Source organism: Lepidochelys olivacea, assembly GCF_965140295.1.
Source record: "Lepidochelys olivacea isolate rLepOli2 genome assembly, chromosome: 10".
In the NCBI taxonomy this organism is placed as follows: Eukaryota; Metazoa; Chordata; order Testudines; family Cheloniidae; genus Lepidochelys; species Lepidochelys olivacea.
Window position 1 is genome coordinate 60,826,775 of NC_140420.1, and position 1,153,433 is coordinate 61,980,207.

Sequence of the window (1,153,433 nt, forward strand, 5' to 3'; positions counted from 1 at the left end):
CTACTTCCAAGCAAAATGGATTTCAGGATCAAGCTTGGAAATCCACGTATCAGCGCATCTCATGGGCCCAATCGTACAATCGCTTATTCATTATGAGTAGGAACCATGCGAGTGAGAGGGGTTTGCAGGATCAGGCCTGATATTTTAAATATTAAAAACCCAAGGAACCTTGGGATCTGATTTTATATATTACACAGTACTTTTTGCAAACTAAGATCTATATGTGTCTGTTTAGATAAATCCTCTTTATTGGGTATGATATATGGAAAAATTAACGTGATTTATACTTTGAGAATATTGAGTCTATTGAAAACCTGAAAGCTTTTTTTGTGGAGTTTATCCTCAATACAGCATAAACAAATAGCAAAACTTACAACTTGTCAAATAAATTTGGTCAAGGGCTGTTGGCCCATAAACTTGGAATACTCACAAGACTCTGAGTACTGTTGCAGTAAATGAAGTCCTTCAGAATAATAAATTTCAGTCATTTGTACATTTCTGTATTCTGATGTAATACAACTGGATTCCAGAGGGGGAAAAAGGTAAATTAGGTTTGCTTAGATAAAATCATCAAGAACAGAATCTACTATGAGAAATTGAGAGTTCTTAAGAGAAGTGGTGAAACTCCTATCATGTATTTTTTTCTCCTAGAGCAACACTTCATGCAAACTAAAGAAAGTGGCAAATATTAAATGTGTATTTTATTGTTACTAGCAGCATTACTGTGCAATTTTAAATTACGAGTCATTGTAACATGATCCTTTTTTGTCTTTTGTTGCAACCAATTGAAAGTAATAACAAACCAAGTCCTTACAATAATGCCAAAATTCCATCAGAACTTAATTATTGGCAGGGGCCAGAAGGAAGAAAACAGACTGTCAGATGAATGACCCCCTCCCCAAAGATTTTGTTTAATTACAGGTTAAAAAAAGCCTTTGAAGAGTTCTTTAAGATCAGTATGAGGTACAGATCATTAATCAACACTGCAGTGCACTAGTGGTGTGGATATTATTCATTTTCTTTTAAATATTAATAGGCAGTCCTTATTGTCTGAAGACAATTATTTCGAGTTATGTGAATGTTATATGCTGTGACGCATTCCAGCCCATGTTATGTGTCCAAGTTATGTAATTTAAGAATATACTGAATTAATATGATGTAATATGTTGTGTATATTCATCATGACTGAATATTACCCAAAGTTTACTTTCTCTGTGTTTTTAACCAATGTGGTAACAAACTGCATTCTTACAGAAGGATGTTTTTGAATTGCAAAGTGTCTCCGTGACATGCCCAAGAAAGTGGTTCACTGCAGTGAATGACTGCTGAACTTTTTTTAGAGTTACTGTAGGTATTTTGAGGTTTTCATTTTATTATACTGAAAATTAGCTTATGAGATAATGACTTTTCTGCTTTGATTTGCTAAGTGACTTTTATAATATACCAGTCAACAAAACCTTCTGTTCCATGTGGACAAGCGAAATCAAATTGTTTTAATTTAACAGAGCCTTTTAATTCATTTAGTCTATTTCAGGGGTTCTCAAACTTCATTGCACTGTGACCCCTTTCTGACAAAATTACTACAGAACTCCAGGAGGGCAGACCAAAGCCTGAGCCCACCTGAGCCACTCTGCCCTGGTGTGTGTGTGTGTGTGGGGGGGGGGGCAAAGCCTGAGCCCCACCGCCGCAGGCAGGGGGACCGAAGCCGAAGTTCAAGGGCTTCAGCCCCATTCAGGGGGCCTGTAACCTGATCCCCGCTACCCAGGGCTGAAGCCCATGGACTTGGGCTCTGGCCCCAGGACCCAGCAAGTCTAACACCAGCCCTAGTGACCCCATTAAAATGGGATTGCAACCCACTTTGGGGTCCTGTCCCACAGTTTGAGAACCGCTGGTCTATCTGAGCATTGGAAAAGGTGTATTAATTTAAATTTCATATATAGGTGGTAGTAATGTTTCAGTTTTGTCTTAGCTGCTCTTATTTTGATCTACTGTAATAGTTTTGCTGAAAGTTTTCTGAGATGAATTGAAGCGAAGACTCAAAGGAAGACGAGATTGTGGATCCTGCTCTATAGATGCATGGTTGAATGGTCTAGCTCTTTGTGGGCCCTGCTCAGATAAAGAGAGCTCTTTGAAGTTTTGCTGTTTCTTCACTCTGTGCTGAAAACCAGGTGTGTGTGTGTTAAACTTCTGGTGATGCTGGGCTGGGGCAAGGAGGTTGTGTTTACCGTGCCTTAATGGGCTCACATGTCCTGATCTAGGACTTTCTTGATGTTGCCCATCTGTAAAAACATGTGAATCACACTTTGATCCTAAACCTACCCCTGGATGCACATCCCCACCCCTCACTTAACACGGTGAGGATCTGAGTATCAGCCTTCTGGGTTTGGAAGACAGCCAGGACCAGATTATCATTCATACTTCAATAGTGCCCAGAGGGCCCAATCCTGGAGCTGAGCCCTGTTGTGCTAGATGCTGTACAAATGAGTAAAATGGAGTTTCTTTATCAGAGAGCTCACAGTCTAGAATTCTGATAAAATGTAACCTGGATAAACAGATAATGTCATAACAGTAAAGATGTGTGAATTTTGTATAAAGTAGTAGTTTTGGCAGGTTACAGTTGTCACAGGATTAGTACAGTTCAGAGTTCCTTCTTCTAGACTGGGCTTTTGGGGCATGTGTCAGAACCAGTGCCAGAATTAGGACTAAGGTGGGCATTTGAAATTATTTTATAGCATTTTTTTCCATGTCTTTTTTTGGATTATGCTTAATTGGGTGAAATGATCATTTCATTAAATTGGGGGTGGGGGAAGGAATAACATTAACTTCTGTTTCAGCATTTTCCATGTGTTATCAATGATGCTTTACTGTGCAGTTCAAGAGGGAAAAAAAATAGTGGATGCATCACATGACACTAACGATATCTGAGAGACTGCACCTTTTGTAGAGAGACATTATATAGGGTGAGCTTTTGTATCTGATTTAATGGGGGTCTGACACACTTGATTTTGCAGTATATTCTCTACATATACATACTCCCACCCAGAAAAAGTTAGTATTTATTTTGTACTGTGGTGTTCCTTTTCCATTTTATCTTTGATATTAGTATATTTGTTTTAACAGGGCCAAAGGAGAGTAAGATTGTACTGAAAGGATGAGGATTTCAAAGTGCAGAAGTTGGTTGTCTGGAAACGTGCAATGATAGTTGAGGGAGTTTTATTGAACCTGAACTTGGAGGTATCTAATGCAGAGCGTAGTGGTTGCATTGCAATAATATTTAAGGATCAGGTTAAACAAGAGTACCTTGAAGCCTTTTGAGGTTCACGCATCACTGTTCCAGTCAGATCTGAGTGCAACTATTCTTGTGTTTCTTAATGTTGATCTACAAAAAAGACCGCCCCACGATGAAGTCTGAGAAGTTATTGTGTAGTTGCCAAGTAAAACAGCAGGCCTGCCAGACTTTCTAGTAACCAATGACACTCCTCTCTCTTGGGCCTTCCTTTGTCCCTCCCAGTTCTGTCATTTAGGAAAGCAGTCCTACTTCACCTACTCTCTTTCACAAGCCCTGAAATTCTAATCCCATGTTACATAGAGTATATTCCCTAGGTGAGGGTGTGATGGGTTCCCTGGGGTGCAGCCTGGGACTGTGGGACCACTGTTCCCTCTAAACTCTCTCCAGCCAGGGCTGTCTCTCACAATGCCTTGAAGTGATGAGCAGTGCAAATTTATTAATTGGTTCACCACTTCATCAATGGAAAGTAGACATACACCAACCTTTGTAAAACCTGAGCATATTTACCATTCAGTTCAGGCAAACTCACTGGTAAAGATAAACAGCAAAACAAATTTGTCTAAAAAAGATAGATTTTAAGTGATTGTAAGTGACAGGCAAAAAGTCAGTTAGTTACTAAAATGAAATATAAGCATGCAGTTTGAACTTTCAACCCTATTAGACTAGGAAACATCTAGATTAAGCAGTTTTTCTCACCCCACTGGGTATTTCAGTTCACAGTACAGATTTCACCCTTGAAATCTGGGCCAGTCTCCTCTGTTTAAGTCTTCTCAGTGTCCTTGTTGCTTGCAGCATGGGTGGGGGCAGGAGAAAGGCCAAGCATGAGCCTGCTCTGCTCTGCTCTGTTTTATACCCTCCGTCCCATGTGCTTGGGGAACACCCAAGTCCAGGCATGTCTGTGGGGCATTCCTGTGTCTCCAGGCAAGGTTGACCAATTCCCCTGGTGTGGCCTCATGCAGGTGAGTCATTGCATTGCAGCTCCCTTGACAGACAATGGCTGTTGATAGGGTATTTGACCCCCATCTGGGTGTTGGTTACTTTCCTTGCTGTTGCCTCTGGGGAGCTAATATCTGGCCAGTTCCCCAATTTACCAAATATTTTAGTGACAACCATAAAACACAATCTCATAACTTCATATGCACTAAAGATATACATATTTAGATAGAACAGTGACTTTCAGCCTATCATAACTTTTACCCTGATACATCACATGACATGCTTTTATATGCAATATCACAATTATATACAGATGAGGAATATGGGGGTTACAAGACACTCCCCCAAGGTATAGTATGTCACAGAGGGTAATGATGTTTTCCTCAGTTTTTTTTTTTTAAATTAAAAATACTGCAGAAGTATAACCTTCAGCTTTGTCTGGATTAATGTAATATCTAAGGCTGAAATGAGCTGATGAATAAGTCTGTCTCCATCTCCTTTTACATTCTGCTAAGTTCAAAATAATTATAGAAGCGCTTGCCAATCTAAATAAGGCCACAGTAGAAAGTAGCTTCTGGTGACAACGCTCCTCTGGTGAAATTCTCTTCACCTGCAGACAGCCTAAGTAATCAGCCTACTTTATTTAGCCACCATTACAGCCTGTTGGTTGGGGTAGCAACTGCAGCTCCTCTGTCACTTTTTATGCAGGTTCATTGGTCCCTTCCTGGCCTACTCTATCTATGCTTTCCCTACCAATCTGTGTAGGCCAACTCCGAGACCCCTGCCATGGTGTATGGTATCCCTGCTCCTCACCAATACCCCCACTTTTAAACCTTAAGCAAACTTTTTTTGGGAGCCTTGCTGTCTCTTCTGTAAATTCCATTCCTGTTTCTAGGGTTGACACAAGACTAGGTCCAATACTGTATTTGCCCAACCAAACAAAATAGAATAAACATACAATAGTGTTGTTTTTTTTTCAGTATATTTTGACATGGCAAAAGAAAGGCTAAGGTTTTTGTTTTTAGTTGTTTGCCACATTCTGAAACACAAAACAATGTGGCAATGAGAATAGAACAGCACATCCTATCTTAGATGCATGTTAGCAATTAGTTACTTTTTGGAAAGAGTTTCAAAAATGTCTAAAGACGTATTTTCATGATAGCCTTGGAGCTGTTAGTCCTTAGATAACTGAGCTACATTTTAAAAATATGTCCCTGACCATTTATATTTAGCCAATACTTTGTCTTTGTAAGAGTAATAATCTACTGTTAGCTTTGGAATATTTCCATGGAAATGCTTTTAAAATAAAGATATTACAGAAGGAGGAGGAAATGAAGACTTATTTTGAAATGTCATTTAGAATGTGAAATTAGCCAGTAAACCAAATCAGATTAACTGTTACTTCTTCCTACACGTGGGCAAGTGTTTGAATAAAAAAATAAAATGTTTGGGCTGCTTTTGTGCCCCTTGTGCATTTGCTTTCTGTGCATATTATAGCATATGAGTTTAGTGATATGAAGATTAAAGTGATTTAGATAATTGTAAAGAAATATTAGGAATATTTACAGAAAGCAAATTTGGAACTTCAGAACAGAAGATTTTGCTATGCTTACCTAATCAGGAAACAGAAAGACCACATGTGGTATATATGCCCAATGAAAATTTTTCTAGTTTTGGATAGTAAACAACTCAAGAACCAAAAATTATTCCACTATTAAGGAAGAATTACTTTTTTCAAGAATAATCCTGAATAATAAATATGAGAAAACATTTCATTGAGGAGGACAATTAGACAGACACTCCTGAATCACATACAATAAACAGACTAACCCTGTGGGTTTGTTCTTGGCTTTTGTGAGGGTTATACATATATAGTGTAAGTGTTATAGATTTCAGTTCCTTTGATCAAATGAGCTTTTCAGAGTACAATGTTCTATGAATATAGCAATGATACAGTGCTGCTTTATAATTATAAATAGCTTTATTGCTCCCAACTCCAGTCTCCCATATAAATGGCTTCTTTCCGATACCTGGCTTTAATACGCATTTTGTATGTGTTTTGTGAATAACATTATAGAAACCATTATCACTGTGTATTTTTATGGGTGTTCTTTAGTAGCCCAGAAATGAACGTACTGTGACAATATTTTTAAAATGCTTCCAAAGCTTTACATGTAATAATGGGATGAAGCATAGTCTGGAGGTTAAAGTACAGGACTCAGCCAGGACAGTGGGGCTGTATTCTCCGCTCTGTCACAGACCCCTTGTGTGACCTTGGCCAGTCACCTAGGGCCAGATTCTGACTCAGATTGTTGTTCACTGTGGGAGTAGTCCTGTTGACTTAAAAATGGGACTATTCATCTTAAGTAATGGTGGCAGAATCTGGCCTTTAACCTCTCCGTACCCTAAGCTTGTGTGTAAAATAGGGACAGCACATTAGCTCACACGGGTGTTTTGGGACTTAATTAAAGCACCTTGTATTAATCAAAGAGAAGGGATGATAGAAGTGCATTGTGTTATTGGTACAACATGCTGAATACCCAAGGTCTCATCAGAATGGTTTCAAGTACCTCCAAGTGTCTGGCTACTTATGAATGTAACTGTAACAGGGTGGGCAGTCCTTTTAAATGGTCAAAGAGCCTAGGTAGGGTTGCCAACTTTCTAATCGCAAAAAACTGAACACCCTTGTCTTGCCCTGCCCCACCCCGCCCCTTCTCCAAGGCCTTGCTCCTGCTCACTCCATTCCCCCTCTCTCTGTCACATGCTCTCCTCCACCCTCCCTCACTCTCTCATTTTCACCAGACTGTGGCGGGGGTTTGGGTGCGGGAGGGAGTGAGAGCTCCAGCTGGGGGTGCAGGCTCCAGGTGGGGCCAGAAATGAGGGGTTTGGGTGCAGGAGGGGGCTCTGGGCTGGGGCTGAGGGGTTCGGAGTGTGGGTGGGGACTCTGCGCTGAGGCAGGGGATTGGGGTGCAGGAGGAGGTGAGGGCTCCAGCTGGGGGTACAGGCTGTGGGGTGAGGCTGGGAATTAGGGGTTTGAGGTGAAGGAGGGGGTTCTGAGCTGGGGCAGGGTGTTGGGGCATGGGAGGGGGCCTAGGGCTGGGGCAGGGGGTTGGGGTTCAGGCTCTGGGAAGGAGTTTGGGTGTGGGAGAGGGCTGAGGCAGGGGGTTGGGGTGTTAGCTCTGGGTGGTGCTTACCTCGGGGGGGCTCCCTGGAAGTAACTGCATGTCCCTCAGCTCCTAGGCGGAGGTGTGGCCAGGTGGCTCTGTGCACTGCCTCTGCCCGCAGGCGCCATTCCCGCAGCTCCCATTGGCCATAGTTCCCAGCCAATGGGAGCTGCGGAGCTGTCTCTCGGGGTGGGGGAAATCATGGAGCCACCCTGGCCACGTCTCTGCCTAGTGGCCACAGGGACATGCCTGTGTGGAGCCAGGTAGGGAGCCTGCCAGCCGCACACCAAGCCGGACTTTTAACGGTCCAGTCAGTGGTGCTGACCGGAGCCGACAGGGTCCCTTTTCAAGCGGGTGTTCCAGTTGAAAACTGGACACCTGGCAACTCTAGGCCTTGGACAGCCAGCCCTTTTTGACTATCAGACCTAGCTGGGAAAGGGTCAAGGTGTTCTGTGTAAAGTGCTGAGAGGGATCAGTTGAAGAGGGGGCTGAAAGAGAGGGCTCCTGTGACTAATCTTGGAGCATAAAGAGAGCGGGAGAGCAGAGTGAAAGATTCTGGGCCTCAGCAGCCTACTTTGCTGGTAAGTTTTTGTTTGAATTAATAAAACAGTGCTCTGGCAGAAGGGCCTGAAAGAGTCTGGCTGTGGCAATGAGTCCTTTATGGGCTGGGGAGACAGGCCAGCACCTCGCAGTGAGAAATGACATTTCCAGTTACACCCAATGCAAATTAAAATTTTTCAATCAATTCCAGAGGCACATGTGGATGATCTGTTATTAAAAATGAACTATTGTACTGTCTGAAGTCAGTATAGCTGGGATTTCACCCCGGGTGTTCCCGCACATGCTCAAGTGAAGTAATAGAGGAGAGGTGTTCCACCCGGGGTGCCACATGGAACTGGGGTACCACTGAGCCTTCCTGACCCACCAGCCTGGGATTCCTTTTATACTGTACTGCTGTGACAAGCTGCTAAGTCCTTTCCAGGCTCCAGCCTGCACTTTCACCAGAACACATACAGGTAGGTACATACCCAGCTGCAGTTACATGCAGATGCTCTGACCAGCTACTGCATGGGAAGGCTCCAGCTAGGGAAGTTCCCAGCTACTTAGGCACACACTCCCTCTGAAGTGTGAACCCAGAATTATACCGTCTTGTGCTGCACAGGGAACTGTACAGCATAAGCTCATGAAATTCACTGCCTCTCTCAATGTGGAGAGGATTATACAACAGCTTTCTGCCCCGAGTTATGACTCTCACACACTGGTTTTAGATAAAGCAAAAACAAGTTTATAATCTCTCTGTGGTAGTTAATAAAGGATAGCAAGCAGATCAAAGCAGATCACCTAGCAAATAAACAAAACTTGCAAACTGAGCTTAATATATGACACCGATCAGATATGAATAGCAAATTCTCACCCTAAGTGATGATGCAAGCAGGCTGCAGATTCCTAAGAGGCAAGCTGCACTTGCTTACAGCTTGGAATCTCCAGGTGTTCCATTCACAGGCTAAAAATCCCTTTAGCCTGGGTTCAGCACTTCCCCCAGTTCAGTCTTTGTTCCTCAGGTGTTTCCAGGAGTGTCTTGGGTGGGGGAGTCAGTGAAGAACCAAGATGATGTGTCTCCCCTGTCATATATAGCTTTTGCATATGGCAGGAATCCTTTGTTTCAAAGCTTGGTTCTCATGCCAGGCAGTGGAAAAATACTGACATCCCAAGTTTGAGTTCAGCATCCGGTGACCTGGTCACATGTCTCTGTAGTGTCACAGCAGCCATTACTTGGAGGCTGTCTCTAGCTTACCCAGGAAGGCTTCCCAGGTGGGAGATAAGCTTCTCCTAAGGCCTGTTGTTCTCTCTAATGGCTCATTAACTTGAATGGGCCCTTCCTAGCCAGCCTTCTAGACTGAGAGCATTTTGCCGAGTGGGCATTGCCCAGGAATAGCAACATGTGAAATAGATACATAGTCAATATTCATAACTTTGGATACAAAAATGATACATGCATACAAATAGGATAATCATAATAAGCAAATCATAACCTTTCCTTCGCATGGCTTATCTTGCATAAAATACATCATAACTATGTCCTAATCATATAATGATATCACTGTGAAAAATATGGGGTGCAGTGTCTCAAGGAGTTCTTATTTTGTATTGTTTTATACCAAGAACATTAAGTCTAACCATCTTCCTTTTTAAAGAGAGGTGGTCTGATCTAGACAGCAACTAGCAAAGTAAGATTTTTTTTTTTCTGTTAAAGTAGGTGCTTAGGAATAGAACTGACCAGTGCAATCTCCAAGATAGATTCTAAGAACGTTCAAGCATCCATGCTCCAGTGCATAAACTGATTGACTAGAGTTGACCAGGATTGACTAGTTAGGCTAGGTATAGTATGAACAGTTGGCAAAGAGCTTTAGAGTGTCACTTTTTCAGAATACTTATGTAAGTGGTTAGGCCATGAATTGGCCATGGAGGCAGGCTGCTGGACTAAATGGACGATTCTCATAAGGCAGTTGTTTTTCTGTGTGTCTGATGCTTGTCAGGGAAACATAACCCCACAATTTGGGTTTTTCCAGGTAAGTAAATGTGGAATTGATTTTCAAATACTTTTACATTTGAAAACAAAAAAGTACAGTACCTTGCCATTTTTAATGCATATGTTCCATATACCCTGAAATAACAGAGGTTTACAATTTGCCTATAGTCTTGCTGAGTTTTGGAGAAAAAAAAGTTTTAAAAAGTTTTTCAGTTTACCTTTAAGCTACATTGATCATTATATCGGCCACCTGGGAAATAAAACCAAAGAGGAATAAACCTAAATTTCCCGGAGTCTTTTCCACAGATAATTTGGTTTATAATATAATTGTAAAATGTGCATCAACCAAAAAACTGCATGGTATTGGGGGGGAAAAATTGCTGCCGGTGGAGTGCTAAAAGGTCTTTAAAGGAGTTGGGAGTGGATTAGACAGACCTTCCAACTAAGTGAGGGACTTGGTGGGAAAATAAGTAACTGTTTTATAAAAAAGCAAAAACAACCCAAACACAGAACTTAGGACCAAATTATGCGCTCTGTTATGCAGATGCCAATTGTATTGCACTTGATGTAACCAAGAGGAGAATATGACTTTGAATTTTTAAATTTTTGTGTTATAGGGACTTTTCCTTTGTTTAAAACCAGGTCTTAAAAATTGAAGTGTGTTTACTGGGCAAATACAGTGATCATCAATGCAACCAGGGAATCACTAGGTAAGATGTCATTCAACCTTTGCAACCTAAAACCATTTCAGTTTCTCCACTTTACCTCACTTGGGTCCAATATAGTTACCTCCACAAAGGGCCATGACTATTTGGAGTGGTTAGAAACAGCTGTGTTTTGACATTCTGAATTTTGAATTGGCTCTATGTTGAAGTAGATGGTTAGTGTATATGGTGTAGATTCACCATATGATGGTGATGGTTATGTTTAAATGTGGTGTGTGGGATTATTGCTGTCATATACATTCTCAAACACCTTTACTCCTGTCAAGGTTCCTCCCCCACTCTGAACTCTAGGGTACAGATGTGGGGACCTGCATGAAAAACCTCCTAAGCTTATCTTTACCAGCTTAGGTCAAAACTTCTCCAAGGTATAAAATATTCCACCCGTTGTCCTTGGACTGGCTGCTACCACCACCAAACTAATACTGGTTACTGGGGAAGAGCTGTTTGGATGCATCTTTCCCCCCAAAATACTTCCCAAAACCTTGCACCCCACTTCCTGGACAAGGTTTGGTAAAAAGCCTCACCAATTTGCCTAGGTGACTACAGACCCAGACCCTTGGATCTTAAGAACAATGAACAATCCTCCCAACACTTGCACCCCCCCTTTCCTGGGAAATGTTGGATAAAAAAGCCTCACCAATTTGCATAGGTGACCACAGACCCAAACCCTTGGATCTGAGAACAATGAAAAAGCATTCAGTTTCTTACAAGAAGACTTTTAATAAAAATAGAAGTAAATAGAAATGAAGAAATCCCCCCTGTAAAATCAGGATGGTAGATATCTTACAGGGTAATTAGATTCAAAAACATAGAGAACCCCTCTAGGCAAAACCTTAAGTTACAAAAAAGATACACAGATAGAAATAGTTATTCTATTCAGCACAATTCTTTTCTCAGCCATTTAAAGAAATCATAATCTAACACATACCTAGCTAGATTACGTACTAAAAGTTCTAAGACTCCATTCCTGGTCTATCCCCGACAAAGACAGACTATAGACAGACACACAGACCCTTTGTTTCTCTTCCTCCTCCCAGCTTTTGAAAGTATCTTGTCTCCTCATTGGTCATTTTGGTCAGGTGCCAGCAAGGTTACCTTTAGCTTCTTAACCCTTTACAGGTGAGAGGAGCTTTCCCCTGGCCAGGAGGGATTTCAAAGGGATTTACCCTTTCCTTTATATTTATGACAACTCCTCACTTATTTTTTAGTTTGATTGCCCACAGTTACATTACTGATGAAAATGCACTGTATGTAAACTCCTTACTGCTTACCAAGTGCCTTTTCTGTAAACACATAATGCATTACTTCACCCACTTTCATGTACTTTTTTTCCTGCCTTCAGCACAAATTAGTAAACCAATGAGATCCAATATTGAATCAGACTATAGCAATGTCATTCAAACATATTATTTTTTCAAAAAGGCAAAGGGAACTTTCAGCTAAGAAATCATTGAGGGCCAAATTTAGTTAATAAAATCTGTCTGGCTTTGTCCTACAGAAGTCCCACCTACATCATGCTAAATCTCCCAAAACTGATTTTTAATGTGGCTGTTATTTCTCTTAAGTTGAAAAGAATACCCCATTGTTCCAAAACAAACAGCTTTCCTTCTTTGCAGCTTGACCCTAAGGCTTCCTGTGTATTGCCTTCCCTAAAAATCCAGGAAGTGGCTTGGTTCTGCCATTGCATACATCTGACTCCTTGGTCTGAGAACACCATACCGATTATGTAGCTATATAGTCACACTCGTATCTACCCAAGGAATGGGCTATAGTAAATCAGTTGTATGCTTCTAAATTAGGTGGTTGCACACTTCATAGCTTCAGTAGCCTGAGCTCACTGCAGCAAGGGGCTTCTTGCATTCCCAGTCCATTTTTGCCCCCCACCCCCACTTTACAAGCTCTCTGTCTGCTGTCTGACCCATCTCCTCTATTTTAAGGACTCCCAGCACCTTCCCCACCCTCTTCTTTCATGCCAGCGGCTCTGTGTGCCCCTCACTCCCCCTGGTGATTGGCTGACACATGCTCAGGGTCTAACTGATTGCCGTATCTGGGGTTGGGAAGGAATTTTCTTCTAGGTCAGATTGGCAGTGACCACAGGTTTTTTTTCCACCTTTCTCTGGCTCTGCAGCATGTGGGTGCAGATCACTTGCTAGCATTATCTGGGTATATCTCATGTAATCGTTTCCCTGCCATTGCAGGGGCCCCATGGTCTCTCCTATTCTCTGCCTGTGACACATAGTACTCTAGTCTCCTGTGGGCTGTACTATTTAGTCTAATTTAGATTGTTGGGTTCGTGTGTGGGTGCTGGCTCTTGTTGGCCGTCTGTGATGTACAGGATGTCAGACTTGATCATCTGGTGGTTCCTTCTAGCCTTAAACTCTCTAACTCTATCACTGTCCACCCCATGTTCCTCTCCTCCATTCCACTGTCCACTATTTCCCCCCTGTGTAAAAGTCTCTGTGTGTCCCCATGCCCCTTATCCCCTACACTAGGGTCCCCCATTCTCCCTTACCAGGAGTTCTGTAGCCCCTATTCCCCTTATCCTCATAACATTCTTATTTTCTTCCTTTCTGTTCGGGAGATAAGTCATGGCAGGATCAGCAGAGCTGAGATAGGGCCCAGGGATTGTTATGCTGTAATGTGTTAATGGCTGCCATCAGCTGGTTCTTTATAGACAATGACAGAGGTGGCTGAAACTGCCCAGTCTGCCAACTAGATGTCCTGGTCTTCAGGTGTCCCCTGTTTATCATTTCCAGTTTTTCAGATTTTCACCAAAAACCAATAGGGTTCTGCCCCTTCATACCTAGAACATTCTTTTAAATCTTCCCCCCTCCCCCCAAAAAAAGAAGGGTGTAAAACTACTGAGGGGAGGCCCCGGAGGGAGTGGAAGAAGCCCAGCATTCACCTTACAGCTGCTGCTCTTGTCCCACGGGGCAGGGCCTGGCTCCCTGCTTCAGGTGTTGAGACCTGGCACGTGGTGTCGCAGTGCCAAACCTGAGTGATGCTGTGATCCTGTACACCAGATCACGATGTCACTCACTCAGATTTGGCCTGGGTGCCCCTCTGTCATGATGATGGGGCGGCTGGGTTAAACCTGCGTGGTGCTGTGACCCTGTGTGCCGGGTCGCAACACCATTCAGTTTCGGGGGCTGGGGTAAACTGCCTGCCCCCCTAGTAGGTCAGATATGAATGAAAATGGCCCCTTTCATAATTTTGACCTTCTTTAAGACATCCAATGTGTAATGATACATGATCCTAGCAAGAGAACCGATATGATATATATATATATATATATATATATATGTTAACAAAAGTTCATTTTTTAATTATATATGAGTTGCATTACACTTCTCCTATGTATATCAGATATGCACATTTACTGAGCATATATTGTATATGTAGCACATATACTATCATAATTATCATCAAACGTGCATCATCTACTGAGGACCATTGTGCTGACCAGAGTGACTGTTTGGTGGCCATGTACTAGGCACCATAGAGTGAAGATTACAGATCTGGCTCAATTGTAGGATGTGCTATCTAAATATATGTGTATCCTTTCCTTATGGGATATTATCCATTTTCTCAGCTTGCTTCCCATTGCAGAACCTGCACCAAGATCTGGAATGGTTGTGAATTTCTCTTTATATCCCTGTGCCAGGGTGGACTAGGTCCAAAGGCCCCCTGCCTGAGGCCTTGTGGCCTTGCATTACCCTTCCCCAGTATAGAGCAGTAAGAAGTCCTCCAAGCAGCCTAGAGTGGCTGCAGAGCAGCAGCCAATCAGAGGGGCTGATGGAGCAGCCAATCTGGGGCCAGAAGGGCCCTATATAAAACAAGCAACAGAGCAGAGAAGTCAGTTGCTGTGTGGAGTGAAGACTGGCAGGCAGAGCAGCAGTACCATGGAGAGTTCACTGCAGGCAGGACTGAAGCCCAGGGAAGGCTGCTGAAGGCTGGTTGCCTGGCTGGTGGGAAGAGTACCAGGATCAGGGGAACATCAATGCAGGCAGGCTGAAGCCCAGGGGGACTGAGCATAGAACTTGGCCATACCAGCAAGGGTACCGAGATGGGCTCCACTGGTCTGGTTGAAGACTGAGCCCAGGGAGGCCTGCTGAAACACCACTAGCTGCAGGTACCGAAATGAGCCCCTGCTGGGTGGTTGAAGAAGGCAGAGCCTCTGGGAGAAGCTTTAGAGCTATAGCCCCATACAAGGGACTAGATAAGAACTTGGACTGTATACCCCGGAAGAGGGGACAGTGTGTGGGGCTCAGCTAGAGGGCTGAGCTGCTGAAGACCTGTGGAGAGAACCATCAGCCGGGGGTGTTCACGAGAGGTGGGTGCTACCCTGATGTATGACCAAAAAACAAAAGCAGGCTGATATCCAACTGAGAAAAGGGAGCTGTCTATGAGAGTTGGGTGCCGCCCCATGAAAAAGAACTGTGTTTGAAGGCGCTATTGGTCAGAGAAAGGGGGTGCACGTGCGAGGTGGGTGCTGACCCCTTACAATCCCACACATTCCAACACTGTGCAACCAGTCCCGGGTTTACAATGGCGCTAGTGGTGCCATGGAGCCAGACCCATGCTCAGGCCCTGCTCCACTTGCACTGCGCCCTAAGACCCCACCAGCCTGCTGGCTCCCCCTGCCCAGGCAAAGGCTCCTCTCTGCCCCCTGGCCTCACCCGCCGGCTCCTCTCTGCCCCGTGGCTGGACCCCAGTGCACCTCTGGCTCTGGGAAGTCTCTGCTTCCCACCATCCGTGGGGCCCTGTCTGTCTCCCTGGAGCTGAGCCGCCTGGGACTGGTGCAGAAGCCTGGCCAGTCTTGGCCAGTTGGGGTGGGGATGAGGGGCTTGGCTGGATCCCTCCAGGCAAGTGGGTCCTGAGGGAGCCTGGCCTGGCTGATTGTGCCACTCCCAAGGGGCTGGAGCGATTTTCCCCACCCCAAGACCAGCCCTGGCAGATACAGTCCCCTCCCAAGAGGGCTGGTGAGTACGGCCAGGAGGCTGGGTGTGGAGGAGTGGGGTTCTGTGGGGGGGTTGCTGGGCTGTGAGGGGGTGGGGAAGATCTGTGTGTGTTGGGGCACAAGGGAGTGGAGGTTCTGTGTGGGGCACTGGGCAGGGGTGGTGGTGTGCAGGGCGCTGTGCATTTTTGGGGAGGCCTGGGGGGGTCTCTGGGCATAGGGAGTCAGGCAAGAGTGTTGGGTGGGGGCGCTGTGTGACACAGCATGAGCCCACACCTGAGGGGAAGGGGCAAGCTGGCAGCACAGGGCCGGGTGGGCCACTGTGTGTCTGGCAACTACCAGTTTGTAAATAGTGCCTTTGGACTGGGTGGGGCGGAGCGGGGAGGCCCCTGGCATGCCATACCATGCCCAATTGCCCCGGGCTGGCCCCTCACTCTGGGGACTGACCTCTGCACGCCATGCTCCATTGCCTCCATGGGGGCCCAAAAATGTGTTTGGAGCTGGGCCCACAAAAGGTTAATCTGTCCTTGTGTGCAACATAATTCTAACTTTTGGAGCTTTTTGTTATATATTAAAAAAAAAAAACAAAAACAAAAAAACCCACCTAAATGGGGATCAGTTTAAACAGATCAATATGCTTTTCAACATAATTAAGGAAAAGTGAAATTGAATACTAGACTGGAGACAGGGTTGGAAAGAACATAAGAAATGAGAGGTGAAGTAGGAAGAAATAAGGGTAGAGATGAGGGACTAGCTAAGATTATGTACAGTAGGTGTAGGCTGTAATTTAGGATGCAGAATCTGAATATGGTGAGGTGGTATTTGGTTAACGAGACAAACTGGCTGGTATCTGACTTTGTCAGGATAGGTTACAGGGATTCACTGCCACAGGACGGGAGAAGAATATAAATGAGAAGAAATTGTCTGAAGAACCTAATGATTGTAATTTGGCTACCATGGTTGAGATAACAGGGATCATATTGAATAACAAAGAAAGCAATGGAAGAATTATTAAAAGCTGTTTAGAAGTACCACTGCATACCTCCTAGATGTTTTAGTGTATGAAAATACAATATAAACGGGAGATGTTAGTGCAGGTGAAGGAGTAAGAAGATGCTCATTATAGGGAATTTAATGAATGACATTGACTGAGACTCGGTGGAATTGTTAAAAAAGAAAAAAAAATCCTTTTTGCCAGTGGGTCATAGTCGTGAGACAGCTGTGTATGACACATACAGAAAAGGGTTGTTCTGACAAAGACACTATTGCTTAAAAAAAAAAAAAGAGAGAAATCATCCTTAGTTAATATTTTGAAAAGTTTTGGAGATAAAACAGCCATAACAAAAAAAGGGTTGTAGGTCAATACAATACTACAGATCAGGATTTTCTGAAAGCATTCCCTGTGTTTTCCAACTAGAGGTTAATATCTGTGATGCAGAATTATAAGATAAGAATGATGCTGAAGAATCTAGGTTGAAAGTATGGCCAAGGGGCATGAAACAAATGGTGGTTATAAATGCAAGCTCCTCAGGCTGAAGTTAGTAGAGGTTACGTTAATGAGTGCAACAATCTAACTTTTTTGGTGGTTCTCAGAGGTCATAAAAATTGCCTTACAAATTGACATAGAGTTTGGAGTGAGAGGTTTAGACTGAGCAATGTGGCAACAGTCCCTCTTCTGTCAAGGTTGCTTCCTTTTTTGGGCTGTGCTGGCTGTCTGTGGGCTCTGTGACAGAGCAGTACTTTGCAAAGGCGTGACTGTTGATTGGATACTATTAATTTAGGCTTAAATAGAGACTTGGAGTGGCTAAGTCATTATGCAAGGTAGCCTGTTTCCTCTTGTTTTTTCCTACCCCCCCCCCCCCAGATGTTCTGGTTTAACTTGGATTTTAACTTGAAGAGTGGTCAGTTTGGATGAGCTATTACCAGCAGGAGAGTGAATTTGTGTGTGTATGGGGGTGGGGGGATGTGAGAACCTGGATTTATGCAGGAAATAGCCCAGCTTGATTGTCATGCACATTGTGTAAAGAGTTGTCACTTTGGATGGGCTATCACCAGCAGGAGAGTGAATTTGTGTGGGGGGGTGGAGGGTGAGAAAACCTGGATTTGTGCTGGAAATCACTTTAGATAAGCTATTACCAGCAGGACAGTGGGGTGGGAATAGGTATTGTTTCATATTCTCTGTGTATATATAAAGCCTGCTGCAGTTTCCACGATATGCATCTGAGGAAGTGAGCTGTAGCTCACGAAAGCTTATGCTCTAATAAATTGGTTAGTCTCTAAGGTGCCACAAGTCCTCCTTTTCTGTCTGGATGAGTGTGTGTTCTGGGGTCACTAATACAGTCCTTGTGTGCAGAAGTCTGTGCAGATTCTAGATGAATCAAGCCTTCAGTTTCCATTATCACTGTGATTCTCCACCATTTAGGCCGTAGCTCAGAGTCCCTAAACCCTAAAATAGCATTGCTTTGCTCACTTCTCCCAACTATTTAGATTGTCTGTTTCCAGAATGTACCAAGACCCATTATTATTCATTGCAACAAAAAACTTTTTTTTTTAAAAAAAAAGGCACAGAGATAATACGGAGCTCTTGACTAATCTAACCATAAACAGAATTAATCTCCTCATGCTGAACCTTTTCTGTTACAGCTGTCAGTACAGCCAAACAATCACTAATGGCAAAGAGATTATTACTATACCTATTTCTTGTGGACATCTAATCTTCAAATTACCTACAAGCAATTTAGGTCAGGGACCTTATCATAAATATAAAGGGAAGGGTAAACACCTTTAAATCCCTCCTGGCCAGAGGAAAACTCCTCTCACCTGTAAAGGGTTAAGAAGCTAAGATAACTTCGCTGGCACCTGACCAAAATGACCAATGAGGAGACAAGATACTTTCAAAAGCTGGGAGGAGGGAGAGAAACAAAGGGTCTGTGGGTCTGTCTTTATGCTGCCTTTGCTGGGGATAGACCAGGAATGGAGTCTTAGAACTTTTAGTAAGTAATCTAGCTAGGTACGTGTTAGATTATGATTTCTTTAAATGGCTGAGAAAAGAATTGTGCTGAATAGAATAACTATTTCTGTCTGTGTATCTTTTTTGTAACTTAAATTTTTGCCTAGAGGGATTCTCTATATTTTGAATCTAATTACCCTGTAAGGTATCTACTATCCTGATTTTACAGAGGGGATTTCTTTACTTCTATTTACTCCTATTTCTATTAAAAGTGGTCTTGTAAGAAAACTGAATGCTTTTTCATTGGTCTCAGATCCAAGGGTTTGGGTCTGTGGTCACCTATGCAAATTGGTGAGGCTTTTTATCCAACATTTCCCAGGAAAGGGGGGGTGTGCAAGTGTTGGAAGGATTGTTCATTGTTCTTAAGATCCAAGGGTCTGGGTCTGTAGTCACCTAGGCAAATTGGTGAGGCTTTTTACCAAACCTTGTCCAGGAAGTGGGGTGCAAGGTTTTGGGAAGTATTTTGGGGGGAAGACGTTTCCAAACAGCTCTTCCCCAGTAACCAGTATTTGTTTGGTGGTAGCAGCCAATCCAAGGACAAAGGGTGGAATATTTTGTACCTTGGGGAACTTTTTGATCTAAGCTAGTAAAGATAAGCTTAGGAGGTTTTCATGCAGGTCCCCACATCTGTACCCTAACGTTCAGAGTGGGGGAGGAACCTTGACAGCGTTAGATTCTGTTTTGTTTAAATGGCTGATAAAATAAGTTGTGCTGAATGGGATGTATATTCCTGTTTTCGTGCCTTTTTGTAACTTAAGGTTTTGCCTAGAGGGATTCTCTGTTTTGAATCTGATTACCCTGTAAGGTATTTACCATCCTGATTTTACAGAGGGGATTCTTTTACTTTAATTAAAATTCTCTTTTAAGAACCTGATCGCTTTTTCATTGTTCTTAAGATCCAAGGTTTTGGGTCTGTGTTCACCTATGCAAATTGGTGAGGATTTTTATCAAGCCTTCCCCAGGAAAGGGGGTGTAGTGCTTGGGGGGGATATTTTTTGGGGAAGACGTTTCCAAGTGGGCATTTCCCCTGTTCTTTGTGTAACACTTTGGTGGTGGCAGCGTTTAACCTAAGCTGGTAAGAATAAGCTTAGGGGGTCTTTCATGCAGGTCCCCAACCTGTACCCTAGAGTTCAGAGTGGGGAAGGAACCTTGACAGACCCTGTGTTTGATTTTTTTTTTTAATTGCTCTCTCAGCAGGGTTTTAAAACACTAAGAGCTGAACTGGAAGATCTCAGTAGAATTTAGAAGTAACAGCTTAAGGCATTTTAACTTTTCATTTTTTTTAGTTAAGATTTCCATTTGTGTCCATATGATGTGACTGTGGAGCACATTTAATAGAGGAAATGTTAAAAAGGAATAGAGAAGAGATGTGTTTTTAGATAGGAATTTTTTTTGGGTGTGGAATTTGGAGCCGCCAATAATGGGAAGCGTCTCCCCTGAAAAACCGTTTGCATGCCTTGTTCAGTTGATATTACAATGTAGATAGTGTGCGGTGAACAGAGCGGTACAAAATCTTTGTGGTGAAAATGGGAATTTTTATGAGTGTCACACTAAGTGGTAGCACTATTGCTGGCCGGGTCTTATACTTCCCTTTCTCCACGGTATGACTGGGCCTGCTGTAGGTTCCATCTGCCTGCATGTCAGCTCAGCTTTTCATGATACGTTTTAAGGTTTCAGGCTGCCATATGTCAGTTGGGGTTTTATTCCTAGGGGAATAATAATCCTACCTTAGGGCTCCCACCCCTACCTCGGGGTGGGAGGGATAGCTCAGTGGTTTGAGCATTGGCCTGCTAAACCCAGGGTTGTGAGTGCAATCCTTGAGGGGGCCATTTAGGGATCTGGGGCAAAAATTGGGGATTGTCCCTGCTTTGAGCAGGGGGTTGGACTAGATGACCTCCTGAGGTCCCTTCCAACCCTGATATTCTCTTGTGTGTAAAAAAGAAAAAAAAAGTCTTATGATATAAAGTTCATATCCATCTTGAGTATTATATTTCCAGTTAGATAATCAGATTTGTATATGCCTCCATGGGAGATGGACACTTGACTTGTGTTTAATACTTCCCAAGTTTTAATTTGTAATGCAGCCTGAACAATCACAAAACCAAGTGATCTCAGAGTTGTTATGCATGTACCACTCTTCATAGTTGATATCCCTATTATTCATAATTTCTCTTCGCTGTTGATTTTACTTTTAGATTTTCTTCTGTCTCAGATATCTTCCTGACCTTTTGTTGTTCTTTCTCTGGCAGTACTTTGGGTTGGTCCCTTAAAACTATAACAGGGTTTCCATTTGGTTCCATAATTTACTTTCCAACCTTTATTTTCTTCAAATGGGTCACAGGTCTCATAAATAGGTACTTTTGTGTTGCACTTCCATCACAAAGTTTTGTGACTGCACATTATATTTTATGCACGGTTGCAAAATGGTTTGTTCTGTTTAAGTTTCTACAAACATTCCAATATGCAGGATACTTACTGTGGAAGGAGGTGGATTAGTACTGTACCTCTCACAACCCTGATTTTATCTTAGCTTGTTAGTTCTGTTAACTTTCTGAAATCCTCTTTTCTGAAGAGTGCGACCTCACCTGGAATACTGTGTGCAGTTCTGGTCTCCCATGTTTAAGAAGGATGAGTTCAAACTGGAACAGGTACAGAGAAGGGCTACTAGGATGATCCAAGGAATGGAAAACCTGTCTTATGAAAGGAGACTCAAGGAGCTTGGCTTGTTTTAACCTAACTAAAAGAAGGTTGAGGGGGGATATGATTGCTCTCTATAAATATATCAGAGGGATAAAAACAGGAGAGGAAGAGGAATTATTTTAGCTCAGTACCAATGTGGACACAAGAACAAAAGGATATAAACTGGCCATTGAGAAGTTTAGCCTAATTTCAAGTCTAAAAGTTTCTAACCATCAGAGGAGTGAAGTTTTGGAATAGCCTTCCAAGGGAAGCAGTGGGGGGCAAAAGGCTTATCTGGCTTTAAGATTAGACTTGATAAGTTTATGGAGGAGATGGTATGATGGGATAACATGATTTTGGCAATTAACTGATCTTTAAATATTCATGATAAATAGGCCCAATGGCCTGTGATAGGATGTTAGATGGGGTGGGATCTGAGTTACTACAGAGAATTCTGTCCTGGGTATCTGGCTGGTGAATCTTGCCCATATGCTCAGGGTTTAGCTGATTGCCATATATGGGGTCGGGAAGGAATTTTCCTCCAGGGCAGATTGGAAGAGGCCCTGGAGGTTTTTTGCCTTGCTCTGTAGCATGAGGCACGGGTCACTTGCTGGAGGATTCTCTACTCCTTGAAGTCTTTAAACCATGATATGAGGACTTCAATAGCTCAGACATAGGGGTGAGGTTTTTCGCAGGAGTGGGTGGGTGAGATTCTGTGGCCTGCGTTGTGCAGGAGGTCAGACTAGATGATCATAATGGTCCCTTCTGACCTTAATATCTATGAAAACTTTTTTTAATGACATTTACAGCAGCTGCCTCTTTATTTTCTTCCTTGTGGTTTCTGCAACTGTGAGGATACTAAATTTTGCCTTAGTTATTGCGAGACTTGCATCTCTTAAACTGCATCTTTCATGATAAGAAGGATTATTAATACATAGAGTCTGGCCGAGTGTTAGTCCTCCAAGTTTCCAGGCCCACATTTTCAGAAGTAGCTGTACAGTTTTATACATATACTTTTAAAAAAATTGGGCACCAGTTTTACTTTTGAGAACTGTCACAAATTTACTTATGGTTTCTGTTTGTTATGGCTAGGGTTGGCAATTTTGATTGGGTGTTTTCCTGGAGGTTTTATCACATGGCATCATCTAATTCCTGGAAACTCCAGGACAATCCTGGAGGGTTGGCAACCCTAGTTATGGCAAATGAAGTAGTGATGTCTTTCACTGGTTTTTATCTTTCTTAGGTACTGTACTGATGAAACTAACATCAAGATTAATTTTAACCTCATTTTTTAGGTGAATGTGTTACAATCTTTCAGGGCTGTATCTCTCACCATATACAGAAATAAGTCTTTAAATGTGCAAGGCTTCTTTTCTGACTTTGTAGCCAATTTACAGAAATGAGTAGGTATTTCCTTTAATTTTCTAGCTGTGACATTTAACTCTGCAGTAATTAAAATTAAAATAATAAAATGGAAAATCTGAATCCCAATTTAATGCCAAAACTGTATTCAGGAGGCAGCCATGTTGGGTTATTTATTATGCATCATTTGAGTGCAGTAACAAGTAAAGTAACCTTGTGTCTAAAGATGGAGCTCTTGTACTAACATAATAAAAAACATTATTTTATGTTGCTTATTAAAAACCTTTCCCCATCTCCCAAAGATCTCCAGATTTTTGGCTTTGTTTGACCATCAGAGGAAACAGGTTCCAGACACAAGGGACCCTTGTTGAGTGAACTGTCCTGTGGGTTCTGAAATCATTAGTTCTATAGCTGGTGGAAACCTGGCTGGTTTTCTTGTTTAAAAATTTTCTGTTAAGAAATTCCTGTTTTCCCACCGGAAATTTTGAAAATGTTGGAAAATGCGTGTCTTCCCCTTCCCCCAGCTTCTCCCCACTCTTTGGGTAGTCTACACAGCAGAAGCAGTACATTTGCTTACCAGCTGAGGTAGCTTGAATCTAGCTACTGTGAATAACAGCTGTGAAGATAAAGCATTGTGGGCTTCAGTGCAGACTAGTGAATGGAGTATGTACCCAGGGCACCTGCCAAACTTGTGCCATCTATGCTGAAGCCCGCACTCTGCTGTCTTCACTGCTGTTACCCATATTCGCTTGGATTCAGGCTAAGCCGTGCACAGTTCTTGCTGTGTAGATGTAAGCAGTGGTGAGCTGGAGCCGGTTTTAGAACAGGTTGCTCCATGAGGGACAACCGGTTCTAAAAGGGCTTCTAAATTTAACCAGCCAAAAGTGGCGCCTTAGGCACAGACTCCATGGGTGCTCCGGCCCTGGAGCACCAAAGGGGAAAATTTGGTGTGTGCAGAGCACCCGCCAGCAGCTCCCCGCCTGGCCCCAGCTCACCTCCACTCTGCCTCCACCTCCTCCCCGGAACGTACCGCCCCGTTCTGCTTCTCCGCGCCCCCCCGGCTTCCCGTGAATCCGCTGTTTGCGCGGGAAGCCGGGTGGGCGGAGAAGCAAGCGGTGGCTTCGCACTCAGGCCCAGGGAGGCGGAGGTGAGCTGGAGCAGGGGGCGCAAGGAGGGCCGCCCGCGCTGCAGCAGGTAACCCAGGGAGGGGGCGCAGGGGAACCACTCCCCGCCCCAGCTCACCTCCGCCACCCTCCGCCTGAGCAGGAAGCTGCCGCCTGCTTCTCAGCCCTCCCCGGCTTCCTGCCAAACAGCTGATTTACGGGAAGCCGGGGAGGGGGGCGTGATGTGCAGAGAAGCAGAGCGGGGCGGTGCATTCAGGGGTGGAGGCGGAGTGGAGGTGAGGTGAGCTGGGGCCGGGTGTGGGGCAGGGAGCTGCCGGTGGGTGCTCTGGGTGCACGGAGTCAGCGCCCTAAGGTGCCACTTTTGATGTGATCAGTGGGGGGGACTGGCTGCTCCCCTTGCTCCCCCTCCCCAGCTACGCTAACACACCCTTAGGGGCCATAGGGACCTGCCGGATGCTTTCTGGGAGCTGCCCCAGGTGAGCACCGCTGGGACTCCCCAACTTATCCTCCAGCAGGTGCCTCTGGCTCTTCAGGGTGGGGTGGGCACCCACTATGGTGGCCCATTTTTTTTTCCAAACTAGCAAAAGTTGGAAGACAAAAGTGAGGGAAACCCTCAATTTGTAAACCAAAATTTCTGGAAAATGAATTTCTTTGAAACCCTATTTTCTGATGAAAAATATTCTCATTAGAAATTTTTGACCAGCTGTAGTCAGATGCACTGACTACTAGAATGCCCTTGCAGACCATAATATTATATTATTATTGTAATCTTTATATTACATCACACTTAACAAAAACTGGATTTTGCTCCTGTCCATTGCCTTTTGCCATTATGGAAGCTCAACAGTTCCTGTGTACATCAAAAGGGCCAAGTTCACCATATGTTTCTTTAATGTTGATATTTTTGTATGCAGGAAAATATTTTGCATCCTGCTGGTTGGTGAAGGTGCAGCTGCCCTAATACTCCCAGCACCCGCTAGCCAACTGCACTCATGTGGCATGAATACCCCTGATAGTCTGCTCTGGAAACACTCCCTTTTCACTTTTGCTTTCAGTAGTTGTAGGGCTTGGATCTTCTTATAAGTCAGCAACTCAAGGGGATATGCTATTGAGGTCTGATATTTCATAAAGTAGAGAGCAGTGATTACACAAACTATACAGTACATACAACAAAGTACAATGCAATACGCTTAATAGGGAGTTAAGTTTATAGAGAGAGAGCATTGGCCAGCATTGGAGTCAGAGGGCGTACCTGAGCTTCAGGGCTGTCCCTACCCATATGCAAAGTATGCAGCTGCGTAGGGCACCAGGAAATTTTGGGGCACCACTGCACTGTGCAATTGCGTGCTGCTCCAGCCCCTGGCCTCTTCCCGCCCCTGCTCTGCCCCTTCCCCAAAGCCCCTGCCCTGTCCCGCCTCTTTCTGCCCCTGAGGACTGCGGCAGGGGTCGGGCCTGCACTCCCCGGCTGCAGGAAGTGCAGCGACCCAGCCCCAGCTGCCCCCCCCGCCCCCCCCCGCGGGGGCGTGGGGGGGCTGTATAGGACCCCAGAATAGCTACGGACGGCCCTGTTGAGGCTCATTCCTTTCTCTTTAAATGCTACCAGAACAATGCTGGAAATGGACAGAAGAGGCATTGGCTCACTGGGCTTCCTACGGTATCTGTTTTAAGATCTCTTCTTTCCACGTGTGAGAGGAAAAAAATGTAGATTTAGTAGCTTGTTGGGATTTTAACAATTGACTAATAGGGTCGGATTCACTCAATTTAATTGATTTGACTCAAAACTTTTGCATTTGTAGGCATAGGAAGTAATAAATATTTAACAGGATAAGCATGGGAGGGAGTGATAGGACATGTTTGTGACAGCAAATAAGAATATACATATACAGCATATCTGCTGGGTTCCTGAGCCCATGATTTCCCCCTTCGTTCAACTCCACTCATGCATCCATTTCTCAATTGGCCTTCTAAAACTCTCTTCAGAAACTTCTTGATCTGTTTTTTCTTTCCGTTTCCTATAATTTGCAAGGGAGTTCATCGGATTCTTAAAACTCCACTAACCTATCTATTTTTGGACAGGTCACAATGGTGAAACATTGCCAGAAACAATAAAGTAAAACAAATACAATGCTAACACACCAATATAATATCAAATAAACTTTCAAAAATGTGAAATGAGTTTTTGCAGCATCTAGACTGAAGCTAAAATCTACCTGAATTGTTTGTTAAAACAAACAACAAAAATAGATAATCATCATTGTTATGATCTGATTTAATTTTATTTTTTTGCTGTATTGCAATTCAAGAAGCACTCTTCAGACCTGAAATGCCTTGTGTGTTGTGCTGGAAGGTATTTTTTGTAAAGTTAGTAGGAGTTGGTGATTATTAATTCTGTGAATCCACATTATTTTGCTTGCATCCGCTTTTGGTCTGTTGCACATAAAAAATAAAATTAAGATATATATGTCCACACAACTAGTGAAACAAACAGTGTTGCTAGCAGGCACTTCTTTCTATACTTCTCTGCAATATATTGTAGTTTCTGACTGCCATTGCCATTATATTGGCACCTCTCTTTCAAAATGGGCTTTGATTTATTGGGGAAAGACATGTCTGATATATTAATGCCTTGGTGGCTTTACTGGAGTTAGACAAACTAGGCAGATACCACTTTCACTGATGTGCTATCTTCCAGTATAGGAACTTTAGTGCTACTGCATGTCATTATCTTCCAGTATTGGGAGCTTGCAACCAAACTAGCACATTATTGAAGGTGATATCTGCCAAGTTTATCTTGAGCTTCCTTGATACCACTGGCCAGTTTTCCCACTTTCTTTTGTTCCAGGAATCTGAGCCCTATAAGTAAATAACTGGAATGTTCTACTCTTTGTTGCATTGTTACAATATGTTGACCCACCAGAGCTGATTCAATAACATTTTTTTTGTTTTTGCTGTGAATGGCAAATGTTGACATTGAGTTTTATCGGCATCTTGGTACTACTTATTTGACTGCAGCAGTTCCTATGTGGGAAGCCACAGGTAATCATACATAACAGTGATGCAAAGCATTTTATAATACATGTGAGAGAAATTCATGATGCATACACGTTTTGGACCATTGTCTTCGATAATAAAACTCTCTCACAGGAGCTAAGAGTTTTGACGTAATGATGTATCTGAAATTTGGTACTTTTGAAGAGCTCAGAAAAGGGTACTGCAGTTCCAGCAGAATAGATCACATTTACATTCTCCTTAAAAAACAAAACACTTGAGCTTTTTATTGGCAGGCTGTTGTGAGAAACCATTTTATCTCACTATTTTTCGCTTTCTGTAAAAGTTTCCTCCTCCCAATGCCATAGTGCCATATGGTGGAATTGGTAGAGTGTGTTTAAAAACAAAAACAAAGAAAACACCTCACTCAGGTAGGAATGATTTTCTACAGTATACCCTTATATTAGTAAAAGCAAACTTACGTATTGGAGGTGGTCAGTAGGGTTACCAACTTCCTATTTGCAGAAAACCAAACACCCTTACCCCACCCCTTTTCTGAGGCCATGCCTCTTGCTCACTCCACCCCCCTCCCTCCATCTCTCATTTACACTGGGCTGGGGCTGGGGGCAGTAATGGTGAGGGCTCCGGTTGTAGGTATGGGCTCTGGGGTGGGTCTGGAGATGAAGAGTTTAGGGTGCAGGAGAGGGCTCTGGGCTGGGGCAGGGGATGGGGGTGTGGGCTCTGGGGTAGGGCTGCAGATGAGGGGTTTGTGTGTGTGTGACTCTGGGCTGGGGCAAGGAATTGGGCTGTGTGAGGGGCAGAGTGAGGGGTGTAGGAGGGGGTGCGGGCTCTGGGCAGTGCTTACCTCAGGTGGCTCCCAGGAAGCTGCTATCATCTCCCTTGGGCTCCTAAGTGGAGGCACCACTACGTGGCTCTCCTTGTCTGTGCTGCCTGCACCTGCAGGCACTGCCTTCTCAGCTCCCCTTGGCCATGGTTCCTGGCCAATGGGAGTTGCGTGGAGCTGGATAGGGAGCCTGCCTGTGCCCTTGACTGGACTTTTAATGGCCCAGTCAGCAATGCTGACTGGAGCTGCCAGGGTCCCTTTTCAACCGGGTGTTCGATTGAAAACAGGACACCTGGCAACCCTAGTAGTGTTGGCTGAAACTTCCAGCACTGCAGGAGGACTGAGGCCCACATAGGAGTTATCAAGAGTAGCAGAGCACAGTAAGTTATTGGAAGGGCACAAGAGGAGGAAGGATACAAAGAATGTTGCACACGTTTTGTTTATATTTTTCATTTAAACCGATTGGGCTGTATGCAGCGCAGACATCTTGGTAACTTCAGTCTAATTTCATTGAATATTTATGAAAATTGTCACAAACCTGACAGCGGTTTAAAGTTGATTGCAGAAAATGTCCCAGACTGAAGAACAGATGTTCCAGTTCTCTATAGCATTTCCAAAAGTATCTACCAGTCTTGTGAGCTTGATGAGTGGCTAGGAGGTGGTGACAGAGTGAGAAATTTCCCAGAACCCTTTTTTTATTGGTGAACTGTGAACTTCTTGATCTATACAATGTGAATATTGAAATGCATGCTGTGACAGGGTCGGGCCAGATGGCTACAGGAGAGTAATAGAAGGCAGATAGATTAGCCCCAGGTTAAGTAGGTCTCTTTTCCCTGGGTAAGGTAACAGGGAAGGTTTGTTTTTTTTTTTTTTTTTTTTTTTTGAAACAGAAAGGAAATTTATTTGTAACAATTACAGAGAATACAAAAGAATAAAGAAAAACTTAGCAACAAAACAACGCAATCAAAAGGTATAACACAACAGCTTTCAGGAGGGAGAGGTGTTCAGGTTAGCCCGGGCCCAGAGCGGGGGGGCTTCCTCGACACTCGTGGTCTTCCACCCTCCTGAGTTACCTGGTGGCCTAGAGCGGGGGGGCTTCCTCGACACTCGTGGTCTTCCACCCTCTCGAGTTACCTAGTGCCGCGCCCAGGGTCACCGACCCTCCCTCTCCTGAGAGTGCCCGACAAGATGGGCACGGCTGCGGGGTGGGTGGTTGGGAGGGAGGGGGGTACACCCATGTATTATAGGACCCCTCCTAGAAGACAGTAATGATGGTATTCACAGCAACTAACGGCTGTGGCTGGCGGCTCTCGCTCTTTCCCTCAATCAGAGGGTCAGACGGAGGGAACCGGACGGGGTCACCGAGCAGAGAACCCCGGACAGCGCCCACCGCTCCTCGAAGGTGTCAAGGGAGTCGGTGGACGCTGCCCAGAGGAACTCCGCCCGGATACGTGAATGTACTGAGAGCCGGAAAACGGCCTCACAATCGCAGGACGCCTCATGAGCCAACCTCCGCTCTCTGGTCTTATAAATGGCTGTTTTAGCCAAGGCTAGGAGGAGGCTAACCAGGAGATCCCGCGACTTGGTGGGGCCACGGATGAGGAGTGTATAGATGAAGAGGTGGGGGGAGAAATGAAGCCAAAAGCGCAAAAGAATATTTGTGAGGAGCCGAAAAAGAGGCTGCAATCTGGCACACTCTAAATAGACGTGCGCCAGGGTTTCCCTCACATTGCAAAAAGGGCAAGTCTCCGGAAGGGAGGTAAAACGTGTCAAAAACACGCCCGTGCTCACAGCCCCGTGAAGGAGCCGCCAACTGATGTCCCCGACGGGCCTCGGGACCAAGGTGGAGTACAGGCTGGCCCACCGAGGTTGCTCACCCTCCAAAGGTGGTAAGAGATCTCGCCACTTTGTATCGGGGCGGGACACCAGGGTGCGGGCATGAAGGGTATGGAGCGTGAGTGTATATAAATATTTCCGTGATGCAACTTGAAAACCGACCGGTTGCAGTTCATGCAGCCGGCTCGCAGTGAAAGGATGAGGGGTGTGTTGGGATCGGCAGGGTAGGGGCCCGATGGAAAGGTCCGGCGGGCCTGGGGTAAGGGATGGGCGGGGTGCGCCCTCGCACAAGGCTCGGCTAACATAAGCCCGAGCGGCGGGGGTCAGAGCGGCCTCCACCTCCTGAAGCATGCGCCGGGGGGTGCGAAGGCTGGAGAGCCCCATGCGTCGAGCGAGCGTCAGGGGATCCAGCCAGTCCCCCCGGTCGTAGTCCAGGAGGTCCCCGACCCTCGTAACTCCCGCCAGGACCAACCTCTGGCGCACCGTGCGGGACTCCGCCGCCTGCACACAAAGTTGGGGGTTGTGTAGCAGGGGCTCCGTGAGGAGATCTGCCCCCACGATGGCCGCCACGGACCTGGTCGTTGAAAACAGTTTCCAGGCCCGGAGGAGGTCCTGGTAGAAATCCGGCAGCCCGGAGAGGTCTCGCGGAAAACCTCTCAGACAAAGATAAAAGAGCTGTCGGTCATACCGGAGCCCATGGAAGCGGCGTAAAAAGGCATGCGCCAATATGCTCCACGTCGAACTACCTGCACTATAAAGGAGCCTCTGCAGGGCCTGGAGGCGGAAAACGCGGACCTGAGTGTACAGACACTTCAGGTCCTGCCCTCCTTCCTTCAGGGGCAAGTGGAGAACTCCAACAGGGGCCCAGTGCAATCCTGACCAAAAGAACTCCAGAATCAATCTCCGGAGGTGGGACAGGAAACCCGGGGCCGGGGCTAGGGTGTTGAGCCGGTACCAGAGCGTGGACAGGACCAGTTGGTTAAGCACCAGTGCTCTCCCCCGAAGGGAGAGACATCGGAGTAGCCTCGTCCATTTCCTGATCCGCTCAATCACGCCGCCTTCCAAATTTTGCCAGTTCTCCGGCGGAGAAGGGTGCGTGGCAGAAAGATAAACGCCGAGATAGAGCAGAGGGCCAGCACTCCACCGGATGGTCTGAAGCGCGGGTGGGAGGGAGCTTACCTGCCGCCAGCCCCCCACCGCCAAGCCAGAGCTCTTGACCCAGTTGACTCGGGCGGAGGAGGCTGCCGAAAAGATGGCTTGGCATGCCTCCACTCGCGCCAAGTCGCCCGGGTCCTGGACCACGAGGAGGACGTCATCGGCGTACGCCGACAGGACCAGCCGCAGCTCCGGCTCCCGCAGCACCAACCCCGTCAACCTCCTGCGGAGGAGACAGAGGAAAGGCTCGATCGCCAGAGCGTACAGCTGGCCTGAGAGGGGACACCCCTGCCGCACCCCTCGCCCGAAGCTGACCGGTTCGGTCAGGGTCCAGTTGAGCCTAACCAGACACTCCGCGGAGGCGTACAGCACCCGGAGAAAACTCACAAACTGAGGTCCGAATCCAAACGCTCGCAGGGTGCTCAGGAGGTACCCATGATCTACCCTATCGAACGCCTTCTCCTGATCGAGAGACAGGAGGGCGAACGACAGACCGTCTCTCCGCCCGAGTTCCAAAAGGTCTCGGACTAAAAAGAGGTTGTCAAAAATGCTGTGACCCGGGACAGTATAGGTCTGGTCTGGGTGAATCACGTCCGCCATCACGGACCCTAGCCGCAGCGAAATTGCTTTCGCTACGATTTTGTAATCCGTGCTGAGGAGTGAGAGGGGACGCCAGTTTCGTAAGTCGCGGAGGTCCCCCTTCTTCGGCAGCAAGGCGAGCACCGCTCGTCTGCACGAGAGAGGGAGGACCCCGCCCTGCAAGGACTCAGCCCAGACAGTAACTAGGTCCGGGCCAAGGATGTCCCAGAACGCGCGGTAAAACTCCACGGTCAGCCCGTCCATGCCCGGAGATTTATTGGTGGGCATGCGACGGAGGGCTTCCGAGAACTTGGCCAGGGTGAGAGGCAGCTCTAGCCGGTCTCGGTCGCCCACGCTGACCGTGGGGAGTTCCTCCCAGAGCACCCCGCAAGCGCCAGGATCGGTCGGATCCGGGGAGAAAAGGTTTGCGTAGAAGTCACGGGCCCTCCCACACATCTCCTCCGGATCCGTGAGGGGGGTGCCGTCTTCCGCTAGAAGGCAGGTGACGTGTTTTTTGGCCCCCCTCGTTTTCTCCAGGGCGTAGAAGAAGCGGGAGCCGCGATCCATCTCCTGAAGGAGGCGGATGCGGGACCGGACAAAGGCACCTCGGGCCCGGTGGTCCTCGAGGGCTCGAAGTTCCTCCCGCTTCTCCCGGCACGCTCCGCAGAGGGACGGGTCCCCGGGGCTGGCGGCCAGGCGCCTCTCCAGCTCTAAGACCTCCCGTTCCAACTGCTCTATCGCCGCATTTCTCCGTCGGCTGGTGCCCCGAGTGTAGTTGCGGCAGAAGAGCTTGGCGCGCACCTTCCCTAAATCCCACCAGCGCCGCACCGAGGGAAAGGCACGCCACTGCTCCCGCCAGGCCAGCCAAAACTCCCGGAAGGACATCACAAAGCTCTCGTCCTCCAACAGGCTGTTGTTAAAATGCCAGTAAGCCGGCCCCGGTCCCTCCGCACGGAGGGAGACCGTGACGGCAACCAAATGATGGTCGGAAAAAGGGGCCGGCCGAATGGTGGAGGAGTGGGCCTGTGAAAGATGGAGACGGGATAAATAAATACGGTCTAACCGAGAGCGGTGTGACCGACGGGCCTCCACCCGAACGAAGGTAAACGTGGAAGTATCATCTGGGTGATGGTCACGCCAGACGTCCACTAGGGAGTGATAGTCGACTATGTCTCGGAGAATGGTCGCGGCGGCCGGGCTCGGCTCGGCCCCCGAGCGGTCCCGTTCCTCGAGGGTGGTGTTAAAGTCCCCTCCCAGGATCAAGCACTCGTGTGGATCTAGGGTGTCGAGAAATTCGGACACCTGCTGGTAAAATTGCGGCCGCTGTGAACTCACTTGCGGGGCATAGATATTAACAAAATTGACCACGAGCCCCTCCAGACGAACTCGGAGGTGCAACAAGTGGCCCGGCACGGCCTCAGTGACTCCTAGCACCTCGGGCCGCAGGGTGGGGGAGAACAGGGTCGCCACTCCAGCTTGCCAAGCCGTGCAGTGGCTGAAGTATACCCCGTCCCCCCACTCCAGCCGCCACCTATCCTCGGCGGTTGGGTCCGTGTGGGTCTCCTGCAGGAAAACCACAGAGTACCCCCCCTCCCGAAGGTAGGAGAGCACCTGGGACCTGCGGAGAGCCATCCTACAGCCCCTGGTGTTCAAGGTTACAATGATGAGAGGTGTCATGCGGAGGGCTGGGGGGGTGGGGAGTTCTCAGTGGTGGGGGTACTCATGGCCCCCGGCGGGTCGCGTAGCAACCCGTGTCCCATCCCGTGAGTAAGTAAATCTTTCCGGAAGCTGCGGGCCCGCTCGTAGGCCGCGGCACCGCCCTTCCCTTGCCCTCTACCCTCCCTCATAAGGGCTCTCACGGCCCGAAGGAGTCGATCAAAGTCCCCCCATTGCTGGAGAGCCAGCTGTGCCCTATCGCGGGCACCACGGCATCGTTTCAAGAACTCCCGTAGTGCATGCTGCAGCTCATGGGGGGGTAGGGTTACAATTCCCAGAGCAGTCCCTGGTGGGGCTTTTGATACAGCTTCGTGGTCCGCTAAGGCGGGTAGGCAGGGTGCGGACCGCCGACGGGGTGTCTGACAGGCTGGGGTTATTAACTCCATCTCGTGCCTTGGGGCGGACGGGGATGGCAGGGGGAAAGGTGCAACTCCTGGGGAGTCGCAACTAGAAAACGTAAAGACTGCTCCCTGGGGGGAATCTGCAAAAGGCGGAAAAGAAATAACCCCAGGGGCGGCGGTAGCCTTGCAAGAGGAGGGAAACTGAACCGGAATAGGGGTGGGGGCAGGGGCAGAGGGAAGGCCCTGGGCTTCAGGAGGCGAGCAGCGAAAAGAAGGTGCCTCCTGAGCAGGGTCGGGGGTTAAGGGGCAAGGGAGGGGGCTCCGAGGAATGCTAGGTACTGGCTCCGGGGTGGTCGTGGCAGCCATGGCCTCAGGCGGTAAACCACTTTCCGTGGGGTGCTCACCCGGAAAGGCAGTCAGGGGGAAAGGACATGGGGAGAGGGGGCCTGGGGTGAGATTGCCCAAATCGAGGCCGGCCGGCAGTAAGTCATCCCCTCCCTGGGTGACCGGGGTCAAATCTAGGGCTTCAATCTCTGCGTACACAGAGGAGAGGCCAACTCCCGCCACCCCAGGGGCCTCTCCGCTAGGGCCTGCCTCGGCGGTCACGTCGGGGTTCGTTGGGAGTTCAGGTGGTATCTGGTTAGAAGGGGCTTCCCCCGGGGCTTCGGAGGGGAGGGTCCCCCGCGGAGGGGGGATTCCACCCTCCAATGCTGGTCTATCTTCACCTCCCGACACCAGCGAATGGATCTCACTCGTGGCCGAGGCGGGAGGCTCAAGGTCGGTACCTCCCTTCCTGGTCTTCCGGGGGGCTTCCGCGTCAGATGAATGCAGCGGAGCTCGAGCCCTCCGCTTGCCTCGCTTCCCCTGGACTACAGTCCAGCCCTCCATGGCGTCGTCCGGGGGTTGAGTAGCAGGGGACGGAGCGGGGCGCGGAGGCAAAGGTTCAGGGGTTTGGGGGGGTAGCGGTAAGGCAGCATTAGGGGCGGGGGGTTCTCCTTGGGGCGAGCCCTCTCCTGCACCCGGTAAAAGCTTTGCCACACCCCCCTCCATAGGCTCTGCCGAGGTGGTTACGGCAAGAGTGGGACTCCCGTGGTCGCCCGGGCGTTGTTGGAGGGGTGCCTCTTGGGCCCGGACGGGGGCAGCGGTGGGTCGGGTGGGAGGGGGGGTGGTGTCGGGTGCCGGGTGGCCAGGGGTGTCGGCAACAACAGGGCCGATATCCCGCCGGGTCTCAGGGGTCTCAGGTGCCCCTCTCCCCCGGGCCAAAGGGCAGTCCCTGCGGACATGCCCTGCCGAGCGGCAGAGGTAGCACCGGGCCTCTCCGGTGGAATAAAAGACCCTATAGCGGGCTCCCTGGTAGGGAACTAGGAAGGACCCCTCGAGCGCCTCTCCGTCACGCACCCCCGCCGGCAGTAAAATCTGCACTTGCCGGCGGAACGAAAGGACGTGACGGAGGGCGGGGTCCTTGCAGCCTAACGGGAGAGGGCTGATAACAGAAACAAGCTTCCCCAGGGCAGAAAGAGCAGGTAACAGGGCAACATTAGGTAAAAAGGGAGGAACGGAGGTGAGGACGAAGCGAACGCCCAGATCTTCTAGCGGTTCTAGGGGGAGAAACACCCCTCCCACCACTAGGCCCTTCTCCACCGCCTCCTGGGCGGCAGTCTCCGAGGCCAGAAAGAGAACTACCTTCCCATACATCTTGGAGGCCGCCACAATGGCCATGGGTCCTACCACTTTCGCCAACGCCTGCACGTATGCCTCCACGTGGGGCGAGGCGGGCACTAGGAGGCAACGGACACCGTGCTTCCTGGTCAGGGCAGGAAGAGGGCCCCGATTGCTAGTAATGGCAGCGGAGGCAGTGGGTGGGCGAGATGAGGAGGCGGCAGGTGAGGGGGGGCCTGTCGCCACCCGGGCATACGTCCTGGGGGCCGGGGGAGGGATGGTCGCAGAGCTGGTGGAGGGAACAGCTGGGAGGGGTGCCGCGATCGATGACGAGGCCACTGTGGTGGGGGCGGCCTCTGCCACGGAGGGTCCAGCGGCATTAGCGGGGCCCTTCCCTTTTGGCCCGCTTCGATTTTTCCGTCTAACTGGGGGGGGGGTTCCTAGAATCTAGTGGGGCAAGAACCAAAGCAGCAGTAGTAATCGCCCCGGTGCCTCCCACTGCCGATGCCCCAGCGGGGGCGGTGGCAGGGGTTCTAACAATGGAGGCGGTGGGGAAAACTTGAGGGGTGGGCAGGAGGGTAGATGGGGAAGGGGCAACCAATCTCGGTGGAGGGGCCTTGCGTCCCTCCTTCTCTGCCATTGTAAGCAGGGAGAGACAGGGAGACACTGGGAGGGGGGGGGGGCAAAAATCGGGGTCCGGTAGTAGGGGTAGGCTATGGGGTAAACAATCCGGGGGGGGGGGGTGGGGGGAGGACAACCCACCACAAGTGTCCAAAGAGTCTCGCTTGGTTGGTTGTTATGCCTGGTCCAAAAGGCAAAGTCCAAAGCAAACAGCTGGATCCGAAGGCAGATGGCAGATTGCCAGCAGGGACGAAGCAGCGGGGGCCGTGATAGTTGTAATAGTGGTGGGGGGGTTGGGGGCACCGATGGATCTGGGGGTAGCTCCCTGCTACACCCCTGTGCCGCCGCAGGCGCAGCTGAAATGCAGTCAGCTCCCCCCCCCGAGGGTAGAAATTCAAAAGAAATCCCTCAGTCTTACGGCCTCTCTCCACGATGATTCATAGCCGCCCGGGAGTTCTCCGGCCTCTGGCGTCTGCTACAGCTGTTGGCTCTGTCCCAAGGCTCTCGGAAAAAGTCCAGGCAAAAAACAAAACAGCTGGGTCTGGGGGGGTCCACTCCCCTCTCCGGACAGCAGGTCGGCAGTCCTCCCCCCCTCCTCCGGGGGTTTCAAGTAAGCAAGGAGCAAAGTCCAAAAGCAGGCATCGGGGGGGGGGGGGGTGCTGGCGACCGGCCAGCACACTGACGCAGCTCAAAAAAACGGGAAAAAACGAAACCAAAAAAACAAAGCGTCCGGCCCAAGCGCGGGGGGGGAAACTAAGCAAAAGGAAAAGTGTGAAAAATCCGGGCCGGGGGGCTTTAGGAAAGAAAGGAAAGCAAATAGCTCAGGAGCGAGTGAAGAACGATTCCGGCTCCTTAACAGGGAAGGTTCCAGAACAATCAAGAACCTTCTGGAGATGATTAAGACAGGCTGATTAGAACACCTGCAACCAATCAAGAAGCTGCTAGAATCAATTAAGGCAGGCTAATCAGGGCACCTGGGCTTAAAAAGGAGCTCACTTCAGTTTGGTGTGTGAGTGAGGAGCTGGGAGCACGAGGCACTGGAGCTGAGAGTGAGAACACAGACTGTTGGAGGACTGAGGAGTACAAGCATTATCAGACACCAGGAGTAAGGTCCTATGGTGAGGATAAAGAAGGTGTTGGGAGGAGGCCATGGGGAAGTAGCCCAGGGAGTTGTAGCTGTTGCACAGCTGTTCCAGGAGGCACTCTAGACAGCTGCTTTCCACAGGGCCCTGGGCAGGAACCCGGAGTAGAGGGCAGGCCCGGGTTCCCCCCAAACCTCCCAACTCCTGGTCAGACACAGGAGTTGTCGACCTGGACTGAGGGTTCAGAAAAACAGCCAAGCTGAGGGCTGCCATGAAGCTCCACGGTGAGCAAATCCACCAATAAGCGCAAGACCCACCAAGGTAGAGCAGGAACTTTTTCACAATGCATATGGGCCAATGAATTGTACAGAAGATTTTTTTCATGTTCTGTTTTCCCTTCTGCACCATCATCAGGACACTGATCCAGTGCAGGACTGTATTATAGCTTTGAGGGATCCTGTAATTTTGTTCTGTACAACAGATAAATGATTGTAAAATATGCAACATGTATTATATCTTTGCGTATATGCTGGTTACAGCACTTTACACAGGAAGACTGAAGAATCTCATGCTTTCCTGTGAACTGGCTCATCAACTGTATTTTTATTTTGTTAATTTCCTCCTACCTTTCCTCCTTCCTTTTTTGTTATGGCAGTGTGATCCTTAGAATATTTGGCCAAAAGACCCTAAAGCCTATTGGAAATGAAAAATGCTAAATACATCTTTAATTCATTGTGTTGCATTCATGAAGGTGACAACAATTCAAGTACAGACACAAACATGACATCCAAACCTTTGTGAGTAGCAAGCCAAGCAGGCTAATAAAAAAAAACCCCAGGTATTATTTCTGTACATATTGGTAAATGTAAGTGAAAGTTTAGTTCATATTGGAACACTTTCTATTTAACATCTACCATCCTTGCAACAGAAGGCTGCTAATTGTAAAATTGGCTAAGCAGTCATGACCAAGCTGTGTATTTGTCATTGTGCTGTCAACCTGCATAAACGGAAAAGGTTATCTGGAACCAACTGGAATGACCATGAAAAGATTTGGTGTGACTCTGAAATCTCTGATGGTCCATCTTTTATTGTGACCTAAAATTAGGCAGAGTTTCATCAGCTGAGTTATATGTACAGGATGGCATTAGTTGGGGGAAGCAATAATATGGTCTGAAGCTGCCAGTAACTGCCATAAGAACTAATAATTTTTTTGCAAGTGTAATGTTAATAAATAACTTATTTGCCAAGGTATTCAGGAAAATATTAATGTTCCCCAGTATATTTAAACTATTGAACAGAATTTGGACTTTTTATATAAAAGAAACTGGTACAATCTGTATTCCATGTTGATTTTGCATACAGTACCATGTGCTATACAGTAATTAGAAGGTCTAATTACCGTGAAAGCTCAGAGCTGAATCTGAGGGCTTAAAGGTAGAAATTTAGCCACTGACTCCTTCACTGTTTCAACCTTTTTTGTTTTTCTTCTTTTTTACTCCTTGAGCCTGTTCCTGCATTACTTGTGTGTCACAAACTTCTCTGAAGGTTAGGGCACAAAGAAAGCCTTTTCTTGTACTTATTAAGGCAAAAGGAAAACCTTTTAGCTGAATCAGTTTGGATTATTTCAAAAACATGCAACACTATATGTACAGAAAGAGCAGATCTGGCAATTCTTTGCACACATTGAGTGTAGTTTCTTTGTACAGAATGAGTGCAAAACTGATCAGGAAACAAAATCTACCTCTTTCTTCTCTGTACCCCCTCCTCTTGCAAGTTATTGCCTAAGTAGTTGTCAAAACTAACAATGTCTCCCTCTCTCAACTTCTGTGATGCAATTGTGTGTTGTCAATACACAAATCTTTGGCATAAACAGTACTGTACTTGCATTTGTCATCCAGGGGTTGGGTCTTGGGAGACCTGTGTTTTATTCCTGGCTCTGCTACTGATCTACTGCGTGACCTTAGGCATGCCACTTCACCTTGCTATGCCACTGTCTCCCGTTCCAGCTTTCATCAAGCTTGGAAGCTCTCTCTGGCAGGATTGTCTTTTTCTGTGTGTATGTACAGTGCCTAGCACCATGTGGCCCCAATTCTGGTTGGGGTCTAAGATGTTGCTGTAATACAAATAATAGTAATGTGTCCTATTTGAAAGAGAAATTTTGCTCTTTTTATCATGCTTTGCTGTGTGTGTGACTGAGGGACTGAATCTTTTCTGTCATAGAATTTTTTTTATCAGCCAAAGATTACAATTGTGTGGTGTGTGGCCCGTGGTGATTTACCTTAGCAAGAACAGCCAGAATGTGTGTTGGTTATTCAGAACTACTGTTATCACCATGAGAATCCAAGAGGAGCTCGCTGCTACGAGTTGCTCTGAAAATATGAGAGTTTTCAAAATACCTTGTGTGAGAATTGTAGCTGCCTGTCATAACAAAATAGACTTTCATATTTAGTGTCCTATGGAGCACTGCAACTGTGAACGCTGTCCTCTAAGTGATTCCTTACTATGACTAAGAGTTTAGTTCTTGAGAGTGTCTTTTGTATTATAACCTCTCAATAAAATTACAAGTCTGTGACACTTTGGCCGTTGTTTCCAAGATTCATTTGCTCCATAATGCAAATAAGAACTGGAAATATGTTTCATGTCTATAACTAGGATATTATTGAGGCAAATAGCATAGGAAGCTTCAGTGAAGGATTAGACATGTATAGGGACAAGAACAGCAACTGAATTAATACTAGCTAGTATAAAATTATAAGGACATTCCATACTCATACTTCAGGATATATGCTTTCCATCTACCCTACCCCATTAAGATTAGGGAGGAAAAAAATCCATTGCATATTGCACAGTTAGATGGCTTAGTGGGGATTGCATGCTGACTTCTGGGATTGATCACCCTTCAAAGATCAGGTACTTCTATGGGTAACAGCCAGTCAGTTTCTCTCATATGACAAGTGAGGAGTACTTCTAGAACAGACCAAATCATAGAAGAGACATAAATATACAAATTTCAGAGTAACAGCTATGTTAATCTGTATTCGCAAAAAGAAAAGGAGTACTTGTGGCACCTTAGAGACTAACCAATGTATTTGAACATAAGCTTTCGTGAGCTACTTCATCGGATGCATACTGTGGAAAGTACAGAAGATCTTTTTATACACACAAACCATGAAAAAATAGGTGTTTACCACTACAAAAGGCTTTCTCTCCCCCCACCCCACTCTCCTGCTGGTAATACTTATCTAAAGTGATCACTCTCCTTACAATGTGTATGATAATCAAGGTGGGCCATTTCCAGCACAAATCCAGGGTTTAACAAGAATGTCTGAGGAGGGTGTGTGTGTGTGTGGGTGTGTGTGTGTGGGAAAGAACAAGGGGAAATAGGTTACCTTGCATAATGACTTAGCCACTCCCAGTCTCTATTCAAGCCTAAGTTAATTGTATCCAATTTGCAAATGAATTCCAATTCAACAATCTCTCGCTGGAGTCTGGTTTTGAAGTTTTTCTGTTGTAATATCGCAACTTTCATGTCTGTAATCGCGTGACCAGAGAGATTGAAGTGTTCTCCGAGTGGCTTATGAATGTTATAATTCTTGACATCTGATTTGTGTCCATTTATTCTTTTATGTAGAGACTGTTCAGTTTGACCAATGTACATGGCAGAGGGGCATTGCTGGCACATGATGGCATATATCACATTGGTGGATGTGCCGGTGAATGAGCCTCTGATAGTGTGGCTGATGTTATTAGGCCCTGTGATGTTGTCCCCTGAATAGATATGTGGGCACAGTTGGCAACGGGCTTTGTTGCAAGGATAGGTTCCTGGGTTAGTGGTGACTTTGTCCTTACCCATAACTGTTTTACATTTGGGGACAAATGTATACCTTCAAATCAGCGGCACTGCTATGGGTACCCACATGGCCCCACAGTATGCCAACATTTTTATGGCTGACTTAGAACAACGCTTCCTCAGCTCTCGTCCCCTAATGCCCCTACTCTACTTGTGCTATATTGAGGACATCTTCATCTGGACCCATGGAAAAGAAGCACTTGAGGAATTCCACCATGATTTCAACAATTTCCATCCCACCATCAACCTCAGCCTGGTCCAGTCCACACAAGAGATCCACTTCCTGGACACTACAGTGCTAATAAACGATGATCACATAAACACCACCCTATACCGGAAACCTACTGACCGCTATTCCTACCTACATGCCTCCAGCTTTCACCCTGACCACACCACACAATCCACGGTAGGATTCCATGCTACTAGAGCAAGCAAAAAGATTGCAGAAGGCTCCGAGGATTAATCAAGTGTGTGTGTGTGTGTGTGTCTCTTGTGAAGAGCAGCAGCCCCAGAACCTGTTGCAATAACTGTGTAAGAGTCCAGGAGCAAGCAATTCAGCCTCTACATCCCCCTTATTGTGATCTCGTTGTTTTATTTTAGTAGAGGAAATTGCTGCATGTAATTATGGCATACAGTGCTGGATTACTTACCCATGTATTACATAATTGAAATATTTCTCTAGCCTTTTATGAAATATATAAATTAAAAACAAATGACAACAGACCAAATTTTCTGCAGGGATGTGTGTGTATGTGTAATATTTGGGCTCTGTTAATATGGCAGGGAAATCCAACATGGTTTTCATTAGTTCTGGAAACCCAGAAAGCCTTCTATTGGATATATTGTAGTATTTAAAAATCAGCTTTACTTGATGAAATTGTAATAAATCCAGAGCCCAGTGACGCCAACGGGAATCTTTCCAGTGGGCTTGGATGCGGCCTGCAATGTGAAGACGTTATAAAAAGGTGTAAACCCTACTTCACGATAACCCCATAGGCAACAGCGACGTTATGTTCTTGCATCTTGGTCAGTGTTCAAACTGAATAATTTTCATATGGGGCATAAAAGTCTTGTAGGGGGTCAACGGGTTACCCTAGAAAATATTATCTACCCTTTTGGGTAGTCTAGTGCGTTCCAGAGAAGAAAGTTTTGCTCTTAAGCAGTATCTGGGCTGGGGTCCTCTCTGAGGAGAGAGGGAGGAATGCTATCAGGAGCATCGAAATCCCTGTCCCTCCTACCTCATTTCATCCCGATGATAAACATTAACAGAAATGCATGAGAGTTATGTACGAAACAGAAGAGGATAAAGATGTAAAAAAATGTCTTTGTGGCCGCTTGAATGTTGTACTTTGCACATGTGAGTTATGAGGGGGACATTTTTTATGAGCTGGCAAAGTGAAGCCCAGATTAAAATGCTACTGATCTTAAGTTTACAGCCAAGTAACATAAGAGAAAGCTAAATCAAACAGCATGTGGAATTACAAGTGACAATGTGAGGGAGTTTATTAAGGAGCCTGATGCAGCCATAGGAAAAGCTTTGGACATTTGTAGAGCAGCACAGAGAGAACATATTCTCAAATGTAGTCAGCACAGGGTGAATCCATTTTTTTTAAAAAAAACAAAAAACAAAAACCAACAGTAACAAGGGGAAAATAAAAATTCACACTTGAGTGGTTGCTTCTTGTCATTCCCAGTCTGAACGTATTGTTGCGAGAGAGATGCAGAATCCACTACCAGCTAAGGTTACCTGTAATTGGCCAGAAATGCTTCCAGTGGTGGATGAGCTAAAAATAAGCCAAAAGGCTAAGAAGCCTTCAAAAATGAAGTTCAGGTGACAAAATACACGTGAACGTGTTGAAAAGGAGACAGAGAAGCAGAAACAACAAGGTCTAGAAAATGCCAGGGTATTATGAAACATTGCAACTCTTGTCAGAATCACTCTAGGAAATCTAGAAGATAACTGAGATAAGTGAACATTCTACATGGGCACCCACAGCACTACACAGAGGATGTACTGTTCACTTTGAAGCCAATATTTGAAGCCAGAGAGCTCTCTCAAGGTTACTGTTAACAGTCTACCCTGATGCAATGCTGAAATTGTTTAGCTAAGAACTTTTAAACTGGCGATTGGAGTAAAAGGCATGACTCTTCTAGGGCCTCTGTTTAGAAAGGTGCATTATGTAGTCCTGTGGTGTTATGCCATTGTGTCTCCCTGATGCATTCAGCTGACTAGGAGAAATCCTGTGGATACTAGCTGTATTCTAATGCATGTGATAGTTTTTAGTGTTCGGAAATATATACATGCTTATGAGAAGCAGTGCACTGTTGGCAGCAGCTGTACATGGGGAGAGGGTGAGACAGGATTAAATTTTGTAAGGAACCAGACTATTTTATGTGTAAATTTCAGGTAAGCTTTAGGCCTGATTAGCTGGTTTTGTGGTGTGTGTGGTTGTGGGGTTTTTTTTGTTTTAAATGGCAGTTTATTAATGTCATGCGCCAAAAATGAGAGAACGCATTGTGGATTAGCAGATACAGATAACCATCGTCATCTGAGAGGAACAGGTAGTGCCTCTGGGACTATTGAAAATGGTACATTTCTTCTTGGCCACAGGTGCAAACAGGCAGACTAGGTGCAGTTAGGACTCTGAGCTTCATATTTATGCGGTGCTCAAGAGTTTGATGTCCTCTGTCAAGGTGAGGTCAGTGTTCCAGCAAGCTCTTGTCTTCCTCAAATTATGCCCTCCCCTTTTCCTTGCAATTTCACTTCTGCCTTTCTCAGAGCCGTTCTGGTCCAGCTGCTTATCATTCACTCACTCCCTCCTAGTTAGACTACTTGAATTAAGCATCAAATGCAAACCCTATCCTTTCACAGGTAAATGTTCCTCATGGGATGTGAGCCTAATTGTATAGGTGATTCTTTCATTTGAGATTCCTATCTTGTAAGGATTTTATATGATGATAGTACATGATTTGAGCTTTCATCTGAGGCTGTCAAAGTGCTTTCAAATAATTAACAATCATAAATCTACTGAGAAGTAGATAAGCAGTATTACACCCATTTCACAGCTGCATTAACTGAAGCTCTTAGTGGTGGTTACTTGTCCACTGGCATATAGCAAAGCAGTGGCAGGATTGGAAATAAAACCCAGGAGTCCTGACACCTTCAACTTAATATCTGTTTCTCAGGGCCAGGCTGTCTCAAACCATGAATTGCCGTATTCAAAAATTGAAAACCAAGAGTGGCAATCACTGTTTCTACACTTAATTTTGTGGGTGTTTGTGAATATAAATGCAGACCCTTAAATAGAACATGGGATGCACCTTGTTGCTTAGCGATACAAATGAGTACATGCTGAGAATGACAAATAGTCACCCAAGGTAACATTTGCATCTGCAGGAGAAAGAAATCCATTTAGGTGCTCAACATGTTAAAGTTGCATTAATGAAGACCATACAAAATCTTCGACGTGCAGCTTTTGGTTTCCAGAAGGAAAAATCTCCTGCAAGATAGGAACTAGCTATGTGATGTGAATTGCTTCTGCCCTCTTCAATAGAGAAGATGTTCAGTGTATTTTCACTCAATTACTCTAAACTCTCCTATTTTAACATCTGTTTTTGTGTGTATCTTTTCTTGCAGAACTATAATAGGCCATTACAAGATTATGTATACATATTTTATATCAATTTCTATGTGGTTTACTCTGTGGTGCAGAGGAGCTGGAAAGCTGCCCTAAGTGGGGAGTGAAATCCCTGGCTGGCACATAGCCAGTGAAGCCAGTTCTATACCATCTCTTTTCAGTCCTCCTCTGTAGGGAAACATTATTGGAAATATTGGGGAGCTCATCAAGGGTGGGATTAGATGTTGTCTAAGCATCTTATGTTCTGATGATCAAGGGCTAGCGGAATGGGCCAGCGGGTGAAGTAGAAGCTAGTGTAGGTAGGAGCAGCCTTGAGGGGGCAAACCATCCCTGGCTGTCCTCAGGATGAGGGAACATTAGAACAGCCATACTGGGTCAGACCAATGGTCCATCTAGCCTAGTATCCTGTCTGCTGACAGTAGCGAATGCCAGGTGTTTCAGGGGGAATGAACAGAACAGCAATCATTAAGTGAGCCATCCCCTGTCTCACTTTCTGGCAGTCAAAGGCTAGGGATACCCAGAACATGGGGTTGCATCCCTGAGCATCTTGGCTAATAGTGTGAAAATGGCTGTAAGGCACCTGTATCCCCTGCTGCCTTGGGTTAAATGCTAAGCTCAAATCAGCAGAACTGAAGATATGTCCTCTGACTTGAGGCTGCTGAAATCAATTCCATGTTACAGTACATTTAATGTTGTTTGCTCTTGTTAAATCAAATCTGACCCAAAACTGTAAGAAAACACTAATATTAAACACTTTGAAAATGAAGTGTGCTTTGTAAGTGCTCTGTAAACATACATTAATCAAAAAAAGTGAGGAACATACTAAATGACAATTTAAATACAATTAAAAATATAATACATATACTTTGCTTTGACACTTTCCAGAATGTTGCTTTTAATTTATCATTCCTTTTTCTTTTCATATGAATGGGAATCGGCAGGGAGTCTGTGTGTTGCCATTTGTGCTATGGAAGTCATGGAATCATGGAAATGTAGGGCTGGAAGGGACCTCAAGATATCATTTAGTCAAGCCCCCGCACTGAGACAGGTCCAAGTATACCTAGACAGTCCCTCACACAAGTTTTGTCTAATCTGTTTTTTAAAACCTCCACTGATGGGAATTCCAGAAACTCCCTTTTCAGATATTTGGAATAGGCTTCTAAGCCTAACTTCTCTATCAACTTGGCTAACTCCTTCAGATTTATTATAAACACGTATAAAACTGGTATTGGTATCAAGTTGAATTTATTCTAGTAGGTTCTAGAATGCATCAGAAACCCACGCATTGTGTAGGAGAAATATCTGGGATGAAATCCTGGCTCTGTTGAAGTAAATGGTAGACCAGACATCGACTTTAATAGGGTCAGGATTTTACCCCAATGGTAATTTGTATGTAGCCCAGAGCAAAGTTGAGCATTTTCTGTCCTTTCACTAACTGAAAACTAAATTGAACTGAAGACTAAACTACCTAACAATGGTGGTGCTTAACACCAGTATTTAATAATTTATGTAGTTTAAAGAGGTCTATGAGGGTTATAATATTTGCCCACTGGAACTGGGTTATGATGAACAAATTTAATCACTGGTGAAATCTTCTAAATGTTTCAACGGGCTTACAAAAAAGCAACCAATTTTTGACACTGATTGGAATAAAGGAAAAGCAGCTTCTTCAAGCAGGGTCAAAAAGGTGCTTTACCAGGAAAAAATGATGAATTCACACCTGAAACAAATTTATTCGGCAGGTATAGGAAGGGCATGGGCTCATCTCCCACGAGGGAGATTCTGGTAATTTCTTGACCCTCCCTTAGAAGACACTGGAGAATGAGAGGCAGGGGCTGTTACTTATCAGCTCGTGTTCTTGGGGAACTAGGGCACAGTATCCAGCCTGTCTGACTCATGAAAGACCTTCCCTCTGCAGCCTCTGCTTGAACCAAAGTCAATCAGAAGACAGACTTACGAAAAGCAATGAAAAGGTGGTGGAAGACCCACCTAAACCCCTCTGAACAAGGGTGACAAGATTAAGGAAACTCCCCTAACCTCATTTGCATCAAAGATGGGACAGGGAGGCATCTCCATTAGCATACAGAATGGAGAACAGAGATTCCAAGGTGGTAACCACACTGAACTCTGGGACCAGAAAAGTAGGGAAGCACTGCATGATGGGGGAATCTCTGCTCCAGATGTTAATGAACCCGCACCTGCATACACCCAGCTCAGTAGTTATCAGACCAATTCTAGTAATAAATAAATAAAAAGTAATTCTAGTAATAAATCCTTTATTGGTATCCAAAATACTGAAGCTCCCCAATTGCATTATGAACTCCTTCGAAGGAACACTGCCCATAGCCAGGAATGATCAGTTCCTGTTGTCTAGCCTGAACAAAAAAACTCTGGTATACTCCCTTGGGCCATCAGTTTATCCATAAACAAATCTAGTGTTCTCCCTGGAACCACTGTTCTTTCCCTACAGAAACCCCTACCCATGTTCAAGTAAGTGTTCTGATGCCTGTATCCAACTTCTGCATCAGTTCCATTGGGACTTCATCTTCTCCTGACTGATCATGCTGTTGGCTATGCCTGTCCCCAGCACTCCGGACCCTCAGCTACCACCACTACCTAGGAACCCCAATTGATTCAAGCTTCACGGAGTGGTGAGAACTCAGCGCGCACACTCTCTCACTCTCAGTATAGCCTTCTGACCCTGACTTGTGTGATCAGTTATAATTTTCTAAACCTGACTTTTATCATTAAATTCAAGTTAGATTTAATATTATCATTGCTTTGTTTGATTCCCCTTGTATGGTTATTACCTTACAATAACTTTCATGGTTAAACTGGTTGGTGTTTTTTCCTCTCTCTCGCAACACTCCTCGTACCGAAGCTAATGAACCCTGTAGCGCCCAAAAATCCTCTGGGGTTCGCTCATCAAGTGGGTTACTACCAGAACAATTGTAATGTGAAAGTGGGGATAGAGATGTGCTGAACCTGTGGCATAGGAGGGTGGCAGCTTGGAAGTGCTGCTCGACCCAGCTTGCTGAGTCCAGGGACATATAAGGGGTTAGCTTGGGAGTGCTGATGAACCTGGTCCACTCAGAGGCGTGCTGTGTGTGTGTGAGAGAGAGAGAGATTCTGGGGCTGGAAGAACCCAGCCCTGGGGAACCCAGGTCCTGCAGGATAGCTCCACTGGGAGAGAACTTGCAGAAGAGAGAAGTAGAGCTCATTGATAGAATTACAGAACCCCCCCCGAAACGTAACCCTAATAAATTTGTGTACCCCAAAGTAATGGGCAAATCTGGTAACAGGGCTGGACACTACCTGAGATTAGCAGATCCCACAATGAAAGGAGGACAGGTCAGCTGTTTGGCCCCAAACAACAGTATTGGGATTGAAGATGGGTTTTGAAGATGAGAGATGATCTGGACTACAGTGTTCAACAGCAAGTCCGGATTGTGTTTCTTTCTGTAGGAAGAAATTCTGTGCATTCTCCTTTAGGTTAATCACAGCTTTGCCCTTCATTCTGCATTGCATATTAATGTGAGCCTAATAATACATTGAAGTTCCAGCAGACTTCAATATGGAATAAGGAATTTGCCAGCATGATCTGCAAGACAGGACTGTTAATTAGCTGTACTCTCAAGAGGAATTTGTGCATCCTCATGCTGTGTAGTGTATCAGTCAATGTTTATACATATTCAAAAAATGTAAGAATGTTTGTTTTTTGAAAATGTATTTCTTGTGGTGTTTCATCTCATTTCAATAGTTTAAAGAAAAGTATTTGGATCCATAATATTTCAACTTGCAAGCTTATCTTTGCCATGTTAAATTTAATTTAGCTTAAAGCAATTTGTAACACTCTGTGCACCATCATTTTTCAAGATATGTTTTTAAATTGCAGCTAATTATATATTGGAGATGTCATGGCATAACAATAGTTTTTTTTTTTGTTTTTTCTCCTTGCAAAACTGAAAAAAATGCAAGGGATGCGAAAAAGAGACAAGGCTATAATGACACTAGTGCTCACTAGCTCTTTCATTTTGTCTTCCTTAGAAAATCTTCAAAAAGATGGAAGGTACCAAGCACTTTGTGGGTGGTACTAGAAATAAATCAAGAAATTAATAATACTGTCAGGAAGCTTATTTTAATCACAGGTATGAGCCAACCCCCCTATCCCTCCTACCACATTGTATTCTTAAAAATAGTGGACTGATTAAAGATCATTAGACAGAAGAGCAAAGGTAGATTCAGAGATTAAACATCTTTCTTTTTAGTTACAACTACCTGAGTAAGTACAGAGTACAGCAAATTAGGAGGAGGTGAAACAAAGAGTTGTTTCAAAGTCTGACAGTGCCTGTCATCTTAGAAATTGCCAAAATCGGAAAGGGGGAATTAATTGAGCTATTTAATGTAAGTGCCTCTTTCAAGTCTATTAAACAGGATTCCTTAATTCCTTATAGCCTTATAATATTTATGGGTTGGTATTATCAATGATATCTTAAACTTCAGTGACCTGTGCCAAGGGTTCCCACTCTCTAATGGCTACAGTATCAGAATTAGCAGGGTGAGTACCAATGTTAAAAATATCTTTAGGTTTGGAGACTCTAGGAGCACACCAGGAGCGATAGAAATGACAACAACATCATTCAAAAGTTATCAGTCAGCCTTTTATTAACAATTTCATTAAGCAGATGAACAAAGCCACAACTACTGAGACACATGAAGAGACAAACCATAGGACAGCAAGCATCAGTGACTTCATACTCTCATCCCCAAAGGTACCATAGAGATGGGTGTATTTTTTTCAACAGGTGATAATTTGTGGAGGGTCTCCTGATGGACTCTTTCTTTCTTATTCATGCTGGGGGAATTCCTTTTATCCTATGGTACACTCACGCTCATTACCCTTATATTTATGTATTAGGGTTCAACCTATTTTTCCTTATTGGAATTTCCACACCTCATAAATGTTGGGCTGCCCTGCTTTTCATAGGCTAGCGTCTTAGCTCCCCTTATCTTCAGTAACATTTACATCAACAAGTCCCCATGTTAACTTGTGGTCACTGCAGAATTTCCCATGATGTTACAATCTGGCACTTTCCAGTAGTGACTGGCACATTGTGGTATATTTTCCTGAACACAACCCATTAACACATCTTTTACAATAATCCTGCAATTTTACTAGCTGACCCAGGGTTAACCCTGAACTAGTTATGTCAACTTCTTTCAGATTTAAGACTTGATATGGCTAAGCTGAACTGGACAGGCCTCAGGCCTGTGGGCCTTGATTTACAGACTTATCTGATCTACACTACAGCCTGGTCTACACTACAACGTTAGATCCACATAAGGCAACTTGCATTGACCTCATTATGTCAGTGTACATGCCACAGCCTTGCTCCCACTGATGTAAGTGCCCTAATACACCGACAGCATAATTCCATGAGAGGCGTAGGGCTTATGTCAGTATAGTTAGGGTGGCGCAGTGTCCCTGTGGACACTGCATGACTTACATCTATTGGCTGTCATTCTTGTCAATTTCATGGCTCCGCTGGAGCTGTGAAGTTGACAAAGCTGGCTCCCAGCTCCTCAGCTGGGCTGCTGCCTGGTCTCTGCCCCAAGCCAGGCTGCCACCAAGGTCCCCACTCCCAGCCAGGCTGCCATCTGGGTTCTCAGCTCCCTGCTGGGAGCATGGCTTTCCCACACAGACTCTTAGCTCCCACTGGGAGCAAGGCACCGAGAGCTTGAGTGGGCAGCCAGACTCCCAGCAGGAAGATCTGTACTCGGTGGCCAGCTGGCTTCCCTGTTCCCAGTGGGGAGCCAGGCTACTGGCAGGGAGCTGTGCGCAGAGCTAAGAGCCCTGGCTCTCAGCCTCCAACACTGCCCCTCTTAAGTTGGTGGAAGCACTCCTGGTGAGGAAGCGCACTACCGACAGAAGAAGGGCAGTGTGGACATGAACCACCACAGTAATTACTGTGGTGGCTGTAAAATTGACCTAACATAGGTCTTAAGTTTATGGTGTAGACATGCTGTCACTTTATGCACTCTTAACAATAATATATGCTTATCAATTCTGTACCCCTATAATACTATCCTAGGTAGTCCCACACTTTATACCTACAACTTAAATCTATTAATCACCCATTGATTACATGTAGAATAACCACACTAGATAACTCAATTAAATGATTATGTAAGATGGTTAGCTACATCCTGAATTTTCTCTAGGATGTTCGAGACCTCCCTAACTGATGCTAAAACTTCATTTAGTGTTGGATGTAGTGTTGTGGTTAAATTAGAGAAAATGTGGCCAATATGATCATATTGACAGCTAAACTGAATGGGTTAGTTTTTGGAATGAAGTATTGAAGTGCAGTTACAATTAGAGTCCAGCAAATAGTGGAATTTCTGTTTAGAAACTTTATTTGAACTGGAAGCAAATTTAATTTGAATGTCTAACTTTTTTCTGTTCACTTCCACAAACATTCTAGTATTGAGTTTTTTTCTAGGGCAGATACTTGCAACAAGGACACTTTTACCGTGAATGTTTTAGTATTTGCTGAATGCTCATTTTGATTGATTATATTAAGTTGCAAAATTTGGATTTGCATTACATGCTAACTGCAATTTAAGAATTTTATAAAACTGGCTAGATGATTCCTGCTGTGTTGGTTAGTTACATAAGTCATCCAGTCAGGGAACATTATACCATATGACTTACGTAATTAATAGAGCTGGTCTGACAATCGTCTTAATAAATACTTCCAGTGAAAAAAGACATTTTTGGGTGCAAAATATTAGTGGAAAATGTCCTATTTTCTTCTACCTGTAGTAACTAAAGGTATACAATACAAACTGAATATCCAGTGGTAGAATTCACAATTGGAACAGTTTTCAGGTTAATTGTTTTCCTGGGAAAATCATGAGTAATTCTGAGGGTGAAAAAAATAGGATCTTTTTTGTTGAATATATTTCCCTTGTTCTGATTATGATTCACTCTGTGTATGTGGTGCAGGATATTCAGTTCCGCTAGGTCTCTTGTGCCAGATTTGAGAAATGAGTTTACATTTAAAGCATGTCCAAATAACTGAGGATTTACTGTGTGATAGCGACACTGTCCAGTTTGCCATTGCTGATGGCTGTTTCTGTGCTGGGTTGCTGAGAGCTGTTGCCTCAAACTATGCCCCTTCCTAAAAGTCTTTTAGGAATAAATAACACAATTTGAATAAGATTATAAGCCCCACAGATGTAACCTCTATGCAGTAGGGACAGAAACATATTGTTTCTCTGAAAACAGCAATCCAGTAGCGCAAAGAAAGGGAATTTGAAGGCTGCAATGAGGAGTGTGCTGCATCTGAAAAACTAGAACATAAGGAATCCCATCTGCCCTGTACAAGTATGCCATTGAAACAAGTCGGGTAAATAAGGGAAGTAGTCCACATGCATTTAATGGTTCAGAGGATATATTGCCATCACTTTATAAGGGTGGCAGACCCTGAGAACCCTGCATCAAAAGGGCTGCAAAATTCTACTACCTCACTTACGGCCTGCAGTCACCATTTTAAGTAACTCCTGAGCTGAAACAAGTCCCTGTGGCAATTTCAAGTCTGTGTTCAGTGGGAAAGATTTATTTCATCACCACCTATGATGAAATGTGTATCTGCCATTGAAAATGGTAAAGCCTCCTACAGCTTTTGAATGATCTGTCCCTTCTGAGATAGCTGGGATTTCTCAGTGCGCTCACAGAATCCTGTGCTTATCCTCTGAGGTCCCAAAATGTTAAATGTGACCGCATTGTGTGGATTGCAAGGTGTGCAATGTGAGTTCAGGTCAAATTATCAGTATAGCCTTGTCCCTTATCTTTGTGATCATTTTTCAAGAACTGGGACATGTTTGTGTTTCAAGTGAGAACATGAAATAATGTAGTGGAGTTATTAGACAGTAACAGGGCAGACCTGGTAGCTTCTTATTCAGCCTGTTCAATGTGCATCTGCACTTGGTACGTCTTTCAGTAATAGCCACTAAGCTTTACTAAGCAAAACAAGCTGTTAGTATTACTGTTGCCCAGGCACTGCGCTGGCAGGTATGGACCTGGATTCTACTCTGCCTCATGCACCACCAGAAAAACAATCAATTCAGCCGGCTCTGATTGGAGAATCTCTGGTTGTCACTTAGGAACTGTTCCGAGCTCCAACACAAACTTGTTGATTTTTGGGGCAAATCACTGAGGCTCACATTTTCAAAAGTGGCCTCTAATTTTTGTTGTCTAATGTTGGTTACCCAACAGCCTTCCCCTCTCTCCCCCACCCCTTTAAAATTTTCTGATTTCAGGGGTGGTGAAAACCCTTATTACAATCACAATTAACCTCTGCAATCCCCATTGCTTCCGCCTAAAAATCAGACTGTAGGTTTCTAAAAATGGGTGTCCAAAAACTGAGGAAACCATTTAAGACTGCTTTTGAAAATATGGCCCTTAACCTCCCAGTGTCTGTGTCCCCATCTGAAAATGGGGATACTAGTACTTACCAATCTCGCCTGATAATTGAGGCTCATTTGATTAGCTTAGACATACTTGGATGGAAGATGTTTCAGCAATGCAAAGTATTCTTCAGCTGCTCCCAGATTGCCCCCACCCACTATAAAACCCATGGGCGGGTGAGGAAAACTCCATGTAGATTTCCTCATGGAGCTGCTTCTGCATTGTTCAGTTGGGCCTGCGTGGTGGAGGCTGGGTTCCTTCCTCCCACCTTCCACAGACTACACCACAGGATCTGTCCCTAAATCGAACAGATGTTTGGGGCTCCATGCAGAGGCTCTGAGCCTCTCTCACAATTCTGTGCCCTTTGTGGCTCTGGCTCCTGTCCCAGACAGCACAGCTCTGATAGATCCTCATTGTCAGGGACTCCTCTGTCCATGACTGTCCCAGGGACACCTCAAGGCGGGTTCAGCAGGAATTGTATGTGTCCTCCTCTTCCTTGCACTCAAAAAATCCTTGTCTCTTTCCCAGGGCCCATTCCTAGACCATCAGAGTCGAGTGGAGATGAAGGAGCCTCCTCATGATGGTTCCACTCAATGCACATCATGGGGGAAGGAGGTGAGTACTGCAGGATGGTTATGATGCCAGAGGCAGAAAAAGCACTGGTAATTGTGGAGACCCAGATGCAGTTTGTAATGCTGGCAATTAGAAAAAAGTTAATCTTTTTGATCTCTTTCACCGCTATGCACATTTATGCTCCTCCTCAGCTGTTAAGAGATTCCCCCTCCTCCATTGACCATTCCAGACTGCATCATGTAGCTCTGTTTAAGGGCTTTAAAATTACAAAGAGGCACGTTTGTAAAGTAACTTTTTTGTAATATGAACAGATTTCTTTTAATATTAAACTCCTGGAGCCTTACTTGCCCCTGCAAGCAAGATCCGAGTAACTCCCATTGAAGTTAGTGAAGAATAAGGATGCTGAATTTCCTAGGGGTATTGCTTGGCGCCAGCACTGATTTCTCTGTTAAATGGAGTGACTCCTAGTTTTAAGTTTTACCTTTTTATGTGACGACAATTCAAATAATTTGTAGAGTCTCAGACAGGGATTTAATTTCAAATGATTTTCTCTGTTGGCTGTAATGCTGTATTGATCCTGCAGTAAAGTGCAGCTGTTGTTTAGCTGCCTCTGCTTGCCCAGCACAGATTTACAGTCTCTCCTACTTCTTCTCCCTCTTGTCCTCCTTAGTAGGCACACTTGGAAATCTTGGGTGACGGTGGAATAATGCTCCCTTTTGGGTCACCAATTCAAACCCAGCCCCAAAGTTCTGGGCTGTTCTGGTAATCTGTATGTATGGGATCTTGTGTTCACATCACAAAAATGGCCATCCTTTTTTTAGCAATGTCAGCTATGCAGGTCAAAATGGAGGCAGCCTGTTGGGAAATTTGCAGTGCCATTTCCTGTGCTCTACCTGTTCTGTAGCTAGTTGGGCACCCAAATTCTTTGCTAGTGTAACCCCCATTGATTTATATGGAATTACACCACGAAGAATTTGGCCTTCAGCCCTGCAGGTGTCTGTCTGATTTTTTTTTTAAAAAAAAGTTATGGAAGAGGTGTGGTTTTTTTTCTTTATGCTAGTTAGATCACTAATCACTTCTGAATGAAAGGGATTGAGTTTAGGTGGCTAGAATAGTCTGAACAGCTTTGGCTTTCCGTGTGATGCCATGGAATGCATCTGTTAAAAGCAACACCACCACCCACAGCACACCACAACAAACAACCTGAAGTACCTTCCATTTCTAAAAAGAAGGTCCACATGTAAAAGACTAAAACAAACCTAAAACCAGCCTGGCCTTTATCCTGGTGCTGTGGATGATGTATTTGATCACCCTCTTACCCATTTTGTTTGAAAGAAAAATGTGCTACTTTGCTGTTCCCTTTAAATTCAGATGTTTTGTTGACCAATCTTATTTTTATAGCAGCTCTCCATGACTTTATTGCCTGGAAAGACACAGCAATAGCACAAAGATTGTAGAATATTTCAAGAGTAGCTTAATACCAGCTGACCCTCTTACATACAGTACGAAGTTTACTTATATATAGTATATCTTTCTATCTCACAAGAGTACCCAAGATACAATAACCACTTTTTACAGGGGACTGAGATCAGTTCCTTCTAAAATCCAATGTTTAGTTATTACCAGTGATCATTATTCATGTCCTATAGAACTCTATACATGAGTTCACTGGAGTTTCACTACTGCTAAGAGATCCGAACCAGGTCCTTCACAATTTGGAGTAGGTCAAGGATGTCTTGCGTTTTAAGATGCATGTACCGTAACGGGGTCATGTGGGCTATTAGAGCAGAGGACTGGGGAAAACAGGATCCTGGTGCTGTGACTGGGACAAGTCCCTTGTCTTCCTTGTGTGCTTAATGTAGCCCATTAAAGCTTGTGTAGCCCATAAAAATTGGAGCTGGGCAAAATCTACAGGCTTAGACCAATGAGTTTGTGAAGTCAGTGAGATTTCTCCTGTGTAGGGCTGCACATTTGTCACAACATTCTTTTTTGGGGGTGGGGGGAGGACAGGGAGGTTGCGCAAAATTCACAAAGCGGTCTCAGTAAATTTACTAAGTCACTGGTTTAGGGGACAATGGTGTGTAAAGTCACGGGAACACTATTTAAAATGGGGGGAGGGTCCTGAAGTAGTTGGGTCCTGCCCTTGAAGGGTTGGAGGCCTGGGAGTTGGGGAGGGTAGCTGGAGAGCCTGCCCTGAACTTACCCCGCAGGCGTGGCAGCAGCTCTTGCCCATGGGGCTGGGACTGGCACCAGCTTGCAATGCCACTCACTCAAATTTGGCCTGGCCCCCACACCCCTTCCCTCCCAGTCATGACACAGCAACAGCCAGGCCAAATCTGAGCTGCACTGTGACCCTATGTGCCAGGTTGAAAATGCCTGGAGCAGGTAGCTGGGCCCAGAGCTGCTGGGAGAGCAACTGCAGGAACGGTCACCTTGGGTTGAGTTCATTAAAATCACAGACACAAAAGGAAAGTCATGGACACAGAAAAATCACGAATTTATTTGGGTATAAGCTTTAGTGGATTAGAACCCACTTCATCAGATGCATCTGATGGAGTGGGTTCTAACCCACAAAAGCTTATACCCAAATAAATTTGTTAGCCTCTAAGGTGCCACAAAGTCTCCTAGTTATTTTTGCTGATACAGACTAACACGGCTACCCCTCTAAAATCTGTTACTAAGGTTAAGTAGTATTATCTCCATTTTGCAGAGGAGGAAACGGAGAGGTTTAGTGACTTGCTGTAAGTTAGACAGCAAGTTGGTACCAAACCTGGGAGTCCTGGCAGTCCATTGCTCTAAGCATTATAAACATAGTATCCTTCAAAAGTTGGAAGGGTTTTTTGCTTTGGTTTTGTGCAGATTTTTCACTTAAAAGTGAGTCTCAAAATGGCATTTGAGGTCCATATTTATGGTCTTAATGACTTCCAGGCAAATTTGCTCATTTCACAAATGAAGAAATGATTTTCCAAATTGGTAGTCCAGCAAAATCAACCCAAGACCTGAAAATCCAAATTTTCTTTTCCCCCCTGAGTCATGCCTCATCACCATTACTAAAGATTCTGCAGGCCTAATTATGCCGCCACACTTCTTCAACCCCATTGTCTTCATACAATGGCCTCATCTTCAACTGTATAACCTCGTTGCCTCCAATTTGCCTTTAAAGCTTTAAGCAATGTTGGAGAGAACTTAGTGAATATTTCTGTTGCTATACAAACTGGGATAGAATCCAGCTCATGCTCAAAGGGCTTGTCTATATGGTGGGATAATGTGCTCTACAGAGGTGTGATTTTTAAAGTGCACTAGCTGCTTGTACATTAACTTAGTCTGTGTAGCACCAAGCCAGTGTGCACTAAAGATTCTCTATTGTGTTTTAATGTAGCACTGTTTCAAACAGCGCATTGTTAAAGCACACTAGCAGGGTCTACATCAACCAATTAGTGCACAGCATGTTAGCGCACTTTAGCAATCTCATCCCTGTAGAATGGGGTAGACAAGCCCTTAGTTGTGTTACCTCTGCAGGGTAACAAGACTAAAAAGCACTTAATGCTTCGATCATTGAAGTCAGCAGATAGTCAGCATCAGTGCTCCTTGACATATGACCAGCCCTCTTGAGATGTATATAGATCTTAAGGAATCCATGTGCTGAGTCCCTAAGTGTCCTTGTGGGGACAAATCCTGTTCCCTTGGCAGAAGAATTCCATGGAAACCCCACAACTGGAAGATTAAATTATTTCATGGAGATAATTTGTAATGGAAGATTCTTGGGACACAGACCTTGTCGTCTTCCTTGTCTGCAAAGCACAGTGCTCATCAATGGCATTGTATTAATAGTAGAACAGAGCTGGGGTGAAATTGTTTGGCCTAGAAGCAGGGTGGTACCTACAAATAATAGTGGCTTTAAATCTGTTGGCATTGTTATTGTTCGCTCCCTTCATGCTGTTTTCATACTCTAGGATCCATCTCTACATACAAACTCAGAGGAGGTATAAGGCAGGAAGGTTAGGTCACTGACCGCCTGATGTGCATTTTTACTTTCAGCCTGATATCTGTGCATCACCACTGTCAGAGATGCCAAACTCTAAAGATGGTGCAGTGTGTCCCAGGACTGTGACTGATATGCCATTATTCCTATAAATTCAGCCTTTTCAAGTAACTGCTGTTTCCCAGAATACCAAAATTACTAAATAAATAAATATAATTTTAATGGCATTAACTAGTGGTATGAAGGATAGTTGGGGGATGCATATGGGGTACCCAGTCAGACTTAGTTCTCATTCATATTATGAGAGGGCAACTTCCTGCAGTATCTTTGTGAAATCATATTGTGTATAATTGTGGGCTAGGAATTATATGCACTCCATGGAGGGAGGGCTACCACAGCTCCTCCAGGAAGTGAAAGCAGTAAGCGATGATCAAGGCAAATCACTCAGGTTATAACACCTCCGGGGAGGCTCTCCTATTCTGGTTCTGAGTGGAGTCTCCAGAGACCAACAGACCAAGAAAGGATTTTTGGATAAATAGCCTGAGCTTGAACTGAGTAGGGGCTTTTGTTCTGGTTCCTGATCTAAAGACTGATGTGAATGTGTAACCACAGGGAAAACTCAGTAGTGGGGGTTGAAGGACTGACATTTACTAGAGCCCAATGTTGGAGCTGGGGGTGACCTCTAATAAGCTTAGCATGTGTATAGGTTTCTTTATTGTTTTGATAGTTTTTCTCAGTAATGCTTTTACTTTAGGAATAACTGTGCTTGCTTAGAACCACATCTCCTTAGAAGGAGCTGTGTGATGACTTGTAACTGTGGGAAATACACTGGTGGTAGCCCTTGGAGAGAAAGCAAAGCACAGACACTAGCTTGCTGGAGATATCACAGTGTAGATCAGGGAGCTTTGCAGCCTTAAACCCCAGTCAGAAGGGAGTGAGATGTGGGTCCCTGCCCCGCTGGAAGACAGAAACCTTTAAGTGGGGGCCCTCGAAGGACCACAGAGTGGGAAATATAGGCACATGTACCCAGAAACTGAGAGATACAGCTTTAATTTGGACGGGCTATTACCAGCAGGAGAGTGAGTTTGTGTGTGTGTGTGTGTGGGGGGGGGGAGGGTGAGAACCTGGATTTGTGCTGGAAATGGCCCAACTTGATGATCACTTTAGATAAGCTATTACCAGCAGGAGAGTGGGGTGGGAGGAGGTATTGTTTCATGGTCTCTGTGTATATAATGTCTTCTGCAGTTTCCACAGTATGCATCCGATGAAGTGAGCTGTAGCTCACGAAAGCTCATGCTCAAATAAATTGGTTAGTCTCTAAGGTGCCACAAGTACTCCTTTTCTTTTTGTGAATACAGACTAACATGGCTGTTACTCTGAAACCTATATACAAGTTGTAACTCTACAAAACTGCTTTATTTGGTGGAATCAATATTTGATTTTTTTCAGCTTTGAGATTTGTACTGAACATGATAGATCAATTTCTAGCATCTGTCTGAAAGCAAAGGCCATAAATCATCTTCTGTAAACCTATGGGATTCCAGTGGCTGGTTTTAAAATTCAATTGGGCTAATTTTATACCAGGAGAGTATTTCCTTATTCTGCTTTAAAATGTTACCCCCTTTGACCAAAGTGACTAGACAAAAATTTGGGGTCTAGTAAATTATTACAGTTAGGAGGAGAAATTGAAAGTCACATATTCATTTGATGCAGTTCTGTATATTTACACAGAATGTACAGTCTTGCGTTTCTGAATGCAGAAGAAATGAAATTGCAGGAAGCCACTACTTCTGCTCACAACACCAAGAACACACTTTTCAGCCTACATCCCTGACCCAAAAACCTCCCCTCCCCTGTTTCTTCTGGGGTAGTTAATAGGCTTTCAGTTTTTCCTTCAGGCTGTCTTGTTCTTTCCCAGTATTTTCTCCCTCCTTCCCATACTCACCTATCTGTAACCATGCTCAGCAACCCTGCCTGGGTGGGGTCACATTTCTATTGTCTTAAGTGGAGGTTTCTGCTTACTCTTGAAAGAAAATGCCTCAGAAAAATACTAAGTATTAAACTGAATTTCTAACCAGTGCCAAGATCCATCAGAGTTCACTAACCCTGATTTCTAAAATCATCTAGAAAAAATGGAAGTACCTGGGACATGTGTTAAGAGTAAAGATGCCATGGCAGGTGTGTTATTGGGCAGCTGGAAGAACATGCCGAAGGGGCCAACCGAAGGAATACATTTGAGACCGAAAACATACGGGACTTAACAAAAAAGAGGACATGCAAAGAATATCTCAGGATAGACTGAAAAGTGCAGCCTTGTTCATGCCCTAAGCGATGTTTAATTGGACAGGAAGGATTTAGATTGTAATAGAAGAGACCTTGATAATTGGTTTGACATGAGCTGTAAATATGGACATACTCTTTGTAAGTTGTCATATAAATTGATCTTCTCCTGCGACCCACGTGTTAATCACTCCATGGAGACAAAGTCAGTCACAGATTTTTGTAGCCCATCTGTAAATCTGGATGTCTCTTGGCCTTCCACTTTCTCGGAATTGTGCATTTGGCTGCAATATAAGCCAGTATCAGCTGTTACCTACCAGGCCATGATGTACAGTGGGCTACTTAGATTTTTGTTTTGCCATCTAAATGCTCTTTTCCAATTTTAATCTTGCATACCAGTATTGCATATGACATGGGTTTCTGTATGCACCTGGCACCACAGTACAAAATATAAAGTGACAATTTGTATAAAATTGCATTGGCAGAATCTGATTGAAGATAATTACCCCACAGGAATGATTCTAAATCTGTTAATTATAGCATAACTCAACTTCAATTTTATGCTACTCCAAAATTCAGAGAAGTCACTATTTACATTTTCTCATTTAGTACATTTTTCCCATTTTTGTTTACTGTTGTTCATATCTTACATAGAATCGTAGAATATCAGGATTGGAAGGGACCTCAGGAGATCATCTAGTCCAACCCCCTGCTCAAAGCAGGACCAATCCCCAGTTTTTGGCCCAGATCCCTAAATGGCCCCCTCAAGGATTGAACTCACAACCCTGGATTTAGCAGGCCAATGCACATCAAGACAAACAACATCCTGGCAATTAAAACAGTCTTAAAATTAAAGACATAGCTAAGTCTGTTTGCTTGAACAATGTGCACCTTGCTGCAGCATTGCTCAGCAATGCTTGTTCAGTCATTGGGTGAAATTCAGTCAATGGGATCAAATTTTGACTCCATTCAAGTCAATGAGAGTTAGGATTTCACCCTATGTGTTCTGAGGACACGTATGATCCAAATGTTCAGTTTCATCTATCTCTCCCATAGGGAGAAAAGTGCATAAAGAAGTTGAAAATAATCCATAAAAAGTATATTTGTTAAAATTCAAAGAGCTTTGAACTTTCCAGCATAAGCTCTGTGAAGGGTTGTAAATTGGTCAACATCCCATCAGTCTACATTATAGAGCAACAGTATGTGTTTAGATCCACACACTAATATTATTTTTTATATATATATATATATATATACATACACACATACATACATAGTACGCTCGTTAGACTGACCTCACACTTTGTAAGGCAACTCACATCTTTTCAGGAATTTATACCTGCTCCTGTATTTTCCACTCCATGCATCTGATGAAGTGGGTTCTAGCCCACGAAAGCTTATACCCAAATAAATTTGTTAGGCTCTAAGGTGCCACAAGGACTCCTTGTTTTTTTACTACAGTATATATTAGTGTATATGTTATATATAATATACATATAAAAGTGTGTGTGTATATTTATATATATATAAATAAAAATAAAGTTGGGTGAATAATGCAAACAAATTACAAATATCAGTGGTAATTTTTGTATGAATTCATGCTCCTTTTGTATTTACTTTCTGCAAACATGTTTAAATTTTTACAGCACACAATTTTCAGAATAATATTTCAAGTTACATGTGTGAGTAATCACAGAAACCAAATTTTAAAATTGCATATGTAAGCATTTTCAGTGGACAAACTTGCATGCTCATGCAATCCAAGGATAAATCATATAGTATTTGTTTCTGTGCGCCCAAAAACTAATAAGCATACCTCTTATTCAAGAAATTCGTTTGAAAATTAATTTATTGAATAAATTAATCTGAAGTGTATATTTGGGGAATTTGCTATCTGCTTGCAGAGAGGGGCTGAATTAGTTGAGTGAGTAATTAGTTATGAATTCATTCAGCTCTAATGCAGGTTCAGCTCTATAATAAGGGTCTAATCTTTATTGATTTTAATGGGAGTTGTGAGGAGGATCTTAAATTTTTCAAGACAAATACACTGACAATTAAAACAGTTTAGAATTTAAGACACAACTAAGTCTGAAAGATTCCCTCAGAATCAGGTCCTAAGTTACTGCAATGGCTATGTATTATCTTAAAAATCCAGTTAATTCATTTTACATCTTAAAAACTACATTAATCCCACTGGACTCTTGTAAAATATACTTTCATTGAGCAGAGTTTTTTACCTGTCACTTTGGTTTGAAAAGTTATTAATTGAAAACAAGTGTTCTTGAGTACTATTTTTTTTCCATATCCTCAGAATTTGTGCTGAGAGAGTCTTCTAGTTTCAGAGTGGTGCATTTATTTTTCTTCTATACATATAAATCTTTCTCTTCTTCTGAAATAGGACCAGTACAGTGTAGAGCATAGTGTTGGACTTAAAACTTCAGTATCTGAGCATCTCAGTGTTTTCACTCAACCTCCTTCTGAAGTAGGGTTATACTGTTCCACCTCCACCATTTTAAAGATGGGGAACTGAAGCACAGAGACAGTGACTTACACAGGGTCACACAGAATTGAACCTGGTATCCTGAGTCCCACTCTGGGTCTCTAACCACTGGAGCCTGCTCCTGTTTGTGTTCACAAGTTGTTTAAAGGAGAGTGTGTGTGTGCAAATGCAAGTGCCCTCGCTCTTTCTGGAGACTCTTGAATGGATTGAGGCTTCTGTTCACCAGCTAATTTCTAATTAAAATCACATATGCTGGGAAAAGTGACGTTTCCTCTGTCCAGTGTCGTCCTGTCCAATTTTACATTAATTTAGACTAGCTCTTGGTATGACGGCATTGCTTTCACAATTGCCAGACAAGCTGCACCTTAGACACTACTTTGATATCCTTGAGTATACTCTCTGGTGGCAGACCTGGCTTCCTGCACTCCACTCTGGTTTGGAAGCAACTCTTTGAGTGGATCTCTGGGCTGCAGTCTCTCTCTTTCCCAATCATGTTTACCCAACAGGCCCAGCTGACTTTGGTACCTGTAAGCCCCTTTTCTCTAAGAGTCTGTGGCAGTGGTTGATTAATGACTCAATACCAGCTTCTGTCTTCTTCAAAACAAAGCATTATTTATTCATTCACCCCGAGGCACATACCGTGCAGAGCAAAGAATAAACAATAATGGGGTATCCATATATTTCCTTTCCTGACCCCTAATTTTAATTTGAAAGCTTTTCTAAGTGTCCATCACCCAGCTATCTCTAGGCCTGGCTGGGAAAAGCAGACTGTCCTGTTTGCAGCCTGCTCTCTATCTCTGTATGTCTCCTTGTATACATGTCAGTCAGCTCTCATTGACACTCCTCCCTGAGCAGTCCCCCTTGTTCTTTAGGCAAGCATTTTAAAGGGTTTGGTATTCCCTTTCATCAGGGGGTTTTGGTCTGGGAAAAATACATCTCACTAGATTAGCTGCAGCCAGGAAAGAGGTAATCCCACAATGAATGGCTTCCCCACTTTCTCCTCAAGGACTCTTGGTATACCTTATTGTAGTCCCTTATCTCTGCCATTGTTCTGTTTCCTGTTGGTTTCTGCCGTACAATCTCCTTTGGTTTAACTCCATGAATTCAGGCAGGATATCATCACACAGATAACCCAAGAGGCATGAAATATTTCTAGAAAATACTATATACAACTCCCTCATTCTCCATGTATGCAGCCCTATTGTATTCAGTGGGTTGTGTCATTTTAACTGGAAACACAACTTGAACCTTATTTTTCAAAGACAAACTGCATACCGAGTGAATCCTAGATTTATGTTCTGAATGTTCTCACTAACCAGGCTACAGTGCTGAAATACATTTTAGCTCGCTTTTTAACTCAAACCTCTTCCTCCTCTGTGAAATTCTGGGCCATGGTGTTTGCAGAAGGTACGCCATCATTCTGTGACGTCGCAGGCACCAGAAGCTCAGTGCTTGTTATTAGACACAGTTATACTAGTTCAAATATCGTAGCAGCTTCCTGCTACCTGAATTCTGCTTCTAACAGAAACAGCCCCACTACATTGTTCTTGTAGGACCAAATAAATGTAGCTGAAATTAATGTGCTTATACTTCTTGTATCAAGTAGGGCTGTCAAGCAATTAAATCAATCACAATTATCACACGATTAATTGCGCTCTTAAAAAATAGAATAACATTTACTTAAATATTTTTGGATGTTTTCTACATTTTAAAATATATTTTCAATTACAACACAGAATACAAAGTGTACAGTGCTCACTTTATAGTTATTTTTGATTACAAATATTCACAGTAAAAAAATAATTTAAATTCACTTAATACGTACTGTAGTGCAATCTCTTTATCATGAAAGTTGAACTTACAAATGTAGAATTATGTACAAAAGAAACTGTTTTATTTTTGAATGCAATATAAAACTGTAGAGCCTACAAGTCCTCCCGGTCCTACTTCAGCCAATCACTCAGACAAACAAGTTTGGTTACAATTTGCCTGCTTCTTGTTTACAATGTCACCTGAAAGTGAGAACAGGAGTTCACATGGCGCTGTTGTAGCCAGCATTTAATTAACTCACTATTTTTTTTTAACGAGCATTATCAGCATGGAAGCATGTCCTCTGGAATGGTGGCCGAAGCATGAAGGGGCATACAAATGTTTAGCATATCTGGCACATAAATACCTTGCAACGCTGGCTAGAAAAGTGCCATGTGAACACCTGTTCTTATTTATAATGTCATCTGAAAGTGAGAAGCAGGCAGCATTGTCTCCCATATATGTAAACAAACTTGTTTGTCTTAGTGATTGGCTGAACAAGAAGTAGGACTAAGTGAACTTGTAGGCTCTAAAGTTTTACATTGCTACATAACTGCACTCTAAAAACAAAACAAAAATCTGCATTTGTAAGTTATACTTTTACAATAAAGAGATTGCACTACAGTACTAGTATGAGGTGAATTGAAAAATATTATTTCTTTTATCATTTTTACAATGCAAATATTTGTAATAAAAATATAAAGTGAGTACTAGGCACTTTGTATTCTGTATTATAGAAATCAATATATTTGAAAATGTAGACATATCAAAACATATTTAATAAGTTTCAATTGGTATTCTATTGTTTAACAGTGTAATCACAATTTTTTTTAATCGCAATCAATTTGAGTTAATTGCATGAGTTAACTGACTAATCACCAGCCCTAGTATCAAGCAAATTATTCAATTCCTTGTTGACCAAATGGGCCCCATGCAATGCCCTGAATTATGATATTTAGCTGTACAGACAACAGCCAGGCAGACAAAATTTAATTTGTAAACTCAGGTGCTTTAAAGGTTAGTCACTTAATGCCATATTTAGGTACCTAAATAAAAGTTGTTTAGTTTTCTGAATGTTGAAGATCCAAGATGATCATGAGGGTCCTTTCTGGCCTTAAAGTCTAAGTAACTGGATCTCTGGATCTAGCACATCTGAAAATCAAACCACTTTTGCTTAGGTACCTTCAATGTAGAGAAAAGTGTCGAACTTTGCTCACCTATGTTTGATCTCAGTTGAAAATTTTGGCAAAATTTTCAGTGCCCCAGACCTGTGGCTATTGAAAAATCTTAAGCTTGGCTGAATTCAGTTGGAAGGGTTGCGGAAGAGAAAGTTCAGCCATATTGAGGCGGGGAAGAGAGAAAGTGGGGAGAAGAGAAAAAGTAGTAAAACTTCAAAAAGGTTTTAGTTCAAGTGATTGATATTTCAGCCAGGTATTTTCTGAAGCGCAGAAGCTATAATTTCAATACCATATGACAACTGCCATTGGACTGTGATGTCCAAATAGATATAGGCACGTTGATTTCAGTTACAGTTACTTAGTCTTGCAAGAGCAGTGTAGTATGGCCTGTTTCTGCTAAGACCAGAATTTATCTTTAGATAGCATACGTATAACTTAAAATCAAATATCTGCCCAAAGAATGCAGCATTTGAAACTTCAATTTTCATTATAAAATAGGGAAAATAAGAATAATTTGCAGTGATGAAATTCCATGTAAAGTTATTTGAATGCCTCTTTCACCTTGAACTATACCATGTTTTGTGAGTGGAAAAAAGACTTCGTGTCTGAGCTTCAGAAAAGAGTCCGCTTTTAATTTCCTGAAGTCACACCAGAATACAACACAGCCTGTTTGAACCAATTTTCAGCTTCTCGCTTTCTTCAGTTCCCTGTACTTCTTACAGTCTGCCGATCTTGACTTCTCCCTCTGCCCCAACCAAGGGCTAGTTCATAGCTTCTGAATGCAAATAAAAGCATTTCCACTGCTGACTCTGACTAGTTTCTGAACAGTTTCTTCTTCTTCCCTTTACTGGTTTCCTGCTGTGATTCTTCTGCCTTCAAAATTACATAGGAAGTGGTGTTTTCCCTTTAAATATAAGTTATCCAAACTTTTAAACAGACACAGCCAACCCAGTAACTCAAGCTACATTAGGTTAAAAACGTATAACTTGTGTGTAAGCAGAACCTTAAATGTTATCCAATATTACTTTTTACTGATTCAGAAGTGAGCTATAGCCATATAAAACCCGACAGATTTAGAGCCAAGCTCCGAGAGCTTCCATGTTTAACACGGTTACAAATAGCCTTTTGTTGTAACTATGTTTATTAAAAAATGAATGCTCAACATCTGGTGAAATGAGGGAGTATTGTAAGAAGAATCTGTCTAACAAATTAGTGCATTTGTTATTTTCCATTTGTGAATCTTATTAAAAAAAATAGAACAAATCAAATTTTACCCTAGAATGGCGATCCTGCAGCTCCTGTCCCATAGGGCTGGGCCTGGCTTCCCTCTCCGGGCATTGGGACCTAGTGCACAGGGTTGCAGTGTGGTTCAAGTTTGGCCCAGCCCCCATTGTCATGAGAGGGGTGCAGCCAGGCTAAATTTGAGTGGCGTTGTGACCTGGTGCATGGGACTGTGATGCCAGTCAAACCTGAGTGGCACAGCGAATCCATGCACCAGGATGCAACATCCAGAGCAGGGAGCCAGGCCCAGCCCTATAGGTTAGGAGCTGCTGCTCTGCAGTCCGTGCAAGAGCCAGCCTTTTCTGCCCCTCCCTTCCACCCTCAGGACCTCACTGCCCCCCTTGGGGCAGGACCTAACATCCCAAATCAAGACCTTCCACTGCCCTGGGGTCAGGGCCTGACTCCAGGACCTTCCACACCTGTCCCCTGGGGGGCAGGATCTGAACCCCCCCCATCACCTCCCTTTCCACGTTAAAATGAAATAAAATTGTCACTAAGCTCTAGCCATTGAACATGGTATCATTTTGCTCTGATCACAAGGTAACCTTGTACCTAAGACGGGGTGTCATTGTTTTTTTTATAAACAAAAAATCAATGAGTGGTGTATATTGAATATTTTCTTAACATTTGAACCTATTTTTTCTTGATCCAAACCTGAATATGAGTGGGGAAAACAAAAATTATCAACCCCTCCCGTCACCAGAAGCTATAATAGCCTTTGAGCACTTTAAAAAAAGTTAGCAGTGTCAGTGACTGGAACCCATACACTAGATAATTTCCCCTTGGAGTTATTAAAATAATTCACTTAAAGATATTCCAGAAACTGTCCAATCATTTTACAAGGTATTTCATAATATATAGGGCACCATGAGATTTACTCTAATCCAATATATTGAATGTTTCACCCAGTTGAAAACTGTTTTTGAACTCATCTGGGAATAGTTTGAATGATGGAAGAAACGTTAAATGGTTTCTCAATTCTAGATTATTTTAACTATGCAAAAAAGAGGAAATGGGAAAGTAAGACCATATTTTTTGTGGGAGAAAAAGGTAATCTTTGCTCTTATTCAAAATCAAGTAAAAAGCAAATTGTATTTATAGTTAGATAGCATGGGATGTTAGTACTGGTTTATGCTGAGTTCGTATATCAGAAGATACCATATAGTTTTACTGTGTGCTGTAAAACTTATGGACAAGAATCTCTTATTGCTATTGTGGTTATTAAAGGTTTTATGACCCTACCGCATCAACCAAACTGAGAATGTATTGTCCCTAATTGTGATACACTGTGGTATCTTTTAATAAAATCCCCAAATATTAAAAAAAGTACTAAAAGATAAAGGAAGAAATAAAGCTTGACATCTGAAAACTGCCTTCACAAGCTTCTAAAGCTATTGGCCAGGTCATTCTTGACAAAGGCTTCATTATAGATGGGCCAGCCACCTTGAAAGGAAAGGTGGTGCACACAGCACCGCTGACATGCAGTGGCATTGTTGGAGCATCCAGCAGAGTAGCCTTTAACTGTATTAGAATAATTTTTTTTTATGATGAGTCCTCTGTTACACAGGCATGGATAGAGAAGTTTATTGTAATAGGATTGATTCTTTCACTTACTACAGCAAGTCAGATAAAGTACTCTTTCTAGGCGTAGACTGAATCCGAATATGTAATTGCATCCTCCCTTGCAGGATGAGTACACAGCTCTGTATTTCATAAAGCACTGAAGTCCTTTCTTAAGCACTTAAATGCTTTGGATTGTATGATAGGAATTCAGTCTCAGGCATATTCAGTGAGAACATCTCCACTCTTCATGTAGAAATTGAAGCTGGAAAACACTGAATAGGTCTCCTACTCCCAACCTCTGCCAGTGAAAAATTGTTCCCTGCCATGTGTTTTCCAGTGCTTAGTCCACCGTGAAATGATTTAAGTGATGGTATCTCCACCACTTCCCTTTGGAGACTATGCCATTGTTGAAGAAGCTTCATGGTCAAAAAGCCTTAACCATTCAGCCTATATTTTCCTTCTCTTAGTACACGCTAATATAGTTAGGGCTATCATCTCTTCACCTGCTAACTTGCTATGTGCACACATCATATACTTATAGATGGCTGTTAACTTCCACTCCTAGTTATTTTAGTCAAACTATATAGCACATTTGATAAATTTATCATCACAAATTAATCTTTTCAGGCTCTTCATCAGCCTATTCATATATATTAAATTAAATGATTAATGTGTGCATTTGTTACAAAGAAAGGGTAGAATAAAATTATGCAGCTGTTTAGGCTGGTAATTAAAATATAGCTGCTTGAATTTAGTCCAAAATACTACATGAAAAACTTTTGTCTTCCTGTTTTCCACTAGCAGCTAGCTTGGCCATCATCAAGGGATAAATCAATTTGCAGAAACTGTGAATAACTATTTGCATCCAAGCCCAAAGTTACTTACTTGGGAAAGTGCTGTTAAAAAACCCAAAAAAAACCCCAAAGGGGGCTGGAGTCATATTTGGTACTTTAGGTTTTGTTTAGGAGAAAAACCGATACTGCTGCCACCCAAGACTGTCTTGGTCTTCATGGGTGAATTAAATATTTTTCATCTCCTCCAGTTGCACACAAGTTACAAAGTTACTTTGTTCAATACTAGGACTTAGGTGTACAGCAAAAATGATTGTGCAAATAGAATGTTCAACAGTCATGAGGTGCAGATGGAAATTCAGAACATTCTCACTGTACGAAATATAAAACAGGCTGGTGTCAGCTACCAAGGCTTCTGGTATGGTCCTAAAAGCCAGAAATGGATTAGTTCCTGCAACTGTAAGGAGTATTGGGTTGAACTTCATGGCATGATGATTCTTTAAATTCTCTCACAAAAAGTTTGACTTCTGGAAGAAGTCAGTGAATCAGCAGAGGGCAAGTTGAGAAGAATAAATTTGAAGATAATGGAAGTTCCAAGATATCTGATGGGCCTCTAACGCAGCTATTTGAATGGCTGGGATATTTTTAGTCCCGCCTAATATAGTATGTTCTGAGGATTAATAATGAGGACAGTAAACACCAATTCATTTTGTACACCTTTTCTGGTTTTTGGAAAACCTCCCTGCACCACAAATCTACTTCCTAGATCTAGTGGGTGATGATACTCTAGTTACTCCTGCTGAATCCCATTTACTTCTCTGGGTATGTAAAGGTATATCTTGATAGCAGAAGTTGACTCAGGGGCTTTGATTCTGCTGCTGTAGGAAATGGAGTAATGTAAATCCAGACCACTATTCTGCTTAGAAACTAAAAATATCTTTTCAGCTAGTCTTAACTGCCAGATGGTATAAGGTGAGGGGTGAGTACCTGTTAACTAGGTCCTGTTTCATTGCAGTTACTATTGTGTGGCAAATATTGACTTTCTAATGGTGACCACAGTGTGTGTGCTCAAAACTGTTCACTTTGCTCAAGAGACATGTATCTGCATTCAGAATGGATAGAGTATTTACATGTAGACTTTTAGTTGAGTTCATTTTATTGATTTTTTTATGTGCCATTCACTATGGCATATGTACATATATTGAGCAGGGACCATAAGTATCTGCCCATGTTAGATAGCATAACAGTCTCCTTCCATCCCACATACATACAATCCCACTCTACTATAAGAAATACCTTCTTGCTAATGATCAGTAGGCAGATATCTGACCAAAATATATTTATTGCACTATGCTGTGAAGGTCAGTAAGACTGGGCTCTGACCGATACAGCAGTGATGGCTGCTACAGAAAAATCTAAGATAGCAACTTATGAGGAGTTTCACAGTTAGGGGTCCCAAATGACTCATTTGCACTTACAAAGAGTTAGGGTGTGTCATAAATATAAAGGGAAGGGTAACCACCTTTCTGTATACAGTGCTATAAAATCCCTCCTGGCCAGAGGCAACATCCTGTTACCTGTAAAGGGTTAAGAAGCTCAGCTAACCTGGCTGGCACCTGACCCAAAGGACCAATAAGGGGACAAGATACTTTCAAATCTTGGGGGGGGGGGAAGAGAGGGCTTTTGTTTGTTTACATGGTGGTTCTCTCTTGGGACTGAGAGAGGCCAGACAGAAATCCATCTTCTCCAACCCATCCTAATCCAAGTCTCCAATATTGCAACCAGTAGAGGTAAGCCAGGCAAGGCAGATTAATTTCTCTTTTGTTTTTTATGACTTTTCCCTGTGTTAAGTGGGAGGTTTATTCCTGTTTTCTGTAACTTTAAGGTTTTGCCCAGAGGGGGATACTCTGTGTTTTGAATCTGAATACCCTGTAAAGTATTTTCCATCCTGATTTTACAGAGATGATTTTTACCTTTTTTTTTTTTTTTTTTTAAATAAAACCCTTCTATTAAGAACCGGACTGATTTTTCCATTGTTCCAAGATCCAGGGGTTTGGGTCTTTGATGATTTTGTAACAAATTGGCTCGGATATTATTCTCGGGCTTCCCCAGGAAAGGGGGTGTGTAGGGCTTGGGGGGATATTTTGGGGGAAGACGTCTCGAAGTGGTCTCTTTCCCTGTTCTTTGTTTAAAACGCTTGGTGGTGGCAGCAAGGACAATGCAAAGTTTGTACCTTGGGGAAGTTTTTAACCTAAGCTGGTTAGAATAAGCTTAGGGGGTCTTAATAAGCTGTACCCTTAATACTCTGTACCCTAGAGTTCAGAATGGGGAAGGAACCCTGACAGGGTGTGTGAGTGAAAAATGAGGGCATGTACACTCAGTTTCATGCGCAAGGAAAGAAATCCAAAAATGGAGATGGGGACTGGAAAAAGAGCCTTAAACAACCAGAACAAAGATCACCTGCTGCAAAAACTACTTAATTGTCATGGTGTCAATCCGCCATTCATAACCTAGCTTTCATAAATCAAGAGCGATCATGCAAACAATCATTCTTGTAAGCAACTTAAATTCCAATTTCTTTCAAATGATAGCAATAGGAAGATTTGCAATAGTTATTCTGCCTGAAGGTATAAATAACCATCATTTTCTTAATTGTCACCATGGAATTCAGAATTCTGTGTATTGTTATATCTAAGCAACCTCTTTCATTTGGGCTCCCATGTTTAAGTGATGCATCACAAAAGATAACTGCAGCAGAAGCACTTCCTTGTGCTTTGTCTACTGTGGTTGCTGCCATAGTGGCCACTGTCTCTAGGGTCATTGTTCAGGTTTTTGAAAGTTGAGGAATGGAAGATGCTCTGAATCTTAAATTGAGGTGACAGTTTGAAAAGAGCTCTCTATTCATTTCCTCTCTGAATTACTTGAGCCGCTCTAGAATGCTTCATGAGCCTAAGAATTACAACCCTGAGGCAATTCCAATCTTTTATCAATTCTTTGCCCCTGTAGAGTAGAACAGAAACATTTAAAAGGCAACATTTGCCTTGCAGACTTAAGATTTTTCTGTAAGTTTTTTGAGAACTCCAAGGCTTACAATTAAATGAGGAGCTTTTATTGCTCGGGTATCTGTGATTTTCTGTCTTTTGTAGATTTATGTGCAGTGTAAACTTATCCCTGATGAAATGCGAAGCTAAGGAGAAAAGGCTTTTGTTCTGACCGCTTTAATAGAATAGCTGTGGAGAGTAACAGTTTAGTGGGCACAATAATTCAACAGGTGAAATTTACATGCTCAGTTTTGCTCTCAGACCAGAGGAACCACAGTAAGGCCAGGTAAAAGATTCTGGTGCACTACGAATACATATCTAATTATATTAAAAACATTTGGAAACTGCCCTTACAAGTTCCTGATTAAGTTTAACCCCATTCCCACAGGTTAGGAGGAAATGAAATCTCGAAGCTGTAATTTAATTTCCATGAGCTCTTATGCTCAAATTAAGTGAGTTTTTTCCTATCTATATTGCCTAAAACATTTTAAATGGGGAAACCTATTCTCCCTATGTGCTATGAGTTCTGCATGCAGAGAGGAGGAAGCTTGGGCAGCAATGGGAATTCTTTACTAGTTTTCATGCATTAATCAGGAGATGGATGGAACACATTTTACACAGTGTGTTACATTTTCTTTGATTTTGCTTTGGCATTTGCTGCATTTTTTTGTTGTAGTCACTGTTTCCTACAAGTTGTGAAATAAATATGGTAAGGATTGAATCCATCATAAGAAGCCAAGAATCTAATATTAAGAGAATAGGGTTTATTCTATTATTGTTACAGACCAGCCATGTGGTTATATAGTATGGTCATCACTTAAGGCACTGATTCTTCTTTGAGACTCAGTAATAAAATTTGTGCAGCTGGACTCTGTCATGTGTTCAGAATAGGATTTACATCTTTGACATTTATGCAACCTTGCATGCTAGTTGAGTCGTAGCTGAAGCTACTCTCTGTTTTTATAGTTTATCTGGGGAAGATTAAAAACCTGTAGTTCCTATCCCAACAATTTTTGTTGTATTTTTTTCATGTATGGCTTAAAGAAAAAAAAAAGTTGGTCCAAAGTTAGTTTTTGTCAGCAGTAACATTAGGGCAACCCCACTAAGTTTCAGGGATAACATGGTTGTAGCTCAGAGCAGAATTTGTATAAAGTAACTGAAGCCAAGTGGTCTCCAGGAAAATGGTAGCATGTGTGTATTCTTTGCAAATAAAATGGGCTCTGGCAGGTATACACCATGGGGAACGTGGAGTAAATCTTTTATTTCTCTAAGAGATTTACTCCACGTTCCCCATGGTGTATACCTGCCAGAGCCCATTTTAAGAGATTATTCTCTTAAATTCTAAGAGATTATTCTCCACCTCTGTGCCTTGTTCTTCCCAGCTGCTACTTGGTAACTGCTTTGGCACTTGGTAATTGCATAGAAGCAGGTATTAATTCATTTTAATGATGGCCAGCCTCTTTTGCCTGTGGACAGGCATGTATTTCTGTTGGTTGCTATAGCACTTGCCATGCTAAAAAGCTGCTTGGAATAAATGCTTGCGGAGGGTAGCCTGAGTGTTGTGCAGCTGTGTGAAACAAGGTCAGAAATCCCTCTTGAGCTGCCAGTGCAGTAAAGAGTCTGTACTAGCAGACACAGCAATATCCATGAACCATCTGTGTCAGCCCAGCATCAGCAGAGTTCTCCAGCAGCTCGGGCATTGCTGATGAGCCCTAAGCTCTGAAGGCTATCCGACAGAGAGCTCTTTTATTGCCGTGCTTCTGTGCATCTCTGTGAGCAGCATGATTCTGCCTTGTGCTTCAGTAAAGGCCCCGTGGAATGCGCTCAGCCACCATGTCAATTGGTCTTTGTGTTTTGTGTGTTTCTCTTCCTCAAGGAGGAGGAAAGAAGCCATTGTGTTTTAAATCTGAGCACCATGTACTTGGACATGGTGACATTGCTTGCCAGAATGTGCAGTGTTTTGTTTTTTTTTTTGTTTTCCTGCCAGTGCGCTATGCTTTTGTTGTTGTTTCTCTTGTAGCACCACTCAAACCAGTGAGGGTTTCCCTTTCCAGTAACAAAATCAATGGAATAATTTGGCTGATGACAGGAATCCTCACTGAAGAGGTTGAGGGCATTGCTGATGGATGCTGCACAGACCCTTTGTGGCCACAGCAAGTACAGGCAGCTCTCTCTTTGGGCCTGAGTGGAGCCATATGAAATTCTGAATTGTTGTATGCTGTTCATAGAGCTGTTCATGTGGGGTTTTACCACCACCGTCTTCATCTGGTGACAGGGAGTTGCTTATTCAGCAAGAACGCCAGCTAATTTTACGTCTTTCACAACCCTTCTTTAAACTCCCTTTTTTTGGTGATCCCCACAAAAAAATTGACGAAGGTTAAGAGGCTGGTGTGCCATGTCCACTCCCTGTCATGTTGACCAACATTGTCTCATTGTTCCCTTGTATACCTCTGTCTGGAATCCATTTGTAGTCTCTTATTTTGTACACAGTAAGCTGTTTCGGACAGAGACTGTGTCCTTTTTGTGTGTGTTTGTACAGCGCCTAGCACAATGAGGGTGTGGTCTATGACTAGGGCTCTTAGGACTACAGTAATACAAATAATAAAAATAATACTTTTGAATCTAGAGTCCACGTAATGCTCTTTCTTGTGCAAAAGAGGGAGATCATTTTAAATGCTGTAAACTTGTCTCCTGAAAGTTCTGTCTTTTGAAAGTGCTTCCTTCCCCAAGTTCATTTTCTCCTGGAGAGAATCCAGGCCCCTAGTGATTTCCTCAGGTACTTCTGCTCATAAAGATGAGGTTATCTAATTGGAATAGAAATAATACAGTGTGACTTAGGTGACTGGTCGAATAACAAATCACAAAACCAAGTGGTGACCAGTTCTCAAAAAACTCGTAAGACTGTAATTTGTTAGCAAAAATGATTAACAGAACATTTATGAATAGTGAGCAAATGTAACGAAATTCATGGCTTGTTTGCAGATAATTCACAAATGTAAAAAAGGGGCTAAACTCGCCAGATGAACTATGAATTGTGTGCCTAGCTCTCTGTATGAACAAGAGTTTTGAGGGCAGATAAACTACAGGGTAACAATGTGCTCAGGAGATAACTTTTAATGTGGAGGAATGAACACTCACAAGAAGCAAAGATGTCAGATAATGTTAAAGCTAAATGGATACATTTGGCTCTGTGTGAAAAAAACTCTGGATTTCAGAACTTTGATTGCGGAGAATGTTTTTAGCGTTACAAGAGAAATATTCTTCAGGACACTAATCTTCCACCACCAGCAGAGCAGGACAGATGTCAAATGATGGATAAATACTTGTAAGCTGCAAAACAACATTAATATTCCAGGTTATTGCTGATTCAGCATTGCCAAAGCTTCCACTGCTTTGATAACTGACATGTTGTTCATATTAAACTGATAGTGTAATCAATCTAAAAAATTATCACTGCTGGCAGAAATGGGTGGATTTTGCTGTTTTCACTCTTGCCATGGTGGTGATGCAAAATACAGTGTGTGTGAGTAAGCATGTACAGTGGACACACTTCAGAGTAGCAGCCGTGTGAGACTGTATTCGCAAAAAGAAAAGGAGGACTTGTGGCACCTTAGAGACTAACCAATTTATTTGAACATAAGCTTATCCGATGAAGTGAGCTGTAGCTCACGAAAGCTTATGCTCAAATAAATCGGTTAGTCTCTAAGGTGCCACAAGTCCTCCTTTTCTTTTTAATGGACACACTGAAAACATCGTTCTGTTTCCAGAGCAAACATGGTGGCTTCTCACTGTATGCAATTGATTCTCTGAATGAGGCTATGTCTACACTGGCAAGTGAAAGACAAAACTTTTGTCATTCAGAGGTGTTAAAAAAAAAACAAAAAAAACAACAACAAACCACCCCCCCACTGAAAGACAGAAGTTTTGTTGACAACAAGCACTGGCGTGAACAGCTCTTTGTAGGCAGGAGCGCTTTCCTGCTGACAACGCTAACGCTGCTCATTGGGAGTGGCAGTTTTTTTTGTTGGTGGGAGAGCTCTCTCCTGCCGACAAACAGCGGCTTCACTGCGCACCTTTCAGCAGCATGGGTGTAAGTTGCGTAGTGTAGACATACCATTAGTAACCATATCCTCGTTCAGCATAGAGCAGCTGATATCTTTCAGGAGACGCTCTGTAGGAAGTAGAGGAAGCATGATCACCAACTACACTTCATAGAAAGATTAGAAGAATAAAGGGATGTATTGAATAGACTTGGATCATGAAGTGGTCCTTTTGGCTTCTGTTAGAAATATCTCCACTGCAGTCTCTCTCATCTGTAAAATTCAAATATGGGAAAATTCTAGGTTGTTGCCAGTGTAAGTTAATGCAGTAATTATTGTAAACCACCTTGAATGCCTTGGTTGGAAGGTACTATATAAATGTATTTATTTATTTCACCATTTCTGCTTGTGGCCCAAACCTGTAAATGAGAGAAACAGAAAATGAATATGACAGTGCATAGTTGTCTTATATTATGATAATCATTAAAAATAATGAAGGGAAAATATTAAACCAAACTTTAAAAATAAATAAATCTTTGTTTGTTGTGAAGGGAGAATTCTTATTTTACGCAGACTAGTTTTCCCATTCCCAGAAAGAGAGATTTTATTCTGAATCTTGATAAATCTCTTTAATTAAACACATACCTAGGCTACTTCTCCATGGAATTTATTTAATTTATGGACCTTGCTGGAAATTACCCAATGTTCTGATATGCTGAATGCACCTTGTAAGAATTCTGTAATGAACCATAGCAATATTATATTAGTACAAACATTAAAGATTAAAAATATCTCTTCACAGATAGGAAAAAATGCGCTACTCTGGGCCTCCTGTAGGCAAAATGCCGAGCATCTCACAGAATCTGGCCTTTAGGTATTTTTTTCTTCAATGATTTTAAGAATCACTTGAATGAAAGCACTTTACAATGTAAATTGTCGACGTGCAGGTATTACCCTTATTAGCAGCTGTCCCAGTTTTATTAAAATTACATAAATACTGTACTAAAGTTTAAAGTAATCTGAGATGTGAGTCTCCATTGCATGTAATACAGCACAGTCAGGCTTAATTTGACGTTTTCTAATGTGTGTATTCGTTATGGAAGTGGTCCCCAATGGATAGCTTTGGAGGAGTTAATTGATAGCTCAGTTATCAGAAACGGTTGCCTTGAGCACAGCAGCTAGCTCTGCCTTGTGTATGCCATTAGAAATATTTGTGAAAGACCCCTTGTGTGACCATGGACAAGTCACTTTGTTCTCTGTGCCTCGGTTCTCCATCTGTTTAATGGGGACAGTAGCACTTCCCTACCTTACAGTCATAGGGATGTTGCGGATAAATATATTAAAGATCATGAGATGCTCCATATAACACAGTGATGGGGCCATGTAAATAGCTAAGATAGAGAGATAAGAGCACATGAAAGGGAAACCCTTTAATGTGTTTTGCTTGGGGCATATCTCTTAGAGGTTCATTATTGAATCCTATAGATACACGGAAGATATTTTTTGCCTGACTACTCACATTATAAAAAAAAATGTCCAGAAATTACAATTCTGGAGGAGCTATATCTGCAAAAAATCTATAAGGATCTTGAATTTATTACAGGAAACCACCCAAGACATCTCTGAAACTAAGGAAAATAAGAAAGCTCTATGATTTTTGTTGTAGCCATCTGTTTCAGAAAGAGATGTCTTAAAGGGCCAGTAAAAATCTTGAAATCAGTTTCTAGTATGGATGAATCTCTGCTAGTGATTTGACCTACTTTCTGACAACTGGCAAGTAATCATTATGCCAGACATAAATTTAGGGATAATTAACACAGAAATTGTAATACCTGTATCTGTAAATCTCTGGAGAAATGGTACACAAAGAAGTAATTGATGTTGAGGTTATTTCTAGACTGACTGGATATATTTTGAACTCCAAAACTATGTTAACCTTTTCTTGCTGTCATTTTGAGACAAAACTAGAGAAAAGAAAAAATGAAGAGAATAGCACAGACTTTCTTATTCCTTTTTATCTCCCAATCCAGCAGACAATGGGAAGGAAGAAACAGAATCACACATCCAAATGAAGAATTATTGAACAAAATAGTCTGTTTGAAAAACAGTAGCATAACGCAAATACACTGTATGGCCACTTAAAAATATTACTTACCTTTCAATGTTTGTCTTTGAGCCAGATCCTCCGCTGGTGAAAACCTTGATGTCAATGCAATTACGCTGATTTATCTGACTAGATTACAGATTAGAACAAATATTTCTCCCATCCCAGCCCTGAAGTGCTTTGAATTCATTGATGTTTGGATCCAGGATTTTTATTTAGCCCATAGAGATAGGAGGTGAGATGCAAAATTCCAAACCAGATTAGAACTGCCCAGAGTTTGAGGGTGTTTGGATCCAGGGTTTTGGTTAGGTCCTATCTCCAGTTTTAAAAGTCATCTGATTGACTTGCACTAAAGAGTGGACAGTAAGCAAACCAAATTTCTGTGCCCACCTGAAAATGATGGTTCTTGTGTCACCTTTTTGGGAAAAGCAGTTTAGATTTTGGAAATGCAGTCTGGGATTTGCTAGGACAACTGTCTCTCTAACTCGGCTTGTCTACGCTTAAAATGCTACAGTGGCATAGCTGCAGTGCTAAAGTGTTGACACTACCTACGCCGACAGGAGAGATTGTCTCGTTGGTGTATGTAATCCATCTCCCTGAGAAGGGGTAGCTAGGTCGACAGAAGAAGTCTTCCGTCAGCCTAGTGCTGTCTACATACAGATTTAGGTTGGTTTAACTATGCCATGCAGGAGTGTGGGATTTTTCCTACCCCGATTGGTGTAGTTAAATCAACTTAATTTTCTACTGTGGACCAGGCCTTTGATTTTCAAGTCTCAGCAATAGCATTTCCTCAAAGTCCATTAGGATTTCCTATTGGGAGGGAGAAGAGGTAAAGTCTCCAGGTGTAGATTAATGACAGATACAGACTAAAAGAGCTAAAGTATTCCTGAACAGGATAAAATTCAATGACACTCCAGAAAACAGAAAAAAGGTACCAATGAAGCAGGGCAGATGTTTGGGTTTTATGGCTGAGTGAGATGTATTTTACAAAGGAAAAATGAAAATAAATTGGAAAGGGAAAGTAAAGCACAAGAGTAAATTAGAAAACAGAAGAGAGTCTAGAATTTTGTATTGAATCTGAATGTTTGGTGTGATAAAGAAAGAAGGGCACTGCAGCAGGATCAGGATCCAAAGACAGAGGCCCAGATCCAAAGGGACTTAGGCACCTAAACCCTGGATTTATGTTTAAATCCCAGTGTAAATACCTAGATTCATTGGGCGCACGTGTGCGAGAGAGTGACCCTGTAGCATGGTGGGCAGGGCATCCACCTGTGAGATGGGAGACCCGGAGTCCAGTCCCCCTGCTCCAATGACTCTTTATTTATACAGCTTCAATTGGAGAGTCTGAGGGAGCACAACATCAGAATATCACAAGCTCACTGATGGGAGCACTCTCCTGAGAGGTGGGAGACCCTGTTCAAATCCTTTCTCCTCCTCTGCTGATGAGGAAGTTGAGCCTGGGCTAAAAGTTATAAGGTTATCATCACCACCATCTCATACTCCTGCTGTTTTGTGTCGAGTAAGGCAAGTGCCTAATTCACTCTCTCAAAAAACATCTTAGGTGGCTAAGCCACTTGACTCCAGGAGAGAGTTTCCATCTGTGCATCATTAGCAGAAATAGGTGCCTCCCTGCAGCCTGGACTTAGGCACCAATATCTGTGAGAAGGGTGATGCTTAGGACACACCCCTCTGGTCAGCATCTGGCTAGCTTTGGCAGTACATGGCTTGGGGTGCTGGGCTTTAAGGATCCCATTCTAAGGTGCTTATCTTTTCCCATTTCTTGTTTTGGGAGCCTAGGCACCTAACTTAGGCTTTGTGGGTTGCAGTGGTGTTCCTGTGATTTTACTAGGTGTCTAAATCTTTTTGGGAACCAGGGCAGAGATACTGAAGAGAGGAGATAAGAGATGGGGCAATGCAGATAAACTCTGATGGAATTCCGACAAATGTACACGTTCCTTAATCTAATGGAGACAGTCTTTCAGGGAAGTGCATTGATACAGGCCCTTGCTTTTAGGACCATATTGTGTGTATAATTGCACACCCAGAGAGAATGAAGTAAGCTGGAAGGGCTTAAAACAAGATTTTATGCAATATAGTTCATAGGTAGCAGGACATGGAGAACCTGTTCTGCAGTACTCTGTTAATTACCTCGTCTCAGCAATTAGTAGTAATTAACAATCCTTTTGATGCACCTTTACCAGTTCATTAATTGCCCATTCACAACAGCCACCGTGAATATCCAATATACTGATCTAGGAAATCTTTAGATTAAAGCCCTAACTACTTTCAGAGTTGCAGATGCTTTGGAGGATAGGATTAAAATTCAAAATGTTCTGGAGAAATGGTCTGAAGGAAACAGGATGAAATTCAATAAGCACAAATGCAAAGAACTCCGCGTAGGAAGGAAAAATCAGTTGCACACGTACAAAATGGGAAATGACTTTCTAGGGAGGAGTACTGCGGAAAGGGATCTGGGGGTCATAGTGGATCACAAGTTAAATATGGGTCAACAGTGTAACGCTGTTGCAAAAAACCAAACAACATTCTGGGATGTGTAAGCAGGAGTGTTGTAAGCAAGACACGAGAAGTAATTCTTGTGCTCTACTCCATGCTGATTTGGCCTCAATTGGAGTATTGTGTCACATTTCAGGAAAGATGTGGACAAATTGGAGAAAGTCCAGAGAAGAGCAACAAAAATGATTAAAGGTCTAGAAAACAACATAACTTCTGAGGGATGACTGAAAAAATTTGGGTTTGTTTAGTTTGGAGAAGAGAAGACTGAGAAGGGACATAAGTTTTCAAGTACATAAAAGGTTGTTACAAGGAGGAGGGAGAAAAAATGTTCTCCTTAACCTCTGAGGAGACCAGAAGCAATGGGCTTAAATTGCAGCCAGGGCAGTTTAGGTTGGACATTAGAAAAGACTTCCTAATGGTCAAGGTGCTTAAGCACTGGAATAAATTGCTCAGGGAGGTAGTGGACTCTCCATCATTGGAGATTCTTAAGAGCAGGCTAGACGAACACCTGTCAGGGATGGTCTAGGTAATACTTAGTCCTGTCATGAGTGCAGGAGACTGGACTAATTGACCTCTTGAGGTCCCTTCCAGTCCTATGATTCTATGATACTTTTCCAAAAGGTATTAAGTTACTTAAAAAAAAAACAAAACAGTTTACAGCTCACTTATAGGTATTCTTCCAAATCATGAATTTTTTGGGGGACGGGAGGGGGGGAGAGGAAGGGACATGTGGGGAAGGAGGACAAAGATAAAAATCTGTTGTTGCTACATATTTAGGGTTTCTGGTTTTTGAAGTTTGTTTTTAGCAATTTTTTTACTTTTATGTGGATGTCCTAAAATAGGGAATTACTCATTACACTACACATTACAATATATACAAAGAGAAAGCCCTGAAAATGTATATATTATACATTACTCATTACACTACACATTACAATATATACAAAGAGAGAGCCCTGAAAATGTATATATTATACATTACTCATTACACTACACATTACAATATATACAAAGAGAGAGCCCTGAAAATGTATATATTATACATTACTCATTACAGTAGTTTATACTGTAATGAGTAAATCTGTGTGTAATGTTCCTTTGTGCACTTTAAAGTAGTGCTGTTTCAAACAGCACTATGTTAAAGTGCGCTAGGGAATCTTTAGCGTGCACCATCAGGGTCTACACGGACCAATTAATGTACCACAACTTAGTGTGCTTTAAAAATCATGCCCCTGTAGTCCACGTTACTGCTCAGTGTAGACTTGTCCTTAGATACAAGTAACCATTTACAGGGTGGTTCTGGTGTTAATTGGATAAACACCAATAAAACACTGGTGGTTTAAAAAAAATATGAAATCAGTGTTTACTCGTCAAAACCAAAAATCAGAAGTCATATACATATTCAATGACTAATATTTCCTATTTAATTTTAAAGTTTAGTTACTAGCTTTTTATTAGAAGTTAAATAAGAGGGTGCGACATTGAAGGCAATGGGTTGTCCTAGCTTTGCTCGTTCATCAGATCTGTTTTGTTTAACTTGATAGCACAATGATGATCTATTTAAGATACCAGTGGACCCTGTTCCATGGAATAAAAAGCAAGCAACAGCATAGCTGGAAGTCCTTTTCATTCTTTTGCTTTCTGTTCTGTCTGGTCCTAATTTGCTTCTCTTTGGACTGTGGGCTAAGTTCAGCTCAAAGTTTATGTTACCTTTTCCCCAAGTTTTCCCAGTGGAGGAGAATGAAATGGTGAAAAGAAGCAACCTTCATGCTGGTTTGGGGTTGACAGTAGGGGACAGTCTTAGTCCAAAAAATAGGCCGTGCTAAATGGTGAGGCGTATGCTTAGGGTAACCAGGGAATGCACTGAATCTACGCATCCTCTCAGCAACCTCCACAAATGAGGCTTGTAGGTAGTCCTGGCTATAATCTAAATATGCAAGCCTCTAGTAGAAATCCTTGTGGCAGGAAAGAGATAGTAAAGCCACCTGCTTCCCCTTAATGTGAATACAGGATTGAGGGAAATTATCTGGTTGGCACAATGACAATGATAGCTGTATATTTTTTTCTTCCAGTGCCTCTTAGATAAATATTGTCAATTCTGTAAGAGTATCTCTTCCCTTGGCACAACAGAAAAATGATAAAATACAAATGGACTATTCACAAGCCACTAAGTAGCTAATAACCTCTGATACTACTTCCCATCACTCCACTATTGTAACAGGATACATTACAATTGAGTAAGAGTGTCTCCCTAATGTAATATAAAAAACTTCCAGAAAGCACAACTATTTTCTGCTTTGTGTTAAGTGGTAGAAATCAAAATGTTGGGAAGGATCCTGTCAATGCATCTTTTAAAAAGCTTTCATCAATTCTCTGTGGAAAACCAAAAATAAGCCATCAACATACTGTTTGAGAGCACATAATTTTGTATGACGCTCTATTAACTCCTTAAAGCAATCTTAAAACATACATAAATACAAGTTCTACATTTTAGCTTATCTGCTCCTTTTTTCTCATACTGGATTTTAATGCTGTTATTGAAAAGTAGGTGATGAGAAGTATTTTTATTTACCTAATTTCATTTCCATTTTGTTTTGGGATATCTGTGAAATCTTCATTCTTTATTGTTATTATTTATATTGTGATAGCACATAGAGGCGCCAACCAGGAATCAGGATACCATCCTACTAGGCACTATATTGTGTTTGTCCCATTTCCTTTAGAATTAAAGTAAAAGATTTAGGAACATTACAGGGTTACAATTATTATAATGATATATTCTATCAGTGAATCTAGAGATAACAGTTAAAGGTGGTGCAACTATTGCTATGTCTCTGGAAATGGCTTTAGGCTAATTGGATATCTTGTGATAATTGTAGCATGCTAGTAGATTGTCACAATACACTTGACACGGAGGTAATGCTCTGTTCTGCGGAAGAGTTGTACAGATGCTCCAATGTAAAGAGATATGCAAATGTATCACTGTGTGGACATTTGTTGCATTAGGAGGCACGTAGTGATCAATTTTACTGTGTAGCGCAAAGTAACAATCCAAATGTTCAGTAGCTCTCTCAAAATTACATTTTAAAAATTTTAGTTCAAAATTTTCCCCAGTTGAACTCCATAGATTGTTCCTCATCTGTGAATAGGGCAGAAAAAAGGACAGTGCACTCCACTATGGGCTGAGGAGGTGGATGTGATGTGTAAAGCTGCTGAAAATGTGGACAGAAAACTTACAGGATCCCTTGGATTTTGCTGGAATTTAACCCTATGCTTTCTCAAGTGTTTAATTTTAAAACTGCCAATATTTTCCTAGTTAAGAGTAGTTTGTGCTAGATATTAGGGTAGAAATAAATCCTTCAGCAGCTAGCACAAGTGGGAACCCTGCAAACTGTACAGGATGAATGCTTCCCCCCACCCCCTAATCAGACTATTTTTCTCCTTTTCTGCTGCTTGTTTCATAAACTAGTTTTTTTTCTCTCAGGCCTGTATTTTACTTAGTGAGTTCATGCTCTGTATCTGGCTTTGGGTGACCAACTGCTTGAGTTATGCATGCATATTAGCATTATATATAGAAAATATTTATATGAGAAGCTCTCCCGCCAACATAGTGCTGTGCACACGAGAGCTTATGTCAGTGTAACTTATGACACTCGGGGGTTGGTTTATTCACATCCCTGAGTGACATAAGTTATGCCAACATAGGCTGTAGTGTAGACATAGCCTTATTTTAACTCAGACCTAAGTTGTACTCTCCTACAGGAAAACTCTCCTCAAGGAGATTCCCTCCAAGTTCTTCTCTTAGGGAACTTTGCCCACTCACAGCTACTTAGAACTCCCTGCTTCTGAAATCCATAATTCTTGGAGCATCTGCAGTTTCTTCTCTTGCACAATTCATACTGGGAAACATTTCTCTCCAGAATAAGTGGGAAAACTGTAAGCAGTAGTGGGTGAACCACAGAAAGTTTGGTGGTAGTTTCAGATAACCTTGACTCTTTTGTTCAAAGTGATAGCTCCAACTGCACAATGGTTAATTCAAGCTATTGCCCATTTAGTGCATTAGCTGCTGATTTAGCAGCAGCTGATTCAAGCTTCATCATGAGTTGTCTATACAACAATTTTTTCCTTGTTAGTGGGTGAAATTAATTTCCAGACATTTTCTAGTAATTTTGCATTCCAGTGAGGTCAGAAATAGTATGAGAATTGTCTGTCTTCTGGTATTTTGGTACTTTTGCCCAAAGGTGCGCAAAATGGAGAAGGGGGGGGGGCGGAAGAGAAAGTTGAGTTTGATTCATGTCTTGTTTTGGGTGGAAGTTCAGCTTGTCTAGTCCCTGAGCATAAGAGGTAGAAAAGGCAGGTACTTGGGATGGAGAATGAGAAGAGTATGTTTCATTAGGTTAGCCTGTTCCCTCCCACCCAAATGAAGAAATATTTAGTAAAGTTGTGGAAATGAAAAGTCTTTGTGAGGCAACTTGCTTAATGAATTCCATTGGAATAAAGTTTTTTCAGCAGAAACCATAAAGACCATAATCTGACAGGCAAGTAAGTAAAAAAAACCCTTTACATTTTATTCTGTTCCTTAATTTGTATTTATCTTGTTTAGAGAGGATGGCATATCGGACTGATGCTTTATTTGGTTAAAGCCACTTTCCTTCATGTCTGGGGGAATGCCTGAAGGTGGTCAAATTCTGGCAGTATATCTTGGACTTAGTCTGAGTTCATTGGGTCTTGATATCCTGTTGCCTCTGATACCTTTGGGTCTCCTTTTGATAAGGGCCTGCCTGCTGAAAAACTCTAGACCAAGAAGTATCCCACTGGCAGAAAATATTGCTTGGCTGAATATCCCTCGGGTAGTCCATGGTTCAGAAGGATTTTTGTTACATTTCTTAGGAAAATGAGTTTCATATTAAAAGCTCATGCTTAATAAAGCAATATTGCTTGGCTGTCCAATGTAATTATATGAAATTAAAGTAGTATTACCAACCCCAAACTTGCCAAAATCGTAAATCAGGCACTCCAAAATCATGAGATTTTAAAATAAAATTTGGATTCTTTTAATTTGGTTTCTGGTGTTGGTGGTTTAGGGTATACATTTTTGAGATTTTTCTCCCCATCCATGAGACCAGAAACTTACATTTATTTTAAAATGAAAGATGAGATTCTCAGGCAATAAACTTAATTCCAGCACCTGAGGATTTAAGAAAAACACCAAATATCATGAGACTCAAGAAAATTCAGAGAATTGGCAGCACTGGAAAAACTTCTGCTCTTTGGATCTGAACCACCAGGCTTAGTTTCTTTACTAGAATTTACTTCTGTTTTAACTAGGGCTGTCAAGCTATTAAAAAAATGAATTGCGATTAATCGTGCTGTTAAACAATAAAACAATACAATTTATTTAAATATTTTTGGATGTTTTCTACATTTTCAAATGTATTGATTCGGGCTGTCGATTAATCACAGTTAACTCACACGACTAACAAAGAAATTAATCGCATTTAAAAAAATTAATCGCAATTAATTGCACTTTTAAACAATAGAACCCCAATTGAAATTTATTAAATATTTTTGGATGTTTTTCTACATTTTCAAATATATTAATATCAATTACACCACAGAATACAGTGTACAGTGCTCACATTATATTATTTTTATTACAAATATTTTCACTGTAAAAATGATAAAAGAAGTAGTATTTTTAATTCACCTCATACAAGTACTGTAGTGCGGTCTCTTTATTGTGAAAGTGTGACTTACAAAGATAGATTTTTTTTTTTGTTACATAACTACACTCAAAACCCAAAACAATGTAAAAGTGTAGAGCCTACAAGTTCACTCAGTCCTACTTCTTGTTCAGCTAAGTCAAACAAGTTTGTTTACGTAATGCTGCCCACTTCTTATTTACAATGTCACCTGATACTGAGAACAGGCATTTGCATGGCACTTTTGTAGCCAGCATTGCAAGGTATTTATGTTCCAGATGTGATAAAGATTCATTTCAGAGTAGCAGCCGTGTTAGTCTGTATCCGCAAAAAGAAAAGGAGTACTTGTGGCACCTTATAGCTCACAAAGCTTACGCTCAAATAAATTTGTTAGTCTCTAAGGTGCCACAAGTTCTCCTTTTCTTTTTTCTAAAGAGTCATATGTCCCTTCAAACTTGTTTGTCTTAGCGATTGGCTGAACAAGAAGTAGGACTGAGTGGACTTGTAGGCTCTAAGGGTTTACATTTTTTTTGTTTTTTGAGTGCAGTTAATATAACAAAAAATATATACATTTGTACATTACACTTTCATGATAAAGAGATTGCAGTACAGTACTTGTATGAGGTGAACTGAAAAATACTATCTTTTGTTTTTCATTTTTACAGTACAAATATTTGTAATAAAAATAATATAAAATGATCACTGTACAATTTGTATTCTGTGTTATAATTAAAATCAATATGTTTGAAAATGTAGAAAAACGTCAAAAATATTTAATACATTTCAATTAGCATTCTATTGTTTAACAGTGCAATTAATTGTGACTAATTTTTTCAATTGTGATTAATTTTTTTGAGTTAATCACATGAGTTAACTGTGATTAATCAACAGCCCTAGTTTTAACATAATTACAGAATGACTCGCTTGTTGCAGGTCAGTTTCATATGTTGGGGCAGATCCCCCCACCAACTCCAATGCAGTTCTTAGAACACCTTGGGAGGTCAAGGGTCATAGGTTGCTTTCTTGCCTGATCCATGATGTTACTAGGTACCAAACTAGCTTTCAGCACAAGTTAGAGCAGCTTCAGGGCTGCTCTGATTTTTGCCAATGGAGAGCAACTCCAGTGGAGCTTCTCTACTGGAGTACACTGTGTTCCCCATGCTTCTGACTTGTCCAGAAACATCCCCTAGTCTCGTGGGAGACATAGCAGATGGCGTAGCACTTCCCAGCAGGTGAATCTTCAGCTGCTGTCTTATAACGCAGCAGCAGTGAAAAGGGACCTTACCAGAGCTCGAGAATCTGGCCTATTTTATTTAACACATTGTATCTGCATACACAGAAAATCACCAGAGCAAAGGATGTGCATTGGTAGTAGGATATCTAGTTGGTTCACTGATTCATATTAAGGAAGTCCTTATTATGACACTTTCTAGGCAGCCAAATCTACGGTATGTTTCAATGTGACTGAAAATATTATTTGTACTGTGGTTTTAATAACAATGAACTTGCAAGTGCTTTATAAACATAAGAGAAGTCAAAATTTTGTAGGTTCTTGAAATCAGCTTTCAGTGCAATTTTAAGTAAAGATGAAATGTGGCTGGAGCCCAAGGCCCTTTAAATTGCCTCCAGAGCCCCAGAGCCCCGCTGCTGGAGCCCTGGGGTGGCGGCTGCAGGGCTCCGGTGGCTATTTGAAGGGCCTGGGGCTCCCCTGCTTCTACCGCCCCAGCCCTTTAAATAGCCGCCGGAGCCACACCGCCGCTACTCAGGGCTCTGGGGGCTATTTAAAGGGCTGGGGCGGTAGAAGCAGGGGAGCCCCGGGCCCTTTAAATAGCCCCCGGGGTCCCGGGCTGCTGCTGCTGCCCTGTGCTGCTGCTGCTATCCCGGTGTGGGGGCACTTACCTTACAGGGTGGGCTGGGGCTGGCTCTGACCCCCTCAACCCGACCCCTTCCGGGGGCCAGAGCTGGCCCCAGCGTACCAGTAAGTCACTCAACTTACTTTCACCCCTGTGTGACAGGCAATTTCAAAACGCCAGCCCTATCTGCCTGTCTGACAGACATGGTGTTATTTGTTAAAGTTCTTTTTATTAGTTTTTGCCTATCAGTGCAGTCAGGCAGACAGCATGACAGCTATACAGAGTATGTTTACAAATGGATCAGGTCTGTCAGGTTCAAAAGAGCGGGGAGACCATCAAGTCTTGACCAGGATAAAGATGCACTGTCATGCAGGTACTGATATCATTTGTATATTCCCTTGACATTATACAATGCGCTCCATTCTTAGAGGGTAAAATGTATAACACTCAAGCAAAGAAGGGGGTGACCCCACAGCAGTTCGGCTGTGCTGAGGGGGTGAATAATGCAACATATTATGATGGATCTGTAAATAGGATTTGGGAAAAGTTTAAAGTTAATTGGACATGACACTTTGTAGATACAAGGATTTTTTAAAAATTGTTTTTTCACCTTAGGAGCCAAATTTTTAAAAGAGAAGTACTGGGGAGAGGGGAGGGAAGGGAAGGAAGCTTTACTATGGGTTCAAGTTCCATCTGCAAAATTTGTATTATACCTGCAGTAAAACTGTGAATACAAATCTTAGTACTTGGGTTATTATAGCCACAATGTGGCCATAATCAACTGGTTAGAGGCACAAATATTCAGATTTGCGCACACAGTTCATTTGTGCAGGTGCATATTATGCTCCTAAAAGGGAAGACTGGACCTTCTGCCTTTTGAAAAGAGTCTTTTTTGCTTCTGCCATTTACAACAGACTCTAAAAGGGAGCAGAAATGGATGGAATGCTGCAACTGGAAACTTGAATCTAGTACAGTTTGTAATTTAATATAAAAAATTACAAGCATATTTAATTACTCAAATATTTGATTTCTGTCTTTAAGTAAAAAAGGCAAGACAAAACACTTACTATCTTTTAGAGTTGCAAAGTATATTTCTTTATATTCCTGTACTTTGCTTCTTCTACTTATATAATGCATCTATCTAACAAGGACTAGTTTTAATTACCCCATCATCAGGAATATAAACTGGGAGAGGAATTATTGGCTGCTTTTCAATCAAACTTTTCAATTCTTTTTCTGTGTCTGTTCTTCTGAGCTGTCATTTTTCCTTTTTTCTCACTTTTTTGGGCTTGGTAATTTAAAGCCCTGAAGAGGCAGAATAACTTTGTAACATCCAATTTTAAAATAGTGCTATATCTTTATTGCTGTGGGCTAGCAGGAAAATATGATATTCCCCCAGAGACAATATCAAACAATTCAGTGAGAAAAGACACACACAATGTTTCAGAAAACTGATTATCCCTGACAAATACATACAGCCGTCTAGCAGTGCAGCCTCCTCAGTCATCCCTGTCCATGTTATGGGATTTTTATGGTCTGTTTAATCTTCTTACTTTTAGAAAACCCAGTTTTGTATTCCATTAGTATGCATGTGTACATTTGAATAGACTATAAAACTGCTACATGACCTACTTATCAAGAACCCAGTTTTATATCCTATTAGTATGCATGTATTTTCCCGATAATACTCTTAAAAACACCATGTGACCCATTTGTTCAATGTCACCAGTAAACTCTCTGTTGTGGGTGTTTCTGTTCATTTTATTTGTATGCATAGTTTTGGGTGGTTTTCTTATAGCTTCCCAAATCATACCAGACTTCATAGGTGAGTGTTTGGACTTTCAGACATTATTTCTTATATTTAATCTGTTCAAAATTATCTGTAATATTTGATGGCCTTTTCAATGCAAGAAAACAGAATGAAGATAAAGCATCCTGTTCCATGATGAGGTTTAATATTACAATGTAGTCTGACCTATTACTTTTTTTAAAGGAATACTTTTACACACTTATGTTATATCTGATTGTTCCACTGCTGTACAATTAACATGTACAGTAAATCTCATAAATGAGCATAGATGGAATATATCATAATTAAAGCTTTTCAAGGGTAATGTTTTGAAAACTGGCAATTGTCGCACACAATCCTGCACCTGCTGAACATTGTTACATAACTGCACACTTCTAAACAGTCATGCCTTACTGCTTTAGAGACTGATAGTTAGACCTTTAACTCCTATTAATTTCAACAGCAATTGAGGGGACTCAGCACTTATCAATTTAGGACCATTAGTTATCTGTGGAGCTCCAGGTGATGGTGTTTCTCTTGTTGCACAATCCTCTCTGAAGCACCCCAGCTGCAGTATGGCTGTGGACCATGTGCAAGACAGGCCTGTCCCTTTCAAATAGAATGTGGCCCTTTATGTTTTTCATCCTTAACTAAAAACATATGAGATAATTTATAATAGCAGTGTTTGTCACACCAATGCATTGGAATCAAACTGCTGCGTCTGCTGGAGGAGAGTGCTTTGAGCACCATTGCATCTCTGAGATTCTGGGCTCATTGGGGCATGGTACAGCTGTATGGGTGGCTCCAAAACTCAGATTGGCTCAGGATTGTCCTGCCTTCCCCCCCCCACATGCTGGCACATCCCCTATGCCAGAGGATGTGAAGGGGGCAAGCCTACGGCAGTTTATATCTGTGCCATGGAAGAATTCTCCTCTGGCCTGCTATGGAGGTTTGGCCCCTCAATTCAGTGTAGAGAGGTGGTAGTGGGAGGGAGAATCCCTCTTTTGATTGATTTGATGTATTGATTGGTACCTTTTATTTTCCAAAAACAATTTTAATCTATCGTCTTAGAACAACTGTTTCACTGTTGGATAATTCTGATTCATAGAATTTTTTTTATTTTTATTTTTTTTTTATAACCTGGAACGTCAAAATGAATGAAGATTTTTTCATGCTTTTAGCCTCCATAAATTTATTTAGAATTTTATATTTTGTCTTAGTTATATTTTGAAAATGGATAGTTGGTAAGTACTGTATATACAGATACAAAGGAAGGTTAATAGATGATTTCTGAGTATGTCTATAAAAGTAATTTATAGTATTGTAGCTATTAACAGTTTTTAATCAATTAACGTGTATGATTCTCCCAGCACCTCTCTCTGTTCTTTCAAAAAGGTTTTTCTTTGGAAGAACTGGGAATGGCTGTTCATGTCAATGCTTATAATTTGAATGTAAACAGTTATTTTGTGCACAAAATAGTGTTCTTGATTAATCTTTTACATTTGTTCCTTATTTTTCTTCTTTTAACTGGAAGCCTCAATTATCCAGTCAGGAAACTGAAATTTATATCATGTGACTTAAGTGGCCAATCACATACCATAGTCAAACACTCAAGATGAATAGTTAATGAATAGAGCCCTATCAAATTCATGGTCCATTTTGGTCAATTTCATGGACGTTGGATTTTAAAAATAGTCAATTTCATAGTTTCAGATGTTTACATCTGAAATTTAATGGTGCTGTAACCGTGTGGGTCCTGACCCAAAAGTGGATTGTGGGGAGTCATGGGGTTGCCACCCTCACTTCTGTGCTGCCTTTGGAGCTGGTCCCTGAAGGCAGTGGCCAGGGGAGCTTCCTGGTGGTGGGTCTGATCTCCTTCCGCCCCCAAGAGTGGCCATGCAGGGGAAGAGGAAGTCCTGTCCCTCCCCAGCCCCACCTTGACTAGCAGTTGGGGCCTGGTGCATGGTAGGAGCCCCTGGCTGGGATGCTCCCAGCCCTGCCCTTCCCCAACCCCTACAATAGCTAGATTTCACAGGGAAAATCTGATTTCATGGTCCGTGATGCGTTTTTCGTGGCCATCAGTTTGGCCTATTCATGAATGACCCATATTTGTTTTTTAGTAGTAGGTATAGTTGTTTTTAGTCCAGACATCGAATGTACTGTAGTCTAGTGGGTTCTCTGTCTTTAGATCTTCCAAAGTTCCTTTTCTCCCAAATATATCGTGGTAGTTCATTTGACATTTGATCTACTTTTGCTTCTAGCAGAATAGCCAATCGGTTATCCATGGTACAATATCATCAAGTGCTTCTCAGTTATTTCAGCTTGATTCACAAGACTTACAGATCAGAAGAAAATGGGGAGAGGAGTTAGTGGACGCTTTTGCTGAGACTTGAAGGAACATTCTGTTGGACTTAGTACAACGGCGCAAATTGCTAGTCCAGGAAAAATACAAACTCTTTCAAGGCTAAAAAATTAAAAAAAAACAAAATTCCTGTAAGGCAGCTTTGAAAACAACAATAACCCAAAATGATACAAACAGCAGCAGCAGGAAGAAAGGAGTAGGAGCAGCTGGGGCGTGACAGGGTGCGCTCACCACTCTAGCTTCTCCTGCCGGCTGTCATGGGAATTAGCTCTGCGTGTTAGAGCGCTCTCTTCGGGTGGTGCCTTGCTGCCACCACTCCTGCTCTAGGACCCAGGTCTCTCCCTGGACCTCGGCGTCCTCTTCAGTGACACTGTCCTCTGGCTGTGCCACACTGTGTTCCCCCCCTTCCGGGCTGCAATATCTGTCCAGCCACTTCCCTCAGTGGCAGCTGCAGTCCATTATCCCAGGGCTGCTTCCCATGCAGCTCCAGCACCCTCTTCTGCCCTTACCTCAGGGCCCTGGCCTGCAGGCCCTAGCAGCCAGCTAGGAGCGAGCTCTCTCTAGTTTCCCTGGTCTCTGCTTGCAGCACTGCTCTGTCCAGTGTGCTGGCAGTTCTCTCAGCCCTCTTGAGACACAGTCCTTCTTCCCTGGGCTCCCAGCAGAGAACTGACTTCCTCGGCCCTGCAGCTCCCATTTTATATGGGCCTGCTTGGCTCTGATTGGCTGCTCCCTTCCGCCCTTCTCTGTTTGCCTGCCTCCTGCGCAGTCTCCCTAGCGCTGCTTTTAACCCCTTTTCTGCCATTGAGAGGAAGCCACCCCATCACATGGGGTCACAGGTGGGCAGGTTTTTCAGCTATAATTGATTAAATGTGAGAACAGAGGCACTGAATAGCCTCAAAGTGAATATGCAGTACAAATGCATTATCCAGGAAAAGGTGGTGTAAATTTCATACTTCCCAAAAGACTCCTACAAAAGCAAACATTTTATAATGAACTAGCATGAATTCATATAGCCTTCATGTAACAAAACCAAGCACCTCTGGGATATCATGGTGGCAATACAGGCAGTCCTTGACTTTACGACGTTCGAGTTACAACTAATAGCACTTACGTTGCTTCTACATTGACAACCTGATTTGACTTACGACTATGAGTTTTGAGTTTACAATGCTCGGTCCCGCAATGGAGTAAATTGCGGTTCTGAGTTACAATGTTACAAATTACGACGGAACTGTAAGGAACCAATTGTGTTGTAAGTCTGAGGACTGCTTGTATTGTGTTGATGTTCTGTTTTCCCAACAAACATCTTCACTTTCTCATCTTATGAAGTGATAACAGGATCTGAGAATTAGAACTGGTGATCAAGGCAAGATGGATGGGTGATATATGTTTCTTGAACAATTCCGGTGCCCCGAGTACCTCTAGCAGCAGCAGCAGACTGAATTCATAAATGTTTTGTAGACTCAGTCCTTAAATCAAAAAGGAAGTAAGTTCTTGACCAGAAGCATAGTATTTTCACCCAGGTCCTTTATTTTTGGCCTCCTAAAAGTAAGTCAAATGCAGATCTTTCAGAGATAAAATAAGGAATTCTGCTCCCATTCAGGTCAATGGGAGTTTTGCTGTTAATTTCAAAGGAAGCATGATCTCGGTTGTTTTAAATTCCTGCAGCACCTCAAGAGAAGCAGTTGTGGAGGGGTACTTGTAACATCCTCGGTCTCACGTGCTGGTTGCAAGCAGCTGAGAGAGACCACCTGTGCAGAAGACTGGAGATAGGGAATGCTAGCAATATCCTGACTTTTCAGAAAACAGCTGGTGAGTCTCTTCACATCTCAGCCCACAGGTTGAAAACTGCTCTTTGTAGCACAATTAAAGAGGATGGCGTTTTGGAACATATGTGTAATACAAATGATGACATAGTCTCCGGAGACCTGATCCTGGAAAATTGCACTAAACAGTTTAAATGCATAAAAATCTGCCAACTCTAAAGGGTTGTCATTCTGTATCAGTCAAAAAAAAGACCAGCTCTACTCAGATTGGAAAGGGAATGAAGTGACTCCCTATGGTACAAGTAAAGGTAAAAAGATGTGATTCAAGTATAAATCAACAGTTGCTAAAGGGTGAATTCCAGGGTAAAAACTAGAAAGGAGACAAAACCTTAATTACTGAAAATACATATTATTAGCATAAACGCAATCAGGACATAACCAGTCTCCCTGTTCCTCTTTCCTTTTGGATCATATGCTTTTGCTACCACATCTTTAGTAGATTTCAAAATGTTGAACCAGCAACATTCATAATCTGTGCACTCTTTATGGACTCATTTGGGAAATGTCAAGACATATCAGAGATGCATAAACCAGGGTCTTTCCAATCCGGTCACACCTACAGATGATGAAAATCGATTTAAATTAATCTCCCATTTGAGTTTTAAATCAGATGAAAGTAAAACTTTGTGCAGAAAAATAAATTCACATGCAACTCTTATTTTTACTGGCTATTCATAAAGTGGTTTACTTTATTTAAAAAAAAAGGGGGGGGGGCAAAATGAAACCAGCACTTAATCTTGTTAGAAATGTTATATTATACCTCTACAAAATAAACACTGAAAAACAAAGGTTTCATGCAGCATCTGGCAGGTCTAAAACTGTTTTGCTCAGCATGCATCTGACTCTGATGCCGCTTGACATTAATGTAAATTAGGAGTAACTTCACTGATGTCAATGGAATCACACTGTTTTGAGAGAGATGAGAATCTGGTCCAATGAACCAACTCTCCCTTTATATATACCAGTGGTTCTCAACCTTTCCAGACTACTGTACCCCTTTCAGGAGTCAGATTGTCTTGCGTACCTCAAGTTTCATCTTACTTAAAAACTACTTGCTTACAAAAATCAGACATAAAAATTCAAAAGTCACAGCACACTATTACTGAAAAATTGCTTACTTTCTCATTTTTACCTTATAATTATAAAATAAACCAATTGGAATGTATATGTGCGTATGTATATATACTTACATTTATAAGTGTGTGTGTGTGTGTGTGTGTGTGTATATATATATATATATATACACTTACATTTCAGTGTATAGTATACAGAGCAGTTTAAACAAGTCACTGTCTGTATGAAATTTTAGTTTGCACTGACTTCGCTAGTGCTTTTTATGTAGCCTGTTGTAAAACAAGGCACATATCTAGATGAGTTGATATATTCCCTAGAAGACCTCTGCATACCACCAGAGGTACGCGTACCGCTAGTTGAGAACTACTGATTTATACTGTACTTAGCAGTGACTTTTGTGTGTTGCAATGGAATGTGCTATAGTTTCCTTTCAGAATTCTAGAGAGCAGCTCTTTTGATAGGAGTTCTGCAAACTAATGTATGTGTCAAGGCACTTTTTGGCCAAAAAGGAGAAATGAAGAACTTTTTAGGCACTCATGAGAGTTTGTTTCCCTTTGGTTGATGTTAGAAAACATAGTGAGCCAAATTCATCCCTGGCATAATTTCATCCATTTAAGTGGCAGTACACTGGAGATTCATTTGGCCTAGTGTGGTGATGCAGCCCTTAGTTAAAATTCCACTACCGCATTGAAGGGAAGATTTGTGATTTTCTGGTTTCTGACAGAGCTCTCAGGATACAGTTAAATCACATCTGCTGGAGCTGACATATACATGGGGCTCAAAAATACTTTTGCAAAGCAGAAACATTCCTTTGTAATGTACCAGATTGTGGTGAATGGCAAGGATGTTAAATCAATATACATGTGTATTTATCTAGTTTCTGTGTCTGTCTGTCCATCCCAATGGAGGATTCTTCCTTTAAGGTGTTCATCCTGTTTCAGTCAGGTTGACTGAAACATAGAACTGTACTTTCACTAAGCATCTTTTTTCATGAACAAACACTTCCAGCAAAATGTAGCTTAATATGTTTGTTCTATGGCCTTATTTAAACACACAAGTTGTACCAATGTAACTAAAATCCAATTTTTAAATTGATCTAGTACAGTGGTTCTCAAACTGGGGTCTGCAGACCCCTGGGGGTCCACAAGGGTACTCTAGGGGGTCTGTGAGTCATGTCCAACTCTAGGGGGTCCATGAATCATGTCTGGGGCCACCAGCCCCACTGATCTACTCTTCCCTCTCCCTCCCAGTGCCTCCTGCATGCCATGGAACAGCTGTTTAGTAGCATGGAGGAGGCACTGGGACAGAGGGGGAGGAGTGGGGACAGGGTGTACTCAGGGGAGGGGTGGAAAAAGGCAGGGAAGAGGAGGGGCAGGGGTACAGCTGGGGCGGGAAGAGGTGGGGTCCTTAGATAAAGGGGTGATGTGGGGGTGGGGCCTGGGGCTGAGCTGGGGTTGAGCACCCCTGGGGAAAATTAGAAGCTGGCTTGGGGTCCACAAAAACTTTTAAATCAAAATGGGGGTCCTCGGGTTGCTGAAGTTTGAGAACCGCTGGTCTAGTATGAACCCCAGTGTGGACACACTTACATCAGTTTACAGCTGCTTACATCAATTTAGCTCTCTAAACTAAGAGGCAAGGTTAACAATTGCTAATGCTTTATTTTTTTATATTTTCTCTGGAGTCTGGACCTTGACAATAAATAATTGTCTGTCTCTTCTATAGAGACTAATGGATGAACTATAGGTGACTGGACAGTCAGTTGGCAAGTTTAGAAGGATGAAAGGAAGTGTGAAGAGGGCCTGGTAATGGACATTCTAACATTGTATTGTGAGAACCGGAAACTGTGTGATCCTCAAACAGCTGCAGAAATAACATGGGGACAAGCAGCAGAGCTGCTGATGACAAAGTTAGAGATTTGTGTGCTGTCAGTCATTTTAAAACAGCTGATTCTTTGATGTGATGACACAGTTGCAGGAAATGTAATTGTTATGATCAACATAAGGAAGAACATAGTAGTATATTTGAAAGCAGAAAAAACAGGCATAATACAAGATGGGAGGACAGAGCAATCTAGATCAGAGTGAAGACTGAAGATACAGAGGACTGTCTATTATTATAAGACATGGTCTGAACACTAATGACACAGGGTACCGTATTTCCCTGGAGATCCTGATATCTAATTGGAGTCAAATTCACCAACAATTGTGTTTTATGCTGATATATTGTATCATTGCTGCTGTTGAGGAGCAACTAGTAGCATAGGGAATATGCCAGCTGTTTATAGACTTAGGAACAGGTTGTTGTATCATATGCCTTATTATCACTATATGAATGGTTTCCCTTCCATTACATTGTAAGGTGTCTCTAACCTTATGTTGTGCTTAGGCTGTACTAACTTCTTTATTGGGGATGATGTCTGAGGATTCTAAGTTTAGCAAGGAAAAGCTGTCACTTCATCCATCGCATGATCCATCAAGTAGCCTTAAAAAACAGAGAAGGAGGCAGTTTTGCTGTGTAGTTAGCTAATGCTTGATCTGCCATTAATTGTTATTGGATAGTTGGAAACAACACTAGTTCGAATTGTTTCTCTACCAACTAGGAGTGATCTGAAAAAGAGATTAAAGCCAACATCCTCCCCCCTTGAAAAACCCTTCTGAAAACTGTCCTTTGTCATGAAGTCTACAAAAAACTTGGCAACAGTTAGGCTGCTGGTGTGCTGAGATTACGGCCTATCGTGCTGACCAATATTGTCTCATTGTATCCTTTGTGACAGGGTCAGGCCAGATAGCTACCAGAGAGTGGTTGAAGGTAGATACATTAGTCCCAGATTAAGCAGGTCCCTTTTCTCTGGGTAAAATAACAGGGACTATTCCAGAACACTCGGGAACTTGCTAGAACCAATTAAGGAAGGCAGGCTAATTAGGATACCTGGAGCCAATTGGGAAGCTGCTAGAATCAGTTAAGGCTAATCGGGGCACCTGGTTTAAAAAGGACCTCACTTCAGTCAGTGAGGCGTGCATGTGAGGAGCTGGGAGCAAGAGGCACTAGGAGCTGAGAGTGGGAAGGCGTACTGCTGGAGGACTGAGGAGTACGAGCGTTATCAGACACCAGGAGGAAGGTCCTGTGGTGAGGATGATGAAGGTGTTGGGAGGAGGCCATGGGGAAGTAGCCCAGGGAGTTGTAGCTGTCACACAGCTGTTACAGGAGACACTCTAGACAGCTGCAATCCACTCCCAGAAACCCAAACCTCCCAACTCCTGATCAGACACAGGAGGTGTTGACCTGGACTGTGGGTTCCACCAGAGGGGAATGTCTCTGGTCTGTTCCCCGACCCACTTGGTGGATCAGCAGAGACTGCGGGGATTGTTCTTCCTTTCCCCCATGCTGCCAGTGATGAGGTTAGCTGAGTGACTGGCAGATTTGAGCCATGAAAGTGGCCAAACTGAGGGCTGCCATGAATCTCTGAGGCGAGCAAATCTGCCAATAAGCGCAGGACCCACCAAGGCAGAGGAGGAACTTTGTCACACCTTGTACTCCCCAGTTGGTGTGTCAACTTTCATCTGTTGTCTCTTTTGTCTTACATTTAGGCCATATCTATGCTACAAAGTTAAGTTGACTTAAATTAAGTTTGATGTTCATCCACCGCTGTAATTAAACTGCTGTTGCTCCTTGTGTCAGCGGAGCACATCCACAATAGATGCTTTGCACTGACAGAGAGTACCCCATGGATAGCTATCCCACTGTGCAACTCATCGTCCTCTACTGCTGGGAGTTCTGGGAAGGAATCACAGTGCCTCGGGCTCACCATCCCATGGTGCAATTTTCTCTGTCCCATCATTCTGTGGGCTTCCAACTACGTTTTGTGCCACTTTTCAACAGCCCCTGTAAACTGTGCATCTGCCATCTCTGAAAGCATGGATCCTGAACTGCTAAACAGTCTTGTTATGAGCATTATGAACACAACACGGCTGATCCTACAGTATTTTATGAGCTGTGACTCTGATAATGACACCGTAGTGTCTGCCCTGCTGTATGCCATGGAAAGAAACAATTCAAGGTTGCTTTTGGCAATCACAGAGCAGTTGCACGTGGTGGACCATCGGTTCTGGGCTTGGGAAACAAGCATTAAGTGCTGGGATTGCGTTGTGATGCAGGTATGGGATGATGAGTAGTGGCTGAAGAACTTTCAGATGTGCAAAGCCACCTTCCTGGAACTGGGTGTAGAGTTCACACCCACCCTCCAGCGCAGGGACACCAAATTGAGAGCTGTCCTCATGGCGGAGAAGTGAGTGGCGGGCACTGTGTGGAAGCTTGCAACTACAGACTGCTACCACTCAGTCACAAATCAGTTTGGAATTGGGAAGTCCACCGTGGGGCTTGCAGTCCTGCAACTGTGCAGGGCCATTAATTGCCACCTGCTATAAGGACTGTGACTCTGGGCAATGTGCAGGAAATAGTGGATGGCTTTGCGGCAATGGATTCTCTGGCTGTGGCAGGGCGATAGATAGCACACACATCCCCATTTAGGCCCCAGATCACCTTGTGATACAGCACATCGACAGAAGGGGCTACTTTTCAATGGTATTGCAAATGCTAGTGGATCACTGGGGTCGTTTCACAGACATCAATGCAGGGTGGTCAGGAAAGGTGCATGACACACACATCTCCAGGAACACTGGCCTGTATAGAAAGCTGCAAGCAGGGACTTTGTTTCCAGACCAGAAGTTTACAATTGGCAATGTTGAAATGCCACTTGTAATCCTGGGAGACTCTGCCTACCCCTTGCTCCCATGGCTCATGAAGCTGTACACCAGAAACCTTAAGAGCAGCAAGGAGCACTTCAACAACGGGTTCAGCAGATGCAGGAGGACTGTTGAATATGCCATTGGCAGATTAAAGGGTCACTATTGCTGCCTTTTTGGCAGGTTAGACCTCAGTGAGGAAAATATTCCCATGGTCATAGCAGCCTGTTGTGCTTTGCATAACATTTGCATAATATTTGTGAAGCTAGGGGGAAAAGTTTCCCTGGGGGCATGGAGCGTTGAGGTGGATCAGCTAGTGGCTGCTTTTGAGCAGCCAGATACCAGGACAGTTAGAGGGGCACAGTGGGGAGCTATTTGAATCTGGGAGGCTTTGAAGGAGCGTTTTGACAGTGAGCTCCAGTAATGTGTGTTTCAGAGTAACAGCCGTGTTAGTCTGTATTCGCAAAAAGAAAAGGAGTACTTGTGGCACTTTAGAGACTAACCAATTTATTTGAGCATAAGCTTTCGTGAGCTACAGCTCACTTCATCGGATGCATGCTGTGGAAAGTACAGAAGATCTTTTTATACACACAAACCATGAATAAATGGGTGTTTACCACTACAAAAGGTTTTCTCTCCCCCCACCCCACTCTCCTGCTGGTAATAGCTTATCTAAAGTGATCACTCTCCTTACAATGTGTATGATAATCAAGATGGGCCATTTCCAGCACAAATCCAGGTCCCCCCCGCCCAACCCACTCTCCTGTTGGTAATAGCTTATGTAAAGTGATCACTCTCCTTACAATGTGTATGATAATCAAGGTGGGCCATTTCCAGCACAAATCCAGGTTTTCTCCCCCCCGCTTTCTTTCCCCCCCACAAAAAAAGGGGGGGGAGAAAACCTGGATTTGTGCTGGAAATGGCCCACCTTGATTATCATACACATTGTAAGGAGAGTGATCACTTTAGATAAGCTATTACCAGCAGGAGAGTGGGGTGGGGGGAGAGAAAACCTTTTGTAGTGGTAAACCACCCATTTCTTCATGGTTTGTGTGTATAAAAAGATCTTCTGTACTTTCCACAGTATGCATCCGATCAAATGAGCTGTAGCTCACGAAAGCTTATGCTCAAATAAATTGGTTAGTCTCTAAGGTGCCACAAGTACTCCTTTTCTTTTTTAGTAATGTGTGTTTCAGTAATGCTTTGAGACAGGTATTGCTTTCTTGCACCAGAGCCTGACTTTGTAATGATTGCTGTGTATTTCATTCACTGTACTCTGCAAATGCACTGATTGCCACGGTGTATGAATTTCAGCAGCAACCACCGTGATTTTTAGACAAATAAAAATTCATTTTTTCCATAAGTACGTTTTTATTAATCAGCAATACAAACGTTTCTGTTTTCTAAAAGGACATGACAGTTAAGAGCACATTTTGAAATGAGGCTCTCAGCTGGGTATATGTCCAGCTGTCCTTCTGAAACATGTCCCTAGCGGTGGAGTGCATGGGTTACTGGGACAGCCCTGGAACATGGAAGGACTGGGGGTGGGGGTGGGTTGGGGAGGACATGTAAGCCAGTTATGTATGGGCTGCAGGGGGATGTGAGCATGGATGTATTCTGCTTTCAGTGCAATCAGGGACCTCAGAATGTCTGTTTGGCCTTCCAGAAGCTGTATCATCCGCTCTTGCCCCTGTATCACCCCTGTTTTCTCTCCTGGCTATCCATTCTCATTTATAGTCTCTCTCCATGCTTTCTGTTGTTGTCAGCTGCATCAGTTGAATGTAACGCCTCCCTGAACATGTCTTCCTTATTCCTGCTGGTTTTTCTCCTTATCAATTGGAGCCGCTCATCCGGTATGCAGGAGCAAACCCTCAAGGGCTCATCTGCAGAAGCTAAAGAAACAATAGACAAAGACACTATTTGGAGTGCAGTCTCAGCCTTGGTTCAAACAAGTTTGATACACCACTTTCTAACTTTCCCTTTGCGCACACACAGCACTATGAGAGCCCTAACCATGGTGAGTTTGGCCTGGGGTGGGGAGGGCAAGATGGGAGAAAGGATGGGGGGGGTTTCACAGGGGTTTCAATACAAGTGCCCAGGGGCCACTAGTCTGAATACTGACACCGTTTTCCATAGGCGCGGGTGATAGCAGCTGATATCTTGCTCCTGAGGGTAACCAAGGATGCAAGGAGGCAGCTTCTGCATGTGTGTGGCTACAGACTGGGTCTGTATACTGCTCGCCTATGTGCTGCTATGGTGCCTGCAGATGTAATTGCTGATTGGTACGGCAAACTTTGCTACCATAGGGGGAAGGAACAAGGCAGCCCTCCCAAGGAACCTTCAGCAGAGAATTGCAGCATACCTCCAGGAAAGTTTCTTAGAGATCTCTATGAAGGATTCCCTGCACATCCTGGTTTGCATCAACAATGTTTTCTGCAGCGTTGCCTCTGCATAGCTGCACGGGGAATGAGACGCTGGTGCAATCAAGGGTTGTGTGCGTTATTTCTATTCCTCTCCTACCCTGGAACAAAAGAAAAAGCAGAGTTCTACCTCTTGTCTTCCTGCAATATTAAAGCATGAAAACTTACTGGAGCGCCCCTCTCATGCATCAGGTGTGCCAGGGCTGGAGTGCTGGGACTGGTTAGACCCCTCCATTGTTAAAAAGAGGTCCTGACTTGCCACCGGACATCCCTGTCACCTGTCCCCCATCCTCCTCCAGTTCCACTTCCTTGTCCCTGGGGTTCACTCTGCTGGCCGCTTCCTCCAGCCCCCTCCCCCAAATGTCCATGGGGCTCTTGTGGTGGAGGTGGGGTTGCAGCTCTTTGTAGAAGCGGTACGTCTTTGGCAATGCACAGAGTGACAATTGGCCTCCCTTGCCTTCTGGTACACCTGCCTCAGCTCCTTGATCTTGGCACAGCACTGCTGTGTGTCCCTTTCATGGCCTTTCTCCACTATGCCATGACCAATCAGCCTAGAGGTATCAAAGTTCGTATGGCTGGAGAAGAGCTGCAACTGCATGGCCTCCTCTCTCCACAGACCCAGCAGATCCAACAACTCCAGTGTACTCCAGGCTGGAGTGCATTTGCTGTGGGGAGCTTCCATGGTCAGCTAGGAAGATGCAATGTGAGTTGTACATGCCAAGTAAACAGGAAGTGGAATTTCAAAAATTCCTGGGCCTTTAAAGGAATGATGGACATTGTGAGACACCTCCTGGAGGTCTCTTAGGGCAAAATAAGTAACACAAGTGTTTACACTGGCACTGTGTCACTCTAATTTTGTTGCAAAAATTTCTGTGCCTCTTGTCCAGGTGGTTTTATTATGTCCGTGTCGCAGGAGAATTTAATCGGCGGAAGGAGCATTGCACATCTACTTGTTTTGTCAACGAAAGCTGACTTTGGTCGACAAAACTCTGCAGTATAGACATGCTCTTAGATTGTAAGCTCTTTGGGGGCAGAGACTGGCTTTTTGTTCCATGTTTGTACACTGCCTAGTACAATGGGATCCTGGTCTAGACTACAAAAAGAAAAGGAGTACTTGTGGCACCATAGAGACTAACAAATTTATTTGAGCATAAGCTTTCGTGAGCTGCAGCTCACTTCATCAGATGCATGCAGTGGAAAAGACGTCTCCAAGTGGTCTGTTTCCCTGTTCTTTGTTTAAAACGCTTGGTGGTGGCAGCATACTGTTCAAGGACAAGGCAAAGTTTGTACCTTGGAGAAGTTTTTAACCTAAGCTGGTAAGAATAAGCTGAAGGGATCTTTCATGCGGTTCCCCACATCTGTACCCTAGCTCACCAAAGCTTATGATCATATAAATTTGTTAGTCTCTAAGGTGCCACAAGTACTCCTTTTCTTTTTGCGGATACAGACTAACACGGCTGCTATTCTGAAACTGGTCTAGACTGGGGCTCAAAGGTGCTCTGATAATACAAATAGTAATAACATTTTCAAAAGTGGTTACAGGGTTTGGGTCCATCCAGTTAGGTACCCAGAATCTGAGACTCCCACAATCATTGATCTTTTTTTAAAATTTAAGTTTAAAAGGACTTGGTAAAGGCTGCACAGTGAGTCAACAGCACAGCTAGGAAAGAACTCAAGACAGCTTGCTTTCCCTTCCCATGCTCAGTCCAGCAGACCATGTTGCCGCTTCCCATGTGCTACTTATATTGCTGCCTCCTGCTCAAAATGATTCATGCTCCTCCTATAAAGCTGATGTGAGAGCTGGAGCAGAGACCGGGTCAGTTGATCAGGACACGCAGGTGAATGAGGACAGACACAGAGATGGATTTAAGCGGGAGGCCATAACTTAACTTAAGGCAGATAACACTGTGAAGGGGTGCTATCTCCCTGTACTAGGCATTTAAGTAGGCCCATTGCAGGGTTCCCATCATATAGCCCATAACTCAGGGTTGACTCTCCTCAGCTTACCCCTGGATTCAGCTCACTTTGCGGAATCCTCTCATCCTGCCACCTGTGAAGGGAACAGAACGTACCAAAGCGGGACCTTGGTCTGGGAAGACTTCAGATTTCCCGTTTCCAGAGGCTTGAGGTCCACCAATGAAATCCCAAGTCTCTTATTTCTGTACACTGGCCCTTTTGGCCTTGTATCCGCACTGGACACCAGCCACAAGATGCAGCAAAAGAAACATTCATATAAATTACTAATATTAAATTCTTCAGTTCTATTCCTGTTTAGCTTAACTCTGCCTTCATGATATTGTAAGGAAGGTGAAAATGTGTATGTACAAATATTGCTTTAAGGGATCTACTGGCATTAATTCTTGGCAGCTCTTAGCCTCCGGACACTATATCATTACAGTTACTATTTGAATATATTCTCATTTGCGTGCAACCTACAACTGAAATGAATTAATTAGTAATGGCTTCGTTACATAAATGTGAAATATATTTATTGTTTATTTTGGGGCTATCAACCATTTTTGCAACTCTTTCTGGTATACTGAACATTCTCCAACACAAGCCCAGTTTATGCAGAGCATGTGAAGTCTGAAGACATTTAAAAAGGGAGAGTGGGAAGTTGAGAATAGCGATAAGTATATAAAATATGAGATTTAACAATAAAATTACTTGATATGATAGATTTTCTGCATTTAAATGCCCTAATTGTCACCCAGAGGAGGTAGCTGTCTAGAGTGATTAGAAATTAGAGACCTGGTATCAAAGGAAGCTTAGTGTTAGTAATAGGATAACATGTCTCTGTGTTGACTGTATCCATCTACCTTTATACAAAAATATATTAGGAGATTCTCTGGTCAGACTTAGGTTTTATTTCCCCTGAATGTGCTTTCCTCCTCCCAGTCTCACTAATCTTCTTTTGTTCAAAAATAGTTGGGAGAAACTAATCCTACCACTGGAGACTCTGGGCACACTCCTGTACACAAACTAGTTATGAAGCCTCCAGTCCCATAGCATTTGTTGTTGCAAAACTCCCACCATATACCTTTAGGGTTAGATACACAGTAATGAAATAAACCAACTAAATGTATTAACTAACCTTCCCGCTTCATATACTCACTTGTTCTGCTGTCTGATGATAACACAGCAGGGCCTTTCTTATGCTCTCAGAATAAATATTTCTATAGGGCTCAGTGTTTGGCCAGAGTAAGGACTACACGGGTGAGCCCTCCAATAGTAATTGCCACTAAATTCTTCCGACAGTTTTTGCTCTCATAAAGCAGAATATGGAGGGAAACCACCAGTGGACAGATTCTCCCCTCCTTCAACTCTCTTACAATTCCTGATTCCCTCCTATCTGGCCTCGTGTCCTTCTGCAGCATAGGCACTGGAGCGGGGGGGCAAAGGGCCATTGCCCTACCCCTCTTTTTATATATGGGAGGCCGTGACCCTCCACTTTTTAAAACCTGGCTGGGATGGAGCGTGCCATGGCCTGGTCTGGCTGGCTGCCACTCACTCTGCATTGTGCCGGCAGCTGGGCCTTTACCTGCTTGCTTCTGAAAACATGGTGGTAGCTCCTCTCAGTGCCAGGGACTGGCCGGGTCTAGGAAGCAGGATGGACCCGCTACCCAAGGGCCCCAGGCTTACCAGCAGGGAGGGTAAAGTAAAGAGTGTGTTTGGGGGCTGGGGCTCCAAGAGGGCTGGGCTGGTGGGGCGGGGAGGCTCTTTTGAGGCCTGAGGGGGTGAGGAGGGTAGGAGTTGGGCTGGTGTTGGTGGTGAGGCGGCAGGGGCTCTGGGAGGATTGGGTTGTTGGTAGGGCACTCCCTCAAGGGCTTTGGGAGGATGGGGCTGGTGATGGGGGCTTGCCCCTCTCCCCCACTTTTGTAGTCCTTCCGATGTCCATCTTTAGAGCCCTTACAAATGTGTATCCGTGTCCGATCCATCCGCAAAAATCATCTGCGGATATCCGCAGATTTGCAGGGCTCTACGCTGGGGGCTGGGCTGAGGCTCCGCGGCACCCCCGCGTCCAGAGCTTGGTCAGGTAGAGACATGCTGGCAGATGTGGGGAGCCATGGTGGACCCTCTACCTGCCCTGGGCATGGGGCACGAGCAGCCCCTGTCCCTGCCTCCCAGGCCCTCTGCCTGAAGCAGGTGGAGGATCCAAGCCATGGTTCCTCACAGCTGCCCACCTGCTCTTACTGTCAGAGCCCTGCGCAGATACAAAATTTGTATCTGCATCCGTGCTGGTATCTGCAGAAATGGTCCACGGATATAAAGCAGATACCTGCAGATTTGCAGGATTCTACACATCTTCTGCAGCATGAGAGAGATTTCCCTACATCATCAGAAGTAAATGATGATAAATTGAACTGTATCAAGGTTCCTCCCCCACTCTGAACGCTAGGGTACAGATGTGGGGACCTGCATGAAAACCTCCTAAGCTTATCTTTACCAGCTTAGGTCAAAACTTCCCCAAGGTACAAAATATTCCACCCTTTGTCCTTGGATTGGCCGCTACCATCACCAAACAAATACTGGTTACTGGGGAAGAGCTGTTTGGAAACATCTTTCCCCCCAAATACTTCCCAAAACCTTGCACCCCACTTCCTGGACAAGGTTTGGTAAAAAGCCTCACCAATTTGCATAGGTGACCACAGACCCAAACCCTTGGATCTGAAAACAATGAAAAAGCATTCAGTTTTCTTACAAGAAGACTTTTAATAGAAAAAGGAGTAAATAGAAGTAAAGAAATCCCCTCTGTAAAATCAGGATGGTAGATACCTTACAGGGTAATTAGATTCCAAACACAGAGAATCCCTCTAGGCAAAACCTTAAGTTACAAAAAAGAGACACAGACAGAAATAGTTATTCTATTCAGCACAGTTCTTTTCTCAGCCATTTAAAGAAATCATAATCTAACACGTACCTAGCTAGATTACTTACTAAAAATTCTAAGACTCCATTCCTGGTCTATCCCTGGCCAAGACAGCATATAGACAGACACACAGACCCTTTGTTTCTCTCCCTCCTCCCAGCTTTTGAAAGTATCTTGTCTCCTCATTGGTCATTTTGGTCAGGTGCCAGTGAGGTTACCTTTAGCTTCTTAACCCTTTACAGGTGAGAGGAGTTTTCCTCTGGCCAGGAGGGATTTCAAAGGGGTTTACCCTTCCCTTTATATTTATGACAAACTGATTGACTTAAAATCATCTTATATAACAGTATATGGATGATGATCTGTTCACTTTTCATAGAATCATAGAATCCTAGAATATCAGGGTTGGAAGGGACCCCAGAAGGTCATCTAGTCCAACCCCCTGCTCAAAGCAGGACCAATTCCCAGTTAAATCATCCCAGCCAGGGCTTTGTCAAGCCTGACCTTAAAAACCTCTAAGGAAGGAGATTCTACCACCTCCCTAGGTAACGCATTCCAGTGTTTCACCACCCTCTTAGTGAAAAAGTTTTTCCTAATATCCAATCTAAACCTCCCCCACTGCAACTTGAGACCATTACTCCTCGTTCTGTCATCTGCTACCATTGAGAACAGTCTAGAGCCATCCTCTTTGGAACCCCCTTTCAGGTAGTTGAAAGCAGCTATCAAATCCCCCCTCATTCTTCTCTTCTGCAGGCTAAACAATCCCAGCTCCCTCAGCCTCTCCTCATAACTCATGTGTTCCAGTCCCCTAATCATTTTTGTTGCCCTTCGCTGGACTCTCTCCAATTTATCCACATCCTTCTTGAAGTGTGGGGCCCAAAACTGGACACAGTACTCCAGATGAGGCCTCACCAATGTCGAATAGAGGGGAACGATCACGTCCCTCGATCTGCTCGCTATGCCCCTACTTATACATCCCAAAATGCCATTGGCCTTCTTGGCAACAAGGGCACACTGCTGACTCATATCCAGCTTCTCGTCCACTGTCACCCCTAGGTCCTTTTCCGCAGAACTGCTGCCAAGCCATTCGGTCCCTAGTCTGTAGCTGTGCATTGGGTTCTTCCGTCCTAAGTGCAGGACCCTGCACTTATCCTTATTGAACCTCATCAGATTCCTTTTCACTTTCAACGGTCATGCATTTAAAAATGCTTGAACGTTTTTCATGCTTTCTTTGGAGGGAATTGTTCTTTTACAGAAGGCAGATGACCTCTAATGTGGGAATGCTCCCTTTGTCGGACATGAGGGAATATTATTGCTGAGAGTCCGAGAAAGACCCAGTTGTGTTATTGCTCAGCAGAATCAATTGGGATATAATGCAGGACAATTGGTTAATGTATTTTGTCTCTTGTATTAACTACTGTATATCTAAACCCAAGGCTGTTAATTTTTCCCTGCCCTAGGCAGACTCTGAAGTAGTCTGAATCTGCTGAGTTCATTTCGTACTCGAACAAAGGTGTTGCTAATATGCCTGCTGAATCTGCTGAGTTCATTTCGTACTCGAACAAAGGTGTTGCTAATATGCCTGCTGTTTAGTTATAATTGCTAAAACTTCTGCTTATGGTAATAATTTCAGAAATGGTTCCTTTCCTGATGTGAAAACAGACCAAATGAAATGTCCTTTCTCACCTGCCAAAATATTAGACACTGACTAATGATAGTTTATGATGCTCAAGACGAAACAGCCAAATTCCATTGCTGAAAAAATGATTATAGAACTTTAAAAGCTGTGAAACATGCATGGGCATCAATGACAGATTGCTTTATGGGAAAGATGGACCATTTAATGGTGAAAGTAAAAGGGCAAGTTTCAGCAAAAGCAATTAGTAACGAATTCATGGGACCGAGTTCCTAACTTAGATCATTAATCTTTTAAAATTTGTATTAGCCATACTGTAGTGATTTGTTGGTCCAAAATCATCCTTGGTATAAATCCACTGGCTGTAAGAGAAAATTACATACAACACTCTTAATGAAATCAGGAAATTTCAGTGTCCTTAATTTAAAAATAGAGAGCAGTCTTTAAAGACCCTTTAGTTAAATATAAAAATCTGACTCCAAAGAATTTGTCACAAGCTTAAGTCTTGCACTTGTACTGGTAGTTAAATAAAGATATGCAGACCTGATTAACTGTTGCCTGGAATTCTTTTGAGCTTATATGTCTTTAGTCAGAAGTAAAAAAATGAACTGCATTATAGCGATTTAAATTTATAATTGGAGGACAACCCACAGCTGTAAATAAAAGTCTGTTTGTAGAGAGAGAGAATTAGCAGGTGGCTGAGGAAAAACTTATGTTTCACAGAAGGGGGTTGGTAGTGATTAAAAACATTATATGGGTTTGAACTAAATGGCAAAACAATAGCAGTGTTGTTGTAGTTGGATTGGTCCCAGGATGTTAAAAAGACCAGGCGGGTGAGGTAATATCTTTTATTGGACCAACTTTTGTTGGTGAGAGAGACAAGCCTTCGAGCTTATACAGAGCTCTTCTTCAGAGCTTTTGAAATAATAGTATATTTGTCTGACCATTTGTGTTAATATCTCCAGTTGGTGTAGGCTGTTGATTTGCTACTGCTCAGCCAGTTTGTAATAAACTGAACCCAACAGCTAAAATTGGAAAGGCAGATCATTTCCCACCGTCCTGCAGCCACCCCTGTGCAGAGTGCAGAGATGGGCGAGTGAAGTCTTGGTGGTTTTTCATTCAGAAGAATAATAGGCACTTGGTCTCTCTGAAGAAGCATCCCCAGGAAGGGGCATGTGTTCACTTTCAGTGGTGTTCTGCTCTAAGCTATGGTGTGTCCCAACATTTCACTGACAATGTGTGTCTTTCAGGCACATTAGCCAGGTGCTGTTTAAGCCTGTTAGGAGCCCATATAAATTGTCATCAGTGATACAACAGATACCTGGGAGAAGCACAGTATGTGGCATTGTTATTGGCAATCTGCCCTATGATGCCTGGTGGCCATCTCCATTAGTGAGGCCACCAGAGCCCTAGTTAAATAAAACTGTGCTATTAACTGCACTTGCCAGGGTCTCCGGTGTCTGATGTAATTCACTGGCATGGGGGAGTGAAGAGCAGAGCAGCAGCAGCCCAGGGATTACTGACTGCAGATTGCTTCACTAGCTGTGTTGTCGGGAAGTTCAACATATCATCTTATTTGTGCTAACTTTCTTAAGTCCTCCTTCTGCTCTTGCACGATATCACACCACCTACCTCCCGGTTGCTGAGCAGGATGATCTCATATGGACTCCTCTTTTCTGCACACACTTCTGTGTGAAGTTCAGTAGGAAGTTTCATTCAATAGGATTGCTTGCATGAGGAAAGTGAACAGGATTTGACTTTATTCTTGGGAGAGACAAAGTGTTTATTGGAGTCCTAGGTATGTCTGGTCATCATCACAGCTTTGTTGGTATCATTTTTTTTATATGAGAGATCATTGGCAAAGAGTTTTGGGATTTAACTTCCTTTAAACTGCTTCTGTAGAAAGTGCTCTCTTGTTGTTTATTACCATGACTTTTTCAAAGCATTTAGTTCAGAAGACAACCTGTCATCTGATGATGGACATGCTCCTGCTCCTATTAAAGCCAGTAGGAGAGTTGTCATTGACTTTACTGGGAACATGACTAGACCCCCCAATAGGGACCATGCCAATTTACAGGAAAATAACTGCAAGGATGCTATGGTTGGTGCTCCTTATATGTTTCGTACAGTCACATAAATCTTGGGCTGGAATTACTCCATGTAACTCAGTGCAGCTCAAAACCGCTAAAAAAAAAGCTGTAATATTACATTGTCACCCGCTCAATTTAAGGTACCCTGCCTATACCCTACTGAGGGCTCTTGAGCGTGACCCAGTCAATGTAGGGCACCCCCACCCTTTCCCTTCCAAGGGCTCAGCGTGTAAGGCACCTATCCTTACCCAGGGGACTCAGAAAGAAACCTGGTCAATTTAAGTACCTGCCTTTTCCCTCGCGATTCAGGGCTCTATGCGTCTGTGGAACCTTTTTCCAGTGAAGGAGCCTTACACAGTTGTGCTCTAAACATCTATTTATTAGCAACCCACAGAGAATACGTATACCGAGCAAATCTCTTATGCACACCACTCCCAATATACAGACAAATTTCACCTGATAGCCAGTCAGGGTTAATTCATCTGGGGGTTCCCGGGGGTGCCTCTGCAAGTCACGATCATGCAGAGGGGTCAGAGTTCCAGCAGCTTGATGGTGAACTGCAGTCCGGAAGTGGTTCCCAAAGATCACTGTTTTTCATTTACATCATATAGGTAAAACTAGCTCCCTCCTTCAAATTTACTAAACCTATCACATTATCCCACACTCCTAAATAACAAAAAGTTGAACCAATTACGCACTGGCACCTATGTGTCCTCCTTGCTGCCCTAGTTCCTTACATTTTATCTTTCATGCCCAAATTGTAACTTAATTGTGACCTTCTCTATTTGTGCAGATGGTCAGGATAAAACGCTGGTCAGAGCTTATTTTACCATTTGTTGAGTCTCTTTCTGTATCCTCCCTAATTTTCCAGCGTCTTTACAACCTTGGTGGTTATGACTCTCGTGAGGGACATTCCTGAGGTGGGGGGGTGCTTTATCATCAGCAGAAAATTCCTTTTTTCAATTTTAGTGGTGAACTCCCTGAGTTTCACCCAAGGCTGGTTTAATAGCTGGTGGGGTGGGGGTTATGAGGTCTCAGGCCTACAACATGGTCACAGTGTCAGATTATTATTTGCTTTAGTTTATATTTACATAAAAAATCACACTTGTGCCAGGTTCCTAGCACCTTTAGCATATCGCTACCACGTGGCCCTTGCATAGAATATAGTTTTCTGTGTCATTATTTAATTACAAGGAGACCATAATGCAAAAAATGTACGAACTTGTCAGTAAGAACATTGTACTCTACACTAGCATCCTTTTTAGCAGGTCTTGAGAACATGCCAACATACTACTCAAAGGAGGCAATGTTGGAAAGAGTAAAATATAATTTGATGTTGTACTAATAGGGTAAGATCTGTAGAGATGTGCCTTAAGGGAAAGCAAAATGTCAAGTATAGCACCTTCAAATAAGAAAAGCACGTTGAACTGTGATTCTGTCAGATCTTAGGTTCAGTCCCGTCAGCTTTGATCTTGTACAGGTAATATGTATCTAATGGTGGAATGGAGGCTTCAAAGAAAATTTGGGTACTGCAGAAAAAAGGGGTTTCTGGCATTCTTTACTCCGTTGGTATTGAACCAATGTCACAAGGTTGCATTAATGGCACTGTGCTGCTGGAGACACTGTCTTAGATGAGACTCTAACTAATACCTTGGCTGGCCACTTGTCATTAGGGCTCCTTGGCACTTTTTGTAAGTTAATGTGTGGTGGCTGGCCAAATTCCAACTTGGGTATTTAGGGCCAGATTCTGGGCAGTACAGGCTGGAAGGGAGCAGGAGGAATAAGGGTGGCTTTAGGCCACCTTTGTGTCCTCCAAATTATGGGTCTGCCATGTGGTCTACCTAGCTCCCAGTGCAATTTAGAGCATCCTTAAGGATTGCTCTAAGTTACGGCATCCTTATGTGGGAATCAATGGGCAGTTCGATCATATATGCAGAATTTGGGTCAGTCCTGCAGTCAATGTAATGAAGAGTTCATGGGATCCAGCAGCTTTTGTTTTTTTTGGTAGGAGCTGGATCCTTGGTAAAGACCCATATAACTATTTAAAAGCTGGCATTCAATGATGGATAAAGAATAATGTAATCAAGGCACAGGAGGATAACATTTAGAGTAAAAGAGTCAGTGACAGTTGGAATTGCAGAAAACTCCAGAAGAGGAGAGGTAATATTGCTTCTAGGGAATAAATTAACCCTAGTCCTCTGCTCTGAGAAGCACCAACAAACTAGCCTGTGCTGTGGGGGAAATTAGACAGTCCCAAGGTTATTACCATTTTGTGCTGAAGTGTTTTTATTAAAAAGAAAAAAGCTACCACAAATCAAACAAATAGGACACCTTTTAAAGTCCTCTAAATGATTGTATCATAAATATGCTATTTTATTAGGGGAAAAAGCCTCTAGGGAATTAATGCCTGAGTAGGCAAAACTCCTGCTGGAATATGCTCTTGGGGAATACCTCTCTAGGCAAAATCCTGCTATCTCTGTCCTCTGAGCTTCCCTGGGGAGGCCTTTATGTGTGCAGAGATCAAACAGACCACAGGCAAGGTATTCTTATTATTCTAGCACAGTAATGACAGCTAGATCCCATGTAAAAGTGGACGCAGCTGTCTTCTCAGTTCCTCTGGCACATAACTGACTACTTTTCCACAAAGCTGTTTCATTTAGGAAGGATATAGGTTTTCATATGTATAGTTGGTAGAGTTTTTTTTGTTCCTGTATTCGAGAGATGAAAAAACATTGAGAGCCATCAGATTTTCACACAATATTGATTTGTATCCTGTACATACAGCACATTTGTTATTAAGCTGAGCAACAACATTATTTTTACACTGGTTTAGGATAAATCTGTTACATATACTAAACTGTTTACATAATGAAATTTAATTCTCCTTAGAACATGTTTCCAATATTACATATTTTTAGTCGTTAAAAGCCAATGCATACCCTTCCTTACAGCTAAGAGATTGAGGCTTTGAACATGTAGATGAACTCTCTAATTTACAGTGATATTATGTTTAGTGTTTAGAATATCAATGACAATCCCTAGAAAAGAATACTATTTAACTGTGGACAATGAAGGTATCTGCAGAATTTTGAGTGGTCATAGAACGTGCTACTACAGCTAAATGAGAAACATAGTGAATGTAAAAAACTAGCATGCTGAATTTTATTAACAAGTGAATTGTATTCTTAGAAATTAAGGGCAAAAAGGATCATTATGGTTATCTAATCTGACCTCCTGCATAACACCGGATTTTACCCACTAACTTTTGCTGCAAGCCTATTACCATGACCAATATGTATTTTGAAGGTTACTGTATAATTATAATGTAATTTACATGTTTATTTTTGAAGACTATTGCTATAGCCTATTTAGATTTTTTTCACAACTCACAAACTAATACGAATTGTTTGTATTGTGATAAGGTCCAGAGACCTGGGTTATAATCAGGGTCAATTGTTCTAAGTATTGTACAAATCAGAAAGAAAGAAATCCCGAGAAGTTTACAATGTAATTTAAAACCAGTCACAACAAGTGGGTGTAACAACAAACAGAGGGTGCAGCGAGAGAATGAGAATAACAATATTAAGAATAGGTAGCTAATCAAGCTCTGCAAGGTGAACTGATGGCTTCAAGACTTTGCTGCTTAGGTACGTGGAACATTACCTAGCACAATGGAGTGCTAGTCCAGGACTGCGACTTTTACGTGCTACCACAATACAAATAATAATTAATCATCAGTTTTTAAGAAACATAATTAAATAAGTAAACATCAGCACCTAGCAGTTCTGATTGAAATAGTCAGAAAAAGATAGCTGGGCCTATAATTGTAGGTTATAGACAGATACATAATTGGCTGCGAAAGATACGGACGATGCAAAACGTGTTGGGTGAGTAGAAGGGAGTCTAAGGTGGAATAACATATATGCTGAGCAGTTGGAAGAGAGAAGTAACATCTTACTAGAATATGGAAGTAGGTGTAAATTCAAGTAGGCCTCTGTCTACTTAACCTTGTACCTCTTTATACCTTCTTCCTGCTAATTGGCATGTCTCTAACACCAGTTCAGACTCCTGCACACTTCAACTCATACTATGACTGGGGCATCTTAATGTCAATTAGCTGAACACAGGTTATGTGTATGATGGTTCAAGTTACCCTTTGGTAAATGTGTAACTTAAGCCATCTTACTTATCACCTATGACTTTGGTTCATTAATACTGAGGACCCTGTGCTCCCCTGTGTGGGTTTGTATTTGCAGTTTCCTCCTAATTCCTCCATCAGCAGGATGGGTCATGGAAGTCACAATGAGTTTCACCCCTAAAGCCTGTGGATCATTCATTCGCTTTAAAATGCCTTATTTAAATAGCGATAGTATACAACCTGGATACAGAGCTCTTTATACTGTGATCTTATCAAGAGTTCAGACAAAGCAAGGATGGGCCTGACTAGGAATCACATGATTCCTTTGGGATGAATGAATTAAAAAAGGAACCAAGGCTGATGAAAAGGCTGCTGTGTCAAGAGAAAATTCACTTCTGGTGAATGCTGGGGGACACTTGAACTGCCACCCCCCCTGGGGGCTCTGCTTGGGGAAGACAGCTGGAACTTGTAGATAAGACTCTGTAAGCCGGCCCGTTGATGGAGACACTTGTGAAGATACACTGAAACATGTATCTGTGGCTGCAATGGATATCAATACTCCCTGGTCTCTTTTGGGTTCACTCTAGGTGGCTTCTGGTCCTCAGAAGAGTTTGGGTTATTGAATGCATTCACATAAAATATTAGTTACTGCTTTCTCTCCATGATGATTTTGTCATGCACAATATTAGGATTTGCTTTATATATATTTCTTTTCCTTTTTGATTTGCAACATTCTCCACTAATTTCCGTTGGTAGGCTCTGACAATGCCACATAGTATAAGAAGTAGCTTCAGACCATGGAACTGGGGCTGCATCAGTATTTTGGCCATTGATCTGCTTGGTGTCTGAGCTAACCCCATTCCTTACTCTTCATTCATCCCACAGGGATCAAGTGACCACCTTACCCAGACTCGGAAAATCTTTGTTTATATGACTTTTGTGAATTTCCATCCAATAATCAGGTAAGTACTGTCAACACCCCCGATTTGATGGGAGCAGTTAGATTAAAGAAATCACTGAACTCATGTTGTGGTTACAGTTGTCGACTCAGATGCCATCACTAGCAATGAAACAGAAAAGTTTTGAACACAGCAACACTACTCTGAATACTGACACATTACTTCTACTCTCCAGTTTGAAGGGATTAGGGGAAATTCGGCATTTTGTCATTAAAATCATTTTAAGGTGAAGTGTTTTTACTAAAACATAAATTTTAGTTGGTATACTTCTGTGAACCACAACTGGCTCTTTCAGCAGATAAGAGCAATAATCTTTGAATGTCTCTTGTTTCTTGATGGACTGGAAAATATAGAATATTGTGAAAATCTCAGTGTATCATGTTTAAAAATCCTCCCCATCTGTGAGTGAACTGAATCATTCTTAAGTTTCCCATCTGTCCCTTGTTTACATCTGAATCAGCTGTGAGCAAGTGAAACCTACAGTTGCTCAGTTCTTCTCTTTGGAAGAATTCCAAACAATAACAAAGTGAACACAATTAGGAACATTTTTTAATAAATGTATTGCACTTATTTTTATAACCAGATTTCTAATTTTAGAACCGGGGACTAAGTAGCTAATAGTTCTGTGTCTGATCCTTGAATATGAAGTAGGTTTTTCAAGACTTGTTTGTCTCTTGTGACAAGATTGACAGTAGGCCATGTTGTATTTATGTATTCAATACAAAGCAGCTGGGGGGATACTTTGGATTTCAATTAATCATTCTAACTGCTGCAAGAGGCGGTGTATTTTTTAGTCAGTTGGAGCATGGAAAAATAGTGCAGTGGAAGACAAAATAATTCAGTTTTTTACCTCCGTGTATATTACAGACCATTTCTTTAAATAATTGGTCTTAATGAGAGTGTTTTGCTTCCAAATCCCTCATCTGATTTACTCCTGCTAAGGGGATTCGCTTAAAGTAGAGATGCTCCTAAAACCAAACTGCCAAAACTGGGGGTTCAGCTACTTATAGTAATGAAGTGAGCTGTAGTTCACGAAAGCTTCTGCTCAGATAAATTTGTTAGTCTCTAAGGTGCCATAAGTACTCCTTTTCTATAGTAATTTAGTTTTTTTCACACGAGAGCCACTCCTTTCCCTTGCATTCTTCTTTGTATTCTTGTTTCACGTTTATGCAGTTACTCTGAAATATGTGGTCATTGAATTTTCAGATAAATCCTATGAATGAGAGAGGGAATTCTGAGTTTCCTCTCATGCGGTGTGATGTAAAACTAGTACCTAAATTCAGTGGAGTCACTCCTGAATTACACTGACTAGGGTAACTGGGAGGAGAATTAGTCCAGTTGCCCATTTGTTGTATAATTTGTCTATATAAAAATCAGCCTTCTTTCTGGGACATTTCTTTGGGCTTAGCACCTTTGAATTTGTTTTTGAGTCAGCTTACTTCCCTAATGGCTACATAATTATACTTTGACATTGCTCATCACTAATCTGTTTTAGCAGCTGAAGTACCATAATTATGGGGTAATGGAAAATTCCAATTCAGTAATTAAAAAAAATTATTTGAATCAACGCTCCGGGAATTGTTCATGGACCACATTTGGTCTATGAAGTTAATTTTTGGGGGTACTACATACAGGTGAATAATAAGAACACACATTGCATGTAGAACCTGGAATTCAACATGTGAAGATATCAGCAGATGCCAGTGGGATAGATGTCTCTCACAGATTTTCCGTGGCTTCTTGGAGACGTGTTCAATTTGTAAATGTTTAATCACAACTTTTGGAGGAATTGGCATACCAGTAGTCACTCAATAGAAAATTGTTTTTGGTGACTTTAGGAGTTTTGAAACACTTGTTACATATTATTATAGAAAAGAACTGTCCTTTATTACTAACAAATAAGCAGGTTCTAGAAGCTTTGATTTTTGTTGTCTTTTGAGCAAACCCTTTGAGAGTTTGAGAGTTGCCTGGTAGCAGTTGCAGTTTGGTATTGTAACACTCCTACCTATCTGGCCTTTCTGATTATTTCCCAGCCACCTGACATTAAACCATCATATGTATATAAAAATTCCAATAATCCAGTATAGCCATACAGTAACTATTCCAATAACCAGGTCACATACAGAATTCATAAATTATTACAGGTCAACCCCACATCGTTCACATGCTTCGCAAACTGCCAGGTGCTTCCAGAAGTATGGACAAATGGATTCAAACGGTATCTCATGGGGGATTATGCCTCTGACCTACATTCAATTCAGAATAATCAATTAAACAAGTAACTCTAGGCCAAATTCAGAGGTGAGTCTACAGGGAGTCTTAGTTGGTGTAATGTAAATTTTCTGCCAAACCAGCCCCCCCCAATATATTCACCACACAAACTTTGTGTATTTTAGACTTAGTTATGCTTATCTACTTACTTCATCCTGCACCAATTTAGCAGTGTGTAACATACAATTCCAGTCCATTTCTGAATTCAATCTTCAGATTCTAATGGAGGCTAAGTTGGAGTAACTACATGTTGAAGAGGAAACAGGAACTTTTAACAGGGGTGCGTACAAAGGTGTGAAGTTTAATAAAAAAAAAAAAAAGAAGCCAAGATCTAAGTCACCTTGAGCCTTCCTCCAGCTTCTCAGTTTAGAAAGTTTACAACAGTGCAAGATCTTTCTCTAACTCACATATTGGTAACTGTGGTTCCCTTAAACTACTCACATGCACTTACGCCATATTACACACCTCTGAATTTGACTGTGTTACATGAAAATTAACTTACGTTTTACCTTTTTCCTATCTGGATGACATTATGAGAAAGGCTAAAAGAGAATGCAGCATTTGTCCTACTGATAGGAGAACTATCCAAATTGAGACTGATTGTTGCTAATGCTGTCACTGAATGTTAGGGATTGTGGCTAGGAGATATTTGCTTTGTTGTAGTTGAGTCAAATATATATGGAACTTAACAGCTACAGATGTATTAAGTTAAAAGAATTCTTGGTAGCAATATGCTTTTTTACCTGAGTAGCCTGATTATTGTTCTTGCCAGTTTTTCTTGCATTTTATAAGTACTATGAATCTATCGTAAGCAACAGCACTGGACAGATGTTACTTCATAGAATCACCACGCAAGTCTCATAAAACGTGTATATGTGGTGAGTGGGAAAGGTGACCGTACTATAGGTATTGTTTTTCCAGGTATATTGTGGGCATACTCAGTGTTAACCCCCACTAAAAACAAAACAAAAGAAGCTTAGTTGGTCATGTTATCTTACAGTTTATTAGTAATTACATAAGAGAGATATTCTGATAAACTGATTTCCAGCTATTGGCTCTAAGTCTATTTGTCTCTTTATCAAATGCTGTCAACAATCATGATCAGCAAAACTTTCATTTCCATATTTTTACTTAAGGATGTTTTCAGCTATGTGGAAAGCTCTAAACTGTGCTGATAAATCATAGAAATGTAGGGTAGAAAGGGATCTTGAGAAGTCATCAAGTCCAGTCTCCTGCACTGTGGCAGAACCAAGTAAACCAAAACCATCACTGTCAGTTGTTTGTCCAATGTGTTTTTAAAAGCTTCCAATGATGGGACTCTATGACCTCCCTTGGAAGCCTATTCCAGTTCTTAACTACCCTTATAATTAGAAAGTTTTTCCTAACTCTAATCTAAATTTCTCTTGCTGCAGATTAAGTCCATTACTTCTTGTCCTACCTTCAGTGGACATGGAAAACAATTGATCACGGTCCTCTTTATAACCACCCTTAACATATTGGAAGACTGTTAGCAGGTCACCACTTCTTCTTTTCTGAAGACTAAATATGCCCAGATTTTTTTCAACCTTTCCTCATATTTCAGGTTTTCTAAACCTTTTATCATTTTCATTGCTCTTCTCTGGACTCTCTCCAATGTGTCCCTATCCTTCCTAAATTGTAGTGCCCAGAACTGGATGTAGTACTCCTGCTGGGGCCTCATCGGTATTGAGTAGAGCAGGGGTTTTCAACCTTTTTCTTCCTGAGGCCCCACCCCAACATGCTATATAAACTCCCTGGCCCCCCAGCTGTGACAACTGTTTTTCTGCATATAAAAGCCAGGGCCAGGGTTAGGAGTTAGCAAGCAGGGCAGTTGCCCAGAGCCCCACAGCACAGGGAGCCCCACAAAACGAAAGGCACGTCTTCACTGGCAATGTTAAAGTGCTGCGTGGCGCTCGGAGAGAGCTCTCCCAGCACTCTAAAAAACCCACCTCCGCCAGGGAAATAGTGACCAGTGCTGGGAACACGGCTGCCAGCGCTGGTGCACTGTCTACACTGGCACTTTACAGCGCTGAAACTTGCATCGCTCCGGGGTGTGTTTTTTTCACACCCCTGAGTGAGAAAGTTGCAGCGCTGTAAAGTGCCAGTGTAGACAAGCCCTAAGTTGTTCAGGATTTGGCTTCAGCTCTGCATGGTGGGGCTTTGGCTTTCTGCCCTGGGCCCCAGTGAATCTAATACTGGCCCTGCTTGGCGGCCCCCTAAAACCTGCTCATGGCGCCCCCCAGGGGGACCCAGACCCCTGGTTGAGAACTACTGGAGTGGAGCAGGATAATTACCTCCTGTATCTTACCCACAACATTTTTTATTAATACTCCCCAGAATCATATCAGCCTTTTCTTGCAGCTGCATCACATTGACGACTCATTCTTTTTGTGGCCCACTGTATCCCCCAGATCCTTTCTGTCAGTACTACCACCAAGACAGTTATTCCCCATTTTGTAGTTGAGCATTGGATTTTTTTCCTTCCTAAGTGAAGTACTTTACGCTTGTCTATATTGAATTTCATCTTGCTGAATTCAGACCAATTCTCCAATTTGTCAAGGTCATTTTGAATTTTAAACCTGCCCTCTAAAATGCTTGCAATCCCTCCCAGCTTGTTGTCAAATTTTATAAGCATGGTCTTTACTCCATTATCCAAGTCTTGAATGAAAATATTGAACAGTACCAAAGCAAGACTGACCCCCTGCAGGATCCCACTAGATACTCTCCCAATTTGACATAAACCCATAGATATGTATTCCCTGAGTACAGTCTTTCAAACCAGTACCTAAATTTATCCCGGTGGCGACTGAAAGCCAACCAAAGGTTGGTGATGGGGCTGTGATGTTGCTCCCTGATTTTTATAATACCTATCGCAAAATTGAACTTACATTTATAGTTTGTCTTGAAATAAACCTCAGTTCATCTTCTTTATATGGGTGAATAATTGCATGAGGTTACTAAACAAATCAGCTACATTTTGAAACCAGTTAATTGATTGGAAGAATTAAATATTATTGGAGTCCATCCTGTTATAGTATTCATTTTTAAAATATTATTAATGGTGCAAGTTATATTGATTAAAATACTTATAACACGCTTATAAGGTGTTGCAGAATGCAACTTATGTTAGGAATTTGGCAACTGAAACAGAGAGCAACATAGTCGCAAAACTATATAACTCAACTCCCTAAACCAGTGTTTCGCGGACTTGGGACGCTGCTTGTTCAGGGAAAGCCCCTGGCGGGCCGGGCCGGTTTGTTTACCTGCCGCGTTTGCAGGTTCAGCCGATTGCAGCTCCGACTGGCTGTGGTTCGCTGCTGCAGGCCAATGGGGGCTGCGGGAAGTGGCGCAGGCTGAGGGACATACCGGCCACTGCTTCCCGCAGTGGCTGAACCTGCGGACGCGGAAGGTAAACAAACCAGCCCAGCCCACCAGGGGCTTTCTCTGCACAAGCGGCGTCCCAAGTTTGGGAAACACTGAACTAATGGATTGAAACCCTCAATAAATCAAAAAGTCCAAGGGGAGAGTATTGGTAATTGACATAAGGGTCATTTTTAAATGAATGAGTTTGGATCATATTTATATTGACGTGGCTGGCTTCAGCCCAGTTTTGACATGATTGTTGCCTTAGTGACCTTGTTTTTAAATGAATTTGCTTATGGTTGCTGCTGCATAGGACAAAGGTGATATTTTGACCACAGAATGTACTTAAATTAGAGGAGAATGAATACACAAAATGTCCTGCCCAAAGCCAGTTAAAGGAAAAACAGGTCCCTAATATTGGGAAAAGGGTAAAAGTGGCCTGGTGAAAATTGCATCATCAGTGCATAATCAGTAGTAATAAACCAGTTAGAAAAGAAAAATATTACTCATGGAGTAAGGAATTAGTCATGACATGGCTGGCTCAGGCGCTAGGTGATTTCCACTAGTTGGGAGGAGAAACATCCAAATGACTGAAGGCCAAATCATATCCTCCCATGGAAAACCCGTGTGTGGAAAAGATGGAAGAGGTGTGGAAAAGAGGAAGAAAATGATTTGAGATTTCCTGTCACTCTTTAGTTCAGTTAATCCTCTGGACATCAGGTAGCGTCCCTCTTATGGAAGCAGCCAGGATTTTAGTCACTGTACTCATGAGGGGTTTGCAGGGTTTAAGACTGTCTTCAGAGACACTTGCTCCAGGAATGATGTGTACAACTTTTCTCAGCTCCCTGACTGCATGGTTGCAGTAGGGTTTCCCTGGCCCCACTCTCTCCCTCTAGGGCGTGTTTCCCAGAGCCAGGGGCCTCTGAGGAAAAGTTAATATTGCCTGAGGTGCTCTCTCTGCAGGATGCCAGGGGCAATACATGACCCCTGCCTGGCTCCCCATTTGGCTTGCCCATTGATCCTCTCATGATGCCATGGCTAACCCTTCCCCAGGGCCGCCCGGGGGGGGGGTGCAAGAGGAGCAATTTGTCCCGGACCCTGCAGGAGCCCCCACGAGAGTTTTTGGCGGCACTTTGGTGGCAGGTCCTTCAGTGCCGCCGAACACACCTGGAGTGAAGGACCCGCTGCCGCTTCTTCTGCTCCGGGTCTTTGGACGCAATTTGGCGAAGTGCCTCGAAGACCCGGAGCAGAAGGACCCCCGCTGCTGAAGACCCCAGGCCCCCTGAATCCTCTGGCAGCCCTGCCCTTCCCCACCATTTTCTGCTTGTTTGGGGACAAATCTGTTCAGAGTGCCTCTCCATATGTGGATCTTTCTAGGTCATGATCCATCTTGGAGTGTTCATTAGGCCTTGTCGGTCTAAAAATATAGCTGGAGATCTTTATACAATGCTGATGAAATTGTCAACTTAGTCTGTGCAGAGCCGGCAGATATCCATAATGGTCTTTCTGGGTTCTTCCAGAACTTAATTGTTTTGTTCATCAAAATCTTCTGTTTTTCTGGTTTTTGTATTCTCTTTTCAAAAAGAGAGGCCCATCAAGGATTTAATATAGCATGAATAAAGATGAATTTAAATAATTTTGGATTAAAAAAAGAGATTTTTCACAAAAAAAGTCCATGTTTTTTCAACTGGCTCCAGAGCTTACAGTAATGGAATAGCAATTTTTTAATAGCCATGGCACTGTCTTAATCATCTGAAAAGATTTTTCCAAACACCTTGTTGTTCAGATGTTTTTTATGCCCCCTTAAACAACAGCTGTATTCCTACTCTTTTTAAGCTGTGATGTTATAACATAAAACATCAGATCAAGTTTTGTCCATCATGTTATGTGATGTGACATCAGTTTCAAAAGGACATCCCAAGCCAGAAACTTCTCATGGGTCATTAATGCCATCAATGACATGATTGATTCTGCCTGAAGTGAGACACATGAAAACGTGACACAACAGCTGCAAAAACACTTAAATAGATGATTCCTTCAAAATATGAAAGTCTTATTGGAACGGGGTGGCACCCACCTCTTGTGAGTGCCCCCTGTCCAAGTTTATATGCTGTAAATAAGCTTCTTCTAAATATTGTGAAATCAATCACTTCTCTTGGTATAGTGTTTAAAATGTTACACATTTCATAAGGTGTCATGAAACACAGTGTACATTGTGTGACAGACCCAGATGAGTGGGTACAGGAGTCTGGCAGAAGACAAACATACTGGCCACTGGATGAATAGTTTTCTGTTCCCTGAGTGACCAGAGCAGGGGCTGTCCTAGAGCAATCAGGAACCTGCTAGAACCAATTAAGTCAGGCAAGTTAATCAAGCCACCTGGAGCCAATTAATAACTTTCTAGAATCAATTATGGCAGGCAGGCTAATCAGGACACCTGGTTTAAAAAGGACCTCCCATCAGTTAGTAGGGGGGTGCGTAAGGAGCTGGGAGTGAGAGGACGTGCTGCTGGAGGACTGAGGAGCACAAGCGTTATCAGACACCAGGAGGAAGGTCCTGTGGTGAGGATAAAGAAGGTGTTGGGAGGAGGCCATGGGGAAGTAGTCCAGGGAGTTGTAGGCTGTCATGTAGCTATTAAAGGAGGCACTCTAGACAGCTGCAGTCCACAGGCCCTGGGTTAGAACCCAGAGTAGAGGGCGGGCCTGGGTTCCCCCCAAACCTCCCAACTCCTGATCAGACGCAGGAGGGGTTGACTTGGACTGTGGGTTCCACCAGAGGGAAGGTATCTGGGCTGTTTCCCGCCCTACATGGTGGATCAGCAGAGACTGCAGGGGTTGTTCTTCTCTTTTTCTCTATGCTGGCCAGTGATGAGGTTATCTGAGTGACCGGCAGATTTGAGCCAGGCCAAACTGAGGGCTGCCATGAATCTCTGAGGCAAGCAAATCTTCCAATAAGCACAGGACCCACCAAGATAGAGGAGGAACTTTGTCACAATTGGTTACCCCCAAAAGTTGACAACAGTTACCATATGGCTACCAAGAGTTATTTCCTTTCTTACGTCTAAGGAAAATCTGAGCTTTCTTTAGACACCATTGTGTGTGGTAACTTGGCAAACTCTGACATTTTCAGCCACAGTCTCTAATTTTGTGTCTTAAATAATATTTCACTGGAGTCACTTCTGATTAACAGCAGAGTAAATGACAGGAGATTCAGGGCCTTTATTTTTCTCTATGAAAAGCAGTAGAGCGTCTTTTCCTGTTATGTCATTTGCACTCACCATGTGAGAACTGTAGCCTAAATGCCAATGAACCCCTCCCACCTTTTCTTGTACATTAAGAATCAGTCAGTCAATAAGAATATTGATGAAATTACTTATAGAGCTGAGCTGAAATGGTTTTTTTTTGCTCTGTGACAAATTCTTAGAATTTGAAAAAAAAATTCTGTAGAGTAATGAAAAAACCCCTCAATTTCTGCAGAACAGCTGCCTGGCTACCTTGTGATTCCTGGACCTATAGCTCCTGGGGAGTCCCAGCTCCCACCTGCTGGGTTGTCTGGGAGCCTGGATTGCCAAGGAGCCAGGAGCTTGGGAGTGGGGGCTCCCTGGGCTGCTAGGTCAAGCTCCCCAGTAACCCACCAAATGGGTTACCAAGGAGATGGTCAGATGAGTTACAGGCAGATTTCGATACCTGAGTGGCAGGCATGGTTCTGTTGGAAACCTGCCAAGTCAGATGGATTTCTGCTGAAATTGACATGGAACATTTTGATTTTGATAACTAAGTAGAGCTGATCAGAAAATGCTGAAAGTATCATGCTCTCCAGAGATACTGTCACAGGCTGGCAGGCCTTTGAGTCAACCTGAGCTGATTTAACAGCTATCCCTCAGCCTGATGGATGAGCTGGCAACATAACTGCTAGTTAGTGACCCCAGCTTGGTATACTGGGGCTTAATTAGAAAATGACCCCAGCTGTTGTGATGAACAGGGCTGGTGTTACAGGTAGCAAGCAGGGCAATTGCCCAGGGTGCCATGCCACAGGGGGCCCCAAATGGCGGGGCTCAAACATAGGTGCTGGAACTAGCGGTGCTCGGGGTGCTGCTGCACCCCTTGGCTTGAAGTGTCTACAGTTTTACAGGGTTTACAGTTTGGTTCAATGGCTCTCAGCACCCCCACCATACAAGTTGTTCTAGAACCCTTGGGCTTGAGCGTTGGCTTCAGAAACATTGCAGAAATCCAATGTGTGAGTAGGTAAGGGAGGCGGACTGGGAGCCCCCTCCTTAATTTCTGCCCTGATCCCCAGTGTGTCTAATGCCAGCCCTCATGTAAAACAGGGAGAGTACTACTTAAATAGAGCTGGTAACTTGATGAGGGGAGGTCCAGGGGAGAGGAGCTAGGGAGAGTTCCCTCTCCCTGGGAAGGGCCTAGAGTAAGGTCTGGTTGTTTAACTTGGCTTTCTGAACACAGGCAGTTCCAAAGGAGCAGGGCTAACTCCTGTGGTAGGGCCCTAGGATGGAGAGAAGCCCCAGCCTAGGGTCTGTGAACCAAGGAATGAGAGAGAAGCTCATGAGGAGTGAAACACCACTTAAAGTGGTACTTACCCTCCCCAACAGGGAAAAGCTTTTTTTGGGGGGGGTCAGTACCCCAACAAGGGGGAAGAATTGAAGTCGAGCCCCAGGAGGGGGACCTTTGGTAGGGCTGAATCTTGGAAGGGAACTGAACTGTTGTGTGACTTGGACGGAGGTCTGAGCCACAGAAGAGCCAGTGAGAGAATCTTAAGATAAGATCAGCTGGGATGGCAGAGAAAGTGACTACTAGAGGCAAAATCTCCTGCAATGCTGCATCCGGGCAGGAGGGGGAACCTTTAGAGGTAAAGATGTGCCCTTGGAGATACAGAAGCAGATTGCTTAGAATAAAGTAATTGGAAAAGGGGAGAACCCCTTAGCATCCATGAACTTTAGGGTATGTCTACACTACAGAATAAGTTCGAATTTATAGAAGTCGTTTTTTTAGAAATCGGTTTTATATATTCGAGTGTGTGTGTCCTCACAGAAAATGCTCTACGTGCATTAAGTGCATTAACTTGGCGGAGTGCTTCCACAGTACCGAGGCTAGAGTCGACTTACGGAGTGTTGCACTGTGGGTAGCTATCCCACAGTTCCCGCAGTGTCCGCTGCCCATTGGAATTCTGGGTTGAGATCCCAATGCCTGATGGGGCTAAAACATTGTCACGGGTGGTTCTGGGTACATATCGTCAGGCCCCCATTCCCTCCCTCCCTCCGTGAAAGCAAGGGCAGACAATCGTTTCGCGCCTTTCTTCCTGAGTTACCTGTGCAGACGCTGTCAAGGTTCCTCCCCCACTCTGAACACTAGGGTACAGATGTGGGGACCTGCATGAAAACCTCCTAAGCTTATCTTTACCAGCTTAGGTCAAAACTTCCCCAAGGTACAAAATATTCCACCTTTTGTCCTTGGATTGGCCGCTACCACCACCAAACTAATACTGGTTTCTGGGGAAGAGCTGTTTGGAAACGTCTTTTCCCCCCAAAATACTTCCCAAAACCTTGTAACCCACTTCCTGGACAAGGTTTGGTAAAAAGTCTCACCAATTTGCCTAGGTGACTACAGACCCAGACCCTTGGATCTTAAGAACAATGAACAATCCTCCCAACGCTTGCACACCCCCCCTTTCCTGGGAAATGTTGGATAAAAAGCCTCACCAATTTGCATAGGTGACCACAGACCCAAACCCTTGGATCTGAGAACAATGAAAAAGCATTCAGTTTTCTTACAAGAAGACTTTTAATAAAAATAGAAGTAAATAGAAATAAAGAAATCCCCCCTGTAAAATCAGGATGGTAGATACCTTACAGAGTAATTAGTTTCAAAACATAGAGAACCCCTCTAGGCAAAACCTTAAGTTACAAAAAAGATACACAGACAGAAATAGTTATTCTATTCAGCACAGTTCTTTTCTCAGCCATTTAAAGAAATCATAATCTAACACGTACCTAGCTAGATTACTTACTAAATGTTCTAAGACTCCATTCCTGGTCTATCCCTGGCAGAAACCAGCATACAGACAGACACAGACCCTTTGTTTCTCTCCCTCCTCCCAGCTTTTGAAAGTATCTTGTCTCCTCATTGGTCATTTTGGTCAGGTGCCAGCGAGGTTACCTTTAGCTTCTTAACCCTTTACAGGTGAGAGGAGCTTTCCCCTGGCCAGGAGGGATTTCAAAGGGGTTTACCCTTCCCTTTATATTTATGACAGACGCCATACCACGGCAAGCATGGAGCCCGCTCAGGTAACAGTCACCGTATGTCTCCTGGGTACTGGCAGACGCGGTACAGCATTGCTACACAGTAGCAGCAACCCATTGCCTTCTGGCAGCAGACGGTGCAATATGACTGGTAGCTGTCATCGTCGTGTCTGAGGTGCTCCTGGCCACGTCGGCTGGGAGCGCCTGGGCAGACATGGGCACAGGGACTAAATTTGGAGTGACTTGACCAGGTCATTCTCTTTAGTCCTGCAGTCAGTCCTATTGAACCATCTTATGGTGAGCAGGCAGGCGATATGGATGGCTAGCAGTCGTATTGTACCATCTTCTGCCGGGCAGGCAAGAGATGAGGATGGCTAGCAGTCGTACTGTACTATCTTCTGCCGAGCAGCCATGAGATGTGGATGGTATGCAGTCCTTCTGCACCGTCTGCTGCCAGCCAAAGATGTAAAAGATAGACGGAGTGGATCAAAACAAGAAATAGACCAGATTTGTTTTGTACTCATTTGCTTCCCCCCACCCCCCCCTGTTTAGGGGACTCATTCCTCTAGGTCACACTGCAGTCACTCACAGAGAACGTGCAGCAAAGTAAATCTAGCCATGTATCAATCAGAGGCCAGACTAACCTCATTGTTCCAATAAGAACAATAACTTAGGTGCACCATTTCTTATTGGAACCCTCCGTGAAGTCCTGCCTGAAATATTCCTTGATGTAAAGCCACACTCTTTGTTGATTTTAGCTCCCTGAAGCCAACCCTGTAAGCCATGTCATCAGTCGCCCCTTCCTCCGTCAGAGCAACGGCAGACAATCGTTCCGCACTTTTTTTCTGTGCGGACGCCATACCAAGGCAAGCATGGAGGCCGCTCTGCTCACTTTGGCAATTAGGAGCACATTAAACACTACATGCATTATCCAGCAGTATATGTAGCACCAGAACCTGGCAAAGCGATACCGGGCGAGGAGGTGACGTCAGCGCGGTCACGTGAGTGATTAGGACATGGACACAGATTTCTCTGAAAGCATGGGCCCTGCCAATGCATGCATCATGGTGCTAATGGGGCAGGTTCATGCTGTGGAACGCCGATTCTGGGCTCGGGAAACAAGCACAGACTGGTGGGACCGCATAGTGTTGCAGGTCTGGGACGATTCCCAGTGGCTGCGAAACTTTCGCATGCGTAGGGGCACTTTCATGGAACTTTGTGACTTGCTTTCCCCTGCCCTGAAGCGCATGAATACCAAGATGAGAGCAGCCCTCACAGTTGAGAAGCGAGTGGCAATAGCCCTGTGGAAGCTTGCAACGCCAGACAGCTACCGGTCAGTTGGGAATCAATTTGGAGTGGGCAAATCTACTGTTGGAGCTGCTGTGATGCAAGTAGCCCACGCAATCAAAGATCTGCTGATATCAAGGGTAGTGACCCTGGGAAATGTGCAGGTCATAGTGGATGGCTTTGCTGCAATGGGATTCCCTAACTGTGGTGGGGCCATAGACGGAACCCATATCCCTATCTTGGCACCAGAGCACCAAGCCGGCAAGTACATAAACCGCAAGGGGTACTTTTCAATAGTGCTGCAAGCTCTGGTGGATCACAAGGGGTGTTTCACCAACATCAATGTGGGATGGCCGGGAAAGATACATGACACTCGCATCTTCAGGAACTCTGGTCTGTTTCAAAAGCTGCAGGAAGGGACTTTATTCCCAGACCAGAAAATAACTGTTGGGGATGTTGAAATGCCTATATGTATCCTTGGGGACCCAGCCTACCCCTTAGTGCCATGGCTCACACAGGCAGCCTGGACAGTAGTCAGGAGCTGTTCAACTACAGGCTGAGCAAGTGCAGAATGGTGGTAGAATGTGCATTTGGACGTTTAAAGGTGCCCTGGCGCAGTTTACTGACTCGCTTAGACCTCAGCGAAACCAATATTCCCACTGTTATTACTGCTTGCTGTGTGCTCCACAATATCTGTGAGAGTAAGGGGGAGACATTTATGGCGGGGTGGGAGGTTGACACAAATCGCCTGGCTGCTGGTTACGCGCAGCCATACACCAAGGTGGTTAGAAGAGCACAGGAGGGCGCGGTACGCATCAGAGAAGCTTTGAAAACCAGTTTCATGACTGGCCAGGCTACGGTGTGAAAGTTCTGTTTGTTTCTCCTTGATGAAACCCCCCGCCCCTTGGTTCACTCTACTTCCCTGCAAGCTAACCACCGTCCCGTCGTCCCTTTAATCATTGCTTGCAGAGGCAATAAAGTCATTGTTGCTTCACATTCATGCATTCTTTATTCATTCATCACACAAATAGGGGGATGACTATCAAGGTAGCCCAGGAGGGGTGGTGGAGGAGGGAAGGAAAATGCCACACAGCACTTTAAAAGTTTACAACTTTAAAATGTATTGAATGACAGCCTTCTTTTTTTTGGGCAATCCTCTGTGGTGGAGTGGCTGGTTGGCCAGAGGCCCCCCCACCGCGTTCTTGGGCGTCTGGGTGTGGAGGCTATGGAACTTGGGGAGGAGGGCGGTTGGTTACAGAGGGGCAGCAGTGGCAGTCTGTGCTCCAGCTGCCTTTGCTGCAGCTCAACCATACACTGGAGCATACTGGTTTGATCCTCCAGCAGCCTCAGCATTGAATCCTGCCTCCTCTCATCACGCTGCCGCCACATTTGAGCTTCAGCCCTGTCTTCAGCCCACCACTTACTCTCTTCAGCCCGCCACCTCTCCTCCCGGTCATTTTGTGCTTTCCTGCACTCTGACATTATTTGCCTCCACACATTCGTCTGTGCTCTGTCAGTGTGGGAGGACAGCATGAGCTCAGAGAACATTTCATCACGAATGCGTTTTTTTTTCTTTCTAATCTTCACTAGCCTCTGGGAAGGAGAAGATCCTGTGATCATTGAAACACATGCAGCTGGTGGAGAAAAAAAAAGGGACAGCGGTATTTAAAAAGACACATTTTATAAAACAGTGGCTACACTCTTTCAGGGTAAACCTTGCTGTTAACATTACATACATAGCACATGTGCTTTCGTTACAAGGTCGCATTTTGCCTCCCCCCACCGCGTGGCTACCCCCTCAACCCTCCCCCCTCCCCGTGGCTAACAGTGGGGAACATTTCTGTTCAGCCACAGGTAAACAGCCCAGCAGGAACGGGCTCCTCTGAGTGTCCCCTGAAGAAAAGCACCCTATTTCAACCAGGTAACCATGAATGATATCTCACTCTCCTGAGGATAACACAGAGAGATAAAGAACGGATGTTGTTTGAATGCCAGCAAACATACACTGCAATGCTTTGTTGTACAATGATTCCCGAGTACGTGTTACTGGCCTGGAGTGGTAAAGTGTCCTACCATGGAGGACGCAATAAGGCTGCCCTCCCCAGAAACCTTTTGCAAAGGCTTTGGGAGTACATCCAGGAGAGCCGCGAATGCCAGGGCAAAGTAATCCTTTCACATGCTTGCTTTTAAACCATGTATAGTATTTTAAAAGGTACACTTACCGGAGGTCCCTTCTCAGCCTGCCGGGTCCAGGAAGCAGCCTTGGGTGGGTTCAGGGGGTACTGGCTCCAGGTCCAGGGTGAAAAACAGTTCCTGGCTGTCAGGAAAAGCAGTTTCTCCACTTGCTTGCTGTGAGCTATCTACAACCTCCTCCTCCTCCTCATCATCTTCTTCGTCCCCAAAACCTGCTTCCGTGTTGCCTCCATCTCCGTTGAAGGAGTCAAACAACACGGCTGGGGTAGTGGTGGCTGAACCCCCTAAAATGGCATGCAGCTCATCATAGAAGCGGCATGTTTGGGGCTCTGACCCGGAGAGGCCGTTCGCCTCTCTGGTTTTCTGGTAGGCTTGCCTCAGCTCCGTAAGTTTCATGCGGCACTGCTTCGGGTCCCTGTTATGGCCTCTGTCCTTCATGCCCTGGGAGATTTTGACAAAGGTTTTGGCATTTCGAAAACTGGAATGGAGTTCTGATAGCACGGATTCCTCTCCCCATACAGCGATCAGATCCCGTACCTCCCATTCAGTCCATGCTGGAGCTCTTTTGCGATTCTGGGACTCCATCATGGTCACCTCTGCTGATGAGCTCTGCATGGTCACCTGCAGCTTGCCACGCTGGCCAAACAGGAAATGAGATTAAAAAGTTTGCAGTTCTTTTCCTGTCTACCTGGCCCGTGCATCTGAGTTGAGAGTGCTGTCCAGAGCGGTCACAATGGAGCACTCTGGGATAGCTCCCGGAGGCCAATACCGTTGAATTGTGTCCACAGTACCCCAAATTTGACCCAGCAAGGCCGATTTAAGCGCTAATCCACTTGTCAGGGGTGGAGTAAGGAAATTGATTTTAAGAGCCCTTTAAGTCGAAATAAAGGGCTTCATCGTGTGGACGGGTGCAGGTTTACATCGATTTAACGCTGCTAAATTCGACCTAAAGTCCTAGTGTAGACCAGGGCTTAGACTCTTTTCCCATGTAAGTCTTTGAAATTGCTTATTGCAAAATGTGTATGACACAGATAAAAGTCAGCTGAATGGTTTTAGATTCAAGTCTACTTTGAAGGCCATAAGCTTCTCAAAGGACTTTTGGAGAAGCAAACAGTGACAGCCGAGACAAGTCCCAAGATTGATATGAAAAAGGCATTGGACATAGAACATAAGAATTTAGTGTCTGATTTCAGGGTCCAATACCTCTTACTGGATGATTAAAAGAAGGCAAAGATTTCAGAGTTTGTTGTCTGGATCTTTCTTAGAGGTGATATAGAAACTGTCATATTGGAAGCCAAAGATAGAGGACTATATCCTCGTACTTGTCAATATTAGCACTGTTCTGCATTTTGACTGAGTTATACAGTAGAATTTGGAGATGAATCTTATGTAAATCCAGCATGTGTTCAATATTTGTTAGGTTGTGTGCTCGTTTAAGATGGATAATAGCTTTTTCTACAGCACAAACTTTTGTTAAAAAAAATTGGTTTTGGTGAGAGCAGTTTCTACTACTGATAATCCAATATCTGTGAGAAACATGAACTTCACCTTTAAAAACATATTTAAAGGTAGTTCAATTTTGAGTTACATTTTTCTAGAGGGCATGTGTTATATGCACTACAGGATACCAATAGAATATTAATAACACCTTCTGGGTTTTTTTCAGTATGGGACGGTAATGCAGATGTGCCGTATATTTGGTATGAGTTTAAATTTGTGGGCAGAATAAATTATGTTGTGAATGTCTATTATGTATTAATGGAGAGTTAATATTCTTTTCTGACCTTTAAGCTGTGGTCTTAGTGCATCTTTACTCAATATTTTTTATTAATGAGACCTAATATAACCGTTAGCATACAGAGAATTCAAAACAGTGTAATTGCATGTAGAAGTTGCCCAGCTAATAGAAAACTACAAAGTAATGAGTCAGATGCTCTCAGAAGATCAACATTCTGTGGATTACTTTTAGTACAATTGGAGCTATTGTCCAAAAGAAGCATGAGAAAATTGGAATTTTGAAATATTTTGACAGAATGTTCATTTTGGTACAAAAGAGAAAGTGAAAGGGGTATTATGAGGTGGCTTTCAGAGAAAGCGATAGCGAGAGTTGAAGAAAGATCGGCAAACTATTGGAATAGTTAGTTATCCTCCCTGTCAAAAATGTATGCTTTATTTCCAGTCCAAATTTGTCTGGCTTCAACTTCCAGTCATTGGATTATATAATATTTTTCTCTGCTAGACTGAAGAGCCCATTATTAAGTATTTCTTCCCCATGGAGGTACTGTAATCACGTCACCCCTAACCTTCTCTTTGTTAAGCTAAATAGATTGAGCTCTTTTTCTCAAACACTATAAGGCTTGTTTTCTAGTCCTTTTAGTCATTCTCATGGCTCTTCTCTGAAACTTCTCCAGTTTGTCATCATCCTTCTTGAATTGTATATGTCAGAACTTCACACAGTATTCCACCATCAGTCGTATCAGTGCCAAATTCAGAGGTAAAATAGCCTCGCTACTCCTACTCGAGATTCCCGTTTATGCATTCCAGGATCACATTAACTCTTTTGGCTACAGCATAACATCAGAAGCTCATGTTCAGCTGATTATCCACCATGAACCCCAACTCTCTTGCAGAGTCACTGCTTCCCAGGATAAAGCCCCCCACATTCTTTGGACTACATTCTTTGCTTCTAGATGTATACATTTTACATTGTTTGCTTGTGCTGAATTTACCAAAGTGATCCGGATCTCTCTGTATCACTGACCTGTCCTTTTCATTATTTACCATTTTCTAATAGGGTGTTACATTGTAAGTTTAGAGCTTCAGATTCATGGACTGACAGAACTCTTATCCTGGGAACTTAAGAGCATTATTCTTTTGGTTTACACAACCCTATTTCTGAAATAATTGAATGACTTTGTGCAATCTGCAGTATCACTGAAGTGAAAGTATTTTGAAATGGGAATGACAACTTTATCTAATTTTATTTCTTCAAAAGACAGAAGCAGTTATCTAACATATCTCCTGGATAAGCTTCATCAGCAGGAGTAGCATAAACAGTTCTCTTTTGCTTGAAAATTGGTTGAATTAATTGCCTCCTGCCAATAACCAAAAAGCACAGTAGTCAGTTCAAATATCCTGTAGCTGAATGTTCTGGTCATTGTGAAGTCTACTTTGCCTATCTCTGATTAAAGACAGTAATTATTCTGAATATGTTGTAGACAATGAAAGATCAAATGTTATTCTGAGGTTTGGTATTTTTAGTATTTTTTAACATTATTCAGGGTACAGTATCTACTGAGTTTATTGTAATCAAGATTTTTATTCAAGATGAATCAAATAGCTTTTGGGGAAGGTATCTGGGTGGTTCAAATGAGTTGAACAGGTATTTTGTGTCCTTAGTTTTCCTCTGCTTTGACCTGTTTTACTCTTCTTCATTTTTGTATTTCCAAGGAGTATTGTTTTTGAAAGAAATTCTTTGGGGAATATCATTTGTGTCAGAAAATGGTAATGGTGATAGAGGGGCCTAGATGAGGCCTGCAAAATGTTTATGCCTGGTTTTATTTAGCATCCTCCCTGATGATTTGTGAAATTCTCTGAAGGTACTAAATTGGGAAGTATTGAAAACACTGTGGAGTTCAGGAAAAAAATAGTAAAACGAGCATAGGAAAGCTAAGAATAGGTCTGGGAAATACAAAATGAGATGTAGCTTGGAACAATTCAGCTAAAAAATCAGTGAAAAAGCAATATAAATACAGATCTACACTGGGAGAGAGACACCTGAATATCAATAATTCCAGAAGAGACCTAAGAGTGATGAAGAATTACACTTTAAGTAGATATTTGCAGTGTACAAAAAAATTGCAACAACAAAAAAGCCATTGTGATTTTTGCATGGACTGTGCAGAGGCATCCTGTCTGGGATCTAATCTCTTCCTCTGACTGGTAAAACTGTACCTGGCATATTGCATTAATCGCTGGTCATCTCGTTACCCAAATATAGAGAGGAATTGGGAGAGTTCTTGGAGAAGTCATAAAAATGACAAGGAGTCAGAGCTGACATGTGAGGAAATATTAAAGGAACTTAACACAGGTTTCAGAGTAGCAGTGTTCGTCTGTATTCGCAAAAAGAAAAGGAGTACTTGTGGCACCTTAGAGACTAACAAATTTATTTGAGCATAAGCTTTCGTGAGCTACAGCTCACTTCATCGGATGCATGCAGTGGAAAATACAGTGGGGAGATTTATATACACAGAGAACAGGAAACAATGGGTGTATATAAATTTCCCCACTGTATTTTCCACTGCATGCATCCGATGAAGTGAGCTGTAGCTCACGAAAGCTTATGCTCAAATAAATTTGTTAGTCTCTAAGGTGCCACAAGTACTCCTTTTCTTTTAACACTTACAGTTTGCCTGAGTGACAATATGTGGGGACATAATGGTGTACAAATTTCTGAAGGGTAATGATATAGTAGAAGATAACTGAGTTCTATAATGAAATCTAGGGAAGAAAAATTTAGCCTGAGTATCAAGAACCCTTAGTCAAAAGTGAGTTATAGAAGACTGAAGAGTTTTCTTATGGAAGTTTTATCACCTGGGACATTTTAAAAACTACAGACTAGATACATTTAAGGACTAGACTAGACTAGCTCTAGAATATAGAGTAGGAAACAACATCCATGGATAGATGGCTGGACTCGATGGCTTACTGCAATAGTTCCTGTCCATCTCTCATTTCTGTGAATATATAGTTTGATTGGCTACAATGTTGATGGGATTCTGAAGACCCCTTTTCTTGATCTGCTACTTAGGTAAGTGAAACTCGCTTTAAAAAAATGTCTTGTTTAAAATGAGAAACAGCTAATGTCTAATCTAAAGTGATTGGGATCCTTTCCATCAGTTGTGGTGGGCTTTGGAAGACGCCCCTAATGTATAGTATATACACAATAACTTGGTATTAATCATTTTGCAAAACAGTGTTGTTACAGTAAATGATTAGGGGGGAGGGATAGCTCAGTGGTTTGAGCATTGGCCTGCTAAATCCAGGGTTGTGAGTTCAATCCTTGAGGGGGCCATTTAGGGATCTGGGGCAAAAATTGGGGATTGGTCCTGCTTCAAGCAGGGGGGTTGGACTAGATGACCTCCTGAGGTCCCTTCCAACCCTAACCTTCTATGATTCTATGTTAATAACCTGCAATGGTAAAACGGAACAGATTCCATTTAGCGTTTATCAAGTGATTGAATGTAACTCTATGGGCATGCTCATCCAAACAGCAAACTTCAGAAGATTGACTATCAAAATGATACACCGTAACACAACTCTGACTTGAAAACAAACCCGCCTTAACATTTCTGGATGGTTGTATCCATGGAAACTATGCCAATCTAAATAAGCTTTTTTTCAAATGAACATGCCTTTGCTCACAGTGTTCTTTAAATTCTGGGTGAGATCCTATACAATGTATTATGGTGGTATTTTGGCAGATATGTTATCAGCTAATTAGTGCAACATTAGTATTTATGTTTACTTGTTGACTTCTTCTCATGTTGCAAAAATACATGAACCATGCATTTGCTATTAGTTTTTATCACATTCCTGATTGGTTTTAATAAAGTCTGCCTCACTTTAAATTTGGAAGGTAATCACACTAAAAATATTAACTACAAAACTGTGGTTTGCATTTTAAGAACGTGATTCTGTTGATAGAGTAAATTGTTACATAGCATTTATAGAGTGCCATGAAGGCATGCAGTGCTTTTCAGAATATAAGCATTTCAAAACAATGAAAGATCTCAATTGTTTTCTCAAGTTTATATAGTATGTATCTTGCATAATGTTCTCTTCTCTCCAGGGTAAATCTGTAACATGTTTTTTTGAAGGACAAGGGAAAATTGTATCTAGTGTAATTATGGAAGGATAATTGAGCAAATGTTGTTTTAGAAATTGTGTGTGTCCATAAGGGAATCTTAATGAGCTGTTATAAATCTGCCAATCCAGCAATAGAATTAAAAGCCGTGGTGGAAAACAGTGCATCAGAATTCAAAAAATCAAATTAAAAAAATGTTTTATTGATGTTGGTGCACTGGCATAACTAAAAGCACTTACTGTAATATAGCACATATATGTACCAACAGCTAGGGCACAAGGACCTGATCCAAAGCCTGTTGAAGTTATTGATTGAAAAATCATGACAACATTGAAGTCATAAGAATGGCCATACTGGGTAAGACCAATAGTCCATGTAGCCCAGTATCCTGTCTTCCGACAGTGGCCCATACCAGATGCTTCAGCATGAATGACAGAACAGGGCAATTATCGAGTGGTCCAGTCCCAGCTTCTGGCAGTCAGAGGTTTAGGGTTACACGGAGAATGGGGTTGTGTCCCTGACCATCTTGGCTAATAACCTCATGGACGTATCCTCCATGAACTTATCTAATTTGTTGGCAAAATACCTATTGACTTCAGTTGGGCCAGGATTTCATCCCATGGAAAGACTCCCATTGACTTCATTGGGCTTTGGATCATATGAGGATTATGGAAGTTTATGAATTATTTTCTTATTAATCTACTGCTAACATAATTAATATTCTTTGACTGGTAAACAGTCCTCACCATCTCAAATTTATGTGACTTTTTCTCCCCAATGTGAAAAAGTTTACAGTCCAAGTCAAATATGATACATGGAACAGTTCAAGCACAAGAAGGTAGGTCAACATTAATGTGCTGATTAGTGAATGAATGCTATACAAAGACTTTTTAAAAAACTTCCTTCTGTGCTTTTTTTAAAAATGACACATAACAGAGGCCTTATGTTTATTTTTTTCTTTCTAAGTATCAAAAATGAGAGGTCCAGTCTTCCCTGGTTTGCTGGTGGACTTCTTGGAGGTTTCTGAGAATGTGCATTTTGAGATCTCTCACCTTAACTGAAGGAGTGGCTTGCTGAACCCTTAGCAGAGATTTTCATAGGACTGGAAGGGACCTTGAGAGGTCATCTAGTCCAGTCCCCAGCACTCATTGCAGGACTAAGTATTATCTAGACCTGCCCTGACAGGTGTTTGTCCAACCTGCTCTTAAAAATCTCTAATGGTGTAGATTCCACAACCTCCCTGAGGCATTTATTCCAGTGCTTAAGCCTATTGCTTCTTGTCCTATCCTCAGAGGTTAAGAACAACAATTTTTCTCCCTCCTCCTTGTAACAACCTTTTACATACTTAAAACTGTTATCATGTCCCCTCTGTCTTCTCTTTTCCAGACTAAGCAATCCCAGTCTTTTCAATCTTCTCCAATTTGTCCACATCTTTCCTGAAATGTGGCATCCAGAACTGGACACAATACTCCAGTTGAGGGCTGACCAGCATGGAGTAGAGTGGAAGAATTACTTTTCGTGTCTTGCTTACAACACTCCTGCTAATACATCCCAGAATGATGCTTACTTTCTTTGCCACAGTGTTATACTGTTGACTCATATTTAGCTTGTGGTCCACTATGACCCCCAGATCCTTTTCCGCAGTACTCCTTCTGAGGCAGTCATTTCCCATTTTGTATGTGTGCAAGTGATTGTTCCTTCCTAAGTGGAGTACTTTGCATTTGTCCTTATTGAATTTCATCCTGTTTATGTCAGACTATTTCTCCAGTTTGTCCAGATCATTTTGAATTTTAATCCTATCCTCCAAAGCACTTGCAACCCCTCCTAACTTGGTATTGTCTGCAAACTTTATAAGGTGTACTCTCTATGCCAGTGGTTCCCAAACTTGTTCTGCCACTTGTGCAGGGAAAGCCCCTGGCAGGCCGGGCTGGTTTGTTTACCTGCTGCGTCCTCAGGTTTGGCCGATTGCGGCTCCCAGTGGTCGTGGTTTGCTGCTCCAGGCCAACAGGAGTTGCTGGAAGCAGCATGGGCCTGGAGCAGCGAACTGTGGCCACTGGGAGCTGCGATCGGCCGAACCTGCGGACACAGCAGGTAAACAAACCGGCCCGGCCCCCCGGGGCTTTCCCCGCACAAGCGGCAGAACAATTTTGGGAACCACTGCTCTATGCCATTATCTAAATCATTAATGAAGATATTGAACAGAACCAGATCCAGAACAGATCCCTGTGGGACCCCACTCGTTATTTCCTTCCAGCATGACTGTGAACCACTGATAACTACTCTCTGGGAATGGCTTTCCCACCAGTTATGTACCCCCCTTATAATAGCTCCATGTAGGTTGCATTTGCCTAGTTTGGTTAGCCCAAGTGTTTGGTAGGCATTGGAGTTATATGAGTGCTGACAAAAACGGTTGTAAATAGTCTGACTAAAAATTCCTTCCCCATGCCATTGCTTAGCTTAAAGTCTCTTGCAACACCGTAACTTTCATAGTTTTCCAGGTGCTATAGTGTCTTCAGGGTAGACGAGACCTGAATTTTTAATGTTTTCAGGATCTTTTTATACTTGTTAAATAAGCAAGTAAAAACACATCTATTTTTTCACATGTTCAGGTTTTCCTTGATGGGGATTTGAAAGAGTAGAGGGGGGAGGGTGTTTTGTATTCAGGAAGTTGGACAATGTGATGTATCACAGGTACCATCTTAGTTATTTTATTACTTACTGTGTGCTACTTACAAATGATACAATATGAACAAATGGCTTGAGAGGCATTATATTCTGTATTTAAAACTAGCACCTTGAAAGCCCTTTAATGTATTCACATTTCACTAAAAATTCAAAGCCATATATAATTAACAAGAAACACTGTAACTAAAAAGATTGCTATAAATTATGGATAGTGGGGACAGGGGGGAAGGATATATGGTTGTGTCTAAAAATAGATACTTGCTTCTGACCAGTTTTACTAGTGTGGCTATCTTCTGAATTTTAGCATTTGTTGTGGATAGGGTAAACCATTTTTGATATTCTAGCAGATGAGAGTGTGGAAGAAAAGAATTACTGCTACTGCTGTGCGACAAATCTGACAAGAATTTTGTGACAAGAAATGTGGATTCAACTATTAGAAGATAAAGCTAATATGGTGGAAAAATACATTGAGTTCAGTGTTAATACTGACAGACCCAGTCACTGAAATTAGAACAGACTTGTAACATTTTTGAATTTATATTAATCACTGGATTGCAGTAGACTGTAAAATACATCCACTGCAGTTTCGTCAGATGAGCATAGACAGCAAATCCTTTCTCACCAAACACATAAATAAATTAGAGTTTTGTCCTCATATTTTTAAAATGGCATTGTCTATAACATTATCTGTGGCCTTTCCCCTTTATCTTTAGTGCTTGATAATTGTACTGTAGATTTTTATGGTTCAAAGTGTGAAAGCTCAATATGATGCTCTGAACTGAGCTGAACGTAATGAACATAGTGAACATAATGAAGATAGTCTCTGTCTCAAGAGGACTACTCACCAAGATATTATGAGTGCTAAAGAAGAAAAGGCACAGAATGCTGTTGATGGGACCCTGCCTCTCCTTATACACCTGAGGACCAACCCACACTCAGGTCCTCCTGAGAACTCATTCCATCCACTAAGCCTTTCAGCAGTAATATTCCAAAAAGAGGGAGTATGGTAATGATTAGAGCAGGGTGGATTGATCTAAATCACCATGTGGAAAGTGTCAGTTTAAATAATCAATTTTAATCAACTTTTCCATTTGTACTTAGGTGCATTCTCACTGGTTGATATAACCATTAAAACGTCTTGATTTACAACTAAACAGAGCCATTACACTAGATTTGGTACATTTTTTTGCTGTAACTATGTACATTTATTTAAGCAGCAACAATGTTTAATATTTTCAGATTCTCATTAATTGTACATTTTTAGTATGTTAGAAAATGGTGAATGATCTATTGCTTATTTGCTAAATAATTAACTTTTTGGGTCATGACTTGTATAAGCTGCATTATGATGGTAAATGGAATTTAATTGAACACACAACACCATATATATTTTATTTTTTATTAAACTAAACAAGCTCTTAATACAGTACCTGATCTATTGTGCCATATTTATAAAGCTTGACTTCAAAAGTTGTATGTTTTTTCTCCTGATTATTTCTTTATATAAAAACCAGCCTTTACCTCAGTCACCAATAGAAGCTCATGGATTTGGCATATTTATTTTTATTGAAATGTTTTAAGAGATTATAATAAATGTAGGCTTTAACATATTTTGTATTAAATTCAGATCTCATTTTAAGCAGGTTTATTTTAAAAAGAGAAAAATATTGTAATTTAAATAAAATAAAATCCAATTTAAATGAAAAAAATCCAACTTTTTTTATCTCACCCCCATCCCCAAACAAACAACAAAATAATCAATTTTTATCCACTGTGGATTAGAGCTTGTCGAATAATGATTGTTTGGTTCAGTGACATAATTGAAAAATCCAGAAAAAAATTGTTTTGAGTCGACCTGAAATAACCTATTTGTTTGTTTGTTTTTTGTTTTTCAGGCCTTAGCAAAAAACTGGGGAAAAAATCCTGTTTTTGGTGTATTTTGCCCTTTTAAAAAGTTAAATCTGGCTAAATTTCTAATTGAGACATTGTTTTAAAAATTTTATTTTGGAAATCTTGAAACAAAACGTTTCATCTCTTTCAGATACCTCTCTCATTTTTACTTTGCTGAAACTATTTGATGAATTTGTGAACAGTTTTGGTTGACCTGAAATGGCATTTTTTGTCTCACAAAAATTCAACCAGCTCTAATCTGATGACATTAACACAGAATGAGGGCACAGTTCTGAAGTGCAATTTTAAGCAAAAGTCGTATTGCAATTAGTGGGAATTTTGACAGAGTAAAGACTTTCAAGAGTGTGTCTCCTACACTAAGTGATTGGTTCTTCAATCTGTCTATCATATGGCCTATGTCACAGAAAAGTGTTTGGTGCCATATTTTACTTTCTGTTTGAATAGGACCAGGCACTCTTTAAATGGCTAAAAAATAACAGTGATGGCAGTTTTTATGTTGTTAAATGACTATGGAATGCTTTACATTATAGACGGGCTGTAGTAGGGTCGTCACCTGCTCCTGCCTGGAAGGGCTTGAAACAGCCCTGGGAGAGGGCTGGGGCAGGGGACGAGCTGGGCTGATTGGGAGGCAGTCTTAGCTGTGCCCACGACCCAGCCAGACCCAGATGGTCCTATAAAAGCCAGTGAAGCCGGGAGCAGAGAGACTCTCTCTAGCCTGTTGAGAGGGAGGGACCTGGCTGCTGGGAGCATACCAAGGTACCTCAGGTGGAGCAGGGCTGGGGGAAGGCCAGAGGAGCTGGGGAGCTCTGGCCTGGAAATCCCCAGGCTGCAGGCCTAGTGGAAGGCCAAATAGGTACTGGGGTTGCAGAGGGCCGCCTAAGGGGTAGGCAGAGGCAGCAGGGCCAAACCCCGTTTGCCTATGAGTGGCGCTTATACTGCAGTTGGCCCTGGGGAATGGGGGCTAGGTGATGACTGGCAGTGGCCATAGACTGAGGCGAGGTGGTGGTAGAAGGTTGGGGGTTCCCCGGGGAGGGGAGACCCAGATCTGTGGGGGCTACTGTAGGTGGCAGCACCTCAGTGTGAAAAGGGGCACCGGGGTCCAGGAGGGACTCGGGGCCCAGCGGCAAGCAGGACACTGGCCTGCAGAGGGTGCTCCAGAGGCTGGAACGTTAACTCCCTGGACGACCAGCAGGAGGCGCTGCAGAGCTGAGTCCCACACCACCACACAGGCCAAACAGAAAGTGTTGGAAGGACTGCAGCTAGGTTATGAGAGAGACAAGGTCGGTGAGGTAATGTTTTACTAGACCAAATGCTGTTGGTAAAAGAGACAAGCTTTCGAGCTACACAGAGCTGCTCAGATCTGGGAAAGGTAGTGTCACAGCTAAACACACAAGGTTTACACCTCTGCAGTTGTTGGACAAAGAAGAGTTAGTGGGTTACAGATTGCTATAATCTATAATATGCCATAACAGAGGCAAAACCTGCAGACATATAACACCGCTGCTGCAATGATCAATATCCCCCCATAAGGCGCCTTTCAAGATCCGCAGGTCCTACACATGCATGTCACAACATGTAGTGTACCTCATCCAGTGCAGAAAATGCCCCAACTCCTTACTGTGTAGGTGAAACCCAGACAATCACTATCTCTCAAATGAATTTACACAGAAAAATAAGACAAAACAGACTCTTACCTGTGTGCGAACACTTTTCACAAAATGATGACTCCGTTTCTGACCTCTCAGTCCTCATCCTCAAAGGAAATATGCACATCATCTTCAGAAGAGGAGCCTGGGAGCTTAAATTCATAACTTCATTCATAACTCTGTTAGATCCAAAAATGATGTACACATTACAACAATCTGTAATTCACTCTTTGTTCTATAACCGCAGAAGTATTAATTGCCCACTTCATTTTGAATGTTTTCTTGCAACATAAGTTAACTCTTATGCTTAATCTTTGTATTTTGTTGTGACATGCTAATTACCTTTCCCAGACCTGAAGAATGGCTCTGTGGAGCTTGAAATCTTGTTCTTTCACCAACAGAAGTTGGTCCAATAAAAGATATTATCTGACCCACCCATCTCTCTCATATCCTGAGACCAACCAGCTGCAACATCTCTGCAGCAAGGTTAGGTGATGGCTCCCTGCCTATCTTTGAAATGTCTGACATTTGCTTGCCATAACATTTGATCATCTATAATTTCTGGTTTAGGACTCCTTCTGTGCTAGACATGGTTATAATGTTATTTAATTGGTCAGCGTGGATATGGTATTTCTAGCATTGTAACATAACATTCACGATCCCCAGTAACTCGGCAAAGGAATGGGTCATTGCTGCTGCTCTCTGCTTTATTTACACTTGTATTGCCATTAAGAAATTGACATTTGCTATACTGAGGTATTTATCTTTACAACACTGTTTGTGGCATTCTCTGATTTTAGAATGGAAAACAAACACCTCAAATATGGTATGGTGCCCATGGTGGCACACTTCATGCACTTGCACGTTGTGCTGTAGTTGAATGTATTCACTGGGTGCCCATCAGTTGCCTTACATAAAAGTATAGTTGTACTCCACCATTATTATAAGGTTTCTGTTAAATAGTGTCACTGTGTTAGGGGCACAGCCATCACTTGCATTGCACTATATGATAGCTTAGTGGCCTGTGCCTAAAGTTTGCAATATCTAAACTTCCTGGAACCTGCAAGGGATGATACACCCTCTATCAATCTGAAGTAGATACATTGAGTACCAAGAAGTTTAATGTGTAGGTTTCTGTCATCTGAGATCTTCAGAGCTGAAGTCTTGTTTGTTCTGCATAGGTACTAAAATTCCCAAGGAACTTTTCTGAAGATAAAGTTTCTCTCTACTGTCCTTTTTCCTTCCCCTCTCTGTTTGTTTGTAAATATGCCCCCTATATTGGTTTTTAAAGTGCCAGCATTTGTGGGGAGGGGGAGCAGAAAGGAGCAGTGTGTGTAAATGTTAAATTGTGATAATTGTTAGCCTCTAAGGTGCCACAAGTACTCCTTTTCTTTTTACGGATACAGACTAACACGGCTACTACTCTGAAATCTATAATATCAATATCCCTTCATAGCACTCAGGTCTTCTTGGAATTATGTTTGTATGATGAACCTGCAGCTTATTCATCTTGTCATGTAGCTGAGGCATATGACCAGATTAAGCTAACTGCTTTGTGCACACCAGTTTGCACAAAGGTATGCATCCAACAGTGATTTATTCTGTCTTTGCTAAATTGCTACAGAGAGCATTGTAAGGGTTTTATGAAGAGTTCAATGGCAAACCACAAAGCAAGTGGGAGAGGAGAGAGAATAAAGAGAGAGATGAACAAAGAAATACAGAAATGAAAGCATGGAGAGAAAAAAGAGACAACTACCTTCTGTGATGGAGAATGAGAAAGCGATAATCGCAGAATTACATAGTTGACAGCTTATCTCTCAGGGCCAACTTGTAGGTTATCCTGAAGGTAGCATTGTAAATCAGACCCTTGCAAATCATGTGGTGAGAGAGATAAATTCAATGAAGTAAACAGGCAGAATGCCCTTTGACCTTGGATTTGTAGATCTAATGGACAATGACAGCTGAGCAGTGTGTTCGATGCCAGCTCAGACCTGAGCAATCTACACACTCAACAATCTGCTGAGAAGCCGCAGATGTACTTGTGTAATTCCTTTTTAAGAATAACCACTGTAATATCTGCATTGAGCATTAAATATATTCACAGCAAGAAAAGGCTTTAGTTTTATTAACCATGAAGAAATCCTCATGAAGCTGCCGTTAATAATGTACAAATGCCATGATGCATCACATCATTCTGTGTTAACTTTCCTCCCAGAATAGCATCTGAAATGGAGAATGGGCCCAAGAGTGTCACAGTAGTGTAGGAGCCTGCACTATGTGCAGAGATTTTTTTTTTTTTTTTAGGAGTTTGTGGTTAAGATGAATATTTTGTTCTTAGCACCATCATTTTTTCTCCATTACCATTGCAGCCTGCCAGCATAAAATCCATTGTTTGCAGTTGTGCTGGTAGCGGTATTGGTCCCAGGATATTAGAGAGACAAGATGAGTGAGGTGGTAATTTTTTTTTATTGGGCCGACTTCTATCGGTGAAAGAGAAAAGCTTTCTAGCTACACAGAGCTCTTCTTCAGGTCTGGGAAAGGTATTCGGAGTGTCACAGCTAAATACAAGGTGGAACAGATTATGCAGCATAGGCCATTACACAAATAGCCTATATGGCAGACGAGGTTAAACAATCTCTTCCACCTTGTATTAGTAGCTCAAAAGTATGTCTTTCACCAATGAGAGTTGGTCCAATAAAAGAGATTACCTCACTCGACTTGTCTTTCTAATATAAAAACCTGCCTTTTGCAAGCTTAACTCAAAGCCTGCACAGGTATACACATGCGCACACACATGAAGTGCTGCATGGAAATGAGATTTTTGATCCAATGCAAACTGTTGTGGTGACTCTAGCACATGTATGAAAAATTGTTCATAATTGACTTCCCAAAGAAAATGGATGTAGATGGAACTAACTGGTAAACCCCTCAAAATAAACATTTGACACTTCTCCCTTAACCTGACTTATGTAGCATCAGTTTATTGTGGATCAGATTAGTGCAGCATATTTACAAACCATCTTTTACCCTGTAGTAATGCTGTTGACTTCCGTAGAATTACTCCTTATTTATACCAGGGTTAGTCAGAGAAGAGTTAGGTCCTGTACTGTACATAAAATATATGGACACAATAAGAGATGACTATTGGCCTCAGATTTGTATTTCCTGGCTTCAGTAAAGTGTTGCAACTTTGTTGTGTAAATATATTTTGTGTGTGTTAACACAGCACACAGAACATATGCCCAGCAGTGAGGAGGCAGCGCTCCCCCTGGCAGTGACACACTCCATGTGTTCATGCAGCGTGGGGAGGGAGGAAGCAGCAAGGCAGCTGGCTGCCCCCTGAGCTGCTGCTCCTTACCCACATGGGGCTGCTTTGCCTTCCTTGCTGCTGGAGTCCCACGCATTGCCTCTGCCTCCACCATGACTCACCTTGGTGGATGGTCTGCAAAGCAGGCAGCAACGCTGGGACTCCAGCAGCAGGGAAGGAGAAACGGAAGCTGTAGGGCTTGGGGGGAGGAGCTCAGCTGGCAGCCAGCTGCCCTGCGGCTTCCTCCCTCCCCAGGCTGCAGGGACACAGGTAGAGTGTGGCTGCCAGGGGGAGCACTGCTTCTTTGCTGCTGAATGTCCCAGACAGAGATGTCCAGAGAAATCTGGTGTGTGTGTGTGGGGGGGGGGGTGGGGCACATGACCCCGCATGCTCCCCATGCCTCTCCTCTGCTTCTAGCCCTACATTTCCATTATTCTGTTTATCTAGGTGTCCAAACATTTTGAGAGAGAACCATTTTTTAGTATGAATAGATCAATGATTTACTAATCTCACAAGTATGGGTGCTAATTGGGTGTGGGGCCAATGATTCTCAAATTTCCCATGACAGTTTAATGGGAGTCCCTGTGTAACATACTGTTACATGTGTCATGCTTACCCGGTGGTATGTTCATTGATCACATATTTTGCTTATGACCAAGCTCTTTGGAATCTTCCGGCAAAATATGTTCGAAATCAGTTTGCGCTCCGAGCCTCATGTTTTGAATGCACAAATGGTGAAGTAAGCATTTCCTTGGGCTGATGTGGGCTTTAGCATGGGCGAACAAATATGCTCACACTTATCGGGCCCACTGGAAATTTGGTCTCTTAATGTTAACTTTGTTTATTTAACAAAATTAGAGAAGAAATGGAAGTTTACAAAGTGTTTTGGATTGTGAAGTGCTATCTGTACTGAATGAACTCGTTGCTTCTAAAAGTCTCCTTTCCATGTAGAAAACTGTGAAAAGATAACACGATTTAATAATAAATGTTTACTAGGCTGGTCATATCAATATATTGGGTTGCACCACATTTTAAACTTTTTACCACCCAGTCCATAAGAGAAGCTAAACTATTCAACTCACATATTGCCCACAGGCCAAATAATTAAGACAAATGGCATGTGAAATTGTGTGATTTGATTATAGAAGAGCAGCTTTTTATGATGTTGACAGTTTCAATGAGCCTTCTGCAGAAACCTACACACCAATCATCTGATTAAGTATGCAGAATAAGATTAGGAAAATGGGGAAAAAATAGCATGTCTATTGAGATCTCTCTTCAGCAGGTGTGGATAACCTGGTGCCAAAAATCTATCACGCTCTTTGTGTACACATTTGTAGTGTGAAAGCCATACATAAGATATTTCAGACTGCATGGTAAAATTCTCAAATTGCAGTGAGTCTCAGTTGTCATCTCCTAATTTTAAATTGTTTCTCGTACCGTGTGTCTCCAGGAACACCTAATGCATTTAACAGTTGCAAACATTTGCAAGGAATATACAGTGAAGGAAAAGTAAAGCAAATCCAATCAGATTGGGTGAACTTCCAGACAGATCATAAATTAAGCAATGATAAGGTCAAGCAACAGGGTTATTAATTAGATTATTATGGTCATTTTAGATTGTGAGGTGACACTGCTTGAATAATTTTAATGTGTATCACTTTTGTACAAATGATTAGATTTAACACAGATTATATCACTACTGTTCATGAAGCCTTTTCTTCACAGGGGTAGGTGGCTAGTGCACATTGAGCTGATTAACTTTGTTTTGGAGGGAAATGAATGCCCTGGTCACTAGATACAGGATTATTTTTGTTTTTGGAAGTACAATTCCTACAGTTAGGCTCTGGATTTTAAAAAGTTAAAGCTTTGTATGTAGACCCAGCCAAGATTGTGTTCTCCGTTAGATGGCGTCTTTCTTCCCAATAGAACCTGAGCTCATCTCTATTTGTAATTGGCAGCTCCCAGCTCAGAGACTTCTACCTGCCCAAAATACTTCTGGCCTGATTCTGATCTCCCTTACATTGGTATAAAACAGGAGAAGTTCCACTGAACTTCATAATTACACCAGTATAAAATTGGTATAAATCACACATTGATGGAGTATTTTCCCCACCTTAGAGCATATGTTTTGAGATGGCCTGAAACTGCTGGGCTCTCTTGAGTCACTGGGCAGAACAGTTCTCTTCCTGAGTTGGACCCAGCGCTCCCTGGACTTGAAGTCAATTGTAAAGTAGGACAAAATTTGGCCTGTGGTGATTGGGGCCAACTTGCCAACCCAAAACGTAAGTCTGCCTGTTGTTCATTGTCTTCCTTAACTTCCTCATTACTGGCAAAAAGACCCATACTGTTAAAGACAATTCAACTTCTAATTTCGTAAACATACATATGCAATTTAAGTCAAACTAGTTGATAACTGTTGCTGGAATTACATTGTTTTCTAGTAGAAACTGACTTGGGAGAGAATAGTTTTCAACCTTACCAAAAGTGTCTTCCATTCTCTTGTGAAAAAAAAATAGTGGTCTGTGGTCTAGATTTACATTGAGGCAGCATAAACCAGATTCTGCCCCACCTTTTGTGGGGGTTTTTTCTTTACTGTTTTGGAATATTTTTCTCTCTCTCGTTGAACATAGAATCTCTGTTTTTAGGGTTAAGTTGCCTATAATACTTCATTTTCCTGTGTGCATTTTATTGCATATCTTCAAGGGTTAGGCAAGCTATTTAGCCTTAATTCATACCACCAAGTGTGGCAAAGAATTGGACCAGTATAGTAGTAGTCATACCTAGCTCATATGTAGCACTTCTTCCTCTGTAGATTTCAAAGTGCTTTACAAAGGAGGTCAGTATCATTAGCCTCATTTTACAGATGGGGAAACTGAGGCAAAGAGAGGCTCAAATTCACCCAGCAGGCCAGTGCAGAGCTGGGAATTGAAATGAAGTCTCCTGAGTCCCAATCCAATGCTCTATTCACTTGGCCAGTCAGCCTCCCACTAGCATGAAATGAAGGTGGATCTGTCAATGTTTATTTAAAATGCTTGTACGGTTCTTCCATCTATTTAAAGTCATTGTTTAAAGGTAAAATACGTTAGAATGATACCTAATATGTTGCATTACTGGGAGGCTCTCATATACTATGTTGATGAGGGCGGTATAAGAACCTATATAGACTAGCATAATATATGATGCATTTTTTACTATTATAAATCAAACCTCTGTCTTCTCATAGTAGAAACTGCTAGGAAGATAATTACATTGCCAGTATGGGCTGAGCTCACAGGTATTTTTAACTGCTAGTTTTTCGTATTACTACTATCCCTTTTTACAAAATCGCTAAGAATAACAACCCCTTCCATGTGCTTCTTACCAGGGTCATGGGGTGGGGTTGGAGGCTCAAGTGGCTCACGGTCAGCTTTCTAGGCCAAGGTCAGTACCAGAGGTCAGAACTTGTGTTGGGGTTCCATGTTCAGAGCCAAATCAATGCTGGGAGTTCAGGAGGAAAGAAGCAGAGTTGGTCGTGGTGCTGCTGTGTGGACACTTCCTGGTATGTCCTCTAGCCTTATACAGATTCAAGGGGCCAGTCAGGAGCCTCCAAGGTGGCTGCCAGTTGGGTGTCTTAGGCGGGATTTCCCGTAGTGTATGCTGGCTGTGGGTTTCAGGGAGCAGCTGGATTACAGTTGCTGTGGCGGCGCAGAGGTGTCCACTCTCTGGCCACTTTGCTGATCTGGGTTTGAGTCCCATTGCTCCTGATGTATTCCTGCAGCTACCAGGGCACTGGCTTTCCCAGTCAGTGGTTGCTTCATTTACAGACTTCACTTCGTTTACATACTTTGAATGAGAAGTCAGCGTCATTATATTAAAGAGTATCTATTTTCTGGCTTCTCATCTTTACCCCGTTTGAGTTCTGCACACCCATGCAGAAGAGGGTATCTTTCTCCTGGCCCTCTTGTGCCTCACAACTTTTTCTTTCTGCTTCCTCATTTACCTCTGCTCCTCCAAACTCTGTCTGTCCTGGTTCTCTGTCCCTTCCCTCTCCCCAACAAACAACAGGTTTGTGTGGGAGGTGCCATGGTTATAAGGGCCCCAGAGGCTAGGGTCGTAGTTGCCACCATTCTGGTCTGTGAGTGCAGGCAACAGTGATGAACTGACTATTTTCACTCCCTGTGAACCAGGCAAGTCCAACAGGACGCAATCAGTCACTTCTCATTCCCAGAGCAGTGGGGAGTGATTCATTGCTCAGACTCCTATAGCCTTTGTCTGATAGATGCTCAAGCTCCCTGTTGGGCATGGGAAACAAATTCCCTACAGACAGCTTTCATCCAGGTCCCTAGATCCAACCATGCCCAACACTTAGAGATGTTTGGATTCAGGCCTGGGACTTGGGACCATCTCTACTTAGAGGCTAATTCTATTTTTGCATTTTAAAATGGATTGTGAGTATTCCTCTGTGTAAGTTTCACATGCCTTGGCGTTTAGCAGTACTGAAAAATGAAGCATTGGAATAGCATGAGAGAAGCTGATCTTGCTGTGTCTCTGATCCAGTCAAAATCAGGGAGAATTATATGTCTCACTAGTCATGGGAGTGGTTAGCCGACATAGATAGGTATGCATCTCGCATTAATAGGTACTAATGTGCTAATGACATTAATACGGTATATAGGTGTTGGGAAGTTATGTTAACTGAGTGCATTATGCTCTTCTCACAATTCTGTTTACCCATGTCAAGTATCCCACAATAATTCGCTTAACTAAATCAGCTTGGCAAGATACATGAATATTCTACCTGTGTACAAACTTAGGAGGTGCCTTCATGCCTGTTGGTATCTGGAATGTAGGGTCCACAACGAGAGAGAAGGAAAGATACAGAACTGGTACGAACTGGTCAGTTAGAACTCAGTGATTTATGGAAAGCTCTCTAACTTGTAAACAGTCTGGTATAAACAGAGGTAGTTTGCGGGGCCGTATTTTAGAAGCACACCTTCTGTGTTAAGGGGAACTGCACGCTATGAGAAACAAGCTTCCCAGAAGCAAAGGTATGATATTAACTCTTTCTTTTCTGTATTCTACTGTTTTGTCTTTAGACAATAAATTTGGCAAAGCTTGATTATTTGGTCTCAAACATTTTTAATATCAAACAGCAAGTGTAGTCAAGCATTGGCCATACCTTTAACAAGAGTGTTTTCTCAGGAGATTTTCAGATCAGTGCACTTCAGAAGGTGCTTTGCTGAAATGAACATTTCCTCATCATAATGCATGGGGAAGAGCAGGATCACAACAAGTGACGAGATGTTTTTCTGGAACAACAATCAATCAGAGCTGTCTGTGCAGAGTACAAAATAAGGTTCTATCTTGCACAAATCAGTGGAAAGCTGAGAGTCAGGTGGTCTGAGGATAGTTCTCCCTTTCATCTACACTCAAAATTTCTATGAACATCAGGGAGCTTATATCCCAGTGCACTTTATGAAAGCTTGAATGCATCATCATGCAATGCCACAAAAGCCCAAATCAAATGACAAGATGTATTTGTTTGGCATTTATCTGCCAGAGGATCGCATTGTTTTCCAATATCTTTTTGTGACAAGGCAAAGAAATATTTTCTGGGTACTATTTTTGTCATTAGTACTGCTGCCGATCTGGCCTCCTCACTTATGTCCCAATTCATCAGCTCTGTGCTATTCTTCTGCATGTAACAGCAAAAGGCTCATGTGTTTCCTGTGCTGTGCAGAAGGAGAAGATATAATTCTGCAGACCTGAAGCCTTTTCTGGGGCCAGAGAGGCTCATGGGCCACATCTTAATTGTTTTTTATTTGCATCAGCCAGGGTTCAGCCCCCCCCCCCCATTGTGTTTAGTGCAGTGCAAATGTGTAGTAAAAAGACAGGTCTTGTCTTGAAGGTCTTATAGCCTACATAAAGGGGAAATGTAGCCACAGAAGAGGTTTTCTACCAGCCCCCATCCACATAACCTTGACTGTCTCCTTTGTGATCAGGGAATATAGAAAAAGACAGAGGCCCTCTAGCAGCCATTTTAATTGGATGTTCCTCTTCCTACACAACTACTGCCCATGTAATAAAATAAAATCAGTAGTTGATGACGATAAGAGTAGGAAGGTGGGAAAGAATCCAGCTGGCAGCTGCAGGGGATTTTGGTTGTTTCTATATATACCATTATATTAGGGTAAGGGGGGAGGGGGAGGTGTGGAACGGCACGCAAAGTAGTTTGAAGCTGACAATTGTGCACTCTGTGTATTTGCTTAAGTGTAAGGATGTGGTTTAGTCCCATTCGAATCAGTAGGACTGTGATAGGGCCTCCAGTGGCCGGGCAGCCTAGTGGCTAGATCGTTGGGTAGGGCAGCCATAGGGAGACCTGACCCCTCCTTTTCCCTCAGTTACTGGCCCAGGGTCCTGTGCTGCTCACATCTAAGAAGTGGAGCTGGATCTTTCTCCCAGCAGTGAGGGAGGGTTCAGGATGCTTTCCTGGGCTGCCCCCTATGCAAGTCCTTAAATTTGGGGTGTGGCCTTAATAGTCCAGTTTCCCTGCAGTTGGGGCTTAGCTGTAGGTTCCCCTTAGCAGGGAAAGACTTACTCATTCCCACGGCTGCATGGCTGACAGGGTGCTGGTCTGCGCCTTCAGACAGGCAAACAGAGAGCCCCTGACTGAGCCAGGCTCCCTTCTTTTTTCCCTCATCCAGGCCTGGCATTGGCTGCATGTATAACGGGATGGGGCTAGCTGAGCCCACAGGTTTTCTTTAACCCCTGTTGTGCCAGACAGCAGTCTCTCTGCTCCTTCAAACATGACCCCATTTGGGGTCTGACCCCCCCCACAACTGCCCTCCACCATCCCGGGAGAATAAGTCTACATTTAGATGGGCTCTCCCGGTCCGGTGCTGGATGTGGAAGCAGAAGGGTTGGAGGGAAAGGTGCCACCTCATGATTCTGGGGTTTGTGTCCTTCATAGCATGCAGCTAGTGGAGAGGGGCATAGTCAGTGACTAGGGTAAAGTGTGTAACTAGAAGATAACAGAGCGAGTCTGCAGCCCATTTTACCACCAAGGCTTCCTTCTCGATTATGAGTAGGCCTTCTCCCTCGGGAACAGCTTTCTACTAATGTAGAAGATGGGGTGTTCATTGCCTCCCACTACCTGGGATAGAACGGCTCCTAGTCCAATGTCCAAGGCATCGGTCTGTAATAAGAACTCCTTAGTGAAGTCAGGGCTATACAAGATGGGTTCCTGATAGAGCTGGGATTTCAGAGTTTGAAATGCCTCCTCACAGGCTCTGGTCCACTGGATCCTCTTAGGACTCTCATTCTTGAGGAGATTGGTAAGCAGGGCTGCAATGGAGTAGAACCCTGGAATAAAGCGGTGGTAGTAACCGGACAGTCCTAGAAACCGGTGTACTTCCTTTTTTGAGGAAGGAGGGGGGGCACAGCTGAAAGACTCCTCAATCACCCCCAACGCTAGCATTGACTGGAGTTCCTGTTTCATGGTCTGTCAGTTTCTGGGAAAGGGGCTGAGGGTTGGGTTGAAAAGACGGAAGAGAAGGCAGTGATCAGTTACTGCGCCAGACTTCTCTGCTCTGGGGTGAGATTGTCTCCAATCTTGACCCCTCCCAGAGTTGAAGCTTCGGCAACCTGGGGCCCTAGTTCAGGCTCTAGTGGGTAGGGAGCTATTAGTAAGCCTTCCTGGGCTTTCCACGGTTTTAAAAGGTTCACATGGTAGATTTGTTGTACCTTATGTTTGTCGGGTTGCTTGATCTCAAACTTCACCTGTCCTACATGCCGGATCACCACACCAGGGTCCTTGCCAGCGGGTGAGGAGCTTCAACTATGAGCTGGACAGCAACAAGAGTACATGATTACCAGGTTGAAACTCCCGGACACATGCCCGTTTATTGTAGGCTGCCTCTTGGGTTTCTTGGGCATGGAGGAGGTTCTCCCTGGCCTTCGAGTCTCTCCCGCAGGTTCAAGACATATTGTACCACATTGTTGGGCTTGGGATTGTTGTTCCTCCTACATTTCTCAAATTAGGTCCAAAAAACCCCAGGGTTGCCTCCCATATAAAAGCTCCAACAGTGGAAGACTGGGGAACCTCCCGGACCGCGAACAAAAGAGGAGGGAGTAGCTGATCCCAATGTCGAACATCTTTTAGGATGAATCCTCGGAGAATCGCTTTTAGGGTTCTGTTAAAGTGCTCTACCAGGCTGTCTATTTGGGGGTGGTATATGGATGTTCTTAGAGTCTTGATTTTTAGTAGCCAGCACAGTTGCTGGATTGTCTGGGATTTGTTAAGATTTCCCGGAGCGCCCCGACTCGGAAAAAGATATTCATAAGCTCCATTGCCACCCTTTTGGCATTCATAGAACATAGTGGCACGGCTTCAGGGAACCTGGTCACATAGTCTAGCATGACGAGAATGCCTTCTCCAGAGAGATGACTGTCAGCTCCAATCTGCTCAAAGGGTACACTTGTAAGCAGAAGGAGGATCAAAGGGGCTTTCTCAGCTGGCTGAGGTGTGGTGAGATGGCACTCTGGGCAGGCGGCACAGAAATCCACCACCTCTCTATAGAATCCTGGCCAAAAGAACGGGGCCAGAATCTGAGCCAGTGTCTTTTCTTTCCCGAGATGCCCAGTGGTGGGTGTGGCATGGGAGAGTTGCATGAGCTCTTTCCAGCAGAGCCGAGGCACCAAGAATTGGTGTCGAACCTCTCCGGTCTGTTGGTCCTTCTCTAAACAGTTGAGATGGTTGCCCTGAATCTCAAAATGGGGGAACCATCCCGTTTGATGGAGTTCAACAGTCTCCCCCTTCACCGCCGCCACCTGGGCATCTGCTTGAGTCAATGTGTTGTCCACCTGTTGTTCTCCCACAGTCAGAGAGGCGACTCAGAATCTCTGATTCAGGTAGTGGGGATGGCTCCCCTTCCGGCTGGCAGGGGGCCTGGTCTTGCTGGTCTGGTGCTGAAGACTGGGATGTCCCTTTACCAGGGTCTGCAACTTCCCCCACACCTGTGAGGGTTGGTGCTTCAGGTCAGTCTGTGTTTGGAGGTAGGGGCCATCACCCATCGGAAGGGTGTCCCATGAGCTTGGTTATCAATTCTCCAAAATAGCTCCAGTTCCTGCCTAAAAAAGCAGAGTAGGCAAATATCCGGGTCAGCCCAAACATCAGGGGCTCTTCATGTCTCCCCACCATTAGACACTTCCGTTCGAGGGTAGGATCTCATGTCCCCATGCATGCACTCTAACATGATGGTGCCTGGAGTTGGGCCGGGATTAGGCACCACTGTACATCATACCAGGGTCTAGGCACACTCTAAGTCAACTAGCCCCACTACTTCTCTCCCATTCATCCACAGTGGGATGGTCAGCTTTGCAAGGTCCCCAAGGTGTGCTCATGCTCACGGAGTCCAGATCTTCCCAAAGCTACATTCCATGTATGGACAGTCTCTGGAGCAGTGTCCACAATGGCCACACGTGAAACACTGGTCCTGATCTTGGGTGGTGTATGGGGTTTCCTGCCTGGGTATCCAGGTGGCCTGCTCATGACTGGTCTCCCCAAGTTCTGGGCTGAACGAGGGCCCTGCCTGGGCCTCCAGTGGCCTCCCAAATGGGGGTGCAGGTAAACAACTCTGGGCCTCTGAATTGGGGCAGCCTGGTACCCCTCTGGAGCCCAGGTAGTGGGGGAGGATGCTGACATTCCTCATGATCCTGGGGCCCGTGGGTAGCTCTGTCCTTTAGGGGCACAGGGCTCTTAGTTCCAGTTGACCCGGAAGGGGGTATCATCACAGGGGACTTGGTGGCTAGGCAGTTCTTCATTAGTTGAGTGGCATCCATCATGGTGTCAGGGTGATGCTGCACCACCCATTCTCTTCCCTTAGGGGGTAGAATCTGGACAAACTTCTCTAGCAGGACCCACTCAGTGACCTGCAACCCCATCTTTGCCTCTGGATTGAGCCACCTCCACCATGAGTCACGCAGCCTCTGGACAACCTGGCGGGGTTGGGCCCCCGACAGGTACCACTGCCCCCCCCCCCCAAACATTGCCAGAACGTTTCCTCCAAAATATCTAGGGCATCAAGGATTATTGCCTTGACCTGTGCATAGTCCTGAGCTGCCATTGGGTCTGTTAGAGAGCTTATTCCTTCACTCTCCCACTTCCCTGGTCCTTCTCGCATGAACAGAGAGCAACAATACCTGAAGTCCAAAGGTGCAAACAATTCAATGTTTATTGGGGTGAACTTCCAGCAAGCTTAAATCCAAGTTCCTTTTTCCTTATTGTCGAATCCCAACTTACTTCCTGTTTGCCCCTAATTTGTATAGTAATATTCTTAGCTGTACCTTAACCAATCATTCTACTGAAATTTAACTAACCAATCCTAACAGATAACATGATTAGCTAACCAAGTATATCCCACCACCTTAATTAGTTTACACCCAGCAAAATTAATTATGCAGCAGACAGAAACAATCACAGAACCAGACCGAGACCATGCAATAATAGCAAAGTGGGAACTATAATGACAAAACAATACAGAAGTGAGGATTTCACAACTACATCTATAAAGACATAAGGGTTTCCCAGCTGTGTCTATTGATAAGTGAGTTCTTACCAGACAGAAAACTATCAACCTGAATTTCCTTTTACATCTTCTAGGCTCTTCCCTTTCTCTGGAGGTGATAGTTCGGATCACCTTCCTAACAGCCCCATATTGACTAGTTTGGAATGTGAGGATGTGACCGCACGTTTCCCAGCTTATGGCTGCCTCTGCTGCTTAGCCAAAGGCACTGGCCTAAGAACAGGGCCTCAGACTGTCACAGTGAGAGAAGGCCCTTACACAGATTCTTTCTTGTATACCTCTATTACTAGCTAAATGATAAACATAGACCTACATTCTTAGAGTATAGGCCTTTACAGACAGGCCTGAATATCTATATCCTAACAGGGTCTAGAGCACGATATGTGGTCTGTGCTACCCTCGTTAGGTACAGGGCCAGCACTGCCGCCCATTGTTCTTGGGGTCACTGGGCTACTGTGGCTACCCACTCAAGTCTCTAAAAAAGCCTCCAGATCATCATCAGGCCCCACTTTGGGGAGACTGATAGGGGAGGGGCTAGGCAGCTCTGCTGGAGCAGCTAGTTGCAAAATGGAGGCCACCTGTTGGACCAGCTGTTGCTGCTGCTGTTGGGTTGCCAATTTGCAAATTAGCTGTTGCTGCTGCCTGGCCATCTGCTGCAAGAGTTGCTGCTATTGTTTTTGATGGTGGGTGTTTTGCTCAGCCATCCATTTCAGCAGCGGTTCCATCTTCATTCAAGGGTTTGCTCTCAGGGTTTTTGTTTTTTGTTTGTAATTCCCTTCAGCAGGGACTAGGGCTCATGCCTGCATTCTCCACCATTTGTGATAGGGCCTTCAGATAGATCGTTGGGTAGGGGGGCTATAGGGGGACCTGGCTCCTCCTTTTCCCTCAGTTCCTGGCCCAGGGTCCTGTGCCGCTCACATCTCTAAGTAGTGGAGCTGGATCTTTCTCCCAGCCGTGGGGGAGCGGGGAGGGTTCAGGACACTTTCCTGGGCTGCTCCCTGGGACAGGTTCAGTCACAGAGACCCCCTTGGGATTGTCACCTCATGTGCTGAAGTTACCTCTGAGCCCATTTCCCCTGCCAGCTTGGGACTCCAGAACTCTGCCTTGTTAAGCCAGACATGCTAGCCTGCTGCAACACAAACTCAGGGTCTGGGCCACGCCCCCAAAGCTACAGAATTTAACCAAAAACAGCTCAGCAGGTCACCTCTCTCCAGCACCCAGACACCCAATGGGATCCAAACCCCAAATAAATCAGTTTTGTATGCTGTATACAGCGTAAACTCATAAATTGTCCGCCCTCTGACACTGATAGAGAGATATGCACAGCTGTTTGCTCACCGAGGTATTAATCACTTATTCTGGGTTCATTGATAAACAAAAGTAATTTTATTAAGTATAAAAAGTAGGAATTAAGTGGTTTTAAGTGATAACAGACAGAACAAAGTAAGTCACCAAGCAAAAACAGGCAAGTCTCAGCCTAATACACTAAGAACTGATTACAGGTAATCTCTCACCCTTAGACATGTTCCAAAAAGCTTCTTTCACAGACTAGACTCCTTCCTAGTCTGGGCCCAATCCTTTCCCCTGGTACAGTCCTTGTTAGTTCCAGCAGACATCTAGGTGGTAACTAGGGGTTTTCTCATGACTGGCAGCCTCCTTTGTCCTGTTTCAGCCCCTTTTATGGCTTTGGCACAAGGCAGGAAACTTTTTTTCTCTGGGTCCCCACCCCTCCTTCTAAATGGAAAAGTACCAGATTTAAGATGGATTCCAGTATCATGTGACATGGTCATGTGTCCTGTGAGACTCCAGCCTCCAGTCTTCCTGGGCTGGCCCACAGGTACACAGGAAGGTTTGCAAGTAAACAGAGCCATTTGCAGGTAAACAGAGCCATTGATACCCTTAATGGCTTCCACTTAATATGTTTACATCAGCAATACAAGTTTATATCTTATTCTCCTAACTCCAGATATAGAAATAATACATGCAAACAAATAGCATGAACACACTCAGTAGGTAAGCTTTGTAATGATACCTTACAAGAGAACTTTTGCATAAAGCATATTCCAGTTACATCATATTCACATTCATAAGCATATTTTCATAAAGCACATGGAGTGCAACGTCACACTCCATATGCAAGTCCTTAAATTTGGGCGTGGCCCCAATGGTTTAGTTTCCGCACAGTTGGGGATTATCTGTAGGTTTCCCTTAGCAGGGAAAGACTTACTCGTTGCCCATGGCTGGCAGGGTGCTGGTCTGTGCCTTCAGGCAGGCAAACAGAGAGCTCCTGCCTCTTTGCCAGTCAGCCCCTGGCTGAGCCAGGTTCCCTTCTTTTCTCCCTCCTCCAGGCCTGGCATTGGCTGCAGGTATAAGGGGGTGGGGTAGCTGAACCCACAGGTTTTCTTTAACCCCTGATGTGCCAGGCAGCAGTCTCTCTCTGTTCCTTCACAAGGACATAAGCATGTGTTTAAGTGCATTGCTGAATCTGGGGCATGAATTGCATGAAACATTTAGAGAGGGTTGTTGTACAGGTGCTTCTATATATAGGAATGTCTACAATTTACTTTGTCAGGCTATTAGAATATTTTTAAAAATACACCAACCTGAAACTAATTATGTTTCCAGTGTACGTTTTCCTATATCTTTACTGGGGGGAGAAATTACATTTTATAACAACCCCAGGATATGTGATGTTAGTTCAGAACTGGTCCCTCATCATGTTCTCTGAAAGTGTTGGGACTGGAAAAATTGAGAGTTAGTGTGGCAGAAAGGAAACATACGTGTCATTTTATCAAGACTGGCAGAAAGATGATTATTATTAAGCTAGCTGATCCTACTGCCTCTATGCTGAGTGAGACAGAAGAAATGGCATTCACAGTAAATAGAAGAAATAGATGTCATCTTCATCCAGAAAAAACATGATGAGATTTTTGCATGCATTCCTGTAAAAGGAGACATAGCAATAATCCTCAAGGCACTTCGGTCGAGATAACGGTTGAAATTGTGAAAAGGAGTGTTGAAATGAAACCTTTGAAAATGTAAATGATAGGAAGGGAATATGGACAAGGAAGAAACATTTTTGAATTCAAAAAAGTCAGTGGTGATGATCACAGTGTCAACAACTTTTTTTTAAGAATACGTCAGACTACCTGTGGGAAAAAAAGGAAATGTATGGCGGCCAAAAAAGTCACCTGCTATCCAGGAAAGGCATCCCCTTTTTTAACAGCTGACATGTGCTGATGTGCCTTTCCTAGAGATACCCACATCTGAAAGTGATAGGAGCTTCTTAGGAAAAAGGTGTCCATGCTAGTGATTCCTGTAGTGCAACCTTAGCTTTTGGAAATGAAATGTATCACCTTACTTTCTAGAAGGGAGATCAGATTAGGGATATGAAGAGACTGTTTGAATTCTCTCTTACAGGTAATGGTGTATTTTCATTTTTGGCAGGGTTTCTTTGTCCTGTGTAATGCTGAATAGCCTCATCTCTGGAGACATCTACCTCTTTAATATTCATAGTAAATAGGCCCAATGGCCTGTGATGGGATGTTAGATGGGGTGGGATCTGAGTTACTACAGCGAATTCTTTCCTGGGTATCTGGCTGGTGAATCTTGCCCATATGCTCAGGGTTCAGCTGATTGCCATATTTGGGGTCAGGAATGAATTTTCTTCCAGGGCAGATTGGAAGAGGCCCTCAGGTTTTTTCGCTTTCCTCTGTAGCATGGGGCATGGGTCACTTGCTGGAGGATTCTCTGCACCTTGAAGTCTTTAAACCATGATTTGAGGACTTCAGTAGCTCAGACATAGGTGAGAGGTTTATTGCAGGAGTGGGTGGGTGAGAGTCTGTGGCCTGCATTGTGCAGGTCAGACTAGATGACCATAATGGTCCCTTCTGACCTTAATATCTATGAATCTTTGCAGGGTACTATACTCACATAATCTTATTTTCATAATTAGGAATCTATTTGTGTAAATGATTTCTTAATGGAAGGATTTAGCCTGAGAAGGAGCCTGTCCTAAATGTTAATGCAGTTCAGATAAGATACAAAAAATGAATTAAGCTTAAAGGATTAAACTGAAGCCAATGAAAGCAAGGAAATGTGGAGCTAAGGTTGCCCAAGTTCATTAATTCACACTGTTATGCTTCAGAATCTCAATTTAGTACGCAAAACAGTATGCTGCAACTGACCTTAAGGTAAGTATAGAGCAAAAGGGGTTCCCATTCTGGGAGGAAATCAGAAGGTCTATCTGATTTGTTTTAGGAACTTCAGGAATGCCAAGTCACCGTAGTATTTAGATAACCACAAAAATGATTTAAGGGCTGGATAAAGTGTCTTACTGTGAGAGACTCGGAGCTCAATCTCTTCAGTTTACTAAAAAGAATATTGGGAGGTGATTTGATTAGTGTCTTCACAGGGAGGAAATACTGGGTACTAACATGGACTCTTTAATCAGGAAAAAAGCAAAACAAAACTAATGGCTGAAGCCAGACCAGTTCAAATTGAAATTAGACACAATATTTAACAGGGGAGGCAGGGTTTAAATTCTCAGAGACTATTTCCAAGAGACCTCCTCCCCATTTGGGACTCTGGGCTTCAGCCCCGAGGTGGGGTGGGGTGCCGTGGTTTGGGGCTTCAGCCCTGCAGAGACGTGCTGGGGCTCCTGTGGGTTTGAAAATATTTACTGGAGATCTGCTTCAGATGGCTCCAACTGAATGTAAGCCCTGAGTCAAGGTTACTAACTATGGGAACAAATGACTAACTATGGGAACAAATGACCAACGGTTCCTTCCCCATTTTGAACTCTAGGGTACAGATGTGGGGACCCGCATGAAAGACCCCCTAAGCTTATTCTTACCAGCTTAGGTTAAAAACTTCCCCAAGGTACAAACTTTGCATTGTCCTTGAACAGTATGCTGCCACCCCCAAATGTTTTAAACAAAGAACAGGGCAAGAGACCACTTGGAGACGTCTTCCCCCAAAATATCCCCCCAAGCCCTACACACCCCCTTTCCTGGGGAGGCTTGAGAATAATATCCTAACCAATTGGTTACAAAAGCATCAAAGAGCCAAACCCCTAGATCTTGGAACAATGGAAAAATCAGTCAGGTTCTTAAAAGAAGGGTTTTATTAAAGAAAAAGAAAGGTAAAAATCATCTCTGTAAAATCAGGATGGAAAATACTTTATAGGGTATTCAGATTCAAAACACAGAGGATCCCCCTCTGGGCAAAACCGTAAAGTTACAGAAAACAGGAATAAACCTCCCTCTTAACACAGGGAAAATTCACATAAAACAAAAGATAAACTAAGCCTTGCCTGGCTTACCTATGCTGGTTGCAATATTGGAGACTTGGATTAGGATGGGTTGGAGAAGATGGATTTCTGTCTGCCCTCTCTCAATCCCAAGAGAGAACAACCACGTAAACAAAGAGCACAACAAAAGCCTTCCTCCCCCCCTAAGATTTGAAAGTATCTTGTCCCTTTATTGGTCCTTTGGGTCAGGTGCCAGCCAGGTTAGATGAGCTTCTTAACCCTTTACAGGTAACAAGAGGTTGCCCCTGGCCAGGAGGGATTTTATAGCACTATATACAGAAAGGTGGTTACCCTTCCCTTTATATTTATGACAGAAGTGGTGAATTCTCCATCTCTTGAGGTCTTCACATCAAGGCTGTATGCCATTCTGGAAGATGTGCTATAGCAATGCAAAAATTATTAGGCTCAGTACAGGGGTAACATAGTGAAATTGAACACTCTGTGAAATACAGGTCAGACTAGATGTTCTAATGGTTCCTTCTGGCCTTAGACTGAATGAATCTATGAATAGTGAAGCAAAGCAAAATAAGACAGGATGTTTCAAACATATATGAATCCCTTTTGCATTCCTGGGGCTCAGTTCTCTGTACTTGTGTGTGTTTTATAAATATATATATATAAAATCTATTTAATGTCTGTTGTACGTAGGGTGTCACAGTGGTCAGACTACAGCATGTTTTGAGCTCAAGGACATTCTCCACTTGTAGAATTTTCCACAGCCTGAGACCCATTACTGCAAATGCCCTGCCTCTGGCTCCCAATAGTCTGTCCGGGCATTTTTAGTTTCCATTTCTCTGAGAAGTACATTGGTCTCACAGGATCATGGATGGTGAGGCTAAAAATATAACTGGAAGATTCAATAAACAAGGTACATCTGTTGAAATGTTGTAAAACTGATGTACAGTATTTCTGCTTGCACAGCTCAATATACGAAACTGTTGAAAATCAAATTAATAGGATATTTCAGTGACTAGTTTGCTGACAGGCTACTGCTCGCGTTAATGATAGAATGCTACACTCTATAATGGCAAAACATTGCAGAGTAATACCCTTGTTGTGTACCTTGTGCAATTATTTATGCCAATGCAAATGAGAGTAAAGTGGCTGTAGAACTCTGAGCCAGAACAGGAGCCTTATACGCCCTCTTTGCAATGGTGCTAATGACGATCCCAAGTGCAAGGCAAAAGAGTTGGGCCCTGCCTGTGCTTGCAATTCTGGATGCAGTTTGACAGTTTCAGTGGTGTGGTCATCATATATGCTGTATATGATGACAATGCTAATAACTTTATTTTGGACCAAGACAGAGTGTGTATTTCTCCTACACCCCAGTGTGTGTGTGTGACTGAATCCATATTTTTTGGATCAGATCCAATTCTATAGAAATTGCCACCCCACTTCTCCATGGCCCTGATTCTGTGGGTAGACCCCTGTGTGGACTCCTACTGACTTACAGCACTGGGGTCCAAAGAAGCACTTGAGGCATTGAACAAAATACAATGAAACTGGAATCCAGTGTACACTTCTGTAATTAAACACTGCTGTCTGTGCACTTTAGCCAAGAAAGCAAGTGAAGAGGAGGAAAGGGAGTTCTAGGGCCTGTACGTCCAGGGCCGGCTCTAGGTACTAGCTTAGGAAGCTGGTGCCTGGGGCGGCAAAGCAGAAGGGGCGGCACTTCGGCCGTTCTTGGGGCAGCACTCCTCCCTCGGCAGCACTTTGGCGGCGGCACCTCGGTTTATTCTTTCTTCTTCGGCGGCCGCTTCTTCTTCTTCTTTTTTTTTTTTTGCTTCGCTGCTTGGGGCCGCAAAAAAGATAGAGCCGGCCCTCTCATCTGTATCCACCTCTCTTTCCTCTCATTTGCCTCTCTACAGACAGACTGAGAATGTACCCTTGTGGTTCAGAAAACTAGCACCCTGTTCCCTAAATGCTGTGTCTGTCTTTTGTCTCAATTCATAGGAGCTAAATCCAGAGAGAGGGAAACAAAGGAAATGTTTGTGCCAGGAGTGGAGGGTTTAAAGGGAGTACGTCTTCTAACTAGAGCTGACAGAAAAAGAAACGGTCTCGGATTACAAGTGTGAATACAAATATTCCATCATCTCTGAGTTTGGGGGAGTTCACAATGGACTTGGAGAATCTGTGATATATTACCAGGCGAGGGCAAGACTACTAGTACTCCAGAATTTCTACTCTTGCAGCCCAAAAGCAGACAATAGTAGCCAGGCATCCTCCTCTTAAGAATTGCATGAACATTGAGGTGGCATATGGTATTGAACCTTTAACAAGGTTTACTGCAGTCATTCATGCTCCTTAGATAATTGATATAGATGCATTCAAAATGAGGCTCTGGGTTGTATGGATTTGCCTATGCAAGTCCTTAGGGCTTTTTTTCTGGTGCAAAGTTGTATGTATTTGTAACTGAACTGAAGCATGGGCTTGCTCTGTTTGCACAGCTGTCAGTGAAAATCTGGCCTTCAATGTGTTTGTTCAATGTGTAACCTCTTAACAATAGCACATATAGGCCTTGTTTACACTAGGAAAAATATATGCAGATTTTTTTTTTTCAGTGGAGCTGATACCATGTTAGCAATAGTAAGAACATTTTGGAAAAAAAAAATTCCTGGCATAGATGGTGTCTTAATTAATATGGTTAAGTACAGTAAATTCAGAATGTCAATTGTCACATGCCATCCTTCTGTTTCTTACTTAAGAGATTGCCAGCATGCATTGGCTCATTATGTATGTTTTTTGGTACAGAAAGTGCTTTGTGCAACTGATCCTAAATCTAAACCCTTATGAAAACATTGGAATGCTGTGTTGTGATTAAAAGAAACCAATGTATGACCAAATAGCAGTTTATCTAATCAGAGGAAATGACAAGTGATTTTCTCAGTGCTCAGATCCAGAAGAAGAATTTCATGGTTAGATGCTGTGGTGATTGATGCCCTAACACCTAAAATAGATGGATATTGTAAGATAAACTTGTTTATCATTGAATATTTTGCAAAGTAAGGTCAGGAAAATAAATAAATTGTTTTCTCTAGTAACATTGTGACAAAATTCCTGCTCTACCTTGGTGGGTCTTGCGCTTATTGGCTGATTTGCTTGCCTTGGACACGAGTAGCCTCCTGCTGGGCAGCCGTGGCTTGTATCATTGCCCGCACTACCTCCTCCATTGTGGTGAAAAAAAAAATAAAAATAGACCCTCTTCCCCCCCTCCAAACACCCTCCTTCTTCCGCCGCACTGTGGACACCAGATCCCACTTCCGACACCAGTTGTGACAAAGTTCCTGCTCTGCCTTGGTGGGTCTTGCGCTTATTGGTGGATTTGCTCGCCTTGGAGCTTCACGGCAGCCCTCAGCTTGGCCGTTTTTCTGAACCCACAGTCCAGGTCGACTCCTCCTATGTCTGACCAGGAGTTGGGAGGATTTGGGGGGAACCCGGGCCTGCCCTCTACTCCGGGTTCCAGCCCAGGGCCCTGTGGAATGCAGCTGTCTAGAGTGCCTCCTGGAACAGTTGTGTGACAGCTACAACGCCCTGGGCTACTTCCCCATGGCCTCCTCTCAACACCTTCTTTATCCTCACCATAGGACCTTCCTCCTGGTGTCTGATAATGCTTGTACACCTCAGACCTCCAACAGTCTGCATTCTCACTCTCAGCTCCTAGTGCCTCTTGCTCCCAGCTCCTGACATGCACACCACAAACTGAAGTGAGCTCCTTTTTAAAACCCAGGTGCCCTGATTAGCCTGCCTTAATTGATTCTAGCAGCTTCTTGATTGGCTGCAGGTGTTTTAATCAGCCTGTCTTAATTGTCTCCAGAAGGTTCCTGATTGTTCTGGACCCTTCCCTGTTAAGGAGCCGGAATCGTTCTTCACTCGCTCCTGAGCTATTTGCTTTCCTTTCTTTCCTAAAGCCCCCCGGCCCGGATTTTTCACACTTTTCCTTTTGCTTAGTTTCCCCCCCCGCGTTTGGGCCGGACGCTTTGTTCTTTTGGTTTCGTTTTTTCCCGTTTTTTTGAGCTGCGTCAGTGTGCTGGCCGGTCGCCAGCACCCCCCCCCCCCCCCCCCGATGCCTGCTTTTGGACTTTGCTCCTTGCTTACTTGAAACCCCCGGAGGAGGGGGGGAGGACTGCCAACCTGCTGTCCGGAGAGGGGAGTGGACCCCCCCAGACCCAGCTGTTTTGTTTTTTGCCTGGACCTTTTCCGAGAGCCTTGGGACAGAGCCAACAGCTGTAGCAGACGCCAGAGGCCGGAGAACTCCCGGGCAGCTATGAATCATCGTGGAGAGAGGCCGTAAGACTGAGGGATTTCTTTTGAACTTCTACCCTCGGGGGGGGGAGTTGACTGCATTTCAGCTGCGCCTGCGGCGGCACAGGGGTGTAGCAGGGAGCTACCCCCAGATCCATCGGTGCCCCCAACCCCCCCCACCACTATTACAACTATCACGGCCCCCGCTGCTTCGTCCCTGCTGGCAATCTGCCATCTGCCTTCGGATCCAGCTGTTTGCTTTGGACTTTGCCTTTTGGCCCAGGCATAATAACCAACCAAGCGAGACTCTTTGGACACTTGTGGTGGGTTGTCCTCCCCCCACCCCACCCCCCGGATTGTTTACCCCATAGCCTACCCCTACTACCGGACCCCGATTTTTGCCCCCCCCCCCTCCCAGTGTCTCCCTGTCTCTCCCTGCTCACAATGGCAGAGAAGGAGGGACGCAAGGCCCCTCCACCGAAATTGGTTGCCCCTTCCCCATCTACCCTCCTGCCCACCCCTCGAGATTTCCCCACCGCCTCCATTGTTAGAACCCCTGCCACCGCCCCCGCTGGGGCTTCGGCAGTGGGAGGCACCGGGGCGATTACTACTGCTGCTCTGGTTCCTGCCCCACTAGATTCTAGGAACCCCCCCCCAGTTAGACGGAAAAATCGAAGCGGGCCAAAAGGGAAGGGCCCCGCTAATGCCGCGGGACCCTCCGTGGCAGAGGCCGCCCCCACCACAGTGGCCTCGTCATCGATCGCGGCACCCCTCCCGGCTGTTCCCTCCACCAGCTCTGCGACCATCCCTCCCCCGGCCCCCAGGACGTATGCCCGGGTGGCGACAGGCCCCCCCTCACCTGCCGCCTCCTCATCTCGCCCTCCCGCTGCCTCCGCTGCCATTACTAGTAGTCGGGGCCCTCTTCCCGCCCTGACCAGGAAGCACGGTGTCCGTTGCCTCCTAGTACCCGCCTCGCCCCACGTGGAGGCATACGTGCAGGCGTTGGCGAAAGTGGTAGGACCCATGGCCATTGTGGCGGCCTCCAAGATGTATGGGAAGGTCGTTCTTTTTCTGGCCTCGGAGACTGCCGCCCAGGAGGCGGTGGAGAAGGGCCTAGTGGTGGGGGGGGTGTTTCTCCCCCTAGAACCGCTAGAAGATCTGGGCGTTCGCTTCGTCCTCACCTCCGTTCCTCCCTTTTTACCTAATGTTGCCCTGTTACCTGCTCTTTCTGCCCTGGGGAAGCTTGTTTCTGTTATTAGCCCTCTCCCGTTAGGCTGCAAGGACCCCGCCCTCCGTCACGTCCTATCGTTCCGCCGGCAAGTGCAGATTTTACTGCCGGCGGGGGTGCGTGACGGAGAGGCGCTCGAGGGGTCCTTCCTAGTTCCCTACCAGGGAGCCCGCTATAGGGTCTTTTATTCCACCGGAGAGGCCCGGTGCTACCTCTGCCGCTCGGCAGGGCATGTCCGCAGGGACTGCCCTTTGGCCCGGGGGAGAGGGGCACCTGAGACCCCCGAGACCCGGCGGGATATCGGCCCTGTTGTTGCCGACACCCCTGGCCACCCGGCACCCGACACCACCCCCCCTCCCACCCGATCCACCGCTGCCCCCGTCCGGGCCCAAGAGGCACCCCTCCAACAATGCCCGGGCGACCACGGGAGTCCCACTCTTGCCGTAACCACCTCGGCAGAGCCTATGGAGGGGGGTGTGGCAAAGCTTTTACCGGGTGCAGGAGAGGGCTCGCCCCAAGGAGAACCCCCCGCCCCTAATGCTGCCTTACCGCTACCCCCCCAAACCCCTGAACCTCTGCCTCCGCGCCCCGCTCCGTCCCCTGCTACTCAACCCCCGGACGACGCCATGGAGGGCTGGACTGTAGTCCAGGGGAAGCGAGGCAAGCGGAGGGCTCGAGCTCCGCTGCATTCATCTGACGCGGAAGCCCCCCGGAAGACCAGGAAGGGAGGTACCGACCCTGAGCCTCCCGTCTCGGCCACGAGTGAGATCCATTCGCTGGTGTCGGGAGGTGAAGATAGACCAGCATTGGAGGGTGGAATCCCCCCTCCGCGGGGGACCCTCCCCTCCGAAGCCCCGGGGGAAGCCCCTTCTAACCAGATACCACCTGAACTCCCAACGAACCCCGATGTGACCGCCGAGGCGGGCCCTAGCGGAGAGGCCCCTGGGGTGGTGGGAGTTGGCCTCTCCTCTGTGTACGCGGAGATTGAAGCCCTGGATTTGACCCCGGTCACCCAGGGAGGGGATGATTTACTGCCGGCCGGCCTCGATTTGGGCAATTTCACCCCAGGCCCCCTCTCCCCATGCCCTTTCCCCCTGACTGCCTTTCCGGGTGAGCACCCCACGGAAAGTGGTTTACCGCCTGGGGCCATGGCTGCCACGACCACCCCAGAGCCAGTACCTAGCATTCCTCGGAGCCCCCTCCCTTGCCCCTTCACCCCCGACCCTGCTCGGGAGGCGCCTTCTTTTCGCTGTGCGCCTCCTGAAGCCCAGGGCCTTACCTCTGCCCCTGCCCCCACCCCTATTCCGGTTCAGTTTCCCTCCTCCTGCAAGGCTACCGCCGCCCCTGGGGTTATTTCTTTTCCGCCTTTTGCAGATTCCCCCCAGGGAGCAGTCTTTATGTTTTCTAGTTGCGACTCCCCAGGAGTTGCACCTTTCCCCCTGCCATCCCCGTCCGCCCCAAGGCACGAGATGGAGTTAATAACCCCAGCCTGTCAGACACCCCGTCGGCGGTCCGCACCCTGCCTACCCGCCTTAGCGGACCACGAAGCTGCATCAAAAGCCCCACCAGGGACTGCTCTGGGAGTTGTAACCCTACCCCCCCATGAGCTGCAGCATGCATTACGGGAGTTCTTGAAACAATGCCGTGGTGCCCGCGATAGGGCACAGCTGGCTCTCCAGCAATGGGGGGACTTTGATCGACTCCTTCGGGCCGCGAGAGCCCTTATGAGGGAGGGTAGAGGGCAAGGGAAGGGCGGTGCCGCGGCCTACGAGCGGGCCCGCAGCTTCCGGAAAGAGTTACTTACTCACGGGATGGGACACGGGTTGCTACGCGACCCGCCGGGGGCCATGAGTACCCCCACCCCTGAGAACTCCCCACCCCCCCAGCCCTCCGCATGACACCTCTCATCATTGTAACCCTGAACACCAGGGGCTGTAGGATGGCTCTCCGCAGGTCCCAGGTGCTCTCCTACCTTCGGGAGGGGAGGTACTCTGTGGTTTTCCTGCAGGAGACCCACACGGACCCAACCGCCGAGGATAGGTGGCGGCTGGAATGGGGGGACGGGGTATACTTTAGCCACTGCACGGCTTGGCAAGCTGGGGTGGCGACCCTGTTCTCCCCCACCCTGCGGCCCGAGGTGCTCGGAGTCACTGAGGCCGTGCCGGGCCACTTGTTGCACCTCCGAGTTCGTTTGGAGGGGCTCGTGGTCAATTTTGTTAATATCTATGCCCCGCAAGTGAGCTCACAGCGGCCGCAATTTTACCAGCAGGTGTCCGAATTTCTCGACACCCTGGATTCACACGAGTGCCTGATCCTGGGAGGGGACTTTAACACCACCCTCGAGGAACGGGACCGCTCGGGGGCCGAGCCGAGCCCGGCCGCCGCGACCATTCTTCGAGACATAGTCGACTATCACTCCCTAGTGGACGTCTGGCGTGACCATCACCCAGATGATACTTCCACGTTTACCTTCGTTCGGGTGGAGGCCCGTCGGTCGCACCGCTCTCGGTTAGACCGTATTTATCTATCCCGTCTCCATTTTTCACAGGCCCACTCCTCCACCATTCGGCCGGCCCCTTTTTCCGACCATCATTTGGTTGCCGTCACGGTCTCCCTCCGTGCAGAGGGACCGGGGCCGGCTTACTGGCACTTTAATAACAGCCTGTTGGAGGACGAGAGCTTTGTGATGTCCTTCCGGGAGTTTTGGCTGGCCTGGCGAGAGCAGTGGCGTGCCTTTCCCTCGGTGCGGCGATGGTGGGATTTAGGGAAGGTGCGCGCCAAGCTCTTCTGCCGCAACTACACTCGGGGCACCAGCCGACGGAGAAATGCGGCGATAGAGCAGTTGGAACGGGAGGTCTTAGAGCTGGAGAGGCGCCTGGCCGCCAGCCCCGAGGACCCGTCCCTCTGCGGAGCGTGCCGGGAGAAGCGGGAGGAACTTCGAGCCCTCGAGGACCACCGGGCCCGAGGTGCCTTTGTCCGGTCCCGCATCCGCCTCCTTCAGGAGATGGATCGCGGCTCCCGCTTCTTCTACGCCCTGGAGAAAACGAGGGGGGCCAAAAAACACGTCACCTGCCTTCTAGCGGAAGACGGCACCCCCCTCACGGATCCGGAGGAGATGTGTGGGAGGGCCCGTGACTTCTACGCAAACCTTTTCTCCCCGGATCCAACCGATCCTGGCGCTTGCGGGGTGCTCTGGGAGGAACTCCCCACGGTCAGCGTGGGCGACCGAGACCGGCTAGAGCTGCCTCTCACCCTGGCCGAGTTCTCGGAAGCCCTCCGTCGCATGCCCACCAATAAATCTCCGGGCATGGACGGGCTGACCGTGGAGTTTTACCGCGCGTTCTGGGACATCCTTGGCCCAGACCTAGTCACTGTCTGGGCTGAGTCCTTGCAGGGCGGGGTCCTCCCTCTCTCGTGCAGACGAGCGGTGCTCGCCTTGCTGCCGAAGAAGGGGGACCTCCGCGACTTACGAAACTGGCGTCCCCTCTCACTCCTTAGCACAGATTATAAAATCGTAGCGAAAGCAATCTCGCTGCGGCTAGGGTCCGTGATGGCGGACGTGATTCACCCAGACCAGACCTATACTGTCCCGGGTCGCAGCATTTTTGACAACCTCTTTTTAGTCCGAGACCTTTTGGAACTCGGGCGGAGAGACGGTCTGTCGTTCGCCCTCCTGTCTCTCGATCAAGAGAAGGCGTTCGATAGGGTAGATCATGGGTACCTCCTGAGCACCCTGCGAGCGTTTGGATTCGGACCTCAGTTTGTGAGTTTTCTCCGGGTGCTGTACGCCTCCGCAGAGTGTCTGGTTAGGCTCAACTGGACCCTGACCGAACCGGTCAGCTTCGGGCGAGGGGTGCGGCAGGGGTGTCCCCTCTCAGGCCAGCTGTACGCTCTGGCGATCGAGCCTTTCCTCTGTCTCCTCCGCAGGAGGTTGACGGGGTTGGTGCTGCGGGAGCCGGAGCTGCGGCTGGTCCTGTCGGCGTACGCCGATGACGTCCTCCTCGTGGTCCAGGACCCGGGCGACTTGGCGCGAGTGGAGGCATGCCAAGCCATCTTTTCGGCAGCCTCCTCCGCCCGAGTCAACTGGGTCAAGAGCTCTGGCTTGGCGGTGGGGGGCTGGCGGCAGGTAAGCCCCCTCCCACCCGCGCTTCAGACCATCCGGTGGAGTGCCGGCCCTTTGCTCTATCTCGGCGTTTACCTTTCTGCCACGCACCCTTCTCCGCCGGAGAACTGGCAAAATTTGGAAGGCGGCGTGATTGAGCGGATCAGGAAATGGACGAGGCTACTCCGATGTCTCTCCCTTCGGGGGAGAGCACTGGTGCTTAACCAACTAGTCCTGTCCACGCTCTGGTACCGGCTCAACACCCTAGCCCCGGCCCCGGGTTTCCTGTCCCACCTCCGGAGATTGATTCTGGAGTTCTTTTGGTCAGGATTGCACTGGGCCCCTGTTGGAGTTCTCCACTTGCCCCTGAAGGAAGGAGGGCAGGGCCTGAAGTGTCTGTACACTCAGGTCCGCGTTTTCCGCCTCCAGGCCCTGCAGAGGCTCCTTTATAGTGTAGGTAGTTCGCCGTGGAGCATATTGGCGCATGCCTTTTTACGCCGCTTCCATGGGCTCCGCTATGACCGACAGCTCTTTTATCTTTGTCCGAGAGGTTTTCCGCGAGACCTCTCCGGGCTGCCGGATTTCTACCAGGACCTCCTCCGGGCCTGGAAACTGTTTTCAACGACCAGGTCCGTGGCGGCCATCGTGGGGGCAGATCTCCTCACGGAGCCCCTGCTACACAACCCCCAACTTTGTGTGCAGGCGGCGGAGTCCCGCACGGTGCGCCAGAGGTTGGTCCTGGCGGGAGTTACGAGGGTCGGGGACCTCCTGGACTACGACCGGGGGGACTGGCTGGATCCCCTGACGCTCGCTCGACGCATGGGGCTCTCCAGCCTTCGCACCCCCCGGCGCGTGCTTCAGGAGGTGGAGGCCGCTTTGACCCCCGCCGCTCGGGCTTATGTTAGCCGAGCCTTGTGCGAGGGCGCGCCCCGCCCATCCCTTACCCCAGGCCCGCCGGACCTTTCCATCGGGCCCCTACTCTGTCGATCCCAACACACCCCTCATCCTTTCACTGCGAGCCGGCTGCATGAACTGCAACCGGTCGGTTTTCAAGTTGCATCACGGAAATATCTATATACACTCACGCTCCATACCCTTCATGCCCGCACCCTGGTGTCCCGCCCCGATACAAAGTGGCGAGATCTCTTACCACCTTTGGAGGGTGAGCAACCTCGGTGGGCCAGCCTGTACTCCACCTTGGTCCCGAGGCCCGTCGGGGACATCAGTTGGCGGCTCCTTCACGGGGCTGTGAGCACGGGCGTGTTTTTGACACGTTTTACCTCCCTTCCGGAGACTTGCCCTTTTTGCAACGTGAGGGAAACCCTGGCGCACGTCTATTTAGAGTGTGCCAGATTGCAGCCTCTTTTTCGGCTCCTCACAAATATTCTTTTGCGCTTTTGGCTTCATTTTTCTCCCCACCTCTTTATCTATACACTCCCCATCCGTGGCCCCACCAAGTCGCGGGATCTCCTGGTTAGCCTCCTCCTAGCCTTGGCTAAAACAGCCATTTATAAGACCAGAGAGCGGAGGTTGGCTCATGAGACGTCCTGCGATTGTGAGGCCGTTTTCCGACTCTCAGTACATTCACGTATCCGGGCGGAGTTCCTCTGGGCAGCGTCCACCGACTCCCTTGACACCTTCGAGGAGCGGTGGGCGCTGTCCGGGGTTCTCTGCTCGGTGACCCCGTCCGGTTCCCTCCGTCTGACCCTCTGATTGAGGGAAAGAGCGAGAGCCGCCAGTCACAGCCGTTAGTTGCTGTGAATACCATCATTACTGTCTTCTAGGAGGGGTCCTATAATACATGGGTGTACCCCCCTCCCTCCCACCCACCCACCCCGCAGCCGTGCCCATCTTGTCGGGCACTCTCAGGAGAGGGAGGGTCGGTGACCCTGGGCGCGGCACTAGGTAACTCGAGAGGGTGGAAGACCACGAGTGTCGAGGAAGCCCCCCCGCTCTAGGCCACCAGGTAACTCAGGAGGGTGGAAGACCACGAGTGTCGAGGAAGCCCCCCCGCTCTGGGCCTGGGCTAACCTGAACACCTCTCCCTCCTGAAAGCTGTTGTGTTATACCTTTTGATTGCGTTGTTTTGTTGCTAAGTTTTTTTTTTTATCCTTTTGTATTCTTTGTAATTGTTACAAATAAATTTCCTTTCTGTTTCAAAAAAAAAAAAAAAAAAAAACCTTCCCTGTTACCTTACACAGAGAAAAGGGACCTATTTAGCCTGAGGCTAATTTATCTGCCTTCTATTACTCTACTATAGCCATCTGGCCCGACCCTGTCACAATTTGTATTTAGTGAAAAATATAAAATAGGTGTTTTTAGAATGTGTAGTGTATGTTTATATGTGCAGACGTGACTGTGACTTTTGCTTTTAAAGTGTAATCACGTTGACCGTTTGATTTTTGACGTGAGATCCATTAGGTATCACCCAAATTGTTCATGTGAGCACAGTACGCTAACAAGCATGTGCTTGGCTCTCAGCATATATTACTACTTATAGTACACACTTCAGTAACGAATATATTTTGTTATGGTGGGAATTATCAAAGAGCACTGTTACACATTACAAGTGTGTATTGTGCATTTACAAGTCCTTTTTCTTAGTGTGCGAACACTGTTCATTCATTGAACAACTGCTGTATTGTTTTGTGGGAGAAGCTGTGGCAAACAGCAAGAGAGTTTGCTCCCTGCTTTAATTTCCCTAACTGGAGTCAATTTTGGGAACTGAGTTGTTTCCTGGGAACTGGACATTGTTGTCCTTTGTCTGAAATAGCCCTGGCTGTTGACTTTCAGTTGACTTGCCCATACAAATTGTGGATTAGGTGCATTTGCAACTTTGATTATTTTGGACACAAATTAAGCATGCAATTACATACACATTTTGTGTGTGCAGTTGCATGCCTAAATTATTTGAAAACCTGGTCCTGAATTTGCATTAAGTGAATGACAGGGCTCACAAGGCATGGCTGAAAGGGAAGCTATGGTGCAGTAGCTCCATGCAATCTGGAATAACAGCTTCTTAAAATGACATCGAAAGTCCTAATTATGGTCAGAGAGATTGTACAGTACCCAGTTATTTGAAAGAGTTTAACCTCATGATTTATAGATAAACCTTTGTTTGTTTGTTTTATCTCCTGTGTGGGAATGCAGTGGTTGACCTCAGAGACCAAAGAGCTCAAAACACCAAACAATTTAAAAAGCCTGTAATCACAGTGAAAGGGATTGTGACAAAGCCAGCAATTGTCATAAGAGATATTTGAGGATGCTCAGCTATAGAATTTAAAAACTACACTGTTGATCTGTCCTGAAACAGAGGGAAAGGAGAACCACAGTTTTAAAGCCAGAACGAAAAGTCTACCAATTGCACTTACTAGTCATATGAGGATCCATACTAGGTAGGATCTGCTGCTTCTACCCACAGCCAAGGTTTAAGAGTGAATTGTTGTCCCTTTCTCCTGGTGTAAATGGGGCAACTTAAGAGGTATCATAAATGCAAATTACGTGTCACTACTAAAGTCAGTGAGAGTTTTGCCATTGACTTCAATGAGCGCTATGCGAGTGAGTATGTGAATGTAAATGGGACATGTAGAGGGCTCGAGATCATGGTTGTAGCATGAGAAGCAACCAATATAAGTGTGAAATAAAGATGCACCTCATTTTCTTACAGTCTTCCGTTGAAATAGGTTGAACTGTACTGCTCTACTTTGGCATTTTAATTTAAGGTGTGGTAACAACCTGCAGTCACCAATTCTAGAGCTCTATGCTCCATGTAAACAGCTGTCTCACCTGCTAAACATAGTAGTTGATCAATTATAGAATAGAAGTAAAAATTATTGGTCCGAGTCCTGTCCCCAAGTACATTCCTTGCAACCTCATTGACTTCATTGGGAGTGTAGATCAGGGCAGGACTTGGCTTACTGCATTTCCTAACATTATCTGCTTAACCCAATCAGGTTTTCTATGATAAAATTCCTCATTTAAGTCCATCTGTTAATTTTCTGAAATAATCTGAGGTATTTTTATAAACTAGTCAGTTGTTTTTGTGATGATTCTATCAGTCTCAAATCCTTCTCTTCCTCTAATATATTCAGTAAATGCTTTTGTTTTAAAGGGCTTTCTTCAAATTATTTCAGTATCAGTTGCATGGTCATAGATTCCAAGGCCAGAAGGGAGCATTGAGAACATCTAGTCTGACCTCCTGAATAACACAGGCCATAGACCTTTGCACCAGATGTTTTGTTTTCCTGATGATCTCCATTGTTATAGCTAGTGTTCCTCTTAGCAGAGGTAATATTTACCCATCCTTAATTTTCTACTATTTATGTATGCAAACTGTGGATGCTTTGTCTCTAGCTCTATTTTATAGACATCTGGGTAATTCCTTTTGGTTTTTCCCCAGGTTGCCCCCTCTGTACTTATTTTTTGTCAGAGTGCTATAGAGGAAGATTTGTTGTCACACTGTCAGCATTTGTCTTTTCATTCTTTTTAGCTTATGTTTCCATTGAGAGTACACAGATTCATTTGGAATGATTGTTTTCTTTTATGGCCTTCATAATTTTCCCTAGTGTTGTGTCTTATTCATTATCTTCACATATATTTGGCTTCTTTGTTTTAGAAGGTATTTTACTTGGTGTCAAGACACTTTGCTGCATATTTTCCTCTGTACCTTTTATTGGTGCACACCTAAATTTCCTGTAAGCTGTGTGGCTGCGCAACAGTCTATCAAGGGCCACAGGGACCCGGACTGGACAGGCGCCTCTCCCCTGGCCCCGGCCTCAGCCTTGGAGCTGCTGCTGCCAGGGAGAGGCACCTCTCCCCCGGCCCCGGACTCGGTGCTGCTGCAGCTGGGGAGAGATGCCTCTCCCCCGGCTCCGGGCTGCTGCAGCGAGAGAGGGCTAGGGGGAATCCTTTCTCCCCCTCACAGCCCTGGGGCAGCCTGCATCCCAAGCCCCTCATCCCTGGCCACACCCCAGAGCTTGCACCCCCAGCTGGAGCCCTCACCCCCGCCCCACCTCAACCCTCTGCCCCAGCCCTGAGCCCTCTTCCACACCATGAACCCCTGATCCCCACCCCAGAGCCCTCACCCCTGCACTCCAACCCTCTGCCCCAACCCTGAGCCCCCTCGCACACTCCGAATCCCTCGGCCCCACCCTCATCACACATCACCTCCATACTGGTGTACATAACAAAATTCATTCCACACATGGAGGTAAAAAATTAGAGGGAACACTGGTGACACTTAGTTACTTCATAGCAGCACACTTAGGCTCTGGTTTTGTACTGTCTGTAGTATATTTTCCCACACAAGGCTAGGGCTTCCTGTCCCTTTGTGTTATTATGGAAACTGCATTAATTTTGGGAGATGAACTTTTATTCATTCCTGCTTTGTGTTTAGTTTTACACCCCAGCATCCTATGTCTTTTCCTGATATTTTTCCTGACCTGGAAGATGCCCTCAAAATTCAAGTGGCTGTTGTTGGTAGCATAGGTAGTGCACAAAGAATGGACCAGCTACTATGCATTTTATAATGCATAATACCTAGCACTTTCATGTAGTGCTTTTCTTCACTAGATCTGCAAATGCTTTACAAAAGAGGTCATTATCCCCATTTTATAGAGGGGAAACAGATACAAAGAGGTGAAGAAATTTGTCTAACGTTATCCAGCAGAGCAGTGGCACATTTTAGGCATCCCAGTCAAGTGTTCTATCCTCTAGACTTCCAGCTTTGCTTCCACTTTATGTACAAGTGATGAAGAAACCCGAAAAACTTCCCTGTGATAAGTATGATAAACCTTTTGTTTATTTCTTAAATGTCGAAATGGCAAACACCTTTATGAAGTGCATACTTGCAAATATGCTAGCTAAATGCAAACCTCCCAATATCATTGCTATGTAAGTAAAATACCAACCTGAAATCTAATAAACTTGCTAAACTAATTACTACTGTAAGAAACCATTGAAGAATAGAATATTTATGTTAATTGGAAATTAATCACTGGCTGTGCTCAAGTAACTCTCGCTATTCAAGAAGACAAGAAAATCATTTTTCCAAAATTATCATGTACAATCCACAATTTAAGCTAAAGGTCTTCTAAGAGTTGTTTAGTTTAAAAGACTGTTTGAAGAACTAAAATTTTTCATGTTAAGAGTAGGAGTGTGTGAATTTTTTGAAAACAGAATTTCACTACATGTTGAATTCTAATATAATTGAAGGGACCAGCTCAGGAAATGGACTGAGTAAAAAGAGAGAATCTCCTTGAAGTGAGAGTTTTGAGAATCTTCTGCCACAAAAACAAAGGAAATTTAACTGTTAAAGAATTACAATCATAATGCATATACACTTTAACAAATTACATTTCATAAGATGAAGAGGCTCCTAAGGTCAACCCATGAAGTTACTAAGCCAAAGAAAGAGAGATACCAACCAAGTTTGAATCTAAACAAACCTGAAAGACATCTGTTTTCCTATAATTTCATGGAAATAGAAAAGGGACGAGTATAAAAAACGGAAGTAAGCACCCCTTACACACTCATCCCTTCTGCCACCCTGCTTAACAGCAAGCACTCATCAACTCATCCTGTCAATCTCTGCAAACAAGCTTCTAAAGGCAGCTAAGAACACAGAAGAACTCAGAAGACTCCAGAAGAAACCAACCCAAGGAAAACCTCCCAAAGATTCAACATGGATTGGTGACAGAAAGTTAACTAAGACACTGCCAACAGATTACATTTAAACTTGTAAAGATTTTATAGGGATATGAAAATGCTGTTGTAACCTAAAATACTAACAGTTTCTCCTTATAAAACACCAAGTAGACCATGTATTCCTGAAGAGGAGACGAGGGCTAAACATTGTTAAAAAGAGAAACAGTAGGATTTAATTGGATTTAAAATGATTAATATTTGTAATTGGTCTGTCTTAAAACAGCTCCTTAAATGGCTTCTTTGAAGTAACTGATTTAAATATTTTATTTGATTTCATAGTGTTTAGTTAAGATTACTCACTGTGCCCAACTATAAATGGCTGGTTATTTATTAATAATCAACAGGATCCACCTGCTCTTAAACAAAATTATTTTGCACATTTATAAACATTCTTAATTAGCTAAATAGCTACTAAAGAATTGATTCACAATAATTTTGGGGAAACAATACCTTTGTCTCAATTTACCAAGAGAAAAGTGCTCCACCAAAGGGGGGTTCACTCTCCAGGGTGTAACCTCTGTTAGAAGCTCTCTACGAAGAGACATACAGAAGAGATGATAATGATGGATGGAACCAGGTTGTCATTTGTGTTTGATTGTTTGTGTTTTGTTTACAGCTTTCTTTTCTTTTCCTTTTAAACAATAAAATAGCCACGATGAGTGATTGTGATTATTTTGCCTGCTCTTGCTGGTGTCTCCTAAGGTATGTAAAAGAACCCCTGTGACCAAACTAGTGGGAGTCTTTTTTTTATTTGATTTCCCCGGATTTGGCAGCCAGAAGAACAATTAGTAAGAGCTAGTTTACCATTTCTTGTTTCTCTGGACTAAATATTTGTAGTAATTTTTAAAATAAAATTACTTGGAGTCCAACAATTTTACATTCGTTATTCAGAGTACTACAGACTGGCTAATAGAGGGATACTGTGGTTCATTCTGTCTTCCTCAATTTTTGCATGTGTAAAACAAGCACAGTAACATTTGCCTACCTGAGAAGGGGATGTGGGCTTTGAAACAGTGTGGGCGCTAAATATTATTACCATTCCTGAAATCGTGACTAGTAAACACTGGCTTACTGAATGTTTAGTCACAAATCTGTTGTTGCTGTCACTCCCAAGAGAAATATAAACTAAAAAACTGGCACCTCAAGTGCTGATGTCAGTGTGGACGCTGATGTTGTTACATCCCTTGAGTCGTGGGAGGATAGTTTGAGTAGCATTCCTGGGATGACACACATACCAATAGTGATGGTCAGATTATATGTAAAGGAACCTACTTGTAGTCTGCAAACTGTCCTTGTGTTCTGAGATACCTGCTTTTATTGTAATCATGTTTGTCTTATCTTTTCTTATAGGGGCTAATCAAAAGCCCATTTAAGTCAATGGATTCTGGATCAGGTCTATAACTGTTGGACAAAATACAGAAGGAAATGGCAAATTTTTAATTTAGCAAAGTTCAAGAGGGAAGTAAATGTTGCATAGGACATATATTCTCTCCCAGCATGGCGTAAATTTCACCCTAATTCCACATAGCTAGAAACAATGTAAAGAAAAAAATCCCAAGTGATTTCTAGCTCAATAAAAATGATCAATAACTCTTCTCTTCTCAGCTATTAAACCACTTTCAGATCCTGATTCTCTGGCAAAGGAAACCTGATTTTATTTTTATTTATTTATTTATATATATAGATATTACAAATGTGCAGAAAAATGTGGTCCAAATATGATTTAAAATTATATCATTTTAAAAGAGGGCAAAGGGGACTTTGACTCACCAGTCTTTGCCTTTATTTTTATGTTCTCTAATTCTTGTTTTAAGGCCTCTGAGTTTCTACCCATGTTCCTGCCTCAAGGACACTGGTTCACAGAGATCATCCCTCTATTGTACAGGTTATAAATCCCATTGTGAGTGTTTTCTTGCCTATAATTGGATGACAAAAGTAATCACATTGAGGAGTGAAATTACATTGGTCACTTATTCCTTTCAATAAGCCTTTTTTTCTTCATGGTCTACATATCGCAGGACATAAATCTGCTCTCACCAGACCGTTTCTAAAAGTAGATGCCTTCTAAAATCCATGTAGGAAATTCTTTCAAGACTGAGTTTAATTCAAGGTCAGTATCATTACTAGTCAAATAGCTGTTATCTGATTATACTTTTTAAAATGTATTTTAAGTACAGACTCGTTTTCAATGCACAAGGCAGAAATTTAACAAGGTTGGTGGGGTTTTTTTTGTTTTTTTAAATTTGTGCTTTAGAAACATTTGATTTTGAGTAACTTCTCTAGATTTCTCCAGAGCTGGTACTGTGTGTGTGTGTGTGTGTGTGTTTAGTTTGTAAAATATTTGAGTCAGGAACCATCTACTATTCTGTGTTTGAACAGTGCCTAGACCAGTGGGACCCTGATCATGATTGGTTCCTAGGTACTACTGTAATGAGCATTATCATTAACGTTTTAATCCCAGATAAATATCCCCCTTCCCCAACACAAAGCCTAAGTGTGGGGTGGGAGCACAGAATCCATCTCACCAACAACATAGGTCTGTGGTGTAACACTTTCACCGCTGCTCGTCTAACCTTGGAACTTGGTGTGATGTTGAACTCCATATGATTTTATGAAAATATGCTAATGAGTGTGAATATAATATAAGTGGAATATGCAAAAGGTCTCTTGTAAGGTATCATTACAAAGCGTCCGATGAAGTGAGCTGTAGCTGTAGCTCACAAAAGCTTATGCTTAAATGAATTTGTTAGTCTCTAAGGTGCCACAAGTACTCCTTTTCTTTTTGCGGATACAGACTAACATGGCTGCTACTCTGAAACAATACAAAGCTTATAATTTACTGAGTGTGGTCATCCTATTTGTATGAATGTATCATTCTTGTATCTGAAACTAGAAATATAAAATATAATGCTGTGGTCTTATTGTAATTATGCAAAGTGTGGGCCATTAGTGGTGGTTTGGAATCTTGATGGCTCCCATCAACTAAGACAATTGGTTGTAAATGGCTCTGTTTACTTGCAAGCCTTCCTGTGAGTCAGGCCAGGAAGAATGAAGACTTGGGGCCTCACAGGACATGTGACCATGTCACCCGGTACTGGAATCCATCTTAAACCTGATGCTTTTCCATTTAGAAGGAGGGGTGGGGACCCAGAGAGATACAAGATTCCCGCCTTGTGCCAAATCTATATAAGAGGGTGAAACAGAACAAAGGAGGCTCCAGTCATGAGAAATCCCCTAGTTACCACCTGAGCTGGAGCTAACAAGAACTGTACCAGATGAAAAGATTGGGCCCAGACTAGGAAGTAGTCTAGTCTGTGAAAGAAGCTTATTGGAACATCTCTGAGAGTGAGATTTACCTGCATTTAGTTCTCTACTGTATTAGGCTTAGACTTGCGTGTTTTTGTTTTATTTTGCTTGGTAATTCACTTTGTTCTGTCTGTTATTACTTGAAATCACTTAAATCTGACTTTTTACACCTAATAAAATAACTTTTGCTTATTAATTAACCCAGATTAAGTAATTCATACCTGAGGGAGCAAACAGCTGTGCATATCTCTCTATCAGTGTTATAGAGGGCAGACAATTTATGAGTTTACCTTGTATAAGCTTTATACAGAGTAAAATGGATTTATTTGGGGTTTGGACCCTATTGGGGTCTGGGTGCAGGAGACAGGAGTACCTGCTAAGTGGTTTTCAGTTAAAGCCTGCAGCTTTTGGGGACATGGTTTAGACCTGGGTCTGTGTTTGCAGCAGGCTAGCATGTCTGGCTCAACAAGACAGGGTTCTGAAGTCCCAAGCTGGCAGGGAAAACTGGCTCAGAGGTAGTTTTAGCACATCAGGTGGCAGTCCCAAGGGGGTCTCTGTGACCTAACCCATCACACTTGGATAGGGGTTGCTGCCCCTCCATGCCTTGTATGTGGGTTTCTCACCTTGCTGGAGTACTGAGGACTGGTGCAAAGCCTGGCTGTGGAGGGAATGTGGAGATGGCACCTAGTGGCTTCTCTACCCTTGTCGGCTATAGTGGGCTTTCCATGGAGCACTGGCTCCGTGAATTTAGGATAAACTAAGTTCATCTCAAGCAGGCACAGAACTAGAGAATAGATGTCTGGATCTCTGATGCATGGCTGGTGGAATGGGGAGATTCCAAGCTTCCCAAACATGCCCACTCTTAGACCACAAGCCTCCAAAGTTACCTTTTACTTTTCACTGGTGACAAGACAATGCCCTTGTGCTGAATTTGTTTGGGGATTTTTTGCTGGTCATTGAGCTTATTTCTTGGGTTGTTCTGATTATTCTATACTGTATGTAAAAATCAAATGGTACCCATGTTACCCAAGTACAATAGTATTTTGTAATTCCTAATTAACTGCTGCTCTGAAAGCAGACTTCTAGTTGAAAGCTTGTGGTGGTGGAAGAGAGAATGATAAAAGCCTCTGGAATTTCCTTACTTGCCTTGCTTTAGCTGTGGGAACACAAAGAGACATATTAAGGGCTTGATTTAGCATTAACTGAAAACAGTGGGAGGTTTCCATTAATTTCAGTGAGAGTAGGATCAGGCCTTAAATGCCACATCCTGATGGGTGCTGAACACCGAATCCATCTGACCTCTCAGGAGTTGGGCCAAACATTTTTGTTGTTGTTGTTTGTAGTTCTTCAATTCTCTCCCCCCCGCGCACCGTATTGTTAGCCATTGTATTGACCTATTCTAATTCTCCTCAGTCAATCACATCTTTCTGAGTAGTTTCCCGTTTTGCATGTGATGATTGTTTCAAATATCTCTTAACTGTCAAATTGAGTTTACGTGTGTGTAATTTCCTGGAGTCTGTTTTAAACAAGTAATGCCAGAATCTTTCCAAGTCAACCTTCCTCTTCTGTGTTGTTAAATATCCCTGTTTATGATTTCTAGGTCTCTCTCATGATTTTGGAGGAGTCTTGGCATTCAGTCGGGTTTCAGACATTGCTCTATAATCCATTCTGCTCCTTAATGTTCTACTTACAGAATTAATCCCATAGATTATTTGGCTAACTGTTGCAAATAACTGCATTTGCTGCAATTTCAGGATGTTTATAGTGTGACAGGGTCAGGCCAGATGGCTACAGGAGAGAGATAGAAGGCAGATATATTAGCCCCAGGTTAAGTAAGTCCCTTTTCCCTGGGTAAGGTAACAGGGAAGGTTCCAGGACAATCAGGAACATTTTGGAAACAATTAAGGCAGTCAGGCTGATTAGAACATCTGCAGCCAATCAAGAAGCAGCTAGAATCAATTAACACAGGCAGGCTAATCAGGGCACCTGGGTTTAAAAAGGAGCTCACTTCAGTTTGTGGTGTGCTTGCGAGGAGCTGGGAGCAAGAGGCGCAAGAAGCTGAGAGTGAGAAGACGTACTACTGGAAGACTGAGAAGTACAAGCATTATCAGACATCAGGAGGCAGGTCCTGTGGTGAGAATAAAGAAGGTGTTGGCAGGAGGCCATGGGGAAGTAGCCCAGGGAGTTGTAGCTGTCACGCAGCTGTTACAGGAGCCACTGGGCTGGAACCCAGAGTAGAGGGCGGGCCCGGGTTCCCCCCATCCCTCCAACTCCCTACTTGATACCGGAGGAGTTGAACTGGACTGTGGGTTCCACTAGAGAGGAAGGTCTCTGGCCTGTTTCCCAATCCACTAAGTGGATCAGCAGAGACTGCGGGATTGTTCTTCTTCCTTTCCCCATGCTGGCCAGCGATGAGGCTAATTGAGTGAATAGCAGATTTGAGCCACAAAAGTGGCCAAACTGAGGGCTGCCGTGAACCTCTGAGGTGAGAAAATCCTCCAATAAGCACAGGACCCACCAAGGCAGAGGAGGAACTTTGTCACAATAGATTATTTGAAGGAAAAAGAGACTGTTCATCTGGTAAATTATTCACTACAGATTATTCACTTAGCTCTACTTATAGAAACTTGTGTGACACTGACTTGTGTACATTCAAAGCTATAGCTTTCACCATATCCAGTTGATGGGAATATGAATGGATATTAAATGTAAACTAATTTTTTGTTCTAATTTCTTCCGCTTGTAGAATATCCCCTCATCAGAAATGAAATTCTCTGCAGCAGAGAGAGAATGCACTGCAATTATATGAGCTATTAAACATTATAGAGCATATTTGGTAGGAGTTAAGCTCACTTTTGCTACTGACTCTAATTCATTTTAGTGGCACCTGTAATATTGAGCCTCCAATGTCAGACTGGTTAGGGGGAGAATGAGACTTTTAAAAACTCAATTTTATATTGGTCCAGTTACCATGGAAGCTGAATGTGACACCGGGGTTTCTATCCACAAATTGCATAGGAAAAGAAGAGTGCTCTTAAGAGTGTATTGATTTAAGATTGTCATCTGGGTACAGATTAGCATGTTGGTGCCAATCACTGCTGTTTGTCCCAGCTCCCCAGCACAATGTTCCACCTGGTTAGTGCTGCTGCATCTTGGATAGACTTGTTATTTAGGGAAACCTGTTCAGCTGCAACCTGTTTCTGGGTTGACCCCATGTGATAAATTACTTACTTTTTTGTCACAATAAACCCAAAGCATACAAAATGCAGGATCTAAATATTCAAATTCAAACACTACTCCAGGACAAAGAGTGGGGAGGCCAACTAAAAATCACCCAGAGGACCAAATTAATCCTTGCTAGAATTCCCCTGAAGTAATTATTGAGAGAAGGAACATTTTGTCTTAACTCGGGGAGTAGAATAGGACAGGACAAGAAAATGAAAGTAGTTCTGCTTGCCAGTGAAATGCAGCACGTAGTGGTAACAGCTGGCTTGTGGCTTCGAGGCCTCAGCCCTGAGGAGCTTGCACCAACTCCAAGTAAAATATCTCCCAATTCTGTTCCTATCACGTGCAGGGAGCACAGTCTGATCACAGATTGTTCCCCACAGGCAGTGCATGACCTTGCTGACACATTCTCACCATAGGAAGCAGGAGCAGAGTCCTTGTGCTCCCCAGAGGCTGCTGCTGTGCAAGGGCCCTGTGCAAGTGGTGGGGAGCTTCTTGCTTCTCCCTACATGGCTGTACACGGACTGCTCACAATCTCGACCTAAGGACCTCGTTTATGCTGACAGTACTAGGAGCACCAAATCTTTAATCTGCCTTATTGAACAAGTGATGGCAGTGTTTTTCCAGCAGTGGATGTTGCCATATCTCCACATGGTGAGGGGTGACGGTGGGGAGTTTCATGTATTTTTTAATTATGCTTTTAGAGATTTTCTGTTCACGTGCACTGGCTCACTGGGTTGTCTCACTTGAGAAATCCATTGCTGTTGCAACTGTTCAATAGCTGATTTTTACAAGACACGTGTGCCTGTGTTTTTGCACAACAGGCTCCAAGCCCCTTAGTGTCATTTCTAAAACAAACAGGAAGAAAGAATATATTGATATAAAACGTGTGAGAGTTCACTTGATAAACTGTAATGGCTCTGAAAGATCTGTCACATAATGGGTATAGTGGATAATTTCTTTGGAGAAGGGTGTGAGTGTACAGGGTCAATAGCTACATTACAAGGAACTGAAAAATGTTACAGATTCTTTTCCAAGTTATTTTGTCAGCTATATTTTTTACATTCTCCAAGACTCATTCTAGTGCGGGGAAGGGGTGCGGGGGGACTATAGTTCAGGAGACCTGCTTTCTGTTTGTGGTTCTGCCACTGGCTGACTATGTGACCTTGGGCAGGACAAGTCATGTCACCTCTCTGTGCTTCCATTTCACCTCTCACCCTATTTAGACTGTAATCTCTTGGGTAGCAGAGACTGTTGCTTATCTACTGCAGCTATCAGTGGTCTCTGGGGCTTATAAATACTCCTGAGATACTACTAAATAAAGTGATGAAAGATGGATTAATTCATGGTGTTATCACTTGGTCCTACCAAAGGGGAGAAGCTTTGAGTTATGGTCAAGGCACCACTAGAAGCTCCCTGATGGAGGCTGCCCCTGTGTTCCCTGGCATTGCTCCTTCCGCAGTTTCTCTGCTACACTGGCCAGTTCTGGGAGACCCAAGGAGAATGTCTTACACCACGCTAACCCACCTGGAGACTTTCTTGTAACTCTCTTTTGGGAGCTTGTGATTTCTCCATTGTTTAAAGCACAATGTCTTCACCAGCTAACTTTATTCTTTTGCATTTGGCAAATGTGTGCATGTTCATTTCAGTCAGTGGACCAGATCCTTGGTCCCCATATGGTTTCTTTGTAAACTGCTCTAACTGGGCAGGCCTGAAGCTGCTCTGGTTTATATCAAAGGCACCTGGCAGCCATAGCTAGAGATTGGGTCCTGTGCCAAGCACAGCTTTTGCCATATCTGTTATTCTGGGCCACGATTTTGAGCCCTAAATCAAGTTAATAGTAAGACAGTATTTCAAACATAAATTAAAAAAAAGAAACATAGTTAATCTCTGGGCATTATATATAATAGGATCAAGATTTCTTTAACCTGTGTAAAACAGCACTTTGTAATAGATTATTTTACACATGAAACTTTTTAAAACACTTAATTATTTTTAAGCCATCAGACTGTGTTATTGGCTGAGGATCTGCATGCACTGAGCTGATCTCAGGACCAAGATATAGGGTCAGATTCTCCCGGCTGTAAATTAGCACAGTACCACTGAACATACATATTTAAATGGATTAAAAATAGGCTAATTGATAGGTCTCAAAATGTAATTGAAAATGGGGAATTGTCATTGAGCAGATGTGTCCTGTAGGGATAGATTCTTGGCCTTAGCGACTCTCAGAGTTCCCTCCCCACTCTGAACTCTGGGGTACAGATGTAGGGACCCGCATGAAAGACCCCCTAAGCTTATTTCTACCAGCTTAGGTTAAAAACTTCCCCAAGGCACAAATTCTTCCTTGTCCTTGGACAGTACTGTTGCCACCACCAAGTGAGTTAGACAAAGATTCAGAAACAGGACCACTTGAAGTTCCTGTTTCCCCAAAATATGCCCACAAGCCCCTTCACCCCCTTTCCTGGGGAGGCTTGAGAATAATATACCAACCAAATAGGTAAACAAGGTGAGCACAGACCAGACCCTTGGGTTTTTAGGACACTAAAAACTAATCAGGTTCTTAAAAGCAGAACTTTATTGTAAAGAAAAAAGTAAAAGAAACACCTCCGTAAAATCAGGATGGAAGGTAATTTTACAGGGTAATAACATTTAAAACACAGAGGATTCCCCTCTAGGCAAAACTTCAAAGTTAAAAAAACCAGAATAAACCTCCCTCTTAGCATAGGGAAAATTCACAAGCTAAAACAAAAGATAAGCTAATGCATTTCCTTACTATTATTTACAATTTGTAATCTTAGATTCTTATTTCAAGTAGGGTTTTAGGAGATGTGTTTTACCTTCCCTGGTCTCTCTCTGTCCCGGAGAGAACAACAAACAAAGACAGCATAAACAAAACCTCCCCCCACAGATTTGAAAGGATCTTCTTCCCTTATTGGTCCTTTTTGTCAGGTGCCAACCAGGTTATTTGAGCTTCTTAACCCCTTACAGGTAAAGGAGGGATTTTATGCTACCCTTAGCTGTATGGTTATGACAGTGACTAACATATTTATTTGGGCATAAGCTTTCTTCAGATGCATCTGATAAAGTGGGTTTTAGCCCATGAAAGCTTATGGCCAAATAAATTTGATAGTCTCTAAGATGCCACAAGTACTCCTCGTTCTTTTTGCTGATACAGACTAACACGGCTACCACTCTGAAACCTGATTCTTGGCCTTATTATTTAACATTTTTATCAATGACTTGGAAGAAAACAAAATCATCACTGATAAAGTTGGCAGATGACACAGAAATTGCGGGAGTAGTAAATAATGAAGAGGACATGTCACTGATGTTGAGTGATCTGAATCAATTGGTAAAATGGGCACAAGCAAACAATACACATTTTAATATGGTTAAATGTAAAGAGAAAAGAAGTAGGTTATGCTTACTGGATGGGGGACTCTTACCTGGGCAGCAGTGACTCTGAAAAAGATTTGGGGAATCATGGTGAATAATCAGCTGAACATAAGCTCCTAATGTGATGCTGGGATGCAAATACAGGGGAATCTTGAGTAAGAGTAGAAGAAGTTATTTTACCTTTGTATATGCCACTGGAGTGACTGCTGCTGTAATACAGTATGTGTCCACTTCTGGTGTCCACAATTCAGGAATAATGTTGATAAGTTGGAGAGGGTTCAGAGAAGAGCCACGAAAATGATTAAAGGATTGGAAAATATGTCTCTCAGTGACAGACTTAAAGAGTTCAATTTATTTATCTTAACAAAGAGAGGATTAAGGGATGACTTAATTACAGTCTATAAGTATCTATATGGGGAACAAATATTTAACAATGGGCTCTTCAGTCTATCAGAGAAAAGTATAACACAATCCAGTGGGTGGAAGTTGAAGCTAGACAAATTTAGAGAGGAAATAAGGTGTAATTTTTAACAGTGAGGGTAATTAATCATTGTAACAAATTACCAAGGGTTCTGGTTGATTCTCTATCACTGACCATTTTTAAATCTAGATTGGATGTTTTTCTAAAAGATCTGCTCTAGGAATCATTTTGGGAAGATCTATGGCCTGTGTTATGTAAGAGGTTAGACTAGTTGGTCCCTTCTGGCCTTGGTATCTATGAATCTATTAACTCAGTGGAGCTATGCAAATTTACGGCATCTGAGAATCTGGCCAATAATCCCTTGAAAAACCTTAAGATTTAACCAGCCCAGTATCAATACTATCCACTACTCTCACTTTGGGATGTCTACAAATTGTGGTTTAAAAGGCTGGGTTTAGGGAATAATTATATGGTCCTGTGAATCACAGTTTTCCCATTTTGGCCAGGAGAATGCTCAAGAGGCACCTGTAATTCAGTTAGAAGTGCCTACTGGAACCAAGTAATTATCATGGTTCACCCATCACAACAGAAACCAGGATGTTAAATGGTGCCAAGTGAAGCTAGAGAGAGTATCCAGAAGAGTTGGCAAGAATTAAGAAAAAGTTTCCAAACTTCAAAAAGTTAGCAATGTTTATTAGTTTTTATTGATTTCTTTCCCCCAGCAAGTAGGTACAAATATTTCTTGGGAGATGAGCAAGTCCAGACATTGCTGCAGACAAGCCTGAAAATGAAATGTCCCAGAAAAGACTTGCAGGATATTATTTTGGGTGGAAGCACTCCTTTATTCATGCAGTAGTTTATTACATAATATGGAATGAGCAAAGACTGAAAGGGTTAATCATATACTAAACACAGTAATTAGCACCTGTGTGAATAACACTGACTTGTACAAACAGGTGAATGCCTTGATATGTAATTTTTATGTACAATATCACAAAAAATATATTGGAGATTCTTCTGCCTTTGAAGGGCACAGCTGACTACATAATTTGGGAGAAGGGGTAGAGAACAGGGAAGTTTAAAGTTAATTTTAAACCTTTTAGTTCTCGCTAGTAACATAGGACTCCCCTCGCCTGGCTCCCATCCCAGCTCTACCATAGCTGTATGGAGCTATGTGCCTGGCTTGCAATCCCACTTTCCCTCCCCAGTCACACTGGGACCCTGCCCCCCCATGCCCCGCCCTGTGGTTTCAATCTGTCATCCCAGCCATACAGGAGAGCGTCAACTGGTTTCCATCCTGTTTTCTCTCTAGGTTCATAGGACCACCTAACACAGTGGCTCTCAACCTTTCCAGAATATGCCTTTCAGAAGTTTGATTTGTCTTGCATACTCCCAAGTTTCACCTCACTTAAAATCTACTTGAGGAAAATCAGACAAAAATACAGAAGTGCCACAGCACACTATTACTGAAAAAGTGCTGACTTTCTTATTTTTATCATGTAATTACAAAATAAATCAATTGGAATATAAATATTGGACTTACATTTCAGTATACCGTATATAGAGTAGTGTGAACCAGTCATCATCTGTATGAAATTTTAGTCTGTACTGACTTCGCTAATGTTTTTTATGATATAAAACCAGGCAAATATCTAGATGAGTTGATGTACCCCCGGAAGACCTCTGCGTACCCTCAGAGGCACGCATATCTCTGGTTGAGAATCACTGACCTAACACACTTGATTGCTGTACTTTTGATCTATGCAGTCACATAGCTGCCTCTCGTCTGCCTCCCCCAGTAAGATTTAAGCTTCTCCCCAGGGAGTCACTTCTTGTCCTCCAGGATATGGAAGCCTAGTGATTTGTGTTGGAAGTCTTGTTAGCTACCAGAGCTCCACCATGTAATCTTCTGTTTTGATGGACTCTACCCAGTCATTCTTTTCATGCTATTGTTATATGCAAATGATGTCCTCAGTTGTCCTTTCCTCAACCCCCAAAAGTGGAAGAAATCATGGCTTTTTCTTCCTCAAAAAAGGCAAAAGTTATAATTGTAAAAGCAAGGGAAAGTCATAGCACACAATATTTCAATCAAATTCATTTTCAATTGAACAAGTGTGAAATATCAGTAATCGTTTAAAAGCATATCATTTGAGCAAATACAGCGAAACACACATATATGTATATATATCGGTGTTTTATTGACCAGACTCTGCCATTTAGAAATTCATATTATCAACAACGATCCCTTTAAGAAGCCTTGTGTGTACACCACTCTCCCCTTCTGGACAAATATCCCCTTCCCCTGCGGTATATCTTTCCTCACAGACCAAATGCAGAAATATGTTTATCTCCAGGCATTTAATGGGTGCTCAAGACACAGTGGTTTTTCATTAGCACTTATTTGTTTGGTGGATACTTTAGCAAGCCCCTCTCATTTTTGATGCAACTATCCCATAACGGACATTTGATTTCCTATGTCACTACCTTAGGCTTGGAGGCTTAAAGATCAGCTATCAGACAGTTGCTTTTTGCAGCACAACACTTCCTATGTAAGTGGGAAAATATCATTTAACAGAATGCCTGGAACATCACAGAGTGCAAAGGGACAAAAGTTGGAGCAGCCTCCTCAAGTATCAGAGTAGCTGTGTTAGCATACTGCTTATAACGGTAAGCGAGTATATATTCATATGTTCATATGCTCACTTACCGTTATAGTCTTTAACCATTAGCTATGAGTGATGCATTACTATTCAGACAGATTCAATTTGTTTCTTTATAAGTGTAAGTATATCTTCTCTAGGATGAATCGTACATACTGTTGCTGTCAAGAAACACCCTTTCATGGCTTGGGAAGCCGGCCTGGAAATAACTGATGTTCTCCTCTTCAAGTATCCTCAGTCCAGCAGCAGGATTTAGTGAATGTTCAACAACATTCCATGCAAGTGCCAATGTCTGCCCACTTGAATCCAATTGTAGGATCAGGTTGCTAATGTGTATTCAGAGGGCCTGATTCTATTTTTGTTGATTCAACGGGAGCGGAATTGGGAATGGTGCTATAAAAACAGGACTACACATCAAATTTTCTATAGTATTATTGATGTTTTCCATTGCAGGTACAGGGAATACTGCAAACACCATTGTAGAAGGAAATACTGTGATACTTGATTTAAATTTTGTTATGGCACCCACTGTACATTCACTTCCACTGATAACTTGATGACAAACTGGAGAGCAGTTAAACATAGTGGGATTGATTCTCGCTGCTGTATGCTGCTTTAGCAGTATAAATGGGCCTTAAAGGGTGTGTAAAAATAATGTTTCCATTTTATGGTGCTCAGCTTTGACTTTACACCACTCGAGTGGTGTAAATTGGCCTAATTACAAATGAGAGTCAGGCCCAGTATATTTAGAGAGTTTTGGTGACCTTAAATAAGCCAACCTAAATATAGGACCCAATTCCACACATGCACCACTTTCTGAAGTTCTTCTGATTTTGCAGGCAGCTTTGCAGGTTCCAGGCTATATATTATTGTACCTTACAAGCCCAAAAGTCTGAATATTTTCAGAGTCATCCAAAACTGAGAAAAAGGGGTTACTTGGCCCAGTATGGTTGCACTAAGTGGTTTGCATTGCAAGCAGGAGACTGGCCTTCAGTTTAACCAGGCATTTCATTTAATGAAAAGCTGGATGATCTGGGTTACACTGGACCAACTAAAAACCATGCCAGTTAGCTGTAAGTGTGTGTCATAAAAATAGGTTAATAAGATGCTTTGATGGTCAGATTCTACACCTTATTACCATCAGTACAAAGTTTGCTTCTCCTTTTGTTTTCTATCCAGCAATATCTTTACTGATAGTTTCGGAGCTATTTAATCAAGTATACCCAGCAGAGTAAATGCTGAAATGTTCAACAGCGTGCAAAGGTAGGGAGTATGCTCCCCCTGATTATAAATGATGAGGTTTCTAGAACCTGTCTACGTAGCTAGACTGGGATCCTTGGCAAAGGTAATGATGTCTCCCTTTATTTCCATATTATGGAAGTGTCATCATGATGACTAGACATCTGTCTAGTTATGCAACAATACTTGTGGTCCTAAGTTTTAGTGGTGGCATATGACACTTTCATTTTGTTATAAAATTAAGTAGTTTAGCTCTGTGCTTTAATGTTGTGGGGAATGTGAGGCGGTGGTGATTCTTCTAAACTGCCTTTTATGAAGAATGATATAATGCAGAAATTATGTGAACGGAATAGTCTGTAAAAGTGTTTTGATTACTAGGAGGAACTTGGAGTGCCTTGTCAGATATTAGTAAACATAGCGAACCTGAATACAGAAAGTATAGCACTTAGATTGTAAACACTTCGGGACAGGGACTGTCTGTTTGGTTTGTGTTTATAATGTGCCTAGCACAGTGTGGCTAGGGCCTCTAGGTGCTTTCCCACAATACAAATAAATTAAATTAAATAAGAGGCCAAACATTTTACTTGATTTGACCAATTTCTAACTCTTCTTTTGCTGGAATTTTCCGATTAAAAAAAAATTAAAACCAAAATGATTGTCCAAAATTATTCTGTGACTGTTTGTTTAGTCTATGGCTTGTTGTTCAACCTTTGAGCTGTGCTAATTATTCGTGATTGACATAAGTACAATTGAAGTAAAAATTGGTTTAATATTTTCTCATATTTACTTGCATTTGAAATTATTTGCTCAATTCTCTTTCTGAAAAGATTGTTAGGCTTCAGGTCATTTGGAAGGAGTTTTGTTTTGAGTATTTGATAGCTTGTAATGTGAGCTGGGTTTTGATTGGACATGTAGGGGCTAGTCTACAGTGCTGCGCTACATTGACACAGCTGCCCTGGTGAAGATGCACTATGCCGACAGGAGAGCGCTCTCTCTCGTTGGCATAATTACTCCACCTCCATGAGAGGCAGAAGCTATGTCTGCGAGCGAGCGTCTCCCACCGACATAGTGCAGTGAGGACACTGCTTTAAGTTGATGTAACTTATGTCACTCAGGGGGGGTGGCTTTTTCACTCCCCTGAGAGACATAACTAACATCGACTTAAGTGGTAGTGTAGACAAGCCCTCGGTCACATGGTGTTATTTCTACTCTGAGTGGGTAAGTATATCTTTTTGAATCAGGTTTCCAGCATGAATCTGAGCACTTCTCATTTCAAATGTCACTTTCCATGAATGTTCTTTAAAATGTGCTGTTTGCGCATACATTTATGCCAGGAAACTCACTTGCTATAATGCACATGGAATCTGAACATATATTCACATTTTTTTGCATTATTTACCCAGCTACGTTGTAGGACTGAAGTTGAAGCTACCCACATTAATCAAATGTTCTTTAGTTGAGCACAGTAAATATGACAAAGTCATGTTTTCCACGTCTGTTCATGCTCCTCCCCTTAGGTCCCAACCAGTTTATAAGAAGTGGGTATTCAGTGCAGGGTGGTGTGGTTTGTGGTAAATTGTTACTGCGTTTTGAGTGTCTGTCTGCAAATTTTGTTTCCATAGCAACTAGCATGCACTGCTAGTATGAGAATCTGGTAATAGTCTGGAGAGAAACCAAAAAAATGAATAGTTTATTATTCTTTTCTGTGAACTCCTGATGTAATTTTGTTAATTTAATTGCGTTAAAGGCAGAGTCCCTCCAATAACATTTTATTTATGATTTTTAATAAATATCTCCTTTTTTCCTTGACTTTGCTCTTAATGATTAAGCAAAACAATTGACAGCACTCTGAGTACTTTTTCACTGGTTGACTTTTGATTTTAACTACCTGATCATATCCCTTTAAGTTTTGGGAAGACACTGTTCCAGTTTCCACTGTGTGACCTGAGTATTTTTAGCTATTAATATAATCTTTTAATAGTCTTCACACTTTTTTCTTGTTAAATTTATGGGTTTATTGAGTAGTTGTACATGAACAATTTCATGCCGTGTCTTTACTGGCCAGTTGAAAATAGTTTGGGGCCTAAACCAAATGGATAATGTGGTTCTGTTGCTATATATATGGAGGGGATTTTGTACCTTTAATTTTATCCCTGCTGTCGCTAATTAGTGCATTTTTCACAGAGAGATGTTCAGAAGTATTTTAAAACACAGGCTACTAAATATCACAGTCTTTACAAGTATTCCTCAAAAGTGTGGTATTAGTATGAGGAACTGTCTGTCTGCATAGCTTATTACTGCTTGCAGGCCTCTCACTTGAATTTTCTCATCTTTTCTGGAATAAATTGCCATTTTTGAGTTATTATTAACTTGTAAGTAAATCAGCATTGGAACAGATGAAACCTTTTGATTCTGGGAGCTTGTGTCGTTTGGAAGTTAGTTTATTTTTTAAAAAACTAGGTAATATTTGAAACAAAAGAATAAACTCTTTGACTGCAGCCCTACTTCATTGAGCAGTCATCTTGTTCAGTGTCCTACCACCAAACAGGGTTGATTCTGGTCAGTATTTAAATGGCAGAGCTTTCTTCTTCCTGCAGAAGAAAAATCTAGGGTATTGCATGACGTGATCTTGGTGATTCAGGTGGCACCCTCTCCTGTGAGTCATTGCTGAACCAGTGCCCTGGCAGAACGTTATGGAGTGCTGTGCTGTCAGAAACTTAGGTCAAGGTCTACTTTAGTCGTGTTTTGCCAGTATAGTTGTGCTGTTATACTGTCCAATCCTAGTGTAGAGGCAGCTGATGCCAGCAAATCTGTGCTTTTGTTGGCCTTGTTTATTTAAGCCCAGCCCCTACAAGTAAAATCACCTATGCCATCAAAAGCACAATTTTGTTGGTATAATTGTGTCTACAGTAGGGGTTTTTGCCAGCATAGCTATTTCAGTCAAGTCACACCTCATCACACCCATGACAAAAGTTGGTAGTGGGAACCTGGCCTTAATCTCTTAGGTGAAACATACATTTTAGGCCCTGATGTTTGCACATTTTAACTATGGGGACTGAATATTTTGTAATTATTATGTATCTTGCAATTTCCTTTTTTCAGTTTTGTTGTGTGCAATGCTTCGTATTCTAGAAAAGGTTTTTCCAGAGAATCTTATAAAGGAAAGGTTTAAAACAAGACACAGTCCAAAAAAACCCCCTGTCATTCAACTAACACACAAACTAGAGGTCACCAAACGAAATTAATAGGCAGCAGGTTTAAAACAAACTACAGGAAATATTTCTTCATGCAATGCACAGTCAACCTGTGGAACTCTTTGCCAGAGGATGTTGTGAAACCAAGACTATAACAGGGTTAAAAAAAGAACTAGATAAATTCATGGAGGATAGATCCATCAATGGCTGTTAGCCAGGATGGACAGGGATGGTGTCCCTAGCCTCTGTTCGCTAGAAGCTGGGAATGAGTGACACAGGGTGGATCACTTGATGATTACCTGGTTCTGTTCATTCTCTCTGGGGCACCTGGCAATGGCCACTGTTGGAAGACAGGCTACTGGGCTAGATGGACCTTCGGTCTGACCCAGTATGGTGGTTCTTATGTTCTTAAGATTCTCTTAGTACTTTTCAAAGGAATGGAAATGTTAGCTCTAGTATCCTTGCCAAATTCTAATTTAGATAATTGTATGTTTGTTTTGACTACCTGAATCCCTCTTCTGCTTTCAGTTGGATGCAGTATTCTTAATTTACTGTCTTGGATGAACTGTTTGCATATTGTTGCTATGTCCTGTTTAAACAACAAATGTGTTCTTCCCCTGAAGTGGCTGCATTTAAAGTAGTGTGGACAGGATTCCTATGTGTTTGTGTTTCTATAGTTTGCAAAACAGTTTGGGATCCTGTGGGGGAATAAAAGTTGATGCATAAATATAACATGTCATTTTAACTTTGTTTGACTATATACTTTTCCATGTAGAATTGTCCAGTATGCACAGTCTAAATCGCATAGTATCTGAACCTGATCCAAAGCCCGTGGGAGCCTTTTCATTGACTTGAGTAGAGTTTGGATTAGGCCCTCCTCTGATCAGGGAAAAAAACCCTCTTTTCCCGCATCTATGTATGCTTGACAGTTCCCTACTAAAATCAGTATAGTAACAAATATCCAACTTAGGGCCCTGTTCTGCTGTCATGCACATGTGACATGTAACTATAATGGTTTGCAATTTAAATGAGAGAAACATATAGACTGAAGCTGCTTCCTTTCACACATACAAATGCACTAGCCTTTCATCAGGATTATAACATGCAAATCAGTCTCATTTACTGATGGGGGGGCAGAATGGGCATCTGAGCAGGGAGCAAGCAAAAGGAATGGAGGGTCCCAAATAGCAAATTGTACAGTTTCTTCTTCCTATAAAAGAGTCAATGTTAAAAATTCAGATGCATGGGTTAGAGCTGTCTGTGGCCAGCTGTGATATTAGTGGAGAGCTTAAGACCACAATAATTATTGTATCTTTGATTAGTCATAACCATCACATCAAACCTCAGTCATGTTCTAGTTTATTACATCTGGTATTAATAAAGGAAGATCTTTTAATACAAGCCTCTTAAGGATTCTGTAATTACGTCAATTAAAAGGCAATGCTAACTTTGTGAAAGAATCATCTCAACTTAAAGGTAGCCAGAGATCTGGAAGGAAACTGCTATATGAACCAATTTGCCATATGTCGTTGTTATAGGGTGAGCTGACATTTAGACTCCTTTCAGTGTCTCTCAAGTGTACCCCCTCGTGTGATAGCTCACTCTGGAACAGTGACACCATGCTTGGGCCATTCTACAGTCTTAGGCCAGAACTCCATTTATTTTAGTGAGAGTAGACGCATGCACTTAGGTAGGTCCAATTAAGAGAAATAATAATGGACACTAAGATGAAGTCAATTTCCCCCCTTTAATATGCAGAGGATTTATGGTGCCAATCAGTTCCCATTAACACTAATGAAAATTAGCCATGTAAATCTCCTGTTTATTGATTGTTGGGGGAACAAATCCCTACAGTTTTTAAAAGTTCCTTTAAATTATTTTTAATGTTAAGTGTAGAATACAGGCATTGGGTAGAGTTGTGGAACTGATGCTCTCTTTAAATGGAAATCAGAACAGACTGTTCAACGGAAAACAAAAATTATGAATGCACTTAAATATGTATATGGGGAATATGGATACTGATAACACATGTTGTTGTTTCAGAGCAGAGGTGTTTGGATAAACTTTTGATCCTATGTATGAGTAAATGAAATGACTTTTTATTAAAATAAATGGTAAATGAATGGAGATGGGTATTTGAAGGCATTGATTTGTATAAATAAATACATTACATGCTGTGCTAGAAATCTGTTGTTTTGGCTGTACATCAGTTAGGCTGTGAATAGGCTGCTTCCTGTTTTTTGGTGCTCATCTGCACAACAAACCTTTCAGATCACAATTTAGTACAGTATCACTGCTGGAAGTACTAGGGGATTTTCAAGTGAAGTGCTATTGCCTTAAATGTAATTGAAATAGATATTATGTCTAACTTTATTTTTTGGTCATTTTGTTTTAACGAGAATGACACGAAGGAAAGAAAATATTTCTAAAGAGGTGCCGGCTGTGCTCTGGTCATTCCACTGTAGTGAGCGTGGGCCGGTAGTGGCCGTGCATATATGCACTTCATGCAGAACTAAGCCCAGGCTGTAATAATGTTCATTGAAATGGTGATCTCAAGTCAGTTCAGGAGATGTTATGTAATGTGGTTAGATGTAACAGAGAAAGCTAATGTGATCATAAGCACCAGCTTGATCCATTAATAAATAGGTTTATAAGAGGCCTCTTGGGTCCAACTTCTCCATAGTGTTATCACCAGCTGCAGGGGTCACTGGCTGCATAGATGATGCACCTTGGGGGGACTGAGCTCACTGCTATATAGAGAGCCCATTATCCAGGTGACACAGTGGTATGAGTGGGACTGAATATTCCCTAACAGCACACACTGTACGTTAAATCCTTTTGCGAAGGCAGGTGTGAAGGAAACTCTCAACACTATTGTAGTCAGTCGGTCCAGGAGTCTAGTCACGAGTGCATCACATGTCACATGGATTAAATCTACAGTGTCAGATCAGTTTAGGTCTGTTTAATTTGTACACACTTATGTGTCTGAAACAGGCCATGTGGGACTGTGAGGGGAGCAAGCAAACAAGCTGACAGCTGATTACACCAATGGTAATTGGTGCTTTCCAAGATTGGGAAAGCTAAGCACTATAGATAAAATCCAGTAATACAAAGTGCATGGTCTTAAGGGCTAAGAATAAGAACATCAGCTTAAAGCTGGGGGCTCATCCACTGGAAGTGACAGAGGAGATGAAACCTCTGAGCATGTGGGTCAGTCACAGGATGACTGTGAGCCACCAATGGGATGTGTCTGTGAACAAGGCAAATGTGATTCAAGGATGTATCAAATGAGGCATTTCCAGTAGAAAGAGAGAAGTATTAACACCATTGTACAAGACACTGGTAAGCCCATATTTGGAATGCTGTGTATAATTCGGGTCACTGATGATCAAGAAAGATGAATTCAAACTGGAACAGATACAAAGAAGACCTACTAGGGTGACCAGGGGAGCAAGGGCCTATTTTAAGAGAGGAGACTGGAAGAGCTTGACTTGTTTAGTGTAACAAAAAGAAGGCTGAGAGGGGATATTATTGTTCTCTGTAAATACATTGGGAGGGGGTAAGTACCAGGGAGGGTGAAGAGTTATGTAAGCTAAAGGACAAAGTTGGGACAAGAACAAATGGATAAAACTGGCCATGAAGAAATTGAGACTGGAAATTAGAAGACTTCTAACCATCAGAGAGGGGAAGTTCTGGTAGTGTCCCAGTAGGAGTAGTGGGGGCCAAACACTTAGTTTTAAGAGAGAGAGAGCAGGACAGAGGTACAAGTGGGATTGTATGATGGGGTTTCGTATGATAGTAGTGGGTGCAGGGCTCAGCAGCCCTAGGCCTCACTTCCAGTGTGTCATAAATATAAAGGGAAGGGTAACCACCTTTCTGTATACAGTGCTATAAAATCCCTCCTGGCCAGAGGCAACATCCTGTTACCTGTAAAGGGTTAAGAAGCTCAGGTAACCTGGCTGGCACCTGACCCAAAATAACCAATGAGGGGACAAGATACTTTCAAATCTGGAGGGGGGGGAAAAGGCTTTTGTCTGTCTGTGTGATACCTTCGCTGGGAACAGATCAAGGATGCAAGCCCTCCAACTCCTGTAAAGTTAGTAAGGAATCTAGCTAGAAAATGCATTAGGTTTTCTTTGTTTTGGCTTGTGAAATTCGCTGTGCTGGAGGAAATGTGTATTCCTGTTTTTGTGTCTTTCTGTAACTTAAGGTTTTGCCTAGAGGGATTCTCTCTGTTTTGAATCTGACTGCCTGTAAGATTATCTTCCATTCTGATCTTACAGAATTGTTCTCTTATCTTTTTTTGTTCTTCTAATGAAGTCCTGTTTTTTAAGAATCTGATTGGTTTTTTTGGGTCTTAAAAATCCAAGGCTGGTTTGTGCTCATCTTGTTTATTCTCAAGCCTCCCCAGGAAAGGGGGTTTAAGGGCTTAGGGGGATATTTTAGGGAAATAGGAACTTCAAGTGGTCCTTTCCCTGATTGTTTGTTAAATCAGTTGGTGGTGGCAGCGTTTACCTAATCCAAGGGCAAAGAGTTTGTGCTTTGGGGAAGTTTTAACCTAAGGTGGTAGAAATAAGCTTAGGGGGTCTTTCAAGCAGGTCCCCACATCTTTACCCTAGAGTTCAGAGTGGGGAGGGAACCCTGACACACTTCATGACCAATGTTACAAAAACTTGTGCTTCAGGGTTTCACCTGGCCAATGGCAGTATCAGGAAGGGCTTTTCCTCCCATCACCTTTCCCCAATATATTCTGCTTTTTTTTAATCTCCTTCCTCTGAAGCTCCAGGGCCAAATTCTACATTCGGTTATACAGTTGTAAATCAGAGTCACTTCAGAGCTAATTCCAGGTCAATGGAGTTTCTCTGACTTTGGCATAACCAAGAGTAGAATTTGGGGTTAATCTAGACTTACATATCCAAACTATTTCAGTTCTTGGGTTATGCATATGACAGAATGCAGAGGAAAGTTAGTTGAGAAAGCAAACATCCGCCCATTCCTTAGTACAAGTATGGCCTCTCAGAATCTTTATGGTTCACCACTCATTTGGTAGACAACTGTTTAAGGGCCATAGACGAGGGATGGGCAAACTTTTTGGCTCAAGGGCCACATCTGGGAATAGAAATTGTATTGGGCTATGAATGCTCACAAAATTGGGGTTGGGGTGCGGGCTCCGGGGTGGGGCCAGAAATGAGGAGTTCAGGGTGTGGGAGGGGGATCAGGGCTGGAGAAGGGGGTTGGGGTGCGGGAAGGGGTGCAGGCTGTGGCTGGGGGTGCAGGCTCTGGGGTGGAGCTGGGGATGAGGGGTTTGGGGTGTAGGAGGGTGCTCCTGGCTGGGATCAAGGGGTTTGGAGGGCAGGAGGGGGATCAGGGCTGGGGCAGGGGCCCAGGGGTGCAGGTTCCAGGTGGCGTTTACCTCAAGCGGCTCCCGGAAGCTGTGGCATGTCCCTTCTCCAGCTCCTATGTGAAGGCGTGGCCAGGCGGCTCTGCACGCTACCCTGCCCACGGGCACAACCCCTGCAGCTCCCAATGGAGCACCGGAGGGGGCCATTGGAGCACATAGGAGCTGGAGGGGGGGCCATGCCACGGCTTCCAGGAACCGCGTGGAATGGCCCCCGACCCTGCGCCCCAGCTGGAACACCAGAATGGAACAAGCCCCAGACCCCACTCCCCAGCAGGAGCTCGAGGGCTGGCTTAAAATGGCTGGCGGGCTGTAGTTTGCCCTCCCCTGCCTTTGACAGTTACTCCATAAAGTCCCACTGGAATCAGCTGAATTCACAGAGAAATTAGGTTGTGCAAGGAGTGCTTAAATAGCCTTATATTGAGTTGCCTTGATATGACTCTTACTTTAGATATGTCGTATCAAATAACACGTGTAATAACTAAAGCCTCAAAGCAGTAGAAATATTTTCACACACACACACATTGTGCACTGCATCCTTTAAACCAACAGTACCTATCATTTCATTTTACAAATACTGTCAGCAAATACAGATCCAGAGTGGTCTGCCAGAACTTTAAACATTTTTGAAATTCTTGAAAGCATAGCAGCTGCTACAAGACTAACACTAAATGGTCCTTGGTTTTACATCTCATTCAAATGAAAGCAACTTTTGACAGCATATTGCCGCCTAACACTGTGCCAGGTCACTAGGGCTGGCCTTACCATGAGGCGAACTGAGGCGGCCGCCTCAGGTGCCAGACTGTGGGGGTAGGGGGGGGCACCACTAGGACCCAGAGTGTAGAAAATTTTCTGCTGCTGGTGCATATGTATTCTCTCTGTTCTAGATGCACAGAGATGGTGGAGTGCTGTGCTGGAGGAAGGAGGGCACAAGAGACATAACAGGCAGGCAGGAGAAAAGGTGAGAGGGAATAACAGAAAGCAGCAGGAGTTGCAAGGAGAGAGAGGAGAAGGAGCTTCTTATGTACCTCTCTAGCACCCCCAGGAGCCTGACTGACTAACACCAGCTTCTCAGGGAGCTTCCTGTTTCCTGCTGCTTCCCTGAACCCACTTGAGGAGAACAGGCAGTCAACGGAAGTAGTAGGAGCCGGTTAGGCCCTTAAGACGCTGACATCTTCCCTTGCTCAGGCCCTGCTACCAGCCTGCTTATTTGTCCCCTTCAGTTGAGTGTTGAGAGTCAATATAGCTGGCACAGAACAGCAGTCATGAGTGAAAGAAGAAAATGCCCCTCTGGGACAGCAGTCGGAAAAAGAAAGAAAGCAAAGGAAGCTTTTATATCTAAGCAGGAAGGAGCTCTCCTGAGATACCTAGACACAAATGTTCACAGTGAGCCTTCCGGCCCCAGTGAGGATGTGAGTGGTGAAGAGATGCCTGATCTTCCAGTTAGTCAGAGTGCAGGTGACCTGGCAGCTACTGCAGCATCCATATCTCCATCTCAAATGGATGTAACCATGCACGCTCCTGAAGAAAAGTGTAGATCAGAGAAGAGTGGTGGAGGCGCAAGAAACAGCTGCTGCTGAGTTTAGTTCCTTAAGTCTAGATGATCCAGGACTGTGGACCCACTTGAACAGTAGCCTGAGGGACCTCCTTGTCCTGCATGGGCCACAGCAAGTGAAAAACTTCATGTTCCCCAAAGACAATGAAAATAGAAGTTTCCATCCAACACATTACTGGTGTGAAATCCCCAGTGGTGACACAGTGGAGAGGCCGTGCTTATGTACTCAAAAACCCAGAATGCTGCCTACTGTTTTTGTTGCAAACTCTTCCAGTCTAATAGTCTATCCCAGAGGTGAGCAAACTATGGCCTGCGGGCCACATCCAGCCCGCGGGACACTCCTGCCCAGCCCCTGAGCTCCTGCCCCGGGGGGCTCGGCTCTGGCCCCTCCCCTGCTGTTGCCCCTCCCTCGCAGCCTCAGTGTGCTCCGTCGCCGGCGCAATGCTCTGGGTGGCAGAGTTGTGAGCTCCTGGGGCAGCGCAGCTGCAGAACCCGGCCTGACCCGGTGTTCAGTGCTGTGCGGTGGCGGCGACGTGGCCCGGCTCCAGGCAGGTGGTGCGGCTGTAGTGTTGCCAGCCACCGGTGCTCCAGGCAGTGCAGTAAGGAGGCAGGAAGCGGGAAGGGGTGGGAGTTTGGGGTGGTGGTCAGAGGGCAGGGGTGTGGATAGGGGTTGGGGTAGGAACAGGAGGGTTGAATGGGGGCAGGGGTCCCAGTGAGTCAGTCAGGAAGGAGGGAGGGTTGGATGGGGCAGCAGGGGGCAGTCAGGGGCAGGGGTTCTGGGGGCAGTCAGGGGACACGGAGTGGGGTGGTGTCAATGGGGCAGGGGTCCCGGGGGGGCCGATAGGAAGTTGGGGCCGGGCCATGACCCCCCACCCCCCAACTGGCCCTCCATACAATTTCCAAAACCTGATGCGGCCCTCAGGCCAAAAAGTTTGCCCACCCCTATTCTAGCCACATTGGGTCGACAGGAACAAAGGCCTGGAAAAATCTGGCTAGAAATCTGACATGCCATGAGAAGGCAGCAAATCATCAGAGAGCATTCCATAGGTGGAAAGAACTTGAGATGAGACTAAGGTTAAAGGCCACCATAGATGATCAGCATCAAGAGAAGATTGCATCAGAGTCTCTTTGCTGGCAAAATGTTCTGAAAAGGCTCATTGTCATTGTGAGAATGCTTGCAACCCAAAACCTAGCACTGCGTGGCACTTCAGATCAGCTTTATGTGCCAAACAATGGAAACTTCCTTAAAATTGTGGAGCTGATGGCTAAGTTTGATGCTGTACTCCAGGAGCATCTAAGAAGAGTCGCCACCCAAGAAATGTACACACACCACTACCTTGGAAAAACAATTCAAAATGAGATCATACAGTTACTGGCAACAAAAGTCAAACAGGAGATTGTGGCAGATCTGAAGTCAGCAAAATATTACTCTGTTATTCTGGACTGCACACCTGACATCAGCCATACGGAACAAATGACTTTAATGGTGCGTTTTGTAACAACAACAGAACCCAGTGAAAATGTCCCTGCAATGGTGATTGTCAGAGAGCATTTTCTAGAATTTATTGACAGTGATGATACTACAGGAGCTGGTATGACAAATGTGCTTCTTAAAAAGCTGGAAGATATGGGAATTGCGATAGCTGACGTAAGAGACCAGGGCTACGATAATGGTGCCAACATGAGAGAAAAGAACAGAGGAGTGCAGCCATAGATCCAAGAGTTAAAGCTCGAGCTTTGTTTGTCTCATGCAGTTCTCATTCATTGAACTTGGTGGTCAGCAATGCAGCATCAGCTTCTAGTGAGTGTGCTGAATTTTTTAATGTAATCCAAAGCATCAGTATATTTTTTTTCTGCATCAACTCATCGATGGCAAATTTTGAAGCAACATCTGGGAACACTGGGAACATCTGACACTGAAACCACTGAGTGCCACACGATGGGAAAGTTGAGTGGAGGTGATAAAGCCTGTCAAACACCAAATTGGGAAGATAGATGATGCCATAGTTGCCATTATGGAGGATAATGCTATGACAGGAACTGTTCATGGGAGAACAGTGGCAGAGGGAAATGGAATCACCAGAAATATACATAACTTAAAATTTCTGTGTGGCTTAGTGTTGTGGCATGACATACTGTTTGAAATAAATGTTGTAAGCAAGAGACTCCAAGGTGTTGACCTTGATATATCTGGAGCAATGGAACAACTGGACAAAGCAAAGTCATACCTACAGTCTTACCGGTCAGATGAGGGATTTCAAAACGTTCTGAAGAGTGCACAGAAGTTGGCAGAGGAACTTCACACTGAAGCTATTTTCCCACCCATTCAAGAATACAAGAGTCAACAAAGAAGATGACATTTTGATTACGAGGCACTGGATAATCCCATAAGCAACCCCAAACAACAATTCAAAGTTGAATTTTTTAACCAGGTTCTAGATTGTGCAATACAATCAGTTGAATGTTTCATGCAACTCAAGGAACACAGCAATATATTTGGGACATGGTATGATATTCCAAAACTCCTCACTGTACTTGAAGACCTACAACAGCAATGCAGGGCACTAGAGACAGTGTTGACACATGATGACATGCGTGATATTGATGCAAGTGATTTAGGTGATGAACTGAAAGCCCTTTCAAGATACATTTCAGCAGGATCAACTCCAAAGGCTGTTCTGGAATATATGTGCACAAATAAGATGACCACCCTCTTTCCAAATGCTTTTGTTGCTCTGCGCATACTTCTAACACTTCCTGTAACAGTTGCCAGTGGAGAACGCAGCTTTTCCAAACTGGAGTTAATAAAAACACATCTATGCTCCACAATGACACAGGAAAGGCTGGTCGGCCTTGGAACCATCTCAGTAGAGCATGAGCTGGCCCAGACTGTGGACCTTCAGGAAACAGTGCAGATCTTTGCAACCAAGAAGGCACGGAAAGCACCACTTTGATTATTGAAACAGATAAAAATGCCAGTGTTTACTATGCAGACAAGAAAAGTTCCATTTGCTGTTCAGGAGTTTGAAAGTTAAGTGTTACTTAAAATTTTTGAACAAAGTATTTTAAGTTGTCAGTTCTCCTTTATTGGGGTAGGTAGCAGAGCAGTACCATGAGAGGAGTAGAACAGGAAGAAGGCAGAATTGAGACCTTTCAAAGTTTTGGCCCAAGTGAGGGGGAATGGGGGCGTCATTTGAGCTCCCCGCCTCAGGTGCCAAAATGTTGTGGGCCAGCCCTGTAGGTCACTGGTACAGTACTAACTCGGGGGAATAATGCCCCTTGGATTAACCATCATGGACCACAACAATAACAATTCTGTCCTTTAGTGAGTTTTCAAATAACTTATTTATGAGATGATAGACTTCTTTACAGCCAAACCTCCTTGGGCTGTCTGTATAGTTTTATCAACTTGCAAATGACTTATTTGAAAACTACTAAAAAGATGAAACCGTTGTGCCTTGGGTTACATAATTTATCTATACCATGGATGCGGAAAAATAAAGTTAAAATATATGGGGAAAGCATGCTCTCTGGTAAATCCCTGCCCTCAATTTCTCACCATCCTACAAAAATCAAGATACTGGTTTCCTTCTATGGGAAGATATTAATCATCTTTGTACACACTGGCCGTCCATCCATCAACAATGACAAGATACAAGTTGGCATTTGTTCATCATACTTAAACCTATTTAAAAATGTTTTATTTACAATTCACTGTACCAGCAAATATACTTAATAGACTTGAGCTGTCTCATGAGAGTAAAAGCAATAGTTAATTCAAATTGGAACTAATGGGAGTTCACTCTGGCATCATTAGTACTAATATTTGTTTTTATACTGTTGTCAATTGCTACTCTGAACATTCAGATGGGGGAACTTAATTTTCTATTATCTCCGTTATGAAAAGGCTGCAGAGCTACTACAGAAGTTAGAGCGAAAAGTGCCTGAAGCACAATATTTAGCTGTGGCAGGTGTTCCTTACATTTAGGGGAAAGCCATGGAGGTAGGGGCAAGGTGAATGACTTTCAATTACAGCACAGTCCATGCGTTAATCTCGCCATGAATAGTTACTTCAGTTGATAATTCATCACTCGCCTTTGAGAGCTAAAAATTGAGCTAAGGAGAGACTAGATGAGAGCTGGAGTGGCACACATCTTCCCACTTAAATGCTATGCCCATTACAGTCTAAAAAAGATGACCTCAGTAAATTTGCTGCAATGGAATGACAGGAAATCACAGAACTTGTTAAAATCCTGTCTGAGTCAAGGGTATGACTGAGCCCGAGAGAAAGAAAGTTCAGAAATTTTTCTTAAACTGTGTATCTTGATTTATGTATCACCTTTCTTAGTCAGTCAGTTAGCTCTCTATAGCAGTGAGCAAAGAGACAAAGGTAGATGCCACATATTTCCATAGTAATTCTATTTGGAGTTAATTTTCTCCTGCCTGTATGAAGAGGCCTGAGGGAGGAAACTATTAGTTAGCTGCATGATGAAATGTGTTATTAAACTGGAGTTATTTACTGATCTGCAGCTTAGCATCTACTCCCAGACTGAACTGAAATAGCTAGGCCCAGATTCTGTCCTTTGCTACCTGTACAGCCGCACTGAATCATTGGGGCTCCATGAGGGTAACTGAGGAAAGAATGTTATAGAATCATAGAAATGTAGGACTGGAATGGACCTTGAGAGGTCATCTAGTCCAGTCCCCACCACTCAAGGTAGGACTAGTATTATCTAGATCATCCCTGACCGGTGTTTGCGTACCCTGGTCTTACAAATCTCCAATGATGGAGATTCTACAACCTCCCTAGGCAATTTATTCCAGTGCTTAACTACCCCGACAAGAAATTTTTCTTACTGTCCAACCTAAACTGCTCTTGCTGCAATTTAAGCCCATTGCTTCTTGTCCAATCCTCAGAGGTTAACGAGAATATTTTTTCTCCATTCTCCTTGTAAAAACCTTTTATGTACTTGAAAATTATTATCATGTCCCATCTCAGTCTTCTCTTCTCCAGACTAAACAAACCCAATTTTTTTCTATCTATCTTCCCTCGTAGGTCATATTTTCTAGACCTTTAACCATTTTTGTTCCTCTTCTCTGGACTTTATTCAATTTGTCCACCTATTTCCTGAAATGTGGTGCCCAGACCTGGGCACAATACCCCAGTTGAGGCCTAATCAGTGCAGAGTTGAGTGGAAGAATTACTTCTCATGTCTTGTTTACAACACTCCTGCTAATACATCCCAGAATGATGTTTGCTTATTTATTTATTTTTTAATTTATTTTTTTAATTTTTTGCAACAGTGTTACACTGTTGACTCATATTTAGCTTGTGATCCACTATGACCCCCCAGATCCCGTTTTGCAGTACTCCTTCCTAGGCCCTCATTTTGTATGTCTGCAAACTGATTGTTCCTTCCTACATGGAGTACTTTGCATTTGTCCTCATTGAATTTCATCCTGTTTACTTCATTTCTCCAGTTTCTCCAGACCATTTTGAATTTTAATCCTAACCTGCTAAGACCATGCAATCCCCTCCCAGCTTGGAATCATGGGCAAACTTTGTAAGTGTACTCTCTATGCCATTATTTATACCATTGATAAAGATATTGAACAAAACCAGACTCAGAACTGATCCCTGCGGGGCCCCATTTGATACGCCTTTGCAGCTTTACTTTGACCCACTGATAACTACTCTTTGGGAACAGTTTTCCAACCAATTATGCACCCACCTTACAGTAGCTCAATCTAGGTTGTATTTCCCCCAGTTGGTTTATGAGAAGGTCATGCAAGACAGTATCAAAAGCCTTACTAAAGTCAAGATATACCACACCTACCACTTCCCCCCTCCCAATCCACAAGCCTTGTTACCTTGTCAAAGGAAGTTATTAGGTTGGTTTGATTTAATTTGTTCTTGACAAATCCATGCTGACTGTTACTCATCACCTTATTATCTTCTAGGTGTCTTCAAATTGATTGCTTAATTATTTGTTCCATTATCTTTCCATGTACTGAAGTTAAGCTCACAGGGCTGTAAATCCCCAAGTGGTCCTTAGTCTCCTTTTTATAGATTGGCACTATATTTGCCCTTTTCCAGTCCTCTGGAATCCCCCTGCCCTCTTCCATTAGGTTATAAAATGTTTAAATAGCACTGTGTATTTACTCAGTGCTTTACAAACACATTCCCTGCCCCATAAGCTTACAATCTTCTGGTCCATCCTGTAAACTCTTAATCATGAGGGTAGTCTCATTTACCTCAATGGAACTACTTGTGTGAGTAAAGGGTTTGTGAGTTTGTCCTAAATAAAACCAAACCAAACATTCCCAGGGGCACACAGACAACAGTTTGAAAGAGTTAGGGTGTGAGCATAATTGGAAAACAGTAGGCAGGAGGAATTACCACAACGACATGGCTCCAAAATTTCAAATCAAATTAAAATACAAATCAGTGCTCTCAGGCTTTAGCAAGCTTACAGTTTCATGATTTTTTTCCCCCTTTTGGAAGTGCAAAGATGTGGTATTGAATAAACATTTCAGTTTAACTGTATGAGAGTGCTTAATTTATGATCTAATATTAAATTTTGATGGAGTTCAGTTTTGAGACTGAAATAAACAACTCTGTGGACCAAATTTTGCTTTCAGTCTTTGTCTTCAGAGATGTGCAGGTGTGTCTGAGAGCCATGACTGTCCAGCTCTCCAGATTCCTGGTTAGATGGGTGTATCGTATTTTGTGTTTTCTGTCATTTCCCAGATACTCAGCAATTCAGGTAGTTATAGTAGTTCCAACACTATCCCCATTGGAGTACGTATAATTTCACAGAATGCGGTAGATATGTATGTGTGTGGGGGAGAGTATGGCTAGAATATGTACTGGTAATGATCATTCACCCGTAATTTTCCAACTTTTTAATCTCCAATGCACTGTCAAATTTATAATTCAATTCAGTTATTCAGTGCATCAGTTCCGGTTCAGCAAATTATGACCTTTACGAGCATTCCCTCTTTAGTTGCTTTACTAAAAGCCCTGCATATGAGGATACAGCATTCATGCATTAGGAGGGATTGTGATGTGTATTTTCAGAGAAGTTGTCTGATTTTCTTTCTATCAACCTTATAGCTGAACTGTTGCCTTAATATATATAAATATCTTTCTTCTCTAGCTGATCCACAACTGAACAAGATGCTACACAACAACTGACAAAGAGTTTTATGATAGGCGCAGATAACTTACTCCTGACTTGAATGGATACTGTGGGGGAGAGTAGGGGGAAAAGGGAGAAGAGACTATTTTCTGCAGTCTTCATAAAGGATTTATTGATTCTTCTGAGCCTCCAGAAGAATTCTCTGTAACTAAGATTCAACAAAACAGCTCTTAAAGTGTGCTTTTATTGTCTCTGATATTTTTGAAGGGACTTTTAATGCCATTGTGTGTGCTATATAGGAGATTCTAATCTCATAGGTGTAATTTCTGATTTTCACACACAAGACAACAAAATCAGACAACACATGGATATTAATGTCTAGGAGAATTAGAAATAAGTTTTCAGGTAATTTCAGAGTTAAATGCTGACAACTGCGTCTCTTGCTGCTGGCCCTATCCACGCATTTATTTTTGATGGAAATTCCATCATCCTAAAAGATTATACTAATAAGCCATAAGATCTATATGGTTCATTTGACAGATCTCTCTGTCAAGAGGCGTGGAAATCAGGGGTTCATAGTCCCACAGAAAGGACTGGCAGTGTAGTACGAGTGCTGCACTGTTAAAGGCGGTGTCATTTAGATGTGATATACTGAGATCCTTTCTGGTGTTTATCCAGGTGGAAGATGACACCCAGGGCACTTTTGAAAAAGCAGAGGTTAACCATGGTGTCTTTGGTCACATTTTCTCTCTCAATAAAATTGTGGTAGATTAGCAATTTCAGAGTCCATAATGGATGCTGGGTTTGGCTACACAGCTGGTTTTGTCAGTATTTAACCTATTGAATTATTACTACCTGTTTTGGCATATGGTAAATATAAAATGGATTTATTAAAACCAACTTCTATTATGTTATGTTTTGGGGCTCTGTTTTCTGTTGGTGAGCTGTATCGCTTTAGAAATATTACTTTATTATGACCTCTCTTGTCCCACTCAGGTAAAGTGTCTGTTCATGTGTTTGTGACCTCTGGACTAGAATATTACACTAACTTGTTCTGTGGTCTCTCCCTGGGGTTACAGTACAAAATGCAGATGCTATAGACATATATGGCAACAGCCATAGCTCATATTCATGCCAAACCACACTTGTCCAAAATTTTTCTTCAGTCTTGAAGGCTTTATGCTTGCATCCTATAAAATTCAATACAAAATTTAAAACCACTCTGTTTAACCCTTGAAGCACTTCTGTAACTCAGTCCAACATGTTTAAATATGCCATTAGCTCCTTAAGTGCTGTCACATTGCAGACCACTGTCAATGTGGATCTCCTGGCTACTCCAGATACATGTCATATGGGTTGAGAAATTTCCATAAAATGGTTATTTCTTGCAGCTTAGAAATTCTTTCCTTTCTTAAATTGGTGGTGGTGGTAATAGGGGGGGTCTCCTGCAAGTTTTAAATTAAATTATATTCAATCGATGCATATTGTAATATCTTAAAAACCAATATGAAATGAATACGGTTTAAATTGTTTTGCATTGGTTCTGCTATCAGTGAGAAATTAAACCAAAGAAACAGTTAATAGAAACCCATTCATCAATGGTGTTTTTTTCACAAGAGTCAGAAAAATGAACTAATATATAAATGCAAATTAGTTTTTTAAATAATGAAATGTTTACTTTTTGGAAACCAAATATATCAGTCTTTTAGCTTAGTCAGAATCGATAATTTATGCCACAGAAAATGTTTGACTTCAAGTTATATACACTGAGGAATAGCATTTTATTTTGCAGTTTGATCAATAGTTAAATATCATTTTTATAACAGAGCTCTGTAATGTACGGATAATACATTTTCCACCTCAATCCGTCATAAGACAAACCTTGATACAGTAAGTAAATATTTCTTTGTTAAAAATAAGGAAACATGAAGGTACATCATAAACTCTTCACACTTGTAGTTTACAAAGTTTGTGGTTTTGGTTACTACACTGTCAGATGATTTTTGGTGTGCAAAACTAACAAATTGCTCCTTGCGAGCAGCAGTGATATGTTTTTTGGAAACTTCAATACTTATCCCTTTATAGGTAGTTCTGAATTATAAACATTTACGTTATTTGATAACTTATTAATCCATTATACAGCAAAATGTACAACATTTTACAACATAATATACAACAATCAGAAAAAATACAACAAACACGCTTTAGGTAAACAAACAGGAAACCCATTTTCCCTGTAGAATCCAGCCTTTCCTGTTTAACTTCAGGAGCCATAGTGGAATGCAGTAAAAAATGTCAGTAGATGAATCGTGTATGGACCTCTGCCTTTTATCTAGAGGTAATGTCTCACTCTCTGATGTTCTCCTTTTCTATCTGAGATTGAGTCTATTCATGTCCTATCATATTAAATCTTGTTGATTGCTAATGGGTTTTGGGAGCACTACTGTAAGGCAATTTGACTTTCACCTTAACTGTATGAATCACTTAAGTGTCAGCCAGGGTTCCCACACTGAGCTATACCTTTTAAAAGAATAGCTATTTAAATACATAGAGAAATATGACTTATTATGTACTTCCAAAGGGCCACATGAATTATACTTCAACGGATGTATAATATGAGCTCAATTCACACCTGGTGTGTATCTTCGATGAAATTAATAGAGCTACTCCAGGGATCAGTTTGCTCCCAAACATTTAAGTGTAAGTACATTTAAAACACCAGTGAGATTAGTTTTAATGGGAATAGGGCATCCAAACCCCATAGGCAGCTTTGCAAATCTCAGCCAGGGTCTGCAACCTTCATTTAGTAGGCATTAATACTTGAATCCTCAGAAATGTCTGAAGTAGACTTCAATGACCGATCTAATTAAATACATTTGACATTCAATGGCTCCTTTAGCTAAAAGGGTTTCTGGCAAATGGCAAAAAATGGGATTTTTGTAACCAATGAAAACATCTTTCCTAAATAAATATTCTGCAAAGTATAGACACAAACAGGGTAACAGTTGATAAATGGTCAGCTCCTTTCCCCCCTCTCTGTGATCTTAGTTAAGTACAGCAAACTTTCTTGAGAGACTACACAATTTCTCTAAAATTCGAGCTCTGTTTCTTGCCTGAAAGAGTGTTTTCACCAAGAAGATTTAAAAATATTGCAACAATCCATGAAAATCTCTTGAAAGGAAATTCTGGAAAGATTTACCTACATGAGGTCACACATACCTCATCAGTAAACTGGAATCAAGTCCACCAATGTTGTTTCTGCCCCTAAACAATGAAAGTACCAAACCGATAGTTGAAACCAAAGCCAATGGAAAATGTGTGTGTGTGCGTGAGCCAGAACATTACATTAGATATAGTATGAGTGCATTAAGAGCCTGATTTATTATAATTTTGCATGTATTGTTCACATATGAAACCTTATTTTTACAAGAGATGCAAATGTTTAAGGAATGTTAGAGACACTAGTATCCATACTTTGACATAGTGTAATGCAACACTGCCCCCACTCAATTGGCTCACAGTGCAATTTAGGCCTACAGGCACATAAATAATGTCAATTGCAAAACTAGAAGCAGTTTCTTTCATACTTTATTTTACAATTTCTCACTAAATATTTACAGGACATGGATTTTGCTTCAGTGCAATACATAGTAATGTTGCATAAGTACAAACTGTTGAACTTTTCTAAAACAAAAGAAATAAAGCACTTAACTGATATTACAGCTAAGTATGTAAAGCAACATTTATAACTTTCAGAGTGAAAACGCTAACAGCATCATTACTTTTCATAAATGACTTCTAGAAACAAACCACACAGCAGCTTTACATCTTCCCAACGATTAACTCTTATACAGTACTGCATCATTTAAAAAAATGAATTTTTTGTAAAGCATGTATACTCTGCTGTCTTTTTCTACAGATATCAACTTACCTTTTTATACAAATATGATGTAGCCTTGGCAGTTTTGAAGAACAAAGTTATCTCAAGATATCTAACATCAGTAACAAACTCTGATAAGAGTAGCTTCTTGAGAACTTGCGTTAACAGTATTTCTTCACAGTGATATTTATGAAAGGTTGGAAAAAGGTCAGCATAAAATATTTCCACCCTTTTCAGTTTGTATGCAAAAATCATTACTTTATATCAGTAATTATAAAATTACAAACACTTTCTAGAAGTAACTGCATCTATAGTTATGATAGAAAAAGTTATTGGTAAGATACCTAAAATGAGGTTAGCATAAAATGATTATGAAATTGGATAAAATTCTTTATAATTATAAGGGAAGTAACTCAATTCAGACATGTAGAAGCAACTCACAGTAATTTAACAGAGACAACTAATTAATCAACTCAAAAGAATAACCATTCATTAATAAATGTGAAGGAGTTGCAATGAGATGAACTCAACTTTTTAAAATATAACATTAATAATTTACTCTTAATCTTGATTTTGGCACTTCATTGTAACAATTACTTTTCCAAAGACCAAAATATGTATAAAAGGTGTACAGCGCCTCAACATACCTTGCAAATATAGTACTTAAGTACTGGCAAACACTGAAACAGAGTTAATTAAACATTCCCACTGATTTGCACATGCATGCACTATTCAGACAACAACATTGTATCGATGTTCTTGACGGTGACACCTTTGCATTATTTGTGATTCAGGCAGTTTCTTCAACAGATCTTGTTTCTGATTTAAGTCTCACAAATTCTTTAGCAACTTCATCATTGGTCCTCTGAGAAAGTATTCTAAGGATTGTCAACCCAGTGTCATCCATAAAGATATTTTTCAGCAGAGGATACCAGGATGCGCAGCTACCTTTCTCTGCAGTATTCTGTAGCTGGATAACTGTCATTCCTACAATGCGATCTTCCCTGGCAAAGCAGTAATCTTTCACAGAGAGGTGAAGCTCATAGGCTCTCAGCCCTTCTTCGTTACTCAGAATGCTGTGTGGTTTAAAAGGATGAGTTTTGAAAAAGGATTTTAGTTTAATTCCCCCAAAGGGTTAACATGGCTTAGAAACCTTTTAAAAAAATTAATATTCACTTCAGAGATAGTTCTACATCTGCAAACAGAATATTATTGATATATAAACTGTATATTGATCCTGGAAGGTGCTGAGTGAGCGCCCTCCGTTTCCATTGACTTGAATGGAAGTTGACAGCATTCAGCAACTTCCTCAACATTTGGCATAATCAGACCCTCTGTTCCCTTTCTCCAGAAATATTGCAGATGATCAATATTTTAATCACAGTTGTTTAAGCATCGATTGACCAATTATGCTTTTTTTACCCCAAACAGAACTATTTAAACTGCTGTAAAACTACAATTCAGAGGAATGCAGAACAGTATCTCACATGTCTTTAAGGCACAACTAACCTTTATTTAGGCTCTTTCCCCTCTGTCCAGCTAAAAACTTTTTTGGAGTTCTAGTATATCTTTGATCTGTTTTCCCTACTCTATTAATTTTGAATTTAATGTTGGGGCAAATGGTTTTTATATGACAATTATAGGGGGCAAATGGTTTTTATATGACAATTATAGGGGAGGCGTTCCACTCCGAGGTGTCTGTTTTCTAAATGTTACTTCTATAGTAATGTGATATATCCTTGATGTATTCAGTATGAAATTGTGTATCAGTATTTGCTATTGAGCTTCTACCCCGATTGAAAATTTTATATATATCTGATTCAGTGTATGGGTGCCAGCTGTTTTCCAGGAGTAAAGAACTGACTAGCAATATTTAACAGTTACATACAAAAAACATGTAAGCCTGATGATGATCTACCTAGGACACTTTTTCAACACAACATAAACAACTGTGATGACCTTTTTCAATCAGAAAATGAAAAATGTTTCTTTAGTCTGAGTCACGTATTCATTTATAAACAAAATAATTCCTACAATTTACTATTCTTGTTATATTACATAATAGCACACTTGTTTCCTTTCTAGGAGCCAAGTTCTGGTCCCTTCCCTTCCACCCCAATAAATGGGCAATGGACAAAGCAGTGGGAATCAGTGAGGTTGGAATGTGTCACAAGCCATGGAGCAGTTTTGGAGCCTTTAGATGTTCCCTCACTATGCCCTTAAAACCTTCCTGTGGACTAGGATCAGGGAGAATCAATAAAGTTCTATGGTGACAAGTGGATCTATCCTCTATGTAGCTCTCTGCGTTCTGGTCCCTGCCCTGGCTTTGCTTCAAGGCCTTCCATGCCCCCCTAGCTGACTGAAGGATTTTGTCTTACAATACTTTTTTGCTATACTTTTACTCACAACTCTGTGAGGTGCAGCCTCTGAATAGAGCAGCTTTCTAACCAAAAAATATTTAGCTTCCAAGAACAGCATTATACCCTCAGAACACATAATTACTGTACTAACAAACCACCTTTTTATTTTAATGGTTGTATTATAATGGCTTTCATTTTTATGATCTAAGCGGAGATTGAATGCTGCATGGAAACCATTGGCAGAGACAGATTATAGCTTAGATATTACAGGCAGTGCCTAGAGCTAGAGCGTCCAGTATTTACGTCAGAATCTCAGATTTTGTTTATAATCGTGAGTTTCTAGTTCTTGTGGCCACAAAGAAAAGGATGAGAATGTGACCTGAGTGTAACAATACTGTGATATCCGCAGACAGTCTGGAACAATAGCTCTGAAAGGGATGAACGGTGTCCCATGCCTCTCTGTGGAGGGCTAGCCCCACAATCTACTGCCTGGGAGTCTTGCCAACACTGCCTCAGCCGAAGAGTTTCTGTGCGTGGCTGACACCACTCACCTGAACAGAGCCACCGTAGCTGTTGGGTTGAGTACTGGGAGCTCTTTCCTAGCACTCATGCCTCTCGAAGAAGAGTGAGTCCCCCACTGCTGCTCTTCGAATGGGGGTGGGAGAGAAGTGACCCCAACCCGCCATCCTTGCCTCTCTAGGAAGAGAGAGGCACCTCAGCGCTGGCACTCCAAATAGGCGTGGGCCCATGCTGGTGAGGGGGACATGCGGGCGGGCTCTGAATTGCCTTAATCCAGCCCTGCTGGTTGTTTTCGGTTTCCACAAGTGTGACAAACCAAGGGTAGGGGGATCAGTTGGCCAATGTTTGCTTGGGACGAACCTAAACCGTTGCAAAACCAGCTGGTTTTGTAATCATTGATCCCACTTCCCCAAACCCAGAACAGGCATTTTCCCTATTTGCACTGTGTGCGCTTGGGGACATCAGTCAAAAAAAAAATAGAGAAGGGGCTGGGTGGCCCAAAAAGGCTTTTGAAGCAGCAAAATGACAGAAAAATGTTTCCGTACTGACTGCTGCTGAATTTGCGTGTGGATAGGCATCCTGCTCTCCTGAAAATGTGTCCCATAGACACATGCTGGGGCAGTGGGCCTGTTGACTGGTCCCTCAAAGAAACAGGAGGGGTGGGGTGGACTAGCTCTCATCTCTGAAAGAAGGGAAGAGGCCAGCTGATTGTACCGCCATAGACAGTAGGAGGGCATGTCACTAGGCCTCACACAGATGTCAACCTAAAGAAAGAAGGGATCCTAGGGTCTGTTGCTGAAGGCGTGAGGGAGCCCCCTGCTTCCTGAGAGTTGAGGGGATTCTTAGACCTGCCTGGGTCTGATCAAAGTCTTCTATGAATTTCAACTTTGCATTGAAACTCAGTGTCAGTTAAGCCTGGTTTCAGGTCTCAATCTGAAAGGTTCACAGCAGCCCTAAGATTATGTGCTGTTTGATCATAATTTCCAGTCAAATGGCTGTATAGTTTGGTTTCCACTGTGTAAAAAACAAAACAAAAACGGGAGGGAGGGCATTTAGCTTGGGAAAGTAATGGCTAAAATGTCATCTATTGCTGTCATCATGATGCTAATTTATTTTTAAGCAGCTTTTCTTTCTGCAGCCTCGATTTGGTTGTCAGGCTTACATTCTGTTTTAGCTACTGTGACTGCAGTAGGTACTTTCCCCAGATAATGAAAAAGAAATTGGTAGGTTTGTAATTCTCATATAAATTTATAATAACAATGCATTTCTAGCACCTTTCATTTAAGGCATTTTACAAGTACTCATTAAGTTCCACAAAAGGCCCTTCAGAGTGTTAAGGGTGAAATTCATGCCGACGTAGGGGTCCAAACAAAGCCCTATGAACCACTTAAGAACTGCGTTGAATGGTGTGCAGCACCTGCAATGGGGTTAATTTCACTCCAAGTGCTGGTGGCTAGTTGCAGTCAAATATAAATATACTTATGGTTGGGCCAAACCAACTGGAGAAACCTGCCAGTTATGACACTGCACTGGCAAGAACAATAATGTGCATTGCTACTGTTCCTATAATACTGTCCTGGATGCTTTTACTGCAGGAAAGCATATCATTAGTATTCACCCTGCAGCACACAATAATCCCCTTGTAGGATAGGCAGAGCTGTAAGCCTCCAGGACTGTATATATGTGGAGCTTTGTTTCATGAAACTCATTGCATATTTTGAGTTATAGCTGCAAGATTTCACTCATTCTGAGGCACATAAAACAAGTACACAGGGCAGGTTATCACTGGAGGAAGAAGATTTACATGATGATTTCCTTTGATTTAAAAATGAAACATAGTGCTAGGCAGTCTAGAATCCTCTTGACTCTAATGATATGCTGCTATGCTGTAATCCAAATAGAACATAGTTTAGGCTTTAATCACTCAAAAAACCTGTATTATTCTAACAGTCTAGCATTAAAAAAGATTTAGAAAGAAGGCATAACTTGAAAATGTCTTTCAGCTCCATAAAAAAAATCCAGCCACCCACCTCTGGAAGAAGTTATTTGGTAAATAATTTTGTGGCATGAAACAGAATGGGAATACTTCTTAACATTGATTTCTGCTTTGCCACTATTTTATTATGAATGGTAGCAGCAGAGATATTAACTATGGGTTGAGCTATTCCATGTTGAAGTCAATGAAAAGGCTCAGTAAGACTTCAGAGGGCATTGGATCAGGGCTACGTTAGACTGGTGAATAGTTCAAAGGTTTTGCATGAATAGATTTTTACTACCAGAAAAATTATTGTAGATCCTTTCAATTTCTTTCATGCTTAAAGTTAACCTGCTGATTGCTATTGGATGTAGGAGACAGAGATGTGGAAAACATAGGCCCCTGTACTGCTCAGTATCCTGTACCTGACAGATCCATTTGTTACACTGCTGTTATTAAAGCAAAAGGCTTGTAAAGCGTGCGATTAAAAAGCAGCCTAAACTCACCTTCTCTAAAGTTACTGCAAGTGCTCCCTCTAGTAGTGATGATTTCCTCTTACTTATTATGTAACTAATCTTACAAAGTAAAGACAGATCCAGTGAAGATAGGTATTTGAGGGTGGATGGGTGTCTACCAATTTGGAGATTAAGCTACTTATAATGAATGAAAAACACTAAATATATTGACAGGTTTCAGAGTAACAGCCGTGTTAGTCTGTATTCGCAAAAAGAAAAGGAGTACTTGTGGCACCTTAGAGACTAACCAATTTATTTGAGCATGAGCTTTCGTGAGCTACAGCTCACTTCATCGGATGCATACCGTGGAATATATTGACTACTTGATGCTCATCCAGTCTGGTGCTAATTGTATTTAGTTGTTCCCATCTTACCCAGCTTTAGATCCTTAAGATTGTCCTACTGCATTATGTGATTCTCAGTAGTTGAAACAAAGATAGACACTGTGCTTTTAAAAATAAAATTTTAGGAAAATAATTGTTGGCAATTGCCATTAAGGATGTTTCAGTCTTCTAAAGGTATGCCTGTACTTCATGTGTCCCCATAACCCTGGAGTTGTAGGAAAAGGGAACATTTGTTCTGAATACATTTCTCTTGTAAACAGACCACTGCTTTTGTTCACATTTATCTCTGTGCAAACACATCAAATAAATGAGAAGAATAATTTCTCACAAAGGGACACATTATATATCCCTCTTTCTAAAGTGTGGCTTAACCTGTGAGGACACTTGCCAGTTCTAAGATGTTCACCACCATCAGATTGGTAGACTGTTAAGGGCTGTCTGAGGAGGTTATAGCGGTAGGAGGAGGGAAGGTTGCTGCCCTTGGAGTTGGGGTCAAGTAGGGATTCTTGCTAACAGAATGAATTCTGACTGGCTTTCCTCAGCCTGCCTTCCTAGCTGATATTTCTAAAATGGCCTTTGAAGCCAGGAACCAGCACTGATGAAGCAGTGGGGGCACAGGTGTAGTGGAGTCAGAATGCATTCCAGCACTTTTACACCGCATGCTGGAGGTCAAGTTGCATAGAGCACACCATTTTGTACAGCAAAATTGTGTCCTCACAGTGTGACCTTGCACATCTGCATGAGGTCACACCAGTGGGAGCACTCCAGTAGTGTACGGCCCATTCAGGACTATACCACTGAGCTGGGTCAGTGGGAATCACTGGCATAGAGCCTCAAGCAGCTTCATGGTCAGATGTAGGGCTGATGGTCAGCAGAAGCCAAGAAAGTGAAACTCCCAGCACATGGAGGCAGAGTGTGGTCTTTCAGCGCTTGGGAAATGGGCAGGCTATAAGAGAGGTCTTAATCTAGAAAAAGGAGGATGATGTAGAGAGCAGGTAAAAGGAATTTGGATAAGATAAGAAATTTAGATCCCTAAATCAAACATAAAGGTTCTTTAGCTTCTGGGGATTAAGTAAAAGTGGTTATTAATAGCAATTATCATTTTACATCTTCAGACTTTTACAAACATTTAAGGCCCAGATTTATAGAAATGTATGTACAACTGGCATTAGCAATTTAGGTAACTGCACATGCAAATGACCAATTAGGTATCTAACTTCTCATCTGTGCGTGCAAATGAATGTGCATTTCTAACTAATAATCCCCACAATTTCCAGAATGTCCTTAATTCCAAATCCACTTGTCTTCCATGTTTCAGAAACTGGAACTTCAAAAAGGAGTGTTACAGGCCCAAAACACAAAGATCAAAATTCATCCCTGCGTAAGACAAGGCTATAACCCAGACTTTCGAACAAGCTGTACATTGAAAGAACCCTAGTTTTGAAATCATGTCTATACTTATGGTCTGTGAAATATGCAGTCTTGGACTGTAGCATTTTCAGTTCTCACAGCTTTTGCTGAAAAATTAATTGTAACAATTTATATAAAATGGACAGCTAAAAGAAAAGAAGACTTACAATTGGAATGTTTCATTGTATTTTGGTGACCAGGTGTTGCTCTTTGTCTTGGTGCCATGTTTTCTCCTCTTGTCACTCAGGTTAGGACCCAATATACAGACTTCCACAAATGGCCGGAACATAGCTGTTGTTTGCCAGTTTAGGTTATTAATTGCTACAACTAAAGAGAACAACGGGAATTAGATATGCATTTAGAATCCCAATGCAAAATATTAGTAAATATCCTTGCTTAAATATGTAGTAAGGCTTAGTGTAGCCAATGAGAAGTCACAGGAGGACGACCTGAGATTTTCCTGGTAGAAAACCTACACTCCACAAACCAGCAATAGCTTGTCTGCTTCCCACTGAAGTTCCTGTTTGAACTAGAGTATGTAAAAACATCCAATCTTGATTTTAAAATTATCAGTGATGGAGAATCCACCACAACCCATGGTAAAGTGTCCCAGGGGTTAATTACCCTCACTGTTAAAAATGTACAGCATACTTCCATCCTGAATTTGTCTATCTTCTACTTCCAGCCATCAGATCTTGTTAGACTTTTGTGAGAGACCATCATTCAATATTTGTTCCCATTTCCAAATATTTGTTCCCCATATATGAACTTATAAACTGTGATCAAGTCAATTCTTAACCTTCTCTTTGTTAAGTTAAATAAATCGAGCATGTTTTCCAATCTTTTAATCATTCTCATGGCTCTTCTCTGAACCCTCTCCAATTTATTGACATCCTTCTTGAACTGTGGACACAAGACCGGGAAACAGTATTACAGTAGTGGTTGCATCAGTGCCAACTACAGAGGTAAAATAACTACCCTACTACTTAAGAGTCCCTATTTGAAACTTACCTTTTACAGTGACTCTATGTTCTCCAGTTCCAGGATGTGTAAAGACATCCACCTGCACAGATATCTCACCTACTGCATTATTGGTAGAATGACCTGCAGAAGCAAACAGTAGTTTAATACTGCTGACTCCTCAACAGCTCAGTGGAAAATAGACAGTACACGAATGTTACAACAAGAAGCAGGTGAACAAAGAACTTTATATTAATGTAAGGTGAATAGTATGTTTTCTCATATCTCACCATATTTTCTTTTCTTAACCATCTGGAATATATTTGATGCCTGGATAAGGTGAGGTGATAGCTTTATAAGTGATTTTACCACAGTTGCACCTTGTGACCACAAACATCTGCTTCCCGTGTATATTCTTAGTAGGACTGGGAGAACCTCTCATTAGGAACCTTAAATTCAGCCTGTGATTCAAAAAGTTGGTGCCAACATGAAACTTGGTTGTTTTGCTGAGTTCTGTATGTATATATTTGCAAAACTGCTCGTGTATTATTTAAGGTGCATCTTAATATGAAGTCAAATAAAGACAAATGTCTTTGTCTGTGGGCTGGATTGTAACAATACAATTTGCATAGGAAGGTGCACTGTACAGTTGCACTGCTCTAGGATTACACAAGGGAATGAATTGTGATTTAGGTAGTCATAATGTGACCCTTAGTTAATCTGGGGCAACCATTTACTACACACAGATTTGGTGGGGTTGAGGATGCAGAATTAAGACTCCATCTACTCCTTACTGGACCACCCCATCCCTGTTCAACCATTCCCCTTCCACCTGCATGAGCAGGGAAGCAACAGGCCCCCAGAAAAGCTGCTTTCCCACTGCCTGCGAGCCACAAACACAAGTAATCCATGCAGGGTTTAAGTGGATGCCTTACCCTCCTGCTCGGATTCATTGGGCAAGTGACAATCTTGCCCTAAATTAAAGATCTCAACCAATGTGTTTGCCCTGTTTTTCCTTTCCCCTACCCTAAAATGCTTTTCTAGACTTCTTCATCTCAATGGCTTCCTTGAAATGTGATTCTGCAGTGATGCTTATTGGTCGGGTTGGAATAATCCATAGTTACATTCTCTTCCCTGGCTCAGCATTGCAAGGACAATTAAATACCCTTATCCCATGGGTTACTGCGTCGAAGAACAAGCTTCTTTTCTGACATATTAAGATGTGGGAACTTGCTACTCAATTTACTTGATCGGAAACCTTGAGAAAACAGAACACTCTATTTGCCAGCTGCTAAGTGAGTTGGGCCACAATGCTGTCAAGAGTTCACTTGTTAAAAATCATAATCAGAAATCACAGAGTTTTAATTAAAAAAAATAACAAAAACTGTTTTAATGTCTTAAGCAGTAGAGACATAGCTGCCACTTCTGAATCTCAGGGTGCTCACACAAATGTTGCTTCTAGATATGGTCCAATATCAACCAGATGGTGTAGACCATTTTATGACATGTGTAAATAGGCAATTTGTTACTCAGCGGGTTTTAGTGACAAGAAGTTTAGCTTCAGTGGCAGCCATTACACATTGCAGTGCAGTTTGATAATTCCACAGAGAAATCTTTACTATCTTAAGTACCTAATTAAACTACTGACTTATCTAGTTCACAATAAATGAAAAGTAAATAATGCAAGTTACTTCATCTTTCATCAAGTAGTATTAATAACATGTTAGAGTAGTAATAAAATAGTTCAAGAACAAGTGAATATCCAAACTCAAAAAAATGACTAACCAGTTTCAACAGCTTCCACCACTACTGAGTTTCTCTATCGTATAAAACCAGCCTTTAGCAATAAGAAAGGAAACTGTTATATGCTAGAAGTGATGTATTTCAATCTGATTTTTCCTTCTGAGGGAAACAAAGTGTTCTCTAACCCATTCATCACTGTCCAGCCTTTATTTATTAGCAATGCCACTCAGTTTCTGCTTCCTGGAATAACAATTTTTAGCTGAACACAAAATTGTATGTAAAATATTCTGTCAAGAAAAATAACATTTAAAACACAGCTGCCATGACCACTACTCTTCGAGGACCAGATTCTGCCTATTTGCCTGTTTTGAGTAGTACATGTGTATTCCTCTTTATTTCAGTGGGGCTACTTAAAGACCTTGTCTTAATTATGAAAAAAGGTGCGTTCTTAACTCGTGTACTTAGGCTTTAACTTGACCTGCTAACTTTTGTGGAAACTAAAAACTACCTTAGCTTACTTGAGATAAAATCCTAGTGAAGATAACTTGTTAGCTAACTTGAGCTAAGAACATACCTATTTTTCTGTAGTGAAGACAAGTGCATAAAGTAAAGAACTATTCAAAAGGCAGAATCTGGCTAAGCATTACTATTGTCTAGTTAGTGAAGTTCTTCAGGTCAGAAAAGCTCTTCCACCAACAGAAGTAGGTCCAATTTCCAATTAAAGACATTACCGTACCCACCCGTGGCTCTCACATTTGCAGAAATCAGGAATGTTTGGTGCACAAGTCTCCAAAAAAAAAGGGGGGGGGAAGAGGGCTACATTAGCAACAGATATTATTTGCAAGGAAAAATTTGAAGTCTCTGCTAGACCTGATCAAGGTTTTTGCCTCATATAAGAGACAAAATGCATGTGACCCTAGTTCAAATTGGGACAAAATCTGCTCTCGGTTACTGAAGTGGAAACCCACACTAGCTCCATTGAATTTAACTCCAGTGAAGTTCTTCATAATTTACTTCAGCTAACCTGAGAGCAAAATGTGGCTTACAGTTTCTTACGGCTGTCAACCTAAGCAAGATATTCCTATCATGAATTACTCAATAGAGTACTTTTCCCTACAAGCTTTATTTGCCCTGTTTGTGGCCATTAATATAGAAGAGCCCTTTAAAGGGTACTGCAAGTTTTGCGTACACCTAGCACATTACCTATAATAGGGTGTGCTGTAGGCATAAAAGAAATCTCATACTATATTTAAAAATGCTCATGATGAGTATGTTCTGATTGTATCGCAACAAATAAAATGTAAAATCAGCACTCTGGGGCATGGGTAGATTCCACTGGTAGCTAAGCAACTATAAGGCTTTTCAATATGAAGTCCATTAGTATGTTTGTAGCGCTTTTGATGAGATGAATTGCAGTGTTAAAGAAGGGAAAATGCTATCATGCTCTGCAAGGCTATTTGCTGTCAGGAGAACTGATCTATTATATGGCTTAGGGTAAAAGCACCTTCCTCTAGACTAATCTGAATTGCTAAGAGTGTCGTACTGTGGAGGCTGTTTCTGATGTGACCAGTGGAATCTACCCAGGCCCCAGAGCTCTGATTTTACATTTTATTTGTTGAGATACAATCAGAACATTAAAAAGCACCTATCTGTTAAAAATGCAGTCACTCTATTGTAAAGCAACAAAAAATTCTCCACGAAACTGGAAAGGGACAAGGAAAAACTTACGCCCAGCCACAGATGCCAGACTGCTCCATGCACTCATCCCTTCTCAAAAGCCTGGGAAGAGAGATGCATGCTCTGCATGGCAGCAGATATGATGGCCACTTATGGAGAGTACCCTGCCAAGATCTTCCTTTTTTTTTTTTTAAAGTAAGGAATCTCCTGCTTTAGGAGTGTCTGTTGATTACATGTAGACTGTTGCACTGGGATAGAGGCACGGCAATCTCTGAAAGGTCCCACGCCCATCAGAGGTCAAAACTATGTGTTGCATTCCACCCTGAATCCAACTGGCAGCCAGCGGAGATCTCAAAACACTGGTGTCATGTGTTCACAATGAGAAACTCTACTTAACAAACAGGCCATCTCATTCTACTCCACTTTGAGTTTGAGTTGAATTAAGCATTGTAGAGCACACATTGCAATAATTTAATCTTGAGGGGACAACTGCATAGACCGCAGTAATTAGGTCTGCATCTGAAAGAAACAGTTGCAACCTCTTGGCTACGTGCAGATTAAAAAATAGGATTGCTGGTTGTTGCTGTTATATGACCATCTAGCAATGACTTGTATGAATGATGGCTGCACAACAGTGTCTTTTATAGAAGTTGGCAAGGTGACTCCTCTATAAGGGAGTCTCCATCAACAATGGACCCAATTCTTCTCCTGCTGACTTTCCCCAGTCAGGAAGGACATGTGTCCAAAGTGCCATGGGAAGGAGGGAAATGCAATGCAGACTTCCCAGCATCTGTAGTGCTTCAGTGACTGTCACTGGCATAAACTCCACCAGAGGAGACCTAGCACATGTACCCTCCAGAAATCACGCTGCATCCGTAGAAGCAGAGACTTAAGTCCATATTTCCTTAATTTTTTTTCTCCAAAGTAGAAATTTCAATATAATGGGCAAGACCTGTACCAGCCACTGACTGGAAAGCAGCTTGCTTTAACTAGATTGTCCACTACTCAAAACAATATCGCTGATTGATTGACACTATTCAGTGCTATGAAGGCAGCAAATCAATCCTCTCTGCCTCTTGCTTAGCTATGGTAGAAGCGTTTCAATAATCTTTAGGATGGAATTGATCAGATTTTGCACCCTACTTCATCCACCAGCACTCTAGTCATCTTTCCTCTCATTTCAGTTGTGACAGGTCTTTTACAAATCAAGGAGACCTGTCTTGACAAATCTAGGGGCTAGGATATCTAAGGGCACTTCATTGATAGCTGAATATAAAGGATCATTGCCAGTCCTACAAAGTCATTGATAGAGTTGGGGGAACAAGTATTCATCTTCAGAGCCCTCCGGAATGGGTTTCTATTAGGCTCTGGAAGTGGACGCTCAAAACAGATGCCATATTCCTATCTCGGATCATAGGAGCTAATGGTGTAACATTGCTAGTTGCCCCACCTCCCGTCACAATCCGATCACTGGATCAAGAAAGTGGCTAGCTGAGTTGAGCCAGCAACAGCCTGGGTTAGCCCCATAATCCTCGTGGTGGCCATGGAATTCTGAGGTGTCTCAAAAGTCCTCATCACCTCTGTCTAGATGCTTGTTGAAAACTAAAACAGAATTATCCAACTGTTAAGTGCAAAAGATGTTTAAGTCACTTAAATAAGTGCAGACGTGTGTATTAGTGCATTTGTATGGAAAAGGGTTCATTGTCTCAACTGAGTTACTTAATGCTGAAAAGCTCAGGTTTGTCACCTCAGGGGAGGTTTGGAAGCTAACAGCTAGGGCTGGATTGAAAAAAGTTTAGACTAGCAGAAATAAAAGGGACTCAGAGAAAATGAGGTAGCATAAATTACACCTGAATGTCAGACAGTTTCATATATTAGAAAATAACTTTTTTCCTAAAATTATTGGATTATTTCAGTTGTGGTAGTATTATGCTGTTTATAGCAGCTTCCCACTTATCTTCACCTATCTCCTCTTAAAATGTCCATGTATGTATGTATTTTATATATGTATGTCATAATGAAATTCAATGTTAGAAGAAAATGGAATTTCACTAATCTCCTGTATTTTTATTTTTGCACATGATAAATGTACATGTTGTCTTGGCTCCCTAGGGGAATACTTTCTGCATGAAGGCGACTGGGAGAGAACACTGAACCACAAAGGCGCAATTCCAGCTGAACACAAGGAGCGAGTTATACAGTATAGTTACCTTGAGAACTGACCGACCAATCAAGAGGACACATCCCTGACTGATCAGCACTACTGTGCACAGTTCTCTTTTATGTGATAAATAGACACATAGCTTGAACTGTCTGGTTCTCCTTGAAAATATCCCAGACCGTGCAAGACAATAATAAGAGCAAAGAGGACAGGTCAGACTGTATATCTCCCACCCATAGAGAGCACTTTAACACAAGTAAATTGGCACAATGGGTTGGCACCATCATAATCTAGAAGCTGTGAAGCAGGAGGAGCAAGTAATACATGGTGCAATATATTTATTTTTAAGAAGTCCTTTTAACACACAATTTCACTGGGGAGGCTGTCATAGATTAAAAAGAAGGGTTTTTAGAGAGGACATTACTCAATGATGCAGAGAGGCGGTTGATCATTTGAAATAGCAGGAGTGGCACATTTGAGAGAGAGCCATTCCCTTTGTGCTCTGGAAGCCTTGCCAGGCAATCTGAGAAATGGGAATAGTAGAATGACAATATTATTAAAATCCAAAAAATGGTGTCACTGAAAAGCTGGCAATGTCATGATACAGAAAGTTGGACAGCATGTTTAAAACATGTTTAAAAAAAAACCAAAAACACCTTCTCTAGTTCTGCGTGTGTGACTTTCAAGTAATTCGGCTTTAACTTTTTTTTTTTAAGATGATGTTTCAACTGCAGAGTCTACTTGTGGCCATGTGCTAAGAGTTGTGCGCTACTTCCCAGTCTCAGACATTGGCAAATATAATAGATATATGCCCCCCTTTTGACACTCTTTGCAGTAATGTATAAGTATATTCTATGCCACTCTAATGGACTACTGTGTACTACAGGTCCAGTATATAGAGGAATGATAGGTTTCAAATATTTCCAGGCAGATGCATGTTAAAAATTTCATTGATATGATTACTTATTTATAATGACATTGCATTTTTATGGAGGTGTATAATTACGGTTTGCAGTAAAAATTTCCAGATACACAGTGGTTACCCTTTAAAACTTGCCAATTTCCATATACATCTAGGTCTTATATTTCTAAAACTCCATGTAGACAAAAGCTCAGTCATCAGTTACATATACACAACGCCTAATCCATGCATTCAAGCTGGTGTTGTGTGTGTGTAAAGAGGTATGGACGTGCAAATCACTAGGGTTTCCAATCATGTAATTTCACACACCTGAGTCTGAAAAATTCCTGCCTAAATAACATTCCCTATTTGGGGTATTTTCAGCATAAACACAAGAAAATTCAGTTCCTGCTGCAATTCCTTAGGTAATCATATCTATTTGGCTAAGGCAAAACTTACAAGCTTTTGAGGGTTATTACGGTATCACTCAATTTATTTATAACGAATTTTTTTACCTTGAAATACATTTTTCAAGACCAATATTGTAGTGGTCCACCTTAGCTTGTTGTCTCTAAAAATCAATATAGCAGTATACAGCAAATTTTTAGCTACTAATAAAAATCCCCAAACTTGGAAATGGAACAGACATGGTCAAATTCTCTATTGGTGTAAATGGGTTAAATTCCATGGAAGTCAGTGGTGGTGCTCCCTTTTACACCGACAGAGAATCTGTCCTTGTCCTCAGCAGTGTAGGTCTTCCTCTCAAAAAGGCATGCATATTTTCATAGCTCTATGCCTATAGCACGGTGTTTCAATATGGTCATGTAATCAGTTGTTAAGATATCACTTCACATTATGGAATGCAGACTGTGACCATCCTACGTTTTGGTGGCCAGTCCTCCCCTTTGAAACTGCTTCAAGCTCATTAGTGTCATCATGTTATATTGCTGGTAATTCCAAGGGAAAATTCTTAAACCTTGAGGCTTTCCTCAAATTTCTACATCTCTGGCACTGTGAAAAATGAAAATGAGTAATAAAACTTGAGACTGAAAGAGACTGAGGATGCTGATTCCCTTTGTATTGTATAGGAGTCTGACGTTTTGCATGGGGGGGGGAAATAATGGAACATTTTTATTTTTCTTCTAGTGGAGACTTATCCTTGTCATTTCCTCCACAATAATTACAACCTTAATTAACAGCAGGTGTGATCATCCTAACTTTTGTTTTCTTTTTTTCATTTTTTATCCTGACTTTTTCATTCTGAATCCCAGAAAAAGTTGATGGGTTAATGATTTGTGTCTAATCTACATTATTGGTATGTCTAGACACTATTCTAACCATGTAGATGTGCAGCAACAGCAGGCCTCTTCTTATAGCTGCGCCTTTACAAGGTCAATGACAGAGATATTCCTGTTTTCCGGTTGTCCCTGGGAACCTTGCCACTTTTTCACAAACTTGCACTGCATTGGTAAGATTGCAGGACATGTTTGGAAGATCGTGACCTTTTGTTAAAAACGAATCATAGCAAGTGCCTAGGGTGGGACAAAATTTGCCTGGACCATACCCAAGTTGTAGAATGGCCACTGAGCGGTAGGGATATAATGATGTCCTATATAGAGATTTGTGCAGCACGCTTAAGGAGCGCAGAAAGGTCACAGAGCTCTTTAATATGCACAATGCCAAATATAAAGGCAGAACTGTCAAAGCATAAAGGTATGACGTTGCTCCAGAAGACATTTATAGGATTCCAACAGGGGCTTTTTTTGGTCTGTTGTGACCTTCATAACAAGTAGGGTTGCCAGAGCCAGCACCCCAAAGCCCCTCCTGCACCCCAACCACCTGCCCCAGCCCTGAGCCCCCTCCCCCACCCAAACTCCCTCCCAGAGCCTGCACTCCAACCCCCTGCCCCAGCCCAGTGAAAGTGAGTGAGTGAGTGTAGGGGGAGAGCAAAAGATGGAGGGAGGGGGGGCTGGAGTGAGCTGGGGGCAGGGCAAGGGTGTTTGGGTTTGTGCGATTAGCCAGTTGGCAATCCTAAGAACAAGACTCCCCTGGACCATCTTTTTCAAAATAATGTTTCACTATGAAACACAATAACTTTACACGTATCCAAAACTCATGTTAATGACACTTGTGGCACTAATTTACTGCTATGGCTCTATTTAGGTTCATCAAGAAGGGCTGGTGGGCCGCTACACATTCATCAGGAAACCGCTCACTTAGGTTCATTAGATTGACAAATGTACTTACATTCATTGGGGGAAAACCAGTGTTGGTTTGGTGGGGGGTAAGAGCAATAGTAAGATTTGAGGGTGAGGTTGCACCTAAGGCTTGCAAGGAATGAGCCTCATAATGCTCTGGGAAGGGTCCCTGATGAGTCCAGAAAAATCACAGGTGGTTTATGTTGAAGAGGTGGCGAAGGGGATTACCAATTGGTAATTTAAAGCTCACAAAGGGGGTCATTAGAGCCTTCATAGATTTTTAAGACCAGAAAAAAGACCAATTAAATCATCTAGTCTGACTGTATTACATAAGCTATAGCATTTCAACCAGTTACCCCCCACATATTGGGCTCAATAATGTATTTGACTAAAGTTTATCTTGCAGAAGGGCACCCAGTACTAGTATTTCATACAGTCTAATCTGAAACCTGCCAAATGATGGGACTTCCATCCTTCCCCAGGGAGGTTATTCACAGGTCTCACTGTTAGAAAGATACCCCCTACCCCAAATCTACCCTAAATTCTCCTTTTCTTAATTTCATCCTATTATTCCCAGTTACACCCTTCTAATTATGTTAAATAATTTCTTTTCTTCCTTGTTGTTTTCATCCGTAAAATATTTGTAGACTGTTATATTTCTTCCTCAGTCATGCTCAGTCAATACTTAACTCTTTTCTTCTTTCCTTGTAAATTAAGTCCCTGATGCCTCCTGTTTTTATCCCTCTTCACTAAACTCCCTCTGGTTTCTTAATAATTTCTTGGTGATGAGGTGACCAGCCCTGAAGAGAATATTTCAGGTGTGGTCACACCAGAGCTCCCAGTCCATTTCTCCTCTCCCTGAATCTCCATGGTTTGCATGATCATTCATGTGCATTTTTCGATGCTGAATGTCATTTTGTTGTTTTCTGCATTTACAGTTACATGTTAGCATTTAGTTTTAAGAAATTTAGTTCCAAGCAATTAAAAGACATGGCCTTTTTGAACTCAAGTTCAATTCTCTTGAACTCGGGGTCAAGAGAATTTATAAATAAAGAGCTTTCAGAGAAAACAAAACTATTCACGGGTGCGCCCACTCACATCTACAGAACGTATACATATCAATGGAGTGGAGAGCTGACCTGATTTTAGGAAGTTAGGATCCCCTGACCAGCCCACAAAATGTCTGAGAGAGCTACTGCAGTCTGCTCCCAGATATATGTTCTTGTTTGTGCCAGAGAGACTTCTGTACTACACATAATAACTTTATAATCTATTATTTGTTAGGAAGACTGTACAGTGATGGTCAAAGCCCACTGAAAGCTATGAATCTATTGTCAAAAGCCCTGCAATATAATTTACATTTTTTATCAGCCATCATTGAGAGTAGCAGGGTTGGTAAAGCACTCAGTTGAATTTTTCTGTTCATCCCATTATTCTTCTGTACATTTATCCACCCACCCACGCTTCATTAAAATTAGCTGTAGGGAAGGATGAATGGACAAAACAGGCCCTAGGACACAGAGGAAAAAAAATGAATTAGATATTATCATAGAATTGTAGGACTGGAAGGGACCTCAAGAGGTCTTCTAGTCCAATTCCTTGCACTCATGGAAGAACTAACTATTCTCTAGACCAGGGATCGGCAACGTTTGGCATGCGGCCCGCCAGGGAAAGCCTTAGAGATTATTGACTTGGCGTATCTGCTGGCTTCCTGTGCTGGGAGCCTTAGGCTACAGCCTGCTGCCAGTCCAGCCCTGCCTGAGGGCTAGAGCCCTAGACTGTTAATTGCTGTCAGCCCTACTGCGGGGCTGCAAGCTAGAGACTATGCAGGGTGCTGCGCCGCCCGGGGGGCGGGGACAAGGGCCCCAAATTGTTGTTGTGCATTTGTCTGTCAGACGGGCCCAGAGCTCTAGACTGCTTGACCCCATCAGTGCGACCTGAGGCCGAGGACTAAACCCCAAGACAATGAGGCAGAGTGGCCTCCCTCCCCACTGGAGAGCACGGGAGCACTAGAACTTGGTGGAGAATGCAGGCATCGTGCCCTCCCCTGAGGTAAGGGAATGAACCAATGCCAGTGTGAGACAGACCCACTCCACCCTTCATCAGTGAGAAGAGGAGGGAGGACAAGAAATTGATTAAATGGCTTGCCAAGAGCCAGCTGCACCAGCAACAACAGCTGCTGCAACATCTCGACAATCAGCAACAGCAACTGATTCGAGAATTGGGGCCCCAAAACTAGGAGCAGTAACAACAGTGCTTGCAGCAGTGTGCGGCACTTCTGCTGACCCCAGGGGTCTCCAACCCTAGGGGTGCGGCAGGACCTGCTGACCCCCAGTGCCGGTGCGCTTGACAAAGATGGGCCAAAAGGATGACCCTGAAACCTTCCTAATTACATTTGAGAGGGTCGCCTAAGTGGTCCCTGGAGCAATGGGCCACTCTATTAGCTCCGTATTTGATGGGCCCAGCCCAGGCCGCCTATAGGGTGCTCACAGTAGGGGAAGCCCAGGACTATGGGTGGTTGAAGGCTACAATCTTTGATGCCCTTGAGATCACACTGCAGAAGTTCTGGGAGAAGAGCTACCCTTACGGGTCCTGACTGACGGCGGTAGCCCAGCAGCTGAAGGAGGCGTGCTGGCAGTAGCTACAGCCCAAACAGCATAGGAGGCCCAAGTCGCTGAACAAGTCATGCTTGAACAGTTCATGCATATCCTTCCAGCCCGTGGAAGAACCCGGGTCCTTCGCCACCAGCCGGTGACCCTTCGTGCGGTCGTGTCCCTTATGGAAGACTTTTTGGCTGCAGAGACTACTGTAGGGCCAGGGACTCGCCCTGTGACCGTGATGACAGTCCACTCCTGGGAAGAGAAGACCCAGGACAAAAGGAGCAAACCCTGACCCGGCCCAAAACACTCTGAGGGATGGGAGGTCGGCAAGCCCCAATGGTTACGCCCTGGCACGGGGACTACCTGAGGACATATCTGGCATGGGGAAGCCCCAGGTTGCAGGCACGCCGCACCCTCGCCCACCTCTACGGACAGGCCCTGACACTCCGAAATCGGCCCTTGCTTCACCTGCAGCCAATTCAGGCATCTTCAATGAGAGTGTCCTGTTTTGGACTGCGGTTTTGGACAGATCTGTTCCAGGGAGGCCAGGGCCTGTAAACAGCCCTTGGGTAAGCTGACAGTCCCCCTTGCTGTGAACGGAGTTCCAGTCTCCACTCTCATTGATTTGAGGTGTGGGCAGACTCTTATCTGCCAGGATCTCGCACTGCCTCCCGATCTGCCACTGGTCAGGATTCAGATCCAGTGCATCCACGGAGATGTGAGTCCTTACCCCAAGGCCCAGGTCATCCTGACCATGAACGGGGAGAGACGGACCATGATGGTTGGGCTAGCACCAAGGCTGGCGTACCCCGTCATCTTGGTTTGTGACTGGAAGGGGTTCACGGAGGTCCTGTGGGCAACAACCGCACGGGGCCCACATTCTGAAATAGCCCTCAAGGGGAAACCCATTGAGGAAGCCAACTGGGTCTCAGAGGACCCTGACAGGGAGGACCGATGGGCCAGTGACCCTAACTCTGACCTCCTGGAAGAAGAAGTGGAGCCCAGACAACCCGATCAGGAAGAGACCCTAAATTAGCAGGCCAACTTCAGCTGGGACCAACAGGAGGATCCCTCCCTCAGTCGGGCCTCGAACAGCTGGCTTGCATTAATGGGACCTGGGCAGAGCCCCACTGGGCAATGGTGTACACCCATTTTGAGTTGACCAGTGATTGCCTTTACTGGATCACCCGTGACCCTCAAACCCATGAAATCCGAGCTCAGCTTCTGGTACTTTGGTGCCACCAATGTTCAGTTTGCATCATGGGCAAGTCTTGCAACTTGCCCAGGATGTCCCAGCGGCTGGACACTTGGGCCCTGAGAAAAGCCTAGCACGAGTTCTGGCCTGATTCTTCTGGCCCAGAGTGCACAGGGAAGTAAAAGACTTTTGTGACTCCTGCCCTGAGTGCCAATGAGCAGCCCCAAAGGGAGTACCAAGGGTGCCCCTTATTCCATTGCCAGTGGTTGGCACTCCATTTGAGAGGATTGCCATGAATCTTGAGGGGGCCGCTGCTGAAGAGTGTCACACGGTTCCAATACATCCTGGTGGTCCTAGATTATGCTATTCAGTTTCCAGAAGCGGTTCCACTTCGAAACATCACCGCCCAGATGATAGCCGCAGAGCTCTTGAAAATCTGTGTCCAGGTAGGCCTTCCCTGGGAAGTCCAAATGGACCAAGGCACCAACTTCACATCGAAGCTCCTTCGCCAAGTCTGTAGCTACTGGGAATAAAAAAGTTGCAGGTCTCCGTTTACCACCCAGAGATGGACAGGCTGGTGGAACACTTTAAGTGGACACTGAAGGAAAGGTTGCGGAAGTTCCTCCCGAAAGAACTTCGCCAGTGGGACCAACTTATCCCACCCCTGTTACTGGCCATCCGGGAAGTCTCCCAGTCTTTGACCAAGTTCTCCCCCTTTGAGCTATTATATGGCCAGCAACTGAGAGGGCTACTAGACCTTATGTGGGAGAACTGGCAGCAAACACTGTCTCCATCACAGGGCCTCCTACAATATCTCCTGCAGCTTCTGGAGCGGTTAACCCGGACGGAGGATCTGGCAAAGGAAAACCTACAGAGTGCGCAGAAGGCGCAAGAGTGAACTATAATAAGGGAGCCCAGGGCAGGACCTTTGCGCCCCGTGAAAGGGTCACCTATGAAATGTTCCAAGATGACCAAACCCCGCCCCCCCCCCCGACAGGTCTACCTTGTCAATTTGTTAAAGGCATGGCAGGAGCGTGAGGGGCTGTTAATCACTCCACCCCCACCACCCAGAGCCAGACCTCGGACCCGAACCTCCTAGCCCCACCAACTCAGAGGAGCCACAGCTGATCAAGGAACAACTGAGGCAGTCTAGAAGCCTGTTGGAAGTCCTTCCCTAAAACCTTCATGGCGAGGCCAGGGCAAACCATGCTTGTTCAACATAGGATATTGATGAACCTAGGAGAAGTCATCTGAGAGACCACGAGGCTGTTGCCACGCCACACCCATGAAGTAGTGGAGAAGGAGATCCAGACCATGCTGGAGCTCAGCATAATCGAGAAGTCACAAAGCAACTGGCGCAGCCCCATCGTCCTGGTCCCAAAGCCAGATGGGACCCTTAGGTTCTGCATTGATTTTTGGAGAGTCAAAAACATCTTGAAATTCGATGCATACCCAATGCCATGGATCAATGAGCTACTAGACCACCTAGGTGATGCCCAATACATCAGTACTCTGGCTCTCACAAAGGGGTACCGCCAAATTCCCCTGGACCCGAGTTCCCGGGAGAAGATCGCCTTTGCCACCCAACTGGATTGTACGAATTTACCTGGATGTCTTTTGGTTTCCATGGGCCCTGACTACCTTCCAGCATCTGATGGACTGGGTCCTACAGCCCCACAGTGCCTACACCACAGCTTACCTCGATGACGTGGTGATTTATAGCAGCCACTGGGAAGACCATCTCAACCAGGTGGCTGTCGTCCTCAGAGCCTTACGTGATGTTGGCCTGATTGCTAATCCCAAGAAGTGTAAAATTGGCTGGCAGGAAACCACCTATTTGGGGTACACCCTTGGGCGAGGCCAAGTACAACCCCTGGTAGGGAAGGTCCAGGCACTGCAGGCTACTCAACCCCTACCACAAAGAGGTGCGACAATTTCTTGGGCTAGCAGGCTACTATCGCTGCTTTGTCCCTGACTTTGCCTCAAGTGCAGCACCGCTGACAGAGCTCCTGAAGAAGGACAGCCCCCGACGTGTGTGTTGGACCGATGCATGCAGACAGGTCTTCCAAATCCTCAAAGACCACCTGTGCTGAGAGCCTGTGCTCTTAATCAGGAATTTCTGTTACAGACCGATGCATTGGCAGTGAGTCTGGGAGCTGTCCTCTCCCAGGAGGTAAATGGAGATGAGAACCACATATTATATATCAGCCACAAGTTGTTCCCCCCAAGAACGGAACTATTCGGTTGTCGAGAAGGAAGCTCTGATGGTCAAGTGGACCATGGACGCCCTGAGATACTATCATCTAGGGGCTCCCTTTGTACTGGTGACCGACTATGCCCCCCTGAAGTGGCTGAAGACTGTTAAGGAAATGAACCCCCGACTAATGTGCTGGTATCTGGCCCTGCAGCCCTACGCCTTCACAGTACGTGACCAAGCAGCTAAAGACCATACCAATGTGGACTTCTTCTCTTGGTTGGGGGAATGGGACGTTGCCATCTCCAGGTCCTTGGAGACGGACTTGAGGGGTGTATGTGTGTGTAGTGTGGCAGAGTGGCCTCCCTCCGGACTGGAGAGTGAAGGAGCACTACACTCGCATTGGTGGGTGGAGCCGAACCCACCCGGTCCCCCTCACCGGAAGTACTAGGGTGGGGGCAGGAAGTATAAAAGGAAGGATCTGCAGCTTAGTTGGGCAAGAGCCAGCAGAGGAGACAGATGCCTCTGCCCTGTGGCAGCACCTGGGAGCTGAACCTGTGCTCAGCTGCACCCTGCCCCCAGAGGAGATGGACCCAGAAGAGGAGTTACAGGGACTACTGTTTTCTGTGTATCCCGAGGAGCCTGAGGATGGGTGCAAACCCCGGGGAGGTAGGAAGTGGCCCGGGGCAGCCAACGACAGGCCTGCTACAGGGCTGACCACGTCTAAGTGGGCGTGTTGTGACTGGATCCCTGCCAACCCACTGGCAGACCACGCCGCCACTGTTAAGGCCCTGGGCTGGGACACAGCTGCCCTGCCCAAAGGGCTAGAGTTTATTGACTCGGCATATCTGCTGGCTGCCTTTGCTGGGAGGCTTAGGCTACAGCCTGCTGCCAGCCCAGCCCTGGAATAGTATAGCATGTAAAAGCTCCATATTGATGCTAGACATTTTTGAAATATAAAAAAGCTCAACTACATTTTACCATGGTATTTATCTTTGTCATTGTATCTGGTGTATTCTGTTTTCATGGAGGTACATATGCTCTGTTTACCAATTTAAATAAAGAAAAACACTGATTTTTAATGGGGGTATTCTGGATTTATGCTGCTGTTAACTTAGGGCAGAATTCTCTGAGTGGGGAATAGTGGAAATACTGTGATCAATTTGACAAAGTTTACATTTTAATAGCATCCACTGTAATGTAATTACTGATTATTATGGAAAGGGTCAGAAGACAGAATGAAATGTGCAAAATTGTTATAGAGGTAGTACACTAGATCAATCATAAGCTAGATTTTCAACTGACCTAGCCAATTTGGCCTTTGATTTCAAAGGCTTTATCTTGACTAGGAAAAGTGCTAGAGTTTAGGTGAACTTCAGCTATAACATGCGAGTCAAGCTTGAACCTAAACTCTCTATCTTTTTTCTACTATAGATGCAGGGTAACACCTTCTCGCTTGATTTAGCTGATCAAGTGTGTAGCCTAGGCTCCCACAGAAGCATGTATTAGCTAAGCCCAACCTAAACTTGCCCACTTTTCCTACTCAAGACAAAAGAAAAGGGAACAAAATTGGGACCTTTGTGAGTATATGGGGTCTTAATTTCCATGGACTTGCACTTTGGTAAAGGGATTGTAATATACTACAGGATTCTGATTTGCACAAATGGAAATGGTTACACAAGATGCAAGGCTGTGGCCACTCTGGTCTTAAAATCTGGATTTTTAAACTACGTTCAAGATTTTTCAAATGTTAGGTTTTTTTCTAGATGAATTTACACTTCTAAAGAATGCTAAAATCAGCCTGTTTGACAGCACTATTACAGCTGCTAACAGCTTTGAACTCTAATATATGGTTGATTAAAGATAAAGAGAGGCTTGTGTTCCAGAGGAATAATATTCCTATATGCTGCTGTATGGAAATATAAAGTAACTTAAACATTCTCAGGTTAAGCGTTGAATTTCAGCCTGGCACTAAAAGTAAAACTAACTTTCATTATCAGCTTATAATTACTTGTCTGTAAAATTCCAGTGTATTGCTTACTACCAGTGAAAGTGACTTTACATGTCTCAAACAATTGATTACCAGAATTAAATGTAATGGTGTTTTTTGTTTTGTTTTTGCAAAAGAGAATATTGCTCAACTAGTTTCAAATGCGTGGGTTGAAATAAACAGCTTAAATGCTTGTACGTTTTCTACTTGAAATAAAATCCCAGTATTTGTATTGCTGAGTGTCTTAAGAAAAGTACCTTTGCCCCTACCAGCATATAAACATAGGCTGGATATTTTCCTACATATTTTAAAGCAGAAATGACAACTCCAATAGCATTCAGCTTCCAAGCTGGTGGGAAAAGGGGCAAGGCTGGGACAGTACAGCGGCATGGTCAAAAAGAACTTCCCTGTCCCCTTGTATGAAACAGAAAAATAGTATTAAAGCTAGTGTTCACGCTGAGTTTGGCATGTCCATTCTGTGTGAACATTTTGATCCTGTCCACTAGTTACAGTATGATATTGCAGCCAGGATTCTTGGCTTAGCATTCACTTACACTGCTGGGCTTGTAGACTTGTTAGCAATATGCCTAGTGAACCAACGAATTGAACTTACAGTATCCACCACCATTTTAGTGGTAAAATTGTAAAACACATAAAATTGGCTTTTGTTTAAAAACACAGCTGGTTTATGCACATCATTCCGTCATTTAATTATTGCTTAAGCACTTGTCTGTTGGGAAAACAATCCTGGTGTGCTGCAGAGCCTTGAAGTAGAAAATCCATCATAAATTTATGGTACAGTTTATTAACTTTATCTATCTTGACTCTGTCATAATTTACTTTTAAAGTGCCTGTACTCAATTACATTTTTTCCTTGATTGTTATTTCAAATAAATCACAAAACCGATTAGCCTTTACATATTTATTATATAAAAACCTATTAAAATGTTAATGTTGCCTCCCATTAAGTCAAGCACTCAGAAAGTTAGGAACTGCTAGAATTAAGGTTACCTCTGTAACTTTCATTTGGTTTCATTGCACAATCTAGACTGTTAATGGTATACCGAAGAGGGCAAAATTAAGGCTCCAATTCAGGAAATCATCACTATTCAACACTGATACAATAGGCATCAATGAACTGGAATAAATAAATCTTTCTGATGTGGGTATTATGAAATTTAGGCAAAATGTAAATAGAACAAAATTCTGCCTTCAGTTCCTCCAGCATCATTCTAAACTAATTATAGTAAATGGGCAGAATTTCCCCTTAAACTGTTGGCTTCTAAAAAACATGTCTGATTTTTATTCACTTTTAGTTTTGTGATAATTTTTCTCTCTGATGTTACAAAGTGCATATTAAGTGGGCCGTGTTCTGATCTTAGACAAGCAGATACTGCTCCTGCTGAAGTCACAGGATCTGTCCCTAGGGGTAATTAGAGTGAGCCAAATGCCCCTTGCCATGTTTTACCAAAGATTTCCCAGCACCATGACACCTTAAAAATGATATTTAAAGCTGTACGCAGAACGACTAAGTAGGAACATTCTAAAAAACCCGCTTTCAACCAGATTTTGGACTGGTGTGATTTTGTTTTACTGATAGTGTTATAGCAGTACAGCCCCTGTATCAATACAGTTTTATACAGATGTAAAGATATAGCTTATTTCCCATCCTGTCAGGGAATAAGCTGTACCTGTATAAGCCCTTTCATACTGGTGGATCTGTATCCATGCTGTGGGGACTGTACCACAGTCACCGAGCTGGAATAGTTCTAACACTGTAACGTGTGCATGTAGGAACAGTCTAAGCCTTTTAAAATGAAGAAACAGGGAAGAAAAGATAGCTCTGGTCTGGCTGTGTCCAATTGTTTTTTAATTAAAATGACATTTAAACTGATTGTGCCTATGAAACAACAGCTTGTACAGCTTTGAGAGCCCTTCATTTTCCTATTTATCGAAATGGCAAATGAGTACATAGTGCCAGCCTTCTCTGCCCTTGTCTCACTCATTTTGACTCTGCAAGGTCTCTAGAGGAAACTGTAGACGTACTGCACTGTAACTAGAGATGGGGGGAAAAATGCTGGCTGCAGTGTCTAACTCCTTCTCTCTAATGTGTTGAGTTAATCTAACAATGAAATGCCAAAAGCCATTCCCAAGCCTGCACCTTTATTTCTCTCAGTAGAAAGAGGGTTTCACTGCTGTCTGACCTGCTCATTGTAAACAGTGACAGCATCTGACTAACAAACACGCAGTTTGTGTATAAACCAACATTAAAGCAAAAAAAAAAAAGAAGACTAAGGGAAAAATACTCCTTTAACCCAGGCTCTATAAGCAGATCTGGGCATGGGGAGCAGAACACCACTCAACATCGATGAAGAATTTTCCCTGCAGTGCCCCTCTCCATCCATGGAACTTCTGCAGCAGCTGAGAATCTTGGCTCAAAAGCTTTCCTCTCCTGTGTCAGAGAAGGAGAAAGGAACACGGCTTTGGAGACACTCTGGAGATCTTCTACAAGGAGGGGTCTGGAAGTCTGAAGCTGGAAAAAGGGTTGACTAGGCATTGGTGTCAAGGATTAAGAGTTGAACAGAGGGAAGTGAGATCCAGAGTTTAAACAGGGTCTGAAACTTAAATGATCATGGCAAGAGAGGACTTCCACATCTCTAATTTGAACAGTCACCTTCCCTCAAACATGGAGGTAGAACCAGGGATGAGTATTAGCACTATTTGACCTCTCCACTGAATAGCAGTCAGGTGGCACTGCTGTCCCTGAAAGCACGTTTTGCAAGTGATGTGACTGTCTCAGTCATGCTGCCTGGATCACATGGTTATAATGTCACAATCAGGAGTGCAGCTATGTAGTAACGTATTTCTGAGAGTAATAATGAATACAATTATTTTTTATGTTTTCTTGCTCTCTTCAGTTAAGCTTTGGCTCAGGCTCATAAGTTACTTTGCAAATTGTAGCTTGAACAATTTGAAGACCAGGACTCATTTGCTGAAGAAATTGGCAAATAATTACAAATAAGGCTCAAGTGAGTGAATTTTATAATCTATTTGCAGACAAGAGCCAAGAGAAAACAGACAAAATGTAAGGTTCTGTTATTGAGACATCCAGTTGCTTCTCATTTCTATCAATCTTTAGAATTCACAGGCAGGTCAGGTTTCTCATTGAACATACAGTCAAGGATCGACAACCTATCCTGAAGGACGACCCATCACTCTGACAAATCTTGGGAGACAGGCCAGTCCTTGCCTACAGACAGCCCCCCAACCTGAAGCAAATACTTACCAGCAACCACACAACAGAACCACTAACCCAGGAACCTATCCTTGCAACAAAGCCCGTTGCCAACTGTGCCCTCATATCTATTCAGGGGACACCATCACAGGGCCTAATCACATCAGCCACACTATCAGAGGCTCGTTCACCTGCACATCTACCAATGTGATATATGCCATCATGTGCCAGCAATGCCCCTCTGCCACGTACATTGGTCAAACTGGACAGTCTCTACGTAAAAGAATAAATGGACACAAATCAGATGTCAAGAATTTTAACATTCATAAACCAGTCGGAGAACACTTCAATCTCTCTGGTCACTCGATTGCTGACCTAAAAGTGGCTATTCTTCAACAAAAAACTCCAAAACCAGACTCCAACGAGAGACTGCTGAATTGGAATTAATTTGCAAATTGGATACAATTAACTTAGGCTTGAATAGAGACTGGGAGTGATTGAGTCATTACACAAAGTAAAACTATTTCCCCCCCCCCCCCCTTCCTCAGACGTTCTTGTTAACTGCTGGAAATGGCCCACCTTGATTATCACTACAAAAGGTTTTCTCCCCCTCCCCCACTCTCCTGCTGGTAATAGCTCATCTTAAGTGATCACTCTCCTTACAGTGTGCATGATAAACACCAATTTTTTCATGTTCTGTGTGTATATAAATCTCCTCACTGTATTTTCCACTGAATGCATCCGATGAAGTGAACTGTAGCTCACGAAAGCTTATGCTCAAATAAATTGGTTAGTCTCTAAGGTGCCACAAGTACTCCTTTTCTTTTTGCGAATATAGACTAACACGGCTTCTACTCTGAAACCAGTAAAATCATGTTAAGTTTAAGATTTTTTATAAAATCTGTGTATATTTTGCAAATATGAGTAATTTTATAGGTCTTTATGTCTCTATATACTTGAAATTTAATCCTGAAAAATCTATTCTGCATTCTTATTGTGTGTTTGGACAATTTGTAACTTTTAGTATGAAAAAGTTTGCAGAGGTTGATCTGCTCCATTGAAAATGATTTTGCAAAAGATTAGATACAAACAATTTGTTTTTTAATGTGGATTTTTTTTTTACTATATTTGGAACCTACACTCTCACTTTAAGTAAGAATGACCAAGGTAATAAAAATCACTAAAAGGGTAAGTCTCAAATTTTATAAGGGAAAACCAGATTTTATCAGCAAGAGTGAGCTTAAAAAAAATAAATCAATTTCAATTAAAACAACTGATGTAATCACTAAATTTACAAGTAGCTGCTCATTCATTTATTAGTAAAGAAAATAATATAGAGCATAAATTACAAAACTGGAGGTTGATATTTTAAAAAGTAGAACCCTATTGCTCATACAATTTGTGTGCACATTTGTCTTTATTTGCACATGTATTATCCTAATTGCTTAGTTATCTAATTATTTCTGAATGCAAATTCCTGATTTGCATAAACATTCATTATAACTGCATGCCAGCAGCACAGCCACAGTTGGGAGAGACCAGGAATGAGAATAAATGAGTCCTTGCTTTCTTAAGTAAGTGGGACATCAACAGTAAAACGTTAGGAGATATATTACCCTAGCCCTTATCCCCTGGTGGAACTTATGCTAACAAAAGTGTGCAACTACAGGCGAACTAATGTGTGCACAGCAATGCACACAGACCTCAAGCTTCTGTTCATGAAAATCAGGCCCTTCAGGTTTGTGGCTTGAAAACTGTAAATGATATTTATTTAATAACTACAACCTGTGTCATTTTCTCTCTTATGCACATTTTCATTATAACGTAGGGAAAAACAAAGCGTATATTAGAATTAGTAATTACTCATCTTCTGCCTAAATCTATATTGTATTATCTTATGAGAGGGGAAAATATCTTCCTTATATATGAGAGTTTTAAGCATTTTTTGAGGCATGAATTATTAATGAAGACCCTTAATGTAATGGAGTAGCTGCTCAAGAAAATCATGCCTTACAATGAATCTTGAGCGCAAGTTGCAAAATTCATGTTGCGTGCCAGGTTTTTAAATTGTAAGTAAAAATTGCACTTCAAAAGTAAAAGTAATTACCTTCCAGGTTAATGTTCAACTAAAACTCTTCTTACCCTCATGAGATGGAGCAAGATAATAATTATAGATCAGCAAATTGTATTTCTGCTCAAAGACAGTAAGTGATGGACAGAGCCATTGTTAAAAGGCCCCTCACATCTGGTGAAATCTAGCACTGATTTTCAGTTTGCAGAAGTAACTCTGTCATATGGAATTTTAATGTATGTTTTATAGCTTTCAGTACAATGGATTGTCAATTCCTAATAGGCGATAGCAGCCTTTGAAAGTAGCAGGAACTCTTGTGGAGCTCTTTCATTGTTTGAAAATGTCCTCTCAAGTACTTGCAAAAAGAACAGGAGTACTAGTGGCACCTTAGAGACTAACCAGTTTTTTGAGCATAAGCTTTCGTGAGCTACAGCTCACTTCATCGGATGCTTATGCTCAAATAAATTGGTTAGTCTCTAAGGTGCCACTAGTACTCCTTTTCTTTTTGCGAATACAGACTAACACGCTGCTACTCTGAAACCTCTCAAGTACTTGTTACTCTTCATTGGATAGAACCATACCTTAAACAGAGAGGGAGTGATTTTAATTTACACTAAGGTCACTTTATACTCCTGTAGCAGTGTAAAACAAAGTGCTAGAGCAGTGTAACCTAGCTCATAACATGCCTAAACTCTTACGCTGTTCTCTGACAGTCAGTATTAGAGATTTGACATGGAGATGTTTAAAAATGATCTGACATGATTTTAGCTTGTCATGGTTAAAAATCATCACAAGGGAAAGAAAAAATGCCTTTCTCTCTGAAAGCCACCCAGCTATTACGGGTGGTGGACGTGGCAGAAAAATCTACATAAAAATGGGGAACCACGTGTAAGCCTTGCCCTGCTCCTGTGTAAGTCAATCATAAATTCCCATTGTTTTCAGTGGGAGCCCATTTGGGCCAAAGACAGAGGCAGGCCCTGCCCACGCTCTTTACCTCTGGATCTGAAATTGCCCAGGTCCAAGGTTTTGGTTGAGGCGTCTTGCAAATGGTGGTAGATCCCTTTCAGTAGACGACTGCTCTTCTCAGGGGAGGCCAGGAACGGGGATAGTAGGGTACTGACTAGTCAGGGCTGAAGCGTGCACTCTATGGAAAAGTCAGCACGTGTGTCAGACTGTGAAATCACTAGGTTATGTGCAAGAGCAACCCTTTGTTATTCTCAGGTTCATAGAAAATAGTATGTAGCAGACCTATTTGAGAGGCGTTTAATCCTTAGCTCTTAGCGTTGTGAATCTCTATAGCTGCCAAAATAGGATGTATTGGGTCCCTCCCCCCAGTAATAGTATACACAATGGCAGGGGTTCCCAAACTGGGGGTTGGGACCCCTCAGGGGGTCACAAGGTTATTACATGGGGGTCACGAGCTGTCAACCTCCACCCCAAACTCCGCTTTGCCTCCAGCATTTATAATGGTGTTAAATTTAAAACACTTTTTAATATATTTATAAGGGGGGGGTCACACTCAGAGGCTTACTATGTGAAAAGGGTACACCAGTACAGAAGTTTCAGAACCATTGCACTATGGGCTAAGTTGTGTAGCCTTTACTTCTGCTGGTGAGCATTCAGAGTTTAAGGTCAGAAGGGACCACCAGATGATGTGGTTTAATTTCCTATATATCACAGGCCTCCAGGATCCACACATTAAACCCAACCACCAAAGTGAAACCAAAGTATTACAGCCCACAGGAGCCTAGACTATTATGTGCCACAGACAGAGACGAGGGAGAACTGAGGTGCACCACTGCCTGAGGCCCCTGCAATGGAAGGGAAATGAAATGAAATAGATATCCTGGCAACTGACCCTCACACACTCATTGCAGAGGAAGGCAACCCCTCTCCAAAGTCACTGCTGGTCGGACCTGGCAGAAAATTCCTTCCTGACCTCACACAGGGCAATCAGTTAGACCTTGAGCGTGTGAGCAAGAACCAGACAGCCAAGTACCTGCTGCCATCTCAGAGCACTGTCCCTTCCCCATCCTGTGTTCAGTCCCTAGCCATGGCCATCTCTGATGCTTCAGAGGAAAGAGACCATCTCCTCCAGGATACATAATGGGGAATCCCTGCCTCACCCCTACAGGGAGCTGGCTGATGCCCTGAAGCATGAGCTTTCAGGAACATAAAACAAACTGAAAGTGAGTCCCCACCTCCCCCCATCACAAGCAACCCCATCATCCAATTGCACCTACAAGTTTCTCCAGCTCTCTCTGAAAGCTAATTAAGTTGTTTGCTCCCACAACTCTTACTGGGAGGCTGTTCCAAAACCATACCCCTCTGATGACTGGAAACCTTCTTGTAATTTCCCGTGCAGGGTTACAGCATTTCTACCATGTAACTCATAACACCCTCCTCCCTGCAAGGAGAACAGAAGGTGCCTTCTCTTTGGCCAGTTCTTTAGCCACATTACAATTCTTGTAGTGATCCACAGACATCTTTGATGACACTGATTTCAATAGGACTATGCATGTGAGTAAGCACTTACCCACATGAGTCAAGGTTGAATACCTAGCTTTGTCAATGTGTATGCATAACTTTAGGGTCAGAGCTTCAGCTAGTGTAAATGAGTTACCTGCACTGACTTGCTGATGTATACCAGCTGAGGACTTGGCCCATAGTGTAATCTCACTATGCATATTACCAGGTCACAAGATCACAAGTGATCATTACAAGATCGCTTGAGTGTATACAGCTCCTTGTATTGTTTGCCTAGCTAGATATGTATGTACCATAGAATCTATTATCCACCTGGGTTTACCTATTGTTGAGATTGAATTTTTATTACCATTGCATAAACATGGCTTATATTAACATGGGCAGATTCTGCCAGCGTGACTTGCACGGAACAGTGCTTTACTCTGAATAGACAAACTGAAATTAGTTGGACTGTTTGGTGAGTAAGATACTTAACATGAAGTGCCGCCTTAAGACCATAATCATTACAACTTCATAATATGTTTTGACAGTTATAATTAGCATCTATCGATAGCAAAATATGTGTTTAAAATATTAAAATAATCTTTGCTACATTTCCAGCCCCACTGAACAAGTCACTTACTTTGAGAAGTCTGAGTCGCTATAAATTTCTTTATCAAGGCATCAGTAGTTTGCGTATAAAGGCTAAGAGCATATCTCAGAGACTGTAGATCTGGGCTCTTCTCCAAGAAATTCTTTTTCAGCCCATTTCCTCCAGCATGAAAGTATTGCTAAAAAAGAAAAACATAGGTAAGGCATTGAGAGAAGTAAATTATCTGATAAAAGTCTCTAGGTAAGACCTGATGTTTATATAGCAATATCTAAAATAAAACTGCTTAAAATTTACAATTTGTATCTTTGGGGATAGTTGTTATTGTCCACATTACAGTTTTTGTGTGGATTTCCCCCCTCTCAAACAAAACACTTAAGTGTTCTTTTAATCCCTCTTAAAATGTATATAACTCAAAAATAGTTAAATGTGTGGGGTTTTTATGTTCATGTAGTTACACCTCAAAACTAGGGTTTACAGTGCAACTACAGGAACACATTTCTTTTGACAGCATGTTTGGTGTGGTAGAAATCTGTCCAAGTGTAATACTAAGACACTGTTTGGCAGAAAGGTGTAATTTATGGTGGGAATCCTTGGATTGGATATGGTGACAAATTTAAAGAATAGCTAGAGCTCCAGTGGAGGATTAGGATTGCTTTCTAGTCTTCCAGTCTTATTCTACTCTGTAAAATTGGCATTGTGAGTTTCCATGGTTATTGTCTACAATGTCACAGCAAACCTGGTGTCTGAACTTTGTGACTTTGTCGTCACGCACAACTATTTCAGATTTCAGGACAATTTATACCTTCAAGTCAGCGGCACTGCTATGGGTACCCGCGTGGCCCCACAGTATGCCAACATTTTTATGGCTGACTTAGAACAACGCTTCCTCAGCTCTCGTCCCCTAGTGCCCCTACTCTACTTGTGCTATATTGATGACATCTTCATCATCTGGACCCATGGGAAGGAGGCCCTTGAGGAATTCCACCCGGATTTCAACAATTTCCACCCCACCATCAGCCTCAGCCTGGACCAGTCCACATAAGAGATCCACTTCCTGGACACTACAGTGCAAATAAGTGATGGTCACATAAACACCACCCTATACCAGAAACCTACTGACCGCTATACTTACCTACATGCCTCCAGCTTCCATCCAGATGACATCACACGATCCATTGTCTACCGCCAAAACCTCAGATACAACTGCATTTGCTCCAATCCCTCAGACAGAGACAAACACCTACAGGATCTCTATCAAGCATTCTTAAAACTACAATACCCACCTGGGAAAGTGAAAAAACAGATTGGCAGAGCCAGAAAGGTACCCAGAAGTCACCTACTACAGGACAGGCCCAACAAAGAAAGTAAAAGAACACCACTAGCCATCACCTACAAGTCAGATCTCTCCAGCGCATCGTTAAGGATCTACAACCTATCCTGAAGGACGATCCCTCACTCTCACAGACCTTGGGAGACAGGCCTGTCCTTGCTTAGAGACAGCCCCTCAACCTGAAGCAAATACTCGCCAGCAACTACACATTACACAACAAAAACACTAACCCAGGAACCTATCCCTGCAACAAACCCCGTTGCCAACTCTGTCCGCATATCTATTCAAGAGACACCTCCATAGGACCTAACGACATCAGCCACAGCATCAGGGGCTCATTCACCTGCACATGTACCAATGTGATATATGCCATCATGTGCCAGCAATGCCCCTCCGCCATATATATTGGCCAAACAGGACAGTCTCTATGCAAAAGAATAAATGGACTCAAATCAGACATCAAGAATTGTAACGTTCAAAAACCAGTAGGAGAGCACTTCAATCTCCCTGGACACTCAATAACAGACTTAAAAGTGGCCATTCTCCAACAAAAAAACTTTCAAAAACAGACTTCAATGAGAAACTGCAGAACTGGAATTAATTTGCAAACTTGACACCATCAAATTAGGCCTGAGTAAAGACTGGGAGTGGCTGGGTCACTACAAAAAGTAATTTTCCCTCTGTTGATACTCACACCTTCTTGTCAACTGTTGGGAATGGGTCACATCCACCCTCGTTAGCACTCTAAAAAGTAATTTTCCCTCTGTTGATATTCACCCCTTCTTGTCAGCTGTTGGGAATAGGCTACATCTACCCTATCTGAATTGGCCTCATTAGCACTGACTCCCCACTTGGTAAGGTAACTCTGATTTTTTCATACGCACTAATATATATACCTGCCTATGGTATTTTTCACTCCATGCATCTGATGAAGTGGGTTTTAGCCTACAAAAGCTTATGCCCAAATAAATTTGTTAGTCTCTAAGGTGCCACAAGGACTCCTCAATGTTTTTTGTCTCTTAGGGCTAGACTGTGACCAGCCCTAATGTGGCCATGCAGGGAAGTAAAACCCCACCCCTATGTACAGTGTTAGGGCTACCCATTACATCTGGGGTATGGAAAGAGGGGATAGGGGAGGAGGGGATGAGCACAGTAAAAATTCCCCCTAAAGTAGAGTAAGCTGCATCCCAAAAAGGGGAAATAACTTACTGTCACTTCCAGCTCAAAAGACAGGGACAGAAGATGAACTGTGACGCTGAGTCACAGTTCCTTTCTGATTCTCCTCCTGGGGTGGTGCAGCTTCGTGCCACCTCCAAGCAGGGCTGTGCCCAAAGGCTCAATCTTAAATCACTCTGAGTATATATCAAATATACCATTTGCAAGTAAAAAGATTTTCTTTCTTAATTGCCATCCTTGCTTTAATTCCAAAAAGCCTGGGTTTGAAAACTGAAGCAGGATTCTCTCCTCCTTGCACATAACACCAATACTGAAGGCCCTCTGTGATACCTCTGCTAATCAGTCTCATCCCCAGGGGTTCTTCTGATAGCTTCACAAAGGTTGGCGTGGGCGGGCCATAAGGGGACTATAAGGTAAGACATGAATGTTCTAGAGCAGTGACTCTCGATCTTTCCAGACTACTGTACCCCTTTCAGGAGTCTGATTTGTCTTGCGTACCCCCAAGTTTAATCTCACTTGAAAACTACTTGTTTACAAAATCAGACAAAAATACAGAAGTGTCACAACACACTATTACTACAATATTGCTTGCTTTCTCGTTTATACCAGATAAGAAAATTAATCGGAATATAAATATTGTACGTACATTTCAGTGTATAGTATATAGAGCAGTATAAACAAGCCATTGTATGAAACCTGTTGTGAAACTAGGCAAATACCTAGCTGAGTTAATGTACCCCCTGGTTGAGAACCACTTTTCTAGAGCTGAAGAAGGCCACCAAACAAGGAGCTGTCTCCAAAGTGTAACCCAGGACAATGATTTGCAGAGTAAAGGAAAGTTGGATGATGTTGGAAACCACCCTCAGCCTATGGAGAAGAGATGTAAATGCTGTACAACGTCAACACCAGTTTGCAGAAGCTTTTTGGCTTTCTTCATGTTCTAGGAATCAAGGTCCACATAGATAATTCTCATGCAACAGTTAATTAGAAGGAAAACAAAGAAGAAATTAGTGTTTAGGAGGATATTGGGGCTACTTGAAGGCAGCTTGAGACACCATATGCACTCTAGGATATAGATCTAGAGTTAGACATCCTTTCTGCACCAGTGGTGGTTGAGGAATACAGCCCATTGCTGTGTTCTAGTTCATATGGCTCAGCAGAACTGTAGTATCTATCTGTGGCAAAATAGAAAAGCAAACCGCAGCATGTTGGCTACCAGTTCATCCACACATCTGCTGAGGCTTAAGGTCAATGGAAAAGTTGCTTTATATGTGCTTTGATCATCTATGCTACTTTTTTCAACAGGGCAGTAGTTTCAAGTTAGCATTGCAGGTGAAGTTTGGCAATTATGCAGAAAATTTTCTTTCTGAGACCAAAAAGCAGAGGCTTGCTTGTATTTAGCCATGTTCAAAGGATGCAGCTGGAGCTACATGTATCATTCCATGATGGATGTAGGGGTAAACAGAAGAGTGGAGTGGCCAGGGGCCCTGGCTGGCAATTCTCTCAGATGCTCTCTGGGAATAACAGGCTTGGTTTCCTTGTAGTTTGTTTCATGGAATAGTATGGGACTGTCGACCTTATGAATCTGCTTTAAAAGTCAACCGACACCACGTGTTCCACTAACAGCGGTACACCCATGCTGTACCCAGGAGCAATGTAGTAATGCTACCTCCACTACCCTAATTTTATGAAGAATTCAATGGAAGTGTGTAATCATGTGAATTCCCAATTGTGACAGGGTCGGGCCAGATGACTAAAGGAGAGTAATAGAAGGCAGATAGATTAGCCCCAGGTTAAGTAGGTCCCTTTTCCCTGGGTAAGGAAACAGGGAAGGTTCCAGAACAATCAGGAACCTTCTGGAGACAATTAAGACAGACAGGCTGATTAAAACACCTGCAGCCAATCAAGAAGCTGCTAGAATCAATTAAGGCAGGCTAATCAGGGCACCTGGGTTTAAAAAGGAGCTCACGTCAGTTTGTGGTGCGCGTGTGAGGAGCTGGGAGCAAGAGGTACTAGGAGCTGAGAGTGAGAATGTGGACTGTTGGAGGACTGATGAGCACAAGCATTGTGAGACACCAGGAGGAAGATCCTATGGTGAGAATAAAGAAGTTATTGGGAGGAGGCCATGGGGAAGTAGCCCAGGGAGTTGTAGCTGTCGCACAGCTGTTCCAGGAGGCACTCTAGACAGCTGCATTCCACAGGGCCCTGGGCTGGAACCCGGAGTAGAGGGCGGGCCCGGGTTCCCCCCAAACCTCCCAACTCCTGGTCAGACACAGGAGGAGTTGACCTGGACTGTGGGTTCCAGGAAATGGCCAAATTGAGGGCTCCTGTGAAGCTCCGAGGTGAGCAAATTCACCAATAAGCGCAAGACACACCAAGGTAGAGGAGGAACTTTGTCACACAATACATTAGTTAGTAGCACACTTCTCAACTTCCTTTGTCTGGGATGTTTTAAAGTGTATGTATGTTTCCATCACACTTTTTAATCAATTTATCAATGAGCCCTAAAAATTGCTAATGATATTTCTTCATACCAAAATCACCCACTCTTCTTATCCTAGGTGCTAAAGCACAGCATTGAAACTTAGTTTAAGTAAAAAGCAAACAAAAGCATTCCTAGAAAGAACCCTACCCCATGTGATTCTGAACATGCATTTTTGCTTGTAAATGTTAGATTTGAATTTAGAAAGCAGACATGCAACAAAATGTAGCGAAGTAGTCAATATATGGGACATCTCTTTTCCTAGACCTTTACAAGAAACGTCACCAATTTTCCCTTTCACAAAGTTTATTAATCACAGAAAGGGGAGCGAGCAAGAAGAGGGCTACAAGAGGTATTATAAAAAACAATTCACAGAGTATTGGAATGGAAATACATATATAGGAAAAGAGAGATCTGTTGTAAAACTGCAGCTAGAGAAAAGTTATTGGGGGTGGTGGGACGGAGAACAAAACTCAGGGGGAAACTGCATCATGGGAGGAAAAGAACATAATAGAAAAGGGATGATAAAGGTAGCACTGGAGACAATCATTTATAACAAGGTTTTAGATGTGTTGGGAAATAGATATACAGTTGTTGCACTTAAAATGGTTCATCTCTTTGGAAAGCAATTCCAGGACAAAGGGCTTTCCTGGCCACCTCTTACCTCAGCTGCAGGAAGCAGTTTGGTGTAGGGGGCCACAACAATGGTTATACTCCCTCTGATGATCCCCTGATGCAGGGCCAGTCCTCCCAGGGCTGGCTATGCTGACTTTAGGGTAGCTTTGTTGTACTGGAGTAGCACAAAACTATCCTATCACAACAAAATAACTGGTCTCTCAACTAATGAAGCCTCACAGCACCCATCTGTAAAGTGTAAAAAACCTGCTTTACAGAGGCAGTGAGAAGTTACACGATTTGTCCTAGCTCACACAAAAAGCCAGGGCCAGAACTGAGACAATCACTTAGAATTTGACTCCCAGAACTGTTACCTGGCTTTGGGAGGTACAGCAGTTATCTTTTATCTATTGCAGACTTTACAGAAGTCCTATTCTGGGATCTAAACTCCTCCTAAATTGCAGTTACTATTTAGCTTTCCATTTTTATAGGAGACACAGTTGATTTGAAATAGCCTATAAACTGAAGTTTCATATTGACATAGAATGCAGAGTACATTCAGATTAAACCATGATCGCCACTAAATGCCTTCAAACCCGCCCCCGCAACATGAATAAATTTTGTTTGCTAGTGTTTCTGCATTGTAGATTGCCTACATTTTTTATATTGCTTGGGAGGACCAAAAACTAGAGCAGAATAAGGATTAGCAGTGAATAGATTTTCCAACCTGGTTCCACTGGCTTATTGAAACTGATTTTCTTATAATATTCCCAAGGTAGGCTTTTAAAAATGTTTCTCTCTATGCTACATTATTTTTAGAGACAGTAGATGATATGGTGCCAAACCAATCTGCAGCTGGCCATCAGTCTCTTCTAGGAATGAACAGGGCTTCACTGGCTCATATAAATCACAAGCTGTATGTCCAGCAAAGCATTTCCCCTGGATGGCATGAACATCTGGAAATCAAGCCCATCTTTATTTCCATAAGGTAAGTGTTTGGAATGCAAACCTGATTCTCATTGTGTGTGAGGAAGGCACAAATATGGATAATAAAGAACTATACAGTTTATTTGAACCAGGTGAGCCATTTTTCCTAATACTAAACATATCTGTCAAGGTTGCTACAGACAATACACCATATGGAGAGTGATAATATGCTATATTTAAGATGAATGGTCATTTTTCAGTGTGGTGTTCTTCCAAGTGGTAACACAAACATAATATATTAAATGCTAATTGCAGGTTGTTTGGTGAATTCATTTTTTAGCTCTAAAAAGAATCAATAAATGGGAGTGTGAGAATAGTCTGTATAAAAAATACCCCAATTGTTTTTAAAGTTATATAAATCCACACATGACTATTATCAACAAAACACAACAAACATGGGCAAACAGAAAAAAAATGACAAATGCCAATGAATTCCTGGACTTCTATGCTAACACCCCCCTCCCCCCAAATTGCATCAGCAATCTCAAGTTCCTCTCACTTGCACTTGTTTGCCTTTCAGTAAGGTATATATTCTCCCATGTCACCTGAAATTCTTCATTTTTGCTATTCATCTTATAAATTAGGTGTCTTAATGAAGCAATTTCTGCCATGTCATGTTTAAAAGTGGGACACAAGAGCTTTTCTATCTTCTAATGACAAATCTCTTGGCACAACCAAGGGCAATTGCATTCCATTTTGGAAAAGACATTGTGATTCTGTTGACAGAAAAATCATGTCCACAAATACAGTTTTGACTCAGTGGATAACTTAAGGTGCCATGCTATTTCAGTAACATCTGACACATGATCATGCAACAAGACCATTATTTTACTCCAGTTTATGAAATAAGTTCGCAATGATCAGAATACTGGATTAATACTTCCTAACTTTTGATAGCTACTGCAAGTTCCGTTGAATTAGCAGGATACTGAGGCAGAATTCATACAAGGGGAAGAACTTCACATGTTCTGCCAATTTATTATAGGTCCCAGGATCTTTGAAATGTCATTAATGACTTTCATCAAGTGAGATAAGGGTACCACTGGGTTACTTAGTATTAAAATATTATCCCCACAGCCTTTTGTAGTACTCCTCTTGCTACAATGCTAGAACCTTCCAAATATTTTGTGATTGTTTCCACAAGAGGTTCCAAATCCATTATAAACAATATAGATGACAATAGGCAGCACTGTCTGGCACCTCTTCCATGTGCGAAGAGGTGAGGCGTTAGTTTGTTAAACAAGATGAATACACTGGTCCTGAATATCTCTTCTTTGTTAAACCATTTAGTATATAAAATAGATGTAGCCATTCCATCCTCCCACAGGTCTTCTCTGCATCCAGAGATTTAGAACCTCAGCTGATGTAAATGGACTTCAGTGGAGCTTGGCAACTTACATCACTGAGAATCTGGCCCATGGTGACAATAGGGAGGAGTGAGTCATGAGTGCTCTGTGCTATATATAATAAAGTCCGAATGTTTCCAGTGACTTCCTTCCTTTCACAAGCCTACCTAGGAGGATTGTATAAAAGTGGCTAATGTCATCCCTGTGCTAAGATCGTGGTACAGCTATTTACTTCTGCATTTAAAAGTGATATAGGTTGTGGTGGATAGTTCAGACACGCTAGTACGTTCCTAGCCCACTAAGAAAATCACAGCTCTGGTGAGATGAGCTGTGCCCCTTTTTCTTAGCTTCTAAGAAAACAAACTTTACTATCAAGGCTCGCAGCTCTCAACCCATCCTCCCCTAGGGATTCAGGTGCATTTCAGTGCTTTACCGTCATTTAAATTTTTCACATTATCCCACTTTATATCTAGTAATATCTGAATACTGGGCTTGGTTAAAGACACACAAGAGAATGATACAGTGGATAAGATTCTATGTTGTGCCTCTTATTACTCGCAGCCCAGGTGGAAAGGTGGTTTAAGTCAGCTTTGTGCCCTCCAAGTCTTTGACTGTTCACAGGGCTGGGGAAATTTAGACTGGACCCGGGGCCTGTCTAAGTTAGGGCTGCCTTCCTGTGCAAAGCCACCAAGAATCTCCATATCATGCTGTTCCCTCTTACCCCCTGGCACACTCCTTACACTGGCGCTTGTGAAGGGGTCCTTAAAGGCAGCCTTACTTCTGTCTTGTGCAGTGCCTGCACCAGAAGCCATGGCACACAGGGGCTAGAGTACGGGGTGGTGGTCTCATCCAATATGTATTAAAGAGGAGGGTGAGTTGTAGCCCATAGGGCTAACCTGCTAGCTTGCTCTATCATATCCTGTCTTTATTTACTGGTTTGAATGATTTTATTCTCTTTGGCTTATATTTTTGTACTGAATAACTTAACTTCAGTAGACATTACTTCATTATATTTGGCTGTAACGCAAGGAACCTACAGGCTTGTAGCCTTAGCTAAAGCAAGTTAGCATGAGTGTTGGCATAGATAAAAGGCTTTCCAGTTACCCTTTAGGGAACTGAATGTGTTTACCAACAATTTTTGGGACCTGCTGGTAACCGCAAGGACAAGGAAGTAACAATTCAGGCCAAAGTAACAGGTTTTGAGAATGAGATAATTGGCATTAATATGAGTGAATATGCTATTGATATGTATGAATACACGAGCCTGTAGAGAAAGTGTATCCTAAGATTCTGTGGGTGAGAAAATTAAATTTGGGCATGGAAGGTTGGGCATGAGATGAATATTCAGGAGATTGCAAGACCTTATAGGAGGGCAAACCCACCATGTTGGGGGAGTGCTCTTTCTAACTAGTTCCCTTTTGTTCTTTTTGTCTAGCTTTTAGCTTAGCTTTTTCAGGGTAACTTAGCCACTCAACATTTGACCCTTCTCTCCATCATCAATCTCGGCAGTGAGGAACCTGGACCATCAGACTCCTTTAGCATGCCAGAGATGAGGCTGGTCTCTAATCACCAGATCCCCAAGGAAGGGTATGAGTATGCTAGTCTAAGCAGCTTTTGTAAGGAATGATACCGCACGTACCCCCTGACCTGCATTATTTCTTTTTGATTTTGTGGTCTGGAGCTTTGATAACTTTTCCCTTTATTTTAATAAAAATCTCTAAGCCTTGGCTTTGTTGTCCACATAACTGTTCTTGCCAGGGGTCCTTGCAAAATATTGAACTCTCTACATTTAATTCTGTGTAGCCTGATTTCAGGACAAGAACCTGATTATCTTCTGCTCAGATCATTGGTGAGCCTGTAATAATATACAACCCTCTAAAAATCAGGTTAACAGAGTCAAGAGTATTGGATATGAATGTGGAAGATCAAATAGGGCATTGGTAAGTTATCTAGATTCTCTTTTTAAAAACTGGAATAGAATAATTAATTTTCATGCAGTAGAGAGAGAATAATTAAACTGCAGCTGTACTCTGAATTGACTTGAAAAGTGGCATCATGGGGTTCAAAGATTATTGTGTCTCAGTCACTCCCAGATCAAATATGCTTAATTTACAAGATGTTTTCTCTAACTGCCAACTCTGAAAACTCAAATGAAAAGTCAAGCTGGCTTCTTTTTGGACTCTGACATCTTCAATAATCAAGATTCTGGCGGGACCACTTAGTTAATAATTATGCCAGTGATACAAGGGTAAGAACACAAACAGGTTCACTGCCTTATAGTTCTGTTAGCTCTGGGAGGGTAATAAAAGGAAGAGTAATACTAGAGGGTCACACACTTCATTGCTTCTGTAGGGTGAGCTCATTGCACACACTAAAAGCACCACATATTCCTCCATTCTCTCTGCATCACCTTCCCACCCCCCGCTATTTCAGACTCCCTACAATCCCCTCACTTGTGCCAGGGTATCCGTGTGCCCCCTCTACCACGTTCCAGGGGCTCTGTTTCTCCCCACTGTTCCCCTCCCTGCTTACCATTGTCTCCCATGTGAGGGGCTCCCCAGACCAGGGGGCTTTCACCTGCTCCCCTGACCATTCTTATTTCATTTCTTTCTATCTGGGAGATAAATCATTCAGTGCCATCATTTTAAACTGTATGAGGATGATAGGCAGACCTGAAATGGGGGTATTGTTATGTTGGAAGGCATTAATAGCTTTCATAACTTTTTTTGATCTACTGACAGTTGCAGAGGTAGCTGAAGCTGCTGGATCTGTTAACCAGATGTTGATGCGCTTTGTGTCCTCCATTTCTACCGTCTATTTTTCTGATTTTCACAAAAATTAATAGGGTTCGGCACCTTGATGCCTAGAACTTTAGTCCAATTCCGCTGATTCGGGCCCCGCCCCGGCGCCTTTTTAATTTTTACTCACCCGGCGGCGCTCCGGGTCTTCGGTGGCAGGTCCTTCAGTGCCGCCAAAGACCCGGGGCCAGTGAAGGACCCGCCGCCAAAGTGTCGCCGAAGACCAGGAGTGCCACTGAATCGGGCCCCACTCTTCCTAAAGCCGGCCCTGCCTAGACCGTTTCCTTAACGTTCCAGTTGATTGGATATGGCATTCAAACATCACCACATTATATACTGACAGACAGAAATACCATCAATTGAGTGTTAGGCCTTGCTTTGCTTGATCAACAAGATTTTTGTCACACAAGTCAGCAAATATACATGCAGAGGTCAGATCTGTTGAGAAAGACACTGCCATTTTACATAGAATAGTCTCTTTTCTGACCACAACCACATTTTAATCCAGCAGTTAACTCAGTTACCTGTTTGTAAAATAAAGATTACGGGTGAAAGTAGGCCAGTACGGGCGGGTATGGCATACCAGTAAGAAGTGGCTGCCGTACCAGCCCGTATGAAGCCAACGTTAAAGAACTACTGCGGCTGCACTTTAATGTAGTTGCCCCTTTTGCCCCCCTGGGCTGCCGACGTTGGGGGGCAAAGGGGCAGCTGCCCCAGGGCTGGCGATTTAAAAGGGCCCGGGGCTCCTGACCACCGCTGCTGCTACCATGGCAGCAGCTGGAGCCCCGGGCCCTTTAAATCACCGCCACAGCCTTGGGCAGTGCAGGCCAGGCAGCTTGGATGGGCTGGCTGGGGGAGGCTGAACCCCACAGCCCTGCCCCTTCCACCCATGGCCCCATCTCTTTCGCCTGAGGCCCCGCCCCTTCCTGGGGCCTGAAGCTGGGCCCCTGTACCAGTAAGTGCTTAATGTTACTTTCACCCCTGGATAACAATATTAGTTTCTACTTGGGAGGGGGTTGGGGGTCTTTAATGTTTGTAAAGCATTCTGAGACCCTCTTCTGGAAGGTATACTAAAAGTGCAAAGTACTCTGTCCTTTGCCAGTGAAATAAGTTCTACTTCTGTTAATATTGTGGTTGCTAAAATGTAGGGATTGGATAGAATCATTCTACAGGAAAAATAGCCTTTTTGTGCACAATATTTTGGTTACCATAAAAAACTCCACTTGTAAAGCATTTACTGTAACAGTCAGATTTTGCTAAAATAATTATCTTGTCGATTGTGGTGTTGGAGACACTGGGGCATGGCCACTAGGTAACTCGAGGGGATGGAAGACCACGAGTGTCAATGAAGCCCCCTCGCACTAGGCCCAGGTGTCCTTGGCCCCCCCCTCCTGCCTGGAGGCACTCGCAGAGCTCTGCGTACTAGGCCCAAGTGTCCTTGGCCCCCCCACCTGGAGGCACACACAGCACTTATGCTGAGAATCTGCAACAATATGTTGCAGAGTCAGACTGCCTGAAACTAAGCAAGGCCAAACGGGAGATATGGAAGAACAATGCTAAATAAAGCAGCTTTATGTATAGTTTAACAAATGATGCAGAGAACCAGGGAACTAGCTGGGAACTGGATTGGCTGGCTATATGGATACTTGGGGCAGCTTGCTATTGGATAAGTATGCTGGGAAAAAGGATGTATAAAAGCCTGTGTAACTTCCTGCTCTGTTGTGCAGGATTTGAGATTTTATTCTCCTTGTACCTTTTTGCAGCTGCAAATAAACTTTTCTGCTTCTCCACCCCGTTGTGATTATTGGGTGTAGCACACCGGGTAACGAACCAACTCAAGCTGTTGTTCAGCCTCTCGGCACTGGGTGCCGGCAACAGCGGAAACGCACAAAATTAATTGATTCAGTTGTGTTCTTAACAGCTGCCTGACAAATGTGATTGGTTTCACTGAAAAGGGGCCACTGTATAGAATAATTAAAAGGCATCTTTGAAAGAAATCCAATAATGTACAGGTGGCAGTTAATTAGAGGGTGAATACAAAAGTAGAGAGACAAATTTAATTGGACATTTGTGGATAAAATAGTACGTTGTACAACAGAAAAATGCCTTGACTTCCAACAGGCTGTGAAGTGTTTTCCTTTCTCATATACGTTTGCAGGACCGTGGGTAGACTGCGCCAGTGAGGCCCAACCTGGCTTTGAGGAAGATAGACGGGCCATGCTACAGCACACGGAGAGCTCAACCTATTTGACTCATCCAGACTAACTCCAGGCCTCCATGGGAAGATAATAAAGAGCTAAAGCTTGGCTACCACTTTAATGGATGCAGTGCATTCTCTGCCTGCAGTTGGCCAGCTCTGGGTGGGTGGGTGGGGCCTGGGAACCAAAGCTTTGTGTTCAGCCCACCTTGGAGAGCCTAGCACCACCCTGCATGATGTCTGTGCTCCCCAAGCACATTGTGACAGGAGGGCAAGGATCTTTATGACCCTGTCACACCATTGTACACTCACACAGGGCCAGCTCGAATCTAGCTCATACCGCGAACAATTCAATCATATATTTGCTCATTCAGACACACAATATAGGCTCACAGGACATATACAGCTGTACCTTAATTGTAGCTAGTGCTACCTCCATTGTTGCACATTGCCTCAATGTCAAACTTCTAGCTTCCTCTCGAGTGACATGGTCCTGAAAAACATGGTAATATCGTAGCTGTTATAAGGAAAAGCAAGTCTTGCTGCTTCTCTTGCCTTTTTAAAAAACATCTACATTTGGCAAGGATGCATTCACCCTTCGACTTGTTTTTTAAAATAAATTACAACGCAAAGCTATTCCATTGTTTGTTGAAAATGAGAATTGAAAAGAAAAACTGAAATTTAATGCTAGGGTATCTGTAAAGTGGTTTCCAATTATTTTGAAAAGACAAGTTGTTTCTCTGTTCTGTAAAGGAAATTGATTAAATGTTATAAATGTGATGAATACTCATGGATGCCATTAAAATTCCATGTTTTACTAATGAAATTTGACTGTAAATTGGTGTTTGGCAGAAGCCCAAACTTAAACAAAAGTCTGATTGGAAGGAAAGTTAAGTAAAGGCAAAAAGAGGTTTGTATTCTTGAAAAATATTTTGTGAAATCAACAGCTCATTATTTACTTAGGCTGTATTTTAATTGCTGTATCAGATTGGGCTGTTATTCAAAGAAACACAAATTGCCACATTTCTACAAAACTCAAATGCCAGTATTGGTATTGGCTAGAAACTGACTGGCATAAAAACCAAACTCAGAAGCTTTTTTATCATGTTAGCATTTCATGTCCTACACAGTTGAGAAACAGAAAACTGCTTCTTTCTTAAGCTGTTCAAAACTGGTGTAGAGAGGAAAAACAATCAACCTTTTGGCAACCATTGGCAAAAGTCTGCCCTTTTGCTTTATCCCACATAGAAAGATGTTTTATTTGTACTACAGCTGGCATGGCTGTAAAAGCTCATTGTCATTTTACATGTAATATTCCTGGAGGTAGCTGAATGTGTAAAGAATCAATCATTGGAATTCCTTTGGAAGAGGAAGATTTACCTGCATATTGAGAATACAAAGAATGGGTTCAGTGCTACATTCCTGTTCTTTTATCTCTGCTTTAACTTCTCTGATAAAGAGAATGTTTCTGTGCCCAAGAATACCACCATACCATGGCAAGTTGGTACAGAGTGGAGAACATCAATAAAACAAATGTAAAATCATGTAAAAAATGAAGAGTCTAGACGTTTTTAGATATTGTAGGCTAATTTGCTAATGTAATACACTGATTTGGGTGGAATCTGTGGCAGTACAGTAAGGGCTAGGTTATGTCTTTTGACTGGGATTTTCCCAACTTGCCAAAATGACTTAGGAATAGAAATCCCTTTGAAAGTGTTCACTGCTAGAGCTGGTTGATTTTTTTTTCATGGAAAATGCCATTATTGTGAAAACTGAAATATTTAATAAAACTATGTTAACAAAATTCCCATGAGAAAAAAATCTATTTCTGAAAATTTTGAAATTTAGTTTTAGATTCTCAATTTAATTTTGAATTTGATCTTTTTTCATTTTTAAATGATATTGTTTATGACATGTCAGTAATCCTAATATACATTACTTTTACTGACATGCCATAACATAACAATACAGTTGAAATAGGCTAATTTTATTTTTAAAATCCGTGGCAATCTGTTTCTTTGCAATGCAACAGGAGACACTTTGATCTAAAAAAGATGTTTCAATCAGTCCTAAAGTAGCAGCTGCCCTTAATCATTTTTAAAATACAGTAAAAATAGAACATCAACTATTATGCACTGCTCCTGCAGACAGATCATGAAATAACATAAGCATTAAAACATATACAAATGAAAAACCGTATAAAATAAAATTCAAAATTTCAAAATGAGAATTTTCCAAAACATACATTTTTCAGAATTTCCATTTTTCAGGAAATTTTGAAAATATTTATTTTCATTTTCAATCAGAACAAAAACAATTGTCAAAATTTTCCCACAAAAAGGAAATTCAGAGTTTCGACCAGCTCTACTCATGAGTCACTCAGTCCCTTTGTCCCTCAACAAGTACTATGGGGGTGAGGAAGGACAGTGCTGCAGCCTGGCAGCACACACCAGTGAGGCAGGTACAGCTTGCTCCCCCAACGGTCTGTACTGGGACCAGTGGTGTTCAACATATTCATAAATGATCTGGAAAATGGGGAAACAGTGAGGTGGCAAAGTTTGTAGCTGATACAAAATTAATCAAGATAGTTAAGTCCAAATCTGGCTGTGAGGAGTTACAAAGGGATCTCAGAAAACTGGGTCACTGGGCAACAAAATGGCAGATGAAATTCAATGGCGATAAATGCAAAGTGATGCACATTGGAAAACATAATCCCAACTATACATAGGACATGATGGGGGTCTAATCTAGGTGTTATCACTCAAGAAAGAGATCTTGGAATCATTGTGAAAAATTCTCTGAAAAGAGCTGCTCAATATGCAGTGGCTGTCAAAAAAAAGCTGACAGAAAATATCGTAGTACCACTATATAAATCCATGGATGGTTTGCCCACGTCTTGAATACTGTGTGGAACTCTGGTAACACCCTTCTCAAAAAAAGATACATTAGAATTGGAAAAAGTACAGAGAAGAGCAACAAAAATGATGAGGGCTATGGAACAGCTTCCATATGAAGGAATGATTAAAAAGGCTGGGACTGTTCAGCTTAAAAAAAAAGAGACAACTAAGGGGGGCTATGAGAGAGGTCTATAAAATCATGAATAGGGTGGAGAAAGTGAATACAGAAGTGTGATTTACACCCTTCACAGAACACATAAACTCAATGAAATTATTAGGCAGCAGGTTTAAAACAAAGAATGTGCGTTTTCACACAACACACAGTCAACCTGTGGAACTTGTTGCCAGGGGATGTTATGAAGGCCAAAACTATAACTGGGTTCAAACGTATAATTAGCTACATTCATGGAGAATAGCTATTAGCCAAGATGGTCAGGGATGCAATCCTAAGATGTGGGTGTCCCTAAACTTCTGACTGCCAGAAGCTGGGACTGGAGAACAGGACATGAATCTCTCTATAATTACTTTGTTCTGTTCATTCCCTCTGAAGCATCTGGCACTAGCCACTTTTGGAGGATACTGGGCTAGATGGGCCATTGGTTTGACCCAGTATGGCCGTTCTTATATTCTTTGAGTTGGCCAGATTTAGTGGCCAGCATAGAGGTGTATATGGGCCATGATGCTGGTATCAAGCACCTTGTATCCATGGGATCACTGTGAGGGAGTAGTGACTGAACTCCCAAGTCATATTCACAGAAGCACAAAAGGTGGGAAAAGGGTTTCTTGTGTCCTTTGCCCCTTGAGCATCCTTGCAGGGAGCAGTGTCACAATTTGACCTTGTGTTTTAAAAAAAAAAGGTCAATTTATTTTGCTTTGCATGTTTTTGTTGGGATGAAGCATCGCAGCTGCTGTGACAGCCTCTGTTTAATAACTACTTACAGGGAACTTTTTATTCTGTTTGTACTTGAGCAGGAGTAATAGCAAAGAATGTTGGGTACATTATATATTGTGCAGAGGGTACTATAAATACAAGTGAGACTAAAACTATAGGGTTTGGGACTATTTAGAAAAGCTGGATGAGCACAAGTTCTTGGGGCCAGATGCACTGCATCCGAGCATGCTAAAGGAGTTGGCGGATGTGATTGCAGAGCCATTGGCCATTATCTTTGAAAACTCGGGGAGGTCCCGGACAACTGGAAAAAGGCTAATGTAGTGCCCATCTTTAAAAAAGGGAAGGAGGAGCATCCGGGGAACTACAAGCCAGTCAGCCTCACTTCAGTCCCTGAAAAAATCATGGAGCAGGTCCTCAAGGAATCAATTCTGAAGCATTTAGAGGAAAGTGATCAGGAACAGTCAGCATGGATTCACCAAGGGCAAGCCTGTTTAATCTAATTGCCTTCTATGATGAGATAACTGGCTCTGTGGATGAGAAGAAAGCAGTGGATGTGTTGTTCCTTGACTTTAGCAAAGCTTTTGACATGGTCTCCCACAATATTCTTGCCAGCAAGTTAAAGAAGTATGGGCTGGATGAATGGACTATAAGGTGGATAGAAAGCTGGCTAGATTGTCGGGCTCAATGGGTAGTGATCAATGGCTTCATGTCTAGTTGGCAGCCGGTATCAAGTGAAGTGCCCCAAGGGTCGGTCCTGGGGCCAGTTTTGTTCAATATCTTCATAAATGATCTGGAGGATGGCGTGGATTGCACCCTCAGCAAGTTTGCAGATGACACTCTACTGGGAGGAGTGGTAGATACACTGGAGGGTAGGGATAGGATACAGAGGGCCCTAGACAAATTAGAGGATTGGGCCAAACGATATCTGATGAGGTTCAACAAGGGCAAGTGCAGAGTCCTGGACTTAGGACAGAAGAATCCCATGCACCACTACAAACTAGGGACCGAATGGCTCGGCAGCAGTTCTGCAGAAAAGGGGTTACAGTGGACGAGAAGCTGGATATGAGTCAACAGTTGCCAAGAAGGCCAATGGCATTTTGGGATGTATATGTAGGGGCATTGCCAGCAGATCGAGGGACGTGATCGTTCCCCTCTATTCGACATTGGTGAGGCTTCATCTGGAGTACTGTGTCCAGTTTTGGGCCCCACGCTACAAGAAGGATGTGGAAAAATTGGAAAGAGTCCAGCGGAGGGCAACAAAAATGATTAGGGGACTGGAACACATGACTTATGAGGAGAGGCTGAGGGAACTGGGATTGTTTAGTCTGCGGAAGAGAAGAATGAGGGGGGATTTGATAGCTGCTTTCAACTACCTGAAAGGGGGTTCCAAAGAGGATGGCTCTAGACTGTTCTCAGTGGTAGCAGATGACAGAACAAGGAGTAATGGTCTCAAGTTGCAGTGGGGGAGGTTTAGGTTGGATATTAGGAGAAACTTTTTCACTAGGAGGGTGGTGAAACACTGGAATGCGTTACCGAGGGAGGTGGTGGAATCTCCTTCCTTAGAAGTTTTTAAGGTCAGGCTTGACAAAGCCCTGGCTGGGATGATTTAGCTGGGGATTGGTCCTGCTTTGAGCAGGGGGTTGGACTAGATGACCTCCTGAGGTCCCTTCCAATCCTGATATTCTATGATTCTATGGTTCATTCCTGTGACACTATTTTCTACGTACGCTGTTATATGTGAGTACAATATTATGTATGTGGTAACACATACACATGTTTTTGTGCACATTTCAGGAGGGTTTATATGCTGATGTCAAAACTGTGCTGATTGTTTATAAATTAATTATTTTTTTTATATTCACTGCCAATGTTTGAGACCCAATCCTTTTTCCATTAGCCAGAGCTGCTTGTCAATACTAGAAATGAACCATGAAGACATAACACCAATTACTGCCGATGGAAGCAGAGTGCTGTAGAATTTTAATGTAGAAGAGAGTAAGCACAGAGCATACCATTATATTCTTTGTAGACAATCAGCTGGACAAATTTACAAGTGGTCATGTACTATTTTTATTTTCCCTGAAGCTGGTCCCAGGAGGAAGCCAGATGTTCTAATGTAATGGTCCACAATTTCTATTCAAGACTAATTCTGCAGCAAACCATGGAGTAGGATAATTTTATGTTAATAATAGACAGTTACAGTGAAGATCTGTGTATGATACACAGGAACATACACTAAGAATTGCCATGCTGGAATAGATCCATGTAGCCCTGTAACTTCAGGCCAATGCTGCACTGACAGAGGCCAATGATAAATGCTTCAGGAGAAGGTTTAAAATACCCATATTACACCTGGTAGCTTGTGCAATATGGAGATCGGAGGAATATTTTCCTGACAGCAACTAATGATCAGCGCAATGCATATGCAGAAACAGAATGTGAAACCATTACTCATTTTGCCGAGCAGTTACTCACACAAGCTGTCCCTTGATTTCAATGGGCCAGTTATGACAGTAAGCACAAGTGAGGAGAAGAGGGTAAGCACACCGTTTATCCACTCTTTCCTTACAGTAGGACATATGTAGATTTATTTAACCTACTTACCTTCAGCTTCGACAATTGTCCAAGATCTTTAGCGGCACTAAATATCATCTGGGGCCCCTATAAACAAACAAAATTGAAACTGAAGATACAGAATTTTCAACATCACTACAGAGCTTTTGCTTTTTATCTCAACATCATTACTATTGTTAAATAGCTGCCCATTTTTTGAAGAAAAGGCCTTTATCACATTGGTTATCTTCAGTATTCTGCAGATCAAAAGTTAAATAAAACCTTCAATTCCAATTAAGTCATATTTTGATGCAGTTGACAAAGCAAAATATTTGGAAATATATAGGTCAGTGTGGAGGAAAGTGGTCCCAATCCTGCAGAACCTGAGAAACACAACTCCGATTGACTTCTATGAAATATTCACTTGTGTAAAGTCCAAGCATCTCTATATTGAACCAGAAACATTGTGTTGAAATATATTTGAATGGCATATATGTAGACAAAACAATATTTTGTAATAATCAAATCCTGGCAAGATGCAGAAGGTTTATGTTACCCCTTTATGTTAAACAACCATCTGCTTCGAATCCTTCTATAATGCACTGTAAACATTTGTTGCAGCACAATTACCCCAAGAACTGTAATTACCAATGGTTTTTGGCAGCTTAACAAGGAGTGGTTCTAGATGACTGGCTTCCATTAAAGCCAACTGACAGAAATCAGCTAAACTTAAATGGGACAATAGAATGGTTTTTCATCAATCTTTCCAGAAGATCTCAATTTTCAAAACTGGTCTTTGTGTTTCTGTGTATCCCCACTAATGAAATTTTACTTTCAAATCTATAAACTTAGCGTAAATTCTCACTGCTTATTGGCAGCCAGAATGGTAAGAGAAAAATTCTGCATATTGTAAAACAAGTTCTGTTTCAGCGTGTCTGTGCTTGTACCCTCTGGCAAGGGAAGTGGTATTCACATCTCTGTAAAGGGAAGAAACTTCCTTGAAGTATCCTATTGTTGATGGGGGGTGGGAGAGGAGAGATAGCTCAGTGGTTTGAGCATTGGTCTGCTAAACCCAGGGTTGTGAGTTCAATCCTTGAGGGGGCCATTTAGGGATGTGGGGCAAAAATTGAGGATTGGTCCTGCTTTGAGCAGGGGGTTGGACTAGATGACCTCCTGAGGTCCCTTCCAATCCTGATATTCTATGATTTAATTACAAATAAGATTAGCAAAAAATGAAACCAGCCTGTGGCTATGCACCTTATCCATCATACTGTGTATCACTTTAGGGAAGTTACATTTTGGAAGTTAACAGATGGTGAGGCACTGTACACACCTGTTGTGCTGTGATCATATTTAAAAACTGGTCCATTGTTCTTTTGTAACTAATTTTTACCTCCCTTGACCACTACGGATCATATATGTTCTATTTTATCTCTCTGCTTCTATTATGCTCCTGCTAAACAAGGCTTGAAAAATATACTAGACAGCTACTAGTCAGGAGGCAATGTTAAAGGTGCGTGTGAGGGGTATTTCAAACCAATGAGGTTCTGGGGCCCAGCACAATCCAACCCTGCTGTTTAGAAGGACGCTGAAGTTGGACTTCTATCCAGGTCTGTCCCTGTCCATTTTGGCCTCTGGCTAGTTGATGATAAATGAGAAGCCTCCACACTCATCTGGCTCCTGGAAAGGAGAAGGTGCACACTCTCACTGGACCCTAACTGCCATCCAAAAGCCTCATGACAATTGGGTGGGAGATGAGGCAGAAGAGGGTCCTCAGGTTCTATCCCACCTCCTCCCATCCTGGCTTCTGCCTGAACTGGGCAGGTCTTTTCACCAGAGCTTAACCAAATAGCAATGTGACATGACTTTTGTCAGTTTTCCCACTGACTACAGGGTTACAATAAGCAGCTGTGAAATTGACCAGGCTCTTGTTGGCCTCATACAGTCTGTGATTAGACGTGGTCAAGGGTTTTCTGAGGGAACAGAATTTGCCCAAACTGAGATTTTCCAGGGGGTCAGTGGCTCTGGGACAGACCCACGATGTGGACTGCTCTACGGTCCAGTATTATTTAACTGCAGTCTCGTTTAATAATACTTTCACTGCATACGTACAAACCCCTTCTTTTATTTGTCTATAGTATGTCGCAATACTTTACAAAATTTTAATTGTTGCTATTGGAAAGTGATGATTAATTATGTCATCAGTGAGAGATTTGGACTTTGTTATATTTGCTAGCTGTGCAAGAGAAAAGGTTACATTTATTCAAGAGAATTTTTCATTAGGATTTGAGCTCGTCCCTGCTGCATAGTGTTCTAATAGATATAATTTACATTTGAAACCCAATAAATATTATAAATGTCATCTGCAGCTCTGTGATTGCAATTGCTTCAGTTCTTACTTTTGGCTCCCTGGCAGTGTTTTTAGCTGTTTTAATAACAAAACAATATATACAGTAACATCGTCTCCGGACACACTGTAACAATATAATGATTAACTTGTAACAAAAGACAGCAGACTCATTAAATGCAAGATTAACCCCCCTACGCGTACACCCCCCCACCAAACAAAAATAATATTTCTGTATTACACTACCTCTTCTCCCCCCGCAAAAATCTCACAAGTCTGAGGTCATTGTTTTACTGCTTTCTCATAAAGGTATACCCAGAATTTGACAGACCCCCCTACACCAGTACTGTAAGTACAGTATCCCTAGATGGCATCCCCAATTGAGGATCATGTCAGGCTACCCTCACTACTGCTTTAGGTAGCCCAACAACCTCCTCCAGCTGTACCATGTTCCCCGCTTCCTGTCATCCTGGTAATGCAACCCCTCCCCTGCCGTCAAAGAGGACTTCTCTATGTCTGGTTAACAAATCTAGAGCCAGACTGTGGCTTTGAGTCATTGGCTGGGAAGTGGCTGCATTTTGGGGTGGTGATGAGGCATCATATAGCAGGAGGCTTTTGGGGAAGGGCATGCAAGGCCTGCTCTCACTCTGCATCCCCATCTTTTAGCCTCCTGGGAAGGCTAGCATCTGTGCTGAAATAGTACAGTGATTGAATGCTCACTGTGGCTGGCTGCTTGTGTTCTCTCTTGTTCTTGCACACCTACAAAGGGCGAGCCATCATCTGGCTGTTAATTTTCACCACAGGCAATAAAGTCATCACAAATAACATTTTAAAACATGCTCTATGAAAGTGATCATAGAATCATAGAATCATAGAATATCAGGGTTGGAAGGGATCCCAGAAGGTCATCTAGTCCAACCCCCTGCTCAAAGCAGGACCAATTCCCAGTTAAATCATCCCAGCCAGGGCTTTGTCAAGCCTGACCTTAAAAACCTCTAAGGAAGGAGATTCTACCACCTCCCTAGGTAACGCATTCCAGTGTTTCACCACCCTCTTAGTGAAAAAGTTTTTCCTAATATCCAATCTAAACCTCCCCCACTGCAACTTGAGACCATTACTCCTCGTTCTGTCATCTGCTACCATTGAGAACAGTCTAGAGCCATCCTCTTTGGAACCCCCTTTCAGGTAGTTGAAAGCAGCTATCAAATCCCCCCTCATTCTTCTCTTCTGCAGGCTAAACAATCCCAGCGCCCTCAGCCTCTCCTCATAACTCATGTGTTCCAGTCCCCTAATCATTTTTGTTGCCCTTCGCTGGACTCTCTCCAATTTATCCACATCCTTCTTGAAGTGTGGGGCCCAAAACTGGACACAGTACTCCAGATGAGGCCTCACCAATGTCGAATAGAGGGGAACGATCACGTCCCTCGATCTGCTCGCTATGCCCCTACTTATACATCCCAAAATGCCATTGGCCTTCTTGGCAACAAGGGCACACTGCTGACTCATATCCAGCTTCTCGTCCACTGTCACCCCTAGGTCCTTTTCTGCAGAACTGCTGCCTAGCCATTCGGTCCCTAGTCTGTAGCTGTGCATTGGGTTCTTCCGTCCTAAGTGCAGGACCCTGCACTTATCCTTATTGAACCTCATCAGATTCCTTTTGGCCCAATCTTCCAATTGGTCTAGGTCCTTCTGTATCCTATCCCTCCCCTCCAGCGTATCTACCACTCCTCCCAGTTTAGTATCATCCGCAAATTTGCTGAGAGTGCAATCCACACCATCCTCCAGATCATTTATGAAGATATTGAATAAAACTGGCCCCAGGACCGACCCTTGGGGCACTCCACTTGATACCGGCTGCCAACTAGACATGGAGCCATTGATCACTACCCGTTGAGCCCGACAATTTAGCCAGCTTTCTACCCACCTTATAGTGCATTCATCCAGCCCATACTTCCTTAACTTGCTGACAAGAATACTATGGGAGACCGTGTCAAAAGCTTTGCTAAAGTCAAGAAACAATACATCCACTGCTTTCCCTTCATCCACAGAACCAGTAATCTCATCATAAAAGGCGATTAGATTAGTCAGGCATGACCTTCCCTTGGTGAATCCATGCTGGCTGTTCCTGATCACTTTCCTCTCATGCAAGTGCTTCAGGATTGATTCTTTGAGGACCTGCTCCATGATTTTTCCAGGGATCCTGCCTTTTACATTGCACCCCGCCTTGATGAAATGCACTGCAAGAATGCCCCAATCTAGGATGGGCAGGCAGTTCGCCCAATAGTGAGGACTTGCAAAACAGCTACTAAAGATCTGCTCCAGCTTTTCTGCTGAAAAAGTGCCCAGCAAGCTGCATGTAGTGACCAAGTTCCTCTTTGGGGGGAATTTTCTGGAAGGAAGTTTTAAAAAACTGCTACCAGGCGTCTGATTAAGCAAGGTGATTATTGCAAACGTTTTTAATGTGTGTGAATCATGGCTTGGACACTTACGGTTTGGTCTGTCAATGGTGGAAGCACGATTTGTTTTTCTATTTTGTTCAGGACTGATTTCCACAGCTCTTTCAAAACCCGTTTCAGAACTGTCTTCTCACAGAATTTTGCAGAGAGACTTAAACTGGAATAAAGTAAAACACAGGCTGGTCTCCAAATCTAGCATTAAAACATCAAAGGCTCTGAATTAACATAAATTCAGATTAACTGCTACCTTGTGTTAGAGTTTCTCTGAACCACTACACCAATAATGCCTTTTAGAGATCAGTGTTATTTCACAGCATTCTTCACATGGATTTTTGAACATTTCAAATCTTGTCTTCTAGATTAGGAACAAACGTTCCATGTAAACATCTAGCAACCCTTTTACCATGCTTCTGCTTAATGTATCCAACAGCACCGTATTTATTGAAAATGAAACATAACGTTTGAACTATAAAGTTATGCTCAAATGATTGGTATAGTTAAAAAACTTAAAGGGTTTTTGTGAAATTAGTTTCTGCTTAAAAAGAAAAAGCTCCTTTGTCATCCTATATTGCATCTGTGCAGTTAAAACTGCTTGTGATATGAGACACAAATGTAGAGCAGATGCCTTGAAACACTTACAGTTATGCATACACATTTCTTTTAAAGTCAATGGGACTACTGAGTAGTAGGAATAGGCTCCGTAATAAGTGTTTGGAGGACCACTTTCCCATCACATGTTTATTCGGATCTAAGAGGGTGTTCATGAAACATGCTATATGTGGAATTAAGCACCTTTTACTGCAGTACACACACGAGAAAATCTTCTGTTTATTCTTTAAAAAAACTGCAATTTGTAAATACGTATCTGGGGAGTCTTATAATATTATGTAAGTTTTGTTCATGTAAATGAGCATATAACAGAGGATGTACAAATCACATCATAGGTATGTATATGTACCGATTAATCTTTCTATTATCTATTATAAGTATGCATATGAAAAGTGATAGTAACAGAGAAATAATCACAGCAGAAGGCACATACATTTACAAGGCAGGTGATACTCCTTAGAAGCATTTTTATCTCAGTATGCAAATCAGGGTACTTGATCTTGCTGTTGCACAGGGTTAGAGCTTGGGAAATGTTGGGAGGATGATTAGTGGTCAGGATGCCATGTGTAGGAGATTGGGAAACTAAAACTGTCTGGGCCAGAAGGGGGCAATCAGGATGGCCGGTGCTCTGTCCTGACAGATTTTGCATAGAACTTGTGGCAGGAGTGGGAGCAGAGGGAAGGCATAGCTGAGCTGGTCCAACTAAGGAAGAGGCAGAGCATCACCCTGGGAGTGATGACCTAGGGCTCTTTTGGAGCAATATGTAGTTCATTTCTGTTTGCATGAGAAGTGAACGGATCCCTGATTGGGGTTCCCCAGAGACTGAAAATATTGTGCAGTACCCAAGCTCCCACTTGTGGTTGACTGAAAAATGTGTGCTGAGGGAGTCCGCAAGCACATTTTGCTTTCCCAGAAGATAGATGACCGATAGGGTGATTTGATTGTTGATACACCAGTTCCAGAGGCTGACTCCTACACACAAGGAGGCAGATCTCACTCCTCCCTGCTTGTAGGTGTAGAAGACAGTTGTAATGTTGTCTGATGTTATAAGGACACAGTGAGTGTGGATGAATGGAAGAAAGGACTCACATACTTTCCAAACTGCTCATAACTCCAGGATATTGACGTGCATTCTGGACCCTCAAGATATACAGGAACTTTTTGCTGTGTGGCTGTTAATGTGGGCTCCCCAAGCTAATAGGGATGTGTCTGTAATAATGGTCCTGTCCAGAGAGGTGGAGAGAAAAGGAGATGCCCATGCATACCTGACAAGGGTTTGTCCACCATAGCAGGGAAGACACTACCTTGGCCGAAACTGTTACCATGGAGTTCATGGAATGGTGGTTTGGGGAATATACTGACTGCAGTCACATTTAAAGGTTGGCATAGATGCATATGACCTAGGAGAGAGACAGACATATCTTGAAAGGTACTTGAGGGTTGCTTGTGATGCGAGCTATGATATTGTTCATGGTCTGGAATCTGTCCGTGGGCAGGTACACTCTTGCAGTGATAGAATTCAAGGTTGCCCTGATGAAGTCCAGAGATTATGTGGTGCGGGGGGTGAGAACAGATTTTTTGGCATTTACACTGACTCCCACTGAGGAGAGAAGGTGTAGCATTATGGAAGTTGATGCATAGGCATGCTGGCGGGATTTGGCAACAAGGAGCCAGTCATTGAGATAGGGAAAGACAATGAACCCACAACATCTGACATGGGCTGCTACTACTGAGACTATCTTGGTAAGGACTCTCTATTCTGAAGGGGAGTACTCTGTACTGAAAATGTTCGGTGCCTACCATGAATCCGAGGAATCATCTCTGAGTGGGATGAATGTCTATGTCATATTGAGAGCCATGAACCACGTGCCCTTTTCTAAAGACAGGATTATAGTGGCCAGCGTGACCATATGAAAACTGAGTTTGGGAATGAAGTGGTTGAGCTGGCAGAAGTTGGGACTGGTCTCCAACTGCCCTTCTTTTTGAGTAATAGGGGGTAAGCTGAATAAAGCCCTCTCCCTTGGTATTGAGGAAGGATGTGTTCTATCGCTCCTCACTGCAACAAGTAGTTCAACTCTTGTTTGAGAATACTCTTGTGAGAGTGGCCCCTGAAGGAGGATTTTAGAGGAGGTAGGGATGCAAACTGTATCCTATACCCAGAGTGGATGATGTTCAGCACTCACATGTCTGTTGTTATTCCATTCCAAGTGTTGAAAAAGAGTGCTAGACAACCCCCAAAAGGCTGGATGATGAGACCTTTCTCCCCAGCAAATCCAGGCATTTGCCTTATCAGTGGGAGTAGACCGGGGATATTGCTGTCTAGCACTTTCAGAAGTGGTCTGGATCAGCAGTGAGTTGCGGGTGGGGTGAGAAAACAAAAAATTCTGCTTCTTTCGCTGGCACATAATAGCCTTCTCTGACCTTTTAGGGGTATGAATGCAGCTGACAGAGGTGTGACGAACTGTCCTAGCTTGCTCCAGTATGACTTCATTAATGGGGAGTGATATTCTCCTGGATTCGGATGTGTGGAGGATATCTAAGAATTTGTTCTGGGAGTCCTGGACTTCTTCAAGAAGAATCTGAAGTTCTCCAGCAACTCTGTGAAAAAGGTCTGAGAACTGCCTGAAGTCATCGGGGTTGTGTGGGGAGAATAGGAGTTACTGCATCCTCTGAAGATGAAGATGGTAGTCTTACTGGTAACAGTGGAACTGCTGGATCCAGAGAGTAATGTTCCTCCTCTTCTTCTATCAGCTCTCATGGCAGATCTGAGCGTCCCCTTAGAGAGGAGACAAAGGGTGACTCCCTAGCAATTTGGATCAACTCTGCAGGGGGGTACTGATCCCCCCAGTATGGCCAGTAAGAAGGGGTCTGTAGGTGGTCATGGGGCCCCTATGGCATGGGGTACCAGCAGCTCAGAGTTAGATGAGGCAGAAGTTAGTCCTAAACAGGTGCAGATCTTTTGGGTGGTGGAGGATAGGTAGGATAAGAGAAGAAAGACTTCTCAGGTGGTCTGGAATCTCTGGATGAAGAGAAGGCTGATTCCAACTCCAGTGGTGGTATGCTTGATGTCACTGGAGGGGAGATGTATTCCGCCTATGGGATGGGTGATAAACTCCTTCCAGCAGTCTACTCCCTTGGTGGAGTTTTCTTCCTGGAGAAGGAGGGGATTCCAGATCCAGGAAAGCAAAAATGTCATGTAGGGTGGCAACGGATTCAGACGTCCCCAGTGAGAGGACCATCCACTTGTTTGAGTCACCAAAGCCAACGATGAGGGAGATGCCCGAAGTTAACAGTGATCAGATTTCATTGGTGCCAGTGGATCCTAGGGTTTGGGAGGTGCTGAGGATGATCGTACCAAAGGCATGTGGTCTGGTACTGATGCAGCCCAATACTTATGGGCTTTCTTATAATACCTCTGGTACCTAGGACATACTAAGCCCTCATGGGCCAAGGTGAATGGCTTACTTAGAGATGAATCAGACTTCTCTGAAGTGGATTTAGAGGAAGACTTAGTCACATGCTAATGAGAGTGCTTCCTGACGAGATCCCGCATGTGAGGGGTATATTCTCCCACACCAGAGTCAGAGCTTGCAGGCACACTCCTTACTGAATTAGGATGATGTATGGGGGAGTGCCCTGGCTTTGGTCCAATTGGGGTCTCATGGTATTCTCCATGAGGTATTTGCAGAGACAAAGTTCCCACCTTTCTCGTGCACAGCTGGGGAATGATTGGCAGATACTGCACCTTGCTGTGTTGTGATCTTCCCCAAAGCAGAACAGGCAGCACTGGTAGTTGTCGCTGACCGAGAAGGATTTCATGTAGAAAGCATAGAGTTTGAAGCCCAGAGTCCTGGGCATAGTCCGGTACCTGAATGGGTTGCATGGTGGAGGGGGTCCCCCCAGGAGAGTAATCTAAACATTGAAGAACTATTTTCAGAGTAACAGCCGTGTTAGTCTGTATTCTCAAAAAGAAAAGGAGTACTTGTGGCACCTTAGAGACTAACCAATTTATTTGAGCATGAGCTTTCGTGAGCTACAGCTCACTTCATTGGATGCATATCGTGGAAACTGCAGCAGACTTTATATACACACAGAGAATATGAAACAATACCTCCTCCCACCCCACTGTCCTGCTGGTAATAGCTTATCTAAGGTGATCATCAAGTTGGGCCATTTCCAGCACAAATCCAGGTTTTCTCACCCTCCACCCCCCCCCCCCACAAATTGTAAGCTATTACCAGCTGGACAGTGGGGTGGGAGGAGGTATTGTTTCATATTCTCTGTGTGTATATAAAGTCTGCTGCAGTTTCCACGATATGCATCCGATGAAGTGAGCTGTAGCTCACGAAAGCTCATGCTCAAATAAATTGGTTAGTCTCTAAGATGCCACAAGTACTCCTTTTCTTTTTAGTGAAGAACTATATAATTCTAACCGTTAAAACTGTTTACAAACTAGATAATTCTTATTTTGTAGGACAAAGCCCAAGCTACAGACCCTGAAGGTTCCAACCAGGACTATGTGGTGGTGAGGAGGAACTGGAAGAGATGCTCGATCCACACAACCCTTTATTCCTTCGGTCAGAGACACAAGATGAGCCAGGATGCATGTGTAGACCAGCAGACGCTACTTTCAAAATCTCTGGCTTCCAGGCACATGGTGTGCATGTGTAACCCACAATGGAATACACTGGGGACTATCACTCGAAGAAGAAAGTCAATTATGAATTAGCCTTTGCCTTTGAGCATTACAGTCATAACACCAGAAAACCTTTCCATCCATTGAGCAATATTTCACAATTATTACCCTCAAAGCCAGGCATTAACCATGAGCACATATTAAAGATCAACATGCTGGTTCAGCAAAGTGTCTTGTCTAAACCAGGACACCTCCGATTATATAAAATGCCAGTTTGGTACAAATCCTCACATCAAGAAAAAAAACATGTAAAAGATTCATGTCTTAGGAAAAGACCTGATTGTGAAAAGGAATGTAAGGGGTTGTGTTTCAGAGCAATAGATCTAGGTGGTAAAGTAGGCTATACCCTGTTTTTTCAAAGAAGAACCTCCTCTTGTATTCTTAAAACTTTTGAAATGACAAACACCTTTGTGAAATGCAGACTTTCAACAATGTTAGTTAACTGCAAAGCTCCTAATATAATTCCTAATATCATTGCTATGTAAATGGTAAAATGCTTTATATACCAACCTGAAATCTAAGGACCTTGCTAAACTAATTACTAATACAAAAAGCCATTTCAGTATAGAATATTTCTAATAACGGGGAATTAATTAAATTGGCATGATCAAACAACTCTCTCAACCAATTCAGGAAGAGAAGAATCATCTCTCCAAAAATTGTTATGAAGAATAAACAACTTCTTTAATAACTATTTAGACTAAATACACTAAGAATTCCTGAATCTTGAAAAGATTTTGTTGTTTTGAGAACTAAAAACTTTTAAGTTTAAATTTAAAATTAAGTACACTAAATTTTAACTATAATTAAAAGAAGTGTTCAGAATTTCTGAAATCAGAATTTCATTTCCTGTCAAACACCAATAAAATTTAATGACTATCTCACATAATGGACTAAATAAAAAGAAAGTTAAAACTAACATTATAAATGATCTGATGCTTTCTCCCCACAAAAACAACAACAAAAACAAAGGCAATTATAGAGTGTTGCATGCTTATTAGGCAGACTGCATGTTCAGGAGCTGAAGGTGTCACCTATGCCAACCCCCCAGGCCATGGAGCCAATGAAAGAATGGGAGCAACCAACTTTGAATCTATGCAAGTCTGAAAGAAGTGTGTTTTCATATAATTCCCCGGAAACAGGAAGGAGAAGGGTATTAAAAAACTCTGAAGTGAGCCCCCCCATTCCACCTCCTTCACCCAGCTGTCCTGCTCAAACAGCATGCCCTCCACAACACATTCTGCCCACCTGTACAAGCAAGCTACTACTGACAGATGAAAAAGAACAGAGAAGACTCAAGAGGAAACCAACCCAGGAAAAACCTCCCCAATACTTCAACATGGATTGGTGAGAGAAAGTGAACTAAAACACTACCAAGGGATTAGAGTTAAAAAATCTTGTAATAATTTTGTTGAGTCATGGAAATGCTGTTGTAATTTAGGACAAACAGATTCTCCTGTTAATCACCAAATGGTTAGACCAGGGGTCGGCAACGTTTGGCACACGACCCATCAGGGTAATCCACTGGTGGGCCATGAGACATTTTGTTTATGTCGACCATCTGCAGGCATGACGCCCTGCAGCTCCCAGTGGCTGCGATTCACCGTTCCTGGCCAATGGAAGCTGTGGGAAGCGGCGTGGGCCACAGGGACGTGCTGGCTGCTGCTTCCCGCTGCTCCCATTGGCCAGGAATGGTGAACCGTGGCCACTGGGAGCTGCAGGGGGCTGTGCCTGTGGACGGTCAATGTAAATAAAAATTCTTGCGCCCCACCAGTGAATTACCCTGATAGGCTGCGTGCCAAAGGTTGCTGATCCCTGGGTTAGACTATGTATTCCTGGAAAGGAGATAGGGAGTAAACATTGATAAACAAAGAAAGAGTGGGATTTCAATGGATTAAGGTTCTTAATATTGGTCAATTGTCCTGATTTAAAATAGCTCCTTAAATGGCTTATTATAAGTAACTGATTTCATAAGATTTAGATTGCTTACTTTGCCCAACTATAAACTTTTTAGCTTATCCATGATATGCCAAACAGGACCTAATATTTTTAGTAATTTTTAACATAAAATTCCTTGGCATCCAGCGATTTAAAATTACTCCTTTTTACCCCACACTTACATTTTGTCCAGAAAATCCATGAGAGGTCGCAGCACAATCTCAGCATCGATAGCAGCATTGTTCTTATTGGCTGATACGTTTCCATTTCCTCTCATCTGATTTAGCTCAAAGCTCATCTGTCTCACACACTCCTCAATAACAAGCTGGAAACTAAAGAGAAAAAAGAGAGCGGAGGAATTATAGGACAGAAGATGACTATTTACGTTCTGCTCCATCAACTTCATCAATGAACACAAAATTATTTGTGAGCAGATATGAAGCCCACATGCTTAAGGCACTGTATGCTTTAGAAATTGAAAATAACCATTTCTAAGGAGTTATAGTCCGTATAAGGCCAAACAATATACTTACCATTGCAGTTTGTGTTTTGCTTTCCTTTTACATTGTCCATATCCCTACAGGAGTCCTAGTAACTATTTTCTGATAGGAATTACACAATAAGAAGGTGAATCAGAGACTTTAACTGAGGTATTAAGATAGATATCAGTGTTAGCCAGCACAATTATTCCTGCTTTTAGTTTTGGTATGAGGGGATTACAGACACAAGTTCTATTTACATGTATTTTTAAAGGGGGTGTTGTCAAATATTCTCTCTTTTTGGTAAATTTTATATTCATTTGGTGTCAATATCCTCCTTGAAGATAGAAAATAACAAGACTTCTACCAATTTGTCCTAGTTGGCTAAACTGGACTTTTTCTTGTCATGAGTCATGTGCCAACACAGCAAAGTTTTGTTTACTATTTTGTAACTAGTTAAGAGAGTAAAAATATTTAGACTGCTTCATAAACCTTTTCGCCAGATGCATTTTATGGGAATATTTGGCATTTTAAATTCAAAAGTGGGGACAGATTTTCTATTCTGAAGAACTGACTTCCACACAGCTGAAAAACTAGAGGAGATCAGGGACTGATAGGTCTGTATAAATTAGTTCTGTTTACAAGTGTGGGAGTGGAAGTTGTTCTCAATTCCCGACAAATTGAGTTTACTGATTCAGCTCATTTCTTGTTTTCCTAGAGGTTCAATTCTCTTCTGATATAGCAACATCTGCCTGACAGAAAATCTAGGAGTGACACAGGGGCAGTATGGCCATAGTGAGGACTTCAACTGGTACATTTAAGCAGTGCAAAACTGAGTATTCAGAGTCTGCATCTGAGAAGTAAACGTACCACAAGAGAAGTAAACGTACCACAAGTACCACAGGGGCAATAAATATGATAATCAATTCTAAACCCATTCATAGTCAAGTTGAATAGATAAGCCTGTCGCTAAAGAATCTACAAAAAACAATTAATAAAAGACCAAACAAGCTAAGTGAAAACAGACTGAAAAATCCCAGCTATTGTGCTTCACCACAAAAACCCAACACAAAAACCCACATGAACACATCTGATAGCCAAGAAGACAGAAGGCTTTTCTAGTGACATCTACTCAGAAACCAACTTTGAAATGAATAAAGGGGAGCCCCAAAACCAATGCATGGACAGTTCCAGTTCCTCCTCAGAATTCTTCTGGCTGCCAGTGGTGCTCTCAAAGCCACCTCTTTTCTCATTCAGATTATGCAGGGAGTGGGTGTCCCCTAGCACCCAAACTGCTGCATCTTGTTCAACCACAGTTAGTTGAGGCAATGTTCGCTGCTTGGCGTTATGGATAACTCCATCCTGAGCAAACTGCTGCCACACTTATTAGCTCAGCATGGCCACGTGGGCGGCCTCTAAAAGAATGAGAAGAGACTCAGAGGTGGCAGAAAGCCTCCTAGAGAAGTTTTACTTGGTTTTCTTCAGAGTAAGGCTATGAAGCTATCTGGGTGCCCTTGTGCTGATTTTTGGTTAGAGGGTGTCACAGGCATAAACTGTGGACAAATTTAAGGGAGAAGAAAGCACATGAGAAATGCACAAAGCCAAATTGGGGAAATTTTGACCAACTTTGGCAATGGGAATGAAGGCTGTTGGATGACTTGTGCTAATTCTCCTGGCTTTTCTGCAGAAGAGTGAAAAATATAGGCCCCTATGACCACTCGTTCTTATCTTAACAAAGTGGTAGATATTTTCTTTAAATTAAAAAACTATTTCACCCAGAAGATTATATCAATTTTAGGAAAAGTCAAACATGGGGCTTCATCTAGTTAATGGTGACCTTTTAAGACAGGGAGAGAAGAGACCACAGGGAGCTAGTACAGGTATTATCCACCATTTAATTCTTGGCTGACATTTCCCCTTCTTACTAAGTCACTTAATTTTCCCTATTATTTGGATTGTCTCAGCCTATTAATGATCTAAGGCAGCCATGATTCTCTCTCAATTATATTTATTAAAACCAAGTGCAGCATCCTTTTCCATAGTTAATGAAGCCACACACCGAAAAGGATAACAGTCTACACAGATTGTATGTCTATGGCATTAACTGTTACTGAGCAACTAAAACTTTCACCTACCTCCCACCATTGCAGATTACTGAACAAGAATTCCTGAATTCTTATATTCCTTTCCCGAGCAAAAGCAAAAACAGTCCTATTGTTTTTGCTTCCAATAGCAAGATTCAGCTATGTTGCTGTTATAATGCAAGCCGCATTCTGGCCAGCCACATGCACACTGATTCAAGAGTAAAACTCACTAGCTGATTCCCGCAGAACAGATACTGGCAGAGCAAATGACTCAAGAGGGCTTCACAGTGACCATTTGAAGAAAGGTAAATTCAGACAGGCTACCTGAGTGGGGCAGGCCACTGGACAAAGCTGTCAGTCTCAGGGAATCAAAACACACACAGTAAAAGAGAGGTTGAACATTGTATTAGTTACGAAAAAATTGAACCATTTTTATCTTCCAGATGCAGAAAGTAAAGTTTCCAGCTGTGTTCCTATAACCCATTCATGCCCACACACTAGTTTTAGTGTTATTTGGAGGTGAGAATACTGCTGTATTTTCCCAGACAGACAGAGACACACACATATACATGCAATGGATCTGGCTACATTGGAGCAAGCTGTATGTGAAAAGACAATCACCCAATGTAGTCAATGGATTGGCTCTTTGGCTATGCACATCTGCCTGGTTTGAGGCACAGTGGAGTCTTTTTAATGGTTGCCATCACTGTAGCACAAATTCTTTAAGTACATTTATTACCTTGCGCCATAGGCGATGCTGAGCTCATCCAGTACACTACTGAGTTTCACCTGAAGTTCTTTGAGAACAGCACTAGCGTCAGGATCCAGCTGGAAAGAGATTATGAGTAATGTTATTCTTCTGCATTCTTCTCACATGCAGTCTATTTCTCTGTTACAACTAATGGATTAGGCATTCCGTACATTCATTGTACTACACTACTAGAAAACAAATATGGAAACACCAACTAGAATAGGAAATGTTCAGTTAGCCTTAATGTCCAATTATTGTAGCACTAACAGTGCAGAATAAATTGTTCAAACGAAATAAGAAAGAATTACCTTACAAGAAAACAAAAGAGTATCATTAATGGGACTGGTATAGAACAGTTTACAAGATTATTAGAATTTCAGAAATCCCCTCAGCAAAGGTGATATATGCTAGCGATAACAAGAGGATCACATATGAAAAGGCCGACGGTGCTTGTTTTAATAACCAATTGTTTTTATATTTTTTGTACATAATACTCTTTTGTAGGTGGCATTTTTAAAATTTACATTGAAGGTGTTTCCACAGTGTGTCCACTAATGCAGCTTGGAGTAGAACATCTGGCAATGAGGACGATGGCTTGAGGACCACCCATGCTGCTTCTATTTACAGGACAAGAGGAGGGGAAATCTATTAACCTTTATTCCTTCATTGTATTCCTTAAAGCCACTAAGACACACATTGGCCCAAAATAGCTTTCTCTCAAGCACAGAGCAATAAAACTCTGTGGGGGAATCAGGAAAAAGTGCTGTTGTATCTTTAATACAGGTTCTTTCTCACCTTAGGGTGAAGTGAGGGAGCAGGAAAGAGAATTAATTGTACATTTACATCTCTTCCCAGGTACAGGGCTAGGAATCCATGCACAGACATTTTACCTGTAATGCATTCTTTTTCAAATCTCTATCAGAAATCATTTTAAATAATACTCTGAGATTAAAGAAAAGAACACCTAGATTTTTGTCTCCTCGAATCTTGAAATTTAGAAGAAAAATAGTTTGTGACCATCATAGGATACGACTGATTAAAAGAATGTCAGCATAGTTCATTTTAATATGAATTAATAACTGACTTCCTCTTCTTTGGTTAGTCTACATTAGAATGTGATTGAATAGTCTTTAGTGATAATTGTCACATATTGCACCCAATCCTGAAGTAATTCCATATGCAGAAGTCCCAATGATTTCATAGGCAATGTTGCATTTGGAGGAAATACATATTCATGCTTGTCTGTATTTGTATTTATTTTTTGTTTTATTTATGAATGGGTTCGTTACTCTAGTTCCTGAGTGCTTCAGAACACCTTTGTAAAATAGGTAAGCATTATTATCTGTATTTTAGAGGTGGGGAACCTATGGTACAGTGCAGTTAGGTGTCTTAACCAAGATCACACAGGACAGCAGTGACAGAGCACAGACAACAACCCAGATTTGCTGACTCCTAGAACTGTGTTAACCAAAAGACTACTCACCCTCTTCTTATAGCGAACGGGTGCTCAAAGCCAATCAATCATGTTATCTCTATATTTATTTTTTACAAGCACAGAAAATCAGAGATAAAAAAAAATTGACAAAAATCTGAGATAGTGAAAGAGTGGGGTTACTATATAGGCCACAGTCCAGCAAAGTCTGCACTTAACTATGAACACCAATAGTCCCACTGAGTAGGGCCTCCGGGGGACTAATGTGCTTAAAGTTAAGAAATACATACATGGTATCAATTTGATAATACAGCCAAGGGAATGTAAACAACAAAGAAGTTTGTGAGCTCAAACCAAAACCCTAGAAGCAAACACCTCTGAAGCTTGGTGAAGTTCAAGTGGACCTAGATCCAAACTTTGCAGTTGGTCTTCCCTCTGTAATAGGCTGAGCCAAAAGTCTGGATGAGGAAACTTGGACTCAAACCTTGTGGCTTGAACCAATCTCAAACTTTTATAATCTGAGAAACTCATCAATGTTGCTCTGATATTTACCACTGGACTGTTCAGAGAGGTCTTTTACCTCTACTCTTCCTGTGGATGATGTTTTTCCCACAGTAAAACACAGTTTTACTGACAGTGCAAACTTCTTCCTTAATAAGTATGGCTGGTAAAAACAAACTAATCTTATTGAATAATTCATACTGGGAATCAATATTAGAGTTGGCTGAGTAATGCAAAGAATTTTCTGTGACTTGTTGCTCAATATATAGAAATGAACTTGATTAAGGCATTGCATCACCTTTGTTTTCACTTTTTACAAACATTTGAGTGATGGATCTATAACCACGGATAAAAGATTTTAAGCACTTGCAACTTGAATATTCACCTGGCCAATGGGAGCTGCGGGAAGCAGCGGCCAGCATGTCACTTCAGCCTGTGCTGCTTCCCACAGCTCCCATTGGCCAGGAAAGGAGAACTGCAGTCACTGGGAGCTGCGGGGGGTGGAGAGGCGGTGCCTGTGGACGGTCAACATAAACAAAATGTCTCTCGGCCTGCCAGTGGATTACCCTGATGGGCCGCGTGCCCAAGGTTGCCAACGCCTGTGACATATAGCAAATATTAAATCTGCATATGCATATAAGCATTCACATTGAATGTGGTATATTTTATATGGAACAGGATATACTAGGTAGGCAGGGTTTTGAAAACCCCTTGCCAGAACCCTGGTATGCAAACAAAAAAGTTAGAAAAACAGCTTATCCCCCTCTTTGCAGCTAAAATCACAAAGCCTAATGAAATTACTTTGAATGAGCGGTTGTTATGATAACCAATAATTACAGACAAATAAATGTAATGTACGTACTAAATTTATCTGGAACAGGACACTGGTTGGCCAAAATGGTTTTGCTGGTGCAACTGCTAACTTTTGACTCTGTACCAATCTTAGACTATTTAAAGAGTGTGTGCAAGTTTTAAAATTCTTAGCAGAAGTTCGTGCTTTCAAAGTGCAAGAAAAAGTTTGTGCAAAAACTTTGCAAAACTGGAGGTCATGGATAGAAAATCCAGCTTTCTGCATACTCACAGGCCATGCTTATCAGTGCAATGCCATTCAAAGGAGTGGAATATGAAGAGTTACACTCCTTGGTTGGATATATGTTATATATCTATAGGCATTTCAATGAGTTCAGGATTATAGGATTACTAAATTTGGAGGTACCATCAAATTATTTTAGTTTAATAACAGTGAATACTCCATGGGACAAAACAATAATCTAGGATGCAGCCAAGATGTGCATTTTTCACTCACTTTATCTCGGGCTCTTTGAATGACAGTCAGGTCCCCAACATAAATTAGAGCGGCCCTCAGACAGATGGGATGCAAAATGACCCAGCCATGCTGCATTTACCCCAACCATGTCTACTGTTGTGTTCATGGGATTGTTGTGGATGTGGCTGTGGCCGAGCAGCCTCTTTGGGTTTGTCTACACAGCAAAGAAAAACCCGCGGCTGGCCTGTGCCAGCTGATTTGGGCTTGCAGGCCTTGGGCTATTTCATTGCTGTTTAGACTTCCGGACTTGGGCTGGAGCCTGGACTCTAGGACCCTGTGGGATAGGAGGGTCCCAGAGTTTGGGCTCCAGTAGGAGGCGGCAGTCTACACAGCAGTGAAACAGCCCCACAAACTGAGCCCAGTGAGCCTGAGTTAGCTGGCATGGGCCAACCATGGGTTTTTCTTTGCTGTGTAGACAATACCCTATGGCGCCACACTTTCAAAGGCTCCTCCTATGCACAGGGCTGATCCAGTGGCTGGCTAAGATGACTTTCAGGAAGTTTTGTACTGGGGGAGTGGTGTACAGCAGCCCAAGGTATATCAGCGCATCAGGTCATTTATCTTTTATGGATATGTCAATCCATTTGTTTGTTAACATGCAAAGCATGTTTGTTAACATGCACAGCATCACTAAAAAACCAAAGTAACTTAAATAACAATGTTCAGTGGAAATGGGAAGCAATTACAGTGCATAACTGTCATTTCCTTAACTGTTCTAAAACACTCAAGTCCACAATGTGACTACATTTTGAGACAGTGGCACAATACTGACAATATAAAATCACAACAATCTTACAAGAGAGTTTTGTACTTATAAAAGGTCTATTATCTTTCCAGTACTTTCAACAAGTAGTACTGATGTGTGGTATATAACATTTGCTGTTTTTTAGGGAAGTTTTTATGTAGAGAATGTCCTCTAGCAAAGCCAGAGTGTTCTGAATTCATGGCATGGACAACCCGCAAAGCTCGTGCTGGTTTGGCATTATAGGACACTCTACACAATGTAATAATAATACCTGGTTCACACAGAGCACTTTTCATCAGTCAGTGTCAGAGCACTTCACAAAGCCTGTGTCTCATTCTACAGAAACTGAAACAGAGGCATGGAGAGATGAAGCGACTTAGCCAAGGTAACACTAGTGGAGTGGTAGAACCAGGAATAGAACCCACGTCTGCTTAGTCCTAGTCCAGTGTTCTATACCCTAAACCACACTGTCTCCTAACAGAGCAGTAACCAATCAGGCAACTTCTTTGCTCATACACACTGTTTTGCAGATGATCCCATAAATGCCCAGGCATAGGCACTAAGATACTATAGGGAGCGGTGTGGGATAAGAACACAGACAGAGTTTTATAAAACCCATGCAAGTTTTTCTTGTACTAATGTTACTTGTACTAACATTTTAAGAAGATTGACTCCTACACTTTCAGAGTTGCATAGACTTCAGCTGCTATCAAATGATTGATTTCAAGGGTCAAAGTCATCTCTGGAGTAACTTTGTTCACCCCTGATGTCATCCTCCCTTGAGTTCAACAATCTGAGTGTAAGAAAACAATCAGAACTAAACACTAAAGTGAGGGAAGTGAGTGACTGAATCCTGGGCAGTTCTGAAATTTACAAGTTTGAATGCAGACAGGACTATAACAGCAAAACCTGGTGGATCGAACACCTTTTGATATAGATCATCCACCACATTCAGAGGATATTGGATAAGGAGTGGTGGATATCCAAATATCAGGTATCTGGTGTAGGTTTTTATTCTTTATCAGATGATGAAGTGTGAAGTGTGGTCTGATGTGCTGCTGACAGTTTCATGGAGATGGAAATGAAGTCTAATGATTATCCCCCTTTTAAGGAAAAGAGTAAATTATTGGTAGAACAGACTGTCAGAGAGAGAAACAAAATGACCAGTGAGCCTTAACTTTTCAAATCCATTTAAAAAATGGAACATGAGTGCATGACCCATTCATTCCCCAACTGCTTGGTTCCATTCACAGTCCTATGCAGTGTGTGGGCTGGATCCTGAAAGAAATCTGTAATCTGATTACTTGTTAAGTGTCGTGGCGTCATTACCATACACATTTTGTATCAGCCATGGGAATGGCTGTTAACAGGTTAACTTCAAACACTTTTTTTCTACCAATTCTTAATTTACATAATAGTCCCATCTTGATAAATATTTCTGCCTTGTTAACGCCTTCTTAAATAATAGTTATTTTTTACCCAAAACAGAACACAGTTACTTAAAATTAGTTGGCACATTAATTCAAGATTATTAAATATATCATTAGTGGTTGGACTATTTCTGAATGTTAAATATAGGCAGAATAAATTTGCAGAACAACTAAAAAATTCAAGAAATATTTGTACATCTTTATTTGATTTCAAGATACTACCCGCCTAAAACTGATACAAAATTTTAAAATGTCCAAAGCTTGGAAATGTGTCAAAGAGCCTGTGAATTCTGCATGGCTGCTTTCTACATAATGGGTTAGCTATTCCCATCTGAAATTTAACCTGAACCAACATGTGCTAGTAAGGAGACAACACTGTTAATTGTAAATTTGCTAGAGTTTGCACAGGAAAGTGCAGGATGCAGACAAAAGAAACATCACTGAACTGGTCCTGACTGAAAGAAATCCAGCCAGACTGCTGTAAGCGTGTGGTGGGAGAAAGCTTTTTGCTTTAAATACACTGAGCTTGTTAAGTTAGGAATTAGCTTGCATTTTACCTTTTATTTCTTTGTAACCAATTTTGACCTTTATGCCTCATTACTTATAATCACTTAAAATCTAGATTTCTGTAGTTAATAAACTTGTTTTATCTAAGCCAGTGTCTTTGAATTGAAGTGTTTGGGGAACTCCATTTGAGATAACAAGGTTTGTGCTATACAAGACACAAACTTCTGAAGGAAAGTCTGGGACTGTGATTTTGCTGGTGTTGCTTTGTAGTATAATGCAAGGGTGGTAGGCTGGCTGGCTGAAGCACTCTTGCAGTATATCTGGGGGTAACTGACATGCTGAACACTGTGTGTGAACAGACCAGGAGTGGCTGCTCTCACAGTGGAGCAGTGTAAAAGGCACCCCAGGTTAGAGAACCGAAAGGACATAGCTATTTAATAGCCCAGATTGTACCCTGGATAACGTGACAAGGTGCTAAAACAAACTATCCTACATATGTGGTTTCTTACATCTGCCTATTGTATTGATAAAAAAATTTGTGCTTCTGTTCCCATTCTCCTACCCCTTTTTTCCCACTGTGACAGATTAATCTTGTTTTGATTAGGGAGCATCTTTTATTTTTCAATACCCAGCTCGGTAGGCTAATTTGTATTTCTGCAATACAGATATGTATATTGTTCTGACAATTTTATGTTAATGGCTAGTGGCTGAGTGCCTATTTGTCTTTGTTTATGGAGCTCCCTGCCCTGTCATTCCCAACAGTCCTGCTTTGAATGTGGAGATTGTTGTTTTATTATAGGGTTTTCATTGCACCATTTGACAGGCAAACTGTCAAGGTTGAACACTCTTTCATGATGTAGACTTGAAGAGGTTAACAGCTTTCAATTTTGTATAACATTAGTTTTGCTTTAACCAATACAAGGTTTTGTTTTCTGCTGAAAATTGTATCTGTCTTGTTGTGCCTTCCATGAGCTCAATAGGAAACTATTTTAACCTTGCTAGGAAACCACCGACAGGCTTCATTGCTTTGTTTCTTTGTATGTACTAGTTCAATAAGGCAAACTGGCCAGTAGAGTTTGTTCTTGGAATGTCTAGGGGATTCAGAATTCTAATTCGAGGGGAAACGTTTTAGTGACACTTCAAAAAGGAAAAAAGTTGAACATGAATGCACTTTCCTTCCAGAAATTCACTTGACAGGAAAACGTAACATTGAACACGGGCTATGCAGGCGAAGTATTTTATGCTTCACTTCATCACTGAGGGCAAAATCTTGAGTTCTTTATTCATTCCTTACTCCGGGTAAACTCCCTAAACTGAACAAGGACTTGACCTGAAATTCACCCCAAGGCCTAATTTAAGACCTTAATTCAGGATTTAAAGGTGACCTGCAAAGGGTTGTGTGAAAATTGGGCTTGTGCCCTTTCTTACTACTTTATGGTATATAAGGAGAACAGAACTGTTTAAAGTTGTTGGTTTTTTTTAATTGTTTGTGTTTTCTCTTAGAGATAATAGGAATGTCAAATCTGGTCTTCCCTGATTTTGCTAGAGAACCTGTAGGAGGTTTCAGTGATGTCTATAAGCTTAATACCGTTAATTGATGGGCTGAGCATGTGGACTCTCTAATAAACCCTTCCTTTATCCAAAACATTAATTAGTCTTTTAGGCTGAGTAGGTCTTATGAAAAACATTTTAAACAGATACTAAAAATCCTCTCCCCTCTCAATTGCTCAACTTTCTTTCTATTGGCTCTTGCAATGGCACCATTTCATTAGTTCTACAGTCATGAAGAATAATAATCTAATAATGTTCAGTCTTAATGGCATGTTTAGCATGTTTTTAGACATGAGAATGACTTGGCCATTTACAAGATTTGAAATGGACTGGTGACCATTTATCTAATAACCCTTGTGCATGGAAATCAACCTAACTTCTCCTAACATATAGCTATGGATACTAATAATTAGTTGCTTTTCACAATCTAGCTTTGAATGTTTAACAACATTACTGTTTAAATAATCTTTATCCCTAAGGAAAACACTCCAGTAGCAAATTACAGTACTTGAAGAATGTGCAACTAATAATCTACAGTGGAGATGCTCATTGTTGTTATTATTTGTAGTGCAGTACTGCCCAAAGGCCCCATTAATGGAAACTGCTAAGAGCACAGTTCCTAAATGTTATCATCTCAGGAGACAGCATCCATTTAAGCATGCACTTTGTGCATCACCACCATAGTTGTTTCATTTTCCCTCTTACTGGGTATGTCTATATATTCTGTCTCCCAGGAGAATCTCCTTGGCCTATTTCCCGCCACACTTGGATGTAGCTCCACTTCAAAAATCTCAAGCATTCTAAGGGAGAACCATAAAAGTTAGAGGCCACATCAACCATTCCTGCAAGAAACTCATGAAAAAGGGACACAGGAGTCAGGAAAAGCTGTGGGTTTCCCATCACTTAGTTTTCAGAGAATCATTTCCGTCAGGTGAGAAGGTCTTTAAGGGGCACTGACTGGTTACTGGGAGGCCAAACAGGATCTGTAGCAAGACCTGATAACTTTAGAATCAGGGAGGGGCAAAAGAGGAGCTGGTACATCTGTACTAACCCCATCCAGAGGGTCATCTGCATGAGTTAATGCCTCTTTAGGTAATATGGACGCTGTAGGGGTGGGTGCTGTGGATGATCATAGAATCATAGAATATCAGGGTTGGAAGGGACCTCAGGAGGTCATCTAGTCCAACCCCCTGCTCAAAGCAGGACCAATCCCCAATTAAATCATCCCAGCCAGGGCTTTGTCAAGCCTGACCTTAAAAACTTCTAAGGAAGGAGATTCTACCACCTCCCTAGGTAACGCATTCCAGTGTTTCACCACCCTCCTAGTGAAAAAGTTTTTCCTAATATCCAACCTAAACCTCCCCCACTGCAACTTGAGACCATTACTCCTCATTCTGTCATCTGCTACCATTGAGAACAGTCTAGAGCCATCCTCTTTGGAACCCCCTTTCAGGTAGTTGAAAGCAGCTATCAAATCCCCCCTCATTCTTCTCTTCTGCAGACTAAACAATCCCAGTTCCCTCAGCCTCAGCTCATAAGTCATGTGTTCCAGACCCCTAATCATTTTTGTTGCCCTTCGCTGGACTCTCTCCAATTTATCCACATCCTTCTTGTAGTGTGGGGCCCAAAACTGGACACAGTACTCCAGATGAGGCCTCACCAACGTCGAATAGAGGGGAACGATCATGTCCCTCGATCTGCTCGCTAAGCCTCTACTTATACATCCCAAAATGCCATTGGCCTTCTTGGCAACAAGGGCACACTGTTGACTCATATCCAGCTTCTCGTCCACTGTCACCCCTAGGTCCTTTTCCGCAGAACTGCTGCCTAGCCATTCGGTCCCTAGTCTGTAGCTGTGCATTGGGTTCTTCCGTCCTAAGTGCAGGACCCTGCACTTATCCTTATTGAACCTCATCAGATTTCTTTTGGCCCAATCCTCCAATTTGTCTAGGTCCCTCTGTATCCTATCCCTGCCCTCCAGCGTATCTACCACTCCTCCCAGTTTAGTATCATCTGCAAATTTGCTGAGAGTGCAATCCACACCATCCTCCAGATCATTTATGAAGACATTGAACAAAACCGGCCCCAGGACCAACCCCTGGGGCACTCCACTTGACACCGGCTGCCAACTAGACACGGAGCCATTGATCACTACCTGTTGAGCCCGACAATCTAGCCAACTTTCTACCCACCTTATAGTGCATTCATCCAGCCCATACTTTAACTTGCTGACAAGAATACTGTGGGAGACCGTGTCAAAAGCTTTGCTAAAGTCAAGAAACAATACATCCACTGCTTTCCCTTCATCCACAGAACCAGTAATCTCATCATAGAAGGCGATTAGATTAGTCAGGCATGACCTTCCCTTGGTGAATCCATGCTGACTGTTCCTGATCACTTTCCTCTCATGTAAGTGCTTCAGGATTGATTTCTTGAGGACCTGCTCCATGATTTTTCCGGGGACTGAGGTGAGGCTGACTGGCCTGTAGTTTCCAGGATCCTCCTTCTTCCCTTTTTTAAAGATTGGCACTACATTAGCCCTTTTCCAGTCATCTGGGACTTCCCCCGTTCGCCATGAGTTTTCAAAGATAATGGCCAATGGCTCTGCAATCACAGCCGCCAATTCCTTTAGCACTCTCGGATGCAACTCGTCCGGCCCCATGGACTTGTGCACGTCCAGCTTTTCTAAATAGTCCCTAACCACCTCTTTCTCCACAGAGGGCTGGCCATCTACTCCCCATGTTGTGATGCCCAGTGCAGCAGTCTGGGAGCTGTCCTTGTTAGTGAAGACAGAGGCAAAAAAAGCATTGAGCACATTAGCTTTTTCCACTTCCTCTGTCACTAGGTTGCCTCCCTCATTCAGTAAGGGGCCCACACTTTCCTTGGCTTTCTTCTTGTTGCCAACATAGCTGAAGAAACCCTTCTTGTTACTCTTGACATCTCTCGCTAGCTGCAACTCCAGGTGCGATTTGGCCTTCCTGATTTCATTCCTACATGCCCGAGCAATATTTTTATACTCTTCCCTGGTCATATGTCCAACCTTCCACTTCTTGTGAGCTTCTTTTTTATGTTTAAGATCCGCTAGGATTTCACCGTTAAGCCAAGCTGGTCGCCTGCCATATTTACTATTCTTTTGACTCATCGGGATGGTTTGTCCCTGTAACCTCAATAGGGATTCCTTGAAATACAGCCAGCTCTCCTGGACTCCTTTCCCCTTCATGTTAGTCCCCTAGGGGATCCTACCCATCCGTTCCCTGAGGGAGTCGAAGTCTGCTTTCCTGAAGTCCAGGGTCCGTATCCTGCTGCTTACCTTTCTTCCCTGTGTCAGGATCCTGAACTCAACCAACTCATGGTCACTGCCTCCCAGATTCCCATCCACTTTTGCTTCCCCCACTAATTCTTCCCTGTTTGTGAGCAGCAGGTCAAGAAAAGCTCCCCCCCAGTTGGCTCGTCTAGCACTTGCACCAGGAAATTGTCCCCTACGCTTTCCAAAAACTTCCTGGATTGTCTATGCACCGCTGTATTGCTCTCCCAGCAGATATCAGGAAAATTAAAGTCACCCATGAGAACCAGGGAATGCGATCTAGTAGCTTCTGCGAGTTGCCGGAAGAAAGCCTCATCCACCTCATCCCCCTGGTCCGGAGGTCTACAGCAGACTCCCACCACTACATCACTCTTGTTGCTCACACTTCTAAACTTAATCCAGAGACACTCAGGTTTTTCTGCAGTTTTGTACCAGAGCTCTGAGCAGTCATACTGCTCCCTTACATACAGTGCTACTCCCCCACCTTTTCTGCCCTGCCTGTCCTTCCTGAACAGTTTATAACCATCCATGACAGTACTCCAGTCATGTGAGTTATCCCACCAAGTCTCTGTTATTCCAATCACGTCATAATTCCTTGATGGCTGGTCTCCTGTTCCACTCCCTTCCATATTAGCCCTGCCCCTAAAACAGCTCTAATGGAGGGAATTCTGTGGGGCTCCACAGAGAAGAGAATGATTCCTTGGAGACATGCGCCTTCCCTCTCTCCTCCAGGAGAGATCAGTTGAATCTCAGTTCCTTCTGTTCACAGTCTGGGCCAGAATTAATTATTATTATGGAGTCCATACTAAGTCAACACCCAAACCTTAGTGTGATCTACCACCATCACTCAGGGGTGTGAAAAAAAGATGTGTGCTAGACGGTTATAAATGTCTTCAAAACATATGTTTTTTTAGAACAGAACATATTTTTTAGGTAAACAGTTCTCTTGGGGCAGATCTAACCAGGCAAACTGAACAATGAAAGAATCCTGCTATACTGAAAGTGAAAACCATTTACTGTGCTGGCAAATGTAAACTCAGTTGTGGCTGTTTCTGCCCAAATTGCTGTTCCCGTTCCACCTTGCCCACATGTACTGAGAATGCATCTCAGTGCTTTCTTACAGACCAAAAGCTCTGAGCAGATAATAAACGTGTGACTTTTGAAAAGGTGAATTTGGACACATTCCCAGTACATGCAGTACATCTGCCTGTCTAATTTATGCCTCAGAAGATGAGCCTGAATAAGGCAGCAGTGAAGATGATGATTAAACAACTTGAGAGGAAGTTACTCTCCCCTTCTCTGAAAGAACTGTGGGTAAATTCTGGCCAGCCTTGAAAATACTAAATTAAACCAGTGAGCCAAAAATGCACATCTACATATTCCATTCCACAGCCCATATCAGCACCCAGTGACTCAGAAGACTTATTCTAACTGCTCTCTCTTCCTGCCGTCTTAGCAGATGGTCCCTTGGCAGTGGAACTAGCGTGGTTTCCAGTATATATGAATGGAGCCAGAAGGGCCCATGGTGCTTGCGCCTTCATGGGGAGGAATGCATGGATTCTTTGGTGCTTGCTTTTTTTGGGCAGAGGCCAGCATATTGAACATGGAGCACTTCTTCAGCCATTTCTCCTCTGCCCACCTGCTTATTTATTTGGATTGTTACTGGGCTGAGAACCTTGCCTGGGAAAATCTGTACATGCTTTTCTGCACTGGTGGAGCCACATCAGTGGTAGGAGCAGTGAAGGGCATAGCGTAGACAGGGCATTGCCATTATCAGCACCATGCGACATGGGCTACCACAACTTCTACCATGACTGGTACAGAAACATGTTTATGAAGTTACCCATGGATGGAAGACACATCCTAATAATTTGGCTCCCTTTTTCATATAATTGCAGTTTACATATGAACTAAACTAAGAGCAGTTCCATGAGGCCACTGCTGAACCCACACTTTGTATAGCCAGTGGACTCAACTAGCCATTTAATACTAGCCTGACTCTATTACTTGTTCTGCATAAACTGAACGTTTGGGTAGTAAATGCAAACATTCTCCATTCCCAAACCCAGACTCTCTCATTCAGTACAGAAGGACGTACCTGAACACCATTACAGGGGCAGTAGGATAACAAACTTGCTTCACAAATGGGCAGGTTTTTTCCAAGCTATATTTGATAACACTGTGTACAGCTCAGCTGAGCTGAAGCTGTCTGGCAGTTCATTGCATTCATAATGAGCAACAAAAACATCTTGTTTCTCTAACGCAAATACAGCTGACTTATAAAATAAATTGTTAGGCCCCTGAGCTAGGCACCATTATTTGAATCAGCTCTCTCAGATAAAATATTTTTCTTTTCTAAAAGATTGCTTGATTTAAAAGCAATGATGGAAGAAAAACCTATTTTGATCACCTACCAAACGTACTTGTTCCCCTTACTTTGCGCGCACACGAGTATTTAGAGCAGGAATTAGGAACGTTATTAGGTTCTGAGAGTTACCTTGGTAAAGCCATTTTCTTTCTCTGGTAATTAGTGGACCAGCTAGTCTAAGCCCATAGAGACACAACATCATCAGTCAACGTATTAAAATTCTTGCACGGAACAACAACTTCAAAAAGCTTAGTGTTCCACTCTGACTATAATATGGGCCCAACCCTGCATGCCCTCTCTTGTAAGCATAACTCTTATTTACTTTAGTGGGTGCAGTACATGTGGAACATGAGTAATTTGTCACAGGCAGGGAAAAGTATATCATATTAAGTAGAAGTATAAACAGAAACATTTAGTTCTAGAGTCTTTAATTCCACTTGTCCTGGAAGGAAGTTTTTTTTTTTAAAAAACAAGAAGGCAGTGAACTTTAATGGAATTCACCCCACAAGGCAGTGGTCATTTTAAAGCTGCAGCATTGAGTTTAGTAAATTGAATTTGGGCTGTCTGAATGTTGGCACCATAAAAACATATCCCATTTCAATGTACAATTCTGGATTTATTTCAGTGCAGCCATCTCCTCTAGGGATACCATTTTAAAAGCTCCAAATGAAGTGTGAGTAACACGACTCACTTTGTGCAGCTGAAATCTCCTGTGGATATGTCGATCCTGCAATTGGAGGTGTGACTGCAGCTAGTTTAGGCACACTCATGCTAGCTTTAGCTAGCATGGCTGAAAATAGCAGTAAAGATGCAGCAGGGCAGGCTTCCACATGGGCTGTGCAAGCCCACCTGGAACCCAGGGTACACACTCACATCCACAGCCGACAACAGGGTCTGTGCCACATCATCACTCCAATTTTTAGCTATGCTAGTTAGAGTCAAGCTCACAATCATGCCTCCAATTACAGTGTATTCAGGTTGAAATTCGCCCCTGTGCAGAGGGCTAGCATATGTGTATAGGCTATCCACTTGGTGCTGAGGGCACTTTTTGGGCCTTGGCATGGACTGGATTTCACACACAATGAACTGAAAATATACCTCAAAGGTAAATCTCCTAAAGGTTGCCCTTACTGAGTATAAGAGGTTTATATAAATAGACATCTCTTCCACAAACTTCCAAAATAGGATTTTTAATGTGTTAAAGAACTTTAGTTCTCTAGCTTATAGAAATTTTAATTTTCTCCTCCTCAGCTGTGGAATCTATTTACAACTCTACAGTAATAAACATTCCTTTAAATGCCCTATGTATTCTAGTTTCTGTACTTAGCAGGTTAATTGGAGCATTACTGAATGCCTCACTCTATTTTGGACTTGCCAATGTGGGAAAAGCCTTTGTGTCCACAGAACTTTCAGTGCTATAGTCTCATTAGGCATTTTCTTTTTGTTTATTACATTTATACTTTACTTCCTTTCTGTGTTTTTCTTTAATGCGGCTCCAACTGCAGAAAATCATACTAGTAACGTGAACAGTAGTGTTTCTTTTTGTTAATATCACTGACAGAAGCGGTTTGGGGTAGCGCAAATCTAAATTTGTTTCTTTCAGAGATTACAGCTCTCACCATTCACTATATTTAACAGGTCCATCCATCTTTATAGTGAGGAAGGAACACATGCTCCATGCCAGTATCACCCAACAATAGCCAAACTAGTCCCCTTCATTCTTCATCCAAATGAGTAATACAACATAAACAGAGAGGAGTACACTATAATTTTTCTATTCTTATCAATTTCTTTTCTCTCTTTGGATGAAATGCACCTATGCACATTCTTAGCCCCCAGCTGTGCAAGGAGAGCCAACCATGCGGGCAGGTGTCTATCTGCATGGTTTTCTTTGCATGTTCAGGTCCCACTTACATCCTCAAAATGGATGTTAAGTGGGACTTAGTGGTGCATGGGGTTTGAGGTGACAAAGGGGTGAGTTCTGGAATACAGAGCAGTGTTTCTGAACTGGTAGGTAATGACCCATGGGGGGTTACAAACTAATCAGGGACTGGGGTTTGCTAGGCATTGGACATTTTATTACAATTTAAAGCAAAGAAAATCTCACTACCCCGGTGCCCTTACCCTTCAAGGTCAAGTACTCTCTATCATCCACTGGAAACACAGACACAAATAAATTATATAGGGTTATTTTTACTCTTATGTTTATAGTTGCACTTTTTTTTTAACTTCAGCTGAGGCAATGCCAACCCAAAAATATGAAAAATACAGACATAGAGTACATCCCTCCATCTTAACACTCACATCTTATATGTGGGAAGTGGGAAACTGAATCTGAATCCCCCTGGACTTTGTGGAAGTTCAGATCAGTGTCCAAACTTCTTAGCAATGAGGGATGTAAGTTGTACAGATAGTAAACAATACATGGCAGATGTTAGTCACTTCACTCAATGTACTACAGGATAAGTACAAGAAAGAATCCGAATAGAACAGAACAGAATGACAAGTCATTATTAATCTTGTTTTGCATTTACTTCAGTGGGAGTTTTCCTGATTAAGCACTGAATAAAAACTGAGTAAGGGATATTTGTCCTATTTTATTTAAATATGTTAAAAATAAAGAATAAATATCACTGTAACACTCAGTGCCGTAACTAGGCATTCTAGTGCCCAGGGCAAGCAAATATATTTGCGCCCCCTAGTTTTTTCTCCCGCCACCATGGCTTTGCGCCCTGGTAACACTATGAACGTATTTTAAGCCATCTTCTCTTGCACATTAAGTTGTATGCAAAATAATACAAGACAAGTATATTTTTAAGGACTGTCATCATGTTTATTTCATTCATGCAGTATCACAGGTAAATCTACACATGTTCCTATAAAAGAGTAACCCCCAGGCAATTCCTTAGCCAAAACTTGGCCCAAACAATTTACTTTTAATAATGAAAACACCACAGTTCTAAGTCGAATGATGATTAATGGTTTACCATTGAATGTGTTATGTTCCTGTCTGATATGTGTTTTGTCTAACAGTCTGTATTTTCCTTTGTGATATAACATTAATGATAACTCATTTTATCCCAAATCAGGGCTTGCAGATCCTTGCTGAGTTTCAAGGAAACAAGATTTAGAAGCAGCACTGTAACTTAAATTGGACTTTTCTGCTCTATTCAAATATTTATCTAGGCTATGAGAGCATTGATACGGCAATTAATTTCTCAGTGTGTCAACCCTCATTTCTCATTTACTATATAACTTAATATTCAAGTAATAGAGATGGGGGTTCATAACTTACACAGACTATTTTCAGTGTTTTATGGTGTTTGAGACTAGTAACGCTATCAGAAACATAGAGGAGTTCTATAGAGAAATAATCTTACTGGTGCAATTCAAACACGAGTAAAATGGATGAATCCTATATAAAGTAGTGTAATAGGAAATAAACATGGTTAGGTGGGCGAGCGTACTTTGTGAGTGCATTTGTTTTCAAGATGAGTAGTACAGGATGACTTAGGAGACCAGTAATAGAATTTTGGAGTCTTTCGGATTTAGGTCACTGGGTCAGAATGGGAACTAGATTGCGATTGTTGTTACAACACTGTAAATCTGCAGTAACTCTAGATTTTAGGCTGCGATCAGAATCTGACGATGGGTTATTAGTTACAGAAAGTCACTGAGGTTCGAAGGCAATTTGGTGCCTGATATGAAATATGCTGTTAGTCTCAGTTCTTAGAGAAGAAATGCCAGACTGGATCAGACCTGAGGTCCATTTAGTCCAGTATTCTGTCTCTGATAGTGGCTAGAACCAGCTATTTCACAGAGTGGCTAGGACCAGGTATTTCACAGGAAGATGTAAGAATCTTACAATACATCTTCCCCACACATTAGGTCTCCTAATCCACTATCGTTAGCAACTGGTTTAGGCCCTGAAACATGAGGTTTAATATCCTGTTAATAATTTTGTTAGCATTAACTATTATAGCTCTGGATATTCTTCTTAGCCATATAAATATCCAATCCCCTTTGGAATCTTGCTAAATTCTTGGCCACAACACCACCAGGAGGCAATGAGCAGCATCGTCTAATTATGCATTATATAAAAATGTATATCCTTTTATTAGTTTGGATTTGCTACCTTTTAATTTCATTGACTGTCCTCTTGCTATTGTGGGAGAATAGAAGTTTCCTATCTACCTTCTCCAGACCATTCATTATTGAATATATTTTTATCATGATTTGTATAGTTTCTACGGTAACAATTTCAGTTTTTCCAACCTCCCTTCATATGCTTCCAATCATTCTGGCACTAATATGCATCCTTACTGGGCATCATGGACACCAGAGATTGAATGGCCATGGTGGTTCTCATCCACAGAGACAGGTTAGAGTCAAGGAATATCGGTGCAGCAGTATGGAGAAATTTATGCTAGTACTGTGGGTGTCCTGGGAATAGAGAACTTTGGAGTCCTGAAAGACTTTCACAAGTATTAAGTTCACTTAAAAATATAGTAAGTGAAATAAAATACTGTTATTTTATATATTATTTATTATTTGTATTACCACAATGCCTAAGAGACCTAGTCATGGATCAGCACCCTATTGTGTTAGGCACCTTGTAAATGGAACAAAATGACAGTTCTGTTCCAGATAGCTTAGAGGATAAGAGACAACAGATTGGCACAGACAGACCAACAGGGAACACATGCTGTACACACCTCTTGCATATCCATCTACTCCTGTAATGCAGTTTTTGATCTTTTTTAAAATCACATGAAACTTTCCGAGAAAAAGATAATATAATTTCTTAGGGAGTTCCCCCCCCCCCATTTCAGACATGAGCCAATTTTGGAGGGAAAACAGGATAACTCTTAAGTCATAAAGGAATGAGGTTTAAAAAAATCCAGTTAGAAACATTTCAGCAATTGCTGTCTACAAACATTAATTATCAGGAGAAAAGAATGTAGCTCTCTGCCACTACTTACACTTCTCTACCCTTTTGTCCTCAACAGCTCCTCGTTCCCCTTCCAAATTCTTAGTCCCCTCTTACCAACACAAATCCATTCCACTTTTTCTTGTCCTCCTTCCCCTTCCCTCTGGTGATTTCTGCCCTCCCTTTTTGGACCATCCTTTTCATTTCTTGCAACTTTCCTTGTTACCACCTCCAGCCCTTCCATCCAAACCTGACACTCCATCCTACCCTCTTCCCGCTGGAATTCACACACTATCTCAAAAAAGATCATTGCCATCCACTACCTTTCCATATCTTGCTGTATCTATCTCCTGGCACAATGATTAGGTAAAGGGCTAGCGGGAATAGTTGGGATTGTTTTTTTTTTTAAATAAACTGATTGTATGCTTATCTCCTTTATAAGATACTTCTCCCCTGAGATTTTTCTTTGGGGCAAGGACTGTGTCTAATGTCTCATTTGGAAACCATCTACCCCATTCCGGGGAGCATCCTCATGCAGATGATAATAATGAACATCTGAGTGAACAGTGGATCCTGTGCATCTGATTTTTAATGTCAACACAGAGCTGCACAGTTAACCTATGGCTGCGTAATGAAGCAACAATACACAAATTAAACAATAATAATTCAGATAACACCCAGCAGATTTTTGTTTTCTAGTAAGAATCTGGCTGATACACTTTTAGCACCCCTTATAATGAAGCATTGACAAAAATATTGCAGCTCTTCATTTCCAACTCCTTAAATAGAGAGAAAAATCTCTTAAAATACGTAGAGATATGTAGAATCAGTAACAGCTATGAAATATGTAGAATTAGTAACAGCTATAAAGAGGTTGCTGCTTTAGGAGGAATATTAGAGATGTACTTGAGTGGGAACAGAACATTCACCATCCCTATTTGTTCATGGGAAATCGGAAGAGTTCCACTTTTACACAGCTGAGCTGATTACATTTTACTGCCCATTTAACAAAAAAGATACCAACAATAAATCCACAGTATTTCTATAAATGTTTGATGTGCCTCCCCGTCCTTCAGTTTTAGCCGGTACATCAGCCTACCATTGCTACTGTACATTGACTCTGATTTTATCAGATGCAAAAATTTGCAGAAATGTTTTTGGTGCGGGACCCCTCAAAGCGCTAAATGAATGAATGGCAAATAATGTACTTTGGGCCTAATTCTAAAAGGTGATGAGTTTTCTTAATTATCACTGACTTCAGTATCATGGGACGTACTCTGAAACTGGCAAGATTGGCTCCTTAAAATATTATGATTTATACAGTTCCTAAAGAGATGAAGTATTAATATACAGCTGGAAATTGATAAAAAAAACCCTGCATTTCATTCCAATTATGTATATGTAATTACCAATAACATGATCATTGCTAAGGCAATTGGATTTTGAGTACCTCACTCAAATCTTGAGGTCGTCTTTATTCAAGGAAGAAAACAAGTTTTACAAAGCAACTTCATTTTCACAGAGCAAATCATTATTTGAAGCTTGATTATTCGATCTGTAGCTTGGGATATGTCACATCATATTGTGTTAGTAACACCTTAAACAGATATGAAGCTTTTAAAGATAGCCTGCATGTTGCACAAAAGTTGCACATTTATACTGTAAATCATTTCTTTAGTGTTCTTTAAGAAGAATTAGATTTATGTCTTCAGACCTTTGTTTTAGCTAAAGAAACATATCACAATAAAATTAGAAGTGAAGAGCATTTTAAGGTTCACATTTGTCCGGGGTGGGTGGTGGGCATTGACTTCCCCTTTCATGTTATTCTAGCTAATAAAAATCAGGCTTTAAAATGTTTCTTGTATCAGTGTATAGTGATTCACACTGAACATAACGGTTTGAAAAAGAATACATTAATATCTATTTAATTAGTAACATCAACACTTTCCAGATGGAAGGTCTGTTCTGGGTGGAAGATCTGTAAACCTTACTTGTGTGACTAATCATTTACTTCAAAGGAGCTACTTGACAACCTGTTTCACCAAAGCACCTCTGTATGTGGTTATGTCCCATTAAAGTCAATGGGACTTAAAGACATGCTTAAAATTAAGCACATGCTTTTCTGCGTACGAATGATTGCTGGAATGCTGCTTGAAGGGATTAGAATTACTCATTTGAATGAGATTTGCAAGTTTGGGACTTTAGGTATTGAAAGTGCATTGAAAAGAATATATTTTACAACCTTCTTGTGATTTATGGAATACTTTACACTATTTGCATATTGAAAGATTTAATGCAGAGTGTAAACTGAGTGCCAAAGCATAGTAGTTAGCATTATAGGGAATTATTAAATGCAAACATGGAAATTAGTCGGAAACTGTTCTTAGCCTTAGGAAACATAGTCAGGTATAATAAAAGATGTTTACTATCACAAACCTCATAAGAGAATCGCTCTCCTTCTTTCTTCTGCTCAGTGGATTGCAAGTCAAAGGCATTGGACAAAGACATGACACATTACAGACAAAGCACAAGGCACATTTTCTACAGAATGTTGTAGATGCAAACAAAACAAACTGGTACATAAAAAAACAAAACAAAATATATACCAGTACGAACATTCAAATCAAGCGGGCACTACAGAATGCAATATAAAACATCCAATATTGGTTGAACTTTACAGATCATTAGCATGTTTCTATGAAAATGCATTACTTGTTTCCCCAGACATTCCCAGTGCATTATATAGTTCTCACATGGCATTGCTTTTAAATAAAATATTATATTTTTTCAAACTCTGTAATATGTCTTATTTTTACATTTTGATTTTCTTGGCAAGCAGAAGCAAAGGCTATGGATAGGTTGCGAACATACCGCTAATGATCTCTAAGTAGCTGTGCAGTGAACGCAGGGAATTAAAACCACCTACCTCTTTTCCTCCCATAGACTCAAACATTTTCTCAAGCTGGACTCGCAACTGCTGGATATTGTTCATCAAGATACAGGGCTATAAATAAAGTATAGCATGTGTTGTTATATGAACAAACAGATACAAACAAACTAAAACATAACAGTTGAGAATGGCCAAAAGGAAGAAGTATAAGTAAAGCGATTCAAGATTGCAATATCTGGTTCTTTTTTGCTGGAAATCCATCTTCCTATTCCAGCATAAAACTGATACATTTATGTACTACAATGAAGTTAACATTTGAGATCTCAGCATATGAATAAATCAGGCAATTCTATAACAAACTAAATTATTCCACAGGTGCACAATTTTGCATTCCTTTAAAAATGCTTTAATAATCTAAGCAATATTAGTCGCATAAACATGCCTTCATATTTTATTTTTAAAATACTATTGTTTAAACTTTTCACGTAAGCCATTGTCTTTTTTAAACTGTATGCCAAAGACTGAGGGAATCGCACTGCAAAAGATAGCAACTGCCAGATACAGAGATTAAATTAAACGGATTCTACTATGGAGGCTTTGTAAATTCGTATGGCTTTATTTACTACTTTGTAATATAAAAAAAATCTTGATAATAGAATTCTGTTTTGGCAGGATTACTGTTCCAGTGCATCTGCACATTACATTCAAATCTGCAAGAAATGAATTTCTATAATGCATCTATACTTAAACCTCACAAGAAGATGACGGGTGCTAACAGCAACCCACATACATTTAAAACCCTTTTAGTCTGTGATGCAGCTCACTGTTGGCTGAAACATGGTTTGAGTAGACTAGGGTTCAGAAGAGCATTTAAATAATTCAGCAGCCTACTCTATAAAATCTAAGGGAACTCAGGGTCAGAAAGAAAAAGGAAACTGGAGAATAAAATAGAAGATCCTTATTTAGTATTCTTAACCCTTTCATCACTCAGTCTCAATAAAGTACAGTAAATTTTAGCACACTGTCCTGAGATTCTCATCTCTCTTCCTCCCCCAACAAGTGACTTGACCTCATGTAACTACTGAACCATTCTCCCCATCCCCGCCCACAAGAGGCAGCCACCCTATCCCCTTTATGTCCTGCGCCTTTTTCTATCTGATATTGGTGCTGGATCCTTAAGGATTGGGTCAGAAAGAATGTGAAAGAGGGTACTCAGCACCAGTGAACTGGGGCATCTTGGATTACATTCCAGTGAAAAGACCCCACCCCCAATTAGTTCCCCATGGAAATAAACCTGCAAACCCTTGAAAACAGCCAGTTTCTATCGTGAAAAATGTTTATTACAGCAGTGCCAACCAAGTACGTAGCCCCTTTGTTCTAGGCAGTGCACAAACACAGAGTACTAGAGTCTGTCATATCTTAAGGTTAGGGTACTGCAGTGGTTGATATTTCCATAAAAGCATAAGCAAAGCAACAGTGTTTAAAAGGCTGTTGACATTTCCTGGAAAACTTGAGAAACATTAACATTAGAAACAATTCTGCTTATATATATCCTAGTTCAATGGTTCTTCAGCTGACATCTGTGGAGCACTTGTGTCCAGGGAGCTACATCTGTTTTAATGGGGAAGCATGCCCAATCAAAACAGTGGGTAACTAACTCTGCCATCCAAGAAATTCCAGTTACTTGTGCATCAGTCTTCAAAGGAGCTCCACTGCTCATATTGCTGAATGGGAACTAAAATTTGTGAAAGAACCTTTCATTGTTGGGCACCCTTTGGTAAATATTTAACCATGATCAAATCTGCAGATTACACTGAAATTCAGGGGATTTGGAGGATAGAACCCAAATACAAAATGAGCCAAAGAGAGATTGTATCTGATCTCTTCTATTACAACTAGAATTTAAAGGTAGGAAAGGATTAAAAGCAGTGGGTAAGTGGAAAAGGTTATGGGCAAGGAGGACAGTGAATAATAAGTATAGACAGAGAGCAATAAATACACAAATAAATAACTAAATATGCCTATGAAACAGGTAAATATACATATGAATTATATATCTATACACACATCTGCATTTCTATATAACATTGTACAACAGCTGTGTATGTGTATACATACAAAATTTTAAATAATGAAAATAAAGTTTGATGCTGGATGAGAATATTATAGAATCAATGGGTCTGGGTTCAAAATAATTAGAGAAATAACAGTTTGTCTTACTGCCTCTCTATTATTTCTTTTTCAGCATATTGTGTTTTTAGGATCCATTACTACCAGACATAGTGCTTACTACTGTGAGAACTCCCAGGCCACAAGACTTCAATGGGGAGTATTCATGGTAATACACATTATGGCTAGCAGTAAGTGTTTGCAGGTTCATGTCATTCGTTTATTCACTTTTGGGAGGGACCTACCTTATTGTATGCAAGAAAAGCACCCACTATGTTTTGGGTACTATAAATACATAGCCACAAAGCTCTAAAGTCGCTGCAGGGAAGGTGCGGGGCTGGGACTGAGCCAGGAGGTTGCCCACATCAGAGTCTCTCTCTTTTAAGAGCATATTTGAGAACCACTGGTCATCTTTGTATGTCATTTCTGACATTACCTCCATGAAAAAAGTATACTTGTTACCTACTGCTTAGTTGTATTCATCTTCTTTTTGACACATCATTATTGCTTGTTTTGGAAACAATCTGTGATGTCACTAACAGATGATTATGATTTCTGATGGGGAATACAGCACATGTATTTCTTTTAAACCAGGGGTTCTCAAACTTTTTTCTTCTGAGTCCACTCCAACATGCTATAAAAACTCTACGGCCCACCTGTGCCACAATAACTGGTTTTCTGCATATAAAACCAGGGCCAGCATTAGGGGGTAGCAAACAGGGCAGCTGCCTGGGGCCCCACGCCACAGGGGCTCCTGTGAAGCTACATTGCTCAGGCTTAGGCTTTAGCCCTGGGTGCCAGAGCTCAGGGCCCTCAGCTTCAGCCCCATGCAGTAGGGCTTCAGCTTTCTACCCTGGGACCCTGGATCCCAGCAAAGTTAATGCTGGCCCTGCTTGACGGCCCCCCTGAAACTTCCTCACGGCCCCCGACGGTGCCCCGGACTCCGGGTCGAGAGCCACTGTTCTAAACAACTGCCAGTGCTCTTGACAATAAAGGAAGAGAGAAGATAAATACATTGAACAAGTATCAGGTGAATTGTTCCTAATGAGACAGTTTTCAAAGTTTCCTCTGAGATCATAGTTGCTTATTAAGGGCCTGATCCTGCACCTGTTAATTCACTGGCAAAATTTGCATTGACTTCAATGAGAGTAGATCTGAGGCTCAAAAATGTTCCCAGTTTATTGCATATGTTGAACCTTAGAATTCTATTTATGGCACCTTAGAGGAATCAGACAGCCAAACAGAACAACACACAAAACTGAATACCAAGCACAATGCATAAAACTGAAATATGTTCATAAACAGTGACAGGCTGTGGGGAAATATGATGATACATTTAATAAAGAAGTACACACCATAGAAAATGTACAGCTATGTCTGTTTTTTATTTGAAAAGTTCCTGTAAATTTTATTGAATGGAATTAATAAAATGGTCCTAAAATAAATTTGATAACTTTGCACTTAACACAATCATAAAGCAGTATTTATTTAAATCTCTTCTAGCAAATGAAAAACAGGAGATGGCGTTTTAGTATAACTTGGGATCACCAAATCAAATGAAATCTCATCAATCTAGAAATATGAATTTCAAATAGATGATTTCTAGTAAAAATAAGTTATCTTTCTATAAAGTCATTTGTTGTAATCCTTTATGCCTTTTCTCCGTCACAAAGCCATAATGAGAACAACCTTATCCAAAGCCTTAGCAAAGATTAGCGTTCCAGGGTGACTTCAGAAATCAATCACTTCAATGATGAAAAAAATCCCATTGGAAAGACTAAGAGGCAACACAAACAGTGTGATTTGATGACCTAACATTAGGTATCAGAGTCCTAATTTGAAATGAACTGTAAGTACAATAAGAAAAGGAGTACTTGTGGCACCTTAGAGACTAACCAATTTGTTTGAGCATGAGCTTTCGTGAGCTACAGCTCACTTCATCGGATGCATGCCGTGGAAACTGCAGCAGACTTTATATATATGTATGGGGGTGGTGGGGGGGATGTGAGAAAACCTGGATTTGTGCTGGAAATGGCCCACCTTAATTATGCACATTGTAGGGAGAATGGTCACTTTGGATGAGCTATTACCAGCAGGATAGTGAGTTTGTGTGTGTGGTTTTTGGGAGGGGGGTGAGGGGGTGAGAGAACCTGGATTTGTGCAGGAAATGGCCCAACTTTATTATCATGCACATTGTGTAAAGATTTGTCACTTTGGATGGGCTATCACCAGCAGGAGAGTGAATTTGTGTGGGGGGGTGGAGGGTGAGAAAACCTGGATTTGTTCTGGAAATGGCCCACCTGATGATCACTTTAGATAAGCTATTACCAGCAGGACAGTGGGGTGGGAGGAGGTATTGTTTCATATTCTCTGTGTGTATATAAAGTCTGCTGCAGTTTCCACGGCATGCATCCGATGAAGTGAGCTGTAGCTCACGAAAGCTCATGCTCAAATAAATTGGTTAGTCTCTAAGGTGCCACAAGTACTCCTTTTCTTTTTGCGAATACAGACTAACACGGCTGTTACTCTGAAACCTGTAAGTACAATACTACAAATCTTAATTAACTTGCACACTACATGTAAAGTGCAATTGGCTATGGCAACATATTGGGCCAAACCCATATATAAACAACCGTCTGGAGCAGGTGGGCTGGATTACTGACAGATGCATGAGGGGGAAAAACAGGGGATGCATTCACTCCCACATCATGGGAGATACTCTGCCCCAAGGTATTTTCAGCTCAGTGGCTCCTGTGGGAGGTAGGGAGAATCCATGTAAAGACACACAACATTTGCATGTGTATATCTATATCTACACTGATTGCTTATTTCCGCTACTTATGGCAATAGCTCACAAGATGAAGAACCTTGACTGAACCATGAAAATGACCTGCTGGGCAAACTTATGACAACATGGTATTCTGGTATGTTGTGAACTGACTAGCTGCGTTTCTTGGCTGCCAAGCCTGGCTTGCTGCTTAGTGTCTTCTTTCTGATGTAAGCAAGATTTAAGCATTGCCAGATGCAAAATGTGTGGAAATCTCCTTATGTATGTCTTTTTCAATATGTTTTCGGTAGGGGCTCCAAAGATGAAGATATTTGAAGTAGAAAGGGAGTCTGAAATATGACACATCCATATAAATAAAATTCATTCCCTTGTAGAAATATTAATATAAAACCACTGCCTAAAGTTACAGGTTTCTAAACTCTCTCATTACTCTTAGTTTTATTTACTGACATTATATTAAATGTAATTGCATAGTAAGCAAAGAATATTTAAGTCTTTTTCCACCATACGTATCGCTATGGTTTGGTAGAAAAATTAATATTTCAAATGTTGTCTGTGGTGGTTAGAAGAGGAAGGAACCAAGGACTGTTGCTCTTTAGCTATTAGAGAAACAAGGTGGGTGAGGTAATATCTTTTATTGGACCAACTTCTGTTCGTGAGAGAGACAAGCTTTCAAGCTTACACCAAGCTCTTCTTCAGGTCTGGGAAATGTACACTGCGTACAGCTATTTAGCTATACCATATTTCTGATTTCTTTTGTTGTATATGCTGGTGACCTTTGGATTGTGATAATATCAAGCTCCGGTGACAACGAGGGCATATTATTTCCATTTTTCCATTTATTCATTTCCAATCTCAGTTCCAATCTCACCAACATAGTTCCTCCCCCAGTTCTATGTGTGAAAAAAATAATTTGTGCTCCAGTTTAGTTCTCAACTTTCATAAATCTATAAAAGCGTTCTGAACTTCTGGGTTTTTGAACAACAGCTTTTCATTTTCTCAAAATCTTTTACTTTAGCTTAGTTTAGGATAGTGGGCCCAGTCCTTCCAGAAGCCAAGATTCTCCTCCAAACACCCTTAAGTTGTCTGGACTCTAATGGGAGTTGATGTGCAAAGAACCTCACAGAATGCCCACCCCATTCAGGGACGGTTTGCTGGGATCAGCAACGGGTGAGACCATCCTTCTGTGCTCTGGGAGGATTTTCCTGTATTCTGAGTTTCATGTGGCTGCTCCCTATTTGTTCTTTGCCAGTCCCCTGCAGTACCAAATAGGACAATTTGTATGCTGTGGCTGGTGGCCAATAGCTCTGCTCCCTCTCTAGAAGGGACTGGGAGAGGGTTATTTACTGCAGGACTTTCCTGGTTCTCAGCATCATTTTGCTGAGCTGTCTCTTCCCCCGGCACTGGTTCCTGCACATCCTAGTTTGTTATTGCTATGACCAGGTGTCCTGTGGGCTTTCAATTTCACCTGACCACCTTTTAGGGGTTGAGAAAGGATTCTCCAGGACTACAGACTAGCCATTCAGTCTGGGATTTTCTATCTCCCCAGCACGGCCCAATCTTTTGAGGCTGGAGAACACTGTCCCTTTAACAGCTATGTATTTCTCCCAAACATTGCTGTTGGTCCAGGAACAATTAACATAATCCCATACCTGTGCATAAAGATGTGACAGGTAAAGGCCAGGTCCTGCAAATGACTTTGACTCGTTTGAACCTAAATATGCGGACAGAATAAGGTACCTCTTGGGTTGCACCTTAGTTACTCAAATGAGGACAAAGTAGTACATAGTTATGATATATGCCAACTCCTGCTGAAGTACTCATTGGGCAAGGCCCAGCAAGGCCTTTCCTGGGTGTATTGGTCTTGATGGCACAATAGTGACACCACACACTGGGTCAGTTTGCTGCAAGGGTGTTCCTTGGTTATGTTAAGTCGTTAATAATATTGTAACGCTTATTTAACTGCACTGTCTGTGTCTTATTTACTGCTGTGTCCATTGGGCTTGTCATGCAAGAATTCTCTGCAGCCAACAAGACAGCACATTAGTTTACCATTCTTTTTCACTACTGCATGGAGAAGGAGAAGATGGGTGGAGGTGAGGACGTGTCATATTACAGTCATTTATCATTTACTGGGATTTAGGAGAGAACAATATAGGATTCTGTCACACACAAAAACCTCCTTAATTTAGAGCTAAGGTTTTTGGGTGCAAATCTCCATCAACGTAATCACTTCAAATATAGGAAATCACCAGTTTCTTCCACACTTCTCTGTGCATAGTATTTCTCCTTCTAATATTAATTTCCCCTTTCTTCCACCAACCCTCATCAGTTGTTATATTACAATGTAAGTAATCAAGGAAAATAGGTTATCCTCTGGGAAAAAACCTCTCCCTTTTTCCATTCATTTTCTTGCAATAAAAATGATCATATTTCCAGTTAATATAATAAGACCTCTAAGTGCACTTTTTAAAGACAGAAATAATATCAGAAATAATATTAGTATTTTTTAAACTTTACTTACCAAAATTTCTTTATCACAGTATGAACTGAAGTCATTTGAAATAATTGCAGCATACTGAAGAAGCACTTTGTTGATAGTCTGGCGTGGAAAAGGAAATGTTTAATTGAGATACATAATCATGTAACAGTCTCTGAAGAATGGTAAGTAAAAATACAAAATAGTATTCAAGTGAAAGTAGAGGCTTGTTTTCAAAGCAGATAATATTTGTAAATGATAGAAAATTATCCTGGATTAAATTTACAAAATTTTAGTTTGCATTTGCTTAGAAAATTGGAAAGGTCACATTTTAAATCCCTTCACAATGGATAATGTTTCTTTTTTAATGGAATGTAATTTTCTATAACAGAAATACTTTGCATTTAGTTATACTGACATTGAGAAGTAAGAACATTGAGGGGCTCTAGTTTGTGCATTGTGCAACATGTACTAAGCAGAACATTAGTGATGCTCAAAATCCTCTAGGGTGACAACCTACAGATTAAAATGTAATGGAAAAATAAGAACCAAAGGAGCAATGTTTAAATATCAGCAATGTGAACGTAATCCTCAACAATCACGTGAATATGTACTTTGTTTACAGACTGAGAAAAGTGATGAAAGCACAGAATTATGTGTAAATACAAACTATTTCTTAGCCCTTGGCACTGTCATGGAATTTTAAAGCTTGCAAGACTGTGGCAATCCAAGTAGAAAGTTGGCCTTACACAATGTGTAAGCTTATCAAACAGCAGATCAATAAACCTAGAAAAAGCAGGTGGCTGATCCACCCCCAGCTGTTCAAACTTGCCTTCAAATATGATAGAGAAAATTACTTTTGGCCTTTACTTGAAGTATGATATTTCACTTGCACACAGCACCACATTTTCCAGATAGGTTTATTACAACTATAGTTAAGGCTCTATAACAAACCCTGCTTTTCAAGTATATCTACAGTGATCACCCTGTATTAGCAGTATTACCTCTACCTCCTTGTAGTTATTATTCTGGGAGCTAAGGGAAATACTGTAAATACTCAGGTGATATTATTTAATTATCTAAGGCAACTGGCAAGTCTTTAAGGGCGAACCCTGTAAACTCAGCTGTTAAATACCTGCAGAAGGTGAGAACTTGACATGCAAGGTCTCAGCAGTGGAGTCTATTTTCAAAGGAAAAAATGCTTAATCTTTGGCATTCAGAAAAATAAACTTGTTTATGGTCTAAAACTTGAGACTCAGCCATAGAACCCAGAAATAACCTTAGGTTAACAAACAAACAAACAATGGCAGGTGAATAGCACATGACGTAGTTTAACCACTTATGCTATTTTGAGAAACAAAATGAGCAAAATAATAATATCTGGCTCTTGCATAGTGCTTTTCATCAACAGATCTCAAAGTGCTTTACAAAGGAGACAACCATTATTATCCCATTTTAAAGATGGGGAAACTGAGGTACAAAGCGGTGAAATGACTTGCCCAAGGTCACCTAACAATGCAGTGGCAGCTGGATTTAGAATAGCATCTAAGTCTCCTGAATAGCACTTAAGTGTCCTGAATCCTGGTCCAGTTCTCTATCCACTAAGCCATGCTGCCTGCCTCCCCTTCCAAAGCAAAGCCTACAGCTGGGAGCTCTGGGGAGGAAAGACCTATGAGGATTCCCTCCTAGAGTTTCTCCCCCATCATACACTGCAAATAGGTCCCAGGACCCGCTCCCAAGCCCTGTAGATTCTGGAGGATCAGTTAGAAATGAGGGTCTTTGTCATAGCACTGGCTCTGGTCCCTGATGGCCTTGCTACCTGGCAATTCTATGGTATCTCTTTAACAAGTATAGAAGGTCATGTACTCTTCTGTACTGAGCTGATGATTGATGCTGTTGGGGTGGGGTAAGGTGGCTCAAAGTAAACTTTCCTCTCTCCAAACCTGGGGCTCTGGCTTTGGCCCTCCTGTCCCTACACATTCCAATCATGCATTCCCCATTCCTGACATTCCCCTTATATCAGAGGTTGGGGAAGTAAATGGTGTAAAGTCAGCTATGCCTGCTTTATGTCAGCTTAGGACATCCCCATTCTGGGGAATCTTTAGAAGCTCTTTTAGGCTGGTTAGGTCCCTTTAAGCTGCTCTGAAGATTCAAAAAGATCTTAGCAGGGGCCAAGGATCTGGTTCAAAATGTTGGAAGGATACTGTATAGCTAGAAATATTGTACAATAAAGTAAGTTAAGAAATCCTGGCTGATAGACCTTAAGCAGGGAGTATTTCTCACTGGTGAAATCTTAAAATGGAGAAAGAGAGGGCAGCACATAAGATCCCACAGAGAGCAGCACTTTTCAATGTATTCTTTAGCAATCCACAGAAAATGGAAATCGTTGATTTTAAGTGACATCAGAGAATGAGAGATGAACTGGCCACACTGGGTCTTCAAGAAAAGCTCATAAATTCACCAAGCTTCCAAAACAGCCTAACAGAACAAACTATCCATCAGCAGGACCAACATGCCAATGAGGTGGCAGAGCAAGAAACAAAACAAACAAACTCTGGAGAGGCTTCAACCAACAATGCTTTGGTGCCAAAACTATGCAGAAGTAAGGCTCCAGATTTCTTCCAGTCATCTCACAGACCTGACAGATCACTATATGTTTCACTGATGAATCCCTCTGAAATCTAAGTAGTGATTCAATGATTAACAAGAACACCAAAGTTGTCAAGACATTTGGTAACATATGCTTATATCTAGTTCTATTATAACTTGAAGTCCAGAGGAGATTAGAGTTCCTCAAACTGGGTGATCAATTAAGAGAAAATAAACTGGTCATTTCCCAAGAATAAAAACAAAATAACTTCTCTAAGGCTCCTGGTCTGCAACAGGGAATATGGGTTCTAAATAACATTAGAATGTTTTTAAGCACAATGACAACAGAACGTCGCTTTCTCTGAAACGTGGTCAAGATGCATTGGTTTTAATCTACCTTCGCAAATCTTCTCATTAAATGAGACAGTGCTTCAGGATTAGGACACTCCAGTTTCCTGATAATCTCGAAGCTTTGATTGAGTTGTGTGAAGACATCTACCACAGAGCAAGAGAAAAGGGCATGATCTGATGTTCGCTGGAACTAGAGGAGAATAAAGAGGGGGAGGGAACAAAAAACCCCATTAAAACGAGTTAACATTTGCAGATCCATGTTCTGACAATACAACAGTATTCACTGAATTTCTAACACTTCTAAAGCCATCCTAGAGCCAGAAAATGAAAATTTAAAAAAAATTGCTTTCACTTTTAAGGGCTGTAACACAGACAGTAATTTGATGTGTTCTTTTGTGCTCTTCTGGGAACAGAATGAAGCTTTACAAACTTCAGCAATAGTCCTGCACTGGGATCTGCTAGTGTAGATACTTATACCTGTATGGAGTCTCATTGGCTTCATTAACACTCCAAAGAATCTGTGCTACAGGGCTGCATTTCAGGACCAGGACATAAATATTTAGCCTTCTTTGGAGCTGTGCCACGAGTACCTGAATCTCTGCACAAAATATGTGGCATGGTATCCTGGTTCCACTGACGTCAACAGGAACACTCCAATTGGCTTCAACAGGGCCAGGATTTTACCCATGGTTTTTTTGGTCTGACAGCAATATAATCTTATGGAGTGTCGCTTGCAGCAAATGAGACTTGAATTTAATAACTTTAGATACTCTCCCTCCTAGCTGGAGAATGCTTTTACTATAGCAATATGGCATTGCTGTAGTGATATTTGTATCCTTGCACTGCATGAATAAACATGCGATAAAGATATTTTCCTATAAAAATATTCATCCAAACGGGTGCTCAGCTGAAAGGTCTGTATAAACCAATGCAGAAACTATAGAAAGGAACCTCTGAAGGCCTGACACCTCACAGATTAAACGTAGCAGCTGCTGGACAGTGCAAAGCAGCACTAAGCACTAGACTAGGGCAAGCAACTAAGTTCTACAACTGCAATTGGAAGTGGCACTTAGGTAGGTAAAAAATCATTCAGGAGTTGGAACCTGGCCATAGGGTGAGCATTGAAGGGTAAGTACTGGCCAGTAATGACTCTGCATAACGTGTGATATCTAATAAGGACACAGCATAAGGAGTGCCTATACTGTAGGGATATTGTAATACCAAATCTCTTTCCTGCAGTAATACAATTTTTTATAAAAAGGACTTACTCCATCTTTTTTGTCTCTTTCCAGTGCTCCATGAAGAAACTCCATTGAGACATCTTCATTTTCATCCAACCATTGAATGACAAAAGGCTCAAACCATCTAAAAATTACAACCATTGATGTTCCATGTTTGCCTTAAAATATTCATTTTATTCTGAATATACATAGAGTTATTGCTCTTTTATGACATTAAGGGACTTTAATATTGTGATTACATATAATATCAACCATTTGGATTTTGATCTGACTTCTAAACTGTCCTCATAATTGTTTCATTCATACATTATTGCATATGGTATGCTCTGGATTTGCATGTATAAACTCAGTTTTGGCATCTGCAAAAATGGAGTTTTGAAAGATGTCACACTCAGTATTAGAGTTGCAAATATGATCCTTTTATTTTGGCCAATTTTAATTATCAAATAGCATTACAATTTGTTATTTAACTGCTTTCACATCATAAGCATTAATTCTGCTAAAACATTAATTGCTATAAATGGGAGTTGTATGTGCCTTTTGTGGAGAAGGGCTTGCCCCTTAGACAGTAACATTAAAATAAATACCAAATTTGTGTATATCTAGAGAACCAGCATATGGGCTGCATTAGTAGGAGCATTGCCAGCAGATCAAGGGAAGTGATTATTTCCCTCTATTCAGCACTGGTGAGGCCACATCTGGAGTATTGTGTCCAGTTTTGGACCCCCCACTACAGAGAGGATTTGGACAAATTGGAGAGAGTCCAGCGGAGGGCAACGAAAATGATTCGGGGGTTGGGGCACATGACTTACGAGGAGAGGATGAGGGAACTGGGCTTATTTAGTCTGCAGAAGAGAAGACTGAGGGGGGATTTGATAGCTGCTTTCAACTACCTGAAAGGGAGTTCCAAAGAGGACGGATCTAGACTGTTCCCAGGGGTGGCAGATGACAGAACAAGAAGCAATGGTCTCAAGTTGCAGTGGGGGAGGTCTAGGTTGGATATTAGGAAAAACTATTTCACTAGGAGGGTGGTGAAGCACTGGAATGGGTTACCTAGGGAGGTGGTGGAATCTCCATCTTTAGAGGTTTTTAAGGCCTGGCTTGACAAAGCACTGGCTGGGATGATTTAGTTGGGCTTGGTCCTTCTTTGAGCAGGGGATTGGACTAGATGACCTCCTGAGGTCCCTTCCAACCCTAATCTTCTATGATTCTATGAATATGTATATAAACATATGGGGCCCCATAATCCCCTCCCACAGTTGAAAGTATAGAAAGGAATTCTGAGCAAAGACAGCTTTAAAGGTTCTCTCCTAGAGTTCCTTTCTTATCAATTTATTGGGAGTTTCTCAATCCCACAGAATTGGCCATGAGATCTCCCTAGAAACCCTGTGGATCACCATGTAGCTACTCGGGGAAGTGTAGGAGGCAAACAGTTCTAGCCCTGGGTGAGCCCTTCATCCTGGAAGCATTTTGAATCATACTACTAAGGGAGCTTTCAGGCTGTGGCTGCCCCTAAAGTCCTTGCAATGGGGGCTCTCAATAGCAAAGATAAAGAGGCTGTATTATCTTTTCTAAGGAATCTCTATGGGGCTGGAGGAGGATGATCTATTTCTCCTCTGTTTCCTCCCCAACCAAGCAGGATTGGGGACATCATGCACAGATCAAGGTGCATGTGCGTGTGAGCTTCTATTGTCTGATAATTAGAAAGTGTCTTTTATCAAGAATGATTCCACTGGTTTTTTGTTTTCTTAGCATACGTTTGGATTCTTACTAATAATGGGATGAGCTGGAGGTAGTTTTACTTTGGTAAAACCTCAGCTGTGGTATATTTTATTTGCCGTGTTGGATTTATGGTCTATGGAAACCAATGACAGACCCCAAACTTTCTGAGGCAAGTTATTGGAATTCTAAAAATCAGAAGACATAGGACCAAAAATGTGAAGTAACTGCAGCAAGAGAGAAGAAAAGAGAAGCAGCAGAAGAAAATTAGTCATATGGAATAAAACCTTTCATTGCTCTTATTGCCCATTAGTACTGTATCTTACTCCAGGTTTTGGAAAGAAATTACTATAATGACAAATAGCTAATACTGTTGCCATACCCACATTTTCTGCCATCCTCTGGCCTTAGGATTTTGCCATTTGTGAAACCCTTCTATTAAATACTATTGTTGAATAAACACATTAATCTGAAATGGTTAACAATTTTTAAAATATCTGGTATAACTTATTTTTGGGAATAAAGAATTAAGGGGAAAATGTGTGCAGAGTATAAAGAAAGGGTTATTAGTGCTGCTTAGCTTAAATGCACTCTGCTTTTAGTGTTATAATGGATAAATATTTAAAGAAAATAAAACTTAACAAGCAGAGCACAAACTCAGGGGAAATTCTCCCCACTACTTACAGAGAATACTCGGGCACTGCTTCCTGGAAGGCAGGGAGTTCTCGCACATACTCATTATAAAACCATTTCACTTTGAAGTGCAAATTCATATAATCTGTGCTCTTGCATAACCGCTGCTTTTCATGTTCTATAGAATAGAGAAAATAAAAACATTTCATAAACTTCTGATTGTAAATAACATTCTTGTGTCTCAATGCACTTTCTAACATTACTAGCACTAGTGAAATAAATTATACAGTACTTGCATCTGAGGGCAAGTGGTCTAATTTCTCAGACAAACTCAGCACCCATAGTTTCAACTGTGGCTTCTCAGCATCCCTGGAAAATGTCAGGCCACAAATTATGTAAAACATTTTGAAGCCCCCCTATTTGTGAAGTAAAGAGAATACTTTCACAGAGTAAGCAGAATGCTGTAGTGTCTTGCAAAAGTGAAGAATGAAGATTCAATAAAAGAAGGAGAATATTCTAATAGTGTATATATCAAACTCTCTTCCCTTATTCTGATTCCTCTTAGAGTGGTATGAAGTGCACTGGAAAAGAAGATAGACAAAATATAAAAATATAGCCATCAGGTAAACAAATGAAAATAATAGCTAGCCATAACTATTGGAAAAGTCTGAAGAAGTGACTACTGTAGCTCTAAACAGATTGCACTTATGGTGTGTACTTAAAAAGGAGGACTTGTGGCACCTTAGAGACTAACCGATTTATTTGAGCATAAGCTTTTGTGAGCTACAGCTCACTTCATCAGATGCATTCAGTGGAAAATACAGTGAAGAGATTTATATACACACAGAACATGACAAAATGGGTGTTACCATACTCACTGTAAGGAGAGTGATCACTTAAGATGAGCTATTACCAGCAGGAGAGAGGGGTAGCGGGAAGAAGACGACACCCCCACAACTCTTAATATATTTGATTTTTTTCATCCTCTGCACCACCAATTGAAGAGCCATTTTGATAGTGTTATTATTTAAAGTTTGGTGCCTCCACCTGCCTACATATTCCTATCCAGGGATGTAAGAGAGGGAAGTTTCTCCCAATACACAGAACAGCTAGAAGATGTATTTGACTCTGGTAGCAATTTTTGTCAGTATCTCAGTTGTGCAGAAATTATATTACAGTAGAGGAGTGGAATGGGGACACTGTTGCTTGTAAACTCCATTTACTTACAGCATTTCAATTTCATGAAAAACACAGGTAAAGTTGTGCCTTTCCAGGGATCACCTTACACTGGGCCCAGCAAGCAGGCTTTGCATGTGGCCATTTTCTATTTTTTTAAACCACATTCCAACTCTGTATTCAGATTTTGGAATAAAGGGCCTCTGTCAACAGATATTTTGGAAGTTTCAAAAATTCGGACACCTCCCCCTCCTTCCACCGTTTGAGGTAAATCAAAAAGTTTCACTTAGATTTTGAAGCTTTTTCATTTAAAATTTTTTAAAATAAAATTGAAGGAAAGTTCTAAATGAAAAGTGGTTTCAAACAGAAAATTCCAAATGTTTAGACTGAAACAATTAAGTGAAATGGATGCAAACTTGTGAAATGTTTTGGTTCACCTGAAACTGCATTTTTACTGTAAAAAAAAAAAATTTACCCAGCTGTACTTCCAACACCTGAGAATGTCACTACTTGATAGTTGCAAAAACTGTAATAATCCTAACTTTAGACATATGTAAAAGCTATTTTGAAGGCAATTCACTTTAGTAATAATGCTGATGTGTGGTCCACCTAAACAAGGGAATGCAAGAGAACACCAGGTGTGGGGGGGATGTGAAACTTTTTACTGTGGATGAAGGAACCATGAAATGCATTCCTTCAACTCCCACCAGCTGTGCACTGAAGGACTGTGCCATCAAACAAGGAGTCAGAGAATGAACAATTAGCTTATGGCAACTTCGTATATTGTCAAAATGTTTCCATTCCAAGGAATGGGTAAGAGCTTAAGATCATTACCGATACACTTCATGATGGATTTCATGTAAAATACTGACAAGCTGTAGTTATTAAAGGAAGGACAAGTTCCTTTTTATGAATAAAGCATGTACAAATTTCCTTTAAAAATAAACTCTGCAATTGCATAATATCCAAAGCTAGTACCTGTGTTCTGTTGCCTCAGGCAAACTAGCAAATCTCTGTGCCTACCAGCCCACAGTTTTCTGTCAATCGTATTTTGCTGTCCTAGACTACCACCCATAGCAGAGTGAGCCACTAGCAGTTACAAATCATCTAGTTATCCAGACAGTTCCCTATTTTTGCTCTACTTCTTTGCCACTGCAAAAATGTAGAAAACCTTAGAGTTTGATTTTTTTAAAACAAGCCAGAGAGAGAGAGATTTTTGTGTGTGACTTGACTTCATATTAACGTCCCTCCATACAGTTACCCAGCCAACACTTTAAAGATGAAAATAAAACAAACTAAAAAACGTTTCATTTGACGAATTGCAAAGACAGATTCAAACACAGACTCTTAACTGTTACTATGATTTCAGTGCTTATACTAACCCAACCATGATAAGCAAAATTGATGAGAATGTTAAGTGTTGGTTTCACACAGTCCAGTAGAGTTTAAATGATTCTTTAACATTTATTTAGTAGCCATATCTACTGCATATTTAATTTTGACAACTAAAATTCAAATCTCTCATTAAATTTACAAAATAAAACATTTAATTAGTTCCTTGAACTGCTGCATAATAATTTTGTATACAATTTCATCTCTGGAATGTAAATAAGCCTAACCTTCAGTGCTACGATAATTTTACCACAAGGATAAAAATGCTTCATAAAAATTATGTTGTCTAAAAACTATTTGTGAAGAGAACTCACTCCACCTTTTCTTGTATGTTCCCAAAGTTCCCTGAGGAAACTCACTGACACATCTTTGCACTAAGAAAACAATTTAAAAATGTATCTCAGTTTTTAAAAGGCATCATTGGCTCAATGAACGCTGGAAATGGAACAGCAGAAATCACCAGGAGCTCATCTCGCAATATGCAATAAAACAGTCAAAGGAAAGAAAGTCTTCAGATTCAGCAGGACAGATGCCTAGGGCACTAACAAATTCACGGTCCATTTTCATCAATTTTACGGTTATAGGAGTTTAAAAATCATAAAATGTCATGATTTCAGCTATTTAAATCTGAAATTTCATGGTGGTGTAATTGTAATCCAAAAAGGATTTGCATGTGTGGGGAGGGGGAGGGGGTCCGCAAGGTTATTGTGGGGCAGGGGTCGTGGTACTGCTGCAGCAGCAGCAGAGCAGAAATACGGGTGGCATGGCATGGCATGGCATTACCACCCTTAGTTCTGCACTGCTGTTGATGGGGTGCTGCCTTTAGAGCTGGGCACCCGGCCAACAGCTGCCACTCTCTGGCCACCCAGCTCTGAAGTCAATGCAGAAGTTAGAGTGGCAATACTGCAATCCCCCTACAATAACCTTGCCACCCCCCTGCAACTCCCTTTTGGGTCAGGACCCCCAATTTGAGAAACATTGGTCCCTGCCCTGAAATCTGTATAGTGTAGGGTAAAAGCAGACAAAGGAGCAGATTTCATGGGGAGACACCAGGTTTCACAGCCCGTGATGTGTTTTTCATGGCCATGAATTTGGTAGGGCCCTACAGATGCCAAATAAACACACTGGCATACACTGAAGGGAAGTGAGTCCCAGAGATGCCCTGCCTCTCCTTCTCTTGAAATTATACCAACAGATGGTCAGCTGTTCCATACTCACCAATCTTTGGTACTGTGATTAGATACAAACAGAAATGGGTCCAAGTCAAAAAGCATGGACATGGATCCAAACTTCCACAACATTTGTGTGTGTAGGTCCAGGGTGTTAATTGAGCCCATTATAGAGTAATGGCAGTAAAGTTTCAGACTAGGGGTCCAATTCATAAAGGTATTTAGGCATTTCAAATGCAAATAGGTACATAACCTGCTTTGTACACAATACTTAGGCACCTAACTGCCATTGAAACCTATTTTGATCTTTGGTACCTAAATACCTTTGTAAATCTGGTCCTAGATCTAAACTTCAACAAACTTCAAGATCTAGGCTCATTTTTCCATATACAACCAACAGACAGTCCCTTAGGTAGAAAATAAATCTACAGTTATTAAAATACTTTAAAGCTACCTTATGTCTTGAAAAATATACAAAAACTTTATTCAGCTTCATCTGTTCATAAAGGAATAATGCACCAAAAACATTCTTTCCCTGTCAAAATGAATAGATAAGCTTCTAAAATACAATTAAAGTAGTTTTCTTTGCAAATTATTTGATTGGGTCCTATGTGTATAAAAGCGTCCACTGCACCATTTCAATTATAAACAGTTACAGTGGAGAGCCTATTTTTTCATCTCACTACTGTTTGCTCCAATGGTGACTTCTGCTAAGTAACCTAATTAAACTCTCTTCTATTAACTGTACAGTAGCTTGAGTCTCAGGTTCTAAGTTAACATAATAAAAGCAGAAAAAAAACAGGAGAAATGCTGAGCTATTTTACAAATCTATTTTTTGCTAGAAGAAAAAAAACCATCAGAAGAATACAGAGTCCAAATTAAGATGTTTGTTTCTATTTTAGCCCTAGAACCTTGGGCAGTTTCAATAAGTACCATGTGAGATATCAAAAACTGATTGCAAAATGCACACAGTGAATTATTATATGAGAATTATACTGTAATGAATTTCAGTTAATGCCTGAGTACATCTATTGTACCTATCAAAGGACTGAAGATGTAGCTGCTAACACAGAGGCATCACATCACTTTAAGTAGAATACTGCCAGGATTCGATTAAGACAGACTGGAAGTCAGCACAGTCTGTTGGGCCTCTTGTGAATCTGGTCAGGATAGGCAGATAGTTTGGGGGAGGAAGAAGGTAGAAGAGGCCAGGAGACCTTGAGGAGAATTAGGGTCTTTTGCAGGCCTGCTAAAGGAAGGTTGGGTGGGATAAAGGCCTCTCAGTGGCAGTACATCTCATACATTCCAACTCCTTGTCTTTTGTCTTCAATGTCAAGGCCTTTTGTCTCCCACTACTCTGCTTGCCTGTGTATTCTCTCACACTGCCACCTGGGTATGGAAATGAACTCCCTGAGCCCATGTGCCATGCAACTGTGTTTATCCCCCAACCAAAAACTTTCCTGCTGCTCCCTATTTCTCAGACAACTTAATTAAAATAAAAGGGGAACTAGCACCATGTATACATTACACAAGCAATTAATCTCCTGACAGGTATTGTGCTAATTTAATTGTCCCTAATCCTTCTGTTTGCCTATGTTAAGGCTGCAGCATGTCCAATTTAGGGTTGGATTGTCTCTAGTATACAGTGTGTGGGAGAAGGCTTTATGTAGAGTCTAGAGAGCTGCAGAGAGTCCAGAGACAATCACAGACCCTGTGCAAGAGTGCTGAGACTCCCTCTGTGTATGCCAAAGATGAACATTGCCCAAAAGGAGACAGGGAAAGGTGGGGTTATGGCCTCTTTATGCTGTGCCCAGCCTACTTAGCAGGCCTGGTACACAGGTGGAGGCTGTGCCATTCTTAAAGATGATGCAGATTACACCCTATCTCAGGGCAACATGGAGTATATTTTGCATGATACTTCTCTGAGTTCTAATTGTGGTGGAGCACCTCGGCAGAGTCCCCTAAAGATAGGGCTGTGTCCATCTGGCACAATGCAGTTCTTGGATTTACAAACTACTCAGAGCAGGGACCTATCCTCTTTACTTTGTCTGTAAAGGGCCAAGCACACCTACCATCTGACCCTGTAGAAACAAGGGATAGTTATAATAATTGATTATTATGATTTGGCAGTCCAGCTGTTCAGAGACACTTGCATGCTCATCAACGTTTGAATGCTTATACAAAAATATTGGTGCCAATGTAAACTGACCCTCCAAGTCCAGAAATCTAAACCCTACTAGAATTTCACTGGAAAGCTGCCACCATCGTCAGCATAAGTAATGGCGGAAATGTTTGTATAGACACAGCACAGGTGTTTTCCCCACAGTGTCACCTATTCTGATCACAGCAGCTCTGGATGCCAGTGAAATAAAAACATCCATTCTTGTCTACCCTAGTACTCCCACCACTGCTCTCAACTTGTGCAGCAATGGTGAGAAATTTCCCCCAAAGTGCTAGTGAGACAGTCCTTTATGCTTTGTCTTCAACGTAATATTCTGGATGATGGAGCACCTTGTCAGTAGAGTTCTACTGGGCAAAACTAGTCGTCAGCATATTATGGTTGCCTTAATTGCTGACAAAGTTTCTACACTACCAGCAATGTTTAAATCCTTATCAAAGATTCTACACAAACCCCATACTCTATTCCCAAAATACAGGAATACAAAGAGACATTTCTGAACCTAATACCAATGTTCTCATTAAAGTTTTGTGTATTTGATGGCTCATTCACTCAAAACACTACTTAAAGTTTGTAGTGATACACAAGTCATACAGATTTTTGTTCTAGAGTTAGAAATGAGCTTTTTCTAACTCCAGACAATCTTTGTAATACCTTTCATTTATATTTAGTTATTGAAATTCAGACCTAAAATACAGTGCATTAGGAATAGGTACAACAGATCACTTTTGAATAATTGAAATTCTTTTTCTCTATTTTTTAACCTTAGAGGATACATTGTACACCAACATCACAAGATATGACTTGTAGTTAAGTTACATACAGTAGCACATTAACAGTCAGGCAGCCTAAATACTATCACACGTCCAGATATGAAGACACTTCCCAGGGCTTCCCAACATGACTATTTTATGTCAGTGTCCACAGTATATGCTACGATAAAAGTGAGAGACTGAGAGCCGGGGGCCCACAAGCCAGCCATGATGAAGATAGATGTCACAATAGTTGCACAGTATAATTCCTTCCAATATAGCTCAATCCTGCTCTGTAATATCCCCTCGTATAACACTGAGCCAGTCTTGAACTAAACCTGCCAACTGCAGTGTTTTTTATTTGCAGCCATGTTCATCATTAGGAATATCACGTTCATTTAATTTTTGAGTCAAGACAAATGGGGTCTCCAGCAGTGGAAGCCTAATGCTAATCACCTTTTTGTTTTGAAAGTGCTATGAAATGTTCCTAGTAGTACAGTGTATCTACCAAGCAATTTATTTGTTCACCGAGATGTGTAAGGGTGACATGCCCACTCCCATTAGAGCTAATGGCACATTATCCCCAGGTAACTCAATCCCCAGGTAACCCAGCTTTTCAGCTTGCAGGCCAAACACGGTATTTCAAAAAGGTCAAGTGGCCATATACAACATTTTGGGGCAGATTATCTGCCTTATTTTGCTCACATCCCTGCTGGGAATTCTCCTGGAGTGGGGGAGTCCCCACTGGGCATAGTGCTGGTATACCTGGCTCCTATAGCTCCCTCCCTGCAGCCATTGGTGCATGCTGACTGGAGAACATTTTGCTCTGATGATCCCAGATTGGAGACCTCAGCCAGCTGGTGCAAATTAGAGCAACACCTAGGCTACCACTACCTAACCTTGTTGTTGTAAACAGCTGAAACATTTTTGCTGAAACATCCAAACAAAATTCAACCAGAGGCAGAGAGCAAGCATGGATAATTTCAGACCAAACAATTAAAGTTAAGCTAAATGACTGAAAACAAGGGCTTACAGTGGAAACTGTTAAGCAACCTAATCCAAACTTTGTTAGCAGGTCCATCTAAAATAAGGCCTTGTGAAAGCCATTTTGGGGGGGCGGGGGGGCAGAGGAGTTCTAAAACAGGCTTTCCTTTGGTTGAAAAACAATGGGATTAAATGATTTGCAATAGTTTGTGATCCCTCAAAGCAATAGTTTGAGAAAAGCCACAAAACCTTGAATTCAGTGAAGGCCATCTATCTCCATTGTGAGATCATTCAAAATATACACAATTAAGGAGAACGTTCAGTGCTCTTTAGATCAGCTCCTCCATTTAAAATTATCTGTCAATTTGTTGATCAGTGTTGTTTACTGTTGATATATGTTCCAGTAAGTTAACCAAGGTATCAGTTTCTTGAAAATATTTAAACTCATATATAGCCTCAAATGTATCTTTTTTTGCGTTCCACCCAATAAAATAGTATGAAATTATATAAGATTGACAATAGGTTAAACTTTTGTTTTGTTTTGTTGGTTTATAGCAAACTGGTATAGCTGATAACATTAAGAGACAACACTGAGTGGCAACAGAAATTCAAGTAACGTGGGATGATGCATTTAAAATCCCGCAGTATTTTCTGCTATTTCGTTGCTCACTGATTTATTTTCTGTGCATTGTTCCACTGCTGATAGCAACAATTCTAAATGGAGCGCGGGGCGCAGGGGTGGGGAGGGAGAAGACCATACAATGTCCTGCAGCACAGCCCTAGCACCACTGGATAAATAAGTCACACTGCTTATGATTGTCTTCTCATTATCAATCCACAAGCAAACAGCCCTAAGAGTGACCTTCTGAGATCACTTGTGTCCTTGCGTAGAAACTCAGTGCTAATGTTGTAATCATGATTCCAGCCCAGACACAGAGTGCTGGAAACCAAAGAGCAGTCACCCGAGTAACAAAAGCTCAAATTGCTACAGTAGCTTTATTAATGTCCTGAACTGTGGCAGTGCTTTTTTAAAAATCCCATCTGCTGAATGGCTCAGTTTTAACTTCGAAGTTTCAGTTTTTCCTTCCCATTTCCACCTAAATATTTTGAAATGTCACATTCTGCCTTCAGATTCTGATTGAGCACTAATGGCTTCAAAGTTAATACAATGCCTCCTTGATATATTTTACAAACTGTGATTTTATGTGACTCAAGGCACAGACACTAATTTTTGACTGAGCTGTCATTGCTATTTATCTTTACAAACTTTGAGTGGCTTTGCAAATAGCACCACAATGAAAATAAAGGGTAGTAGTACAGTAATGCAACACCCACATGCTTGGTGCATACTTATATAATTGGGGTTGTAAATGTGCTCAAGTATCACTATTCTTGTGTGATAATATTCGTACATTCAATCAAGGGAAGGACTGTAATATGAACAATAAAACTACTCTGAGAGTTGTGATTTCTCAAGCAAAACTGAGACACAGATTTAATGGTAAAAACACCAACTGTTTTGAAAATTACAAGTTTGATGAATTTTGCAGCATCTGTTGTACAAGTTTCTTTTTGCAGCTTTTGCAACAGCTGAAACAATGTTTAGACATGGCTGAATATTTATACAAGAGATGCCAGCTGGAGCCAATTTACTTTGGGACTAAAATTATCATGAGCATAAGGAAATAACTAAATCCTTGGGCTCAGCAGTGACGAGCCTTGTCCGGGTGCTAAAAAGTGGAAAAAGGTGCAAGGAGACATCCTCCTTGAGCCCCTGAGTAGGAGCCAGGCACATTCTCACTGGGAATTTCAGGCATTGCTTCCTGCTAGCTACCTGGAGAAGGTCCCAAACCCTCTTCTCTCTGTGTATCAGCTAGCAAGCTTTTGGATGTGAAGGACAGGTACACGAGGAAAGGGTGAAGGGAGTCCCCACTGGGCAAAGAGATGGCATACTTGACTCCTATACCTACCTCCCTGCAGCAATTAGTGCAGGGTGGCTGGAAAACCCTGCACTATGGCTATCCCCAGCTGACATTTTGTCCCTTGGAAACTACCGTCAGATGATACAAATTAGAATCCACCTCTTGGAACCTTCCTCTGCACCCCACCTCTGTTGGAGGCCAAGGCTTAAGCCCCACAATCTAGACTATTAACTATAGGGCATCTGCCAACCTCTAGAGAGTGGCATTATAGATACTATAAGTCAATTTATGGCCATTCCAGTATGAGTGGAAAAGGGAGCACAACAGCGGCTAGTGTGATGGTGAGCAATGTAAGAAACCCTAAGATAGGCAGTGTTCCCATAAGGCGCATGACTAGGTAAAGCTATTCTCCTGCTTGATTCATGCTGGAGGGAGGACACTGCAGGGAGCAGGGGTTGCACCTTTAGCCTGCTGCTCTGTATGCTCCCCTAGCTCCCAGGAGGCATTATGATCTCCATAGCATCATCTCCAAGCATCTCCAAGCATCAGCACTTGGGTGGTGCATGTCCTCCACCTGCCTTTCAGGACTCTGGCCCTGCAGAGGAATAATGGAGACCCTTCAGGATTTTTTTAAACGAATTTCTGTTCTTCGTTAGAAAGAGAATATCTTTGGAGCATTTTTAACATCTTTTCTTGCACTTTTAAGAAAATGGGGCAGGTTCTTCCAATTTCCGTGTCCTTCCTATCCATATTATACCACACCACTTACATCACACTGTATCTCTCATGCTGGAGAGCAGAGATGTCCATCACTGGCACATTTGTGTTTAGTCAGAGACCAGGAAATGCAATCCTTCATGAAACATACAGCAAAATGTCTCCAGAAGTGTACACTGTGCTGAGGAGTTGGAGCAGTGACAGACCAAAAAGCAGACAGTAAATCTTTAAATATTTCATCCGCAATATACCACAGTTATCCTGAAGTTATGGGTAGCTGATAATGTATTTCAGAATTAGCTTACTGAAGGCTTAAGGAAGAATCAGAATTCTTTCTAGGATCACAATGCCTTTTAGAAACTTAAAAAAAAAACCACTCAAAGGTAAAGCTCTACTCTAAGTGCAATAAAACTCCTGCTCTGCCTTGTTCACATTTCAAAGGCCTTCTACAATAAGAGTCAAGGGAAAATCAAATTATTTGTTTCTATCATCTTTTTTCCAAAGTATTCTGCTGAGATGCCCCTTCCACAGGATATTTACCATGAGGTATTTAAATATCGAGAATCTCCCAAGAAGTGGCAGCTCCTCATTTGAACTTCAGCCTAGGCAAACATTCTCCAAGCCCACACACCCAATGTTCATCCAGTTCTAACAGCAACAAATTACATGGTTGAACCTGACAACCTAAACGAATGGTGGAGTGACTGAAAAGGCCACGTTCTCTGAAACTGACCTTACCAATCAAGCAGAAAATGATCCTGCTCCTTGTGGCTTCTGAGCTGTTGTCTGTTCACAGGACATAATGCAGTTGCCAATCTAAGCCTGCACACTGCCATTTTATCACTGTAATAAATTCCCTCTCTACTCCACAGAAAAAAAAAACAAACCATCCAATCCTGATAAAGGCATTTGCCTGATAAAGGCAAAATTAAAGTTGAGCATTTTATCATAATAAATAAATAATAAAATGTGTTATTTTACTCTTCTCTTTGCACTATATACAATTGTGGACGAATTAGGCTAAGCTCTGCCCTGTAAAAGAAGAGGCACAAATCAAACCAGGAACTTTTTTTAGAGCTTTGGTTAACTCTCCCTTTCTGAACTTTGGAGGATGGTATCTCATCACACTATTGATGAGGTCTTCCCTGGTAGTCAGGTCCCAATGTCTACATTCTTCTTCCAGACTCATGACAGTGAACCCAGTACTCATACTTGCTGCTATTAGGATGAGGTCTATGAATACTCCCTGAAAGACACCTTCTCCTATGCAAAACGGAATGGAGACACCCTCCAAGAGGATTCCTATATATTGAAGGATGGGGAAAGCCCTTCCCGAAGCATCCTGTAACCAGACAAGAGAGGGAATCTTTTAAAAAGAAAAGCCACATCAAGTGCACTAATATATTTAAGTCTGTATACTACATGATCTCCCAACCATGGGCATGGTGACATTGTATTTGGCAAATAATCCAACAGGGCAAACTTCATCCCATTCTCCATGGCCATTGAGGAGCCTAGACCAGGCACTTCCACTGCAGAGAGGAGGTAGCAGGATTTGGGGAACACTTGCAGGTGGTCTATGCGTGGACTCTTTGGTTTCCCTGTGTGGTTGGGTTTGATGGGCAGAATAGGAGCATATCAGGAGAGGTGTTGGGGAAGGGCTGGTAGAACTGCTATGTAGCTCCATCAGACAATAGGGGCTCTGAAAAAGGGGGCGGCAGAAAGAGTGGGGATTGCAATAGTGACAGCAAAGCAGCACCATTGCCAATCCGCAGCCGGGGAAGGATTCATTGTCCTCCAGCCACAGCAGAAGAACTGCTGCACCTTGTCTGAAATGCAGATGTAACACAGTTCACAGCATTCTGTATTATGGCATATTGGAGTTTACATAGGTTGTAAGATCTTTGAGGCAGAGGCTGTTTTTTCATTGTGTGTGTACCCTCAGCGCTCAGTTCTCTGATTAGGGACCCTAGCCCCTACAACAATACAAATGATAATGACAATTCTAACAATCAAGTCTACCAGAAGGGCCTGATTTTCAGAGGAACTTAACAGACAAAACTGTAATTGAGATCAATGGGAGCTGTGGATACCCAGCTCCTCTGACAGCTGGGTCTATAGTTTGATTGAAGTTTTGGAAGAAGGTTGGGATGACTTCCATTTGTACTGGGTTTTTAAAAATACACACTTACTTACCCAACCCCACCAAAAACCCCATCCAAAATCCCAAGCAATGGCATGCACAGAACTGATAACAGATAAAGAATACAGAAATATTTTCAAAATGCTTCCTTGGGCTGTTTAATGTGATAATGGGGAAGTCTGAGCTATTGTACAGGCTCCAAACTGCAAGCTGGAAGAAAAGGTTTGCACCATTCTTTTAAGCATAGCGGGATGAAAGGCACAAATTATAGGTGTCTGAACATCCCATTAGTCCTGCGCACAACACTCCCATTGACTTTAGTGTGAGTTGCATGAGCAAGACTGACCGGATAATTGGGCCACAGGATTTTTGAGAACTGTGGGAAGAGCTTTTAGGATTCTTTTGCTGCTTTAAGCACATTCATGACAGAGACATCCCAGATATGGCATGCTATATGTTATATATCAAGTGATAATTTCTCCAGTATTAGCTTGCTGAGGAAAGAGTCTAGGGTTTTTTCAGCAGTCAATAGAGATTGCAATACAACTGTCAGTGTTCTGATCTTAATGAGTTTATATGTTGAAAGTGTTTGGGCTATGACACTGAAATAATGCCTTATTAAGCAGCTCTGTTCAGTGAGACATATGACACAAAGGAAATATTACATGAACTGTTTACTAAACGGGAACAAAACCCTATTTGTTGCAAAATTCAGCTCACCTCTATTTTAACTTTAAGGGAATTGATTTATTTAGAATGGAGTTTTAAACAAATACTAAGTGGCAGCATAGCTTTTGATATGCCTGAGTTGATAAAAATTAGAATATAAACTGAAACTCTGAGACCCTTTGTATAAGTCAGAGATTTAAAACCAAACAAGATTTTATGCAATCAATTTGATATTCTGTTCAGTTTCCCTATTATCTAGGCAAACTGAGACCCAGGATATTTTTCCACAACAGTATTCTAGCCACTGCTTTAGTAGCCAGTCACAAGTTAATTGCACGAAGGATCCCCTAACTGTCTGGTTCAAAAGAATACTTCAAATCTTCTTGAACAAAAAGCACGACAACAGTTATTTTTCTGTATAAATTCCCAAGATGACTAGAGACATTTTTCCTTTAATTCATGTGTATAAACATATATAAATATCAAACAAAAAAATAAAATTTGTCCAATTGCTTGTAACTCCAGCCTTTAAAATGCAAAAATAAAGTTTCAGAGATGAATAACAATGACAAAGCACATGTGATATGTATATCAAATTAATATACTTTGATAACAATCAGCTAGGGGACAAGTATTGATTGGAATGTCCATTGAGTAAATGCTACAGCACTATAGATTTCAGAGTAGCAGCCGTGGTTAATCTGTATACGCAAAAAGAAAAGGAGTACTTGTGGCACCTTAGAGATTAACCAGTTTATTTGAGGATAAGCTTTCGTGAGCTACAGCTCACTTCATCGGATGCTTATGCGCAAATAAATTGGTTAGTCTCTAAGGTGCCACAAGTACTCCTTTTCTTTTTGTGAGTACTATAGATGTAGCTTGTCAAAACGGAAATGATCTATCTGGACTAAGGCTGAGCATAAGCTAGTTCAGTTTGGATTAATTGTGGGAAAAATCTGCCATCTAAATTAGGGCTGTCGATTAATCGCAGTTAACTCAGGCAATTAACTCAGAAAAATTAATTGCTATTAATCGTATTGTTAAACAATCAAATACCAATTGAAATTTATTAAATATTTTTGGATTTTTATTACATTTTCAAATATATTGATTTCTATTACAACACAGAATACAAAGTGTACAGTGCTCACTTTATATTATTTTTACAAATATTTGCACTGTAAAAAACAAAAGAAATAGTGTTTTTCTATTCACCTCATACAAGTACTGTAGCACAATCTCTTTATCGTTAAAGTATAACTTAAAAATGTAGGTTTTTTTGTTTCATAACTGCACTCAAAAACAAAACAATGTAAAACTTTAGAGGCTACAAGTCCACTCAGTCCTACTTCTTGTTCAGCCAATCGCTAAGACAAACATGTTTGTTTACACTTATGGGAGATACTGCTGCCTGCTTCTTATTTACAATGTCACCTGAAAGTGAGAACAGGCATTCGCATGGCACTTTTGTAGCCGGCGTTGCAAGGTATTTACATGTCAGATATGATAAACATTCGTATGCTCCTTCATGCTTTGGAAACCATTCCAGAGGACATGTGTCCATGCTGATGATGCTCATTTTAAAAAAATAATGCATTAATTAGATTTGTGGCTGAACTCCTTGGGTTGTATGTATCCTGTATTTTTTATTAATTGTATGTATCCTGTTTTGTCTTACCCACATTCTGCCATATATTTCATGTTATGATGACCCAGCACACATTCGTTTTAAGAACACTTTCACTGCAGATTTGAAAAAACACAAAGAAGGTACCAATGTGAGATTTATAAAAATAGCTACAGCACTCAACCCAAGGTTTAAGAATCTGAAGTGCCTTTCAAAATCTGAGAGGGATGAGGCGTGGAGCATGCTTTCAGAAGTCTTAAAAGAGCAACACTCCGATGCGGAAACTACAGAACCCGAACAACCAAAAAATAAAATCAACCTTCTGCTGGTGGCATCTGACTCAGCTGATGAAAATGAACATGCATCAGTCCACTCTGCTTTTGATCGTTATCGAGCAGAACCCATCATCAGCATGGACGCATGTCCTATGGAATGGTGGTTGAAGATGAAGGGACATATGAATCTTAGAGCATCTGGCACGTAAATATCTTGAGACCCCAGCTAGAAAAGTGCGATGAGAACACCTGTTTTCACTTTCAGCTGACATAGTAAACAAGAAGCAGGCAGCATTATCTCCTGCAAATGTGACCAAACTTGTTTGTCTGAGCAATTGGCCGAAGTAGGACTGAGTGGACTTGTAGGCTCAAAAGTTTTACATTGTTTTATTTTTGAATGCAGCTTTTTTGTACATAATTCTACATTTGTACATTCAACTTTCATGATAAAAAGATTGCTACAGTACTTGTATGAGGTGAATTGAAAAATACTATTTCTTTTGTTTTTTACAGTGCAAATATTTGTAATAAAAATAAATATAAAGTGAGGACTGTATACTTTGTATTCTGTGTTGTAATTGAAATCAATATATTTGAAAATGTAGAAAACATCCAAAAATATTTAAATAAATGGTATTCTATTATTGTTTAGCATCACGATTAATCGCGATTAATTTTTTTAATCACTTGACAGCCCTAATTTAAATTCATGCACTATGCTTAACTATATTGACATTGTTACAGATTTATTTGCACTCAGTTACTTATCCACTCTCAAGGGTATCAACTATACATATTCTGTCACTAAAAAATGAAGGGCCTGCTTTTTTCAGAGCATTCTGCCTTATGCCTTGGGCTGTGATCTCATCAGATGATATTAGCTAAGCATGGCTCCGCAGGATCAGTGGTAGAATGGGAGACCCTAAAGAGGTGCTCCAAAGAATGATGCTGATTTAGCAGTTGGTGCTCCTCACCCTGAGTCAGTATGGAAGCAATGTCCCAGCATGGTGTTAAGGGGCAAACTGATCTAGAGCTGTTACTTTTTGCACAAGATATAAAAGCTAAGCTTCTGGGCCATGAAAGATCCTAAGGCATTTTCACTAGAGTAAGGAAGTTGGCTATAGTGCCTTAACCAAATTCCAATTTGGGTAATAACATTATGGCTACAGAATCTAAGCTTTCCCCTGCAGTTTCCATTACTTACAGTACTTTTTCTGAACTTTTCATCCTTACGTGGTGTGAAGTATTGACCTGCATTGTTAAATAACTTGGAATATAGAAAATGCCATACTAGGTCAGACCAGTGATCCATGTAGTCTGGTATCTTGTCTCCAATAGTGGCTAGAATCAGCTCCTTCACAGAAAGTCCAAGAAACTCTGTGGTAGACAATTAGGGGATAATCTGCCATCACAGCAAATTTCCATGGGAAAATCACCATGTACCAAACAAGGCCTGAATGCATTTCAGGATTGAATTAAATGAGTCCTGTACACATAGAGGCAAATTCTGACCTTGTATAAATGAGTGCAAATACTGAAATAAAAAGTATTGCATCCCTGAAACCAGGCCTGAATTTAGAGCACAGTATTTGCAAAATGGTTCAAAAGAGTGATGTGCCTTAAGACACCATTAAAAGCAAGATTACATTGTTATAGGATTATAATACTACTAATAAAAGCAATATGGAGCAGAAGATCTTATTGTTACTCAATTAACTGCAGGTGGTTTTTCTTAAAAGATCATTTTCAATAAGAAGTTGATAGATCCTTCCACCTCTGGATGGATAAGGGATATTTCATATATACTGTAGTCCTAAACAGACTAGATGGACTTACAAACTAAAGCACCACAAGCATCCAGGAAAAGTATGTTTTTCTCTCTGTAATTTATAGCCCAAATATTTGAGTCATAGATTATTAAATTCATTGAAGCAATAGTATGTAGTCTACAAGAGTTTACTAATATTATTTATTTGTAATACAGTAGAGCCCATAGGCTCCAGGCAGGGTCTGGAACAATAAAGAAATAATAAAAAGGAGCTTTAAAAAGACAATCTGGACTGCTCGATGGATTAGTCACGGGTTCAAGTCTTGTTCTGGTCACTAGCAACTGAACATTATTAGCAACATCTGAATCTTGTTTAGTGACCTGTAGAAATCTATTGTCAGTCTCAATTCAGTTCCCAGTTTGTGCACAAGTTCCCTATCACAAAATCCACAGCCACAATTGGCATTAACTGACATGGCTGTTGGCACATTAGCTGGCAAGGAGTATCTGCAGAGAAGCCAAGTACAGAAAAAGTCACACAGACTGAATTATGCTCTCACTCTTGGTCATCCAGGTACATGGAAGGGGAAAACTTGTAGTACTGCAGCTTGTTTGTATCACTTGATTCTATTGTTTGGATGAATAGAGGATTGCAGTCTCCAGGGATATCAATCGAGTTCACACAAAACCACAAAACTCTGCATTTGCCCTCTGGAAGGGGAGCTGAAGTGACTACACAGGAGTGTTCCTGTGCCCCCAGATCAGGGCTCAGTGCCAGCCTCAAACAAACAACAGTGGTGTCTGATACTACGGAGATACTCAGTTAGCAGGGCAATGAGCATTGTATAAATTTGTAGAGAGATATATATAGAGAGAGAGCAGTGGTTCCCAAACTTGGTCCGCCGCTTGTTCAGGGAAAGCCCCTGGTGGGCCAGGCCAGTTTGTTTACCTGCTGCGTCCACAGGTTCGGCCGATCGCAGCTCCCAGTGGCCGCGGTTCGCTGCTCCAGGCCAAAGGGAGCTGCTGGAAGTGGTGGCCAGTACGTCCCTTGGTCCGCGCCACTTCCCGCAGCCCACATTGGCTGGAGCAGCGAACTGTGGCCACTGGGAGCCGCGATCGGCCGAACTTGCAGACGCGGCAGGTAAACAAACCGGCTCGGCCCGCCAGGAGCTTTCCCTGAACAAGCGGCGGAACAAGTTTGGGAATCACTGATAGAGAGAGAGAAAGAAAGAGGAAGGGACAACAAGAAGACAAGACAGGACAGATCCAAAATTTGGGACTAAGGAGATCACTTAGCCCCATCCTAATGGCATAGAGTAAAAGCAGAAGGACTTGGCTGCTGCCCAGTGCCCAGGCCCCAGATTGGAAGGCTGCATTTTGCCTTGACAACCACACACCCATCCTTCCCTCTGCCTCTGATAACTCAAGCTTTATGCAGGGGAAGTTTGATCTTTAAAAGAATGTTACTCCTTGACAGAAGTTTTGGAACCCCAGTAACAGTACTATATGTTTTATGGGCCAATCCATATCCACCTGAAGTCAATAGAAAAACTCTGATTGACTGTTAAATTAGTTGGATCAGGCCCTAGAGGAAGCAAAACACAATAAAACAATTCACAGTTGATTTAGTAAGAAAAATATTGCATTCCACAAGACACTTCATCCCAGTGTTTGTACTGTTTTCCTAAAGGCAATAGAAACCAGTGGCTATCATCTAAAATACAGGGCAGGACACAACTAATTAATAATTAAGTACAATTTAAACGTTCTCTTGATAATGTCAAATATTGCCCTTTCTGAGCCAGCCTGTCTCTTCAAGTCAGGATTAAAATTATGAATGTGAAATACTTATTTCTGTCATCACTGCCTTTCTAAGGTTCTAGACACTGCAGCTGAATTTGTAAGTGGGTTTGTAAGTTTCCCAAATACTTCCCAAAAATGTATTCTTCCCATCTTTCACAAGAAAGTTACACTTTGTAATAAAAACAGCAACAAGACTTTGCATTTCTATGGCAGTTTTCATCCAAACATCTTTGAACTCTTCACACATGTTAATGAATTAAGCCTCACAACAGCTGTCAGAACCAATTAAGTATTATGATCCCCATTTTTACAGATGGAGAAACTGAGGCACAGAAAGGTTGAATAACTTAGACTAAAGAAATTTGTATAAGAAACTAGTAAGGAAACTAGTTCTAATGCCCAGTACTGTATCATAATCACAAAAACATCTTTCCTCCCTAAATAGAGACTGAGGGCCAGATCTTTTGGCCTGCTTATGTGGCAAAGATCACTTTAAGGATCCTTCACACTCCCTTGATCCTTGGATATGACAGAAGCTGGTCTAGCCTCTGGCATATTTTAGAGCAGTATACTGTCTTCCAAGGAGGGGATATCTTCTGTTAAATTGGAACTTTAGGGCAGCAGAATACTGATTTTTCATAATATATTTTTCTTAATGCTGCAAGAGACCATATAAAAGGCATATGCAAACATGCTACAAATGATATAATGGCTTTTTTCTACAGAAGTATTTTGCATTTTCCACTGTGCTGTGTTTTTTTTTCTAGTTTTCTTGATACTATGAATTAAAAATAAAGCATTTGAAAAATAACCTCTTTTGCTGCAGATGAACTTTGACATCTTAACAACAATAATGCAATTGTGCTTCTAAAGCCCTTGTACACCCTACTGAAAATGTACCTCACTATCAATCTCATCAGACGGCCTCTTCATCAGGCATCAAATGCTGCCAGTACTGAAAAAAGCATGTCACTGGAAGGCTGACTTTAACTGTACATCAGACTGAAACCAACATGCATGGTTGCAAGACAAATACTAACCCAGTTCAGCATGACCTCACCCGGCTATTCAAATAAACAGAAAAAAAACTAAAACAATAAACAGGTCAAAAAGTTCAACTTCGGTATACCTTTTGCTCTTAAACATACATAGCTTTAGAGTGAAACTGTATGTGCTACAAAAGCTAAGCAAGTCAATGATATTCAAATAACATATTTGAACAAACAGTAAAAGACAAAATTCTGCCCTCAGATATGCCTGGTTTTCATTGACTTCAGTATGTGCTTTCAAGGGCAATATGTGTGATGCTCTTTTACTGTTAACAGCATTGTTGAGTTTTGTATGAATTGGCCATGGAAAGAATAAGAACATAGCATATGTTATACTGGAGCAGAACACTGGTCCATCATTTTTGATATCCTGTCTCTGGCAATGCCTGATTCTTTATGGCAAGGCACAAAGCCAAACCTTAGTGCACATAGCCAATTGTGCAATTATATTGTGGAGGAAATTTACTTATTGACATTTGATTATTCCTAACGTAGCTATGGGAAGGTACCTTCAGTGTGTCACTGGTTAAGTTTTAACTAGATAGGCAATTAATGCTAAATTATGAGCACCATGATAATACCCTCTTTCTGGGAATGCTCTTCTAAAGGCCCTTTTATATACACTTGTTACTCCAGAAGAAGTGACACTAGGAAAATGAATTTAGATACAGAGAATTCTGATATGTGTTCAATAGAACTTGGTATCCTACCAAATCATATCAGTAAGATCACTTAAGGCTGAAATCTGGCATCAACTCTAGGCTTATAAGAACTACTCTAAGAATGAGTCATTTAATGTAACTAATCTCTAAAATCTTGAAATGCACTTATTCAGTTTTTATTTTCATGGCAGAGGGATTTTAGGCATTTGAATGGAATTGCTTTTTAAAGTCATCCAACTTGGACTTTAAAACATGTTCAAAATTAATCTTTTAGGTTGAAGACCTGTTTTTACAACCCATGTTTGTTGAATAAAATTGTAGAGCGTATATACATATTTTAAAGATGTGAAACAAAGTCAGATGATCAGACATCAATGTAGAGTGTTTATCTGAACTGATATACTGGCAATTCTTTAAAACCAAACTCCCACTGTGTATATACTATGTATGATAAAATGTCTACACAAATTAACAGCAGCAGACATACGAATCCAAAGGGCATGAGTAGCTGGCTCAAAGCACTTTTTGAAGAGTTTATTGAATAGAAACTTACATGTGTACTGAAGTCATTATTTTGTATCAGAAGTAATGATCACTGTTGATATTTACATGTTATAAAAGGGGTATATGGAATAACCTATAAAAGGTAGCAAAGAACATAGATGTTGAAATGCAGACGAACCAAAAAGAATGAAAGAATTAAAGTGTAATCCATTCTCAATATGCCAGACTACTTTAATGGTTTATTTTAAAATATGCCTTTTCTAACTAATTGTCAACAATTGTTAACATATGTGTAACCTAATTTATTTGTCCTTTTGTATCTTAAAATTTGTTTAAGCAAAGTGACAGTTCTTAATAAGAAACTAAACATGCTGTTAATGCCTTTGAGTAAGTTATTGTTAACAAGTGTACTGGTACGTTGCCTAAGTGAATATGATCACTAATGAGACAGAAAGAAGGTACCATGCACTGACCTTCCCAATGCAGGCCAACAGGAAACCAAAGCCTGACAGAAGTCTTAAGGGAGACCACCGCATGTTCCCAGATACAGCAGAGAGGTCTCTTTTGCCTTTGATCTAATTATCTATGTCAGTGATACTCAGACTGAAGCTTGGAAGCCGCAAGTGGCTCTTTAATATGTCTCCTGCAGCTCATTCCAGCACAATATTACAACACTGTGTGATTCAATTATTAACCAAACTTAGTTTGGTTACCAATCAGAACCAATCAGAATGCTTTTAACCAATCAGAATGCTTTTACTATGTTATTAACAAACTTTAGAATACTTAGTAATTTTGCTGTGAGAATAATATACATATGCATAAAATAGTAAATGAAACAATGAATTAACACTACTGGGTAACGTTGATTGCTAATTTGGCTTCTGAACCACTGAGGTCTGAGTATCACTGATCTATGTGGTGACAGAATGTGGAATTACAGCTCCTACCACCACAGGCTGTCAATCTGGACCCATTCTTAGTTTCTGCCAATAACACTTCTCTATTAGAGCCCAACATAGACCTATGAGTCACTTAATCAGAAGTAGCACAGAAGCCTGGGAACAAAGGATCAACAATGTCTGGGTGGACCCAAAAGGGGATGTTATCATTGTACATACTGCTTCTACTGTACCCTGGCAAGGCACTATCTATGTCATGCTAGACATATCATCATCTGCTAGCTGAACTCCAACACATCCAAAATGCTGCTGCTAGAACATCATCCGTTCCTGCCATTTCAGCCACATCATTCCTGTCACTGAACCCCTTTGTAAGTTTGCCTTGTCCTTCCTTTATCTCAAATTTCTCACCCTCGTCTTCAAGCCTCTGCACAACACACCCCCTGCCTCCACAGACCCAATTAAACTCTTCTTATCCCACCCTATACTGTTCTGTATTCACATCTCCTCTCCTGATTCCCTTCTCTTTCTCCTACCCTCAGTTGTGTGTCTTCTTGCCTAGTGAGTGTCCCTCTCTCATTGCTCAAACCCACTTCTTCTGTGAAGCCTTAGTCATGGGCCTTCTTGCAAGTAGGACTCCACACCTTCTTTTGTCTGACCTCTTCTGTGTTATCTTGATGTAAGCTTTTTGGGGCGGGTACCCTGTCTCTCCATGTGCTCTGTAAAGCACACAAAGCTACTATATAGAAATCCACGTAGGGCCTGATTTACAGCCATGCTGGGCGCCCCCCCATTTCATTTGATTTCAATGGAGGTGGTGTGTGATCAGCACCTGTATAAATCAGGTCCATAATAAGCATTGATAGCTGTTATTGTTATGCTGGACATTGGGCGAAACCTGTTGAAGTTGGTGGGATAAAAGTAAAAGCAGCTATCTATGGAGACAAGATCCTGTGGGGAAAATTGTGTGCGACCATGTAATTAAATCTGTATCATAATGCAGGAGCACAAGATGGATAAATTAAGATTGCAAGGGAGCTTTACTCCAATGAAATGTGTAAAATTAGGGCATAATGTTAATGGCATAGTACAGTAATCAAAGATAAAAGGAAAAGCCACAATTCTCTACCAAGTTGAGGTGTCTCATAAAATATGCAGGCGGTCTTGACTGCCCTGTGTTGGAGCATTTGGTCATTAGGAAACATTTCATAATCTCTTAGAGCAATGTGTTGTAGTTCCTGCTGAATCTCACATTTTTTACTAGACTGATGCACATTTTGCACTAACTAATATAAATCTGTTGCTAGAAGAATAGGTTTCCTTAAAACTATAAATATTAACCTTTTCCAGGGATAGCACAGGTCTTCCACTACATTCCTAGCATGAGAACTTGGGGGTTGGCAACATTTTTGAGAGTAACCCCTTGTTGTCCCTCAGTCCTAACACTCCCTGCAGCTGGGAGCTTCTCTTCTGGGGTCTGAGAGAAAGCAGAAGTCCCAAAAGCCCTCTCCTGACTTCCCAAGATCATTTCCTTGGACCAAAATTTCTGTGGTCTCTGTACCATCAGAATGGGACCAAGACAAGCTGGGCAGACAGAAAATAACAGTCCAAACCTATTCCAAGGCTGAAAATAACAAAGAACTCCAGGCCCTTTTCCTTTCAAGGGTGTTTTGAAAGCCCCTTTCAGGCTGGAACAACGAACTATAGGCTTCCCCCAGAGCATAAAGAAACACAAACCAAAAGTTTTCTGACAGCTCAAGTACCCATGGCTGTCTCCCCACTCCCAGCAGCCTATCGGCTGCCTTTCTCTTCCAGTAGACTGCCAATAGACTAACCAGCTAACCAGCTTCAGATGTTTTCCAACCCTGCCCAGCCCAGTCCCCTTGGAAACAGATGCCATTGTACATCCTGTCACAGGATACATTTACCAGTTAGCAAGTTCGAGTCAGAGAAATCTCTTCTGATGCAAAATGTCCTTTTTCCTGTGCAGAGTTCAACATACCGCAAAGGACGAATGCAAAAAGTGTTCTTACTGTTTTGTTGTTTAAATTAGGTTAAGTCTGAGGATATATGAATATACAATAGAATGTTTTCTCACCAACAGAATGGAAATTTTGAGATAATAAAATCATGACAGGAAGATTTAATCAACTATATTTCTAAAAATTTAGTATTTTTGCACTTCCTGCATTAGCAAAGTGATCATTAGGAAGAAACGCTCATGTTAATTCATGCTGACTGCTACATTAAAATGTAATGTAGCTATGAATCTTTAAGATCAGCTTTTTCAAGAATATTCTAATTTGTTCAATCTCATTTCAGTTCACTGACTGCAGCCGAGGAGGAGTCTAGTTTTGCCTTAAGTTTATTTCAAGTCAGAGAATATTCTCTTCTTTTGTTCTTGCCAGAAAAAATGATGACCAATTACGTTATTTAGAAAAACAGGAAACAAAAGGCTTGTCAAAGCAATATAAGTGGTTTCAGAAGTTAGATAATACAGACAGAACTTATTGTAATTGTATTATCTATTGTTTATACTTATAATGGATAAGTATGTGTATTGTGTGTGAGTGTGTGCCATGTATACATTTTTTTTCTGATAGAACTTAAGTCTGTTGCCATTCAGGGCACAGTGTAACACCCAGGTCTTTTCTTGGTCTATTCTTAACGGTATGGGTGAGAAGTTTATGATGATTTTATATTAGAGTCACTTATTTGTTTATTTGTCAATATAATTTCTTCAAATTTTGTAAAAAATATATGTGCACTTTGTATGGGAGGATTTGATAAATGGAGAACACAAGTGCAGAGATATGATATAAAAGATTTATCACACTGAGTTTGGAATAAGTTGATTCCAAATGAGTATTCATCTCCACTCCTTTCCAATGCTGCTGGGGCTTTTTGCCCTTGAGTGTTGTTTTATGGTGTTCAGTTTAATAATGTTTAGACCTTATGGCCACAACGTTTTAAAGGTATGGGATGCAAATTCCACAGGGCTAGATTGAGCCTTTGCCATGTCCCAGGAGTAGTCTCAGGGAAGAATTGCAACTCAGAGATACGGGATAGTGCGTAGCTTTGACATACTCGGGATGCTCCTTCGTTGCCCTTGTGGGAGGTATAATTTGCTACATCCCTTTTTCTTGTGTAGCATACTCCCCTCCCTCCTTGCACCAAGTTATCTCTGCTGGTACACTGGGATGATGGATCCAAGGGTATGCTAATTCCTCTCCCTCTCTACCCACTAGTTGTAGAAGGGGTTAATGGCCAGATGGAGCCTGATCTCCCACACCTTGCCCAAAGTGGTGATCTGGGCAAGGCATGCAGAGGGGAAATGGTTTACTGCTTTATTTCCTGTGTAGCAGCATTAGGGCAAGTGACACTCTTGTCCATAATGAGGCAATTTGCATTTAAAGTAAATGCACAAATGATTTTCCATTAATGCCTGTCTGTGTAAAAGCTAACAATAAAGTTTCATAACAAAATTAATATGCAGTGGTTAAAAAAGAGATTAAATAAGGCTAACACTTTAATAAGCAATGTTGGGGCAATACAGCATTACAATGAATGACAAATTAATCCTTTAAACCTAAATAATGAAATCAGGTGTCTACTGATGTATTTTGTTGTTTCAGGACATCTGGCAGCACCCATATACACAAATAATCAGAAATAAAGCAACATTAACTTCTTAGGGATGCTGCATTCTAGTGATTTTATGGTACTGATAGTAGTAGATAATGATATGGTACAGCATTCAAAATGAAAGGAAATGTTTTTAAAAGTGATAAATGACATTTGTATCTGACTCTTGTCCCTCCTCTCCGATCCATACAAAACACAGCTGATACAATCATCTTCTTTGCTTGTCATGATGACTGTACCATATCCCCTCTCTAAATCCCCTCTTTCACCATACCAAATTCAAGTGTAATGACCCAATTTTCAAGGCTTTTCAGAAATCTATCCCCCCTTCTTATCTATTCTTGTCTCTTATCACACCCCTCCCTGCCCTCTCTACTACCCTCATGACTCCTCTACTAAAGGTGTTTGTCAGAGATGGTCGGAAAAATTCAGCTCAACCATTTTTCGTCAGTATTTGATGATTTGTTGAAAGAAAAATGTTTCATGCAGATGCTTTGATTTCAGCAAAAGTCCGACACAACCCAGACAGGCTTTGAAACCTGCTGGTTTCCTGCCAGTGGGTATGACTGGCTCCTCAGCAGCTTGCTGTTGGACAGTCACAGATTCTAAACGGCAGGGCTTCCAGATTGCTGATGTGGGGCAGCCCTCCATGTGGACTGCCTGGGAATTGGGGCTGCATTCCCTTCTACAGAGAATTTCTAATATTTTTTTTCTGGCTTTTGTTCCAAATCAGAATGAAACCAAATTTTGAAATCCTCTACAAAACCTTTCTGTGCACAGCTCTAGTCTTTGTGCTTTCTCCCATGCTGCCCCTCACATTTGGAATGTCCTCCTTGAACTGCCCTGACCTTCAAATCCCTTCTTTAAATCCAATTGTGCCATGAAGTTGACAAAAATTATTCTGAGAAGCAGTATGAGAAAGGTGACTCTTCCTTATATGCTAGATTAATAGCGAACAAGGCAAACAGCAAATCTACATAAGTATTCGCAAATTGTGGATATCTGATTCTCTTCCTCTACCAAACTTTTCATACAGCTCATCATTTTGGACTGTAAGCTCTTCTGGGCAGATACTGTGTCTACTTCTGTATTTACAAGGCGCTTAGCACAATACTGCCCCAATACTGATTGGGGCTTCTGGGTGTTCCAGAAATATTAAATAATAATAATAATAATAGTAATTTGCAATTTCTCTAACAGACTAAATCATTTTGGATACCAGAACGGGGCTATTTTATTTAAAAGTAAAGGTAAAAGAATGTTTGGAAAATGTGCTTGAGGAGCAGAGCTGGATAAACAGGAGACATATGCATTGAAAATGTTTGCTAAGTTCAACTCTCTCACCATGTTTCGACCACTCTAGTCTTCAGGCAGTCCCTCATCCAGTCAGGGAGCAGAAACCATACCATGTGTGTTAGGTAACAAATCACACAGAGTAAGGGTGAAATTCTGGCCCCATTGAGATCAACGCCAAAATTCCCATTGACACCAGGGGCACAGGATTTCACTATGAATACACAATACTTTGAAAGCAATACTAGGTACAAAAAAATTGCCAAAACCCTATAGGCTCCAATATATTTGTAAAAACTACATGTCAAACAATGATGAATAATCAATACAGTGCTGAAAAACACAAGTGGGTCCACAGATAAAAATCATAGAATCATAGAATATCAGGGTTGGAAGGGACCTCAGGAGGTCATCTAGTCCAACCCCCTGCCAAAGCAGGACCGATCCCCAATTAAATCATCCCAGCCAGGGCTTTGTCAAGCCTGACCTTAAAAACTTCTAAGGAAGAAGATTCCACCACCTCCCTAGGTAACGCATTCCAGTGTTTCACCACCCTCCTAGTGAAAAAGTTTTTCCTAATATCCAACCTAAATCTCCCCCACGGCAACTTGAGACCATTACTCCTTGTTCTGTCATCTGCTACCACTGTGAATGTGTGAAGAAGGGGAAAAAAGGCCAAATCCAATTAATTAAATGTTTAGAAAGAAAAATTCAACCAGTTCTATAAATGAAAAAATTTCAAGGATCCCTACACCACAAAGAGAATTAGAACTGGCGTGGAATTAATTTGTTAATGCTTGCACAGCACTTTTCATATAATACAGGAGCTAAATATTGTTATTAATTTAAAAGGAAAAAAATAGGGTACACTGATTATTTAAATGCGAGATTGTAAAGCAGTCCTGTTTGTGAAGCATGCTGACTTAGTGCATTGTGTATGTGTTTTACTGCAAAGCTGATGTCACTTTTTCCAGTATGTCATGCCACCGCCTCCTATTCTCCCCCCACCCAATCCTTTTTTAAAATTATTATTATTTTGATGGCAGTGTGTGTCTGGACATATATAAAAAGGAAATGACTAGAAAAGAGAAATGTGTCAGGCCAATTTGATTTTTATCAATGCCAGAGATTCACTTGCAAATTATGTGGGATTATTATTATCTCCATCTTAGATGCCAAACCTCCCTCCCCCCCCAAACAAAAAACCCACAACTAAAACCCCAACTTTAGGGCAGAAAGATACGGTTGTGTTGTTGCTTATGGAGATTAATAGTAAATTGGATCACACAAAGGTTGAGCTGCTCTGGGCTCTAAATATGAACAGATGGTAGCCTACATTAATTTGGAAGGAAGGGCTGGCACACCAGAGTGCAATGCGTTTTAATGATGGACTCCATTGAAAATGGAGGGATCAAATGTGACTATACCTAAGGATCTACTCATAATCCCATTGGACTCAAGGCAAAAATCCTATTGGTTTCAATAAGAGCAAGATCAAATCCCCATCTTGTAACATATCCAAGGGAAAAAAGCCATGAGATTAAGAGCTGGAAAATATCAAGGATAGACCTACATCCTGCAGGGTTTGCCTATTAAGAAAGAGTGAACATTATTCCCTTCATGAATGGTTTAAATGTCCTGGTCTCTGCCATGGGATCTTTAATTAGCATAAGTACCCAGAACCCTGACTATCACTCTCCTCTGAAAGACAGTACCTCCAGCAACAAAGGGCACCGTAAAATCTCTGGGGGGTATTGGATCAGGATTGACTTGTGCCACCTAAGGAATCACCATTACCACTTCTTGCAGCACCTTGACGGTCTCTCTTCCAAGTCCCAATCCAGCTCAACCCTGTAAATTGTGAAGCTGACAAGATTACAGCTCAAAATGGCATCACAATAGACAGCTATTTTCACTATATCTATATTTATATATATAAAATCTCACAGTAGACAGTGATTTTCTTTTAGACAGAAAGCTAACATACACAGTATTTTAAATGTTCCAAAATGTTTGCTTCAAATTTGTATGTGTAAGGATTTCTTAAGATGCATGTAACTGGAATAAAACAGATTTCATTCTATTTTCTTCCTGAATCTGCCACGTTTTGCTCCAGTTATCAGTCTTCAATGGCAAATACTAATCCTTTAATACCTCATTGGATTGCTGGGCACAAACAACAAATATCACAGTACAGAAATATGGCATGCTGGCTACGATAAACCAGTGCTCTTTTGAGCATGTTCTACATGGCCACAGATATGACACTTTCTCTTTAGTATTCTCAGTAAAGTGCAACAATGTTTTCTTTGATCTCAGCTTAAAACATTAGTTCTCTTTCAATGCCTTATGAATTCCTTCGACAATTCAGAAGACCTTGTAATAAACTGTTGCTTGAATTCCATGTTTCTGTGCTTTACAACCAGGATACAAACAGCTGGCCTGGCCTAACTTGAAACCGTCCTCAGAGTGATTTGTAAGGTCTAATTAGAAAATAGAGTATGCTGTTGCAAGTTGTTGAATAGCTTTTGTAGTTCATAGGGCCAAAGCACTACTATTTAGTCAATTAATTTGTAATGGTGTGCTTGGGGGTGAATATACAGAGAGTACTATCATTATCTACATGTTAAAGGTTACAAGAGGAAATGGCTTTTGAAAAGACATGTTAATCCATGTGCTAAAGCTGGGACTCACTTTTGTCTAATATCTGTAGCGTGTTAATAATATTCCATTATTGTCTTTCCATTCCATGAATCCTGTCTCTGCTTATGCACTCTCCACCACACAGAAACTGTTTTCACAGAGGAACCTCAAAGAACCTCATCTGACCAAATCTCACATCTTCTGCTTTGTCCTCATGTTCCTTAATTGCTCTGAAGTCTTTGATATCACTCATTACTCCCTCCTTCTCCAGTATGATTCCCAGCCCTCCACTGGCCTTCACAACCCTTGCCTCTAAATTTTCTCTGATTGCTCTTACAACAGCTTATCACACCAGGCCTGAACTTCTTGTCCTCTGCTTCAGTATCCTGCACAACTTCTTCCTGTCTGCATCTTAGGCTTCATTTCTTATGTCCTTCCTCATCTCCTTCAATCCACTACTAGTTACAGCTTCACAACTGCTTTCATTGCCTTCTCTCAGACTCCTATCTTTTTACCTTCTTTCACTCAGCCTCCTATACAGATCAAGACTATCTGTTCCTAGGGCAACAGGCAGCATTTCCTCTCCACATTCAAATTTTTTCTGACTGATAATGCCCACAAACACGTGCCCATAACAGACAAATGTTTTCTCTATCCAACATGATATAAGAGGGAACACAAAACAATAAAATAACTCTTCCCTCAAAAACCTAGTTAATAGCTTTCTCTGGATCTCTCAGCCTTTTCTGACCTCCTTGTCTGTCTCTCTTTTTAAATCACATTATTACCATGAATATCTGGAGTGTATCATCAAAGGAGCTCTATCCTACAGATTATTACACTGGATCCTCTGGAGTAAATATCATGCAGTTCAATCCTCAAATATTGTTTTTTTTACCCAATAGGCCTACTATGTTTCTAAATAACTGCCTTATACTTATTTTCACTACTCACTGGAACAGCTCTTTAGCTACTACGGGGCCTGATTGAAACAAATGAGAGTTTTGCTTGCAAAAATACTGCAGGATATGGTTTATTATGGTTAGCTATGTTTACTGCTGAACAAATCCACACAACATTATCCTAAACAACTACTTAAAAAAGGGGAACTGGATGTGCATCAGAAGAGCTGCACTGAACATGGGATTTCTTCTCACTGCACTCAGGTTTAACAGGGTAGACAGTGCTGATTGATTTATAATTGCTTCCTGTGACAGGCTGTCATTTCTTTTCTTTTTCCTTTTGGGGAGAAAGTTCATAGAATCATAGGACTGGAAGGGACCTCAATAGGTCATCTAGTCCTATCCTTTGCATGGAGGCAGGACTAAATAGTGTCTAGACTAGCGGTTCTCAAATGGGGGTCCACGAGGGTACTCCAAGGGGTCCGCAAGGCATGTCCGGGGCCGCTGGCCCCACTGATCAACTCCTCCCCCTCTCTCTGGGGGCCTCCTGCATGCTGCTGAACAGCTGTTCCACGACATGCAGGAGTCATTGGGAGGGAGGGGGAGGAGTGGGGAAGGGGCGGGCTCGGGGAGGGGGAAGAAAGAGGTGGGGAAGAGGAGGGGCAGGGATGGAGCAAGGGTGGTAAGAGGTGGGGCGGGGTGGGCCCTTGGGGGAATGGGTGGAGTGGGGGTGGGTCCTGGGGCTTAGTGGGGATGGAGCACCTCCAGGGAAAATTAGAAGCTGGCTTGGGGGTCCGAAATTTTTTTAAAATCAAAATACGGGTCCCCCGGCTGCTAAAGTTTGAGAACCCCTGGTCTAGACCATCCCTGACAGGTGTTCGTCTATCTTCTTCTTACAAACCTCCAGTGAAGGAGATTCCACAACTTCCTTAGGTAATTTGTTCCAGTACTTAATTACCAGTTCATCAAGGCTGCACAACAAATGGAGTCAAACAGTTTGTTTCACCAGGTATTATTGAACAGTATAAAAACAATTTTTCCCAATTGAATGTAGTTTTGACAGTCAGCCTTTTAGTACCGTACATGTAGTATGTATTTACCTACAAAGTTACTTTGGAAACCAATTCTTTGTTTCTTATGTAGAGACAAATTCTTTTTCCTTTCTCCCGTTGGTTGAATGGAGTTACCATTTCAATCTCTAACATGCTTAAATGAGGGCTGAAATTTGTAGAGTTCAGCTTGTGAAATAACAACAAGTCTCTGACAGTATGAAACAAATACACTAGAAACTCTGAAAACTACTGCTTACTTCTAGGTCTCTTCTAGCATCCTAATTAGCATAATAAATATATATCCAGGCTACAGGGACTTTTGTGCATAGTTTAGGAATATTGATTGATTTTCTTTTCCTGAGCAGACTGTATATATTTTTGAATTCTCTGCCTTTTCTTTTTTACTTAGTTCCTGTTATAAATATTGTTTTATAGGATTTTAATGCATTATCTTTGTTATAGAAAAAATATTTATGTTGTATTTACTTTTTCCTTGCCTAAACTTTTCCCTTCCTAAAGAATGTAGGGAAAACTATATTTGATTCTATTGCTGAGTTTGTTTGGTTTTACATTGAAGATGGAAATAATGAAATCTTTAAATAATAGAAAATAGGTATTGGTTATTTTAACTCATTTTCTCCATAACTTTATGCTTTAAAAATCTTTTGGGTTAAATTTTTATGGGTATGTTAACATTTTAAAGTAATATTTATAACAAGTCTTTGAATGTTTACAATTCCTTTCATTAAGGATGTTAGACACTAGTGATTTAAGACTTCAAATTTAGATAAGTAGTAGTATTTCCCTTTTACAATGGTGAAGTGACTTGTCAAAGGTCTTTTCCTACCATTCCATCTTTCATGTCATATGCCCTTTCACCCATAATATTTGTTTTGACTCATTCTTCCATTCACAATTCCATGCTTATTTTCTGGCTGCCTTCTACACCTGGGGCTACCACCCTCCTCTTTTACAACCATGTGTCTGAGTCTCCATTTCACTAAACCAGAAAAAATATTATGAAAGTGAAAACTCTTAACACCTACAGACATTTGATGCCAGGTGTGATTTGTGTTGGAAACCAATCTGGGTGAGCTCTCTAGTCTAATGAATAGTTTGCACTAATTACCTTCCAGAGCATACTTCATATCCTGGGCAAACAGAGTCCACATGATTTCAGCACTGACTTTTCCCATGTTCAGCTCTTGAGGGAACCTGAAATCAATCACATTACATCAGTTCACCTGCTGCTAGAAATTAACTTAACTTGTACAGCAGAAATGCAAATATTTTTGTATAAAATCACACTGAAAGCATGCACTGCACTGTATTCTCCATTTTGTACAATTATGTTAACCATGTAGGAAGATTAGCCTTCAGATATGTGCTGCTGTAGAGTAACTGTAATAATGTTAGGGCCCTAATTCAATACTGAAGTATTTTCTGTACCAATTATATAACAATACACATTTATAAAAATGAAGTGAGGTCCATTGGTGTAAATCCCCTGATTTCCAATGAGTTATACCAGGGAGGGGATTGGACCATGGATCGCACTAGTGTTGCTAACTACTTGCAGCACTACTGGCAATCTGAAGACATAGAAGAAACAAGTAAAGTGCAGTAAGATCAGTGAAAAGACTGTACTGTTAGTTAAAGCTTTTACTACTCATCTCATGTTTAATATGCTCTTTGAAAATAGTCTGTTTATACAGTGGTTGCCATTACGAAGTCAATATTTGCATACATTTAAGTGCAAAGTAAGTAAGGAAAAAGAAAGGAAAAACTGTGCTACCTCAGTTACCATTGTGCAGTAGCTGTTGGCAAAATCTGACTTTTTAATGACAGCCACTGTATGTTTTGTACCAGGTTAAAAAAAGGGGTGTGCATGTGTGCGTAGATATGCTGCTCTTGTTCTGAATGTGGAACTCATATCAATATCACAAGGAGTTCAGGGAATGGAGCCAGGGCAATCCATGACCCAAAAATTAGAGATTTGGAAGTCCAGAACATAAACTTGACTTGATAAATAGGACTTTCTGTTAATGCTGAATGTAATGGAGTGTGTAGGTACATATGAGATTCACAGGAACATGCCAACTTTTCACCATAAAAACAACAATTATAGGCCAAATTCTATCACCTTTGTTAGGAACCACATTACACGAGTGATGGCCATAGGTAAACAAGGGGAATTTCTCAACATTTACTGCTACCATTCACTATCCTGAACATTCATTACACAACCTCACTGTACTCACAGAGAGAGAGAGAGCGAGAGCAAGACATACAGTGGTGACTGGCCTATGTAAACAAATTGTTTTCACTCATTTGTAATAGCACTGAGGAGCTGATTTATGGCTTTGCATTATTCTGTCATTCAATAAATTATGTTGCCACAAGAAAATAACCTTGTATATTCTACCAACTTGCTGTGCAGTCTCTACGTTCTGAGGAAGTGAGCTGTAGCTCACGAAAGCTTATGCTCTAATAAATTGGTTAGTCTCTAAGGTTCTTTATCCTGTTTATTAATGTATAATGATTCATACCAATTATAAATATCTTATACTGCAAAACCCATTACCCAGAAACAATGTATTAACAAGATTCATTACATAGGATCATGTTTGAGTAATAAGTAAAAATTATCTTCTGCTGCTAAATGTGCTTACGCACATATAAATTACTATGGGTGAAAACTAACCCATTTAAATGGAGGTATTGTATGTTGCATATGATTTAACTCTATATTTTTCAAATACTCAGTTTACAGAGGAATGGATAGTCATTGTAAGAATGCCATTGGTAGACAAGTTCTGTGTAATTTACATTTTCTGAAAAGGGATGCAAAACTCAATCATTTTTCTACTCTCTTTTCCACCAATTATTGCAAAGGAAGTTAAAAACTTGGCTATAGATTTTTCATTGTTTACATTTAGATAGACTTGTCAGAATTCATTTTTTAAAAAACAATTTCAATGGATATCAGTGATATTTGTTTTTAAGCATTTTTTCAATTTTGTTATTTATTTAAATTTTCACAGCTGTCGGAAGTTATGGAGATTAGACAATGCGGAGCTGTGAATAATTATTTAATGACAGTGGACACTGAGATTCAAAAAGTTAAAGCTTTATAACCATTAAAACACAAATTGTCAGAATCAGATGCCAAAGTTTTCAATTAGCATTTTTCTTACTTCACTTTTCTGTAAATTTTGGTTATCAATGGCAATATTTTTTCATTGGTGTGAGTGTGTACAGTGAAATTGATGTTTACTCACATTTACTGATAAAAAGCTAATCCTTCCAAATCTACATTCAGATAAGTAGGTTGGATAAATATAACTGCAGTTAGCTACTGTTTTAATGTGTGTTCACCCCACACTTGCCCTGAAGCGTTTAGTGTAGACTAAGAAGGGGGCCAATTAACCAGACAGGCCACAGCTGAGAGGAATCAGGTGGTTTAAATAATCGTCTGACTGAATAATGAGGGAGCCCAGCTGAGGAAGAACAACTGGGCTATAAAGACAGGAAGTTGGCAGCAGAGATAGGCTGTAGGGAGGTAGTCTGTAGTTATTCAGGTGTGTTTGGGGCTACAAAAGCAAGTAGCCTAAAGTTACTCCCTGGGAGGATGGAGTTTTGAGGCTGGCAAACCCAGAGAACGTGGGAGTCAGAAGATTAGGAAAGTATCAGGGGAAAAGCCAATAAGGTTCAGCATAGACCAGACCTTAGCTGCTGATTAGAGGGTCCCTGAGCTGGAACCCGGAGTATAGGATAGGCCTGTGTTCCCCTACTGGCCATTGGGGAAATGGCACCAGATAGGCAATGTATGTGAAGACTGCCTGACTCCATTCATAAGAAGATCCTTTGATAAGCCAGAAGGGGAGGACATGTGACCTGACCGGAGGGCTAAGGCATAAACACAGAACTCTTGTCTCATTGAGAACCAGAAAGAGAAAGTGAAGCATGCGGTTGGTGAGAGGTGGAAAGAACGTGTCTGACCTGGAATCAGCTAATCCCCAGAGTGACCAGAAGGTGGAGCACTTGGGGTGAGCAGACTCCTGTGACACAACCCAAAAGTGCAGGGTTATAGAAAATCAATCATAAATACTGAATAATAGTTTGGAGGGGGATGGGCCAATCACTAAATAACTATGAAAGGCTGAAACCTAGCATAAATCTAAATTTCTGGAAAGATTTAGCTCAGAAGGAATCTTCCTCCTCACGTTGGTAACACTGGGCATCATACTAGGTAACTTGGGAGAGTGGAAGGCCACGAGTGCCAAGGAAGCCCCCCCCCGCGCTAGGCCCAAACAAACCAAAGCTTCTCCATTCCGTGAACTTTCTGTAATCCTTCCAGACTATGAGGAAGCTAGTATAAAAACAGAGACAGAAAGTTGCAAAAACAGTTTAGAGCAAACAGCCTGCTCTCAGAGACAGCCTTCAGACAGCTCTGGCCAGAGTAAGCGTATAGATAAGAAAGGAATGTTTTGCACTAGCTTTCTCCAACACAGGAACGGATACAACCAAATAAGGCAGGGCTTACATAATGCTAATGAGGAAACATCTAATTGGCCGCTTTGGCTGTATTATTGTACAGGGCAATAGGTAATTGGTTGTATATGCTTCTGTAGCTAAGTTGGGGAAAAAAGGTATAAATTGTATGATGTAATCTGCAGTCGGGGCTGCAGGATTTGAGACAGCTGTGTCTCCCTGGGCCTGTTTGTAGCTGCAAATAAATTCTCTGCTTCTCCACCCCATTGTGATTATTGGGTGACGCACACCGGGCAATGAACCCCTACTGTTGCTTGCCTTGGGCACTCTGTGCCGGCAACACCAGCTCTCAGAATTCAGCATGGGCTCTCAGCAGGTCAAACAGTCTCAGCTGGCCAGGCTGTTCTCTTCACATATCAGACCTCTTTGGATCTTCCCATGCCGTTCTTGCTGGGGTGCTCCTGACCCAGTACATAAGATTTAAAGACAAGAGAAATGCCAGACTTGCTATTGGACACAGTGGAATTTCGGCAAAGATAGGCATGGAGGCTTGCAGGGTTATGAGAAGGGTCCTACCAAATTCATGGTCCATTTTGGTCAATTTCTCAGTCACAGGATTTTAAAATCCTATATGTCATGATTTCAGCTCTATAAATCTGAAATTTCATGGTGTTGTAATTGTAGGAGTCCTGACCAAAAAAAGGGGGGGGCAGGGACAGGACAAAGTTATTGTAGGGGAGTTATGGTACGGCTACCCTTACTTCTGTGCTGCTGATGGTGGCACTGTGACAGTACTGCCTTTAGAGCTGGGCAGCTGGAAAGCGGCAGCTGCTGGCTAGGAGCCCAGCTCTGAAGGTAGAGCCACCGCCAGCAGCAGCACAGAAGTAAGGATGTACAGTGTGGTATTTTCACCCTTACTCCTGTGCTGCTGCTGGCAGGGTGCTGCCCTCAGTCTGCAGCCACCACCCTCCAGCTGCCCAGCTCTGAAGGCAGTAGCGCAGACGGAAGGGAGGTGTGGTATGGTATTGCCACCCTTACTTCTGCGCTGTTGCTAGCGGGGTGCTGCCTTTAAGAGCTGGGTGCCTGGCCAACAGCCGCCACTCTCCGACCACCCAGCTCTGCAGGCAGTGCAGAAGTAAGGTTGGAAATCCCACAACCCCCCTAAAATAACCTTGCGGACTCCTGATTTGAGAAACGCTCATCTGGGAAATCCTGTATGGTATAGGGTAAGAGCACACAAAAGACTAAATGTCATAGTCAATGACATGTTTTTCATGGCCATTAATTTGGTAGGGCCCTAATTATGAGGAATGGGATGGAAAGTGGGGCTCAAAAGGAAGCAGTCATGAGAATAATGGGAAGTTACTCCATCAAGATTCAAAGGCTCAGCCACACAGCTGGTTGTATTCATAGGGGAACAAGATTTAGATGAGATGGGGTAAGGTAAAGATAATACAGTACAAATGAGTAAAGGTCTAAGAGGGTTGAGCAGAGAGAGAGGGTGACAGATCAGTCAAGGATGTGACAGGTTTAAAGTAGAGGAAAGGATGAAGAAAACCTCAGAATGCCTGGATTATGTTTACCGAACATGAAAACTGGGTAAAATTTAATTAAACCACCAAATGTTTAAGTGATTACTATTGCCTAACAAACTCAGGAAAAGCAAAAACACTGTGATTTAAAGCCAACAATCCAGTATCCTGATGTTGTGGGGATTACAATCCTATCATATATGCTGCCATAACTTCAGTTAAATACTGAAAAGTGAGTTAAAGACAAAGGAACAACCTTACATGTTCTTTTGCTTTCCTGGGTTTAAGGCAGAGTTTTGAAGTTATTTTACAACAGCTTTTATGTTTACTTTCTGTGTGCAGTATCATTATAGTTGCGATAAAATATTCAGCATTAGCAATATGTACCACACAGTGCACCTGAGATATCATAGTACGTTCTTCCATGTGCTATGGAAAATAATGGTCATATCCCTGATGCTAAAAGTGTGATAAAGGTTGGTAAAGCTAATTCGTTAATGGCAAAGTCTTATAAAGAGAAGAGGGAAAAACCTAACAGAGGTGTTATAATGGCACAATCTTCCTGAAGTTTAACACAATGTGAATGTAAGTATTAATTTTTCTTATTTATGTTGCAAAGGTTTGAAATCCATTTGCAAGGATGGTGTGTGGTATTTATTCTCTCTGTTGATATGCTCACCTATATGTTAAGGCTCTGAGCACATGATTATAATATGAGCTAGTATTTTTTACCATGAAATATCTTCATAGTCTGCCCGGTATTCAGGGGCCAAACTATTCCTTTGGATCCTGCCAATTTGTGCTGGAGGAAATTTGCTCTGGGCCCCAAGGTGGAAAGCTGTCTTGGGGGTGAACAAAGAAAGCAGCAGTTCAAACATCCCACAACCCCTCCTGGGTTTGGAGCTGCCTGATAAAATCCCAAAAGTGGGCAGGGTTTTTGTGCAGAAGGGAGAAGGGCCAGACAGTTTGGGAGATGTATTGACTGATTCAGTGAATCTCCTGGGTATTTTCCACTGGTCAGGTGCTCTTATAGATGGCATTTAAAGCAGGGTTTCTCATGTGGGATGGACTCTTCTCCGTCAGGAATAAAAATCTCCTTGGGCACAGCTGTTCTCACAGGTGGCAGGGTAGTATAATTTACACCCCCTGAATCTAGCTCCATATTTTTATTCTGCATAAACGTGCTCTTCCATCTTGCTGTAGTTTTGCAGAGTTAAGAACATCGGTATTATAATATGCACTAATTGGCTTCAATGGAACCATAATAGTAAAAAAAAAATTTATGATGTAAATGTAAGTACAGATAATCCCATTGAAATCAATGAGGTTTTGAGCAGCGGTATTCCATTCACACTGCATCGTGTCTTTCATGTAAGATATAATGTGAGTGAAGCTGCTAAAATTTAAATTAAAATTAAAACTCTTACTGACATCTATGGGATTTGAGGCAGAGTATGTAAAAGTTCGTGGAATGTGACGAAATACTGATCCTTAAAAAGCAGCATTAGGAAAAATCTTTTATAGAGAATAGTCACTCTTCAGAATTTCAAAAAACAAGTTGGCAATTTCAGCCAATTTTTAGGAATGTGTGTTGGAATAATTGCTTGACAAGCCTTTAAAAGTTTTTCATTTAAGTGAGACCCCTTAAGATAGGGAGTGAAAAAATAAATTTTTGAGACTCAGAGAACTAATATTAGACGCAAGGCACCTTTTTCCCTAGATAAAATTGTATCTAAATTGAGAACGTATTTCTGAATGTTGAGCCTGTACAAATTATATGGTTGAAATTACTGAATCAATCAAAACAAGGATTAGCATAGAAACAGACCATTAAATAGGTAATAATTAATGTCATTATGGTCAGTATAAATATTTGACTAATGCTAACGGGGGAAGTTTCAGTACCCCAGTCATTTGTGACGTACTTTAAATGAACAATCATGAGACCATAAACTGCAGGCAAGGACTCTCAGTCAGGACAATGGGAAGTACATGAATGTCAATAGTAAACTGAGGCAATGTCTGTGGGGAAAAATTTTCAAATGCAGTCATTGGATCTGAATATCTCCACTTTTAGGAGCCTGAACAGGCATGATATTCAAAGGGCCTGAGCATCCACAGCTTCCGCTAACTTCCATTCACAAAACCGAGTTTGGATTCCCTAAAATGAAGTTGTCCAATATCAACAAGTGATTTTAAAAATTTAGGCCACAGGCCCAACCCTGCTTCCAATGAAGGCAATGCAAAAAACTCTTACTGAGTTCAGTCAAGCCCTAATATGTTAAGAAACAGGACAAATTACATTATTCTTTAGTGCTAAACTTCGTTAACAAAAAAAAATACCTCTGGGTACCTATTTGACGTTTGGATTCATGTTCTTTGTAGTACTAAGGCAATTTAACATGAAACATAAGCTGTAGACTGTAAACCGTTCAATACATGTTTCTGTGGTTGTTTGATATTACCCCTCTGCTGAGCAAACAGTGAACAAATATTTCACTGGCCTCAGGGATTCTGGTTCTTTTCATTCATTCACTTGTGTTGTGTGCAGTAATAGCTGTGGTAGCTTATTTGTTCATATACTGTATATTTCACAGCAAGCTTTCTTGTGGAAGGTGTGCTGAAGTATTCTTAAATGGTCAGACAAAACCCAAATATAAACACAAAACCATCAGTATAAACATCCTGCCAAAGCTATCACATACACTGCATTCATGCAACAGAAAACAACTGAAGATACTAACATACTAAACTATTTTGACCTGTTTGACCAGTGGGGAGCCTAATGGAGCGAGTCAAACTTTTTGTTTTGATGGAACAGTTTTCTGTTGGAAAATATAGCTTCACCGAAAATTAAACATTTCGGTAGGACCATGTTAATTCTGGCAAAATTTTGAAGGGCAAAGGCTAAATGATTCATTTAGCCTTCCTTGTTTGATTTTTGATTAAGTGGACAGGTTTCATTGTGGTAATGTCAAAACCTTTCATTTTGTCTATCATTTCATTTTGATTTACATTATACTATTTTAACATAGTGTATTCATATTTTATATTGAATTAATATTCTATATTTTACTATTGTCAAAAGGTTTCTATCTTATTCAAACAATGTTTTAACAATATCATAATGAAATTTGATATTTTCAAAATGAAACAATTTAACTTCTCTAAACCAGTGTTGACAAATTGAATTTTTCTTTTTGGAAATTTTGATTTTATTTTATTTATTTTTGCATATTCACTTCCTTAGGAGTATGTAGGGGCTCTGGTAATCCATCAATTCTGGAATAAAATATACTTGCAACTTCATTGGAAGAAAAGGGAGAACTCTGCCACTAGATAACTGGATATTTGTTGGGAGTCCCAGTCTCTCGTGTTGATAGGCCCAGCAGTACTAGTAATGGATGGTTATGATTTTCAGAGATATTCATTAAAATCTATTTTTGTGGGGCTTTTTTGTTCCATTTTGATTTGAATCTTGGTTTTAATGATCCCAACAACTAAAAGTGAAATTCTTTCAGTTACACTTTTGCCTAGTTTAGGTACCAAATTACTAAATCTGGTTCACTTAGGCTGGATTGAAGAAACTTTCCCAAAGGCTCACTGAAAAACCTGCAAACCTTTCAGCCAGTCTGGCTAAGGCTATGTCTACACTAGGGACCCTACAGCAGCACAGATGTACCGTTACTGTTGCACCGCTGTGAGGTCTCCTGTGTAGCCGCTCTATGCTGGCGGGAGAGAGCTCTCCTGCTGGCATAATGAAACCACCCCCAGTCAGAGTGGTAGCTCTGCTGACAAAAGACCGACTCCTGCTGACATAGTGCTGTGCACACCAGCACTTCTGTTGGCAAAACTTATGCCAGTCAGGGGGGTGTTTTTTCAGACCTCTGACAGACAAAAGTTTCACCAACAAACATACTACTGTAGACAGTCTGAAGTTTCATGTACCAATCTAAATGTGAACTAGTCACTGCTGGAATTATCATTGTCCCTTGATAGAGGAAAAACCTTCATCCTTTGTTACATTGGTACAAATGCATGTGGGGTGTATTTCTGATGGAGACACTCATGCTAAGAAGAAGACATCCATGTGACCATTATCTTACAGTATACTAGTACTGTGCTGTTCCTAACGCTTTCCAAGACACAAAATACTTTATAACAAGGAAACCTGAAATGATGTCCTTTTTAAACAGATTGATATAATGTGCATATAAAATGACAGACCCACGCCCCCTTTTATTGTTTGATTTTATGCAGTTGTTCCCTTATATAAATAAATTAGAAAAAGGAAATGGTCATACTAATATTCCATCCATATCTCAATGAATTCTCCATCACAAAGGCACATGAGTCTGAATCACTTTATACCACTGTAGAACTGTTTTTGTTTGTTTTTTCTACACTTTGTTCAAGTAAGGGGCCAGGAGAAAAACTCCATTGGAAGGAATGATTTGGATCTGCTGGATACCAGGGCCATCCCTGTTCAGCCCTGTGTTTTGCACCAGATCCTAGGCCCCTTGGACTCCTAGGCTCTCTGGCAGCATGCCATGCTCCCAGGGAATTTGCTGCTTGCTCCTGATCCAGGGGATCCTATCTAAGGTGGGTTCCACAGCATGGAAAGGGATCCATGGAAAAATTAAAGAATCCTGAGATGGATGGAGCCTCTATGGGCAGGTGGCAGGATGGTGTGTATAGTCAGAGCCGACAGCCCTCTCCACATATGAATCGCCTATCCAGTGGGAAACAATCACCATCTTTAATCATCAGATATTTCTGCCAGACTATCTTTTTTAGCAGTAACTGCTAAAGTTAACTTTATTATTTATTTGCTACAGAGAATCAATTATTATTTGTTAGTGAATTGTAGTAAAAAAATAACATTACCTTTCAATTCTCAGGTACAGAGTGTACATGCTTCCAAAGAAGAAACCCTAAAGTGCTTGGTTTGGGGATTTAGACTAGATGTTTCCTTTTGGCATCCTTCCCTTTCTGGGATACTTTATATCAGGGATTGGCAACCTTTGGCACGCTGCTGGTGGGCCGGGACAGGTTGTTTACCTGACGTGTCTGCAGGTTCAGCCAATCGCAGCTTCCACGACCACAGTTTGCCGTCCCAGGCCAATGGGGTCTGCGGGAAGCAGTGCGGGCTGAGGGATGTGTTGGTCACTGCTTCCCGCAGCCCCCATTGGCCTGGAACAGCAAACTGCGGATGCTGCAGGTAAACAAATCGTCCTGGCCCGCCAGCAGATTTCCCTGACGGGCTGCATGCCAAAGGTTGCCAATCCCTGCTTCATATACTGGTTGAAAAAATGGAAACTTGCATCTATAGTGGAAAATCTATATTGGAAACTTGCATCAATTTTTCACACCCCTGAGAGAAAGAGAGCTGTGTCATCCCAGCCCCCCCGTGCACACAGTGCTAGGTTGATGGAAGAATTCTGTCGACCTAGCTACTGCCTCTCGGGGAGATGGATTAACTACAACAATGGGAGATCCCCTCGTGTTGCTGTAGTGAGTGTCTACACTGAAGTGCTACAGCTGTGGTGCTGTAGCATTTTAAGTTTAGATGTAGCCTTAGTAACTGCTCTGCTTAAAGCTCCATTTTGTTTTCCCTTCTATGCAACTTCTTCCGTTTCCCCTTCTTTTCTCTCTGGGTGAACTGTAATTTATCATCTTTCCCCCCGTAAAGATCAAAGTTGAAGAAGAAGCAAAAATGAAGCACCAAGAAGGATAATAAATAATTACTCAAAAAGAAAACCCAGTCTAATGAAGAGGTGAAAAAGACTAAAGGAAAAAAAACTGGACAGAGTAAAACTTTGTGAAGCAAATTAATCAAGGAAACCAGGAAACTGAAAGCACCTGCTACACTTAATGTGGTAGCAAATGCTACCCCAGGTTCCAATATAGAAAGACAAAGTTGAAATCTCTCAGCAAAATCAGCTTAAGCCATAAGCAAGACTCATATTGCAAATCCTGTTAATGTGCCATGTTCACCAATCTGATATCATAATTCTGGTTCATTCAATAGCTTCGAGCAAAGCTGTCCTTCAATTTTTCAAATAAGCTGGCAGTCTTTGTAATATGGATCTGTCTTCCACCTGCCACCTTGGATCATCTCCAATAAACAAACAAATCCATTCTCTCTGGTAATGCTGTGAAACAGAATGGTAGCTATAGTGTGGGGGCCTATTTAGAGACCAGTCCTGCTTTAGGGGGAACAGGATTAGGCACTTTTAATTGCTGAGATATATACACTATATTATATTGAAATGGTGCAAAAGCTAAGATGCTGATAATCATTTTGTCTGTTTGATTCAAAAATAAAGTACTTTGTGTTAGACATACAAAAGTCTACACCAAATAGCATTCAGGATTATGCATCCTACTGCTATAGCTGCCTTTAATGAGAGTGACCTATGGTATAAGATAGACTAATGGCCCAAAGGGGGGGAAATATGATTCAACAATCAATTCTGGCAATGAGCTGAAGGCTATGTACAGACAACTGGAATTGCCCATAGGTACAAGAAAATTAAATCAGTTAAAATGTGCACAGATGTCGAGGCCTGCTAGATGCTGCTTGTTGCTCTGGTACTCCAACAGTGGGAGCAATAATCAGCATGAAGTGTTCAAAGAACTGATTACGTAACAAAAAAGAAAAATGCCAAAAGAATAAAATAAAAACATATCAAGAGTAAATATCTAACTTAACTGTACTTCAGAGACATGAAAATAGAATTATCACGCTTTATCAAAGAGACACCTCATTTGCACGTTTGTGCCTGACTGGCAAATCGAAACGGGGTCTTAAAATCTGTATCTACAGGAGTGCTACATTGTCTTGAAATTTGATATGCCTCATGGGGGGGGGGGGTGTATGAGGTTCAGTCAGTGATCCAAATATGGGGCCTTTTGCCCAAGGCATTCCCTAGATACAACCACCCCCAAAACAGCTTTTCTTAAAATTGACGTGTTTTGGCAATGTTTTTCTGCACACAGACAGAGATCAAACCAGGGCTGAGATCATCACACCAGTGTCTCAGACACCCAAGAGTCATCCCAACAGAGTGCACCTTGCCCACTAGCCTTTTGGGGGAAATCCCATTACAACATTATTAGCTCTTTGGCTAATTAGCCAAAGACTTCAGTTCTCCTGTTTGAATCATAGAACATCAGGGTTGGAAGGGACCTCAGGAGGTCATCTAGTCCAACCCACTGCTCAAAGCAGGACCAATCTCCAACTAAATCATCCCAGCCAGGGCTTTGTCAAGCCTGACCTTAAAAATATCTAAGGAAGGAGATTCCACCACCTCCCTCGGTAACGCATTCCAGTGTTTCGCCACCCTCCTAGTGAAAAAGTTTTTCCTAATATCCAACCTAAACCTCCCCCACTGCAACTTGAGACCATTACTCCTTGTTCTGTCATCCGCTACCACTGAGAACAGTCTAGAGCCATCCTCTTTGGAACCCCCTTTCAGGTAGTTGAAAGCAGCTATCAAATCCCCCCTCATTCTTCTCTTCCGCAGACTAAACAATCCCAGCCTCTCCTCATAAGTCATGTGTTCCAGTCCCCTAATCACTTTTGTTGCCCTCCGCTGGATGCTTTCTAATTTTTCTACATCCTTCTTGTAGTGTGGGGCCCAAAACTGGACACAGTACTCCAGATGAGGCCTCACCAATGTCGAATAGAGGGGAACGATCACATCCCTTGATCTCCTGGCAATGCCCCTATATATACATCCCAAAATGCCATTGGTCTTCTTGGCAACAAGGGCACACTGTTGACTCATATCCAGCTGCTCATCCACTGTAACCTCTAGGTCCTTTTCTGCGGAACTGCTGCCGAGCCATTCGGTCCCTAGTCTGTAGCAGTGCATGGGATTCTTCCGTCCTAAGTGCAGGACTCTGCACTTGTCCTTGTTGAACCTCATCAGATTTCTTTTGGCCCAATCCTCTAATTTGTCTAGGGCCCTCTGTATCCTATCCCTACCCTCCAGCGTATCTACCTCTCCTCCCAGTTTAGTGTCATCTGCAAACTTGCTGAGGGTGCAATCCACACCATCCTCCAGATCATTTATGAAGATATTGACAAAACCGGCCCAAGGACCGACCCTTGGGGCACTCCACTTGATACCGGCTGCCAACTAGACATGGAACCATTGATCATGACCCGTTGAGCCCGACAATCTAGCCAACTTTCTATCCACCTTATAGTCCATTCATCCAGCCCATACTTCTTTAACTTGCTGGCAAGAATACTGTGGGAGACAGTGTCAAAAGCTTTGCTAAAGTCAAGGAACAATACGTCCACTGCTTTCCCCTCATCCACAGAGCCAATTATCTTGTCATAGAAAGCAATTAGATTAGTCAGGCATGACTTGCCCTTGGTGAATCCATGCTGACTGTTCCTGATCACTTTCCTCTCCTCTAAGTGCTTCAGAATTGATTCCTTGAGGACCTGCTCCATGATTTTTCCAGGGACTGAGGTGAGGCTGACTGACCTGTAGTTCCCTGGATCCTCCTCCTTCCCTTTTTTAAATATGGGCACTGCATTAGCCTTTTTTCAGTCGTCCGGGACTTCCCCCATTCACCATGAGTTTTCAAAGATATTGGCCAATGGCTCTGCAATCACATCCGCCAACTCCTTTAGCACTCTCGGATGCAGCGCATCCGGCCCCATGGACTTGTGCATGCCAAACAGATTACACTGCGCATGTAAAGAGAATGTCACTCTAAGGGGGTTGGAAACTAGCTATGACTCACAGGGCCTGAATGGCTCAAGGGGAAATCTTACAGCCATTGAACCTGAGCAACAATGAGGCACTGTGAATTAAATCCCAACTCTAGGCAGAAATCTTAAATAACAATAAAAAAGGAGACCTCTTGTTACAATCTGCCGCTGTCAAAGTTTTGTTTGTTTATGTATTTTGGTGAAATAGAATCTGAATACAGCAGAATAATCAGAAGGCAAGGAAAGTATTTTTTTAAAAGAAAATAAATATTACATATACAAATGCTCACTGGGAGGGGAAGTGATTGCGGTGGAAGAGTAGGTGGCAATAGGGGAAGAGGGGTGTAGCAAGGGAAAGGGCAGTTATGGGGAGGAGGATAAATGGGGATGGGTGGTAGGAGAAGGGCTGAGGGTGTCAAGTGATGGAAGGAGGTGGGGGGGATGTGGAATGGGAGGGGAGAGGTCGGACACGGAGAAGAAGGGAATTAACTCTGTATTTCCTGGCTTTCAGTTGATCTTTGCTGACCTTGATGTTCTCAAAATCTGACACTGTTCTTTCATCTCTCCTGTTTTCAGAAGCAATGACAACTGTTGTATATTTAACCAAAATATTTTACTAGAAATAAATATAAAAGGAAGGTATTATTAAACTATAACAGTGATCCCCATTACAATGTCATATTTCCTGAAGGGTAACACTGGATTTAGATACATAATCTGATCTGTTTAAGAAACAAAATGGAAATCATAGTTGCACATTGGTAATTCAGGGCCCAGTTTTTGTGCAAATCACTTCACATCTCTGTTTTCCCATCTGTAAAATGGGGATAATGATACTTACCTCATTTATAAAGTGCTTTGAGACCTACTGATGACTAGCACCAAATAAAAGCAAGGTATTACTATTATTATATATTTTCCCTTGAAAGACAGACTTTGATTTGGCTCTTTGTAATTCATTTGTGTTCACTTTTGTCAATATTTGGGAGCACCTCAGAATCTTAAAGAAATAACATCTCTTGCATTGCTACTGAGTGTCTATTATTTCTAGAATGTATATGATGGATTGTGCATGAGGCTCCTTCCCAACCCCGCAAAGGTTTCCAGTTATAGATATCCAGTGTATCACAGCAAACAAAAAATATTTTTTAACAAAAACCATCTTTCCTACATCACCAAAAAGTAGAAACCTCATGCAGAGAGTATGTTACACCAGGACTATTGATTAGTTTCCAAATAAAATTTGAAGTATTGGTTTTGACCTAGAAAGATCGAAATGATTTTAGGCCTGGACTATCATGGGGTAACATAATTTTGGCAATTAATCGATCTTTAACTATTCATTGTAAATAGGCCCAATGGCCTGTGATGGGATGTTAGATGGGGTGGGATCTGAGTTACTACAGAGAATTCTTTCCTGGGTATCTGGCTGGTGAATCTTGCCCACATGCTCAGGGTTCAGCTGATCACCATATTTGGGGACGGGAAGGAATTTTCCTCCAGGGCAGAGTGGAAGAGGCCCTGGGGGTTTTTCGCCTTTCTCTGCAGCATGGGGCACGGGTCACTTGCTGGAGGCTTCTTTGCACCTTGAAGTCTTTAAACCATGATTTGAGGACTTCAATAGCTCAGACATAGGTGAGATGTTTATTGCAGGAGTGGGTGGGTGAGATTCTGTGGCCTGCATTGTGCAGGAGGTCAGACTAGATGATCATAATGGTCCCTTCTGACCTTAATGTCTATGAGTCTATCAGAGAAAACTCCTCTCCTTCTCCAGGTTATACAGCTCCACCTGTAATCAATGCTGGATTCAAGTTAGCATTCCCCTAATACAAAAGAGAATTGGCTGATGACAGGGAGTTCGCTATGGTGGCGGGGGAGGGGAATGGTCCCTGACTCTGGAATTCTCTTCTCTCATTGGTCCAAAAAAGCCTGGGTTTCTTCATTCTCAGCGCATACTACAAAGCTCATCTTCTTTTAAAGGACCTAGAAGGGACTGCATGGGGATATTATAGTTGTTATCTTTGGGCCAGATTTGGCCACCCTTACTCACGCTGAGTATACCTCACTGCACTAGTAGTGCTATTCATTTCAATTAACTATTCACAGAGTAAGGTCCTACTTGGTGCGAGTAAGGGTGGTAGCAGCTGGTCCTTTGCGGAGTTCTTAATTACTGGAGAACTGTTGAGTTTACAGTTGTATAGTGTTTTGAATGCCAATGATGATTTGCTTGGTGAAATTTATTTTGTTGGTAATTTTCATGTTTTGCACAAGTGCCTAAGGTCAAGAAAGGCAATTTTAAAAAACAGGTAAGTAAACCTGTGGACTTCCATATATTAAATAAAAATGAAAATTAAATAACCTGACAGTTTCCTATTCCAATACAGAAACCATTTATGTACTTTGCATACAAACACATGAGAGTTCAGACTGAATGAGCATTTTAAAAGTTTCAAATTACCCATTTCATTTATTTTACAACAGACAAATTTCTCAGAAAAGAGTGATTACTACTAAATAAGATCTTAGTTAATGCCTTAAGTCACTTACCTATCGGCTATATTTAATGCTGGTGTCAGATAGCGCTGTCCCCTCTACACTCCCATGGAATTCCCAAGGAATTTCTACAAACATTTCCCACTATTCCTATCACTGGGTCAGCTTAATTGGTGGTAGAAAAGGTGGGAGCTCTAGTACTGACAAAGCTTCAGACAGGCATTTTTTTGCACCATGTCATCTAACCCTGGTCAGAGCAGGTCTACAGGACAGAGTGAAATCCTGGCCTTATTCATGTCAATGGCAAAACTTCCATGGAGTTCAATGGAGCCAGGATTTCACCCATAGTACTTAAAAGTCCTGGCACCTTATTTATATTGTTGCTAGCACTAAAGGAGTCAAACCGATGGCAGCATTGGTGGGAATTTTTAGAGTAGATAAGGCCCATGAGGTGCTGAAAATAGCTGTCTCAGTGGAGTGAAGATCAACTAATTCAATGCCCATTGTAACAAATATCACTAGACACCTCAGCCTGGTCAATATTAGGTGCTGACTCAGTGGATCCCACCCGTATCAGTGATACTATCATTTACAATGTCGGCATGAAGGCAAGCAGGCTGATGTGCTCTGCTTGAAATCCAACATCATACACAGCAGTGCCTTTAGTGACACTGAGACTGCATTTACACAGACACAAAACTGTGGAACTAGAGCAACCAAAAACAACTGGAAAATTATTATCTTTAATGGAATGTCCCATTTAATTTCACTGGCAAGAGTGCCTATGTGAAGAACATGAGATATCTGTATTATTTTTATGATTATTATGTCTTCCTCTATTTGTACAGTCTGCCATATGGCATCAGGAGATTTAATTCCAACAGCAGTTCTCGTATGTTCCCAGGAAAGGAGCACAATGATTTCAGATAACCAGCCATCTACCCACACCAACGACATAATGACTGGATTCAGGGTAACAGCCGTGTTAGTCTGTATTCGCAAAAAGAAAAGGAGTACTTGTGGCAACTTAGAGACTAACCAATTTATTTGAGCATGAGCTTTCGTGAGCTGAGCTGTAGCTCACGAAAGCTCATGCTCAAATAGAATGACTGGATTGTTCTCTGGTATGGTCTACCTCCACCCACTGGGATGTTCACCAGATAGATGGGCAACTTGGGGACACAGAGAATAAAGGTGCCTGCCTGGTTTTAAAAAGACACGCTTCCTGAAGTTTAAAGAAGACAAGGGACTGAAAGGCAGTGTCCACAGAGAAACAGACAGACCCCAAAGGGTACCTGGGATAAGTTGGGCCTGCCTAAGCCTAAAGGAAATGTTAAGCTTTCAATAAGACATACATATGCAAGGTTTTTGTTGTTTTAACTCTTTGCTCTGTGAATGTTATGTTTCTATAATAAATAAATAAATACTTCATTGTGAAAAAGCTGTTCTGAGTCACTGCATTTACCTACTGGTCACAACTTCCAAAAGCATGCCTCTTGCAGGTGCTAACCAAGTTGGACCTGCTGAGGAAACACAGTTGTTTAAACAGGATAATGTAGCCTGGGGACCTGGGCTGTGAATGGGAGAATTACAGGATTGCACCCGAAGAGGAGTGAAGGCACTGTAGCCTGTTACTTGAAAGGGGGGCACTTGAAAAAGGCCAGGGTCAAAGGTGCAAGATAACCCTGTAAGCATGAAAGTGTGTTAGGATCAGAGCTCAATGGGGCTTTTCATTTCTGTTTCCAAAATACCACCACTGGATCCCATTCCCAGTGCTTGAAATGTCCCCATTTGATTATTTCCTGTTTTGGGCACCTGCCAGAAGCTGCAAAGCCTAAAAAACGTAACAAGAAAGAAACCAAATGGCTCCTTTAAAAAACCCCTGTGATTGGCAGGCAGCTATGGTTATAGGAAACCCATAGATATGACTACGCCTTTCTCCCTCCACCTGTATCATATGTCTCTGTGTAAAGTACATGGAAGTTTAACAGGTTTCAGAGTAGCAGCCGTGTTAGTCTGTATTTGCAAAAAGAAAAGGAGTACTTGTGGCACCTTGTTAGTCTCTAAAGTACTCCTTTTCTTTTTGGAAGTTTAACAGTAGCTGACAATTTTTAAATACACCAGGCAGACCATATTAATCACTACTAGTTAAGTGATCATTCACTTGTCTTGGGAATTTTGTCTGAGTAAGAACTTCATGACTGGGCCCTTGAAAGCTATACATTTTAAATCACATTTTTAAAATGTAAAAACACATGTAAACAAACAACTTTTATTTGGCCCCAGTGCATGCGCAGCAATCAGAAAAAAATCAACTCAGATTTAAAAAAGTGTTTTCTAGTAGGCTGTTTTTCGGTTGAAATACGTTCATTAAATATTTGAAGAAGGAGAGAAGGAAAAAACTGCTAGTAAAAGCTTTGCCACTGTGCCTCCATTATCTAAATGTCCCACTGGGATTGCAAATACTATGATGAAGGTTTTATTTACATAAGCAGCACTACAATGCAATCGTTTCCAGACTGTCTTCCTTTGGCGAAGCTTCTGTATTTAGCATAGTAGGCCACAATCCTGCCAAAATGTTTACATACTTGAGTAATTTTATATATGAGTAGTCCAACTGACTCCAGTGTGACTATTGAAATGCCTAAGGTTACTCATATGCAACACTAACAAATAATCCGTTATTTGTATTATGGTATAGCATAAGGGTGAGATTAGGGGCTCATTGTGATAGGTGCTGTAAAAACACTTAGTAAGAAACAGTCACTGCCCTCCTGAGTTTACAGTCTGAACAGGGAAGACAGATGGTGCCTTGAAAGGCAAACAGAGGAAGACAATGGAAGTCACTTGCCCAAGGTCCCATAGCAAGTCTGTGGCGAAGCCTGGACTAGAAGGCAGGTCTCCTGAATCCTAATTCTGTGTCCTATCCATGGCAGGGTCTGGGATCTAATTTGTACTAATACATACACTAAATAATAACTAAATATTCAGAGAAACATGGGAAGTAAGCAGGAATGGGAAATTCTAGCTGGGTAAATTTGCCTTCACATTTGACCCAGAGTGTATAGTTTCACACACACATTGCATGAATATAGTTTATAGGAGAAAAATCCCACTCAGTGCTTCATATTCTAACATATTTGTTTTAGGGAATACATATTCTGTTGCAATTGCTTATAAATTTAACTACTGTACTTGTGCAAAAATGCACACATCATGATTTTACAAGATATGCAGCAACATGTATCTGTACAGCAGAGGATTGATCTTTTAATGTCTTTCACTATTCAACACTGCAGAATCTTTACAGATTATTTTGCTTTCAGAAATATATTGTACATGTAATATTTTTAATCTGGCCTCTTTATATCCTAATCTTAATACCTGTAAGCAGGGTCTGAACGAATGCTTCTCTGACAGCTAGCTGGGCGGGGGAAGAGACCCTAGTTGTGTTTATGTAAATACAGTTTGCTCCTGCTTTACTTAGATTTGCTAGATATTCAGCTGATGGAGCAATGGTGTGCTCATTTTAATCAATTTGGCTCGTGTTGAGTCAAAAATTGTTAGTACTGAATGCGGGGGTAGTGAAATATGGTTACCAACGATTGTAATTATTGTGGGAATACAGAAAAGAAGGACTGTGCTTAACCTGTGCCAAAGGAGAGAGTCACTTTCAGTCTAAAAAACCTTGGTAAAGCAAGGGCTCGAATGTCCGACCCCTGGGAAAGCAAGAAGAGTAGGGGCAGAAATGCCAGTCAGGAGACTGGCTGCATGCCCTCGAGTCCTCTCTAGGCTGGTTTAACCTGTTCCCCACTACTGTCCAAAGAATAGAGCTAGATAGGCTTCATTAGGAGCCTCTTTTGTTATTTTAATTGCTCTATCAGAGCAGAAACCGGTTGTGATAGGACTGTGTTTCCCACATAGAGCTAAAATTACCACGGGCTAGTCTACGCTGGCAAAGTGCTGCTGTGGTAGCGTTTTTAGGTGGCTTGTGTGGTCGTGGCAGAGCGCTAGGAGAGAGCTCTCCCAGAGCGCTAAAAAAACCCACCTCCATGAGGGCAGTACTTACCAGTGCTGGTGCACTGTCTACAGTGGCACTTTACAGTGCTCATGGAGGTGTTTTTTCACTCCCCTGAGCAAGAAAGTTGCAGCACTGTAAATTGCCAGTGTAGACAAGCCCGAAGAGACTGGCTGGTGGGAGCAGCGAGCAGGCAGCCAACAGGGGCAGCCAGCAGGAGCAGCAGGCAGGCAGCTGGTGGGGCAGTGGCAGCGAGGCGTGACAAGTGAATAAGATGTCTCTCCCCCCGCCAGCTTTACCCCCAACCCAGGATGGGAGGTGAACACTGCAGATACACCTCTGAACTCTAGGTCTGCACTGACGAAGGGCAACAACTGTGAGTGGGGTGCAGAGAAGGGTTGGGCATGTGAAGGGGACTTTTGGGTTGGTGGATTTAAGAACCTGAGGGGAAAAGAACACTGCCCAACCTACTTGGGGTGGGTCTTTTACTCGTGGGTTGTTTATGAACCCTGTTTGTGGTGTTTTCCCAAATTAATGCCAAGTTACTTCCCTCCTTTCATTAAAAGTTTCTTTTCTACACTCAGACTCTGTGCTTGCGAGCAGGGAAGTATTGCTTCTCAGAGGTGCCCAGGGGTGATGTGTAAATTTCCCAGGCTACTGGGTGGGGACTCGAGCTGGATCTGTGTTGGATCAGTGGAAAGGAACCCCCAGCTATTGAATCTGGCCCTGGCTGCTCCTGGCTCCACCTGACAGAAGGGTTACATACCCTAGGCCAGAGGTGGGCAATAATTTTCGCAGGGGGCCATTCTACGAATTTTGGTAAGACGTCACTGGCCGCACATTTCTACTATATTAATGGAGAGAGTGCAGGGTGTGGAAGGGAGTTTTGGTGCAGGAGGGAGCTCCAGGCTGGTGAAGAGTGTTGGGATGCAGGAGAGGGTGAGGGGTGTGGGCTCTCGGAGAGAGTTTGGGTGCAGGAGGGGGTTCTAACCTGGGACAGGGGATTGGGGTGCGGGAGGGGATGCAAGGTGTAGGCTCTGGCCAGGAGGTACTTACCACAGGCGGCTCCTGGCCAGCGGCGCAGCAGGGTTCAGGCAGGCAGGCTGCCTGCATGCTGTGGTCCCATCCTGCTCCCAGAAGCGGCTGCGGATGGCTGCTGCTGGCACAACTCTGCACGCCCCTTGGCAGGAGGGAGGCAGCGGGTCTCTGTGTACTGCCCGCACCCACAAGCACTGCCCCCGCAGCTCGCATTGGCCGGTTCCCGGCGAATGGGAACTGTGAGGACAGTGCTGGGGGCAGGGGCCGCGCACAGAGCCACTTCCCCTCCCTCCCGCCCCCCACCAGGGGCACGCAGAGATATGCCAGCAGCAGCTGCCCACTTCCGGGAGTGGTGTGGAGCCACGGCATGCAAGCAGCCTGCCTGAGTGCCCCGCTGCGCCACCGGAGTCATGGCAGGCCAGACAGAAATGTTAGACGGGCCAGATCCAGCCTGCGGGCCGTATTTGGCCCACCCCCGCCCTAGGCCCTGAAGATGGAAAAGATCTTAGGCTTGCCATATGTCCACTGTAAAAATTGCTACAAGGCACCAAAAATAGCATTTTTATAAATGGAGGCTGATTCTTACAAATTCCTTGGTATACAGAGCTCTCCGTGACATTGTGTTATGCCCAAAATAGTATTTGACAACTATAGGTACAACTTCCAATTGTCATTGTACATTGCTTTGGCATTTCTTATATTTGATATCAAATGTCAGAGAGGGAATAGAAATAGAGAACACAAATATTCTGTTTGTCAGAGTTGCTGAACAACCACCCTTACCGTTAATTTATTAGCATTTTCATCTGCTCAAAGTCACAAGTTATGAGGAATGCAAACCAAATTCACGATATACAGAAATACATAGACAACAAACCATACACACATGCAAAAATCAACCAAAACTAAATGTAAACACTTCTAAAACGTAAGTGATATGACATGAGGGTTATTCTGTTTGATGCTGTATGTTCTAACTTAAAATGTGAAAGTTCATAGGTCAAATTAGTTCCTGGTGTAGCTGCATCGAAGTTAGTGGGGTAACAACAGTGAAGAAATTCACTCAATGGATATCTGAGATGATGGAAAACAATAAGATTTATATACACAGAGCTTGATTCTCCTTTCCTTTACACAAGTTCAATGCTAGTGTAACTAAATTGACTTCAGTACAGGTAAGTAAAAGGTGAACAAGATCCATGAGACGCACTGTCTGAAGCTGGTGGACTAAAATTTTTTTGGAACTCTACAAGCAAATAAGACTGCAAGGGTTTCTTTGTGTGACTATTGTTAGGCTGAAAGATTTAAAGACAATCACAGACCTCATTAAATCCAACAGTGTGCCACAGTTTCAGGCTCAACAGAAGGAACAATCAATCCCCTTTATGTAGTAAGAACAGCTGAGGGCTAAGGGGGTGAATGCCCAAGGCACTAGGCCATGTGGAAGGTCAGAGCTAAGCTGTGTGCACTGAGGGGTTTCGCTGGTTGCAAATGCAGGGCCTGAGATATCATTTGTAGGCTGAGTGCACTAGAGGCAGAAAAAGCCTGGAGAAGGATTTGTGAGTGTGACCCTGAGAGGAAGCAGAGAAACAGGGCTTATAGGGTACAGAGCTCACTGGAGTGGCGGATTTGGGGATTTCTGAGCAATGAAACTGCTGGCTGCTGCTTGTTTCTACTGTGTTCAGGAAAACAAGAAACAAACTTACAGCAAGGATATACCAATTCTGGATTGCCGATTTCTCATCCTAATGGAAGCTACCCTGCAAGGCCCTGGATTTTGGCTAACTGCTCAGGCAAAAGGAGAAACAGTATTTTCTTACTGGAGTTTGAACCAGAAGCAGCAAGTGCATCCAAAACCAGGGCCAACCATAACAGTATTCTGTGGCATCCATTGAAGAGCCAGCATGTAAGAGGGCCTACTCCCTATCCATCCCTACCCTCTATTGGGTGAACTGCTCCTGAGAGAAGCATCAGTAGCCTCAATCTGCTCCCACAAGCACAGAGGGTGCCATTCTGATTAGCTCTTAAATAGGCCATATCCTCCCCAACACTGCATAGTTGAGCATGGGCCAGTCGCTTCCAGTTCACTACTATTATATGCCTTTGTAAGTCCCCCATCACTGTAGTATCTAGGTGTCACTGTTTGTTCTGTATCTGCCACCCTTATATGCATTGTGAAGTCTGTGTTCTATCTGCTTGCACATCATTGAATGTACTTTTTATTGCCTATATCTAAATGATTCTGGGATTTGGGTTTTCTGTAATTGTGGGGGCATTGTTCTCTATGTTTCCTGTATCCAAACAGTTTGTGGAATGTGCGTTTGCATCCTTTGTATCCACATATCTACCTTAGCTTTGTGACTGTATTTAGTGCTTCTGGATTACCCAAATAATTTCTAAGTTTCCTTATCAAAACTCCTACTTGGTTCCATACCTAAACCAATTAATTTCTGGTTGTTGTTTCAGTGGTCACCTGTGAAAAATTAGCAATACTTAACACAGAGCAGTAAGCTGAGGAAAATCCCCTCCACCTGCCCCCCCAACACAAACATTTTCCGTATACGGAGAATATGAGATAAGCATGAGAAGTGTTGACATGTTCTGACTTTTTAATGGCTTCCACTCTGCATAACCAAACACCATCAATGAAAAATAATAACCCAGGATCAACTTCTGCAGTCTTTATTGAAGCAAAGTTTATTTAATTTACCTCTAAGCTATTGAAGTAAGAAAGAGTTTGCTTCAAGTAAGGACTAGAAAATCTGGCCCCTAGACAGCAATCCATTTTTCCAGAGGGACAATTCCAGAGGGACAGAGGGACTGTATATTACTTTAGGCATTTTAGTGTTCCACGTAGCAGTCATGAATTTTCACATTTCTCAGGGAGCCAAGGAGACCTCCATGACAGTGCTATATGATTCATTTTGTTTCCTCTTGTTACAATTATTTCTGTCTTTTGGGCCATCATTTTACCAATTTCTCTGTCACTTTCACAGAAATACTACAAAATTTCAGTTCATCCAAAATACTGCTGCCAAAATCATCTTCCTTGCTTGCATGACAGTTTTTAATCCCTAACTCATACAAAGTTATTTGGTGGAACTTGTCAACAGAGAGAAGAATAAATTAGGTTTCACTGTCACTACTTATTCACTTAACACTTATTTTGAATGTTTAAATGTGTCAGGTTTACAGGTCAACTCCCCGGATCCCTCTTATAATAGTAAATTGTGAGTTTTTAAATGCAGCCACTCTATACGCTTTTCCCTCCATTGTTTTGAAGAAAGCAGATCCACAAGTAAAGGGAAAACATAAAAAGCAACACTGTTTTCATAGTGTTTAACACTAATACAGGGCTACATATAAATATTCAAATCTACAAAATGAAAACTGAACCTAAATTGAAAGAACAACAAGAAGAGATCTTACTATAAGAGCCAGAATTTAAGTAAATACAGGAATATCAAACTAAAAATGTATTAACTCTTAATGATAACGATTCCCATAATTGAAATCACAAACTAGATCAGAAATTCCAATCCATTCAGCTCTTTAGTCTCTCAGAAGATTAGCCTGGGATTTTCCCTCAGAAAAAAGTATGGAAAGTATATCCAGTAAGTTTCTCTGGCACTGTTACATGGCTATACAACATTATCTAGCAAATAGCAATTGCAGCATACTGTTTTAATCATGTCACTTCTTCCATAAAACATTAATCCACCAAACAAAGAAATATTATATAATTTCATTTCAAAAGTTAAAAAAAGGAATACCGCTTGGTCTTTCTATTTAAATCATATGACCGCAGGGCCCAGCTCCTTCGTAAATTTTGTATGGCACTAAGCACAAGATTCCTATCCAGATAGTTATTTTTTTTAACTGGGATCCTGGTTCTCAATTAGATATTAGTATTGTAAAGGACTGAACAGATATTCTTCATCCACTATAGCAGAGTCAGCCAGAGAAGAACATCTCATACGAGATTCTACATGCAGAGAACAAAAAGTAGGTATTAATTCCTAGAAACTAGCCCAGTAAAGCCACAAAGTTTTACACAGCATTGAACACTTAAAAGTGCTACAAGAAGTGCATCTTCTGATACTTTTGTACAGTAGAACAGAATTCTTAGATGAACTCTCTCAGCATATACACTGTAAATTGCAAATTGAGTGGAAAGCTCTTATTTAGAGATGGGCCAGAAATTCAAAGTTTGGATAGAACTTGGTTTCCCAAAACTCAGGTACATTTCAATCCAGAGTTTTGGTTTGGGACCACTGATCCTTTTCATTAAAACATCCATTTCCCTTTGCTGACAGCTACTGCTATATGAGGTACTGTGCATGACGTTAACTGTACAGACCTGGGAGAATCCTCTATTTACTCGTAAGTTAGTTAAACAAGTATTAAATTAGTCTGGAACCTAACAGAAAAATAATATTTACTATTTAAATCTTGAACATCATGTTTTTCTTCTGACTTGCATTCACTTAAAGAGCATGTTTCTCTTAAATCACATTAGAGGCAGCAAACTGCACGGACTGCCACAGAAGCCCAGGAGAATTCCACTGTGAATCAAGGGCACTATTGAGGCAATCAAGTCATGTCTCATCAATCACACAATTGACTAGCGCTATTCAAAGTGCTCTATCACAATGCTTTCTTGCCCCCCAGAAAATATGTAAAATTAGTACTCCCAAAAGTTGTGGAGAAAAATGTTTGAGAAAAATGAAAATCCTATTACTCTCCATTGTCAGACATGTAAGAACTTGCGACTGGAAAGCTTGGGGTTTATAAATGAAATGACAGGTAACTATGCTGGTTTCTCCTAACCTTCAGCCCTGATTCTACAATCAGATCTATGGAGGCAGGGCCCTGACAATTACAGTGGGGCTCCACGTGGCCATGATGGTCCCTCTCAGCTGGCAGGATCAGAAATTTAAGAGGTTTTTGATGCAAGGATTTTTGGGTTTGAAATATGCTTAAGGAATCAGCTCATGTCTATTTCTATCCATTCCTATTTCTGAGTTGAGGAGGAGGAGATTAGTTGTCATTTGCTTTACTGTTTTTATATTCTGCTTTTGAGGGAAGAGAGCAGTTTTTAAAAAATGTACCAAGTACAGTTTTAAGCTCCTGTCTTTCAGGTTTTGCCACTTAATCAAATCTAATCACATCAAAACTGAAAATGCTGAAGTCCAGTGTATTTCCTTTCATTAAATCCCTGATTTTTCATACAAATTTTCCAAAGGAGGGTACTTACTGGTTCAAGACAGGCGTGTATGCAGTTTTATCCTCATCAATGATGGTAACCATCAGAGTAATGAGCTGGGCCCAAAAATCCAAATTCTTAGTGGTTGGTCCCTGTTCTTCCCGAGGAACTTCCTGCTTCTTACCCTGTTAACAAGATTTAACAAAATGCAGGGAAAATATCTAAATGGTGTGGTTTCAATTATTCATCATTGCTAGAGAGAGAGAGAGAGACGACATATAGTACTCTGCCCCCAATTCAGGAAAGAACACCAACATGTTTCACTTTAAGCATGTGCCCAAATCCCATGAATTTAAACACATTCTTAATTCCTTTGTTGAATAGGAATGGGTTAAAATGCATTTAGTGTTTTACTGAATCACAGCATATATGGAAATACTCATGTACAGAGTAAGTGTTATATCAGATAACTTGAAGCAGCAATGTGGAACATTTCTTGTTTTAAGATTCTGAATTTTTTGCAATAAAATAGATACATATAAAATAAAATTTAAAAAACCAGAAATCTATATATCTTTTTGAAAATGAAATCATCCTTTTTCATGAATAACAAATCTGGCAAATAATAAAGTCCCTCTATATTTCCCCTCATCATAAGCTTATATTTTGACCACTACTGTCTAGCTGGAAGTATCTATCAGGATTTTATTGCTGAAATAACTTTCACAGAGCATGCTGTCCTTTTTTGCCTCACTCAGTTACACTTTCAGAAAAAAACTTTATCTCTGTAGTCTGGATTTAGCAAATTTTAATCTAGTCTCCCAAACAATGGAACATCTCAGCTCTTGGCTTTTCAGACATCGACCTGTACAACAGAGAGGTCACACACCAAAGTCAATAAAAATAAATGTGTTGCATAGAACCAAGTCACAGGAAGTTGCAAAGCTATGAGAAAGATAAAGAGCTGGTGCATGAAGTCATGCCTTCATGAAAACCTATAATGAAAACCTCCACTATCTGTGATGGCACAGTACCTTTCAAATTAACCCCTAAGTGAGACACAATAATTCTGAGCAGGTTCAATGGTCATATTTTAAAGAGCTACTTGTAACTGCCCTGCCTGGATAACCACATGTGGTGGTAGGGATAGCGTCCTTCATTTGCTGGTGTGTGCATATGATATGTGTTTGTGCGCGCATGTCTGCGTGCATGTATATTGCTTGGCTTCCTTGCTTTTTACCTCTCTCTCTCTTCTGTGTCTGGGTGATCTGCATCCCCTTCCTGCAACCCACCCAAAATAATACTCAAAAAAACCTCTTTGTCTACTCAGTCCAAACTCCTAGACAGGTTCACAACCCCCCTTTGTCCTAGGCTAGGGGCTTATCCTTACAGTTATGTTAACTGAAGACTAAGAGTTCACACCTATAAATCTCAATGAAGTGACAACTCAACCCATAACAAGGTTTCACCAAGCTCATATATATATATATATAGAGAGAGAGAGAGAGAGAGAGAGAGAGAGAGAGAGAGAGAGAGAGAGTTAATGCTTCAGAGAAAATAATGTTTTTTTGAATGTTTAAATGTACGGTATGTACTTTGTACCTTTTATTTCTTAACCAAACATGATGACATGAAAATAGACATTGTATCTCTTCAAACACACCTAGATTATTCTCATAATAAATTAATTCAATGTTAGCTTAACCCAGAAGTTTATCTATTAATGTAGAGTTGGGAAAGACAGAAATGGAATTTTAACAATGTGCAGTTATACTTATTTTGTGGTGAGCATCATGAAGTATATTAGAAAAGTATCATTAATCGCCTTCTTTTATACACAGCTGAACTTCAAATGTTAGAGCTTCTAAATCTAATGTGATTGAATTAAAGGAAATGCTCAGTAAAATTTACAATGTGTGGTGTGATTTAGAATGATCACTGACAACCTGCAATTGTCCTGCAAACAGAGGGACTTTTAAGAGAGACAAGAGTATTTCAACACTAAAGTCTTTCAGCTCACGTAGATTACACCTTCATAACAATGCCCTGCATTTTCAAAATTAGAGATTTATTTTTAGCACCATTTTCCACACTGGTATAAAATCTTTTACTTATCTTTTACAATACAGAGCCATTTCACATTTAGTAGGGACAGTCCATTAACACATTTCAATAACAATATTTCAGATAAACAATTCACAACAACATGTAGCTGAAACAATCCTTTGGCACAGATGTGAAAATTCTATGCCCCAATACACAAAAAAAAGTGTCTGGTCTCTGTAAAGTAGAAATAGCATAAAGGTTGTTTTCTATGGGCTTCTCTGGCACAGAAATAGATTGAAATTTTAAATTAAATATTACTTTTAGATGTTTAAAATGTATTTAATTACATTCTCATGTTAGCGCACAGAAATTCCCATATACTGAAGTAAAACACCTCCTATAAAGCAAAGGACCAAACAATTACTACTCCATATGCTACAGTCTAGTAAAAATACACCATTTCAATAAATGCTAAATAAAACAAGAACAACAAAACCATTTAGCTCATATTTACATAGCAAAATGTCCATCTTTGTATGAATTATTGACACTCTTATTTAACAAACACTTGTCAGAGACTGTAAGAAACATTTTTAAAGGAGAAAAATGATACTATGATTTAATGCTGCTGTTGGGAATTAAAGTACCATATCAACGATGTCCTTGCTTAACAAGTTTAATTTCTATGCTGCTCTCCTGAAGCCTGTGTTCTGGTGACATAAGCTCAACATTAGCCTGTCATTAACAGTCAAGAAGTACACCCTGTCATTAAGTGGGAAGACAAGTAATGTTTTTCCTTCGATGTGCTCTTAGAAGACATTTGTCTGCTGCAATTTTGCTATTGTCATGACACAGCTAGGGCTGGTGCTGTATCTCCATGTCTATTTAGTTCCTAACAACATGCATTTTTCCCTTTTAGAAAACAACAACAAGTATAATACACTAATGGACTAGTAGTTGTGGGAGATACCTTTTATAACATCAAGATTAGATTTAATTTGTACATAAGCAGAAAGAGTGTTTACATAATTAACATGCAAGGTAATTACTAGAGTATAAACATGGGTAAATAGTATGATCTACTAACTGATAAAGGGAAATCTAAATGGCTAGATTAAAAATAAAGTTGCTGTAACATTCTTACAAATCTCCTTTTGGAGATGCAAACTGCAGACACAAAAGAGAAGCTCCCCTGGGGAAAATGTAAATCTAATATCTGCTGTACCCAACATCAGTTAGGAAACTGTGCAGCATTTGCATTTATAATATCATTGAGATGCTGAAGTAGTATGAGACTGTGTATACGGCCTAATGTTTTAGAGAATGGCATTGTTATTAAGATCCAACTTTTTCTCTTAACAAGTTTGAAAGAAACATCAATCCAAAAATAAATCAAGACGACAACATCAGCGGTCCATAGATACATTGTACACAGTTTAGTGACCCTTTTTAATGAACAGTTTTCTAATTTTGCCTTCCTTTCATTTTGGAGGATACATTATTTATTGAATAAGTTCAAATCAGAGATTACTAAGGCACTAAGCAATAAAGGAAACCTTTTTTGGGTGCTGATCCCAATCCCATAATAAAAGTCTGTCAATTAGCAAAAGTTGCTTTCTTTTGCACCAGTCATAAGGAAACAACAAGATATTAATGGATAACGTCACCGTCAACAATGGTATCTTTGAAGTGCCAAGGTAGTAGAGATACAAATAGGAGGGGGAAGTATCATAAAAAGATGTTACACAGGTCACCACATCAAAAGCTCAATAATCCACGCATCCAAAGCAGACTAGTAGAATCCCTAATAGGCATGTAGTGTCAGAGCCCAAATACAACAAATAGCAGCAGATTTCTCACTGCTGAGGCATAAAATTATGGGATTAGGTGCTGCACCATTATTTGTGCTGATACCCTGTCATGACTCTGCTGAACTTTGAAGACGACGCGGAGTGTGCTACGGTTTTAGAATTATCCTTAATATAAAATGTTAAAAGCAGATATGGGCCCCAACTAGAAGTAAACCTTGGATCTTAGTTTATAACATCACATCTGAAATTAAGCTTCCGTCAGGAATTCAATATTATCAGCACAATAAAATACTAATTTGAACCACACAATGATTGCCTTTTCACTAACTTCTGTTGCACTCAGAAGATGTTAGGTTTGTAATTAGAATCCAGTTTCGGCATTAGTCCAAATTTGTGACAGTGAAAGCAACCTAATAATGATTTCCATAATAAATTGTTAATAAATCCCACTTATCCATCTATATCAGTGGTTCATAAACTGAGGTTCATTGACTACTTGTGGACTGCAGAGCTTTTGTAAATTTTGTAAGCATAGAGAGATGAATTACACAAATTTTCTTATATTACATTAAAGCTAATGCTTAAGCAGTCACAGGGATATGAAATAAGAAATGGGAAGGAGGTGATCATCACAATTGTCAATGGGATGTGAGGTGGCTCATGAGATGAAAAACTCTATCAAGATGAATTACTAAATGAGGAGATTCCTGCACTATATCATATAATCTTGTGGGTGCAATTCGATTGACTACGATTTCAGTGTGAAAGCTGGATTTCAAAGGATTTCAAAGTCATATTCTCCTTACTCATTCAGAAGTTTTATATCATCATCATATAACTCCAGTACAATACAACACAGACACACTGAAGTGATGGCACTAGACAGTCTTGTCTCATATTTCACCAGTTTTATGCCTGAGTATCTAGAGAAAGGCACAAAGCAGTCTAGCAAATTCAGTTTCTTAATTAGATAAGGAACACATTATTAACTTATATACACAGGCCCCAAAATTCCAAACGTTCTCTCAATCAACAGTCTCTTTAGTCTTATAGACACACCATTGATTTACACTTAAGCCTGTGCCCAGAATGTTTCCTCAAGGGATCATAAATCTGATCTGTAGGCATTAAAATTTATGGTGCATTCTTTAAATATGTCTTTTTATTTACTCCTGTGCAATTACTTACAGTTACTGGGTTGCACATACAATGGTGGCCTTATTGATAACTCTCTCTAACTACATAAAAAAGCTAAGCTATAGTATAATAAGAATAAGTAAGAGTTTATGAAAAGTTATTTGCAACATATTAAAAAGGGGTGAAATCCTGGCTCCACTGAAATCAATGGCAAGATTGCCATCAACTTCAAGGTGCTAGGATTTCACATGTTTTTGGAGAAGAAAATCATATTACATACCATGACTAATATAACCCCTTATTAAGGACCTCACCCTTGCAATCAATACCAGGTATAGTGCTAGAGCTTGTTGAATTTGTTTGTACTTTGATCAAAAAATCTCCCCCCTATAATTTTTCATTCATTCTTTCTTTTTTTGACCAGCTCAAGCATTTATTGCTTAGTTATACATTTTATTGGAGGACTAGTAATTTCTCTGGAAAAACATAATTTTAAACAGCTTTTCTAAAGGAAATTATCTGTGAGCACAAATCATGTTGTTCAATCAGAAGTTATGGGCTTGATGCACAGTTATTGGGTGAAATTGTATGGCCTGTGTTACATGAGAAGTCAGGTGAGGTGATCATAATGGTCTCTTTCTGGTTTTGATCTTTATGAATCTATTAACTTTTGTACCATTGTAATCTGAAAGACAGCAGGTACACACCATAATGAGGAAGAACATTTTTTCACATAACAAGTGTAGCAAAATACACCTCTTGTAGTCACACAAAAAATTTTCAATTCAACACAGAGCTTTTTTGATATTGGCTATTAGCCAAATTTCCAAGGGACCAAAATGTGATGGATCATGTAAACAACGTGGCACATGGACTGCTATTTTGTGGAGGCTTTTAAAAATTATATTTGTAAAATAAACAAACACCAAAACACAAGGCCATTTTCTGTGATTTAAGAAAAAAATAAAAGACTAAACGCTTTACAAGCAAACACATTTTTTAATTAAGGGAACTGGCTGAAGGCTGGAAAAGTTATCTCAGCCATAATGAGAAGCAATATTAAAATCTACAACTAATACCATGAGACAATTCTGAAAGGGTTGATGTATGGAAATGCTGAGTTTTCAACTTCTCTTATCAATGACTTTACCGTTTTATTGGACAAAATGTCTGCTACACCACAAGTAAAATAATAATAGTCAAAATTCTGGTTCCCTTTAAGTTAACAAATATATTTAATGTAGGCTAACCTGTAATATTTAAGTACTTCCCTACATTGTGGCAGTTTGGTGTTGCACTGCCCCCACAAAGAACACCAGGTGGTAGACATTCTGTTGTGGGGTAAGGTTAATGCCCATGATCAATTCACAATTTTCAGATGATTGTAACTTTGGTAAATACAAACTCACGATTTTCAAGAACTAGTCCCCAGTAAGGACTATGTTCATGGGAAGTTTCAAACTTCAGCGGTTTTTGCTGGCTGTAGACCCATTCCTTACACAGTGTGGTCAAACGTAAAACAGCCAAATAGATTGTGTTCAAACTGTCCACAGAAACACACCTCCAGGCAGAGACCAGGCCTGGGAAATTTCAGCCCCAAAGTGGTAGAGTGGGAAACTCATACTCAAACTCATACTCAAGTTGTTGAGCAGTGAGTTATCCGAGTGGTTCCACTGATGTCAATAGTAAGATATACTAAGAGTATATCTTAGTAAGATTACCATATGTCCAGGTTTTCCCAGACATGACCTCTTTTTTGATCCTCCATTAGGGTGGATTTTTCAAATAAGAGGAAATGTCCGGGAATTTTGTGGAACAGACATTTCAGCTCAGAAAGAGCTGTTGCTGTGCCCTGATCGGTCTCCACCCTTCATCCACAGCTGCCAGATCCCACCCACCCTGGCCTGGCCTTGCCGGTAAGCAGAGCCACCAAGCGCCTCTCATACAGGCTGCCTGCCCTGCTGAGGGGCCACAGAGGCCGGCTGGGAAGAGTGACAGGGCCAGACCCTGGCGAGAGGCCCAGAGGGAGGCACTGACCGACAGGACAGCGCTGCATCCTGGGCCTGTGCCAGCCACCCTGACAGGGAGCGTGACACTGCCCCCCCACCCGGCGAGAGTGAAGCTGCAGGTATCCCCTCCAGCATCCACCCCAAAACTTCGTCTTAGTACACACACATACACACACCTCTCCAGAACCCCCAAAATTCCCCCTAGCAGTGCCAGCACCCCCAAACTGTACCCTCCCCGAGTTCCCTCTCCCCTTTCTCCACCCTGGCAATGTCCTCCATTTGGGAACTTGAATATGGTAACCCTAAATTACATGGGACTGACAGATCACCAATGGGAGTAAGGGCTGCACAGTTAGGTCCTGAATGTTTAAAAAGCTTATAAACCCTGTGAAAACAAGAGACTAGAATAGAAGCTGATTTGCAGCCTTAATGATGATAATGTGTCTACAACTATGGTGACCAGCTGTCTCATAAAATAAAACTTAGCACTTAAATAATGCTTTGTATTTTCAAACATTAACTACTTTTGTCAGGGCTAACATAACATTTCTGGGTGTGCAAAACTAAGAGGTTGGTTTGAGTCCAGTTGGAAATTTTGTGCTAAAGCAACAATCTAAAGGCTGAAGTTGGAACCAAGTTCGCTATCATATTTGAATAATCCGGAACATATTTCTTTGTAATTACTGCAAAGAGAAATGTATCTGTTGTTCATTTTTCACTTAAGAATATTTAACTTAAATAAATGCTTATTAATAGCCTACATATTTAAAATCCAATTCCTTCCTGCCTGTAAATAGTCCACAGATTAGATAGAAAATTCCACTGAGTCTCCAAAGAATTTTTCCACTGGAGTTGGGAGAAGGGGAAGATAGAGTCTGTCACCTTTGACTCCATTAAAGAAACAGGGGTTCAGCTCCAGAACCCATGAATTTCCTGAATTTGGGATGGACCTTGGGGATCTGCAGTGATCAGGGACACTGAGGTGGAACCTCAGTATTGGCTCTTCAGAATAGACAGAAAGAACACATGACCCAACCATTTCTCCCTCCTTTATTTTATTTTTGCTTGTTCAGCAAGTTTCAGTCCTTCCCAACATGCATCCAGAACAAAATAGATTCCATTGAAACAGTCAGCACCCTAGCCAAGAACTGAATCCTCCCTTGTCCAGGTACTTCAGCAGATATATTGGGGCTAATAACACCTGCTTCATTTTTCATAAAAGGTTGTTACAAGGAGGAGGGAGAAAAAGCATAGGACAAGAAGTAATGGGCTTAAATTGCAGCAAGCATAGTTTAGGTTGGACATTAGGAAAAACTTCATAACTGTCAGGGTAGTTAAGCACTGGAATAAATTGCCTAGGGAGGTTGTGGAATCTCCATCATCGGAGATTTTAAAGAGGAGGTTAGAGAAACACCTGTCAGGGATGGTCTAGATAATAGCTAGTCCTGCCATGAGTACAGGGGACTGGATTAGATGACCTCTTGAGGTCCCTTCTAGTTCTACGATTCTATGAATCATGTTTGAAAATAAAACCAAATAGTGACACCTGGTGCATTTTTCCTTACTACAAACTGAAAAATATGAGCTGGTGAGCTCACTACATTCACCAAAAAGAGCAACATGTAGGAACAAACAATTAGGGCTAGATTATCACATCCTCACTTACAGAGAGCGATACCTAAACTCCACAAGCACGCCCACCAACTTCAGTGAAACTACTCATGGGAGAAAAGGCAACACAATTTGTTATTTCTAAATCAAAACAATGAAGTTAGTTCTAACTTCACCCTCCTAAATCTCTCTCATGATTGTACTGGTCCACTGAAGCAAAATTAAAATACAACTCTAAGCTACCATATGAGAGTCTTGAAAATAGAGGTAAATAGAGGAAAATAGAGGAAAATGAGCTTTTCCCATGTGCTCTGCAGCCAGAATCTACCGAATACCATTTACAGAGAGGGACATGTTGTTGCTGACATCATTATAAACAGAAGTAAACAAAAAAGGAATAATTTTGGCTCTCATTCCACTAGAAACAGATGGGTGAAAAAAAATCAACATTTGACAAGAGACGAAGAAAATAATTGGTTAAAAAAAGAAATTTCTAAGTTTCAAAGAGGGCCTTAAAGTAATGGAGACTATATATGTAAAGACCATAAAGAAAAAACAGTTTTCATTACATAATCTCCCTTTACCGGTCCACCTCTTCCTTTGCTCCCTCTCCTGTGGGAGCATTGGCCTGCTTCATTAGACCCCAAGTTCTCAGGGAGGTTGCTCCAGAAATGCCTGAAGTGTGTGTATGGGAAAATCTATTCTAGGCCTGGTGTATGGTACCAGAAGCCATTCATTACTAGAAGAACCAGGAAGACAATAATTACAAGACTGGAAGAGCACCACATATACAGAACATCTGAACGAGTCTCCACTAGATTACAAGGACCATTGTATTGGTGGGTCAAAATGGGGCCTTTGGATTGAGTGGAATTAAACTGCTTTAAATAGATTTTAAAGAAGATTCCTCTATCTTTTTATCTGGAACATGTTCAGAGTGAGAAGAGAAAATACACTCTGCTGCATCCCATGAATCCACTAATGGCAGCAAAGGAGGCACAACCAGGCACTATGCTGATGTGCCAGCTGCCACTGTGGTGTAGGCTGGCCCCCATCGCCCCAAATGAACAAGTCAAACACTAGCTATGCCTATGTAAAGGGAATGGGGTGGAGGAAAGAGGAAGCACCCTTAGCTCTCAAATCCCCCTCCCTCCCACCTATTATAAGCCTCACATTGCTCACCATCGTATCAAATCCCCAGCCCAGAAATTGGGGTAGGCATAGGTCTGCTCTTAAAGTTTCTTTACTACCCTGCATTGTCTTTGAGAACACACAAGTAAAACTGTAATAATGCCCTGGTCTCTGTGAGGCATATACCTAAACTGAAAGTCTTCTACAATAATAAATAAAACAAAGGTTCACAATAACACCAGGGTACTATTTTTTTTTTTTATAGCATAGGGACAGTAATGTTGCTCCTGCTTTGGAAATCCACACCATATGAAATTTCAAATTGTTTTTAAATTGTCAGTCATTGCGGGCCCACTACTTTTCAGTGCAGCAGACATCATGCTTTGGCTTGAAAGGTACTGAAGATACGCTATAGAGCAGTTTATTAAATGATTATATGATGTAGTTTAAATGTTATTATTTGTTAGTGGTTAACATGAAGTTTACTTTCTAAAGAAGGAACAACAAAGATTTAGATCAATCACACCTAACTACACCAAAATAAATGAGATCATTTTCTGGTCCAAAAGGCAGAAGGACATTTCTCCTTAGCATCATCTGACAAACCTCGTTTGCTTCCTAAGGACATTAGTCAACATCGTACGCAAGTCTTATCACTCAGGCAGCGATGGTAGTTCTAGCAGTTAGCAGACCCTCTAGATGCCAAGTCACGAAGCAGCACTCTTTGTTCTGAAACTTCGAGTACTGCATTTGTGTAAATGCATGTAATCACAGTGCTTTTACAATCATGGTAATGACATACACAAATTACTTGTTCATATCTGTTTATGCTATTTGGTAAATTTGGGCCGGTGTGTCCAACAAAGCTAGCCAGAAATATAATTTTGACACAGGGATGAAGGGGAGATGCAACGGGGTAGCATGAAGTTCACTTTTAGATGCAAAAACTTGCTTATACTAGTGACATTGAAAAATTCTGAGAAACTTAATTGAAAGTGTGTTTATTGTTAAACAGGATGGTGGCTATTATGCAATATGGAAGATCAGAGAAAATATCTATTGTTGTTTGTGACTATTCAGATGGCCTTTGGGTTTGAATTAAAATATATGCAAATCCTGGAGGCTTCAAAATAAAACAACTAGGCTCTGACCCTGCAAGAAACTCTATGCAGCCAGACCCCTGTACCATTGGAGGCCCCAATAACAGAGGATAGAGCCCCACTGAAATTCATGGGGCTCTGTGTAGCTGCAGGGCTCTGTTGTGTAGGGTTTTTTCATTCAACCAACAGTCAGCTGAAACACCACCTCGTGACCAATCACACATTACAAATAATCAAAGTAGGCAGTTTGTGAACACCCTGTAGTCTGAAAATCATTTGTCTGAACTATATCATCATCATGGCAAATCCCAAAGGTTCATAGGCTTCATGCAGACCAAGCACCATCCAGACTGATCTCTAATTAGGTCCTTAAGGCGGTCTGGCTGCAGGTTTAGTTTGTGGCATCACTGCGCTTATCATACCACTGAAGCTTTTGGCAACCATGTGATACAAAGCGTGTTTACCAAAGAAAGCTGATACATGGCTGGCAAATTCATTGGCCTTCCATCCTGATGGACGGAAAGTTGCCGAAACTGAACCAGTGCCAATGGAGGCCATTTGTGTGTTTCACTATGAATATCTTCATCGCTGATCCTGTTCTGCTACCTAATACACAAAGACAACATGAATCAAAGACACCATTCTGCTGCACTCACATTTCAACGCTGTACCATAGACTTGGTATGCCCATGGTTATACAGATCTGCAGCTTTGTAGCAAGCTTGATGTCATCCCCACAGAGGCTGCAGATGGGCCCGAAACACGGCAGCAGCTACTGCTACAAGAGCGTGCATATCTTTTGAGCAATATTGGCATTGTCTGAAGTATATGGCAAATTTGTAAAAACACTGAATACATTTCATAGTGAATGAGGCTGGATTGTGAATGATATGCAAGCCCTCAAAATGGCAGCATTTGCCTGATTTTTGGTTGTGTGTGCAATCAGCAATATTTAAGGGCTGGGCAAAAGGTCAGGTTATGCTTATTTTGCTCATACTAGTTTATCCATCCCTCACACCCTAGTGATAGCAATACTGTTGGAGTTCATGGTTCCTAACTTCAATGTTGAAGTTTTACAACTTGTGCTATTTTCTCCTCTACCTGATCCCTACTACCAGTGGATGATGAGCTGTCCTCTTTACCTTCAAACCAGTCAGCTTGGACATGCTTCTAACAGGCAATTTTATGTGTAAGAATCTGTGTGCAGTGTTTTAGTTCAGTTTCTCCCTGGGAGAGAAGTTTCTGTGCTGAAAAGCACAGCAAGAACATATTCCTCTGATGCCTTAATGCACTTTATCAAAGATTTCCCCGTTATTGTGGCTAGCATGCTGCCTATCGAACATACTGCAATAACACACTGAAAGGCTTTAAAGTGCCCCTTTATTCACCATATTTTAGCAATTGTTGGTAACCTTTTTAGAGCATCTAATACTATACGAAAATGTGGTAAAGTTTCTCATTTGCAAAGACTATTTGGTATTGCGCATACATTGGCATTTTTCTGACAATAATTCTGAAGTACAGAATTCTGAGGAGATAACTCATATGTTATTCTGTAACTTTATTCCAGGTCTCATTTTCTGGAAGTTAATTTGTAGTTTTCTATTGTACATACCCTCTTTAAATACAAATAGCAGTTGTGTTATATATTGGAAACTGATCACCAAACTCTTCCGATTTCTACTTTACTGAAAAATTGGATAAAGTTTTCAAAAGCACCTAAGTGACTTAGGCCCCTAAGTCCCATTTTCAAAAGTGACAGGCATTTAGGAGACTAAGACTTATTGAAAGTCCAGGTGACTTAGGTGCCTAAATCACAAAAGGTATATATACACTGCAATTGGAGGTGTGATTGCCTCATGGCTTGGCATGCCTGTACTAGCTTTAATCTACCGAGTATGGCTAAAAATAGGAATGAAGATGTAACAACATGGGAGTCAACATGGGGTGATCACTGCGGGCCCTGTATGTGTACTTGTGTTCCTAGCCCATGCTGAACCTGTGCCACGACATCTTCCCCACTAATTTAGTTGTGCTAGCTAGATTAAAACTAGCACACATATGCCAAACCGTATTGCAGTTGTAACCCACACACCTCCTGGGTGTGGTGTTCTGTCCCATCTAGTGGCAACAAGACCACTTACAGAGAGATTAATGAATCTGCTCTACTGCTTTAGCTAACAGCCATATGGATTTTAGCTCATGCAGTAGAGTAGTGGTGGGCACCCTGCAGCCTGTGGGCCACATAAGGCCCATCAGGGTAATCCGCTGGCAGGCCGCCTGATAGTTTGTTTACATTTGCGTGACCGCGGTTCACCATTCCCGGCCAATGGGAACTGCAGGAAGTGGGGTGGGCCACAGGGACGTGCTGGCTGCCACTTCCCGCAGCTCCCATTCGCCCGGAATGGCAAACTGCGGCCACTGGGAGCTGCGGGCAGCCATGCAAATGTAAACAAACTGTCTGGCGGCCTGCCAGTGGATTACCCTGATGGGCTGTGTGTGGCCTGTGGGCCGCAGGTTGCCCACCACTGAATTAGAGGCTCATGTACTAAGTTCCAGAGGCCCCATGTGCAATCCCACCCTCCGCCGACCCGGGTCTGTCAGCGTTACAGTTACACCTGAAGGTCCCTTTGAACATTTTACTCAATAGTAACATATTGACTGCTGTTTCAAATGAACACCTTATTTGTATGGGTTTGCTGGAATATATTTATAAAATCAACACAAACTGAATAACTAACAAAGAACATGCCTCCAAAAAGTACACAGATCAGATGTCAGATACAGAGTATGCCAACACCTTTCTGCAGCATTCTGGTACTAAGGGATATTAAATCCTTTGTATTGATCCAAGAGCCACTTGGAGAACAGGGGCAAGCTGATTTGCTTTATACCCTTCTCACCAGGTGGAAGAGACTGCAAAAAGAATGACTGAAGTGACTGCAGAGTTTGTGAGAAACAGCCAATTCTTTTGTTTGCTCAAGAAAAATATAATAGACACAGTGACATATTTATACACTGCCTATAAATGCTTTATAAACTACTTTTCTATCCACTTCAGTGTAAGGTAGCCAGCTTTTCCAGTCACTGCCCAGTGTTCATTAGAAAGTGCATGTGTTGCAGATGCTCCATGAGGAGTTGAATACACTGCTGCTTGCTCGTAGTGGCTTTTCCTCACCAGAGTATTTCCTCCAGAATAATGAGGCCAATAGGATATCAGCCAGTGAAGATGGTGAATATGTCTGTGTGCCATGATTTACATATCACAGTCATCATTTGGTTGTTAGCAGCTGCATACATTATTCCTTATTTTCTGGCATAAAACAGTCATATGGTATGGTGGCATGCTGTTAGCAGTCGCCATGTTGCACCCCAGAAATGATTGCCATTCACTGGTAAGACTTCACTCCAGCACATTCCCTTTCTAACAACCACCTGTCAATAAGTGGAAAATCTGGCTCTCCTATGTGGTGGCAGATAGAAGGAAAAGTGAGGAGGGACAACTGAAATAATTACAAGGTTTTTGTGAATTTTGTTACCATTTGTTTCAGACAGCTTACAAGTCCTCAAAATTCAGCTTTCTATGAATTCAGCTTTCTATGAGGTCTTCTATCAAGGACCACACATCCAATTGCATCTCAGACAGTGTCATTTATTTTTCACTTAAAATTCAGAGAATTGCAAAATTTCATACATTCAGTATTTCTCACGAAATACCATGGGAGATATCTTCAGTGAATTCTAGCTTGTGGAGAGTGGTCAGTGAGGGCATAAAGCAACCCTAGATAGTTCTCACTCTCTCTCACACACACACACCAGATAAAGCAGGATATATAGCTAGGGATGTATGCCCTCTGGTTCTGTATGCAGAAGCAGCACAGGGATCAGTACTGGCATTCATGATCCATCACACACCCTGTGGTTCAGCCATAAGACCATGAGCCATCAGCAGTCCAAAAGAGGCAAGCAAACAGGTGGTCGTCCACATAAGAGCCATCTTTCATTGCTTGTGGCTAATCTGTCTCAGCTCTGGCTCTTCATAGAGGGACATGGGCCTATCTCACAACTGTGCAGCCAGAGGTTGATGCACGCACCTCCTGAGCTGCATCACTTGTAGTGGGCTCCTCCTTTTTTCCCTATTATTGTTTATGCAACTGCATGCACCATTTCCTCTCCTCTCCCTTAGAGTTCATGGGGAAGTAGCATGTGCTCAGGAGAGAAGCGGGTCAAATATGTCTGTGACCTAAGAGTGGAATTCGGGAGCAATCAGAGCAAGGGAAGCAAGCATGAGGCCAAGGGTATATTGGTTGTTATTGCTTATTCTTATGATTATGGCAGCACATAAGACAATTGACTGCCTCCCGGGATTCCATAGAGCACCCACAGCATTACTGTGGTCAGTGACTTGTATGCTTACACTGTGTACAGAAATAAAATAAGAATGCAAAGCTCAACGTTATCATACTAGTAGACGAACTACAGAGAAGGGCCCACATTAAGCCAGGCTCACCATTTCAACACCAGTGCTCAGGAAAACCACAGAAGGTGCACCATTTGGATGCCTTCTGAACCATCTCCCTACTAAATCAAGTCTCCTGAAAATAACTCTTCCACCTGTGATGTAATAGAGGCTTTTAGTGCCAGTTATTAAAATTATGTTCAATTATGTTAAATATTTTCAATTTAGCTATTTTCAAAATTTGCTTGCTGCAATTATTCCCTAAACTTTGCTTAACATTTATTCTTGCTCATAACTGCATAATTCTCAGCCTGTTTGTTTTGATAACATTACTGCCAGCAAACTCATCCACTGGAATATCTGCAGAAAACGAACATAAGGAGGAGTGTAACACAGCCAAGCCAAAGTTAATTCAATTTTCTGAGTGAATATTCGTTGAATTTTTTATTTCAGGTACTCTCTTTGCTCACTTTGGAATACAGTGGTTTAAAATAATTGTGTAAGACAGTGGTGCCCAACCTTATTACAGAGAAAGGCCACATATATCACAACCTTGTCTACATAGACCAGAGTCTATATATTTTAATAAGATTGACAGTCACCTGTATTGATTTATATGTTAAGTTTAGCTTGTTTTGTATGTAGTTAATTAGGTTGTTTCTATGTACAGTATTGCCTAGTTACACACTTGTGTAAACTCAAATGATTTAAACATGATGACAAAATGCTAACGAATCGGCCTTTAGTATATTATGTTGAAGTAGGTCATTGGCCTTATGAAATGCTCTGGTGGGCCACGTATGGACGCAGGCTGTAGGTTGGGCAACCCTGGTGTAAGAGATTATGTTTAATGACAACTTGCCTACCCTGATGCCCTAAAAAAAAAAACTTAGATAAAGGTGTCACTCTAAACTAATTTCTCATTCTTTAGAAAAACTGAAAAACTGTAACATTCCTATTTCTTTGGAAGCACCTGCTAAACCAGAGAGAGTGTCTATTTTTCAAAGTCACACAAAGGAAAGTGAATGAGATTTTTAGACACATGTAGCTTTAAATGGTACCATAATACTAAGTGATAATAAGACTAATAAAATGGATTTCGGTTCATATTCCACTTTAACTATTTTACTTAAATGGCAGGAATATAGTGGTAAAATCTACTTATTTACACTGGCTTAGTGCAGTGGCAGGGCTGGTTGAACAGACCAGATTGCAACTGCAGCAGAGTAAATGTTAACAATGAAATGTGACTGTCATATGGCAAAAAGCTATGACCCTCAGCAGCTGTTACTTCTACTAACTCACATTGTCACGTATAGAGCACTTTAATCTGTTGCAGAATAAATGCATGTATAAGCGCTTAGTCAAAGCCTGCTTCATGATTAATGTATTGGGTACAAGATGCCAGGGAAAGTGTGCAACCTTTTAACTAAAGACATAAGTGTTTGACAAAATTAATCTGGTAATCAAATGTACATTTTATATAACACTTATAAACCAAATGAGATCTTAATAAAAACACTCAGAGAATATAGATGTGATTTTAAAAATAAAGGGCAACAACAAATTTAAAATAAGACTACATTTTAAAACTAGATGCCTGGTAGCACACAAATCAAGCCAAGGGTATGTCAAGGATCAGCTATGTGGGGTTTGAGAGATTTAATGAACAAGAAAGGGGCGGGGGAGGAGGAGAGTGGAAGGCTCCATACACGGATCCACTTTCTCAAAGTTAAACCAAATAATTACAGCTGTAGATCATGCTTAGTTACCATTTGCTATTAATTTCAGAAGTGTCAGAATATCTTCTCCCACCCTCTCCGGCAGATTTTTTCTACAAGCCCACTATTTCCCCTCCCACCTCTTGTTCTTTTGAAGAAAATAAAATAAATAGAACTGCATCCAAGCAGGGGAAAAAAAGCAAGTAATTCCACCGTAAAACTAATTTCTGAGGATTATTCATCAGCATCCAGTACAATGGTTATAAGATAAAGGAGAAAAACAAAAACAAGAGAATTGAGCAGAGGAGGTATAATGCTGCAGTATGAAGGGGAACAAAGAACCATTTCTTAATCATGCAATGTATTTTCTAAACTCTTGTAGGTCCATGGATCTCCTTAGAAACTCATCCAAAGTCATGCAAAAGGCAGCTTCAACTGGAGATGAATCTGCAGAGGTTCAAATACCTATCACATACTGTGGCTGTCTGATTTTTTTAATCAAACTTTTGAAAGAATCTCCAGTGCATGTTGGACTAGAGGAAAAAGACTAAATCTTTCTTCTCCACAGGAACACTCTGATGTCAATGGGAGTTACTGAAGGAGAGAATAGGGATCCAAGATTCACTATTTTGGTTAACCACCCCACTTCCTATATTTAAATTATACACTACCTTTATCCCCATGATAATAAATGAAAGGTGACTGGACTTAGATGGGCATAACTCATATCACAGTGCACTAAAGTCCTCTGCTTCTCATTTTATAGTAATTTGTGCAAAAGTTCTGATCCTTTTTGTTTAGTGGAGCTGCAGGAATATCAGTACTCTACAGAGCTGGTCAGGAATTTCTTGACAGAAATTTTCCATCAGAAAATGCTGATTCATCGAAATTGAAACTTTTAGTGGAAATGTATTGTTTTGGCTTTGATTAAACTTTCATCAGAAAGCTTACTGTGGTGCAGGATGGAATTTCTGATCAAAATGAGAGACAGAGAGAGATAGACTCACCCTAGAATAGCCAAGAGTTTGAATCAGGCAGAGCAGGGACTAGAGGCTGGGTTTCCCATATCCCAGATGAGTACCCTAACCATTGTGATATTTTGGGGTCTCTCTCTCTTTCTTTCTCTGTGAAAACTTTTTAAAATGTTTAATTTTTGTTGCAATGTGGAATGAAAAAATTTGAAACCTTGAATTCTCATTTAATGTCCAGCCCACTGCTCTGGGGTGTCAGGGTATGACACTACCGGGTTATACTATTACATGCTCATTGCCTGTAGCGGGTGTGTCTATGCTAAATGTTTCTTTTGTTGTGGTTCTTGATTTTTTTTTCTTGACCTAGAGCAAAAACCTCTTTGAGTGGCCTGGGCTCCTCAGCTTCTAGCAATTCCTCCAGTTCCTCCCCACCTGGCAGGACATAGTGTGGGTGACAGTATATGAAGGCAGAACGTGATCCACTCCTGTGATCCTCAGCCAGTGCCACAGTCTCTGTAGGCTGCTGTAGCAAACATAATTTAAAGCCATTATTTGGCTTCTCTGCGTTATTCAGGGGGTCATTTCTGCCTGCAGACAGCTCCAGGACTGCGGTAGAATAGTCATATGGCAAAAAGCTATGATGCTCAGCAACTGTTCCTCCTACTAACTCAGACTGTTACACACTGTGCAATTTAATCTGGTGCAGAATAAATACACAGACAAGCACTCAGTCAAAGACTGATTCATTATTAATTTACGAGTTCCAGAAGCCAGGGAATAGTTTACAGGAACCTTTCCCGTCCCATCTCAGATCCTGCATATTTGCAACATGACCATGCCCTAGGATCTGGCCCCACATAACCCTTTTTGTGAAATGTCCAGTAGTTTCAGTGTTTTTAAAACCTTCTCTTTTGTATTTTGTACATTATTTCAATCTCAAAGAAACAAAGAAAGAAAAGACTAGGCATCTGAGTAGAGTTTTGTACATTAGAACAACACAATGTATTAGAAATGAATATTCTTTATGGTTTGCAAATTATACTTAAATTATCTGCATGTTTTATCCAGTGGTCTCACGGTACTGAAATGAGGATCAATTCCAGCTACCTTAATAGAAATTCAAATAATTTAAGAACTTTTTTGCTACCCTGTGGTAGAAATCAATAACAAGCAATGACAAATCAGTTTAAAACTTTTTAATGAAATCTGGGTTAATGCCACTGCCGCATACAGTCATTGTTCCAAAATTCACAGAAGACGACGACATGATCTCCACAACGGAAGCAGACATCGTGGCTAATATCAAGCAGATTGCCTCAATGAATCATATTGCTGGAAAACCACTATTGTGCTGCTCCTGGAAACACATGTGCCTATATTTTAAGCACATGGGAAGTTCCATTGACTTTAAGAGTTCTCTATCCATCTCTTGCTCTAAATCACTAGAACCCACTTTTTCCTGTACATAGTGCTCCGTATATTATTTTCAGCTTGAGACAATGCTAATCCATTCAGTGACTCATCTTCTGTCCCAAATGATATTGCCATGACTTCTGAGCAGTCAGGAGAAATTTGGAGTTCAAGGATTGATTGTTTCCTTGCTGGAAGAGCAACTTAGTGGAGAAATACTCAGTATATTTTCCTTAGTAATTTACAACTAGCCTCCTACAACTCCTATTGTTGATTCAGCAGAGATGGATACTGAACAGCAAAAACTTCAGCAAAGTTTACATCTTACAGAAATCTAAGGAGCAGCCATGTTCAAATGTTCAGCCATACAGTACTTTCTTCCAAAAAGCACTGTTCCAAGTGCCATGAGATTTTAAGTATTTTAGCACCTTCCCAAATACATTAAAATCCTTCGTAAAGATCATAGGCTTGGCCTGTGTCACTATCCCCATCCCCTGACAAATACATCAATCAAAGGCTCCAACCTAACCATTCCACCACGCCTTTCAGGGCCACAATTCTGGGGCACTGACTAGGCCAAAGGGAGCTGTCTACACTGAATTTATTTCACCTATAGGGAATCTCAACCCTTTAGACTGTATATGCAAGTACAGCTGGTTGGGAAACAGGAAAAAATAAAGGTAAACTATGAAAATAACAGATTCAGCTTGAAGAGATTAAATCTGAGAGGTCCTTATCTTTCCATAGAGATACAAAGACAAATTTTCAGAAGTATTCAAGTCCCATTTTCAAAAGTGACCAAGGCCCACATTTTTAAAGGTATGTAGGCATTGCAGTGCTCTGTGTACAATGCTTAACTGAATTAGGAGCCTAATATAATTTTCAAAAGGGATTCAGGCACTTATTCTAAATCCTATTGACTGTCAATTGGATTTTGGCTCCAATATTCTCAGAACATAAGAATGGCCACACTGAGTCAGACCAATAGTCCATCTAGCCCAGTATCCGATCTTCTGGCCAATGCCAGGTACTTCAGAAGGAATGAACAGTACAGTCAACTGAGTGATCCATCTCCTGTCATCCACTCCCAGCTTCTGGCAATCAGAGGCTAGGGACACCCAGAGCATGGGGTTGCATCCCTGCTTATATTGGCTAATAGCCATTTATGGACCTAGTTATCTAGTTCTTTTTTGAACCCTGTTATAGTTTTGGCCTTCACTACATCCCTGGCAATGAGTTCCACTGGTTGACTATGCATTGTACTTCCTTTTGTTTGTTTTAAACCTGCTGCCTATTATTTTCATTGGGTAACCCCTGGTTCCTGAGTTATGAGAAGGAATAAAGAACACTTCCTTATTCACTCTCTCCACACCAGTCATGATTTTATAGACCTCTATCATATCTCCTCTTAATTGTCTCTTTCCCAAGATGAAAAGTCCTCGTCTTTTAAATCTCTCCTCATACAAAAGCTGTTCCACACCATTAATCATTTTTGTTGCCATTTTCTGTACCTTTTCTAATTCCAATATATCTTTTTTGAGAGTGGTGACCAGAATGGCACGCAGCATTCAACGTGCGTGTGTGATGGGCTCCCCCCGGGGTACCACCTGGAACTGGGGTCCACTGAGCTTCCTTGACCCACCAGCCTCGGCTCCCTTTACACTGTCCTGCTGTGACAGACCCTCAAGCTCCCTCCAACACACATAAGGGTTGGGACACACCCAGCTGCAGCTACATACAGACGCTGACATCAGCTCTGCATGGGAAGGCTTCACCTAAGAAACTGCCCAGCTACTCAAGTGCACACCCCCCCTCTGGAGGGTAAATCCAAAATTATACCATTTTGAGCTGCACAGGGAACTGTACAGCGTAAGTTCATGAAATTCGCCCCCTCCCTCGATGTGGAGAGGAATATACATAGCTTTCTGCCCCAAGTTATGACTCCCACACACGCACTGGTTTTAGACAAAGCAAAAATAAATTTATTAACTACAAAAGATAGATTTTAAGTGATGATAAGGGATTGCTAACAGATCAAAACAGGTTACCTAGCAAATAAACCAAAAATCAATCTAAGTTTAATATACTAAAGAGATTGGATTTGAATAGTACATTCTCACCATAAATGAAAAGGAGTACTTGTGGCACCTTAGAGACTAACCAATTTATTAGAGCATAAGCTTTTGTGAGCTACAGCTCACTTCCTCAGATGCATATCGTGGAAACTGCAGCAGGCTTTATATATACACAGAGAATATGAAACAATACCTCCTCCCACCCCACTGTCCTGCTGGTAATAGCTTATCTAAAGTGATCAACAGGATGGGCTATCACCAGCAGGAGAGTGAATTTGTGTGGGGGGGTGGAGGGTGAGAAAACCTGGATTTGTGCTGGAAATGGCCCACCTGATGATCACTTTAGATAAGCTATTACCAGCAGGACAGTGGGGTGGGAGGAGGTATTGTTTCATATTCTCTGTGTATATATAAAGCCTGCTGCAGTTTCCACGATATGCATCTGAGGAAGTGAGCTGTAGCTCACGAAAGCTTATGCTCTAATAAATTGGTTAGTCTCTAAGGTGCCACAAGTACTCCTTTTCTTTTTGCGAATACAGACTAACACGGCTGTTACTCTGAAACCTGTCACCATAAATGATGATTTAAGCTGGTTGCAGAGATTCTTAAGGGGCCAGCTGCCCTTGCTTGCAACCCCAGGTATTCCTTTCGCAGGCTAGAAACCCCTCTAGCCTGGGTCCAGCACTTCCCCCCCACTTCAGCCTTGCTCCTCAGGTGTTTTCAAGAGTCTCCTTTGGGCAGGGAGTCAGTGAAGAACCTCGATGATGTCACTCCGCTGCCTTAAATAGCTTTTGAAAATGGTGGGAACCCTTTGTCTCCAAGCTTGGTTCCCACGTCTTTCAGTGGATAAACACTGGTATTCCAAGATGGAGTCCAGTACCAGGTGATCTGGTCACATGCCCCTGTAGTGTTGTTATAACCGCCATGACTCGGAGGCTCTTTGTAGTGTCCTCAGGAAGGCTCCCCAATGGGAGATTATCTTCTTCTAAAACCTATTGTTCTCCCTAATGACCCTTCCCAGCCAGCCATCTAGACTGACAGTTTTTTGCCTAGTGGGTGTTCCCCAGGTGTAAACACATTTATAGTAGATACATAGATAATATTCCTAACTTCAGATACCAAAATGATATATGCAAACAAGTAGGATAATCATATTCAGTAATTCATAACCTTTTCAACGATCTCACATGCCTTATCTTTCAAAAAATACATCATCATTATGCCATACTCATATCATAATAATATTATGATGAAGAATATGGGGTGTAGTGTCACAGTGTGGGCATACCATGGATTTATGTAGTGACATTATAATATTTTCTGTCTTTATTATCTATCCTTTTCCTAATGGTTTCTAATATTTTGTTAGCTTTTTTGACTGCCACTGAACATTAAGCGGACATTTTCAGAGAACTATCCAAGAATGACTCCAAGATCTCTTTCTTGAGCTAATGTAGACCCCATCGTTTTGTTGGGATTAAGTCTTCCAATGTGCATTACTTTGCATTTATCAAGATTGAATTTCATCTGCCATTTTGCTGTCCAGGCATCTAGTTTTGTGAGATATCTTTGTAACTCTTCACAGTCTGCTTTGGACTTAACTATCTTGAGTAGTTTTGTATCACTGGCAAATTTTGCCACCTCTCTGTTTACCCCTTTTTCCAGTTCATTTGTGAAAATGTTGAACAGCACTGGTCCCCGTACAGATTCCTGGGGGACACCACTGTTTACTTCTCTCCATTCTGAAAACTGCCCACTTATTCCTACTCTTTGTTTTCTGTCGTTTAACTTAGAGAGCTTTTCATTGGAATAGTAAAATTATTTTTTCTAGTAGTCCAGTAGTAAAATGACTGTTTCTTAAGAAACAGCGATATATTATGCACAGATGGTTTAACACAGAGAAACAGTTTTAATACTGCAGTAAAAAGCTCTCTCTGAGAACATTCTTTTCTTCCTGCAGGCCCCGATTTAGGAAATCATCTCTCCAATTCAATGGGACTTAAACATGCACTTGAAATTAAGCCTGTGCCTAACTACCTGCCTGAGTTGGGGCCTTAACCCTATGGTCCACGGAGGCAGAGTGGGCTACTGGAAGCCTCCCTCTCAAAACCACTGATGCAGCAGAGCCTGCTGCAATGCACCATGTCTTATCACATGCATCTTCTTTTCATAGGAGTATTTAAATAATGCTGTAACAGACACTTTAATATTTGAATGAGACTTGATTTAGATTTTCATACTTTATTTATAGAAAGCAAACAAAACAGGTATTATGAAACTATATCTTCATGGTAAGTGAAAATGAAGATTCAGTGCTGTATCCTTAACACTTCTTGGTGTGTTATCACAGGGCTCTGAGAAATGTGTGGGTGTTACAATATCAAGACAGGAGTCGCTTCCATCAAAACCTTTCTCCGCCTTTTTTTCAGCACAATATAAAAAACAGTCCTTGGCTCTAGTGTAAAAGGAAACATTCTCAGTATTGACAAAATAGTCAATAACTCCTCAAAGGTGAACAAATAAAAAATGTGAAGTATTTCTTTCACTATATACACCCTTTATGTATTTGGAGGCTTAAAGTTACTGAATCTTGTGTTTTCTCAGACAGACCTTAATGCGGTTCAATGCACTCCATTGATTTTTGGAGAGGAAATGTTTTGCTCAAGGGTACTATTGAAAGGTTATCTCACCCAAGGTTTGATATCTAGAGATAAATTTGTTTGCTCATAAAACAGGACTCAAACAACATAACCAGTCCTTTCTCATTTCAGAACAACATGGACTCAATGCATTGCTCTCCTTGAACTCAGATGGATTCATGTCAGAATTCATGTATTTGGGTCTGACTGCAGTTTCCTTTTGGATAATAATTTGCTGTGTCTAATCGCATATAATATGCATGTTCTTATATGGGATACACTCTACAACATATATGTGTTTTCCTAACTGGATAGTTTACTCTTTCCAAAGTGGGAATAGTCACTGAAATATCATTTACAGTCAAACATTCACAACAGGGCAAAGGCATCGTACAAATTATACACAGGGAAAGCAATGGTGTTCTATAAAGGCATGGGTGTTTTTGTAGGTCAGAGGTGTGAACTTAATCATTTTAACATTTATCAAATGGACTGAGCACTTTACAGAAAAAAGTGACATTTACAAGGGCTTGTGGTGGTATTTGGAAGATGACAAAGGCTATATTATTTTGTGTCGATTTCTAAGATTTGACAGACCCTTATTCAAAAATTTTCTAGCAGTAATCCTTTTTTAATAACAGTTCCAAACTTCCCTTCTCCTAAGGTAAATACAAAAAAAGTGGTCCCCAAGCATGTATCTTAGTTGTTCAAATATAAATCTAAGGCACAAGACAGACAGCATGCCACTCTTAGCAAATGGTGTAACACTGTTTCCCAATAGCCAGTTTAGTGAAAAACAAATCTCTGGATGAAGCCATTACATTGTTTGAAGAAATATGGGATTTTTTTCATTTTCCAGTTTCAGACCTCAGACAGTAATCAAATCTAATTTCCTCTTCCATAAAGTCATGGACATTTTTCCTTTCTTGCCCCATGCAAGGAAATAGATGTTTGGATTGACATTTTCACATTCATTTTGATACTCATATCGTTAATTATTTTAGTGTTTCATAACCCATCTGTGAGTTTATTATACCTTGCTTCCTCCCTTATTACTCCATCCCCTACAGATATAACAGAATTAGGCAGGGTCCTTATATGTAATGGGACTATTTGAATGTATTGGACAAGTGTTTTCTTTTTGTTCTGTATTTCATAGAATCATAGAATATCAGGGTTGGAAGGGACCCCAGAAGGTCATCTAGTCCAACCCCCTGCTCAAAGCAGGACCAATTCCCAGTTAAATCATCCCAGCCAGGGCTTTGTCAAGCCTGACCTTAAAAACCTCTAAGGAAGGAGATTCTACCACCTCCCTAGGTAACGCATTCCAGTGCTTCACCACCCTCTTAGTGAAAAAGTTTTTCCTAATATCCAATCTAAACCTCCCCCACTGCAACTTGAGACCATTACTCCTCGTTCTGTCATCTGCTACCATTGAGAACAGTCTAGAGCCATCCTCTTTGGAACCCCCTTTCAGGTAGTTGAAAGCAGCTATCAAATCCCCCCTCATTCTTCTCTTCTGCAGGCTAAACAATCCCAGCTCCCTCAGCCTCTCCTCATAACTCATGTGTTCCAGTCCCCTAATCATTTTTGTTGCCCTTCGCTGGACTCTCTCCAATTTATCCACATCCTTCTTGAAGTGTGGGGCCCAAAACTGGACACAGTACTCCAGATGAGGCCTCACCAATGTCGAATAGAGGGGAACGATCACGTCCCTCGATCTGCTCGCTATGCCCCTACTTATACATCTCAAAATGCCATTGGCCTTCTTGGCAACAAGGGCACACTGCTGACTCATATCCAGCTTCTTGTCCACTGTCACCCCTAGGTCCTTTTCCGCAGAACTGCTGCCTAGCCATTCGGTCCCTAGTCTGTAGCTGTGCATTGGGTTCTTCCGTCCTAAGTGCAGGACCCTGCACTTATCCTTATTGAACCTCATCAGATTTCTTTTGGCCCAATCCTCCAATTTGTCTAGGTCCTTCTGTATCCTATCCCTCCCCTCCAGCGTATCTACCACTCCTCCCAGTTTAGTATCATCCGCAAATTTGCTGAGAGTGCAATCCACACCATCCTCCAGATCATTTATGAAGATATTGAACAAAACCGGCCCCAGGACCGACCCTTGGGGCACTCCACTTGATACCACTGATTTATTGTATTATTACCTGCCTTATATAAACCAACAAAAAAGAATGAACAAAGGGATCAAGAAATTCTAAGGTTGGTCTTACCTGATCCATTAGCTGGGAATAGAGTTCATAGCAGTTGTCAAAAATATACTTGTAGGTAGAGTCTAAGCAAGCTCTGACACAATCTTTAACCACCATACTGGCTCGAGGTGGACTCTGCAATTCCAGGACCTTATAAAATATTTCATAAAATCAGAAAATAAGAGAATTTCAGAAACAGCTGGACTAGAAAAATGTGTATATTATGTGTAGTGAGTTATCTGTCCAATGAGCATTGGGAGCAATGAAATATAATAAAGATCAATACAATATGAAAATTACATAGATTTATGCATGGTGGCCTCAGTCCAGAGAAGCACTGAAACACATGCTTAACTTTAAGCATAGGAGTAGTCCCACACTGAAGCTTACTTCAATAGAATTATTCACACGAGGAAACTACAACACATGCTTAAGTGATTGCACGATCTTGCCTTTAGGCCTTTATTCAGGAAAGCAGCTAAGCACATCTTTAAATGTTTTCCCAAATAGGAATGATCTTTTGAATCAGTGTCTTAGTGCACAAACAGCTACATATTTTTTAAAGCATTGATTTCTATAAACATTTAACCTACCCATTAAAATACATATACTTAAGCTGAGTTTCACCTCAATAGTCCATCTTTTTGTTCTGTGTTTGTACAAACCCAGTACAGTTCTAGTCCATTACTGAAGCTCATGAAAGTGTTACTGAAATATTATTCTTGCTACTAATAGGATGTATTTGTTAACACACTATTAGATTAACAAAAATTGAAAATTTTGATTTGCGTTTCTATATCTAGAGCCAGATGAGGCAATTTCAGAGGGGTAGGTGTAGGTATCAGCAAAAACAATGAGGAGTCCTTGTGGCACCTTTGGAGATGAACAAATGTATTTGGGCATAAGCTTTTGTGGGCTATAACCCACTTCATCAGATGCATGGAGTGAAAAATACAGTAAGCAGGTATAAATATACATCACATTAAAAGATGGGAGTTGCCGTACCAAGTTGCGGGAGTCAGAGCTAACGAGGCTAATTAGGGTGGATGTGACCCATTTCCAACAGTTGACAAGAAGGGATGAATATCAACAGAGGGAAAATTATTTTTTGTAGTGACCCAGCCACTCCCAGTCTTTATTCAGGCCTAATTTGATGATGTCATGTTTGCAATGTGTATCTTTTCCTTATCATGTGGAAATCTTGCTCACTTTATTCATGATCACCTTGACGTTGACTACTTGTATATCTATGTTAAGTAGGTTTTGGCCTAATGTCATTAGCCTCATTTTGATGTTTGAAATAATACTAGGACACAGTTTCCAATAGGAAACATTATTCGTCCTGATAATACCTGAAGCGTCTCAGCTGCTTTTGTTTGATTTTCAGTTTATTCTGTTCACTAAACCTAGCCCTAATCTTACTCCAGCAGAGAATCTTTATACTTAATTTTAACTGAGTTTAAACAAATGTTAGCGATTGGGTTTTTTTTAGCTTTCTCCAGTAGAATGATTTTTATTTTATTGGCTTCTTGTTAATGAACAATGATAAAAAGTCAACAGAACACTGACTTGACAGACCAGGTGAGTAATATTTGCAGCTGTGTGCTCTTAAAGGTAAAGCATTAATTCAGGTGTAACTTCTGCATCAGAAAAGCAATTTCTGGAGTCCTGACACCAGTGAAAGGGTCTCTTTGCAAAGCAGTTGTTCATAGCATTGAAGAGATGAAAACAATATCAAAAGTCACCGGATAGTAGAGGATATCTTTGCCTGGCTTTGGAGGCAAGAAAACTACATTGAGCCTGTCCTCTGCCAAGCTTAGAAAGATGACAGGAGCAAAGCTAGTTTCAGTGGTGGCAAAGGAGCAAAACTGAACAAGAGATTCTTTTTTTAAATACAGCTGTTACATACAGTACAACCTCAGAATTACGAACTGACCGGTCAACCACACACCTCATTTGGAACCAGAAGTATGCAATCAGGCAGCAGAGACAAAATAAACAAACAAATACTGTATGGTACAGTACTGTGTTAAATATAAATGACTACAAAATAAAGGGAAAGTTTAAAAAAATTTGCCAAGGTAAGAAAACTGTTTTTGTGCTTGTTTCATGTAATTAAGATGGTTAAAAGCAGTGTTTTTCTTTGGCACAGTAAAGTTTCAAAGCTGTATTAAGTCAATGTTCAGTTGTAAACTTTTGAAAGAACAACCATAATGTTTTGTTCAGAGTTATGAAAATTTCAGAGTTCTGAACAACTTCCATTCGTGTTTGTAACTCTGAGGTTCAACTGTATATTCTAAGGAGGTGCAGTTCAATAACTTATCTTCAGTTAAACCTGAGAAAGATAAATATAGTTTGCGGCATTCTACATTCTCCCCCTTTTACATTCTTTCAGTATAAGATTTCCATTTAGCTAGATCTTCAGAAAGCTTAGGGATTTAATTTAAAACTAAAGCAGCTGAAATATATTTAGAGACTATCACCAGTGATGTTCTGTATCTTAAATCGAGTCTCAGGGCAGAATTCATCAAGCTAAGATATCAAGAGCACACCCTAATCATTGAGGTTTGATAGTTGTGATCCAGAGCACCAAATACAGTGTGGCTTTCCTAGAAAATAAATGTGCATTGTGTTTCTCTGATGCCAGTAACAGAGATAAAGTGTGGTACCTTCATTCGAAAAAAAGTAATGCTGGTTAGCAGGTCTACTGTTGATTTCAGGTCTTGAAGCCTTTCAGAATTGCTGGCAGGAAAGTTATCCTAGTTAATTGGGGAAAAGGAAATAAGCATAAGGTTTAGGGCAAGACCCTTAAAATGTTAAGAAAAAAACTCACAAGAAAACAAAGAAAGCGATAAACACAGTGTGTGGGATTATCAACTGCGCTCGGGGGTCCATCTACATTCCCTTTGAAGTCAATGGTAAAATGCCTAGTGACATCAGTGGGAGCAGAGTTAGGCCCAAACTGACCATTCTTGGAAGTCTTAGGGTCTGTGATAACAACATGCAAGTTTTAAAATATTGCATTGCCATTTCTAAAAATCTCATAGAAACAACATTGCAATGAGAAGGTTAAAGAAACGCTGTTTGTGATTTAAAGGAAACCCTTTTATTTGTTCTCCATCGCGTATCAGTTAGTTCCAGAAATAAAGTTAGTAGTTTCATAATAAGCTTAATGAATTGGAATTTATGTGAAATACTAAGAATTCCCTAGATTAGCAGGCAGATTGATAGCCAGGAAACATTTTTGGTGGTCCTTTAATGGCCTCATACTATCAAAGGACTAGTCAACTATCCCTATAATCTGATAGGGAGTAGATATTCTTCAACACTGAAGGAACCCACAGAGAGACACACACGCTGAATGAAACTTTTGATTTTCTAAACTCTAAAAAACTGCCCCACCAATTGTAATACCACACAATGACCCTCTTTTCTTAGCTCTGATAATCTCAAGAAGGAACAGAACAACTTGCTCAACCCAGAAAATATGCTTTTGTTAAAACACTAATGTCCTAAAATTTGAATTCTAATTCAAGGATTGGTAATACAGTGTGAGCACCTTGATTCTTTCAAACTTCATGTCAGACGAGATATTAATATCTAAAACTGATATACACAGATAAAGTGCACTGATATATTTATACTAAACAATGTATGATTTGGTCCCTTGGTAGGATCTGTTGTACATACCCTGTATTTAGATAGGTCAATCCTCAGTGAATTGTGCAATTGATCCAGCAGTTTTATGAACTTTTCCCTCTGTACAAAGAAGACATGAACATTTGCACATGAGAAACAATGCGGTGCCAAGTTTCTGTAGTTATGAGTTTAAATCTATAGCCCACACATTTATCACAAAGCATACAATCTGCTGTCTTCCATTCTGGATCTGTTTGAAAAGTGTGCAGTTTTCAATTTATTTGTATAAAAGCATTGGTCTGACATAACAGTAAGTATATCAGAAACCATAAATGTGTTATGCCTTCTGCCATATTTCATGATTCATCTAATATAGCACAAATTTCTGGCATTCATTCACCATCATGCAGCCTTAAAATGGATTAGTGAAGTGCAGCAGCCTTTCCCCTAAACTGTTTTCCTTTATCTTAATAACTGATGTGTTGTTGAGTAAATAACTAAAACAAAAATACCCAGGGAAACGGAAAAAACATTGTCAGAAGACTCTGAACAACAACAGTATCAACTCAAATTAAAGTTCAAAGGTTTTCAGTGATGGGTGTGTGGCTTGTCAGAAAAGACCAGCTTGTTCTGTGTCTGTATTCAGCTCCTTACAAAACACTGCTTGCCTCTTTTAAAACTGTAAAACATTATTTTTTTTCACAAGGGAGTTTTAGCAAGATGTAAACATACAGAATGGGGGAGGAGGTTGGGGACTCCTCTGATTGGTACAGCAGGGAGCCAGTGCTCCCCATTCTCATAGCCCACCTTAACCCCCTTACGATGGTGGTGGATAGTTAAAGTCCAAGTCATGGGTTGGCTGGGGGACCTGAATGGAAACAAAGGGGGGCTAGTGGAATCCCTGGAGAACTGATTTGAATAAACATGGATTTGCCTGCACTGTACACTTTATCTGCCGGGTAGTCCCAGACATCTATATAATAAAATTGCGGCCTGATTAAAATCCACAACAAGTGTCTCCTGTCCTCCTTGCGGTGTACCCAGACAATGACCTATTAGAGATGGTGGCCTTGTGAAACCTATCTGAGCAATAGCTTTTCCCTTTGAAAATGAAGATTGACTTATGATTTTAGTGTATAAAGGCCCAAGGGTAAAATTTTAGTGCAATGCATACAACTGAGCAGTGTGAGTCTCAGGACTGTTAATGAGAGTTGTATGCCTTTCATGCTTTATGTTGAAACACTTATGCTTCTTATCCAACTGCAAAGAAACATGAAGTTACACCATCAGAATATGTAAAGGCTACAGACTATTGGAAGTAGCAAGATCCGATATCCATAAACGTATATTCTGACCTCTATCACACTTCTGAACTATGCAATGATGTGACCATGGTATAACTTGCACGCTTTCTCTCATATACCAAGGGAGTACTAACCTACACATAAAGCCTTTAATCTGGCATAGTTCCATTAAGTGTTCAACACAAGGGGATGTTTTTGCCTTGTTATAAATCTCCACTGAAATACTCAGACAAATCCATCCCAGATGTAGGCTTGAGGACTTGAATTTGGGATGTTCTTTTTGATTAATGGTGTGCAGCTAGCCACTATCATGCAACCTGACCCAAAGGGCTTCAGAAATGAGAAAAATAATCTTATATTTTGCCTATAAGTCAATTGTTTGAAAACAGAGCCCAGAACCTCTATTAGGGATGTTTTAATACTGTCCTTCTACCCATCTGTTGAACTACGAATTGGATTGGTATTTGTGTCAAAGGTAAATTGGCATGAACATCAGAGAGAGGACTTAATCTGCCCCTCCAAGCTGAGGATAAAAAAAAAGTTCTGATCACTAGCAAAATGGAAATAAAGAGGAGAAAATCCAGGGTGAAAAAAAAACAGCAAAACTTTACATTTCAAAAGCTGGCTCAAACACAAAACATCTGATACTGAAACAGTAGAGTGCCATTTCAACAAAAGTATAAGAGCCAGAATGATTTAATAACAAATAGGGCTGTCGATTAATCACAGTTAATTCATGCAATTAACTCAAAAATATTAATTGCAATTAATCACAGTTTTAATCGTGCTGTTTAACAACAGAATATCAATTGAAATTTATTAAATATTTTTGGATGTTTTTCTACATTTTCAAATATACTGATTTCAATTACAACACAGAATACAAAGTATACACAGCTCACTTTATATTATTTTTGATTACAAATATTTGCACTGTAAAATGATAAACAAAAGAAATAGTTTTTTTCAGTCCACCTCATACTACTACTGTAGTGCAATCTCTTTATTGTGAAAGTACAATTTACAAATGTAGATTTTTTTTGGTTACGTAACTTCACTCAGAACCAAAACAATGCAAAACTTTAGAGCCTACAAATCCACTCAGTCCTTTTTCTCGTTCAGCCAATCACTAAGACAAACAAGTTTGTTTACATTTACAGGAAATAATGCTGCCCACTTCCTATTTATAAAGTCACCAGAAAGTGAGAACAGGCATTCACATGGGACTTTTGCAGCCGGCATTGCAAGGTATTTACATGCCAGATATGCTAAACATTCGTAGGCCCCTTCATGCTTCAGCCACCATTCCAGAGGACATGCTTCCATGCTGATGATGCTTGTTAAAAAAATAATGCATTAATTAAATTTGTGATTTAACTCCTCGGGGGGGGGGGGAATTGTATGTCTCTGGCTCTATTTTACCCACATTCTGCCATACGTTTCATGTTATAGCCGTCTCAGATGATGACCCAGCACATGTTGTTTATTTTAAGAACACTTTCACTGCAGATTTCACAAAATGCAAATAAAGTAACAATGTGAGATTTCTAAAGATAGCTACAGCCCTTGACCCAACTGTGGAAAACATCCTAAAATATTTAAATACATTGTATTCTATTATTGTTTAACAATGTGATTAATTGCAATTAATTCTTTTAATCACACAATTAATTGTGATTAATTTCTTTAATCGCTTGACAGTCCTAATAACAAATCATCGATGTACTTTTAAAATTAGCAGCTGAATAAACACATCTAAGTTTCATCGCTACAATATTTGGTAATATAGTAATTAAATAATAGTAGTAATGTATAGTCAGATAGTACTTTTCATCTGTATATCTTACAGATGTTCACAACAACAGGTATCACTATTTCCCTTTTATAGAGGGGAAAACTGAGGTGCATTGAGTTTGAATCCCAGTCCTGGGAGACACTTCCACCAAACTGAGGATCTGATCCTACAAACCTTTATTATTGGCTACAATGCTTGCTATCACAAGTAGCTCCATTAACCTCAACATATTTTAAAACAACAACAACGAATGGAAATGTAATACAGTATTTGTTCAATATTTATTTAATGGATGCAACAATTAAGATGATTATTTTTTGGAAATATGATTTAAAATAAAATTATAAGATGATCTGAGTAAATTGCCAAAGGGAGTTAGAAAATGTCTTAATGTTAGGAACTACTCTAGTAGGACATGGGGTTAATAATCAGCCACTTGCAGTGGTAAACACTTGCAGCATCAGGCCGTTGGAATGGCTCCACGATTCAGCCATTCATTCTTCCACAAGATCACAATAAAAATGAGTTTGACAGACACTAGTTCTGCTTCATAAAGGTGCTGGTTTGCATTTCATCCACAAATATTTAGTTTCAGTTATGGATTTAAACATGCAAGGCCCTTCATGGAAAAAATATGTAATAATGCTGTATATAATACAGTTCTGAATATAAATTTGATTTACTGCATACTGTGGAAAAATGCCCGGAATGAATTTTCTTTACAAAAAATTTGTTTCAGGCACAGATGGAATTATTTTCTTGGCCATTGTCTGAAAATTGTGTCCTCTGTTGTAAAAAAAAAAACAAAACAAACCACCAGAATTATTTTTTGGGGTTTAGTAGCCAAATTTTATTATTTGGTAATAATGCACTTGAAAATCATGCAGAAATGGAAATATTTTCATTACACTTAGTTTTGGAGACGGGCCTTAGTGCTCCTGACAGCGCTTCATGCAGCTGCAATTTGTACTTCATTAATATTAATTGTGTTTGATATTTGATTAAATCCCAAATTTATTAAAATAGATATTAATAAATAATATTTTAGAAATCATTAGTGTGTGTTTGCATTTGGTAATGAAACAGAGGATCATTCCTTAAAAATAGCTGACATACAAATAATAGCAATGCAAACTGAAAAAAATGAAGAATTAATATATTAATTCTTCAGGGCCAAATTGTGTTTATGCCCCATCTCTATCTACCCACATCAAGAGTGCCAGTATGGGAGTGAAAGCAGGCTCCCCAGACCGGCTCCTCTCCTTTCCTTCCCCAACCTCCCCAGTGCAGCTAGGGGAGGGGAAGTGGAGGTTGGAGAAATGAGCAGATCCTTAGTTCTACCACCTCCAAAGCACTGGGCAGTACACATTATGCCAGGTATTGACAAAGCACAGTTTACTCCCTCCCTGGAGGTGCTGGGGAACCAGGAGAGTCATGATCTCCCTCCCTTTGCCACTTCCTAAGGGTAGGTATTACATCATCTCATTATCTTGCCCTTAGTACACCGCACACTAATTCCATACTGAGTTTTCAACAACTGAAAATGACCCTTGATAAGCCAGTTTTCTTGTCTTGTATAGTGAATGACCCTATATAAAATCATTCTACCAGGACTCTAATTTTAAGAGCCATCCCAATGATACCAAACAGAAATATCATGTTTAACTTCACTTTCCCTATACAGGATTGGCACACTTTGATCATGTGTGTTTTCTAATAGTCATGTCATGATGCCATGCACTTCTACAAAAAAGAAAGAGTTCAGTACCAAACCTGAAACAGTAGGTGTAATCTTTAGTTTCTTAGATGAAAGATTTATTGCAAGCACTTTCCCTAATGATGGAGACAAAGGAAAAACACCTATTCTGAGTTCCTATTATATAAGTAGAATTATTCCTGTAACTAGTTAGAGGGAATATCTTAGTTGGTGTTTCCACTATTGATAGTAACACTCTCACCTGAAAAGATGCTGAATCTTCATTATAATGTTTCTCTATTACTGACTTATGCAAAATTGTAAAAAAGACACATTTTTTGAAGATAGTCACTACAAATATCCTTAAGCTAATGGTTCTGAAGGTTCTATTCTGATTATTTCGGGCCAGATCCATTGGGTCCACATACGTACACTGAAGCCAATATCCCATCTGAAGAACTGGCCTATCGATTTAATATAGAGTTGTGATGAGTTTGTAAACTTCTACCTTAAATCAAAACAAAATCCTTCTGATGTGAATTTCATTGAAAAATGTCACAAATAATGTGCATGCCAATCTTTATGTATGTAAGAGTTTAAAAAAAGATGTGACCAAAGTACGCAGTATGCTAATGTTAACTTATCAAAGAGACCCAGGGCAAAATTTTCAAAAGCATCTAAGTCTCTTTTTCAGAAGTAACTAAGGGTACAACTACACTTGGAGTTGTGCAGACATAATCAGACTAGCTTTTATTGAGCCAGAGCACTAAAAAATTGTAATGTAGCCAAGGCAGCATGGTCAGAAGCAAGTAATGGCACAGATTAGCGGCTCAAGTACAAACGCACCCGGACGCCATGCGTACGTGCTTGCGGTAGCTAGTCCATGCTGCTGCCCATGCTACTGCGGCCACACCATTATTTTTAGCATGCTAGCGCAATGCGAGCTAGTGCTGTGTTTACATGAGCTGGGAATCACAACCCTAGCTCCAAGTGTAGATACAGCCTCAGACATTTTTGAAAATATTATCATCCCTAATATCATAGGTTCCATACTACATCAACTCTTAGAAAGTAGATACTGGGAATTCTATCATATTGCCAGGATAACAAAATGATACTTACACCAAAGTTGGTAGCAGCAAAACGATCGGAGGCAGACACATGAGTTGTAGCTGTAGTGTGAGCATAAAAAGCATTTATGTTGGCCAACAAGGTACTCATCACCGCTGGAACTCCAGAACACATGTATTTAGAAGACAGACATGAAAAGTGTCTAAAATTCAAACAGAGATTACCATTAAAGTATTAGAAGTATGCTATACAGATATATTCCAAGTGTTCTCTGGATAGCTTCTGCTTTCATTTCCACTGGTGTAAATTAAGTAACATCATTGACTCCAAATGGCGGCTCTTGGGACTTACACTGGCATACATGAGATCAGAATCTAGCTCTGATCTATACCACTGCTATGGGTTGTACACTGGTGATTCAAAACTGAATACAACTAGAAGTGTTAACTGATTGTATCAATTCCAAAATAAAATGTGATTATATATAGTTATTATATTTGGCTGTATTAAAAGAAAAATGTTTATCAAATACAAAATTTATCACAGAAGGCTACAGTGGGTCTACACCACCCAGGTTAGTTTCGGTTTGGAAGAGTTTGGGCGGTAGGAATAAAGAGGATGACATTTTGCTAAAGTATTACTGAGGCTTATTTTTTAGGCTATTTTATTACTGAGAAGTGGGACTTCCAAAAGTCATGGAGACTAGAAATCTTTCCATCTTGCTTTACACTCAAAAGAAAGAGCATCAATCTTACACTCAAAGAACATCAATACTGGCAGTGCACCAGGCAATAAAATATTGAACATCTGACTTGCACTCAGATGAGAGTGCAAAACCCAGAATAAATGGTCTTCTTCTAGAATCATTATCAATTGCTAATCATTCTGTTACATAGGACAACTACATATAATTAGATGAAATTCTGACTACTGATAAACTAATGAGAACACAATGTCAGCTGTAAGGTCACAGAGCATTTAAAAAAACATAGTACTGTATAAGTCATAAAGAAGTAATAATACACAAGGTAAAAAATGACGAGGAGTTCAATTTCAACACTTCTCCTAAATTTAAAACAAAGTTGATGTTATTGTTGGTACACACTTTTTCTGTTTCATTTGAATAAAAAAAATGAAAAAGACTTTGAAAATATGAAATACCATAGATTGTACAGAAAAAAGAATGTAATACAAGCACCAAATGCTTAATTCTGTATAGGTCAACTTAAGCCAAATATACTAACTCATGCCATTGCTAATGTCATTTTCCACTTACGCTGCTTGTCCATATCTCCTCCCTCACTTTAATCCTGTCACTGGATTCTTGTCTATAAAACACATTAAATCAAACTCCTGCTACATTCCCACAACTCCCCACTTAATTTCACACAGCCTACATCACTGCTTTTATATCTTCCAACTCTCCTATTCACCCCCTGTGGTGCTCCCAGTCCCTTCTCTGAACTGCTCCCTCCATCTGCTTTTTTTTCCCCACTGAATGCATCCGATGAAGTGAGCTGTAGCTCACGAAAGCTTATGCTCAAATAAATTGGTTAGTCTCTAAGGTGCTACAAGTACTCCTTTTCTTTTTGCGAATACAAACTAACACGGCTGCTACTCTGAAATCCATCTGCTTGTCACTGACTGTCATGTCCTGATCAGTCCCAAAAGCTGCAGCTGCTCAAACCCCCTGCTGGAGAGACAAAAATGACTCTTTCAGGGTCCACAATACCATTCCTGGCTTCATGCCTTCAACAACACAGATTCTTATGATCTCTTGGAACAGTCTGTCTCTTCATGTCAGCCAAGCACCATCTCTCCCTGTCTTAAAAGCTACTTTCTCCAGACATAGGTATAATATCAGGCGGGATGCCAAGAGAAGAAAATAGGGCTCTCTTGCACCCCCCCTTCCTTCCCAGCTCTCAGACTGGTGTGGAGAGGTCCTCAGCACCAGGGCCAAAAGTGCTGCTGTCAGCTGCAGCAGGCAGCCAGCCCTCAAGCCCCCTCCTGTATGAGAACAGCTCTCAGAAATAAAAACTCCACTCAACATCTCTATGTTCAGCCAGCAGGGGGAACGAGAAGAGCCTAGAGGAGAGCTTCCTTTTCTTCCTGCCCAACAAGCTGCTCCACCATACCTGCATCATGTTTGGTGGGGGTGGAGTAGAAAGGGAGAAGACACACAGCTGTCCCACTTCCTTCTCAGGGTGGGGGGGGGAGGGGAGGAAGGAAAATAAGCTCTCTCTGTGATGGAGAAGAGACTCCCTCATTGGGGACACAAAAGAGCCCCTGGAATGGTGCGTGTAGAGGATGAGACACAGGGAGCCTGTGGTATGGAGGGCACTTGGGGGACTATAGGAAGGGGTCAGAAGGAAGACAGAGTACCTGTGATTGAAGGATCCAATGGGGACAGGAGGGTGGAGCAGAAAGCAAGCAGCCTTCCGGGAGGTGTTTACAAGGGTGCCATCATGTTGCCAAAAACTCTTATGAGTTGATGCCAGTCTCTCAACACAAGGTATTTTCCTTGGAGCCCCAACTTCTGGAGTGATGTGATTACATGACAATCTTAGCTTTCATTCAGAAAAGCTAACTTTCTAGCCCTCGTGGCTGTTGAGAAAAGCTCAAAAATATGAACCCAAGGGACTCAAAAATCAGGAGGCAAATATAAAAAACACAAAATTGAGTATTTTTAAATTTTCATTATTTTTAAGCTAATCTCATGATTTTTGTGGGCCTGAGGCATGATTACTGAATGCTTGGTTTGGAACTGGTGTTACTCAGTTTTTACCCAGGAAAACTCAAACCTCAGGGATTGGGCCTTTGTAAATTCTTTGAGAATGCTATATAAATTATTATTAATAATTAAAACAAAAATGCCTGCCAAACTCCTGTGAGGAAGACCTCAGTGGTGTGGCATTAAGAGGCATGTTGGTGACACATCAGTTTAAACCTGCACCAATCACTATCTGCTTCATGAACACATCAGGGAATAAGAGAAGATAGAAACCTGCAGAACCAACAAGGCAGACACTTGGTTGAGGAGACTGTTCCCATTACCATTACCATCTTTTGCTACCTCCACATTACAAGCCTCAGGCATCAAGAGTCAGGAATCCAGGATCAGGAGTCAGACTTAAGTGTATCTGATCTCTGATACTGGACCTCTTTTACATAACTCCTGAGATGTTCTAAAATGGACACTATGTGTAACACCAACAGACCCCGGTCATGGACAGGCGGGATCGAACCTGAGACCTCTGGAGCTTAGTGCATGAGCCTCTAGCGCATGATCTAAAAGCCAACGGGCTGTTAGCCAAGGCTGTAGAGCAAACTCATTAATCTCTCTAAGTGGTCTCGGTGCCACTAGATGGGACAGAACGCCACACCCAGGAGATGTGTGGGTTACACATGCATCTCTAGACACAGCTCTTCCCCAATAGCCTTACCCAGTCAGGAAGGATATTAGTGAGTGCTACAGACATTTGAGCTTGAATCAGTGACTTGTATCCCATTGATTTCAGGGCAAAATCATCACAACCTGAGTCAGAATAAATTCCAGTGTATTCCCAAATGCTCCAACCACCAGTAAATGCTCCAACTATATGGCTTGTCCTTATTTTAGTTTAAAACATTTTAAGTTTTTTTCTAAAAGAATATAACACAAAAGACGTAATCAACTGACCCTTGTAATTGAAATGCAATCGGCTGGAAAAAATGATTATACTGCAATTTTCTAACGCTCTACAGCAACTCATTCAAGACAAGTGACTTCATAGTTTTGTTTTAAAATCACGACTTCCAAGAAATAAACAAGTCATTAATTTGTGCAGCCACAAAAATCTTCAAAAATACCTAACCTTCTATTTAGTTTTTGTTATTTTAAAATATGCTGTGCCATTCTTAATAGCTGAGAACACAGAGGATTCAGGCACAGTGCAGGGTTAGTGCGCTCTGGGATGAATCCATCCCCCATTCCCAACCGTGAGCCAGGCTGTGGGGCTGGAACAGTTGGTGAAGCCTCCTGCGGCAGATGCTATGGGACTCATGTTTAGAGCTGAGCAAATAACTGATTTTTCAGGTCGCTGGCAGTTCAAATAAAAAAATGAATTTGGTCAAACCAAAACTGACATTTTTCAGGATTTTTGGTGAAGCAAGAAAGTCAGAAAATTTTTGTTTAGATTTTGGGCATTTTTAACTTTTAATAGAAGTAAAAGAAATGAAGGGCTAGATATTTACAAGTGCCCTTGTGAATCTAGACCCCATTGTTTTTTTTCTTGGCTGACATTATTCCGTGAATGTGTCCAATTTGTTACTAGTTGTCCCAAAACTGCATTTTTGATGAAAAATTTCACCCACTCTACTCAGATTCAAGTGATTCTGGGGTCTCCTCCCTTGCCCAGCCCCACTGTGTCCTTCCATGTTTGACTGTGCAAAGTTGGGGTAAAGACCCTTTCCCAGGGCTCCTCCACTACTAAGAGCCTGAGTATTACACTTTCACTTTGAGTAGCACTTACTCATATCAGTAGAAACATTGATTTCAACTGGACTACTCCTGTGATTCAGTGCTACTCAGAGTTGAGTAAAGGTTCCAGAATTGGGTTCTTTGCTATCATCAGCTGGTTTCAACCATTCTGAATCACAAAGTACTTTAAAATGATGACAATCTATCCGGTAAATACATTCTAATGTTTAATCAATTAGAGATTTATTTTTCACTTTTAAATCCCCTTTATAATAAAAGGGAAGCTAAAGAATTATGCCAATTGAAAGTCAATGGGATTTAGGTTCCTTCATTACCTAAATCCCTTTTTAAAAGGTGTTGGAATGCTGAGTAGATCAATGCCTATATACCTTTAAAAATCTGGGTCTAACACTTGAAAACCTGAATTAAACTGGTCATCATCATATTGATCGTACCTCTCTAAGGCCTAAGCTCAAGTATTTTGTATGCAGTATTTATACTATTTTTGTATGACTATCTGAGAAAGTTCATGTAATATTCCTCATACAAGTAGGCTAAAAAACTCCAACTCTATTTACTAATCAGAATGGGTTTCTTGGCATTAGGAGTCCAAAAGAATGAAAATGGGTTTAAGCAGTAAAAAAGAAGGAAATGGAACACATGCATCAACTAAAGTATTTATGAAACAAATCCTGGAACGTGTTCCAAAAATGCCAATGTGCAAATATAACTAGTTCATTAGCAGGTTACCTTATGGACTTTTATTTTAATGCTGTAGGTATTACAACCTGGCACTAATCTTAACAACATTACGGCAATGGTATTTACATGAAGTCACACTTCTTAAAGATTTATCTTCACTTTTCAAAAATAAAAAATAAAAAGTGTGTTAAAAAAATAAAGTGCAGCAGGTCTTTGAACAATATCAGCAATGCATTAGGCACAAGCACTGCACACAGCAGTTTGTCTTTCTCCAGCTATTGTTTTACTGAACAAACATTTTGCTAGTGCAAGGAATTTTTGCAGAACTGACAAACTTGGTATGTTTTCTTACATACCAAGACAGAAAAAAAGAGAGCAATTATAAAATATAAAATATAAAAAATGGAAATATGAATGCATGTTTTGTCTATGTTCCAGGCCATTAAAAATAAGTGGCTGTTCATCTTCATAAAAAAATCTTTCAATATTCCAACAGTACAGAGTCAACATCGTCTTTCAAAAACAAATGCAATAATTAAAAATATGTATTTTTTTAAATCTATCCTTGGAGGTGCATTTTTGGCTCTCTCTGACACTGGAGAGAGCCTACATTTGCTCAAGGAGCAGAATTTTCCCCAATGTCATCCTTTGATTTAATTACCTGGGATACTACAAAATGATTGACAGTGGGGGCGTAGTAGCTATCTCGAATGAGTTACTGCATTTGCCTTTCATTTCTAGAGACCTTGATTCAAAGCAGAGCTGAACAAACGTATCCAACTATTTTTACATATGAACCTTTTCATAATTTTGTTTCAAGCTGTTGCACAATTAAAATTTCTGTCAAATTGCTAGATTCACATCAGTAACAGGGTAAATGAGAAATTTCTCATGATTTTGATGGGAAGTAACATTTAACTGATTTTTTTTCTTTTAAATTTTGCATATGCAGTTGGAAATAGGCAGATTTTTGAGAGAAAATGGGCTAAGAATAAAATTTCACTTTTGTGAGAGAAACTGAGCCATTAAAAAATTTTTTGGAAACCTTCATTTTCCAAGTTTTTGAAATTTGTTTCAGTTTCTTTGCTCACTTCTAATTAACCTCTAGCTTAGGGTCACAAATGCAAATGACATTTATCATCTCATTCTGCATCCCATTTTTCCACAACAAAAGACCCACTCTAGTTTAGATTGAGATTATGTGATCAGCCCTGAGAAAGGGCGATGCATTACTCCACTTCCTGGAGCAGCCTGGGCTAGAGATTGTGACTCAATCACACTCTCTGTTCTGGCTCCCCAAGGAGAGAGTAAATTGCACCAGAAGTAGGTTCCATGCAGTTCTTTGGCACAGTTATTCTGGCCAGTGCATTGGGGGTAGTGTGAAGGTCCTGTCCCACCTCCACCATATTCAGCCCACCTGCACAGAAGGGGTTTCATTGTGGCTCTGAGGGGCCTGCTTCCCCTTCCACACTGTTACCCACAATGTAGGTAACACAGGCAGGGTATTGAGGGAGTGTCAAAAAAGCCAGGCCATAATTTGGCACTTAAACATTAAATATAAATGGTGGTGCCTGCTCAAGAAATGCCCAGGATGTTGAAGGTCCATATCAGGAAGATTGGTTTAAATCAGTTCATTCAGTTCTTCATTTTCAAGAGCAATATATTCATTCACCAACGTTAAAAAGGAAGAAATTGCAATAAGGAGTTCAAGACTTAGAAATCATAATACTTTTATTATAATGAAAATGTTACTCTCACTCTAAAACGGCTGTTCATTTAACAATACATGGAAAAAGACTTTAGAAATAAGAGTCCAAAGTGCTAAGAGTCTGGTTTTTGGAATGGAATAAATTTAAATTGTTCTTAGCACTTCATAGACTGTAAATTGCAAAATTTGCTGCAATTCTCCATGGGCAATTGTTTAGCAGAGTTACTTTTAACCTACAATTCACTGTCATAATATTTTATCGAATATCTATGGCTTTTTGTTATTCTCTCCTGTCATATTGTTTTGATTTTCTGACACAGATTAACTCCATCCTAGATGTTTAAATCACATGCCATTGTAAACTTTAGGTACATCTAGCTGTGTGCTTTGCTCAGCGGGAGTTGATAATAAATTTGCATAAATATACTATACTATGTAAAGTAAAAAAAAAAAATCTAAAAAGAGATCTTCGACAGTCATATCTTTTGGAAGTCAGAACACATTAATCAAATTATAAAACTATAAAATCTGGTTATTAAAAATTTTATAGGAGGAAAGAGATTATCAGACAAGACAAGTTCTGGTTACTACTAGACATACCGATCCAACTCCTCTCATTTAGAGACCATTGATACAATTCCATATACTTCACCAGAGATGTACTAATGTAAAAGAACTAGGACTTGAGCCTGCAAACACTTATGTATATAATGTTATTCCCCTGAATTCAGTGGGACTGCTTGTAAGTATGAAGTTGAAGGGTCAGTGCCACATTCAAGAACCTCAGTCCTTGATTCTGGCTAAGCAGTACATTGTGTGAATCTGAGAGGGGGCAAGGAGGACAAAGGTTGCTTTACTTTGCCTTTCAGCCCCCTAGTTCCTAAAACCAGCTTTGAGCTGATTAAGCTGCTAGTGAAAGTTAGAGAAACCTCAGTGCTGCTCTAAGTTACAGCAGCTGGCAATGTTCCTCAAAATGCCCATTCTGACAGCTGTGGACTGCCAGAAAGCAGTAGTGCTCTAGTCACGCTCCTTCCCCGGGCAAGCTACACATGATTTAGGCCAATTTGATGGCCCCCTTTACACAGTTGGAGTAAGGAGGACATAGAGAGAACTAGGATCTGGCCCAAGGTGTGGATCTCAGCCCTTTAAGTCCTTAGATCTGGAACTCTCACTGAAGTGGACTGTTTCTAGGCGTATGGATTAATCACACAAATTAAGCTTTGTAAACTTAGTCCTAGGTTATTTAAGGTCAGCCATAAGATAAATTTCCTTTTATTAACCAGGTTAAATTGGTGTTTTGCTTTGGGAGGCCATTTTCAGCCATTTTGCCCAGTGCATCAAGTGGCCAAAGCACAGGGGGGAATGGTATAGGCTAGACGAATGCCTTCGGATGTATTTCACAAATTACACTGTATAAGGATAGACCATATTATCAGATAACACAAATCAAAATGCAAATATCTCAGTTATTTTTTAGAATGAAACTACAGACTTTAGAAATGCTTACATTTGTCCACAGCACGGTTAAAAGGCACTGGATTATTAACATCAAGCACTTTGGCTTCAATTTTGCAATAAAATTAGCTTGGTGTCAAAACAATTTTAAAAAGCTAAATGCAGTTTCCTTACTGTACCACCATAGTTGAAATTTAAGTATGTAGCATTTAAATTGCTGTTAATGAGGGATCTTAGTGGCATATTTTCAGTAGCAGATCTGCAATAATAGTCTTATATTGCAGGGTTTTAGAAAATTAATAGAAGGAAACTCATTTGAAAATATAAAATTTCTTCTATTGCCTTTTTAAGTGTTATTAGATGACATTTTTCTTTTTCACAAAAAACTGCAAGACAAATGGGTGACTAAGTATACTAGCACTGTAACACATATGACTTGAGAGGTGGAGCCAAAGCACCCAAAGGAGATGGGGAATAAAGGTCACGGTCTACTCTCTTGATCTTACATTCCACAGAAGAAACCTCATGCTGGTCCAAGGAATGAGGAAATGCAGTTTGTAGCTTCCTGATCCAGAAGCTGCTAGGGTCCAGCTTACTCCTGGCGTTGGTTAGGACAGCCCAACACTCGGCTGCCATGGTAGCTATGGTCCTGTGAGCACCTGAGGAATAGCTGGAGCATAGGAATGACTGGCTATTCCTCCTCCCTGTTCCCAACATGACCCTCTTCACCACCCTGGCCTACTCTGGGAACACCCCCCCCCCCCACACACACACGGTAAATCACCTGTTCTAGAGATTCTGAGTCTGTCAAAGAGACTCCCTACATCAGGGGTATTTCCAGAGTGTGGCTTGCAGTCTGCTTTTAGCTATTTTTCTTGGTGTATCTTTGTGGCCAAAGCACAGGGGTGAATTCCCCCTAAAGCCACGGAAAGAAGAGCCTTCGAACTAAGGATCTGACCCTACTTCCTTTGAAGTGAATAGCAACATTTCTGTTGACTTGGATCAGGCAGCAAGCTAAGAAAACTCTCAGTTGCTTGGTGGGTGGCATGGTGCTACTGCATCTGTAGCCAAAACCTGGGGCCTGATTTTCAGAGGTGATGACATCCCACTGACCTCATTTGGAGTATGGCTGCTCAGAATCACTAAAAACCAGGCCCATTGTCTGTATGTGTTGCCAATGGGCAGAGGCAGATTACCGTTTTGTGGGGCCGTGGGCTAGAGCAAGTGGTGGCCCCTCCCCACCCATTCCATCTGCAGTCATCTCCACCTTCTTCCCCACATGCTCCTGCTGGGCCATGGAGGCTTGCACTGCTCCGCCGGCCCGGCCCTCCTACGGGGGAAGCCCTCACACCCTGACCCACTCCCCTACAGAAGCACTGGGAAGGTGGAGTGGAGTAAAGGGGTGCCCACTTTTCTGGGGCCCCCGGGCACGTGTCCCATTGGCCTAGTGGTTAATCCACCACTGCCAATGGGCAACAAGACCAACTAATATCTAACTAATACCACTAAACTAGCACAGAGAAGCAGGCAGACACTGCAGGGATTCCATCTTGCTGGCATAGTCAATAAGAAGGAACTGAGGGATGATGGGACCCACTCTGCCCTTTATGCCCTCTGATAGGAGCGTGCCAGGCTATCTGGGCTATGTCTGCACTACATACCACTGGTGTCATCATGCAGCATATGTCTAGCTACATGCTGCAGGTGAAAAGGAGGCTGGTTCCACACTGGGATGCATAACTACACTTGCCAATGAAAGGCTCTGGCAGAAGGGATGCAGCTGGGAAACACTTCAGCAGCGCCTCACTCTGTTTGAGCCTTTCCCTGTTGCCTCCACCTACCATCAAAGCCAGAGTCTTTCCTGTGGAAAGAAAGGGCCCGAGCAGCAGGGAACTGCCAAAATCCTTCCCCACTCTGGATCCTTTTCCCCTGCCAGAGAGCAGCAGAGGAGGATTCCAGGGGCAGGGAGGTGGCAGAGCCTTTCCCTGTTGCCTCCCCCGACAGAGCTTTTCCCCATTGCAGGAGTCTTTACTTGCAAATTCAATAAAGACATTTTTCAGTGAAAGGTTTCTAACTGATGCACATTGATCCCGCAGTGAAATAACCACTCAAGCCCAAGGGGTAGTTAGAAGGGAACTTTGTGACAGAGAATCAGACCTGTTTTTTTCTGAGAAAGGTTCTAGCAGTGGGGAGGCAGTAAGACCTACACTGCTAATAAGAGCAGTGTAGACAGGGAGGCACAACTTTGGTGACTAGAGAACATGTAGGGTATGTATTCATCTACATACCCACACCCTTCAGACAAGACTTTTTTTGCCTAAACTGTGCCTCACCAGCTTCACTGCTAGCCTATTTATGCCTGTGCTAGGGGGACTTTGCAGGTATGTTCTCTATATTCTGCACGCTTCTTTCAGTGGTGTGGGCATACCCCTAGCCTGCAGATGCAGCCCCAACCGACCCTATAGGCCAAAAGAATCTGATCTTGCACACACGGACTGCATGCACACCCAAAAGGAGTAGAATCCATGGGTACAATCACTCAAAGAATCAGTAGCTCAATACAGGAAGGCATGGTTATGGTGAAGGAAGAGTAGCTGGAGGAGCTGCAGAGCTGCAGCTCTGGAGACAGGAGTGTATGACTGACATACAGAACAGCTATTGCACCAGCAATGGCTTTGCAATCCCACTGCCCCATCCCCAGCCATTGTACCTCAGATAGGGTTGCCAACTTTCTAATCGCACAAAACCAAACACCCTAGCCCCATGCCTTCCCCGAGGCTCTGCCCCTGCTCACTACATTCCCCTCCTTTGGTGGCTCGCTGTCCCCCACCCTCACTCACTTTCATTGGGCTGGGGCAGAGGGTTGGGGTGCAGGAGGGGGTGAGGGCTCTGGGGTGGGGCTGGGGTGCAGGAGGGGGCTCCAGGCTGGGCGGGCGGGGCTGAGGGATTCGGAGTGTGGGAGAGGGCTGTGGGAGGGGGTGAAGGCTCGGGGCTGTGGGTGCGGGCTCTGGGGTGGGGCCAGGGATGAGGAGGGGGCTCTGGGTTTGAGGAGGGCTCGGGCTTATCTCGATCAGCTCCCGGTCAGCAGTGCAATAGGGCTAAGGCAGGCTCCCTGCCTGTCCTTGCACCACGCTGTGCCCTGGAAGCGGCTAGCAGCAGGTCCAGCTCCTAGTTGGGGAGCGGGGTGGGAGGGGGAAGATGGACAGGAGGTTCTGCGTGCTTCTTTTTCCCACAGGCACAGCTCCCCAGCTCCCATTAGCCGCAATTCCCTGCCTTAGCCCTGCAGCACTGCTGATCAGACTTTTAACAGCGTGGTCAGCAGTGCTGACCGGAGCCACCAGGGTCCCTTTTCTACCTGGCATTATGGTCAAAAACCAGACACCTGGAAGCCCTAACCTCAGACCTTTCCTGGAAGGATCAGGTCTAAGGATGAAAGGGTGTCTGTGGCCACTTAACCTCTCTGAAGAGAGCAACAAAGGTATTAATCAGTACCAGCTGTTGTGCTTTTTGTGAATTTTACCAAAAGAGACTAAATGGACAGAGTCTGCAAACCAGAGCTTGGAGTGTCAAATGCTTACAAAGTGTTCCTCTGAGCCAAGTAATTACATTCAAATTCTCTTTCTGTTGTATACAAGAAAACTGCTTTTCTTTTAGACTGAAGATATATTTACCACATGAGATCTGCTCTTTATTCTGATTTCTCAATTCTCCAAAGCAAGAAACTGCAAAATTTCTCTTGGTTGTTAAAGATACTCCACAAAAAAGAAAAGGAGTACTTGTGACACCTTAGAGACTAACCAAGTACTCCTTTTCTTTTTGCGAATACAGACTAACACGGCTGTTACTCTGAATCCACAAAAAAGATGTCTTTTCATAAACACAAGCAAAGCCAATTGATGATCACCCCCAAAGAAAACTCCCTGCAGTAGAACTGCAGTATTTTTACCAAGATGCTTTCTTGAGCAGTGCACATACTCTTAAGAGTTGCCCATTAGATTTGGCTGAATAATTCACTACACAAAATTTACTTGATACATTATCTGTATGAGCCATTCATTGTGAGCACACAAAATTTAAAACGTGATAGGTCATGATAGGCTTCCTTTCCCCGACTGGGTGATCATAATTCTTAGTCCCCAGTTTCTGGTGAAATTACTTGTGATTATGAATCTGAAATTCACATTCTGCAATATTCTACAACGTTTGCTTTACAATTTCTAGTTTGGAATTCCTGATAAAATCAGTTCATAGAATATTTGTAGATGGCAAAACACAAAAAGGGGACAAACCAATCTAGGCCAATTCATAAAAAATAAAGTGAATGAAGAGTCTTAGAAAATGTGTTGCAGTGTTTGCTCGGTTCTGTTTCTCTTCCTTTTTTATTTCTATGGTGAAAATCAGCCTGTTGTTACATTATTTACCAATTGAAAATTGCGGTTTCCTCTTTAAATGAAAACATCTTTCTATTTTTACTACTACTAAATGAAAACCTTAATCCAAAAGAACCAAACATACAACCCTAGCTTACATCACATTTGAAATCCAGAAAGAGTTAGATTTAAACAGTACTCTCAAACTTTCCAATAGATTTTTCATCTAGTCATCATGAACTAAAATACAAAAAAATTCAATAAAGACATTTTTCAGTGAAAGGTCTCTGACTAATGGACATTTATCCCCCAGTGAAATAACCAGTCAAACCCAAGGGGTAGTTAGAAGGGAACTTTGTGACAGAGAATCAGACCTGTTTTTTTCTGAGAAAGGCATCCCATCCCCAGGCCTTAACTCTCAAGAGATTATCATGGAGCAGAACCAGTATTGTTTTTGTTTTCATCAAGGAAGTGAAGGCAGTAGGAACCATACACAGCATTGTTTTATACTATAAAATAAAAGTCATTTCTCTGTAAATGACTTGATCCTAAATCATTTATGGGAACATCGTACAATAGAAATAAATCTAGCTATTATAAATTATAATAGTACATTAAGTAATAATTCACCTCTTTAAGCAAGATGTAATGATGTACAAAGCTAATAGAAACATAAAGGAGAGAGGGTAAATGAATCTAGTGGTTAGAGCAGGGAACTGGGAATCAGAGGTTTAGGTTCTATGTATGCACACTCTGTGCATGAGTTTCCCTACATGTAGCATGGATATAATAATATCAGAGGGGAAATGTAAGGTTTAACTAATTCATTTGTCCAGTGTGGTTTGAGATCCTTGGAGGAACTGCACTAAACAAGTGCATTTAAATACAAAAATGCCCTTCTACCTTGCAGATAGAGATCCAGTACAATATTTAAAAAAAGCTGCAGTAAATAAAAGAAATAACCATTGCAATAGATGGTGCCATTAAATCCTGTGATGAAAAACTTTGGGGTTTATGTGCCTTAGCATTAGAGAAGACAATTTGTTTTTAAAATATACTATCAAGAAATGGTGGAAACAAGATACATGCCCTGAATAATAATAATTAAAAAAAATCTATAACAGCAACTTTTGTAATGTCAGTGAATTTAATAATATTCATCTGGATTTCCATGAGCATGGTTGAAAGCAGAATTTGGTCCTTTTATACTGACGGATTTTCCACTGGGCAAATATACCGTAGATAATGGAGAATTATTCTCCTTTAAGCTCCAGACACAAAGCCCCTTAAATAAGAGGTCCTGTTCTAAAGTGACCAGAGCATATTTCAATTTAGATTATCTAGTGCAGACTACAAATCACCTACACGTTTTAGAAGTTGTGGTCAGCATACCCTATATATATATATATATATATAATTGTGAAAATGTACTGTTGTATTATTGACATCACCATTAAGTTTTCTGTACTTCTGGGACTGATGTTTTATCACTACACCTACTGATTTACTGATTAATCCAAAAATAATTTGGTTTGAGCCAAAGCCAAATGATGAAAATGAAAGTCTTTCCACTGACCTCAATGGGCTCTGGATCTGGCCCACAGAGATTATGACGGTGTATTGGTAAGTATACTCTGTGGATAAAAATAATAGCTAATAACACTTTTACATTTATACTGCTAACTGTGAAGTACTTCACTCTGAGTATTCTTTGAGAAATAGATTTAAGTGACAGACGTTTTTGATCAGGATTGCATGTGAAATGAAGAAACAAGAACGAAGGTTTTGAATTCTTCACTCCCCTCTGATAGATTTTTTAAAAATTAGAAATGGTATACTTACGTCATAGCTTGATAAATATATTCAATTCCATAACGCATTGCAAATTCATCTACAATTTCTTGTGCAGCAGCATCAAAGTACACCTTCCAGGCTTCATCTCCTTTCACTTCAGGGATTTTTACAACACCATTAGATTTAACTTCAGTCAAGTAATGGAACAGGTTCTAAAGGTAAGAGTTTTTTTCAAATTAATAGGAAATTTCAATATCTATGTGGCATTATGTAAGAATATTCTATATTATAAAAAAAATGAGTGTATTCATTAATTTCAACTGTTTGCCTCTGCAATTACTAATACCAAACTAACCATCATTTGGAGAGGAAAGACTGAAGCTTTAAAAATACTTTTTTGAATGGAGCTCTGCCAATGCAGGCTAGTGATTCAACAACCTGATCTGTCTCCTTGACATAAGGTCATTTCAGTTAACCATTGCCGACAGAGACAATTCTACTGCTATACAAAATAGTGCAGGAACTTTCTCTTTTGTCTTATGTGCCCATGTTAATGAATTATATCATTATGTTATAATGCTCACTGAACTGTCCAGCAGCTTGAACTGATTTTTAACCAATGAATTTCAAGTTTCATGATTTAAAAATCCTGAGTTATAGGCAATTTGTAAAGAATACCTCAGCAATTACTCAAAGAACAAAGAGACATAGCAAAGATCAGGGTTTAGCAACCTTCACAGCAAGAGCTGGCATTTAATTTGCATTCAGTGACAGAATTTGTTCTTCTTTGATTGCCCTCCTTGCTTAGCTACAAACAAATCCAAAAAACAGGACTGTCGAATTCAGTTTCCTGGATATTTTCAATGACAAAAGACGACCAACAATTTTACCTTTACACAACCATTTCTCTTTAGCCCATGAGCATGTAGAAGGTGATCCTGCACTATTGATGTTAATGGAGTTCCGCCATTCACTTCAAAGTGAAGCTGATCTGAGCCCTATACAACTTAGATACACACACTTGCATGAAAACAGGTGCTCAATGCAACTATACCTTAGAGACAATTTTGTAGATACCCTTTAGAGCTTTAGTACTGTACCTTTCATAGCACACCCTTACAAAGTCTATCTATTTTCTTGTGCTTTGGGGATAAAAATTAAATGGTGGGCCAGTTTGATGCAAACAGGATTTAACAGATACAGAGATGTTATCAAGTAGCTGCTGCTTTTATTTGTGATGAATTTTCTTTTAATTTATGTCAAAGGCTGCCTACTCTTGGTGCTGCTTGTTTCTCACCATCTTTCCCAGGAATTCTTCTGCCTGTCCTCATATGATTACATTTCTGGGACATTGCAGAACTATTGCACGGATATTAATGCTCATCTGCCCATGCTGCTGTACACTGTAAGGCACCCTTCAATGAATCAAAGGACGGGACAGACATAAATAACACAGATATTGTTCTCTGTTTACACAGAGAATGAAGAATCGTCCTCACTCTTCCACCCCCTATTTTTCATATTATCTATTCCCAATCACATCAAAGTCCTCATCAGGATCTAAAATTAGAAATACGCCACCCAAGTCAGTAGTTCAAATCTGAAAACAATACGGCATGAACGGGAGGAAAAAAAAGTCTAATATTTTATGGGATGTTTTCCTAATTCCATGTAAAACTCTGACAACACAATTTGATCCTGGACTTCTATTGTAGAGAAAGTCCAAATTAAACTAACCGGAAATCTGACTGAGAAAGAACTGACCAGTCAGGCCCCAGGAGGATAAATACTGCTCCCTATGGATTGCTATGGCCTGTGTGTCAACTATCCTAAACATTATATCACTGATTTCTCATGTCTCCCATGGATGATGTGGGAGCATATGTATTCTGGAGGGGGTTTTTTTGTGTGTGTGTGAGAGTGATAATTTAAAAATAAATAAATACAATCCTAGTATTCTTGATGACATTAACAAGCATGTGACTGGCATTTAAAATGTTGAGGGTAGAGAACTACAGAAGCAAAGCTTAGGAAGTCATGTGGCTATTTCACTTCTTTCTACTTTCTAACCATTTGGCAAGACCAATCTGCTGATGTAGTAGCATATCAGTCTCTCCTCCTTGGATACAGTGACTTTGAATTTGGTCATGAGATTCAATCACTAATACATATTTCAAGCATTTGAACTAAAACACCTGTTGCAGTGAAACTAAATGCATCACTGTTCTAGTCTTCATAGCCCTATATTCTCTATTTATCTAATTTCTATGGAGCAAAATGATCTTGTACATGAACAAACTCCGGCAACATACCTCATGTAAATATGTGTATTGCACATGGTATGGAGCAACTTTCTCCTCTCCTTTTATTTCAACGTTGATTTTCAACCTAATGGCACCAGAGACAGCTGATTTATCTGTTCGTTTTTCTGAAGAAACAGAAAAATAATTGTTAATTATTACCAAGAATACATTTTTGTCAAAACAGAGAAAAAATAACTGCAGTTCTAAAAATTGCTTTGGTCCAAATAATGTTTTCTATGCCCCCAAAGTCCAGCTGTTGAGCACAACATGTATTGATTTTCATACTTAGGAATTTCTAACATAATGTCATTCTTGATATCTTTGTAAACATGAGCTCCCATATGGTCCAGGCTATGGAGCAGAATATTTTGCTGTGAAGTAAGAAACCTCCCATAATTTGTCCCTCAAACAAACTCAAAATAGGTTGTACACAAACTTGTGTACTACTTTCTTTTGAAGGAAATTTTATTATTATTGGTGCTTCCCCATGGGCATCTCCATCTTCAACATCCTCAAAGACATCCATGCCTGACGGGAAACTCCAAGTTCTGTGCATAGGTGTGATTCCTGAACGGGGGCTGAATCATACTGAAGAAAACATCTGGAGAACTTTGCATGAAGCCATCTATATTAGTCTATCTAGTTACTACTGCTCCTTGTGCGGACAGCTGTTCTTTGATTTCACCTATTATTATTCCAGCCCACTCCAGCAGTGTAATCTGACTGAACAAGCATTAAGACTTTTTTTTAAAAATAAATCTTCTGTACAGTGCTGTGAAATGAATCATGAATGAAGGGAATGGTATAAAGAGTAAGAATCTGGCATTCTTACTAATCCAATGCATTTCTTTTTTGAATCTTCCCCCCGCCCTGAAAAAGTGATGTGCGTGCACGTGGACTAAAATGACATATACCATCCTCCTTTTTAAGATATTACAATTAACAAGAGCCATCTATAAAGTTAATTGTAGAAGATAATTAAAAGCTTTGCAGTCTATGCTTTTTCTTTCTTCTCCAGTTATACAGTAAAGGTTATACAGTAAAGGTGTGTATTTTCAACATTAAATTGCTTCCAACCAAATCAGTTAAGCAACAATTTTTGAGGCATCAGTTTTATTAATTGAAAGACATTAAGGAAGTCTTTCAGGATGACAATGACTTGTTTAACTTATTAAAAACTACTCTGCATACAAATATAAAATAACACATGGCTAAAAGTTTTGTTTAATTTTCTGCAAAGAATCAAACATTTTTCTTTACATGTCTGTATATTTCAATGGACAATGAAACTTGAAGGAGAACAGTGGAGAAATAAAGGTATTACATTGCGCGATGAAGATCTTTGCCCAGAAAACACGTGTTCCAACTTTGGCAAACTCCCTGTTACATAATTTACCTTTTGCAAAGCAGGCAATCTAGATAAAACATTGTTATCATATTTACATTATCAAACAAATAGAGGAGGTACAACCATAGTGGATACAAACTTGCTTTCAGAAAAAAAACAATATTGCATGCTTATCTTTAAGTTAGCTAAAATCTACTTGCAAACATTAATTATTTGAACAAATACAAATTGGCACATTGTATGTAATCATGGGCCTAATTCTCATCTCTGATACATGGGTATAAATTAGAAAAGAGCTCAATGATAACAGAATAGGACAAGTGAAATGTCAAAGGAGAATTATGCCCAGGACTTTACATAAACATATATTAAATGATAACATGGTTATTATTTGATATTCAGTAAGCAAATGCTTCTATATGTTTTTCTGTGGCTCTTTGTAGATTCATTTCATGTACAATGAGGTGTGAATAAAGTGATCTGAAGTATTTATTTACACTATCCTGATAGCTGATTCTCATTTTGAATTAAATCAAAAATTTGTCTTTTGGAGTAGGCATTGCTTTAATTGGACTGCTATTCAATCTTTAAATAAAGTTTTATTTCTCTTAAGTGTGACTCAAAAGTGAGATCTAATTCCACCTTGACCTGAACCTGGAATCCAAAACTGAGTATAATTAAGATGGAGGTTGGCGGAAGCCCCCGGGTAGATATTGATGAACATGGAATTACCCACACTGTACACTTTTATCTGCCGCGTAGTCCCAGGCATCTAATAGTAAAGTTGCAACCTGATTAAAATCATATCAGTGTCTCCTGTCCTTCTTTTGGTGTAGCCGGACAATTATTTCTCTAAAATACTCAAAAGTGAGATCTAATTTCACCCTTTTAAACCTGGAATTCAAAACGGAGTATAATTTTATATATTAAGGGGAGTATTATTTTCATACAACAAATAACAAACAAAATGACAAAGTTCACAACAGTATACATGTTGAGATTTTGCCTAAACTAATTTTAAGTAGTAATAGAAAATGATTAATACCTAAGTTGTACCATACATCCATTTCTCCGCTTAGTGTTCTCACTTCAATTATTGTTTGCCCCAGAAAGTCATCGGATTCCTTTTTGAAATGTTGCTTTACTCTAGATTTAATATCATCATCTTCATCCCAGACTCTTACTTTTATTCTGTCTGTGGAGTTATGGCATTCACTGTAAAACAACACACAACAAGATACAGGCCATGATATACATTTTCCCAAACAGACTTGTGAATTACTCATTATTATTTATTAGTTATATTATTGTAGTGTCTAGGGACCCCAGTCATTGATCAATACTCCATTGTGCTAGGTACTGTTGAAACACAGAACAAAAAAGACAATCCCTGCTCCAAACTGCTCACAATATAAAACAAGAGACAACAGATGGTAGGGAAGCAATTAAAAAGGCAGGGAAAACAAACAGCAGTAGCCTTCAAAACACACCTACTTTTTTGAGGTATGCCTTACTTTCTTCCATGGACACCTCACCACTGGTGAATATCCCTCTCTATGGGAAAAAGTCCAGGGCAGCTGCCGCCAGGGAAGACATTGGCAGAGGGGCTCCATTAGACCCACTTAGCCAAAGTGAAGGGCCAGAAGAACCATAGGGGCCTGGAACTGTTGTGGATGCACAAAGTTTCCATGTGGATGTACATGGCCTCTCACGGACCTTCTGGGCACTGCAGAGATTCTGAGGAATCTGAGGGATATGGGGGAGGGGCAGGAGAGGAGGGAGGTGCCCCACAGTATATTACGTGAGAAAGGAGAGGCAGACTTCATACTGTCCTGATCCAATGACAGGACAGAAAACTCAAGAGAGGGAACTTTGCAGAGATTTCCTCCCATCAGCTCCTATAATAAAGCCCATCAAGTTTACAGTTACTTATTTCTCTAACCACTAGCCAACTGTTGCTCAGTCTTGGCTTTTTAATGTCATCAGTAGGAATCCTCAGGTATAGAAGTCTGCAGAACCATGATCAAGCTGCAGTGTCAGGTTATAGGCAAGCTCACTTTTAGGACACTCTAGCTAGACTGATGCTTGCTTTCCATTATTTGTAGAAGCAACTACGTTATTTCAGAGCTAAATCATTCCGTAATTCTACAAAATAGTTTTAAAATGTTACCTTAGTTTTAGTTAACCTGCAAAAAGGGTCTTAATTCAATAATAAGCCTGTATCTTTAGCATGGTCTGCTGGAGTAGGCATGAGAATGGCTGCAGATTTGTAGTTTGAGTTCCAATCCCAGCTCTACCATTAATTGACAGTGTGTCTCAGTTTCTCCAGTATTAATATGTGTGACGTTCCCCTGGTGTTATCTGGACTGGTGATCTGCTAGGTCACTCCAATCCTCGACTCTGGGAACCAGCCTTACCCTGCTCTGCTGTGAGAACCCCCACTCCCGGGATGTTCCTGCACAGCCTCTGGCATGTAAGCTGCTCCCAGCTATGTTAGTGGGCACTTTTGGCCACCTGCTGCTTTGATTGTGAAACTGAATGACACTAGCCAATATCTCCGGTCCCAGACACAACCCTGGGAACCTCCATCTTGCAGTGTCCAGTTATGCCTTGAGCTTGTCAATTTAACAGACATTGATATGCACCAGGTTTGTTATCCCAAGGGGAGTCTCTGACATGCTTCAAATCAAACGCACTGCTTCAGGTAGAATAAACAAATTTATTAACTACAAAGACAGATTTTAAGTGATTATAAGTCAAAACACAAAAAGTCAGATTTGGTCAAATGAAATAAGAGCAAAACGTATTCTAAGCTGATCGTAACACTTTCAGTGCCCTTACAAACTTAGATGCTTCTCACCACAGGCAGGCAGGTTGCCCTTCAGCCAGGCTCTTCCCTTTGATCAGAGCTTCAGTCGCTTGGTGGTGATGTCTGTAGATGGAGGTGGAAGAGAGGAAGACCATGGCAAACGTCTCTCCCTTTTATCATGTTCTTTCTTCCCTCCTGGCTTTGCCCCCTCTCCTTCAGGGTCAGGTGAGCATTACCTCATCGTAGTCCCTGACTGACCAAGGGAATGGAGGTGACTCACTCAAGAGTCCAACAGATCCTTTGTTGCTGCCTAGGCCAGTGTCCTGTGAGGCTGGACTAGGTCTGTCCCATACATGCCCTGATGAGATGTGAACTGCCCCCCTGTTCCTGGAGAGATTTGCCTGGGGTTGTTTTAAGCCATGAGGACACATTTTCAGTCTCATAACTATATACATGAAATTACAACCTATAACATTACTATAACAACAATTATTATAACATTACTATAACAACAATCCTCAGTGCATCATGAGCCTTCCGAAGACACCCAACATGACAAACTTTGCATTGGACACCACACATTGATTTTATAAGGATGAATATGGGGGTGCAGGGTGTTCCCCTGAGATATAGAGCATATGAGTACTTGCCTTCCAACTGGCATTTGACAAGGGTGTAAGGTGTTCCCCCGAGGTACAGAGTGTCACACCTCCCCACTTAGGTTACTGCAAGAGGATTAGTCACTCACCAGCTTGCAGGCCGTTTGTGTTATAGTTCTCTTGGCACCCAGCCATCAAGGCCATGAGGTGGCGTGCCTCAGTTTCCCCATTCACACACAGCAAACCAGGTTTGTTATGGTTTCTCTGGTGTGGTCAGCTTTAAATCGGTTTACTGGTATTAACTGAGAACTAGTGTTACCATAAGGTTTAACATCAGTAACAAAATTCTTATCCCAAAATTTAACATTAATACCAAATTTCTTTTATCACAGATGGGTGTTTACAAGTATCTTTATTAAACCAAACCCTCCGTTCAGTTAGTTTAGTTTGAGGTTAGTTTGTTCATTACCCCTGGTGTCCTTTGACTCTCTCCACGTAATCAGTCACTGGCTTTTCTTTCCCTCCAGTGTTCCCCTCTGTGTGGGCTCTTAATTTAATCATGTTTCTGGAATTTTGGTATCTCAGGGTCTGGCAAGATAAGGGTCCAGGGGGATCCTGCACATTGGCTGGTCCTTTGGGGAGCGGTCTCCCAACCCCAGGACTGTATATATACAGAAAAAAACAGTTCCCTTTTGGGGGTTACTCGGTGTTTCCCCCTCTCAGTACTGACTCCTTCCTTGCCCCCCAGAGGGCTGTGATCAGTGCTCTCTGGGCTAGGCGTGTTTACCCTTTGATCATATTCACCTTTTCCCAGCAGTTTTCCCATAACTGCTCTCTGTGTCTCACCAGCCTGGGGGAAAACCCAATCAGTTGGGTCGTCTGTATTCTGACACCTGGCAATTTCCTGGTCCCAACTCCTCTGTTATCACAGGCATTGGAGCTGCATCAGTTAAATTTTGCAATCAGGGTAGGAACATTAAATCCCTGATGATAAGAGGGTATTACACACAGCCTTTCAAAGGTAGTCAGATATTCAGCAATAATCCTCCTCATTGTGTGCAGGACATAAGTGTTCCCACTTGTGCATTTTTGGAGTGATGAGAGTCTTTGGGGTCTGGGGCCTTTGGTTCTGCTTCTTTAGCAAGTCCGGCTGGTATTTTCTCTCTCTCTCTTTTTCTTCCATAGCCCTTCTGTATACAGCCTCCTCTTCTTTGAGCCTCGTTTCTGCCTGCTACATTTGAAACTCGTGGTACTTTTCCTTCTCTGCCACTTCCAGCTGGGCCAGTTCTAGTTTTGTAGCTGCCTCACTGGTAGTCATCTTCCTGCTTTCTTGGGCTTATTTCCCTCACCCGAAATAAACAAAGAGAAAATAACAAAACTCCTGTGACCACCTCCTGTGACTGTTCCTAGCCACTGCACTTAAGACTCACTTAAAATCACAAATATCACTGCTTAAAGTGTGAACTCCACTTGGAGTAACAAGCTGCACATACACCCTGCTCCGCTGTGCCACTGTGACATTCCTCACCCCATTTCCCCCCATTTCCCCCAGATTCTGCTCCCTCCTGTTCCTATCAGTGAAGTATCCAGCCTAGCAATGCATTTTAATTAATAAGGCTAATAAAGCATTTCAGCTAACATCTGCATGTGAAAGCCAGCATGATCAGTGGTTTACATCTGACCGATATACCCAAAATATCATCACTCCTCTTGTAGCTGCATTCAAGGATTAATTTAATTGGGGTAAGAAAAGGAAGATAAAACATTGTGTGGTTATTTTAGTGCTTGATCTGTGTGGCTCAGTAGTTAAAATGTCTATTTGTCTAAACAGTGAATGTAAAAAGCCTGAAGAATATTTCCTCGTTGGTTGCTCTAAGGAACTACATCATAACTGGTGTGATAAGAGAAGTGCTTCTGAGGAAGTGAGCTGTAGCTCACGAAAGCTTATGCTCTAATAAATTGGTTAGTCTCTAAGGTGCCACAAGTACTCCTTTTCTTTTTGCGAATACAGACTAACACAGCTGTTACTCTGAAACCTGTCAAATTATATGGTAGCTTGTGGTAAATCTAAGTCAATGAATAAACAAAACCAGTTTACTCTAGATTGTATTTCAGTATGCATTAATTATCTGCTCTCTTTTTCTGAAGAAAGCCAACATAGTTCCTTGAGCATGGCCATCCAACTAATTAGACCGTGCAATTTAAAATCATAGGGCCCAATCCTGAGGGTAACCATTAAGATGTGTTAGCCTCAGCATGACTTTTCATGTGAGAAAAGTGACTTATATGTGTAAGAGTCTGCAGGACTGGATCCTGGTGAAGTAACTAAACTGTGAGTTAAGGCATTCTCCAACTTTAAGTCCTACAATAAGGTAGCTTGCAATGGCAAATGAAAGATCTTTCCTTCTCTCTCTGCATTTTTCAAGGACTCCATTTTTTGCTTGGTGTCAAGAGTTTGGTATTGAATTAAGAAAGTATTACAGTTCTATATACTTTGGTTTGATACTCATAGAGATGGATTAAATACCCCAGGAAGATCACGTGAGCTGGTGTAAAGGCTCATACACCTCCATGCCGCGGCTGGTGTAGCAGGGGAAAGGTGGCATGCCAGAGGAAAGGGAACATGACCGTGACATTCCAATGTGACACCGATCCTCATGTAGTTTTGGATCCCTTGGAGCTTTTTGCAGCTAGCATAACTAAGAACAACACTGAGGGTGCTCTTGAAGCTGGGGGACCAGCCTTGAACTCAGCTTCAGGGGAGTGCAACTATGATCTATCCACTGGGTGCAATTTTGGTGGGACACGAGGATCAGGTCCCTGTTTATTTGACCTCCCACTTGGTAAGACAACTCCCATCCTTTCATGTGCTGTGTATTTATACCCGCTACTGTATTCTCCACTCCATGCATCTGATGAAGTGGGTTCTAGCCCACAAAAGCTTATGCTCAAATAAATTTGTTAGTCTCTAAGGTGCCACAAGGACTCCTCGTTGTTTTTAGTGTAAGCAAAGACTTTTTGGACTAAAGTTTGGGGCTTATATTTGTCTAACACTTTTTTTCATTCTTGAAGGTTAATAACTTCACAAGATTTGGGAGGAACCAAAGCATAATTCTCATTGGAAGTTAAGGTAAATACTGATTAAACCACAATTTATCAATGTGCACCTCCTAGTAAAGGCTGAGTCAGGTGGAGGCACTTATTCTAGATGTGTTCCTGGCACGTTATCTCATGTATCTCTTTCAAAGGGGCTTAGAACTAAACTTACATGAGAAAATTTCCTGACTCCATGAAACGTATCTTTTTCTCTTCTGGACCTTAGTTTAGTGTGTTGTGACGAGACATATTACTATCTAGGCATTTGTACCATCACCATGTCTGAGCCCTTAGCCCCAGATCCAGCCCCTCCTCCACATGGGTGCGGGCTCCCCAGGCACCAGAACCAGTGTGGTTCTGCAGAGGAAGGAGGGACAGGATCCCAGGAAGCTGAATAGTATGTGCACAGCTCCATGAAGAGGCAGTAAAATTATGGGGAAATTTACCACTGAGATTCTGGAGGCTGTGCCACGGCATGAATCCTCTCAACCTTCTTATGCCATGGACTGCATATGCCACTGTAGTCACTGATTGTTGTAACTTACATATGACACTTTGAGTCCTTGTGTGTGGGGGGTAAGAGGATTCCCCCTCCTGCTTACCTCACTTACCTGTCCAGTGCCCAGCCTATCCTGACTCTGAGGATAAAATTTGCCCCTTACAGAAGTGTTCTCCCTCCAGCCACTCTCTAATAAGAAAAGATGAACGTGGGGCAAAGTACAGTGTGAGGAGGCTAAGAAGTTATTTGCTTTTTATTGCACAAAGGTTCTGGGAACATCTACGTTCCAAAGCTGAAAAGGTTGCAATATATTCAGATACTAAATGCTACATGCAAGTTTTCATAGTTTTTCAATAGGATAGGAGGTACTGCACTCTCACACTTACGAAGTGCTATACAGACATGAATTCATAATGGTCACATCACCCCTTTTTTGTGAGTTCAAAGTGAAGATCTGGATTAACAACCTTTATAATAAATAAACATACTTCTGTAATATTTATGTAAACTTAATGTAACCTACACTGCCTCAACTCTATTGTATTTCCTTATATTGTATATCCAACATGCTCTCTTCCAACAACCCTCCAACGTCTCCAAGCTCACCATCAGAGACAAGCTCCCCACAGACCAAGTCACACCAAATCAAATCAGCACCAGGAGTTGCCAAAATCTGAAGACATACCTCCACCACTGGGATGATCAACATCCCCCACAACACACCTTTCAGGATCCACGGGTCCAACACATGCCTCTCACAACATGTGGTATATCTCATCCAGTGCACTAAATGTCCCAACAACAACTGTGTGGGTGAAAAGAGAAAAGCACTATGCATTTGAATGAACTCATACAGAAAAATGACAAAAGATAAAAACATTATCACCTGTGGATGCACACTTTTCAGAAATCAATCCCTATATCTGACCTCTCAGTTCTCACCCTCAAAGGAAACCTGCACAACACCTTCAAAAGACGAGCCTGGAAGCTTAAATTCATAACTTTGCTTGACGCTAAAAGTCACGGACTGAATAGACACATTGGATTTGTGATTTATTGCAACTATCTATAACCCACTAACGCCCAATCCAAGCGAGCATTCCTACTTCCTCCTTTCCCTCCTATGACTGGAAAGGTGTGAACTAGCCACTTCACTTGAAATGTGTGTTAACTTCTTATGCTAAACAATCTGTTCCACCTTGTATTTAGCTGTGACCCTCTGAGTACATTTCCCAAACATGAAAAAGAGCTCTGTATAAGCTGAAAATTTTCTCTCAGCAACAGAAGTTGGTCCAATAAAAGATATTACCTCACCCACCTTGTCTCTCTCTTTTAATATTTAAATCAGAAAATAACTCGTATTTTGTGCAATTCTATCTATCATTAATTTTAAGACATTGGTAACTAAACCAAGAGCTGGATGAGGAAAATGAATTTGGCTGAGAATACAACTAAATACTGTTGTATAGCAATTAATATATCTGCGTTGAGCAGAACAGCAGTTTAATCACAGAAACATATTCTCCTTATTGTGTTTAGGAAGAGCTCTCTTCTTATCAGCAGAGGAGTTGCTTACTCTGAAACTTTAAAGCATCAATTTTATATTGCTAAAAGGAAATCAATTTTCTTGAAACATCTAAATTTTCTTGTTATTTCACATAGAAGTGAACTAGCACTGTATGCTGGCAAAATTCTGGAAATAATCAATAGATTAATATAGGCTAGGAATGGGGTAAGTCTACAGATGGTGATTTAGACTGATACTTAAAATGTCTGTTAAATTTCCAATACCCCCCACTCCCCGAGACTTGGTAACATCCTTACCAGCCAACTTCCACTTATGCAAATTGTAACAGCTGCCTTGGAAACCACAAAAGCTTTTCCAGTGGTTTATTCATTTAATTTAAATACAAACGCAATGAAATTATGAGCAAATTAATGTTGTTCCTCAAATACAACAGTGATTAAACTCAAAAGCTACAAGAACCTAAGCTCTGGGGGATTCAACTTATTGCCTGAAACACTGTAATAAGACACACATGCATTCACAATATGTATAAAGTGAATTTGTGGTAGTTACAAAAGGGCATTATGTTTTTTGTTGAGGAGAAGGCCTCGTGGAAGAAGGCTTTGCAGTCCCAACACCAATTAAAAGAGCTATGCAGTCTGTAGAAATGTGGGAGGCAGCCAGACAAAGGACAGACTAGATTACGACAAAAATACTCCCTTGCTCCCCAGCTCCTCTCAACTTGGGGAGTTAAGGCTGCTTTGTGCTACACAGCCTTTGTCATAAATATAAAGGGAAGGGTAAACCCCTTTGAAATCTCTCCTGGCCAGGGGAAAGCTCCTCTCACCTGTAAAGGGTTAAGAAGCTAAAGGTAACCTCGCTGGCACCTGACCAAAATGACCAATGAGGAGACAAGATACTTTCAAAAGAGGAGGGAGGGAAACAAAGGGTCTCTGTGTGTCTATATGCTTTTTCTGCCGGGGATAGACCAGGAATGGAGTCTTAGAACTTTTAGTAAGTAATCTAGCTAGGTATGTGTTAGATTATGATTTCTTTAAATGGCTGAGAAAAGAATTGTCCTGAATAGAATAACTATTTCTGTCTGTGTATCTTTTTTGTAAAAGGTTTTGCCTAGAGGGGTTCTCTATGTTTTGAATCTAATTACCCTGTAAGGTATCTACCATCCTGATTTTACAGAGGTGATTTCTATTTACTTCTATTTCTATTAAAAGTCTTCTTGTAAGAAAACTGAATGCTTTTTCATTGTTCTAGATCCAAGGGTTTGGGTCTGTGGTCACCTATGCAAATTGGTGAGGCTTTTTATCCAACATTTCCCAGGAAAGGGGGGGTGCAAGTGTTGGGAGGATTGTTCATTGTTCTTAAGATCCAACGGTCTGGGTCTGTAGTCACCTAGGCAAATTGGTAAGGCTTTTTACCAAACCTTGTCCAGGAAGTGGGGTGCAACGTTTTGGGAAGTATTTTGGGGGGAAAGACGTTTCCAAACAGCTCTTCCCCAGTAACCAGTATTTGTTTGGTGGTGGTAGCGGCCAATCCAAGGACAAAGGGTGGAATATTTTGTACCTTGGGGAAGTTTTGACCTAAGCTGGTAAAGATAAGCTTAGGAGGTTTTTCATACAGGTCCCCACATCTGTACTCTAGCGTTCAGAGTGGGGAAGGAACCTTGACAGCCTTAAATCCTGCTGAAGTCAATTATAGATTCCTCTTGCATAGAAGAATCCTCGGATGACACAGGGCTTCTGTTATAGCTCCTATGCCATCTGTTAGGGGGCTTATTCCTTCACCCACTTACTTCCCCGGTCCTTCTCGCATGAACAGAGAGCAACAATACCCGAAGTCCAAAGGTGCAAACAATTCGATGTTTATTGGGGTGAACTTCCAGCAAGCATAATTCCAGTTTCCTTCCTTAGTGTCCCCCTTCCCAGCTCTGACACCACAGAGCCTTACACCTGTGTCCCTGTTCCCATTCCTGCCCTTAGCCGAACATAATTCCAATTTCCCCACCCCCATTCCCTGTTCCCATTTCCCACTTTAGCAAAACATGATTCCAATTTCTCCATCTCCCCCACCCACCCACTTCCTGATTGACTGCAGACTATATAGTAAAACTTGAGTTCTGCTTAGCTATACCTTAACCAATCATTTTCCTGAAATTTAACTAACCAATCCTAACATATTGTAACATGATTATGTAACCAAGTATATCTCACCACCTTAATTAGTTTACACCCAGCAAAATTAATTATACAGCAGAAAGGAACAATCACAGAACCAGACAGAGATTACACAGACAAACAATAGCAAAGTGGGAACTATAATGACAAAACAATACAGAAGTGAGGATTTCACATCCCAGCTATTGATAAGTGAGTTCTTGCCAGACAGGATGCTATCAAACTAAGTTTCCTTTTACATTTTCTAGACACTTCCCTTTCTCTGGAGGTGACAGGCACTATCAGGATAGGATTGTATTCCTAACAGCCCAATAGCACCTTATTTTAATGTGCCTAGTTTGGAATGTGAGGATGTGACCAGTTGCTTCCCAGCTTATGGCTGCCTCTGTTGCTTAGCCAAAAGATCTTAGCCTAAGCACAGGGCCTCAGACGGTCACAGTAAGAGAAGGACCTTACACTGGCAGACAGTGATTTTGATTCTCTCTTTTATACCTCTATAACTAGCTAAGTGATAAGAATACACCTAAATTCTTAGAGTATAGGCCTTTACAGACAGGCCTCAATATTTATATCCTAACACCATCCCCTTCTTAGTGTATGGCTTAAGGGAGGAAGTGGGTGGAGAAGCGCCCCTGTACAGAGCCAGTCCCTAGCTGCCTGAATGGTCCCTGTGGGCTGCTGGCAAACAATGTCAAATAGAGAAAACTTCAGTCTATTGTCTTAATTACAGGGGACCAGGCTGGTGCCTAACGATCTCAAAGGTAGCTCAAAGTTTTCTTTGCCCTTCCACTTGAGCTGATCACAACTTGACCAATGCAGAGACTCTGGGCCTTAGGTAACACAGTGACAGGTGTCTTAGAAATATCTATAATAGATAAAATAAGTGTGCTAGTTTATCAATTTGTAATATAAGCTGCATGGGAAAATCCTAGAGTAGCTGGAAACAAACTAAGTCATTATCCCTCAACCACTAAGCAAAAGGGTGAACCTGCAAACCTTCTTATATTCCAGAATGATTCTAGACATGTGCCTGAAAAGATAATGTGCTCAGCCAATGTCAAATCGCCTTTCAGCATACTGTATTTGAATCACAAGAAGCAGGAGTTGAATTGGGGTGTCAAGTAGTAGTACCATTTCAAAATCAAGCCCGAATGAGACACAGCACCCAGCAGTTTGCACATATGTTCAAACTAGGCTCATGCATACTCTGCTGTCCCTGGGTGGAGCCTGGATGCCCTCCAGAGTTCCACTAGACTCCTCAGGCTTAGCTTCCTCTTGCTAGGGCTTGAATGCCCACCAGGGCTCTGCTGGTCTCCTTGGCCGTGTCCCCCTGTCAAAGGAGTTCAGAAGCCCAGTTGATGTGATGTCTCTCTGTGATGGAATACACCCCTATTTTAATAATCTTTGTAGAAACTATGCCTTGTATGCCATTTGAAAACTAATAACTCTCTGGTCAATAATATCATGGTGAAATGTAAACAACATTATATGTGAAGTTATGAACATAAGCTGAAATCATGACTGAAGTGTGTTTACTATACAGGTCTGGGGAGTGGCTAAACCTATTTCTCAAAGACAAAGGATAAATTGACGCCTGGCTGATGGACCATCACTTGACAAGGAAAGGGGACAGATCTGCATCTTAGCAAACAATGTAGCAAATTTTTCCCCTACCAGACTCCATGTCTTCTTGCTCTCAGCTGCAAAGAACTTTATGTAGGGATCACTCTCAAGAAGATGTATTTCAAAGGGTGACTTAACTATAAATAAAAGAAAAGGAGTACTTGTGGCACCTTAGAGACTAAGAAATTTATCTGAGCATAAGCTTTCGTGAGCTACAGCTCACTTCATCGGATGCAAGTACTCCTTTTCTTTTTGCGGATACAGACTAACACGGCTGCTACTCCGAAACCTGAACTATAAATGTGAGGGGCAAAACCACCCCATGTTATCTCTCTCCCTGTCCATCACCCTCTTTGCACCTAACACAACAGATGAAACAGCTGTTGGACTTTGGGGGAGGATTCCTGACCTGAAGATTTTGATCAGTAATGCTGTTGGAAGGATGTGGTAAAAGACTTTACCTTAAATCAAGTATAGTTTTTTTAATTAGGCACTAGGAAGCATTTTATCTTTATTTTTCTTTTACACCATTTCTGACTTTTATGCCTCATTACTTGTACTCACTTTACATCCTATCTTCTTTTGTTAATAAATATGTTTTACTGTTTAAGCCAATCCAGTGTGTTTAAGTTAAATTGTCTGGGTAACTCCATAACTCCAGGTGTCAAGTCGTTGTGCATTGTTTCCTTTGAGGGACAATGGACTTGATATCTCTGGACTGTCCAGAAGAGGGCTGAACAGTACAGATCATACATTTTTGGGGGGGAAATCCTGGACTGGGTGTGTGTTGCGGTCGCTCTACAGAAGTAATCAAGGTAGATGAGAGCCCGAGTGTTTTTGCACTGTAAAAAAACAAAAGAAATAGTATCTCATCTCATACAAATACTGTAATGCAATCTCTTTATCATGAAAGCAGAACTTACAAATGTAGAATTATGTAAAAAACCCCACAACTCCTTTTATATATATAAAATAAAATATATAAAATAAAAATATATATAAAAATGTTAGAGCCTGCAAGTCCTGCCTCTTGTTCAGCCAATCGCTCAGATAAACAAGTTTGTTTACATTTGCAGGAGATAATGCTGCCCGCTTCTTGTTTATAATGTCACCTGAAAGTAAGAACAGGTGTTTGCATGGCACTGTTGTAGCTGGAGCTGCAAGATATTTACGTGCCAGATATGTTAAAGATTCACATGTCCCTTCATGCTTCAACCACCATTCCAGGGGACATGGGTCCCATGCTGATGACGAGTTCTGCTTGTAACAATCCAAAGCAGTGTGGACCAATGCATGTTCATTTTCAGCATCTGAGTCAGATGCAACCAGCGGAAGCCTGATTTTTCTTTTTTGGTGGTTTGGGTTCTGTAGTTTCTGCATCCAAGTATTGCTCTTTTAAGACTTCTCAAAGCATGCTCTACCCCTTGTCCCTCTCAGATTTTGGAAGGCACTTCAGATTCTTAAACCTTGGGTCAAGTACTGTATCTTTAGAAATCTCACATTGGTACCTTCTTTGCGTTTTGTCAAATCTGCAGTGAAAGTGTTCTTAAAATGAACAACATGCGTTGGGTCATCATCCGAGACTGCTATAACATGGAATATATGGCAGAATGCGGGTAAAACAGAGCAGGAGGCATACAATTCTCCCTCAAGGAGTTCAGTCACAAATTTAATTAACATTTTTTTAACGAACGTCATCAGCATGGAAGCATGTCCTCTGGAATGGCGGCCAAAGCATGAAGGGCCATATGAATCTTTAGCATATCTGGCATGAAAAGTGCCATGCAAATGCCTGTTCCCACTTTCTGGTGACATTGTAAATAAGAAGAGGGCAGAATTATCTCCTGTAAATGCAAAAAAACTTGTTTGTCTTAGCGATTGGCTGAACAAGAAGTAGGACTGAGTGGACTTATAGGCTCTGAAGTTGTACTTTTTTTTGTTTTTGAGTGCAGTTATATAACAAAAAAAGTACATTTGTAAGTTGCATTTTCACGACAAAGAGATTGCACAGTACTTGTATGAGGTTAATTGAAAAAAACTATTTCTTTTATCATTTTTAGAGTGGAAATATTTTTAATAAAAATAATATACACTTTGATTTCAATTACAACACAGAATACGATATATATGAAAATGTAGAAGAATATCCAAAAATATTTAATAAATTTCAGTTCGTATTCTATTGTTTAACAGCGTGATTAAAATTGCGATTAGTCACGATTAATTTTTTTGAGTTAAATGCGTGAGTTAACTGCAAATTATCCATAGCCCTCTTTTAATTATGAAGCAGATATAGCATTAATTTAAAAAAAAAAACATAAGAAGAAACCCATTTTCAACTGTTTAAAAATCATTAAGTGGAGGTTAAATTTAGACATTACATAATGCATTTAATAATTATTATTTTAATATCTCATTTAGCTGGGATTTGAAAATATTTCAGAAAAAATAGGTAATAAAATTTGAAGCACTGGCTGGATCTTTTGCTGTTTCTTATAGTACTGTTTCTGTTAATGGAATTTCTGGGGAAAGCCATAACTCTGAGAATCTAAATGGCTTAATTATCATTGTCTTCAATAGTTCTGTCTTTTCCTCATTCTCTAATTTGTTTAACCGTTTTTGTTAAAAAAAGCTAGTCTCCAAACCAGTTCAGTATAGTTTTGATTTTGTCCTTCCCTTCTCAGATAATGGGTCTCATCAAAAATCCACTGAAGTCAAGTCACTGATGGCTTTGGATCAGACCCAGCATTTTCTTTACCACAATTTCTGCAGTAGAACTCAGATTCTGCTGTTATTTGCTTTGACCAAGATGTCTTATTTTTACAAAACTAATACTCTGGGGATGTAATTCTTAACTTTTGAAATAAATGCTTAATCAAAATGCTGTTATTCTAAAATAAATAATGATAGAACTAGAATTCAGCTGAACTTTAGATTTATATCTACCTTGATGATGATCAAGCAACAAGACAGAGGGCCGGGCTACTAGCATATTATAGGTAAGACCGATTGCCCCTTTCCCAAGAACTGGATCTCAGATATCTAGAATCATTTTAGTTCATTCTATTTCACAGTCTACGTTAGTGGCTTTATATAGATATTGAACAGGATAGGAAGTGGACAGATGAGGTGAGGGCTCTGGAGATGGTGGTGTATGTCTCCATTATGACTCTCTGGGAGTGGCCTGAGAGAAATGGATGAAACCATCTCAGAGCAGTTCTGTTAACTCCTGCCACTTTTCTGATACCAGACAAGAGAAGTCCATAGTCATTGTAGTGTGCATGTTTTTCCCTGCTAGCAGGAATAAGAAAATAGAGCTAGCAGCTGAGAGCCTATATTGTTAATATTGTTCTACTGATCAGTGCAGCAACAAACATAGACTCTAGTTAGGAAAACAAACATAACATATTAAAAATGTCCTTCAAACAGTTAAACCCTTCAAGATTTCTCCCTGACTAAACATTCCTGTCTTTCATGTATAATAGAGCCTACAGTGTCATTACAAGGCAGATCCACCTATTAATCCTGGAGGAAAAGTAATAAGAACACAACAACATCTTACCCAACATAAATATTAGGTGTAAAAATAGTTATTCATTATAAAGGTATGTGGAATGATCTAACAACATAGAAACAACTGTATAAGACAAAATGGAATGTCTAGCACTGTGATGCCAGTTCTATTCAGCTTTTTGAGAGAGTCAGCAGGAAGAACTGTCACTTTAACTTTACAGTGAACCCCAACCTCATTCAGTTCCTTCAGTAATGTATCTAGCATTGAAAAGATAAAATAATAGAATATGCCTGCATATATTAGTGGGTCATATCTTTGAAGAGACCTGATAGAGGACTTATTGAGAAGCAAGATTCAAAGCAGACGAACCACAAACTGTAAAGCTACCTTAAACCAAATTTGAAAGTCTTCTGTTGAATTATCATCACTGCTTGTTTGGGGGGTTTTCCTATTGATTCTTTGTCAGCAGATGGCTTCCCAAATCACAGTCTTAAAATACACATCAATTTTCATTATGCATCCACGGTTTGACAGATATAAAAATAAAAAATTGAATGTCTTCCTGAGTGAAAGATTTTTCTAAGTATTCAGTTTCTTCTCCCATACTTGCACAGCAGAGATTATATCCAGAAAAGAGACCTTGCTATTTCTGAAAAGAATGTGCAGTTGAACTCAAACAGCTCATATGGATGGTAATGATCTCTGGAAGTCTGAACGCTTATTTATTACTGCTAATTTCACTGAGCTGAATGCTATCTTGATTGATACAGGAATGTCTTTTTCATCTACCCCGGGGCATTGAGAAGCAATCTCTGGTTATAGATAATTCCCAATGTGGTAATATTCCGAGAATGAATTTGGCTCTCAAAATCTTCCAGCACTTATCTCACACAGTAGCATTTTAGACAAGATTTCTAGTACAAAAACCTCTTGTTCCAAAGTCGGTTCATTCAATTCTTTGTACTGGGGCCATCCATTCTTCTCTCTTTAATTTCTGTTCATCCTTTCAAGTAATTAAACTGAGATCCATTTATCTTCTCTAGCAGTGGAGGAATGGTTGACATTTTGTTGTTTGGGTAAGTTATTAGATCAAGTATTTCTCTGACAGCCCCCTTGGAGTTCAAGGTCAAGGGAGTGAATTGGACTACATTGAACACAGCAGATGTAACAGGGTATTTTGAATACAGTATCAATTTTTTCAAGGCTGTTCTTCCTCAAAAGCACCTTTACTGAAGTATCTAAATAATAAGTCTTGGCATTTAAGCATCATAGCACTTAATTTCCAAATGCTTTCCAGGAATATTAATGAATTTATCCTCACAGCACTCCTATGAGTTGCGTAAGAAGTATTATCTTCATTTCACCTACTCAAGCCATCAGTGTCAAAGCTGTAATTAGAACTCTTGACTCCCCGTCCCATGTTCATTCCTCAAGCAAAGCAAAGGAAAGCACAGCACAGTACACCACACCGCCTCTCTGTACCCAGGAAGCCCTTACAACAGGGACAAAAAAATCTATTGGGTAGACAGGGCAGCAAATGCCAATCGGATCGTCATCAGCAGTGTAAACAAAAAAGGCTGTAGCTCTGAGGGAGCGCTATATTGCAACTCTTTTACCAAATCTGCCAGTCTCTGCCATGCCTGGAAGTCCATTTTCTGCCAATCCTGCCTCCTTACTGGTCATCTTAGGTGCATCTACTTCTGGTTGGTCCAGAGACAGAAACTTTTCACCCCTCCGCTTCATAAAAGCATCCCATTAGTCCATTAAGCCCTAATCCTTAAATCTACACCTGTCATAAAGATGACCAGCTCAGATCCTCAGCAGATGTAAATCAGAATAGCTCCATTGACTCAATGATGTCACCTTTACAATTTCCTCTTACGTGCAGTTTGGGTGATTCTCTTAAATATAATACTTCATAATCTTGGTTAGTATAATAAATAAGAACAACAACAACTAGAAGAAAAACATTCATTCAGATTGACATAATTCACACATCATTCATCTCTTTGTTTACATATTATGTGATATGTACCTTTGTAATGAATATTTTACAGTTATAATATAGCTTGCAAAGAACTCTTATATCAACACTGAATTTTTCCCACCATCCATGTATAGAATAGGGAAGGTGGCTGCAGGTTAATTGGAGCACCTGGAGTCAATTAAGCCCCTGTTAGGAACCTAATAAAACCCCCTGCTTCAGGCAGACAGAGGAAGAGGAGGAAGGAGAGAGGACTGGAACTTGGAGGTGTGCTGTGAGACTTGGAAAATCAGGGAACTGAAATAAGGGGGACCTGCACAGTAGGGGAGGATGACTCCCTTCCCCAGCATCTAAGGACTGCAGGTACCGCCCCCCAAGGGGGAAGAGGGTAAGAACCCGCAGGGGTTGAGAGGGGCTGGGGCTCAGAGTGAGGAGCAAATCCAGAACCCTCCCCCGCTTCCCTCCTTTACCTCCTTCCTGGGCCCCATGCCCCAAGAACAGGGGCAAGGGGTGGCATCTTAGCTCCCCGCCAAGAAAAGCGCAGGACCCACCAGGCTAACATTGGCCATCTTGTCACACATGTAATAATTTATTGTAAGTGTGAGCAAACGAAATGCATGAAGGCATGCAAGCACATAACAACCCTCTCACCAGACTGTTCTGGGTTTAAACAATATTGGCACTAATCACTATTTAGATATCTGTTCAGATCAGTATTTTATTGGGAATTTTTTTGTGTGTGTGGCTTCCCTAGAAGTGATATTGTATCAGGCCACGAAGGAAGCTATAGAAAGGCGACTTCCTCATTACCTAGAACAAACTGTCCTCACTGAATTATTGTGACCACCAGAGCTCGATGGCTATATTTCACTAGAACAATAGAATTATCAACCACAGAAGTGAGATTCATGGCAGCTGGAGCCAGAGCTTTCTTGGAAGCCGGCCCATGATGGTGGAACTCGCTGCCAGATCATCTTAGAATCACCACAAATCTCAATATCTTCAATACAAAAATGTAAAACACATTGCTTTGACCTAGCTTTCCTCAAATAACCATTTGCTCAAAAAAGAGTTTACGGTTCTGTATAAAAACCCAGACAAACAGTGCACACTTAAAGGGGGATAAACAGGACTGTTATATTGAACAGTCTCCCAAAAGCAAAATACACATTTTTTCCATCATCAGATTACTATCAGTTCTCTCATATTAATTGTCAATGCCTGCCATGATCAGTGAGGATAAAGTACTAAGTGTTTTTCCTTTGTACGAAAACTATAGTTTTGTTAGGTGCATTGAAGCTGAAAGGTGAACTTCACATTCTCTCTGAATCACAACTGTGACAGCAACAGATGTCTGTATGCCCTTAAAGCACACTTTTTTTCAGAGATCAGCCGAATTTCAGGTGCATTTTCATGCACAGAAACATTGATTTTACACCGACTTATGCTGACAAGCCAAACAATACAAGCTAAACCCAGCAGCATCGTTTTAAGTTTGACTCGTAAAAAAACCCACTAGTATCATTCAGAAAGGTAGATTTTTGTAGGAAAATGAAGCGATCTACCCCTCTAGAATCACGTTAGCTCTCTTTTACTCTTGCTTGCACACATGCGCACACTTTATCATAGTGGTTACTTCAATTTAAATATGTATACACTGGTATACAAAAGAGAATAATTTATTTATATTACAGTAGCTCTCAGAGCCTCCAGCTGAGAATGTACTGTCTAGCATAATAGGGGCCCCAAACATATAGGAAGGTAGTTCCTAGTCTGAAGAGCTAACAGTCTAAGGGGAAGGTGTCCAGTTCCCCTTGTAAATAGTCCCCTGAAGAGGTGAGGCAGAGAAAGGAAGCACCATCATCACCACCATTTTACAGATGGGTAACTGAGGCACAGAGGGACTAAGTGACATGCCCAAGGTCACATATGAAGTTTGTGGCAGAACCAGGAACTAAATCCAGATCTCCCAAGTCTCAATCTAATGCCTTACCTGCAAGACCATCCTGAATTACTTTTGATGTCTACTTATTATTAGTGAAAGTAGACTTTTAAACAGAAATCATCATCAGATTGCTAAATGTAAACTTTAACACTAAGCATGCAAGCGGTCCCAATTATGTCAGGGGGATTACGCATGCTGAAAGTTAAAATATGTGCAGCACTTTGCTGAATTGGGACCTAAGAAATTAGTTTAAAAAAAAAAGGGTAGCACTGGCATATAAACCAGATGATACAGTAAATTCAAAGAAAGGTTTTGCAAAGCCAAGTCCAAGCAAAATGATCAAGAATATTTCCTCAGCAAATCTCTACCTCCTCCCTACATACATGCATAGAGTAACTGGAGAAAAACATTTTAAAAATCAGATGGTGAGGAAAAAATCCTACCCATAGGCAATTAAAAAGTATAGAGAAAAAGCAAATTTTTTGGCTTTAAACCAGAAGTTTAATTTTCCAACTACATAGTTTGCTTCAAAGCATGTTACTAATAACAATCAATTCAGAGTAAAAATAAACAAAGAAAAGCACGCAGTGTCTAGACTTGTTACAAGCAGAATTTTAACGAGTAGTACACTGTGGACACAACCTGAAGGAATTACAGAAGATCCCATCTGCAGTGGCAAGATCAGAAAGAAAAAGTACCAATGGAAGCCAACACAAGGTGTTGTCAGTCGAGTTCTACAAATGCCAGTAGAAGAAAAATGGTATTTTCTGTCTATCTCCTTTTGTCCTTCAATTTGTTGGGTCTAAAGCATTTCCCTTTGATCATATCAGAAAATCAGATTCTAACCCCTCCTTGAATTGAAAGACTTCAGAGTGAAAATGTAACAGCAGACTGAAGTCTAGCATGAGCGCAAGAGGTACTATTTAGATTCCAAGCATGGTGGAAAACACATGTTCATAGAAAAAGAAGATAACTGAGTCTTGAATCAAAGCCACAGTTATGGGCAAATGATGAAATAGGGTCAACATGTGCTATCAGTTTGAGTGGGGCTCATTATCCAGGATATCACTGAGTGACCAATAGAAGGGGAACTCTTGTTGTACCTATGAACTGCTGCAGAGATTCTCAAACTGGGGGGGGGGGGGAGGAGGGGACGACGACGCGGGAGCATGGAATGTATTCTGGGTGGGCAAGAGAACTTTTAAGGAAAAAAAATGTACTGAGCACGTTCACAGCTGGGTGGCTGAGAACAGCGGCTGTTGGACAGGCCCCCAGATCTGAAAGCAGCACCGCCGCCAGCAGCAGAGAAGTAAGGTTGGAAATACCATACCAGGCCACCCTTACTTTTGCACGGCTGGTGGTGGTGGTGCTGCCTTCAGGGCTGGGAGCCCAGCCAACAGCCACCGCTCTCCGCTCTACCTTCAGAGCTGGGTGCCCAGAGAGCAGTGGCTGCTGGCCAGGCACCGGGAGTGGGGGCTGGAGTGTAAACTACTACAGACAAAAAGAAGGCGGCATAATCAAATATGTTTGAGAACCACTGAACTACAGAACAATAACGTTCAAACAATGCACATTTCAGGCAGCATGCTCAGCAATGAGATGAAAGCCTCAACATCAACTGACAGTCAGCTCTACCAAACAGAGTCACGACTGATTAAGAAGCAAAATGAATGACATAATCCCTTTCTTCCCTGTTGGAAGGCAAACGTGGGTCACATTTGATCTGCTTTAGCTAGATGATGTGATCTCTCATGAATGGGTTTCGTAGGCACCTAAAGCCACCTCTCGTTTTATACACAATATTAGATCAGTGCACACACCTTAAAGGAAGGCAATTAGGTCTGGGTACACTGATTTTCAGTTTACCAACAATGGTCTTAGATCTGCATATACACTAGGGATGTTTCAATTCTAAACAGTATATTCAACAAATATTACCTTTATTCATGTAATAATTTGACGTAGTGAGGTGTGGAGTTATTGGAACCGTGGTGATGTGTAAAAATAGTTTAGTGTCTGGGTCCTACCTGGGATTAGAATTACCATACATCATTTATTTCCCCATTTTTGGAATTAAATTTTAGAGTAAATGGAATGAGATTTGAACTCCAACACTGGTTCAGTTAAAAGCTTCTTGCTGGTTTGAGACCAGCCCCCTAGATAAAGATAAGCAGGATAAAGAGTCTTATTCAGCTGAAATGCAGAACATACCACTAAGTGCAGTACTTTGCACTCCTTGAGAACTCTACCTCCTAGTTTACAATATTCTTTAAAAATAGATTTAACTATTTTGTAGTCTTCTGAAAGTGCTTTAAATGTAAGGCATTTCCTTGTCAGCATCAGCTATCTACAAAGATTACTGTTCAACTAAGAAATATGAACAGAGCTCTCTACATTCATACATACTTTACAAGCATAGTGTTGGCTGACGATCCAATAAAACTCATCCATTTAAATATTTTAACAGAAATTATATTCCAAATATCAGATCCTGAGCTAGTATAAATTGACATAGTTCCACTGAAGTCAATATAAATATAATGATTTACATTAGCTGAAGATCTTGCCAGAAATTTTCAACTAGTTCCAATCAGCAGCTATGTTTTTGGGCAATGCAAGAGTCAAAGTCCACTTTTTCACTTGGAACTACAGCGACCAGTATAAACCACTAGATGCCAAGTGATGGATTGTGGTGGAGTTTATTGGAATTTCCAAAGCGAAAAACTGTTTTTCTTTTGTTGTGTGTCATATGCACCTCAAACTATATTTACAGAACAGAACACTACTGTTTCTTTACTAGTTTATTCTTCCCTAATTCTGTTAGGGAAAAAACCGGTATTTACATTAATTGTGCTGTTATGTGGCAAGCAACACATTAGAGTACTTAATAAATGATACTTATCACTCACATGATTTGGAAAGAGGATAAAATTTGGATAGTCACATTTTTCCTTTTATGAATATTTATCTAATTATTTCTCTACCACCATGATGCACCAAATATATTCCACTATCTAAACATTTTGTGCTTTCAAGTGTTATGCCATTTCAATTAACCAAAACTGATTTATATGAAAGACGGGGACATATTTCCACAGGCAGATGAAAATCCCATGTGCTACTTGGCTGTATGAATGGCTTATGTGGGGAAGCACTAGAAGCATTAACATATATAAACAGACATTTCCCTTCAACTGGCACACTACTGTTGAATTTTGTACACACTCTTAGAAATAAAGCATAGGATTATTTAAATATTGAGCTGGGTCAAAGAAAAAGTTTTGTATAGCATAAAACAAATCCATGCTTGTAATCTTAGAATTAAACCTCCTAAAACTTCAGGCCTTTGTGCTAAAATTTAAATCTTGGATGGCAAGTATAGATGATATACATGTAGAGATTAAATCATACAATTCTTATATGATTAATTCTTAACCAGTTCATAAGGAGATAAGAATTACTATACCAGATCAGACCTACGGTCCATCTAGCATCATGTTTCTGATGATAGCTGGTAGCAGATGTTTCAGAGGAAGGTGCTAAAAAACCTGAAGACATGTATGGGATAACCTGCCTATAAGGCATGTTTCTTCCTCACCCCCTCAGTTAGAGGCTACCTTATACCCTGAAGCATGATAGTTAATAACCCTATTTTAAAAAAATAATCCTTATTAGTGTAACTCTGGATCATTTTTATTTATGAGAAATATTTTATTCCTCCTGAAAAGGGTATGTTGTACAAAGGGACAGCCATTATATTATTATATCAGCAATAGGGAAAATAATGGGCCTAAGGCACATAAAGTTGCCAAAGGAACATGAACTATCTATTCAACTCTTTTGGATTTTGCAGCAAAAGTCCTCTTCAAACAGGGCTGACCATTTCAATAATCTGTTTTAATTCCTTTCTTTTTTTTTTTGGTGTTTATTTGTTTCTTCTCTTTTACAGCCATCACATGCATAGTAAGCAGAGGCGGATTAGGGGTTTGTGGGGCCTGGACCAGAGCAAGTGGGGGCGCCTCCCCACCTTGTCTGCCTGCAGTCCCCCCAACCCCTCCACCGTGCTCCTGCTGGGGAGTGGGGTTGGGTCACGGGAGCTTGCCCCACTCCCCAGCAGGAGTGCTGGGCAGGCAGAGCAGGTCAGGGTATGGGGGCACCCATTTTTCCAGGGGCCCCCTAATTGACTGGGGTCCATGGGCACAGGTCCCATTGGAGCAGTGGCTAATCTGCCACTGATGGTAAGCACTGTTTCCCCTACATAGCAAACAGCAGAACTGAGTGACTGTGTATTTTATTTTATAAAAATAAAAGGTGTGTTTAAAGTTCTTGTTTGCCTTCTTTCTCAATTTGGTGAAGTCCTCCTTATGGACTGTTTGGATGTGGAATAAAGCATAGAAAAACAATGTGCCTTTTCTTTGTTAACATATTCTATTCAAAAGCACCATCATACATGTCTATTATCCTTTTCAAAGGCTGCCATTGATTTTGATCCTTTCTCTGTAATATGTGTTAAATATATCAACAAAAACTGGATGGCATGCTAATAGTACTTGCAAGATCTGTTTGCAAATTGAGCTTAAAAACTGATTTCTTCAGTTGAACCTGACATAACCCCTGTCCCCGCTCCAAAAAAACCCCACAGACCAACCAACCAACACTCCCTTTCCCCCATGTTAAAATAATGTTAAGGTTGCAAAATCAAGTACTCAAAAGTTAGGAAATACAAAGTTGCCCATGTAAGGTTAATTTAGCCCCCTTGTGCATTATGATAATTTTTGATTATAAAATCACATGCTATTTTTTCACAGGACCCCAAATCCTCTGGGATTTTTATGTTTGTATCTTTTCAGGCATTAAGTTTTGGGGTCAAATCACGTAGTGTGGGATTTTCAGACACAAATGGCAGTTACTTGCCTCACTCCCAGTAATTTTCAATGTCATTTGTGCCTTTGAAAATCTACCCTGCAATGCTCATCATCTTTATCTGACTGTGATATATTCAGTCACATTGATGACCTACATTCTTTATCTAGTCATTTAAGTTGGTGATGAATGGGGGTGGGAGGGACTGGAAAGGAGGCTCTCTGATGAGATGTTCATTTCCTAAACATGGATGCCTACAATGAGTAAGCCTCACGTGGGGCCACAGATCACTTTTTTAGTGGACAAATCAACGTGCATGAGCCCCAGCATCAGAGTCAAGCATGACAGTAGTAGAACAGCACTTAGTTTAGCAGCTGCCAGAAATTTTGGCTGAATCAGCTCTGAATCTGAAACATATAAGAGCTGGCCAGGTTCACTTTAAAAAAAAAAATCAAACAGCTTGCCCAATTCCCGTTTGGAGACTGCCATTCTATCTATCTCCATGAATTGGTCATTGGTCCTACCCTACAAGCAGAATGATTTGGCATGAAGGGGTGATTCCTTTTACTCATATTTTTCTCATTGTTATCTGCTAATATGTACAGCAGTGAGGATTTTCTGGGACAATCTGGTTTATGAGCCCAAGAATGGCAGCTTTATTTCCATATACCCCTTAGCAGCATTAAATCCTCTGAACAAATGTTTATTGGAGCTCCCTTCCTGGTCTGTGGTGACAAATATTTGTAGCAAATCTTCAAGAACACCAGAGACCTGCCAAGTTCTAGTGATGTGCCCAGGATACTCATATTGGCCAGGTAGCAATCATGATCTTCAAAAAGCCTCATTGTTGGCTTAATTTGGGTTAATTAACATTTGGATAAATTAGAGGGAATAGCAGATATCTAATGAAGCTATTTATTGATACCATACTGTTGCCTAGTGACAGCCAAAATAGGCATAATGAGGAGTATAAAATAAGCAACTGGCTGTGATGGTGCACCCCATAAGGCTTTATGGAAATATGCTTATGAATTTCTATATGACATAACTAGAATATATTTTATGCTATATATGCCATGTAACATATCTCTGTAAAAGTTATGATCTACTGAACCTATTAATCCTATTTGTATGCATGTATCATTTTTGTATTCAAAGTTATGAATATTGGCTGTGTATGGGCTTGATTCTTAAATAGCCTTTCTAAAGCATTTAGTCAGCTTCTTGAGAAAGGAATGTGCAAATTAAGAACCCAATCAAGCAGCATTTAATGAACAATGGATGTTGGAAGGTCCCAAACCACATAAGAAGTCTTCCTGGAGACATTCAAGATACCATGTGGGCAATGGCTGCTGCCTGTAAAAACTGAGTCATGCATAGACATGTGACTTGCCCATAAGACTCCAAAACTCCATCTTGTAGCTGGACTTTGCATAGGAGAGAGGTCTCCACCCACATAAGAATGTCTATTTAAGTCCATGGGAGATCCCTCCATTTTGTCTTCAGCTGGCTAAGGAGATTTGGGGAGGGGGGGGGAGAGGCTAAGGATACCTGAAAGAAACTGGAACAAAGGACAGTAACTACAGGGGGTGTGACATTGCTGGCAGTCTGTAAAAGGAAGTTTACTGGAATTCCTCTAAGGGGGAGGTTTTATCTGTATTCAGTTTTCTTAGACATAGACTTGTGTGTTCTATTTTATTTTGCTTGGTAATTCACTTTGTTCTGTCTGTTACTACTTGGAACCACTTAAATCCTACTTTCTGTATTTAATAAAATCACTTTTTACTTATTAATTAACCCAAAGTATGTATTAATACCTGGGGCGGGGGGGAGAGACAAACAGCTGTGCATATCTCTCTATCAGTGTTATAGAAGGGGAACAATTTATGAGTTTACCCTGTACATGCTTTATACAGGGTAAAACGGATTTATTTGGGGTTTAGACCCCACTGGGAGTTAGGCATCAGAGTGTCAAAGACAGGAACACTTCCTAAGTTGCCTTCAGTTAGTCTGCAGCTTTGGGGCACATGTTTCAGACCCTGGGTATGTGTTGGAGCAGACTGGAGTGAGTGTCTGGCTCAGCAAGACAGGGTGCTGGAGTCCCAAGCTGGCAGGGAAAGCTGGGCAGAAGTAGTCTTGACACATCAGTTGGCACCCTCAAGAGGGTTTCTGTGATCCAACCCATCACATCACACTGACTATATAAAAGTGTCTTTCAAATGCACACACTACAAGTCGTCCTATTCAGCTTGAGCTTTGGAAAATCCACAAGGCAATCTGCAGTAGCATGGCTGATGTACAGTTAGGTTGTGAAAAGGCATATTTCAACAAACTGAATGAAGTATGGAGAGCAGACAGTAAAAAAGAGGGAACAAAGGAATTTTCACTCCAAGGATGGAGGTAGAGATTTGAATAAAGTAAACAGACTCCAACTTTGGCCCAAAGCTTAAACCTACACAGGCAAACTTGTTTACAGTGATTAGAGCTGGGTGAAAAATGCAAGCCTTAATTCCAAGTTTTAAATGAATTCATTCTAGCTCTGCTCAGACCTTTTTTGTGTCCTTTTCCCATGAACATATGAACAATTTACTTTAGTGATGGGCATCCATAGAATATTCATGCCAAATTGTTTATTTGATAATCCAAATAGGAATAAAGACGATACTGTGACATATCTGACCAATCACAAGCAAGCAACAAAAGTCCTGTCTTAGAATATTCACAATCAATCCATGAAGTAAAAAATTAACAATATTTGTTGAATAAATACAAATATTGATCTGCTTGTGGCTATTCTGTGGAGCAGAAAATAAGGCTACATTTCTTGAATAAATTGTCTACTGTGAATTACTCAATTCTAGTATTTTAATTTATGGGAGAAATTGGTATAAAGTTAATAGCTAGAATATTGTAATGAGGGCATAAACAAGTAAGGGGTGCCTAGCCATGACAGGGAGAATACTGTAGTTAGTTCTTACAAGTAGAGAAGTGGATTCTAGTCAAGGAAGACAGAGGAGAGGGGCTCTGGCAGCTTGTGTGCACAGGAATTTGGCTCCTTATAATTTCTTGGGTAGTCTTTAGTCTCCTGAAACTTTACACCTTAGAGAAAATAAAGCTTCTCTTTTATATGGACACATGGTACCCATATTATCCACCTCACATAGGAAAGTTATTCCTGGATAAAAAAAAGAATAGTGCCAATATTTTACATATAAAAGGGAATATCCAGTAGAGATTATTTTTCTCTAGAATGGGGGGGGGGGGCAAGAGGAAGGGCAGAGATTAAACACTGCTATAATACAGTGTCAAGTATTTGCAATATCCTGAGTGGTTTGCAGAATTCTGTGGTGTTACTGATAAATGTTCTGAGGTTCTCTCATAATAAAGAAGATAATGTGTATCACCACTGTACATGGAGGTTCACCAGATAATATTATACTTGTTATTGTCATGTTTTGAATGACATTCTTAACAGAGGTAATGGACAGATATAACTCAAAACTGGATCTTTAAATTATTATAATTTGCTTCAATTTGGATGTATTTTCTGCAGAAATGCTATTATGTGGTTATATAAAGTGTTAGTAAATTATGAAAATATGGAAAGAGTAACAAATGTCACAAGAGCAAATACTATCTTAATATTTTTCATATACATGTAACAAAAATCTGCTAATATCAAATAATAACGTAACACCAGGCCTGACTAGAATATATTAAAACTATCATAAAAACAAAACCTTGCCTGAAATAAATTTCTCTTTCAGTTATATTTTCTAAAGTAAGTCAGAGATTTGATTTACTTTTCAGAATCCTCAATTGCCTTTGACAATAATAATTAAGTACATTGTATCATACTGTGGCATATAGCAATCCTGCTGAAAAATGGAAAGATACGGATATACTCCTTACTAGACACTAACAGGTAATACATTGTACTGAGTGGTCCTATACTCAGACTGATGTCATTGCCAGAAAACTGCAGCATCCAGCACAGCTGGCTTAACTGGCTGGTGAAAGATTCCCCCCAATGTGAGGGAGTCCTTGGGATATGTAACAAAGCTATAGTGGTTACAGCCCACCCCTTCTCCTGACCCCCAGTGGGGGTGGCATAGCCAAGGAAAGGAGGTATGGCCATGACATCTCAAACCCTGGCGATACCTAGCTGCAGGAAACACCGGTTGGGTTTGGGGCAGTCAGGCTTAAGTTAGAGTAGCCCTGAGGCTGCTCTAACTCATGCTGGAAACTCACCAATTCTCTGGGTGAACCTAGGATTACAGGATGGAAGGCCATAAAGGTAGTGTAAAACCAGGCACAGGTTATACACAGCCAAAGTTTGAGGTCTAATATTGAACTATAAATAAACTTTTGAATACTAAACAAAAATCAGACTAGTTTGCACTGTGTTAATGAAAGATAAGCCAAGAAGAGATTTCTCTCTCTGAAGTCTGTGAAACACATGGTAATAGCTCAGGAAAAATCAAAAACCACAGACAAAGTATATGAACACAGGCAGATTTTAGAAATTGATTTGCAAGGAAAGGAAGTTTTGAAATTAGGTAATAAGCAGTTCTAGTCAAAGGGGCTTTTTCTATGCACAGTAAAACTTTTTTCCTGATAGGGTTTGATTCTGGTATTTTATTATTTATTAACAATATTTTTATTATAACATATTAGTCTAATGCCTGCTGCCTTACCCAAACACACACACACACACAAACACTGGCCGTTACAGGAATATACTTTCCATATACATCATATTGATGAATGAGGTGACACCAACAAATATAAAGGCAATGTAACATTATATATATAGTTATCTAAACAACATTTAAACACATTTCATTAGAGTATCATTATTAAAAAGGAATTTGTTTTAATGGATTTTCCCAGCTTAGCTCTTCTTTATCTGTATATCCAGAGCACAAACCAAGAAACTTCTGTGCTGATATACTAAGTATAATGCATAGTAATATTTTCAAACCATCCCAAACTGCACATAGATTCTTGTCTTCACACACTAAAATCCATTCCCTTATCAGCTACCTACAATATCTGGGTCCAGTATTGAAATGTTACTACCTAATTTAGGGCAGCCATTTCTACATTTAAGAGTTCCAGTTGGTAATAGAACAGGTACATGGATACCTAAGCACTCATTTAGACTGGATCCCTTAGCTTAAGTACTTCAAGTTTGAAATTGGTCTCTTTAGTTGTTTGTGACAAAGTACACATGTGATGATGACCCTTCCCTGCAAGCCAGTGCGAAGACAGTTTCCCATCAGCTGCCAGGGGAATGCCCAGTATAAGCATATGATAATGTTTTCCTTGGCAAGACCAAGTTTTTCAGACACACCTCATGACCTCCTTTTGGGTCCCTTGTTCCTTATGTTGAATTGATTCTCACTCAGCAAGGCATTAAAGTCAAGACTTTCAAAGGCAAAAATAGTGGTCAGGCTCCTAACTCCTATTGACTAGCACTGAGAGTTAGGCACCTACCTGCCACCTGTGCCTTCGAAAAATCTACTCCTAAATGTCATTCTTTCAAAAATGAGGTCTCTTTTGCTGTACATTGCACAGGAAAATAGGTGTTTAAAAGAAAATTAAGAAGAATTTACTATCACAATGGCTATAATTATTTTAATTAATTTGCCCCAGTTCAATAAACAAAATTGATCAGTTCACCATTAGACTTGACTTTGGGTTGCTCATCCCCACATGAGGGAGTCATAACATAACCAAGATTTCAGTATCTATGTTGTCATTCCAACCAAAGATTTGCTAATTAATGCATTATAGAAGTGTGTGATGGGTACAACAAATCTTGACAGACGAAATAATCTCACTCAATAGCATGTCACAAAGTTAGCCAAAAAACTGTTGCATCTTTTATACTCACAAATAAAATTTTTCATCCCATACTGGATTCAAGTTTCCAAAGATAGTTTTAGTTCTCCGTTTGGTTTTGCCAACTTGTACTGTAACGTATGGATCACTTGAGCCTGTTTTATCCTTAGCTTGTAAACCCTGAGCACAAACCACTGCAACAAAAATGAAACAAACAGGTTTTACCCTGAAGCTTTCATTGCTAAGGACCACATGCAACCTCCCCCCCCCCCCCAAAAAAACCCAACCAAACAAAAAAAAAAACACACAGTATAGGGAGTCTTGAAAAGAAAGGCTAATAGGAAACAAAGGAGTGCTGAAGAGAATATCATTTTAACTTCTGTTAGCTGGGGACTTGATGCAGAAATTATTGGGTGTGTTCCATGGCCTCTGTTATGCAGAAGGTTAAACTAGATGATGATAATGACCCCTTTTGCCCATAAAAACTATGAATCTAGCTAATGTGCAATAATCTAAAGATTAACTGCAGAGTTTATCTACTATACAGTGTGTATGATACAAGCCATGTATTTTCTGCAACACTGCACTGTAAGCAATGTAATGTTACAGTCTAATTCAAGTTCAAGTCTTCTGATTCCCTGCACAGTAGGAAAAGCTTTCAAAGCTAAGAAAGGAGTTTTGCTTGTACTGGCAGAACTTTTGTCATGAGTTTTGGAACTAAACATGGATATCCTTAATGAGCACTTCACCCTATCGGTCCTCCTTGGCATACTTGGGACTAAAATAGTGTAATACTATATACAATACTCAGCCAGTCAAAAGCCTTCAGTCACAATGGAGAGACTGCATTCAAGGAAATTAACTGTAACTGTCATTAGCCATGTATGTTGTAGCCATATTAGTCCCAGGATATTAGAGTGACAAGGTGGATGAGGTAATCTTTTATTGGATCAACTTTTGTTGGTGGAAAAGACAAGTTTCAAACTACACAGTATTCTGCTTCTGTGTACTCAAAAGCTTGTCTTTCACCAACAGAAGATATTACCTCACCCACCTTGTCTCTCCATGAGCTGTGTAAACATTTCAGAGTTTATGATGGCTAATGTATATAGACTCTGCAGTAAATATAAATACATATCACTCGCTTTTCCCTCATAATTCATAAACACTGGAAACCTCTCATTTGAATGCAAAATTGTCAAAAAACAGAATAACCTGCAGCTGAAAAACTTGTCATGGCTGCTAACATCAGTAGAGATTTGTTTTATTATTTTGACCACTTTGTTTAAAATATCTTGATGGTACCATTTGGTTAACATATCCTGCTGTCAATCCCATGGGATAATGAAGCTCACTGTGTACTCAGAAAAGTGACTGTATAAAAATGGCACTTTCTGAGCCAGCAGATCTGCTCCCTGTGTGTGTTCAGAGTCAAATCTGCTGACTTATGAAAAAAAGTAAGTTTTCATTACTGTCAGCCCTGTAGAACACCACAGCTCTGGGGATTCAACTGCATTTGCTTCTGCTAGGCACTTCACTGTTAGCAGAAAGGGCACTTTTCAAAGTCACAAATGGCAAGCGGGCACCCAACTCCCACTGACTGTCAAAGAAGTCACATGCCAGGGTGCCCTTGGAAAATCTCCCCTGGAATGAACTAAATTCCAGTTGCAGGGTCACCTTCATCTGAAGAAGTAGGGTTTTTACCCACAAAAGCTTATGCCCAAATAAATCTGTTAATTTTTAAGGTGCCACAAGACTCCTCATTGTTTTTGTGGATACAGACTAACACTGCTACCCCTCTGATACAGGGTCACCTGTGTAACCCACTTCTGTCCTCAGTTAGACCTGTGCAATCACACTGAACATAAGAGACTTGCACAGGTAAACCTAAGAGCATAAACTGAGGGTAATGGGGCTACACAGCAGTCACTGAGGGGAGGATTTGGACTGCGTATCAGAGGGGAGCCTTTGTTTCTGGTGATGATTCATGAGCCACAAAGAACTCTCTTGGATTCTCAAATCAGGTTCATTGTTTAGGGCTGGCAGGTAGGGAAAACAACAGCATTCATCTTCTTACTTGCAAATTGAGTAAATTTGAAGAGGGAATAACTGAGGCATAATAAAGGTGGATTTACACAATGCACCATTTTACAAAGTAATTTTGCCAAGTAGAATCATACTTTAAAGGGCAAATGCTGCTGGCATTCTCTGTAGCATGGTATGAGACCAAACAATGGAAAATCCAGAGCAGACATGATACACAGCTTACTTGAGGTGCTGCTATGCTGCTGCTGATCAGAAGCCAGAGAAGATTCTGAAATACCTCAACAAGCCTGCCTGTTGTGGGTGCATTGGAGCATGGCTAGGGGAAAACAGTTCAAAAGAAGAATATAGGGCAAGACTCCATTCTTATGGAAGGGAGAGAAGATAATGCCAGGTTGTTGAACCTGGGAAAGAGGTATCCAGAGTTTTGTGGCTTGGGACTGAAGCTAAATAATTTCCTTGCAAAGAGGTACACAGTGAATTACACTGTAGTAACACTGAGTAATGAAACACAAACTCCCAGGTGGGGGTACATGTCTACCCTTCCTATTCCAAATTATTAGAAGCACTTGAGTCTGCCCTCTGCACTTTGCAGGAGCGGAAAGGTGGCTATTCTATTTCCAAACCAATTAACCTATTTTGGTTCAGTTTCTCCATCTGAAAATGGGGATAAGAAGTTTCTCTCACCACACAGAGTGGTAGGGCTAAATCCATTAATGCTGTAAGCTCTTTGAGATCCTGAGATGGAAGGTGCTATACAAGTGTAAGACATTGTTATGGGTTTGTAGGATGCCTAGCAGGATGTAGTGCATGTCCATGAGTGAGAATCTTAGGTTCCACAACAAAAACAATAAGAAAACAACAATATCATGAGAATAATGCTGTTACCCTTCCACAAACATTTGTATAATGTGAGTCTCTGTATAGTGGATGTGCAAAGCCACAGCTGTATACACAGAGGGCTGTGCTGCAGTTCCAGCGACCCAGCAGAAGCAAGATATCTAAAAAAGGTTTGTTGTCCACTTTTCTGGCTCAGTAAGTCTCCTCCTGCATTTCTGCCTAGCTTCTACTTTCTCCTCCCAGCCTGGACCACTTAACCTCTGTCTCTCCTCATCCCATTATTCTCCTGGCTGCCTTTAACCACCCTGGTCTGCTCCCCAGTATCTGGGGCCTGATTCCCAGCTCTCTGAAGTCAGAATCTTTCTACTGATTGCAATGGGCTCTGGATCAGGCCCCAGGTCAGGATGCATCCTGTCCTCTCCAGGCAGATATGACTAGAGCTTTGCTGTCTTCAGGCAGGTCTCTCGGGCTCCATTCACACAAGTTCCAAACAAGGAAAGGAACCATCAAGAAAAGATGCCTCTCTTTTCCTTTGGGGGGTTCTAGTTCTGTGACCTGGTGTGTCAATTAGGGAACATTCATCTAATGGCCCTGATTCTACACCATTAAAGTTCATAGGAGTTTTGCCACTGACATCAATGAGAGTAGGATCAAGCCCTTAATGGCTAAACTAGTTTTGTACCATCTGGTGCAGCTATTTTTGTATCTATCATATCATCCTACACTGTGGGTAAAGTATGAATGGATTCACTTATTTCCTCAGTAGCACATTAAGATAATTTCACATCTCTATGCTGGCTGTGCAGTTCCACTTAATTCACAGGCATAAACAGTAATAAGGACAGTGCTGTAAGACACAGGAATATGCATGTGTTTGGATCTTTGATCCACTGAAAAAATACAATATGTGCTCAGAATACTATTGAAGGTATATTGCGAACTACATTAGAAAAACCCACCATATTGTGTGTAAAGAACATCGATCACATGGGACTAAATTAAGCACAGAAGTCTGCAAGTTGATCAATGGGTAAAAAAAAAAAAAAATTATACCTGTTCACTAACACATGCATTAATGCTTAACAGAAAGCAAAACTTGTTTTCTTTTATTGTATTCACAAGTGAGTGGTGAAAGCTGGAAGGGGTTTTAAAGCTTATCTTCTGATCCCCTATGACAGTACATCAAAATCTTGGAGAAGAAGGCAATGCATAATTCACTTTTAAAATCAGAAAATGGATTAGTTTTAATGACATTAAAGTTAAATTAAATTAATGTTCAATCTAATCAAATTCAAGGGCATTTAATGTTTCACATCACTAATTTTTAATTCTTTACACTTGTAGTGAAGTTATTTCATGCAGTAGTACCATATGCAAGGTGGTCAGTTTGTGCAACCACCTATATTTAAGTTTCCTGTGCTGACATTTGAATTCAGAAACTAAAAGATATAAGCAATAAATTCCTGAGCTTTAACACAAAATGGGAATCTTTGTGAGAAGCTGGCCAAATTCAAAGGTGAAGAACAGTTAACAGTTTTGAGCAGATGTGTTAGATAAATATCGTTTAACTGGAACACAATCTTACTCAAACAAAAAATGGATGGGGACTCTCATACCAAAGGAGTTGGAATTGTTAGTTTCTTCGCATTTCAGTCATTAAAAACACATCTAGGAGATCAACTATAACCCTTGAAATTGATCAATACTAGCAAAATCTCAAGCACAGGAGGTGCTGATAGGAGGCAGAACAGATGAAAAAAGAACAGTTAGTTATCTTCCCATCCTAAAATAGAAGGAGTTATTTATGTCTGAAGGAAATATACATTTATTTTACTGACACCGTCTATTCAGAGTAAAGGATTTGCCATGACTATCACTCAAGCTTCCAGTTAAGAGGTTATTGAACCAATCATTTATAGATACCCTGAGATAAAATTTAACACGGAATTTCATCTTGGAGTCTATGAACACTAACTTGTAGCAATAGGACTGGGGATGAAAGAGCTTCTTTCAACTAGAGAACTTTTCAATATGAAAAAAAAATCTCTCACCTCTGATGGTTATTTTTGCTGACCACTTGGATGTCCCATCCAACACACTCTGTTTTGCTGCCTTTGTGTATTGCACAAAATCTTCTTTGGAAATCTGGAACATTTCCTGGATCACTTCAAATACCTCTGGTCTATTTCTCTCCCTAATCTTCATTCTTTCCTTCATAGCAGTAATAATATTCTGGGTCTTATCTTCTGCACCATGTTTAGAACTCTTCTCTACAGCTCCTGAGTTTTAAAATAAATGAAGTGATCGATGTATTCAAAGAAACATTGGAGCAAGTGACTTATCACATCATCATGTTTGGTTTTCACTTCTATAACCTCTAGCCAATATTAGGTACAATGCTGGAGTACAGCTCTTCCAAATATTATAAACTAGAAACCAAGGTGCCATCCCACAACAGAAAAAGCATTTGGGAACTGCTGTGCCATCCACTGGGATGTAATTCTCTATACTGAAGGTTAGGATTGTAATTTTACCTGAGATTATACTGATGAGTATTTCATATTTTGCAATACTAGGTGATGAATGAGTCTTAAGTGGCCTCTATAATTGAGAAAGAATGTATGTCAAATGACTCTGTGGTAGGGAAGTTGTCTGTCTATATTGAGTTTTCAGGATCTGACCCTGTCCGAAAAACATTGCTCTTTCGGATACTTCCTTTCTGAGCACTTAATATAACAACATTTATATTTCCTTTTTTTGTATAGTTTCCTTAGCGAATGAGTAAAATTCTACTTGCTAGGTAAACTGATAAAAGAAGCTAGAAGGAATTCCATGCTGAATGGGAAACCCTGATTTTCAAGGCACAGACTATTTGGTGTATTACAGTTGCCAAATATTATAGCATTGCATGACAATTATAAATTTAAGACAGTCACTGTTTCCCATTACAAACCCCTTTTATCAGAGAGCTGATAACTTGACCAAGAAATATGAACTGTTTCAGATGCTTTCAGGACAACTCAGGAGGTAAATCCCAGAGTTTGCAGGTACTGTATACACTGGAGTAAATTTCTCCTCATCCCCTCATGGCAGAGCATTTCCACAAGACCATATCCAAAAGCCACATAAGTCAGGCATCATAGGCAAAATCCATTCCACCAACACAGAGCCTAAGTGCTTAGACCCTCAGGGCTGCTCTAACTCCCCCTCCCAAGAACTAGCACAGGAAGCCCAAACTAGGATCACTGGAGGGCAGCACACTCTGGTCACATCTCCTTCCAACTAAGTAGGTCACTGGAAAGCTCAGTACTCCATGAGCAGAAGCGGGGCGAGCTGGTTTCATGTTAACTCTCCTGCTGGCTCTAAGCCAGCTTTCCATCCCCTTGGGCCTCTGAAATAGTGGCCAATATCCGGCCCTTGTTGATTAAATTCTGGTTGCAATTGGGTAGATAACTCAGGGTATGTACCAATGGGACAATTTAGAGACATTTTGCAAAGAATGCTGCTCTAGGAGAGCAGAGGGAAAGATGGTTTGGGGGTAAAGAAGGGGTACAGAACCTTGAATTTTTTAATAAAAAACAAATCAAAGGATTGTTATTAACCATCACACTCAGAAACAAGGGGACTCTACATTATTCTGTTCTCAGCTGTCACAGTAACCAGGTGCCAGCTTCAAAACAGAGATGTGCGATCTTCCCCCAGGATGGGATAGCAAACTGAAGACATGTCAGTACATGCATATGTCAAAATAGGAGAAAGTTCTTTATTAAGAGTAGTGAAGGGGAAAGATAGATAAGAAACATATTGCTTTGTTTCAACTGTCTGTAACTCCTGGATGGAAACCTAATGATGGACCATAGGTGTCATGGGGCCAGTTCTGGGAAAGAGCCCACCTGTGCCCTGTTTAGCTATCACATAGTACTCGTCCATAACTAGCACAGAAATGTAACATTACACTAAGCTTTGTTTACATTGCTGCTAGTAAACATCAATGTCAAGAAAAGTTAAAGGAAGAAAGCTGAACACTAAAGCTGAATTGAGGCACAGTTCTCTGAGAGGGTGGCATGGAGCTGCTCCTCCCAACAGGAGCCCCTAGAGACATTCCATCTCAGGGAGGAGACAGGCTATGTCCTCAAGCTCCCCAGCACACAGGGACAGAGCTCCCAATGCCATACCCCTTTGGAGGGTGCAGCATAACTCCTCCAGTTCTGCTAGCCAATGTAGAGGGGTGAGCATGGTTCTACCTCTTCGCTGTCTCCTTGCTCATGTCTTGCACTCCACTATAGTATAGGGACATGGATGGGCCCTACTGAGGCAGAGAACTAAAAAGGACTCCTTGCATCTTCCACTGCCTTCCTGTTTTGGGCTCCTGGGGAGCAGCAGGGCACAATGTGACCCAAAGCGCTTAAACCAGAGCCTAAGGAAGTTCCTTTCTCTAACACAACTCCCATTACTGTTCATTTCCCAAACTGTAGGTGGGTGGCAGAAAAGACCAAAGGATAGTGCCTATTCGATTGCAAAAACAACGAGAAGTCCTTGTGGCACCTTACAGACTAACAAATTTATTTGGGCATAAGCTTTCATGGGCTATAATCCACTTCATCAAATGCATGGAGTGAAAAATACAGTTCATGAAAAAAGGAGAGTTGCCTTTCCAAGTTGGGGGGAGGGGGGAGCAGTGCTAATGAGGCCAATTCAATCAGGGTGGATGTGGTCCATTCCCAACAGTTGACAAGATGGTGTGAAACCTACCCATGTGATTGTAATTTATATACAGCATATGTGTAGGGCAGGGCTCGCGCTATTCTACAATCAGTGAAAGTGGCCGAGGAAGGAAACGGAATATTAGGAGGAGCAAAGCTTTCAGCATCTCTTTGTTCAGGTGACTTGGTTAGCAGGCAGGGACATTTGCTGGTTTGCTTACAGCAGCAAAACCACTAGAGCTGCCCCAGTACATAAAAGAGACACGTGCCAAAAGAGAGTCACAAGGCTGGGGAAGGCATCATTAAAAGTTCTTCACAGCTGAAGGCTGAACTTGTAATTCATGAATGGAGAATTTACAGGGCTTTCAAGATATTTATTTTTCTAAATATATTCACTGATCACTGTGGCACTTCAGAGCTAACTATGCTGTTGTAAAGTCCTCTCCTTTCTGTCTAATGAAAGCATTGTTGAGAGGCAGCCCCATCACTGCATATTGTACTTGAGTAACATAGTGTTTTAGGTGTCCGATAACGAATTGGTTTATTTCTCGGCTCAGAGTAGGGTGCGAGGTTGAGGACGAGGAAGGAAACATAGCTCTGAGGAGAGCATGCGAAAGTGGGGCGTGGCAGACCACCACCAGAAACAGGTGGTCAATGCTATGTTAAAAATGATAGCAGCAGAGAAGGGAGGTAGCTGGGATCACTGAACAAGATATACCACAGGTGTGCATGCCATATGGAGACTGTCAAGAACAGCAAGATGACAGAGCAATACAAAGAAGATTTTCTAACCAATGAAACAGTGATGTGATAGACATCACTTTTTTCACGACAGGTCCTGTGGGAATAGATGCTACTGATTGTTGATTCATACTATTGAAATCTGTGGACCAATTCTGCAGTTACTCATTCCTTATTAAGTAAAGACTAGCTTTGATTCCAGTGGGAGATTTGCCTGAGTTAGAATGATAGAATTGGACCCTGGCTATGTATTTCTGCACTGACATCTATCCCAGTCTACATTTATTTAAAATGTTGCTTTCTGCACTCTCCACCTGAGATGCTTTTTTTTTTTCTTCTTCTTCTTCTCCTCATGAGGGTCCCAAGAGGGAGTAACTTATATAACCTTACAACAGCTGACTTCAGTACAACACAGGCAGTATAATGGAGAACACTCAGTCTAACGCTGCTGGCAACAGCGAGTTGCTATTTCAGTTCATTTATACTGACATGGCTGCTTAAAATAAAGGATTAAAAGTTTATCAAAACCAGAAAATGTGGGTGCCTATTTAATGAAGCAAGTAATTTATTCAGGCTTTTTATAGCCACAATCCACAAACCTCTCCTCCATAGCCAGTTTTAGCTCTAGGCACTTTGAAATTCATACACTGGCTGGAGCAAAAGGAATGGTTGCAGTCTGCATTGGATAAAGGAAAACAATGAATATGAGGGAGCCAAGTTATGAGCACATTTATAAAACGTAGCAAAATAAGTGTATTTTGTACAGAGATCTATCATACAGCTGTGTGCACTTCTCTTAAAAGCCACCTAATCCCGGCTCTATGCCAGCTGGGGAGACCTGTCCATTTCCCATGCTGCAAGATTGAGTGCATTACTAAAAGTATACTGGAAGCCCTTACAATTGTGCCATTTTTGCCTGAGTTAAATAGATGAGGTTATGTTAGAATACACTATACAACATAATTAGTATAAGAAAAAACTTATAGAACATTGCAAATAAAGATGTCACATTATTTAGTTACCTAGGGCAATAGGATAGTTTGTAAGAATAATCACTGTGTGCAAATATTGTTAGAAATATATTCCACATAACAAACAGTCAGATTGTTGGCCTTGATAAGGCAGCTTTTTATGTTCAATGCTTTGTAGCTGGGTTTGTTTGTTTTTTCTATTACTGATCTTTGGTGATCAGGTCTTCTGGCATCTAAACTGGCCTTCTGCCTTAAGGAACTCTTTCAGTATTTACTATAGATGAGGGCAGCAGAATCATCAGGACTATTAGCAGCTGTAGAGCACTTTTACATTTCCAAGCACTGTGCGAACATTATCTAATTAGCCTTCCTCACACAATTCCTGTGGGGGTACATGGAGGTACTGAAGGTATTATTATTCCCTTTTCACACTGGGTGAAACTAAAACACAGTGAGGTTAAGTGACTTGCTCTGCAATTAGAATTTGAGAGTTCCAGCTCTGTGCTTAATCTGCTGGAGTATAATCCCTTTTCCGTGATGCCATCAGGCACTACTATTTTGCTTTGATGGCATTTTTCTTTAAAGCTCTCTCAGGTTGTCATGACTCAAGAAGAGGCTCTCTGTCCGACAGCACTGAAAGGGTCTTCTATCAGCATGTGGACTTCATTGGAAGCTTATAGAATCTTTTGAGCCAATCATCTTTTTTTTATTATTATTATTTATATTGTGCCTGAACAATGCTAGGCACTTTACAGAGCAGCAAAGACACAGATATTTATGGCCATATGGGAGGCATGGCTTGATCCACTGCACAAGATTGGAAAGGCAATGGATGAGGCAAGAGTGGAATGCTGGAGGCGGAATTCCATGGGGTATATAACACAGTAGCATAATCTTCTATGGCTTCTGTATCTTGAGAATCCCTGAGAATCTCTGTGCCTGGTACTGACAAACAGGTAGTTTTTGAACGATGAAGACAAATTCCAGTGAGCAAAGATTTCAAACTGAAAAAGGAGACATGCACACAAAGGTTAAGTGCCAATACAAAACAAATACCAGCTGGAGAGACCTCAAGCGATTTCCAGTTGTATGGAGAGGTGAAAGATGACTGTTGAAATGCTTCAACAATGTGATAAATACAGTAACTTTGACCTTACATGCCTTTTTGCTAGACATCAGAAAAGCAACATGCTTCATTTTCCATCATTGCCTTTCATTAATAAGTACAGACTGAGGAAATTATGCTGTAATAATAAATCATGGATACATTCAATGTGGCAGTAGTGGGTCACTATCAAAATTCATGCTTATTTTCCAGGCAATACAGATAAAATTGGAAATATGCATTAACTAATACAAGATACAATTGCCAAACTGTATGGCATAATTTAATGAAACTATTCTTATATCCTGTAATACGGCCAATCCATCAACAGCCTTGTCTGTGCATTATTGATTAGAGTCATTTAGACAATACAGTGGCCTATATTGTACAATAAAATTAACAAAGCCCTCTTACCCAAGGACTGATCCAAACAACTTAGCGAAGATTTCTGACTTAATACCATACCTACTTCTGAAAGCAGCATCTTGGTGAAAATGAGCGGCTTAATAAATAGAGCACTGATTTTATTGTTTAACCTCAGTCTAGGACCATCTTGGAATACTGACCCAATTGAGCTTGTTATCTGAACTCATTTCTAGCGGACAGCAATCTGCACTTAAAACCAAATTGTAGCTGCTCGAAAGACAATCCATCATAGCAATCACCAGATTGCTAGCCAGACAGATTGTCTGGTGGGGTGTTAAAGAGAGACAATGGGCCAGATTTCCAGATTATGTACATGGCTGTGGCTCCACCGAGGTCAAAAAAGGAAAGGCCAGAGCCTTGGCTGATTTAATACTGCTAATTGCAGCCCTCTCTCTCTCACACACACCCAAGGGCAAAAAACAGCATGGAATTCAGAAAGATATTTAAAATTTTCTTTGCTGGCTGATTCCATGTCAGTGATGAAACTTTAAAATTTCTTTTCAATAAAAGACATTGTGTAAGGACCTAATTTTCAAACACAGGTGGCATAGTAGAATCCAAAGCCTGCATTTGAGTACTCAGATCTACACGTGGGCAGCCAAAATTGATATTTGGCCACTTAAAGCACCCAAAAGTGTGATCTGGGGGCCCAAAAATATTAAAGACTGGATCCCTTAAGTGGATTTAAGTTTTATATCTATAGCTTAAATTGTAGATGTTTGCTTGATCAAAACGGCCTGTGCCTCACCTCAGAGAGGAAGCAGAGAAACCAAAGGGGAACACCCTTTATCTCAGATGCGTGGGCCCATGTTAGGTTTGTAACTTTGCCAAGTGCTCAGATAGCCTGGTGATATGTGTGGCATAAGTATCAACTGAACATTAGGTCCCAGGATGATGCAGTGGTAAAACAAAAGCAACAACAACACCCCTCACTAACATGGTCCTTGGATGTGTCAAGAAGGAGTGAGTAGGTGTCATTACCTCTCTATACATATATGGCACTGGTGAGACCTGCGTTGGAATACCATGTCCAGCTCTCGCATCCACACGTTTAAAAAGATGTTGGAAAACTGGAGAGGGTTTAGCAAAGAGCCCAAAGAATGACTTGCAGTCTGAAAAACATGCCTTCCAATAACAATGGGAGACTAAAGGAGCTCACTCTAATTAGCTATTAAAAAGGTTAAGAGGCATCTTGATCAGGGTTCACAATTACCTACATAGGGAGAAGATTTCTGATAGTAGAGGGCTCTTTAATCTAGCAGACAAAGGCATAAGAGAAAATGGCTGGAAATTGAACTCAGTAAAGCTTAGATAGTGATGGCAATTAACTACTGGAACAGCATACCAACTCTCCATTGAAAATCAATGATATTTGCGCTCTTAAGTCACTTAGGTGCACTTGGAAATGCTACACTGTATGGCCCGTATTGTATCTCATGGGAGATGGTGCCTTCTGACCTTAAAATCTATTAAATAGAAGGACAGATATACAGATTGACAGTGTACGTAAAAAAACAAGTCCATTATTATTATATCTACAATCTAATTCTAGCAGTTTGTACCATGTGTAAATGTTAAAAACAAGTATACCAAATGTTTGTGCATATGTAGTTGTGGTGTTAACATTTGTTAGAGCAATTATACCTAAAAGTCAAGCCAAAAAATATTTTTGAACCTTTAAATTCAAAATTTCAAACTGTAAACAATTATTAAACGAAGAAACAAAGTATTAGATTTCAGTGGATCCACACTAGGGATGTGTTTGGCCTACTAGCAACTACAAGTAACAGTCCAGATTCAGGGGTGAGGTCTGAAGTGGTGTATGTTGATAAATGAGTGTAAAATAGCAGAACTGGATCTAAAGGATGTATGCACAGAGGTACTTCAATAGCGGTATCTACTAGGTAAAACTACAAGCAGCTGGGTATAAGAAAGTGTAAGTTTAAGTAGGAGCACCCCCCCACCCCTCCTCGCGCACACACGTACACAGGGCTCAATACTGCCAGATACTGATAACTCAGGCCATGTGTGGCAAAATACCTTGTTTGTCTCAGTAGGGTCAGTCCTTTTTAGCCTTGGAGACTCAGGATTGGGGCAAGGCAAATCCTTACAGGTGGCATGGGGTCCTGCTACTCATCTCCTCAGTCAGTCCCTTGTGCTTGTTTTCCTTCCCTTCTGGGGAGCAAGTGTAGCCTCCCTACTGGGAAGGTCTGGTGTCTTGCTGCAAACAGCCTATTAGCAGCTTCCCCACACCTCTCACTCTCCCCCTCCTACTACCCAGGGGAGGGTTTAAAAAGGTCCCAAGTAGTTGGAGTCAGCTGAACCTAATTGGTTCCCTAGCAACCCCTTTTCCAGCTGAACCCTATTGCCCCCTGGTTCTCTCTCCTCAGTGGATAGGGAGGGGCCTTTTAATCCCCTGGGACTAATTACAACCCCCCTTTTGTAGTTATTTGTCCTGGGTTTAATACACATGATACAGAAAAAGCATTTAAACATATGCTTAACTTCAAGCACACAAATAGCCTAATTGACTTCAATTTCCTACCATGTATAGTGACAGGAAATTTGTTTAGTTCTTAAGTAGCGTCTCAAGGAAAAGTCTCTGTGCCTCTCTCCTTACCGAGTTCTCTCTGTGGTACTGTGGATCAAGTGGGTAAAAACTGCAGGAGGATGATTACCCTCAATATCTGGGGACAATAGCTGGGTCACTATTACAAGATGATCCTAGATCCCTCTTTACACCCTCTGAATTTAATCTGCCTGCAATTGGGAAGAAAGGGCTTCTTTGAACTATGACTCTCTCAAACAGCAGAAAGTCACTTCTCACAGCTTCTCCAAGGCACCTCAGCCAGCCCCCAATTGCCAGTTGTCATAAATATAAAGGGAAGGGTAAACCCCTTTGAAATCCCTCCTGGCCAGGGGAAAGCTCCTCTCACCTGTAAAGGGTTAAGAAGCTAAAGGTAACCTTGCTGGCACCTGACCAAAATGACCAATGAGGAGACAAGATACTTTCAAAAGCTGGGAGGAGGGAGAGAAACAAAGGGTTTGTGTGTCTGTCTGTAGTCGTCTTGGCCGGGGACAGAACAGGAATGGAGTCTTAGAACTTTTAGTAAGTAATCTAGCTAGGTATGTGTTAGATTATGATTTCTTTAAATGGCTGAGAAAAGAATTGTGCTGAATAGAATAACTATTTCTGTCTGTGTATCTTTTTTGTAACTTAAGGTTTTGCCTAGAGGGGTTCTCTATGTTTTTGAATCTAATTACCCTGTAAGATATATACCATCCTGATTTTACAGGGGGGATTTCTTTATTTCTATTTACTTCTATTTTTTATTAAAAGTCTTCTTGTAAAACACTGAATGCTTTTTCATTGTTCTCAGATCCAAGGGTTTGGGTCTGTGGTCACCTATGCAAATTGGTGAGGCTTTTTATCCAACATTTCCCAGGAAAGGGGGGGTGCAAGTGTTGGGAGGATTGTTCATTGTTCTTAAGATCCAAGGGTCTGGGTCTGTAGTCACCTAGGCAAATTGGTGAGGCTTTTTACCAAACCTTGTCCAGGAAGTGGGGTGCAAGGTTTTGGGAAGTATTTTGGGGGGAAGGACGCGTCCAAACAGCTCTTCCCCAGTAACCAGTATTAGTTTGGTGGTGGTAGCGGCCATTCCAAGGATAACGGGGGTAATATTTTGTACCTTGGGGAAGTTTTGACCTAAGCTGGTAAAGATAAGCTTAGGAGGTTTTTCATGCAGGTCCCCACATCTGTACCCTAGAGTTCAGAGTGGGGGAGGAACCTTGACACCAGTGTACTGATTTCTATATGCCTGGGAACAAATGAACTCAAGCATTGCTCGCTCCATTAGAAATGGACCCAAAAGACAGAAAGTTCAAGTCTGAATTCACTCAAGATTAGGGATGTCTGGATTTGAGTTATCACTGTATAATATTAATATTATTCTATGTAGTGCTGTAGAATAGGTGAACATGCCAAAGAAATTAAGCTTGTCATATCAAGCTTCCAGGCCAAAACTGAGTCCTCGCAGTATAATTCAGAACAGGTACAGAATGTCCAGAGTGGTCATGACTGCTGGGTGTTTTATGGAAGAAGACAGATTATTAGACAACGTTTGGTAAGAGGAGGAAGGAACCTGACTAACAATAACAGACATTCTTCCAAGCAAAAGGGGATGTCATGAAAGCCACAAAGTCAAGAGTACAGTGCATGCAGCCATTTGATCTATAATGCCCTCTGTAATATTTCACTTCCACTAATGTTAAATGGAAGTGTTCTGAATATGCATTCTCTCAGATAAAGGAGTGAACCTTTTGCTCTGCAATGATATTTTTTTCTTATATAAGCTAAAAATGCTTCTAAACAATTAGATCATATTGCCCTTGCCTTCCTAGATCTGCATGTAGAAGAGTTCCCGCTCCCAACGCAAAAAAAGGGTACAGCCATCCAGCGGTGAGTGACATCCCTTCCTCCTGGACCAGGAGTACGACTCTACCCAAGGTCCAAGATCCATGCACAGTATTTGTAGGAGACGGATATTGTTCCCACTGCTTTTTTTGTGCAGCCCTCTCAGTGCCACAGAAGAGGGTGGGAATTGTAGAAGCAGCAGTAGGCGGGAAAAGCGCTGGCCGCACAGCTCCGAACTAGGTGGTACAAGATTCCCTGAAGCAGATGTAGATGGGACAGGCCTCTATTAGACCTGCTGAGATCCATATGGAGCTCCCAAGATCTGCAAGTTCTGGTTCTAGTACCCTGCCCATTCTGTCAGGAGGGGAACCCCACACCCCTGATCAAACAATCTAGGGAAAATTCCATGATGGGCACTTTGTGGAGTTTGCCTATTGCTGGCCCTCTCCTTCGGGCTTTTCTGTGGGAGGGTGCGATCTGGATCCAATACTAATAAAAATGGAAAAAGAGGCAAGCTAAAATGTTAAGTATGGCAGCTCACTGTTGCTTTGTTCTTGCACTGAGGGTGATAACCAGTTAGTCAACAAATTACTTGCACATATTCAGTTGCCAGCAGCACTACAACCTGAAAGCAACTTTATTTCATTTTTATTCTTGAAAGTATAAGCCAAGTGATTCCCAAAAGACCTACTACGCCAAATCACTACACAGAACTGAAAGAGATCAATGGTCTGATACATAACGAATTATTTTTTTAGATGGAGTCTTAAAATGTTGCTGGAATCAAATATGTCAGTTGGTCAAATGAGAGTAGACAGAATCTGACACTTGCTCTATATTATACACTCCTTTTACTTGGGGCATGTACTGCCCAGGAAACAGAAGTTCTGAACACATGTTAAAAGACTTATTTGTTAGCATCCTGTTTACATTAAACATGGCTGAAACTTGAAACCATGCCAGCAGCAAGCCTAGTCTACACCATAATGCATAGTTTTAGAACATCACTTTCAGCACAAATGAACAAACCTTCTTTTCATACTGTTTAATTAAAGTATACTAGCAATTCAGGTGTCAAACAAGGTTGCTACTAGCTCAGTTTCAACCATAATGTGGAACCAAGGTTAGACACTGTTTGATTTGGAAATTCTCCATTGCACTATGGCCTCTTTGAGTCTGTGCATCTGGTCAGCTGGCAATTCCTCCTGCATAGTGGGAATCCTTGGGTGTCATAAAGCTGGAAAATGGCTCTATGCCATCCAGCATCATAATCCATGGCATAAAGAGTATGGCTGGGAGAGAGAGGGTGTGGCTGGAACATCAATATACTCTGGCTATACCTAGCTGCTACAATGGTCCCTCAAGGACATGATGGCTACTGCATAAGATAGAGCAACCCTAGGCTGCTATAACATATACTGGGGGCCAAAAAAGTCTCTTTTCAGCCTCAGAATTGACAAGTCATAAAGGTGGCAGGTCCTGATTCCCTACTGCCTTGCATTGCACAGAATGCACAGTGGGTATAAAACACTACCAACTTTAGTATGATCTAAAAATGTTCCCAAGTTAGTTTTTGGGAGCGATACTCAGGGTGGCCAGAGTCAATTGGCTTTGCCTGCCCACTTCCTGGATCCCAATAAGGCCAGAGTCAATTGGGCCATAAAGGGGACAACAGATGATAGCAAAGTTCACTCCGGGGATGAAGGAAGGTTAGTCACTAGGCACAGAGGCATAAGGTATAGTCCCCTACTACGCTTGTAAATATGGAGTGCATCTACCTGATATGGGCTCAGCAGCTTTTCTATCAGCTATCTGAAGATGGCTTATCACTTGGCAGGGGATTATCCAAATTAATTTTTAGTATTCTTGATGGCAGGAATCCAATATGGTAACAGTGCATTAGTGCAAGACCTTTGATTCATCCCAATCCCAAACACAGGGCTGGGAGTTACTAAAACCAGAATCTGCAAGGAGGATTGTAACAAGGGTGTTGAGCTTTAAATGCCAGTATAATATCCCTTTGTGTTATTAATGAGTTTCATCCCAGTAAAACAAGGTAAATTACTAAGAGGTTGATTGGATTCAGGGAGAAAAGAAAGAAAATTCCTCATTGTATGCAGCACTTCCTTATCTCTTAAATACTGCTGATAACACTCTTTTGCCTTATTTTAGAGGGGGAAAAAACAGTACTGAAACCATTAGATTACAAGTTATTTCCATAAACAGATCATTATAAATAAATATTTGTTTCAAAAATGAATGTATTTGTTGCAGGAGTTGCTATGATGATTAGCATTTTGTAATTAATAGAGGCAACAATGCCACATAGTAGACAAAAGGGAAAGGGGGTTGAAAAGTACTTGTGTACTATCATCCTGTCTAATATTTTCCCCTTAAATAGATGCAGTATTTTCTTTTGAAGAGATACTTTTTACTCGATTATTTTGTTTTTGCTGCTTCATTTTTGGGTTCTTTCCCCTGAGACACTGCGGCAGAGAGTTAAACACTATTTCAAAGAAGTTTGCAATTTTTAATTGCACTCTGTACTTTTGCAGATACATTTGACGGAAAATTCACCTAACTGGTATGTAATGTTTATTGTATCAGGCCACATGTATTCATTAACATTCCTTTATTACAACCACTCCTAATAGCAGATTTCTCAATGGGAGAACTCCATCATTTTTGCAGCTGGTACATTCATATTTATTTATTACTGTTGGGGTACAATTGAAAGCAACAAAATATGAAGGCCCTAAAATTGAGAGACCCCCCCCCCAAATGCATTCACAGGAAAATTTCAAGTGAAGTTTTTTAGTAGTGATTCACAAATAAAACTGGACTTTGAATGAAAGAAACATGTATGAAATGTTGACATTAAAGAATCATATTTTCCACACCTCCACCCCCTTTCTAATAGATTAAGGGTAGCACTGAATGACGTATACTGATTTATAACATTAAAATAAAAAATGAAAAATTGTTAATGGTAAGATTAAGAAATTTGATAGCTATATTTTTAATTATTTGTAATTATGTATAGTAAATGAGCACAGATGAGGTAACACTTAGGCCAAGTCCTTTCTGGCATAAGTGTGGTTTTCCGAGTTCTTCTTTTACATAGCATTGCTAATCTTCTCAAAAAATGTTATTGCTGACAGAGCAAAGGTAATATGTCATGCTGAAAGATGTAAGTAAAAGATACACAAACATGTAATGATAAATACCCACCTCCCTTTTCTGGGAAAAGCCAGGGCAGGGTGACACAAAAACATGACCCAGAAACTGCAGAGCCATAAGGAAAAATGCAGAAGTTGGGTAACTGAAGCTTGCGCACGTGTAATGCACGGGTTAATGTGCTAAAAGCCAATTAGATAAAGATTAAGTAATCTGTAATGTAGAAATGTAGAAAAGACCTAAGTGAACCTGGGCCTTTAACTGGAGAAACACCAGATCAGAAACTGAAGAATGGGATGGAAAGACCAGACCTAGGGTTCTGAGAAGATGATGACTATCATGGAAGATGGAAGAACTTGCGCCTGCCCCCGAATGTAGTAACAGGGGACCACTTACCAAATCTGTCTTGTCTGTTAGTATCTGTCTGGCATAAATGTACCTGCAGACACTATAAATGACAATAATTCTCTCTGAAATTGTATAGATAAAGGCGAAAATTTATTAATCCTAAATTGGGTGGGTTTGTGACTCAGTTCCCCAATTTTTAATCCCAATGACTATGATTAACATATTTTCACTGTGGCTACTCAGGGAGAATTTTAATGAGGGAATGCGACTGCAGATTACTGTGGCTGTAATCACTAGCAGCAGCATTTTCATTTTTATCTTTGTTCTGACGTTTTCCTATATTTTGAATGAAACAAAATGAACAGGGCATCATGTCACATAATTTCTATTGGTTTTGGTGAGATTGTTTGCAAGAGAAAGTCGACAATATATTGGTGTCCTAAGCCGTTATTTGTAAGTGAACGGCACAGGATCAGCAGAAGCAATTGACTAAACTATTCAAATGACCAAACCAAATTAACAACAGGTGCTTCCTAGATGGCTGGCCAGATCCTCAGCTAATGTAAATCAGCATAGTTCCACTGACTTCACCAACTGAGGATCTGACCCTTCACTTCAGTGGGCATCTGTTAACATATATAGTATGTCAAAAGGCGTGAAGCATGGTAAAAAAATCAGCTGTCACCAAATACTCACTCTGCAAACAGTCAGCATTTAGGAGGTCTTGGCACTTCTCATGACATTTGACACCACATTCAGTGCATCTCATGCCTTGCCTGGCTATGCCCCAAAGGAGACCTTCACATTCGTAACAGTATGTGGGAGTTGTAGCTGTCCACACTTCGAAGTTATGAGGAGTGGTTGATGACATTGGATAGATTAAAGCCTGCAATGTCTTTCTGAAAACATGCATTTTCTGTTGGGTGGAATGGGGGGAAAAAATCAATAAAAGTCATCTTAGATTTCAATGTTTTTTCACGAGTGAACTACAGTTAAAATGTATTTTATGAACATCACAACTTTAAAAATATCAGATTATAAATCACATTACACATTCCTCAGCAAAATACTCATTTACTCAAGTCATCTTGTACTTTAAAGAGCAGGTTGCCTGGATGACCTAGTTTAACTGATTACATCAACAGCAGCATTAAGATGTATTTGATCAGTCAATTATATTTTCAACACAGAGTCCAGTATAATTCATTTTTTCATATTGATGGCAGAAATGCAAAAATTCATTAGCATTACATTTGCAGATCCATTTTTAAAGCAATTACCTTAAATATAGGTATTTATATGCTTTATATATATAAATATGAATATTTATATGCTTCCTACAGGAAATTGTCTGACTATATACACTGCATGGAATGTATCTCTATTATGTAGAAAGTGCCTTCTCTTAAATCTCATTTCTGTATTGTCTCCCCATAGGGTTGAAGTGGGCAACTTTCATGAGTTCCATTTTTGGTGGTTTTCCCATAGTACTGAATCTAATACTTTTTGGTTTTGAGTCAAGACTCTCTTTTTCTCAGAAGTAGGAGTGGGTCCAAATCAAACCCCAGAACTGAGCACTCAGATTTTGAGCAGCTTTGGATCAGGATCCAAATTTTGCTGCTCATGACCACCTCTAGACAAAAATGATCAACTATACACTAATTAGCACTGCAAACAAGCTGAATTGCAGCTCATTAGCGCCAAAAGCCAGTTGAACACTGATAAACTAGCCCTTGTAGGTTTGCATATAAAACAAGGGCATAAAACCCTATAGGTTCCCATATAAAACATCCCCTACTATTAAGTTTACTCAGCTTTGTGTGTTAACAGCTGCTCTGCTAGGTATTGAGTGCTCCCAAGCCCCAATGATTTCAATGGAAGTAGAGGCAATTCAGCAGCTTTCAGGTGATCCTCAGCACTGTACAGAATGAGGCCCCAACTTTGTTTCTCTGATTAAATGCAGATGGCTGACAGCATCATATTAAGAATTATAGTCTTGTCTGCTTCTAAATAAGTGAAATAAATCTATTGTGAAGGAAGAGCAGTCATCTGGAAGACAGCACAGGGGAAAGCTGGATATTTCGAAGACTTGGTAAACACAGGCAAATGAGGCACCAAGTTATCTTGTTAGTTTGCTTATGAAAAATAGAGAGAGAGAGAGAGAGAGAGCGCTGAGGTTGTGGAAGTGGGACAAGATAGGAATCTATGGCTGGAAGGAAGGGGAAACACCCATTTTAATATTAAACCTATGTATTAAATGTGGCTCAAAGAAGAGATCAGGAGGATTGGAACTGAAGCTTTTTTCATTTCACCATATGAATTTAAGTTTTTGTTGATGCTTTCACATCTTTAATGCTACTTACTGCCATCTGCGCTCTGATAAGTGTACTCTGTAAGTGAGGGGTATTAACATTTAGAATGAGGCAAGAAGGGAAGATATTTTTGTTTATGTGGCTGGATATATATTTTCCCCATAACACCTGGGAATATTTTGACAATAATAAACAGTCCCACATTTTCTGGAGCACATATCTAGACTGCTAGCCTAGTATCACTACTACACAATCAGTGCCATCACGTGACAACTCTCTACTACAGCAGAAAAACCATCACCAGGTGGGGGCCAGTTAATATTCATGAGCTGACTAAGTCATAAGCTTAGCCATATGTTTTCTAGTTCTCTCTCTCTCTGTGTATATATACACATACACATATAATCCCCACCCATGATTATTGGCTGATGAAGTCTCCCCCACAACCCAGTGAATCTTATAGCAGGGCTATAATTCTGTATTAAATTCTTTGGGTCAGATCCTCAGCTGGCATTAATCAGCCTAGCTTCATTGACATCAATGTAGCTGTGCCGACTTATAGCAGCTATGGCGGCAAGGTTAATTACAAAACCAAACACCTAATTACTTGAACAGAATAATGAGCTATGTCAGAAAAACTGCAAGAATCTCCCTTGCCCCCTCTTCATGTCTCTCTGTTTGTTCCCTACTCTCCAATGCACCATGTGCAAGCTTCTCATCATCATTACTGATGCTCTCCAACATAGAGCCTTACTCTGCCTTTCAAAAATCTAATTTTATGTTGTGACGTTGAGCTCCCATTTTCGCTCTGCCAGTGAAACCAGCCTTGATTGCCCACTTTTCCCCATAAACACCTTTGTGCTTCCTCTCTTATGCTTGGTCAAAACTTCCCATCCACATTTGAAAAGACATCACCTATCTTATAAAAATCTCTTAAAAACCTATGTGGTGGCTACAAGTCACTGGAGTCTGGTATTGGTAGGGCAGGCAAGCAGCTGTGTCCATTGAGACTGTTGCTTTGACTAATTTATATAACTTTGATCTCCTCTTCCCTCCCCTTCTTTCTTGCCACATATTGTCTAAAGTCTTGACAGAAAGTTTTCTGGATCCAGGACTGTTTTTGTGATAGTTGTTTGTACATCGTCAAATAGGATGGGGCCCTAGTCCCTGTAAGTGGATCTTGAATTGTTACCATGGTAGAAATATCAGTAATAATAAATGGTGCTGATTAGCTGAGACTATGGAAACTTAAGTAAGCTTAAATTTAAGTAACCAAAAGTTGCTTGTTACATCCTCATGGTAATTGGTACACTGTGCAGCCTATTTGGGCAGAAATTCTGCTCTAGTTCACACCTATATGATCCAAGTAACTTTGAGACTCTTAGAAGACTATGGAGTCTGAACTATAGTAACTGAAGACTGAAAACAATTTGAGCGAATAGCTGTGACTGAAAACAATGGGATGATGCCCTGATGAGACAGTGCAACACAGCCAGGGAAGTGGCTCTACATAATTTTTCTACACCTCCCATACCAGGAGCTACCTGGGTCAGGTCTTCTCCCAGCTGGTAATTCTTTTAAAGCTTCTCTAACTTGCACTGGCAGATAGATAACAACTAGGAGCTCCTCTGCTAGCCATGATCTCAGTCTAACGCACAATATGTTCCATTCCTTCCCCAATTCCCAGAATGCCCCCTTCACAGCTTACCAGGTACAGAGGTTAAAAAGAAAACCTCAAAAGCATCTCAAACTGAATATATACCATATGTTGATTAATCAGAGTTCACAGAAAAAACTGTGTCTTTGAAGATTCCTTTGCAGACTTATTGCTATAATACATATTATCTGATTAGTCACATCAGTGAAAATCCTGCCATGTTTTTCATCCTATTCAATTCCATTGATTTCAACAGGGTATATTTCATTTCTAAGATTTGGACCATTACATTGTATAAAGAAATCAAAATAAACTGTAGTAGTCCCTGAAAGAAACACATTTTATATAATCCTTTTGCTTTGTGGTAAATAGCACAGAAGCCAAAAAATACATGTTTTGTTTTTTTGTTATTTAGCACCAGGCTATTATGGGAAATTCAAAGATAAAAAAATGTTTTGTCTGAATAACTGGTTTACAAGTTGTGTCTTTGAAATAAAAACTTACTCATATTTGTTAAAGGACAGTATAATATTACTAGGGTTGTTGATTAATCACAGTTAACTCACAAGAACTCAAAAAACTTAATCACAATTTTAAAAATTAATCGTGATCAATCACAGTTTTAATTGCACTGCTAAACAATAGAATACCAATTGAAATTTACTAAATATTTTTGGGGTTTTCTACATTTTCAAATATATTGATTTCAATTACAACACAGAATACAAATTGCTCACTTTATATTATTTTTGATTCCAAATATTTGCACTGTGAAAGTGATAAAAGAAATAGTATTTTTCAATTCACCTCATACACGTACTGTAATACCATCTCTTTATTGTGAAAGTGCAACTTACAAATGTAGCATTATGTACAAAAAATAACTGCACTCAAAAATAAAACAATGTAAAACTTTACAGCCTACAAGTCCACTCAGTCCTACTTCTTGTTCAGCTAATCACTCAGACAAACAAGCTTGTTTACATTTATAGGAGATAATACTTCCCAACTCTTGTTTATCTGAATATGTAGGAAACAGCCAAAAATATTTAAATAAATGGTATTCTATTGTTTAACAGTGCAATTAATTGCGTGATTAAATGCAATTAATGTTTTAAATTACAATTAATTTTTTAATCGCTTGACAGCCCAATATTACAAATGATATTTATGTATATATGTTTGGTAAGAACAGTCTTTTGCTAACCAACAACAAGAATTCAATGGATTCTGTGCTATTTAACATGTAGCAAAAGGATAATTTTATATATCTTATTATCCAGTACTCAGAATGCTTTCATTCATAATCGTATTCTGTCCTGATCTATTGTGTATATTTATAGCACACCATTCACAGCAATATCTAGGCACTGTTAATGCACAGCAAAATCCTCCAATACTGAAAAATTATCCATTTATTCTCCTTAGACAATTGGAGATAATTTCACTCAAGCACTGTGTCACATGCTTTTTGAACTTTTGATTCCTTTTAAGAAAAGGACAAAAAACAAATAATTATGCTTCCAGTATTTTGAGCACCAGTGACATACCACAAACCTACAGTGTTATGGCTCTGATTCAGCAAAACAGTTAAATTTATGCTTTAACTTTAAGCACATAATTAAGTCTCAGTGACGTTAACAACATTAAGCACATGCTTAAGTACTCTGCTGAATCAGGGCTTTAGACTACACGTATTAACTACGTATCATAATGATGTCCCACTGTAGCATGTGTATGGAGCAGCGAACCTTACACAGTCTATTCCAAGAGTTTAATTTATGGGAGGTAGGTGGCAATTTATTCTGGGCAGAAATCATCAGCTGAAAGTTGACATCTGGCTTGATCCAGAAAATTCCGTTGTCCAGCCAGCCCAGTATCCTGCCTCAAACAGTGATCATTACCTGACACCCCAGAAATAGCTGTAAAACACTCTATAATGGGATAACCTGCCCATAAGGAAAGCTATTTCCTAACTCCTGTCAACTAATGGACGTCTCATTCACTAAAGATTGAGGGTTTACATCCATTACCTTTCAGCCTGTCCATAATTGGATGTTCCTACTATTCATGTAAATGTCTGTTCCTTGTTTCAATCCTGCTGAGCTCTTGGTCTCAATGATAACTTGTGGCAGTGAGTTCCACTGGTTACTTATGCATTCGGTAGAAAAGTATATCCTTTTATCAAGTTTTAAATTTGTTGCCTTTCAATTTTATTGTATGTCCCCTATATGTGCCCAGTTTGCCTTTTCTATACCATTCTTTATATAACTGTCATATAACAGGCTCCCCCTATTCCTCTCCTTTCTAAATCTATCAGACTTAATCTTTTCATCTCTCACCATGCAGATGTCTTCCTATGCTTGTAATCATGTTTGTTGTCTGTTTTCAGACTTCTATTTCTGGTACACGTTGTTTGATATGGGCTGACTTGAACTGAAAACAGTTATCAAGCTCAAGGCATATAACAAACTTATAATATATGCAGTATTATTTTCCATCCTATTCTTTATGCATCCTAACACTGTATTAACTTTCCCGACTGCCGACACATATGGAGCAGACATTTTCATTGAAAGGACCCCTGCTTTTTTCCCCAAGTGATTACAGTTAATTCAGAATCGAACAGTGTGGTTAAAATGAGTCCTTCCAGTCTGCATTATCATTCATTTGTCAACAATAAATATGTCAGCTCTACAACTTGCTCCCTCTTACAGTTCTCAGAAAAACAAAACAAAACGCAGTGCAAATGAATTTGTTGAATCTGCCTGCCTCTATCTCCCCCTCCCCCCCCCTTTTTTTTTTTGCTGATTTGAGTCAGTGGCTGAATGGATACTGATTGTCGCAGGAGTTGGTAATGATTAGAAATTGTCTTTTCGTGGGCATCTGTTAGTAATACATATGGATTGCTTTTAAATTTTGTAAATGTGGCCAGCTATTTTCATAATCATATGAAATAAATAACAGAAAAACATGTGTATTTTGTACTAGCTGTGTGATGTATTTTGGTTTATGTAAATTATATTTTTCTGTGCCTGTCGGTTTTTTTACGATTCCATACTTTGTTTTTGCCCTATCAACCTTTGTTGCTATTTTGAGACTGCAGCACAAGGTAACTGCTGCTTTTATTGAAAAGGATAATTTTAAACACTAGTTGTTTTCCACTTCAGTATTCTATTTTTGAACACTACCAGCTTATTCCTTTATGATTACCCATGGCACCACACCATCTCCAGTCAAATTATGGGGCCTCCTTTGAAGGTCTTCAATATCAAGATGTAGCCCACTAGCAACCTCTCCACTTTTCTACCTGCAGCATGTCCACTGTGGAGCCTAACTACATTATAAGAAAATGCAATGTGTTTCATTTTCTCAAAGGAGAATAAATCAAAGAAGAATATGTTTGGACTGGTAACTGTGGGGGAGTCACATGAGTGCCCTTTATCCCTCAAATTAGTGCTTCTGTTTAATCATGCTAGGTTTAGCCAGGCAAAATTACTCGCATTACACTTCAAATCTCCATGGAGAGAATGACATCTATTGTGTTCTTGACTAAAACAACCCTCTTTTGCAAAATACTGGTGGGAAATGGTTATGGCCAGATTATCAGAATGTGATTGTCACTGTAAGTTTATGTGGGAAATAATTATTCTAGTCCACCATATACCACTACACTTCTTATTATTGGTGATTATTTTTATTGTAACCAAAAGGCTGCTAGATGCCTATCAGTAGTGAAAAATTACACGTGGTCCTTGCAATCTAATCCAATGGGTAAACTATGACATAACAAAGTGTAACAGGCATGGAAAGGCAGTAGGCACTTGTCAAAATCCTGTTTATAGCACTGTTAAACATCTTTAAAATGACAGTTTCCCATAAACAGAATGCACATAAAATAAATGTTTTATAAAATAAAAATGTCTCTCATGACCCATTTCAAGTGAGAGTCATGACAGACCAAATTAAATCAACCCAGGCTTTCCCCCCCCACTGCTCTAAATCTGCAAAAATATACATACGGGTTAAATGCCAGACTGGAATGATTCAGAAAGACAGACCAAACAAAAACTCTTAGAGATAATAATCTCTTACATTTATGACAGGTTTCAGAGTAGCAGCCCTGTTAGTCTGTATTCTCAAAAAGAAAAGGAGTACTTGTGGCACCTTAGAGACTAAAACACATTTACTTGAGCATAAGCTTTCACGAAAGCTTATGTTCAAATAAATTTGTTAGTCTCTAAGGTGCCACAAGTCCTCCTTTTCTTACATTTATGTAACACCTTTTATCCTGTAAGAACAAGCCAGGCTGCTTAACTAGCCAGGTTGCATAGCAGAGGGGGAAGGGAAAATTTAGAAGTTTAGAATCAATCTCTGCTCTTATGAAAAAGAATAAAAGATCAATATTGTCCTGTCATATCAGACAGGACCTTGGGTTTTTGTTTTTTTTTTAATTGTCTCATCTAAAAGTCCCCACATAGTAAATGGCACGAAATCAGTTTATTCTATCCTGGAATGACAAAGGACTGAATGACTTCTGAAGAGGTTTGAACCAATTGTTCAAGGAATCCAGGTTTTCCATACCAGATGCTTAGACCAATATATTAAGAAGCAATATATTAGACCAAACTACATATTATGAAGTCTAAAATAACGGGCCATTTATTATTTTAAGATAAATATACGATCCTAAGAGCCTAATTTAGCATTTCTTATTTATTTTGCTCTAATGAAGGCAAAAAGCCCTGGGTTTGTATGAGACAAACAGTACATTTAGATGTCCCTTACTTTTGAGATTTGCTGGCTGTTTTTTTCTTAGACTGTAAAATTTGCTTTTGGGACCATGTCTTTCTATATGTTTGTAAAGCACATAGCAACACAGGGCACTTGTATAGGGAAGAACATCTTGGTGCTTCCAGAAAATATATAAATAAATAAACAGCAATACTATCAAAATGCCCAGTCAAGACGAAACAAAATTTTCAACATCATTATCTTTTGCATAACATTAATAATAGATGTTCAAATAGCTCTATCAAAGTTTCTTCATTATTTAAATGAACACAACTTCCACTGTAAAGCACTTACCATTTCTTCATTGTTTATGGAAGTCCGGATAACCATGGCCAGGGATATACCAGACTTTCGGGCAGCAAGTGTCTGTTTAAAGTGAACACAAAAAAAGTTATCAAATACACCTGTAATACTAACTATAGAATTTAATGGAAAAAAGAGGGGTTGATAATGTTATTCTATGTGAGTTTAAGCAAAATTGTAACAAAGTGATGAATAAATTTCAGTTATTGTTTACTGCACAGAACTTTTAATGTTACAGTACATAATGGAAGCACACTTTCCAACAATCATTATTGTTTCTATTGGCAGTGCCTAGCCGAACTGCCACTCCTAATATAAAACCTGTTATTCAGGGTTTTACGGCTCAGTTTTTTTAACCCACAGGCTGTCTCTATTTTTCCGCTTTGCCAAGCAAATTCATATGCTACAAGGACAGGCATCCTGCACTAATGTGGTAGCAGGACACGTCTGCAGCAATTTGGAGATTATTTTGCACTGGGCTTAGAATTCAAGTTGCCAGCCTGAATCATTCTTTTTTTAAGTCACTGACCATTTTTAACATTTGTGTGTGTGTGAGAAATATTTCCCTTTCCCAAAAGATGCTGCAGAAAACTTTATGACAGAAAAAGAAAATAAGTCTTTATCAAAGAAGCCAACAATATTCACTCAGCATTCTGAAAGGGTCAGGGTAGAGTGAAAATGCTCTTCAGCTAGGAAAGGATTAACTCTATCTCCCTTCTTCCTCTCTCTTTGGCCAGCTATTCAGAATAGAGGCTATAAGAATGGCTGCTGGGTTCTGAAGACTGGGATGAAACCCGGGTAGGGGGAGTGTCTGGTGTCATGTTTGGTTTGATTTATGGTAACTTATCTGGAGTTACGGTAGGGATCCATTCTGCATCGCACTGAGCACTTCCGTGAGTGCATTCCAATGGGTAAAATGGGCATTAAGGGTGCTCAGCACCTGGCAGTAGTAAGCCAGTAAAGATTTGCACTTAAGACCTTGCTGATTGCTGATGTGGCTTACTTCTACCCATCAGCTCCAAAACGGCACATGCAAAAGCAGGTAAAACAAACAAACAAACAAACAAACAAAATCTTTTATATAAAAAACAAGGTGGCTACATGCTATCCCAGTGCCTGGGTGCATTCTTTATTGCTATTGTGATCACCTAAAATGGGTCCTTAACAATTAACCACAGAAATAAGCCTTGTGAGGTATTAGGCAGCACACACAGCCTCCACAAATACTGCCGGCACTATTGTGTAGTAGAACTGTATCAGTCCTAGAGCCAGAAGGCCCCTTTCATTCTTGGGGGAATATACAGGATTTATTCCACTACACAAAATCCCAGCAGTAATACCCTTGCATCACTGTAAAATATTGTTACCACGGAAGCTGAGCTAAAGCATTCCCTTCCCAGTCAAAGTAAATCATTCCAGGAGTGTCTGAAGGCTTCTATCACCTCGCTTCTCTTACCCAGCCTCTGCCTTGTCATGCACCTCTTTTCTTGTGGGCTAGTGTGTTAAGGATGAACAATTAGAGCCCTCAGAGCCCTCACAGACCCTCAAGTCTATTGCCCTGATTGGGATGTTCACGTTGCTGCCTGCTCGGTCTCTATAATTCATTTTTGCAGAAATTCCAGGAAATATTTTTCCCTCTGAGCTCCTTAATTTAAACCATTGTGCCTACTACACTATATGTTTTGGTGACCACATATTGGACCACAAGCACACCAATTTAAACCAGCTGAGGAGCTGGCCCATGAAGTTTTGGCTGGAGTGAAAACTTGAGATTCTTTCCAGTTTAATTTTGAACTTAGAGATAATTTGAAATGGATTTTTGTACATTAAGACTGTTCATTTTAACTTTTTAAATGTTTACTTTCTCCTGCTGGTCTAGTCATCCAATTTTCAACAAGTTTCCCTCGATAATAATTAAACTTGCAGAGAGATATAAAAATATTAATCTTGTGAAACTAATTATGGTGTAAGAAAAAGACCTTGGCATGGAAATATTTGATTTGCTTCATCACTATCCTATTACAGTTAACAGATGGGCCAAGCAATCTTTTTTATTTCTTAAACTCTCAGCAATTTACCTAACCTGTGAGATTCATTCAATTAATTTTCTTAGCTAGTCATGAATAACTAAATAATTCGGTCTGCCTGTCTGTTGCCATCTCTCTCTTTTATTTCTATAAATAGGGCACATTGAAAATGTGTGTGCTGGTGAAGCTGATAAAATAGAATGTTTATGATAGGGACGATTTAAATATCTCCCAGGTTTTGCTTTTCAAACTTACTGTGACAACGCTTCATACTGTGGGCTGACAAATCAGAGAAGAGAAAGAGTAGCCAAAATTTGTTATGAAGCTATGTGTGGGCAGGCAACAACTTCCACTGGTAGCCAATGGAGCTCCAGAGTATAAAGGACTCAGACAGGAATTAGCAGGCTAAATACACGTATTTTGTTGGTTTGCTAGCAGGATTTCTTTTTTTAAAGCCCGGAGAGTGATCAGTTACGCTAAGTTGCTTGCAGAAAGTTCCCTTCATAGTTGTGACCGCTAACCTTTAAGTCTCGTCTGCTTACAAAACAAGACACTGCTTTTCATTTCACAATATGTGCTGCTACTCATTTTGGGCTAGACAGTGACTTGGATTATGCATTAGTGCAGGAGTGTAAGGAGAGTAAGAACCTCAGCTGTGAGCATGTAGGGCAGCGAGTGGATGGAATGTTTACTATGACCTGCAACAATGCACCAGCCAGTGCAGATGAGCCAGTATAGGGAGTGGTGTTATTTGCTATTAGAGAAAAAAAGGGAAGCAAGGAGGGAATTTGCTTTAATGGGGTATCTGTGAGGCACAAACTCTCCCAGGCCTACTCCAGGAGTTGCACAGTTAACCTATTATCCCTTGCTCAGAACTGTGCCTCAAGTCATAATGGAGGTTGGGGTCCAACCAAATTAATTGCTGACACCTCTAGTGGCCAGTGTGGATAAAAGGCCTTGCAGGGGTAACAGATTTATGGGTTATATCGTAGAAACCCTGTAACTCTGTGCTGAAAATTAGGTTTCCAACCATCAGGGGGTGAGGTTCTGGAACAGCTGTTGCGGCCAAACAACTTAATTTGTTTTATGAAAGAACTGGACGAATGTATAAGTACAAGTGTATGATGGGAGCAGGGTCAATAGCCCTGGGGCTCACTTGTGGTTTATGTCTTATGTTCCTGAAAGCATGTTTCAGGACTGCAGCCAGCCCACTACAGGGGTCAGGAAGGAATTTGCCCTCCTGCCTCAAGTATTCTGAGGGGATTTCGTCTTCTTCCTCGGAAGCACCAGAGATTGCCATGGCTGGAAATGGGACACTGGACAGTGAGAGACAGCCCTCTGAGGTGGCGCTGGGAGCTTGTCTGGCTGGTTTTTGCTCATGTGCTCAGGGTCTGACTGATTGCTGCATGTGGGGATGGGAAGGAACTTTCCCCCAAGTCAGATCAACAGTGACCTGGATGTTTTTTCACCTCCCTGTGCCGCATGTGAGTCATTTGCCAGGATTATTTGGGTGTATCTGACTTAATCCATTTCCTGACATTGCAGGGGCCTTGAGCATTTGTGCACTTCTGTCCCTCCTATTCTCCGCCTCTGGCACATAATAGTCTAAGTTTTCTGTGGGCTGTAATACTTTGATCTAATTTCAGTTGTTGGATTTAGTGTGTGGGTGGTAAGTAGAGTAGATGGGAGATCACAGATCTAGTGGTCCCTTTAACTCTATGACTCTGTGACCCACTTAGATGCGTCAGAGGGACCCAGGGCAGAGAGAGTGCCCTTCCCCAATGTTAAGTTAATAACAGCCTGCTTTAAACCATTCCTCTGTCTGTCCTCGTTTTCCTGCATATCCTGATCAAGAGGGATTTGTGAGAAAGGAGCAAAAGTGAAGAGTCCTAATGAACAGAGCTTAGCAAGATTTCAGTGAGCAAAGTTATTATAGGGATTAATTTTATTTATGAAGCACTGTCAGAATATGTTGTGCTGTACTAAAGGAGCATTCAACAAGTAGACAGGCCTGCTATGAAGAACTTACAGTCTCAGGATGTGTCTATACAGCAAGACAAACTCTGTGGTAACAAGTCTCAGAGCCTGGGTCAACTGACTTGGGCTCACGGGGCTCCTGCTATAGGGCTAAAAATAGCAGTGTAGACATTCAGGCTTGGGCTGGGTTTCAGAACCTGGGCTCCAGCCTGAGCCTGAATGTCTACACTGCTATTTTTAGCCCTGCAGTGCAGCCCAAATCACCTGACCCAGTCTCTGAGACTCACTGCTGTGGGTCTTTCTTTCTGGTGTAGACATACTATAAAAAGCACAAAAAGTCATTAATATCCTACAATAGAGAACAAATATAGAATAGAGTAGAAACCTTGAAGATGGAATGATTCATGGAGCAGGTGGCCTTTTAGGATATTTTTTGAAAGGAGGCAGTGAGACTCCTAGCCAGACCCTAGGAGGTGGGAACCATGTGGCCAGACATGAAAGAATCAGCAATGAGTATGTTTTTCTTTTTTTAGCAGCTGGAGCCTCAAAAAGAGGGGGAGCAAATGGGAAGAACTTCATAAGAAGAGGAGTGAGCAGTGGGAGCATCAATAGGGATAGGAGGTAGAAAAAAAAACCTAGTTTTCCTCTAAAAGTTATTAGACTTGCTCCATGGAAGGAGTATGTCCTCTGTTAAGACCAGGATACTGATCCAACATACAGAGCAGCAGGAATTCTGGACTGGCCAAAGGAGACAAAGGGCATATTCAGGAGAAAAAGCATGTGTGGAATGCAGAGGGGGGGATGGAGGAGAAGATGGGGTCAGAGAGAGAGTTATAGAGAGCTCTGCAATTGAGTAGACAGGGAATGAAGGGCGGCAGGAGTGGGGAGGGGCTGGAGGGGTTGGGGGGGATGGGGTGGGGACCAGTGCTGAAATCAAGAAGTGAGGAATAGGCCAAGACAACACATTACCAGAGCATGGACTATCATCTTGGCAGAAGGAATGGAAAGGAAGGGATGAATAATGGAAATGCTGTGGAGAAAGACACAGCAGGATTTGGCAATGGCCTGGATATAAGAGAAGTAGGAAAGAAAAGGATATGCTATACATCATGAACAACAGTTAGGATATAAACTGATAGAAAAAATGTTTTGAAAGCATGAAATGGCCAAGAGTCCTCATACTGAGAAATTTTAATGGCCTATATATGGAAAGAAAAACTAGAAGGAGGTAATAAAGAATTGGTTTGATCTCTATATGCGCATCAACTAACATAGCTGATATCAGACCTGAAGCCAAATTAAGAGGCACATCCAAATAAGTGGGTCTAATATACACCTTTTGTCTAGCACCCTTGGTATGTAAGTTAGATCACCAGACTCTCGTACACTCACGTCCAAATACCAACTTGCATCTTACCATTACCATCTGTGAATTTGGTCCACTCAGGGTACAGGAATCTATGCAGGTGTTATTTGCATGCTAAATTCTGAGAGAGAAGGGCATAGAAGAAAAAGCAACTAGCAGAAGGTGTATGAAAGTATTAGTTAAAGTAGGACACCATCTATTTTAACTTGTGCTTTTTTTTATACCTTCTCTCAGCTCCTTGGTATGTAAGTTACAACAACCTAGTCTTATACTCACTTGCGCATTCCCCGTTATCCCCACCCCCAGACTAATGAGCAACTTATACATCACCTCTGACTTTGGCCTCAGGTCTTAAATAATAAAAACAATTATACAAGATGTTATAATAGCAGAAACTCTGAAAAGTAGTGATGGGAAGCATGTTGGGATTAGAATTAAACAACAATTAAAATGTTCAATGAAAAGTCATGGGGGTGACTAAAGCTGCCTGTTGTGATGACATAAAGGAAAGAGGTCTGTTGGACAACTAAGACAGCAGTGAAGTTTAAAGACACTTGCAACCTCCTGGAACACATGGGTTGGTGGAGAAGAGAGCTGAAGTGCAGCCAGGACCCCCATTTTCCCATTGCCTGCTGGACCTTTGCAATCATGCCTCCTCTGAGAGCACCATCACTATCTAGGGGCAGATGGGCCCTGCCGCCCCACCCGTCCTCTAGCCAGGAAGATGCCAGTAACTTATTCTAGCAGCCTCTGGACAGCGGTGATACCTCAGACTCCCTCTCCTTCAATTGGTACAGATATTCTTTCCCCTCTATTGATTGGCTGTGTTTCCTCCTCACAAATCTTTTGCTGTCAATCGCAATCTCACTGATCTCCATATTCCTCCTCACCCTTTCTGCCTGCTTCTTTTCTCTTCTATGCCCCCTACCTCACAATGTCTGCAATGTTGTTTTAGGTGTTTCTTATTAATTAATCCCCTCCTGCCTTTCCTTTTTGCCCCACACCTGGCCCATTATACATTTCATGTAGGTATGTAAATAAATCTCAAAATAAATACCCACCCCTAACAAACAAAACAAACACAAACACAACACAACCATGGAATTTATATGAGGTTTGCCAATCACTCGGCTTGCACGGTGCATCCCTTTCCATCCACCTTTTGTCTGTTTAGGACTCAGTTCTGCAACTGATAGCATGTGGGTGTCCTGGAACGCCAATGTAGAGCTCCATTGAAGTCAATGAGGCCTCACACATAGGCAGATGATATTAGTTGCAGGACTGGAGCCTCCGATTGTAAACTGTTTGGGGGAGGGACTAAAAATAATAGAGTCAAAGTATTTAACAAAAAAGGTAACAAGAGTAAATGGAATTAAAATAATTATCTGTGATCACTGGGAAGTTATTGAAATACATAAAAAGCAAGTATGCCTACAACAGGACAGCTGTGGCCTTGAGGGGCAGGAGAAAATGGCAGTGCCTGGGGCCTAAATGGATATTCCCACTATAAGCGGAAGGCAGCTTTCAAAGAACTTAGATATATTTTCTTGGAGAGCAATGTGAGACGTTCAGAGGCTTTGCCATTGCAACAGAGCAGATAATTAGGCAATTAAAAATATTAAAAGTTGACAGTGCACTAGGCCCACAAGAATTATACTACAGAAATGTGAAATTAACAACAAGGGTAGTGGGAAGGTCCTTAGCAAAGGTTCTGAAGCATTCACCTAAAGACAAGATGAAATACCAGAACATTTGCAGGTACCTAGTAGACAGGCCTTGCCATAATTAAGCAAGGAACAAGAAAAAGATTCACAACATTGTAGATTGGTGTATAAACCCACATGTACACATACTCATGAGAGAGAGAGATAGTTCCTCCCCCATGGATCCAAGCTTTCCCTCATCAGTTAAAAAAACCCCTTATCTCATTCTTCCCTCCATTTCCTCTTAGCTCTCAGGCCCTCTGCTTCCTTCTTTTTCCAGATATTATAACCTCTCCCCACTGTGATAGATGCTCTGAAGTCTCCCTCCCAGTAGCTAAAGTAACTGGCTCGGTGTGTGTGTAAAATGAGTATAATTTGCACTAATTCAGCATTCTGCTGGGCCAAATTCAACTCAGCTATAAGGGATTGGGAAGAAAGCAAATGGGAATAGTTTCCTCTCATACCAGGGCTTAATTTGACCCATGAAAGTACTGGGCATGATGTGGGTCAATGTTAAAGTAGAGAAGCATGTTTTATCTGACACCTACCAGCTAATTACTTTTCCTGCTATATTTCAGAGTAGCAACCGTGTTAGTTTGTATCCACAAAAAGAAAAGGAGTACTTGTGGCACCTTAGAGACTAACAAATTTATTTGAGCATAAGCTTTGGTGAGCTACAGCTCACTTCATCGGATGCATGCAGTGGAAAATACAGTGGGGAGATTTATATACATGGAGAACATGAAACAATGGGTGTTACCATACACACTGTAACAAGAGTGATCAGGTAAGGTGAGCTATTACCAGCAGGAAAGCGGGGGGAGGGGGAGACCTTTTGTAGTGATAATCAAGGTGGGCTATTTCCAGCAGTTGACAAGAACGTCTGAGGAACAGCGGGGGGGAGGGAGGCGTATAAACATGGGGAAATAGTTTTACTTTGTGTAATGACCCATCCACTCCCAGTCTCTATTCAAGCCTAAATTAATTGTATCCAGTCTGCAAATTAATTCCAATTCAGCAGTCTCTCGCTGGAGTCTGTTTTTGAAGTTTTTTTGTTGAAGAATTGCCACTTTTAGGTCTGTAATCGAGTGCCCAAAGAAATTGAAGTGTTCTCCAACTGGTTTTTGAATGTTATAATTCTTGACATCTGATTTGTGTCCATTTATTCTTTTACGTAGAGACTGTCCAGTTTGACCAATGTACATAGCAGAGGGGTATTGCTGGCACATGATGGCGTATATCACATTGGTAGATGTGCAGGTGAATGAGCCTCTGATAGTGTGGCTGATGTGATTAGGCCCTATGATGGTGTCCCCGAATAGATATGTGGACACAGTTGGCAATGGGCTTTATTTCAAGGATAGGTTCCTGGGTTAGTGGTTTTGTTGTGTGGTGCGTGGTTGCTGGTATTTGCTTCAGGTTGGGGGGCTGTCTGTAAGCAAGGACTGGCCTGTCTTCCAAGATCTGTGAGAGTGATGGGTCGTCCTTCAGGAAAGGTTGTAGATCCTTGATGATGCATTGGAGAGGTTTTAGTTGGGGGCTGAAGGTGATGGCTAGTGGCGTTCTGTTATTTTCTTTGTTGGGCCTGTCCTGTAGTAGGTAACTTCTGGGTACTTTTCTGGCTCTGTCAATCTGTTTCTTCACTTCAGCAGGTGGGTACTGTATTGTAAGAACGCTTGATAGAGATCTTGTAGGTGTTTGTCTCTGTCTGAGGGGTAGGAGCAAATGTGGTTGTATCGTAGAGCTTGGCTATAGACAATGGATCGTGTGGTGTGGTCTGGATGAAAGCTGGAGGCATGTAGGTAAGCACAGTGATATATTACCCCTCCCACTCTGAATATATAAAGTACACTTGCTTCTCAGACCCAACGGATTGTCAAATCAGTGTGAGTTACATCGCTTTGGCCCTGACCTAATTACTCATACCTGATGTTTTACTTACTTGACCATTTAAGTTGCAAGTGATTTTGGCCAAGCTACTTCCCTCATCAACTTTAATGGATGTCATGCTTTCAGATATGGTATTACCACCATCCCCTTTCTTTCTGAACTCAATGTACAGTAACTTAGTAAGTGTTCCTATTAGCCAAAATTCATAGAATCGTAGGACTAGAGGGGACCTTGAGAGGTCATCTAGACCAGCCCCCTTCACTCATGGCAAGGCTAAGTATTATCTAGACCATCCCTGACAGGTGTTTGCCTAACCTGCGCTTTAAAAAATCTCCAATGATGGAGATTTCACTATCTCCATAGGCAATTTATTCCAGTGCTTAACCACTCTGACAGTTAGGAAGATTTTTCCGAATGTCCAATCTAAACCTCCATTGCTTCAATTTAAACCCTTTGTTTCTTGTATTATCCTCAGAGGTTAAGAAAACAATTCTTCTCTCTCCTCCTAGTCAGAAACTTTTAATGTACTTGAAAACTGTTGTCATATCGCTTCTCATTCTTCTCTTTTCCAGACTAAACAAGCCCATTTTTTTCCATCTTTCCTCATAGGTCATGTTTTCTCGACATTTAATCATTTTTGTTGCTCTTCTCTGGAGTTTCTCCAATTTGTCCACATCTTTTCCTGAAATGTGGTGCCCAGAACTGGACACAATAATCCAGCTGAGGTCTAATCAGCACAGAGTAGAGCGGAAGAATTACTTCTCATGTCTTGCTTATAACACTCCTGCTAATATGTCCTAGAATGATGTTTGCTTTTTTTTGCAACAGTGTTACACTGTTGACTCTTATTTAGCTTGTGGTCCACTATGATCCCCAGGTCCCTTTCTGCTGTACACCTTCCTAGGCCGGCATTTCCCATTGTGTATGTGTGCAATTGATTGTTCCTTCCTAAATGGAGTACTTTGTATTTGTCCTTATTAAATTTCATCCTAGTTACTTCAGACCATTTCTCCAGTTTGTCCAGATCATTCTTTGAATTATAATCCTATCCTCCAAAGCACTTGCAACCCCTCCCAACTTGGTATCACCCGCAAACTTTATAAGTGTACTCTCTATGCCATTATCTAAATCACTGGATAAAGATATTGAACAGAACCGACCCAGAACTGATCCCTGCGGGACCCCACTCATTATACCCTTCCAGCATGATTGTGAACCACTGATAACTAATCTCTGAGAATGGTTTTCCAACCACTTATGCACCCACTTTATAGTAACTCCATCGATGTTGCATTTCCCTAGTTTGTTTATTATTCTCAGCTATTGTCAAATATTAATGTGTTACTCGATTTAACATGGGATTCAATTACAATCTGTATGTGAACATTTCCACATTTGATTCTGCCATGAAATTTCTAGCTTCAGAGAGAAGTCTTGGGTAAAATCTTCATGATTTGGTCCCATATGTAGTAAAATAATACACAGAGATACCATTGCCCAAAAGTATCACAGACCAATGAGAGAAGATAGGCAACCAACACACTACCTTACTAAATAACTTTACTATAATACTTGTATCACTCTTAACATATGTCCCAATATCATAAAGGAGGATTTGGTCCATCTGAAGTTTAAAGTGCAGATAAACAAGAATATTATGTAATAACATGTGGTGTGGTGGAAGTAGCTCCAAAACAGCTTGGAAAGATGCAATTATTGTCAGAAAATAAAATACATCTGGCTTGCCTTGTGAATAAAGCTTTAGACTATTAAAACTGAAAAGAGAAAATTCAAAGCTAGAAAAATGTGAGTAGCTGTTCAGCAATCAGCAAACCATATTTTATTAGGTAATTTAAAGGTTTCTTCAGGGCACTCACGCCGAGGGGAAAGTGACCAAAAGTAGGTTCTCCACAGGCTAGTTTTCATCATTTAATAGCTAACTAGTTTCAAAACAGGTTCTGTTTCAACTATTAAAAGGTAATTTATGTACTTCTTTGGAGATCTGAATTATATTCTTTGCAATGTTTCAGAGTAACAGCCGTGTTAGTCTGTATTCGCAAAAAGAAAAGGAGTACTTGTGGCACCTTAGAGACTAACCAATTTATTTGAGCATAAGCTTTCGTGAGCTACAGCTCACTTCATCGGATGCATACCGTGGAAACTGCAGCAGACTTTATATATACACAGAGAATATGAAACAATACCTCCTCCCACCCCACTGTCCTGCTGGTAATAGCTTATCTAAAGTGATCATCAGGTGGGCCATTTCCAGCATAAATCCAGGTTTTCTCACCCTCCACCCCCCCACACAAATTCACTCTCCTGCTGGTGATAGCCCATCCAAAGTGACAACTCTTTACACAATGTGCATGACAATCAAGTTGGGCTATTTCCTGCACAAATCCAGGTTTTCTCACATCCCCCCACCCCCATACACACACAAACTCACTCTCCTGCTGGTAATAGCTCATCCAAACTGACCACTCTCCAAGTTTAAATCCAAGTTAAACCAGAACATCTGGGGGGGGGGGGTAGGAAAAAACAAGAGGACACAGGCTACCTTGCATAATGACTTAGCCACTCCCAGTCTCTATTTAAGCCTAAATTAATAGTATCCAATTTGCAAATGAATTCCAATTCAGCAGTTTCTCGCTGGAGTCTGGATTTGAAGTTTTTTTGTTTTAAGATCGCGACCTTCATGTCTGTGATTGCGTGACCAGAGAGATTGAAGTGTTCTCCGACTGGTTTATGAATGTTATAATTCTTGACATCTGATTTGTGTCCATTTATTCTTTTACGTAGAGACTGTCCAGTTTGACCAATGTACATGGCAGAGGGGCATTGCTGGCACATGATGGCATATATCACATTGGTGGATGCGCAGGTGAACGAGCCTCTGATAGTGTGGCTGATGTTATTAGGCCCTGTGATGGTGTCCCCTGAATAGATATGTGGGCACAGTTGGCAATGGGCTTTGTTGCAAGGATAAGTTCCTGGGTTAGTGGTTTGCAATATATATGTGCGTGTGTGTGTGTGCGTGCTCTACGGCACAGGGAAAAAGCACCTGAAAAAACAAACTGGCACCCAAATTTACTTAACTCCTTCCTACGATTTTTCTATTAAAAAAAAAAAAGTTGATGCCTGATCTTGAAGCATTTGACAGGGCTTTGGTATTAAACCCAGAAACCAGGGTGAGAACGAAAATGGCAACTCAGCTTTAATGAAAGCATTACTACTCAGAGCCACTGTAATAAAGTTCATTCTCCCTTGCCATCTGTTTCTGCAGCACAGACATCCGAGTGTGACCTTTTCATCATCAGAGGTCATCTTGAATATTAAGGTAGGTCCAACAAGGGAATGAAAGCAAGAAAAGGAAGTTTTTACCAATACCTCCACCACCATGTACTCACAACTAATTCTTAAGTTCTGCAATACACAGGTATGAAATGAACTAATTTAATCACAATCATTGTTTTTTCCACTTTATCTCAAATTTTATTTTTTCAATAAAGCAGATATAAGAAGTATATGATTTTCCTTAAATATTTAACAAGCTAATATGAAGAGGATTTCCTAAATTACTTTATGAATAATTAAGGAATACTCTCGGAAAGTGAAATAATCGCACTCCAAGGTAATATGGAAACAGGGCCAGACCTTAGGTTTTGTACACTAGTGTTATTCCACTGGAGTCAAAGTCACTATGTCAGTATGAGCTGAGATCTGGCCCACTTGGTTTGATAAGTGTCTTAAATCTTGATATATCTATCCTACTATCATTGCTGTTTTGCTGCTACAAATGTGGGGTTTTTTTATGGGAGAGAAATTTATATAAAAAAAGGTGACAATGGACTATTGTTTCAGTCAAGTCCTGTGGTTTATGCTGATTTATCAATACACCTGGAATTCTCCCTAAGAAATCAGAACCGTCCCACAGTATAAAGAATTAATAATTTTATATCAAAAAAGTTTCACCCAACATTCTGGTATCATACTCATGCTACGTCAACGCTTAACCAAGTGACCTTAAGTATATGAAGGGAGACACTCAAATAGCAAGAAACAAGGAAGAAATTAAATTCACATATGTATGAAATTTACACTGTATAATCTTCTTTAAGTCAATGTAACCAGCAATGACTCCCAAATTTCTCAAAAGATCACTCAAATCATCACCTGCATGAACAGACAACAGAGAAACGTAAAGGGTCACAAGATTGGGTGGGGGAAACTTCAGTCCTGAAAGACTTCCAGCTCTTTCCCACCATGTGCAAGGTCCAGCTGTGCCATCCTGAGTCTCATTTACCTCTGGCAGTTGGCTCTTTTAGCCACTGGTCACCGGACACTGGTCACAAGTTATAACCAGTCAGTAATCATAACAGCGTTATAGGAACATCAAACAGGTAAAATTCCTTCCTTATCCCTAAAAAGAGTAATTGGTCAGACCTGTAGTATCATAAGCAACACAACTCCTCATTTACAACTAAGGAGAGGGAGGCCAGGGTAAGAGGTTTAGAAAAGCCTGGGTTTAGTTTAAATAGTGAGGGGAGGGCAAACAGCACCCAATCAGCTGGCTTCATTCCCCATTGCCTAGCCAATAGTTAAGCAGAGAATCAAAGACAGTGTTGGGGGGGGGGAAAGGGGGAGCCTCCTCCCTACTACATTTATGTTTTGTATTCCCTGCTGTCCAGTCAAAGGGCCTCCCTCATTAAAGGTTATAAGAGGATATTATGCCACAGTCTGAGAAGGGAGACAGGGTGTGTAAGAGACTGTTATAGTTATCTCTATTTTAAAAATACTTAAGAGCATTCAGATAATATGGTGATTAGGGGCTAGTTGATACTTATATATACAGATGGTGTCAAGGTTCCTCCCCCACTCTGAACTCTAGGGTACAGATGTGGGGACCTGCATGAAAAACCTCCTAAGCTTATCTTTACCAGCTTAGGTCAAAACTTCCCCAAGGTACAAAATATTACCCCCGTTATCCTTGGAATGGCCGCTACCACCACCAAACTAATACTGGTTACTGGGGAAGAGCTGTTTGGACGCGTCCTTCCCCCCAAAATACTTCCCAAAACCTTGCACCCCACTTCCTGGACAAGGTTTGGTAAAAAGCCTCACCAATTTGCCTAGGTGACTACAGACCCAGACCCTTGGATCTTAAGAACAATGAACAATCCTCCCAACACTTGCACCCCCCCTTTCCTGGGAAATGTTGGATAAAAAGCCTCACCAATTTGCATAGGTGACCACAGACCCAAACCCTTGGATCTGAGAACAATGAAAAAGCATTCAGTGTTTTACAAGAAGACTTTTAATAAAAAATAGAAGTAAATAGAAATAAAGAAATCCCCCCTGTAAAATCAGGATGGTATATATCTTACAGGGTAATTAGATTCAAAAACATAGAGAACCCCTCTAGGCAAAACCTTAAGTTACAAAAAAGATACACAGACAGAAATAGTTATTCTATTCAGCACAATTCTTTTCTCAGCCATTTAAAGAAATCATAATCTAACACATACCTAGCTAGATTACTTACTAAAAGTTCTAAGACTCCATTCCTGTTCTGTCCCCGGCCAAGACGACTACAGACAGACACAGACAGACCCTTTGTTTCTCTCCCTCCTCCCAGCTTTTGAAAGTATCTTGTCTCCTCATTGGTCATTTTGGTCAGGTGCCAGCGAGGTTACCTTTAGCTTCTTAACCCTTTACAGGTGAGAGGAGCTTTCCCCTGGCCAGGAGGGATTTCAAAGGGGTTTACCCTTCCCTTTATATTTATGACACGCCCCCCAAATCTCAGTTAGGGTGAAACACTGGCTGGGATTTCTTCCTGGAGCTCTAGGAAAACAGAGTTAATAAGACACATGCATCTCTAAATATACTACCAAGTACATAAAGACTAACAATATTTTCCACATCTCAAGGACGATTTTAACCAGTTGATTCTGGGAAACTTTTACGGGAGAGTGCATCAGCCACTTTGTTAGAAGCTCCTGAGATGTGTTGGATGTCGAAATCAAAATCTTGGAGAGCTAAACTCCACCGAAGAAGTTTTTTGTTAGTTTCTTTGACGGTGTGAAGCCACTTTAGTGCAGCATGGTCGGTTTGCAGGTGGAAACGCCGTCCCCAAACATATGGGCGTAGCTTTTCCAGAGCGTAGACAATGGCATAACATTCTTTTTCAGTGACTGACCAGTTGCTTTCCCTCTCAGACAGTTTTTTGCTGAGAAACACTACAGGGTGGAATTCTTGATCAGGTCCTTTCTGCATTAAAACTGCTCCCACACCACGCTCGGATGCATCTGTGGTTACTAGGAACGGTTTGTCAAAGTCTGGGGCCCTTAGTACAGGGTCAGACATGAGTGTCGCTTTAAGCTTGTTAAAGGCCTTCTGACACTTTCCGGTCCACTGAACAGCATTTGGCTGTTTCTTTTTGGTTAGGTCTGTCAGTGGGACAGCGATTTGGCTGTAGTGCGGTACAAATCGTCTGTAATAACCGGCCAAGCCTAAGAAGGATTGAACCTGTTTCTTTGACTTTGGGACAGGCCACTTTTGGATAGCATCCACTTTGGCCTGTAGGGGGCTGATAGTTCCTTGACCCACCTGGTGTCCAAGGTAAGTCACTCTGTTTAGGCCTATTTGACACTTCTTAGCCTTAACAGTTAGTCCTGCCTCCCTTATGCGCTCAAGGACTTTTTGTAGATGTTCCAGGTGGTCTGCCCAGGAATCCGAAAATATGGCCACATCGTCAAGGTAGGCGACTGCATATTCTCCTAATCCCGCTAGGAGACCATCTACAAGTCTTTGGAAAGTGGCGGGTGCATTTCGCAGCCCGAAAGGGAGTACATTAAATTCATACAGCCCGAGATGTGTGATGAAGGCTGACCTTTCCTTGGCAGATTCATCTAGCGGTACCTGCCAGTACCCCTTGGTTAAGTCCAAGGTAGAGATGAACTGGGCCCTTCCCAGTTTCTCTAATAGTTCATCTGTGCGTGGCATGGGATAGTTGTCTGGGCGAGTTACAGCATTTAGCTTACGGTAGTCCACGCAAAAACGTATTTCCCCATCTGGTTTGGGAACTAGAACCACTGGAGATGCCCATGCACTTTCAGAGGGGCGGATTACACCCATCTGTAACATATCCTGGATCTCCCGTTCTATAGCAGTTTTAGCTTGAGGAGACACCCGGTAAGGTTGGACCCTAATTGGGTGAGCATTACCTGTGTCAATGGAGTGGTATGCCCGTTCAGTCAGTCCTGGGGTGGCTGAGAACGTTGGCGCGTAGCTAGTGCACAGCTCCTGGATCTGCTGTCGCTGCATACGCCCAAGGGTCATGGAGAGGTTCACCTCTTCCACACCACCAGCACATTTCCCTTCGTAGTAGACACCTTCAGGCCACTCAGCGTTGTCTCCTCCCTGGGCTGTAAACTGACAAACCTTTAATTCTCTGGAATAAAAGGGCTTTAGAGAATTAATATGATACACCTTAGGCTTTCGGTTGGAGGTGGGGAATGCTATGAGATAATTAACAGCTCCCAGGCGCTCCTGGACCATGAATGGCCCTTCCCACGATGCTTCCATTTTATGGGCCTGGAGCGCCTTTAAGACCATGACCTGGTCTCCTACTTTGAAGGAACGCTCTCTGGCATGTTTATCATACCAGGCTTTTTGCTCTTTTTGAGCATCCTGTAAGTTTTCTCTAGCAAGGGCTAAAGAGGTTCGGAGGGTGTTTTGTAGGTTGGTTACAAAGTCCAGAATGTTAGTTCCTGGAGAAGGTGTAAATCCCTCCCATTGCTGCTTCACCAACTGCAATGGCCCCTTAACCTCACGGCCATATACAAGTTCAAATGGGGAAAACCCTAAACTGGGATGTGGTACAGCTCTGTAGGCAAAGAGCAACTGCTGCAATACTAGGTCCCAATCATTGGAGTGCTCATTTACGAATTTACGTATCATGGCCCCCAAAGTTCCATTAAACTTCTCCACCATGCCATTTGTTTGATGATGGTAAGGAGTGGCAACCAAGTGATTTACCCCATGAGCTTCCCAAAGGTTTTTCATAGTTCCTGCCAGGAAATTAGTCCCTGCATCTGTGAGGATGTCGGAGGGCCAACCTACCCTGGCAAAAATGTCTGCTAGTGCCCGGCACACACTTTTAGCCCTGGTGTTGCTTAGAGCTACTGCTTCCGGCCATCGGGTGGCAAAATCCATGAAAGTCAGTATGTACTGCTTTCCTCTGGGTGTCTTTTTCGGAAAAGGACCCAGAATATCCGCAGCTACTCGCTGAAATGGAACTTCAATGATGGGGAGTGGCTGGAGAGGAGCTTTGACCTGGTCTTGGGGTTTTCCCACTCTTTGGCACACCTCACAAGACTGGACATAGGTAGAAACATCCTTGCCCATTCCCTCCCAGTGGAATGACCCCCCCAAACGGTCTTTGGTCCTGTTCACCCCAGCATGGCCACTAGGGTGATCATGGGCTAAGCTCAAGAGCTTGGCCCGGTATTTAGTTGGAACTACCAACTGTCTCTGAGGATGCCAGTCTTCCTGGTGTCCCCCAGAAAGAGTTTCCTTGTATAAAAGTCCTCTTTCTACAACAAACCTGGATCGATTAGAAGAGCTGAGAGGCGGTGGGTTGCTCCGTGCCGCCGTCCAAGCTCTCTGGAGGCTTTCATCTGCTTCCTGTTCGGTCTGGAACTGTTCCCTTGATGCTGGAGACATCAGTTCCTCATGGGATTGTGGACCTAGGCTTGGTCCCTCTGGAAGCGATATAGGGGATGGAGCTGTTTCTGTTGACTGTGAACCGCTCTCCGCTGGTGCACTATGTTGGGATTCAGGCTCCGGCTGAGCCTCTTGTGTAGGGTTATCGGCTGCTGCCAGTTCAGGTTCGGTGGGTCCCTCTGGTGTTGAGGTTGCAAGTACTGGATTCAGTGCTGACACGGGGTCTGGTGTTGGTTGTTCGGCTGGTTCCGGTTCTGGGACTGGTTCCGTCTGGGTCTCTGGGACTGGATCCACTACTGCTGTTGCAGACATTGGCCTGGGGTCCAGGTCCATCACCTCTGACTGGGTCCTGATAGAAGTTTCCGGAACAGAGCTAGGCCTCACGGCTTGTTTAGCCTGGTTGCGGGTGACCATTCCCACCCTCTTGGCCTGCTTCACATGATTGGCCAAGTCTTCCCCCAACAGCATGGGGATGGGATAATCATCATAGACTGCAAAAGTCCACATTCCTGACCAGCCCTTGTACTGGACAGGCAACTTGGCTGTAGGCAAATTGAAAGAGTTGGACTTGAAGGGTTGAATCGTCACTTGGATCTCTGGGTTGATTAAATTGGGGTCCACTAAGGAAGCATGGATAGCTGACACTTGTGCTCCGGTGTCCCTCCACGCGGTGACCTTCTTCCCACCCACACTCACAGTTTCCCTCCGCTCCAAGGGTATCTGGGAGGTATCTGGGCCTGTGGACCTCTGGTGTGATTCCGGTGCAATGAACTGTAATCTGTTGGGGTTCTTGGGGCAGTTGGCCTTTACATGCCCCAGCTCGTTACACTTAAAACATCGTCCAGCTGACGGGTCACTGGGGCGAGGAGGGTTGCTGGAGAACGGGGTGGTGGGACGATAAGGGGTCTGGAGGGTTCTTTGGGAGGTAGGTGGGGCTTTGGGCGGCCCCCGGTAATAGGGTGTGGTCTGGGGTGGTCCCTTCTGGTCTCCGCTCCAACTGCGACCAGTTTTCTTCTTCTCTGCCACCTCCACCCATCTGGCTCCAATCTCTCCTGCCTCAATTACAGTTTTGGGTTTCCCATCTAGGATGTATCTTTCTATTTCCTCAGGAACACCCTCTAAGAATTGTTCCATTTGCATTAGGAAGGGCAAATTTACTGGAGGTTCAACACTTGCTCCTGATATCCAGGCATCCCAATGTTTTACAATGTGGTAGGCATGTCGGGTAAATGACATGTCTGGTTTCCACCTTAGGGCTCTGAACCTCCGACGAGACTGCTCGGGTGTTATCCCCATTCTGACTCTCGCCTTGGATTTAAACAGTTCATACTTGTTCATGTGTTCTTTAGGCATTTCAGCTGCCACCTCAGCTAAGGGTCCACTGAGCTGCGGCCTCAGCTCTACCATGTATTGGTCAGTAGAGATGTTGTACCCAAGGCAGGCCCTTTCGAAGTTTTCTAAGAAGGCCTCAGTATCATCACCTGCCTTGTAGGTGGGGAACCTTCTGGGATGGGAAGTGGTACCTGGAGAAGGATTGCTAGGGTTTGTTGGTATATTCTGCTGGGCCTTTATCCTCTCCATCTCCTCCACATGCTTCCTCTCTTTTTCCTTCTCCTCCTCCTTCAGCCGCATGAGTTCTATCTGTCTTTCATGTTCCCTTTGTTTTTCCTCAGCCTGAAATTTGGCTAATTCCAGCTGTAGTCGAGCTGAGGATTTGGCCATTCTAACCTCTCTGTTTTTAACTAACTTTACACCCGAGGTTTAGAAATAAACAAACAAAACTTGGCTGTAAAATTTTGCTGTGCTGGAATAGAATACCTATTCTCTGATAGTGATTGTCAGCCTACAGAAAAAGACAATTCCCTTGTCTCTGCTCTGGGCCCAAATTAAAGCAAAAAACCTCCAACTACTTGGAAACCTGCTTACCCAGCCCAAAGAAGAAAAAAAATTTCTTCTCAAACCTGTGCTCCTTGTAAAACAAAAAAAAAATCAAAATCCTAAAAAAAAAACCCTGCCACTTTTGTCTCCAGGCAAATGGGTAGAGCACACACCCCCTATTTACTTTTAGGAAGAAAAGAAAAAAAAAAAACCTCTGGGTTGGAAGACTGTGAATTTCCCTGCAGGAGTTAAGTACCCTGCCTCCAGGCAAAGAAAACCTGCAATTCACAAGATAATCCCCTTTTGTCTCTGCTTGGCCACAAAGCAGAGAGAAACCAAGCTGCTTTCAGTTTCAAAGCTGCCTTCTGGACTTCCTAAAAATTCCTTTTTAAAATCTGTATTTCTAGTTCAAAAAATCTCAACTGGATCTCAAAATGATTTCAGGTTAATCCCACCACTGTGCCACCATGTCAAGGTTCCTCCCCCACTCTGAACTCTAGGGTACAGATGTGGGGACCTGCATGAAAAACCTCCTAAGCTTATCTTTACCAGCTTAGGTCAAAACTTCCCCAAGGTACAAAATATTACCCCCGTTATCCTTGGAATGGCCGCTACCACCACCAAACTAATACTGGTTACTGGGGAAGAGCTGTTTGGACGCATCCTTCCCCCCAAAATACTTCCCAAAACCTTGCACCCCACTTCCTGGACAAGGTTTGGTAAAAAGCCTCACCAATTTGCCTAGGTGACTACAGACCCAGACCCTTGGATCTTAAGAACAATGAACAATCCTCCCAACACTTGCACCCCCCCTTTCCTGGGAAATGTTGGATAAAAAGCCTCACCAATTTGCATAGGTGACCACAGACCCAAACCCTTGGATCTGAGAACAATGAAAAAGCATTCAGTGTTTTACAAGAAGACTTTTAATAAAAAATAGAAGTAAATAGAAATAAAGAAATCCCCCCTGTAAAATCAGGATGGTATATATCTTACAGGGTAATTAGATTCAAAAACATAGAGAACCCCTCTAGGCAAAACCTTAAGTTACAAAAAAGATACACAGACAGAAATAGTTATTCTATTCAGCACAATTCTTTTCTCAGCCATTTAAAGAAATCATAATCTAACACATACCTAGCTAGATTACTTACTAAAAGTTCTAAGACTCCATTCCTGTTCTGTCCCCGGCCAAGACGACTACAGACAGACACAGACAGACCCTTTGTTTCTCTCCCTCCTCCCAGCTTTTGAAAGTATCTTGTCTCCTCATTGGTCATTTTGGTCAGGTGCCAGCGAGGTTACCTTTAGCTTCTTAACCCTTTACAGGTGAGAGGAGCTTTCCCCTGGCCAGGAGGGATTTCAAAGGGGTTTACCCTTCCCTTTATATTTATGACAGATGGTATTCAATCTACGTCTACCAGCCTATCTTGGCAACTAATCTGGACTTTTTTTTTCCCACCAAAGGGCTTCATGCTTTGTGTGAAAGATTCATGCTAACAGACCAAAAATAAACACAAGGCTGCAAAGTAATTCATGGAAAGTGAGTCTAACCCATCATAAGCTGTAAAAGCTCATCTCAGTTTTGAAGAGTAAAAATGGAAACTAAAACCCTGTGAGAGATTTGTTATATAGTTTCAGGTCCTGATTCACATTTATCCCAAGGCCCCTTTATACTGCTGTGTAAAGGAGCTTCTAACTGTAAATGAGAGCAAAGACCTCAGATTCCAAGAGTTTATATCAGTTATATTTTCTAGTTAAGTGATGTCAATGAAAAGGTATATTACCTCAGTGATCGCAAAGGAAGGATCAAATATATAAAAAATTATTGAAGCCCCTGGATAAGAATGTTGGTTTTTACACTGTGATACTTTATAGAGAAATAAAATGACATTTATATACAGGATATTGCTAAAGTAAAGTAAATTTCCATTTTTCTGAATTTCTACAAAATGATTTACAATACAATATTACATACACACACACACACTCTCTGTTAAAAGAACATTATCAAGTTTGCAAAGTGAAACACTCAAATATCAGGAAATGCCAGAATTAAGACTACCTGCTCTTGGTTCCAGGGCCAGTCCAGGGCCCAGACCACGGCAACCCAGAGCTACAATTTAAAGGAAAGTCCTATTCAGTCCCAAGCTGGAGCATGCCCAGTTGAAACAGAATTTTGGGGGAATTTAGCTGTGAAGCTCTAGCAAGTCTCTAATGAGCATGTGCAATCTGGAATTTTTTAAAATCTTATAAACTTGACCACATTTGGGGACGGGTTTGCTCAGGGACTACAAAAACCATATCACTGGCATAAAAGCCATCCTCCTGCCAAAGTGCAATTCCTTGCTTCAAAGTTTGGAGACTTCTCAAAAAAAAAAAAAGTCGCCAGAATTTTGTAACCTGGGCAAAATAACATTTTTTCCTAGCCTTGTTTTTGTAAGCGACTGAATGAATTTGGCTGAATTTTTTCAAAAATATACAGCCTGAGGTAGACACCCAGCATGGAAAATTTCAGCCCAAATAGCTAAAAGTTGATAAAGTTACGAGCAACTGAAAAACAGGGTTTTAATAACGGGAAGTGTTGCGCGGCCGAAAACAAGCCATTTGAGATTGATTACTCAGGCAGAATTCTCTTATTACATCTTACTTGCTGTTCATTCTAAGCCAACACTGTGTTTTCCAGTGGGGACAAAAGAGAAGGTGCAGAGACTGGGAAAGCAGATGGGGAGATTCCCCAGAAATAGGGCCTGGAAAAAACAGATTTTCTACATGATGTAATATCAAATACACAGCATAGCTCTTGCTACACTGCACAGAAAGTTGATTTATTTTGGAAAAACAAGTTTTTTCCAAATTGTCCAAATAATTCAAAATCAATTTAAATCAACGTCAATTTCAAGGTGCTGAACATACTCAACTTCCATTAAAGATCCTATATACCACATGAGAAGGTGCTCTGTGCCTGGCAGGATTGGGCCTTAAGTTATCTGCTTGTTTCCATTTGTAACTGGAAGCTTTTTAATTTAAACACTTTTTAAAAAGGATACGTACATATTTTAATTTCTAGTAATTTTAAAATTATTATTCAACAGATGGCTACTTTCATAAACCATATCCTCATTTAGGATTAACATCTTGCTCATAAAGCAGCATTTCTAATTTGCAATTAAAGGTCAGCATGAAATGTGACAATTGTGAAATCCTTTAGACTATGACATTTCAGAACATTCACTGGTATAAAAGCACTTACCATAGCCTTACAAATCCAGTGGTGATATGGAAGAAATTAGAGAGAGTATTAATAATTAGGGAGATTTACTATCTGAAAGCTGTCAAACAACGATATGTACATTGATCAGTGTCAAAGCAGCTGAGCAGCAAGCATTTCTAGCATTATTATTTCCACATTTCTGAAGGATTCACAGATAATCATATTGACACATGTAAAAATACTTAATGGCATTCTTTCATTCCCCATCTGATATTCCATAATTCATTTTTTCCTGTTTGTAGGCACATGAGTGACATTTATGCATACAGTTATTTACAATAGTAATAAAAAAAGACAGGTATTAGTTTAACCACCACATTACTAAGGGATACAGTCATTTCTGAGCTGGCAGTGATAACTTTCACTAGGAAAATATTTTTAAAGAGCTCTGCAGCTATCATCTAATGTTCAATTAAAAAAAGATGAATCCGGTTTTTGGTGACATAGTAGAAGCACCATGTTTTTGGTAGAGCTTAGTTATTTTCAACTGTCTCTGTATTTTCAAACAGCATGTTCATTCTGAAGCTGATTCTCCAGGATACTGGGTTTCTCTGACAGAGATGAGCATATTACTGTCACTTTATCATTGATCTGAAAAAGTTCACTTTTTCCCCCTGTGAATTTCAATCATTAAATTTTCCTGATTTCAATACATCACATTTCTGATTTACTGAAATGTTTCATGAATTTCTTTAGTAAACAATTCATGGTTTGTGGTGCTAACCAATACATATGTTAGGCATAGGGTGCACCATATATTCAGCATGTGGGCAATGATGTTAACACTTTTGCTCACTTATACCAAGAGATAGATATCCCAGTCTACAAAGCTAAACATAGCTTTTGGCGTTAGCGAATATGAGACTTGTAAAAGACAAGATACATGATCTGCCCTTGGTACAAGCTTAGGAGATGCCTTCTCAACGATTAGTACCTAGAAAACTGTGTCCAAAACAAAAGATAAGTGGAGTACCCCATGGTATAAGAGAAACAAATTGGAATTGGGGGTTGAATCTTCAATGGCATATAAAGGGGTTTATAATTGTCAAAAAACCCTATTATAAAAATACAGGTGATCTTGAGGGTGTATCTTGGAAGCAGACCTGTGGAAGGTGAATATGCTGCAAGATAAGAATTGCTTCCCAAAAGGAGGGTACGTTTGTCTACTTTTTGTATTGCACTGCTTTGTTTTTAAGCAATAAATTTGGCTACGCTTGGTTATTTGGTCTCTTAAATATTTTTAATAATGAACCATAAGTGTTGTTAATCAATTGACTATATATTTTAATCAACAGTGGATTGTCCACGATATGTCATTATCATTATTCCTCATTAAAAGGTACATAATTCTGCTTTAAAAGAAACCATTCTTGTGACATCTGAGATAGTGCAGTTATTTCCCAGTACAGAAAATAACTGTGGTATCTGAAGTAATACAATGTGGTAACTTGGTTAAGGTTAACCTTTTAATAACTACTGTTAAACCCATTTATTTCAGCAGATGCCACTCATTTATGAAACTTGAGGAATTGTTCATGAGGCTCTTCAAGGAAACTTGAATAGCAATTAATATTGTTCAGAGCTGAAAGATTTCTACTTAACCTCGACTAAACTCGCCATAAATCAGAGGTCACAGAATTAAAATTCTTTTCCCCTTGCTGTCATGATTTTTTGCCTAGATTACTATTGCTAAGTAATAAGGGTTGCTAAGGTAACAGATCCCATCATGTTATAATAAAACTATAGATAAATCTTTAAATCATTTTAAATATAGGATTTTAAAACATGTCTGTTTTTCCTCTTTCACTTGCACAATAAGTCAAACAAATCAGTATCCCAAGCACTGAATAACAGCTGTGTTCATTAGCTATTTTGGCATTATGTTGAATAGTTTATTACCCATATGGTACACACAGATGCACGCTCAGGTATTATCTGATTCTATTAATAATTTCAGCTCAAATCAAATGTAGATATTAAGTGAAATATAATCATATTTAGTAACTCATAATTACCAGATCTTACTTTGGTCTAGATCATGGGTAGGCAAACGTTTTGGCCCAAGAGCCAAATAGAAATTATATGGCGGGCCATGAATGCCCATAAAATTGGGGTTGGGGTGCAGGAGGGGGTGAGGGCTCGGGTGGGGCCAGAAATGAGGAGTTCAGGGTGTGGCAGGAGGCTCCAGGCTGGGGCGGGGGAGGGCTCCGGCTGGGGGTGCAGGCTCTGGGGTGGGGCTGGGAATGAGGAGTTTGGGGTGTAGGAGGGTGCTCCGGGCTGGGACCAAGGAGTTCAGAGGGCAGGAGGGGGATCAGGGCTGGGGCAGGGGGTTGGGGTGCACGGGGGTGGGGTAAGGGCTCCGACTGGGGGTGCAGGCTCTGGGGTGGGACTGGGGATGAGGAATTTGGGGTGCAGGAGGGTGCTCTGGGCTGGGATCAAGGGGTTTGTAGGGCAGGAGGGGGATCAGGGATGGGGCACAGGGGGAGGCTCAGGGGTGCAGGCTCCAGGTGGCGCTTACCTCAAGTGTCTCCTGGAAGCAACAGCATGTATCCCCTCCGGCTCCAATGCGGAGGTGCAGCCAAGCAGCTCTGCGCACTGCCCCGTCCAGAGGCACCACCCCCACAGCTCCCATTGGCTGCGGTTTCAATAGGAGCTGAGGGGGTGATGCTTGGGGCGGGGGCAGCGTGCAGAGAGGAGCCCCCTGGCTGCCCCTACATGTAGGAGCTGGAGGAAGGACATGCCGCTGCTTCCGGGAACCACATGGAGTGGCCCCCAACCCTGCTCTCTGGCTGGAGCACCGGAGCACCGAAGTGGGGCATGCCCCAGTCCCCGCTCCCCAGCAGCAGCTCGAGGGCAGGATTAAAATGGCTGGCGGGCTGGATCTGGCCCCCGGGCCATAGTTTGCCCACCCCTGGTCTAGATCCATCTTCCTAAACCCTATTTTCCATATAACAGTTGCAGGGTACACAGTTAATCACAAACACAGTAGCCATTACATGAAAGAGCTAGAGATAATTTTCCAATGAATCAATAGTTTTTTGGTATCAGAGGTTACTCACCACATCTCGAACGATGGGAAAACTTTTCTTTCTACGCAGGTCTGGCATGCTGTCAATTCCATACAGTCCACGGCCAGGCCTTAAGGGAACATAAAGGGGGTGGGGGGGAAGGCTTGAGTTTAGGAGTTTGCATCTTTAAGGACATTGTTTGTTTACCGTATTCCCTGCTACAATATGACTAATCTGTACATATGTACCACCGACAGACCTCTGACACTTAATGCATGCGCCTCTATCGCATGAGCTAAAAGCCAACTGACTGTTAGCTAAGGCTGTAGAGCAGACTCATTTGCTCTCTCTCTCTCTCTAAGTGGTCTCGGTGCCACTAGATGGGACAGAACACCACACCCAGGAGGTGTGTGGGTTACACATAGTTAAAAGCAAAATTAACATTCTAATGGTTGACAGCAGCAGTAATTTTTCAAATTTATGAAAAGTAAGTTTTAGTGAACAGAGGCATGGACTGAGAGTCAGGACTCTTGATCTCTTCCTAGCTCTCCCCTTGAGAAGCTGGATACATTAAGCAAAACAAACAATTAACTTCTGTGCCCCATTTTACCCAGTTGTATAGCGAGTATCGTAATAGTTCACCACAACACAGAGTCTGGTAAGGCTTAATCAATTATAGTTGTAAACATTTGGGGCTTTGAGATCCCACATACCAAACGGTATTGAAATGCAGGCTGTTGTCATTCAGACAGTACAACTATATAAAGAATTCTGAGTATATGCAATAAAATCTTTTGATGTGTTAGAATGGGACTGCAGAAAACACAATATCTAATGCAGTAAATAATTCTGACTGTAACTTTTTAATATTGATTTATTGGCCATATCATTAGTATTTGGAGTGTTTTCTTATGCTCAGTTTGATATCTCTATTCACGCAAACATTTAAACCTTGTATATACACATGTATATCAGAATGTACCTTAAAAAAAATTACAGGAAAAGCCCATGGCCACTTCATACATGCAGTACAAAACTGGTGTGGGTAGATTGCATAAGACAAAGGGGGATGTTTTGACCACAGGATGTGCTTAGATTGAAGGACAACAGATACACAAAAATGAACTGCCAAAGGGCAATTCGAGAAAAACAGGAAAGTCGCAAAAGATCCTATGCAAAGCAAAGGGTAAAAGTGGTCTGGTTAAGCATGCTTTATTAGTGCATGATCAGTTGCAACAAACCAACTACAAAAGAGAAATAACAACATGAAAATAGCGAGGACAGCAAAAGTTACGCCAACTGAAGTTTATGCATGTATATGGAGAATTGCACAAGATATGTAATATTCATAATTCTTAATGGTGATTGGAAGAGAATTAATGAAAATGTAATTTGAATGTGTACAAAATGTGGTAAATTGTAAGGGGTAATCAAACTACCATAGGAGAAATCAATCATGACCTGCCTACGTGCCAGGAGAAAGTCACTATCTTTTTTGGTATGTCTGTTATTCCTTACTTTAATAGTAATTGTAATCACAAGGCAAGCTTTTGGTTCAAATAAAAGGTTAGAAATTAATAAACCAGGACCAAGTGTGTGGCATTCTCACCCAACAAAGCCACAATCAGGCCCTCTGTAAAACAGGGCGGATTTGTAACCAACACTGAAATGAAGTGTAAGTCAAAAGAATGGGCAGGTGCACATGAATGACAAATTAATTCTGTGCTGTTTCTATGAATAGCAAATTAATCTGAAATTATTGGAAACTTAAAATAAAGTGGGTCTATTATCTTGTGTGACAGGATTCCTTTGTTCAGAAACCTCATCAAGGTGAATGGGCTTGGCCACCAATAATTTTTGTTATGAAAATAATAAGTTGCACTAGACTGGGGGATGGGAACTGTCCTTTCCTGGTAAAGTCTAATTTTTCACCTGAACTTGAATAAAAGATCTAAGAATGGTAACAGACATTTATGCCTTTAGACTAATCATTAACCCAAGCCCTATTCAACTTCTTTCCTTTTAACTGGTCTCAAAATATGCCAGATTAGTATACTGCACTTCTACAATTCAGAACATATCATGCAATGCCTAGATAATACTAAAAATCAAATAACATGATTCCCTAACTGATCTGGCCATGGGTGGATTTATTTTTTTGTGCTTAGTTTTATTAATGTACAGTGAATTTCCAACTATAGATACGGATATGGAATATTCAAGATTTCCATGTCCTGCTAGCACAAGCCCCACTGCTTCTGAAACCATGTATCCTATTATGAGAAAGAGCTTCTTCAGCTTCTTCTACCTAGTACCTTCTACTTACCTACCTTCTTCTACTAAGTACTGTTCGAAGGATTTTCTGGGGGGAAAAATAAGTTCAGCTGGACTTTTGGATGAATAGGAGAAATGCATCCTACTTAACCTGTGTCAAATGGTTTAACCCATTGAGATCTTGCCTGGTACACAATAAGGAATCTTACACGTTTAGACAGACTGTTGTGTCACATGAAATATGCCAGTGGGCCATACTCATGAACTTTAGCTATATAACAAATATCCCTGGAGTGCACTGACTGGATTAATAATGTTAATGTTATACACAAATATGTATTGTGACAAAGCCCTGAGCCTGTATTGGTGGGTCCCGCACTTCTGGGAAGTTTCAGTGGCCTCAGAAACTCAATAAGGCCCCAATGTGACCTCCCTTTCTCAGTGCAGTGGCAAGAGTGACAGCCTATAGAGTTACTTTCATCACCAGCCAGTGTGGGAGATGGGAAGGGGGAATACCCCACAGTCTCTGTTGCTCCATAGCTCGGTAGGCGCACTTTGACCTCCTGCCTGGACTGAGTCCTGACTCCCTTCTCCAGGGGATCTCTGTAGAGCATAGGGGGGGGGAACCTGGGCCCGCCTTTTATTCCAAGTTCCAGCCCAGGGACCCTTATGTTAGCAGATGTTGGTGGCTTTCCCTTCACCACTGACACCTCTTTGATTCCCTGGGCCACTTCCCCCATGGTCCCCTTTTCCTAGCTTCACCCTTATCTCAGGATTCAGCAATGCTTCTTCTCCTCCAGCTCCTTTCACCTCAGCCTCCTAGAGGGCACTGGAAGGAGAGCTTTTAAACAGTATAAGTGGGACCTTGATTGGTTCCAGCTGTCCTCATTAGCCTAATCACCTTAACTGGTTAATTGGCATCAGGTGTCTTAATTGGCCTGGAGTCACCTTTGTTTGGCTATCCAGGGAACAAGGGTCTGCTCATTCTGAAGGCTGATGTATCTGCCTTCCAGCACTCTCTTATATTCTTCTGGTCTGACTCTGTCACAGTATATAAGGTGCTGACAAGAACAGAACCACTGCTTCATTTGTGCAAGCATGGAGACTACTTTATTAGCTCTTCATCCTTCAGCACATGACCATCATTTGAGCTCTCTGTTCTTCTGTAACTGTGCATCTTCCCTCAGCAGTCACATGGATAGCTTCTGTATAACTTTAGGAATGCATGTGCACAACTACTTATCTCTTTCTTCTGCCTGGAGTTGTAAAACTCAGCAAGGAGGAGGGTAACAGTGATAAGATCACATGGCTTACATAGGTTTACCATTTGAGTGGCTTCTTGGATCATAATCACACACGCTTATTTTCAAATTGTCCCTTAAAAAATCCCTATCAAGACATATGCTTCTATGCTCCCTTAATATTTCCCTCTTCTGCCTCTGGAGAAGATGACCTCACTGTCTATTAGTTTATGGATTAATGTCAGACTTCCCCCTTCCACACAAACTATCCCCAGTTGCCCCTCTCCCTACCATTGTCCACACCTTTAAAAAATATAAATTAGCCATTCAACTCCATTGGCAGTTGGCCGGCCCCCTCTGCATAACTCCCTCTCCCCAGGGCTGTCTGCTCCAAACAGAGCTTCGAGGGCTCAGGGACAGAAGGGCACTTCCATACACACTGCTGCTGTCCAGAGCTCAGGCAGGGGTCCCTGCATGTGTCAGTTTCAAGAGAGCAGAAGGCCTATAGTTCAGTAATTCAGCATACATTCCAGTGTTCTGCTGGGACCTTTCCATTACCTAATCCCTTTTCTCCACACCTTCCCCCACTCCAGTCACTCTCCCAACTCCACCAAACAGTCATAGAGTCAAGAACTTCTGAGAGAGACTAAAGCAGCTAGGGCCACATGTGCTAAAATCCAGGCTCTATGGGGAAGCGACCAGGGAAGCTAAGCTAGATCCCATTGATTCCCCGTTCCCCTGTGTGAATTCTAAGGAGAACTCACCAGAGCTGTCAGATAATAAAGCTCAAAAGTCAGATGGTTGTTGTACAGCTGGATCTGTTGACACAGAGGAAAATCCCATAGGGGACAAAGATAATCTCCCCTCCCACCTAGTAGTACATAAAGACATTTTGAGCATCATTCTTTACAAGGTAACAGACATTCAGCTCTTAGGTAACAGGCTAAGGGCCAGGCGATACAATCATTTCACCCCCTTAAATCTGAATAATTCCATTGACTTCAGTGAAGACTATTTGGATTTGCACTGGTATAAATGAGATTAGTATCTGACTCTAAAAATCTAAGTATCTAATCCAAAGCATAATGAAATCTATGAGAATCTTTTCCTAGACTTCAGCAGGTTTGGGATCAGATCCTAACAGTAGCTCATCCAGCTCTAACTACTTTAATATTCCAAACTGTAAATAATTTTTGTTTTCTAGGGAAAAAACCCCTAAAGATATCTGACTGCAAGTTCTATTTTCTTCTTCAACTCTTTCATATGGCTCTAAAAAGTGACATGATGAAAGCCTAGTGCAAACCCCTCATAATTTATGGATATTGATGCTTCTTAGAGGCTCTGATTATTAATAGTTTCTTTCCTTTTCTACTCCTTTTTTCCCCCAACTATTTTTTTAAAAAGCTGATGCTTCCCCTTTGCTTGAAATTGAAAGGGAAGACAAAATAGACAAGGCTTTCAAGATAACTGGAGAGTGAATCTGATTTTCAGGCATAAGACTGTTTAGGTCTCCTCTAGCATTGATATTCATCAGGCAAATCCTCTTTGACAATGAAACTTCACTCCTTTCTTGCAAGGAAGACTATGAAACTATGAAAGTATATGTGATATGGTTTGGTTCATAACACAGTTCTGAAATGAAGGCGAAGTCAGGCTGTTTCTTTTACAATTTCCTTATTTAGAACTGTACACAAACCAAATCTGTAGGACTTGGCAGTCTGACCTTGCAGGGGCTGGAGTGCCGCCCCAATCCCTCAGTGTTTAATGCCACTCAGCAACTCACAAGAGGCCCCTGATACCTTGCAAGATTGAACCACAGAATAAACTGACAGGTATCATTCAAGCTTTTCAAAATGCTGTTTTCTCAGGAGAAAGCTTCATAAAGGTCTGTGAACTCCGGGAGTTTCGTGAACCAAGAATGCTGGCAGGGTTTCCTCCTGTGTGCTGCCTTTAAGCTCTGAGGTTTATTATTTAGCTCAATGGACAAGGTTTTGCAGGAAGTTTCCATCACTCCTACATTATTAAATCAGCAATACACAATGGATGTGTGGCAAATGCTCTGATTATATAATCATTTCACATCCTAGATGATATCACAGGTTAATTAGTGTTTTAAGGGATGTGACCTGCTTCTTCCTGTAAGTTAACAGTTAATGAAGCAGAAACTTGGAGAAATGATCCAGAATCTTTATGCATCCAGAAAAGAAATTAGAATTGCTTAGCTAAAAGACAAGTTTTAGCTTACAGTGTGATCACGTTAGCTTATTGCCAAACCAATATTCTGCAAATGCTTAAATGTAGTTTTGGGGGTTTAGAAAACAGTTTGACATTTCACTTTTAATATATACTGATCAAACTCAACTGCAAGTATATTCAACAAAAATAACTAAATAGGATTTTTGGAGGGGCATTCCCTATTTATCCTTCCAGATTAAACATGCCTACTTTTCCATATCAGTAACTTCAAATTCAATATGGGACCTCAAAATCAAAATCCATCAACAATAATAAAGAGTGTAGCTCAATGATTTTGTTGATTCATGAACCAGAACAGAATCCAGCACACTGTGCTCCTGTTGTGTACTGATAGCACAATACAGAAGTACTTGTTTTTGCACCAAAGTAACCAAACATGACTTCAGGGTACCTATGGTACTGATAAAAAGAAAAGAAATACTTGTGGCACCTTAGAGACTAACCAATTTATTTGAGCATAAGCTTTCGTGAGCTACAGCTCACTTCATCGGATGCATTGAGCTGTAGCTCACGAAAGCTTATGCTCAAATAAATTGGTTAGTCTCTAAGGTGCTACAAGTACTCCTTTTCTTTTTGCGAATACAGACTAACACGGCTGCTACTCTGAAACCTATGGTACTGATAGTTGAACTAGGCGGAGATAGTTTTGCCGTTACTTTTCTGATTATCTTCCAAGGTAAATCATGGTTACAATTTCCAATTCTAGTGGCAAGAAATGAACTTCAGATACACTGTTTCATCTCTCTCTGGTGTATTAATGTGACTGTCCAGTTTCTAAGTTGTTCAAGTACAGAAAAAGCTGCAAAGAGGAGTCAGCCAGAGACTCCACCAGTAGGGGCTGAAGCAGCCAAAGCAGGGAACTTTGCTCCTTTGGAGAACTTTCTGTACTTTGACTGAATTTTCTATGCCCTGTGCTGATTGGGTGTTTTCTTCAAATCTCCCCCTCCCACACAGTCTCTTCATGTCACTGTAACTCCTCTTACCCCTTCTCCCCATCCCCCTCACCTGCCCTTTTTCTCCCATTGCTTTAGCTTATCCCCTCCTAAGTCCCCACATATATATAAACCAATTTTGGAACTAACATGACACTGCTGCCATCACATATGTTACTGTACTTGTGTGTTATACCCCTTCCCCCACCCAGTATCTGTCAGGTCTATTTAGAGTGTAAACTCTTCAGAGGCCAGGAACCATCTTTCGTTCTGTGTTTGTACAGCACTCAGCATAAGGGTGTCCTGGTCCATGACTAGGGCCCTTAGGTGCTACGGTAAAAACGAAAAACAACCGTGGGTAAACACTGCCTTTAAAAGCTTTAAGCTTGATCTAATTGTGATTACCCACACAGATGTTGGCCCATGGAAACCTGATGGCCTACTGGGTTTCGCAGCCACAAATGCAAGTTGTGATTGTGAGAGATATTGTGCTGTCTCCTCTCCAGCCATACTTGTTTAGCTACATCACATTATCCCTTTTCTCAAACACCAGAGATTGCATGGAGTATGAACGGGGAATCCCAAAGCACCACAATGTAAGGACTTGTTCTTCCCTAGCCAACAGAATGCCAGAAAGCTGAAAGGAGTCTGCATGCCCCCAAGATATTTAAAGGGAAAAAAAACAAAGTTGTGATAAAGAGGGAGAGAGAAGCATTTCTCACAGAGTTCCAGTGACTGTAGAGAAAATGTCACCACAACACCAAGCTGTCTTTCCCCCTGTAAAACCATGATACATCTGAGGAGATTTAATGCAGCCAGGAGGAAAAATCCTGGAAGTCAAGAATGGAAATAAGAACATCAGCAGCCTCATATATGGAGTCTCAAATTGAGGCTGTGTTTAGCTCCGCTCTTTTCTTTTCCAGCTTCTGTGGCAGGCCAACCTTTCTCTCTGAATAGGTCAGCCAGCTGTGGAGGGTGTTTTCAGGTCAATAGGGCCTAGGTAGCAATAACAGTAAGCAATAAGGCTCTTTTAGAGAGACCTTCCAGGTACCTAAATAAGCGAGGCCAGGACTACATACAATGATTTGCATATGCAAGATTATTAAAACCAGAAAGTGTTTACTGCTCTCTTGTCATTTGGGTAACTGTTATTTGTATTGTCAAATTCATTTCTCATATTACAATTTGGATGAATTGGAAGTTGTTTTGCTCTTGCTATAATTATGTTTACAATTTTGTTGTTTTTCTATTCATAAACTCTAGGCTTTGAGCATAACAGCCGGCCACGCCTCCTGGCAAGATGGCTATCTAACTGCCTCTTCTAAATTACCTCTTTCCCCATTTATCACACTTGCATGGCTTCTGACACTTTCATGGGACCTGTAAAGTACAGGAATGTATCAGAGTGCATCACACCAGTTAAAATAAAATGTTAACGCCTGACTCAGGTAAAAGCAAGCCTAAACACATAATTGTAAATGGACTAAAAGTAGTCTATGGTGGTCACTATGGTTTTGATCATTTGCTTTAGCTAAATAGACAAGTTTACCTTAATATTTGTGGCATTACTTGAACTTCCCTATACGTACAGAAGTAAAGTTATCCAAGAGATAATCTAAACAACATAATCATTTTTAAGGATGCTTGCAACATGATCCTTATCCATCAGAGAAAAATGAGACAATAGATGAAAGATCTTGCCCTTAGCAAGAATAGACCAAACAATTTAACACAGAGATATTAAGGAAACTTCAAAAGTCACTTGGACATAGGATAAAGCATACTCCTTAAAGCCCTGCAGGGAAAAAAAAAGATTCTGAAAACAAGAGGAAGCGATGTTACAATTCTTTTGAAAACTGGTCATCTTTATACCTCTTGCTCTCTCGGATGACTAAATGCTACTTAACAATGCATTCTACTAAACTTCAGAATACAGAAATGAAACTGATTGTATCAGACTTCTAAACATTGCAATATCAACCCAGGAAACGCTGTCATATTATATTCTAATATTGAACATCTGGACTTGGTCTCCTGGAGCAAACAAACCCCTTTGGGAAAATAGGGCCCCACACTTAGGATGTTACCATATGTAACCACAATGGTACTTCCATGGAAGATAATCCCCGAAGATGTAATTATTATGTAAATATACATTGGGCGTAAAATTCCCTTTGGGACGCTGGGTGTATGATGAGTTAACCATTTTATAGAATATAACCCTACCGGTGATGTGGATGCCAAGTTGGAAGAATCCAAATTTAAAGTGGCCACAGCCTGGAGCCAAGAATATTCCCGGCAAGCAAATGTATGGGAGCCATTGTGGGTGCAGCCAGCACTTTTTAATGTGTCCTTTCACTCTTTTACAGGGGTGGTACGCCGCAAGGAGTGGTGAGTGGACCAAATTCCTCCTAATTGTAGTATGTTCATAAAAGTATTGAAACAACAATTCAAAGGGTGGGTGAGGGGACACACCTGGAATCGTTGTCGGAAAAGGGGATTGTGGGCAGCGGGGAACACTATGCTGGATACGTGGAATCTGGGGGATGAGTGGGTAACCAAACAATTAGTAAGCCAAAACATAAGATTTCAACAACAAATTAATGAATTAATAGCACACCAACTATCAGCAGTTGCCATAGGGTGGAGGACAGCAGTAGAGGTAAACTTGCAGTTAACTCATTGGGCAGGAGATCTGGTGACATGGTGGGGGATGGCTTCAGAAGATTAACATGGGGAGAAGTGTGTTTAGGTATTCAAAATGCTCAGTTAATAATGTTAATGGATATTATGAGAGATGCTTGGTCAGAACAATGGCCTTCAGTGTTAAATGGGGAGGCTAGCCCAAATTTATCCACAATTGCAAACACATACCATCTACCTGAAAAATAACAGCCCCAACCTGTGGGGACAGTTCTTGTGTAATTGTTACTAGGATACCATGGGAAGGAAATGCAAATAAGGTGGTCCCCTTGAACACTATGGGAGTAACTAGGGAAGGAGGAGTGCATTGGGAGCTACTAGGAAATAGGTGGTAGGAGGGATGGAATGGGGTAAATTGGACTGTCATCACATTAAGCAGTTGAATATCCAGAGGAGGAATATGGATGTGCCTCTCTCCTCTGACTATGGAGGAGCAGGATCAATGGCCTGTTGCAAAGGGGGGGCATTTAGGGGTAATATACATGGGGTATGGTGTATTCTGTGGGAATGTATGCAATCCTGCAATATAACACTAGGAGGCAAAATCCTTCCAGTGTATGACCAAATTATGAACTTCTATACACTGCCACCTGGACTATGGTGCATCAATGGACCAGTGGATTTAATCGTTGTAAACAATCGAACCAGCACCTACTACCCCATGCCATACCAAGTAGTTGAATTGGTTTGGACAATACCAAATTTCACCATGGATATTCAATGGAGACACAGTATGGACAAAAGTACACAAAGATTACAAGAGCAACTTGCTCCAAGTGCCAACAGTTGGACACACTTACAATATACACTACAGGATGGCATTGACAAAATGTTAACCCTATCAAAGGAGGAGAAGCAGTGTTTTTGGTGGTGGCTAGGATGTTGGACCATACTGCAGTGGTCAGGACTCTCAGTGTTGCCGTGGATTATCATAGCAGCTGGTGTATTATTAACTGTATTTGTGTTACATTGCATATGGAAACAATCAAGGGGGGCATAACCCTCTAGAGAACATCCACTAATTATAATCTATAAGTAATGTAGTAAGCCCTTTCCCCCACAGTGTACTAGGCCCACTATAATGGGAAGTCTGGAACACTAATTGGAAAAGATGTGGTATGCCTGTAGCAGAGAAGGTACAGGGCACGGTACTACGCAAGGGGCAGTGGGACAGATGGAATATTGACACCTTCCACCTTGATGCCTGGCCCTATCAGAAAGTGTCTCGCCATATGTCCTATGCTTTTCCAGGGATACCTAGGCAGGAGGATCACCCAAACCCCTACCCCCAAAAGGGGTAGAGTGTAAGGATATAGATATTCAGGCCTGTCTGTAAAGGCCTATACTTTAAGAATTTTGGTATATGTTTATCATTTAGCTAGTTATAGAGGTATAAAAGAAAGAATCAAAATCACTGTCTGCCTGTGTAAGGGCCTTCTCACACTGTGACAGTCTGAGGCCCTGTTCTTAAGCTAAGGCCTTTGGCTAAGTAGCGGGAGCAGCCATAAACTGGGAAGCATATGATCACATCCTCACATTCCAAACTAGTCATATTGAAATAAGGCAATCTGGGGCTGTTCGAAAAGTGATCCAATCTATCACCTCCAGAGAAAGGGAAGAGCCTAGAAGATGTAAAAGGAAATTTAGTTTGATAGTTTTCTGTTTGGTAAGAACTCACTTATCAATAGACACAGCTGGGAAACCCTTATGTCTTTATAGATGCAGTTGTGAAATCCTCACTTCTGTATTGTTTTGTCATTATAGTTCCCACTTTGCTATTGTTTATTTGCATGGTCTCTGTCTAGTTCTGTGATTGTTTCTGTCTGCGGTATAATTAATTTTGCTATATGTAAGTTAATTAGGGTAGTGGGATATAATTGGTTAGCTAATCATGTTACAATATGTTAGGATTGGTTAGGTAAATTTCAGTAGAACAATTAGTTAAGGTATAGCTAAGAATATTACTATATACATTAGGGGCAAACAGGAAGTAAGTTTGGATTCGAAAATAAGGAAAAAGGAACTTGGAGTTAAGCTTGCTGGAAGTTCACCCCAATAACCATCTAATTGTTTGCACCTTCGGACTTCGGGTAGTGTTGCTTTCTGTTCATGCGAGAAGGACCGGGGAAGTGAGAGGGTGAAAGAATAAGCCCTCTAACAGTTTAACTGTTACTTGCTTCTAACTGCCTCCCAACCCCATTTCCATCTTTTTTGCTTCACCTATCTTGCTGTATATTGTCATAAATCAAGACTGTAAGCTCCTTAAGGCAGGGAAAATTTTTTCATGTCTACAGATGACTAGTGCAATATCTGATAGGGGCCTCTAAGCCCATCGGAACACACATAAATAATAAAATAATAATACAAACTTTATTCACACACTTGCAACAGTTAACATAAGTCATTCAGAAACATGATGATATTTACATATTTTCAAAGAAGAAGAATCGCTCTCTCATCATTTTGTCCAGACTTGTGATGTACCTAGGTTTTAAGATCTGGCTATTGCCGTACTTCTCCATTCTTGTTTCTATTATAAAATGTATGTGTATTGTGTCACAAAGATCCAATATTTCTAAGACCTCTAGAGAGTTCCATTAAACATTTCTGATTTAATACACTATTTATTCTAGACCAGCGGTTCTCAAGCTTTCTTGCACCATGACTCCCTTTTTACAACAAATATTACTACTCAACCCCCAGAGCGGGGACTAAAGACTGAGCCCGCCCAAGCTCTGCCACCCTGGGCAGGGGGGCCAAAGCTGAAACCCAAGGGCTTCTGTCCTGGACGCAGAGCATGTAACCTTAGCCCTGGGCGATGGGGCTTGGGCTTCAGACTTGCTAGGGCCCAGGGCCAATGCCAGCCTTGGCAACCCCATTAAAATGGGGTCCCAACCCACAGTTTGAGAACCCTTGTTCTAGACAGAACCTGTTGTTTTTAATATTTCACTACATAGGACTACAGTTTATGGCAGACTTTGTGAAAATGAACTAGTTGATTGTATGGTTATATTTCTACAATATAATGAACCTTGATGATTTATAGTCCATGCTGTGAATAACTGGCAGCCCTTTAGTGTTTAAATGATGCCATTTAATATGCTAATTGGTAAATGTCACCTTTTAAAGAATGTTGACATTCATTCTTCTTCCACAGGATGATAGAACCTAAGTGATAGTTTGTTAATGGAGCCCTAACTAAACACATTTTAAAGAGAACTTTTTACCTTTACTAAAATAAGAATTAAAGCTGTGATTTACAAGGGAATCACGAAGGTCACACATTAAGTGGAAGGGGAAATATTTGTAATATTCCAGATTTCTCTGAATTTCCTTTTCACTTCCTAGTATCAAGTGGAAATGAATCACTGTTCATTCAGTGGCACTTATCCAAAGCAAGCAAAAATATACATGCTTCTTGTATTCTCCTCCACTCCCCCATATCCCCCCAAAAAACCCTGCTTATTTTCTTCCTTCTCAGAAAAACAAACCTGTTCTTGACCCTTTGTTTTGCAAAGGTCCTGAAAGCTTTCTTGGCTTATGTTTCGCATAGTAGCTCCACTTATTTTTAATCCTTTTTACAAGTAGCAAATGTGAAGATGGAAAAAAGAAATAAAACAAGCTACAGTCCTAGATTTGGGAATGGCCAATTCTGATCCAAAGTACTCCTAAACAAATATGGCCAAATCCTCAATTTGTCTCTTCATTAATAAAAGGGTTCAAAGTCTCCAGAGACAAGTCAGAAGATACAGCTTCAAATCATAAAGACTAAAGATTCCAGAGCTTAATTGAAATGCTCAGGGGGTGGTAATGACATTTGTGAGAGGCATTCACATAGGTTCTAACTGTATTAAACCTGGGCGGGAAAAACACCAGAGGTCTTTTTTATTATTTGGACCAGGGGTTGCCAACCTGTGGCTCCGGAGCCACATGCGGCTCTGCAGAAGTTAATATTCGCCAACTTTCCAATGTGTCAGGGGGGTGCTCACTGCTCAATCCCGGGCTCTGCCACAGGCCCTGGCCCCACTCCATCCCTTCCTGCCCCCTCCCCTGATCCTGCCATGCCCTCGCTTCTGCCCCCCTTCCCCGAGAGCCTCCTGCACACCATGAAACAGCTGATCGGGAGGTGTGGGGAGGGAGGGGGAGGTGCTGATCGGCAGGGCTGCTGGTGGGCAGGAGGCCCTGGGAGCGGGATGGGGGGAGCTGATCGGGGGCTGCTGACATATTATTGTGGCTCTTTGGCAATGGTAAATTTTTATTGGTAAATTTTGGCTCCTTCAAATTTTACTCACACATATAAAAATTTTTTTACTCACACACATAAATAATAAAATAATAATACAAACTTTACTCACACACTTGCAACAGTTAACATGAGTCATTCAGAAACATGATGAGAGAGCTATCCTTCTCAGGCTCAGGTTGGCCACCCCTGATTTGGACTAAAACACCCAGTTCATCCAGACAGGAAAGGACCAGCAATGGAATATCAAACAAGCACTGAACAAACTACAGCTAGATTTTTAAAATAGTGCTTAGCCCACACTAAGGGGTGGTACAGTCACTTCTCAGCATGGAGGAGTCTATAAACTGCTAAGCAGGACAAGCATGCGTACTCCAAATCTGATGCCCAGTCGGCAGGGTAGCAGAACCCATCGCTCTGCCCACTACATGCTTCTTGTGAGGAGCACCTGAGAACCAGCCATTGACTCGCTCGAGAAGAGGGGCTGCAGTTTTGGTCAGCCTTTATGTAAGCCATATGGGAGTTAGCCACTATCTAGTCTGGAGTCAGCAATGTACTGTAATTATTTTTGAACACTGCTGTGTCTTTCCAGTTGGATACAGAGTAAATAGTTCATTTCAAAGCAAAAGCTGCATCTTAACAGCACGGTGTCTCTGCCTTATTAACCAATGAAATAATGACAAAGCATGTAGTATATAATTCCTGATTCTTGTGTGGGAAGAGTATGTATTTCCATAGTTACTGGGGAGAAAGTAAAGGTAAATTGTTCCTGTTGGCTTTGTCTAGTTTTGGCATCAGAAATGCCATCTTCCACCTCGAGTCTACTATGATACTTTGCCCCTTTTTTTGGATGAGGATTTGATGCACGTTCCTATCACATTACATCTGGAACATTGTAACTCACTGTACCTGGACTTGGAGGTGGAAGCAATACAAAAGCTCCAGTCTGTGCAAAGCACAAGTGACTGTCATCAAATCCATCCCGCTTGTGCGCCCAACCCATCAGTGGCTCCCAGGCTGGTTTCAATGGCACCAGGAACTATTGTGCATGTGGTTTTCCATTTTTCAAGGAGAACATATGCCCCTCAAACCTTAATATTTCACCTATAGGCCCAGTTTCTATGACTGGTACTTTGGGGCCAGACTGTTGCAGTTAAGTTTTGCCCTGCCCTGGGGCAGCGTGAAGCTTCAGTGGCAGCACCAGAAGACACTGGGGTTCACAACCACTTTGCCTCACAGAGCTCCCCACCACATAGGGGAGAACACCTGCTGAGCCATTCCTTTGGAGGGAGCAACAGGGAATCCCCTCCATGCAGGGCCGGATAAAGGTTCTGAGGGACCAAAGGCTAATGGGAGGGAAGAGCGTAAGTATGAATTATATAAGTCATCAATCATTTATCTACATACATATTTACATATTATTTTTATGTAAAATTAACAATTTTATTCTACTCTCACTACACTCAATTCTTCAAACAATTCCCCCCCTTCCCCCCGCCCAGCTTTAGCCGTGGCAAAGTCATGAATGACGTCATCGTACCTCAAAGACCTGACGATTTCATTCTCAGTGCTCAAGAGGGACAAAGCACTGAGATGCTCTTGAGTCATGGTGGATCGGAGGACATTTTTAACTCTTGTTAGGAGAGAGAAGGAATGTTCTCCACTATAATTAGTGATCATTAGTGACAAATACAGCTGTAAGGCAGTTTCAACTTTGGTAAACATTCTATCACCTTGAATTCAGTGATAACTGGGTACATCCAAATAGATTTACTTTTGTCATCTTTTCTCTATATATCTGAGAGTGATGTGCATTGAACAAATTGAAGAAATTCTTTAGTAAAATCTACTGGGAGATCATCTGGGAACTTCTGACACTGTTGTTTGATACCTTCACTGACTTCGGAACTTGAAATGTTAGGCGAAAAATTTGACAGTACACTAAAGGTTTTGTCAATATTTTTGTAAGCCTCGATCCGATGTTCTAATGAACTCTTCAGTTTGCCGATGATTGTGATGAAGGTATTAACTCTGAAGACCTCCTTGTCACTGAATGAGTGGGCAGGTGCATCGTTGCAGGTCTTCTGTCTTTTGTGGCATTTGGCTGACTTACACTCATGGTTAGCAGTCCTTGCAGCCTCCTGAATTTTATACTCATCAAAACTATCCTGTATTTGTTGAAGAACAGTTCCAAGACTCCTCATTAGGTTTACAGCAGTGGAAAGGTCAATTTGAGCACTTTGCAAGCTTAGACTGCATCTGCTGAATGGCTGAAGTATATCATTCCAGACCTCACACAAAATATCAGTTTCTGAAGTGTGCATTGCATCACTCAGGATCTTGGCATCTTTTCTTGTTGCTAATTTTTGAGATTCATCATCTTTAATGCTCTCTAGTGCTTCAAGAATGTTGGGGTATCCCAGAACAACTGCATTTACAGCTTCAGTGTTGGTACTCCACCATGTCCTTGAGTGTGATTTGGGCACTGGGCATCTCTTTGGTAGTGAATCTCTAAGAATCATCCAAGACAGTTGATGCAGAGAAAAAATTGTACAATTCTTGGACAAATCGAAAAAAAGAAACTGCTTCAACACAACAATCCCTGGCAGACTGGCCAACAAGAGAGTGTGCAGCGCATAGTGTGTAACCAACCAAAGCATTGGGCTCTTATCTTTGCCTGCATCCCTGAACATTTGCCACTCATATGCCACTCAGCTTTGGCCATGAAAAAAAAGGCTAATGTCAATCCCATTTTCGGTGAGGAAATCGAGTAGGTACGAGGCAAGTTTCTCCCCTGTGTGGCTGGTGATGTTTATGAAGGTCATGAAATGCTCAACTGGTCTACTGGGTAGCACATAACGCAAGATGACAGTCAGCTGATCAACATGTGACACATCCGGTGCCGAGTCGACGGACACTGAAAAATATCCCACATCTTTGATCTCATCTACAATGGCTGGTAGCGTGTTCTTTGCCAGCAGTGCAATGAATTCATCACAAATAGTCTTTGATAGATTTGACATATGGCCTTCTCCACGATTTGTGTGTTCACTGATGTGCTGAGCTAAGAAAGGGTCAAACTTAGTGATTAGCTCTAGAATGCCAAGGTAAATGCCATTGTGTTTTGATCCAACAGTCTCATCTGAGCCACAGAATGGCAGACCACACTCAGCAAGAAAAAATATAGTTTCAACTACGCATCTGAGAACATTCTTCCAATAAGCACGAGCTTCCAAAAACTGTTTTTTCATTTGGGTATCAATTCTGCCACTAACTTTCTTTCAGGCATGGTAGCTGCTAACTGAAAATGTATGCTGCTCACTCATTGCATGATTGGTAATGTATGCAATATTCTTCCGATCACTGAAGCCTTTACAGAACATTCCCCACTTTTTGGTATCAGAAAACAGGTGGCAATAGAAACAACACGCTTTCTTCTTAGAAGGCAAATAGATAAACTATTCTCACTTGCCTAAAGTAGGGCGTAAAATTAGGAGGGCTTAAGGCTATATAGCCTTATTAGCGTTTGGGTTAATCCAGCCCTGCCTCCATGGTCAGCCACTCCTGCTTGCCAGTGTTCATTGGGGTTGGTGAAGGCCCCCACATCTTTCCTGCAACTCTTTTGGAGCAGTTTGCAGTATATGGGCCACTAGTAGGGAATTGTCACTGTTCTTTCCTACAGCAACAGGCATCAGTGATTGATTCTCTAACCTTCCCTTCCCATGTGTACTCATGCAATGGCTACAACAACACTGCAAATGGCAAATCATAGTCTGTTCTATGTTGAATACCAGGCTTTCTACGGTGACAATGCTATTAAGGTGTAGTTCTGTTTATTAATTATATCGCAGTACTCTGATATTTATGGTTAGTTCATATTTATGGTTGGACTGGGAGGGTAGTGGGGGGGGGGGAAGAGTTGTTCACCTGAATGCCTTAACCCTTGTCAATATAGAATAGAAGGTAGTAAAACTTTCCTGTCCAGTTGGTGGAGAATAACTTCACTTTCGTGATAACAAGAATGAGGATAATGAGAATGAGGGGGAAATGCAGGCAAACCAATATTTTATTTTTTGTGATGTGAATACTATAGAAATCTCACTGCACTAACTCACAAACTGCAAACCACTCACAAAGAGCAGAATGCCTCAAATGGGGCTTTTTCATGTTTCAGAATGACTTGCTTTGAAGATCATGTCCATTATGTTGTTAGCCACTGAAGTCGTGTCTTGAAATACCTTGCATGATCCATTGTACATATGTACATAAAAGTTTATTAAAAGGAGGAAGGAAAAAATTGTTCTCCTTAACCTCTCAGGACAGGACAAGAAGCAATGGGCTTAAATTGCAGCAAAGGCAGTTTAGATTGGACATTAGGAAAAATTTCCTGCCGTGGCAGTTAAGCACTGGAATAAATTGCCTGGGGAAGTTGTGGAATATCCATCATTGGAGATTTTTAAGAGCAGGTTAGACAAATACCTATCAGAGATGATCTAGATAATATTTAGTATGGCCATGAGTATAGGGGACTGGACTAGATGAACTCTTGAGGTCCCTACCAGCGTTACGATTCTATGACTGGGGAGAGGTGAGATAACAGGAAGCCATTTACTGCTCAGATAAATAACTGTTGAGATTTATATTCTAGGACAAAGAAGAAGACAACAGAAGAAGACAAAATTTGTAACTTCAACTTGTTGAGCTGGACGTAGATCAAGAGAGGTGTTTAGATATAGTATTTAAATCCACATCCTTCTGTTTGCATGTGCAAATGGACGCACATCCAGTTTCACAGGCATAAATTTCTACATCCAGACAGTAAGCATGTACTAATATACTTTTCAACCATACAAATAAAAATTTGCCTTAAATGGGGTTTGTCTATTTCTTATAAATGGGGTGAGCGAGGTCACACCAGGCGGGATGGAGCAGTGCATTCTTCAAAATGGCGTTCCCCATATGACACTGGACAAAAATCATGTCTGGTTTTGTCTCTGGACTGGACGGGGGAAAAGCCACCCAAGAAAAGGACTGTTCAGTTTTAAACCAGGTGAATGGCCTGCCTACCAGGGACTACCTTTACATTCCAGAATTGAAGTTCAAAATGCCTTTCTTTCTTTTTAAAAGCCTTCAGAAAGCTCCAGTTCACCTCACAGATCTTCTCCCACTCCCTTCTCACTAGCTCTGTCTATTCCTCTAGCTTTGGCTTTCTTCAAGCCCCTTCCTGCTATCTTTCTTGTGTTGGCATAAGAATCTTCATCTTTGCAACATCTGCCACCTAGAGCAAACTCCCTCAACAATTCTGCATTGCTTTTTTCAAATCTCATCTGAAAACATAGTTTCTCCCTTGTTCCTTTCCTTCTGTTGTGACTTATCATTAAACTCTGTATTCATTATTATAATATTATTTATATTAATTTTTCAAAATATGGACCTTATCCTAAATCCACTGGAATCAGTGGAAACGTTGCCAGTGGTTTTGGGCAAAACCTTATATTTATAGACATTGACTGATTGGCTTCATTTATATTTTGTATGAAAGACACTATAGAGAATAAAGTTTCACTGTATTTTATTCTATAACATAGATCCCCTTTAAAAGAAGAACTACTCTATTTCTATATGTAAATAGGAACACGGTAAGGGGAATCGGACACTAATCCTGCTCACATTTCCAGGTTCTTTAGCTTTCCTGCCAGTTCTTTCTTTCTTATGGTGTATTTTCTAAAACTTTTGCTCAAATACAGCCGCATAATGCCAAAAAATATGGGCAGGCCTGCAAGAAGGCGCTGTATGTCTGGTGATATCACCTGGTTATTGTTTAGACTAACAATGCAGCATTTAGTAGCCACTCATGTAGCCCCAAGTGCTGCTATTAATGGGAGGTTTGTCTGAATCTGAACCCAAGGGAAAAATCAGGCTGGATTCTCCTCTTACTTACACCAGTTTTATACTTATGCAACTGCACTTATATTCATGGAGTTACTCCTGATTTACACCACTGAGAGAGGAGAATCAGCCCCCTCAGCACAGAGTCCAGTCACTTCAATGGGCATTGCATACAGAGGTAAATTGCTAATGGTATCGCAGAATCTAGTTTACTGTTCTTAATATCTGCATGCTCATTCTCATTTTTCTGTAAAAAAATATTTATTCATTTACTGTACGTATTTGCACACAGAGCATGGATTTGGGTGTTATATAATTACAGAACCCACACATTTCTGTTATCAGTGGAACTCTTGAAGCAAAGTCCTGTTAAATATGATTTCTAGCACAGTATAGATTCACCAATATCAGCCCTTTGACAGTAAACATAGGCCAGGTCATCATGACATCATTATCAACAACCATCACTGTTAAACAGCATCAATATGGCTGATGTAGTTATACCCTTATAAGATTCTTGAAAATGAAACAATGCATAATGGACATATTTGCTATGTTCTAGCATGTACTTTCTCCACCCATGAATCTTTTTTCACATAAAGGTTTTTAGTTTAATTTTCAACTTTTTCCCCCCTACCCCGGGCATAAGTTCTTTGGAAAGAGCCACAATGGTATTTTAGCGCAGATTTCCACTAGAGTGATATTTAACTTGTTTCCGGATCAAAGTAATGATGAAAATGTGATGAGCTCTGATAGTTTTATGTTTTTAAATCACTTTGTATTGCACATACTATTTAAGATTATGGGAATATTTCATTTTTTAAAGTGCTTGCTTGGAATTATAGTATTTATGGTTATAGGCATGTCTTTTGTGGAGTAATTTTATTTATTGAGTTCAACAGAATGTTATAAATATAGCACATAAAAAGTATTGAGCAGCTTTAGTGTTCCATACTGGAGCACTCCTAAAAATCCAGCTACCCCTCCCCGACTCCAGAAGAAAAACACAGATATTCTCTGATGAAAAAAATTTATATTTTCATATAGGTAGTCAAAAAATCTCTCAACCAACATTAATCAGAAGATTTGGGATAGATTTCTTTGGTGGGGGAACGCGGGGGGAGACAGAGATGGACAACAATTCTTAATGGATAGAAAACTAGAAGTTTCATCCCCATCATTTTTTATTTAACTGCAAGAAGATCATTTCCTGAATATGTACCCAAAACAGGCACTCAGTTCATGACTACTGCAGTCCTGGCACACAGAAAACTCCATTAATTTTAACAGAATTTACAGATGCCACAATTTACTTCATCCGGGCAGTGAGGGAAGCGGGGGGAAGAGGGTTACAATATGTTCAGCAATACTGAAACATAATGCAAGGCACACTGTAACTAATGATTTGGCCCTTGGAAACATAAAACAGAATGGAATAATGCAAGTTAATTACTGGGACTACAAAGTCTGACAGGGCCACCTTAAAAATATCCCTAGAAGCATTAATCCAACCCCATGTGGCAATAAATTAATTTATGCCATAGGTACAAAGTGGAAATAAAAAACACGTTTATGAGCTGCAACATTGTATATGAAAGCTGGGAGGAAAAAAAAAACATAGCACTATAACAAAGATTATGGGACTGGATTTACAGCTTTCCTGGTCCTCTGTATATTAAAATGCCACCAAAGAGTTACCAAGCACTTCCTCTGCAAATCAAATCTGGATTGAAGGAGCCTTAATAAGAAGTAAAAATATCACATTAAGACACTGGAAAAATGAGTCAAGTTGCTCAGCTGCAGAACAGACATTATTCTACCTAATTCAACACTCTGTGAGAAGCAGCAATGCAAGTTTCAGGATAGGATAGGATGGGCTATATTGAGGAAATATATTAATTCAAATTATGTAAAGTGAGTGAGTAAGAGAGAGAAGAGTGATACATGTAAAAAGACTTGGTTTATTCTGGAAATTAATTTTAAGAATACAAGTGTGAAACAGTGTTGGGAAATTTAATGTATATAGTTTGTTTTCCATTTGTATTGTTATATATACTCATACGTATCCATATAATATTATGGGATTAGATAGGTGAATTTGTGATGTAGTAGAGTATGTTAATACATACCCAATTCCAGTTTGAATTAGCTCAGGAGGGCATGATGCAAAGGTGGGTTTGAGTTCCATTGATGCTAGGACCAGAGAATGCTGGACTATGTTCCAAGGAATAGGCCAGACCTGTGTCAGTCATGGACGCTCTAAATCAGTGTTTCTGGCATGCAGCCACCAGGGGCTTTTCTTGCGGCCACAGCCTCATGGGCAGTGATTGGGGGGCAAAGCAGCCGCCCCTCCCACTCCCTTTTGCTTCTGGATGTGCCTCATTGGTGTTGGTTGCTGTGGCTGCCAGCAGGGGTTGGGCCCTGCCCCCCTCTGGACAAACCTGGGGTACGACACAGGAAGAGCAGGCAGCCTGTGAGTTCCCCACCTTCCCTTCCCTGGCAGTCTCCAGCCACAGGGCTTCAGGCTCTGTCCCTGGGCCCTGGGGCTTCAGGCTCTGTTCCTGTTCCCTGGCTGCAGGGCCCCATCCCCTGGCCGTGAGGCTTTGGGCTATGGCTTCAAGCTCCTTCCTGGGCCCCTGGGCTTCAAGCTCTGGCTCCCTGCTGCCTCCCCCACCCCTCATTGCCCTTGGCCCTTGTGCCTCTCCATCCAGCTCCCCATCCAGGGCTTAATTTGTCCACGGGCTTGCTGGGGCTGAGTAAGTCTGCTGTGAAAAGTGATAGTTCTATGTTTGTTAATATCACTTTTCACAGCAGACTTAGTAGCTAGCTAGGAGGCTGTGAAATATAGTAACAAACATACAAATATAACTTTTCACAGCAGCAAACTTACACAAATTACAATGATTTTGATGTGCATATTTATTTGTTTTTCCTAAACTTAAGTATTTTAGGAAAAATTGTCAGAGCAGCTACCACCGCACTTTGAGGCCACCAAAATTGTGCCAGCTGCTTAATGGGCCTTCGGGGCCATTTCAGCAGCTGGGGACCACCCAGGTTTAAGAAAATTCTGGCCACACCCCTTTTCCTGTCATGCCCTCTGCACTGCTACCAGGAGTGAAGCTGATTTTTAGGTAGTTTGGGGGCAAAGCTGTACCAAAGCACCAGAGTTTCAGATCCCTGGTTTTTTATTTAAAGTCTCTATAGTTTTCTTTTAAAAGAATCTGAAATGCTATATGCTAATTTTTAAACAATTTTTTTTTTTTTTTACAGCAAAGTTGTTATTCTCAGGAAATCTAGGTCTTGACTCTTCTCTCACTTACACCAGTGTAAATCAGGAGTAACCCCTCTGAAATCAATCGACTCACACTGCTGTAAAACTAGTATAAAAGGGAAATCTGACTTTGATGTTTATAGGTGGGGTAACCATCCTTGCCTTGGCCATTGCTTCCTTAGTAGGGTTCTTACAATATAATCGTAACATCAAAGGTTTCTTTTGAAACCCTGATGCTACCCTTGACAAATCTGTAAATGGGCTGCCTCAGTACTACCATAAAGATATTAATGAAACAGGATCAAATTGGTAAAATGGCAAATGATTTGCATAAGGTTTATAAGAATGTATGAGTTAGAGACAGAAACAGCTGCGAGAGCAGGGTGGAGACCTCTGACATAATATATGCCAGACCATAACCAGATTCTACACTCAATTTATCTTAATAAATATGGTTTTCTATGGTGCTCATCATCAGACTATCTGAGCATCTAATCATAACATTATCAGTATCTTGGAACAGCAAGGGATAATGTTAATTAAAAACAATTTTGCAACATCTTCATTCCAAATGAAGAAGAGCCCACAATGTCTTCAAAACCCCAATTCTTTAATGCATCCAATTGTCACATAGCAGTGCCCATCTCTAACCACACTCAACTGTAACCTAACTAGAAGGATAGGAGAAACCTTTTTAATTTTATACGTATGTATTGTATATATTTGTAAAAACACTAGAAACAACAATTTGGAGATTCAGATATAACTTTTTTGATTCAGGTCATTTGAGTCTGTTTATACTGCTCATTCTCAATCAGTTTTTTTCAGGATACATAAATCAGAAGTTTAACCCCACCCCATGTAGCAATAAACTATAAAAATGAAACAACAGATTATCCATCTATAAAAAAGATTTAGGTGTTTTCCTCAAGTTAGAAGTTCCTGTTGAAGCACATTCAAAATATAAATTCTTTTATACATTCTAGTAAAAACATAGCATTTATTTTAGTCAACAGATCACTATCAACTCATGAAATTAAACACTGTCAAGGATATTGGGCCTGATTCTTAAAGTTACTTAGGTGTCTAAAGATACATATAGGAAACCTATTGGTATTTTCAAAAGCACCTAGGTGCCTAACTTTCAGTGAAACTCCCACTCTATTTAAAAATCTGGACCTTAGATCTTTTTGTTGTGCTGCTCTTGTCATCCTGAACACAAATGATGGCTTATGTAACTCAAAGGTACTGAAAGTCAGGGAAAGCTGTTGGGTGCTAAATACTTTTGAAAATTAGGCTACTTATCTAAATATAGAATTTGGAGCTTAATATTGGGCACTCAATTTTGAAAATCTTGGTCACTCTTTATTACCACTTTCCATATGAATTCTGCTTATTTAGGGACAAATATTAATCTCAGCAAAGAGCCTAAATAACCAGGATATACTCTGGGGATTCCTGGACAATTTCTTTCCCAACGCACAGAGCTCTCTTTGTCTCCTGTGTCTGCTCCCATCAAAGTTAACTGGAATTCTAACAACTTCAACAGACTCAAGATTAGGCCCAATGAATGACACATGAAATTGTGATTGGGGTTCTGGGGAATCTCAAGGTTTCTACAGCTATTGGGATAACTGCAATAATTAAAATCTCCAACACAGCTTCACATTAAAATAATGCTGGCTGCTGGAAATGAATGGGTCAAAAGTAGGAAATAAGCAGAGAAGTCAGCAATGGCGTGGGTGGATATGAAATCAGGGAGGTGGGGGAGAAAGATTGAAGACAAGGAAAGTAATTTTTAATTGGATTGGAAGTGGCTGATAAGCAGGTCAAGGTCATATATTATAAAGGCTCAGATGATCTAACTTTCCGGACCAAATAAGGAGTCTAGTGACATTATTCTGGATCCCTTAGGTTTCAAGTAAGGAGTTTTAGAAAGCTATGCAAGAGGGAAGTGTAATAAAGAAAGCTATCTATCTTCGGGGTTTATACTGCTGCCCATCACCATAGTGACAGGTTTCAGAGTGGTAGCCATGTTAGTCTGTATCAGCAGAGTAATAATGAGGTCCCTAGTAGAAACTGTACGTTTGTCACAGCTATGACTTCCAAGACAAAAACAAGCAACTTGTTGAGTCTTTTCCTAAAAAGAAATGGTCTTTGTCACTCTGGCCAATCCACTTATAAGCAAGAATCCTCCATGGAATTTTAAAATTTTGGCCCTATGTATGTTCAGAGCAGTAAGTTTGAGGCTTTTTTTTTTTACTTGTTTTAAAATATTAGATAAATATTAATTGATTTTTAAGAATTCTTCATACAAAATAAAGACTATATTTAAACAACATATCAATTAAAATAATGTGTGTCATGACTTTGTCTTTTAACTACAATAACCATGACTTTCCACATTCTCTGCCAGGACAAATAACCAGCCTGAGCAATAATCTTCGAGAGAAGTGATTAAGAGTCAAATCCTGTCCCATTTAAATCAGTCACAAAATTGCTTTCAATGGGACCAAGATGTGGCCTATTGGTAAGAAGAAGAAACTAAGCAAAGGCAGGGTAAAGATAAGGTAATACCTCTGATAAGCACTTGGCAGAGTAAAGGCTCAAGTCAGCAACCCTTATTCTCATGGTTATTCATGATTTATGAGCAGTCCCATTAACATGAATGGGACCGCTTATTTGGGTAAGGAGTACTCATGCTAGTAAGGTCTACTTATTTAAGTTCGGGTTGCAGGGTCTATTGCATTTATTATTCTGTTTGATGTTGTTTAGGTTCTTACACCACACCCTTTACTGTAACTTCTAAGCACCTATCACCAGGGATTAGAGCCTTTGGTGGTGTGGGAGAAAAGAACAAGCTCAGATTCGAGGATGGTTAAATTTTCTTCCTTTGTGAGTTAAGGTTGCATTAAGGAGACTGATGACGGAATCAAAGATTGAGGTGAGAAAAAGACTACTTGCCTTTGAAAGATTCAATGGAAAGAAATGATAGTTTACTAGAGTGTTCTGGCAGGTATAAAAAACACAGTAGAATTGGACAATTCATTATGTGACCTGAATGCTGTAATTCATAGTTGCTTGTTGTTTATTCCATACATCACAGCCTTTATTTCCTCTTTAACACATTGCTTTTGCAATGCTTTTCATCAAGGGCATCCATAAGATTCCTACACTGCCTTCAAGTCAGCAGATCTGTTATATACTTGTGAATTCCTCTGTGTATATCTGCACACTACTCTAAGCTCCTTAGAACAGGAGCCATTTCACCTATTTAAGTTTGTGAAGCACCACAGACACTGCTGACAATAAACAACAGTCAAAGCTATGCCATTTGTTCCAAGACATCTAAAGGTTTGATTGTATTTTCATTAATAACCACTATTTTTTATAGTATTGTGACTGACATCTACTCTAATACATAAAGGTTGAGATCAATGAATAACAAAGGAAGATACTGTCAAGTTGACTGTTTAATTATGAATAAATTAGTAATATAATAAAAAATGCTGCATATTTATCTACTATATTCAACTAGGTTAAATGGATAATTAGTACCAGATTCTGCTGTTCTTTCTTTCGTTGACTAGCACTTCATTCCAGTGGAACAACTTGCAGAGTAAGGGATTGTAACAATATGAACTGGCCCTTTAAGAGGGGTGAGGATCAGCTTCACCTGTGCCAGGTATAGTCTGCCTTTGCAGATAAAGGGAATGAGTCCAGAGGTCACATGATGAGGGGGCATATCATGTGTTTCAGAACTAGACCTGCTGGCAGACACAAATGGCAGCCTGAGTTCAGTGAGACGAAAACTCAAAGAAACAGGAGATCTGTGTGAACTGGTATATGGAGAGATTCCCCAGTCAGAAAACCTATTGAGTGCAAAAAGAAAAGGAGTACTAGTGGCACCTTAGAGACTAACCAATTTATTTGAGCATAAGCTTTTGTGAGCTACAGCTCACTTCATCGGATGCATCATTGAGTGCAAGCCTTCTGCGAACAGGAGCCAGCTAGGAAGGCTCAAGGGAGAGCAAACCTTCTGGTAGAAAGGCCCTGCACAGATCGGGTCAAGAAGTTTGCAACGGTTGTAAGCCAGATAGAAAAACTGGGTAGAAGCTCTGTGATGTTTTGAACTTTACATTAATAAACAAAAAGGAGTACTTGTGGCATCTTAGAGACTAACGAATTTATCTGAGCATAAACCAGGATCCCCAAAAGCATAGAGTTGATTGAGAAAACATCCAGCGTGTGGTTTTCTTAACTAGAGAAGAAGGAAAACGGAGGTAACAGCAGGACTGGAACCCACAGCGTGTAAGCCCTGCTACACTACCCAACAAGAGGAACAGTGACAGAATTTGGCCTTTAATCATACTTAAATGTTCCTGTTGCAGTTCACGTTTATACTAGCAATTTTTGCCCTTCAGTGATTTCTAACCTAATATATTAGATTTTTTTAAAGTGTGGCTTGGTCCAATCTCACTTACTGAGAGAATGGTGTAGGAGGAAGTAGGAGGTTAGATTTTTTTCTTAGTTATTAATACACTCTGCGTGGGAAATTCTATGAAAAGAAACTTCCACTCATCTAAGCTTTATTCCTTGTTATATGAGGACCCATCCCATTAATGATAGATACTATTATAAAGTGTAATACAAATATTTACTATCTAAAATGATTTTCCAGTTTAACATCTAATAAAACAGCTTTGCATGGAAGAAAATATAACATTGATGAAATCAAGAATAAGGGGAAATAATAAGTGATGAAATGTTGGTAAAGAGAATGGAAACTAAATACAAACTTTTCAGGCTGTTCCATTGTACACACTTTGGGGAAGTAAGGATTTCGGATATTGATATCTCCAATGATCCAAGAACCTTTATCTAATGAGACTTAACTTTCTCACCAATACTCTGAAAATCCTACCTATGCTGTATAACATGAAATCTACAAAACACTAAAAAAAAAAAAAAAATCTCTGAATGCGCAGTAAGTTTTGTTAGAGCAGACCCTGACCAAGGGTGATGGGACAATGTGTACAGTGGGGGTGCTGTGAGCCATTGAACCAAACTGTAAACCCTGTATATAATGTAAACCACTTCAAGCCAGGGGGTGCAGCAGCACCCCCCGCACCCATAGTTCCAGCACCTATGACCCTGACATTATAAAAGATAGTGATTTTGATAAGTCTCTGTTAACAAGTTCTCTGATTCTGTCAATATTAGCTGTATAAGAAGTTGCCACTTCCTCTACTAATTTGCTCAGAAGTCTCAAATGGCTCTAAAAGGAATGTGTATTTTATCAATTTAAAATCCTGCTACTAAAAATCAGTTCAATTCTTTAAACAAATCAAGGTAATTCTGGGGACCGGATTTTCAGCATGGGCGCAACCTGTCCTGTAATTGTGTAGGTTCAATTTTGCACCCACAAATTAGGTAGATTTGAAAGTTCTACCATTTGTGCCCACAATTTGGTGAGCATCTGTTTGACCCACACAGCCCCTTTACTGGGACAAGCAATGAATAGAAGCTGCACAGAATCTCTGAATGCTGTGAATTTAATTGTTTCTTTTTGAAGTTATCATTATTTCCAGTGCACCACAAGAAAGAGCTCTTGATCTCTTCTCAGAGTGCTTTTTCCTAACTCAGCTGTAACGTGATGTGGAACATTTCTCTCAGTGATATTTTTCTTTAGTGGTAATATTGCCCTCAGTGACACATAGTTCATTCCTGGGGCAGGGGTGATTTAAACTTTCACAATTTTGTACAGTGAATTAACCACCCTTGGTTGGGGAAGAGTTAGATTTGACAGAGGAAGATATTAAAATTTTCTACATTTCTGTCAAAAAGAATCTTTTGCTTCTTGACTTGACAAGAACAATCATGTGTTTTTCTCATCTGATCCCCAGAGCCCTGGTTTGTTTTCTATGACCCAAGGTACCAGTATTATATTTGTGGCTTTAGAAACATTGTCACTTCCTTTTAGTTATTTAGTGTTACAGGCATAGGTCTGTTTTTCAAGATTCAGTTTTTGTCATCTTCCTAGAAAATTTAACTTTTTAAGAAATGCTCAGAAAACACATTATTGGGCATCCTGAAGACAACATATTAAAACTATAAACTCTTTGGGGAGGAAAAGCCATTTTGTCTGTTTTAGTAAAGCACTGCATATATTTACAGTGCAATCTAAATATTTATTATTGGTGATTATAATGATAATCTGTTAAGCCTTTGCACAGTGTTGCAGCGTTGACTTGCAATGGTAAATGGAAGTTACCTGAAAGAACCACTTTTTTGTCTGTGGTCACAGAATCATAGAATATCAGGGTTGGAAGGGACCTCAGGAGGTCATCTAGTCCAACCCCCTGCTCAAAGCAGGACCAATCCCCAACTAAATCATCCGGTCCAATCACTGCAGCATTTTAATCAAAGATACGGCTATTCTTTTCCACTCAGCCATGCTTAAATAAGAAAACAAACTGGCTCACTTTATACAGTTATACCTCTTCTAATGGCGCCACAAGACACTATATTCAAACATGTTGTACTGTAATAAAGAAATATAAAATTACCATGACAACCTTTGCCTATGTTCATCTCATAAGAGTTTTCCACCCAGATATCCTTTAAAAATCAGAACTCCACCTTTATTAAACAGAATACAGGGCAGGAGAATTATCTCTTTATCTAGAGCAATAGCCTTGACAGGGAGTCCCAACAAGGAATAAAAACTTTATCAGCTTCATGACCTTGACAGCAGATGGACTCACAAGTGGCAAGAACATCCTCTTTTTTCGCCAGATGGGAGCACCTGTTCTGGCTTATGGGAGCTGGACCTACTTTATTTGCTAAGGAGAGCCACCCTGTGACACCTTGTTTTTTAAAAAAATGGCCTTCATCTCCCTCTCTGAGCTTTGTAAACTTGGGAGGATTTCAAAGCCAATTTACCAGTTTTATACAACAGCAACCTAGAGGGAAAATATACCTACTGTAAGAGGTTAGAAAATGAGGGACTTCATGAAAGGACTGTTGGTATATTGGGGAAAATATCAGTTAGCTTATGTATTTTATTTAAACATTTTTCAAAATATTCTGAGCTCTTGAGATACCGGGTAAAGTTGAGGCACTTCCCAGTAAATAATTACATTATCAAAATAATGGTTTATTTTATTACCACAATGAATAAAGGGAACACAATTATTTTAATAAATGTTATTTCTCTAAGCTCCATCTAAAAGGTTCAAGTTGCATAGCACCTATGCACTATTTATATATTAGACTACTACAAGAGAAAAGAAGCAGATTCAATTAGTGTGATTGCCACAACAAAACTAGCAAGATTTTCTGTTTTTGCAAATAACTTGTCTTAGAAGAATCACTACTGACTACAGCATTGTGTTTCCACAAACAACTTGCTACAAAATTAATATGATGAGAGAAGTTCCCAGTTTTCAAACAAATTACACTTGTGAGGAATTTGGGATTTCAGTCAGAAAATAAATTGCTGAAGCACTGTAGAGATTGCTGCACAGCTGAAGTTGTATGTTTAATCTGCAACATCAGAAAACCTTTCCTGCTATGCTTCAGTGACATAAGGCCATGTCAAAAAGTTCCTACCCATCACTAGTTTCTCATTTTCCTTTAGTACTGACAGGAAAATAATTCTAAACTACTTATTTCTTAAATGAATGCTAAAAGTCTAAGTTACAGGATCTGACTAGGTCTTTAAATTGAGGAAGAAATGCAATTTCAAAAGCAACATGTTCTGCCTTTATTTATTCAGTGAGTCTGAATTGTTTTGTGAATTGTTTTGTGGCCAACTACCCTCATGCCACAAAACAATTCTTCTCCCTCACACCTATTGAAGAATATAGTTAAACATTGGGAATCTAGGCCTTATCTAAATTGGGATATGTCTCAATTTCAGCCACTGCTGGCCAGCCACAAGTGTAGTTGCTTTGGTGTCCTCTTAGTGTAAACAGCATAATATGTTGTAAAGTGCAATTTGTATGCTGGCACAATTTACCATGGTTTCAAGTAGAGTTCTAGGGGTTTTCATTGCTGCAGCTCCAAAAATGACTAGTCTTCAATGGCTGTAATCAGGGCAAATCCCCAGTGTAGACAAGATCTAACTCTTAAAGGCTTTGAGGCTACCATTATCTCATCTATCTACTATATATCTAAGCATACTGCATTACTTAAAAGGACGTGAAATGAAGCGAAGATGATGACTTTTCTGAATGACTCAATGGAACCCTAAAGCCTGGTTAAATGTGCCTATGCCTGAAGTGGAAGTAACAAGGAAAATCTAGAAACCTCAGTTTATAAACAGGTGGAAGCTAACCCATGATCGCCTTAGTCATACTTGATCAGATGAAGTATTCAGAATGCAAAACCATGGAATTCTTAAAAGCTACTTGCAGGCTTTCAGATCTAAAACCTCAATTTCTTGCCTGAAAAATTCCAAAACTGAATTGGACAAGAACTCTGCTATCTGGATTGAAAACTGGATGAAAGACAATAAAAAAGGTAAATGATGAATGGAAATATATCAAGTTGGATCTAGGAGTATGGCCATACTTACTATTAATGCCAGTCCTAGAAGCGGGAGTAAAATTCACATAAATAAAAATCTTTAACGAAACTGGAGAGGTTCCTAATATCAGAAATATACATGACTTTGGGTCCAAAATTTGTAGTTCAAAATGTCCCTAGAATGGCCAAACCAAAGACCCAAGTGGATTTCAGAGGAGATTTACAAAAATGATCAAGAGCAGGAACAGAGAATGTATAGCCTGGGTAAGACATGACATTGTAAAGGAGCTGTAAGTGAGGGGATAGAACAATAATCCACAACTATGAGGATGTATAAGAATTATTTAGGGATGATATGAAGGGTTATAAAAAAATAGGAGGAAATTAAGAGATCCATGAAGGTTGTGAAATTCATTGAGTTCCATTAGACTGTGGAATGGCTCCCAAGGGAACTCATAGAAAACTCATTGCTTGTGACATTTATAACATTTATAACAAGACTACATTAAAACACTAGAAAGGGTACTGTAGGGACAAACCTGCATTTGCAGGGAGATGATCTGGATGTCCTAACAGGTCTTTTCCAAAGCTTATCCTATGATTTTTCAATTTACCTATTAGGTGAAACCTACAAAGAAAAGTTAACAAGCTCGTTTTATGGTGTGCACTCAACATCAGAGCACCCTTTGCTTCATGGGATTTTATCTCCAGGGCCCACGTAGGCCACCTGTTGCCGTGCACAATTCAGTGCCTCTGGCTAAGTTGAGATCCCTTTCAGGGTAGCAGAAGCTGAAATTAATATCCAAAGTCTCTCAACAAATCAGCCCTTCCTCTGGATTCTGTCTTCAATCTTCCTTCTTAGCTAGACTTAAGTCTTCTCTCCCAGCTTTGATACTGAGCATTGGTCTGCCAGGGTGCCTTCCTGACGTACCTGTTCTCCCAAAGACTTTACCTCAGGCTGCTTCACAGGAATCCCTCTACGGGCTCCAGCTGGGCGGTGCTTACCTCAGGCGGCTCCCAGTCGGCGGTGCAGCAGGGCTAAGGCAGACTCCCTGCCTGCTGGGACTCCGCACTGCTCCCAGAAGCAGCCGCCATATCCGGCCCCTAGGCAGAGGGGCCTGGGGGCTCTGCGCAGTTCATGCTGCCTGCTCCCACATGCGCTGCCCCCGCAGCTCCCATTGGCCATGGTTCCTGGCCAATGGGAACTGTGGAGCTGGGGGTGGGGGAAGCACATGGAGTTTCCCTGATCGCCCCAGCTCCTAGGGACTTGCTACTTTTAACAGCCTGGCAATCCTAGCTTACCCACACAGCAGGGCAAGCTGGCAGCCCCACAGTCGGGGGGGTGGGGACGGTGCTGAGGCTTGGGGCTTCCAGCCCGCGGCATGGAGACTTGCCATGGGCCGGATTAAATGAAGCAGCAGGCCGGATCTGGCCATAGGTTCCTCACCCCTGAGTTAGACCCTGACCATGCAGGCAAGACCTGCCAGGTAGATACCTGAGAAAGAATTCTCTGTAGTAACTCGGAGAGCTACCCATCTAGTGTCCTGTCTTTGGCCATTGGGGATTTTTGCTACTGGCAGTTGCCAGTGGGCCACATGCCATTCTAGGCAATCTTGTCATACCATCCCCTCCATAAGCTTATCAAGCTCAGTCTTGAAGCCAGTTAGTTTTTTTTGCCCCCACTGCTCCCCTTGGAAGGCAGTTCCAGAACTTCACTCCTCTGATTGTCAGAAACCTTCGCCAAATTTCAAGCCTAAACTTGTTGATGGCCAGTTTATATCAAACTAGGAACACGTTGGTGCTTAATTTAAATAACTCCTCTCCCTCCCTGATATTTATCCCTCTGATGTATTTATAGAGAGCAATCATATCTCCCCTCAGCCTTCTTTGGTTAGGCTAAACAAGCCAAATTCTGAGTTTCCTTTCATAAGGTATGTTTTCCATTCCTTGGATCCTCCTAGTAGCCCTTCTCCACATCTGTTCCAGTTTGAATTAATCTTTCTTAAACACAGGACACCAGAATTGCACACAGTATTGAATAACATATGTCTATCTATTTCAGATCAGTTTAATTTGTCGTCAAATTTATTTTTCCAGCTAGACAGCCAGATCAAGTTACACATTCTGATTCCTCTTGATTCCCTAGATCAGAAACTCCACCACTGAGATCAATGTCAGGATTAGCATTAGATGACATGAGCACATTAGCATCATCAAGCAGCATCACGAGAGTGGCAAGAATCTGACTCCTCCATGGCAATGGATGAAGTCTGCTGCTGAAGAACTCAGAAGGTTAGGCTACATGGGAGTTGAGATCTTCAAAGAATAAAATTACATTCAATAAAACCAGTCTCCTACTAAAGGCAATTTTTTCATTTCAGTCCAGTTCTCAAAGGTTAATCTACAGTGCAACTGAATTCCTCAACACTTACTTTCATTGTTAAGTGTACAATGTAAACATTCCTATCAGATAGGCACAGAAACATCTCAATTCTTATCATGCCATTTTTGTACACTGCTACAGCTACACTGCTCTATAGAAAGGATTTATATTTCAATTTATTAAAAGTTTCCATTGGCAGAAGTAATTCTTTGTCAGGGAATATGAAAAACCTTGTTACATGTATAACAGCTCTCCACAGAATACTTTCCATTAATACTACAAAATTTTAGATTAAGTGAGATCCCTCTAAATCCAATACTTATACTTTCCTGTTTAAATCTCCCTTCCTCTCAGAGACTCTAAAGTACTTTTTGTTTTTGATATTAATACTATTTGTTAAAGCTAAATGCTTTGGTAGCAAAGTTCTCCATATGTTTTACTCATCACTTACAACAGCAAGGACTTGTTTGAAATGAGGTACAGAAGTTGTAACAGTGGCTAATGAGGTAATTATCTGTAATATTTTTATGAACGCTGTGTCTGACTTAGCAAACCTATCTGTATTACTATACCTTGAGGATAAAAGAGAATGAGGCATGACTGGTGTGTGGTCTGGTGTGAGACCAGATACGTTAACATGGACTGAACAGAATCAACACATATGAATGGAGGATCGGGAAGAGACAATGGGAGCCCCATTGACTGAACATTAACACATAATGACTAGGAAGCCAAAGTCAGCTGAACAGAACATGTTTGTAGTGCGGAACAAAAGGATGAGGTATCAGCTGGCTGTGTTAAGAGCTGGTCACGCAGGAGCACTTGGGAGACAAACAAGATCAGAGAGAGTGAAGATGGACCTCAGAGAATCATGGCCTGATGAAGCCACTGCTTCTACTAATATGGACTGTGTCTTATGTTTGGCTTTTCCATGCTAACCCAACGACATTCTCAAGCTGTATTCCAAGTGACTAATAAATGCCACCGTTGCTTTAAAAAGGCTGTCCTGCTTCACTGTAAATACTTACCAGGTTACACTGCTCCCCAAGATGGTAAAGTGTCTGCATGACTTTGAACTAAGTGGATTTGATGTAGGAGTCCACGGTGGGAAATGGGGAGTGCTGAAGCCCAGTCCCAGAGTTACTGTGGCTGTGTGGCCTGCCCTTGAAGTGTGGATCATTGAGGTCTTGCACACTAAAGAGGTTATTCCCAGCAGAATGCTTAAAGACCAGGGACGTAGCACTGACCCGGTCAATCTGAGACAGTACAAAGAACAGAATTTGGCCTGATGAATATAATTATCTCTTATATTTGATAATCTAAAAGAATTAGACATATGAGGTATGCAAAAAGAAGTTTGCCATCAAACTACCATTGAGATATTTGAATATAAGGATTTTGAATTAGGTTGGTTTGGTTAAATGGTTATAAACCTATATACATATACCAACAAGTACAAGTGTGAGAATATACTGGAAGGGGAAAAAAGAATTGAGGAAATATGGATAATGACCAAGCAGGTAGGGCTAGCATTTTGACTGTCTTAAGAATACGCTAATGATACTAGGGATACATAAAGCAGTTCATTTTTACCCATTATTAGAAATAAATTTGAAGCAGTCAAGAGGACATGAAATGTTTAGATCTGTATTTTTGGAATTCTGGATTCTGGCAGGGCTTAGAATCAGAACTGCAAAATAATGTGAAAACGGCGATGAGGATACTTTTAAAAAAAGGAGAGGGTTATACTCTATTGTCACAGACTTGAAAACACTAGGCAAGAGAAATGATTTGGGGGTTAGTGGAGAAATATTCTGATTAACTTTATTATAAAGATAATAGTATACAACATGGGTAGGCAACCTATGGCACGCGGGCCAAAGGCTGCACGCGAGCTGATTTTCAGTGGCACTCACACTGCCCGGGTCCTAGCCACCGGTCGGGGGGCTCTGCATTTTAATTTAATTTTAAATGAAGCTTCTTAAACATTTTAAAACCCTTATTTACTTTACATACAACAATAGCTTAGTTATATATTATAGACTTATAGAAAGAGGCCTACTAAAAACGTTAAAATGTATTACTGGCACGTGAAACCTTAAATTAGAGTGAATAAATGAAGACTCGGCACACCCCTTCTGAAAGGTTGCTGACCCCTGGTATACAATATAAATGCAGCACGTATGGCAAGAGACAAGCAAAAGTGATATACATGCTGTTTTATCTCACTCAAAAAATAAATAAATAGAGAAATTTAGAAATCATGAAGAGAAGGAATTCCACAGAAATACGAATACAATAGTTGGAAGGGAACAGAATGGAAGGATGTTAGCAGAATATCTGAGTCAGTGCGAAATACAAGAAGGGGGAGGTATGCAGTTGTATCAAATAAAGAATGAGCAATTTACATAGGCAAAAATCGGAGCAATTAGAAGCATTTGCACAAGGAATTAGACAAAGAATAAGAATGTGAGAGACAATTGCTTATTAAAGTGAGAAGACATAGTAAATGTTGATTTTTTTAACTTTAATTAGTGTCCTAAAATCTCTTCTGTTGCGTATCTGCATTAAGCATCCCTACAGTTTAACATGCATTCCCAATTACAACATTTCAAATCCACTTCTAATTGTACAGTGATTACTAAGGATACATTTTCATGGATCATCTTATAAATGACAAAACAACATGAGACCAAAAAGGCAAGATGTTATCAGCAATTTTCATCATAAAGGGAACCCTGCCTGGTAAGAATCCTAAGTAGGCTGACAAAAAAGTCTGTTTTCCTTGATAGAAATTAATGAGTTCCTTATAGCAAAACTCAAGTAGGGGTGAGTGAATTATCTGAAGCAGTGTCTTTACCAGCAGACTACTCAGACATGTGGTTTAATGCCTATCGATATTGAAATATTGCCTATAATGTGGTAGTAGCAGAAAAATTATGTGCTTGCCCCCTCTTCCCTATTAGCTAATGCAGAGTTTGAAGCACTTTTGGTTAATCATTTTCTTAGAGGTCTTGATTTAATTAAACATAGATATGTGTGAAGCAGTTCTGAAGAAATGACTCCATTTGAACCTTCTCCCATTCCTTCAAACACCAAACTTCTTTCAGGTTTGAATTTCTTCATATAAAGACTCCCTGTCTCTTCAACACAATGTGGATGTGGCTCTCTCATTCCCCATAACCCATGGATCTCTACCCACCAACCTTCCTACAGATCCAGTGTTCTCAACAATACTCCATTAGGTCTCAGAATACTCCCATGAATTCTCTACACCTCCTCCCTGAGAGTCTCACAAACCTTTGTACATCCTTACATACTCTAGGAGACACAAGACAGCCACAGTCCTCCTCCTGGAGGTTCGTGAGCCAGGAGGAGAGAGGAGCCTATTGGAGATTCATGGGGAAAATAGAGAGGATGGGAACCTATTGGAATGTTGCAGTGAATAAAGAAGAGACAAGGGAGATTATTTGAAGACATGGGTTGCAGGGAGGAAAGGGAAGGATCACAGGGGGCAAATTCAGAGCTCTTAGAGTTTTGAATAGCTCATTGATTGCATGGATTTCCAATTTATCCAAAGAGCCCTGGGTGCAATTCAAGGTAATGGGTTTGATCTACACTGCTCTTTATGATTTGTTTTCTGGAAATCTTAGAAATAGTCCCATTACCTAACACAATATTTAAGATCAGTTTGAATGCTTGAGCTGAGACGTTACTAGATGTGTATGTCTGGAACTGGGGCAATGGCATTCTCAAGGGAGGTACTTGACTGGAGTTTCCCTCATCATCCCACAGACCCTGAATTTCAAGGAACATTTCAATGAACAGTCTACAGCCCATCCCAAGTGTGCTCACGATGGTTGCCAAGGGAGCCACTTACACTCCCAGACACACCCACGGAGGAGGTAGTCATAGTTAGGATCAAGGTACTAGGAAGTGCAAAGGAGTTGATCTTCCAGGGCTGCCAACCTGAGACCAGGGTTGTAAGTGGTTCCACTCACCACCTCAGCATCCCCTGGCATCTGGTCATGACTGGAAGAGTATTCACATCCAAGCTGAACTCCTTTTTGGCCCTTTGATGGCCTGTTTTAGTCCATGACTTAGCCCTCTGGCTAAGATGCATCTTCTCTGGACTCCTTCTGGTGTAACAATATCCCTACCAGAGATCCATGCATCCCTTCTTGGGCTACTCCTCAACTCATTCTCTTGGCTCAGCCCTCATCCTCATCTGGGCTTAATAGTTTTTGTGTTAGGGCTTTTATGCCCCTCCCTTGGGGGAACCAAGAGCCACCCTCTGCTCTGAGCTCCAGCCCAGGAACCTTGTGTTGAACAGCTGGGTCTGATCCTTCAGATGTGCTACTATTTCTCTGGGCCTCTTACTACCTCCAAGCCCCTTGCGCTGTTTCCCAGTAGCCTGTGGTTAATACAGCCTCTCCCTCTAGTTTCCAGGCTTCTCCCTAGGCCCTCCAAGCTCCTTGCTCCTCCCCTGGAATGCTGAACTCCAGGACTGTCTCACAGTGCCCTGCCCCTTTTCCAGGGCCCAACAGAGGAACTAACTCCATCCCTGTGGCCCTTTTCTGCCTGCCTTCACCAGGCCCCTCCTAGAGAGTAGGAACTCCCTGCCTCTTCTCTCCTGAGTCTCTTCCACTCATTGAATTCTCTTCCTTCTCTATGTAGTTCTCTCTGACCCTTCCATGGCTGGGATCACTCATTTTAAATGAGTTCAGATGAGGATCAGCTGGGGTAAATTACTAGATCACAGCCAAGGCTGAGCCCAACTCCATTAAAGGACCAGCCAGCATGTGAAGGACACTGCTGGGCAAGGCAAGTGTTGGGCCATGATCTGCGCTTTGCACCACCCATGCGCCAGGTATATCACTTTCTATACGTGTTCAACAATGCTCCCCTAGTGACACCAAAGATCTTATACTTTGCAAAGAGACAATGCCTTAAGTTTAGTGTGAGGACTATCAGACTAAACTTTTATCACATCCTCACTTTTTTATCACTTTTATCACTACCATTTATCACATCCTCACATTCTGCCTGACAGGTTGGGTAGAACAGAGTGGGTCAGTCTTTTATAGGAGAGCTCTTTTCACATTACTCTGTGAAATCCGCTTAGATCCACTGTTATGCACATTTGTAAACGCCTGTTGTTCATGCCCGTGGAAGCAGTATGTCAAATAAAGAGACAAAACAAACAATCTAGAAAAGTTATAAAAAGCAGCTACCAAGTTTTTTAAGACAGTAGAAGGGGTAGAAAACACGGAGGAAAATGACAGCAAAATGTGAAAAGTAACAACATAAAAAGGTAGGGGTGTGTGTGTGTGTGTGGCAGTGATAGAGGAAGAAAGAGGGGAACAAAGGAAAAAAAGAAGCAGAAGCCTGAAGAACATAGATTTTAAACCCAGGGTTCCTTCAAAGGGAGGGTCTCTAGAGACGGCGTAAATCTGAAGCATGGGACTCAACTGGCTGCTCAAATATTTCTCATAATGTAATGATAAATACTAAGATGTGCTTCTGACTTGAGGAGAAGCAGGTTGCTAGGGTTGGACAGCGATTGATTGCACTGTCAAGGAAAAGCTTAAATGTCACGATATATTTATTTTTATTTATATTACAATGCTATTTGCATTGATAACACTGCTAGAAGTATCAAATGCCTGTCAAAAAGGCAAAGGACAGGCAGTTTCAGAGATTAAGAGGCACAGCTGAGACATGGTGGAAAGTATTTTTTCAGGGTTAGTGCAAAGCAATGGCTCTGCTAGCAAATGTTACAGCCACTGTATTTTTATTTAATAAAAAGGGAGGGTCCCTTTTCGACTGGGTGTTCCAGTTGAAACCGGACACCTGGCAACCCTAACAAAGAAACAGTGTTTGGATCCAGATCAGATTTATCTAGGCTATAGTGCTATATTTGGTTCAGAGTTTTGATTCAGAGTCAATGGCAGTGAGCTGTTGTCATGAGATTTCATCTCAAAATGTCTGAAATCATGCAAGATCAACTGCAGTACTGCATTACAACCTCAGGAGAACAACCAATCTGGAGAAGTTCTAGCAATATCCACACCTGAAAAGAGGCTCCTTCTGGTTTTGCATCTGATTGAAAGAGAAGGGCGAGTTTGTATCTGGGGTTTCAAATTTAAATACCCTGAAGTTTGGGACAGTTTCAAATCATGTTTCAGTTTTGTCTCCTCTAAGGTAAAAAAGAAGAATTTCACCTGCAGAAAGTAATTTATCAGCACAGAAAGTTTGCAATCTAGAGGAATGTTATATAAAAGGATAATGCAATGAGAGCAAGAGCTAGGAGAAAGATATGAATTTTAAATGACTAACAAAATTTTGAGCCGGGTCTGCAATATAGCACATTTCATTGCTGCAAAAAAAATCAAAGTTTAAGTTGTGACTTGGGCTGGATTTACTGCCTGACTTAACTGATGAGTTTCATCACTTCATACTGCGATTAAAAATATTTGATATCACATTTTTCTTATAAAAATTTATCTATTGAAGGCACTTGGCTCTATTAATTCATATCTACATGCAGTGATGGCACTCAGCCTTCAGACTTATGCCTAACAACTATTTCATGCCTTTTCCTGTCTCATTACTGAAATATTTCCATCCTGAAGAGTATGAATTAAGAAATATGACTCTCATCAGCATAAATCCTCATGCACTGAGACAAGGATACACCTAACACTTGTAAAGAACAGACTTTAAAGATCACCCTAACATCTATCATCATATTTTTAATCCTGGGATAGCTCTGTTGAAAACTGCCTTTAACAGTTAATATATACTGAACTAGATTGCACATGATGCACTTTTCGTTCAGAAAAACAAGAAAATACTGAATTAAATAGCTAAATCATCAGTGCCAACATACAGAATGCAGTTGCCAAGTCTAACAAAGAAGCATCAATATTTGTGTGTGTGACCATGGACCATTAAACACTATGTTCATCAGAGGACCTGTGCATATGACATAAGAACATAAAAATGGCCATACTGGTTGAGGCCAGTGGTCCATCTGGCCCAGTATGCGGTCTTCATCAGTGGTCAATGCCAGATGCTTCAGAGGGAATAAATAGAACAGGGCAATTATCAAGTGATCTATCCCTTGTCTTCCAGTCCTAGCATCAGTCACAGGTGTAGGGACACCGAGAGCATGGGATTGCATCCCTGATCATGCATCCCTGACATAGAAAGAACAGCACTCAATCTTCTGGTCCAAAAAAATAAAGGTTTTGAATATCTGAGACAGAATAGAAACTTCAAGTGATATTCTTTATCTGTTTCATAGTTTAATAGAATTTAAGGCCAGAAGGGGCCATTAGATCATCTAGTCTGATCTTCTTTATAGCACAGGCTGTGTTAGTTCACTTGGTATAGATGCTTGATTCTATGGATTTTTCCATGCCTTCCAATATTTCTATTGGAGCTGTTACCACAATGGAAATCAAATAAGTTAAAGATTCACTGTATTCAAGATGTCATCTAAGAAAAGGTAAATGTATAAACGTCTGTGCATTGCTCCATCTGTGCACCATCGCCAAACTCCAAAATGGATTAGGCCAAACTGTAAAATGATCATTCTCTGACATCCTTGCCATCAGGCACCCAGGTGAAACCAAAGACAGCATCTCTCCAGAAAAGAATCAAACAGAAACTACACTCGATATGCATGAACAATTTAAACAAAAAATCCAGCAGATGCTCCTTTTATCCGCTATCCCCAAATGTAATTTACACAAGTACCGATTCAGGAAGGATGTTCTTTGTGAATTAGCATTTCAACATCAGCAAAATATCTTCCAAAAAAGTAAATTTAAGAAGTATTTGAGGAGATATTACTGAAAAGTATGATCAGTGAAGAAATGTCACAGGCCTATGGGTAGGTAAGGGGGCAAACAGCAAAATAGTCACCCCCCCTTCCCATGGGCTGGCAAATAACTTTCTGCTTTGTTGTACATGAAATTCAGAGCAAGTACCCACAGCATCTCTAACACAAACAAATTCCCATGCTCCATACATAGAAGCATATACAAATAAAGAATAAACAACTTTATGGACACAGGGGATACATATACTCAATTAAAATAATGAAAATAAATCTCTGCAGTGCAGGATGCTAGCAGAATTTTAAAAACATATAATAGGATATTCTTTTGGCCCAAATGAGCAATAGAAATAAAAGAACAACACACATCCTTCATATGCAAGGAACAAGGGAAACATTCACATTAGAATAATACCACAAACCTTGAGAAAGACCAAAACCTAAGAACTCCCACAGTATTTCCACATTGCTTTGTAAATGAGAGCTTGGGAAATACTTCAGGAAAGTATTCAAACACATCATTTCAAACCAAAACATTTGACAGTATTCACAACCACTTACATTTGTTTTCTGTGAACATTCAGTACAATAGGTAGGTTGTTCCGAAGGATATTTGTGAAAAGCAAAAGTCTTGAATATTTGTGTGACTGTGATTGTGCAAGTATGTGTGTTTGCATCTCCACCTTAAAATCTCCAATTTCCCATTCTGTTCATAAAAGTTTCAGCCATCCAATCAAGGAGCAGAAACAATACCATGTGAGCTATATAATCACTCATATACCACAACAAACAGCAAATAGCTGAAGACCAAATAGTTCATGAACATCCCTTAGGATGAAGTACATTTGTATATGTTTGTCCAACACTTCTGAATCATTAACACATTTGTTAAATCAATGTCAGATAAAAAATTCACAAACCCCAAAGAACGGCTACATTCATGGAATAAATTATTTGCTATGAATAGTTCTTCCATCTGCACTGATAAGTGAAAGTATGATTCCAATTGATGGGTGCAGAGGTGAATATTTAAGAGGAGGGGAACATGCAAAACAAAAAAGCCAGCACTGCTTCTCAAAATTAACACTTTAGTATCAGGAACTGTGAATTTCCAAAGTTGTTAAGACTTATTTATTAATCCATATAATACTTATCCATTAGCTGAAGCATACAAATGGTTAATAGATGACTCTTCAGAAGTGATGAACGCTATGGAGATGAACTACATAGACTAGATTCAAAGGAGGTCAACAGTGGGAAAAGATGATCACTTTTAAAGTTAAAGTTAATCAAAGAAGTGCCGTACATCAGCATAATCCAAATCTTCTGGGCATGCTTTGCAGTTAAGTGGCACCTGAATGATTCATAGCACTATTCAAAATGGTGAAAGACCTACTTCATAACCAAAGGAAGTTATACTGTATCAGTAAACAAAAAAATTGCCTTCCAACAAGTAATGAAGGTGCATAAGATAAAGGAGCCAGGGAAAAAATATACAAAGTATGCAATTTAGGCACAGATCCTACAAACCCTCATATGTATCTTTAATCTTGTACATAAGCAATTCCATTGGCTTCAGTGGGACCACTCACATGCAGAAAACTAAGCCCATGTGTGTCTGCAGGATCAGTGCCAAAGAAGAGAAAATGAAGAGAATTAGAAACTAACTTCAGTTTTATTAAAGTATATTTTATAAATATATTAGTTATGTACTTGTAACATTTCAGATATGATATTAATATGGATGAGAAATAAGGGGCTACAAACACAGAAGTTTCTGAACTGCAAATCCTAAGAAACTGTACTTGTTTCAGAGAGATGCTAACTACACATTTAGTTATAAGTACGGTAACATATCTATTGATTAAAATTACTTATTTTGGGATCCCAGCCACATCTCATCAGCATTATTTATTATATTTGGCATTGAGTATACTAATAATGACCAAGAAAATGTTTGGGAAATTCACTAACAATTTCACTGCTCAGGCATTAATCATGATTATCCATTTCATGTCCTAAGAATAAACAAAGTAACACTGATGATAAACAATGCTGAAATCTTTGTGTGGCTGATTTTCACTTATTCTAAGGTCAACCAACTATCATGTGATACTCCAGCAAAACCCTGTCCATTATTGTTCAATTAATTACAACTTCAGAAAGCAAAGTAAACTCAAAACCTCTAAATGGGTGGGGTGTGTGCATGCAGGTATGTCACATGCCCGCTTCTGTGTTCTGATGTACACAATGACACAAGTTACTACAATCCTACTCTTTTCTTTTTATTCTAACCTCTTGATGACAGCACATCTACTCAATGAAGGGTCTACTACAAGAGTTACCTTAACACAGGCATACTGGTGAATAATTCCATTTATGGTGAATATTTTCATGGATAATTAATTCATTATGGAATAATCATTAGGATAAATATTTAGGTCACTGATATGTCAACAGGAAAAAAGTTGTTTCAGATAATACTGTTCCCATTCAGAAAAAGCAATCAGTATACTTTCAGATATGGTAAACGTGAGGGAGGTTTTGTGCATATCGAAGTCAGGATGAGGCAACTGGAACAAACAAACAAACATCACAACACTGAAGTATAGGCCCAGATACTAGACAAAGTATTATTTTAGTCATCAAACAATCCAGTCCAGATCTGCTCACACCACCCACCAAAAACCAAGATATATATGATATGAAAGAAATTGGTAGAATTTGACCACGCACACACACACACATCTAGAAAACGATGGGAGTTTTCTCAATCTGTTTAAGTATGAATTTTTTCCAGATGGAACTGCAAAACTAATATCAGCCAAAACTCAAAATATATGATCACTCTTCCAGTTTTATTTCTGAGTGGTACCGCAGTGAGCATCAATAAGCTCCAACAGTACAAACACATCAAGGCCCTACTATAGTCCCATTAACACAGGTAAAATTGGATACAGCCTAAAAGAAAACAGAATCCAGATGGTGAATCCAGAAGGCTGTCCAACACTCAAAATACTGCTGAGAATAAAGAAACAAATGAATTAAATATCTCTAAAAGTCCAGTATAGCAAACGTTTATGAGCCTCGTGTTTATTGAAAGTTTGGTGCCATATGATTTGTTTGGTCAATAGTTTTGTGGCCTCTGCAATAGAAATCTTTCCTCTGAAACAATTCATTTTTATAAGATTTTAGTATCTTGGCATTTTTGTCAACTACTGTAAATACATCAGTCCTCTGCTGCGAAATAATGAAGCTGAAAATTGTGCAATAATTGCACAGACTGATTTTTTCAACATTGTCCACACAAAAATTGAGCATCTCCAAATTCTTACATGTTGGGAACTTCCAAGATACTTTGACTCCCCACGCACACCAGGCCTAAGTTCTTTGAGCACTGCCAACAAGTCGGCTAAATCTTCTGGCTAGTGACCTATCGGATGATTTGTCAACCTACTGAGCTCTGGAACTGGAGATGGTATCTAGAAGCAGGGTCATTGTGGACAGAGATCTGGGCGTGCTAAGCTAGTCTCCACCTTCGAGGTACCCTGGGGTCTTCCATAGCCAATGTTGTGCGAGGCCACTGGACTGAGACAGACTTTGTATCAAAAGCAAAAGTCTCATCAGTTAAGTACTGCTTCTAGCTTCTTCAGAATTTCAGAGAGAGGGGAGGAGCCAGTGCAGGAGAGCACTGGAAAGCCCTATCTGAGAAGCAGGATGTTTTGGCATGATAGATTAGATTAGATTAGATAAAATAGATAGAATGATGCTGATTAGGAGATACGGTCCTGACAAAATCTTAGCTCTTACCTGTTATCAATCAACTTAAATATATCATAATTTCCTTCGAATAAACTAAATTAATTGTCCTCGATATTTCTCTCTCTTAAAATTATTTGTATTTTTAAACATTCACTACTATTTTTTGTTGTCTTGGTGGAATTATTACCACCCCAAAAGAAAAAACTTCTAAAGCATGATAAAGGAATTACCGAACCCACTCAAAGTTAGATGATGCTCATTTATCTGTACAGAATTGTCTAGCAACAATAATAAAGTAAACTAAATAAAATGAATTACTGTAGTTAAGTATTACTGTAATTATTTCTTTTACAGCATTCTGAGAAATACATTAAACAAATGAACTGAAGTTCAATTATTCCCGTGTATCCAGAAAAGAGGGCAGAGGAAATTGAGGTGAAAAATAATGGTCTCTAGGCTACCTTATATAGTATATAGTTTAACTCACAGAAGACCAAAGGGAAACATTTAAAGTAAATTAGCTAATTTTTGTCTCAGTACCTTAAATCTGAAGCAGAATGTTACCATGGAAAACTCTTCCTGCCCACACTAGCAGGAGAACAATGTATAATTCTTGATAGTTTGAAGTGTATAGCTGATATACAGCATCCATATGCTTTCGCAGTGAAATTACCTTTTTTAAAGAAAAGGTATGCAACTCAAAGTGAAGAATGGGATTCAGAACAGAAGGAAAAGGAGAAGGAAGTCCTTAGATTGGAATTTCAGATGACTCCAGCAAGAATAAAATAGCCTTAAATGTATAAGCTGCTATATTCATTTTCTTCAGCAACAAGACAACACACTTTTCCTGTCATTTTCTTGATCTCGAATATTAGAAGCATATTGCAAAGCCAGTCAGTTTCCTAAAATGCAGATTTAAGACTGAAATATACTCTATGGCTTTGTAAAGAACATTTGATATATAAAGATTTAAAATAACAGATTTTTTTTATTCTTGGTGAACTTGTCCAGCTGAACATTTCATCAATTTCTTTTGGTCTTGGAGGACTTATGGAAAAAGATATAGGACAGTGAAATCTGTTAGTTCATATTCTTGTTACAATGCAAAAAGTTCAATTTTCTCAGAACATTTGAACACAATTATAAACTTCAAAGAGTGATATTAAGAATAATATTAAGAAACAGAGTGGCATATATAACAAAGTGCATGGTCATAACTGTACTTACCCACCAAATGCCTGGATTGCATAAAACTTGGAAGCATCCAAAGAACTTCCACTTACTATTCGAGCCTTTAATGAAGAATAAAGAAAAGCTTAATTACTCAATTTCTGCCAAGAGATTTTGGATAGAATTTAACTGTATCGTACATATAACACCTAATATGAAAAATGTCAAGCAGGGTCAGCTCCAGGCCAAAGCTACATTAATTTTTGCTTTGAAATACATGTGATTAGCATTCAGCATTTAGTGAAAAACACTGGTAAAACCCCGGAGAAGAGATCAGATATTGCCTCCCAAATATCGCTGCCCTTTAAATCCCAGAGTATGTGCAGTGTAGATGATAACTAGTCAGAGGCAAAAATCCAGACACCATGTTTGACAGTAGCAGACCCCTGTATTGGCAACTATGATTTTATAAGATAAGCACAACAGTGAGGCTATCCTGTTTATAAATGCAACACATTTGGAATACACTCAAAGGAGAACAAAAGAATGGAAAGCTGGGAAACATGCACATTTCACAACTAAAATGAAGGAACCAAACAGATCAAATAAGTCACAAACAAACATCAACAAAACACACAACCCCTTAAGGAAATATGTGATTTTAAACCTTTTCATCCACAGAACTGCTATCTGAAAGAGAACCAGGAAGAGGGGGAATAAAGGTTAGATAAAACAGTCTCCAAGAAAATGTGTAAAGTTATGAAAAAAATCTTACAATTCTAGCTTGCTAAAGTAGAAATGAAAGGAACAACAGAAGCTGAGTAACATATATGTTTAGTTTTCTTTAATGTGATTGCTATGACCGTATACTTTGACAAGTTCAAAGATGTTTTAATATATAATGAACCACAGCTACTCACACAAGACTTTTTAGTCGTTAAAGATGTTTATGGTTATTTTATAAACTAGCACTTAATGATGTTCAAATCTAATGTCCAGCTCTGATACATTTACTAATACTAATGAATGCAAAGGTATTTTATTAAGGTAGGACAGAATGTTCATAAAAAGTGGTGATTTTGGATGTAGACTAAGGCTTTGTTCGCAAAGAAAAATAAAATTGCTCTTCAGTCATTTAATGGATATATTAAAATTATTATATTCTAACTATTCTGTTCTACCATGCAGACACAGGAAACTAAAAAAGGAATGCCAATAATCACTATCATAATTTAATTGTGTGCTTTTTAAATGTATTATATATTATACAATCAGTTTCATAGTCATACAGTACTTTTCATGTCCACTATCAGATATAAAAATTTACGATGGAAAATGTATGTTTATTTCATTTTTTCAAATATTTAAAATGCTTATCGTTTCCTTGTACTAAATTATGTATATCACATCTTTCCATCAATAAGTTTCTCTTTCACACGCACAAAGTTTGTATTATGTATTTTGTAGATATAAATTTGCATTGTTATAATTGTCACCTTCACAAACTTTGCACTGTTTTTTGCAAGGAGTATGCACGTTTTATACATGCTCTCTAAATCATTTGGATTTTTTTCTATAGGATAAGCACTGCTCAGCATACTTTCACTACAAAACTATCCCTCACATTTTAGACATATTCTATGTTTCAAAGCCAATATAGCTTCTATACAGTAGATCAAACTCAAATACATATAATGCGGATGTACTAGCACAGACAGTGTGGTAGCCACAGGAAGGTGCAATTAATCCCCATCCTGAAAACATGCCCATGCTTTGTTTTAAGTCCATTGGTTTAAATGGAACAACTAATGTGCTTAAAATTAAGCATGTGCTTAGGTACGTGCATGATGGAGGCCAAAGGCAGCCATGTCCGTCTAGTTGTTTAGATAGTCTAACCTGTCTGATTATGTTTGATTTTAACATTAAAATATGTTTGAGCCTGGTTAGTAGAGAGATGTGCCTGAGCCAAACCTGAATTCTCAGGAAGCTCAAGTCCAGATCCAAGGTTTGCAGCTCTGACCCATCTCTTGTTAGTAATTAGAGTCCACAGAACAAGGCTCTCTGGCACCATACTACAGCTCCTATTTCCGCTCTCTCACATATTACAAGCAATCCTATCATAAAGCATGTGTACAAAGGGGGGGAATAGTAAAGGTTGCCATGGCACTCACCTCCAAATTTCTTGACTTTTGTACAGAAACAATGTACTTGCATGATCAATCAAATACACAAGACATCACTAAACAAGTGAAGAATATTAGCCACACGTAGCGGAGGTCTCAGGACGTCCACCCATCACAATGGTTTCCTTTATAACTACACGCTTGACTACAAACATACACAAGAAGTGTGTCTGAACCAAAGTTGACTCCTTATGCCAACTGTGAAAATGGCCATTTAACTCAACAATATGAACTGCCCTGCCGCTTCTCTCACTTCACATGCTCAGGTTTTTCAGAAGCACTGAGTTTTATTAGAAATTTCTTCTTGGATTACCATTTTAGTCCCAAAGTTATCTCACTCACCCAGATCATCTATAGAAATTAACTCTCTTTGTTGTATTAATGAGATATTTGTATTTGTGAAAGATGTTTGATTGGCAGACTGGGCATAGCTGACCTATCTTTTTCCATGTAGCTAGCAGTGCAGGAGGGGCTAGCAATGCAAAGTGCTTCACATTCCTCCCACTGATGAGACTCAACCTTAGATTTGAAGGTTAACCTTTGTGGGTGAGAGGGTGATAGTTCAGTGTTCGGCTTCTCTGGGGTTTGTTTGTTTTTTTTCCCCTAAAAAGTGTGCTAATTAATAGCAAGCATGGTGTGTGTGTTGTGATAGACACACTTATCCACCAGCAACTGTACTGAGACCACAGTTTGCTAGAGCTGTAGCCCACTGAATGTCTATCAGATAGTAAGTTTTCATCATTACCCATTAGGGCTAGACTTGCACTACTGACCTATTGTAAGGGTAATGAGCTATGGAGTTTATTACCATTCTCTGAGGTATCCTGTCCTGCTGCATAGAAATGTTTGGATTTGGGCTCTAGAAGGGAAACTAAATCAATTTATTTACAGACAACTTTTCTTTAACATCCTCCCAAGCAACAGTGGTTTGTAAAGCAGAGCATACTAGCAAGTAAGCGGAGTCTATTTTAGGATATAACTGAAAGCTCCCTTCAGGGCCAATTATATTGGACTTCCCAGCAAGCCAGATGGGAAAACGAAAACAAGAAATGTGTTCTTTTAACTCAAGGCTAAATTTAAAAGCCCCCCAACAAAAAAGCTAATTCTTTTTAATTATAACAATAAGGTATCAGATCACTGGAAGCAGGAACTGTTCAGATAGCACACAATTACATTTTGTCCCAGTGGACAAAATCCTTATTTCTATTCAGAAACCAATTTTCACAGGACACACTTGGTTTTCCCTGTTATCATCTTCAGAGCTATTTCCTGACACTGTAACCAATCTTTACTTTCTTAGGATAGAAGCTAAAGCATTTAATAGGATTATCATAACATCTTATTTATACCAGCCCTCCAATTTCTGTAGTATGCCCAATATTAAGAAGCAATTCTTATCCAATAGTCTAATTTAAATGGCTGATCTCAATGGCTAGGTTTCATTACTCATTCCCAATTCTGACAAGAGGGAAGCAGGGGGAGAAGTTAATAGATTATAAAAGCCAGAAGGGACAACTGTGATCTTCTAGTCTAGATTTTTTTTAAAATTACACACACACACACCCATGGTTGTTGTGCACTTCAGGTTCATTAAGATTTTGACCACTGATTCGAAGGGGGGCAGGATGGAGACCCAAAGTTATAATTCTGTTGCAATCCATTTGCTACTAGAAATCAGGACCAGATCCTGCATTCCCTATGCATCTGAAACTCTCAGTAAAATCACTGCGAGCTTAAGTGCACAAGGAATGCAGAACTGATCCCCTAACTAATGCAAGTAATATTCTGCCTCAGTTCCTGGTTGCAGAAATCCATTGTGTAAATCAAATAAGAAGTATCTCAGTTTGAAGCAGATTTTAAATACATTATAATTTTTAAAAGTGCCAATAATATACAGATTTCAAACTTAACCATGAGACATATATTTACATGAAACCATTTAAATGGCTTTTGTAATTAATTTGTTTTCTTCTTTTCATACAATATATTAAGCAGGATTATTTGTAATACGTATGGTTTTGCAAAAATTTTGAATTTAGATAGCAAAGTGATCATTTTTAGCACCAGCAAATAGGTTCTTAAGTGATACTTATAGGATTGTATTATTTCTAAAAAAACCCACCATATTTTAAGTATCCACATTTATTCATCTCATAATTTTATGCAACAAAGAAAATGTCAGAAGGATAATTTGAAACAAATGATATATTTAGCATTTTATTTACAGACCACCTTCGACTCAGGTAAATTGTACTTTTGAGCAGATGAAAGACATTTAATTTTAAGGAACACAAGGAAATTAAAAGAAAAGAAAATCTGATTAATAGAAAATATAAGTAATTTATTCTTTGCAGTAATGTGATTTGACTTCAGTGGCATGGGCAGGGTTTAATTAGCTCCTGGGCAGCTGCCTGAATAGATTTCATGGCATATGTTTAAGGTGCAAGTGTTTATGGCAGGCCTTGGGAGAAATCACTTGAGCACTAAAGAGTCAAAACCACCTCAACTTATTTGGGGCAAGCAGTATATCTTTAGATTCATTATTTAAAAAAAATATCTGTAGATAATGTGCAACCAGTTATCCTTGGACCTAGTAGATTAGAAAAACAAAAAAATTGTGGGCCTAATCATCAACTGGTGTAACCTGCTATAACTCCCTGCAACTCAATGGAGCTATGCCTTTTTACATCAGACGACAATCTGGCCTATCAAATAATATGCATTTAAAAAAAGAAAATAATTGGGCCCAATTCAATTTGCACTTGGCTGCAATAGTGCTATAATTAAGTAGGGGTTGATGTGTTCAAGATAAAGCTCAGAGATAATTTAAGTGTAAATAGAACAGAGGTAAATGGGGGGCATATCCTCCCACTGAGTGCAATATGTTTGCATGTAACTCCAAAGCAACATTCTCAAGAAAACCTGGAACACAAAAGCTCTTGGTCTCAGATGCCTGCAGTATGTTAAGATTGAGAACCAAAGTCAAACTTGCCAATAATTTGATTCTGACATGGACTTATGTTCAGTGATAAAACTCCATGCATTAGAGCTGCTCATGGGCACAGAAGGGAGGAGAAAGGGTCTTGGAAATACACTGTATTTAGCTGTTTTCCCATGTAAACAATAATGTTGTCTCAATAACTAAACCAAGGAAAAGATACCATCTGCCAAATAAACATACACTGAATATGCTTGATGAAATTCTTTGGTCCTAAAAATATTCTGTCCAGTGACTGGCTCCTGTGCAGATGGACAAGGGGTACGGGTGGTCCCCTGAGCACAAGAACTGCTCTGGGCTGGCACTGCCAACCCAAACCAATTTCGGAGAAAGTTCATAGACCTCCACCCTTTGTACTGGTCAGCAGAGCTCTTAGGGTAGGTCTACACATATGGTGGTGTGTTGAGAATGCACACCCAGTTAGCACAGTTTGCAGAACCATTGGCCATTATCTTTGAAAACTTGTGGCGAACGGGGGAAGTCCTGGATGACTGGAAAAAGGCTAATGTAGTGCCAATCTTTAAAAAAGGGAAGAAGGAGGATCCTGGGAGCTACAGGCCAGTCAGCCTCACTTCAGTCCCCGGAAAAATCATGGAGCAGGTCCTCAAAGAATCAATCCTGAAGCACTTAGAGGAGAGGAAAGTGATCAGGGACAGTCAGCATGGATTCACCAAGGGAAGGTCATGCCTGACTAATCTAATCGCCTTCTATGATGAGATTACTGGTTCTGTGGATGAAGGGAAAACAGTGGATGTATTATTTCTTGACTATAGCAAAGCTTTTGACACGGTCTCCCACAGTATTCTTGTCAGCAAGTTAAAGAAGTACGGGCTGGATGAATGCACTATAAGGTGGGTAGAAAGTTGGCTAGATTGTCGGGCTCAACGGGTAGTGATCAATGGCTCCATGTCTAGCTGGCAGCCGGTGTCAAGTGGAGTGCCCCAGGGGTCAGTCCTGGGGCCGGTTTTGTTCAATATCTTCATAAATGATCTGGAGGATGGTGTGGATTGCACTCTCAGCAAATTTGCAGATGATACTAAACTGGGAGGAGTGGTAGATATGCTGGAGGGCAGGGATAGGATACAGAGGGACCTAGACAAATTGGAGGATTGGGCCAAAAGAAATCTGATGAGGTTCAATAAGGATAAGTGCAGGGTCCTGCACTTAGGACGGAAGAACCCAATGCACAGCTACAGACTAGGGACCGAATGGCTAGGCAGCAGTTCTGCGGAAAAGGACCTAGGGGTGACAGTGGATGAGAAGCTCGATATGAGTCAGCAGTGTGCCCTTGTTGCCAAGAAGGCCAATGGCATTTTGGGATGTATAAGTAGGGGCATAGCGAGCAGATCGAGGGACATAATCGTCCCCCTCTATTCGACATTGGTGAGGCCTCATCTGGAGTACTGTGTCCAGTTTTGGGCCCCACACTACAAGAAGATGTGGATAAATTGGAAAGAGTCCAGCGAAGGGCAACAAAAATGATTAGGGGTCTGGAACGCATGACTTATGAGGAGAGGCTGAGGGAACTGGGATTGTTTAGTCTGCAGAAGAGAAGAATGAGGGGGGATTTGATAGCTACTTTCAACTACCTGAGAGGTGGTTCCAGAGAGGATGGTTCTAGACTATTCTCAGTGGTGTAAGAGGACAGGACAAGGAGTAATGGTCTAAAGTTGCAGTGGGGGAGGTTTAGGTTGGATATTAGGAAAAACTTTTTCACTAGGAGAGTGGTGAAACACTGGAATGCGTTGCCTAGGGAGGTGGTGGAATCTCCTTCTTTAGAAGTTTTTAAGGTCAGGCTTGACAAAGCCCTGGCTGGGATGATTTAATTGGGGATTGGTCCTGCTTTTGAGCAGGGGGTTGGACTAGATGACCTCCTGAGGTCCCTTCCAACCCTGATATTCTATGATTCTATGACCTTGCAAGCACTGGACTTGTCTTTGAGCACGTGAGAGACATAAGGTGTGTAGCAGCAGGAATCCAGGATTTCCCCCAAAGTGACTAAAAATTTATATAACACAATGTATGGAGTGACTGATTTGCACATGAGAAGGGGAAAATAAAGCTTTTGTATCCTTTATAGCAGGGGTTCTCAACCTTTTTCTTTCTGAGGCCCCCCTCCCCCAATATGCTATAAAAACTCCACGGCCCACCTGTGCCACGACAACTGTTTTCCTGCATATAAAACCAAGGACCAGCATTAGGAGGTAGCAAGCAGGGCAACTGCCTGGGGCCCCACACCACAGGGGACCCCATGAAGCTAAATTGCTCAGGCTTCAGCTTTAGCCCCTAGTGGCAGGGCTCAGAACCCCTGGCTTCAGCCCTATGCATTGGGGCTTTCGCGTTCTGCTCTGGGCCCCAACAAGTCTAATGCCAGCCCTGCTTGGTGAACCCTCTGAAACCTGCTCATGGCCCCCCAAAGTGTCCCAGACCCCTCGTTGAGAACCACTGCTTTACAGATAAGTCTCTATGAATTTACAGGCTGAAACTAAAAGCTGTCTAGAGACATTACTCTAAAAACCTACAGAATTTAATAGAGTGGTTTCCTTTCATAGATTTTTGTAGAGCCATCCTACAGAATTCTATATTCTTCTGCTATATAAATCTCTGTGGATATAATTCTCGGCTAGGTTACATGGGTCAGATTGTAACCTATGCCTCTTAGGGTAGGTCTACACATATGGTGGTGTGTTGAGAATGCACACCCAGTTAGCACAGTTATAAATAGCAGTGTAGACAGTGAAGCACGGATTACGCGAGTGCCCTATCCTGACCCCTGAGGTACATACCTCACACAGTCCTCTACGCCCCCAAGCAGTGCCTCCCACATCTACACTGCTAGTCTTAGCAGTGTGGGGTCTCTCTGCCTTACCCTGGCCAGAGACTTTTCCCCCACCGCAGTGAAAGACTCCGACAAGGGTAGGCAGTGGTGAAAGGCTTTGGCAGCAGAGGTGGAGCAGGAAGTGGAAGAGGCTGGACCACCACGGCCCAGGTGTCCGGCAACGGGTCAGTGGCGACTGCGCCAGAGGAGGCTTGGCCTAAGTTATGGCTCCCATATAGGCTACAGTGCTGTCCAGAATATCTGCAGGACTGTGTACTGTTGCCTTGCCCTCAACATGCCCCTAGTGGCCCCAATACACAGCCAATGCTAGGGCTTGTGAAGGGGTTCTCCAGAGGCTGCCCTGTGACTGTCTTCTACAGCACCTGCACTGGAAGAATTCTCCCTTCTCTTTCTTGCAGATATAGGGTTTCGGGCCCCCTTTATGTGGCATAAAGGGTCTGGACTGGAGGTGAGGCACATCATTCTGTATTCCATTCTATGGAACTTTCCCATAAGGTAGGGAGTCTGGAGTATCCTCCAGGGCATATTTTTTTTTAATCTATACAAAAGTTCAAAAGGTCTTCTCTCTCAAAGTATTTTTATGAGCCAGATATAAAAGTTTCCCTGGCAGGCATGACTTGGCAGAGAAGGGGATGAGCCATTCCTGAAATTCACTTTGCTTGCCTTTAAATTCAAACAGTGTTCATATTAGATAGGTATTATAAGCAAGGAGCCAAAATCGGACATGGGGCTGTATCACACATGGCTGGGCCTTAAGAAACTGAACAAATCCTCAACCCGATGTTTAACCTAATACAGGCAGAAAGCAAAGATGTCCCTGGAAGGAAAACAAGTCATACTATTTCAAATGATAGGCTTGTCAACACGGAGAGTTAGTGCGTGCTATGCTGGGATGTAAATCTACCGCACAGTAGTTTTCCATGCACAAACTGGCCACATGGACCCCTCTACCACACACTAAAATTTCCCTACGGTGCACTTTGAACTGCTCTGATCTGAAACAGAAATAGATAAAAGTTCACTAGAGAACTTTTAGTGCGTGGTAGCAGGGTCCACATGACCAAATAACATGCAGCACGCTTGTGCACGGTCGATTTAAACCTCAGCTTGCCATGCACTAACTCTCCATCTAGACAAGCCCACAGTGTCCACCCTGCAGATATATCAGAGAAGAAGAAAATATTTGAGGACCCAGACTAATGAAGTAGATAGAAACCAAGATAACTACAGAATCTGGAGTACTTCTACACCAGGAGAAAACCAATCATATAACTATGTTATCAGAACATACGGTGTAGTTCTTTGTTTTCCCTGTGCCCAGCCAAAGCTGGGACTTAGATGAAAGTGACCTGGCTGAACCTTAATCCAGATAAAACAGATGATGCTAGTTGGTTAACAGAAGGATCTTGTGGGCATAGCAGGGATGGTTTTTGGCATCTGAAGTGAGGGGATTTGTTAAACCTTCATCTAATAGGTTCACTGTTTGGGCATGCTTTCAGCTCCCTGGCTGATCCAAAATGCCATGAATGGCCACAAGTACCTCTGCCATAGGTCTCATATGGCAACTGTGATTTTGGATCTGGAGCTTGGCACAGTTCTTCATGCCTTTGTGACTTCCAAATTGGATTTCTGCAATGCTTTCTACATAGGAGGAACACTGATGATTGCTCAGAGTTTACAGCCAGTCCAGAATGTGGCTTCCCATCTGCTTGCTAGTGTTTATTTCAGGGAACATATAAACCAGTACCCTGACAACTTCTGAGTTGAGTTCAAGGTGCTGAATTGGATCTATAAACTAGTCTACAACTCCCGCTTTCCCAGCAAGCCTCAGTGTCAGCTGAAATCAGCCAGGGTTCTTGAACTAACAGTCCCTGGACTGAATGTCCAGAGACTCGAGTCAGAGCATTCTCAGCAGAGGATCCCACGCTGCAATTTGCATATTCCACTGGCCCAGTGGAATCTGAGTTTGTTGACCATTACAACCCACACCTTTTCTCTGGCCTTTGCCTGAAAGGAGTTATTTTTCTTTTATTGTACTTAATATTTTGGGAACTCGTGAGCGGGGCGGAGTATTTTAAAAAGCTTTTAAAGTTACATACTATGTATGCCCAGAGATATTGTATCAAGTACACTTTATATATTTAAAATTAATACACAAAGTTTATGTTTCTGATTCACCACTGTTTTATTCCAATTTTACACTGATGTAATTCATTGATTTCATAAAACTAATGGTGAATCAGGCCCTAAGCATACACCAGCAGCTATTTAGCGTAACTATCATAACCTGGGCATTGCCCACATTTGTCCATGCTTTGGACTGTCATTGTATCTCTTGAAATAATTTTCCTATTTCTTTTCAATTGTTTGCTGCCTAGAAGACTCCTCACTGGAGAAGTGTCTACCTGTACAATTAATGCCAATTCCACTTCTTTATTTATCAAATTATGCTTGCAGTACAGATGGCTAGCTTGACTCTTTCTAACCCACTGCATGTGTTGGGATTCACAGTATACTCTCTGTGATAGAGCTATTGCATGATTGTCACTAAACATTGCATAAACACTAATCTGTTAATTATTTCCTTGCACAAAGGAACCCACTGGAGGGGAAAATCTCCTCCAGATAATCCACAGATCTAATCTCAGAGTATGTCTACTTGGCACTATAAACCCAAGGTTCCAACTCAGGCTGAAGCCTAACCCCTCACTTCTATCTACACACAAATTGGGTTAACTAAGCACTTGGATCCAGTGTTCCAGAACCACATGGGGGTGCAGGGTTCACGGCAGAGTCAAGCCAGGATCCAGGGTTCAAGCTCTGTTGGTTTGCAAAGTAGACACAACCTCACTCGACCTTGTACTCTGGGAGTCCACCAAAAGTATCCCATAAGTCTACAGACCAACTTCTGTTGTCCTCTGGACAGTTAAGTTTTTCTACATTGCACCACAAACAAAGAGGTAGGGGAGCCACATTTTGGGGAAAGTGATAGAAAGTCTGGGATATGGATGGTGAATGGACTCAGGCCCGAATAATACAGTGTAGATGCTGGAAGCCTCAGGCTGGGACTCAGAGTTCAACAATTCCTCACCTGGGGTTATAAATGAGTGTTAACACTCAAACTCTAGGCTAACAAACCCAGGGTCTTCGAATTCAAGTTCTACTAACCATGGGCTGACATTGCAGTGTAGACATATCCTGAGATTCAGCCAAAATATTCCCTTATGGGGAGAGGTCTAAAGTCCTGCAGCAGAGGCAGATTGACTGGCCTGTTTATCCCATGGAGCCTGATGATCCATAGCACATCTTTCAGTTTCTCCACTCAGTGAACCAGTGCCAAGGTATTATCCGGTCTCCCTTCCCCTTCCAGCTCTATTGGAAGCAGCTCTGCTGTGCAATATCCCATTTGCCAAGAGTGAGTACAGAGTGAAAGCTAATGCTGATAAGCATTAACTTTCATGTGGCTATCCATGTGGCCATCTGCTTGATTCGGACAGAAGTTTGCCATTAAGTACCGGTGCTCCCTGACCATGTCGCCTGAATACCTGTCGAGCCTGGACTGCCTGGAGTTGATGTGGATGAGTTTGCATTGGCTCACAGGAGGAAGAGAAACATGCTGTTGTCATTCTGCTTCCCACTTGCACCTCTGTTTCATAGGCTCAGGAAAATGTATGCCCTTTTTTTACTTGGTACTCCCTCCCACCCCACACATACTTAAAACACTACAGTGACACAGCTGAAGTGCTTCAGTGTAGGCACTACTGATGCCGACGGGAGGTATTCTGCCATTGGCGTAGGTAATTCCCCCCCCCCCCCCGAAGAGGAGGTAACTAGGTCAACGGAAGAATTCTTTCATTGATTTAGAGCTTGTTTATACTTGAAACACCATAGTGGCACAGCTGCAGCACTGTGGTGTAGACATTACCTACACCGACAGGAGGGACTCTCCCATCAATGTAGGTAATCCACCTCCCCGAGAGGTGGTAGCTAGGTCGAGAGAAGAATTCTTCCATCAATCTAGCACTGTCTACATGAGGATTTATGTTGGCTTAACTATACTGCACTGTGAATTTTTCACATCCCTGAGGGACGTCGTTAAACCAACCTTATTTTCTAGTGTAGACCAGGCTCAGAAGAGGCAGAGGAGAAGAGGCTGAGGTCTAGATTAGAGTAAGTTTTAAAGGTGTGATGATAGATCACGTTATTGAGCTAGACCTAATGAACACTTTCTAAAGCATTCATCAAGGCAAAACAGTTCTACTTTGGCAAGTGTTAAAATGCTTGAATTAAAGCCTAAAGGGAAGCAGTAGGCCTTGCCTTGACATAAATTTTAGAAGGCGTTAATTAGATTGAGCTTGGTAACTGGGCCTAATATCACACCTTTACAAGGCTGTGGATGGTCAGGAGAAAAGGACTTAATTGACCCTTAAATTTAAATATTTCAATTGAATGTTCTGATATTTTACAGGGAGGAACTAGACAGATCAGAGTTACATTTCAAACTGTTAAACAATGTTAATGTGATTTAAACATTTACATAACAACAAATCTGTTTTTAATACTGGTACTTCTTCCATGAGGAATCCATGGATAGTCTTTATTCCCTTTCATCTGTAAGGGATCATCACGCAACACCTGGCATTCTAGGCCAGAGCTCTTGTACTTTAAAAAAATATTCTATTACTAAAAATGTATGGTCCCTGCAGTCATCTCACTTATTTCAGTCTCAAAGAAACAAACGTTCTGTGACTCAGGTGCACTTTGTTACTTACAGCTGAATGGGGAACACTCAAGGCATAGAGAGTGATGCAGTTTAACAGTACAAGATAGTTTTAATACTATTTTAACACTAGATTGCCTGGGTCATCGTGGCTCTGAAATGGAAATGGTCCTTGAAATTCAGCCACACAATCCTCAATATTGCAGACTTTATCATTTAGGCATTTTACCAAGCAAGAACATTCACAATCCCTAAGAAAAAGCTTAATAGTTAACCACAAAGATGTCCAGTGGAGTGTGAGTATAGATGTGCTTTTGCTTCTAAGAGGTTATCAAATTATTTGCTTATGGCCTGGTAGCCTGCCAAAATGTAGGACCCACATAACGAGGAATGCCTTTATGCAGTTGTTCCAGCTATATGTATAACTGTAAATAGCAACACTTTAGACCAGGGATTCTCATACTTTTTCTTTCTGAGGTCCCTCCAACATGCTATAAAAACTCCACAGCCCACCTGTGCCACAACAACTGGTTTTCTGCATGTAAAAGCCAGAGCTGGCATTAAGGGATAGCAAGCCAGCCAACTGCCTGGGTCCCATGCCACAGGGGGCCCCGTGAAGTTAAGTTGCTCAGGTCCCTGGGCTTCAGCCCCATGCGGTAGGGCTTCAGCTTAGTACCCTGGGCCCCAGAGAGCCTGCTTGACGGGCCCCCTGAAATCTGCTCCCCAGGTGGCCCTGGATCCCTGGTTGAGAACCACTGTAAAGTTTAGACAGATGTTAGAAATATGTATAATAAGCACACACATTTTGAACATTGCAATTCAGCAGCCATAGAGAGGAAATGAATACCCCATATCATTTCTTTGCTTCTTTCATTAAGGGTATGTCTATACTACCCACTGGATTGGCGGGCAGTGATCGACCCCCGAGAGCTCTCCTGTCGACTCCTGTACTCCACCGCCGTGAGAGGTGCAGGCGGAGTCGATGGGGGAACAGCAGCAGTCGACTCACCACAGTGAGTAGATCTAAGTACGGCAACTTCAGTGACGTTATTCACATAGCTGAAGTTGCGTAACTTAGATCAAATCCCCCCACCACAGTGCAGACCAGGCCTCACAATGAATGTATAGCTACAAAAAGTGTATAGTAAAAATAAGTGGTTTATTTGTGAATTTTTCAGCTAGGAGATCCATTCTCCCCTTGATGCCTAAATTATTCCCTTTACAATTGTGGACTGGCTAGCTCAGCCAGTTACAGCCTGGTGATAATAGTATTCAAGTCATGGGTTTGATCCCAGGCAGAGCACTTGGGGTCAGATTTACAAAGGCCTTTACGAGCATAAAGCTGCAATGAGGTGCTTAGTGGGTTTTTAAAAGTGCCTAAGCAGGTTAGGTTTGATATTGAAATCAATGGCACTTGGGCACCTATATGCATCTTTATACATCTTAACTATCTTAGCAAATCTGGCCATTGCTGATTGACTTTTCACAGCCCCGACTAGTAAGCTTTCGGGCAAAATTCCCTGGCCAGTGTTATGAAGCACATCAGACCTGATGAGCAAAATAGTCTTGTCAGACTTTAAAATCTATGAAAATTAAGTGCAAAATTATTCCAACATTTTTGGGCTCTAAAGCATTATCCATGTTATTGAGGGACAATTTACTCCTACATTTCACAGCATATGGGGAATCTGACACACATGGGAGCTTCATGACATTGGGTAAAATTTTCTAAAATGCATAAATGACCCTAAGGCAATAGGGGTTCAGATTCGAAGTGCACAAGTCACTTCTGAAATGGAATTAGATGTTTTTGAAAATGTTACCCTTTGCCCCCATGCATCACAGTAAGCTCTTATGAGTAAATTTACATTAATCTTAGCAGAATATTATCTTGACCAAAATCTCCTTCTACTTAAACCAGAAACTTTTTAAATGAAACCTAAACCATTTATCTAACTTTAGGCCTTGTTACAAACCTGAGCCAGGCTGGCTGTCTTTCTGGTGGACCCAAACTCAGTGTCATGCACAACTAAGACATTGTAATATTTGAACTAGAAGTTAGGGAAACTGGGTTGTTTCAACCCCAACCAAAGTAGAAGTTAGTTATGATATTGACCTAATACTTTAGTGTCATAGGTATACAGATATATATAATACCTTATCGGTGTCAGCCAATATTCGCTTTGAGTTTGTTGAAGCTGATATTCAAAGCAAAACTCGGGGAAGCAAACACACAGATGTTTTCATGGTCTCCAGTGAACAGAAACTGCTGAACTGCCTACAACTCTAATTTTAAGTGATAGAATTAATTTGGATATCAGCTACCCAGACTGCTCAACTCAAATGAAATCAAATCAAGAAAAATATTAACGTCACTGCTGGCAGTTAATTACAGCAATATCTAAAGCTCAGGAAATCTGCTGGGTTTTGGTCATTCATTTTAATTAGCAGAAGTTGGTTATTTAAACTTTGCTCTGTAAATTTTATCAAAATGATGCCAAAGTGTAAATCGTGAAAACTATTAAGTCGGGGCGCTGTTCTGATGGCTGTTCTGATGGCCCATAGACCTCACAGCCTAAGAAATAATGGATAAAATCCTGAGCTCAGATACTGTACATGAGCAGACATGGGCTAAACTCCATGGAAATGCACTTTTCATCAGGTGTCCTGACACAAAGACAGACTATGCTGGGGTAATTTGCATGCAATGTGTACTATAAAAGAGATCTCTGTGATGGATCCCTGCAAAGCACTTGAGAAGCAAGATAGGTAGCTGTGTCAGAAAGATGGCCAGTAAGTTTGTGCACAGCACAGATTCACATGGCTCCGATCCAGTGTCTACTGCTCCCTACATATTCAGCAATACCCAGACATGGTCGAGCAGCATGAATGCCCCGACGTTTGCTGTCACTTTGAGGCTTAGGATTCTACATTCAGTCCCCTTAAAATTTCATAGGAGCACAGCCTTTTACATGGGCCATTCTCCCATGACTGGGACCTATATCACTGAAAGGTCTGTGGCTAATGTCTGGCTGTGAAAGGAAAACATGGCAAACAAGTGACTATTTTGAAAAAGAAAGCAATTGAATGAAAGCTGCTACCCTGAAGAAATAAAGTGTAATGTGGGCTAGATCATGCCATTAGCAAGTGGGCCACAGCAGGAGTAGTTCATGGGTGCCGCCCTGGTTGTACTGAAATAGAAGTAACTTCTGACACCTCTTTATGGGGTGCAACATAACCCCTCCCTATGGTCATCCAGCTGGTTTATGCATATGGGGCAGAGCCAGTCTGCATGCCCTTGAGCTACAATAAGGATAGTCTTAATGCAGGATGTGTAGTGTGAGGTGGGGGGAATACACTCTCCTACACAAAAGTCCTACGTAGCAGGCAAGAACTATCTTATTAAACAACTAATGACAGAAGAACAAGACAGAACAAATGCCCATCTAGCTAACTAAAAGGTGAGGGTGCTGTAATTCGTGCAGACAATACAGTATCTCAGGTCTGTATGGTTATTATTCATGACTTCACAAATTTTTATCACCATGAAACTCCAAGGATTAAACAAAAAGAAAAGGAGTACTTGTGGCACCTTAGAGATTAACAAATTTATTTGAGCATAAGCTTTCGTGAGCTACAGCTCACTTCATCGGATGCATTCAGTGGAAAATACAGTGGGGACATTTATATACACAGAGAACATGAAACAGTGGGTGTTACCATACACACTTGTAAGGATAGTGATCACTTAAGATGGGTTTCAGAGTAACAGCCGAGTCAGTCTGTATTCGCAAAAAGAAAAGGAGTACTTGTGGCATCTTAGAGACTAACCAATTTATTTGAGCATAAGCTTTCGTGAGCTACAGCTCACTTCATCGGATACATAAAGTGGAAAATACAGTGAGGATGTTTTTATACATACAGACCATGAAAAAATGGGTGTTTATCATTACAAAAGATTTTCTCTCCCCCCACCCCACTCTCTTGCTGGTAATAGCTTATCTAAAGTGATCACTCTCCTTACAATGTGTATGATAATCAAGGTGGGTCATTTACAGCACAAATCCAGGGTTTAACAAGAACATCTGAGGAACAGTGGGGGGGGGGAGGGGGGAGGAATAAACAAGGGGAAATAGGTCACTTTTTATAATGACTCAACCACTCCCAATCTCTATTCAAGCCTAAGTTAATTGTATCCAATTTGCAAATTAATTCCAATTCAGCAGTCTCTCGTTGGAGTCTGTTTCTGAAGTTTTTCTGTTGTAATATCACAACTTTCATGTCTGTAATCGCGTGATAGTGTGGCTGATGTTATTAGGCCCTGTAATGGTGTCCCCTGAATAGGTATGTGGGCACAGTTGGCAACAGGCTTAGTTGCAAGGATAGGTTCCTGGGTTAGTGGTTCTGTTGTGTGGTATGTGGTTGCTGGTGAGTATTTGCTTCAGGTTGGGGGGCTGTCTGTAGGCAAGGACTGGCCTGTCTCCCAAGATTTGAGAGAGTGATGGGTCATCCTTCAGGATAGGATGTAGATCCTTGATAATGCGTTGGAGGGGTTTTAGCTGGGGGCTGAAGGTGACGGCTAGTGGCGTTCTGTTATTTTCTTTGTTAGGCGTGTCCTGTAGAAGGTGACTTCTGGGTACTCTTCTGGCTCTGTCAATCTGTTTCTTCACTTCAGCAGGTGGGTATTGTAGTTGTAAGAATGCTTGATAGAGATCTTGTAGGTGTTTGTCTCTGTCTGAGGGGTTGGAGCAAATGCGGTTGTATCGTAGAACTTGGCTGTAGATAATGGATCGTGTGGTGTGGTCAGGGTGAAAGCTGGAGGCATGTAGGTAGGAATAGAGGTCAGTAGGTTTCCAGTATAGGGTGGTGTTTATGTGACCATCACTTATTAGCACTGTAGTGTCCAGGAAGTGGATCTCTTGTGTGGACTGGTCCAGGCTGAGGTTGATGGTGGAATGGAAATTGTTGAAATCATGGTGGAATTCCTCAAGGGCTTCTTTTCCATGGGTCCAGATGATGAAGATGTCATCAATATAGCACAAGTAGAGTAGAGGCATTAGGGGACGAGAGCTGAGGAAGCGTTGTTCTAAGTCAGCCATAAAAATGTTGGCATACTGTGGGGCCATGCGGGTACCCATAGCAGTGCCACTGATTTGAAGGTATACATTGTCCCCAAATGTGAAATAGTTATGGGTGAGGACAAAGTCACAAAGTTCAGCCACCAGGTTAGCAGTGACATTATCGGGGATAGTGTTCCTGACGGCTTGTAGTCCATCTTTGTGTGGAATGTTGGTGTAGAAGGTTTCTACATCCATAGTGACCAGGATGGTGTTTTCAGGAAAATCACTGATGGATTGTAGTTTCCTCAGGAAGACAGTGGTGTCTCGAAGGTAGCTGGGACTGCTGGTAGCGTAGGGCCTAAGGAGGGAGTCTACATAGCCAGACAATCCTGCTGTCAGGGTGCCAATGCCTGAGATGATGGGGCGCCCAGGATTTCCAGGTTTATGGATCTTGGGTAGTAGATAGAATATCCCAGGTCGGGGTTCCAGAGGTGTGTCTGTGCGGATTTGATCTTGTGCTTTTTCAGGGAGTTTCTTGAGCAAATGCTGTAGTTTCTTTTGGTAACCCTCAGTGGGATGAGAGGGTAATGGCTTGTAGAAAGTGGTGTTGGAGAGCTGCCAAGCAGCCTCTTGTTCATATTCCGACCTATTCATGATGATAACAGCACCACCTTTGTCAGCCTTTTTGATTATGATGTCAGAGTTGTTTCTGAGGCTGTGGATGGCATTGTGTTCTGCACGGCTGAGGTTGTGGGACAAGTGATGCTGCTTTTCCACAATTTCAGCTCGTGCACGTCGGCAGAAGCACTCTGTGATCACTCTCCTTACAGTGTGTATGATAACACCCATTGTTTCATGTTCTCTGTGTATATAAATGTCCCCACTGTATTTTCCACTGAATGCATCCGATTAAGTGAGCTGTAGCTCACGAAAGCTTATGCTCAAATAAATTTGTTAGTCTCTAAGGTGCCACAAGTACTCCTTTTCTTTTTGCGAATACAGACTAACACGGCTGCTACTCTGAAACCAAGGATTAAACAGTGAAGCAGGTCTGTCTGGCTCAGAAGGTGTTCCTGTTCTAATTACATTTAATGTATTTTGACAATCAAAGCTAAATGCTTTACATCTGAATCAATGTACAGCAAATCCAGCTGAATAATCTGAATGACCAACTACACTCAATATTTCTTATTAACAGAATGCCAGCCCTTGTTGTTTAGGAGGGATTTCAACATAGGTTCTTTCAAGGTTACGTAAATACTATTTCATTGTGAAAGCTGAAGCTCAAAACAGCTACCAGTAACTGACTCCAGAGATCATAAGAGACTAGCACACCTAACACTATAAAAGTATTATAAATAATTTTATCATTTAAATCCCACTAGAGACACAATAAGACTGCCAAATTTTTATGATAAACACAAACTGCACGAACACACTGTCAATAGTTTCTTAAACATGAATGCCGGTATTAATTGCAAAACAACAGTGTTCCTCAGAACAAAAAGAATCGAATCCTCACCCTAAGAGCCAGCTCCTTGCCAATAGGGTTCCTCAGCAGGGCGAGGCTGTAAAGCAGTAGCTTTATGAACCATGTTCCCTTCAGAAGCCAGTGCCTATGCTGCTGGCCAGACCTTCAGGAGTTAATGGTGCTAGGACAGAGCAGGTAAATCTAGGTTCACCATGGAGGAGACTCTACAGTGGCATCCTGCAAAGCACTCAAGAGGCAGGAAAGGTGGATGTGCCAGAAAGTGGGCCATTAAGTTTGTATGTAACACAGATCCACAGCTTAGTGCAGGCACATACAACAAGGGTGGCCAAGAAATTAGAGCATGTGGGTTAAATGGACAGAAGGGGGCTTTTAGACACACAGAATGCAATTATCCAAAAAGGAATTTGGCCAGGACACTGAGGTTAAAACTTCTGTTGCTGTGTAAAATGCCACAGGAGAGGATCTCGATTGTATGCTAAAAACATGGCACTTCCAGCACCCTTGTAGCTATAGGGGAGATATCAAAGCCAAGTACTGAGCAGGAATAACCCGGTTTTGTTAATGAGATCTGACAAGATCACAGCTAGAAGTGATATAGCCAATCCAGCTATGTGAAGTGAGAGAGAGCTTTGAAAAATTAGATTTTCACGATGATGGCTGTACTTCAAGAGATTCAGAGATCAGGTTCATATAAACATCCAACATTATGGGTACTTATCCAACCCATCTAAGCTTGTGTTGGCAAAACTGGAGAGGAAATTTTGCTTTCTCCTTAGCTCTCTCAAAGCATTTCTTGCTTTGGCTGGAAATAGCTCTAGAACTTTCTAGTGACCAGGGATCAAACAGAGGGAGAAAACATGGCAGTTCTCAGTTCAACTTTTGCCCACAACCTAAGTTCCATTCACTTGCTATGCCAAAATAAGATGCCACTTAGAGCAAATGATGCAAATCTTCTTAATACAATAGTTCTTTTTCTTTCTAGCTGCTTTGCTCAGCAGCTGAATAGTTAGTAATGTAGCTATTTAAACAGTCATCATCCTAAAGGCTTAGGCACACCACACTATTGAAATTAAGGACAGTTTGCACATCTCAGATTTATTGTTATGAGCTGTCTGCAGTCTCAGACAGATATCAGTGCATTGGTTTAAATCTGTTCACATTTAGAAAGTTATCTTCAAAACCAAGAAAGCTTTTGAGACTATGCGCTTTTTTTAAAAAAATGGAATCTTAGACTCTGGAGCAAGATGGAGTCACCATGGGAAAGTGCAGGCTTCCTCAGCTGCTGTAAGCCAGACCCATCCGGCTGCTGGTATTGAGCATCCTCGTCTGCTCCTACCTAAAACTAGGAAAAGCAGAGGCGAATGAAAATGTGCGGGGAGGGGAGAAGGGAATTATTGCTTTGATTATTTTTTCCGATGAAGTTAGCATCTGTGAAAAGTACCAGATGACTGGCCCCCTTTATCCACAGAAATAGTACAACCTGCACAATGGCCTTTCAGAGTGCCTCAATCCTGATAGGCATGAACACTTCTACAGACTAGTTTGGTCTGCTTGTCATCTAGGAGCTAGCTCCTGTGCTGAGCCCCACCTGGATGGCAAGTAGCCTGAACTCTGGAAGGGTTTTATAATATATATATATATATGATATAAACTGGGAATTGGACTGAGATCAAACCTACTTCACATTTGGTTGCCATTAGAGAATGACAATGTTCTTTCACATAGGATAGACTTGAACCAATGACCATGAGAGACCACTGACTGGGGCATTGATACCAAGATGATAGGTACTTCATAGATTACATGGGTAGATGACTGATGGACAAGGCTCTGTATTCCAAGGCAAATCCTCTATGCCACCCGTCTCTTTCAGTGACGAGCAATTTTTAAAAACGTATCCAAACCATTATGAATTTTTAAAAAATTCTGGCTCAACTGGAATTTTGGATAAACGTATGAGATAGTTCTTTTTAGTTTGCCTCTCCCTAGATTACACATTTTGTGTAAATTCCTCCTTGATGCAACTCCACTGAAGCCAATCGAGTTACTACAGGGAGGGATTTGATATTTATGTGCAAAAATATTTTAAAAGCAGAATTAAAACTTGCATATAGTTTTGTCACCAAATTCTGCATGATGCCTACATTTTAGTCAAAGTAAAATTATTCTTCCCGCCACAACTAAAAGTGGTTGATACAGGTTTTGGTCATGCAGCTGTTTCCCCAGAGAGGTGGCACACTGACCCATCTCATCACTCACAATGATTCATTTCACTTAGTATTATCAAGAAGGAATAAATGATAAATCTTCAACCTGAAGCAGATACAAAAGAGTCACATCCTTCTTTCCTAGATGAGGCAGTAAAACAAAACAGTACCATCACAAATGACATATGTAGGTGTACACACACACACACACAGAGCTTCATAGGGAATGTTTTAATAATCCAGATTATTTTTAAATAAAAATATGGAAATTTGTGACAGTCCTAAGTGCATTAAACACATAATTTCTTCTATAAACCAATGTAAGTATTCGACAACAAATGCCATATCTTGGATACCGTAAGCAATGTCTTAACATGCTTCGATGGTGAATTTGTGCAGAGATATTCCTATATAGCTCTGAGTATTCTAGGCCCAGAAATTCCATATCTATGCCTTTGGTGCAAATAAGTGTCCATCTCTCTATTCCCCTCTGCTTCCTATCTACATACATATGTCAAGCAGTCGGGGCAATATTTTTTTCCCTTTACACTCCTGTCAGACTGCCTGGTAATCTCAAACTCCATTATATTTAATTAGGTAATTAGTAAGGAGGGAGCATTTTAAAGTGATTCACAGGTATTGCTGTTACAATGTTTCTCTTGTCCAAGTCTGCATAATTATAATATGATTTAATTAAAACAGAAAGGATAGAAGAATACTAAGTCACTGACTAAAGCAGGGGACACACAAACAAACAGGAATCACATGTCATTCTGTAAATAAAAGATCCTTCAGAGAAAATGAGTTTAAGTTAATGATGCTACAATCGAAAAGCTTTAGGAAACATGTCACAGCATTAAGAAATGATAATCAAGGTTTCCTGCAAAATAGCAGCAGCATAATTACAATTAAAAATGATGCTTGCTGACCCACTTTGCCTACTAGCAACACACTGCAGAATTAAGGCATCCTGGAAAGAAGCTGTTCACATGTGTGTAAAAATATCAATTGTGGTGCAAATGATAGAAACAAAAATAAATAGTCTGCATCCCTTGTTTAAAGATGTGCAACACATAAACTCATGGTAGAAAGACTCAGCATTATATAGACTGTATTTTGGCATATTCCTGATTAGCTGTGAAATCCTTTTCCTGCAATCCATCTGCTCCTTTCCACCTCGTTCTCAAGCTAGTGCCTGGAAAGAGATCATGCACATAGCCAGTTACTGCATTCCTTGTGCACCCACAATGGGAGTTAGGTGCCTAAATACCTTTGTGAATCCCATCCACACAGACTTCAATGGGTGTTCTGAGTGCATTATTGAGAAACCCAGGATTGGGCGTGCAGGCAAAAGCAACCTTATCAAAGGGCTTTGTAACATTCACTCTGCCAGATGGTACCAGTGAGATGGTCCAAAGGAAAACAGCCCTGCCTAAACTCAACTATGGATTATATTATGAGAGAATATTAATCCCAGACTCACATATGGCAATCAGTTGTACCCTGTGCAAGGATCAGTTTGGCTGTAAAAAACATCGCTAAATAAACTTCACAATGAAAATTTATTAAAAGAACTTAATCGCGGTCCAAAGTCTATTTGAAAACTGAGCACATCGGAGACCTGCTGTGGAGGACAACGATCTCTTTTCGCTGTTAGCAAATGAACATTCCGCCCCACTGCTTTCTAATAATAATATCACCACTTGGAATTCACGGCGTACAAGATACAGCGTGGCCAACCGAGTGCTACTCTCCCACCCTCAAACAACAAGCTTGGAAGAGGGGAGGAGTGCTGGAAAGGCACATACCTCCAGAGTTGAAGGTAAGCCAGCCGAGAAGGGGCTACTGAAGTGGAAGAGGGAGGTTTGCTCTCATGGTTTATGGTATTATCAGAAATGTTGATGGGATTATAGCCCCATATGTCACCATCAGAGATACTTCAGCCAAACAATGATGACAGGTTTCAGAGTAGCAGCCATGTTAGTCTGTATCCGTAAAAAGAAAAGGAGTACTTGTGGCACCTTCTAATAAATTTGTTAGTCTCTAAGTCTCAAGTACTCCTTTTCTTTTCAGCCAAAAAGTCTGGAAAACTTCCACCATCAAGCAAACAGATGCTTCAAATCTTTCAGCACTGTTTATTTCCCAATGCTTGTGGGCAGCATATAATTCTATCTCACAGTATGAACCAATACCAGAATTGCACAGTGATTTAAGGATTCCTCAGTTTCTCTCTCTCCATATACTATTTTTGGACATGATAATTCTACAAGGGGGGTTGCAAGAACTACTAACTGACACCAATCATTATGTCGTTCCTTAGCACAAACAGCTTTGGAGATGGGACTTGCAGGAATGATATCACAGCACAGCTGTTCAAAAGTGGCATAATTTGTGGGTGTTTGAAGGTATCTATGGTCATGAGCACTGGATAGTTTGATTTTAACAATTCCCTAATTACAATAGTATATAATTGCTAAGCAGGGGAAATAAAGTGGTAACAAGTAAGTCCAAATAAAGGCAACAAATTAAGGAAATAGAGTGCCTGTCCAAAACAATAATACAATTAAGCCATGCAGAAATAATAGATGTTGTACCCAGAAGCTAAAATTATAACTACAGTGCAGAATATTAATGCAGATAAGCCTAAAGGATGTTCTATTGCCTAGAGCAGACTCTCGGAAGATATACTGTAGTGCTTGAAAGCTAATATTAAAGCTAGTACATCACAAGAGATGAGTGATGCTTGTCTGATACAGAGAAGGTCAAACTTAAATAAAGCTTTGTTGACAGGAGAAATGGAAAAATTGCTGCTAGCAATTCACAAGCAATGAGGTAGAAAAATTAGTAGCACACACACACTGAGGCCATACTAGAAGGTTGCAGGGCTATAAATGAAAGAAGAATTTTGTCTTTTGATGGACATTTGATGTTTTATATCAAAATAAAGAAGGAACATTTTTGCCTATGGGATTTAAGAGCACAAGTTCTATTGACTTGCAATGGTTCTTGTGCTCCTAAATACTTCGAAGTGCTTTTCAAAATCTCCCTCAAAAGGAATTATTAGGAAAATGTCTACTATGAAACCTTCTTCACTGCCAAACTTGGGCACAACACTCGTGTGTCTCCAATTCTAGTGATCTGTAAAATAATCCAGTCTTCCTCAGGAAAACTTTTCTTTTGTCTTTTGGGGCTTTGCTGGCTAAGTAGCTCTTGGTCAGGCAGAATGATGCAGAATAGTTATCTGTACATTGCACATTTTAAGAATTATTTATTCATGTCTCAAAGGGCTGTGAAATGATAAAGGTGCACAGTGGCCACACAGGTACAGGAAAAGGGGGATTATTGTGTGTCTCCCTTGGAAGGGCATGGGAATATGGGGAGGAGAACAAGGTGGTGGGAACGTAGGGCACCCTCAACCTGCTGTATTCTAGAGAGGCCCAGCAGCGGGTAGTACTGACCAGGGAGCTAGTATGGCCTGGCAGGTTGGATGTGAGCTGATACACAAATCCCTCTGAATATTCTCTGCTACTAAAGTTTCTGTGGAGCCCAACTGCAAGCAAAACCTTCCCTTTCTGGCATAACACCTAGAAGTGGGTGGCAGCAGAAACACTACTAGGGTTGAATCCATCTCAGACTGCAGTAAGCTTTTCTGGTGTGGGAAGTGAAATCTGTATTTCCCTGCACCAGTCAGGCTGAATTCTGCCTTATGCCCACATTCTGTCCTCTCACAAGGGGAGAAAAAGATTTTTGCACACAGAACATGCAGTATTGGTAAACAGTTCTTCCCATTCTCTCAGACAGAGGGGATCATCACACAGTGAAACAACAGAAGCACTGGGCTCCATCTTCCAGAAGTAGCGCTACTGAAGTCAAGGGAGTGACACTGATGTAAATCAATGGAAGGAGGTGAATTGGTGTCATAAGTATTTGTAGAGAAAATACATGGTGAAATGGCTGCAGACTTGGTAAACCTAGGGTACATAAAAATCAAATGGATTACCAGGGCATGTCTGAGGTACAAAACATTTTATTCCATCTGGAATCTGTGGCAGCATGTGCTTCTGAAAAAGGCAGGGGTGTGTTTTATTACAGAGATTTGTAAATAACAGCTGCCATGCCTTATTTCCTTTTCAGTGTGAGAGCCAGCCAGAAAGTGATCAATGCTTGAAGCGGTTTTGTGGGCAGTTTAAACTAAGAAGTCCAATTCATTACAATTCAAATATCTTTATTGAGCAAAATCACAGGCATTTGAGCATTTAGATCACAACCATTCAAACATATTGCTCACATTGTTTCAGGGATAGTGATAGTGTTTCAGGGAAACTCCTGAAAGGCCTTATTATTTATGTCAGGGCTTGTCCATATGGAGACAGTGTGCAGGAAGCCAGGGAGTAAATCGACAGCACAATAGGCCTGCTGTGCTCTAAGTCACCATGCAGACCCTATCAGCGCACACTACATTTTGTACTACCCTTCGACTTACCTGCACTGTAGAACTTTTAGTGCACGGTAGCGGGGTCCATGCAGTGATTTAGCATACAGCAAGCTATTGTGCTGTAGATTTACACCCAGGATTGCTGTGCACTAAGTTTCCATGTAGACAAGTCCTTTGGCTAAAGGCTAACAAGGTCCAATCGTTTTCTTTTCAAGCAAATTAGAAAAATAGCCCCAAGCCCCTGTCATTGTTGACATGTTTGATGTTTGAGAAAATCTAAACTCGGAGTCATTAACTAACAAATAGGAAATTAGACTGATAATTCAAGAACTACTGCTCCCAATGATGTAATGTTGAAGCTGCTTTTGTTTTAAGTATTACTACAGTACTTGCAGATCCCCAAGATCCAAGTCTAGCTCTTTTTAACATTTTTGCATTGAATCTATTTATTTATTGACTCTATTCATGAGCCAGCTATCAATAATCATTTATTATTCAAACAGTCATTTATGAGTTAGGAATTATGCAGTGAAATCACCCCAAAACTTGAAAATTAGCATTAAAAATCCAACACAAAATATAGCCACTCTGAGCAAAGGATGAATTTGTACAGAAGGGGCTAGCAGACTTTGTCCAGCTATACCAGGACAGGAGACACTGTATATGGTTTAATTCGGCTGCAACTTTATTAGATGTCTGGGATAAACTGGTAGATAAAAGTGTAAATGCAGGTAACTCCATGATTTCAATGTCAGCACCCCCTTCTTCCATCCTGGTCCCTAGCCAACCCACTGATGGGACCTTATCATCCCCCACCTCGAATGAGGGTTAAGGTGGGCTATACAGAAGGGGGGTTGGCTCCCTGCCGTGCCAGTCATAGGAGCCCCTGTTCCACTCCTTTAACAAGCATGTCCTTTAAGTCCTTTACCAAGACATTTATTTGATCACTGTATCTCCTCCCTATGGAATACCTGCACTGGACATCCGCCCCACACTTATATAATGAGTTGTGACATCATAGTCTAACTCTCTTCCCTATGCATCCTAACAATGACTGACACACACACACACACACACACCTGCCATGGGGAAGGTGAAAAAACCCCTCTCCACCTTGGCCAATCTAGTGAGGGAAAAATTCCTTCCCAGACCCCTGAGAAAGAAGCGGCCTGTGCAATGACCACAGCGGGTCTGGATGAAATTTGGTATTTTGCCACTTCCAAGTGTGGGCAGGTGGATGCTACTCCACCTGGTCCAGCGGAAAAGGAAGCTTCTCCCATTGGACTTACCCTTTATCAACTCCTTGCCCTTCTGGTCCCAGGAGGATGAGTCAGTGTCTTATGCTGACCTGCTCTGCTTTTGCAGCAGCATCTGTGACTCTTGCCTCCCGCCCCCTTAAAGCAATATACCTCTTCCCCTAGCAAGCCAGGCAATGGCCTCCTCCCTTAAGGTGCGACGTGGTCATTGTCAAGTATTTAATGAGCAGCCTCATGCCTGTTCACTGAAATACTATGCCCTTTTATTTTAGCCACATCCTCTGCACTACACAATAGAAAATGATGTCATGTATGTTCCCTACAGCTCTGTTTTCCTTTCTAATAATGTGATCTTATGGATTGTAAATGGGAGCCTGTAATTCCTGAGCTCTACATCTGACTTTGTCTGCGGCTCTGTTTGTCCTTGTCTGTTTGTGAAATGCTTTGAAGAGGTCTGGAGTAACTCCATTGAAATCAGCGACTCTAGTTTTAGATCAGTGTAACTGACAGCAGTATGTGGCCCATAAAGCTCTATACAAGAGTTAAACGTTATTAGATCTAGATGTTTGCTATCAGTTTGCCACTACATTACACCAACTACAATGCTGGTATTTAAACAGTATGATGAGTTGCAAGTTATATTTTACTCTGTGCATGATCAATAATATTCAAACGTTATTAACATTCAACTCTAATTGAAACAATTGTATATCACTATGATTTGGTTGCAAAAATGAGGGGCCAGAATTATTTCTTCATATTTAAATTGTTAATCCACATTAACCAATACCTAGTACTGTACTTTAATATGTAAACATATTTCTTGTTTGCTTAAACATGATGCTCTTTATGTCATTAATAGCAGAATAAATATGTTTTAACTTTGTGTCTAAGATACCTAACAACTGGATCATTAGACATTGCATTAGTTTCGGTTGTAGTTAAAATGTGTAATTTTGCCATAAAAGAAGAAAACAACATTGTCCAGCGTTAGAGATAGTCCCTGTACTAAATGTAATCTCTCTGTCTCTCTCTGACTCCCTCTCAATACCTGTAATGGAATGGTAATTCCTCCCTCTTCCCGCCCCCATGAAAACATTTTAATGCCAGCTACAATGTAACGACTAGATCCTGCCAATGAATCTCTATGGGTGCAAGTTTGGACCATTTTCAAACCTAATTGTCTTCAATGGGGCTCTGTGCAGCAGCAGGGATGCACCTCCCTGGATCTGGCCCTAAGATGGTAAAACATGTTGCAGAGACTAATTCATCATGGAATAGAAACAGTGAAAATGAACAACCAAAACCTTTGCCCATTATCTGAATTGAATCAAACCTTTCCTGAGGTAAAAATGTACATACACATATCCTAAAATCTTGGGTTTACTTGCAAGCACATATCACATTTTTATATTATTTCTGATACAATCAGAATTCTAAACCCACTTGCTCTTGTTTGATTTTCAGATCTGTTTCTACACTTAAGCTGTCATGATAAACATATATGAATAAAACCTATACACCTTTTGAAGTTTACATAACCAAGAGCTCAGAGCAGAGTCTACTAACACTCCTAGGTTCATGATGGTAGTTGAAGGGTTAATATGTTTAATATCAATGAGAATTTTAAAAATGGGGTACACACTTCAGTAAGTGGTACAACGCACAATTCAACATTTCTGTTTCAACACTGTTACAATTTAAAGTATGGTTCTCTGCTGAAAAGTGATTTGGTAGAAGTGGCATATGTATTGTCTCAGTGTCTCCATAATAAACATGTCCATTTTACAAATAAAAAGTATGTTTTCCCCCACCCAACTGCAGTGCAGACAACTGCAGTCTGGGATACAATGTAAAGCTGTGTTCATTTAGGCTCATGCATCACAACTGGTAATATAGATTCTGCAGAAAAAAAAATGCCCTCAGTTACACCTTTTTAACTCCACTGAACTCAGTCAAGGTTCGTGGGTGGTAAAAGGATAGGATTGGATCTGCATTAATAATTCTATTGTTGACACATGAGCTGAAATTTAAATCCAACTGCTCATTCTCTCAAAACTAGGAAGATTTACAGGAGTTTCAGTAACTGAGAGGTTTTCTTCCAGGCTATTTACCACAGTCAGTAACTCAAATTCCCTTGTTCAGAAGGCTCCCTAAGACTTAGAAACAACTTACCTGCTTCAAAACACCTGTGTTGCACAACAGCAGGTCTACACCTGCATTTGATTATCCATTCAAAACTTCAGCATCCATACCAATTACAATAATACTAACTCCAACTCCACTAGTATATGCTACAGTCTGATCTGCTAAACACTGCTCATAGAGAACATCAATGGACACTCATAATCCAAAGTAACTCTAGGAAGAGCAATTAAAAATAGGGTTGATCAATTGGAGTTTCACCAGAGTCAGCACCAAATTGAGACTTTAGGACCAAACTGCAGATAGAATTACAGGAACTCAATAGGTAGGGGAACTTTCAGAAATAAAAACCAACATATTTCAGGGGAAATTCAGCAGCTGTGAACAGAAGACAAACGATCTCAGAAACAAACAAACAGGCAATTACAGTTAGCATTGTTAGGTTAATAACAAACAGCTTCAGAGCTCTCTCAGGAACATTAAGTACAAGAAGTTCTGGAGTTAAAACCACACAAGTAAAAGGCCATACAGCAGCAGGCAACCACATACTATACTGAGTGTCGTGACTTAGAAGAAGAGAAAGGGCGAGGAAAGAATCTGGACGGGAAACAACCCGCCATTACAATGCAACAGAAGAGTGGCAAAGCCATCAATGGGATGGTGGAAGAGATGAGGTTGCCGAGAAGAAGCAGTGGCAGTCCCATGCTATTTTTTTTTTTTAAATATTCAGGAGCCACTTCCCCAGTCATTTATGAGTAGCGAGACAGATGGTTGTCAGGAAGGGTAAAGTCATTATCCTCCCAACTCAAGTTCATGGCATCTGACTAGCAGCTGTAGCTGTAAGTATACAAATACGTACAAAACAACTAACATCTATTTTTTGTATTCTTCTGACTGTGCATTGTTTCTGTCTGCACCACACTATGGTAGACTTCTGTGATGTGATTCCTCTGTCAGGGGTACTGAAGAGTCTCACTATTGTGCTGTTCCCCATTTAGATTTCTAGTATGAAATGATGCCTACTCAGATACTATATCTCCTGCTCATACTATACTTTACAGGCTTGTTTATTAAGAAGTTATGTTCCTTAGTCTATATTCACCTAAAGAAAATATATCACATACTACTGAATATTCACAGTATGAAGCCCTTGTATATTTTATTATACATCATATTAATTCCTGTTAATTATTTTTTCCTAAAAAATGCACTATGTGTAAAAAAAAGATACAGCCAACAAGATGGCACTGGTGGGAGCAAATCCATTGCCATCCTTGAATAAAGGTACTTCCCTGCACACACACAACCTCCCCCAACTCTTGTCCCATAGGTACCTCTATAAGCCAAGTCAAAAACCATGCACTGTTTGGTTGAACTGTGCTCATTAGAAGTTATCAGAGACAGTACACGCAAGGAATAATTGGGTGTAACATTTGTGCGATGTGTTGAGTGAATGTGAGCTATTAGTTGGCAGAATGCCATCATGCTAAAAGGTGTGTTTTAGGGGCACTGTAGAGCATGCCTCCTTAAGGGGGTGCATATAAAATCAATCTGACTGCCGAATAATCTATATAGAAGTGACGTAATCACTATATAATGTAAGGCATGAAGATATTTTTCATATCTCAGTTCTCACACACACAGAGATGACAGTTCTTCATACTGCAGTACAAGGACTTTTACGCAGGTGTGTTAAGAGAAAGCTGAAACCTTGCTTGTCCTTCCACCCTCTTTCACTGTTTTTAAAGCAAGTGTTTAGCATTTTGGAGGTTTGCTTATTTTTATAATAAAAGGTCATGCCAGCCAACCTGCCCGTTGAAGCTCCCAATCAGCACTTCCAGAATCAACACTACCTAGAGGTCTCTTGAGAAGCATTAATTCCTTTCCCTCCTTCTTGTGCTAAACGAGCCAAGAAAAGTAGTGAGTTATGGTTGCAGAAATAGGATACAATACGATTGCCAAAGTCAGCAGGTGAGGGATTAAAACATATATTACACAGAATGAATGTATACTTCTGTGTCCCCCTCTAGGGAATTTAGGCTCACTCACATGAAAGATTAGCATACTGGAAGGCTTCAACTGTAGAAGCATTATAAAGGGAAAATGCAGCAGTCTCCTGCTTGCAGGTGAAAGCAAGATCTTTTCAGGGAAAGCATTGCACCTATATACCTCCCTTTGGCAACAGATCTACTTTCACATTAGCTTCTAGGGGGAAGTGGGGATGGAAAAGAAACCACAAAAATACTAGTAAGCATTTATGCAACACTTCACAATTTCAGTTATCTGTAAGATGCTAAGTAATTAATCCTAGTACCCTTGTAGTAGTAGTATCCTCATTTTACAGAATGGGGAAAGGAGGCACCGAACGGGTAAGGCCAACATTTTCAAAAGGGGCCTTTGATCCTTTATACCTTAATTTTTGGATGCCCAACTTTAGATATCTAATTTTCAAAGACAGAGCTCACTTTAAACTTAAGGGGAGCTAGAGGTTCTCAGCAACTCTTGAAAATGGGACCCACACTTAGAAGTCACTTTTTAAAATATGGTCCAAAGTGATTTGCTGAGGCAACACAGCTGGTAACTGGCAGAGGCCAGAATATAATTCAGAAGTTTCTGGATCCTGGTCATGTCCTCTAAACACTATAGCATGGTGCCATGAAAGAGAGGAAATAAGAGGTTTCATATTTTTATACTTTATGGTTAATTCTCCCTTTTTCTCTCTATACTTTTATCTTGTTTTTCAGAACTCTTACACAGTTTGGTATAGAGATGAGCTTGCACCAGAGCACAAGGGGTGAAATCCTGTCCCTGTGAAAGTCACTGGGAACTTTGCCAATTGACTTTATTGGAGCCAGGATTTCATCGTAGATCAAAACACCCTCCCTAAATGTGGAAAGATCAGTTCTGGATGCAAGCTTTAGGACTTGGAACCAGCCCTAGTTTGAACATGAAACTATCCCTCAAGAATTGTTTTAACTTTGGCCAAACCTTATTGGTGCAGTCTCTCTGAATGTGTAACAGGGGCACTGTTCTCTACATACTATACAGTAGGTCAGATATGGAAGAGGAAATTGTAATTTATTAGATAATAGTAAAAAATAATCCCTCTCACCTAGAAAGCTCCCTCTCTCCATTTTGCAAATCAAACTATGCACTTTTTAATTTGCATAAGACAAAAAATAAAGATAGAGGGAAAATTCAAGATGTTCAATTGGAAAAAGTGGAAATGGTGTTAAGATCATTAAGTTATAAAGAATCGTGGACACTTTAAGTTACAGTTACATTTTCCTCCAAGGAGGGGGAAGATTGGCACAGCGAGGCTTCCTGAGCCAAAATGTGGTTACTAGCAGGAGAGCATAAAGCCCCAGTCATTCCCCTGGTTCCAGAGTGCAATCAGAAATTGCACCATCAGCATCGATAGCTGCACCAAGGGAATGGCCCAGCCAGGGACTGTAAAGTCTCTGGACCTCTGACACACCATTGGAAGCTGGCATAGTGTAGTTTGGTCTTGGTCAGTGGGTAGGCCCATAGCTGTTTGTTCACACCACAAAAGGACCAGGGCCAAGGGTATGACTAGGTCTCCAGACCTCAGAGACCCCCAGCACTACATAGGGCAGAAGACCCCAACTGTGCTGCCTCTTGTGGGCCAGCTCCTCTAGAGAGACATTGCTAGCTATCAGATCAGGCAGCAACTTGGTCAGGAGGCAGACGTGGGAGTCTCTGACATCGGGAGTAATGCAGAAAGATAGGGGCTTCTGCTAGTCCCCCACATTGAGTTTGTAGTTCTCACAGGAGTTCTGCACAAACAAGTTAGCTAATGAATAGTCTACAGATTTTGGGGCCAAAGTCCATACTCTTTATTCAAGTTTTGCCTGAGTAAGGACCTAGGGTTTGGCGCTTGGAGTACATAGATATGTTCTTTTATCAAAGGGCCTACTTCTTTAGCTTCACTATGTGCAGAAGTCCCATTGAAATCAATGAAAATTCGGTCAATAGACAATCTACAAAACTTGGCCCAAAGAACATATGGCACTCAAAAGGCAGTGTGAATGAAGCACAAGCATCAAACAGAGAATTCTACTGAGCCTAGCAATGGTTTGTAATATTCGGCTTCTTTCAAAATATCACAGAAAGAAAGAATAGGGACTATCTATACTATGAGTTATTTACCAATTTATATTTTTCCGGTCATTAAAATGTTTCATGTTTGGGTCTTTATTATCTTGGTGGATTAAACATGCTCTGTATAATTCTAGTAATTCAGATAATTTAATTTCCACACCAAGAAATAGCTGTGTGGATCCCTTTTATCCCGAAGTCATTACATTAAAATTATGCAGTATTTTTCATTTCTAAAATACAGGGATCTAAGGAAAATGCTTAAATATTTTGGAACTAAAAACAGAAACTGCCTTTTATCTTGGAGATAAAATATTAATTTGTGCTCATTTCCACAGAAGAGCACAGTGCAATTTATAAATATGTCCTTGAAACTGACATTCATGCACAGGTGTTCTTTCAGCTCTGGTAAATATATTTTTAAATGTTTCTACTGAAAGGCCACAGAACTTTGCAGGAATACTCTTTAAAAAAAATCTATATTCCTCATTTCCAAGTATTTTAAATGCCAATAACTTGATGAATACTGTCATTGTTGTAAAGACTGGGGTGAACAGAATTTGGTTGAATTATGCTTCTGTTATAAAAATGCAAACTAATATAAAATCTGAGATAATTTTAATAGACTTTGCTAAACAAACAGGACATACATACTGCCTTCCAACTGAATGGAGACAAATCTCTTCCACTTCATTTTATATCACCATGTGTACATTGAACAGGAAAATAAATCTAAACTCAATTGAATTATCAGATTATTAGATTTATGTTCAACATTGCACTAGATCCTTGCCCTCGTGTCCGGTCGAACCAGCTAATCAGGGATTTCCCTGCTCTATACATCCCCAACATTGTGGGTCTATTGAACGGTGGCTGGAGGTGGTGGCATTGCAGGAGAACTGCTGCATTCTGCTCATCCCTGGTGCTGAGATAACCATTGCAGGAAGATACAAGTTAGTACAGTCTTGAGGCTGCTCTGACATGCTCTGGGAACCAAACTGGCCACCAGTTTGCCCCAAGATCAAAGGAGTAGAGAGATATCAGGATAGCACAAAGCCACCTTTTACCCCTTCTCATTTTGGTTCCTGCCCTGAGTTCAGCTAGACTTGAGGATCAGTCCCACAGAAAACCTAAAATTTTAAAATTTACAGTTTCTCTCTACATTCACACAAAACTCAACCATCAGAGAGCCACTTCTTTCAGAAGGAACTCTAGGAGTTGACCCTCTTAAAATGATCCATTATTGGCTCTTTATTACACTGTCTCTCTGTCTCCCTCAAGCACCTGAGACAACTTCAAACTTAAAATTCTAAGATTATTTTTAAAAATTCAGAATTCGCAGATGACACTCAGGATATTTTACAAGTGTCCACCCTGCGGTTAAAGGGGGTATCTTTTTTTATATGAAATGGTGGAAGAGAAGTTTCCAGAAATGTTCACTGACTTTTAGCACATAGGTTTCCTTTTTAGGAGCAATCACAACTGGCCTATCAGAAAGAGGAGAAAATGTGACAAGGTGGACACATGTTTGCATAACTGTTTCTCGGCCACAACGTGTTAACCTCCTCCACCAGGAAGCACTTGCTTGATCTTCTCCTTCAGTTTCAGCAGCCCTAGCACAGCAACTACTTAGACTTCAGGGCTGATCCCCACATTAAAAGTTTTACCAGTATAACCATGTTGGGTAGGGGGTGTGATTTATTTGCTGATATAACTTTGTCTACACAATACTACATCATTATAAAGGTGTTTTATGCTGGTATAGTGTATTTGGATTCCCAAAAGTTATATCAGTATAACCGTTTCCACACTTGGTGCATGTGTTGGCGTATGTGTGAGCATCACGTTACCTTTGCCAGCATAGTTAAAGGACCAAACTTAAGTATAGACAATCTTAATTCCATAGGGTTTGTTCAGAATACCAAAGGATAATATCAGACTGTCACCATGTCTTCCATCACTCCAGGCCAAAATCCATTAGGTATATGGTACAATACAAGTAAAACCTTGTTCCAGTGAACATTTTACTTTCAGATTTTGAGGCACGACAGATAAAATTTTCTTGCTCAGTATCATTAACAACTTCTGTTTTCTAAAGTCTTTCCTCTGTCCAGGCTATTCTTTCAGAATAACACAAAGACAGCATACAACCTATTCAGTTAGTAACAGTGGATTTTTTTTTTTACTGAGAGTCTTCCTGAGATTGGAGAGATGAAAATTGCCAATAGGCTCTGTGCAGAAAAAAACATCTCAAAGAGGATTTTTTAAAAAACAAACGTCATTACATCATTATGAGTGAACCTCACCCCAGTGTCAGGGCCAGCTCAAGATCTATGTATAGCTTTAGTTCCCCTTAAGCCTTCAAAACAGACCCGAAGTGGTGCATAGTACTTGTGCTAGCCCTCTGCCCAGGGGTGCATTTCACCCCAAAGCCATCCATGGCAGGTCAAAACTTATATCATTTTAAAGCCACAGAAATGTCAGCCAGAAAACTTGGGATTCCTTAAGCATAACTGTGATAATTTTATGACGCAAGCCAAGGGCTAGGTAGAATTAAGTTAAAGAGAAATGCTGTTTTTTATTTTTTAGCAGCAACGTTCTTGCATAAAGTAAAGGTGGCAATGCCAGCCCTGAGCCTCTATATTTCCAGACATGAAATTCCCAAATGGATGCCAGTTGAATTTTTGATCATGGGGATGGCTGAGTCATTAAAAAAGACAAACTATTCTCAACAGGGTTTGTTAGCCTCCAGCGTCCCTGGGAGAGTTGGCATCTCAGGCAAGGAAATAATGGCTTCTATCTCTCAGGTTAGCAAAAGACATGCAAAACAGCACAATCCACAGCCACTCACTATTAAAAAGCATTATTATTTCCTCACTGTTACTGCACTGTGGTATCTCAGATACTAGAGTATTTGGCAGGGGTTCTCAAACTTCATTGCACTGCAACCGCCTTCTGATAACAAAAATGACACACATGACCCCAGGGGGGGATTGAAGCCTGAGCCCACCCAAGCCCCACCACCCCAGGCATGGGGGCCAAAGCCAAAACCTGAGCCTCATCACCCAGGGCTGAAGCCCTTGGGCTTTGGCCCCAGGCAGTGGGGCTTGAGCTTTGGCTTCAGACCTGGGGTTCAGGTTTGGCCTTCGGCCCTGGGGCTCGGGCTTGGCCCTGGGCCCCAGCAAGTCTAATGCAAGACCTGGTGACCCCATTACAATGGGGTCATGACCCACTTTGGGGTCCCGACCCATAGTTTGAGAACAGCTGTCCTATTGTAAGCGTAGGGAGAATTACTGTGTTATCTCATGCCAGCATGAGGTAATTGTATGGAAACATTTGCCTTTTAATGGAACCTACTTTTCCCCTCTCCTCACAGCAGCACCAGAAACCCAACAGAGTGGAAAAGCCACTCCACCCAGCCTTACAGGGCTTCAAAGATCATGGTACAGTTCCCATAAATCCTCTAGTTCCTTACGTAGGAAGGGTCTGACTGACTAAGCCCCCAATAGGTGGAAAAAATCATTACATAAATTTGAATAGCCAAACCCAGAGCCTAGTTCCCAGTCTGAGTAGATGGGCCTGGCACTAAGTAGATGCATCACAGGGACAGGAATCCTTCCTCACGCCTGTGGAGCACATTCCTAGCTTCTTGGCAGAGGTGATTCCAGCCCAATGAACTCACACACACTTCTTCTCCAGTGCCGAATTGGAGGACCCACACAATAGCAGGTCCCCTGGCCTGACCATGCCCAGCCCACTCTCATCTTTGATGGGGTTCCCCCCACACCCAGTCTTCCCCTTTTGTGCAGTAGAAACACACTGGTTATGTTGCCTTTCTGACTTAGTGGAACTTTGCTACGCTGATCCTTCATGTTCCACCCCTCACATGGCCCCTGCACCAGAAGCTGCCTCTACCAGATTTGCATTTGTTGGATCTCTGGGATCTGATCCCCAAAGTGTTAGCTCCAGAGGGGAGAGGACCGGTACTGGCCAGAGAGCCCCTCTCTGAGAGAGCTTCAGAAAACAGAAGAGAGGAAGGAAAAGGGGAATAGTTAGGGAACATGTAGTTAGGAGCAGAAAGGGAGCCTGGGGAGAGGAAACAGTATAGGCCCCCCAAATCTGACAAGATTATTACAAATATTAACAGGTTAGGAGAAAGGAAATAGCAGCAAATCAAAGAGCTAAAATAATTCTTGATTATGAAATATTGTCTGAAGTAGACTATTAGGCATTATTTTCCTGATACTGCTCTTGGTACCCATCTATTCTTACACAGCATACACATCTTGAGTTTGGATGGTTTCACAAACAGTGCTGTAGTTTGTGGTACAAAACATCCTAAAATGAGCTTATAAAACTTTTAAATCTTATGATTATCTCTGTGTTATTCACTTTCCCTCTCATACATACATCTGATTACTCTCACTGCAGCAGGTCAACAGGAACTTGTGGAAATAAATAATAATCTGCAGTGAGCCCACTGTATGTGTTATCTCTCTTGCTATAAAGAGAGAATGAGACCATCAAATGGGAACACTATAGAGGAATTCTTATTTATATCCAAAGATCCCTGGTGACCTTTAGCTCATGAGTTACTGGAGTGAAACAACAGAATGTACTTATTTATCTGAGCTTTGCTGTTTGGAGTAATTTGGAGTAATGATACTATTATATTATCTAGTAGTATCTCTGGCTGAGCAACATGCCATCCATCAATCCGTATGGCCATTAAGAAGAGATTGAGAGAATCTTTAAATGGTGTGCTTTATGCGCTGGTGATATAGTAAGGATTCTTTCAAACAGCTGAACTGAGACCAACACTCTTTTATCCATTAATAAGAAATCACAAGCTGATATAAATCACAGTTACAGGGGAAAATAATCAACAAGCTATTCGCAGAAGTAATGCAGCCCTAAATTATTCACGTTTCTTTAAAAAATATGACTGGTTACTGCAAATATAAATGTAATGCCCCAAACTATCCTGCTTAATTAGCTAATTGAATTTTAATGCTCTTTGGCCAGGCAAGCGTCAGCCTCTAAAAAACAAAAGTGGTTTGAAAATTGGCAGCCTGGCAAAGCGCTATAAAGCTTAATATGCTTCTTTGTTTCCTATACTTATTTTAAAATACTTCAATACTTCCATGTAATTTAAACACAAATTGGAGTTCAATGTTTTCTTTCTTTGGGAAAATGGTATTAAAAAGACATCATTCTTCAGATACAGATACAAAGTGCTCTAATAATGCCTTTCCCTTATCTGGGAATAAAATCTTACTGTACCACCATCTTCCTGCTCATTGAAAAATAATGAAAGAAAGAGATTTGGCTGAAACAGTACAGTATGTCACTCAGCAAATAGAAAACACAGAGAAGGAAATTTTAACATAAGTTTGAAAATAAAAAGATCCCAACTGTTACATATATATTGCAAGTTTAAAATCAGGGCTCCTGCAATACTACTGGGTATTCTAGAAACATGTAAATTCAGGGTATATTGTAAGCATGTAGATCCAAGTGAAGCAGCCCATTTAACATAAAATATTACATCAACCATTAAAACCAAGCACAATGGGCAGTTAGGTTTTGTTAGAAAATATGGCCCGGTGCAATAAAGGGCAGGAATTGAGAATTCCTACATCCTAACCACTAACAATGACCAATTATGGGTGCAATCCATGTCCTCCCTTTGTGGGTGGGGAAAGGACAAAACAGTGGAACCATTCAGACATTATTGAACAACAGACATCATGATGCAGAGCCAATCTCTGAGGGGGCTCACTCTGTGCTCACAGGGGTCGTGGACAGGCCAGGGGAGTAGCCTCAATGTCACCAGCTGGTCTGCCAACTACACAGATCTTCTGGTTCCCATGCACTTTCCTCGTGGTGCATGGAATAGACCTGGCCAAAACTACAGCCCAGGGCCTCATATGCCATAACTATGTGAGTGCTCTGTGCCCCACAGTCCTCTATCCAGGGAATAGGATTCGGTGCCCCCATCCCCACACACTGGTGAATAGCCAGGCGAATAGCCAGGTACACAGAACAAAAATTCCATCTCTGTGAGATTTTAACATACCGTCAGTAATGGTTCAAGAATTTACAATAGAAATACCAGATTTCTGATTAAGAGGAAGCCTTCAGTAGATTTATTCTATTTAAATGCCTTCAGTGGACATCCTTTCACTTGCAGGAGTGAGCGAGGGATCACTTTTTCTGCATTTCAGAAAGCTGATCATAGGAGATAAAACACACATCTAACTTTTCATTTGTTTGGGACTATATTCTAAGACCTGGGCTCTGTCTACTAGCAGTGGTCTTTAATATGGGTTTCACTCTATTATATTCTCTATATATAGCTTCCTTAACAATTACTTTTCTAACCTTTTTCCTGTCCCTATTCAATAATATTTTCTAAGCATCCTGATTAACGACTTTTACTGTCTTTAAGTTTTGGTTGGTAGTAATGAGCCTGGAGAGAAACGAAAATATATGTCAAACTGCTGACCCATTTTCCATAAATACAGAATCTGGTTTCTAGCATAGTATTGAAGAAATGTCTGAAAAATGCCAACCTATGAGAAGTGTTATTATTTAAATCCAACATGAAGTCTAGTTGAATGGTACTTATTTGGCTATGCAACATATTTTCAATTTGACTGCACATTTATTATAAAAATAGTTTTCTAAGTACAAAAGAACTTCATAACATTCAAAGCTTCTGAGGCACTAATTACTACAAAATAAATTTCTTTAGCTGAAGGCACAATTCTTCATCTTTCAAGTGAAAATATCAGATTATATTTTTTCATAGCAACTATTAGCAACTGAGCAAAGATTCAGTTAAGGTGACAATTACCATCTGCTAGTCATAGTAATTATGTAGTCCTAATTAATTGTGAATGTCCAAGTACATGAATAGATTCAAAATATGAAATATTAAGAATGGACTCTCTTCTGTGGATTACTACAGTAATTATAATCATATACCCATTGAAAGGATATTTGAGTATGGAGCCATTAATAAGGAAAATAAAGGTAGTGGACCATATTGTGTCTGCATGTGCAATCTCTGACATAAGCATGATACAAGCCCCATATTTTTCATTTAGAATCATAGAATCATAGAATATCAGGGTTGGAAGGGACCCCAGAAGGTCATCTAGTCCAACCCCCTGCTCGAAGCAGGACCAATTCCCAGTTAAATCATCCCAGCCAGGGCTTTGTCAAGCCTGACCTTAAAAACCTCTAAGGAAGGAGATTCTACCACCTCCCTAGGTAACGCATTCCAGTGTTTCACCACCCTCTTGGTGAAAAAGTTTTTCCTAATATCCAATCTAAACCTCCCCCACTGCAACTTGAGACCATTACTCCTCGTTCTGTCATCTGCTACCATTGAGAACAGTCTAGAGCCATCCTCTTTGGAACCCCCTTTCAGGTAGTTGAAAGCAGCTATCAAATCCCCCCTCATTCTTCTCTTCTGCAGGCTAAACAATCCCAGCTCCCTCAGCCTCTCTTTACACTGAAGATATCACATATACCTTTTCCCCCTTTTAATTATTATCTCAGGACAAACTTCAATGGGCTTGTATTAATTTAACTAAGAACAGAATTCAGACCAATGATTTACATACTAATTAAGGTAGCATAGAAAGTTATGTTGCTCAGAGATCTAACCTACATGGTCATCAAGATGAGCATAAAACCAATCATCTATATGAAAGGTGGCTGGAAAAATACTGTCATATTAGAACACTTTGGGTTGTTCCTAGCTATTCCACTTATAAAGTTGTGTGAAAATGTATTAATTAAAACCAGACTACATAGTCAATTTAACTGAGAGTTTAACCTAATGAAACAATGCTGATTTTTCATCCACTATTCATTTACAATACAAAATTTAAATTGTTTTTAAATCATCTGTGTGGCATATTAAAGCTAACAAAAGCATATTCAAATCAGACTTCCAGAATATAGTCTAAGAATACACTGAATTCAACTGCAAAACTCCCGTTGACTTCAGTAGGGCCAGGATTTCACCCCAAGACTGAAAATATGAATTTTATTAAAGAGTCTAATAACTGTTCCTCCTGAAGTCAATGGGCATTCTGTCATTGAATTCTATGGGAGAAGGATTGGGCCCTATATAGAAAATAAGGGTAATCTTTAATTATGACAGCAAAGTTTGTTTACTAGACAATATTTAATCAGTACCTCCAGCAAGGATCTTCTCTTCCAACTCACTCATTTGTTTCTTGTAGGCTTTTAAAGCAGCGTCTTTAAATGATGGGCGTAGTCTCTTTTTCTTTGCAATTTCAATAGGCATCACTGGGATATTTTGATTTTCATCTCCCCTGACTTCTGTTTCAGCAGCTATATCTTCTGCAGGTTCCAACCCATCTTCGATGGTCAGTTTGTCAAACTGCTGGTCATATTCATCTTCTTGTAGTGTTGCGTATGGCGTTTCATATGAAAACTGTTCAAGTTCATACTCCTGTACCTGTTGATCAGTTCCATTGGTGTTAGTTCTATTTTCTAGTTTAGCAAGAACTTGTTCCATTACTTCTACGTAATCTGTCTCATTCTCACCACCTGGCTCACTTAAATCTTCCTCATCCTCAGCTTTGTAATAACAAGGCTCTGTATAAACATCAGAATCAAGGGTTGTGCTTGATTCATTAGCAGTAGACTGGGATAAAGTCCTAAATCTCCCCATAAAAGATGACCCACTATCATCATATCCACTTAAACTTTGTGTGCTTTTGTTCCAGACCACTTCCAGGGCTGATTTAGCACGCTGAAGTGTAGATCCAAATTTAGGAAAGCTGAATGTCTTATCAGAAAGGTCTATACTTAGTCGACTATGCCATGATTTAGGAGGTGCTTCCTCCGATTCATCACTTGGTAGTTCACTTTGACTTCTATACATCATGGGCAATCTGTTTTGATTTTGATAAAGGGAATTAGAATTTGTTTCCTGATAATCAGCATATTGGCTGATCCACTGACTTTGTGTTTCACTGTCAAGGCCGGGACATGATGGGGAATTACCACCAAGGGTAAAGTCATAGCTTTCAGCATCATCCTGGAGGTCAGAACTTTGGCACTTTCCAAAATCTATCTGTTGGTCTGAAGGGCTGCTCATATCATAAGCAAAAGCTTCTTGTGTGGATGAATCTAGGCCCAAGTCTGTGCCTTGATCCAACTGATTCCAGTCTTTCCATGGTGAAAGATCATCATGTAAGGTGAATTGAGAATCACTATAATGGCTTCTGTCTCCAGATACACACATTACTCCATTGCTTACACCACTGTCAACTGTTTCAGTGTTTTCAGCTTCATTTTGCTCTGGATAAAGCTGCATATCTTGGTTAAAAGTCTGATCTTGAGAGCTACCATACCAGTTGCACGTTTCATCTTGCCTTCTCTGCCAAAGCTCTCGATCTGAGGAAGACAATAGTGAGCTGCCATTCGTTCTACTAAAATACTGATTCTCAGAAAAATCCTCAGAGTAAGACTGACACAATTTTGAAAAATCTGACTCAGAACGGCTAAGTTTGGGAGTTGTAAAATCATTCTGTGAATGCCATACAGGTGGCATATCTGAATAGTAGGTCTTTGATTGCTGATCCACATTGTCAAATTCTGGTGACTGTTCACCATAATTTGTTTTATTTGGAAAGGTGCTGCCACCAACAGTCCTACTAGGGATTCTGGTATTTGGAGACTCCACACTTCCCTTTGTAGTGCTCGCTTTTATCTGAAATGCTGATTTTGATATCTTTGCATAACTATTCCTATTTATATCCGATTCCGGCTCTTTATCACTGTCATCAGGTGATACCCAGTCATGTTTCTTAGTTTTGGGCTCTGGTTTCATATCCATACTTTCATATGTCTGAGAGGAAGGCAGTCCTCTCTCTTTTCTCTCCCTCATGTCATGGGAAAGGATATCTGTAGAAATTCCAATGCCGGTTCCTTTAAGTTTATAAGATTTTTTTAAAATTAAATCTCTCTGTTGTGCTGTTTCAAAGTATACAAGTATGGGTCTAGGCTTTGCATTGGGACAGTCTCTTTGTTGCCCTAATCTATGGGCCAATTCAATTTTAATCATGTTTTGTGCCTCTGAGAACCCCATTCTGTCTATTAAAATTCTGTAAACCACATTTTCAATATTTTCAAACCTGTCTTCAGGCACATTTAAAAACCTAAGACTTGCTTTGTTTCCTGGGTGGCCTATTTGTTTAATGTAGTCGTGAATGTCTCGAGTTTCCCTTCGGGACTGCACAAATCCAGTTCGCAACTGTTCAATTTCACTTTGTACAACTTCTACGCTACTAGAAATTTCATCAATGGATTGTTTCAGAGCATTTACGTGTCCTCTTAATTCAGAAAGTTCTGTTTCAATTTGACTGATTCCCTGAAGTTCTTTAAAGATCATTTCCATAACATCATGCGTTTGACTAATACACCCAGTTGAACTAAAACCTGGTTCAAGGGCATTGGATTTCTGGTGACGACCAGTTCTGTCTAATGACTTGCTTCTTAGGCCCCATGTTTTCTTCCATGTGCTCAGCTCTGAGTCCGATGAGACACACTCTTGGCTCTTTTTCCATTTCCTTAGTTTTCGTAAAGCTCCTAGCTTTAGGGTATGCAAAGTACGTTCACCATCAGAGCTCCCATCTGATGGAGCAAGGCTGCTCAAACTCTTTCTGTTGCGTCTCACAGGCATTGTATGTGATAAATACTCCTTTTTCCTGCTGCTACCCTTTACTTCACTTAATGACTCAGAATATGAACTATCATTTGAAGAGATATCTTGAAATAATTCCTCATTATTATTGTTTGTTACAAAAATACTCTTTTGTAGTCCATTGGCAATAGCAACTCTGTAACTGAATGTTGGAGAAAGTGAAAATTCTTTATTACCTTCCTCTTCTTCAGCTGACAAGTTGCGAGCAGATGAACACTTTGCAATCTTTTTAACGGTGCTTTTCAAAGTATTTGAAAACTTTGGATTCTTTGTCTGTCCGACCTGGGTTAAGTCTTGTTCCTTTTTGCTTTGACAACTCTCTTTCTTTTTTGTACTATTTCCCAATTTCTTTGTAAACATTCCTTTGTAAATCTTATATATGTAAGTTGAGATCAGGCTCTTTAAAAGGGCAGAAACCATGGAGAGCAATTTATATTAACCTTTCCCCACAAAAACTGCAATTTAGGATCCAGAAAAATATTTGTATCTCCAACAGAATCATTAGTGAGTGTACATTTTATCAGCTGCGACTGTAGACAGGCAGGATGTACTCAACATGTAAACTACCAATGTTTTTGTATCATTTGACAGGAAAAAGCACTTGTGTTCATCAGAAACCAAATCCTGAAGGAAGCCTGAATGTGCTGTAAAATCCTGCTCTGTTCCCCATGGCTTCTGGCAGTGTCTAAAAAGGAGGGAATAGTGTTACTATGGCTTTCAAAACAGAATTTATCACTTAATCCATTACATGGCAACACTAAACATTTTTTGAAATCCATGTGACATTTGGCAGTAAGAGAAACCAGCTGGACCGTGTCCATTTTAAAATACAATCAAACTTAATATATTTAATTGTAGTGCCAGCAATGCCATATTAAACTTGCTGTGTGGATCTACAGATTTTTAATGACAATTATTAAATAGTAGGTTCAAGATTATTAAACGATATCTTCACTGCTATATTTCTCATTGGAAAAGTGAGAATATTGCAATACTTTAAATGCTTCATCCTTAGCATTCCATTGGTATGATATCAGTTAATCTGATTAGTTTTCATTTTCAGAAATACAGTAAGACACTTAGAGGGACCAATGTGCCGATATAAATATTCTACAAAGTGTAGAATATACATCAGAATGTTGAATTGTAGATCAATTAAAAGAAACTATTTCAAACTTTCAATTTTAGAATAAATGCCCATTCAAACCAGATTTCAGTGTTTCTCAACCTTTTTGATATCAGGGACCAGCCTGCTGCCTTCCTAAACTTTCTCAGGGAGATCTCATAGCCGACTGAGAAACACTGAGATATGTCATGCATTACAATTTGTATCACGTATTAATATATATATCTGTTTAATGTCTCAATATTTTGGCTTTTTAAATGCCTGATCCAACTCCTATTGAAGTCAATGGAACCTTTCAGTTAGCTTCCTTGGGAGCTGGAACAGGACCTAAATGCAATTACCAACAACAAAATGCTTGTATTTATTGAATTTTATTTAGGGTTTTTAAGTTAATTAGTCATCCCTATGTGTCAAAAATATTTCTTTAAGGGGCTCAGTGTTTACTTTAGAAGACTGAATTCACTTTACTCATCAAATTGCATAGTTGCCTGATCAGGAGAACCTCCATTGGAGAAGAATGGAGTTATACCACTGCAAATAGCCTCTTCGCTTTGATTAGACTGGCTTAGTTAGAGAACTCTTTAATCAGTAAGTTCAAGTAAGAAACGTTGAGCAAGTGTCATTTGCACAGTTATTGCCTATATTTTCCATAAGGCAAAGGGCTAGACTGTGCCATTTAGCCACAAACCTTAATACAGGGCAATGCGGCATTACACTGCTCCCTAGGGAGCAATGACGGCTATTCTTCCTTGGGGAAATAGGAGTTCCAAGAGCATTCTATGTTTGCAGAGGCAGTGTACCCATTGCCATAGCCCTCTGGAAGATGCAGCTTACTCAGCTTCACTGGATCAGTGCACAGTAGTGTCAAAGCCCTGTCACTGTCGTCTCCCCACCCACTGTGGGGTGTCGAGGGTCCAATAGGAATGGGAAAGCTCTGGAGCTCCCTGGACAGCAGGGGCACAATTCTGCTTGGCCCATAAATAAGTCACACAAGGAGGAATAAGGGTGAAAGCCCTTTATCCCTCTACAATACCACTGTACAGCCATGTAAGGGCTATCCAGAATCTGCCCCGTCAAAATGTGGTTTACATTCAAACAGGAGTTTTTAAGGAAAGATATTCTTTCCTTGGATCAGAAGCTTCAGAAGACACTGGGCTAAACATACCTGGTATAAATGGGTAAAATTCATTGACATCAATGTGGGCTGTAACTGCTTACTCCAGGGCTCCATTTGGTGTACACTGTTAAAACTATTCTAATTGTCTAACGAGTAATACTACAATGGCAATTAACAGACAATTAAGGTAAAGTTGGCAAACTGGATACATTGCATTGATGGTGAGCACTTTTGGCTGTTGCCAGCTTTTGTGTAGTCTGATGGTAGTTAGAAATCTCCCCCCGCCCCTACCCCCGTCGCCAACTTCATCATCAAAATGTGTCTAAAAGAAGAATTACACAGAACTCTTGCTACATCCACCAAGTTTTTGATTTTACAAATATTGGGCTTCTTTCCCCAAAACACTTACAAGTGGGTTTAAATATGTTCAGCTGAAGTTAGTGGAAATATTCCTGTAAATAAAGTTACCCATGTGTATGTGTTTGGAGAATCAGACCAACAGGAGGTAGACCTGTACTTAGCCAAGGATTCAATTTTATTTTTAAAAAGTCATTATTTCTTAGTTTATAGCCAGTAATTTATAGGTGGTAAACTGAAATCCATTCATATACCTTAGGGACACTGATTGCCAGTTTTGTGAGATACTTAAAATTGCAGAGGAAAAATAATGTAGAGACATTTTTGTTTGCAGAGGAAGTAGAAATACTTCCAGAAGGGCCATCAAAGAGGATTCAGGGGAGAATTTTCATCCTTTTCCAATTGGTGGACTGGGAATTGCTATGGGACTTTAAAAAATGTTGCTATTACTCTTGTTGGGCTTTAATGGGTAAAAATACTGAAAACACATAGAACTGTTACATTTCAACATTTATAGTTCTATTATTTATATGCCTGATTTGGCAAGGCTAACTTACCCGAGTAGGGTCATTGAAGCCAATAGGACTACTCACATTAGTAACACCTTGTAGTCTTGGAGTCATATTTTGTAGATAAAAGAATAAGCAATATTTATACACAAACTTGGGTTGGGTTAGCCCTGAATTGATTCTTGAAAATTAGATGAAATAATTTTTGGTCCTGTCTGCATTCCCTCTGAATACTCTGGACAGTTTAATTAAGTCATCTGTTTAATGTGCAGCAGCAATCAAAAAAGTGATTAAGGACCAAACCCTCCCCTGGCTAGTGCAGTAAGAGGGAACAAAAATGCTGTTTAGTTCTTTCTCTAGGCCAGGGAAGGATTCTATCAGGCAGACTAGGATCACATGCTGGGGAAGTACTTCACAGCTTCTCTGACTGTGGCATGCACACTTGGCTGGTTGGAAGACTAGACAATCCTCCTAGCTCTCAGATCTTTAGAGCGTAGTGTGCAGGTAGTGCTGGATCTGGATTCTCCTGTGCCCTATGGAAGTGTCCTCTCTGCCTCTGCTCAGCAGAAGAGTCTTTCTGTATCATCTTCCGTCCCTCACTCCTACCTACCCTAGTGCAGCAGAGGACAGGATGTACCCACAAGCCTAAGATTTTAAGCTGTCTGATTTTATCATTCTTAGTACAGCCAGCCTAAAGAGTAATATGGAAAATGTCAGATCATCACCATGAAAATTGATGGAACAGTCTTATCCAAAATATTGTCTTATGTTTAAGACACAGAAGAATTAGACTAGGTTCAGAAAAGGGCTGCAAGTGTGGGGCCAAAGATGCCATTTGATTTACTAGTGTGGTGCCACGGGGCTACAAATGAGAGCCATTTGGTCTAAAAGGGAGAAGAGCAAGAGGAAATACGATAGAAGTATAAAATATTCAATGGTATATAAGAGCTTCTATTCCATAATACAAGAATAGGAGTCAATACATTTTAAACTGTTATAAAGAAGTACTCTTTGTATACAGGTATCACTCACCTCTGAAACACATTGCACAATACAATACTCAAAAAAAGGAGTAAGACCCCTATATGAACAAAAATAGCCCATGCTGTTAGGGTAAAAATTAGCTACTAGGACAATCAATCCTCAGACTTCAGGGCTGAAGCTGATCACCAGCTGGGGTTAGGAAGACATTTTCTCTAAATTGTATTGTACACAATCAGGTGCACTTTTCTTTGTCCCTCTTCCCTTCATCTGAAGGTTTCAGCATTAGCTACTGACAGAGACGGGGGGATAGTTAGAATGGAAAGGATAGAACACCTCTGGATTTTTGACTTGTTTGTTCCTGGGGCACCCATTCCTGTATTTTCTAATATCATCAACACACAGTGTGTTACTAGCCTCTGAATGCATGCGTTTTTAAATTGACAGTTTGAGATAATTTCATTTCAATTTCTAAATCTTTCTGAAGATTTAGAAAAAAATCCTTTGGCACAAAAAGGAGGTAAGAAAGCTTGTACACATACAGTGCATATGAATGGTTACCACCTGCCCCATGACTGTGTGCAAGGGGAGAGGAGAAGAGGAGTCTAGGGAATCTCATCGTTCTGTGCAAGCAGCAGGGCACTGCAGAGAGCACAATGCAGTCCATGCACCTTAGGGCTTGGTTTTCTAGTTAGGGGATATGCCCCATCTACTGTCCAACCAGCTACTGCTTGTGTTGCAGTCATGAGCACACTAGCTAGTAGTATACACTGAAGCAGCAAACTGCCCTGCATGGTGCCCAGGCCTGACTAACAGAACTCTGGCTGGCAGCAGCCCTGGAGCAGAAGATGCACAGCAGCCTTGTTTCCTCTCCCAGCTACAGCCATGTCAGGATTTGGCCCAAGTGCAGATAGATTAGGAATCGACAACACTCATCTTCCTCCTCAGTGGCAGCTGCATGTTATTTTACACAAGATGGCATCTTTCTAAAATATGGGCCAGATTTTCAATTGGTGTAAATGAGTGTAGCTATGTTGACTTTTTATTCTCCTAGGCTCTGAACCAAGGGTATTAAAAGTGGGCAATCCTTGGAAGCTACAGGATGCTCAATGAGAACGCGTGCACTTCTCGAGGAGTGCAAATGGCAACAGCTGGAATATCACAAAGTTCTCCTTAAAGCAAAGGCAGTCTAATTCTCACATGTCACTACCAGAGGAAGGAATCATCCTGAAGCCCTTCTTAACAGACGTGTTTGTAAAGGTAGGGAGATCAATTAATAACCTCTTAGCTTCTTCAGTGGATGTTTATAATCATTTTATGAACAAGCCCTCAGAGCTGATTGTGAACTGACTGACTCCTCTGCATACTCCACTCATGGCGTTTTTAGTCTTCTCCTTTAACCAACGATCTTTAATCAGATGTGAGTGTCAGAGATCTATGATGGAATATAGGGTTAACACCAACATATGCATTACATCCAATTCCTATTTGGCTACTAAGGGCACTTTTACCAGCTCAGGCTACAAAACTTCAAGGAATAATGAATCTATCATTGGAATCTGGAATATTATCATCCATTTTAAAACAAGCTTTAGTAACTCCTTCCTTGACAGCCAACGATATGTCTAACTTCCATCCAATGCTTAATTTATGCTTTTTATCAAAGATCCTTGAGAACTTTGTTTATACAGAATTGCAAACTCGTCTAGCTCAAGTTGATTTATTTCACGTCAGGTTGTACAAAACACCCAAGCAATTTAAAAGCTGCATTGTTAGATGTACAGAGATTTGCTAATTGGAGCTGACATAGGTTCTCTCACATTAGTTTCTTTGGATCTCAGCAGCATTTATCATATACTTACAGGTTAGGGTGGCCAGACAGCAAGTGTGAAAAATCAGGACGGGGGTGGGAGGTAATAGGAGCCTATATAAGAAAAAGCCCCAAATGTCGGGACTGTCCCTATAAAATCAGGACATCTGGTCACCTATTACAGGTTATTGTTCCAGTATCAAGCACTGCTTTTGTTTAAATCATGTTTATCCACATAGAATGGTGATGGTTTCTTTGGGTCTGATCCATTTCATTTTTTTTTTTTTTGCAGAGATCGAGTTCATATCTCTTATTTTTTAATCAGTAAGCTATTGCTAGGTTCAGTCAGAAGGATGTAGGTAGGGCAGCACACTTTGGGGGAAGGATATAGGAATAAATGAGTTCTCAGTGATCAGAGTTCTCATTCACTGATCTGTCTGTCCAGATTTGAGTCTTCCATTGAAACATCATGCCAAGTTGGTGTAAAATAAAATAAAAAGATGGTTTACAAGACACTAAGTTATACATCTCACCATGGTATGAAATTGGATCCAAATAAATATTAGTTGGCTTTAACTATTTTAAGTCAAATGCACAGCCCAAGTATTGGGTTTTGTGCTGGGAAGTTTGGGATGGCCAAGGAAAGGGGAGGAGAAAAATCTGTTATATTCTCCTCTGCAGAAGTGAAGGAGAGGGAACCAAAACAGGAGAACCCTATGCAGCCTCTCCCACTGCCCCAGTTAGAGTAACCCAGGCTGAATGTGGCCCTAGTGTTATACTAACACTGCACTTATTGGTGAATAGGTAGCTTGTATATGTCACTAGGCTAGAATATGGTTGTATCACTGGCAAAGTATTGCCAAGCTGAGAATGTTCCACCAGAAGGGCTTGGTATAGCAGGCAAATGTCTTGGTTTTCCAAGGCTTAACTGTTTTAATTCCTTCACTATTTCATGACATTCTGAATCCTATTATTTTCAAACTACATCAGCTCATATCCTTACAGGCAGCTACTGTGCTAACACATTGCTACCAGCTTCACATTATGTGCCTATAAAAGTTTGTATTAAGATGCTATTTTTATATGTATATAGTACAATAACAAAACTTTCATTAATTTCAGTGGAAGCAGAATCAGACCTATAATAGTTATGGCTCAAAGTACCTATGCAGTCTTTTGTAGTTATAGGTTTACATGTCAGCTTCTCATAAAACCAAAAAGTGGTTTGATATTTAATTTCCCCTTGTTACAAAACTGAGACCAGGGGAACTTGAAGTTTTTGCAATTATGCTTTTTGTCAAACTTAATTTCTTATAGCATTAAAAATGCACAGTCCATTTAGATATTTAAAACTAAGGGGTAGATCATTGCTGTCCATTTCTTGAGCCTGCAGTGAAAATAAAGGGAATGAGAAGCACCTTCCTCCATGCAATGGCCAAGTTGGGGAAGCACATTGCTCCCAAAGGACTGAGGGGCATGGAATAGGCAGATCCATGGCACTGCTCTCCCTTTCAATCTGCCACACAGTCATTCCTCCCTCCTCCCCACCTTAAAACGAGAGGTAGCAGTTTGTGGGCTACAGACACCAGGAAGCTATAGGAGAGGCAGAATGCCCATAGTGTTCCCCAAAGCAATGCAGCTCTGCACCACTGCCAACATAGGACTGTGCCCTAAAGGCATGATGAAGCCCTAAATCTTTATTATTTTGCACTTACATAAACACCTTCTATTTGAGATGCTCAGAGCACTTCACAGATAGATTCACTATACTTCCCAGCAGCCCTGTGTGGGGCTAGGATAGAATCACACCCAATTCACACAGCTTAATAAATAGACTGTAATTTTAACAAAGAGAAGGTTATGGGGTGACTTGATTACTATCTACACGGGGAGCAAATATTAAATAATGGACACTTCAGTGTAACATTGAGTGTCATTAACCATTGGCCCAATTTCCCAAGGGTCGTGGTGGATTCTCCATCGCTGAGAATTTTTAAATCAAGATACCAAAACAGAGTCAAAGATCCGCTCTAGGAATTATTGTGGGGAAGTTCTATGGCCTGGATTGTCTGGGTGGCCAGACTAGCCCCTTCTGGCCTTGGAATCTATAAGCTGTGGACACTAAAGCACAGAGAGGGGAGTGACTGCCACTAGAGTACACTGCCTCCATCAACTAAAGTCTGGTCTATAACTCAGTTTTACTAGCCTAGCTATGTCCATTAGGGGTGTGATTTTTTTAAACTAATATAGCTAGGCTGGTAAACCTCCTAGTGTAGACAGGTTTCAGAGTAGCAGCCGTGTTAGTCTGTATTCGCAAAAAGAAAAGGAGGACTTGTGGCACCTTAGAGACTAACCCATTTATTTGAGCATGAGCTTTCGTGAGCTACAGCTCATGCTCTGATAAATTGGTTAGTCTCTAAGGTGCCACAAGTCCTCCTTTTCTTTCTAGTGTAGACAGTTAGGACAGTAAAATATGCTTTTATTAGTCTATCATATGCTGGTCAGGGGAACCAGCAAAAGATACATTGGTATAACTGTTTCCATACTAGCTGGTTTTGCTAGTTTCACTACACTGGTATAATTTAATTAACAAAACTCTCTGTGGACAAGGCCTCATTCAAATGAATTTGATTTGAAGAAATACTTTGCTGCTGCTTTTTACTGTTCTTAAATAATGATAATTATGTGTTGCATTATGAAGTGCTCCATGACCTGCTTGTAAAGATTGTTACATAAATGCATTTTAGTGTAATACTGCATAAACTGTATAGTTGACCTTGCTACAGACTCTGGCAAAGAAAGACAGAACTACACTAGAGTGGCTCTTTTTCTCTGTTGGACAACTATCTGCCTGGGGATTTTCCTGTGTGGGGAACTGCAGGGCTCTGTCACCCTTTCTGCTCAATTCACACAGGAGGCCATTAGTGGGGATAGAGAGATTCTTTGGCTTCCAGTGCTATCATCATGACTATGACATTGAACTCTAGTCACAGCTTTACCGAACCCAGATGTTACAGATCTTGTGCAGCTCTCTCAGTGCAGGTCTACACTACCACTTAAGGGCATGGCTACACTTGCAGATGTAGAGCGCTGGGAGTTAAACCAGCCTTCGGAGACCGCAGCAGGGAAAACACTGCCATGTGTTTACACTGTCAGCTGCAAGTGCACTGGCATGGCCTCGTTAGCAGTGCTTGCAACACCACAAAGAGCAGTGAATTGTGGTAGCTATCCCAGTGTGCAAGTGGCTGCAATGTGCTTTTCAAATGGGGGTGGGGGATGTGGAGTGTGACAGGGAGCGTGTTGTGTATATGTGGGGGGAGAGACAGTGTGTTAGCATGCTGTCTTGTAAGTTCAGACAGCAGAAGACCCTCCTCCCCCACCACACACACTCACAACAGCAGCATTCCACACTAATGGCTTGCTTTGTCCCGGAGCAGATAAGCATGCCAGCTGTCAGCAACGGAGCTTTGAAAGGGCATATCCGCATTCCTGCGGCCGATTTCAAAACAATGAGAAGAGTGGCCACTTGGCTTCAGGGGATTATGGGACATTTCCAGGGGCCAATCACAGCACAGTAATGCAACACCTCGTTCACACCGATGCTGGGCATTTCAGTTGGGGCGCAGCAAGTTTTCTGCTTCTTGTGGAGGTGGATTACAGAGCGCTCTAGCTGCAGAGTCCAGGCGTTCTACGTAACTTGCCAGCATGGACACATCGGGAGTTAGGGCCCCTGGGGCTGCTTTAAGGCACTCTAACTTGCAAGTGTAGCCAAGCCCTAAGTAGATCTAATTTACGTAGCTCAGGGGTATGAAAAAGCTCCCCCACCAAGCGACACAAGTTTCGCGCTGTCCACACTGGCGCTGTGTTGGCAGGAGACGCTCTTGCGATGACACAGCGTACGCTTCTCGCAGAGATGGAGTAATTATGCTGATGGGAAAGCATTTTCCTGTCGACGTAAGTGTCTTCACCAGACGCGCTACAGCGGCACAACTGCATTGGTGCAGCTGTGCTGATGTAGCACAATAGTGTAAACTTGCCCACAGTATCAAGACAAGAATGAGGCTTGAATGAGAGCTGGCAGGTTGCAGCTCAGTAGGGATGGAACAGAAATGATGCTAGACACATCTGAATCTTCAACTGAAGGAGCATACTATCCTTTTATTACTAACATTTGCCAACTAGAGGTGCTTACTTTTCTTTATGCTCATATAGCAGTAGCAGCCATGAGTGCCTTTTCCCCATCTGCATTTGCCTAGGAAGCTGTGGCCACTATCCATAAAGATCACATGGAAACTTCAGCCATAATGCAGAATGGGGCTGTCCACTTATTCAGCAGTCCTTCTCATATGCAGCATATTACCAGCACATCAGTGCACTACTGCATGAACTCGCTTCCAACTCATTCAATTCAAGCTGCTTATTTTTAACCTATAAAGCCCTTCATGGTTTGCATCCTGTGTGTCTTAAAGAGACGGTCTCTCTGCTAATGTTCTAAAGTTTGATGATAGGTGGCAGAACAAGCAAAACAGATAAGTGTCAAAATGGCTGACCTAGTTAACTAAAAGACAGATTAGATCAAAGAAGGAAAAGAATCAGATGACTGTCACCTAACTTATGCTGTACCATCTATTTGACTGTATGCTTTTCAAGTAGGTTATGCAAACTAATTGACAGAGCACACAGCAGAGCTATATTGCAAGACACTTAGCAACTTGGCATTTATATACTTTATAAGCTATGGGCTAGATTTTGAACTCAGTTACACTAAAGTAACCCAATAACGGATAATAAAGTGGAGTGACTAAAGTACTGACGTAACTCTATTGACTTTAACTTTATTTACACCAGTGTGGCTTCGATCAGAATTTGGCCATATAATATATCACTGAACACTGTGGATTAGTGACTACATCAAGTGGTTCTGAGAGTCAATAGCTGTTTCATTTGAACTACTTAACAGTATATAGTAATATATTTTTCAAACTATCTACAGAGAGGCCTTCTATAATTATAATTTCCCAGCAATCTGAGTAATTATTTGGAACTGGGAATAAAATTTCATTTTCGGTTTGGAGGGCTGGTATATTTTCATGATAGGTTGCTGTAAAGATAATATCTGAGTTTTATAAACATTTTCTTTTGCAATACTCTTCAGTTGTGCAGCACTACTCTATTTTTCCTACTTTTTTGTGTTACTTCACTACAGTATGTGTATTTGTCAATGAACACAAGTTATACAACCCCCCTAATTATGATTGTAGTAAGTGGTCCACAAATGTGGATGAATAACCAAGACTAAATTGTTAAGGATGCAGGCATATCTCCTGTATTTTTCTCCACAGAAATAATTGTCCAATATGGAAAAACTAGAAAAATCATAGTTAGTCCTCAGAGCACTGGAGCAGTGATCTTAACTAAGGCTACAGATCAGAATACATGCCTTAAGGGATATGATGGAACTATATTTAAATTTCTTCCTTATGTATAAGATACCTTATAGTAGGTTTCTAATTTTAATAATATCCATTTTGCCTTACTCATTACTAAGCGGCTTAATATACTCCATCCGAATATTGTAAACGTACACAAGATTTTTAAATGAACAGGAGTTGGTTGGCATATAGCTTCAGTGTTATGTGATGGTTGACCATATTACTGTATTAAACTAGCTTAAAAAATTCCTATTTGTGTCTGACTGGGCCTCATCACATTTCAGTTATCCCTAACATAAACCTAAACAGCAGGGGGAAAAAAGTCAAACAATCACCATGCACAATGGTGAAGGAAAAACTAATATCAGCCGTAAAGTATGTTTGGTCTTTTATTATTATGCATTATTATACATACACCTATTTTAGATAACATTCACGTCTTATCAAAAGCTAGTAAGATTTAGCATGGATCTTTTTAAAAAAAGACTATTCCTATGTAAAATCCCACGCATTAGAAATATTTAGAGAAAAGAAAGTTTCTACTTAAAGAAAAAATCATTATAAGCTATATTAATAACTATACGTAATAACTTAGTATAATTCAAATTAAAGTTTACCACTTTGCTGTAGGTAGTGGATTTTTAATGTATAGACTAAATTGTGAGTGTATAAAATTCTTCATTGTTTTGTGCAATGTTACAATAAAAGAATACACATTTATTTGTATTCTTATTGATCAAATTAATAGACTATCAACACATCATCATATTTATGGCCGAATCTTGACAATTCTTATTTTAGCAAACTCCCATTGTCTTCTGTAGGAGTTCTCTCACATAAGGAATTCAGTACCAGGCCCATAATACGTAAGTAATAAATTGACATTAAATTGCATATAGCCCATATTTAGAGAGGAAAGCTATGTAATAAACTGAAAGCACATCTAAAAATATTTCATTTATCATGGACTTCTCACTGCCTTACTTCCATTCTGACCACTAAACTATATCTCTGAGACTTATTCCAACACTCCAAACCCTTGAGCAGGTTTAAATAGCAGCTATTTTTTCACATTACGCAACAACCAATAATCCCCATTCTTTTTCCCTAAATGCATTCTTTTCCCCTAAGTTTCAGCCTCAGAATTACCTTGGCCCAAGCCTCAGGATAGGCAATATTCAGACCTGGACCAGCGACAGATCTAAGATTGGATATCCTATGAAAAAGTTCATTTTAGGTAATTTGTAGAGGTTTTAAGATATATTTGTTATATTCACACTCTCTCCCTTTTATCCCGTGACTGTGAAACAGACTAAGGGAACCTGTTTACAGGTGGAGTGATACAAAAATAGTCCATATATGTTAAATATTCCCTAAACACTTCTAAAATAGTAGTTCTGTTAAACGTGTGGAACATATAGAATACAAGATGCTGTGGGGTTGGTATTATGGCTCTTAATTAAGTTGGCCTGTAACATTCACTTGGAGCATTGCCCCTTGAGAAAATGCCACGATCACACTCTAACTCATGCCGAGAGAACAGTTATGTTACAACACAGCATCATGTGTTCTGCATACATACATACACATACTCTAGAAGCCAAATCTAAGCCTTGCTAAGCATCTGCAACTCTCCTAGATGTCAATGAGAATTGGAGGTGTTAAGCACACATCAGGATTTGGCCCCATAACAGGGTGGTTTTCCACTTTACAGGCCAGAGTCCTGGGGCCACTCAGCCCTGCTCAATTATCAGACCCAGCTGGAAAGGGAGTATGTGATTATAAGAGCCAGCAAGTGGTTTGGTCAAGGGGAGACTGCAGAGGGAAGCTGCAGGAAGGGAGAGTCTCCTGCATTGGTCCCTGAGTGAGGAAGACTCCAAGTGGCAGGACCTGGGAGTTGTGTCTGGGCAGGAAGCCCCAGTTGGATGTATTTGTTTTCCTTTTGTGAGTCTGTAGTTATTTGGAGAACAAATGGAGCCCAGAACCAAGAGCTAAACACTAATATGTTGTAGCTGATAATTCCCCAGACCAGTGAGGAAGCCAGCTTTATCACAGCTCCAAAATTAAAAACAAAAACATTTTCCCCACATTCCTGTAATAATTCACAAAATACCTACAGTATTATTTTGAAATTACAGTAAACTTACTTTTGATTCCATTTACTGGAGAGTTAAACCAATCAATAGCCTTATACACATTTACTTTAATTTTCTATCCAAAAATAATCATGTTACTTCAGAACCCCACCTTTAATGAATTCTGTGGGGAATATGGTAGAGTCTTTAGAAAATGTGATTAGGTGCCAAAGAATTTTTATGCTTCAGAGAGATTTGTTATAGTTCAAAAATATCCAGTTTGCCATAGTGCTCGCAAGAGGCAAAGTAAAGTACGTCATAGCCTTATATCCAGGACTACTTTATAAATACAAACTTTTAAGAACAGATTTAAAATATATTTCACTTAAATCAACCAAGTTCCTTGCAATATTCAGAGTTCATCGACACTTTTGTTAATTATAAATGATGTTTTAAAGTCGCAGTCATTCCCTTCTCCTTGTTTCTGCTCCAAAAGTCCCAGCATTACATATGTGATGTCACAGCATTTTCACAGCAAGACCCCAATGATATCAGCAAAGCATTATGACTTAACTGCAGGATCAGAGACATAGTCAAGAAGAAAACACATACATGGGTACATATACCTCCAGCTATGAGCAAAAAGAAAATAGAAAATTAAATGGTTTGCTGTGCAAGGTTTTTTTTTAAACTCAGGTTTGCGTCGATATGAAATCTCTGCAAGTGAAGGTTAACGACATTGGTTTTCATGACATGCTTTTCAGTGTAAAACAAGCAGTATGAAGAGGTTGCACATTTTATCTAGGCTAACTATAATACACGTTCCTTACAACTTTTAGACAGAGTGGTATTTTTTTCTAGACATATTTACTTGTATATGGACTGTTTACATTGCAAGAATCAGAACTAATTTTAGAACTTTCATATTTATCAGTATTCTTAACTTCTATTACTCAGATACTGTACCATTTAGTAAATAAAAGGCATAACATACTAAAAAGGGTGACTATATTTAGTTTATATCAGCACTGACAGCAAAATTCAGAATACAAACATCTGCCATTCATATTCATCATTCATTCTGAATTATGGTTAAACTTTATAATTAGGATAGGGGTTTTACACGTTACCACACAGTCAAATACTATTTGCCAAAAAAAGCTTTCGAGGCACAAGAACTACTGAAATCTAAGAGGTAATGTCATTATTAAGAATCTGAAACTGACATTAACCCTTTGTATCACAAAGTGTTATGAAGAAATGTTACTTTAAAAATTGCCAGGAGGCAAATTAAGCAGCCGACTGAATGTTTTGAAAGATGTCAGAGCTGAAAAAGCAAATGGACATTACTGTTCTATGAGGTTTAAATGCTTGTGTTTCAGATATATTTTACCAGACATGCCCATCAAAAGCAAGTATTAGTCCCCTCATTTTAAAGACACATGGATTTGCATTTGGTCTGAACTCCAAATAATATATTCAGTCTCATCAGTGGGAAAAAAAATTATTGTTCACCCAAAAGTAACATGGGAGCTCAGTCTAAATACTTCAAAGAAAGTAGAAGGAAGGGTCAATGAACACTCTAGCATCTAGCTGAGCTTCAAATAACTTTCTCTTCCCTTATACAAAATAAAAAACAGGCACCCTTTTACAGTAAAAACACTAAGTAAGTGCAAATCTCTGGAAATTGAAGGTGGTAAATACTATACCATCTTATTGTTTAAAGATGCCTTCTTACTGAATCTGCAGTGACATCCGCAAGGGTATGAAATGGTTACTCTTTGTTAGGCTATGGGGTTTGGGGGAAGAAGATAGCATTCTTATACATATGAGCATAGTTGTGAAACAGAATCAAGCTTACATTCTAAGCAAAGCTGTCCCTTCAGAGCAAAGCTGCAGGGTGTTCATCTTGAAAGATTAATCAAGACCCAGAAATGCATAAGCATCTGTAAAGCTCGATTTATTGCTAATCCTATCATGAACTAGAAAAAGTATTGAACAATACAATCAAAACATACCACATCTTGGCTATTGATTCAGATCTCTCAGTCATCCCATTTTGTTTTTTAAATTGTTTGTCAACATTGTCTTTAAAATGCTCTAACTCTGTTTAAAATTAAATCAGAGTTAAAGAACTGAGGCGCCTCCTGAACATCTATTTTCTGTCAAAGGTATTTCACTGATCTTGCCGCGTGAACTTAGCACCATCATAACATTGCAAGTGAAAGCATTTTAATAAAGTGTTGACTCAAAGTCTGCAAGCTTTGATAGCATCACCAACATTTTAGCATTAGAAAAAAAAGCCATTACCAATCAATGCATTACATTAGCTAGAACAGTGGGAGGTACACTGAGAATGAAAATGAGGAGGAGAAACAAAGGAAATACATAAAATATATGCTTACTGAGTGCTATAGTAGAAAGAGTACATACCTGGATTAAATTCTTCTTAAAAATAAAAAAAATACATAATAGCTCTATAATATTTTCCTTTTATGCAGAAATACTTTACATAACCCCATTCCTATTCTCCAATTCTTCATTCAGCCATAAAATGGTACAACACAACATGAAGCTGCTTCACAGTGATTCAAGTCAAGTGCAATCAGGCATGCTGTTAGTCTGCAATGGAATCTGTTCTTTTAAATTCCATCGTGTTCCCTAGACAGCATTAAATGTATTTTTTTTCTATTACAACTTAGCTATTAGCATAAAACTGATTTTGCTCTTCTTAGCTGTTATTTCCCTCTGCATCTCAATTCTATTTCAGCAAAATGGGAGTCAGTTTCCCTATTCCTGTTCAAATACATCATCAACAATTGAGAATAGTAAGCATCCTGGTGTTTTATGTGCCGGTAACTTCACCCATCGCTGTTTTCTCCTGCCACTGCTTCTGAATGCAGTATTCACTGCAATAGCCACAGCCCTCCTGTGTGGAAGGCAGCTCTTCTGCTTCACAGATTGAGTAAAATAGGCTTAGTGAGAGTCCTCGCTCACAGAAACAACACTTGTGATGCTCCCTGAAAGCTAGCAGGTGCATCACTGTCCATAACACTGATAACACTGTAAGATGCTGCCTCTTGCTTGGAGAAGAAATCTGGTTGCTAGGGCCATGTCCCATCTAACCTTTCATTTATCAGTCTAACGTGACTTGGAGTAATGATTGTATACACATTTCTTCCAGCAGGGCTTTCATTAGCAGGTGGTTGTTGCTGGTAATGAAACTGAAGAATGATTTAATAATGATCATTCTGTATTTATTTAATAGCACTCCCAGATAATGATAAACGCCCCATTGTGCACAGTATTTGCATACTTGAACGTTTCATATGTTATCAGTTAATAGACAGAGGAACTCAAGTTTTGTTTACTGGCGACTGGGCAATCAGAATTGATTGACTGTATATTAACAAACCTTCAGAACAAAATTTTGTGTGTGTACTTTAAAATGTCAATTGATTTACCAGTGTGTGTGTGTGCGTGTGTGAGAGATTTTATATATACACAAGGGTCACAAAACATGTTCAGTGTATACACATCCAGTGCAGTTTTACACTTCACAAGTATACCAACACATTCAGTAAAATCTTATATACAAACACATTTGAGACCAAAAAAATCACACATCTGTTATATATATTAAAGATTTTACAGAGCTACATATAAGTATGTAGTATATGCACATAAACTCCTTTTACTGTCACCTTACCTATAGTTCTTACTAACTGCAAAATCTATAGCACTTAAATGCTAAAAGAAACCTAGATTTTCATACTGGTACATTTCATATAAACTTGTTCACATATATGAACTTTCTAATTGCTGGTAATATCTGAAGCACTTACAACTAAATGACCTGGTTACCTATTTCTTAAAGAATGACTAATATATAATTAAAATTTATTTAAGCTTTATGAGTAGTAAATTTTACTTTCTGCAATCATAGTATTGTCATTACTAAACAATGAGATTTTCAGAAAACAATGGGGTTTTTTTTGTGTGTATGGAGAATACTGATTGACTAAAATGAAATGAGATACTTCTAGCATAATGCAACTATATTTAGGATAATAAAGTTATTTTTCAGAGGTTTTCTGTCTATTGGCATTATTTTGACAAACAATATTATAAAGCATAATCTTTAAAAGTCTGTCTTCTTGTAATTTCTGCTGCCTATAAACATTGCATATTTACATCATAATTATATGTATCATTCTGAACCAGATTAATGCACCTTTTGTCATACAAATCCTGCTGATGGCACGTTAGCCTATGACGTAAGGACTTTGGGTTAAAAACAAATTATTTCATGTAAATCTATATACAGCAGTTCTTCAAATCTTGAACATTTTTGCCACCAGCAAAGAAGAAAACAACATTAGTTATTTATACAATAAATAATGCTTTAGGAAGGCAAGGGGAAATACTCACCACTAGTATGAAAGACTAATCATGCAAACCCTTAATTATATAAGTTATCCCAATTATGTAAGTAGCCCCACTGAAGACCCCTTACAGTCAGTAAGACTGCTCTTGCAAAGATTTGAAGAATCAGGCAATAAGGAAGCACCTAATCCAGACATCAAACATCCACTGAAGTCAGGTCCTCAGATAATTACAACACATACAACTCTATTTCAGGCTTGAGATTAGGACATTGCCAAAGAGATCGCGCTGGGAGACTAAGTCAAAGTAGTAAGTTTTAGGGAAGGATTTGAAAGAGGAAAGGAATGTGCTTAATGCACATGTAGACCCCCACCTCATATATTATGAAACTTGGTATGCAAACAATATTGCTTGCAGTGATCATTTCATTTTCTAGATAGATTAATCCTGCTTTCCATAAACCAGCTCTTAAGTGTTTACCCCTTGCTTATAGTAATCAGACTTACATCTGCTGATTGGTTCAGATTGGAAATAATTTACTTTGAACTCTCGAAGTCAGAAGAGAATTTTGCACTTTTGAGTGCCTTTCAGCTGATGCTAAAACACCAAACAAACAAACAAAAAAAACTTACAGCATGTAGACTTGCCAATTCAAGGCAATTATAATTTATTGATCTGCCTTGGAATTAAAATGTCATAGAGAACTTGTTTTATTCAGCAAGATGTTGATTTTGCTTCTAACAATCCTGCCTGAGTCAAAGAGTTTTACAGATGTTCATATAGTGATTATTTGGAACAAGAAAGTCCCAGATTGATCCTCACAACAGAAGTGTGTTGTATTTCTATTCACAGGATTTTAAATGTCCCTTGCATTGGAATGACATGCACAATTCTATATAGTAAAATCTCACCAGAGTGTCACCCAACATGTACTCTGTGCTATGAAATGTTTCTGGTAAGCCTATGAATGGAGGGATTGTGTAATAGGTCTTTGTACCCATGGAGGTGGTCTTCATGTCACCCCTGAATAGGCTAGCACAGAAGGGCAGTTTGGAGATTGGCCCTGAAGAGACCAGAGGATGAACAATTATACGTACCAAACAACCTGGAAACCCACGCTTTCCAGCCAATTGCTGCCTAGAGAGGGTGACTCAGTAGCCCTGAAGTCTCCTTCTAGATTAGAGGGAGGGTTTTCATGTTTTCAAGCAGGGAGTTCCTGAGAGAAAGTTCCATTAGATTGACTTTATGCAGAGGGAGGGAATTTCACATTGCATAATCCTTCTACCTTAACAGTTATGTTAGTATAGCAGCTGGTATGGAGTAGTTTACACACAAAGTCTCCTCCAACAGAAAAAACAAAACATGCAACCAGAAGAACGTGTAGAAAGGAAATTCTTCCTATTTCGCTGTTCTGAATCAGAGGACCAGGCCTTGCATACTAACAGTCACAATACAAAAAAAAAAATCATCTTCTAGGGGCTCTCATAATAAAGCAAAGAGTGATAAAGAAATAACCTGCCTTTGAAAACGTAATCCTTACATGGGCCAAGCAAGGTGAAAAGATATCCTTGTCCCTCCAACCTCACTAGCATAAAAGCCCATTGGAATCTGGTGATACAGTAACTCCTCGCTTAACATAGTCCCAGTTAACGTTGTTTCATTGTTACGTTGCTGATCAATCAGAGAACATGCTCGGTTAAAGTTGTGCAATGCTCCCTTATAACATTGTTTGGCAGCTGCCTGCTTTATCCACTGCTTGCAGAAAGAGCAGCCCGTTGGAGCTAGCTGGTGGGGGCTTGGAACCAGGGTGGACCGGCAGCCTCCCTATCAGCTCCCCTAAGTTCCTTGTGCAGCAACTGCCCAGCAGGCTATGAATTGCCGGGCAGTTCAGGTGTCCCTCCGCCCACTGCCCTGTGCTGCTCCTGCCCTCTGCCTTGGAGCTGCTCCCGGGAGCCTCCTGCTTGATGCGCGCGGGGGGGTGGGGGGAAGAGGAGGGCTAATGTCAGGGTGTCTCCCTCCCCCCCATCTCCACAGAGCAGGGTGGGGACACAGACGGGCTCAGGACCGAGGGAGCTTGCTGACAGCAGCTGCGGTCTCAACTTGCTGATCTACTTAAAAAGGCAGTTTACTTAGAGTGTGATCAGTATTTAAAGGGGCAATGCGCGTGGGAGAAATTGGATTCGCTAAACATCATTTCACTTAAAGTAGCATTTTTCAGGAACATAACTACAACGTTAAGCAAGGAGTTACTGTATATGACTGTCTGTGTAGTCACTGTCATGGTTGTCACATGAGAGAAGCATTTAATGATAGACTTTAGTAAATCATACCCAGCTGCCCTCATTTGGCAAAAGATACCAATAGGGATGAAAAAACCTTAGCAGCCATGAAAGGGAGTGATTGTGGCTGACTTTGACATTCTATATTGTAAATGATATTTCATAGATTCTACTGCCAGAAAGGACCACTGGGTTCATTTAGTCTTACTGCCCTTCTGGCCACAGCATTGCACTAGGAGCTCATGTTCAGCTGATTACTCACCATGACTCTAAGGGTTTTTTTTAGAGTGACTGTTTCCAGGAATAGAGTCCCCTATTCTCAAAGTATGGCCTTCATTTTGTGTTCCTAGATGTATACATTTAGAGTTAGCTGCATTAAATACATATGCTTACTAAATCATCCAGACTGCTCTGCATCAGTGACCTGTCTGCATCCTTACTTAGGGTATATCTACACTTACCAACGCTGCAGTGATCGATGCACCGGGGGTCAATTTAGCGGGTCTAGTAAAGACCCGTTAAATCGACTGCAGATCACTCTCCCATCAACTCCGGTACTCCACCGGAATAAGAAGCATAAGGTAAGTTGACGGGAGACCTTCTCCCATTGACCCAGTGCGGTGTAGATCCCGCAGTAAGTCGACCCAAGCTACATCGACTCCAGCTACATTATTCATGTAGCTGGAGTTGCGTAACTTAAGCCGACTTACCCCCATGGTGTAGACCAGGCCCTACTTCACCATTCTTTGTGTTACCTGCATCTTTTATGAGTGACGGTTTTATGTTTTCTTCCAGGTCACTGATAAAAAATACTTGAGAACCTGTGTTTGTGTAAGGTAAAAAAAGAACTAATTATATCTCACAATGCAAGACACACTGGCAACATTATCATGTGTGTTTGATAGTAATGTAACTACTCAAATAATTAGGTACCTTCCCCCATATCATCTTGCTCCCACAAGAAAAAAAGACACCAAAGAACATTCTAAATTTAATGTCTAATGACTGTGTGAAGTACCAATTTAATGATCCTGAAAAATTAGGTCTTCTGGTTATCCACCACAAAGGGATAGCATGGAAAGCAGTACTGAAAACTTTCATACACAGCTCTGCCTGCGAGTTCTCTGTTCTGGAGGTCACCTCTGTCAGGAGGGAGCTAGTTCAGTCCTCTGGCTCTGTCCCTATATTCGAACAATGGTGCCAATTTGTGTTAGCTGTGATGTGGACAACTGTCGAACTGGAAATAGACAAACCACTAACTTATTTTCTCATCAGCCATTGAACTGTCATTAAACAGCAACTACTTTCAGTCATTGCCAGCCTGTACCTGACTCAAATTAATAACCTAGGTGAAAACTCTACATGCCACGATCTGAGGTAACAAGTTCCCCAACATAAACTTTAAAATGTAAAGTCATATTCATTATACGCCTCTTGAGTGAGAGAGATTGCCTCCCTGGTTGACTATTACTGGCTGCATGTCTTCTCAATGAAAAAAGCAGCTTTTTTTGGGGGTGGGGGGGAGAACCTGAAACTGCAGTTGGAACACACTGAAAACTCCCCACTGACTTCAGTGGAGTTCCACATACAGAACTACTGTAGCACTCAGGTGTCCATGTAATAATGCCTTTCACTAACAGTCTATAGATTCAATAGGCTAAACCCAGAAGCTCTTTCTTAGGCAAAACTCATTTTTCTCCCCAACTAAGGCTTTCTAGATTAAACTCAATGTTTCAGAAGAGATACCATTTTTTTTAACCACGCTCCAGTTTCTTGTAGGATGATATACTCTGAAGAGTGAAAAATATCAGTTTGTACTAGTTATGGGATTATTCACTTGATTCTCAAGAATACAGAATCAGGCCCTCTGTAACCAAATTTACAATGATGCATTTGAGTATAGACAAGACAAACTCCCTGTACAACAAGAGTTAATATTTATATACAAAGTGATATTATAAGGGCTGTGCCTAATATTCCATTGTAAATACAGGTATTTCTCAATTGTATGTTATTTATAGGAAAATCTCTGACAAAAATATATCGGTTAAATGTAAGGATTTATGTGCACAATATCTTTGTATGTACTTCTTCGGAAAAATTTCATATTATTTGTTTTAAAAATAACTTGGAATATCAAACCTATCCAATGAATGAACTTGCGCTGCAGTAATTTGTCAGTGTTATCCAGTGACAGAGAAATTCTTGTGTTTAAATAATCTATCCAAATCATGTCTTATAACAATTGCATCTCCATTACACAATACTTACACTGTACTGACTTCACCATAGCTGGAGAACTGGTAGCTTAAAAATAATTTGCTTTTTCGTCAGTATATTTCATCCTGGAAGGCTACAAAACTGACAAAAATGAAGCCTTATCTCTCTCTCCACCTGCTTTGGAGCAATCTTCCTTTCCCTCCATGAAGGAAGGCTAGCTCTGTCACCACAATTAAGATAAGAGTTGATTCTTAACTCTAAAAGACAACATTCCAACCTAATCAATGTCATTAACTTCACAAATGTAAGGTTAACTGTGTTCTGGGGGTGGGAATGGAGGAGAACACTTATACAATTTATATAATTTCTCCATTGAAATATTTTAGCTGTTTTTAGCATCACCAGATACACAAGCATGACATTTAATCCTACTGGGGATTTTAGTAGTAAGGAGCTGGGGACATACGGTATGTGTTTATAAGGTTTTGTTTCAGTGAAAAAGGAAAGTGTAGCCATTGCGCTCTTACTGCATCCCCTGCTGGCCACTTTATGGACTGACATTGACTTCTTGTACGTTTATTTTGCTTTGCTTTACAGCTTGGAGTAATTTACAGAAATGATTGCATAAGTATATTAATAATATACTAATGATCTCAAACAAAAATGAAGTTACACAATCTGAAATATTAACACTGATTTGTTAGAAGTGATCACATTTCTTTTTCTGAACTAATCGTGCTTAATTCATGCGGTGCTCAGCTTTTTGTAATGTCAATACATTGTAATGTCTGCTACAATACTTTAAAAGCTTCCACGGTGAGGTGCGGAGCATTGAGCCATACGGGGAACAATCATACCCTCAATAGCATCAGAGAAGGGATTTAAAAAATTTTTTTTTTTAAAACAGAAGCCTTTATAGTAAAAAAAAATTTGTTTGATTATTCAAGAATGGGAGACATTATCTTGACACTTGTGTGTGACTTTTGCTGATGCACAGTTCTAATCTGCTTTTTCATTTTGGCTTTGGTGAAACTGATGATTCCTGAGTTTTGGAGGTGATAACTTTTTTTGTTTCCCTGACAAACATCATCAAAATGTCTGTAACCCACAAGGTGGGACCAACTTCTGTTGGCGAAAAAGACAAGCTCTCCAACTGCACAGAGCTCTTCTTACATAATTATTACCTTCTGCAAATACCAAGCATCTCAGAGTCAGTTTCACACACATAATTCAAGCACACACACAGGAGATGAATAAATGGAGTCTCTTACTTCTGAAACAGCATACAGACGCCATGGACTTCATGCTCTCAATCATTTTCTTGCTCTATGTTTTTTCTTTGTTGCATTTCTCCATTCTGTACAAACTAATCACTCTCATATTACATTAACTCAGAGAGACTGTTCAACATTCTATCAAAGAACATTTCTTTAATTAGAGCTGCATTACTTTTTCTCATGTCCACTCACTTTTAGAGATTCCGACTCCCTTCCCTGGGGCCACACGCATTAAGCAAACAAGAACTCTTGATAATCTGGTCCTCCTTCCTACAATTACTTACTTTTTCCTTCATGTCTTTTGGAAGCAGCAGCCTGAATGCTTTACATGGAAATGAGCAAACAGGCCAGAACTGTTCCTTCATTTTAGTGAATTTGCTCTGTGTTACGGTGCCTTTAAGAGTCCTGCTGTAATAATGATATCTATTGTGCTAACTGGCTTCTCACTGGTGCCACTCTTAATTTAGGGTTCTCAAAACAATTTTTTTGGTGGCCGCAGAGTGCAGCACCAACTCTTGCTGGTCACTTTGACAAACCTTCTCTCTGTCCCTGCCTCCCACAGTCCTTCAGTGAGAGCCAAGCACACCAGCCCCGCATGTCTTCAGAGGTGCTGCCTGGAGCCCCCAAAGAGGCTGCGCACTACAAGGCACCAATCCCTGCTGGCAGCACCAGTGCAAACACCAAGGCAGCACATCTCGCTGCCCTTGGTAACAGCTATTCAGAAGCAACAGCTGGGTGCTGCAGGGAGGAGCTGTTGCTTTCCAGGAGGGGAAACGGATTATAAGGGGAGGGGCCTGTCCAGAGGGCTGAGACTCAAGCTATTCGGGGGGCACCCAAACATTTTAATTGTGCCCACCACTATCAATGTATACAGTTTGTCAGGGCGACGCCATCCCATGCCACTCCCCCAATCTCCACCCATGCTTTGGAGGCTGTTGTAGCTGCAAAAAAAATCTGCTGGTGGCTGCATGTGAGAAATGCTCTAGCAGCAGGCTGGTTGACCTGAAAGCAACCCTTATGGACATATTAGAAGAGTACTGAAATGAACAACAGGGCCATTGTTTGTAGATAGTTAGCAAAGCCAAGGTACTAGAATCCTTGACATGTAGGCCTGTATCGTTAGAGTCAAGAAGAGACACGAAGTGTATTTGTCTTAGTATCTATGTATTTGTCTGAGCCCACCTTCACTGAGCCTTTCCTGGGTGGGGTGGGACCATGGGGCCTGAAACAGGGAGCTTTGAAGGGCCAGGTACACCCTGTCACAGTTATACAAGTCCCTGCTTTTTTTAAACTCCAGTACAGTATTTGATCTAACCTCTTGAAGCATTGAATTCCACAGGTCTACGATATTGTATGCACTATTTTTTCCGTTTATCTGCCTAAAATTATGTGCTATTAATTTCACTGCATGAACACTTGTTCTTTATTTTACATACACTTATGGGAGTTAAATCATTAATGTTTGCAAACCATTTTGAGATTATTGGCAGGAAGACTCCACAAAGTAGTATTGTATAACAGGCCATGGTGAAAAGCAGAGAAGTCAATTTTCACTCTTCCACCCTTATTTCTGACAGGTTTCAGAGTAGCAACTGTGTTAGTCTGTATTTGCAAAAAGAAAAGGAGTACTAGTGGCACCTTAGAGATGAAGTGATGAAGTGAGCTGTAGCTGACGAAAGCTTATGCTCAAATAAATTGGTTAGTCTCTAAGGTGCCACTAGTACTCCTTTCCTTGTTTCTGAATAGTTCAGTCACATTCCCTCTTTTTGGCAGGCACAATAAACACGAGCAATATGCAAGTGTGTAGTACCTCTGTATTCTTCTCCTCTTTGGACTTTTTCAGTCTCAGCTCTGTGTGTGCACTATGGCCCCTGTTCTGGGAAGCATCCTGGGTACAGGACAACCCTTAAGCACTAGGTCCCATCAATGATATGTAAGCACATGCTAAAAATTAAGAATGTGCTTGAGTGCTGTCCTGAGCAAGAATGGTTTTAAGCATGCACTTGAGCACTATCCTAGATTGGGGCCTAAAACAGATTCAGCAGTTGTGATATTGTCTAATTAAAATATAATCATGTACCACAGTTGCTACCACAGTTATATTGCTACCACAGTTATATAATTGCAACCAATCTTATACAAAAAGTATAATACAAAGAAAAGGAGTATTTGTGGCACCTTAGAGACTAAAATTTATTTGAGCATAAGCTTTCGTGAGCTTACAGCTCACTTCAGTGGATTCATCGAATGAAGTGAGCTGTAGCTCAGGAAAGCTTATGGTCAAATAAATGTGTTAGTCTCTAAGGTGCCACAAGTACTCCTTTTCTTTTTGCAGATACAGACTAACATGGCTGCTACACTGAAACCTATAATACAAAGCTAACCTTTAAAGTCATGTTAGAAAGCATGCAAATAGTAATGAGGTCCATTCAACGTTAGATTGGCTAGAACTTTGAAATGCAAACCTATATTGTTAGAAGTTAGAAGTGATACCAATTGTCTGTGTGTTCTGATAAACATTAGCCATGTAAACAGAGAGTTCCTATCTGTCACTATAACTATTAATTCAGAGATCAAAAGGGAATATTCATGTTTAGATGAATCCTGGGTGAAATAATGTCATTGTCTGTATGTCTCTTTGAAGTTTGTGATAGACTACCTAATGGATAAATTAGTTACCCGTGAGGTTTAGAAAACTGAAGATTACATCAAAAGCTTATTGTTTACCCAGGACTGTATGGTCAAGTGGATGCTAGAAAACTGTATAAAAGACCCTTGGGTCCCAATCCTTTTTATCTCAGATCTGCTCAAGCTTCATCAGCAGAAGTTTGAGATCCCAGTTAATCTGGAACACCCTGAATTTGGTATTGGACATTGGACTATAACATATGGCCTAAATTCTAAAAGAACTCTTTGCAACTACAAAGCTCACCATCTCTGCTATGAATCTGAACCTCAAGAATTGAGCTCATGTATATTGATAGATAGCTCTTTTAACCATACTCTCTCTCTTCTTTTTTAATAAATTTTAGTTTAGTTGATAAGAATTGGCTGTAAGCGTATATTTGGGGTAAGAGCTGGAATATTCATTAATCTGGGAGGTAATGTGTCCGATCCTTCAGGATTGGTAGAACCTTTTCTTTTATATGAAGAAATAAGATTTGCATTAATCCTCATCATATCTGACTTGGGTAACTCGGTGGAGGCTTGAGGCTGGGTTACTTTGAGGGAACTGTGTTTTGGGCTTCTGAGTAACCAGTAAGGTAGAACAGAAACTGTTTAGTGCTGGCTTGATAAATCTAAGTATTGGAATATCCACCAGTTTTGGGGATTACCTGCCCCATTCTTTGCAGTTCACCCTAATTGAGTGACCTCACCTGACTCCCCTGGGATCCTGGTCCCAGCAGTAAAAGAATTAAGAAAAAGTAATTAAAGCTTAAGAGTTACGCTGTCAGCGGATGTAGACAGTGTAGGGCAGCATTTAGAAAGGATAGATGGATGAAACAAACAGAGAGGAGGCATCAGTCTGAAGAGGGATAAGGATGGGGAAAAAAGTGGGTAGGATCAGGGGAGGTCATTGGGGAAGGAGCGGGACATACCGGGCCACAAAGAAGGTGGAGCTGGCATTCTGAGGCCTAGATAAATGTATCACTAAGGTTCCTTTAAAAGGTTACTGTGACGCTATTGCCAAGGCAGAGGAGTGTATAATCTACCACGAGTACAGTGGCAACTTCATTTGAAGTGCCCTACTGGGTTTATGTAAATCAAGATGAAACCAGTTTCAATGTTTTCTTGTTAAAGTTCTGGTGACTACATCAACCACTCACACTGCTTTCATGAGTTATGACCTCACCGGAACCCAATAATGGTATCACAGCCTCATAATTCAGTGAGCTGTTATTCTCTATATAGATATGTACAAAAGTCCATTAAACATGTTTACTAGATACTGCAAATCCATGGAGGTGCTTGAGGGAGAAGAGTGGGGGTGGTGATCAAAGCAAACATCATTGGCAGAGGAAAGACATGATTTTAGGGCTTGCTAAACTAGCAGATCTGATTAATAGAGTTGGGCTAAATGATGAATATCTGGTAGGCAAAGTCACTGAGCTTGCGTTTAACGTGGTAGAGAAGGGGATGCTAGCAAAGGGATGCAAACAAAAGGATGACGTGGTCAGAGCAATGAGCCATGAAGATTATATGGGCAGCAGCTTTTAAATAGACTTGAGAGGGGCAAAAAGACTGGTGTGAAGGCCAGAAGGGAGGAGAGTAGTCGAAGCATATGTGAGGGCCTGAACAAAAGCCTTAGCAGTCTGTACAGACAGAGAAAATCCAAATTTTTAAAATTGTTTATAGATAGGAGCAGCAAGACTTGAATACAGATTGAATGGGAGAGTTGAGAGAGAGGGCTAATGCGGAGATGGCACACAGATTACAGGCCTGAGCAACTAGGAGGATGGTGGTATTGTCCCTGGTGATGGAGAAATTGAGGAGGGGGTGGAGAAATCAAATGTTTGGTTTGGGTCATATTGAGCTTAAGGTATTGGATAGTCATTCAAGATGAGATGTCAGAAACACAGGCGAAGATGTGGGATTGATTGAAGGAAGACAGGTCTTTAGTGGAGAGGCAAAGTTGTGGGTCATTGGCAGAAAGATAGTATTTGAAGACATACTTTTTGTTAAGAACACCCAAAGGCAGTGTACACAGAGAAAAGAGCAGGGAGCCAAAAAAAAAGCCTTGTGAGATCTCATTTAGAGAGAGAAAGAAAAAGAAAATTCTCCCGCACTACTCCCTCCGCCCCCACAAAGGACTGAAGAATCAATCAGAAGAGAAGTAGGAAAGTATGGTGCTGAAACATCCTATAAAGGACAAGATTTTAAGAAGTGGAAAGTGGTCTCTGGTATCAAAGGCAGTTAAGAGATCAAGGAGGACGAAGATGGAGCAGAGGCAACAGAATCAGGATAGGAAGAGCTCTTAAGATTTTGGTGAGAGCAGTTTTAGTAAAGTAAAGAGGGCTGAAATTAGATTGGAGTAAATCAAGGATACTATTGGAGGAGAGAAACTCAAGGTAGCAGTTATTCAATACATTTGGAAGTAAAAGGAGAAAGAAAACGGGATGCTAACTGGAGAGGTAGGTGTAGTGAAATGTGATTTCTGTTAATTGATTCATACATTCTAAGGCCAGAAAGGACCATTGTGATCATGTAGGCTGACCTCCTGCATAACACAGATCATCAAACGTCCCCCAAAATAATTCATACAGCAGATCTTTTAGAAAAACATCCCATCTCAATTTAAAAATTCTGAGTGGAGGAGAATCCACCAAGACCCTTGGTAAATTGTTCCAATGGTTAATTACTCTCACTGTTGAATATTTACACCTTATTTCTAGCTTCCATTTTCAGCCATTGGATCATGTTATACCTCTCTGTGATAGACTGAAGAATCCATTATTAAATATGTATATTAAATATGTATATATTATTAAATATTTTTTCCCACATTTACAAACTGTATTCAAGTCACCTCTTAACCTTCTCTTTGTTAAGATAAATAGATTGAGCACTTTGAGTCTATCACTATAAGGTATGTTTTTAAATCCTTTAATCATTCTTGAGGTTCTTGTCTGAAATCTCTCTAATTTATCAATATCCTTCTTGAACTGTGGGCAACAAAACTGGACCCAGCATTCCAGCAGCAGTTGCACCAGTAAAATAACCTCTCTACTCCTCCTTGAGATTCCCGTTTACATATCCCAGGATTGCATTAGCTCTTTTGGCCAGCGTCAGATTGGAAGTTTCAGTTGCTTATTTACCATGATGCTCAAATAATTTTTGGAGTCACTGCTTCCCAGGATAAAGTCCCACATCTTGTAAGGATGGTCTACATTCTTTGTTCCTAGATGTATAAATTTAGCCATATTTAAATGCATATTGTTTGCTTACACCCAGTTTACTGCGCAATCCAGATTACTTTGAATCAGTGACCTGTCGTCTTCATTATTTACCACTTCCCAATTTTTGCATCATCTGCAAACTTCATCGGTAAACATTTAATGTTTCTTCCAGGTCATTGATAAAAATGTTAAATAGCTTGAGGCCAAAAACCAGTCCTTGTGGGATGCCATTGGAAGCACATCTGCTCCATGACAATTCCCCACTTACAGTTACATTTTGAGACCTATTGTATAGTCAGTTTTATATCAATTTAATGAGTGTCATGTTAATGTTTTATTCTTCTAGTTTTTTTAATTAAAAAGTTTTGTGGAACCAAGTCAAACTCCTTACAGAAGTCTAAGTATATTACATCAACACTATTAGCTTTATCAACCAAACTTGTAATTTCATTTAAAAAAAAAAAGAGAGAGATACAGTTAGTCTGAAAGGATCTATTTTCCATAAACCTATTCTGATTTATATTAGTTACATTACCCTCCTGTAATTCTTGATTAATCAAGTCCCATATCAGCCACTCCATTATCTTGCTTGGGATTGGTGTCAGCCTGACAGACCCATAAATACTTGGGTCATCCCATTTACACTTTTCAAAAATTGTCACAACATTAACTTTCTTCCAGGCTTCTGGAGCTTCCCCAGTGCTCCAAGATTTATTTAAAATCAACATTAATGGTCCAGCCAGCTCCTCAGCCAGCTGTTACACAACTCTTGGATACAAGTTATCTGGACCTGCTGATTTAAAAACATCTAACTTTAGTAACATCCTCCAGAGATAGTAGTGGAATGGAAAGAGTATGGTCATCACCATATGAGACTATATCATCTGTTTACTCCCCACCCCCAAATGCAGAACACAAATATTTATTGAACACTTATGCCTTTTCTGCATTATTATTGACAATTCTGTCACTTTCATTTAGTAATGGACCAATACCATTGCGAGGATTCTTTTTTTTTTTTTACCAAATATACTTCTATATATACCTAATATAATAAAACTTCCTCCAATTGTCCTTAACTCTGCCAGCCATAGATTTTTTCTTGTGCTTCTTTGCTTCCCTTATCAATTTTCTACTATTCCTAATTTTGATTTACATTCATTACTATCAAGTTCCCCTTCCCCCCCCCCTCCATTTCTCTCTCTCTCTCTAAAATATTTTATTATAATTTTTTTATAGCTGCTTTACTTACACTCTTAACCAGGTCATTTTTTAACCAACACAGTTTACTTCCTCAGTTGTGAGATTAGAGCTTTTGGACCACTTAGTAAGGTGTTCTTAAATGATTCCCAATTATCATTCACATTTTTCTGATTAAATTCTTTCTCCCAGCTGATCTGGCTCATAGTTGTCTTCAGCTTTGTAAAATTGGCCCTATTAAAGCACCAAGAATATATATTGTTGGTCTGGACTTTATTCTGCTTACATATAACTGCAGTCAAGTCATGATCACTTGCACTTAAGCTACAGTTAACTTTTAGTTCTGTGATCAGTTCCTCTAACTGTTAAGACAAGGTCTAATAAAGTATTGTCTTGTATGACCTACAACAATTTGAGTAAAGAAACTGTGATCTATCATGTTTCAAAATTCCAAGGATGTTTTAATACCAGCAACGGGAAACCTCCAGCATGTGTCACTCAAATTCAATTCCCCCACGATGACACAGCTTTTTTCCCCTACACGTTAGATAGGTGCATAAGGAGATGGCCATCCTGTTCCCTGGTATGATTTGGTGATTATAGTAGACACCAACTAATATTCCATCTTATGCTTTATCTATGTCAAGATGGAAGACACTATGGACTCATCTAGATGAACAGTTAGTGCATGGCAAGCTGGGGAGCAAATCTACAGCGCACTAGCATGCTGCACACAAGTGTTCATATGAACCCTGCTCCTGCGCACTGAACGCTCCCGAATGCACTTTGTTCTACACTGTTTGGAAATGGGAGCAGGTCAACGCGCATTAAAAAACTTTGTGCGTGTGGCAGATTTATACCTCGGCTTGCTGTGCCCTAAGGGTTCTTCTATACAAACCCTAGGTGTGCTTGTAGTGTGAGAGAAAGAAGCCCGAGGAGAGAGATCACTTGAGGAGAAGGATGAGACTGGGGGGAAGGGAAATAAGGAGGCAGAATGGAATGAGGTCAGTGGGGCAGGATTGGGGGTGAGGAAGAATATACAAAAATAGAGGAGAAGAATGTGGTAGGAGGAGTGCTGGAACGGTGTGACCAGAGTAGGTTACACTGGATCTTGTTGACCTAAAAACATCAGGTAGATCCTGTCCTGAGAGGAAAGTGGAGCAGGAGGCAGAGGAACTATTTAAGGGACTATTCAAAGGAATATTCCAGCTCAGGCACACACTTCTAGTTCTCTGAACTCTGCTTGGTTCAAATGGAGGTATTCTTCTAGATCTGGGTCTATGCAGAGATAGTGTGTGTGTGTTCTGAATTAGCTTCACTCCTTCAATTCTCTGGACTCTGTTATGCTCTGTATAGAAATATTGTTTAATTCTAAGGAAGCAAGGCATAACATGATTATTTTGCAAAACCCAGCCCAGGACTGTGATTCCTTTGATAGCTGCATTAGGTCACCATGCTTTGTTTTTCATTTTGGAGGGGAAAAAATCAATAATTAATAATAGCAACAACCAAAAATTAAATAAAAAGAACAATGGCAAAAATAACTAGTAAAAAATAACAGAAAAATGTATTAATCACATATATTTGAGAAACTTCACCACCATCGTTCAAAATATGTTAATATATAGCATTTGGCCAGTTACAGAGCTTGTTTGAATCATTTTTTGTGATATCTATGAACAAACTATTTGAAGAAAAACAGTGACCTTTGAGTAACGTTCACTGAATATTGTTTCTTCAGCTGTCATGGCAAGTTTCTTCTGTTTGATAATTTAGCGAGCCGAAAATATAATTAAATCATTTCTACTGAGGTCAGTAATCTATTCTGCTGAAACATACTGTGAAGAAAGTCAAAAAGCATTTCTGAAAAGATACAACAGCATCCTTTTGGATAGTTTGAATGTTTTCATAAAAATGCCTTTGAAAGCATAAGGAAACAGGTATCCAAAACCTGCAAATAGAGATTTTGAAAGCATTTCCTAATATTTCAGTATGTCAATAAAGACTATTGCATAAGTTCTCCACAAACATAATAGTGTTGCCATTCAGCCAAATAGAACACTTCAGGTTACTCTCAAAGAGGTGCGAGATAATTCTGTTCAGAAATTACATAAACAAACATACAGGTCATATGCAAGAGGAAAACACAGATAGTTTTCAAAATGAATCTTCTGGAGCAGCTCTCTTTTCAGTAAAATATATTTGCAGAGTGTGGATTTTACTCCTTTAATCTTTCTTTAGAGCCGTGTTACTACTGCTGAAGAAATCAGTACTGCTATGAATATATTGCAATTTTAGAAGAGAATGCACTGTATGCTATGCAGATTGCTGACTCACAATCTACTGGAATCTCCCCTCAGCCCACACACATTCAACACAACCCACAGAAAATTGAAATGTTCTGTACTGGGCTGTATATCATACAACACATTCTCTACTAGATTGTGACCTATTCCCTTGCATTCTGTTAATTGTTGTCAGTTCTCACACATATCTACAGAATACGTGTAGTTCAGATGATGTGCGAATGATTAGAGTTTCCAAAACTGTGCAAACACAAGAAGCGGGCACACATTATATATGGGCATATGCAACTCTCAGCCACTACACTTTTCCTAGCAATGGCTATGCACAGAATGGAAACACGCCTCTGTTTATGACTTTAGTTTAGTTTAGGTAGTTCCATGGAAGTTAGAAGAACTTGGCAGTTATCAAAAATGGAGTGATAATTGTAGTGCTCTCCCTCCTCACATTTTTATATCATATTAAGTTTTAATCCAACATTATTTCTTTACTGAGTTGATAGAGTTTGATTTCACTGTACTTGACATTTCTGATGAATTAATACCCAGTATGCAGGTTAGCTAACTGTATTTCAGTTACATTCTTCTCTTATAATAACCATTAGAATAATAAGATCTCAATTTGTTGAACATTCCTAACCCTTTAATCTTGAAAAGGTACTATACACAATGGAACATCTTACTGTATGTAACAATGGAGCATTCAATTATGAATATACCTAGGGGAGAGGTCAGGTTTGCAGGCTTTATTAACAGTAAACAATTCAAATGTTTTGAATTTTGAAAAAAACAAAACAAAACAAAAGAACAACCACCAACCAGAAAAACCCAACCATGTTTTGCAGTCAAATGGTATGATTCTTGCAGGTAGCTTTCTAACTGAGACACAGATTCTCACATTCAAACTTTGGCCATGAGAAACCCACTCCGCTTCCCAGCCCTGTAACTGTCAGCCTGAACACTCACAAGACACCCTATAATTCAACTATAAATATGCTTGGGGAGACATATAATTCAATAACACACTGACTCGTGCACAAACTGGCAATAAAACAGGCAATAAATCATTCAAGAAAGTCCAAACACACCACACAAATCTCTATAACAGCGTTACTGTAAATAAAAATAAGAACAGAAAAAAGAAGGATGCAGAATCTGTCTCTCAACTTTAAATCTATAAAAGAGAAGAATTAAGGCCGCATTGCAGGAACAAGGTCCTCCGATGACTATTTTATCTATATTGGATTAAAAAATTAAAGCTACATATGTGAATATCAGTTTATTGCATCCCAGTTTAGGACCATCAACTTCTTCAGTAAACTCTTCCAAGCTTAGTTTTATGTTCATTAAAAGGTGACTCTAGACATGCAGCAATTTAGATGCCTGCAGAATGACCACCCTGCACCTTTAAGCAGGGGGTATTTGGCTGGTTGGCCGAATGAAGGGAACTGTGCTTTATGGTTGGCGGGGTGCGGGGGAGGTAGATAAAAACTGCTGCAAAAGGGTCCATGTGGCCACTGACTCATCGCCTGGGAATGAGGGGCAGCCTTGTGCTTTAACCCTTCCTTTTGCAGGGAGCAGGCTGAGGCAGCATTTGTTCTACAAAACATTTTGAAAGCATGCCTGAACGTACAGATGATGGAAAAAACAACTGCTGTGGTTAAATGGTTAAAAGCCAGCCCTCCCGCCATTATTATAGCCCTCCTCTGAGGGGGGAAGGGGGATGAATGGTGAGGTCCTTGCAATAGATTTTCTGGAGGTATCTGGATGGAAAAAGAGGGGGAGCTGGTAGAAGCCCCAGGGTAAAAACAGATTAAACCAGGGGTTACCTGCACTGTACACTGTTTGTATGCTGGGTAGTCCCAGACATCTAATAATAAAGTTGCGGGCAGATTAAACCCATATCAATTGTCCCAGTCTTTCTTTTGGTATAGACAGACAAAGCATTTTCACCAAACAAAAGGGAAAGTAATCCTTCCTGTGACGGGTTGGATCACAGAAACCCTCTTGGGAACTACCAACTGAGACTACCTCTAAGCAGGGCCAGCCCACAACATTTTGGCACCTGAGATGGGGAGCTCAAATGATGCCCCCATATCCTCTCATTTGGGCCAAAACTTTGAAAGGTCTCAATTCTGCCTTCTTCCTGTTCTACTCCTCTCAAGGTACTGCTCTGCTACCTACCCCAATAAAGGAGAACTGACAACTTAAAATGCCTTGTTCAAAAATATTAAGTAACACTTAACTTTCAGGTTTCAGAGTAACAGCCGTGTTAGTCTGTATTCGCAAAAAGAAAAGGAGTACTTGTGGCACCTTAGAGACTAACCAATTTATCTGAGCAAGAGCTTTCGTGAGCTACAGCTCACTTCATCGGATGCATACCGTGGAAACTGCAGCAGACTTTATATATACACAGAGAATATGAAACAATACCTCTCCCACCCCACTGTCCTGCTGGTAATAGCTTATCTAAAGTGATCATCAGTTTGGGCCATTTCCAGCACAAATCCAGGTTTTCTCACCCTCCACCCCCCCACACAAATTCACTCTCCTGCTGGTGATAGCCCATCCAAAGTGATAACTTTTTACACAATGTGCACAAATGCAGGGGGTGAGGGGGTGAGAGAACCTGGATTTGTGCAGGAAATGGCCCAACTTGATTATCATGCACATTGTGTAAAAAGTTGTCACTTTGGATGGGCTATCACCAGCAGGAGAGTGAATTTGTGTGGGGGGGTGGAAGGTGAGAAAACCTGGATTTGTGCTGGAAATGGCCCAACCTGATGATCACTTTAGATAAGCTATTACCAGCAGGACAGTGGGGTGGGAGGAGGTATTGTTTCCTATTCTCTGTGTATATATAAAGTCTGCTGCAGTTTCCACGGTATGCATCCGATGAAGTGAGCTGTAGCTCACGAAAGCTCATGCTCAAATAAATTGGTTAGTCTCTAAGGTGCCACAAGTACTCCTTTTCTTTTTACTTAACTTTCAAACGCCTGAACAGCAAATGGAACTTTTTTTGTCTGCATCGTAAACACCGGCATTTTTATCTGTTTCAATAATCAAAGTGGTGCTTTCCATGCCTTCCTGGTTGCAAAGATTTGAACTGCTTCCTGAAGGTCCACAGTCTGGGCCAGCTCATGCTCTATTGAGATGGTTGCAAGGCCGACCATCCTCTCCTGTGTCATTGTGGAGCGTAGATGTGTTTTTATGAACTTCAGCTTGGAGAAGCTGCGTTCTCCACTGGCAACTGTTACAGGAAGTGTTAGAAGTATGTGCAGAGCGACAAAAGCATTTGGAAAAAGAGGATGGTCATCTTATTTGTGCACATATATTCCAGAACAGCTTTTGGAGTTGATCCTGCTGAAATGTATCTTGAAAGGGCTTTCAGTTCATCACCTAAATCACTCGCATCAATATCGCGCATGTCATCATGTGTCAATGCTGTCTCTAGTGCCCTGCATTGCTGGTGTAGGTCTTCTTCAGGTATAGTGAGGAGTTTTGGAATATCATACAACATCCCAAATATACTGCTGTGTTCCTTGAGCTGCATGAAATGTTCTTCAATTGATTGTGCAATACAATCTAGCACCTGGTTAAAAAATTCAACTTTGAATTGTCGTTTGGGGTCACTTATGGGATTATTCTGTGCCTTGTAATCAAAATGTCTTCTTCTTCTGTGATTCTTGTATTCTTGAATGGGTGGGAAAATAGCTGCAGCGTGAAGTTCCTCTGCCAACTTCTGTGCACTCTTCAGAACGTTTTGAAATCCCTCATCTGACTAGTAAGATGGTAAGACTTTGCTTTGTCCAGTTGTTCTATTGCTCCAGATATATCAAGGTCAACACCTTGGAGTCTCTTGCTTACAACATTTATTTCAAACAGAATGTCATGTCACAACACTAAGCAACACAGAAATTTGAAGTTATATATGTTTCTGGTGATTCCATTTCCCTCTGCCACTGTTCTCCCACGAACAGTTCCTTTCATAGCATTATCCTCCATAATGGCAACTATGGCATCAACTGTCTTCCCAATTTGGTGTTTGATAAGCTTTGTCGCCCCTATTCGACTTTCCCATTGTGTACCACTCAGTGGTTTCGGTGTCAGAAAGGATGTTCCCAGATGTTGCTTCAACATTTGCCAGCAATGAGTTGATGCAGAGAAAAATACATAGATGCTTTGAATTACATTAAAAAATTCAGCAGCCTCACTAGAAGCTGATGCTGCATCACTAACCACCAAGTTCAATGAATGAGAACGCCATGAGAAACAAAGCTTGAGGGTTTAACTCTCAGATCCGTGTCTGCACTCCTCTGTTCTTTCCTCTCATGTTGGCACCATTATCGTAGCCCTGACCTCTCATGTCAGCTATCGCAATTCCCGTATCTTCCAGCTTTTTAAGAAGCACATTTGTCATACCAGCTCCTGTAGTATCATCAATGTCAATAAATTCTAGAAAATGCTCTCTGACAGTCACCATTGCAGGGACATTTTCACTGGGTTCTGTTGTTGTTACAAAACGCACCATTAAAATCATTTGTTCCGTATGGTGTCAGGTGTGCAGTCCAGAATAACAGAGTAATATCTTGCTGACTTCAGATCTGCCACAATCTTCTGTTTGACTTTTGTTTCCAGGAACTGTATGGTCTCATTTTGAATTGTTTTTTCCAAGGTAGTGGTGCGTGTACATTTCTTGGGTGGTGACTCTTCTTAGATGCTCCTGGAGTACAGCATCAAACTCAGCCACCAGCCCCACAATTTTAAGGAAGTTTCCATTGTTTGGCACATAAAGCTGATCTGAAGTGCCACGCAGTGCTAGGTTTTGGGTTGCAAGCATTCTCACAATGACAATGAGCCTTTTCAGAACATTTTGCCAGTAAAGAGACTGATACAATCTTCTCTTGATGCTGATCATTTATGGTGGCCTTTAACCTTAGTCTCATCTCAAGCTCTTTCCACCTATGGAATGCTCTCTGGTGATTTGCTGCCTTCTCATGGCATGCCAGATTTCTATCCAGATTTTTCCAGTCCTTTGTTCCTGTTGAACCCAATGTGGCTGCAACATTAGACTGGAAGAGTCTGCAACAAAAACAGTATGCAGCATTCTGGGTTTTTGAGGACATAAGCCATGGCCTCTCCACTATGTCACCATTGGGGATTTCAAGCCAGTAATGTGTTGGATGGAAACTTCTATTTTCATTTTCTTTGAGGAACATGAAGTTTTTCACTTGCTGTGGTCCATGCAGTACAAGGAAATCCCTCAGGCTACTGCTCAAGTGGATCCACAGTCCTGGATCATCTAGACTTAAGGAACTAAACTCAGCAGCAGCTGTTTCTTGCGCCTCCACCACACTCTTCTCTGACCTCCAAAAGGCTCACCATGAACATTTGTTTCTATGTATCTCAGGAGAGCTCCTTCCTACTTAGATAGATAACCTTCCTTTGCTTTCTTTCTTTTTCTGAATGCCGCCCCAGAGGGGCGTTTTCTTCTTTCACTCATGACTGCTGTTCTGTGCCAGCTATAGTGGCTCTCAACACTCAGTCGAAGGGACAAATAAGCAGACTGGCAGGAGGGCCTGAGCGAGGGAAGATACCAGTGTCTTAAGGGCCTAACTGGCTCCTACTACTTCAGTTGACTACCTTTTACCCTCAAGTAGGCTGAGGGAAGCAGCAGGAAACAGGAAGCTCCCTGAGAAGTCCAGGCTCCTGGGGGTGCTAGAGAGGTACAAAAGAGGCTCCTCCTCGTCTCTCTCCCTGCAGCTCCTGCTGCTTTCTGTTATTCCCTCTCACCTTTTCTCCTGCCTGCCTGCCATGTCTTTTGTGCCCTCCTTCCTCCAACACAGCACTCCACCATCTTCTGTGCATCTAGAGCAGAGAGAATACATATGCACCAGCAGCAGACAATTTTCTACGCTCCGGGTCCTACTGGCGCCCCTCCATAGTCTGGCACCTGAGGCGGCCGCCTCAGTTCGCCTCATGGTAAGGCCAAACCTGCCTCTAAGCCCATTTTCCCTGGCAGCTTGGGACTTCAGAACCCTGCCTGGTTGTGCCAGACATGCTAGCCTGCTACAAACACAGACCCAGGTCTGAACCATGTCCCCCACAAGCTGCAGGCTTAACTGAAAACAGGTTCAGAAGTGTTCCTGTCTCCAACACTCGGGTACCCATCTCCCAATGGGGTCCAAACCTCAAATAAATCCGTTTTACCCTGTATAAAGCTTATATGGAGTAAACTCATAAATTGTTTGTGCTCTATAACACTGATAGAGAGATATGCACAGCTGTTCCCCCCTTCCCCAGGTATTAATACATACTCTGGATTAATTAATAAGTAAAAAGAGATTTTATTAAATACAAAAATTGGGATTTAAGTGGTTCCAAGTAATAACAGGCAGAACAAAGTGAATTACCAAGCAAAATAAAATAAAACACGCAAGTCTATGCCTAATACAGTAAGAAAGTGATTACAGATGAAATCTCACCCTCAGAGATGTTCCAATATGCTTCTTTTACAGACTAGCATCCTTCTAGTCTGGGTCCAGCGATCACTCACACCCCTGTGGTTACTGTCCTTTGTTCTGGTTTCTCTCAGGTATCCTTTGGGAATAGAGAGGCTACCTCTTGAGCCAGCTGAGAACAAAATGGAGGGGTACCCAGGACTTTATATAGTTTTTCTTTTGTGAGTGGAAACCTCTCCCTGCCCCTGTGTAGGATCCCAGCTACAAGATGGAGTCTTGGAGTCACATGGGCAAGTCACAAGTCCATGCATGACTTAGTTCTCTACAGGGATGTTCCCAGGAAAGCTCAGATGTGGACTGGCATCTATCAAGGTCCATTGTTCACCAAGTACTTCCATTTACTTGAATAACATCTTCACACTGATCAAATCTGCCTTAGATGCTTTCTACAGCAAACAGTTTAAATACAAGCATAAAGCCAACACTCATAACTTCAGATATAAAAATGATACATGCATACAAATAGGATAAATATATGCAGTAGAACATAACCTTTGCAAAGATATGTTACATGGCATATGTAGCATAAAACATATTCCAGTTATGTCATATTTACATTCATAAGCATATTTCTATAAAGCATTATGGGGTGCAACATCACACTTCTCATTTCACAAATCCGTTGTCTACAACTGCCAGAACACCCAGGAACTGATGTTCCCCAGTGCCTTGCTGTGTATGAATACAGTTTTGTATCTTCAGTCACCTCAGCTATATCTAAATTTTCTCATCAACCCTCACCTCCGGCACCATAGTGAAAAAAGCTGGCTTTCCTATTATGAAGCTTAAGAGGGAACATTCAGGTTTCTACTGTACTTCAATGTCAATCATCATTTTTGGTAATGGTTTTTGAAGCAGTGCTTGCAAGCAGACAGCCATTTTTTGATAGTCACCTACTCAGTTTATTTTCCCAGGCTTTCAAATCTCTGGATGTGAGAGATCTAGCTATGTCCTCCCTCCTGGCCTCCCAGATTCCTCAAATGATATTATAAGAAGCTCACACAAGGCTCCTCCTGAGGAAATGCTCTCACCAACTTATCAAGGACTTGATTAATTTAACTTTGATTTATAAACATTAAAAACCCAGTTAATGATACCAATAAAGGAAGACTTTAAAAAGAACATAAAAACATTTTTTTAATTCTTCTAAAAGATACATAAAGTCCATTAAAACATCAAGGAGTCTGGTGGCAACTTAAAGACTAACAGATTTATTTGGGCATAAGCTTTTGTGGGTAAAAACCCCACTTCTTCAGATGCATGGAGGCATGGGCTTTTGAAGAAGTGGGATTTTTACCCACAAAAGCTTATGCCCAAATAAATCTGTTAGTCTTTAAAGTGCCACCAGACTCTTCGTTGTTTTTGGGGATACAGACTAACACAGCTACCCATCTGATAAAGTCCACTGGGGTTAAAGGCATATCCCCATTTTTCCATAAGGAGTCAGACTGATTTTTATCAAATATTAGCAAACATGCTTTTCATTAAGAATCTCAGTCATGCTTTAACTAAGGGTTTTATTACATGTTTTAGAAAACATGAAATGTTTGTCCCGAAGGAGAGCTAGGCATTTCCTTATCATTCCAGGTGATAATAGCCACTGAACAGAGGCCTAGGGCAGAATGATCTGGTCAGGATGGAGGAAAGGATATGGAAGAATTTATTTTTAAAATAAAATTTAATTATAACTAATCTGGGCTGGTTGATTTACTAATGGCCCAAAATCTGTAGTAACTTCCGCACAAGTAATTATGGGGCCAGATTCTCACTGATCCCATTCCCTTCAGATCTCATTTACTTGAACAGAGTCACCCTGATTTACAGCAGTTGAGAATCTGGCTCACTATCTCTACTCCTTCTCAAACAAACAATCAAGACCAGATTAACTACTGAACACAAGAGATGATCATGCAGTTCCTCCTCTTAATGCTTTAGGGGTAACAATAGGCCCTGTTTTGCCATCAATTTTTAACCAGAGTTTCCTATTGAATTAAAGAAAGAGTTCTGCTTAAAATCAGAACTCTCTCATAGCACCAGCTAAGGTTCTAAACCATTAAAGGACTCCCGTAAAAATGATTTAGCAAGCCTATTCTGATATATCATTTAATATTTCTACCGCTCCCCTTCCTGATCTCCAGGATCATTTAAAAATGACATAATTTGAGCTGTTGAAAGGCAGTTGGGAAAAATGAGGATACATTTGTCCTTTCGGCATAAATATTAGCATACGTAAATTGACTATCCTTGCAGCTCAACCTGTCGGAGCAGAAAAGCACCTCTCTGAAAACCAGGCCACTTTTATTTAATTTAATTTTGGATTTAAATTCCTTAATTTAGGCACCCACATTTGAGAATTTTGGCTAATGTTTTCAATTGGGCTGCAATACAAAGATGTCTGTTACCATATCTCTAACTTTCATTTGATAATAGATTTAGAAAATTTAAAAAAAATCAAAAATATTTTTACTCTCAAAATAACTAGCAATATTGGATTGATAGCAGTTTTCTTTTTTTCAATAAAATTCAAGTTTTAATAGGGTGACAAGGTGCCTTTATATTAAGAACTCAACTTAAACAATATACATCTACATCACAGGACAATCATACTGGCAATTTACTAATTTCAAACTCATTTTTTCCCTTTAATAAAAGCTCTAGCCCAATAACAAGGTGGTAAACCTTTTCTAAAGGCATTAGGGAAAAGCACCCTTTAGCTATTTCATAGTCCTTTAAATCCTTAACTATTTATGCTCCCATTTAATTTTTGATCCTTAAGCTACATTCTCCAGAAATAAGAGATGTAACCTGTCTGCTGATAGTCTTTAGGCCCAATCAATATTCTCCTGGTAGCTTGAACGTTTTCATTGATTCTTAGACTGACACAGGATTTGCAGCATCCACTACCAATGATTCGTCTGAAAAATAAATAGCTATTTATTCCTACTTGGAAACCTGCATTTGCATTCAAACTGTAAACTTGGGCACGCTAACAATGTTAAGAATCTATTTAGCCTTGATGTGTGTGAGAATTATGTTTCATATAATTTCTGTAGGCTTATTTAAGCCATTCAAGAGGAAAACTTGCATTAAATTCCATATCCTTTTGGCTACTAAATACAGTCTGGTTTTCACTTTTTAACCCTTGTAATTCTAACTGCCATCATTGAACAAATTCACTCTCAGTGTTCATTCATCTAGTTTTGTTTCTGAACGAGACAGCAAATCAATATTATAGACAAAACTAAAGCTTCAGAGAATTTTTCCTCTAAGTCTGTCTGCTGCGTCCATCCTAATGTTGACCTGGGAACTTATGGAAGAGCAGCAGAGAAAATAAGCAAATACTAAGTTCTCCGGTTTCAGAGTAACAGCTGTGTTAGTCAGTATTCGCAAAAAGAAAAGGAGTACTTGTGGCACCTTAGAGACTAACCAATTTATTTGAGCATAAGTTTTCGTGAGCTACAGCTCACTTCATCGGAAGTTCTCCATCACTGTAATATTGGAGGACCTAATTTTGGATTTAACCTTACAAACATTCCTGTCGTCTTATTATTCCCCTTTTACAGTTGAGGAACTGAGGCACCTAAAGATGAGGCGATTAGATCCAAGGTGATCTAGGATGTCTGTGGCCTGATGTCATTGGTAACTCCTTGCTGCAATATTATCAGTGTCCTGCATAATGTTTCCATTGGAGCTCAAATTGCCATGTTCTGCATTTTATAATGACCTTATCGATCATAAAGAAGTGGCAGTTTTGTATTCAAGTGATTATATATCAGCAACAAAAATAGGGACCTTCCAGTGCGTAATAGTATTAGTAGCTAATAATGCAGTCAAAATGATATGTATACAGTGAGGAAGGAGGGGATGAGGGAGGAACCATTTGACTCTACTCACAAATAATCTTTATTTTAAAAGGAGAAAAATTCCTTGAACATATATTTACATAATAATTGCCCAGGCTTTTGGGAGTTCATTTCAAACCTGATTATGGGGATTAAAGGAAATTGCTTGTTAAAGTTGCTAGTGGAGCTGTGCAAAAGAATCCCCATCAATACTGAAATCCGGGCAAAAAGCTTAGCCTGGGGTTTCAGTTTCAATGGAAAAGTGAAAGCTCTCTGTGGTTTTGAAGAACATAGAGTTCTGTACCTGATTCTTGCCCATCTGAGGGCACCCTTTCCATCATAGTTTCCTTCCTCCAGCAGGCACTTTGCATTTAAAAAAACAAAACAAAAACATTTTATGGCCTGTCCATGGGGCTAGGGATCTTTAACTCTCCTACTCAGCTCCAGAAGTTTATATTGACCAGCTGGTCCATTCCCTCCGCAATCTTCAAAGGAGGGTATTTTGGGGGGTGAGGAGGGAATAGAAGGGGGCTTTTATTTATTAATATTTCTGGTCATTTACAACAAAACATTACATTTACTGTGAGATTACACAAATACATACCTTATTATAATATTTAAAAGCAGATTGTAAAGTAAGTGTGACTTGTTATGTCATTATCCTTTCACCTATTCTCAGATTAATTCAACCAAATCATAACTTGATATATGTATATTTAACCATTTATAGTAACATTTTAAAACCTTTATTGGGATGCTGACTGTTTTCCTGAGGGAGGAGGGAAAATCTTAGAGGATAGGAAATATAGAAAAATAGAGGGGGGAGAGGGCATATAATTCAATTGTTGCCCTCTGTGTATGCCCTTCTTGACTGTTATTGTTCCTATAAAAATAAGATTATGTCCATATCAAATCACTTCAATGATTTTAGTATTCCCGTTGAATTGTTTTCCTGTGCAAGGTGTATATTACTTTTATCCGTTTTTTTGAGAATTTGCCTGGCACTGTTCTCACAATATATTAAGTCATCCCTTATTATTCTACTAATAGTTTATTACAGTGACCTACTACTGTTCAAATTCTTTTTTAATTATTATTTATTTCAGAATGGAGTTCCAAAATATTTCTACCCTCCAGCATTCTCATATCATGTGTATGAGAGAGGGTCCTCGGTCTCTGTATTTATTGTACAGAGATGGAGAAACATTCTAAGAACTAGAGTGTGCAATTTCATTCGTGCCTGGTCAGTATTGGAGCTAATATTTATAGTCTGTATGATCTCATTGGATTCATTTTCTGTTATTTCATATTTACAGTTTGTAATCTAATCTAATCTAATAGCATTATTCAGTTTGTCTTTTAAAAATAGCCATGAATTTAAAAGCTCTAGACATAACCTAAATCTCTGAAACTTGGAGCCCTTGGTATGAAATCATCTAAAGCGGTTAATTTTGAGGGTTCCTTTCTTCTCAGATAGTATTTTTTTTAATAAAACAACCAGTTTAAGCTCATTTTGCACTTAATCGTCTCTCTCTTTTTCTTTTACTATACTGCCTACATGTGTTTGTTTTAAGGGTTGTCCATCCCTGAAGAAATCCCTTGGCTTATAATGGTGATATTTGCCCCAATGTCTAAATACTTTAGTGTGAAAGCACTATTATTGTTAATATTACTGAGATCTGCTCTTTCTATTTGGTCAAATGTCTCACATATGCCCAATTAATAACTGTTCTTTTAAGTAACAAGTGATGTTTCATGGGTGCCAGCATTTTGGAACTTGGGTTTAAGCACATAATTATATAATGAGATCATGTTTGCTAGTTTCTGTTCTCTCTCTATCCACGATGGACTCTCTCCATTAGAGATCAGCTGCAGCACTACTATGATTTGTTTCAGAGTAGCAGCCGTGCTAGTCTGTATTCGCAAAAAGAAAAAGAGTACTTGTGGCACCTTAGAGACTAACCAATTTATTTGAGCATAAGCTTTCGTGAGCTCACGAAAGCTTATGCTCAAATAAATTGGTTAGTCTCTAAGGTGCCACAAGTACTCCTTTTCTTTTTACTATGATTTGTGCCACCCTAGAGTATTTCTCGAAATGTGGCAGTGCCCAGGCCTCCCACCTCCAATGGACATCCCAGCCATTCCATTTTGATATTCTTGGTTTCCAATTTGAGCATAGAATTTTTGAATAACTTTTTAGAACTAGTCATCTTTTAAATACCTTTGGAGCTGAGGCATACTATCTCTGATTGAGAGTAACTCACTCTGTACCCACTTCCTGATGAAAGTTTCAATTATTTCTTCTAATACTGACAAACTTTTAATTTTATTTTGTATGAAACACATAAGACCATCAGCATATAATGAAACTGTTCTTTATTACCAATACACTTATTTCCTGAATTTCTGATCTTTTGTGCAAATGGTTTCATAAATAAATCACATAACAAGGGTGATAAGTAACATACTTATTTTGTTCCTCTCTATAATGGTATTGGCTCAGTTTTTGCAACATTTCCACAAATACATGCTTTAGGATTTGTATAGATTATTTTGAACTGCTTCTGAAATTGTCTCCCTGAACCATGTTTCTCCAATATTCTGAATGAAAATGGGTATTCTCCAAGTCAAATACATTGTAACTATAGATGCAGAGAAGGCAAGCACTTTATTAGTGCTGTATCACACTTTTTGCTTCGTTTTTGGTGCACCAGTTTAGGCATTATTGTCAGTATCGGAGTCAGAATCTTACTGTTTATATTTATTAATAAGATAGGTTTGTAACATGCTGGATCCAGTAAGTCCTTATTGGGTTAAGGTATCAAAACTATATTTGCCTGTTAGAAGGTACCCAGAAGACTGAAATGCACTCTAACGAGGGAATTACCTGTGTTTAAAACATTTTATAGGATTCATAGGTGAATCCATCTGGTCCAGGACGCTTTCCTGATTCTAAATGATGAACTAACTATCTGTTCCAGTGTTATCGGACCATCTAGCACCTGTCTTTCATTGTGAGAGAGTCTGGGTAGTTTAAGATCCTGCAGTATACTCGCTCCCAATATTTTCCACAGATACGTGTCTGTTTGTATCTATCTCCTGGAGAAATATTCCACTGGTATTTTGTTAACCCATTTGTTTTATTTGGAGTGCTCCATTTTTGTCCAAAAGGTATGGTATCGCTGTTCTGATCCTTCTGTTTAGAAATCAATCTGGCTAGTACTCTGCCCGACTTGTTCCCCCATTTGTAGAACCTTAATATGCAAACAGGAGAGCTGTCTGGTTTTTTAAATGAGCAGTACTTCCAAAGCTATTTTCACATTCTTAATCTCTGTGAGCAAGTCTGTTAGTAGTCATATAAAATATTGCTTCTGCAAATCATAAATTTGTTCCTCTAAGTCAGTCTGCTTTGCCTATGATTTTTTTTCCTATATCTGTCATGAGATATTATGTCCCCTTGGCCTCCCAGCTAGTTCCCAGGGATATATCCTGTAAAGGATTGTCCTTAATATAATTATCAATATGGTTTTCCACTTTATTCATGAATTCTTTGTCTTTTAGTAATATATTACTAATTCTCCAGCTTCTTTCTCTTAGTCCTGAATTGGATTTTATTTTTAAGAAAACAGGTGCACGGTCAGAGATCTGTATCATTCCAATTCTAACATTAAGGATTTCAGGTCCGAGACATTTTGATATCAGAATTAATTCTATTTTACTAGGTGTTTTGGCAGTTTCAGAGAAAAAAGTGACATCCTCCCCTGCAAAAATATCCCCCAAAATAGCCATCATGTCCTGCTCTTTACATGCTGATTCCAGTATTTGAGCTTTCTGAGTGTGAGCTTCTTGCCCAGTTGGTTAGAATCTCTGGTGAAGAGCTTTGTGCAGTTCTACACAGCTGCTCCTGCTTTTAGCTGAACACCATTTTCAGCATAGTCAGGTACAATTCAAGCTCTCTCAAGAATTAGCAGAGATTTATTCTTTGTGCCAGTTTATCCCTTAGGGTTTCCTAGGCAAAGACTACCACTTGTGTCATATCAAGCATACTGATTTTGTGATGTGGACTAAATGATGATTGGGATTTAAAGAGAGATCACAACCAATTTAAAAGGAAGCCAATTTAAAAGAAAATTCCTAAAGGTGACAGTTCCAGAAATTTACTTTAAAATAAAGCCATTGCTTTCTAGACCATTTCACTTAACTTTGTTTCTAACCCAAAGGGGACTTACACTTATTGCAAGACACTTTAAAAACATGCTTTGACTTAAGATCTATCTTCTATGACAGATTGTTTGCCAGGTTAATTTAGGGCTATATTAAATGGTTACTGTGAAACCCTTGGATTCTGTAATCACTGGGCATTTCTTCTGAGTTCATCAGAGCACAGCCCTGCAAGCAACACACCATACTCAAAAGGACCCCTAAGTCTATGTTCCCTTTGAACCAAGAACCCAACACCTTTCCTTCACCACCTCCCTTTTAGAGGCTGAAGGTTGTTTCCTCTTTCTGGAATGACCTGCATGAACTTCTCAAACAGCAACCTAAAACTTAAGTAGTGTAGTTACAAATAAGAACACAGAGAGATGATCAAATTAATGCTGAATAAATGACTTACTGGTCAGAAACTTCATTAGCGCTCATCTCAATGGGTTTACCTTAACTTTAATTACTGTGAATTAAAAAAAGACATCATATTGCTGGTGGGTCCCTCTTTCTCCATTCATTAATGGAGCCACTAGCAATATAATGTCTTTTTAATTCACTGTAACTGAAGCTAAGGTGAACCCACTGACCCACTGTGTTGCATAAGCGTAACAAAGAAGAATTTACCTTAACTTGCTGAAAAGTAGCTCCAGGAAGACATGCTTTAGCCAAATAAAAGTTATGACATACATGCACAAGATATTGGGCTCAATTCAGAGGTGACAGGGTGTAATTTAATGGCCTGTGATGTACAGAAGGTCAGACTACATGATCTAATGGACCCTCTGGCCTTAAACTATGAATCTATGAAAACAGTATTAGATCAGAGCGTGAAAAATAAGAGACTGTGTTTTGTTGCTTTCATACTGCACACTAGCTGAGGCCTGGCCTGACAGGAGAAGTTAACACCTGGAGGATAGAATTGGGGAGGTAAACAGATCATTAGCACAAATGTTTTATTTTCAGCCTAAGTCAGATAAGTAAATAGGACAGCAGGCTAAAATAGACAGATTGTCTGAGCCAGCTGAGATAAGAAGGAGAACACCCAGGGGACCACTTACTAACAATGGACAAGGTAATTTAGGAAAGTAGAGATGATGTAAAGATCAGGTTTTACATGAATAGCACATGGACAGAGCATGCTGTACAGAATTGGTTCCTGAAAAGTAACCAAGCCAATCATGAAGAACAACATGAAATGTAATGTATATAAAGGAAGGGGATTTCCACTCCCTATGCTTGAGTCTGATCAAATCAGTGTAGCTTTGCTATATGCTAGATAGAGGAACCTGAGTGACAAAATCTGGAGTCAAACTGAGTTTTTTTATTCCAGAGAACTGGATTAAGTGTTCTCCCAGAACTGGACAAGGTGTTCTGGACAAGCAGAGTGGAAAAGGTCTCGGAGGGAATCCCAACACACACTAAAGTATTCCTCCAAATCTGCTGCAGATGCACATATATTCTATAACTGAATTTTACTGGCTATCTGAACTTCATGAAAAATATCAAAAGGATGAATTATTAAAATAAACTGGTTTATAGTCAACAATAATACCAAGTTACGGTTCATGTGTGGAGTCTGCTACTCTCAAGAGACTACAATGCAAGTGTGGAAATCAAAGTACTATAGCAATAGCATTCTTCATTTCCCTTCACCAGGTAGACAAAGTAACAACATGGAATCGGTTCTAAATATATTACAGGAAACAAAACATTGGAAGGGCTCAGTTCTAGAGGCACTTACATCATTACTGTAGTCTCTTCACTACAGATGTAGAACACCTTGTCAATATTATTATTTGTATTGCAGTAGTGTTTAGAGGCCCAGGTACTGCACCAACACACAGAATAAGATTGCTAACTCAGCAGGGTACAGTTAGCAATCTAATTGGAGACGGGACACAAGTGAGATGGGGAAAATGACTGTGATGGAAATATGGTCACATGTTGTTAGAGATGACTTGCACAAATGCATGATTTCTAAAGGGAATATGTTTTCAAATGTTAAAATAAAGTCAGCTATCATCAACTGATTCACAGCAAAACCATTGTTGATTGGCTGATTTCTTGTGGGCACTGCAGCAAAGGTGGGTCTAGAAGAGGGGTTGGAAGGAGGAGAGGGCTTTATGGATTACTTCAGGGAGCATGTTCCAGGTATAAAGAGGATTGCAGAAGACAACATAGACCATTGTGGAGGAAGCTGATAAACAGGCAAATGCTAGCTTTATTGGCAGAACAGAGAGGCAGGGAGGATAAATGGCAACAGGCAAGAGAGGGGGAAAAAAAGGGAAGGGCCTTGATGCAGAGTAAATGACCCAAGTAACTTGTGCTGTGGAGCAGCATATCTGGTCTTCCATGAAGCCTAAGCCCTGGTCTACACTAGGACTTTAGGTCGAATTTAGCAGCGTTAAATCGATGTAAACCTGCACCCGTCCACACGATGAAGCCCTTTATTTCGACTTAAAGGGCTCTTAAAATTGATTTCCTTACTCCACCCCTGACAAGTGGATTAGCGCTTATATCGGCCTTACCGGGTCGAATTTGGGGTACTGTGGACACAAATCGACGGTATTGGCCTCTGGGAGCTATCCCAGAGTGCTCCATTGTGACTGCTCTGGACAGCACTCTCAACTCAGATGCATGATTGTCTGCCATTGCTCTGATGCAGGGAGGGGCGACTGACGACATGGCTTACAGGGTTGGCTTACAGGGAGTTAAAATCAAGAAAGGGGGTGGCTTTACATCAAGGAGTATTTCAGGCAGGACTTCACAGAGGGTTCCAATAAGAAATGGTGCACCTAAGTTATTGTTCTTATTGGAACAAGCAGGTTGGTCTGGCCTCTGATTGATACATGGCTAGATTTACCTTGCTGCACCTTCTCTGTGAGTGACTGCAGTGTGATCTAGAGGAATGAGTCCCCTAGACGGAGGGTGGGTTGCAAAAGAGTACAAAACATATCTGGTCTATTTCTTGTTTTGATACACTCCATCTATCTTTTACATCTTTGGCTGGCAGCACATGGTGCAGAAGGACTGCATGCCATCCACATCTCATGGCTGCTCGGAAGAAGATGGTACAAGAGGACTGCTAGCAATCCGTATCGCCTGCCTGCTCACCATAAGATGGTTCAATAGGACTGACTGCAGGACTAAAGAGAATGACCTGATCAAGTCACTCCAAATTTAGTCCCTGCGCCCATGTCTGCCCAGGCGCTCCTGATCGACCTCACAGAGGCGACCAGGAGCACCTCGGACATGATGACGACGGCTACAAGTCCTACTGTACCGTCTGCTGCCACAAGGCAAGGGGTTGCTGCTTCTGTGTAGCAATGCAGTACCACGTCTGCCAGCTCCCAGGAGACATACGGTGACAGTGAGCTGAGCGGGCTCCATGCTTGCCGTGGTATGGCGACTGCACAGGTAACTCAGGAAAAAAGGCGCAAAACGATTGTCTGCCCTTTCTTTTACGGAGGGAGGGAGGGAAGGGGGGCCTGACGACATGTACCCAGAACCACCCACAACAATGTTTTAGCCCCATCAGGCATTGGGATCTCAACCCAGAATTCCAATGGGCAGCGGAGACTGCGGGAACTGTGGGATAGCTACCCACAGTGCAACACTCCGGAAGTCGACACTTGCCTCGGTACTGTGGAAGCACTCTGCCGAGTTAATGCACTTAATGCACTTAGAGCATTTTCTGTGGGGACACACACACTTGAATATATAAAACCGATTTCTAAAAAACCGACTTCTATAAATTCGACCTAATTTCGTAGTTTAGACATACCCTAAGTAAATAGAACGCATAAACTCTGCATGGACCTAGTCCCACAGCCCATTGAAATCAATGAATCTTTCCATTTACTTTAGTGAGCTTTGGATCAGGACTTATATGATCTCAGATCCAAGATAATCATTGACTAAAGTTCTACATGAGTTAACCGAAATATTTATAGCTTTGGTATCACCTTAATTAAAAGTATGACCAAAATATCGTGGGTCACAAACTAGTTTTTTCCCCAAAAAAACAGTATATTAGCAATGCACTGCATGAGATACTAATAAAATACAACATTTCTTATTGAAAGCCTAAAAGTTTTAATGTTTCACTTTTACATAATATAGAAAAAAAACACTTTAAAGGTCCTGAAATTAAAATTCTAAGTGTGCTAGACAACTGCAATCTAGCTCAATGGACAAATGTCAATGGCCATGTTGTTTCATTGATGGGAATTTGCAGGGAAAATATAAAAATCTTATGAATCATTTAGTTAAAATTGATAATCTTCTTAGATTTTGTGTGGTTATCAATAGCAATATATCACAGGAAATTTAGCATCCTATTTCATTGGTTATTGCAGTCTATTCTATCTGTACTGTGTACTTCAGGTGAAATGTCACCTTGGAGCGGAGAGAAGCCTAGCAAAGCAATCAATCAGTCTTTCTAAGAAACTATCAATACCAGCAGGTTAGATAACTGCACAAAAATTATATGTTGTATGCACACACATGAGCGCACACATACACGCATTCTTGAAAAAAAAAAACACACCCAGAAGCTGAGATGGCCTTTTCTAAGCAGAGTACAAAGCTACTAAAGAATATATTTGCCTGGCCTTCACTTCTAGTTTCTGAAAGCAGCTGGTGCTCTGAGCAGTGCAGCAACAGTGGGCCAGATCCTGGTCTCCGTTTCATCAGTTTAAATATGGAGTAACTACACTAACTTCAATAAAACTACTCAGGATTTACACAAGCGTCACTGAGATCAGAAGCTGGCTCTGTGTTCACTCCTTGGAGGAAAGCGAGTGCCTTCACTTCAGTCACAGAGGTACCCCCAGTCAATCATAGAAAAGCACTGATGAGCTCAGGAGTCCAGTCCAGTCCCACTTAGCTGATGCGGAACCCCAAGAGTGGTGTGATTTAAGATAAAAAAGAAAGAGGGGGGTGGAGGAGCAGTGAGGTCTTAAAAAGAGGATAGCTATTACTATAGATAAAGCATAGCTATTTTAGCACTTGGCCTTTTGTCACAGGCCTTCTGCCACTGCTTTGATTTCAAATATAAAAAGTTCCTTAGAAGTACTAGATTTATGTAAAATGGGCTCAGTCTCACAAGGTGGTGAGCACTTTGGCCCTAGCCCAGCAAAGCTCTTAGACACGTGCTTAATTTTGAGCAGGTGAGAAATTTCACTGACTTCAATTAAATAGGATAGTTATTAGGCCAACATTGCAGAGCTGTTAAGGACAGAGACATCTTCAAAGGATTAACTGAAAAAACAGTCAGAAAACATGCAAATGTGGCCTCTTTTTGTAACTAGAGAACTGAGACTGAAGATCTCAAATGATGTAAAAATATTGTGTGTAAAATCATCTCACTACGTGAAAACCACATTCTAAATTAACGAGGAGGAAAAATGGAAAAAGGACACATTTAAATACTGAATCTTTAATTTCTTCAAGGTCCAACTGCAAATAAATATTTAATGAGAGATCAAATTGTACATTTAATTTTGCTTTGTAAGAAATTATGTGGAATGTTCATATGCCCAGGGGAATACAGAAACAAAGTTCAAAAAATGCTGAAATGTAATGAACTTTGCCGTTTACACCTATTGTACATTGGAGGGGGTGGTATATATTTGACTATACTCCAATGGCCAAGTTTTCACTTGAGTTCAAACTAACCTCCAATATTGCACTCACAAAACAATGCACAGATTTTTTACCTTTCAGGGCACAAACTACACAATTTGTCCAACAAAATGTCCATTTTCAGTTGTGTAGATGGCAAAGTATGGCATGCACAGTATCAAAGATCACACCTGAACATCAGGTCATAAATGTGTCAGATCTATCATTTTAGTATGCCCCTCCCCCTTTCTCCAAGGCATTCTGGCACCCTCAAAAGCCATATTTCCATGGGGTCCCCACTGACAACTGACGCAAACTTATCTTAAGCAGTGGGTGTAACTAAGATGTCTAGAATTACCTGATGCTATAGCTTCACAAAGATTTTTTAATGGAATAACAAGATTTAAGCTTATGATATTCCCTTAACTTTTAATGATTACAAGTCTTCCACCTCTTTACAACACATGCTGCAGACAAGACTTTGGCTTAATCTCTTTGTTTATCCACCTTACCCTTAAATTCCTCAAAGATTGTCAGTCACCAACATCACAATCTCCATCTGATCCAGGATTAACCACTGAGCATCCTTTCATGATTTTTATACATGGAGAGAGATCTTGACTACACCGCTACAGAAAACAATTCAGTGACACAATGACAACTTGGTATCATGTTCCCATTCATATTAATGCGCTTCATATTACCATAATCTAATTTAGACCTCAAACTGACTGAAGCAGTGGATAGTGGGAATTGGAGCAGTTTTTATGTAGTATCTCAAATAAGTGAAAAGAAAACTGTTTAATGATGCACATAACTGAAGTGAGCATCACTGACTCATCAAGTGAAGACTAGTGAAAAGGGAAAAAACATTTTGCTTGAGAAAGGACTGAAGTGTTGTTGTGACTGTTGTTGCTGTATTTGCAGTTGTTGCTCTATTTTCTACTTATGGGACAAAGCTGGTCCCATTGATGTCTTTGAGAATTTCGTCTTTGATGTCAATGGAATAAAGTTTTGGCCATATGCATCTTCTCAGCCATACCTGCCTATTACCAAGTTACCACAGTTGGTGATGGATTTAGGTGTAGACATGGAGAAGGCTTCACTCTGCCACCTGCCAGTCAGAGCACTCTCCCCAGTTCTGTTTGATTCTAGCCTCAGCACATATTGAACTCCCTAGCTGTGCTCCTTCTTTTCCTGCTTTCAACACCATCTCCTGTATTCCCAGTCAGGGAGAGGCATCATAAAGGGCACCAAGACCTGAAAACAGGTAAGAGGATTTCACTCCAAACCTGAGCAGGTCAAAGGAAGGAAGGAAGGAGACAAGGTGGGTTGTTAGCATATGAGAGTGTGTGAAACCTGTCCATAGGAGGGGGACAGGGCCCAATAGGAGTTTATGTATTTCACAAAGGTCTAGCATAGCGGTGGAAGAGCAAACTATATTATATTCTGATGTATCAGAGTCATTCCTGTGCTGTCAAACGTTGCTTAGGGCACAAACAAGGCTCTGCCTATCCTGGGCAGCTTTTTGTATGCCCGCTACATTAACTCTACCAGATTTTATTTCTTTCAGCTGGCCCCATGCAAGTGTACCTCCAGCTGCCCACTGGCATGCCTTCATGGCAGATGTTCTGGCTTCATTCTTAAACACATCCCAAATGTTTCTACCTTCTTTACTGGGGAATTTTGGAGAGAAGGGACTGTTGAACATGCTGATGAATCTCTGCATTGGTTATAAATACTGATATTATATAAATACATATGTTATTAATCTGATTTATGGATCAGATTAATTGCCAGCTAAATTCTGATTCCAGAATCTCTATCACTGATGTAAGTGGGGTTATAACATTCACAGTAGAAATAACACAGCTTGATTTTCAGATATCAGAATGAGCCCCCTATATGTTAGCAGCTGGACAAATCTTGTTTTGACTTGTGTGCTAAGGAACTATGGAAGTCTGGCGGAAGCAATGATCGTGATGGACAAAAGTTCATTTTTATGTTTACTTTTCTAGAAGGTAGCACCTTAACATTTACCCTGTCATTAATCGAAGGTGAATTTATTAAATGGAATCGAATGGTACGTTTCTTCTAGCATTATTTTTACTTTTTAATTTTACTTTTCAAAAGAGACTTTGGATTTTTGAAATCATACCAGTCAAAGAATTAAGTTTTTGCATGGACTCTACTGGCTTCACTTTCCTTCTGGGTACTATTCCCTTGATATCACAAGAATAAAGATACTTATCTCCCTTGTAAGTGTGGTGTCCTAGTGTAATGGGTATGAAGAACACAATATTTACAGCAAATTGCACTTTATTGTGTTATAGTTTTAAAATATCTTACTTATGTGATTGCCCCATAGCCCCTTTATCAGAAGAGAAAGCCTTTAACCCTCCCTTATTTCCATCCCTACACATAGTACATTACACAGTGTTTACCGTGGTAAGGAGCCAAGAGGTGGATCTCTACTTACATCTAATATTTCTGCAGATACATATTAAATTATTGACACCAGGAGTCAAATTCTCCACCACAGAGCCCAAGTGATGCGACTCATTCTCTTACATGAGCCATGAAATGGAAGCATCTATAAAGGTGATACGTTGCCATTCAACCTTTCTATTTATTTACATGGCTTCTGCAGAAGAATTGCTCCTCTAACACGACACACACATTTCAGTGTAACTCAGTGCAATATACTCCCAGGTTAGTAAGTTCTATATTGTGCCATTTGGGCAAAGTCCCACACTGGGGATAGTAGGCAGCTGCACAATACCCATGGAGGGAGATTCCACATGCGCAGTCACGGAGCATACTGTATGACAGACCTTTGTGAAGTGCAGCTTACTCATACATGGCTACAGGTGGAGTCAGAGGTTGGCTCCATGGCTCTGCCTACCATTCCCTTTTCTCTCTGGATCAATCTGCACCCTAAAGGGAGCAGTGCCTGCACTCTCCAGAATGCAGAGTGTGCAAATTTATGAGGCCCTTGTACAAGCCAGCCAAGGGTAGGAAGGCTGCATATGCCATTCTTCACTGTGTACTTATACAATCTGTATTTTAACACCAGGCACAACTCCATTCCCTCATCTAGTTTTCTCTAGAATGTTATTCACAGTATGTGGACAGTGTACAGTAGCAGTTTAAGAAACACACAGAGGAAGATTTATAAAGAAACTTAAGGGAGTTATGTTTACAGCTCTTATTGAAGGTCAGTGTGATTGGGCACCTAATTGCCTTGGGCATCTTTGAAAATGCCAGCCTAAAAGAATTTCTAGAAAATATACTCTACTTAAATGTTACTTAGTCAGGTCAGATGCTTTATTGGGACATCTCCCAGGGTACTGGTTAATCTGTAGATGATGAAGTAGTGGGTGGGTGCACTTCTGAGGGGCTGTCAGGGCATATAAGGTATCGTTCACCTTGTAACCATGGCTGGATGGTGGAAATAGGGGATCCAGTCTAAAGTGGGGTGAACTTCAGAGTACAATTAGGTGCCTGTCACTTGAAAGAGGAGAGAGACTGGGAGGCATGGGGGGGAAGAGATCACAGGTGAAGTTCACCCCAAAGTGACAGTCGCTGTTTTCTAACCTTTCCCAAAGCTTTTCTTTTGCCCAGTCTCACTATTACCTCTCACCGCCCTCCCCACTTGTGATTTTATTTAAAATGTTTCTTAACAGATGTAGTCTCCTGTAGGACCAGCTGTCATATAATCTTACAACGGCAGACTTTAGTATGATGCAAACAATATGATGCCCTAATTCTGCACCTGGATCTTCTAGTGCAATCCCAATGCAGAAGTAAGACTTATGGTCAGACCTTCACTCTAAAATAGTAAGCAACACTGAGAAGTTTCAGTTGTAATTTACAATGCCAAGACAACAAAAGTTTATGAAAGCCAGGAAATGTTGGTTCCAGTTTAAAAAAAACAAACAAAAACAGGTAGTTTACTCCATTTATTTGTATTGCAAAGACAGAAACTTACCTTTCCTAGCCAGTAATGACTTTAAGCAAGAATGGTCAGGAACGGGCATACCATATATAAGACTGACAAGATGGGTAAGATAGTCCAATAAAAGATACTAACTTCTGTTGGTGAGAAAGACAAGCTTTCAAGCTTACACAAAGCTCTACTTCAGGTCTGCAACAACACTGCAGATATAAGGCTGGTCATGCATTTCCAGCTCCAGAGCTGGGATGTCCAAACACAGCTCGAAGTGCACATGGCCTACCTATGAAATACTAATTCCAGAAGTTGGGAGAAGCTAAGGTCAGGCTCCAACAACCAACCATTTGTGTAATCATTAAACAAATGACAATGCATGACCCACAAAATAAAGATGGAATATATCCATTACTTAGGTCAACGATTCTCGGAGGCACTTCGGCGGCACGGTGTCCTGCGGGCACACACAACTGCCCCGGCGGGCACCACTGCACCCATGGGCACCACGTTGAGGACCCCTGACTTAGGTAATTTTTATACAGAAATCCTTTATAAAACCTGCAGTCTGTTAAACATTATAAAGAAATGAATCAAAGGCAATTTCAGCAGCCATTTTGCTGTACAATTAAATTAAAATTGACAGGGGATTAACTGCACAACATAGATTCTGTTTCGGAGCAGGATGTGTAATAGGAATATTACAGAAAAATGACTACAATGTTGTGTGTAAATTTGCCTAATGTACAAAAAAGCAGCCACAATTTTCTGCAGATACTAAAGGAAGTTTGACAGATTTCAATTAAGGAGATAAAAAAATAAAACTGTACATTCTCACAAGAAAAATGCATTGTGAGTGACTTATTAAATACTAGAGTTAGATAAGTCCTCTGGGAAGTTTAATACATTTATCATTGTTTGCCAGTCTTTCCCTTTCACTTCACAATTTTGACTTGCATCTGAGAAATTACATCAGCAACTGTGCATTAAAAAAAGTGAAGAAATTAAGCATTGTGTTCGTGTGTGCATCTGGGCACGACAGAGTTTTAGATCATTTGACATCAGTTTGAAGTTCTAGCTGCTGGGGTTCAGTTGTGCAGCAGGGACCTACGACTGGGATGTGAACTGTAATGTCTCAAATGTAGCAAATTTAGGAAAATTCAAAGAGGAAGATTCTGTGATGTGTCTTAGAGACCCCAGCCTTGGCATGCCCTCCTGCCTACACTGTGCTCTCTACCCAAGGACTTGCAAAGAACCAGGGTCCCTTGTGTCAAGGCAGGGGTGGGCAAACTTTTTGGCCCGAGGGCCACATTGGGGTTGCAAAACTATATGGACGGCCAGCTCAGGAAGGCTGTGCCTCCCCAAACAGCCTGGCCCCCTCCCCCATCCGCCCCCTTACTGGCCCCCTCAGAATCCCCGACCCATCCAACCCCACCTGCTCCTCGTCCCCTGACCACCCCCTCCCGGGAACCCCTGCCCCAACCTCCCGCCCGGGATCCCACCCCCTATCCCTGCCCCCTGACTGCCCCCCCCAGAACCCTGACCCATCCAACCCCCCCTACTGCCTGTCCCCTGACTACCCCCTTACCATGCCAGAGCCAGCCACGCTGCTGCTCTCCCCGGCAGGAGCGGCGGGCCAGAGCGCTGGCGGTGCAGCACACTGAGGCTGCGGGGGAGGGGCTGGCAGCTAGCCTCCCCAGCCGGGAGTTCAGGGGCCAGGCAGGACGGTCTCACGGGCCAGATGTGGCCCGCGGGCTGTAGTTTGACCACCTCTGTGCCAAGGGAAGTGTAAAAAGGGAGTCTCCTTAGCTGGGCTGGGAACCCTCACCATGCCCAGTTTCTACCATGGGGTTGGCCTAGTAGAAGCCACAGCCTCTTAGTCCTGGTAGCAACCTCACCCTTGTGGGCCTGCCTAACTTTTACTGGTGGGGGAAAAGGAAAAGTTCAGGCCAACACAAAACTAGTCCCTCCTGAGGTCAACAACAAGGCAAAACAAAACAAAAAACAAACAAACAAGACAAACAAACTCACTCTGAGGCACCACCTTACTTCAGGGGTGCCTGGGTAGCAGCTTTATTGGCGTCCCTATGGCTGGGTAACCACATTAGTCCCTTCCTACCAGGCTTACCCCTGAGGTTTGCTGGACTCCTCCCAGAGCTGGGAGGTTTCTGGAGTAAGGGGCCTCCTGCCATTCCAGGGGCTATTCTATTTCCTCCCTTCTCAGGGCTTCCCCCTTATGTAATGCAGCTTCCTCCTTTTAAAGCCCAGCTCCCTACCATGCATGATTGATAGTGCTGGAGGGGGAGGTCTACTTTAGCACACACAAACTCTCCCAAGCCCTTTCTTTGTCAGCGTGGGGTTAACATACCCCAGCACAGGAGTTCGCTCTGATGAGATGTAAGGCTTTTAGACCCACTTTACACTGTTCCAGCCTTTTAACCTTATGCCCTGTATGCTGGGTATTACTCCAAACATCAACCCCATTCTCTCTATTAATGATATTTTAACCACTATTCCCCTCTCCACCTCACCCCAAGAAAAGTTGAATGAGACTGAAGACAAAGAAAATTTTTAAACTTATAATGAGACACCCACAAATCATTTTATAATGGTTAGTGCAGCTGGTGTTCTGTGACCTCTGCATACTACTCTAATCACCAGTGTGTTTCACTCTTGCCCCATGCCTCCACCATCTGTCTGTTGTGTTATCTGTTGTCTTGTCTTATATTTAGCCTCAATATTCTTTTTGTTATATATGGGCACAGTGCCTAGGCACTCAGACACCAGGTTGATGGGCACCCATGCTACCACTATACAAATAATCAGTAACAAAGAAAAGTGAACAAATGGAAAGGTAATATCAATAAATCAGAGTTTTCAAAACTTATCTTTCTGAAAGGACCATTCTTTTTCAGCAAGAACAATTCTGAATAGAACTAGATGGAAATTTTTTTAAAAAAAAAAACATTTTTAAATCAGAATTTGCTGCTTCATTAAAATCAAAATGTTCCATGGCACTGTGTTGATTTTGACAAAATTCTGTCAGAAACCAGGCAGGTGTCTGATGAGACTGTATCAACACAAGGATTCCCAGAGCTGGAAGGACAACGGAAATTCCATTTTATGTAGCATTTCAAAAGTTTTAGTTATCGTTCTGAACTGGAATAAAACCAATTTCTGAATACTCAAAATCCTCCACTAAATGAAATTATTGTTCTCTGCCCAACTTTAGTTCCAAAGCACCTGAATGGATATCAGTTACCTATGTTTAGAACATCTCCCATTTTCAAACAAAATTTAGGGAAATATTTTGGCCCAAATCTAGAAATCAAGCATTGAGATCATTTTCTTGCTTTTCTGAAAACACCATTTTTCCCCTTTTATTTTCTTTTTCAAAAGGTGTTGCTGGGCTTGGAGCATCAACTCACAATGAAGAAAGTGCCCAAATATCAAAAGTCTCTTAGTAATTTATCAGAGCTTGTTTCATCGAGATGACTAGCAATGTGTTTTTTAATGGAGACCTCCAGAGCCCTTTATCGCTTCTCTCTGAAGGAGTTTTCATCTGATTCCCCCTGCCCCCCCGTTTTTCCCCCCTTTTCTTCTCTGGGGAGAGAAGTGGCAAGATCAAGGGAACTCACCGCAGTAGAAAAATCATTTGATTGCAACATATGATTCAGAGAAAGGGCTCAAATTCCAGTCCCTTCTGCACTAACACTAGAACTGTAAATACTTCTGCAAGAAGTACTTACCAGGGTGTTCTTTTTTGTTATGTCTATGTTATATCTGGAAAAAAAATACAATTATCTCCTTTACTAGTCTTAAGATGGGAAAAGTCTCAAAAGTACTAGATAAAATAGGAAATCCAACAATGCATGGCAACAAACTGGTTCAAAAAGGTATACCAAACATATACCATGTATGCTCTAATGGTATTTTAGTGCCCTGTTTATTTGAAGTAAGTTCTAATAATCAGACAAACTGGAATTCAAAACCCAACACAGTGATATAAATGTTGGAGGTGGTTTATACTTGTACTTTTTAATTTTTAAACTGATCTGTGTGATCTCTGCAATGCACTTTTAAGCCAGTGTATATTTATCTTACAGTCTTACTAAGAGTTCAAATAACAGAACTACTTAGGAGCTGAAGTTCAATTTTCCAAAATGCTTAAGGCCCAGATTTTTTGAAAGTATTTAAACTTTGCTCTAATGAACAATGACACTTAGGCGTTTAACTGATTTAGGGGCCAAAATCCTAATGAAAGTCACTGGGACTTAGGCTCCTATGTACCTAAGTCACTTTTGAAAATGAGACGTAGGCGTTGCAAGACTGAGTGGGACAATACAAAAATATCTTTAAAAATCTGGGCTTTAGGCATTTGGGAGTTTAAGTCTCATTGAAGGTCAACGTGACTTCAGTTAACTCACTTCTGAAAATTTTAACTCAGTTCGTTTTCACAATATAGTGGTGATTCATAAATTATTGCCTTTATATTCCCTCTAGGGGAAATGAGTGAAACCTCACGATTTCCTTCTGTTTCCTTTTACTGGAGGGGGAGGAGGGGGAAGGGAATGCATTAACAAAAGAAATGGCAAGTACAAGTTACAAAGACATTAAACTGTACAGAAAGAGCATATGAGGGAATAATGAAAACTAGAGTAAATACCATAACAGCAGAAATGGCTCAGGAAAACTCCCAGAGGGTTGGCTATATATTCAGCCATATCTCTGTGCTGAAATCACACTGGTCTGACCATTATCATGTGCTTTTCACCATCAAGGTTACTCCCCCCCCCCCAGCACTAAAGAATTATCATCACTGGTGCTTTATTATATTTGGTTTCCTTTTCCAGACAGGGACTTGATCAACTCCCAGAAAGCCAAATCATCATCATTGAGAAGAAGCTTTCTCTCTCTTGATTTGCAGATCCTTCATTATATGCTGGCTGTTTCTAGGGCCTGAAGTTCACTATGGCTTAATGGCCTTTGAAATTTGAAGCTGCTGAGTCATAGATTGGCAGGGAGATGGAAAGGGAGTAGTCCAATCATCTTCTATACAAGGATTTTATGCAGGCATACAAAACACCTATGACTGAGGCCAAACATACACCGAAAAAAAATATCAAGCTGAATTCAGATGGTTTCATCCATGCAGCTATGGTGGTGGTGGGAAACAATAGTCACCTGATCTGAACCGATTAGTGGAGGGGTTTAGAAGTCTCAAATAGAAATCACACCCTCACCCCAATGCAGGCAGCTCCATGAGGGAGGGCAATTTGGGCTCCGTAGGAGCCCTGCTGGTGGAAACTGCCTGAGAGAGAGAGAGAGAGAGAGACTGACTCTCAGATGACTTGGCCTTGCCTTGCCAACATTTAGAGGTGGCTCCAGACCCCATGGCAGAGTCAGGATAATGGGTAGTTAGCTCAGTCACACTCCTGCACCAGGCAGACTTAACGCCTTCAGGGGCTCAGAACCTCAATAGCACTGGCTTATGCTTGCACAAACCAGGGAGAGTATCTGGCTCTTCCAGGCAAAACGAAGTCTACTTAGTCCAGGTTGTCTCCCCTTTTAATAGTTCACTTGAATTATGATTGCTGAGATGCACTTGCTATGTTTGTGGACTGAGATGCACCAAGCTGGTCTTGCTGTGCCTTGTAAATTGAAACCCTCAAGTGCCTGTCAGACTGGCTTCTGAATGTTTGTGGATTTCTGGGTTCCTTGTGACTCACCTCCTGCAGCTAGGACTCCTGTCCACACTAAGTGCTATTGTCATAACCACTGTGAGTATGTTTACACTGCAATTAAACACCCATGGCTGGCCCAAGTCAACTGATTCAGACTCATGGAGCTCAGGCTAAGGGGCTGTTTAATTACAGTGTAGATATTCAGGCTCAGGCTGGAGCTTGGACTCTAGGACACCACGAAGGAGGAGAACCCCTGAGCTCAAGCTCCGGCCTGAGCTTGAATATCTACACCACAATTAAACAGCCCGTTAGCTCAAGCCCTGTGAGCCTGGGCCAGCCGCAGGTTTTTAAATTGCGATGTTGACATACCCTGTATTACTATTATCCATATGCATTTCCAAGCTCTTGCTTTGAGAGGGTAGATGCAGAGGTCCACCTCCCTCCTCAATGCATTTCCTGACGCTCTTGAGCTTTCCAGTCACCCACTCATTTCTCTCCTTCCATTTTTAGAGAAGGTAAGATTTTTTAGCACCAGCTACACATCAGTGCCAATGGTATTCTGGGTAGGTTCCAGTCTGGGCTCAAGTCAGGTTAAGAATAGCCAGAGAAAAGGACCGTTTTCTCAGCAGCTCACTCTCTGCTGTGGTAACTTCATGCCAAAGGACAGAATAACCATGAAACTTATCTTCAGAACAACCAACAAGACTCATTTCTTTGCATTAGCATTCCAATAAATAATAATAAACCCTGCCTACGTGTGCCTAGAAAAGAAAAAAAAAAAAAAAAGACAGCCAAGCCCCAGAGGACAATTTTAGAAACTCTACACAGACTGCTCATTTATGACCTTGATTCAGCTAAAACCTTATGCACATGATCTGTCCCATTAAAATCAATAAGACTAACATGTTTAAAGTTGAGCATGTACCTAAGTGCTTTGCTGACATGGGGACATCATGCTTTGTGGAAGATGTTCAGATGTCCCAGCAACTAGTGTGATATTAATGCTTAGAAGATACACACAAACACTGCCATGTAGTAGCCAAGCTAGAGATGTACCTTTCCAGGCACTATTCCTTCATAAATACATAAACAGACAAACCATTTTCAATCTGATCCTTGCAGCTGAAAGCCAGCTGAATAACACAAGTGTGGGGAAAATGCATTAGCCCCAGTGAGCTAAAGAGCTCTTTGGGACAGATATCCTGTTAGAATATTGCCTTTCTGCACCCTATCAGAATCACCAGCTACTCAGAAATTCCCTTGGTGGCACAGAGCTGATGTAGCAGCTTTAAACCCTCTATACTTTGCAATCCTTGATTGTCAAGGTTCCTCCCCCACTCTGAACGCTAGGGTACAGATGTGGGGACCTGCATGAAAACCTCCTAAGCTTATCTTTACCAGCTTAGGTCAAAACTTCCCCAAGGTACAAAATATTCCACCCTTTGTCCTTGGATTGGCCGCTACCACCACCAAACAAATACTGGTTACTGGGGAAGAGCTGTTTGGAAACATCTTTCCCCCCAAATACTTCCCAAAACCTTGCACCCCACTTCCTGGACAAGGTTTGGTAAAAAGCCTCACCAATTTGCATAGGTGACCACAGACCCAAACCCTTGGATCTGAGAACAATGAAAAAGCATTCAGTTTTCTTACAAGAAGACTTTTAATAGAAATAGGAGTAAATAGAAGTAAAGAAATCCCTTCTGTAAAATCAGGATGGTAGATACCTTACAGGGTAATTAGATTCAAAACATAGAGAATCCCTCTAGGCAAAACCTTAAGTTACAAAAAAAGATACACAGACAGAAATAGTTATTCTATTCAGCACAATTCTTTTCTCAGCCATTTAAAGAAATCATAATCTAACACATACCTAGCTAGATTACTTACTAAAAGTTCTAAGACTCCATTCCTGGTCTATCTCCGACAAAAGCAGCATATAGACAGACACACAGACCCTTTGTTTCTCTCCCTCCTCCCAGCTTTTGAAAGTATCTTGTCTCCTCATTGGTCATTTTGGTCAGGTGCCAGCGAGGTTACCTTTAGCTTCTTAACCCTTTACAGGTGAGAGAAGTTTTTCTCTGGCCAGGAGGGATTTTAAAGGGGTTTACCCTTCCCTTTATATTTATGACACTGATAGTGTGGGATTTCCTGGGGGAAAAGGCATAGTACCAGATACCTCTGAGCTCCGGCTCTGGCTGTTTGATGGAACAGCCTTTGGCTAACTCAGAATTGGGATGCCACAAATGATGACATAAAGCTGGTAAAAATGGCATAAAATGTTACACTTGAATGCTCTATGGCTAGTTTATGGAATTTGAAATTTATTTCAGTACAGAACCATGTAAATCTGGGACCAGATTCTGGTCTCATGGGCACTAGAGTAAATCCAGGATACCTACACTGAAGTCAGTGGAAGGAGTTCCTGGACTGGCCTTTGAATTTCTTGAGGGATACAGCAGCCATTTAATTATTCTTCCCTAGCTCCAAACAGTCAATAACTTTCCATGCAGAGAACATACTTTCCCACTTCAATACATTAGTTCTGTGCTTTGCATTCACATTTGCTAAATATTACAAGTGAGTTTATTACATAGTATTTAACTGAGGCCACATTTCTGCAATAGAAAACTTCCTAATCACAGGTTTACACAACAACCAGGAATTGCATGAAGCAGTCACTGCTTACTTGGAGGAGAAACCAGCCTGTAGATGACAATATGACTAATAATGGTCTGAAACTACATTTTTGTTTCATGTTGAAGGATTAGTAGCATTCTTACCGTAAATATAAACTCAGTTATACCATGAAGATTTCATAATGTTAACCCTTAGCACGTTGGCACCTTCAAGACCGCCTGCCAAAAAAATGATCAGAAGAAGATATAGATGGACACACTCCCCAGCCACAGTTTGCAATGGACTAAAGTTTCACAGTTGAACATTACAAAAAGAGAAAGGTTTTCAGTGTTGTTCTATAGTAAATTCGATAGGAGATTCTCTCTCCTAAACATCTAATGCATCTCTGTGTTTTATATTTTCTCTTTCCTTAAACACATTCCCGAGTTAATTAAAAGCTGTCCTGAATATGAAAGGAAGAAAGCTCCTAACAGGGAAAAACAAAATATTAAAAAGATGACACAAAACAGTTTAAAAATCAATGTCTATCCCAACAAACTTTTTAAAGTGTCTGCATTTTTTCCATTGTGTGTTAACATTTTTTAGCAAGTTTAACATGATTAAGAGAAACGCAGAAAATCCTCTTTGCAAGTCACAAAGAAATGAATTCTGAAGTTAACTACACAAATTGTGTCACATGAACATAAGAATGCAAAGCAAAACGTATTAGGATTTGAACAACAGTCTTAATTATAAAGCTGATTTCAACACTGACAACTTTGTCAAAACACAGCTCTGGATTCTGCAATGGCTTAGAAATACCTTTTCAAGCAAATATAATCTTACAAAAGATACACAGACTGTTGTATAAAACAGACATGAAAAAGGCACAAGTATCTGCTATTCACACACTTGTTTCCCTATTCTGAAGCGACACCATGATACAAGTGGCATTTTGTTCTCTTCTTCTGGGCTAAGAGCACTCAGGAAAAACAACAACATAAATAAGGATTCTGGGTGAGATTTTACCAGAGCTTGCTCTCAAATGTCTACACACAATTAAGCAGTAATAGGCCCCAAAAGTGATTCACACCCATAGATTAACTGTCAAGTATCATGAATCAGTGATCTTTAATGGCAGAAATTAAAGTCTTCAACACGGCAGAAAGCTGAGGCTCTGACTTCATCACCCTGCCAAGCATTTTCCCTACGTCTCCCGAGAAGAGAGAATAATCATATATCTGGCAGCCAACACTGTAATGAGCTCATTTTTTTAGAACCCAGTTGGCTTTTAAGAACATAAGAACGGCCATACTGGGTCAGACCAATGGTCCATCCAGCCCTTCTGACAGTGGCTGGTGCCAGATATTAAAAAGAGAGTGAACAGAACAGGGCAATTTATCAAGTGATCCGTCCGATCATCCAGCCCCAGCTGCTGGCAATCTGAAGTTTATGAGCACCCAGCTGTGTCTTTGACCATCTTGGCTAATAGCTATTGATGGACCTATCCTCTAGGAAATTATTTAAATCTTGCTTGAACCCAGTTATACGTTTGGCCTTCACAACACCCCCTGGAATCAAGTTCCACTGGTTTACTATGTGTTGTATGAAGTAGTACTGCCTTATGCTTGTTTTAAACCTGCTGCCTATTAATTCCATTGAGTAACCCCTGTTTCGTGTTTTATGTGAAGGGGTAAATAACTTCTCCACACCATTCATGATTTTATAGACCTCCATCCTATTTCCCCCCTTAGTTGTCTCTTTTCCAAAATGAACAGTTCCAGTCTTTTTAATCTCTCTTCCTATGGAAGCTGTTCCATACCCCTAATCATTTTGCTGCCCTTCTATGTATATTTTCCAATTCGAACATATCTTTTTTGAGATGGGGTGACCAGAACTTCATGTAGTATTCAAGGTGTGGGTGTACCATGCATTTATATAGAGGCAATATATTATTTTCTGTCTTATTCTTTATCCCTTTCCTAATCATTCCTCACATTTAGTTCATTTTTTTGACTGCTGCTGCATATGGAGTCCATGTTTTCAGAGAACTACCCACAGGGACTCCAAAATCTCTTTCTTGAGTGGTGACAGGTAATTTATACCCCATCATTTTTGTATGTACAGTTGGGATTATTCATAAAGTTTTTTTAATTTAGAAGAGTATTTCACAAGACGGCAAACCAGCAGTTCACAATTACAAAGTTTCTTCCTCCTCTTATAAATATAGCGCATTGCTTCCTGCAGTGCTGTGGGACAAAGTCTGCTCTTACTTACTGTGTGTGAGGTAGCACCAACCACAGAGAATTTCTTTTTCGGAGTAGCAATGGGACCTGGGATCGTCACTAGATAATCAATAGATGCTGATTGTCTGATGCCTCTTCTTTCACAGTAAGCAATGAATCCAACAGGTACCCAGCTTTATATGCAGGTTGAGGCTATTTCTTGGTTGCTGAATATTGTATAAATCAGGGGTGGCCAACCTGTGGCTCCAGAGCCACATGTGGCTCTTCAGAAGTTACTATGCAGCTCCTTGTATAGGCACCGACTCCGGGGCTGGAGCTACAGACACCAACTTTCCAATGTGCCGTAGGGCGCTCACTGCTCAACCCTTGGCTCTGCCCCTACTCCACCCCTTCCGGCCCGCTTCCGAGCCTGCAGTACCCTCGCTTCTCTCCTCCTCCCCCCAGAGCCTCCTGCACACCACGAAACAGCTGATTGGGAGGTGCGGGGAGGGAGGGGAGATCTTTATACATCTTGCTGGCAGCAGATGATACAGTATGACTGCTAGCCATTGTCATCTCCTGGGTGCTCAGCAGAAGACAGTGCAGTGGAGGAGCTGATGTGGGGCTGCTGACATATTACTGTGGCTCTTTGGCAATGTACATTGGTAAATTCTGGCTCCTTCTCAGGCTCAGGTTGGCCACCCCTGGTATAAGTGATCAGACAGTGGAAGGCACATAGCAGCAGATCCTGCCCCTATCTTTGTGGTTGTGCAACTGGCACTGGTGTGTTCCCACTGCATAAAAGGTTGGAGGCAGAAAGGAAGACAAGATAAAGGAAAGCAGACAACCCTTGCATGATATAAAACCCAGCTCCACAGGGGCTATCCATATCATCACCCCAAAGATGGTAGGCATACAGATGCTACTCCCACAGCTCCTCTAGTCTTCCTTGGCCTCAAGGGCAGATTCCTATCAGGCAGTCTCTCATCCCGAGACAAGATAATTGAGCTAGGCCCTGGCAACGGAATTTATCCTTTAAGCAAACTCTCCAAACAAGGTAAAATATGTACTGAGGGCCAGACCCTGTGATAACCTTACTCACTTTGGCAGTCCCATTGACATCAGCAAGGCTTCTTGTGGAGTAAGGAGCAGCAGACGCACATTCTGACTCTCAAACATGAGCTCAGCAGATAGCCACCTAAAACTGGCTAAATGGTTGTTTGGAGCAACACAGCTCAAATCCATTCTTGGAGAATAGAGATCAATGGTGGTTGTGTTGCCAACGAAAGCAGTGAAAAACCACATAATAGGCTAAACAATCTCTCATTTAGGCATGAGAACCTCAAAGTTTTAACCAGCTATGGCCATCTACAATACAAAAAGGGCTCCTGACTCCTGGAGTCAAGTGATTACAAGAGAATCTCAGCTTTCAGGAAGGAAAAAAAAAGGGAGTATGTTTCTAGACCTCATGATTGAGCATTTCTCCACACTACATCACTACCTGAGTCTACTGTAAAGACTCAACAGCCAACCTCCTCCCCCACAAGTCTATTATTCTTTTTTAAAGAGTTATGATTTTAAACCAGTCTCATAATTTGAGGCCCGACTCATGATTTTTGAGCACAACTGTAACTGAAGGAACCATCTCTACAGATGAGCAGGTAGTTAACTTTCAGTTCTATGCATACCACATTCAGTAGCACTGCTGAGTGTACCAAGAGGTGCTAATCGTGATAGGTGAAGAACCTGATGTGGACCTGAATTCTAGGAACTGAATTAATACCATCACCTTTCTCCAGCTGGACCACCCTTTTCAACTATCAGATAACAACAACAGATAGCGCTACTGAGTAATTTGTGGCAGATATGAACTGCTGCCCCAGAAATGACGAGCTTTGTGTCCTGGGGCCCAATCATCTGAGGCAACCAAGTCACATTACAGAGAACGCAACTCAGAAATGGGCAATGACAAAGCACTTAAAGCAACTGAACTCTGTAAATAAATGATATTGTTTGTGCAAATTCTAATTGCCATAACCAGCAGCAAAATGCATTTTCAATTGATGACATTTTCAATACAGCTGTATTGAGTATTTGCTGGATAGAACATCTCCTGGAACAATTTATTTTAAACATTAAAATGAAATACATCATACTGTTTGCAATCTCTTTATTTGTTCTGCTACCGCTTTCTGAAGAGAGTTTATGTTTCTGACAATATGAATTGCAGCTAAAATGCCCTATACTACAATTAACATGGCAAAAGATAATCTTCAGAACCCTAAAAAATTATCCAACAAAATAAGCCATTAGATTATCTTGAAGAAAATAGCTTCTCAAGAGACAGTGAGAAGTGTTCCTGTGAATCAAAGGCATCTGAACAAAACTTCTCCAGGGCCAGATCTTCAGCTAGTGTAATGGAGCTGCACTCATTTACAACAGCTGTGGATCTGAAGCTCATATTTTCCTTCGTAGGAAAACTAAGTTACAGCAGCACATTATATAGCTAGTAATTATAAGAAGTGCCTACCTTCTGAATAGCTCTGGTCCATCTTGCTTTTGCCAAACTACTTATGTAAACTTGATCTTTATTGCTAGGAAAAAGAGGAAAAAAACAATTGATAATGAACATATATAAATATCAGAATATGATCAAAGAATATTAGCTATATAATGTAATTTAGGCAGGTCCAAAACCAGCTCTGATAAAGCATACATTGGAACAACAATCATGAGGCTTCTGTGATCAGAATGAACAAGAACTGGCATCTGTTTTGTATTTTTAGTTTTACTATAGGATACAATATATTCAATTGTCACAGGCTGTTACTGTACTTTATGAAGTATTAGTTTTGTACAAAAAATTCTCTGGCAATCATGGTAACAGGTGTAATAGCTTGAGAATGAAAAAGCTGGTCCAGAAATGCAGGCAGAATCATCAAACTACCTTGGTGTGAAGAATGTAATTGTTTTAGCTGCGTCCTTATCAGCTGAGACACAGCTGGTGTAACCTCCACAGTATCATAGCCAGGCAATGCATGATGAAACATGGAGAAAGAGCCTGGTCACAAGTGGTACAGAACACTAACCCCCAGTATACAAGACAATTCTTTTTTCCCCATGTAAAATGGCATCTTGTTTCAAGAGGGAGATCAATGGCAATTATGATCAATAATAAAAACAATTTTACCATGTCTCCTTTTTTCCCCAAGTTTCCCTCTGTGTCTCTGTATTTTTCTTAATCATGTCTCTCAAAGCCATGCTTCTCTCAAAGCCATGTTAAACTTTACCTGACTCCAGCCTTTCGTCTCTATTCTGTTACTTTCTCTCATGAGATTTTCTACATTTTCTGTTTAGTTGCTTATTTTATTTTTCCTTTTTCTCCCCCAGCATCTTCTTTTATTATCAAAATTTTTAATTGATTTCTATGTTTCTGTTAAAGGTAATTGAAACTGTTTACAGTACCAGTTACTTTGCATTTCCTTCCCCACTTACTTACCTTCTCTGAACTCTGTTCCTTCTCTTTGTCCTCCCTCAAATCCTCAAGGAAATAACTCTCTCCCACTCTCACCTTCCACCAAACCTCTCTTCTCAAGCCCAAACTCTCCTTCTGCCTGGAAGAACTCTGTTTTCCTCCCCCCACTCACCTCCACTCCCACCAAAGGTTCCCACCACACATTTACTTTTCCCCTACAATTTGTCCAGTCCCCTTTTCAATTTTTCCCTTCACCTTAAAGAATATGTCTCAAGCAGGCTAGAAAATTGCTGGTGCTCTGAAATTAGCTTGTTTAATAATCTTGGGGGGAGAGGGGAAAGAAGGCACAGTGGATGTTCTCTTTTCCAGGGCCACAGAGTATTCCCTTACACACTGGTACTCCAATACACAAAAATGCAGGCAGAGATTCCTCTAGGTCAGAGGTGGGCAAACTATGGCCCGCGGGACCATCCAGCCTGGTCCCCGAGCTCCTGGCCCGGGAGGCTCACCCCCGGCCCTTCCCCCACTATCCCCCTTCCCTGCAGCCTCAGCTCACTGCGCCGCCAGCACAATGCTCAAGGCGGCGGAGCAGCGGGCTCCTAGGGCAGCGCAGCTGCAGAGCCCGGCCTGACCCGGTGCAGCCACGCCGCCAGCCACCGGTGCTCCAGGCAATGCGGTAAGGAGGAAGGCAGCGGAGGGGGGAGGGTTAGATAGAGGGCAGGGGTGGTGGTCAGGGGGCGGGGGTGTGGATAGGGGTCAGGGCAGTCTGTGGTCGGGGAACAGGGTGTTGAATGGGGGCATGGGTCCTTGGGGGGCAGTCAGGAAGGAGAGGGGGGTTGGATGGGGCAGCGGAGGGCAGTCAGAGGACAGAGAGAAGGGATGGTTGGATGTAGCAGGGGTCCCAGGAGGGCAGTCAGAAAGGAGAGGTGGGGGTTGGATGGGGCAGCGGGGGGGGGGGGGTCAGGGGACAGAAAGTGGGGGGGGTGGATGGAGCAGGGGTCCCCAGGGGGGGCCATCAGGAAACAGGGGGGTTGGATAGGGCAGGAGTCCCAGGGGGGCTGTCAGGGGGCGAGAAGCACGGGGCGTCAGATAGGGGGCAGGGGCCGGGCCATGCCTGGCTGTTTGGGGAGACACTGCCTCCCCTAACCAGCCCTCCATACAATTTCAGAAACCTGATGTGGCCCTCAGGCCAAAAAGTTTGCCCGCCCCTGCTCTAGGTCATAAGATAGCCCCAAATCCTGAAGGCTGAGAAGTCTGACAACTGGGAAAGACTAGCAAAAGAAGGGGGCTGCTTCACTGCCCTCCACCTGTGATAGACCAACAAGAACACATTAAATTATGATTCTACCTTAACAAGTCTGATGAATGGAACATTGAGAGATAAGACTTGAGTTCTGTGACTGGTTCTGCCACTGACCTTCCATATGACCTTGAGCACAGAGTCAGCAGATCTGCTCCCACTGTATATGCAGAGTTATACTTAGTGACAAAAGCAAGTTCTGTCTTATGTATTGCAGAACTAACATAGCTAAAAGGGAACAAGCTGCACCCTATTCCTTCTTCTGAATCACCAGCAGCATTGTTAACTAATTACCAAAAAGTTACCCCTGTGCAATCTCCCTGAAGGCAACAGAGTGACCTAGGTGTCATGAGTGGCCTATTTTGTTTACTTAATACTAAGGGTCCAATTTGGCATCCAGAACCTTTCATTACATCACAGTGAAAAACCACAGCTTGACCCAATCTCAGAAAAATCAGATTTCATTAGGAAAACCTACAGGAATCAGAGCTGTGCTATCAGGCCTGTTAGGTGATTATGTACACACACACAAAGTGCCTACACTTATAATCTTGGGTGAAGTTTTAATGCTTCCCAATGAGAGCTGACTGCCTAACCCCCTTAACTTTCAATGGCAGTAAGGCACCTACCTAACTGCTGTAGACTATTAAAATTCCTAGCCTTTGTCAATTGCCTTTGCCAACGACAAAGCATCATCTGAGCTTCTGCAGCATTACTCAGTTTCTGTAATAAGTATAAGGAATACAGCCAATACAAAAAGTAACATTATATAGTTAACTTTACAGCTTTGCCTAAGATAAGAGCGATTGCTATTCTGTTTGTGTGCATGATCTTTTTATTTTAAGTATCAGTACAAGTTCCTCCTCAGACTTTGTTTAAAAATCAAAATCACTTCAAGGCTATAAGAGCACAAAAAAGCTTCTAAAACATCAAATTTGTAGTTTGTCCTTTATGGACAAGCCTTTTTGTTCCTATTGTTAAGGCCTTGGTCTCCAATCCTGCAAAGACTTACATATGTACCCCACTTTAAGCATGTTGAATTCAGTCACAAAGTTAAGTCCAGGCATAAGTATCTGCAAGATCAAGATACCAAATTTTCAGCTCAGAGCAGATTTCTACAGCCAAATTGCAAACCACTGAAAAACAGGGGAAGTATGAAAATGCTAACAAGAGTCTTATGGGTAGCCTACAGCCTAGTGTTAGTCCATTACAATTTAATGTCCAACTACCAAAGTTAAACACTTCAACATTTTACAAAAAAACAAAAAAAATTAACACAATGTTATGACACAATTTATGTGCTAGAAGAAAAAGGGAGAAAAAAGTAATTTCAGAGAAAAGGGTCCTGTTATGTCTACCTGGAGAGACACAATAGTTATTCGAAGTATGATTTCTTTGGCAATTTAATGGTAACATGAGGAGCAAAACACATACAACTTACTATAAGAAATAGTCAGATGGGAGCCCTGTTCTCAGAGATGCTATGTACTCAGCAGCTTCTGTTGAAGTGACTCGGAGCTGCCAGGTGTTCAGAATCTGAAAATTGAACCCCCGCTGCCTTGCATCTTGTGTAGTGCATCACACCTGTGCAAAGTGGGTGTAAAATGATACCAAATCCAAACTGTCACAGCAATGACAGGAAAAAAGGCAGGCAAAGTATTAATCCATGGGCAACTGCAGTTCTGAGATAGCTCTAATACATCCAAATAGAAGAATAAGTTGCAAAGTTATGCTCTTTAAAGGGAAAAAATTAAACTACTCTTATACCTGTAGGGTTCTAAATTAACGCTATCAACCCAAGAAAGTTACCTGGCTTAGCTATCACTGCAGTTCAATTAAAACCTCTGTTCAGTGCACAGCTGTGGTAAAAAATGGGTAGAGTGTCAGATGTTAGAATGGTTTCAGAGTAGCAGCCATGTTAGTCTGTATTCGCTAAAAGAAAAGGGAGTAGTACTTGTGGCACCTTAGAGACTTAGAAATTTATTTGAGCATAAGCTTTTGTGAGCTACAGCTCACTTCATCGGATGCATTCAGTGGAAAATACAGTGGGGAGATTTATATACATAGAGAACATGAAACAACGGGTGTTACCATACACACTGTGACGAGAGTGATCACTTAAGGTGAGCTATTACTAGCAGGAAAGCGAGGGTGGGGGAGGGACCTTTTGTAGTGATAATCAAGGTGGGCCATTTTTAGCAGTTGACAAGAATGTCTGAGGAACAGTGGGGGGTGGAGGGGGGAAATAAACATGGGGAAATAGTTTTACTTTGTGTAATGACACATCCACTCCCAGTCTCTATTCAAACCTAAGTTAATTGTATCCAGTTTGAAAATTAATTCCAATTCAGCAGTCTCTCCTTGGAGTCTGTTTCTGAAGTTTTTTTTGTTGAAGAATTGCAACTTTGAGGTCTGTAATCGAGTGACCAAAGAGATTGAAGTGTTCTCCGACTGGTTTATGAATGTTATAATTCTTGACATCTGATTTGTGTCCATTTATTCTTTTACATACAGACTGTCCAGTTTGACCAATGTATATGGCAGAGGGGCATTGCTGGCACATGATGGCATATATCACATTGGTAGATGTGCAGGTGAACGAGCCTTTGATAGTGTGGCTGATGTGATTAGGCCCTATAATGGTGTCCCCTGAATAGAGATGTGGACACAGTTGGCAACGGGCTTTGGATGGAGAAGAACACTAAAACTATCAGAATGCCTTTTTCTCAATCAATGGTGTGGGCTCACCAGGAGTGCAGGATATTGCAGAAGTGGAAGGTGCTCAGAGAACACCAAGGAGAAAGATCAAAGGCATGGGAAAGCTCTCAGATGAAGAGAGACTGAAAAGATTGGAGTTCTTACCTTAGAGGACATGTTTACAGTAATACATCCTGCATAGCAAGCTTGGATGTAAATCTACAGCCCTGTACAGCAGTATGTATTAGGGAACTTTTAGTGCGCAGCAGCAGGATCCACATGGACAGTTAGTGCATGGCATGCTGGAACACTGTAGATGTACATGCCAGAGTGGCATGCACATTGTTTATGTAGAAATGCCACTAGAATGGAGATAAATAAGATGAGAGAAATATGTAACAAAGAATGGGCTAGACAAGGTCGATCTGTTCTCCCTATCTCATAATACAATAGGAAGAGGACATTCAATTAAATTAAAAATAGGATATTTAAAACTGATAAAAGGAAATACTTTTGGCATAACATGTAAAAACTGTGGAACTCATTGCCACAGGAACTTGTTGAGGCCAAGCACTTAACAAGAATGAAAAAAGGATTGGATATTTTTATGGATAACCAAGAATATCCAGATTTATCATAATTAATGACAATAAACATTCTGGAAGTGATATTAAACCTTGTGTTTAAGCCAATTGCTAATTGTTACAGGTCAGGATGAGACCCATGTGGACAGCAGACTATTCCACAGCTGCCTACTGCAGGGTTCTTACACCATCTTCTGAAGCATCTAGGTTTGGCCACTGATTTGGTTAGGATACTGGAGTAGGAAGTCTGCTGGTCTGATCCAGAATGGCAATTCCTATGTTCCTATGACACTTACAGAGGATTCAATTAAAAGCTCAACATTTACCACCCCGAGTACTCTATGTACAGTAAAGATTTCTGCCTCTGCTTACATGTTATTGCTTTGCTATTTCTATTGCACCAACAGACTACTACATGCTTTACAGAACAGTAGGAAGATGTGCACAATCCCTGAACCTATATTGAAGGAGTGACACGCAGCAGGGTTGGTAACAGACTTTATTTCCTGGTCCCATTCACCTGACATAGGTCAGCGTTACAAAAAGTTCTATATCCCTGTAAAATGGCAGGGGTTGGTATAAGGACTTTATAAGCTACAAAAGCAAGTAGGAGGAGGAATGGGAAGCAACACGAGGTCATGAGGTTGAACATCAGAGTGATTTTTGTTTGGCTTTTTAATTATGATTATTAAGTCCTAATATCTTTAGACGTTTACAGAAAGGTAGTCTGGTTTGTCAGCACTTCATAGAGTTTCCAGACAATACTTAGAATAGCAGATAGTAATGAGCTACTGTAGCATGGAAAATGTTCACTCTTTAAATGGTTCCCACTGTATCCTGAAGAACAAGGGAGACAATTAAAAAACAAAAACTATATCAACAAGGAAACATCTGCAGGCGGCAACATGTGAGAGCATTAGACTGCATGGCCTATGTCTGCATGAGCCAAAGTGGCAGAAATCATGTGCAATCAAAGGACTGTTGTTTTTAATGCAGGTTAGAAAATAGATCTAGTGTTGGAATCTCTTTAAAGTCTGGTGGTTATTACTCTGTGTACAGCGCTCAGAGTAAGCACAGCACTTTACAAAACACTGCAAAAGACCAGCTCCGGGCCTGAGGAGCTTGCAGTCTGAGTCAGAATAATATGGTACACAAGTCAACAAGGCACGGATGTCATGACTGTGTGTAGATCAGCCTAGAAATGCTTTATAGCAGGAGTGAGTTTTAAGGAGAGATTCGAAGGAGACCACTGGGAGGCTGTTACAACCATAAGGGATGATACGCAAAAATGTGGGAAAAGGCTGAGAATGGGGGAAGGAGCCTTGAGCCATCTATTTTGAAGTTCCTCAAAGAGTTCTAATGGCGCAACACCAGATTCCCTTTGACAGAGGAAAATCCTTAAGTGGCGTACCGCTGGCATAGACACCTACTCCAAGTTATAAAGCAAGACAGCTTTGGACTCCAGCAGCCCAGCATGGGTGGAACAGAAAAAGTGGTTTAGAACCATCTGTCACTTCTCCTCGGTTGTGTCAGGTGTAAAACTCAGCACAACTGAGGACTCAGCCCAACCATTTAAGGAGGGAAGATATGGCCAGAGGGAGTATAGGATGAAATGTGAGCAGAGTTGAGAAGAGCTTTGATAGTTCCAGATGAGCGTTGAAGGGAGCACTCAGAAGGAACGATATGGAATGACGAAGTGTATAGGATGACATGAGGACACAAGGGGATGTTGTAAAGAATCTGAAGGTGAAATCAAAAAACATGAACTGCCAATAGAAGGAGAAAATAAATCATTTTGCCCATACATTTAAATCAGTCTGGACCCAAAATCCAATTAAGTGACAAACACCATCCAGAAAGGCAACAAGGCTTACAGTTATCTAAAGACAATATAATACAACCCAAAATTTCCATCTGATTCTAGCATCACTTAGGTTAAGGGGATTAAGATGTTAGCACCAAACATGAATATTTCTTTGATTTTAAAAAAAAAAAAAATTAGCACCTAGCCTAAAAACGCAGTGCTTCTCTGTGAAGCAAACCAAAAATCAAACAGTAATGGTAATGAAAAGAGACAGACAATTTGAAGAAATCAAATACACAGCATATCTTTATGGACACGCTACCAACTGAAAAATCCAGCTTTCAAAGCAGATCTGGGTCTCAAGCTGATAAGCAGTGAGATCTGTATTTATGGTGGTTCCATTTTTAGACCTGGCCTAAACAGAAAACAATTGAGTTCAACTGTATTGAAACTTTGGTTGTGGTCCAATAGGGTTATAACACATTTGGTCCAGCCTGTGTGAACGGGGCAAAATTCAGCTATAAACAGGTTTCAAATGAGTATTTCAGCTAAGTAAAGTATGTCGAAACAGATATATATTTGATCAAACTCTATCATGCTGTAATGGACCTGTTGTCTTCATACAAGCAAAACTACTACAAAATGATTCAGCATTTGTGGCTATAGACAAAAAGAAAACTGTTTCTTTAAGTAAATGAGAATGAATGATTTCTAAGTCATAGATCCTTCCCACTCAGCTACTAGACAAGATGCACCTCATCCCAGTGGAAATCACAGGTTGAAAACAAGGTCCTAACCAAATCCAAATGATTAAAGTGACATACTAAAAACATGTTATAGAAGAAATCAGAAATATAAACTTAATTGAATGTGTGAGATGGTGACATTTAGAGGCTGTAGGGTTACAGCTACAGTACTGGAACAGCTGAGACCCACAAAGCCTGAATTAGGCACCTAGGCTCCCTATAGGATGCATGGGGACAGATAAGTGCCTAAGAATGGGATCCATAAAAGTGAGCAAGCTAGGTAAGGAGCTGTCTAAGTTAGCCAATAGGAGATGCTGACAAGAAGAGTGTGTGCTAAGTTATTTAGGTACCTAACTCCAAGCAGGCACCGATCTCTGCTTGCAAGCTATAGCCAGGAATCCCTCTAGAGACAAGCTGCTTAGGCATCTAAGCTGTTCTTGCCAGAAACACTGCTGCCGGAGGAGGAAGAGGTGGTGCTGCCATTAGTGCCTACTTTGTAATTTTTAGCCCAATGCTTAGAATACTCACACAGGATGAATGAAACCCAAGTTTAATTTCTACTTTCTCCACTTTACAGGAATTCCCTGATCACTGGCCTATGGGATATTCTGATGTGGAACTTCCGGGGTCTCTCCTGCTGAAGCTGTACCACTTTAGATAAACAATTAAAGAGTCACTGACCAAAGAAATAGCATGAGAATGACTCTGGGAGGTGGCAGTTCTAGGGTCCAGTCCTCCTGCTCCAGTGACTTTTAAAATCCCCAGATGTAGGTGTCTAAGCCCTTTTGTGGATCTGGGCCTTAACCTCTCTGCTCTGCAGTTTATCCATCTGTAAGATGCAGATAATGACACTTGGCCATTTCACAGGAGTGCAGCAAGTCCAAATTTATTAATGTTTGCAAAGCAATTTGAATTCTCTGATGACTGCCTGTAAAGAAATGCAACATATTATTGTAACCATTGCTGTGTTCAGATGCTTTAATACAGAGATAGAAAAATAATATCAAAGGCAGAGTATTCTATTCAGGTGCTGTGTTGGTTAATGACAGATGTTTATCTTTTTGCTATACACAAACTGCTGACACTTCTGCAAATGTTATCCCTAACACAATTTTATACACTGAAAAGCAACTTATGAGCTCAAAAATATTGTAGGTTTCTTTACTATTATTCTGAACACTTTGGATGCAATGTGGAATTACATAATAGTATATTTATCCCTGCAACTCCTTCCTTGGGTATGCATTGTACAAGATGTGTGCTATGTAGTTACTAAGGGTTTTTTTGTAAATAGTCAATGGAAAGTTGTTTCTGACCATCTTTGTCCCGAATTCTTCAATGAAATCTGCAAGGGTTGCAGGATAGAGGGCCTTAGTGATTATTGAATGTGTATGTTTGCTGTAAAATCAGTGAGAAATTATGTAAATATGGCTCATGTACGGATATGATCAATAGTTAATATTGGATAGTCATGCAATGAATGGATAACATACAGCACATGCTGGAGTCATGTGATAGTAGAAATACATATACTGTATATAAAGAGTCTACACCAGCTAGTCAAGTTAGCAAGTCTAATGGGTTTCTCTGTATATCAACAAAGCAAACAGCAAGTGGCAGGTGATTGTCATTTGCGGGCTACCAAATGACTTATTATATGACATTTACTTTTGCAAACCTGCTTGAAGTTAAAAAAAATAAAATGTGACAATTCACAGCTGTGTTCCCTAAAACCAAGGAAAGCAGCCTCTGAAAAAAGTTGAATCTCTGCTATATGAAATGCAGGTATGGAGGGATACAGCTGTCATGAAAAAAAAATCTGCACCTTACATGAATAAGTAATTTAAACAATCAAAGGGAGAACCATGACTAGTAAATAGTGTAGTTCATCGGAAAGGTTCAGCAAAGTATTTATGCAAGTTTGAGTGCAGGAAATCTTTGGGAGAGGGTTTGTTACTTAGATTTGAAATAACATTATCTGTAAGAGGAGGATGTGAATATGCAGCAGCAACACTGCTACCAAGAGATTTTTATCTGGCCTGTGTGTCTACGGCCTAACCAATGAAGCATGTGGTCTTTGTCTATTTAAACAAGTTCATATTTACACATAGCTGTTACCCCTTTTAGCCTGAGCAGTTTACCAACATTCACAATCTTGTGGGTTGTTTCCATTAGGAGGAGAAATTGGTGATGGAGGATTGTATCAAAGAAATACCAGTTTATTTGCAAAAAAAATAGACAAAGCCTTGTTTTCCTGAACATAGTGAGAATCAAACAACAGGAAGCAGTTTCTTTGTTCACAGTTCCAGGTCTCTTTACAATCAGTGCTTTGCCCGAAAAGTTTATTCTTTCTCTCCATATTTTCTCTCAGGGCCACATTCCCAGTACTCCCCTTTCTTTCTTCTCGGCTTTCCTGTTGCATGTTGCTATCTGTCCTTCGGCTGCCTCTGCTCACAGAAACCTCCAAACAATATCCAGCAAAACCCATCAACACACCAGCTCAGTTTCTGATTGGCCTTGCTGGTGGTGGGCCTGTGTTTTGGGTGGTTGATCCCATTGTTTCAGCCATCTTACTCCAAAAAGGAGCTTACCTGCTTCATATATTTATCTGGAATGAAGGCTGGCAGTCGCACAGACCAGCTTCAATGAGGTTTCACTCAACCTTCATCATAACACAGCAAATCTTGAGGGAAGTCTCCTATTTCCAATAAGAGCTTGTATGTTCAGAAATGTTTAGGATCAAGTTGGATTCATACCAAACATTTGATGACAGTTATCATTATACATCCCTAAAATCCTCATTTTGTGTGAATTTAGGAACTGGATGAATGATCAGGCTATTGTGTTGTTTACCCTATACTTGGGACATGCCAAGGTGGGAATGTCACAAAGCATGAGCTAAATAAAATCATACTGGATAAGCAGATGTGTCTTAGTGTAGTTTGGAACTCATACAGAGGTGAGTTCCATTTAACAGCATTATAATCAGGGCCCTCTGAGAATTTCGGCACTTTTCCCATTGAAACTAATGTTCCAAAGTTATGAGCTGAAATATCGTGCAAAATGAGTGTTTTCTTGCATTCACCCAGTTACGCTGTTGCCGACAGAGTAGAACTCTGTGCGTTACAAACCTTTGAGGTAAGAAATTGAGTTTATGCATTCCTGAGAGGCATGGACTGTAAAAGCGTTGCTGACATTGAGCTTTATCTGAAAGTCTCCCACTGTTGTACCACTGGTCCAGCTCCACCAGTGCTAGCAACAGTGGGAGTTGTCATGGAGACCAACTTCAGGTGTTCTTACCATTGTTATTTAGATCTGTTCTGCAAAACAGTGGTAAAAATTCCAGTAGCTGCTCATTTCCCCTATGTTCAAAAATGGTATAGACACACAGCCAGAGAAATATTATTCTGATGTTTCATTCAGATATTTTATCACATCTGTGAAAAATGTGTGGGTTCCACCTATGAAATGCAAATTTAGTTCAATGTTGTTGTTGCCTGTGCAGAGGTTGACAATGAAAATGTAATACGGTTCCTCTCATTCTTATGGATATCTATAGATGATGATTCTAAAAATTCATGTCAATGCTATTGCGTAGAACAACAAATTTCATGGATTGCTACTGGCCTAGGTAGACTGAATTTATTAATTCAATTAAGGGCTTTTTTTTTTTTTCCCCCCACACACACATTTTGGGCCTGACCCTGGACTCCTACATTGATTGAGTTGGACTAAGCACCTGTACAGGGGGATAAGGACTCTCTTTACATCTCTGTGCAGTGGTTCCAGGCATACAGGAATAAGCACCTGCTGCTCCCTGCAGCTAGGCGCAAGTGGATGGGGAGTAGGAATGGGTAGAGCTTTGTCTCTGTGCACCTTTCCCCCTTTCCGTAATGCACTGGTCAGCGCAGTTTAGCCAATTTGACAGGTGTCCTTTTTTGCTGTTGATATAGACCATCAGCAAAGTACTATCTCCCCGGGCCAAGAGGAAAGCAAGGAGAGAACTGTGACTGTGACATATGCATTATTTCTTGCTCTGGGCTGTGCCTAAAATCACAGTCTAGCCTGTGGGTAAAACCCTCATTTAACTTAGGTCAGTGAGTTATGCGACTGAGACTTCTGCCTGAGGAAGGATTGGATGGAATGTTGTTCTGCTTATATCATCAGACTGAACTTAATAACTACAGAGAACATACCTCAGGGAAATACATCTACTCACCTTGTCTGTTTGCTTTTTAGAAAGACCCCTGGAAGTGAAGGTGTTAAATTAACTAGCTGTTTGAACTGAACACAGAGGGCTAGATTGTCCGCTTAAGGCAAAGCCCCATGTTGAAGGGATTGGAATTATCCTATGGTACTTCACAATCCCACCCTGAATTCCCTGGGGTGTAAAATGGCTATGCAGGCTGCTCCATCTTTTAGGATATTGAAGTTTGCTCCCTACCAGTATGGCTGACCTGATTGGTGGGCTGGTGCAGAGGAGGAACCCTCTCTTTGGAGTGCTGTATATCACCTGGAGCATCCAAGAAGGGCAATCTTTTAGATTCCCTAAGCCCAAGGACTGAAACTCTGACTGGCTCTTCTGCAGTATCTGAGAGGGAGAAAGGAGGATATTTTTACCAAACCCCCACACTCCTGTGAACACATATAAGGGTCTTTCACAATCTGGCTTATTGAAAGCTAAAGGCTTTGATAATAAGACAGGAAAAATATGGAGCATGGAGCTTTATGACATTTTTAATTAACAAATTTGTTTTCCTTCTTAATTAAGTTGGCTAAATACATTAAAATTAGTCCAATATTTCAGCAGTGATTTGCATTTTCAAAGCATTTGTGCAAAATTAAATGTCATTAAGGACTTTGTTGCAAAGCTGTTAATTATATAGCAACCAAAGCATGGCTGTATGCAGACAAACAGTGGTGTCCTTCAATGCTTATCTGTTTGCTATACACAGCCCTGAACATCTGCATTGATTTCTGGCATTAACCATGAATAGTTAATCTCATCCGTTTTGAATATAAATGGAAATAAATCATGCAAATAGAGCACACTTATCCCAATTCTACTGTTTTTCTCACAAAGCAGAAACTCACTCTTTCTATTACTATACATTCTTTTATACAAAATATACCGGGTAGGTTGTTTTTTTTTCCATCTAGAATTATTATAATTATTTATAACAAAATATTTTGATAGGATATTAAAACCTTGTGCTTCAGGGCTTAAGGCAATCTCTAACTATTAGACATGAGGAGGAGATCTATGCAGGGATCAGATTATCCCATATTTACCTACTGCAGATTTTTTTTTTTTTTTAAAAACACAAGTTCCTCTGAAGCATCTGCTACTGGCCACTGTTGGAGACTATGATACTGGACTTGATGGAGCTTGGGGTCTGATCCAGTCTGGCAATTCCTCTGTTCCTATAATATTTCTCAGTGATTTGGTTTCTTTCCTTATTATAGGAAAAATAAACCTTTTGGTTCAGTTCATGGTCAGGTTTCCTATTAAACTATAAACTGAGTTTGAGCAGCAGAGCATATCAAGGAGGAAAATACTGCTGTTGCATTTTTCAGAAATCAAGACCTTTTCATAAACATTAATAAAATAGATGGATAAACTGGGGTTCTGAAACATGCATATTTTAATCCTAGGGATGAACGAACTGGTTCAGATGAATAAAATGATGAATGGAGATTTGATAAAATTCATATAGCTTCTGCTTACAGTTGCCTTTATTTTTCACTGACATGGTATCTACATTCAGCTTTTTCTGAATATCATCCATCACTAGTGTATGAGCGACAGTGATGGAGGATAAGTATGAGCTGATGGTGTAAATGATGGGAGCACTTGTGTAGAACAGCTACTGGAATTTTTACCACAGTTTTGCAGAATGGGTCTAAATAACAATGGTAAGAACACCTGCAGTTAGTCTCCATGACAACTCCCACTGTTGCTAGCACTGGTGGAGCTGGACCAGTGATACAACAGTGGGAGACTTTCAGATAAAACTCAATGTCAGCAACGCTTTTACAGTCCATGCCTCTCTGTAGTTTCTTCCTAGAGGTGTTGAAATTATTTCCAACTCAACTAGAAACAAAAAGTAAATCTAATGAGACATTCCCCCCCCACCCCGTTCTGTGACAGGTTCCATCCAACTTATGGACATAAGAGTTGAATAAGCATCCAAATTTTTGAATGTTCATTCAAATAGAACTTGCAAATTATGTGCCAAATCCTAAAGTTATTACTTAGTTTCTACTCCATCTTCATTTACTTTCAATGGCAGTTTTGTCCGAACAGGAACTGAATAAAAATTTCAGGATTTGGTCCCTTATCTGGTTTGCTCACACGGGTTAACTATGTAACCATGACTTGTTAACCATACAACGTACCCCTTATGTTCACAAGCTCATTAAAGGGCTGAAAAAATATTAGACAAAGCACCTTTGGGACACTTTCATCTATTATGATGTTCAATATAGACTGTAGAAATCTGTTGGATCTTTCAATTTGTAGATAAATGCATAAAAGCTGATGGTTTTCTGTTGGAGTCTGGCTTCTTCTGCCGACCTATTGCAACTGGAACATTTTCTTTTTGCTATTATCTATCTTTAAATGGGTTGGTTGAATGGAGTCAATGTATTGAAAATATTGTTTTTAAAAAAGAGTGAACTCAGGCATCTTGTATTCTTAGGGACAAATCAAGATCAGGTAGAAGTCAGTGGTACTGCCCCCATTTACACCAAACTTGAATTTGGCCCATCGTGCTTTAAAAAAGCACTGGATTGAATTTTGGGGTCAAATCCTGGCCCCACTGAAGTCAATGGGGAGTTTTGCCATTGGCTTCAGTGGAGTCAGGATTTCACCCCGGTGCAGTACAGCTTTAGTTAGCAAAGTACTAAAAATCTGGGACACCTGAGTGGACCAGGAAGTGGGCCAGGAGACAGCTGGATTAAGTAGAGGCTTGACAATCAACTGGTCAGCTACCATCAGTGGTAAAGGGTGGGAAACTGCACCAGAGCACTTCTTTTTAGGATCATAATCAGTTTGAAAAAGAAATTATACTGATGGGTGAGAAGGAGTCCAGGATTGTTTCTTACTGAGAAATGGCTCATCAAAAGGGGTGAGTTGGAGGAGGGGTGGGGAAACTTTTGAAATATTTTCAAATTTTCCCTCCCAACAGATCCAGACCTTTGAAATTTATTTTTCATGCTTTAGGTAAATATTTTTCATGGCAAAAAATAGGCAGAGGGATATAATGCAAGTTATCATTTAAACTCTCTTGTTGGCTCTATTGTGAAATAGCTGAAGTTATATTAGCTTTACATGTTGTGACAAACTGTACAACCTCTAGGGCACAAATCTGCATTATGACTGAAATATTGTATTTCTCTCACTATCAAACCAGAGTGCTAAAAGAATGTTCTTTTATAGAGTTCTAATGGTTGGCAAAAAGAGCAAAACACATTACACAGAAGTTTGAAGTTACCACTGAAATCTACACTGGATTCATATGAAGACCAGCTAGATTGATATGCAATTACAGCTAGAATGTGCACAGAGGTGTGATGTTGTTTCTGGGTTAACTGCAAAATTTCCCAGAGGAATAAATCTCCTACAAAAATAGACTCTGACATCCTTTAAATTCTTTCAGAAGTTTGGCCTTCAGAAAGTCTAGATATGTTCTGGCCTGGGGATTTTTTGTTGATAAGTGTCTTGTCTTAATTACTGAAATACACTTTTTCCAAAAGGCATTGTTTTATATCTCAAAGGCAGGTGGGCAACTTGATTAGTATGTGCTGGGAGAGAACGTTCAGCTAAACAAGACATCTGACCTTCTCCTACTTAACTACTATACTATAAAGCGTTGATCGCTTAAAGACACACAAATATCCCAGGTTTGGGATAGTTAAACACCAGTTCCTATCATTCAGAAAGTCATGAACTGGGCCTTCCCTGCCCCGCAACACCCCCTCCACCCCCACAAATTAAGCAGTTTGGAATCTGTTGCTGGTAATCCTGATGTAATAGCTCATATTTCCTTTTGATACAGCATGCCCTACAACAAAGACTGCTTCTTATTTAATTTTGTTTGTCACAGATAGGAAATAAGCAAATCACAAAATTTTACAAGCACAATATAACTTCCAAGCTTGTCTGTTGGACGTGGAGAATGCCACAGTCAATCTTGATAACTGGGCAATCATAACGTAAGCCGCATTATCTTTTCAATGCTGCTGTATTATATTCAATCTCTCACCAGTCCCAGTTATATAATACAGAAGGATGCATAATTAGAGTGGACAGATTGGCAGGACCCAAGACAACTGGGGCGATTGGAAGCTCAAAAACACATGTAGGTGTCAATAAGACAACAGCAAGCTATTTGGGCTGTCCAGTAAGGTATCAGCTTCTAATCAATCTTGAATCCCACTTCGTCATCACACAGATCACCTTGTGGTATCTACAGGGAGAAAACAAGGACTAACTGACACTTAAGGAAGTTTTATGATGCACTCAAGATCATGCCGATATTAAGCACTGTACTTGGCACACTGTTTCCAGCTATTTAAACACCTTCTAGTCATTTTGTCATTAAAAATTGTTGCATTCCTAAGACTTACTCACCTGGTCAATAATATTAGGAATCAATTTTACACAATATGCTTTTAAACAAATGTAGAGGGTTGTTTTTTTTTCATGTATGTAACTGTTTCCTTAAAACTCCCCACTACACTGTCACATCTCCATGGTCATAATCACATGATATAATTTTTTAATTGTGATTTATAAATACCACAGTTGCATATGCATAACACATTTAAACATCATTAGAAAAATAAACTTTGATTCTGATATTTTTAATTTTGGGATGGTGGAGGGGTTGATATGAACCTGTCCCCCTGGTTTTAGAAGGTCAGATCCAAAAACAGAAGGATCCTATTTTCCAGTTCCAATGCAAACATAGCAAAGGTATCCAAGAACAATCTCACAAACCATCCATCATTCAAGAGATGTCATGTGAGACTTTTACCCTTTGAGAGTGAAGTCTCATGGGAACTGCTCAGAAGGGTGTCATTTAGGTAAATCCAAATCTTAGAACTGACTTGGTTTAAAACCTAATTAAATATTCCAGACTCATCTTAAAGTGCATCTCTAAATGAATCCAGTTTATTTTGTGATTCTAAAACCAAATGGTATCTATACTGTTGTAATTATTCACCTCATAGTCTATTTTCTTGAATAATTGCGATGTTTCAGGGTTATTCTTGTAGGTGTTAGATATATTATGTTACTTATATTATTTATCAACAACAATAAGGACAATTTACATTTATGTAACCAATATCTTAAAGGGTGGCTTTGGTACTTAACTACTACTAATCTACCTCTTACTCAAATATGAAAATACAAGACTAACTGCCTGCCCTCCTCTCCCCTTCCCTTCCAACACTGCCCGCCCCCCAAAACAAAAGGTGTAAAGGAGCCTTGGAGCCCATTTATCTTCAGGAACCCTTAAAAGATTTAAACAAAATATATTGGATGCTCTTGCTCTTTGGCACAAAGAGACCACATAGGCCTTTACTGAAAGCACATTCTTCCCTACTCCACACCAACCTCTCAATAAAGTAAAAGAAAATCACAAAATATGGGGGACACCTGCCCATCACAATAATCAGTTCTTATGCTCTGGAAAGAACATATCATTACATTGTGGCTATACTGTGGGACTGCAATGGGCCCTGCAGAGTTCCACGGTTAAGCTCCATTCAGTCTAATTAGATGTTCATCACAATAACACAATCATTACTTTGAAATTTCAAGCATTCAGAAGCGTTCTAATGCAGTGTCCCCTTTCAAAAGGTGTTAAGTAAGCTTGTGTTGGCACAGCCAGCCATTCTTTATTCTAGTTCATTGTCATTACTGAAAAGTGCTAGATACCAAAATTATTAGTCTTGGTTTTATTTTTCAATGTTTTAAGCATAAAACATAAAACAGATCCTTAAATCTGCTTTAGTAACTTCAATTATCCTTTCTCCAAGCAATTTAAACTCAGCTTCATTTCCAAATACAGATTTCGGGGATGATAATTATGTTTGAGTATAAAGGCGGGATATAGATCAGCATCAAAAAGATTTTTCTTACAATGTAGATATATAATGTTTAATAACATGAATTGTGTACCGCAGTTAGTTGGCCTAATAACAAGGCATTATTTCCACAACTCAAAATAATTCATGCTAATGGTATCAGGTTATCTGATAATTACATCATTTGTATGTTATCACTGCAACTAAACTTTTGGCTTTAATTCTTTGCAGCCAGTAAAGGGATGAATGATGTTAAGAACAGACTCTCCAGCTGCTCACTTTTACTTTCTGCTGATTCTTATTATAAATATTCCTTTCACGGTTATCTGTAATTTAAAAACAAGTCACACAAAAACTAGGTCATCATGCTGGAAGATGAAGTAGACTGTGGATAACTGGTATCTATGATCACCCTCAAATAGTGTGACATACTGTGGGAGCAGGTTATGCTTGGGACTCTAAAACAAGTCTGGCTTGTTTTTCCTCTCACTTACCCTGGTTTAGATCAAGAACAACTCCACTGAAGTCAATAGCATGAAACACAGATTCCAAAGATTCTGCTTTCCAAAAGCAAGCAGAAAGCGGATTATATAATTATCACAGAAACACCAAAAGGTGATGCTTGGACATCACTAAGGTATTATTTAGGTACTTTTACCTTGTTGCTTTCTGACTTTGTAGGGAATGAATATTTGCCTCAGGTCACATCTACACTACAGTGGTGCAGCTATGGTGCTGAGCTATACCATAGATGCTCCCTACATCCATGGAAGGGATTGTCTGTCTGTGTAGGTAATCCATCTCTCCGAGAGGCAGTAGCTAGGTCAATGGAATAATTCTTCTGTCAACCTAGCTGTGTCTATAGATCAACTCAACTACATTGCACAGGGTGTGAAATGCTTCAGTATTGCACAGCAGTTGCATCATCCTTATTTCAGTGGCAATGTCTTTTTTATAGATATATAAGAAAACAAAGCTGGCATCAATAATGCAGAGTCTTACTGAAGATGTCAATGACTGACATCACATAGAGCTGTCAACCTAGAGGTGGTCCCTGTTGGTCAGACAAAAATACATTTGCAGGTGGTTTTTCCATCACTGGACATTTTAAAATCAAGCTAAGTTTTTTTTCCAAAAACTATACTGTACTTTCAAACAGGAATTAATTCAGGGAAGTCTATGGCCCATGTTACACATGAGCCAGGCCAGATGATCACACGGGGCCCTTCCAGCCTTATAATGTATTAGCCTTTTCTGCAGCTAAATAAAGGATTTCAGCTTCTAAGGCTGTCAATCCAAACCATTTGCAACCTAATTGAAATTGTATAGAAACCTATGTTGATATGCTTTTATTTTGCTACTGTATCTTGAACTACAAACAGTCACTTAAGTACTAGTGCTGCTAATTCCACTAGAATTTAGGAGTGTGATTTCAAAAAGCACTCAGCACTGACCAAACTCTGCAGTCAGTGAGAACAGGGTTAGGCTAGTGCTGGGAGTTTCTGAAAATCTTGTCATAAATGTATAGACTAAACATTATTAATATTCTCTCCTCATGATCTGCTGTACTACACAAAGAGCTCAGAGAAAGGCTCTGTCGAAGCAAAGTGAAAATATAATGAAAAGGGTCCTGTCATAAATATAAAGGGAAGGGTAACCACCTTTCTGTATACAGTGCTATAAAATCCCTCCTGGCCAGAGGCAAAACCCTTTCACCTGTAAAGGGTTAAGAAGCTAAGGTATCCTAGCTGGCACCTGACCCAAATGACCAATGAGAGGACAAGATACTTTCAAATCTGGAGGAGGGGCAGGAACAAAGGGTTCGTCTGTCTGTATGATGCTTTTGCTGGGAACAGATCAGGAATGCAGCCTTACAACTGTAAGTTAGTAAGTAATCTTGCTAGAATGTGTTAGATGTTCTTTTGTTTAATAGCTTGTAAAATAAGACGTGCTGGAGGGAATGTGAATTCCTGTTTTTGTAACTTAAGGTTTTGCCTAGAGGGATACTTTATGTTTTGAATCTGATTACCCTGTAAGGTATTTACCATCCTGATTTTACAGAGGTGATTCTTTTACCTTTTCTTTAATTAAAATTCTTCTTTTAAGAACCAGATTGATTTTTCATTGTTCTTAAGGTCCAAGGGTTCGGGTCTGTGTTCACCTGTACAAATTGGTGAGGATTCTTATCAAGCCTTCCCCAGGAAAGGGAGAGTAGGGTTTGGGGGGATATTTTGGGGGACGACATCTCCAAGTGGGCTCTTTCCCTGGTATTTGTGTAAGACTATTTGTGGTGGCAGCATATGGTTCAAGGACAAGGCAAAGTTTGTATCTTGTGGAAGTTTTTAACCTAAGCTGGTAAGAATAAGCTTAGGGGGTCTTTCATGCAGATCCCCACATCTGTATCCTAGAGTTCAGAGTGGGGAAGGAACCTTGACAGGTCCTTTGGGGAACGTCTCAGTTTTCTCTGAAACTTACAAAGCAGCACATTGGGAACATCCAGAGGTTTCCATTTTAGTCGCAATAGAGGATGACTTTTTAAGCTTCATGTGTGCCGCATTAGAGTCAGTCCAACAGCTGAATGTTTCCATGGCAATAGAAGTCTATTATCTGTTCAACCCAAACACAGCATGTATGATCCCCAGAGGAAAAGAGCTATAAAAGGTGTAGTGCTATTTACTGTTACTATTTATTTAAATATCTGAAAAGATCCTCCTTTGCCTTTTCACATGTTCAATAATGGTGTTTGGTTTAAAATTCAGTAACATTTCATCAAGTAAGCAGATGCTGGTGAATCTGTCATATTAGTCTCAAATAAATTAAATGAGAAACTAAACAGAACTTATTTCTACAGGTAGAAAAATTCTAATTTCCTGTAACAATCTGGGAATTATGGGTTTAAAAAGCAACTATGAAACAAACTATCTGCCAAATGGAGCCTTAGCTGATGACTCTTAATTAAGTGAGCTCCCACATTATTATTAAAAACAATTTATTTTGCACTGTATATTTATATAGCACTTTGCCAACTCAGCAAGACAGGTTTCCTTCCAAAGAGATTGCAGTCTAAGGGCCACATTTGATGATTCGATGGGGGGACTGTACAGAAAACGTCACTGCCTCTTGCATTGCTTATGTTACAGGCCAGCCACAATTGTAGCCATTCCACTTAGTGGAGTGCAGGGGCTGCTCCTTCCATGAGTCCCCAGGACACACATTGCCCCAAAGGCATTAGGGCAGAGATGGGTCCACCGCCCCACTGGGTGAAGCCTACACATGATTGAGCCTGCACATTCCCCCTCAGCACCAGATCACTCAGAGAGGGATTGTGTTTGCCTGAGGCAGAATTTCTCCCTGATCTCCTCAGGGGACAACACAGTTCCACACTGCTCCCAGTGCAGACACCATTGGACAAAACGCACATAGGCAAGACAAGACATGGTGAACCAGTCCAGATAAGGGAGATGGAGGAGGAAGCCAGATGTACTGCAGATAGACTTTTCTCCATAGATTAGAAGGTTTTTGGGGGGTGGGGACTAAGTTAGCCCCAAATCATCTCTCATTTAACTTGATCATTTGGACAGATAACCCCTTTCCAACATAGCTGATTTTTAAAGATTATTGTTATTATTTTGGTGAAATTCTTACTCCAGTCTTAACCACTCCTCCATTTTTGTCTTTGTACCATTTGCATATGTTAAAACAGGAATAACTTAGATCAGGCTCCATTCCACTTTTTCCTCACTCCTTCGCAGATCCTGCACTGAATGCAGCTTGGTCAGACTGAGAAAGGCAAATCCTGCAGCCCTTAACCAGGAAATCTCCTTTTTAAAATCAATTGGTAGAAGTTTTGACTGAATATGGCCAGAGAAAGGACTGCAACATCTGACCACAGTATTTCCTTGAGGCCTGGTTGTATGGCCATGCTGTGGCTTTAAGGGGTGTAACCTGCTCTTCTCCTCCTCCCCTTACATAGCCTACCTAAACGTTGAGTTTGGGTACATGGGGTAAGAAGGTGCTGCTCATTGTCTTCTCCCTCCCTTATTCCCTAAGCAGGTGGGCATGAAAAAGTGGGGAGTTAACATTGCTTTGGTTCTGCCTCCCCAGTAGGTCAGCTTGCACAGCTGGACAAGCATAGGGTAGCAGGGGGGAGATATGTAGCAATCTTCTACGGATTACAAGAAGATTTAGACTACTTCCTCTTGGAGTCTCAGGGAGTAGCTCTCTCATGTGCCCCTTAAATAGAGCCGATTACAATTGCTCAAATTAACTCTCAATATTTTCAGGGAAATATCACAAGCTCTCTAAGAGATGTTAACAGTCTTGCTTTCTTTCTAATTTCTTGAGTGATTACAGTGATCTACCACCATATTCTCTTTGTCTCAAATGGGAGTTCAGTGTCAAAATGACAGACTTTAGGGTTTTTTTTGTTTGTTTGTTTTAAAAGAAGAGTAGAATCATAGAATATCAGGGTTGGAAGGGACCTCAGGAGGTCATCTAGTCCAACCCCCTGCTCAAAGCAGGACCAATCCCCAATTTTTCCCACAGATCCCTAAATGGCCCCGTCAAGGATTGAAATCACAACCCTAGGTTTAGCAGGCCAATGCTCAAACCACTGAGCTATCCCTTCCCCCAATAGTAGTAGTGCAAAGGAAAGGTAGGAAGAATAGTAAGAGACCAGTATGGCTGCATCAGGAACTTTTTAATGACCTGAAAATCAAAAAGAAATACTACAAAAAGTGGAAGAATTCCCTAGGATGAGTACAAAACAATAGCACAAGCATGTAAGCACAAAATCAGGAATTCTAAGGCACAAAAGAGTTATAGCTAGAAAGGGACATAAAAGGCTAAAACAAGAGGCTCTGTAAATACATTAGCCGCATGAGAAAGATGAAGGAAAGTGTAGGTCCACTACTTAGTGAGGAAGGAGAGTTAACAACAGACAACTGGAAGAAGGTTGTGGTGTTTAATGACTATTTTGCTTCGGTCTTCACTGAAAAAGTTAATTGCAACCAGATGCTTAACACAGTTAACAGGGAGGAAGGGCACTAGCCAGAATAGGTAAAGACAAGGTGAAAGAATATTTAGATAAGCTGTATTTATTCAAGTTGGCAGGGCCTGACAAAATTCACCCTAGGATACTTAAGGAACTAGCTGATGCAATCTCAGGTCTCGAAGATAATCATTATTGGTTCTAACGGAGGATGGGTGAGGTCACAAAGGATTGGGAAAGGGCACACATAGCACCTCTTTTTAAAAAGGGGACTAAAGAGGACCCAGAGGATTATAGAACAGTCAGCCTAACTTTGAGACTTGGAAAGACTTGGGAAAAATAAATAAACAATTTGTACGCATCTAGAGGGTGATAGGGTGCTGAGTAATAGCCAACAAAGATTTATCCAGAACAAATCATGCCAAACCAATCTAATTTCCTTCTTTGACAGGGTTACTGGCCTAATCAATGTGGGGAAAGCAGTAGATGTGATTTATCTTGATAGTAAATCTTTTGACATATGACAGTCCCACATGACATTCTCATAAAGGAACTAAGAAAATGTGGTTTAGATGATATTACTATTAAGTAGGTGCACAACTGGTTGAAAAATATACTGAAAGTTATCAATGGTTTGCTGTCAAACTGGGAGGATGTATCTAAAGGGGTCCTGCAGGGGATCTCTCCCAAATCTGGCACTATTCACTATTTTCATTAATGACTTGGATAATGAAATGGAGAGCACGGTTATAAAATTAGCAGGTAACACCACGTTGGGAGAGGTTATTATCACTTTGGAGGACAGGATTAGAATTCAAAATGACCTTGACAAGTTGCAGAATTGGTCTGAAATCAGCAAGATGAAATTTAATAAAAGACAAGTACAACGTATCTCTCTTAAGAAGGAAAAATTAAATATACAAATACAAAATGGGTACAGGTAATGCTGAAAAGGATCTGGGAGTCATAGTGGATCACAAAGTGAATATGAGTCAACAATGTGATGCAGCTGTGAAAAAGGTGAATATAATTCTGGGACATTAACAAGAGTGTCATAGCTAAGATACAGAAGCTAATTGTTCTGCTCTTCTGAACATTGGTGAGGCCTCAAGATGGAGTATTAGTTTTGGTCCAGTTTTGCATGACACACTCTAAGAAAGATTTGAACAAATTGGAGAGAGTCTGGAGAAGAGCAACAACAAAAAAATGAGAAGCAATTTAGAAAACCTGACCTATGAGAAAAAGGTTAAAAAACTTGGCATGTTTAGTCTTCAGAAAAGACGACTGAAGGAAGTCTTGATAACACTCTTCAAATATATGTTAAGGACTGTTACAAAAAGAGGACAGTGATCAATTGCCCCCCACATCCACTGAATGTAAGCTTAATTGTAGAAAGGAAGACTTGGTTTAGATATTAGGAAAAAATTTCAAACTATAAGGAGAGGTAAGCAGTGGAATAGGCTGAGGTTGTTGAAACCCCTGTCATTTGAGGTTTTTAAAAATCGGTTAGACAATGAAGGTGCTGCCTCAGTGAGGGTGGGGGGGGGGAAGGTAGGAGGGGTGGATTAGATGAACTCTCAAGGTCCCTTCCAGCCCTATATTTCTGTGATTCTATATCAAGAAATTCAATTCCAAGGACAATGCACAAGGTCAATATGTGGAGTTAATACACATCAACATTAGAACTTCTGGACAAAAAGCTAATGTCAATAAGCAATCACTTAACTGATTGGAAAGAAAAAAAACAACACAGCGTTATAGACTGAATTGTTTTCAGGTGACTGCAAACAGCTAGAAGCTATCAGTTTGGATCCAAGTAAAGATGACCCGCGCTGATCATTATTTGAGAGTGGTAAAATGATTTCCATGCGTGCATGCGAGACCAAAGATCTAGGAAGCCCTTCTCTCCCCCACCCCAAACTCCTGACCATAATTCCTTCTCTATTCTTATGCAGCTCACTTGCTTCTGCCCTTCTTCAGGGCCCACTGTTGCTAGTTTATTCTAGTCACAGACCACTAAGTTCACAAGTTCAATAACGGCCCTAATAGTTTTTTTCCCTGCCTCTTAACATACAATCAATACTGCATTGAGGTCTATGACAGAACATCATCCACCCTTATTCAAGATTATGTTCTACGTCTTCTAAGTAACTTGATGTCTTATCTTGCTGCCTTTAACAGTCCATGTAACCTTCCTCATATATGTACTGCAGCTCTAGCCACTGCAATACTCTTGAAAAATTCTTTAGAAGGATTTCTTTTCTCCACTAGTCTCTGAAAGTACTGCTCTGATTTCAGTCAGGAGCAGCAGTTCTAAGTTACAGAAGTTCAGAAGGCAAAACCCAATCGAGTAAATCAAGGGAGCAGAACTGAACTAGGGAGTGGCAAAAGAGCAGAAAGGACCACCAATGAGCAGAGCCAGTCTGATCACCAGATGAGATTCAAGCCCATGGAATAATTGAAAGAAGTCTCAGTGCTATTCAAGGGAGCTTAATTTTATATGCAATCTAGTAAGGCCCTATTATTACAATTCTGGCTAATAAAAATATCTACTTTGCTGTAACAGAGGTGGACTGTGTCACTTATTAACATTTTTTTAAAAAACTGTCTAAGGACAATAAAGTAAAAACAATATAGTTGGTGGTAAAGAACGAACGTGTCTAGACTTTTTTGAAAGTGAATGGTATACAAGGCTAAATCGAGATTTACCTGAAGCAGATTAGCTTTCCTATCCACACGGCTTCCAGTAGTTCAAAGCAGCAAACACAGCTGTTCCAAACTGCTAAAAGGAACTATGTTAAATATTTGAAAGCGATTCACATCATTGGGGAAGTCATTCATTTTGACATTTGTTGTAAACAGCCACTTTAGCTTGCCTCTGGAACAGGTGTTACATAAGGCAGAATGGCATCTGGTTAAAAAAAACCAAAACATCTCTAACTCCAGTAGAAAAGCAATCAAAGCTGCAGCCATCTCTTATCAACACACTGTTTTTCTCCTTTTGAAATATTCTGGCCACCGTATACTTTTGTGTGTTCCCACTCCAGGATTATTTTTCTACAAATGCTAGTGTCTGAAAAATATATCAGTATCTATTACCACCAAAAATACACATACTGGATGCTTAGAGTATCCTAGTTTCATCACAATACTCTGAGATATACTGATGTATGGGCTAGATCCTCAGCTGGTATAGATCAGCATAGCTCTATTGATTTCTAGGAAACTATGCAGATTTACACCAGCTGAGGTTCTGGCCCTATTACTACATACAACTGCTCTTATTAAAACTAATCCAGATTGGGATTCTGCAGCATTGGATGCTGTACAAATGTGAAGGTAAACATGGTCTCTGTCTCAAAGGACTTATGGTTCTGTTATTTATACAAATGCAGCAAAAGCAATCAACTTTAATGAAGAGCCCATATTTTTCTTCACTAAACTGCTAAATAAAACATCCAATACTCAAATGTCAACTACAGTTTTTACATCCCAGGTACTGGCATTATTTTAAAAGTGAGACAGAGACCATGTTTACCTTCACATTTGTACAGCATCTAGCACCGCGGCATCCCAGTCTGGATCAGAGGCTCTCTGTGCTGCTTGTACACTACTTGAATTTAGTAAATATAAATATCACAAATCTTTGGCTGGATTCAAGTTGTGAAAGAGGGGGACTGGAGGGTGGGGGGGTGGTATTTTTAAAGGTGGCAATTTTATCCACAGAGGTTCAAAATGACAAACAGAATAAATTAAATACTTATCTTCTGAAAAGAAATTTAAAAACCAATCCTCATGCATACTGATGGATATGATGGAACTCCCATGGATATGTCTAATTTACATGCTGCCCCCAGGCAACATTCCTTTACAGCTTAAAACAAATATATTAAAGCCAGCTCCCAGAAAATAAACGCTAATATTTTCAGACCTGGGTGCCTAAAGTTAAGCTCCATGAGGCCCCCTACAAGTGATCCAAGGAAAGCCAGGTAAGAGCTAGGGATCAGGAGGGTGCCCAACCCCTTAGGGGATGTCTAAACTGTATCTGGAAGCAAGCCTCCTAGCCCGGATTGACAGACTAGTGCTAGTGTTGCTTGCACTCCCATGCTAAAAATAGCTGTGTCGACATTTCTTTGATCATAGAATATCAGAGTTGGAAGGGACCTCAGGAGATCATCTACTCCAACCCCCTGCTCAAAGCAGGACCAATCCCCAAACATACATATATAGCTCAGGCTCTAAGTCAGTGGCCTTAGAGAACGACATGACATGTTATAGCTAAAAGGCGTGTGCGCGCACGCGTGTGCGTCTGTGTTTAAGTAGTTCCCTCCCACAGCCCATCCACAGGGATAGCTGCATCTGAGGTGTAGGAAGAGATTTCCATTGCTTTTCTGTCTGTCTATCCACTGTTGAGGTATCTGAGCAGAGGTGATCATGCACAAAGATCCTCAGACAAAACAGGAAATCTATGAAATGATGAATTCCAAAAGGTGAATTTAGATCTTAACAAAATGTATCAACCCTCCCCCACCAAGCTTTATGTCTAAAGAGGATAGACTTTTTAAGCATCCATTTGACTCTCAGTTTGATCTAAGGATTAAGAAGCTAGTTAGAACCAATTTATCACATTGTTGCTTTCTTTTCAGTTTTAGGTTCTTTGCAACAATCTTGTTAATTATTTTAATGAACATCAGTTTAATGAAAGCAATTATATAACAGTCAACATTGACAATCATTGGACATAGTGAGGTCCCATTTTTGGGCTAGTCTGCTCATTATAACAATCAGCAATTACAGCCACATGAGCATTAAACTGGAGGAAACAACATCAAAAAGTCAAAACTATAATAGAATCGGCCTATGCAAACCTAGTGGATTGTGAATGTTACCTGTATATCTCTGCTATGATTTGGTAAGGACTGCTGTACATAAAATACAAAGAAAAGTTTAACTAGTAATGGCAGCTGTTACAGTACTGTCTGTGTACCATGACATCAGTGGCGCTACGCACATACTTAAAGTTAAGCACAGGTTAAGTAGCTTGCTGAATTGAGGCTTGTGTGCGTAAATTAGACTTATCCAGTCATATGACTGATTTGCACATCTAGACTTAAAGACATGTCAAAATACAAATTAATATACAGTCCTTATAATATCACCTTAGATTACTACTTAGAAGGAATTAATTCATGCTGGCAGGGTTTTTTTGGTTGTGTCTGTTTGCTTTCATTTCACTCAGTTTAGAAAGTGAAACTAGACTAATCAATTTGTTTCTATCTGCTTCAGTTTCTGTTTGTCATGCACCAGCTTACTACTTTGTGTATGGATTCTCAGCCCTGCTGTGAAACATTCACATCAGCTGAGAAGTATTTTAATTGTATATATTTTTAAAAAATATAATGAACATTTTTCTATATAAGGTACAATTTTCAAAAGCACCTAAGTCCCTTTTGAGATGTGGGAGACTGCTGGTTCAAGTCCAACCTTTGCCTCATAAGAATTAGGTATCTGAACAGAGAGCTGCCACCTCTCAAGTGAGAGCCCTCAGCACCGGACTATAGAGTGAGATTCACTCTCTCTGGCCCAAATAATATTTAATTAAAGTGGAACAACTTCAGTGGGAGAGATTGAGGGAGACTCTCATCAGAATTCTCCATAGCTCAGTGGTTACATTTAACTGAGAGGTGGCAGATCCCTGTTCAAATCCCTTCGCATTACCTGGCAGAGATGGAACTGGTTCTGTGGGTCTTTCACATCCTGGGTGAGTATCCTAGCCACTAGGGCAGTGGTTTTCAAACTTCTTAGGCCATGTACCCCTTTCCAAATAATGTCATCTACCATGTACCCTGATCTGAGATATGGTCATAATATACCTATCAGTAAATTGCCGCGTCTTAATAAATAAAATGCATTGTCTGCCATTACAGGATTTTTCTCACATTCCCCCTGACAAGAACTTGTGTACTCCTAGGGGTACATGTATCCCAGTTTGAAAACCATTGTGAGGGAGCTCCTCCCTATGCCCCAGCTGTTTTGTGGAGTGGCAGCCTCTGAGCATCCCTGCTGACTTGGGCCCCACAGGCAAGTTGGGTGGAGGTGCACCTATCTTTCCCCAATTCATGGATTGCTCTGGAGCTTAGGCAGGAGACAGGCATCTGGGCACCTAGAGTGGGGCTGCAGCGCACACCCTGAGAGGCAGAAATATAGTCTTATAGGGGACTACTGCAAAAACATAGGCACTAGGTGAGTTTAAGCACTTACAAAAATAGGTGGCAACCAAGTGGGGGTTTTGCGGATTGCAATGGTGCCAACAAACAGGACTTTGGGTATGATCCTCAACCTTTTTCATTTGCGAACCCTTAAAATTTTTCAAATGGTGGTGTGGACCCCTTTGGAAATCTTAGACATGGTCTTCAGATCCCCAGGGGTCCTCGGTTGAAAACCACCATCTTAGGGTATATCTACAGCTCAGTCTGGGGGTATGATTCCCAGCTTGAGGACACATACCTGTGCTAGTCTGATCAAACTAGTGTGCTAAAAATAGAGTGTAGCTGCAGCCCCATGAAGAGCTAGCGGCCCCAGTGCATGTGTAACCCACACACCTCCTGGGTGTGGTGCCACAAGGACTCCTCGTTGTTTTTACCCCTTTACAAGGGCTTTGGAAGTAGCCAGATAAGTAGCATAGCTGGGGGGGAGCGGGGCAGCATCCGCTCCCCCATGGAGCACAAGTGGCGCCTTGTCAATGTCTTGGCTCCTTTTAAATTTTCCCCTGTTGAGGGAATGGGGGAGCGATCCCCAAAACAAGGCGCCACCCGCTGGGGTGCTTTTACTCACCCCGAGGCGCTCCAAGTCTTAGGCGGCACCTCGGCGGTAGGACCTTCACTCGCTCTGGGTCTTCGGCAGCCCTCAGCAGCGGGACCTTCAGTGTCGCCGAAGACACCCGGAGCGAGTGAGTAAAAGCACCGCAGCGGGTGGCGCCTTTTCTTTTTGGATCGCTCCCCCAGTTCCCTCCACCTGGCCACGCGGCTGAGCCAGATCAGCCCTAAAAGTGGCCAGGGAGGCATGGCCAAGGCAATCAGGGTTTAGTTCATCTATTACTTACCCTCAAGAGCTGCAAAAATTACAGCGCTACAATATTTAAAGGAGCAAATTTGATTTCAATGTAAATACCCATATCTAGTAAGTGAGAGCAACTCAGTAGCAACCTCTGCACTTCCCTGAGCACAGCAGCTATGACTGTAATCAACCTTTACGTTGGTCTTGCAATGATGGGGTGGAGGCTCCTTATTCCTTTCTCTTACCGCATGCCATATAAGGGATGGTCAGAGACTAGCCCTGAGTTATGAATAGGGCCCTACCAAATTCATGGACGTATCATGGACCATGAAATAAGCCCTCTCCTGTGAAATCTAGCTATTGGGGTTGGGGGCGGGAGGCGGAGGGGCAGCCCTGGAGCTTCGGGCAGCCGGAGGCAGTGGGTCTGATCTCCCCTGAGAACAGGCATGCAGGGGAAGAACAAGTCCTGTCCCTTCCCATCCCGGCTGGAACTAGAAGCCTGGAGCCCTCAGCACTCCCAGCAGCACAGGGTTGGTCAGACCCACCTCCCGCTCCAGGAACCTCCTCCAGCTGCAGGAAGCTCCATGGCTGCTGACTTCAGAGCCCAGCTCTGGCAGTGTAGAAGTGAGGATGGCAATCCTGCAACTGCCCTACAACAGACTTGCCCCCCCACTCCCTTTTGGGTTAGGACTCCCATGGTTACAACACATCATTGTAACACAAGAACTAGAGGTCACCAAATGAAATTAATAGGCGCAGGTTTAAAACAAACAAAAGGAAGTATTTCTCCATACAACACACAGTCAACCTGTGGAACTCTCTGCCAGAGGATGTTGTGAAGGCCAAGACTACAACAGGGCTCAAAAAAGAACTAGTTACATTCATGGAGGATAGGTCCATCAATGGCTATTAGCCAGGATGGGCATGGGTGGTGTCCCTAGCCTCTGTTCACCAGAAGTTGGGAATGGGCAACAGGGGATGAATCACTTTGTCATTACCTGTTCTGTTCATTCCCTCTAAAGCACCTGGCATTGGTCACTGTCAGAAGACAGGATACTGGGCTAGATGGACCTTTGATCTGACCCAGTATGGCCGTTCTTATGTAACGCCATGAAATTTCAGATGTAAACATCTGAAAATATGAAACTGACTTATTTTTCAGATACTATGGCTGTGAAATTGACCAGAATGGACTGTGAATTTGGTAGGGCCCTAGTTATGAAAAGAGCCTGTATAAAAGTGAAAAACATACAACACAAGGCATACAAATTCCTGACCCTGCCTCAAACTTCAGACTATACCCCCGTCCATCAAAGGGAAATGTGTGACAGGAACAGTGAATTTTGCAAATATTTGCTTTATGTCTATATGTTATATAAACTCCTGTACTGTATAAGGTAACAGTTAATAGTCAGAGCAATAAGATACTAAATTGCAAAGCCCAGAGCAGCATAAAATTGAAAAGCACTAATGGAACAGTCCTGGGTTTATTTTCCTCTATATTTTCAAAAGTCAAGAATCCTACTTTATGTAAGTGTTGCAGATAATAGAAATGCACAAATTAGTTCAAGCTGGTTTCTAGGAACAGAAATTGATTTTAAAGTTGTCTGTAATGCAACTGTGCTTGACACTCACAGGGCGTTAATTAGATGACGGAATTTATTTTAATATGTTAATACATACAGATTTGTGCTTCCAGCATATTTTACCTATGATTTGCTGATCCTTGACCAAAATCTGTGTTGCAACACATATGTCACAAAAAGCCCTGCTAAATGTTATTTTTCCTGCTACTTTAACTTTGGTGCCTTGTGAGTTGAACCCACATGACCAGAGTCTGGTAGAAAGGGGCAGGTTCTCTTCTGCTCTGTTTATCATATACCGGTGGGGAGGAGGAAGACACTAGGGATCCAGTTTTGGCTCCTTGATTCTCAGGGCCATCCCTGACCATGCTTAGAGCTGCTTCCAGGCACTTCCAAATTCTACCTCTGGCATAAGGTCCTTAATAAATCTTATACCAACAGAGAATTGCCTTGCTGAGAAGAGCTCAAATACACCTACTCCCTCCCTTGATTTCCTCTCCTTCCTGAAAGTGTGATACCAGGACTGACTGAGGCATGGATGCACCAGCAAAGAGTTTTTTCTTTTGACAGGGGTATTTCCTGCTGGACATTTGCAGCTCATCTAACTGGCACAGAGCTGACATCCATCTTCAGACTCTGGCCTATGTGCTAATTTTGGTAGGGTTTTTTTAGAAATATATATCTTTAACTTCTGTATTTTCACAGACTGCACCCCCACTGCAGACCACTGAGGACCCGCTGTCTATGGTGTGCATATTAAGAAATCAGGATGTTGCCAAAGTATAGTATTGCTTTAGGGCTGTCAATTAATCACAGTTAACTCACGTGATTAACTCAAAAAATTAATTGCAATTAATCACAATTTTAATTGCACTGTTAAACAATAGAATACCAATTGAAGTTTATTAGATATTTTGGATGTTTCTCTACATTTTCATGTATATTGTATTTTGTATTTAAAATCAAAGTGTATATTTTTATTACAAATATTTAAAATGATGTAGTATTTTTCAATTCACTTCACACAAGTACTGTAGTGTAATCTCTTTGCTGTGAAAGTGGAACTTACAAATGTACATTTTGTTTTGTTACATAACTGCACTCAAAAACAAAACAATGTAAAACTTCAGAGCCTACAAGTCCACTCAGTCCTACTTCTTGTTCAGCCAATCGCTAAGACAAACAAGTTTGTTTACATTTACAGGAGTTAATGCTGCCCTCTTCTTATTTACAATGTCACATGAAAGTGAGAACAGGCATGACACTTTTGTAGCTGGCATTGCAAAGTATTTACATGTCAGATATGCTAAACATTCATATGCCCCTTCATGCTGTGGCCACCATTCCAGAGGACATGCTTCCATGCTGATGACACTCATTAAAAAAATAATGTGTTAATTAAATTTGTGACTGAACTCCTTGGGTGAAAATTATATGGCCTCTGCTCTGTTTTACCTGCATTCTGCCATATATTTCATGTTATAGGAGTCTCAGAGGATAACCCAGCACATGTTGTTCATTTTAAGAATACTTTCACTGCACATTTCACAAAATGCAAATAAAGTACCAATGTGAGATTTCTAAAGATAGCTACAGCACTTGACCCAAGGTTAAAGAATCTGAAGTGCCTTCCAAAATCTGAGAGGGACATGGTGTGGAGCATGCTTTCAGAAGTCTTAAAAGAGCAACACTCCAATGCGGAAACTACAGAACCTGAACCACCAAAAAAGAAAAATCAACCTTCTGCTGGTGGCATCTGACTCAGATGATGAAAATGAACATGCATTGGTCCACACTGCTTTGGATTGTACAAGCAGAACTCATCATCAGCATGGACCCTTGTCCCCTGGAATGGTGGTTGAAGCATGAAGGGACATGTGACTCTTTAGCACATCTGGCACGTAAATATCTTGCAGCTCCAGCTACAACAGTGCCATGCAAACACCTGTTCTTACTTTCAGGTGACATTGTAAACAAGAAGCGGGCAGCATTATCTCCTGCAAATGTAAACAAACTTGTTTGTCTGAGCGATTGGCTGAACAAGAAGCAGGACTGAGTGGCTCTAAAAGATTACCTTGTTTTATTTTTGAATGCAGTTTTTTTGTAAATAATTCTACAATTTTAAGTTCAACTTTCATGATAAAAAGATTGCACTACAGTACTTTTATTAGGTGAATTGAAAAATTCTATATCTTTTGTTTTCTTACAGTACAAATACTTGTAATCAAAATAAATATAAAGTGAGAACTGTACACTTTGTATTGATTTCAACTACAACACAGAATACATTTGAAAATGTAGAAAATATTTAAATAAATAGTATTCTATTATTGTTTAACAATGCAATTAATCATGCGATTAATTTTTTTTAACTGCTTGACAGTCCTAATTGCTTTAGGGAGCCACTTCTGTTCCGTACTGTAGATCTCCTGACCTTCCTACTGATAGATTATAGGGATCTGCTATTCTCTCTTTCACCCTAATGATGGAAACATAAGGTCTTACATAAATTGCAGACACATCCTTGATCATATCATACACACACTAAATGCTATCCAGTGACAATAAATGCCACTCTACATGTTTGATTTTACTAAGTACAATACCTTAGTTCTTTCTCTTGCATGCTGAGAGCACTTTTCATGGGTGACAGGCTGCTACATGTGTCCAGAGGTGAATGACATGCACCTTGGAGAGAAGCCCTCCTGTAATGGCTTCTGCGATCCAAATCTTGATAGTTGGGGGAAAAAATAGATTAGAAATAGCCAAAAGGCATGAAATCAGTTTCATAGAAAAGAAACTGTTTCTTACAGTAATTGAAAATACCAATGTTGGGAAGTGATCATCTAACTTCATGGCATCAAAGGTTTTGTGAACTTAAACAATAGCTTTAATGTAAATAAGCAAGGTTGGACATTAATTGATTCTTAGTTAGTTCTATAATTAAATTACATTACTTTCAAGATCATCAGAATCACAGCATCAAGATCACATTCTGATTTTCTGTATCCTTCAAATATAAGTGAGAGATGTTTGGGGCACTATCTTTAGCATATTCACAAACTAAGGAACAATTTATGTTTCTCAGTTAAGGAACAAACTACCGATTCAAGATGGAGGAAGCTGAGTCTCAGTTTTCCAATCAAATTTGAAAAGGTATTTAATTGATGATGTCTTAATTATGTTTGTGTTTAAAGCGTGAGTGCTATGTGAAGTTTAATTCCACCTCCTATAGGACCACATTGTCACTTTCCTGGTAGGACAGTGACATGTCATTTGTACACCACAAAGTACAGATTCTGATACCCTTATTCATGTTGTTAAGCAATATATTTTTAATCCACAAGTAGTCCCACTGATTCACTATAAGTAAGGGTGTCATAATCCAGCCCTAAGTGAACAGAACTTTTCTTCTATTGTTTAGAAGAGTTCATGTGACCCCCCTCCTTATCTTTTCCTTTCCTCCACAAACATCGTTCTGATCAGTTGTTGGGGTTGGGGGGGAGAAGGGTGTTTAATTTTCCTTCAAAAGTATTCACTTTGGGAGAATGCCAAATTGTCTGGTTGGCTGCCAGAGAAGGAAATTAGGTCTTATATTTTACTTTGAATAAAAGCAATAAAACAAAGACAGCGCTTTGGAGACAATGGGATCTTGTTCATTTCCTATTCCATTAGCAATACTCCCTTATAAGCTGTTCAAATTCAGGTGAATTTGCCTTGATCATGTCCTACTGTTTTCACTTTCTGGAGCAGCTGTGGTAACTTTCCCCCACCCTTGCAGTGCATACAATCCCTGGCCCATAATGATACAAAAATCATTCACACACTTAATATAATATAGTCTTCCAAAGACATTGCAGAAAGTTGCCCTGTCACAGGACTATTCCTACATTGTTCAAAAATGATCAGTAGAAAACATGTTAACTGTTGATTTTTCTCTTGAAATGAGCAATAGAATATTTCCTTGAAAAGTTTCAGAGTGGTAGCCGTGTTAGTTTTTATCAGCAAAAAACAACGAGGAGTCCTTGTGACACCTTAGAGACTAACAAATTTATTTGGGCATAAGCTTTTGTGGGCTAAAGCCCACTTCATCAGATGCATGGAGTGGAACATACAATAAGCAGTGATTTCTTATAAACACATATACACACACACACACACACAGCACATGAAAAGTTGGGAGTTGCCTTACCAAGTTGGGGGTCAGTGCTAATGAGGCCAATTCAGTTAAGGTGGAAGTGGGCTATTCTCAACAGTTGACAAGAAGGGGTGAATATCAAGAGAGGAAAAATTACTTTTGTCGTGCTAACGAGGCCAATGCAATCAAGGTGTGTTTGTTGTCCTTTCTTACCATAGAAGTACAGCACAAGGCTGATTGCAGTCCAATGTCACTCCTACACTTTAAAAAAGTGTAAATATTTATGTACAATCAGGAAACCACTAAAAGAAGTGTTCAAGTATGTAAAACTCAGTCTACCACCTGTAAAATGTAACACTGCTAAAAGTATGACTTTGGCTCTCAGTGTTAGAATGACACTAATCTTTTTAACATAACTTTTTTTTTGCCCCTGAGCAAGTTTACTGTTTGCAAAATGTACTATATTGACTGATCTGAAGATGGAACTGTAACAGGTTGCCCCCCTTCAAGTTGCCACCTGATGTGCTGAGATACCACTGAGCCCGCCTGTTCTGCCAGCCAAGGCACCCTTTTTACCGGTCTTGCTGAGCCAGGCTCTTAAACCTCCTCCAGTACGCACACAGGCCAGGCCATACACAACTGCAGAAGGACACAGACACTGAGATCATCTCTGGGAAGCCTCAGTTTAAGGGACTTTCCCCAGCACTCAGGTGTCCAGCTCCCTTGGAGTGCAGACCCAAAGATATATTGTTTTGAGAAATCTATACAACGTGAGCTCATAAATTCACCCCCTCCCTCAATGTGGAGGAAGATATGCGCAACTTATTGTCCCTCCCCCATTAGAAATTACAGAAACTGAGTTTAACAATAAACAAAACAAATTTTATTAACTGCAAAAGGCAGATTAAAGGAGTTAAAGCAGTAGCAAACAGAACAAAGCAGATTACTGAGCAAATAAAACACAACACACAAACTAAACTTGATTCACTAAAGAAACAGGTTACAAAATGTAATTTCTCACCCTAAATGTTGAATTTAGGCAGGATGCAGAGTTTCTGTAGCTCAGGGTTCCAGTTATTTTTCTTACAAACTGGACCCCTGTCTCAGTCTGGACTCACCCCTGCCTTTCCCTTTAGGTTGGTTTCTTTGTCCCTTCAGGTACTTTCAGCAGTCTTTCTTCTTGGGTAGCCAATGGAAGAGAGACTCATCTGCCTTCCTCCCCACTCTTAAATAAGATTTAAATAAAGACTTGAAACTTGATTCCACTTTCCTTTTAGTAGAAAGTTACAAGAAGTCCAAGATAATGTTTAGTATCACGTGACAAGACTAGGGTGGCCAACTTTCTAATCGCACAAAACTGAACACCCTAGCCCCCTCTTCCCCATGGCCCCACCCCTTCCCTGAGGCCCCACTCACTACATTCCCCCTTCCTCGGTGGCTCACTCTCCCCCACCCTCACTCACTTTCACTGGGCTGGGACAGGGGAGCGGGAGGGGGTGAGGGTTCCGGCTCTGGGTGTGGGCTCTGGGGATGGGGGATTTGGGATTCAGGAGGGGGCTCCAGGCTGGGACTGAGGGATTCAGAATATGGGAGGGGGCTATGGGTTGACGCAGGGGATTGGGGTGTGGGAGGGGATATGAGCTCTGGGTTGGAGGTGCTGGCTCTGGGGTGGGGCTAGGGATGAAGGGTTTGGGGTGCAGGAGGGGGTTCCAGGCTGGGGGGGTGGGGCTGAGGGGTTCAGGGTGCAGGAGGAGTCTCTGGGCTGGGGCACAGGGTGGAGGTGCAGGGGATGAGGGCTCTGGGCTGGGGCCGGGGTGAGAGCTTTGGGGTCCAGGAGGAGGCTCCAGACTTGGTGGGGGCTCTGGGCTGTAGCAGGGGGTTGGGGTGAATGAGGGGGTACAGGCTCTGGGCTGGCGTTGTGAGCTCTGGGGTGCAGGAGGGGGCTTTGGGGAGCTCAGGGTTGGGGCAAGGGCTTCGGGTTGGGGTGGGGGCTTGCCTTGGGTGGCTCCCAGTCAGTGGTGCAGCAGGGCTAAAGCAGGCTGCCTCCTGTCCTAACACTGCATTGTGCGGGCCCCGGAAGCAGCCAGGAGGTCTGGCAGTAGAAGGCAGGGGGAGGGGGAGGAGGGAAGGCCGCTCGACGAGCTGTTCTCGCCTGCAGGCACCGCCCCCGTGCTGTGCACTGGGAACCAGCCCATGGATTGTGGAGCCAGTGCTCAGGGCAGCACATGGAGCGTGTGAGCCCCCAGCCTAGGAGCTGGACCTGCTGGCCGCTTCCAGGGCACAGCACGGTGCCAGGACAGGTAGGGACTACCCAGCCTTAGCGCCGCAGCACCACCAACTGGACCTTTACTGGCCCTGTCAACGGTGCGGACCAGAGCCGCCAGGGTCCCTTTTCAACCAGATGTTCTGGTCGAAAACCGGACACCTGGTCACCCTAGACAAGACTAGCTGATCTAGTAGTGTCACAGTTATGTCTCAAGATGCCCCCCAGGAGGGAGAGAGATTAGTATCTTCAGTCTTGTTGTTTCTTCCTAATGGACCATCAAATCTGATAACCTGTTGTCTGGTGGGTGTCTTCCCAACACACACCCAGTTTAATGGTTACATAGTCCATATTCCTAATTTTAGATACAGAAATGATACATGCATACAGATTGGATAATCACATTCAGTAAATCATAACCTTTCCAATGATATCTTACATGAGCCATCTTGAGAATATCTCAATTATGTCATATCCATATAATAAGCATATTTTCATAAAGAATGTCACAGGAACTCCTGGGGTGAAATCCTGGCCCCAATAAAGTCAGTGGAAAATCTCTCTCTGACTTCAATATGGCCAGGTTATCAGACCTGGATTTTTATCTACAGGAGATATAAAGCATGGGCAGTTTAAATGCTAGTTTCTCCATGCTGCTGTACTAAGATCTATGACAATATGCCTTAACAATGACCTGGGGAGAGCCCTTTTTAAAAAAAAAAAATCTGATTCTTTGCATTCACTAGTTGTTGGATCAGAGATTATACAGTTAAAGCTAGATCTGTGCCAACTGGTGACATGCAGAGGGGATACCCAGAAATACTGGAGAGGTATCATATGAACACTGGATCATTGAAGTTTCCCTGGGTATGTAATCCCAATTCCCACAGACTCCAATAAGAATTGGTTTCTGTGCCACCACTTGTTCTCCACTATAGCCACTGTCATCTTTTGTTAACCTTCTTCTGTGACAAGACCTTGTACCCTATAGCATTCATCCTTAGCCCCGGCCTGTGACTGACATCCATGGAACCATGTGTCTGTTTGTCCTGAATCCCAAGATACTCCAGGAACTGTATGTTTGTGCGTGTGTTTTCTTCAGCTTTCTCCCTGTACAGAAACCTAATCAGAATTTTTTTTCTTGGAAGGGAAGTCAATTTCTTTCTTCCCTAAAATCAGAATTATTGCTACCATGATCCTGGAGACATCCGTGGGAGCACATGTAAATCAAATGGTAATTATCAAGGTTGGGATGAGAAATAAAAGGTGGTCATCCATCTGCAAAACAGTAAATTTGTCTGAAATGGTAAAATAGGAATACTTTGAAGACAAGTTTCCATTAGAAACTTAGACATTTCAGACAAGGCCCTGCTCCACTTGTCCGTGGTTCTCTGAGGCTAGAAATAGGAGGGAGCCTAGCTTGTAACACTCTGATCTGAAGTAGATGGTGGATGAGAGTGGAAATCAGACAAAGTTGGTCCTGCAATACTTGCATAGCTTGGTAACATAACCGCTCTGGAGAATGTCCAGTGACCTCATTTGAGCAAACCTAAATGTAGTCCTTTTGCTCCCAAACTGAAAGAGCCTGGCCCCAGTCAGGGGTCCAACTCCAGAAAGGGCTGGCTGGGAGACCTGAAGAGAGCTCTGTGGCAAGAGATGGCAGCACTAATCCTAGCTTGAAAAAGAGGTATTTTCTCCTATTGCACTTTATGGACTGCTTCAATTTGCCACATCACCTGTATTCCTGTCTGTAATATCCGGCAAGACTCAGCATTGTACATCAATTTTTCTGATTACTCTGAATACCCCCAGCTTTCCATAATGTTTCCCATTAAGATAGCTGGGAACTGATCTGTCTGAGGGTCTGATATCAAAGGCCAAAGCCCCATATAAGTGCATGGAACAGATTTGAACTTCACTCCCAACACACCAGGTCAGTTTCATGACTAAAGCAAACAGTGGCTGTTCTGTTTTTAATCTTTGGTTTCACTTTTCCTATATTAAGTCTGGCAATTCAGACCTTTGCTCTCTGTGGTTCTTGCAATGGTCTGTCTGTTCAGTCCTCTCCCCTCCTTTGAGCACATTCTCCTCCTCCTTCCCTCCCTTTCCGTCTTCCTTGATTTTTCCTCTCTCTCTCAAGATGATCTCTCTGCCCCCTCCCCTCCCCCTTGCTCTCTTCATCCCTAGCTCAATTTCACTTTCCCTCTCCTATAATCTACCTTCCCATGTAAATCATTTGAGACTAAGCCACGCTTTTCCCACACCACTCTGATCAGCATTCTGCTTCCTACTCTGCCTGTGACAGTAGAAGCAATTAGGTCACCAATCAGAGGCTTCTGGAATTGCAGCAGCAGAGTTAGTGATAAAGGAACAGGGAACAGAGCTCCTATGCTATGGGCAGTTGCACAGGCAGGATGATGAGATGGCAGCAATCCAGAGCAGTGGTCTGACTTATTATGCCTCAAACAAAGCGCAGAAGCACTACTACAGCAGCACAAGCATTCCCACCCCTCCCCTTTGAAAGTTTTCCAGATGTCATAACCACTCTATATAGTGAATTTAGTCTTTTCAGTTCATCTGTACTGCGCCAAAGCTCTGTCCTTGCCTCCGTGGGTCCCATGTTTCCTGGCAGATTTCACTAGCCTCACTGTGACCCTCCACATAACCCTTCTCTCTCTAGAGACAACGGTCACAGTCTACTGAGCCATTTTCATCATAAGCCAGCAAGGGAGGTGAGGAGAAGCTATCCTTCCTTGCACAGTCTCTGTTGTCTCCCAGTCTCAGTGATTAATCAGGGGGCAAAGGTGGGGGGGGGGGGGAAAGAGAGCCCAGGCCCACCCTCTACTCTGGGCTCCAGCCCAGGGACCCTAATAGTATCAGCTATGGTAGCTGACCTTTCAGAAACATGACATGTACAATTCCCTGGGCTACTTCCCCCACAGCAACCCTCATTTCCTCAAGCTCCACTTCACCCTTACCTCAGGGCCTCCTTCCTTGAGCCTGATATGGTGTGTACTAGTAAGTCTCTCCAACAGCACAACTTCCTCCCACAGCTCCTGACATGCACACCCACCTGAGTAACTGGGAGGCTTTTAACTAGTTTCAGCCAGCCCCTGACTGGCTTCAGGTGTCCCCAATCAGCCTAGCATTCTCCCTGCCTTCTGGAAAGTTCTTAATTGGCCCCAGGTGTCTTAATTGACCTGGGGCAGTTGTCATTTCACTTATCCTGGTACCAGGGATTTGTTTAGCCTGGAGCTAACATATCTATCTCCCACTACTTTTCTGTAGCCATCTGGCCTTGCCCCGTCTCAGTACTTATGAACATTTTAATGCCTGCTTCAGGGAAAATCATGGCATTTGAATTGCATATGTATATTTTTACATTCATTAGAACTTGCTACTGAAATATCTGTTCTGGCTGTTAATGAGAGGCGCCAGACTGTCAGGGTCCCCTGTGACTGCCACATTTTAAAAAATGGGCTGTGGACACTTGAGGAAAGTGGTCAGTTCATGAAACATCAGCTGAAAGGTGTTGAGGGGTGTGAACTACTTGCACAAAGGCTTTCTAAATGGGTTGGAAGAAATTTCTCCCACTTGCTTTCCAATGCTTCATGTGTATTGTGAGAAGGAGCTAAGTGTGGTATGGAAGTGATGGGAGTGTCACAGTGGCATATGTTTAAACAATTTTTTTTAAAGAGATGATAGTGGGAGCCTTCCACACTCCAGGGACACAGAAGAAAGGAATAAGCAGAAATGTGGTTAACAGTCATGGGTGTCAGCTTCATTCTCACGTAATAAGAACTTGTTCAGTCCTGTGTTTCCCCAAAGCAGAATGTAAAGAGGCTCTGGACTTAACTCTTATTTGCACCAGGGCAGCTTTACTTCACTCTGGCAGTGCAAAGGGTCCTTAAAATAATTTACATCTACTTTAAGGCCCCTTTACACTGCCAGAGTGTGTACAGTGATCTTTGTGTAAATAGGAATCAGGACCTCCATACTTAAATTCATGGTTGGTGGTATTTGGAATCACACATGTCATCTCAGTGTGAAAGCAATATTTATTCTGTTTAGATTGGAAACTCTTTAAAGCAGGGACCTTGTTTCATACATCTCTAAAGATCTATGTGCCCTTTTGTTGCTATATAAAATCAAGTTCATTTATTAAAAGCATGCATCCAAGTTCCTAGGCACTTATAAAAATGTGAAATGGTAAATATTCTTACTACAAAAATCTCTATTACCTACACCACTTCGCAGCCCTGTCAAAAAGCACACTAAGCCCTTAAAACACATGTAAACAAACATAAATAACATTGAACAAAACATTAGGGTATTGCTTCCATAATGGATCAGGCAGTCCAATTGTGCAATGTACTTGGCAGTTTAAGTGTGTTTTCAACTATATAACTAAATGCTGCTTTATGAGACGAAGAGCATGCTTCATTACACAGTGCCTCTTTAATGAATGCATTTCATTATGTAGTGTATATAATTTTATTATTTGATAAATGTGAACAAAGATGATTTATGCCTCCCACAAACCCTTTTAGAAAAGACAGAGCACGTTTATCTATTTTTCATTTCAAGATTAGTTTCTTCTCTCACAAGAACACACAACTTCACAAGCCCAAATAAATTGCTATGTTTTAATCATAATGTCAAATTATCCATTTCTAATAACCTTTTAAAAACGGACTCAGTAATATTATGATGTTCCTAATTTTACTGAAGTCTTCATAGATAGTCTAGCATACCGTTTTTTTGTCACTGTGTATTTGCATGCAGAACTTCAGAAGTATGAGATATTTTCAGTAGCCTATGTGACATGAATGCAGGGCTCAGTGGATAAGTGACAATGTCACAAAAGCAGTAGCACAAATGGCAATAACACTCTTGGAAGCAATCACAGCAGGCTCCCAAAAGAATGAATTGGTATAGAGACAGAACTGTGACCTGACCTCTACAGCTGGTTCTTCTAGTTCTAGGTTATGACAGATTGGTAGGCCAGCCTGGGGAACCCTTGCATTTCTACTGCATGAGTTATACCTGTCTGTAAATAAACAGACTTCTGTCTTTGGGATTGGTACCTGTCAATCTGGCACCTTTTATGAATCAATGAAAAATACTCTGTCTTTCTCGGATCCTCAATTACTGTAAATCATCATAATGCCGGGGCCACAACTGAGGATATGGAACCAAATGTTCAACAAAGGGGCTGAAAAGCAGGCATAAGATCAACAGAGTCAAAAGGTGATGCACCAAATGTACTGCAGAAAAAACAAAGTGAAGCAATAGATGGGGCATTTGAGCTTTGAAAGCTCAGTGTTTTATGCCCATTTTCCCCTGCCTATGTAGAAATACAATGTTACAGTGACCTCTGCAGGATTTCTACAAGCATTTCACTATGTAGAATGCTTTCTCTACAGTTTCAAATATGGTCTCTTAAAAAGTTAACTTGCTTTATCTTTCCTAAAAAGAAAAGGAGTACTTGTGGCACCTTAGAGACTAACCAATTTATTTGAGCATGAGCTTTCGTGAGCTGTCTGTAGGCAAGGACTGGCCTGTCTCGCAATCTGACAGCCCCGCAACCTGAAGCAAATACTCACCAACAACCACATACCACACAACAGAACCACTAACCCAGGAACTTATCCTTGCAACAAAGCCCGTTGCCAATTGTGCCCACATATCTATTCAGGGGACACCATCACAGGGCCTAATAACATCAGCCACACTATCAGAGGCTCGTATACCTGCACATCCACCAATGTGATATATGCCATCATGTGCCAGCAATGCCCCTCTGCCATGTACATTGGTCAAACTGGACAGTCTCTACGTAAAAGAATAAATGGACACAAATCAGATGTCAAGAATTATAACATTCATAAACCAGTCGGAGAACACTTCAATCTCTCTGGTCACGCAATCACAGACATGAAGGTCGCTATCTTAAAACAAAAAAACTTCAAATCCAGACTCCAGCGAGAAACTGCTGAATTGGAATTCATTTGCAAATTGGATACTATTAATTTAGGCTTAAATAGAGACTGGGAGTGGCTAAGTCATTATGCAAGGTAGCCTATTTCCTCTTGTTTTTTCCTCCCCCCCCCCCCCGATGTTCTGGTTTAACTTGGATTTAAACTTGGAGAGTGGTCAGTTTGGATGAGCTATTACCAGCAGGAGAGTGAGTTTGTGTGTGTATGGGGGTGGGGGAGATGTGAGAAAACCTGGATTTGTGCTGGAAATGGCCCACCTTAATTATGTACATTGTAGGGAGAATGGTCACTTTGGATGAGCTATTACCAGCAGGATAGTGAGTTTGTGTGTGTGGTTTTTGGGAGGGGGGTGAAGGGGTGAGAGAACATGGATTTGTGCAGGAAATGGCCCAACTTTATTATCATGCACATTGTGTAACGAGTTGTCACTTTGGATGGGCTATCACCGGCAGGAGAGTGAATTTGTGTGGGGGGGGTGGAGGGTGAGAAAACCTGGATTTGTGCTGGAAATGGCCCACCTGATGATCACTTTAGATAAGCTATTACCAGCTGCACAATGGGGTGGGAGGAGGTATTTTTCCATATTCTCTGTGTATATATAAAGTCTGCTGCAGTTTCCACGGCATACATCTGATGAAGTGAGCTGTAGCTCACGAAAGCTTATGCTCAAATAAATTGGTTAGTCTCTAAGGTGCCACAAGTACTCCTTTTCTTTTTGCGAATACAGACTAACACGGCTGTTACTCTGAAATTTATCTTTCCTGCTTCTTAATTTCTGCCCATCTGTTCTTCTGGAATCAAAACCTCAGGCTATGAAAAATTAATTCGTAATTGGCTGAGCCAAAAAGAGATAAAAATAGTACCTCTAAACCAACAGTTGTGGCAAATTCTCTTAATGCACTTGAGTTAGGCCTCAATCCAGCAAACTACTTAAGCACATGCTTAAATGCTTTCCTGATTTAGGGTCATAATGAGGGATGTAGGTGTGGCACTGAAAAACATATAACTTTTTCGTAGTGGATGTTGTGGCACAAAATTCCAAGGACCTGGAGTCTATTTAGCCCACCCCAGACTGGAGTGTCCCTCTTTATAATGTGCCCCCTCTGCTTCTTTTATAGTTAGAGGCTCAATTTCCCTGCTAAAGTCAGTGTAGTCATTCCACTGAACTCAACTGGAACTAGATCAGGTCAGTGGCAAGGAATATTCTAGAGAGAACTACACCTAAATAGCAAAAATAAAAAATTACTGTACATGTAGTTTCCTATTTGTTTGAGGCTTCATTACAACATACAAAAGGGAGAGTGTTATCCTTAGAAGGGAAAATTTACCAGTGCTATTTTCTTGGCTATTAGAAAAAATAAATGTAGTCCTCATGAGAGTAATGGGAGCACTATTGCCCCAATAATCTATTTTTTCCTCTCAGCAAAAGAATTCCCTCCAATGTTGACCTTGTGGGTAAAGTTTCATCTTACTCACAGTTTTCTACCTCATCTCCAAGCCTCTGGTTGGATAAGGTTCAGGGCAAAATTCAGTCTTCCAATATTATAAGCTTTTAAACACTCTTCTTCTGCATATCAATTTATTTTACATTTCACCTACAGTAGATTTCCTGTTACTCTTGTATCCACATCAGCATTTCTGTCTTTTAATATAATTCATTTAAAAAAAACCCCACAACATTTTACTCCTAAAGTTTTATTTCATTTTTTATTGTAAATTTGATTTATAATGGAAAATTTAGCAAAGTGTTACAATTCGACTGGTGATCATTTTTAAAAGTTATTTCTTTGTCCATATTACTTCTAAAGCCTTATATTATTAAAAACTAGCAGCCAAGATTTCCAGAAGTGTTCATTGATTCTGGGTGTCCAACTTGAGACACCTGAAAGGGACCTGATTTTCAGAGCGTACTGAAAATCCATGCTTTAAAGAAGTGTAGATGTTCTCTCCATTATATTACTTGGGACCCATCCTAAATTCCCTCTAAGCTGCGCAGCCGCCTATTAAGCCTGCACAGGGGCTCAGGGCTGCGCTGGGGAGAGGTGCCCCTCCCTGCCTGCCCCAGCACAGACCTGCCCCGGCCGGGAGAGAGGACCTTCTCCCTCAGCCCAACCCGACCCAGGCCCGCCGGAGCTGCCCGGGACAGGGGCCCCTCCCTTGGCCCAGCACAGCATAGCCCCGCCACAGCTGCCTCAATGAGGCACTTCTCCCCCGGCCCCAAGCTGCTGCGGTGAGAGAAGTCTGTGGGGGGCGGGGAGGGGTCCTCTCTCCCCACTGCAGCCCGGGGCAGCCTGCACCCCCATCCCTGGCCAAACCCCTGAGCCCACATCCCCAGCCCCACCCCAGAGCCCACATCCCCTGCACCCCAACCCTCTACCCCAGCCCTGAGCCCCCTCCCACACCCTGAACCCCTCATCCCTAGCCCCACCCCAGAGTCTGCACTCCCAGCCAGAGCCCTCAACCCCCCACACCCCAACCCTCTGCCCCTGCTTGAGCTCCCGCTACACTCCAAACCCCTCAGCCCACCCCCCACACATCACCTCCATATTGGTGTCACATAAAATTCATTCCGCACATGGACATAAAAAATTAGAGCGAACACTGACCCATCTCCTTTGTACCTTAACTACTAGGTGTGTGCACAGGAATTTAAATTTGACCGCTTTTGGAGGGATATGTTAAAGACACATAAATGAAAGGTTCACGACGCCTCCCCACCCCCTGATTTCTCGGGATGCGTCTGTCAGGGATGCCCAGCAGCGAGGAGACAGCGGCTCCCTTGGGCAGCAGCACTCCCTGTGTCCCTGCAGTCGGGGGGGGGGGGGGGAGGGGGGAAAGCAGCAGGGTGGCTGGCTGCTGCCTAAGCTCTTCCTCCCCGGCCCCCTACAGCTGCTGCTTCTCCTTCCCTGCTGTTGGAGTGCCAGAGTTTCTGTCTGCTTTGCAGACCCCGCCCCAAGGTGAGTCAAGGGGTGAAGGCAGAGGCAACCCGTTGGACTCCAGCAACAGGGAAGAAGAAGCAGCTGGCTGAAGCTATGGGGTGGGGGGAGAAACTCAGGCAACAGCCAGATGCCCTGCTGCTTCCTCCCTCCTCGGGCTGTGGGGAGATAGATTTTTTGGGAGATGCCCCTGCTTGCCCGCCCTTGTTAACTACAGAATTGTCCTATTGATGTCAGGGGAGCACTCAGAGAGCAAAGTCGAATTCATCATTGGTAGTAAAGGTGGCAGAATAGGGATATTCTTTTTGAAGTTTAACAGCCAAATTTTTCTAGTCATTGTCCAAGTAGGAGGTGCAGAGCGCACCACTCAAGGTGGAACATCTGGAGGGAGTATGCCACATTGACACACGTTCCTTCCTTGATTTCCACAGTCCACATGGGGGCACACAAAGCTGTGTTATCCAGTAAGCTTGCTTCCCACACGCTGTGCCTCATGCAGAACTATGGCAGACAGTAGACACGAGGTCCCTGGTGTAGTCATTGCCAAACCTGGACAGTTAGCAAGCAGGGAGGTAGGTATTTAAATCCAACCAGATAACTCTTTTAATGGCTTTTATTTAAAAATCATGAAACAGCACAGACATCAGCAGTTTGAGACTCTTATTTTTATGCAAACAAACAGGCCATTATACTTTGGGGCTGATCTTCCTTATAGTGTTCCTTTCACTACTACTATTATCAGGTGACTATAGTGATGGGCAGCCCTATAAAAGCCTAGAGACAGTGTGATATTTGATAGGGCACTGCATGAACTTAAATGAGTGGGTATCTTCCATCTCATACTGTTCATTTTTTACTTGGTTATTCATGTGTAACTTACCATTCAGTATTGCAAAGTAGACATCCAGTAAAATCTCATGTCGAGTTGGTGTTTTTGTGCCACAGATTTCACTTCCATTTTTTATGACTTCAGAATGTAGTATCCACCATGCACCCGAACCTTCCTACAAAGGATATACTGAACTTTACCTGGTTAGGATTTATGTTAACCACCATTATCATTCTGCTGCAGAGGACCTATTCAAAGCCCGCTGAAATCAACAGGAGCCTTTCCATTGACTTCAATAGGCTTTGGATCTGACAGCTGGCAATTAATATTTTTGGCCTGATTCTTCAAACTTTTACTCATGTAAATTATCCTTATGTGGACTATTCACATGAGCAAGTATTTGCAGGATTAGGCTTTCTGTTTGATTATACATCAGTTCAAGGGTAGGTGAAAGAAACATGAGCATTGAAAGTTACAGCTCTCATTCTGAAGGCCCCAGCATAAGCACTACTGACAATTTCCCCTGTCTACGCCAAGCAGCAAGTATGTTCTAGAAAGCTGAAGTGATTAATGTACAGTAAATATAATAGGAACCTATCCCCTCCCAGTCCTCCAAAAATAAAAAGCAAGCTGCTTATGCAGCCGCTGTTCTTTAGAATTTACACAGCCTTCGTTGGTAATACCATGCAGAGGCTACTTCTGCTTCAGAGAGGACACTGAGCCCTGGTAGTAGCAGCTGAATGTCAATTTAGATAATATATGGTGTGGTAGAATCAGCTTCTACAGCACTCTTATGTAGCCTGCCATGGGATCACTCATTCCCACCTCAGTTTCCCTCCAGGTCCTCAGTCTTCCTTGGTTTGGTATGAGACCCTGGTCAGTTCTAGTTCCAAGAGAGCATCATATAGTCTAGTCCTTAGCTAGCTATAGCCCTTTTACACAGGGTCTGTCTTCTCAAGTTAATATGCATCAGTATTCCCTGTATCTCAGCATCCACTGTCAGGGTCTTGATATCAAAATCAAACAATAGTCCCAAAGGAAACATAAAAAAGCATCTTCCCTCATGGGCTACCCTTCCACCCCACTTTCTCATCTAGTGCTCACCCTCGGGACTGACTTTGTCCTTGGAAAGCTATCATCTACCCAAACTTCTGACCCTCTAGGCCTCCTCCCTGGAGTCCTTTGTTCACTCTGGTTCTCCACAGACTGGACTCTTATTCCCCTCTTCTACCAGCCCATTTGCCTGGGGGGTTGGCTTTCTCCAGGGTCTGCCACCAGATCCTCCTCCTCTCCTGCCACTTTCTCCCTTCAGGATCAGCCTTAAAAGAGCCTCGCTCTTGTAGATCTTCTCCCTAACTAACCACAGCCTTTTATGGAAATCATCTGACTCCATCCCAGGTAGGGCTGATAATTGGACCAAGCCATCTGATCCCCAGCACATCAGGATCAGTTGTGGGAGTAGCTGTCCACCACAGGCAAAGTTGAACCTGGCTCTCCTTAAAGGGCCAGCCCGTGACACATGGACACTTAAGACCTACTTCCTCTGCCCTACAAAGAAATGGTGACTGGGGAGAAGGGGAGGAACAGAAGCAGCCAACGCGGGGACTGCTACACCATAGGGAGAAGAAATAAAATGAGGCCCAGCTGGGGCCAGCCCACCTCCCAGCACACTTCTGGACCCAGAACTGTGCAGGGGAGACCACAAACTCTGAGGTCCTGAAGACCCAGGTGGTGCCTTGCCTCCCCACACCACGTGGCCAGGGTGGAAACTGCAGAGGATTCAGTCACAGCCTCAAGCCAGTAGGAACAGAAGCCACCAAAGCAGGGACCTTTTTCTCCTCTGGACATTCCAGTCAAAACTGAAGAAAGTTCTGACTTTCTCTGCCCTGTGCTGATTTGTTTGTTCCAACCCTCCCTCTCTGATGCGTCTCTTCACCTAAGCTTCACTCCACATATACCTCTCTTCTCCCCTCCCCTAACCGCCTCACCCTGCTTCCCTTCCCAGTTAGCAGATCCCACCTAACTAACCCCTCCCCCACAAAAAATATCATGGGACTAACATAATGTTTGTTGTCATATAGTTTGCTGGGCTGGAGTCTCATACCCCTCCCCTAACCCTGCATTTTTCTTGTCTATTTAGATTGTAAGCTCTTCAGGGCAGGGACTGTCTGCTACTCCCTATATGTACGGTGCCTAGCACGTTCTAGGTTATCCCTACCATAACTAACAAACAAATAAAAATTAACAACAACAGCTGCCTTTCTATTGCAGTTCCCAATCACCATTCCTTGAGAAGAGGGAGAGAAGGTACAAGGGTTGGGACATAAATTGCTGTTGATATTTTTTAAAGTGTCCGTGGAGCGGGTTTGGACCCAACCTCTATACTGTTGGGGCAGCAGAGAGTGTTTCTGTAGCTCCCATGGGTTGTGCAGAGCAAGACAGATTGTGCAGCATTTGACATAGGCGCCTTCCCTTCCCGCTCCCACCCCCAGGCAGTTCCACAATGCTCTGCCATGCAGCTTCAGGATTCCTAGCCTCTCCAGCAGTATGACCTGCTTCCTGAATAAGCTGGCCTGTTGGAAAGCCAGACTGCTTGACTTGTCTCTTTCTTGATGCCACCCACAGCGTATTCCACAGCACTCTGCCATGCAGCTTCAGAGTTCCTATTCTCTGCAGTAGTCTGAACTGCTTTCTGAGTAAGACAACCCACCATGAACCCAGCCCACTCAGCTCCAAGGTCCTACATAAGTATGTACCCAGCACAACTGTTCTTGAGTGGAGCCCATCTCCTCAGTCTTCCCCTTTCCGTCCCTCCCCCAAAATCTCTTCTCTATTCCGTCCTTCCTCCTATAACTTTTCCTCCATTTTCACTCCTTTCCCAATGTCAGGAGATAGGTAGAAATACTAAAGAGAAGGAGCAGTTAACACATCCTCCTGGCCATGGCTTTAAGCAGTTTTTCCCTTTCCTTTTTATAAACCTAAGTCTAGGCACAATTAACCACAGATACCACAGCTATGGTCTGGCTTAAGGATTGGCTGTAATAGCAGCCATTGCAGCAGAGTTGATAAATGCACTCAGAGAAAGCATGCTGCACAGATCCATAATCGTTTTGGATCTAGTTTTTAGAAAGGCCCTCATAAATCAAGAAATCCCTCTTAGCTGTGGGCCTCACAGGATGCAAGTTTCTGCTCTATGAGACGGCCCTCTCTAAGGCCTCTTCTGACCATGCTGCCAGCTGGTTTATCACGTATTTTTAACAGCAATTAAAAATGGAACAAAATAACATTTTTCACCTACCTTTAATCCAGAGATCATAACACTCTTGATTATTAAAGACTTGCAATTCCCCTGAGAGGTAGGTAGCTTGTATTGTGCCCATTTTATAGGTGTGTAAAGTGACTTGCTCAAGGTCACAGTGAATTAGTGGAAGAGCCAGGCTGAGAATCCTGACTCCAAGTCTCCCTGCTCTAATCACATAAACCACACTGCCTCTGCATTTCTCATAATTAGTGAACACAGGTGAATTTTAACCCACTGACTGAATTACACCTGATTCAGTACTTGAAACGCTTCTGCAGAGAATAACAGCTTATGCATATCAACTATTACTTTGAGAGTTGCATATGCACTGTGCCTCAGTTTTATGGCCTGAAGCAACTGAGATGTCACTTATGATTAATCATAAGTGTAATTACAGTAGGTGAGAGACTGAAAATAAGTTTTTAATCAGATTGTACACAAAACATTTTTGCACAGCAAGTCAACTTACATCTGTTGCATATTCCACAGTTGTTAGGGGAATCCATAAAGTACCTAAAAGTTTGTCCCATATCAAGCCTTTCTTCCACAGCTCCACCATGAAGCCCTTTTCAACATCACTGATTTCACTGCAAATAAACAAAACAAACAAATAAACAAACCAACCAGATACTGTGATTTGGGACAGCAAACCTGAAAATCTGAAAATGCAATCTTAATGATAGTTTTACTACTACTCCACTAGAATACTCTGAACCACTGCTTTCTAACCACACAATTATCATCATTAATATACAATAGAACCTTACTTTTACAAACACTAATCTTACAAATGACCTGTTATATGAATGCTTCCTCCTGACCAAAATAAAATAAAATCACAAACAAAAGCAATGTCAGTAAAGAGCAAGTCGACATCGCTTCACATTCTGATAACTTCAATTAGAAATTGTTTCGCAGCGCTTCGAACGGAAAGAAAAAAACAGTGCAGTATACCATACTGCAACCTATGCCCTGGATCTACTGTACTTCTGAAATGTTCAATTTTGTGAACTTTTTGATTTTATTAACAATCTCCAATTAGATAATAAAATATGGGTTCTACTGTGAAATATGAAGTAACTGGCATGGTTATGAACATAAAGCTCCAAGATCCAAGTCAATAATACACTTGAGTACTAACTTTCAGGATCTTGACTGATTTCACAGCTCCATACTTTGTGTATCAGAAAGTCTGTCAGGAGTGGGGCAGCAGACTGGTACCAGCAGCCAATATTCCTGCTTCGCTGGAAGACCTAGAGCCATCTGACATAGCCCAGGAAAAAAAGCAGAAGATGCACTGATTCAGACCAGTGTTGCTGCTCTGACCTTCCAATGGATTTTGAAGCTGCTCTCCTCAGGAAGAATCCCAGGACCAGTGTGCTAGAGTGAATCACACACCCAACCTCTAGTGCAGCTGCTCACATAGGTACAGGACTTACCCTGTGTATCCAGCCCTTAGTTAGTTAGTTGGCTGTCCAAACAGTAGTTAAAATATATTTTAATAATCTAAGGAAATACCTGCTCAATGACACCCTTGTACAGTAACCTAATTCTAAGCCTCCTCACAACCCATATTCTAGTTATTTACTATTTTTAAATATTGGTAGGTAACAGCACTGTAGTGCTTCACAAAAAACTAACTCTTCAACTTGATAGCATCCCTGAGACATAGCTAGAGAAACAGATTGAAAGGGCCAAGCTGGGCTCTCACCCAAGTTGAAAGAGCTATTTGTAAACAAATCTGTGATTAGAAACTAACAGTTCCTAGGTTACCGAGGAGTGAATCTGAAAACATTACCCTTTAGTTATAAAAGAGGCGTCTGGTTAGAGCCAAATTGTCCCATTATCATTGGGGTGAGGAGGATGATCATTTAGGTTAGCCCCATCTGTGACTTTTTGGGGTGTACTTGACAAGACATTGGCAACAGTTTCCTTACTACAGGACCATACATACATGAATAATTAATCAGTCCAGGTATTTAGTAATCACAAAACACAAAGATAAAAAATAAATAAAAAACTTTCTGAAATGCAGAAGTGATCATGGCAGAGATTTTGCATGGCTGCTGGTAAAACTACACCTGCATCATGGTGTCAGAAAGTGATCTGGCCTTTAAGGATTATGGCCTTAGTCCCACCTGTGCTCAGATATTTGACTCCCAGGACATGGGTTTGAGGCCAGGACTAAGAACTGCCATACTTGGTCGACCAAAGGTCCATCTAGCCTATTGTGATGCATAACTAGAAAATAAAATAAATAAATAACCCTCAAAAGACATGCAGGGAGATAATGTTTGTGTTTTTGTATATTTACATATGTAAGAGTAGGGTCAACAGTGTAATCAACAGTCCCAGTCCATGCTATATTCTGATATCATTTAAATGAATTGTAAACATGGGATATCTTGGTATTCATCTCTCTTTGAAATGTAGTGTGAACGGTGGAGGAACAAGCAAATGGCCTTATGTTAATTCGATAACTAAGTACCGGTGATGGACCTCCTTCAAAGTCATCCTAATTACCTTTTGTTCCCTGAGGAACTCCCACCTGTCAAAAAGACATGAAATTGTATAAAAGACCCTTGCGTCCTGATTCTGTCATCTCAGATCTGCTTCATCTTCATTAGGGGAAGTTTGAGTCATAAGACTGAGATCCCAGTTATGCTGGTACAGCCTGAATATGCTATTTGGACATTGGACTATAAACTATGAATTACTTCTGAAATAACTCTTTGCAACTACAAAGCTCACCATCTCTGCTATGAATCTGCAATTCAATGAATTGAACTCATGTCTGTATGTACATTGATCTTTTAACCATACTCTCTCTCTTTTGTTTTTAATAAATTTTAGTTTTGTTAATGAGCATTGGCTGTAGCGTGTATTTGGGTAAGATCTGAAACATTCATTAACCTGGGAGGTAATGCGTCCGATCCTTTGGGATTGGTAGAACCTTTTCTTTTATATGATGAAATAAGATTTACAGAAATTCTTATCATATTTGACATGGGTACCTGGATGGAGGCCTGAGGCTAGATAACTTTAAGGGAACTGTGTTGTTTGGACTTCTGAGTACCCAGTAAGGTAATAAAGAAGCTGTTTTATGCTGGCTTGGTAAATCTAAGTACAGTATTGGAATATCCACCAGCTTTTTTGGGTTCGGCTGCCCCATTCTTTGCAGTTCACTCTAACTGAGTGACCACAGCTGGCTCCCACTAGGACCCCGATCACACCTAGTATCCGGTCTTCCGACAGTGGCCAATGCCAGGTGCCCCAGAGGGAATGAACAGAACAGGTAATCATCAAGTGATCAATCCCTTGTTGCCCTCTCTCATCTTCTGTCAAACAGAAGCTAAAGACACCATCCTGGCTAATAGGCATTGATGGACCTATCCTCCATGAACTTATCTAGTTCTTTTTTAACCCTGTTAGCATCTTGGTCTTCACAACATCCTCTGGCAAGCAGTTCCACAGGTTGACTGTGTGTTGTGTGAAAAAAATACTTCCTTTCGTTTGTTTTAAACCTGCTGCCTATTAATTTCATTTGATAACCCCTAATTCTTGTGTTATGAGACATAACCTGGGGGTCACCTGCTTCCTAGATGAAAGGCAAACACACAGTAACAATTTAGATCAGATGAAAGGACTGGCTGGCATTACCTGCAGTGAAGGGCAGATTTAAGAAGGAAAAGGCTTGAGGAGACACCAGAACCCCAGTTTGGAAAAGAAATGTTGAGTCCACCAAGTGGTGAAGAAACTGTAGAGTTGTGGAAAGACTTGTTTTGACTTACGCTAGCATTTGAACTGTAATTTTTTTTTTAAGTACATCAGCCCCCACCATCCAAAAAGGGTATTATGACTTACAAGCATCTGGGTGTTTGAGAACCCCAAGAGGGGAAAGTGAGGCAGTGTCAAAGGCTGATAACACTGTAATGGCAAGCACTCACCCCTGGAGCACCCTTGGGTGGCCCAGTGTGAACCCATAGTTGTGTCATTGCCTCAGTTTCACCTTATGTGCTATTAGTAAGTTCAGTGAGGCTCTTATATAGTGACTAGTGCCCCTTCAGAGATCTAGTTTATTAATAAAAGGCTGAACGCAGTATACAGAGAAGCCTTCACTCCAGCATTGTAGTAGAGGGGTGTTTCTTAGTTAGTCTGCCCCCCCACATAACTCCCTCTTTCTTCTCACTCCAGGCTCTTCACTAGTAAGGCCCTCTCAACCCAGAACCATTTTCTGGGGTTAGGCCTCCTACCATCACCTGGGGAAGGGTTCTTTCTCTGGACCAGCACATAGTTCCCCAATTACCTGAACACTTTGCTTCTGTCTGATAAGATCCTTTTGCTAGGACCAGGCCTTCCTAGGGCTTTGCCACTCTTAGAACCAGATATCTTCCATAACATCTTTCCTTGGTCCCCTGTTCTGGTAAGCTTGCTAACCAGCTTCCCCCAAAAGTCCCTCGCCTCAGGAACTACCTCTGTGTGTTGTAGCTTCCTGACTAAGGAGCCCTCATAACCCTTTATTAAGTCCAGGTGTGTCTTTACTAGTTAACTGCCACTCAGTCACCTAGGTCATTAACTACTCACAGGTGTGACAGGCTCTCCTAAGGAGAATCCAGGTAGGCTGGGTGCTTTACACCCTCAGGGGCCACCTATTCTGTGACACACCAACTCTGTTTTTTTTAGCAGGGGAGGGCTAAGCACCAATACCAACTCCAGAAATTAAAAGATAATGACTCAGACTGCAAAACCCAGAAGATCTTTTTAAAGACTAGACATGGTTTTAGTCTCTCTTTTGATGTTTAAACTTCTCCCTCCCCCACCCAAATCATGTTTGGCAGTTATGGCCCAATATCCATGAAATCATGAGAGTTTCCAACGCCAGCTTGGGTGATTACCCCCATTCTATCAGGCTGCAGAGAGCAGCATCTGTAGATGATTAACATGGGTATTGGGGAATGCTGCCCCTTTTCCTCTCAGACACTTGGGAGTAAGGGGGACCAGCCCCAGTATATACTGACCCTCTCACTTGCTTTCACTGAATAAAGTAAAAGCTAGGATAGGTTTTCTAAACTGTCATACCTGGCTAGAGGTGATAGACTGTTGTAGCAGAAGCAATGGAAGGATTCCCCTTGACTTCAGTGGGCTTTGGATTAGCCCCCCCGCCCTTTTTTTTCTACCTGTGGATCGTATGTCTATTTTATTATTTGTTATTTTAAAGACAGAAATGTTTGTACCAAATCTTTATCATTCTCTTCTGCCTTGGGAATTCATAACTACATTTAGGTATGGTTTGTCTCTTATACAAAATCAATACAATAAAGCCCCAGACAGAAATAAAAGTTATTTCATGATGGCACATCTTGCCATCTTGTATATTTAGACCACAAACAGCTATGAACTATTTCCTTAAGTGTTAGTAATAACAAACAATGTAACTATGCTGCTGGTATGAGTGATGATACTTTTATTCCTAATGTTTATCTGACACATTAAATCAAACAGGAATAAATCCTGAGATTAAACAATAAATTATTTCAGTTAATCACAGTGAAATCCTGTGAATTCACATTTACCTGTAAAAAGGAAAAACTACTGAAGCAACAAAGGGTGGTTCCCCTGATTTGTGTATTAAATATGAACAAAATATAACTGATGCATGCTGCATTGCACAAGCAGTTTACATACTGTATGCATTTGGGTTGCCTGGGGAGTCATGGCCTGATTTTTTGCTGCCTTGTCACTAACACCTGTCCAAAATGGATGTGAAATATTTCTGTTCCGATTCTCACTTTACACAGGTGCGAAGAGCTACCCCATGGCAAAATCCTGCCTTTCAATTTCCTCAGTGCTATGATGATATTAATGTTACATTGGAAATCAAAAGGCAGAGCCATATGCTGAAGGCTTAAACTGCTGTGTACATTAAAAGAAGCAAACTTGTTGACTTCTTGGGATACATCTGAAGAGAAAGAGCACTTAAAGAAATGGACTAGAACATGACTCTGTATAAATGTATTTGTAAATGTCTATTTATAGGGCATTTTAAAAGGCTACTCCCTTGTATGCTTCAGTGAGCAGCAGATGGAGCCACAGCAGGCTCAGAAAAGATTTTCTCTAACTTTTAGGTAATGAGCTTTAATTATCACAGGGCAAACAGTTTATTTTCTTTGCTGCTAGAAAGGTGGTTTTGTATCCTTCTGTCAGATTTAAACTGCAACCTAAATAACACATTTCCTTATGCCTAGCGCAATTTTCCAGAGATGCTTCCTACTAAATGGTTAATTTACCACTGCAATTGTAATTTCTTTGCCATGTGACAAAGACACAATGTGACTGAAAGCAAAAGGTTTTTACTGCAGAGAACACAAATTCACTAAGAACGGTTTCAGAGTAGCAGCCGTGTTAGTCTGTATCCGCAAAAAGAAAAGGAGTACTTGTGGCACCTTAGACACTAACAAATTTATTTGAGCATAAGCTTTCGTGAGCTACAGCTCACTGCATCCGATGAAGTGAGCTGTAGCTCACGAAAGCTTATGCTCAAATAAATTTGTTAGTTTCGAAGGTGCCACAAGTACCCCTTTCCTTTTCACTACGAACTGAATTTTCAACAACTGTTACAGGAAAGTTAGAAGACTCGGGTCATAAACAACAGCTCTCCTCCTGTATAAATATCAGAGAGACATATTTTTTAAGACAGCTTCTGCATTAAGGGTAATGGAGAGGGGCCAATGCTGAAATTCTTCCTCATACACAAAAAGAAAAGGAGTACTTGTGGCACCTTAGAGACTAACCAATTTATTTGAGCATAAGCTTTCGTGAGCTACAGCTCACTTCATCGGATGCATACTGTGGAAAAGTATGTAAAAAAGCTGTAGCTCACGAAAGCTTATGCTCAAATAAATTGGTTAGTCTCTAAGGTGCCACAAGTACTCCTTTTCTTTTTGCGAATACAGACTAACACGGCTGTTACTCTGATTCCTCATACACAATACCTACTTTCTCATGCAAAAAGGCATAGTACACTGGTAGTACTAGTAGTAATAGTAAAACTAGTATGTCTAGATTAGTAAATATCATAAAAATCTTCTAACACAGTATTATATACCACGGAAAGTACTGCACTGAGACATGACAACTTTACTACAATTTGCAGACAGAAAGCCTGATCCTGGTTTACAGTAAGACAACTCTAGCAGTACAAAGGAGACTTAAAGAGGGTGGAAATGTACCTTGCACACATTTAAAGACCCTTTTTCACTGGCAGAGTGGTGAAAAGTGGACTTGGTATGAATGAGAATCAGGCCCAGAAACTTTAAGATTCTTAAACTGAAACAATGATCTTAGGCTATTGTTATTATTTTAAAAACAAGTCAAATGTGTGAAATCCTGAAAATGCTAAATTACATTAAAAGTTCAAAGATGAAAAGGTTTTGGGAAGGGGGAGGAGCTGAAGGGAGTATATGATGATGGGATCATGGGGTTTATTTCTTGGAGACTTAGCAGGAAAAGACAGAAAGGAGATAAACTAGCAGAGCTGGCTGGAAAATGATTGGGGCGGTGGTTTCCACTGAGAATATCAACTTTTTGTCAAAAAACTGAGAATCTGAAGACTTTTTTTTTTTTTTGGTAACTGAATCCAAAACATTTTGGCCAAAAACCAAAAGAAATTTTGGTTAAAACCAAAAATATTTTTGGTTTTTAGATTTTTTTTAAAAAATCTATCATTTTGGAGGAAAGCAAATACTTTTACCAAAAATTTCTTTGCGTCAATTTTCTATCTGAAAAATTAACACTGAAAATTTTCCACTAATCCTAGTTGCTAGGAGTAAAACTGATATTGCTCTGATGAGAGGAGAAGGCAGCAAGATGTGATAGTAGATATGAGAATATGACCGGACGTCAACAGAAGCAAGGATGCAGAGGAAAAAGTGGAGATGGGGAACATAAGGGAGTTACGCGCCCAAACCACACAGGAATTCAGTGGGAGCCAGATATCTAACTTCCTTAGGCTCCTTTGAAAATCCCAGTTGAGAACAGATCTGTAAAATGAGCTGAGGTGAGGCAGAATATGTGCCTGTGCCCATCTAGCTGTGGGGAGCCAATAAAGCTCTTGAATAAAACAGGAGTGATGAGATGGTGGGGTGGAAAGAGAAAAAGGTGGCTCAAGCAAGGGAGATGGCAGTGGGCAGGATTTGGAGAGAGACATAAGGAACAATATACTGGGTCTAATAGGTCAGCAATTAAAAGAATCTCAATGATCAGTTAAAATAATATGTTGGGCATATCTAACTGGCAAGCAGGGGGATGGAATGGAAAATAAAAAATTGTGTCTACTTGAATCCTGTCTACCATCTTAGAGCTCCCTATTCACTGGGGCTAAAATAAGCTTAATGAAACTGGATCACAAAGGCTTCTTCTCCCCTTGATCTGCATTCTGGCAGACCAGCTCAGACCACTTACTTTGCCTGGATCCTGAGGCCAGGGGCTAGCCCATGTTCTCCCTGAGCTAGATTTCCCCTTCCCTGGAGCTGCTGGCTGTGTTTGGTCATAGAGTTCATTATCAATTTTCAGTTGTATCAACATAGCCATGACACAATGCAAACTAATTGACAAGAAATCTCTGTTACTTACAACATAAAGTCTTGTTCCCAGCAAGGTTCGCTTCCTTTTCTGTTTATTGTGGTGCTTTTTAGATTTTGGATTTTTAAAACAACATAGGTATTAAATGTGTCTGAAACAGAAACAACAAACAAATTAACTACCTTTCATTATTTTGTGCTAGGAGCTGGGGGCATTGACTTAGGCTTGTGGAGTTCACACTATGGGGCTAAGAATAGCAGTGTAGCCTTTCCATCTTGGCTGGAGCCTGGGCTCTGAGACCCACCCCCCTCGCCGGGTTTCAGAGCCAAGGCACCAGCCTAAGTGCAAACATCTATGCTGCTATGTTTAGCTCTGTAGTGAGGGTCCCCAAGACCGAGTCAGTTGATCAAAGCTCTGAGACTCACAGCCACAGTTTTTGTTTGTTTGGGGTTTTTTTACAGTGTAAACATACCCTTAAACTCCCAGTACCTTGGAGTTAACTCTAACTACGATACAACCCACACAGAGATGCCTCTCAGTTCTGTGGCTTAGCTATGAAACCCCCATTAATTCTGAATATGGCTCTCTGTGTAGCAAAATAAGTTAAAACAAAACATTCCTAAAGCAGCTAGAGGTATGAATTGTGTCTGGTGTCCACTGTATAAAATGTGAATAAGTTGTTTTTCTAGCAGGAGCATATTCGATAGGAAGTAGTTAGTTCTCTAATAGTTAGGTGTGGACAAAAGTGGTGCATTATTTACAGAAAGAGACGCCTTCCTTGTTTAGGTGGCAGTAGTTACAAAACATCATGAGAAAAGCCCAGCTCCTCAAAGGTATTTAGGTGCCTAGCTCCCATTGAAATCAATGGGTAAATAAGTTGTACATGCATTTTTGTAAGTCCAAAAATGGAGGCCATGTCTGAAAACCTGCCCCACATTATGCATATTAGAGTAAATGTAACGTCAAGATATTTCCAAATCACGTTGAGTTACATTATATGACTGTCTACATTGCAATGAACGGAATGAAATCACAGAAGTACAAAAATAGGCACCAATGTAAATCTAAATGTGGTAGCAAAGTTGTCCCTTCCAATAAATAGTAAGATGCTTATGGCTCAGTCCTCAGTTGCATCACAGCAGAATTTGATGCTGCTGTTGTGAGGGGATGCAAAGGTGGCTGTAAACCATCTTTCAATGTCCTCGATCTTGGGGCGGGATAAAGATCAAACTGGTCTCTGGCACAAAGTAGAGCAGCCAATTCCTGGTTTGGTTCAGTACCATCACTAACTTCTACAGCCTTCATTTAAAGATCTGCATTTAATTAACCTGCATTATTAAAGTTTTCAGAGAGGTTGATAACCATAACAGCTAGTGCATGATAATATTTCATTAAGGCACACTGGCATTTTAAACCAGTGTGGATTTGTGAGGTGGAGTCCAAAATGCAGGCTATACCCTGTAGGCTACTCTGTGATGCCACTTGACCAATAGGCCAGGTCTGTCAAAAGGGGAGCTCTTACGGGACAACAAATTAATTGGAACAAATTAGTGTGAGTAAACTAAGTCATCATTCACCAAGTCATCTATTTATTTTCTTTGTCAATGTACCAAGCGTCTCAAATATCATGTCATTGCTCTCAGACTGAACAAACTATTAACAAAGTCAATATAGGTTTAGAAATCTGTTTGTGGATTAAAAGCTTTCAATATATGATTCATTTATTATGCAGGGTAACTCTCTGAATACGCCAAATAACCTGACAGAGAATGAAAATTGCAAATTTTCTGTATCTTTGCTGTATGTCATCTTTATTTTATGTTTTGATTTTTTTGTAGTTATTGGGCTTGTGCATCAGACTGTATGAGCATTGGGAAGGGATCCACATCAATCATAAATTAGTTGCCTAATTCTAGTGATTTTGAACACCACCATCAAAAATCTAATCTTCTATCTCCAAAAACAAATATCAAAAACATAAATACCCTTCATCCGATATTAAAGCTAACATCTTTTCAAATATTCAGTGCAATTTGAAAATGCAGCCAGAATGGATGAGAAACAGAGCAATTAGACAGGCAGATTAACCTTTAAAAACATGTATTTAAGAATCTCTATTCAATCCACCTTTAACTCCAAGCTTTCATCCACGTTTGACAGATTCACTCCCCTCTCACACTGAAGTCTCTCTCACCAGTATTCAAACTTGGCTCACATTTCTGTTGCTTCCCCAGCACCTTTTCCCACATAGCTGAGTACCTCTGAAGAAAATCTTGACTTGCTGAACTATCATTTTTTCTTCTCTTACTACAGCTCTGTTATCTACCATGTTCAAGCAGCTGCTTCTCTTTGATTGACTCCTATGCTTAAGACCTCAGTGTCTCTTCTCTGCATTTGAATGTCCCCAGAGTGCTTCTCCCCCATCTCTCTCTCCCTCCCTGAAATCTCACGAGCTACTTTTGGAAAAGAGAGAGAAGGTGAGTGAGGTAATATCTTTTATTGGACCAACTTAAGAAAACTTAAGAAAAAGAGACATTTGTAATACATCCTTCACCACATGCCTCCGTGCACACACAGAGACATACACAAAACCCTTAAATTATAACAATGCAGATTCTGAGCCACATTCACTGATAAACCCTGGTGGTGAAAAGCAGCTGTAAATTCCAGTTAACTAGCTACTTGAAGATTGGAATCTTTCGTAGCCCAAATCTGCCATAGCATTTTCTATGTCACTTCCCTTTCTGTCCAATTCAGGGTCCACAGTTGGGGGAAATGGAGCACTATTGGGTCATCCCTTTGCCTAGCTCATCCCTGACTATTGTAATGGCCCAGTGGAGCTATGGCCAGCCAACACAAGACAGAATAGCCTTACAGCTGTTCTACCTCACATGAAGAAGAGGACTGGCAGGAGTGGAACAGTGGGAACATACGGGTGGCTTAAGACCACCTCTACCTCCCACATATAGGCACCTCTTCTGCAGTTCCTCAAGAATGGGAACTCTGGCCCTTTATCTCTGAATATATCTTTCAGTCTGCATCACTGTTAGCTTTGATAATAGCTAGTGCTAAATAACATTCAAAGGTCAATTTAAATGTTTTATTTAATTTATCAAGCAGTGCTATAAATGTAAGCATCTATTGTAAATTAGAGCACAGATGAAACATAACATTTGCTGGATCTTGTGCAATCATTTTACGTGACAATATTATGCATAATGACAGCGAAAAGAAATGTCACCATGTTCTACGCTTCACAAATGCAGATGTAACTAATAATGACTGTGCTTCTCAATGAGTTAAATGAGAATCATATTCTGAGACAGTGGCTTAAATGTGGTAGTTCAAATGACCTCAAAATTCACCTCTCTTTAATCCAAGTAATCTAAAACAATCTGCACGGGTTACCACAGGGCAGCATTAGTCAGTCAGCCATATTTTAGTACACCCTCCCCTCCCCCGCTTTCCTGCTGGTAATAGCTCACTTTAAGTGATCACTCTCATTACAGTGTGTATGGTAGTGCCCATTGGTTCATGTTCTCTATGTATATAAATCTCCCCACTGTATTTTCCGCTGAATGCATCCGATGAAGTGAGCTGTAGCTCACGAAAGCTTATGCTCAGATAAATTTGTTAGTCTCTAAGGTGCCACAAGTACTCCTTTTCTTATTGTTTCCTAACAATGTCCTGGAGTGCCCCAAGTTAAAGGTAATGTATTATTTTATTTTATTGTTATGCCAAATCTTGAAGTCCTTACTCAGGTTTTAATCTGCATTTGTCTACACAGATCACTGAAATGTTTGCGTCTGCCTGAGTCTGGTCTTGCCTCTCTAGCCATTGTCCAGCCCTTGACCCTAGAGGCTGACTGAAAACAATCCCAGGCATCCACATTTTGCTCAAGGTCATGGGTTAGTGCTCCCATCTGAACCAGCCAGCTACAGATCTATGGGGCTTCTGCTCCCATCCATACTTCTTTATTGTCCTCAATGGACACATTCAGGCACAGTCCCTGCCCACCTTTGGTGAAGCTGCAAACTCTGCACTACCAATATCTCCCGCTTCCCCCATCACAATGGTTTCACTTGTCTCAGGACCTTCTGTCTGCTTTTTTCCCATGCAAATGTACACTTCAAGCATTAGTATAGTAGAAAATAACATTAGTAAATGTTATGTCACATTATGGACCTTAATCTTGTTTGGAAAGTGCTGTGATTCATTTATCTCCTTGTAAATAGTAGAAAAATTTGCATAGCAAACTTGCATGTCCTTATTTCTTTTGCCCTGGATAGATTGAGGACCTACCGCTATTTCTAGCTTAAACAGATTTACTTTAGCACAATGCATATTTGCTCTTAAAAGAAAAAAAAAAGGTGTTTGTCTAAATTTAGAGTATGGGAAGGCAAACTTACCAGCAGCGCCATTCAACCGTCCTTTTTTCACTATTAAAAATAAAAAGAGAAATACATGTAACTATATTAATTCCTATAATACTTTTAGAAGATTCTTAGCTGCAAATATTCTTTTAAAAACTGTCATAAATATAAAGGGAAGGGTAAACCCCTTTGAAATCCCTCCTGGCCAGGGGAAAGCTCCTCTCACCTGTAAAGGGTTAAGAAGCTAAAGGTAACCTCGCTGGCACCTGACCAAAATGACCAATGAGGAGACAAGATACTTTCAAAAGCTGGGAGGAGGGAGAGAAACAAAGGGTCTGTGTCTGTCTGTAGTCGTCTTGGCCAGGGACAGAACAGGAATGGAGTCTTAGAACTTTTAGTAAGTAATCTAGCTAGGTATGTGTTAGATTACGATTTCTTTAAATGGCTGAGAAAAGAATTGTGCTGAATAGAATAACTATTTCTGTCTGTGTATCTTTTTTGTAACTTAAGGTTTTGCCTAGAGGGGTTCTCTATGTTTTTGAATCTAATTACCCTGTAAGATATCTACCATCCTGATTTTACAGGGGGGATTTCTTTATTTCTATTTACTTCTATTTTTTATTAAAAGTCTTCTTGTAAAACACTGAATGCTTTTTCATTGTTTTCAGATCCAAGGGTTTGGGTCTGTGGTCACCTATGCAAATTGGTGAGGCTTTTTACCAAACCTTGTCCAGGAAGTGGGGTGCAAGGTTTTGGGAAGTATTTTGGGGGGAAGGACGCGTCCAAACAGCTCTTCCCCAGTAACCAGTATTAGTTTGGTGGTGGTAGCGGCCAGTCCAAGGATAACGGGGGTAATATTTTGTACCTTGGGGAAGTTTTGACCTAAGCTGGTAAAGATAAGCTTAGGAGGTTTTTCATGCAGGTCCCCACAGCTGTACCCTAGAGTTCAGAGTGGGGGAGGAACCTTGACATGGTGGCACAGTGGTGGGATTAACCTGAAATCATTTTGAGATCCAGTTGAGATTTTTTGAACTAGAAATACAGATTTTAAAAAGGAATTTTTAGGAAGTCCAGAAAGCAGCTTTGAAACTGAAAGCAGCTTGGTTTCTCTCTGCTTTGTGGCCAAGCAGAGACAAAAGGGGATTATCTTGTGAATTGCAGGTTTTCTTTGCCTGGAGGCAGGGTACTTAACTCCTGCAGGGAAATTCACAGTCTTCCAACCCAGAGGTTTTTTTTTTCTTTTCTTCCTAAAAGTAAATAGGGGGTGTGTGCTCTACCCATTTGCCTGGAGACAAAAGTGGCAGGGTTTTTTTTAGGATTTTGATTTTTTGTTTGTTTTACAAGGAGCACAGGTTTGAAAAGAAATTTTTTTTTCTTTGGGCTGGGTAAGCAGGTTTCCAAGTAGTTGGAGGTTTTTTGCTTTAATTTGGGCCCAGAGCAGAGACAAGGGAATTGTCTTTTTCTGTAGGCTGACAATCACTATCAGAGAATAGGTATTCTATTCCAGCACAGCAAAATTTTACAGCCAAGTTTTGTTTGTTTATTTCTAAACCTCGGGTGTAAAGTTAGTTAAAAACAGAGAGGTTAGAATGGCCAAATCCTCGGCTCGACTACAGCTGGAATTAGCCAAATTTCAGGCTGAGGAAAAACAAAGGGAACATGAAAGACAGATAGAACTCATGCGGCTGGAGAAGGAAGTACAGGAGGCTGCCCACAAGAGGGAAATGGAGGCAAGGAAGCATGTGGAGGAGATGGAGAGGATAAAGGCCCAGCAGAATATACCAACAAACCCTAGCAATCCTTCTCCAGGTACCACTTCCCATCCCAGAAAGTTCCCCACCTACAAGGCAGGTGATGATACTGAGGCCTTCTTAGAAAACTTCGAAAGGGCCTGCCTTGGGTACAACATCTCTACTGACCAATACATGGTAGAGCTGAGGCCGCAGCTCAGTGGACCCTTAGCTGAGGTGGCAGCTGAAATGCCTAAAGAACATATGAACAAGTATGAACTGTTTAAATCCAAGGCGAGAGTCAGAATGGGGATAACACCCGAGCGGTCTCGTCGGAGGTTCTGAGCCCTAAGGTGGAAACCAGACATGTCATTTACCCGACATGCCTACCACATTGTGAAACATTGGGATGCCTGGATATCAGGAGCAAGTGTTGAATCTCCAGTAAATTTGCCCTTCCTAATGCAAATGGAACAATTCTTAGAGGGTGTTCCTGAGGAAATAGAAGGATACATCCTAGATGGGAAACCCAAAACTGTAATCGAGGCAGGAGAGATTGGAGCCAGATGGGTGGAGGTGGCAGAGAAGAAGAAAACTGGTCGCAGTTGGAGCGGAGACCAGAAGGGACCACCCCAGACCACACCCTATTACCGGGGGCCGCCCAAAGCCCCACCTACCTCCCAAAGAACCCTCCAGACCCCTTATCGTCCCACCACCCCGTTCTCCAGCAACCCACCTCGCCCCGGTGACCCGTCAGCTGGACGATGTTTTAAATGTAACGAGCTGGGGCATGTAAAGGCCAACTGCCCCAAGAACCCCAACAGATTACAGTTCATTGCACCGGAATCACACCAGAGGTCCACAGGCCCAGATACCTCCCAGATACCCTTGGAGCGGAGGGAAACTGTGAGTGTGGGCGGGAAGAAGGTCACCGCGTGGAGGGACACCGGAGCACAAGTGTCAGCTATCCATGCTTCCTTAGTGGACCCCAATTTAATCAACCCAGAGATCCAAGTGACGATTCAACCCTTCAAGTCCAACTCTTTCAATTTGCCTACAGCCAAGTTGCCTGTCCAGTACAAGGGCTGGTCAGGAATGTGGACTTTTGCAGTCTATGATGATTATCCCATCCCCATGCTGTTGGGGGAAGACTTGGCCAATCACGTGAAGAAGGCCAAGAGGGTGGGAACGGTCACCCGCAGCCAGGCTAAACAAGCCGTGAGGCCTAGCTCTGTTCCGGAAACTTCTATCAGGGCCCGGTCAGAGGTGATGGACCCGGACCCCAGGCCAATGTCTGCAACAGCAGTAGTGGATCCAGTCCCAGAGACCCAGACGGAACCAGTCCCAGAACCGGAACCAGCCAAACAACCAACACCAGACCCCGTGCCAGCACTGAATCCAGTACTTGCAACCTCAACACCAGAGGGCCCCACCGAACCTGAACTGGCAGCAGCCGATAACCCTACACAAGAGGCTCAGCCGGAGCCTGAATCCCAACATAGTGCACCAGCGGAGAGCGGTTCACAGTCAACAGAAACAGCTCCATCCCCTATATCGCTTCCAGAGGGACCAAACCTATGTCCCCAATCCAATGAGGAACTGATGTCTCCAGCATCAAGGGAACAGTTCCAGACCGAACAGGAAGCAGATGAAAGCCTCCAGAGAGCGTGGACGGCGGCACGGAGCAACCCACCGCCTCTCAGCTCTTCTAATCGATCCAGGTTTGTTGTAGAAAGAGGACTTTTATACAAGGAAACTCTTTCTGGGGGACACCAGGAAGACTGGCATCCTCAGAGACAGTTGGTAGTTCCAACTAAATACCGGGCCAAGCTCTTGAGCTTAGCCCATGATCACCCTAGTGGCCATGCTGGGGTGAACAGGACCAAAGACCGTTTGGGGGGGTCATTCCACTGGGAGGGAATGGGCAAGGATGTTTCTACCTATGTCCAGTCTTGTGAGGTGTGCCAAAGAGTGGGAAAACCCCAAGACCAGGTCAAAGCTCCTCTCCAGCCACTCCCCATCATTGAAGTTCCATTTCAGCGAGTAGCTGTGGATATTCTGGGTCCTTTTCCGAAAAAGACACCCAGAGGAAAGCAGTACATACTGACTTTCATGGATTTTGCCACCCGATGGCCAGAAGCAGTAGCTCTAAGCAACACCAGGGCTAAAAGTGTGTGCCAGGCACTAGCAGACATTTTTGCCAGGGTAGGTTGGCCCTCCGACATCCTCACAGATGCAGGGACTAATTTCCTGGCAGGAACTATGAAAAACCTTTGGGAAGCTCATGGGGTAAATCACTTGGTTGCCACTCCTTACCATCATCAAACAAATGGCATGGTGGAGAAGTTTAATGGAACTTTGGGGGCCATGATACGTAAATTCGTAAATGAGCACTCCAATGATTGGGACCTAGTATTGCAGCAGTTGCTCTTTGCCTACAGAGCTGTACCACATCCCAGTTTAGGGTTTTCCCCATTTGAACTTGTATATGGCCGTGAGGTTAAGGGGCCATTGCAGTTGGTGAAGCAGCAATGGGAGGGATTTACACCTTCTCCAGGAACTAACATTCTGGACTTTGTAACCAACCTACAAAACACCCTCCGAACCTCTTTAGCCCTTGCTAGAGAAAACTTACAGGATGCTCAAAAAGAGCAAAAAGCCTGGTATGATAAACATGCCAGAGAGCGTTCCTTCAAAGTAGGAGACCAGGTCATGGTGTTAAAGGCGCTCCAGGCCCGTAAAATGGAAGCATCGTGGGAAGGGCCATTCGTGGTCCAGGAGCGCCTGGGAGCTGTTAATTATCTCATAGCATTCCCCACCTCCAACCGAAAGCCTAAGGTGTATCATATTAATTCTCTAAAGCCCTTTTATTCCAGAGAATTAAAGGTTTGTCAGTTTACAGCCCAGGGAGGAGACGACGCTGAGTGGCCTGAAGGTGTCTATTACGAAGGGAAATGTGCTGGTGGTGTGGAAGAGGTGAACCTCTCCATGACCCTTGGGCGTATGCAGCGACAGCAGATCCAGGAGCTGTGCACTAGCTACGCGCCAACGTTCTCAGCCACCCCAGGACTGACTGAACGGGCATACCACTCCATTGACACAGGTAATGCTCACCCAATTAGGGTCCACCCTTACCGGGTGTCTCCTCAAGCTAAAACTGCTATAGAACGGGAGATCCAGGATATGTTACAGATGGGTGTAATCCGCCCCTCTGAAAGTGCATGGGCATCTCCAGTGGTTCTAGTTCCCAAACCAGATGGGGAAATACGTTTTTGCGTGGACTACCGTAAGCTAAATGCTGTAACTCGCCCAGACAACTATCCAATGCCACGCACTGATGAACTATTAGAGAAACTGGGACGGGCCCAGTTCATCTCTACCTTGGACTTAACCAAGGGGTACTGGCAGGTACCGCTAGATGAATCTGCCAAGGAAAGGTCAGCCTTCATCACCCATCTCGGGCTGTATGAATTTAATGTACTCCCTTTCAGGCTGCGAAATGCACCCGCCACTTTCCAAAGACTTGTAGATGGTCTCCTAGCGGGATTAGGAGAATATGCAGTCGCCTACCTTGACGATGTGGCCATATTTTCGGATTCCTGGGCAGACCACCTGGAACATCTACAAAAAGTCCTTGAGCGCATAAGGGAGGCAGGACTAACTGTTAAGGCTAAGAAGTGTCAAATAGGCCTAAACAGAGTGACTTACCTTGGACACCAGGTGGGTCAAGGAACTATCAGCCCCCTACAGGCCAAAGTGGATGCTATCCAAAAGTGGCCTGTCCCAAAGTCAAAGAAACAGGTTCAATCCTTCTTAGGCTTGGCCGGTTATTACAGACGATTTGTACCGCACTACAGCCAAATCGCTGCCCCACTGACAGACCTAACCAAAAAGAAACAGCCAAATGCTGTTCAGTAGACCGGAAAGTGTCAGAAGGCCTTTAACAAGCTTAAAGCGACACTCATGTCTGACCCTGTACTAAGGGCCCCAGACTTTGACAAACCGTTCCTAGTAACCACAGATGCATCCGAGCGTGGTGTGGGAGCAGTTTTAATGCAGAAAGGACCTGATCAAGAATTCCACCCTGTAGTGTTTCTCAGCAAAAAACTGTCTGAGAGGGAAAGCAACTGGTCAGTCACTGAAAAAGAATGTTATGCCATTGTCTACGCTCTGGAAAAGCTACGCCCATATGTTTGGGGACGGCGTTTCCACCTGCAAACCGACCAGGCTGCACTAAAGTGGCTTCACACCGTCAAAGAAACTAACAAAAAACTTCTTCGGTGGAGTTTAGCTCTCCAAGATTTTGATTTCGACATCCAACACATCTCAGGAGCTTCTAACAAAGTGGCTGATGCACTCTCCCGTGAAAGTTTCCCAGAATCAACTGGTTAAAATCGTCCTTGAGATGTGGAAAATATTGTTAGTCTTTATGTACTTGGTAGTATATTTAGAGATGCATGTGTCGTATTAACTCTGTTTTCCTAGAGCTCCAGGAAGAAATCCCAGCCAGTGTTTCACCCTAGCTGAGATTTGGGGGGCGTGTCATAAATATAAAGGGAAGGGTAAACCCCTTTGAAATCCCTCCTGGCCAGGGGAAAGCTCCTCTCACCTGTAAAGGGTTAAGAAGCTAAAGGTAACCTCGCTGGCACCTGACCAAAATGACCAATGAGGAGACAAGATACTTTCAAAAGCTGGGAGGAGGGAGAGAAACAAAGGGTCTGTGTCTGTCTGTAGTCGTCTTGGCCGGGGACAGAACAGGAATGGAGTCTTAGAACTTTTAGTAAGTAATCTAGCTAGGTACGTGTTAGATTATGATTTCTTTAAATGGCTGAGAAAAGAATTGTGCTGAATAGAATAACTATTTCTGTCTGTGTATCTTTTTTGTAACTTAAGGTTTTGCCTAGAGGGGTTCTCTATCTTTTTGAATCTAATTACCCTGTAAGATCTCTACCATCCTGATTTTACAGGGGGGATTTCTTTATTTCTATTTACTTCTATTTTTTATTAAAAGTCTTCTTGTAAAACACTGAATGCTTTTTCATTGTTTTCAGATCCAAGGGTTTGGGTCTGTGGTCACCTATGCAAATTGGTGAGGCTTTTTACCAAACCTTGTCCAGGAAGTGGGGTGCAAGGTTTTGGGAAGTATTTTGGGGGGAAGGACGCGTCCAAACAGCTCTTCCCCAGTAACCAGTATTAGTTTGGTGGTGGTAGCGGCCAGTCCAAGGATAACGGGGGTAATATTTTGTACCTTGGGGAAGTTTTGACCTAAGCTGGTAAAGATAAGCTTAGGAGGTTTTTCATGCAGGTCCCCACATCTGTACCCTAGAGTTCAGAGTGGGGGAGGAACCTTGACAAAAACTAAGAAATTTCAGTCTTTTAAAAAATTATTCATCATTTAAAGATACAAATGAGGTGTATATCAAAGTCGTATCTGTATTAATATTTCATAAGAGAAAATTACATAATCAGAGCAATCTTATATTACAATATTGTCCACATTTTTGTCAAGAGGATAAGATCTCTAAATATCTTGAGGAATGAGAAAAAAATTGTCTTAAGTAAATACCTGGTATATAAATACAATATAACAAGCATTGATTTAATGACATAATAAACCATACTAAACAACTGACTTTAGTAATAATTTATTTCAAACACCACCGGCCTTTGAAAGATCCATGCACCTTACTGGCTCCAGAGCTAAAATTTTAACTGGAAGTTATGAAATGCCATGTTAGGTTTTCCATAGCAGCATAAAGATTATACTGTCTGCTTCTTTTCCAATTACCATTTATGATAACTACTGTAAGTTGGGGGAACTCAGCAGAGCAGCGTGGTGGTGAGCTCTCATTGGCATACCAACAATGATACTGGCTGAGATTAACTGAAGGCCATTGGAGGGTGCAAATACAAGGGTGAATTCCCACCCCCAAATAGGATGGTTGCATACAATCCTATGGAGTTAAGAATCAGCATTTGGGCCACTAAGATTTTATAAAAATGCTGCTGTGCTTCCTTTTAGAATAAGTTAGGTATTTTAATAAGGTGTCATTTACTGCATGGTATTTTTAGAAACAACTCATATGTGGCAAAGCCACACTGCTATGAAATTAATAAAACTCCAAGGATTTATTTCTCATTACAGCTAAAAATAGACACCATTTCAACAAGAATAGCTTGTGTCATGAACAGAAGCCAAAATTACTTGGCTACCGCTAAATGTGTCACATTTATTGTTCATAAACATGATATATGGGTCTGTCATAAATATAAAGGGAAGGGTAAATCCCTTTGAAATCCCTCCTGGCCAGGGGAAAGCTCCTCTCACCTGTAAAGGGTTAAGAAGCTAAAGGTAACCTCGCTGGCACCTGACCAAAATGACCAATGAGGAGACAAGATACTTTCAAAAGCTGGGAGGAGGGAGAGAAACAAAGGGTCTGTGTCTGTCTGTAGTCGTCTTGGCCAGGGACAGAACAGGAATGGAGTCTTAGAACTTTTAGTAAGTAATCTAGCTAGGTATGTGTTAGATTATGATTTCTTTAAATGGCTGAGAAAAGAATTGTGCTGAATAGAATAACTATTTCTGTCTGTGTATCTTTTTTGTAACTTAAGGTTTTGCCTAGAGGGGTTCTCTATGTTTTTGAATCTAATTACCCTGTAAGATATCTACCATCCTGATTTTACAGGGGGGATTTCTTTATTTCTATTTACTTCTATTTTTTATTAAAAGTCTTCTTGTAAAAAACTGAATGCTTTTTCATTGTTCTCAGATCCAAGGGTTTGGGTCTGTGGTCACCTATGCAAATTGGTGAGGCTTTTTATCCAACATTTCCCAGGAAAGGGGGGGTGCAAGTGTTGGGAGAATTGTTCATTGTTCTTAAGATCCAAGGGTCTGGGTCTGTAGTCACCTAGGCAAATTGGTGAGGCTTTTTACCAAACCTTGTCCAGGAAGTGGGGTGCAAGGTTTTGGGAAGTATTTTGGGGGGAAGGACGCGTCCAAACAGCTCTTCCCCAGTAACCAGTATTAGTTTGGTGGTGGTAGCGGCCAGTCCAAGGATAACAGGGGTAATATTTTGTACCTTGGGGAAGTTTTGACCTAAGCTGGTAAAGATAAGCTTAGGAGGTTTTTCATGCAGGTCCCCACATCTGTACCCTAGAGTTCAGAGTGGGGGAGGAACCTTGACAGGGTCTGAGCTGGAGTCAAGCCAGGATCCAGGGTTCAAGCCCTATTACTTTGCAATGTAGATGTAGCCCCACTTGGACTCTTCCTCTGGGAATATGCCAATAGTATCCCATAATCCTACAGGCTGACTTTCTTAGTCATCTGGATAGTCAAGTTTTCCCACGCTGTACCATGAACAAAGGGCTAAAGCAGTAACATTTTGGGAGGGCATTAGGAAATCTTGGATATGGGTGGTTGGACTTAAGCCTGCATAAAGCAGTATAGACACTGGAGCCCCAGGTTGGTATCCAGTGTTCAACAATTCTTAGCCTGAGAGTACAAACACATGTAGACACTCAAGCCCTAGATTAACAGGCCAGGGTTCTACTAACCCTGGGCTTACATTGCAGTGTAGACATACCCAAAGTGAAACTTACCCAAGGCTACACAGACTTTGGGGTGTAGCATAGAATTGAACCTAGGTGTCTCAAGTCCCAGGATAGCGTCCTAACTATTAGACTATCTTTCTGATGAATGCAATGGGACTTATTCATCACTCCAAGGGAAGGTACCGCCAGCATCACTGGCCATGTTCCTACCAGGTTGAGTTCTGATTTTGTCAAAACCAAGAGAGAGATCAGATTTTAGTAGCCTATAAACTGAGGCAGTGGCTGTAAGGACCACCCTCCTTACTGGCTACACCATTCCAAAACCACTCGCTCTTACTACAGGAAACTTTCAACCAGGTTCTGTTCTGAAAAGCTACTGTGTAAAGACAGAATTGTAGTATTCTATGCTGATTCTCTCCCAATTATTTCTAGATCAAGTGTGCTTGGTTTACAAGTAAAAAGATGAGGGGTGGGGATTGTCTGGCTGCCACCTGCACATACTTGATAATTCTGTTGATGATGCACAAAGATAAATAGCATCTATCTCATTCAGTTCCTAGCTCTGATGACTTAGCAGTGGTATTAGGAGCAAAAACAGGACACCCATATTTCTGTCAATGAAGTAAGCAGGTGTGATAGAAGCCCATAAGGACCTGTGGAGAATAAAGTGTATGTTTACATGTTAAAGGGCACATAGGCTGGAAAGAGTTAAGATTTTTTCCAGGATTCTCTTCCCCACCCATCAGTTAATTGCATTGGCAAGATGCCATGTTTGTAATATGCATAAGGAAACATAAGACTGTTCCTAAGTCTCTGGATCAATATTCAGTTTTTGTGAGGAGGTGGAATTAAAAATGAGTATGGTCTGGAAACAGAGACAGAAGGTGAAGTTCCTCTGAAGTTTGAGTGCAGACTGAAGGGAGACAAATGCCATGAAACTTGAATGACTCTGTGTCAGAAAGGATGAGAAGCTGAAACAAGAGCTGTAAGATTCCATTAGCATTTAATGCTTCCTGTCTCTGCAGTTGAAAAAGAAGACTGTATTCAGAGACAGGCAAATTCTCGGACCACAAGAAGAAACATTACTATGGTCAGGGAACGAAGAAGAGTAAGGTGGAAAAAACCAGCATATTCTACATGTCATATTGTGGCTGAAACCCTGGGCCTTAGAAGGTCAACTGTACTGGCTCACTATGGTCTATACTGTGCCTGGGGCAGAATGCACAAGGAACTTTTCCTCTCAACTGTGCTATCCTCCCCATATGCAATCCTGCGCTCTGGGGAGTCCAGGGAGTTCTGTCTGAGTGGAGAAAGAGGAAGGTGGTGGCTTTATTCCACCTTTGCCCCAGCCACCAGAGCTGGCTGCTGTGAAGAAGAGAGCATGCAGCACCACCAGAGGGTGCTCTACATACTCACCTTATGATCTGAGAAACTCCAGGGGGATTTCTGAGGTACAGGCCTCCCCTAGCTTCACCTGGGGCAGCATGACTCCACGCATCTACAATACTGGGCTAGGTCTACACAATACAGCCCCATGAATAAAGTTTGTACACAATCTAAATAAACCTCATATGAGACTCAGCATCCTATAAAGACCATTACAAGTCCTCACTTATAACTGTAGGTGGGGATCACTAACACTAAACAATGTCTAGGAGGAAGTAAATATACTGGGCAGACCCTGTGAAGCCTCATACAAGCACTGCTGGTATCAGACGGCTGACCCTTTGAAGATTCCCAGCCTACTTGTGACAGGCTCCACAGAAAAGAACAAGCCAATCCAAGACAACCTGGGCATAATTAACTGCCTAAATAGCTGGAAGGCAGTTAATTCAGTAAGGGGTACCTGGGCCTAATAAGAGGCTTAGGAGAGCTTAGTTGAACAAAGGTCCTGAGTAGAAAGGAAGCTCCAGAGGAAGGGAGCTTGAATGAGGCAATAGCTTTTCCAGGTAGGGAAGTCTAGGAGAGACTGAACAAGCAAGAGAAAGACTACAAAGCTTTCCAGGCAGGGAGGCCTGGGAGAGACCCGAGCAAATGGGGGAAGGACTGGAGAGCTCTCCAGACAGCTGAGAAAACTGAGGCCTTCTACCAGTAACTTCTTCTGCAGTAAACTAGAGACTTTTGGTTTAGAACTTTTAATTTTTATCCTGACTCTGAGGTAAGAGCCTTTTAACCCCTTGTACATGTGCTCCTTTCAGAAGGCTTTATTAAAGAGAGATACTCTGCTAGAAAGCAGAGCGTTTGGGCTTCTCCTTGATCAGGGTGTTTGAGTGACCTCATTGTTACCTCCTTCAGGATGGGAAATTGAGATGGGACACAGCAGAGCCACACTCACCTCTTAGGGAGTGCTTGGAAGGTGACAGTAACCCTTCTACAGCTTGTGGCCACCAGACTCTTCTTCCTGTGTTGCACAATCCTGTCTAATATTCAATGTATATTAATACCTATGCTCTATAAACATCGCCATAGTATTGTGTAAGCGACCACTTCAACTATTTAGCAGATGGACATAATGTGGAGTGAGGCCAGAGAACTAGTGAGTATGGTGTGACATCCATCAACTGGGCTCTGAGTCCAGTGTGTATCTCAAGAACATTTATGGAGAATAATCACTCAAAAAGCTCACAGGGTTTGCATAATCTAAATTAGCTCCCATTGCCATCTAAAGATGTGGGCTGTACATAGGCATGTATATGTCGGTGGGGAAAGATGTTATCTAGCCTTTACCAACTAGAAAGCAAACATATTATGGTCTGACTTGTAATAGATCTGCTTTCTTGTCACTTCCATTGATCAAGAAAGCCCCAGGACTACCAGCAGCGCTGCTCATTTTGAAGTCACACTTGTTAAAATCCAACCATGTCATCATTTCAAAGTCAAATATGTCCTTTAAAGTTTAGTAAAAATTGGATTTTAAAAACAGGAAGAGAGTTCTAAACTTTTCCCACCAATCCAATCTACGAAGAGAGACAGATTTAATGGGCACAAAACAGCTGCTACTACCACCATGTAAAAGTAAAACTTGTGCTATACATGCATTAGTACATAGCCATATATTTCACTATTGAATCTGACACTGCGGTAGGTAATTGTCAATAAATAAGAATAAAATATCAGGACTTTCTGCTGAAGACCCCTCTCCTACCACCCTAATCTCTACATTTCCCCACATCTCTTCTCTTTCTCCTTCTCTTCCATCCTTCTTTCCCTGCAGCCTCAAAACCATCTCCCAAATTGGACTACACTGGCAATACAGCTCTGTTCAACAACCCCATCACTTCTCAAACTCAGTGGAAACTTCTACTCTCAGGCCTCAGGAGGAGATGCTATCAAACTGTCTCAATGTGAGCCACAGGCATATCCTGGAGCTGAGCCCAATCAAAGCAGCCGTTGAACCAGCCTGCAAATGCTTAAAAACTTTGTAGAATTTACAGATGCTTGGAGTCTGTCTCATGGGGAAGCTATGCAACAAATATTCCTATTCTCGTTAATAAGTAGTGCACATCTACACTTCACAGAGATGTACTTAGCAAGTGCCTACAAAAAGCTTCTTACTCTGATGAATGATCTGGTTATTAAACACTTACCTTTTACACAGAGAAGTTCCATTCAAGCAGAAGATTATTTTAAAGAATAAGTAAGAAAAAATCAAATCCCTATTACAACAGGATGAGGTTTATTCCTGCTTTGATGATCACTGTTACAGAAAGAGGGAGGATGGAGAGAAAGTGTGTGTGTTGGAGTGTTTCCTTCTTCCCTCAGCCTCCTCTCATGTTTCACTGGACCAAAGCCAGCCATTTGACCAATGGGTTTAAAGGCCAATCCCAAATCCTTCCTCTCTGTATATACAGTATAGGAGATGGGAATGGAGTAGAGAGAGATTACAGCCGTTTCTTCACCCTTCCTGCTTCATTTGTTTATACAGCTGCCTTTAGCCTAAAGGCAGTTCTGGGTGTCATCTTTGCCAGCAATAATACAAATGCAGTGTGAGATGAGAACACGTATTAGTTCAGTTACTTTGCAGAATATTTAAACTTTGATTTTAACAAGTAAAAAGCATTTGAAGTAGAAGATGGGATGGTTAAGACAGTTAATATAATCTAGATAGATCTTCACATAGAAAACCCTAGTTTTGCTACAGTCTATGCCATGCTAAATCAGGCTGCTGGGCTTGTTTTTCTAGAGTAGTACAGTGCAAAGGAATGCCTGTGCAATCACATGGAAAAACAAAGTGAGTTTAGTGGTCTTCTCAAAATCCATTGTCTCCCTTTGCTATTCTAAAAGGATATAGTATATTAGTTTATAAAAAATATAATAGTATTCCAGGATGAGGGTTCAAAACTTTATAAAAACATGATTGTAAACTGTAGTGGTTTTTCCCATTCTTGTAGCACACTGTTATTTTTAGTTTTAATCAGGGGAGATTGACTCTTGCAGGTTTCATTCCATAGATATGTCACATTTTTTCTTCTGTATTTTTCATAATCCATGTCTCCTATTCAATGATATTCAAATCACAATTTCATGGAGATCTCTGGTCCTACTCCAGAATCTTGTATGTCCTTGATTTTTTGTTTTTGTTATTTTTTCCCCTCACCAGGTAAGTCTTTATTCCTTAAGTTGTTTTTGGATCACACTGTCATACAGTATGATGAAGCTATAGCGAATACGCTCTCCTGGTGGTATTGTTTGTGCTGGATCAATATCTGTTGGTATTTTTCACTTGTGAATTTTATTTTGAACACATTTTTCACAGCAGCCTAGATTATTCCAGGCCAGATTCTTATCTGGCATAGCTTCTCTGAAATCAGTGGAGCTATGCTGATTTACATCAGTTGAGAAGCAGGCCCTTAACTTGAACATGTGTCAAAGAATTTAGTGACTCAGCATAAGAATGTATCCATTGCATGATGTGTAATAGAGCTGTGCAACTAAATTAATCAAACTGTAGTGAAATTTGAAACAAAAAGTTATTTCAAACTGAAAAATCGAAACACAAAACCTTTCAATTGTTTGGAATTTGTTTTGATTTTGTTTTTTCCCCCCTGACCAAAACAATTTGGCAAATTTTAATGTGAATTTGCCTAAATGTTTTGGTCAACCCAAATCTACATTTCTCCCACTCTGAAAATGGGTCCCATGCTAGAATACCTTGTGTACCAGCCACTGCTTCAGACCCTGTGCACGGTCTGCTTGTGTCTGCCTGTTCCCCACAAACAGTTCCTGACAACTGCCTGTCCTCTGGACAGAGAGACTTTTAATTGTTTAGGGTCCTTTTGATCCATGTGTTCCCAGTCTTGGCAAAACAGTTGTGCAAATTAGCTGTTAAGGAATCAGATTCTTCACAACTTATAGCTTAGGTATTGTCTCTTAACTTTCTGACTTGTTTACTAGGGAGTGTTTTATCTGGAGCCATTGTCTACCCGTTTTTCCAAAAGCCCTGCTATTAACTAAACCAACATGTGTATACAGTAAACATTTCAATAACCAGGTCACATACAGTATTCCTAAATTATTACATATCAGCTTCATGTCCACCACCAGACACACTATGCTAGCTGTGGTACAAACACATAAAAATATATTTGAAACCACAGTTCCTTAGCAATTCTGAAAAATCAGAAAATTGAAAAAGGCACTCTCTGAGCTTGATTACCAACATGGCAGTAATACAATGTAGTTGTATCCTAGGATACTTACATGAAAAATGCTACAAAATGATGATATATTGCACTATAGAATCTGTCATAGAACCTGCTTCATGTTCTATTGACATTCTGCTATATCTTTCATTTTTTTGCCACACAGTCAATACACAATACATATGTCTGCTTCTGCAAAAGTCCAAAACTTTTTTTACTCTCACACAATATTTTTAAAGAAGAGCTCCATCATGGAAACTATTTGCCTTTTAAACTTTCGGACAATGACTTTATATAAGTGATTAATCAGGAAAAAACACAAAGGACCATCATAAACCAGACACCAGTTCCAGTTAGGAAGTGAACTTTTGCTGGATAACGTATAAGGGAAAAAAAACCCTCTTCTTCCTTAAATACAATTACTTGCATATTTAGGTTGACAGAGCTACAGCAGCCCTGCAATCCCTTTACTTCACTCTGAGGCTATAAATTACTATTGTAGCTGTATGCAGTGTAGTTGTAGCTGTTCTTTGAGTAATAAGGTTGGGAGGTAATAACTTTTATGGGACCAACTTCTGTTTGTGAGAGAGAAGCTTTCCACACAAAGCTCTTCTTCAGGTCTGGGAAAGGTACTCCAAGCATCACAGCTAAATGCAAGGTGTAACACATTGTTTAGTATAATTAGCACATATTCTGAGGGATCATTCAAGGTAGCTGCTCCTTTGGGCCTAGGGAAAAGAAATGATTACTGTTGGGAGGGAGCTGTGTGGAGGATTTGGGAATGGAGGCAAGAGGTTGCTGCATGGATGAGGCTGTGTATAAATCAGTCGGGAGAGCCAATATAGAGCAGATGAGAAAGAAGGGAATAAGGGGTGATTTGGGCGTACGGGACATAATCTGATAGAACTCATATTTTTCCTATGTGGGCCGAAGAACACTCACAACATGAGTTTGAAGACAAGGGACCAGATCATCGATCAGAAAGGATAACTACTCAGCATGTTCTCACTCTGCCAGAGGAAGGGGAATTATTTGACTTGCATTTCTTCCCAAAACACAGGGGGAACTGTCTTTTTTTTTTTTTTTTTTTTAAATAACTCCTCTAAGGTACCGCAATACAAGGCAGTGTCTAGAACCAATTATATTTCTCCGTATGCGGATCTACTCCAGTACCTGACACTGCTTGAAGGCCAGCTTACCAAAAACTTGTGTTCAAATATTTATTGTAAATGGGCCAGATCCTCAGCTGCTCCTTTCACCTCAGTGGAGTTACACTGATTTACGGCAGCTGAGGAGCTGTTCCATAAGCCAATTTACATAGTATATACATTGAAAATTGCATTCCTCACCAGTGCAACAACATGACTGACTGTGAATTCATCAACAAAGTAGGTGCAGTCTGATGATCTATTTGGCTTGAAAGCCATGTATTGTTCTTAGCAGGAAGCATTTCTTTTACAGGATACTGGTAATAAGAAAAGTATGCACATTAAAACATTTGAATACATGTTTTGAATATAACTTAGTGTGGTGTACAAAGAAGCAAAGTGCATTTGAATACTGGTCACAAAAATGTGGAATTTAACCTCTCAACTCTCAAAAGGAAATGAAGATACAGTACAGTTGCTGATGACTTGAAGGCTTCAAAGTTCTAGTGAACAGAATGTGAAGAAATTTCTCTCTTGAAAAAAAGTTGGTAGCAGCATTCAAATTAAAAACAGAGTGCAGGTGTTGGGGAAAAATTCATTGCTTCCTATACTTTTCTATCTCTGCATATTAATAAAATATCATTTCTAGCAATTACTTTTTTCCATAACTCCTAATGATTAATTTCTCATGAGCAAATTTGTCTTTGGAAACCCCATATTCAATCTTTACTTTTTAATGTAGCTTCCACTACCATAATATATAAAAAATACTCAGTTCCAAACAAAATAAAGAGTTACATGGACATAACAAACCAACACAAGCAATACAATATAATTAAATTTTGGTCCTACCAAATTTGACCAGCATCTCTTAAATAACAGATAGTTCAGTATGCAAGTGGCCTCCCAACACATATAAAATACACAAGTTTTGGTTTTTAGCCCTGCTCCTGCTGTGCAGCAAAGATTAGGCTTTGTGCAGTAGAGAGTTCTCCATTCATTGTGCGGCTGTTTTAGCTTGACTCAGGCTTCACGCTGCAAACTTTAAAGATAACCAGCAGTATCAGAATGAATAAATAATAATTAATAAATAAAACTTTTAGCAAAAGCTAATGAGAAGGAAGTAAACCCAGCAAAATGGGCAAAGTCAGCATTGTCAGCTAGCCCATCACCATCTCCTGGAAATATGGATTCTCCATCTCCCAGATGTATACTATAATTTTCAGGAGCCTCTACAAGTGATAAAAGATGGAAATAATGAACTCAGTAACAAAATGTGCTATCAGGAGATACAGAAAATCAATCAGCTGATTTCTAACCCTGAGAAACTGGTGAGCAATTTTGCAGAGAAGATCTACTAATTAGATCAGCTCAGTCTTTGCCTCCAAAATATAGGTACAACTTTGTCAATTATCCAGAGCCAATGTGTCCTGGGTTCCATTCGCTCATTTTTACCAAGCTGGGGAGGGTCCCTTTTCAACCAGGTGTTCCCATTGAAAACCGGACACCTGACAACCCTTTGGTGAAAACAAACACAAAAGTCATTTAGCGCTTCTGCCATTTCCATATTCTCTGTTATTTTCCCCTCCCGTTAGGTAATGAGCCTACCCTGTCCTTGGTCTCCTCATGCTTCTAATGTATTTGTAGAATGTTTTCTTTTTAACCTTTATGTCTCTAGCTAATTTAATCTAATTTTGTGCTCTGGCCTTTCTAATTTTGTCCCTACATACTTGTGTTATTTGTTTATATTCATACTTTGTAATTTGACCTAGTTTCCACTTTTTGTAGGACTCTTTTTTGAGTTTCAGATCATTGAAGATCTCCTGGTTAAGCCAGGGTGGTCTGCTGCCATACTTCCTATCTTTCCTATGCAGTGGGATAGTTTGCTTTTGTGCCCTTAATAATGACTCTGAAAAATTGCCAGCTCTCTGGAACTGTTTTCTCCCTTAGACTTGCTTCCCATGGGATCTTACCTACCAACTCCCTGCCTTCTTAAAATCCATTATCTTTATTGTACTGTTGCACCTCCAACCATTCCTTAGAATCATGAACTGTATCATTTCATGACCACTTTCCCCCAAGCTGCTTTCCACTTTCAAAATCTCAACCAGTTCTTCACTATTTGTCAGAATCAAATCTGGAACAGCTTCTCCCCTGGTGGCTTTCTCCATTTTCTGAAATAAAAAATTGTCTCCAGTACATTCCAAGAACTTGTTGGATAATCTTACTTTTTACACTATTTATAGGGAAATGCTATTCTAGTTATATGTAACATGAATTGATTGCTCTACAGTATGAGTTACTACATTTTAAAAGTAGCTCCTAAGTAAGCTTTCTAGAAATAATTCAGATAGTTGGATCTAAACCCTCTCTGTTTGAATTTTCATCCCTGCAACAAATGCTGATTTATGATTGTCTGTGTATTTTTCATACCTTATGTAACAGGTTGGCTTGCCCTGGGGCTGAAGAGCCTGCCACTAAGCCAGCCCTGATTACAAGGTGAGCCCCACCTGATGGGAATTAGATTTTCAACTATAAAAGGCAGCAGAAAGCTACAGAAAGGTGTGGTGGAGAAAAATAGTTGGGACTACCAGAGACAGGAGACCTAGCAGCAAGCTAGGGAAGCCTAGGAACAGAAGACTGTATGGAACTGGAACTGATGAAAAACTGTGTGTTGGTTTTGGGAGTTTTGAGTTCTGCCTTTGGCACGCTCTGTCGCTGCCTAGTAATAGTGAATTAAAGGGCTTTGGGCTGAGAAGGTGACTCAAAATTGAGTGAGTTCTCAAAGGGGTGCTGGGGAAGGGGCACTAGTAATTAGTCACAATGTTACAGCTTAGTAGGTTTAATAAAGCATGATGCTCCCTGTATAGGTTCTAAAACTAAAATACATACGTGTCTCTGTATATGTATTGTGTGGTGACTAATAGGGAGGATAAAGTCTAATTAGAGATAATACTCTGATGACACTGTGGAAGTGATTCAGAGCTGTTATCTCCTGAGCTCCACATCACAGATTATGTCTACATTTATGGTGGCATGTAGCGTATGGATGCTGCTTGCCCCTCTAGTATGGGTATACATAGCAGTGTAGAGGATGAGGCAGTGTTAGGTGAGTAGAGTACCAACACTCCAGAACCTCAGACATACAGATAAATGTATCTGTCTTCTTGATTGCTTGTATTTTCCATTTAGTGACACCTAGTGGCTAGAACCTGTTCAGCGCTGGAGAAGAACAATGAATTTATGTATGTACCCACCGTGGCTCTTTGTGCTCAACCAGTGCCTACTGCATCTACACTGCTATTTTTAGCACCATAATGTCTCCCTGCTGCCAGAGCCTTTACCCTCAGAAGGGAAAAGCTACAGTAGCAGGGAAAGCTCTGGTGGGAGGAGGCAGTGGGGAAAAAAGCTATGGCGGCTCCCTGCTTCCTTTCCCCCTGCCAGAGTTTCACTGCTGTGTGTAGCTATGCACTGCATTGTGGACACAGCCTGCTTTTCACTGCTGCACGTAGTTAAATGTATCCTACATGCTACTGACCCTGTAGACTTGGCCTCAAGAGGCACATCCAGAAAAGCAGGGGCCTGTGCACTCACTGAATTCTGGGCCTAAGTTCCCTTTGTCTAAGGCTACATTAAGTTACAGCTGAATTGAATGATTGACTATGCCAACCCAAAATAACCAGAGCAAAGTGCTCTCCAACCATGCCCCCTCCTATCCCAGCACACCCCCATACCAAGGGCTGTAGAAGAGGTCAGAGAGTGGTGGACAGCTGGTGCAGCAGCCTGTGGGAGAGGCTGCCCTAGACAAGGTGGATTTCCTGGTGTTCATTCACTCAGGGTCATTGACTCTAATCAAAGCATAGAGCCAAAGACCAGGATTGTGTACCTCACTCTGCAACAGATTTCATAAGTGAACGTGGGCATATCCTTCCCACTCTCATAAAATGGAGGGTTTTTTAATGTTTACTTGCCTGATGAAGGTGTTGTGGGACATTCAGATCTGTACAGTGCTTTGAGATTTTCAGACAGAATACGCTATAGAAAAACAAAGTATTATTAGTACTGCCTTAAATATACAGAAACCAAAAGTGTATGAATTTGTACTGTATAACATAATATAGCCATGGATTATTCCACCTATATAGATATGCATCGTTATAGCCGTGTTGGTCCCAGGATATTAGAGAGATAAGGTGAGTGAGGCAATATGTACGCTTAAATGGATAGGCAGAGAGTAACAGGTCTCAGTAAGGTTCTCGCATTTGGGTGCTGTGCTGGCCTAACTTTGACCCTTGTCTCATAGCTGACATGGCAGCTACTTCAGCCACTGCATCCTGGTGCTGGAATACCAGCAAAGCTTCCACCATAAGGAGGTACCTCTGACCTGGATTATGGAATCTGACCGCTGACATTAGCAAATCAAATTTCCTAGATTCAGGATAAACCAGAAGAAAATATACTGTCAACTGTGCAGAGAGAGGTAAATATCTGAAAGAAATTAAATGCATTTAGTTTTGAGGATTTTTAAAAAAAATTTCCTTATTTAAAACAGCACATGATTTTTATGTTCTGGTGCTGAGTTGTTTTGTTTTTTTGTTGATAGCTTTACTCCATTTGTTATATAGAAGTGGTATTCATTCATTTATTTGTCTTTAATTTTATAATGAATTGAAGAGATGGATATTAAGCTTTATTCTCCATTATTTTTGGTAAGATTGTCAGGCTTGAAAGATATTTTCAAGAGAAACTTTGGTCAGTTCGGGCAAATCGATTGGGTAAAGCATGCAGATCTACTCCCTAGGAAGTATTTTTGAAGGTGTAACATCTCTGTTGCTTTTACTCAGACATACAAATAAACTTATTCGTCTTCTTGATTGCTTTATTTTCCATTTAGTGACACCTAGTGGCTAGAAACTGTTCCTTGCTGGAGAAGAATGCTAGGAGAAGAGCGCTAGTGAACTTCAAATGTTTATAGACCTTCTTTAATTTTATATTCCATAATATAGTAGTTATGTTGCACTTTACAAAAAAAAATGGAGGACATGATTTTAACAGCATAAGTCATCTGCACGCTCACTGACAAATGTAATGTTGCCCCAATATTTCTTACAATTTAAAATTTTCAAACTGTATATCATACTGCCTAACTTCTTAAAATTACTTAACTTACTAAGAAATGCAATATGCACTAAAATCATGTAGCTTCTATATTCTCCCCATGCTAATGCTCCATCTTGTTACAACAGGCAATCGTTCTTTAAAAAATATCCAGTCAGACTGTAGGGCTGATGACATGAGGCATGATAACCTTATACCAGTGTTCCCCATATGTGAGCCAGACATGTCAAATCCTTAAATGAGAAGTTGCAAGTCTTCCTATAAGTGCATGTGGTATTTTATCCTTGAAAAGGACTGAGCCTTACTTTCATGAGAGCTAGCATAAGTGATACTCAAGACCAGTGATGAAGACAGGCTGAATTTTTTAGAGGATTGTGGGGGAAAGAGGCAAAGGGAAAGGATTTATAACAAACTGTAGCCTTATTTGGGGTCTGATTTTGAAACTGTAATTCACTCTGAGTGGTATTTACTTGTGCAAATAGTCCTATAGTCTTCAGTGGAATTATTGACATGAGTGAAAAATACTCATGAGATAAATACATGTTAACGATGAAAGACTGGGGTGAAATCCTGGCCCCATTCAAGTTGATGGGAGTTTGGCCATTAATTTCAGTGGGACCAGGATTTCACCCCTGGACAGAAAGCATCCCTCAGTTAGTGAATTCTGCAAGCGGTAGCATGTATGTCAGATAGTTGAAGGCCTGGTTACACCTCTACCAGCCGACCAAATTCCCTTGGGATTATGCAGCCTAGGCAGATATAATACTGGTAGCCATTGTCCCTCCCTAATACTTTCTTCTGCCCTGCTCCTGTGGAGAATGAGGGATTGGGAGAAAGAAGCTACTTACTCCCTCTTCTCCCATTAGCAGAACAGGACGGATTTTGGTTTCTGAGATAATGGCAGCTAAAATAGCTTTTTGATATCAACTTAGCTAATAATAGATAATAACGATTTTTAGCCAAATTCAGTGCTTCAAAAAGAGTCCTGAAGATCTTCACATTTCTCATATATTAAACAGTACTTTAAACAAAGGTATTGGAAGTAGAATCTCAAATATTCATTTGTATTATGCTCTTCTTCAGTGGTTCTCAAACTTTTTTACTGGTGACCCCTTTCACATAGCAAGCCTTTGAGTGCAACCCCCTCCCCTTATAAATTAAAACACTTTTTAAAATATATTTAACACTATAAATGCTGGAGGCAAAGCAGGGTTGGGGTGGAGGTTGACAGCTCACGGCACTCCCCCCCACCCCCATGTAATAACCTCACAAACCCTTGAGAGGTCCCGATCCCCAGTTTGAGAACCCCTGCTCTTCTTGGTCCCCATGTGTAGTTCCACTTCTGCCAACAGGAGTTGGCTGCAGGGTTCAATGACATGGTGGACAAGACAAATTCACACACTAAATGGAATGATCATGTAATGTCCAGAATAGATGATATATTTACGGGCATTATAGGAAAACACTTAGCAGGGTTACAGCATCCATATAATGGACTAAGTGGACTCATATTGCCCAATAAGCAAATTAGAACTATTTGTGTTCTTGTCCTCTTGGCCAGAAGTATCTTTTCTTAAAGGTGGGAGGTAAGGGTGGAGGAGAGAATTGGGATAATTGAGGTTTACCTACATTCTTATTTTGGGCCTAGTTCTGCCACTTTTGTTCACATGGAGCAGTCACTGAAATCAGTAGCATCGCTGTAAGCAATCCATTCAGAAAGTCAAACTCAGGAGTGATGGTTGCATGCATAAGGATACTCCCCAAAACCATGGGAAATAGCATCCACTTGAGATTTATATGTAGGACAAGATACAAAGGCCAGGATAACCAGTTTAAAACATGGCATAGGTGAAATGAATGTTCTGGAAAGGAACTTGTATTGAGTCTCACATATATCTGTTGGACTACTTGTGCAGTAAGATATTCCATATGAGTAAGGCAGCAGAATCTGTCCCTAATAAAAAACAATACAGTGTAAACTGACTATCCAAATCCCAGGCTATACAAAACATGTTTGTTTCCCAAATCATTAAAAATAGTTACACCTGTGTAGGATCGACAACTGAAACTTATATACAGAATTTTTATGGAAACCAAAATTTGTCATGATGTTTGTGACGGGTTACCCCCCCATTCCAGGGTGCCACCTGATGTACTGGAGTCCTGCTGAGTCTGCCTATTCCACCAGCCTGGGCTCCCTCACCTTGTCCTATTGGGTCAGGCCCTCAAGCCTCCTCTAGCACACACATATACAGGTAGGGCAACACCCAGCTAAAAAAAGACAAAGACACTGAGATCAGACTTAGCTCGGGGATTGCCCAGTACTCAAGCATACACCCCCTCTGGAGTGTAAACCTAAAATTGTATTGTCTTGTGTGGCACATAAATCTATACAGGGTAAATTCATGAAATCCGCCCCCTTCCTCAATGTGGAAGAAGCTATGCACAGCTTTTTGCCCCCTCTCCCCCACCCCCAGTTATGAATTACACAAACAGGTTTTAGAACAAACAAAAAAACAAGTTATTAACTACAAAAGGTAGATTTTAAGTGGTTATAAGGGATAGCAAACAGATTAAAACAGATTACTGAGCAAATAAAACAAACATGCAAGCTAGTCTTAATACACTAAAGAAATTGGCTAAAAGTAGTAATTTCTTAACCTAAATGTTGTTTTAGGCAAGTTGCAGAATTTCTTGAGGACAAACTGCCCTTGCTAGCAGCTTAAAATTCCAAGTATATCCTTCACGGGCCAGAAACCATTCCTAGCCTGGGTTCAGTACCCTTCCTCTTTGTCTTTGTTTCTGGCACTTTACAGCGCTGCAACTTTCTCACCCAAGGGTGTGAAAAAACACCCCCCTGAGTGCAGCAAGTTTCAGCGCTGTAAAGTGCCAATGTAGATAGTGCACCAGCGCAGGGAGCCATGCTCACAGCGCTGGTAGCTATGCCCCTCAGGGAGGTAGTTTTTTTACAGTGCTCTGCTGTGACTACACAAGCTAGGTTAAAGTGCTGCCAGTGTAGACTAGCCCTTAGATGTTTCCAGCAGTCATCCTGGTGGGGATTCAGTGAAGAGAGAACCAAGATTAACTCACTTTCCAGCCTTAAATAGGATTCCAGGATTTGCATAGGGCAGGAATCATTTGTTTCCCAGTTTGACCCCCTTCTCCCCCCCCGCCTTAGTGGAAAAACACTAGAAGTCCAAGATGGTATCCAGTACCAGATGACATGATCACATGACCCTGCAGTATCAAAACAGCATCCCAGGAAAATTCTCAGGAAAGAGGGAGTTTAGCATCCTCAAAGTCCTATTGTTCTCCCTAATGGCCTAACCAGGCTGATTACATTCTGTCTGGTGGGCATTCCAAAGGTCCAAACACAGTTGTAATTGTTACATAGTTCATAGTCCTAACTTTAGATACAAAAATGATACATGCATTCAAATAGGATAATCATATTCAATAAATCATAACCTTTCCAATTATATCTCACATGACCCACCTTGCCTAAAATACACCTTAGTTATGCCATATTCATATTATAATATTTCTATGAAGAATATGGGATGTAACGTCACAATGTTATTGATTATAAAAATCCTGCTATCTATACTCAAAGCATTTGGCCGATTGGAGGTCACCTATATTAAGAAGAAATGAAATGGAAAAGAAAAAGGAAGAGAGAAACAGGGAAGATAAAGAGAGGAAAAATAGGAATGAGAAGTGAAAGCCAAGAATGGAGTGGAGATGTTGTAGCAATTAATTTAGCAGTAGGCTCTGGAATCAGACTATGTTGGTCATTTTCACACAACTCCCCCTATTTCAAGGATAATAAACTTAAGGAATAAGTTATCTGGCCAGATGAAGTGAGTAAGAAACTGCCAGATTTCAACAAACAACTTATTTCACCAAAATTTCACCTGATTTCTAGAGACACCTATTTCAAGAAACACTAGACCTCAAGGGATTTCTAAGCACATGGCTTCATTTATGAACATCACAATGTCTGGAGAAGAAATAGGGGGAAATATAATTTGGGTAAATATTAAAAAGAACCAGACTTATTTATTCTGGCTGGCTTTATTCTGTGCTCACTCTGAATTTGCCCTCTTTCAGTCTTTCCCTAGGCCTTGAATACATTGGTGTCCCAAATGATTTCCAATACCCCCAGGCTAAGGCCCATATTCTGCAATCATTACTCATGCTGAATGAGTATTATTATCTAGTATTATATCTGCCTAGACTGTGTAACCCCAAGGGAGTTTGGTCTGCTGGTAGAGGTGTAGGTAGGCCTTCAGCTATCTGACATATGTGCCACCCCTTTTGCAATTTACTACCTGAGGGATGCTTTCTGTTCCAGGGGTGAAATCCAGGCCCCACTGACATTAATGGCCAAACTCCCATCAACTTGAATGGGGCCAGGATTTCATCCCAGTCTCTCATCATTAACAGGTGTTTGCTATCTCTCCATTCTCACTGCAAGCATAAATCCATCAATGAAAGGCAAGATTACATGCAGCAAGGAAGTGATAAAGGTGGAAATAGAATCCAGATTACCTGATTTCCATCTAATGACCTATTTACTAGATCACACTGACCTAGCTGATATACCTGAAATGGCATCTCCAGTCCTTTAACTTCACAAAACATTGCATGTCCTCACTTCCAAAACGTCTGTGAGATTCCCTGCAGCAGTGGGGCAACTGCAGGTGCTTGAGATTTTGTTATTTTGTTCAGTTATTCTGATTTAGGGTATGTCTACACTACGAAATTAGGTCGAATTTATAGAAGTCGGTTTTTTAGAAATCGGTTTTATATATTCGAGTGTGTGTGTCCCCACAGAAAATGCTCTAAGTGCATTAAGTGCATTAACTCGGCGGAGCGCTTCCACAGTACCGAGGCAAGCGTCGACTTCCGGAGCGTTGCACTGTGGGTAGCTATCCCACAGTTCCCGCAGTCTCCGCTGCCCATTGGAATTCTGGGTTGAGATCCCAATGCCTGATGGGGCTAAAACATTGTCGCGGGTGGTTCTGGGTACATATCGTCAGGCCCCCGTTCCCTCCCTCCCCCCGTGAAAGCAAGGGCAGACAATCATTTCGCGCCTTTTTTCCTGAGTTACCTGTGCAGACGCCATACCACGGCAAGCATGGAGCCCGCTCAGGTAACCGTCCCCCTATGTCTCCTGAGTGCTGGCAGACACGGTACGGCATTGCTACACAGTAGCAGCAACCCCTTGCCTTGTGGCAGCAGACGGTACAGTACGACTGGTAGCCGTCATCGTCATGTCTGAGGTGCTCCTGGTCGCCTCTGTGAGGTCAATCAGGACCGCCTGGGCAGACATGGGCGCAGGGACTAAATTTGGAGTGACTTGAGCAGGTCATTCTCTTTAGTCCTGCAGTCAGTCCTATTGAACCGTCTTATGGTGAGCGGGCAGGCGATACGGACTGCTAGCAGTCGTACTGTACCATCTTCTGCCGAGCAGCCATGAGATGTTGATGGCATGCAGTCCTTCTGCACCGTCTGCTGCCAGCCAAAGATGTAAAAGATAGATGGAGTGGATCAAAACAAGAAATAGACCAGATTTGTTTTGTACTCATTTGCTTCCCCCCCTCCCCTGTATAGGGGACTCATTCTTCTAGATCACACTGCAGTCACTTACAGAGAAGGTGCAGCGAGGTAAATCTAGCCATGTATCAATCAGAGGCCAGGCTAACCTTCTTGTTCCAATAAGGACAATAACTTAGGTGCACCATTTCTTATTGGAACCCTCCGTGAAGTCCTGCCTGAAATACTCCTTGATGTAAAGCCACCCCCTTTGTTGATTTTAGCTCCTTGAAGCCAACCCTGTAAGCGCCCCTCCCAGCGTCAGAGCAATGGCAAACAATCGGGCATCTGAGAGTGCTGTCCAGAGCAGTCACAATGGAGCACTCTGATGGGGCTAAAACATTGTCGCGGGTGGTTCTGGGTACGTGTCGTCAGGCCCCCGTTCCCTCCCTCCCTCTGTGAAAGCAAGGGCAGACAATCATTTCGCGCCTTTTTTCCTGAGTTACCTGTGCAGATGCCATACCACGGCAAGCATGGAGCCAGCTCAGGTAACCGTCACCCTATGTCTCCTGGGTGCTGGCAGACGCGGTACGGCTTTGCTGCACAGTAGCAGCAACCCATTGCCTTCTGGCAGCAGACGGTGCAATACGATTGGTAGTCATCCTCGTCATGTCTGAGGTGCTCCTGGCCACGTCGGCTGGGAGCGCCTGGGCAGACATGGGCGCAGGGACTAAATTTGGAGTGACTTGACCAGGTCATTCTCTTTAGTCCTGCAGTCCTATTGAACCGTCTTATGGTGAGCGGGCAGGCAATACGGACTGCTAGCAGTCGTACTGTACCATCTTCTGCCAGGCAGGCAAGAGATGAAGATGGCTAGCAGTCGTACTGTACCATCTTCTGCCGAGCAGCCATGAGATGTGGATGGCATGCAGTCCTTCTGCACCGTCTGCTGCCAGCCAAAGATGTAAAAGATAGATGGAGTGGGTCAAAACAAGAAATAGACCAGATTTGTTTTGTACTCATTTGCCTCCTCCCCTGTCTAGATCACACTGCAGTCACTCACAGAGAAGGTGCAGCGAGGTAAATCTAGCCATGTATCAATCAGAGGCCAGGCTAACCTCCTTGTTCCAATAACAACGATAACTTAGGTGCACCATTTCTTATTGGAACCCTCCGTGCAGTCCTGCCTGAAATACTCCTTGATGTACAGGCACACCCTTTGTTGATTTTAGCTCCCTGAAGCCAACCCTGTAAGCCGTGTCGTCAGTCGCCCCTCCCTCCGTCAGAGCAACGGCAGACAATCGTTCCGCACCTTTTTTCTGTGCGGACGCCATACCAAGGCAAGCATGGAGGCCGCTCAGCTCACTTTGGCAATTAGGAGCACATTAACCACCACACACATTATCCAGCAGTATATGGAGCACCAGAACATGGCAACGCGATACCGGGCGAGGAGGCGACGTCAGCGCGGTCCCGTGAGTGATCAGGACATGGACACAGATTTCTCTGAAAGCATGGGCCCTGACAATGCATGCATCATGGTGCTAATGGGGCAGGTTCATGTGGTGGAACGCCGATTCTGGGCTCGGGAAACAAGCACAGACTGGTGGGACCGCATAGTGTTGCAGGTCTGGGACGATTCCCAGTGGCTGCGAAACTTTCGCATGCGTAGGGGCACTTTCATGGAACTTTGTGACTTGCTTTCCCCTGCCCTGAAGCGCATGAATACCAAGATGAGAGCAGCCCTCACAGTTGAGAAGCAAGTGGCGATAGCCCTGTGGAAGCTTGCAATGCCAGACAGCTACCGGTCAGTTGGGAATCAATTTGGAGTGGGCAAATCTACTGTGGGGGCTGCTGTGATGCAAGTAGCCCACGCAATCAAAGATCTGCTGATATCAAGGGTAGTGACCCTGGGAAATGTGCAGGTCATAGTGGATGGCTTTGCTGCAATGGGATTCCCTAACTGTGGTGGGGCTATAGACGGAACCCATATCCCTATCTTGGCACCGGAGCACCAAGCCGCCGAGTACATAAACCGCAAGGGGTACTTTTCGATAGTGCTGCAAGCTCTGGTGGATCACAAGGGACGTTTCACCAACATCAACGTGGGATGGCCGGGAAAGGTGCATGATGCTCGCATCTTCAGGAACTCTGGTCTGTTTCAAAAGCTGCAGGAAGGGACTTTATTCCCAGACCAGAAAATAACTGTTGGGGATGTTGAAATGCCTATATGTATCCTTGGGAACCCAGCCTACCCCTTAATGCCATGGCTCATGAAGCCGTACACAGGCAGCCTGGACAGTGGTCAGGAGCTGTTCAACTACAGGCTGAGCAAGTGCAGAATGGTGGTAGAATGTGCATTTGGACGTTTAAAGGCGCGCTGGCGCAGTTTACTGACTCGCTTAGACCTCAGCGAAACCAATATTCCCACTGTTATTACTGCTTGCTGTGTTCTCCACAATATCTGTGAGAGTAAGGGGGAGACGTTTATGGCGGGGTGGGAGGTTGAGGCAAATCGCCTAGCTGCTGGTTACGCGCAGCCAGACACCAGGGCGGTTAGAAGAGCACAGGAGGGCACGGTACGCATCAGAGAAGCTTTGAAAACCAGTTTCATGACTGGCCAGGCTACGGTGTGAAAGTTCTGTTTGTTTCTCCTTGATGAAACCCCCCGCCCCTTGGTTCACTCTATTTCCCTGTAAGCTAACCACCCTCCCCTCCTCCCTTTAATCATTGCTTGCAGAGGCAATAAAGTCATTGCTGCTTCACAGTCATGCATTCGTTATTCATTCATCACACAAATAGGGAGATGACTACCAAGGTATCCCAGGAGGGGTGGTGGAGGAGGGAAGGAAAATGCCACACAGCACTTTAAGCACAGCACTTTAAAAGTTTACAACTTTAAAATTTATTGAATGACAGCCTTCTTTTTTTTGGGCAATCCTCTGTGGTGGAGTGGCTGGTTGGCCGGAGGCCCCCCCACCGCGTTCTTGGGCATCTGGGTGTGGAGGCTATGGAACTTGGGGAGGAGGGCGGTTGGTTACAGAGGGGCAGCAGTGGCAGTCTGTGCTCCAGCTGCCTTTGCTGCAGCTCAACCATACACTGGAGCATACTGGTTTGGTCCTGCAGCAGCCTTAGCATTGAATCCTGCCTCCTCTCATCACGCTGCTGCCACATTTGAGCTTCAGCCCTGTCTTCAGCCCGCCACTTACTCTCTTCAGCCCACCACCTCTCCTCCCGGTCATTTTGTGCTTTCCTGCACTCTGACATTATTTGCCTCCACGCATTCGTCTGTGCTCTGTCAGTGTGGGAGGACAGCATGAGCTCGGAGAACATTTCATCGCGAGTGCGTTTTTTTTTCTTTCTAAGCTTCACTAGCCTCTGGGAAGGAGAAGATCCTGTGATCATTGAAACACATGCTGCTGGTGGAGAAAAAAAAAGGGACAGCGGTATTTAAAAAGACACATTTTATAAAACAGTCGCTACACTCTTTCAGGGTAAACCTTGCTGTTAACATTACATACATAGCACATGTGCTTTCGTTCCAAGGTCGCATTTTGCCTCCTCCCACCGCGTGACTACCCCCTCAACCTTCCCCCCTCCCTGTGGCTAACAGCGGGGAACATTTCTGTTTAGCCACAGGCAAACAGCCCAGCAGGAATGGGCTCCTCTGAGTGTCCCCTGAAGAAAAGCACTCTATTTCAACCAGGTGACCATGAATTATATCTCACTCTCCTGAGGATAACACAGAGAGATAAAGAACGGATGTTGTTTGAATGCCAGCAAACATACACTGCAATGCTTTGTTCTACAATGATTCCCGAGTACGTGTTACTGGTCTGGAGTGGTAAAGTGTCCTACCATGAAGGACGAAATAAGGCTGCCCTTCCCAGAAACCTTTTGCAAAGGCTTTAGGACTACATCTAGGAGAACCGCAAATGCCAGGGCAAAGTAATCCTTTCACATGCTTGCTTTTAAACCATGTATAGCATTTTAAAAGGTACACTCACCAGAGGTCCCTTCTCCGCCTGCTGGGTCCAGGAGGCAGCCTTGGGTGGGTTCGGGGGGTACTGGCTCCAGGTCTAGGGTGAGAAACAGTTCCCGGCTGTCGGGAAAACCGGTTTCTCCGCTTGCTTGCTGTGAGCTATCTACAACCTCCTCCTCCTCATCATCTTCTTCGTCCCCAAAACCTACTTCCGTATTGCCTCCATCTCCATTGGAGGAGTCAAACAACACGGCTGGGGTAGTGGTGGCTGAACCCCCTAAAATGGCATGCAGCTCATCATAGAAGCGGCATGTTTGGGGCTCTGACCCAGAGCGGCTGTTCGCCTCTCTGGTTTTCTGGTAGGCTTGCCTCAGCTCCTTCAGTTTCACGCGGCACTGCTTCGGGTCCCTGTTATGGCCTCTGTCCTTCATGCCTTGGGAGATTTTCACAAAGGTTTTGACATTTCGAAAACTGGAACGGAGTTCTGATAGCACGGATTCCTCTCCCCATACAGCGATCAGATCCCGTACCTCCCGTTCGGTCCATGCTGGAGCTCTTTTGTGATTCTGGGACTCCATCATGGTCACCTGTGCTGATGAGCTCTGCATGGTCACCTGCAGCTTGCCACGCTGGCCAAACAGGAAATGAGATTCAAAAGTTCGCGGTTCTTTTCCTGTCTACCTGGCCAGTGCATCTGAGTTGAGAGTGGTGTCCAGAGCGGTCAGAATGGAGCACTCTGGGATAGCTCCCGGAGGCCAATACCATCGAATTGTGTCCACAGTACCCCAAATTCGAGCCGGCAACGTCGATTTAAGCGCTAATCCACTTGTCAGGGGTGGAGTAAGGAAATCGATTTTAAGAGCCCTTTAAGTCGAAATAAAGGGCTTCATTGTGTGGAAGGGTGCAGGTTTAAATCGATTTAACGCTGCTAAATTCGACCTAAAGTCCTAGTGTAGACCAGGGCTTACAGGGGTGTGCCTGGTACTTTGCAAAAGGTGGGGGATCTTTGGTTTTGACTTTAGGTTTCAGGAAGAGACAAAGTTAGGTATCTGGATAAAAGAAGCTCTGTGGAATTTAGACTGGTTCTCAGCTACTGAGAAGTCAAGCCCATCAATCTGTAGAGTCAGAGAAAAATATAAAAGAGTAAGATAATCTCTGTGTGCCTCTTGAAACTTTTCAGAGACTGAACTGGAGGATTTTCCCAAAGTCACCCAAAGAGGCATTACCAGGAGTTGAGAGTAAGAAAAGCAAAGGATATTACTATCAACATATGAAATTTGCTTTGTCCTAATGGCATTTTTATCATTCTTAATTAATATTATTTAGCTCCTGACAGCAAAATACTTAGTTGAAAACCTTCAGCCGTACATAGCTGGAACAAATTTCATATAAGATACAAACATTAAGTGGGCAGTATATCATGCTACATTAGCATCATAGAATCAAAGTACTAAGTATAGCCAGTAAATCCACATTATTTATCTGGATGATAATGTATATTCACACAATATTAAATAAACCATGTAAGTAAAATTACAGCTATGTCACAAAATGACAAAAACAAGATCATTCAAACTTAAGAATGACAGTGTGTAATTAATTCACCGATGCTGTTTTCCTAAGTGCAGCTGTACTAAATCAGTGTTCATTACCACAATCTGTGCCTACCGCAATATCCTACAAAAACAAGATGGTTAATGACTGAAGGAGGCCTAGATGAGCTCTGGATTCAAACTGTGGACAACTAGTGTCTGAAGAGCTGTATATACGATTATATTTTGAACTAGTAACCTACTACAAACTGCTTTGTGTCACTATATGCAATTACCAAATTAGGACTGATTTGACAAAGTTGGCCATCTCTAATTTTCACTTCGGAGACATCTTACTGAAATGTAACCTACTCACAATAGGATGAACATTTCATTTGTGGGGGCCAAAAAAACCAAAGGCTTCTGCCTGACTGAAAATATGCTCTTAAAAGCTAAGCTATTTTGAATTATAAACAAAATAAATACATACATATATACATACAAAGGAGTCTGAAACAACTGATTTCTAATATTTTTAAAACTGGTTTTCTTCTGTTTTTCATTCCCCTTCTCCACTAAAATTTAGATTTTTTTAAAATCAAAATTTCATTGCAATTTCAAAATGGGAAAATGACATGAAAACTTCATTGAGTTTTTTTCTGCTGCCTAAGCATTTTTAAATTCTAAATTTCATCAATTTTTTGCCCAGCTCTACTCATTTCCGGATCTATGCATTCTTGATGTAAGGCTACAGCCAGAGAAAATGACTTCTCTAAAAAGAAAGTATGTCCCTGGGGCTGAAATCTTATTTAGCCAGATTTAACTGCAAAGTGAACTGTTAGGGCAAGTTAAGAACGCTTTAAAAAAGGGTGTGGAGTATTACCATGGACAAAATCAGGTCTAAATATAATTCAGGTATAACTAACAGCTTCCATACTTTAGCTGAGCTAAACAAATAGTTAATAGGATTCAACTAGATTCTTTATTCAGCTAAACTCACAAAAATGCAACAATTAAAGCCATCTTATTCCCTTCAACCATTTTCCTGTTGCTCCCTCTAGTGTCTTCCAGTATGTACTGTATTTACTTCTCATGAATCTTTACAATTAGAAAAGGAGTACTTGTGGCACCTTAGAGACTAACCAATTTATTTGAGCATAAGCTTTCGTGAGCTACAGCTCACTTCTAGCTCACGAAAGCTTATGCTCAAATAAATTGGTTAGTCTCTAAGGTGCCACAAGTACTCCTTTTCTTTTTGCGAATACAGACTAACACGGCTGTTACTCTGAAACCTTTACAATTAGAGTAGATACAGTAACGTCATTATTTTATTTGTTGTTATTCTGGAATTACTCTGTGTGCTTGGACTCAGAGGCTATTGTGTTATTATCCTCTCCAAAAATCATGATAGCTTGCAACTAGTAAATCCATTAGAAGAAAGGGAGGAAAAGCAATGGGATTCTGTATTAGTAGGCATTTTCTTCCTTTAATTCCAGAATGCAATGAGAAAAAAAGATATTTTTCATCCATGTATCCTACCCCAATTTGTGAAATTGCATTCATTCTCATAAAAGCAGTGATTTAATCAACAGCATCCTTAAATATTCAGAAGTGTATCCAATGGTGTATATACCTGTAGTTTATCTTTGCAAAACAATAGCTTTATTGACATGAAATGTGACATATTTCATCAATATTTCATCACATTAGACATATAATAAATCCTCAGTCCTTGACAACTCTGCCCTGATGTAATCTACACTAATGCTGTTTTGTTACAGTTTGCTGACATCTGTCAACAACATTGTTAACCACTAATTGCTGTTCTTCATCCTGAGAACATGTCCTGATTGCTAATGGAGGCCAGACAAATATTTTACTCTACTAAAGAGTTGCTTTGTCTCCTGCCTATTTTGGTGAAGGGGGACTCCCTAACTTAAAGGGAAGATAGCATAGGAAATGAATTAACTGATTACAATAATGATGCTGAATATGATGGGAACACAGTATAGGAGCTGAAATGTAGGTTTAATTAAGTCAGTTGAGAGATGTCTTTCAATTGACTTCTGCGGCTTTGGGTCAGGTCCATAATGCTTTCCACTTACATAGAACCTTTAATCTGAAGATCTTGAAATATTTTTCAAAGCTATGTATTATTAACCCCAGTTTATAAATAACTAAATTTAGCTAAAGAGAGATTAGGAGCCTAAATTTCTTTGTGAATCTAGCTCCTAACTGCTTCCTCAAGCCCCTTAATCCAATATTTAGGCTCCAATATCTACAGCTGACCTGGGTTAGGTGCTTAACTCAAGGAGAGGTCTCACAGCTAGGAATCTCAAGTGGAGGGAGGTGCCTATGGCCCAGATCCTTCGGCATTAGGGCCCAGATCCCCAAAGTTATTTAGATTTCCAACTTGACCTGAGCAAAGGTGCCTATGTTCCTTTGAGGATCAGGGCCCTAATGCATCTCATTTTTCCCTGGTGCAGGTGGTCACCTGCTAACAAGGGTGCCAAAATAGGAGGAGTCGGGGGCTATGGGCCCCATCACTTTTTACCAGCCATAAAGGTGAGTGATGGGTGGAGAGGAGTGGGGAAGAGGCGGGATGGGAATGGGAATGGGATCTTGGGGAAAGAGGCAGGGCAGAGGCTTGCAGGGAAGGGAAAGCGCAGGGGCTCAAGGAGAAGGGGCAGTGCGAGAATGGGGCCTCAGAGGGAATGGAGGTAGGAGGGTTGGGGCTCGGGGGGGAAAAGGGGTTTTGTGGGGCAGGGCTATGATTTGGGTGCCTGTGACCCCCCGCTCCCCACTTTTAGGGTGCTTTTGCCACTCCTGGCTGTTCACCTTGCTCGCTTCTGAGAATCCCTATCTAGGTACGTAACTCTCCCTATGCATTGTATGGGGAGCCTGGACAACTAAGTCAAAATTGGGAACTCCCGCAGGGCACCTAGTTTGCAACACTCGCAGTTGCAATGCCTAAGGGCTTGTCTACACTGGCACTTTACAGCGCTGAAACTTTCTCACTCTGGGGTGTGGGAAAAACACCCCCAAGCGCTGCAAGTTTCAGCGCTGTAAAGTGCTAATATAGACAGTGCATTAGCTCTGGTAGCTACGCCCCTTGTGGAAGTGGGTTTTTTATAGTGCTGGGAGAGTTCTATGTTAAAGCGCTGCCACGGCAGCATCGCCAGTGAAGACATGCCCTAAGTCCCCTTTGTGAATCTAGCCCCAAATGTCTTGCACATGATCATTGTTACTGTGGGGCCAACTGGCAAAAAGCTCACTGTTCTTTACAAGCAATTCCTGTCTCAGACCTAACAAAGTCACTACACCCAATATACCACTTTCATGGTACTTATCCATAAAGGGTAGCATGTGAGGTCTCTACTGAAAGCTTGCAACCTATTGATACTCATAACCATTGAGAGATATGTGTATGGGTAATAGTTAAGGAATAATGTAACTATATTTAAAATTATGGTCTCGTGGTCTTGAAGTGAAAGTCACATATCTGAGGGCACGTCTACACTGGCCAAGTTACAGCGCCAGCAGTTACAGTGCTGCTCAGAGGGCGCTGAAGGAAAATCACTGTTGTGTGTTCACACGTTGTCTTTCATCAGAGGAGAGAGTCAAATGAAAAAATTCATCAGCAGGGAGGGGCATGGGGGAATGGAAGGTCTCAAGAGGAGGAGGGGTCCTGGGATGGCTACAGATTTGTGTATATCCAGGGATCACACCGACCTTCTCCTTTGGAGTATGTTGCAGCGGGTGCTGTACTTCAGCAGGGCCAAACTGCAGATGGATGGGTGTTGAGTGCAGTGGGTATTGGGAGTCCACACTGCTGGACTGTGAGGAGGGAGGAGCAGAATGCTGCAGATAGAGAGTGGAGCTAGTTGGTTGATAAGAGTGTGTCGGCAATGTGTGAGGGGAAGAGGGCGCATGGGAAAGAGTTTTGTGACAGCAGCTGCAGGGAAGGGTGGGCATGGAGCTGCTCGGTTTGAAGAGCTAGTACCACCTGGAGCATGTCAGCTTGGCGCTCCATAACTGTTAAGAGCCGCTCCGTGGCTTCTTTCTGGTGTGCCGCATTCTCCTTTCAGTTCCTCTTCTTGCTGTCCCACCACTCCTTCAATTCCTTTTTCTCAGTGTGGAGAGGGATAGCTCAGTGGTTTGAGCATTGACCTGCTAAACCCAGGGTTGTGAATTCCATCCTTGAGGGGACCATTTAGGATCTGGGGCAAAAATAAGGGACGGTACTTAGTCCTACTGTGAAGGCAGTGGACTGGACTTGATGACCTTTCAAGGTCCTTTCCAACTCTATGAGATAGGTATATCTCCATATTAAGCAGTAAAGTGCATCATAAAGTTCTTCTTGGATACTTTCTAATGCTTTGCAACCGTTCTGCCGCCGATAAAGAGGGAGGCTGTGCTCCCAAGGTCATCTCTGTGAAGTTTAATGCAACATTTTACAGAAGCAGTATTGTTTGCAACACAGACAACACTGTTTCAGTGCTTTAAAACACAGCCAGTACTCACACAACTGTCACTAACTGGCTGACCCCAGGCAAGCACACATAAGCCACAAGACCACAAAAATGGTGAGCAGCCACAGGGGCAGGGTAAATCACTGTTCCTGGACACTGCTGTACACTAGGCGTGTGGCTCTTGGGCACTTGGGGAGAGCCAGCATTGTAGGGGGGCCCTGATAATCATTCCTGTCCCCACACTTTCCACAGAAAGTGATCATTATGGAAGATATCTCACTGCTGAGGGTGAGCAGGGAATCGAGAGGAGGGGCTTCTCCAAGCCTGCGGCTTCCACCCTGGCCCCTATGTGGCTAGCCTGTGTGCAGCTATGGTCCCCGGCCCCGACAGCACAGTGAAGTGAGGGAGCGTATCAACAGCCTGTTCCGCTGCTCAAACTAGGCATGAGGTGGGAGACAAGCCTGCTTTCTGCAACCCTCTTGCCCCCAACAACTCACTTCAGCAATTCCCCAAATCAGATCCACTTACCCGGAGCCTCCTATCCTGTCTGCGCTGCACCCCAAGATCCGACTGGCTAGGGTCCTCCGGGGTAGAAAAGAGCTCCTGACTGCATGCATCTCTGGCCTCCAAGTCATCCTCTGCCTCTGATTCCCCCTCCTCCTCTTCATTCAAAATTGCCTCCTCCTGGCTCGGTCTGCTCTCAACTGGCAACAAAGCCAACCAAGTATCCACAAGGGACTTTGCAGTGGAGGTGGGGTCACCACTGAATATTGTGTCCAGCTCTTTGTAAAACTGGCAGCTCGTGGGCGCAGCACTGGAGCCGCGGTTTGCCTCCCGCGCCTTGTGGTAGGCATTCTGCAGCTCCTTCACTTTGACGCTGCACTGCAATGTGTCCCGGTGATGGCCCTTTTCTATCATGCATCTAGAAATCTGTCCATAGGTATCATAATTCCGACGGCTGGAACACAGCTGTGACTGCACCGCCTCCTCTCCCCAAATGCTGATGAGGTCCAGCAGCTTGGCATTGCTTCCAGCGGGGGATCGCCTGGTGCGTGGAGCAGGCATGGCCACTTGGAAAGATGCACTGAGACCACTGCACGCATCACTCGCAAACAGGAAGGGGACTTTCAAATTTGCAAAGGAATGTACAGGGTGGGGCTGATGGTTGGTCACCTGAGGGCAGGGCAGTAGAGTTCAAACCGATGGCCAGAGAGGTGAGAACAGGCATTGTGGAACACCTCCCGGAGGCCAATTGCAGCGCTGTAATCACCACGGTGTCTATACTGGCACCGCAGTGCTGTAGCCATGGTGCAGAAAGCTCTACGCCTCTCATCGAGGTAGTTTTTTTAGAGCGCTGCATCTGTGCAGTTTCTGCTAACTAAGTGGCTTGGCAGTGTGTACATCTTGGGAGTAACAGTGCTCAAAGCTGCTTTACTATGCACAAACTTGCCAGTGTAGACGGGGGCCTTAGTGAAGGCCCATTCAGGCAGGAGGGAATTTCACCCCTCCATGGCTAGCTGATTATGTAATGTATTGCTCAATTGTCTATCCTTGCACCAACCCAGAAAAGTAAATTGAAAACCATCAAAGACAAACTATAAACATCAAAACTACTTGGAAGTGAAAAGGAATGAAAGGACATTGAGGGGAGTGCCCTATCTGTGAATAACAACAAAAGACTGAGTCAATGGAGAAAGACACTCTGAATCCCTTCACTTTAGGAAGTACCTTGATGAGTGGGGTTGGTTCATGAAAGACATGGTCCTAGCTCCTTGGGGCTAACATGTCCTGCAAAAACTGAACTTTGGGTGGAGAATCTCTACTTTATTAGCTAGGAAAGGTAACTATTAATAAGTGTAGGCCATACTTCACTATTTATTATTTTGTTTTACATGTAACCATTTGTTTCTATCACTCATACTTGTTTTTATCTGAATCTCTACTCCCTCTTAAATAAATTTCCTTTTGTTTTGCTATAATTGAACTCAAGTGCTGTAGGTAATACAGGAGCAATGGTCTAAGGTAAAACTGTCAAACTGGGGTACATTTTCCTTTGGGAATACAGGATCTGGGAATTCTGGGAGTGTCCGGTGATCAGGGGCTGGATACCACATGGGGAGACTTTGAAGGGACTTGGGGGCTGGGGTGCATCTATTGTCAACATGCTAGGTAAAAGCAAGACTGGTATAGACCAGAGGAGAGTGCTTGAGTGGCTGACAGGCTGTTTGTGTTAGGGAGCCAACACCCAGCTAACATAGGCAAGACTCCCTTGGGCTGGAGGCAGGTGGCAACAAGGTGACTCTCAGCCCTGGGTGCTCTGAAGATGTCACAGTCAAAGTAAATCAATGATAAAGCTGGAATTAGAATATAGGCCTCCTTATTCCCAGTTATATATATTAAACTACGTAACAATGGACAATACATTATGAAAAAATGCACAAAAAATACCACTAGCAGTTGAGGTCATGACTGTACCCCCTCACAGAGAAAAGGCCCCTATGTCCCATCCCACCCACAGCACCCCAGCCTGCCCAATGCACATCCACTTTCGCTGTATTATCCTTGGACTTGTGGAGTGCCCTTGCAGGGCATGATCAGCCTTACTTACGATTGTGTTCTCTGTGCATTTTTCCCAGTATCACTAGCTGGTGTAATATGTGATACTTTCGCTTACAATCTAATTCATTTCAGCTCTGATTCGACAAAAAAATTATATTCTGTATACATCACAAATTCTGCATAAACAGTATTTGTACATGACATATTTTTAGTGGTTCTAAGATACAACCTACTTGCTTGAATCTCCGCTCTTAGTCTGTATTTACCCAATCAGTCTGATCTATCTTTATGAAAAGTACATAGACTACTGTTGACAACCAGAGCTACTCAAACAGGAAAAAGAAATACAACAATAAAAATAAACTCTTTATAAGCTTGTGTCCCTTGCCAGATTCACCCAGACAATAACATTTTTGTTTGTATACATACTTGTGTGGGTATAGTAAAATATTTAATTTGGAACATAATTAGTGAAGGTCATAAGGATTCCTAAGACTGTTCCTAAACTCAGAAGACTAGATCCTCAGTTCGACCTAATTACTCTTTGCACCACTTCGGTGGTGCAAATGGAATTGGCAGCTGCTTTCTCGCAGTAGCTGTAGATTCTCTTTGTAGAGAATAGTGGGCTGCAGCAAGGCTGGTGGAAAAGAGGGTTGGCAGGAAGGGGCATTTAAGAGCAAAACGGGAAAGGCCAAAGCACGATGCACTTTGGTGACCCTGGCCAGCAGAGAAGCCCTTTGAGAAGTATTATGCAAAAATGAATGGACCCATTATGTGGCCAACTCTCATAGTTTTAACATAAGTCTCATGACATTTGGTGTTTTTCTTAAAAGTCTAGACTAGTCCTGTGAATATACCAGAATCTCAACTTTCATTTTGAAAAAAGGTAAGTTTTTAGCCCAAAGGCTGTGGACATGAGCTTGCAAATGTGAACCCTAAAGGTGTGAAAGCCAGAAAAAGAAGTAAAAAGGAACTATAATGTATTATTTTTAAAATCTCATGACTTTTAAGCCAATTTCATGATTTTTAAATGCTTGGATCTGGTAAAATGGCACTTCTTATTGAACTCAGTGGAAAGAGTGTCATTTACTTCAATGGGGGTTGGGTCAGGCTTTACATGAGCACTTATGACATAAAGAAGTTGCAGCAATTTAACTTAACCATTTAGTTGAATTGGCACAATCTGTGGTATGGCCACCCTTACATTGGATGAAATCTGACCTCTAACAGTTTGGGGTAAGCTTAACAGATGCAAGCCAGATTTAAATGTATGTAAAAGTGTCCACACACAGAGTTCCACCAGGTTAGCTAAATTGTTGCAACATCATACTTTTAGTTAAACTGGTGCAACTTTGTGTGTTGACCCATCTGCATTGAACAACTATTGTATAAACACTATTTTAATCACTTAGAAACTTTAGCTCAACAACAGTTATTTGGCATTACTACAGGAAGGATGAAAATGAAAACTTCAGAATGGGACAATAATAGGTATTGGAGGTTTTGTTTTTGCCTAGGATCAATACTTAAAAAAATCCATTGATCATATTATACTACCATGTTGCATATTATATTAAAACTTCCAAAAATATACTATTGATGAGGAACAATATATTTAAATAGAATGCCTTGTTACATTTACAAACTGTATAGCACAAGAACATTTTATTTTAATATCAATCTTTTAGTATAAAGGAAATTGGAAATAGTGAATATATATTTTGTGGGACAGATAAAGTTTCTACTGGATATTAGGTTACAGTATTAATATGCATAGTAGTTACTTTTATGAAATGACTAGTTTTCCCGAGATAAGAAAATATGGTGCTGAAAGACAAAATAGAGACTACAGAGTTTTTGACCCTCTCAGTGAGATCCAATTAAGTTCTGAGCAGTGACCTTCTCTTTGTGTCATATTGTGTTAAAATGTATGTGACCGCTCTTCTTTTGGAAACTTCCATCTATCGATGATTAAGGTGAGGCTGTCAAACTCATTTATTTGGGATTACAGGAGGAATTCACAAGAAGTTCCCAAAAGCAAAAGTTACATTGGGTTTATCCATTATGTTACATGGCCTCATACAGTTGTTTCACTTTCACAATAAGTGTCTATTATTTATAAAACGTATAGTTGAAGTTTCTGTTAGCACCAACTTCAAATTACTAGTGTTTACCTTTTCTGAGAGAGAGAATTCTATTATTTTTTAAATAAGTTGACTTCGATTATCTCATTTTGCTTTCAGTGTGGATACTACCAAAATCCAAATAAGTGTATTTGACCTTGATAGCCTGTGCAGAAAAAGCTATATCTCAATGTTAGTTTTCACCTAAAATATTATATTATAGGCTTGTTCACTGGCACAGCTATAATCAAGTATCTGTCATCATTTCCATTAAACTTATATTTTATGGGGTTTATAACATGCACACATAAGATCTCTCTGAAACTGAAACTTGGCATAAAAGATCTTATCTCCGAAGTGAAAGAGGTTTTGCTTTATTACAATTTAAAATAACCCTGTTGAGAGATTTTAAATTACAGAACTGCAAAAACAAAAATTAAATGTAGATAGAAAGAAATGTATATTTCAAAGTTTCAGATGCATTATGGATTTCATTTCATTACATTAAATAATTCACCTCCAAAATATACATTATATATTATATTATATATATAATATATATTATATATATATAATATATATTATATTATATTATGAAATATACATTATATATACTATATAATTACATCTGTTCCATTCAGACTATGATTACATTCCATTCAAATTCAATTCACTGTAAATTTGGAGTAACCACAATAACTTTACAACGCAAACAATAAAATCATAATGTGTAATGTGATGGCATCCCGTCAGAATGGAATGAGATATAAACCCTAAATGATATTTCAGAACCCTTATTTGTCTTTGTAACCTAGCTTGCTGTCTAACGTCATTGAAACCTAGAACTCTGCCAGGAAATTCAGGATGGTTTGTAAATAAAAGCCAAATATTTTTTCAAAACTACCTCTTTTATATATATATATTATAATGCATTATTTGGTTAGTAGTATTCAACCAACTCTCAGATAAATATTTGTAGGTCCAGAGTTTCAGAATTTACTACCTATACTGAACCTGCAAATGAGCATTTGTGCAGTCAAAATGAGTTTATGTGCACACTGTCCAAGTTCCATAGTGGTCCGTTCTGAAATTTAGGCCCATAATGTACATCTCCAAATGATTAGTCACAGGGTGTTCTCACACTATGACAATTCATATGAGGGAAATCTGATGGGAGGAAGATGCACACTGGTTATTAGAACAGGTGATAGTGAATCAGGACTTGGTTTCTATTCCCATGCTCTGCCATTGCTGTATGATCCTGGGCTATCCACCTAAGCCAAAAGTTTTAAATGCTGAGTGCCTCAGTTAAACACCTAAATCCATATTTAAGCAATCAAATACGCAGCTTGATTTTCAAAGGTATTGAAATTTTACAGCCCCCACTGATTTCAAAGGGTGTCCGACACCTACACCTGTGAAAATCAAGCTACGTTATTTAGGAGCTGAAGTTTAGGGCGCGTCTTCACTAGCAACGTTAAAGCGCTGCCGCGGCATCTTGAACGTGGCTGTGCTGATGAACTGTCTGCACCGGCACTTTACAGCTCAAAAACTTGCATCGCTCCGGGGTGCGTTTTTTCATACCCCGGAGTGAGAAAGTTGCAGCGCTGTAAAGTGCCAGTGTAGACAAGCCCTAAGACATCCATGTTTGGAAACGTTGGCCTTAACTTCTCTGCACCTGAGCCTGCCCATTGGGAAAAGTGCTAATTCTATGCTGCAGAACTTTACATTCACTTACACAAGCCTCACTCCAGCTGCCCAAAGGTGGGTGAGATAAAAATTTTTATTGGACTAACTTCTGTTGGTGAGAAAGACAAGCTTTGGAGGCTCTACAGAGCTCTTCTTCGCATCTGGGGGTGGGGGGTACTCTGAGCCTCACAGATAAATACAAAGTGGAACAGACTGTTTAGCACAAGTAGTTAGCACACTTTCCAAGGGACCATTCAATGAATTGGCCCATTAGCACCTCTGCAGTCCTAGAACAAAAAGATTATTGTAATAAGCCATAAATCCAGTGTCTCTGTTCAGTCCATGATTTTTAGTGTCTAGCAAAGTTATAAATTTAAGCTCCCAGGCTCGTCTTTTGAAAGTGTTGTACAGGTTTCCTTTGAGGAGAAAGACCAATAGGTCAGACAGTGATGGCCGTATGGCTTATTACAATGCTCTGTAACCCACTGACCCCCTGTCAAGGCTGATTCCCCACTCTGGCACTTCGAGTGCAGAAGGTTTCTAAAAATTAATACTGGCCACTCCTGGCTTGTATTAAACTCCAAGGTTGCAGCTTTTCTGACTTGTGTGGTAGTAGCATCTACCCATCCAAAGTGCAAAAACCCCTTTGAGAACCCAGGAAAGTGCACTTGGGAATTCCTTCCTGTGGGGTACCCTCAAGCACTTTCATCCCCCACCCCCACCCCGCTCCCCACCCCCAGGGAAGAGCTGAGAAAGAAAACAAAGGAAATCAGCTGTTGCTACCAGCTGATTAAACAACATGTGTACAAATCTCTTAGGACACAAATTCAATCCTGTTCCTAAAAAAGGTAAATTTTATTAAAAACAAAAAGAAAGAAAATACATCTGGAAACTTAGGCTATTGCTAGATTTAAAAAAAAAAAAATACAAAAATTAAGAATCAAGAATAGCTTTCTTGAGTAAAGGTTACAAGCCAGAGTAAAGGTTACAAGCAAAACAAAAGCACCTGGGGTTAGCACAGAGGAATCCACAAGCCATAAAGAAATAAAAGAGATAAACCTAAACACATCTTCCTAGACGCTTTCTGAGCTACTTACATATCTGGGGTTTCAAATGAGTAGCTTCTAGGTATGATCTGATGATTTTTCATACCTGGCCCCTCTTACAGCATAGCTGCTCTGTCCCTTCTCTCTGGGAGAACAACACAGACAGACAAAGGGGAAATTTTTTCCCAATTTTAAAAAGTTCTAGCCTTCCCATTGGCTCTTTTGGTCAGGTGTCCACTCCCTTCCTTTTACCTATTGACTTTTTAACCCTTTACAGGTAAAGCAAGTAGACACCTACTAAGAGAAAAGGAGGACTTGTGGCACCTTAGAGACGAACCGATTTATTTGAGCATGAGCTTTCGTGAGCTACAGCTAGCTCACAAAAGCTTATGCTCAAATAAATGGGTTAGTCTCTAAGGTGCCACAAGTAGTTCCTTTCTTTTTGCGAATACAGACTAACACGGCTGCTACTCTGAAACCTACTAAGAGGAATTTTATAGCGAGCTGGCTGGCTGGATGTCTATAAAAGGGAGCTACCTTCCCCCCCACCCCCCATTTATCACACCCTCTTTTTGTCCAACAACTGCAGAGGTGTTAGTGGGCCACTCAACCTTGAATGGTCCGTAAGGGCTTCTCTACACTGGCGTTTTACAGCGCTGCAACTTTCTTGCTCAGTGGTGTGGAAAAACATCCCCCCCCCTCCCCCAGTGCAGCAAGTTTCAGTGCTGTAAAGCACCTGTGTAGGCAGTGCACCAGCCCTGGGAGCCGCGCCCCTGGTGGAGGTGCCTTTTTTCGAGCACTGAGAGAGCTCTCTCCCAGTGCTGCCCCGCAACCACACAAGGCATGTTAAAGCGCTGCCAGGGTAGACTAGCCCTTAGACTGTGTGCTAACTGGTTATGCTAAACTCTGTTCCAACTCCCAGTTAGCTGTGGCACTGGGAGTACCTTCCCGGGACCTGAAGAGCTCTGTGGCTGTGAAAGCTTGTCTCTCTCACCAACCAAAGTTACCTCAGGGCTTGTCTACACTGGCACTTTACAGTGCTGCAACTTTCTCGCTCAGGGGTGTGAAACCCTCCCTCCCCCCATCACAGTAAGTTTCAACTATTCCCCTGGTGGGGGTGGGTTTTTTTTTATAGCGCTGGGAGAGCTCTTCTCTCCAGGCCTGCACCGCGGCCACACAAGCCACGTTAAAGCGCTGCTGGTGAAGAGGAGCCCATTGCTAACACGATTGTCCTGGAGTCTCCAGGAATTAAAGGTTAATATTCAATTAAATGTTCTGTCAGGGGATGAAACCTCCAGGAATAAGTCCAACCAGAATTGGCAACACTACCCACCTTGTCTCTCCAATATCCTGGGACCGACAGGGCTACCCCTACACCGCATACAAAGCCCCATTACCATGTGAGAAACAGGCCGGATTGTCGACATGTCTCTTGCAGAAGCTGCAGCCAGGGGGGCAGTGCGACTGGGAGAGGCGGGAAGCCCTCACCTGGCAGGCCTGCCCTGGGTACACCCCGCTGGCTGCCCGCCCTGCCGCGGGGAGCCCGCTCCTGCGGCGCGGTGTGTGTGGGAGGGGGCCCGACTGCACCACCCAGTGCAGCCCCGTTCCCCACTTTGCCCCAGTCTCCTGCCGGGGCGGGTTTCCTGCCCAAGTCCCGGGCCTTGCCTGGGCTCGGCCTCTCCCGCCGGTCGGGAGCAGGGACGGCGAGTTCCTGCCGCACTGGGGCCACCTCTAGCGCAGGAGGCCGGCGGCGGCCGGTCCGCAGCCAAGGCGGGGTCAGGCCAGGGTGCAGGCGCTCCAGAGCCGGCATCAAACCTGGCGGCGCTTTCTTCTTCCGCACCCCGTCCCCTCCTCCCGCGGCCTGTGCCCGGGGAGCCGCCGCAGGTAAGGCTCGCTCTGCCCCTGCGCTGCCCCTCAGCATCCGAGCCGGGAGCCGCTCCGCTTGCGCGCGTTGTCCCCTCCGGGGACAGGCAACCCCCCACCCCCTCCAGTGAGATTCCCCCTCTCCTACGTTGTCAAGCCCCTTTGGGGCCCCGTTAGTTACTGCCTCCACCAGCACGAGCCTGCATCGCTGGTGGGCCGGGGCGCTCTGGGGCACGGGGGGCTCAGTGTCCTGCCAGCCCTGCACACTGTGCCAGACCGACAGGGGTAGAGATTGGGGGGGTTAGTGGTGTGGATTATTTGTGGCTGTGGGATATTTAAGGCCAGAAGGGGCCATCACGACCATCGTCTGACTAAAGTTCGTTGTTTGTTTTAGTCACTTTCTGTGACGCACAGAACTTGTAAGGCATCTTGTAAGCAAATCTGTGACTATTTTATAGGCGGTTGCAAAGTTCTCAATGGGAGAACATTTTACTGAGGCTGGAAGTGCTTTGGTCAGGGGCTGTTTTTTTAATGTATTTATATGGCGCCTAGATCCCCAACTGGGTCCTCTACGCAGTTAGGCACTAATAATGAGAATAATAATAACTACTAAATATCTCATTATTAGGGGGATATCACAGACTTTTGCTTCCCAAAGCATTGTTGTGAGGATAGGAAAGCAGCCTGAGTTTCTGGTAGGTATGAGATTTTTTGTGCTATTATTTTGTTTGTTTGGTGGGATTTTTTCACCTATGTGTGGATAAGAAGAGCATTGCTCTTGATATCTCTGATCATTATGGTTTGCAGAATGATTTTAGATCTTTTAATCTGCGATGTAAATCAGATTTTCTAAAGTGCAGATCTTGATTGCATTACTCACTTTTTTTATTCAGTCCTTACTTGAGCAAAACCTCATGGCAGTCAGTGGGAGTTTTGTCTAAGTAAAGACAGTAAAAACTGAGTAAGGACCTCAGGATTTGGACCCATGTGAATGTAAGGTAAATACCATCATTTATATCATTTTGTAATATTCAGATTTGGGTGCCTGAAGTTAGACATCTAGATTGGGATTCTCAAAGCAACGTAGGGGATTTAGATTCATATCTGCCATTAATTTTAGTGGAGGATAGGTGTCTAAATCCACTAGACTCCTTTGAAAAACCTCTTCTCCAATCCAAATGAGGGCTTTTATGTTTAGGTAAATGAACTTTGTGCATGCAGGTTTGAAACTATTGTACAGTACAACTATTTTATTATTTTTCCTATTGTAGTCCTATGCTATTCAATTTGAAATAGCTGATTGTTGATTCCCATTTCCCTTTAAACTGGTCTGGTTCTGTGTTGCTTTTATTGAGAGTTTGTTCTATGAGATTTACTCTGATCAGCGTGAACTCTTGTGGTGTTACTGCATTGATTCATCATTGCTGTCAGGATACTTTTTTAACCAGTGTTAGTGATAGCAACAGAGCATTTATAACCATTTTGTCAAGTTTTGACATGTCAGTATGCCAAAGATGTGATATTTAGGAACTTTAATAGCACAGATATTCATTGTAGTGTATTACTTCTGTGTGACAAGTTTGCTAGTTAATATGACCATATTTGCAGTGGTGGGTGAAATTCTGTGGCCTGCGCTGTGCAGGAGGTCAGACTAGATTATCATAATGGTTCCTTCTGACCTAAATATCTAAAATATCTATGAATATTCAATTACACTAGTAGGCTTTTCTAGTGAAGTTTTTTTCCCCTTAAGACAACACCTTCGCTATAAGCAGGTGCTCACTGTAACCAGTAGCACAATCTGCACATTCAATGCATTGAATCAATTTTGAACTTTCTTTCTACTTCACTCTAAACAGAGTTTCTTTGTATCTGAGCTGCTTATAAGCAGGTTCCAAAGTATGTGTAATAACTCACTAGGAAATGTTTACACTAAACAGTAGTATGCCATATAACAAAGAACAGTGCAGGGAAGTCATCTATTTAATATTGGAGAAGATACACAAAGATGGATGAATAGCAAAGTGAAAATATAAGGGGAATTTTGGGGTTGCAAAGTTTCAGTAAGATACAGTTAATTACGTTACTAAGTAGAGGTGATTATACCACTAATTAGAGGCCATAGAATAGGTATGGAAAATGCTTTTTTGTTTCCTTTCTGTAACTGATTCCAATTTTGTTTGTTGTTTCAACATTACTGGGTACTGTGTAGCAGAACCCAAAACATCACCTATTTGATCAGCAGGTTTTTATGCTAAATGAGTTCAAGGTCACCTAAGGGAGACAAACTCTGACTACCTTAAAACATAGTTGGCTGTGCACTGCTTGTCAGTTTGTTCATGAGACTTCATGGAGTTTTTTTTTCTCAGATTCTCCACTTCTTCTTGACTTCCAGTTGGATTCTAAGACTTTTTCTTTTCACTTTAAAACAACTTAATTGCAGACATGTTTTGCAGGTTAATGCATTTTAGAATCCCAGGATTCCTCATAAAAAAAAAACTTCTACCAAAGTTAACATAAATTAAACATGACTCTGCTTCAGTCCATGGGCTGACATGGCTTGGGTAATAACACTAATACTTAGCACTTCAATAGTCTTTGTCTTTCCACAGCACTTTACAAACAGTGGTCCTGATCCTGCAGTCATCTCCATATTGGCAGACCCTTTTGTCCATGCATAGTCCCACTGAAGTCAATGGGGCTTTGCATGGGTGTCTGCCCACACAACAGATATAATAAGCAGCAGCTTCAGTGGGGCTGCCTGTCTGCAGACTCAGCAGATAGCACTGTTAACTTTCTGAATGTTAACTGTTCCTAATGTAATCTTTACAATGGGTATAAAATTAGTATGAAATCCTGATACACTTGTAGTCAATGTGAGTGGGCCTTCTTAAAGAATAAAAGTTTTCATTCTGCAGGAGGAGGGATAGCTCAGTGGTTTGAGCATTGGCCTGCTTAAACCAGGGGTTGTGAGTTCAATCCTTGAGGGGGCCATTTAGGGATTTGGGGCAAAAATTGGGGATTGGTCCTGCTTTGAGCAAGGGGTTGGACTAGATGACCTCCTGAGGTCCCTTCCAATCCTGATATTCTGTGAAGTGATGGGCCTGGCTCATCAGAGAAGATTTCCTATTGACACTGTTGACTGAATTTTGCAAAGCCTGATTAAGGTTTTTCAGCAAGCTGTTTCAGCACATAAATAACTTGTATGGAATCCCATACAAGAAAGCTTCCATGACACTACTCATTTAAGAATTACCAACAGTTCATACCCTTGTGAAAACTTACACTACTTTACTACAAAAGGATATTTCATTTTCTGTAGCTAAATCATGCTGTTGCTGTAGATGTTAAAAAGCATTCAAATGCAACAATGATGGAGATAGTAAATGACTGGATAGAAAATAATTTATGTTTGTGGTTCCATAACCACATAAATAATTTATTTCTTATTCAAATAACTTTACAAAGTTAAATACAGAATCCCTGAGAACTCTCATTAAAATCAGCAAGAGTCTCTTTTATTAGCTTACAAAAATATGTTTGATGGCTATGTAAATGTTTAGCTAAGAGGATAATAATTTCTGTGAAGCCTTCATTGTCTGGGGATGAGGTGGTCAGAATTTATACTGTGTCTCACACACACTGTAATTTTGCATTTTCTTTTTTTCAGTAAGTTTAAAATGATATAATTTATAAAATAACATGACCACCTCAAGGAGGTGAAGATTATTCTACTGTACACTGTGGTAGTGTGTTAACTATATGTTCTGAGTAGCTGCTGTTTTCACTGCCCCATTTTCCAATTTAGGTACAACATAAACTATTTTAATTAATATTGTGTCACCAAAAGGGTTTGAAATGGCCAATTGAATTCTACCAAGATAGAGTCTTTTGATGAAAACATATCTTTATTGATTGTAGAAGAAGAAAATCATTCTTAAAATGAAATCCACAGAAAAATCATATCCCTCAGAGAAAATTTCTGAGTGGCAGGCTGAGATTAACATTATAAAATTGAATTTGTGCTGCAAACCTTTGATGTAATCAGCAGCTGGGAGATGGTGTTGCCCTTGCTGTGCTCCTTCTGATTGTGGTGAATTACTATGTGGAATGAAATAAGTGTTTCTTGTGTCATTTGTTCAAGAAATACAAACAAGGTATTACTAGGTGGTTCTTGCTAGTTAAAATGGGTTGTATTGATTCCGGGTCCCAGTCTCTTGCTCCTTTGGACTGCAGAGGCAGTACATTCATATCCCAGGGGAGAGCTGTAAGTCACTCTCAGCAGTGACTCCTCTGGCCGATTAAGGAGTAGCATTGACAGATCCCAAGAGGAGTCCCATTAAGTTTTAAGATGGAAGTACAGTGGCGGCCTGAAGGAGGAATATGAAGGGAGGAGGCCTTTTGAAGCAGAACTGAATAATATATGTGAGATCCTTAAGGTCCTGGCAGGAATATAGAGGACCATTAGGAGTGAGGATGTGGGGTCGATATGTTCAGAGTTGGAATAATTAACCCAACACACTTTCCCCGATGACTAGAGTTTACTAAACAAGGAAAGCATACTTATGCCTCCATACGCCCTGAGGCTACGTCCCCTCAATTTAAAGAAACCATTCATTTGTGCACTCTCCACTGTGTACTGTATTTAATAACATAGGACTGGAAGAGACCGCTTGGGTCATTAAGTCCAGGCCCCTACTAATGCAGACAAACCTCTCATATAATTCCATTCATGAACTTATCAAACTCCATTACAAAACTAGCTAGGCTGTTTGCCCCAACTACTTCTATAGGGAGGCTGTTACAGAACCTCCCTCCTCTGATGGTTAGAAATTTTCTAGTTTTTAACCCAAATGAATTCATGTCCAGTTTATACCCATTTGTTTTTGTACCAGCATTGTCCTCTAGTTTAAATAGCTCTTCTCCTTCCCAGGTGTCTTCCAGTCCTTATATATGTACAGAGAGCAATTATATTCCCTCTCAGCCTATTCTAGTCTCCTCTCGTAAGATAGGATCTCCGTTCCCTTGATCATCCTGCTAGCCCTTCTTTGTACCAGGTCTAATTTGAATTCATCTTTCTTGAACATGAGTAACTAGAATTGTAAACAGTATTCCATGAGGATTTTAATCAGCATCTCATACACTGGCATTAATAGTTTCCTATCTTTACTGGAAATGCATCACCAGATATATCTAAGGATCACATTTGCCTTTTTTCATGATCACATAACATCGATGGCTGAGAGTCATCCTGTGATTGCCTAAAACGCTCTCGTCTTGCTCCTCTGTTTTTCTGACAGATGCATCCCTAGCTTAAATGTTTACAGTATTACAAACATTGCCCATATTTGGCAATATATTGTCAATCAACTTCCTATTTAATAACTTTAAAAATATAATTTAATACATCTCTTGCTTTTGTTATAATTTTTGTCTTTTTCTGTCTTTAAACAACATATTTTCTTTATTATCATGGTTCTCTTTTCCTATTTTTGACATGTCCTCTTGTCCTTCTCTTGCTCACCCCTTTATTTCTTTCTCTTTTTCAACATTGTGTTTCCTACCTCCTCCCCTATAACTTCTGTATCTCTGTTGTATTTCCACTTCTCCATCAAATATCTCTCAATACCATATTCCTTTTTTTCTAATTTATCCCCTCCATTGCTCCCACCTGCATACAGGTCCATGCACCCACCCACTCCCCAAGCAGTAGCAGAGTGCAGTTAACCTATGCTTCTAAGTTTCATGACTACAAACAGGGTTCGGAATGAGAACTGAGATGAACAGCAAAGTTATTAGCAGCCACAGCAGCAGAATTGGAGCTATGTGTCTGGAGACTTAGAAAGACAGCACTATATTCTACAACTGGTTTACATTTGGCAAGTTATGTAATGGTCAAGGCAAGATTTTTTTTAATGCCTCTCGCAGAGAATTTCTTACTTGCTGCAGACAGCGAATGAATGGAATTTTAAAGCTCTGGAAATGATTATATTATATTCTTTGAAAATTCTGTTAATTACTACCAACACTTATTTCCTTAAGGATGATGTGTGTTACGGTTACAATGTGTAAGGAGCTTGTGAGAGTTGTGTGAGTATTTCACACTGGGACTGTAGGCTGCAGGTCAAAATATACCTTTATTGAAAGTAACTAATTTTATTTATTAAAGATAAACAAAATTGTTGACAGGACCATTAATTTTTTTAACATAAGCAGTAAAACAGAGGTGTCAGGAAAAAAAAGCCAAGGAACAGAACAGAAACATGGAAATAAAATAGGTTCTTGGTTACAGCAGCCTTACAAAACTGTCATGAAAATTTTCCAGCCTGTGCCTTAAAATTTACTACCTTACATTTTACCATGATGAGGCAGCTCATGGAAAAAAAACTAATGATATTTTACTCACCTATCAAAAATATATTAGTCTCGCTGGGTAAGTAGAATTTTGCAAGCCTGAGAGGAAGCACACATGCAGTTCAACCCACTTATCCCATCTTTCCTCAAATAGTTCGATTGTTGACCTAATAAAAGCAGTAAGTCTTTCACATCTCAATTCTTTTATTGTTGTTGACCACACGTCTGTAGTATGCATTTGTTTTTGCACCTGTGGTAATGAAATGTATTTGCTGGCTGCAATTAATTAGTTTCTGAAAGCTGTGGCATTTATTAATATGAATTTCTTAACATATTTTAACAACAAATAAAGTACATGTGTAATCCAAGAATATGAAGTTCTAGCAAAGATACAATAATTAGAAACGTAAACCCGCAAAGATTTTTTTTCTGGTAGGTGGTAGATTCACTGTACTACCTGCAGAGTTCTCTTTGAAGTTTTTTATACGCTATATAAATTCTACTTGAGGAACTTTTAGTCACATGTTGAATGACGGCCTGTAACGTCTGGAATGAGGCATCTGTCAGAATCAATTTTTCATTGCACCAACTTATTGAGGCAGCAACTCCTGGAGAGGGAGATTCATCATTCAGAGGACGATACATATCAGAAACGGTGTGCTCTGACGTCTATGTTCACAATTAGGGGGATCATTTATTCTTTATCAATAAATGATATACTGCTCTTTGAAGGATTCCAATAGGAAACTCAATACAAAAGTTAACTGGGGGGAGTTGTTATTGACTTCAACAGGGTGTAAGCTTAGTTTTTACATTTCATATCTCTCTGCATGTTTTTAGGTTTTCTACTTAGCATCTGAGCATCTCATGGACACTAATAAATTTATCCTCAGACTGCTTCTTTGAGCCAGGGGAGTGGTGTTATTCTAATTTTAGAAATGGAAAACTGAAGCACAGAGACGTGTGACTTGCCCAGCAAGTCTGTTGTTGACAAATGCTTTCCTTAGGGCAGGGACCAAAGGGGTAGGGGAAGAGGTGGGCTATGGTTGGCTTACCTTACGGATCTTGGGGTTCTACAGAGAAAGCAAGCTCCAGTCCCATGTGGGAACTACCTCTACATGGTGTGACTCAGCCCTCTCCTCTCTGCTCAGTGTTGAGACTTCCTGGTCATTCCCACATCTTTTTTGCTAGTATTCCCCGTCCATAAAGAAAAATCAATCAGGAGATGGAGTCATGAATTTATTTCTATTTGACATCCATACCAGGACAGCGTGACCCACCTGCTCTCTGGTTCCTCAAAGCCCCTACCCTAGCTTCCAGTGGTCTTGCTCTGCCTGCATAAGGGGAGCCTTCGGTTTTTAATTACAGTTTAGATTCTGTGCAAATGATCCAGAATTGCAAAAGTAAAATTGCTGAAATCCTCTAAATTATATGATCTGTACTTTACTCATGACACAGTTTTTCCAGGTTAATAATGTTCTGTGTTGCACTTCTGTAGAACACACTGTTGCTAAGGCCTCCCTAGAACCAGCAAGGGAGGCAAGACATGGTCACTAGGCAAGCCAGAGGAGGGGAAGCTCTGGCTTGTAGCTTGGTGTAAGATGGTGAGATAGCCATTTGAGAGGAGACTTCTGGGCAGCGTAATCATGATGGTCCATTGGGAGGACAAAGGAAGGAGTTTATTAGGCTGTGGACAGGGAACAGGATGGGGGAGGGAAATAGTTCTCCTCAGGGAATGACAGGAGTCAGTTTTTTTTCTTGACACCCATAGACTTCTCATCAAGAGAGCTTTAGAGAGTTAAGATTCTTATCTTTGAGAATTATATAATGACATCTAATTCTCAGGTAGTCTGTTCCTATGTTTGGGGCAGGAGTGTAAAGGTGTCTGTAAGTCACCTTTGCATCTGAAAGCTTGTGTAGGAGGTCAGACTAGGTGATCATGATGGTCCTTTCTGACCTTAAAGTCTATGAGTCTGGTCCTGGCCTAGGAGGTAACATTTGTCAGCCATTCCATAAGGCTCATTTCAGAATTTCCAGGCTCTTTCACATACTTGCTGGCCTCAGGGCTACTCTGACATACACTCTGCTTCTCATTGATCCCAGTGAGGCCTAGGAGAAACTGAATAGCTTAAATGCAGTGGGCTCTGGCCTGCTTCCCTACACACCTTCACCTGTTCCTGCCGTCTGCCTTAGTTCTGGAAGACAGATTGGTGCATAGCCCCTTTGCTATCTCTGCACCAGCTGAGGAGGCTCCATGTTCCAGCAATATTCTCAGAGGGCCATTTCCATACCCAGTAAGTCCTCTTCTGCTGCAAGAGTGGCAGAAAAGGGCCCTAATATAACTAAGAATCAGGCCCAAATGTCTTGATTGATAGAAAACGTGTATAGCCTTTTAATCATAGTTTCTATATTTTTAATTGGTTGTTAACTGCATTTGCTAACATGGTGTTGGTACATGAGTATTTTGAATTTCTTCACTGAATATCTGAACTTCAGGGTTTTGCCAGTGCATTGTTGCAGTATTAAGGTATATATTACAGTTCCTACCTCTCACTTCCCCAAACAACTAACATTTTTTTTTCTGATTCTTTATACATTTTTGGTCAAAGTTTAATATATTTATTATGGATCCAAGCTAAGTCACTTCCTAGCATTGAAAGAAGCTTGATTGAGAGTCGGGTTATGGGTTAATACCAAGAATCAGACATGCTTGAGTGGACAGAGCTGGTGGAATTTAACGCGTGTTGCTGATAAGCTACATGTAGCCCAGATATGCCTCTGGCGGTATTTGACTTTGTGGAAACAGATTATACCTTTTAAAAGGTATACTCTGATAAAAATCTGTTGATAAAATATAAGAAATTTTGCTTTAGGTGCATCCTCATAACAAAATAACTTTGATAAAGCCAAATGCTGTCAGACAAAGTGTATATGTGTACACAGTATTTCTAAAAAACTCTCAAAAGCAACACATTCTAACAGGATAACTGTTATGCAAAATGGAATGTCTTCTTTAGCTGTGTGTTTTGTGAATCAGATCTGAAAAAGACATTCGACCAGCAGAGGAAAAATAACAACTAAAGAATATTACATTAATTCTGTGCCTTCTATGGATCTTTTATACTTAGAGAGGCTACAGTACAAAAAGACAAGTACAAAATATTTTCATAAAATTTCAAATTTAACCTACTCTCCTTTCTAATTGTAATATTATGTCTTCTGCAATAGTTTGCTAATAGACAGTGGATGGTTCTTCATCCATAGCAGCCTGTCCACAACAAAAAAAAATGTATAAATAAATCTGTTTTCTACCAGTCTTTTCTAGAGTCTTGTTACAATTTTAGCTGGGTTTTGACACTCTTTTGTTATTCTTGACTTGTATAGTATCAGATATCCTGGTAAAAATACTGGTTCTGATTTTCCACTTCCATGTGCCAGTATAATCTTTTATAACTGTGCAAAGTGAGTGCAAACTACTGTAAAACGTCATCAGAAGGAAGCACAGCACGAAGTGTTAAATACATCCCACTGAATTTAGATAGTAGGATCACTCTTAAATCCTCAGATCCAAAATTTGACCTATTCTAAAATTGTTAAATTAGTAGCTCCCATTTTTTATAGGACCTACAGAAACACTGAACTCCTCCTGCTTGCTTTGCTATTAAAAGAATATTCCTAGTTAAGCTGATATGATGTTTACTTTGTAGAAGAAATGAAAGAAAAAGTAAAACTTCAGTGATTGCTAAGTGAATAAGCACAAAATGGATAGGAAAAATATTATATATAAGTTCACAGAGAATTAAAAATAAAGTTTTAGAAGTCAAATTCTAAAACTGTAGTTTACAGTGTCCTTTTAAGGTTCTGGCACGAGCAACCAAATAATGATAGGTAGATAATCAACTTTATGTTAAAACGTGTGTATGTGTTCCTGTGCAAAAAACCTTACATTTGAAGGTGCAAAATCCAGCACTCAAACACCTCTCTGTTCCCCCTTTCAACAATCATTTCACATGATATGACCAGGAGAAGACATACTTGTCGGGCACATGATTTGCTACCTAGAAGAATCCTAACAATGGGAAATATTTGAAGATCCATGTTTTTTAGACAAGTTAGGCAATGTAGCAAACCATATTCAGATCTCTGTCTTATTTATTTTGAAGACAAAGGGAGTTTTGCAGTTGACATTAATGGGAGCACTCCAGACTTCAATTAGTTTTCAGAGCATAGTAACCTGAACAGCAAAAAGTATGGTGAAAAAGTCACTACGTGAATATGAGATAGCCGTTGTTCCTCAAGATGGAACCCATGGAAGCTACACAAGAAAAGAATTAGGCCAGCAAGTTGAGCCAGCACGAGGCAAAAATACCAAACCCAAACAAAGGGAGTTAAAGCACAGTTTTGGAACTCAAACTCTCCCCATATAGAAAATCTCAGAGAGTGGTTATGGGGAAAGCTGCTTGGACAACCATGACTTGAGTAGTTTTTTTTGTTTTTGGAAATGTCATCATATTAATCTAAATTAAATTAATCGTATTCTTTGCAGTGGTCTTAAACCATATTGTTCCCAAAATATTCTTAATCTTTTATAACTAGGTGGCAATAATGAGAAAGTAGTATTGTAATAGCAAGAACAACCAATCATTGTTCAGTTACCTGACTCTCAAAATCTCAGTTTATGCTCCTTGAACAGTAACATGTGATCACCCCTTTGAAATGTTTGGGATTATATTTTTCATATTTTGTGTTACTTGGAACTATTTTACCCTCTTTTTATTTTCAGGTTTTGTTCACTATGAAGACCTCAGTGCCAGCTGTGGCACTGTGGGGGAAAAAAGCACCCTCTCACAGCATCACTGCCATAATGATTACAGATGACCAGAAGACTGTTGTTACAGGAAGTCAAGAGGGGCAAATATGTCTTTGGAATCTCTCATCGGAATTAAAGGTTTGTGACCACTGTGGCGTTGTCTGTCAAATAACCTGTTGGAGTTTCACCTTTTTATTATTAATAGACTATATGTAACTCAGTTGCAATTAATGTAAAAGATAATGTGTGTGGGTCTTTATGTTGGAGAAAAGGAATTAACCAACATAATAAATGTGAAAATAAAATGTAAATCTCACAGGAGCAGCCAGTTCTTTGCAGGCCTCTTTGAGTGTTCCGTGGACAATTAGTGAGCCATGGACCACAGTTTGAGATCCAGTGCAGCAGATGATGGCAGTTAGTAAATCTGTATAATTATGATGGGTCCTGTCCTGGAGAGTTCTTCTTTAAAATCAGTGGCAAAGTGTGGTTCTCTAGTTCCAGAGAAGATACCATTATAGAAATGTGGTTGATAGGAATAAAAGAATTAAGAGAAATGGAAAGACTTACATTCTGTGAATGAACAAATGAACTGTTTGAGGAAAGATGAAGACCAAGTGAGATGAAGTGTAAAACACATCAGTGATGTAATTTTGTAGCAAAAATGTGTATTTACTGTAACCCATCATTCATATGGCTTTGATTCTGCTGTGTTCTCAAGCATGCTCTTGCTTCTTCTTCATTTGGGCTCAAGCATGCCATTTACAAACAGACGCAGGTTGGGGTGTTGCGAAGTTGCACCTTGCCGGTGGGAGTTGAGGCAGATTTCCTCCCACAGCTTGCAGGTGTACCGATGAGCATGCCTTTTTCAAACGAGTTAATTAGCATCTTAACAGGCTTTTCAATAATATTAGGCTAACATGGCTTCAGACCATGTTTGCTGGCATCTTAATGGGGCTTTCCAATTAAGTTAAGTTAACTTAATTGAAAAATATACTCTTTTTTTTTTTTTTTTCCCATCAAAATATAGGTCCTTTTGGATTTAGTGAAGCCTATTGCTTAAGTGCTTTGCTGGATCAGACTCTTAGTGCACTCAGCCACTTCTGCTATCCCGTGTGTACTGGGTGGCAGGGCTGGGGCTGTCCTGTTTTGATTCTTTTGGAGCATCTTGCACACCAGAAGCCACTCAAAATGGGCAGTCTTTATACCACAGTGATCACAGGGACTACAGTTGTACCTTGCTGTGTGCAGGGGTGCAAAAGGCAAGTGCTGCTTACACACTTCTCTGCTTGTGCATCCTTGGAGCTGCTGGGCAAAATCTGGCCTTATGTAGGAATACAATGTGTACTGTTTACCAGTCAGTAATAAAATTAATAATGAAGGTGTTTCTTAACTTTGGATTACTTGATGATTTATACAGAAAAGTACTGTTTTAGTTAAGTGAAATAACTGCATTGCTCTCCTAGATTTCATCTAAAGAAATTCTCTTTGGTCATACTGCTTCAGTAACATGCTTGGCGAAAGCAAGAGACTTTGAGAAACAACCATATGTGGTTAGTGCTACTGAAAATGGGTAGGTAACTGAGTTTTCAATTACTTTTTGAATCTTAAACCATCTGGCAAGGCTTAAGAACAAATTTTTCATTTGGCAGCTGACTTTCAATCCATTTTCCCCATGACATGGGAAGGTGCAGTGGTCACTTAGTACAGTATAGAATAACTTTATGATTCCTCTTCTAAGAGGGTCTCTGCTTCTGCCATGCTGAACTATCAGCTGGCCCACACACAACATGGAGATGGGGAGCCCATCTCTTGGAATGCAGAGAGGTCTGGCAGGTCCAGAGAATCCATGTGTTTCCAGAAGCCCATTCCCAAGAGAATGAGTAATCAGGGGCCCTATGCCTACCAGGAGCACAGAGCTGTGGAAGGGCATTGGCAGGACCAGAAAATTCTTTAGCATCATGAATACTGACTCTCAAGGGAATGAGGCTATGAGAGAGGTTGATGTGCCCAGGCCCTGTAACAGGGTTGGCTATCTCTCAAGCATGGCTCTGCAGCACCCCGCTGTGATGGGTTCCCCAGGGTGCAGCCTGGGCTGTCTCTCAAAATGCCTTGTTAGTGACCAGCAGCAAGCCCCTCCAGGTGCTGTGATCACTCAGCACAACAGCATGTGGAGCCCCACACACCCAGCTACGTTGCATGAATGCTCCCAGAGCCACTCATGAATCATACAGGGAAAGGCACCAGCCAAATCCCCCCAACTCCCAGCACTGTACCTCAGGAATATACAGTCTTGCACTGCTCAAGACTAGCAATGCAGTTCACCACTTCATCAATGGAAAGTGGCCATACACCAGCCTTTGCAAAACCTGAGTAGATTTACCACACATTTCAGGCAAACTCTCTGGTAAAGATAAACAGTAAAACAAATGTATTGACTAAAAAGATAGATATTTAAGTGATATTAAGTAATAGGCAAAAAGTCAGAGTTAGTTACCAAAAGAAAATATAAGCACACAGTTTAAACTCTCAAACCTATTAGACTGGGCAACATCTAGATTAAGCAGTTTTTCTTATTCCACTGGATATTGCAGTTCATAGTACACAGACTTCACCCTTCAAATCTGGGCCAGTCCCCAGTTGAAGTCTTCAGAGTGTCCTTCTTGCTTGCAACGTAGGTACGTGAAGGAGAAAGGCCCAGCATGGGGCCACTGTGTCTGTTTTATACCTTCAGTCCTATGTGCTTGGGGAGCACAAGTCCAGGTATGTCTGGGGGCATTGCTGAGTTTCCAGGCAAGGTTGAGCAATTCCCCTGGTGTGGCCTCATGTAGATGAGTTATTGAATTGTAGCTCCTTTGCTGGATGATACCGTGCCTGGGTGTTGGTTACTTTCCTTGCTGTTGCCTCTGGGGAGCTAAGATCTGAATGATTCCGCAACTACAGCATGTTTTAGTGACAAACATACAACACAATTCTCATAACTTTATATGCACTAAAGATATACATATTTAGATAGAACAGTGGGTTTCAGCAGTTCATAACCTCTCCCCTGATGCCTCACGTGGAATGCTTTATATGTACATGAGGAATATGAGGGTTACAGGACTCTTCCCCCAAGGTATAGAATGTCACAACTGCCTCCATTTCCCTTCTCTCACAGGGCTCATCAATAACTCACCCTCACAGTCCAACAGTAATTTAAACATTCCCCTTCTGAGGTATAAGTCCTCACTAAATAAAGGACCCTCAAAGTCCCAACTGCAGATCAGTGTTTCTCTCCTGTTGAGTTAGAAGTCCCTAGTCCTCCATCCTGAAGTTGGGTTCAGGTCCTTTACTTCTTGCAGGAGTCAGTCTTGCTCCTTGCAGCTGCTTCCTCAAGCCAGCTACAGGTTTCTGTCCTGCCGAATCCTCCTACCTAGAGTGTTCTCAGCTCGCATACAAGCTCCCTTAGTAGCTACTCCAGGAGTTCATCCCTTCCTCTCTCATAAACCAAGGTCTGGCCTGAGTTAATCCCATGACTTCATTATCTCATTCATTATTACCCACCTGGGGAGGGGAGCTGATCTGGGCACAGGTGGGCTGAGGTCCCATTTCCTCTTAAAGGGGCCAGCCACCTTGTAACACCACTCTATGCACCACAAGGTTCCTTCCCCACTCTGAACTCTAGGGTATAGATGTGGGGACCTGCATGAAAGACCACCTAAGCTTATTCTTACCAAGGTACAAACTTTGCCTTGTCCTTGAACAGTATGCTGCCTCCACCAAGCGTTTTAAATAAAGAACGGGGAAAGAGACCACTTGGAGATGTCTTCCCCCAAAATATCCACCCCAAGTCCTACACTCCCTTTCCTGGGGAAGGCTTGATGATAATATCGTCACCAATTTGTACAGGTGAACACAGACCCAAACCCTTGGATCTTAAGAACAATGAAAAATCAATCAGATTCTTAAAAGAAGAATTTTATTTAAAGAAAAGGTAAAAGAATCACCTCTGTAAAATCAGGATGGTAAGTACTTTACGGGGTAATCAGCTTCAAAACATAGAGAATCCCGCTAGGCAAAACCTTAAGTTACAAAAAGACACAAAAACAGGAATACACATTCCCTCCAGCACGTCTTATTTTACAAGCCATTAAACAAAAGAACATCTAACACATTCTAGCAAGATTACTTACTAACTTTACAGGAGTTGGACAGCTTGCATTCCTGATCTGTTCCCAGCAAAAGCATGGCACAGACAGCCCAAACACTTTGTTCCCCCCACGAACTCCAGATTTGAAAGAATCTTGTCCCCTCATTGGCCATTTTGGGTCAGGTGCCAGCTAGCTCCTTAACCCTTAGCGCCTTACCTTAGCTTCTTAACCCTTAACCCTTCTTACTTTAGCTTCTTAACCCTTTACAGGTGAAACGATTTTGCCTCTGGCCAGGAGGGATTTTATAGCACTGTATATAGAAAGGTGGTTACCCTTTCCTTTATATTTATGGCACCCCTACTCTCCCAAAGTTGATCCTGCCCATGGTACTGAAAGTGAGGCTAACTTTCATCTTAATTCTGAACTTCCATTTTTCTGGCCCTAATCTATACAGTTTTAAGTGGGGAAAAGTATTCTGTTGCTTAAATACTATATATGTGTAAAAATTAACTTAGAAAAAGACTAAAAGCTTTCTCATATGTATATGTTATTTGGAGAAACAATGAAAGATCACTACTGGATGGATTGTATTGTGTATCTGGGATACATATAGATAAGGACAAATGGTCTTCAGAACCCTTTAAATGTTCACTCGACAAAACTACTGGCAACTTCTTTGGTGCACCATATAAGAGCAAGACATTCACCAGTGAGCTCTGGAAGGTTGCAATATGAAGCTGGGATGATTACAAATAGGATGCCTCGTCTTCAGCAGAGGCAAGCTTTGTCAGACTGTGTACTCTGGACTGTGGATCAGTCCATTTACTACTTTCAGATTTCTGTCTTCTTGGATTGTGGTTAAGAACATTGCATGGAGAAAGATCATGTTTCCCTCTAATTCAATTTAAAAATGTCAGGGCCTTTCCTCTTTTCTGTCGCTGACATTCCTTAGAAAAATTCATAATGGGAAATTCTTAGTGTCCTTTTTTGTGTGGAAATGTTGAATTTATTCCGTTAAGATTTATATTTCCACCTGCATGTATCCACTGATGTGAACAGTATTGGTCAGAGAAAAAAGGCATCATGATACAATATTTATAACGTTTTATTCTCCACCTAGTCGTATGAAGAAAACAAACTCTTATTGTTTCAAAGCAACATGCAGAAAATATGGAAATGTGAGTGAAATTCTGCTCTCAGTTACATTACTGTAGATATCCAATGCTGAAGTCAGTAGAGTTACCCCTCATTTACACCAGAGTAAATAAGAGAAGAATTTGGCCACCAGCCAATGATTATTAGAAAGCATTCTGTTTAGCTAACTTCCTGGAACATAGCACATGCAGATTTTATTTACAGTGTACACAGTAGTAAATAAACATGAAAATCATTTTGAATTAGCCAATTACATGAAATTAACAGTGTCAGTTGAAGTTTAAATCTCTAAATTGTTTTTCTGATATATTAATAAAGAGATTTTACTTTTCCAGTGTGAACCTAATATATTCTCTTCCAGACAACACTGTGAAACAATTATTTTCTGAATAGCATAACATGTTTGGTTAAATTGCTGAAAGAATAATGGTTACCATTTATTTAACTCAGTCTGTAGATTTTTTTTTTCTTAACATGTATGCCCAGATTCCCAAAGATAAAGAAGCATCTAACTTCCATTCAAATCAATGGAAGTTAAGAGCCTAAATACCTTTGTGGAACTGGCCCATAGCTGCCAAGTTCTGACAACTTGACACACCTCATAAGAACAGGAGTACTTGTGGCACCTTAGAGACTAACAAATTTATTTGAGCATAAGCTGTTGTGGGCTACAGCCCACTTCATCAGATGCATGTAGTGGAAAATACAGTAGGAAGATTTTATATACACAGAGAACGTGAAACAATGGGTGTTACCTTGCACACTATAACGAGAGTGATCACTTAATGTGAGCTATTACCAGCAGGAGAGAAAAAAATAGGCGATGGTCACGTAAACACCACCCTATACCGGAAACCTACTGACCGCTATACCTACCTACATGCCTCCAGCTTTCACCCTGACCACACCACATGATCCATTGTCTACAGCCAAGCTCTACGATACAACCGCATTTGCTCCAACCCCTCAGACAGAGACAAACACCTACAAGATCTCTATCAAGCATTCTTACAACTACGATAGCCACCTGCTGAAGTGAAGAAACAGATTGACACAGCCAGAAGAGTACCCAGAAGTCAACTACTACAGGTCAGGCCCAACAAAGAAAGTAACAGAACGCCACTAGCTGTCACCTGCAGCCCCCAACTAAAACCTCTCCAGCACATCATCAAGGATCTACAACCTATCCTGAAGGATGACCCATCACTCTCAGAGATCTTGGGAGACAGGCAGGTCCTTGCTTACAGACAGCCCCTCAGTCTGAAGGAAATACTCACCAGCAACCACACACCATACAACAAAACTACTAACCCAGGAACCTATCCTTGCAACAAAGCCTGTTGCCAACTGTGTCCACATATCTATTCAGGGGACACCATGATAGGGCCTAATCACATCAGCCACACTATCAGAGGCTCGTTCACCTGCACATCTACCAATGTGATATATGCCATCATGTGCCAGCAATGCCCCTCTGCCGTGTACATTGGTCAAACTGGACAGTCTCTACGTAAAAGAATAAATGGACACAAATCAGATGTCAAGAATTATAACATTCAAAAACCAGTTGGAAAACACTTCAATCTCTCTGGTCACTCGATTACAGACCTAAAAGTGGCAATTCTTCAACAAGAACCTTCAAAAACAGACTCCAACAAGAGACTGCTGAAATGGAATTAATTTGCAAACTGGACAGCATTAACTTAGGCTTGAATAAAGACTGGGAGTGGATGTGTCATTACACAAAATAAAACTATTTCCCCCCGACTACTGTTCCTCAGACGTTCTTGTCAACTGCTGGAAATGGCCCACCTTGATTATCACTACAAAAGGTCCCGTCCCCGCCCCCGCTCTCCTGCTGGTAATAGCTCTCCTTAAGTGATCACTCTCGTTATAGTGTGCATGGTAACACCCATTGTTTCATGTTCTCTGTGTATATAAAATCGTCCTACTGTATTTTCCACTGCATGCATCCAATGAAGTGAGCTGTAGCCCACGAAAGCTTATGCTCAAATAAATTTGTTAGTCTCTAAGGTGCCACAAGTACTCCTGTTCTTTTTGCGGATACAGACTAACACGGCTGCTACTCTGATACCTCATAAGGGTTTCACTTGCCAGGTAAACTTGATTGTACAACTACTAGACATTAGTTCCAAAGCATGTTGAATATGGTTTAAGTAAAGTACATTGGCTAACATACAAAAATATTTGAAAGGTTGTTGTCAAAATATTAACCTTTGATTTTTATTACTGATTAGGTAATAGATATATGAAATGCAGCATTGTATAGATGAAATAGCCTTAGAAACAGCCTCATGGTGGCACTGTTTATTCTTAACAGAAAATGATAGCTTATTTCAAGAACTAAAGTCGGGTGCTGTAGAAGATGCATTATTCTTTTCAAAATGTGTAGTTTAAGTTCAGTGAAATGAATCATTTTCAGCAGGATGTAGTTCCAGCGAATGATAGTTATGGTGACACATTGATGAGCCATAATGGCAGTATACCTACAATTTGTTGTAGGCCAGACCTAGCCTTAAAGTAGGGTTTGCTGCAAGGCAGCAGGGTGTTATTACCAAAACAAAAAGAAACAGTTACAGTATGTCATCCCTTGCTAATGACCACAACATTTTCTTACCCAGTAATCTGTAACAAAAAGCCACAAAAGTGCAGCACTAAAGAAAAACTTGGTGGCACAAAATTATTCCAGCCAATTGAGTGGAAATGACAGAGAGTAATATGAAGTTATCTTTGGCAGGGAGATGTGTGTTTGGAATGTCACTAGTGGACAGTGCATTGACAGTGCAAACCTTCCTTATAGGCATACAGCAATCTGTGTAAGTATAGCAACTTTTCATTGAATATTTCAGTGCTTTACAATGTGAGTTGCACATTATTCATTATTCTTATTTTATTTATTACATCTCTGATTTTGGGGAAATATGTTTTAAAATTGTTTATGAATGTAACATACTTCATAAGGAAGAAAGCATAGAGAGCAAAAATCTTGCTGCCGTGTATGTAGCATTTTACCATTTATTATTTATTCCTGTTTCATTTTCCATCTGGGAAATGAACTAAAAAAAATTCCGCTTTGTATTTCACCTCTATTTCTCAGACAAATAGAAGCATTTCTTTTTCAGCCACTAATGTTTCTAGAAAGTAATATCCATATATTTATTGATTGTGACATTTGAGCTTCAGGTATTGATGCACAGTAAGGCCATTTCTTGTGGTTTTTGTTTTGGCCTTCATGAGGGCAACATGGAAAATGTTAGTTTAAGGTCGTCTGTCTTGAAAATGGGTAAATGCAAATCTATAGCCAAACATTTTGTAAGACAGTTTGCTAGTGATCTTACTTTTAAACTTAGATAGATTAGTTCGAGGGTTTTGATTGCCTAGCTGCTAACCTCCAGGAAAATACTTGGTTCTCTTTCCAAAAACGCACTTTCTTTCATGACAGAGCTCAGTGGTAGTAACCTTATTTTTAGATGTCAAATTGCTTTAAATCTTTCTTCAGTCAATTCCCTTTCAAGTCTCTGCTTTGAAGTATATCCAGGTACTTGCTAAGTACCTAGATGCTAGAGAGCGAGGGGTATGTGAAATATGTATGTGTATGATTTAGGAGTGGCTCTGATTCAGAGAGCTGCTGGTTTATTTCTGGATGTGTTCATGAAAGAATTGCTGAGGGCCCCTAAGTTAATTAAAATGCTCTTTTTCTTGAGTGTGGAAGTCTAGGTTGCAAGTGTTGAAAGTCTGAGAACTTTTTAGAGCTTTCATGAGACTCCCAAGCTACTGGAAAATTTAAATATTTCAAAGCTTGTAGAGGTAATACTGTTTCCATGCAACTTTTTTGGTTTGCCTGGTTGACTGAAGCATAAATATCAATGTTAGTTTTTAAATGACCTTGTTTCTTCAACTTGTCAATTAACAATTAAATGTACCTTTATAGTTTTATCAACAGACTTGGGGCCTGTATGCCATATTGTAATGAAAATCACTCCTCAACAATTCATATTACCATACATATACAACAGCAATAATGTTGTAACAGTGGGTTCAATATGTTCTGCTGCGGGGTGTGGCTCAATTAGGGGTAAAGAGGTAAGGAACTAGAGAACTACTAAAAAGAGGTAGAGATGTGGGCTAGCATGTTGGTTTAGTACCGGTCCATTGTGCTGTTATAGGAGATCAAAGGTACAGTCCTTATACCTTGCTCTCAATGCCAGGTAGCTTGGGAGGGCAGGAGAAACAACATACTCCTCTCCAGGAAAGACTAGCACCCCTCACTAGGAGGTATGTGGAGACATTGAAAAGATGATAAAAGGAGAAAATGGGTATCTGAGAGGAAAATTGGGGGTGGAGGGGAAGGAGGTAGGACAGGAATCATCATTCTTAAAAGAACAGCCTTCAAAAGTGAGTACTACCTTGTATTACTGCTCCAGAAGTACTGATTGCTGGTAGTATTTGTGAGAGCATTACTACCTACACGAGGTTACTCTGAGATGGGTGCCGACATATACAGATTTTGATGGTATCAGCACATGAAAAATGTTGCTTGATTGCCAATTAACATTTCACAAATCTAGTTTTGTAGGTTCCTTCTGTACTCATGTATGCCTCAGCAGAAAATGGCAGATGTCAGGACACTGCAAAGTGAACATTTGCCATTTTACATGAAACTTGAACACAAGGAGCAACAGGCCTTTTAATCATTTGTGGTTAAGTAAATGTGAGATCTTCTCTTCCTACAGGACTGACTGTCCAAATCTGCCAGTTAAAAGCTGCTTTTTTAAAGAACAGCAGTAGTTACAAATGGTTGAAAGCATTGTTGCTGTGTTTCTATGGAGCCAAAGTAACATTTACAGTTATGATAACATTTCCAGATATGCATTCTTTGTGCTGTGTAGTTGTGTATATCTTTTTCCATTTTGTTATTTATGTAACTCTTTATAATTTTCAGATATTATTTAGTTAACTGTAACAAAATGGAGTAAGTTTCCAAAACTGAAAGTATATAGAGCTAAGCAACAATGAATAAAAAAGTATAATTCAGCAGTATATTTTCATGCTAGTACATGATCACTCAATTTATTTTGACAACTTTATTTATTAAGAGTCCATTTGAAGCAGCAGTCCCAGGCCCTAGGCATTTTTACAACATTTACACATAGAATTACAAATAAAAATCACACACAATCCAACTGTGCATGCATACCATAATAATACTTGCCCAAAATAACACATTAGCTACTTCGCATCCACCACCCAATAGCCAACCCCACCCTCAGACACTTAAAAAAACAAAAATGTGCTGAATACTAACAAATTTGGCCTCCTTTTAAACAAGTGAATTCCATAGTTGAGAATCCCTCCTGGAAAATAACCTACCATCAGGCCTCTTCTTTTTCATACTGGTGGGTTTTAGGTTAGAGCACCATCAGAATGGCAGCAGTGTCTTGTGGATGGGAAGAGATGAGGTCTCTCAGATGAACAAATCCAAAACCCACTTAGGGTTTTATAGGGTAAAACTAATCCCTTTAACTCCACCAGGAATTTAATAGCTAATATAGATTATAGAGCTCTGGTGTGATGTGATGTCTGCATGAGGCCTCCTCAATAAGCATTCATTTGCATTAATTTCATCTTACCATCATACATTTCTGAATGTTAGTGTCATGAGATGAAGCAGGGAGCTTCTTTTTCTGGTTGTTCAGAGTTATATACAGGTATTAATTGGCTCACCAGTATGATTCTGATGCAGTTTAAAAATAAGTTTTAATGTGTTTAAAATACTGTTTTTGTTAATTAACATTTAAAAAAATGATGTGTATGAAAGCCAGAAATAATATGCAAGAGAACTTTGTGTAGCTCTCTCTGTTAACCTTTTCTTGCTTAATTCCATTTGGACAGTATTACCATTGCTCCTTCCGAATGACAGGAGATGGCTGGCTTCTGTGTTGTGGACAATATCAAGATGTCGTCATTATTGATGCTAAGACTTTGGCAGTTCTTCACACTTTAATATCTTTTCAGTCTTCTGACTGGATCAGTTGCATGTGCATTGTTCACTCCACAAGGATTCAAGGTACATATAGTAGTGACATGCAGAAATTAGTATGTAAGATGGCCAGTCATGTCTTGAAATTAGTATGTAAGATGGCCAGTCATGAGCAGCAAATGCCTAAAGATTCTTTCTATGCCATATTTTAATTATAGTTAGTTAAATATATTATGTTTCACAAATGCGTTCAGGATGTAAAATACTTCAGTATCAAAACTTCAAGATACATTTAAATTTTAATGTCAATCAGACTTAAATTACTGTATTTTGCTTCTTAAGCAGAAACCTGAGAGCTGGAAAGAATTATTTTCTTACACTTTTTGCGTATAATTAGCTCAATTAAAAGGCTACCTGTGAAAATGATTATATGTGTGCAGGGCCTGATTTTCAAAAGTGTTTATGTGCAGTTGCATTAACAAAGTGCTTGTGCAATTATTCACCTATTTTGCTCACCTATTTTGCTCACACAGTTACCTTGATGAAATATCCTATTTGCGCATGAGATTGATAGTTAAGCGCATGGTTGAGCATTTCTGTATACAAGGACCCCGTTTCCCTGAACAATACAGTGGCTGCACATACAAATTAGACATTCTGTTTTGTGTGTACAGTCTGGAGCATCAGATCCAAAAGACTAAAGTTGGTATTTTCAAAACAGAGCTCCACAGTGTGCAGTAAGATAGCATTGGTGGTACTTGTGTTCTCATTCGGCTCAAGTCACAGTGACTTGAATTTAGTTTCATATTGAACAGCTTTGTATTTCCTTTTTATAGAAGATTCACTAGTAGCAGTATCTGTAACTGGAGATCTTAAAGTATGGGATCTATCATCATCAGTGACCAGTATACAGGTCAGTTTGCATGAAACATTAAGTCTTAACTTAAAACAGGAATGTAACATAGAGAACATGGAAGTATTGTCAGGATACAAAAACACGGAATCTGAACATACTGTCTTGTGAATGTGTATTAAACAGAGTTAGTTATTTTTGCAAGCATGTTTGTTGAAAAAGCTAAGGCTCTTACTAAGCCCTATCTCTTCATTCTCAATATAATTCCTAGAATCCATCCTTCCTATCTCCACTAAACATGAGTCCATGTCTTTGTACATCTCTTGCCTTGACTCCTGCATCATCTTCTGGCTTTCCTACATCTTGTCTGTTATTCTTCCACACTGATGCTAAGATCATAATCCTTTCTTGTCACTCCCTCCTCTAAACCCCTTTTTCCCCTCCTTCCACATTATGTTCAAAGCTCTGCATAATTCTACCTGTATGCTCTCTTAGTCCTTCTTTCTGTCTCCTATATACTATTTTTGTTTCCTTCTCCCACTGTCTACTTTTCATATTCTTTCATGTTATCCTCTTCATTTGGAACAGCCTTTCACCCACCCTGTGTCAAGTGTCCCCTCTCTCCTCAAGTCTACTTATTGTGTACAGTTTATGAATATTAATATTCTTACCAAAGCTGCCCTGACACCTGTTTGTGCTGGAACTGGAGTCCTAGCTTTTCTTTTGTCCCACTTAATCTGAAAGTACTTTAGGTCAAGGACTTTGATGGTTTGGGCCAAATTAATCCATGGTGTAACCCCACTGACATCAATAGCATTAAAATGTGGATGAATTCAACTTCTTGCTTTTTGTAAGCACACAGGAACATAGAAATGGCCAGACTGGAGCAGACATAAGCCCATCTAGTCTAGTACGGTGGTCAGAAACAGATGCTTCAGAGGAAAATGTCAGAACCCTGCAGTAGACAGATGTGGCCCCCATACTAGTTCAAATCTCGGTCCCTAATAGATAGGGATTGACTTAAATCCTGAAGCATGAGGTTTAATATCCCTTCCAAAATTTTTGTTGCTGTTTATTATAGCTCTGAATATTCTTGATATCCATGTCCAGTTCCTTTTAGAATCTTGCTAAATTCTTGCCCCAACAACTTCCTGTGGCAATGAGATTCACAACACTTATATTGTTTATATAAAAAAAATTAGTACTATTACTAAGAAAGAACTCAAATTTGTATAATCTTTTTCTTAAAATAGGAAGGTTGCCTTTTTAGCCACACTAGCAACTTTTTCAGCACTTCCTTTCTCCAGAGTACTCTTAGCTATATTAGTACCTTAATGTAGGAGCACATCATGGGAGATGCATATTAATTGACAGGATCAGAACCTTAAAGAGATGGTGTCGGGTTTGATGTCACTTCTAAAAACGTGTTCATTGTTATAAAAAGTCTGTGTTTAATATTTCCGTTCAGTGTATCAGTCCTAGATAACTAGTGCTACTGCAGCCTTGAAATTGTTGCTGTTAAAGCTGAGTGACTGTGCAGCCACCAGTCACAAACAGAACGCGAGCATATGTGGGTATTATGCTGACCCTTTACTTTTCTGCCCTTTGAGATGGGAGGGGTTCAGAGTTAGTGAGAATACAACTCCTTCAAATACCTAGAGAGCACAATTCTCATCAATTGTAATTCCCTCCTGGAGCTGCAAGGGTGAGCAAGAGGATGCCATGACATTCCTGCCTGTGATAGTGGCTGTTTTGCTTTTAACCTAACAGCTGAGATTGTCTGACCACTGTAGACCTTCTTGCGGAGGACTGATGATGGGAGGGGGATTGTTTCAAGGCAGAAAATGTCAGTTTTTTGTGATGTGATCAATAATTAATAAAAAATAATTCCAACAGAACTATTTTGGGCCTGTCAGCCTGGATAGTGAGCCTTTGATATTCACCTCGAAAAGGGCAAAAAGTAGGATTTTTTTCTTTTGCAAGCCATTCATGCATTGAAAACCAAAAGGTTAGGAATATAGTGACCCCTAAAAGTGGTGGGAAAGTATTAATTTAAGTCAAGATCATTTACCGAGCATACAACCAGGTGCTGGTACTATTGTTTGCTATGCTGTAGGAAAAGAATCCTCTGTTGGCCATTGTGCATCTGAAACTGCAAGTGTATAGACTGCTATGGCTTTGTTGGCTTTACATTGAGCAATGACTAGTGCATCCTCATAGTGGCAGATCTATCAATGCTGCCTATCCTCTTCCCCACAGAATGCCCATCATCTCTACGGGGGCCATGAATCCCCTCCCCCCAACACACTGTTTAATGAAAAGTTACAGTTTGCATTGCATTTTGAAAGTCTGTATTTACAAAATGTTTTTAATAGCTGGTTTCTTTCCTGAAATTCATAGCCTGAAGATCCAGAATATCTTGTTTGTCTAATACTACTACTTTTCTTTCTAATATCTAGGAGAGGCAAAGTGTGTATGAACAAGAATCCAAGTCTCTGGACTGTACAAACTGCCAAGCAATAAGATTTTGCACATACACAGAAAGACTCCTCTTAGTCGTGCTTGCAAACTGTTGGAAGGTACAGCATTACACATAGTACTTAATGCTTCCTATATAACATCGTTAGGAATTCAGTAGAATTTTGGAAAAGTGAACATGATTGATTTTATATGTAAGTAGTTGTTTTTCTCCTTCAATCAAATGAAACAGTGCTCACTAGCTATTTGGGGTATCAGAGGAAACTGCTTGCTCCATTTATTCACCAGTTATCTTAATTGCATAGCTGAGATGATAAAGGCCTGGATTTTTAAAAGGTATTTAATGCTATGCTCTGCTCTGTATTGCAGTGTCCAAGTCTCATTTTCAAAGGTGACTTATGTTCCTAAGTCCCACTGAAAGACAGTAAGCAGACCATACCACATGCTGCCCCCCGTCCACCCCATTACTTTCTCCTGCAATTGCAGGAGAGGAGGCCCTGTGGAATAGCAGCCTATGTGTTTTCAGAGGAGCTGGGAGTGGGATAGCCGTCTTTTGCTATGCACTCCTGGAAAGGTGTGGGTTTGCGTGCTTTGTTTTTGGTGGTGAAATTAATCTGTGGTGAAGAATAAATGTGTGTCCCAGATGACAGAACTGTGGGTGGATCTAACAGTGTTGGGTTAAAGAAGCTAAACATATAGTGTGATCATGCCAGGAGAACTGTCAATATTTTAAATAATATTAACAGAGGAATGTAAAAGTTCTCCCAAGAGGAAATTTGAAGGTCTTGTTCTAATGGGCTATATTCACTCCTGAACTCAATGTAGTTATACAGAGGATGAATTTTGTAACTACAAACAAAGCAAATCCCCTGCCTCCTCCCTACCCCCTGATTGTAACTCTACCTTTAAGCCTTTAATGTTGTTTCAATTTTAATTGGCAGTTTTTTCTTCCTGGAATCATGTGGCCTGATTCTGATCTGACTGTGTTTTAACAAAAGTGTAACCCCATTGAATTTAATAAGGTAGTCTGAATGTACACCATAAAAACAGTCTCATAAATACTTTACTGTCTGAATCTTTGCTCAAAGCCAGTGTTTGTATTAAAATGAAATCGTCAACAGGAAACACATTATAGCATTCATTTATGTTTATCTATCATTTTTCTGTCTTTAGGTCTATGATTATTGTGATTTTTCCTTGCTGTGCACTGAATTCAACAAAAGTGGTCAGTGCTTTGCTGGTGGTGAAGTGCTAGCTGCTCAGAGACTCATCATCTGGATGGAAGATGGTCACAGTTACATCTACCAGCTGCTGAACAGGTGGGCTCAGATTGAAAATGAACACAAAAAGTTCAGGTACAAGATGAACTTTTGGGAGGTTTATTATGGAAAATCCCCGCATGTCGCAAATGATGAAAAACCAGAACAAAAACACTTTGGCACAAGAAGATTTACCCTGAGTTTGACAGCCCTCAGTCTTTGTTTGACACAGCAGGGGATACAGGAATAAGATTAGCCATGTAGAAATTGGGCAGCTGGTGCTGTGGTTTCAAAAAGAAATCACTTGTAATTACTTACCCAACAACTTTAGCTGAACTTGAGAATCTTGGACATAAATTCTGCTTTTAAAAAGACGAATTTCTAAATCATTTGATTTTCTTTTTAATTATGCAGTGGACATTCTAAAAGCATATATCCTGCTGATGGAAAAGTGCTCAAAGAAACTGTTTATCCTCATTTACTCTGCTCCACTTATGTGAAAGAAAATAAGGTAACATGAGAATGTTGTACAGTGAGCTTCAAAAGTTGCTTCATATTTTGCTTGTAATGACCAGACAGACTCTCAGCAAACTGGACATTTAAGGCATTGAGTCAAACTTGGTTTAGTTATATTGATATAATAAATAAGGCTTATTCCTTGATTCTGATTCTGACTTTCAAATATGGTGAATTTATGATATACTTTGTATTTTATAAAAGGCTCTTTTTGGGGATTTTTTTTGTTAATATACAAAATTTGTATTACAATTTAAAAGGCAAGCTAGAATATTTAGAATTCCTTGAACCGACGGGGCTCAATCCTGCAAAAAGTTACTTGTGTGAATACTCCTACTGAAGTCAGTGGGACTACACATGCATAACTGTTTGGACCCAAGGACTCTCTTAGTTCATTACAAAATGCTTCACCACAAACTGTTTGTAATCAGGTGTTTGAACACATTACATTATACTGAGATTCCTATCCTGATCCTGCAAAGACCTGTGCATGTGACCTTTTTTCCAGTGTGAGCAGACTTTACTGGCAGTACGCAGTGTGTAAAGTTAAGCACATGTGTAAGTCTTTGTAGGATTGGCACCTAAGGCCTAAGAAGCTGTTCCTAAAGTTTAGGGAAGGCTGTACAGAGGAAATTGAAAAATCAGATGGATTAAGAGTCCTTATACTTCCAGTTGTAAATGTGTGCCTAGGTGTGCCCGTTGCAAGTTTACTAGTTACTAGCTTGACAACAGGTGACTCAAATGAACTCTGCTATTGGAAAGAATACATCTGAATGGTTGTTTTCCTCTCTGTGTGACTAGAGAGATAATGGCTGGTTGAATGAACAGAAATTAAGCGATTGAAAGATACAAATAAAGGATCAGTTACTACAGTGCCCACTCTGGCAAAAACAAAAACCCTATTGATTTTAACAGGGATTTTGTCTGAATAAGAACAGCAACCCTTGGACCAAGGATAAGATTTAGTACTTACGGAATTTTATTTATTTATAATTTGGCTATCAAAAAGTATGTGGGACCTGTTCCCGTTGAAGTCAGTTTTGGTTTTTTGATGTTGACTTAAGTGGACCAGGATCAGGCCCTTAAACCATTTTTCAGGATTGTGAGAGAAAGGCATATTTTTATTTGTACCCCACCAAAAGCACTATTAAATACATGGGCTTGTGTGAGGTTTTTAATAGTCCCTCCTTTTTGTTGCTGGGTTAAGGATTTTAGATACCACTTTTGCTGCATAGTTTTCCTAAACCCTGACAGATTTAATTTTTATGTGAAGGGCAATAGCCATTAGTTTATTTTTCCCCTCAAACACTTGTGATATAAAATCAGATAGGATAATTGTTGAAGGATGTCAAAAAGTCAAAAACCATCAAGGAAGAGAAGTAGCCAAAAGATATGGCTTAGTAATAATTGGGTCACTGTGATGGCAGAGCAGCTTATGGATAATTTTTTCCAACAAATGAAAGCATTATTTTTGTTTAAGTATCCACAATCTACCCATTTTCTGTTCTTATTCTTTGATGTTTGGCTTCGCCTGTCTAATTAACTCCTGGCCTGGTGTATGGGTTGTGGCAAGAGCATGGGTAGAGCAGTGCTGCACTCTGGCAGTCCCTGGGTTCCTAGTGGCCTTTAAGAGGGCCATACCAGCCAGTGCAACTTAGAGCAGCCCTGGCTTTAGAGTAGCCCCTGGCTGAGGAAAGTTCAGCCACAGCTGAGAATTCAGCCCTTTATTTCTACAGATATATTTCCAGATATTATAGTTTTATTTTGCAATTAGGGACTGTATTGTCTTAATCCGTTTTTTCATACGGAAAAGTTGACTAGTTGCTATTATTTTTGTCACAGAGTTTTCCTTTTGTTATGGGCTTTATGAATGAAAGAAAGGAACCTTTCTATAAGATTCTTTTTTCTGGAGAAGCATCTGGAAGAATCACCTTGTGGCATATTCCTGATGTCCCAGTGTCGACACTTGATGGTTCTCCAAAAGGTTAGGCAATTTTATATATTTTGTACAATTTTTAATTACATTGTTGCTACTTCAGTTCTCATGAAAAGTCACCCGGGCAAGTGGAGCTTCTGTAGTCATTCAGGTTAGAATTCATCTCTGATCTATAAAACCAACACAAGGCTCTCCACACCAATCAAGCCATGCATAGGTCTGGAGGGGAGTGGAAAGGACTTTCACGCGGGGCCTACATAGGCCAGTGCATGGAGGTTGTCCCACTGAGGGATCATGTGATCCAACTGGTGTGGAAAAACTGCAATTACTATTCCAAACCACAGGATGACAGACAGGCCCTTTGGGAGGAGGTGGTCACAGAGGCAAGTGTGCTTTTTATTTATTTATTTTATTTTATTTTTATTTTATTTATTATTTATTTTATTTTAATTTTTTTACAATCAGTCACTTCTCTGACTTGTTCTCAATTTTTGAATCCCTGGAAATTTCATGTGAATTATTCTTGACTATTCCTTTTTGCTAGAGATCCCAATAGCAGAAGCTTGGACTCTGCAGGATGATTTTGACAAACATTGTGCTATGTCGGAAGGCATTATTGATCATCTTTTTGCATCTAAAGATGGTACCGAAAGTGCAGCAGTCACTTCATCCGTATATGTGCCCCACCTTGATAAGCTGGTGTGTGGGTGTGAAGATGGGAAAATTTTCATAACACTTGCTTTGCATGCTGCCAAAGCAAGAATTTTAGAAGACATTTCTTTGCTGAAACGTAAGTTTTTAATGCAATTCTACTTAATCTAATTTTCAATCAATCATCTTTTCATATTCCCCTAAATAAAAAGAATGCAGGAAGTAAGGACATGAGGGCTCAGTTTTGTCCTTCGTTACACAAGCCTGTTCCTGGTGGTGTTGCTGAGAGCAGCAGCCTTGAAACTGAGGGCAGAATTGAGCCCTTTCCTTTTTATTCAAGATATTTCTCTTGTGGAACAAATATATGTTTATACTGCTCTCTCAACATATTCATGGATATGTTGCCATGAATTATTTGTTTAGTATTGTACAGTGTATATGTTTGCACTGTTTCATTATACAGGTGAAGAAATTGCCACCGTAAGTCAAATATAAATATGGGTCATGTTACCCTGTATTTAAATTATTTACATATTCCAAATCCACGTAACTGATTTTAATTCTCAGAAGTGCAAGATCTGATTGACTAGCTTCTTCTGAATGGTATTTTATATCCACGCTTGTTTTGGTATGAATTGTCATTTTAAGCCTAATTAAAAATAATACTAGATTATAACACATTTTTTAATACTGAATTTCAGAGCATAGATAAAAGAATCTTTATTTCAATCTTGAAATAATTTAAATGTTTCCTCTGCTTCAGTTTCAGAAGGTGTTTAAAACTTGGTGTGTGTTTTGGTTTGGTTTGATATTTTCTTTTTAATACAGTAAGGTCACTTTTTAATTCTGAGGCCCGTATGTTGATGCACCTTAGGTTCTTTCCGGGCACATTTTTCCATTAAAGAAGTGGAAGCCCTATTGTGCAAATACTTACAATTGAGCATGGATTTGTTACTGTGATGAATTTTCTTATCAGGCCTGATTCCCCTCTCATTTACAGCAGTATAATCAAGGGAGATACACCAGAATAAAGCCAGTGTAAATGAATCTCCCTTGATTATACTACTGTAAATGAGAGGAGAATCAGGCCTGACAAGAAAATAGGACCAATAGGACTACTTGGAATCATGAACACTATGTCTAGTCATGAGCATTTTCAGAGTCTGGTCCTAAGTTTTGTTTGTATTTTAAAATGTGTGGAGACTTTTTGTAGTCTTTATTTAATCCTGCTTACTGAGAGTTTTACCCAAGTAAGACTGAGGACCCCACACTCCCCTCCACTTGAGCACTTGAAAGGCCCTAAGCCCTGGGGTGAAAATCAGGGAATGCCAAGGGGAAAATGGTAGAGTATGTTCCCCCACCAGCACTGAACCACTTTTTTCCCCTCTGCAACCCTGCATTGGAGCCCAGCTCTGCACAGCCAATGCTCTGTTCATATACAGGAGAGCTGGCTGTGATGTATTGCAAAAAACAGATGGTATGTCTACACTGCAATGTAAGCCCAGCGTTTGAACTCAAGTTCAAGCCTAATCGCTCTTCTGTCTGCACACAAATTGTGCTAACCCAAGACTCAGAGCCAGGGTTCCAGAACCCCACAGGGGTGGAGGGTCCAAGCCCCAGCCTAGCTGGGAGCCATGTTTAAAGCCCCACTGGATGGAGCCCCACTGGACTCATGCTCTGGGATTCTGCCAAAAGTACCCCACGATTCCTCTGAACACTCAAGTTTGGTGGACGGTCAAGTTTTCCCACACTGCACCATGAACAAAGGACTAGAGCGGCCACATTATGCGAGGAAGTCTGGAATATAGCTGGTTGGACTCAGGCCTGCAAATGCAGTGTGGATGCTGGTGCCCCAGGTTGGGATACAAGGTTCAACAATTTCTAACCTGGGGTTACAAATGAGTGTAGATGCTTAAACCCTAGGTTAACAAACCCAGGGTCTGCTAACTTAAGTTCTTCTAACCCTAGGCTGACATTGCATTGCAGACATATCCAGAGTCTTTCTGTAGTTGAGGGGAGGTGCAGAAGGCTTCAGATCCAGTTGGTTCCCTCCTGCAGATCCTGGGCTGTGTTCCTTTTGGTCATTTCTCAAGTCCCCTCTGACTCCCCTCCCCAAAAGGAAAAATATAACAGAGTGGCAGCAGCTCAGGAGCTGTGGATCTGTGTGCCTTTTGTGGCACAGAGAAAAGAATTTGATCTTGAGTAAGGGCTATATTGGCCTAAAACTGTTACTCATTTAGGAGTGAGCTCTTGAATAGAGGTGGTGCTAGCCCAATGGTGGTCCGAAGCAGGAATATTTCTGACCCCCTCTCGCCTACAACACATACTAAAAAAGCAAATAGGGGGCTCCCTTGAGCTGCTTGGAGTGCTAAGCAATTGCTTACTCTGTTTATGCCTAGCGCTGACTCTGCTCTTGAATACATTTCATCGTACAGATTTCCTGTCTGCAAGCACATATATAGTAAAAATCTGAAAGCTTTTATTTATTTATTTATTTATTTGTAAAGGGCAGAAATCATTTGTCTAACATTTTTGTCTTATAGATACTTTGCCTTCCAAAGTTCTTAAGGGCCACCGCAGCAGTGTTACTTGTTTACTTTATCCACACAGTGAATCAGTCAGGTTTGATCCAAGCTGGCTGGTGTCAGGTGGCCAGGATTCTTGTGTGATCTGGTGGGATATATTTAAGGAGGAAATTTTGCATCAATTCACTCTGCAAGCTGGTCCAGTAATGAACCTGTTGTTATCACCAGAGAACTACAGAGTAAGTAAAGACAGAGTAAATGATGTTTTTTTTTAGAGGGTGGGGCGAGGTAACAATTTATTCATAATGATATAGTAATACTTTTATTTTATTTGTAACTTAATTCCCAGTTACTAACTACTTTATGTTTTGTGTGACGTTGGTTTCCTGTTTTGGGGTCTGATTTGCCACTGTTACATCAGTGCAGTTCCCATTAAGTCATCAACCTGGTGAACTGGAGTGTAGAATCAAGACTTTCCTTTCTGAATGTGGCATTTTTAGAGAGAACTAATTCTGAATAAATGTAATTGCCAGCGGGCACATAGATCATGATTCTCTTCTTGCTTATATATGCTGGTGTAAATCTGAAGTGGCTTCCGCTGAAGTCAATAGTTACGCTGGTGTAAAAACTGTGTGAGAGGAGAATCAGGCCAATAACAGTTATGTACAAATGTGTGGTGTTTGGTTATTTTGATACCTAGCAAATTTCTATTGGTGTTGTTCTCATGTCTAACTAGATGCTTTAGAAACTGTCTTTTACTTCAGAATGAATGATCAGCGCTAGTAATATTTAATTTCTAATATTCTTGTGCATCTTTGAAATGTACAGGGTTCACTACAGCAAACACTTACTTACATAAGAAGCCCCTGAAGTCCATGGAGCAAGGATTTTAGCCCTTAAAGGTCAAATAAACCTTAGTTCAAAAGGCCTGCGCAATAACGTGTTTACCAAGCAAGGTCCATTTATGGTGCATCTACACTCCACCTGGAGGTGTAATTTCCAGCTTGGGTAGACATATACGCGCTAGCTTTGTTCGAGCTAGCTAATTAAAAACAACAGGGTAGACATGATAGACTAGGTGGTGGTTCAGATAGGTGGTGGTTTAGGCTTGCCGCAGGAGTAAATACTAGGATATTGGGCAGAAATTACATGTACACAGAGTTTTAAGGCTTAACTGGTTCACAGGGCCTTGTGCTGGCCCTCTGCACCGCTAGGTGAAAATCACCCTTGTGGCAAAAGGTGGTAACATGATCTCTTAAGCCCTGTTTTCAGGGGCTGTGTTGGATTTACGTGGCACCTAGGCATTTTTCTGGTTCTTTGCACAGGGGTGAATTTTACCCTAGAGTGAATTCCACCCTGTGTCAGTAAGGATTACTTGTGGAAATAAAGCTTTTATAGGAACAGATCCACACAGTGAAAAATGCAATTATAACACTGACACACAATTTTATGTCAGGTGAATAGAGAATAGAAGTAATTTTTAATTTTTATTTCCAGGGAAAACCTCTATTATTAAGTATATTTGATTATATAGTTGCTCCTTTAATAGCCCACCTGTTGATGTATGTGATTTTTTTTAGGATTCAATTCACATGAATTGGATTGTACCTTTCCTTTGGAGATCAGATTTATAGTTAATCTGTTCAAACAATTTTGGGGATGCAAGCTGAAATGTAACACTAGTTTCTAAATGAATATATTTTGTGGCAGGGACTGTTTTTTTTTTTGTTTGTTTTTTAATAATAATTCAATTTTTTTGTTTTGTTTTGTTTTCTGTGTTTGTACAGTGCCTAGCACAATGGGCTCCCGGTCCAGGACTGGAGCTCATAGGTGCTACCACAATAAAAATAATTCAATTTTTATGATTATTTTTATTGATATGTTTTTGCAGCTAAACGGGCACAGGATTGTGTGCTGTATATGCAGTGATCATTCAGTCGCACTTCTACACCTTCAGGAGAGAGTATGTCTCTTACATGCCAGGAAGCATTTGTTTCCTGTGAAGATGATAAAATGGCACCTTGCTGAAAATCTGCTAATTGTTGGATGCGAAGATGATTCAGTTTATGTTTGGGAAATTGAAACAGGTAATGTGTTTTTTCTTGTTCAGCCCTCGCTAATTAGTTTTGTTTTAATCTATGATGTTTGGTACCCAGATCTGTAGTGAGGCCCTGCAAAGATAGTAACAGATTACCTTTATTAACTAGAAACTTCAAATTTTGTATTATAAATGAGCAAGAATTAAAGGCTTCATGTGATACAGAGTATGTCAATAATAAAATACAAGTGCTTGAGTCAGATCCTGACAAGCAGATGATTAGCTGATATTGCAGTACAGAGAAGTGAGCCGGATATTTCTGGAAGCTATAAATAAAAACATAAGTTATCTACTTTAATTATTAACAAGAGAGAAATTTACTGTCCTACCGATCTCAAATTATGTCATTACATTTTGCCTTCTTCAGCATACTCACAATCTTAGCAACCTTTTGAGTTAATTGATGATCAGTAATAATGGAAGATAATTAATTGCAACTCTCACAACTGTGTAGTTGGGAAAACTAACACTGAGTATTTCAGCTTAAATTGTGGATTCACAGGTGATTTTAGTAGAGTTACTGCTGATTAATAAGGATGGTAAATGTACTTATTTGAATGTTGAGACTTACAATTATTAGAAGCTTTAATGTTATTGAAAATTGCAATACAATGTTTATCTCTGCAAGTGAGAACACCTCTTGTGAAAAAAGGGAACATAATGAGTTTAGAAGACGTGATATACAGAATAGTAATACTAGAGGAAAATATAATGTTACAAAATTCACTATACAAAACTCAATTCACAACATTTATAAAGATATTTTGCTCTACAAACTAATATAACTAAGTCAATGGCTATCCTGAAAAAGTACCTATTTTAGACAAAGTTCCCTGTTTAAATGTGAAAAATACTAATATTCAATGAAGTACTTGGCAAAAAGCAGACTGCATAAATTATATACTACATGGATTTTAGTAAGCTATTTAATACAGTTGAGTAATGAGGATAGGAACTGCCAAGACATATGGTACTTATTTTTCCTCTGATATACTGAATCTTAAAAAAAAAAAAAAGTTGGCTTAAGTTAAAATGAAGTTATTAGCATTTAAAATCTGTTGAAAACCATCATTTTTTCCAAAACCGGTATGATTTTTTCAAGTATGGAAGACATATTGTGCAAAAATATTTTTTCTAGGTTTTAAAAATGCTTCCAAATAACACCTTTTTGTTCAAAAGAAACAGAAAAGATGTTGTTCTTGAGGTGGAGAGCCACAGTGAGCTCAGGAGACTGTTCATGTTCATGTTTAAGAATGACAAAATAAAGTAGACTTTCTAGATGTTCACTGTAATTCTCTTTCAATCACAGCTACAATACTTTTTAGAATGAGTTTTACAAGGGATTATTTTATATCATGTGTTAATCACTTTGGATATTAAAAATAAAACAGCTGAGATGTTCTTAAAAACTGTTACTATGCATTCACAATATTTATTTTTCATACACATTTTTAGTATTTATTTGTTGCTATGGATCCATAATATGCAATCTGTGCTGTTGTTAATAAGTATTTGCAGGATACTCTGCAATAGCTTCTCAGGAGCTCTTATAGCATATAAATGAATATGAATTAGGGCTAAAGCTCACAACTCAGCTAAAACTGAAAGGGACTATTGACATGCTATTGGATTCTAAGGAAATTCAGACCCTATAGCATATCCATGAAATACTTAAAAATACTTTAAAACTGGAAATTAAACTAGAAGAACTATTTTAAGAGTGTAATTTAAACTCATACAAGGAAGAAAAGTCAGATTTGAAAGCACTAACACTACCCATTATACCTGTATGAAAGAGACCACAAAGCATTGGTTATTCATTCCATAGCAAGGGCTAAATTTTGTTAGAACTTATACTCGATGAAAATGAAGTGACTGCAGAAGGTATGTCAGAGCAGAACTCTGTTCTGCAATACCCAGTCACAAGAAGGTGGGACAAGGGGAAGGTTTTTAAATGTAACATTTTTAGTGCTTTATTTTGGATATCTATGAACAAAGATAATGGTGAAAACTGTGAAGCTTTAATTTATTATTGTTCCATCCCACATTTAATGAAATTTGGTGCAAGAAGTTAGATCCCAAATTTATGAAGTTACATGACTTTTGCAGCCTTCAGTAATGTTCTTGCTTTTTTACTGATCATTTAAACTTAAGTAGAAATCGTGCTGATGGATCATAGGTGTTTCAAATTTTATGGGTCAAATTAATTAGGTAGTGAGTAATTCACTTTGTCATTTAAGAAATGAGACTCTGAGCTCTCTGTTGCAAGCACTCTGTGTGTGTAGCTCCTATTGAAGCTAATGGCCACTCCATGCCCCCTGCATGAAATATATTCCAGTGGAGAGGACTACCACGTAAGACTTATTTGCACAACGTAAGACTTATTTTGAGGGCTAACATGGGACTTAAACAGTGTATAGGCCTTCTATACAAAAAGAAGCATTTCACCTCCATGGCGTTTGCAGGATAAGGACCCAAGTGAATGTCAGTCATTTCTGTCCTAGGTTATGGAAATTAAGTAGTATGGACCAGATCATACTCAGCTGCTGTGTGTGGATGGGGACACAAAAGAGGGCCCTCTCCTGTTTGTAGCCCTGTGCAGCAGCCAGACATAAACGCAAGTCCCTGCACTCCTGATCCAGGAACGGTTCCCTCTTACCCACCACATAGGACTCAAACCCTAGATGGAGTGAAGAAGGTTGGAGAGGAGGCAGAGACTGGTACTGAATAGGCCAGGTACACCAGTGGGAATAGGCTGTATCATACTAAAGGATGGTGACTTCTGAGCATCCTGGTGTGCAAAGCAGTGTTACAGTACTACAGAGACCCTCTAAAAAGTCAGAACGTAATTTTGCCTTTCTTTCCTGGTACCTAAAGGAGATGTTGCCTATTTCACAATTAAATAGAAGGTACCATGATGCAATGGCCCACAAATATTATGGATTCATAAGGGGGACAAGAGGCACGATTTTTAAACCATAGACTATTTTAAATCACTGTTTTATATATTTTGTTGCTAGCGTCAAGAAGCAGGGTCTACTACTAAACCTGTGAGGAGTAGCTAGAAGTTAGCAAGGCAGTCATTATTTGTCATACTGATGGGTAGCTCTGAGTTTTTTCTGATTCATTTTGTGTCTGTAATTGAAATAGTACCTAGGATACCTAGGGAACTCCTCCTAGGATATACTGTAGTTGGTTAATATAAATTATATCTGTGCAACAGTAGAACATGGGAGGTTATGGCACTGATCCTTGAAATTGGTCTGACCTAAATCGAGAACTATGTAGATATGTCAGTGCCAGTCAGGAAGACAGAGGCATTGTCTAGGTCTTCATAGACCTATGTGAAAAGATGAATACAGCATCATCAGACAGAAATAAAGATTTGTCTATGGAAACAATGCAGACTTTAACTATGGGCTGCAAGTAATATATTTGTTGATTAGGTGAGCATAGTGAAACATATATTACCTATGGTCTAGGTGTGGCCTATATCACCCCATTGATTTAAGTGGGAGTTCTGCTTCACTGGCCAGAAGATGATTCTGTGTTTGAAAGAAGCTGTAGATTATTTGATGGGGACAGTTAATAATAATTGTTATTCTTTTGGCTGTTCAGTCAATTACGTGACTAATTTTTTACCTCTTAGGTTAAGTGAAATCCATGCTAGGAATCTAGTTTTATGTCAAACTTGTATATTACCATTTGCAGTAAAACAAAACAAAACTGTTATGTTATTTTTATATTAGAATTAATTAGTAACTGGGAAAGTTGCCAACCTGTAGCAATTCCAGGATGTGAACCAAGGAAATTCCAAGGGGTACTTGATGCAATTTTGTTGGTATAAATGTAGAGTAATTTATTTTACTTTCATGGAGACACTCTGAATTCACACCACTTCAGACAAGATTAGAACATGGCCCTCTGGGTCAGATTCTCCTCAGTTACATCAGTTCAACTCCAAACACAGGAAAATAATTGAGAGGAGACTTTGGCCCGCTATTTGTACATGGAAGCTTTCATTGTGCATGACTGTGGCTCCCCCAGCATTTTCCAGGGCATCAGGTGTGCTATCAGGCTCTTTTGAAAAACAAGCTGAAGTGTCGTCGTCCCCCCAGTTTTCAGATTCTTTTGGGAGGCTGTCCATAAATTACCTAATAAATTAGGGGCTGGGCAGGTCCATAATTTTGCATGTTTGTTTCAGTGTCTATGAGGGGTCTTGAAAATCACCAAAAAACGTGTTACATAATTTATGGATAGCCTTTTGTTAGCCTTTTATTAATGGATGTTCATGGGTTTAAAATGTACAGCACAACTAAATATCTTCAATTCAATCATTTTTAAGGCTCAGTCTGATGAATTAAATATTTCTGCTTGAGCTAGTGTGCTAAAGGTAATAGTGTGGCTGCCTCTGCCGGGGCAGCAGCTTGGGCTAGTCACACAAATACAGCTCCATACAAGGTCCTAATTATGCCCTTGATCCTCTGCCCATGCTGCTGCAGTCATGTTGCTATTTTTTAGGCGCTAGCTCTGAGCAGACCTAGTGCACGTATGTCTAACCAAGCTGGGAATTGCACCTCCTAGCTGCTGTGTAGACATATCCTGAGGCAGAAAAAATACGTATTTTATTTATATATACGTAGATTTCCCCCCTTGGCCTATATTTGGCCCTACAGGTGACCAAATATAGACACAGCTATTGCTGCAGCTCTTCTATGATGGAGTATAAGATTCTTTTGTTAATAAATTAAAAACTGTATTAGTGTCCACCAGAGGTAGTATCTTGAACTGTGATGGGCAACCTTTATAAAACCTAGATAGGAAGACACAAAGGGACAAATCCTTAACTAGTGTAAATTGGTGTAGCTCCATGAAAGTCAATGGAGTTATGCCCATTTGCACTAGCCTAGGATTTAACCCAAAGGATCTTCTTTGTTGCAAACTCAGTGGGTCAAATTCATCCCTTGTTTTAACTCCACTGAGGTCATTAGTGACTCATTTTTGCCATTATTTCTCCCCCCCCCCCCTTTTACAAGGTGAACTTGCATGTTTAACACCCTTCAACTGCAGCATGTCTGATAATCAACAGTCTGTCCCTTCTGCTTATGTATTTTGGGATAGTGCTGTTCTTTTGACTGTAAAAAGCAATGCATAGCATTAGAGAAATACTGGATAGTTGGTGGAAGGAAGGGCAAAGTTAAAAGAAGTATCTCATTTCTCAGCTATAGAAATGGCAGTGGAATCCTTAATTCTTGATCTTAGCAGATGATGGTTCTTCAAATTGCTTACCTGCATTGGTTGTAATTTCTCTTGTTAAACCTTGAGTTCTTTTTACTTTCAGCAGCTCTGAAGGACACATTCCCCTTTATTTCATTTGGAAATATCTGTCATTTCTCTCTCTCTGTCTGAGATGGACTCATTCATCCATTTCTGCCACTTAATTCATTCTATCAAAGTACTTCTTAGTTTTATACAAAATGGTGCTGCAGATACTTAGTGTACAGTGTGGCTGGCTGATCACTTTCACTCATCATGGCAGCAGAGAGCTTCTGATTTTGCTCCAACTTATCAAGGAAGAAGCAGCATAATGTATACCTTCATGTCACTGCTTCCTCCTGATAACATGGAGGGAAAGCAAGCTATGCATGTAGAGGTCAAAAGTGGCTGGTATGAGTTGGTGAGAGAGAGAAAGTGGCATCATCCTTTGTGTCCCGTCCAGCCCCACCACCATTGATCCTGCAGTAGCTTTCTGTTAGTTTCTGTCTCCATAATTTTGGGAGAGCATGTCATGGGCCAGGGGGTGCAGGAGTGGGAAGTTATATGCTAGGATTTTCCATGGCAAATGCATACCTTAATTATACACACACAATTATAAAACTGAGCTACAAGATGAATATCCAGCTTTGGGGCTTATCCCAGCATTCAGGTAGCTTCACTAGCATCCCTATGCAGTTATATCACTTGCAGCCTCTCTTTACTATGTGCCAGGGGCTGTTTTTATAAGGTATGTGGGGATGTACCCCTGCTGCCTCTATCAGTATTTGAGTATTTTTGAATACTGGTGGTTAGTACAATCAGTAGCTCTACAAGTCACTGAACAGTAAATGACTTTTCTGCTTTATGAACAAAAAACTATCTTTTTATAAAAGTTACATGTAGGAAATGACACTGTTCACATGTGCACCCTGAAGAAACCCACACAAAATAATATGGAAGCCATACATTATAATCTTTGACGTGTATAGTTAAGGTCAACGCTGGTAATGTTTCACATTTTAATCAAATTTGTAATAAATGTTTGTTATTTTTATTTTTCCAAGACACCAAATGTTGCAAAGGTCTGTTAAATTGATAAGATACTTTTTCAAAATGCATAATTCCAGAACTGGTTCTGTGTACTTGAATTGTTTTCTGTAATCCAGTCCCAGCTTTCTTTTATTGTGGATCTTAAAGATTCAAAAAGTACATTGGGGTAGTCATTACAATGGCATATACAAGGTATTTTCCAAACCTCTATGTGCCCTAAGACAAATATGAAAATCAATAACAAATTTCATTCTAATTGTAAAAAATAAATATTTTCTGCACTTAAAATCTACTTTAACAAGAAAATTGGTTCAGTTATCTATATTGCTTTTATCGTTTCCCGAGCAGTTGGTATCTTTCTGGGGGACTATGAAATGAGGTAAATATCAACATGATAAGAACTACAGTAATAAAAGCAATTTACATTTTTTTCCTGTGGAGACCATTCTTTTCTATGTCAGTTAGTTAATACTCAGTGATGTCTAGGACCCATCTGAGTCCATTAAGGGTACATCTATACTGCAATTAAAAACTTGCAGCTGGCTTCCACCCCTCAGAACTCTACAATGCAATTAAACAGCCCCGCAGCCCAAGCTCTGCAAGCCTCAATCAGCTGGCATGGGCCAGCTAGGGTTTTTAATTGCAACGTACACATACCCTTAAAGAACATGTGTTTATGATGAACTTCTGGCTGTCAGAGGAATTTTTTTTTCCAACCTATGTTAAGGGGAAGAGTTTACTTTTCAGGTAGTACTGGATTTGTTAATAACAGTAGGAGCATTAAGAAAGTAATTGAATTATCCAGGCTTTTGGGAAGAAGAAACTTGAACACTTTAGCTTATAATTTATATCTTATATAACTTGTTCAAAATATTTAGATAGATTAATTTATCCAAGTATCATTACTTTTTAATACAAGATATAGATTTTCCACATTAGATTACCTGTCTGTTTAGGAATTATAGAAATCATAGGGATCCTGTTGCATAATCTGTGGATCAGTGGACAACATTCTTGATTTCACACTGTTTCCACAAAATATGCACTGTTAGAAAAGATTTGTTCATAATATGAAAGATAGTTCACATGCAATATTTTAATATGCATTGATATCAAGTGAAATATTTGTTAGCTTTATGAATTGATTTTCTTTCTTTGATTCATTTGTTTGTGGTTCCTTATCTTTGATTGATGTGTTAGTATTCTGTACTTTTAATTACATATAGAGTATTTGAAGGAATTAAAAAAAATCAGTCACTAATAAAGGAAATAATTGTATTATTTGCACACAACATTGAACAGTTAAGGGAAAAACCCAGAAAAGTACATAAAGCAAAGTATAGGAAAATGTAAATAGATAATTTCACAGAAAAATAAAATTGTTAAAGGAACAGAAAGGTTGCAAACTCAAGAACTCAAAGTGAGGCGATGCCATCATTAAGGCTGCCTGTGCGACCTTAGTTCAGTCCCCCTCTGCATATGCATAATGTTAGGTTTTAATTGTATGATAATATACTACTATTTTCACAGGACCACTGCCTTATTCAGTGATTTGAAAGTGTTTTTAAATTCACCAATGGTATTTGAGTCAGCTCTCAGAGACTCTCCTTGCAACCCCAACTGCTATATTCCATGCCGATTTTTGAACTGACAGAGCCACCACGTGCTTGTATAATGCCGACAGACTCCAGTCGTTTTCAGACAGGATCAAACCTGGGACCTCGGGAGCTTAGTGCATGAGCCTCTACTACATGAGCTAAAAACCAACTGGCTGTTAGCTAAGGCTGTAGAGAAAACTCATTAATCTTGCTCTCTCTCTGTAAGTGATCTCATTGCCACTAGATGGGACAGAACACCACACCCAGGAGGTGTGTGGGTTACACTTGCTTTAAAATGATCCTCCTTTTTTGTCTGGATACATTTCTCGGAGTAATTTTGTCTTTTCTGTAACCATCACACTGCTTATAGCAGTGCCTTTTGATCTCTCTTGTGAGAACCACAGATGCATTGCCTCATCAAAATCATCAGCAGCAGCTTTATGTACAATACACCTACTTTTTACTGCTCTGCTGTCTTTGGCTTCTTTTGCAAATTGCTCTATTTTTTCCTAAGGGGGACTTATTGGTTGATTTCCTGATACCATATTCTACTACTATGTTGCTGAAGCTAACATCATTGTCGAGTTTTTTTTAATATTTCTAGCATTGTGTCAATTGAAAGTGTGACACATTTGTGCCCTTGCTTGCCATTTTGCTTAGTCATACAGTTTTGTTGCTGTTGTTGTTTTTTGTCTCTGCTGCTGTCTGATTATATTCTTCTGGTTCCGAATGAGGTGTGCAGTTGACTAGTCAGTTTGTAACTCTGGTGTTCGTATCTCTAAGGTTCTACTGTACTTAGCATTATATGGCACTTTATATCTTCTAAGCACAGCACCGAGTGACTTCAGTTGCAGCTGTGAAAAGGCCCTGGGGCTCAAGTTGGGCACTCATAAAATGAAAAAACTCAATTAGTGGTTCTGTGTGAAAAGCTGAGTTTAAGTGAAGAGCCTGGCATCACGTAGGAACTTTGTGCCAGAGGCAGGGATAGCATCCAGTTTGCCACAATAGCATTCAAGTGCCTTAACCATGAGACCATCCTTTCTTCTCTTGAAGTCCCCTGCCTCATTAACTATACACCTTGGAACTTCTCCAACACATGAGGGAGGCAGACAAAAGCTTCCTTCAGTAAACAACCCTGGTTCATCTCCAGAATGCTGTTCTACGGAAAAAACAATGTGTGTTCATGTAATTAAAGTATGTATCATAATGCATATGCCCAAGAGGTCTGAATTAAAATAGTACAACAAACCTTAATTCTGGCATTCCTAAGTTCTGAATACTCGACTTTGCAACCTTAGCATTCTGTCAGCATAGTTTTTGGTGTATAATTTTATAATTATACACCAAAAATTGTAATATATTTTTTATTTTTATTTTAATTTTAAAAATAAACTGAACACCCCCCCCACAGAAATTCCATCATGTAGAATCAAAACTACCTCTACAGGTGTCATAATCAGAAATGGAATATTTATATAAATGGCACAGATCTCTGTGACTTGCGCTAGCAGAGTGACTGATAGAAACAGTATATTGTTATCTTCTATTTAGACCAGCCACTGAAGGAGAATGAGACACAGAGATTGCCAGTGGGTTTCACAAATATTGCTGACAATAGAGGAATGTTGAAACTCAGGAATTTTGGGGTCAATTATTCATAGAATCCTAGAATATCAGGGTTGGAAGGGACCTCAGGAGATCATCTAGTCCAACCCCCTGCTCAAAGCAGGACCAATCCCCAACTAAATTATCCCAGCTATGGCTTTGTCAAGCCTGACCTTAAAAACCTCTAAGGAAGGAGATTCCACCACCTCCCTACGTAACCCATTCCAGTGCTTCACCACCCTCCTAGTGAAAAAGTTTTTCCTAAAATCCAACCTAAGCCACGCCCACTGCAACTTGAGACCATTACTTCTTGTTCTGTCATCTGCTACCACTGAGAACAGCCTAGATCCATCCTCTTTGGAACCCCCTTTCAGGTAGTTGAAAGCAGCTATCAAATCCCCCCTCATTCTTCTCTTCTGCAGACTAAATAATCCCAGTCCCCTCAGCCTCTCCTCATAAATCATGTGCTCCAGCCTCCTAATAATTTTTGTTGCCTGCCAAGTTGCTCCAAGTTCAAGTTGCTGCTCCAGAGCCTGGAGACACTAGAGCTTCTCAATAGAACAGTTGTACAATTTTTTTTAACATGGGCAAAACCATGTCTTTTTCCCTAATGTGACCCATTTTTGCAGAGTTTCTAAGAATAGTCAGCCCAAGGTAGACATCTGGCATGGAAAATTTCAGCCCGAGGGTTAAAATTTGGCAAAGTTGTAAAAGCAACCGCAAACAGGTTCTTTTTGTTTGTGGTTTTTATTTTTTTAAGAGACAAATTGGGCAGGTGCCACTAAAGTACAGGTGCCACTATCAGCTCCGCTTATAATAAAATATATTTCTGTGATCATAACAAAACATAAAGCGTGTTATTATATAAGAACCGAAAAAAGGATGCTGTGAAATGTAGAAATATTTTCTGCAAATGTTAGTGCTACCTTTGAAAATATATACTGTAATGTAAAAGCTTTTCTATTTCACAGATATCCTAGTGCTAGCTTAGTTAAAACGTTTTATCATATTGGCCGGCAAACGGTTGGAACATTTTCAAACACTATATTCAAGATTTTTTTTTTCAGGCAGTTATGTGTGAGAAACCATGTGTACCAGAAGGGGGTGTGGTTGCAGATGGTGGATATGTGTGTGTGCTTGGAGCTGGGGAATCTTCTCGTTTGTCCTCCCATTTTAAGCTTATCCTAACCAACTTTTGAAGCAATAAACTGATATTAAGCTGCACTTTGCTATAAAAGTTTGTATTTTGTTCCTGACAAATATTCTCTGTATATTTTGACAGTACAGCATAGTGCACAATTTGTATAATCAGAAGAGTGGGAATCGGGGTGCAGGCCATTAGTGGAACAAGAAATGTCCTTTTCTGGATCTTGTTTACTTGTTAGAAATGTGTTTTATGACACAATTTAGTTCACTATAAGGGACAAGAAATGCTTTTCCAAAATATTTGTATGTCACCTCTGGTGAGGATGAATTAGTGCTGTGCAGAGAGGGAATTACCTCCTTCAATGGCATCATCCCAAACTTCCCTTTCGCCGGGAGGAAGAGTCCCTGCCTGCACATCACCAATATCTTTTTCAGGGGAAAAATGCAGTTTCTCCACTGATGGCAAATTCCTGAGCTGCTCTAGTTTCTGTTTATCATTTGCAATGTCATGGAGTAGGAGTTCTTATAATACAGCTTTAGTGCTGAGGCTATACCTTATCCCAACCCGAACACAAGTGTGGCAGCCACTGGGCATTCAGTGCAGCAGGTGGCAGACCACAAGAACAACTTTTATGATCATGCAGAGAATAGAGGCCCTTAATAGTGCTCAGTTCTTCATAGCCCCAAGGAAACGTCTGATTGTGGCATTTTGGTTTGAGGCTAAATCCTAACAGTCACAGGCCTCCAGGGTCCCAGTCTGTCTAGAATCTGTTATTTACATTGTTTAATGAGGTGTTTGCATTGGACAATTTTGCTCTCAAGTAACTGGTGTGGGGATACCTGAGCTTGAATAATACGAAATATAATTTTTTACCAATATACGGATTCTTTTTTCCAGAAAAAAAATCAAAATGTTTTGTTTCGGGTTAACCCAAATTAAACATTTTGGTTTGTTGAAACGTATCAAAATGTTTCAGTGTGGGAATGCAGAAACGTTTTGTTCAGAAATGACAAAACGAAACAGTTCAACGTTTCCAAATTGAAATTGTTTTAACTCATCATTTTGTGAATTTTTTTCATTTTTGACTTTCTATCGCAGTTCAGTATGAAAATGCATTTTGCCATACTGGAATTTCCTGTGGGATGGGAATTTCAACCAGATGTAAAAGAAACTATGTAAGAACCTCAAAATAACTGGGGGGTGAGCGGGGGATAGAATATAATCAACAAAATGTGGCCCTCTAGCCCACTAGTTAGTATATGGCTGACTCCAATGAGGGTGAAAAAACTCAGCTGTCAGACTAGTTTGCAGTGTGGGGAAAATTCCTGTGGTGTTGGCTGTAGTCCTGAGTATGCCATCAAGCACAGTTGAAATGGCAACCTCATTCTATCCAGGATCTCAAATATAGTTGTTCTATCACAAAACCCAACACCATTTGGGGGGGGGGGGTGAGTATATAGGAGGATCTTTGCTCCAAGAAGTGTAAATGCACTCCCGGCCGCTGGTGGCACCATATCTCCTCTGAAAGGGGTGTGGCATGGGCCAATTACAAATCCATCAGTCCATCTCCAGGCAACTCAGCAGATAGGAAGAAGGACTGACTTTTGCCTGATGCTTCCTCCCATGGTTGACCAAATTACACTCCCATTGCCTTATTCAGTGCCCACTGAAGTGAATGGAAGGACTGCTGTTCATTTCAGTGGGTATTGGATTAGGAATTTTCCCAGTTGTTTATGGTTTTGAGACAAATAACAGGAAGAGATAAATGAAATAAACTAGTGATTTAAAATGTAGGTACATCATTCACATGCACTGAGTTGAAGCCGATTCTTTAGCAAAGTATCTGGAAGTGAGTGGAATACATTTCAGGAAAACTTGAAAGTGAAATTATTTCTTTTTAATCCAGTAGTCACTTCTTTATAGCAGTCTTCAAAAATATTTTCTCAAAAATAATAGTATCGTTAACCTGACCAATCCTCTGACTAATAAAAATGGTGATGATGTAGCTTTTCATAAAGCAATCCCCATTTAACTAGATTGACAATCTATCTAGATTTAGAGAGAAGTTAGCAATTAAAACCCTTATAAAACCAAGTTTAAGATCTCTTCCAGTGCCCATGAGGAAATAATTTGGGAGATATTAATGAAAGTCTCAGCAGTATATCAAGGTAAACCCACCTATTAATTGACTATATTTCTATGCCTAGGTAATTGTCAAATGCAATTATAATTCCATCACTGTGACCCTTTTGTCCTTGCAAATTTTAGTAATTTACAGTCTCCCTCGGTCTCTCTCTCTCTTTCTCTTTTTTTTTTTTTTTTTTTTCATTTTCCCTCTCTCCCCCTCTCTGTCTCCCTTCAGGTCATCGGTCAGAATTAGATTTGAGTGGGAGAGTATGGCCTAGCTGATAAATCCTGCAGTTGCTTTTTAAATGCTGGGGGCTATGGTGTAGCTAGGGTCAAGGTCATAGTGGTCACAGCCTTTTTTTAAATGCATTCTGTATAGCCTAAAGGTCTGGGCTGCTACAAAGCTCAGTTGTGAGTTGCTTAATGTATCTGTTAGCTTTTTAATGGAATATATATATATATAAAAATTACATGTTCTTTTTTCTAGCTACTTTACATGCTGCAATAAAACACATTTGGAAGCAAAATATCTATTCATAGTTCATATAGTTTGTATAAAGTTCATTTAAAATACTTTTTCTAGTTAACTAAGTTTGATACCTCTAGGGTCCCATGCCCCTGGTCAGAAATCCAAGTCAATTTATATATTTGCTGGAGTAAGATGCAGTAACTGTGAAATGGTTTTGTTAGGAAGGGGCACCAGGTCGATCTCTATGCAGTTCATGTGAACAAGGCAATGAACTTCATCTGTAACTGATGATAAATGATAAATCTTCAAAAGTGCCAAGTGGCCAAGTTCCATGATAGATGTTACTTGATTGAAATGGATATCCAGTTGTTTTAGTGAACTCTGATTACAGATTTTTGGATAATAAACAAAGATCTAAATTTGTTATAAAGTAACTCTTTAGTGTTATGTTTTGTCTTAGAGAAGAATATATTAATAGCTTTGGTCATGTAACGTTTTCAAATAGATGCTAGTATTTTCAAATAAAATGAGATATGGCAAATACTGATCTTTTTTCTAAACCACTCTCTAGTTTGTGTAAAATTTCTCCACCTCTTTAATTTTAGTTCAGCTATCCCCAGGATTCAAAATTTAAGAAGTCAGAGTCCCTCTCACACACTCACTGCCCTCTTCCTCCAATCATCTCATTTGAGGATCATAGAAACAATGTAAAATTAGTAACTACATTATGTGTATAACCTATTGAAAGATTTATTTTAATGTTAAAGATGAAGTTTTCATTCAAATGATCTCCATAAATGCCCTCAACAAAATTTGCTTAAGAATCTGCTGGCCCACACAAAAAGACAAGACACGCTTTATTTTCATCCATATCGCCTATGAATTTTAACATCAGAATCCAAAACTATGATATTTCTACATCATATCACATGGAACTTTATCATCTATTGTAGCATACCAAATAAGTAATTAACAGCTGATAAAGCTATGGCTCAAATACTGTTAAGTGTCCTGTTGCATCACTAGGAGGAGTTAATTGAGGGCTGAAAGGCTTACATCTCCCCTGAAGGGAGTTTTTCATATTTGAAAAAGGCTCTAGTGATTTAGCCTTTCTGTTCTTCAAGGGTAGTGGTTTGACCTTCAACATTAATAGTCAGGTCAGAAACCATGTGGGGTGAGGTCTTGATTTTTGTCATGCTTGGTTGGTAAGAGTGTGTGTTTTAAGAGCTGTGCTTCTTTGTAGAGAAGGAAAAACCTGCAGGGAGGTAGTTAGCACAGTTTTGCATTATTGAACCAATACAAGATAACTTCTTGGGCCCAGAGCACTAGAGTTCTGGGAAGACGCAATGCAACATTAAACAATTTCATTTTTTCTGCTATAGATAGTCATTCTTTAAGAAAGCAGTTTAGCCCAGAAAGTCAAACTGTTGTAGAGGTGAAATACAACACAAAAGATAAAGTGCAGGAAGAAGATGGAAAGTTAACGACTTAATGCAGTTCCTCTGCATATTTTATACTATGCTTGAATCCATTTCAAAAAGAGAAAACTGACTAGTATATGTTAAAAAACAAACAACCTATTAGCATATGTTGAAAATATGAGCAACTCAAAATAGCTCATAAATGTGAATATACAGTACCTGATTCTTTGTGGAATCACATAAGTTCTGACAGCCATTTTGTTAAAATTTGCCATTCTTTTGCAGTTTTCATGATATACCATGTTTTTTGCTTGCAAACCTGAATTCAGTCCCTAGCTTGCAGTAGATAATTTAAATGGTTATCTGGCTGTGTAAATTTGATTGTGACATAGTTCAATAAGTATTTAGTGATATAGAGTAGTAAAAGCTACTGGAGCTTTGACAAATTCCTGAGTGTCAGAAAAAAAGGGCAGTGTCATCTTCTGTCCAAGCCAAGGAACTTGTGGTCTCCAGGAAGACCTATTCTCTGCATTCTCCAGCCCCCAGACACCCAGCTCCCAATGGGATCCAAACCCCAAATAAATCCGTTTTACTCTATATAAAGCTTATACAGGGTAAACTCATGAATTGTCCACCCTCTATAACATTGATAGAGAGAGATGCACAGCTGTTTGCTCCCCAAGGTATTAATCACTTACTTTGGGTTTACTAATAAACAAAAGTGATTTTATTAAGTATAAAAAGTAGGATTTAAATGATTTTAAGTAATAACAGACAGAACAAAGTAAGTTACCAAGCAAAGTAAAACAAAACACAAGTCTAAGCCTAATACGTTAAGAAACCAAATACAGGAAAATTTCACCCTCAGAGATGTTCCAATTAGCTTCTTTCACAAACTAGACTCCTTCCTTGTCTGGGCCCAATCCTTTCCCCTGGTACAGTTCTTGTTAGTTCCAGCTCAGGTGGTAACTAATGGTTTTCTCATAACTGCAGCTCCCTTTGTTCTGTTCCACCCCCTTTTATAGCTTTGGCAGAAGGTGGGAACCTTTTGTCTCTCCGGGTCTCCAAACCTCCTTCTAAATGGAAAAGCACCAGGTTTAAGATGGATTCCAGTACCAGGTGATGTGGTCACATGTCCTGTAAGACCTCATTACCCGCTGGCTGGCACACAGGTATACAGGAAGGCTTACAAGTAAACAGAGCCTTTTACTACCAATTGTCCTAGTTAATGGGAGCAATCAAGATTCCAAGCCACCATTAATGGCCCACACTTTGCATAGTTACAATAGGACTTGAGAGTAATACTTCATATTTCTAGCTTCAGCTACAAGAATGATACAATCATACAAATAGGATGAACACATAGTAGATTATAAGCTTTGTAATGATACCTTACAAGAGACCTTTTGCATAAAGCATATTCCAGTTACATCATATTCACACTTATAAACATATTTCCATAAAACATATGGAGTGCAACATCACAACTATATTCATTCTACATACATATCCCTCTACTCCATACACACTCGTGCGCACACACACATCCCATCATGCTCAAGGGCAATTCAGCTGTCACATCCCCCAGGCCAGCCCCCAGGCAACAAGAGGGAAAGGACATATGACCATAGGCTCTAGATTTCATAGGTAGAACCCAGGAGAAGGATGAGTTTTCCCAGCATTAAGTGGAAGCCTCACTTTCCTGCCTGTTAGCTCTTATATCTATCTCTCCTTTCTCTGGGCAAAAAACTCCCAGTGTCCCAATTCTTCAAGTAATTGGCTCCCACATGGGCCCTTCAAGTTTCCCACAACACCCTTGGTTGTCTCTCAATAAGTGATAAGCTGCTACCCCTGTTTCCTCCTATGGAGTTTTTTCTCCTCCCACCCCATCTTCAGGTACAGGGATGCAGCCTCCACTCAACCAGCACAGCCTAGCTCTACTTCTGGACCTGCTGGCCCAGGGGAAATTTCACCCCAGTGAGAAGGGTTTTACCATGATCAAGGTCTTTCCATGGGGGTGAAACAATTCCTGGGCAGTCTGCCTGTGGGTCCAGAGCTGGGCTGTTCTGGGTAGGGGGAGGCTGAAGGCAGTAGGATAGGTCATTTCTGGTGCCCCCTTCTGAAGACTCCTGTGATAAGTGGGGAGCTGAGTCCTGGGGAAAAGTGTGGGATGGGGGATGAGGGAGGCAGCAGCACATTGTGGGGTGGAGCTGGAGGAGGAAACGGAAGGCACCTCTAGGGGAGATAGAAGTAGGAGCAAAAGATTGAGCGGCAAGGGCAAACAGGTGGGCAAGAGCAGCACATGAGGCTTACAGGGGGCAAGTTCATTCCAGAGGAGCTGATTTCAATGGGAAATAGGTATCCAACCTGCGAATGTGCTTTTGTAAATTCCACTTGGCATCTGTCTGCATCTTTGGGCATCTAAATCCCTTTGTAAATTTTACCCTTAATGTGACACACTCTGGGCCTCAGTTCCCCATTTGTAAAATGGGGCGATGCGGATATATTAATTGTTATAATGCCTTGGAGTCCCAGTCATGGACCAGGATCCCATTGTGCTAGGTGCAGAACAAACACAGAACAAAAGACAGGTCCTGCCCCAAAGAGCTTGTAATCTAAGTACAAGACAAAATTTAACCAATGGAGGCAGACTGACTGATGGGGGAATACCAGGCAACAATCAGACAAATATTGGTCAGCATGGTAAACCATGGTCTCCCTGCACCAGAGGCCTAAGGGTTGTCCACTTTTTTGTTGGCTTTATGGCAGAGGAGAGTTTTAAGGAGAAATTTGACAGACGATAATGAGTGAGTCTGTGGATGTTTACAGGGAGCTCCTCCCAAGTGTGATGAGCAACATGGGAGAAAGTGTGAAGGTGATTGTTTTGAAAATGTAACAAGTGGGCAATGGAGGCTGGCCTTCTGGCCTGGTTGGAGGCAGGAGGCAGCCTTTCGATACTGAGTAAGAGAGAATTCCCTACGTCTCAGGGTGTTGTGAAGATGAATGCATTAATGTTTGAGAAGTGCTCGGACTCTACAGTGATGGGACCCACGTGAGCACATAATTGAACAGACAGCTTAGCTTGAGGTGTTCGTACATAGCCTGATCATTGGGCTGTTCTTATCCTGGATCTTGGGAACGTTGCCATCCTTGCTGAGCTAGATAACCAGTACCCGTGATGGACTCTGGCTTTGGCAGCTTGTGGGAAGGGACTTAACTACTTACTTTTGAAAATAAATTATTGCGCCTGAGACTGATCTGTATTGGTAGTAACCCCACTGAAATCAATGGAGTCATACTGAGAGGAGAGCAGAATCAGGCCTTTGACTTCCCATTGCCTGGAATTTAAAGAAAGGCTCCATTGGCCAATCTAAGACATGGAGAAGATATTATATTTGATGAAAGGGGAGGGTGGGTTTTCAAAGAAATAAAATTTCAGACAAAATGAATTTAGTTTTTTTAAAAACACCTTATGAGATCCCTCAATCCCTGTCCAATATTTTTTTTACCAGCTGTTACTGATAGGACGTCTGTGTTACATACTTTTATTTGGTAGCAGTGAAAGAGAAAATTTGTGTTGGATAACTGCAGGCTACAAAAAATTCAGACCCAGAAACAAAAACCATTTCACATCAAATGGTTAGTACTTTTAAAATACCTTATGTCCTTCATCTCTGACATTTATTGGAAACTTGCAATTTCTATCAGTATTTCTTGTGATTTCTGCTTAGATGGGAAATACGTGGCATATACAAGAACCTTAGTTTAAACTACTTATGTAAATACTATATAATATAATTTGCATTTAGAACAAGTCAATTTTTATCCAAGATCAGTTTAAACATATACTTAGTACAGCTCACAAAAAAAGTACAATCATAGAAATATAACAAGCCTCTTTAGGTCATGAATACTCATGTTATTTTTTGTTTATTCGTGAGGTTTTAAAATTTATTTTGCATACGAAAGCTGGTTGAATTATGTGTTGCAAATAATGAGCCAAATTTACAGATTCACAGCGCCTGCATTATGCTGCTCTGGCAATGCAAAGCAGCAGTAAATCAGGCTTACTTGTCCCAATATGCCAGGTCTATGATGCTTTAATGCCAAAGGAGTAGCACAATGCAGCCAGACAATGAATCTGAATATTTGGTGCCAATACCGCCATTTTTTCTGTGTGTGCAAATAGTTCACAATTTGATCAATGTCCAATTACTTTTGCATGCCTGGACTCATGGTCTGAGTATCACGTGTATGGCTATAAAGGGGATTTTTAGTCCTCTAGGTGTGTAATTAAAGTCAAAGTCCAGCCCTTTTAGATAGTTGAGGCATTTTGGGGGTTTTTTTTGGACCTAACTTAAAAATATATTAAAAGCCAAATATCACTTACCTAACACATGTGAGCCATCTAATTGATCTGAAATCAGTAGAGGCATATGTGTGAATAAGGTTACCAATATCAATACCATTAGTGGTCCAAGATACCATGCAAAGCTTTTATTCTCTTGTATCATCTCTGGTTCCTGACAATGTTCCATCTATTTGTATAATCTAGGCAATTATCAATTGGAAGAATAAAATGGGAAAGGAGGTAATAGTAAATTAAGTGGTCACCTTTAAGAAATAATCATTTATAGGTGCCACACAGTGGTATCTGAGATGACTGCAGGTTTTCCTTAAGCTTAAAGAAGAAAATACCGATGGTAACTGTGGTTAGAGCAGGCAAATGTTGAGTTTTAATGGTTAATACTCTAGCCAGAAGGGATTGTGGGTAGAAATAAAGTGAGAATAAAGAGGAAAATGGAAAATAAGATTAAGGAAAAACACAAGAAAGAAAAGGCAAGAGAAGAGACAAAGAATATGTATCATCTGGGGAAACAGAATTCTTGTCAATCTCTGCTTCCAGTTATAACAATCCAGGCACTGAGCCAGATTCCCTTGAGCCATGCAGATAGTAATATTAAAGCCAAATCTCTGGATCCAAACTGTCATAATCCTGACTATAACACCACTTTTTCAACTAGTAATGTTTATGAATTAAAAAGTCGAATATAGAGAAAAGAAGTTACTTGGGAATCTGGAAGAAAAGTTTATAGATTCCTCTTGTTGTTTGTAACCTAGAACACTAGAGGACAGCACTAAAATATGCCATAAGTGTTTATTATTGATTACAAGGTTCATAATAAATATAGTAAATACAGGTTTTGTTGTTAAAGAATAACACATGACACATTGATCTCACTGTGTAAAGTGAAAGGTAGAATGAAATGTTTTGAACACAGTAAGGCAAATAATATTTTTCTCTCCAGTTTTATATAGTGCATGCTTTGAAAAGGCCTTCAAAATGCTTTCATACATTGTACAATACATAATAAGTTCCATACATTCTGTGCCTGACAAAGTTGCAGCAAAGATTTTTGAGAATAAATTTATATCTCGTTAAATTAGGGCAAAATAAAAGTTAGTGTATTCTATTAATAACTAATGTGATTGCTGAAAATCTGCTGTAATTTTTATCTAAAATAACACTTCATTTTTAAAAACTTCACAAGCTCTTCTATTCTGTTTCCTAGGGACTCTAGAACGACATGAAACAGATGAAATGGCAAAAGCAATTCTTACTTCCTGTGAAGATTCAGAGTATTTAGTGACTACTTCTATACTTCCAGTCTCTCAAGATACACAAAAGCATAAAAATGCAGGATACAAATCCTCCAGCACTTACAAACGTGGCACAGTGTCCCACAATCTTACCCACACAGAAAAATCTTCAGCAAAGGTAAGAGTGAATGAGTAGAATATTAGTTGGTAGAAACTGATAGTGGTCCAAATGACTGCACCATCTCTCTCTGTGGGAAAGAATCCAAGAAGGGACCAGGAAACTCAAGATTTGTTGTGAAGTTTCCTTCATATTTTAATAGTGAAGGGTATGGGGGAAGGAGGTGGTGGCATTAGCCCCAACTCACAGAACAGAGAGGGGTGAAACCCACTTTCACCCATGGGGAAAACCCACAGAGGGCAAGGGCACTTGCACAGAGGCCCAGTGTCTGCACACTACTTTCCCTTTCACATCATGATAGGATGACTCTCACTATAGTTCTGCTCCCATACATTCCTATTGTCACTTGTTCCAGAACACCCCTTCTCAGGTGTTTCAGGAAGTTGAACAGAGATTTTATGCATATCTTTTTCCAGTACCATCTGCCCATCACAATGAATGTGTATTCACTGCATTCTTCACATATAGTATCCTAAATACAAGGCCTCTGTGTGTGGTGAGTGTTCATGGTCATGACTTTTTTAAAAAAAATAATGGACTTTGGGAATTCCATTCTTGACAGTAGAACAGAGCAGGTCATAACTGCTACTCCTCACCAATGAATGTAGACCGAAAATGTGTTCCTCAATAGTGGGCAGGAAGAGGAACACACAATATATGGAAAATAGACAGCCAAATGGTCTCCGTACTTCTGCTGAACTTCCTGTCTTTATGACTTGCAGTGCCTGGAAACCTTTTGTCCATAACTGGGAAGTTCTGTCTGAAAAAGGACAGCAGAATCAGGGCCTATCTCATTAATTTTTTGGACTTTTTATTTAATATACTTATACATTTAAATGTACAGTTCAGTTTAGACTGGTGCCTGGCAAACTCATTGTATTTATCTTTGACCTTTGACTGACCTCAGTCTGATGTCTAAAGTTCCTTTTGGTGCCATTTGCTGAAAAGTCTTATTAGAGCATAATCCTGCTGAGCATCTTGCAGGGCAGATGGTGCACTAGTAGGCTATTGACACAGAATCTGATTCTCACTATTGTATTATCAGAAAGAATGGCTTTTTCCTACATTATTTTTAGAATAAATAAAACAGAAACAAGTAGTATTAGGAATTAACAGTGAAGCTTGATTTTTTTTTCTAATGCATTTTAACTTAGTAAATTTAACTGAGTGGTCAGAAGAAAAATTACTGTCCCTTGTATAAAAAACCGTGATTTTGAGCTGATTATGAAATGGGTATCTTAACTAGCACATTGTGGCTGATTGCAATATATGATCATTTGATAGCTTTATTATTCAGAGCTGATGGAGATGAAATAGTACAGTAGTTCTATAAACATGTTTCTTAAGCAATCACTTATCAGTTCTGTAGTGTCCCATTTTTTCACAGTTTATTTTTGATGGTCAGCAATAAATTGCATTTCTGTTGTCCACTTGTAAATCTATTATTGAAAAGGAAATTATTGATGGTTTCTCCAAGTCTGCCAAAAAAGCTTGATTTGTATTGTTTGTTCCTGATGTGTATTAAATGTAGATATCGTGGCTTGCATTTTTCCTCTGAGATTCACAAATGGAAGGGACTCCCCACCCATGAAAACCCCTCACACAACAAACTTGTCTTGTCACTTCTGCAGCACTTCCACCCTTCCTCCAGACAGCACAGAGGATGGTCTGCATATATGGTTTGGGAAGTGCTGGAGACTGCCTAGGGCTGGGTATGGGGTGGGTACACTAGAGGGCAGACATGACTAAGGAGATCCCCTGGCAATGCAACTCCAGAAAACCACTGAGAGCCACAGGGGGCCAGAGAGGGTACAGAACCTCTTATTGCTGACCCTCATGGGGAAAGAAATTCAACAGATTTGGGGCAGGACCAATGTCTTTTTCTGTGTTGGGGATGAGGTGATGCAGCGGATCTCCATGAGGACGCAGCAGAATGTTTCCTCGCAGAGAGCCTCCTCTTTTGGGTTATATTTTGGGAGATGATGATCTGGCCCCCTATCTTTAAAATAATTAATTACTTGTTATAAAATATCCCTGTAATGGTATTTTTTTTTAATGTAGGAGTCTTTAATTCTTCATAGTGTTCACACTTGTCACATCAATTCATAACAATGTTTTAAAATAATCTTAGATTGCAGTCTACAAATAAACGTTACGGGTGAAATCCTGATCCCATTGAAATCAGTGGGAGTTTTGACATTGACTTCAGTGGAGCAAGGACTTCTCCCCACATTTCTGTCAGATTAACATGAAAACCGCAGAACACGAATATCTGAATGGCAAATGTGATCTTTAACAGGTCTGGGTGTGGTCATGATTTCTTAAATTGCCTGTTTGACAAACTATTCTTGAGAGATCTACTGGCAATGCCAAGTTTTTAATAATACGCCAGTTTTTACCAGCAAATAGTGAATAGGACATATTCTGTTTTCACCTTTTTCTAAAATATATTTAATTATCAGTATTCCAGTTTACATTTTGCCTCCATCTTTTAGCATGAAAATGTGTGAGATAGGCTCCAATTCAAAAGATGGGTACGAAGAATCGTGAAAACTGGAAAAGCAGGAGTCCAATCCTGTTTGCCTTATTCTTGCAAGTTAGTCCCAGTTTCACACAATGAGACTATTCACATGAGCAAGGCAAGCAGGATTTGGCCCTGGTTTTGTGTTTTAAAGATGATAGTATATTCTATTAGTAATACTATATGATAAAAAATGTCTGCAAGTTAATGAATGCACATTTACCCCATGCTCGGAAGAAAGGAAAAAACTCCTCATATCACAATGCGACTTCAAAGGCTTTCTTGTATCAAAACATTTGTCATCATGTAAATCACAGATACAAAAGAAGAATGCTTTGATTTCATGGTGCTTTGGCCATTTTAATTCTTTTATTGTACTGCACGTGCCAGTGGGAGTACCAATAACAGAAGGGTGTGACCAATGCAGTTAACACAAAATCCATATTAATGTTGTCAAATACCCTTGATGTATTTAAACAGATTTTAATTATTTTCAACGTCAAAAGGCCTGAAATATATAGCTGAATAGTTCTTCAAAGAAAGCTTTAGTTAATGTGTGAATGTAAAACCTCTAATAAAAATGAAACTTTTATATTGGCCTTAGTCATTGACATAGGGTATTCATCAAGTCAGCAATTTGTGTGGCAAAGTGCCATTTGAATAGTGTATTGTTAGAATACTTATGGTCCACTTGACAAGAGCTCTTGCTGTAAATAGTGCAATTTGACTCCAGCTGTTAAAGAGTGGCTTTGACAGCAGCCAAATAGAATGGAGATGCTTTACTGCACCGCAGAAAAATCAATATTGGGCTCTTGTTCATAGTAACCTGCTTTTTTCTTTTCTGCAGATTTATACAAGACTATCTAGAGTTTATAGGTGGAAGTTTAAATATTATTTTAAAAGTGGCTTTGTTTTAGTTTCAGATTAAAACTGGCAATAAAAGATACAAGTGTAGAGTTTTAGTATACAACAAGGTACTGTTTCTAACACTGGTACATATTTAATCACTATTATAACTCCATATTATTTGGTCTCTCCTGCTCATATAAATGGATATTAGGATGTAGATGCATAAGTTACTTAACTATTCTTTTGATAAAATGATCCTTCATTTCTACTTATATTTTGCCATCTACTACCCCCAGGATTCTTCTTGTCAATTCTCTTTTCGTACCTTTTAACATCGATTTCTTTGTCATGGTGCCCATGGCAACACCACAGATGTTGACAATATGTAGTGCCATTGCAGATTTTCCGAAAGCAGACTCTTGCTGGTGCTGAACAGTTTTCTAGCAGTATTCAGTGACACAAGGTTGCTATGATACCTGGCTGGTAGCAATAGGTATTGAATCTCTAGTCTTAATTACAGTAGACTCTCCACACAAGACCTCTTCATTTATTGTGTTTTTGAACTTTCGTTATGCTTTTAAATCAGAGTTACTGTTAGAACCTCAACTGCAGTTTAATTAATGTGATAATGCAACTGTCTTGACAATTTACTGGTCTTTTCACTTATTTAAGAAGCTATGACTAGAATGTCTCATAGACGAACATAATGAGGAAGACGAGTTAGCGTTGAAAAGTTTGAAAAATAAACCAAATTAATCCTTGGTGTAATTGTAGTAATTGGTTCATTGAGTTACACCAGGAATGAACTGACCCATTTTAGGTAATTTAAGATTAACTTGTGCATTTTTATGGATATAATAGTGACACCAAGATGCAGAGAGAAATGCACGCACCCACACATATATATACATTTTGAACATGTTTAGTGCTTTATATGTTTCACTGAACAAAGATTTCTGAAAAAATGTTGATCTTCTATTGCTGACAAGGCATGCAACACTGAATAAGCTTTACAAAGAGTCCAGTGAAAATATCTAAATGTCCTTTACAAACATAATTTTACTTAGTGACCATTAGATTTTATTGTGGAACTATACTATTATTGTAATAATCACAAGTAGAGGTGTTAAGTAACAACCATTGTACCTTTTAGGAAAGAAGCCTTTAGATGCTATAAATTGCCATAATGAATATTGTTTGTTCCTGAGGAGACTTTTCATTAATACATTTCTGTATTAATTTGTGTATGCTACCTTAAATATCTACAACACTACAGTTTATGTTCCTAGATAGAAATCTCCTGCAATGGAGTGGTATTTTCACTAGGGGAGCCAGAATTTGCTTTTCTTATATTTGTGCAAAATTAAAAAGGGACAGATATTCCACAGACTATAGAATTAGTGTGTAATCATAGCAACAAAATTGTTATCACCTGCAGTTGCTTTTATTGTGACCACACTTATACTGTGACTGCACACACAAAACCAGTTCAGAATATAGAAGAATATTAGATAATTATTTGTTACAATACCTAAACATTCTAATAACATTCTGTGATAACATTCTGAACTGGTAGCTAGAAATAACATTGTTAGTTAAAGGTTACTGATGAGCACCAGTTAAACTTACTATTTTTCATTAGGATAGTAAACACTAAGGTACATTTCAAATAGCAAGAAACAGGAATGGCAAGAAAAAACATGTTGAGCTAGCTGGAAACTCCTGTTGTTTAATTTCTATCTCTTATGTTTGGAGAATGGCAGTGTGATGGGGTGTACCTGATCTTTGCGGCTCCCCACAGAAGGCCTTGCAGTCCTACTACACCAGGGGTGGGCAAACTTTTTGGCCTGAGGGCCGCATCGGGGAATAGAAATTGTATGGCGGGCCATGAATGCTCACAAAATTGGGATTGGGGTGAAGGAGGGGGTGAGGGCTCTGATTGGGGGTGCGAGCTCTCGGGTGGGGATGAGGATCAGGAGTTTGGCGTGTAGGAGGGTGGTCTGGGCTGGGACAGAGGGGTTTGGAGGGGGATCAGGGCTGGGGCAGGGGTGCAGGAAGGAGTTCAGGTTCCGGCTGGGGGTGTGGGTTCCGGGATGGGGCTGGGAATGAGAGGTTTGGGGTGCAGGAGGGTGCTCCATGCTGGGATTGAGGGGTTTGGAGAGCGGGAGGCTCAGGGGTGCAGGCTCCGAGTGGCACTTACCTCAAGCAGCTCCTGGAAGCAGTGGCATGTCCCTTCTCTGGCTCCTAGCCTTGGAGTGGCCCGTGACCCTCAGAGTGGGGCCATGCCACGGCTTCTGGGAGCTGCGTGGTGCGGCCCCCCAACCCTGCACCCTGGCTGGAGCACTGGAGCAGGGCAGAGCCGCGTGGTCTGGCCCCCAATCTGGCGCCCCAGCGGGAGCTCGCAGTCCGGCTTAAAACAGCTTGCGGACTGTAGTTTTCCCACCCTTGTACTACACACTGTCCCAGGAAGAGGCAGTGTAGGAGGAAGGGAACAGTGAAGGTGGGTTCTCCAGGCCTACCTAGAGAGGCTTCACCTGAGCATGTAAATTGTGACTCACAGAGACCTGCTCCTCCAAGTATTAATACAGTGTAAAGGACAACAGTAAAAACAAGGCACTGGAGAATAAGACCCTAGATATTTACTCAGCCTATTGAGAGACCATTTATGTATTTCTGCAATATTTCTCTTCGATATTATATTGAAGAGTTATTTAAAAGACAGATGTTCCGTGTGCTTTTTCTCATGCGGGCATCTAACTTGATTCTGGTTTGAAGCATTAAAAATGTGGTGGTGGAACTTTTTTTTTTTTTTTAATTTCATGGAAATAATTCGGATGTTGTTGATAGCCCCTGTGGAATATTTTAGACCAGAAGATAGTACTCCTGCGTGCAATCAGCTGTATTTTTCCATTGTGTGTGCTGTGTGGGAACACTCTTTATGGCAAATCTTTCAATTACCAACTTGACCTGTCTGCAGGTTTTGTTAGAAACAACAGCTATCAATATCCTTTTCTTTGTTATGAGCCTTGTATCTTGATTGTCAGAGAATGGAGTGGTGTTCTTTGATTGACAGAGGTGGATGAACTCTTCGGATTATATTCCACCTTCTTGATGGTTGACAAAAACGAAAGCCTTAGTAACTTTGGGCTCCTGGCCCTTTAAATACTTTCCCTGGTTCATGTTCAGTTAGTTTAGGAAAAACATATGCATGCATTTAGATGTTTAAGAAATTCTTGAGCCCCATTGCTCCTTGTATCTATTCAAAACAAAATAATTTTGGCCTTAGCGGCAGTAAGCGAGCCATATATATGAAATTAAGTATTGCCTTGAGGATCTTGCAGGATGTTTTCTCCTGAAATTCCACCCCAGAACCCGGGTTTGGAAAGGCTCCTTACATTGTACACTTACACCTCCTATTATAAGCAAACGCTAGTCACTTGCTATCAGGTGCGTGCTGTGATCTACTTAACTAAACTCTCACCGTGTCTGAAAAGAAAAATAGTGCTAAACAGGTTTATATGTCCAAATTAGTGTGCTTGTGCACTAAAATGTGACAGAGCATTGTGGGGTCCCATATTCTTTGTGTCTCAATGGTTTCCATATCCGATTTGTTCAAATTGAAAATAAATAGATGCCTCTTCTAACTACTGGCACTGCAAACTTACCCTGGGCTTTGACAGTCTGACCTGGTTCTTTCCCAGAGGTTTTGTGGGATAAATTAAACCTTCAGATACCTGTATGCAGCCCCATTGTGTTCACATTATGCCCTCATTGACATCTTTGCAACTCCGTTAGTCATCAGTGGAATTACAGAGGTGTCAGTGAGGGCATAATATGAAGATGTTGGAGTTGCACAGATGTAGCTGTCAACCTAGTTAGTAACTCTTTAGGGTAAAGTCACATTTTCAGGATCTGATCCTGTAGTCCTTATTTATGCAAAATTTCCATTGTCTCAGTGGAAATTATATTCACAGGACTGGGTCCTTAAAATCTCCAATTGACTATGTGAAATATGTACTTGGAGCACCCAAGACATCATGTGTTATCCTATTGGAGCCCAGGAGTCAGCCATATCGAGTTGACTCACACAATTTCAATTCCTGTGAATCCTTTTCTAAGCACTATACACTGTTCCAGTACCGTCAGCCTTCTTCTAAACCCACCTTGGCAGCATCTCCAGTAGTTCAATATTATTCTCCTAAATATCTTAATCATAAACTGACCAGTCTCCTATTACATCCATATCAAACGAATAGTGTTGAGGTTCACCAAATTTTTCCCTCTTTAGTAGGTCACTTTAGCAGTAGGTTTGTCCAATTGATCCATCAAGGCACACAGGAGACATTCAATCTCATTCCTGCCATACCTACCTAAGTGATGTGTAAAGTGTTTGTTTGAAAAGCCAGCTAGTATTTAATTTGACTGTCACCCACCTCTGGGCCCTGTACAGAATCTGTAGAAATATATTCTAATTGAAGCATTGACCTCAGTAGTGAAGGTAGGTTGCCATACTGAGAGAAATAAATAGCATATTAAATATTAAGCACATTAAATTAAATATCAACCAATACATTTTCAATCCCAACATATGATTGAAAACATCCCAAACGCTTTCATACTTTCTAGTCACGTGAGGTCCAAAGCTTTGCAGTGATAGGGAAGCCAGTGTCCTATTTCCAAATAAATAAATGGACCCTCAGTCTATCTGGGTACAACTCTAAACTCTGGCACAGTCTCCTCCAAGTACAAGTTTCTTTGTTCTCTCGGTCAAGGGGACTCTGTCCCCAGTTATAAGGAGATAAGCTTGATCAGTTTGTCTGAATAAGACAGAAGCTGTTGTCTATTTTCATGTGTATATATATTTCTTCTTGATACACCATGGAGAAAGGAAAATTCAACCCTATTCCATGCTGATGAAACACGAGAACATTTATGTTTAAAAGTCTGAAGGGCGATGTATACACTAATTTGTTACTAATTTTCCATTTGGAAGTGATCAAAAATTATGACCATGAAAGCCATATGGAATAATAATGGACCTTAACAATATTTTGATTGCTGGAAATTGCTTCCCCTTTACCACGAACACCTCTTATCACTAGCTGTGGCCCAGTTCTCTAGCAAAACTCAGTGGGGCTCTGACTTCGCCCCAGAACATTGTGATCCTAGCCTAGTACACCCTCAGTGCTCCATCAAAAGCCATGGATGTAAAACGCAGAAGTGAGTCTCAGTTATTCTAAAACATATGCCAGGGGCTGGAAGAGAGCAGCTAGCAAAACCAAGAAAAACACCCTCCACCCACGTACTTGAAAGTGTGGTGTAACTAAATATGCCAACTTCTTCTGTATCATACACCTGCTCCTTGGTAACAAAGTTACATCAAAGTAGACATTCTTTTATCAACGTGTAATTTTACCAGCTAATATATCAACAATGAATTTGGCCTTCATTCTCCATAGGGAGAGAGTGTCTGTAGCAGTGGGAGCTGTGGGTGATGACACACTTACTGGTTAGTACTAGTGGATAAGCTGGAATTTCCCAGTTTTCTTGGGCATGACCCCAAGTTGGGAGAAGCACAAATTTGACTTGGGTCAAAGGGCATTTCCCCATGCTGGTCTACTTCTGTCTGCAAATCAGTTATGTTTTAAAATATTGTTTTTTATTAAATTTCATACTAGTTCAGTGCTTCCAGTGTACTAAAATATATGAAGAACTTCAGAAGTCAAGTATAACATAAAGCTATATGATTACAAAATCTCATCATCCAGTGAAGATTTATGCACCTGCTCAATTTTACATACTCTGTGCCATTGACATCAGTTGGACTATTGTGTAAAGTTAAGCAGCTGTATAAGTCATTGCAGGATTGGGGCCTACATAGTAGGTTTCACCTACAACCAAGATATCTCAGAACATCATACACTAGAATAGAAAAGGAAAAAATTGCAGAATCCAGTTAACTTTACATATTTATTTACTTAATGCTCAATGCTTAGGGCTAATATTAAAACATAAGTGTCAGTCCTGCAAGCATTTAAGCAGGTGTTTAATTTTCTTTTTGGGAGTAACCCCATTGGTCGTAATAGGGCAAATCCCATGAGTAGAGTTATGCAAGTGTGTAAGTACTTGCAGGATCAAGACCATATTTAGCTACCTATGCACTGAGAAGCCAGTGCTATCAAACAAATTACAATACACATAGCTTGTGGCTTAAGAGCATTCAGTCCCTTAGGAGATATATTTTCAAAAGCAGGTGTGAGCACAGTGGCATTCAATGTTTGTACAAATCTGATATAACATATTTCACAGGTTATGTTAACTTACGTCATAATGTTGTCAGTGAAAGCCATACTAAAATTGCAAGGTGATTGGTAATCACAAGGAAATGTGTTTTTAATCTGTGAATAAGTTCAGTAAGCTTCATTTAAAAATGTAACGTTTTCTTTCTCTGTGGTTGTGGTACTGTGGCTTTTATGCTAAATATGGGAAAGTACCACATTTAATATAGATAACTGGGGCAGTGAATGTTTGAATTTTTTACAGTACCCACTGTGCAAAAGAAAATAATTCCTATTATTTTTGAGTTTGCAGAAACAGTGCTAGACTGAAACAAGAAAATATAACAACTCGTTTTAATTAAAATGTGTTAGGGTTACTCTTCATGCTGTATATTTTAATGTAAGTAGTTGTAACGCGTGAGGTCCTCCACTATTGTTAATTGTTATTGTTACATATTGATGGGGAGGTAAATGTAAGAGGGCATAAAATGTGCTTTCTGTTAATATGTGCTGGGCTTCTCAAAAACCGTTATAGGCTGTAGCCATCGTGGGATTGTTTTACCAGGCTAAGTCCTCAAAGAGCAGTGATAAGAACATGGGGCTCCCTCTTTTCTTCCATGAGTGGGTTGTAGGTATTAGTTTGAAGCTATGCTGGTGAATATCAGTGTGCATGCATTCTGCTGGGTCTGATAAAGGAAGCTCCTTAAGTGTGTCATAAGTTTACTTCTCTGCTGTATGTATGTATTTTTTTTTTTGGTTTTTAGTTCATATGAGCATCACATCCCTTCTCCTCTGCCGCCCTTTTGTGAGCAAAGTAAGACTCTTAACTGTGTTTGTGCAGAATCCCTTTCCTTTTAGGGAAAATAATGTTTTATAAAATAAGTTTGTGTCAAATCAGACTGCTTTTAAAGACAGTCGCTGAGTTGGCATTAAAGAACTAGACTAGACTAGATTACTTAGGATTGTGTCCAATAGAGCACAGCTACAGCCTTCTGCACTGCATAAGCAATGAAAGGCTGCAGTGACTCACTCAACAAGTTGACCTGTCCATGGAAGGGAGCTAACCTGCTGTAGAAGCAAGCTTGAAAAAAAACAACCAAACCCTACAACTTCATAGTAGGCGGTTGTGAAGCTTTGTGTGGGGATGAGAGACCATGTACATTAAAACAAATGTAATTCATTTTAGTTCAGTTTTTTTAAATATATCCAGTGCTCTGGATGCTTGTGTACTTATAAAAACACAACCTTTCTCTATAGCCTGAACCATTGATAGTTTTATCTCAACTACTACAGTTAAATAGTTTCTTCACATAGTTGTTTCAGTTCATCCACATTATGACTTATATCTAGTTAATATATACTCAGTACATATACTGTAAAATAGTAGTATGCTAGAATATTAGAACATTTGTAATTATAAAGGTTCATCCATATTGTTCAGTATATCATTTTAAATATTGCTTTACAGTATAGCTATAATGTGAAAGTATTTTGAGACTATTACATTACATGATGCTAAACCTGATCATATTCATTGCTCTATGTTTCTGAATTTTTATTAAAAATAGTATGAAAAAATAATATGCAAAATTCAACTAAGTATTTAGGGGAACTCCACTGATGTGGTTTAGCTCAAAACATAAAATCCATTAATCCTATATTCAGAGGGTAAGACATTATTATACTCTTTTGTAATTCTTATCTATGATTTAATATAAAAAATAAAAGGGGGATAACTAATGTTGAAATGGCATTTATTCCTAAATTTCTGAAGCATTTCCCAGGGAATTTGACATGTGATTGTCATTAAAGTTAATATGGCTAAACCCTGGTGCAGTGCTTGCAGGTCTTATTGCCTTTCATGAAATTATAAAATCACAGAAATATAAAATGAAGATTGAAGCTGTTCCTAATCACTCTTGTTGTGCCTGACTGTTGTAGAATGTTCCTGCCTTAAATGGCCTGTTGGACCATATACTATGATCTGCCATACCTACTCTGAGTGCTGAGGTGTAAGCCTGGAGTCGCATCCTTTCCTTGCTTTTTTTTTTTTTTTTTTAAAAACAATTGAATCGTACCTTGTGAAATTCTGAAGTCACTTTGCAATAAGTAGCCATGTAAATTATATAAAGCTTTTTGTTACATGCATAAAATTGCACCAAAATAATACAATTTACCCACAGACAAAAGAGAGGCGTTACATTTATTGGATAGGTACGGGGGGTGCACTTTGAAGTAAGAGGTTTTCATGGAGCTCGCTGACAATATTTTATGCTCATAAACCAGTTTGAAGCCTGAAACACAATTTCATTTATCTTTATATTCTAAGCTTTATAGAGTCTGGGAAGTATCCATCTGTTCAGCTGAGATTGCTGCAAATAGTGAGTGGTCAGAGAGACTTAGCTGAGAAAGGTCAAAGGAGCCTCTTGACCCTGTGGTACTTGCCAAAGCAATTGGAGCATGGGGACTGATATACAGTTAGATACAGCTTGCTAAAACGGTCTCCACTTTAATTGGTAATGATAGCAGGAATACACAGTAAAGTCATTGCTGAAAGAAAACAAAAAGTATCCAACATAGTAATTTATTACCAGTCACTGGGTTTCACGCACTAGGTTGTTTTACCCCTGCAGTGGTCAGAGAAAGCAAAAAGGTACTCTAACACTTAACTGAAAATGGATGCCCTGCTGCTACCAGAGATGCATGGTGGTCAAATGATTGCCTGTGCTATTAGCTTGGTAATGTTTTCTCTATTGTAAACTCAGCTCCCCATGTTCTTCTTGTGCATCAGCTGCAGATTGAAGGCTTTCTCGTTTGTCTTCCATTTGTGCTGCCAATCATCAAGCTGCTGTCCACCAGGCGCATTTGAAGGAGGCAATTTTTTTCACTATCGACAACCATCTACAGCAACCCAGGGCTCAGAGGATTTAGAAATGAATGGCCAATGCTTTAATTTACACTATGCCAGCCATTTCGTGCATTGTTTGTATATTTGGTCAGATAATTCCATGGGAGAAGCACATATTTCATATTTTGCAAAATAATTTGTGTAAGATGTAGCATCTTTAATCACGACACAAAATACAGGATTGCACATGTTCTCTTTCTGTAATATTAATTTTTGTTATAAATGCTGAAACTGCAAGTGCTAAATAAGCAAAGCCCTTTGTATAGTTTTTCCATGTATTCAATCAATATAAAATCTGTTTTAAAAAATAGGTATTGCTTCCTGCCAGAGAGCACAAAGCATCATGGAGAAATAGAAATGATCTCTTTTTGGAACTATAATTTCATACTGAAAGCAGTTGGATACTATAGCATTCAGTAGATAGACTTCAATTGCAGCCATCATCCCAGTCCCAGCAATGGGAAGAAGCAAGAGGGAGGCTAGAAGTAAATGACACTTTTTTTGTGCAGTCACACCTGACATTGTGCAGTGTTTTATTTTTACAAGCTTACAATTGGGCAGGACTTGGTTTTTCAGAGGTGATGAATGCTCTGAACTTTCACAGACTGCAGTGAATGGCAGGATCTGGCCCTATGTAATTCCTAGAACCTCAGTAAGTGTTGGCTTGCAGATTTCCCCCATCCCCTACATTTCTGGTAACTGAGGTTCTTCAGTTTTTAGCTGAAAAATAAAATCTTGTCTTTATTGTAAATGGTATTGATTACCACAGAAATACTGAACAGTGAGTGAATGGTTTCAGAGTAGCAGCCGTGTTAGTCTGTATCCGCAAAAAGAAAAGGAGTACTTGTGGCACCTTAGAGACTAACAGATTTATTTGAGCGTAAGCTTTCGTGAGCTACGCATCCGATGAAGTGAGCTGTAGCTCATAAAAGCTTATGCTCAAATAAATTTGTTAGTCTCTAAGGTGCCACAAGTACTCCTTTTCTTTTTGAACAATGAATGATTCACTGAAATACTGAACAGTGAATGATTCAGACATAAATGCTTTTTAAAATTTGTGTCATCTTTGTGATACAACTGAAAGTCAAATTACAGAGCTGACATGACAGATGACAAAAGCAAATGTTTATTAATCAGATTGAAATATGCATAATGATCTTGAATTTTAAAAAGGGCTTGTGAGAGACTACTGTGGTATTTCAGAAATGATCACTTAGAGAAGGTGTGGTTGAAGATACACTATAAGATAGAGATTTTGAAATCTGTATTAGCTAGAGGTATTGTTTAATAATACTTGGGTAAAATTCAGCATAAATATATTATGTATATTTTAGTTATATAGTCAATCTGCCTTCAGTCAACATATGTATAAAAAGACATGTTACGTTCAGGATGTTTAACTCGTAGTTGATAAATTTAATAGATCTTTCTATTCAGCCCATCTGTTTAATAACACACTAATTATCATTTTGGTTATGTTGTAAACACAAAAGTATTTCCCTGTTGAGTAAAGTACTTTAGCATGCACTTAACTTTAAGCACACGCTTAAATGTTTTGCTTAATTGGGGCCTCCATTTGTTAGGATTATATCTAAGTGGTATCTTAATGGTACTCAAATTACAAATGAAAAACTGTAAAGATGTAAAAAAATAGAAACACTCAAAAGACAGAAGGCTTTATAAAAACACTCCACCATGAAAGAACCCATTAATATGTCATTACTGCAAAGATTTTCATATTCCACTTGGATGCATAGTACCTGGTCCTTCAAGGTGCTGATCTTCCTCAACTCTGACTGATTTAACTCATCCATTCACAGAATTGGGCCATACATCTGTTTTGTAATAGAGATTTAATGCAATTCTGCACTTGACACTTACCAAAATTGTGTCTCACATATTTCCTCCAGCTTTTTTCCTTCTGAAGAATTTGAGGGGTTTGATTCTTCTTTCACTTAAACCAGTTATACACCATTGGCCAAATTTTGCTCTTCCATCAGAGTAAATTCAGAAGAACTCAATTGACATTAATGGACCATAGACTTATACTTGCATAATTTATGGAGAAATTTGGTTCATTGGCTTCAGGTGAGTTCAGGATTTACACTGGTGACAGGAGAATCAGGCCCAAGTTGCTGATCACTTTGAGGCCACCTTCTTCATTGCCTTGTACTTCGTGTAGTCATTCATATATCTGCACAGTAAGTGCACAATAGATATAAAAGCCTGAAACCCTGTGAGTGGAGCATTCACATTTGATACTTTTGCACTCACTTTGCACAGGTATAAATAACTACAAAAGTTTCAAGGCTGTGAAGAATCAAGCCCTTTACTTACAGGCTTATAGGGGAGGTGATCCATTGGTATATTTTGGATCAGGCTTGCTTGCAAATCCATCATGTGATTCTACCACTTTACTTCCCTTACGTAAAGTGAATGTCAAGGCATTTCTTGTCAAATACCTTTTTCAGCACTAAACTCACAACAGAATGTATCTACTAAAGCTAAAGAAAGTCCATGCATGGAGAAGATGGGTGTGTGAGGAGTTGAAACAATAAGGGAATCTCTATGAGCTAATGGAAGTGTATATTTTAAGTGGACCACAGTTCCTAGAATAAGTAGACTCCCAGTGGAAAAGATTCTTGACTAGAAGGTAGATAGGTAAAATAGCATTTGAATTGTTCTTTCCATGAATTTTTTATGTGGTGTGTCTGTCTTAAACCAGTTATAGTTAATAGCATATATTGATGTCACTGGGGGCCAGGAGGGAGGAAAAATTCTCCCCTTTGTGCCAAGGCTGTGTACTCAGGCTTTGTGCAGGGAGGAGGGAAGGAGGTCAGAAACTACCCCCGGGCTGTAGAGCAACAACGGACAATGTGTCCATATCTCTTGCATCCCACCTCCTATGAACAGAAGGATCTGCATAGTTTGAATACACTGGACTCTACTTTGTCCTGACCCAAACATCCTCTGGTGGCAAACCGTGAATTTTGCTACGGAATAATCTGCATCATTCATGGATATTAGCTCCCTATTTCATGGGCTTCCTGAATTCTACTATCTCTGTATTCAGTGTACCAGTGGCAGATTAGTTGTGTGTAGGATCCTCCACTCCCACAGAATAAAAGTCAGATCTTCCCCATAATGCTGCTAATACAAATACAGCAACATGGATTCTCAGATATGTTTACACTTTGAATTAAGACTATCCAAAATGCACAGGTGTAGAACACGTGGCTGTGGAAAGTCTACTGGAAGATGGTAGCTCTACAAAGGGTCTGCAGTCTCCCCATGACATTGTAACTCCTGCAATTTGTGAAGAGGATGATGATAGTTTGCAGGGTGAGCGTGGGTGGGCACCAGCCATTGCGAATTTAGCTCACCATAGTTTATTGAGTTTCACATATCACTTTTGCTTATTTTTTAGGAAGGGTTAGACAAATGGATATGGACATTAGTGGACAACCCACAAACTTAAAGACCAAGAAAAGGTTATAAATATTTATTAGTTACTTTAAAAAAAGGAAGAAGGAAAAACAAACTCTAAGAGAACATTGCTGTCTTTTCAAATCCAACAAACATTATTCTGGAAATTCAGTTATTATGCAGATTTTGTAAGTTCCACATCAGGACTGTGTGGCAATGGGTCCTTTGTATATTTATGAATTTCATTTAATTCTGACTATTTAGTTATTAAAGCAATTCACTCTTTAAGGGTGAGCACTGTTCAGTCATGAGAGAAACACTAATAGTTTTTCCTGAGGAAAATTTTGTAATCTTATCTCAGTTTATGCCTTGAAAGAAAGTTACCTACCTTCTCAGTATCTGAAGACTGGTGATGATAATACTTACCCATCATTATAAAGCTTTGAGTTTCACATAGAATGTAGGGTTTCTGTATGCATAATTACAGAAAATGTAAAACATAAACTGAGAGATAAGCCTAAGTATACAATACTTCATTTATAACTGTAGGAGTTTGTCCAGAAAAAGATAAGCCCCCCAAAAAGACAAATCCTGTTACTGCTAAATTTTAGACAGTATATTTAACTCTTAAAATAATGGTTTAAATTCTCAGAAAATTCATTCCATACTCAAAAAGAAAGAAGAAAAGGAGTGCTTGTGGCACCTTAGAGACTAACCAATTTATTTGAGCATAAGCTTTCGTGAGCTACAGCTCACTTCATCAGGTGCAGCATCCGATGAAGTGAGCTGTAGCTCATGAAAGCTTATGCTCACATAAATTGGTTAGTCTCTAAGGTGCCACAAGTACTCCTTTTCTTTTTGCGAATACAGACTAACACGGCTGTTACTCTGATTCCATGCTCAGAGTGTGTACTGTAATTTTGGGGAAGATATGTCACATTTTTATGCATAGCAAAGACATTGAATTTTAAGTGAAAAGTTCAACTCAACCTTAACTATGGAGCTGCAACTGGGGCCTCTGTTACATGTTTGAAATTGCATTAATTGAAAAAAGTAGTTATAAGAGGAATATATAATTCTGCTAAACATTTTTTATTTTATTTTAAATGTGCTATACTCATCCTTATAAGGACATTTTAAACACTTACTCATTATTTTTTGTTTTTGGACTAGCCAATATGTAAATTGCAGTAGTGTTCTATTGTGCTGCTGGCTTCTTTTCAAAACAGTACATCAATGCTCCAAACAAAATAAAAAGGTACTTTGCTGCTTTTGAGTTTTTAACAAATGCAAGTGGTGTTCAGAATGGTAATAATAAAATTCTACTTTTAATCTTTAAGATACAATTATGGAAGCCAACTCAATTTCATCTATGTAAAATCATTGTGAAGAGAGTGAAATCTTAAGTGTTTTGTCTACACCTGGTAACTTCACCATGGCACTTTTGTAAAGCATGCGAGATAAAATTCTAACTGTATATTTAGCAAAGCTGCTCAAATTCTTAATCATAAAAACAGTTGTCAGATTTTGTTAGTTTGCTGAATGTACATGAACTGAGAATTCATTTGCTTTCACAAAAATATTCTCAAACTTTATACATTGCAGGTAGGTCTGAAAAAAGTGAAAAAAGTCTGAAAAAATTCAAAAATGTTAGCAGTTTTGTTTGTCAGTTCCTGTTTCTCGTCTTTAAGGGATGAAAATCTTAAAAACAGGAGGTGGGTTTCAAGAAGCCACTGAATATTTAACTCTGGGGGTTTGTGGGAAGAATGTGATGCAGTTTGCTGTCCAAACACTGTATGTTGCTTATGGTTTGTTTTGTTTCATCTCTACTTCTTCCATCTTCTTTCTGATCAGCTGTTAAACTCACAAAGAGAATTCCAAGATGGTCATGCAAACATTTCTACCACAAATATACATTTCTACAAACTTTTTTCTTTGCTTTTCCGTGGATACTTGTGCAAGTGAATTCTGTATGCATGAATATTTATGAAAAATGAGGCTGCAAGTGCAGTCTAAGGCAGTGGTTCTCAACCAGTGGTATATGTACCTCTGGGGGTACTCAGAAGTCCTCCAGGGGGTACATCAACTCATCTAGATATTTGCCTAGTTTACAGCAGGCTACATAAAAAGTCCTAGGGAAGTAAGTACAAACTAAAATTTCATACAGACAATGACTTGTGTATACTGCTCTATATACCATACACTGAAATATAAGTACAATATTTATACTCTGATTTATTTATTTTATGGTAGAATATGGTAAAAATGAGAAAGTAAGCAATTTTACAGTAATAATGTGCTGTGACGCTTTTGAATCTTTGTCTATTTTTTGTAAGCAAGTCGTTTTTAAATGAGGTGAAATGCAAGGGTGTGCATTGGGGGTATGCAGGACAAATCAGACTCTTGAAAGGGGTACAGTAGTCTGGAGAGATTGAGAGCCACTGGTCTAAGGGAACTTTGATCAACATTAGTATGAAAATTATTGAAAAAGAATGTGTGATGTTTGTGCATCTCTCATGTTAGTGAGCTACATAATTCTGGCCATGAGTAAAATTTCAGATCTTATTACATGTGAATTGTTCTTCTAATGTGGCAATATTTTCATTGTGTAACTTATGGACTTGCTCCAACTTCCATTAACTTTAATGAGCTCAGCATCAGATCCACTAAATAATAGTCGTGGGTAGATACTGTTTTCACTCAGCTTCAGAAGTTACTACCTATTATGGATGAAGATGCATATATATGTATAACAATATGTATATGTGAATTTATGTACTATATCAACAAAATCCTTCTAAATTACTGCTAAAGAAAATATATTTTAAAATGTCAAGGAATAAAGCATCCTGTATGTTTTACATTATTAAAGATTATTTAGAATTATAGTTAAACTGTCCATCTCTGGATCAGCCATCAGACGACCACTGCAAAGCAAATATCTTCTCAACTTCTTCATTCTGCTCAAGAATATAACCATAACCTGACTGGCATGGGGTGTTAAGGACACAACACTAACTAAATCTGGCCCCTTACTTACTTATTACAAACTTCATTATCTCTTGGACTATCATCCTTGTTATCATCATTCAATGACCTTGTGTGAGACTTGTTGCTGTTCCTGACCCACAAAGTGAGGTAGTCATCACCTTGTGTTTACAACTCAAGTGCATCCGTAGCTTCGAGCTATTGTGGTCAGTTCAGATTCACAGACCTGGGCAGCCACAAAATGGGCAGGGATCAGCTTCTGAAAATTTGGGTAGAGCTATTGGAAAGCCAAAAAATAAATTACCGTAAACCTATGAAGAGGAATTTAGAAAGGAAATTTGATTGACTATGAACAGCCATATATTTTGAGTGGATAATGTAGAATTTGTCTTATTTTAAGTTTTATCTTTAAGACGACAAAAATGGGTCCTTGTTTGCTTAGCTAGATAATAAGTCAATAGGATATTGGTAGGAGGAAAAATCTTTCACAAAGAGTTCAGCCAATCCATCACATATGTAACACAATTTGAGAGTGCCAAGGGGTGCTGCTTACATTTTAAAATAATTGTATTGAATTCAAAAATAAAAGAATTACTAAACTGTACTCTGTAGTGCTGAGTGCCAAATATGTGTATGATGCTGAATAAACCTTAGATATGGTCATTTAATTTACAGTTCCACTGAGAAGTAAGCCTTCATATTATATCATAAAATTAGTTCATTTTGGCTTATTTCTACAGCACAACTTTGCAAGTGGTTGAGAGTGAGAAGTGGTGAATGACTCTGTATTTGAATAGACCCAGTACTATCCAACTGAACAGTTTGGACTGAAATGCTCAATCGACAATAACTGAGATTGATTTAACGTGAGCAGAGCAAAAATGAGAGAAAATGTAATATTATTATTATTGACACCTATTCATTGTAGGGAAGCACAGAAAATGTGATCATGATGCCTTAGTTTCCTGATCTGTAATACGTACCTCCATTATGCAATGTTGTAGGACTTTTATGTAATGTTTGTAAAGTGTTTTCAGAACCTTAGAAAGAAGGGTCTGTAGAATGTAAGTTGTTAACCTCTCTTTCAATATCCTTCACCAGTTGTTTTTCCCACTTCTTGAGTGTATGTTTAGTTTTATGGCCTGCTTTCCATTCTCTGTTATCTTCTTTTTATCTGCAGTAGTTGGTCCATATTTTCTAAATGGTATCTTATGTCTAAAGGCTTATATGTCCATCTCCTTTCAGTGGAATGAAATGCTTGTGGCAGAAAGCTAAGATAACTTGGTAGACATTATTCGGCTCAACGTCAATAAAGTTTCACATTACCAGTAAGCATTTCTTCTGACTTTATACACAGTGGCATCACAGAATGCAATGGCAGATTGACATTGTCAGAGTATTTTCTTTTGTTTGTTTGGTCACTGAGCAGTAGGAAAAGGGGTACTGAGCACCAAGTAACTATCCAAAAGGTACTAAAAATGTATAGTGTAGAGGAACAAGGAATGATGTCTTAGGTCAGGCCTACACTACCGCTTATGTCAATATAACTTAGGTTGCTCGGGGGAGTGAAAAAGCCACCCCACACCCTCAAATGATGCAAGTTACAGCGACCTAAGTGCTGTCCGCACTTGCGCTATGTTGGCAGGAGATGCTCTCCTGCCAACATTGCTTCTGCCTCTCATGGAGGGGGAGAAATTATGCCAACGGGAGAGCTCTCTCCCATCAGCATAGAGCGTGTTTACCAGATGTGCTACAGTAGTACAGCTGCATAAGTGCAGCTGTGCTGGTGTAGTGCTTTTAGTGTAGACTATCCCCTAATAATTATCTCTCGGTGCCAATACAGGGACATGACTCCCACTGTTTTAGTCACATGGGTTCTTGCCGTGCTTTAGGGGACACCACAATTAACAAAAAGCAAAATAATCACAATTATTTACTATTTTATTATTAAAGAAAGGAAAAGAGAAAAAATGAAACAAAACAGAAACAAGCAGTTAGTGGTTACGACAGTTACAATCTCTTCTGTATTTCTGTCTGTGGAGAACTTTCAAGAGAGAATAAGTGTGTTCTGACTGGGCACTTCTCTAGGTCAGATAAGACCTAAGTATATTATTCCACAAATCAGTGGAGGGCTTGTGTACACAATACAACAATGCACAGGGGAGGGGGGCAAAGGAATTTCATTTAAGGTTGGGGAATCCTGTTGGTTTTCTCAAGGATAACCTAAACACTTTATTAATGGGCAAAGGGGAGTGATCTTAACTAAGTCCTGTGAAATCAAAGAAAGTTTTTTTTGTTTTTGTTTTGTTTTTTAAACTCAGTTACCTAAATAATTCAAGGAGCAGTTTTGAGAGAGACAAATTAATGAATGTTAAATTCAAATTAAATCCCACCATTCTTCTCTACTTAACAATGTCATCTTTCAAGAATAGACATGGTCTAAACAATCTGATGTTTTAACAGGAGAAGTTGTAAGAACCTTATATTACAATAGCATTTCAATATCCCATTAAAATTATTCCAGGAGCAATTTAAGTCTAATGTCTTAGTACATTAGTAGAATTTGCAAACTCCATCTCACCAATGATGCTGAAGTCTTGGTGATGTCATGTCATAGAAGCAGTGCTGGGCCGGAAGCCAGTTTCTTCTTGATGCTATGTTGTGGCTTCTTTTTGCTTGGCTATCTTGTTGCTGCTGTTCACGTGCTGAGTGTGTGAGAGCGAAAGAGGATAAAAGCACATGAGGGTTTAGGAGGATAAGAGGACAAAAGTTCAGAGGAACTTATACTCTTTAACTTAACTCTTTCCATCATCTCCCTGAAGGTGTTTACGTACCTTTTTAAGGGGCTCGGCTGGATTCAAATGTCAGCTACTGTCACCTTTCATTAGCTCAGCACCTGTCTGGGATGGGCTTGACAGCATATTCCGATCATAAATATGCAGTTTGCTAATGCGTATGCAGCATGATTGAAAATGTTCAATTTTATCGTTATATTGCTTTTATCTTTGAGGCAGGATACTCTCTCAAAACATTTTTAAAGTAAGAGTTTAAACTCTCTTTTAATCAGCTCATTTTCTGAGACATCCCTTTAGTTTCATACAGGTTTAATAGAAGTTGAAATTTTGTTTCAAATGAGACCAAAACTCCAAACACTTCTATATAAAAGCCTTTCAGCTCTTAATATTTTTTTCCCCAACATAAATGATTCTTTAAATGTAAATGGTCATCAAAGAAGGCATTGTTTTATCTTAATCTCTGAAGAGGCTCTTTTCTTCTTCAGTTTGGTAAGGAGTTGCTTAAGCATTGCCAGATAACTAATTCCCCAATTAATTTCTATATTCAAATGGCTTCTTATATTAATAGCCAGTTAGAATATATTATTTGTACATAAAATGACTTACTATTCATATAATAGTGGTATAAGGGAATTATAATATAAAGGCATTCATTTAGAGTCAAAATATTTTTAAATATATATCTCAGAAGAAGGACAACAAAGGTTTTTCGCCTTTAATTGGAAACATGAGTTACAAGTAACTATCTTTTGTAAAACATTTAAACGTCAAAGTTTTAAGAATGAAGCCTTTTGAGTATTTATAAAAGAAATCAGTTTCAATAAGGATCTTTCTAGAATTCTTTGTCTGGGTTTCAAACAAAGGCTTTTCTCTTTGCAAAGGGGAGGGGTAAACAGTCCCACTTGCTCATGTAATAGTTCTGATAACACATCCTAAGCATCACTCTTCTTTAGACTATCCTGAATAAAGAATATCATCACAATCTTTCACATAATCAGGTCTCTTTCTAAAACATAATATCCTATGAAGTTTGTTTCAAGAGATAAAGATCATGTCTATGCCAAACTGATGTCTTGTACAAAGGGAAGGAATCCTGTTCTTTGTTGAGTGTTTGTTTGTCTTTTGGTTCCTAAATTTTTAATCTACCACTTGTAGTACATTTACAACTTTCCACTAAAGACTTCTATCATATTCTATACAAAGCAAAAATCATTATAACTAATGTATACAAATTTCAAAACATAGTATAAGAGAAAATAATACAGAATGTTAAAGCAAAATAAAAGCTACAAAACTGCATCCTAGAAGCTGTGTAAACACTTGGAGGTCTCATGGTGGTGCCTGTCACTGGTTGACAGAAAACGGAGAATTAGCTTGAACATTTCCTATACAAGCAACACAGAACATACAAATGTGAGCTGTCATATTCTCCAAGCACCATGTATGTGAAAATTCATTAAAGTCATGGGCAAATTTTAATAGCCTGAAATGATAAGAATTATAATAATAGTTAATAACCACTTTTGCATCATTATTTAGACTTGTCCTTTTCATGATATGTTGACAGATTTTGATGGTATAAAAAACACCATCCACCTTGCAGAGAAGCAGAAAAAAATGGGGTGCATAAGCTTCTTTACTGCCGAAAGATGCTCCCTCTCCCTCAAGCCCGCAGAAATCCCTCCATAACAGTTTTGTGCAGCTGACGCTCTGCAGGTATGGAGGGATTATGCTGAAGAAGGGGCAGCAGGACCCACCTTTTGTGGCAGCCTCCTCTTCTAAAACCACAGATTTTTCTGATCAGAAATCTTGCATGTCAGATTATGCTGTTTGTAGCTACAATATCTCAGGCAACATGCTGTGTGAGCTACATTTAAAGAGTCACAGGACTTTGGTACAACAGGGGGCATAAACACAGCATCGCTCCTGAGGAATTCATACTGCCAGGAAAGTGGGGGTAGAAGGAAATATGTAAGGATTTTGACTTAGGCAGATGTCCCCAGATCCACAAGGTGGAGGCTGGAATTCCTGATGGACCCTTAGGATCTGTCCATCATTAGGATCACCGTCCCATCTGTGTGCGCCCTACCATAGTTTACCTTTACTGTGGTTCTTAGTCAATATGTATGTGTCCTCTCACTCTAGTGACCATACCCTACATTTCTTGGCTAATATCAGCAAAGTCCACAAACTCTTCTGCCTGGAGACTGACTTATGTATCAAGTTGATATCCTAATACTGAAAATTTTTCCAGGTACTTTTTTGTCATGACTCAGTCCCTTGCTCTCCTATTTATATCCTCATCTAATCTATTCTTTTTGTGCACCGAGAGCCAACTTCTTCCCTCAGATGCATGCCCTGAATTCTGAGGACAGAATTCTTTCCCCTGGGAGTTGTGTGGGTAAATTCTTCTGTGATTCCACAACGAGGCAATTAATCTTGGACATTTTAAATCCCTTCTCTGAATTTCCTAGTGTTTCATGTCTTTCTTTCAGATTGTAAGCTGTTTGGGACAGGACTGTCTTCTTTTCTTAGTCAGCTAGAGGTTGACTGAATGGCAATGGGTTCTAGTAAAAAAGGTTAAACACTTGATCTCAGTGAATTGCATGCAATGAATCTTGTAAAGAGTGAAGCGGTGGAAATAAAAATAGTTAGAGAAAAGATGGTTTGGAGCAATATTTTCATAAATTTTTCAGCTGACATAGTACTGTGGTTCAGCATGCAAGGTTACTTCTGTCACACTTTTTAATGGGTCAGCTGAAAGTTATAAGTAATTATAGCTGATCCCAAATCTGCAGTTCTGTCGGTTTTTTTAAAAGAAGACTTACAATTTTTGTTGGCTATTCATTAACAGTAATTGTGGGTAGGAGATAGTTGTGCTGGGATAATAATATCACATTAATAATATCACAATAAGTGGAGCTAAAATGATGGTGTGTAGAACTCACCTTGAATACAATTTAAATTAGATGAAAAAGCCTGGATAGCAAGGGCCACATCAGAGAGAGTGAATCTCGATATTCTCACTAGGCTCAGATGAACAAAAGTGTTCTGGGCTATAGCTGCTACCCTGATCATCCATGAGGAGCCCAAGATCTTCAAATGTCATGTTGCACTGCCTCAGATAGAGGTTCCAGTTATCAATCTTCCCGTCTCTTCTATCTTTCCCTCCATACACAAACCTTGTCTCCATCTTACCTGGAATGAGTTGCAGACAGCTAGGCCCCTTCCAAACTCTGCACTTTTGGGACAATTTTTCCACTGTATCAACTGGCTTATAACTGATAGAAATATAGAGCTGGGGCTCCTCAGCACATTGAATACATCGCAGCCCATGTCCTCTAAAGATCCTTTCTAGTAACCTCAGATACACATTGGACGGGAGGGTGATGAATGAGACAGGGGTCCTTTTGGGGGGGGGGGAAATAGTATATGGTTATGTAATTAAAGACTGTATCCTAGTGCATTCATGCATGATGTGGGAAGGGGTGGCGGGGAACTGTTGTTGTCTACTTGATTTTGCGACCTTAATGTTCTTTTAACATAGGTTAGGGTTTGGGGGCGGGGTTTTAATAGAATTTCGTACATGTTTCTTTTTTAAAAAAGCACATTGAAAAAACAGAATTTCTATTACATGGACCTCCACATGAGTCATCAGCAAGGTTGACCTATAGACAAACCACACAGACCTCTGCCACCTACTACTTCTACCAGGTTTCAGAGTAACAGCCGTGTTAGTCTGTATTCGCAAAAAGAAAAGGAGTACTTGTGGCACCTTAGAGACTAACCAATTTATTTGAGCATAAGCTTTCGTGTAGCTCACGAAAGCTTATGCTCAAATAAATTGGTTAGTCTCTAAGGTGCCACAAGTACTCCTTTTCTTTTTACTTCTACCAGTTATCCTATTATCTTCTCATCATCATAGTTTGTCATTCCAAAACCACAGCCAGACCAGGTGGTGTCACTTATTTCAAATAGTTATCTAGAGATATAGGATGTTGACAGGGAAAACGGCATCAGACAGTGTGGAAGTGTTTGCCCTGACACTCCACTTTCAAAGGTCATTCCTCAGCTTCTACGTGGTCATATTGTTACCAGTCTTTCCATCCCAGCTCGATTTAGAGTACATCATTGTTTTTGTTCATAGTCTGTGCCTGGGGGAGTTTTCAGAAGGAACCAGGTTCTCCAAGATCATTTGCATTTCTCACCATTTTGTTACGCATTAGCCTTCTGTGGTGGTATTTTGGGGTAAAGGATTTCCAGACGCAAAACTCTTTCTGGACTTCCACCTCTTGGGTGGTGGAATGTGTCCATGAACTGGTTGTCTTGGAGCATGCATGTGTTTTTGTTTCTCCTTTTTTACTGAAGGCGGTATGCACAATTGCTCTGTGGGGATAGCACATAGGAGCTATGTGTGGGGATGGAGTATGTTCAGTGTAGATGGTCATCAAGGAATAATGCTGCCGGCCTCTAACAGTATATCTGAAATCATGATTGTGTCGTGTGATGCAGTGATGGCAGTAATCTTTCCTGAAGACCCTACAAGGCTTTATTTGTAAACAGGGATTAAAACAGTACAACAGTCACCCAGTGCTGGACAGGCCAGCTACGATTGCCACACCCCCAAAACAAGCACCAGAAGCAAAAAAAAAAAAAAAAAGTGATGGAAACCATGCAAACCCAACTGTGCCACTACATGCTTCTGGGCCCCATGTTCTCTTTTTCCCTCCTTTCCCTGTTTTCTGCTCACCTGGTGCTGGGGACGGGGGAAGTATCCACAGGAGAGATGTTGAAGAAGGAAGGCTTCATGGTATTTAGTTGCTCTGCCCAGCTGCTCAAGAGACCTGAATGCACGGGCCGCCCAGACATGGAGTTGTCCAAGCTACTGCATGCCTGAGGGTACTTTGCAGGGGCATCAGGCTGTGGTGTGGGGGATGGCATCAGGAGATGGTGCTTTTGCAGCCATGATGGACATGAGTTGCCAAAACAGTTCTCTCTGTTGAGCTCTGTCCTCCACCCTTAGCCCCGTTTCTGTTCCAGGAACTGCTGTTAAAACCCTGTACTTCACCTGGGTGACAAGCCTCACCCTTTCCTCCTGCCTGTCAGCATACCATTGCTCCTGTTTTTCGCCCCTCTGCTTCTGGTATAGGACCTGCTGGTCAGCCCTCTCAAGAACACTGACCATAACTTCATCACGAAAATGCTTCTTTTTGCAACGGTCTGTGAAACTACATTGGGCCAGGGATCAAGTTTCTGATGAAGAGCAGGCAGTAGAGATTGAGGGACCAGAAACAGGATCAGAAACAGAGGGTTATTGTCAAACGTAGTTCAACAGAGGAGCACTGAATATTTACACTTCTAAAAAAACAACATATATTTGAAGGGAATGCTTCAGTCCACATACTCTCTCTGGACACAGTTCTAGAAGTTCAGGGACAATTGTAAGGTTAAAATTACAACCTTTTTTTCTTCCTTATGCCAGTTAGTTAGGAATTTTTTATAGGTAGGGGTGAGTGCGGAGAGTGCCCTTGCTGCAAAAGGCTTTTTCTGTCATTTTGCATTTTGGAGGACACAGCTGTTCCTGTGGTGCCCTATCGGTAAAGGGAAATATTATTCCAAGCTGCTGGTGGGAATCCTGCGGTGTGTGCAGCAGCAGTACATCTGGTGACAGAACAGCACATCTGTTAGTGGAGTGGGCTTGTCTTCTATAGAGGGAGCCTGGAAAATATGCCCTTCCCAGCAGTGTGACTAATTATCTTGAGTTCCTGCAGCAGGAAAAGTTTGCAGCTATCAGCAACCAGGACTGGGTCAGAATCCATGAGGGAATTAAGAAGAAGCTGTGTTAGTTCACACAGGGCTTCCCCTGTTATTGCTGCACACAAACATGCAGAACTCTTCCTCTTTCCTCCTCTCTGGCACAGGGAAGGGTAGGGGGCAGGAGGATGCCGAGGCTTTGTGATACAATTTACCATTATGGACACACGTTGGTAGCCAGGGCTTATCATAACTTTTGTATTGTTTCTTAGAGCAGAAATCCCTCCCATTACTGTAATAATAAACTGTATTGGAATCATAAACTGACCAGGCTCTGGGACGGCTTCTGTCTCCGTTGGGCTTGCTGCAAGCTCAGAGCCAGGCTGTTCTGCCAGGGGTGGAACAAACAGCTCTTCCGAGTAGGGACCTAAAATTTGCTATTGATCCTGATTGATCCTGGGGCTGGCTACATGAATGAAGTCACTTCATGCACCTCACTTGGAACCTGCTTCTGGCTCCCATCAGTCCCCACAGTGGCTTCAGCAGCTAGTAGGGCACCATCCTGACTGACCAGGTCGTCAGGAAGCACAGTTGGCTCTGTGCTGGGCAAACTCATAAAATGGGCATGTCATTGGCAAGTTGTCTGGGGTGCTAGTTCTTGTCCCTGGCCTTCCGGTACTCACTCTTCAGCCTCTTAATATACTCCCTGCGCTGATCACCTGTCTGGAAAATCTGCAAAGCTGCAAGCTCTCTGGTGGTATGAGTGGTCATTTTTAGCTCTCATATTTAGCTCATTCATATTTTTAGTTCTCTGGTGGTATGCATGGTCATTCCTGGTGCTTTTTGCTGAAGTCGACAGTTTTACTGGCCTTGCACCAGAGATTCACCAAAATTTGGCTGGGCTCCCATGACCATGAAGTAGCATGCTTTGCAAAAGGCTTGCTCTGTTTGGTCTCCATTGCAAATCCAGGAAGCTCTCTGATGCTGGGCTTTTAGCTTGGTGATCAGAAGAGAATGGATTAACACTGACTTGAGCTGGTGCCTTATGCCAAGGGTGTGTGTGTGGCTTCTGTTTTCAGTAGAGTCTATTGGAGATTGTTGGGATAGAGAGGACTAAGGAAATTGCCCCATAGAATTGTGGAATACTTCTGGCAGCCTCCCAGTATGACTCAAGCGGGGCTGCATCTACACTGCAAAGCAATAGGGCTTGGAACCTGGGTCCCAGCTTGATTCATGCTCAGACCCTGCAGCGCTGTAGGGTCTTGGGACCCTGTGTCCAAGCTCTGGGTTAGGCTTGAGCCCAAGCTTAAGCCCACGCTTACTTCACAATGTAGACATACCCTCACAAACCTGTCCTGAGATGTGTGTCATGATATTTTCATAGGCTTATACCTTGTCCAGATTTGACTGGATTTTTACATGGATGGCAAAACACACATCCCTGACAAATTTTTAGTCCCTGCTCCAAAGCCGGGAGGTGCTAGAGCTTCTCGGTGAAAATCATTGTAAGACTTTTTCTGCATGGGAAAAAATGTACTTTCCCCTAAGTGTGTTCTTGGAAGCAGCTGAAATGTTTTTGTTGAAATGTTCCAAAAAAATTCAGCCTGAGGCAGCAGAGAAAATTTCAGACCAAATGGTAAAAGTTTGGTAGAGTTATAACCAAGTGAATACAGGATCTTATATGGAAAGGGTTAGGCACCCTTAAATATAGCCGTCACTAACAACATTGCCTGTAATTGTCTATGGTTCCTAGTCCTCTTTCCCTTGCTTCTCTCTACTTACCTGTCTAGTAAGTTACTCAGAGCAGGCATTTATTTTTGTGCTTACCATTTGGAAAGTGCCTAGTACATAGTCATGCTGCTGTGAATACATAATTAATAAGTGTAGTATAGTTGAAATCAGTGGAGTTAAACAAGGAATGAATCTGGCCTATTCCATATGCAACTCTAAGCTTAGAACTAGGTAAAGTTTTATGTAACTGTGGATTTGATTTTGACATTTAATACATAACTTTTTTATTTCAGCAAACTGGTACCAGCCATGTCCAACGGCCTTTTACTATCTTGCCAGTAAAGACAAAATGGAACAACATAAGCTTTCATGTTCTCTTATTTGATCTGGAAAAACTTGTAGAACTTTTACTGTCATCTCAACTCAGTGGACTGAAATCATCAAATTCATTCCACAGTTATGACATTTTAAAAAGAGCCAAAAGCACAGCAGAGAAAAGGACACTAATGTTGAAAAGAAATAAAACTGCTGGCTCTCTCTTCCCAATGGATGGGCAAGTAAAAAATGCTTGTGAAAAAAAGGTCCATAGGGATAATAATGCAGCGAGGTCTTTGGAAGAAATTGGTGGCATCAAAAGACATAAAAAAATGAAGAGTTCAAAAAAGATTAGACTGCAGCCATCAGGAAAAATTGATGCTAACGTCACCACAGACACAGTTAAACTGCTTTTGTCATGTCTCTTACCATGGGGTGTGGATAAAGAATTAGACAATCACTGTGTTAGATATTTAGATCTCTTCAGACTTCAGTGTCCAGTTTCTTTTGGACTAGTATCAAATGGAAATCACATATCACTAATGCTGCCAGGATGGAATTGTAATCACTGTGGTGTGGTGGAAGAACATACGCCAATTAACTTGTTTTCCAGAAAAGTGCTAGATTTGTCAGACAAGTACATCACTGCAGGCCAAGGACAAATTGGAAAGAAATATGGACTAGACCATAATGCTGATGGCATACAAGGATCACAAATTGTATTCTACTTATTGAGCAGAATATCTTTAGTCAACAGGATAGTTACTTTGCCTTTGGAATTCACCAACACAATTGACAGGTAAGAACTTTTTCTTATCAGTTATTTTCCTTAATAAAGGGAAAGCTATGGGGAAAAAAATCCAGGCTTTTGTATTCTTAAATGTAGACAGTTATATAATGGAGCTCACAACAAACTTGGTCAGGCTTATTTCCATGGACATTCTTTGAAGTAGGGAGAGATTTTTGGAGGAACGAGGTGTTCTCTCAGAATATGAGAGGAGTAAGTATTATCTTTCTGTTTAACAGAAGAGCAACCAGAGGCACAGAGATTTTGTCAAGGTCTGAATCAGAGTTGGGAATACAACTAGGATCACCAAGCTCCAATTCCCATGCCTTTACCTCAAGATCAATCTTTCTCCCCCAGTACTGAAAGTGAAACTACTGGGTCCCTTCAAAATAAAAGCACAGCCACATATAGGGCAGACTTCTTTGCTGTTCTAACTTCCATTCCCAATAGCTGACATGACTCCTTCAAGGCAGTGGCTCCATGGCCAAAGCAAATTAAACATCAGAAACAGCCTTGCTTAGTTCCCCTACCTAATACAAAGAGACAAAACCCAATAGTTAAAGCAGCTGCTGGGAGCTGATGCTGAATGCATCACCTGCCCCTATGTTTTGAGAACCTGTCCCAAATTCCATTTACATTACTCAAAACAAATTTACTTAACTCAATCCTTTTTCAGCATCAAAGGAAAAATAACACGTTCAACATTCTTTGACCAAGCCAAGTGGAGCACACTAATCAGGCAATAGATATCGTCCATAGACTGTTGTTATTCAGCAAACCTAGACCAGTCTCAGTTGAGTACTTTAGAGTGACTCCACTGTTTCTGATGCCATGTGGTTTTCCATTAATTTAGATGGAATAAATGGGTATAAAGAGTCAAAGGTATTAGCATGACCCAGTCACTGTACAACATTAGACAATGTTACCAGGGTTCAGGATTTGGGGTACAGTGACTTCGGTTTGCGTAGTTCCGTTGCAAACACACAAGAAATGCATGCCACAAATTGGAAATTTGTTGGTTAGAATACAAGAGAAAAGGAGGTAAAGCAAATTATAAGATACTTTTAAGTTTAAATTGTATGTTCATATTTAAAAAACACAACCAAAGCCTATCAAAGTCTCTCTTAAAAGAGAGGAGATCAGTTAGTCTCTTATTTCGTTGGGCGGGAAGGAAAAGTTCAGTTGTATTGCTCAGGGCTGAGATGTGAAGGATGGTCACTTTTCCTGCTTTTGACATGGACAGACAGGATAAGTGGCAGGCTAGCAAAGGTGGGGAAAATATGGCTTTTTGTTGATTTTCTTAGGATTCCAGGCAGCAGGTCAGTCATGGGTGGATGCCCTGCCCCAGAGAGCTTACAAACGAAATATAAGACAAGAAGAAACAAATGAATATGGATCTGGGAGAGTACAAGAATGCAGTGAGACAATATTGGTCAGCATGAGAGGCTGTGGTCTCAGTATCTTACTGACGTAAGCATTGTGAAGTTTTTTATAGGCATTCCTATATAGGAGAGTTTTAATTAGGATAGAGGTTGCTCAAGGGCATATGCAGAACCAGTGTATTTCCTGGCTGCTTTGGCCATACTATAGCCAGCCCTGCCCATTTTTCAGGCTGCACTCCTACTCCTTGCCTCTCAGACACAGCAAATTTCAGAATCTAGTTTTATAGCCTCTCTGCGAAGTGCAATATGTTGTCTACTTTCTCATGCTCTACCCTGCATATCTCACCAGAAATCCTAATCAGCTCACAACAGTGTGACTGCAAAAACTTTTGCATTTTTGCCAACAGTTAGTTGATCCCATAAGTTCTGAATTATTTCGAGCCTTTCCCTCTTATGATCTGATGACATCTTAATAAGATTCCCCTCATTTCCACCATCTCTGTGTCCTAGTATAGTTTGAAACTGAATTTTGCCCCCACATTGAACTCCAGGAACTTTTTCCAGTCACAATGTCAGCTCCACCACCTATTTTTTTTCCTGAATAAGCAAAGATATGAGCAGAGCAGGTTATGTAAACGATTTTGTATTGCTTCCCTGCATCAGTAAAACTATGAGTAATGCCCTGTCACAGTCAAGAACCATTATATTCACATAGAATCAAAATTGTGGAGAGTGGAACTATTAGACAAGGTTACTGAGACAAAAGCGTTAAGGTCCTATAAACCAGCAATTAGCTGTCATTGTGAGAGGAATGGAATACAGCCATAGGAATTAGCTCCAGTTTTCTTTAGATTTTTGTATTTTTAAAAGAAGTGCTACCAAAACTTCAAGTCAAGCAAGGAAACAAAGGACACAGTACTCCCTCACCATGACAGTGTTTTCTTTCTGTGTGAGTAATAGTAAAGGCTTTTCAATAATATTTTCTATCTGAAATATTTTTTTATAATTTATGAACAGCGATTTAAAGGGTCAGTCTGCCCAGGCCTTATGAAATGTAACCATTATCACAGCAATGCAAGGCTGGAATAAAGATGTGACTCATTAATTCATGGTTTAAATGAATGGGTGCAATGGGGCCAGCTTTCAGCTGGAGTAACTTGACATAGTTCTATTGATTTCAATGAAGTTACACTGATTGACATTTCAATGAAGTTACACTGATTTACAATAGCTTGGCCCAATTTTTATTAACTTATTTATTAACTAGTAATACAGAAACAAAATCATGTCCGTCTCTGTGCCCAGCAGTCAACCGTTTCATAGGAACTTATGAAGACCCTTGTTTCCTTCGCTCTCTGAAAATATGTCCAGAGTCAAATGGGATTCAGGTTATGCCTCAGAACTTTCGGACTTAGTCTTCACCAGGTCCATTCTTGCAAAGACTAGGGCTGTGACAATGGGATGTAATAATCTGTGCTCAACATCCCTTTTCCCATGCCTCCCCACATAACCCATCCTCACTCACTGCCAGTTTTGTGCTCAGAGTTAGGATAAGCTCTGGCCACAATAAGGATAATGAGCCATTCAGTAATGGACTCTTGCCCAATTAAAAGTTGCAGTGAAACTATACAAGTGCACCTGGCCCAATCGGTCTAATTTAAATCACAAGCACATACTTACCTTGAAAAGTAGCATGGTTGGCCCAGCTGAGCCTACCAAATGCTCATTGGAAAAATAAATAAAAATTCAATTCCAATTTGCCATGCCACTGAAGGAACCCATCAGTAAAGCAGGGAAAAAGAAGGCTGGAGGTACAGATGGTTTGTCTCATACGACCCTTGCTCCACTGGAGGAAAAGATGGGAAAGGATCCAGTGCTGAGCCAGAGGGATTCAAACTCAACAACATCAAGGTGGAAAAAAGCCTACCAACAACTGCCACCCTGAGCAGGGTTTGGGTGGAAGCCCAATTTATTTCCATGGTGCTCTGCCAGTGCTGTTAAAGCAAGGGTAGATTACTTAGATTGTAAACTCTTTGGGGAAGAGACTGTCTTTTATTCTGAGTTTGAACTGCACGTAACACGATTGAACCCTGGTCCATCGCTGGGGCTTCTAGGAACTACTGCAGCACAAATTAAAAATAATAATATGAATGGTTTGTAGAATATGAAGTCATCCTGATTTTCTTCCAATGTATTTATTATTTGTAAGTTTCCACCTAATGGTTTGGATCAATATTTTTCAGGCTATAGTTTGTTTATGAACAGTTAACTACTTACTGTTCTGTTATTTGTGTTATCTAGTTGGTCACCTAAGTCACACAGTATCTCTTTTTCTCTTCTTCGATGGCTGAAAGTTTTTGAACCTGAGACTAATGAACAATGAACAACATGCTTCTGGTGCAGAATTTCAGACCAGTAGTTATCTGTACTAAAATTAATGACGTTGTTGGGATTCACAAACATTTTCACAGAAGTCTGCTGTCCAAAAACAGTAACAAATTACAAATCACATGAGCCAAGAAATCATCATGAACTGAGCTGAGTGCTTTAATTCATGGAAATATTTATGAATCTGTTTTTGTTTTGTTTTGTTTTGTTTTTTTGCTATTTGATCAGCTTTCTAACACTGGAACTTACAGTAAAAATATCTCTGATTATAAAATCAGAGAAAAGAACAATTGGGATATGGTTGCTTGGTAAAGATATTAGCCATGTTACTATTATAATAAACCTTTTGCATTACTCTGCTTCCTATCAATATGCTCATGAAAGAGCAGGACAAACTAGAAGGTAAACGATCTTCAAAGATTTTTTTCTCTTTCTGCCTTTTCAAATTTGTATCTATATTAATCCCTTAAAGATACTACTATCAAGTACAGGAGGCTTCTAGAATTGTTCAGTATTTTTAGGCCTCCTTTAATTTTATGATTTACTGCTAGTTGAAACGAATGGGAAAAACAATAAAGGAAGTACATTTTTTTAATATGTGCAATTAAAATATATTTTGTACAATATAATAAAAGTTAGCTCTAAAATTCAAATTGCCTATTGCACTAACACTTTTACTCAGTACTAAAAGTAAAGATGTACAAATAATTCATGAAAGAGATCCTGAATACAGAATTTTCATTGTATTTTGTTTGTGTAATGATATAAGAAAGTTCTTCATAGTAAGTTCTGTGGCCCAGATGCTGAAGTAATTACACATTGACTTCAGTAAGAATATAGCATGAGTAGGGACTGCAGAATTTGATCCTGTATTAACGTCACAGTGTATTCACCATTGTTTTAAAACGTGTATGCTTAGGGAGTATTCTCACCTGAATAGCTACATATCTTAGGAACTGATGAAAGTTCTTCTGTCATTGAAAATCTTCTTTTAATTCCATCTGCACATGGACAATGTTGAAGTTATTGAGAGTTGCTAGGGCTTATCACCTTTCGGGATTTGTTTGTATATGTGTGCTTAGGTGTGTGTGTGTTTTAAATAGAAGGTAAAGGGCCAAAATGTACAAACACTACTGGGCATTGGACTGTTCCCAAAAGTAAGTGCCTTTCATGGTTGTGGCAGGGTCGGTTCCTATATTAAAAGTAATAAGAATAATAATTAATAATGCAGTGGCTGTTATAAGTGTATAGACTTGAATATGTGCTAATGGAACATTTGTCAAAGTTTTTGTAAGTATTATGTAGTGATTTAATGTTTGTTTGATTTTTAGTCCACAGAAATTAGAATCTGTACGTAACAAGGGGAGAAGTTCAGAAACATTCAGCCCTTCATTTTCCATTTTTTATGGAGAGTTACCAAACTGTAAGTATGGAAGGATGCAGTAATGCTAACACATATACAGTATTTTTGTTTTTATTTGTTTTATGTGTTATGTTAGACACAATGCATTATATAAGTATAAACACTGAAATCCTTTTATATTAGTACAATTTTTTTATTGCCCTTTACATCCATTGGAGTTTAAATTGGCTTTTTTAAATTCTTCAAATACAGTAGTTAGACGAGTTTAAGCTTGAAGTGCTCTGTTCTTTTCTTATGTGATGATCACAAAAGCATGTAGACAACATGTTGACTATAAAGTGGAATCTAGAATACATTTTGTGTGACAAGAAAATATCCAATTGCATTTCCTAAGGCATTTTCTAGCCATGTGAAAAACAAGAGCGAATGTAATGAAACAAACACTGACTTTTTTCCCATCCAATTCTATCTCCCTCAGCAACATCACACACACACTCAACAAAATACCTCAACCTTCAAGCAAACTGTTGCCTTTGTAATACTGCAGTCATCTTGCTGTTTGGATAATGTCCTTAGACTTTTGGTTTAGGGCAGAATAAAATAATCTTGGCACTTTAACATCTCTTAGGCAATAGTTTACCAATCTTGCCCTGAAAACCAGTCAATATTTGTTTGTTTTTACAACATGCAACCAACCAACCAATTTTCTAGAACAACATTAGGTAGCATATGGATGACTTATTTGTCTGCCTGTTTTGCCAAACAAACATAATGTGGTTCTAATACATAGTAAATCCTATGTAACTTTATAATACAAATTCATTAAGGCCAAATCCTGACCCTTTTCTATGTGAAAGTCAGGTATACATGCAAATGAGCTCCTAAGCCTCTGTGCACAACCAGTCTTCTATAGATCCTTCCTTCTCTGTTTTCTGCTCAGGAATTACGGAGTTTATTTTACCTTTGAGACTTCAGTACCCCATGCAGGCATGCCTGGAAGGGGAAAGAGAAGGGACAGGAAGTGACTGGGAAATATAGGGTAACATGACGGAGGACTTAGGGATTTTTGCCTTGGGGTCGGAACCAGATTGCGCTGGGCTCTTCGGTCTGATGAGCCCTTCTCTCTGGATAACACATCTGTTCTGGATGTGCAAACTAGAACCACTAGATCTGAGCAGTAGAGACCTCACAGTCTTTCCAAGAGTGAGTACTGGCTCCACTTCCTGTGACATCAAGGAGACATTGCCTCCCTTCAGAATCCCAGGGCCTGATTCTTCTGTACCTTGTACCTTGTATACTGATTTATAGCTGTACAAAGTGGATGGGTGAATCCAATCAAATCAGAATGGTACCATTTTACACTCTCTTTGCACTAACTGGGGCCAACCCACAAGTCTGGTGTTTTGGCACAAGACAAGAGTGAAGGACAAAGTTGGATATACACTTCCTTTAGCCCTTTTTCCATCTAGGGACTACCCCTCTGCTATAGAGTGGGGCTGAAAAGGGATCTGTTCTGCCCCTGTAGAAAGTTAGTGCAGGTACAGGGCAGTTGTCACATGTGCCTGTTGGTAACTACCCCAGAGGGTCTTTACACCAAATAGGGATAGCTGGAATGTAGCCATACTCTGGCCACAGTTCATTCCCCACACCTGGGGTTTTGTAGAGCCAGCTATGCCAGCTCTTCACCAGCAAGGATTTTCCCACAGTGTGGGAATCCTGAGCTGATTCAGCAGGCTCAGATTAGAGAAGTAAATTATCATTTGAACCTTGTTTTAAATAATTAGTTACTATTTAAAGATATGGTAGATTGGGTTGGGGCAGCGCAAAAGAGAAAATGTTACTTGTCACTATGTCATCTTGGTCTTATAGCTGTATAAATAGGGCCAAATCTTTAGTCCTTATTCAAATAAAGCCCTTACTTGAGTGAATGGAAGCTTTGCCTGAACCAGGACAGAGTGTGAACTGATTAAGGACTTCAGGACTTGGCCCATGTGAAACTGTAAATGTTATCATTATTTTTCTATTACTTGTTTTCCCTGAAATTACAACTTCTTTGTATTAACTCCCCAACTGTGTCAAGTGAAGTTTGCAGGAATTTCCTTCCTCTATTATAATTTTAACATTCCCTTAAACTACCTCATGACGCCAGTCAGCAGCTATAGCCAAAATTAACCTACAATAGAGCTTTGATGATCAATGTAACAAAGTTAGCAAAATGATAGAAAAAGACAAGGAAAAGATCAAAAAGAAAATTCACCTGACCAGCACTACATGAAAAAACATTGAAAACTCAATTTAAAAATGGAAAAGAACAGTTTTACTGTGATATTCTCATTTTTGCTTCTCTCTCATTTTTGGCATTTTTAATATTCTCTGCATTTGACATTGTTTGTGTCAAATCAGTTAATAAAAATATAACCTCTTGTGCCATTTCTTTCATGCTGTAAAACTGCATTGCATGGTCTTTCTTTTCTTTCTTTCCCTATAGATATATGGATGGATGGCTGTGTAAGTACTGTACAATTGCTTTTGTCAGTCTCTGTCTTTTATATATTATAAAAGGACTTACACAGTACAAGTGCAATTGTACTTACGCAGCCATCAACTGAAAGGCACAGTGAACCAAATCAGATTGTGCTAATTCACACCACAAATTTTGCAGTCTTCTCCACAAAGCATCTGCATAATTCTGTAAACCCCACAAACTGCACTGCAGCAATCCAACCTTTTTTAAATGTGGATGATAATGTATTGTTTTATCAGGATACTTTAGGTCTCTGACAATATTTTAATACTACCATATACAATTCAGGGCTGTAATCAGAGCATTTACTGAGCATTACTATTCAGGGATAGTCATGTTACTTTAAAGGCTGATGCAACCCACTTACTCTAAACAACATATTTATTTAGCAGCAAAGCTTATTAGCCAAATATTGGGATAAGCAGCTGATGAATGGCATTGGCTGTTACATTTCAAATGAGGAAGAACTGGATTAAACAAGAAAGTCCTACCAGTTCATGACCATGCATTTGCTCTGAAAATCATCTGAGAAGTCAGATGCACAATTTAGACCAGTCTGAGATTATCTGTGTAGCACATACCTTACAAAGGATGGACGGGTTTAACCCTAAGAGGTGGATTATTATTCTTTTATACTTATATTGTTCTTGAATATTTCAGCACTGTAAGGAGCAAATTTAGTAAAATATGAATATCCATACGTCTCCTCCACCTTTGCTGAAATCTTTATCCATAACTTTATCCATACCTTTAGCCTTGATTAATGCAATACCCCCTCTTCCCTTCCCTCCCCTGCCATGTGTTGCCACCTGCCTTTTCTCATGTGGAAAGAAACATTACCATAACCTCCAGCAAACTCATTTCAGCAGCCACTTTAAAATAGCTCCCTTTCTCCATAGTAGAGCCTGCCAGCTGGAATGGCCTTATTGTTGTGTCTCTCCTCCGCATGGACTCATCATCTAATTTAAAATATAATCAGAAAATATTTCTATTCTCCTTTGCATATTTTATTTTAACTTTATTTGTATTAATTTTTAGACTTATTATACACTAAGCACTTGTCTACATGTTTCTAGGTCAAACATTAAAACTGGTTTCCATAAAATGCAATACCCATGATTAGAATACATCAGTAATTCGCCTCGGCTGCTACTAGAGGTCAGACAATCTGACATCAGCTTGAGTACAGGAGAAAACTGGCCTTTTAGTTTCTATAGCAGTATTACATCTTCAATTATACCAAAGAAGACAATGTGATAGAAGCATAAAATGTATTTATGGAAAGAAAATCCCACCTTTGAACCATAGCATGATTTTGAAACTTTTTCTGTAACAACACTGAACATCATAGTCAGCTTGTAACAATATTGAGCGAGATCCTCAACTAGTGTAAATTGTCTTAGCTCCAATTAAAGTCAATGGAATGATGCCAGTTTGCATCTGTTGAGGATCTGGCCCATTTTCCTGATTAAATAAACTGTTGCTTTATATTTCATATATGTTTAGCACGTGAGTGATATGAGTGCAGAAATTCCAAAAATATCGCAATAATTAGGCCACCCCACTTTGTAAGTATACTCCGTTGCGGACCCTTTCGTCACAGCTTTCATTGCATTAAATGAAATTCACTGCATGCAGGAGGCTGGAGCCTCTCCATAGTTAAAAGTTCAAGCTTGCTTTTATATTGTAAGCCTGCTTTTCCTTCATCTTAAAATACTCAAAGAAAATTTCTACTTCACTTACTAAATATCTGTGATAGCTGTAGCCATGGGTGAGTTGTTTGCTGGAATTTGAGTTCAGTGTAACAAGCTTCTTTTTGAAATATGAGACTTTATTAAAAATAGTTAAGCATATTTGAATATTCTCCTAAAGCTTTTTTTTGCCTTGTCTTAGCTTAAGCATGACTTACCCTAGAAACATCAGGAGAGACTTATTTGAACGATCTTGGTGAAAGCTAGTGCACAGTATCAGTTCTGAAATGGGGACTTATTTGGGAACTGGCAAACTGACTCAAAAAGAATAAAATGTTTGCACAACCCTCTGCAAAAAGAAGCCACCAAGTTTCACTGAGCTCTAATAGACACCATGAACTAACCCTTTATAAATAAAATTTACCCATTAGATTTAGGGTTAGGGGACAAATATAAATAACTCTAATGTAATTATATATAGTACATGATATAAATATCTTACATTGATATGTCTGTGGATAAAATGAAAACAAATTATGACAAATGATTCTGTTTCAGATATGTAGCTGAACATTACAAAATTTAAAAATGTATACTGCAAGACCAGTTGAAATTTCATGTGTGTTATTTATGTGTATTTTATTGTGAGCTCATAAAGAAAATTTTGTATATTTTCAGATAAAAATGGATTCTATTTCCTTGATCCTGGGAATGTTTCACTGGTGAAACTCATTTCATGTTGGAGAGACCAATCCGTAAAGGTAGGAAATAGTGCACACTGACTGTAATAATGTCATTTTAAAGTGATGTTCACTACTATTTAGTGTAAATGTTGATATCATGATGTAATATGATAAATGTAGACTTTGGGGAAATTATCACATACATTTTGCCATTTAGATGTCCTGTGGAGAAAGAATTTTCATGTTAAACTACAGTGTATATTTATTATGAAATTATTTTGTTTTTTAGTGTATGTGGTTGGAGATGGCAAAGTAGACATGATAGTGCCTAATCTAGGTGATATTGAGTAACAGGAATCATTTTCAAATGCACAGCACTTGTATGTCTGATCTGGTGAATGTTGCTCATTTGACAAAAAAAGTTGTCAAATATAAAAGTTGCCAATAATCTTTACGTTCTAAGTTATCTTAAAAAAAAAGAAGAAGCTGTTTTATGTTCCTAGGGAAGCTCAATTTCATATGTGCTGTAGAAGAAGTGGGTATGGCCTTCTTAAAAGAATGTGTGGTCAGGGCTCCATACCTTACTCAGTATGATCCCCTCCAAGAGCAGGCCCAAAAAGTGAGCAAGTTCCAGCTTCTCAAGGCAATTTAACTTGCACCTTTGCCTGTGCTGATCTTGGTACAGGCGGTTTAATGCTCTATGGGGGACTCTAGGTGGCTGTGGGATGTCCTGATGATTACTGTAGCATAAGACTCATTTGTCATGTCCGTCAGAGGATAGGTGGCCCCTCTGAAGAGGTCAAGGGCTCAGCCTAACTCTGGCAGGCTTCACAAGGGGAAATGAGGCAACTCAGGAAGGGATCACCTGGGACTAATTAACTGAGTAGCTGGGAGGCAGATAATTAGACAGGGAAGAACTTGGGCATAACCATAGAATCATAGAATATCAGGGTTGGAAGGGACCTCAGTAGGTCATCTACTCCAACCCCCTGCTCAAAGCAGGACCAATCCCCAACTAAATCATCCCAGCCAGGGCTTTGTCAAGCCTGATCTTAAAAACCTCTAAGGAAGGAGATTCCACCACCTCCCTCGGTAACGCATTTCAGTGCTTCACCACCCTCCTAGTGAAAAAGTTTTTCCTAATATCCAACCTAAACCACCCCCACTGCAACTTGAGACCATTACTTCTTGTTCTGTCATCTGCTACCCCTGAGAACAGTCTAGATCCATCCTCTTTGGAACTCCCTTTCAGGTAGTTGAAAGCAGCTATCAAATCCCCCCTCATTCTTCTCTTCCGCAGACTAAACAATCCCAGTTCCCTCAGCCTCTCCTCATAAGTCATGTGTTCCAGTCCCCTAATCATTTTTGTTGCCCTCCGCTGGACGTTTTTCAATTTTTCCACATCCTTCTTGTAGTGTGGGGCCCAAAACTGGACACAATACTCCAGATGAGGCCTCACCAATGTCGAATAGAGGGGAACGATCACATCCCTTGATCTGCTGGCAATGCCCCTACTTATACATCCCAAAATGCCATTGGCCTTCTTGGCAACAAGGGCACACTGTTGACTCATATCCAGCTTCTCGTCCACTGTAACCCCTAGGTCCTTTTCTGCAGAACTGCTGCCTAGCCATTTGGTCCCTAGTCTGTAGCGGTGCATGGGATTCTTCCGTCCTAAGTGCAGGACTCTGCACTTGTCCTTGTTGAACCTCATCAGATTTCTTTTGGCCCAATCCTCTAATTTGTCTAGGGCCCTCTGTATCCTATCCCTACCCTCCAGCGTATCTACCTCTCCTCCCAGTTTAGTGTCATCTGCAAACTTGCTGAGGGTGCAATCCACACCATCCTCCAGATCATTTATGAAGATATTGAACAAAACTGGCCCGATGACCGACCCTTGGGGCACTCCATTTGATACCGGCTGCCAACTAGACATTCAGCCATTGATCACTACCCGTTGAGCCTGACAATCTAGCCAACTTTCTATCCACTTTATAGTCCATTCATCCAGCCCATACTTCTTTAACTTGCTGGCAAGAATACTGTGGGAGACCGTGTCAAAAGCTTTGCTAAAGTCAAGGAACAATAATAAAAGGAACCTATTCCCAGTGGCTAAAGAACAGAGGTTCCTGTGAAGAGGAACTGTCCCTAGAATGTAGAAAGAGGAAGTTCCTAAAGGGAGGTCTTCTCGGGGGGGACCTGGTAAGAGGCTCACCAGGGAAGGAAACCAAAGTATAATACTCCTAGGTGGCAGAGACTCCAAAGTGGAGGATCTATGAATGCCAAGCCTCAGTGAAGCCTGGTCCCTATGGAAGGAGTTCACCAGGTAGTAACAGAAGCTCAGATCAGGGGAATTATATGCTTTTCCAAGGAAGGGTTGTTGTGGTTTGATCTCTGTAGGGACCTTAATCCAAGAGGAGAGACCCTTCCTCAGCTGAAGACAAGAGGCCCTGGTTCCAGAAGATGGTCCCAGGCAAAGAGGGCCTCTTTGGTAAGGGGCCTGGACATAAGTGGGGTTCATGGACTAAAGTTAACTCAGCCCCTTCCTCTCCAGCTAGAGATGCTGGGGTGGCAGCCTAGTTGTACAACATTCCATCTTTGGATTAAATAAACTGGACCCCTGAGGTGCACCATAGAAAGTACATTTGGAAAGTTTGCTGATGATGCCAAGCTGGGAGGGGTTGCAAGCCCTTTGGAGGACAGGATTAGAATTCAAAATGATCTTGACAAACAGGAGAAATGTTCTGAATTAAATAGGATGAAATTCAATGAGGACAAATGCAAAGCACTACACTTACGAAGGAATAGTCAATTGCATAAATAAAAAATGGGAAATGACTGTATGGGAAGGAGTACTGCAGAAAAGAGCCTGGGGGTTATAGTGAATCAGAAACTAAATATGAGTCAACAATGGAATATTGTTGCAAAAAGTCAAACATCATTCCGGGATGTAATAGAGGAGTGTTGTAAGCAAGACACGAGAAGTAATTCTTCTCCTCTACTTAGCACTAGTAAGGCCTCAGCGGGAGTATTGTGTCAAGTTCTGGGCACCACACTTTGGGAAAGATGTGAAAAAATTGTCAAAAGTCCAGAGGAGAGCAACAAAAATGATTAAACGTCTTAAAAACATGATCTATGCGGAAAGATTGAAAAAACTATGTGTGTTTTGTCTGGAAATGAGAAAACTAAAGGGGGATATAATACGTCTTCAAGTACACAAAAGGTAATTATAAAGAGGAGATTGACAAATTGTTCTTCTTAACCACTGAGGATAGGACAAGGAGCAATGGGCTTAAATTGTGGCAAGGGAGATTTAGGTTGAACATTAGGAAAAGCTTCCTGTCAGGGTGGTTAAGCACTGGACCAAAACACCTAGGGAGGTTGTGGAGTCTCCGTCATTGGAGGTTTTTAAGAACAAGTTAGACAAACACCTGTCAGGGATGGTCTAGACAATACTTCATCCTGCCTCAGTCCAGGGGACTGAACTAGAAGACCACTCGAGGTCCCTTCCAGTCCTGTGATTATTAATACCTATCAATATGTGTTATTAATATCATTACCCATAACTGGAAAAGGAAATCTTGTCTCTTGTAGAAAGAAAAAAATTAAAGAGGGAAAAGCAAACAATCCTTATATTAAAAAAAATAGTAGTTGGCAGCGTTTTCAGATTGGCTCAACACATAGCAAGGCATATGTTGTGGTCAGCTCACGCCACGCTTTGAGGGGGTGCAGCCACTCAGCTATGCTTTATGCAAAACTGCTTGTCACACAAACCGTCTTGCATGTATATTGCTGCAAAATATTTGTTTAAATTAGCATCCATCTTCCTTTAACAATATGTGCTTTTAACCACCTACGATCCAGAGTCATTTGCATCTGCATGTCTCCTCCACACCATTAAGTTCAATTCAGGGGGCCTAAAGAATCTTCTTATGAGGCTATAGAAACATATCTTTCCAATGTCTGTCTTTGGATTCCATCCCACACCAATCTTTAAATACACTCTTCATCACATGGAGTTTTTAGATCAAGAGTGGTATCTTTCTAGACAATTTACTCCATCTAGTTCAACCACAAGTTATTGGGCTGGATGCAGAAACCAGTAGGAGAAATTCTCTTACTTGTGTTATGCAGAGGTTAAGATTAGTTGATCATAATGGTCCCTTCTGGCCTTAAAGTCTATGAAATCTATGAAATATACATAAGCGATGTTGGATTTATTGAATCCCACTAGGGGAAACTGAGGTAGAGGTAGAGATATAATTGCGCTGCTGCACCAAGCTTCTAGGGGTGAGCCCCCCCCATCACAATGTCATACTGACATTAGATACATAGTGGATCCTGCATTGTGATCTGGGTCATTTGGTGTTCAGGAGTATGAGTTTGAGGTTTGCAACACTGCATCCACAAGAGAGTTGGCTCCGAAGGAGTCCAGTATCTGTTATAAACTTATTCCTTGTCTGTTTTACTCTGTTGCTGAATTTCTTGTAATAGTATGTAGCCATATATTGCATTTCAAATGGCACGTGTATCAATGAGAAGAATACCACTTTACAGCTGAGAAAGTATTCATGGGACAGTAGAAATAATACTCTGTACCGTTCTGTTAGCCATAATAGATAGCAGTAGTGTCTGCAAATGTGCACATCCAAGTGAAGTCAACACTTCCTCTTGTACACTCCTGATGTTCCTCAGTTATTAAGGATTATTAATTCTCTTTCTCTGTCCTATCATCTTCCACATTATTAGTTCAACATTCCCCCAAAGCCAAGGTTTTCTCTCTTTTGAATCCTTTCGATGAAAAGTCAAATATAATATAGGAGGTCAGTGTCAGTAGCTGCAGTTGTCAGGTGAGAGCCACATAATAGCACTCTCACCTGCTCAGCCTCTGAAACATTTTGATCTCTTGCATTTGGGGATTGGAAGACATATATCCAGGAAGTTTGTGGTCTCTCCATTTGTACTTTCCAACTTATAGAGTGGAAGCTGAATTAAAACCATGACTGATCTTAGGAACATGGACACGTATGAGTGGATTTAGCATCCTAACATCCAAAAAAGATCTCCCGGTAGCCTGCCTACTTCAGCAAGACAATCAGACTTCTGCTTCATTATTGAGGCAAAAGGCCCTGTTCAGCCATTTGCAGCAGGTTTCCTTAGTTCTCAGATATGCCCAGAGGTCTTTGTGGCAGCTGCAGCTGTGTTTGTAAGCAGATACTGTGTCAGTCAGTACAAAGCATTTTGGCGGGTATGCGGAAGTCAGAGGCACCCACTAAATGTGACTGAGAATTGACAAAGACACCTGTTAAGAGGTGCTGCAACTATGGTCAAAAACCTTCAGATCTGTAGAGTGGTTTGGGACGCATCTGTCAGAGTGACCAGCTGCCTACTCAACCCATGCCTCAGATCTCCCTTTATTAATGCTTCGGCCATGAGCCTGTGCTTCCTGAAGTGAAGGGGTTAACAGAGCTAGCCTACCAGCAATAAAGCATGAATGAGAGTTGGTTTAATAGCTGATGACATGAGGCCCCTACTGCCAATATCACAAATGATTACAATATTCACAGCAGTTTGGCTACACACAGAGAGAAAGTTGAAGAGCAAAGCTTGCTTAACACTGTGTTCAAATGATGACAAAATTCAAGCAGAGTTAATGTTTTCAGAGTCCATTGTACATGGCAAGAATTACAGCTTTACTTTTGTATTTTTAAAATGTTTATTTAATTTGAGACGGGTTTTCTTTTTACACTAATATTGCATAGGTACATGCCTTTCTATCTCACATCATTTTAAAGGAAATTTTATTTGGTCTTTTTCTACCACTTGGCTCATTGCTCTTTCAAATGAAATGTAACACCCTCTTGCCACATTGTCCTAACATATATATTCCCTCACTCTTCTCGTGTACTGGACTATCCGCCCTATAGCATTTAGTATAGGAAATAGTTGTTTTGCTATTCTTGTCTGCTAATATTTCATACTAAAAGTAGTTTATTTCCCTCTTTATCTGCACAATGAGTATGGGATTGTATTTTTATTTTAATGCATTAATTTATATTGTAGTTGTTATGCAGGATCTAGTTAGAAATCTGAACAATAAAAACCAGCATTCCAAAGAACAGTTCCCTCCCCGCAGGTCAGTCAGTCCATAGTGCAATTAAACTATGTTGTTCCTGTTGCTGACTGTTAGCAGGAAGAAAGATATATTCAAGGATTTCTGCTGAGAATCCTTTTTTTTTTTTTTTTTTTTTTAAATTATCTCCCTATTCTCCCTGGCTCCTTAGCTTTGAAATGTTAAATGCTCAAGTCTGTCCTCCCCGTTCCTTCATTTGGAATTTCAAATACTCTCGTTGAGTCATTTCAAATGGAAAAATGCAGTTCTCCCCACTACCTGGTTCTCCCTGTCCTGTTCCCAGGTCTTTCAAAATCTTCTTGTGTGACATTAGTCCTTATGAAAGATGCCAGACTGACATCCCTGGAGACTATCTATCCTTTATCTATCCACAGAACAGTTACAATATTGGCAAGCTTCCCCACACAATGCTCCTCAATTCCTGACCTGGAGGGACCTTATAGCTATAGGAAAGAGGCTAGCTCAGTCTTTGTATTCTCCCTTCCCATCCAGTTCTTGGTCTCTCTGCGAAGACTGCCATTTAGCGTAACTGTGGTAGCGCCTTATACATGATGATATTATTAGTCAGCGGTCCCACTCACATTGCGTGAAGTGCACCTACATAAAGTTTTGCAGTGTTGGAGCCAAAAGAAGTACATCGAGGCGCTGGTCATGTGGCATATAGCACACAAGCAGACTCCTGTGCCTGCACAGAGTCCCACTGAAGTGAGCAGAGCTCTGTGTGGGTTCAACAGCCCGCCTGCACACTACACATTGCAGGAGCAGGGCCTTGATATGTTTACCTGTCTACCAGGAAATGGACAGAACTCCACGAAACTCCCTATCTCCCTATCAATAAACTGACTACCCTAACACTGGGCAATCCATTCCCTTTGCAATTTTAGAGTTTATTTATAAAGTTATTATTTTGTTAATCATACTAGTCCAAGTATCTTTTAGTTTCCTTTCTGTATTCCCAGTTGTTCTGGTCTAGCTGGATTAAGAATGCATATTGTAAATTGTTGATTTGTTGCTATGTGGTGTGTCTGACATTAGCAGATTTCCTATGTTTTCTTAATGTTTGAACGGGTGTTAGATATATTTGAGCAATCTTAACTGTTATACAATGTAGTGTCTATGCGTTGGAATAAACAGAGCCTCTTGTCTGGATAATAGTAATAAAATAAATTTATATTCACACTATACTATGACATTTTATACGTAATCTTTCTATGTGTGTATTATTATATTTTTTAAAACAAAGTTGTTTTTTGTGTTTCCCAGTAGTCCTCAATCCCAAAAAGTGTTTCTAGAATCTTTGTTGTTAAAATTTAGGACCTGATTTTGAGGGCTCCACACCCCAGTGGCTAACTGGTGCATGTTTTGGAGCACTTAGGAACCTAAGTACTGTAAAGCTATAAAATGTGCCTACAGTTATTTGGGCCTGTAAAATTGTGCCTAGTTATTAGCCAGAGGGTTCCCTTTGCACACAGTCCATATACAGTCTGTTCTGTGGGTTGGAGAGGCTCTAGGTAAAATCTCCCAAGCATGTTAAGAAGAACATGGTTTAGCACAGTGCAGCTTTTTGTGGCTAGTGGTTCCCTCCACCTTCCCACGCCTCCGTCCCCTCTCCTGTTTCAGTGGGATGATGGTTGCCAATGTCTCTGACTATAAAAAACATCAAACCAGACAGCGTAGATATTGCAATTGTAGGATTTATAGAGAGTTGCCAACCCTCTCAGATTGACCTGGAGTCTCCTGGAATTGATCTCCCGGTGGCTACTGAAACCAATCTGGGAGATTTTAATATGCTACTATAAATCTGGTTGGCAGCGCAGTGGGGCTAATGCAGGCTCCCTATCTGCCCTGGCTCCGCAAGGCTCCCAGAAGTGACTGGCACGTCCCTCTGACTCCTAGGCGCAGGGGCGGCCAGAGGTTCTCTGCACACTGCCTCTACCCCGAGCACCAAAACCGCAGCTCCCATTGGCCGGGAACTGTAACCAGTGGGAACTGTGGGGGTGGTGCCTGCAGGCAGGGGCAGCGCGCAGAGTTGCCTGGCTGCCCATGAGCCTAGCTTGACATGCTGGTTGCTTCCGAGAGCTGCCTGAGGTAAGTAGTGCCCAGCTGGAGCCTGCACCCCTCTCCCCCACCCGCACCCCAACCCCCTTCCCTAGCCCCTCACCCCCCACACACCCAAACTTCCTCCCAGAGCCTGCACCTCAGACCCCCTCCTGCACCCCAACCCCCTGCCCTAGGCTCAGTCCGGAGCCCCCTCCCACACTCCAAAGCCCTCGGCCCCAACCCAAAGCCCCCACCCCCTCCCACATGCCAGCACCCTGGCAAGGGTGTTTGGGTTTGTGCGATTAGACAGTTAGCAACCCTCCTACATAGCCCCTTCGTTCCCCTCCACAATCGTTTGGTGGCATGGAATGAGAGCAGCAGGTACATGGTTTCTACTTCTCTGGAGTTTATTGCCTGACAAGTATGGAAGCAGCTTCTTATGCTCTCTTTCCTTGGTCCAGTCCTAACAAAGACAATAATAGCCATTCAAAGTAATTGCTAAATTGTGGAAAGACTTCACTTTTCTTGCTGAACCGTTGTGTAGTGTTGCTGGTGGGGGTCCTGATCATCAGACCGTTGCCTTCTCTGCTTTGGTATCCATATTTATTTGCTGAAAAAATACCACCTATGCTCTGTGAGACCTCCTCAGAACACAATTATTTCTAATGACCATGTCACCATGAAGATATTGCCATAGGTTCCCACCCACTATTCAATGTTAAAAGCAGCTAATATTTGCAACAGTGCTTGCGAAAGTACAGAAATTGTCCCGTTGCTAGTTTGGGCAGACACATTAGTAGTAACAGAATTCATCCACAATAACAAAAATGGAGTCTAGATGGATATGTAGTAGAAATTAGCATATAGGTAATAAAGAGATACTGGTGGAAAGCTGTGATGAGGGTCTATTGGTAGAAACAGGTGAAGCTCTTGAAGGGAAATTTTGAATTCCCTGACAAAGTTAGAAGAGATATTCATGTTGTTGGGAAATGTCCAGAGAGGGGGCATAGCTGAAGATGTGAAACCACACAGAGTGATGCCGAAATGTGTATTCAACAAAGTGATAGACAAGCTGCATGCAGAGATTTACAAGTGCCTTCACAATATCATGTTGTGCCATTTTGCTACACTTTTTATTCCATTCTAAGATGTTAGAGGAAATTACACATTACAAAATACCCCTTGGCCATTGTACACAGTAGTGATTCAGGCAATGAATATCTGATCCAGACTTGTGACAGATTCTTAGCAGATTAGAAAACCATGAAAAGCAGATAATTTTATAGGCTGTATGCACTGTGTCTTATCAACACAAGGAACATGTTTTTCTACAAACTACCCACAGCTCTTGTAAGAACCCCTGTCAATTTTTTATTTTCTGCCAGAAGCAGTCATAGAACAATGACAGCATCTTTGTGTTTGCTTCTGCTTCTTAAAGAGTCTGGATTTATTTCAGGATCCAGCTGCAGGGGTCTGGATCCGAAATGCCCAAAGTTCAGCATTGTTTAGATCTGTGGCTTTCATTTTGGTTCATGTCTAATCCAAATCTCCATTTTTGTTGTTGTTTCTCTACAACATAAGGAAAGTTCCTGCAAAAAAACCAACACTTTTTAATAAATAGTTGGAGTGTTTGTGTTTTGACAAAACACAAAAGAGCTAGATTCGCTCCTTTGAGTTTACTCAGTTCACTCCTACACTGTGGGCTCCTGATAGAAGTACATCTGTCCAGAGTATGGATTTAGTGCAGTCAAAAAGGTGAGCAAGAGCAGCCTGGGAGCAAGCAGGGCTAGACTGTAGGGTGATGTGCTGACTCTGCATCTGTTCCAATCAGTCTCCAGTGACCTAGCTCTTACCTAGCACTAGCCTAAATTCATAGCTGGCCTCCTCTAAAGAGGTGTGTGTATACACGAATGTCTCTCAGCTCTACAGTCCTGAAGCCTTAACATCCTTGTTGCTCTGCAGGCAATTTCCTGCCCTGAAGAATGAATGACTTTGTGTAATACTTAATTCCTGTAAATTGAAAAACAAAACAAAACAAAAAAGACATTCCGTTCTGTAGATGATATGGAATTTTAAAGTTCCAGTAATGTGGGGGGAGAGAGAGAGAGAGAGCACAAATCCTACCTGTGGACTGAGTAAAGAGACTGCAAGGGTTTAACAAATATTTTCATTGTATCATTCATTATGAATGATCTCAAAGATATTTTACAAACTGGATGGGCCAGATCCTGTCCCCCTTTGTGCTGCTTCTATAAAGCAAAGAGGATGGAAAGCTGACTAACAGCTGACTGGGGATTCCCTTTGGATAGAGGAATTCCCAAATGATTAAAGCTGGCATTGCCAGCTCCACATCATATGTTCCTGGCCCCCATGCGTAATATAGTAGGTTTGTTGAGTGAATGGAAAGAGTGCCTTGAGATTTGGCAACCTGTGGCCAGAAGAATGGTTAGAGTAGTTCTAAGGCTGCTCCATACTGCATCGGAGGGGACCTGGCCCCTTGCTATCTCCAGATTTGGGGAATTGCAACGGTGATGTAATGCCTCCTTTGCTTCCTTCCTATCATGTCTTGCACTGAGCACAGCACAGCCAGACCCAAGGATCTGTCTTTACATGTATACCATGCAACACTTGACATGCAACCACCTATAGGATGCAGGGCAGCAGTCAACCAATACAAAGGTTCGTGTACTACAGTTGAAGAAAAAGACATTTTAGAAAACAACTCCTGAGAAAAGCCCTCTTCTCATTAAAAGAGCTATGAAATTTTTAATCTCCCAGTAGAGAAGATAGGGTGTGGGGTTTAAGGTGTCATCCAAAATCATGTGGAAATTTAACACATTAAAATATGTGAAAACATGTCAAGCCTTAAACACACAAAAGCAATTAACTGTTGTGTGTTGAATCTCAGCCAATTTATACCTTGATGTTGAAACATCTATGCTTTCCAGCCAGTGAGTCTCAGAGCATTGGGTGTATTTTTAAACCATTCTGTGGTACCTAGGCACAAGGCTGAAGGAGTACTACAAAAGCTTTAGCAGAATTCCCATGCTGTAATAGATTTAATTCAAAAAGTTCAGCCTTATTAATTCAAAATAGATTTTCTGTGTTTAATTCATATTGAAATGCAGTGACACCACCAAGCAAGGGCAGAAATAATCAACTGCCAGAACATACTGCTGAACTCACGTTGTAGGCCAATCGTAATTCCAGCAGATATGTAACCTTTCCCTTAGCGTAACGGGAGTTCTGTGGAGTGCTTTCTTCTCCTTCCTTTTGAAAAAGAATATAGCACCAGCCTGGCTGAGGTGCAGCTGCAGGCATATGATACCAGTGCTAATAGCAAAACATTAATCCAAGTTGCATTAAACAACTGGAATTCTAAGAAGGCAGAGCCAAATCATGAAGTCCTTATGCAGTCATTACTCATTGCTGCCCACAGCATGTAAGAAATTGGAGAATTTTCACACTAATCATACCGAGTCAGATCCCCAGCTGGTGTAAATTTGGCAAGTTTTATTGAAGTCAATGAAGCTATGCCGATTTACGCGAGCTAAAAATCTGACCCACAATCTCTAGTTTACTAATTTACTGGAGCTTTTAGTTTATAGTAAATATAAGCGGGGGAATAGTCCCGCTATTGTGGGGAACCTTACTGGCTTCTGCACTATCCCGGTGAAGTGGGCTAGCAAAAGGATCTGAGTCCTCGCTCCCACTTCCTTTACCCAGTGGCCTCCCTGCCCTTGAGGACTCCTCTTCTACTCTCCTGTCTGGCAGAGTCCGCGTAACCCCAACAAGGCTGGGCCCAGGATTCCTGGGGTGCTCAACCCCCAACCCTGCTGTGGTCACCTAGGACAGGGGCTAGGGTGTCCCCACTCCGGGGTACTCTCTCTGCACTGGGCACTTCTCTGACCCAATGACCGTTACATACAATTTAAAGCAAATGCAAGTTATTTAATCAACAATTAATTTTAAAAAGAATAAGGAAAAATGGGAAAGGTTAAAGGAAACACATCACCCCGCTCTGTGGCAGGGAACATCACAAACAGTGTCTCTGGAACGTCAGGGCAGTTCACAGTCTGTTCCTGGTAAGTCCCAGGCCTCCTTCTTAGGCCCTGGCTGTGCTGCAGGGATGCTGTGGGTTGGACGCTTGCTCTGGTGGTGGCCACACGCTCTCAGGCTCTAAGTGGTAGGACCCTTCTTCCCAGTGTCGCCCTCGCCCTGTTGGGGTTATGATCCAAGCCTGGCCTGCAGAGCTTCTTGGCTGAGGTGTCTCCCTGTGCTGGGCCCGCTGTGCAGGGTCCCCCTCGCTCTCCCCAGCTGCTCACCGCACCCAGCTCCGGACTGCTCCAGCCCCAGTTCCACCACTCTGTCTCTGTGCTGCTGCTCTGCCTCCAGCTCCCTGGGCTGCTTCTTTGGCCCCTCTGGCTCTGATTGCTCCAGCTCTGCTCCCAGGACAGGTCTGCTCTGCAGGCTGCTTCTGTGACTCTGCTCCCAGCACTGACCTGCTTCCTGGGCTGCTTTTCTGGCCCCTCTGGCTCTGGTTGCTGCAGCTCTGCTCCCAGGGCAAGTCTGCTCTCTCTGGGCTGTGCCTCTAGCTTTGGGGCTGCAGCTCTGCTCCCCGGACAGGGTCTGCTCTCTCTGGATCTGGCACAGCTCTGCTCCCCAGCTTAGCTTGGGCCCCTGCTTTCTCCTTAGCTCAGCCCCACTCTGTCTAACCCAGGCAAATCCAGCTCACACGGAGGACGGGACCTCCCTGGCCTCCTGACTCTCTGATTAGCCTGCCTACCCTGTCATTCAGGCTGACCTGGAGCATTGGCCTCTCCCCATTGTTCCCGGGGGCTGTCAGTCTCAGGGACCTGTTTCCCCATCGACCCTTCCCTCTTTTTAGTACTGGGAGCTAGCAACTAAAACACCCCCACTGAATGTTAGTAAGGGGGCAACAGTCCCCTTACATAAAGCTAGTGCAAATTAAAAACTCGTGCTGTACGATAGTCATCATTGACAACAGATACCACCCAGCTACTATCCAGTTAACTGTTATTTCTTAATCTAGGTATGGGAAGGAAAGAGGTGGTATCTCATTTATCACTAGGTGGCAACTATTGGCAAATGTTGACTTTCGAATGACAACTATTAAAGCTGTCTTAAATTGTGTTTCTAATATCAGCATTTGAAAAAAAACATGTAAATAATTAAAAATACAAATATCTTCTACTAATAATCTACATCCATGACAGATTATTGAGGTGATACAAGCAGCGCTACTGGCAGAAGTACAAAGGAGTATGAAAACCTTGAAAAAGACATCAATCAGCAATCAACCAGTGACCATGGTAGACAATGGAAATGGTGAGGTGCAGACACTGGCAAAAAATGAGCAGACAGAGCAGATGGCAAAATGCATTAAAAACATTCCCTTACCGAGTAAGTGCAAAATTTATTGGCATATTCTTTCATCACAACTTTTTCTAGTACTTAAAACATGTTAAGAATATGAGTTCATAATATATTATTTTGCTACAAGACAAGCCAAGTGCCCTGTTTCTGACCTACCAGCCTATCAATTTTCTCATACAATTGTCAGGTATTCAAAGGACATCCACATTCTATTATTATTATTATTATATTTAAGTAATGAACATTAAAGAAGAAAGGGTGAGGACTGTTTTGTTAAAATGGTTTTAATAGTTAATATGATTGAAAACAAACAAAGCAAGTATGTTTGGAGATGAAATCAGTGTATTACAAATTTGAAATGAAGAGATTTTAAAATTTATCTTTTTTCATTGAAAATAGGCTTATACTATACTAAAAAATTAATTGCTTAAACTTTATAACTTTGTAATGTGATATGGAATCTTTTCTTTTTTTAGCACTAGAGCCTGTACAATAAGCAATCAAATGAATTTTACAGTTGGATCATATCATTTTACAACAAACTTAATCGTCGTAACTTTATAATGGTGCTAATGTTTATGGTAGGAAAAGATTGAATCTGAATTTATGTTATGAAGTGATATCCATTTTTTAGCCCATTAGCTGAGTCTTAAAATTAAATGACCTAAATTTTAGATCTAATCTTATTAGTGAGACTTCTCTGAGGAAGCTAATTTATAATCTCATTGAGTGTGTGTTTCTGTCATGAAAATTTGTTACCAATCTACTTGTTCCAGGACACTAAAAATGATCAGTGATGCATGTTTCAGGCCACAAAGAAAAATTACATCTTCCATAACTTGGACTGTTGTATTAATACAAAAATGCTAAAGCTTTGAATAATTTTCACTTATGAAGTTATATTTTGCTTACACTGGAAATCTTTTTGATCATTTTATCCTGAAGAGGTTGGGGACAGAATAATTTATGAAAGTCCCAGCCCCAAAGTTCAGGTCCGGATTTGGATCCAAACTTCCTTAGAATCTGGGGTTTAGACTTGGTCCGTTACAGAGAGGCTATCTGGGAATTTTAGACCTGCATTGAGACATCTGCAAATTCAAGAATGTTCAGAAGTTGGACTTTAGATCAAGTCCTTGTCTATTTTAGCAGGTGGAAATACACTTCTATTATATAAATTGTAACAGAAAAGTTCATTACAAAATTTAGTTGTCTTTTTCACTAATTAAGGTGGAGTCATAATGATAATTCTTAGGGCCTAAAGCCCAGATTTTAAAGGTGTATATAGATGTTTCTTTGCTCAGCATCTGAGTGCTTACGTCTCATTTTCAAAAGGGATTTAGGCATTTAGATATCTAAATCCCACAATCAATGACATTTAGGCTCCTAAGTGCCTAAATCACTTTTGAAAATGAGATTTTTGAAAATGAACCACCTTAATACCTCTAAAAATCTGGACCTAAGTCACACCAAGACGTAACTTAAATGGACAAATCGTGTCAAGAACAAATTGTGTCAAACCAACCTGATAGCTTTCTTTGACAGGGTAACCAGTCTTGTGGCTAGGGGGGAAATGGTAGTTGTGGTACATCTTGACGTAGTAAGGCTTTTGATACTGTCTTGCATGACCCTCTCATAAACAAACTAGGAAAATACAACCTAGATGGAGCTACTATAAGGTGGGTGCATAACTGGCTGGAAAATCGTTCCCAGAGAGTGGTTATCAGTGGTTCACAGGCATGCTGAAAGGGCATAACGAGTGGGGTCCCACAGGGGTCAGTTCTGGGTCCGGTTCTGTTCAATATCTTCATCAGGGATTTAGATAATGGGGGTCATAGTGGACCACAAGCTAAATATGAGTCAACAGTGTAACGCTGTTGCAAAAAAAGCAAACATCATTCTGGGATGTATTAGCATGAGTATTGTAAGCAAGACATGAGAAGTAATTCTTCTGCTCTACTCTGTGCTGATTAGGCCTCAACTGGAGTATTGTGTCCAGTTCTGGGCTCCACATTTCAGGAAGAATGTGGACAAATTGGAGAAAGTCCAGAGAAGAACAACAAAAACAATTAAAAGTCTAGAAAACATGACCTATGAAGGAAGACTGAAAAAATTGGGTTTATTTAGTCTGGAGAAGAGAAGACTGAGACAGGACATGATAACAGTTTTCAAGTGAATAAAAGGTTGTTACAAGGAGGAGGGAGAAAAATTGTTCTTCTTAACCTCTGAGGATAGGACTAGAAACAATGAGCTTAACTTGCAGCAAGGGCGGTTTAGGTTGGACTTTAGGAAAAACTTCCTAACTGTCAGAGTGGTTCAGCACTGGAATAAATTGCCTAGGCAGGTGATGGAATCTCCATCATTGGGTATTTTTAGAGCAGGTTGGACAAACACCTGCCAGGAATGGTCTAGATATTACTTAGTCCTTTCTTGAGTGCAGTGGACTAGACTAGATGACCTCTCGAGGTCCCTTCCAGTTTTATGATTCTATGGAGTTACTCTGAATTTACACTGGTATAACTGAGTAGAATTTGGCCCATGGCATGTTTGGTTGGTTATGACTATATTTTGTTTTTAACCATGTTACATGCAGGTTAGTCAACAAAACTCAGTTGAGGAACTAATTAACTAAAATTTTGGAAGGACATAAACAATTACATATGTTAATGAGCATAGTATTTATATTTACTGTATATTGGATGGGATATAGTCTTTTTTCACAAGTATAGACTGTGTGCAGGTATTATGCTGAATAAAAGGATATGGTATGAAATAATATCAATTTTGCAGCCATTTTAAAGTATTGTGGAGTAACTGTGAACACACAAAGGAAGGGGGAGAGCTGTTTGAAGTTATACATTATAACAGTATACAACATATCAACCTACTGTTCGTTCTCTTTTTCCATTTAGACTTGTGCTAATTGTATTATATTGGCATAATATGCATGTAGCACAAATATATTTCCAATAGTCAGCAAGGCAGCCAGGCTGTGTATACATTATAAAACTAACTGGTTTTCTGTATGATACACTCTCCTGCCAAAGGTTTTTCTTCGAATATTATTTCAACAGATCTTTTAGAACATATGGGCTAGCCAGTGATGTTGCTAGAAGTTTATTAAACTGATCTAAGAGTAAGTCTACATGCTGTATAAATTCCATTTTTAACCATCCATTTGATAAAGCACTTCTTCTCACTTCTCATTTTATGGATTGTAGTGTAGTTTTCAGGTTGTATGACATCAAGGTAAGTGCTAAATATTGTCTCGGGTCTTTAACCCATAATTCAAGGTTAAGAAAATGCACTGTGAAGCAAGTATATGAGTCTTAGCTGCCACAATCATTGTATTGTGTTTTTGGTTTATTGTGATTAACAACAAAGGTCCAAATCCTGAAATATTTAACCTGTTTTTACTCAGCAGACGCTCACTAAAGTCAGTTGAGCCTTTTTTTTAAAGGCTAATATATGAGTTTAGGATTTGAACTGAGGTTCGTATTATCTTTTAAAATTATAGTTTATTATATAGGCTGAAAGATTTGTCTCCTGAACTTTGTGGATACAAATGATAACATTTAGACATCTAGCTATTTATTACACTTATTAATTAATTAGAAATGTCATCACTTTTGCCTGCAATTAAATGCAGGCACAGTTATTTGTTGCTTGGGCAAAGAAGGCATGTAACATATTGTTTTGAAAAATAATTCTGAAGAATTAATAAAAGAAGTGATTCCAGTAATGCACCCCAGGGAAGGAGATAGCTGGTCTTTTTCTCTGCCAGAACCCAATAGGTTTTGAGTGTGTGTGTGTGTGTATGTGTTGTTGTTGCCTTATCAAAAGGACTCTCCATCCCTAAATGGCCATGAGAAAAGAACATGAAAACAGGGATAACACTTTCTTATGTTATTCAGTTGGGGCCTGATCCAAAACCTGTTGAAATTAGCTGGAATCTTTCCACTGATTTTGATGGGCTTTGGCTCAGTCCTTTAGTAAAGCAGGGGTCTTCTCATAAGTTTTCTTACATGTCTCAGACTTCTGTAACCAAAGATGTATTTTTAGTTTTAAGCCTTCTAGCCTCTTTCCTAAATGAAGTGAAAGAATCCTAGCCCTGGTCTACACTAGGACTTTAGGTCGAATTTAGCAGCGTTAAATCGATTTAAACCTGCACCCGTCCACACAGTGAAGCCCTTTAATTCGACTTAAAGGGCTCTTAAAATCGATTTCCTTACTCCACCCCTGACAAGTGGATTAGCGCTTAAATCGACGTTCCCAGCTCGAATTTGGGGTACTGTGGACACAATTCGATGGTATTGGCCTCCGGGAGCTATCCCAGAGTGCTCCATTCTGACCGCTCTGGACAGCACTCTCAACTCAGATGCACTGGCCAGGTAGACAGGAAAAGAACCGCGAACTTTTGAATCTCATTTCCTGTTTGGCCAGCGTGGCAAGCTGCAGGTGACCATGCAGAGCTCATCAGCACAGGTGACCATGATGGAGTCCCAGAATCGCAAAAGAGCTCCAGCATGGACCGAACGGGAGGTACGGGATCTGATCGCTGTTTGGGGAGAGGAATCCGTGCTATCAGAACTCCGTTCCAGTTTTCGAAATGCCAAAACCTTTGTGAAAATCTCCCAGGGCATGAAGGACAGAGGCCGTAACAGGGACCCGAAGCAGTGCCGCGTGAAACTGAAGGAGCTGAGGCAAGCCTACCAGAAAACCAGAGAGGCGAACAGCCGCTCTGGGTCAGAGCCCCAAACATGCCGCTTCTATGATGAGCTGCATGCCATTTTAGGGGGTTCAGCCACCACTACCCCAGCCGTGTTGTTTGACTCCTTCAATGGAGATGGAGGCAATACGGAAGCAGGTTTTGGGGACGAAGAAGATGAGGAGGAGGAGGAGGAGGTTGTAGATGGCTCACAGCAAGCAAGCGGAGAAACCGGTTTTCCCGACAGCCAGGAACTGTTTCTCACCCTAGACCTGGAGCCAGTACCCCCCGAACCCACCCAAGGCTGCCTCCTGGACCCAGCAGGCGGAGAAGGGACCTCTGGTGAGTGTACCTTTTAAAATGCTATACATGGTTTAAAAGCAAGCATGTGAAAGGATTACTTTGCCCTGGCATTTGCGGTTCTCCTACATGTAGTCCTAAAGCCTTTGCAAAAGGTTTCTGGGGAGGGCAGCCTTATTTCGTCCTTCATGGTAGGACACTTTTATCACTCCAGGCCAGTAACACATACTCGAGAATCACTGTAGAACAAAGCATTGCAGTGTATGTTTGCTGGCATTCAACCAAAATCCGTTCTTTCTCTCTCTGTGTTATCCTCAGGAGAGTGAGATATAATTCATGGTCACCTGGTTGAAATAGGGTGCTTTTCTTCAGGGACACATTCCTGCTGGGCTGTTTGCCTGTGGCTGAACAGAAATGTTCCCTGCTGTTAGCCACGGGGAGGGGGGAGGGTTGAGGGGGTAGTCACGCGGTGGGAGGAGGCAAAATGCGACCTTGTAACGAAAGCACATGTGCTATGTATGTAATGTTAACAGCAAGGTTTACCCTGAAAGAGTGTAGCCACTGTTTTATAAAATGTGTGTTTTTAAATACCGCTGTCCCTTTTTTTTTCTCCACCAGCTGGATGTGTTTCAATGATCACAGGATCTTCTCCTTCCCAGAGGCTAGTGAAGCTTAGAAAGAAAAAAAAACGCACTCGAGATGAAATGTTCTCCGAGCTAATGCTGTCCTCCCACACTGACAGAGCACAGACGAATGCGTGGAGGCAAATAATGTCAGAGTGCAGGAAAGCACAAAATGACCGGGAGGAGAGGTGGAGGGCTGAAGAGAGTAAGTGGCGGGCTGAAGAGAGTAAGTGGCGGGCAGAAGACAGGGCTGAAGCTCAAATGTCGCGGCAGCGTGATGAGAGAAGGCAGGATTCAATGCTGAGGCTGCTGCAGGACCAAACCAGAATGCTCCAGTGTATGGTTGAGCTGCAGCAAAGGCAGCTGGAGCACAGACTGCCACTGCTGCCCCTCTGTAACCAACCGCCCTCCTCCCCAAGTTCCATAGCCTCCACACCCAGACGCCCAAGAACGCGGTGGGGGGGCCTCCGGCCAACCAGCGACTCCACAACAGAGGATTGCCCAAAAAAAAGAAGGCTGTCATTCAATAAATTTTAAAGTTGTAAACTTTTAAAGTGCTGTGCTTAAAGTGCTGTGTGGCATTTTCCTTCCCTCCTCCACCACCCCTCCTGGGATACCTTGGTAGTCATCCCCCTATTTGTGTGATGAATGAATAACGAATGCATGACTGTGAAGCAGCAATGACTTTATTGCCTCTGCAAGCGGTGATTAAAGGGAGGAGGGGAGGGTGGTTAGCTTACAGGGAAGTAGAGTGAACCAAGGGGCGGGGGGTTTCATCAGGGAGAAACAAACAGAACTTTCACACTGTAGCCTGGCCAGTCATGAAACTGGTTTTCAAAGCTTCTCTGATGCGTGCCGCGCCCTCCTGAGCTCTTCTAACCGCCCTGGTGTCTGGCTGCGCGTAACCAGCAGCCAGGCGATTTGCCTCAATCTCCCACCCCGCCATAAACGTCTCCCCCTTACTCTCACAGATATTGTGGAGCACACAGCAAGCAGTAATAACAGTGGGAATATTGGTTTCGCTGAGGTCTAAGCGAGTCAGTAAACTGCGCCAGCGCGCCTTTAAACGTCCAAATGCACATTCTACCACCATTCTGCACTTGCTCAGCCTGTAGTTGAACAGCTCCTGACCACTGTCCAGGCTGCCTGTGTACGGCTTCATGAGCCATGGCATTAAGGGGTAGGCTGGGTCCCCAAGGATACATATAGGCATTTCAACATCCCCAACAGTTATTTTCTGGTCTGGGAAGAAAGTCCCTTCCTGCAGCTTTTGAAACAGACCAGAGTTCCTGAAGATGCGAGCGTCATGCACCTTTCCCGGCCATCCCACGTTGATGTTGGTGAAACGTCCCTTGTGATCCACCAGAGCTTGCAGCACTATCGAAAAGTACCCCTTGCGGTTTATGTACTCGCCGGCTTGGTGCTCTGGTGCCAAGATAGGGATATGGGTTCCGTCTATAGCCCCACCACAGTTAGGGAATCCCATTGCAGCAAAGCCATCCACTATGACCTGCACATTTCCCAGGGTCACTACCCTTGATATCAGCAGATCTTTGATTGCGTGAGCTACTTGCATCACAGCAGCCCCCACAGTAGATTTGCCCACTCCAAATTGATTCCCAACTGACCGGTAGCTGTCTGGCGTTGCAAGCTTCCACAGGGCTATCGCCACTCGCTTCTCAACTGTGAGGGCTGCTCTCATCCTGGTATTCATGCGCTTCAGGGCAGGGGAAAGCAAGTCACAAAGTTCCATGAAAGTGCCCTTACGCATGCGAAAGTTTCGCAGCCACTGGGAATCGTCCCAGACCTGCAACACTATGCGGTCCCACCAGTCTGTGCTTGTTTCCCGAGCCCAGAATCGGCGTTCCACAGCATGAACCTGCCCCATTAGCACCATGATGCATGCATTGGCAGGGCCCATGCTTTCAGAGAAATCTGTGTCCATGTCCTGATCACTCACGGGACCGCGCTGACGTCGCCTCCTCGCCCAGTATCGCGTTGCCATGTTCTGGTGCTGCATATACTGCTGGATAATGCGTGTGGTGGTTGATGTGCTCCTAATTGCCAAAATGAGCTCAGCGGCCTCCATGCTTGCCTTGGTATGGCGTCTCCGCACAGAAAGAAGGCGCGGAACGATTGTCTGCCGTTGCTCTGACGGAGGGAGGGGCGACTGACGACACGGCTTACAGGGTTGGCTTCAGGGAGCTAAAATCAACAAAGGGTGTGCCTGTACATCAAGGAGCATTTCAGGCAGGACTGCACGGAGGGTTCCAATAAGAAATGGTGCACCTAAGTTATCGTTCTTATTGGAACAAGGAGGTTAGCCTGGCCTCTGATTGATACATGGCTAGATTAACCTCGCTGCGCCTTCTCTGTGACTGACTGCAGTGTGATCTAGATAGGGGAGGAGGAAAATGAGTCCAAAACAAATCTGGTCTATGTCTTGTTCTGACCCACTCCATCGATCCTTTACATCTTTGGCTGGCAGCAGACAAAAAAGGCGCGAAATGATTGTCTGCCCTTGCTTTCACGGGGGGAGGGAGGGTGGGAACGGGGTCCTGACGACATGTACCCAGAACCACCTGCGACAATGTTTTTTGCCGCATCAGGCATTGGGATATCAACCCAGAATTCCAATGGGCAGCGGAGACTGCGGGAACTGTGGGATAGCTACCCACTGTGCAACGCTCCAGAAGTCGACGCTTGCCTCGGTACTGTGGAAGCGCTCCGCCGAGTTAATGCACTTAATGCACTTAGAGCATTTTCTGTGGGGACACACACACTCGAATATATAAAACCAATTTCAAAAAAACCGACTTCTATAAATTCGACCTAATTTCGTAGTGTAGACATACCCTTAGAGTCATTTCTCAAGCAGATCTCCACTGTGGTACTGTATTGCTCTGCCAGGTCAGTCAAGGGTAATAGCTCTAAAAAGTTGTCAGATAGTTTAGCGTTTCTCCTGTGAGGCCATGGGTAAGTCTTGTAGCCTCTTTGTGACTCCATTCCCCATCTGTAAAATGGGATAATAGTAATTCTCTACCTCACAGGAGTATTATGATGGTAGATACATTAAAGATTGTGGGGTATTCAGTATTGTGGGGTATTCAGCAATGGGGAGGGACTGATATAAACAGATAGATATGTCATGTTGTTCTAAAAAATGTTAATAATTGATGAAGTGATGCAAATATTGAAGAAGTGCAGTGTGATGTTAAATGGTAGTATGGGCTTTATTCCTAAAAATTTAACATTATTATTGACTGACTTCATTTTACTCTATGTCTCTGTGGCAGAGAAGGCTATAATTTAATAGTTAGTGAATGCTTTAAATATGCAAAAATGCATATAAATCACACTATAAAGGTTAGCTTGCAATAATTTCTGCTTTTGTAGTCTGAAATTCCTGATTTAAGAAAGTGTTAATGGTTCAAGCTTTCAAATGTATTTAAAAGCTGTTTGCTATAACATTGTTTGCATGTGGTTTGAATCTCTTCCCGCCTCCCTCCCCCCTGGCCTTAGATAGAAAAATTGGTCGTTGGTGAAATGAAGAGTTTGCGGGTAAACATATCATTATGAAATTAATAGTGGTTTTGAATTTTAAAGTTGCTTAAACTGCTGTTTAATAAAAATTAAACAGATACACAAACCTTGTAAATAATCATCTTTATTACATAAATAATCTTCAAAGACTTTCATCTACACAATATACTAATATAGCAATATGTTTTCTTAAAACAGAGAATCATATTCAGACAGTAATGGTATATCAATGAAAAGCACCACATAAAAGCTTCTATTCAACAGAAAAGTTCAGTGGCCTTCTGCAGCAGAAGGTCTGAGAACAGACTTCTACTGCCTGCTGTGTTTTTCAGAAGGAAACCTGTCCGGTTGTGGAAACCATTTATGATATACTTTATGCACTCCTCCCTGGGAAAGCCATTCTCTGACAAGGTCTTTATCTGTAGCAGATGAATCCCCGCTACCCCCTGTGAAGTCTTGCTGCCTGATTAAGAAGGTGCGGATAGTGTGTGGGGTGGAGGGGTGGCTGTGGAATTCTTTATTGAAGATCCTTCTGGTTGTCAGCCAGGTATCTGTTCACATTTGGCCAAATACCCCTCTGTGGTTTTTTGTTGTTTTTTTAATACCCAGGTTCAAATTCTGCTCTGACTTAAGCCCTATTTGTGCCCATTAACTTCACTGGGATTGCATGGGTTTTAAATCAGAACTTGGCCTTGTTCTGTTGATTTGCTGAGGGTATCATCTGCATATTGTTATTTGTATTAATGTAATGTGTATGGATGGGTAAAGTATTCTTGCAGAACGCTAAACTCTGATGATATTTGAACATTCTTCTCTCAGGAATCAAGCTATCCTTAGATGCAGCATCTGCACCACACTCCCCCACGTTTAGATAACCCCCCCCACACACACACATTTGCCCTTGAGGCTGATAGTTCCAAGTCTGGGTCCTGGTCTGTGCTCATTCCATAAGCAATATACTTTTCCTGAATCCTTTTCTCTGTGTTGGCTGAGTTCCAGACTCAGCAAAAAGATGTACATTGACCAAAATCTGGGCTGTCGTGAGCGTACTGGTGTGCAGCTATTGCATGATAGAGCATTTGAAATCGACAAAGAAAGAGACAGCTATCAGTGCCACTCTCTCTGCAACTTGTGCTATTTTCCAGTCATTTGCCTGCTGACCATTTGTACAAGCAATGATAAAGTCAATGAGGAGGGAGAAAAATTAGACGATGACTTGCGCTAAGGAGAGAATGAGACGAGATTCAAGAGGAGAGATAGTGGGCAGGACAGACACTGAAAGACCCAAGAAATAGTGGGAAGAAGAGGGAATTGTACATGAAACATGGCAATGTAGGCATGTGCAAAACATCACCTGTCTGCTAATGTTAAACTTAATCAGCAAATTGGTCATTGCCAAAATCTCAAAGATAGGATTTTGAACCATTTTCTGATATGAAGAAAGTAGGAGCAATAGGATGGGATAAGTAAGTGGGAGAGGAAAGGAGGAAGTCTTACAGACTGCAGAACTTTGGATTGAAATACAGTAGAAAAGATAAACCAGTAAAAGCAAAGGTACTAAGAGTCCATGTCCCCCCAAAACATAGGCTTTTGAGGATCATCAGTATGAGATGCTTACTCTTTAGAACATATTTAAATCGCACAAAAGAATAAAAAGAAAACAAATGGCTGGTAGAGACTAAAATGGGACTGATGAGTGCTTTTCAGTTCTGATAAAGTTTCTAAAGGAACAGCAAGCAACGAGAGAAGGGTTTGTGTTTTGTTCTTGTTTTTCCTATTTGTGAAACTGACAAGAAGACAAATTTCACTTTTTGCCTTTTTATATGTAAATATTTCTGCAAGGCCCAAGCTATGTCCTATAGAAACAGCTTTAAAGATTTCATTGCCTTAGAGCAACTATTAGTCCTCATTGCTCCTTTCTCAAAGTAGTTCCATTTTTCAAGAGAATTGAGATTGATTATCTTCATGTTGGCATATGAAGATCTACAGTATATTGTCATCCCATCTCCCAGGTGTGTGCATTGAGAAAGGCAGATGAGAATGTGGAGGCAACAGCTTTATGAGCAGCAGCATGAATGAATAGCACTGAGGCAGTGCTAAAGCCCATTCTTCATTAACCCAAGTGTCTCCCCAGCCTTACTCAATGGGGTGGGTGCTGCTTTGTGTCAAAATGCTGTTTACAGAATGCACAGAGCAAAAAGTCTGGTTCTTGTCAAAGCAAAAGACTCCTCATTATATAATGCTGAAATATGAATTGGTGCAACACTGCCAAGAGCAGGTGTGTGTTGTAAAATAAATAAATAAATGATGATAATATGAATAATTCTTTGCATTTCTAGAGCTCCTTTTACCCACTGCATGCATCCGATGAAGTGAGCTGTAGCTCACGAAAGCTTATGCTCAAATAAGTTTGTTAGTCTCTAAGGTGCCACAAGTACTCCTTTTCTTTTTGCGGATACAGACTGACATGGCTGCTACTCTGAAGCCTGTCATTATGCAAGGCACTGAATTTAGCCGTATGGAGTGGAAATCTGTCAACTTCATGAAAAAAACTCGTACAGATACAGACAGACATCATCTTCCTTTCCAAATGCAAACAGATGGACATCATACCAAAAGGACTGAAGGTAAAATATCCATTACAATCTACATACCACACAGACTATGCTGACAGCTTGTGCCACACACTCTCAAAAAAACTGCGGAACCACCTGATCAAAATCCTCTACAGCAAACAGGGAAAGATTAAAAATGAGCTCTCAAAACTGGATACTCTCATAAAAAAACAACCTTCCACACAAACTTCCTTGTGGCTGGACTTTACAAAAACTAGACAAGCCATTTACAACACACGCTTTGCTTCTCTACAAAAGAAAAAGGACACTAAACTATCTAAACTACTACATGCCACAAGGGGCCACAACAGTGGTTCCCTTAACCCACCCAGCAATATTGTTAATCTATCCAACTATACTCTTAGCCCAGCAGAAGAATCTGTCCTATCTCGGGGCCTCTCCTTCTGCCCCCCCACCCCCACGAACATGATACAGTTCTGTGGTGACCTAGAATCCTATTTTCGACATCTCCGACTCAAGAAATATTTCCAACACACCTCTGAACAACATACTAACCCACAGAGACCTTCCTACCAACAGTACAAAAAGAAGGATTCTGGGTGGACTGCTCCTGAAGGTCGAAACAACAGACTGGACTTCTACATAGAGTGTTTCTGCCGACGTGCACGGGCTGAAATTGTGGAAAAGCAGCATCACTTGCTCCATAACCTCAGCCATGCAGAACACAATGCCATCCACAGCCTCAGAAACAACTCTGACATCATAATCAAAAAGGCTGACAAAGGAGGTACTGTCGTCATCATGAATAGGTCGGAATATGAACAAGAGGCTGCTAGACAGCTCTCCAACACCACTTTCTACAAGCCATTACCCTCTGATCCCACTGAGGGTTACCAAAAGAAACTACACCATCTGCTCAAGAAACTCCCTGAAAAAGCACAAGAACAAATCCACACATACATACCCCTGGAACCCCGACCTGGGATATTCTGTCGGCTACCCAAGATCCATAAACCTGGGAATCTTGGACGCCCCATCATCTCAGGCATTGGCACCCTGACAGCAGGATTGTCTGGCTAAGTAGACTCCCTCCTCAGGCCCTACGCTACCAGCACTCCCAGCTATCTTCGAGACACCACTGACTTCCTGAGGAAACTGCACTCCATCGGTGATCTTCCTGAAAACACCACCCTGGCCACTATGGATGTAGAAGCCCTCTACACCAACATTCCACACAAAGGTGGACTACAAGCCGTCAGGAACAGTATCCCCGATAATGTCACGGCAAACCTGGTGGCTGAACTTTGTGACTTTGTCCTCACCCATAACTATTTCACATTTGGGGACAATGTATACCTTCAAATCAGCGGCACTGCTATGGGTTCCCGCATGGCCCTACAGTATGCCAACATTTGTATGGCTGACTTAGAACAACGCTTCCTCAGCTCTCGTCCCTTAATGCCCCTACTCTACTTGCGCTACATTGATGACATCTTCATCATCTGGACTCATGGAAAAGAAGCCCTTGAGGAATTCCACCATGATTTCAACAATTTCCATCCCACCATCAACCTCAGCCTGGACCAGTCCACACAAGAGATCCACTTCCTGAACACTACAGTGCTAATAATCGATGGTCACATAAATACCACCCTATACTGGAAACCTACTGACCGCTATTCCTACCTGCATGCCTCCAGCTTTCATCCAGACCACACCACACGATCCATTGTCTACAGCCAAGCTCTACGATACAACCGCATTTGCTCCAATCCCGCAGACAGAGACAAACACCTACAAGATCTCTATCAAGTGTTCTTACAACTACAATACCCACCTGCTGATGTGAAGAAATAGATTGACAGAGCCAGAAAAGTACCCAGAAGTTACCTACTACAGGATAGGCCCAACAAAGAAAATAACAGAACGCTACTAGCCATCACCTTCAGCCCCCAACTAAAACCTCTCCAATGCATCATCAAGGATCTACAACCTATCTTGAAGGACGACCCATCACTCTCACAGATCTTGGGAGACAGGCCAGTCCTTGCTTACAGACTGCCCCCCAACCTGAAGCAAATACTCACCAGCAACCACACACCACACAACAAAAACACTAACCCAGGGAACCTATCCTTGCAACAAAGCCCGTTGCCAACTGTGTTCACATATCTATTCGGGGACACCATCATAGGGCCTAATCACATCAGCCACACTATCAGAGGCTCGTTCACCCGCACATCTACCAATGTGATAATGGCATCATGTGCCAGCAATGCCCCTCTGCCATGTACATTGGCCCAACTGGACAGTGTCTACGTAAAAGAATAAATGGACACGAATCAGATGTCAAGAATTATAACATTCAAAAAGTCGTAGAACACTTCAATCTCTTTGGGCACTCGATTACAGACCTAAAAGTGGCAATTCTTCAACAGTAAAACTTCAAAAACAGACTCCAACGTGAGACTGCTGAATTGGAATTAATTTGCAAACTGGATACAATTAACTTAGGCTTGAATAGAGACTGGGAGTGGATGTGTCATTACACAAAATAAAACTATTTCCCCATGTTTATTCCCCCCCCCCCACTGTTCCTCACACGTTCTTGTCAACTGCTGGAAATGGCCCACCTTGATTATCACTATAAAAGGTTCCCTTCCCCCCCCCCCCCCGCCCCGCTCTCCTGCTGGTAATAGCTCACCTTACCTGATCACTCTTGTTCCAGTGTGTATGGCAACACCTATTGTTTCATGTTCTCTGTGTATATAAAATCTCCCCACTGTATTTTCCACTGCATGCGTCCGATGAAGTGAGCTGTAGCTCACGAAAGCTTATGCTCAAATAAATTTGTTAATCTCTAAGGTGCCACAAGTATTCCTTTTCTTTTCACCCAAGGGTATCACAAAATTTACCAAATGAAATGATGCGTTAAGCCTCCCAACATCCCTGTGAACAGGAGATTAACAGTGTGTAGTGCACAGGACCCCCTAACCACAATGTCAAAACGGTCCCCTTGTCATTCCCTGACCCTAACCACTCTTGAAATGTCCATCCAAACCAATGCAACTCCTGAGCCAGCTGTTATCATCTCTGGCATTCCAGATGGACTGGCTTCTGGGTCCCTCCTCTCCTCTTTCTCCATTCTTTATCTTGCATCTGGGCTCTCGCTCATCCCCAGCAAACAGTTCCTCTTTTCCCAGTCCCATGTCCCTGTAATCTCACCTTCCTTCCTCCTGCTTCCAGTCCTCCATTTTGCCTCTTATTCCTAGCTTTCTCCAGAGGCCATCTCCACTCCCAGTCCATACAGTATGTTCCTGTCTTCCACGCTTTTCTCTATTCCAGACGTTGTTGCTTGTTCTCATGCTGGGGAAGGGCCCTAAAGTCCTGAATATTTACGCTGCTTTGCTCTTCAAAACTGTCTGGTTCAGTCACCTCAAAGCCTTTTGGTTCTCTCAGAGAGCAGATGTCACTTCCACTGGTTACTCAGCAGGTGAATGGTGATAGTGAGTAGCTGCAGAGGCTCTGAGCAATGGAGACTTTGGGAGAGGAAGGAGGTACAATGATAAATGTCTGTAGCAATGGACTTGTGGACCAGACCTTAGGGTCTTGGGGCACAGTCCCTGTATTCCTGTAATTGCTGGGGCTCTGATTCTCCCTGGCCCTTGGGGAAGGCGGGTAAAGAGGAGCAGGGAAGGCATGCTCTCTCCTTGTGCCCTTTTCCCCTCTCCCATGCCAGGATGGGAACTGACTGATCAGAACAATGAGATAAGACAAGGAGCAAGACTTCAGATGGGGAAATGAGAACAACACTAGGTGGGGGCAAGATTATTCAGGGCCTTGGAAATGAAGTTGGTGAGATTGAATTTATTGGGAGACATCAAGTCAATGATCAGAATCAAAATTAGGAAAATAGGGTTAGAGTGGTGGGAGAGGAACATGACACTAAATATAGGATGAACAGGAGAGATGAGAATAGAAGGGTACCATATTCAAGATGAAAGACAAAGGCATGGAATAGGACTTCAGTACTTAGGACAGTGAGAAAACAGTGAATTTTGGTTCTACTTCAAAAGTAAGTATGGGGAAGGAGATGATAGGAGAGCCAGGGATTACACTGAGGTTGAGAAACCTTGGGATAGGAAGGATAGTAAAGTTACCAGGATGGTAAAGTTGTCAATGCTAATAGAGGAGAAATGCAGAGAAGAGGAATTAGGGGAAAAGATAAATTCCATTTTAGAGAAATTGAGCCTAGATAATGGTAAGATGTCCAAGAAGAAAAGCAGCTGGAAATGTGAGGCTGCGCAAAGAGTGGAGAAATCAGAGGTAGGAAGCATGTTTAAAGATTATGCACATAGAAATTGTTTTAGAATCCATCAGGGAAAATAAAGTCAAAGTGAAAAAGTATAGAAGAAGATGATGTTTTTTCCGGGTGTATTCAGAATTTTGGCCCTGATCGTGCTTCCATGGAAATCAAGAGCAAACTCTCATTTATTTCTACAGCTGGTTAGAAAAAATTAGCAGTTTTCAGTTGGAAAATGTAGTTCTGTCAAAATTGTAATGTTTCATAAAATTATGTTAATTTTCCCAGAATTTTGTTTTGGAGTAAAAAACAAGGGAATAAATTACAACAGTGTTGAAACTTCCCATTTCAATATTTTTAGAATGAAGCTTTTTGATTTTTCTAAAATGGCCTTTAAAAAATTACATCACATAAAGAGTCAAATTGAAACTAAACACTTTGATTTGGTCAGTCAGAAATGTTTCAACTGCACTGAAATTAATTTTTTTTTAAATTTTCATTTGTATAGAATTTCAGATTTTTTTTTTTGGTTTGTTCTGAATTGGAAAGAAATAGTCTGCAAAATGGAATTTCTACTCCCCACCCAACTCTGTTGATTTAATTACAAGCAGCAATGCACTCTGCAGAAACAGAATGACATGCACACAGTTAAAGACCATGTTTTGAAAATGTGGCCCCTTATACATGTTCATGTATAATAGAATAATTTCAAAATACTGTAGGCATTTTTTTTTTACTTCTCAGAGTCAAGCCATTGTTTTTTGTTTTGTTCTAAATCTTGACATTGACAATTATTATCTGATGGACAACATCACAAAGAGCTATTAGAAATGATTGCATAATCCACATCAACATATCACCACCGTTAAGGAGAATGGTATTCATTCATGTTTTATTTTATATCCCTGCAACAGCAAACCAATGAGTTAAGCATTCTGTTTGATGAATGGAGTTTGAATATAAGCCACTGACAGCAATTTGCTTTGTCCTGTACTGAATATGCATTAAAATGAGTATATTTTATAGTAGTTTCATATTACAAATATTTCCAGTAAAAGAATACAAATCAATTTTATTTTTTAGTATCTAACCTGTGGCTTAACTCTGCCACTATATCATCTCATATATATTCAATTAAAATTGTACTTTGATCCAATATTCTTTAATATTAGTGGTCAGCTATTAAAGGAAGCAAGCTTGAAGACCCAATTATTAAACTATAGCTTATTTCATTCCTTGCTCCATATATTTTACCAGAGAAGTCCTTAATGTAACAGAAATCAGATTTGGTGTGTATTTGTAACAGAAATCAGATTGTACAGGCGCCACCTCAGACTTCTCCAAAACATTAGAAGAGATAGGATTCCACCAGGACATACTTCAAGAAAACAGTAAGGCAGCCATACATTTTAAATACAGCTGAATAGTATTTGTTGTTGCAGAAGGCTTTTATCTGCAGCAGCTTAATAACCTTGGCAGATTTTGGGAGCTGTTTTTACATCATTCTATGAAAAAATATACATAGTGTTTGTGTATATGTATCTCTAGCTGTCTGCATCAATAATTAAAGTGTAACAAAGTAATGAGCAAATTATAAAGTATTAATTATTATGTTATGTTCTGTCAGGTCAACTTTATCATTCATCAGTCATAATTGCACTCATTTTATTTATTAAAAGATGTATGGTTCCTGATGGTGTGTGTATGTACAATTCAGTTTTATAACAAATAGGGTTCCATTTTTATTTTAAATTATAAAACATTTTTATTATCCCCAGTTGTGTATTGCCCCAGATGAATAAGAGATTGATAAATGAGATAAAGATGATTATTTCTGGAAGTCCCACCAAACCTCAGTGTCACAGGAAATGGTGATGTACCGAAAAGGATGTTAATACCTAAATCTTTACCCTTCCGTGGTCTGACCTAACCTCTTCCACCCTCTGATCCCAGCTTTATCTAGGGAAGGAAACCAATAGAATTTGATGTATGGCCCAGATACCTGAAACCAATGACTAATAAGTAGTGCCACCACTAGAAATTGTAAAGAAACATAGCTAAGATTGTGAAAAATCTAACTCGTAAACAGAAAGAGATGCTTAAAGCTATACATACAAAGAGACACATAAAAGAAGTGGATATATGCAAATCTAAGAACCAAAAAAAACCCCAACAACTCCCAAATATTGCAGTTGGAGGGGAGCCTTACCCATATCCCTCTGCTTTCCTCAAAGCTCACCTTACCTACGGAGGGAGACAAAAAAAAAAAAAATCTATGGCCCAGACCCCTAAACCAGGGCCTGATAAGTAGTACGACCCCTAGAAATTATAAAGAACTAAAGCCAAAATGCAAGGGAGAGAGATGTTTTTAAATATATGCAGTGAGATGTGTTACAGGAAAAATGATCTAATGTGAACTAAAGAGCCCCAGTACATTTTAATTAGAGAGGGTCCTGACCCAAGCCTCTGGCCTCCCCTAGTCCATCCTCGCTTAGGGCAGGAAACCAGTATGATTTAGTACGTGGCCGAGAACCCCTAAGCCAGAAGCTTGAGAAGTAGAGCCACCCCTAGAATGATTAAATACAGCTAAAAGCATGGGAATTACTAAAATGTAAAAAGAAAGACAGCTGTTTTAAAATATGTATAAAGAGACCTGTTAAAGGAACTAGATGTTTGTAAATCTAAGTGTTAACTAAACACAATAACATGTTTTCCCACTTGCATAATTATAGAGGACCCTGATCCTAGCACCCTATTATCCCAGTATCACCTTGCGATAAGCACCAATAGGATTTATTATATGTCCCCAGTTGCCTAAGCCAGTGCCTTAAATGGTATCGCCACCCCTAGGAATAAAAAAGAACTTCACCAAAACCCAGGAAAAGTATAAGAAAAGCTAAAACATAGAAAGAGAGCAAGACAGGTGTTCTAAAATGTGTGCAAAGAGAGTGGTTAAATGAGGGGGAAATAGTCTGTAAATCTAAGCGTTGACTAAAAACACAGCAACTTGTTTTCCCTTATGCCTAATTGGAGAGAAAATTGTAAAATAGCTAGGTATTTATAATGATACCTAATAATTGTAATATCAGTTGTATAGTTTCCTTACACATTTGTTCTTAAAAAGCAAATATTAGGCTTTTTATTTAAAGGTAAAAGAATTGTTGATATTCTTGCATTAGTATTAAGAGGGAGCAAACACAATTAGTAAGGGAATACAGTGGAACTGTAGTTTTGAAGCCTACTGGAGCTTGTATTTTTGTATAAGTTCTGTCAGTAATTTTTAAAAATTGGTTCATCTTATTTGGCCCATCTTTCCTCAATTGTTAATCTAATATAGGCAAATAAGTCCCTCCATTTCTCTTAATTCTTTTATGTTGGTTCTGTGTTTTTGCAACTAAAGTGATACTAAATCTAATTCTAATCAAGTAATTCTAATCAAGAGATGGGGGGCTGCAGGGGATGACAGGTGGCACCAGGCTGGGAAGGGGCATCTCATTAGTTCATACCACCATTTCTATGGCAGGTGGTGCGCTGTGCAGCAATGCTTCCACCCAGGTGCTGGTGCCCAGTCCCATCCTCCACCCTAGTGGCTGGTGTCCTTGTGCTCTCCTGCCCTCCAATCCAGGTGTTGTCCTCCACCCTGGTAGCTGGTGCACATGCTCTTTGTGCCCCTCACCCAGGTTCGGTGTCTCTACCAGGACTCATGATGGCTGGATGATAGGTCCAGGCTGGGCTGGGGAGTCCTATCTGGTTACCGTCCTGCTCTCTTGTGCCATGGACTAGTGGCCACTCCAGTCCCTCCTCCACAGGGGTGGAACATAGCTGGGTCCTGCTCTGCTCTTGCCTCCATGAGATGTGTGGGCAGAAAACATTGGGGGGAGGCGGGGGGGTGGGGAGAAACATAGATCTGCTCTCCCCAGTATGTCCATTGTGGGGGCACTAGCCCCCGCTGGTTTCACCGTCTCTGTTCAGGGAAGGTGTCATGAGGTTGCAGCTCTCCACTGTAACACAGATACCTGAAAATAGCTTTCGTAAGACAAAGAGAATAAGTGATAATGACTGAAGTACTGGTAGAAAGGCTGCACAGATATTGTGGGAGACCTCTCCTTCCCTTCCCCACACTTTATACAAAGCTTTGATAAGATTAATGTCTTCTAGTAGCTGTCTTTGTGGAAAAGTTAAGGCATATGCCCTTTTTACTTAATAGAAAGGCTTTTCCAGTTTACAATCCACAACATTGTTTTAGAAAACAGTATATGTACAGGAAAATGCACACCCAGAGCCAATGTGAAAACAAGGTAATCAACACAGAACTTTAAACCGACACACACAGAGAAACACAGAAGGCCACTTTCAGACACCCATTGGTACTGCTTACACACATTCACAGGACTTCAGAGAACCCAAACTAAATGTCAGGATAGCCCACCACACATGGTTGAAAAATCTGCTTAGATTATTGTGCATGCATAAAGTACATGCACAGATATGACACAAAGTAAACAAGGACACCAGGCCTCTATTCAATCATCTGAACCATCCAGTTAATTAAAACAGACCCAGGCACATTGTTATGGGACTGTAGAATTGAGAAAACCATTAGACAGCATGGACCAGGGAAGTGTTTCGCCCTACCTACTTTGGTTTTTTTGTTCCAACAACTTAATCTAGAGCATGGGGGTGTTAGAACACAAGGCAAAGCCTGATGACTAGGGGCCTGTAACATACTGGATCCCAAACACATTACTGCTGCTAGCAAGAGGGCAATACTATGAAAACCCCAAAACCTATAGCACCATGATCCTTTAATCTGAAACTGATTAACGTACAAAAATGTTAGTAATTTCATTACTGGTGAATCTCTCATGCTCTCCCTTGAATAACAAGCCAACAGTATAAAGCACCACGTCACATAGTCCCAGGAACACCCCCGACTATATACCTGCACCCCATATACAAACACACGTGGTCCTTGCCAGAGGAGCAGATAGAATTGTTTTGATAATATATATATAATCATGTATATATTTATATATAAAACTAAATGTGCAAATGTCTTAATCTTACCTCTTCCCTTTTTGACACCTGGCTCCACCCCAGCATGACTAAACTGGAAGGTCTTCCTTATGTAAGGAGGGAAACCATGGACTTTTTAAGTGCTGTGCCTGGTTAAGACAGTGTTGCACAGTCATTGTGTTGCTTGATAAGGCATGTGGATTAAAGATGGAAAAAGCCTAAAAAGCCGTTGAATCTGCCCTTGCTCCCCCCCACCCCCCGCACCGCACATAGTCAATCAGCTCATGAAGAGACGTTACACAGGCAAGATTGCTGGGGGCTGAGGAAACACCCTGCGGACAACCAGGGCTTGAGACCCCAGAACCTGTCATGAGAGCCACGAAATTGATGATGAAAATGATCACAAGGGCAGTGCAGAGGAGGAGCATGATGACAAACCTTGGACCCAGCATTGTCTGAGAAACCAGACAGGAGAACCCTACAGTTCAAATGTCAGAGTGTACGGAGACAAGTCACAGGTAACTTGTACATAAGAATGTTTTAATGGGTTGAAGTTAAAGGTGTGGGTGCTGGGGATAAGAATTGATCATGGATCAATTGACTAAGGAGTTTAGCTCACAATCAAAAGGATGGTGGATCAAGACCATCCAGAGGGCAAAAAATTTAAGCCATGAGATAGAGGTCTCTTGATGCAAAAATAAAGGTTTTAAAGCATGTTATAAAAACTAAAATGATTTTTTATTTTAAATCTCTCAACAGCTGAGCAGTGGTTCTTCAGAGGCTTTGGAGAGTCTGGACACTGACAACCTTAAAGGCACAAATGGATTAGAGCTGCCCTGCTTTTGCCAGATCTGAAACCAGATGCTCACCAGGATGCTAAGAGAGAGAGGGAGCTAATTCTACAGACATGTACTATCTAGCTTTGAGGAAGGAATTGGTATGAACCAGTGCCGGTCCATAACCTTAGAACTGTTGTCTGCAATTGTACAAGCTGCTGTGCACAGAAGCATTAAGCATTGTCTGAGAGAGATGTTTGAGGATTCTTAAGATTGTGTCATGGATGCCCCCAGGCAGTGCAGTCATGATGGTGTGAACTGGTCTTCAGAGGACTGGACTTTATTTATCAACCTTAAAATCAAAGAAATGTCTGCTAATTTGTGCATGGGAAGTGATTTTAATATTGTCATTGCACTGGGGTATGCTCTGCAGTGCCTCTCTTTCAGCCAGGAAAATTTAAGTCAAGGGGTGGAGTCGGTGAATCAAGTGGCAAATGCGGGGGCCCCAAACTGTTGCATAAAATAACCAGAAGTTGGATATACTTAATGCAGAATGTTGACCGTATTCTTCATACATGAAATTACAAAAGACCATTTAAACAAAAAAAGATCTGTTTGCAGAAAAACAAAAGTTAGAGAGTCGGGAGAGGACACAACTGCTGATATAAAAATTAATAGTTGTGAATAAAATGGCAATTGAAAAATGGCTCTGTGAAGTGTGTGATTTATGGAACACTCCATTGAGAGAACTACTTGGCCCCTGGTCATGCAATCCTATCAAAGCATAGCCCTGACACCTACAGCATCCTTTGCACGGCCTGGTACACCCCTGTCAACACACCATTTAAACAAACATTACACATCAGGATACAAGCAGATATAGGAAAGCCCTGGCTGTAAAGTGAATGGAGTGCTTACCTGCCCTAGACGCTTGTTGGATGGCTTAATTACCCATGTTTGTAGTACACTTAGTCCTGTGTAAGGATGGTACTTATCTTCTCAGTTTTATCAAAATCTTCCTTGAGACTTTAATCATTAGTGCAATATAACTTTAAAATAGCCTTCTAGGAAGGACATTTTAATTGTGATAACTCAACCATACCATAAAATCATTAATTCTTTACATCAAATGAGTGCTACATTTATTGGATTTAATAGCAGTATATTCATTAACTTATATGTGTATGCATTTGTGTGTGTGTATATAGATGGTTATATATTTTTATCTAACTGGTAATGTGTAGTGTTTGTTTTAAGGGGTGTGCTGCTAGTACGTCTTACCTTTAGCTGCATTTTGTTAACATTTCTAGAGTGGGCACTATTTATTAGTCACTGGTTTAGTTTATTTGGGTCAGATAGCAAATACTATTTGTTTCCCTCTCTAGATAAGATGGACCATGCAGTTAGGGGTGGAGGTGGATGAGGTTAAGTCAGATCCTGAAGGATGAGGGCTTAAGTCGTATCATTTCAGGTATGTCATCAGTTCCTGTGCATTGCCATTTCTGTGACATTGAGGTAAGGCTGGATTTTGGATATCATTATCCTTATCCAACAATCTCAATTTACATAAACTACAGGCAATATACTACTATCCCATTGCAATAGTCTCAAGATGGAAATCTGGTTGCATGGTATTCCATAAACATATCAATACTTATGAACTTAAAATTCCTTTATCATGCACTATTAAAATATTAATTCATAATGCCATACAAGGCACACTACAGTTCCATTTGTGCCATGAGGAAAAATAAACTCTCATCACATTGCAGCCAATTACTAATTTATTTATCAGTATTTATAACTTTATGTGTCTAAGCACCTTATAGATATCAGTTAAGCCTTACAACATAAATAAGGAAATATTATTATCCAAGTTTTGCATTTAGGGAAGGTGCAGGACAAAGAGTCATGCAGGTCATACAGGAAGTCTTTAATAAAAAGTACAAAATACAACCTAGCTCTTCTGACCCCCTTTGCTTTAACCCTAAGGGTATTTTCGTGTCTTTTTCTCCTTCTGCCTTTATCCTATCCATCTTGCTCCACCTTTCCCTTTGTTTTCTCCCCAGCTTTGTCCATACATGTAATTCTTAATTACATCGTAGAACTTCAATGGGACAAGTGCTTGCCCGTTGATTTAGCGTGTCTTCACCAGACCCGCTAAATCAACACTCGCTGCATCGATTGCAGCAGTGCCGATCTACCGGTAAGTGTAGACATGCCCTCAGTGTCTGGATACTTCAACGTCTTCCATTTAGATCTTCCTCAGAAACTCTTCTCTTCACTGCTCACAGACTAATGGGCCTTTATGCTTGTCAGAGTTTCACCCTATCATTATTAGTCTTTCATCGCTGCCTGTTCTACTCACAAAAAACCTAGGATCACTAAGAACCTGTGGAAGTAGATTTATTTCCAGTCATTCCCCACACTAAATCAAGAATTTGTTATTGCTTCTCTGTTTCTATTTGAATTTCTCCCTCTACAACATTTCTGATACAGTTTCCTCTGTTTGTTACCTCATCCATGGTCAGTATAAACTTTCCTCAGATGCTTCACCTTCACCTCTCATATACCATTTTGACTGTGTTATTTTTTTTGCCTTTTCAGTGTGATGTGAAACAAGTAATTTACATATTATTCATTGGGTCTTTAAAATATTTATTTTATGGTGTAATTTATGTACAGTTGTTTTAGTTGAGTGCAGATCACACTACATGACTCGTCTACAAATGTACTTCTGTCATGAAACTGCAGCATGTCCATAGATCCTTCCAACTCAGACAAGAGAAGAAAATAAAATTCAACTACCTACAGCCCGAAATTAAACAGACACTTAAGTACTATAATTACTTGGCAATAAGGCAAGTGACATGTTTTTACACAGCACAGTCTGTCAGAAGGGACTTGAAATTTCTGCTTGAAAATGAAAGATGTGTTACAGACATTTGTAAGGTTTCAGAGTAACAGCCGTGTTAGTCTGTATTTGCAAAAAGAAAAGGAGTACTTGTGGCACCTTAGAGACTAATCAAATAAATTGGTTAGTCTCTAAGGTGCCACAAGTACTCCTTTTCTTTTTGAGACATTTGTAATTCTCCCATGTTTAACATTTTTTCTTTGAATTTAAGAAAAAGTAGATTTTAAAAAATCATATTTAGTTATTTAGATTTTACTTTAAAAATGGACTCCCATACAAATGTGAGTACCCTGATGGTAACCCTCCAGCAGCACAGAAAAAAAAAAATTTAACTTCATCAGCCATCAATAATCAGTCAACCATTTACCTCAGCCAGCAAACATGGAAAATCTCAAAAAAAAAAAAAAAAAGCCTTTCATACATCCCCCCCCCACCCCCAACAGAATCGGGAAGATACCTTCATTATTCCCAAAAATCACTGTCAAACAAACATTGAGCTATCATTTGAAGGCGATACAGACCATCAGCACATAGAAATGGCCCAGGCCCATGAAACTGATATGTTTCAGGAGACTAAAGTAGGTGTTCAGCTTTGCACACACTTCTGCCTCTCCTTGCATTTTTTAAAAGGTTCAGTACAAGAGTATGTCCATATGGACCTGATCTCTGTTATGTGAGCAGAGATCTATTTTGCCTTTCCCAGTGGAGAAGTGCAGTTGAAGAGACTTGTTCACCTTGTTCAAAGTAGGCTTTGAACATTAAAGAATAGAACAAGATTAATTATGCATAGTAACCAAAATGTGCTGAAATATACAGCACCTTTTCTGACTTCATTCAGGAGGCACATAAAGCACATAGAAACTTGTGTAGGACTGTTTTAAAGAATGTGTCAACAAATATTTACGTCACACAAGCACACGTGATAGGATTATTCACTGGTATTGTAGAAAGGAGCTAAACTAACATATATTCTTTATAGAGTTTAATTTTAAACCATTTTAAGCGTTAACCACCTAGCCATTATTTTGTTATAAATAATAATGCAACAGTCACTTCTTACATATTGACTATATACCAAATAAATGATTCACTAATACCATGCTGACTATAAATACAAATCATGGCAGGAGCCAAGGCAGTTGGAGGGGGTTTAATGAGGCTTCTTGTGCTAGGAAGTGGTGCAACGCAGAATATGAAGCAGCAAAGGGGAGCAGAAGGGCTTGACTTTGTTCGCTATGAAATGCCACTTTGGGCCAAAGTCTGAGGAACCATATGGCAATAGCCATAGCCATGTCAACTCTAGTTGTAACAGGTTTATTTGCTCAATTAATCAAAGATTCATCCCATCCCTAATTGTAACAAAGCAACACAATATAATGATCTAAGAATTGCAGCTTAGTGTGCTTTCATGGGCAAAACCTTCCCTCTGCCAGAATACCATGGCTACAAAATGTGAAGGGCATCAGTGGGAAAATGTAGACAGCTTTTGAAAGTTTTGCATTCTGGAACAGAGTAACATAGGTCCTCTTTTGATGAGAGGATTTAAATTGTTGATACTCCCAGGCCATTCTACAAAGTGTTACTATTTCAAAGTTAGTTTTAATACCTTGCACAACATTTTGCTAAACATGGTAGACTGCTTCCTCCCAACATCCACTGGCTAAACAATCAGGGCTCATCATTAATAAAAATCAGAAAGGACTCTCCCAGATATGAGGACACTTGCTTCTGTAAAACCTACTTAATGTAGGGAGGCCTAGGACTCCTTTCAGTAATCTGTCCTGTACAGGTTAAAAGTGGGCAACTTGCAAATTTCAGCCCCTTATACTAATCACCATTTCTATTTATTAGTCATTACTGGTCAACAGACTGCTTGTTTCTGTAAAAAATACAAATAATAAGATAGTCCCTTCTCCAAGGATTTAACAAATGTAAGCACCAAAATATCATCCCACTGAAGCTAATGCGAGTTTGTCATAATTTTCAGTGGCCGGAACCAGGATTTGGATCTAATGAAGAAGCTTAAAATCTTTGTATGAATAGTTTACCTCAGTTGTAGTTTAAAATGCACTGTGCATGTGCCACAAGATTTTCAAAGTCTCATAAACCAGTTTTCACTGGAAGATTCAAATCTATTAATCCATTTCCAACTCAAATTCCATCTTCCAGTGTTCATAAAAGATTGCATGAATATTTTTGTACTCTGAAAACTATTTGAAAAAATTGCCAAACGTTTTAAGACATTAAAAAAAATCATTTTGTCGCAGAGGCCTGATATGGAAAATTTCAGCCAAAAGGTTAATGTTTCAGAAACTTGTGAGTGATTTAAATAAGAGTGTTTTAATGGAAACTGTTGGCAGTCTTAACAGTAGAGGGTCATGTCTAACATTCAGTTATAAACACAATCTAATCTCGTAGCTAATCTTAAAAATTGGCCCACTGCACATTTTAGACAAAGCTGAATAGAATTCTCAGCAAAATATAAGAACAAATCTCAAAATACCAGTAAAGAAACTTACAAACAGAATATAAATAAATGATCTGGTATGCAGTGCAGCATATTTATAAATCTTACATTTACTCATAAGGTATTTTTTTCAAATAGTTAAAAATGAGTTAAGTGCCTTACTCCACACAGGCTTTTCGTATGTATAGTTAATGTACTACAGCTTCCAAGCAGTTTGCACTAATAATTAGGCTGCACTTGCAGAAGAATGCCATGTCATGTTTGTAATCTGCAAAACAACAAACTTTACTTATATAGACATGTATATGAAAACTTGACCCACAAGATATGAAACATCTCTTTTGACATAATACGAAAGATTGACACATATGAACAATAAAGATTAAATGTACCCTTGATAGTTTGCTATTAGGAATCCAAGAACATCAGGTGATAACAGTCAGCATTTCTATTCGACTGTCTGCTACTGATTTTCTTTTTTATAGTCTGAGATCTCTCAAGGGTTGATCCCATTGTTCTGCTTTTTCCTAAGATGTTCAAAGTCACAAAGATTCTGTGTCTCAGTAGCGGTGTTGTTTTTTCCCTTTGCACTCTCCTGCATATGCGTTTGTTTTTAAATAAGGGTTGACTTTTGCTCTGAGTAATGCGGAATTAAAGGCCCGATCCAACACCCGTTGAAGGCAGTGGGAAGACTCTTATTGACATCCGTGGACTTTGGATCAGTCCTAAATATTTGCTTCATTAGATGGAAAGATATTGTGGTTTCAAATACGGTGCAAAACCTTCATGATGGTGAGCCAGATTCCTAGGAACATCACTTAGGTGGCGTAAAGTAGCCAGATTTTGTCTGAAAATGGCCAGTAAAGAATTCCCCTTGCAAGAGGGCAGTTCCCTAGGGACCTTATGTCATAGGTGCAACTTAAAGGAACCACTAAGCTGCTCTAACTGGAACTGAGCCAGCACAGGATATAGGAATCATAGCCAGCTCCCTGAAGTCCCTGCTCCTCCTCTGCCCTTTCCAAGCTCCCTTTGGCACCAGGTGCAGTTAAAGTTTGTAAAGTTAAGAAAGGAAGAACCAAAAAGATCAGTGTTCAGTAAAATTGCTGAATTATATTGTTTCTTCTTCATTTAAAGAGTGGACCGAAGAGTTTCAGAAACATGAAATGTATCAGTTGGCAGCTCTAAAACTATTTTCATTTTTCTAATGAGAAAATTTACTAATGTGAATAATTAGTGGTTTGGTGTGTGTTTTTCTAAAGCCATTCCATATGCACCTCCTATTACTGTGTTGTGTTTTATCTTCCTGGCAGTCAAAAGATAACGCAGTTGCATTGTCGTGATGTAGCATCAACTAATACAGGCTTCCTGTTATCGTGGTTCCATAGCTGCTGGAAAGAAAAAGCAGTTCACCACAGTATTTGCAGCTGACTGATTCTCAAACATCAAATGGGAAGGCAAGAGGATGAGTTTTCTTCAACTAGCAACTTTCAAATTGCTTAGATCTATTCTCAGACATATAGACATACCTACATACATACATACAAACATGACAGGTAAACTTGATGCTGCTAGAAAGCATTCAGTTTTGTATTTCCACTATATCTTCTAAGAAATCAAATGCATTACTTGCTGCATGCAGACATGCATTCACCAAAGCTTTCTCAAATGGGAAGTCTGAACAAAGTTCACTCCAAAAAAATATTTATTTTAAGATTCAAAATGATGCGGTCTGACTGAGAGTGAAGGTCTGATTGCAGCAACCTTACAAATGTGTGGTGGTGCGGTAGTATCAGGTCCTTCCTTGTGAGGTCATTGCTGATGCTGCTACATCCTTCTTGGCAGCTTTGCCATCCACCAATTTCCACCAATAAAGTAACAAACAGAATCTGCAAGCTATGAACATACCTGAAGAAATAGTTAGTTATTGGGCCAAACTCTAGCTGATGCAGGGGAAAGCCTCCAGTCCCTAAAAGGAGACACTCTTATATTTTGTCAAAGCAGTGGTAATGTATGCCCATAACTAGGCTGAGACCAACCCTACAAACAGTCCCTCGTACATTCCATACTAGTCTGTTTGTGACATGTGTAAGAATAACATATGGCTTGTTCCATGTGATTGTATATGTATGTAGATCACCTCTCGGCCCTCTTGTCCCTTTCTCATTTCATATATTTTCAGCTCCTGTCATGGAGGACCAGGAAGGCAACTTTTTCACAGGCTTTTGGAGGAGCCAGAATGGAGAGAGAGATTTTCTGCTGTAAATTGTTCAAAAAAAGTTGCAAGAATAGGAGACAGAGCAATGTAGGAGTTGGGCTCAAATCAAATCTTAGCCAATCTTTGCAGAAAGGTATATCACTTCCAGTTATAGCTGGGGGAATAATTTCTTAGGAATAATTTCACCAAGTTTGCCTCTTTCAGTCAGTGAAAAGTTACAGAGCAGCTAGTGAAATTTTTGAATTTATTAGTTGTCCAGAGTTTTCTGACTTTTGTTCCTATATGAATAGCTCACAAACAGTGCCCAGAAGATATTTACTATTCCAGTTTACCAGTTCTGAGTGTATATGTTACCATAAGTGATGAGCTTCTGTAAGATCTTCAGGCCCGGGACTGTCTTTGTCATTCGTGCACAGCTGAGCACAATGTTGCTGCTAAACAAATGAACAATAATGATAATAACAATAGCCATAGTAGTAATAGTGTTCCCTGCTCAGATGACTTAAGAACTGACCAGCACAAGACCAATTCATTCTCAGCCTCTCTGGTCCTGCTCTAGCAGAGCACATAAGCACATGCTTTACTTTTAACATGTAAATATTCCCATGACTTCAATGGGTTTACTCACATGCTTAAAGGTAAGCAAGTGGTTAGGTACTTGGCTGAAGCGGAGCCTATTGGAGCACTCAAGTTTCAGATTCATTTTTCACATCATGCTATAGTGGCGGGCTGCTCATATGGTAATGGAAAATGAACACAGAAAAAGGTTGCCAGTACAGTCAAATTGAAATTTGTTCTAAAATGCCAGTGAATATTCACAGAACACTTTTTCTGCTATTTGCTAAACTCTGCTCACATCACATTCTCGGTACAGATCATCATCCCTAAGGACCACATCACATTGTTATTTCACAAATGGAATTCCCATTGAAGCCAATATGGCTTTTGTGTAATAAATAAATAAATTAATTAAATTACTGTCTGGACTATGGTCTTCCATGCCAGTGCTGTATTGGAAGAGGAAAGAAAATATGTGTACTCTCTCTCTCTTCTCTCCCCCACAGCTGATCTGTTTTCCCCCACAGCCCCCTCTCCTCCCAAAAAAGCAGACCTGACTTTTTAGTGAATCATGCCTGTTGGGTTTTGTAAAATTGATTGTGCACGACTGCCAAACCCTCCATTTCTTTTAAAAATGGACTGCTGGCGAGATTTTACATCTTGCCAGATTGGAGAGGTTGATGTTGACAATGAATATCAATAAATCTTTATGTAGACTGAAAACACAATCTATTTTTGTATTGTTATGTAAGTTAAGTGGGCACCACTTTTCATCCGTGTTTTCAGGAAAGCATTGCATTTTGACAGAAATGAAAAACATCCTTCAAATAGATGTTTCCAGATAGTCTAGGCATATTATGGCTATCTACAATGCCATAGGAAGGGATTCATCTTGCAATTAGCTTGTACCAATGGAAAGGTTCAAAAGGCTCTACTTTTACTAATCAAAATGGGTATATATGCTAAGCAGATCTACTGTATATTATAGGATTTTTGTTACTGGACAGTTGTCATAAATATAAAGGGAAGGGTAAACACCTTTAAATCCCTCCTGGCCAGAGGAAAAACCCTTTCACCTGTAAAGGGTTAAGAAGCTAAGACAACCTCGCTGGCACCTGAGCAAAATGACCAATGAGGAGACAAGATACTTTCAAAGCTGGAGCCGGGGGGAAACAAAGGGTTCTCTCTGTCCGTGTGTTGTTTTTGCTGGGACTAGTGCAGGAATGCAGGTCAGAACTCCTGTAAAAGGTTAATAAGCAATCTAGTTAGATATGCATTAGATTCTGTTTTGTTTAAATGGCTGATAAAATAAGTTGTGCTGAATGGAATGTATATTCCTGTTTTTATGTCTTTTTGTAGCTTAAGGTTTAGTCTAGAGGGATTCTCTATGTTTTGAATCTGATTACCCTGTAAGGTATTTACCATCCTGATTTTACAGAAGTGATTCTTTTACTTTTTCTTTAATTAAAATTCTTCTTTTAAGAACCTGATTGCTTTTTCATTGTTCTTAAGACCAAGGGTTTGGGTCTGTGTTCACCTATGCAAATTGGTGAGGATTTTTATCAAGCCTTCCCCAGGAAAGGGGGTGTAGGGCTTAGGGGGATTTTGGGGGGAAAGACATTTCCAAGTGGGCTCTTTCCCTGTTATATTTGTTAGACGCTTGGTGGTGGCAGCAATAAAGTCCAGGGACAAAAGGTAAAATAGTTTGTACCTTGGGGAAGTTTTATCCTAAGCTGGTAAAAATAAGCGTAGGGGGTTTTTCATGCAGGTCCCCACATCTGTACCCTAGAGTTCAGAGTGGGGAGTACAACGTTGACAACAGTTGATACAGAAGAATAGCAAAAAATGATTAAGAAGAAAGAAGCTAAGCAAAATTGTTTGCTTTAATGTAGTATAATCTTGTATTAAGTTGTGTTGTATGTTTGGGAAAGTTTTTTAAAAAAATGAACAATTTAAAGACAAACCCTGCCTCCGTATCTGTGATAAATATCTTGGCAGTGGAACCAAAGCAGAATTAGAAGGGCCAGTACAATGAAGCTCTTTCTCAAAGGGATTCTTGCACGGCATCAGACAGGGAGCTTTTGAGGGAATGACAGAGCAAGGCTGAGGGAGTGACGTGCCAGGAGATTCACTGCAGCAGGGAACCCTCCCTTTCATTCCCAGCCCTGCTCATAGCAGTGTGTGTAATAGGGTCATGAAAGCTAATCCACCCAGTGGTGAGAAGTAGTAATTGCAGAGTGGTTTCCCAACTGCTCCACAGTCAGGGGAGAGGAATCCGTCTGCCAGTGATCAGCTTTTCATGAACATTCTTGCTGTTATTAAAATGCATCCACATGAATCTTCACAGACAGCGAACACAAATTGGCTAAGAGCATGGATAAATTCATTAGTTTAAAATTCAAATAGATGTTTATGGGAAATTATTTTCAGTATTTGCCTAGCAGAATCTCTAGCTCCCAGATGTAATGCATTGGTGTTCTTGAAATGGTATCCTGCTCTGTCTGATATACCTCTGAAAAGCTTTTGTTTTTTAGCTTCCCAGGAGGAAGAGTGCCTCCCTTGATCTGGCACACCTCTTGGGATCATTAGTACTGTAGGCAGCACAAACTAGCCCCTCATTGTGTTCCCCAGCTCCATTTGTGCCCTTTTCCTCCTGTAGTATACCCACATAGAAACAGGCATAGTTTGGTCCTAAATTTAGGAACCTTTCAAATAGGATGTCTCTAGAATCACTAGAAATTCCAGAGCTGAACCCTAATTCTGCTGTGCAAAGCCTTTTTCACAATATGGCCAAATAAATAAAGATGACAGAAATGGACCCTAGTTTCATGTAAAAAAAAAACTGTAACGTTTTGGAGCAACAGTCAAATATATTAGTTTATAGTCTCTTAAACTAGGGTCCAATTGGAAATGAAATACTTCATGCTTTTGTCACTTAAACTATGGGTCTAACAGATAAACACATATCCACATGCATTCCTACAATATCAGCAAGCTTTCTTTATTTTGCATTTGAGATAATATGATGTCCAATGCACTTGTCTTTGCAAGATGTTTGAAAGATTGTGTATTGGTTTTCTGGAGAAAAGAGCAGCGAGGCTGGCTCTGTTGTCAAGAATTTTGTCATAGTGTTCTTAGCATCCCATGTTTTTAGAAGTGAAGCAGTATACAAGTCTTGCAACAAAACAGAAACCATTAAAAATCTTGTTTATTGAATTCTGTTAGCTAAAACTGCCAGAAATAAATTAATAACTGTTACCACTGCAGTGGTATTTTTGTTCATAAGAAAAAATATCTTGACATATTTTTCACTTTGTGATTCGTGCACATTTCAAGGGTATAAATTAATCTTCAAAGGAACCTAGAAAATATCTTTCCTGGACACTTCACTTATACATCAAGTTGACCATGTTAGCAATCTAATCACAAACCTGTAATTCAGTGGACAACAATTTCTTATTGTGAACAGCATAGCAGCTTTTACTATAATTTAGGTCAGCCTAAGATTGCTGAGGCACCATATGTTTCAGGCCAGGAATGATGGATGGTATCCTCTGGTGCCCATCCCTAAGTGATTGGAAAGATTGAAGACACACAGTTCACTTAAGCTTGCTTACTATTACGTCAAGTAATCAGTGTGATAGGCAAACCCATGCTCTTTATGTCACATTGCCCAACTTTCTGCAGGGACATCATGTCAAAAAAACAATCTAAGAACATGTCCAGATGACAAGACAGTTACTAGGACAATCATTTAGCAACCAGATTCATCCAAAAAGCTTAATACATGAAAAAAGTCAATACATATTTTAAAAACACCTTTATTTATATGAAGCAGATATGTTTAGGTTTAAAGATTTTTTTGAAGATGAAATGCATGCAACAGAATGAAATATGAAACAATATGAAATTTGCATTGTTATACCCTGAGGATAAGAGAAACAAAACAAAACAACATTACTAGTATCAAGCAGAGTGAAAAGCAAGATTAAAATAATAGTATGCTTCCCAAATCTCAGTTTCAAGTTTGATAGGTAGAAAAACAGAACATAAGTTTTCAACTTAACACATTTTAGGACTTTAAGTTTGCAGGCAAAAGCTTCTCTTTCTGCTGATAGTGATCAATGTTAATTTCATTATCCACAATCCCATTGGACCAATATCTAACACTGGCCGCTGGGAGCCTCTTCCGTTTTATCAGGTTGTACTACGGTGTGGGAAGTGCTTTAGAAAACAGAGGAGGAAAAACCTGAATGATACTGTAAGAACCTCATTTTGTATTAAGCATTGCAGGAATTCTAGTGACTATGCCATCAGTCAAAATAAATCCATATGAATTGTTTGAAACATTATGATTTATAACCTTCAGTGAAGTATGTTATTGCATAATTGGATGTATTCTAGTTATAAAGTAATGAGCTGCAAAGCTATATACATAGAATCATAGAAATGTAGAGCTGGAAGGGACCTCGAGAGGTCATCAAGTCCAGCCCTCGAAGCCTATTGCATAGCTTAACTACCCTTACAGTTAGAAAGTATTTTTCTAATATCTAACCTAAATCTTCCTTAAAGCAGATTAAGCCCATTACTTCCTATCCTACCTTCATGGACATGGAGAACAATTGATCCCCATCCTCTTTATAACAGCCCTTAATATATTTGAAGACTGTTATATGGTTCCCCTCAGTCTTCTTTTCTCAAGACTAAACATTCCCAGAATTTTTAACCTCTCCTCATAGAGCAAGGAGCCTGTTATCACTTGGTAGCTATGAGAATGAAGCCCCAGACTGGAAGGTGAATTAAGATTCTTTGCAAAATGCCCACCTGCCCCGTATCATCACGGAAGAAATTTCTGTGTATTTATGCACTAATTTGAAACATATCTACTGCATGAGCTTTGTTGATCAAATAAGTCACAAGATTATACAACTTTATCCCAAAATGGTATTTTATTGTAATTTCTAAATGCTGAATGGCATAGCTCCAAACCTTGGCGCTGCTGTTATTTCTTTACTTTATCTTATCTTCTTTTTCTGTCCCTAACCCTAAGTTTTGTTGCTTGCATGTGATGAAGATGAAAATAAGAGGTTTGTTTGTTTTTAAATATTTTTAAATTTGAAAGTTCCTGCTAGTGGAAAGTGGCTCTGAACTTAAAAAGTGGTGTCGGCTCCTCTACGGTCACACGTTCAAGTAGATTCCTCCATTGCTGTTATCAATCCTTTGATAGTTTGAAATTTAATTCCGAAACCAGATTTTATTCAGGCAGCAGTTTCTAAAGGGGAGATTAAACTAAGATAATGGCAAGAAAAAACTATTCTGAAGAAGAGAATGGTGTGTGGAGTGAATAACTCAGACATTAAAACCAAAGTAGTTTTAAAAAGTAAGCATATGCTGTCTGCTGGCCTCATTAAGATCATACCATTCTAACTGGATAGTAGAAATTGCTAGAAAATTGAATATGAGCCAGTGTACCAGATCCTCATCTGGTGCAAGTGAGCATAGCCTTCATTAGAGCTCTGCTATATTGACCAGTTGAAGATCTGGCCGTATACTCTAATGGCTCCTGAGAGAGAATAGATTAAGATTACTGGGGTTTGCTGTAATCTGTTCTACTCTCACTTAAACCACTGTAAATCAGAGTGTCTCCATTGAAGGCAATCGAGTTACAGTGGTGTAAATGTGGTGCAAATGAAAGATATAAATGAAAGCATTCCAAGTGCAAGTCAGGCTTCTTTGGCTTTGACTTCACTAATATAAACACATAGTACAGTGTACATATCATGTATTAAGAAAAGAAAAATAAATCTTACTATGCTCACAGTTTTTCCTCTGGGGACAGAGGAGCAAGGAAGAACCAAACATGACCGCTGTTATTCTTATCACCTAATGCACCACTGGAAGGGGCTCAGACATCATGGCAATGAGGGTGGAATAGGATGAAATGAATAGAATGAAATAGAGCAGGGAATAGAATCAAGCCCAGCATCATGTTCTCTGAAAAAAGGTTTCTGAGATTTCATTCAGTTGGTGCCAGAGATGTCAGTTGGGATGGAAGCAACATAGAGGATAAACACTAGGAGCCTTACCATCTTTCCTGCCTTCCTAATCTCTCCTAACCTGTATCTCATTGAACACAGAAAAGTCACTTTGGAGATTAGAGAACATTTTGTGACAATGAGCAATGGAAATAACTTGGGAAATTAGGACCAGAATTTTTAAAGTTAAGCGCCTATGTCTATAGATAGGCACCCATGGCCAGATTTGTACAGATATGTGGGTGTCTAAATATGTACATAGATGCCTAGTGGGATTTTCAAAAGCATCTAGATGCCTGTGTATCCTTGAAATCAATGGGCATTAGGCTCCTAGATGCTGCTGAAAATCCTACTAAGTACCTTTGTCCATCCTTAGAGATCTAAATGCCTTTAAAAACCTGGCACCCAGGGTTTTCTGGGAATTGCAGTGCTCAGCACCTCTGCAAATCAAGCCGCTGATGTAGGTGTCTGACAGAGTTTGACTGTCTTACTTTAGGCATCCAATTTTGAAAGTTTTGTGTCAAAGGATGTTCATCCACTCCAGTGTTGGCCCAAGCCCACCAAGGACCAGTTAGCGGTCCTCACTATTTAAAATGTAATAGTTTCTGAGATCAAATCGTGGTGTAAAATCAGTGCATACTAGACTCCAGTTTAAAAATGACTTCAGGAAGATAAAGAGATTGCATTTCTGGGGAGGTAAATAACTTCCTTTCTGAAAGAAACAGCACAGCAGGTAGATTTTTGGCTATTATGCACAACTGGGTTGTTTTTGTATCTTTTAAATGAGAGAGGCTGGTCCCAGAACAATCAGTCTTGTCATAGCAATGAGAAGTCTGTAGCAAGATTGACAATATTATTTTCAGTCACTGTGGTTAAACAGAAAGGGAAAGAAGCAAAGCTTTTAACCAGTACAATTAGCTGTCCTTTGTAGTAACCTTTTAAAATCCTGCAAAGATGGTAGACGCTTATGTTAAACACAGTAGATTGTTGGTAAAGTTAACCGTGTGCATCGAAAAGTGGCAGAATATGGACTAAGGTGTAACCTCAATCTGTGCTGTAATAAAGTAGCTGTTCATCTGTGGTCAGAGATTGTCAAGAAAGACCTTGAGTTCCTTCACTTTATTTTTCAGACAGGCTATCAGACAGCTTTGCATCATCTAACTCTATCAATCAAGGACCTCAACCACTGCTTTCTGCTGAAAGCTTTCCTGTTTGGCTCTGTTTTTCACAGACAGCTCAATAACTTGTCTGTGGAGCTGTGATAAATGTACCATGTGCTTCTAAACTGTCTCTTTAACACTGGACTGCATTTCCACTTGTAATGCTCGGGACTAATTGTTTTCATCAGAAGCATTTTATTTATTTCTAATTATTACCCAATAGTCTGATTATTTCTGTTTTTCACTTATTCTTTTGAACTGGTTACATCTGAAAGCAGTGCAGCATACTGCCAATTAACTCCTAAGAGCCTGCATTTCACCATATGAAAAATCTGTTGAAGTTCAGAGAATAAATTGGGTGCAAGCCCTTATAGTTAAACCAGACAAAGCATCCGCTTCCAATATTTGGTTGTTCTTTTTAATGCCGCACATCAGCCATACTTTTTTAAATACCAACTTTTTGGCCTCCTACTGTGAGCCAGTACTAACTGCAATATCCTGGCGGTTTTGTCTTAGTCTGTAGAACGATGGTCAATATAGCAACCCCATCCCATTTGGGCACAATTGCCTGGTTTTGCTGAGGAAGCCCAAAATAGAGCTATTATAGTAAATGAATAACTTCTCACTCTGAAAGAAGGTAGTTCTTTTAGATCAGGTTGAAGGTCAATGGCAGGGCAGGGTGAGGAAGCTCACACTGCAGCTGTCTGCAAATGAGCTTTACTCCCAATACAGTATAAAAAGGACTTCAGCCTGATGGCTGATAAAGAGTCAGAAACCGTTACAAGCACAAAAGCTGTAAAGCATGGGAGAAACTGCGTACGTTGCTGTAGACCTCTGCAAATTTGATTAGGATTTATAATATATTAAGCTCAAAAGACATGAAAAAAAAGACCTTTGTAAATAACAAATGTCAACACTGATTTTTGTTAAGTATCTCTCTTTGAGACAAAAATGGAGGCAGAAAATAAATTTCTTATTAAACAATGTGGGAGTAAATAGTGGGGGAAACCCTTGCATTTTTTATGAACTCCTGTTAGAAATGTTGCAGCTCATACAGGCAGAGAAACTGCTCATCTGAGGTAAAAAGCTGATTACAATGTGTTCACCCCTCTGTGGGAAAAAGACAGGCTGCACTTAGAAAATTTGCAATGAAATTATTTCATGAGAGTTACATAACTGTATTATACATTCAGCTTCAAATTAGAACATGGCAAGAGTTGCCGTATTGACATACTCTTTCCAGGAGGGGGAAAAAAAGGGAGGAGAGGTATGTGAAGTAGCTTGCTAACTTCAAACAAGAGGATGAACCCAAAAAGCCAGGTGCTATCCTTTGATGTGTAACCAATTGCTTGCATCTAGAAGTAAAATTTGGCCCACAGTTGAACAGATTGTACTAAAGTGAAAAAAGGGTTTTAGTTTTCTTCTGTAAGGGTGTATATATACTAGGAGAGAAAGCTGAGCATGTTAATTGCTTTAGAAAATACATTGTTACAGGTTAAGCAGTTAAGCTGTCAATAAAACCCTTTTTCCAACCTAGGCTGATTTTTGGAGTTAGTCCTAATTTACAGATTCATCATGTACTATGTAGAGATTTATAAGATTAATGCATGCTTGAGATGGATGAGGTGAAAAAATATTTGTGCAATTCCTACCCTCCATGCCACTGCACAAGTATGGGGAACACAAAATGCAAATTTAACTACTGCTGTCCTGCTGCATAGAGGGGGAAGGCAGGGGAACACAGCAGTCTCTGAAGTATTGCCCAATGGTGAGGTCTCTCCATAGCAGCCTGGAATGGTGATGTGGGAGGGCCTGGCTAGTGGGTCTGCTACACAGATGCACTGACCAAAACCTCCCATGTAAGGGGACTTAATGAGCCTCAATTGCTACCACAGTCCCTTAGGCTACAGTAGCAGGTCATTATGCAAGGTAGCCTATTACCCCTTGTTTTTTCCTCCCCCCCTCCCCCCCCAGACGTTCTGATTAAACTTGGATTTAAACTTGGAGAGTGGTCAGTTTGGATGAGCTATTGCCAGCAGGAGAGTGAGTTTGTGTGTGTGTGTGTGTGTCCCCGGAAAAAAGGGGGGGGTGAGAGAGCCTGGATTTGTGCTGGACATGGCCCACCTTGATTACCATGCACATTGTAGGGAGAGTGGTCACTTTGGATGGGCTATCACCAGCAGGAGAGTGAGTTTGTGTGTGGGGGTGGAGGGTGAGAAAACCTGGATTTGTGCTGGAAATGGCCCACCTTGATGATCACTTTAGATAAGCTATTACCAGCAGGACAGTGGGGTGGGAGGAGGTATTGTTTCATGATCTCTGTGTGTATATATAAAGTCTGCTGCAGTTTCCACGGTATGCATCCGATGAAGTGAGCTGTAGCTCACGAAAGCTCAGGCTCAAATAAATTGGTTAGTCTCTAAGGTGCCACACGGACTCCTTTTCCTTTTGCGGATCCAGACGGACACGGCTGCTCCTCTGACACAAAATAGCTGTGTGTCTGTTCCACATGCTGTCTGCAGGTTATAGGGAGGGGACGATTTAATGCTCTCCAATCTATTTTCATTTCCTGCACAAAGGCCATTCACTCCAAGTTTTGCTCATGTATGAGAGATTGGGCCATTGTCTCTAATACTGTGTATATCGGTTGATCACATAAAGGAAAAACCCAGTGCTAATCTACAGATACTGAGTATACGACATGATTAGGGAAGTCACATCATTGAACCAGCGGGTGACTTTTATGTATCATGTACCCCTTTTGTGGATTTCATATCAAGAACAATCCCATATGAGGGCCGGATCCCATTCCATCAAAGTCAATGACAAAGGTTCATAAATACCCAGCACCCTGCCATCTTCCACACCTCTTCCCTCTACACCTCTTTATATCACCTCCATACCTCACTAACTGCTTCTCCTGAGCCATGGGCCTCATCTTCCTGCCTACTTCAGAGCCTCCAGTCTGACATCGGGAGCATAGCTCCAAGCCATCCATCCATGCCCCCCGTCCCCCATGTTCCTTCTGGTTCTCTCCCCTCACTGAACAGTGCATAATATAAAAAGCCTTTTAAAGGAGTTTAATTCTTCCGTGTGAGCAAGGTGATCATTTCCCAAGTTCCTCCTAGCTTGCAGGCTGGAACCTGTGTGCTTCCTGAGTCTGTCTCCTCAACTTGGATGAGAAGGAAGAGGGCTTACTCTTTTCTACATGCCTCTCTGGCTTCCTCTTCTTTATATTCCTGCCCTAATGAACCTCTGCTTAGTTCCTTCCCTGCTTACCCTTATATATCTGCATAATTGCCCTATTAATCTTTTCTCCTTGGCTCTTAAATTCCATGCAAAAGAAACCCATTTTCTCATCAAAGTCAAACAAACAATCTTGGGTTTTGTAGGCTGAACCATTTAGCAAATATGGTGAGTCAGAAAAAATTAGGATATTTGTCAAAAGTTAATGACAGGAGACATGAAAACACCATGGGCAGACTATGCTGCTTTGTCAGTGCAAAGTTGCAATAAACCCAGCACATGCGAAGCAATGGATGATTTTCACCATGTGGGAGAAATCTCTGGTGGCACAGAACCACTAAGGCCCTGGCTGGGGAAAGGAATCATGCTTTTGATGCTGCTGTGAACAGCTGATCCCTGGCTGCCAGAATGGAACAAAGGATTTTTCTAGGGAGTGGAAAATGTGGCCAAGATGGTCCTGTGCCTCAACTATTCCCTGGCTGCTTCAAGGTCTGGTTGCCTTGGGCAGCTGCATGCAAAATCGGAGCAGTCTTCTGGGCTGCCTTAAACAACACTGTTTTAAAGAATCAGAATGACCCCAGACAGTCCCAGGATTGTGAGGACACAAACTGTGCTTCCCCATAGCTGTGCTAGGCTCTGAACCAGTGCAGAGGTAAATTCCATCCCGGGGTGTCATCAGCAGTGTGCAGTGGCAGTCACAGGAGCCAATACATTGTCAGCGTGTAAGAAAAACGTGATAGAAAACAATACTGAAAATATTACATGCCATTATGTACGGTGATGGTATATCCTATGCTGGGAGGGTCGTGTGCCATCCTGTCGACCCTATCGCAAAAGGAATATGGCAAAAATAGGGCAGAGAAGTGTAGAGATGGACGAGGAAATTGATTAGGGCTTCTGCATAAGGAGACTCTAAAAAGTCTTAACTTAAAGAGAAGTGCTTAACTTAAAGAGAAGACAAGTAGGAGTGAACATGGTGAAGATCTAGAGTATAATGAATGATTTGGAGAAAGCAAATCAACCACTTGCTCCTATTTATCTCTTCTCATAATAGAAGAACAAGCAAACATTCAATTAAACTGAAAGGCAACACATTTAAAACTGCTAAAAGGAAACACTTTTTTCCTTAGTACATAATGAACTCAAGTGCCTCACTTTTCCCCTCCATAAAATGAGGAAACCAATACTTCTCTACCTTCCAAAAATGCTTTAAGGATTAATTTACCAATGTTTGTAGAGTACCCCGTCACAAAAATTGGGCTCAAGCACAGACCCCAAATTTAAAAAATCTGGTCTCAAATGCTAATTCATATAAAACATACAGGCAAACATCTCTGTGAATTCACGCTCCCTGGGTGAAATCCTCTTTACCCACAAAGAACCAGCACAACCAGATTCTATATGAGAAAAGTACCTGTGGGTTGGGGAGGTGAAATCCACCTCCCAACCTGGAGCCAGGAACCAGGGCTGTAGTGCACTCTCTATGATTGCTACTCCAGCCTATAGAGGGAGTAGCGAACACAGCCCTTTCGTGCAACTTGTGTGGAATGTTGGGCCACTGAACATGTACTTAATGGATTGTGTGGCCCCTTCAGTGGTCCACTTTGATCCACCTACTCTGTGGCTCTTTCTGAATGGCACCATTATGGGGGCTCAGGTGGTTCAGAGAAAGATGCTGGCCCTCCACACCAAAGGTGAATTTCACATGCTGAGAGGTGAACATGCAGAACAGTGCCCCTTAGTATGAATTCAAGGATGATAAAATGACTGTATTTTTAATATATTATTAATGACTATGGCTAAATGAGATTTCATCCCAGCCAACCACAATCATAGGAATCATATAAATATAAGGGGAAAAGATCTTAAGGAAACATTCATCAGATACAAAATTTTGTGGCTAACAGGCAGCTAGGAAAAGCTGTGAAGTGACTGCTTTAATGAGGATTACAAAGTAAATTGTATTACACCTCTCTACAAATATCATTTTAATTTTATATGATGCAGATTACTTTGAAGTTTGTTTTATATAGTATATAGCACTTAAATGTCCTTGGAGTGAAGCACCCATATTCAGGAAACTCATTAGCTGAGCTGTCTGTGTCTGTATATCTGCCATAGCATCTGGTGAGAGGGCTGCCACTGACCCTGCCAGACTTGGGTCATGAGGTCAGCGGGTCTCATTTATTATTCAAAATTGCTTTCTGACCTTTTATCAGCTAGGTCAAAGGATGTTGTATTCTAGTTGGTTGAATTTTATAGTGAAACCAGTATATTGCACATCTAGTATGATTACCAGTTTATTTGAATCTTACCCCCTCCCTCAAAAAAAAAAAGTGATACCTAGGGATTGATAAAGTTCAAAATGCTTACCTACATAATGGTACGTATACCTCAATATACATACAGTAAGTACTTGGCTAACCTTGTGGAAAAAATATTAGTTGCCTTACGTATAAATTAGATTATAAAATGAATATACACTTTCAACTGTAATAGTTTTGAAATGGCTAAAGGCAAAATAGTTCAGTTCCTAGATATTCTCCCATTTTCACTCCACTCATCCTTTTAGGTAGCTTCCTTGACAACAGCAGGATTTCTCTGATTCCAGCACCTGATGCAGCTCCATAGATCCTTGGCTGTAGGAACTATAGGACAAAAACAACTAAGAGAGGTTTTATGTCTTTAATATATTTTGCAAGGAAAAACAAGTGAGAGCCTAAAATATTTTTAAACCTGATTTGATTCAAGGTGTCTTCCAGATCTGAGAAGTCATTGAACAATGCTTTGCAACACATTCATCCCCAAAGAGAAGCCTAATGAGAAATTCAACTGCCCTGGAAAAAAATCCTTTTATTGCATTCTTTCATGAAGAACTGACCATTTCAGGTTTTCATCCTGGAATGAATGAGTAAAAGGTTTAAAAAGAATCCCCATCTGAAATGTACTTTGGGTACATTAAAACACTTCTCCTTTTAGCAGAAAATTAGCCATCACATCTTAACAAGCTATACTACAGAAAACTGGGAAACATAGATGGCAGATTGATTCTTAAAGGAAGCTTTATTCCTCTAGAATGATTTCATCCTTTTTAAAGAAGAAGTCAAAGGTCACATTGGTCTTGCCCTTGAAGCAGACAATATGAGATGTCAGCGTGTGCTTTCTGACACTGCATATGATGAATAACCTTGACATGGTAGTAAACAAATAGCCTATATTAATGTTTGTATGCTCAGTGAAGTATTAATATAATATATAGTTCAGCAATGTATTGCATATACAGCTTGTTTAGGAATGGAAGCTTCCTAGTAATTTCATACTGAAACAATGGCTTGTTAAATCATGCGATAAAGTATCTATTTTTTCAAGTATCAAAATGTGTACTTATCTGAAACATGACAAACTATAACCACTTAGAAAAAAATTTACAAGAGTTTTATTATCTGTCATTGTATAAATATACACCAAATCAACAAAATACAGAAACATCAGGAATAACTGCATTCTTAGGGAATCTTGGTTTATTATATATAGTTGTTTTTAGTGTTGTAACTGTCTGGCGGTCAATCAGATTTGAAAGTCCAGAGCTGCCACCAGTAAGTATGTAATATCCAAAATCCAACCAGGATATCAACTGTTCTCTTTTGATAGTTTCAAATAGTCTAACGGAATAGCTATGTAATGTCAAGCCATACATAAATGTTTGATCAAAATGAAATGTTTTCTTTCAAATATGTCCAGCCGCTCAAGAGTCTAGTGTTACTGTCACTGAATGTTAACACAGAAACATATTTCACCTGGCAAATTCTTTAACATACAAATATTGTGACTTTTTTGTACACTTAATCATTGTTTTTATGACACTTTGGATTCATTTTTTCTTTGGTGGGAAGTAATTCAAGGATGCTGCAATGTACCAATTACTGATTTGCAGCCTAGTATCATTAGACATTATTGTTGCCTGGACAGCTTCACTTTTAGCACAGTTCAAAGCTGAGAGCTGCTCTTGTTCAAATAGGTAAGATCAGTATCTTGCAGTTATGAAAAATTGTATATGTTTTGGGTCACATCATTTTTGTTTGTTTCAAAATCAATGTTACTGTCCCAAAAAAGCAAGTTATTTCTAGAACAGTCTCAAATTCTATTGTGACATTTAGAACACAGCATTCTCTGTGCTTCATTTAGAGTAGCCCCCATATACTAACATATGAGCAAACCCTGGGTCCTATTCATAGCCTTTGTTATTACATAAACTGCATTGTAACCATGGCACAATAAATATTCACACTGTTGTGACAGAATCTGAGAAACACCTTCTAACTTAACACCTGAAAAACATCCTAGCACTTATCCCATTGTACTTTACAAAGTGAAAAAAGGCATTTGTCATTCCTCCTTCCATATATTATGAATGTTACATGTCCATGAAAGGTACTTTGCAGGAGGTTTGTGTACAAGAAAGGTCAAGAAAACATTTCAGGTGATCGTAAAAACGTTTCAAAGATCTAAAATTTAGATAGAGAAAAATGTGGAGAATGGCATTCAATCACTGTAGGTAAAAGGAATCAGGATTGATAATTTGATGTCAAAAGCAATTGTGCAATATTACTACAGAGATAAGATAAATCTATATACAGTACAAAATTGTATAATGTTAATTATTATACAACTTAATTATTTAATTATAAGTAATCACCTGGCAGTCACAATATAAGAGATCCATGTCTTCACTTAAGAGAAAAACAAAATAATACTGCAAGGGAAAAAATGTCAGGCACTCCAGAAAACCATTGCATTGCTCTTGGTTTTGTCCTTGATAAAGGACATATGATGAAGTGGAGAAGCTGGAGTTTTCTTGACAGGAGGCAACATCAGACCTTCAGAATCTAATTTTTAACCTGGCTTTTCATTTCATACCTGCAATTTTTGCACCCTCCAACTGTGGGCAAAAATGATGTCAATTAGATGCCTATTTGATTTGTAAATGCAGTCTGGTAGTTAGGTATCTGCCTTCATTCTAGTTTTTTCTGGATGCAAAATTGGATGCGGTTTTTCAAACTCAGTCTGATTCTTGTCCTAAGGCAGTTCTTTATGAAGTGTTTGAACATCTCCCTTTGAAACAGATAGGGGGGGGGGAAATTCAGTAATTACTTATTGCTGGCTTTCTGTGTCTGATCTGTGTTATGCAAGCCATAGTAGACCCACTTACTATGAACAGAAGACTGGGAGTCAAAATTTGGCTACAAAGTCAATGAGAACAGACTTTCTCTTAAGATTTGTAACCCAGAAGATGGCTAACTTAGGGTATCTGTAATAGTTTTTTGTTATGATGCTTTGGCCAAAATAAATTGACCCTCAGGACTGTTGGAGGTTTTCCCTGTCTTGCTCTGGATATAAATGACTATAGATTGAGTCTGATGAAAAGGACAGAGAGGGATCTTCTACCAATACAGTCTTATGCATGAGTTCTAATTCAGGTGACACAGCAATAATGACTGCTGGTGAATTTGGGAACAGAGAAAAACTAAACCATAGCTGAAAGGAGTTTTTAAATACAGTAGAACCTCAGAGTTACGAACACCTCAGGAATGGAGGTTGTTTGTAACGCTGAAATCTTTGTAACTCTGAACAAAACCTTAGGGTTGTTCTTTCAAAAGTTTACAACTGAACATTGACTTAATACAGCTTTGAAACTTTACTATGAAGAAAAAAACGCTGCTTCCCCTTTATTTTTTTAGAAGTTTACATTTACCACAACACTGTTCTGTATTTGCTTTTTGTCTCTGCTGATTTACACAACTTTACACAAAGACAAATTTCCACAGTGCATGTGTAGATTTTTATTCTGTTAAAAAATATAAAGAAACCTCAGCCTGAAAACACAAAGCCCCCAACTGACAAATGTGAAGTTAAACTGCAGGCCCCACACAGGGTTCATATTGCTCCGTACAAAATGTTGCCACGATTCTACAGGATTCCATAAACCTCTCTGGCAAAAAGTTGACAATTTAAGGCACTGCCATTATAATAGCCTTGGCCCGTAGTCTCCTCTTCTGTGTAGGGATTCATTCAGTTCCATGCTCCCCTATAGCCCCTTCCACCCAGCCACCATAGCATGGCAGGGGTCATGCTGCATTGGCTCATTAACACTGCACTGTTCCCCATAACTCCACAGAGAGAATCAGCAGGAACTAATGCTACCTCTATCAGCACTGACAGTCCACAGACTTCATCTATGGATCATCACTAGTTGTAGGGGAAATCAGTTACTTATTACGGTGCCTCACATCCAGTTTTTCCACACTGCCAACATTTTTGGCAGCATTCTCCTTAGCTGCTTTCCCCCGTAGAGGGCTCCAATATGGTTTTGTCCATGGACTGTATCCCATCCCCAGATTTCTGGGACCACATGAATCATTGTGGTTTATCATTTTTTACTGTAATCTTTGCTTGGGGTTTATGTCCAGATCTGGATTCAAACTCGCCCAAAGTTCAAAAGGGTTCAGACCCATTGTCTTTGTACAGATGCATCTTGCAAATAAGGGTCTGAACGGCAAAGTTCAGATCTACTGTAGATAACATTCCAGCTCTCAAAGATCCCCAAAGCTTGATGGGATTCAGATCTTGTATTCTAGTCAGAGCCTATTTCTTATACGATCTGTTAAGCAGTTAAGAATGTTATCCTGTTGGGATGAGGGAACACTAGATTGGTTTGGGGGGTCTGTATCCTGTGATATTGACAGAGGGCAGATGATCTGCTCCCCAAAGTTTTGTCTTCCTCTTTGGCATCACTAAAACAAAACAGGCCAAATTAATCACTGGGATCATTCCATTAATGGCCCATCATCTCCAAGATTTAAGTCTCTGTTGTTTAGGCATGGGAACACGTTTTGTTCAGTCATTTACAAAACAGCATAGCCCACATTCTGTTCTCAGTTGCACCACTAGAATTGAGAACAGAGTGTGGCCTATGCTATTTTGTTAATGACTGAACAAAAGGTGTTGTCGTGCCTACACAACACAGAGGTAAATAGTGTGGATGGGTCATCAATAGAGTTATCCCAGATTTACACTGGCATAACTGAATGCAGAATCAGGACCCACTTGTTTAAAAGATATTTCCATTTACACCAGGAGGGTACATCTACTTCAGAAAGAGTTGGAAATAAATATAAAATATGTTAGATAGTAGTACACTGCCTTAAACCCCAGTTCACTACAAAACTTAACATGTAATTGAAAATCGTTAATTAAATACTGTGCAGTCAAGAATCATGCATAATGTAACACAGCTACCTCAAACAGTTCACTCCGGATCATTTAAATTTCCTCCGAGCTTTTATGGACATGAGGAACTGGTATTTGAAGTAGTCCCTGATGAGATTTTCTTTGGCCCTCACAGCATCCTCAGAGAATGTCCCGGTGCATATTTATGTGATAGGGAAGGAAGATTACACACATGGATTTATGCTTTTATAATATTAGGTGAAATCACTATTAAAATACACACCTAGACAAATGCCTCTAACATGGCACTATATGATCACATATTGTATGTGCTCCCAAACTCCTTTAACTGTGTGGGAGATAAGTGGCCTAGAGCTATAGACTCATAAGTTAACTGAGACTATGTGTGAGTGAGAGAGACATTTAAATTTAAGATGTCACTCCACTTGTAAAATAGGATTTTCATCTCTTCAATTAATTGTTCTGGGGATTTTAGTAAGCAGGTAATTGTATTTAGCAGAGTTATTTCTGAAGTCCTGTCATATTTGTATTTTCAAATGTCATGAATAGTTTGGTTCCTAAAGCAGCATTGCTGCTATTCACAAATGCAGTTTGCTTAGAGGAGAGGGACAAAAAAGAGGCAGCAATTTAAGGAACTTGGCAAATTACAAACTGCATTGTAGTTCACTGGAGAACTCTATATTAGTCATACAGTATGATTCAGCTAATCCATTATTCTTAGAAGATGAATCCCTGTATATCCAGGTACAATCCTTACCAAATATCTAGACACAATCACAGGCTTTTAGGATTACAAGTAACATAATAAAGGATAATGACCAAAAATTAAGCACACCAATACAGAAAGCTTAGGCTAACTGGGCCTGCCATGTGCAATATAAGACAGCAGTCTATTAGGTTTAAAGTGAGATTAAGGAGTTGTGTAACCTGCAATTATGCTGTTTTTCATTAAAAAATAAGATGATTGGACTCAGTAGGGCCCTTCCTTATATTTACCTCTGTTTAATTGGATTGGGAACTGCTTAAACATCTTTGAGTTGGAGCTTATAAGAAGATGATCCCAGCTGTTTTTTGAAGCTTAAGAGAGCAGGCAGACAACATGATCATGTCAAGACTCATACTAAAGCCTTAATCCTACTTTTTCATCAACTAACACTACAGCCAAATCTTCAACCTCATCAGTACTAAATGTGCTTTGGATCTCCCACAATATATTATAATTGTCTAATAATATTAATTTTTGCTTGATTTCTGACAAGTGTCTTTAAAGAATCATCTCCTGTCCATCTGCATTTAGTGAGCTGCAATGAAACCCTACATTTTCAGTCATTTAAAAAATAATATTCTATAATTCTTTGCTTCTAGGAATCTTAGTATCTACTAAAGCTAATTATTCTATATTTGGCCATGGAGGGATTTCATAGATCTGTACCTCATCTTATTATAATGTTAAATTCAGTATATTGGTGTCTGTTATTCTCTGTGCATGTGTTATCAGATGGTAAATGGTTTTGTCTAAAAAGAGAAAAAAATCAATGGAAACTATTTCAGCTTCTTCCAGGTTTTTGCTTAAGTACTGTTTGAATAACCAAAAGCAATTGCTCAACATTTTAACTTTAAAACTTGCTAAATAGAGTATTAGCTAGTTTAGAATCCTGGAGTTGTTTAAAGATTAAAGGTTAAACGTTCCAATGAGTTATTCCTGCAGCTGTGCATATTACTTTGTGTGATCCAATACTTTTCTTTCTTTTTTTCTTTCTTTTTTTTTCTTCTTTCGAGTGGTGCTCCGATTTGTCCTAGTGACACAGGGCTGCCAGCAGGAAAGCAAGCGTAGTTAATGCTCAGCTGCTCAAACCAGTCAAGCAAGCTAGCAAGTCCCAGCTGTGCTACTTGATGTTTTTTGATTGCACCTAGTCCTCAATCTGTGAACTGTTTTCTGGACTTAGATTCATCAAGCTCTGCCGCTTTAAAAACGCATGCAGGCAGGCATCCTAGGATATGCCATTATAAGCTGCTGCCAGGGGATCTTCTAGGAGATAAATGGAATCTGTGTGAAGTAAATTAGTGTGAACCAGTCAATCTGTGTGTCAGCCTTGAGCCACATCCATCGGTAACTAGCTTGCTGACTGAAAAGTCCACTGTCTTTTGCCAATCGGAGATCTCAGCCACCAGGAAGCAGTCCTATACAACATTAGTTTCTTGGAATAATGCCTGTTTGACCGGCAAGTGAAACTCTTCAGTTTACTTATTACTTACAATCGGACGGAACATCTTTTAAAGTCAGATAACATTTTAGCAGTAGGGAACATAAAAGGAATGTCTGGGAAATAAGTACTTCCACTTCCATACAGGAGCCATTCAGCAGAGTCATGCTATGCTGCTGTTGGCTTTACCTTCCTATCAGTAATACATCTTGAAGGCCATAATGCAAAATAATAATAACTTGGCCAAGAGAGGTTAATCAAGGCAGTCTCCCCAAATTTGTTTTCCCTGAGTTTAGCTTGTAGCATCATAGATTAAAAGGAGGGAAGAGTCTGCAAACCATGATGTTCACACGGTGCAAAGGAATATAACTCAGTGTCGTCATACAGTTTTTTAAACCAAACACTTTGGCTTCTGTGTGATTAGGATTCTTCTGCAGCAATAGGGTAAAACAGAATCTAGGCTACAAAGGTTTTGACTCAAGTCAATACATATTATAAGGTGCTAAATCCTAAGTATATCAAGTTTTCTGAAATATTTTGACAATATTAATATTTTATAACAGGGGTTCTCAAACTGGGGGTCGGGACCCCTCAGGGGGTCATGAGGTTATTACCTGGGGAGGGATCATGAGCTGTCAGCCTCCACCCCAAATCTCGCTTTGCCTCCAGCATTTATAATGGTGTTAAGTATATAAAAAAGTGTTTTTAATTTATTATGGGGGTTGCACTCAGAGGCTTGCTATGTGAAAGGGGTCACCAGTACAAAAGTTTGAGAACCACTGTTTTATAATGTCAAGTTATGAGTGGCTTTTGGTTTGTTTGTTTGTTTGTGTTTGTTTTACAAAAAGTATTTATATGCTGATGGATAATTACATTACACGTAAAATATCTCCCCCGTTGATTCCAGTGCTGAAGTGAATGGGAATGCTGCTTGATTTTGAAAATCATAGCAATTGCTGTATATAGTAACAAAAATTTAAAACTACCAGTACCTCCACTTCCCATAAAAAGTTGATTACTGCTGCCGCTCATTGATCTTTTTTGGGGGGTGGGGAAAGTGGTGAGATAGATATAAACAAGGACAGAGTGGATAAGTTAATTCTGCACCATATTTAGTGAAAACTTGTACTAACATTTCTAGGGAAATGACATTTATGCTTTCTAGGTGCAAAAGGAAGCCAGGAAATAAAAGCAATGTCTAATAATAATAATAAAAAAATGAAAGGGGATTTACATCTTAAAATAATCTTCCTTTATTTTTCCCCCTTTACAAAGTTCAGTGATGTCTGTACTGCAGTACTTTGCAAGAAACGCTGTAGAAGATTTTATGTGAAAGTATTCCATTTTCTATAGCAGAATCTAGAGACAAATTTTACTAGTAAGGTGTTTTGTTATTTATAGTATATACAGTACGTGGACACGTACCTGTGTAAATCACAACTAAGCTCAAGTCAATTGCTTTAAAAACTGTGTGACTGTTTCATTGCACTAATGAAACAAAAATGGGACATCCTTTGAGAGCATAATTCGTTACATGCTTGTATAACCAGTTGAGATAAATAAGGAAGTCCCTCTGGGTGAATAAAACTTTGAAGGATATTGGGGAAAGAATCACAGAAAATTCCTGATTCACAGTCTTGGGAAAGTGCTATCCTCAAAGACATGGCTTTTTAAAATATATAAAGATTTAAAATCTGCTCTAGTACTTTTAGAAGGAAAAAATACTATTTGCATTACATTTTAGTCTTCATTCACTCGGTGTGGTGGTGGGCTGTGCACCTGATGTGCCCATAACTTCATTGCGTGCAGGGGAAGTCATATGTTTCTGCCATGTCATTGACAATAAATGAGTCCTTGCTAAGTGAAGTGACCCTGGCTGCACCAGGTACATGGCATAGTATTTATGCATTTCTAAGTGTATGAGGCAAGTTAATGATAACCACATAATGCTGAGGTCTGATACCATGAATAATGTTCAAGATTCGATCATCTGTTTCCAAAGTGATAGGATACCTTCTTGTCACTCACATTAGGAAGCTAGTGGCAGATTCACCTGTATTATGTTCTATGGACCAGCTAAAATGTAATATTTTTGTCTCCCAGTCAAGATATAAGTTCATTTTGGGAGACTTAAGTCTTGTATTGCCAAGTTTGTGATCCATAAACGGTAAGAACTAATGTCTAGTAAGCAGAGATTCCCCCTGGCCTGCTTTTTACAGAGACTTTCTGGGGAGGTCGGAGGTAGGAGCAGTACGACGCATCTGTTTAATATGTTTGGTCATAATTGTAGAAATTAGACAAGGAAAAGGCCTATTAGATCATCTATTCGAGTCTCTCTGTCTGCCAGTTCAGGATTGTGCCCTGCAGTATAAATTGCTGGTGTTTTGTCCTAGCTCAGTGCTATTAACTTTGTTGCTTTAGTTCCATTTAGTTTCCAGATGGACTCATTTTATACTAGTTTATTTAAAAGTGATACCAACTGCCGTATGCTGCTACATTTACTGTAGAATCCTAATTTAAGGGACTGTACAGATTAATTCTTTAATCTGTCTTTTTTTTTTAAGAAAAGGGTAATGAAAACTGTGCCAATCTGATATTTAATTACTGTAAAATAACAACTGGCTGCTCTCAGTTAAATTCCAACTTTATAAATCAGTGAATTTTTTAAAAAATGACACCAAAATCCAGTAATTAGCCTAAATCTGATGTTTCCTGTTACTGAGATGAATTTTGAACCAGCGGTCCATATCCCTGTCATGGTTCTTGGGTAACTGATGGGCACTCCTGCCATCTGGGCACTGTAAAACCCGGAGGGCACCTCAGACTGCATAAACAGGCATTTCCGTGTAGATCTGTTGTCTGCTGTCCCCCGGAGCTGCCCAGCAACCATCTGGGACTTCCTGCTTTTAAACCTTTACTCTACCCCTGACATAATTATAGAGGCTGGAGAGACAGGACAAGCCCTGCCCACAGCAGCTCTTTAACCCCTTTGACACCAGTGTGGGGTTTATATACCCTATCACAATTTTCTCTTCCAGACTAAAGAAGTGAGGGCAGAGGGTATTACTGCTAAAAACACATCATCTTTGCTTCTTCCACATCCTACTGCAGGTGGCGGCAGCAGCAGCACCAAACAGCTAAGGACACGTGTGACAGTGCAGGGAGTGAGTATGTGAGCCTGCACGCTGATCACTTGGAGACTAATTAGTGCCCACCAGAGAAGCTGATTGGGGCATAATGATTCAATCAGGCTCGTGGGCTGGGTAGGGTAAGAACTCAGTTCACCCCATCAGCCCGGGGCTGAATAGAAGAGGAACAGGAAGGAAGTACAGAGAGAGAGGAACAGGGCTAGCTGAGGCTAGTCACACAGAGGGCTCAGAGTAGGGAGACCTCTGTTCCCCTCAGTTCCTGCTGAGAGGGCCTAAACCTTGGCAAACTTTGTAAATAGGTGAGAGCACGGAGAACTGTGGTGATATTGGTGAAGGGGACTTGAAATAAAGCTTCAGTAAGAGCACACCTGGAGGACTCTGTGCAGTTTCTGTGGGGAAGAAGACGGGGGCCAAGCAGGGCCCCTGTATAACGTGGCTCATTAATTCTAAAGGAACAATAGGGCCACTTCCTACAGATGGCCAGCCATCTACACTCCTCCCAGGCCACCAAACCACTGGCAGTATGTTTCCTTTCCCTGCTGTGCTGCTCTTGTCTGGTTCCCCTGACAACTGCATCCAACTGCCTTCTCTGCAGTATACACAAGGTACAGAGGTGTCACTGATGTTGCACCATCCTAGAACAAACTGGTACAACATCTGACATGATCTGTGTTTCCCTAATGCCCCTCCAGCTTGTCATGTCTCCCTCATCTCCACATGGGAACACCATACACTTTTGTGGGGCAGAAGGTGGCTATCTGGTGGGATAGGAAACCATGTCTTTCCTATTTTTATGAATCCTCTTCCCGTTTCCCAGAGTTCTGCATCCTGCCACAGCAAGGAGTACTGTATGGAATAAGGATATTTGTGCTGTGCTGTGTGGGTATCCTGTTTCAAAATGATTTTGTAGAACACTGCAGATATTTGGTACAGTTTTTCACTAATATTATGAGGCATGTAGTAATCTTCTCTCTTGAGATTGACACCTGTTAGGTAGGATTTCAGGATAAGATACTAGCTTTTGTTCCCTACCTTTGCACCTGGCCTCCTAGGTGCAGCATAGTAAAAGGTTGTAGTCCTTGCATGTTCTTGTAATAGTGTCATCTAACAGTTTTTTTTCAACTTGTTTACTGAAGAAACCTTCAACCCCCCCCCCTTTATTTTTGGTCAACTACAGACTTTACTCATATTTAGGTTGCTGTATCCTGTGTTTCAAACCTTGATATAATTTAATAAATCTTTTAGTTCTCTAGTCCCACAGGCCAGCTTCCCTCTCTTTTGATTGAAGGGTAATTTTTGTTTTTGCTCTAGTCAGTTTGTTCTAGGATGGCAAGTTTCTTGTAGATTTCTCCACTGATTTTTATGATCTCTCTTTAAATCATTAAAACACATAGCCTTATTAAAAAACAAAATGAAACCATGATCAGGTTATTTACCTATACAATGAAAAATCCTCTTCTTTTCCATATTCCATCTTGAGAATCTGTATGTAGATCAAAGGTATATTTACTTCACTATATGGTGTTTCCAACCAGAGTCTAGTGAGGCTTTTCAGAGTTTAAACTGAGGATGGATGGAAATTACAGTGATTAATTCCTGCTGTATATCCCCAAAGCACTGCTCATCACTGAAAAGTGTCTTTCACACAAGGTATCTGTGAAGTACTTGAAGTACTTTATATTTTTCTGATTTGAGTTTGCAGGATTGAAATAATATGAAACTATTTACATAAAGTTTCAATTCAAATAAGGATTATACTACATGCTTGTGCTGTTCAAGGCACCAAGCCAATCAAATCTGGATTCCATACTAAGGTTTCTGACACTTTCCTGCCTGGCGGGCCCTTTGATGTGATGTCATGGCCAGCTGACTTCACTAAATAAATTGTAAAGCCTCTTTATGCTACTCTGGCAATTTAAGGTGGCTTCAAAGTGGGCATAAATATGGTTTATACCCACTTTAAGGCCCCTTTAAACTGACAGAGTAGGGCAAAGGGGTCTTCCTGTGTATGAGGATCAGATTGTTCACATTGCAGTCCCCGTCAGTACCAAACTAATGATCCAACCAGCGGACCAAATTTGGTGATGAATCTTGGTCACATGCCACCTCAGGCACGTTGCGTATATGTTAAGAAGAATAAATGACCTCGGTCCCATCAATGTGGTGGGAAAGATTATAGTTCCTTTTAGGTACCAGAACCTTACTAAGAATCTTTTCAGTTTCTTGATATTTTATAATAAACCCTCTTTTCCTGTGACAGGGATATTTTAAAATAGGGTAAATAGTGTCAGTTGTAAGATTTTAACTTGCTGCACTTTCTCCAGGGTTACATAACACTGTTCTGACTTTCACTCTTTATTTGGGCCAGAGTGTTCCTTTCTTATTTTTAACTTTTCAATTCCCTTTGTTCATTTGTCTTTTAGGAGATTGTTTGTAAGGAACATTCCATTTCAAATTGTGCACAAAATATGTGATATTTTTAAAAAAACAGTTCTGATATTATCATTTTGTAATTTAACTAGGGTACTGTGGGGTATATCTAAGTTTTATCTGGTGAGATTTGTGTACTGCTCTATCACTGACTAGGCAGAGATACACAAACTCTGCAGTCTGTTTGATCTCCTATTAATGATTTTCTTATAAATACCTTCCTTATGTGAAAATGATTATTAGGAATTAGATTTCAAACTCTTTATAAGTAAAAAGACAGTATGCATCCGATGAAGTGAGCTGTAGCTCACGAAAGCTCATGCTCAAATAAATTGGTTAGTCTCTAAGGTGCCAGAAGTACTCCTTTTCTTTTTGCGAATACAGACTAACACGGCTGCTACTCTGAAACCTGTCTTTATAAGTAGTACAGTACATACAGTAATTTTGTAGTTTAAATTATGACTGTAAATTATGTGCTATGACTATTCATCTACATTTACGTTCACAATGTTGCCAGCTCTCATGATTTTACTGAGAGTCTCGTGTTATTGGTGTTTTTCTTAAAGCCAGAGCTTTGAGAGTCATGCAATTCCATTGAGTCTGCTTTCCTAAAAAAAAAAAGTTCTAGGGATGCATGTGGACAAATGCTTGAAAATGCTAAGGATAAAGGCTCAAAAACCAGAACACAAATAAAAAGGAACTTCTGATTTTATTTTTTTTAAAAATTTCAAGATTTTTAAGTCAATCTCATTTTTGGGTCTCATAATTTTTGAATATTTGGAGTTGGCAATACTGATGTTGGTTTATTCACTTTGATCTCAAATTATTTTAAATTCTGCTACTATTTCCCCATAGGCAGGGACACAATTGTCCAGGCAAACACAAATTGCAGGCCTAATTAGCACAAGTGACTAACACATATATACAAAATGAAAAAGGACTGAATTATGACCCACCCCTTGGTAACGCCCCAGATATCTGATCTCCCTGATTACCTGGATCACAAGTCGGGGGCGGGTGAGGAGGGACAGCGGCTGCTACACCAATAATCCCCCCAAGAAAGCCATGGCTTTATCTCCCCTATGGTTTGGCTAGCTGAGATGACTGAACATGAAAGTGTATGGTAATTGTCCTACACAATATACTCCCCTCCCCCTGCAGTATAATTCCCTAAAGAGGAATTCCAAAAGAACTGTGACTCAGAAGTGTGAAATGTGACTCAATATCACATCACATTTTGGGCTAAACTACAATTCGGTATTTTCTGCCACAGAAATGATATCATCTTATCTGGATGAAATATTATACAAAGTGGCTTCTTAGAGGGCTAGTAACTTAACCTTATCTGAGGCAGACTACTGAGTAAAAATAAAGCCCACCTGCCCTCTGGAGAGTCATGAACTGCACCAGGAACCCATTAGGGTTTGAGGATGGGCCAGAATTAGTGGTCATTATACTTTTTTGGGGGGGGGGGGCGGGATTTTTTTCTTTCTCTGCTGGGAGGCAGTTGTTGTGAGAGTTTCCCTTGTCACCACAATATTCTGTATTTGAAACTTTCCTAATGCTCTTCTTCTGAGCAGCTCTGACTTTCAGATTCACATGTGTATAACTAACAACCCAGTCTATATATACAGTATTGTTGTAGCCATGTGAGTCTCAGGATATTAGAGAGAAAAGGTGGGTGAGGAAATATCTTTTATTGGACCAACTTTGGTGGGTGAGAGAGAGACAAGCTTACACAGAGTTCTTACTCAGGCCTGGTCTACACTACAGTTAGATCAACGCAAGACAGCTTATACCGACCTAACTATGTAAGTGTTTACACTAAAATTTCACTCCTGCCAATGTAACTGCCTCACTATGCTGACTTAATAACTCCACCTCCATAAGAGGTGTAGAGTTAATGTTAATGTAGTTGGTCGATGCAGTGTCAATGTAGGCACTGCACTGTTCACATCTACCGTTACTGGCTTTCAGAAACCATCCCGCAGTGCCCCACATTGACAGTACAAGCACTCCTGGTTGGTATGCACACCACCAACATGGAGCAAAATGTAGACATGCACAAGTGATTTGATTACTGCTACGGCTGTATGCTGACATAAGTTAGGTCAATTTAATTTTGTAGTGTAGACTGCCACTTACAGCGTTGAAACTTTTTTCGCCCAGGGGTGCGGAAAAACACACCCCTGAGCGACTCATGTTTCAGCACTGTAAAGTGGCAGTGTAAACAGTGCTACAGGGCTGGGAGCAGCACTCCAAGCACTGGAGGCTATTCCCACGTGGAGGTGGTTTTATTACAGCGCTGGAGCCGTGGCTACACACCCAAGTTAAAGCGATGCCGGGGCAGCAATTTAACGTTGGCTGTGTAGACATACCCATTCCCAGACCTGAAGAAGAGCTCTGTGTAAGCTGGAAAGAAGTTGGTCCAACAGAAGTTATTATCTCACCTACCTTGTCAAACCAATCTATCACTTGCCTCAGTAGAGTCCAGGATATTTAATAGGATAGGCTGTTTTAGAAAAATACTCCAGTACTTTTGGCACAAAAAACTTTTCTTTCAAAATCCAGCATGTAAGCTTATATTTCTGGTTATTTTTTTCTGAACAAATATTTCTTGTGCACAGTTCAAGGAATCCTACTCCTCAAAACTACTTGCTCTATTCCCAATTAGTGGAGTTGAAAAACACTTACATGTTTAGGATAACAAAACAAAACATGCATTTTGCCTTGGCAAAAATGTATTCCGGGGCAACAATTTATCATTATATTCCTTTATTTCTTACTTCATGAAAGTAGTTAAGACAAAAGCATCAAAAAGCTAATGCTTCCATTTTAAATAATTAGCAGTGTTATCAAAATGTGAACATTTGGCATTTTTAAAATGTATGCCAGTAAAATACAGGTTTTGGCATAATGTTTCTGAGGGAAATTATGTATTTCAGTCAGAAGTCATGCATGAATTCTGCAAAAATATAGCATCTATGAACTTTTGCATGAATTCAGAATGGTTTGACAGTTTGCACCTCTCTCCAATTTGCTATTTTGAATATCCACTCAAAGAGGTTTTTGTTCTTGTGAATGTTTGACAATTGGTGTTTAGACCTGTTCAGAGGACTAGCTAGTGGCCTATACACCCTTCAGTTTGAGACCTTAAGTGAGACTGACATGATGCATAGACTTTACCCTGGCCCCCTCTGCACAGGGGTGAATTCCCCCCCACCCCTGCAAATTACCTCTGGTGCATGTGTACAAGACATTGTGTGAACAATTCATTATTCATTATTGACTATTCTTCCCCTTTCTCAGCCCTTTCTTTACTCTCTGGTATAGATACACTGAGTTCCATGCAGTTTATTTTGTCGGCTTTTTCAGAGGGACCTGAAAAAACAAAGTTCTTCTTTGTGTGGATGTTAATAATTCCACACACCCTTTTGTAAGATTAGAAGTTTTCCTGGTGTCCTTGGCCCGTTCTTCATTGTGCAAGTTGCTCTACACTGATTGGTTGCTATCTTGACGCTGCCGTAGACATTCAGTTCATTGAGAAAGTTAATTTTTTTTCAGGTGAAAGGTTTTATATTATCAGATATTTCGTTATTATATTATTTACATAAGGCCCCCAATCCTGGATTGGATCTAGAGCACTCTTGGCTTCAGTTGGGCTCCATGTGGATGCAGAGGTCCACACTAATAGAGCTGATTGCAGGATTGGGTCCAAAAGTTATAGACTGATGGAAAATGCAGGGCATTAGTATGGTCATTATTATCATTTATAATTTGTATCATTGCAGCAGGTAGGAGTCCCATTCAGGGACCAGGACCCCATTATGCTAGGTGCTGTGCAAGCACACACAAAAAAAATGTATCTCATGTGGACCAGTTTCTTTTGAAATGAGCAGAAACTTGATTTCTTTTAACATTGGGGACTGTCCATTGAAGTTTACCTGGAGAGGATTCCCTTCTTATATCACATACTCACCTTTGCAAAATTCAGCAAAAGGTGACTGGCACACAGCCATGACCACAACCCTGATCCTGAAAACTGATCCTAAGGGTGTCTGTGAAGAGTCCCTACTTTGGGGCTGCATGCAGGTGCAAGGGTCCACCTCCATTAATCAATTTGCAGGATTAGGACCTAAATTAGTTGTACAATTAAGAAAAAATTCAAGTCCAGTTACTAGTGTTACCAATGAAGGTAAGGTCTGAGGACTTAAGGCTTGATCTAAGTCCGTCTGAACTGTGTATGTTCTATGAAATAACGTGTAACAGTTTTACATTAACTATGTAATTATCCTTTTTTACCAATGTATATTTTCTGATCAGCAAAGGCTTGGGGCAGAGATGATACAGAAACATTTACCTGCTGTGACAAAGACAGTGACTGTCAGGGCAGAGTTCTTGCTTATTTGCTGTATAGAAAAACTTTCATTGTATCTATGTGAATATGCAGGTAAATTGTATATAAATAAATTTTAAAATTCAGATCTCATTGAGTGTAGTTTCTTATCTTCAGAATCACAAATATTCACCAGTTAGATACGAAAGATATGTTTTCCTAATTAGATAATCTCCAAACTACAATTCAGTTTCCTTTTTATGCTGTTACAATATAAATATTGTAAAATATCAGCATCACATTTCAGGTGTCTTATGTAGCACATTTTTAAAAAATATTAATGTAGACCAAAATAAAACACAATTCCACTCTCCAGTGTGTGACTCCAATATTTACAAGACCTTCTAATTGATTGTTTACTCCATTTACCAGTTTCTTTTGGTAGAGCAAGGAAGCATTTTGTTGGGCTACTAATTTACTTTACTGTTTCAGACTTATGCAAGGAAAATGAATAAGTTTTTCACTACAAAGAGATCACATTTAAGCTGATCCCTCAAACTTCTCTCCCAAAAAAGTCACATCTATGGAGTTTAACTGTTATGTGCCTACCAAATAAATATTTAAGAGGTTCTGTTTTATTTTTTTAATTTATTATTTGTTTGCAAAGAATGACCTCAATGTTGAAAGAACTGTAACAAAGAAGAAAAGTGTTTTATTTGTGAATATATTACAAGTTTCTACCCTATTTTTCCTTCTTTATAGCTGCAGTCAGTGTGGGCAAGCATGACAGCTGCTCAAACTCAGCAAACTTCCAAGGAGTTGAGTATATGCCTGACCGATGTGTCTTGGAAGAGTCTGAGAGTCCAGGTGAGAGCCCTTTAAAGATAGTCACTGAGAATTAAATGATAAATATGACACAGCTTTTGAGCCAATCAAATAAAGCACATTGTAATGCTCCTTCCTTTTTAGCAGCTGCAATGTCAAATTAATGGTCACCTCCTGGGGTCATAGTGTGGAGCTGTTATCCTTTCCTCTTTCATCAAGCATTCAAGTCCTAGGAAGGATAAAGGCTTTATGACCAAAAAGAAAACTGACACTACTAGTTCATTATCATTAGTTTTGGACTAAACTGCTTAGTTAATATATGTACAGTGTCTGACCCTTTGAAGGTTGAGTAAGATTATGAAAAATTAGAAGGATTGTCCCTACTATAGCTGAATATAAAGCAGCCGTTCAGATGCTATAGGTCTGGAGAAAAGCAAATTGACAGTGTTATAACCTGATTCCTTTTTCAAATCAACTCACAGTAGTTAGTTCAATTAATGATTTTTAACATTGAAATGATTAATTGCAGTGATGTACATAAGGTGCATCCCCTTCTAGTGGCTATGGGATTTGTCTTAATGTTGCTTATTTCTCTATCTATGTATGGTATATGTGAGAACCTTATTAATTGAATCTGAAGGGAGAACAATTAAATTTAAAGTGCATATTATTATAGCTGATTAAAAACATAGTGTGTGATTAAATAAAAGAAAGGTAAGCAAGGTGTGGGTCTGGCCCACATACCAACATGTAGGTAACATGCACACAGTATCCCTTAGTGAAAGAGTTAAACGTCTTTTTTTCACTTGATATTTTCCTTTCCTGCTTTATCTGGTTTCTGTGTACCCTCTTGCATCTTTGTGTGCTGATCCGTGTATCATATTTTTGATTCATCCTCTCTGCGGCCTGTCAGCTTAGTTAAGAGATTTCCAAATCTTGCAGCCTGCACTGACAGGGGGCAGCTGCCAACAGTCCCCTGATCCTTCCCCAAGGAGTGCTGCTGAGATTTAATTTTCAGTGAAAGGGTGCAGTCTGAAATCCATGTCAGGTCCCCTAAGTCATCTCAGAACCCAGATAGGACCCATGGCTATGGGATTATATTTCAGTGCACTCCACTCCTTCAAGATTCCTTGGGAGTTGAACTGCTGTCATGTACCTGATTTGAACTATGTTTCCTTTTCATTTTTTCCACAGAAATGAGCAATGGTATATTTTAGAATAAGTGAAATCAGTGAATTGTAAATCTGCACCTATTTTCAAACCATTTTGGCTTGGTCTCACTACTTTGCAGCAAAATGCAGCATTGGTTTTAAAAATAATAGGTACCAGGGTAGGGAGACACGTTTAATTCCATATTTCAGTTACACCAAACCATCGGGGGTACCATACTTTAAGGCTTATGCCCTTCAGGAACTGTCCATAAACCTTTCTAGAACTGTTAGAGATAAATGGACAGCCTCATTTTTTATCTGTTTTGGACAGAAGTTAGAAAGAATTAATTAAAGGTTAATAGTCATAACTGGTTCAGGTGAGAATTAATTTAGGGCTCCCTCTGCCTAAAGATATTAATTTTAACCTTCCTTTAAGTTATTTTGGGTGACTGAATGCGTATGGCAGTGGATGGGAGTGTAGAATATATAGTTCTGCATACTATATGTGTGTGTGAAATAAAGAAAAGGATGTAAAACTGTCCAGCGGTGAATATTGATTGGGAAAAATGTGTGTTGATAAAGAATCTAAACTTAAAAACTGAGTTTCATTCTGTCCATCTGACATCATTAAACTGCTAATAAACCATGAATTACTCTGGCTTTTCTCTCTGCCCATTCCTGCATTTTAAGACATCTTGCCTTGTAGGTCTGAAAATCTCTGGAGATTTCACTACTGGTCTCACTGCTTTCCACTGAGAATTTGTGGCTTGGTTGTCATGGAGACATCGTATTTCTCCAAGAATTGCTCATATTGATCCGTGGACAGGCGTAAATGGCCAGGCGAATGTGAGGAGTAAAGGGGGCTGGGCAGTACTATAAAATGACCAGAGGTTATGGGTCGGAAATAAGCTCATAGCAAACACTTAGGTAAAGAGAAAGAAACAGTTTCATTTTGTTTCAGGATTTCGTTTTTGCACTTTGTGCCATTGTCTTCTTTCACTATAGACTGAAAGAAACTTGTTAGTCACTTGTCATGTCAGATCTTTGGTGCTTGTCCTGACACAGCTGTCAGCCTTCCAGCTCTGTGCAGTTCAGGGACACACAACAAAGAGCCAGCAACATGAATTATTTATTGCTCCTTGTGTGGATGAAATTCTGTGATAAGAAATTAAGACACTTCTGACAGAAGCATTTGTTTGAAAAGAAAGATTTTGGTGATAGAATGCTTGAAGCTTACCACTTAGTTTTTTGTAGGCAAACATTCAAACAGTAACGTAACATTTAGTTGGGTACTATTTTCTTTAGTCTTTGTCACATGTTTTTACTTTGTAGTGTATTTTATTTACTATTTGAGAGCATGAAGGATGTCAGCATTTGACTTGATGAAATCTACAACTTCAGAATCTGTGTCCCATGAATTCAAAGCCTGGAAAAACTTAGAAGCTCCACCTAAGCTTTTATTAAAAAGCGACCTATATAGGTTTGTAGAGTTGTTTGTATTTTGCTTATAGTACTTTGTCATATGCTGCATTTCCCACAGAAACACCAGTAAGGAGTATATTGACTTTACCGTCTCTTTTGATGAAGGTAGGGTGAAAGTATTACAGTGCATCTTCAAAGAGCTCTATAAGTATTCTTAGAAAGGTACTTTATTATATTTTATTGGAACCAGTATGGGTTACAGAGGTGCAGAACCCCTACTAATAGATGTGACTGTGTCATTTGCCTTTTGATGACCCCAATAATAGATTCAGAGTAATTTTCAAACTGATTTTAATTCTCTACAATCTTACACCATTTATTTACTTATTTTGGTTTTGGCCTTCCTGATGTTCCACACAGGTACACTTCCTCCCACTGCTGCAGATTTGGCCTCAAGCAATCACAGAAAAGGGCATATACCCTGGTGAATAGCAGGAATCCATTAGACAAGCCAAGAAACTAATCTGGGATTTACCTATAATTTTCAGTGTTCATAATATGGTATGACTAGTCTCCGACAGGTAATAGAACCCCTCAGCCTGCACTTTCCTCTTGGATAATTCATTAGTAAACATTTTTCACCTGCACCAGACACAAGTAAATATCAGACTAGGGTTTCTTGCTGGGCATACTGGATTTTAGATGCTGTCTTGCATGTACCTACAAGCTGCCATTATCTGACATACTGGCTCATGTTTGTATCCTCCCTCACACAGAGGAAATGCTGGGCTTCTATCCCAGATGTCTAATACTAGGTTTGTGTCCTCCAGTTTCCTACATACTGAAGACTACTTCTCTCTAACATGCAAAGCCATGGCTCTTCAAACTTGTCCCTGCTTTGGCCTGTAACAAAATAATCAGATAATGTCAACACTGTGTTTATAGACCTGGTTATCTAGGCATATCAAAACACTTTACAAATCTTAACAGTCCCTCACAATGCCCCTCTGAGATAGGGGTCACCACCACATCTTCCAGGTTGGGAAACTGCAACACAGAGGTGTTAAGTGACTTGCCCAAGTTAATGCACTAAGTCTATGGCACAGCTGGGAATAGAACCCAGATGTCCGGACTCCTACTCCTGAGCACTAGACTATGCTTTCTCTCATAGGGAGCCTAGGTACCTTTCCTGTCCAGGGAGGAGTACCATTGCAGGCATGATTCCCCCACCACCCATGCAGAAGTCTTTTGGGAGCATTATGGAGGTCTAGCCCCATGGAGTTGGAGGGGACCAGACAAAGATTCTTTGAATTTTACCCACTGAAACATGGAGGGAAAGCAGCACAAATTAATGCATCCTGAGATTTCTTTGCCTTCTGTGCTGCCTTTTAGCACAGACCCAGTAATGGGAGCCCCTGAAAGCCTGGCTCATGCAGGATCAGTGTTGTCTAGGGATAAGCGGGGCCAGGTGGAAGAATATAGGGAATGCACATTGGCATAAATGTCCCTTGCCGACTTTGGACCTCCCACCACAAATCTTGCCATATTCATCAGGTAAGCAGGTAGAAACCCAGGTATTTCCAGGGGTAGTGGGGACATATGACACTCCTCCAATGGAAGAGTGAGTAAGAAGCTGGAGGTTGAAACTAGCAGAGCATTTTCTCCCCTGTGTGGGTGTAATGTAGTATACAAACACTATGCAGGAGAAGAAGGGATTAAGGAGGTCCTCTGGGCCCAGGCAATACTGCCCCATCACACCCTCAAAGCCTGCACAAGCTGGAGGAAGAGCTTAACAAGGGAAGCAGAGTAGCTCAGTGGCAGGCAGATAAGGGAAGTAGCTGACGTGCACTCTGAATTCCTGGAAGGAAGTCCCACAGGAGCTCCTGTTGCCTGAGGCCTGGTGATACTGACCTAAGCAAGCATGCAAAGGAGGGACTGGTGAATTCTGAAGGTTAGAAACTTAGTTTGTATGTTCAGTTATTTACTTTATCCTGTGGGAAGAGGAGGTATTGGTAGGAAGTCATCCAGAGAGGCAGCTGCATAGCACCTCAAGGCACAGGGCTTAACTGCCTATCATTGGGCCCTGGATTGGAGTGGGGCGGAGGGTGGGACCAGGATCCTGTACCTGCCCCTAAAAAGGCCTTCAAAAGTCTGTCAGTATCTCTTTGGTTAAGCCAAGAACATTCATTTGTGCATCTTAAATCCCTCCTGTCACTTCACACGGGAAACATTGCTTCTAAATATTTTGCCCTTCATTCTCTGACTAGCCTGGACAGAATAAAATTCTGCTTGTATATCAGACACTAGTGAAAAATCCCCATAGTTTCACACCTTGCTTAGTTTCATGTACCAGAAAATCCTGAGCACAAATGTGGGGGAGAACAATCTGTGGCCCCCCCTGAGATTTCATCTGTGAGATATAGCACTACACTAAGAGGGAAAATGAATCAAAAAGGAAAGATTCCAATTGGGCAAGTGCACCTGAGAGCCATGAATATGCAGCACTGAGTGTGACTGTGTTGTTAAGAGACGGGTTATAATCACCCTTTACAATACCTGATTAACACTCTCCAGTGTATGCAGCTCTAAGGTATGTTATCTAGATCAGTGCAGTACCACTTATATCTGTGGATCAATATCCTGTTGTTGGAACTTGATACTCAAATCGAGGTTTTCCATTAAATTTCACAACTATAGAGCACCTTATGAAAAATCAAGGCTTTTTTTTTTTCTTTTTCTGGCTCAGGTACCAATATCACAGCAAAAAAATATAAAAGGGTAACTAAACAAGGACAGATTCAGGAATGGAATGTTAGCAATTGCTGATGATGCATGAAGCAGAAAGAATGTGGAATGTGTGGACAGCCCATTAATCATAACCACAGATAACACATACTGCTCATGGTCTGTGTTAAATAAAACTTTATAAACATTTTATCATACTGTATGATGGTATTAAAATATATCATGTGCCATTTAGCATTCAGTTTCAAAGTATCAAATTATTATTCTATTTTTTTTTCACATGAAATTAGAGAGTAAATCAAGACGACTGCATAGTGTGGTATGAAAAAATGTTTTATAGCTATACAAATATAAATTGATATCTACTTTTAATTAATCAAAACTCCTGGATTTTTGGCTGTAATTATTAGAACTGCAAAAGACTGCTTTTATCTCTTTCTCTCTATTCTTACCTTATCTCTTCATTGCATCCACTTAAATAGTGGCTTATAAAATACCCAGTACACGATATATTTTAAGTTTAGGCTATAAGTATTATCATACATCAGCTAGGAAAATTTATGCGACTAAAAATTTGATTGATTGACTAATTCCCATTTCTGGTAGACTCTTGATAAATTGTGACAGGACTAAGATCTCATACCTGAATAACATTATTACTCCTCTTTCCACTTATTCTACAATAAGTCCAGCTGAGAGAATTATGCATTCCATCTGCAAGTGAAATGAAAATGCAAATAATCTGTTAGCGTCTAACACAAATTAGCTGTCTCCTTCCAAAATTGGGAAGTTTTGCACATCTAAAGAAAATTTGTGTTGAATTGCTTTAAGGAGATACATATGCACTCTCGAGCCAATTTGACTTCCATGTTGCTTTTTGTGATGTTGCTCTTTGAGGGGGTAAAATATTTTGTGGTTGTAGATTGCGGTATACTTGAATACTAGCATAATATTGATGCATAGCTTAATTTCACTACAAATAGTGTTGAGAGTTTTTATCATTTTATAAAGTGATGTATAATGAACTCTTTTAAACAAAAAGCTATTACCAGCAGGAGAGTGAGTTTGTGTGTGTATGGGGGTGGGGGGGATGTGAGAAAACCTGGATTTGTGCTGGAAATGGCCCACCTTAATTATCATGCACATTGTAGGGAGAATGGTCACTTTGGATGAGCTATTACCAGCAGGATAGAGAGTTTGTGTGTGTGGTTTTTGGGAGGGGGGTGCGGGGGTGAGAGAACCTGGATTTGTGCAGGAAATGGCCCAACTTGATTATCATGCACATTGTGTAAAGAGTTGTCACTTTGGATGGGCTATCACCAGCAGGAGAGTGAATTTGTGTGGGGGGGTGGAGGGTGAGAAAACCTGGATTTGTGCTGGAAATGGCCCAACCTGATGATCACTTTAGATAAGCTATTACCAGCAGGACAGTGGGGTGGGAGGAGGTATTGTTTCATATTCTCTGTGTATATATAAAGTCTGCTGCAGTTTCCACGGTATGCATCCGATGAAGTGAGCTGTAGCTCACGAAAGCTCATGCTCAAATAAATTGGTTAGTCTCTAAGGTGCCACAAGTACTCCTTTTCTTTTTGCGAATACAGACTAACACGGCTGTTACTCTGAAACCTATCTTTTAAACAAGTGAAGCTGTGCCTATTAATCACACCACAGAATGTTCCAAAGTGAAATGAATACATTTGTTTTCCAGATGAGATGAAACAGCATCCTTGGATGTCCAAGGTGTGTTCCTGCAAGGTGTGTTAGATAAGCCTGTTTCTTCAATGAAACTAGAAGGTGGTCAAGTACAGCAGAGGAACTGAAAATACAGGACTCTTTCATAGGACAATGATTTTCTTTAATGTGTTTTGATAAATAACATAAACTGAATATTTCTTGTATCACTATACCTTTCACAATTAATTTTCAAAAATATCTTTCATATCATCTACTTTTCTCCTTAGTTATTGGTTCCATGTTTAATGACAGCCCTTCAGTAGAGTCACATTGATTGAATATAATCTAGATTTTTGTTAACATATGCAACATTAAATGATTCCTTGTTCTTGAGATGTTTTTCCACTAACAGAAGGAATCTCAAGACAGAGATATTTTGTCATTATTATTAAAATTTACTTTAGAAGTATTATGGTAACTCTATCTGGTAAATATTACATTTGACATAAATTTGAAGATTTAAATTAATGTTAAATGTTCTGTCTGGTTACTAAACTACATTTATTACTGATAACATTTCAACATGGGGAAGACCAAATATATTTTAAAACAACTTGTGCATCAATGTTTGTGTGAATGTAAAGAAAAAAATTAAGCATTTAATTAAACTGCAAATTAAAAATTAATGTGTGTGATTGCATTGTAGATAAGTGATTCTGCAGATATCAATACAAGGAAAAAATGTGTATGTGTACATTTTGATGTCAATATGAAATTTGGAGAAAGCTGTCCATTAATCTAGCATCCACTGCTGAAATGATGCAGTGTGTACAGGTGCTGTTCACATTCCTCAGAATGAGGAATTTCAATATGTATTTGCAGTGCAGTTATAGATAAAACACAGACTTCACACTCCTACATGCTTATCCTTGGATCCTGTCTTGAGTCTTGTCTGGATCTTGTGCAATGTGGGCCACATTCTGCTCACTTATTCTGGAGTAACTTCACTGATTTCACTAGACTTTATTCCAAATTTACACAGGTGTAACTGAAAGCAGGAAATGACCCATATCATCAGCTGAGAAAAATCCAGGGTTAATCTACCTCTCAGTGTTTATGATACAAGCAGAAAAGCAAACAGTGAGAATGTAAAACATGATTTATTTATAACTACGCCTAGCAAAATATGTTATATGCAATTTCACAGATGGCAGACAGTAATCCAAATGTGAGTGAGCGCGTAGGCCCTATTCTTGCCTTCACCACCTTCTATTCTTAATGGCTGTCGCTTATTTCTGTAAGCAGAAGCCCAGATCTTGATATTTTGCTTCTTTAGGTAGCGATGCTTTCAGAGGCATTGCTTAAGGCATGATCCTTCTAACAACATTTCCATTTCTTCTGTAAAATGCATCATCTTGGCATTTTATGAGAATTGCAGTCATGTTCATGTGTTGTATTAGTGCACCTTTTATCATGGGATCATCCTTTTCTTTTCTTTTTTTTGTGCTGCATAGTCACATCCCTATCTAAGGATCCAGTTCTGAATTCTGTAACTATTACTGCCCTTGAGTAGAGTTAGGCTTTGTCTACACTGGCAAGTGAACGACACAACTTTTGTTGTTCAGAGGTGTTTAAAAAAAAACAAACAACACAACAACCCCAAAAGACAAGTTTTGTCGAGGAAAAGCGATGGTGCGAACAACACTTTGTCGGCAGGAGCGCTCTCCTGCCGACAAAGCTACTGCCGCTCGTTGGGGGTGGAAGTTCTTTGTCTATGGGAGAGCTCTCTCCTGCCGACAAACAGCGGCTACACTGCACGCCTTTTAGCAGCTCGGCTGTAGCGGCATGGCTGTGTCACTAAAAGCAGTGTACTGTAGACAAAGCCTTACTCACTTCATCCCCTTCTTCAATGTAAAGGCTGCAAATTGGGCCCAAAACTGTTTCCACCAAAGTAGTAGTCTCTCTCTTCCAAAAAGCATTCCTGGGTCAAAGGATGTTGCATAGATCAATGAATTAGTATTGTTCACAACATCCTGTAGTGTTGTGGTAACAATTACATTTGTGGAACATGATGTTTGATTGCTTGCTTTTAATTCTACAAAGCACTGCATACCAGCAGACTGCCAATACTGATAACACTTTGAAATGCTTTCTGCAGTGATGATTGGTGTTTGGCACATGCTTCTGCATGCCATTGTTTATTCACTTTTGCTAATTATAATTGCAAGTATCTGCAAGGTAATGCATTAACTTTTTTATTAGGTACATTTATTGTCCTGGAGGGTATTTCCAAATGGTGTTTGGATGCCTTTTAAACACCCAGGCATGCCAACAGAGGCTGAAGACCAACTTTTGCTGAGGACAACATATTTGTACCTACTCAACCAATTTACATCTATATACAGAAATATGCATTAACATCCTGCATTTACGAGCAGCATACATGAGCCACAATGGCTAAGAAAAAGATTCCTACTCTAATACAATCTGGCGCACCTTTGCAGTGATATTTATTAGATAATTTTGATTTTTTAAGGAAGTTACAAGGTGTTTGCAAATGTATTTTTCAACTGTATTAAGTTAAAGGGACTCCATCAAGATGAAAGTCATAGTTCAGTGTCCTTATCAAGGTTGTAGTTATATCAAATTTTCAAAAATGCCCAGGCGAGCTAGGAGCCTAAGTTCCATTTTCAAAAGTCATAAGTATTTTTCATAAGTAAATCTTCATAAGTCAGTGAGACTTAGCAATTTAAGTCACTTGGGCATTTTTTTAAAAATTTTACTCATAATCCATTGCATGATTTTTAAAAAATACCTTAAAATAGAATTTACTTTTAATTAGAGATGGGTCCAAACCAAAATTCCAGTCCTAAGAACCCTTTTGAAACTTGGAATTTCCAGTCCAAATGTGGATATGGATCAGAATCTTGCAACTGGCTCCTATCTCTTCTAATGGGCTGCTTCAAATTCTCAGATCCAAACATTGCAATATTTGGATTAGGATCCATATTATTAACAGTCCAGAATTCAGCAGTTTGATCTCTGATGTGCTGTTGACTTATTTTTAAGCTTGAAAAGTGAAACGAACAGCAGTTGTTTCAAATTTCAGGATTATATGTACTTGCACAATGCTGTTGTGTTTGAGTGTTCCAGGGAAACATTTTAATAATAATAAGTCTGCTGCTTTCAGAGGTGCAGCTGTGACCCAGGCACCACCTGCGTGTGGTGTTTTGTCCCATCCAGTGTCACCAAGACCTCTTAGAGAGAGAGGGAGAGAAAGCAATTAATGAGTCTGCTCTATAGCCTTAGCTAACAGCCAGTTGGCTTTTAGCTCATGCAATAGAGGCTCATATGTAAGCGGGGGAATAGTCCCGCTACTGTGGGGAACTTTCCCGGCTTCTGCACTACCCCGGTGAAGTGGGCTAGCAAAAGGATCTGAGTCCTCGCTCCCACTTCCTTTACCCAGTGGCCTCCCTGCCCTTGAGGACTCCCCTTCCACTCTCCTGTCTGGCAGAGTCCGCGTAACCCCAACAAGGCTGGGCCCAGGATTCCTGGGGGGCTCGACCCCCAACCCTGCTGTGGTCACCTAGGACAGGGGCTAGGGTGTCCCCACTCCGGGGTACTCTCTCTGCACTGGGCACTTCTCTGACCCAATGACCATTACATACAATTTGAAGTAAATGCAAGTTATTTAATCAACAATTAGTTTTAAAAAGAATAAGGAAAAATGGGAAAGGTTAAAGGAAACACATCACCCCGCTCTGTGGCAGGGAACATCACAAACAGTGTCTCTGGAACGTCAGGGCAGTTCACAGCCTGTTCCTTGTGAGTCCCAGGCCTCCTTCTCAGGCCCTGGCTGTGCTGCAGGGATGCTGTGGGTTGGACACTTGCTCTGGTGGTGGCCACACGCTCTCAGGCTCTAAGTGGTAGGACCCTTCTTCCCAGTGTCACCCCCGCCCTGTCTGGGTTACGATCCAAGCCTGGCCTGCAGAGCTTCTTGGCTGAGGTGTCTCCCTGTGCTGGGCCTGCTGTGCAGGGTCCCCCTCGCTCTCCCCAGCTGCTCACCGCACCCAGCTCCGGACTGCTCCAGCCCCAGTTCCACCACTCTGTCTCTGTGCTGCTGCTGCTGCTCTGCCTCCAGCTCCCTGGGCTGCTTCTTTGGCCCCTCTGGCTCTGATTGCTCCAGCTCTGCTCCCAGGACAGGTCTGCTCTGCAGGCTGCTTCTGTGACTCTGCTCCCAGCACTGACCTGCTTCCTGGGCTGCTTTTCTGGCCCCTCTGGCTCTGGTTGCTGCAGCTCTGCTCCCAGGGCAAGTCTGCTCTCTCTGGGCTGTGCCTCTAGCTTTGGGGCTGCAGCTCTGCTCCCAGAACAGGGTCTGCTCTCTCTGGATCTGGCACAGCTCTGCTCCCCAGCTTAGCTTGGGCCCCTGCTGTCTCCTTAGCTCAGCCCCACTCTGTCTGACCCAGGCAAATCCAGCTCACACAGAGGAGGGGACCTCCCTGGCCTCCAGACTCCCTGATTAGCCTGCCCGCCCTGTCATTCAGGCTGACCTGGAGCATTGGCCTCTCCCCATTGCTCCTAGCGACTGGCAGTCTCAGGGTCCCGATTCCCCATCGACCCTTCTCCCTTTTTAGTTCTGGGAGCTAGCAACTAAAACACCCCCACTGAATGTTAGTAAGGGGGCAACAGTCCCCTTACACATGCACTAAGCTCCAGAGGTCCCAAGTTGGATCCCGCCCGTCAACGACCGGGTCTGTCAGTGTTACACAGATGCTCCCCTCAAGTTATGCTGGTAGAAGGAAGCAGTGTGCACATAACTAAGGTGTTGTGTGCAAAGAGAAGGGGAAGAGTAATTGGTCTGTGCAATGTTTTCAAACCTCAGCCCTCTGAAAGCTCTTTTGCAAGCACATGGGGTGGGGCATATAGAGGTGAAGTGTGCAGCAGGGTGTCTTCTATGGAATAAGCAGCATTACCTCTCCATAGTGTTTTCGCCTCCCTTTGGAAGAGTATGGCAGTTACAGTGCAGACTCGAGAGAGAAGGGCAGTGGGAACACAGGGCTTGAGGTCATTGTGCTGCCAGGTCTGAGGGATTGGCCAGAGAGCCCCACAGTGGGACAGCTCTCTATGCTACTACTGATTTGAGATCTGTGAAGACAGAAGCCTGGTTCTCAAACAGGACAAAGATTTTTGCTGAGTTTATGGGTCATGCATCTTTCCCCTGTGTTAGCAGAAGAAACTCCATGAGCTGATCCTCCCCCCCTTTTCCCTTCCTGGAGGTTTTCCCTGTGAAAAGCAATAGCCAAGTCAATGAAATTTTTAAGAAATCATGAGAGCATTTATATTCATAATAGTTTTGCTTTGTTTTTTAGAGCCTGAATGTGCAGAGTCTAACGTTATTACTACAGCTCCAATATTAGCATGTGATTTTCCAAATCCATAACATCAATTTAAGGGCAGTAATTTCCATTCTGCTGCAACATGAAGCTTAACCAATGACTGACTCAGGGATCCTCTCTCACTAAGACATGCAATAAGTTTTGCACTTCTGAATGGCACCTGTTGAAAAAGGCCAAGTGTATGCAAGTGCAGATGCACTCCCAAATGCCTGCACAAGTACCTATGTTGCACAAACATTTCTAAAGTAGGGCAGATGTGACAGCCAAGAAGCATAAACAATACAGTTAGTCGAGATGAAGCAATGCAGTTTATTAAATATCACTTCTGATTATAGAAGATTATCAAGTTTAGTAATGTTTGCAGGAAGATTTCAGCATGAGGTTGTAAACAAAATTGTTGTCCAAATTAGAGAATAAAACTTCAACTGTACCTCTGTTTTTCATGTATGTACCTTTAAAAAGCTTAACTAAAGCAGAGATGGTTGTACTGTGAGTTTACATGAAGAATCATGGAGAATTAGGAGTGGATTCTGCTGTCCCGTCTTGGGAAAAATTTCCACTGGAAACAAGCAGGCAAAATAGCATCTCAATGATAAATACATTTAAGCATTACTATGTCCACTACTGTTCCATGCAAAACAAGGCTGATAGTTTTTTCAATGCTATAAGGGTGGATTTCCTGTTACAGTTACTCAGCAAAAATATAAAGAACATTGTGAACAAAATATAATTCACTCTATTTTCCTTTATCCTTCAAACCTTGCAAAATAATGTGCAGACTTCTGAACCCTAGGGATTTTGGTAAGTTGCCCTTTGTACTAAATGTCACTGTGGATTTCCCATGTACAGTATCAAGATAGTAAAAAGCACGTAATTTATTTTCATAGCTCTAACATATATAATTTGACAGGCAGGCTCTTTACAGATCTCCCCAGAAAATGCAATGCATCTGTTGTTTGTTTTGGTGTATAGTCTTCCTGCCATGTAGATGGCAGCAACACTCAAGCCTTGAACTTCACATCAGCTTTTAGTGAAGCTTTATTCCACAACACATTGTTCAAAAATATTTGTTGACATGACATAAAATGCTGATCTTAAGATTAATATCAGCATGATTGCATATATCTTGAAGCAGCATATGACATCACAATAGCTATATTTAAAAGGCTTTCTACAGTATCTGAGAATGTATCATATCTATTAATGTGAATATAAATCACATTTTGTTCTCATTTTGTGCATTTTGTTGTATTTGGTTCATGATCATTAAATCACCAGTATTTTTCTGCTTTGCTAGATTTCATGCACAAGACTGGTTCTCTGGGGGATCAAAGCAGGTGAAGAGTTAGCAGGGCATTCCCTTCTTTTATTTCTCTTTGGGGTGACTATGAAATAGCAAAGGCTAGGGGTAGGAGTATGTTGGTTATGCAGGTTGTTGTCCATGATAAAGACAAAGAAGATGGACAGGGAACACAGCATGGACTCTTGCTCTATGGGCTCTGCTAAGCATAGTACTTTATAGAAGATAGTATAAATTATCCTGCAAAGCCCAGTGTGAGGGTCCACATCCAATTAACTTGACATAGGGTAGAACTGTCTGCTGTCTCATGTTTACTTTGGGTGCGAGCACAGAGGGTTGGAAAGAGAAGCAGTGAAACTAAGCATGTGACAGCCTCTGTCTCTTGCAGCATCAGCTGAAACCTCATTGAGGCTTTGTGGGAGCATTTTCAGGCCATGATGGATAAAAGCAGGCATTGCAGAGGTGACTAGAGACACAGGAGCAGCAGAATGGGCAAACTCAGGAAAGCACATTCACTTCCATTTCCTTGGAATAGAAAAGAATTTTTTTAAATGGTGGAGGGGGAGGATGGTTATTTGGCAAGTGACTTTTACTGTGGATGAATCTGTGCTACTTCCCTCAATGCTTTGAGTTCAGTAGCAGCTGGAGTAGCAAGAAGGCCAAATGCTCAAAGAGATAATAGTTCCCATCACACAGGCTCACAACAGCTACCAGTAATACTGGTGGCAGAGCCTATACTGGGAATGACTTTGATTGTAATCTCTTTGGGGCAGGAACTGTCTTTGTTCTGCATTTGTGCATCTAGCACAAAGGGGTTCTGGTTTATGACTGGGGCTGCTAGGTATTACCACAATTCAAATAATTAAGTATGAAAAAAGGCACCAGAAAATGAAGCTGGGGGGGTAGATTTAGGATGCTGCCCTCAGAGCCTCCTGATGCACTGGGGCACAATTCCTGCTGGAGCTCTCCCAGGATGGTGCCCCTCTGCACGGTGTATTAAATGTAGCCTGCTTGCTAAAGCAGACAGGTATACATCTGCTTAGCTGCATGTTCATAGCAAAGCAAAGGGGGCAGAATTCAGCCCTATCTGCTCTGAAAGTGATTCCCCTAATGTGTTGGGGGGAGTCTTCATAGACCCAACATAGCTGAATGGCATAGCAGACCCTTGCAGGGAACAGCAATAAGGCATAGCTGGAGCCCACTGGGCTCTAACTATCCTCAGCTGACTGATTCTTTTGGGGAGCAGTGCCAGCTGCTGCAGGTTAGGGCAGGCTTGGGGTTACTGTAACTCATGCTGGGGCTGGGCATAGTCTCAGGGAGCTGTATCTCCCACTTGGGTGCCCCCTGCTCTGCTACACAGTGCGGAAGCTCGGGGGTTCTTAATCTCTATCATGGGATACGTTAAAGATTGTGAGGTGCCTAAATACCACAGTAAAGGAGGCAGCCATATAAATACCAGACATAGATAAAATTTGTAGGCCTAGAATTAGACAAGCCACCTATTTACTTGAGAAAATAGGATACGGAGACTCTGAAAAAGCAATAAATATTGAATCAGTGCCATTTTTAGTCACTTCTCAGAGTATACCTGCACTTTAGGAACTCGAGATCTGCCACAGTGAGGATTGAGTTGTTTAAGACGTTGCTGAATGATTTTAATGGATTGTGTACTGAGAGAAGACATCAGAGAAGACACCACAAGTGAAGATTCATTCCAGGAACAGTTTCTTATATTTGTTGCTTTAGTTATGTGGGGTGACAGCCCAATGAATCACTGGATAGTCTTTTGGTCTGACAATTTGGGAGTCGTGCAGGCAATTAACAGGCAGTCAGACAATTACAGTGACAAGTGATTAAGTTACAGAGGTTCTTTAGTCATTTTCATAAATAAATTCCTGGGAAGATTTAGGTTGATCCATTACCTGTCATATTTGGCTAATAAACTGATGAATGGCTATCTTGATCTGCTTGTGTGTTTATGCAACTAAATATTTTCACGAGTTTACATTCAAAAGATATGTCATGACATTGGGGCATCACTCTTGTTACAAGGTGTATTTGTAATATTGTACATACAACTCTAATGGTCCCTTTTGTAGCAAAGTTCCTATAGTGGTTCTCTCATCTCTCCAGTCACCTCTCAAACTACCCCTATATGTGTTTCAGACATTTCAATTTGGGGCTTGCTCTGACCAAAGCATGGAAACTGCTCTACTCTTTTCATAAAGAAACTTCGCTACTGTTGGCTCCTTATTTATTCTCCTTTCACCCAATGAAGCATTTAACACTACATTATTCCATCTTTTTGGCCTACCCCCAAAGCTAAGCATACATCTCAGATTCACTCTTTTCCTGGTTCTGCTATGCTACCAATCTTTCTTTCCTTAGTGATTGTTTTGTATGTGACAAAAAATGCCTGCTTTTCTCAGCATATTCATTCTGAGCTTCCTTTTGTTCTCATCAAAAAGTCAGTAGCAGAACTTTCATTGGTTTCAATGAGACTGGGTCACTTACTATCACAGGGATTCTTCACTCACCACTGGTCTGAAGCCCCCTCTTGGTCACTCTGAAGTCAACACCCCCTTCCACAGTTTGCACACTAGCACTCTGTCTCTCTCACAGGTCTACAGCGTCTCTCTCATTCCAGGAACTGCCATATCCTCTTCATGACTCAGCCTTCCAGCTGGGTTACTCAGTAGTCCCCCCACCCCCATCTGGGCTAGCAATGTCCTATCTGTCTTAGGCAGTTTTTCCTCATCATCCCTCTCATTGTCCCATGGTGCCACTCCCTCAGTAGCTGGCAGGGGAACCCAGGCCTGTTCTCCACTCCAGGTTCCAGCCCAGGGACCCTCACCTCAGCAGTCTGAGCTTTCTCTCTCTAGCCTCACTGCTCTTTCCCTGGGTTGCTTCCTACCACTGGTTCCCCTTCTCTTTCTTGGTCTGCCAGTTCTCAAAGCCTCCTTCCTCTTCCCCAGGAGTAACTGTAGCCACACATTCTGCAGTCACCAAACACGCTTCCCTTCTTGTAGGAGTGTCCACCCTTTCCCAGCAGCCTCAGGCCACAGCCCTTTACCTGGCTGTTCCTGCACACTTCTTGCAATCACTTCCTTCTCTGCTCCCTGACTCCTCCAGGTCTACCCTGTGGAGTTAATTGGCCTCCCTGGCTACCTTAACCCCTTGCAGTCCTGTGTGGAGTGGACACCCCATCACAGTTACAAATAAATAGTAATAAGGCAAAAATAAAATAGAAGTAAACTACCTTAGTAACAGTCCCCATTCGAGGAATAAATATATTTAAAATGGCCAAGTAACTGAGACATCAATGTCCAAGATACAATCTGAGATCTTGTGGTAAATCCATGCAGGGCAATTATATGTAGCATGGCACATCTCACAGTTATTAAGACCTAGTATTCTAGGAGGGCTGGCTTGTGGCTATCTGCATAGGGAGCAACCATTTTTGCAAAGTGTTGAGTACCTCCTCTGAGGTGCGAAGCACCTTCGACTCCCACTGACTTTCAGGACAATCTTCAGCTGCACTGATCTTATGCCTGGTGCAGGTGAGTGTGGGGATGCAAAGAAGGATCTCAGCAACATTTAGTTTTCCTTGATCCTAAGCCTACTGGGGATGTGTACCTGACCCGGCACCAGTAAGAGCAGCTGTGGAGTTCTGGGGTCTTCCTCTGATGCCTTCATGGACTGTGCTGTGGGGCTTAGGGGAATCCTCAGCAGCCCCTTTAGAGCTACTTTAAGGTCTCCTTGCAAAGCTCCAGTGGAGCAAAGTGACCGTAGCAGAGGCCCATAGCTAGATCCAAAAGGACTTAGGTCTAACTGCCATTTTAGGTGCCACTGAGATCCTCCAAACTCCTGCTCAGATGCCACTGAGGCACCTTCACTTTTAAATTCCCATCGGTGGACTACATTTCTGCTAGTGAGCACACACCCAGCTCCCTCAGTCTAGGCACCTGGCTGCGTATCTAATGCCTAAGCCCCAGCACAGTTCTCAGACTGGGTGTTCCCCCACCTATCTCACCTATGAGAGCTGGCTTTGGTAGGTATTCTCAGTGTACACCTAATGCCACACCAAAAGGCTGGCAGTTGGCCCCCTTATAACATCTAGCCTAGTGGCTAGGGCTCATGTCTAGGATGTGGGTTCAATTCTCCCCTTTGCTGAAGAGAAGGGAGTTGATCTTGGGTTTCCTACCTCTCATGTGAGAGCCCTAACCACTGGGCTATGGGATATTCTGGGGGTGTCTCAGTCTTGCCTGTCAAAGCTTCTCCATGGGGTATAAGTAATTAAATATAGAAAGGGCCAGAGAGCATGATTCTATAGTCCAGTGAAAAGCAACTGAAATGTGGGAACTCTGCAGCACTGATCTCTGCCACACATAAGTGCCTTTGAGGATCTAGCCCAAGCTTCTAACCAACCAGACTCCCCAGATTATAAGATTTTTATTCCATTAGACAGTCTTAGCCCTAATCCTCACCAAGCCTTTACTTGGGCTAAGCTCTCAGAGGCACTTCTTGGTCAGCAGCAATCAGGGGGTTAATTCTAGCTTGTCCTTGCCTGCTCCTTGCTCAGGTGTTCAGGAGAAGATAATGAGGCAAGGATGGAGACTGTGGGCCAATCAGATACCCCAGCAGGAAGGCAAAAAGTCTATAAGAGTAGCTACATGGGAGCCACTAGCAAAAGGTGGGGGTGGAGTAAGGAGGACTTTACACTGAGTTGATACAGGGCTCAAGTGATAGCCTAGAATAGGATTTTTTTCTGGCTTTCTAAAACCTGTTTGATTTGCTGGACTATAGCTGTGAGCAATAAGAGCCATAGGGGAGAACACAAGCAGCCTGAAATTACTAATCCATCTGGCAAAACAGTCTGCCTGGTTATACTCCCATTAAAGTCTATAATGGGCCATGTTCAGCTCTGTTATGCTAAGGAAAATGCAGAGTAGAGTGATTTTACACTAGTGTATTTAGAGTAAATGGGAGTTTTAACTTAATAAGGACTATAAATAGAAATATAGCACAGGTATTCTGGGAAAGCACACAAAGAATTGAATGAAACCTATTGAAACTAATTAATAAAATGCAAACCAATATGTAAAGGTATATAAAGCAAATTATTTTAAAGGATGTTTTTCTATGGGGAGCTGGCTTTATTACATTATTCTGAAAAAAGCAGCATCAAAAGCAACCTACTCTTTGCTGACATCTGCTCTGTATTCCTAGAATGTACAAGATGAAGGCATGTAAATAACTCTGAGAGTTGCCCCTTGACCATATAATGTGGAAAGTAGCTATTTCTCCATAACTGTATTGTCAAAAAATTCCTCCCACTTATCAGTATGCGACCTCTCATTACAGAGAAGGAAAAAGCAGAATACAGAACAAACTACACAGACTGCTGCCTTTGAGATGTTGTTCTTACTGCAATTACTAGCAATGACTATGATCTCTACATATTCAACAGTAAATCCAGAGGAATAAGTGGCAACATTTCTCCTAAGTGGTTATAATAATACCTGACATTTATATAGTGCCTTTCATTTGTAAGAACCCCAAAGTGCTTGACAAAGTGTATTGGGATCACTTCCCCCACTACTGAAATGGAGCCGTCTCCATGGCGAGATTCCGTATTCTACAACCACTGACGTTACACACCAGTGTTTTTAGGAGAAGTGACAACTGAGTGAAATCCAATTGATGTGTTCTTGTGGATAATGCCAAGGGATCTTCAATGGCATCAGATGGTTGGGCATTTGGCTTCACATCATCCACAAGGCAGCAGCCGATGCGTTTCCCCACCTCCCATCACCATGCTTAGCATGCCAGGGTCGCCAGCTCCACGGCTACAGTTTCCTTGGAGTTCTGATGTGAACCCAGACTGGACTTGACTCTGCTTCTCTTACTGCGACTGGTAAAAATCATAACACAAGGCGATATGCCTGTAGGCTAGAGTTCAGATAAACCATAGTAACAAGATCAAGAATGCTGAAGACTTTTATGGTTCGGACTAAGCTAATTCATTTCTCTTTGTGCTTCGCTGGCATCTTTGGGAAACTTCAAACCATATTTGTGAAATTAAGTATTTAGTTTATTTTGCTTCATGATCTATTCATTCTTTTTTGCCATCTCTTCACCCACCATATATATATTTGTGAGTGTTCATGTACATGCCCACATTTAGGTATACATAGAAATACATACCCAGGTGCAGGGAACATACAGACGGAGAGTGTGTGTGTCAAGCATAGTGTTTGTACATCACCGACACATTTGTGCAGCACCTAATACAATGAGACTTGGATTCTGATTGGGGCCTCCAGACACCACTGCAATATAAATAAGTGATAAAAATGATCAGGAGAGAGAGGAAAAATAAGGTGAGAGAAACAGCCAGTAACACTGCCAAAGTGAACTTGATGTAATGATTATAAACGTGGATTGGATCCTCTGCCAAAGGGAACACATTGTAAAGTGTATTTAATTATCATCTTCAGAGTGCTCAACAAATGTTAATAAAGTCTGGGGTTGGAAATAACTGCTCTTTCTTCTTCTAATCTACAGCCTTGGCTCCTCTGTCACATAAAAAAAGACGGGCACAAAACAGGAGACCTGATCTGAAGCCTCCTGAACTTTGGGAAGTTTAGGTCTGGATACCAAATCTGGCTTCTCCCATGCAGGTCTATTTCTATAACATGCCAAGCTAGAACTCTGAGTCTGAACATCCCTGAATTCTGGGGACGTACATATATATATATATTTTTACAGTGGGATTCAGCCAGGAAGCAATTATCCATGCTGATGGATTCCACTGCAGGCTCAGGGCCTGTGTTACACTTGTCTCTGGATTTGTCTATGAGGCCTGTCTCTCTGTGGCAGTCTTTCAAAAATATGAGCTCTTTGGGCAAGAGAATGTCTTTTTTCTTTGTGTCTTGTGCAGCATCAGACACACAGTCACCATGATAATGAATGGTAAACAGGATAGGTTTGGGACAGCATTTATATGGGGAGACTTTCCATGAACAGCTAGGGCAGCTGCAGAAAGTAGTCTTGATTATTCCATAACTGACACCCCAATCGGAAGAGAATAGCAATGATCACAGCCTCTTTAAGAACAGATAAAAGCACCAATGATGTGATGACTATGGGATGAGTCTCAGACCTGACCATTATGACAAACAGACATTTTACAGTTGAAAATGTAATCATCTCTACTCTTGTTACTTGGAATGAGGAACAGAGGAATCAAGAATGACATCTCATCAACAGCCTTTCAAACACAGAATATTTTATTTCTTAAAAAGAAACTAGAAGTGGAAAGTTGCAAGTATTGGATGTTCTTTTCCTGTATGTAAAAACTAGACTTAATATAAATATTTTATGATCGAACACACTGTCTAACCTGATAAAGGTAGCTATTATTCTTGAGATTAGCTGTCCATAAATTACAGGCTGTAAGGCAAAGTATTTATAGATATTCTCTTTAGCAGACATACAGAAATTACAGAAAACTAAAGTGAGAGCAATACACTGTAGACTAGTTGCTTAAATGTACCTAGAGCATGAGAACAATGTATAAAGGTGATTCCATGGCTAAGCCATTCCTCTAGGATTCAGGAGATGTGAGATGGTTCCCAGCTCTTCTCCAGACTTCTCATTTGACCTTGGGCAAGTCATGAGAATCTCTTTACATCTCAGTTCCCCTTGTAAATTGGGGGCTAATAAAATTTCTCTACCTCACAGGAGTTTTGTGAGGATAAGGTCATTAATGTTTGTGAGTCACTCACAGCTCCCATCACTACAGTATGTATCAGTACCTAGATAAATAGGGTATCAGAGTCAGATGCTATCAGCCACTCATTCCTGTAAAAGTAAGGGGAAAATTACATTAAGTGCTTAAATGTAATTTTTCCTCTCTCAAGAAGCTTCTTGGTGCTTTTAAACCTGAGACGAGGCATAGAGTGGAGCCTGAAGAAATGGTAATAACTCTGAAGCCACTATGGGATATTCTGAGAGGCATCTTACCAGAGCATAAGCTGAATGCCCAATTTGGACTTGTATCACGCACAAATACAAGAATGCTCCATTGTGACGGGTATTTGTGAGTGCATATGTGAAATTTAAAATTTGTAAACTATTTCAAAATGCAACCAGAACTATTTATAACAATGTATATTTACTATTAATTCACTATGGGCCTAATCCAAAGTCTATTAAGGTCAATGGAAATACATTGGTTTCAGAGAGGTTTTGATCAGACCCTTCGTATACAAGTGCTGCACATTCCATGCCAACAACTACATCAAGAAAAAACACGAAGATTGCCTGATTACATCCCAGAAATCAGCAAATATCAGCATTAAGAGTGGATGCACACCCTTCACTCTGTGTGTGCACATTACAATACACCCATTTATTATATCATCACACATTCGTTCTCCAATAACAATATAACATCACAAAACTCAACACCCTTACATATACACATGTACTACTTTGTAAGATATTTTTATTCTTGCATGCTTACACAATTTCCATCATCGTAAAGATTCGGTACGTCTTTATTGACAAGAGCTTTGCCTTAATACGTGGATAGTTAACCTAAATATGTGGAGGGTTATTCTGTTAAATGAAAATGTGCATAAATTTTGGGGGTAGTAATCAGAGCTTGAAGTGGAACTTTAAGTTGTGTTGGCCCAGTATTTGGTAGGGCAAACCCATTATTGGGCTGTTAAACCCCCAGGCAAACGTGGCAACAAAAACAAACAAAACAAAAACACCTAGGAGAACTTTAAAAGGCATTTTCCCTCACTTTCTAAGAACCTCATTCTAGAGAAGAAATTAATATTTCATACACTTTCTGGTGTAGCTGTGTCAGCAATTCATTCTTGCTCTGTAGTGTTAGGGTCACCTGTAGTAGAAACAGAGACAGGCTCACTGGTGCTCTCTAGTCACTGTCTGTAACTGTACTGTAGAAGTGGGGTTTTCAACAGGAATCACTGGTGTAGCACATCCTTGCTGAAATTGTGCTCCAAAGCTGATTTATGTGTCTTCTCATGACATGTTGGGTGTTACTTCTACCTCATAAGACAGAGGACCAGTCTGTGATGTAAAACCTCCAGGTTTCCACAACTTAACTCAGGTGTCTCTTACTACAACGTTTTTCTCAGAGTGAAACCTGTGTAGCCAGGTGTGACTACTTGCAGCCATTTCATTACACTGTTTCTTTAGAATGTCCCTCTGAAGATCAGCCTTTAACAAGTCAAGGTGAAACCTTAAAATATGTCCCATAAACAATATTGCTGGCATCTAATTCATAGCAGCATGTACTGCATTTCTGTAGTCCAATAAGAAAATTTTCAATCTTGTGTTGTAAGCTACCATTATCTGGGGTTGTAGCATGAATTGCTTGCTTGAATGTCTGAAAAAAATCTGTCTGCTACACCATTTGTGGCAGGATGGTAAGGAGCTGAGGTGACATGTTTGATACCATTAGTTTGCACAAACAATTGGAACATTTCAGATATGAACAGAGTTTCATTGTCACTTACAGTCTGTTCAGGAATTCCTGTCCTAGAAAACAAGAGTTTTAACACTTCCAACCTCTGTGCCTAACTAACTGAATTCATACAGAATACTTCAGGCCATTTGGAATGAGCATCTATTGCAATCAAAAGCATACATCCCATAAATGGTCTAGCATAGTCTATAAGGATTTGCTGCCACAGGGTAGCTGGCCATCCCAAGGATGAAATGAAGCACATTTAGGCATGTGTTGCATTTGTTAACAACTGACATTGTTTTGCTATTTCCTGTACATGTATATCACTCCTTGGCCACCACAAAAAACACCTGGCCATGACTTTCATTTTTACAATTCCCAAATGGCCTCCATGTAATTCCTGAAGCACATGGGACCTGGGATTCGTAGGAATCACTATTCTGGTACCACACATTAAACAACCTTGACATACACTTAACTGTTCTTTTCAAACAAAACTCTGGACACAGTTGTTTGTGTGCATAAGTCCATCCACTCATCATAATATCAGACATTTCAGCTAGCACTGGATCATTTTTAATTTCACAGTGTACCATGGCATTTGTCACTGGCAAGGGTTCAATTTGAGCCATGTAGAACATATCAGCTGGCTCGGGTTCCACTTCAGTATCCAAAATCCTTCAGTATTTCCAATGCCAGGTGTGAGATGCGATGTGCATTTCCAGGTTGGCTGTTTGTTTGTTTGTTTTTTAACTCAGTAGTGGCCAAGAATATTGCCCATCTCTGTAACTGCTGCAGCCATTGCTAGTATTCCTTTCTTTGGGTTAAAAGAAACTAGCATTTGATGATCTGTAACCAGAGTAAATAATTCTCCATTGAGATACTGGTAAAGCTTATCCCCCAGAGGAAACTCAAAGCTCCTCTATCAATTTGAGCATAGTTAAGTTCTACCAAAGTAGGAGAACAAGAAGCAAAAGCAATAGGCCTTTTCAGTATGATTTTCCATTACATATGAAATTACTGCTTCTAGTCCATATAGGGAAGTGTCATAACCTGACTTTACAGTCGAAGATGCATTGTACTGTGAAAGGGCCATTTCATATTATAATATATAATATAATATAATTAATATAAGGCTTCTTGGCCTTATCCAAAACCTTAGCCCACTGCATGGACCAAAGCCATTTCTATCTGTTGTGGAACCATTCATTCAAGGGATGTAACACCGTCGCTATGTTAGGTAGAAACCTATGGTAATAACTGATCATCCCCAGAAAGGAGCATAACTGTGATTCTATTGTGGGGTTCAGGTGCTATAAGCATCGCTTCAGTTTTTCCTCGTGACTTATGCAAACCATCCCTGTCAATGGTATGACCACAATATGTAACTGAATTTTGAAAAAAAATCACACTTTTCTGTATTTGCTCTAAGACCGTACTCAGACAGCACCGGGTTTTTTTCCACCACTGGCACTACTCCACTGCTTCATTTACTCCTGTTAACCTGGGATATAATACCAAAGTCCGGTAAGTGCTAAAGTTCTACCTCAACCTTTGGTTGTATTGCAAAAGGTACTGAAGGAGCTTTGCGAAATTTAGGAATTGTTTCCTCTTCAAGCACAATTTTTGCTGTCATATGTTTGAAAGGTCTGAGATCATCCTGAAAGATATCAAGTGCCTTGTCTACAAGTTCATCTAATTTTAGCTTTTGCTGGAGTTCCTAATTTTGTTTTGAAGCTTTGCCAGTCCAATTGAATCTCTGTCATTCTCTACCAAGTAATACATGACACCCCCCATCGCTTCACAACATAGAGGTTTAGAACATGATATTTACAGTTATGCAATTCCTTCCCTGTGAAAACGCTCTGGGGAGCAAGGATTTTGCTGTATATGTTCTTAGGTTTTCTGCAACTTTACCCCTTTAAGTACTCTGCTAGTCCTGCTATGAAATTACAGGAATAGCAGATCCCATATCAACTCCATTTTAAATCTTATTCCTTCCATTTGTAAAGGAATCCAAGTGATGTTTAATTTAGAAGACAATAAATGAAATACTTAGAGATGCTGCAGCAGTCTCAGTGGATTCCAGGTTGTCATTTGCCAAGTGATAAATCTGAGGTTCTCTGGTATTGCCTTGTGAGGCAGTGGTTGTGATTTTTTGCACTGTCCTACACCCCAATTTCTTGCAGCTTCTACAGTGTTTGCCCTTGAACCAGCAATTATTTGCATTTTGAGACTGTTTCCCATAACAAAAGCACACATTTTGAATGCCACACACTAACTGTTCCCTTACTGTGTCATTTAAACTCTCTCCAGACTGGTAATGCTCTGTTCATTTCCTTAATCCAGCCTCTCTTTCAGGAATTGTTTCGTTTTCTTTTTGCTTCCAGCTCTAAAGACAGAAACAGTGCAATCGCCAGTGGTTTTGGGGATAGCTGATTTTGTGGAATTTCCACAATTGCAGCAAATATTTTGTCTGCTTGTTTAACTGCTTGTTAGGCTGTACAGCAAGTAATGGGTTTTAGCCCCTGTTATACTCAGTGAAACTGCCCCCTTTTTCTCATCCCTGAGAGCATTACATATTACAAACGATTCTTGTCTTTTGGTATAGGTGGCCTGTGCTTGACTGATCTATCAAACAAGTCCATTTTCCCTTAACAGCCGGACATATTTAACACTTTTTCTAGCTTCATGAGTAGGGTTACTCACAGTCTCAGTGCTGCAATTTTAATTTCACTTTCTTTAAGGCTCTGCAGTCATTCTCTATTACTGGAGTAGGATCCTGCCTTCATTGCCAATTCTTGAGTTCTCACTCTCCACACAATATTAAGAAAATGCAGGAATCACACTGGCACAGTTGGATTCCAAATAACTATGTTTATTAACTTAGAACACTTGTCCAGTATTAAACTGGACAGTCCTGCTTTTCTAGGGTTTGTTCACTATCTGGTACTCAGACAAAACCAGACGTTTTCTCCAGTATCAATTGGGAATGTCATTTTGAAGAGTGCACCGCTCTGTCCCCTGCCAGCATGACCTCACACACAGGTAGGGGTGAAGTGGTGCGCTCTTAAGAAAGGCACCCCCTATATGCTGTGACCTCTTCACTGTCATATTACTACATTTTTAGGCTGGAATTTTCAAAGGAGTCCAGTGAACTCCCATGAATTTAAACTTTTTGGAAAAGTAAGGCATTGTGTAAAATACACATTTTGCGTGTTATGATGTTTCCCTTCCCCTTACCAATCATGATTATTGGAGTGGGTGTTTGCCTATTTATCCCAGGCCATGCACTGTAGTTTGGCATCTATCAGGCCACCAAAACCTCAGAGAGGCATTTTTGGCTCCAGGTTCAAGGGAAGGAAATATTATACTCACATTACTTCCATGTCTGGACACCAGCTCTGCTGAGGCACTGCCTTTTCTTGTCCCATCCAACCCCAACCACCTAAGCCTACCTTCTCACCTTTACCGGTCCAATCAAGCCTCAAGGTCAGTTTAGCTCCTCCCACCCCTATTTCCCAACCTCCTCCGACCTGTTGCCTTTTGATGCCTTAATGAGATAATCCTGGTGGCTTTCACCGCCATTCTCCCAGGCTCTTTCAGTGGTGTTGTAAAGTGATGGGTCACTCCTGTGCTAGGCTCCAGCCAATCCACAAGCCAGGAACCAGTCTTGTGACTTCCAGACTAGGTATATAAGCCTCTCAGGAGGAACAGCGTCTCCGTCTGCTCAATGTCTCTCCAGGGCTTGAAATTCACTCCTGCCTGACAGTGGCAGCAGACTCCCCAAGCCTTAGCCTGCTCCAGCCTGGCTCTTGGTCCAGCCCTGCTCTAGTCCTGGTCTCACTCCAAACCCCACCCTGGACTCCTGATTCCAGTTTGGACCACTAGGCCTGACAGTTCAGGCTCCAACCACTAGGCATGACCATCCCCATTACTGTTTCTGATAGGTGTAGAGTATTCAGAGTTAGCACTGTTGATACTGTTCTGTTGAAATCTGATCCCTGACTAATGTTATGAGTTCATTCCAGCCCGAGGAGATGTACCCATTCTAGCTCTGATTGAACTAGCATGCTAGAAATAGAGTGTTGAGCCACTGGATTGGCTAGCTGCCCTAAGCTCTAGTCATCTACAGTTTCTAACAGAGGAAAGGGAGTGGAGTTGTCAGTAGGTAATACAGGACTGAATGGTGTGCTTTTATGGGCCTTCTGAGCTGGACATAAGTGCACTCTGACCTGCCATCAGGCCTTATAAAAAGAATCCACTAGAGTATTGTACAGTAGCCCAAGAGTATATAATAGCCCAAAACAATGACCTGCATTATTGTAAGCTCTGGAATTTTGCCCCTGTTTGGTGGAATAATTCAGTGCTCTTCTATGAGAGGCTAGTGCAAGTATGGGGCTGCAGACACCTTCTTTCACAGGACATGCCTTGGCATGTGAGGTGAACAAAACTCCTATTGCAGTCTTGTTTGACTACTTTTCTGGGGTGAAGAAGTTCTCCATGCTTCCTATATGACCCATACTCTTCTAACACATCTGACTGAGCACCCAAAGTGCAAATTTTTAATATAGCCCTTTGCACAGGTGCCAGCTTCCAACTTCCCTCAGTGGTGCTAAACCCCTACTCAGCCCCAGACCTCGCCCCCACTCCATCCCTTCCCCCAAATCCCTACCCCTGCCCTGCCTCTTCCTGTCCCGACTCTGCCCCTTCCCCCAAGGCCCCACCCGTGCCCCATCTCTTTCCACCCTCACTCCGCTCCTACCCCGGCTCTTCCCTGCCTCTTTCCACCCAATTCCGCCCGCTTCCCTGAGCATGCCCTGTCCCCGCTCCTCCCCCTCTCTCCCAGCACCTCCTGCACACCACAGAACAGCTGATCTGCAGTGGGTGGGAGGGAAGGAAGCTTGGCTGCTGGCGGGCCCTAAGCGCACACTAATTTTTTCCTGGGTGTGCTCCAACCCTGGTGCCTATGGCCCTTTCTTTTCTTACAATAATTTGTTTTTTGCAGCTTTTCAGGCCAGATAATCTCAGACACTAAAATTCTCACACTGAAATGATCAGTATCTTTGTAAAGCAACCTCACATGCTTGCTTGTCTAGTATTCTACATTTTGCACTATGAATCAGTTTTGCTATACATTGTTAAGGCATTTTGAAATATAAGAAGTATTCCTGGAACAAAACAAAGCAGATAGTTTGTTGTAATCGTCTATACCATCATCTGAGCTAGATCATGGCAGTAGTTGATCAATAGAAGAGTATTTAAATATGTTAGAGCCTGAATCTGATATTCTACATGTTTAACTGCATAAACAGATCAATGGCATAGGATTGATCTCCATTGATATTTGGCAGTTTTCAAATATAATTTAACCGCATTTGGAGTACTGAAAACCCTTGAAATAAACAACTGAGCACTATTTATAATTTAAAGAGCTACTCAAAAAAATGTAATAGATCAAGTGGTTGTTTCAACAGTGTCAGTGTTGAGGGAAATGTTGAAATCCATATGCTGCTTATAAATAGCAAACTGAAATTAATAGCAAACTGCAATTCAGTGTCTTCCTTAGCACATTTTGCCCTATGCAAATATTTTCATATTTTATGAAGCTACGGATGTCCAATTAAATTGTCATTAGTGCATGTGGCTGAAAAGTGATGCCTGAGTAGAATCAGGGTTTGGAAATAACTCTGTGGCAGTTGCATAGCTGCTTAAAAAATATAAATGCAGCCAGCGATATTTTGTTTAAAAAGAATAAACTGTCAGCGCCAAAGTGGGTGCCATGGATAATAAAGTGGAACAATAGCAATCTGGGGCTATTTGATATCCTGAAAAAGTAGAGTACAGGGAGTTATTTAGCTGGGGTTTTGTTTTGCAAGATGACTTTCACTTCTACTAGACTCACTGGGACATTGTGAAACACAGGGCTGAGCTGGTATAAATCAGTGTGAATGAAGTCAGTGGGGCTATGCTGAATTACATGAGCTGAGGAACTGGCCCAGAGTCCTCAATGCAGTCAGGAGGCATCTTGCAGAAAGGCTTATCCCCAAGCAGGGGGAAGGGACTTATGACTCTTTCACCACAAACCAACATTCTGGGCATTGCCGAGTTTATAGGACACATGGAGTTTAGGGACCGCGCTTTGCTATATACACTCCATAGCATGATAGAAAGAGACAGGTGTTTACTATCGCTAACAGGAAATGCTGAGACTGGGGCATCACTCTCAACAGCTAAGTTGAGAGTGAACTATGGGAGACGTAGTTTTGTATTTAATTATCCTGAGAACATTATGAAACTTAGCAAGGCCAAGGAAACTGAGGTAAAAGGGGCCAGCACAGCTTCCTTGGGATACAAGTTTGACACACTCATTTTTGTCACCATTCAAAACCCAAACTAAAGTTTCTAGGCCAGCTGCAACTTATTTTATGAAAGATTTAATGTAAGTCATTTCTTTTTTGTTGGCCTCGATGATAGATGGTATAAAAGAAGATCCCTATTTGAAGCTGGCAAGTTATTCCTTAATTATCCACTACTGGGTTTCTTTCAGCTTCCTCTTTAACCTCTGAGACTGGCCATTGTGGAAGACAGGATACTGGACTAGCTGCTTCCTGATCCAGGGGTTCCTATGAAGATGTATATATAGTTCATAGTTTTGTTCAACTGTAAATATTGATATTGCACTTGTGATGGCTACATTGTAATCCCAGACAGGTGAGAAAATGGTCTCATGCTTCATTGTATGCTCCTTCCTTTCCACAGGTACTCTGAAATCATGCTCATGTTTTCCACTGGGCTTTGGGGTCAGTGATGATGAGAGGGTGAGTGTGGTGTGTAGCATTCTCCCCTTTTTAGGCGGTGGCTATCTAAGTAACCCTGCACTAATAACTGGGCTGGGAAAGGTGAGAGGATGGGAGCAGCACCCAAGGAATGGGAGGGTCCTTTCCCATGGTTTGGCAGAGCTTGGAGACCACAAGTCTTGACTCCTCCACAGACCCACAAAACCCTTCCCAACTGTTAAGAGAATTTTCTGGAAACACCTCACAGTTTGTCAGATGTATGTCAAGGTACCAGTCCCTCCAAAAATATTTAAGCCCTTCAGACCCTCAAAATATCTCTCAGATATTGTACTGTATAATGCATATGCTATAGACTACTGTGTTTTGTAACTGTATAATTTCTAAGGGAAGAGCTTCTGCTGTTATGGTATCAGAAAAATCTTTCATCAAAGAAGCGATCACAGCTAAGATTAAGATGAGCTGGTGAGTGTTAACTCTGGACTGCTCCAATGACCATGATCAGTTGGCACTCCGCTTACCAATTTGTGTTCCACAGAGTTGCACAGTGAAAGCTCAGCAATAGAAATACCTTGGTACTTTACCTGAAGAGCTATGGTGATGACTTATGGTGCACAGTATATAATATTTCTTTTCTGTACTTCATCTAGACCAATAAGTGCTTATGTGACTGGATGCAGGAAGGGCTGTTTATTCTCCAGAACTGACATCCCATTAAAAAGAAAATAAAGTAAACATATCAGGATTTGTTCCCGAAAGCTTTCATCAAGCCTCCTGCCATGAACACTTTGTTGTCGGTCCTCCTCTCTCCTCCCCACCCCCGCCCCTCCCTCCCCGCCAGCTCTTGGCATTCAATATACAATCTGTCTCTTGGACAGAAATTATATTGCTCTTCCTCCCCAAAATACAGGATATTCTGAACAAATTCATAGGAGCTACATAACAGATTAGACCGTGGTCATTATCATTTATATAGTCCTGTCTCTGATGGGAGTCAATATGAGACACTTTGGGGGAAAATGCAAAACCCTGTAGGGGACAATTATGGAATAAAAGCCAAAAGAAAAAATGCCTTCCTAACTCCCATCAGTTAGAGGGTGTTTGATACCCTGGAGCATGGTCCTCCTCCTTCTGTCACAATGCTCATGTTATAATAAATACTAATTCTGAAGAGTCTTATCACAGTTCTGATTGTTTTGATAGAAATAGCACACAAAGCGGTTTAGTACTGTGAAAAGCTATTTAATCTATGATAAACAGGCAAACAGCATCAACTCTAGGAAATAAATGGAGGCTTTCTTTCATTTAATTCTTCTTCTACTTCATTTTCAATCACTGTGTGAAATGGGGGGGTTTAGGACCTACTGGGAACACAAACGCTCTAACAGCTTGCAGGCAAACCCTTGTTTTCAGCTGATCATTACTAGTACTGACCTTTTTAAATCCTCTACGGCTCAGGGAGAATCTGGTCTTTACAGAAAATCTGCTCTGTATTGCATTCATAGACAATGGAGGACTTAACTATATTTACTAGTATTTAACTTATGAAGCATATTTGCCTGGAAGGTAGCTGACCTCTCCTGCATTTAAGATCAAATCAATTTGAATTTCAAGTCAAGTTTTGCAGAAGTCCATGCTCCGTAAAATCAGAGAAGAGCTTAATTCTGCCATTATTTTATTCTAAACAACTCTTTAGTTCCATACGGCCCAGTCTTACAAGTCTAGCTCCCATAAGGAATCATTGGTCATGCAAATAGTCTAACTGAAGTCAATGGGATTACACACATGAATAAATCTTACTCACCTGAGTGATGCAATGCAGGATTGGACCCATATAATTATGAATTTTATCTTATAAACTTTTCATGAGTAATCCTTATTCCCGTTAATATTCCCATAGAAATCACTGAGACTACTCAGAAAAGTAAGATTTACTCATCTTCCTAAATAATGCTTAAAGGCTCAAGCTGCCTTTTTGCATCTTTGGAGCATTTAATTCATGGGTTTCCAGGACTAAATGGCAAGAATAAGTTCCTGTGATTTCAAGGTGAAAGTATGTGTATCTTCGTTCATAAGCAAATACGTCTACCTCAAAGTAGAGGAGATTTGCAAGAATCAATGATCTGCAATATCTTTTTGCGTAAGGTGTAATTGCCACCTAACAGCACCTAGGGACTTTGCTACCGCATAGATCTGGGAAGCACATATCCAAAATACAACTTTCTGGTTGGGAGATTTCTAATATTGGAACATTGTCTTTGCACTCCACTAACCAACAGCCTTTTCCCCTAAAAGCCTAAACAGGAGAGGATAGACGCTGGTGTTGATTTTTTTCTGAATGTGAAAGTAAGCCACAGCAGGTTAGAAAAAAGGAATTTCTAGTATTATTGTTTATTTACTGGTCTCTTTTTAAGCTAAAATTCTGATCACTTTTCTCAGATGAGATGAAACACTGTAGGAATGGGGATGGAAAAAGAAAATGCAATATTAATTGTCTCCCTTGGTCTTGTGTAAGGAAATGACTCCCTTGAACACAAAGGACTGGAGAAATTAGAAAGAAACAAGTAGGGGAAAAAATTTCCTGAATTATTTTTTAAAAAGACATTTTTTAGATGGCCAATGGAGCTGTCACCATTCGTAGTTTTTCTGTTAATGAGGAGTTGTGGGCTACTGGATCTAATGTTTATGAATGACAGAAAATAGAATAGACAAAGTGACATAACCAAGACATTACCAAAAGATGCAGGGAAAAAAATTATTTGTGGCAGTATGGTGGCTGACGATATTTATGCAGTAAGTAATGACACCACAAATCATTAACTCAGTACATAATCACTAAAGCTGGTTGGAAATAGGATTTTTTTTTTCACATAAAATTTCAACTTTTAAGGAAAACCAACCAACCAACCAAAGAATACTGGAAAACCAATTTTTGGGGGCAACTTTTTGTCTGAAAACTGCTGAAAACTAAGGGCTTGTCTACACTTACAGGGGGATCAACAAGCAGCAATCGATGCATCAGCTGTCGATTTAGCAGGTCTAGTGAAGTGCTAAATTGACTGCAGATCGCTCTCCTGTCGACTCCTGACCTGTACTCCACAGGATTGAGAAGAGTAGGGGGAGTCAATGGGAGAGAGTCTCCCATCGACATCGTGTAGTGTGGACCCCATGGTAAGTACATCTAATCTATGTTGATTTGAGTTGTGCTGTTCACGTAACTAAAATTGTGTAGCTTAAATCGAATTTCCCCTGTAGTGTAGACAAGGCCTAAAACATTTTCATCTGACAGCTGCAGAAAACAAAAATAGTTTTGGCGGTTTTGGTTTTCTGATGGAAAAAATAAAAAATTTTTGAGAACATTGACATAAAAATTTAGTCAAAAAATTCTTCCATCAAGAAAAACTGACAAAGTTTTTGACCAGGCCTAATAATGGTATATTATTACTTGGCGGTATCTAGAAAACATCTGCACACAGACATTTGTTGGTGTTCAGTGGGCACCTGTAGCAATATACAAATAATTTCAGACAGATATACAGTTTCTTAAATAATTATTCACTGGCTATCTTTTTGAATGCTGACATACTCCTGTCCTTCAGCTTCAGATAGAATTCATAAGTTTGCTGGCATATTGGCACATTTGTTCATAATAACCTCAACCCCCAATAAATTAATATAGTATTTGATATAGCTACATGCAATAGGGTTGTGTGAATCTGAATATGCTTTATTGCTTTTTTGCAGCCTCGTAAGTAAGACATGAGTCGAGGTAAGAAACAACACTGCAACTTTTTAATGGTTTCACCTTAAAGTATTGTCAATACATCATAGCGACTCCAAGGCTATATATATATATATATATATATATATATATATATATATCTGACAGTTCAATTAATCTGGCAAAGGGATACTTGAGAGTAATGGGAAGAAGAGACTGGGGGTGGGGGCACGTTGGGGAACTAGAAGCAAACTGTGAAGAGAGGAAGAGTCTGGAGCAAAAGGTTAGAAGACTTTGTTGAAGGACGAATTTGGGGGTTGGTGGGAGGGAAGAGTGGAGTATTGGCAATATTTTGGTGGCTCTAAGTCCAACTTGGCTTTATAAAATACTCTTTTTTCATACAGAAATACAAGAAAGCAATAATTTTTTTATAGTGTACCTCCCCCCCCGCCAATAGGTCTGGCAGACATACTCAATGAACATTCAAACAAAAACAAAAAGAGAAATCCAAGACAGAGGTTAGATTCCTATCCCCCATAAATTCCTAGCCCCATACAAACCAAAGCATTTGTCCTTATGGCTGTGCTGCATTTCTACCTCAATAAGCAAAATAAGGAGCCATACTCAAAATAGCCCATCCTGTTTTGACGCTTGTAACATACTTTCTCCTATGAGGCTGAATTGACATAACCATTCTTAACCCATCGCTGCATGTCAGGATTTGAACTTGTGTTTTCATGGAGTCTGGTGGCCAAATTTATCCCCGGAATAAGTGGGTAGAACCCTACTGAAGCCAGTGGAGTTGCTCCCTTTTACACCCGGGCTTTATTTGACCCTAGATGTTTAGATCACTAAGCCATCCCCTCTGGCTAAGCTAAGTAATCTAGTTGAAAGATTACTTTCTGACTGTGAATGCCAAATGTTTTGTATTCTGGTGGCTGTAATAAGTGCATATAAGGGTTTCATTAACTGCTTCTCAAGTGAAGGGAGACAGCCCATTCCATTCTGGAAACATCTCTAGTCCTTCAAATGAAGAAGGGGAAATCTGAGTGAATGAAAGATTAGAGTATTTTTGTGACTTCTACATCAAAGACAAAACAGTTTGGACCTTTATAGGCTAGGCAGATCATAGCAGCCCATTCCCTCCAGCACTTGTTCAGCTCTGAATCAACAGAGCTTGTAAACCTCTGACATATAGATTGACCTGAGGGGGAAGAGGAAAGGAGGATATAATTGTGCCAATTAATCTGGCTAGGCATCTGAGAGAACAATGTCCTAAAACATAGGCTGATTCTGACCTCAGTTACACCAACGTAAATCCAGAGTGATTTCACTAAACTCAACAGATTCATTCTGCATTTACACCACTGTAATTAGAATCAGAACATGGCCCAGAATAGATTGTTGGTTCAGGCCTAGCATTGCTAATTCTGACAATGGTATCGTAACGGGTACAATGACTAAATTTAGTGTAACCCAGAAAACACTTTTCTGTGGAGTCTAGAATTGCCTGGGCTGTAAAAAATGGAAGCCCAGTTTACTCAAAGATTTAAATAAATAAAATTATTTTTTGCCAAAATATATTTGGAACAGTGTGGTTCTGAGATCAGTTAATATTTGTCAAGCAATTATTAAATAAAACATTAAGCTATTGAATATTACTGGGTTTTGATTCATGAAAATGGTTCTACAAAATTGTACAAAATATATGAAAAAATATATATGTGAAAAGTAATCTGAATTAAGTGAGTCACAAACACTTAATAGAATTTGCCCTCATTTCTCAAAAGCTGATGCACAGCAGTGCTTGGAAAAGGTACAAGAAGGGGTTTTGTAAATGTTTATCATCAGAAAAGAAAGCAGTTTAAGAACCAGTATCTACTACTGAGAGATATCTCATTAGTGTGTCAGAGAGAAAAGATGCAACGTGCCTAAACCACAATGGAGGAAATTAGCTGTCCATCATTGTTAATCTTTTATTATTATTATTTATTATTATTACTATTTATTATTAGATCAACCAGTGACAGGAAAGAGAAGAATATAGATCTAGATTATGTGTTACATCTCTTGAGAAAATCAGCCTGGAAAGCACAGTCAAGATACAGGGTAGGCAAAGGTAGCTTTTTGCCCCCTTAGCACTGCCCAGATTCTGAAGTGATTTGAGAGAAACAGCCCATGTTGTAAACTGGAGGAGGCCCAGGGTATTGTGCTTCTAAAATTAGGCCCAGGGTATTGTGCTTCTAAAATTAGGGCTAAAATTATGCCTGCTACCATCCTCTGATTCAGGCCTTCCCATCACAGTCACATTTCTAGCATGCCCCCCATGCCAGGACCTGCAAATAGGGGTAGCATAGGAGTGGTCTGTCTATGCTGGCCCTATGCTGCTCTTGCAGTGGAGAAAATCTCCCCTAACCCATTAAATCCCCCTTATGATGGTGCCTATATGCCAGAGTCCAGCCTATGTCCTTCTCATCGACGTAAGAGAGAAGAGTAAGATCCCTGCATGCTTCCATCCACACAACATTCACATGATGATGAATAATTACAAATTTTAAAGTAGGTGGGAAAAAAAGTTGCAAACTAACAGGAAAGGTGTGTAGTTTTAATGAGCCAGAACCAATCAATGAGCTGATAAAATTTCAGGAGGTGTTGAATGGCTGGGGAGCCGTGCAGCACCAGTGAAACAAACTGTTGATTTGATATTTTTTCGTTTGTTGTAGCCTGTAGCTAGTGCTCTTTATTCAATTATTTACTATTGCCACTGCCATTGTCTGAAACACCACTATTAACATAGATGTGCAGGTGCCATGGGCATCTTCTGGTTTGGATCTCGGTCTGAACTTCAGCAGAGTCCAGGCTTTTTTAGATCAGGTTTTTATGGGCTCCTTCCCTTTCCCCTGGCCACCTTGCCTAGAAAGTGAGCAGCACACTCTACATGGTCTCTTATGACAGGCATTCTATGAGAATAGTTTTTCATTTTAAATTGAACTACAGTGACAGTGATCATCCCAGTCACTCTTTGCAGCAGTATCAGTAGAATACTTTGAGCAGAGGGTTGGACTAGGTGACCTCCTGAGGTCTTTTCCAACCCTCATCTTCTATGATTCTGTGAATAGCCTGGCTGAAGAAGGGAATTGCCACCACTCCTACTACTGGATAAGTTAGAGACAGCTCTCAATCTACAGTAAGTCCTTTCTGGGCATGGTTATGTGTCGTTATCTAATGGAGGCTGCTTTAAAAACAGGAGGCAAGAAAGGTAGATTAGGTTGCTATCAAATGTAGAGGTGCAGTAGTTTTTTGGTTTTTTTTTTTTGTTTTTGAATTACACTGATTTTGAACGTGCTATCCTTGTGTAAGAGGCTCTTCCCTTAGTACAAAAGGGGGTCTTGGTCTTATGACTGTATCCATAATAGTGGTTTGTCTGGATTTCCTACATCCAGGGATTGAACTGCCAACTGGCATAATAGGAGATTCTCCTATTAACTTCAATGGGAGTTACTCTTAGCCTTTAGAGGTCTTCATACCTACTCCTGCCATTTCTCGTGCATTGCCAGACACTTACAACTGAGATTTTGGGTCTGGATTTTCTAAAGCAAATCTTTGCTGAGAAAGGAGACATGCAATTGGAAGTCTTAAGGCCTGATCCTGCAAACTTTTCTTCAACTGAGTAGTCCCATTGGTGAATAAGGAACAATCATGTAAGGATATACAGGACCATTAGATCTCTTCATGCAAAGGCCCACTTTTTATCTGGCTCATCTTCCTAGTTCTCCTCCACCTCTTCATCTTTTTCATCTGGGTTTAGGGATCATTAAAAGAAAGTAAGGTTTTCTGACTTTAACTGAATGTGTATTTCACACGTTAAATGTTTTCATGACAAAGAATGTACCATCTAAAAGCAAATATTTCAGAGCTATTTGCTCATGTTTTATAATGACAGCTTGGATGTTATCAGAGCTGTATGTTTGCACTTTGTTCTGACTCACATATGTTGTAAATGTTTGATAAATGTTACCTTTTAATGCTTGATAACATTATGGAAGTGTTAAGAAATGTTAGAGCAGATAACCTCTTTCTAATCCAAACAGCCACATTTACCATGAAAAGTTAATAATTAACTAGAAGACATTTACTTAATTTAGGTTAAAAAAAGTTTCCCTCACTATATTCAAACTTTCCCTTCATTTTTATCTCCTTTTCTCCAAGGCCAGAGATAAGATTTTCTTCTGATTCACTTGCAGGTCAACTTTCCATGACGTTTAGATCTGCCTACAACCAAAACCAAATATTTATGGATACATGGGTATGAAACACCATAATGATAAATGTATGATACTATGCCAAAATGAAAGATTTCAAGACAACAATGTTTACTGTGTCAGTTGGACATTTACTTAATCTGTGTAGCCAGGAGCAGGTACTTCGATATAAATCAGATGAAGTGTTTTTGAATGAATAAGTCTATACTCTGAAGTATGACTTCAGGGATCAGGACATATGGTACACAGGTGTCATCTTGCAATGAAAGCAGCCAATGCTTTCTGTGCATGTCTGTAAACACTTTATTTCAAGGTTGTGCTTTTGAGCGGATATAACTGCAGATTTCTCTTAAAAGAATGAAGCGCTAAATAATGGATTAAAGGTTAAAAAGGTTTTAAAGGTCCTTGCCATTTGTTAGTACATTTTTATCTGTATTTCCTACTTCTTAAAAAAAGATGCAACGATACTGTATTTAAAGTTGCAGAATGTCTCCGATATTGCAACACCTTTAGAATGATCAGTTGTATGCTTAAAAATTTTAACATTTTATTCACCATGAATTATTAAACAGAAGTAGGTTTCTGCAAAAGTCTCTTTGCAGTGCTGCATAAAGATTTTTTTAAAAAATCTGTGCACCTAGGCCCCAGTCCAACAAAGCACTTAAGCACGTGTTTAGCTTTAAGCATGTGAGCCCCATTGATTTCAATGGAGCTCCTTATTTGCTTAAAGTTAAGCAATAGGTGAACTTGGGCGCTAATGCTCTTTTATGAAATTCATAGTTAGTCCCCAAACGAGCAAAGCACTTAATGTGTATGCTTAATTGTAAGCAGACTAATAATTAATAGGGCTACTCATATGCTTAAAAGTAAGCACATGCTTAAGTGGTTTCATTAAGTGCCTAAATGAGAAGTCTTCTTTTTTTTTTAACGAAAACACAATGTGTGTATACCAGCAGAGGGGGATTTGAAAGTGAAGCACAAGTTTCACCTGACAACTGTTTGTGAGCTGAATGTTGCTGTTGTGATGCAATTCCTCACACTCAGAGTGGGGAATGCTTGCAGAAAAGGCTTGTTGTATAGGCGCTGAGAGGACTACTTTTGAGAATGGCTGACAAAAATATTACTGCCCATTGGTGAAACTGCACAGTTTAAAACTGAGTTCTTTTTTCTCTTTTCAGGAATAAACTGTATATAGGTTTTCTCTACTTTTTATATTCGTGGGAGAGTCAGTGATGCAACAGGAAGGAGTAGGGTGGGAGATGACTGTGATAAATTGGTACCTTTGATAAAGTTTTTGTAAAATTGCTAACACCAGGCTATCTTATGCCATTATAATCAATAGTATGTCATTGTTACTGGTATGATCTATTTTTGCTCCAATACTTCATATCTTTTATATTAAACATTCAGCATTAGCAAGAACTGAAAACCTCTGTAAATGCCAAATGTAGCTAGACAATACCATTTTATGCAACCATACTAAAGGGCTAACCATTACCCAAGAAACAAAGTTGCTAAGAAATTACCCAAGAAACAAAGTTGCTAAGAAATACCCAAATATTTTTCTCAGTTTATTTCCAAACACACTTATTTGCTTTCTATAATTAACTATATTAACAAGAAACAACGTTAAGCATTGGCTCCGCTAACTACCCTGTCATGAAATGAAGATTCAAAGACTTTAAAGCTGTCCTGAATGTCTCGTCTGAGCTGTATCACACAGACCACAGAATTTCACCCAGTGACTCCTGAATCAATCACACAGACCACAGAATTTCACCCAGTGACTCCTGAATTTCACCCAGTGACTCTTGAATTTGTGGCTTAGCTAAGCACATAGCATTTGGAAAATAATCCAGTCTTGAGAGAAAGTTTCCGACTTATCGATTTAATATAGGTCACTGTTGACAAAAATTTTTTTGAAGCAATTTACTATAATATGTACCAATTCAGTAATTCCAGTGTGCTGGATTCTGAAAAGCATGCTAGTTTAGAGTCGTCAACAGGTGAAGCAATATAACTTGGTTCTTTTTTAAAAAGATCATTTTATATATACTACAGAAATGATCGTTTCTTTGCCAAGAATCACCAAGCCTGCCTGAGCTCTGTCTATGATAACTGTGCTTGAGACTCTCAGGTAACTCCCATTATGCTTACTGTATTTTAGATGTACAAAGACACAGAACACTTGCTACCTATTTCAACGGAAGAGTTGGAAACCTACCATTTCTGGGTAATTGTCCACTTATACACAAACAAACAAAATATCTTTCTGAAAAGCAGTAGTTATTTCATACATGACTCAACAAAACAAGGAGGAAATAAACTTTAAAGCTGAAGAAAGATATTTTCAGGAGAAATTTCCTGGCAGCATTTAAGCATAAAGAGAGAGTGAGTTTTAATACTATGCAAAATATTCTTCAGGAAATACAAAGCGCTTAAAAGTAGCCTGGCTGAAATTGCAGTACTAGGAGTTGAATTGGGCTTGCTGGGTCATGGCAGGTTGGTAGGTTGTATTTTTTATGGAGTCTTAATCTTGTGCTACAGACTCTACGTTTTTTTTTTTTTTTTATGAAGTCACATCTGTAACCCATCTGGTTGCAAAGAAAACCTTCAGTATGTGAACTGAGTGTAGTTGATGTTGTGACATCTTGTCTTTTGAAAGAGCTTGAAACAACAGCTGGTGGAGGTGTAAATGGCCCAGTTCATCTAAGTGGGATATTATCTCTGTAACCAACTGATGACAATGTTGTTAACTGGTTTCAGAGTAGCAGCCCTGTTAGTCTGTATTCGCAAAAAGAAAAGGAGTACTTGTGATGCCTTAGAGACTAACCAATTTATTTGAGCATAAGCTTTCGTGAGCTACAGCTCACTTCATCGGATGCATTCAGTGGAAAATACAGTGGGGAGATTTATATACATAGAGAACATGAAACAATGGGTGTTACCATACACACTGTAAAGAGAGTGATCACTTAAGGTGAGCTATTACCAGCAGGAGAGCGTGGGGGGCGGGGGTAACCTTTTGTAGTGATAATCAAGGTGGGCCATTTTTAGCAGTTGACAAGAATGTCTGAGGAACAGTCGGGGGTGGAATAAACAGGGGGAAATAGTTTTACTTTGTGTAATGACCCATCCACTCCCAGTCTCTATTCAAGCCTAAGTTAATTGTATCCAGTTTGCAAATTAATTCCAATTCAGCAGTCTCTCCTTGGAGTCTGTTTTTGAAGTTTTTTTGTTGAAGAATTTCAACTTTTAGGTCTGTAATCGAGTGACCAAAGAGATTGAAGTGTTCTCCAACTGGTTTTTAAATGTTATAATTCTTGACGTCTGATTTGTGTCCATTTATTCTTTTACGTAGACACTGTCCAGTTTGACCAATGTACGTGGCAGGGGGCATTGCTGGCACATAATGGCATATATCACATTGGTAGATGTGCAGGTGAACGAGCCTTTGATAGTGTGGCTGATGTGATTAGGCCCAATGATGGTGTCCCCTGAATAGATATGTGGACACAGTTGGCAACGGGCTTTGTTGCAAGGATAGGTTCCTGGGTTAGTGGTTCTGTTGTGTGGTGTGTGGTTGCTGGTGAGTATTTGCTTCAGGTTGGGGGGCAGTCTGTAAGCAAGGACTGGCCTGTCTCCCAAGATCTGTGAGAGTGATGGGTCATCCTTCAGGATAGGTTGTAGATCCTTGATGATGCGTTGGAGAGGTTTTAGTTGGGGGCTGAAGGTGATGGCTAGTGGCGTTCTGTTATTTTCTTTGTTGGGCCTGTCCTGTAGTAGGTGAATTCTGGGTACTCTTCTGGCTCTGTCAATTTGTTTCTTCACTTCAGCAGGTGGGTATTGTAGTTGTACGAATGTTTGATAGAGATCTTGTAGGTGTTTGTCTCTGTCTGAAGGGTTGGAACAAATGTGGTTGTATCGCAGAGCTTGGCTGTAGACAATGGATCGTGTGGTGTGGTCAGGGTGAAAGCTGGAGGCATGTAGGTAGGAATAGCGGTCAGTAGGTTTCCGGTATAGGGTGGTGTTTATGTGACCATGGCTTATTAGCACCATAGTGTCCAGGAAGTGGATTTCTTGTGTGGACTGGTCCAGGCTGAGGTTGATGGTGGGATGGAAATTGTTGAAATCATGGTGGAATTCCTCAAGGCTTCTTTTCCATGGGTCCAGATGATGAAGATGTCATCAATGTAGCACAAGTAGAGTAGGGGCGTTAGGGGACGAAAGCTGAGGAAGCGTAACTATTTCACTGCCAATTAAAGCAGAGAAGAAAGAAGAAGAATGTTCATGTAGTGCAGATCTGCACTATCTACTATTTATTTCCCCAATCTGTGCATTCAAATTTAAGGGTCACAAACTGGCTCTGTCCCCTTTTATGCTGCTCTTGTGGCACAAAGAGAACAGTGACCTGCCCTAAAGAAATTATAATATGCAGTTATGTAAAGGTTCCAGTGGAAAGAACCGATGATTTCATACTATTGTCCTAGTACTAGAACAGCTCCATGTCACCTGCTCCCACAACTCAGGTGTAGGGAGCATTCTTGGGAGGCCAGAGAGTGAGGAACACCTTCCTTGCTCCCCCTGTCTAAGGTGCTACATCTACATCAAGCATCTAGGAATCTAGCCCTGGAAATTCAGCCCAGGTTTGCTGATAAGTTTGATCATACTTCTGAACTTTTAGAATGAACCTGGGCAAGTTTGTAGCTTTGATGCAAAATCAGGCAAAACTCAGTGGTTTTAACTGTTTTTGTTTCCTTCACCAGTTTTGGGGTTTGGTCAAATCCCAAACTCAAAGCAAAGCTCAGGATGTGAAAGTCTGACCCCACAGAGATGGAGACTGATTGAACCCACTTGAACTGAAATTTCTAGGTTCTGGTTAGCTCTATAAAAGCATCTAAATGTTCAGATACTAAACTGTCTGAGGTTACAAAAGTCAACTGAAAATCTCATAAGAAAATGGTTTCTAATGAGATCTCTAGTTTCTTTGGGGAATGAGCATAGCTGGAGAACACAGCCTTTCCCAGGCTTCTGGACCCTATCAGAACGAGGAAGCCCAGGCTATTCTAAAACAGCAAGAGTAATAATCATGCACAGAGCAGCTCTAGCATCAGGGCCATGCACAGGAGAAAATTGTCTCTTTTGAGCATCACTTTCTGACCAATGTGCTGTGCACGTTGGCCGCACCTGAGGATCTAACCCTTTGCGTTTGTTACAATGGCGTTCAATCTTGCAGTCTTTCCTCAGGCAAAGCACCCAATGAAGTCAAAGGGAGTTGAAACCTGCATTTTTTTTAAAAGGGTTGCCATCTAGACCAAACTAGTCTAAGTCAGAGTGCCAATCTAAGCCCCCAAAATGTAATGAAAGACAATTAATCAAATCATCTTCAAGCAATCTAAAGCATTTCTATTTATCTCATGCCACTGACCAGTAAATGGTTTCAGATACTGTGTATATTGCAATTTTTTTATTTTTAATCTATTTTGATTTGCATAAAGTTAAAGAGATTTATACCCAGCTCTAGACACCATAACAATTAATTAAAAGACAAAACTTTTCCAGGGTTAACAATTGAGTATCACTGCAAAATCCAAGAGCGTTAAAACAAAATACAGGAAATTAACCAGTTTGTAATTCAAATCAATAGGATGTACCTACACCACCCCAAATCACATTAATCTCTTTAGCACTACCCCAAACTCATAGCACATAGACGCTCTTTGCCGCATTCTGTGGAAATGCGATCTCCCATTTGAACTCTTACAAAGTTCAAGTTACTTCAACAATATTTGAGACAGACAGACTCGCTAGAAAGGGGTGGTCCCATGGAGCACTGAGATGTAAAGGTCAGATAGAAAATTAGAGTCAGCATATTTTGTCATTTTCAGTGTTGCCTTCTGAAAATCCCCAGGTTTTTTCAACACACCTGCTTGGGTTTTATTTGGCAGCATTTATTCTGTAACCAGCAAAGCTAAATTATTGCATTTTGTTTTAGGGAGTTCCAATCAACTTAGAGCACACACATATAGCATTACTAGAGAGGTTTGCCTGTAATGCAGTGACGTAGTACATCTATTGTAGTGAACATCAACCCATCATTTAATCACTTGTAATGTTTTTTCCTTGTCTAGACCAGGGTTTTGTTACTGTAGAGTTCTGCTAATGCACACTTCTGCCAGGAAGCTTCCCAAGGTAGGGCACAAAAGATGCTAAGTGGCAGGGGAATGATGGGTAGAAGCCATTAACACTCCCATAGCAAGGTCAGATTTGATGCCTCCTTTTGTTTGCAAATTAAGAAGATGCTTCTGTACTCTCACGGTTACCTCCACCTAAACAGACTCCTGGGTCATCTCAGGCTGGTCACATCTCTTTACTATTAGCTACCCATTAACAGTCTGATTGAAAAGGATCCAGAGTGGTTTACACATAAAGCGCTTACCATTTTCCAGGAAGAACAAATTTCTCGGCAGTTTCATCAACACTTTAGCCTAGCAATATACAAAATAAAACGTTCTTGATCTGAAAGGCTCTGATCAAGTGAAAAACCTTTGCATTCCTTTCTCCCCATCCCCAAACATATTTGGGAAAAGAAGGGGTTATCTTGCTCCCTTTTTTTCTCCCTGAAGCCAGTATTACCAGCCATTTTACTTGTACTTTACTATTATTATCTGGGTGATGGCTGTGACATGTTGATCATATATGGCAGTGAGAAAATTGATTTCCTTCAACAGAAATGCTTCCAATTTTCCAAGGGCCATAATTTTATGTCCACAACAAAATAGAAGGGTCATTTTCCTTAAGATGAGGGGAATTGAAATCTTTGATAAAAGCCATGGTAAATGTTGTACTTTTGATTGCGGAAACTGCAGTATTCACAAACATCTGGCCTGTCTGGTTGGCGGGGGGAATAGCTTTTGAAAAGAGCTGAATTTGCTTTATGAAATCTCTGCTAGCCCACAGACAGCTTATATTTGTTTATTGGGAAAAACTACAGGAGCTCCTGTAGTTAGTGCAGAGATGACAAAAGTCAAAACAAAACAACAAAAATCATGTTGCACACCCCTATTTTTGGTCAAGATTCTCTAGTTTGGTAAATTACACCTGCCTACAAATGCACTTCAAAGCCATATGGTCACAAAAGCCAACATTCAGACTGGAAACAAGGTGTACATTTTTAATGATGAGAGTAATTAACCACCGGAGCAATTTACTAAGGGCCATGATGGATTCTTCATTACTGACAATTTTTAAATCAAGATCTGCTCTAGGAATTATTTTGGGGAAGTTCTATGGCCTGTTCTATACAAGAGGTCAGATAAGATGATCGCAGTGTTCCCTTCTGGCCTTGGAATCTACGAATCTATTAAACATTTTTAGGCTCGAGTCCCTATATATATAAAACATGACTTTGGGCACCAAACCTGGAAATTTTGGGGCTAAATAAACCTCTAAGCCCACATGCAATGTTTAGAGACTGTAGCCTCCTTAAGAAAGAAAAAACATATTATATGCAATAGACTGGGGTAGTCAATAATTTTTGTCAAGGTCCAAATTTCTTGGTCAAGGTATAGTCAAGGTCCAGACTCCAAAGAAAATAATAAAATAATGATGATGATAATAATCAGTAAATAAAAAGATTTTAGGGTCCATTTAAAAGCGTCTGACGGTCTGGATTCAGTCCATGGTCTGCCTATTCACTACCCCTGCAAAAGACCAAATAGAAAAGTCCCTTTTTCTAAAAAGTGAAGCTGTCAGCTATCCAGGATGAAGGCTGCTTGGGGCTGACTTTGCTGTCAAACAATTGGTTTAAAATATATTGGAATTGTCCAGAAGTTGTTATTCTTTCTTTTCTTTTTTTCTTCTTCTTCTTCTTCTTCTTCTTTTTTTTTTTTTTTGGCTTCTACCTGTGAGGCCTATGACGCTTTACCATGCCTGGGTTTTAAGCAGTTTTTCTTTGGCCAATCTGAGAAGCAGTTTTTCAAATTGGATTTGGATTTGATTCATAATCCAGACAAAAATATATAATGGACCCAATATCCATGAATGTTTGGGAAACCAATCCACATCTGGACCAGATGTACTCAAGCCTGAATACAATGCATATGACCATGTTCTTCTAGTAGCTTTTCGTCTGCGTAAAGGTTTATCCCAGCAATTTTCAGTTATATATTTGGGCACTACCTGCTGCTGCCCCTGCTCACTGAGATAGCAGATACCCAAAATTTGCCTGGCCCCAGTTTGAAGTAGCAGTTTGATTGGGATGTTTAGCATTGTTTGCAGTACGTGTGGCCCTGGAAAGAAGTGTCCAGGTGGGGCACAGGCACGTTCAATAAACGTGACTTAAAATGGATGTGGTATTGAACAAATGGCAAAGATGAAACAGTAGCCACGGGAGTGAGTTGATATTGATCTTTATCATATGACAGAGGTAAAAATCTGGTCCTTAAATATCAGAGGACTAAATTTCAACAAATATGAAAGTGGACGAAGGGTCATGTCTTTTCTGTAGCAATTGGTCAGGGGCATTGCTATGAATGGCTCTAGCCTGTTATATTTTGCATTCTTCTGTATAATTTATGTGTGTCTGACTGAGCTATAACACAGAGCAAGCCCAGTGCATGGTTTTCAAAGACTGAACTCAGGAAGAAAATGGAGGGAGTCAAGAAAAGTCTGTCTCAAGGGGAAAGGGATTTCAGTACAGATTCAGATGTTTTGGGAGAGAGTCACCATAAGAAACAGACAGTATGTGCGCAATCAAGAGCGAGAACCCCTCTGTGGAAGAGTGAGACTTCAAGAGAGAGTGTGAGATGGGTTTAATATGAAACTAAGATTCATCAAAAAGAGGACGTGTAGTATAAAAAGGAGGTTCCGAGAGGCAGACGTAAGCAGAGCTAGGTGCTGGAACGAGGCCTTCCCTCTCCTCCCCAGAGTAGATGTGCTCCTGAGTGCTCCTCTTAGACTATTACCTTGCAAAGTATTACAAGACAGAAAAAGTTTGGCTCAGAACTGGACCTTCATGCTATCAGCAATGACAATATTAGCTAACATTGGGCCATATTCCAGCCCTTGCCTTACGAGTTAGGAGAGAGGAGAGCCAAACCTGCTGCAACACACTGACGAAGCCGTTCTTCGCAAGGCTGCATGTCTCTATGAACTTGGAGACTGAGATAGGCAGCATGCTCATGCTCTACTTTGGATCCCCTGGTTATCTGGACAGATGACTGAGTTGAAGTTAACATGGCTCTGTGGCTAATGCCCCCCTACAGCTTGGGGAGGGAAGACAGCCAGTGTCATCATGGCTCCTGAAGGCGGAAATAGGGTGAACAGGGCAGAATGAGAGGCAGGGAGCAGCATGGTGGATGGAAACAAAGTTCCTTGCAGATCCCCAGGCTCCATGTTTTTTCAGGCTCAAATTCCCTCCTGATTCCACACTCTGAAGCAAAGAATTGGCCAGATTTTATTGTCAATTACAACAGAGCAATTCCATTCACTTCCTGAGACTGCACGTGTCTAAGTGAGAGTGGAATTTGGAACAAGATGTGTATTGCATTCCATAAACATGTTATTGATCTGATTGGTATATGAACACTGCCCCAACCCCCGCTAACTCCTCAGAATATCCATTCAGCACAGAGAATCTGACTAGTTAGTGAAGTAAACCCAGATCATTTCTATGTGAAATAGTTTCCTAGAGAATTTCCCAGAAAACATCTGGATGGAGAAATATAGTTCCTACAATGCAACACTGTTTCTAGCTTAGGAGTCCATGGAGTAGTTCATGTTGCTCAGCTCTACTACAGTATGCAGAAACAACAATAATATTCAAATGCTTACCCTTGCAGCTAGCTGCTGGCTACTACTGAGTTTTACAAGCCTTTCTGAGTGGTGGAAGGTTGCAGATCTTGGCTGCTCCTTACTAGGCCGAGCAATTCACCACCAACTCTACCAGGTCTCAATGTGCCTGGCCAAATCCAGTCTTTACTCAAGCAAAATTTCTATTGACAGGGGCATTGTCTGAATAAGCATAGAAGGAGTTGGTCCACAGAATACAAGTCTGGTAGCTATTGCTGGTGGTCTTGTAATGCAGTTTGAGCTGCTATGAGCAACTGATGTTCTGCAAAAGCAAAAAAGACGTTTTGTTACAAGGAGTTAATGCAATATATAAATCTGAATTTGCTGTCTTCCAGTGCCTCAATTTACATATGCAAATTACCACTGGGATTGGTCAAATTTGCCTGTATAGAAAACTTCAAATGTTTTTAACAGAATTCCCATTGTTAAGACTATGGTCTTTTTCTAATACATTAAGGACAATTTTCTCTTCATCCATTTTTTCTGTTCTTTTAAAATATCACTGGCTCTCTAGCTTTGGAAGCTGGAAGATCATTTCCCTTCCTTACATTTCTCCATCACAAACTGATAAATTTGTATTCACAAGGGATGAAATTCACCCATGTGCCTTGGAATAGCATGAGAAGAATACACCACATAAGTCAAAAAAGGTCTTGCATGTGATTTAAGTGATGCTTAGGCCTCATGTGGCCCTCTGCAAAGGGGTAAATTTTAGCCAGGAGAGCATTGTCAGAAAACTCCCTGAGAATGATAGTGGAGTCCCTCGACACTATTATGATTTATTCTTTATCTAGATTTTAAGCTCTTTGGGACACAGTCTGTGTCTTTCCTATGCATTTTCCTTTGTAAACCTGCCTCCATTCTATGCCTCAGTTTCTCATTTACGTCACTGTGAGTTTTGCACAAAAAGGGATCATATAATGTAGTCATTTGTCTCCTGAATCAGAATTAGACTGCGTACATGCCAAGATACAGAACTCAGAGCGGGAATGGCCTAATGCCTGAAATGAAAAGAAAAATTTTTTTTGTTGTGAATGGACCAGAACATAACTAAGATGTGGCTATTTGTGCAGTCTATAGGAGACATACAGATACCTAACATGAAGAAACTCTCCTTTATTGTCAACAGAATATTCCGATTTAAAGTATGGATAAAACTGTTTGCCTGTCCTAGGGCTGACTGTTAGAATAAATTCCCCCAGTTAAGACATATTGCCTTAATGATATCTAGTTTAACCATAAACAGATGAGAAGGGAAAATATTGCACTTCTTAAGTCTACATAGAACGGTGATGAGATAAAAGTTCCTAGTATTGGATTATTGTTTTCCAAATAGTGTGGACTTTCAGGGACAAAGTTAGCACAGAAATTTCAGCTGATTTGATGGACTTTCCCCACAGGGCAAGACTCTTTTTATTTATAAGGTTTATTTTTCTGAACAAAATCAATATAATGAGCAAGTAATAACGTTAGAAAAAAGCTGCATATTCAAGTGGTAGCTGTGAGTTTAATACTGCAGCAGGTGCCCACTGCCTCTAAAAACCAGGCCACAGATATTGAAAGCTGGGTACCCCAACAATTAGGCCCCCCAAAATAGAGGCCACTTTTGAACATTTGGGCCTATGGGAACAATTCAGTGTCTGACACTGAACTGGAATTAATGAATTCCTGGTTGCCTGTCCTGTGCTCAGTCCATTAGAGTGCACCTCTTAGTGTGTAATTTGCCTGCCCTCGGGTGAAGACAAAAGAAAATATTTTCCTTTAGTAACAAAACTGAGTGAATCACTGACACAAAATGCATTGAACAAGTGAAGAACAGCGTGAGTACTGTCTTGATCTACAATATGGAGCTAGGAACTATGGCCATGTAAGAATCAAGGGAGTCTGAGGAATAGGACCAAGACAAGGCTTATGAACCACAGTGGGGCCTTCTGTTGGACCTGAGCAAAGGTTGAAGGGTCTTTAAGGGAGGGGGAATCAAGAGCAGATGTGAGAAAATCCTCTCCTGAGGGGGGAAAAAACTGATCCTTACAACAGAGAAAGAGACAAACCTCATCTTTATTTTCAATTTAAATCATTAATGTTGTCATTAGCAACAACGTTACTACTGTAATGAGTCGTGACCCTCCTTGGCCATGCTTGCTTTTTCTTGGGGATGTGCACGTTGTAGCAGTAGGTATTCAGAGCAGAGGCCCGTGCTGTGAGATGATGATAGATGAAGAGCTCATGCCTGGTGTGGCTTGGATGCAGAAGGGATATTTAATGCTATTTTTGAATGTATATAGTGCCTTGAATCCCTGAGGATCCCAAAGCTCTTTACAGAATACATACATATCACACAGCGCTATTAACTGCAGCTTCTTTGATGGTACAGGGTGGCAGCCAACTGGCACACAGCATACTGCACAATCATGAGAGAAGGAAAGTGACCACAGTCATTGGGGTCTTGTGGGAACCGTCCTGGTACATTTAATGGCCACACACACAGCAGAGAGCACAGTAGGGTTTGTTGTGGTTCCTTTTTGAGTCCCCACCACTATTAACTGCACGGTACTGTTCATCTTCCTTGGGAAAATGAAGTTACAAGTTAGCACTGCTAAAATTTGAACTGGTGGTTTCTGGGAGGTGAAAGTATCCCACACTTGAAGCTTATGGACTTGATTCTGGGGTTTGGCTGAGCTGCGCTTGGCACAGGGCCCAAAGATGAGGGAAGGCAAAGGTGGTTTTATGACACCTGTTTGGCTTTTTAGTTCTGGGGCTACTTGAGAGACGATTGAGTTTCCAACAGAAAATGGAGCAGCCTTAGGACTGCTCTAACTTACACCCAGCTATCAGTGGCCTCAAAATGCTGTTCTTGTATTTAGCAATTGATGGAGCATAGAGACACTCTGGCTATGACTCTTTCCCTTGGCCACCACCGGGAATTGAGGATTGTGGAGTCTCAAATGGTTACATACAGTCCCTACGGCTGCACTGCATCATCTGCCAAAGGATTTCTTTCATATACAGGGAAATCCTGCCTGGCTGTATCAATCAGGTTTCTCACCCGATAGAGCAGAGCAAAGGGACCATATTGGGATAGAGAATTCAGCCCTATAGCACTAACAAGGTTATAGGGGTTGGTGAACATATTACTATAACTTCTGTCGACTCTACTCTGCCATTTGTTTGTTCATTTTAAATAGTGGTGACTTTGGTAGCTTTGATGATAACTAGCTTTAACTGGTTCCCTTGCCCAACTACTCTTACCCAAACATAAAATCATAGAATCGTAGGACTGGAAGGGACCTCAAGAGATCTTCTAGTCCAGTCCCCTATATTCCAGGCAGGACTAAGTATTATCTAGAGTCTAGATTCTAGACCAGTCCTGACAGGCGTTTGTCTAACCTGCTGTTAAAAATCTCCAATGACTAAGATTCCACAACCTCCCGAGGCAATTTATTCCAGTACTTAACATATCTTACAATTCTGTAGTGTCAGCATGATATTATTATTTACAACTTTTATCACACTGCAGGTGTGCATGGCATGTTATAGGGAAGTAAAAAGATAGGCTCCTGCCCCAAGGAGTTTACAGTTTATGGCCCTGATCCTACAAACATGTGCACAGTTTTATGCAAGTGAGGTAATCCCATTGATTAGTTTCCAGTGTCTGGAGGAGTAGAGCCTAATCTGAGGGTGAAGGGATGGAATAGGAATAGTAATACCATGAGCAAATGAGATGTACTTTTAGGGTATGTCTTCACTAGCAACGTTAAAGCCCTGCCGTGGCAGGGCTTTAACGTGGCTCTGTAGTCACGGCACCTGCGCTGGGAGAGAGCTCTCTCAGCACTGTAAAAAAAGCCACCCCCACGAGGGGAGTAGCTACTAGTGCTGGTGCCCTGTCTACACTGCCACTTTACAGCGCTGAAACTTGCAGTGCTCAGGGGGGTGTTTTTTCACATCTCTCAGCGGGAAAGTTGCAGCTCTGTAAAGTGGCAGTGTAGGCAAGGCCTAAGTTATGCATGTATTTTATTAGTGCCTTCCTCTTCTTGGGTGGAGTGGGGGTTTGGTTTTTAATCTGTGTCATGATTCCATAGCTCGCATGTCCTTCTCTTTCATTTGGGCTGCATACACTTGTTTCCACAGCAAAAGAAAACACGATAAACTCCCACGCCATTACTTTGTGATAAGTTCAAGACCAAAATCATACATATAAGCACTTGTCACCCATTGTGGGGAAATTTTAAGCAATTTTTTTTTCCATATAGATATTCCTTCCAATGCTTCGGCAGCTACCCCACTGTTGGTCATGTGGATCAGATTCAGATCAAGACCATGTCGTGCAACAAGCTGAATTTACAGCCTGACCTTCAGCTCCCTCATTCTGCTGTGATGTGCTGCTTTCCGTTCCGCTAAGTGAAAGTCACAAACAGGCACCAGTGAAAAGTGATTTTTTTTCCCAACTCTTTCACAAAAACAATTAAAAGGTTTGGATATATTTTTTTTTTCTGTGAGAATTTTTTTGCTCATCTCTAGTGGAAACTGAACTGTTTATCTTATTGACTCCACATCATTCTGAGCTGCATTTTAGTGAATATGATCATTTATCTATATCAGTGAATTTTTTTTTCAGTTTTGATATTTTAAATACTCTTATAATAAGCTGCATTCCTGTTTTAAAAGCTCTAAATCTCAAGAAGACTCTGCCTTGCAGTGGAAAATTACTGCCCATTCAGAAACGTGCCTAGTTGCATTGCTGTTATGTATTTGAAGACTCAGAGCTCTATCTACAACACAAAGGCAGGCAGACTTAACATCTTTATTGCCTTTTTACAGCACCTTATGATGCTGGTTTCTACCTGTAATATCCAATGCAAAATGCTTGCAAAGTAAATTCCTTTTGCTATTCAGATTATATAACCATTCTGCACCTTGATTAAATCAAATGTAATGTTGCGTTTACTGTAAAGATGGGATTTTTTTAAATGAATATGTAAATTACTTTCTTTGCCTATGCTTTTATTGCACTAGATGACAAAAGGTTTTATTTCCTTTTACTTTGTCCTATCTCTCCATCAAAAAGGTTGATTCATACAATAAGATGAATTTTATATCAAATGCAGAAATTCACATTTCTGGTCTGCCCTGTGTGTAAGATTCAAAAGGCAAGAGGATATGGATATACCTGTCCTTTCTGGGGTGGACTGTTATGAATTTCCTCCTCGGTATGCACGCACTTGGATTCACATGAGAGGCAGTCAGAGGCTTTTAAAGGAAGAAAATCTCAGGACAGTGTACAAAATCAGAGCCAGGGTCGTGACCTTGACTATTGATCCAGCCTCTCTAATTTCCACAGCTTGCTGAGGCTTGTTCTTCCAGCCTGCTGGTGTACATTAGAGCAGAAATCCATAACATGGCCATGTTCATCCAAGCACAGGAAGAAACTAAATTAAATGTTAAAAAACAATCTGAGGCTAGAGTTGGAGACAATTCATCATGATCCTAGACGTCAGGCAGGTAGGATGACCAAGAGTTCCTCAGCCAATAGACCCCAAACAGAATATGGAAGAACTGCATTGCCTCATTTGTCAGGTACTGAGCAGTTAGTCTGGAAACCACTGGAAAAAAAAGTCCAGTGAAGGTCAGCTTTTTAATTCCCACCTAAACATAAATATTTGTCCTTTAAAAACGTGATCTTTGAATCTGGAGGGAATAAAAATTCATCTGACATTAATAAATTAGTAGGCCAAATTTGGAGAAAATAAAAGTTGACATGAGAAAAACATCCTCCAGGCTGGATTGGACAAATTGAGTTCCTCTCAGAACTCTGGAGCACAATTTTAGGTGACAGATTTTCAGCTTACTTTGGAAAAACTTGTTAAATTCAGCAGTTACCTTTTGAAAGTGCAAAAGAGTTAACCTTTCTTCGCGGTGAAAGGGGTTTAAATGTACATGATATTTGAGGCATAGAATGAACTCGGCATATTAAATAAGATAGCGCTTCTTAAGTCTTGTCGAACAATTCAGAACCTGCCCTTTACTGCTTCTCAGGTTTATCTAATTTGTACTTGACACATCCAAACTGGAGGATGCCTCTCAAATGGCAGTTTGCTCCATTGAGAACTACAAAACATACATTCCTTGAAAGCACTGTGTAAAAATTACTGTGATTGAAAATAGCCAAAAATCATAGTGCAGTACACACAGCAGTCATTCTGAACAGCAACAAAACAAATTAGCTGGCTGGTGAAACAAGGTATTTGCCAGTTTTGCAAATATGAGTTACATTTACTTGTGTGGTTGGAGTTTATTCTTCTGAAAATAATGGTAAGCAGGTAGCTGGGTCTATTGCCCTTTAACGTTATTCACTAAGTTATGTGACATTATTTGTGTGCTCTCAGCATGTGCTGTTACACTTCATTGTGCTGAATGCCAGTCTTATGGAACATAATAAGACATAACACAGTTCAACAAGCTAATATTTAAAGAAGAAATCTTATCTCTCTCCATGCATCTGAAGAAGTGAAGTTTTTACCCACGAAAGCTTATGCTCAAATAAATCTGTTAGACTCTAAGGTGCCTCCGGACTCCTTGTTGTTTTTGTGGATACAGACTAACACGGCTGCCCCCTGATACTTATCTTTCTGGTATCTAAATAGCAAAGGGCTCCCATACAGACGCTGACAGATTCTTAGTGGGTATCTGAGGAAAGTAGTTAACCCAAGCTTTCTTGGTATGCACAGAAGTTGAATTCACATTAAAAAAACAATTTATGAACTGCCATTTTAATAGCAGTATGTTGATCAGTAATTTTTATGTATAGGGAATATAAGGATATTGGTGAAATTCACCCTCTACACCATCTGTTCCTTGATCTCCAATATTCAGCCATTTCTCAGTCTGGGAATATATTCCCCACCACCATGCTTGAAATGGTCTGTTTGACAAAGACATTAAGAATCTGACAACACTTTTAAGAATAGGGGTGTGACAGGATTCCCCCGGAGTGCAGCCTGGGACTGTAGGACCTCTGTGACCCCTTAACTCTCTCCAGCCTGGGCTGTCTCTCACAATGCCTTGCTAATGACCAGCAGCAAACCCCTCCAGGTGCTGTGATCACTCAGCACAACAGCACGTGGAGCCCCACACCCAGCTTGGGTGCATGAATGCTCCCAGAGCCGCTCATGAATCACCCAGAGAAAGGCACCAGAGCCAAATTCCCCCAGCTCCCAGCACTGCACCTCAGGAATATACCATCTTGCCCTGCTGAAGATGGGCAGTTCAATTTTATTAATTGGTTCACCACTTCAACAATGGAAAGTGGACATACACCAGCCATTGCCAACCTGAGCAGATGTGCCCCACACTTCATACAAGTTATAAAAGAGTGACATTAAGTGATAGGCAAAAAGACAGTTAGTTACCAAAAGAAAAGAAAATATAATCACGTGGTCTAAACTCTCAACCCTATTAGACTGGGCAGCAACTAGCTAAAGCAGTTTTTCTCACCCCACTGAATATTGCAGTCCTTAATATACAGGTTTGTTCCTTAAACCTGGGCCAGTCTCCTCTGTTGGAGTCTTGTCTTCCTCTCAGTGTCTTGGTTGCTTGCAGTGTGGGTGGGGGCAGGAGAAGGGCCCAGTATGTGTCCACTCTGTCTGTTTTATACCCTCAGTCCAGGTGCTTGGAAAACACTAGTCCAGGCATGTCTGGGGGCATTGCTGAGTCTCTCCAAGCAAGGTTAAGCAATTCCCCTGGTGTGGCCTCATGCAGGTGAGTCATTGCATCATAGCTCCCTTGCTGGACCATGGTTGTTGATGGGTTGATTGGCACCCCGCCCAGTTGTTGGCTACTTTCCTTGCTGTTGCCTCTGGAGAGCTACTGTCTGGCTGATTCCCCAACTTACAGCATGTTTTAGTGACCGCCATCAACACAATTCTCATAACTTCATATGCATTAATGATATATATATATATGGGTAGAGAAATGACTTTCAGCAAGTCATAACCTTCCCCCTGATACCTTATAAGGCATGGTTTATATCCAAGATCACAATTATATAAAAACGAGGACTATGGGGGTTCCAGGACGCTCCCCCAAGGTATAGATTGTCACAAGGGGATTGCCCAATGGCTACATGTAAGGTTTGTGCAGCATGTTGTACTCTGGGTATCTGCCAGGCTTCTACAGAAGGGGCTATGTTTTAGTGCTGTTATTGCTTGGGGTGTGTGTGTGTGTGTGTGTGTGTAATTAAAAGTGTGCTAGATGCTCCATATATAGGTAAAACAGACAAGAGTCCCTGCCCAGAAGGATTTACAATCTAAGGCCAAAATTTTCTAAAGTGGTATCTAATTTTGAGTGCCTCAGTTTTGGAGTACTCAAATTGAGACACCATAGGCACAATTTTCAGAAATGCCAAACACCCATAATTCCATCAGAAATAAAAGGGAGTTATGGGCACTCTACACTTCTGAACAGCAGGCACAAAATATTTCAAGCTGGGCCCTCAAAAACAGAGGCACCCAAAATCAGAAACTATTTTTGGAAAATGTGGCTTTTTTTTTTTTTTTTTTGCCTCTGAGTGGTATATTGAAACTATTTATAGCTTGTAAATCAATTTGGAAGAAAACAGGAGAAAAGGAACTTAAATACCAGTAAAATATAATTGTCATTGGTTTCTCGCAGTGTCTGATCATGTGCTAAAAATACAAGACCAAATGTATTCCTGTCATAAGTCGGCACCTTGTGCCACACCTAAATCTGCTCCCATCGAAGTCAATGAGATTTTTGCAATTGACTTTGGTGAGAGACGAATTGGGACCTCAGTGGGATTTCCCTGCCCTAGGAATTTCATAAATACTTCTGATTTTGAGGGAATTAATTACTTGTGTGTCAATCTCTGTCCTAATCTATCCATCAAATATTAATTTCTTAACTCATTTAAACTGCTTATACTGATAACGGCATTTAAATACACAAGGATATGTGTATGCTGTATATAATGTGTGCACATGCATAAAATATATATATATGTATATATTTATATGCATGTCTGTATAAAATTCATATGTATGTGTCTACACTCTCTAGAGAAAAACCCTTATTTTGCAACTGTTCTGTAATCTCAATAAACACAGTGTGTGCTACTTAAATAATTAAGATAGCTCCAAAGATATAACAAGTAGGGCTAGATCCTTGGTCTGAACAAGGCACCCAAACTGTGTATTCTAAGCCACCTTTCCACTCACCTGATCCTAGAACTGATCAGAGGCAGAACTGTCCTCCAGCATACCTCAGAGTAGCCTAAAGGCTCTAAATTTACATCACCAAAGCAAGGGATGCTCTGACAACCCCTCCTTTTGTCCCCTTCTGCCTTGGCCAATCTGCTGGCCCACCCAGGTAAGCCCCCTTCCCCTGATGGGGTGGTAGTAGAGCTAGCTACACCAGCTTTACACCATGCAGCGACTCCCCTATGTCAGGGGAATCCCTATATGGCCTGCCAGGTAGCTCTGTGTCCCCTTTGTGGCACCAGAACAACATATACAATTTTTTTGTATCGATAGGAACCAGTTCTCCAAGTGCTTTGACTAACTGCACACAATAAAGCCAAGAGAGCTCTTCTGAAAACAGATGGTCGTTTTCTTACTTACAATGTCTAAAAATAAGAAACTAAACCTTTTTAAAAGACTGGTGCTATACCCTTAAAATGGGGAGAATGCACTAAGAATGGCCTCGGAGTGTGCCTGGGACTGCAGGTTCTGCTTTGGGGGCATGGGCGTATTGTTGGAAAGGTCTTTGTCCTCCATAGAGTCTCCTCGCTGTTAAAGCACATTGAGTTAAAAAAGAGAGAATGAAAGATCCTGATGAGATATTGCAGATGTTTTCTATTAAAGAGTGAGGTGCTAGAGACTGTGTGAGATTTCAGTCAGAGAAATGCAAAGTGCGGAGCTATGTCAGATACTGACATTTTCATTCCCTATGTTGGAGCCACTTTACTTCTGTTCCATTCAAACACCTAGAGCACCAGGAGTGTTTAGTGGTGAAAATTGATGACCGTGAGCTTTAAGTCAAATTTTATATTTGCTGACTGGTACATCTGCTACCTATCAACACTATGGTTTGCCCCAGCTAAAATAGGAGATCTCCTGGTTTGGTGTTCCTTGCTGCTTACCTGCCCTCCCCCCATACACACACCCTGGAGTAAAGGGGAGTGAAAGTCTCTCTTCTACCTTCTGTGAGGGAATGGAACAATGAGGGCCATAGACAGAGCCCTCCAGTCTTGGAAGAAGAGAGTGAAGTTTCTGTGCCAGTCATAATTCCCTTTCATACCCCCTCTTCCAGGAGAATTGTGTGTCCCTCTGGAGACAGGAAAGGGATAGGCCCTTTATTCTTTTACTTGCAATGTCTTCAACAGCTTCTTTCCCCTATTTAGGGATCTTTGAAGTATGGCCAGCTGGACTATTACCACAGTGCTGCATGGGAAGATCACTTCCCCGGCACCCAAATCCATGGGGTACACTGCCTCTTCACCCAACGAGTGTAGCAGCAGGCCTGGAAACTGTCTTGCTCCAGCTGCTGCTGCCTAACTTTAACTGTGGAGCTGAGGGCTGCCACAGAGAGTACAGGGCAATTGGGTGGGGTTTCCACCCACAGGCAGGGATGCTCCTTGCACTCTCCCTGCACATACCTACATAAAGGCCAAGCGCACTCTGGCCCTTTGACTGCAAAATGCCTTGTAAGTCTGAGGCACTATGTTGTTAAAAATGAAAAATGAATAATTTCATAGAGTGGTAAGTGAAGAGTCATTGATACATAATTGGATGTGTATTGTTGCTGTTATTACCAAGCATTTGATACACTTTAAAAGGGGGGTGAACTGCTCACAATTCAGTGCTCTCTGGCTGAGGGTCCCAAACTCCTTCTCCTGCCTGGGGATTCCCTTTATGCCTGATTTAGGAGTAACAAAGCATGGGGTAAAGGGATGTATGCGTATAGGCCTTTGTTGTTTTGAGCCTGTAGTCATGTACTGTTGGATGAATGAATAATGCTTTGTTTTGAAAAAAAGCTGTTTTTGAGTCACTTTAATCAGCTGCTGTCACCAGGCCTTGGAGGAGAAAGGCTTACAGGTGCCAAACACTATTGGGCCTGTTGTGTTAACACAGTAGGGGAACTGCCACTTAGAGAACTTGTGCAAGAGTGGTTGGGCTATGGGCCAGCGTTTCACCCTTGAAAGAGGTGCAGGAAGCCAGACCTGTCGCCTGATGGGGTGCACTTAAGAGGGAGTGACAGGGGTCTGAAGTGCTGCTCTCCCGGTAACTGTAGTCTTCCTCTACTTTTGTCTCCTTCAGTCAGAAGCTTCTGAGCAGGGATTGTGTCTCCGTTTGCTTTCGGAAAGCACCTAGTGCACATTGCGTGTTACTGAAATCTAAACACTACCACTAATAAAATAATTTTGCACCTCTCTGCCAGCTCTTAGCCAGTTTCAGGAGGGACGTGAATATTCATGGTAATATTTTTGTCTCTGGCTATGATTGATTGTATTCAAAGAAAAATGATAAAAAGATGCAGGAAAAATATCAAAACATCTATTATGCCTTCTCTGTTGTCTGGAAAAACAGGCAGACAAAACATTTACGTTCAGATTGTGCCCTGTCCCTGAGTTTAAGTGCACACTTGTGCTCCCTTGGTAAAGGGATTGCAGAGACCACCTCCCCTCTACCTCTCAGAGGTGCAAACTATCCCCAAAGGAGGAAGAGCAGAGCAGAAAGAGGCAGAGCCATGGGTCCCACTACCACATGCTGGCTTGGTGTGTAGGCTACCCCTTCAAAAGGGATCGGTCAGTGTATGCACACTTCATGCTGTGTATTTCTTGAGCATCTATCCCACCCATAGCTCCCAGCCAGAATGCACAATCTGGCTGTTAGTCAATATGCATTACTCCTACAGTATCTCATAGTGTGACACCTTCTCCCAGATCCCGGAACACCCCAGCCATATCACACCTTTCAATTACAAATGCCTGACTAACCAGCTAACTAGGCTAGGTACACTTCACCCACTTGATTGGGATACAGATCAAGGACGGTGGCATCTAACCCTTTTGGGGTTAGTCAAACTTTAACTTACTGAGTTTCACTGAAAGAACAAAGTATTCCTAGAATAAGGTGACTGGATTTTTGTCCAGCCAACTCGGTTGAAAAGTTCAAATAACATTTAGCTGTATTGTTGGGCATCTGACTCTGCTTCTGTAGCTTTTGTAGCCTTTACATTCCATCGATGTGTGCCTGACTCTAGAAAAGTCTGGAACATTCTTCCTAGGTGCTGGAGGTGGCTAAAGCAGACTGCTCATTGATATTTGCTAATAAAAATAATGTACTGACTATCTTTTGCTTGGTGTTAATAGGTTGAGAAGCGCACTGTATTAACTTGTGTATTACTGGCTAACTAGCAATGAGGGGATTATCAGGGTTTTGTGGGTGCCAAAAGAGTATGTCATTGAACAGTGTGTTTAGTGCTCATGGTTTAAGTCAGAGTAAAGGAGAGCTTTTCTGAGGTAGAAACTCAGTTTGCTGCTTTTTGCTGCTTTCTCGAGTTTGACAAAATTAGGTATAAGTAGAGATGGATTTGAGCTGCAACATTCGATTCAGCTCTGGATCAGAGACTTGCTCACAGTTTGAGGGTGTTTTTGGAACTGTGGTTTTGGATCAGCCCAGTGTAGGCAGAGGCAAAACTATGAAGTTTGGCCAGATCTGGATCTTGGTCCAAACTTTCCAATTGTTTGGCGTGGGCACATTTCTAGTCATAATGATACTTATATGAGAGTCTTTGTGACACACAGGAGTGCTACTGAGAAACTTGACTTTATTTCCTGGCCTCAGGCCAGAGTCAGGGTCACACCCTTCTCACATGATAGGCCAGTATTCACTGGCTCTAGTGGCTACTGTTACAATAATGCTGGCTTACATTTATATAATCCTTTCATCTAACAGAACTCAACATACTTTGCAAAGTGGTCTATACCTTATGAGCCAAACTTAGCATTAGTGTCATTCCAGTAAATCAGTGGGATTGTCTTGCTTTCTTTAGGGTTGAATTTGGCCCTGTATGAAAGAATTGCTTCGTTCAGCACTGAAATAAGCAAATAATATGTGAATGATAAATACAGGTCGTTTATATAGTAGGTGTGAACTGAGCTCTCAGTACTTAGTCCCCCACACCTTATTGTGCCATATAAAAACTTCTGCATGTCTCCACTATGTAGCTATACAGGTTTCTGTGGACTGGAATGCAATAAAGACTGGGCCAAGGTTTTCTTGAAGTTGTTGTGCTTAATTTTTACACTCACTAACATTAGCCTCTAAAGAACAGATGCTAAAACAGTTCAGTGGTCTAGTAGTTACAGAGGAGATCTATAGGGAATTTGTAATTCTTCTTTTATTTAGGCCTGTATTTTTGACACACCCCTACCTTGTGATTCCATTGTGCTCAAACCTACATTAACTGTTTCAAATAGCTCAGTGTAGTTTCCTTCTTCAGCTATCAGGGAAGTGCATATCTTATAATTAATCTAGTTTAAGTCCTAGTATTTATTTCCTGCCCCAAAAGAGGCATCAGGATTTAAGAGAGCTGAGTTGCCAGCAGAATAGGATTAAGACAGGAAGACCTTGTTCCACTATGGGTTAGTAGAAAATCTCTTTATGGCCTGTAACCGAGTAGAGCTCAATATATTTTGTAGTGAAAAAACATACCATCCAAAGCAACATTAGAATCTCCATTTATAGTATTTTAATTGTCTTCTTTAAGACATCACAAGGGATTAAAGGGACCATAACAGATAAATGCGGTCTTTAAAGCCAGTCATGCATTCTTAATGGATAGCCTGTTAATTTGAGGTCTAGGTCATGAATTTGAATGCTATCCACTAAACATCTCTTTGGCAAGGAAAGTCAGTTTTCCCTCAGGGTAAATTGTAATTCATTAATTGTAATTAAATTAAACATATGTGACAAACTAGAAATCCCAATATGCATTCTGTGAGGGGCATCTAACCAGTCCAAATCTGAACTTTGACACTTCTTTTTTGTGCAAGTGGACTTGAAAAGAAAAATGTGACTCCATTACTTGTAAGAATGGCTGTGTTGGATAAAGAAGATAAGTAATAGATATTGTGCCCTATTAAATCTTTCTCCATATTTGTTTTTCATTGGAGCCCTATTTATAAGTAAAACCTAAATTTAAAATGGTTGATCTATCACTTTGGAATCTGAGCAAATAATAATTAAAATAATAATGTTCTAGATCTGTTTTGTCATCGTAAATCAACCCTGCGAAGACTCAGCAAAGTCTCAATCTGTATCTGTTTATAATAGAGATTAAACTATTTTAACAGCAGTGGCCTTTGTGCTTGTAGCCCTGGTATAATCCATCCTGCAGTCCTAAATTAAATCAGTTTGGTTGTCAAAGCTGAGTCCCAAGTGGGCAATGGTCCACATCACAAAACCATCACATAATTGCCACAATTTGGCATGTTTGGCAGCTCCTATTTAGAAAAGTAGTAGGACCGAGCTAGTACACTGAAGCGTTACATCATCACAACTGCTAGAGACAGAGAAACAGGATTTGGCATGAGAGAGAAGAAACTTCTACTGTTTGCATTTTTTTTAACAATGAGGAAAGAGAACATACTTTTTTTTTGCTTAGGAGGCTTGTAGGCATTTACCTGCCATTCTTCTGAACATCCAAATTACCTTGAAAGTAGGTGTTTGCTTTAGTTTAGTTTGCTTTAGCCTCAGACAGAGACAAACACCTACAAGATCTCTGTCAAGCTTTCTTACAACTACAATACCCACCTGCAGAAGTAAAGAAACAGATTGATAGAGCCAGAAGAGTTCCCAGAAGTTAGCTACTACAGGACAGACCTAACAAAGAAAATAACAGAACGCCACTAGCCGTCACCTTCAGCCCCCAACTAAAACCCCTCCAATGCATTATTAAGGATCTACAACCTATCCTAAAGGATGACCCAACACTCTCACAAATCTTGGGAGACAGGCCAGTCCTTGCCTACAGACAGCCCCGCAACCTGAAGCAAATACTCACCAACAACCACATACCACACAACAGAACCACTAACCCAGGAACTTATCCTTGCAACAAAGCCCGTTGCCAATTGTGCCCACATATCTATTCAGGGGACACCATCACAGGGCCTAATAACATCAGCCACACTATCAGAGGCTTGTTCACCTGCACATCCACCAATGTGATATATGCCATCATGTGCCAGCAATGCCCCTCTGCCATGTACATTGGTCAAACTGGACAGTCTCTACGTAAAAGAATAAATGGACACAAATCAGATGTCAAGAATTATAACATTCATAAACCAGTCGGAGAACACTTCAATCTCTCTGGTCACGCAATCACAGACATGAAGGTCGCGATCTTAAAACAAAAAAACTTCAAATCCAGACTCCAGCGAGAAACTGCTGAATTGGAATTCATTTGCAAATTGGATACTATTAATTTAGGCTTAAATAGAGACTGGGAGTGGCTAAGTCATTATGCAAGGTAGCCTGTTTCCTCTTGTTTTTTCCTACCCCCCCCCCCAGATGTTCTGGTTTAACTTGGATTTAAACTTGAAGAGTGGTCAGTTTGGATGAGCTATTACCAGCAGAAGAGTGAGTTTGTGTGTGTATGGGGGTGGGGGGGATGTGAGAAAACCTGGATTTGTGCAGGAAATAGCCCAACTTGATTGTCATGCACATTGTGTAAAGAGTTGTCACTTTGGATGGGCTATCACCAGCAGGAGAGTGAATTTGTGTGGGGGGCTGGAGGGTGAGAAAACCTGGATTTGTGCTGGAAATGGCCCACCTGATGATCACTTTAGATAAGCTATTACCAGCAGGACAGTGGGGTGGGAGGAGGTATTGTTTCATATTCTCTGTGTATATATAAAGTCTGCTGCAGTTTCCACGATATGCATCTGATGAAGTGAGCTGTAACTCACGAAAGCTTATGCTCTAATAAATTGGTTAGTCTCTAAGGTGCCACAAGTGCTCCTTTGCTTTAGTTTCAGGATGCCGAAGGAAAAAATTCAGATTTTTTAGCTTTTCAGATCTTAAAAATTACAGTCTCCTAATGGACAGTAGGAGACAGATCTCTGTAGAACCATTTCTACAAGACAGACTGAAAGTGCAGTGATGTGCCAAATGTATTTGTGGCCAACCTGAAGACTGGGATGTTTGAAGATTTATATACACCGGTAAACCTCCTTTGTATTATTATTTGTTCAGTTGAGATATATGTTTACAGAACTTCAGATACGTGTTCTGTGCAGGCTCATAGCTTCAACCCCGCTGGAACCACATGTCTATTTAAAACACACTTCTATGTGTTCTGAAACACAACTGCTTGTAGGAAACATTGTGACTAACTCAGTGACAAATATTCAAAAGGGGGAGCCCCAAATAAAGTACAGTGCTCAGCTATGTGAACCTTTTCAGAACACATTCAGATACAATTAACTAGTTTCCTGGGGAAAAGTGGGAGAAGATACATCTCACCCTTTCCATGTTCAAGGGGGGGCCTATTAAATTGAGACACCATAGGCACAATTTTCAGAAATGCCAAACACCCATAATTCCACCAGAAATAAAAGGGAGTTATGGGCACCCTACACTTCTGAACAGTGTTTAAGAGTTAACCCAATATTCTCCCTATTTATAACTTCTGTTTTCTTTTTTTTTCCACAGAGCCTTTTATCTCAAAGTACTTCCTGAGCATTACCTAACTAAACTACACAAGAGCTCCCTTTATGAAGGGTAAACTGAGGCTCATTCCTTGCCCAGTATCAGTGGTGATAGGTAAATTGGCTCAATGGTGATGAGTATATTGATGGGTAAACTGAGGCTCACTGCTTGCCCAGGATTAATGGCAAGCCAATGACAGTGCCACAAATGGATTTAGTTCAGAACCCCATTACTCTGCTCTAATCACTAGACTACACCGCTTACTTTGATCTTTGATTTTGAAAAGTGTCTACTTTGTAGGGGAAGACAAAAGCAGTCTTTTTCTCTTTAATTCGTTGCTCCTGGTGCCTGGGGTGAGGGGAGGGCTGTGGACTCCTTTTTCCATCAATGATCAGTATCCTTTGGCTTAAGCCAGACACCTGTCTTGCATGTCTGTATTTCAAAAATATTGTGTGATGAAGTGATCAGCAGGCTGAGCACCTGTTTTGCCTTCACAGATGCTAAGAGCTCATCCTCATAAAAGTTGTGGTTGGCATAGAGAACACAGCTGCTTGCTTTTCTCTCTGTAATTTTTCCCCCCTGCTGCACTGGATAGTGAAGAATAATTGCATTCTCTCTCAGCTCTGACGTTCCCATACCCAGCTCTCCCGCTACCCAAAGCACAAAAGAGAATGCCTTCGCTTTTACACTTTCTGTACTTAATTTGCTGATTCAAAATTCACCATTTGGCCGTAGTGCCTGGGCATTTGGTAAGTGCTGGTGCATTTGCAGTATGAAGTGGATGCTGGGCACCTTCTGCAAATGAAATTGGAGCAGATGTAGAAATTCCTCATTATTGCTTAGCAACTGCTTGGCCCCGTGCTACCTTGCTGCTGCCGGCATCCTCTGATGGACTGTACGTTCTTCCACAAACCCAAGCAGAGGAAAGTACAGCAGGAGCTAGTAGTAAAAACCAATTGGTCACAGTGAGAGAAATCATTGATACACGCAATAGATCTTGCTTACTCAAATGCTTTTTGAGGGTGTCAGCTTTTTTGCCATCGGGCTGTATGGCTGTCCTTGTTAAAGGCTGCCGAACATTTGGGATTTGATGAATCATCCAGGTAACCTATATATAGGTAAAGATATAGCTCTATGTAGAGACATAAGCAAACAAAGTGGGAGCGCCTTGTTAGCCTTCACAATTCTCTAGTATAAGAAACCTCTGTGTGAACCATCATAGGACATTATGGAAGAAGTTAGTAAATTAAAATGTAAATAGGAAAAAACCCAAGGTGCTCTTAATGTCTGGATGGTGCTGGTGTCTGTAACTATGCTCCCAGTTAATAAGTTCTAAGAAATTGTAACCATAGAGGCATTAATACATGCCTTGCTTTGTCCAGGAAGGATGGCCTTTTTTCCCAGAGTTGTGTGCATGTAAGTGGAGCCTTATTGTTCAGCTCCATTTGAATCTCTCTCATGCCACGGGACTGAGTGCTGATCAGCCATTTCAGATGAGTCTCATGTTCCTTGCTTCCTGTTTAGTTTATTATTGAGTGATCCCAAATAAGAGACAAGAGCCTACAGAAAGGGAAACGATTTCTGAATGTGCAAGGAGGATACTAGCAGCCATCTTCAGCAATTTTGATAATGGCTTTGCAACAGCTGCTCGTATTGTCCTATAATGATGACAAATGATGTCTTACAAAGCGTTACTCTCTCAAGAAAGGTGGAACAGAAATTTTGTAGCTTGAAAGCAATGCGTAAGAGAAAGTATTTTTCACCAAGATGATCATCCTTGCTAAGTGTTGATCAATTTAAACCATAGGCTCAACAGGAGGCACATCATTAGTAGATTTGTAAGGCTCAAGTGCTTTACAAAGAAAGAGGATTTCTTGTTTCATAAGACAAATCTATAGAAGTTAGGTAAACGTTTACCATCATTAAGTTGATTAACTACTCTGCCCGGTGAAATGACATATGTTAGTCTGATAATTTTTTCTTTTCTGGTCCAGCACAGAATTTGCAAATGCAATTTCTGTGGTGTCTGAAATAAGCTGCCATAGTTAGAGTTGGGTGAGACAGAAAATGTGAAGGACCTGCAGGGACGGATTTGGTTGCCTGTGTATTTTTTAGGGTGGGTGGTAGAGTGTCTTTAAAGGAGGCACTGCTACTCGGGCAAGACGTGGAACAGTTTTGGTAGGGTTTCTAGAAACAATGGGTTTTAAGGCGGGATCTAAAGAAAAGAGAGGCCAAGATCTGAGAAACTAATGAGGACACTGATCTTCAGAAATCGCTGAAGTCCTGCATTCTGAAAATCACTTCTTTAAAGTGTCTCCAAAAATGGAAGTATTCAAAACTACTAGTCACTTCTAAAAATTGAGGTCTTTCAGAGGAACTGGGCCCAAACCAAAATTCTGGAGTCACGCCTCCCCTTTCAAACTCCTTATCCAGATCTGAATCCAAATTATGCACAAACCTTATGTATAATATTGGTCCAACCCAAACCCCAGAATTCCCCCAAACTCCAAACCCCCCAAAGGAGGGATGGTGGATGTTCAAAATCCAAAGACAGATGACACGGAGAAAGGGATAAAGGACTAAACAGCAACACATCTATCAGTATGTCTCCACAGGAATGAAACACCTGCTGCTGGCCCATGTGAGCTGGCTCAGGCTGTGTGGTTGTAAAATTGCAGTGAAGATTCATGGGCGAGGGCTGGAGCCTGAGCTCTGGGACCCCGCAAGCCTGAGTCAGCTGACATGAGCCAGCTGGGTGTTTAATTGCTGTGTAGACATAGCCTATATAGCTATCACATGAACAGTAGATACTTCCTGGGTAATATATACTACTGTTTGTAGAAGTTATCCTTGGTAGAAGACACCCATTGGGGTTATAAATACATACATGCTTACAAAAGACCCTTTGTGAATGTTAAAGTGTCTCAAAAACCTTGTTCATTTTAGAATCTGACTGATTTTCATAAGTAACCCTAAACATTTTTGTTAAGTAATACGACTGTTGCTGCAATCAGCTGTTCCATCTTAACAGCAATTAAAAAAAAGGATGGTTTTTTAAATTTCTTTTTCCCCTCCTTCCAAGGATATAAGCATTTCAAACTTCCAAAAAGGTTTGGGGCTGTTGTTAGTCTATCCGCACAAGCATGCAAGCAGAGCTATGTGGAAATGCTCATGCTTCAAATAAAAATGACTTAGTTTCACTTCTTCAGTGTTACTTAAATCCACACAAAATCTCAAAATCTTGTTTAATGGTAGCAAAAAATGTAATTTTCAGACACTGTTTTCCAAGTCCATAATACCTACCTCATGTTTGCACAAGACAAGCTTTTCAGGGCGAGGTCTGACTAAATTAAAATGGTGAGCTAGCGGGATGTCCCATGCCATCCATCTGTATAATAACAATGGAAAAGAGCAGCGTAGCCTTCTGTAATTCCCTGCAGCCACTCCATCCTGCAGACAAAACACTATTGCTGCAATTCCGGGATGTATGTTTTACATAGGTATTCTAATCTAAACAGTATTCTACAAACTATCAGGATATATCCATATTTGTAATGGGTGGTACAATGACTCAAAGGCAGGAACAGAAGCTTAGGGGAGCCACACTGATGAAATAAGATGGGCAAAATGTATCTTTTCTCACTTTTCCACTGTCTCTTGTGTGAAAATACTTCTTAGAAGTAGGTACGGTATGCAACCTTTCACTGACTAGTTCTCTGAAGTGAGTCAATAGGGTATGGTTAAATATCCACAATACATACAGTGTTTATACAACAGTCCAGCTAGATATACTTGGGTTTCATTTGGCACCTATGAAGTCCAATCTTTCTGAATCTCAACAACATGCAATTCCACAAAGAAAAGCAGTAGGCAATGAGGTTAATTAATGTAAGATACAATGTACAGAAAACACAGAAATCTGCAGATGGAACTTGCTTGCTACCAAACTCCTGGGTTACAATACTTTTGTCCTTATTCTTTGGTTTTCACATTTGGATTTCTTGACTGTTGAAAAGGTCATATTGCTTGACCTTTTGTGTCACAAAAATTAATCAGATTATAAAAAGAAGATAAAGCAAGTAATAAATTCAGAAGTAATCCTGAATAATTAGTGTCAAATAATGTAAACCATCTCAACTGTTAGTAAAAAGTTCTCATGTACTACGAACACTCAGGAGACAAATGTCAAAAGCAAACATTGATCTTCTTAAGGATGATACTATAGCAAGGATTAACGAACAGAGGATAAAGAAACAGCAGAGATATTAAACAGTTATTTTGCATCTGGCTTCACAAATGAAGATGATGGAGATTTACTGAAATGGGGATCAGATTTCATGGGATGACAGATGAAGAATTAGGAAGTGTGCAGATTAACACTAGAAATGAATATGAAAAGCTTAGTGGCTCTTAACCCTATTAAAGTCAGTGGCAAATGCCTAAATTCAATTGTTTTTTTTTAATCTGGACAGATATGCACATATATAGTTTGCTGTGGTGTAGAAACGGTGACTAAATTAGAACTCAGATTAAGTATATTTCTTTGGATCCTGGACACCAATCATCACAAGAGATGGAATGAAAGAGTGAACAGGGCTTGTGTAGGCACACTGCAAAGGTTTTATTTCACCTGTAGTAAACATGGACTGGGATTGAGACTTAAGTGAGTTCTAACAGGAATACAATAATAATAGTAATTAATACCCATGATAGCACTTTTCATCAGCAGATCTCAAAGTCCTTTACAAAGGAAGTTAGTATTATTATCCCCATTCTACAGAGCCTAGTGTGTTGTCAGTACAGAAGACAGAAGGGTATGAGTGCAGCAAATATTTAATATTTATCCCAGCCATGAAAGATACCAGGGATCTTTGCGTCTGAAAGTAGTAGGTTTCCCTATTGAACTAAAAGAGAATTTGCTTTTCTTGCCAATTCTGGTTCTACCTGAAGCATCACAGCAGATTTCAGCCAAATGCATCAGATGTATAACATCTTTTAGAGCAGCCATTGGCACAAGACTAGAACATTCAGTAAATTCAAGGGAATGTTTCTGAAGTTAAAGAAAGGAACTTCTTGTACATACACTTAGAACTATTTTCAAACACCTACAACTTTACTATATCAAAAACAAATAACATAGAATATAGAACAAAACAGAAGTTTCTAAACAAAGTAATATAAAAAGTTATTTTCTCAAATGAATTTATTATGGAAGAAATTGGCCACTATGAAAAGGACCAGCATATATTCTGTACAGTGCTTAAAAACTACATGCATACGCTATTTGGAGAGCTTTGTCGGCTTTGTGCTGCCTCAGGAGTAGATCACATTGTATTTGAACTTATTTACTGAATAATAGATCCAAATTATTATTAATTTGTAGACTGGTCACAAGCAGTTTTTTGTATTTGAAACTCCAGCCATGTTGGTCAGTTTTGATGGGACATTTAGGACACCTCGTATTTTTTTCTGTTTTTCCCTGAATGGGGAAGTGTAGCTCTCAGAATGGGGTTTTTACTGATGGGTGCAGACCTGGCACTAAAAGTAACATGTTTGCTTATTGTAAATATTCTTTCATGTGTGCTTAACATTTCTGGTGTCCACAAACATTTCTGCCAGAAAATGTATTCATTAGAGCAGTGGTTCTCAAACTTCTTTTTTTGGAGGACCACTTGAAAATTGCTGAGGGTCTCAGCAGACCACTTAATGTTCTTTCCAAATATTGTTTGTACTGTTAGCTAACTATTGTAAAGCACTTTGGATAAGAGCGCTATATAAAAAAATCTGAATAAAAGCACACAACTCATATTTTAATATCAGTATCTTACCTTTCTAATGCGATGGATGTTCCCTCTCTCCCCTGCAGCAGCAGTCACAGGGCTGAGGCTGGGAAGGAGGGCCGTCTCTCCCCAGCAGTCACAGACCTGGATTTGGGGAAAGTCACCTCTTTCTCTGGCTGCCGCAGCCCTGCACATCCCAAATTCCCCCCACCGCCTCTTCTCACCCCACTGTCTCCTCCCACTGACCCCCAATTTCCCCCCACCCCAGGCCATCACCTCACTTTACATGTGCTTCTTCTCCAGGGTCCAGGCACCTAATTAGTGGAGCCACGCCTGCGGGTGGGTGGCCCTTCATTCTCTCACGCATGGCCGCCCAGGCATGCACCTTAGAGGGAACTAACTGTGGACCACCTGAATGGAGCTCGCAGACCACTGGTGGTCCACGGTTTGTGAACCTCTACACTAGAGTATTTGTGAAACAGAACACAGAAGGAAATTCTGGTTCTTATCTGAGTGACTATTGTTGGAGTTTTGGTTTTGGGGTTATTTTTAGATTTTTGCCCTGCTCTAATACTGACACTTTGCCCTCCACTTTTTTCTTCCTGCTGCCTTTCTCTCTTTCACTCTCTCCCCTTCCCTTTTCCCTCCCCCCCCCCAATATTTTCTCAGGCACACACAGGAACACAACTGCAGGAATATAATATACGGTAAAAATGTTATAGTTTTATGTGGCTCTTCAACTACAACAAATAAAGTTTGAAAGCCAAGATGATGGTTACAACTGAATTCACAAACACTTTTTAGGGGAATAGTTAAGAAGCACTACAGTTCACAATGGAGTCCCACAAAATGTCTACCTTAATTCAGGGCCAGATTTTCAGCTAGTATAACTTGATTTCAGTGGAGTTACACCCATTTACATCAGCTGAGAATCTGACCCAAATTTCTTAGCTATCTCTGATAAGACTTTGATATCATTTCAGACATCTGAATCTGGATTTTAATGTGCCAGACATGGAGGTAGGAAGAAATACAGTAACCAAAGCAGACACAAGAGAAGCATTTTGTTTTGCAGGAGACTTCAGTTATTCCAGCCATTTCAAGTATTTGCCTCCAACCCAGGAGCAGTTTACTGGGCCAACCTCATTGGCCCAGTAAACTGTCTGTATAAACCATACCATCAGAAGCCTCCCTATTGGCTTTTGCAGGCGTTTCTAGTCTATTCTGTCCCGGCTTCAGACTCTCAACAGGAGCTGAAGCTCCTAGGAACGGGTTGGGCTTCAGGGCCCAGGCTCCAGCCCAAAATGCAGCTTCAAAGCTCAGACTATTTTTAGAGTGCTAGCATGAGCCTGAGTCTACCAGTCTGGGCCGGAGGCTCATTGCCATGGCTGGGCTCCAAAATGCTGTGTAGACAGAACCCTAGAGGCTCCGACCTGCTTCTCCGGAGCTGACAAACTCCAAAGGGGGGGTTCCATCTGTACCACCCTGAAATTACTTTTGAAAATATTACAAAGGGGCTTCTTGCCTGCTAAGGCACTATGCAACATGAGTGGGGCAAGGGGGAAATTGGCCTTTGTTCTTGTACTTTGGAGGGTTAGATAGTGACAGGTGTATGCACAGGGGGGGAGGGGTTAGCAAAATGTTCTCTCCCCACTTGCAAGGGTCATTCATGATGGCAGTCCTTGAACTCCACAGAGGGTGGGGAGGAGGCACTGTGATGGCTACCCTCTTGAACCCCAGCCAGTGGGGTAAGGCACAGCTGCAGCAGAGACTGTGCCTACCTGTTCTTGTCCTGGCAGTGCAGGATCACAATATGCCATAGACCAGTTCTCATCCTTTTTCTTTCTGAGCCCCCCGCAACATGCTATAAGAATTCTACGGCCCACCTATGTCAGAACAACTTTTTTTTCTGCATATCCAGTAGATTAAAAGCCAGGGCCAGCGTTAGTGGGGTAGCAAGAAGGGCAATTGCCCAGGACCCCACACCACAGGAGACCCTGCAAAGCTAAGTTTCTTGGACTTCGGCTTTGAGCCCCAGCGGCGGGCTTAGGCTTCAGCTTTCTGCCCTGGGCCCTAGCAAGTCTAACACAGACCCTGCTGTCTGGTTTATTTGGCGAACCCCCTGAAACCTGCTCACAGCTCCCCAGGGAGTCCCGGTCCTCTGGTTGAGAACCGCTGCATAGACTATACATAACACACACTGAAGCAGGGTGTGTGGAGAGGAGGTAACTCTGTTCTCAAAGAAGTCAGTGGGAGTTTTGCCACTGACTTTCATGAGAGCAGAACTGAGCCCAGAGTCTGCATTAGGCTGTAATTTTGGTCTCATTGACATAACTGGCAAAACTCCCACTGACTACAGTGTTGCTGCTCAGGCTCTTAATGGGCTGCATTCGGGTTACGCATCCTGACTGGAACACAACCCTTCCACAGAAGAATATTTAGACTACAGTTGCCCTCACTCAATTGTAACAGTTTGGACAGACTTTAAATTAAGGAAATATAAATGGATACAAATATGTTTTGGCTTCGCTTTGTTATTTAACATTGTCTAACTACAGGTGTATTTCTTTTTTAAAAATTTCAAACAAAAAGGCTGTGCATTTATTCTTAAAAGACAGATTAAAAACTAGAAAATAAATTGCAACAAAAATAAATCCACTTGTTAGGTAGTTCTAACATAGGGGAGCTGATTAAATTTACCAACAGATTTTTAATGATTTTGAGCAGACAGGAAATATGGGAGTGCCCAGGGTGTGGTGTTTTAATTTGAACTTGCATTCTATTTTTGGTGTGTCTTTGATTATAGAATCACCAAAGACTAGTGATCAGTAATGAATGTGTCCCACTGACAGATCCCTCCAGGGTTCTGATTCAATCTTTTGAGTTATGGGATCAGGACAAAATGAACTATTTTTCAGGCTTGTAAATATGTGACAAATGACAGTGCAAGAACTATTGATTCCAATCACAGTGATACAATGTTTCATAGTCAAGACTGACTTTGGCTTTACAAATTACTTGCAAGTTGAACAGCAAACCCATACATAACATGCTTCGTATTGTATCAGTCGTCTAGGATATTTCTGTCAATATTCACCTACAGATTTGAATAAATAGCCCCAAACTGAAATGTGTTTTTCTTATGCTCTCTGTATGGTTAGACTATATGGGAGCTTCTTGACTCTGTAAGACACATGACAAACCTTAACTCCCCAAGGGGGGGTCCATGCATTCCTTTGTTCTTTGTACAGTACCAAGCACACTGTCAACATATAACTAATAATAGTATCTTGGTAACATAGAGAGACACTATATATTTTCTTAACTTCATGGTTTGTGTGCTTGTTTGTTCACAAAAACCAAACCAAACAAAAATCAACAATAAAAACCCCTACCAAAACAAATCACTAAACTCAATTCTCCATCTGGGGAGAGAATAAGAGCAAAAAAACAAATGAAGAACCTGTGACAATTGGTTAGTCACATCACTTAATTCATTACTGAAAGGTGCTAGCATACTAAAGTGATCAAGGCAATATAAAAACATATACAGAACAGAAACCCATCTCTAATCCAGATAACTCTATAAAAATAGTTTCTCTGCTCTAAATAACTGTTGTAGATACACGGCATGTTAACAATAAATCAGTATCTTCAGTTACTGAGTGGTATATCTGTAAGGTGTTTTGAGATTGAAGATGCTATAATAGAGAAATAAAATGAAAATTTAAAATACAAAACGAAACATTGCTATTTAAATCAGGAATGAAAAGGCAAAAGAGTTTGAAAGATGCAGGCAGAAAAGTAAAGAAGTCCTTTGGTTAAACAGTCCCCAGTAGCTTTTAGTGGGCTATTAATAACTAGTTTCAGCCGAGATCAGCGGCACTGGATTAGCTAGCATCATAGACTAGTAGTGTGGGTGTTCTTTGTTGTTAGCCCTGTGAGGATAACAGTGAAAAACAAACAAACAACCTGTGTTTTCCTTGACAACTAGTGAAAGCATATTTTTAGAGTGCAGAACTCGTTTCAATAATTCTGGATGTGTAACATTTACAGCTATATTTCTAGTTTGTTTAACATCATTACAAACTTGCTCTTACATTGCCATAGTATGTTTTATGCAGGATTAACCTTAAAGGAATCCCTGCATGCTGATTTATTAATGACCTTCTTCCCTACTTCTTAAAGAAAGAAGCTGTCTGTGTACCAAAAAGGTACGGCAAGTATGTCACCCTTCACAGTGGCGTCTAAGGCAAAAATAGATGATTATCACAAAGGCTGCTCCTCTTCGTGACGAATCTTCACCCATTGCTAAGGATTAGTTTGTTTATTCATAAGTGAGCTATGTTGGACCAGCTGGGGTCCCATACTCTGCTTCATCCTCCCCCATCTCTCCCCATGCCTTCTTATACCTATTCTTCTTCTCCATTAAAATGTGACAAACCAAAAGGCAAGAAAGGCATTCAGGGGACCAGCAATGCTACTGCCAACCTCTCATTACAAAGTCAAGCTCCTGGCAAGACTATAATTAACTAGGATTTTGTTTGATCACATAGCCATATCAAACCATATCACTGGCTCAATCCACTGAAGCCAGGTCAGGCTTCATCTACTGACCTCCCTAAGTGAACTCTGTGAGTCTGGAAGCTATTTTAACTGCAGCATGCTGCTAAAGCTAGATTGTAATTGCCTGGGGTTTACTTGGCTGTGCAGGCCCCAGTTATAACCCAGTTGAATCACAAAGAATTCAGCCTTGCCAAGCCAGGTCAAGCCACATTTACAGCTTCCCAAGTGAGTTTTTTCTCAGGCTGGAATCCATTTTTTTACTGCTTCACTTGGTTGATCAATGGGTTCTATTCAATGGTAATATTGACTTAGAAAACAAGCTCAGAATGTCAGTTGAAGTTCATACAGCTCCAATCTACAGGAAGTAATGGTAATCATGGACACTTTATAGCAGAGCAACATCACAAAATGGGGAGGAATTTTTTTATTTAAGCCTTTTCTTGATCTATGAGAAGATGCTATTTCAGCCCCTTTTTAAAGTACCATAGGAAAGTTCTGCTTATATTTGTTAAACAGCTAATTATAACATTAGTTCATCAGCCTATGTTAGCAAAATATGGCAATCTATAGATTCTAAAGAATAAATGGACACAAACCGGACATCAGGAATGGTAACATACAAAAGACAGTAGGAGAACACTTCAATCTTCCTGGACATTCTATAAGATTTAAAAGTAGCTATACTTGAACAAAAAAACTTTAGAAACAGACTTCAAAGAGAAACAACAGAACTAAAATTCATTTGCAAATTTAACACCATTAATTTGGGCTTGAATAGGGACTGGCTCATTACAAAAGCAGCTTTGCCTCTCCTGGAATTGACACCTCCTCGTCTATTATTGGGAGTGGACTATATCCACCCTGATCGAATTGGCCCTGTCAACACTCGGTCTCCATTTGTGAGGTAACTCCCTTCTCTTCATGTGTCATTATATAATGCCTGCATCTGTGATTTTCACTCCATGCATCTGAAGAAGTGGTTTTTTACCCACGAAAGCTTATGCCTGAATAAATCTGTTAATCTTTAAGGTGCCACCAGACTTCTTGTTGTTTTTGTGGCTACAGACCAACACAGCTATTCCCTGATAGATTCTATAGAAATTTACTAAGTTTTACCTTTTCCTGTCCTCGAATAGTTAGAGATAAATCTATAATTCTGCTTATAATCACAAACAGCAGCTGGATTTTGAATATTATATTGACTTAAAATGAAATACATTCTCATTTATGTTTCATGTTAAAATATATTTTAAATAGCCAGACTCACCTATTATGCCATTTAATTTTGAACAGGGAAAATATGAATAACATAAGTCCAGATCCTCTCCTCCCATTGGGAGGGAGAAGAATGCTTACACAGCTCTGGGAAAATTTAGGGCAAAACACTGACTTCAGTACTGCTACACCAGGGATGAATATAATTATCTGAGTGTAAACTTACAGATCCAGTTCCATGGTAATAGGAATGGTGGTGTTAAGTGCACCTTGGATATACGTTAGCCAGGAAAAACATGTAAGTGGTGAGAATAATTCATAAGGGATAATTAATTTGATAGATTTAGTGCCCTTTTCTCTTTGAGAGTTGCCTGTAAGCAGTTACAATTTTCTTGAATTTATTTGCTATTTGAAATAATCCCTTGCATGGATTGCCTTCCTGGAGCTGCAACTCACCCTCTCATGCAAGTATGTGGGCAGGGGCAAGGAGTGGATGAAATCTTAGCTCCAATCCCCACAACATACTAACCAGGACATCTGAGTCAATGTGCCAGGGGAAGTAAGCCACATTATGCATAGGACTAGCACAAATTACTTCCTCTTCCCAGAGCAAAGGGAGAATAAGGAACCAGACCAGGACATTAAGTCACAATCTTGTTCTTGGTTTGGTCTGAGAGCCTTGCAAATCTGCATTGCTCTTTCTTCAAAGGCTGTGGGAAAGTCACTATTTAACATTCAGTGAATAGTTTCTGTGAGTAATCTATAGATGGTTTATATCCAGTGCATTATGTGCATTCAATCTGCAAAATCTCAAATCGAAAAGCAGTGTTAATTTTAAGTCAGCAGGTAGGTCTCATGGTCTTGTTGCTGTTCCCTTACTGGTTGAGTATAATTCCTAGAATCATAAGCACAGTTGTTAAAATTTGATTCTTGAAAGCATTTTCTACGATCAGCAAGATCTGTGTCCACAGACATTGCTTCCAGAAGACTCATTCGCTATCTTACTCACAGGAAGTGAATCCGAATAGTGTGAATTTATTCAAAGAAAATTTGCTTAAAGATTTGAGAGATTTTTCATGGACATTCTTTTGCAGGATTTCCATTCTGCTCATAACAATAATAATAATAAAAAATAATATTTAGCCAAGATAACACCCTCCTGCATCAAAACCAGTTGGAATGGGCTAAGGATGGAGAAATCTCCATGAAGATTTCTGCAAGGAGTTTAGACTTGGTTGTGCATTTGGAGAGTGTAGGCAGGCTTTGCCTTCCTGCAGAAAGATCTAATGGGCCAACTTCCAAGCCCATGGATCAGGTGGTATCTTCAGGAAGCCAGGGTGATCTGTGCAGAGGCCCTGTGCCTCCACACTATCTCTGTTTTTTCAGCTAGTCCTTCTCTCTGGCCAAAGCTGCCTGGGAGATCCTTAAAGGGGAAGTTCCCTGCAGCTGAGGGGGCTCCAAGAATTAGACCATATTACCTTTTCCAAGGAATAGCCTTGGAGATCATGTGGTGAATGTGGGGAGTGTGTGTGTCACTCTTTCTAGTTTTTCTCTACAACCATGAGGTCTAGACACTTCCTTGTTTTAAATGAAAGCTGAGATTCTCAGGTAATAAGCTGATTCCGGGAGTTGGAGACATTAAGGGAAACCCCAAGATCATGAGATGCATGATAAAAATCACAAAAGTTGGTAACACTGCAGACCCTACACTCTCCTGGGACATAGAAAGGAGAGGCAGGGATGGTGCCTCAAAAGTGGTTGACACCTCCCTTACACACAAGAGATGTGATATTTATGTAAGGAAGATACATCTGAGAATCAGTGGTGACTTTTTCATATGCACAATACCATTATAAATAGACATAGACTATTTTAAAGTGAGTTCTAGCTCTAAACTATTCCTGTGTTTTACACCTTCTAAATGAAATACAGTTTGGAATGTTTTGCACTAAATAACCTAATACATATAAATATGGACTCATAGGCCAAGAAGTCAGGATGAGAGCAGTCTTTGCTTTTGAAATCACAGACTATTTGCTATAAAAACATTTAGAGAGTTAGAAAATGACTAGCCCAGCTCTGAGCAGGCTACAGCGGACTGAATCTGCTTGTATACAGATCTAGGAAGCCCCAGCTGGCCAGCTGCTATTAATAAACTGTGTGTCTTTCCCCAAAGAATTAACAATACTCCAAATTTCTAACATCCTTTCATTTTGATATCTTAGGAATCTCTCTTACACAAGTATTAAAAGAAGGAGAATAAGAGGAAGGATTGGCAGAATAGTATGTCATGTATGCACATAGCTTGAGTCTTTTATATAGCTGCTCAGGGAAATTAACAAGAAATACCCAAAGAATCAAACAAAATATTTCCTCGGGTATCAAATAAAAAATAATAGGAAAATGCAATGAAGAAACATCTTTATTAAAAAGGGAACTCTGGCAATACCTTGATTTTCTACAGCCTTTTCACATGTTGTATTCCTGACAAGACTAAGAAATATCGGGAACGTGTACTATTTAAAACCATAGAAGCAGCAATTTGATATATTATAAACACACTGAACAATTTTTCCATGGAGCCTAGATACTTGACAATTTTTTCCTATCCTGAACATGTTCTTTATTGTCTATGAATCATAAATAATCTTTCAGTTAAAATTGGATCTGTACATCAAGTTTATCTACTTGCATACTCACAGTATTTCATTAATAGTGAGTAATGTCACCCTTTTAACTAATGAAATACATCCATAATAGAGTAATATTATTATATTTGTAAAACATCCAGTACTTGAAAGGTCATCAGCAGTGTTATTTTCATGTTAATGGAATGAATTCCAGTAGTACACTTACGTTGCTTATTCACTGAAGACATCTTTTCACCAAGAGAAAATAATCCTTTAATTAATGTTACTGATACTAGTTTTGAAACTTGATGTAAATGTATTTTTCTATTTAATATAAATACTTCATTTTAGAGTCTTTTAATGTTTGTATATCTCACTATTTTCTTCAGTGCTGTTAAAAATATATTTATAGTGATTCTGAAATCTTATATATATAACTTTGGGTAAGCAGATGATATGATATCATGCTAATATCCTTCTAGTTAAATTATATCAAGTAACTTCTCCCTCAATAAAAGAAACTAACTATTGGGGAATCTAAACCAGAAATGACCAAATACATGATAGCCAGGGCTTTGATCACAGTCCTAGAGGTCAAAGATCTGAACTTTAAATACCTCCAACTCATTATTTTCTTTGTAATATTCACTTACAGCACTTATGGATCTCAACCCTTCAAACCCATATATGTCACCTTGCAGATATTTGACAACTCCAAGTGCAAATCCTGCTCATGCAAAACCCATCACAGCAGAATTCCCCCTAGAAGTCCTTTCCATACCTTGCATTGTTTTCTAGAGCTTCAGTTACTTAATGAATGTGGTGATAGGTGTAGTATCCTGAATAGAACAGAGTAGAAGAGGGGAAAAAATCTACTAGAACAATAATAATGAAAGTTTCCAATGATTGAACCTAACTAAAAAAGTTAAGGATTTGGGGCCAGACGGTTGGCTCAATCTAAGCCCCTGTGTGTCTCCAGGGTCTGTGGATGCCAGCGTCTGTGTCATTGAGCAGATCCCCATCTCAGCTGGCTGTAGGTCACCTTTTCTCCTCAATCCACTCCCACCTCACACCTACCCCCTAACCTGTGTGTGCGGGTGGGAGTGGATTGAGGAGAAAATGTGACCTACAGCCAGCTGAGATGGGGATCTCCTCAATGACACAGATGCTGGCATCCACAGACGCTGGCTGCTCTAACGTGTTGCCAGTGGCTGGTTTGGCGCTCAGCTAGCCCCAGCATCAAAAGAGATAGAAAACTAATTGTACAGCTACCTTTGCCTCCTCCCCTCAACTGTAACAAGTTTGAGTTTGGCACAGCTGACCCATGGTTTGGGGAAGAAATACTTTAAACAATCACGTTTTTGAACAGTCTTTCAGGCATATCATCCCAAGGGATGGTATTCTCACAGTGGCCATCAAGAAGGAAGGGGATTGTTGTTGTTTGAAAAGAGGCAGTTAGTTAGAAACATGATGCCTCTCTGCCCCTTTACCTACAACATTGACTTGATTTGAAACTTAACATCATCATTTGTAAGCTACTTTGTGCTAACAGGAATGAAATCACAGATGAGGAAACCAGCCGACATTTTAAAATAATCTAGGCACCCACATGTATATTAAGGCAATGGGAAAAGTAGAAGCTTACCTTCTTTTTAGAACCTCACCTCGCCAATTTTTTTCGACTCAAGGAGCCAGTGCTTGGCCCTACTGTTTTAAAGACTCTTTAATGCTTTTTTGTTTTCAAATAAATATTTTCAGTTTTCCACCAAGCAGTAGCAGATGTTGGGGCTTTGCAGGTTGGCTTCCTCCCACTGGAGGAGAAATCAGTGACATGGAATCTGGGTATATTCTTAATGCAAAATAAACAAGTTGCATTACCTAAAACAGTCCTCAAATAGAAGTGGTGACAAACAGCACACAGGCATTTCTCCTCTTTCTGGGATCTCATCCCAAATGCCAATGCCTGATTCCCAGGGAATAAGTCTTTCTCCAGAGTTTACTCTAGTTCAAGATTAAGGCAGAGAGCAAACTCACTTGCTGCTAGCTCCCCCAAACAAACTGCATTAGAAAACCAACAACAGTAAAGCATTTTATTCCAAGACTAAAAACTTGTTCACACACTTTGAAAAAGAATTTGTAAGACTATGTGTACCGTTGCCATCTCATGACCCCTGCCATAACAATATTCTTTGCCTGCCTAATGTTAAACCTATTTCTGCCAAAAATCTTGTCCAGTTCTTCTCATTTGCAGTTACAAGCCAGCCCAAGTAGGAACACATAGGTATGCTGCCCAAGAAGCCAGGCAGGGCTTTTTGTATTTGACTTTTGCTGGTTTATACTGTATGTTTTAGTCCATAAGAATTAATCTGTTCTTAAAATAAATCCGTTTAATTAGGTGACCCTAAACTTTCTAATTATATGAGTTAAGGATGCTGAAGAATAGGACTGGGAACAAAATAATGGGAAATACAAACATGTAGACTGAAAAAGAGCTTTGTTTGTTAAGTCCTATAGTTTTCTTCACCAAATCTTTATTAGAAAAACTTTGTTCATTAGTTGTTCGTTGTTCTCAAAACAGCTTTGATGTGAATGGTGGTAAGGATTAACCAATATCTATTTTCCCATCTATGTTGAAATTGATTTGTTTGGTACTGTAACCAGAACACTGTTATTTTACAGTTTAACATTAATTTGAAGGAGTAGATCATGGTGTTTTCTTGTCATAATGCTATAATACTTCCATTGTTTTTTCTCCTAGTACATTGACTTTTGAGACACAATGAGCAGAATTTGTTTCCATCCATCTGTTCAGAATGAGAACTTGGAAACACTTGTGACGCCAAAGTATCAAATGTCATTGGTTAATGGTAAATATGTTCACAGTTTCATAACTAAAAGTTACATAATTTGAAAGAAAGAAACTCAACTATGGAAACATATGGCAGGTCATTCTGATTGCCCTAATGAGCAGCCAAAGTGATTTCAGGGCCAAACATAAAATCAATAGATATAGTTTCTCTCCAGAATAAGTTTATTTTTGTCATTGTTGGAAGATAATCTGTGTGCATCTGAATTCTTATCTGTGCTTCCAGGTTTAAAATTTTGGATGCACATTGTGCTCTCAAGCTGAAACTTGGGATGTGACATTGCATGGCACGCAAACTGTACCGAGGTGAATAGACAGACATAGAGCAAAGCTCCTGTGCACATGAGCAGTTTAAGTAGAAGACACCAACATGTCAAATTTATGTGCAAGATTTCCATATCTAGCATCCCAGGAACAAAGAATACTGACCCTACAAAATTAATTCACACAAAAATTAATCCAGATGAATATATTAATGTAAATAAAGCAAAATAATTAATTCATTTATTTCAGTAACTAGTGAACTAAATGCTAAAAGGGAAAACTAGGATTGCAATCATGACATTTCTGTAATATTCCATATTTTTATTGCATTTGATTTCAAACTAAGAACCAAGCAATACTAATACTACTGGAATGGTAATAATCTGGGTAAAATAGACAACTGTGTTTAAAAAAAAAACGAAGGCCAATTTTTCACATGGAGGTGCTTACTTGCATTCATAACATTTTTGATTCTCTACCTAGTGCATCGGCAAATGCTGCTTTTGCAGAATATGTAACTGCATGTGTAAGAGTGTTAGGTAAACAAGTGTGTAGTGTATTTGCATGTTTTTTAAAAATTGACAATTATTTGTTAATGTGTCCTTAAGGACAAATGAATTGCATGAATATTGGAACTACTTTAGAAAGATAGAGAGAGAGAGAGAGAGACTATAGAATTTGTGTGAGTGTGTAGGAATAGACAGCGAGCTAGAAAAACTAGAATTTGTGAAATGATATACTAGAATATATATATATTCTAGTTTTTCTAGCTCTCTCTTCCCACACACTCAGGCATACATTCTGAAAGACTAAAGGAAGTTTTTCATTCAAATGCTATTAATCTATTCACTCATATATAATGTGATTATTCTGCTGTACAGTATTTTCCTTGCATCAGCTGTCATTGTATAACCATGTATAATTGAATCTAAGTGCTACATCAGCTGCCTATTATGTGAAATTAATTTTTGGAACATATGCTGTTGTATTTATACCATTGTTGTTTCATGCTAGATTAATTCTTCAAGGGTTATAATCACATGACACTTATCATTTTAATTATGCCTCTTTTGTCACAACATATGACAGCTTTTGACTTCTCACCCCCTCCCTCTGTATGTGTGACAGATAAAATTATTAATAAATGCCTGTTTATTATGCAGTTATGCTGTACATATCCACAGGGTGTAGACTAGCCTCATGTATTTTACCCAGAAGAGTACAGTGTCAGCAGAGCCTTTTGTGGTTTGCTAATGAGCTAAATCCAGCTAATGCCACACACACACTGAATTGCCAAAAGCCCTTTTACACATTCAAATGCATACAAAGACTCAGCTGGGTGCTCTGTGTGAAAGATTAACAGTTTCATTCCAATTAAAGATGAGCTGGACTGGCTTGGTTGAAGCAATTAAGAATATGAGGAGAACCACAAAATGATGGATACATTTGTTTTTTGCTACCTGCAAACTACCTACCAACTAACAGAAGGTGGAACAATTCATCATAATAAGGAGAAGAGTTTGGCGTCACTTAAGGATCCTCCTTTCCTCAAGCCACTCCCTCTCTAATGTGATCCATCTATCGTTCATCATTCCACTCCAAGGGCTAAATTGTAAAATGAACCTCAAACTGACCTCTAAATTACACCCACAATTAAAAGGATCCCATCAACTAGAAACTGAGATGATTTTTAGTTAAACATACTTTGAAGCACTACACCAGCCTCTGAGTCTTCCTGCCAAGTTTTGTAATTTTACAATCATATTTTCCTGTTTTGTGAATGATATTTCTCTCCCTTGTTGCTGTGGAAAACACCCAAAGAGAAGAGGGAAAAAGTCTACAATTCAGGGACTGCTTAAGCACATGCTTAAAGCTACCTCTATTGATGAATTCACTTTAAGCATGTGCTTAATTGCCCATCTTGAATAATATTGATTTCCTGAGTCAAGGTCAAAGTAACTAACTGACAACACAAAGGAAATAATTAAACTTACTACATACAAAGTGCTGCCAAATATACAAATTAAAATTGAAAAAAGAGCAAAAGAAAGACTTTTTTTTCTCCCATCCTTTCAGCTATGGCAATCTCAGATGTTATTGCCAACAACAACTGGTCAAAGTTGTTCGGACAGAAGTGCAATTTGCAAAATGACAGGAAAATGAGGGGATTTAACTTTTTAACTACCTAACTGTGAATTTGATGCTTCAGGGACCTAAGCATTGCCTGAGAGGAACTGAGCAATCTAGGGCCTTTTCAACACTGCCACTTTACAGTGCTGCAACTTTCTTGCTCAGGGGTGTGAAAAAACCCGCTCCCAACACTGTAAAAGAAACCACCCCAACAAGGGGAGTAGCTACCAGTGCTGGGAGCATGGCTGCACTGTCAACACTGTCTACACTGCCACTTTACAGTGCTGAAACTTGCAGTGCTCAGAAGGGTGTTTTTTTACACCCTTGAGTGAGAATGTTGCAGTGCTGTAAAGTGGCAGTGTAGACAAAGCCCAAGTTCTCCTGAAGTGAATAGGAAACAGTTAAAGTGAATAGAGTTGAAGGTTCTCAGCACTTCAAAGGAGGTGTTCAACTCCTTGCTCAGAAGGTAGTTAGATAGAATATAATTAACTATCTTTTGTGCCTGCACTTAATTGAAGGTGCTAAAAATGAGTGTTGTTGATTCCAGGTGCAAAATTACACCCACAACATTCACAGGCCTGATTTCCTGGTACATTGTGCCATAAGCTGACAGGGAGACCGTACCAGGCTACATCAGTATTCTTCAGATAGAGAGGGATCCTTAGGAAGCAGAGAGCTGCTGTGGTGCCTCCTATGCCACCTTGCATCTTACATGCTGCGGCAGGGGGTATGGCCAGGATGGGGGCTCCTTTTTCCCCAGTTATCCCCAGCTGACAGAATGGCTTGTTGGGACCACTGGTAGCCAGCATAAAGTATCTGCAGAACTGGAGAACTGGTTGAGTTAAGAGTCTTGTAATGGTTGTGACAGGGTCAGGCCAGATGGCTACGAGAGTGGTCGAAGGTAGATATATTAGTCCCAGATTAAGCAGGTTCCTTTTCCCTGGGTAAAATAACAGGGACTATTCCAGAACACTCAAGAACTTGCTAGAACCAGTTAAGGCAGGCAGGCTAATTAGGATACCTGGAGCCAATTGGGAAGCAGCTGGAATCAATTAAGGCTAATCAGGGCACCTGATTTAAAAAGGACCTCACTTCAGTCAGTGAGGCGTGTGTGCAAGGAGTTAGAAGCAAGAGGCACTAGGAGCTGAGAGTGGGATGCGTACTGCTGGAGGACTGAGGACTGCAAGCGTTATCAGACACCAGGAGAAGGTCCTGTGGTGAGGATAAAGAAGGTGTTGGGAGGAGGCCATGGGGAAGTAGCCCAGGGAATTGCAGCTGTTATGCAGCTGTTACAGGAGACACTCTAGACAGCTGCAATCCACGGGGCCCTGGGCTGGAACCCAGAGTAGAGGGCGGGCCCGGGTTCCCTCCCAACTCCTGATCAGACACAGGAGGTGTTGACCTGGACCATGGGTTCCACCAGAGGGGAGGTGTCTGGTCTGTTCCCTAGCCCACTTGGCGGATCAGCAGAGACTGCGGGGATTGTTCTTCTTCCTTTTCCCCATGCTGGCCAGTGACAAGGTTAGCTGAGTGACTGGCAGATTTGAGCCATGAAAGTGGCCAAACTGAGGGCTGCCATGAATCTCTGAGGTGAGCAAATCTGCCAATAAGCACAGGACCCACCAAGCCAGAGGAGGAACTTTGTCACATGGTATACAGAGCCTTCACTCCTAGGCTACTGTTTCTTTTCAGGGGGTTGCCAGAAGAGGCTCACTTTTACATGGGTATAGATACTTTAACATGGTTCTTGACCCGGTGGCAAACTGAATGAAATACTCCCAGGTAAATTATACATCTAGACTAGAAGTGCTAAAAACATATATGGACAAGACCCCTTTGAATACAAGATGACTAGGCAACGCTGTACAAAAACTACACCTTTTAATTCAGTGCTTCTTATGGATAAAACTGACAGGATAGGATAGCAGAGGGTAATACAAATAATGGAGAAGGGGAATACTAGCCTGTTTAACTTGAATCCAGGGCTAAAACAATGATGTCATTAACAATCTGGAGGATGGTGTGGATTGCACCCTCAGCAAGTTTGTGGATGACACTAAACTGGGAGGAGTGGTAGATATGCTGGAGGGTAGGGATAGGAGACAGAGGGACCTAGACAAATTAGAGGATTGGGCCAAAAGAAATCTGATGAGGTTCAACAAGGACAAGTGCAGAGTCCTGCACTTAGGACAGAAAAATCCCATGCACCGCTACAGACTAGGGACCGAGCAGCTAGGCAGCAGTTCTGCAGAAAAGGACCTAGGGATTACAGTGGACGAGAAGCTGGATTTGAGTCAACAGTGTGCCCTTGTCGCCAAGAAGGCTAATGGCATTTTGGGCTGTATAAGTAGGAACATTGCCAGCAGATTGAGGGACGTGATCATTCCCCCCTATTCGGCATTGGTGAGGCCTCATCTGTAGTACTTTGTATAGTTTTGGGCCCCACACTACAAGAAGGATGTGGAAAAATTGGAAAGAGTCCAGCGAAGGGCAACAAAAATGATGAGGGGGTTGGGGCACATGATTTATGAGGAGAGGCTGAGGGAACTGGGATTGTTTAGTCTGCAGAAGAGAAGAGTGAGGGGGGATTTGATAGCTGCTTTCAACTACCTGAAAGGGGGTTCCAAAGAGGATGGATCTACACTGTTCTCAGTGGTAGAAGAGGACAGAACAAGGAGTAATGGTCTCAAGTTGCAGTGGGGGAGATTTAGGTTGGATATTAGGCAAAACTTTTTCACTAGGAGGGTGGTGAAGCACTGGAATGGGTTTCCTAAGGAGATGGTGGAATCTCCTTCCTTAGAGGTTTTTAAGGTCAGGCTTGACAAAGCCCTGGCTGGGATGATTTAGTTGGGGATTGGTCCTGCTTTGAGCAGGGGGTTGGACTAGATCAGGGGTAGGCAACCAATGGCACGTGTGCCAAAGGTGGCACATGAGCTGATTTTCATTGGCACTCACATTGCCCAGGTCCTGGCCACCAGTCTGGGGGGCTCTGCATTTTAATTTAATTTTAAATGAAGCTTCTTAAACATTTTAAAAACTTTATTTACTTTACATACAACAATAGTTTAGTTATGTATTATAGACTTATAGAAAGAGACCTTCTAAAAATGTTAAAATGTATTACTGACACACAAAACCTTAAATTAGAGTGAATAAATGAAGACTCAGCACACCACTTCTGAAAGGTTGCCGACCCCTGGACTAAATGACCTCCTGAGGTCCCTTCCAGCCCTGATATTCTATGATTCTGTGTTGCAACAGAACTTACACTAGCTTTAAACATGATGACTTAGTTTTTACTCCGTTATATTACTCTGGTGTAACACCACTCACTTTAATGGGAATGACTCCACATTTACATCCATCTAAATGAAAGCAGAATTTCACTCATTCTGTTGTCAGCTGTAGACATGCATTCCCACTATAATACTACAAGAATATGGTAACATTTTCAAAAGCGCCTAAGGGCCAGATTTTTAAAGGTATTTAGATGCCTAGAGATGCAGACAGGTGCCTAGTGGGATTTTAAAAAGCATCCAGGTTACCTAACTCCTATGGGGCACCTAGCTGCTTTTGAAAATCCCACTAAGCATCTATTGGGCTTCTAAATCACTTAGATTTTAAAGGTATTTAGGCACCTAATTCCCATTGAAAAGTGCCTTTGAAAATTAAACCCTTAGATGATAGATGTCCCACTTTTATTTCAGTGTTGTCATAAATCTGCTATCACTTTTTCTTAGAGATGTTAGAAACACCTAATCACATGAACACTTTTTATGTTAATTTTTAAGTGTCTAGTATGCAAAATAATTAGCCCAATGCACCAGGTAAATGAAGCATGTCATAGATATTTTTAAGGGCTTTAATGATCTCAGCATTTTCATCTCCACAATCTTGTCTGATGGACCATCCCACACACTTACAATGCAGGATGACCTTTCGAACATCGGTTCAATTTGATTCTCCATCATTTCCATTGATGCCCCTTTTTTCTGCCATTAAACTAGGCTCTAAAGCAGTTGAATTCTGGGTCAAGAATGGGAAAGCTTTGGATCTGGTAGAAAGTGAAAGATGACTTTGGAGGGAGATGGGAGGGAAAAGTAAAAGAAGGATGATGATAAAATGGAATAGAAAGAGCTGGAGAGAGAGAAGGTTACACTAATTTGGGGAGTGAAGTACGTGTGTGCTGAGGGGAGGCTGTGAATACTCTGGTGAGCACTGGAAGATGCTGTCTGGCAACTGAAATGTTGTATCTATCGTTCAGGTGAAATGCAAGCAGACAAAGCTTCCCTACCCCACACTGACTAGCCATTGACCTTAACCCTGAAGGAGAGGAGAATTCTCACTATGGGAATTGCCTGCTTACTCAGCTCTAAGCCACATCTGAGCAGAAGCTGCCCATTTTGCCAAATTATGTGTGATGCTTTTGAAATGTGGACTATTGTTCACCAGGGACTAAACTGAAATGACCAAATTCATTTCACTTAGGTTTTCAATGGCAGTAACATTATTTTTTAAAAAATACCAACCATAAACCATTTATCATTCTTATTTTATTCATCTTTGTCATTTACTTATGTTCCAGGGTAGTTTGTAAAAGGTGGTGAAATTAATGTCCTATTATTTCAAACCCCCAAGGTTAGATTCTCGGTACTAAATTGAATTTAAAAACCACATGTATAGTTAATTTATACACTAGCAAAGTTTCTATCAGTCACAGTCTTATGCACTTGCTGTTTGAGGTGATTTTTTTTTCACATTTTAGTGAAGTTGGTCAACTGTTACAAAGAGGTACAAGGAATCCCTTGAAACAGGCAGCCTCAGAAAACTCAGCAACAGACACTGAGCTCTTTCCTAAGGTGAGTTCTCCCAGCTCCTCTATTAAATAATGTATCAGAGATGTTAGTACTAACACACCTTTAGCTCATTGGTGCTGGCAGCTTCAGAGCATCCATTATCACCAGCAAAATAATAAAGCAACAGTACAGTAAGTATCTATTGGTTTATCAGCAGTGTAGGTTACTAGAAAACTATATTCTAAAAGAGCATTTCATATGACAATAAAGTTCTTTATTGGATTAACTGATATGATTTTAGAATGCAGGAGAACTGAACTTTATGAACTCTAATCTTACAAACGACCAGCTATAGGAACCTTTTTCTCAATGGAGGGAAAAGAATCATATAATGAAAGTGATACTGATGAAGAGCAAGTCAACAACCCTTCACATTCCAGTGCCTTCAATGCACTGGAAATTGCTTTGCAGTGCTTTGGAGGACAAGAAACAAGCCATGCAGTGCATTATACTGTAATTTGTGCATTGGACCTACTGTAATTTTGAGATGTTCTATTTTATGAACTTTTCAGTTTTATGAGCTCCTCAACCCCCAGTTAGTTCATAAAATCAGGGTCCTACTGTAGTGCTGCTTTGTCAGTGAACTTATCTTTAACTGCTTTTTACAAAATAGCATCAGCTTGCAACACAGAACAATAAAAACAATGAGGAGTCCTTGTGGCACCTTACACAAGGACTCCTCGTTGTTTTTACAGAACAATAGGAATCCGTATCCCTCCTGCTGAACTCTATGGTGTCATTGACAGTCGGAACAGGTCCTTCAGGATCAACACTTAACTATGAAGGGTCATTAAAAGAAATCTGATCCAACTGAAAGGAACTTCAAGATCTCTAATAGGAAATAAATAAAAACTGCCCTTCTATCAATTCAATAATGTAATTAGAAAACACATCTATAACAAAACAAAGGCCACTCTGAACAAATTAGCTATGCCAAAGAGAAACAAAAGTTACACTCCAAAAAAGATGGGGAAATAATTTTGCTTATCAATCTGAGCCTGCAAGGTGCTGGGCACCTCCTTCAAGCCTTCAGCTGCCATTACTCACAGATGGGAGATGTTCCACCCCATGCAGGGTCCTATGTTCATAAATGTCTATAAAGTTCACCTGTGAGGACTGAGCAACAAAATGTAGGGACAGACTTAAACTCAGTCTCATATGAGTTATTGTAGGGTCACTCCTGAGTTCTAGGATACTGGAATATGCTAGAACAAGAACACTGGTGTTTTGTGTGTGTGTGTTTTTTAAATGTGTATCTTGCAAACAGATAGATAAAAATGTCACTTTGGGCTTACCAACCCTGGTTGCAACTCTGTCAAAAATGTGCTTTAACATCATGGTCACACTGAAAACAAGTAAGTCTTTGTTTGTCCAGTTTTAAACCAGCTTGGCAATAAATTAATTTGATGCTTGATCTTTTAGTCAGTCATCTCCTAGTCGGGAAAGTCTGGGCTCTTAAGTGCTGCTGTGGTGTCATGGGATTCATGTTAAGAGGATTCCTTTTCATTAATATGTTGTAGGTCTTGAAGTGACATTACACACCACTCATCACTATCCATGTCAGAAGCTACTGTATATCAGAAGCTGCTAGACTAGCAGAAGGAGCAGGACCTGTATCAGCTAGAGCAGAATCTTCCCAGTGAAAAGGTCCCCATGTTTCACTTTTGGCTCTACGCTCTCTGTATTGATGCTTGTTCATTGGTCAGTGACAACAGCTGCTTCATTAAATGTGTTCTTTACCTGTGTGGAAAGTGGACTGGTTAAATGTCTGGCAACAATTCAAGTCGTGGCAGAACATATCCTTCTTTTCACAAATCTTTGTGCAGGAAAGGATGGAGGGGAATCTTCCTTTACCATCACTTTAAATGCCACAAATCAGTCGTGTTAAGGTGGTGAAAGTTTTCTGCTGTGTATTAGTTACAGGAGCAATTCTGTATTTATCCACGGTGCTTTAACATCAAAGAGCTTATGGAAGAAGTAGAAGAAGAGGGAGCAAGATACATAAGAAGTACAACACATTCAAACTTATGCACTTTTTTCATCATTAAATTATGCTGGCTGGAAGGCTTACATCTTTCCCCATTATGGGTCTACTTGTTGAGTCAGGTAATACTCAATATAAGAGTAAGGATGGAAGAATCTGGTTCTCTGTTTCCTAACTAACAAATGGTCCAATTCTGCAATCCACATGGAGTATTACCTAATTACATGAGTAGTCCCAATTTACTCAACAGTACTATTCACATTCGTATGTATTGCAGACCCTGGGCCCTTTAAAATTAGGAAGTGAAGTATGAATGATCTTCTTAAATGTTAGTTCACGTAAAGCAGGGGTTCTCAAACTGTGGGTCGGGACCCCTCAGGGGGTCACAAGATTATTACATGGGGGGGTCGCGAGCTGCCAACCTCCACACCAAAACCTGCTTTTCATCCAGCATTTATAATGGTGTTAAATATATTAAAAAGTGTTTTTAATTTATAAGGGGAGTCATACTCAGCAGCTTGCTATATGAAAGGGGTTACCAGTAAAAAAGTTTGAGAGCCACTGATGTAAAGAGTCTGTGCAATACATTAATGTTAAAACATTTGATATTGTTCAAGTTTGTCATCCAGTTTTCCATCCAGCTGAAATCCCCTGCATTGATTTGTGGAATTGCCTTGGTTAATCCGTGTCTGACAATTTTATAAGTCCAAATTTACCCTACTGGGTGGAATGAGATAGCGAGGCCAGGAAAATTGGGAAGAGTTGCCTTTTTTGCTTAGTTGCTAACGAATTATTCCCAAGGACTGAGCATGCTCAGAACACCAGAACTGACTTTGTTTCTGAGACCTTTTCACTTGGGTACACAGGTAAATTTCAAAACTGGAATTCTTGTTTTTGTAAATGGATGTTAATGTGAAGCAGAATAGAGAGAAGAAACTCACTGTGAGACCCAGAAACCTCAAGCTGAAATGTTCTCTGTACCTGAGAATTTGTGATGTAATATTTTAGGAAGTGGAGGAAGGACAGAGTTTGATTAATTGTTTCTGAGAAAATCATTGAAGGGTAATAATTGTGTGGGAAGTTTGTTGTGTTTTTGTTTGGAGAATAAAAGATTATTATTTCAAGGCTTGAGGCCTTCATTGAATCCCACTGTAGACCTTGATTATGTCCTGCAATTTTTGTGTGTGTGTGTGCAAACCTGCTGCTTTGTTAGCTCCTGCATGCCTGTTTGCAGAAGTTGCTGCCTCTTTAGAGAGTTGCAGCCTCCCTGGGGTTCTGTAGCTTGTCTGAAAAGTCTGATGCCTCCCCAGAGTTCTGCTGTCTGTCTACACAGATGGTTGCTTCCCCAGAGTTCTCTTGCACCCCCGAAGGATTAAAGCCACGAGTCTTCAGGGTTTTGCCTGACTGTGAAAACACTGAAGGCTTTCATGTCTGAGGCCTGTGAAAGTTCCCTGCTATCACTGGAATTATTATTTGTCTGCTTTACTTGGCTTGCTACAGTTGGCCATATATTAGACTTACTTTTCCCTCACAGTTTTAATTTTGCCTCTAGCTGTACTGCCTCTTATACCTGGAAATACAGTTTGAAACGATAATGTTTCTTCTCTGCTAGGAAAGAATATACAGTTTCTGTTTCCATTCCCACAGAGACTGGCTAGTGGAGAATTCAGAAAAAAACATTAATTCTGAGTCTGATGTACTAGCTCCACTTTCAGAAATCTTTACGGTTGCATCATTTTTTCATAATAGCTGGCGATGTTAATTACTTTGGTTTTCGGTTACGTGGCTGAAGCTTGTTCTAAGGTGTTGATCTGAGCTTATTCTGTGCATTGTGGTCATCTGGGTCTACCGTTCTGCTTGTCGGTAATGTCATTATTAGAGCTGGTTGGGAATTCCCCGGCTTAATGATTTGCTGATGGAAAATGCCCCTTTCACAGAACCACATTCTCCATGAGAAAATTGCAATTTTGTTGAAATTTTTTGATTTTCCATCAAGAAAATGGAAATGACAACTGCCTGCCTGCCAGCCTGAAAGGCTCTTGGCAATCTGGCTTTCCCTGGCTCCCCCCAGCCCAGTGTCTCTGGCAGTGGGCTGGGGAGGTTTCACTTTTTAAACAGACACATGTGTGCACACAAACTCACATATTCAGGCAGAAACTGGGATCCTTATCCATCTCCCACTGAAGTCAATATTAAAAAAAAAAGTATTTTAGACCTGATTCAATATCCCCTGAAGTAAATATGCGTCATTCCCTTGACTTTTCATGGGCTTTCAGTCAGGGCCATCAATGGGAGCAGGATCAGGTCCCAAAACTCTGAAAATTTCAGACCATCAGAAATAAGTTCTAAAACCATATGGAGTGACACTAAGTTGAAATGGAAACTGTTAAACCACCTTAACTCTTAAGAGTTAGTCCTGCTATAAATATGTACCCAATCTTGCAGCCTTTGAAATGAATGTTTTACCATCAATTTAATTAGCGCAGAATCTGAGAGAGCTGCAATAAACATAAATTAATTTACAATGTACAAAAATAAATAATACATTTCTGAAGTTCAAGACTGAAGGCAAGACTCAATATTGCTTCTTTTTAGGAGTATCTCATTTGTTTTTAACTTAGCTTAAATTAAATTAAATTCTGTAGCCTGTTGCCTTTGTGAAGTGTCTTGGGATGCTTATATGTGAAGGGAAATATGAAAATTTACAAAATAATGCATTGTGTTGTACTGAAGTATACAAATGGTCATGTGCTGAATCCCACCGGTATCAGAGTTAAAATAGGAGAGACCAGAGATAGCAAAGCAACATGCTTTCATTCTCTATAAACCATTTAGAGCATTTCTCACCATATGAAAATTGCAATGCTAAACAAATAAGTTCACTGCATGCATCCGATGAAGTGAGCTGTAGCTCACGAAAGCTTATGCTCAGATAAATTTGTTAATCTCTAAGGTGCCCCAAGTCCTCCTTTTCTCAATGCTAAATATATATGAGAGCACTAAAAATTGCCTGTAGTACCTGAGACATGTGGCAGGATAAATCTAAGCACAGCATGGGGGAATTGGACACACAACCTCCCATAAACAGTGACAGGAGTTGCACATGTAATTCCCTACACACAGGGCTAAATGTTAACCCCTTTTGATTTTCTTTTCTTTTCTTTCCTACAACTATGTTGAACATAACTGTATCTGCACAAAAATTTCAAAGCAACCATTAAATCAGTGCAGTAGGCAGTTCTTTCAAACACTTTAAAGAGCTGCTCCCTAGTGAACAGGGCAAATGTCACCTGTATCAGATCAGGCTATAGGTTATTGTTTCTTCTGCAATTAAATACGGACAGCCTTCAAATTCAAGTCTCATAATGGGTGGTGCGGTAATGGTTGTGAACATGAAGCACTCAAATAAAGGTACAAATAAATATCAGCGGCTGTTACTGGGTTCAACTTTGAACAGTTTCATTGGTTTCCTTTATCTCAGTACCCCAGATCCCTTAATAAGAAGCCAAAAGCCTGACTCCAAGTATACTTTCTACACTCTGGATTATTGATTACAGTTTTAAAAATAAAACAACTTGCTTTTCCAACAAACAGACAAATGAGGTATTGAGTGCTGATTTTTCTTGCAGAGCAGAAATAAAAGACAATGAAAGATTTGCTAGAAATGAAAATGAGGAGTTGAATTCTGCTTTTGGTTACACCCAGACAACCCCTCTGCCTTCCAGAGTGTAACTGAGACCAGAATTTGGCCTGATATCTAGATAGATATACAGAAATATAATACTATAAGCCATTGATGTTTTTCAAAATGTTGCTTTGGAAATCACTTTGTAAATTTTCCTGTACTCTGTACACATTAATTCTTAACCATCACATAGTGTTGACACACACAATTAGACCTAATTTTGCTTTTCCACCCCCACCTTCTACAAACCCAATAGACTACTGTGTGAGCATTCCAGTATGCTAGGATCTTCATGGAAAGAAATACCAAAAGAGGCACAAATAAATTAGAAGAAATTTTGTTTAAAAAATATTAATGGCTATCCTCTGAAAATATTTTGCAGGATTTGCTGTGCTCCTCTCCCAGTATGCCACAAGACATGAAATACTATATTTGACTGTGGGGGTGAGTGAATTCGCTTGTAGTATTCGCTTGTAGTAATTTACCCATTAGCACATCTGAGTGAAAAATGGTGAAAAGACGGCTGTGGAACTCAGATTTCTTTAACAGCTTTTAATCTTACTTTAGACCTAGGTGTGGCACCGAAATTCTGCTCATCTCAGTCAATAATCTTCTCTTAGAGATGAACAAAAATCAAATGTCCATTTAAATTTTGTGTCTAAGTGTTTCTAAAGAGATATGACCTCAGTTCAGCAAAGCACAGTAGCACATACTTGAAGTCAAAGGGACTTCATATGGAAACCCTATAAAATGAAATAAATAACGGCTCCACTCAGCCATCCTCACTGATATTGAAATCAGTGGTAACATTAAATCCCCTTCAAACCAGTTAGGACTATTTGTGGAGTAAAGAAGTGCCCTGTGTGAGTAAAGGTGGCAGAACTAGGTCCTAAATGTACATATTACATAACATAAAATAACAAAACAACAAAATAAATAAATAAAAATAAAAGCCTGGAAAAAGAGCATTGGTGAAACCCTTGGAGCTTAGACTTGCAGAGTTTTTGTGTCACTGCCCACTGGGAAGTTAAATTTTCTAGTTGGCATGTGCCCCCTTCAAAGCTGAGCTGGGTCAGGGAACATTAATGCCTAGCTGTGTAACTGCCTAAGGGAAGGGATGAAGTTTATTCTTGTAAACACAGTATTTCCATAATGCCGCAAAGGTCAGTGAGTGTTTGTCTAATGCATAAGTGCCAGCTGTGAAACTTAGCCCGGAGGCTAGTCTGCTTTACTCACTCTCTAATGTAGTGTATAAAAATTATATTTTGTAATTTAAAAACTATTAGTGCTTTGGATTAGTAGATGCTCTTTGCTGCTGCTGCTAGTGCAGTGGTGGGTGTGTTCATATAGATATTTGCAATTAATAAACTTAAATGAATTCTTCTTCAAGCATCATCCCAATATGATTTATGGTGGAATACTAAGCCATCAAGGCTATCCAGAACGTTAATCTTTAATAGAAAGGTAATTTAGTCATCTTTCCAGAAAATGTTAATTAGAACAAAATATTTCAATTGTGTGATGCTAGATAATATTAATCTTTACATCATTTAATTTGTCAAGTTTTGGCCCAAAAGATGCAGCGTTCTCAAGTGAATTAATTTTTTTGAAAAAATATTAATGAAAAAAAAGATTCTCTGGAGAACTGAATTCAGCTTGCCGCTCTGCCCAGAAAAAGGTACCTTAAAGTGAGCATAAATTATATTTACTCTCTCTTTAAGGCTTCTTTACACTGCCGGAGCTGCAAAAAGGAGCTTTAAGATAACAAAGGATCAGGACCTGAGACTTTGAAAAGATGGTATTTTATTTTTTTCCCCATGATTAATTTAGGAGTCTTATCCCAAAAGAAACTAATAGAACAATTTTAACTGTTCAGAGACATTAGGTCAATTAAATATTTTTAGTCACATGATGCATTAGCAAAATGAGAATTTTTTTCATTCCAGGAAAACATTTAAGATATTATTATTGACAGTGTATTCATAATAAACCTTGATTAAGATGATTTGTAAAACAGAAAAGCGTATTTCAAAAATACTAATATATCCTTAATAACATTAACAAGCAGCCACTATTTTTCTTTGGCAAAGCAATCACCTAAACCCAGAGAAAAAAACTTACATGAAATGCAAAATGTAAATATACCTAGGTATATTTTAAAAAAAGCCCATTCAAAGAGAAAAATCCCTTATCCAAGAATGATGTCATGCTGGCTAAGCAGTTATCCATTTTCCACAATAATGAATATTCATTCTGATTGCTGAGGTTACAGGAAAATATCTGTGTTTTCCTATCATACATTGCATATCTATGGTAAATAAATATTTCTGCCAGGGTTTATTCAAATAAAATTCCAAAGTGACAAATATAATTTGTGCTTCTTCAGTGGAAGTTTCTTTCTATGGCTGTGGATGACTCTGACCTCACTCCAAAAAGGAAGTGTGGGAAATTAGGGCATGGAACATTCTACAAAGAAATCAGCGGAATAATAGACAGCTTTAGGCATAGTTTTAGGGGTATTTTTGTCTTCACACTTCTTCATAAACACAGCTATGCTTTAAATTAATTTGCATTTATTTACTACCTAGATGGGGGTTAGACTCACTTGCCTCTCCTCCTTCAAGAACCATATTCCATGGAGAATCTAATTTCCTTCTCCCTTACCTATATTTCCATGTCATTCCTCCTTCCTTCACACATAGTTATCTATCTATCCACCTATCTATCTAATCTAAATATTTCTCAGATTCCCAGGAAAATTAGACCTGTATGAGAGAACCCTGTGAACTTCATGAAGTTGGTTCTGCACACATCTTGATTATAGGAAGCTCAGCATGGGATATATACTACTGAAGATGGTCTTGCTAGCTCAGTTTATCTGAATAGAAAGGAATTCTGTGTGGCAGAAATGCCTGTGGTCAGCTGTGGTGTAGTTCTTTTCAGATACTGAGCATATTAATAGTAAATCTGTTCTTTTTACTTGCATCCTTGATTTAGAATAATCTTAGGTATTGCTGCTACCAACAGGTTATGCTCATGCAAGCAAACAAAAACATTTTACGGTGTCAATTCCTGTATCACAGTGAGGAACAGTGTCTTCTGACATAGCTGCCATTGACAAAAGATGTAAAATGAGTATTCAAAGAATTTTAGATAACAATGTCTTTCCCATCCTCATGGAATATTCAGCCAAAGAGAATTTGTTTTGATGTATAATACTTGTTACATTGATCATGTGTATTGTCACTTAAAATTCTTCTTGGAGTTATGCGTTATTGTATCCCCTTACATCAGGAAAAGACTATCATCTGTATATGTGACCATGTGAATTTCTTAACTCTGAATAATAGCTGAATAGAGATTATACTTTGACACTGACAACTAAATGTCTTCCGGTACTATGCTTCTGGCAAAATGTGGAAGATTCATTTGACATTTAGTAGCCACATCTGATTTTGTGCCTTAATTAGGTTTTATTTGGAAAATTTCATATCTTGGTTTATGAATTGTTTACACACAGAAAACCATTGCACTGCAGATTATGAGATCAATAAAAAAATCTGTGAAGTTGGAGTGGGGCCAGTACTGAACTACCTGGACTAACCCAGACTTTCATCACTACAGGCATCCAGCTTTTCAAGAGCCAACATATTTTTATGCAGCACATTTCTAATGACATGGTGTTTCCAGAAGAATAATCTCTCCAGTGTCAGCCAATTCCATTCAGTGTCAGGTAGCACTGTAATGTCATTCCAGAAGTATGGCACCGCTTCCAAAAATGCTACAATTCAAGATTAGTTGTGCCTCAGTGACACATCTCTTTAAGCTTGAACACCTCCTCTTAAGCTTCACAGTATATGTATCTGAGCTTTCCAGAATAGTATTATCCCATCTATAATCATGGCCCACAGTTGTGAAAATGCAGATGCACAACATTCACATGTGCAAAGCCTGATGCATGCATGTCAATTGGAGATTTGTGTGTGCATTGCTAAGAGCATGCACTAATATCAGATTTGTGCACACATCAGCCATTGTACTTTTGCATATGCAGTTTTGAAAACTTTCTCATCAAAGTATTCATAAGACAAAATAAATATTGAATAAATTTTTAAGGGGAAGTTCAGATTCAGGCAAATGTGCATTGGGACTAGACCTGTAACCCAGGTCCCAAGCTTTGATATATTCAATCAAATGCATTATTTGTATTTGTCTTAAAAACTATATTCAAATATTGAATTATTCAGCTAGCTTTGTTATTTGCCAGAACCAAGGTATATGGGGCTGAGTTTTCTATTCAGCCAACTTTTTGGGGTGGGGGGGGCGGTATTTCATAGAAGCCAAAAAATATCCTGCTGCCAATGTTTTCTTTCTGAAACTATACTTTTGATGTGAAAGATGGTGTAAATGTTTGAACCAGCACTGACCCCATCAATCAGACAGTTCAGTCAGCTCATTATATCCTGCGGGAAGTGTGCATTAAGGACAAACAGCATAGAAGGACCAGAACAATGAGATTTCGGTCCAGTGAGGAGCTGAAGTGATCATATGCAAAGCATGAGAATCCCTAGTTGGCTGTCTGAACAACTCACTAAGAGACCTCTGAAATGGAGCAACAGCGCTCAAGGAAGCAGGGCACTTAGGCTGGATAAACTGATTGCTCAGAAAGACTTTGGTTTGTTTGTTTTCTTTAGATTGACTTGCGCTTTTGAGGCAAACAGTGGCTAATTGCAGATCAACAGTAAGAGAGAGAGAGAAAAGTGGCAGAACTTGAGAACTGGTTTGTGAAATATTCCAGATGTTCAGAGGAGTAAACTATAGGTACCAATATGTTCCAGCAACACTCTTAAACTCAAGTTTGCTGGGTATAGCTCCGATTTTTGCATAACTGAAATAGGAGTAAGACTGTAGTATTTTGCCCTTTCTTAAAATAAGCGCAGGTTTGAGATGTGTGTATTTCTTTATGGGCTATACAATCATTTAGTGTGTGGAAAACAGAGAGTAAAGGGCAAATATACTCATTAAGTGAAAGTGAGCACTTATACAAATACAGTGATGCAAATTACATTGACCCCTTCCAACTTTAACTTACTCATAGATATGCTACCCACCTGCAACAATGAGTGGCAGAACTTGATGGGGCCAGTGGTGAAAGGGGAACAGTCTCAGGAGCTACCTATTGTCCCTTGGTGAGTCTCTCCCTTCCTCTGGGAATCTCGTGCACTCATTGGCCAGCTGAGGCTGTGGGGTGCCGATTGGCCAGCATTCCCCAGCTCCCAGGATTTAACCCAGTGCAGGGGCCATGTGGAGTCTCTTTTGCTTCCATTCCATCAGCGCACATTACCCTTTTGAACTAGGAATGGGAACCCTGCCTGACAGATATTGCATGTCCAGCTGATCTCCTATTTAGGGAGTCAGAAAGGAATTTTTTCTCCCATGGGCCAATTGGCACAGGACAAGGGAGGATTTTAGCCTTCCTCACAACACCTTCAAGCCACAGTGGGTTAAGTAGGAATGCTTTTAGTTCCTAGCTGAGATACTGGGGGTGGAGTTGTTTAATTGTTGCAACTTGTAGACAGTTTCCAGTGCGGTTAAGAGAATAAAATTAACAGTTCCCAGAGCTAAAAGTCCTGGGATTGTAGTGTTGCGCCTTGGGCTCATATGATAGGGTCAGGCCTTGTGGGCTGAGGTCAGACCTTATGGCCCTCACAGGCTGAGGTTCACACCCTGCTGCACCTTGCAGGGCGTGGAGAGACGATACTAGAACTAAGAGAGAGCCGAGTCCTGGGAGGCAGGCTGAGGAGTGCCTACCCCCCATTATGGGTTATATGATAAAGAGCCTTGTAACCATGATGCCAGTTATTGATTATGCAATGAGGAGCCCTGTAAGCCCTTCACTGGAACCAATTAAATGTCTGGTAAAGGAGAGCACGGGTGATGGGTAGATCCCTGTGTTCAAGTCTAATAGAAGTTATGGCCTGCTGCTTAATTCCATGCATGTGTCTGTCCTCATTTTCCCGCTGTGTCCACATTAATAAGTTACCTGCTCACATTTTCATTCCCATATGTAACTGACTAAGACCACTCAACCCAAACATTATACATAAAAATATACTGTCTGAGCTTTAAAAAACATTAACCTACATCAGTTATTTCATTATTTAGCTGCTGAGAAATGAAGCTGTCCTGTAAGTACTGAGAAATGAAGCAGTGAGTAAGGGCAAGTCCTCAAAACTATTCACAGCCTATGTTTCAATTAAGAGATGAAAATGACAAATCTTTAACACAAGATTCTTATGGCATTTTTAAGTCTTTTGAATGCTTTACTGGAAGTTGACATGAAGGATGTAAGACCTGCAGTTGACTGAATAGCCCAGCTGAGTAGCAACGGGAAGGAATGCAGAGCTTTTCACCTGTAGGTCACTGGCTCAAATCCTGGAAGATTGATATTGACTGAAATTTATTACCTTCTGATGGCTGTTTGAAATTAATCCTCTCTAGTTTTGATGGATATGGGTCAATATCACAAAAATGATCATCAGCATTGGTACCTTTGTTGGCACTCTCAGCAAAAGAGGCCAAAGAGCTAATTTTTAGTCTCACCTCTAGAGATGATTCCTCCGGGTCAGTATTGAAGTATATTGAGAGAGCACTTCAGTAAAGCTTGGCCAACTACTGCCACTTCCAATGATATACCTGCCTGGTGGAAGAATTACTTCAATTTCCAATGCCATAAATCTGGAAGTCTAGCACCTTTCAAAAACAATGCATTCACTTTTTAAAGAAGAACAAACCTCAGCTAAATCAGTTGGAAATTCAGTCCTGGGATCAACGGAGAACATGGAAAGTGAAGTACCTAGAGTTGAAGTCCTTGGATGGAAGGTTGCATAGAAATGCAAACAAAGCCTTAGTGCTATCATTTACATTGGTTTAGGTTTTTAATCTCAAATATGCATAACCCTTCAACTTTAGAGGCCTAAATTGATAATCCAAATTCCACTTTTGGATGCTCAGATGGGCACTCTTTCTGGGTATCTAAGTGCCCATTTAAGCACCCAAATATAGGCTTTGATTGCCCAGTCTAGGCACCCAATATTGTAACTAAGAGCTAAGTATTTTTAACAATCAATGAGTATCCAAATAACAAAACGTGAAACAACTTTCCTCTTAAATTTTGACAACACTGTAAATATATTTTAATATAGGGCATGTTCTTGCTCCTACTGACTTCAGTGGTATAAAACTGAGTCTATAATGCCAGTGTTCTCTAACCATCGTCATGGTACAATGTAGTGATATATTTTATTTATTTGTTGGGCAGATTATACACCCTCCAAAGCATATATGGATACACAGTTTAATATGTTCATTCGTATACATCTGAAAATTTCAGAAAACAGAATCCTAGTTAGTATGAATGTAATGTAATATATAAAGAAATCTTCAAACTGCAATATGTATAGGATCTACCTTCCTTATAAGGCCCTTTCTTATGTTATTCTCTTTGATGAAAATTCTATGGCTGTCAAATACTGTACATGAAGGCCTATTACATTCACCTTTATTATAGCAACATCTCCCTGTGACATTCAAAATGCTTACCTTTCAAGGATGCTCTTATAATAAGGGTTCAGAGTGTTTGTAATAAATTCAAATAGATCAATGACCAGTTCATAAAATATCTTCCTGTTCATTTCTTTGTGTGATACAGCAGTGCAGTGCACTACAAGAATTAAGGACAAGCAGCTGTAATCAAATAAAAAATTAAATACCTTGCAGGTTTGGACATTAAATTAAAAGATTATATTTTTCTTTTGATCTTATTATCAAAGATGAAGTGGTGTATTTATGTCTTGAAAGGAGATCCTCAATATTCCTTGGAAATTTAGAGATTTTGAATTATATCTCACACTTACTATAGAATTTCAAAGATGCCTAGGTTTTCATGTAAATATCTCTGAAAGAATAATAACCATAGGCCTAGGGCTATTAAAATTTTGGAGTCAATTAGTAGTTAGTGGATTTGCATCACCCTGATCTAACTCTTCTTAATTTACATCAGTTGTATATACCATAAAAATTAGGCGGCTTTTATGCCAATCTTGCACTACTTAGATATATCATTTATTGGAGCTCAGAAATGTCATGTACATCTAAGGCGTGGTCTACACTACATGGTTAGATTGATGTAAGCTGCCTTGCTTCGACCTACCTGTGGAAATGTCTTCACTTAAATTGGCTCCCGCCAACGTGAGTGCCTCTGTACTCTGATTTAGTAACACCACTTCCCCAAGTGACATAGAATCATGGTCGATGTAATTAGGTTAATGCAGTGTCAGTGTAGACACAGTTTGCTTACATCAACTGTTACTGGCTTTCAGGAGCTGTCCCACAGTGCCCCACTTTGACATTACAATTGATACAAGGTGAGGATGCACACCGCCGACACAAGGAGCCGAGCGCGTGCACATACAAAGCGATTTAATAACTTCATTGGCTGTACTCCAACGTACGTTAGGTTGACATAATTTTGTAGTGTAGACATGGCCTAAGTTGGGCATGTCATTATAAGAGTCACAAACAGTTTTGTGGGAATGTTGTGCATTGGAGATATATAGAACTTTTTGTTTTTAACTTTAGTTACAGCATGGACCTGCTTTGGAGCAATGTAATTGTTCGAATAAGAAGTAGAGAACTGGTGTAATGTATCCTCCATAAAGCCATATTATCGAATATCCACATATTTAACATGTAAAGCAATGTTTTAATGGCATGAAATCTATGACATGTTATATAATGATATCAGGGATCATAGTAACTAGTGTAGTGCAGTCAGAAGTTGAGAAAGCTAATTTTGAATCCACAACTTTTACATTATAAAGAATATACACAAAGAGGCAAAGTTGTCTTTTAATACATGATTACATAATTTTAATAGTGGGTAAAGTGGATTTTTTCCCTGCTCCTCTCACTCAAAAATAGCTGAACAGTTTCCTTTCAAATTAAAATAGAAATAATCTTTAGGCAAAGACCAAATCTACAAAATTTTAGCCCCAAAGGGGATTATGTTGCAAAGTTATGAATGACAGGAGTGTTACATTAGAAAGGATTTTGTAACCTCAACTGTAGCAGTTACCACCAATGTTCCCTCTAATTTTTGACAGGCCGTGAGGGCAAAAAATTTCTTCTGTGCAAATTGTTGTGTTTCTGTGCAAATTTTTGTGTGTGCGGTGTTTCGCCATGTGCACAGGGTTTAGGATCTGTGTGCACACGCGTACAGCTTAGAGAGAACAGTGGTCACTACTGCTCTCCCTAAAGTAGCCAAATTTCTGGAAAACTTTAAAAGAAAAAATACCATCCTGATGTGGTATTTTTTTACCCCCAATTTTCACTGGTGTAAATGACTACACAAGACATAGGTCAATGAAGAGTCAGGCCCTGTGTTTTTAATCAATGCAACTCCATATATCTGTACTTAACAAAAAAGGACCGATTTCTGTCGAAGACCTATTCAAACTAAGTGCTTATTGGAATAAAGTGGAACAGGTGAGACTGGAATTCTGCCAGTATATTTACCCTCTTCTTGTATTGAGTAATTCTAGTACTTTGATTCTTACACACAATCATAATCAGATAAAAAAGGTTTGTCTCCAGTCAAGTTCTGGGGAACCTTTAAACCATGAACTAAGGAATAAAAATAAAACATACATCCAATTTATCAACAGGTTTATTTTTACCTCTGCTGTTGAGGTATCAGCTTTAAAAATTCTTCATTTCTTTCCTTCTTACCTTTTATTTCCTTTAACCTGAAATTCAATGAAACGATGCTCAAAGCGCTATCAAATAAATTCGTTCAGCTTGTTTCTTAGAAATGATGCTGTGTGGCGTGTCTTGCCTTCCTTACATCCTTCCCTAAAATGTAGTAATTGTAGTGAAATCATACCAAGCTAAATGTATACAGAAAGCTAACACAATTTTCAGGCCTTCTGTTTTGAAACATTGAGCAGGGATAGGCATAAGCAAAATGTAAAGTGCGTTCCACTGGTTGACTACATCAGATAATGCTCTAGATCATTGATTTTGCTGCTTGTACTTGTGTATGAAGCAATGTGCAGGCCTGAATCAGCACCAGTGTATCATGGGGCAGAGAAAAAGGTTGACCTATTGAAGTGTTAGCCCTGGGTGTATTTATACCAACATGTATTCTTCCTGAATCTTTTGAATGACACTAGGTATTTTCTTATATTGATATTTGTAAATCATGTGACATTTTCTAGTATCCTTCATATCTCAGGAGTATCCTTTTCTTTTTTGATCCCTGCCCTCTTATGACTTTTATAATAACTTTCCTGTATAAAGTTACATAAAACACTCACAAATGTTAATCTGCATTATAATAATATTCTGCCTATAGTGCATTCCATCCTCAGTATTCCCAGAGTGCTTAATGAACTATGGACCAGAGCCAAAGCCCAATGAAATCAATGGAAAGTCTCATTGACTTCAGTGGGCTTTGGATCAAGCCTAACATACATACAGGCATCACATCGCCACTCACTGAAATGCAATTCACTGTGGTGTGGCCGGTGGCAGGCAACTAGCGTGCGGGTCACTGTATCACAGGGGTATATATATGTGTATGTGGTAGGAGGGTACGGGGAGAGGATCATTTTTGTGTTTTGCAAGGTCTGTATACACACATTTGTTGTTATTAGTACCATGAGATCACTAAGGCCATAGCACCTGAGAAGATCTCCATTTTGAATGCTGAAACATGGCTTGGAACTAATTTTATCTATTCTGCAAGAATGGGAGGCAGAGTCAACCATGCAGGGATCTGAACCAATGCTTCCAGGGTTGCTCAGAGCAATTAAACTTCCCCGGTGTCCTTCAGAATTATATGAAGGCCCTGGTTTTTATTGTGGGTCCAGGACTGTTGAATTACCTTTTATCCCAGGTGCTACAGAAATCTCTCTTCTGCCACAGAATAATTACTACTTTTGTGTTTGAGACAATTTCAGCTTCCATCTTAAGTTTCATGCCCAAATCAAACCCTGTATAAATGCATTAGGATTTAAATGGAGCTTGTGAAAGCTGTAAACAAAAGTCCACATTTTCACAGATGGGTGCCTAAAATTGGACCTTTAAATCCATATTTAGGAATCTATATCAAAGTGGCCTGATTTTCCAAGGAGCTGACCACTCAGAGATCCCATGAGATGTGTAGATGTGCAGCACTAATGAAAATAAAGGTTTTATTTGGTTACCTAGTATGGAATTAAGTGCCTAACTGCAGGTACCCAAGTTTGAAAATGTTGGCCAAATTGTTCAAAGCCCCATTCCTGAGTGTCTGAGTCCTGGCTGATGCTGTGAAAAAGTGTAACACTGCAAAGCTACCAGCCAACAAGGTTTCCCTCTTTTTGTTAATACACCATTTTTAAAAAACGGACTGAAAAGGTATTTCCCTTTTATGGGCTGGATCTGTAGTTGATGTAGCTCTATTGACTTCCAGCTGAGGCTCAGGCCATATATTTTGGGTATTTCTTTCTTAAATTAATTTTTTAACCTTGTACTCATATCTTCTGCCAAAAGATATGCTGGTTTTATGAATGTTTTCTTTTCCATATGGTCGCCCCCTGTAATTGTATTTTTCCCCCAGAGGTTCTCTGGCTTTTCATGATTTCCATTTCTGTGTATTTTGCTACTGTTCTCTCAAACTTCCCTCAAGGCATTTCCTGGTTTTCGGGGGGAAAGAAATTACCTCTTCCCTGTTGTTATTGTTTTTAACTGGCTTTCACCTTTCTAAGTGGTTTCACCCTATAATCATCTAGTTTTTCCAGTAGGTTATATGCTGGTTATTCTTTCCTTGCCTTTGCTCACGCCTGGTATACGGGCTGCAAAAATCTGCTATTATCACTTCATCTTCCAGGAATATGACAATTTTGCAGCCTAAAGCTGGGTAGTGAGGTGACAAGAATAGGTTTTTGGCGCTCACACATGTTAGGTATTAGTCCTCTGCTGCAACACAAATCAGGAAACTTTCTGGATATATTATTGTGCTTGATATCTTAATAGAGCATATATGTAAAAATATTATGTCAATTTTGTGGCACATATTAAAATTTCCTTTAAAACACTGTTCTGGAATGATTACAATCAATTAACACTGCCACAGAATTTTCAGTTGGTTGCAGAATTTAGCAGTAGTTGCCACAAAAATCAGAGGGCTTGCTACAGGAATTAGGCCATTTACTAGGTTGGTTGATTAGAGGCACGAAGAAGAAGATAATCTATCCTCGGATATTTAGAGATAATTTGTACATGAAGCTTTTTTCCCCTCTCTCTCTTATTTTCATGCCCAAGGACTTTTACTATCAATGTATGGTTTGGTCATTCTTTTAACTTGATTTTGTGAAAATCTACATTTCTCTCATGGTTTCTTTTGGCCTAGAGCTTGAGGACATCAGTCTTTGTCAGTGGGGAATGAAGGCATACAAAATTTGCTGCAAGTTGTCCAGTGTATTAGTACTAGAGTTGTGTGAACCTTTCCAAGTTTGATTTGAAAGGGGTAATTTAACTTTGTGTGAGACACAGTTCACATGGGTTCACAGACCATGCAATTAATAAAGGTTTGGGGCTCAGCAAACCCAGTTTTCCCTTGGGTTGAATCTCATTAAAGACACACAGGCAAGGTGTAGGTCAAGCACATCAGACTAATTCACACAGGTTGACTGGTTTGCCAGAATTTGAAGTGGGATTAGGTCTCCAGTTTAATGCAGAACTCTGATCTGTCCTTGCAGGTTAGCTTCACTTCCAACACACCAAGAACTCTGATCTCAGGAAAGTAGTCTTTTTTAAAACAGGGGTATAAGTACATGAGCTGAAATATAAAATAATGAGACAGTTCTATATACATGGAAGAATTCCAGAGAAGGCAAACATTTTAATGATTTTTCCAGATGGAGCAATAAGTTCAACCAAAATGCTTTCCTTGTCCCTGGAAAATCAAATAAAAATGGCTTCTGCTGCACAAAAGTGACTTCTTCCATCCTTGATCCCATGCAATAAATTTAATTAATCAGGGACACTAAGAAATGCCATGTGATTCCTCGCATGTGACCTATCCAAAGGAACCAGTTTTAGACTCAAAATACTCTGCAAGCAGCCATAATAGTCACACTGTGATACAGTCTGCTGACCGTCAGATAGCATCCAAAACCAGATGGACACCACAGAATTGAAGCAACTACTTTAAGAACAACGCTTGTGACACACTGCTGGTTCTGGGATCCAGGTCAAACTCAAGGACCTAGGGGTGACAGTGGACGAGAAGCTGGATATGAGTCAGCAGTGTGCCCTTGTTGCCAAGAAGGCCAATGGCATTTTGGGATGTATAAGTAGGGGCATAGCGAGCAGATCGAGGGACGTGATCGTTCCCCTCTATTCGACATTGGTGAGGCCTCATCTGGAGTACTGTGTCCAGTTTTGGGCCCCACACTTCAAGAAGGATGTGGATAAATTGGAGAGAGTCCAGCGAAGGGCAACAAAAATGATTAGGGGACTGGAACACATGAGTTATGAGGAGAGGCTGAGGGAGCTGGGATTGTTTAGCCTGCAGAAGAGAAGAATGAGGGGGGATTTGATAGCTGCTTTCAACTACCTGAAAGGGGGTTCCAAAGAGGATGGCTCTAGACTGTTCTCAATGGTAGCAGATGACAGAACGAGGAGTAATGGTCTCAAGTTGCAGTGGGGGAGGTTTAGATTGGATATTAGGAAAAACTTTTTCACTAAGAGGGTGGTGAAACACTGGAATGCGTTACCTAGGGAGGTGGTAGAATCTCCTTCCTTAGAGGTTTTTAAGGTCAGGCTTGACAAAGCCCTGGCTGGGATGATTTAACTGGGAATTGGTCCTGCTTTGAGCAGGGGGTTGGACTAGATGACCTTCTGGGGTCCCTTCCAACCCTGATATTCTATGATTCTATGATTCTATGATTCAAACCAAGTCTCTACAGGAAGAGGTACTGGTCCAGATTGGTGCCCTCTTGTGCTGGATGCAACTTTATACATCTCGTTGTTCTCCTCTCCTCATGCTTCCCCCTCTTAGAGGAGTCCACTATCAGGTTGATATGTATATATATAATGATTCAGTTCTGGTACCTTGGATGTCACTGACAACTCTAATATGTATTGTGTGGGTGAATTATGGTTTCTGAGGGAGCCATGTGTATGTTTAAAATTTCATGCATATGTGTGTGCCCACAAGCAAACATATACTGTACCTAGAGTACATGGTATCAAAAGCAATTGCTGTAACTTTGCAGGTAGTGTTCTGTACAGTACATTTAAATCTAAAATGGCTAACTAGTTTCTAAATAATCCCCTAGGAAACAGTTTAGTCTGAACCATTATCTTGATAGTTCATAATTAGGTTCAATAATAAAGCTTGTTTTGCTGACCTAGGTCAGATCATGGTGTCCACTGCATCTGTGCGCAGTGACCTTGTTCTGAGAGAGTATTGTTAGAAAATCCATTATTATCATCACATACACTTCAGAGAAGTGGCTGTTCCGTGAATTGATGGTGTGATGTTGCCACTTTAGATAAAAGAATCCATGAATTATTGACTTAATGAGTTAATGTTGCTTGATTTCACAAGGTCTTTATAGTCTGGATGCTATTTACTGAACACATAATCACAACATATGAAGGAAAACACAGAGAATATGCTGTACTGTACATTTACAACCCACTTCAGTTCTGACCAAGCAAAGCATTAGCTGGACATTGTCCTTTTCCATTAGGAAAAAAGTATAAACTTAAATCATTTTGTACCACTCAGATTTAAACAATTGATGATAAATAATAACAAAAATGTTTATTTTCAAATTATTTCTGGTCTACATTCCTCCTGTTTAATGTTAGGCCAGTTACTGGTTAGATTTTGCTCATTCTCCTGGACCTAAAGATGTCTCTGCCCCTATGCTAACAATGTGAATATTAATACTGATGAGGTATGGCAGTCCATGGAAGGCATTAAAAAGTCACACTGGGACATCCCTGTCTCATCATAATAATATTTTTATTTAAAGCTGATCATGCCGATACATTTATGATAACCAGAATACTTGAGGCTGTTAGTTGTTTATGGCATGAAATACTAATTTTGTGGAAAAGCAGAAAACATGAGGCACATGTCCCAAAGTGGATGGCTTAGTGGTTTCAAATACCTTCATACCTTTGATTCAAAGGTGTGAATCCTAGCAATGTTAACTCTTCATCCTTACAAGATAAATAAGTTCTGTGCAGTGTATTAGAGATCAAAACTTACAGTTCCTATGCAGGCAAAACTCCTATTACAGTCAATGGGAGATTTTCTTACATAAGGATTGAAAGCTGCAGGATTCAGCTCTGTGTATGGGTCTTTTGGATGGGATCTTAAAAATGGAGCTCCTGTCTGCTTTGTTTCGATATTAACAGCCACATTTTTGGCTGGACTCAAATGTCTGTGATCACAAAGATGTGCACGCTTCTATATTTGCACATGTAAAGTGGGTAAGAGCTGGACAGCTGGGTATCTGGTCTGCATGTAACAATTCAAGTTTGTATATGTAATAGGGGTGAAGAAATAATGTTTGTCATGTGTGAGCTAAACTGTTGCCATGAAAATAAAATGGATGCCTGGCACTTTTCTTAACAGCGGGAGCTTGCCTTTCTGTCTTTGAACAATATTAACTTCTACACAGTTGTACTGTGTGATAGTAATCCTCTTCAGTGCTATTCATCCCCAGGAGCGGCTGCATTTCAATGTTGGGTGACTTAAATCTTGTATATACCATACATGCAGTTCAATGGTTTGATCCAAAGCCCACTGAAGGCAACGTGATTATTTCCATTAACCTCAATGGCTTTTGGATCTGGTCCTAAGGCTTCTGGAAACTTTTAAGAGTAAAGATACTACATAAAAGATACTACTACTCACAAATGATAATTTAGATCACAAAAGTGTTATGAATCTGCCCATGTAGAGGAAAATGATGTTAAAATCTATAAAGAATTAAGATAAAGAAATTTTTAATCTGTGTGTCTTCAAGGCCACTCCTTAGTTTACTTACAGTGCTATAAGACTTTCTGTGATTTTATCCTTAAAAACACACCTTGAAGTATGGTAATTCTATTCCTTTTATTGTTCTAATAAAGTACCATCAATAATTTGAGTATTAGTCTTATTTAGCCACATTGATATTTCCAGAATTTTCATTTTGGGGCAACACTTTACAGTAATTCATATGATGCTTTATTTTACTACTCGGCAATTTTTCACTCATACACTTCCAACAACTGTACTGTATTTCCATAAACCTTTGCTAGCTATACTCAGCAGGTTTCCAACTTACCAACAGTGCAAAATACATTTCAGATGGATGTCTATAAAACTATATACAGCTATACAAAGGCCTGGGCTACACTGCGGAGGGGAGGGGGGCGGGTTTGAACTAACATACGCAACTTCCGCTACGCTATTTGCATAGCTGAAGTTTAAGTATCTTAGTTCGAGTTACCTGGCTGTCTTCACGGTGGCGAATCAACTGCGGTGGCTCCCCTGACGACTCATAGAATCATAGAATATCAGGGTTGGAAGAGACCTCAGGAGGTCATCTAGTCCAACCCCCTGCTCAATGCAGGACCAATCCCCAACTAAATCATCCCAGCCAGGGCTTTGACAAGCCTAACCTTAAAAATTTCTAAGGAAGGAGATTCCATCACCTCCCTAGGTAACGCATTCCAGTGTTTCATCACCCTCCTAGTGAAAAAGTTTTTCCTAATATCCAACCTAAACCTCCCCCACTGCAACTTGAGACCATTACTCCTTGTTCTGTCATCTGCTACCATTGAGAACAGTCTAGAGCCATCCTCTTTGGAACCCCCTTTCAGGTAGCTGAAAGCAGCTATCAAATCCCCCCTCATTCTTCTCTTCCGCAGACTAAACAATCCCAGCCTCTCCTCATAAGTCATGTGTTCCAGTCCCCTAATCATTTTTGTTGCCCTCCGCTGGACGTTTTCCAATTTTTCCACATCCTTCTTGTAGTGTGGGGCCCAAAACTGGACACAGTACTCCAGATGAGGCCTCACCAATGCCGAATAGAGAGGAATGATCATGTCCCTTGATCTGCTGGCAATTCTCCTACTTATACAGCCCAAAATGCCATTAGCCTTCTTGGCAACAAGGGCACACTGTTGACTCATATCCAGCTGTAACCCCTAGGTCCTTTTCTGCAGAACTGCTGCCTAGCCGCTCGGTCCCTAGTCTGTAGCAGTGCTTGGGATTCTTCCATCCTAAGTGCAGGACTTTGCACTTGTCCTTGTTGAACCTCATCAGATTTCTTTTGGCCCAACCCTCTAATTTGTCTAGGGCCCTCTGTATCCTATCCCTACCCTCCAGTGTATCTACCACTCCTCCCAGTTTAGTGTCATCTGCAAACTTGCTGAGGGTGCAATTCACACCATCCTCCAGATCATTTATGAAGATATTGAACAAAACTGGCCCGAGGACCGACCCTTGGGGCACTCCACTTGATACTGGCTGCCAACTAGTCATGGAGCCGTTGATCACTGCCCGTTGAGCCCAACAATCTAGCCAACTTTTTATCCACCTTATAGTCCGTTCATCCAGCCCATACTTCTTTAACTTGCTGTCAAGAATACTGTGGGAGACCGTGTCAAAAGCTTTGCTAAAGTCAAGGAACAACACATCCACTGCTTTCCCCTCATCCTCAAAGCCAGTTATCTCGTCACAGAAGGCAATTAGATTAATCAGGCATGACTTGCCCTTGGTGAAGCCATGCCTACTGTTCCTGATCACTTTCCTCTCCTCTAAGTGCTTCAGAATTGATTCCTTGAGGACCTGCTCCATGATTTTTCCAGGGACTGAGGTGAGGCTGACTGGCCTGTAGTTCTCAGGATCCTCCTTCTTCCCTTTTTTTAAAGATGGGCACTACATTAGCCTTTTTCCAGTCATCCGGGACTTCCCCCGATCGCCATGAGTTTTCAAAGATAATGGCCAATGGCTCTGCAATCACATCTGCCAACTCCTTTAGCACTCTTGCATGCAGCGCATCTGGCCCCATGGACTTGTGCTCGTCCAGCTTTTCTATATAGTCCCGAACCACTTCTTTCTCCACAGATGGCTGGTCACCTCCTCTCCATGCTGTGCTGCCCAGTGCAGTAGTCTGGGAGCTGACCTTGTTCATGAAGACAGAGGTAAAAAAAAGCATTACTCTGCTTACTCCGTCCTGCTGAGGTGGAGTACAGGAATCAATTCGGGGATCGATTTATCGCATCTAGATGAGATGCGATAAATCGATCCCCGATAGATCAATCACTACCCACTGAGCCGGTGGGTAGTGAAGACGTACCCCAAGAGAAGAGGTAATGGCCTAAATCTGTTATGAAATGTGGCTTCATGAATTGTCACTCTCTTCTGAATCACATACTCATGAGGAGGTTAAATTTACACTGACTTAAGGACCCCCTTTCACTGACAGGAAGGTGCAAAGAAATTTTAGTGCAAGGGAGAATCAGGTTCCAAAATTTTAATTTACATTTTTTCTAAGAATTTTTGTATTTTATTTGGTGATTACTATATAAAACATAAATATCTTAAAGTAAATACATTTCTTCTGTCACCATGATGTCATCTTTGTTAATACACAGGTAGAGTTTTAAGGACTTTTGTATGAGCCAGAAGCAGCAAGTCACTGGTTTGCTTGGTATAACAGAATACTAAATCACTCGCATCAATATCATGCATGTCATCATGTGTCAACACTGTCTCTAGTGCCTTGCATTGCTGGTGTAGGTCTTCTTCAGGTATAGTGAGGAGTTTTGGAATATCATACAACATCCCAAATATACTGTTGTGTTCCTTGAGCTGCATGAAATGTTCTTCAATTGATTGTATTGCACAATCTAGCACCTGGTTAAAAAATTCAATTTTGAATTGTTGTTTGGGGTCTCTTATGGGATTATCCTGTGCCTTGTAATCAAAATGTCTTCTTCTTCAATTACTCTTCTATTCTTGAATGGGTGGGAAAATAGCTTCAGCGTGAAGTTCCCCTGCCAACTTCTGTGCACTCTTCAGAACATTTTGACTGTAGGTATGACTTTGTTTTGTCCAGTTGTTCCATTGCTCCAGATATATCAAGGTCAACACCTTGGAGTCTCTTGCTTACAACATTTATTTCAAACAGAATGTCATGTCACAACACTAAGCCACACAGAAATTTGAAGTTATGTATGTTTTTGATGATTCCATTTCCCTCTGCCACTGTTCTCCCACAAACAGTTCCTGTCATACCATTATCCTCCATAATGGCAACTATGGCATCATCTATCTTCCCAGTTTGGTGTTTGATAGGCTTTGTCGCCTCCACTCGACTTTCCCATTGTGTGGCACTCAGTGGTTTCAGTGTCAGAGAGGATGTTCCCAGATGTTGCTTCAAAATTTGCCATTGATGAGTTGATGCAGAGAAAAATACATAGATGCTTTGAATTACATTAAAAAATTCAGCAGCCTCACTAGAAGCTGATGCTGCACCACTGACCACCAAGTTCAATGAATGAGAACACCATGAGACAAAAAAAGCTCGAGCTTTAACTCTCGGATCCATGTCTGCACTCCTCTGTTCTTTCCTCTCATGTTGGCACCATTATCGTAGCCCTGACCTCTCATGTCAGCTATCGCAATTCCCGTATCTTCCAGCTTTTTAAGAAGCACATTTGTCATACCAGCTCCTGTAGTATCATCAATGTCAATAAATTCTAGAAAATGCTCTCTGACAGTCACCATTGCAGGGACATTTTCAATGGGTTCTGTTGTTGTTACAAAACGCACCATTAAAATCATTTGTTCCGTATGGTGTCAGGTGTGCAGTCCAGAATAACAGAGTAATATCTTGCTGACTTCAGATCTGCCACAATCTTCTGTTTGACTTTTGTTGCCAGGAACTGTATAATCTCATTTTGAATTGTTTTTTCCAAGGTAGTGGTGTGTGTACATTTCTTGGGTGGTGACTCTTCTTAGATGCTCCTGGAGTACAGCATCAAACTCAGTCATCAGCTCCACAATTTTAAGGAAATTTCCATTGTTTGGCACATAAAGCTGATCTGGAGTGCCATGCAGTGCTAGGTGTTGAGTAGCAAGCATTCTCACAATGGCAATGAGCCTTTTCAGAACATTTTGTCAGTAACGAGACTCTGATGCAATTTTCTCTTGATGATGATCATCTATGGTGGCCTTTAACCTAAGTCTCATCTCAAACTCTTTCCACCTATGGAATTCTCCCTAGTGATTTGCTGCCTTCTCATGGCATGCCAGATTTCTATCCAGATTTTTCCAGTCCTTTGTTCCTGTAGAACCCAATGTGGCTGGAACATTAGACTGGAAGAGTTTGCAACAAAAACAGTATGCAGCATTTTGGGTTTTTGAGTACATAAGCCATGGCCTCTCCACTTTGTCACCACTGGGGATTTTACGTCAGTAATGTGTTGGATGAAAACTTCTATTTTCATTGTCTTTGGGGAACATGAAGTTTTTCACTTGCTATGGCCCATGGAAGTCCCTCAGGCTACTGCTCAAGTGGGTCCACAGTCCTGGATCATCTAGACTTAAGGAACTAAACTCAGTAGCAGCTGTTTCTTGTTGTCCAGCACACGCTTCTCTGATTTACACTTTTCTTCAGGAGCGTGCATGGTTACATTCCTTTGAGATGGAGATATGGATGCTGCAGTAGCTGTCAGGTCACCTGCACTCTGGCTAATTGGAAGATCAGGCATCTCCTCACCACTCACATCCTCACTGGGACTGGAAGACTCACCGTGAACATTTGTGTCTATGTATCTCAGGAGAGCTCCTTCATGCTTAGATAGAAATGCTTCCTTTGCTTTCTTTCTTTTTCTGAATGCTGCCCCAGAGGGGCGTTTTCTTCTTTCACTCATGACTGCTGTTCTGTGCCAGCTATAGTGGCTCTCAACACTCAACTGAAGGGGACAAATAAGCAGGCTGGTAGCAGGGCCTGAGTGAGGGAAGATAAGGGCCTAACTGGCTCCTACTACTTCAGTTGACTGCCTGTTCTCCTCAAGTGGGTTCAGGGAAGCAGCAGGAAACAGGAAGCTCTCTGAGAAGCTGGTGTTAATCAATCCAGGCTCCTGGGGGTGCTAGAGAGGTACATAAGAGGCTCCTCCTTCTCTCTCTCCCTGCAGCTCCTGCTGTTTTCTGTTATTCCCTCTCACCTTTTCTCCTGCCTGCCTATTATGTCTCTTGTGCCCTCCTTCCTCCAGCACAGAACTCCACCATCTCTGTGCATCTAGAACAGAGAGAATACATATGTACCAGCAGCAGACACAATTTTTTACACTCTGGGTCCTAGTGGCGCCCCCCCGCCCCCAACAGTCTGGCACCTGAGGTGGCCGCCTCAGTTCACCTCATGGTAAGGCCTGCCCTGTGTGGGGTGGAAAAATAAACTGATAAGAAAATCCATCAATTGGTGACTTAATAACTGTGGACTCAATCCTGTCCCAGTTAATTCAGTGTCAAAGCTCCTCTTGTCTATGATGGGAGCAGAATCTTGTCCTTTAGATTTATTTTTGAAGACATTATTCATAAGGGGTGAAATCCTGGCCGCATTGAAGTGAATGGCAAAACTCCCATTGACTTCAGTGGGGCCAGGATTTCACTGAAGATTTTTTTTTTTAATGGCCAAATAATGACTTCATTCATGGCAATTTTTTGGTGACTTCACTCAGACATTTTATATGATTATGGTGAGCAGAATTTGGTCTTGAACAGCATATGATTTAGGTTGGGTTTAAATGTAAAAAAGTCACTTTTCCTCTTAAATCGTAAAATATATTTGTCATTTTACACTACTGTGTAATCTATCTCTTTGTTCAAACAACGCAAATGAAGGACAATATCTGTGACAAAACAAGCAAGGCTTCTTTAAGCTTGTCTGATTCACAGAGTTAGAAAATCAATCGAGTTTTTACATCTTTTCAGAACATGTGGCTTGCAAATGGTTAAAGAAGCTTGTTCTGTAGGGATCCAAGGATTAAAAACCTGAGAGTGCACATGTGAGATTTACTGGAAAAACTAATTGTGTACACCTGACCGGCATTGATCACAGAAACACATGGTTAGCTGGAAGCAGTCCTTGAAATTCACTATAAGCCAAGGGGTTTTGACTAACCATACATCATATAACTTATTTCAACAAAACACTGATTTATTATAGGTGATACTTACTAATTATACTGAATTTAAAACAAACTACATTCTGCATAGTAGAAAGGGCAAATTAAAGAACGTGGTAAACCATTTTTTCTTTCAGATGGAAAAAAATCTTTATGTTCTCTCCTGAGTGTTGGTCTGATAATCTATCCTTTCTTAATCTTTACAGTGTCTTTCTGAATTTCTTTAGAAGCCCATATTAGCACCACACTAATATAACATTAGTACATCATGATTACTGTTGTTAAAATGAATACAAATGAATTAATAATGATTATCTGATTATTTGAAAGTGTCATCTTGCTTCAGTAGCCATTTCAAAATGTAACAGAACAGAAGGAAGGTTAATTACTCTGTTCACTTCCTGTCATAAATCATAAAGGCAAGAAAAGGGGGAAAAGACAAAGGTTGTAGGGGGAAAAGACAAAGGTTGTAGGGAGAACATCTGAAATAAGAATCCCCAAGTATTCTACATTAGTCAGCTGAGTGTTACATAGCTGTTCAAAGGAGAGAACTTAGTTGACATTTTATTGAATGACTTTTACTACAAAATTATCTTCTTGTTGCAGAAGTGGCTAACTTATTTTGTTCAGTTTAACATTTATACTAGCATTAAATCTATTCATGCACCAAATTAAAAAGGCAAAATCTGCAGAAATCACAAAGACTGTGAATTTTACTGAAACACATGGTTATAAAGGATAATTCTATTTGGTGCTTGCTGCTAAGTGGAGCTGGCTTAGCAGAGACAGCACATGCAGATTTGCCTTTTCCTCTTCATTTAGCGTGCATTAACTGTTGTTATTTTTTCATTAGTAGGTGTGTTTGGCACTGACCCAAAATCATGTTCCACAATCCCTATTTCCTCATTCATTAGGAAAGCGGGGAGGGGTCAGGGCAGACTCTCTTGGCCATTTGTCTTCCTCCTCAAGTGCTGCATTCTTTGTAAATGAAAGAGGGCAATCAATAGGGCAATAAGGAAGGAGGACAAGTAGCTAGCTGGTACACACTGTGTAGAAAGGTCTATTTCTTGCTGAGGTCTTACAATGCACTGTATCATGCACACTAACCAACATCAGTTCAGGGAGATGAGATTGGATTGTTTTTTTTTAGCGGTGGTGTGAGAGTGCTTTTAAAAATACATTTTAAAAAGATATTTTGGTTTATTCTTCAAAAATATTATAAGGCTGGTATAAGGATTTTATTGGCATGTGTTTGCGGTGAACACATTATCTTTGGGTATGTCTAATCTGCAAGAAATGGCATGCTTTTAACTCAGGTTAAAATAGCAATGAAGACACAGCAACTCAGGTTAGCAGCTCAAGTTCAAGCCTATGGGGCACCTGGGGTTGAACTGGCTCCGTTAACCCAAGTAAAAAACCAAATTGTTGTGTTTTCACTGCTATTTCAACCTGAGGTAACTAACAGAGTTAAGAAAACACACTTTTTTGCAGTGTAGGCATACCCTCTGTGTAGTGACGCCACGATAGGGTTATACAGGTCAGCCCAAATGAGTACTGATAAATACCCCAGTCCTGCTACTGGATCCATACAGGCAAAAGCCTGTTGACTTCAGAAGGGGCTCTGTACCCCTGTGGACCCATTTGCAGCACTTTATACCTCCCAGCAGCTGTTTGGTTTATATCACATAATGTAAAGAAATGTTTAGAAAACTTTTAGAGAATTTTGAAACGTTTTATTGGCCATATTTTTGCCTCTCTCCTCCTGTAGAGCCAACCTGCCATAATGCCATGAATTCAACTATACAGGCCTCAGAGGGAGAAGTGAATAACTAACTTTAGAGATATGTAAACATGATCTAAGAGCTTTTCTGTCCCTAACAACATTGCAGTTTTAAGGCCTGACATTTTATGATCTACCAGAATGAAAATAAAAAGCCTTTTAGACAACAATTGAAAATCGGAATTTTTCTCTCTTCTCAATTTGTGTAAAGCTGTGTTTCTCAACCTTTTTGATACCAGGGACCGACTTGCTGCCTTTCTAAACTGTTTCAGGGAAATCTCAGGGACTGGCACTGGTCCATGGACTGGTCATTGAGAAACACTGGATAAAGCACCGATTTCTAACCTTCATGTTTTATGAGATATTAGACTTTAAACTTGTCATCTGTTCAGGACTGCCCTCAACCTCAAAACAGTACATTTTGGAGGTAAGTTCCTCATATGTAGGAAGGAAACATTTTTGGCAGGTTATTGTCCGAAAAAAATGATGGTGGTCTGAAACCAGTGGAGGGGTTTGGACGGTTAACAGTGGGTAGAGTGCAGGCGCGATAGTCAGGGGTGCATGAGAAATTCAATTTATCACCTGCTTCCATAGTTTACCATCTGCATGGCGTGTATGTGATTATTTTGGTTTGAAATGGAATATCACTTTTAGCTTAATTGCAGAGAGAGAATGGGGTCTTTACACATGGGACGTGTGAGTTGGCAGAGTTGGTTGTAGTGATGTTAACTGACAACTTTTTTGACCAGTTGTAGCTCTGAGCTTAGTTAAAAATACCAGTGACAGTCTTGTTTGTTATGTATTATTGTCAGAGGTTATATTTCAGAAAGAAAGAAAGCTTATTTACTGTATTCACACAATCCTTTTTGACTTTTGAACTGTTGGAATAAATGTGTAAAAATGTTTTCTCAGATTTATATTTATATCAGTATTACACTAGCAATGTCTTTTGCATAATCTTCTTTACAGGGGCACATTTACTCACCTCTGTCATATAAAAACACTGGGTCAAATACAAGAACTATTGGCCAAAACAACAACAAATAAACATAGCCAGGAGTTTGCGGTATCAAAGCTGATGAGCCCAGCTGGGACTTCTGAGGATCCCATGTACTCTTGTCTTGTCTTGTCTTCCTGTAAAAGGTTAGCTCCAATCTGCTGCTAACATATGTGCAAGCACACACACACAAATATACTAGAGTCTAATCTTACCCATTCCTTGGTTTTCCTGTATTAGCAACCTAAATAATAAACTAAATTTCCTGCCAGTGCTCATTTCTGACTTAACTATTTCTAGGTTTGCTCCCCATAGGACTTCTCTGTCTTCCCCTAGTTCTCTCTGTGTCAAAAGAGAAACTCAAACTCATTTGTCTTCTAGGCTGACACTGATAGGACTCACCTGGTCTGGCTATGAGGGAGTCAGCAACCATAGCTGTATACCAGCACAGATGGCTGAGGAAATGGAATTCCCTGCAGAACAGCTGTATACATCAGTGAAGTGACTTTGGAAGTTTAATGGATATTGTAAATAGTGATTGAATATCAGCCTGCTCTGGGAGCAATTAACTACCAACCAATATTTCCAGGGTCTCACCCTTACCTTTGCATACTATGATGTATAAGTCAAAGAGAGCATGAGTCTCTGTTGTCTCAAGAAGAAACTACCCCATCTCTATATATGTGGCGAGATAGGAAGGCAGTTGTTCACCCTGTCCCAGATCCACTTATGCTCACTGTCCCTTCTCACAAACCTCTATCCACATGGCCCCAGTCATACTCTCTCACACTTACTCTCATTCATGGCCCCTTCCAAACACAATCAGATTAATTGTTCCACCACACAAATACCCCCTCACTCATAGATTGCCCACCTCGAGACATTATATTCTCTGGGCAAAAAGGTTTCTTTCTGCTGCTTGCAGGGGAGTCTCCATTCCCCCTCCCTCCCATTTTCATAAGGAGTAGGACTACTGGGAGAGGGAATTGAAACAAAGAGCTAGGTATCCCTAAGGCAGTAAGAAATAAATTGGGGGTATTGGGACTGTGACATCTCATACCCCCGTACCAGACACTGAGCTCCACAGATGCTACTATCTAGTTGTGGGAGAGGTCAGTACGTTCAATGTATGCACAGCCCAAGCATGGGAAGCAACAGACACAATTCCCAAAGGAGAATCTTCAGACTCAAACTGAGTTTTGTTTGGGTCACACATGCTGACCAATGTATTTGACCCATTAGTCCTGTTGGACACCACCCTCTATGGCTTCTGCACCTGGTTTGGTTTTCTGTTGTGTTCCACCCACTTGGTTACTCTCATTGCCTTTTTGCGGTCTCTACCAGCCATGTCTCCTTCCAGAAACCTCCAGGTCATTTTGTCAAACTGTCTTACAGTGGTTTAGGAGCATGAGTACCAACCTCATAGCAGGCTGTAAAAAGAAGGGCACACCCCCCAAATTGGCTGTGAATTCTATACTTAGATTTCACCAACCAAGTATAAACTCCTCAGGTTCTATAACAGTCTAACCATGGAGCCACAGACAGACCCTGTGGGTACTCTGAACTATCTTGTCATCTAGGCAAGCATGCCTTTGTGATAGATGGTCCCTTAGACTAAAAATCACAATAATATTCAGGTTGTCGCCACTCCCAAAGGACCAGTCACTTACCCCAGGTCAACTCTACCTTAGATTTCACACTAAAGACAATGCTTGTAGCCAATCCTATGATAAACTATCTAAAGATTTATTAACTAGGAAAAGGAAATGAGAGTTATTTACAAGGTTAAAACAGGTAAACATACTCACAAATGAATTAGTCTTAAGTTGGAAAAGGTAATAGAAACATCTACAATAGGCAAGCTCATTATGTCCTTTATGGCTAACCCAAGCCAAGCACCTGGGGAATCTTTTGCTTATGCTTAGTAATCCTTACCCCTCAGAGTCCAAGCAGCATAAAAGATACAGTTCCTTCTTATTGGGGCTTTTTATTCCTTCCCCTCTTCTGCTTCAAGCTGCAAATTCACCTGCTGGGAGAAATTCAGCTGCATGTCTCCTCTTGGGGGGAGCGGGGGAGAGAAGGGGGAGGAGGAAAGCAATCTTCAAAGTCTTTTGTCCTTTGATGTCCCACAAGGGTTTGTCTAGTGTTGATGGCCCTTCTTTAATTGGGGAGGAGATAATACCCCCTGTTGGAAATTAATATTTCACATTCATTAATGCTTCTCTCCTCTCTGGTGATTTACAGTTATGGAGAAAGCACTTAAATACTACCTTATAACATGGGATACAGATTTATAAATCAGATTAATGTATGCAGCAATTTACAAGCATTTCATAAAGTTTAAACACTAAAGATGTTCTTATAATTCTAATACTTATTTTAACAATACCAATACACAGGTGAATTCCAGCTGTGTATTTGTCAATGTGCAGACCTAGGGGCCTTGGCATGAGCTGGCACCTCTACACCCAGCATCACACATTTAACTATCTCGCTGGCTCTCTTGGTCAATTCTGTGTCCAGGGAATACTCAATTTCCCTTTTTTTGTGATGAGACTCCAGAATCTTCCACACTTACTTTAAATGTGGATGTTCCCAATGAGAATGGCAGAACTTGGCCCTCAGATTTTATGTAGTGAAGATTTCACCTGATTGAGTGGAAACACAGGTATAAGCAGTGACCCGCTGTGTGTCAGGTACCATGATTGAAGGCACCAGACTATCTATGTCAACGGCTTTTTTATTCAGGTAACAGTAATTGTTGGGATAGCTTCTGCAAATCACTTCAGCCGTTCTCCTGCACTATTTCTGTAGCGAATGGCACACTTTCTTAATTATGGGAAGCTACATTAGACAACTGGCACCAAAAGAGATATCGATAATAACAACAACAGATATCAGAGAGGCAGTGTTAATGAGGGAGCATCTGTTTTTCAAAGAAACGTTAATAAATTATTTAAAATACTAAAATGCCTTCAGTTCATTCCCACCTGAAGCTAAATAGCACATTTATACTTTGATGCACGTCTCTATAGTTACAACTTCACTTTACCTCCTGCACACGTGTTATCTTCTAAAACAAAGCATATACATATATTAGGGATGGATCAAACTGATGCTCAGAGATAGTGGTGAAAGACACAGTATAAATAAATAGCTGAGATTGTGTTTGGAAACAAGTTAGCTAGCTTGGAAAGAATTGCAGGTACAGGTTTACTGTAGTTTTTGTATCATTAATCCTGGTTTACGTCTTATTTAATAGCATATTGGTTAATAGCATTTTTCAGATGTATAACTCCTTTTCAGTATGCTAGATCTCGTACTGGTTGGAGCCTACATGGAGATCCATATGTATTACACTTCAGGAGAAATCTGCTCTGTCAGAATGGTCAGTCAGTCTCTGAAAGGCCTTTTTATACAACATTTGATAGCAGTGATATATTCTCTGGGCATGCTCTGTTGAGTGTATGTTATATCCTACTATACTGTAAGCTGCCCTTTCATATGCAGCACGGGCATGAGAGAGACATATCTCAGATGTGTCCCTAGCCAAAGCACGGGCATGAGAGAGACATATCTCAGATGTGTCCCTAGCCAAAGCACGGGCATGAGAGAGACATATCTCAGATGTGTCCCTAGCCAAAGCACGGGCATGAGAGAGACATATCTCAGATGTGTCCCTAGCCAAAGCACGGGCATGAGAGAGACATATCTCAGATGTGTCCCTGGCCAAAGCAGGGGCATGAGAGAGACATATCTCAGATGTGTCCCTGGCCAAAGCACGGGCATGAGAGAGACATATCTCAGATGTGTCCCTGGCCAAAGCACGGGCATGAGAGAGACATATCTCAGATGTGCCCCTGGCCAAAGCACGGGCATGAGAGAGACATATCTCAGATGTGTCCCTGGCCAAAGCAGGGGCATGAGAGAGACATATCTCAGATGTGTCCCTGGCCAAAGCACGGGCATGAGAGAGACATATCTCAGATGTGTCCCTGGCCAAAGCACGGGCATGAGAGAGACATATCTCAGATGTGTCCCTGGCCAAAGCACGGGCATGAGAGAGACATATCTCAGATGTGCCCCTGGCCAAAGCACGGGCATGAGAGAGACATATCTCAGATGTGCCCCTGGCCAAAGCACGGGCATGAGAGAGACTATCTCAGATGTGTCCCTGGCCAAAGGCCTGATGTGGAGCTTTGGAATGAAATTAATACAGAGCTTGTACAGTAACACAATCTGGCCATTGAGTGTAAAGCAGCGTGGACGATGTCACCGCAGAATGCAAAGGAAATCTTAGGTATTCATTAACATTTAAACGATGGAAATGTAGCTATCATTCAGAGCTGAATTTATACGGTAAGACAACATCGGGTCTGATCTACCTTCCGGTTACCCTGATGTAAGTCAGGAGCGACTCCATTCAGGTTACACTGGTGATAAGATTATAAGTGAGGAATGAATCAAGCCTTTGATATTTTTGGTCGCTTGTTAAATGGGTCTTAACATTGCAGTGTAATGAGCCAAGTATATTCCAATTTCATTTTGATCAGATGTGGTCACACCTACCGCTGCAAAGTGAAATAACGCTTCAAGTATAATATTACTCATACTTTAGTGAGGCTCTTCTTGCTATAAGAAACAGTAAACTTGACCACTGGGTAGTTTTGATCACCATTGAAACATGGAATTGAATCAACATAGTCAGGCTTGACTGTAGAATCTTTTTGCAGATGAAGATGTCAAAAGGCAATCTGTAGCGAGAATGACAGTGTGATTAACCAGAATGAGGCCTAAGTCAGAAGTAGCATGGACCACTGGGAAATTAAGGCACCAATTTTCACCGTCAAGATCGGCTGTGATAGGGCACAATATCCTAGCAACAGCAGAAGCCTTAACCTTGCAATCACAGCAAAAACTAATTTTGTGGTGTTATCCGTTCCAATATCTTTTAATCCAAAAAGTCTTTAAACAGAAAGTAAATGCTCACATGTCACTTTTCCAGGAACGGCTTTCTTCTCTAATTGGGAAATCCTTAATTCAGTGAATTAAAGGTTATGGAAGCGTTAATGCAAGTTTCATTTACTTCACCTACTTAAAATAAAATTGTTGTGGAAAAGTTTAGTCTGTCTTTTTGATATAACTGCAACTAGTGATGTGTTGTTTTAATTTAGCTATTTACATACCATTCTAAAAACATATAGCTGGAAATTAACAATATGGTGGGGCCCAATCCTGCAAATCCTAATTAGGCAAAACACTCACTAAAGTCAATGGGAATTTTCCCAGGGTTCGGAGTGAAGGACTGAACCGTTTATCTGCATTATGGATGTATACTTCATGGTAGGGCAGTGTTACCAGCCTGTGGTTCAGGGTGTTTCCTTTTCAAATTGTCATGGTGCTGAAATTCAAACCAGTAGTCCTATTGTATGATGCAAAATATTTTTTTTTAAATACTGTATATAGTAACAGTGTCTTTGGTTCACCCATTATTTTGTTTCATGATCAGCATTGCATTTTGCAGTCAGCTAGTCCTTAAAGTGAACAATTTTGGATTTTTTAAAAAATGTACTATAGTGCCCTGGACATTAGCATTCACAAATTTAAGCCTTGATCCTGACTTTAGCAGAGTTGTCTGGAGTGTTGGGGGGTCCCTTCATGTGCAGCTCTTTGAGATATCAGAGCCTCTGTCCTGAGCATGAATAGAGCTAAGACCTCATCTTAGGAGTGATTCCTTTCCTCCTTATTTTAAGGCAGTAGATGTCTCATTTTTATCATGCAAAATTCCCTCATTTGTTAGTTATATTTCCTGCTACATGGTAAACTTTTCACTTGTTTCATGTCTGCTTCAAAGTAAACTTTAAAATTAGAGCCATGTCCAGTTCAGAGCACCAGACCTGAACCTCCCCTACCCAACTTTGGAGATGTTCAGATCTACACCTAAATTTGTGTCCATTTTTCATAACATGGTCCAACCTTTAATTAAAATACTAAGGTGGGATTCTCAAAGCCACTGACACAACTGTGTGTCCAAACTCCTTAAAGGGCTTTGAACTTCAGCTTATATCTATACATGCTCAGACTTCTGAAAAGTAGATGATGTGATGATCTGGGGAATCTGTCTGTGTAGAGCTTATGGATTTGGTCTGATATTGGGGACTCTTTGTGTATCTATGTAAGACTGCACATTCCATTTTGAATGTGAGACCTGCTTGCCTTCTCTACTGTCTTTCACCTCCATATTGAGTTGAAACCCACAGGAGGGAACAGGAGAATTTTTTTAATTCGGCACCAGGCTAACAATGGAGGGTCCTTAAATCTTGATGATCATCCATTTAGATGGAGCGCTCTTGAACGAAGAGATAGCTACTACCCAGGGCAAACTGTTTTTTCAAGTCTGAACACCAGGAGGAGGTACCTAAGCAACAGAGGACTTTGATCACCAGATGAGACTGATCAGACTGACCACTTGACAAAAGAAAGAGGCTCTCATCAAACATTTTGGAGAGGGGGAGGGAGAGAGGGACACTGACATCAGAAGCAGCACCCTGGCTGCAGGAGTGATAGAAGATTCCATATTCTAGAGAGGAGGAGGAGGAAGAAGGTGGAGAGGAAGGATCTGGGATTCCTTAGAGGACTCTGATCTAAGCCCAAAGAGCATTCAGGAGTAGTGAGGAAACTGAGGTAGTGAAATGCATACAGGTGTGTTATTGTTTTGTCTAGAGACGTATACAGTTTTTGAGCTATCTAAAGTAAAGAGTAAATGTGTTAGAAAGTTTTGCAAAGCCTGTGTGTTGTGTGCTTCAACTATCCCATGTCCTTGGAGAGGTAAATGGTTGGAAGTCTGAGAAAGGGTATACTTAACCTACTGGGGTATCTTGGGGGCAGGGTCCTGGGGGTCTAAGTCCCATCAGGTCCCACTTCTGTGAAGGGGTAGCCAACAGAGTCTGTACCAAGGAAGTGTGCTCGAGGGGCTGGATCCAGAAATGGTGGCTGGAGCCTACTGAGACCTAGGGAACCTTTATGCACATGGACCCAGCTTGTTGGGATCCAACCACAGCAGCTTGGTGACTGTCCAGCTGGGGGAGCTTGCCCAGAACTGTGAAACAGCTCATTTGTAAAATTGCACTTATATTATAAGTGCCAAAATATTACATCGCTAGCAGCCTGGTCGCATTGTCAATATAGGAAGCTAAAGAGACTGAGGGGGGAGAGAGAGAGACAAGCATATTGAGACATGAGCACCTAAACTTAGGCACCAAAATAGAACCATATTTAGGCCCCTAACTAGAAGTATCTGGATTTTCAAAGCTGCTGAGTACTTGATGCTCCCATTGACTTCAGTGGAATTTGTGGGTACTTTGCACTTCCAGAAATCAAGCCACTTCTATTTAAATGCCTAAACTTAGATTCAAGAAGCTAACTTGAGGCACCAAGGTTTGCATTTTGTTAGAGACTATAGCATACAACGGTCTTAGCACACAACATCAAGCTATCCTGTTTATACTGTGAAGCCGTACATGTCCATTTCTGATAAAGGAAGTCAGGCATTCCGATGTAGAAGTGAGCTGTAGCTCACGAAAGCTTATGCTAAAATAAATTTGTTAGTCTCTAAGGTGCCACAAGTACTCCTTTTCTTTTTGCGAATACAGACTAACACGGCTGCTACTCTGAAACCAGGCATTCCTTAGAATCTAGCATTTCTGGGGAGCAGACCACCAGTCACAACTCTGCAAACTTGGCAGCAAACCAAACCAAATCCAGGTGAATATTCCACTGTTGTCTTGAAACGTCAATTTCTTTGCATTTGAGACATGTTTTCTCATTAGCTCATTTGAAAAGCAGAATGTGAAAGTTTATCTCTCTACGATCAGATTGTCCCCTAATGATGCAAAGAGAAGAGAGAGGGAGAGCCAGGAAAAATGCTTTAATTGATTCATCAGTGCACCAAAGTGTGAACTGGCGTGATGAAGTGTAAAGAGGGATGTGACATCAGTGTGGCAGAGCTGTCACAGTGAAAGGGCTTCCTATAAAAGAGATGGCACTTGAAGTATTATTTAGGCTACCTATCTGAACTCATATTCCCCTGGAACATATGCCTTAGGGAAAGTGTCTGACCATTGTGTGAGCAGCCAGGCATTGTGCCATCCTAACAGGTAAACACAAGTGTAGGCTGTGACGAGCTCCTGTTGCATATCAGGTGTGGGATTTTAGGGCAGTAATCCCAGACAGAAAGGATCAAACAGTTGTTTATCTAAGGAAATGATTCTGGGGGACTGGCTGTGATCATTATATAGCATCTTTCATCCCAAAGCACCTTAGAACTAATATAGATTATACACTGGAATTACTTCACTCACTGTGAAAATGATGCCCTCTTTGGGGTGAAATCCAGCCGTTTCAATGCATAACACATTACACTGTAATTGAGGATGGTAAGCAAAGAAAAATGCCATGCCAACTGAAACTGCAGAGGAGAATTTGATAGGCAGAAGGTAATTGCATGAGTTGGAATTCAGAACATTAGATTTAAAACCTCTTGCAAAATGCTCCTTAGGATCTCAGACCATTGTTTTACATCTCATCCAAAAGACGGCAACACTAGCCACAAAGAACCCCTTAACAGCACGCTAAGGTACTGGTATTAGTAACTAATTCAAATGGTTGTATATCACCTACTGAAACAACAACACTGCTTCATGCAACACCTAGGCTGACTAGCAGAAGACGAAAGTGATTACATTGTACATCCTAGTGGGAGGTTAGACTTGCCACACCCTCTGAAAGTCTGTCAGTGCCATTCTAGGCATTTGCATAGAAGGGGTGCTGTGGAAGTATTGCCCCAGCCAGAGGCCAGGCATTTTCATTCTGAGGTGCTCCTACTTCCAACTAGCCTGGGAAACAGGAGTGGGTGGGTGAGATTCTGTGGCCTGCATTGTGCAGGAGGTCGGAGTAGATGATCATAACGGTCCCTTCTGACCTTAGTATCTATGAATCTATGAAACTGAAGATTCAGATTTGTTCTTGAACTGAAAATATTGGCAGAAGTGCAAATGCCGACAAGCACATAGATATCTGCTGCCATTCCTCTACCACTATGAAAAGCACTAGTCAGACCACATCTGGAACATTACCTGCAATTCTGAACTGTATTATCAGAAGGACATTGCTGACTGAGCTTGAAAAAGTGCGGAGGAAGACAAACAAATAAATGCCTTAGGGATTTGAATGCATGACTTTTAAAGAAAGATTGACCTAACCTGCCTTCAGTAAGTTAGAGAAAAAGTCTTTAAGTGGTGAAGAATACTGGTATTGACACAACGCACACAGTCATTTCAAGGGATACATACATTGCAACCTCAGTGAGCTTTCATTTTGCTTTCATTTATATCTGTGCAATAGCACCAACCTTAATGAAGTGTCCAGGACAGAATCAGGTTGTGTAGATATCAGAATATTAGACCTATATATAGGCCTCAGAAACAAAAACCCCTAGCATTCAGTCATACCCCACTTTTATGCATTGTGGGCCTAAATTTTCAAAATTTGACACTTGAATTTTTTACACACAAAATGTGTTTTATAAATGCATGCCTGATTTGCCTGCACAATTGTCAGGAGAGCGCACAACCCTTATATGGCAGGATGGATTGGCCAGGTTTCAGCAGCAAGAATAGCTGCTGTGCAGAATGTTTAACACAGAGGATGCAGGCGTCATTGAAGCCAGTTGATTCCATGACCCTCCTATGAAATGGCTAATGGGTTTCCAGCAGAGGCGAAGACTCTGTTCCACTCTCCCCAGCCTCTGTCTGTATACGATTCCCATCTGTATTCTCGGCAGGGGTTAGGAGAAGTGGTTGAGAGGTCCTAGTGTCAGAGGACTCACCCTCCCTTGGAATTCAGGGCTGGTCATTTGCTTGCGAATCATAGCACCTTCTCCATCACCATCCCTGCTAAAATAGAGGGGCTTTGTGCATGCATAATTGTGTGCACAAGTTAAGTGTATATTTTGAGAGTGTATATGCACCCAATCTGATGTTGAAAATCAGACTCTCTCAATGAAATTGTGAGATGATGCAGAACGTATTCATTGAGTAATAGTTGCATCAGTCTGTAAAATAGACTAGAAAAAGAAACCCTTCAGATATGGACAATACAAGAGACACCCAGCAATACAGCACTTGTACAACTTATAACAAAGTCATACATCCTATCACTCTGCTCCTTCAAAAAGCTTTTCAAATGGATTGGCGTTGGGCAAACACAGAGGCTCATTGTGAAAGTGTTTTATCATTTTAGCTTTGAAAATTGTACCCCTCTCTTGACAGCAATTTAAAACTTACTGCCACCGACAATCCTGTTCCTGGGGCACCTGGCATTGGCCGCTGTCGGAAGGCAGGATACTGGGCTACATGGCCCTTTGGTCTGGCCCAGTATGGGTCTTATGCTATATATTTTTTAATTGTGCTATTTTCATAAACCCTCAAAGGCGTGGATGTTAAACAAGCTGTAAGTGATCATATGTTCACTCAAGTTTACAGGGGGGATTTTCCAAGGTTTTGAAGTAGCCAGGCTGAAGCTGCTTAACCCTACCAAGAGAAATTTCATTGTTCTGTAGCATGGTTAGGATCCAGGCCTCTCAGGATGAGTCTGTGAGATGTAAAAAACCATTGTCTGCTGATAAGAATTGATTTCCAATCTGTATGATGCCTCCTAGAATTATGCCTTTCACTTGAAGTGAATTTGTACAAAGGCCTTATATCATCTACTTCCTGTCTCAGATCTAGGGGGTTTGTTGGAGACATAGACTTCAAGGCCAGAAGGGACCATCATGATCATCCAGTCTGACCTCCTGCACAATGCAGGCCACAGAACCTCACCCACCCACTCCTGTAATAGACCCCTAACCTCTGGCTGAGTTACTGACATCCTCAAATCTTAGTTTTAAGACTTCAAGTTACAGAGAATCCACCATTTACTTTAGTTCAAACCAGCAAGAGACTGTGCCCCACGCTGCAGGGGAAGGCAGAAATCCCCTAGGGTCTCTGCCAATCTAACGTGAAGGAAAATTCCTTCCCAACCCCAAATATGGCAATCAGTAAGACCCAAAGCATGTGAGCATGACATGACTGGTGCTCAGATCAGTTTAAAATCACCATTCCCTCCACCCAGTCACACATCATAGAATCATAGAATAGAATAATAGAATATCAGGGTTGGAAGGGACCTCAGGAGGTCATCTACTCCAACCCCCTGCTCAAAGCAGAACCAATCCCCAACAAAATCATCCCATCCAGGGCTTTGTCAAGCCTGCTCTTAAAAACCTCTAAGGAAGGAGATTCCACCACCTCCCTAGGTAACCCATTCCATTCCTTCACTACCCTCCTAGTGAAATTTTTTTTCTTATTATCCAACCTAAACCTCCCCCACTGCAACTTGACACCATTACTCCTTGTTCTGTCATATGGTACCACTGAGAAAAGCCTAGATCCATCCTCTCTGGAACCCCCTTTCAGGTAGTTGAAAGCAGCTATCAAATCCCCCCTCATTCTTCTCTTCTGCAAACTAAATAATCCCAGTTCCCTCAGCCTCTCCTGGTAAGTCATGTGCTCCAGCCCCTAATCATTTTTGTTGCCCTCCGCTGGGCTCTTTCCAATTTTTCCACATCCTTCTTGTAGTGTTGGGCCCAAAACTGGACACAGTACTTCAAATGAGGCCTCACCAATGCCGAATAGAGGGGAATGATCATGTCCCTTGATCTGCTAGCAGTGCTCCTACTTATACAGCCCAAAATGCCGTTAGCCTTCTTGGCAACAAGGGCACACTGTTGACTCATATCCAGCTGTAAACCCTAGGTCCTTTTCTGCAGAACTGCTGCCTAGCTGCTTGGTCCCCAGTCTGTAGCAGTGCATGGGATTCTTTGTCTTAAGTGCAGGACTCTGCACTTGTCCTTGTTGAACCTCATCAGATTTCTTTTGGCCCAATCCTCTAATTTGTCTAGGTCCCTCTGTATCCTATCCCTACCATCCAGCGTATCTACCACTCCTCCCAGTTTCGGTCATCTGCAAACTTGCTGAGGGTGCAATCCACTCCTTCCTCCAGATCATTAATGAAGATATTGAACAAAACCAGCCCCAGGACTGAACAAAACCAGCCCCCATCAAATGCATTAGAGCTAGACCCCCAGGATCTGTCCCCTAATGTATATTACTCATATGATGATACTTAAACATACAGTAACTGACCACCTTCTAGCAAGAAACTGTTAAGAAAAATTGGCAATAAAACACTGCCAATAAATGAATCTCTTTATTCCCTATGGAGTGAATAATCATGCTAGGTAAAGACCTGTCCCAGCTTGTGGGTCTAAGTTTATTTTTGTTCTTGTTCCTTCTACTTTGGAAATGCAAATGTTGTGGCTTGTGGTTACTCTGCAAGAAAAGCAGAGAACAGCAGTGGTGAGCACATCAATTGCTGTGAAGGAACAGATTATATTAGAAGTGGTTTGATGCAGATCAGGGATCAACAGTTGTGTATCTTGTGATTTGCAGCTGATTTAAGGCAAATTTACAGTGGATTAACACTTGGGCCTGACCATCAGAGATGGATGCTTAAGGTTCCAATCTTGCAACCACTTAGGCATTATCGGGCATAGGGTAACTCACACGCCTAAGTGTGTGCAGGATTAGGCCCTGATGCTCATATGTCTCAAGCCTCTGGGACAAAGATTATGTGTTAAATTGCCAGAACAGAATTTTGCTCCTATCCTTTACTGACACTGTACTATTTTTAGGATAAAGTGTTAAACTAAGGTCCCTCCTACCTGTCAATGGTGGCTGTTAGGTAGGTTAATAAAATTTCAGTGGTACTTTGCTATGAGAAAAGACAATGAGGACTACTTGTGGCACCTTTATGTCTACACTACGAAATTAAGTTGATTTTATAGAAGTCGATTTTTAGAAATCGATTTTATACAGTCGATTGTGTATGTCCCCACTAAGCGCATTATGTCAGCAGACTGTGTCCTCAATACCTTGGCTAGCATCTACTTACAGAGTGGTGCGCTGTGGGTAGCTATCCCACAGTTCCCACAGTCTCTGCTGCCCATTGGAATTCTAGGTTAAGCTCCCAATATCTGATGGGGCAAAAACATTGTCAAGGGTGGTTTTGGGTACATGTCGTCAGTCGCTCCTCCCTCTCTCCCTCTGTGAAAGCAATGGCAGACAATCGTTTTGCACCTTTTTTCCTGGGTTACCCATGCAGACGCTATACCACAGCAAGCTATACACACTATACCACGGAGCCCGCTCAGCTCACCATCACCTCTGCTGTTGTAAGCATTGTAAACACCTCACGCATTATCCTGGAGTATGTGCAGAACCGGGCTAAGAGATGCCAGCATGAGGATGATTTTGATGAGGTCATGGACACAGACATTCCTGAAAGCAAGGGCTGTGGCAATTGGGACATCATGGTGGCAGTGGGGCTGGTTGATACAGTGGAACACCGATTCTGGGCCTGGCAAACAAGCACAGACTGGTGGGACCCATATTGTTGCAGGTATGGGATGATTCACAGTGGCTGCGAAACTTTCGCATGTGTAAGGCCACTTTCCTTGAACTTTGTGAGTTGCTTTCCCCTCCCTGAAGCACAGGAATACCAAGATGAGAGCTGCCCTGACAGTTGAGAAGTGAGTGATGATAGCCCTGTGGAAGCCCACAACGCCTGACTGCTACCGGTCAGTCAGGAATCAATTTGGAGTGGGCAAGTCTACTGTGGGGACTGCTGTGATCCAAGTAGCCAATGCAATCACTGTCATTCTGCTATCAAGGGTAGTGACTATGGGAAATGTGCAGGTCATACTGGATGGCTTTGCTGCAAAGGGGTTCCCTAACTGTGGTGGGGCAACAGATGGAACACATATCCCTATCTTGGCACCGGACCACCTTGCCAACCAGTACGTAAACCGCAAGGGGTACTTCCTCAATGGTGCTGCAAGCACTGGTGGATCACAAGGGACGTTTCAGCGACATCAACATGGGATGGCTAGGAAAGGTGCACGACGCTCACATCTTTAGGAACTCAGGGCTGTTTGAGCAGTTGCAAGAAGGGACTTACTTCCCAGACCAGAAAATTACCGTTGGGGATGTTGAAATGCCAATAGTTATCCTTGGATACCCAGCCTAAACCTTTCTCCCTTGGCTCATGAAGCCGTACACAGGCAGCCTGGACAGTAGTAAGGAGCAGTTCAACTATAGGCTGAGCAAGTGCAGAATGGTGATAGACTGTGCCTTTGGACATTTATAAGCTCTCTGGTGCTGTTTGCTGACTAGGTTAGACCTCAATGCAACCAGCATTCCCATTGTTATTGCTGCTTGCTGTGTGCTCCATAATATCTGTGAGAGTAAGGGGGAGACGTTTATGGTGGGGTGGGAGGTTGAGGCAAATCGCCTGGCAGCCAATTCTGAGCAGCCATACACCAGGGCGATTAGAAGAGCACAGCTAGGTGCGCTGTGTATCAAAGAGGCTTTGAAAACCAGTTTCATGACTGGCCAGGCTATGGTATGTGTTTCTTCTTGGTGAAAACCCGCCCCCTTTGTTGATCTTAATTCTCTGTAAGCCAACCACCCTCCCCCCTTTGATCACAGCTGGAAAATGGAATAAAGGAACTATTGTTTTGAAACCATGCATTCTTTCTTTATTAATTAAAAAAAAAGTGAGATAAATGACAAGGTAGCCCGAGTGGGGTGGGGTGCGGGAGGAGGGAAGGACAAGGACACATTGCTTATTGTAGCCACACTACAAATCAAAACTGTTTGAATGACAGCCTTCTGTTGCTTGGGCCATCCTCTGGAGTGGAGTGGCTGGGTGCCCGGAGCCTCACCCCCCGCCACCGCATTCTTGAGCGTCTGGGTGAGGAGGATATGGAACTTGAGGAGGAGGGCAGGCGGTTATACAATGGATGAAGCGGGGGTCTGTGCTCTTGTTGGCTTTCCTGCATGCTTCGTCATGTCCGTTTGCTCCCCCATTAGCCTCAGCATTGCCTCCTGCCTCTGCTCTTTGCGCTCACTTAATGCTTTCCTGGCCTCTGCCACTAAATGCCTCCATGCATTAAGCTGTGCCCTATCAGTGTGGGAGGACTGCATGAGCTCGGAAAACATGTCAGTGCGTGTACGTTTTTTTCACCTTCTAATCTGCAATAATCTCAGGGACAGAGATTATAGGGGGAGCATAGAAACATTTGCACCTGGGGGGAGATAAAAAGGGAGAGTAAAATTTAAGATGATACATTTCTGAGAACAAAAGGGAGACTCTTTCACAGTGAATCAAGCAATTCACAGCACACAGCACATGTGCTTTAGGAACAAGGTCACATTTTGCCTTTTATGTTGAGCACCTGCCGGTATGGTGACACATCACACACAGCTGGGCAACAGAATTCGGTTTCCAGGCAGCCATAGTAAGCCTTTTGGTACACGGGGTTGGCTTCTTCCACCTTCATAACATATAGGAATGGTTTCAAACTGCAGCACCATCCTTTCCCATAGCAAGCAATGCCGGTTGGGTTTCACATTTAAAAGGAGGGACTACAGTTTTTGGGTGGATGTGCAGCACACACCTCCTCCCACCCCACCGCATGGCTATTCTCTGGGATGATCCCTTTTAGCCAAGCACAAACAACCCAGCATGAATGGGGTCCTTTTACTGTTCCCTTACAAAAATTCCCCTATTTCAACCAGGTGACCATGAATGATATCACTCTCCTGAGGCTAACACAGAAAGATAAAGACCAAATGTTGTTTGAATGCAACCAAAACCCAGGACCATTCGCTGCCATGCTTTGTGCTGCAATGATTCCAGACTACTTGCTACTGGCTTGGTGTGGTAAAGTGTCCTACCATGGAGGAAGAAATAAGGCAGCCCTCCCCAGAAACCTTCTACAAAGGCTTTCAGAGTACCTCCAGGAGAGCTTCATGGAGATGTCCCTGGAGGATTCCCGCTCCATCCCCAGACACGTTAACAGACTTTTCCAGTAGCTGAACTGGCCACGAATGCATCCCAATTTTTCAGGGAAAATCAAACATTAAACACTGTTGCTTTTAAACCCTGTATTATAGTTACAAATGTGCACTCACCAGAGGTGCCTTCTCCAGCTTCAGGGTCGGGGATCATGCCTTGGGAGGGTATTGGCTCCAGGGTGATGAAAAGGTCCTGGCTGCCGGGGAGAACGGATTCACCGCTTGCCTGCTGCGCATTCTTCTCCTCCTCTTCCTCATCCACAAAATCCTCCTCCCTGTTGTGTGAGACTCCCCCCTTGCAGATGTCCATGGACAGTAGTGTGGTAGTGGTAGGTTCCCCCCCTAGAATGCCATGCAGCTGATCATAGAAGCGGCATGTATGGGGCTCTGACCCAGAGCAACCGTTTGCCTCCTTTGTCTTTTGGTAGGCTTGCCTGAGCTCCTTAACTTTCACACGGCACTGCTGTGTGTCCCTGTTGTAGCCTCTCTCCACCATGCCCTGTGCAATTTTGGCATATATATCAGCATTTCTTCTGCTGGATTGGAGTTCTGCCTGCACAGATTCTTCTCCCCATACAGCAATCAGATCCAGTGTCTCCCTTTTGGTCCATGCTGGAGCTCGTTTGCGATTCTGGGGGGACTGCATGGTCACCTGTGCTGCTGAGCTCACCACACTGACCAAACAAGAAATGAAATTTAAAATTTCCCGGGGCTTTTACTGTGTACCTGGCTAGTGCATTGGAGTTCAAAGTGCTGTCCAGAGCGGTCACATTGGAGCACTCTGGGATAGCTCCCGGAGGCCAATACCGTCAAATTGTGTCTGCACTACCCCAAATTTGACCCAGTAAGGTTGATTTTAGCACTACTCCCCTTACCAGGGAGGAGTACAAAAGTCGATTTTAAGAGCCCTGTAGGTCGACAGAACGGGGTTGGTTGTGTAGACACATTTATTTTAAAATCGACCTAACGTGGCTAAATTTGACCTAACCCCATTGTGTAGACCAGGGCTTAGGGACTAACAAATTTATTTGGGCATAAGCTTTCATGGGCTAAAACCCACTTCATCAGAGTACTCCCTGCGAACTGTTCTTCTCTCAATTAAAGAAGTTCTATTGAGGGTATAATCATAATATTACATTGAATCCATTTTGAGACATTCCAAAGCACATTAATATATAGGTTTATACAGTATTTTGCTACTGAAATGCAGCCACCTCTGGGATGGGATATGGCAGCTGTTTAACTGCACAGAAAATGCTATCCAACAATCAAGGACAGGAAGTGAAGGATGCAGAATTGTACTGAAACTTCAGGATTGTACCAGTGGGTGGGCAGGTTGTAACTACCTAATTTGGATTTTTGACCACAACATCACAGTTAATCTCCTACTCTTGTTTAAAAAAAATGCCATGGGGTCTTAATGACTACTGGTATTCAGAGCCTTTGTTATCCATCTGATCTGAAATACGACACTTCCATCAACCAATACCGCAGAATATCATGCTGGCACATTGATTCATTTCTGACTCAGATGGAAGAGTGCCACTTATTTCCCTCAGATCACCAATAACTCCCACCTGGTCATTAATTCACCAGATACTGCCATGCATTTCTATCTTTATTGCTTAAATGTAAATATTTTAAAAAAATATTATAATATGTACCTCATAGGCAGTAATAGTAACATTATGGTCTTTTATGAAACTATCTAAAACATTATTAACAACATTCAAAAAATCCACCATCGACATTCAAATAAGCAGAAGACTTAGAAATCAGTGCTTACGGTCTGACTCTGCCACCTTTACTTACCATCAGTAGTACCTTATCCTAATAGCCCCGTTTTTATCAACATGAGTAAAGGTGGCAAGGCTAGATTTACATATGTATTTAGGTGCCAAAAATGCAGATAGGCGCCTAGTGCAATTCACAAAGATTCCTATGTGAGTTAGACACCTAACTCCCATTGACTTTCAATGGCTACATCTTTAGGCATCTAACTCTTACCCACAGAGTTTGTATAATCTGTGAAAAGTATTTATAAAACTCTTCTGTTTTTGAAGTTAAATATATTGGCATTTGACAACAGAGTGGAGTTCATAATATTAAAAAAAGAGAATCCATTATGGACTCAGCTAATTACATTTTATTTTTAAATAAAAGAAATGTAAGATTATTTTTAAAAGTGTTTAGATGGGTAAACTCATGAAATATCATCAAAGGGAAAAGGATGTAAATTCTTTCTTTATACCAACTAATTAGAAAGTGAGCTGCTGAATTAAAATTTTGTCTTTTAAGTTTCTGCCCTTTGTAAATTTTTATGGAACTGTGAGAATGTAGAAGAGCTGAAATATAAGTTTTACAGTTTCCTGAGTCAGATTCTTCTCTCACTGCCAGCATAAATGAAGAATTACTCCACTGAAATAAAGGAAGGTTCATCAGAGTAAGAAAAGGTGAGAGGAAAATCAGGCCTTGATGTATCTAAATATAAAACTAACACATACTGAAGTTACCAAACCAAACCAGTCACCATTTTTTCCCCAGCAAATTGCATCAACGTCTGTATCTGACCCCTAATGTTTACTCTGCAGAGCTCTGTTAGCTGATTGAAGTGTATAAGCCTAGTTTTGGTAATCTACTCCAGTCTATTTTGGTGCATTGCAAGACAGTCCAATTCAATATTCTCTACTTCAGTATTAATTTGTCTTTTCAGCTATTTCAACAGAGAATGGAGTGTGTGCCCTCTGCTGCAGTTTGGCTCAAATCCATCCGTCATTTTATTGACCTTCTGGGAACAATGTCCCATAGTTTCTAGTTCACAGATTGGGATCTTTTGTGACTACAGAACTGAAACTGAGACATTTTGGGGGAGGGGGGGTTAAAAGCTTTGCAGCTGTAGTGTCTTTCTCCTATGTAAATGTGTATTCTATTGAAAACAAATGGACAAATAAATATCCTTAGGGGAATGGAGTCCATCAGACATGAAATAGCAACTTGGTTCAGTCTAGAATTCAATAATGATAATAGACTGAGAGTAAGTAAATAAAAATACAGAGAGGAGAATTCGTCCCTGTGCTGGTGGAGATCCCAGTGTGGGAGTGGAGAGAGGAGGATTTGCAATTCCACAGTTCAGGGGTTGTTGGCGCTGATTTGTCACTGGCGCTGAAGGCTACCCTAATGTGTACTCCCTGCTGCTATGGTCCGTATGGGTACTGCAGCAGTTGGGAATTACTGGGGCACAGAACATACTTTCTACCCTAAGCATGGCCCTCCCTTCTCCAGTCTGCCCTTTGTCTGTGCTGGACAAGTCTTTGGCCTGCCCAGGAATGAGTCCTGCATCAGGGACTCCTAAGGGCTGGTGCAGAGGCCTGCTGTCCCAGAGGAATTCACCAGGGCATCTGTGAGGGTTACAGAGCACTCAATCTGTAACCATCTGAAGCTCCTGAACCTCTGCCACAGGCAATGACTGACTGATAGGAGGATTTTCAAATCCATGAGACTCTCATGCTGATCCTCTGGACTAACCCCAACCAATCCTCCCAGGTAGTACTGTGCATGGAGGTGAGGAAACACTTATTAATAAGGGCTGCTCCATAGTTCACTACCTAGTGTGCTGGTTCATACTTGTAGGCATTACATGTTTCCTTTCAATGTGTTCTTTGGATGCTCAGCACCTGCAATGCCTCTGAACAACTTGTTTCCTTCGCAAGTTCTGCACTAGAGATGGTTAACACCATCTGATATTAGGATATTAGGAATCACTATTTCACTAGGAGGGTGATGAAGCACTGGAATGGGTTACCTAGGGAGGTGGTGGAATCTCCATCCTTACAGGTTTTTAAGGCTCGACTTGACACAGCCTTGGCTGGGATGATTTAGTTGGTGTTGGTCCTGCTTTGATCAGGGGATTGGACTAGATGACCTCCTGAGGTCTCTTCCAACCCTAATCTTCTACGATTCTGTGAACACCGTTCCAATTGCTGCAATGTTCCCAAGCAACAGAAACATGGATCTCTCTGGTTTGCTCATGTCATATGGGGTTGGTGAATCATGTTATCTTCTTTACCTATGGATGGTCCTTATCCCTCCCCCCACCCATGGTTTGCAAGTTGACAGAGGGGCATGTCTGAATTGTAGCCTTGTTCTTTGTGGACTCAAAGACTAAAACTGTATCCACAGCTCCTTCAGTGCAAATTCCTCTCTCTGAATTTTGGATTCCTTATCCCTGAACCAAGAGAATAACGAAATAATCATGCCTATCTCTTATACAGCACTTTTCATTAGTAGATCTCAAAGCACTTCACACAGGAAGTATCATTAATCCCATTTTACAGATGGAGAAACTGACATACAGAGAGGTGAACTGACTTGCTGAAGGTCATCCAGCAGGCCAGAGCTGGCAATAAAACCCAGGTCTACTGAGTCCCAGTCCAGTGCTCTATCCACTGCATCATACTGCCTCTCTAAGGCCTAAAATGATCTCTAAGAGCTTGTTGCAGGAAGCTGGGAGAAGACGAGCGGTTAGAGCATTAGCTGGGACTTAAGAGACCTGGTTCAATTCTCTGCTCTGCCACAAACTTCCTGTGTGACCTTGGGCAAGTCATTTAGTCTATCTGTGCCTCGGTTCTCCATCTTTAAAATAGAGGTAATAGTACTTCACTACTGCACAGGGATTTTGTGAGGATAAATACAGTAAGATTATGAGGTGCTCAGATATGTATAAAAGGTTGCCAAAATGCTGCTGATAAATTGTATAGTCAATTGCTTGATCGCATGTTGGTTTGTAATGAAACATACTCAAGACACCAGATGACTAATGTCAATCAGTTTGACTGCTCTAACCCAATAATAATAATATAGTACAGGAAAAGGGTACTATATGATTCCAGTCTCTGGGTAGCTGTCTCCTGAGCAATGTTACATTCACCTTATGCAGAAGGTGTGCTCCCAAAGTTACACATTTCAGCTAGTATTATTTATATGATGGTTTTAGGAGTTACATCTCTCTACACATCACTAAAATCCAACCTATCAGTTTGTCCCAATTCCCTAACTTATTGTTCTGTTCCTTCCTTATCTTTGTCTTGTGTACGAGCATTCCAGGTACTGGTCTGTGGAGATAATTTTCTAGCTTCTACTAAGACATAGAACAAATGTATCTTGATTTTGATAAGTTTCCTGTCTGCTTATGCCAAATGCTTACTTGAGCAAATGCAAGATGTTAGGGGATGTTTAGCATAAGTGAACAGGATTTTGTTATAGGCCAATTTAGGTTACATCACTGTTATAACATTTATGCTTAATGTTATTGGAGCTCATTGCAGATAATACATATTAATATGTCAGCCAGCATATACTGGTCAACAAGGCCAAGAAGTGGAAGCAAGAAATTAAGAGTTTATCTCCTTCTACTTAATTTCTCAGATGAAAAATTACATCTTTCAGTTTGTTAGGGTTTTTTGGTACACACTGTTTTAGGTACACCTACTAATTCCTTCTCGTATTCAAGTTTTTCCAATCATTATTGTATTTTCATTTCACCCTTTCATTACATTGAAATCCTTCCAAGTTTCCATTTTGGCCATTTTGCCTTTCTTTTGGTTTTCTTCCTTTTAATTAAGAGATCTCTCAACTTTGCTTATGCACTTTGTCTGAGGTACTTGTTAGACCCCAGCATCAACATTTTGCTATGTTTCCCATATACAGAGAGCTACCATATACTTCCAGCCTGAAAGAGATTTATGGTTGATCAAAGGAAAACAACAAAAATAAGAAGAAACAAAAATAATGTCTACACAAGAGAGCACAGAATGAATCTCCTTTCTAATATGCAGTAATAACTTTGCCTCATAAAATGGCAACTACTTTTGCAGGCAGCAGAGTCCTAGGAATTTAAAGATGCAGAAAATATATTTAAAGAGAGACAGAAAATGCAGAAATACATAAATTTAACTGAACAAAGAAGGAAGAAAATTCTAGTAGATCTTGAATCAACTTCCAGTCTTCCTCCTCCTTTTTCTGAAGACCACCACATCATACAGGTAATATTAGAAGTTTGCTGGCTACTGAACAGTGGCTTTTCTCAATGCATCACAATTACAGAAACAGTGGTGTTAAAATTTATGCTCATCCACTGGAAAAATCCGGGGAGTGTTCAATAGCTCTCAAAACACTCTCATGTCTTGCCTTTGGTGGGAAGCTTTGGTGGCTGATCATTAATGAGCTGCCAATTATGCTTGTCCCCACTGCAGAGCTATTATATTATTGTATTATCATAGCACCGAGAAGTCCTCGTCACGAACCAGGATCCCACTGTGCTAGGCACTGCACAAACACAGAACAAAAAGACAGTCCCTGCCACAAAGAGCTTACAATCTAAGCAATAGAGACCATGGGCTGTGGCTTAAAATCCCACAGTGGCTATTGGAGAACTGAATCACCCTCTCTCTGGCTGATGGTTCTGAATGGATTTCAGTGAGATAAAGACTCTTAATGCTTCTAGTGGCAATCAGGGTAAAGGAAGAGGTCACAAGACAGCTTCATGACTCAGGGAGAGGGGCCTGCCTACTCAGCAGCAATGTGCTGTTCATCCTTCCATGATAGAGGCAGAAATCAGGGAGCGGGTGTGTAGGAGAAGCCCATGCGCAGACACCTGCTTTTGTTGTTTTGCTTTTTAAATTGGTACCAGATCCTGCTTCTTTCCAGCAGCGCTGTAGTAACTTCTGGAAATTGCATAGTATCATTTGGGGAAGTGGGAGGAGAATAAGGAGCAGCACTACTGGCATGGCAGGGGAATGTCTATGAGAATACTTCTCGCTCCATCTTCCCTGAACAGCTCTGTAAGCAATGAGTGCAGAGCCTTTTCGTTTGTTTTGCCCTTCCCTACCGGACAACTTGTCTTGTATAGCTCCACTCTGTCTACACTCCTCATATGCACCCTTATGGGACTTTCTCTCTCCAGAAGATTGCATCTTGTCTCCTGGATATGGCTTTAAATATGGAAATGCTCTTCTGTATCACCATTTTATTGCCAAACTCGCCTTGGTCATTGTGCGGGGTCAAGGTAATAAAGATTAAAATGTATGATACTGGTCAGATTCACTGCTAGTATAAGCAGTAGAACTACATTGACTTTAATGGCTTTTGGTAGTTGTGAATTTGATCCGGTACCTTTTTTTAATAAGAAGATTTAAAATAATGTACATTTAGGGTAGGGCAGGAAGCTCTGGATGAAATATCTCATTGTATTGATTTGTCTCTCAGCTTGTGTCCCACGAGCATTTCCAGTTGCAAATAAAGGGTCAAGAAGGACATTTAACAATATATGGCCTATACAGTATTAAAAGTCCATCTAACAGTTAATCATATGATTAATCTCTACAAGAAATCTCCACTAAGTGTGCAATAAAAAGAAGTAATCTCTTTTTATAATAAAATTGAAAAGTTTCTCTAAGATGCACACAGAAGTCCTTTGAATAGAAAGGTGAGAACTATTTGTCTTTCTGTAGCAGTGGGTCTGTTGGCTGAGCTTTCTCTGGGTGGGCTCTAGGCCTCTGGAATGCCTGACTGGGTGTGAAACTGGCAATTTCTAGGGGATGCTTGTGGAGCCTACTTTTTTTCACCAGACATTTGAAGAGAGTTAGAGGAGGCTCCGATACTGTCTGATGTGTGAGTAGGGGGTTCTTTGTATCTTACATTAAGAGCTGCTGTCTTGCAGAAAGGGTGAATCTGACTGAGATGTGCCATTTGATATTGTAATTGTTAATAACTGATAGGGCTCTCAGAGGCTGGGTGGGAGGCACACATTTATGTTAAAAACGAAGAGCAATAAAAGTTATAAATATCAGTGGTATTTCTAAAATATCCATTGTTGTAGTATTGAGGCCTTAATGAAGGGGATGATAAGGATTCACCAATATCTGAAAAGAAAAGACAAAGTGACTTTAAAAGCCACTGAAAATCTCAAGTCAGAAACAAAGAAATCTACTTTCCTGAATATTAAGCAGGATCAAGTATTAGACACACAGCACAGCTCAAATATCAGGCCCGCTTTGGCAACCCTGTTTAAAACGTGGCTTAAAGTTGCTGGGTGCTGTTCCAGCTACTACAACGTGTTCTATGAGTCAGACTTACTCTGCATGCAGCAGCAACATGGAGGCACGCAGCTACATACCACAATGAAAAAGGAGATTGGGGATGCAGACACCTACCTCAGGTTGGAGTGGTCAGTTTCCTACACATGTAAGGAGATGGGAACCAATCAAATGATCTCATTGCAATAGGTGCTGCCAGCAAGCCCTGCTCAGACAATGGTGGTATCAGAGAACTCAGCGTCGTGTAGCCTCTGATGTATCCTTGCCCCCATAACCAACTTACACTACAGAGAAACTGTAAGAGAAGTGGTGAGGGGTTGTGGCTAGAGTAACATGACTTGTTGGCAGCTGGTGCTATGATGCTTCCACCTGTAATCCTTTATGCGTCTAGTGTTCCTTTTAGCAGACTATGAAAAATAGAAACTGTAAGTGCATCTGGTGTCTACTTATTCTCAGTAGTTATCCAAGACCCTATATAGTGCATTGTATCCAAGGCCATCAAAACATTGCAGGCTGTAGAAGACCAGGCACTCCTGGTCAATCAATTCAGGGGACTGGTGTGGGTGATGAGGAAATGGGCAGAAAGTTAGAAGCTATAACAGGAAGTTCTGTAGCAATTCAGGGGAATGAGGAGTTTATTCATATAAACTCTTCCCTTCCTATACTTTACAATTTTCTGTCCACAGTCAGTCCTTGCAGCCTGGTGGGGCTAAAATTCATCTTGTGATGAATAGAAATCCAAAGGCGGCTGCAATGTGAAATAACAGCCAACAACACGAACACCTTAAGATTGCTTCTGACATTTGTTATGATAGTGCTATAGCATTATATATAGCGTGTTTCATCCAAAGATTTCCAAACAAAATCAAAACGATTTGATCAAGCCTCAGGCCACCCCAGTGAGTTGGACATTATACCCAGTTATGGATGAGCAAATTGATACTCAGAGAGGACGAGTGACTTCTCAGTGGTCAAATGGTTAGTTAATGGCAAAGCTGGGATTAGAACCCCAGGTCTGGAGCCTAGCATCCCAGTTCCTTGCTCTAAATTTAAAACTGGTCAAATGAACATGAATAAAAGAGGAAGCTGTGGAAGAAACAGAAGGAACATGGACTGAACTTTTGAATCAGCATCTTATTAAACCAGAATTCAGAGATAACGGGAGAAAGAGAGAGGAAAAACAGAAGATGAAAAGAAAAATATTAACAAATCCAATCTGGCTATCACAAATGTTCTGACTTGCACAGATTCTTTCAGTTTATAGCAGGGAGAACTTGAGGCACTGTAAACAACTAAGCAATTGCTCACCAAGTAGCTATTTTATGCACTAGAAATAACTTATGCCACTTTCTGGAAGAACTTACAAGAAAGGACTGTACAAATAGGTAATAACAATAATGGATCTGAACAGTGCTAGGTCTCTGATTCACCCTCTACTATGTCCTTGAGATGTCAGACAGACACAGTGTTAGTCCCCTATTAAAGCCCCAGGAACATTAAGATAAAAGCTACAGTTTTCAGATGATGAATTTTCTCCTAGCTTCTCTCTCCTTAACTGGAGAAACATTTTGGTTAAGGGTTTCTTCCTTGATTTTTTTTCTTCTTTTCCCCAGCATTACTCTGTCTCTTTGGAGGTGGCTGTGCAAAGATATCCAGCTTACAAGGTAAAATAAAAATGAAATGACACATGATAAAAGGAGATGTTTTTGTGTTCTCCTCCTGTCCTTGTAGTGAAGTCTGTGTAATTATCCTCTGTCCTATCCTTATTCCCTACATTTTAGTTTCACAGGTATCTGATTTACATTAGTTAACAAGTAGGGGAAAATCAAGTGTCACAATTTCATTTTTAAAAATGAATTAATTTTATTAGATTCATTTTATTATGGAGACACAGCATACAACCTTGAGTGACCATATTCAAGAAAGTAAGGACATTGCTTCTACGGATAAAAGTTGAATAAGAGTGATCTTTCACTGCACACAGAGTTGAAAGGTAATCATTGACTTCAATGACTCTATTGATGGTAATAAGCACTAATCATGGTAGAATCAGGATCAAGTCCTTGAATGTTTTCTCTTACTATTATAATACACATAGAATATGACATAGGCATTATATTACTGGCAATTCTCAAGCTCAACTTCTGAATACTGTTCAACTGCAATGATGTCTCTGTCAACTAGTCAACGTAGATAGCACTCCTCTTCATGTTATTTACAAAATCAGGTACTAAAATAGAAAAGAAAAATAAGGCTGCAGATAGAGAAGTAAGTGAAAATGGGCATGAGTCATCCATTCAACCAGATAGGGTAGATGTCTAGGATTTTATGCTGCCACCCATCACCATAGTATCTGAGTGCCTTCCATGTAAAATTAATTGCAATAGCTGAGTCCCTAGTGGCCTTCCTGGACTTTTGGGGGTCAAAACTCTGCTTGGGGGCATGTGGGGGGGGTTAACTCTTTGTTTTTCAGTTGGGACTCGGGAGTACAAGAGGGTGTCAGTGAAGTATGTGTCATTCTTATTCTGGAAAGGCTTTTTGAAGAGGAAAATGTGGCAGCATTTCCTAAAGACAGTCAGATTCTGCCTGTGATTCATATGTGAAATGTCTTCACACAGTCAGGCAGTCACTTGCTGACACATCTGTAAATTTACATGCAATGCTTTGTTTTTTAATTTAGCCTCATAACTTTCATAGTTCTTCAGGACAAAACAAAACAACAGAAAATGAACAGGATGAATGAATACCAGACCTACAGAAGTTGGCAAGTCAATATGAAAACATATTACAACTAAACAAAAGATCACATAAAAATTCAAGTGAATGGCCTGCACAGTTTCATGAAATTCCAAAAGAATCACAATGCATCACTCCCCTGCCCCCAAGAACTACATAATAATTAAAAAAACCAAAACAAAACAAAATATCAGACAGAATGGCACAATCTGCTGGACACAAGAAACACTTATGATTGGTCACTGGACATCAGCTATTATTTGGTTTCATAGTTTTGTTTGCAATTATGGTTTTTATTGCATGCTGTGATAAACGGATGTTTTTACTAAAAGATTTATATGCCTTGGAAATCTTCCTTTAACAAGGCATTTCTTATTAAATCTATTGTAATGCACTATATGCTCATTTAGGTTTGTAGCTGTTGAGGGCAGAATGGAAATACCTTGTAATCTCTCTCTGCATTATCTAATAATAGTAAGCCAAATCCTGGAGTCCTTACTAAGTCATTATTGAAGTCATTAGGAGTTCTGTCTATTTCAAGAGTATAAACTGAGAGTAGGTTTCATGAATTGTCCCTTATATATGCATTTATAACTAAATGTTACAGGTGAAACAAAAGACAACAGCAACTCTAAAATACAGGAAAGCTATACAGCACATGTGTATGAATACATATTGCATTTTCATATGTAAGTACACACAAACATACTTACATAAGACCATAAGAATGGCCATAATGGGTCCGACCAATGGTTCATCTAGCCCAGTATTCTGTCTTCCAACAGTGGCTTGTGCCAGATGCTTCAGAGGGAATGAACAGAACAGGAAAGTTATCGAGTGATCCATCCCCTGTTGTCAAGTGCCAGCTTCTGGCAGACAGAGATTAAGGGACACCCAGAACATCAGGTTGCATCCCTGACCATCTTGGTTAATAGCCCCTCATGGACCCATCCTCCATGAATTTATCTAATGTTTTTTAACCCAGTTATACTTTTGGCCTTCACAACGTCCGCCGGGAATGAGTTCCACAGGTTGACTGTGTGTTGTATGAAGAAGTACTTTATGATTGTTTAAAACCTGCTGCCTATTAATTACATTGGGTGACCCCTGGTTCTTGTGTTACATGAAGGGGTAAATAACACATTCTTAACATTTTCTCCACCCCATTCATGATTTTATAAATCTCTATCATATCTCCCCTTAATCTTCACTTTTCTAAAATGAACAGTCGTAGTTTTTTTTAGTCTCTCCTTATACGGAAGCTGTTCCATACCCCTAATCATTTGTGTTGCCTTTCTCTGCCCTTTTTTCCAATTCAAATATACCTTTTTTGAGATGGGATGACCAGAACTGCATGGAGTGTTCAAGGTGTGGGGTACCATGGATTTATATAGTGGCATTCTGATATTTTCTGTCTTATTATCTATCCCTTTCCTAATAGTTCCTAACATTCTGTTGGGGGGGGAGTGGGGGGTTTGGTTACTGCTGCACATTGACCAGATGTTTTCAGAGAACTGTCCACAATGATTCCAAGATCTCGCTCCTGAGTGATAAGATAATTTAGACCCCATCATTTCAATACTTAGTCCTGCCTTGAATAATATTTAGTCCTGCCTTGAGTGCAGGGGACTGGACTAGATGAGCTCTCGAGGTCCCTTCCAGTACTACGATTCTATGATTTTGTATGTACAGTTGGAATTATGTTTTCCAATGTGCATTACTTTGCATTTACCAACATTTGAATTTCATCTGCCATTTTCCCCAGTCACCCAGTTTTGTGAGATCCTTTTGTAACTCTTTGCAATCAGCTTTGGCCTTAACTAACTTGTGTAACTTTGTATCATCTGCAAGCTTGCCTCCTCACTGATTACTCCGTTTCCCAGGTAATTTATAATTATGTTGAATAGCATTGTTCTCTGCACAGATCCTTGGGGGACCCTGCTATTTACCTTTCTCCACTGCAAAACCCAACCATTCATTCTTACCCTTTGCTTCCTATCTTTTAACCAGTTACTAATCCATGAGAGGACCTTGTGTCTTATCCCATGACTGCTTACTTTGCTTTAAGAGCCTTTGGTGAGGGATCTCATGAAAGGCTTTCTGAAAGTCCAAGTACACTATATCCACTAAAGCACTTTTGTCCACTTGCTTGTTGAGCCCTTCAAAGAATTCCAATATATTTATGAGACATGATTTCCCTTTACAAAAGCCATTTTGATTCTTCCCTAACGTATTGTGTTCCTCTGTGTGTCTGTTAATTCTGTTCTTTACTATAGTTTCAAACAATTTGACTGGCACTGAAGTTAGGATTACTGGCCTGTAATTGCCCTACAGCCTTTTTAAAGAATTGGCATTACATTAGCTATCTGCCAGTCATCTGCTACAGAGGCTGATTTAGGCAATAGGTTATATTACAGTTAGTAGTTCTGCAATTTCATATCTGAGTTCCTTCAGAATTCTTGGGTGAATACCATCTGGTCCTGGTAACTTATTATTGTTTAGTTTATCCTTCGTTCCAAAATTTCCTCTATTGACACATCAATCTGGGACAGTTCCTCAGATTTGTCACCTAAGAAGAATGTCTCAGGTGTGGGAATCTCTCTTACAACCGTCTGTAGTGAAGATCGATGCAAAGGATTCATTTAGCTTCTCCACAATGGCCTTGTCTTCCTTGAGGATCTCGATCGTCCAGGGGCCCACTGGTTGTTTAGCAGGCTTCCTGCTTCTAATGTACTTTAAAAAAAATTGCTGTTACTTTTTTAGTCTTTTGTTAGTTGTTCTTCAAATGTTTTTTGGCCTGCCTAATTACACTTTTTCACTTCACTTGCCAGAGTTTATGTTCATAAGAATATAAGAACAACCATACGAGGTCAGACCAATGTTCTATCTATCTTAATATCCTTGTCTTCCAACAGAGGCCAATGCCAGGTACTTCAAAGGGAATGAACACAACAGTTAATCATCAAGTGATCCATCCCCTGTCACCCATTCCCAGCTTTCTTTCTATTTTCCTCAGTAGGATTTGACTTCCAATTTTTAAGGATGCCTTTTCGTCTCTAACCACCTCTTTTATTCTGATTAGTCATGGTGGCATCCTTTTGGTCCTCTTACTGTTTTTCTTACTTTAAATTCGGGTCATATATATAGTTTGAGTCTCTATTTTGGCATTTTTAAAATAAGTTTCCGGGGAGCTTGCAGGCATTTCAGTCTTGTGACTACAATTTAATTTCTGTTTAACTAGCCTCCTCATTTTTGTGTAGTTCCCCAATTTGAAGTTAAATGCTACTGTCGTGGGTTTCTTTGGTATTTCCCCTTCTACGGGGATGTTAAATTTGATTACATTATGGTTGTTATTACTGAGCAGTTCAGCTATATTTACCTCTTCGACCAGATCCTGTGTGCCACTTAGGACTAAATCAGCAATGGCCTTTCCCCTTGTGGGTTCCAAGACTAGCTGCTCCAAGAAACAGTCACTAATGGTGTCCAGAAATTTTGTCTCTGCATCCCATCCTGAGGTGAGATGTTCCCAGTCAATATGGGAATAGTTAAAATCCCCCATTATTATTGGGTTTTCTGTATTTGTAGACTCTCTAATCTCCCTGAGCATTTCACAATCATCAGCAGCATCCTGGTCAGTAATAAACCCTTATTGCTATATTTTTGTTAGTGAAGCACGACATATCTAGTAATAGATATTCTATGGTGCTGCTTGATTCATTTAAGGTTTTTTACTTTATTTGACTCTATTCTCTCTTTCACATATAGTGCCACTTCCACACCAGTGCTACCTACTCTATCATTCCTATATATTTTGTATCCTGGTATCACCATGTCCCATTGATTATCATTGTTTCTGTGATGCTTATTATAGCGCTATCCTCATTTAATACCAGGCACTCACATTCACCCATCTTAGTATTTAAGCTTCTTGCATTTGTATATAAGGACTTATAAAATTTGTCAATATTTAGTTGTCTGTCTTCATGTGATATAACTGAATGGGACTCTTTTGTTTGACTGTTTCTTTTCAGCTTCTACCTGTACTTTATCAACTTCTGCCGTCTACTCTTTATTAGGACATAGAGTATCCCCTCTAAAAAAATCCTCCCCTAAGAGATGTGTCTGTCCAAACTGTGCCCCTCCACACCTGTTGGCTTTCCCCAGCCCTTAGTTTAAAAACACCTTTCATATACTTAACGTTTATATCTATACACATAAGTAACTGCACATTATATATGAAAATACAAGCTTGTTTTTCAAGTCATCTGTAAAGTAGGTCTTGGTGAAAATATACGTACCACAATTGTCAATTGTACACCAAAAAAAATGTAAATCATACATCAAACTTTAAGCCATGTTGAAAAATAAAAAGCAAATTCACTTTGGTTCCAAACAGATGGAATTTGCTATATAAATGTAAAATACTACTATATTTACTATTAACAACTTTTAAAATCAAATAATTGAGAAATCCACCATGGTTGGGTGAAATCCTGGCCACTCTGAAGTCAATGGCAAAACTCCTATTGACTTCAGTGGGTCCAGGATTTTAACCATCATGTATTGCTAAAACATTCCGTAACAGAAAAAGTCTCTTATTCTTAATTGCATCTGACTTGCCCATATTAACATTGGCTGCTTTCCTCCAGACAATGTCAGGATGTAAGCAACTGGCAGTCTTGGTAACAATATGTAAATTAGTCAGAGTGAACCTGATCTTGTATAATAAAACCCAGTTTAACTCCAAATTTGTTAACACTATTTTAATGTGGTAATAGAGGTCAAGAAAGACTCGAGTTAAATGCTAAGCCATCTATAACTGTCAACATTAAGCAGTACTTAGGTATCCATGCTGAAAATCAGATATCCAGGTTAACATATATCACTGCTTTTGGGCTGTTAGAAATCAAATAATGTGTATTAGTCCCGGCAGAATATAAGTATATTAGTTTATGAATGTGCAGCTGCAGCAACCCATAGCTTTGTGGACTCCTTTTGTATTACAACAGACCTGGCAATGGTGTTTTATTTTGATCGTGGTATAATTTCTATTAAAAATCAAGTTTTTAAAAAAACAACATACAAATCAAATAGTGTAATTTATACAATTTGAGACATGGTTTTTTGGGGGAAGGGATTATGGCAACTAAATTACATGTCATTGTTCTCGTTAATTGACTGGCTATGCCTCTACTTGACTGATATTTATTCATCTGACTAGATAGCACTACTTATTTGTAGGACTCTCTAGTGCAGTGACACCTGATTATTCAAGTGAGAGATTCTAATCCAGCACACATTGGACAGTGTGGGTTATGCATGGGAAAATTTTCTCACCTGCATGCGTAGGTGTCTGAATCTATCCACAGTGTGCAGGCATTAGTGCATCAAATGTGTTCTTGCTCATGGGTGTATGAACAGCTTTATTCACGCACGAGGACAACCCATTAACTTTTCTGAGGCCTAAAAGCAGCTCAGCCTGTGCTTTGTTGTTATTTCAGGTGAAGGTTTGAACTGATTCTTGTTTTAGCCAAAGCAGTGGGATCAGCCCTGGTTTGAAGACCCAGTTAAAGTGTTGCTCCTCTCTCACTGAAGAAACAAAAGGATCATCAAAGAAAGATCTCTCTCTCTCTAGGAATCTGTAGCTTTATTCCCTCAAGGATTCTTCACCAGAGGAATTGGGGGCCATGTAGCTTTCTCCCTTCTGATGGTCACTGAAGCAATAGAAACTGATGGCCTGAAGGGGATCAGTAAGCTTAGCAGCTTCCCTACTGCTGCTGAATGAAACAGTCATATGCCACAGGACTTGTAAGATTTTCATGGCACTTATGATATAGCAGAGGGGTTGCCAGAGCTGGTAGGTCCCACAAACAGATCACCAAAATAGGGAGAAGAGATACTGGAGGGTTATCAGGAGAGAGGGGTATCACTGGGCATAGTGGATGGTCATTGGGGGTAGTAGGAGCTCCTTCTACAAGAGAGATCCACACTGGGAACCCCTCATTTCCCTCCTTCTCCTCAATTCTAAGAGAGGAAGGGTGACCATGCGGTGAAATCTGGGTGCAATTCTCAGCTCTACCTACAGACTTCCTATGTGACTTTGGGCAAGCTGCTTAATTTCTTTGTGTCACATTTAGCCATCTGTAAAAATGGAAATATGTCTTTTATGTCAGTGTACAGCACCTACCACAATAAAGCCCCATTCTCATTTGGGAGTAGGGATAGCTCAGTGGTTTGAGCATTGTCCTGCTAAACCCAGGGTTGCAAGTTCAATCCTGGAGGGGGCCATTTTAGGGATCTGGGGCAAAAATTGGGGATTGGTCCTGCTTTGAGCAGGGGGTTGGTCTAGATGACCTCCTGAGGTCCCTTCCTGTGGCGGTTCAATAACAAGACAGCACAGAGCTTTAAGCAAGCAAGCTGGTCTGCTAACAGGCTTCTGCCTGTCAGCTTTCCACCTTCCCCTTTATTCTTTCTCTCCCCCCGCGCATTACATTCTCCAACAGATAAAAGGAATACACTGGCTTTGTTTAAGATTCTTATTTACCAGTTTCTATCTACCGCATTCCTTGCTCTCGGGCCTTGAGCCCAGTCCTGGGAGGCTTCCCACGGTTCATGTCATCTGGGCGAGATTCGAAGGTTGATGCCCTTGAAAGGAGCTGTGTGTGCACAGGTCCAGCACAACACTCCGGGTGTGCCCTGAATGTTGCCAAGCACATGAACCTTGTATGAATCCTACACCTTCCAACCCTGATATTCTATGATTTGGTGCCTCTAAGTGCCGCTGCCTAAATAATAATATAATTATAATAATTAGTAATTCCCAGATGGGGTAGGGCACTTATTGTTTAATGAGATTTCAAGCTTTAATGAATTCATTTTCTAGTTTCATTCTAGGCAGGGCAAAATCTTACTTTATCTGACCCTCTACCCATAAAACATAGTCTTTCCCCATTAAAGCTCTAGACTCAGATTTTGCAGATGGTGTTATTCCATATAATACACAGCAATCCATCCCAGCTAATCTAGCTCTGGTTTTGTTCAGCACGTTGTCAACTTTGCACATCTTGTAGCTCTGCACAGACGACATCACCAAATAAGTAACAGCTTCAGTAAAATTTCCTCTTGTGGAAACCCTTCATGATCAAATTTACAGAACAAGTAAAAAAGTTCCATTTACGGTATAATCTTTTCCCAGCTTGTTATGCTCATGCAAGTTAACTCCACTGTAAGGCACATTAAACTGATGCATACCGCTACCACATGATAGATCAGTCAATACAAATTGTTCTAAAATTGCTATGTATACTGGGTCCTCATTCATCTCCCACTGGCTTCAACAAACTCCCACTGAAGTTGGAGGGGGAGGCCTTTGCCTGAGAGAAAGAAAGGGTAAGGACCTCAGGATTTAGCCCACGGGCTTCAAAATAGATTTAATTAAAAACAAGTAATACTTTGCAATTTGGCATAACCCCTGCAAGATATAAGGCAGAGAGGGCTGGCTAGAAATGATTGGATAGGCTATTGTGTAATCAGGGTTTTCAATATACTGTGGGGGTAACCATTGTTAAAATACCATAGCAACCGAGCATGATCCAAAGCCCATTAAACTCAATCACAGAAGCATCTGAATGCCTAAGTAAAATAATAATTACTGGAATTATACTGTAAACTTATAAATTGGAAATAATGAGGCAAGAGTTTGGTTGCTAAAAATTGTGTTTCTTTGATATAATCTGGAGAATGCTCCCTAAGAAACCATGGGAAAATATATACCAGGAGAAAATGCAGTTTCATGATTAACATGAAATTTCATGTGTCCTTTAAAGATAATGTCCTGACTTTATTGGAAGCCACGACTCACATACAAAAACATTATTAGTAGTGAGGCTGGAGTAGCATCCAAAACAGCAGAACGGCATTGAATGCAGAAGCAGCAGTTCAGGCACATAGCATCTTCTGTCTAGTGGTATTTCCTGCTCATCCTCAGGGGAATCCATCTAAACCCTGGACATTCAGACCAAGAAAATTGCTCCGGCTTTGGCTCGACTAATAGAAGTCAAAACTTCAATCAGGCACTACTTAGTTACTTTGCACACATGATATGAGGTGCCTTTGTTGGTGGCAAACGAGTGCAATTGCAGCTTGGAATTGACAATGAATTTTTTTTTATTTTTTTTTTTGCTATCTTTGGCTGCTCAATATAAGGTTAGGATAGGGTCATGTACCAGAGCTTTTACCAAATTAATGCTATCAGGGGAATTGCACTTAAATGGAATTCTTTCCATTTAAACAATTTCATCTAGTTTTTTCACTGCTTTTGCTTTGGGTCAGAGTTTCTGGACATTAAATAATTCAGACAAATCAGCATCTGCAATGATACTTAAAGTATTGTGTTTTGAAAGAGACTAAGGTACAGCATCAGGCCTTGAGCCCTCACCGTGTCTTCTTTATTAGTCTGTGCGTTTTAAACAGTCTATAATGTTTTACTGGCTTTGGAATGAGCTTTTGCAATCTGCCTCTTGATGGGAAATCCTCATTTAGAATAATTGAAAGAAGCCCTCTTGATTTAAATAAACTAATTTACTTTTTTATTAATAAAAAAGCAACATTTCAAAATGTTTATGATTAATGTTTTTGTATCAGTGACTCTGATGTCCGGGGAACTAACAATGTTTAACTCACATGTGTGTTGCAGTAATCCTGTGAAGCTTTCTTGCCTGTGAATTGTCCATAGATGTGTGAAAGCTCATTGTCATGCATGTCATGGAAAGAGAATCTAAACCATGACAATTGGCTATTTCTCCTTCCTCTGATGGTTGTTTCAATTGCGTTGAGTTTCAGTGAAGGTCTGTTGACATTCAGAATGAAATGAAAGTTACACCACATACAGTTGTCCTGGTAACAATTACTTTAAAAAATTTCAGCAGAACTCAGAGAATTGAAAAGACACCATAATACTTTATTACACCACTTACTGCAGCTCCCTTTCCTCTATCCTTTGTCTCCTGCGATCTCCTTAGATTGTAAGTCTTCAGAGCAGGGAGCTTGTCTTTATATTGTCTGTGGTGTCTACCTAGCATATACCAGCTGAGGGGTAAATTCTAATGCGCACCAGTGTGTCTTTACACAAATTGTCTGTATGTTAAATGTGCACTAAGGATCTTTTAGTGCACATCAGCAGGGTCCACATGGACACTTAGTGCATGACACACTGGTGTGCACTAAAATTTACACCCAGCTGGTGCACCATATAAGCAAGGCCCCTGCTCTGAAGACTCAGGGCTTGTCATAGTTGTCTGTTAAGTACTTACCCCACATTGCTAGTGGTGCCATATAGGTTAATTAAATTGGTGGAAATCAATTTCCTTCTTATTTAAAAATGCTTGTTCATTGATGTTGTTGATGGATATGTCTTCATATGCCCTAGGGTTCACGCTTTTCTGACTGAGAAAAAGATAGCATAAAGAAACTCCCGGTTCTAAAGAGAGTGACTGAAAATGTGGTACTGCGCCAACTTCAGCTACACTTGAATCTGCTGGATTTATTTTATCCTATCAATCTGGATTGAGATCCAGGGTGGATCTGAGACTGTATAGATATCAGTTGTTGATGAGATCCTTCCAGGTGGACAAGGTTCAGATGCTCACAGTGATTCTATTGGATATATCAGCAGCTTTTGATAGCGTTGGCTTTCTCACCTACAGTCACATCATGCAGGAATGGGTAGAATGGCTTTCAAGCAAAAGGTTTGCTTTTCCTTCTCAGAGAGGATAGTGATGGGCAATTGCTTTCACCCTCATATATAGAGACCTCGCACATACAGAAGTTCCACACTTGTCACCTGTCATGTGAAGGAAATTGTGAAATGTTTTGCACCACAGTGTCATCAATGTACTGATGATGCTCATCTCAAAAATATGGAATGTATGCTTGTTGGCAATGGGAAGCATTCAGAGGAGTCGGTGAAGGTGGTGTCTGCATCACCTTTTGAGGCTACCTACCTGACTTTTACCAAAATGCCTCATTGTCTTGTGATACTGTTAGATCCATTATTACTCCTACATCCTCTGTTATCAGTCATGGTCTTTCACCATTTGTAACTGGGCAAATGTACAACAGCCATAACTCTGAAAGTCATTCACAGCATTGCTAATGCCAAGCTTTACTCCAGTCTAGGGCTACCCAGAAGTAGAAACTAGTGAAAAGTACAGATGCCTGTCTGAATACCTCATCACCAGTCAGTTAGCATTCTTAAAGACATTCCTTAAAATTTTGCAGCATTTTAAAGTCACGTCATGGTGTCCACAGGTTTTCCAAGAAATGGCATTAGCTTATTGTGGCAGGTGCCATTAAAGGAGGGATCCATAGGCAGCTACTGTCAGAAGAAACCTTATCAATACAGTATGAGAGGTTGAAAGGTTACCTGAGATCTGTAGGGTTTGGAGATAAATGCCCCTGGATCTTTCAGGGTGGTTGGAACCTTCCCCTGCTTCCAGTTTAGGAATGTGGAGGAAAGCCCTTGCAGGGACCTTGTGAAATGTTCTACCCCATATGGATTTTCTCAAGCAGAGGCATGGGTTAGCATGATTATAAAATTAAGTACAGTGTCTCATCATTTTCTGTGCTACTTTAGAAGAATAATTTTCCTTTCCTCTGATATCCAACTGAAAGAGAAGGAAAAAACTTAACAAGAGTGTGGGTAGCTACTAGTCTTAGATAATACTGACCCTTCCTTAATGTTTATTATTTGAAATAATTGTTTAAATAAATTGTAGTATGGATCCAGTAGCTACAATGGACCAGATTCTGCAATCTTTACTCATACTGAGCAGTAACTTACTTCATGAGTAATTTAAACCATTACTTTAAATTCCATTTAAAATGAGACTACTTAGAAAATAGGCTGTTCATCTATGTAAGTAGAGATGGCAGAATTTGTCTTACATCATTTTGAAAAACATATGCTAGAAATGACAGGTTTCAGAGTAGCAGCCGTGTTAGCCTGTATCCGCAAAAAAAACCCAACAACACAGGAGTACTTGTGGCACCTTAGAGACTAACAAATTTATTAGAGCATAAGCTTTCATAGGCTACAGCTCACTTCATCGAATGCACTGAATGGAACATATAGTAAGAAGAGATATATATAGATATAGATATATATATACGCATACAGAGAAGGTGGAATTTGCCATACAAACTGTAAGAGGCTAATTAACCGGTAGGCGAACACTTCAACCTCTCTGGCCACTCAGTAAAAGACTTAAGTGTGGCACTTCTGCAACAGAAAAGCTTCAAAAACAGACTCCAAGGATAAACTGCTGAGCTTGAATTAATATGCAAACTAGATACCATTAACGTGCGTTTGAATAGAGACTGGGGGTGGCTGGGTCATTACACATATTGAATCTATTTTCTTAAGTTAAGTATCCTCACACCTTCTTCTCAACTGTCTAAATGGGCCATCCTGATTATCACTACAAAAGTTTTTTTTCTCCTGCTGATAATAGCTCATCTTAATTAATTAGCCTCTTACAGTTTGTATGACAAATTCCACCTTCTCTGTATGTATATATATATATTCTTACTATATGTTCCATTTAATGCATACGATGAAGTGGGCTGTAGCCCACGAAAGCTTATGCTCTAATAAATTTATTAGTCTTTTAGGTGCCACAAGTACTCCTGTTTTTTTTATATGCCAGAAAGTATCTTCAAATTAACTTGTTGCTTGAATTATCTTATTTCTACAGCTCCTGCATCAGTAGAATTTCTGTAGGTTCTATATAATCTGAAAGCTAGAATTCCAATGAGTACCATATAATGAGAGGCATAAACACGCTATTGTTAGTAGCCCGCATTTTCTAAATGTCAATTTACAGATTTTCTATAAACAGGGATGTGTTCTCCTTGATTAGATTAACAACATTTTCCATGTATTTAATCAATTCTGTTTTAATCAATTAACTTTGATCTTCTTTGAATCCTCATTTTGATAAATTATATTAATATTCTCTCATTTTAACCATGCAAGTCTGGGTCTGCAGTAAGTGCTCTTTAATTTGAAAGAAGTACCCTCAGTTGTCTGATCCAGTAAGTGAGTTGTGTATATTCTGGAACAATGCTAAAACTTCATGCTTTGCTGGTTATTGCTTAAAGTGAACAGCAATTCAACCCAATTAAGAAACTAAGGATATTTTATTCTATTAGCTGACTGTTGCTGGATTGAAATGCACTTTTTACTTGAAGTTTTGGTAAAGATCAGAAATATATTTTTCAGTAAAGTCTCTTGCATTGGGAAATCTATAACCATGATATTGCATTTTCTTAATAAACACATAAATAAATAACTGACTTGCTAATTTGCAATTTGCTATTCCAAAATCCTTGTACATACTCCCCCCACCAACAACTAAATGCAGTATAAGATATTAGCATATTAAACACTAACATTATTTTAAAATGTTATATTACAATACAGGTGATTGTGCTAGGTGATGATGTATAAACAAATGTGAAAATGCAATCCCTACCCTAAAAAGTCCACATCTAAAGAGGCAGGGAATACATCAAAGGTGTGGGTGAAAGGATCCAATTTCTGTATACATATATTTTACATTATTTTATCTATTATAAAAATAGTTATACCTTAAGAAAATGCCAATTGACACCTCTACCCATCAAGTCAGCATTAATTAGTGAAATTCATATAGGCATCATAGCAGAGGAAAGATGAAGGAAGACTGTTGCAGTCTGTGACCAGGTTACCTTAACTTGCAATGGCCTTGATTTCTTCACTCTGACCAACTCTGTCTCTCAGCATTGTTGGATCACTGAGGTGACTTTCTAGTTAAAAATAAAAAATATCCTCCCCTTCCTGAGCTAGGAAACAAAGTCCAACAAAACAGATGTCCAGCAACCTCAAAGTGGGTCTTCACCTGGACTCCATGCTCAACAGTCCTTCTGCCCCTTATGTCATGGGGCTTTCATACCACCTTCCCCTGTAGTCTTGAAGGGGAACCCAAACTCTCTCTGTACTTTGGGTTCTGGTTCAGGAACACTGTAATAAACAGAGAAGGTCTATCTACTCAGACCCCCTTTTTCACTTCTCTAGAATACTTTCCGCATAGGCCTGTCACTAAGACTTTCCCACAGCTATCTTCCTGGTCTCTTTCTCTAGGCCTCTTCCTTGGGTCAGTTGCAGACAGACTCCTAGCACTTCCTGCCACCTATCCTGCTCCTCAATAGGCAAACTTTCCTGCAGGAACGTCTCTGACTCTGGAGCTCCAGCAAGAGCTGTTCTGCAGGTCTCTCTATTGAGCTGAGTAGAGTCCCTTGTGTCTGCTTCGAAGTCTATCATCTATCAAGGATTGGGGACACCCCACTGGAAGGCCAGCCCACCATGTGACATGGTATAATGGACTAATTCAGGGAGGACATTCCATGCATAAGGGGCAGTGGACAAGAATGCTCAAAGAGGAAGATGAGGCTGACCTCCATGGGTGAGCATAAAAGATGAGTGATGTAATAAGAAACAAAAGTGTTAAAGACTTAGAATGTGAGGATAAGAAACTTAAAATCAAGTGGTGAAGCAGGACAACACAAAGAGGAGGAGAAAGCCAGAGCAACAGACAAGGAAGATGTTAGCAGATTCAATTAATATGGACTGGAATGGGGCTATGAAGGTATGAGAGAAGCTGGAGAGAAAGAGGTTGCATTAATCAATTCCATAGGGTTATTTCAGAAAGAAAGATTACCCAGTTTTGACTGGTGCAAAATCCTTGAGGCACATTTCCTCCGGATCTCCTTATGGGTTGTTTTGGCTCTGTACTGTCTACCATTCAATTGGTAGCTAAATACCACAATTCACAGAGGTTCACATAAATCTCCCCATTTTCTTTAAGCAGGCCTATGTCTAACAGCCAGTCTGTGTTAGGTGCTCTAATACTATGCTGATGGGCTACGTATAAATATTCAGGGAGAACGAGAGGGAGATTTTTGTGCTGGCTCTTGTCAGTTTTTAAGCTCCAATCAGCACAGAGCCCAGTTCTGCAGTCCTTCTATACACAAAACTGCCAGTGTAGTAAAGACTTAGTAGTATTAATTTGTTTCAAGGACTGAGATTCTATTGTGCAAGCTGTTGTAGACAAATCAGTGAAAAGATGGTTCCTGCTCCAAAAAGCTTACAATCTAAATAGAGACACAGGGAATGTGTGCCTGAGCTTTACAATGATTGCCTCAAGGCTAGCTTGTGTTTTTCTCTTGATACTACTTAAAAATTCTACCGTTCTGTTTAAAAGTTCAAATCATTATTTTTGTGTGAGATATGAGTGCTGAAGATTTGTGTTCTTATCAGTCAGAATGCCAGCTGTTAATACCAGAATTCTAACTTCCTCATAATGGAAACACTCACTTTTAGGCAAACAGAGAGAACTCCAGTCTCCCCTTTCTTTAAAGCTGCCAATAGGTCTGGCAGTAGTATTAAAATGCTGACAGTTCTGCTAGCTACTCTTTTCCTACAAAATTCCAAGTCAACCTTGGAACATAAATCCTAAGGGTGTAGCAAGATCCCCGTGGTTAAAAGCTGACACTATACACAGTTGCCCCTTGGTCTTAATACAATTTCTAATTTCATTATCATTCATAGTACTTTACTGTATTTCCTTCTCTAATTTCCCTTCTTTTATATATGACCCTGGAAATAGAAGAGCTTGGAGGTAAAGGTATGAGTTGTCACAATTTGTACAGAAGACTTACTGACTTTCAAAACTTCAGATGTGCTTTAAAAGTTGGTTTGAGATTTCAGTAATGGGTGTTATCGTGCAATTAACAGAGCTGGCAGAGCATAAAAGAGAACTCTCTTGTACACTGGTAATAGACTTTTGCAAATTTATGATTAACTGTTGCACCCTGAGCAGTCACATTTTAAGTGCTTTGAAATTTTGCCAATGTAAGTGTCCATTCAATATGAACAGGACAAAAAAATCCCCATTTTAATTTGATTCAAAATGCCTGAGTTGAAATCTATTAAACTATTAAGTGTCATCTGAAGAAATTTCTTCTTAATAAAATTTTCTCCTTTGATAAAACTTCCTAAATCAAGTTTAATTGCAGAATTAATTTTTATGATTAGTTAGAAATGTCTGTAAGTTTGTATTAGAATGCTACCGACAGACCTTTTAAGTATGTAAGCCTGTTGGGATTACATAATCAGAATATGATCATTAGATTTACATTGCAGAACAACTTAGTCACTGCCCTAAAAGAAAAAATCAGAAAATGTCTATCCTAAAGCATAGAAAACCAGTGATTAATCTTCCTGTTCATGTAAACGGTTATTTTTCTTTTCATAACAACACATCAAGCCAAAAGTATGTGATTGATTTGATAAATCAGTCACTGCCCTGTTCATACTGTCATTCTTTCTTCTAATGCACTCCGCATTAATATCATGCCTCTGGCTTGTTTCATTTAATTTTTTCCTTGCCAGTAGAAAGTGATCAGTTACACATGTTTAAATGAAGCAAATACGTTTCTGCAGAAATCACTAAAACCAAAACAAAACACAAGGAAAGCTAGAATTTTGGGAACTTTCCGTGGGAATTCTAAGATAAGCATGATAAGCTTGTTTTGTATTTGGAACTAAAGAGTGAGCTTTTCTGTCGTGCTTTCAGAAATTGCTCTTTTAATAATAGTTTTATAGCTGTTAACTCCACCCTGCCCTCCACACACAAACACACATAATATGCAACACCTTTCTGACTCATAAGGAAGTTCAACATTTAGCAAGGCAGATAACACTCAAGACCATATCCTGACTTCAGCACTGTGATCAACTAGGGCATTTTTTTCACTGTCCTTGCATCCTTGTGGGTCACTAAGCTTTTTCTTAGTTCTTGTTTTATTTTGATTGCTAAATGGCCAATAATTCTGCTACCTATTCGCTTGATCATAGAACCAGATAATTTTAGCCAGTCAGAAAGCCAGAAATTCAACTTCAGTGGATTTAAACTAGATGTGGAGTCCCATAATACTTTTTGTTCATAAATAGTCTTTAAAAACGACTTATCATCTGCATGTATCACTGCCCTTGATAGTCCATTTCATAGATTCATAGATATTTAGGCCAGAAGGGACCATTATGATCATCTAGTCTGACCTCCTGCACAATGCAGGCCACAGAATTTCACCCACCACTCCTAAAAAAGACCTCACACCTATATCTGTGCTATTGAAGTCCTCAAATTGTAGTTTGAAGACCTCAAGGAGCAGAGAATCCTCCAGCAAGTGACCCGTGCCCCATGCTACAGAGGAAGGCGAAAAACCTCCAGGGCCTTCCAATCTGCCCTGGAGGAAAATTCCTTCCCGACCCCAAATATGGCGATCAGCTAAACCCTGAGCATATGGGCAAGATTCATCAGCCAGATACTACAGAAAATTCTTTCCCGGGTAACTTGGATCTTACCCCATCTAAAAACCCATCACAGGCCATTGGGCCTATTTACCATGAATATTTAATTACCAAAACCATGTTATCCCATCATACCATCTCCTCCATAAACTTATCGAGTTTAATCTTAAAGCAAGATAGATCTTTTGCCCCCACTACTTCCCTCGGAAGGCTATTCCAAAACTTCACTCCTCTGATGGTTAGAAACCTTCGTCTAATTTCTAATCTAAATTATATTAAATAGCCTTTAACAAAATATAGTCCTTTCTTTGTCTTTTTGTCCTTGGCCCTTGCCAATAGTAGTAATAAAAAGGTCTAATATTGAACTTGTGGCAATGTAATATCATTTATGCCTATGTTAGACTGCTTCCAGTCTAGCTACCCTATGCCAGTAGCCCAGCTAGTTGTTTAACTACTCAAGAAATTCCGTTCAAATAACACAGACGCTCACCTAGTAATAAAGGGGTTTAGTCTAAATTTCTGACCTATATTATGTCCACAGCTTCTTGTCACTCCCTCGGCAAAACACAATTTCGTTATCCATGATTTCCATTGTGTGTCATTGTAGCCCTCTCGTCCCATGTCACTGAAATCAGTGTGAGCTTTGTCATTGATTTCAATGGGCACAAGATCAGACCATGTTGACTTACTATCGTTAGTTAAATCATGCTTTCCCGCTCTTTGTCAGTTCTTTGCCCAATCAACAGCCAGTATTGTCTTCATAGCTGAGATGATATAATTCCCTGTTTTCCCCCATGAATTTGTCTTTTAAGAATAATACTGTAGTCATTTTTCTAGGTTAGATTGGAGTCGTCACTTTTTCTCAGGGTATTTAATGTATATCTGATAATGTCCCCTGGCCTGTTCTATCACTTTATTTAGCAACCTAGGATGAGTACCATCAGGGCATGGTGACTTGACTTTCTTCCAAAATCCTAATCCTTGCCTGACCGAGCATGATCCTTTGGCTTGATTTGCCACTTGTCATTCCACGAATTGCATGGAGATACAATGCGGTGAAACTGGAGAAATGCACTGCAGAATCAGCCCTAAGTTATTTTCTTCTATATTTGTCTTGCCTCCCCTGGGAAATTTATGTCTGCATCAAGTATCCATCCCCATCCCCTTTTAGGAAGATTGAGGCATAGAATTCATTTTATTTATTTATTTTTAGAAATGTCTACTCTTTGTGTCAGTAAATTATCCTTGCAATCTCCTCAGAGCCCCACTTCACTGATCTCACACTCCATACATACTTATTTAAGGAATAAATGAAAATTTTCTTGACAGTATTTCTCCTCTGCGTTTTCTTTTAATTCTTCTTTTTAATTATGTCTCATCTTCATTCTAATAGCCTTCCAATCCTCCTCTATATCTGCAAGTTATATCCTAGACCCGAATAAGAGCTCTGTGTAAACTCAAAAGCTTGTCTCTCTCACCAACAGAAGTTGGTCCTATAAAAGATGTTACATCACCTACCTGGTCTCTGTTATATCACACACATTTTTCTTTCTTATCCTGGATTGCTGTATTCATTTCTACTGTACATCTCTTTGTATCTTAGATCACTTTCCAGTGCACACCCAGGACTTTTTCCCATGGTTCCTATTCCTTCAATTCAATTACATTTCTTCCAGTGCTCCCAACACAGAGACTGGTAATACCCAACAGCATCCTTGTATTTTCATTAATTTTCTTCTTAACTGCAGAGTCAACTAGATGATGATTACTCTTCCTCAGTTAGTCTCATTTACGTTTGTAATCAAGACTCAAAACTGACTTAAGAATTGCTTCAATTCCAGTTTGCCCTAACAGGTTATTCCTTTCTCTTGGTCTATCTGAGTATACTGCACATTATGTCCAAGCACTTGAGATATCCTGTTCTTCCATTACTTATAATATAGCCTGAAGCTGAATGGTCCCTCCCAGAGCATAAGGGTGCCTGCTCATACTCCTCTGCCTGCCCAACTGCTTCTTCGGCCAAGACAACTGGAAAATGCCAAAGCTTGGCATATATCTCCAATCTGAGATTCAGTCTCACATCTGATAAACAATAAAGGATGCCCATGATACAGGTGCTCAGATATCACAGTGATGACACAGTATAAAAATGAGAGGAAAATTAAATATTTTAGAGAAGCACATGTTCACCAAAGTAATATGCTTCTAGTTCAAAGACTATGCTAGTCTTAAAAATTGAGAGTCAGATCCTCAGCTGGTATTAATCAGTATAAATCCATTGATAATATAATCAACTCCCTCAAGTTATACTAGAGAATCTCATCTCAGGCAACACTTTATAATTTGGTGTTAAGTATTGTCACACAGAATAAAACACAATTTTCCTGAAGAAGAGATGTAAATATACTAATTGTTTCATTTTGTCATTAGCCTTTTATAGTGTCTATTAAATATAGAAATATTTTTGAGAGAAAACCACGACAATTTTTTTTTCAGATGCTCAGTGCATGATCCCCAGTTTTCCCCATTCTCTTCTTCCAGACTGAGGGTTTTAAGAACCCACACATCAAATTCAGAATGAGACTGTGTGATGCAGTGATCTTATTCTGAAAACTATTATGATTTAGCAGCTTCAGCGTGTTTATGAAAAGCCATGAGCTGTGGAGTTCTACAAAGCTGTTAGATATACAAGAACCTTCTTTGTAGCATGTTGTATATAATATTTCATTAGAATCCAGTTGTTACATTCCTGATATTTTATAACATTGCATAATGTTTTATAACATTGTATAATTAAAACAATGTAATTCATTGGAAAGATTTAAATAAGTGGTTGTGTTTGCTTGTGGCCATTAAAAAGCAGATAGCCAATCAGTAGATTCACAGTTAGATTTTCATATGTGATATGAGTATTTTCCGTATACCTGAAAATTACATAGTTGGCTGAAAAGGTATTCGGCATCATATCTCTCAAATTAAAGACATGAGGTATCTCAATATAATACATCACTCATAAATTCTTTGCTGGAAATCTATTGTGACAGACATTAACTAAACTAAATGAAATTGCTTTCAAACAAGGTTGGCAAAAACAATACCATGGTCATAAGAGTTTTATAGGCTGTGTTAGTAAGATGTGACCTAAATTTCTGACTGGATAGTAATGTCATCCATACATAGTGTTTGTCGCAGTCCCATAAACATTTGACAAAAGCTGTGGGGAGCATTAATCATGGAGATGCTGCCAATGCTTCATTACAGCTCTTGCAGGAATATTTTGTAAGTTTTAATTTTTCATCTGCAGTAAAATGGTTGTGATAGGGTTAACTGGGTTACTCAGAGTATTATGGGATAGAGCCATGCTCCACCCCTCTTTTATTTCCTGTTTTGCAAGTGAGAGTTCTCCTCCCCTCACACTCTGCTGTGACGCAACTGAATAAGCGGCAAGTTCTCAGTTCTGTGAGTTGAGAGTTTGGTTTTGTTGAACTGGGCTCGTGTGTGTTGAGCTGAGCAGTCCCTGGACAAAAGTATGAATACACAGAAACAGCAGAATTTGTACTGGCCACAAATTCCTAGTAACCTGAATGATGAAAGGATGTAGAGAAACTGGAAAGGATCCAGAGGTGAGCAAAAAAGATGATCAGAGGGATGGATTGCAAACAATAAGAGTAAAGGCTAAGGGAACTGAGTATGTTTAGTTTGGAAAAGAGGAGATTAAGGGGGGTTATGATAGCAGTCTTCAAATACTTGACAGGTTGCCATAAAAAAAGATGGAGAAAAGTTGTTCTCTTTTGCTACAGAGGGCAGGACAAGGTTCAAATTACAGCATAGCAGATTAGGATTAAATCTCAAGAAAAAAATCGTAACTGTAAGAACAGTAGAACAATGGAACAGACTGCCTAGGGAGGTTGAGGAAGCTTCTTCACTGGAGGTTTTCAAAAGGAGGCTGGATAGCCATCTATCTTGGATGGTTTAGACACAACAAATTCTGCATCATGGCAGGGGGTTAGACTAGATGACTGTTTTGGTCCCTTCTAACTCTATGGGTCTACGATAATAATATTCCCCATTTACATGTTCCAACACAATAGAGAAATTAGCTACCTAGCCCTCCCAAATGCCTCTTTTGGAAATACCTCATTCACTGTCCAAATTTACCTCCACCACCCCAGGCCTACTATTATCTCAGACATGTTGAAGCATGAACCCAAACTCACAGAAAATATTATTGATTGTTAAAGCAATTAGTTCAGCATTAATTCAAGTTTTCTGCACTATTTCCCTCAAGGCCACCTTGCCATCTGACTTTACACTAAACAGTGTGTACCACATTTGGACCTGGGTGTGCACTAAGATACTGGCTTTTCTATGTCACTAAGTGGGAAAGCACAGAGACCTTTGTCATTCATACACCATTACAAAACATAGAATTACGCTGCCTGGAGTGTCATTTCTAAAGCACTATAATGCATGTGGTCACACAGCTGTATCAAGTTACATCAGTTTATATATGGTGTCCTAGGACTGTTTTTCCTGTTACATTTAGTGCACATTGGGGACAAAATCAAGAAAAACAACTGTTTCCTCCTTCATGATTATCTGCTGCTCCATTCCACTGATTTATTTTACATCAGCTAGCAAATGGCTTTTTACATAGTGAAATACTGTGGGTATCATCAGTCATATGTCACAGAAAATAGCATGCTATTTTTAAAGGTTTTCATCTAAGAAGAAAAAAAGCCAACAACCTACTACTAATCACATGATCAGTGCAGCTAAATGGACAACCCTGAACAGCATATTCAAAGCTCCAGCGGCAGACATGGGGCTGTTTGTTCAGTGCTATACCATCGCAGAATTACACAGCTCACTGTGGTTGCAGTCTGATAATTATTATTGATTCGCTCTCAGGCTGTCAATCTGGGGACAGCTCTAAAGCAGTCCATGATGGACAGAAAGAGGATTGGACAGCCACCATCCAACGAGGAAACTTCATCTTGAAAATGAACTTAGATGAGATGGTGCAGGTGGATAAGGGTAATTGATGATTGTTTCAGAGTGGAAGAAGGGAAGAAGGAGAGATTAAAAAAAATTCTCTTTGGCATTCATCCTTAGTGTCCTGTAATACTCTAGGGAGTGTCTGCAAACCCCATAAGGTTTAAAGTTTCTGTTTTCAATGGTTGGCTAAGTCTATTATTTTTAATAGGCTGTACCCAGGACTGAAACCAAACGTTAGAAAAACATACCTAAAACTTTCAAAGACATTTGGTTTGGGCCTCAGTGAAAGATTTGGAGTGGGACAGCATTCATTTCATCTGGACTGGTTTACCCAGCGCAAAGAGAAGAAATCTTCTCCTGAACAGGGTGACCTTTACTGTTTGGTCCTGCACTCCTTACTGGGAGTGTAGGACCAAAGAGAAGCATGTGGAATTTCATGCAACCACTGTAGACTGTGACTGGGACTGAGGAAGAATGCTACTACTCTTTGCCTGGTTGTTTTTGGAGGAATCACTCTTGGCCCCCTTCACCAGCCTATGTGGTGAAGGGTTATCTTCAAAGTGGGGATCCCCCACACACTGTGGGGATCAAAAGCTTGTCCCTTCTACCAACAGAAGTTGGTCCAATAAAAGATGTTACCTCACCCACCTTGTCTCACTCACATCCTGGGACCAACATGGCTACAATAACATTGCAAACAAAGAAACAAACAAACAAATAATAAGTGGGATATGATTTTATATCTAGAACCAGCTTTAACTAGGAAAAAACCTGACCATAATGTACAGTGTTTTTTTCTGATATAACATTTACAGCTGCCTCTGCTCATATTGCAAACATAGAAAAAGACAATACACTAGGCAAATTCTTTGAAACCTGAAATTTGCATGTTGCCCTCCTGAGCTCTCAACACAATCTCTATTTACTAATTAATCCTATATTTTAACTTAAATGTTAAGCTCCTTGGGGGCAGGGATCACCTTTTCATTCTGTGTTTTTACTGTACCTGACACAGTGGGGTCCTGGGCCATGAATGGGGCTGCTAGATGGTATTGAAATACTAATAATAAGTAAGTAAATAATAAAACTGAGAAATGATTGTATTAAAGATAACCAGCTGCAGAAGTTATCTTGCACCACAAACCAGAACAAGAATATCAGTACCCAGGCAACAGCCAAGTGATTGTATCTAGGAGCTTGCCAAACTCCCACTGTTGGGAAATATAATGGGCAGGACTTGTTCAAATTATTCCAGCCTTAGGAGAGAGCCCATTTCTCTCTACCGTCCCATCCCTAGTCTCTCCATCCCCTAGCTATCTCATGAGAAGGCTCAGCAGCCATTCACACACCCTAAGAGTTTACCTGAAGAATGCTCAACTCCCTCATCCCTTCATCCACAGTAGTGTCTGGGGATGCCGCACAGCTCCCTTTCCTCATTGCAGGAAATTTCAGATTTCACAGAGGAAAGCTATTGGTCTGCCCCTCCCCCCGCATTCGTATGGAAGAAAAATCTCTACAACCTTTTGCATTAGCAGCAGCTCTTTTTGAGGAGAAGGCTCTATGACCTCCTTACTACCTACAGCATTTTTCAGAGAGCAGTTTCACAGACACTCCCTGCCAACATCGTCAGCGGTGCTTTGCCTCCAGCTGACCCTTCTGAATGTGCATACTCTGGGACTCCCTGAGCTCATACAAGATTTGTGGATTCCCAGCTGTGCTGTGCATTCTGGGAGATCTACAGGGAATGCTCCAGCGTGCAGTCTCAGCAGGTCAGCTTCCACTCTCAAAAGAGCAGATGAAATTGCAACCAAGTTTTACTGTGCCAGAGAGAAAGGTTTAGATTGGGTTCAATTTGTGGTACAGGCTAAGGCTTGGGTAGGTTTTATTTTATCTGAGCCGATTTTAGCCATCCCTAGAAATGTGTAAGCTACTTGCTAATACTAGTAAAGGCCCACTGCCTTTAAAAAAAAAGCCTCTTGTACCTTGCATTGTCTTTATCATCCACTGTTTGTGACATGACTATTTACTGCTTTGTCAGCTCACAATTAATGAGAAAGAAAACAGAAAAAATAGGATCATTTACTGAGACTGCCAAATACATTTTTAACATTATCTGAGTGTTACAGTGGCTCTTTAATATGGAATATGGTCATCTGTTTTGTTAGTGTCTATATCTCAAGTATTAACTGTTTTATCTAGACTGAAGGTGCTGGGATCTGCATATGTTTACGAACTCAAAGGGAGATCAAGAAAAATGTATGGGTAGTGGAAAGTTATTTCTTTGAAGTATTTTTCCAGTTTTCTCATGGATTCTGGGTACTGGTGACCTTAACCTCATTATTGCTGGGTATTGCACCAAACACTTTGCTTGTTTATCTCCTCCTAACACCTGGTGAAGATCATGGAGATCATTCTTAGCTGCCATGTATTTTGGAGAGTCATTTGCACCTGTGCAACATGGATATATATTGCAGCCATTTTACAAGGTGCAAGACAATGAGGAAAGAGGCCCCAAGTGTCTGTTATGATGATCATTAGTCCTTTGTACAGTGGTCATGCCTAAGGCCCCCATCAGGGATAAGTGCCCCATTGTGTCAGACACTGCACACACATGTAGTGAAAAGGCAGATTTTCTTTGGTCCAACAGCTGTCATAGACACCACTGTACTGACATCAGTACAGACAGAGATGGAGAGATGTGGTCTTGAGGGCTGTGCTTCTCTCTGACAAAACTGGAGGGTTGTTTCCTGTCCCAAGGGCTCTCAGACCAGTTCTATCTTGTCAGCACTCCTCTTCAGTGTAAATATAGGTGTTAGGTGAGATAATGAGATAGTGAAACTTATGGTGCCTTCAATATGTTGCTCTATTTTGTTGTACCCAGAAGATGCAGTTGTTCAACTTTCCCAGTATCAAGCTAATGCCAGATCTTGGAGAAAATTGAGTTAGCTGAGGCTCAGACTAGATAAGTCGAGGCTAATGTTAGTGGACGGGGGAGGCAAGCGGAAGAAATGGCAGAAGTGATACCCACTCCCTGTTCTGAGAGAGTGCCCAACTTTTGTCACTCAGGTTCACAGCGTAGGGGTCCTGTTGAACCACTGGCTGCTTCTGGATGTTCAGATTGCAGTAGTGGCTCCCTTGGTCTGGCAAAACTCAAGTCTGCTGATTTGCTTTGCTTGGTCACTTTAAGGCCAGTCTAATCTGCCTGGCCTCTCCTGAAGGCATGGCCTGAGTGAGAGTAAAATGAAGTCTTGTTTCTTTCTTAGGTTGGAGTGGAAGAGCTATATTGGTTAAGCTGAATCTTTGTCATTTGTATTAACAGTAGATACATCCAAAGCCATGAACACATGATTAACAAACCAAATGTAACCTTAGTATTAGCAGGTTCCAGCTGGCAACAGAAGCCCAAATATACCAAGGGGTTGTTCATGTACTATTTCCAGTTCAGTCAGAAGCAGGAAGTACCAGAAATCTCACAGGAGACCTGGCTTCATAACATTTCAGTTTAGTTTTGAACACCAAGACATTTGGATATATAAGTATTTTAACTCCTTGGTGCTTATTAGAACAGAGCATCTGAATGGCTTAGTATTTGCCTGTCACTAACTGGCACACTCTAATCGTTTGCCCCACAACCTATGGGGTAGATTGGTGGTTATAATCTGAGCAAGGGACACCATGCAGTTGCACTGCCTTTGGATCAGAGCAGGGAGGAAACTGTGACTCTGAGAACACAATTCCTTCCCTGTCTCCCCCAACTAACTATAGGGAGGAAGTCATTTGAGACATAGATATCTACTGTATCAGTAGTACATTACATCTTGCTCTGTGCCAGCTGAGCTTCTCTAGTTGGTGTGTTGAGGGGTGAAGTCAATACTTTGCCCACCCATCTCCCTTTACTCCTTCTCTACCTGCTTGGGCGGAGCAGCCCCTGGGGAAGTTGCACCCCCTCACTCCTGTGACCCACCATGACCGGCGATGTTAGTAGCCCATGCTGCAGAATTAGGAGGTGACTTACTGTCCATGGGCTTGTAGGCCAAGCTACATTGTTGTTCTATAGGGGTACTGCTGTATGTGGGTTACGGTGATCCTGTTCCCCTCTCCTTGCTGTGATTTTACAGACTTGAGCAACAGCTAAGCTGTGTACCATGGTTACCTCCTCTGAAAGCGACATACAGTAGGGAAGATAAGGATGATGGTGGCAATTGTGATGTTTGCATTCTGCATCATTTCCCTTTAAAACCAAGTGATGAATTCATGTAATGAACAGGAGAAAACATGGACTGGTTAGGCAAAAGGCACTGTGTCCTAACGAGACAGAAAACATGGAGGCTGTGTAATGTGATGCTCGAGCTCACCTCTTACTAGGATTAATAAAGTGTGAAATTTTTTTCTAAATAGCGGATAGAAAATGACAGGTGACAACTGAAGTGAGGAAGGGTTAGGGAGGCCAAAGAGAGATTTTTTTCACTAGTTCCTTCTAAGTTATAGGATCACTAATGATTAGAAACAACCAGCAGTTACAGGCTGTTCAAAGACTGCCTGTGTGTTCTGCCTGGGTTCAGAGTGCGGGAATGGGGAAGAGGTTTGCAAAGCTATATACATGGTAAGGTTTCTGACGTGAGGTACCTGGTGTTGTTGGTCAGCAAACTCTTCATCTAAAGAATATCACTGTATCCAGATCACCAAATAGGTGACTTGCAGACATAATAATTGGTTACTGAACATTGTAGCTTGGTGAGAGAAGTAAATCCACACAGAGACTAGGTAGGAAAGACACGATTCCATGGCTTCTCTGCTCTGCTTTCTCTTTTACCCATCCTTCCCTTTCACACCTGCAGTTCCAAACTTCCCATTACCAGCCCCTCCATACCCTTGTATTGTAGTGACCACAAGTCACCACGAGGAGTCAGACTTTGCATCGGTGATTGTTTGTTTTGTTCATACTACAGTGTTTAAAATTACCAGTTTGAGAGAGTGGCACCACTGTCATTCTCTTACATTATGACACAGTGGTCTATATATTCACCAGGAAGAAGGAATTACATTTTGCTTAAGGCTTAGTGGCCTTGATGATCATGTATAGTGAAATAATATTCTGCATGGCGTAGTTTAATAAGCTCCAACAATTACCTTAGTAGCAGCACTCCTTCTGTGCCCAGTAACCATGTAATAATCCCAAATCAAAACATAAAATAATGCTTACTTCATAATGAGACTGCTGAATTTTGGTCTTTAAATATTGCAGCATGTACGTCCTGAGTTTCTCAAAAGAATTAAATCTGTTGTAGGACCATTGCTTTCTGAGTTTTGTCCTGCTATCAGAATGGGAATCATTAGCCTCATGAAGGAGAAGCATGATAATCCCATAAATGGTCGGGGCACTCCTGTACCTTATTTAAATCAGGTGGTGTCAGTCAGCAGGTGAACAGTTGTGAGGTATAAAAGGAATGGGTACATAGGAGCTATCCCTGCAGTCCACCACTTTGAGTAGGTTGTTATGATGATAAAATGGTCTGTAGTAGTAACCTTGTGTATTGCAGTCCTTGAGGGAAAAAATAGGGCCAAACCTTCCAATTTGGTTTGAAAAGTACATTTAGTTGACTTCACAGAGGTAGTTCAAGAATAATATAATCTTTCTGCCCCATATCCCCCAAAACACAAAAACTAGCCTGAAATGAAAAAGACGCTGTAAAGGCATCAATGATACAAAATAAAGTAAGCATTGTACCCACAAAATCATTTTATGGCCTCACTCTGCAGCCTTTGGAGGATTAAGGGCTTGAAACATGTTTGTCTGACTTGAGAGAAGTGAGGGTTTGCTGCAGAACAGTTATCAACTTAGAATCAAGGAATAAATGATAGCACAACAGTAGAAAGTCTAATGATTTGAATGAATAGAATGGAATAGACAATGTGTCTTAAAGACAAAGATGACTGAAGGAAATGCATTATCCTCCTGTGGTTTATTTCCAATCATTTAACCTATAGTGAGCTTAGATACAATCACAACCCTGCCTTTTTGTAAAACTAGCATAATTTTAACAATTAAATATTGAAGCATGGACTTCGGAGATGATCCCTTATAGGCCTACACTTTATTAGATTTATGTTACCTTTTGATATGTTCTATTTGCTGGAAGCCCCAGCATCCTATCATTATGTTTCAAACACGCTTTGCTCTCTGCTCACAAATAATTGATGCTCCCTTTGCACAAAGCATAGTTTTCAACTGATAAGCAGCAGGGTAATTGGCACCTTCACAGGATATTAGGTGGGGGGGGGAAGCAAAAACAAAAAAAAAGCATCACACTTAGCAGACAGGAAGCAGACAGAAGGTAATCAAATAATTGTAGTATGTAAGTGAGGCTAAATGCTATTTGACAAGTTGTGTATTTTGCATTTCCTGTGGTAAATATTAAGTTTTCTATTTATCAGCACTGGGGGGGAAATCCTCTCATGTCACGGACATTTATAATAGAGGCAGATAATGTACATTGCTAGTGTTATCAGTACAAGCGGGTCATATAGCTTTAATATGGTTTGTTCATGTAAACTCCCTGTGTCGTTCTAAACTGTTGTATGTGAAAGAGCAGTTGTGCTCCCTTGTTATTTTCCTACTGGTTGTGACATAATTAATGACAGTGTCATGTTGGATAGGTGGTTACAAATAATGCTAAATGATAATGGATTCCTATAGAGCAGCATGCTACACGTTACGTCTACATACATGCAACAGTAAAAAAATAATGAAGGGTTTGCTTCAGGTAGCCAAGATATGCTTTAATGCCTAACCGTTTCTTTCTTCCAGAGCAGATAAAAGCTTCTTGGCTGCAGTTGCTGGCAGCGTCACAGCGTCTCTTGAAATATTTTTAGTTCAGTTGACTTTGCAGTACTATTCTGGTATGATTTTTGTGGTGTCCAGAAGCTAATAGCTCTGCATTTATTTTGAAATTATCCTTTCAGGATATGCCAAGTGCCTGTTAAGACTAAAACCATCCAACAAATGAGTCCGATCAAACGTGCAATCTCATCAAATTTAGCTTCTTAGGTCTGGTGGTGTTTTTAAATAGTGTGGCATTTCTCACCGGTCCATGTTTTCTTCATTCCTTTTTATTTTTATAGATTATAGAATTCATATGAAACATACTGATGCCACAAGTCCTCCTTTTCTTTTTGCGAATACAGACTAACACGGCTGCTACTTTGAAACCTATCTTTAATCTTGTGAGTCACTCAGACACTGCTAATGTGCTGGGCACAATGGACATGTCTATACATGTAGAAGTTAACAATAAATATAGCTGTGTAATTCATTACATGGCATATCTAGCAAAAAGTCAGCTCTCTTTAAGAAGAGGGATATCATTCATAGATAGATTCCAAACTTAAGTAAGATTCATTCTTACTAGCTCTTGCCTGTGGCTTGCTCATGATTAACAAAGTAATACAGTAATGAATTAGACCCTATTTCAGACTTGGCCTGGTTCTTAACATTTAATAGTTATTAAAATATCCCTTGGAATCTGCACAGGATGACAATATATATGTATGAGATTTAATTATTACTATAAGGTTGCAAGGGCTGTACTGGCGTACTTTATTAGATAAGAATAAAGAGTGTCAGTGGAAATAAGACCTATCACATTATACAACAACCCATTCCCAAGACAAGCACTTGTGTCTGTCCTGATGATGGTGTTGCTGTATTTGTTTTCCAATTACATCTTGAGTGAACTCAATAGAGCACAAGGCATGATGGGAGAAATCTACTTTCACTGCAATTACTGTTTGGTCTGCTCAGAAATAGATGAACAAACATTCTCACTGACCATTCTTATTTGATTTTTGAGTACATTCTTTACTTCTTTCACAATAATATGAACTATCTAGCAAAAGCTTCTTGTATTCACTCCTGTTTGCTGCAAAAACAAAAATAAAACCACCAGGGAATAGAACCAATTTCCCCACCATTTATGTTTAAAACATACTCAGCATATAATCAATCCATGTTGTACTGTATGTAGAACATGCTGCATGCTCATACTGTAAAGCACTTTATATTTATACTTATACTAATTATGAAAGATGTTATTTTTGTCTTCACAATTAACAGCAAGGGCAGATGGTAACAGCTTAGTTCTAAGTAGTGTCCAGGGAAGTAGCCCATATTGGTGATAATTCTTCATAATAACAATCAGATTGGGTCATTATAGCAGAGTGTTTGTTTTAAAGGAGTAGACACTGGACAGAATTAGGATTTTAAAAGAGCGCTCAAGTAATTTGTGCTATCAGGTTTCACTATAATATTGTTCTATATAGTTAACATTTTCCCATAAATATTTAAATTACAATTTTTACAGACTCAAAACAGAACACAGACATTTAATTTTTCCCTTCTAAATATAAAGGCAAATACCATTTTAGTTGGAAAATTCTTTCAATGGATTATTTTAAGTTGATGACAAGTCAGTTTACTTCCACAGGTGAAATGCACGCAGTGAAAATATATAAATGTTCATGCTCACATTTTAAATTTTTTGAAACATAGTTAACCTCTTCATTATGATTATAAAAAATGCAGTCTCTGTTCTTACTTGTGGGCCCTATATGGATGCCCATCAGTGGGACTCTGGTTGACATTCCAGGGCCTGCTCTTTATACAGTGTGTTTGTATACTTGCTCGCCCTCTTTCATTCATGAGCACTTAAAATGAAGTATTTGGGGCGCTACGTGCAAAAGTACCCTTACCAGTCACAGTCAAACACCACAAAGCATTCACACCATCCTACTTCCACTCACATCTCCACAACCTGCCTGCTTCATATTGGCATTCAGAATTCTGTAGCTTTCATTTCACAAACTTCACAAGGATCAGCCTGCATGGATTCAAGCTACTACAAGGTCATCATACGAACACGATAAAATCCTTTTTAGATGAACTCTAATTAACCATAACTCTTGGCTATCTGAAGGCTAGATGTGCTCCCCCGGGGTTTGCTGTGGTCCCCACTCCATTCTGAGACAGACAGAATTTCGTATCAGGGATTACCGAACATCTTGATTATCCAGAAAGTTTTGAGGGGCTCCTGGAGTGTTCAGGTAATCTGGGTTCTACTGTATATTCCTCTGACTTCATGTTGAGGCCATCTCCACTTCATGGGCCAAACTCCATGCTGGTGTTAGTGGGCACAACTTGAATGGGCTGTCACCTGCCTATGCCAAAACACAGCTTGATCCTAAGACTTTTCACTGGATCGAAGGAGAAACATCTTCTCTGGGGTCTTTCAATCTGAGAAAAGTGAAGCATATACACAGGAGAAAGAAACTCCTATACTGCACTTTGTTTGTTCCTAGTTTGCAGTGGGGAAGCCCTAGCTTTCAAAGTGAAGGTTTTTTGCATTGCATGGGCATAACAGAGAGAATGAAATATCTAAGCTACTGGTTCAAGAGGGAGGAAGGTTTCCTCACCCATTCTCTGCCACCATTATTAGTCTGTTGCTTTGCTTTGGTAAACTAAGCCATGACAGCGATACACAGTTATACTTTTGAACAGATGAACCTAGATCAGTTTATTCTTCTCTCAGTAGTTGAACTTATCATCCTGCATGAGGAGCAAGGTCATAGGGATGCACCCAGACCTTTGCTTCTGCGTGGTAGTGTATCAGCCCTTAGGCAGGCTGTAAAATATTTTTTAAGTGTGTTACGTGATGCATCACTGTAAAAGGAGAATTTGCAATAAAGCCCAGTAGTACTGGTCATTGCCAAGGATATGGAGATAAAATCTAACAGCCTAACTTTACATTAAGTGATTGCTGTAATAAAGGGAAAATGACTTGTCCTCGCACAGGACATTAACCCTGCATTGCTCAGACAATTAAGTAAAGCTATAAATTAAGCTGTAATCATGCTCATAAAAAGAAACCTACCTCAACCTAGGAGATGAGGGAGGGAGAAAAATATGCTTGAGGATTCCATGTCAGCATCTGCCTTGCAGAACGGTGGTTTTTCACAGAGGTCTTGCTTTGCAACCTCTTCCATTTCTTTGGGTGCAGTGGATGCCCTTTGGCTTGAGGCTTCAAGGGGTTCAGGCCCAGAGTTCTAAAGATCCCTGCTGCTTTTTGTCCCTTCTCAGTTGTGGCTGTTAATAGATGTTGCTTCTTTTGCCCACCGGTGTGCAGAATCTCTCTTCTTTGGCACAGGTCTGAAGCCATGTACCTCTGTGGTTATGCTGTAGGAGCAGCCTGCTGAGCATCCAGCCAAAGGAACACAGTACTTAACAGTTTGGCAAACCTCCACCTGGCATGTTGTACATTTTTTTTCTCTTCCATATCCAGAGTGTGAATTGAGATGGTACTTTGCATGCCAGGATGGTAATTTGGCATCCTTGGTCTTATGTGCATTAGAAACTGCTTGTTTAGACTGATGGAATGGGCATGATGCTAATTAGCGTAATCCCAGAGTTGTCGTTAGGTTTAATTAGTATTTGTAAAGCATTCTGAGGTTTTTGGGGTGACAGACACTATCTTTAGCCGAAAGTACTATTAATTATCTAGCAATAGAGAGAGGGGAGTCAGGAGAACTGGCTTCAATTCCCAGCTCTGCCGTAGACTTCCTGTATGACAAGTCACTTTATCTCCGAGCCTCAGCTCTCCAACTATAAACCAGGGCTAATAATACTTCCTTGCTCCCACCCTTTGCTTGTCATTGATCCTAATGTCATTGTGACAGAGACTTAGAAACTTAAAGCAACGGGGTCTTGATTCCAGCTACTGCCGAACAAATAATAATAATAATTAATAAAATAATAGTATTGTTAACTGGGCATCAGCATTACATTTTCTACAGCAGTGAGCAATTAAGCTTATTACCTCTGTAGATGTTACTGTGCTGTGGGAAATTCATCCTAGTGAATGTTCCATTCTCAGAAAAGGGCCTTAACTTGTATATGCGTGTGTCTGTACAAGTGAGCTAGCATCCCCAGAGACTGTGCGTCATTAGATGTATTTTTATTTCTGTTCTCTTGTGGGAGCATCTGGTAATTCTCCGGTGTTCTCCAACGTGTGTAAGGTATTACATATATTCAGCACTAGAATAGCTTGTTGGATTTTTTCTGTTGAGCCAACCAATGTTCTTCACCTCAACTCCTTCACTAAAATTCAGTCTCTTGGCACAATCCTGTCTATTTCTTTCTTTCTTTTTTTTTAATAACTATTTATTTAGGAGGTTTTAACAAGTTTACAAATCAATGCCACATAAACATCATAAATAGAACAGTAATTGTTATAACACTGAGTTCATCCTTTTGGTTTGAGAAACAGGACGCAGTAATGTAATCATAAAATCTCTCTTTTTAGCAGGGTGTTACCATATTGCAATCCTGTCAACTCTTAAGTAACCGGACAGGGTCCCCACTTACACAGGGCCAGATTTTGCTAACCTTACTCACACACTGAGCTGTGTCTTACTCTGCAAGTAGTCTCATTGATTAAGGTACTGCTTACATAAATAAGGTTTTATAGGATGAGCCCCTAAGGGTATGTCTACACTGCAAGTGAAGGTGTGACTGTAGCACAGGTAGGATAACTTTAATCCAACTAGCACAGGTAACCATAGCAGTGTGGACATGGCGGCACAGGCTAGCAACCAGAGTGCAAGTCCTCCAGGGACCCTGGGTACATACTTGGATTGCTAGCCTGTGCCACTATGTCTACACTGCTATTGTGATCCATACTAGCTAGATTAAAGCTAGCACAGATATGCCTACCCATGCTGTAGTTACAGTTTTAACTTGCAGAGCAAACATGCCCTTAACGTGTGCCATCAACAAGAATTTGTATTTTAGATTAGAGGTTTGAAAGAAAAGATTTGAAATAATAGAATCAAAAGCTACTGCTTAAAGAAAATGTAGGGTTATGGTGGCTTTTATGATGGGTAAAACTGTCATAAATTGAAGTATTTCATAATGTTTATTACGGCTTCAGCCAAAGGAAATAATAAATGCAATAACTGCCTGATTAAAAATACCAGATTATTGGCTAAATTATTGGTGGCAATGACCCTAATTAACAAGGTAGTAAACTTAAAGACTTGCTGATGCTGCAGTTTTTCAGAAGTCATTTGTGCCAGGTAGGACTTTCCTTGAAGATGAGAAGGAGCATGTTTCCAGGAAGAAACAATGCAAACAACAAATTAGATGCTAAGGGTTTTTGCGTTACTGGAACCGAGACTGCACTGGAGGTTGCAAGTTCTAATTGTCCTATAAATTTATGGCTCAGGTAAAATAAAGGATTCCAACATAGGCTCCACATAACCCACTGACCAAATGAAGAAGTCAGATTACAAAGTAGTTCTTATCTGAGCATGTCTTATAAGAACAAATTCTGTACTTTGGGAAAGACTGAGCTCTCTCCCACCTTGTCTAAATGCCTGAGAAGCTTCATTGTTCCTCCCCCAAAACCGCTTATAACTGTTTGTAATGGGGGGAGGGAAATATGGGTAGGCAAAAACAAAACCCAATGGACCTGACATGCCATTTGGCTGCTATTGCCTTGATTGCTTTCTCTGTACGCTATATCCCTTCCTCCCACCTTTTTTCTGTTTCAGGTCTTTTTAAATTATAGGCTCTTCAGGCAGAGACTTTGTCTTCCTATATATTTGTACAGCACCTAACACAATTAGTCCCTAATCCTGACTGGATGCTTTATTCCCATTTAGGCACTGGCTATTTTAACCATTTGTTCTGAAAAGTTTTCAAGTACGATGAAAGCTATCAAAGACCAATGCGCAGAGTTTCTTTTCTGACAAACCATGAGAGAACAGCCTTACTTGCCCATCATTTTAAAAGAGCCTCAACTTGGCCTCCAGTATTGTGGGTGTCATTTTGGATATAACTGCAAACTTCAAAAATATTACTTTGTGTAATTTTGGAAATTCAAATGACTGCAGGTGCATTTAATGGCTGTCTATGCATTTTGCAGGTGCATTCTGGTAGTTAGATGTCCAAATGCTATTAAATGTTCCTGCAATTACTTGTGGGTGCAGAGCTATAGGGGGTAAAATCAGGTCATTTTTCAAAATCAGGCACTTTTATATGCAGGCCTGGGCTTTAAGCAGTACAATTAATCTTGCAAATATATGGTGGCCATAATAACCAGAACAAAACTGGCAACAACAGCACACCTGCATGATTTTCACTTGGCTACAAACCATCATAAAAATGTAAACTTCCCTTACAGCTCATATAGAGTGCTGGCTTCTTGGTAGAAATATTTATCATCACACAAGCTTGACTGCCGAAGAGCTCTGTGGGGCTCGGAAGCTTGTCTCTTTCACCAACAGAAGTTGGTTCAATAAAAGATATTACCTCACCCACCTTGGCTCTCTGGCATGATTTGCATATCTATTTGCTTTTAATAATATCTACAGCATTTTGGTGTGTTTGGCATCTTTGTATTCAGGAATGGTGCAGGAGGAGAAGAGAGGGGCATAATTGCTTATTTTTAAGAGGCATCTACAGTTGGTGATTACATGTCCCAACAATTAAAGTCCAGTTTATTGTCCTTACAACTGATTTAAAGAGCTTTTTGATCAGACGCTCACTGCTCCAAAATGGAAGAATGAAAACGTCTAGCTGCAGGAAGTTAGATTCAAAGTTAGAAACATAGGATCTGTCATGAGGTATGTCAGAGGACTATATTATTCACAAAACATTTGTAACTGCTTTTAAGCAGAACACACTGGTGATGAGAGTTGCAGTTTTATCAGGAAATCAACTACATAGTTTAGTCCCAACAAATCTTTCATATTTTTAAAAAAAAAACTATTTTCATTGTAGCCCAGTTACTTGTCAAGTCTCTTCCCACGATATCATCAGGCAGCTGCTTGTTCTGTAAAATGCTTGCTGCTACTGTGTTATCCAAAGCAATTGCATTGTAATCAAATATACATGAATTATGGTTACCAGTCAGCCTTACTATTTGGAGCTGAGATCAGATGTGAAGGCTTTGTGTTCTACATTTTATTGGTTTCAGGACCTTGCTTAAGATGAGGGGTAAGCACCTGCTGCATCATCCATTAATTATATGGGCATGCTTGGAATCTTTTACTATATTCCTTTCACCCAATAGTTAATATTGCACTTCTCTATAAAATGTAAGAAGGTGAGATGCTCTGTTATTTTATCTCATATATGTATATGTACGTGTATGTGTGTGTGTGTTTGCAAAGCTTTCATAGTGCTTTCCCCTTCTTCCTCCTCCTCCCCCAATGATTCAGTCACTTTATATTGTTATACTTTGTTGATTATTGATTTTTGGTTAAGGTTGGAGCCCAGTACAACTGTATGAGCATTCGTTGGCTTTAATTTGATGTTATGCTGCTGCCTTCCACTCCATATTGACAGGCATCCTCTTATTTTCAGATTGGTGTCCATTCACTGATGAACACGCACTAGGGGGATCATGACCTTTTCTCTTATCTGGACAGCTCTTGGCTTCATGAACATTTTTTGCTGCAGGGTGTTATTAACAACAGGGGCAATAGAACAAAGAAAAGAAGCAATGGAAAGCATATCAATGTATGAAATTTGCTTTATTAGGATTCCCCTGAGGCCTGAGCAGTCCCTAATTACAGAGGTGTTACATCCTTTCTTGGAATAACAAACTATACTTTAGCACTAATGAGGACATGATTTTGAAATCACTATCTAGTCATCTGCCTACTGCACAGATGCTTGTTAATATATACTTGCCATAAACTAAATTTAAGAAATGGAAAACAGAAGAGCTAAACATTGGTTTCTCGGTACCTGCAGCCATCTAAACAACACATAACTACTTTACACTGGATTTACATACTGCATTTTTAGTTTTATGATTTACTTCTGTAAATCTGTATTGAGGCTGTAATTAGTAAAATTATACAGTTCATTTTTAATTGACTAGTTCAGAGATAACAATTAATTAATTAACAATTAATATCAGAGATAGTTCAGAGTGATTGACTAGTTCATCACTAGTATGATGAATATGAACCCCAGGAGATTCTATTTAGATAAGCATCAAAATTTTTATTTGCTTATATGAATCTGATCTAAGTCTCTGAAATATGAGTTGGCTTACAAAACTCATAAGAATAGGCTTTACATGCAAATTGCTCGGCTTCTTGGTTTTGGCTGAGTGAAAACCATGAAAACTGCTTTGAGGATATGCTGCTTCATGATATTTCAGTCTTTCCGTTCTCGGTCTCCTGTTGCAGCCACAACTGTAAAATAAAATACAGTCAACAATTTATATATCCATAAGCCTATTTTAAATAGTGTCTCAGTGCCCTAATTGCATATTAATTCCCATAAAATGAACAAAGCTCTGTTATCTAGGCAAGGTGAGACTAAGAGGTCCCTGAAGGAACATGAAGATATGACTAGCCATTTTCCCAGGCTTGTGTCTATCTGATGTCACATGGCTTGACACAGATATTACAGCCCTTCGTGGTTTATATCATATTCGGAATTACTCTTTGTCTATAGGCAATCTGTCAAACACACTGGTGTTTTTTTTAGTTGAAAGGCCTATGACCCAAGTATACAATATTTCATATCATATTGAAAAGCCTAGTGTGTATGTATATAATAGCCCTCTACTAGAAAGATTCAGAACTTTTCTTCTCTTTGTCAAACAACTGGCCCTACAACTGTACTGCTAAAAGAGATTCCCCTTTACTGATGGGGCCTGTGCATCCCAGTCCTATCCCCGTTATTGCTATGAAGTCCCAGATGACCCATGATATATAGCACAGTGACAACTCTGATGTACAGTGTGAATGTACTTAAAAAGTGTAGTCTGATTTTAGAAATATTACAAGTTTCAGAAATATTCTGTATGTTTAAAATGGGGAATCCCACTAGAACCAGTGATATTTCTAGAACCTTCTAATAAAGAAATTCAAGTTTTCCCACAGTTGCAGGACTCGATACAATATTTAATCAAAACTTCATTCTGCTGTCATGCACTCTTTCATTGACTTTGTCTACATGTGTGGCAGTGTGTAGGGTAGGTATAGCTACACATTGCAGTGAAATGCTCCAGCAGCGGGGAGGCAGAGGGAAAGGCTCCAGTAGGCGGGAAATGTGCCAATAGGGGAGCCTTTCCCCAGGCCTCCCAAGAACAGGCCTCTACACCACTAAAGATAGCATTGTAGATGTGAGGAGACACTGCTTGGGTGTGTAAAGAGACGTGTAGGGATGTATCCTAGGGTTCAGGCAAGTAGGGCACTCTGCTCACCCAAGGCATGCCTCACCGTCTACACTGCTGTTCATACTTGTGATAGTTGGGCCTACAGTATCTGCACTCTACATGCCACCATAAGTGTAGACCTACCTATAGTTTCCTTTTCCTGCAGTGCTAATTACCCAGGGCCTGATTTGGTCCAAAATGCTACCACAAAGCATCCCTAACATCATAGTGGAGTAGGCTTTCTGTTGTACCTTCATTAGCTCTCAAATAGGTTTCTTTATAATACACTGATCAGAAAGATTGGAATTGCTCATACTCTTTCCAAACCATCAATAGTGGTGCCAGTTAGCACTTTCTCACATCATCAGTGATAATGCAACCCACCTACCTCAACAAGTGGGAAATGTGATGGGGCTGGTGGTGATTGGGGCTGGGCCATGTGGAGACTCTTTTTGCTCTGTTTCCACATCTCGGTACTCCCCACCCTGTTGTGGTGGCTTCAGAGCTGTATTTTGTGAATGCTGCGGATCTGACAAATTGCCTATTTTGGGGGCAGGGAAGAATTTTTTTCTTCTCATAGGGGCCAAATTGGCAGAGACCTGTGGAATTTTTCACCTTCCTCGCAGCATCCCAGAGGCACAGTTAAATAGAAATAGGATTTAGTGATTAGTGGTAGTACTGGTAAACATGTTAGTTTCTTGCAACTTGCAGCCGGTTTCCGATGCAGTTAAAAGGAATGGTTTCCAGAAGTAAAAGACCTGGGATTTTGCTAATAGACCTTGTGCTCATGGGATAGCAACCTTTGTGGACTGACTACAATAGTATCTTCTGTTCCCCTTGTGTGGAGGTGAAGGGGAGCATTCAGAAGAGTGAGCTGAGTCCTAGGAATAGGCTGAGGAATGTCTATCCTGAGTTTTAGGTTATATGGTAGGAACCCTGCAACCACTTAAAATGTCTCGTACGTGGGAGTATGGGTGACAGGATGAGCAGAGCCCCTCCCCATATAAAGTTTAATACATTTGAGGTCTGCCACTTAAAATCCATCCCTGTGTTTTTCATCATTTGCCGCTATGTCCAGATCAATGACTGAATCACATTCTATGGCCTGGTATGAGCTTTATTTCTTCAAGTTGCCATTTAAGCATATAGGAACAGTCTCTCCTTTCTTACTCTTGGCCCAAATGATTCAGGGATTGATTCAGTACCAGGGTTTGACCAGCACAAACCAAGCTGTGAAAAGTCAGCCTGAATGTGGGACATGGTGGCATAGGTCCCACTTTGCTAGAGCCCAGAAAATGGGCAGGACTGGACTGAGAAAGTATAAAGCACTTATGAGATCTTCTGATAAATAAAAGCTGCTTCCCTTACTGAGCCCCCTGGAGGAGGGCAGTGGTATTGCCACCTTCCCTCTCCCAAGACTAAGTTTGAATGCACCATGGGCATAGAGAAATTGGACCCTGTAAACTAGGAAATCATAAAGAAGAATAAAATAGGATAATCAGAGGGGAAAGCACCAATCCAGACACTCACATAGCTCTTTCTGGTGCCCAGTTTAACTTAGCAATGCATATAGATTATAACAGGAGGATTCACATGTACAGTGGGAGCGCCTAACTAAACTGCTTTATTAAGCCCTCTGATGGTTCTTTATAAACAAGATACATGTCTCTTCTGAGAGCTCAGTTTCAGGCATTTCCCTCTCAACCCCTGGCAATTCTGTCAGCCAAACCAAAGAAAACAAATACGTGGCTCACTCCCTTGAAAAAGAAAAAAATATGACACAAACAAAAAAATACTTGGCTTGAGCCCTCGCCTGCCCCAGAAGCTCCTCTTAGCCTTTTCTGCCTGCCCCTAGAGATTTCAGTTGTTTATTCAATATTAATCTCAGTCTTTCCCAGATAACCAGCACATTCACGCCTCTCCAGTAGTGTTCTGACTCAGTAATGAGGAGGCCTGAGTTTGGAAATGCAATCCTGAGCACAGCATGCTGATGGAAACGGGCAGGATGCTGAAGAAGACCAACCTGCTCAATCAGAAGATGATTGTTGTGCAGCCAAAAAATGCCCATTTATTGGCATGCTAAAACCAGCATTGACTGCCAGGGAGGATGCTAATTGTCAGATGAAAATGTAACTGCCACAGACAATTAATTTATGTGTAATTTTTGAGTGTTAGCTGTAAGGATTTAGACAAAAGACTCCCATTAACATTAAGAGAAACTGCATGGCTAAATCCCAGCACCTCATGATGAAAATATCAGAAGAGAGAAAGAAAAACAGCCCTGTACAGTTAAATTGCAATAAATACTTTCTCTTCCTCGGTGAGCTCACAATGAAAGATTTGCAAAGCACATTTCGTGATCCTGTGTGTATCTGCAAGAACTAATATACCTGCTCGCACAGTATTCAGTGCTCTGCTTTCAAACTAGGGAGGGAAAAAAGCACACAAACTGAAGGAAAGCCTCAGGTGGCTGATTTATTGCATTAAAAGAAATGGTCCTAACACTAAAAGGAAAGGAAGCAGAGGATGTACAACCTCTTCTGTGGTGTATGCCTGTATTGTACTGTGAAAGAAACATGGAAAAGCTAGGAAAGGAAAGTAGTGGAAGTGGTTGGCAATCAAATGGGTTTCTATCTTTTTCTTTTAGAAGGACTTAGAAGCAAAATTTGAAGGCCCTTGTGTTTGAAATCTCTTGATGACAAGATTATATTAGAGCCAAGAGTAAACACAGATCCATAATCTACTATATTGTAATGTAGTACAACATATTAAAGGGACAATGTCAAGGATGCCAGGCTGAAAAGTCTATCTTTAAAATGTCATGTGATATTTACTTTCCCAGTCACCTAATGACCCCCATGAAATAAGGCCAGATTCTCCTCTCTGATGTAGTCCAAAAATGTACCAGTTCAGATTTGCAGAGCTGCAGTGGTAGGGGAGAAACAAACACCCAAAGCTCATGGTGATGAGTGGAGCCTCGGAATACTGCCAGGGCTCATTCTTATAGGATTCTGAGCATCCTCAACTCCTAATGAAGGCAGTGGAAGCTCAAGGTTCCCAGCACCTTAAAAGATTGGACTTTTATTGAAGTCTGTTGGAAAATAAACTGAGGAAATGCTTACAGCTAGAGTTGGTCAGGAATTTTTGACAAATCATTTTTTCATTGAAAAATGTCAATTCATCAAAACTGACACTGTTTGTGAAAATGGGATTAGGCTTGACGAATTTTCCAACTCAAAAATACGTTGCGGAAGAAAGCTTCACAATTGTCAAAATGTTTCATTTCAGCGTTTTCTAACTGAAAAATCCCAGTTTTCCAGTTTGAAATGACTTTTTGTTTCGAAATTTAACCTAATTAGACTGCAAAAAGGCAAAAGTGTTGAAATTGAAATGAAACATTTCAAAACTATTGAAATGAAATGTTTTATTTGACCTGAAATGGGGTGGAGGAATCAGTTTTTCAACTCAAAAAGGCTTTTGATTTTGGCTTTTCATTCTGATTTGAGATGGGAAAAAATTTCTAACTCTCGAAAATATTCACGGGACTGAGAATCTTTCCTACCTAGTTCTACTTATAACAAATGTTTTGTCGTGTGCTTCAAAGTCATTCTCCTTTCTTGACTGGTAGCCAATGACATGCTGTTTTTACTTATATAATGGTAGTGGAAGTATTTTGCTCCTGCTAACTAGTTTAATATGTAATAAAACTACATGAAGTCTTGATCCAGCATAGAACATTCACCTCAACCTCTTACAGGCCACAGAGGCCGTTAGGACCCAGATCCTGGAGCAAGGAAGCCAGTCTATTCTGAAGAAAGTTGATCCTACCATGGAGATCCATTTTATTATTAAAAAAACACCAAAAACAACCCTGAGTGAAATTTATTGAGGATGCAGAAAGGTTATTTTCTACAGGTTTCCATATCCAGTGCTACACACACAGAGAATGAAGGAAAATAATTACCATCACTGTTACTTAGTTTACATTGGTATTACACAAAGTACAGTATCGGCAGTCAGTGTGCACTGTTGTCAAGTATGAACCAAATTCATTCCTACTATGGTTCCCTTAGTTATAATGAAATTACCCAGGGAATGAGTTTGGCCCTTTATCCATTATTGACAGAGCTGATAGTCTCTTAGGACCAAAGTCAATGAAAATTCCATCTGCCTTCGATGACATACTCTTTTCTAAGAGAGGGTTGCTTTGTATGTATAGAAGCATGGGAGCACATTGCAGTGGTATGTGCTACATATAACAGTTACACCTATCTGCATGCTTACTGTGCCCAATTTAGAATAGGATCTCTGAGAGAAGTATTTTTCTTGGTGTCTGTAAAACTGTTGCATGCTGGGGAGTGTTCTGAATAGCAGTCTGCAATGGAGATGAGCACAAGCAATTCAAAAAGCGGCTGTTTAGTCGGCCACAGAGGCATTTACTGGCATGTGGGTAGACTGGGTATTTTACGTTGAGCATTTTGTTTTCCATTGGTCAATATTCTAATTAGAGCTGTGTAAAAGCTTTCAAACAAAATCTGAAAACCAAAACTTGGTTTTGGTTTCCATTACAAACACAAAACTTGCTTAGACCAGATTTAGCCACAGGTTTGTTGAAGTCTGCTAAATTTTTAGGTGAACCTGGGCTCATTTTCAAGTGACTGGGATGATTTGTGGTTTAGGGATGAAAACCTATAATACTGTCTCAAGGATAAAGAAATATTCTACTGGTGTAAATTGAAAATGATGTCACTGGAGCTATCTTAATTTATACCTGGCATGGATCTGGCCCAGCAACGTTTGCCTTGATACAGCGTTGTGAAAAATATCTGAAACTAAGTACAGATGACTGCTTTCTTGATTGTGGTCCCATCTTGCAAGGTGCTGACCACCTCCTGTGAGATGTTAAGCTCCTCAAATTTCCATTGACTTCAATGAGAGTTCAAGAGACTCAGCACTTCTAGAGTGAAATTTTCAGAAGTGCCCAGCATTTAATTCAATGAGAGCAGAGTCGGGTCAACAATGAGTGCTTTTGAAAATCCCACCCTAAAAGGCCATTGGTCTTTATTGTCAGGCAACTGAGGTGAGGGCAGTCTGGCCTAGTGGTCAGAGTGGGCAACAGGAACCAAGTATTAAGGTTAGAGTCAGAGTCAGTAGTCAGAACCCAGAGCCATGGGTCAAGCCAGAGGTCAAGACCTAGAGCAAGCAGAATAGCAGAAGGAGGGGTTCAAGGCAGGTACCTCAAGTTAACACAGGAGCAGTCACAGTGGTGGGCTTTGAGCAGCCAACAAGCTGCTGCTGGTTTAAGAGCCAGCCTGCTGGCCCCTGCAGCCAATCAGGCAGCCTGTTTCAGACCAGCTGTATTGATGAGGTGACCTGGAAAGTAGCTCTGCTGCAGGCCCTGGTTCCTGACACTTATGCAGCTAAAAGTCATAGATATTTGAAATTCTGTAATTATTATTGGGGGAAAAAAGGTCAAAGTCTGCCAACTTTCACACCACTGTTCAGACAAAGTGATCCAAGACAACCATAATATTGGGTCATGAAAGCCTAAAGCCGACAGTGATGCTGCTTCCTGTGCTCCTGTCATTAGAAAGGCCACACAGATTAGCCAACATGCACATTTGCTGTTTCATTCTGGAATAATAACCTCTGAAGAACACAGGGACAAGGATCAAAGATTAAAGCCAAAGATGGTTGGGACTCAGGTGTTTTCACAGTCTCAGAGGTCCACAGGCGAGGCAGAAAGTTAGATCAGAAGACTCTTCCATGCACATACTACAACCGCCCTTCACCCTGCATCTACATAGCCCTGGCCCAATGTGTGTCTATGATCAAAGCAGTCCAGCAAATACCTTGCAAAATGACTATGAAAGGAGAAACGAAAGCAACTGGCTTTTAAACTAATTATTACTGTATTTGTACTCTGACAGTGCTCGGAGGCCTCAACTGGGATTGGGGTCCTGTTGTGGTTGGCTTTGTAGAAATATAGAAGTAGACAAGTTCCTGCCCTAAAGAGATCTGTATTTTGATATTACTCCACCTTTGTTTAACATCATGTGGGACACTGTAGAAAAGACCTCTGCAAAAATCTGCACTAAATGTCAGTAGCAAACTGGTAACTTCAACTAACCATGATGAAGCTTGGTGCTTTTTGTTTAATGGTGCATATGCAAAATATGCTGTACCGCAATATTAGTTCTGATTGCAGAGATCATGTATTTATTAATATATCTTGAGCAACACTGTATATGGAATGTTAATATAATCCTACCCGTCAATTCTAGCCAGTTATTGCATGGGAAAATATTGGGGTTATTTCTTTGACAGTCCTGATTTTGCCTTACTGTTAATTCCAAGTGAAAATTTTGGTAGGAAACAAGCTGTACAGTGATTTCCCTGACACATGTAAATAATTATGTTTACACAAATAAAGGTAGGTGGCTAGAACTATTTTTTAACAAACTGAGGTAAGTAGAGGAAGAAATATAATAGCCACAAGGGTCAAATTGATTGACAGACAGACTGTGCTCCAGAAGATTTTTTTGCTACGGTGAGGTGCTTACTTAGAATTACTTTTTTAAGCTTGTTATTCTGTAGGAACTGCTGCAAAATTGCTACTTTTGAACGAAGTGATTAAATACCAGGTTTGAGATATGACATTCATGTGACATCTGTAACGTTTTGTGGAGAGCTTAACTGAAGCTATTTAAGTTCTCTACTGCAAGTGTGTTCTACAGAGAAAATATATAACAAAACATGCTATCAAGGGCTTTTAAAGCATTTGTCATGCATCTATAAAACCTCAGCAAAAGGGCCTGCTGACATGATTGTAAAATAAAATTATATACAACTATAACAGGATTAAAAGTCAAATATCCCCTGATAGCCCAGGTAATTTACACCTTAAAGAATACTGTGGAATGAATTATGCTGTCATGTCCGGAGCCACACTTCAAACCAAAATCTGCCAATCATATAATGCTGAGTTTGTTGGGCCTTAGATACAGGGACTCAGCCAACTGCCTCAGGCAACATCCATACTTATTAGACAACATAGACTCCAGGGAGCTTTTCAGAGCATGGCCCTCACCACCTGGCTAAAGCAGAGAGCAATGAAAGACAGCACTACAACAAAGCACTAAGTGACTACAGGACTGGCTATAGAGCATGAATCCAAGGCCTAGTAGGGCAAGTAGGCTTAGTCCCAGGGGACAGACATGTTAGATTTGTATTTCACGCTCCCTTATTTTTAGCACCTTTGTCATGAGATCACAGAAATCTTAATAACATGCCTATTGCCTACGCTGATGACTGTGTAGCCTTTGCTTAAATCGGCAATTCTTGAAATTAAGCTGCGGGTTCCTTTAGTTTGATGGATCTTCTTGGGATTTTGTTGTTGTTGTTTCCTGAATTTGGAAATGGGCAGATGTAGGGTCAGATTATTGATCTGCTAGCAGTTTCTTCCTGCTGTGTTATGTATCAAAGCCTAGAGGGAGCTATCTACGTGCGCTGGCAGCTCGGAGATTATGATTGCTCTAAGGAGGACAGACCATAAATGACAGAGCTGAGATTTTTTTTTTGAACATTTTCTTTGCTCTTTTAGGAGAGTCAAGTGTGAATATTTTCAGGAAAAAGCCCACTTGACGTGGGTTTTACAGATAGTTCTGTGGGCTGCTCAGGCAAAGGATTGGAAAATAAAATGGAAAAGCAGTTATAAACGCTGAAAGAAAGATATAGAAAAATAGCATCTGTGTCTTAGGCAGCATCAATATTTGTCTTTATACATTACAGAGTATGCAACAATAGCATTCACACAGTGCTTTTCCACCCTGATTAAAATGGCTGGTCAGTACAACCTGCTCTGTAACATAACGACCAGCTTTAAATCCATCAAAGTGGAGGGCTTAGAGGTAAAGCCTAATACAAAGTCATATTGCAGAGGTTCAGAAATGGAAATCCAGTTAATATTATTTTCTATTCACAGTGGGGTGGGGGAAGAGAAACACTTATAAAGCAGGAAGATACCATGCTGAGTACTGGGGATGTCAGTTCTGCTTCCTTAAACATGTCACTTTATTTTTTCAATTGCCTTCCAAAATATTGTGGAAAACTCTCGCCTAATCTTTGTATGTTTTTTATACATATAAAATAAGAAAAAGGAAAAAAAACTAATGATCTTTGTGTTCATTTAACACTAGCTTTTAAATATGAGGTAAATTCAAATCACTGACAGCAATAGCTTCATGAAACATTTATTTTAGCCTTTATCTGTGTTCCAGTTTTGTTTTGGATTTTTTTTCAGTAAATATCTATAAGGGAATGAGTTACTCTAGATAATTAATATTTCCTGTCTGTTTTTTTAAACCGTTCCACTGCTGTATGTCAGCCTTTCAAAGGGAGAGAAAGAGCGAGTGAAGGATAGTGCGAGTGTGTGTGTGTCTGTGTGCGCGAAAACAATTCTGTAAAAGATTATCTTGCACACAAAGCAAATGGCCCTGCCCCCATTGTGAAGACAGTGATTCCCCTGAGATTAGGGTAGAAGGAATTGCTTATGGTCAGCAGAGGCAGGGAGAACAATAGAGACCAAAATGGACAGCAGCAGCAGTCTGCTGAGATGGGTGGGATACTGGCCAAATGTCCATTGCAGAGCACATGGCATTGCCACTGTCACCAGAAGTGGCTAAGAGGTCTCAAATTAGCAGTAGTTATGATTAGCAGGTGGTTTAAGAAATACGGGGCCTAGAGAAATGATTGGTAATTGAGACATCATGGTATACATCAAGTTTTTATTCCTATATATTACATGCTATTTAGTCAGAGGTACTTTTTTCACTTGCTCATTAAAAGAGAATTATGAAATCACTTAAAGGAAAAATTGGTGATAAAGATGAGGGACACAGATTTAAAATGTGGTTAATAAAAGAAAGAGAAAAGATGACCAAATTCATCAATTCCTGAAAAAAGGACACTGAATTTTATAGAAACCATTAAAACTCCAGCAGCCTTTTTTGGTGAGGTACTGAATTAATATTTCTTTAGAATTACGTTGCATCAAAAAAGCTACAAGAAAAACAACTGTTACTCATCTGCATTTTATCCAATTTTAAAGGACTAGAACTGGATTTTCTTTTAATGTTCATTCTTTACATATCATCTCCTTTGTATTTTAAATAGATTGTGAATCTGTTCTTAGGAGAGATGGCCCAATGCCACGGGATTCAGATCCAGATTTCAAAGAACCCAAGTCCAGGAGATAATTTAATAGACTTTTTGAATCCCAATCTACTTCCTAACCTTGGAAACAAATTCCAGAGGAACAGGAACCAGGCGCTCATAAAGATATTGGCTATTTGCAAAGTGTGGTTACAGACCTGGATCCTCAAATTTCTGATCCCATGGATTTTTTCAGGCCCATCTCAGGTCCAGAGCTGGTGTACATCAGCACAGCTCCATTGTCTTCCATGGAATTATGTCAGTTTATACCAGCTAAGAATCTGGCCCTCTACATCTTTGTTAGTGAAATAAACTGCCTACTTTTATTCCTGCATCAGAGAAACTTCACAGCAGGTTCAAGTGTTTATTTCATGGGCATTCTTTGCTGAGTTGTCACTGCCCATATGTACACAATTAAAGAAGTTAATTCCATGAGAATCTAGCAATAGAAGAGCAAGACCAAACCCTAATTTTTGTTTTGTTCTGTTTTGTCTTTTCTTGTTTTGTTTAAAAGGGAAGGTGAGGTGAGAGGTGTCTGACAGCAAAAGGTGCTGGACTGTGATCACTAATGCTTATTCCATGTGCTTTAGGCCACTGAACAGCTATTGGGAGAACTTGGGATGGCCCTCTTCTCCGGAGGATAGATCCACCCATTGGCTCGCTGGAGGAAGAAGATTGCCAATTAGTCCCTTGCTCTGCCTTTTTATTAATTTAAACCCTAGCCTGGGTCCAGAGGAACCTCTACTTTGCTCCATTTGAGCAGCCTTACCTCCCTTTCCTCTCACTAGTTTCAGAGTGCATTTTGCAGATGCTTCAGAGCTGCTCAGTTGCCTATTTTGGGGTCAGATTGTCAGAGGCCTGGTGGGAATTCTTTTTAGAAGAGTGAGCTGAGTCCTAGGGATAGCTTGAGGAGAGTCTACTCCAAGTTATGGGTTATATAATAGGAGTGTTTTAATCCCACAGTGGAACCACTCCAAATGCCTTGTATGTGAGACCACGGGTGACAGGGTGGGTTGTGCCCCTCCCTTTTATGCATAAAGTTGCAACCTGCCACTTAAAAATCCATCCCTTATTCGCTGCCACATCCAGATCAGTGATCTAAAACTGAAAACTTCTGTATCTCATCACTAGTTCCCAGGAAGAGTTCAACAACTCTGAAAATCAAGCTGTAGGAGTCTCAAGATGGGGACTAAGAAACTGCGGCATCCATAATTTGAGGATGCTTTGGAAAATATTGGCCCTACTGTCTACGGTGTGAATACATCTGCTGTGTGGTTGTGATCTATAAAGCTCATTTTTATGATGTTCTGTGCCTCACTGAGAGCTAATCCAATTCCCGCTGAGTTGAATCAGGCCCTCACCACTTGATTTAAGGCTCCTCAGTCCACCGAGGCTCCACATTTACTCTGTTGCCAGGTGCTTTCACTGGATGCCATCCTGGTCTCAAACAATGACGAAAGAAAAGCTACAGATTTCCCACCATGAGAGGGTGGGAGGGACAGACCTGATAACTGTGAACAGAAGACTTAGACTTTTAATACTGGTTGCCTTTTTAGTTTTGGAAAAGCTTTCTGGAATGGCCACGGCTGGACATGGGATACTGGATGGGATTGGCCAAAGCTCTGAAATGGCACCAAGAATTCTCTCTCTCAGGTGCTTGGCTGGCTCGTTTTTGCTCCCATGCTCTGGATCTAACTGATTGCCATATGTGGGGTCAGAAAGTAATTTTCCTCTGAGTCAGCCTGGCAGTGACCTTGAGGGTGGGTGGGTTCCACCTTGCTCTGCGGCATCTTGGTGCAGGTCACTTGCCAGGATTATTTTAATAATTTCCCTGCCATTGCAGTGGCCTCAGGCACTGGTGCACCTCGGTCCCTCCTGTTTTCTGCCTGTGGCACATAATAGTCTAGTCTCCTGTGGGCTGTAATACTTTGGCCTAATTTTGGTTGTTGGTTTTAGTGTGCAGGTGCTGGGTGTTGTTGGTGGCCTATGATTTACAAGAGGTCAGAGCAGATGATTTAGTGGTCCCTTCTGGTCCTAAACTCTATAGCTCTAACCTGAACACCGTTGTATGAGATGACAATGTTTCTGTCACAGTTACAGTAAAAACTGACAGTTTTAAATTGGAACTCTTGGCACAGTCCAGGGTGTCTCAATAGCTCTCCCCTGGCCATCCCACTGAACTTCAACATAATCTGAAGAAGAGGAGAGAAGAACATTTTGGCAAAATGGGGTTTCAATTTCAGTCTCATAATTGAGCAAGAAGTTGTAAATTCCAGGAAGTGGAGTCACAAACAGGAAGAAGGGAACAACATGACCATTCTACTTCAGGACCAATACAGCTGAAGTCTCAGCCCCTCTTCCCCACTCCCCCTTCGGTCAACCTGAGTGATTCAAAAATCGTGACTCAGGCCCCCAAAATCCTGAGATTGTTTTTAAAATAACGCATTTTTGGTTTCTTTTTGTTTACCTCCTGAGGGCTAGAACCAAATAATGCGTGATTCATGATAAAATCATGAGAGCTGGCAACATGTCTAACAAAAACATTGCATATCATAAAGCTTCCCATGGACAACTCTAAATCTACATGACCCTCACTTTATATTCAGTAATTCTAGAGGTGAGGTTTTTCTCACAGTCAAAACAACACTAAAGACTCACATCAGACCGGTTACTTGCAATGGTAACGGATAGAATCACACACATTCTGCTCTACACATGATACATTGTCAAAGCATCTGGAACTGGCTTGCCTTTTCCAGCTATGATTTACACCAGTAAACTATATTTCAGGTCAGAGTACGTGTATCTCTCCCTTCTCATTTGCACCTGCAGTCTAGCAGCTGGTGGTGCAAGTGCCCATGTTTGCACCTGTAAATCAATTGGGGAGACAGAAAATGCAGACAGCACCTAAAATGAAAGGAAGCTGGTATAACCCTAATAGATCTCCTATATTTATCATATAAATAATGTAAAATACATAAATAACCAGACATGTCCCTAGAAATTAGTACTGTACTGCCAAAAGACAAATAAGAACAAAACCAATGATAATGTTTGGACTGTATTTTTGACTGTTTACTTTTAAATAAATAATTGTTCCAAGACTTTTTTTTCCCTGAGCATGAGCACATAGTATCCCACAAACATTCAAGTAACTGACTGCTGCTTTGCTGTGTGGGGTGTACAGAAGTTTTAGCTTCCCTTAAGCCCCATCCCACCACCTTTCAAGACTCATGGGCTGAAGAGCTGAGGACATGGTGTTGACTCTGAGCCTCCTATTTTCCTTGTAAGGATTTTATTCGTTTCTGCCATCACCATTCAAACATGTTGAATGCGGGAATGTACTCAATAATTTTCCATGTTACTGTAATTTAAATGCATTGTTTGGATCAGACAGTACCAAAGGGAAAATATACATGGGGAATGAAGTAGAAGAGCATTCTTTTTCCTGTTGTTTCTCCAAGTCAAATTAGGTGTAGCAAAAATTCTATTGACTGGACTTTAGTATACACATGTTCCATGTTAGAGAGACATAGTGGGTGAAGTAATATCTTCAGCCCTGAAGAAGATTACTATCACCAACAGAAGTTGCTCCAATAAAAGATATTACCCCACCCACCTTGTCTCTCTAATATCCTGGGACCAGCACAGGCACCACTACAGACATGTCCTATGTTATCATTTATAACAAAGAAAACCCATATAAACAAATAATAAAAAATCCCCCAAATAAAACCCTGCCAAAACAAAATACTACAATGCACACACAATTTTTTTCTAATGTGCAACTAGAAGGCATTCATATTGTGTTGATGGGGTGGTATAAGAATCTGTGTAGACTAGAATGAAATGGTTAAGATTCTCTGAATTTGGTGCAATCATACAACTTTCTCATTACCCTATATTTCACCTTTTCCTCAGAACAGGGTACATTTCTGATGTCTGCTGTGTAGAAAACTTCAAAGTGAGCATCCATCTTGTAACATAAGATAGTGTCAGGACATTGGATTATATGTAATATACTGCACATGTAAAGTCTGAGAGCCTAATGGATCAAAAAAAAAATCCTGATTACAGTAAAATGTTAGACATTTATCCTGCATCCTTGAAGTAGTGAATAAGTTTTTCTTTAAATACTAAGGGAAATATTTTTCATTCCATAGTTCAACAAAAACAAAAAAATATGGTTTAAATCTTCCATTAAAAATTATTTATAGAGAGACCAGTCATGGGAAATTTCAGTTCCACAGGTGGCTGTCTCAGAAAGTTCTGAATGTACAAAAATAGGGGATTATAATGGAAATTTATCTGCAATGTTGACTACTTCACTTGTTGAGATTGTCATCCAGCAAAACATACAGTATGGAATGTATTAAAAATTCTATAGTGGATGCTACCTTTGAACCACACATACCTTCTGAGGATTTTGCTTTGTTGAATCCACATTATGGAGTAACTAACTGAGGGCCCATTGTCTGACAGAATAATAAGTCATGAAATCCTGCACCAGTTATATTTTTTCTACACACCATGTCATATTTCTACATTTCTGTGCCCAGACAGTAAGTGTTTGTGCCTTTCTACATCTTCAGCATCTGTTTCGGAGTTGGTTCATACTAATTGTGAAAACAGCAAACTCTGTTTACACCAAAAAAAAAAAAAACCTATATAGAATGCAGGAAACAAACAAAAAACTCATTTCGCTGAAGACCATTTGCCACCATCTACAGCTTTTCAAATGGAACTCAGGCTCAAATGAGATAGATGCGCAAAGAAATAAAACAAATACCTTCCTCATAAGAAATCTATATGAGCATTGAGATCGCTGAAAATAAGACAGAATCGTCCTTTACTCAGGGAGTTGGATCGTGCAATTCCTTCCCACCTCAGCAGAAACCAAGGAGAGCAGACCTCCAGCTGGGAGCAGTGTTTGGCCCTCCTTCTTCTCTATTAAAAAGATCTCAGTGTCTTTAGGATTCTAGGACACTTAGCTAAATGGGACTAGTTAGACCTAATACATGGGAACCAACCCAGCCGTATCATGTTCTCACTTGAGGTGCAATGACTAATAAAACTTATGTGTGTGGAATTAGGCCTCAATCTCTCCTGTGAACAAAACTTTGATTCTTATGTCATGGCCGCAACCACTATTGAACTAACATCTTACATCTGTTTTTTTCATGCCACTTAAGTCACCAGTAGATCAGTTTGGGCAACCACTTTGACAGCAACAAATCCATAACTTACTGGGGCCCATGTCCCAACCACCAGTAGAAAGAAGTCAACCAAATGTTATTTTAAAGCCAGACTACCTGTTTTTTCCTTAAAGTGAACCACAGGTTTTTTGGATAGGGAAGCAGAGAACAGCTTTTGAAACTTCAAGCAATAATATTAATCCTTGGCTCGACACTCTAAAATCGCTGAAACAATTGAAATGAAGTGTTGCCAAAATAGCTTTACTAATACAATACAATGGGATTATTTGCATAAATATGGGTTTGCAGGAGTAAATTTGCTTATTCCTCACCTGGAATATGAAGGCTGCAATTTTCAAAGGAGTCTAAGGTAGTTAGGTACCTAACTGCGAAATCCCTTCAATGGCTTTAAATTCTGAGCAGAAAGTCAAAAAGCCCTTTAAACT

General features: G+C 40.9%; 3 protein-coding genes and 1 long non-coding RNA gene across 6 annotated transcripts; 2 read left to right on the forward strand and 2 right to left on the reverse strand.

The window, feature by feature from the left end:
- Window positions 1–214,608: 214,608 nt before the first annotated feature.
- On the reverse strand, window positions 214,609–604,766 carry UNC13C (unc-13 homolog C; the record flags this gene model as incomplete). Of its 2 annotated transcripts, XM_084641194.1 has the most annotated exons (32): window positions 214,609–215,120; window positions 221,335–221,494; window positions 222,179–222,271; window positions 247,202–247,349; window positions 260,515–260,595; window positions 266,496–266,552; window positions 271,281–271,404; window positions 278,673–278,822; window positions 281,793–281,881; window positions 302,336–302,365; window positions 302,826–302,903; window positions 310,271–310,348; window positions 313,212–313,355; window positions 314,434–314,530; window positions 316,810–316,936; window positions 349,116–349,201; window positions 375,553–375,686; window positions 401,853–401,981; window positions 404,501–404,590; window positions 405,522–405,590; window positions 411,388–411,538; window positions 425,873–426,036; window positions 428,137–428,252; window positions 430,521–430,690; window positions 460,006–460,147; window positions 464,888–465,115; window positions 479,418–479,637; window positions 487,779–487,850; window positions 513,689–513,767; window positions 560,197–560,261; window positions 560,807–560,829; window positions 601,808–604,766. In XM_084641194.1, the coding sequence occupies 32 exons, from the start codon at window positions 604,764–604,766 to the stop codon at window positions 214,835–214,837; spliced, it is 6,639 nt and encodes a 2,212-aa protein (XP_084497320.1). In that variant the 3' UTR covers window positions 214,609–214,834. The 2 variants fall into 2 exon arrangements, with proteins under 2 accessions (XP_084497320.1, XP_084497321.1); XM_084641195.1 differs by lacking the exon at window positions 302,336–302,365.
- LOC311527330 lies at window positions 251,640–256,748 on the forward strand. The gene is made up of 3 exons (XR_014713311.1): window positions 251,640–251,771; window positions 253,594–253,762; window positions 256,543–256,748. It is a non-coding gene; the product is annotated as an uncharacterized lncRNA (long non-coding RNA).
- A 58-nt stretch (window positions 604,767–604,824) lies between the features above and the next one.
- Window positions 604,825–751,638, reverse strand: LOC311527329 (protein unc-13 homolog A-like). Its single transcript, XM_084641197.1, has 8 exons — window positions 751,607–751,638; window positions 738,775–738,804; window positions 734,417–734,516; window positions 726,255–726,372; window positions 722,536–722,659; window positions 708,926–709,049; window positions 674,517–674,580; window positions 604,825–605,031 (listed from the first exon to the last, which is right to left on the reverse strand). The coding sequence occupies exons 1-8, from the start codon at window positions 751,626–751,628 to the stop codon at window positions 604,957–604,959; spliced, it is 657 nt and encodes a 218-aa protein (XP_084497323.1). The 5' UTR covers window positions 751,629–751,638; the 3' UTR covers window positions 604,825–604,956.
- Window positions 751,639–784,307: 32,669 nt separating this feature from the next.
- Window positions 784,308–961,842, forward strand: WDR72 (WD repeat domain 72). Of its 2 annotated transcripts, XM_084641198.1 has the most exons (20): window positions 784,308–784,752; window positions 795,869–796,033; window positions 797,359–797,465; window positions 803,939–804,017; window positions 807,094–807,268; window positions 808,018–808,094; window positions 810,494–810,613; window positions 811,686–811,831; window positions 812,186–812,282; window positions 814,130–814,271; window positions 814,768–815,013; window positions 817,418–817,638; window positions 819,291–819,486; window positions 839,744–839,949; window positions 869,493–870,313; window positions 875,403–875,494; window positions 880,328–880,410; window positions 893,743–893,929; window positions 954,469–954,573; window positions 961,558–961,842. In XM_084641198.1, exons 2-20 carry the CDS (start codon window positions 795,881–795,883, stop codon window positions 961,611–961,613), a joined length of 3,309 nt encoding a protein of 1,102 aa, XP_084497324.1. In that variant the 5' UTR covers window positions 784,308–784,752; window positions 795,869–795,880; the 3' UTR covers window positions 961,614–961,842. The 2 variants fall into 2 exon arrangements, with proteins under 2 accessions (XP_084497324.1, XP_084497325.1); XM_084641199.1 differs by lacking the exons at window positions 784,308–784,752; window positions 795,869–796,033 and having other exon boundaries at window positions 797,377–797,465; window positions 803,943–804,017.
- Window positions 961,843–1,153,433: the final 191,591 nt, after the last annotated feature.

Excerpts from the sequence above, each read along its gene's own strand:
- LOC311527329 (XM_084641197.1), bottom strand. The coding sequence starts at position 751,628 with ATGGAACTTCTCTGTGTAAAAG. Across the intron at positions 709,050-722,535 it reads CTACTTTGCAATACTGAATG|ATTTGGATCGCAGAAGCCAT; the intron begins GTAAGTTACACA and ends CCAACTATCAAG. Across the intron at positions 674,581-708,925 it reads ATGCAAGAGAAAGAACTAAG|CAATAAAGATCAAGTTTACA; the intron begins GTATTGTACTTA and ends TCTTTTTCCTAG.
- WDR72 (XM_084641198.1), top strand. The coding sequence starts at position 795,881 with ATGAAGACCTCAGTGCCAGCTGTGGCACTGTGGGGGAAAAAAGCACCC. Across the intron at positions 797,466-803,938 it reads GTTAGTGCTACTGAAAATGG|GGAGATGTGTGTTTGGAATG; the intron begins GTAGGTAACTGA and ends TATCTTTGGCAG. Across the intron at positions 810,614-811,685 it reads TGCTTGCAAACTGTTGGAAG|GTCTATGATTATTGTGATTT; the intron begins GTACAGCATTAC and ends TTCTGTCTTTAG.